General features: G+C 45.7%; 1 protein-coding gene across 1 annotated transcript; it reads left to right on the top strand.

Moving 5' to 3' along the window:
* The first annotated feature begins 247,717 nt into the window (after positions 1–247,717).
* LOC147673930 (uncharacterized) lies at positions 247,718–249,915 on the top strand. Its single transcript, XM_086945540.1, has 3 exons — positions 247,718–247,852; positions 248,360–248,575; positions 249,631–249,915. Exons 1-3 carry the CDS (start codon positions 247,718–247,720, stop codon positions 249,913–249,915), a joined length of 636 nt encoding a protein of 211 aa, XP_086801666.1.
* Positions 249,916–1,153,433: the final 903,518 nt, after the last annotated feature.

Here is a 1,153,433-nt window from a genome sequence, read left to right as displayed (position 1 = left end):
TGGGTGATCTCGCTAGCTAGCTTTTTCACCACTAAAATCAAGCGGATTCAGGACTCTTTTTCCTCCTTGGGCCCGAGTGTTGTCACCACTCCAGTGGACCAGTTGACTCTGACAGCTGGAACTGGACCCTCTCTCTCGGAGTTTCCATCTCTCTCTGACTCTGCCTCACAGGATCTCCTAATTAAGCTTAAGTCAGGCTCACCCTCTGACCCTTGCCCTGCTAAATATTTGGCTAGGGTTGCAGAGGTCTTACACCCGCTGATTAATCCCATCCTTAACCTATCACTGACTAGTGGTGTGGTTCCCGCGGTTTGGAAACAGGCGATGGTTGTTTCACTCCTTAAAAAATCGGGTCTTGACCCCGAGCACCACGCCAATTATAGGCCGATTTCTCTCCTGCCTGCTCTTGCAAAGATACTGGAAAAGCATGTGCACGCTGTGCTTTCTACTTTCCTTGAAACCCATAGCCTGCTGCATTCCACCCAGTCTGGCTTTCGGTCTAACCTAAGCACCGAGACGGCACTTTTGGAGGTTAATGAGGCCATTAAAGAAGTGCTGGATGCAGGAGGAAGGGCCATGTTGGTAATGTTAGACCTGTCGTCAGCTTTCGACATCGTCCCCCTTGAGGGTCCCCTCAGCAGGCTCCATGAGATCGGCCTGAGGGGGACGGTGTTGAGTTGGTTCCGATCTTATCTAGCCGGTCGTCGACAGGTGGTCTGGGCCCCCCCTTACTCAGCCGAAGTACCGCCTCTGGAGGTCGGAGTTCCACAGGGCTCGGTGCTGAGCCCGACTCTATTTAATATCTTTCTGACCCCTTTGGCGGTGCTGGTGGAGTCCTTTGGGGCCCAGATCGTGTCATATGCCGATGACACCCAGCTCCTTTTCACTTGTGGGAAGGGGGCTGAGTTTGACGGAGAGAGCATCCGTGGGTGTCTTCGGGCTGTTTTCGAATGGTTTCAGCGAAACAGCCTCAAGTGCAACCCAGATAAATCTGAGGTGCTTTTTTTCGGGTGTCAGGCTTACCCGAGCTGGCAGGATTGGTGGCCGGTGAACATGTTCCCTCCCGCATCTTCCTCTCTGGTCGCTAAAAACTTAGGGGTCAAAATTGATAACAACTTGTCACTTAAGTCCCAGATCCTTGGATTGACCGCCACTTGTTATGGCCTCCTTAAAATGCTGCGTAAATTTCTTCCCCTGCTCCCGCTTGAGCATAGGAAGACTACGGTCCAGGCTCTGGTGTCTTCAAGACTGGACTATTCATATGTCCTATATCTGGGGCTTCCTGAATATCTACTCCAAAGACACCAGGTGGTCCAAAACTCGGCGGCACGGGCGATTTTTGGCCTACCTCGCCGAGCGAGAGCCTCGGATCTTTTACACTCCCTACACTGGCTGCCGATTAAGAAGCGGATTGTTTTTAAGGCACTTACGCTGGCGCATAAGGCACTCCATGCTGTGGGAGCTGAATATCTTCAAAAACGTCTTGTCTTCTACAAGCCAACTAGATCCTTAAGATCGGAATCTCTCGGCCTTGCCGTTGTTCCTGCTGTCAAGAAATGAAGGGGTTGGGGGGCGTTCCTTCAAACGCCTGTCACCCCAAGCTATGGAATACTCTCCCTTTGTCACTCCGCTGTACTTTGAACCTGTTGACCTTTAGAAAGGGTCTGAAGACATGGCTCTATGCACAGTAATTTGCTTGATCTCTTTTCCCTTATTGCCTGCCTTTTGTAGTCTGTTGTGGGTTTGAAAGCGCTGGGACACTCCTTGGAGTAGCCGAGCGCTATATAAGACACCCATAACATAACATAACATAACATAACATTCAGATCTTTGTTGAAGATCGTCCTTCATTATTGAACTGAGGCCTAAGAAAGTTTACAGATGACTGTCTCTCAGTAGTCCCACCCGAGCAGTGTGCAAGGTGGCAGGGTTGTGTGCTTTCAGACCTCATTGCTTTCCTCTTGTTCCCCAAAGAGGTCCACTGTCCGAAGTGTGAAGGTAGACTGAATCCTTACCTCATTACATCACGAACAGAGATTCATGGTTTCAGGAATACCGCTGAGTACAGTGTAGCAATCACTATATTCACAGCTTGGTAGATGGTTGTTGCTTTGTATGCGAATGGTGACTTCCATGTGACATTTCCCGCTGCTTTACTCAATAACAACAGAAACATGCAGTAATATCCCTCATCCTGCTAATCGGATTGGAATGAGGCGAGGTCAGTTGATTCGCAGCGATCCCAAAGTCGGTGCAAGCAAGGCATAGATCTTCAACGGAGGGCGTCTCCACCTCTGCCCTGTTTGTGATTTTTCTGGACTTTAAGTGGTATTGTGATGTGAGATCCAGTCATAACCCTGTGAATCCTGTGACAGTGTGCGTTGATGGAGCTGCTAATTGCTTTGTGGGAGTCCCTGTGTCTTGCTCTTGATCTTCTAGTAGGCTTTCAAGAGATTGCAAGGTTTGAAGAGGAGGTCAGCAGTGCAGACAAGCCATCATTTAAAGGGAAATGGGATGGACCGGAGTGGCCACTTAGAGAGGTCACTTGCAAAGTGGGCTCAACTACCAAAATGATAAGCAATCCATAAGCGCCACTGCATTTCATTCAGATCCAAGATACTCTGGATGCAGGAGTAACAAAAAAAACCTAAGAGATTAGGGGCTAGATGTAGGTAATTGTAAATTACCGATTTGAAAATACTGAATTTTACCGATTCGGTATTTTCGAATCGGTAATTGCAATGTAGATAAAAAATCGGTAAAAATTACCGAATCGTTAAGATTCGGTAATTACCAAATCAGTATTTACTGATTCGGTAATTGCCATTCATTCCTATAGGCCTGGAGGCCCATTGGAATTAATGTCAATTACTGAATCAGTAAATACTGATTCGATAAAATAGGGAAAGAGCCAAGGGTGGCAGGGTGTCACTTTGACACCCTGTTGCGCCCCTGAATAGTGCTGGTGTACACATGTGGCATACATACTGTCACATGGCACAGGTGTAAATGCACAGATTTGCATTTACAGAGGAATTCCTTATTTACCACCAACCAATAGTTGTTGGTAAATAACGAATCCTTAAAGCACAAAAGCACTCTTTAAAGTGCTTCCGACATCTCATTTACCGATTCGGTAAATACCGAATCGGTAAATGATGATTCGGTAAATACCGAATCGGTAAATACAGATTCGTTATTTACTGAATTGGTAAATATACTACCTACATGGGAAAAGCCTATTACCGGTCGGTAACGGCCGATTTTGGCCGTTACCGACCGGTAATAGCCTACCTACATCTGGCCCTAGGTGTCATATTGATATCAAATGCACCCCCCCCCCATATCTTATGTTTACTTTGGACACCTCTGGATGCTGTTTCTTCAGTGCATCCCATCGCTTTTTAAGTCTCTCTGGTACACTTTATCCCCGTTTCATGCATGCTCAATATCTCCTTTGCCTCCTTTTCTTCACCTAACCTTTGTCTGCGACCCCTCCCCCACCTCACTTCTGGCCCCTTTAGCTTCAGAGGTAATTCGATGTATTACACAACATTGTTGGATATAATTCGACGCGTTTTTATGACACTATTATGATTGTAACCACAGGGCTTTCCATTTTCCTTTTCCTGTAATAGCTTGAACAATTCAAAAAAGATTGCCTCTAATCGGCAGTGCTTTAGAATCGCATTATTAAATGGCAAATGTGTCATTTTCCACTTTGCCCTCCAGGAAATTTGGCGCAGCTGTTTTACTGGGCAAGTTCCTTCACCGATCTGTAATGATCTTAGCATTTTTCATAGGTGTTTATAGTGAGTGCTAATGAATAGAACATGTGCTTGAGGAATGCATGCACGTTTTGCCCTGAGCTCATCAAAAATACGGGTTCCAAAACAGGCTACCTGTAGGGTATTGACTGGTTCACAGACATGCGCCCTTTTAGGCCAACTTATGTTCCCGGAATAACAGCGTCTGGGATTTGTCCCACTCTTAACCTACACAACCGAAAGCTGGCCTTCGGCAAGGATTAGCGTTAAAAATTATGGGGATTTTTAAATTTCACCAGATGTCTTCAGAATAGCATGTAAGTAATTGATCTCCACACTGCATAAACTGTATTATTTATTCTTGTAAAATAGTCTTTTGTTTCAGGAGAGACTTTCCAGAGTTTGCACCACTTTTCACTTCCTGACAAGTCCTGAATATCTAATCGAAAATTGCTATAGTTCTCTCTTAAGAGTTGGCAATGAGGGAAGAGGGCTGCTTGGTCAGTTACTAAGCAGTGTGAAAGAATATTTAAAGTGTGCGAATGAGCAGTTGCAGTTTGCCCCTTTTGTACTCATTTGCAAGTTAATAATTCCAGTGTAAATACTGTGGTACAAAGGGATCACAGCTCTTCGCACACTGTATGGCATTGTATTGTATTGTAGCATTTGCACAGCACCTCGTACTCCTAACCAGACCCCTGTACATTTCATTTGATTTTCATTTGGGAGGGATAGGGGATTGATTGGTGGGTGAGGCATCAACACTTCTGGGCATTCCTGAGAAGGCGAGGGAGGCAACTGGTGGCACACATGGGCAGGACATGAGACGGCCAAGAGACACAGGTTTCATGTGTCAGGGGGTTTTCTGAGTCTAATGAAGCAGGACCTAAACAGGTAGAGAAATCAAAAAAGCTAGAGCCAGCGCCTTGAGACCCTCGCAGGTATGTAGTGCACTTTACAAATGATTGATTGATTCTGAATTGCTGTCATTAGTTTTAATTATTTTGGGTTTGTTTAAGGGTTGAAATGAGCTGTTATGTGTGCACTATTTGATTCAATGCCTATTATACTTCCAATGTTAGACTTAAGTATTGATTTTTACCGTTCCTATAATTGTAAAGCGCTCTGATATCCTTCGGGATCAAGTTTGCGCTATATAAAACTTTATAAATAAATAAATCACCATTCAGAAGGTGAAGAAGATCCCTGAGCTGCATGCCCCAAGGCCGCACATAAATCAGATGATTCTGAGACCTCTGAGGGAGGGCTTCAATCACAGCCAAATATCAAGCAGGAGGGATTGCCAACCAGATTTGGAGGACACAGCCAGCGAGAAGACGGAAAGGGCCACAGAGACTAGAGATTCTATGGAAAATGCTACCCAGTTTGGGGGTAGAGGATTAAATACTGTTGTTATTTAATAGGTTCAGATTTTATTTTTGTTCAGGTATGACAGATGTTTTAAGGGAAGTTGGAGGAGGGCAAAGAAGAAGTTTGCAACGTTCCTGACACTCTCGGATACACATATACAGTACTTGGCAAAGACACTCACACTATCTCTTGGGATCGATGTCAGGCCCTGGAAGAGGTCTCCGGCACGTCTATTCTAAACATGCTGAAAATTGTATGTTTGAATGTGAAAGGTCTTGATGCTTGGAGCAATTGCTTGGCTGTACCAAATCTCCTGTGGGAAACCTGGAAAGACATGTTTCTCCTACAAGAAAGACATCTAAAATGGGATTGTCGCAGACTGCGTTTAAAGTGGTTCCCTCTACAATACTTCTTGTCAGAAAGCCACAAAAAAGCTAAAGTGTTAATCCTATATTCTTAAGTCTTTCCAGAAACTATTAAAAGGTATACTGTAGAAGGCACATGGATGGCTTAGGTTAGCGGTATCACTTGGGTCTTTTCATGTACAATAATATTCCTATATGTATGATGCACTCTATGATGATCGGGAACAGTTTGACAACATTTTGGAAATATTCCTATTTGCTGATAGGGAAGTGATATTCAGTTGGGAATGGATTTTTTGGGAGCTGGTTAATTTCTGAAGTCTCATGAGAATGGATCACAGTGATTGGCATTTTCAATGTTTGACGCAAACAACAAGGTAAGACATTGACTTTATGTACCATTCTGCAGCCCATGTTTCGTAGTCACAATTCAACAACTTCCAAGTATGCAATAGGCTTGTACATCAGGTCACTGATACTTTCATTGGTCATATAGCTCATGACAGACATAATCCTCATCAGATCAAGCACAAGTACCCTCACTTTCTTGACCATGTGTCCAAATAGGGTTAGAACCACCTGGCAATTTAAAGACAACTTACTATAACACACTCACTTTTGCTCAGTCGTACATATGGCCATAAAAAAACTTCTTGGTCAACACTGACAAAGAAGATAAAGCCATGTCTCTTCTGAGACAATACAGGACCAGTAGACAACAGAGCTGCTGAACCCTGTTAATGCACACCTTGGAGAGAAAATCTCAGCTCTTGACACCGGAACCCTAGAGAGTCCAATTACTAATAAGGCGATCATAGCGAGTATTACTGCACCTTTAACAGAACTTTCTAGCATCATACCCCTTGCCCTGTCAGCTCACTTGTTTGACTCCTTTGTGTACTCGAGCATAGTAACAGACTCTATGCTAGATGCCGCAGTTATGGTATTCCAAAAACTGGGCAAGGACTTAGCTTTAAGTGGGTCCTACAGAACCTTCTTACTGCTCAGTCTAGACATAAAGGTAATCACAGAAATCCTGGATGCTCACGTGGGGCTTCGACTGCTGGATCTGGTAGATATGAACCAGACCTGTTTTGTGTTTGGTTGTCAATGCAGTGATAACACTAAGAAAATATTGCATATTGCAGAGAATGTCTAGAGGACTCAATTCAATTAATGTATTTGCATCAGTTAATCAAAACCGTAGCAAAAGAATAAGTTACAAAAAATTGCTAATTCAAATTATATTTTAAAAGTTTTGGTACGCTTGGCAAACTACATCATGACAGGAGCCAAGAACGTAATCACTCCACTCTGCACATAGCGACCAGAACTTGTTGGAATTTGATGAGGAAATTAATGAATCATCAGTTCAATGCAGGGTCATCAGGATTTATTCAAGGAATAATCGCCCGGCTACAAGTTTGAATCCCTCTGAACTTGAATGCTTTTATCAGGAAGTCTATCCTGGCTTTCCTTAGGTCTGGGCAGATGCAGACCAGATGGATCAGATCTTCTCTGTGTGAACCACAGAAACAACATGCGGTGGCCTCGTTCGCTTGCAATGGTGGTTTCTCAGCCAAAGATGGGAAATCACTGTATCAAATAGTCAAACATTTCTGTGTCATAAAGACTGAGAATGTAAAACTAAGGTATGAAGCTTGTTTAAGCTGCTTGTAACTATTGGCCAGCATCCATTCATGTGATCTTTTTGTATGAGCTAGTTTGTATTCAATCAACAATCGTTCTTTCATTCATTGATTTGGAATCCTTTTAAAAGTAGTATTTGGTCACAACTGGTCCTATAAAGCTTTTACTTGCATTGTTGCCCTTACACTTTTGAGAAAGACTTGAAAGATCACACAGAAGAGCTGGTTATCGTTGACTAAAGTATTTTATTTAAAGTGTTTTTGCTGGAGTGCTTTACCCTGTAACAGCACCTTATAAAGGAATATATGATGTTACAACTCATAGCATTACAAAGCATGCTTTTACATCGCAGTTTTTACAACGCAAATACCATTACTTTGAATGATTTTACAACAAATACATTACAATGCATGTACATTGAGATACATTAAAACTACCATTACAACACATTCCATTACAACGCACACTATGTTTAAATTATTTTTCTATAAATTAATAGGTTTTTTTTGTTCTTTTCAAACCATCCTCTGGGACGGAATGTAAGGGAAAAAAGTGTTTTGGGCGGGGGGAGTATTAATACCCAGGTATCAATTTTAATACTGGTGCACTTTTTAAAGTACCTTTCCATTAAAATACCTGAGTATTAATAATAACATCTATAAAAATGTCCAAAAAGACAGGGAAAATAAAACATACTATTAAACATTTTACAAAAAAAGCACACTACTCTCAGAGTAAAATAGAGTTAAACATACATCCTTTTTCGAAGAACATAAAAATTATGTCCTTCAACTATTTTTATTACAGTGCCTGTGCCAGGAACTAAACAAAATGTCTGACACTTCAACAGGTGCTTACCTCAGGGAAAATGCTGGATGGTGGTGTGGGCAAATTTACTATTCCTACACCGACAGGTGCTTGCCTCAGGGAAAGTGTAGGATGGTAGTGCGGGCTAATTTACTATAACTACTCCGACCTGTGCTTGCCTCAGGGAAAATAATGGATGGTGGTGGGGGATAATTTACTATTCCTACTCTAACCTGTGCTTGCCTCAGGGAAAGTGCTGGATGGTGGTGGGGCAAATTTACTATTCCTACTCGACAGGTGCTTGACCCAGAGAAAGTGCTGGATGGTGGAGGGGGCTAATTTACTATTACTACTCTGACAGGTGCTTGCCTCAGGGAAAGTGTTGGGCGGTAGTGGGGAAAATGTAATTTACCATTCCTACTCCGACTTGTACTTGCCTCAGGGAAAGTGTTGGATGATGGGGGCAAATGTACTATTCCTACACCGACAGGTGCTTGCCTCAGGGAAAGTGTTGGATGGTGATGGGGAAAATGTACTATTCCAACTCTGACAGGTGCTTGCCTCAGGAAAGTGTTGGATGGTGGTGGGGGCTAATTTACAATTCCTACTACAACCTGTGCTTGCCTCAGGGAAAGTGCAGGATGGTGGTGGGGGCAAATTTACTATTCCTACTCCGACAGGTGCTTGCCTCAGGGAAAGTACTGGACAGTGGTGAGGGTAAATTTACTATTCCTACACCGACCTGTGCTTGCCTTAGGGAAAGTGCTAGATGGTGGTGAGGGCAAATTTACCATTCCTACTCCGACAGGTGCTTGCCTCAGGGAAAGTGTTATATGGTGATGGGGGACAAATTTACTATTCCTATTCCGACATGTGCTTGCCTCAGGGAAATTGTTGGAAGGTGGTGGTAAAAAATTGATTCTACTTAAAAAAAAATTACAAAATGTTAAGCAGTAGATTTTCTATTTTTATTTCTGTTATTTGTCAAGCATACAGTCAAACATTTTTATTTTATTTTATCTTCTCAACAGATTAAACCATATAAACCAGCAAGACTAGATGAACACATTCATCAATCAAAGCACATTAAAAAAAACATCAGCACTGGAGAAGCCAAACCATACAAGGTAAAAATATTCAAAAACAACATAATGTTTTTTCTTTGCAGGCTTCAAGTACAGAATCATTTATTTTATTTTTAAAAGTATCTTTGCAGTAAAAATGTCAGCAAAATGACTTGTATTCAAGGACAAAAGCACTAATCAATTTCTTTGCAGGCTATTTGCAAAACAAAAAAAAATCCAAGTAACAAACTATTAAAATGTTTTACTTTTAATAGAACTTTAGAATCAAAACCACCAAACACAACATAGTGAAGAAAATTCCCAAAGAAATCAACAAATACACCAGGCCTTTTTAACATGACAACAGAAAAAAATTAAAATGGTAACCTTTACCTTTCTATAAAATCTAACCAGAATAAAGCTTTTTTTGATCCAAGGAACAAAAGCAGGAAACAATTACCAAAAAATATTATCAAGCCAATGCAATTAAAACCTGCTACGATTATGCAAATAAAATAAAGCTGTAAAATAAACATTGTGCAGGCAAATTAGTTGTAAAAACAACCACACTTAAAATCACTAAAACAATCCTTTTCTCTTTTTCTTCTTTCTACAGAGAATGGCAGCAAGCAAAAAAGCCAAATATATACAATCAAGCCGTGGAAATAGACTGTTAAGTCACAGTGGATACGTTTATTGTAAGGAGAGACTAACTGAGCCCAGGTGTCATTGGAGGCTTGTGCATTATTACTCATCCCATTGTACAGGCAGAACGGTTATTCTTGGTGACACTGTTCAAAGAACCACTGAGCATAACCACTCTGCCTCCGCAATGGAGATAGAGGTAAGGGAAAATATAAATTAAATTAAAGTCCAGGGATCCGCCTCCAATGAACCCTGTGGCTCAGTTTTGAGGGAGGAGTCTCAAACCATTCAACACATGTAGCAAGTTGTATGCCCACAATCCCCATCTGACACAGAATTATTCAGCGTAAAGAACAGGTAAATAATCCCCTATGTGTAACATCCCTAACCTTTTCAGACATTAACATTCCACCTGAACTTTCTGTAACCGTTACTAATGAACCCTTTATTTTGCATGACAACAAAAACCCTCATAAAAGAATACTAATCTTTAGCACATCCCATAATCTTGTTAAATTGGAGAGTATTGATATTTGGATGATGGATGGGACGTTTAAATCCACACCCCATCCACTCACCCAAATATATGCTATTCATGCCTACATTAATCAAGCTGTAGTACCCTTAGTGTAATGTTTACTCCCTGATAAAACAATCCTCAAAATACACTGAAATTTTGTTAGTGATAAAAGCTAAAAACCATGAACAAAAGTCCTAGAAAAGTGTTACTTGGCTTGAATTACCTATGATTAACACAGTCACCAAAATGTACACAGATACCCAAATCCAATGATTATTTTTCACTTTTCACAGGCATATTGGCAAAAAATTAAAAAAAACATCCTTAGTTGAGGATTTTCTATTAGACAGTAAACTATAATTTGAATTAAAGAAACTAACTGCACTTTGCTTTGTTCCTCCTGAGTGTAGATGAATACAACACATATATTGCTGAATATGACTATTTTACTGTAAACAAGAACAAACTGGAACCCCTTCTAAATTACTTTGAAGACACATGGATTGGCCATCTAAGCAGGTCAGGCTGCAGGAGGAAACCATGTTTCCATGTGAAGTGGTGGAACTTACAGGGAGGAGCAAAAACAAATAATGCCATAGGTGGATGGCACAACTCCTTCAACAAATCTACTGGTAAACCACATCCTAACATCTATAATTTCTTGGAAATTTTGAAGAAGGAGGAAAATTTCCAAGAAATGAGAATAGCTCAATCGTTAACTGGTAGTCTGAACCTACGAATCTCTAAAAGAACAAAATAAATGTCCAAGACACTATTGGATACATTTCAACAATTTTCGTTGATGGTGGCTTCAGACTACCTAGATAATATTGCACACATCCTACATTTCTAATCTACACTAACTCCTAAACCACCTTACTTGCCTGTTTTGACAAAGAGTTCCCCTAATTCAATTGACAATTTTCACAAAATGTTTAAATTATAAATAAAAATGTGGTTTCTTACCATCAGATGTCTTCTTTTTTCAACTCTTGGACTTACGTACAATCCCTCATTTCACCAAGAGTCTTGACGACAAAGCCATATTTAACAGCAAAAATTGAGCTGTAAAATGTACTGTGCATACCTACAAATAACGCACCCCCAAAAAAAAGAATACTTGTTTGGCAAAAAACGCAACAAGATTCCATCAATTCAATCCTCCCTCGCTCAAATTTAAGTTAAAAAAACATGTACATGTCAAAACGTTTAAAAAAAATCACAACCAAAAAATCCATTGTTGAAATCCTCTCACGACCAAAGTCCAGCATAAGTCCCAAAAACCATATTGCAATGGTTTAAAAATGGCCAGAAAAGTATTTTTGCAACCCACAATGTCTTTGTCCATATTCCTTCGTCCTATCAGGAAAACCCCAACGACACAATAACAAAATTTCCAAAACCTGTTCCATCAAGAAAATTACCAAAAAGATTACTTTCATGACACTATTGTTTTATAGAAAATATCATTCAAAATGCAAGGAACTGGTCCAATTGAGGCACTATTCTTAATTCCTTTAATTGATGTACAATATTTCGAAGAACATTTTCTTCTTTTCAAATATCTCCCCTATCTTAGAGATACACGGGGTAAAGAGTACATCTCAACATCATGCCAAATTTAAAAATAAGCCACAGTTCCGTATCAGACAATCATAACCTCTAAAGACCATACTACACAGTGTATATAGTGAAATAAATATGTGCAAGCTAGATGAACCCTCACGGGCGAAAATATCAACAATCTTTTAAAAGTAATCATATTAAACAAAAAGTGTTATGAAAGCAATCAAAACGACGTGGGCCTACAACTGCTACCAGTTTTGGAAAACATGTTTAAGTTAAAACATACAATAACATCAAAATACAACTTTCCTAGTTCTTACTACCTCTCTCCTCTCTTCTTACAATAAAGTATACCACCCTTAATCTATTTTTAATAATTTAAATTTGCCTTACCTGGATGCAGCTCTCCCTTGCTTCTGATCTGGACCGCAATGACGAAACGTAACGGCAACGTCATCTCTTTCCGTAAAAAGGAAAAAAGGACAATTTCACCCATTGACTTCAATGGGAAAACGTGGAAAACCTACAAAGAAAATAAAAAATATATGTTACAATACATACAAAAATCTATGTTTATTTTAAAAAAAAGAATGCCACTAATAAAAATATTTTTACCAAATGTTTTGATTATTTATTGATTTTGTTTTATATTTCTAATAAATATAATAAAATATCTACAATACTATTAATGTGTCTATGTATTCTTTTGATAAATATAACATATTTGTAATTAAATGTTTGCTTTTAAAGATTTTATATGTTTATTTATGCATACTCACGTTGTACATTTATGCTCTCTTAAATGTTGTAAATAAAATAATTAATGTTCAACAGATGATACATATTATAAATAACATTTTAAAATATTACACATTTTTAAATGATAAATTATATTTATTCCTTTAAATCAAATAACGCCCTACCCAAAAACACTCTGAATGTATCTGCATATTACTTTTATAAATGTTATTAATTAAAGTTAATTAAAAAAAATTACAATAAAAAAGTATAAATTAAGTAATAAATAATACTCAAGTATTAAAATGAGTATTAATACACTCCCCCAACCAAAACCCCTGTTTCCCATGCATCCCGTCCCAGAGGATAGGAGCAAAAGCCTTTTTTAAATATTAATACTTAAACATATTTTTATAATTAACTTTCACTCAATCTAAATATCAATCAATTCTCTAGAAAATAAAAAATATACCTGAGTAAACCATCAAGGGTGGATAAGACTCAACCTAAGAGGACCTCACTACCATAAGTGAGTGTCAGGAGAAGTTTTGCTGCCATGACAGTTTACATCGGCTGAAAACTCTGGCCTTTTAGGTTGCTCGAAAGAGTGCAGAAGCCTGCAATATGCACATTACCCATTATTTGCTGATGCCTTTGGGGAAGAAAGATTCCTTAATTGTCTATCTGTATCTGGACATTGTCAAGTGGCTGCTTCTTTAGTGACCACGCTGTACGGCACTTGATAAACCTTGTACTGGTCATAACTTTTTTCTTATTTCTTTTTATTTCCAATGTGTTGTCAAAAGAATACTTAAATAGTGCATATATCAGACTCTGGAGGCCAACACTTGTAGAATTGCAGAGGAAGACCTCATCTGCGTATAGAAAGTGGTTTAAACAAAATGAGGCAAGCCGTGGAGAATGGCCGTCTGTCAAATTGAGTTCTTTTGCCAATCTGATAGAAAAAATAGAAGAGAGCCGGTGCAAGCATGCAGCCTTGTTGGAGACCCTGATTGGTCATTATTTTTCTGGAAAGGAGGTCACCTTTGCCTATTTTTTTCCCGATCCAGGTGTTTGTGCAGAGCTGTTGGATTCCTCTCAGCAGGGGTGATGATATACTCCATTTAGCAAGTTTAGCCCATAGTGTACTGCGATCCATGCAGTCAAACACCGATTTAAAGTTGACAAAATATTATTTGGACTTGTGTTTTTGGTGGTGGTACCACCGACAGACAACCTTTCGGGCTGACCTCCACATTATGATGCCTCCTCAGGCCCTGCCATCAGGATCACAATATCCATTTCCCACATCCTTTTCATGGCGGTTCTACCGCCATGAAAAGGCGGCGGAAAGGGACTTTGGGAGCCCCAAGCATGGCCCCCGTGGACCATTGCTAAGTGGCCAAGGGGGGCACATGTGGTGTCTCCCCAAACATCCATGCCGGGTGCGCCAGGCACCACATGGTTCCTGGCACACGGTGCATGGATGTTTGAAAAATGACTTTTTTTCCGGCGGCTTGTGCTTCACCCCTTTGCAGTTTCTGACAGCCTACACAGCAGTCTGATTTGGTGGGTGGGACAACTGACTCCTTGTTAGGCGGTCTCAATCCTGCTTCGATGTTCGAGTGCCATTGTAGTGAGCCCCAAAGTAATTACCCTGCAATTTTGAGGTTTGGCTGTACCACCCCCTTAAGTATTGGATTTATTATGGATCCACACCAACCATCTGGTATTGTTCCTGAAATAAATATGATTGAACAGAGAAGTGAGTTTACCAGCCCAAAAGAAGGGGTGGTCTTTATATATGGCAGATGGAATACTATTTGGACCTGAAGCTCCATCACGCCCCGCTAGTGAGATGATTTTTGTTATTTTAGATTGCTAAAATATAACGTGATTCCTCAGTTAAGTAGGTCACCCAGGTTACCTCGGGTATGTTTGAATTATTTAAAGCGATCGGACTTAAAAGTGAATTTGCAATTTTCAAGAATTGTTTTTAATTTCTTTGTTTGATGACGTAAAGTAACTTGGCCCAGAAGTCATCTGACTGAACTCTCCTATCCCCCCATTGCTGTTTCTTATACTGCATTTTTGTACCTCTCAGTTGATTGAGAAGGTGGGGAGAAGGTTTGCTGCTAGATAGTAGTGCTCTAGGTTGGGGAGTTCAATGCCCCCTCTCTCCCAAGGCTGTTGCAGCATACGGAGTCCGATTCTTTTCCATTTCGTGGACCATATTAGTTCCACAAAGAGGCTATCAAGCTCACGGAAGCACTGTTTGGGGATCTCATACAACGAGTTCTGCATAACATATAAGCAACGAGGCAATATTACCATATTGACTAAGGCAGACCTACCCATCAGTGTTAGCGGGAGGCCTTTCCAAAATTGGACAGATGCCTGGATTCCTGTCATGATCCCTCCCAGTTCAGATCCAGGAACCATTTCTTTTTTGTGGCTATTTAATACCCAGGTAGTGGATCCCATCCAGGCACCACAGCAGTGGAAGTTGCGGGAGCACTGACAGGTCCATATCCACCAGTGTCCCAAGTGGCATGAGTTGTGACTTCTGGGCATTCACCGCAAGGCCACAGACCGCTACAAACTCCAGCAGAGCTGTCTGCAATATTGGCAGTGCCTCAGCCAGCTTTCGCCGATACGCCAATGCATCATCAACCAGGTGGGACATTGATATTAAAAAGATTTAAAATGTCAGCATAGTGAGCATTTGCTTTAGGTACATTTACTTTCACGCACTGTAGTGCTCGACAATTGTATTATTTCAAAATCATATTGCATCTCTATGTCTTGTTTTTAGGGCCCTCCATGGCCATGGGCCGTCCTCGCTGCAGGCAATGTTCTCCTGGTATACTCCTACCAGATCCCTCCGATCTTCATCAGCCAGCTTGGTGGTAATCCCTAAAATTGCGAGGGCTCGGATGGGTGGACGCTCTTTTAGATTTGCCGCGGCTAAGCTGTGGAATACTCTACCCTTGTCCCTGAGAAGCAAGGAGGATCTCTCCTCCTTTAAAAAAGGACTAAAAACACATCTCTTCCCCAGGATAGCGTAAAGATTGAGGCAGCACAACATCGCGTATGGCTGGTAAAATCAAGCGCCAGGATACCCTTTGGGTGACAGTTTTGCGCTATACAAATATGCCATACAATACAATACAATCTCAATTGTAAGGAGATTAGAGAGGCCACCCTTCCTAATGATTGTTGCAAGAACATAAGATGGCAAAGTAGTTGTCACAGACAAATTTAGCAGTAGACCAAGTTTCTTTAAGACTGGTGTTTCATCAAGTTATGCAACTAATATGTTTCCAAACCAGTCACTTTCCAGGAGATAGTCACCAAGTTACCACTAAGAGGGTGTTTTGAGATTACTGTTTAATTCATTTCCATTCAAATTCCTCGAGAGCCAAGATCAAGAGTCATCGCTATTAGAATTATCCACTTTAGATTGTCTTTGGTTCTATAGCTGTCTGCCTCCTTTACCAATGTGTACTGAAAGTGTAACCATAGATCCACCATCGGACTTGTGACCATTATATTTAAGTGCCATAGTCAAATGCTTCATTCCCCTATAAGGTGTCAGCGCAGACTGAAATGAAAACTGTGAGGCCGAAGACCTGAGGTGTATTCCCATTATATCAAAGCCATTTTTGTGGAGTCTTTCACTTTCGTATAGCCCTACAGAGGGAATTACATTGGACCAAAATTCTACATGGGCTGTGGAAGGCTTTAGGTTGGGTAAAGAATGCCATTTTTTCTGAGAAAGAAAGGGCCTGAAGTTACATAGTTCCCTTAAAAGTCTTTGCCTATTTAGTGGATCTTTCCCTTTTGCAAAGAGGTCCGATATCTGAAGGACACAGTAAGGATTTCGGACTTAAAAGTGAATTTACAATTTTCAAGACATTTTTTGAATTTCTTTGTTTGATGACGTAAAGTAACTTGGCCCAGAAGTCATCTGACTGAACTCTCCTATCCCCCCATTGCTGTTTCTTATACTGCATTTTTGTACCTCTCAGTTGATTGAGAATGTGGGGAGAAGGTTTGCTGCTAGATAGTAGTGCTCAAGGTTGGGGAGTTCAATGCCCCCTCTCTCCCAAGGCTGTTGCAGCATACGGAGTCCGATTCTTTTCCATTTCGTGGACCATATTAGTTCCACAAAGAGGCTATCAAGCTCACGGAAGCACTGTTTGGGGATCTCATACAACGAGTTCTGCATAACATATAAGCAAAGAGGCAATATTACCATATTGACTAAGGCAGACCTACCCATCAGTGTTAGCGGGAGGTCTTTCCAAAATTGGACAGATGCCTGGATTCCTGTCATGATCCCTCCCAGTTCAGATCCAGGAACCATTGCTTTTTGTGTAGCTATTTAATACCCAGGTAGTGAATCCCATCCAGGCACCACAGCAGTGGAGGTTGCGGGAGCACTGACAGGTCCATATCTACCAGTGTCCCAAGAGGCATGAGTTGTGACTTCTGGGCATTCACTGCAAGGCCACAGACCTCTACAAACTCCTGCAGAGCTGTCTGCAATATTGGCAGCGCCTCAGCCAGCTTTCGCCAATACGCCAATGCATCATCAGCCAGGTGGGACATTGATATTAAAAAGATTTAAAATGTCAGCGTAGTGAGCATTTGCTTTAGGTACATTTACTTTCACGCACTGTAGTGCTCGACAATTGTATTATTTCAAAATCATATTGCATCTCTATGTCTTGTTTTTAGGGCCCTCCATGGCCAGGGGCCGTCCTCGCTGCAGGCGATGTTCTCCTGGTATACTCCTACCAGATCCCTTCGATCTTCATCAGCCAGCTTGGTGGTAATCCCTAAAATTGCGATGGGCTCGGATGGGCGGACGCTCTTTTAGATTTGCCGCGGCTAAGCTGTGGAATACTCTACCCTTGTCCCTGAGAAGCAAGGAGGATCTCTCCTCCTTTAAAAAAGGACTAAAAACACATCTCTTCCACAGGATAGCGTAAAGATTGAGGCAGCACAACATCGCGTATGGCTGGTCAAGTCAAGCGCCAGGATACCCTTTAGGTGACAGTTTTGCGCTATACAAATATGCCATACAATACAATACAATCTCAATTGTAAGGAGATTAGAGAGGCCACCCTTCCTAATGCTTGTTGCAAGAACATAAGATGGCAAAGTAGTTGTCACAGACAAATTTAGCAGTAGACCAAGTCTCTTTAAGACTGGTGTCTCATCAAGTTATGCAACTAATATGTTTGCAAACCAGTCACGTTCCAGGAGATAGTCACCAAGTTACCGCATTGATATTAAAAAGATTTAAAATGTCAGCGTAGTGAGCATTTGCTTTAGGTACATTTACTTTCACGCACTGTAGTGCTCGACAATTGTATTATTTCAAAATCATATTGCATCTCTATGTCTTGTTTTTAGGGCCCTCCATGGCCAGGGGCCGTCCTCACTGCAGGCGATGTTCTCCTGGTATACTCCTACCAGATCCCTTCGATCTTCATCAGCCAGCTTGGTGGTAATCCCTAAAATTGCGAGGGCTCGGATGGGCGGACGCTCTTTTAGATTTGCCGCGGCTAAGCTGTGGAATACTCTACCCTTGTCCCTGAGAAGCAAGGAGGATCTCTCCTCCTTTAAAAAAGGACTAAAAACACATCTCTTCCACAGGATAGCGTAAAGATTGAGGCAGCACAACATCGCGTATGGCTGGTCAAGTCAAGCGCCAGGATACCCTTTGGGTGACAGTTGAGCGTTATACAAATATGCCATACAATACAATACAATCTCAATTGTAAGGAGATTAGAGAGGCCACCCTTCCTAATGCTTGTTTCAAGAACATAAGATGGCAAAGTAGTTGTCACAGACAAATTTAGCAGTAGACCAAGTCTCTTTAAGACTGGTGTCTCATCAAGTTATGCAACTAATATGTTTGCAAACCAGTCACGTTCCAGGAGATAGTCACCAAGTTACCGCATTGATATTAAAAAGATTTAAAATGTCAGCGTAGTGAGCAATTGCTTTAGGTACATTTACTTTCACGCACTGTAGTGCTCGACAATTGTATTATTTCAAAATCATATTGCATCTCTATGTCTTATTTTTAGGGCCCTCCATGGCCAGGGGCCGTCCTCGCTGCAGGCGATGTTCTCCTGGTATACTCCTACTAGATCCCTTCGATCTTCATCAGCCAGCTTGGTGGTAATCCCTAAAATTGCGAGGGCTCGGATGGGCGGACGCTCTTTTAGATTTGCCGCGGCTATGCTGTGGAATACTCTACCCTTGTCCCTGAGAAGCAAGGAGGATCTCTCCTCTTTTAAAAAAGGACTAAAAACACATCTCTTCCACAGGATAGCGTAAAGATTGAGGCAGCACAACATCGCGTATGGCTGGTCAAGTCAAGCGCCAGGATACCCTTTGGGTGACAGTTGAGCGCTATACAAATATGCCATACAATACAATACAATCTCAATTGTAAGGAGATTAGAGAGGCCACCCTTCCTAATGCTTGTTGCAAGAACATAAGATGGCAAAGCAGTTGTCACAGACAAATTTAGCAGTAGACCAAGTCTCTTTAAGACTGGTGTCTCATCAAGTTATGCAACTAATATGTTTGCAAACCCGTCACGTTCCAGGAGATAGTCACCAAGTTACCGCATTGATATTAAAAAGATTTAAAATGTCAGCGTAGTGAGCATTTGCTTTAGGTACATTTACTTTCACGCACTGTAGTGCTCGACAATTGTATTATTTCAAAATCATATTGCATCTCTATGTCTTGTTTTTAGGGCCCTCCATGGCCAGAGGCCGTCCTCGCTGCAGGCGATGTTCTCCTGGTATACTCCTACCAGATCCCTTCTATCTTCATCAGCCAGCTTGGTGGTAATCCCTAAAATTGCGAGGGCTCGGATGGGCGGACGCTCTTTTAGATTTGCCGCGGCTAAGCTGTGGAATACTCTACCCTTGTCCCTGAGAAGCAAGGAGGATCTCTCCTCCTTTAAAAAAGGACTAAAAACACATCTCTTCCACAGGATAGCATAAAGATTGAGGCAGCACAACATCGCGTATGGCTGGTCAAGTCAAGCGCCAGGATACTCTTTGGGTGACAGTTTTGCGCTATACAAATATGCCATACAATACAATACAATCTCAATTGTAAGGAGATTAGAGAGGCCACCCTTCCTAATGCTTGTTGCAAGAACATAAGATGGCAAAGTAGTTGTCACAGACAAATTTAGCAGTAGACCAAGTCTCTTTAATACTGGTGTCTCATCAAGTTATGCAACTAATATGTTTCCAAACCAGTCACGTTCCGGGAGATAGTCACCAAGTTACTGCTAAGAGGGAGTTTTGAGATTACTGTTTAATTCATTTCCATTCAAATTCCTCGAGAGCCAAGATCAAGAGTCATCGCTATTAGAATTATCCACTTTAGATTGTCTTTGGTTCTATAGCTGTCTGTCTCCTTTACCAATATGTACTGAAAGTGTAACCATAGATCCACCATCAGACTTGTGACCATTATATTTAAGTGCCGTAGTCAAATGCTTCATTCCCTATAAGGTGTCAGCGCAGACTGAAATGAAAACTGTGAGGCCGAAGACCTGAGGTGTATTCCCATTACCTCAAAGCCATTTTTGTGGAGTCTTTCACTTTCGTATAGCCCTACAGAGGGAATTACATTGGACCAAAATTCTACATGGGCTATGGAAGGCTTTAGGTTGGGTAAAGAATGCCATTTTTTCTGAGAAAGAAAGGGCCTGAAGTTACATAGTTGCCTTAAAAGTCTTTGCCTATTTAGTGGATCTTTCCCTTTTGCAAAGAGGTCCGATATCTGAAGGACACAGTAAGGATTTAATGTTGACTCTGCTGGAGATAACCCAAGGTTATAATTTGTGGCCAACACCCATGTGGGGAGGACCTACTTTCCGATTGGAGCATAGTACTTAAAAAATTGGGGGCCAATGCATTTAATTGTCCATGTACATCCTTTGGAGATGGAATGAAAAACAAGTTTGACACCTGGGCATCCTGTAAGTTTGCCATAACAATTGTATTACTACTTACTCTGTTTTCCTCAGCACTAGATTGAGTATCGTCTAGAGCAAACTTTACACTACCTCTTGGTGATTCTATGAATTGCTCTTTTCTTGTTACTCACAGACTTAATTTTTGCCTTGCTCCTATCAGCTTTCTTAAAGTCAGGTTGTAATGTTGTAAGATGTGAAATAGTCACAAGAGGATCTTCCAGAGATCCTGTTTAGTGAGAGCAATTTAATAGCTGATAGTAGGGAAGGACGGCTTTCTCTTTACTTGTCTTCTGGTCTTCTGATCTGGCGTTTGTTCTACGAATAGCCTACATAAAGAGTAGAGTGTACTACTGCTACTTACTTTTTTTTTTTTTCCTTTTTGCATTATGTTGCCTGTTTGAGTTGCACTTGACTTACTAATGGTGTTCCATGGGGTGGCACTTTTTGGCCAGTGCCTTCTTCACAAATTTGAGCTCCCACTCCAATGTCTGCCTCTCCAACAGAGGGCAAGTCATTTTGATAGATCAGGGTTTTTAGAATTGCCGTTTGAATTTCTAGTGAGTGGTCTGAATTTGTTATAGTATTTCCTAATAATGACAAAATAGACTTGAGTATCCTCTGAAGAGACAGCAAGGCCTCGGAAATAAATGCATGCTCATTTGCAGACTGCGGTGATGTTAATGACGGAAAGTCAAGATAACGGGATAAATTCACTTCAATTTCGGATAGATTACTTGGCGTACTATTGAATAGTTCTAATGTCTCTTTCAGTGGTTTACTCCCTGCTGTATGAGGAAGTTGACTCTAATTAATATTAAGTAACGTAAAGTCTTTTGGTGAGACTTGAGCAGGTGCAGCTTCCATAGTTACCTGCTGATGACGTATTTCCATGATCAGGACAGAATTATTTATTTCTAAACATTTTGCAGCTTTAGGTGTTAGGTCTGCTGTGGTGAGTGTCGTAATATCACTTAGATCTGCACCTGACACTGCATTGCCTGCCTCCTTTAGATATATTCCTGTTTCCTACTGTTGTAGAGGCTAGCATAGAAAATAATTCTGATATTGATGTTAACTCTTCTGAATCGCCAATAAGTGATGACTTTTTCTTACTTCTCTTGATTGTTTTAACTATTCATTGCTATTTCATTCCAACTGTGCGATTTCTTAGTAGTCTAACTGACATATTGGAAAGAGCGATTTCTCACCTCAAAATATGGTTAATTGATCGCCGCCTTTGAACACTACAAATGGAGATATAAGAAATATCAATTGAGAAAAATAGTCTTTTGGTGCATGGGTTCCTGATCACAGCCTCTATCTTAACCTTGGGCTAGTGGGAAGGCCCAAGCTCTATAATAATTAACTGTTGAAAAGTGTTGAATGTGTTTACAATAAGCTATATTACATAAAAGTATAGGTGACCAGTGAGTCCGGCAAGGTTAGAGTCACTTCCAATGTCCCGATGTAGCGAGAGAAGAATGAAAGGAGGGGAGCTCACCAGGGTCGCAAGCCGCACCAGAACCTGGCTGAGCCACCTCTGCAGTCACAGGGCCCAACAACCAAGCAGTAGTGACTAAGCCACCGCTGCTCTACTTGTGTTCCCTCCAATCACTGTCTGATCACCCCAGTGCCTCTTGTCAGCTCCAAATGTTCCAAATATTCGGGAGATGTCAAAGAAGGAATGTCAAGAGCAGAAATATGCCTGCAAGGCTATATGCTGAGTTTTATAGGGCTCAGAAGCGAGGCTGATATTGTAGCTGAAGATGAGGAAACCTTGTGCTCCAATGCCTTGGTGCCCTGGTGCACCTAATATCACTGTAGGTGACAATGGGGTCAAAAATATTGCCACTAGGTAGAGTCAAGTAGGGTGTCTCAAGTTAGTGGCTGAATGCCGGGGTTAGCAAGTGGGTGCAAGTCGAAGAAGGCCGAGAGGCTGAAACAGGTGCTCCTGCACCTTGTTGTTACAGTCAAAATAAAGACATACTAAATCAATCTCCTGAATGAGATCCGCTGAAATGCAGATCAAACTCCCAGCCTGAGCGTCCGGGCTACCACGCCCAACCCCCACTGACACCTGCCTACCTATTGTTGACACATGGCATACTCGTCAGAGCAGGTCTGGGTGGGAGCGAGAGCCCTGGGGCTGGGGCCAGGGCCTTGATGATAATGCTATCACTGAAGTTGTTGAGGCGTGGCTCCAAATCCTCATCAGAGAAGCCGAAGCTCCGGGTCTGTGCTGCAGCTTGGTGCAGCTCAATGAAGTCAGACACCAAAGAGCAGGGCCCAATGCCAATGCAGGACGGCAAGGCGTAGAGGCACAGAGTCAGTAAAGGTTACGGCAAGCTACTTGCCTGCCTGCTCCACGCTGCTGACTGCTCACTGTTGGGACACACCAGTGAATTTCGCCCACACATTTCCACTTCCGAGTCCATAATGTTCAAGCTCGTATGTGGAGGCTCTAAGCAGTCAATGTTCCAGCTCCTCTTTGGAGGCTCTAAGCAGTCAATGTTGAAGCTTGTCTGTGGAGGCTCTAAGCAGTCCATGTTCCAGTTCGTCTGTGGAGGCTCTAAGCAGTCAATGTTCTAGCTCGTCTTTGGAGGCTCTAAGCAGTCAATGTTTCAGCTCGTCTGTGGAGGCTCTAAGCAGTCAATGTTCCAGCTCGTCTTTGGAGGCTCTAAGCAGTCAATGTCCCAGCTCGTTTTCGGAGGCTCTAAGCAGTCAATTTTCCAGCTCATGTTTGAAGGCTCTAAGTAGTCAATGTTCCAGCTCGTCTTTGGAGGCTCTAAGCAGTCAATGTTCCAGTGCGTCTGTGGAGGCTCTAAGCAGTCAATGTTCCAACTCATCTGTGGAGGCTCTAAGCCGTCAATGTTCCAGCTTGTCTGTGGAGGCTCTAAACAGTCAATGTTGAAGCTCGTCTGTGGAGGCTCTAAGCAGTCAATGTTCCAGTGTGTCTGTGGAGGCTCTAAGCAGTCAATGTTCCAGCTCGTCTGTGGAGGCTCTAAGCAGTCAATGTTCCAGCTCGTCTTTGGAGGCTCTAAGCAGTCAATGTCCCAGCTTGTTTTCGGAGGCTCTAAGCAGTCAATTTTCCAGCTCATGTTTGAAGGCTCTAAGTAGTCAATGTTCTAGCTCTAAGTAGTCAAAGTTCCAGCTCGTCTTTGGAGGCTCTAAGCAGTCAATGTTCCAGTGCGTCTGTGGAGGCTCTAAGCAGTCAATGTTCCAACTCATCTGTGGAGGCTCTAAGCCGTCAATGTTCCAGCTTGTCTGTGGAGGCTCTAAGCAGTCAATGTTGAAGCTCGTCTGTGGAGGCTCTAAGCAGTCAATGTTCCAGTGTGTCTGTGGAGGCTCTAAGCAGTCAATGTTCCAGCTCGTCTGTGGAGGCTCTAAGCAGTCAATGTTCCAGCTCGTCTTTGGAGGCTCTAAGCAGTCAGTGTCCATTATGGACAGCCTCAGCAAGCTATTGCACTTTTGGGAGGCGGGTGTTAATGGGGACATTGGTAGAAGTACCTCTCAAGAATTTTTGGGAATCAAGCACCAAGCCCTTGTAACACAGCCTCCCCAACAGTGTAATGTTTTTTAAGTTGGCAGTTCTGGGTGCTGGACCATGGGTTTGCTCACCTAGCTATTGTTGTTCTACCCAAAACTCTGTACATACTGGAAGAGATAATATTGGTCCTAAATATTATGTTTAAAGTCTAAATACCGACAGACCCTCCGGTAATACACCAGGGGTCTGCCACTTTCAGGGGGGCTGGATAGATATCCCTTAGGGTGAAGTACAGCACACTGACCATGAAAGCAGTGATTCTTTTTTTTTTTTTTTTTAAATATATTTTTATTGCAGGAATCAGTAAATCAGTACAGTAACGACCAGCATGGTATCATAAGCAATAGTAACAGAATAAAGCCCTCTGGCCCCCCTCCATAAAGTCTGTACACAGCCAACCAGCCCACAACCCTGGGGTCGGGCGGCAAATTGCAATGGGGGTCAGTAGGATGCTGGAGCTGGTCCGGATAATGCACTGTCCGTCATCTGCTTTTCCAAACAAGCCTAAAACCCCCAAAATAAACCCCCTCCCCATAAATGTCTACTAACTAAGAGAAACCCCCCCCTCACCACCAGCGCCGGGGAGCTATCAACATAGGATCTGCTATCGGACCCACGGGGAAGGCAATAGGACTGTCAGTACTAACGTTCACCGGGACTCGGGGTGAGTCGCTTCTTCACTTTCAGAGTCGCTAGGGGCACTATAATCCCTGAGGGCCTGCACCAACATTTCCCACTCCAACGCGGCCTCCTGCGCCTTCTCATTACCCTGCCTCCAAGCCAGTTGATATCTCAGTGCGCTCTCTCCCGCCGCCCACTTCAAAAGCTCACTGTGCCATCTGCTGCCCGCCGGACCAGCTCGTGCCTTCCAGTTCCTAGTCACCTCTCGTTTAGCAAGGAGGAGCCCCAGGTCGATAAACTTACTAGAAATTTTATTCCTGGGGGTATGGGGAAACCAGTGTAGGAGCCCCACCGCCACATCCAATGATAAGAGTCTCCCTGTCACCTCCTCCAGGGTCGTCGCTACCTCCTGCCAGTAGGATGTCAGTCCTGGACAGGCCCATAACATGTGTAGGAGGTCCGCCTCCTGAGCCGGGCATCTAGGGCATTCCGCCGAGGCCGTGGCAAAATAACGCCTAACTTTCACCGGGGTCAGGTACGCTCTATGGAGAACATAATAGTGGACCAGTTGGAAACGGGCGTTGCGTGTGCCCTTCCAGGCCCGTCTCACCAACTGGGACCAGGTCGTTTCCGGGATCTCCCTACCAATGTCCTCCTCCCAGCGGGTCCTCAAAGTGGTGAGAGGAGCCAATCCCTCGGTAATCAACCTGCCGTATAGGCAAGTGACCGCCTTCACCGTGCCCGCCGACATCATTACGTACTGGCACACCTGAGATAAGTGGGGTTCCTCCTGCCCGTTCTTCCAGTGTGCCTGGATCGCTCGTACAATGGCCGAGTGCAGCAGAAAGTCACCTCGGGAGATCCCGAAGCGGTCAATGAGATCCTGAAAGGACAAGAGCGCGCCGTCCTCGTACAGATCACCAACGAGCTGTAAACCGGAATCCTCCCAGGCCGCCAAACGTGACCAATCCCCTCCGTGGGGGAGGGCCGTCAGCATCCCCAACGGTATTTCAGGCGCATATGGTGTTCTCAGTTGGCCTCGGGCGTGGGCCCGATTCCAACACAGGCGGACAGTCCGCTCCTCCATCGACAAGTCCCGCAGGACTAAGCGTTGTCGCAGCGCTATAAAGGAGAGAACATGCCTGGCCATACCTGTCCCTCTTCCGTCTTCCGGGCCCCGGAATTCCCTGGCGATCTCCTGGGTGAAGGTCTGGAGCTGTGCCGCCAGATAATACTTTTCGAAGTCCGGCACAGCGAGCCCCCCCTCGTCTTTCGGCCTCATCAAGGTATTGAGGGCCACCCGCCGCCGGCCCGTTCCCCAGAGGAATCCGACCACCATAGAGCGTAATCGACGGAACGTGGCCGGTGGGACCCAGATCGGCAAAGTCCGGAAGTAATATAATAACCGGGGAAGCGCCACCATTTTGAGCAGGGCGATACGTCCCGCCACTGAGAGCGGCAGCGTGGCCCAAAAGTCCATGCAACCTCGGAGTGCTCGAATGCAGCGGGCAATGTTTCCATCTAGGAGGTCGGGTTGTTCGTGGTAAACGAATACCCCAAGGTACTTAAAGCAGTCGGGCTCCCATCTAATCTCCCTACTCAGCGCAGGGGCGGGGGTACCCCTGCGTACCGGAAAAAGACAGGTCTTAGACCAATTCACTCGGAGGCCCGAGACCTCTCCGAACTCCGTGAGCGCCAATTCCGCTCCCCGTAAAGCGTCGACCGGGTCCTCTAGGAAGAGCAACAGGTCGTCCGCATAAAGCGAGACATAATGCGGGCCCGCAGACGTCCATAAGCCCGTATAGTGGGCTCCCGAGCGAAGGTGCAGCGCCAGTGGCTCCACCGCCAGCGCAAAAAGAAGCGGGGACAAGGAGCACCCTTGCCGCGTGCCTCGTTCCACCGGATACCGCGATGAAATCAATGGGCCCGCTCGGACCCTGGCCGAAGCAGAAGCATAAAGAACCGTGGTCCATCGGACAAATCCCTCCCCTAGGCCGAGTCTCCGTAACACCGTGCAGAGGTAGTCCCACTCTAGGCTATCAAAAGCCTTCTCCAGGTCCACCGATAAGACTACCGGGGACGGGGCATCCACAAATGGTTCCCCTAGCAAACGGAACAACCTACGAATATTCATAGTCGTGTTCCGCCGTGGGATGAAACCGGCCTGGTCCTCATGCACCAGAGAACTCATGTGTCCCAGCAGCCTCGAGGCCAAGATGCTGCTCAGTATTTTGTAGTCCACCGTCAACATCGATAGGGGACGGTAGGATCCCGGGTCGGATGAGTCTCGGCCCGGTTTGAGGAGAGGAACCACCAGCGCCTCACACATCGAGCTCGGGAGTCGCCCCAGCCTCTTCGCCTCCCTGTAGACCACCAGTAATCGAGGGGCTAGTAGGTCAGCGTAAGCTGCATAAAACTCCACTGGTAGGCCATCTAGGCCCGGGGTCTTGTTTCTCGCCATCCGTTTAATGGCCCCGCGGATCTCCCCTAATTCAATGTCGGAACCCAGAGTTTTCGCCACTTCCTGCTCCACCGTGCGGAGCTCCAGTGGGCGAAGGTAATTATCAAGCCGGTCTGGGTCACGTGCGGAGCGACTGCGGTATAAACATTCATAATAATGCCGGAAGCAACTAAGAATCTCCGGTTGGGTGCATACCTCGGTTCCGTCCGCCCCACGCATATTTGTCGTCGTTTGGGACTGGCGCGTAGGGTTGGCCAACCACGCCAACAACGCACTCGCCCTGTCCCCCTCCGCGATAGACCGGACCGTATAGGCCTTATAATCAAAACAGCGGAGCCGTTCGACCTCCACTGCCACCTTCTCCCTCGCCTCCGCCGTTTGTGCTTGCAATTCCGGGTGTCCGGGGCGTCGAATCTCAAACTCGCGGAGTTCCCGGTCCGCTGTGTCTAGATCAGCCAGGATGACGCGCCTCATGCCCACCTTCTTGGAGATACAGTAGCCCCTCACCACTACCTTAAAAGCGTCCCATTCTAACGCCCTAGTACTCGCGGAGCCGCCGTTGGACGCAAAATAATCCGATATTCTCTCCCCCAAGTCCGCCTTGAAGACACTGTCCTCGAGGATCTCGGGTCGCAATTTCCAGGTGGGCACCGCCGGCGTCCCCGGAAACCAGCGAAGGTCCAGTAGGAGGGGGTTATGGTCCGAGATGGTCCTCGATAAGTACTCCGATCGGACCGCTGCCGAAACCAGTTCGGGCGATCCAAGAAATCCATCTAGTCTGACATGCAACTCATGGAGGCTCGAGAAATATGAATAATCCCTAGTTGCGGGGTGATGCGCCCTCCAAATGTCCGTCAAACCCCAGCGGGTCTGCCAATCCTGACGACCCTTAGCCGTGCGACGGACCGGGGAATCGGGAAGCGGGGGATGCGAGCGGTCTATGTCCACATCCACTACGGAGTTAAAGTCTCCCCCCAGCAGGAGGGGCCCGGCAAAAAAGTGGGCCAACGAGCCCGATAACCTGGAAAGGAAGGCAGTCTGGTCTACATTAGGAGCGTATACACAGCAAACGTTCAGGTCCCTCCCCCCTAGAGTGCCCGAGATGGCCACGAAACGCCCCTCTGGATCCAATACTGTCCTCGTGACTTGGAAGGGGACCCCTGCCCTGATCCATATTAGCGCCCCCCTGGCATAAGCAGAGTACGACGTGGAAAAGACCTGCCCCCGCCACCTACACTGAAGCGCCGCCCCTTCCGCCTTGTTCAGATGAGTTTCCTGTAGCAGCGCCATTTGCACTCCCCTACGCACTAAATAAGCGTGGACCTTGTGGCGCCTGGACATAGTGTGAAGCCCCCTTACGTTCCGAATAACACATTTCAAGTTAGCAACATCAGTCATTGTCCCAGATTGTTCTTGCACAGTCCCCCCATCCGGGTCCCCTCAAAGAAAAGACATCAATCCTCCCAGCGCTGATGGCGGCCATTTTCCCCAACCCAAACCAAGCAACCCAAAAACCAACCAAACTCCCCCCCACCCACCCCAGAACAGGACCCAAACTGCGCCATCTAGATCCCATCCAAACCTCGTCCTCCATCAACCCCAGAACCCCCTCTAATCCTACGGTCGCCACCGTAGGAAGGCCTTATGGGCCAGGTGCGGGCTGGGCGGAGGCAGTGGGCCCTCGTCGCCCAGGCCACCAGGACTATAACAAGCCACAAACAGTGCCAAGACCTCCCGGGGCAAAAGCAGAGGCCCCCCAACCCTCTCCCCCTCGTTGTCATCAGTAAGGAGCGGCAACCTCCTCCCCCCCGCCGGGCCCCCACCTAAAACAAAGCAGTATACCCTGTTACCCTTGTCCATCCAAAAGGTCCTCCACCGATTTCGGTGTGATCACCGGTGTATGGGCACTATCTGCTACTGAACCCTCCGAGTCCGATGGTGCTCCCTCATCACCCGGGTTTTCTTCCTCCTCGATGACTTCCTCCCTTGCTCCCGACAACTCCGACAATACTTCCAGCACTCCCCTCCGTTCCGATGATGTCTCCGCAGTCGAGGGCCCTCCCGTGCGGCCGCGGCGATTCCTGACCCTCTTGGATCGCCGCCTTTGTTCCTGCTCATCTGCTTGTTGGGACGAGGAGCCAAAGCCATCTTTCCCTGTCCTGTATAGGTCGAGCCAGACACAGACATCCTCCGGGGTGTCGAAGAACTGGGTTTTGTCATCGACAATGATGCGGAGCCTTGCAGGATAAAGGAGTGAATACTGAATGCCCTCGCTCCTGAGCTCGCGCTTAACCGCCAGGAAGGAGAACCGCTTGCGCTGCGTCTCGTAGGTGTAATCTGGGAAAATGTTCACCTGACTGTTCGCTACTGTGAACGGGCCATTGTGCCTGGCGGCATTGAGGATTAAGTCCCTGTCTCGGAAATGCAGCAACCGCGCCACCACCGGCCTCGGGGTGCGTCCCTGCTGTGGGGGCCGTGCTGGGACTCTGTGGGCCCGTTCCAGAGTGTAGAAGGAGGACAGTCCCTCCGGGACCACCGTGTCTCGGAGCCAGGTCTCCAAGTATTGCACCATGTCGCCATCCTCGATCTTCTCCGGCAGGCCCACCACTCGGATGTTGTTCCTCCTGTTGCGGCCTTCCGCATCCTCCGCCCTCCGTTCCAGGGTCTCAATTCGGGATAGGGCGTCCTTCATCGTCGCAGCCAAGGTTCGCTGCGCCGGCTCCAAGGTTTTCACCGTGCCCTCCACCTCCTTGACCCGGTCTGAAAGTTTGCCATGGTCCGCCCTGAGGAGGCCCAGGCTCGTCGCCACCTGAGCAATGTCCTGTTGGAGGGCTGATCTCGTAGTCTCTATCGCCTCCAGGACACGGTCGAACTGTTGCTGCATCGGCGCGCCACCAGAACTTTTTGGGTCCCCATGCTCCTCTTTGTCCTGGGCTTCAGAGTCCGAGGCGGTCTGGGTGGATCCCTTGGCTCCTCTGGGTTTCCCCATGCCTCCAGGGGCACTCCGTGAGGGTTCCGCAGTAGGCGTCTCCGTGTGCGGGTGTCGACCACGACCTTCCCGGGTGCTTGTCCTCAATTCGGGTCCGGGCGACCTCCTTCTCCAGAGCCTGTGGAGACTCCGCCGCTTCGGCTCACGCCATCGCCACGGCGTCCGAGGGCACCGATGAGGGGGCGGAGACAGCCGTCGTCGAGTCGGGCAGACCCGTTCACCCACTATAACCCCAGGGTGAGGGCCACCTACTCCCTCGGGTGATCTGTGGCGCCAGAGTGTCGCGTCTCCCATGTAGGTGGACTGGCCAGGAAGACGTAGCAAGTCGCGGAGTCGCGAGGCGGGCCACCGCTTGGATCACAGGGCGTCCGCTCCCGGTGCCCTCCACTGCGTGGGCACCCGCCCGGCCGTCCAACCGAGTGCAAATCCGTTGCAAGAGGTCCAATCCAGTAATGTCCAATGTCCAGAACAGCCGGGGATGGCGAAGCAGGGTGCCAGTCGCCACCCGCGGCACCTCTTCAACTCAGTAGTTCCGAATAGGGGGACAAAGGGGTCCGGGCGCCATGTTGGGTCGCACTCCGCAACTCCGCAAACTTCGGTTTTACTCCGGAACAACCCTCGTCCGAGCTTCACCAGGGGCCCCGGCAGGTTTCCGTCGGCACGCTCAGCAGAATGCGGGGTCTGGGGTGCCCCGCAGCCTCCGATTTTCAGGATAATTCCGGGCTTAGTCCCGGAGCCGAGCTCTCAGGCGACCATCGCCATCGGCGCCCAAGCCACGCCCCCATGAAAGCAGTGATCAAGTCTTTTTCTGAGACTCTGGGGATCAGTAATGATACACTCTCACTCCAAGCAGAGTCTGGGAAGAGGATGTTGCACTATGACCAGAGCAGCCGACTTTGCAACTGGAGAGCCAGGTTCGAGTCTTAGCATCAGGCTCAACATCCTGTGATTCTAGGCAAATCGATGAATCACCCCATGTATGCCTAAAAAAAAAAAGATGTCCTTGTGTAATGTAACTGGTGCTCATATAAAGCGGTTCAATACCTTCAGGTCGAGTTCACACTAGGTAAAACTGCAAATAAAAAGCATGAGTAACAGGGTACACTCAGTTACCAAATCCAAAATATGTCTGCGATGCAACAGTCCATCTTCAATTGTTAACTCATCTGCAACCTGCAAGAAAGTTTTGAATTCAAAAGATAAGTTCCTTTCTTTAGGCCAATCACTTTCTACAGACTTCATCACCTTAGCTAAAGAACAATCATCTGCAAGAGCCTTGCGCCACACCTCTTCTGACACTGCACACAAATGAGGAACATCTACAGCTGCAACAATAAAATCTTCTTTATCTTCTTCCTTAAGATCTGTGTCAAGTTCAATTATGTCAGAAGAATGGGATAAAAAATCTGCACACCCATTCTTTGAACCAGGGATGTATTCAGCTGAAAAATCAAATTGAAGTAATTTAGAAGAAAGTCTTGAAATTCTAGGTGTGGAAGCCCTCACATTCTTCCCACTAAGAATAAAAATTAGAGGTTTATGATCGGTTTGGAGACAGAACCTCCGTCCCCAAATGAAATTTCTACATTTCATAACGGCCCACCAGCACGCCAATAATTCTTTTTCAATGACTGAATATTTAATTTCTGAGGCAGACAATACCCTGGATGAATAGCTAATTGTTCTAACTTCTCCATTTTTTTTTGAGTCAACACTGCACCCAACCCTACATTGCTAGCATCAACCGTAAGAGTACATAAAAGAGAAGGATCATAATGTCTGAGAACCTTAGGAGATGTCAACTGTTGTTTAACCCACTCAAACACAACTTGTCACTCTTTATTTCATTCAAACACCACACCTCTCTTTAACATACATGAGAGAGGTCTTAATTTGCTCGCAAAATCTGGCCCAAAACGAGAGTAAAACTCACATATACCAAGAAAAGATTTGAGAGTAGTTTTATCTGAAGGGGCTTTAGATTTGACGATTGAGTCAACTAAACTCATGTTTGGGAAAATACCATTCTCATTCACCAAATGTCCCAGGTACTCAACCTCCTTAACCCTGAAAACACACTTATCCCTACGTAGCACCACACCATTCTCTGGAAATCTGGATAACACTGCATTCAAAATCTTGTCATGTGTTGCATTGTCATGAGCAAAGATGAGAACATCATCTTGAAACACAGAAAGACCTTCGATCCCCTTCAGCATCTCTGACAATAGGCGTTGGAATACTGATGCTGCCGAAGAGAGACCAAAGGGCATGCGTACGTACTGAAAAGTCCCAAATGGTGAAACAAATGCTGTGAGATTTATTGATTGAGGAGCAAGTTCAACTTGATGGTAGGCCGAAGCTAAATCTAATTTTGTAAAAACCTTAGCATCCTTAAGTGCGGCCAACATTTCATTAATGTTTGGGAGAGGATGAGCCCAGCACCCGTCGCCAAAATTATGTTGTATAAATGTAGATAAATAACGAGGAGTCAAAATCCAAGCCAGTTTGTTGATTTATTGTAGTTTAGCTGGACCATCGGAGCAGGGCAACCAGCTACAAAGTAAGACTGGCAACTGACACAAAGAGAACATTCGATAAAGAATGCAGTAACACACATTCTGAAAGGTAATATTCTTAAACAACCCCAAGCTACTACAGATAGACGCGTGGTTCTGACAGAAGATTGAAAACAAGGACAGTTAGCCTGTTTTATCAGGGCGGTATATAGGCTACCTGCCGACTTTGGAGCTGGGGAACCAGGTTCGAGTCTCGGCGTCGGCCAGTGCTTTAAATGGGCCGGTACTCACCGGTACTGAGTACCGGCACTTCTGAATTTTCAGGCCCTCAGTACCGGCACTTTTTTATTAGCCAGAGAGAGTACCGGTACCCTGTAAAACGGGACTGCAGGCTCTGGTTATGTCTCCCCGATTGCACAGGATAGATGACGCCATGCTTCTCAGGAGCTTGTAAGGGCGCCAAGCCTCTTACAGAGTCCCTGCTGGTGATTCCAGCAGCGCCCATGTGAATGGCCTGAGACAGCAGGGGTCTGATAGGGCTTGCCTTGCGTCACGCTGTGATTAACAGTGCAGGGTCTCTAGACAGACCCTTCCTTGTTGATCACATGCGCAACGACAGTTCAGCTGAAAGTGCTTTAGCCTCACCCCCGCCCCTCTCAATCAGGTGTGTAAATGGGTTCAGAAAGACAGCCAAACCCGGTTTTCTTTGCATTTTTTTGTTCAGGACAGGAGCTGCTTCTCTTTGTGAGCCCCTCGAACATTAATCACTGTGTTAATAAAGTCATTTGCATAATCCAAGTGCCTTCTTCCATGTCCGTGCCCCCCCATGATAATCATCTATAGTTTACATTTTTTATCCCGTTTGCATATATGCATATGATGTCTGGCACGTCCCATGGATACGTCTTGTTAATAAAGTAATTAGCATAATCCAAGTGCCTTCTTCCGTGTTCGTGCCCCCCCATGATAATTATCTACAGTTGAAATTTTTATCCTGTTTGGCCCCGTCCCGTGGATACATCTTGTTAATATGTAATTTGAATAATTCTGTGACGTCATCATGTCGTGCTGTCAGCTTCCGCGTTTGTGCATCCCATCTCCTATGGCTAACATTTTAAAATGTGCATCCCATCTCCCATGGATAATAGTTTTAAATGTGATCCCGGTTATAAAGTAATTGGCATGATTCCGTGACGTCCTCATGTCGTGCTGTCATCTTCGTGTTCGAGCATCCTATCTCCCATGGCTAATATTTTCAAATTTGCCTTCTATTTGCATAATCCAAGTGCCTTCTTCTGTGTTCGTGCCCTCCCATGATAATTATCTACAGTTGAAATGTTTATCCCGTTTAGCCGGTCCCGTGGATACGTCTTGTTAATAAAGTAATTTGAATAATTCTGTGACGTCATCATGTCGTGCTGTCATCTTCCATGTTTGCGCATCCCATCTCCCATGGCTAATAGTTTTAAATGTGATCCCGGTTATAAAGTAATTGGTATAATTAAGTGACGTCATCATGTCGTGCTGTCATCCACCCATACACACAGATAGATACAGACGGACATACACACACAGAAACACCCACACACACACAGATGCAGACACACACGCAGACACACACACACCCAGACATACGCACACCCAGACACACGCACACCCACACACACACACACCCAGACGCACACACACTGCAGAACAAAATACTGGCCAGATGGCAAATTTAGGGGAGGAGTACAGAATGGAGGGGAGAAAGGGAGACAAGTAGGGAAATAAACAGTGAGGAAATTGAAGACTTGTGAAGAGAGTAAGCAAAAGGTGGGAAGAAGAGAAGCAGAACTAGGGAGATAAGCTTAGAGGCTGGGTAAAGATGAGAGGCGAATGGAGAGGACATGCCTATGTAAAGGCATGGAACCAGGAAGAGCCTGGTCGTAGGGAAAAGGGCAGTGGCATTGTTTTAAATGTGTGTAGTAGCACGTCTCTACTGCTGAGAAGAGTACCAATACTCATGAAAGGTAGGCTCACTGGCTGCTAGTGCTGGTGAGCACGAGGCTGCCATGGTTGGAACCTATTTGACAGCCACAGCGCTTCTATAGTCCTGAGCAGAACCACTGTTGAACTATTCAGATTGGGATCATTTGCACGATGTCGCTGTGTTCACCATCACACAGTATTGACAGTGGAGGGCCCATTTAGGCCCTGTGCTGTTAATCACATTCCCACTATTGTGTGCATTTGGGCAACACAGGTATGGAGGCAGAACATGGACAGCAGCAATTTAGAAAGTCATGGAAGGTAAGGAGTTTAAAATGGCTTTAATCCCACCTGAGACTTTTTGTGAGTGTTTGCTTATGTCTGTGTGCTTGCCGACTTGTGTGTGCCTGTTTTTCTGTGAGAGAAAAGTGAGGGAAAGAGGGAGAGAATCAGGACACTTAGGAGATTTTAGAGGGAGTATGTGTGAGTGTGTGTGAGTGAGTGTGAGTGTGTATGTGAGTGTGTGCGTGAGTGTGTATATGAGTGTGTGTGTGTGTGTGTGTGTGTGTATGCCTGAGAGTAGATAGTATTGTGCCAAACAACAACAAAAAATCAGTATGGCATTAAAAAGCAGCGAATATTACAAAACGAGGAACTGTTCACATATCATCCTGTTTGGATTTCATTTTGTGTAACGAGTTAACCTGTTTCGTTTACATGCACATATTTTTCATGTGTTTTTATAGTGGCTGCAACCGGTACAGAATTCATTATGTAACATCATATGTTGCTCTTAGACCCGCCCCTAGCCCCGCCCACTTGCCACACCTCTAGCTCATATTAATGAGTACCTGCACTTATTTTTTCCCATTTAAAGCACTGGCGTCGGCTCAACATCCTGTGATTCTGGGCAAATCACTTAATCTCCCCGTGCCTACCAAAAATGAATTTGTCCCTGTGCAATGTAGCTGGTGCTCATGTAAAACACTCCAATACCTTCCGGTCGAGTCCGCGCTATATAATGCTGCAAAAATAACAAGCATTAGAAATGCAATAGGTCTCGCAGCATTAGAGTTAGTGCTTTTAGAATTGTTTATGGTTTTTTTTGTAAATCTTTAGCATGAGGTTGAGGGTGAGTGAGGGTGAGGGGTTGAGGGTGAGTGAGGGTGAGGCTGAGGGGTTGAGGGTGAGGGTGAGTGAGGGTGAGTGAGGGGTTGAGGGTGAGGGGTTGAGGGTGGGTGAGGGGTTGAGGGTGGGTGAGGGGTTGAGGGTGGGTGAGGGTGAGGGTGAGTGAGGGTGAGTGAGGGTGAGGGTGAGTGAGGGTGAGTGAGGGTGTGTGAGTGAGGGTGAGTGGGGGTGAGTGAGGGTGAGTGTGGGTGAGTGAGGGTGAGTGTGGGTGAGGGATTGTGGGTGAGGGATTGAGGGTGAGGGGTTGAGGGTGAGTGAGGGTGAGTGAGGGGTTGAGGGTGAGGGGTTGAGGGTGAGTGAGGGTGAGGGGTTGAGGGTGGGTGAGGGGTTGAGGGTGGGTGAGGGGTTGAGGGTGAGTGGGGGTGAGTGAGGGTGAGGGTGAGTGAGGGTGAGTGAGGGTGAGTGAGGGTGAGTGAGGGTGTGTGAGTGAGGGTGAGTGGGGGTGAGTGAGGGTGAGTGGGGGTGAGTGAGGGTGAGTGTGGGTGAGTGTGGGTGAGGGATTGAGGGTGAGGGGTTGAGGGTGAGTGAGGGTGAGGGGGTGAGGGAGGGTGAGGGGTTGAGGGTGAGGGTTTGAGGGTGAGTGGGGGTGAGGGTGAGTGAGAGTGAGGGTGAGTGAGGGTGAGCGAGGGTGAGTGAGGGTGAGTGAGAGTGAGGGTGAGTGAGGGTGAGTGAGAGTGAGTGAGAGTGAGTGAGAGTGAGTGAGAGTGAGGGTGAGGGTGAGGGTGAGTGAGAGTGAGAGTGAGTGAGGGTGAGTGAGGGTGAGTGAGGGTGAGTGAGGGTGAGTGAGGGTGAGTGAGGGTGAGTGAGGGTGAGTGAGGGTGAGGGTGAGTGAGGGTGAGGGTGAGTGAGGGAGGGTGAGGGTGAGTGAGGGTGAGTGAGAGTGAGGGTGAGTGAGAGTGAGGGTGAGTGAGAGTGAGGGTGAGTGAGAGTGAGGGTGAGTGAGAGTGAGAGTGAGGGTGAGTGAGAGTGAGGGTGAGTGAGAGTGAGGGTGAGTGAGAGTGAGGGTGAGTGAGAGTGAGGGTGAGTGAGAGTGAGGGTGAGTGAGAGTGAGAGTGAGGGTGAGTGAGAGTGAGTGAGGGTGAGTGAGGGTGAGTGAGAGTGAGTGAGGGTGAGTGAGAGTGAGTGAGGGTGAGTGAGGGAGGGTGAAGGTGGGTGAGGGTGAGTGAGGGTGAGTGAGGGGTTGATGTTGAGGGGTTGAGGGTGAGTGAGGGTGAGTGAGGGGTTGAGGGTGAGTGAGGGTGAGGGTGAGTTAGGGTGAGGGGCAGTGTTCCCAGCAGGCTGCGCGCATGCGCTCGCGCGCACGTCTGTGACCACCAGCGCGCATTGACCTGTGTGAAGCGCGCACTCAGGACAGCCCGCCAGACGTTTGTGCCGCCGCATTTAAACGCGAGCAGCGCTAATAACAATCATTTTCTGTTTGGGGAAATGGTGTTAACACGGGGCAAGAGGAGCGCACAAAACGTGATTTCACAGCATGAAAGTGTATTTTGAAAGCAGATCGGTAGCCTCTGTGGGCGTTCAGCAGCAAGATACCCCTGCCCTCGCTGCATTTGTTTTCTAATGGAGCACGGTAGCGGGATGTTTATGGGCCTTTGTGAAAGTATTTATGTTAATCACAGCGCTTGACTGCTGCGATTAACAGGAATACTTTCACAAATGCCCCACAATCAGCCCACCGCCGCGCTCCATTAAGAAAAGACATACATCAAATGTAAAAGCATGACATGTAAAACACACGCCCTGCTTTTGCACTCGCTGCGTTTCTTTTCTAATGGAGCGCGGCGGTGGGCTGATTGTGGGGCATTTGTGAAAGTATTCCTGTTAATCGCAGCAGTCATGCGCTGTGATTAACATAAATACTTTCACTAAGGCCCATAGTCAGTCCGCAGTTGAGAAAAGAAATGCATCAAGTCCAAAAGCACAGCGTGTGTTTTACACGTTGTGCTTTTGGACTTGATGCAGGTGGCATTTGGCTTCAGACGCGCATCCCCCAGTGGGCTCAAAGGGCTTCAAAGTTATCAAGGATTATTAAATTGATGTATCACCTCTGCCTGGCCACCGGGTAGTTCATTTCCAGTAGCTGGAAACCGAGCCCTCCACTTGCAGAGACAGACAGAGCTCAAGATCCCTGCAGCCAATAAAATGACATTTTAAGCCTACAATATTCATGAGCCTGAGCTGCTGTGCACCACAAGGTTGAATATTCGGGATTAGATCATGGCTAGTGACGTGATACATATTACAGGGCAGTCAGCCTAGTGTGAGGTCTGTGGCCCTCGTGAGAAATAACGATTCTAACTATCGGAGAAGTGCAGGTGCACGGAGGGAACCGGACACACATTCCGACCAAAGTAGGAAGATTTCTGAAATAGGGCCTGCATAACTTTAGGGTGACGCTGAACCCTCCACCATAAGGCAGGTGGAAAGCTGCGAGCGGCAAGCATGAGCTCCAGGTTTATTATTTGCCCATGCCTGTTCTGTCCACTTTTGTCTCTCTGGCTCATTGAATGGAGCCAAAGTACCTCTGCGACCATGAAGCTATTCATCAGCCTCGGATGCACACAGTGTGCGACAGGCTGCTAGCGCTGAAAAGTGACCTAAGGGAAAGCACAATTCTCTCCTGTTTCACCTCACTGCGCGGCTGATTTCCTGCACATCTAGCCTCCGGATCACAAACATGCAGTCACAGTATGAGTTGAGGGTACGGGTCAGACAAAGATAACATTAAAAAAAATAGTATAAGAAATGAGAAAGAGGTGACGGAGTTGGAAAGAAATTAGAGGACAGAAATAAGACAAGCCATTACGAAAGGAGATATACATTTACAGGACGGCATGCCAAGGGAGGAGACGAGGGGGAGAAAGCGTTAGAGATAGGGAGAGGGAGAAGAGAAGGGCAAATGGAAGAGGATGGAAAGAATGCAGGGAACGAGATAGAAGTTTACAAAGAGAGGCGAAAGAGGGAAGAAGAGGGAGGCTGAAGACACTGATAAACAAGCCTTTCACCGTAACACGGCGGGCAGGGGAGGGGGCGGAGAGGGGAGAGGAGAAATGCGACACGGAGGGAAGGGGAGGGGGCGGAGCGGGGAGGGGGCGGAGAGGGGAGAGGTGCGACACGGCGTTAGACGGAAGGAAGAGAGGGGAGGGGGAGGAGAAAGAGAAATGCGACACGGCGGGAGGGGGCGGAGAAGGAGATATACATTTACAGGACGGCATGCCAAGGGAGGAGACGAGGGGGAGAAAGCGTTAGAGATAGGGAGAGGGAGAAGAGAAGGGCAAATGGAAGAGGATGGAAAGAATGCAGGGAACGAGATAGAAGTTTACAAAGAGAGGCGAAAGAGGGAAGGACTCTTAGGTCACAGAAGACGGGATCACAGCGTAGTACCTCTGATTAGACGGCCAGCATAGGGGGGCAGCGAGGCAGCAGCCAGAACTGGGCGAGCGAGTTGTCTCCAGGTCAGCAGACTGCATGCGGGAAAGCAGGAACATCGGAGAAAACAGCACCGTGGCACTCACCTTCGCCCCACGGGAGCAGACGGGAGGAGAGTGGGAGGAGAGTAGGAGGAGTAGGGGAGGCGAAGCCTTCAACAACAGGAAAACAAAAGGGGAACAGCGATACGAGGCAGACATCAGCAGTACTCAAATTATCGGACGTCTGCTCAATCTATACCCCAGACCCCGGGTTTACATGGGTAAATCCACGCAAACTGTATAGTACCAACAAAAAAAAAGAAGCCGGAGGGAAGAGAGGGGAGGGGGGAGGAGAAATGCGACACGAAGGGGAGGGGGCGGAACGGGGGCGGAGAGGGGAGAGAGAGTAGGCAAGGCGACACGGCGGGAGGGGGCGGAACGGGGGAGGGGGCGGAGAGGGGAGAGGTGCGAGTAAAATAAACAAAAAAAAAGAAGCCGGAGGGAAGAGAGGGGAGGGGGGAGGAGAAATGCGACACGAAGGGGAGGGGGCGGAACGGGGGCGGAGAGGGGAGAGAGAGAGTAGGCAAGGCGACACGGCGGGAGGGGGCGGAGCGGGTAAACAAACACGGACGTGCACGCGCCCGTGACTTTTAAGGTCAATGCGCATGCGCATAAGCTTAATGCGCATGCGCATTGACCTTAAAAGTCACGGGCACTGCAAGGAATCGCCACGATTCCTTGCAGTTAGATAAAGAGTTGATGAGCCCCTATAGTCTCGCTTGCTCGATGCGCATGCGCATCGACAGGCGAGACCTAAAAATAAAAACAGGCCACCACTACCGTAAAAGTCTGCAACGATCCCGAAAGGTGCCGGTAAATATTATTTATTTACATTGCACCAGTATGAGATGAGTGTTTCGTCCCTGGTCACGAGTATGAGGCGCTATACAAATGTTTGAATATAATAAGAGTTAATTGTACTCTGGGACGCTGTCCGGGCAGGAACCGCATCTCCAAATAACCGTTGCCAGCACATCTACTACTGCTCTAGCAAGAGGCCGCAAACAAGCTCAGGCTTGTTTTACAACAGCCAGGCCACACCTGATTTTATTTACTCTAGAAATGCCATGCAATCCAATCCTTCGTTTACTGTTCTACAGCTTGGAGCTGGTTATTCCTCTAAACCCGTCGACACCAGACTTTAGTTCTGTTGTTTTTTCATGGAAGCATGCGGGGTGACGTCTCCAGCTAATACCTTTAGCATCTTTATCTAAAACAAAGCATGCCACTGAGAGATAAAACGCGCGTCCTCACACCAAACACCTCCGCTCCCCTCCCCCTCTCGTGTCAAGGACAGCAAGGAAAGGAATTCCGTCCTAGCGCCTAAGAATGGGCGAATCAACTCTTTGAAGGAAAGCACCTTCTTAACGTGGGAAAAGCAAACTCCCAGGGGAGAAGCAGGAATTCAGGGACTAATTACCGACTAGAAGGACATCCTGTGTTAACTGCTCTTTACACACCGCTCGCCTAAACCGAGTACAAACACATTTGGCCTCACAGCAATTCCTAATCCGGGCTATTGGGTCCCTTTATTCTGCTCTGCTGCCAATTAATTAGTAACCGCAATTTGAAGGACAGCTGACAAGTGCACCAAAGCCTGGTTAATAGTTCAGTACCCCGCTCAGGGCATGCTGGGATACGCCACAATAAAATGCAATAATGCTTTATGGGCCTGAGAAATGGATTTACAAGCGTCGATTTCTGTTCACAGACTCCTGGGGTGGAATCAATGAGTTTACCGAGGGACTGAGCTAGAGCAATGATGTTATTAGTTCGTGAAGATTCAATAATGTGCAATGACCTGATAGAAACCCAGAGATATTGCACCTAACGGAACCGTTTTACATCTGACCCAGTAACAGGCAGAAGAGCAGGCACATAATAAACAGCGGGGCAGATTTCCAAGCCCCTTGCGCCTCATTTGCACCGCCGTTGCGTCACTTCTGTGACGCAGCGGCGGCGTAAACCATGCGCCACGGTGCGCCCTGTTTACAACGTGACGCATCTAGGGAGATGCGTCACGTTGTAAAGCCCTGCGCCACATGAAACCTGCCTCAGGTTTCATCTGGGTTTTCCGGCTCGAGGGGGGGGCGTTCCGTCGCAGGAACGACCCGGAAAAGTGCCTGAGTGAAATCTACAAGATTTTCCAATGCCGCTGCGTCGAAACCTTGCGCCTACTTGAAGCAGGCGTAAGGCTTGACGCACCATGTTGTACATAAGCAGGGATGGAACATTGCTGGAGTTCTGTCGTGCCTGCGACAGAACTCCAGCCCTGCGCCAACCTTACGCCGACAGATGAGACACGCATCTGTTTTTCCTTGCATCATGATGTGCTGCATTGTAAATGCGGCGTATCTGTGGTGGCGCAAGGGTAAACTTGCGTCACGCATCTTTCCTGGTGCATCCCTGCTGATTTGCAGGGATGCGCCAGGAAAAGTAAATCTGCCCCAGCGTGAACACCACCCAGTGCCTGGAAGCCACATGCACATCAAGCATGGTCCAGGCATGCCTGTATTCATTTCCACTGGAACCATCCCCTCTGAGCTAAAGTGAGCAAGCATATATAGCTCGACTCTCGGAAAGCCCACTGCTTGCACAAGCAACCCACCCAAATATGGGCAGCCTCAAAGATTCTATTTATGGGAAAAGTAATAGCTACTATTTAACAGTCTAGAGCCATAGAAATCAACACCCATCTTCTAAATGACTGAAATCAGTTTTTTAATTATACTAGAGCATAGAATTAGAAATGTATTTCATAATAGCAAGGTTTTAATATGGACGTGCCAAAATGTTGTATCCATGATATAGCCTAACGCCATATCATCCAGGTAAGTACATAGAGGAGATATACGTTTACTATTCTAACTCTACATCTACTTACCTTGAAGATGTGTTGGTGTTGATGCTATGGAGATCATATGTTGGTAGGTCAATATTTAAACAACTGTATTGTTGAATGAAACTCAGAAAAAACATGCTCATTGTAGATACGAGAACCATATAACAATGAAAAGAGTCTCATCCTTCATAACCACTGGATATGCTAAACTTGTGAATGCAACTCCCCCAGCACCAGCATAACGGATAAAACCCCACAAAGCTCAGGACTCTCAATTTTACGTTTCAACGTCTACATGAGCCTCCGCCTGAGTTTTTGTCCAATCAAAACAAAGATTTTCTTGGATACCCAGATTTGTGGTTTCTCAAAACCTCAGGACTCTACTCTGACTTGCTCACCAAACACCTCTCGGGCATTATAAACTACCAAATGATGCTGCGCTGTGAGTCGGTGACAAACTGGAAAGACTACCATCACTAAGCACTCATTGTCATATTAATCGTTAGCAATATAGAGCAGCCAAATAACTTCTCAGTGTAAGGTCAAAACAGACTTCCAATTTAGCTTAAATGTGAATACTGCAAGGCAAGTAAATGAAGTAACCCAAAGCAGGCAAAAGCTCCCAAAATGTGTATGCCTGTTAAATGAATAAGAGAGAGCCACAGTGGAAAGCACAATCTTATGAGTGAAATTGGGCAGAAGCAACACTTGCCTATGCTACTTGTGCAAAAAACACACACCAGTACCTGCAAAAGACATAAAATACAACCATATGATCTGAAAAAGGTCGTGTTGAACTTTCCTACTCAAGATTGGCACAAGGGTGTGTTAAAAAGCATGTTGAAAACCAGTCAGGGTAAATACATTTCTGCACACTCAAATGCCCATCCATCTGACAAAACAAGAAACGTACAACCCATTAAGAAAACCACTGGTCTCTGCTTTGTTATGTTATGAGTGTTTGTATGGTGCACCTATCACCTAGGAGGAGTATCCTGGAACCTAATGAAGGAGAGAGCTTCTCTGACCGAGGGCTATTGGAAGAGCCAGGTTTTTAGTTTCTTGAAAAATTCTAAGATTGAGTTGCTAACTCTGATGCAGGGGGAGGTTGTTCCAGGCTTTAGGAGCCAAGTACAAGAATGCACGCCCACCAGTTCTTTTGATCCAGGGGATGTGAGTAAGCCAGAAGCCGGCTGAGTGGAGGTTTCTAGTTAGAGTGTGAAAGCTGATGAGGCTGTTCAGATATGCAGGACTTAGATTGTGCAGGACTTCGTAAGAGGGTGTGAGGAACTTGAAACGTGTGTGTTTGTGAACTGTAAGCCAGTGGAGGTCTTGGAGATGTGTGGAAATATGAGTGTGGCGTGACAGTTTGTGTATGAGTCTGGCTGATGCGTTTTGTATGACCTGGAGTCTCTTGGTGAGCTGTGTGGTGATGCAGATGTAGATTATATTTCTGTGGCCCAGCTTGCTGATGATCATGGACTGTGTAACAGTTCTTCTGGTGTTGAGCAAGAGCCATCTGAAGATTTTTATAAAGAACTTGAGGCTGTAGGAGCTGGAGATGGCACCAAGTTGACATGGTTAGACATTGAGTTGTCAGTTACTATCCCAAAGTTGTGGGTTTTGTTTGATGAGTTGGAATTCGGTCCTAGTTTGGGTGGCCACCAGTCCACAGTCCAGGGCGAGAAGTCTTTTCTGAAGAGTACCACTTCCATCTTGTCTGAGTCGAGCTTCAGACAGTTTATTTGATTTATTTATTTGAGAGGTTTTATATAGCGCTGGCTAGACCCGTGAGTATCAGAGCTCTTTACAGGAGAAGGAGCAGTACAATAAATATAAACAATTGTTCAGGGTAAAGCATAGACAGTCTAATACAAAACATCAACTTGATTTAGGGACAAAGGGAAGGGCACAAGCAATATACATAAGAGGAAGGCATAAGACTAAAACAAAATCAGTCAGTTACATCACCACAAAATGGTATGGAAATAAGATGGGAACAGAACAGGGTAGTTACCATGGGAGGAGAGAGGAAGGAGGCGCAATTTTACAAAGGTAAATAAAAGCACACCGGAAGGGCTCAGCAATAGACTGAGGGCCAACACTCTGGAGGATTAACGTGATATGAACAGCAAGGATGAAAATAAATGATTGGGAGTTGAATAATAGGGTGAGCGAAGGAGACGAGATAGGGGTAGTGAGCGGAGGGTAAAGATGGGAAATGGGGAGTGGGTAGTGTGGGGGACAGGTAACAGGAAAGATGGTGGCTGAATAAAGAGTGGGGGCAAGGAGAGGGAAGGGATCAATCAGACAGGATAATTTTTACAGGGAGAGATAGAGAATAGGGTCAGAGGGGAGATTAAGGATCAACGAATTTGTTGAGGAGGTGGAATTTAAGGTCTTTTTTTAAGCTGAAGTAGAAGGGCTTGCAGCGCAGGTCTTTAGACAGTGAGTTCCAGATGTTCGGAGAGTTCCCAGAGAAGGAGCAAGATTGAGTAGATTTTTTAGTAAACAAAGGGGGTATGAGGAGGAGAGAGTTGGTGCTTTTCGTCGGTCGGGAGCACCCTGCTTTGTTGAGTTTATTGGTAAGGTAAAGCGGGGTTTGTTGGTGAAGCGCTTTGTGTGTAATGCATTCAGTCTTGTAGAGGCATCTACCTTCAATGGGCAGCCAGTTGAGGGCTTTGAGGGTTGCTGTGATGTGCTCAAATCGTTTGCAGTCAGGGATGAGTCTGGCCGCCAAATGGAGCACAGATCTAAGAGGAGCTAGGTGTACTTCAGGAGTTCCAGTGAGGATAGCGTTGCCATAATCAAGTTTGGAGAAAACAAGAGATTGGACAACACATTTAAGGTCCTCAAAAGGATTGAAGGGTTTAATTTTCTTAATGTTTCAGAGAATGAAAAGAGCTCCTTTAGCAGAATTTTTTATATCGTCATTAAGGGAAAAGTTATTGTCTAGGGTGAAACCAAGTGATTTGGCTAAGTTGGATAGGGAGAGCAAGCAATTAAGGGCATTGAGGTTAGGGATCCAGGTTTGGATGGAGAGTCAGTTATTTTTAGGAGAGAAGAGAAGGATTTCTGTTTTTTTGGGTTCACTTTGAAATGGTTAGAGAAGAACCAGTCTTGGATCTTACTCAGGGTGTTGTTGAGATGAAGATGTCTGAGAGGGATCTAATCTTGTAGTTGAGTTGGGTAACGTCGGCATAGAGGTGATAATTGATTCCGGCTTGTTTCAAACAGTTCTCAGACAGTTCTCTTCATTCATTTGGTGACTTTGGACAATCAGGCGGTGAATTTCGTCTAGGTGTTGGAGGTGTCGTCAAAGAGGGAGAGGATAAGCTGGATGTCAATGGAATAGGAGATCATGCTGAGGCTGTGGACATGAACGATGTTGGCGAGCAGTGCTATCTAGACATTGAAGTGTGTGGGGCTGAGCGAGATCCTTCAGGGACTCCACAGATCAAATTGGAGGCAGAAGAGGTGCATGGATCCGACAGACTGAGTGTGACCGTTGATGAAGGAGCTAATCCATTGGAGAGTGGGTCTGCCTGAGTCTGTTTTGCTCACGCGTTGGTTGAGGATGGAGTGACAGATGGTGTAGAATGTGGCAGATAAGTTGAGAAGGATGAATTGTACAGTTTGTCCCTGTCAATGATAAAGTGGATTTCATTGGTGGTGATTATGATGGGTGGTTTTGATGCAGTGATTGGCTCTGAACATAGATTGTGAAGGGCCCAGGAGGTGGTTGTCATTAAGGTGATCTCTCAGTCACTTCTTGACAAGTTTTTCCAAGACGTTAGCCAGGTATGGTAGCAAGGAGGTAGGTCTGTGTTTGACCAGTGTCTTGGGATCGGCTGAAGGTTTCAAAATTCGAGGTAGTATGGTGACATGTCTAAGGGTGTCTGGAAAATGGCAGTAATGAGTGAGTCGTTGAGTATCAGAGTGAGGTTGGCACAGATGAGGTAGAGATGAAAGTGGACTGGGCCCAATGTGGTCCAGAGTAGATAGAGTGCATGATGACCGTGGTTTCCACAGCAATGATGATGAGCCAGCAGGTCATTGTGGATTACGAAGGGTTAGTCTCTTTGGGTTAGAGTGCGACAAGCATGGACAGGTCTGGTTGGGTAGCAAAGTTGTTGTAAAATGTGTTGATTATGTTGCTGAAGTGGTGGGAGAGCTGGGAGCAAAGCTCCTGAGTAGGAGTGAAGGTCATGGTGCTGGCGATGGGGGAGGTGTATAGCAACAAACAGTGGAAGCCCTGAGTCACAAGAAAGTAATGAGGACCTCCTCTCTTTTAGGGTATCCAAAAAGTAGCAAAGGTTTCCAAGGAATTCATTTAACACTTGTAATCATTTCGTCTTGGTTTTATCCTATCCAAGACAATTTTTCAGGGTCATTCTTTCTTTATTAAAGTAAAACCACCATTTAGTTTAAGAATATATTAGCAAAGGGAAATGCAAAATGGAGCCAGTTACTGTTTTCAGTGCACAAAATAGTTTGTAGGCATTGCCATATTGTACCTTACAAACAATTTAATGAGGGTGCATGTGAAACATAATTGTGGTACAGTGGGACATACAATGTAAAATAGAAAGTATGAAAAGGTGAGTTGACAGTACAGATAAAAACCTGACTGAGCATTATTCAAGGTGTGGCTGCTATACAAAGTCATCAGGAATCTGTAGAAATTAAATGTGACCTAGTGTTTTACAATGTGGCTCATGCGTTCTGTATTTTCTTCCAGGGGAGAAGGGAGTCCACAGTCTGTCGGTCCACGGCCTATGCTCTATATCAGTTTTATTGATTTGACAAATATTATGATTTAAAATCAGCAAAGATCATCATTTTTGCTGGGTGTGGGCCATGGGTGGGCGTGACTACATTTTGTGGAAGAGGACATAGGGGACAGGTCCCTGATTTTGTGTCAACAACCTTAGATGCTAACAGGAGTTCAGGGGAAGTTCTTTGTTGGTCGTTTTAGATTTTATCGAGAATTGTCATCCACAAATGAGTTGATTGAGAATGGTGGAGCACATAAGGAGATATATTTTTTGCTGATGTGAATTATAAATTGCGTCTGGTCTGTTCCATAGGCGGTATGTTAATTTACTGGTATGTGGTTGATGGCAATCCTATACTATGCCATCTTTAATTATTGCTTGCACCCGTGTGATTCGATTAATGTGTATATTTGAAAAACACAACCCAAATCCTTTTCTCATCAAATGTATCTTGTTCAGTTTTTTGGCCCTCCAAAGGGGAGGTGAACTACAATAATCGTCAGGTTTAGAATGACCATGTAAATTATAATCATTTTGCCCAGACGCCTAGTACACAGCCAAACTCCAGCAATTTAGAAACATTGAAGGGCATCGTTTTTGCAAGCAAGGATTAATCCAATGAAAGTGATTGCCTGCTTTCACCAGAATCAACAATCACTTTTAATACTTAAGGTGGTGCTGTAGTTCAAATGATACTCAAATGCAAGATGGAGTTTAATACATCAATTCTCTCTCAACTGTTTTTTTACTTTTGCCAAAAATACAAGCTAAAACATAATACAAGCTCTTATATTTTAATAATAATAATTTGAAAAACATTTTATTACTTTATTTTTGACATTTTATATTAGTTTTCAGGTGATATATGGTGTGACAAGTTCATACACTAAACTGTACATACAAAAGTGTTCAAAACTCTAAAAACAAAGTGCATATATATATCCAAAAACAAGAACCAGGAGTAATTATACCTCATATGTTTTAAAGTACAAAAAATTAATTGTGTTCCCCCACTGTCATAATCTTTCATATCTTTTGGATATTTTCATACTGTGTTTTTCTATGTGCTAATTTTTCTTTGTGTTTATAAAGTGCTAGTGCCTATAAAGTGCTCTCACTAATTCTCTAAAGTGAACAACTGTTTTCACTATTTCACTGTTGTATTTTCATTCATAATCAAACAAAGTCCCTCCCTACCACTCTTCTGGGACATGTGTGTATTCCCGTCCAGTTCCAATAAATAGTTAAAAACTGTCCCATTAGTGTACTTAAGTGCTATAAACCAAAGTGCTAGTGCTTGCACATTGTTTATGCCCTCTAACAAAGATTTTTTGGAGATATTCTGTTACTTGGCTTCTAATGATGTCTGTGCAAACTTAGATGCAGAGTTTAAAAGAGGCAGGTAAACAATTCCTCATCCATGTTAAAACCATTGGGTTATTTACTATCCAATTCCAGCATGAAGTATGTCTCTAGCTTCCTCAATTTCCATTCTCTGTCTCCACCCCTTCTCTTCTTCGGCATGTGTGCTATACAGCGGTATGTCATTAATGATGGCTCACTCTGTTGTTCTTTTTCAAAGTGCCTTGCCACCGGGTAACTGCATTCTCTATTGATTATGGCCCTCCTATGCGGCAGTATACTTTTATGTACTGGTAGTGTAGCACTTCCAACATATATTTTCAAACAAGGACATTTTAAAATGTACACTCCAAAACTCGTTTTGCACATTAGATATCCTCATCTTTTCACAGTTTTATTGAAAACTGTCTAGAGAGATGAAATATTCTCCCCGGGTTGGCATGCCTTACATTTAAAACATTTTGGGAATCCTTCTTTTTGCTTAAGCTAAGTTTGTGGAGATACCTCTATTAGACAATCACTTTCTAACCAGGTAATCTCTCAATGACTTAGCTTTCCTAAATGTTATTTCTGGGTTATTTTTAATTTCCTGTCCTACTATTGGATCTTCCTTTATAAAGTGCCAGTGCCATTTTAAAATCTGTCCCCTGATCTTCCTTTTCAATACTGTTTTTGAGGGTTCAAACAATACATTCTCTCCATTCAATTTTCTAGCTTTCTCTGATGCTGTTTACAAACTTGAGATAGGATAGCCCCTTTGAATAAAATGACATTTCATTTCTTCCTCAATTTTGTCATACTCCTGTAGGGTACTACATGCTCTCCTCGCTCTATACAATTCCCCAAAGGGCATACTTTTATGAGGGGAACTGGATGTGAGCTATTGGCATTTAAAATTGTGTTCCCTGAGTGGTTTTCTGAACATTGTACTCTCCAATCTCCTCCCTCCACCCAAACCTTAATGTCCAAGAATTCTATTGACAATTTCTTTTGTGTCCTAACATTTTTTGATTCAGATCATTGGTATTTAAGTCACAGATAAATGTATCTACTTCCGCCTCCGTGCCCTGCCACAGCACGAAGACGTCATCAATGAATCTTGTGTTGAACTGCATTTTTAAAATAACCTTTATGATTCTATTTTGTGTTGCCATGCTCTAGGCAACTTGTCTGAAAACTGTCCTCCACGTCCCCATTGGATCTTGCACAACCCCCTGCTCCTTGTGGTCGAGCCAACTCCAAGAAGCCTGCCTGTGTGCCTTCCCCCCAGTTGTGCCAGAGACTCAGCCACATCCTGTCCATTGTTGGTAACTCAGCCTGTCACACCAGCTGCCCTGTGACCACCCCCAACTGAAAGAGGAAGCACAAGGTTAGGCCCTGAAACCACACCAACTTATAGAGGAAGCACAAGGCTGTACACTGTGACCACCCCCAACTGAAAGAGGAAGCATGAGGTTAGGCCCTGAAACCACACCAACTGATAGAGGAAGCACAAGGCTGTACACTGTGACCACACCAACCGATAGAGGAAGCACAAGGCTGTGTCCCATGACCACACCACTTGAGCAAGGAAGCAGGGGGATACATACATTGTGCAATCAGAGACAGATGTCTCCCGACCACGATTGCACCACACAAGGCTGACGAAGAACTTGTCAGATGAGGAACTTGTCTGAATAGGGAAGTTGTACTGTGCAAATGGGTGTGGCTAGCGCTATAAATATGTATCATGCTGTGAAGTAAGCAGCAGTCTCCGTAAAATTGTCTCTGTACCATTCTGGGACCTCTGTCCTTAGCTCGAGCTAATAAATAACTTTCTTCCCTCCATGGCTGGTTGTCCTGGTCTCTTTGGTAATGTATGACTTGAACGAGGAGAACCCTGTAGATTTAAAGTGTGCCCTACACCACTGGCTTTGACTCTCCTAGTGGGGGGTCTTCAAAAAGCTGGTTCTACACTTGCCCATATCAGAATCCTCTCAGATCATTGTTCTAGTCCTGGACCCCCAAGGACCTGCTCCTCCCACCAGCCACAATGTAGATTAGCATAGATGGGGGCCAAGCAGGGTGCCCATCACTGCCCCTTGTTCCTGCTGGAAGACTTCATTACCAAACAGAAAAGTATTCTTGGTCAGGCACCACTCCATCATTTCTAATAGCATTTGATTATGGGCCACAAATCTCATGGGTTTCATTCTCAAAACATCAAATATTTTCCTAAGAAAATCTGTTGAATATTTCTAATAAGATGGAAGTGTTTTTACCATAGGGTTCAGAAAGAAATCAATGTATTTTGACAAATTCTCAAAAAGACTCTCTTGGGCTGATATTATCATTCTCCCTGGTGGATTATAACCTTAGGGATCATAGAGAAGACAGGGATAACTGGATGTTCTTTTTTTAAAAATTAATATTCATCCCAGGTCAATAGTTCCTGTTCCTTTTATGTGGATAGTCACTCAATACATTTTTCTTTTACTCCCTCATAATCCGTCATTGTAATCCGTTTATAACAGTCCTTGTTGTTTAGTTGGATTAAAGCTTCCTTCTTGTACAGATCATTCCCCCACAAGACTACATTTCCTCCCTTGTCGGAGGGTTTGACAATTATCCCAGGTTCCTTCTTAATTTTATTAACTGTGTGGAAAATGTTCTGTTCTTTAGAATCTTTACAATTTTTTTGCTTTGTTTCTTCTTGATAGAGTTGTCTCAAATCCTGCATGACAGTTTCCGAAAAACTATCTAGATTGTCTCTTGCCATTTGAGGTATAAACATAAACCTAGATCGAGTGTGAAACGGAGTATAATCACCTGATTGCAAGGCAAGATTTGTCAATTTTGGTAAATGGTCATTGTGTATGATGGTTTCATTCTCATTCTCATTTTGCAATGACCACATATCCTCCAATATAGTTAGATCAGATACTGTCAGATTTGTTGGAACCAGTGGGAGTGATATATCTTCTTCCACATTCTGATTGTGTGTTATTAACCTCATTTTATGTAATTTCATCAATTTCAGCTACTGTACAAATCTAAATAGATCCAGCCTACTGTTTGCATAGTTAAATTCAGTTTTATGACAATATGACAAACCTAATTCCAAGGTTTCCTCATCCTCACTGGATAGTTCTATCGAGCTCACATTGATCACTGTATTACCACTCGTTGCTACTTGGTCTACTTCTTTTAATTGGAGTGCGTTGAACACCCTGTTTTTTTCTCCTTGTATTTCTTCTGTGTCCCTGCCCTCCTCTCCTCTGTTTCCTTTTCCTCTGGGTCTTCCTCTTCCTCTCGTAGGACGGTAATCTGTTCTCTGGTCTAATTGTAAAAAATGCAGTTCATCTGTGACTGTAAGCCTTGTAATTCCTGACCTCTTTCCTGAATTCTCCTCCGCCTCAAATTCCGAGCCTGTATCTCAGCTTATTTCGCTATGCGACTTCTCTTGTCGGATTATGTTGCCACTCTGTACTTTTTGTCTTCTTGTTGTATCAAGCTGTTTTGCAAAGGTATACATTTGCCCATTCTCACAATCCAGTCTGTCTCGCAAGAATGTAGTGGCTTTCTTGTCCATGATTCTTTTTTCATATTTCTCCAACCGGTTTCTCAAGTCACTTTTGAATTTATTGACTCTAGTTTGATCACCTTCTTTATCCAAAATTTGTGTAATCTCTTTATTTTGTTGAGTACAACATTTTGTTCAATTCCCGCATACTTGATTAAAATTTGTATCATATTCATCGAGCTCTCTGCATTATTGTCATCCCATTCTTTTAGAAGTCCTTGGTTGGTATTCTCATAAGTTGGGGTTATCATTATTCGTGGGTCTCATTGTATCCACCCCACTAGAATGTACTGTTTAAGGGAGGCAATCTCCCACCAGAGTGTAATTTCCCATTTATTTTTCATATTAGTTTTATTTGATAGATATGTCATTAAAGCAAGATACAAGGAATAGTTCTTAGGACACATATATAAACACAATTAAAATCAGAATTAAAACCCCCCATTGCTGTTAAAAATCTGTCCTCTGAGATAATAAAATTCAGTAAAACAGTAAAAACATCTATTTATATTGCTGCTTTAAAACCCTAGATACTTTACAGTTCATCATACTATTTACCGCACGGTTGCAAGTAATTACATTGATATCATGTCAGACCCTGCCAGACAGTACCACTGAATCTAACACGCAGGAGGCCAGCTCCATAAATTCATATACAAAAGGCTAATACCTTTACCCCATAGCAAGAACCTGTGATCTAATAGTCCAGGCCCATCCTAAAAATGTTGTCAAAGCAATGACTATGGGTGATAGCGTTTCCAAGTGCAATAATCTTAGCGCAACGTCATTCCTTCTAGTGCCCAAAGATCTGCAAATTGGAGATAGCCACATTAGGCGCAGGTCCGAATGGGCTGGGCAAACAAACAGCAGGTGGGCCAGAGACTCCAATTGGGCATGACAAGTAGGACAGGGTTCGTCGCCTAGGATATCCTATCTTGCTCTGAATGACCTTACTGGCAGCAATGAGCCTACCCTGAATTGGAAGTATAACTTCTGATCATGTGGCTTGGTTAAAATATCCCAATACTGTTCAAACTTTGGTGATGGCTTTACATCAACGAAACGTCCCGTAAGTGAGGAAGAGTCACTATTCCTATGAATGTTATTGGTCACCCAATCCCAGTACCTTTCTTTTAAAGTCGCTTTGGAGGGGAACGGGGTCCTCGCTAGGTTCTCCCATAGTGTTGCCATACCAATACATATTAAGGTGATTCTAACCTCCTGCAGCCATTTTATGTTCTTATAACAGTCTGCTCTAATTAGATCCTTGAGGCCTGCAGCATAGGATGCCAGTTCAGGTGTTGACCAGATTCTCTGCCAATAAAGTAGTGGCCGCAGTCTAGCAATATCGGCCAGTACCTTCCTACCTAGGTCATGGAGTACTTGACGTACCGGGGTGCTTTGCGGCAGGTTGATGATCTTACGCAAGAACCTGTTTTCCGCTGTAGTTAATTTAGAGAGATTCTCAAACCCCCAAAGCTCCGCCCATATAAGGAAGAGTTGACGACTTTCATGTTATATATTTGCAGGACTGGACTAACTGGTTTAGTAAGGGATGTGTTGAACTCAAATTGCAGGGTTCAAGCCAGCTGCTGGTGCTTCAACAAGGCCATCTCAAGCTGCTGGTTCCACCTCACGTCCCTCTGCATGATGACCCCCAAATATGTATAGTCAGTTACCTGTTCTAAGGGCCGCCTGTTTAGTACTATGCCTCCTCTAAATGTTCTGTGGGGGTTAAAAGACAGAAATTTCGTTTTTGAAATGTTAATTTCCAGGCCCCATGGATGACAGAACTCTTCAAAAAGTAACAGAGCTCGTTGAAAGCTGCTCGGTGTTTTTGCGATAATTAACGTGGCATCCACGAACATTAAAATGGGAATTCTAACACCGGCTAAGACTGGGGCATCAGTGGGTGTAGGCTCCAGGAATTTTGCAATCCCGTTCATAAACAGAGAAAAGTGCCATTACGCAGCCTTGGCGCACACCTTACTCTATGGGAAAGAGATTCGTAACATTGCCCTGCAAGCTGGAAGAGAGAATATGGGAGGGGGGTTCTCTACAAGATGAAGAAGCGACATACAATCCTGAGTGGGTTTGGGATTTACTTAACAGTCAACCATTACCTTCCAATGAAGAGGATCCCGCTAAACAAGGGGGTGGTTGCGCGAGTGGATGCCCATGAGGGTTACTAAGTGGAGAACACCTGAACTGAATAGAAGAGCTATCTGGAGGGCACGTGCAGAATTCCAGGGCAAGGAGATTTTCTGCGAGGTCAGGCCCCTTTAGCGTAAGCTCAATACAATGTAGTGGATGGGCGCGGGAGCTGAGTCTTTGTGCTCTGGTGATATCTTCTCGAATGACTGAACGGCATGCCCTAACATAACGAATCCAATGGATAACTTTGTTAGTCAGGTAATCTGCACTTTCATAGATGTTTCTAGCATCATATTTAGGTACATTAGCCATATAGATTTTAGGAGCTTGGGACAAGTTGGGACTGGGCAAATCAGCCGGTCTCTGTTGTGAGCTATGTAAAGAATTTCCTTTCCTAGGTAAAGGAGAAGGTCTTATGCAGGTATGATGTGCCTGCACTGGTGCTGGGTTTAAACTAAACTCGTTTGGACGCTTTGTCCATGCAGGGGCTGTTTTTTCCTTGTGAAGTGTAACAGGTGGAAAAAAACGAATAGAAGCCTTGTTGGAGGAGCCCTTGTTTACGGTATCTATCTCGCGTACAGGGTGATTTATCTGATTATATTGGGGTGGCTGTCTTGACTTGGGATTTATATTCTCAGAGTGGAGAGAAATCTTTTGTAGTAAAAGCTTGACCATGGAGGTAAGGCCCTCAATCATTGTTCGCATAGTCTCCACTTCTAGTCTAAGAGTGTTAATAAGACGATATGTTTCCTGGCGTTCAGAGGTGGAACTTATTCCTATTTGTATGCTAGGAGTTTGAGGGAGCCGAGGGGGCGGAGAAGGAGGGGAGTGCAACAACATATCAACCCTATCACCCGCAAGCGGATCTGCTAGAAATGAAAACCTGTTAGAACAGGAGATGTCCGTACTCAACAGTTATTGCATAGGGAATTTTTGGCAACCTGACAGCGCCCCGTATCTGATTTTCCGTCCTTTTGGGGTGCAGAGCCTCCTGTTCTAGCAAGCTTGTGAAACATGGATGGAATAATTGGCTGGCAGCCCGGACTAGGGTTGGAAGATTGAGTGGGGCATTGGGGAGTTCAGTACTATCAGACTGCGTAGATGTATTGCCCTCTAGTATGCCCTCACATTCACTAATGAGTGTGTTTATCCGATCTAAAAAACAGTTGCTGCCTAGGTGTTTCTGTGCCTTCCTGGCCTTTTTCCCCTTATTGTCCCTCCCAGTGCTTCCCTCACCACCCCCTCTTCCACTTCCCTCCATGGTTTTTCTTTTTCCCATTCTAATGAGCTTCAAGTTGTTTACAGCTAAAGACATTCCAACCTTGCCAAGTATATACAGAAGTAAACAATTGGTTCTGTTGGGCTATGAAATTGCTGTGATTACTGTACTTAATACGCAGGTAAAAGTATCTAAAAATTCCTTATTTCCATAGCATAGAAAACGATTTTAAAAATAAGAACACACCCAAAAGACATAGATTGAGTTGATTTACTCTTATATTCTAAAGAAATATTGAATACTAAAAAGGCTGTCATCAACACAACTAAATTTGCAGGGATACAAAAGTGAATATTGTGAAAAAGTGACGTAGTGACTAGTGAAATGAAACTATACACTATATATACAACATAAATATGTGACATGAAATAAAGGAATATTTTCCATTTTTGGTCTGTCTCCTTATTTAGTACAAGTAATACAAGACACAATGATGATTAATGTGGTCAAGAAAACTGTATAGACATGTATGATACAAAAGTGTTGGCGTTTCGACCCTGGACATGGCGTGAAAATTGTAGAGCGTCACTTAGGGTCTTCCTCAGGACTATGACGGGAGGACAGCCACACACAAAGAAAATTCCAATCAATGGATTTAGCGCGATATGATGGTCTAGTTTGAAAATCAAGGGGTCAAGACGGAGTAGGAGATCCTATATTTCTGTATAATTCTCCAGTGTTTGAAAGTAGTAAATTAAAGCGTCCGGTGCACACAATCAATTGTGCAGTTCCTTTAAATGTGAAAAACACCCCAATCGAGTATGTTGAAAGTCTCCACCAGCTGGTTCCAGGCCTTCACTTTGCCTTCATTTAGAAATACCATAGAGTAACGCCAAAGTGTCTGTTCTCTGTCCCTGAATTTACTAGAGTGAAGCCAAAGTGAAGGCCTGGAACACAGGACTCCAACCTGCTGGTGGATGTCAGTTGTATCTGTGGTGCAAGTTTAAGACTCCTAACCGGCTGGTGGAGACTTTCAACATACTCGATTGGGGTGTTTTTCTTTCAAACTCTGGAGAATAATACAGGATTATAGGATCTCCTACTCCTTGACCGTGTGGCGCGTAAAAGCACTTCTGCAAGCCCCTCCCTCCTGGGAGAAGCAGGGCTCTGTGGGAGATGAAGTCCCCGGTGAGCAATGGTGGCGGCAACTAAATCTAGTTTTGTGACCCAGGCTACAGGCACCAAATGGTTAGGACAATAAAATGCCAACTTTCTAAAAGTTATCTCGGGGTAGGTTTGGACCAGGGACTGTAGCAAGGTAGGGTCCTTTATGTGAATACTCTGAAGAAAACTTAGCTACTTTTTCGTGGTCCTGCTATTTAATTACAACAGACACACTACAAGACCAACGTTAGAATCCTCTTGGATCTTGTTATTTATTTAACTTTTTTCTTTTTAAGTTTAAGAACTGTGTTGCATTATTTCATAACCGTCTGAATAGAAAGGAAACACTTTTTTATTTCAACATCAAAAAAGTGATGAATCAAAAATCAATACATAAATAATAAATACTGTGACCATAAATGTGTGACATTTACATCATACAATAACGCACTATTCTATTTACACACAATTTTTTCGTGTATAGCCGTTTAGGTTTGACAATTATGTACAAAAGGGCTGAAATGGAAATCTCATCAATTTTCAAAACAAGTTTCAAAACATGACAATTTTCAAAACAAGTTTCAGAACATGCCGACGCGTTTCAAGTCCCAGTGAAACTCATGGGACTCTCATCAAGGCTTCATAATTTTTATTCTGGCCTATTGTGCAGATGAGATCTGATAATTAAACACAAATAGATGAGTGTCAGTGTAGTTTGGCCTCACCCTCTCTCTATTTTTGTTCGCCGTTTATTTGAAAAATTACCTGCTGAGTGCAGCTGTTTATTCGCCGGTTTATTGAGTTAACCGTGAATCATATACTTTTCTGTGGGGAGCTGTAAGGGAAAATGGGGGATTTGATATTGTAATACTGAGTAATGACTTTACTGCAATAGTTGCACACTATTTGGGACGGTTGAGCTGGGCCGCATACCTGACTTGTGAGGGGCACCGTCTTTCCTTTTGTATTACGCAAGCTTCAAGTAATGTTTGCAGGAAATTTCTGTCAAATTGCTTCTTTCCTACAAGCAATATTTATAATAATGTTTTCAATTACATATGCTCGAAAACTGTTAGTGCACTAAAATATTATATACTAGCTACACCGCGTACCTGTTTAATAGAAACCGGTGTCTCCCTTATCAAATGCGCCGATCACAAGTGGCGTTTTTGAAACTTTAGGGTGATTTTTCTCCCTACAAGCAACATTAAAACACTTTTAAGTTCCATGTGCACTTAATACTCTAATGAGGCCACTCGAGCACTCAGACGGATTATTATTATCTTACTTCTTGGGTGTGTGTCCTTACATGCAGCCTTCTAAAAGTGGCATTTTCAGAATTGTGACTTAAAATCTGACTTTACAGTTAAAAGGGAATTTAAATTACAATCCCTTAGACAGCAAATATGACATTTCCACCAGTTCCCAAACAAAATATATCATGTATTAAATGTAGTAAGGTGACCCAATGTTATCCTCTTGGAGAGGTAGGCCCCACAGTAGTGAGAAACTTTTTTAGGAGTTTTTCACTATCAGGACGTATAAAACTTAAACCCACATGTCCTATTTTTTCAGTTCCATGCACCCTGCACTAGAAGTGGCTTATATGTATTGTAATCAGGCCTCACACATGTTTTAAAGGGCTACTTGAGTGGGTGGCACAATAAGTGCTGCAGGTCCACTAGTAAAAAAACACAGTTGATGGACAGAATGTAGAACAATGCCATACATTCACCCCAGTACAAGGATCTGGGCCTAAATCCATGGTTTTTTTGCACTCCACACCACCCTGTGTTAGACACTGGCTATATGTAAATCAGCTCTGACCCTGTGCCCCATGGGAACAGTCCAGTCCGAACTACCAAGCCATGTCTTTCCCAGACCGGAATCAAGCATCCAAGGACCGGTTTCTGGCTATCAGCCTTCATTCAGCCTGGATAGCTTGACTCCAGTGGTGTGGAGAGCCTGGGACTCACGTCTGAGTATACCCATCACACTCGGGGTGAAAATTGCAAAAAACACAGTTGATGGACAGAATGTAGAACAATGTCATACATTCACCCCAGTACAAGGATCTGGGCCTAAATCCATCGTTTTTTTGCACTCCACACCACCCTGTGTTAGACACTGGCTATATGTAAATCAGCTCTGACCCTGTGCCCCATGGGAACAGTCCAGTCCGAACTACCAAGCCATGTCTTTCCCAGACCGGAATCAAGCATCCAAGGACCGGTTTCTGGCTATCAGCCTTCATTCAGCCTGGATAGCTTGACTCCAGTGGTGTGGAGAGCCTGGGACTCACGTCTGAGTATACCCAGCACACTCGGGGTGAAAATTGCAAAAAACACAGTTGATGGACAGAATGTAGAACAATGTCATACATTCACCCCAGTACAAGGATCTGGGCCTAAATCCATCGTTTTTTTGCACTCCACACCACCCTGTGTTAGACACTGGCTATATGTAAATCAGCTCTGACCCTGTGCCCCATGGGAACAGTCCAGTCCGAACTACCAAGCCATGTCTTTCCCAGACCGGAATCAAGCATCCAAGGACCGGTTTCTGGCTATCAGCCTTCATTCAGCCTGGATAGCTTGACTCCAGTGGTGTGGAGAGCCTGGGACTCACGTCTGAGTATACCCAGCACACTCGGGGTGAAAATTGCAAAAAACACAGTTGATGGACAGAATGTAGAACAATGTCATACCTTCACCCCAGTACAAGGATCTGGGCCTAAATCCATCGTTTTTTTGCACTCCACACCACCCTGTGTTAGACACTGGCTATATGTAAATCAGCTCTGACCCTGTGCCCCATGGGAACAGTCCAGTCCGAACTACCAAGCCATGTCTTTCCCAGACCGGAATCAAGCATCAAGGACCGGTTTCTGGCTATCAGCCTTCATTCAGCCTGGATAGCTTGACTCCAGTGGTGTGGAGAGCCTGGGACACACGTCTGAGTATACCGAGCACACTCGGGGTGAAAATTGCAAAAAACACAGTTGATGGACAGAATGTAGAACAATGCCATACATTCACCCCAGTACAAGGATCTGGGCCTAAATCCATCGTTTTTTTGCACTCCACACCGCCCTGTGTTAGACACTGGCTATATGTAAATCAGCTCTGACCCTGTGCCCCATGGGAACAGTTCAGTCCGAACTACCAAGCCATGTCTTTCCCAGACCGGAATCAAGCATCCAAGGACCGGTTTCTGGCTATCAGCCTTCATTCGGCCTGAATAGCTTGACTCCAGTGGTGTGGAGAGCCTGGGACTCACGTCTGAGTATACCCATCACACTCGGGGTGAAAATTGCAAAAAACACAGTTGATGGACAGAATGTAGAACAATGTCATACATTCACCCCAGTACAATTTTCACCCCGAGTGTGCTGGGTATACTCAGACATGAGTCCCAGGCTCTCCACACCACTGGAGTCAAGCTATCCAGGCTGAATGAAGGCTGATAGCCAGAAACCGGTCCTTGGATGCTTGATTCCGGTCTGGGAAAGACATGGCTTGGTAGTTCGGACTGGACTGTTCCCATGGGGCACAGGGTCAGAGCTGATTTACATATAGCCAGTGTCTAACACAGGGTGGTGTGGAGTGCAAAAAAACGATGGATTTAGGCCCAGATCCTTGTACTGGGGTGAATGTATGACATTGTTCTACATTCTGTCCATCAACTGTGTTTTTTGCAATTTTCACCCCGAGTGTGGTGGGTATACTCAGACATGAGTCCCAGGCTCTCCACACCACTGGAGTCAAGCTATCCAGGCTGAATGAAGGCTGATAGCCAGAAACCGGTCCTTGGATGCTTGATTCCGGTCTGGGAAAGACATGACTTGGTAGTTCGGACTGGACTGTTCCCATGGGGCACAGGGTCAGAGCTGATTTACATATAGCCACTGTCTAACACAGGGTGGTGTGGAGTGCAAAAAAACGATGGATTTAGGCCCAGATCCTTGTACTGGGGTGAATGTATGACATTGTTCTACATTCTGTCCATCAACTGTGTTTTTTGCAATTTTCACCCCGAGTGTGCTGGGTATACTCAGACGTGAGTCCCAGGCTCTCCACACCACTGGTGTCAAGCTATCCAGGCTGAATGAAGGCTGATAGCCAGAAACCGGTCCTTGGATGCTTGATTCCGGTCTGGGAAAGACATGGCTTGGTAGTTCGGACTGGACTGTTCCCATGGGGCACAGGGTCAGAGCTGATTTACATATAGCCAGTGTCTAACACAGGGTGGTGTGGAGTGCAAAAAAACGATGGATTTAGGCCCAGATCCTTGTACTGGGGTGAATGTATGACATTGTTCTACATTCTGTCCATCAACTGTGTTTTTTGCAATTTTCACCCCGAGTGTGCTGGGTATATTCAGACGTGAGTCCCAGGCTCTCCACACCACTGGAGTCAAGCTATCCAGGCTGAATGAAGGCTGATAGCCAGAAACCGGTCCTTGGATGCTTGATTCCGGTCTGGGAAAGACATGGCTTGGTAGTTCGGACTGGACTGTTCCCATGGGGCACAGGGTCAGAGCTGATTTACATATAGCCAGTGTCTAACACAGGGTGGTGTGGAGTGCAAAAAAACGATGGATTTAGGCCCAGATCCTTGTACTGGGGTGAATGTATGACATTGTTCTACATTCTGTCCATCAACTGTGTTTTTTGCAATTTTCACCCCGAGTGTGCTGGGTATATTCAGACGTGAGTCCCAGGCTCTCCACACCACTGGAGTCAAGCTATCCAGGCTGAATGAAGGCTGATAGCCAGAAACCGGTCCTTGGATGCTTGATTCTGGTCTGGGAAAGACATGGCTTGGTAGTTCGGACTGGACTGTTCCCATGGGGCACAGGGTCGGAGCTGATTTACATATAGCCATTATCTAACCCAGGGTGGTGTGGAGTGCAAAAAACAATGGATTTAGGCCCAGATCCTTGTACTGGGGTGAATGTAAGACATTGATCTACATTCTGTCCATCAAATTGTTTTTTGTAATTTTCTCCCTGAGTGTACTGGGGTAGCTCAGACGTGGGTCCCAGAGCCTCCACACCACTGGAGTCAAGCTAGCCGGGCTGATGGGAGGTGTTACCTCAAAACCGGTCCGGTCCTCGGATGCTTGATTCCGGTCTGGGAAAGATATGGCTGTGTAGTTCGGACTGGACTGTTCCCATGGGGCACAGGGTCAGAGCTGATTTGCATAAAGCCATTATCTAACCCAGGGTGGTGTGGAGTGCAAAAAACGACGGATTTAGGCCCAGATCCTTGTACTGGGGTGAATGTAAGACATTGATCTACATTCTGTCCATCAAATTGTTTTTTGTAATTTTCTCCCTGCAGGTCCACTAGTAGCATTTATTTTATTGGCCCTGGTTATATGGTATTCCACTTTTCTAGAGACCTGTAAGTAAATTAAATACACCAATTAGGTGCAGTTTACCATGTTCTAGGGATTGATCACAAGCAGTTTAGCACTGGTTAGCAGTGGCAAAGTGAGCAGAGTCCTGATCGTGAACAAAAACGGGCTCCAAAAACAGGAGGCGTCCGGGGTTTCCTTACCGCTTTTCAAGCTACTATGACCAAGTATAGGTTGAGAAGGCACCTAGAGTAGCTTTTAATACATGTATTCAGTCTTCATTTGACGGAATGCTGGGACTTGTGGACATCGGACGCTACTATCAGGTCTCACCGCTACTGCCCATAAACAACCCACTCTACGCAGATAGGGAAGACTCTGCTGTCAGGCTGTAAATTAACTGTATTGTTATGTGGGTGCTTTTAGCACAATTTTGCTGCAATAAGGTGTCTAAGGATCTCCCTGTGGTCACCCATAACACGAACGCATGGTAGCACTGAGCATATTGGCATTTTAAATGACATGGGGGCTCACAAAATAAAAGCTTCTTTGGCATGGAACATGTTTGGCGGATGGGACTCCATCGGTCAATCCACAAGAGGTGATAAATGGGAGACATCTCATGTTAGGTCCTTCAGACAGTTTCAGAAGAAATTTACCCTTCGCAAGGTGCAATTCTTCCGCTACCTCCAAGTCTGACATGGTTTGGAGAAGTCAGCTGGACATCTTCGGAGGTCCCAGACATTAAAATGTTGAAGCACATATTGCTGATGAAACGACAAGGGAAGAAGGCTATTTCCTCTACATATAGGGTACTAATATTTAATATGCCAGATGTATTTTAGATGCTTAGGGAACATTGGGAGAAGGGACAGGTCCATTGGAGGAGGAGGGTTGGGTGGGGGTGAAAACGGCTGACAGGGATCTAGTGATACCGGCAAAGCTCTGCTTCATCTAGTTCAATTATTTCCACAGGGCTTCTTTCACACAGACACATTTATACAAAATGGGGAGCAGCCCCACACCAGCCTGCAATAGATGCGGGAAAGATGAGGGCACATTTATGCACATGATACGGGAGTGCTCTGTGATATCTAGATACTGGACAAGGATACATGCAGGGCTGACTGGTGTGGTGGGCATACACTTCGAAGCTACTCCCCAAATGGCTCTATTCAGGATAATGTTGGGCTGAAAAGAGAAATGGGTGGGTAAAAGACGCACTTGGCTTGATGATTGAAAAACGGGAGCTCGCTCGGAACTGGAGATCTCTGGCTGCACCAACTATGGTGGGACCTCGGCCAGGGACCTGCTCTCACACCCCATTGCTCCGGTCTGCCGTCTGCCTGTGCTGTGCCTCTGCCAGGCTGGTAGGGGTGCGACCCCAGCCTTGCTTGTTGCCCCCTTTTGCAGCGCCTCTTATCGCTGGTTGCACCTTCTTTTATTATATCCACTGTGCCTCACTGTTTCATTTTCGTTGTGATTGCTGTACCCCTCTGTTTGTGCTGTGATTTTTGTGCCCCACTGCTCTTTCGTGCCGTGTTTGCCTCTTTTCCTGCTCGTTTTTCCATGCTCCCCCCTCCCACCGCTGCTGCCCCCACAGGCCCCTCCCTTCTGCCCTCCTTGCTCCCACCTCCCAGCTGTGCCTCCCTCCCACCTCCCCATATATTGCCGGCCACTGCGTAGTGAGCGGCCACGTCGCTCCCCACGCCGCACAGCTCCACCAGTTGTGCCCTGCCTTCCCCTCTGCTGCTTCCTGCTATCGTGAGTTCACCTCTGCTGGGCTGCGCTTAGTGCCGCTTGGTTCATTGTCCACTGCCTGTATCTGTCTGCTGTCTGTAATTGGGTAATTGTGTCATTGTTCACGGTCCATTGCCTGGGTTTCTTTTATACTCCCCAGTATCCCAGTCTCCCCCACCTCTTTGCCTTCTGTACCCCTTGCCATTTGTTTCCCGTTCCCGCCGCTGCTCCCCTGTGGCCCCGCCCCCTTTTTGCCTTCTGCGTCATGCTCCCAATGCCCATTCACCGCCCGCTCCCGCCTCCCAGCTGCTCCTCACTCCCACCTCGCCTTAAATGGCGGCCGTGCCACTGGCGTGCCAGAGGCAAGCCCGTCTGCGCCTCTCGACGTCAGGACCGCGCCCAGCGCCAGAACCCCTGGACCCCGCAACCGCCACAACGCCAGACTCCGCTACGATGCCAGCACTCTTCACGCACTTAACACCGGCTGAAACCACAGCTGCTTCCAGGCCCCCCCGAAACACACCCATGGACCCTTCTCCTGCCGCACCTGCAGCTTCACATGCGTCAGAACCTGCAAACCTCCTAGATCCAATTCCAGCCACCTCCGCTGCTTACTCCTAACACCCGCTACGCACGCAAACAAACCGTCGAGCTCTGGGACCTGCTCGACACCTCAGCCCTAGACTTTGCCTTCCTGACCGAGACCTGGTGGAACGACCTCTCAGTGCATGACATCGCCATAGCCGTCCCGGACGGCTACATGATCACCCGCAGGGACCCCACCAACGGAATCGGAGGAGGAATAGCCATCGTCCACAAGTCCACCCTCAAGGTCTCCACCCACTCAGACAACACCCTCAACACCGCCGAACATCTGCACTTCCAGATCCACACCAACCCCAACACCACCCTCAGAGGAACACTCGTCTACAGACCCCCTGAACCCCGGGCACAGTTCAGCGACGTCATTGCCGCCCTCGCTAGCAGCCACGTACTCTCCTGCATGGACTACATCCTCCTCGGGGACCTGAACTTCCACCTCGAGAACAACAACGACACCAACTCCGCAACCCTGATCGACAACCTCGCCAACCTCGGCCTGAGACAACTCGTCACAGCACCCACCCACGCCGCTGGCCACACGCTTGACCCCATCTTCTCCACAAGAACCCACGTCTCCTTTGACCACACAGCAGACCTCCACTGGACCGACCACCACTGCGTCCACTTCACCTTCAAGAAACCCACCACGCACCACTGCATCCAACAGCTGCCCCACCGCTGCTGCTAGAGCAAAGTCACCAAAGACCAGCTGACCACCACCCTCGCCCAGAACCCACCCACCGACCCCACGAACCCAGATGCCCCCACCCAAAACCTCAAACAGTGGATCAGAGCCAACACCGTCTCCCCGCTCAAAAAACACTCCAACAGCCGCACCAGCAAGAAAGACCCCTGGTTCACCGAAGAGCTCCAGACCTCCAAACGAGCATGCCGGAAACTGGAGAAGACATAGCTCCACGAACAAACACCGGACAGCCATACAGCACACAAGAACGCCACCCACAGACATCACCACCGCATCAGACTAGCCAAGAGATCTTCCTTCAAAACCCACCAGGAGAACAACGCACACGATGTATGTATGTATAGGCATTTATATATCGCACTACTTACCCGGAGGGTCCCAAGGCGCTTCGACCGCTGCGAAACCCTTCCTGCCTTCCCTGAGAGATGGTCCCTAATGGGTATCTCCAGGGTGAGACTAGGCATCCCCGGCGGTCTGGTGGGGCCGTTAGTGAAGATGAGGCAAGCTAATGCCCAGAGTTGCCGAGTGTGATCGCTGATCAGAGTGGGCACCGATGCGAGAGAATTATCGAGTCCGCTGACCCTGGTCCAGAAACCTGCCGCACCGGGAATCGAACCCTGGTCCTGGGCCGTCCTCTGCTCTCGGGTCTGCCGCCTCTAACCAGTGAGCCACACTACTTAGCACGATAGCAAGGAGCTCTTCAGCATCGTGAAGGAACTATCCAACCCCAGCGCCAACACCAACGACATCACTCCCTCCCAAGAACTGTGCCACTCACTGGCCACCTTCTTCCACCGCAACATCATTGACATCCACGACAGCTTCAACACCTCGAACACCCCGACAATGCCAGTCCCCACCCGCCCGACGAACACCACCCGCATCAACGGCCTGACCTCCTGGACCGTCGTCAACGACGAAGAGACACGCAAGGTCATGAACTCCATCCACTCAGGATCACCGTCAGACCCCTGCCCACATCACATATTCAACAAAGCAGACGCAGCCATCGCACCCCAACTACGGAAGGTCATCAACATCTCCTTCGCGACAGCCACATTCCCGGAAAGCTGGAAGCACGCCGAAAACAACGCCCTTGTCAAGAAGCCCATGGTGGACCCCAAGGACCTCAAGAAATTCCGGCCCATCTCTCTGCTCCCATTCCCGGCGAAGGTCATCGAGAAAATCATCAACATGAAACTGGATTCAGAAGAAACCACAGCACAGAGACAGCCCTCATCACCATCACAGACGACATCAGGCGTCAACTAGGCAACAGCGATACATCAACCCTCATCCTTCTGGACTTATCAGCCGCCTTCGACACGGTCTGCCACGGCACACTAAAGACACGCCTCAAGAAGCCGGAATCCAAGAGAAGGCCCTCGACTGGATCACGTCCTTCCTCCAAGGCAGTACCCAGAGTGTCCGCCTCCCACCCTTCCGATCCGAAGCCACCGAAATCATATGCGGCGTACCCCAGGGCTCATCCCTCAGCCCGATGCTGTTCAACGCCTACATGGCCCCCCTCGCACAAGTGGCCCGCCAGCACGACCTCAACATCATCTCCTACGCCGACGACACCCAGCTCATCCTCTCCCTCACCAAGGACCCGCACACCGCTAAAACCAACCTCCACGGGGGAATGAAGGCCGTCGCCGAATGGATGAGGAGCAGCTGACTGAAACTGAATTCCGACAAGACAGAAGTCCTCATCCTTGGACCGACCCCCTCAGCCAGGGACGACTCCTGGTGGCCGACCATGCTGGGAACAGCACCAACACCCACTGACCACACACGCAACCTCGGAATCATCCTCGACTCCTCCCTCTCCATGTCGAAGCAGGTCAGGGCTGTCTCCTCATCCTGCTACAACACCCTCCGCATGCTCAGCAGGATCTAAAAATGGATCCCTACCGAAACGAGAAGAACGGTAACACAGGCCCTTGTCAGCAGTAGGCTGGACTATGGCAACGCACTCTATGCAGGAATCCCGGCCAAACACCTGCGACTACTACAACTCATCCAAAACACCTCCGCCCGACTGATCCTCAATGTCCCTTGCCGCAGCCACATCACCCCCCACCTGAGAGACCTACACTGGCTCCACGTAGTCAAGAGGATCACCTTCAAGCTCCTCACCCACGCACACAAGGCACTCCATAACACCGGACCAGCCTACCTGAACAGCAGACTCAACTTCTACACCCCTACCCGCCATCTCCGATCTGCCAGCCTGGCCCTCGCCGCTGTCCCCCGCATCCAACGAACGACCTCCGGCAGCAGATTCTTCTCCTTCCTCACCGCCAAGACCTGGAACACCCTCCCTACCCACCTCCGGCAGACACAAGACCTGCTCACCTTCAGAAGACTCCTCAAGACCTGGCTCTTCGAACAATAGCAGAATTCCCCCCACCCCCCTCAGCGCCTTGAGACCCTCACGGGTAAGTAGTGCGCTTTACAAGTTGCTTGATTGATTGATTGATTGGAATGGACAGAGCAAAAGACTCTTCCCAGCTGCAAAAGAAAGAGTGTATTTGGGATGGGGATACCTGATGAAACATTAAAAAACCTTGTCTCCATGGTGGAAAGGCTATAGGAGGTACCACTGGAGAGGGCAGAGGAAGGGAGGTTAGGTAGACCATGGGTGGCAGACATCATAAGCATACAATGTGAAGTGTAGGCTGTGGTGATGTGTCCGATAATGAGCTGTATCATTTGTCTGTTGCATGATGTTGTACATGCATTGGTATTTGGGGAAATTCAACAAAAAGACTTTAAAACAAAAAAGAAAACAGGAGGGTTTAAGTAAAAGATTTGGGGGATACCTTGCAGAGACGGCCACGTCCAGCAAGTGTCAACATGAACACTAATCCTTTTTTCAAGAAAACGTTTCCAAAACAGTGTCCACAACACCTTCTTTTTAGTGAATACCCAGAAGAAAATTCTTCAGTTCAACACTACAGAACAACGGAAAAAAATGGCATTCATGGCACAAGTCTTTCTAGATTAGACTACTGCAATGCAATCTTCCTTGAACCTAAAAATAAAACATACTACTCAAATGTGGCAGCTGCTTGGAATAAAAACGTTTTGTAATATCTTAAAAACCTCCATTGTCTTAATATTGATTATAGATGTCTCTTCAAATAGCTTTTTTCATCTGACTATAACTGCCTCAGGGCTCAGGAATATATCCAATCATTCTTCAAATGTTACTTCCCGCACATGCAAAATCGCTTAGCCTTGGCTTATGCTCTCTCTGTCCCCCATCCTCGTCATCAAAGGTTGGGAGTGCGCTCCATCAACTAACTCACACTCAAGCGTAGGAGTCATCTTCCAGCGAAACTTCGTCAAATTACTTCACATTAGGTTTTTGGAAAATTCAAATCATTTATCCTGACTCGGGCTGTGAGATTTCACATATTTACCATGATCCATAACACCTTACCATCCTCCAAGGCTTTTACTGATTCCTCTTGGGAAAAGCCTCCCTGCATCACCTATACATCCTTTACACCACCACTCTCATCGTAATAATCTATGTCCCATCGTTGCCCAATGGTAAATGAGAACAACAATCTGTTGCTCTCTCTTTCCCTCCTCCTGCCTCTCAGTGTCTCTCGTGCGCTCTATCTTTCAACATCTATTGATGCCTGTCTCTCTGTCTGTCTGGTCGTCTATTTACATGTTGCCTGTGTGTATAAGAGTGCGTGTGTGTTTTAGTTTCTTTTCGAAATGTACTATCTGTCTGTCTGCTTTTGCATACGCTTGTCTATTTGATTCTATCCCGTATACTGTCGATGCTTAACTGCATCTGTTTATCTGTGTCTATTTGTCAGACTGCCTACCTGCCTGGGTCTCACTCTTAATTTGCGTTTTTGTCTGCGGACTACCTGCCTGTTTTCTCTGTTTTTCTTGTTGATGTTTTGCCAGTATGACTTTCTGTCAGGGCCACTGGAATTATGCGACTGTGCGGCGATTTTCTCATAATAATAGATTTGCCGCATTTGCCACATAATCCATAATCTACAGATTTTAACCCCAAAAAAGTTTTTCTAACTCAAATGATTCAAAGGTTACCAATAAATTCATTGATGCGTGGTATTGCGCACTGAAAGATCCTTTGCAAAGCTGGACTCGTCACCTTTTTATTTCTTGCTGCTATAATTGTGTATTAAAATGGTACTAATGAGGTGCCACCATGCCCAGACAGTGTTGTGAAGATTAAAATGACGAAATAATGAAGCAATACTATTACAATATGTACTGCATTGTGCCGCATAATTTGTCTTTCTTGCAACATAATTTATTCAATCAATCAATCAATCAGGGAATTGTAAGCGCACGACTCACCCATGAGGGTCTCAAGGTGCTGGGGGATGGGGTAGTTAACAGATCCGTTAAGCCAAAGAGCCAGGTCTTGAGGTGGGAGAACTATCTACCACCTGCTCTGGCTCTGCATATGTGCAGGGTTTCAGCCAGTGTGATGTTTAAGAACGAAGGTTTCTTTTGGGTGCCTGGAAATTTATTCTGTTGTTGAGGTATTTGGGTCCGGTGTTGTGTAGGCATTTGAAGGCGTTGGTGAGGGTTTTTAAGGTGATTCTGTTCTCCACGGGGAGCCAGTGGAGTCTCCATAGGTGTTGGCTGATGTGCTCATGCTGGGGGATGCCTAGGACGAGTCTGGCTGCTGTGTTCTGTATTGTTTGTAGTTTGCGGAGTAGGGACTTGTTTATGCCGGCGTAGTGAGCGTTTCCGTAGTCCAGTCTGCTGGTGATGAGTGCGTGGGTGACTGTCTTCCTTGTTTCGGGGGGGATCCATTTGAAGGTCTAGCAGTGGGTGCAGAGAATGTTGAAGAAGCTGGAGGTGACGGAGTTGATCTGTCTGTTCATGGCGAGGGTGGAGTCAAGTACAATACCGAAGTTTTTGGTGTGGTCCGAGGGGGTCGGTGGGCTTCCGAGGGCAGTGGACCACCAGGTGTTGTCCCGTGCTGAGAGGTGGTTCCAAGGACGAGGACTTCTGTCTTCTCTGCGTTGAGTTTTTAGCAGCTGCTGGTCATCCAGACTGCCACGTCTTGCATCCCTTTCTGGAAGTTGAGTTTTGTGGTGGAGGGGCCTCTGGTGAGGGAGGGGATGAGCTGGGTGTCATCCGCATAGGATACGATGTTGAGGCCGCGTTGTCGGACGATGGCTGCGAGGGGGGCCCTGTACAGGGGCGTAGGAGACACTCAATTTCTGGGGGGGACAAGGACAACCTTTTGGAGTTTCCAGTGACCCGATACAAATCGACCATTGTCTGAGAACCGTACACTACGTTAAACAAATACAATCACATAGGGGCATATTAGCAAGGAACCTCGTTAAAATTATCGCAGTTTTAGCGACAGGAAACTGCCGCTAAAACGACGATAATGGGCTTGCTAATATGCGCTATAGAATTCCAATAGAAGCCCAGGTTAGATGTCCTGCACATCTAACCTGGGCTTCTATAGGAATTCTATAACGCATATTAGCAAGCCCATTATCGCCGTTTTAGCAGCAGTTTTCTTCCGCTAAAACGGCGATCATTTTTACGAGGTTCCTTGCTAATATGCCCCATAGTTTTGTAGTGAAACATTGATAAAGGCAGGCATGTAGTCACAGTTTGCAACTATGTTTTAATTGTTATTTATATTCACAAAGTAATTAGACCAAATGTGAAAGAACATATTTTTGAAACATACATCTTCATGCAACAAGCAAACAAAGGTGGGAAGAAAAAGGAAGAATAAACTGAATTCTCTTTGCAATATTCCTAAACCTCAAAATGCAACTGGAGTAATATTGGAGTGTATCTGAGAGAGAGTAGAAGCACACAGAGCTGTAAGAGCAGAGAAATGTCCACTTTGTAAAAGTGGTATATGTCAAATAGTAATATGAAATCCAATCTTACCAGTAAAGAGGATTTATCATTGCCATTCCAAAGAAGCAAAACATGACACAGCTTCTCTTTTCTAAATAGGAATTACAGCTCAAAAGAGTGTACAGATGAATTCCCAATGTTCATCTATGAGAGGAGTAGGCTTCACAGAAGTGAAAAACAAATGTAGGTGTTTTTCACTACAAGGACATGCAAAACTTAAATGTACATGCCCTACCTTTTAGTAACATAGCACCCAGACCTATGGGCTACCTAGGGCCTACCTTAAGGGTGACTTATGTGTAAAAAAAGAGAAGTTTAAGGCTTGGCAAGGGGTTTTGAATACCAAGTCGACATGGCAGTAAAATTGCACACACAGGCTGCTCTGCATTGGCAGGCATGAGACATGGTTAAAGGGCTACCTGTGTGGGTAGCACAGTCAGTGATGCAGACCCACATGTATCATTTAATTTACAGGCCCTGGGTATTTGGTATACCACTGTAATAAGATACTTGTAAGTAAATTAAATATGCTAGTTGTGTATACACCAATGTTACCATGTTTGGGGGAGAAGTACACACATTTTAGCAATGGTCAGCTGCGGTAAAGTGCTCAGAGTCCTAAGGCCAACGAAAAGAATCAGTATAAAGAGGAGGTAAGCAGGCAAAATGTTTGGGGGAAGACCACACAAGACTGACAGGTTTAATAACATGGTATAGGATTCTGTGTGTCTGAGTACTGAAGTCAGTCGGATCCCTTTTGGAAACCCCTTGTTTAGCAGTGCACAAATGAGTAGTGCATGGAATGCACTAAAGTACAAAAACTTTGTTATATGGGAGGCTCACAAAAACTATAAAATGCTCAAAACAAGCAAATATGCCTTGTGCTAGGATTATTCGAGCTAAAATATTGAGCATTTAATTGAAAGCGTGGAGACCATGCTCAAGACTATGTTTATTTACAAGTGACATTTGGAGAGTTGCATATTAACAGTGAAGTAATCTTTGGAGAATAGTTATTGCTACAAAGAAAAAAGGTCAGATGGGCAGGATAACTTGGATATGGGTGGTGATGCTTCAGAAGATGAGCCGGGGTGTCCAACACCAATGACTCTGCTTCTGAGCATGTCGAAGAGGAGTCTGAAGACCCCTTACTGGAGAACTCTAGTCCCCAGGGAATATCTCTAGTGACACAGAGGGATGCCCTTGAGGTAGGACCCCGTATGTTCCTCCTGGGGGGAACAAAGTGCTCAGGGGAGGTCCCTCCTCCGCCATTGCAATAGAGACCTCCATCTCTAGGAAGAGAGAGTATTCTTTAGAAATGGAATCCCACCTGTTCACTGTTGAGCGAGCAAAGCTCAGAATCAAGAAAGAACATTTGGCCCTAGATAAGGAAACCCTAGAAGTCCAGAGGGCTTAGAAGAATTTGGTATTAGAATCATCCCATGGTGGCAGCACTAGTGAACCTATAGTTAGGGAACACTCCTTAGACACTTGGGGCCTCATTTATGAAAAGTGACGCATCGCTGCGTGAAAACAGCGATGCGTCACTTTTCACTGCTCACTCCTTGCGACACCAATGATGCGTCATATTTAATGTATGACGCATCATGTCGCAAGGAGTTACAGATACGTCAGTATTTCTGACGCATCTGTAAGAGCAAAAGTGACGCATTGCTGGAGTGTGTCACAAAAGTGACGCAACTCCAGCAATGCGTCCTTTCACATGGGGAAAGCCCCATGTGAAAGGGCTTGCGTCAGTCTTATGCCTGCTGTGAGGCAGGCGCAAGATTTTGACGCAACCGCATCCTAAAAGTGACGCAGTGAAATCTCATAGATTTCACTGCGTCACTATTACAAGGCTTTTTGCGGGGGAACGCCCCCTCTGCATACATTATACCTGACGCAGGTATAATGTGGCGCAGGGGTTTAAAAAGTGACGCATCTACCTAGATGCGTCACTTTTTAAATATGGCGCAACAAGGCGCATGTTTTACGCTGCCGATGCATCACAAAAAGTGACGCATCCGCAGCGCAAAACTGACGCAAGGCCTCATAAATGAGGCCCCTAGGAACTTGAGCAGGATAGTCCCTCCTTACCAGCAGGTGATGACATTCATAAGTGGATTTCTGCTTTAGAGAGGGCCTGTGTAGTTCAGAAGGTTCCTCAGGGCCAGTGGGCAGCTATTCTGTGGCTCTCCTTTGCTAACAAAGATAGAGATAAACTCTTAACTGTGAAGGAAGAAGATGCAGACAATTACAAAGTCTTGAATAGTGCCATCATAGGTGGGTTTGGGTTAACCACTGAGCAATACAGGGTTAAGTTTAGGGACACACAAAAGGCAAACACTTAAGACTGGGTAGATTTTGTATATAGTGCTATTAAGGCTCTGGAAGGCTGGCTTCATAGAAGTAATGTGCATGATTGTGAGGGACTGTACAATTTACTTGTGAGCAAGCACATCCTTAATAATTGTCAAAATCAGCAACTGCACCAGTACATGGTGGACTCAGATCTGACATCTCCCAAGATTTGGAAAGAAGGCAGATGAGTGGGTCCGCACCAGGGTGAAACAAAAGTCTCATGGTAGTAGTGACCAGAAGAACCAAGATTCTTCTAAGGTTCAAGAGAAAAGTGGGAAGAAATCTAAAGAAAAAAAGAGTCTTCTGAAGGTCCTCAAAAAATCTTCCTCTGGGGGTAGGTCCAATTCATCTTCCTCCTCTAACAAGAAACCTTGGTGCTATTTGTGTAAGGAAAAAGGCCACACCAATACTGCTACTATTAATCCTAAACCTCCTAGTGCCCCTAGCAATAGCACTAGTGGTAGTAGTGCCCCCACCCCCAAAAGAATGCCTAAGAAATTCAGTGGACATTTAGCTCCAATTATGCAAAGTCCTAATTACTCCAAAGAATTCATTGTACAAACAGATGCTTCTGAGATAGGGATATGTGCAGTATTGTCACAGCTTCATTCAGAAGGTCAGTATCAACCAGTAGCTTTTATAAGCAGAAAGTTAATGCTCAGGGAGAAGCATTGGTCAGATAAGAGGGAGGCCTTTCCTGTGGCCTGGACCTTGAAGTTGAGGCCATTCCTGTTTGTCACTCACTTCATTGTTCAGATAGACCATAAGCCCCTCTTATGGCTTAAACAGATGAAGGGTGAAAACCTCAACTTTTGAGGTGGTCCATTTCTCTACAGGGGATGGACTTTTCAGTAGAACGTAGACCTGGGAGTAACCATGCCAACAAAGATGGACTTTCCAGATATTTCCACTTAGAAAATGAAGACTCAAATGGGCAAGGTTAGCCTCATGTCCTTACGTTGGGGGTGTAGGAAAGCAGAATCTGCTTTCATGGTTACCCCCACTTTGTATCTGGTGTCAGTGTGTTTTGTCTGTAGACTGCTTGGATCCTGCTAGTCTGGACCCCAGCAACTGTGCTCTCTCCCATAAATTGGCTCTGGTAAGTACTTTGGTACAGCCACAATTGGCTACTGGTGTACCCTTATAAGTCACTAGTATATGGTACTAAGGTACTCAGGGCATAGGTACACCAGAGGCTCCCATGGGCTGCAGCATGTATTTTGCCAACTGTGGAAGTCCACTTAAACTTGAGTACAGACCTGCCATTGCAGCCTGTGTGAGATGCTGCTTGCACCTCTCACAACAGATATGTTTCCTTATGTGTGAGGTCACTGCACTCAAAATCTATAAGTCACCCCTATGATAGAAAGGGTGCTTGGTTACAAATGTGAGGGTGCCCCTGCATGAGCTGGACACCCCTACAAACCCCGGATTTGATTCTCCAGGCTTTGTAAGAGCGGTCAGCCATTTTAAGGTATATAGTGGACATCAGTTATTACGTGATGTCTAACTATATAATGGCTGCACTGGACCTGGTCATGTTTTGTAGCAAACATGTTGGAATCATACCTCAACACCAATTCTAGCGCTACAAGGATGATCCCAAGTACTGGGGGGCTCTTCAGGGGACCCCCTGTACTCCAAGTAACAGCCTTTCAGGGTCTGCCAGTAACCTAGTGCTGCCGCCAACCACAGACTCGATTCTGCCCTACTGCTACTGAGCTCGACACAAGAAGGTAGAAAAATACGTTTCCTGTCACAGGGAGGTGTGGCTTGCCGGTGGCTTCAGACTGCTTTGAAGGGCACATTTGCCAGTTCAGGAACCCCAGGCTTCCACTTTGGCGCGAAACTGGACAAAGACCAGGGGAGTATCCTTCCCTTTGTCCAACCCCTCCCCTGGGAGGGACCCCCGAGTCGTTCCAACCCTTTCCTTAGGGTAATTAAGGGCTCCCCTGTGGGTAGGTCCTCAGATTCTTCGTGGAACAAGACTCTCAACCTCTGAAACCAAGACACTCTTTGACCATTTTGACACTTGGACTTCGGCGGACTTCGACTGGACCCAAGACTGCATCAAGGAAGACTCCTACTGCTCCTGGCCTCACTGCTCTTCAAGTCTTCTGAGTCATCTGTGTCTGTGCATCATCCAGGTTCTCCAGAAGGCCTGTGGGGATCAGGGACATCCAAAGTATACTGCCTTGGCGTGAAGGAGTCAACATGCGACTCCTACACCTTGTAACCCTCGCTATCTTATGTAACACATCCTGTAAATTGATTTACGTACATATGATTTATTGTCTTTGTATAACGTGGATGTGTGATTTAAGGAACTCCGAAACCCTGGACTGGATAATGGTATAAAATTTGAAATAAGACAAAATAGTGGTATTTAAATTGTTATTTATGTAAATATTAGGACAAACCAACACATCTAACACAATATAATGCAAGATGTGTGCTTAGACTATGTCTGGTGCTAATTGTTCTCATGTTCCAGGGCGAGGTTTAACTGCTCAAATATTTAAACAAAACATTAGGCTTTTGAGTGGCTGAATTGTGCAGTGTGAAACAGTCAAATAAAGTAGGGTCCCAGCTGAGGAGGGGCAGGATGCAGTCAGCATAGCTGCCAAGGTTTCAGAATGCTTTGTTGGACATTTTCATAATATCAGTATAATTATGAGTGACATATCAATGACTATGAGTGACACTTTCTCGTGAGCAATGAAGACGAGGGAAACATATAAATATCAGAAATTACACCCATACGAGCAATGTAAAACTCTAAGGATATCTTAAAATTGCTGCAAAGCACCAGAAATGGAAGGGCGCAAACAGGAGACTCCTCCTTGCAGTCCAGCTGCACAGACTATTAACACCAACTCAATTGACTAATCTGAAAGCAATTTAAGCTTTATGGGCAAAACAATATTTTATAAAGTAAACAGCTTCAGTTATGGTCCACTAACTCATTACAATACATTTTTTAACGTTTCTTCCACACTCATATGTTGTGAATACTCCACAGTGTTGCAGTGGACCAATTCAAAGGGGCTGGGGGTGACACAGACTCTGGGAAAGCACCTCAATACTAAATATATTTGTAGCTAAAGTGAACGTTTAAAGGTTCAGGAGTCCCACCGTTAAAAATAGATTTGCATGCAAAATACTAAAATACGATACTCACTGGGAGAAAATATTACAGGCCCAAACTGTAATCTTGACACCATGTGGAAGAAAATTATGGGCCTCATTTATGAGGCCGTGCGTCACTTTTACGCCACCGGTGCGTCACTTTTTGTGACGCACCAGCAGCTTAAACAATGTGCCTTGTTGCACCGTATTTACAAAGTGACGCATCTAGGTAGATGCGTCACTTTGTAAACCCCTGCGCCACATTATACCTGCGCCAGGTATAATGTATGCAAGGGGGGGCGTATTGACGCAAGGAAGGGTCGTTGAAGTGACGCAGTGAAATCTATGAGATTTTACTGCGTCACTTTTAGGACGCCGTTGCGTCAAAATCTTGCGCCTGCCTCACAGCAGGCGTAAGACTGACGCAGGCCCTTTCACATGGGGCTTGCCCCATGTGAAAGGGAACATTGCTGGAGTTGCGTCACTTTTGTGACACACTCCAGCAATGCGTCACTTTTGCGCTTACAGATACGTCAGAAATACTGACGTATCTGTAACTCCTTGCGACATGATGCGTCATACATTAAATATGACGCATCATTGGTGTCGCAAGGAGTGCACAGTGAAAAGTGACGCATCGCTGTTTTCACGCAGCGATGCGTCACTTTTCATAAATGAGGCCATGTGTTTTTTCAGTGCAGACAATATGTGGGCATATTAAAAGGAACTACACATAGTTTGCATATCTGGTACATTTGGCTTGAAAAACAATTTAAAGAGACTCCACAATCCATGTTATTACTGGAGAAGCGTTGTTTAAGTTTTTAGAAATAAACTGAAACGTACATGTTAGTGCTTCCAAAAGAGGTGCACATTCACATACAGTACTGCTTGTAGATACACCTCAGCAGATTGATTCGCACAAAAATTAACTCGTACGTGAACTCCTTTTATAAGCACAGGAATCTTTCATTTTTCTAATAGCAATAAACTTGTTTTACATTTTGCTGCGTACACTACCACAAACATGCTCGCACCGGACTCCATCTCGGGTAATATGAGCAGAACTCAACTGTACTCATCACAGCACATGAAACACTGCCTTGGATCAGGGATAGGAGGGCCTTGTTATTACACACACAGCATGAATCTTTTGGTGACCTGGAGCCCGCAGTGCTGGATCACGCCAGTGGGCTGTGGCTGTCAGTAGTGAGCAATCTACAAACTTAACTACCTCTCTTGATTCGTCCTGGAAATTCAGACTGCAATCAGCTGTGGGGGCGAGTGATGAGGTGTGAAAACCTTCTTGGAGTTTTTGACGCACAACAAAAGGGAAGGGCACAGGTCAAGTGCAGGGCCATTAGCACGTCAAAGCACTCGCGCTTTGACATACAAATGGCCCTGCCACAGACAGAAGAGAGAGGAGAAATTCTTTCATCACCTCGTCCCCCCCACCCTCGTCCCCCGCGTCCCCCCACTATAAAATCTGGGGGGGATATGTCCCCCGTATCCCCCACACTTCCTACGCCCATGGCCCTGTAGATGTTGAAGAGGGTCGGGCTCAAAGATGACCCCTGTGGGACTCAGCAGGTAATATCCGTGGGGGCTAGTAGGTCGGTCTCTGTGCTAGGGTTGCTTCGGAATCTGTTCCGGGATGAGTCGAGGATGTTGTTCTCTTCAATGAATCGCGTCAGTTCCCTGTTGACTGTTTTCTCTGCCACATTGGCCATGGAGGGGAGGAGCTAGATGGGCCGGTAGTTCTTGAGATCAGTGGGGTCTGCCGTGAACTTCTTGAGCAGAGGTCTGACTTCTGCGCGCTTCCAGTTGTCTGGAAAGGTGCCTGTAGTGAAGGTAGTGTTGATGGTGTGTTGCAGTTCAGGTGCGATGGTGTCCGCAGCTTTGTGGTAGATGTGCGGGGGCAGGGGTCATGGGGGCCCCTGAGTGGATGCTTTTCATGGTCGAGGTGATGTCTTCGGTCGTAATCGGTGTCTTGTTGGGGATGGTGGGCTGGCTCGAGTTTCGTGCAGGGGGGAGTTTGGCTGTGGCGTCTTGTGGGTGGTTGATGAATTTATCGTCGTGTGTTCTGATTTTGAGGTGAAAATAGGTTTCCAGCTTATCCTGGCACATCATTTGGCCCTCTCCTGCTGCATAATTCCAGGGGCCCTGCTCTCTGTGTGTCTGTATATGCATACCCGTCTACTTTTGCCTGCTTCTGTTTTGCTGTCCCTACCTGTCTGTATATATTTCTGTAGGTCTGGCAGTGTCTCTTTCTGTCTCTGTGTATGTTTCTTCTCTCTCTCGCTTCCTCCTCTGCATGCCTCTGATTTTCTTTCTATGACATATATGTATCTGAGTCTAGTTGCATGTGCATCTTTCTGCAGACCTCTCTGGCTCACTGCCAGGGGCCCCTTGTTTTTCTTGTTTCTATTTCTTTCTATTTTCTAGCTTTAAACTCTCTCCAGCTACCTCTCCTGAGCTACCATCCCAACTCTCTGGCACCTAACGGTACTGCCATCCATCTTTCATCTGTCTATTTTGGGAGGATTAACAGATTAGAGACTCTGTAAGGCTTTCTAGGAGTTCCAGTATCACAATTTAACCAAGAAGAATAGGCAAGCGCGGAGCTGAGAGAACTTGATCTTGCTGCCCGGGCTCATGGTTTCACCCAATGACAAAAGCTTTAATCAACCAAGCTTGATTCTGACAACAAATGAAGAGCAATTATTCAGATTCTATTTTTAGAGCAAAGTATTTCCTGTTTGATACAGTGAACGAACCTTCTGCTTCTCTGCTCTGAAGCCCTCCTGCTAAACAATATAGACTTCCGAAATGCTTGTGTGCGCAAATGCAAACACGCATTGGCAAAGCCAATTGGTCTGGCTAGAGCCAGCTTTTGGCGAGGGCGAGCTGGGCCCAGAGCGCCTCGATTTACAAGGGCGCACACAAAGCTGACCGCTCCATCTGCTGTGAATATATCAAGCATTCATGTGTTTGTTATAGCGCGACTAGTCACCCATGATGGTCTCAAGGCACTGGGGAGAGGGGGGTGCAGGTTCCAGTCCATATTTAGTGCCCGTGCAGCTCATCTTCTCCAGAGGGTCCATAAATTCTAATTGTTACTTTCTGAGCCCCCTCGTTTCGCTTTCTCCTACACCTTCCCCCTCCCGTGAACTCTTACCTCCAGTTAGCAATGGAATAGGTGATTCGGGCGTGGAGACGAGGGGGGTGTTCACAGGCCGGTCACTGCTCCAAGGTAACCAGGCAGGGCCTAACATGTGAGCGCGAGATCATGGATCGGACGTGTGAGGAGAGATGGAGGACAAGCATAAAGGGTGCACAATGTAGTTTCACCCAGGGCGTTGGCTATACGGTCCTGGGCATGGTTTACAGCTGAAAGTGCCTCTTCAGTTAATGGTGAGTTTAAGCACTTAGGGCCAGATGTAGGAAGCGTAATTCCGGTCAGTAACGGCCAAAATAATCGAATTTCGGCCGTTACCGACCGGAATTAGGCTACTGAGATGTAGGTGCCCAAATTGCTATTTCGGTTATTTACCGATTCGGTATTTTAAGGAATTGGTAAATTACAGATTCCTTAAAATACTGAATCAGCAAATTACTGAATTAGCAAAGTAGGGAGCACTCAAATGAATGCTTTCCCCTTTTTGGGATTTGTTATTTACCACCAACTACAAATTGCTTCAGTGCCATGTTGCAGACATACATGCCCTCAGGGCATGTATGTCTGCAACATGTGCACCCATACACAATTGAGGGGTGCAACAGGGTGTCAAAGTGACACCCTGCCACCCTTCAATGTTTCCCCAAATTACTGAATCGGTATTTACCGATTCGGAAATTGACATTCATTCCTATGGGTCTCCAGGCCCATAGGAATGAATGGCAATTACCGAATCGGTAAATACCGATTCGGTAATTACCGAAACTTACCGATTCGGTAATTTTTTCGGTAAAATTACCTATATCCCATTTGCCTGTTCTTTAATACCGAATCAGTATGATTCGGTATTTAAGAATCGGTAATCTGGGATTACCTACATCTGGCACCTAATGCCTAACCATACATGCTCTTTGCCACTCATCCCGGATCTCAGACATCCATTTATCCAACTTTAACAAGATTGGGGATGCATTCAATAAACCATCATTCGTGTATGTGTAAATTCCTATGTTGCTGTTCTTAGTCCCAAAGTATGTAGTTCACACAAAGCTTGTATCAAACGTCAGTCTTGTATTTTCACTTTTTCTAGAGAGTAATAGCCACAACTAATCCAACAGGTTTTGTTTCTGATATAAGAAATGCATTCAAGGTTATATAATCCTGTTTTTGTAATTATTCTATATCTCACAAGCAAGTCACTCACCAATTCACAAAAAAGTCCATACACAAACTAAAAAAGCTAACGCAAGATAAAATAAAAGTAGAAAAATAGAAAAAAGAAAACTGCTCCTGCTTAAGACTGACAGTCATGTGTTTGAAATACAAAATATATTAAAATTAAAAATTGCAATGGGCTGTCATCTTGGAATGAATAGTGTTGGGAATAACATGGCATTGTCTAACTGATCCAAAATGCACTACATTTTGCTTGTGCACATGACAGACACCCTATTGCATTAATATAAGGGGATGCAACAATGTACGCTAAGATCTTAGCTTCCTGATAGAGTAAAGTAATTGGCAAGCTGGTATCCCCATGGCAACATGGGTTTATCCCTGGAAGAGGGTCTACCGGTCACACTAGATGTGTAATTACAGTATTCGACAAGGCCGGAACTACAAGTGTTCCTTGATATTGCTCAACACCAAAAAGGCTTTTGATCAGGTTGCCTAGGATTACCTGTGGACCGAACTGAGAAGGAATCAATTTGGCCCTGGCTTTATAAGAGCTGTACAGGCACTGTACAGTAAACCAGTAGCCGGATTCCAAATAGAGGGGATAGAATCGGAGGCTTTTCTATAACAAGAGGAACAAGGCAGGGTTGCCCTTGTTCGCCCCTACTTTTCGCCTTATAGATCGACCCATCAATTAGGAGGCTTGATGATAATGAGCTAATTGTTTCATTGGTTGCACATGGTCTAAATACCAAGGCGTTAGCCTATGCAGATGATATCACATTGGTAACACCTGAGCCTGAAATAGGATTAAGGTAAGCGGAGCAGCTCAGTTTGGCAACGTTTCTGGGTATCTTTTAAACAAGAATACAAGTCAGATTGTGATTTATGAGTGGATACAATTTGTGGCCAACCATAGACCCAAGCAGGCTGTGTACTTGGGAATTAACATCATAAGCAAAGAGGGGCATATAGTAGAATCAAATCTGGCGCCAATGCTGCAGAATACTAAGAGGGACTTCAGATAGATAGATAATTTATGTCTCCCAATAGTGGGGTGTGCAAGGCAATCAAGATGCCTTTTCTGTCCAGGGCGCTCTATTGTTTCATGCCCATCCCCTTGGACTTTGAACGTTACTGATTCACGCAGATGGAGGAAATGGCAGCAGTTTTATATGGTCATATGCTAGAACCAAGAGGGCCCTCAAATACTTCATGATACCTACTGCAAGGGGTGGGTGGCCTGTACCTAATTTTAGGTTTTATTTGTGGGCAGCCTCCCTGCAATATACGAGGACTTTAACCCCTTGCGTGCTCGTGACGGAACCGTTCTGTCACGAGCCTCGGTTGGGTTGTGCTGGTGACGGAACGGTTCCGTCACAGCCCGCTCGCCGCGCCTGTGCGGCGCGAATTCCATGCCTGCCCTGAAGGTTCTATTAGGCGGGCGGGCCGTGACGGAACCGTTCCGTCATAAGCACAGCCCACCCGAGGCTCGTGATGGAGCGGTTCCGTCACAAGCACGGGAGCGCCGTGTGGCCCCCCTCCCCCTTAGCACTGCGGCGGAATAGCCGCCGCAGCTAAGGGGTTAAATATAGGAAAGTAGCTAGGTAATCAACTGGTGAAGAATCTTCCCCCTATTTATGACATTTTGATGGTAGAAGAAGAAAACAGGAGTGGAATATAGTTGCTTTAAAAAGGTTACATTTGAAACAGTACAATCTGAATTCAAGATCTGGCCTCTGGTCAAGCTTAAATTGGGGAATGGGTGAAATAATTAGTACACTTTCCTGTGGCATGCAAATGATTATGCGTGGCTGGCTATTGCCCTTATGGAAGTAGCTGAGCAACGACATCAACCTATGTCTTTGTCTCTTTGACGTCGAAAAGGTGTTGAATAGGGTAGACTGGAATTACTTCACTAAGCTTGTAAATAGAATCTACTTAAGACCCAAAATGAAAGCATTTATCTGTGCCAAATTTCGAAAACCTAGCTCTAAACTCAAAATCAATTGTTTCTTCTCCCAGTCAATTCAGCTTACTCGAGGCGCCCGTCAGGGATGCCCTTTATCCCCTTCAATATTTCTTTCATGATAAACCGTTTGTAGGTAATCTTCAGCCTAACACTGGAATTAGTGGCTTGGAAGACGACAGGGAATAACATAAGCTGGTCTTATTCACAAACGACTTCCTCTGCTTCCTACGGCACCCCGACACCACAGTACAGGCTTTGATGGAAGAACTGGACACCTTCTATCAGGTATCGGGCTTCAAAATCAATTTTAGTGAGTCACGGGGCGTGGGTGTTGCTGATCCCCAAAACAGCCTAGAATGCCCTATTAGAAGGGGAGGCTTCCAATGGGAGACTTTGGTCATTACTTATTAGGGGATAATTTGCCACCTCTGACGAATGACTTATACTCCTGTAACATTCCCACCCCTCCCTCTTCAAGGATTTGTATTGCTGGGGGAATCTTGAGATCTCGTTGAACAGACTTAATGGTCTGAAATTGAATTTTATGCCTGAACTGTTGTATGTCCTCCAGACTCTTCCACAGATCTGTCCTCCCTCGCTTCGCACACATATCCACGCAAAGTTGTTAGATTTTGTGTGGGGGCAAGCCTCCACATTGGCAAAAGCAACTTTGAGCAAACCGGTCTTCGAGAGTGGCCTGGGCTTCTCTGATGTTTCTACTTATATCTTAGCAGTACAACTCCACCCTTCCTTAGACTGGAACCACTACCCTGACAGGTAGTCCTGCGTTCAAGTGGAAAAGGCTTACTCTCCCTCCTCCCTGCCAGGGCTGCTCTGGCGCCTGACATCATTCGAAGCAAATTATCCCTCACTATTGCCTTTGATATTACTGCTCCTAGCTTACTGGAGAGTGGTATGACAGCGCAGCGCATTACCGACTTACTCTTTTAGACTCACTCGACGCATAATTCTGACTTTCCTCCAGGCGTGGCCTACCCTGCCCCCTTTTTCCTGGGTTCAGGGTCGTTCCCTCATCCTGGGCGACTTTTACAATGATGGCGACTTACGGCCACAAGGTGACTTAGTTACCAAATTTGTACTAGTTCGACGCAACAGCTTTAGATTGAGTCAGGCACTTAATTGGGCAGATAGGCCCTCCATGCATCTGGCTCTCCAGTGCGACAATATACCAATGGAGTCCCTCTATCTAAATAACGTGCACCGTAAAGGCATATGGGGCTCTACCAATACCTCTTACAGTTGACTCCTTCCAAAAACATGCTTATGTATTACAATAGTAAAGGGACCTGGCTTCAGAGATATTCACTGACACTTAATGAGCCATTGGGCAAAGAGCAGCTAAATATGCGATTTGTATCCGCCTCAAGGAGAATGCGTATAAAATATTGACTCACTGGTATTTTACACCCGTTAGACTAGCCAAGATGTTTGGGAGTTCGGATTTGTGCTAGAAGGGTTCTGGGGAGAGGTGCACCTTTAAACATACATGGTGGTCATGCCCAGTGATCCAGACATTCTGGGCTGAGATTCAGAGTACAGTGCAGACCATTGCCAACATTCAACTTCCACTTGAACAACTAGCAATACTTTTGGACGACCCAGGGGGGGATGGAATTTTTCCAATAACAACTCCTCAGTGTTGTCTAATCTCCCATCTACTCCTTGCGGTGTGACTATGTGTGACACAGATGTGGAAGAGCCACTTCCTCCTTCTTTAAATACATGAGGTGGGGGAAGGTTTGGTCCATCTATGCTAATTGGCTGCTATCATCCGAGACTGGGTGGCCAAATTCGATGCAGTATGTGCCATACTGCATCGAAATGCTACTTGTATTCAGTACCTACAATGGGCAGGAGGGCTTCATATGATGATGTCTAAAACACCACGCACATCTTGCATCCACATTATGTCCTCTTCTGACCCTGAGGAAGGATGTGTTGAAGTGACATTTTCATGTAAACTTTAGGGGTGCATTAGTATGTTGAATTGATTTCCTCGTTACATCTGGGTGCAAGTGATGTGATTTTCCTGTAATTTTTTAGCAGGAGTTATTATTCCTAGAGGAATTGTACAGTATGTCATGTTTACCTGTTTTCTCTTGAATATGTAAAATAAAATTGTTTTAAAAAAAGAAGCAGTGGCTCTGTGTGATGCAGGGCGTTGCAGATTAAATTAGTTTGCAGCTGGGCACCACTGTCCCGACAGTTGTCTGGTGCTTCATAACATAAATAACAAAACAGACAAAGGGAAGGAAACAAAAGGGGGACCTATAAAAAGGGAGTATGTTGTGTATGCCTTGCCATAGAAGCATAGTCATTCTGAGTTGCATTTGCACATGTGATCAGGAAAAATGCTGTAATTCATTTGTTAATGGACCCAGGGGCATAAGTTGTCTTATCCATTGTAGAATGTTACATGCAGTCATGGACTAAATTTGAATTTGAATGACACTTGAACAGACTGGTAAGCCCGAGACCAATGAATGACATGAAATCTTCTCAAGCTGAATGCTTCAAAAACTGAAATACTGACAAGCTCTGAATGGAAAAGCATGACCATTGATGCCATTTAGGGGTTGTCAGGCGTCACAGTTGCGACCCCTTGCTTGGCTCTTGCACCCCAGCACTGCCTTTAAGATACCTGCCTCAAAGGTGGCAAAATCAGTGCCAGGAATACAGTGGCAGCTTGCCCTTATTTTTTTAATCATAATGTTAGTGTATTATATTATTCACTTTTAGTGTAAGGAAACATGGAGTACAATTAGCTGGAATAGGACCCTTCCTGGCAGCTAAAGTAAGTAAAAAATGCTTTTAGATGTATGTTGTGTGCATGCCTGCAGGCGAGAGTGTGTTTATGTGAGAGAGAGTGTGTGTATGTGTATGAAAGTAAAGTCATATGGCGTGTGATGTCACTTCCGCTACCTCAGGCTTTTGGTGAATTGGCATGCATGAGCATTACCCTATATCTTTCTGGCTAGATAAACAGGGATCTCCTTCAAAAATAGGAAACATTCTTGAACTTTTCATGGACTACACATTTGCCATGAATTCCCAAGTGGACAAGCAGCCCCACTCAACTTTCTACACAATGAAAACACAGAAGGGGCAATTACAATGTCGGTCAGAAAGCCTCCGACCTGTGGTCGGAGACTTTCCGACCAGAATTGTCGGTTTCAATTCCGACTGGCTGATTACAATACAGCCTGTCAGAATTGAAACTGGCCGGTCTTTCCGGCTGGATTCCAAAGGGCTCAAGGAGCTTTTCCGCCAGTCATTAGCCGGCCCGTAATCCATATGAATGGCGTTTTACGCAGTCCGGATTACGATGCACGGTTTCTGACAGAGTTTCCATGCAGGGCTTTCTGACATGGAAAGCCTTTCGAAAAGCACGTTTAGGGGCCCCTAGCAAGGCCCCCTTCTGGTTGCAGGGGGCACCCCTTTTTGATCTGTGAACCTTGTGGCAGGCACCTTGAGGTGCCTGCCACGGGGTGCAGGGATTTACACAATCTCCCATTTCCCTATGGGAGCTTGTGTTACAGATAGTTTATGGTCATAACCCAAGCTTCCATAGTGAAATGTGAGTATGCGACCGCACATAATTAGGTAGTTGGGACCGGCGACCGGAGGTCAGTTGGTGCTGATTGCGCGATGGTGTCAGTCGGAGATAACCCCGACCGACACTGAAATGAGACCCTTAGTTGCAGCTTTCCCTTGCATTTCTTCAAAAGGTGCAAGCAACATCTTTCATCTTCTCAAAACTTGACTATTCTAATAGACTACTGAAGAACTGGGTTTTAGAACCCAGCGGCGCCAGGGGAAACGCCCGATGTCTTCGGGTTCACCTGTCTTAGAATACAGAGACACAGGATTCTTCTCGGTGACGTCAAAGACCAAATGTATTGGCTGCAACCAGGAACAGAGGTCTACGAAGCACAACACGGGTGGTTCGCTAGAGACTGCACAAATTCATAGAGCAAAGCATCGTCTTTTATGCTAAAAATCACATTCCTGGCTAGCATCAGTTACATACAAACTGACCAATCAGATGATGACATTTCAAACATATCGCATGACGACAAACCCACTTTCCGTTGTCCAGCCCACCAGAAATGACTAGGCAAAATCCAACATTCCTGCTCGGACAGGCCGGACGAACCCATAATAAAAGACCTCAACCCATATCAGAAATTAAGCCATAAAGGAAGGAACAGAAACAGAGGAGAAGCAAGATAGAAGGGTGTGTGCATGTACCATAAACTCAGCAATGTCCTGCTCTTTGATCTCTATCTGACCAGCTGCCTAACAAGGAACTGGCTCAACGAGGTCAGCCTCGGGAAAGGGAGTCAGCTCGTTCAGGTCACACAAAAGTCAGCTGAAAGTGTACGTGTCCCAAGGACTCGTTCGGCCGTAGTCATCGGCCTATGTGAGGGCAACCACAAAATGGATGCCGTCCACAAAATGGAACCCAAAGGTTCGAACAAAATCCCTGAATACGTAGTGTTCCCATTGATCGATTATGACGAAAACACTTGTACATACCGCACTCGTCATTTGCGGTCCGCTGATACCAAAATTGTCTAGATATGACGACTTTTATTGAACAGGTTCAGAATCACGGAACCTTAGACCCTCCTTTTGCCCTTACATAGGCAACAGACCAAAACCCATGTCAGTCTGAATCCAGGTCTATATTCATCAGATCATCAAGATGTTGCTGTAGCATCATCCTATTACTTAGTAACTCTCTCTGGACAGGTCTCCTCGCACACGAAGTAGCACAAAGACCACAAATAGCAGGAGCACACTGTACACAGAGACAGAACAGGAAAAGGATAGCTAAGATCATCCCAATGACCATCAGATTCTTCCATCCCCACGTGGATAACAATCCCCAAAACCATCCCATCAACGACCAATCTCCTTTTTCTATATGTACAGACTTGGAGATCTTATGTAGCTTGGAAATGGCTTGGAAAACTGTTGGAGCGTTGTCTTGAATGAAAACGCAGCAGCTCGATTGAATCAATTTACACACCCCACCTCTATCTGCAAGTATGATGTCTAAGGCAACTCTGTTCTGAAGAGTCATAAGGCGATCCGACTGGAGCTCAGCAGTCAAGTTACTAAGGGCACCGGCAGTTTCGACTATGGTGGACTCAACCACTCTCGTCAACTGTCGAATGTTCCTGCTATTAGCCATAGGTCCCCAGAACGGCAGAAAACCCTTCAAGAAATCTCACCAATTCTTGTCCTGCGGTATCTTCCTTACTGAAGACACCTCTAGCAACTCTCGTCTTATGGTAATCTGCCGCAGCTGTAAAAGTGGGAGGCAACAGGAACAAGACAAAACATGTGCCCGAAAAATCAGGAGGCAACCATGTATACGCTTTATCGTAACAGATGAAATAGGTACCCTTAGCTGCTAGGAACGCTGGGGAAGTCTGGGACGCAAAAACATACGTCTCAGGGCAAACACTCTTCCCTAACTGAGCTCTCGGATTCTTGCCATTACCTTGCAGACAATAATGACCCTGATGGGGCACTATCCAAATCGGAGGGGATCTTTTTGTTCGCTGTTTAACACTCAGACTAACTCCATATCCAGTAACGTTCCATCCAATGTATGCTTGTGTCTCATCTCCCGGGATAGTCTCATAGGAACTAATTCCTCTAATCATGTCGACTATACCCTTAACCAGAGCACTATTCTTCAGACTATCTTTCACAGAACGTTGGGGATAGACTCCATGAGCATAAGTGAACATTGTTCTGTATGCCAAAACATAACCATTGTAGCTAAAAGCCAAAACCAGGTAAGGAATACCTTTATCGGTAGTATGAGGCATAAGGCCACAGACCCAACAATTAGTTGTGTTCATCACTAGCTGGTGTTGGTGCAAAAGCTGAACAAAGGAATTATTAGTAAATTCCAGTCTTCTAACAGTTTCATGTTCGGGCAGAGGGTGAAAAGAATGTGAAGAAACAGTAGGAGGAGGCATAGGTTGCGTAGTGGGCAAGAACGTCACTTGAAAAGAGAAAGTCACATATCCAATTAAAAACATCATTAAACTAAACAGCATAAACAAACACAATATAAAAAACGTTTTATGCTCATTAATTTACAAATTTTGCTCTTAAAGCTCATTCTTTCAACAGGTCTCTCCATCTCGAAAAACTCCATCCTCTAATCGTGCTGCTCGCAGCGGTAGGGTGTTCCGTGCTAAGGAATGTGTCTGTCAGTCTAGAGAACGCCCTTAGACCAACCAGAACGTCAACCTAACGTCTTCGGCTTGCACTCCAAAGACTTGACAACGCGACCCTACAGCTGAACCCGGATGGTGGTTCGAAAAACAAAAATCAAAATAGTTCCTCGGAGGAGAGCTTAACCTTAAAAGTCAGAAAAGAAAGAATGTATTTCTTTATTAGTCCAGCGACTCTCGGTCGCAAATTATAACGCTCTTTGCCAGACAATGTCTGTTCTCTGAACAAGAGTTCAGGTTCAGAAGTGTCCAAACGATTCGACAGAGGCACAGCTTATTGAAGAAGATCGTCGCTTTCTCGCTCAGAGTTCGTTCCAATCAAACGGGCATCGCTAAAAGGCAGAAAATGAGGCACGGTTTCAATCTCAGAGTCAGGAAGTCCTTCCTGGACCCACCGGTCGTACGGCAGAGGAAAAGGGGCCCTCTTACAATGTACGCCGTGGATCCAGTCCTTTTTACCGTGCACTCGTACTGCGGAACGTGTGGACAGAAGTACCAAGTAGGGGCCGATCCAGCGGGGCTGCTCGTTCTTGGTCCGCTGGAAATTTTTAATTAGGACCCAGGATCCAGGTTCGATAGCGTGTCATGGATCTTCAGAAGCTTGTGGCAGTGTATCGTGAACCTGTTGGCGCAAAACACACAATTTAGCCGTCAATTCGTACAGGTAATCAAGCAATACAGGATGTTATATCTCACAAAATTTTGTCGGCCGCTGCACTCCCCAAATATTTGCCGGGCGACCAAACACAATTTCATAAGAACTAAGTCCCATTTGCGAATGTACAGTCGTTCTTGTGGCCAGAAGGGCTAATGGAAAGGCATCTGGCCATTGTAAACCAGAGCTCGCCTGAATCTTGGCTAGTTTTAGCTTAAGGGTGCCATTATAGCGCTCAACCAGACAAGCTGATTGGGGATGATTTGCAGCGTGGAATGTCTGCCTTATTCCTAACCCATCACACACTCTCTTCATTACTTGACCCACAAATTCACTCCCATTGTCACTCCAGATCATTCTCGGCAAACCATACTTAGGGAAATATTCCTTAATAAGGGCTTTCGCTGTGGACAAGGCAGTGTTATCTTTCAAAGGGTAGGCTTCCACCCATCTCGAAAAAGAGCAAACAACCACTAACACATATTTCAGGTCGTTGCACCACTCCATGTGGATGAAAACTAGCTGCAAAGCCTCGAACGGATACGTTGGAGGAGCAAAATGACCAGCTGGAGTCGGAGTTCCCTTACCAGGATTGTACATCAAACACACCATACAATTCTTAACCAGATTCTCTGCACACTTAGGAATTCCAGCATTCTGCCATACTGGAGCTAACAACTTGCGAATCCCTTTCACGCTAATATGAGCCATTCCATGAGCCATCGTAACCACTGGAAGTACATACGCATCGGGTAACAACCATCGCTGATGCTCTGACAACTCAATCCAACAACCATTCGAATCCAATTTACACTTGCTTTCTCTCCATTCATTCAACTCTTTCTCTGTAGCTTCAGCTTGGATGGATTTCACACTCTCAATCGTATCTTCACACATACTTCTATCCGTAACCCATCTCGCCGGACCCGCAACATACATTCGACTCATCACATCTCTCGCAGTTTCTTTCGCAACTTCATCTGCAAACGCATTACCACGACCAACATCATCAGTAACTTTCGTATGCGCACTGCATTTCACAATCGCAACTTGCAACGGCAGAGTAAGAGATTCAAGAAGTTCATTCACCAACTGACCATGCTGAATCTTAGTTCCATGCGAAGTCAGGAACCCACGTTCTTTCCACAAACGCCCAAAACTATGAGCCACACCAAACGCGTACTGGCTATCGGTATACACAGTCACTCGTTTTCCTTTCGACAACACACACGCTCTTGTTAATGCAATCAACTCTGCTGCTTGTGCTGAATTATGTGGGATACGTGCAGCTTCAACAATCGTATGCAAAGTCGTAACAGCATATGCCGCAGTCGTATCACCATTCGGAAGCTTGAAGCACGAACCATCAACCCATAAGGTACCATCACACTCTGGAAGACGAGTATCCCTAAGGTCTATCCTCCCTTTCGTTTCTTCCTCTGTCCTAAGGAAGCAATCATGCTGTTCAACAACATCTGTCTCAACTGAAATCGGCAACAACGTGGCTGGATTCAACGTGTTGCATCTCTTTATATGCACATGACTCGCTAAGAGTGTCAATTCGTAACCCGACAACCGAGCACTAGTTAAGTGCTGTGTCTTAGTGCGATTCAACAAGGTATCCACTGCATGTGGAACCATCACAATCAATGTATTGTCCATCACTAAGCCAGCAGACTGTCGAATCGAGACAGCCGCTGCTGCTGTAGCTCTCAAACAACTCGGCAACGCTCTAGCTACCGGATCCAAAGTCGACGAAAAATAAGCACATGGACGTTGCTTATCGCCAAACTGCTGTGTCAAAACTGACAATGCACATCCCTCTCTCTCGTGGACATACAATGTAAACGGCTTACTGTAGTCGGGAGTACCCAACACAGGAGCCGAACACAACGAATCACGCAATTCTGAAAAGCTCTTTTGACATTAGTCAGTCAAAGGAATAGGATTTGGAGTACCCTTAACAGTAAGAGCTATCAAAGACTTCGCAAGCAATGAAAAATTAGGGATCCACTGTCTACAGTATGATGTAATACCCAGAAAAGCACGCACTTCTCTCTGTGTCGTAGGCGCACTCATTTTCACAATTGCTTGAATTCTTTCTGGGGTCAATTTCCTTCCCTTCTTCGATAAGAGGTGACCTAAGTAGGTAACTTCTTGTCGACAATATTGCAACTTCGAAAGAGAAACCTTATGATGGAAATCAGACAAATGACGTAACAACGACAAGGTAGCCTCTTTACAGATCTCTTCACTGTCTACCGCAACCAACAAATCGTCAACATACTGAATGAGAGCAGCACCATCAGGTAAACAATCGAATCAAGTTGTGTTTTTAAAGCCTGACTATAGATCGATGGACTCCCACAATAGCCTTGAGGAGCGCGCTTAAACCGGAAACTTCGTCCTCCTAAAGAGAAGACAAAAATATCTCTACTTTCCACGGCAATCGGGATGCTGAAGAAAGCATTCTTCAAGTCAATCACCGAAAACCACGTGGCTGTAGCCGGAATCAAAGTCAGTAAAGCGGTGATATCAGGCACAACTGGAAATTGCGGAACTACGATCTTATTCACCTCGCGAAGATCGATCACAAACCTATATACAGAAGGCTGTGAAGAATCAGTTCTTTTCAGAACAGGCAAAACAGGACTATTGCACACATTACCTCTCGTTTCCTCAATCACACCTTTCTCATTCAGATCATAGATGATCGCCAAAAGTGCTCTTTCACCATCACTGGAAATTCGATATTGGGGAATACGTGGGAATCTAGCATTCACTTTCAACGTCACAACATATGGTGGAATCTCCAAAAGACCCACATCATTAGGACCAGTAGCCCAAAGAGAATCAGGGAGAGAAGACAATTCAGATGGAAGTCGATCTTTAGACAAATACATCGGAGAGATCACTCTCTTACCCAATGTAAGCTGTACTCCTGTAGGAGAACAATGTAGTGTCGAATACAATCTTTTCAACAAGTCTAATCCCAACAAGTTCTCACCACAACCTGTCATCAGAATGAGGGGTGCTTCGAATTCACAAGGTCCAACAGAAATAGACAACGGACTAGAAATCGGATTCGTAACTGGGGTGCCAGAAAAACCTACTGGAACATTCGTTAAGCCAGACAAAGGTGTGCCAGGGAATTTAGAGTGCATGATAGAACTCTTTGCAGCACCAGTATCCAACAGAAAAGGCTCTGACACACCTGATGCAATCACTTCAACATAAGGTCCATTCTGATCTACTGGAACTGAAACAACTCCCTCTCTTTGTCTATGGCTGTCCTAGCAATCATTACCATCCATATCCTCACCTTCGACATAGTAATCGTCCGTATTGTACTCTGCCGTCCTACCAGAGGCACCATTCTGCTGATCAAAGCTATTCATAGAATTCTGTGGAGGCACGGGACGCACATTCTGAAGAAACACACCACGTCCTCTACCTCTAGGAGCTTGCTGAACACCTCGACCTCTCACACCAGAAGCACTATTCGTACGCTGTAACAGAACCGGACAACTACTCTTGAAATGACCCTCTTCTTTACAATACGAACACTGATTAGGGCCTACAGGAAAATGCTGTTGAGAAGACTCGAACCTTTGCGAGTTTCTCTGATATTGCTGAAGTTGCTGATAATCGCGCTGATTATTACGAGGCGGATACGCTTGCTGTAAAAGAACCTTAGTCTTTAATTCTTTCGTCTTTTTGTCCGCTTTCTCTTTCTCATCCTTATCCCTATTCTCATAGTACTGGGCAGTAGCCAAAATCTGTGCTAAAGAAGAAACAGCCCAAGCACTCTCAGAATCCTTCAACTTATGCACAACTCGGGAAGCAAATTATGCACAAACTTGTCAACGAACAACCGTTGACCACCTTCCGTACTCATATCTTGACCACTATGGTCGACAGACGTCTCTTCGAACCTAGTGAAAAAGTCAGACATGCTTTCGTCTTTCTTCTGCTTACATGCAGACAACTTGTCCCAATTAACACTCACAGCGAGCATTAGAGTCTTAATGTAATCAACAATCCTTCCAGGGAGGTCTGCAACTAAATCCTCTGGTTTAGCACCACCTACTTGTCTAGCATCTGCGGCTCTAATATTATTCCATGTGTCACCTAACTCATGCGCATGATCCGTATGACGAATCATTCCCCATATAGGCTGTGGAACAACATTCCCAAACAACAAGTCTATGTCGGCCAGATTCATAATACACGAACCCGCAGTCTGTGCTAATTCCTTATAGTAACCTGCAGGATTTTTACGTGGATCAGGCAAAGACTGCTTAAGGGCCAAAACTTCAACTCGCTTCCATGGAACATGTACCCAAACACGCTGGAAATGTGGCTGAACAGGTGGAACAGCAGTTGCATCACCCGGTCTCCAAACCGGGGGAACCTCTCTCATCGGATATTGTCGCGCCTTTCTCCTAATTAAAGAATCAGGCTCGAACAACGACCTAGCAGGAGACTCACTCCTAAACTACAACAATGTCGCAACTGCTTTCTCAACATCAAAACCCACTATAGTTCCCTTCGCAAACTCAGACTGTATACGGAACAACTCAGGCGGAGCTCGTCCTAACTCACCATCTTCCCATTCTTCACGAAGGAAAGCACACATTGTCCCAAAAACATATTTCTGTGTCGGTGGACATCATTGAGGAAAACATCCATGACACACTCAAGACTATAGTGCAAAGGGTAAGTAACTCATTTACGCGCTAAATGATCCAACACTGAACGTTCATCAGGACCAGGCAATTGACTACACAATTGTTTACGCTCTGCAACAGGAGACATACTCAACGACCCAAGAAGAGGAGAAAAGAAACCAGCAACAGTATCAGTCATTCTCTGTCGAACAGAAGGAGAAGTTGACAACAGAACAGGAGGAAAAACAGGATGAGCAGAAGCATGCACAGAGGCAGTAACAGAAGGAGTAGACAATACAGGCGTAGGAGTAGCAGACGAAGGAAGTAGCAAAGTCAGCGGCCCTTGAGAAGGTTGCGCCAAAGGAATAGGAGCCAACTGAAGAGGAGCTGGCTGTTGAGGAACCACTGGAGGCAAAGCAACCGGAGGTTGTGCAACTAAAGGCGGCGGAGGTGCTGTAGCACTCTGCACATAAGGGGGTGGCGAACTCAACATATGTGCCATCAAAGGATCTTTCTCATGGTCTTTCTTTTCATCTTGCTGTTGAAGTGGCAAAGCTGGATAGCACTTATCTATCGCCATTTTACGTTGCCTAAGCAACTGTTCGCTCTCTTGTTCTTCTTCGTTATCCCTAAACTGTATAGCAGCTTGCACCATTGACATACCTCGTTCTCGTGTATTTCTCTTTGCTAACTTAATTTCTTTCTGTTTGGCTTCCTTTTGCCATAAGTGGAAAGAGTCAAACATTGCCGGCCGGACTTTCTTCTTGAACAATTTAACTTCGAGATTGTCTAAAATCTCTGTTTCAAAGATACCATATCGGGGCCACTGTAGGACACCGTCTTTCCTGGTATACCTAATCCATACTTCATTATACGCGAAAGGGCCCACACCATGTTTTACATAGAGCTCATAGGTCGGAGTTCCAATCGGAGGAACCGGACACGAGTCCTCCAATTGGGAATCCCTATTACAATCACAACAAAATATCTTTCCAAGTCTGCTAAGACCAGGCATCTTCGCTCACTAGTCTAGCTTCAAACTTCAAGGGAATATCAAAAACGATAGTCTCGCGAATACACGAGTCCCTCGGCTTTGGGGCCTGCAGGTACCAAATCAAAGAATCCCAAGGGGATACCCAAAACAAAACTAAGGACTGGGAGACGCTCCACTCATACTTAACTGAAATGTTGATGGCGTCGCCAGAAGACCCGTCTATTGTCTCGCTTTACAAATCGTCTAATGGCTCCAAGACAGGGCGACAGTCAGGGCAGCAGTCCTTCGTAGCTGTCGGAAAGCGGGGAACCTCGCAGCAAAGACTTTCGGATCACGACGACATACAGGGGTCGATGAAGTGGCAGGCCTTCCTCCAGAATTTTCACACAAAGCTCCTCACGATCTTCAGGCTTGGACCGTTACCGCTGAAGTCGCCCCACGTTGGGCGCCAACTGAAGAACCGGGTTTTAGAACCCAGCGGCGCCAGGGGAAACACCGGATGTCTTCGGGTTCACCTGTCTTAGAATACAGAGACACAGGATACTTCTCGGTGACGGCAAAGACCAAATTTATTGGCTGCAACCAGGAACAGAGGTCTACGAAGCACAGCACGGGTGGTTCGCTAGAGACTGCACAAATTCATAGAGCGAAGCATCGTCTTTTATGCTAAAAATCACATTCCTGGTTAGCATCAGTTACATATAATCTGACCAATCAGATGATGACATTTCAAACATATCGCATGACGACAAACCCACTTTCCGTTGTGCAGCCCACCAGAAATGACTAGGCAAAATCCAACATTCCTGCTTGGACAGGCCGGACAAACCCATAATAAAAGACCTCAACCCATATCAGAAATTAAGCCATAAAGGAAGGAACAGAAACAGATGAGAAGCAAGATAGAAGGGTGTGTGCATGTACCATAAACTCAGCAATGTCCTGCTCTTTGATCTCTATCTGACCAGCTGCCTAACAAGGAACTGGCTCAACGAGGTCAGCCTCGGGCAAGGGAGTCAGCTCGTTCAGGTCACACAAAAGTCAGCTAAAAGTGTACGTGTCCCAAGGACTCGTTCGGCCGTAGTCATCGGCCTATGTGAGGGCAACCATAAAATGGCTGCCGTACACAAAATGGAACCCGAAGGTTCAAACAAAATCCCTGAATACGTAGTGTTCCCATTGATCGATTATGACAAAAACACTTGTACATACCGCACTCGTCATTTGCGGTCCGCTGATACCAAAATCGTCTAGATACAACAACTTTTATTGAACAGGTTCAGAATCACGGAACCTCACTATACCACAGCATTCCACTCTCAACTATCAGAAGACTACCAAGAATCAATCAATCAATCAATCATACAAATTTGTATAGCGTGCTACTCACCCGCTAGGGTCTCAAGGCGCTGAGAGGGGCGGGGAGTCGCTACTGCTCGAACAGCCAGGTCTTGAGTTGTTTCCTGAAGGAGAGGTGGTCCTGGGTCACCCGTAGGTGATTGGGGAGGTATGTTAGCGGTAAGACTACTTCTAAATGTCAGTATACAAACTCACATCTCACAGGTCTGAATGCTTTACACTGGCTCCTATTAGCAAGAAGATCGTCTTTTAAATTCCTTGGCATCACACACAGAGCTATTAATGACAAAAGACCAAAAATCATTTAAGCAAAACTCACAGAAATACTCACAACCTATAAACTTATGTTCCAGACTTTGAGCGTGCTTAATAATTCCTGCTTATAGAAAAAAAGCAATTGGTGGCACTTCTTTCGCCTTTAAGGCTTCAAATCTATGGAATTCCTTACCTGAACAGATCAGAGCCACTGAAAATAGCCTAGAGTTCAAAAGGATGGTTACGACATGGTTATTCCCCATGTGATCCAACAAAGAATCCACCCATTCTTATTTTCTGCCTACAAACATATATCCACTAGTACCCTCTCGGGTCAACGTAGTGCTAATTCAACAGAATCCCTTTACAAACAGCCCCTAATTTCAGGGAGAACCACATCCCTCTAGGGCTTTACCTCCCCCACACACGTCTCATACAAACCCATACCGGAATGTTTTCATGCAAATTTCAGGGATTGTCCACCTCTAAGAATCTCACCAGACACACCTAAACTACCTGCTATCTGGAATTTCACATTCCACATAACGTTATATCACATATTACAAAACAAGTACAAAGTCAAACAATTTCAGTAATGTTCAATATATATGTAAAAAGACAGTATAAATAATATCAACAGCCAAAAGAAATAACCTAAAGCTTAACAACTTATATCATTTGCCCATGAGTAATCAACTTTCGACCTTTCCTTCTACGTTTTATACTTCCCCAGTTTGTATCCTATCTCAAAATAAAAAAAAACTGCATGAAAATTGGCCTAATTTACAGCTAGGTATGATTCTCTCTCCTGCTTTTCTATTTGAACGATATTCTTCCTACACTCCACCCTTTGCGTGCCTCTCAATTTTGCCTGCTCTGTGACATGAATGCCACCAAATTCTTTTTATGCTTCAGAAAACTAACCATACAAACTATAAACGCTCCCTTTGCGAAAATATTCCTGCAATACATAACATTTTCCTACCTATTTATTCATCCCACTCCCATAAATCACAATTTCTCCTTCTGTTTAACCTCTCTCTGCAATCTCACAATATCTAACCTCCTCCACCCAATTTACTTATCCCATTTTTTTGCAGTTGCATGAACTCACCTTATTCCTATGAACTAAATCCAGCACTAGAAACTGGAGGAAGTTACTACAGTTTCCTAAGAGCAGAAGACTAGTCTAATAGCCAACACATTTAATAGCCTTAATTAACAATCATTGGGTTAACCACTAAGTTCAGGTTAGGTAACAGTGTGCTACCTGACATAAAGCACTTTGTCATATACTAAGTGCTATATAAATGAAATTACAATACAATACAATATGATCCAATTGGTCAAGAGGGCTGAACTAAAGTCCCTCTCTGTATGTATCCTTATATAGGTATTTTGTTTTTAAATTTTTTATTACAAGAGCCTTGCAGAGAGCTAAGGCTGTCAGGCCAAATCTAAATAGTAATTTAATACACATACACAGCTACATGCATAAATATACAAATATGTATAAAGTTATAGTTGGCAAAACAATCTACTACCTTGGAGTGGGTGGAAAACTCTGCTGGCGGAATTCACAGAGTTTTGCAACTCCGAGCTCCGCTTGGAATGCGGAGTTCAGCAAAATCTCCACAACCACTGGCGAAGCAGAGTTTACAGGCGCTATATACTTTTTATTTACCCCTGCAAGATGCGTTGGGCAGGCTCTGGACTTAGGTGAATCAAAACTAAATTCCTGCTGTCATACTATGATTGGATGAAGGGGTCTAATTCTCCAATCATATGTCACCATAAACATTAGTGCACCCATATAATCCTATAACAGTCTGTTGTCACAGGTGAGCACCTGATCTGCTGTAGTTGTCGAGACACAGGCACTTTCAGGGACTGGTTGAAAGTGCTCCCGGAGCAGAAATGGACCTGGGAGATTGCACAAATACTTGTGTGCAGTGACCCCATTGAACAGCTCCCCTATTGGGCTGTAGTGCAAATTGGTGAAAGGGGGTGGACGCAGCACATCTCTCCGGACCTGCTAATGGATGGGATTGCCGTCCTGTTTGATGAAGTAGACAACGACCTCATGTTGGAAATATTAGCCTAAGAAGCTGCAATCGCTTTCATGGACGAGTAACTACGTACCTGCAGCCAAAACAGATTGGAACACTTTACCCATGTCCGACACCTTGTTGCATCTCGGAGATCTGTTCACATATCCCATGACAACAGTGGACATGGCTGCATTTGCCTGGACTCCGAATACATGAGCAGGCAGCAACTCAGCTTAACAACACCTGCGAAAGGTGAGGCACTCCCCCGGAGTGGACAGTGGTGCTTGGCAACGTTCCTTGTTCTGACATACTGCTGCATTGGTCTGCATGTTATGGCAATCTTGCCCTTACTGACACGCATATGCTCATAAAGTCTACGCACCTTCACTTGTACTCAACTGTGATGAGTGTTGATTTGAATGACAATGTGTGTCTCAATGCCTATCTGGGTCATGGCCATATATGTGCATTGATAGCATTACCCAGGGAGTACCTTTTTGTGGAATCCCTGTCCCTACATTCATCCATACTTTCATTCTTGATTGATCATGGCCATGACACATCTGTGTGAATTGGAAGGTTTTATTCACATTCAGTGGTGTGTTGAAGCTGGATCAGTACAGGGTCATGCAAACCCCACTTTACATTGTTGGCCCGTGGAGGGCCAGTCAGAGTCTTTTGGGATTGACAAGTTCATAGGGAGTGGAAGACTACAGTCCACAGTGTGATTGCTGTGTCATTGATAACCAAACCAAATATGGCAGTCTATGTCGAGGTTCAAGGTGAGTGTCTCTCAGTGTATAGGGGGACATTGGGAGGTGTTATTCCAGGGCATGATGCAGAGGGCAAAACCAAGCTGAAACCGCCATATGGTGGAGATGAATGCTACCACTTTATTCTTACCGCAAAGCCAGTTTCATCATCATCTTCGTCCTCTGATGTGTCAGGTGTCTCACATGTGGGTGGTGGTGTTTTGTCTGCATCACTGTGTGGCAGTGACACATCAGGGGCCGGAGGTGGCATGTAGTAGTAGCACTAGCATCCATCCGCACCAGGACTTGTGGTGGCAATGCCATGTCGAGGACCTGCAAGGCAAACAAAGTCAATCGTCATCTAAATTGTCGTCAAACATTTCTTCAGTATCAAAGCCGATAGAATATGAAGAAGATGGTGTACAATGTCGACGGTTACCTCAGAGAAACATGTGCATGCTGGACTGGCTGCCTGTGCAGAAAAATACAGGTCAAGGAAAGGTTGACATGACAAAGCACCAAAGTCATTCAAACATTGTTAGAAAATCATACTAAAAGTCAACAGTTGCTCAATACCTTTTATTATCGACAGTGGGGCTAAGATAAACATTATACCTGAGGAAAATTACAAAGAACTCTGTCCATTGCCCCTACTTACGCCATCAAAAACTAAAGTGCATACATGGGCTGCATCAATGCCATTAAAAAGTCAAGGTACATTTGTAGTAATGATGAAACACAAGAAAACAAAATTACAAGCATCCATTCATGTAATTCAAGGTCAGAGTCAAGTTTACTCAGCTTCAGCACAGATACTGATATGGGACTAATATCAGTGAGCAATAACATGAATGCTTATCACGAAATAGTAAGTCAATTTTCTTTGTTGTTTCATGGGTTGGGAAAACTCAAGACTATGAAAGTACAATTACATATTAATCAGGACGTCCGTCCTATTACTCAAAAACACAGACAAATTGCACTTCATATACAGGAAGCTGTTGAAAAAGATCTTGAATCCTTACTCAAACATGATATCATTGAGCTTTCCACTGGTCCAACCCCAAGGTTTTCTCCCATAGAGGTAGTAGCCAAAAAGGACAGTGGGGGAGCTGTACGCATCTGTGTGGATATGCATCAAGCGAACAAGGCAATTGAAAGAGATAGGCATTCAGGTCCGCACATTGCTGACATGGTAACACACTTGAATGGTGCAAAAGAATTTTCTCACCTTGATTTGAATAAAGGACATCACAAATTGGAGCTTGAGGAAAATTTCAGGTACATTACAATCTTTTCTACACATATTTGTCTGTTCTGTAATAAAAGACTATGGGCCACATGTATGAAAAGTACCATTTGCGATTCTAAAATAGCGATTTTGTGTGAATCGCTATTTGAGAATTGCAAAAGCCTATGTATGTAGGATTTGCAAATAATTTTGCAAATCTACATATTCCTTAATTGCAATTAAGGGATACCGCCCCATTCATTCCTATGGGCCTAGAGGCCCATAGGAATGAATGAAAACACATTCTTAATTTGCGATTCCCAATTAGAGAATCACAAATTGCGAATGCAATTTCAAGGGTGCCAGGGTGTCAAAAAGACACCCTGTTACACCACTGAAATGAGCATGGGCGCAGATGTGGTGCACATACATGCCCTAAGGGCATGTATGTGAGTCACATGGCACTTTGAAAAATGCATAAAAGTGAATTTTTCAAGGAAATCGCAAATTACCACCAACTTGAAGTTGGTGGTAATTTGTGATTCCTTAAGTCCAAATTGCACTTTTTCTGTGCTTCTTACATTGCATTTAAGGAATTGCAATTTGTGATTCCTTAAATGCAATCACAAAATAGGGAATCGCAAAATTTGCGATTCCTTATTTTGCGAGGGGTAGTCTTGTGTCATACATACGACACTGCTATTTTGCGATCCCAAACGCCGAAATTTTGCGAATTTTGGCATTTGCGATTGAAAAATTGCCTTCATACATATGGCCGGTTTCGGTCTGTCATCACCTGCAGAGCTTTTTCATGATGTAATTCGACGTATCATACAGCATGTCATGAATGCTTTCAATTATAGTGATGACATAAATTTGCGGAGCTACACAGAAAGAACACAACAAAGCTCTCATTCAAGTGTGTCATTTGCCTGCTGATACCAGTTTAACTTTGAATGCTGAGAAATGTGAGTGCCATAAGACAAAGCTAAAAAATGTATGGCCATATCTTTTCTGATGAAGTATGACAACGATCCAGCTAAAGTGCAAGAGTAGTCAACTGCCAGTCACCCAGAAGATGCTTTCATGCGACATTCCTTCCTTGGCATGGCCAGCTACTGTTCAAGATATATACAAGAGTTTGCCATGTTGAGTGCTTCGTTAAGAGACTTGATGAAAAATAATGTTTCATTTTGTAGGTCGCATAAATGCGGGCAAAGCTTTAAGAAAATCAAACATGCAATTGATAACGCTACTTTGACCCAAAGCTTCACACTGACATTGTTGTTGAGGTTAGTCCTATTGGGTTCGGTGCAATCCTTGCACAGCACAGCAGATACCAAATGCTCGAAGACATATTGTGGCCTATGCAAGCAGACAGTTGTCCTAAACTGAACATGCTTATTTACAAGCTGAGACAGAAAGCGTGGCAGGGGTGCAGGCTTGTGAACACTTCCACAAATGTTTGTACAGGAAGTCTTTCATGCTTTCGACAGATCAGCAAGCATTGTTGATTGTCTTTGACAATATAAAGGCAAAGATGCCTCCTCGCATAAAACATTGGGGTCTACGATTACGACTACACAATCGCGCATCAGCCAGAGAAAGATGAAAACCTTGCTAACTACTTCTCAAGAATGTTTCTGCAGTGCCCTGGCACCCCTTCCAAGACTGCTAAAGCATACATAAATTTCATTGGAAAGTCAGGCACAGCAGCGGCCCGTTTGTTAGAACAAATTGTCACTGCCACAAGTCAAGATAATGACATGTTCAAGCTAAAAGACATTGTTACACATCAGTCTTGGCACCAGCATCCTCAACCTCCTCCCAGTGACAGTGAATACGAGAAGCTTATAAAAGTCAAAGATTAACTATCCGTTATTCAGGAAGGCATTATCCTAAGATGTTCAAGAACAGTTATTCCGTAAAGTTGGCGACAACAGATAATTGAAGTGGCTCATGAAGGATGTCATGGAATCGTTGCTACAAAACGAGCTCTCTGAGCCCGATTCTGGTTTCCACATCTCAATGAGAGAGTTGAGAGGGAATTGAAGGCCTTTCATCTATGGAACTGCCATTCATCGAAAACCACTCAACACACCTTAAAAATGTGTGAGTTGCCATAACATGTATGGAAAAGAGTTGCTGTTGATTTCTTTGGCGCTCTTGACAATGGACATCACCTGAAGGTGATTGTCGATTGTTGATAATACCCCAGTTCAACTAATCAATAAGGGGGAGGAAGAAGTAGAGTTCCATTCAGCTCCCAAATGAATCTGGTTATCAATCAGTATTCCTACGTGCCTACCCTATCTAATGCATTCAGTTGGGAGGGGGCACAGAGAAATTCTGCAGAAGACTTTTTCAAGCAGAGCCTTACCTTTTGTCCTTAGATATCCCTCTACAACCATCAAGGGCCTGCTTGAGGTTCAGGCCAAAAGACAGAGCCTATTACCATGTTCCGTCTTGAGCAACGTGTGCTCATATAAGAAGACATGTGAATAAATCCACCCACTCTTTTTCTTTTTTGTAATATTGTTGGTCCTGATGAAGGCCATAGACCCATTAGGGCTGTTCTAGGCTGAAACATGTTGATCCGATCACCAGGTGATGTGGATCAGTGACTTGTACACTCAACACCACCCATGTTTTTAGATTTATCCCTATAATTCTTCCAAAAACAAAAATGTATCTGCAAGATAGGAGATGATTTTAACTCTCTCACTACTCATTGACTTCTGTCAACATGAAGACAGAGCCCTCCTGGTGGAGGCTACGCAGTCACTTAAAATAGGGGACACTCAAGTGAAAGACCCAATGATGACCCTATCCACTTAATCACATTAAGCAAAGGTTTTATACACTGCAGACTGTGATCCTGTGGTTGAGTGTCTCCATTTGGCAGTGAGACTGTTATATTTCATTCTTCCTCCTCCTTAATTGATAATGAATACTCCTGTTCTCCATTGATAGAAGATATCTGATCTTGCACTCAAGAAAGAGTCATTGAGAGATTAGATGGCATCTTCGCGACATGGGGTGTTCCTGTAATCTTAATATCTGACAATGGCCCACCTTTCAACAGTTGAGAATTCAGAGACTTTCTCAGTCATCTTAATGTGAAGAATCAGAAGAGCAATTTTTTTTGTGCCACAGGCCAATGGCCTTGTCAAATGTTTCTTGACACTGAGAGCTCACCGAGGCATGCTAAACAGACCTCAGTGCCAGTGTTCTAACCCATTGCAAAAAATATGTTGATTTAGCTAGCCCCAATTGCTATAGTCTGACTTACTTATAGGTCCCTAGGCCATGGTACCCAGGGTAACCAGAGTATGTAAGGCAGAATATCTACCCAGGGCTGCAGCACTGAATGTGTGACAATGTACAAAATGGCTTCCACCCTGCCATGGCACACTGGAAGGTTAGTTTTAAAACTACTAGCTCGACTTTGCCACTTGGTCCAATGACAAAAAAAACACTTCCCTCGACAATATATCTAAGTCTCCATAAGGAAGGCCTACCAAGCCCTAAGGCAGGGAGCTGTATATTATTAAGCAGGACATTCGTTTTATATGCCCTAACTACAAAACTTCTAAATTGTAATTTTTGCTGTGGAAGGGTTAGTAGCCCCTTTGGCTACTATAGAGTTACCAGATGACCCCTCATCCTAGCTAACCTCTGACTGGCAGGCATGAGAACAGTCTCCACTAGAATTTTCTATAGTAAAATTCTGGATGTACCTCTTCGTAATTCTCTAAGTAGGTATTTATTGTCTCTAATGCCTCACTGTCCTAAACAAACACATTATTTGTAAATATTAGTAAGAAAAAGAGGGGGGGGTTCACTATGTATTCAACTCGGCGCGACCAATGTAGTCAGCCCTGAATAGGACTATACCAACAACCACATATACACAATTCGTACCAGAAAGAAAAGTGTGGCGGAGAGGAAGGCACCTCACGGACGAACACCCTCGGGGCAGTTTGGTTAGATGTTTACCAAATGTTGTGCCCCTTTCTCATCATAGGTGGCCATTCCTATTTCCAGAGTTTGTGAATAAAGTGAAAAAAAGGTAAAGAAAGAGTGCAAAGAAAGGAGCTTAGAGCGTCGCTCCTAGCGTAGACAAAACACGCTCTAAGCTCCTTTCTTTGCACTCTTTCTTTACCTTTTTTTCACTTTATTCACAAACTCTGGAAATAGGAATGGCCACCTATGATGAGAAAGGGGCACAACATTTGGTAAACATCTAACCAAACTGCCCGAGGGTGTTCTGGTATGAATTGTGTATATGTGGTTGTTGGTATAGTCCTATTTAGGGCTGACTACATTGGTCGCGCCGAGTTGAATACATAGTGACCCCCCCCTCTTTTTCTTACTAATATTTACAAATAATGTATTTGTTTAGGACAGTGAGGCATTAGAGACAATAAATACCTACTTAGAGAATTACGAAGAGGTACATCCAGAATTTTACTATAGAAAATTCTAGTGGAGACTGTTCTCATGCCTGCAAGACAATTGCTAACTCGAGTCCTGGGTACAGGGAATTTTTGGATTGCATTTCATTGAGTGGAGAGCTTTCCCTAACAGTACCCTTTGTTTTCCCTCTAAGCTCCTCTTGTTATTATAACCTCTGACTGGGACAACTAAAATGGGTACTACAAGGTATCTAATTAATCATGGCATCAAACCTGACTTGATGCCCAAGTCAAATTATATGTCACTTTTATGGAAAAGCGATTTTAAGAAAGTTGCCACTCTGTAGCCCAGTTTGCCCAGGGGCCTCACCCGGTTACTGGCCAATAGGCAGCCTTGTGTGCTCCTGGGAAGTCATTTGAACGACTTCCAGCCTCAGCAACGATAGCAGCCTGCGAAGACAAGATGTGCTACCTCCCCGTTGTAGGAAACCCCTCGAGTGTTGTCCCAAATGAAAAGCTTCAAAGGAAGAGTAGCCTTTGGTGGGCAAAAGACGATCACATTCCTGAAGAGTTGCTCCTTTGTTCGGGTAGGAGGCTAGAGGCTGGAACACAGAAGGGAGACCAGTTTCCAAACCATTTTTCCCATGGGCATGTAGCCCACAGGTAGCCACACCTCTAAGGGTGGGCTGCCAACCTCCTAATATCCAAGGAAGTGTTTAAACATCTTAGAAGTGGGGAAAATAGTGCACTCTAGCATTGATGGATCCCACACATAGCCCAATGTCGTCATAGCGCTGGAGGGATATTGGTAGCCCATTGGCTAGCGACCGCATCATCCCCCCAGGGCACTTTCTGGGCATAGAGATGGCACCCTGAACCTCATATCACTATGGAACTTGAGAAAGGACTGAAAAAGAACTGTCCTGCTGGCCCCTCAACTTGCAAAATAAAGGCTGCACTATCTGCTGGACTGTACCTGTCACACCTTGTGGTAGTGAAGACCGGACTGTCCCTGTGGCTCCTGGCTTGGGAGAAAATTACTCTTGAGCCCCAACCCAAAGAAGTGACACCATGGGTCAGTTGACTGACCACCCAGGAACCAGCACCAGGGCCATCAAATTTGAAGAAGCCCAATTCGGCAAGTCAGTAGCCACATTTAGAGAATCACCACTGACTGCCTCTGGGTGCTCCAAGAGACCAACCCTCGATGGCCAAAAATTGCACCTGAGCCTGCGGATCCAGGAGTGTTGTCTGAGTCCAGCTTTTTCACCCAAGAGGGACACCAGCATCCACCAAAGGATATTGCTGGGACTGTGTTGACGTGGACCAGTCGTAAGGTAGCAGCTGACCTTCTACTGGCTCAAAGAGGACTTCGAGGTACCCCGACATCTGTGGTCAAAGTCGCCCTACCTGACTTAATGTATATTTGATGCTGATCTCTTGGGAGCTAGATATTTATTTTAAGACTGAAATCATCAAACAGAACAGCTCTAAGCTCATATTTGCCTGAGGTTTTTGTGATTTATATATTGGGCATCATTGTATTTTGCTAAATTGATTTAATAATAAAAACAAGGTTTAGTCAGTGGATTATTTAATCTTGCCTTCATTTTTGAGTTGTGTACCTCGGATTTGTATTTGAGCATCTTTATTTCGAATCTGGATGATGGGGGTATATGGTAAATAACATAAACCCCGAGACGAAAAATTGAGTAATGAAGTAATAAGCATCTGTAACAAATAGAGTGAAAGGGGCTCATGGTATTCTCCTGCTTTCCATGAACATGTTATCTCTTCTCTTGTCTCAGTCTCTCTTAATTTTCTTTTCTCCGTTTTCTTTCCTGTGTGTCTGTAATTCTCTTTCCTATTTCTTTTTAGGTTTCGCCTAGCGAAGGCTGCGCTTGCGCAGGCTCGCTGGGGAGAACTGATTTATTTTATTTATAAAGTTTTATATAGCGCGAACAAGATCCCGTAGGATATCAGAGCGCTTTACAAACGGATGGAAGGAAGGATAAAATGCAATATCGACATCAAGTAAGAATAACAACAATAATAATCGCATAGTTACAAGACAAGTGAATCAAGGAGAGTAATACAGTGAACAGGTATATAGTGGGCTACGAAGAGCGGTAGAGAAGAGCAGCATCAAAATGATGGTAACATGGTTGTAGGATCAATGACTGTGTGTATTATCAATGCAACACTGTTCTACAACTCCCCGCCACAGTATTATATGAAACGTTGGTCTCTGGCAGAATGTTTACTTGCTCACTATTCATGTGGACATGATTTCTTTTGTTGATGTTGTTCAAATAAAGCACAATGTACCTGGTGGCTGCTTTCAAATACAACTGTACTGCAAATAATAAAAAGAAAAGGATGAGCATTAACTGTACTGCTGACAACCCAGGTGCTATGGGCAAAACGAAGTAATCCTCAGGCACACCCAGGGTCAGGGACACTAGCCTTTTGGAACTTCCTTCCTTGAAAAGAAGTACAAAATGCGTGCCAGGCATAGGGAGATCCCATATCATGTTAATCAAACAGACCTTCACACAACATTTTCATTAACAATGAAACTAGTAATAGTAATAATAATATAATGATGATAATAACAACAACAATAAAAACAATAATAAACAACAAAACAACAACTATAATTACTATAATAATAATCATGAGAGTATTAATACTTTCGAGTGGCTCTTAGATTCTACATAATGTCCATTTTTATCTGGATTAATCTGCAAGCAATTTCACTCCATCCTAAACTGTAATTGGAACCAAGTAATTTACCCGGGGCTAAGGATTCAAAAAGAGGTAGATCTGTCTCCATGCCATCAGATGAAAAGCAGCAGTTCGGGTCATGTGTGGTTGCAGATACCAACTGAGCAATGCTGCTGACAGGACTGACCTCTGGCACACCCAAAATCTCATAAAATGTAAGTCCGGGGCAACCATTTAGATTCGGAGGTGCTTAACAAGAGGGGCTATTGTGAAGCAGGTCTTGTTTGCCATACCAATGGAAGTTAATGCATGTGATTAGGTTTGCAGTGTGTGCTTCACGAGAAAATACATATTTTATAAGCTGGGCAGGCTTTCATCTGAAACATGGGAGATTTCACTATACTAATTCATCACTAATCCTTAATGAGTTCCAAAGTAGCGTGCTACTCGCCGAAACTGCACTTCGTCGTCTCGTCGTTGGTAGTAAGCGCTATATAAATGCAGTTATACTACAATATACAATACATGTCAGTCTTCTCTGTTGTTTATAACAATCTGCGGTTCTCTTTGCCATAAAGGGTTATTCGTCCCGCTCCTTTCAGACGCATCTACAGACTTTTCCCTGCCTGAAACTACCGGCAATAAAACAAACGCTGGTATTTCTGAAATCTTTAACCCACTGAGTCCCCAACATCTGCGCACATTGTTTTCCAGACTGAGGCTTGAACCCGCCTCTCTTCTCCATTGGCTGGCTTCCTAAACGTAGACCAGCCATTGGAGGAGAGGGGCGTCACTCCATTCAAGACCAGTATTTTTGGGATTCAGGGTGTGTTTTTTAGGTTCTTTCTCTTTTCTTCCCATTGGCTGGCATTTTACCTTCCAGCCAATGGAAAGAGGGGAGAACAAAAACATGCCCCCGAATCCCAAAATGACCGTGAGTTTCTCCGAGGCATTTCTGCTGGGCCTCGGAGAAACGTGGTGGTGTTTCCGGAGCTGTTACATGAGGTAAAAGTGACAATTGTGAGCAAACAATACATAAGGAAGGGAACAGTGCATTACAGGAGGAAAGAGTGACAAGTGTGTAGGCTCTCCTCCGTCCCGCTCTCGACTCGCCTCCCCTCCTTCCCTCTGCTGCTCCCCGGGCCCCCACCCCTCCCTCCCTCCCTCTCCAGGGGCCATGCTGCCTCGGTTTGGGCATTTCTGAGAGGAGTGCACTCACAAGACCCATGCAACCGTCACCTGTGGCACAAACGCTGAAATGGCTTCCATTTGTATTTTAATCAAAATCTCCGTCAATCATAAAATCGGGACAAACAATACAGAAAACTCCGCGGCCATCAGGCGTGCTCTCGCCGCCTCAATAACGTGTGAAGTTGGGCAGGAATCCAAGCCTATGTATTATTGTTATTAGCAGGCCCAAGGAGCCAAATAAATGTCACGCGCAGCTACGCACAGACTGAGTAAGCTCACAGCATTTGAAAGCCTGAATTGGTTCATAAGCGGGGCACCCAATTATTGCAAAAGAGCAGTTGCTCTCAATTGTTGACACCACACGCAGTAAGTAAAAGCATTTATTCAGCCATATGTTTCAAAAACGTGACCGAATCCCACCGGGGGAGGCAAATTCGGCTCTCGTTGCTAAATACAAGTGTCCAAAGATGACACCGGAAATTGGTCTGCCTGGGTGAAAGGCACCCGTTGCCAGGGCACCACACCGTGCTTTTCTGCCCCCCACCCCACTGATCCTCGTTGTGCTTGCTTTTCTGCACCCTCACCCCCCTGTTCCTCGTTGTGCTCGCTTTTCTGCCCCCCCACCCCCCTGTTCCTCGTTGTGCTCGCTTTTCTGCCCCCCAACCCCCCTGTTCCTCCTTGTGCTTGCTTTTCTGCCCCCCACCCACTGCTTTGTGCCCCCCCCACCCCCCGCTTTTCTACCCCCCAAGCCCCGCTTTTCTGCCCCCCCAACCCCCGCTTTGGTGGTGCAGGGACTGTATTCGTATAAACTAATAATTTATTGCGGAAACTGCACGTATGATGCTCGAGTCTCGCACTTTGAAAGAAGCTCGTCATAGAATAGTCTTCAGCTCTGCCAGTTTCAGTGAGGCACCATTATAACGCTAATTTTGATCATGCATATCTGTGAGTCTTCGCTTTTCGCTTTAATCTTACATTTTTATTTCGCATCCCTAGTCATAGTCACTTGTTTAGAGCAATGGATCCTGAAATGCAAAGGTATTTGTAAAAAAAAAACTTGGGCTCTTGATAAATGATAGAGTATGTCTCCGCATGCGATTCCGCGTATGAAGTCTCTGTTTTGTCTGTGTGCCCCCCACCCCCCTGTTGCCTCATTGTGCTCGCTTTTCTGCCCCCCCCCCACCCCACTGTTGCCTCGTTGTGCTCGCTTTTCTGCCCCCCCCACCCCTCTGTTCCTCGTTGTGCTCGCTTTTCTGCCCCCCCACCCCCCTGTTGCCTCGTTGAGCTCGCTTTTCTGCCCCCCCGTCCCCTCGTTGTGCACGGTTTTCTGCCCCCCCTGTTCCTCGTTGTGGGTGTGGCTCTGTGTGTGTGTGTGTGTGTGTGTGTGTGGCGGGGGGCGTTGTGTGTGTGGGGGGGCGTTGTGTGTGTGTGTGGGCTCTGTATGTGTGTGGGGCTCTGTGTGTGTGGGGCTCTGTGTGTGTGGGGGGTTCTGTGTGTGTGTGTGTGTGGCTCGGTGTGTGTCTGTGTGTGTGGCTCTGTGTGTGTGTGTGGGGGGCTCTCTGTCTGTGTGTGTGTGGGGGGGGGCTATCTGTCTGTGTGTGTGGGGGGGGCTCCGTGTGTGGCGCAAGTTGGCCCCACCCTTTTGGGGCACCCAATTCAGCATAAGGATTATTAATATTTGTGACGTATGGGTTAATTAGGGGCTCAGCACAACATTCTGCCGGAGCCCCCGTCACTCTACATCACACCACTGCTTTTGCGCGCTATTTGGCATCCATCTTGCTACACACCAACATGGAATCCTCTGTCCCATCATTACAACTGCCTCAGTCCTCTAGTTTCCTTCCTGCTCCATTACCCATATTTCTTTGTAGAGAAACCACCCCAAATAAATCACCTACCCACTTCTGATGCCTGCCACACTGTCTCCCATGCCATTTTCCGAATCCTTACCAGTACCAAACTACCATTCCCCTTGACTCGCGGACTACACACCCATACTGACACCAAATCACAAACAGGTAAGACACCTACAAACCTCCTGCAACCCCTGCAATATAAATAACAAAGGGGTTCAACATGATGTTGCAAGAACCAATCTTTCAGGGCACTCTCCACTGGGGATGCCCACATACTGGTTCACAGTATCGTATGATCATGTTCATACACTGGGATTTGGAGAAGAGTTCATGACTCACCTTTCTTTGCAGTATAAATAGCCACAACAAACAGACAAACACATCTACCCACATACCTCACTCTTTGATATCAAGACATCCATGGACTTTAATGCCATCGTACACGGTGGGGTGGAAAGTTGTCACAATTTTTAGAGTTCTTTACCTGGGAATAGGTAAAGAAAGACCCTGTGTATATACAAGCATGGGCAAGATGGAAGTTTGTCAGAAGAATATCAATCTTTGGGGGAGTCTTATTAAGCTTTTGCACCGTGTTTGCATCACAAAACTGACACAAAATGACGCAAAATCTTTTTTTGTAATTTACTTTCCAGCGCTAAACTTGTTTAGCGCTGGAAATAGCATAAAAATAATGCGAAGCAGCGCATTGCTCTCCTTTGCGTTACTTTGCGCTATGGGGCATACAAAAGGTGGTGCATGGGCATTCCCATGCAACCACCCAAGGTTTCTCACGCTAAACCCAATTTACTAAAGACAGTAGATTTGGTTTAGCGTGAGAAAACTGCGCCTTTTTTAACTAGGCGCACGGAAGGAGAAATGCTTTAATTTCTCCTTCCTTTTCCGACTTCGAATGTGTGCTGCACTGTGCAGCACGCCTTCAAAGTGGGAAAGGCTTTCCCTTGTGTCGAACATAGTGTTTTATACAAGAAGGGTACCCTTCCTGTACAAAACCTATGCCGGACTCAAGCTCACATCCTTGCGCTGCAGCACTAAGGTGTGTGCATTGCGCATGCAGCTGTAATCAGCGCTGGCACAAGGGAAAGGGGAGGAGATAGCCATATCTTTGAAGATATGGCCCTCTCCTGCTCCCTCCCTGTCGTGCAACACAGCGCAGCCTCGCGGGGGCTGAGCACTGCGTTGCGCAACTTTTTTGTAAATCTCCCCCCTAGAGTCTATTCAAATGGTGAGATCTACTACTTACAGATGACAGCTGCAACCAACATTTCCAAGAGACCAAGCATTTGCCGACCCTGACAGTATAGGAAAGCTGCTTAACATGACATAACATGTCTAGATGTTTGCTCGAGACGTACACAGATTGCATTTTGATTTGGGCGAGAGCAACTTTGTCATTTATCATTGTCATTTATTGTACTTGATTCTTGCTGTTTGGAGATTGGCAAGAGCGTATAGAACAAGATTTATAAAGCCCTTGCATTGCAATTGCCTCACGCATGGCGGCGCAATGCAAGGGCTTCAGTGCGATTTACTTAGCCACGCAAAGCCACCGAGCTTGGATCTGCGAGGCTTAGTAAACCTGGAGTGTAACAAGGCACCTCAAGTCACTGCCTTGCATAACTCTTCCCCAGGGAAGGCGTTCTATGGATGGGGCGTAGGTGTTCCCACTCATCCACCCATGGATTTTGGAGCATTCCCAGATTTAATAAGACTAGTAAACTCGGGAATGCAGCAAAAACGCGAAGCCTTCCCGGGTGAGGCGTAATGAGGAAAAATATGTAATATGTTTATTTCTCCTTTTGTTTCTTTCTATGTATGCAGCATTCTATGCAGCACACATAGAAAGAGGAAAAAGACTCAGGGGATTGTTTTTGCTCAGGAAGGTGTCCCTTCCTGCACAAAAACAATACTGCCTGTAACGCAGGCACCCTTGCAGCATGGAGCAAGGGTGCCTGCGTTGGTGCTAGGCTGCACTCAGTGCGCCAATGTAGGGAGAGGGCAGAAATCCACCATATATTAGTAAATATGGTGCTTTCCGGTCCTCTCGCAGTCACACAACACAACACAACAAGTTGTCATTCTGTAGTGCGTTGAGTGACTTGTTAGTGATAGAGCGCAGAGGTATTCTGAAATTTGTTGGGGTACATCATATTCATGGATAGTCCGTACCCGTATTTATACTCATCTGTGTTAACTTTAGACAAGCAAATTGTGTTGTAATAACTGATGGTAAATGAAGTGTTAGAATAGTTTGTGCCATTCACGAAATGTACAATGGCATTTAGAGGGAATCATGTAATTTTCGATGTTCATTATAAATGCTTAACAAGTAGCTCATATGTAATGTAATGCATTAGATTTAAACGTGCACCATAAAGTCTGCACATATAGAAATGATTAATCGTGCCTTAAACGTGATGAAATGTAATGATTGCAGATGTAACGTTATGAATGTGTGTTTTAAATGATGTTAAAGGCCTGGATGGAGTAGTTGCTATTTTGTGCTACGAAAAGGCCTTTTCGTATTTCTTATGTTAGCTGATTTGTGTAGGCCTGAAATGCATTTTCCCTGGTAGAGCTCTCATTTGGACGCAGTCAGCGAAATTCATGTACATTCAAGGTTGTTCTGTTCTCAGGATTCTGTTGCAGGTGCAAGGACGCCGTCTTCGTTAGTTAGACTACCATCTTTGTTTTAGGAGTTAGGTATGGAGGGGACCTGTTACATAATATCCAGGAATGTCGATAATTGGGAGCCGATATTCTTCCTCGCTGAAGGAGCCTGGGACCCAAGGACACACCAACTGTTGCAGGATTGAGTACAAGTTTTGGTGGAAAGTTACCTACGAGAGGTGCCTGGCCAGAGGAGGTGTTTCTTGATCTTGCCTGGGAAGTGCTAAGTAGAGATGTCGTGTTAGTGATACTGTAGGGATAGATTAACGGATTTCTTTTGCAGCCGCTAATGAAGACTACCATAGATATTGGAGCAGTCATTGCTTGTTTAGTATTTTTTGAGTTGCTTATTCTCTTTATGCTGAACTGTATTAGATTGATCCGCAGGATGAACTTTGTATTACTGCCTATGTGTATTTACAACCTTGTCCTGAGGTGCTTGTATGTCCAGTTCTTTTTGGCTTAGTAATAAACCCCTAAAATTGAATTCGGAGTCAGTGATCCTTTCCGAGTTTAACTCAATTGGTTCATGGTAAATTGTTGTGAATGCATTGATTCTCCCCTTTACACTTTTCAGCAGTTAATAAAGGTCCAGTCGACCGAGGATTCTTAGTAAGTTTTATAGTGGAATCCAGCCTTATCAGTTGGTAGCGAGAGGATGGTTACCTCTGTAGTAAGGGGAGACGTAGAGAAGGGTAGTTATTGAATCTCCATAGAGCCCAAGTGATGGTTATCCATTGGATTATGAGCCGAGGATGACGGCGGTTAATGGAAACCGACGAGGAGTGACGGTGCGTCGGAAACAGTAGTTCGTGGTTGAGTAAGTATGAACAGGGATGTGTGATTGTTAGATTGCGGTGTTGTTTTTATTGTATTAGGCACACATCATTTAGCGAGAGTGTGCACACTATGCACACATTGGGTGTTAAGGAAAATTATCACTTTGTAAATTATAACATGCACACAACATTTTCCATGAAATTCTTTTTCTGTTTTCCCTCCAGTTATAGGCAGCAATCATGCATTTAACGATGACTCATCATGGACAATTAGGCCTATGACAAAGATCCATGAGTTAATATCTTTACTTGATATTTCCTTGGAACACTGACAACTACAGGGATCTGCTTCACACTGTCCTGAGGAAGGCCAGGGACCCATAGGGGCAAACAAGGCCAAAACATGTTGACTAGATCATCAGATGTTATAGACTAATAATACATACAAACAATATATCTTTATTTTTAGCCTTACCTCATCCTGCTTTTTTAATAAATCACATTCACAGATATAAAACATAATTTTACATGAATTATATAGATCCCATCACTGTCTTCACCCAGACAATCTCCCTCCTGGTGGAGGTAATACTCATCACTCCAATAGAGATAATATATGCTATTGGTTTCAAAAAGTGGTGGAGAGCCTCCAAGCCAATATTTTTGAGACTCTGGCACATAGATTGGTGTGGTTCACTCCCTTTTGATTTATACTGTATTACACTTGGAAGCTGAGTGTACCTTTCCTGCTTCTTCCTCCCTTCTTTTTGATTTACAGGATTTTAATAAGCTCCACTTTCTGCCTGAAAGTGATTCCACAAGCTGTGAAAGCCATATGTTTCCACTATGTAGTTGTCGGATTGCTCTACTAGTTAAAGACATTCGAGCCTGGCACAGCTGATGTTGTAAAAGCAAGATCTGGGATTAGTCTCTCTATGGATAACAAGTCAGCTTCTGCTTTAAGGTAGGATGATTCTGCATTCAAGTAGAGCCTTTCCAATTGAATCTTTTATTTCATTATTTCATTTTAGGCTAATGCAGTTGGGTTTGTGGATTGGTAAGCAGTGTTAAGCTCACTGTTAAGTATATGAACAACATGTGCTGTTCTTTAGGTTACACAGGTAGAGTGAAGATTGAAGGACAGCTCACTTATACAACATGGACAACTTAATGGTGCATTGCGTAAGTATTCTCAGTGTACTATCAAAGCCAGGGTTGGACTGGCCATTGTGCCACTCTAGCATTTACCAAGATGAATATAGGGAAGGTGGCTACTTGTAGAGCTCAGTGGTCTTCTATGATCCATCCATGAAAGCTTCTCTGGCCCTTTATGTTTACTGCCTTTTGTAAACTGGGCCTTGTTTCAACATTTCTGCCAGGGCCCATTTTGGTTTCTAGACAAGGCCCGTCTGCAAGTCTTTTTTTTTTTGTTAAATATTTTTATTAGAACATGAAAAATTGGTAAAGTAAATAGTTTACATGTCAGTTTACATATCAATAGCAAGACCAATACATTAATCAAGCATAGTCAACAGTTATAAAATACATTCCATATTGCAATTTCCAATTGCAACCTACAAGGAATCAGACTCCCACCGCCTCTAACTAGAACATCCTAACTACATTTTTAATTAATAAGTTACATTAAATAGGATTAATAAATAAAGTGCAAAGTGCCAAGTTCAAGTCATTTTGTTTAGTATCTGACGAATATAGGAAAACGATAACTTCTACAAAGTGCCGCGTGCATATACAACTTATTTTTAACTAGTTCATGATCATCAGGTTTTATCTATGAACCCATAAGGGAAAAAAGGCCGCCAAAAACCCCTAAATCTTACCACAGCTCCTAGACGTTTCGCATACGCCTCTACAAGTCTACAAGTCCTGGATCATCTTTTTAACCAATGTTTAATGCTTGGTTGTAGACTGGTTCTCCAGTTTTGCACAACAAGTGATCTGGCAACTGCAATAGCAATTAATATAAAATATTGCAGATTTTTTGTAAAATATTTCACTTCTCCTGAAGAATCAAATAGCCCCAGCATGGCTGACAGAGTAATTTGCATGGATAAAATCAAAGACATTTCCGAAAAAACCCTCTTCCAGAAATATTGTAAATCATGACATTCGAAAAATATATGTACCCAGCCCCCTTCACCCTCTCTGTTACAGCTAAAGAATTTATTCGGGCAGGTTAAAAACATTTTAGACAATTTCAGGGGTGTAAAATATAGTAACCATCTAGATAAAAAAATAATTCTTTTAAAATTGGCGCCTCTGAGAGCTTTCTTCGCTAGATCACTAAGCTGTTTCCAGTCTCTGGTATTGAACTTGCAGCCTATCTCTGAATTAATTTTTTGGAGCTCTTTTGTCAGGATCTCTTCCGAGTTGGCTTTTTGATGAAGAAGCTGATACCAACAACAAACCCATACCATTTTATTTACTATCTGCTTGACAGTCGGCCTCACCGTCTCATCTAGTATCACGTAGTTAATTTTAAGGAAGTTGGAAATTTGTACAAAGCTCAGGGCCAGCGCAGTATTCGGTGTAATGGCCTTTAGACAAACCGTTTCCTAGTTAATTAAAGAATCAAGGTTATAGAAATCCCTGAGCTGAAGATAACCCAGTTCTTGCCAGTCCTGAAAGGACCGACTGAAAATCTAAGACATCAGATTTTTCTCCCAAGTTTAGAATGTCTACTACTGAAAGATAGTCTTTTAGAGGTACTGTTCCATCAACATTGAGCTCTCTCCCTCAAGCCCTCAGTACTTTGACATCATACACCTCTAAAGGCCAACTTTCTTTTACACAATACCTACTAAAATGCTCCACAGTGATCTCCTGTTTTCCTTTGAAAGTTGCTCTCCTGGTATTCTTTACAAATGTTAATATTTGTAATGCTCCTCTTCACACCCAACACAATGTAACCCTGTTAAACATTTCATTGTGAAGCAATCTAATACCATTGAGGTCCAGGCATGTTATATAAATGTCAATATAAATAAATAAATGGTGGGCATCAAGAGTGAGGGTAAATTGATTCTCCATAGCTCTGCAAGTTAGGCATTCAAATCTAGGCATGTCCCTCTTAGATAAGAAGATAACTTTACAAGAAAAAAAGTGAGTGTTCATTTTATTGAACAAATTGCAAGCACTGGGAACTCCTCTGAGTGTCACTCATTTCTAGGCCTAGGTGATATTTTTATTATGCGGCACAATCTCACGTACTTTCTGTCAATGTGCATTATGACTTATATGCGAAATTCTTGAAAGATATCATTACACCATGTTGCATAATTTCAATACCTTTGAGGTAATAATCCTATCTATCGTTTAAATTTTGTTCAGTGCCAGGGGGCTACACGAGAGGATGTGAACTCTGCCTCGTGCCCTAATTAGTAGGAGTAGCAGTACAGGGTGGAAGGCATAGCTGTAGGGCAACAGGACAACCAGATTTAAGGCGAGGTGGCCTGCCTCCCGGAAAAACACCTGAACATATTCCCTCCCCCCATCCACCCCCTGCCTGTCCCTGAAAATATTTGGCTCTTGGGTAGTATTAATTCAGGGATAAAGCAAATGGTGTTTTTTCCTTTGTGTCTTGTTTTTTTGCAGGGTGGGCTAATGGATGGCCACATGGCAGGTAGACACCTTGGAATTGGCATCAGACATTCCAAAAGTCAGACCTATTCTGAATTTGGCTCATTTTTTTACCCCAAGCATAGGCAATTGACCTCTGGTGATCAATCGGGGGTTTGGGGTGGGCGCTTCTGCGACTGTTCCTAGCCCTTCATCAGTACTCCATAAATTGTCCTGGGAAGGTAGGTAGATCATGCCTGCTCCAGGTTGACCAGGCCCTCCTCCCAAAGGGTGCCACTGGGAGCTCCTTCATTAGGATTGGCTCTGGCACAGCAGTTCTGGGCTCACCTTTCTAGGTGGCCCTGCTCCCTAGTGTATTGTATTGTATTGTCATACTTCTATAGAGCTTACTAATCCATGTTTAGTGCTGAAGTGCTTGCTTACATGGGTAGCAGGCTACGCTGTGTAGGGTGTGTGACTGGAAGGGTGTTGTTTTTTGCTTTGATGCTGAATGGGAAGTGTTTCCATGTTGTGCAAGAGGACCACTGAGGAGTGGTTAATGTGAATGGGAGGCAACACTTAGTATTGCCATGGATGAAAAAGTGTGAGAGATAGGTGCTCAGTTTATCGTTTTCAGGACGCTGGCAGCTTTGACCAACTCTGCATGTCACTTTATGGTACTTGTTATGTTCACAGAGCACTCAACTGGTTCCTTAACTGGTTACTGCACTGGGTTGTCCGTTCTGAGATATTTAGTTTGAAGTTAATGGTCCTAAGCAGGCATAGGTAAAAGGGACAAATGGTGGAGAGATCTGATGGAATGGACTTTGCTAATATCATCCCTTTCTGATTCAGGTTCAGAGAGGATGTGAACTGGTAGTTCGGGCTAGAACATTACCATTGGACCAGGATGAACACTGATTTGCAATGACAAGTTCTAAACTGAGGTGCCATGGTGTGCAAAATAAGAATGGTCTGGGATGCTGTTGAATAATTACCAGAGGCTGAGATTAATTCAAGCATTCCATCCATTACTTTTTGTATGTTTCAGTGTGTCGCCCATGTCGGGATGACCATGCCTAGAAGAGGGGCCAGTGCACACTGTGTCACTGTAACCAAGGTTTATGTGACTGATGAGCCCTAATCAGATAGAAAGCAGTCCTACATTGCTTGTTTTCCAGTTCACGGAGGACCTGGTCTGGCAGTTCTGGCAGGAGTGTTCCCTTCGGAGCAGGGTCAAGACTGAATTGTATAAAGATGGGTCCAAGCTGAGGTGACACGGTATGCAAAATAATGACTAGGATGCGGACCTGAGTAATTACCAGTGGCTGAGATTAATTCAAGCATTCCATACATCACTTTTTGCTTACTTAAGTTTGTCCTGAAAGCTGGCTGCATGCGGGTGATGGGCTGGATGCCAACGACCTGCAATATTGGCACCATTTGAACAGTTGTTGCTAAATATATATTTATTTATTTATTTGTTTGTTTATTTATTGCGGTTTTACATACCGCGAACATTACCCAAAGGTGTCAGAGCGCTTTACAAAATAATCAGTTGTGATACATAAGGACTTAGGATTACATGAGTTACATAAAAGATACAAACAGGGAAAAAAATGCAAATCTACAAGTTGTAAAGTTGTAAAGTCATAGAGGGAAGAGATACAAACAGAAAAAAATGCAAATGTACAAATTGTAAAGTCACTCAATGAAGAGATACAAATGGATAAACTCTAAGAATCACATAGGAATGGTAGTGAGTAAAACGTCTACTACATATACTAGTGGTGAGAGTTATCTCTATATACATATAAATACAAATAGATTTTCTCAGGACTCCATTTTACCAGCGATTAGGCTTGGGCAAGTATATATTACATATTTACAGAGTGAAAAGAGAAGTAAAAAGAAATAAAAAAGACCTGGGTCGTGGGCATCGATGGAAACCATCTCACCATGGCAAGATGCACCCAGGTCAAGACTCAAAAAACCAGGAGAGCAGAGTTCCATTAAGTGGGGTCGGAGGGGGCACGCAGTCACAGCACCAAGGGAGGGCAGTAGAATGTCTGCTGTTTCGCAAGATGGTGTACCAAGGACAAGAGCGACAACAGGAGATGGTCCCAAAATGGCGAGGCGCACATGAGTTCCAGTCCAGAAGTTACGAGGGCCAAGTTCAAAGAAAACCAGGGAGCTGAACCAACGGAGGAAGAACCAGAAGGGGAAAGGAGCCAGACAGTCAAAAGGGGGTGCAGGCGGTCTCCGAAGCATAGCTGTGCTGTCCATGAGCACAGGACCTGGGCAGCAGTGGCAACAGTGTCCAATCCATTCTCCCAGGTCGAAGGGAGACCGACACAGGCTCCAAGGGCAACAGTCCAGAGGATGGGACGCCGCAGAATGAACCATGTCTTGCTGGCTGCCGCAGTTCCTTTCATTCGAATGTGGCTGCAGGGCTGCTACCTGCATCTGGTGTTTTCATGGCCCTGCTGCTTTGTTTTGGGGAGGGGTGTGTGTGCCCTGAGGGCCGCTCCGCACGGGCCTTCTCTGCTGGCCCAGAATTGCGGGGGCTGCTGCAGACCTGGGGCAGCCGGAGAGCGCGGCCAGGGCTCACCTTTCTCGGCGGGGGCTGCATGGTGATCCTGCAGGTCCAGGAGAACCATAAATCCCTGGTGTGGAGAGGAGTCTCCGGCGCTGCTCAGGCCCCCGGGGGCGAGAGGAGCCTGGCTTCCACTTCAGAGCGGCCCGTGCCCGGGGGCTGTTATGAGGTAACAATGCGGGGGCCGCGACATCTGGAGCGGGCCCCCTTGCTGCCCTTTCATCTTCCCCGGCGGGTGCCCGCAGCTGGTGCAGCCCGTGATCGCCGGATCTGCCATGCCACCCCTGCTCTGAAACTGTTTAAATAAACCTCTTCCTGCCACAGACACAAACTGCATCCTGCCCTCCAGCAGTAATAGAAACTCATTAAAAACCGAGCGCTCCGAATCCGCACAGCAGCCCGCACGCAGCCAGTGACTTGTGCTGCCTTCAATCAGGGGCATCACAGGGCAGGGATGATTTCAGAATGATGACATCCCCCCCAGAGCCGGGGCCGCTCTTATGGATGAATGGGTGGATGGCAGGATGGATAGATAGATAGATAGATAGATAGATAGATAGATAGATAGATAGATAGATAGATAGATAGATAGATAGATAGATAGATAGATAGATAGATAGATAGATAGATAGATAGATAGATAGATAGATAGATAGATAGATAGATAGATAGATAGTTCTGAACTGTTACACCTTTGGCCCGGGGGGCCGATCCAGGCTGTAAGAGATCTCACCCAGAGCATCCACTCTGCTATGGCGCCGTTGGTATGGGAGCATCTGACGTGGGTAAAGGATACTACTGAGTAAGTGATCAGTATTACTTTTTAACTTTATATAGATATGTGTTCACTATAGATTTGTTCTTTTTAGGTCTGGCCTACGCAGTGCGCATGCGCTGCATAGGAGGTCCTTTAGCCGTCGCTCTGCTCTTTTTGGAAGCACATACTCGTGCTTGTGGCGGCATCCAACTTTGTGAGCGAGCAGGGGCGCGCCACAAGCACGAGTATGTGCTTCCAAAAAGAGCAGACTATATGCGCACATACCACTCTTGGGCTCTCTCTCCTCTCTCTTTCTCTCTGTCTCTCCTGCTCTCTCTTTCTCTCTTTCGCTCTCTCTTCCCCCTCTCGCGCTCTCTCTCCCCCTCTTTTTTTCTTACTCTTTCCCTTTTCAAAATATAAAATGAGAAATCTACATTTCAATTGGTCTTCTTATTGACAGTTTGCTGCATGCGCTCAGAAGACTGACCTATCATTCCCGTAAGTGACCCTCTCCCTCCCAAATGTGTTCTTCTATACGGAAAGAGTTAAACGTACACCCACAGCCCTCCAAACAGTTTACAGCTACTAACGTTATTTTATTTGTAGTACATCTCGCAAATCGTTAAACTCTGCAAACATGTACTGGTTTTATTTTCGAACCATTGACACAATGAAACTTGAGCTTTAGAGTACTCACCCTAACCGCAAATGTCTTGCATTAATGGCTGACTCACTCTCACTGACTATCATACTCTCCCTGATACTCTCACAGACTCTCACTCTCTCACACTCTCACTGACACTCTCACAGACTCTCACTGACTCACTCTCACTGACTCACTCTCACTGACAGACTCTCTCTGACAGACTCTCACTCTATCACTGACTGACTCTCTCACTGACTGAATCACTCACTCACTCTGACTGACTGACTCTTTCTCACTGAAAGACTCTCACTGACTGACTCTCCCACTCTCTCACTGATAAGACTCTCACTGACTGACTCACTCTCACTGACAGGCTCTCATTGACTGACTCACTCTCACTGATAGACTCTCACTGACTGACAGACTCTCACTGACAGACTCCCCACTCTCTCTCACTGACTGACTGACTCGCTCACTCTCACTGAATGACAGACTCACTCTCACTTACTGGCAGAATCTCTCTCACTCACTGACTGACTCACTCACTCTCACTGAATGACAGACTCTCTCTCACTGGCTGACAGAATCTCTCTCACTGACTGACTCACTCACTCTCACTAACTCACTCTCAATGACTGACAGACTCTCACTGAAGGATTCTACCACTCTCTCTTACTGACTGACTGACTCACTCTCACTGAATGACAGACTCACTCTCACTCCCTGACTGACTCACTCTCACTCACTTTAAGTGACAGACTCTCACTGACTCTCCCACTCTCTCTCACTGGCTGACTGACCTACTCTCTAACACTGACTGACTGATTCACTCGCTCTCACTGATACACTCTCACTGTCAGACTATCACTGACAGACTATTCCAATCTCTCTCACTCACTGACTGACTCTCCCACTAAGTCTCACTCATTTATTGACTCACTCACTCTCACTGACTCACTCTCACTGACAGACTCTATCATTCTCTCACTGACTCTCCCACTCTCCCACTGACTGACTGACTCACTTTCACTGACAGACTCTCACTGAATGACTCACTCTCACTGACAGACTCTCTCACTGACAGACTCTCCCACTCTCTCCCTGACTCTCCCATTCTCCCACTGACTGAATGACTCACTCTCATTGACAGAGTCTTACTGACTGACCCACTCTCACTGACAGACTCTCACTGACAAACTCTCACACCCTCTCTCACTCACTGACCCACTCACTCACTCTCACTGACTGACAGACTCTCTTTCACTGACTGACTCACTCACACCCACAAACTGACAGACTCACTCTCACTGACTGACTCTCACTGACAGACTCTCCCACTCTCTCTCACTGACTGACAGACTCACTCTCACTGACAGACTCTCCCAATCACTTTACTGACTCACTTTCACTGACAGACTCTCACTGACAGACTCTCTCACTAACTGACTCACATTTACTGACAGACTATAACTGACAGACTCTCACTGACTCAGTCTTTCACTGACTCAGTCTCTATGACTCACTCTCTCTGACACTCTCACTGACTCACTCTCACTGACTCACTCTCCCACTCTCTCTCTCTGACAGACTCTCCCACTCTCTCTCACTGACTGGCTCACTCTCACTGATAGACTCACTGACTCACTCTCACTGACTCACTATCACTGACAGACTCTCACTGGCTCACTCTCACTGACTCACTCTCACTGACTAACTCACTCACTCTCACTGACTGACTGACTCACTCTCACTGACAGACTCTAACTGACAGACTCCCTCACTGACAGACTCTCTCACAGACTCACTCTCACTGACAGACTCTCAATGACAAACTCTCCCACTCTCTCTCACTGACTGACTCACTCTCACTGACAGACTCACTGATGGACTCTCACTGACAGACCCTCACTGACTGACAAGACAGGCTCTCAATGACTGACAGACTCTCACTGACAGACTCTCACTGGCAGACTCAATCACTGACAAACTCAATCACTGACAGACTCTCTCACTGACACTCTCCCACTCCCTCTCACTGACTGACTGACAGACTCTCACTGACAGACTCTCACTGACAGATTCTCACTGACAGACTCTCACAGACTCTAACTGACACACTCACCGGCAGACTCTCACTGACAGACTCTCTCTCACTGAGTGACTGATTCATTCTCACCGACAGACTCTCAGTGACTCATTCTCACTGAAAAGACTCTCACTGACTCACTCTCACTGACTCACTCCATCACTTACTGACTGGCAGACTCTCTCTCACTGACAGACTCTCATTGACTCTCACTGACAGACTCTCACTGACTCTCTCTAACTGACTCTCTCTCTCACTGACAGACTCTCACTGACTCCCTTTCACAGACAGACTCTCACTGACTCACTCACTCTCACTGACTCACTCTCACTGACTCTCTCACTACTGACTCTCTCTTACCACCAACTCTCTCTCTCTCACTGACAGGCTCTCACTGACTCGCTCTCACTGACAGACTCTCACTGACAGACTCTCTCACTGACTGACTCTCCCACTCACTCTCACTCTCACTGACTCACTCCTACTGACTCACTCTCCCACTCACTCTCACTGACTCTTCCTGACTCACTCTAACTGACTCACTCTCCCACTCTCACTGACTGACTGACTCACCCACTCACTCTCACTGACAGACTCACATTGACAGACTCTCTCACTCTCTCACTGACTGGCGCTCCCACTCTCTCTCACTGACTGACTCACTCTCAGTGACAGACTCTCACTGACAGACTCTCTCACTCTCACTGACTGACACTCCCACTCTGTCTCACTGAGTGACTCTCCCACTATCTCTCACTGACTGATGGACTCACTCTCACTGACAGACTCTCACTCACTGACTGATGACTCACCCACTCTCACTGACAGACTCTCACTAACAGATTCTCTCGCGCACTTCACTGTCTCACTCTCACTGATAGACTCTCACTGACAGACTCTCTCACTCTCTAACTGACTGACTCTCACTGACAGACTCTCTCACTGACTGAGTCACTCTCACTGACAGACTCTCACTGACACTGATTCACTCTCTCTGACTCGTTCTCTCTGACTCACTCTCACTGACAGACTGACTCACTCACTATCCCAGACAGATTCTCTCACTCTCTCCCTGACTGACGCTCCCACTCTCTCTCACTGACTGACTCACTCTCATTGATAGACTCTCACTGACAGACTCTCTCACTCTCACTGACTGACTGGCTGACTCTCCCACTCTGTCTCACTGACTGACTCTCCCACTCTGTCTTACTGACTGATTCACCCACTCTCTCTCACTGACTGATGGACTCACTTACTCTCACTGACAGACTCTCGCTGACTGATGAACTCACTCACTCACTCTCACTGACAGACTCTCACTGACAGACTCTCTCACTCACTTAACTGTCTCACTCTCACTGACAGACTCCCTCAGTGACTGACTCTCACTGGTAGACTCTCTCACTGACTGACTCACTCTCACTAACAGACTCTCACGGACATTGACTCACTCTCTCTGACTCACTCTCTCTGACTCATTCTCCCTGACTCACTCTCACTGACAGACTCTCACTGACTGACTCTCCCACTCTCTCTCTCACTGACTGACTCTCCCACTCTCTCCCACTGACTGACTCACTGACAGACTCACTGACTCACTCTCACTGACTCACTCTCGCTGACTGACTGACTCACTCTCTCTCACTGACTGACTGACTCACTCTCTCTCACTGACTGATTGACTCTTCCTCTCTCTCTCACTCACTGACTAACTAACTCTCCCACTCTCTCACTAACTGACTCTCCCACTCTCACTCACTGACTGATGACTCACTCACTCTCACTGACAGACTCACTGACAGACTCTCTTACTCTCCCACTGACTGACGCTCCCACTTTCTCTCACTGACTGACTCACTCTCATTGACAGACTCTCACTGACAGACTCTCTCACTGACTGACTGACTGACTCTCCCACTCTGTCTCACTGACTGACTCTCCCACTCTGTCTCACTGACTGACTCTCCCACTTTCTCTCACTGACTGACGGACTCACTCACTCTCACTGACAGACTCTCACTGACAGACTCTCACTGACTCACTCTCACTGACTGACTGACTCTCCCACTCAATCTCACTGACTGACTATCTCACTGACTCACTCTCTTTCATTCATTGACCAACTGACTCACTCTCTCACTCTCATTCACTCTCACTGACTGACTCTCACTCTCACTGACTTACTGACTCACTCACTCTCACTGACAGACTCTTACAGACAGACTCTTATGGACAGACTCTTACTGACGGACTCTCACTGACTGACACACTGTCTCTCACTGACTGACTGATTCCCCCAATTTCACTCACTGACTGACTAACTCTCCCACTCTCTCTCACTGACTGACTCACTCACTCTCACTGACTGACTCTCCCACTCTCTCTCACTGACTGGCTGACTGACTCTCTCTCACTGACCGACTCACTCTCTCTCACTGACTGACTGACTCACTCTCTCTCACTGACCGACTGACTGACTCACTCTCACTGACTGACTCACTCATTCACTCTGACTGACTGACTCACTCTGACTGACTGACTCACTCATTCTCACTGACTCACTCTCACGGACTCACTCTCACTGACTCACTCTCACTGACTCACTCTCACTGACAGACTCCCACTGACAGGCTCTCACTGACAGGCTCTCTCACTCTCTCACTGACTGACTCTCCCACTCTCTCTCACTGACTGACTGACTCACTCTCACTGACTCTCTCTCACTGACTGACTCTCTCTCACTGACTGGCTGACTCTCGCTAAAAGACTGACTGACTCTCGCTAAAAGACTGACTCACTCCCACTGACTGACTATCTAACTGACCCACTCTCACTCACCGACTGACTCACTCTCTCACTCTCATTTACTCTCACTGACTGACTCTCACTGTCACTGACTGACTCTCCCACTCTCACTGACTTACTGACTCTCTCACTGACTGACTGACTCTCACTTACTCACTCACTGACTGACTGACTCTCACTCTCTCACTGACTGACTGACTCTTTCACTCTCACTGACTGATTGACTTTCTCACTCACTCTCACTGGCTGACTCTCTCACTCACTCTCACTAACTGACTGACTGACCTTCACCCTCCTTTTATTTATCCGCCCCATAACAAATAAACACAACAAGCAACCATTGGGACAGGCAGATACAAGTTGCCAGCATTGAAAGGACAAAATAACCCAATACATTATTTTTAATACTTTTTTAATATGGTCGTTCAGTTGTACATAATGCTTTTTTGGTCAAAAGGCTGACTCACTCTCACTGGCTGACTATCTCACTGACTCACTCTCTTTCACTCACTGACTAACTGACTCACTCTCTCACTCTCATTCACTCTCACTGACTGACTCTTATTGTCACTGACTGACTCTCTCACTCACACTGACTTACTGACTCTCTCACTCTCACTGACTGACTGACTCTCTCACTGACTGACTGACTCTCCCTCTCTCACTGACTGACTGACTCCCACTCTCTCACTGACTGACTGACTCTCTCACTCACTCACTGACTGACTCTCTCTCACTGACTGACTCTCTCACTCACTCTCACTAACTGACTGACTGACTGACCTTCACCCTCCTGTGATTTATGCCCCACCATAATAAAAAAACACAACAAGCAACCATTGTGACAGGCAGATACAAGATGCCAGCATTGAAAGGACAAAAAAAACTCAAGACATTATTTTTAATACTTTTTTAATATGGTCGTTCAGGTGTACATAATGCTTTTTTGGTCATATCTGAGGTAACAAAAATGCTTCTCACACTTCTTTATTAAAACTTGTCAGCATGCTGCAGACTTCTGTACAGCACAGCTTAAAGACATAGGTAAAGTCAAAATCTCTGGCTAAACACTTAAAAGTTCCGAAAGGTGAGACCTATTGGCCATGCCAATCCTTGTTTCTCTTTGTCTTGATCATATGCACAGCAATGAGAAAGGGAATTGCTGTAATCACGGAACAATTTTTGGCTGGCTGTCATGTCTTTTACAGGCATTTCTTGGAAATAAAATGGATTATCACTTTACAAGAATCCTCCTTCGTTATAATTGATTATAAAACTCTGCAAATTACACATTAAAATGTTCCTGGAACTATTAGTTGCATACTAGATGTAACCAAGAGTGCCCGGTCTCTTACATCTACTGTTATCCTTTGCTTAAATTTTTAAATTCACAAACATGTTCTTCGTATCTAGTAAGTAAATCAACCCTTGGCCCAGTTATCAACGGTACAAGTAAGAGATTTTTTTATTTGTGTTTTAGCCTACATGAATGCCTGGCAGCAGCACTTCCCTAAAATGACAAATAACCTTAAGTTATTAGAGAAAGCAATTATTAAACCCTTATATTCATGATGATGCAGTTTGGGGTAAAAAAAACAAATATACTGATAATGGAAAGTCAAATGGTCTTCACCAGGTGACGCAATTTTCATAACAGTGTTTTTTCCACGAAAGAATTGTCATCCTTTTGATAAGAAGGAAGGCGACTAACTATAATGAGAATTCTCCTTGATTTTACGTTTGATAACTTTTTTGCGGTCATAGACCATAAAAGCACAGATAGAATATGTACATACACAAGATAAAATACATAAATAATTAAGAATACACGGTTAAAAAGTTATTAAACAGTAAGTTATCAAAAGAAAGGTAAAAAACATCACAATTAATCACAGCTTGATTTTAAGCGCATGTCTAAATCCAAGAGGGCAAAAGAAAGCATTGAGCGTTGAGACAAGGCATCTTTAATGTGTACCTGCAGAAATCCATGTATTCTACAATAGTTGCTTGGTGTCGGAGTAGAGCAATTTGGGCTCCACCTTTACACATCACAGAAATGCCCTTAAGTACCTACATGTGACACCCTACTTACTGTGTGCCATAACGTTATTATTGTGTGTAAAATTTAAGCACATTAATGAAGTGTTTTTTCTGTAGAAACTAGAGTTTTATAATTGCGTGCGCTAATGTTCAGTTTAACATGATTACTCTGCATTTATACTTTGTCACATTTGTATATATTCTGAAAGTCATATTTGAAAGTGTAATTATGTACGCGTTTACTCACGTTTGAACCTGTTCTTGAGTTACATGTGCACAAGCAGAACCATGTATTTGAAGTGCACATTTAAAAGTTTAGTTAAAGTTAGCGTGACTACAGACCTTAACTCAAATATGTTTTGCTTTGCCAGTTTATTCTTTCCCTTTGCAGGCGTGTTCTCGTGATTTTATTAGCTAGAAAAAGGAGTATTATGTCTGTACTAGTTTCTTGACAGTAAGTCCTGAAAAGAGACAGCTTGGCAAGAAACGCGAAGATCTATTAAGCAGAATAAGCTCCTATTCATCACATACCAGGAACTGAGAATGTTCAAGGTTGCAGTCAATTTCCAAGTTCTGTGGAATGAGAAATTCTGGTAATTTTGAAAATGCACAACATGAGAAGTGAAATGATTGGTTCCTGGTGGTGTGAGAAGAGATATGATTGTTGTTGAAGTTTTATATGGTCAGGTGTCGCCGAGACACAGCCCCTGCCATTTAATGACCCCCAGGTCACCCCCCGTACCCCCATCACACACCCATTGCAAAAGACAGCACACAACAACTTTCTTTTTATAAAACTTTTTTTGGGTTAAGTGTTGTAAATCCCCGGGCCATATTTATTATGACAACAAAACATCACACATTTAAAAAATGTCCTTCAATATCACTTTACAAAATTAATTCGCAGAAACACCATAACCCCTATACAGTATTACTTACAATTTTGATGGATGGGTACCATTAACAGAGAATCTAATACAAAGCCATTCCTAGCCATATCTTCCCTTGTCCCTTTGAATCAAGCATTGAGTCTACTGCTGAGATCATGACTGTTCAACCTGTGAGGGCCCCTCTCTGAGGGAGGGCCCCTCTCTCAGGGTAGGGGACCACCCCCTTGCATCCCACCCCAGAGTAAGCTAGCACAGTCTGCCCGCCAGGTTACCCAACTCGGCACCAACCTACACCTTCATTATACCCCCAAAAGCATGTGCTAGCTTGGCGCCCATGTGAGGATTGGCCGTAATGGCCTGTTAGCAGTGTGCACTCACACAACCCCACACCCTCTAGCAGACTTGCGGTAAGCACCCCCTGGAGGGCCCTATGGGACTGCTGTCCCCACCTATTCAAAGTAAAAGGATGCTTTCTATGAACCGGAAGTGATCAACCAATCAGTACCTCACCCACAGACCGAGAAAACAACAACAAATACGACAAAAACACAGACAGCACTGTAAGAAAAAGAGGTTAATTCAAATTTGCATAAATAGCCAATAACTAAACACGTCAAATTAAATCATGGAAGCTGAAAGAGAAGATTAATCAGCCTGGAACCGGATGAAATGAACACACAAATAATCTCTGTCTACAGGAAAGGTGGGAGGGACAGAAAGAAATTGTTCTGGTACCCAGGCGAGGGGACCAGCAGCATCTCAGCAGCAGGAGCGGTGAGTGGAAAGAGACCACCTCACTGCTCCACCGCCCTATTTATGGGCGGGCCTGGTGATGATCTGAGATGACCCAAAAGTGTTTACAACTGCTTCCGGGTCACTGCACACCTATGGGCCAATCGCTGCTGCCAATATCGGCTGGAGGAGGTGGCTTCACACGGCACTGCCCCTAGTCCATCGGGCAGGTCCAGCGTCCAGCAATAGGCGTAGCTTCCCCTATTCGGGGGCACCTTGGCATTGGAATAATAAGTGTTCACACTGTTAGAAATGAGAGCAGATTCTCTTAGACTTGGAGGGGTACAGACCTCTCTGCTTCCTTTATTCTTGCAAGTGTGAAGCTTCATGCTAAACACTTGTTCCAATTTTGGAAGACTTCTACTGGAGTCTTTAGTACGCTGACATCTTCTTGCACTTTCGATTTCCTTGAGAAAATATTCTTTGAACCATCCTTATTCAAAACTTAGAGCCTTGATTAGATGACTTTAGAACGTGTTCATGTTTAGGCGAGAGAATCAGAGTTTCTTTAAGTAGCACCTATTCCTATTTCTCAGGGTTTGTATTGCTGTGGCTGTGATTATTTCATATCTTACTTTTCTAAGACTGAACCTACTGACATATTTCTGTTTGCCAGCTATAATTCAGTATCTTTTTAATATTCTCTGGATGTGCATAGATACTAGACTGATTATTTCTACATTATTAAAATAATAAAACTACTTAAGTTCAATGACTGATTTCTGGTCCTTATTGTGGGGCTAATTGGGCTTCAAAAAGTTGAATTATTAATGCTAACTCCCTTTGTGTTTCAGACAACTTAATAAGATCCATCAGATGAGAGATTGTAAATCACACACCTTGCCGCTCTCTGTATCAATCTGAAATGCTGTGTTAAACCAAGAAGGAAACTTTTCATAAGCACAAAGACTCATGTCTGTCCTTTGCTATGCCATAAGATCAAAACTGAACCTCACTGATGAGGCCTAACTAGGTCTGGATTGCTTGTTCTCCTGTTAGGATGAAATGTAGTCTGGCAGTTTGGCTCAACTAATGGTATTGGAGCAGGCACACGACTTAATTGCATATGAATGGTTCCAGTCTGGAGAATCACTTTGGTCTAATAATTAATGGACTGGATTGTGTCCTGAGAGATTATCTGTAACTGAGACTTTTGCAAACATGAACAAGTGGACAAGTGCACAACCTTCAGTATTTTAGATAATTTTTAGTTGTTTGTGAGAATTTTTCAGATAGGTTTAAGGTTGCTCCCGTGGGTACGTTTTCCGTCCAGTGAAACGTAAAACTAAATCATAACTGTGTGTTTCCAAAAAACATTTGGTCACAAATCCCAAATGGGGCACTCCTTTTAAGTGATCACAATAAAGGCTTCTTGTTTAAACCTGTTGAATTTTATTCATTCAGAAGGTAAAAATTCATTTTCTTCACTCGATTATTTTTTCATTTCAGTTATTTCAAATATGACATGAAATTATATTCTTTTTAGCATATTCCAACCTCCAATGCATTTCGAGCAGATTGCCTGCTCTTCATCAGGGAGTACATTCTAGAAAGATACAATGCAACCAATAAATTTATAGTCCAATACCAAAGTATACATTTCATTAATACATAAATGCGATTACCAAAACACAGATAGAGTCAACACACATTCAATCTCAGTGTAAACCTTATAAACCAGATAAACCTTATAAACCAGGTGTAAGCGTGCTGCGATAAAGTCAAAGTCTGTGAATAGCCAGCTACTCACGTAATCAGGTTGACAGGAATAAAGTTAGTCTGAAAAAGTAATGGGGATCGCGTGTCAGACAATGGTTAGCGCTGACATTGTAAGAAATATTCGACTCGCGCTTCGAAAAAACCACGAAAGCGCTTCAAAAAACATCGTGACATTTTCAGGACCTCTTACCTGAAAAAAGATGAAAGCACGGGTTCAGATGAAAGACCGGTACAACGTGTTCAGTGGTGTTAGTCGCGATCGGATGGAGATTTTAAACGCGAGTGTTAAAGTGGATGGTAAACATAGTGAGATGGACTAGTGTAAACAAACGCGAGGCCGTGAACAGAAGTGTGGCGGCCATCTTAAGGTGGTTGAATATCGACGTGCAGTGTTACAAATCTACCAGTATGTACAATAAAATAAAATGAAAATCAAAGTAGGGCATCACATAGTCAGAAGATAAAGAGCAATATAATCAACATTCAGAAGATTTATAGATAACAAACGAACTGAATTTGTTTGTTATCTATAAATCTTCTGAATGTTGATTATATTGCTCTTTATCTTCTGACTATGTGATGCCCTACTTTGATTTTCATTTTATTTTATTGTACATACTGGTAGATTTGTAACACTGCACGTCGATATTCAACCACCTTAAGATGGCCGCCACACTTCTGTTGACGGCCTCGCGTTTGTTTACACTAGTCCATCTCACTATGTTTACCATCCACTTTAACACTCGCGTTTAAAATCTCCATCCGATCGCGACTAACACCACTGAACACGTTGTACCGGTCTTTCATCTGAACCCGTGCTTTCATCTTTTTTCAGGTAAGAGGTCCTGAAAATGTCACGATGTTTTTTGAAGCGCTTTCGTGGTTTTTTCGAAGCGCGAGTCGAATATTTCTTACAATGTCAGCGCTACCCATTGTCTGACACGCGATCCCCATTACTTTTTCAGACTAACTTTATTCCTGTCAACCTGATTACGTGAGTAGCTGGCTATTCACAGACTTTGACTTTATCGCAGCACGCTTACACCTGGTTTATAAGGTTTATCTGGTTTATAAGGTTTACACTGAGATTGAATGTGTGTAGACTCTATCTGTGTTTTGGTAATCGCATTTATGTATTAATGAAATGTATACTTTGGTATTGGACTATAAATTTATTGGTTGCATTGTATCTTTCTAGAATGTACTCCCTGATGAAGAGCAGGTAATCTGCTCGAAATGCATTGGAGGTTGGAATATGCTAAAAAGAATATAATTTCATGTCGTATTTGAAATAACTGAAATGAAAAAATAATCGAGTGAAGAAAATTAATTTTTACCTTCTGAATGAATAAAATTCAACAGGTTTAAACAAGAAGCCTTTATTGTGATCACTTAAAAGGAGTGCCCCATTTGGGACCAAATGACTTTTGCAAACATGACAGCTATCATCTTTTGTTGTGTTCATACCTCTCCTTCAGCAATTGTTTTTGATGGTTGGATATTAAGTATCAAGATTATAGTATTGTACTAGCAAAATACTATAGCAACAATATTGAAAAACAAAATATAACTTAGGCAAGTATATATTGGCAAGTACTAAGTATAGACATACTATGTTTAACTCCACATCTACATACCAAGATGATGTATATCATAATATTGCGAACGTAGATTTGTATAGAAACCTACATTTACTTATGGATACCTATTTTATCCATATTTCGGGCATCAATACTTTTGCTATGATATTTTAATAAGGCAAGATTTTAAATTTGATATTTTGGTACCACACCATTTGTGAAGCAATATCATTAATCTAGTAGTCAAAAGCACTGACCTGCTGTTAAATCTTGTCTCAGAAGGAATTAGAGATGCATTTTTAATAGCAACTAATACAGAAGCATTACATCTTCATCTTATAACGAAGAATGTGAGTTTCGAAAAGTAATTGCTTTATAGCATACGTAAGCCTGTAATAAGTGGGTTTTTTTACTACTGGAAATTTCCAGATTTATTGATACGATTGATATTTCAAGACGTCCATCAGAAACTTTAAGTCTCCTGTACTGTACAGATGGTGATGCTGTGACACTATATTTAAATCATTATGGCTAAGGGATGATTCTGTGTTTACCTGGAAATAGCTTTTCCAGCGCTGGACTTCGGTTTCACAAACCCTCATTGTCAGGTGTGCAAGTCCCTTTGGTTCGATTTAACCTAACCAGCACTACAACTCCCAGAGTGCAGTAATCTATTAGATGAAGTAGAGGACTTGAAACAATTGTCTAATGAGATAGAACTATATAATACCATCTCTAAATGTCCCTATAAGACTTGAAAAACAGAGTATGGAAGTCACTAAACGACAAAAAGTTAAATATGAAAATGGATTTTCCACCCATTGTGATGAACAAGTATCTCATGTTTCAACATAGGCAGTGCGATATGTCCCATTAACTACTGAATTTTGTTTTGTGTACGTCTGTAAGTTTCTTGACAATTTTCAGCATATTTAGTTTGGCCTTTTCTTAAAGGATTATTTATACTACATGAATACCAGAGCAAATGTCAGTCTTCTACAGAACATGATCCATGCAATATTTTTATTTACTGATTAATTGCATGAGAAATACGCATTGCGAAGATGATGCACTGCATTAAGACACTTTTGTAGAAGCTTTACACCGGAAGCATGTTGCCACTTCCTGCACCATGTATTACCTATGCAATAGTCTTTGAATGGTAGCACAGAAGGGTAACAATACAAAAACTAAAAAAAAAAACAGGACCGCGTGCGCTACTCGCGCCCATCATAGTGCAAGGGTCACTACATATTCTAGGTATCAGTGACAACCTCTTTTTGAGCGGTTCAGGGGTCTTGGTTAGCATTACAAAGTCAATTGAGTCCCTAATTTTTTCTAGGCCACCTCTGGCTGACCAGAGTGGGCCCAAACGTCAGTTAATACATAGGACAGATAATACTTGTGATCAGCCTGTTTCAAGATGCTCCCTCTTCTGGTAATTAGGAAATGTAGTGACAGGGAGAAGTTGGGGTTTCACCTTAACCCTAACAGTGGCGTAGCTAGGGGGGGTATGGGGGGGGGCGGACCGCCCCAGGCGGCACAATTATGGGGGCGGCGGCGGCCTTTATAATTTATTTGGGGACATTCACTGTCTGAGACTTTATAGTAGTGGCAGACAGTGTCCCCAGTCCCCAAATAAATTATAAAGACCGCCGCAAACCACCACCTAGCATAGTGGTGGTGGTGTGGTGTGTTTGCGACCGGGTCGTCGAGGTCAGAGCGGGGCAAGACTCCAACGAGCTCTCTCAGATCAGATATCCTCCAGCCGACGAGCCTCGGCCCCTCCCCTTTGTAGGCGTACATGTGCTGACTCAGTCTTCTGTTGTGCGCAGCGCCGCAAAAAACCCTGGTGTGCCGTGTTCACGTTGCCAATCCCACAGACCGGTGATGGGGGAGCAGAGAGTGACCCAGAGTGAATAATTTCACTCACGGCGGCGACATACTCACCGAGTGACTCACATGGCCGCCCGCCGTGCAAGTGGCATGGGTGATGGCGGGTCGCGCAAGTGTCATGCTCGTCGTTTGCCCAATAGGTACTGAGGAGGACAGCTGAGCTGGACACACACGCACCTATAGGCAGGCCCTGCCACGGCACAGTTTAAATTTGGCACCCAGCTCGACCAGGAGAGGGCCTCCTCTGGAGCTCGCAACACGTTGTGCTATGAGGCCCGGCTGGGGCCCAGTGCCACTTAATGATTAGGACCACGGCAGCAGCCGCCGTCTCGCCCTACTGCAGTCCAGTGCAACCTGGGTCTAAATTTTATGCCACTGCTGGTCGAGTCAGACTCATGTTGAGTTTAATTCTGGACCGAGGCCGTGCTGCCAGGTTGACGCTGCGGCTGTCTCGTACCATCTATCAGGCCGGGAGCTCGCTGACCGACAGTAAGTCTCACTCAACTAACTAAGTTCTTCTTACAAATTGAGTGCATCATCATTCAGCCTGCAAAGTGAGTTACAGCCGTTGAACTCTGTCTACACAATCTGCACAATTGCATAATAAACGTTCTTTAACAGAAGAAATCGTCTGCCTCTGGTGACGTTCCTCTCCTTGCATGTCATTGTGTCAACCTGACATGACTCATGTCACAGCTGTAGAGGTGTAGTATATGTGTGCTAGTGCACCACTGTTGTAATGGGGTATAGGTGGAGGCCCATGATTATGAGAAAAAGTGTTCTTCTGATCTGCATCATTTGTACAGGGACTCCATTGCTTTTTCATTGCCATCTCGTGTCAAACACTTCCACACGACCCACCTGGTCGTTTTTTGCTGATGTCTGAGGAAATTCTAACTGACACGACAAAAACCATCTTGCAGCCTGCATTTCTTCCCAGGAACTGTGTAATGGCCGGATTTTCCGTTTAGATGGGATCAGCCCCTGGGGGCCCCTATAACCCAGCCAGAACGTACTCACCTCCCTCCTTAGAACGTATTCACAATGGATATAGGTATATATATATGTATGTACAAGTCGTACCTAAGGATGGGGAAATAGCAATAAACATGCATAGGTTTTCTACCATATCTTATTCACATCAGTTAGTCTCGCGGCCACTCCGACCCAGACTGATCTACCCCAGGGCAGATATGACACACAATCCGGCGTGTCTACACATGGGCCTGCAGAACCCAATGCTCTCTTTTCCAAACGGTTTACAATCCGGCAAACCTAAACGTTGGTAATCCCCCCCAACGCTCTCACTTATACAAGCCACAATCCTGTGGGTATACGCGCTGGTAATCCACCCCAACGCTCTCACTAACGCCGTATATCAACGACGACCACATTCCTATGAGCACCTATCGGAACAATTTCTCCTTTGTCTACTTGGGATAAAACTATAATAATAGAATTTAGTACGGTTTCCGAATAGTATAATGTGCCTCTTATCCTTGGCATCAAAGGTCCACTCGCTCCCTATTTATGTGATCACCACTTACCTGATTGGGGTTACTCATCCATTCATATAAACAACAACCACCTAGAAACCACGTTTACCAAGATTGAACAAGAATACACGGCACATATTAGTTCACTAAGAACTAGGGTATTTATTGTCAATAAACATATAACACAGTACTATGCAACACGGATTATGCAAAGAAAAGGCAAAGATTAGAATGCGCGCTTACTATGGAAAAGGCGGATGTCACCTTATTAATGTGAAGTCGGGACTCGGCAGTCATCTGGGTTCCCTTCTCGTCTCTGTGTCTTGGCTCGTCTCGCAGTCACACCCCAGCCGTCACAAGTACACGTCTGCACCGCTAGGCTCAACCTCGTCTGCTTCCCTCCAAGCCACTGGAACCTTGCTGGTTATTAGCTACCGTATCTCTCTCTCTCTCTGTTTCAGTGCGCTCCGCGCTAATTCTCCTTCAGTCTTTCTCAGAGAGTCTCGGTCTTAAATCTTTCTCAGACTTCAAAGATGGCGACTGTCCGCCATGAAATAATTAATGGCAGAGATGCTAACGGCTAGATGCCGCCTACGAACTGACTGTCGACTAACTAACACCTTCGCTAATATCAAAGCCTGTTCCTTCATGGAAAGCTACGGCCAGTAACCTGCCGCCCACCACATTCTTGTACCTCCCCGTACCAAGGACACGTTCCCAGCCGGCCGGCCTGAAGTTGTGTCTTCGGAGTGGAGAAAAATACATTCCTTCGATAAGGGCCAGCCTGAGCCGGTTCTCTCCAAGCGAACAACAGCTTGAAACTAAAACATTACACTTGACCTAGAAGGCCTCTCGAGCTACCAGGCAGAGGGCAAGATGGAGTCTGTCTCGTTTAAGGCCTACAGGGCCCACAATACGCATAACTCCATGGAAAATATCCTAACACATTAGCAAAAGGGCAAATCATGATTAATACTTATATATCTATCCCCTAGCTTGAATTCATAAGCCTTACTCTAAAGAAAGGGACACGAAAATACTCTATTATATAAAAGACAGAGATCCTATCTATAGTCCTAATCCCTATGCTATAAGGGTGATAGACTGGAGTCACTCTCCATCATTCTCCCTCTTAAAGGAGCCAGATAAGGTCAGCCATTACATTACACCCCTTGACTCCAGTCTATTAACTACAATCTATATAGAACTCACATCAGTAGAAGAATAATAGGAAACAAAATTAACTGACCTATGTCTCTTGCTAAGTCTACAAAACTGGAGCAGGGAAGGAATGCACTGAATAAAGCAACAAACAGCTATTAAAACACAAATGGCAACAATAATACCCCCTAAAATCTGTCGTAAAGAATGCAAATCAGGTAACCAATTAAAGAGCCAGTCAAATAAGCCCTGATCAATGTGTTGTCTAATTTCTGCAGTCAAGTCGTGGAGTTTGTCAATATGGGCTTGGATTGATTTAGAATGGTCGGACAAATTAAAACAGCATAGGCCCTCAAAATCAGAACATTCATGTCCATGTTTTAACAAAAGGTAATCAATTGCTGCACGATTCTGTAAAATAGCTCTACGTTCACCCTGGGCATCTAATAACAGATCAGATAAAACAGTAGAGGTTTGATTGATGGATTTAACCATCCAGCAGGCCATCTTGCCAATTGTTTTGGCATTATAAACGGCCAATGCAGGGACTCCAATAATAGAAAAAGCTAAACCAAGATATTCCGATTTGGAATAAAGGTGAACGGAGGAATCACAGTCTTCATGTAATGACATCGAATCTCGTACAATACGGGAATGTGAACTAGGATGTGAAGAAAACATCAATAAACTCAATCTAGTGATAGCACATGGACCACCGGAAATATTTGCGGGAATATAGGGCCAAGACGAATTCCCGCAGGAGAAGAGCCAGCCAGAAGGCAATAACATGGAACGATAATAACTAGGAGCAACTAATAAACGTTTACATGTCATATTGTTTTTGACAGAAACACATGAATTTGGAAGTCTCTTTAAACACAGCAATCGTTGATGAGCTGAAAAAGAAGTAGCAGCCTGAATCTTTAACTTAAGGCATTCGGTGATAGCTTTGGGATCACATGTCATAATAAAACATAAGTCACCTGGTGTGATATTGAAAGTTGTGATTTGGGAATGAATAGGGGTATCGAGGTCAGGAAGAACAGTACATAAGGGACAAAATTCATGGGCTGCGAAATCGCCCAGAATAATATTTGGTCGGGCATTTGAAATATTAAAAATATGCCGTAAAGTCTCAGTGGATGCTGGGACGGCAACCAGGCAGGTCGCTAAAATGTCAGTCACAGACCTCATGGGGGTAAGACAGAAATGTGGAGAGTTCGTCACTCTCTTAGCCAGAGTTATCCAAAAATTGGCAGAGGAGTGCCATGCAGCAAAGGAACGCGGAACTCGGGTTTTCCAATCAACCGAAGTCGGTGGATCCTCTCCTCTCCCGGCGTAGCAGGCCAAAAGGAGTCCAACGCCGACACATCCTGCAGCAGCAGTCCAGAGAATGATCTGAAAAAACACAAACACAGGCCTTAATCATTCTCGTAGGTAACATTTATCAGCTGGGACAGCTTCCCAGCTATCTTTCCCTGGCTTCATCACCAAAACGGTGTTGTCATGACCGGTCGCAATAATATCAGCCTGTTCAGGGGGATTTTTAGGCGATTGCACCCATATTTTAGCTCCAGGAAGATCAGACGATCCGAAGCCTTTTTGTCCTCGCACAGTTAGCAACGTTGGGGCAGAGCCTTTCTTGATCTCACCACTGAAGACAGGCATAATCAGTAACTGAGCAACACGGTCAGACTTTTTGATCAATAAGTCAGTCTCACTGCTATTAAGCAAGAGAACCTTAATCTCTCCCTGATAGTCACTGTCAATTACTCCTCCGAGTACTTGAATACCTTTCAGGGCAAGGCCTGATCTGGGGGCAATTAATCCAAAACTACCGGCAGGTATACAGACACCAATGCCAGTTTCAACAATTATTCGGTCTTTTCCTTGTAAATTTGCATCATTTAAAGCATGCAGGTCTAGGCCTGCGGAACCTGGGGTCGCTCTACATGGAGCCAAAGCACCGGGGGTAATTTCCCAATACATGACAGTGTTGGACAAGGAATTAGGCTTTACATCAACATTTGGAGGAAACAAACGCATCAGAGGGGATTCAGCATGTAACAAAGGGCGATTATTTAAGATTAACAATGCCTGAAACAAAAAGTCTCTCCAATTTTTATAATGGTCATCCGTCAATTTACGCAATTGTTCTTTAAGCAAACCATTCAGTCTCTCAATCAGTCCCGAAGCCTGTGGATAATATGGAATGTGAAACACCCATTCTATGTTATTTTCCACACAGAATTCCTGTACCAATCTTCCACGAAAGTGGGATGCGTTATCAGATTGAATTTGGAATGGAACACCATAGTACAAAATAAGCAGCTCCAGGGTCTTAATAGTATTCACTTGGGTAGCGTTCTTGCAAGGGAAAGCGACCAAAAGGCCACTATAAGTGTCAACAACTGTACAGACATACTGACAATTTTTGCTCATAGGGAGCGGGCCAATATAGTCAATCTGCCAAATTTGAGCGGGCAATTTTCCTCGATGTAACTGGCCTCGAACAATTTGAGGCACCAGCTTCTTTCTAGAATGTTGGAAAATGGGACAATGCAGAATGACATCTTTAATCAAAGAAAAAGGAATATAAATCCCTCGATCGGCAGCCCACCTGCTAGTGGCTTTCTCTCCAAAATGTCCCGCTTTCTGGTGGGCCCATTTCGCCAATCCCGCCAAATCAGAATCTTGCATGTCCACCACTGCCTCAGCAATTTTAGATTTCTCATCTGCAATGTTATGAAAGAATTTATCAAGGGAGTCTATCGGAGTGTGAGCATCCACATGAAAGATTGTCACAGTACTCTGTGGGAGCAACTCCCAAATTTCTTGCCATAATTCTCTTCCCCACAGTTCCTTTGAATGCAATTCCCAATTATGAGAATGCCATGTTGGTAACCATACCGCCAGTCCATTAGCAGTGGACCAGGAATCAGTGAAAATATGACATGTGCCAGGCAATTCCTGTTTCAAAACTTGGTAAACTGCATAGAGTTCAGCATATTGACTACTCTTACCATCACCAGTTGTACTCAATAATTTCTGCGTGATCGGGTTATAGGAGACGGCTTTCCAATGTCTTTTCTCACCAATAAACTTCGCTGAACCATCCGTAAACCACACATGTTTTCTATCCTCCGCGGACAGATCATCAAATGATTTACCCCACTTGACGGGAGATTCCTGCACTACGGGTACGGAACAATCACTTCCAGTCTCATTGGAGGGCGCCTGTGCCACTCGCTCATGTAAAACTGCCACACCTTTCGGACCCACACGTGCCCTGTCCTGAATGTACCATTTCCATTTAATCACGCTCGCCTCTTGAGCATGTCCAATTCGATGAGATTTCGGCGAACTCAAAACCCACTGCATAATAGGAATTTCAGGTCTCAAGACCACAGCATGGCCTAGGGTCAATTGCTCGGTATCCACCAGAGCCCAGTAACATGCAAGTAATTGTTTTTCAAAAGGTGAATAACGCTCACCAGCCTCAGGTAACTTTTTAGTCCAAAAACCTAATGGCACTTTTTGTCTGCCCTGCTTTTGCCACAGACTTCAATTGGCATACAGACCTTCCACGGACACATTCAAGTCCACATCACCTTCACCCACCGGCCACAAATCCAAAGCATACTGAATTGCTTCTGTCGCTAAATTAAAAGCATTCTGTTGTGATTCACCCCATTCAAACGCATTCTTCTTACGAGTGACTCGATATAACGGAGCCAAAATCTGACTTAAATGGGGAATATGCTGACGCCAAAAGCCAAACAAACCAATGAAACACTGAGCCTCTTTCCTGTTCTTTGGAACTGCAAAATCTAGGATTTTTCGCTTCACCTGTGGGATCACTTCTCTGTGACCTTCATGCCAATTAATTCCTAAAAATTTTACATTTTGAGATGGACCTTGTAATTTATCAGGATTAATTTCCCAACCTTTTGCTCGCAAACAATCAAGGATCTGATCTAAATGGGACTGTACCTGATCTTGCGTCTCACCTTGAATCAAAATGTCATCAATATAATGACACACCTGTATTTGTGGATTAGCGGGCACTTCAGACAAATGCTCTGCCACCAGCCGGGGACAGATCGTGGGACTATGTACATAACCTTGAGGAAGACTCCGGAACGTCATTTGACGTCCATTCCATGTAAAACTGAATTGTTCCTGACACTCGGGGGCAATCGGAATTGAAAAGAAAGCATTAGCAATATCGATAGAAGCATACCATGTACCTGGATGCTTTTGAATTCTCTGAATCAAAGTGACAATGTCAGGTACTGCAACAGCCAATTTAGGTGTATGTTTGTTCAATTCTCGATAATCAACAGTCATGCGCCAAGAATTATCACTTTTGCGCACGGGCCAGACGGGGTTATTCCAAGCAGACGTGACCGGAGTTATAACTCCCGCGTCAACCAAATCCTGAATTGTAGCATTAATTTCTTCATGACCACCTGGGATACGATATTGCTTCTGAGAAACCACTTTCGTGGCTAGAGGAATTGTAATAGGGGGCATCCGTAAACGGCCAACCCGTACGGGTCTGGTCGAAATGTACTGTTTAGTACCAAATTGATAACAACCATCATCCAGATGCAAAGTCATTCCTTTTAAAATATCAATTCCAATTATATACTCCAAAAGTGGTACAACTAACACAGAGTATTCTCTACGAGGAATCCTACCAATTTTAATTTCAAGTGTAGTTTGCACTGCGGGGGTCTCTTTACCACCTAAACCAGTAATTGTGAAAAACTGTCCTTTAAATTTCTTTGATTTTCCGTGAATTAAAGTGGCCTCCGCTCCTGTATCAACTAGTGCTCGGGCCCTTTGGATATTACGATGTTTCCAAAAAATCTCAATATCTACATAGGGTCTGTTGTCTCTGTGAGCCCACTTGTGTACTGGAGCTTGACCTATTTCCTAGTCATTTTTCCTGCGTTCTGTCAACCAAGACAAATCAGGGTAAATGCTCTCTGTTATCAAAATGTCCTGTTCATATCCGTCTCCATTACGAAACAGATTTTTGTCATTTTCAAAATACTGTGAATTACGGTCAGAAAGTCTGTTACGATCCTCCCTTCTTTTCATTTCAGGGGAATAACTCCTCTCCTCTCTATGTCGGTTGGAAACACGATCATCTCTCCCCCTTTCATGTCCACCCTCTCTCCCTCTCTCATAGGTACGATGAGGGGATACATCACGTTCATAACGCCGATCATCACGGCGATCAGAATCCACACGTCGTCTCTCATCACCACTGTCATCAGAACCACGGTCATACTCATTCTTTCGCACATGACGGGCACCCTCCTTTCGATCTAAACCACGCTTACGAAACATATCCCATAAGCGATTATTAGGCTCACCGTCAATGTCCTCCCTTTTGACACCATCAGCAATAAGAGCAAGAAACATGTCACGTCTAGAAAACTTATAGTCCCCAGCAGTACGACCCTCAGGTCGAGATTGTCTTTCAGGTTTAAACCACTCACCCAGCTCACCCAGCTGACGAACAGATTCAAGCACAGCAGACAAAGGATTGCCAGTTTGATTAATCAACAAAGTCATCGGTGCTGCCAATATTGGCTGGTGGAGGTGGCTTCACACGGCACTGCCCCATGTCCATCGGGCAGGTCCAGCGTCCAGCAATAGGCGTAGCTTCCCCTATTCGGGGGCACCTTGGCATTGGAATAATAAGTGTTCACACTGTTAGAAATTAGAGCAGATTCTCTTAGACTTGGAGGGGTACAGACCTCTCTGCTTCCTTTATTCTTGCAAGTGTGAAGCTTCATGCTAAACACTTGTTCCAATTCTGGAAGACTTCTACTGGAGTCTTTAGTACGCTGACATCTTCTTGCTATTTCGATTTCCTTGGGAAAATATTCTTTGAACCATCCTTATTCTAAACTTAGAACCTTGATTAGATGACTTTAGAACGTGTTCATGTTTAGGCGACGGAATCAGAGTTTCTTTCAGTAGCACCTATTCCTATTTCTCAGTGTTTGTATTGCTGTGGCTGTGATTATTTCTTTTCTTACTTTTCTCAGACTGAACCTACTGACATATTTCTGTTTGCCAGCTATAATTCAGTATCTTTTTAATATTCTCTGGATGTGCATAGAGACTAGACTGATTATTTCTACATTATTAAAAGAATAAAACTACTTAAGCTCAATGACTGATTTCTGGTCCTTATTGTGGGGCTAATAGGGCTTCAAAAAGTTGAATTATTAATGCTAACTCCCTTTGTGTTTCAGACAACTTAATAAGATCCATCAGATGAGAGATTGTAAATCACACACATTGCCGCTCTCTGTATCAATCTGAAATGTTGTGTTAAACCAAGAAGGAACATTTTCATAAACACAAAGACTCATGTCTGTCCTTTGCTATGCCATAAGATCAAAACTGAACCTCACTGATGAGGCCTAACTAGGTCTGGATTGCTTGTTCTCCTGTTAGGATGAAATGTAGTCTGGCAGTTTGGCTCAACTAATGGTATTGGAGCAGGCACACGACTTAATTGCATATGAATGGTTCCAGTCTGGAGAATCACTTTGTTCTAATAATTAATGGACAGGATTGTGTCCTGTGCGATTATCTGTAACTGAGACTTTTGCAAACATTACAGCTATCATCTTTTGTTGTGTTCATGCCTCTCCTTCAGCAATTGTTTTTGATGGTTGGATATTAAGTATCGAGATTGAAGTATTGTACTAGCAAAATACTATAGCAACAATATTGAAAAACAAAATATAACTTAGGTAAGTATATATTGGCAAGTGATAAGTATAGACATACTATGTTTAACTATGTTTAACTCCACATCTACATACCAAGATGATGTATATCATAATATTGCGAACGTAGATTTGTAAAGAAACCTACATTTACTTCTAGATACCTATTTTATCCATATTTCGGGCATCAATACTTTTGCTATGATATTTTAATAAGGCAAGATTTTAAATTTGATATTTTGGTACCACACCATTTGTGAAGCAATATCATTAATCTAGCAGTCAAAAGCACTGACCTGCTGTTAAATCTTGTCTCAGAAGGAATTAGAGATGCCATTTTAATAGCAACTAACACAGAAGCATTACATCTTCATCTTGTAACGAAGAATGTGAGTTTCGAAAAGTAATTGCTTTATAGCATACGTAAGCCTGTAATAAGTGGGTTTTTTTTACTAGTGAAAATGTCCAGATTTATTGATACGGTTGATATTTCTGCCTCAAGACGTCCATCAGAAACTTTAAGTCTCCTGTACTGTATAGATGGTGATGCTGTGACACTATATTTAAATCATTATGGCTAAGGGATGATTCTGTGTTTACCTGGAAATAGCTTTTCCAGCGCTGGACTTCGGTTTCACAAACCCTCATTGTCAGGTGTGCAAGTCCCTTTGGTTCGATTTAACTTAACCAACACTACAACTCCAAGAGTGCAGTAATCTATTAGATGAAGTCGAGGACTTGAAACAATTGTCTAATGAAATAGAACCATATAATACCATCTCTAAATGTCCCTGTAAGACTTGAAAAACAAAGTATGGAAGTGACTATACGACAAAAAGTTAAATATGAAAATTGATTTTACACCCATTGTGATGAACAAGTATCTCATGTTTCAACATAGGCAGTGCGATATGTCCCATTAACTACTGAATTTTGTTTTGTGTACGTCTGTAAGTTTCTTGACAATTTTCAGCATATTTAGTTTGGCCTTTTCTTAAAGGATTATTTATACTACATGAATACCAGAGCAAATGTCAGTCTTCTACAGAACATGATCCATGCAATATTTTTATTTACTGATTAATTGCATGAGAAATACGCATTGCGAAGATGATGCACTGCATTAAGACACTTTTGTAGAAGCTTTACACCGGAAGAATGTTGCCACTTCCAGCACCATGTATTACCTATGCAATAGTCTTTGAATGGTAGCACAGAAGGGTAACAATACAAAAACTAAAAAAAAAAACAGGACCGCGTGCGCTACTCGCGCCCATCATAGTGCAAGGGTCACTACATATTCTAGGTATCAGTGACAACCTCTTTTTGAGCGGTTCAGGGGTCTTGGTTAGCATTACAAAGTCAATTGAGTCCCTAATTTTTTCTAGGCCACCTCTGGCTGACCAGAGTGGGCCCAAACGTCAGTTAATACATAGGACAGATAATACTTGTGATCAGCCTGTTTCAAGATGCTCCCTCTTCTGGTAATTAGGAAATGTAGTGACAGGGAGAAGTTGGGGTTTCACCTTAACCCTAACAGTGGCGTAGCTAGGGGGGGTATGGGGGGGCGGACCGCCCCAGGCGGCACAATTATGGGGGCGGCGGCGGCCTTTATAATTTATTTGGGGACATTCACTGTCTGAGACTTTATAGTAGTGGCAGACAGTGTCCCCAGTCCCCAAATAAATTATAAAGACCGCCGCAAACCACCACCTAGCATAGTGGTGGTGGTGTGGTGTGTTTGCGACCGGGTCGTCGAGGTCAGAGCGGGGCAAGACTCCAACGAGCTCTCTCAGATCAGATATCCTCCAGCCGACGAGCCTCGGCCCCTCCCCTTTGTAGGCGTACATGTGCTGACTCAGTCTTCTGTTGTGCGCAGCGCCGCAAAAAACCCTGGTGTGCCGTGTTCACGTTGCCAATCCCACAGACCGGTGATGGGGGAGCAGAGAGTGACCCAGAGTGAATAATTTCACTCACGGCGGCGACATACTCACCGAGTGACTCACATGGCCGCCCGCCGTGCAAGTGGCATGGGTGATGGCGGGTCGCGCAAGTGTCATGCTCGTCGTTTGCCCAATAGGTACTGAGGAGGACAGCTGAGCTGGACACACACGCACCTATAGGCAGGCCCTGCCACGGCACAGTTTAAATTTGGCACCCAGCTCGACCAGGAGAGGGCCTCCTCTGGAGCTCGCAACACGTTGTGCTATGAGGCCCGGCTGGGGCCCAGTGCCACTTAATGATTAGGACCACGGCAGCAGCCGCCGTCTCGCCCTACTGCAGTCCAGTTCAACCTGGGTCTAAATTTTATGCCACTGCTGGTCGAGTCAGACTCATGTTGAGTTTAATTCTGGACCGAGGCCGTGCTGCCAGGTTGACGCTGCGGCTGTCTCGTACCATCTATCAGGCCGGGAGCTCGCTGACCGACAGTAAGTCTCACTCAACTAACTAAGTTCTTCTTACAAATTGAGTGCATCATCATTCAGCCTGCAAAGTGAGTTACAGCCGTTGAACTCTGTCTACACAATCTGCACAATTGCATAATAAACGTTCTTTAACAGAAGAAATCGTCTGCCTCTGGTGACGTTCCTCTCCTTGCATGTCATTGTGTCAACCTGACATGACTCATGTCACAGCTGTAGAGGTGTAGTATATGTGTGCTAGTGCACCACTGTTGTAATGGGGTATAGGTGGAGGCCCATGATTATGAGAAAAAGTGTTCTTCTGATCTGCATCATTTGTACAGGGACTCCATTGCTTTTTCATTGCCATCTCGTGTCAAACACTTCCACACGACCCACCTGGTCGTTTCTGCTGATGTCTGAGGAAATTCTAACTGACACGACAAAAACCATCTTGCAGCCTGCATTTCTTCCCAGGAACTGTGTAATGGCCGGATTTTCCGTTTAGATGGGATCAGCCCCTGGGGGCCCCTATAACCCAGCCAGAACGTACTCACCTCCCTCCTTAGAACGTATTCACAATGGATATAGGTATATATATATGTATGTACAAGTCGTACCTAAGGATGGGGAAATAGCAATAAACATGCATAGGTTTTCTACCATATCTTATTCACATCAGTTAGTCTCGCGGCCACTCCGACCCAGACTGATCTACCCCAGGGCAGATATGACACACAATCCGGCGTGTCTACACATGGGCCTGCAGAACCCAATGCTCTCTTTTCCAAACGGTTTACAATCCGGCAAACCTAAACGTTGGTAATCCCCCCCAACGCTCTCACTTATACAAGCCACAATCCTGTGGGTATACGCGCTGGTAATCCACCCCAACGCTCTCACTAACGCCGTATATCAACGACGACCACATTCCTATGAGCACCTATCGGAACAATTTCTCCTTTGTCTACTTGGGATAAAACTATAATAATAGAATTTAGTACGGTTTCCGAATAGTATAATGTGCCTCTTATCCTTGGCATCAAAGGTCCACTCGCTCCCTATTTATGTGATCACCACTTACCTGATTGGGGTTACTCATCCATTCATATAAACAACAACCACCTAGAAACCACGTTTACCAAGATTGAACAAGAATACACGGCACATATTAGTTCACTAAGAACTAGGGTATTTATTGTCAATAAACATATAACACAGTACTATGCAACACGGATTATGCAAAGAAAAGGCAAAGATTAGAATGCGCGCTTATTATGGAAAGGGCGGATGTCACCTTATTAATGTGAAGTCGGGACTCGGCAGTCATCTAGGTTCCCTTCTCGTCTCTGTGTCTTGGCTCGTCTCGCAGTCACACCCCAGCCGTCACAAGTACACGTCTGCACCGCTAGGCTCAACCTCGTCTGCTTCCCTCCAAGCCACTGGAACCTTGCTGGTTATTAGCTACCGTATCTCTCTCTCTCTCTGTTTCAGTGCGCTCCGCGCTAATTCTCCTTCAGTCTTTCTCAGAGAGTCTCGGTCTTAAATCTTTCTCAGACTTCAAAGATGGCGACTGTCCGCCATGAAATAATTAATGGCAGAGATGCTAACGGCTAGATGCCGCCTACGAACTGACTGTCGACTAACTAACACCTTCGCTAATATCAAAGCCTGTTCCTTCATGGAAAGCTACGGCCAGTAACCTGCCGCCCACCAAATTCTTGTACCTCCCCGTACCAAGGACACGTTCCCAGCCGGCCGGCCTGAAGTGTGTCTTCGGAGTGGAGAAAAATACATTCCTTCGATAAGGGCCAGCCTGAGCCGGTTCTCTCCAAGCGAACAACAGCTTGAAACTAAAACATTACACTTGACCTAGAAGGCCTCTCGAGCTACCAGGCAGAGGGCAAGATGGAGTCTGTCTCGTTTAAGGCCTACAGGGCCCACAATACGCATAACTCCATGGAAAATATCCTAACACATTAGCAAAAGGGCAAATCATGATTAATACTTATATATCTATCCCCTAGCTTGAATTCATAAGCCTTACTCTAAAGAAAGGGACACAAAAATACTCTATTATATAAAAGACAGAGATCCTATCTATAGTCCTAATCCCTATGCTATAAGGGTGATAGACTGGAGTCACTCTCCATCATTCTCCCTCTTAAAGGAGCCAGATAAGGTCAGCCATTACATTACACCCCTTGACTCCAGTCTATTAACTACAATCTATATAGAACTCACATCAGTAGAAGAATAATAGGAAACAAAATTAACTGACCTATGTCTCTTGCTAAGTCTACAAAACTGGAGCAGGGAAGGAATGCACTGAATAAAGCAACAAACAGCTATTAAAACACAAATGGCAACAATAATACCCCCTAAAATCTGTCGTAAAGAATGCAAATCAGGTAACCAATTAAAGAGCCAGTCAAATAAGCCCTGATCAATGTGTTGTCTAATTTCTGCAGTCAAGTCGTGGAGTTTGTCAATATGGGCTTGGATTGATTTAGAATGGTCGGACAAATTAAAACAGCATAGGCCCTCAAAATCAGAACATTCATGTCCATGTTTTAACAAAAGGTAATCAATTGCTGCACGATTCTGTAAAATAGCTCTACGTTCACCCTGGGCATCTAATAACAGATCAGATAAAACAGTAGAGGTTTGATTGATGGATTTAACCATCCAGCAGGCCATCTTGCCAATTGTTTTGGCATTATAAACGGCCAATGCAGGGACTCCAATAATAGAAAAAGCTAAACCAAGATATTCCGATTTGGAATAAAGGTGAACGGAGGAATCACAGTCTTCATGTAATGACATCGAATCTCGTACAATACGGGAATGTGAACTAGGATGTGAAGAAAACATCAATAAACTCAATCTAGTGATAGCACATGGACCACCGGAAATATTTGCGGGAATATAGGGCCAAGACGAATTCCCGCAGGAGAAGAGCCAGCCAGAAGGCAATAACATGGAACGATAATAACTAGGAGCAACTAATAAACGTTTACATGTCATATTGTTTTTGACAGAAACACATGAATTTGGAAGTCTCTTTAAACACAGCAATCATTGATGAGCTGAAAAAGAAGTAGCAGCCTGAATCTTTAACTTAAGGCATTCGGTGATAGCTTTGGGATCACATGTCATAATAAAACATAAGTCACCTGGTGTGATATTGAAAGTTGTGATTTGGGAATGAATAGGGGTATCGAGGTCAGGAAGAACAGTACATAAGGGACAAAATTCATGGGCTGCGAAATCGCCCAGAATAATATTTGGTCGGGCATTTGAAATATTAAAAATATGCCGTAAAGTCTCAGTGGATGCTGGGACGGCAACCAGGCAGGTCGCTAAAATGTCAGTCACAGACCTCATGGGGGTAAGACAGAAATGTGGAGAGTTCGTCACTCTCTTAGCCAGAGTTATCCAAAAATTGGCAGAGGAGTGCCATGCAGCAAAGGAACGCGGAACTCGGGTTTTCCAATCAACCGAAGTCGGTGGATCCTCTCCTCTCCCGGCGTAGCAGGCCAAAAGGAGTCCAACGTCGACACATCCTGCAGCAGCAGTCCAGAGAATGATCTGAAAAAACACAAACACAGGCCTTAATCATTCTCGTAGGTAACATTTATCAGCTGGGACAGCTTCCCAGCTATCTTTCCCTGGCTTCATCACCAAAACGGTGTTGTCATGACCGGTCGCAATAATATCAGCCTGTTCAGGGGGATTTTTAGGCGATTGCACCCATATTTTAGCTCCAGGAAGATCAGACGATCCGAAGCCTTTTTGTCCTCGCACAGTTAGCAACGTTGGGGCAGAGCCTTTCTTGATCTCACCACTGAAGACAGGCATAATCAGTAACTGAGCAACACGGTCAGACTTTTTGATCAATAAGTCAGTCTCACTGCTATTAAGCAAGAGAACCTTAATCTCTCCCTGATAGTCACTGTCAATTACTCCTCCGAGTACTTGAATACCTTTCAGGGCAAGGCCTGATCTGGGGGCAATTAATCCAAAACTACCGGCAGGTATACAGACACCAATGCCAGTTTCAACAATTATTCGGTCTTTTCCTTGTAAATTTGCATCATTTAAAGCATGCAGGTCTAGGCCTGCGGAACCTGGGGTCGCTACATGGAGCCAAAGCACCGGGGGTAATTTCCCAATACATGACAGTGTTGGACAAGGAATTAGGCTTTACATCAACATTTGGAGGAAACAAACGCATCAGAGGGGATTCAGCATGTAACAAAGGGCGATTATTTAAGATTAACAATGCCTGAAACAAAAAGTCTCTCCAATTTTTATAATGGTCATCCGTCAATTTACGCAATTGTTCTTTAAGCAAACCATTCAGTCTCTCAATCAGTCCCGAAGCCTGTGGATAATATGGAATGTGAAACACCCATTCTATGTTATTTTCCACACAGAATTCCTGTACCAATCTTCCACGAAAGTGGGATGCGTTATCAGATTGAATTTGGAATGGAACACCATAGTACAAAATAAGCAGCTCCAGGGTCTTAATAGTATTCACTTGGGTAGCGTTCTTGCAAGGGAAAGCGACCAAAAGGCCACTATAAGTGTCAACAACTGTACAGACATACTGACAATTTTTGCTCATAGGGAGCGGGCCAATATAGTCAATCTGCCAAATTTGAGCGGGCAATTTTCCTCGATGTAACTGGCCTCGAACAATTTGAGGCACCAGCTTCTTTCTAGAATGTTGGCAAATGGGACAATGCAGAATGACATCTTTAATCAAAGAAAAAGGAATATAAATCCCTCGATCGGCAGCCCACCTGCTAGTGGCTTTCTCTCCAAAATGTCCCGCTTTCTGGTGGGCCCATTTCGCCAATCCCGCCAAATCAGAATCTTGCATGTCCACCACTGCCTCAGCAATTTTAGATTTCTCATCTGCAATGTTATGAAAGAATTTATCAAGGGAGTCTATCGGAGTGTGAGCATCCACATGAAAGATTGTCACAGTACTCTGTGGGAGCAACTCCCAAATTTCTTGCCATAATTCTCTTCCCCACAGTTCCTTTGAATGCAATTCCCAATTATGAGAATGCCATGTTGGTAACCATACCGCCAGTCCATTAGCAGTGGACCAGGAATCAGTGAAAATATGACATGTGCCAGGCAATTCCTGTTTCAAAACTTGGTAAACTGCATAGAGTTCAGCATATTGACTACTCTTACCATCACCAGTTGTACTCAATAATTTCTGCGTGATCGGGTTATAGGAGACGGCTTTCCAATGTCTTTTCTCACCAATAAACTTCGCTGAACCATCCGTAAACCACACATGTTTTCTATCCTCCGCGGACAGATCATCAAATGATTTACCCCACTTGACGGGAGATTCCTGCACTACGGGTACGGAACAATCACTTCCAGTCTCATTGGAGGGCGCCTGCGCCACTCGCTCATGTAAAACTGCCACACCTTTCGGACCCACACGTGCCCTGTCCTGAATGTACCATTTCCATTTAATCACGCTCGCCTCTTGAGCATGTCCAATTCGATGAGATTTCGGCGAACTCAAAACCCACTGCATAATAGGAATTTCAGGTCTCAAGACCACAGCATGGCCTAGGGTCAATTGCTCGGTATCCACCAGAGCCCAGTAACATGCAAGTAATTGTTTTTCAAAAGGTGAATAACGCTCACCAGCCTCAGGTAACTTTTTAGTCCAAAAACCTAATGGCACTTTTTGTCTGCCCTGCTTTTGCCACAGACTCCAATTGGCATACAGACCTTCCACGGACACATTCAAGTCCACATCACCTTCACCCACCGGCCACAAATCCAAAGCATACTGAATTGCTTCTGTCGCTAAATTAAAAGCATTCTGTTGTGATTCACCCCATTCAAACGCATTCTTCTTACGAGTGACTCGATATAACGGAGCCAAAATCTGACTTAAATGGGGAATATGCTGACGCCAAAAGCCAAACAAACCAATGAAACACTGAGCCTCTTTCCTGTTCTTTGGAACTGCAAAATCTAGGATTTTTCGCTTCACCTGTGGGATCACTTCTCTGTGACCTTCATGCCAATTAATGCCTAAAAATTTTACATTTTGAGATGGACCTTGTAATTTATCAGGATTAATTTCCCAACCTTTGGCTCGCAAACAATCAAGGATCTGATCTAAATGGGACTGTACCTGATCTTGCGTCTCACCTTGAATCAAAATGTCATCAATATAATGACACACCTGTATTTGTGGATTAGCGGGCACTTCAGACAAATGCTCTGCCACCAGCCGGGGACAGATCGTGGGACTATGTACATAACCTTGAGGAAGACTCCGGAACGTCATTTGACGTCCATTCCATGTAAAACTGAATTGTTCCTGACACTCGGGGGCAATCGGAATTGAAAAGAAAGCATTAGCAATATCGATAGAAGCATACCATGTACCTGGATGCTTTTGAATTCTCTGAATCAAAGTGACAATGTCAGGTACTGCAACAGCCAATTTAGGTGTATGTTTATTCAATTCTCGATAATCAACAGTCATGCGCCAAGAATTATCACTTTTGCGCACGGGCCAGACGGGGTTATTCCAAGCAGACGTGACCGGAGTTATAACTCCCGCGTCAACCAAATCCTGAATTGTAGCATTAATTTCTTCATGACCACCTGGGATACGATATTGCTTCTGAGAAACCACTTTCGTGGCTAGAGGAATTGTAATAGGGGGCATCCGTATTCGACGGGTCTGGTCGAAATGTACTGTTTAGTACCAAATTGATAACAACCATCATCCAGATGCAAAGTCATTCCTTTTAAAATATCAATTCCAATTATATACTCCAAAAGTGGTACAACTAACACAGAGTATTCTCTACGAGGAATCCTACCAATTTTAATTTCAAGTGTAGTTTGCACTGCGGGGGTCTCTTTACCACCTAAACCAGTAATTGTGAAAAACTGTCCTTTAAATTTCTTTGATTTTCCGTGAATTAAAGTGGCCTCCGCTCCTGTATCAACTAGTGCTCGGGCCCTTTGGATATTACGATGTTTCCAAAAAATCTCAATATCTACATAGGGTCTGTTGTCTCTGTGAGCCCACTTGTGTACTGGACCTTGACCTATTTCCTAGTCATTTTTCCTGCGTTCTGTCAACCAAGACAAATCAGGGTAAATGCTCTCTGTTATCAAAATGTCCTGTTCATATCCGTCTCCATTACGAAACAGATTTTTGTCATTTTCAAAATACTGTGAATTACGGTCAGAAAGTCTGTTACGATCCTCCCTTCTTTTCATTTCAGGGGAATAACTCCTCTCCTCTCTATGTCGGTTGGAAACACGATCATCTCTCCCCCTTTCATGTCCACCCTCTCTCCCTCTCTCATAGGTACGATGAGGGGATACATCACGTTCATAACGCCGATCATCACGGCGATCAGAATCCACACGTCGTCTCTCATCACCACTGTCATCAGAACCACGGTCATACTCATTCTTTCGCACATGACGGGCACCCTCCTTTCGATCTAAACCACGCTTACGAAACATATCCCATAAGCGATTATTAGGCTCACCGTCAATGTCCTCCCTTTTGACACCATCAGCAATAAGAGCAAGAAACATGTCACGTCTAGAAAACTTATAGTCCCCAGCAGTACGACCCTCAGGTCGAGATTGTCTTTCAGGTTTAAACCACTCACCCAGCTCACCCAGCTGACGAACAGATTCAAGCACAGCAGACAAAGGATTGCCAGTTTGATTAATCAACAAAGTCATCATGACCTGCTTGTAAGCAACAGGCGAAGAACGGATAATGCGATTACGCACAGAAGATGTTAAAAGACCATCCAGCAATCTGTCAGAAGTACTGAGAAAGATAGCAGTTTTCATGACTTCCTCCTTCAAACGTTGCGACGCATCGCGCAAAGTGTACCATGGCTTGTCATTAACAGGCCAATCAGATTCAGTAGGATATTTATGGTTACAGCCGTCAGACGCAAGCTGGAGCAAAGTAATTTGACCAGCACCATTATAGTTCCGAAAATGATCTTGAATAGTGGAATCAGAACTCAAAGAGCAAAAGCGTAAGCAATCAACAGCATCAAGCATAATACCGGCAGCGCCTAGTTCATAAAGGCGCACCATCCAAGTAAGCAAGGCCTCACCAGGCCGTTGACGAAATCGTTGTAAAATGTCACTAACCTCCTGTTGAGTAAAGTCCTCAATACAATCCAAAGCAATACCAGCTGGATTACCAGGGGCTTGTTGTAATTTGCGACGAAACACAGGGTGAGCAGAAACCTCAGGAAGAGCTTCCGAGGAAGCCCGCATCTTAGATTTAGCAGAACAATCGGGGCAAGATACGTCATCCGAATGGGAAGAGCGAGCACGGTCGCTGTGAGTAACAGTATCAGTATAAGAAGCAGATTTACAATCACGTCCGGAGCGAGAAGATTCGCGCTTATCACCCTCCTCAGCCGAGGAGTCTGAAGCATTTGAATCCCAGATATTACCATCCCACTCATCAGGGTTCCAATCCATTCCGGCTTTTGCTACGACCAGACGCACTTTCCGTGTAGTTACACGACCACGACGATGTTTGTACTTATATCGTGCAATACGGACCGCAGCTCTTTCGGCTATGGTCTGATATGTTTCAAGTTTGTCGGCAAGCAATTTATTTTGACAGCGCAAAAGAGTATGAGCATTTTGCAACTCAACACACTGTCCTTCCATGTCCTTAAACTGCCTCTGCAGCTGAACAAACCTCTCATGAATAATTCTATATGCATTAAGAACAATCCAACCTCTGCGTCCCAAAACAGGAAGCTCATCACCCTTCACTACTGGCGCTTTCTGTAAGCATGATACCACATCGGCAGGCTCCGCCTGCTCCAAACAAGAAGACCAATTTTCACCCAATCCAGTAGAATCTGCCCACTCACGGGCCAAAGCCTCGTAAGGCGTAGACTCCCAGCCGGGAATCTGAATAGGTAACTTAAAAACCGACGGTGATTTTTTCGCAAACATATTGACACACAAAAATGATATACACAATTATACACAAAATATTATACGTACGAGCCGAGCGCAAACCAACAAGATCAAAACAATACAGCGCACACAGGCTTCGTAAACAGTTCGTGACGCCAGATGTAATGGCCGGATTTTCCGTTTAGATGGGATCAGCCCCTGGGGGCCCCTATAACCCAGCCAGAACGTACTCACCTCCCTCCTTAGAACGTATTCACAATGGATATAGGTATATATATATGTATGTACAAGTCGTACCTAAGGATGGGGAAATAGCAATAAACATGCATAGGTTTTCTACCATATCTTATTCATATCAATTAGTCTCGCGGCCACTCCGACCCAGACTGATCTACCCCAGGGCAGATATGACACACAATCCGGCGTGTCTACACATGGGCCTGCAGAACCCAATGCTCTCTTTTCCAAACGGTTTACAATCCGGCAAACCTAAACGTTGGTAATCCCCCCCAACGCTCTCACTTACACAAGCCACAATCCTGTGGGTATGCGCGCTGGTAATCCACCCCAACGCTCTCACTAACGCCGTATATCAACGACGACCACATTCCTATGAGCACCTATCGGAACAATTTCTCCTTTGTCTACTTGGGATAAAACTATAATAATAGAATTTAGTACGGTTTCCGAATAGTATAATGTGCCTCTTATCCTTGGCATCAAAGGCCCACTCGCTCCCTATTTATGTGATCACCACTTACCTGATTGGGGTTACTCATCCATTCATATAAACAAAAACCACCTAGAAACCACGTTTACCAAGATTGAACAAGAATACACGGCACATATTAGTTCACTAAGAACTAGGGTATTTATTGTCAATAAACATATAACACAGTACTATGCAACACGGATTATGCACAGAAAAGGCAAAGATTAGAATGCGCGCTTATTATGGAAAGGGCGGATGTCACCTTATTAATGTGAAGTCGGGACTCGGCAGTCATCTAGGTTCCCTTCTCGTCTCTGTGTCTTGGCTCGTCTCGCAGTCACACCCCAGCCGTCACAAGTACACGTCTGCACCGCTAGGCTCAACCTCGTCTGCTTCCCTCCAAGCCACTGGAACCTTGCTGGTTATTAGCTACCGTATCTCTCTCTCTCTCTGTTTCAGTGCGCTCCGCGCTAATTCTCCTTCAGTCTTTCTCAGAGAGTCTCGGTCTTAAATCTTTCTCGGACTTCAAAGATGGCGACTGTCCGCCATGAAATAATTAATGGCAGAGATGCTAACGGCTAGATGCCGCCTACGAACTGACTGTCGACTAACTAACACCTTCGCTAATATCAAAGCCTGTTCCTTCATGGAAAGCTACGGCCAGTAACCTGCCGCCCACCAAATTCTTGTACCTCCCCGTACCAAGGACACGTTCCCAGCCGGCCGGCCTGAAGTTGTGTCTTCGGAGTGGAGAAAAATACATTCCTTCGATAAGGCCCAGCCTGAGCCGGTTCTCTCCAAGCGAACAACAGCTTGAAACTAAAACATTACACTTGACCTAGAAGGCCTCTCGAGCTACCAGGCAGAGGGCAAGATGGAGTCTGTCTCGTTTAAGGCCTACAGGGCCCACAATACGCATAACTCCATGGAAAATATCCTAACACATTAGCAAAAGGGCAAATCATGATTAATACTTATATATCTATCCCCTAGCTTGAATTCATAAGCCTTACTCTAAAGAAAGGGACACGAAAATACTCTATTATATAAAAGACAGAGATCCTATCTATAGTCCTAATCCCTATGCTATAAGGGTGATAGACTGGAGTCACTCTCCATCATTCTCCCTCTTAAAGGAGCCAGAAAAGGTCAGCCATTACAAACTGTCACACACCAGACCCCCCCTGTTCTTTGCATTTCACCAGAAAGCCACAAGACACTCACACCCTGTGTAAATGATTTGTTTTGCATCTCCTGCTCCCAGCCTGGTAAACATCCTTGACACCGTGATCAGGCTATCTGGACAATGGTCTGACTGCTGGGCCTTGATCAGGATGATTAAACAATGACCTGAAAGACCGGGCTTTGATTAAGGTGATTAAACAATGACCTGAAAGACTGAGCCTTGATCAAGCCGAGTGAACAATGATTTGTGTACTAAGCCTTGACCAGGTCACCATCTACAAACGTTATCTGGATCTGGTTATCAACTGCAAACACTGTCCTGATTGAACAATGAACTAACAGCCAAAAGACGGAGATGAAAAAGTATAAAAGGCTTGTAAGCTGCGGAGTAAAGCAGCAGCCTCCTCTGTCTTGCTTCTGATGAGCTAGGGACTCTGTTCCATAGCCCGGGCTATTTGAATAAGTCTGGGTTCCTCCTGCAGACGAAGGCTCCTGTGTCTACTTTTACTACGTATAAAAGGTATGGAAGGCTTGGGCGGTTCCCCCACCGCCGAGACGTAAGTGGGTTAATCCGGTTCTTCAAATGGCACCTGAACATGGACTCCACGAGCACGAAGGTCAGGCCCGGTGGATGTGAGGAGGTGCACGGAGAGACTCCGGCGGAGGTACCCTACCCGAGGGATTCTTGCAATCCGGTAAGCCGAACGACTCGCCCGCTGTTGCTCCCCACCCGGTCTGGGCCACATGACCGTGTTCTCGCTGAAGTCCCCTAGCAAATAATTTCTGGAGCAGGACACAGCCCTAAGTCTGCAGAAGAGAACTACCCCTGTAAGGTAATGGTGGACTGATCACCCACCAAGTCTGTATAATTCTGTTATTGACTTTCGCAAAAGCCAAGCTGTTATTGACTTTTGCCAAAGCCAAGCAAGCGAGGTGAGATTTTAATACCTGCTGGTGTCTGTTCTGTATGATTCTGCTGTTATTGACTTTTGCAAAAGCCAGGCAAGCGAGGTGAGTTTTAAAACCCGCTGGTGTCTGTTATCTGTTTTCAAGCATGCCAGTTAGTAGTAAGTTCAAGAGATTATGTTATTGTATGTGTACGCAGGACTCCGAGCTGGAGGCGGTTTGTCCGCTTCCTCCAGAAAGGAACCCTGGCCATACGATGTATGTTAAACATGGCCCTTCTGCCATAATGTTTTCCTCATTCTGAGTAAAATATACAAAACAAAGTATCGCAGAATTACAGTGGCCACTTTATGGCTCCTTTAATTCCCAAGTTCTCGCCAACTTAGAGGAACACTTAATGAAAAGAAAAACGCGCCTGTCTATGTATGAATCTGTCCGATTTTGGAGGAAAGAGATAGAGCAGAGAGCTAGAAAGCAGAAGGCTCGAGAAAGAAAACAAGAACGTATGTCAATGGCCGACCACGCCAGATAAAATTTACAAAATCAAATGACAAAATCTGTGGAAATAGCCAATAGGGAGCATGGGGCCCGGGTAGAAAAATGTTATCCAGCTCGGCAGTAGAAAGGAAAGGGCCATATGGATGGGGGAGAAGAAGGTGATTCCTTGCTTGATACCATGCTAGAAAGCCCTCCTGCATATGCCCCAATGTACCCTGCCCTGACGCCTCACATCCTCATGTCCCCCCGCCACAGCCCAGTCCTGCCCCCACTGCCCCACTTACTGTTCTCCCTGTCACACCATCCCTCCTGATTTTTCCTATGACACCGACCACGCCCGCTAACCCTGTCCTCGCTGTGGGAATGACAACAAGTCTCCATCCGCCCAACCCCGCAGCTTTACCCTACACACCCTTTTCCTGCTTTCCCGTGGTCTACAGTTAAGCAGGAATTATATAAATTATTGAATTCCCCCCGATTGGCCTCCTTGCACTCTGCAGTCAGGTTTTCTACCCTTCGAGAAAATGACCTACAGAGGCAACAGTGTGAATGTTGGATAAATGACGGGAATATTTATGCCTTTAAAGAAATATAGTCCACCTTTTCCCAGTGGACGATTATGGAACAGACCACCTGGGCTGAATTCATGTGTACCCTGGTCATGCAAAGATTTGAGAATGCGCTTATGCAGATACCCACCGGATTAATGGACCTTAGGTCGCAAATAAAAAGAGGCAATGTTCAGGGAGAGTGGATGTTTGGCACTATGTCTGCTTTAATGGCTTACCGTGATATGACTGCTTTTCCCAACACCCCTCTAGAAATAGCTATGCCAATGAGAGAGGCGGCCCCTGTCTTTTTTAACGCCCAAAATAATGTCCGAGGGGCTGTTGAGGCACACTGGCGCAGGCTTTGGGTGCATGTTCCTTGGAAAAGGTCAGAAGTAATGCAGTTAAAAGGACAATTACCAGATCCCCGGAAGAATCCGGCTGCCTTTTACAGAGAATTAGGTCAGATTGTATCTGCAGGTACTCTCGTTCTTGAGGATATAGATTTACTTTTTGGTACAGTTGTCCCCACTGAAATTTGGGACAAAATTTGACATACTGACCATGAAGTAGCATTGGGAGGTGAATGGGCTGACCTAGAGGCTATGGAAGAAGCAAGGGTAGGAGGGACTAAACCAGAAGCTGCCATCCTGACTTTACCAGGTAAAATAATAACGTTTATGAAAACACTTATGCAGGAAACTGTCATTAACTGGGATAAAATAAACGCCTCTAGTCAGCGAAAAGGTGAGAATGTGGCTGACTTCTTTAACCGTGTTGAGACAGAATACAAGGGGCATAGTGGTTTGGATCCCCGGACCCCAGGTTCTGCCCCAGTATTTGTCGATAAGTTTGTCAGCAACTTGCTTCCTGAGATCTCCGCCAGGCTTAAGAATGTTGAAAGTACGTGGTCTGCCCAAACTATGACTGGTACCTTGGCTATAGCACAATATCAAGAGAATAGGGAGAATGAAGATAGAGACAAGGAAAGTAAGAAGGTTAGGGATCTTAAGACTAAGTCACTTCTGTAGCAGGCTTACCCTCCCCAAGGTCCCCAGGTCCCGATGCCCGCGGGAATTTCAGACCTCAACCCCAACCCCCTCCGAGGGCACGCCAGTCTATCCCGAACGGGGAAGACTCGGCCTCGCGCTCCCAGGGAGGGGAGGCCGACTAGGGACCTTGGCCTGCCCCATCCACAGGATAAAGAACGCAGGCCCAGGGATGACGCTCCCATCTGGCAGCACCCGGCCAATAGGTTTGATGGGTACGAAGCAACACACACTTATTACAATGACGATTATGATGAAGTTGATGAGACAGGGTCCTACCAAGCATTAGACAGCCAAGAAAGGGGTATTACCAGAGTGCAAATTCCAGTGGATCAAAGGGGCCCGTATGTTCAAATGTCAGTTGTGGAGAATGATCAGAATTTTCTTTTGGATACTGGGGCCACCAGGTCTTCCATTACATGTCTGTCAGTCCCGAAGGCACCCCTTTCTGGCAATATGAATGTTTCTGTGGGTTTTGCAGGAAAACCTGTGACCAGCCCTGTCTCTGAACCCCTTCCTCTCGATATTGGCCCTGCACATGTTAACGCTCCCTTGGTCCTTATTACTGGTTGCAGTGAAAACTTGTTAGGCATAGATTTACTGAAAGCTCTGTATGCGACCATATCATGTAGTCCCCAAGGTGTACCCCTAACAATTTCCCCCACCGCAGCTTTCTATATGTATCTATCAGGTCCCCTCCCACCAGAGTTGCAGTCTTTACCTTCCTCCCTCTGGGCATCATCAGACACTGATGTAGGGTGTCTCAACATATCCCCTCATGTGGTATGCATCCAGGCAGGTGCACTTCTCCCCCGCCTCCGGGAGTATCGACTGCCTGTGGAAGGAGAAATGGCCCTTTTAACAATAATATCTGAATTAATAGACAAGGGCGTAGTGGAGGAGACATGTGGCAATGTCTGTAACAGTCCCATTATTCCCCTTCTTAAAAAAAAACAATGGAGATGCTCTCTCCCCTCAAATATACAGATTTGTGATTGACCTGAGAGCCCTTAACAAAATTAAAATCTCCCAATATCCTGTTGTCCCTGACATTACAGCCCTCTTAACAATGGTCCCTTCTGACGCAACACACTTCTCTGTCATAGACCTGAAGAATGCTTTTTTCAGCATTCCTATACATCCTGACAGCAGAAATTTTTTGGGTTTCTCTCTTGGTGGGCGGAGCTTTAGATTCTGCCGAGGCCCTCAAGGTTTCACAGAGAGCCCCAGTATCTATAGTCAAGCCCTAAAAAGTAAACTAGATTCCTTGGAACTCCCTGATAATTCCGCTCTATTACAATATGTAGATGACCTCCTCATTGCTGCAAATTCTGCCCCAGTATGTAAAGAAGCTACTCTCTGTTTGTTACGCCACCTTGCCCTCCATAATCACAAAGTCTCTTTGAAAAAGCTTCAGTTTTGTCAAGAGAAGGTGACCCATTTAGGTCATCTCCTCTCAGAGGAGGGAAGTCAGCTCACCACTGATCGTGTAGCCATTATCAATGCTATGACGGCCCCACGAACACAAAAGCAGGCGCGAGCCTTCATAGGCCTAACCTCATACTGTAGACAGTGGATTTCCAATTTTTCGGCCATGGTCAAACCTCTTCTTGCCCTCACCACTAAAGACATATGAGACAGTTCCTTTCCATGGACTAGAGAGCATGCACAGGCCTTCCAAGATTTAAAAAAGGCTCTGTGTACTGCTCCAGTCCTTGGTACTCCTGATTATAACAAACAATTTTTTCTTTTGTACATGACAGACGGCTGTGCATGCGCTGTCTTGACCCAGATGCTCGGAGGTCACCATCGGCCATGTGCCTATTTTTCAGCCACCTTAGATCCTGTAGTAAGGGCTCTCCCAGGATGCCTATGGGCGACCGCTGTGGCCGCCCTCATGGTCCGTCAGAGTGCGGGGATCGTCATGAACTCCCCCGTGACTCTGATGATCCTCCATTCGTTAGATACCCTCCTTAATAACACCAAGACACAGTACCTCACTAGCGCACGACTCACAGGATATGAACTGACACTCTTTGCCAGCCACATTAACATCAAAAGACGCACTGTACTAAACCCCGCCACATTACTCCCACTGGATACTCAGGATGCCCGCTTAGACCCACATGACTGCATATTAAGGACAGAGGAGGAGACGAAGGGACGGGTTGATTTACAGGACACCCCGATAACAGACCCGGAAGGTACACTGTATGTGGACGGATCATGTCTCAGAGGGCCAGATGGTAACACCTCAGCCACCTATGCCCTCACGACATTAGGGGGAGTAGTAGAAACAGCTCAGATTCAGCAGTGCTCTGCTCAAGCAGCAGAATTAGTGGCCCTCACTAGAGCTTGTGAGTTAAGCAAAGGGATGACGGTAAATATTTATACTGACAGACAATATTCCTTCAGGGTGGCCCACAACTTTGGGAGGTTATGGAAAGAAAAGAATTCCCTTACTTCCAATGGGACCAAGATTCAACATGGCCCCCTAATTCACCGGTTGTTAGACTCCCTGACACTCCCTAGAAAGGTGGCCATTATAAAATGTAAGGCCCATAAGAAAGTGACAGATGATGTTTGGAAAGGCAATGCCCTGGCTGACCAGACGGCCAGACAAACTGCTCTTAGGAAAAGGGAAGGAATGTATGTAGGAGGTCCCGCTAGGTGGGTGGCAGACGAGGGCATGGTTGAAAACACAGTACAGAGTGTGATTGATATTCAGTCCCATACTACTCCTGAGGAACTAAGTGTGTGGAAGGAGCAATTAGCAAAGGAGGGAATTGATGGTTGTTGGGTACGTACGACTATGGAAAGACAATGGATGTTACCTGACAGTCATGTGCTACCTTTAGTTACAATGGCCCATGGTCCTGCTCATATTACTGCAAAGGGGATATGTAAACTGTTGGAACCTACATGGTACAACTCTACGATACCAGCATATGCCGAAAAGCTGGTTAAAACATGCATGATTTGCCTAATGTATAACCCAGTAAAAGACACAGTTACTCCTAAGGGAGGATTCTCTCCTCCTACCTTCCCTTTTGAAGTCCTCCAAACGGATTACATCCAGATGGACCGATGTAACAATTTGAAATATGTCCTAGTGGTGGTCTGTACCTTCAGCTGATGGGTGGAGGCCTACCCCGTCAAAGACTGCACCTCTATCACTACCAAAAATGTGCTATTAAAAGAGTACCTCCCATGATTCGGTTTGCCCCACTTGGTCTGGAGTGACAACGGGAGCCACTTTACGACTCAAATTATGGAATATGTCTGTACAGCATTGGGTATAAAACAAAAATGTCATGCAGGTAACCACCCCCAGTTAGCAGGTCTAGTGGAGGTGTACAATATCATCCTAAAAACTAAAATGGCCAAAATAGTAGTCGAGACAGGTGTCACTTGGGTTGATGCTCTGCCCTTAGCCCTACTGTCCACAAGAACAACGGCCCACACCAGAATAGGGCTATCCCCCATGAAATTGTGTTCGGGAGGCCTGCCAATGTATGGGGTGACCCACGGCCTAAGAAACTGTCTGACGTTGAATACCCTGTATTAACTGATTATCTGTACAGTCTGACTAATACCTTTTGTACTCTTTATCACCAGGTGCATGAGGCCATACCTGACAAAAGCGAGGGTCCAGGACACATCATCCAACCTGGGGATTAGGTCTTGGTGAACAATTTTCAACGGACTAAAAGCCTCGAGCCCTGCTGGACACAGCCCCGTCAGGTGTTACTGGCCACCCGCACCGCAGTGAAAGTAGAAGGTCGGAAGAATTGGGTGCATGCATCGCACGGCAGGCGTGTGCCTCTGCCCCTCCTCTATGATCAGTGGGTGAGGGAAGGACAAGGAGGCTCAGAAACAGAAACAGTCCCGATGTTTGTCCTATTCAGCGATGCCAGACTGAATTCTACATCCACGAAAGCAGAGAGTGACAGCATACTGAAAGGAAGGGTGGAACCCTCCCTTAACGCTGCTCAACACCAAGAACAATTGTTTCCCGACCATACTGTCCCTACTTCCGACCGATACAACTTGCGCCCCCAAGGAAAGGCTTGCCCTTGACTTCGCCATGTGCCTATAGGCTGTAGGGCTGTGATCTTCCCCGGCTGAGAGTAGTGCTGGTGTGTCAGACTAAGGTACGCCATAGGGCTCCTTGCACCTGCGCCCAGTGAAGCAACCACCAATCTCAGACAGCCACTAGAGGTCCCTGGCTTAGAACAATGGCTGCCGTCCAAAAGACCCGAATCCAGAAACAATATGTTAGTCTACATTTCTTAAAGTATTTGCCACTCAATGGCAAAAGGAGAGTCTGAGGAAAAGTGTTCTTCTGATCGGCATCATTTGTACCGGGACTCCATTGCTTTTTCATTGCCATCTTGTGTCAAACACTTCCACACAACCCACCTGGTCGTTTCTGCTGATGCCTGAGGAAATTCTAACTGACACGACAAAAACCATCTTGCAGCCTGCATTTCTGCCCAGGAACTGTCACACACCCAACTCCCCCTGTTCTTTGCAGTTCACCAGAAAGCCACAAGATACTCATACCCTGTGTAAATGATTTGTTTTCCATCTCCTGCTCCCACCCTGGAAAAACATCCTTGACACCGTGATCAGGTTATCTGGACAATGGTCTGACTGCTGGGTCTTGATCAGGGCGATTAAACAATGACCTGAAAGGCCGGGCTTTGATCAAGGTGATTAAACAATGACCTGAAAGACTGATCCTTGATCAAGCCGAGTGAACAATGATTTGTATACTAAGCCTTGACCAGGTCACCATCTACAAACGTCGTCTGTATCTGGCTATCAACTGCAAACACTGCCCTGATTGAACAATGAACTAACAGCCAAAAGACTGAGATGAAAAAGTATAAAAGGCTTGGAAGCTGCAGAGTAAAGCAGCAGCCTCCTCTGTTTTGTTTCTGATGAGTTTGGGACTCTGTTCCATAGCCCGGGCTATTTGAATAAATCTGGGTTCCTCCTGCAGAAGAAGGCTCCTGTGTCTCTCTTTACTATGTATGAAGGGTATGGAAGGCTTAGGCAGTTCCCCCGCCACCGAGACACAGTAAGTGGGTTAATCCGGTTCTTCAATTAGATAATGTCAAGCGGCACCCTTTAGGCTGGTGAGGTGTAGGTCGCCAGTCACTGCCATTGCCAACCCAATTCCTCTGTTCATGTCCAAAGCAGAATTTGATTGGTTAGGCCCGTGAAGGACCTAGCGCGGTGTGTCCTAAATATTCCAATATGCATATGAAGTCACTCTCCAGCACCTCTCACTACATAACACCGCTGGACTATTGCACCATGCAGTTCAGGCCACGACCCACTGGGTCACCCAATTGAAAGTTACCTATGCCAGCCCACTTCCACCAGTACTTAATTGACTCCTGCAGAGGGCACAGCTCTAATTTGCGTGTCCCCTGCTTGGCCGCAGCTTACCTACCATATATTACCTTCCGTGGTGCTGAGAGCAGGTCCGGATCGAATCAGGCCATGTGGTCTCTTCTTGAAGAGCCGCCACTCCCCCCTCAGGTCCCATTCTTCACATTCCCCTCACAGCATCTGCACAGCTCCAGGCTCATCAGCTCGTGTCCAGCTCCAATCAGGCGGGCCTCCGAGCCTCCATAGGTGCACTATGGTTCAAAACTTGCCAGTTTGTGTTTTCTTCATCCTTCGCAGTTATATGCTGCATCTTTTCATTTCTTTGTGTGTCTCTACAGGGCAGATGTGGTCAAATATTAAGGGCGCAGAGGGAGAGCCTCTCGATTTGTGTATGCCATGTTTGTTTGATAGCCACTCCCTCCCTCCATAGCATCTGAATGATAAAATGCTGCAGTGTCATATTGTCGCTCATCTTTTACCTGTTAATTTACTTTTAGGGGATGTCATCATTCAGCCCTGCTGTAAGCAAAGGTACAGCTGAGCTCTGCATTACAGTCACTGTCTGCCGTCTGCGCAAAGTTGAGTTCAGCTTCAGTGAGGCAGGCTCAGGCTCCACGCTGGGGCCTCTCCCACATCCTAGTGCCCTTCCATTTCTGGCACTTTGCAGCAGTTGTAAGATCTTCTTAGAGTTTCTCGTTGCTCAGATCGGCGTAATTTCTGATATTTATAGGTTTCCCTCGTCTTCATTGCTTGATTTTGCTCATGAGAATGTGTCACTCATAGTTGTTGAAATGTCACTCATAATTACACTAAAATTATGAAAATGTCACACACAGCAATCTGAAACCTTGGCAGCTATGAGCCTACAGGCTTTGACTTTTATTTATGTGATATGTGTGTGTGTGTGTGTGTGTGTGTGTGTGTGTATATATATATATATATATATATATATATATATATATAACTTCAACTAAGATAAATGTTGTAATGTTTTCTTATTACTAGCAAGATTTATTGCTGAATTTATAATGTCTTTTACAAAGTATTTTTAAGACAGATATTTAAGAAAACAGACTGTGGTTAGAACACATCGTAAGTATGTTTTTAATGTCTATGATAATTGGTAGGTGGAGTCATCAATGATGTGAACAGTATTTAAATCACCTGTGTCTCTGGGTATGTCATGTGATTAAGTCCGGGTTCCCCGGACGAAACGCGTCATGCTGCTGCCCATTTTGGAATAAAAGCACTTCTTCACTCTTCGTTGTGGTCTGTACCTGTTTTGTGCTGGTGTTCGTTGGAATCCCTGTGCTGCAGGACTGTGGACTTCAATATATATATATATATATATATATATATATATATATATATATATATATATATACAACGAAAAACTTCATCTCCTAAACAAATACTTTCATGACCAACGTCAACTAACCTAGTCTTCTTTTTCCAAGTTGGCTCCCCTCTCCCTGGACTTTCAAGGATAGTGGGTGACTGGACGATGTCTTTCTCACCCTTTCTTTTTGCTCTCTCCCCCTCCGCTGCACTGCATATTTAGTCCCATGTTGTATTTGTGCCTGTGGCTGGCTTCCTTGCTGTCGGCCTACTATGTAATGTAATGTCCTCCTGCTGTGTACTGTGTGTATGTAAAACGCTCTGATACCCACGGGTCGAGCTAGCACTATGTAAAACTTTAAAAATAAATAAATAAAATAAAAATAAAATGCTGAAGCAGCTGAAATTGAAGGGCACTCACCTAGTAACCTTGCAAACTGATCGTACAGTAAAACAATTGCGTAACTGTGCAGCTGAACACTCATAATGCTCGTTTCTAGTCACTCTTTTACGTTTGTGGTGACACTCATCATGTTATCTTTGACTTTGCCATAGTTTCCCAAAATGACAGTTTAATGTAGTATATGGGTGAAATAATGTACGATAAAGCAGGTTTACAGAGAAAAAGAATACAGCGCACAAACGATGTGTGGAAATCGGGTGTCAATCAAACAAACAGGGGCCCTTATTTATGAGGCCTTGCGTCAGTTTTGCGCCGCCGGTGCATCACTTTTTGTGACGCACCAGCGGCGTAAAAAATGTGCCTTGTTGCGCCATATTTAAAAAGTGACGCATCTAGGTAGATGCGTCACTTTTTAAACCCCTGCGCCACATTATACCTGCGTCAGGTATAATGTATGCAGAGGGGGCGTTCCCCCGCAAAAAGCCTCGTAACAGTGACGCAGTGAAATCTATGAGATTTCACTGCGTCACTTTTAGGATGCTGTTGCGTCAAAATCTTGCGCCTGCCTCACAGCAGGCGTAAGACTGACACAAGCCCTTCCACATGGGGCTTTCCCCATGTGAAAGGACGCATTGCTGGATTTGCGTCACTTTTGTGACACACTCCAGCAATGCGTCACTTTTGCTCTTACAGATACGTCAGAAATACTGACGTATCTGTAAGTCCTTGCGACATGATGCGTCATACATTAAATATGACGCATCATTGGTGTCGCAAGCAGCGCGCAGTGAAAAGTGACGCATCGCTGTTTTCACGCAGCGATGCGTCACTTTTCATAAATGAGGCCCCTGATTTGCATAGCGCTACTTATCACCTGTGAGGGCATCTAAACGCTGGGGGGTGGGGCGGTGCTGCTGATGAGGGATGTTAAAGGAATTAACCAATTTCCTAAAATCCTGCAGGGTGGCAGTCTGTGTGTTCTCCTTAGTGCTGCCAGGCACTGGTGTATTCAACTGTGTAGCCTTGTACCGTGTCATGTATGTGCATGTAACTTGCATGATCAAGGTAACTATTAGCGGCGATACTACGTGTTTCTCGGTCCTTTTTCTCCAGCACCCTCACCCCCCACCCCCCAGGGGCGGCAATCTGAGGGATAGCCCCGGACGCCACAAGCTCTAGCTACGCCTCTGAACCCTGATACTAAGGGCGGCTTAGTCGTGTAGAGAAAGCGGGAAAGATGAACAGCTCTGCACTTCTTGGAAAGGTTTATTTTGAGGTTGTTGTTCCTGACCCACCATTGCAGCTCATGCTTGTCGGGGCGATTGAAAGATGCTGAGGTGGTACACTCGTTTTAGAGCGCATCAGCCGTCGCTCCTTCTCAATCGCTCCCCAGCAGGCGAGCAGGAAGGCACAGTTGTGACATGGGCAGCATTCATGCACTGTTTCAGATATTACAGTTGGATTTTTCCAGTTATGGCTGCAACCTTAGCACGTTTACCATTTATATCTGTCCGAAATCAATTTTAATGTGAAGAACAGTGCTGAAAAGCAGCTGTTGTGCTGCTGACAGTCCACGCTAATGTCAGTGAAGCGCTGCCTCTTGTGTTACAGTTCTTCATAAAAGTATAAACCAGCTGTTAATTTGGTGCAGAACTGACAGGCGGTCGGCTGACATGCGTTGCCGAGGCTGGGGCAGTACAGGGCTGCAAGTGGAAATACAGTGCATGTTGTCAACTGCATTTGTCTTACGCCAGATGTGGACATAGCCAGTGCGTCAAGCACACATTGGCAAATTTGTACGGATTTTCGTACAGTGCACTGCATGGCATTAACCCACCAACCTCCCTTCCATACTGTTTTTTTTTCTTTATGAAATGTGAATTTTTGTCTTTGTTTCATTCATTTGAACCAGGAGGACAAAGGCACCTGGTATCATTGATTTTCAAAATGGAAGCTGGCCAATAGATAAAATTAGGTCTTCGCGTCGAAGAAAACCCCCTGTTAAAATGATGTATGTTTCATTAGGGCGTCTGCGTGGCTGCGTCACAAATCACATCTTACAGCTTTACCAAGCCGTCCAATATTCTCTGCAACCGTCTCCTTGCCTTCCAGTCAGTGTTTTGGTCAGATAGGTTTCTGGAGTACAACGGGTCTGCCAAAAAATGGCGCATACAGGATGGCACAAATGCCGCTTTTGCTGCTTGCTGGCTGTGTAAGAAGTATATCGACGGGAAGTCGGGGCCATAGCTCAGAAGCCCGCAGCTGTGGAAGATTGTGGAGACGGCAGCATCCATATGTACAGATAAACAGAGCGACCAGGGAGGGGGTGGCATTCCAGGAATACTGCTCTTTATCCGCTTAATTACCCAAGCGGTGCTGCTGCCAGCGCCCTCTGTTATGCGGAATCAGGCCAAATCTATGCGCATATGCGGAATTGGGACGGCCCGCGGCAATGGCTGCCGCTGGACGTCCATTGGATTAGCCCTATAGAGAGGCAATAAAAGGTGGGTATTGTTTGCCCGTTAACACTGGGGCCTGTGCGCTGCAACAGCTGGAGGGGGTAAGGGTTATTGACACTCGTCAGTGAGAGTTGGAAGGGAGGTGTCAATTAGTGTCAGCTGTGATGTTTTGCTGAATGGTTCACACCTGCCGACTAGGAAATTGGCCCCAATCACTGCAACTTCCCCTCGGGGTCACCAAACTAGTGTCACTTGACCCACACTGACAGCAGATAACAGAAGAGCGCTGGGCAAACGAAACACAGCCGGGTGTTTTACAAGGTGGCGCTTCTCAAACCTGAGTAACTGCCCCAGTTCAAGCAGTCTTTCAGAGGTGTCAGCTGCTTGCATGCAGCTACGTCACTTCCGTCACTCTAGCTTAGGCGCTGGTCTGCTGAGGTGATCGGCCCTCTAACACCCCACCAACGCTTCAGATTTCCACCCCTTCTGGAAGCTTAGAGGCTAATGTGTTATCTTTTCTTTCTTTACCTAATTCGGAAGTGCAGATCCTAATGGGCCTCTCTACAGCCTGCCCATTACTCGAAGAAAGACTGCCCTGCAACGGTGCGGGGGCGTTGCAACCATACCTGCCAACATTTAGAAGAGGTAAGTGGGAGATTCTAAAAAAGATTCGGGAGAATGTATCATCCCCCCCCCCCCCCCCCGACTTCTATTGAAGTGTAGGCAATTTCAGGCGGGCGACAGCCAAAATAAAGCTATTTTTGGCTTCAAATATCATTCAAATATGAATATCATGGGTCTCCTCCGCCTAGATCAGGTCTGTTGCCGTTGTATGATCGCAACATATGAATATTTGAAGCTGCACACATGTAGAGAACTCGGAATATTGAGTTTAGTGGGTTAACCTGTTTGTGGGTCGTGTGACTGGCAAATCTCAGGTTTCATTCCTAATGCAGTTTCTAATCCTCATGTGTTTGCCAATCAGATGGCAATATTAACATCTGCTAATTACTCTGACTGGAAACTTCGCAATTCTAAATCAAAGTAAAATAGTTGAAATTAGCAGCTCTCTTACGACGGAGCTACATCCACAAAACCATTACAATAAGGCGTAACAGGTAGTTGTCTTAAAATAACTTTGAAATGAATGGTGTTCTAGGATGTAAAGAATACAAGCTTTCCTTCCAGCTTCAGAACACAAAGAATGTGTGGCTGATGGGCAAGGGCACTGCAACAGAAATCATGCATCTCAATAGCATATGTTATAATACCAACAACCAAGACTATAATTCAGTGCTGAAGCCTGCAGCACATGAAGTGTCAAAGCCACGAAAGTATCAATCCGTGGCGTAACAATAGCCCAGCAGCCTTCGCAGTGCGCCCCCCCTCGAACTCCAGCCCCCCCCCCCCCCACACACTGGGGTTCTTGAGTGGGTCCTGGGCATGGGGGGACCTCTCCAAGCACTTTGCAAGGGGATCCCCTCAAGTTTTGTTACGCCACTGGCATCAATGTTGCTTTTTAAAAATCTTGCAGGGGCAATGTGCATTATAAAATGCAACAATTGTTCTGAATTTTTCCCAAAATCCTTTGAGAAGAATGACTGTATTTTCCTAAATGTCGATACTAATTATAGCATTGGCCAGACCTGGGTGAAGAGCAGGACAACATTGAATGGGGCACAAGAGAGACACCAGTGAGGCAACGTGGTTACCAGTTTGTCCCTGTAACACTGGAATGAGTCGGACACACAGTAGTGTTTTCATTGTGCAATGCTTTAGCTTTGGTAAGCTATTGTACACAAAATCAATTTTCATAGAGGTGTTTGCTTTAGTCAGCAGACATATGCATCTGGTTAATTATTAATTATTTGTTCAGGCATCACATAGTTAAACTATCTCTCTCAGTCCACCAATAGGTCAGGTGCCAGACAACTAAGTTTTCCCTCAGGTGGCAATGCTCCATCACAGTAATTTCTTCTGAATTTCTTCTGCAATTTCTACTTGCCCTGCATTTTGTGCTTCAGGGCACCTGCTAAATAGATTGAAATCCTATACATCAAGATATGAGTGGAATTGTTACTTATAAGGGGCAGTGGACACATTGAGACTGAACTGACAACATCAGAAAAGATTTGATGATAATCAATAACATAGATTCATTTCAAGAACTTTCATAAACATAGAATGTTTCTCTATTTTGCACAAGTCAAGAAGAGTGCATTCCAAACAAAGGCAGCAAAAAAAGAGAAGTAACATTAGTCAATTAGTCAATTAATTTATATAGCGCGCTACATACCCAGAGGGTCTCAAGGCGCTTGAAGAAGGGTGGGGAATTGCTTGTCGAATATCCAGGTTTTAAGTTGCTTTCTGAATGCTAGGTGGTTCTGAGTGAGGCGAAGGTGAATGGGAAGTGAGTTCCAGGTTTTAGCCGCCAGGTAGGAGAAGGATCTTCCTCCCATGGTGGTTTTGTTGATGCGAGGAACAGCAGCAAGGGCTTGGTTGGAAGAGCGTAGCTGGCGGGAGGGGGTGTAGAAGGAAAGTCGAGTGTTGAGGCATTCGGGTCCAAGTTCGTAAAGTGCTTTGTGTGCGTGGGTGAGGAGGCGGAATGTTATCCTCTTATTGACGGGGAGCCAGTGGAGGTTTTTCAGGTGACCAGAGATGTGGTCTTTACGCGGGATGTCTAGTATGAGTCTGGCTGATGCGTTCTGGATGCGTTGGAGTTTTTTCTGAAGTTTTGCGGTGGTACCGGCGTATAGGGTGTTTCCGTAGTCCAGGCGGCTTGTAACCAGAGCGTGGGTGACCGTTTTTCTAGTTTCGGTTGGGATCCAGCGAAATGTTTTTTTGAGCATGCGAAGAATGTTGTAGCAAGATGATGAAACGGCGTTGACTTGTCTGGTCATCTAGAGTGAGGAGTCCAGGATGACGCCCAGGTTCCGTGCGTGGTCTGTCGGGATGGGTGCTTTTCCAAGGGCCTCTGGCCACCAAGAGTCGTCCCAGGCGGAGGGGGAGGTACCTAAGATAAGGACTTCTGTTTTGTCTGAATTCAGTTTCAGACGGCTGTGCTTCATCCACTCGGCTACTTCTTTCATTCCTTCATGTAGGTTGGTTTTGGCGGTGTTAGGGTCTTTGGTGAGTGAGAGGATCAGTTGAGTGTCATCAGCATAGGAGATGATGTTGAGGTTGTGTTGGCGTGCGATGGCCGCGAGGGGGCTCATGTATACGTTGAAGAGGGTGGGGCTGAGTGAAGATCCTTGTGGCACGCCGCAAATGACTTCAGTGGCCTCTGACTTGAATGGTGGGAGGCGGACTCTCTGAGTTCTTCCGGCAAGGAACGAGGTGATCCGTTCCAGTGCTTTTCCTTGGATTCCGATGTTTCTGAGGCGTTGTAACAGGGTGCTATGGCAGACTGTGTCGAAGGCTGCGGAGAGGTCGAGGAGGATGAGGTCGACTGTGTCTCCATTGTCCAGTAGAGTTCGAATGTCGTCTGTTGCTGCGATGAGTGCGGTCTCAGTGCTGTGTTTGGCTCGGAAGGCGGACTGTGAGGAGTCGAGGGATTTGTTGGTTTCGAGGAAGGCAGCGAGCTGGTTGTGGACAGCTTTCTCGATGACTTTGGCCGGGAATGGAAGAAGCGAGATGGGGCAGTAGTTTTTGAGTTTGGTGGGGTCAGCTGTGGGTTTTTTCAGAAGGGCGCTGAGTTCGGCGTGTTTCCAGCTTTCCGGGAAGGTGGCGGAGTTGAGGGAGCAGTTGATGACGTCTCGGAGGTGTGGTGCTATGATGGAGTCTGCTTTGTTGAAGATGTGGTGAGGGCATGGGTCTGTGGGGGATCCTGAGTGGATGGAGTTCATCAGGCGAATGGTGTCCTCAGTGGAGATTGGGTTCCAGTCATTAAGGATGTTCAAGGGGGGGTGAAGGTACGGCAGAAGGTTGGGTGGGTTGGTCTCCGGGTTGGTTGTCGAAGCTGTTGTGGATGTCTGCGATTTTGTCGTGGAAGAACAAAGCTAGGGAGTCGCAAAGGGTTTGAGAGGGAGTGATGTCGTTGGAGTTGGCAGTAGGGTTGGTAAACTTTTTGACGATGTTGAATAATTCCTTGCTGTTGTGGGCGTTGTTGTCTAGTCGGTCTTTGAATGCGGCTTTCTTGGCAGTCCGGATCAGTTGGTGGTGTATGCGGGTGGCGTTTTTGAAGGTGTCCCTGGTGCTGGTGTTTGGGTCTTTTTTCCAGGCCTTCTCAAGGGAGCGACAGAGTTTCTTGGATTTCTTAAGATCATCGTTGAACCAGGGGGCGTTTTTGCTGCCTAGTTTGATTTGACGTTTTTTCAAAGGTGCTAGGTTGTCGGCGCTGTTGGTTAGCCATTGAGTGAGGTTAATGGCTGCTTGGTTGGGGTTCGATGAGTGGGCAGGGGGGTTTTGAAGAAGCGATGAGGAGATCTGGTCGATGGTGATTTTGTTCCAGTTTCTTCGCAGAGTAGGTTGAGGATGGTTGTGAGTTGTGGTCTTTTTGTAGACAAAGTGAACGCAGCTGTGGTCCGTCCAATGGAGAACTGTGGTGTGACTGAAGGAGATATGTTTGCTGGAGGTGAAGATAGGGTCGAGTGTGTGACCTGCGTAGTGTGTGGGGGTATTAACAAGTTGTTTGAGTCTGAGGTTGGCGAGATTGTCCAGAAGGGTGGTGGTGTTGCTGTCGTTGCTTTTTTCCAGGAGAAAATTGAGGTCTCCCAATAGAATGTAGTCCTCGGAGGGGAGGGCGTGTGGGGTGATAAAGTCAGTGATGTCTTCACTGAATTGTGCACGGGGTCCTGGTGGCCTGTAGAGGAGGGTGCCTCTGAGTGTGGTCTTGGGGTCGGTGTGGATCTGGAAGTGAAGGTGTTCGGCGCTAGCGAGGTTGATGTCTGAGCTGGTTGAGATGCGGATGGAATTCTTATGGACGATAGCGATGCCTCCTCCTGTTTGGTAGGTGCGGTCTTTTCGGATGATCTTGTAGCCTTCCGGGATGGCAATGGTGATGTCTGGGGCTGAGGAGGCGTTCATCCATGTTTCTGTTAGGAAGGCGACGTCCGGAGAGATGGTGTCTAGTAGATTCCAAAGGTCGATGGCGTGTTTGTGGACCGAGCGGGTGTTGAGCAGGATGCATTTTAAGTGGTTGGTGTCAGATCTCTGTTTGGTGTTAGTGGATGAGGAGTTGGTCTTGGTGCCGTCATACTTGCAGGAGTTGCATGTGAAGGGTCCATGGGTGTGTCCAGGTGCGGCTTGGGCGCAGTTGGGGAGTCGGCCGGGGTTTAGGGCTAAGAGGGTGGAGGCGTCGTATGTAATGCGGGTTGGGTGGGTGGTACGGGGGCCAGGGGGTCTGGCGCTGGGCGCGGTCTTGGCGTGGACGGGCGTAGACAAGCTTACTTTGGCGCACCTTCGGCACAGCCGCAGCGCGTGGACGTTGCGCGTTGGTTCATCTGACTTAAGTGGAAAGTGGAGGGGGCGGAGCGTGGGAGGGGCAGCTGGGAGGCGGGAGCGAGGTGGGGGAAGGTGTGTGTGGACGGCCAAACAAACAAGATCAAAATGGCAGCAACAAAACAAATGCTGCAGGGTAGGACGGGGTAATGCCGCTTGTGGGGAGGGAATAATGCAGCAGAGGTTTGCGAAAATAAAGCGCAATGGAGGGCTGACGAGAGCTAGGCTGATTGGCACTATTTTCAAAGCAAAGTTCCCTTAAGCGATCGGATTGTGCAGCCACGCAGTCGGGTCAAGAAGCGCTACAAAGATGGGTCAAGAAGCGCTACAAATACAGTTAAATACAATACAGTAAAAGGAACACAAGCAGTGAGAACTCAGGAAGCGCTACAAAGTCGGGTCAAGAAGCGCTACAAATGCAGGAGATTCGCAGGTACGATACCAAGTCAGGGAGGAGGTGGTGGGAGCGACCGCTTCTGCCCAGGACAGGACGGTCACAGCTCTCACGAGGGCTCAGACACCCTGTAGTTTCTGTGGGTGGGAGGGGCAGCTGGGAGGCGGGAGCGAGGTGGGGGGAAGGTGTGTGTGGACGGCCAAACAAACAAGATCAAAATGGCAGCAACAAAACAAATGCTGCAGGGTAGGACGGGGTAATGCCGCTTGTGGGGTGGGAATAATGCAGCAGAGGTTTGCGAAAATAAAGCGCAATGGAGGGCTCACAAGCGCTAGGATGATTGGCACTATTTTCAAAGCAAAGTTCCCTTAAGCGATCGGATTGTGCAGCCACGCAGTCGGGTCAAGAAGTGCTACAAAGATGGGTCAAGAAGCGCTACAAATACATTTAAATACAATACAGTAAATGGCGCACAAGCAGTGAGAACTCAGGAAGCGCTACAAAGTCGGGTCAAGAAGCGCTACAAATGCAGAAGATTCGCAGGTACGATACCAAGTCAGGGAGGAGGTGGTGGGAGCGACCGCTTCTGCCCTCATTACCAAGCTGTTCTAAATCGGGAGACTGACAGCAGGAGTGAAGATCCGAAATGAAGGGATCCCTTAGATTTGGAAGCAAACACATAAGCAGCACAGGCTCTGTTCCATGAGAGAATCTACGTGTAAAGTGGAATACTTTAAAATAGACACTTTTAGAATCTGACAACCTGTGCAGCTTATGTGGAGGTTCACAGAACCTATGAGATTTCCTGAAATTCAAGACAGGTCACACTGCCATCTCCAGAGCACCATGACGCTTGTAAATAGCGGACTCTAAAGACAAAAAGTAGTATTGGTATAGTTCAGTCTGGAAATTATGTTAGCATTAACAACATAAGCTTTCAAGTGGAACAAAATGAAAGGTTTTGTAGTTGTGATGGGAAGTGCATTCCGTCCCTGCCTGCTATTTTTAGTTTCATGCCCAACCGCATCTCCTAGAGTGCACAATGTTTTTGTGAGGCGGCACCATAGAGAACAGGCAGACACAGTTGCCTGACCTTAAAATGGCGGCCCACGGGAGTCAGCTGTGAAGGGCCAGAGATGACCAGCTTCCTTTTCTGGCACAGCGACAGCGACTTAGAGGTGTAAGTTTAGATCCATGCCCAGCCTCCCCTCCTAATCGTGCACAGCGTGTTTGAGAGGCGGCACCGTAAAGAACAGGCCGACACGGTTGCCTGACCTTAAATGGCACTGTGGAGAACAGGCAGACACGGTTGCCTGACCTTAAAATGGCGGCCCACGGGAGTCAGCTGTGAAGGGCTAGAGACGACTAGCTTCCTTTTCTGCCACAGCAACAGCGACTTTGAGGTGCAAGTTTAGATCCATGCCAAAACAAATGCTGCAGGGTAGGACGGGGTAATGCCGCTTGTGGGGTGGGAATAATGCAGCAGAGGTTTGCGAAAATAAAGCGCAATGGAGGGCTCACAAGCGCTAGGATGATTGGCACTATTTTCAAAGCAAAGTTCCCTTAAGCGATCGGATTGTGCAGCCACGCAGTCGGGTCAAGAAGTGCTACAAAGATGGGTCAAGAAGCGCTACAAATACATTTAAATACAATACAGTAAATGGCGCACAAGCAGTGAGAACTCAGGAAGCGCTACAAAGTCGGGTCAAGAAGCGCTACAAATGCAGAAGATTCGCAGGTACGATACCAAGTCAGGGAGGAGGTGGTGGGAGCGACCGCTTCTGCCCTCATTACCAAGCTGTTCTAAATCGGGAGACTGACAGCAGGAGTGAAGATCCGAAATGAAGGGATCCCTTAGATTTGGAAGCAAACACATAAGCAGCACAGGCTCTGTTCCATGAGAGAATCTACGTGTAAAGTGGAATACTTTAAAATTGACACTTTTAGAATCTGACAACCTGTGCAGCTTATGTGGAGGTTCACAGAACCTATGAGATTTCCTGAAATTCAAGACAGGTCACACTGCCATCTCCAGAGCACCATGACGCTTGTAAATAGCGGACTCTAAAGACAAAAAGTAGTATTGGTATAGTTCAGTCTAGAAATTATGTTAGCATTAACAACATAAGCTTTCAAGTGGAACAAAATGAAAGGTTTTGTAGTTGTGATGGGAAGTGCATTCCGTCCCTGCTCCTAAAGTGCACAATGTGTTTGAGAGGCAGCACCGTAGAGTACAGGCAGACACGGTTGCCTGACCTTAAAATGGCGGGCCACGGGAGTCAGCTGTGAAGGGTCAGAGATGACCCGTTTCCATTTCTATTTCATATTAGCTTATCATGATTTTTGGGAAATATGCTTACTGGCCAAAGTTCACGTTTCTACGACCAGGCAGCAACTCTTGTGCTGCTCTCCATTTTTGCGTGAGTACCTAGCCCTCATGGTGGGGGCTGCTACCAGCTGTTAGTCTGCTCATTCATCAGCGGTGCAGACTAATGGAACCTCAAGCCTGTTGTTAATTTAATTGCTATGAGTTCGGGGCACAAGGACCCTCCTTGCACTAGGTGAGGAAACCTCAACTCTCCGCTTAGCCTGGAGACCCACCTGGTGGCCTCATTAAGATCTGTGGCCACCTTGTAGGATTACACATCTACACAAACTTAGAGCCACTGTGTAGCCTAATTAATATCTGACCATACCATGTAGGCTTACTCTTTTCTTCACCAACTAACTTCTCCAAAGATCCACATAGAACCAGAACCTCTTAGTCGTTAACTATGCACCCGCTAAAACCCACCCGTGGTAAAAGCAAAATGACAATCATGAACATTACCTGCGCCATCTTGTCTGATGGAAATTTCTATGTGCACATAAGCTGCAGTCATTTTAATCTATTGCAGCCATTTTGTACTCTGTTGGTCACCTTTGTTTCACCCTGCCCTTACTAACATCCCTCTGACCCTCTGATCGACCTGGTATGTATGCTGGGGGCTATAAACTCTATTGCCACGACAAACCTCAGCGCCATTTGCTGCCACAAACTCGTTTTTCTTCTCATCTCTGTTTACAGGCAAACCCTTGGAAACTCTACCTCTCACTGCCCCTTATTACACAAACAGGTTCCAAATACCAAAAAGACTCTTGCAAACATGATTTATTGCACTGCAAACAGCAAGACTTGTTTTTACCAACAATGGGACCTGTTTTTATCAACAGAACAGACTATTAGATCCGGCCGGTCTCACATGTTTTAGACCCTGAAGCAAGGTCCAGCTGCAAGATAAGATTGTCTGTTTGACCTGGGTGGGAAGAGAATTACTGTTGGGCTTGTGTGGCAACCTTCCCGGGGCGGGGACTCCAAGCTTGTGTAACCATGTTGATGAAACAAATGCATTGTGTGAAACGTGTATATAAGGAAGAGCCAAAGGAGTTATCAGCAGAACACCTCCCTCAGACAGCCAGGTGTCTGCAGTTGACGTGATCTCCTCATGAGCAGTAAACCTTTTTCTTGTCTTCCAGTTTCCAACGCTTGGCTCTTTATTTTGATAACGAACCCAAATTGAATTAGAGGTGGAACCCTGCACCGGGCAGCATTGAGGGTCTTAGAAGACTCGCTGCCTTTCACACCCGGACCTCTAAGCTCTAGCGCTATGGACCCAACTCATGGTCTATAAACTACCCAGAAAATCTCACCAGTAATTCTAAAAAGAAGTTCAAGGACAGAACTTTAAAACAGCACCCTGAATCACTTATTGTAGACAAATACCTCACCGCGACTAACAGAAAGACGAAATCTAACTTCATCTTCTACACTAATCGCCCGACAAAGTGGAAAAACACCTTCTTTCTTCATTTTCAAGTCACCAAGACAGTAATCATTATCAATAGCGAAAAAATAACCACAAAAGTCTCCTCTTCCTTTAAAGGGGAACTTACAATTTCCATCTTCAGAACAGGAAACATTGACCTGCACCTCACCACTTTTGATCGTCACTTGCCAACATTACTCGCCTCATTAACTCAACAGAACCATCAAATCCAATCTCCCCTTTCCCCTTCCACCCTGACAAGAAACCTAGAACCGATCCAATCGCCCCTCCCTGATGAGCCACTCTACAACACATGGTCATCCACCATCACCCATTATAATCTCACTACCCCCTTCATCACACTCTGCCGTCAAACACCCACTTTAATGGCATCAACTGAACCCTCCAGGACCAGCATACTCGCAGTTAATAAACACCATGAGGCTGCTCTTGAGCTAGGCAGATCCAACACAAACTACAATCTTTCCGTTACTGAACTCGCTACAGACACTTTCCTCTTAACCTCAAGAGACCCGACTCTACCCTTGCAAACTATCCCCAACTCCAATTCTGACCCTACTCCACCTGCCCAAACTATCTCCGTGTCCAACGTCACAAATAATCCATTGGACACTGACCTCCCACAAACGACTGCACATTCTCCCTCCTCAGACCCACAGCCATATGCCCAAACCATAACCATCTCCACCTCTAATGTCATGGCCAACCCCATGGTCACTGACCTCCTCTGAACCATTGCGCACTCTCCTCCCTTGAACCCAAGACCCACAACACTCCACACAACTGCACACTGTCCTTCCTCAGACCCACGGCCTCATGCACAAACCATCTCCACATCTAAACTCACGGCCAATCCCCTGGACACTGACTTCCTCCGAACCATTGCTCACTCTCCTCCCTTGGACCCAACCCACAAAACCTCCTCCTAACCTCAAAACGGAAAACATAAAGGACCCAACTCCTCGAGTTCGATCTATCCCCACTCCTATTCATAATAACACCGTTCTATCCCATAACCCAATACTCTCTCCTTCCATAGACCCTAGTCATGCACAGCTCCCGCCGAAGGCAAGTAGCTCTTTTAGCTCACTTACCGAGCAAATGACCCGAATGGAGCAAAAAATAGACTCCCTAGCTGCCGATATCCTACTCCTACAACAAAACCTTCCCAACCGGTTGAAGCCTCCATGCACATACTCCCCGGCATAGCTACGCACCTTCCCTCTGCACAGCCTCTTCCATGGCCCGACTTGGCACATCATGGCCCTCCATTCCTTTGGGGAGTCAGGCACATCATCCTAGTCGAGCTCTCCACCCCATTTCAGCACTGGAAGCAGATGAGATCAACAAATCTTACATCGCAATGAGCCGGAAAACGGCTCCACTTGCAATCCCAGTTTGAGTTGGCACTAATAGAATCCCTAGAACTGTCCACTCGCCCAGACCCCCTGCTCAATACATTTCGTTACATTTAAAACACTCCAACAGTGAGGCTCCCCGTCCTCTATCTTGCATGCTCCTCAACTGTAGATCCGCTGTACAACACGCCACGGACATTGCTGAAGTTATACTCGCTGAAGCAATAGACATCTCATTCCTCATAGAATCTTGGCTCAATGACCACTCTACCCCCATTCTATACCTACTCACCCCCCCCCCCCCTCCCCCGGATACAAAATCATCAGACATGACAGACTGATCAAAACAGGTGGCGGACTAGCCATCATTCATACGAAGAGAACAAAGAGAAAATGTAGTATAAATATTGAGGCCCTGACCCCAGGAATTTAGAACTCTTTTGGATCAAGGAACCTGCCAAGAAGAGCCGGAGAAGCTGTGAGGAGGATGTACCACTTTGCTTTGTGCTTTTCTGTGTTGGCGTGCAGAGCCTGCCCTCTGTTAGAGAAGTCTCAGGAACAGAAAAGGCTTCAAGTTCATCTGTTACCAGCACTGGGAACTGTGTGGTTTGTTCTGCAATAGAAGAAAAAGCAACACAACGCCGTCAACGACGCTGCTGCTGGCTCCCTGTCCTGAAGACACCGCCGAGGGTACTGCCGCACTTTGCACCGCAGCGCTGGTCTCACCAACAATGACGCCCACTGCTGCTACTGTGCACTGCTTGCACCGCAACCTATGGGCCCTGCACTTCGCACCACCTCACTTCACGCTGCCACCCAAATTTACACGATTATGCAGCTCCACGCCGACACTGACACCACTGCTGGTACCACTCGTAAATTATACGAGGCACAGCCTTGTTCCACACCGCAGCCTTGGCCTACGGGGGCTGACACCATTGACTCCATTTTATCAGCTGATTAAGATGCCGCTGCTTGCACCGTGACCTGCCAGCACCGTCTTGACCTGCCACCACCGGGACAAGCACCGCATCATTTCGCACCGCATCACTGGTCTCACCTACGCTGCTGGACAACCATTACCGAGCCGCTGCCTGCACCACAACCTGATGGCGCCGCCAGGCCACACCGCTGCACTCTGCACCACATCCTGATGCTCGCCGACACCAGGGCCCCCAACTTCAACTGCACGGCGTTTGATCTGCAACGTGTAGGACTTCAAGGGCCCAACTACTCCTGCACCGACCTCCAGAACTGACACCTGCTGACAACGGCCCTTCGAAGCTCACTCGAGGTCCCCGATGCCCTACATTTCTAAAGGCATTGTTTTGGGGTCTTCCCGACAATGTAGCTGGCCCGCAACACCGGGTTAGTCAGAACTTTTTGGATTTGTTGTTCACGATTCCGTGATAGCCCAGGACGGAGCTATAAACTTCAAGGAACTGTATTTTAAGTCTATTTTTGCTTATTGATATTTCTAAGAACTTTATGGTGGATTTTTAAAAATAATTTTGGTCTCGTTTTGCATAGATAATATATTGGATATTTTTCTAAAACTAATGTTTTGTCCTTTTGTATTGATTTCACTGTATTACTGTTGGTTATGTGCAAATGCTTTACATACTGCCTCTGACTGCGTGTGCCAAGCTACCAAGGAGGTGAGCAGGAGTTATTTTAGAAGGGTATCCCCCTTATCATGACTAGGAAGAAGGGTCCCTACTTAGACAGATTAACACCTGCCAACTGGTGACCAACATTTCTAACAGGGAGTAATAGTCCATTACCTCCTCATCCAGCTTCCACATTGCAGTTATTATCTTGTGAGCTGGTACCAAGCATGTATTCAGCTTGTAATAAAAATCATTGAACCAAGCTGATCCATCAAGTTTGATCTAATCAAAATAATAGAACACAATCATGATTAGTCACATCAATGATTTTCCAGTGAACTTAATACCAACATGCCATAAGCAAAAGATGCAATTCCCTTTTGTTAGAACCGGCTGTCTCTAGTTGGCAGAGGTATACACTTCTGACAAATAGGGACACACCTTTTCTAGTCAGGGCAAGGGGATCACACCCTTTGATAACCCCTGCTCACCCCCTCGGTAGCTTGGCAGAGCAGATAGGCTTATCTCGGAGGCTGTGCGTTAAGCATTTATGACCACATACAGTAATAAAGTGAGGGCACTACAAATGGACACGACACAGTAGTATTATAAAAATAAGTATTTTTATATAAGGCTTAGCACAAGACCAAATAACGACAAAGATGGACACAATCTTAATAAATACTCTGGGAAGGAAAAAATTGTTCAAAGGTAGTTCTTCTTTAGCACAAAGTCTTTAGTATCAAAGCAAATCTTCTTCTTGGAAATACAGTTCTTGGCAACAAGGTAACCCACACGGGAGTTACACGACGTCGAGGCAAAGTTAATCCAACGGTTCGGCGTCGACCGCGAGGAGCGCTACGTCGAGCCCGGAGTCACACGGACCCCCAACAACACAGTACCTTGGAAAATTAAGCATACGATGATCAGCGGCGTCGAGCAATCCGGCGTCGCGTCTTCGGTGTCAAACAGGCCTCAGCAGGTGTTGTTGTCGATGATGCGGTTGCAAAGTGTGAGAAGCGCTCACGGCGTCGAGAGGGCACGAGGGCGATGCGATCAGCAGTGGTGCAGACATGAGGTCCCTTGGAGCTGGAGCCGTACTCCCACTCACTGGCATTGCTGCTGGCGTCGATCGGGCCCGGCGGCCGGTCGTCGAGGAAGCGGGACACTGGGGCCGTTACCCACTATGTCGAGCTGGATTCGGCGACGTCCGTCGGCGTCGAATTGCTGGTTCTTTCAGAGGTGCTGGATTCACAGGTTCCAGCAAATAGCACTTTAAGCAGATAAAGTCCTTTAGCCCCGTGACTTCAACAGGAGAATGGCACTCTTCCAGTCCTTGGAGATTTTCTTAGCAAGCGTGACAGTACACACACAGTTCCTCTCTCCTGGTTCCTTGGCAAAAATAAAGAAGCACTGCAGGATTCCCCCCAGCAAACAGCACACTGGCAGAAGGGGTAGGCAAGTCCTCAGATCAGCAGGCCTCTTGTCCTTGGTTACAGGGTTCCTTGTCAGAAGTGATCTAAATTCTTGGTTCTGGGGTCCTTCTCTTATACCCCTTCTCGGCTTTGATCCCTTTGTCCATGCAGGGGAATTTCCCAACATCCTGGGTCTGTTGTGGGTGGGGCCAGGCAGAAGCACCTGGCCTATTCATTGCGCAGGGCTGGGTCCTCAGACGCCCAGCAGGAGGTGGAGCCAGCATTGACACTGGCAGGAGCAGAGCTATCGGCCTCCTGGCAGGAGGTGGGGCTAGGATCGTCCATGGCAGGCACAGAGCCATCAGCCGCTTGGCAGGAGGTGGAGCCAGCATTGTATCAGGCAGGGCAGGCTATCAGCAACTACTCTCCCCCTACTCTCAACGCAAATGTCCCACTCATCCCACACTGACTCATCCAGACCTGTGGAGCCACCCAGCTCCTGTCACACTGAGATCGGCCCTGGACCAGGGTTCAATTCCCCGCCTCGGCGGGTCTTGGGCTCAAAAATTCCACGGACTCGATAATTCTCGCTCCGGTGCCTTCTCAACTCACGGGTTCACACTCTGCGACTCTGGGCAATAGCTTGCTTAATCTCCACAATGGCCCCTCGCGGCGGGATGCCTGGCTTTCACCTTGTGGATACCCTGCTGGGGTTATCTCACAGGGGAATACCAGGACGGGTTCCCTAAGCAAGCGCCGGGAAACCCTTTGTGGGTAGCTGTGCGCTATATAAGCTCAAATACATTTACATTTACATTTACACACGCAAGACCAGCAGAAACCAGATATGGTTAGACAAGAAAATAGACACTTTCTAAAAGTGCTATTTTCAAACCCAGAGTCCAAAAACCATCCACACCAACGGATGCGTAATTAAACTCCGAGTTCAGGGATACCAAACTTGACATTGCACCATGCTCCCCGAGTCAGCTAGGATCATAGCATTAATAATCCCGGCGGCCCATTCTAACTAATGGAGAGCAGGCTACCTCGCAATAGTGAAGAACGAAGATGGCTGTAATTCACTATTAGGACAGGCCAACTTGGTCAGGCGTGTCCTACCTTATACTTACAATGCACCCTGCCAGTGGGCCTACCATAGGGGTGACTAACATGAAGTCAAGGGAAGGTTTGAGGGGCTGGCAAGTAGGTATACTTGCGCAGCCTGCGTGACAGCACTAGGCTGCACGTGGGTCTCACAATGACCGACCCGTAGACATTCTTTTACGAGGCCGCTCTTGTGGGTGGCACAACACGTGCTGCAGCCCACGAGCGGCATTTGTATTTACAAGCCCCGGCACCCCTGGTGCACTAGACTAGGGACTGACAGTAAACCAAATAAGCCAAACATGGATACAATCGATACATCAATTTAACATAGGGAGCACTTGCGCTGTGGCACTGATCAGCAGTGGCCCGGCGCCCAAAGCATATACCAGCAAAACATCGTAAAACAGTGGAGGCAAACAGAAAAAATGGAGGAGAGACTCAAGCCAATGATGTCAGGTCTAACACGTGTCCCCTCCAGCTGAAATGTGGGGAGAACTACCCTTGACCTAAGGAGTCCTCTTCACTAAGGCGGAAAAATCTGGACAGACCATCAGCATTGGCGTGATCCGTACCAGGGCGGTGTTCCACCGTAAAGTCCATCCCCTATAGAGAAATGGACCACCTCAACAGTTTCGGATTCTCACCCCTCATCCGCATCAACCATCTGAGGGGCCTGTGGTCTGTCTGAACCCGGAAGTGAGTCCCAAACAGGTAGGGTCTTAGCTTCTTCAGCGCCCAGACCACAGCAAATGCTTCTCTCTCTATCGCACTCCACCTCGTTTCCCTGGGAAGTAACCTCCTACTGATGAAGGCTACAGGGAAGTCTCAGCCCTCTTCATTCACCTGAGCTAGAACAGCCCCCACGCCATGCTCTGAAGCGTCCGTCTGGACAATAAATTCTTTCGAGAAGTCGGGTGCCTGCAGTATAGGTGCTGTGCACATTGCAGTTTTCAGGGTGTCGAAGGCCGTTTGACAGGCATCAGTCCAGATCACGTTTCGTGGCTGCTTCCTGGAAGTCAGCGAAGTCAAGGGGTGCACAATGTTACCGTAGTCCTTGACAAACCTTCTGTAATAACCCGTGAGTCCTAAGAAGGCTCTCACCTGAGTTTGGGTTTTGGGCGGCGCCCAAGCTAGGATGGTATCAATCTTGGGTTGCAGGGGGGCCACCTTGCCGCTCCCTACTTGGTGCCCCAAGTACACCACCGAACCCTGCCCAATCTGGTACTTACTGGCTTTGATAGTGAGGCCTGCTCCGCGCAGGGCCAACAACACTTCCTGGAGGTGGCGCAAGTGTTCCTCCCAGCTGGCGCTGAACACTGCGATGCCGCCCAGGTAGGCGGCACTGAAATCTTCCAGTCCAGCCAAGACCTGGTTGACCAACCTCTGGAAGGTGGCAGGGGCATTCTTCATCCCAAAGGGCATCACCCGGAACTGGTATAACCCATCTGGTGTGGAGAATGCGGTCCTCTCCTTTTCCCCATCAGTCAAGGCGATCTGCCAGTACCCAGACGTTAGAGCAAACGTACTAAGGTACCGGGCAGCCCCCAACTGATCTATGAGCTCATCAGCTCTGGGGATGGGGTGCGCGTCAGTCTTCGTGACCGAATTGAGTCCTCGGTAATCCACACAGAACCGAAGTTCCGGTGAAGCACCAGGCGCTGCAGCCTTCTGGACCAAGACCACTGGGCTGGCCCAAGGACTGCTAGAGGACTCAACCACCCCTAACGCAAACATTTTGGAGACCTCCTCCTTAATGTAAGCTCGGACCTTGTCAGTCACCCTGTAAGCCTTGTGCTTCACAGGAGGGCTGTCTCCGGTGTCAACGTCATGGACGCACCAATGAGTGACACCCGGAACCAAGGAAAACAGATCCGGGAATTGTCCCAACAGGTGGCGACAATCCTGTTTCTGCTCAAGGGTCAGTGTGTCAGAGAGGACCACACCATCCACTGACCCGTCTTGCTCTTTAGCACACAGGAGGTCAGGAAGAGGCTCACTCTCCTCCTCCATTCCGGCATCTGTAGCTAGGAGCATGCCCACTTCGTACCTTTCTAAGTGGGGCTTCAAACGGTTGACATGAAGGACCCGTAAGGGGTTCCTGGGAGATTTCAAGTCTACCAGGTAGGTGACATCGCTCTTCTTCTCCACAACCTTAAACGGTCCAGTCCACCTGCCCTTGAGCGCACAAGGTTCCACAGGGGACATGACCCACACTTCTTGACCAGGCTGAAGCTCTACCAGAGTGGCGTTCCGGTCGTACCATCGCTTCATCTCCTCCTGGCTGGCCTCCAGATTTGCCTGAGCAAGTTCTCTGAAGCGCCGAGTCTGGTTCCGAAAGGCCAGCATGTAGCTGTATACATTCTGGGGAGGTTTCCTGGGAGATTGCTCCCAGCCTTCCTTGACCAGACTCAAAGGCCCTCTTATCGGGTGACCGTACAAAAGCTCAAAGGGGCTGAACCCTAGAGACTTCTGCGGCACCTCTCGGTAAGCAAACAACAGGCATGGCAAGAGGACGTCCCATTTCCGCCTCATTGGTTCTTCAAGACCCATGATCATGCCTTTCAGGGTCCGGTTGAATCTTTCAACCAGCCCATTTCCTTGAGGGTGGTAAGGAGTGGTGAACTTGTAGGTTACCCCACACTCCTTCCACAGGGACTTCATATAGTTCGAGATGAAGTTGGTGCCCCGGTCTGACACCACCTCTCTGGGGAACCCCATCCGGGAGAAAACACCCATCAGTGCCCGTCCCACCACGGGGGCCGTCACTGTTCGGAGAGGGATGGCTTCCGGGTACCGGGTGGCATGGTCCACCAAGACCAGGATAAACCTGTTGCCCAGGGCTGTTTTGGGGTCCAGGGGCCCAACAATGTCAATACCCACCCGGTCAAAGGGGGTACTGACCACTGGAAAAGGTTGGAGGGGAGCCTTCTGCTTCCTCCCGCTTTTCCCACTTGCCTGGCAAGTGTGACAAGTCTTGCAATGGATGTCTACATCCCTTCGCATCTGAGGCCAATAAAAATGGGTGACAAGCCTGTCATAGGTCTTGTCCTGCCCCAGATGTCCAGCTAACGGAACGTCATGAGCCAAACCCAGTAGGAAGGCTCTAAAGCGCTGGGGTACCACCAGCACACGGGCTGACCCAGGCTCAGCAGCCTTAGGCTCGCTATACAGGAGGTCGTTCTCCCAGTACACAAAATGTGACCCTGACTGATCACCTGAGGATTGGGCTGAGGCCTGCTGCCTCATGCCCACAAGAGAAGGGCACACCTTCTGTTCCGCACAGAATTCCTCCCTGGAGGGACCACCATCCTGCTGCCAATGGGTCAGCTGGGCAGATCTCCCAGTTCGGCAATTTTTTCCCCTGTGGGCTCCAGGGCATCCCCCTCAGGGTCTACCTCCTCCTGGACCACGGGAACTATGGGGGCCGGTTTCCCGCGCCCCCTGCCTCTTCTCTTCACAGCTGGGTCCTGGGCCATACTTTCAGGCTCCGGGACCCCATCAACACCTTTACTCGCGGTCATCGATCGAGTGGTTGCACACACCCACTCTGGCACACCCAACATTTTCAAGTGCGCCTCTCTCTCCACCTTAGCCCAAGGGGAGTCTTCTAAATCATTGCCCAGGAGACAATCGACAGGCATGGCGGGCCTTACAGCCACCTGAAGAGTACCTGAAACTCCCCCCCATTCAAAGGAAACCTGAGCTACCTCACACTCTTTCTGGGAGTTGTCGGCAGCTATCACAGGGTAGAATGCGTGGGGAACCACCTGCTCTCTGGACACTAAGTGACACTTGACAGCTGTCACACTCGCTCCGGTGTCTCTGAGAGCTTCCACTCTATGGCCATTAATGGTCACCCACTGCCTATATTTACTAGTGTTACTAGGCAGAGGGGGTGGAGGGACCATTTGCATGTCTCCTAGCGAGACCAGGGAAATTTCTGCGGGACCCCTCCCACCATGGACAACCATCTCCTCCCCTTCCAGGGCTACACTCGCCAACTGACGGGGGGGTGCACGCGGCGGTGCATTCGAATCCTTTTTGGTTCACTGGGGGTCATAAAACCGGTGTCCCACCTGCCCACAACCGTAGCAGGTTAGGCGGCCCCTATGAACAGGTTTACCCGTCGGGGTGAGGTAATTTGAATTTTTATGGTCAAGAAATGTCCCCTAACGTGTACCCCACCGTCTCCATGTACGTGCTTAAAGTGCATGTAACTTCCCTCCTCGACCAGCTATGAAGACGCAAATACATTTGCGTCCAACGTTAACATGTCCTCTTTCAGATCCACCATGAATGGATTGATAATTCAGTTCCTAAGTATGCCTTGCCAACGTCTTTTCATGGTGCACTTTCACGTTTTCCTAGCCCTGCAGAGCTAGGCCCTGATTTCTGCCATCGAGCCCTTTCTGCTCTCTGCCTCCTGAAAGCTGCAATGTGGGATACATCCCTGACCTCTGTCCTACTCCCTGCGTGGCGAGCGGTGCCCGGCTCGGTCTGCTTGCCTGCCAAAGACAGTATTTTGCCTTCGAGTTATCAGTATAGCCGAGCTCAGCTCCTCGAAAACACATTCCAGTCTAGCAGAGTAGATAAACAATCCCCGGCTGCAGAGCAAAGGGCCCGGCCTCTCTGTCTCCATGCAAGTAATTCATTGCTCCCGTTACCATGGTAGGCCCATGGCCCCTCGCATTACACGCAGACACGTAGTCACATATGCACGCATTAATAGTCAGTATAGAGTAGCCTCTGCCCAAGAGACCTTTCCTTCTAGATAATATAGTTCCCCAAACACAAGATATCAGATATGATTTAGGAACGAGTCGATCTGACATGCCAGACTTCTGTCTCTTCCTCTAGTGCTAAATGTCACGTCCCTTGCACCCTCCAGCCTCACGCCAGTCACACGTCATGCCGCTGCGCGCGCATCTTTGCTACAGATTTCTGCTGACATTGCAAGATTCCACTATGTATCCACCCACTTGTGACACTTTCATGTGACGTTTCTAGCACACACCTCTGTGTACGCCCTCGTGCACGCCTTCTGTTACGCACATGTGTTCTTATCTCGTTTCTCTCAGCTGTTACGCCTTCTGTATCCATCACCACTATATGCATTGACTATATATATTGTACTCTGTTAATAAAGTATTGTCTATCCCTTCCTGAACCGCAGTGGTGAAAGGAACATGATACCATGGTTCGAACCATTCCATTTTATGGAATAAAACCCTTATAACTCAGATACCACGGACTCTGCCTCTCATTTCCGAGTGAGTTATTTTTATTGAACTTTACCGCATAGAAATTCCGACGGTGAATATTTATTTACCACATTAATTTGGCGCCCGAATAGGGACCCCTCCCCCACCCCACGCGCCGGTAGGTGCGTCGCAGGCTTCGCCCCCTGCCACAGCCGTGACGGACAATTACGCGTACCCGCAGGATTTCCTGTATCTCCCTCAGGCCTACGGAGGTGACGGAGACTGCGATCAGCAGCCAGACGAGGCGGTGAGGAGTGCGGAGGATCCCGACCAGAGCCCAGCCGAGAGAGCAAGGTCCGAGGTGTCTAGAGGCCCACCAGTTCCGACGTGCCTGTGACGTCACGAGTCGAGTCGAGTCCAGTCCGGTCCAGTCCAGACGAGTTTTCCGAGGCCTTCCGTTCCGTGCTTCCCGGTGAGTACCGTTGCTGGGGACGCATCTAGACGGGTGCATTACTATGTATCCGGTCAAGACGGGTTTGGGTACACAGACCCGGTCTGCACTGTTTTAGCAGTGTATCTGTACTGTTTAGCAGTATATCAAGTAATTCGTGTCTTCAACGGTTCGATTTTGTTTTCGTTATAGAATACATGTATAGTCAATGTGTGTTTGCAATGTTTCTATGTGATTAATATTGTGGTATGAGTGACTGTTTGATCTACATTACTGTCTTTCTGTGTAAAAATTGTGTTCAAATCCGAGTAAGTGTCAAGTGCCAAATATCAAGATGCCATTGTTCTCAAAGTTAAGACAGTTAGGAACTAGGAAAGGGATACTAGAGGAAGCGATTCCTATCCCACCTAGGGACACTCCAGGAAATTTTATGTACCATAAACACGGCTTAGATGCCATATTATATCTAGATTTATGGGTCGATTATACTAAGAACCTAGACGAGAAATATAGATGGCCCGTTACAGGGACATGGGATGCAGATTGCATCATGAGAGTAGAAGAGGCGCTATGGAAAAAGAAAGCCAGACAATCTCAGAAAGACGCCATAGAATTGTGGCGTAAAGAATCGCATAGACGTACAGAAAAAGAATTCAGAAAAGCTGAAAAACGTAGAGAAGATTCAGATAAAGCTCGAGAAAACAAACTAGTTGTAGAAGGAATACGAGTTAAAGCAGAACAAGTAGACCGACAACGAAACACTCTTGTGAATGGTATGTATCCTCTTTTGGCCGAGGGTTTACCTAAGGCCACTCCGGAAATACCAAAAGATCTGCTCCCTCCATTGGTTCCGACTAAATTACGTCACAAGACCGCAGCAGACATTTTTATTTCTTCCTATTTAGACGATGTAGCTCCTACATATACTACTGCACCTGCCCATGTACCCGCACCACCTGCACTTGCTGACGTCCACCTACCCCATGATCATCAGCCCCCAGGTCCGCAACAGCAGATCCCTCCAGGTCCGCTACCCGCACCCGCTCCCGTTGTTCCCCCGGGTATTCAACAACTGCATCCATCTAATCCTTTTGGGACTGGCGTGGTCCAGGATCCAACCCAGCTACAGCAGGTACCGACCCTACAGCCAGGTTATGCTCAAATCTCCGCCTCAGGAGGTGCTACAGGAGGTTATCAAACACCCCCACCGTTACACCGAGTGACAATGAGAGATTTAGCAAAGGCTCGGACACCTAAAGGTGCACCGGCCGAACAACTTAGAAGAGAACTTACAGACTGCAGATATGACCCAGTGCCTGGTACGACAGGACCCATGTTGTTAGCGTCCATACGTTTGAGACGCGTTACAGATTATTTGATATTACTACCAGGAATGCCAGAACATCTAGACAAATTGTATTATTTTATTAGAACAGGAGAGGGACCGGAGTCTGTTGCTGAAGCCATGTCACGTCAGAAAGTTGAGACTAAAGGTTTAATAATGCGATTTTTGGTTAATTGTTTAATAAGAGAACAAGATCAGGCAGGTTTTCCGCAAAGTGAGATGAATAGACTGATTAGATGGAGCCAGAATATGTCGGAGGGTAAACATGATAAGGAGAACAGTGTACATCATATGGTTAGAAAGATCCGTAAAGAAATAATAGAAGAGGAGGATGATATAGAGGATCTAGCAGAAACTTCGCAACAGTCAGACAAAGAGATGATAGCATATGTAGGTAAAGGAAGATACCTTAAGAAAACAATACGTCCAGAAAGCAAAAGACTTTTTCTCTCTGCTATAACAAAACCGAGTACTCCTGAACATATGTTTCAGGCTACCGATAAAGTACTTCAAGATCGAATGGGGTACCATGTACTCAATTCCATGGATGAACAAGAACTAGCCCGATCTGCAGTACAATGGGCTGACAATTCTAGTACATATAATGATGATGCAGTAGCACAGACGTTTTTGAACCTTTCCCCTGATGAACAGAAATTAGCTGGTATATACATGATTCAGCATCTCATTACGTTGTTCAAAAGCCAACATTCTGATCCAGGTCCCTTACCGGATATATTAATAGAACTGCTCTCGAATAGATGGAGAGGTCTAGGTACTGATTTAATTAAAGAAATTCTAGAACATCGACACAAATATAGTGCCTTCCTGAAACAACAGTTTATTTCAGCTCCACCACCCCCAGAAAGAAAAATGTTTTACTTCGACAGACAGAATCCCTTACGGGAAGTACATCCGGTCAGAAAAGACGATAACACACTAGAACGTGTATTCGTATACACACCCATAACTAAAATGGAATTATTGGAAATGAAGAAAATAGTGCCCAGTCATGATAAAGAGCCTGCAGGTTTTCACCGAGAAATTAAAGATATGTTACTCATGGGCGATTACACGTATTCGGATATTATGAAAATGTTAAAGGTACTATTGCCTGCAGGCATTTACGAGAAACTAAAGGAGAAAGAATGGGAGGTGGGAGACAAAAAGATTGATTAGGCTGCATTAGAAGTCGAAGAAAAGGGTCGTACCCCAGGGTTAGGCCTTGGGGATAAAGCTAAAGCATTACCAGGTTTATTAGTACAGGTTTTGCCTAGACTGTTAGCGACTAAAAAGGAAGACTGGGACGCAATCTCAGCCTGTAAGCAGAAACACGATGAAGACACTAGCGATTTTTATTCTAGATTCGAGAAATGTTTTATTATTAACAGTGGCCTGAAAACAAGTAGCGAGTCATACCCACACCTCTTTGTATCAAAATTAGTCGAGAATTCCCTGCCTCAAGTTAAGAACCGTGTTTTGAAAGTCGAAAGCACATGGCAAGCAAATACGCCTTCCCAAATGTTACAAATGTTACAGTATCACCAGAATAGAATTAGGGAAGAACAAGATCACGAACAGAGACGTATGAAAGATACGAAAATGAAAATGTTAGTTGCCCAGTCAGTTCCAGCTGACGGTCAGAAAAGGGGTATGACACAGTCTAATAATACGGCGGCTCCCGTTAAAGGGACATGCAACTATTGTAAACAGCCAGGTCACTATGTGAATGAATGTACAGTTCTGAAACACAACATAGCCACAGGTAAAACTAAAGAGAGACCACGTCAGCCTAGACAGGACCAGGTCCAACATCAGGTCCAGCAACATATTCCACAGAACGTACAGCCCATGCCTGCTCCACAACAGACAGTACAGACAGTAGCGGTACCACATCCACAGCCCATTGCCACGACACAGCAGGTATCACAGCAGATGTACCAGTATGCACAGTCTGATTACCCCGATTATCAGCGATACTCATGAAACAGCCTAGAGAGGGAGGTTGGTTTGCCTCTCATTGAAGTTCCTGTAGATCAAGAGGGTCCTTATGTACATAGTCAAGTATTAGGAAAAGATAGAAAGTTTTTGATTAACACAGGGCAAGCCGAACAACAATAAGTCACGACGAGGTTCCAGGAGCACCCCTCTCAGGCTCACAGAATGTTTCCCTTGGATTTTCAGGACAGCCTATTGTTAATGAAGTATCGAAACCTGTTCCCCTAGCAGTTGGTCCATTGTCACGTACTACAGACTTATTGCTCACGAAATCATGCCCAGAAAACTTGTTAGGTATCAAGACGCTAAAAGCTCTAGGAGCGGTGATATGTTGTTCTCCGGAAGGAGTTAGACTGTTTTTGCGTGACTTTAAGGGTCACTATGTATTACGAGATTTTGATGCCAGATTGAAAAATGTACCAGAACATTTGTGGGCGCAAGGCCCAACTGATGTAGGTTGTATGCACATTACACCATATCGAGTTACACTCAAGCCAGGAGTTGTATTACCCCGAATCCGACAATACAAGTTACCACCTGATGCTGTAGTGGCTTTACTGGAAATCATTGAAGAGCTCATTGCACAGGGAGTGGTTGTAGAAACCGACTCCAATCTATGTAATTCCCCTATCATTCCGATTCTTAAACGTACTGACCCGAATGCACCTCCAGTTTATCGGTTGGTGATTGATTTACGAGAATTAAATAAATGCATCGTACCACAGTATCCTGTGGTCCCAGACATCTCATCATTATTGACTGCTATTGATTCAGAGGCGACGTTCTTTACTGTAATCGATCTCAAGAACGCCTTCTTTAGTGTCCCCATTGATCCGGAAAGTCAATATCTTTTCGGATTCTGTTTAAATGGCCGTAGCTTCAAATTTGCACGCGCACCTCAAGGATTCACAGAAAGCCCCAGCATCTACAGCCAAGCATTGAAAAGACAACTTGACAGTATTCACATGCCAGTTAACACTGCCCTACTCCAGTACGTCGATGATCTGTTGATCACCGCCCGGAGTGAACCAGAATGTGAGCAAGCATCACTGACAGTTTTGTATTTTCTGGCTGACAAGGGACACAAGGTGTCCCCTTCAAAGCTACAATTCTGTGTTCAGCAAGTGGTGTACCTTGGGCACTTGCTGTCCAAGAGGGGGAGACCGCTAACACCTGACCGCATTCAGTTAATTGCACACTTACCGCAACCCAAGACACAAAAGGAAGTGCGGGCCTTCATTGGCCTCACCTCTTACTGCAGACAATGGATTCCCCAGTACGCATTTCTAGCCAAGCCACTTATATAGTTGACAACACAGGAGGCAGCGACTTCGACTGTCCTCCCTTGGACTCAGGAACACACACAGGCTTTTGATGAATTAAAGAAAGCATTATGTCAAGCACCAGTTTTGGCAACACCATGTTACAGCAAACCTTTTACACTTTTCGTTACAGAACGTGATGGCACAGCATTATCTGTCCTTACACAAGACCAAGCAGGTTCACATAAGCCGTGTGCTTATTTTTCGAGTACATTAGACCCAGTAGCCCAGGCCCTGCCTGCGTGCCTAAAATCAGTTGCAGCGACAGCCCTAGCCATCCGACAAAGTGATTCCATAGTGTTAGGACACCCATTGACAGTACAAGTTCCACACTCTGTGGAAGTTCTTTTAAACAGAACACAGACTCAACACTTGACTATAGCACGACTGACAGGTTATGAACTGACATTGTTCCAGCCACACATAGAAATCAGACGCTGCAATATACTCAATCCTGCCACATTGTTACCCTCGAATACAACAGATCCAGCTCAACATGACTGTATAGAGATCATTCATGCAGTAACAAAGCCCCGACGAGACTTGACAGATGTTGCACTGACTAACCCAGACCTGACACTTTACGTGGATGGTTCATGTATGAGAACAAGCACAGGAGAATTAGTGGCCGCATATGCAGTGACCACTGAAACTGAAGTCAAAGAAACACACCGTATTGATACACTGTCTGCTCAAGCTGCAGAGCTCATTGCTCTGACTCGAGCCTGTATAGTAGCCAAGAACAGGAACGTTAACATATACACAGATTCACGGTATGCATTTGGAGTCGTACACGACTTCGGTGTACTCTGGCAAGAAAGAGGTTTCTTGACCTCTCACGGAGCCAAGATCCAGCATGGTCCCCTCATTCAAGCATTATTAGAAGCAATACATTTGCCATCAGCCATAGCTATCATGAAGTGCAAAGCACATACTAAAGTTACAGATACTATTTCCCAGGGTAACGACCTGGCCGATCGAACCGCGAAACACACAGCTCTGACCCACACACATGCAGCTGATATGACAAAGACAATAGTTCCGACACCGACACATTGCATGACAGTTAAGGATCCCGCACTAGATGTAATTGACATACAGACACATGCTACTCCAGACGAAATAAAGAAATGGACTGAACTAGGAGGGATCCAGACAGACCAGGGATGGATGACGAAGGGAAAAGCCACATGGTTTCTCCCCGACTCTATGGTTCAAGTTATGATTAACACCGCACACAGTCCAGCACACTTAGGAGAAAAAGCCATGTTAGACAGTTTACAGAATCTCTGGTACAATAAACATTTACGAACAGCAGCAAAACAGAAAGTGCGTACTTGCATGATCTGTTGTCAGTTCAATCCAGGTAAAAGCATTCCCGTAGAGCAAGGTGGATTCAATCCTCCCGATCACCCTTTTGAAGTCCTCCAGATGGATTATATCCAGATGGAACGATGTCGAGGATTCAAATATGTCCTCGTAGTTGTATGTGCACTTTCCCGTTGGACAGAAGCATATCCAGTCCCAGATTACACTGCTCCGACCACTGCCAAACAGTTGGTTCGTGAATTCTTCCCACGGTACGGTTTGCCTCGTGTCGTGTACTCAGATAACGGTCAGCCATTCTCGTCCGAGCTAATGAAGCAGGTATCACTCCTGCTAGGATATCAGTGGAAGTTCCACTGCGTCCGACATCCCGAGGCAGCAGGCCTCGTGGAACGCCACAATCAGACACTGAAAACACGTCTTGCTAAGATTTGTGCCGAGAAAGGGGTAGACTGGATAGTCGCCTTGCCAGTTGCATTGTTTTACATGAGAATGGTAGCGCATTCCAGAACAGGGCTATCCCCGTACGAGGTGGTCTTTGGTAGGCCACCGAATATGTGGGGGACGCCTTTGCCGAGGAAAATAACCGATGTTGACTGTAATATGCTGACAGATTACCTTGCTTCCTTGATGTCTGCACTACAATCATGTCGTTCACAGGTGGCTGCAGCCTTTCCCGACAACACCGAGGTGAAGCCACACGAGATCGTCCCTGGTGACCACGTGTTTATTCGGAATTTCGACAGGAGGAGTCCGCTGGAGCCCCGCTGGCAGGAGCCGAAGCTTGTTCTACTGACCACAAGGACGGCAGTGAAGGTGGAGGGCCGCAAAGGCTGGCTCCACTCCAGCCACATCAAGAAATACTATGGACTGCCGCCAAAGACTGACTCTCAGCCCTGCCCCATTCCAGAGACTGATACTAAACTCCCCCTGGTAGAGAAAACTCCTCAGCAGGAATATAAACTGAAATTAAGGTCTAGCAAGTCAGACAGTTTAATTGTTTAAGTTCTCCCCTAGGTGAAGCGGTTAGACAGGTTCCTGACATGTACAAGTTAGACCCCAATAGAGAGAGAGATAGACAGAAACAGATAAAGAAACAGAAACATTGTAAATCTCTCCGGAGTTACTTCATCATCACGTTATTGATTATGTTTTTTCTGAGTCTTATGGTCATTGGCATAAGTGTATTATTGCATATGTTCTTTCCTATTGCACACTCTACTCTTAATAACACCGCAGAGCACACGTTCAGTGAACTGCCTCCACATGAAGTGTCTTACAGACTTGCGCTGCGCAACAATACATTCATCAGTATGTTACACCATTCCCATCAGACCAGCAATGCTACAAATTGTTGGATATGTGGCCGACTCCCTCCCTATCAGAAATACAAGGGAGCTCTGCCCCTCTTCCCGTATCCGTTCACCCATAATGGTTCCTGTGGTGCCTGGTTTAGTTTAATAAATTCTTTAGATACTGATTCCATAGTTTACCAAGGCAATTGGGTATGGGGAAATCTGAACACAGTCATGCATCAAGCATGTTTCCCAGACAAGGATGGTCTCCCACAAAGGACAGGGACCGATCTAGAAAACGAAGTATATGGATTAGGTAATTATACACTTAACCTCATGATTCTGAATGTCCAGTCTGAAACCGAACCTGACTTGCCCTCTATGTCAGTACTACCCGTTAAAGGCGAATTATGTGTCAGAAAGAATGGTTCAATACACCTAGGTCATAGTGAATGTACTACTGTGATCGAATTCAGTGATAAGGGCAAGTCCACATTCAAAGCTTCCCGTCATTCCTATTTCGTTTGTGGTCATACCGCATACATACGTTTACCCCTAGATTGGGATGGTACTTGTTACATTGCATTCCTACTGCCCCCTGTTTTTCTAGCTCCTCCTGATTACCATAGAAATACTCAGCTTATACAATCTAGACACAAGAGAGAACTCCCGATTGTAGATCAGACTGAAACAGCATGGGAACAATATACAGATTTCAATAGAGGATTCTTTTTCTTTTTAGGACCTGTCTCGAATAGTAAATTGATACGAAAATTGACTAGAACCCTTGAAGCAGTAGTGAATGAAACTACTTCCGCCCTAAGTAACTTAACGGAGGAGCAGTCTGCTATAAGACTTGTTCTTCAGAATCGTCTCGTCCTTGACGTCATCCTGGCCGATAGGGGCGGGGCTTGTAGAGTCATAGGATCGAGTTGCTGTGTTTTCATTCCAGAAAATGCACCGTCAGTATATAGAGCCATATCCCGTCTTCATAAGATCGCTAATCAGATTCATCAGGATCCAGGCACCTGGACTTGGTCCGGTTGGTTCTGGAGTACGATAACAGCCTGGGGATGGAAGCTACTTGCTTTCCTAGGGATTATATTGGCCATAGTATTCAGTTGTTGTCTCTGCATTCAATGTGGGCCAGCGATATGTGGCTTGTGTGCCACAGCCTGCATTCCCCGTTCAAGTTCACGCTCTACATCCCTGAGAAAGGATGAGCAAATGATGTTATATGAACAGATAGATGGATTAATGAAGATCGATATATCATGAAGGGTCCGTAGGGGACAAGGAGGGAATGAGGTAATTTGAATTTTTATGGTCAAGAAATGTCCCCTAGCGTGTACCCCACCGTCTCCATGTACGTGCTTAAAGTGCATGTAACTTCCCTCCTCGACCAGCTATGAAGACGCAAATACATTTGCGTCCAACGTTAACATGTCCTCTTTCAGATCCACCATGAATGGATTGATAATTCAGTTCCTAAGTATGCCTTGCCAACGTCTTTTCATGGTGCACTTTCACGTTTTCCTAGCCCTGCAGAGCTAGGCCCTGATTTCTGCCATCGAGCCCTTTCTGCTCTCTGCCTCCTGAAAGCTGCAACGTGGGATACATCCCTGACCTCTGTCCTACTCCCTGTGTGGCGAGCGGTGCCCGGCTCGGTCTGCTTGCCTGCCAAAGACAGTATTTTGCCTTCGAGTTATCAGTATAGCCGAGCTCAGCTCCTCGAAAACACATTCCAGTCTAGCAGAGTAGATAAACAATCCCCGGCTGCAGAGCAAAGGGCCCGGCCTCTCTGTCTCCATGCAAGTAATTCATTGCTCCCGTTACCATGGTAGGCCCATGGCCCCTCACATTACACGCAGACACATAGTCACATATGCACGCATTAATAGTCAGTATAGAGTAGCCTCTGCCCAAGAGACCTTTCCTTCTAGATAATATAGTTCCCCAAACACAAGATATCAGATATGATTTAGGAACGAGTCGATCTGACATGCCAGACTTCTGTCTCTTCCTCTAGTGCTAAATGTCACGTCCCTTGCACCCTCCAGCCTCACGTCAGTCACACGTCATGCCGCTGCGCGCGCATCTTTGCTACAGATTTCTGCTGACATTGCAAGATTCCACTATGTATCCACCCACTTGTGACACTTTCATGTGACGTTTCTAGCACACACCTCTGTGTACGCCCTCGTGCACGCCTTCTGTTACGCACATGTGTTCTTATCTCGTTTCTCTCAGCTGTTACGCCTTCTGTATCCATCACCACTATATGCATTGACTATATATATTGTACTCTGTTAATAAAGTATTGTCTATCCCTTCCTGAACCGCAGTGGTGAAAGGAACATGATACCATGGTTCGAACCATTCCATTTTATGGAATAAAACCCTTATAACTCAGATACCACGGACTCTGCCTCTCATTTCCGAGTGAGTTATTTTTATTGAACTTTACCGCATAGAAATTCCGACGGTGAATATTTATTTACCACAGGGGCCCCTGGCTTCTTCTCAGGGGGAGGCTGGGAACCTTTCCCTTGGTTCCCTTGGGGATTACTTTGGGGCCCTTTCTGAGACTCCTTCTGTTTACCCTTGTCCCCCCCACTCTTCTGCTGGGGACCCTGCCCACCCTTGGCTGAGTCTCCCACTGGACCCTTGTGGACCCTGGTAGTGACCCAGCGGTCCGCCTCCTCAGCAAGTTTTCTAGGGTTAGATATCTTGCTATCAATAAGGTGCTGGCGCAGCTCTGGAAAACAGTTATTAGGCAAATGCTCCCAAGCAAACAAATCATAAAGAGCTTCGTAACTTTCCACTTTGCTGCCCTTCACCCAACATTCCATGGCTCTGCAAAAATAAGACACATACTCAACCCACGTCGTACCAGGCAACTTCTTACATTCGCTAAAAGTTTGTCTGTACTTCTCGGGGGTTAGGCCATACCGCAACATTAAAGCATCTTTCATATGAGCATACAACATCCTATCCTCAACAGGCATGTCTAACAGGGTATCTCTTCCCTCATTCACAAAGCGACCCCACAACCCCGCTCCCCAATTCTTCTCAGGGACCTGGTGGGCCAACAATGCTAACTCATATGCTTTAAACCACTGACCAATATCTTTGTTCCTATGATAATCTTTTATCACATCTTTGGGAAAGTAAAACTTACTTTCTGCAGGCCCAGATGGGATGCTGCCACCAGAGGGATTCAATTCTAGTTTCTTAGCTTGGATGTCCAACTCCCTCAATTTGGTATCATGCTCCAAAGCTAACTTCTCTCTTTCAAAATCTAACCTTTTCGTCTCCAAATCAGCTTCTCTTCTACCTCTTGCATTTTCTAACTCCAACTGCCCATTTATCTTTAGCCTTGCCATTTCCATGTTGTATGCACGCTCCTTCGCCCTTTCTTCTCGTTCTTCAGGGGAAAGACCTTTGGAGGAAACACTGCTTCCGGGAGAGGACTCAGGCCCATTCGCTGGTGCCTCCTCTTCCCCTTCCACTGGCGGTACCACCACCGGATCAGTGGGATCTCTGGCCTCCAACCAGGCCTGCAATGCTTTGAGATATGTTTCCTTAGCCTTGAGACCTTTGGTAGGAACTTTAAACTTCTTGCAAAAGGATTTCAACTCCTCCAATCTGTAGTCGTTTAACTTCGCTCTGTCGAATTCCTCCTCAACAACAACAGGGGTAGTGACTCCGGTGTCACTCATGGTCAAAACTGGCAGTGTTCAAAAAAAAATCAAGCTTCAGAAAAGCGGAGAACCAAAAATAGGATCCTTCCCAATTAGATTGTGACTGCGCTATGGTCTGCTTTCACTATGTAGCGCACACTAATCACTGCACATGGGTCATAAATGCAAAGTTCAAATCCTCACCGCTGACCCACCAATGTTAGAACCGGCTGTCTCTAGTTGGCAGAGGTATACACTTCTGACAAATAGGGACACACTTTTTCTAGTCAGGGCAAGGGGATCACACCCTTTGATAACCCCTGCTCACCCCCTCGGTAGCTTGGCAGAGCAGATAGGCTTATCTCGGAGGCTGTGCGTTAAGCATTTATGACCACATACAGTAATAAAGTGAGGGCACTACAAATGGACACGACACAGTAGTATTATAAAAATAAGTATTTTTATATAAGGCTTAGCACAAGACCAAATATCGACAAAGATGGACACAATCTTAATAAATACTCTGGGAAGGAAAAAATAGTTCAAAGGTAGTTCTTCTTTAGCACAAAGTCTTTAGTATCAAAGCAAATCTTCTTCTTGGAAATACAGTTCTTGGCAACAAGGTAACCCACACGGGAGTTACACGACGTCGAGGCAAAGTTAATCCAACGGTTCGGGGTCGACCGCGAGGAGCGCTACGTCGAGCCCGGAGTCACGCGGACCCCCAACAACACAGTAGCTTGGAAAATGAAGCACACGATGATCAGCGGCGTCGAGCAATCCGGCGTCGCGTCTTCGGTGTCAAACAGGCCTCAGCAGGCGTCGTTGTCGATGATGCGGTTGCAAAGTGTGAGCAGCGCTCACGGCGTCGAGAGGGCACGAGGGCGATGCGATCAGCAGCGGTGCAGACACGAGGTCCCTTGGAGCTGGAGCCGTACTCCCACTCACTGGCGTTGCTGCTGGCGTCGATCGGGCCCGGCGGCCGGTCGTCGAGGAAGCGGGACACTGGGGCCGTTACCCACTATGTCGAGCTGGATTCGGCGACGTCCATCGGCGTCGAGATTGCTGGTTCTTTCAGAGGTGCTGGATTCACAGGTTCCAGCAAATAGCACTTTAAGCAGATGAAGTCCTTTAGCCCTGTGACTTCAACAGGAGACTGGCACTCTTCCAGTCCTTGGAGATTTTCTTAGCAAGCGTGAGAGTACACACACAGTTCCTCTCTCCTGGTTCCTTGGCAAAAATAAAGAAGCACTGCAGGATTCCCCCCAGCAAACAGCACACTGGCAGAAGGGGTAGGCAAGTCCTCAGATCAGCAGGCCTCTTGTCCTTGGTTACAGGGTTCCTTGTCAGAAGTGATCTAAATTCTTGGTTCGGGGGTCCTTCTCTTATACCCCTTCTCGGCTTTGATCCTTTTGTCCATGCAGGGGAATTTCCCAACATCCTGGGTCTGTTGTGGGTGGGGCCAGGCAGAAGCACCTGGCCTATTCATTGCGCAGGGCTGGGTCCTCAGACGCCCAGCAGGAGGTGGAGCCAGCATTGACACTGGCAGGAGCAGAGCTATCGGCCTCCTGGCAGGAGGTGGGGCTAGGATCGTCCATGGCAGGCACAGAGCCATCAGCCGCTTGGCAGGAGGTGGAGCCAGCATTGTATCAGGCAGGGCAGGCTATCAGCAACTACTCTCCCCCTACTCTCAACGCAAATGTCCCACTCATCCCACACTGACTCATCCAGACCTGTGGAGCCACCCAGCTCCTGTCACACACACGCAAGACCAGCAGAAACCAGATATGGTTAGACAAGAAAATAGACACTTTCTAAAAGTGCTATTTTCAAACCCAGAGTCCAAAAACCATCCACACCAACGGATGCGTAATTAAACCCCGAGTTCAGGGATACCAAACTCGACATTGCACCATGCTCCCCGAGTCAGCTAGGATCATAGCATTAATAATCCCGGCGGCCCATTCTAACTAACGGAGAGCAGGCTACCTCGCAATAGTGAAGAACGAAGATGGCTGTAATTCACTATTAGGACAGGCCAACTTGGTCAGGCGTGTCCTACCTTATACTTACAATGCACCCTGCCCGTGGGCCTACCATAGGGGTGACTAACATGAAGTCAAGGGAAGGTTTGATGGGCTGGCAAGTAGGTATACTTGCGCAGCCTGCGTGACAGCACTAGGCTGCACGTGGGTCTCGCAATGACCAACCCGTAGGCATTCTTTTACGAGGCCGCTCTTGTGGGTGGCACAACACATGCTGCAGCCCACGAGCGGCATTTGTATTTACAAGCCCCGGCACCCCTGGTGCACTAGACTAGGGACTGACAGTAAACCAAATAAGCCAAACATGGATACAATCGATACATCAATTTAACATAGGGAGCACTTGCGCTGTGGCACTGATCAGCAGTGGCCCGGCGCCCAAAGCATATACCAGCAAAACATCGTAAAACAGTGGAGGCAAACAGAAAAAATGGAGGAGAGACTCAAGCCAATGATGTCAGGTCTAACACCTTTACTAGCAACCTATGATGGCTCATAAAGGTGTAGGGAGATGCCCAAGTTGTGGCATAACAAATTTGTGGCAATGAAGCAGTTTAAATGCCACCCAGGAGACTGCCCCACCTGTTGTTGACTTTCCCTGAAATACAATTAGTAACACTTCCTCATTTACTTCATAAGCTGAAATGATGGCCAACTTTAACCACCTACTCAAAGTTGTGTTCAAAGGTGAAAACTCTAACCCGCTGTGCCAAATGAAACAAATAAAGCATCCGTTTTTCTATATGACATTGTAAGAGCCACAGGGCTTGCTCCTCATTCGATACTAGAGATGGGCATAGAACTGGCAGAACCAAATCCTTGGAACAATGAAAAGGTGAACGGATTTTGGGCAAAAAATCATGGCACTGGGCAAAGAAGCTCCTTATGGGGAAAAAATGTCTAAAAAAAAAGCTCTGTGCATTAGAGAGGTTGCAGTTTCCTCACTTTGGGACTGGCTGAGATGATGACAACTGATTGTAAGGAATTTTTACCCCACCTGCTCTAAAGGTTCAAAGGGTGGAAATTACACTTCCTGTAACATCAAAGAAGGAAGAGGAGAATAAAAAACTGGCTACTTCAGAAAAAAACTGCTCAGTCAGTCAAAGTACTTTTATTCGATTAAAAAAGACATGAAGGGCAAGCATGTATATAAAACCTGTTTTTTTGAAAATACAGAAAAAAGTATGCAAAAAATTCTCTGGGTACCTATTCCAAGACCCACATAAGTTAATACATATATAAAACTGTTTTTAAAATGTAGAGTACATGGATGACATTTATATACAAAGCAAAACATACATGGGATTCCACTAAATCAAAGTAAGCACTCTACTCTACAGTGTAATCAAACACAGTACCAGGAAATCTTCTACAGTAAGACAGAGGAGCTTACAAAGCCAAAACATTTGGGTTGCTCCTAATCCTTGGTGCAAGCCGGACATAACTGATAACTACATGACATAAAGCTATGAGGTCAAACACTGTAAGAAATGAAGGCTTAACCTAGGAGATTGAAGATTATTCGCACGCAGAAACGGGAGAAAAAGAAATGAAGAAGAGATTGCTGAGTAGTAATCTCACAGGGATAGTTGGGCAGGATGGAAAACCAAGTGCCCTGCTGATGAAAACCTGCCAGGAAGTGAACTGTACACAAGCTAAACATGTTAAATAAAATCTATGTTCAGGGTTAGGGATCCAAAATAAGTAGGGTTCTTTTCCTTTTCGGTAGTCATGATCTCTGTATAGCGTCTGACTGTGTCCATTGCCTGAGTATTGGTGGCTCTGATGTGCCTACTATGATTATAAAAAAAGAGATTTTACCGTGAATCTTGAGTTATTGTCAATTTCATTTAGGAAATTAAATACATTGGAAACACCAAGTGAATGTTCTTTATAGGCTAACCATGGTATGAAATCCCTAAGATCTAGTTTGGGGCAATCTGCAAGAACTTGGTGTGAAAATTTTGTATGGGGAGAATGCCAGATCTTAAGCCAGAGGTGAAGTGGTGAAATCTTTACATGATAATTGATATAAGAAAAACTAGCTTCTGTGTGGTAATAAAAGTTGTGGTGCTCTTCAGAAAAGCTAACAGCTTACCAGGGAATTTGTTTTGAATAGTTTGCAGACACCCTGAGTCTGCATAGCCCCGTTGTCAGCCCTGCATATGCCCAAAGAAAGACATTTAGCTTTGTATAAATGCATTAATTCCTTAATGGGATTTTAACCTAACGTCTTGGCAAATTTTAAGATAGAGTCTACCGCCAATGCTGTTTTAAAAGCCCTCTGGGTCAGAAGAAAATCCAATTTTAAATTGGCGCCCATCATGATTCCCAGATAGTTAAAGTTGGAACCCTTAATAATAGGGATCTCCCCAATGCAAGCTTGGATTCTTTGGCCTCTAGGTCACGATAAAAGATTTCTGGTGGTTGACCTTTAATTTTGAATCCCACATAACGTCATTAAATGAATTGAGTAATATCTGTAGCCAGTTGGCGGTGTGAGAAATAAGAACCACGTCGTCTGTGTAGAGGAAGATAGGCACAGGTCAGGCACCCATCATTGGAAAGTCCTTTCCTCTGGCCATCAGCACTCGATTAAGGGAATTAATATAAAAGAGAGGTAATATGCAGCCCTGTCTATCCCCCCGTTTTGTCTTAAAGGGTGGTGTGCGTTCGCTATCTTGGCCATATCGAACTTAAGTAACCATATCGCAGTGAAGGTGTTTAAGAAGTTCTACCAAGAGGACTTCAACCCCTGCTTTTCTCATCATCTCCCACAACTTGACCCTGTCCACCAGATCGAAAGCACTGGGGAAGTCCATAAAAGCCAAATGGAGTGAGCCTCCCCGGGCTTTAACATACTTTCTGATGAGCAGGTTCAAGGGCTGTTCAACTGTGTCTACGCCTGCACTGAAGCCGTATTGAACTTCTGAAAAAAATCCTCACTCCTCCACCCAGTCTTCCAATTTTTGTAGGATTACCCTCCCTAAGATCTTGGCAGAAGAGTCCAAAAGGGAAATTGGGCGGTATCATGTTGTTGACTTCTGACACCCTTTTTAGGTCTTGCACCTGGCGATACAGCGCGAAAGCTCTGTAGCCTGCGAGACCTATAGTTGTCGAGTCTGCTTCAAGGGCCCTAAAAGGGCGACAGGAGATGGGCACGCGCAGCCTCAGGAATCGGATCAGGTCGCGCGCGCGAACACGCGCTCCATTGGGACTGTGGACAGCATGCCGGAAACACACACGCCACAAAGACAGACACACGCGCACACACATGCACACAGACACATACGCGCACCCCCCCCCCCTCCCTCGGCACTTTCCGCTGCTACAGGCTCCATCACTTGCCGCATCACCAGGCAGACGCTGCTCTTCCTGGTAAAGGTACAGCGTACCACGCTGGTTGTCCCTCTCTCCCTCGTCAGCGGGTCATTCTCGGCAGCCGGCGGGGCTCTCCAAGAGCACAGGTGCCCCGCTAGCTCACACGCTAACTTACGGGTGGCTTCACAGGCACAGGAGCGCGGGGTTGGCTCCCATCTGCTTCCTGTCTTTTTGCGGCCCCGCCCCAACACAGGTTGCCTGGCTTCCTGTCCAAGCCGGGCTGCGGCGGTGAGTTTGTCAATTTGTGACTTGTTTAACAGAGGGTGCATCTTCACTGCAACTTCCACAATTTTTATCTTTAGTGGCGAGTGTATCAATCCTGTATATCAGAGAGGCTGATTAGGGTATTTCTCTCTTTGAGAAATCTTCAGATTTCCCAATGTTGCTGGTCGTTTCTTCACTCCCTCTTCTGTTAGCGGGTCAGCTCTCTTCTCTTGAGATGACTCAGCTTTTATTATCCTCAGGGTTGAAGTACATAGGTCCAGTGGTACCTGCTGTATGAAAACAGTGCTAATCATCTTCATGCGTGCTTCAATAAACTCCGCCTTGTTTGAGCTCGGTGGCTTTGGAAATGTAAATGTATTGCAATTTATATAGCGCACGTATCACCCGAAGGCATCAAGGCGCTTGCCTTGGGAACCCGTCCTGGTATTCCCCTGTGAGATAACCCCAGCAGGGTATCCACAAGGTGAAAGCCAGGCATCCCGCCGCGAGGGGCCGTCGTGGAGATTAAGCAAGCTATTGCCCAGAGTCGCAGAGTGTGAACCCGTGAGTCGAGTAGGCACCGGAACGAGAATTATCGAGTCCGTGGAATTTTTTGAGCCCAAGACCCGCCGAGGCAGGGAATTGAACCCTGGTCCAGGACCGATCTCAGCTTCCGGGTCTGCCGCCTCTAACCCCTGAGCCACACTTCTCCACATGGGTTCAAACATTATAATTAGTGTACTTTGTTCACTTAACCTGCTACTCGTAGTTTCTTTCTTAAATATTTTCTTTAGCCACACCCTTGGCTTTCCGGAATCATGTGACAAAGTTTGCTAAACTTGTTTTGCTTCTAATGCTGGTGTCAACGCCTCCACCATGTTCTGCTTGGAGTGTGTGTGACGGGACGGTGTTCGTTCCAAACCCAACCTATTCGAGGTGGCGAATGCTTAAGTGACAAGTGTGTACCAGTGACCTATTGCTGTGAGGATGAGGCGCGGTAAGAGAGGCAGAGGAAGCTATGCCCGCACGCACCTAACATATGCAAATTACCTTCCAGTTCCTACACAGAAATAGATGCACCCAATACTCTTGTGAGCTTTGCCTACTTATTTCATACTGCAAGCTAGAAAAATCTCCATTTAGGCAACTGCAGAGCACTACTACAGGAGCGCGGGTGCTGCCCCCCCTAACCCCTAGAACTGTGTCAGAGGAGTGGGAGGAGGGTTTCTCACTCTCTCTAGGTACACTGTGGTATGTCATTATTAAATGTGATAATTATATTATGGGTAGCTCATCAAATTAGTCAATTTTGTTTACTAAATAGCTTTGATAGAATTCTCAAGAGGGGGTATAAGACAAATCCTAGCCGTGTCTTGATAAATATTTTTCCTATAGCATATTGAGACACATTGTTTTTCATGACTGTGTTTCTGAAGATAGACATGTCCTCTGCCACTTTGTTTTAAAATTATTTATACCTATACATTTCACTGAAGTATACATATAGCATTGATGTTTGGTTCATCGCAGATGAGTAATGTTGTACTTTTAGAGTGGTAATTTGAGAAACATCTACAGGCAAAGTCTGTGCGTACATGTTCTTTGCCTTGCTTGCTGTATAATTTTCTCACCTCTCAACTCAGCCTGCCCAAGGTTTGTACTTAGAGCTAGGAACGATAATGCCATTGTTATTTTAATCAGACTTGTAATGTGCATTACTGCCTCAAGGGCCTTCCCAGAGCTAGTAGAACAGCTGGGGCAGGCATATTGACAGATATTAAAATAATCAAGTTTTCAATTGTTTACCGAACCCTTCAAAGAAGATGTTAAGTTTCATTAAAGGAGGAAGAGAGTTCCAAAGTTTGGGTTCCTGAAATGCAACAGGACGCCCTGCTTGTGTGGCCAAGTTGACTCAAGGAATCTCTGCTAGGTTCTGACTGCCTGAGATTAGAAAATGGTTGGGAAATTAAGGATGAACAGGCATCCCTAAAAACATAGTCTTGATTGAGTCATGGCTTTATGCATATAGCATAGCACTTTGAAGTTAATAAACCTGTCTATAGTAAGCCTGTGAAGATTACAAAGCTGAGTGGAAACAGAGACACCCTCTCACCTTCACACACCCTCACACACCCCCTGCCCTCACACCCCTCACACCTCCTCACCCTCACACCCCTCACTCTCATTCTCAACCTCACACACCCTCACCCTCACACACCCTTACCCTCACTCACCTTCTCACCCTCAAACCCATTCACCCTCACACACCCTCACCCCCTCATCCTCACACCCTGCACCCTCACACCCCCTCACCCTCACACACCCTCACACATCCTCACCCTCACTAAGCCTCTCACCCTCACTCACCCTCTCACCCTCACACACCCTCTCACCCTCACACCCCCTCACCCTCAAACCCTCACCCTCACACCACTTCACACCCTCACACACCCCCTCGCACACCCTCACACCCAGCACCACCACAGCATCAATCTGTGCAACCATTCAACAACACCTGGTTCAAATATGTTCTCTCAATGTTTCAAGCTTTATTACAAATGTAACAAAAATATGTTAATATTTCACTTCTGTTCTTGGATTTTCGTCACAATATAATACACTGAACATAATCTTCACAAAAGTTATTTACAAAACTTTAAGCTATTGCCATTATAAATTACAAAACCCTTTATTTAAGTATTAATTATTTAAAAAAATTAAAAACCATTGTGATTTGTAATATCAATATATGTAAGTCACGTAAATACAACACATATTGCATTACAAATGCCATAGGTGTCACATTTGTGAAAGTTATAACTATTGGCATTGTAAATGATAAAGATATTAATTTCGCTATTTTCAAAAACAAAAAATAAATAAATAATTTGTCATTTACAATAACAATAGCTCAAACTTTCCTAATGCGAGACCTATTGCATTGCAAATGCTTGTTCATAATAGAGACAGTAGTGAATTTTTACCAGGAACTTGGAACTTCGGGCCATATTATCAAGAAAGGGCGATACATTATCGCTGCTTTTATCGGCAGGAAACTGCCGCTAAAGCGGCGATATTGGGCTTGATAATATGCCCTTGAATATTCCCAAAGCCGCCCAGGTTAACACCAGAACCTGGGCTGCTATGGGAATTCACAAGGGCATATTATCAAGCCCATTATCGCCGCATTAGCTGCAGTTTCCTGCCGATAAAAGCAGCGATAATGTATCGGCCTCGCTTGATAATATGGCCCCTCGTCTCTAATTATGGCAGGAAACACATTTGTAAGGGTAAACTACCATTACAACGGGTCTATTACTACAACTTACTTTTATCACACATCTTTTACTTCGCAGGTCTCTTTATTACACATGCTTGTACATCGCATGCTTCTACAACGCAAATATCGTTACAACGCAAATTCTGTTTTAACGGCAACGCAGGTAAGAAATGCATCGTAAAAATATATATTTTTTAAAGAGAACTGGAAGTCTATTAATAGAGTACTATGAGAGAAAAAAAGAGAACGTAGACAGAAGAACGAAAAAACATTATAATGAAGATCGGGGAGAAAGGAAGAAGAAGTAGGGAAGACCAGTGCACATGTAAGTGGAGAATAAATCGTATAAAGGATATAGCAAGAAGGAGCAGAGGCCGCGAGGCAGTCAAAGCAAAGCAGTTGTAGAGTTGCGCTCTAGTTCTCGCGTCCTATGTCACGACGTAGCGCGCGAGAACGCGAGTTAATGAGCGTCTGCGCATGCGTGGGGAAAGTGAAAGCGAGTGAGAACGCGGAACGCTCGGTGCTCTCCCGCTCTGTATATTGAAATAAAGATACCTTTCAGTCTCCTCCCAGTGACTCCCAATTCTTTGTGCTTAGTGCAAGGAACCTCTTTACAGCAGTCAGCGCAAGAGCTCAAATTTAACTCCCACCAGAGGCAGAGATTACAAAGAACTCTAAGCACTCTTCCCATGCTGCCGGATAAGGGTGTTTCAGGCAAACGTTCTACTCACCTTATGGAAATGACTCTTGAAAAGCGTTCGGTAAACCTAACCAGCATTCAAGTTTGGAAAGGAATTAGAGAGTATGATTTAAAGTGCAGAGAGAAAGAGGAAGGGAAAAAAATTGAACGTAGATAGAAGCATGTAAAAACGTCATACGGAAGATCTGGGAGAAAGGGAGAAGAAACATGGAAGAACCGTGCACAGGTAAGACGAGAATAAATCGCAAAAAGAATATAGTAGGGTGGTATATAGAAGAAGTGTTGAGGAAAAAAGAGCACTAAGAAAAAAAAGAAAAATGCTTCAAGAGTAATAAAAGAGAAATTTTATGAGTAACAGAGTAGTTATTGAGTTAGAGAGACACACTGTTAGGATTAATGTTAAAACAGTGATGGGACATTTGCACAGTGATAGACTGACAATTTAAAAGCAATCTTTGAAAGCTTGTGTTATTATGTGTGATAAACTCATGGTCATCTGAAAATTCAGCCATGTGCACAGTTTCCGCTACCGTGCTTCAATCCTGTGGCCTACAATTATTTTAAAATGAATAATAAAGTATATGTAATAAAGATTAAAAAAAAGTATTCACACGGTTTGACAAAGGATACTAGGGAGAACATTTTCCCTTTTCAGTTTTTATGACTAATCAGATCGGAGACGCAAGAACGTGAAAACGTCATACGGATGATCGAAGCGAATAAGGAGAAGAAGCATGGAAGAAAGGAGGATGAACAGGCAGTGGAAAAACAAAATATATTGTAAATGTTGTACGATGTAAAGCAAAATGAAAGGTGATTGGATGGAGGAAAGTTGAGTTAATACCCGAGTATTAATTTAAATTACAGTAAGCTAAATTACTCCCCCACACAAAACCCCTATTTCCCATACATACCGTCACATGGTGTTAGGTTACATTTTAAAATATTTCATAGATTTAGGTAAATAAAATTGCATTGTAATGGTATGCGTTGTTTGTGTGCACGTTGTAAAAGCATATTGAATGCATTTCTATTCAAATGCGAAATAACGGTATGCGAAATAAATTTAAAAAAGGTAATGGTATTTGCTAACTAAAACCTTAGTTGTAAAAGCATGCAAAGTTTTGGTTAGCGTTGTAACATCATATATTCATTTGTAAGTGGAAGGGCTCAGAATGTTGGGTTTTGCTGATGAGAACTATTGGAACCCCAGCTGGGTCAGGTGCCTTACCAGCAGGGCTCTTTGAAATTGCCAAGGCTGCATCACTTACATCAATGGAATTTGCGACAGAATGCACACCTTCTGAAATAGTGTGAGGGTCAACCACAGAGGGTTAATAAAAAACCTCCTGGTAAAAAGTACTTGAAAAGTGAGCTACCCAGTCTTTTTTTTTGTCCTCATTTGCCTTGCCCTCCTTAGTTAGCCGCCAACTGCCATGCGTGTCTTGTTTCGAGGTGCGTGGTATTTGATGTTACCCACCTGACGACACAATTTCTGAGAGTCGGTAGTAGATGACCTTAAGAGGTACAGGGGGTGAACAGGATCATACCTGTCCTAACTCCATCTTGGTATTAATAACCTGTAGAACCAGCCATAAACAGAGAGGGGGGGCCTAGTTCTTGGAGTGTTTTGGCATAATCATTGGACCGGGGGAAAAAAAAAAACCCCCGGCGACTATTTCCACTGAACCAAAAGATCCCAAAAAGCCACGTTACGTGTACTACAAGATCTCATCATATCCATCTTAGATGTTTCATACATAGAAGACAACCAGTTTGCGTTTGTTGGTGCCGTATTTTCTGTCCAGACTTTGCATATCTGTCTTCTAGCCAGCAAGACTGCATAGAACAGGAATGACCTTGCATGACCGGTTATACTGTTATCCCATCCAAAGATAATAAGAGGTAGTGTGATGGACACAGAGATGTTGAGTATAGAGTTAAGGGTTGCTATCACTTCATTCCAAAACTGGGCTATATAAGGACAATCCTTAAACATATGGACTTCCGAGGCCCCGATATAATTGCACTTGTTGCATTTCTTGCCTGGGATAAATGTAGACAGTTTTAAGGGGGAGAGGTAGGCTTGATGTATCGTAAAAAAGTGGTTGTGTTTCAGCCATGCAGGTTTAACAATTTTATATAGCAGGGTGCAAGATCTCTGCCAGATGTCTATACTTTGAGCTCCTAGTTATGCTCCCCACAATTCCTCCGGGAGAGTAAACTCTCCATCTATCTCCTCTAACAAATTCCAGTACCACTGCGTGACCTCTTTATCCCCCCTTGTCGTTCTACCAACATTTGTTCTATGGTACTATACTTCCCAAATGTTACCCCTGACCTACTCAGAGCTTTGACCCAACTATCTAATTGGATAAACTTAAATCTCGAAAACTTGGGGCCCAGCTGTTCCCGTAGCTCCTCCCAGGACCTCAGGGTCTCTCCTGCGAGTAATACTTCCCATTTTGTTATTCCTCCATCTCTCACCGGTATTGCCAGTCTGTCTTTCAGACATAACGGTAAGCCCGGGGAGTCCCAGATAGGTGCATAATTTGAGAAATACGGCAAACCTAGTCTTTTCCTTATCTGTAGCCAGGCTTTTGCCTGGGACATAAGGATTTTTAACTTGACTTTTTTGAAATATTTTTGGTCCCCAAATTTAAACAAAAATCCATCGGTTGGTAGTGCAGCACCAACCAACATGGCTTTAAACATTGCCCCAGCAGATGTATTAGATGGTGATTTTAAAAGCATTCTGGAATGGGACAACTGAAAGGCCCATGCATAGTACTGCAAATCGGGCAAGGACAGCCCCCCCCTTTTCCCTCCTCCTCCTCAACTTCTTCCATGCCACTCTCGCCGATTTATAATTCCAGGTAAAGGAATTTAACTCTCTCTGACCCTTATCCAAGGTTTTACTGTCGAATGCCAGGGGGATGGTGTTAAAAATAAATGTAAATTTAGGGAGGATAGACATCTTTATCAGACTCACTCTACCTAGTAGGGTTAATGGAAGATTGGACCACGATTTTAACATTTTCCTACACTCACTATGCACTCTTTCTAAGTTGACTTGAGCGATGTTACAGACATCTTGAACCACCCGGATACCCAGGTATCGCATTGAGTTGGTCACATCCAGCTGTAAGTTGAGAATGTTCCATGCCATAATGTCAGTTTTACTAGCATTTATCTCATACCCCGAGATGCAACCAAACTTTTTGGCTCTCTTAATAACCGCTGGGAATGATGTCTCCAGATCGGATGTTTGAATAAGAATGTCGTCTGCATAGAGTGCAACCCACCTCTCCCACTCCCCAAATCTGAATGATGGAATATTTTCATCTCCCCTTAAAATTTCTGCAAATGGTTCGATGTACAGATTGAAGAGGAGGGGGGAGAGCGGGCAGCCCTGTCTCGTACCCCTCAAAATTTTAAAAGAGTCTGACAATGTACCATTGATTAGTAACCATGCTGTTGGAGCATTGTACATGAGTGATATAGTACGACAGAATTTCTCACCAAAGTTAAACTTCATCAGAACATCACCTAGATAGGGCCAATTGACCCTATCAAAGGCTTTAGTCGCATCTAGAGTGAGTGTAGCCAATGGAAGTGAAAAGGTCGAAGCAATATCTATTGCCCCCACCAAATCGTACGTCAGGTCAGATAGCTGGCGTCCTTTGATAAATCCCTTCTGGTCCTGGTGTATGATTTCCCCCACTACTGAACCCAATCTAGATGACATAATGAAGGCAAAGACCTTATAATCGCTGTTCAGTAATGATATCGGGTGATAAGACCCACATAAGGTTGGGTCTTTGCCTGGTTTAGGGATCAATACTATGGTTGCCTCTCCCCAAGATCTTGGGGGATCTTGCCCCTTCCTTAAGATTCCATTGAAGAGGGCCGTTAGAATAGGGGCGATAGCATCTCCCAGGGCGCAATATAATTCACCTGGTAGACCGTCAGGACCTGCCGCCTTTCCATGCTTAAGTAGCCTAATCTGAGAACAACTGGGGTTGGCTCTTAATCAGTAAGGCTTAGCCGTAATTATTGATCAACAGAAAACAAGTGCCAGTACTGATCATATATTCATGGTATTATTCTAACAACCAGAACAAAGACAGTTTATCAAAGCTGGGATATACTAATTAATAGCTTTTTATTACAACCAAGTTATAAAGAGAGTACATTTGTTTTAGTCATATACTGTCAATAGAAACAGAACATTTTATCGATAACAAAAACAATTTAGGACACAAACAGTGAAGCATTAAAATCAAACATGCATTCCATACTCAATCATATCTCAATCATACCATTCATTCATACAAAGACAAAATACGAATACTCAGCCCTATTGAATATGAATAGACAAGCGGGTTGAGTATTAGGTCTCCTACAATATATACAATTATTTACATAGAATTATACTGTGAACTCATATTTGTGGATCTGAATCAAATTAGTCATGAAAATCAAATCGAACAATCAAACAATATGAATGAAAAAATTCTAAACCAATAGTGTAACAGTATATTAACACTAAGGGAGAAACAAGAGGAGCAGACACTGAGCATGAAAGGGCCTACGCGTTTCGAATCCCTAAGGTTTGGAAGGGATTCTCATCAGGGCCGGGTAGCTCTGAAAAAAGAAAAGGAAAAACTTTGTGTACATCTGTTTAAAAAAAGAATCTAACGAGCACTGTAGCACCCAAAGTTGCCTATGCTTACCACTATGAAGAATATCCAGAGATAAATGTCACCTGTGTTGACAACAGAAAAGAGAAACAATATAAACAAATAAGAAAAAATAAAAAGGTGTGTATCTAGCCTGCTGTTCTCAATTATATGTAATGCCTGCAACAAGGTCTTGTACACAAAATTACCTTAGGTATGCACGGAAAGCGGAAGCCAAACCTGTCTTTGTTAGGGCAAGGAAATCTGGATGGCCTGCAAAAGATGTACGCTATTTAGTATCTAGGGGGTTACATGGAAAGACCCTAACGATAATATACAGGGTCGTTCTTCTTACCGGAGGATCGTGAACATCCACGTCAAGAGAAGGGGATCGGTGATTAATCGGATCGAATAATGGTTTCAACCAGCCTCTTTGAAAGAAAGGGGGAGAAAAGGAGTGTCAAACCAGGGTTTTGCACGCAAACGTTATCGGTCTGAACAGAGCGGGATCCAGTGAGGGCTTACCGGCTGGGGAATCCTATAGTTGGAAGATAGTTTCCGGCGTCTCCAGTCACACTGGTCTCTCGCGCATGCGCAGAGTGAACCGGCTTGGGAGGCTTCTCTATTTGTGGAGATACTATCCTAACGCGCTGATTTTTCGAGCATGCGTGGAGCGAAACGGCTTGAGTGGCTTCTCTTTTTGGTGGCGATGCTATCCTAACGCAAAAGCGTGTTAATCCATAGAATGTAACACCAGTCGAGGGATCCCGAACGAGAGTTAAAGATGGATGGAGTTGCGGAGGCTAACAGTGTATTAAAGATCTGTACAGGGACAATATTTTTCTAGAGTTTATATATCTCTGATAGTTCATTAAGTCCCCTAACTGCTGTGTCGAACTTTACAATTAAATAAGCTTCTCTCTTTGAAAGTTTTTGATCCAGATCCCCGCTAGCGTGGGTCTTTTTCAACGTGTGAAATGACAGTCCATTTAATGTCACTTATGAGATGTTTGCAACGTTTCCAATGGTTAACCAACGGGGCAGTTTCTACTCCATTTTTTATCCTGGATTTGTGTTGGGTGATTCGGTAGCGGATTTCTTGATTAGTCTTTCCTATATATAGGAGTCCACAAGGGCAAACAATACCATAGACTACATACTTCGATTTACAATTGCTGAAAGTTTCATGTTTCCATGAGATGCCACGATGTTGAAACAATGATCCTTCTATTGTCAGGTCACAACATAAGCACGTACCACATTTGTGGTGACCGACAATGGGGGCCAATCCCATCATTCGTCTCAGGGACAGTTGTTCTTCTTTTTTTATTCCTGCTCTTATTATGTGGTTGGCCACACTGTTCTCTTTTTTAAAAGCAAATAACGGGGGAGCTTGCAGGCTTTCGTCCAAGTTTTTTATAAGGTGCCAATATTGACAGTATATGACTAAAACAAATGTACTCTCTTTATAACTTGGTTGTAATAAAAAGCTATTAATTAGTATATCCCAGCTTTGATAAACTGTCTTTGTTCTGGTTGTTAGAATAATACCATGAATATATGATCAGTACTGGCACTTGTTTTCTGTTGATCAATAAGTAGCCTAATGGCATTTCTAACTTCAGTCTCAGAAATTTTCCATCTCAATCTCTACCCAGTCTTCATGATGAACATAATGTTCTATTTTAGAGGCCCTATCTTCTGAAAAGAAAGGCGATTGATAACTTCCCAGAAAGCCTTCAGCTTCCCAAGTACTATGGCTGCTTGTAGATCCTCCCAGACCATCTCTCTTATTAATCTTTTCTGCTCCTCCAAGGTATCCCTATAAATTTGCCTGGCTCATCTAATAGCCTTAGCAGTATGAGGTAAAGACTTAGGGGCCCATTATGATGGCGGGCGGACCGCAACGGTAAACGGGACCGACTGCCAGAGGTGCGGCGGTTCCGCTGTGCCAATTAGGATGCGACCACCACCCTGGTGGTCGCATCCCACATATTTAACATTGTGGCGGGATGTGTTGTAAGCAGCACCCGCCACAATGTAAAAAATGCATGTTGTGCATTGGCATGCACAACGTGACAGGTACTGCGCGGTGCCTACCACAGTATGAATGCCAATGTAGGGGGGTACCATGGGTACCCCTCAAGTGCAGCCCCACCACCCCCCGGGGGCCTGCAACCGGCCCCCAAAGTAAACTCTGCATGCCTTTCCATGGCACAGTCTCCGCCATGGAAATGCATGCACACTGCACGAATATGTGATGTTACAATGCAATCAAAATGATCACGGTATGTAACATCGCAGTTTTTACAACTCAAGTTGTTACAAGGACTTGCGCTGGAGGGCGCTAGACTTCGGAGTAGTAAGATTCAGTATTCCAACACCAGTCTACATACAGTAGGGAAGGTGTTGGAAAATGTTACTATTCCTTAGGTCAGTATTCTTCAATCTGTGGGGCGCGCCCCCCTGGGGGGGCCAACACCTTCACAGGGGGGGGCGCGCACTCCACTACAATCTGACATTTGTTCTGTCCTCCGTGCAAATCTCCCAGGAGGGGGTTAATTCACGGAGGTGACAGCTTCAACAGCAGTGTGAGGCAAGGAGTCTCCTCTGCTAAAAACGAAAGCAAACAAACAGACACGCTTTCGGTTTTATCAGAGGAGACCCCTTGCCTCCCGCTGCAGCTGAAGCATTTCAGCGCTGTGAATTAACCCCCTCCTGGGAGAGTTAGCTCAGAAGGGAGACAAAGTTTCCAGAGTTCGAGTCTCGGCATTGAAGCTGAACATCCTGTGATTCTGGGCAAATCACTTAATCTCCCCGTGCCTAACAAAGAAAATGATTATGTCCTCATGTAATGCAACTTGTGCTATGTAAGCGCTCTGATACCTGATTCAGGTCAAGTTCGCGCTATATAAAACTCAGTAAAAAAAAAAAAGAGTGGGCTCTGGCCCAGGGCCGCAGCCTTTCAAAGGGGGTGGGAGTGTGTGTGGGGGGGGTGTGGGGGGGGGTGAAAGAGCCAGCACTATTCTACAGTCTTGCCCTCATGACCTTGAATCATTTTAAAACATAATGTTGTAAATAGCATTTTTCAATTATTCATTTTCAATGTATTTAAGTCTATTACAGACATTTTGCAGAGAAAATGTGTTTATGCGCCATGCTACATCCATATAAAAAGTGTATTTTAGATCAAGACATGACCTCACATATGAGAAATAGAAGGGTGTGACAGATTATTTGCAGTAATATTAGTGAACTGCTGTTGTGTTACATACTGAAAACACACATCACTATCCCTGAATATCCGATGAACACACATTTAGTATTTGACTAAAGAAGGCATGAAAGAGCTGAGACTAGATCATAAAATCAAAGCTGGTCTGAACAGGGACCCCAAAAATAAATTTGGCCCACAGGCCACAAAATCCTTAAAACGTCCCTGAAAGTTTCTTTTAAAATTACACAGGCAGGCGCGCAAAATGCCAGCCAGCCATGTGTTGTTTAAACAGCTTGCAAATTGCTAAATATAGTTATAAATAAGTATGTATTCATTTGTAAAGTTAACGGGCTCCAGGTCACCCCTTCTTTTTGTCGATTCATTTGTAATTCATCAATAGTTTAACACTTTTGAAACCCTACGCTGCCGTATATAACATGCTGAGTTACTTCAAGTGCCTGGGAATGCACCCTGCATTCAGACCACTCACTCCTCATTCTCGCCCTTCACTTTCACTCTCACCCAGCACTCACACTGACCCGATGCACTCACGCCATTCACCCACTTACAGTGATCATTCTGCACTCACTGCAATCACAATGCACTCACACTGATCACCATGCACTCACACCATTCACCCGCTCACCCTGCATTCACACTGATCACCATGTTCTCACACCATTCACCCACTTACCCCCCCACTCACAGTGATCACTCTGCACTCACAATGCACTTGCGCTTTTCACCCTGTACCTCAACCTGCAGTCACACAAGCACACTAGTCAACCTGCACTTGTAACACTTCACTCACTTGTCCCCCTCACTGTTCAATCTGCAATCTCACTCCAATAAACCCACCACTAACCATACATTCATTCGTCCCACTCTGCACTAACATGTGCACCCAAATTCATATGGTCGCCTCACTCACCCCTGTACACAAGTATGGGCATGTCGTGCCCCATTAAGGTTTTCGTCCTAAATTACAAAAGGAGACATCTAAATGCATTACAATCCAGCCTTCCAAGGGTCCCTTGATAGAGACACTTCTGTATTTGCCCTGATGGACTGGAATAATTCCTAAAACCGATTCTTGCAAATACCGTTTTGTTTAATTTCTTTTTAATGTAATTGATGTGAGGGAGTCTATTACTATTTGTAGAGAAATGTGTTTGTTTTATGCAACAACCATAAAAAAGTTAACCATAAAAAAGTTAGATCCAAGCGGTACCTCACATATGAGAAATTGGAGGATATCACAGATATTATTCACTGTAAAATTAGTGGGTGGCTGCTTTGTTACAACAGTGAAAACTCATCACTATCTCCGATTATTAGCTGTAAACTATTTTAGAATTTTGACTACAGTGCCTGTGCACCGTTAGTAGCCTGGCTAAATAGGGTATGGCAGAGCTGAAAATACATCATTTAAACTCCAACCTGTACTGAACAGGGGCCCCCAAAATAGTTTTGGCCCAGGGCACCCAAAATCCCTAACATGACCCTGCCATCATAAAGTCTGTCAGACAACATTACTCTGAAGTAAACTAGACAACATCATTAATTTATTATTAGTTCAATTTTTTTAAACATAAGCCTGACGTGTCCAAACCCCCACTGCTTCAGGCAAGCAACTTATCGTACCACTAAGGAATTCTCAATGAGGGGTTCGTTCAGTGCCTTCTCTGTGGACTTTCAACTGTCTTCGGATCCATAACTGGTTGGTGGGCAATTATCCCATTATAATGCTGCTTAAAACGTTTATTAATGATATTTAGAGAAGATTTGTTTCTCGTGTACCAGCTCTGAGCTAGGTAGTTCTCGAAACATATGACAACACTGTCTCCCCTTACAGTCCCTGTCTTGGCTGAAAATGTCTGCAGAATATTCAGCTTTGGGAGAAGCTGATATCAAAACTCTCTTGCCTTTCAGCTTGTCCTATGTATGTGAGATTAGGTTCTCAGCACTTGCGGTATTAAAGACTAAGTGTGTTCAAGCCTGGATGTGGAGCACAACCTGAGGATGGCAGTAGCAAAAATCCATCCACAGATTGACCGTCTCTGAAAAACAGGCAAACCTGTCACATTTATGTTGGTGGTGTTATTATCAATCCATGTCATATGTAAAACAAAGCATCCTCGTAAAAACAATTTGCACACATTTTATCTTGGAAAGTGGTGTTTTGAGCTGTGTAATAAGCCTCTGTCATTTCACCACACCCACCCACTCACAAACCTGCAGTTTACTAAACAATCTTATTGTATTGAATGTTATTCCCTGAATATGCCTGGAACGTGCGAGTGGCGGTTGAGTCCAGAAATTTCTGTCAGGTGGTGGGGGGGCCCAACATCTAAAAAAATTCAGCTGGGGGGGCTTAACCTACAAAAGTTTGAAGACCTCTGCCTTAGGTTATAGCGCCCTCCATTGCAAGTCGATGTAAAGCTTGCGTTGTAATGGCAGCATTCTAAATGCATTGCGGTGTAATCACCGCGATGTAAAGGATGTTTCCCACACTGCACACATCATAATATGCAAGGCACCACCACCATGTTATGGGCCTTTTCGGCCCGGCAGGCAATCGTGACGATTGCCTGCCGGTGGAAAAGCGTTACAGATATGGTGGTCCTAGACACAAATTTCACACACAATCTTTGATATTATTCCAAATGAATTTTCTCAATTCTTATTCCATGCACGAAATCAATCCTGTGTTGAAAAATTTTTGGGAAACAAAAAGGAAGAAACATACAATAGCCCAAAAACAGGTGTTCAGTAAGCACACAAAAGAGATATTCAATTGTTTTAAAAGTAGAGGAGAGAAGACTCTACTGTTTATTTTCAATAAAATTCCTCCTCAACATAACCTTACACAAAATAAAAATATATGCCAACATTTCAATTCAAAGAAAGGGGTTACCAGGAAAAAGTACAGTGCATAGTGTGAGAGGTTTTGTGCTCGTGTGAAAGACAGAAAAGACCAAGAGGTCAAGGGGATATCAAGTTCCACAATTGTATTTGAGTCCAAGGCTGAGATAGTCCTTGGTTTTGTTCAACAGGAGCCTGCCCTCAATGGTTTATGCAAAGAAAAAGTCAATCTTTTTGTCTTTGCGGCTGTCAAAATCGCTCGGAGCTTCGTGTCTTCAGAGGGGGTGAGTGGGCAGGGGCATAGGAGATGCAGGCTCAATGCAGGGGAGATTGTCGACGTTTCGACCCAAGGATACGAAGGGCAGTTTATATCCTCATGGACGGGTCTTCATCAGGACGGGAGGTGATGGGAAGGGCAAAGTTACATTATAATCATGTAACCCCAGTAGTGTGGGCTGACACCTGTAACAAAAACATTTTCAAGGGCTAAGTATTGCAAACCTACAACATGAAGGTTTTTGACTGAGAGACAGTACTCCAAAGGCACTCACCCTTTAAAGGTGTAAAATTTGCCGCAGAGGGAGGGAATGATTTACGGGACTTCAGCTGTTGTGTTAATCATGTTGCGCCAAATTTTACACCTAGGCACGGTAACCAGTAGGAAAAGATTGTTAAGCAGAAAATAGTAAGAATGAACAAACAACACCAACTGTGTGTATCTGGGATATGAAATGAAAACGGCAGGATGCACGGGTTTTGTTAAACACGGGGGTTTCAGTTGTGTGGTGATTTCCCCTAATAACAGAGCAGCAAGAATGTTTGAAGATTAGCAAAGTAATTAAGGGGAAGAGATGGAAAGTTATATTATGAGAACACTTCAGCTCACAGGCGACCACGTTATTGCATGTAATGACTATTAGAATACACTAGGAAATTGATATAATGATAAACTTATATTTTTAGTAAGGTTATATAACGCCCATGATTTATATGTTTGTTGCTTTTTACAAAGTTAACCGTGATAATGTGATAATTGTTCAGTCTATGAAGTAGTGCATAGTATGTTAATAAGTGTTTAATTAATTTCACAGTTACCCCTGACGAAAGGCCCATGGAGGCCTGAAATGCATTGGGTTTTTAATAAACTGCTTATGATGAAACATGCCTCCAGTACGTATTTTTGAATGAAGAGGCTCGGATGGCCCATCAAAGATATGAGAAATCTAAGTAAATTGGCATTTCCTTGCCCGTGGATGAATCTTGATAACTGTTGGTTTAAGCAATGAAACAATGAAATACTAAGGATGTAAGTGGAAGATAAAAAGTTAAATGGAAGCATTCAGCACTAGCAACAGTGCCATGGTTTGGGGCACCGACTCAGTGCCCCTTCATAGTGATTTAATGTGTCCCCATAAGGGTTATGAAAGAAATGTGTTATATTTTTGCCCCTCTCAATCTGTTAGACCACAAATACGGTCTCCCTGTCAGAGACATTTACAAATGTTAAAATACCCCAACCGACCTGTCTGCACATTTGCAATTAAATCTGAAATAAAAATGTCTATAACCTGAATTGTTTCTACTGGTTGATTAACAAAAAATTGTAACAAAAATTTAGCAACAAAAACACAGGAAAACCAGGAAGAATCAGATGTAGAATTTGGCCACAGAGAGTACACAGCACCATGTAAAATCGTACATTACTACGTTTTATGGAAACAAATATTCTCAAGCCATCCTCTGGGCGTCCAGATATCAAGTTCGTAGCTGCAACACCGAATGATTGAAACTCATTAATATGAGAATCTTCCAGAGCCCATGCCTCGTGGCAGCATACAATGTCACAAGAATTTACATTTTACATCCAGTCCACATTGCCCAGTTTCTTGTGAATACCCGCAATATTCCAGGTAAGGCGGCGTAGACCACCTTACCTATGCATGTCAGATTGTTTGTTGCTGTTGATTGGCTCTCCACCAGCTGGAATAATGGACTCGTCTGTTGGGGCAACTGTAGGTAGTACCAGGATAGAAGTTGGAAAATTGGCAAGTCAATCTTTGTCCTTAAGACCAGAAAGGAGAGCAAAGCAATTTGCATGTATATGTTGGTCAGGGGGAAGATTAACCAGTTGGAGACCTTGCCTAGGCTTCATGCTGTTAAAAGATGCTAAAAACAGAAATGGTAAAACAAGCGTAAAGGAGGTGCAGTTGTCTTATCCTGTATGCTGGCTAAATAGTCTAGACGATATAATAGGGTACTCACCAACCAAGGACTTCTCAAATTTACCACGACATAGTTTTAGGAGCATGGCCTAGCCAACCTACCCACTGTACCATAGGAATATTGTCCACAAGGTTGGTAGGCCAGCCTGAATTGCTCTCACACCAATGGGCGACTTTGTATTTCAGGCTCCTCCAATTCTCATGAGTATCCTTATCCAAGACAGGAACTCCTGTAAGAACTTTCTTATACAGTGAACAATTAGGGAGTAGTTGGAGACGAGCCGGTCGCTCACTATTGATGGATTCAGTCCTTATATGTTGAAAAGGCTGATGATATTGTTATGCCTTCACCTGGTCATGGCTAACGATGTTCTTCTGGGTATTGGTACACCTAAGATTTTTACAGCAAAGGCGGATTAGAGTCACACAGAGTCGAAACTGGGTTCAGGGCTAAATGTACTGGCAAGGAATGGGTTTTTCTTGCGATACCGATGAGGGATAAGATTCCAGAAGAAGGACTCTGACTGTCTGACAAGGTTTGCACTTTTTCGCAATGGAGTTTTAATTCCGTAGTTACAACTTGGCGAAATTCCTTTGGTAGGGACTGCAGGTTATCACAACAAGGTTTACATATACTTGATAAGACGGAGCTAACATCAGGAATGCAGAGACGGTTGTGTTCTTAGATGGAGGAGATGGTTTTGACTTAGGCTTGTTATTCTTAGCTTCAACTCTTTTACTTTCCCATCACTCTGCTTGCGTTTAAGGGGTCGGGATTTGAGTACACTTGAATGTGTACTACTTGGACCAACAAAGGAAATATTCTCTTGGGGGTCATGCACTATGCAGGGATTATTAGACAGCGCGGGGATAGTATCTAATAATTGCTGGTCATATAAGAAAACTATTTGGGAGGTATCAATCTCTCTAATAGAAGGTATGCCATGTATATCTGCCTGGAGATTTCCTAAGAAAGTTTTGGGTCTTTAAACATCTTTTGTGCAGCATGTATTCAATTCTCCTCTATCTCAAACTCCGTGGAAATTGCACCCATAGCGGAAGTTAAATAGGATGTTACTAGAGGTGTTGAAGAAGTTTCTGTAGCACCTGATTTGAGCTGTTGAGTAGGCTTTTTCTTCCCCATTTTGGTAGATACAGTTTAAAGGACGAGCACAATAAGTCTAATGAGGAAAAACCTAACTTAAGCTGGGATCCCTACCTTGAACCATGAGGGGTGGCCCATCCCAGCCTCAATTGGCCACGGACGGGAGTGTCCTGCTCTCTTCCCACACTACGGGACACAGCGCTCCTCTTACGTGCCGGATTGCCACGCTGAGATGCGGCTAGTATGCCGGCATGGCGGTTACTACCACTGTGGATTATGGCATCCATAGTCCCTGGCCGAAATGCTGCTCTCCCTGCACTGTGGGACATGGCACTCATCTGATGCGCTAGCTTGGCACGCTGAGATGTGGACTAGAATGTGGGCATAACAGCACCTGCTGCTGTGGATTATGGTGCCCATGGTCCATAGGAGAAATGCTGCTCTCCCTCAAAACAATAGTCTTGTAACCAGAGGAACCAAGGATTCAAAATCAGGAATTCTAAAATCCCTGATTATAGCACATTGAGCTAGTAAGGTAGAAATAGTTAATCCTAAATTAAAAGCCTCAAGCCTCATTTACAAGGTTTTGAAGCAGGACAGCTCCACAAGGAATCATGCTGCGCTGCTCTTCGTCAAAAGAAAAGGGCAGGAATGCATTGTATCTATGAAATACGGCACATTCCTGTCCTTTTCCGCTACACTGGCACAAAATGGGCTGCCATGCACTAACGCAGGCACCCATGTGCCATGGTGTAAGGGTGTCTGTATTTTAGGGGTGATTGTTTTTGTGCAGGGACACCTTCCTGCACAAAAACAATTACAAGAGGTGTTTTCCTCTTTCTATGTGTGCTGCAGAATGCTGCACACATTGAAGAGGAAAAAACAAGGAGAAATAGGGATATTTCTCCTCATTGCACCTCCCTAATGCCACCCCTGGGGTAGTGGTAGGATCTGGCACATTCCCAGATTTATGATTCCTCATAGTTCTGAGAATGATTCAGATTCCATTGATGTTACATGGGAAAACCACAGCAACATCCATGGAACGCCACTTTCACGCAGTGTTCTGCGTGAAAGGGGCAATTATTTACACTCCATGAAAAGCCACTCAAAGTGGCTTTGTGAGAACTTGTAAATATGCTGTGGAAAATTGCACCACTGGAGCATCAAAAAGTTATGCTCCGGGGGCACAAAAGTGTTGCAAGGGGCCACGAAAATGAGGCCCTTCTATTTAAAAGTCAAGAATCTTGACTTGTCAGGGACAATTTCACAATGCATGGAGAATATTGTTCAAGTGGCAAAAAAAGCTCACTTATGCTCTTCCAGTGATTTCCATAATACAGAGAGTTCTTCACAAAATAAGAGAGGACCGGGCAATGGATCTCTTAGTAGTACCATTTTTGGAAGCTTCACCCGTGGTTTTCATTACTTCTTCAGTCATGTGTGGGTCCTCATTGGAATGTTTCTCTGGAGCCTTAGCCTCTTGTATCTCTGCAGTTGTCAAAGAAAAGGGTTGAGTCATCTACAGATGGGGACCAGGCTATTAAAAGGCTAGATCTTGAGGCTTCCCAGAATTTTCTTTTTTTAGCAATCCAGGTGTCCTGCTCCTTTAAGATCTTACTCTTGTTATTGGCAATCATTTGATAAGTGGTGTTCCAAGAGGGGTTCGTCTGATTGCTCATTGCCACCTGAATCAATTCTTGTAGATCTCCTGTCATGGTACGAGACTTAGAACCTTATCCTTAAGACTCCACTACCTCAAAACTGAGGCTGGCTCTAATCCATGCTATGGAGCTTCGGCATGCGCTTATGCGTCTCCATATATGTATAACAAGTAAAACATATTGGTTGGGTAATGTAAACTCCCTGAAATAAGGTTGCTCAGCCATCTTTAACCAATCGCAGCACAGGAAAAGCGGCCTGAGACAAATTTCTCACCACTTCCTGCAACAGTCTGTTGCCCTGCAGTAATCCACCAAACACAGTGTTGCAACCGGTTCACTGATAGAATATCGATGATAAAAACATTGATGGAAAAAAATCGGAAAAAATATAGATATTGACTCCCTATACTTAAACAGGTAAGAACAAAAATATCCAAGCAAAAATATTGAAGTTAAAGATATACATTTAAAAATATTTATAAAATAAAATAATATATATTAAAAATATAAAATATTAATATTATATTTAACAAAATGAATAATGTTTAATATAATTTTTTCTAAATATTAAACATAATTTAAAAAGATATTAACACAAACGTAATGTATGCATATACATATATTTACTTTAAAATAATGTATTAACTAGTATCTTTATTTAAGTTTTTAAACTTTTAAATTATATAACAATAAAATATATACACATATCGATAATTTAAAATTTCAAAAAACATTCTAGAATTAATTAAAATATTAAACTATTAAAACAAAATTAAAAAGTACATTACGCAACACAATAAATACAACCGTAAGGAAAATGTTGGATGGCGAAACAATTCAATTTACTATTCCAACTGCAATAAGTGCAACAGTATGGAAAGTGTTGGATAGCGGATGGGTAAAAATGACTATCCCCACTCCAGTGAGTGCAACAGTAGGTAAAGCATTGGCTAGTGGAGGGGTAAAAATGACTATTCCCACTCCAGTGAGTGCAACAGTAGGGAAAGTGCTGGATAGTGGAGGGGTAAAAATTACTATTCCCACTCCAGTAAGTGCAACAGTAGGTAAAGTACTGGATAGCAAAGGGGTAAAAAATACTATTCCCACTCTAGTGAGTGCAACAGTCGTAAAAGTACTGGATAGCGGAGGGGTAAAAATTACTATTCCCACTCTAGTGAGTGCAACTGTAGGAAAAGTATTGGATAGCGGAGGGGTTAAAATTACTATTTCCACTCCAGTGAGTGTAACCGTAGGCAAAGTATTGGATAGCGGAGGGGTAAAAATTACTATTCTCACTCCAGTGAGTTCAACAGTAGGGAAAGTACTGGATAGCAAAGGGGTAAAAAATACTATTCCCACTCCAGTTAGTGCAACACTAGGAAAAGTACTGGCTAGTGGAGGGGTACAAATTACTATTCCCACTCCAGCGAGTGCAACACTAAGGAAAGAGCTGGCTAGCGAAAGGGTAAAAATTACTATTCCCACTCCAGTGAGTGCAACAGTAGAGAAAGTATTGGATAGCAGAGGGGTAAAAACTTACTATTCCCACTCCAGTGAGAGCAACAGTAGGGAATTGGGTAGTAAAGGGGTAAAAATTACTATTCCCACTTCAGTTAGTGCAACAGTAGGGAAAGTGCAGGATAGAGGAGGGGTACAAAATACTATTCCCACTCCGGCGTGTGCAACACGAGGGAAAGTATTGGGTAGCAGAAAAACAAGAATTACTAAAAACATTTAAACAAGTAAAAAACATTAAATAATCTTGAAAATAAATAAACAGTATTTTAAAAATAAACAATTAAATATATTAAACATATCAAAAGAACACATATTATAATGTTAATTACATATTACAACAACCTACAAAGATGATATAAAAAACAAAAATACATTTATAAACATTTTTTATTTAAAAAGAACAAATATTCAGAAACAAATGATTTAAAACATGAATGTATTTATTTTATTTCCTACCCTATAACACCACACCAATAAAAAGGACATCAACATTTATATTGACATTTATTTCCATAATTAATTAATTTAAAATATATTAATAAAAAAAGATAATAAACATTCATTACCTACCCATTCTTTAACACTATAGTATCCACAACACACGCCTCAAATTAATTAGACAATTATGATTATTAATTACTAATTAATTAATTTAAATTAATTTACTTCCCATCCTTCCCACCATTTTCACCTATAAACACCACAACACACACATAAAATGAATTACTCAATTACCATAATTAGATACTAATTACATATATTAAATTAACAACTAATTAATAATTCATCAATAAAAAATAAAATACTTCCCAACCTTCACACCATTTAAACATACAAACACCACAAAACACACCTAAAATATTTACACAATTGGCGTAATTAATTGCCAATTAAATAATTTAAATTAACAACTATTAAACAATTATTGATAAATTAATGTACACATGTAACACTATAACATCACAATTAAAGAAATATGAATAAATAAAAATGATTCAATACATTTTATATAATTGAATTACTTCCCACCCTATTCCCCTATAAACCCACAACCCGCTACGGAACAAAAAATTTACATTTCAAGTAAAAAAATGTAATAACTGCTATAAAAAAATCAATAAAATGCATATAATTAAATTACTTCCTACCCTACTTCCCTATAACCCTACAACTCGCTACGGAACTAAAAACGCAAAATTCAATTTAAAAAAATGACTAACTACTATAAATAATCAATAAAAAGTATATAATTAAATTACTTCCCACCCTATCACCCTATAAAGCCACAACCCACTACGGAACTAAAAACGCAAAATTAAATATATTTTTTTTTATTAACTACTAAAATGTTAACACGTAATAAAAATACAAACAATTCTTATACAAAAAAAAGCATCACACACATGTAAAATATATCCTAAAATACATACCATTAATAAGAAATCAATATTTTTAACAACTATATTTTTACAGACGATATTTTTGACATCGATATTACTTACCTAAAATCGATATTCTTGACCAGGAGGATTTTACTGTCGATATTCCTGACCCACGATATTTTTACCACAATATTTGTGCAATTCGATATTTTTACCTCAATATTCTTTCTCTGCATCGTGGCACCCCAAGGACAAGTCCCTGCTGCTTGCACTCCAGATTTCTTAACAAAAGTGACTGGTTCCACGGTATCCTTAGTACAGACATATAACTATCAAGACACTAGTCCTTGGGGCCTTCAGAGTGTGCCTCTAAAACACTAACAATTAGGCCACAAGTGACTCTCTTTTAAATTAAAAGCAGAACCGAGTTTAGACACTCCTGTATTGCTAGCTAAAAACACATGAACGTCTTTGCTAAGCAGAATCTTTTGCTTCATGTTACGTCGCCATAAATCGAATCCACTAAGGCAGGATCTCTGATGAATGGCTAATATGAAGTCACTAAGGCAGACCCTCTACATAATCCTGAAACCAATCATACAGTATATACACATGCCTATTGTCCGAGGACAATACCTGGAGCAGAAAGAACGAAACAGGATGTGAAGTGAGTGTGATTACGGTTAAGACTACGTGGCAGGAAGCAATAAGCTGGCATATTGGAGTGGTGGGAAGCATTTTTAGGTCTCGCCTTTACCATTCCGCAGGAATGGGAAATGGGGAGAATTCAAGTCGGCTATTTTCTCTTCAAACCAAAGGACTTTCAGCCGCGGTTTTCTTGCAGTTCACGTGAATCACGTGATCAAACATGCATGAGCATTCACGTCCAGGGCTTCTCCTCCCCTAGCAGCACTCCTCCCACACCAGCAACTCCCCCCTCCCACACCAGCACCTCCCCTCTCTCTCCCCGCAAACACAGCCTTGCCCTAGCAGCACTCCTCCCACACCGGCAACTCCCCCCTCCCACACCAGCACCTCCCCTCTCTCTCCGCGCCAACACAGCCTTGCCCTAGCAGCACTCCTCCCACACCAGCAACTCCCCCCTCCCACACCAGCACCTCCCCTCTCTCTCCCCGCCAACACAGCCTTGCCGTATCAGCACTCCTCCCACACCAGCAACTTCCTCCTCCCACACCAGCACCTCCCCTCTTTCTCCCCGCCAACACAGCCTTGCCGTATCAGCACTCCTGCCACACCAGCACCTCCCAGTAAAAAATAATGGCGGCCGCGCATCTTGTTTGTTTACATCTCTGCCATACCCCACTCCTTGCCTTTCCACGTCCCAGCGCTCTTTTCTCCCCCTTCCTTGACCCAGCTTGCTTTCTTTGCCTTCCCTTCCTCCTGCTCGGTGTACCCTCTCCCCTGGCTAAAGAGACCGAAAGGCGCCTTTTTTTCCGGCAAACCATAAAGCAAGGGAAGCTACTTTAGAAACAATGTGTCAAGCGGCACGTTCTTTTACACATTCGATTACATGCACATTTTACGTGTGCGGACAAAGTAAAACATTCTGTATGAGCCAACAAACATTTACTAGGATTACAAAAAACATTTATTTTTTTTTGTGGTGACTTGTGCTGTCACCTACAACGCACTAAGCACAGCTCACCATGCGTCTCCAATCTCCCTTGCACACACTCTTTCAGAGACACGCTTTCCGTTCGTGCAGCACGTGCAGTGGAACCGGCCGCAGAAATCCATAAAATCAAATAATTTCCCTGTCTTTCAATTGCTGGGACACATACACGAAAAAACGTCTCTGTTCGTGTCTCTTGGTTATCCTATCCCAATCACGCCCGCAAACATGCACAACAACCAGCTCACACACTTTCTCTCTTTTCCATTGACGCACGGAAATACGCACACGTTGACCACATTTAGACGTGCATCTTGCAAGCAAAACCCCCCTGCCTTCTGTCTCATTCATTCATCTACACGTTTCTGCCTTTCCTATTCAGACGTGCACTTTTATTTGCCTTTTAAGCATAACACCCTGTCTTTCAACTGCTGAAACAATTACACCAAATCATCTCGCAGTTCCATTCAGCACGCAAGGCAACATGCACAAACAGTCCACCAAAATTAGCTTTCTGTTCGTGGCTCTTGCTTATTCTATCCCAATCAGGCCCGTCCACACGCATGACAGTCACAAACAGCACTCAGACTCCATCTCTTTTCCATTCATCCACAGAAAAACACTCACACGTTCACAACTTTTAGACGTGCATCTTGCAAGCATACCCAGCCTGTCTTACCTTATCCCCCCCTGTCTTAACTTCAGTCTCATTCACAACACACATTCGTCACATAAATGCACACACTCGAAAACCAACACTGCTGCTCACTCACTTTCTACAGGCAGATCACACCACTTCGACACATCTTGAAAATTGTTTATAGTGGGAATTAACAGAAAATATTACAGGGGATTGTAGACACATTTGTCCAAAGACTCCATAGCCTATCACAGCTCACCATGTGTCTCCCCTCTCCCTTGCACACACTCTTTCAGAGACACGCTTTCCGTTCGTGCAGCAGGTGCAGTGACACCGGCCTCAGGAATCCATACTCTCAAATAATTTCACAGTATTTCACTTGCTGGGACACATACACGAAAAAAAAAACATCTCTGTTCGTGTCTCTTTGTTATCCTATCCCAATCACGCCCGCCAACACGCACAAACAGACCACAGACTTTCTCTTTTCCATTCACACACGCAAACACGTTGACCACATTTAGACGTTCATCTTGCAAGCAAACCCCCCCTGCCTTGTGTCTCATTCATTCATCTACACGTTTCTGCCTTTTCTATTCAGACGTGCACTTTTTTTTGTCCTTTTAAGCATAACACCCTGTCTTTCAATTGCTGAAACAATTACACCAAATCATCTCTCAGTTCCATTCAGCACGCAAGGCAACATGCACAAACAGTCCACCAAAATCAGCTTTCTGGTCGTGGCTCTTGCTTATTCTATCCCAATCAGGCCCGTCCACACGCACGACAGTAACACACAGCCCTCAGACTCTATCTCTTAGCCATTCATCCACGGAAACACGCACACGTTCACAACATTTACACGTGCATCTTGCAAGCATACCCACCCTTCCTTACCTTATCCCACCCTGTCTTAAATTCAGTCTCATTCACAACACACATTCCCCCTGCTACTGTCTCTTCCTAACCCCACCTCTACCTCCAGCACGTTTCTGACACATCTTTGTCTTTCTTTTAACAGTAAATAATGGCGGACGCGCATTTCTTTTGAATATATATCTTGTGGTGACTTGGGCTGTCACCTACAACGCCCTACAGGGTCCTTCTGAGTAAACACCAAGCACAGCTCACCATGCCTCTCCCCTCTCCCTTGCACACACTCTTTCAGAGACACGCTTTCCGTTCGTGCAGCAGGTGCAGTGACACCGGCCTCAGCAATCCATACTATCAAATAATTTCCCACTATTTCAATGGCTGGGACACATACACGAAAAAAACATCTCTGTTCGTGTCTCTTTGTTATCCTATCCCAATCACGCCCGCCAACACGCACAAACAGACCACAGACTTTCTCTTTTCCATTCACGCACAGAAACACGTACACGTTGACCACATTTACACGTGCATCTTGCAAACAAACACCCCCTTCCTTGTGTCTCATTCATTCATCTACACGTTTCTGCCTTTCCTATTCAGACGTGCACTTTTTTTTTCCTTTTAAGCATAACACCCTGTCTTTCAATTGCTGAAACAATTACACCAAAACATCTCTCTGTTCCATTCACCACGCAAGGCAACATGCACAAACAGTCCACCAAAATCAGCTTTCTGGTCGTGGCTCTTGCTTATTCTATCCCAATCAGGCCCGTCCACACGCACGACAGTAACACACAGCCCTCACACTCTATCTCTTTTCCATTCATCCACGGAAACATGCACACGTTGACAACATTTACACGTGCATCTTGCAAGCATACCCACCCTGCCTTAGCTTAACCCCCCCTGTCTTAACTTCAGTCTTATTCATTCATCTGCACCTTTCGGCCTTTTACTCGCGCAAATACGCACTAAAAGAACAAACACTCTAGACTCTTTCACTTTCATGCACGACAACTTTTTTTTTTCTTCTTTCTTTTCCCCTCTGTAAGGTGGGGAGGGGGCCAGAGTCAAACGTCTGGGGCCTAACCACCCCAGGAGACTGAATTGCTTTCATCACAGTCGTAAAGATTGTAATCTGTTGTCGGCCATCCGCGGGGAAATGCAAATGTTAAGTAAAGAGACCGAAAGGCGCCTTTTTTTTCCGGCAAACCATAAAGCAAGGGAAGCAACTTTAGAAACAATGTGTTAAGCGGCACGTTCTTTTACACATTCGATTACATGCACGTACAATGGTCTTATTGTTGTTCATTTATAGTTACGTTTCACAGTGCGAAGTTACACACAAAACATGCATAGCAACATCCCTAAGGGCCTGCCTAGGCCATTCACCCACAACAAAACGACGATCATGAGACGACATTTTACGTGTGCGGACAAAGTAAAACATTCAGTATGAGCCTACAAAAATTTTGTAGGATTACAAAAAACACTTCTGTTTTTTGTGGTGACTTGTGCTGTCACCGACAACGCACTAAGCACAGCTCACCATGTGTCTCCACTCTCCCTTGCACACACTCTTTCAGAGACACGCTTTCCGTTTGTGCAGCAGGTGCAGTGGAACCGGCCTCAGAAATCCATAAAATCAAATAATTTGCCTGTCTTTCAATTGCTGGAACACATACACGAAAAACGTCTCTGTTCGTCTCTCTTTGTTATCCTATCCCAATCACGCCCGCAAACATGCACAACAACCAGCTCACAGACTTTCTCTCTTTTCCATTGACGCACGGAAATACGCACACGTTGACCACATTTAAACGTGCATCTTGCAAGCAAACCCCCCCTGCCTTCTGTCTCATTCCTTCATCTACACGTTTCTGCCTTTCCTATTCAGGCGTGCAGTTATTTTGGTCCTTTTAAGCATAACACCCTGTCTTTCAATTGCTGAAACAATTACACCAAATCATCTCTCAGTTCCATTCAGCACGCAAGGCAACATGCACAAACAGTCCACCAAAATCAGCTTTCTGGTCGTGGCTCTTGCTTATTCTATCCCAATCAGGCCCGTCCACACACACGACAGTAACACACAGCCCTCAGACTCTATCTCTTAGCCATTCATCCACGGAAACACACACACGTTCACAACATTTACACGTGCATCTTGCAAGCATACCCACCCTTCCTTACCTTATCCCACCCTGTCTTAACTTCAGTCTCATTCACAACACACATTCGTCACATAAATGCACACACTCGAAAACCAACACTGCTGCTCACTCAGTTTGTACAGGCAGATCACACCACTTCGCCACATCTTGAAAATTATTTAGAGTGAAAATTAACAGAAAATATTACACAGGATTTTAGACACATTTGTCCCATGACTCCATAGGCCATCCTTCCTACTACGCTCTTCCATCCTTTCTTTTTACATAGAACTCACAACACTTTCAAACATTTAAGTGGCGCATTTGACGACAAAGAAATTATTTATAACATGCATCTTCAATACTATATACTAACTACAGCTGTACGTGTTCTTAAATAGCACACCCTTCGTCACTAACTTTTATCCACACAGTATATTGAGCCAATTCTGCTGCTCCCTCCTAATGCACGCACAGATCACAACACTGCGACACATATATAAAAGTCTGTGTCATCGGAATTGACAATGTTTGACAAACAATACACAACTTGGCCACACATCACACTAAATGTACACTACTTATCAACACACATTAGTGACATGCATGTACACAATCGTGATCCTATTCGGCTACTCACTCATTAGGCACAGGGAGCTCATACCACTTTGCCACATCTCTTGAAGGATTTGACCTGCAAATACGAAACGAAAGTGCCTATGCTTTGTACATACAATAAGGCCATGCCTGCACACACTAGCTTTCGGACTCCGCAGCTCACTCCTTTTGCAAACACACAGGGCACACTAATTCTAAACATATCAGTAACGCATTTCCATCAAAAGAAAACTGTAAGCAAGTGCGTTACTCAGTGCAAGCACCTCTCAGTCACTGCTCACAGCACTTACTCACACTGCACACAGGCCTCACTCAAACTGCACACAGCCCTCACTAACACTTTACACAGAATTCAAACACACACAATACACACATCCTTCAAACACACTGCATACAGTACGCTATCAGTGCGTACTGCAAACACTATCTGCACACAGACATAACGTACAGTGCACACAACCATCACTCAGTCCACACAGACCTCACTGTCAGTGCACACAGGCCTCAGTCTGCTACTTTTTTCAACTCTAAATCCACCTGCACACAGGCGTCACTCACACTGCACACAGGCCTCACTAACAATGCACACATCCTTCAAACACACTGCATACAGTACGCTATCCGTTCGTACTGCAGACACTATCTGCACACAGACATAACTCACAGTGCACACAACCATCATTCAGTCCACACAGCCCTCACTGTCAGTGCACACAGGCCTCAGTCTGCAACTTTTTGTGCAGTTACTAACAATCTACACAGAACACCAGCCCTCAGTATATGCTTAGCACATGCAGACACACAAACACTATACATCCTTTTGTATCACACACAACTGATGGATAGATTAGACAGTTACAATATCTTTGACATCTTAGTGTTGCAAGGGCTCTTTTACTTCACTAGCATTTATTGTGAAATAATGAGCTCGAATTTTTAACGTCACATTTAGGACTCTAACGGCGCAATATTTTTACATTAGCTTTATCCCCACGTACCTTTTACACCCTTCATTGCTTTATACATTGTTTTTTTGAAAAAAGATATGGATAAATATAAGCTTTAGTCGGATTTACGTTATTTCTGAAGGCTTCTTCCTTGCTGCGTGCGGGAAGACACGTACATTAACAAGTGTTGCGTCAAGGAGACACGAAAGTCGCTAGTGGCGCCACAATCGAACCTACATCTACATACACATTCAAATTTTCACACTTGGGAGTTACACACATTATCTCTGGAGACATCTCCTGGGGCCAAGGGAAGGGGATGTACCTTTCATCCTTTGTCCACTTCCAAACACCTTACCGGCAAACTTCTCCACTTCTGCCTATTTAAGATCACGAAAGGCTCATTGTGAGCCATAGCCATTTCGTGTCCAGAAAGACAACAGTGACCGACGGAACGACGCTGTATTTGCTACGAAGACTACAGATTCAAAGACACTACGCGACAACTTTGGAATGTAAGTGCATTTGTAGTTTTTTTCGTACTACACTTGACTTTTCTTTACATCTTTCACTTACTTGTTCGTCTCTACATTTCGTTATCTCTTTCTCCTCTCATCTTCAAGCTTGCTACCTCTACACATTCTCCCCTGTATCTCTCCACTTTCTAAACATATATTTTTTCATCGTTCACTCTTTTCGGTCCCTTTAACAGCACACTCTTAACATTAATTTTCTGCTTTACTTCGGTCACTTCAGCTCATGAATACTCTATTATTCGATCTTACCCTCCTTTTTATGGTTCCTATAACTACATTGCCAGATCCACAATAATGTTAACCAACAAATTTATTTCATTGACCTCACTTAAAATCGATCAATCGTACTCTACTGAGCATCAAAGACGGAGGTAATACATGTGACTAAATTATACTTTTTCTTTTACAGATACAACACAGACTGTTTTCAAATCATTCTGTACCACTTGTGATCTTGAACAAACATTAATTTAGGTGAGTACATGTGCATGTTAATTAGTGCCTCTTCCTTATCTTATTCCACGCACGCCCGGTAACATGCACAAACAGCTTACAGACTCTCTCTCTTTTCCATACACGCACGGAAACACGCACACGTTGACAACATTTAGACGTGCATCTTGCAAGCATAGCCACCCACCCTGCCTTACCTTCTGTCTCATTCACTTATCTGCTTTTTTATGCTTTTCACTAGCGTAAATAAACACAAAAACACAAGCAACACACAAATTCTCTCTCCCAAACCCACCCCCACCCCCCACACTCACAGTCTCTCGCACGGAAACACGCACACCATAGCTTTTCTCTCATTCATCGGCACGTTCTTCAAACACACCTTCGACTTTTAGTTACGCACGTCAACACGCACAAGCAGCCCACAGACTCTCTTGGAAAAAAAACCACTTTTTTTAGGCAATCTATTACATGCATGTCAATTGGTATTTGGACATTCTGACGTTGGGTCGTGCTAATTTACACAACAAACATGGCAAACTGGGATTTAAAGCACATTTGTACATTACATGCCCAGCCCATCTTTCATACTACGCTATTCCCTCCTTTTTTTATGTTAAAAATACAGTTTGCACCAATTCACAACATTTAAATAACGACTTTTTACAGCTAAAAGAATTCTTTAGAACACACGGCTTTTCATACTATAATTCCTACAGCTATACGTATTATTATCTAGCACACCCTTCGTTCCAACAATTTTTTCACAACATCTTGAGCCTATTCCGCTGGTCCCTCCTAAGGCACACACAGATCGAACTACTTCGCCACATCTATAAAGCACAGTTGCATGAACATTACTAACAAAAACACTACATACACAAATTTGCCACACATCACTACAAATTTACACTACATATCAACACACAGTCACATGCATGCACACTCGTGATCCGACTCTGCTGCTCACACATTTGGTTCGGGCATCTCACACCACTTTGCCACATCTCTTGAACTATTTGACCTGCTAATTCAATACTAAAGTGCCAATGCTTTGTACAAAGAATAAGGCCATACCTGCACAGCCTACCGTTCCGACTCTGATGAGCCCTCCTTATGGTAACACACAGGGGACACTAATTCGAACCATATGTTACTCAAACACAGCACAGGTCCCATAAATGCACAGAATCTCAATCAAAGTCAGCTCCTCCCTCTGCATACGTAGCTCACACTAATTATACATATCGCAAATGCAATTTACACACAATTGTCCCCTCCCTGCACAACATTTCGTTGCTACTCCACTGCTCCATCCTTTGGCACACAAAGCTTACAACACTTTGCTACTTATCAGGAACGTTTATGAAATTAACATAACTGTTTTTTCTCGTGCTATTTTCCAACTATAACAAGCCTCATGCTAATTGTTATTTAAAATACCAGATGCTTTGCTCGACTTTCTTACAACAGTTGACTCCCACTTTTACCATGCATAATGCTACTCAGGGATTCTGACTACCAACGTTAAATACTGTCACTCTTTACTTTTGGGGGGTGGAGGATGCTCATAGTGACAATTTTATAGGGAAACTGAGTTAGCAATTTTACTTTCACATTGATCATTTCTCTCGCATGCAAAAGCGCACACACTTTGCCGCTTACTATCCTACCTCACAACTTTCCTTTGTCAGAATGATGTGTTTATAATAATACATTACAAAAAATAATACCAATTACTTTAACTGGCTCACTCACTTTCATGCTTCAAATCTTTTGCTTCCTACTTCTCAGGATTTTCTCTCAACACTCATTTCATACAAAAAATAAAAATGTTGATCTCACTTCATTCATTCTTTCTCTACTTCACAAACTGTACTCAGTATGCAGGGCAACAAGCATACACTCTACACATCACACACTTTCACACTACAAAGTTGCTCATAAAACGAAAAGCAGGCACACACACACACAATCTATTATCATGCCCTCTGTCACACTCTGAGACAAAAGTATACAAAATTTCCAAACTACTATTGCATTTCCTGTTTTGTTTTGGGATTTGACGTGTCATTTCATGTAAATAATATTCTGACAATTCACATTACTCTCATTTCAGATTCATCCATTGAGGTACAATCACCCACAAATCAAGGTAAATAACATTCTTGGTTGGAAACAACTATAAATAGTTATTACATAAGTAATTTGACTTACTTAAGTGAATAGACTTTAGAGGAATAAAGTAAAGGGAGTAAAAAAAACATGCATAGATGCTTAAAAGCCAGTTACCATCAAGGTAATACAAGATTTAATAGTACATCTAAAGGAAAGCAATGCTTACCAAATAGTACTTTTGCTATTTTGCTCAATGTATGCAAACCAGTTAATACATGGAACTCCAACGATCTACATTATATCATGGACCTTGGAGATGCTTTATATATACAAATGCATTCTTTTAACAAAGAAACACTTATGCATCCTGATGATTTGCCAAAATATATAGAGCACAATAATAGGTTTTATTCACTTAGCCTACGCAACCCTTTCTATGGTAATGTCCTTAAACGTTTTGATGAAAACTATCCAGATATTACCAGTGCATTGCATTTAGGGATTTCTAAGTACTGTGGGGTACTACTTTGTATGAGTGTATATGTCATTTCTATTTTTAGAAATAGGCAAACATACTATGTATTTGATTCACATAGCAGGGACAATGAAGGCATGCCTCATTCAAATGGAACCTGTGTAACTCTAGAAATTAAAAATTTTGAAGCACTTTTGGAATATGTAGTGAATCTAGCCAAAAAATTTAGAAATCCTTTGCAGGATTGCATACCATTTGAATTAACACCAATAGATGTAAAAGAAATTTTGAAGCAAACGTTCCAAAGAGCACTTCGAGTGCACAAGAAAAATAGTCATTTAACTCCAGTTACTAAAATCTTTGTACATACTACTCAAGTGATTGACAATTCTATTTTTGAAGGGAGTTTGCTTTATTTGGATGCTTTAGGTACTCTAAGTAATGGCACTATTAGAAATACGAGTAAGAAAATTCATTTGTCAGGAAAAAGTATTTCTATTATGGGGACAAACAAACAGTCTCTAATAAACAAAGCTAACTTGAGACTTTCTGAACATAGTGCGAAAAAAAGTAAAAATACTACTGTTGCACTAGGAACCCTTGACAATGTTGGAAATAAAGTACTTGAAGAAAACAGACCAACTGTAAGTTTACCTCTGGGACGAAAAAGAAAAGCAAATAAAGCGAGTTTAGTTTCTATGGACGCTTTAGCAACTCAAAGTAAGGTGACTAATAGCAATACTAGTAAGGAAACTCATTTGCCAGGAACAAGTACTTCTATTCTGGAGACAAATAAACACTCTCAAATCAACTTAGATTACTTTAGCCTTTCAGAACATAGTCTGAAAAAAAGGAAAATTAAAAATGTTGCACAAGGAGCCATTGACAATCTTGGAAATAAAGGTGTTGAAGAAAACACACCAAATGTAATGTTAACGGTGGTAGAAAAACGCAAAGCAAATAAACAAATCCATTTAATTATTAATAAATTCCATCGTGAAATATTGCATGGACCAGAGTATGTTTGTACTATTTGCAACCAGTTGTGGCATAAACAAACAATTAAAAATACTCGCACTGTTTGTGAAACAGAAATGTTTCAAAGGTGTAACATTAGTAGCAAGAAAACAAATTTAATTTGTATGACTTGCTATGCTTACATCAGAAAAGATAAAATACCACCATGTTCAGTTCTAAATGGCATGGCATTTCCAAATGTACCAATTGAATTAGAATTATACGATTTAGAAGAAAGATTAGTTTCTCCTAGGATACCTTTTTTACAAATTCGTAGTTTACCACATGGATTTCAAAAATCATTATCAGGTGCTGTCGTTAATGTACCTGCAGATGTAATGACAACAGTTACAATTTTACCAAGGCAAATGAATGATGCCATGACCATCCCAGTAAAATTAAAAAGGAAACTAATGTATAAATCGCACACGCATTATGAAAATATTTGCCCAAACACAGTTAAAAAGGCAGCTACATGGCTAGCAACCAATAGTGTCATGTTTAATGAATATGGTGTGACAATTAACCCCGAATGGCAGTATATACCTCCAGAAATCAACAATGTAAATGATAATTCGGACACAAGCTATTCTTCAGATACATCTGACAACATGGAAGCTGGGAATTTAGATACTATGTTAACAAATGAAACAATTACCTCTAATAGGGTAAATGTTTTAAGTTTAGCTCCAGCTGAATATAATACACCAAGAGGTTTATATGAGGATAAAGATTCAGAATTTTTGGCTTTCCCTACAATTTATTGTGGGGAACGAAGGCCAAACAATAAGGAAAGACATATACCGGTACATTATAGTACTATTTGCCAATGGAAATTAAGAAGTCATGATAGAAGAGTAGCTAAAAGTATGACTAATGTTTTCTTTAAACTTAAAAAATTACATATTAAGCAAATTCAAGGGAAAATTAATATTTCTATACGGAAAAAATATACAGATGGTAAGAATATTACTGCTAAAGACATAAAATATAATATTGAAAATTTGTTCCAGTTTAATGAAGGTTATAAAGTTTTGAAAACTATACGCAGTTCACCTCCTTATTGGGAAAGTTGTAAAAGAGATCTTTTTGCTATGATAAGACAACTTGGAATACCAACTTTTTTCTTGACTTTATCTGCTGCTGAAACAAAATGGCACCATTTAATAAATATATTATTGAGAGTTAAAAACTTAAATGAATGCACAGAAGAGGAATTCAATAACATGTCTTGGGAAACAAAATGTCGATTAATACAAGAAGATCCTATTACATGTGCTAGACAGTTTGACTATCAAGTGAGGAAATTGTTTAATTGTGTTTTGATGAACGGGACAAATCCAATTGGGGAAATAGTTGACTACTTTTACAGAGTCGAATTCCAACAGAGAGGTTCTCCACATATACATGCATTACTATGGGTAAAAAATGTACCCCCCTCTATGGTGTGTCACCATTAGAAGATGTCAATGTTTTTATTGAGCAATATATTCAATGTAATAAGTCACATGACACTGTTTTACAGCCTTTAATAAATTTACAAAGGCATGGGCACACTAAAAATTGCCGCCGGAAAGAAAAAAGAACATGTAAATATCAATACCCAAAATATCCTATGTCAAAAACTCTCATATTAGAGCCATTGACACTTGAAGGCACAGATAGGCAATGGAAAGATAATCTAAAACGTATCCATGAAGCAATGAATAATGCAACTTTTAGCACACTTTCTTTTGATGATTTTTTAGGTGTTATTAAGATGGATAATAAAGAATATATCACTTCGATACAAACTAGTTTAGAAAAGCCGACAATTTTTTAAAAAAGAACACCAGATGAATGCTTCATTAATAACTACAATAGTACGATTTTAAAAGCTTGGCGATACCATTACGGAAAAGTTCACGGGCATTTGTATTTATTAATACTAGCCCTCCAGAAAAAAGAACATATTTAATGCGCGATATGGAAACTATTAATTCGTTGCCAGAAAATTCTACTGACATTCAATGTGAAAATATTATTGCTAAGTACTGCAAGAGACCCAAAACATTAGAAATGTGTACTTTAGCTGATTATGCTTCAAATTTTAATTCATCAAGCAAAAAAAAATATACCAGAGAAATAAATGACTCGGAAGATTTACTTGCTGAAAGAAACTTTTACAGCTCAGATGAGGAAGAAATTGAAATAGAATGTACTGAGGAGGATGTAGGTATGCAGAATATAAATAGCAAGTATGCTTTAAGTAAGCGCAAACGGAGAAAAATTATACGCTTTTGCAGATTTAACAAAGACAAGGAGCCAGAAGAATATTATAGAGAACTATTAATGTTGCACTATCCATGGAGAGAAGAACATAAAATTATCGTTAACAAGGACACTTACTTTGAAAGGTATCTACAAGTTAAAAAGGTTGTTGATTCACAAGTTAAAATATATAACCATAATCACGGTGAAGTTAGAAACATTACGAATAAAGAGTGGAATGAAAATATTATATCCCCTCCTCTATCACCTCAATTAATACCAACAGAAAATGTATGTGATGAAGGGAAGAATAAAGAAAATCAACATCTATATGATTTGTCATTAGATTTAGGAATTAGAACAATAACTGAAGAACCAAGCTTAACTAACTCCATTCTACCTGATGATAAATACCAACAGATAATGCACAACTTAACTGCTCAACAACTCAATTTTGTTTACCATCACTTGAATTTGTTAAAAACGAAAAGTACTCCATGCTATACTTTCTGCACTGGAGGGGCTGGTGTTGGTAAAAGCTTTCTAATAACTGCACTACATCAAACATTACTACGCTACTATAATACAAAGGCAGGTGAAAATCCTGATAATATACATGTCTTACTTACTGCTCCAACAGGCAAAGCAGCACATAATATTCAAGGGCAAACATTGCATAGTACTTTCAAAATTCCAGTCTCACAAAGTTTTGATTATAAACCACTAAGTCATGAAAATAGAACTTCACTTCAAATGCAAATGATGCATGTTAAAGTTCTGATTATAGATGAAATTTCGATGGTGGGTCAAAAAATGTTTAATTTTATACATAACAGACTACAAGAAATAAAGTCGTCAAATGAACCATTTGGAGGAATTTCAATTATAGCTATTGGTGACTTCTACCAATTGAAACCTGTTTGTGACAGATACATTTTTCAGGATTCTAATAATTTGTATGGCCCTTTAAGTATTAACTTATGGAAAGAACATTTTAAACTATTTGAATTAACGAAGATTATGCGTCAAAAAGAAGATCTACAATTTGCAGAACTACTAAACAGATTAAGAGAAGGGAAGCATACTAAAGAAGATATTCTAATAATTAAGCAAAGACAAATGCCACCTGATGAGAGTCTCTTAGAAACAATCCCATACATTATGTCTACAAATGTTGAAGTTAATGAAATTAACAGAATTGTTTTGGATAAACATAGCAAGGATTATCCAGTGTATATAACAGTAGCTAACGATACTGTGAGTTCAGATGTTTCAGAAAATTTCAAAAAAACTATACTAAAGCAATTGCCTAAGGATCCAACGAAAACTATGGGACTTGCACATACATTACACATTGCTTTACAGCTCCGTTATGATTTAACTTGCAATGTGGATGTAAATGATGGTTTAACAAATGGCGCAACTGGTATAGTCCAATTTGTTGACATTATTAACAATACTCCATTTCTAGTCTGGGTATCATTTGACAATATTAGTGTTGGGCAAAAAGCAAGGCAAGAATATAAGCATTTATATCATTCACAAATAGAAAAGTCATGGACACCAATACATGCTATAGCTAGACATTTTCAATACACTAAGAAATTTATTACTGTTATACGCAAACAATTTCCTTTACGACAAGCATCAGCACGTACTATACATCGCACACAAGGGGACACTATAGAACCACTTTATATACACTTTAATAACAGCAAAATTCATCATTTACATTATGTTGCTATAAGCAGAGCTAAATGTATACAGAACATATACGTGCAGAATTTTGATGAAACTAAAATTCTAATACACCCAAAAGTTAATGAGGAAATGGAAAGATTAAGGACCGAAATGCAACTTGAAATCACTATCCCACAATTAGATACATACAAAACACATTTCAATATTATAACACACAATATACGATCACTTCAGAAGCATTTCACATCAATGATAGCTGATAGTAACATGATGCAAGCAGACATTATTTGCTTAACTGAGATCAACACAACAAGGAACTCAACTGTAAATGATTTTAATGTAGAACAATATGATCACATGATATTTGATAAATTTCATACATACAACACTAACCATGGGATGATACTCTACTACAAGAAAGATCTTAGGATATTACCTATTTATAAAACACACCAAGGGATAGACATTTTACATTTTACATTACAGATTAATTCCACAGATTACCTTATTATTATAGTCTACAAACCACCACATAAACTTATTACAGATCTTTTAGAAATTATTACCAGTATCACTAATTTTTACCCAGAACACAAATTCATCATTATGGGAGATTTCAATGTGGATGTCTCTCAAAGCAATTCACAAACTAACAAACTCATTGGGTTCTTTGAGAGTAAGTTGCAATGTACACAACTTATAGACACTTACACAACAGACTACCAATCAGTCTTAGATCATATATATACCAATTACATACTTCAAAGTTATGGTATATTAGAATGCTATTACAGTGATCATAAAGCACTATGGATTTGTATTTAACATTTGTTGTAACCTATATTTCTATTTCAGATGTTGACTATTGAAGAAATCGCTAACATTACCACCAATGACAACAAACCGTATGAAAAACCCATAAGAGTTAATGTGATCAAGTGCTCAAGTAAAACAAATTACAAGAACGCCAAACAAGAAAATAAAGTTCTATTTCATTTGGCTCTGGCAGACAAAATTGGAACAATTAAAGCTACGTGCTACCAGGAAAGTTTATATCAGCAGACACAAAACACCTGTGGACTACTTATACGCAATTTTATAATTAAGAACAACACAATTCTGATTACTAAGCAAAGTAAAGTTACCAAATTTCCTGCAATGACTATAACTCAAGCGCTAATTCAAGAAGCTGAAAACATTTTGCAGCCTCCTGCACCATCTGCTTCTCCAATAAAAGAAATAAAGCGTGCATCTTTGAGAAGTCTTATGACAGTGTGTGGGACCATTTCAGAAGTAAGTTGTGGTGATTTATACTGTTGGTCTCGCTGCTTGAGTTGTCCGTTTGTGTGTGTGGTGTTGTCTATGCCATTGACAATATTTATTTTGCCTTTATCAGTGTGTGTGTGTTTGTGTGTGTGTACTATTTGATGATTAGATGTTCTTTAATTTAGAGTGGGTGCAGTTCTGTGTGTGGTCTCTGTAACACATTAGATATGGTGTTATGTTTATGAGGGGTTCTATCCATCATAAATGATCTGTACAGCAGCCAAATAAGAACAATTAACAATGTGTAAATAGGTGGGCTAAAGCTACACTGCATTTATAAAGGTAAAGTTGATAGGTGTTTAAAGAAGAGCGCCAAACTGAGACATCAAAGTTCAACTTTTTTTAACATAGTTGGGAACAACACCGTACATTGGAAAAGAGCAATAGCCCTTAATAATTATGTCTTCAATGCTTGGACAATTATTACGTATGACTTCAGTGCTTTTACATTTTTAACACAAATATTTTTTTTAGGAAGAGGAAAGTAAACTTGTACTCATCAATGGACAAAATACGGCAATAAAATCTATTACGTTAAAAGATGCCACTGATGACATAAAAGTCACATTATGGAGAGAGGCTACTCTATTCTCAATAAACATTGGGGAATATGTGATGTTAACTCATGTCACAGTACATGAATTTAATGGACAGAAAATATTGAACACGACAAGGCACAGCAAATTAAAAGTAAGGAACACACGCTCTCTCACGCACCCCTTACTCTATCACTTCAACACACACACACACACTCTCTTTAAAAACACACTCTTTAACGATCCAACACACTATCTCTATACCACACACTATCTCTATATAAGACTCTCTCAACACGCTCTCTCTACAGCCTCTCTCTACTACAGCCTCTCTCTACAACACGCTCTCTCTACAGCCTCTCTACAACACGCTCTCTCTACAGCCTCTCTACAACACGCTCTCTCTACAACACTCTCTCCACTCTCTCTCTAAAACAGCCTCTCCCGCCTCTCTCTAAAACATCCTCTCTCTAAAAACAGCCTCTCTCTACAACACCCTCTCTCTACAACACCCTCCCTCTACAACACCCTCTCTCTACAACACGCTCTCTCTACAACACGCTCTCTCTACAACACGCTCTCTCTACAACACGCTCTCTCTACAACACCCTCTCTCTACAACACGCTCTCTCTACAACACGCTCTCTCTACAACACGCTCTCTCTACAACACGCTCTCTCTACAACACGCTCTTTCTACAACACTCTCTCTCTACAACTGCCTCTCTCTACAACTGCCTCTCTCTACAACTGCCTCTCTCTACAACTGCCTCTCTCTACAACTGCCTCTCTCTACAACTGCCTCTCTCTACAGCAGCCTCTCTCTACAGCAGCCTCTCTCTACAGCAGCCTCTCTCTACAGCAGCCTCTCTCTACAACAGCCTCTCTCAGCCTCTCTCTACAGCAGCCTCTCTCTACAGCAGCCTCTCTCTACAACAGCCTCTCTCTACAACAGCCTCTCTCTCCAACTGCCTCTCTCTACAACTGCCTCTCTCTACAACTGCCTCTCTCTACAACAGCCTCTCTCTACAACTGCCTCTCTCTACAACTGACTCTCTCTACAACTGCCTCTCTACAGCAGCCTCTCTCTACAGCAGCCTCTCTCTACAACAGCCTCTCTCTACAACTGCCTCTGTACAACACTCTCTCTGAGACACACTGTAACATTTTTGTGGAAAAAAAATAACTATGTTTTTATTTACTACAACAGGTAACAACACCACCACAAGATAATATTGACGTCGAAATATATGGCGTGGAAAGCACAAACGGAGATTGGAGCACCATAACAACAAAAATAACCAACACAGATATTTACCAATCGATGGATGTACAAAATCAAACACTTATACAATGGTTTATGTTGGACGAAGAGGTGGATGACATTGGTGAAGCACTAATTCATTATTTGCCTCAAACATGTGAGGTTATATTTTGCAATGGCAAAATTACTAAAATTGTTAAAGAAAAGTCGGAGGAAGATTTAAGTGATTAAGTCACAATACTCACAATAAAAATTTGTACAAAGTCCAATAAATAATTATTGTTTTGTGTTTACTGAAAATAAATATACTAATTTGAACATATCCAGTAGCATGGTCATTTTCGTTCTGGGTGGGTATATTTTTTTCAAACAATGTTAAATGTGCCAATACAACATACAGAACAATAGCTGTTGCAGCTACATTTCAAAAACGACACTAACTATACAAGAGTGATGCTGTGTGGTTGCTCAATAGTACTGTGGGGGTGCAGAGTGATAATGTGGTGTTGCTGCGTGTTGCATTGGTGGTGCTCAGTGATGCAGTTGTTGTCAGAAGTGCTACTGTTGTGGTGCTGAGTTATGCTGTGGTGGTAATAAGTTAACACCAACACAGCACCACTCATCAACAGCGCAGCACCACTCATCATCACAAATGCATTACTCAGCACCACACTAACATCACTCAGCAACACACCAGCATCACTCTACACCACCACAACAGCATCATTCAGCAACAACAAACTATCACACTACAACGACACAGCAGCACTATCACCACCACAGCACCACTCATCACCACTACAGCATTACTCAGCAGACAAACGTCACACAAACAGAACATGCACGCTTTCACCAGGCACACACACCAACAGCTATCAATGCACGCTTTCAATAGGCATACACCCACACTAACAGCCATCAGTCCACGCTTTCAACAGTCACACACACCACCGCCCGTAAGTGCACGCTTTCTACACATTTTTTAACAGACCACACACAATTACAGCTATAACAAAATGCTTTGGTGCTGTAGAGTACTGCAGTACTATGTATGAATGACACTGTTGGTGTGGAAAATACGGCTGTGGTGGTGCATAGTGATGCTGTGTTGTTGCTCAATGGTACTGTGGGGGGGCAGAATGATAATGTGGTATTGCTGCGTGTTGCATTGCTGGAGCTGAGTGATGCCGTTGTTGGGAGAAGTGCTACTGTTGTGGTGCAGACTTATGCTGTGGTGGTAATCATTGAACACCAACACAGCACCACTCATCACCAGCACAGCAACACTCATCACAACAACAGCATTACTAAGCACCACAATAACAACACTCAGCAACACACCAGCATCACTCTACACCACCACAACAGCATCATTCACCAACAACACACTATCACACTACAACGACACAGCAGCACTATCACCACCACAGCACCACTCATCACCACTACAGCATTACTCAGCAGACAAACGTCACACAAACAGAACATGCACACTTTCAACAGGCACCCACACCAACAGCTATCAATGGACGCTTTCACCAGGCGTACACACACACCAACAGTCATCAGTGCATGCTTTCAACAGGCATACACACACACACACAGACAGCAGTCCACGCTTTCAACAGGCATACACACCACCGGCCGTAAGTGCACGCTTTCAACACAGATTCTAACATAGCAGACACAATTACAGGTATAAAAGCCTGCTATTTTGCTGTTCACTACTGCTGTATGTATGAATGAAACTGTTGGTGTGCTAAATACAACTGTGGTGGTGCAGAGTGATGCTGTGTTGTTGCTCAATGCTACCATGGGGGTGCAGAGTGATAATGTGGTGTTGCTGCGTGTTGCATTGGTGGTGCTCAGTGATGCAGTTGTTGTCAGAAGTGCTACTGTTGTGGTGCTGAGTTATGCTGTGGTGGTAATCATTGAACACCAACACAGCACCACTCATCACCAGCACAGCAACACTCATCACAACAACAGCATTACTAAGCACCACAATAACAACACTCACCAACACACCAGCATCACTCTACACCACCACAACAGCATCATTCACCAACAACACACTATCACACTACAACGACACAGCAGCACTCATCACCACAACACCATTATTCAGCAGACAAACGTCACACAAACAGAACATGTACGCTTTCACCAGGCACACACACCAACAGCTATCAATGCACGCTTTCAATAGGCATACACCCACACTAACAGCCATCAGTCCACGCTTTCAACAGTCACACACACCACCGCCCGTAAGTGCACGCTTTCTACACATTTTTTAACGGACCACACACAATTACAGCTATAAAATGATGCTTTGGTGCTGTAGAGTACTGCAGTACTATGTATGAATGACACTGTTGGTGTGGAAAATACGGCTGTGGTGGTGCATAGTGATGCTGTGTTGTTGCTCAATGGTACTGTGGGGGGGCAGAATGATAATGTGGTATTGCTGCGTCTTGCATTGCTGGAGCTGAGTGATGCCGTTGTTGGGAGAAGTGCTACTGTTGTGGTGCAGAGTTATGCTGTGGTGGTAATCATTGAACACCAACACAGCACCACTCATCACCAGCACAGCAACACTCATCACAACAACAGCATTACTAAGAACCACACTAACAACACTCAGCAACACACCAGCATCACTCTACACCACCACAACAGCATCATTCACCAACAACACACTATCACACTACAACGACACAGCAGCACTATCACCACCACAGCACCACTCATCACCACTACAGCATTACTCAGCAGACAAACGTCACACAAAAAGAACATGCACGCTTTCACCAGGCACACACACCAACAGCTATCAATGCACGGTGTCACAAGGCATACACACACAACAACAGCCATCAGTGCATGCTTTCACCAGGCATACACACACACAGACAGCATTAGTGCACACTTTCACCACAGATTTTAACATAGCTTACACAATTCCAGCTATAAAAGCATGCTATTTTCCAGTTAAATACTGCTGTAGTGTGGATTAATAATACATACTACGTATAAAAATAAATTAATGTGAGAAAACAAAGGAGAATGCAGAGCGGCGAGACAAAACACGTACGGCGAAACACAAGAGAAAACGAGCCAACAGCGACATAAAAAAAAAAAACAGGATGCGACCTCAGACGGAAGTAGACTACAGGACCCGCATACCAGAACGCCATGCGCAAACATAAGTCAATGCATGGCGAAGAGACGAACAAAATAACAACCTTTGATAGCATCAAAAAACACACTCACAATAAAGGAGCCGGACAATAGCCAAGTGCGAGCAAACAAAGACACATTACAAGAATTACATTCACATCACTAAAATAAAATTCATAGACAAAAGTGTAAAAACTCACAAAGGCACTCTCATGATATTAAAAAAAAAATAGTAATTACCGGTCGATCGTAGCAGGTCATTCAGTGACATGTACAGATAAAAAATACAACACACACAGAGAACATAACCAGTGCATACATAAGACGTTTAACTAAAACTATAAAAATAGCAACAAAAAAAAGCCAAAAGCATAACGGCAAGACAAGCCACATACGGGTAAAACACCACCCAAAGGCAAGACAAGTGCAGATATAATAAAAAAGAGTGCGAGCTCAGCGAAACGAAACTACAGGAACAGCATACCAGGACGACACTAGCAAACATGAGGCAATGCATGACGAACAGACAAGTTCAATACGAGCCAGTGATAGCATATATAAGAAACAAGGCAAGTGCGACCGATAAATATGCAAACTCCATAATTACATTACATTCACAGCAATGAAAACGTATACAATTTTGAGTAACAAATAACAAAGGCACTCTTTAAATATATTTATTCAAAAAGGCAATTACCTGTCGAACGTAGCAGCTCAGTCACTGAAGTATAAAGATAAGAAGACTACACACAAACAGACAGTGCATACATAATACGTTGAACAAAAAAAGTACTACAGCATCCCAAAATAGCACAATGCAAAGCGCCACAAATAGACAGATACGAGACAGACACGAGCCGAACAAAAGGCAGTTGCGAATAAAAAAAAACAGGGTGCAAGCTCAGGCCAAACTACACTACAGGACCCGCATACCAGAACGACACGCGCAAACATAAGTCAATGCATGGCGAAGAGACGACCTAAACACGAGCCAGTGATAGCATTAACAAGCCACATACGGGGCAAACACAAGCCAAAGACTACAAAGGTGCGAGATAAAATAAAAAGAAAAGGGTGCGACCTCAGGCGAAACTGTACTACAGGACCCGCATACAAGGACGACACTAGCAAACATTAGCCAATGCCAGTGATAGCATAAAAAAGGACACTAATAAGAGACAACACGGACACAAGCCAAGTGGGAGGCCAAGAAAAACACTAGTACATCATTACATTACATTCACAAAAAGGAAATGCATACAATTTAGTGTTAAACTTCACAAAGGCACTCTTTAAATATATTATCCAAAAAAGCAATTACCTGTCGATCGTAGCTGCACAGTCATTGAAGTGGAGGGACGATACGGAAAAGAACATAATAACATTTAGAATCAAAATAGGATAACATACAGAAACACAAACATCGCAATTAATTAAGGACACATTGGTGAAAAGGCTAAGAGTAGGCATGTACATTATTAAAACAACATTCAGAAAAATTAAAAAGATACAATAAAGTAGAAGAAAATTAATACACAATACATGCAAAATCAAGATCAACATTTATTTAAATAAAACATTTACCGCTATGTTGCAGCAAGTCGCCCATTGAAGTCGAGAAATATCACAATAAGTACACAAACATAAAAAATATAACACATTTACAAAATATTACAACTACTTCGCAAACACAAACATTATTACATTTATTTAAAAATACATAATGTTACCTTACCGGTAGAATTTCACGGACTGAAACAGGAACGGTACACCCAAAAGCTTAAAATAAACAAAAAAAAATGATATTAAGGTATCGGAAAAATAAAAGAAACATTATACCAACAGACAACATTTGGCATTACCGCAAGAACTTCTACTAAGATATCGGTAACTGACATTTACGTAAAACACCTGCCCCACCCGTGACGTATTACAATAAAATACTCCTCCTTTTCCAATTATGAAATGCACTTTCGGTACATATATAAAGCATACAAATCACAAATAAAATTATATCTAATGCAATAACAGCTATAAGGCAACGCAATACATAATACAGAATATAACTAAATGGTGACAACATAAAAAACATTTTTAGTACCTGTATCTCGCTGCAACTCCGACATAAAAGTGTACAAAACACACAAGCAAAACAAATACATTACATACTTACAAATTTTACAAAGATTACAAAATACCGCTTAAATAAAACATTCTTCCATTACACATAAACGCATTATCAGACAACAACAAGACTTTAACACTTACCTACATGTCATAATCAGGAGCAAAAAAGCACTCGAAAAATGAACAGCTAAAAAAAAACCATACAAAACAGGTATCTGATTGACAAAGATCCGAAAAACACATTACATTACCTGACAAAAGTTACTCTTACCGGGAAAATTGCCGAAACATAACGGGAATTAACGTCGCAACACCAGAGACGGACAAGTGTCGTAAAATACCAAAATGTCAAAAGAGAACACAAAGAAGCTAACTTCATCGAATGAATACCACTACAAAATTACATCCTAAACAAAATACATTATATTACATACACATAAAAAGTGTTCTTACATGCATCAATTGGCAACATAACTCGACATCTGACCTTTACGTAACAAAAAAATCCACCCGCACGCTCCTATTCAGATTAAGGATTCAAAATAGTAAATGCGAAACAACACTTTCGTATATTAAATTAAATATATGCAGAAAACAATACATTGTAGATTACATCAACAGACAAAACTTGGTCTTACCTGCAAAAAAGCACGGAAGATATACGTAACTGACGTTTACGTCCAAAACGTCACACAAGAATAACGTATTACATTCAAATATTCAACAATAACAATTAGGATTAGCACTTTCGACAAATATAAAAATTAAGAAATTCAAAATACATTTTAAATAATTAAACATACTGATTAAAAGTGAAAAACACAGTAAAACACAATACATTCAACATCTAAATTTAAATGGATTTTAAAAAGAATTACCAGTATGTTGCACCATCTCGCACATACGCTAAGGGAAAGAATACCAATACATAACACTAATACATAATAAAAGGAATTTACATAACCATATACTACATAAATCGAGAATACTAATTTAGCAATTCACTAACTTCTAGTATTTCAAGAGATAACAAGTACATACTACTAATATAACAACGATCGAAATTTAAAAAACAGAACACATACAAAAGTATACATTGCTATATATTACATTTCTAACGATTACAAGTATTACAACATCTATAGTTTAGAACAGTAGAAAAAAAGATTCAAAGTACATACGCTCGGAAAAAAACAAAATCGCAATACAAAAACATCAATAATACATCCTAATAATTTATACATTTAATAACAATAGAAACACAAGCAATAATACATTCAGCTTCATGGACTAAATGTTACAAAAATGTTATCTTACCTGTCAAACTACGCAACAACAAAAACGGAATAGCAAACGCCTTTCCCGCACGAACATTCACACCGATCTGGAAATTTCATTTAACGCACGGAAAACACAACGCTACGTCACCAAACTTAGCGCTGCTATTGGCTACATAGTAAACGTGGGACAACACTTTCGATACAATAAATAAATACATATATATATATATATAGAACAATAAAAATTAACACATTACGTCCAAAAAACATCATTGGTCTTACCTGCACAACAAACACGGAAGATATACGTAACTGACGTTAACGTCAAAAACGTCCCACAAAAACAACGTTTTACATTCAAATATTCGAATAAAATTATTAGGATAAGCACTTTCGAGTAATAAAAAAATTCTAAATTCATGAAACATTTATAATAATTAAAATAACTAATATAAAGGAAAATACCAAGTAAAACACAATACATTGAACATCTTTAAAAAAATGCTTTTTTGAAAATCATAACAGTATATTGCACCAACTCGCACATACGCTAAGGGAGGAATAACAATACATCACAAAAATTCAGAATAAAAGGAAATAACATACCCATATTCTACATAAATACATAATCAAAACTTTGGCATTCAAGAAATTCTAGTATTTCAAAACATTATAAGCAAGTACATACAAAAAATATAACAACGTTCTAAATTTAAAAAACAGAACACATACAAAAATATACATTGCTATATATAACATTTAGAAACATTACAATTAAAAGAACATCTATCGTTTAGAACACTACAACACTCTATTCTAAGTACAGACGGTAGAAAATACACAAGTCGCAATACAAAAACATCAATAATACATCATATTAATTAATTACTTTAGTAAATATATAAACACAAGTAATAATACATTCAGCTTCATGTACTAAAAGTTATTAAAATTTAATCTTACCTGTCAAACGACGCAGCAACACGAACGGAAGAAGAACACGCCTTTCCCGCACGAACATTCACACCAATCTGGAACATTCCACGTTGACGCAAACGCAACGCTACGTCAAAAAACGTAGCGCTGCGATTGGCTAGAAATTACGTCACACTAAACATGACAGCAAAATAAAAAAAAGACTAGAACGCTAAAATCCCTTACGTAACAAACGTAAAGGGAAAACATAGCGTACGACATTTTTTCATACTAAAAATAAAACACAGTTTTAAAAAAATCACTCAACACTTATAATCACAATATAAATACACAAATACACACACACATTACATTAAAAATATAAATTAACACATGCAAGACACTCACAGATGCCAATAACACATGCAACTCCACTCACACATGCAACGCCAATCACACATGCAACGCCAATCACACATGCAATGCCAGACACACATGCAATGCCACACACACATGCAACGCCACTCACACATGCAACGCCACTCACACATGCAACGCCACTCACACATGCAACGCCACTCACACATCCAACGCCACTAACACATCCAACGCCACTCACACATGGAACGCCACTCACACATGCAACGCCACTCACACATGCAACGCCACTCACACATGCAATGCCACTCACACATGCAACGCCACTCACACATGCAACGCCACTCACACATGCAACGCCACTCAACAATGCAATGCCACTCAACCATGCAACGCCACTCAACCATGCTACGCCACTCAACCATGCAACGCCACTCAACAATGCAACGCCACTCAAACACACAACGCCACTCAACAACACAACGCCACTCAACGACGCAACACCACTCAACCACGCAACGCCACTCAACAATGCAATGCCACTCAAACACACAACGCCACTCAACAACACAACGCCACTCAACCATGCAACGCTACTCAACCACGCAACGCCACTCAACAACGCAACGCCACTCAACAACGCAACGCCACACACACATGCAATGCCACTCGTACATGTAACGCCACTCACACATGCAATGCCACTCACACATGCAACGCCACTCACACATGCAACGCCACTCCACCATGCAACGCCACTCAAACATGCAACAACACTCACACATGCAACGCCACTCACACATGCAACGCCACTCACACATACAAAGCCACTCACACATGCAACCCCACTCACACATGCAACGCCACTCACACATGCAACGCCACTCACACATCTAACGCCACTCACACATGCAACGCCACTCACACATGCAAAGCCACTCACACATGCAACACCACTCAACCATGCAACGCCAATCAACAATGCAACGCCACTCAACTATGCAACTCCACTCAACAACGCAACGCCACACACACATGCAACGCCACTCGCACATGTAACGCCAGTCACACATGCAATGCCACTCACACATGCAACGCCACTCACACATGCAACGCCACTCAACCATGCAACGACACTCAACAATGCAACGCCACTCAACAAGCCAACGCAACTCTACAACCCAACGCCACTCAACCACACAACGCCACTCAACCACGCAACACCACTCAACAACGCAACGCCACTCAACTACGCAACGCCACTCTAAAACGCAACACCACTCTAACACGCAACGCCACTCTAACACGCAACAACACTCTAACACGCAACGCCACTCAAACACGCAACGCAAATCACACATGCAACGCCACTCAACCACGCAACGCCACTCACACATGCAACGCCACTCAACAATGCAACGCCACTCAACCATGCAACGCCACTCAACCATGCTACGCCACTCAACCATGCAACGCCACTCAACAATGCAACGCCACTCAAACACACAACGCCACTCAACAACACAACGCCACTCTACGACGCAACACCACTCAACCACGCAACGCCACTCAACAATGCAATGCCACTCAAACACACAACGACACTTAACAACACAACGCCACTCAACCACGCAACGCCACTCAACCACGCAACGCCACTCAACAACGCAACGCCACTCAACAACGCAACGCCACACACACATGCAACTCCACTCGTACATGTAATGCCACTCACACATGCAATGCCACTCACACATGCAACGCCACTCACACATGCAACGCCACTCCACCATGCAACGCCACTCAAACATGCAACAACACTCACACATGCAACGCCACTCACACATGCAACGCCACTCACACATACAAAGCCACTCACATATGCAACCCCACTCACACATGCAACGCCACTCACACATGCAACGCCACTCACACATCCAACGCCACTCACACATGCAACGCCACTCACACATGCAACGCCACTCACACATGCAACACCACTCAACCATGCAACGCCAATCAACAATGCAATGCCACTCAACTATGCAACTCCACTGAACAACGCAACGCCACACACACATGCAACGCCACTCGCACATGTAACGCCAGTTACACATGCAATGCCACTCACACATGCAACGCCACTCACACATGCAACGCCACTCAACCATGCAACGACACTCAACAATGCAACGCCACTCAACAAGCCAACGCAACTCTACAACCCAACGCCACTCAACCACACAACGCCACTCAACCACGCAACACCACTCAACAACGCAACGCCACTCAACTACGCAACGCCACTCTAAAACGCAACACCACTCTAACACGCAACGCCACTCTAACACGCAACAACACTCTAACACGCAACGCCACTCAAACACGCAACGCAAATCACACATGCAACGCAACTCAACCACGCAACGCCACTCACACATGCAACGCCACTCAACCATGCTACGCCACTCAACCATGCAACGCCACTCAACAATGCAACGCCACTCAAACACACAACGCCACTCAACAACACAACGCCACTCAATGACGCAACACCACTCAACCACGCAACGCCACTCAACAATGCAACGCCACTCAAACACACAACGCCACTCAACAACACAACGCCACTCAACCACACAACGCCACTCAACAACGCAACGCCACTCAACAACGTAACGCCACTCAACAACGCAACGCCACACACACATGCAACGCCACTCGTACATGTAACGCCACTCACACATGCAATGCCACTCACACATGCAACGCCACTCACACATGCAACGCCACTCCACCATGCAACGCCACTCAAACATGCAACAACACTCACACATGCAACGCCACTCACACATGCAACGCCACTCACACATGCAAAGCCACTCACACATGCAACACCACTCACACATGCAACGCCACTCACACATGCAACGCCACTCACACATCCAACGCCACTCACACATGCAACGCCACTCACACATGCAACGCCACTCACACATGCAACACCACTCAACCATGCAACGCCAATCAACAATGCAACGCCACTCAACTATGCAACGCCACTCAACCATGCAACGCCACTCAACCATGCAACTCCACTCAACAACGCAATGCCACACACACATGCAACGCCACTCGCACATGTAACGCCAGTCACACATGCAATGCCACTCACACATGCAACGCCACTCACACATGCAACGCCACTCAACCATGCAACGACACTCAACAATGCAACGCCACTCAACAAGCCAACGCAACTCTACAACCCAACGCCACTCAACCACACAACGCCACTCAACCACGCAACACCACTCAACAACGCAACGCCACTCAACTACGCAACGCCACTCTAAAACGCAACACCACTCTAACACGCAACGCCACTCTAACACGCAACAACACTCTAACACGCAACGCCACTCAAACACGCAACGCGAATCACACATGCAACGCCACTCAACCACGCAACGCCACTCACACATGCAACAACACTCAAACATGCAACGCCACTCACACATGCAACGCCACTCACACATGCAAAGCCACTCACACATGCAACGCCATTCAATAACGCAACGCCACTCCCACATGCAACGCCAGTCACACATGCAACGCCAATCACAAATGCAACGCCACTCAACCACGCAACGCCACTCAAACATCCAACGCCACTCACACATGCAACGCCACTCACACATGCAACACCACTCAACCATGCAACGCCAATCAACAATGCAACGCCACTCAACTATGCAACTCCACTCAACAACGCAACGCCACACACACATGCAACGCCACTCGCACATGTAACGCCAGTCACACATGCAATGCCACTCACACATGCAACGCCACTCACACATGCAACGCCACTCAACCATGCAACGACACTCAACAATGCAACGCCACTCAACAAGCCAACACAACTCTACAACCCAACGCCACTCAACCACACAACGCCACTCAACCACGCAACACCACTCAACAACGCAACGCCACTCAACTACGCAACGCCACTCTAAAACGCAACACCACTCTAACACGCAACGCCACTCTAACATGCAACAACACTCTAACACGCAACGCCACTCAAACACTCAACGCAAATCACACATGCAACCCCACTCAACCACGCAACGCCACTCACACATGCAACAACACTCAAACATGCAACGCCACTCACACATGCAACGCCACTCACACATGCAAAGCCACTCACACATGCAACGCCACTCAATAACGCAACACCACTCCCACATGCAACGCCAGTCACACATGCAACGCCAGTCACAAATGCAACGCCACTCAACCACGCAACGCCACTCACACATGCAACTCCAATCACACATGCAACGACACTCAGGAACGCAACGACAGTCAACTACGCATCTCCACTCAACTACGCAATGCCACTCAACCACGCAACGCCACTCACCCACGCAACGCCACTCACCCACGCAACGCCACTCACACATGCAACGCCACTCACACATGCAACGCCACTCACACATGCAACGCCACTCGCACACGCACGCAACACACACATGCAACGCCACTCACACATGACACGGAACTCACACATGCAACAACAATAAAAAATGCTACGCCACTCACACACGCAACGCCACTCACACAGGCAACGCCACACACACAGGCAACGCCACTCACACACGCAACGCCAATCACACATGCAACGTCAATTACACACGCAACGCCACTCACACACGCTACACCACTCACGTTCCCAATAGGTATCGCAGTAGGAAAATTGGAGCTATTACAATTGCAAATAACAATGCTTTTTATTTTGGTTTTCATTTTAAAAACATAAAGGGCTTTGTCATTTACAAAACCAATAACTCCAACTTTCCTAATGCGAGACCTATTGGCAACGCCAGTGCTTGTTTGAATTAGCTTGCTCTTCTCTGGTGAGAGGAGCCTTTGCCATGAGGTAATGACTGTGATGAGGAAGTCAGATGAGGAGGTAATATGACTGCGTCAGATCCGGGTAGTATACTGCAGCGGCTGACAAAAGTGAAGTCTATGATAAGCATCTGGCATTGGTATGGGGGTGAAAATTATTTCATTAAGTGGAGTGAAACCCTCAAAACGAGCGTAAGCTGAGAAACATGGTTTCATCTTGCGTAGAAAGCCACATCTCGTGTTCTTCACAGCTATAAGAGTGGGTGGACTTTTTTGTATCTGACAGCGGTGGGTATTGTGAATTAATTTGCAGCAGCAACAGGGGCAACTATAAGAGAAACGTCTGCCATGGTGGACAGCTCTGTTGTCCAAACCTTAGTAGCAGACACAAGGAGATGATGGACGGAGCGCTGAAACTTTTCAGACACTCACCCCCAGTCACAGATCTTGGTTGAATCCATCATCGTTCTTTAGCTCACTTCGCCACCCCAGTTCAAACACAGCTATATGCAAATCAGTCTTGACCCTGTGCCTCATGGGAACAGTCCAGCCGAACTGGCAAGCCATGTCATCCCTGGACCGGAAACAAGTATCCTATTCTGAATCCAAATAACAAACATATCCACCACTCAAGTTACTTTAATATTTTCACTATACTAATTCACCACTAATCCTTTATGGGCTCCAGAGTAGCATGCTACTCCCCGAAAAAGTGTTTTGACGCCTTGTCAGGGGTAGTAAGCACTATATAAAAGCAATTACAATACAATAAAGCAGGTCTTAACAGCCAACACAATTTCCGCGTCTATGGCTATTGAGCCTGAGGCTTTATCACGGCTCAAAAGCAACAAATCCAATCATGTCTTAGGGCCATATGTATCAAGGCAAAATGGGTTCGCAAATGCCGAAATTCGCAGAATTCCGGTGTTTGCTAACCCATTTTCGCTAAATGGTATGTATGAAACATTTTTGGGTGCAAAATAAGGAATCACTAAATTTGCCATTCCTTATTTTGCGATTGCATTCAAGGAATTGCAAATTTGGCGATTCCTTAAATGCAATTAATCAAGGACAAAAACATTCCAAAATGCCATTAAGGAATCGCAAATTACCACCAACTTCTAGTTGGTGGTAAGTTGCGAATTCTTTTAAAAAAGCATTTTAAAAAAAATCAAAAGGTGCCATGTGACGCTCATACATGCCCTTAGGGCATGTATGTGCGCCATATGCGCACACCTGTCATTTTCAGGGGTGCAGCAGGGTGTTCTTGAGACACCCCTGCACCCTGGAAAATATTCACAATTTGCGATTAGCAAATTCCGATTCGCAATTTCCCCTTCATTCCTATGGGCCTCCTGGCCCATAGAAATGAATGGGAAATTATTCCTTAATTGCGATTAGCAATTTGCTAATCGCAATTATGGAATTTTAAGGAATCGCTAAAAAGAAGCGATTTTCTACATACATACCATTTTTTGATTTCTAAATAGCGATTCCTTAAAAATCGCTATTTAGGAATCGCAAAACCGAATGTTGATACATATGGCCCTTAGTCTTTGCCTGGTCTAAGTATATCTAGCCCTTGCCCAGCCAGTTTGTGAAGGTGCGCCTCTTATGTTATTTCTAAGTTGTGTGTTCCAATGATATGATGTTATCTGCTATCCTTATTACCAAGTGCCAATGAATTAACAAATTCACTAGGAGACAGCCGTGGCACGTTGGTGCTTATTAAATTGTCTCTATAAGCTTCTTGGTTACAGAATGAAATTGACAGGTTACCCCATGCTACTGGGACAATGTTAGTCTGTCCTGTTTTTTTTTGCCAATTTCAATTAAGTTACCGGTTGTTTTGATTTCAATTTAGCAAAGCACTTGCTCAGAAATCTAACTAGGACTGGCTAAATTTGCGAAAATATACATCTGTGTCATTATCTGAAGATATTTACCATAGATTAAAAAAAGCAGCTATTCGTACAGGACCAAGGCGGTGTAAAGCATCGGCCAGACATGGAAGGCCTCGGTAGATTCACTCTATAGTAGGCCATAGCAGTGTCAGAAGTGAGCTGTTAGAAGAAAAGTATCATAATGACTGGGCTGTGGGTGATTATCAGGTCTCTGTCTCTGAATAGGTTACCACAGTGAACTGCACAAAGACATACCTTTTCTAGTTAGGCGCTAGTTGTATATTTCCATTTGTACTTAATCTAGGCGACAGGTCCCAGAATGCGCTGGTATGCTACCCCGTAGGCGAGGGGCTTTATTTTAAATGTCTTGTATCCAACCTCCAAGCTTTGTCCTTGCACAAAGGTCTCATTTCCAGCACCTGTCCAGCCCCGAGAGGCGGCGCGAGCACGCAGCATGGCCGCCGCCGCTCAGGTGGCAGCATTTAATCCAGTGTGCACACTGCACCTAGATAAGTGCTGTTTACCCTTCAGAACACTCCTTCCCCAAGGGAGGAATATGTGTTTAGCCACTCCAGGAATGTTTGCAAATGTTTCTAATTGTGATGAAGGATTAGCCTCGGCCGTGGGTCCCGGGGGAGTGGGGGTCGCATTTAAGTGTTGAGCGGATGTCATTAGCTTAATAGAATTCAGTGAGTCAGGCCAGAACCACCCGGCTCAGCAGGGCGGGGGAGAGCCGCAGAGGGCTTCATTTCCTTAAATCATCAGCATGACGGGTTTGTTGGCTTCGCGCCACTTTTTACACTTCAGCTGTAACCTGCCTGGGCTCGAATTTTATTTTTGGCCCTCTAATTTTATCCGCCCATGGATTACCGAGGAACATCTTTGTGTCTCCCTCCCTTCCTACAGCTGTGAAAGTAGCTCAGTCGGTTAATGCTGAGGCACAGAGGCCTGTGTCCAGGGATGTCGAGTGGCGCTTTAAGTCACTTTTATAATGTTACGCTTGTACATACATGCTTGGCATAAGCAAAGGGACTAGCAGAAGGTCACTTTCATGAGCGGAGGCCATTGACACATATGTGTAACATGAAGATCACGGATTTGAATCCAAGCATGACTAAATCAGCACGCCATCGCTTTTATTTTAATGGGTTGGATAATATAAACTTTTCTTATTACAGACACTCGGATGCACTGATGTGTCCGGTGTAACATGAACAGTGATTACGCAGGTTCATCATTATAGCCAGAAGCTAAGGACTCAGAATGACCCCAATTTAATTAGTGATTGGAGGAACTCTACTGTAGGGTGACCAACTGGCATAGGTGCAAATTCAGGACACTGAGTGTAAAAATTCAGGACAAAGGGACAAAATTCAGGACAAAAATTCAGGACAAAGGGTCAAAATTCAGGACAAAACTTCGAGACAAAAGTTAAGTCTTCCAGACACGTCAGAGGTGGTCGCGCAATAGTGTATAAGTAAGGAAATAGACAACCACCTAAGTAAAAGTCAAAATAAGTTTACATTAGGTTGAGACAAACGTGCACGTCACGTTTTTTTCAGTATGGCCGCAGCTTGCTACCTTAGACGATTCAAAATAAATTTGCATCTCGCTCCAGCAGGTACATTAGTCACCAGACAATGGTGAACTACACCGGAATATAAGTGAGGCCGCTCTTATTATTGATTGAAAACTACTGGATATATAAGGAGGTCTGCAGTGCCAGCCCCCAGTAACAAAACCGCTCTCCCCCCCTTTCCAGCCTCCCAGGGAAACACCCAATGCCCGTTCTGGCCAATCTGGCCTTGCTACCACCCTTCAATGGTGCCCCTCATCTTCACTTAGACCGTCTCTCGTGTATTTAATTTCTTTTATAGTGTTACTCCTCCCAAGTATGTAGGGCAGGGTGTCGGAGTACGTTACATCACTCACACATTATTTAGAGACAATGACTCATATTAACGTGAAAGTCATTGTATAGGAAATGCTACTTGAGATAATGGGTGCTCCAAGGTGTAATCATTCTTTCATCTATCATTCAGTCTTTCACCATTCATTCTGTCCTTCCATCTGTGTGCCCATCTATATCCAAACATATTCAACCATTTGCAAACCTATCCACCATATATCATTCCATCCATCATTTCACTCATCCATCCCTTCATCCACCCTTTCACTCATCCATCCATTATTTATCTACCCACCCTTTCACCCCATCCATCCGTACACTCATCCATCCACTCTTCCACCCATCCATCTATTCACTCACCCATCCAGCCATTTACCCTTTCATCCATCCAGCCATCCATTCACTTACTCATCCATACATCCATTCACTTGCCCATCATCTACCCTTCCACCCATACATCCATCTTTTTACCTTTTCTCTCATCCATACTTCCACTCATTCACTCATCCATCCATCCTTTCTTTCATTATCTATCCATTCACCCTTTCATTCATCCATTCATCCTTTCAGTAAACCATCCAGCCATTCACACATTCCTTTACTTTTTTACTTTCCCACTTTTTCACATTATGAGCTGAGCCTTTGTCTGCCGAGTCGCAGACAGAAGAGGCCCATCAAGAACTTCACCTCACTCTAGTTCCTAAAACAAGGGGTGGGGGAGAGTTCACTATGCCCCTGCACATGGCAATCTGAAAACGTAGAAATCATGAGTCATGCATGATGCACAGTGCCAGGATGTGAGGTGACTGTGACATGGTGTTGTTTCCACGCCTTTAAGTGGTGTAAAAAACACTTTGGGGTCTCTTCAAAGTGTGTGTTCGATGTAATTAAGGGTGTGGTTTAAAACACCTAGGTAAAAAATCTGCGCTTAGCATAGTCTTCCGCCCGACGGGTATTATGTTGTTTCTGTCATTGCATCCAGATGTATAATACAGCAAGTATCATTACATCAACAAGAAGCCAGGACTATTGACTTTGTCAATGGGTGCTAGTTGCTTAAAATAAAAAAAGCAGTAACAAGGGCTTTTTTTTATATAGTATTAAAAATACTTCACTCTAAAATGATGGGACAGTAAAAGAACGATAACCCCTTCTTTTTAACTTGTTCTTCAGACTTCTTTAAATAAACAGTTTTTTCACGGTTCAGCATGGGCGTTTTAGCTTTTTTCTAACAGATTGCCCTGCTGTACACTACGGTAGGAGGAGGCTTCCACATGCTTTAGCACCCCCAGACTGCCCCATTGTCATTCTGTATGTGGCAATCAGCCGGCATACAGAATGACAATGGGCGGGAAGGGGCTGCTCTAGTGCTCCAGGAGGAGCGCGAGGCGCCCCATCAGGGGGGTGAGGCCTCTCACAGGGAGCAGGGCTGCTCCCTGCAAGGCCAAAATTACGGACAAAAGGCGTCCGTAAAGGGATCCTCACGGACAACAGACGTGAGGTCCCAATTACGGACGGTCCGTGAAATTTACGGACGGTTGGTCACCCTACTCTACTGTTGTGTTGGTGCCGCGATGCCTCAGCACTTGCGGGAGGGCACCCTGGAGACAGCAATCAAACCTGCGCTTAATGAATATACCGAGCCAATGTGTTGGGTGTAATGGCTACCGCGCACACACGTCTACTGACGTCATGTGCGCGGTAGGCGTTTTTAATCGGCCATCACGTGACCGGGACCATATCATATGGTACGGTCGCAAAAGGGTGCACCAGGAGGTTCTCTGTGGGGAACCTTTTTTTTAGGTGCGCCCTCATAGTCGCTGCTGATCCGTCACATCTGCGACATAACACTCTTCCTACGATCCCCAAATCATAAAACCCCACCCTGCAACATACAATAAATCACTTTTAATAACAATAATATTACACAAACTTACAATACAGCATTTATAACTCCTAACCTCCCATGACCTAAAATCCTACCTGCCTTCCTGCAACTGTAACTATCGAACCTCTAATGTAAACTTCCATCCTGCTTAACCTTTCCCCGCTCCTGTTCACAAACTCCCTAAACTTAACCAGAAACTACAAAACTCCAGCCAAAGTTGGCCAACTTTCAAACAACCCCGCCAGTACCTGTTCCAAGCGACAACTCCACAATAATTCAAAACTCTATGCACCTGTTCCAACAAGGACCCTGTTAGAAAAAAACATGCCCTGACAGCCTCTCCCAAAAAAACCCTAAGCTCAGGGAGGGTGGGCGGGGACAAAAAACCTACACTACCGCGCTCCTAGTCAGCAGGTCACCAGAACCTAAAATGGTGGCTGGGCAAGAGCGCAAACCCCCTAAGTAGCTTGGGCTACTACTTCAAATTTGGGCTAGTCACAAAGTAGCCCAAGGCCACAAAATGGCTGCGCACGTCTGGCCCCACTCCCTCCCAATATGCGCGGGGGGCAGACCTCGCAATGCTCGGCTGTCCCCCAAGCCCCTCTTGGGAGGGAAGGGGGGCAAGCCACACTGACAACCATTTGTGTGTGTCAAAGGCGGCTTTATTGAAACAGGTGCATATCACAACTTCATTAACACTGCCACTTTGCCTTACAAAACTAAAACCTCTCTATACATCAAATTACCCGACCCCTTGTTTTCCCACCCCTACGATCTCCACATCATAAAGCCCCCACCCTGCAACATACCATAAATCACTTTTAATAACAATATTACACAAACTTACAATATAGCATTTATAACTCCTAACCTCCCATGACCTAAAATCCTATCTGCCTTCCTGCAACTGTAACTAACAAACCTCTAATGTAAACTTCCATCCTACTTAACCTTTCCCTGCTCCTGTTCCCAAACTCCCCAAACTTAACCAGAAACTACAAATCTCCAGCCAAACTTGTCCAACTTTCAAACAATCACGCCACTCAGGAAAAAGCGGGAGAGTAGGCGTATACACCTCCTCCACCTTTTTCTGCCCCCTGACCCCTAGCCATAACTCCCTGCCCCCTAAACCCCTCGTAAAACCTTGTTGTGTTCTTATCTAGGACCCTAATTCGATATTCCCGATTTATGCCCTTGTGAGGTTATAATCAATAATGTCCTGACAAAGGCATAAGAATCAGATTCATATTCAGTAATAGCCCATGCAATCCAAAGTACAGCATGGCTACTCCCATCGACTCCTAGAAAGCACAACGTGTTCTTTAAACAAACCAAGCCTCCAGCAGCACGGGAAAACCCCCTGCTTTTGTTTTGATTTGGACAAGAACTCCTGAAGTCCTGCAAGAACTGTTAGTTCTTGGTGACGTCTTATGTCCAACTTACGTCAAACCCGGCACCTTTCAGGTATAAAATACCAACAGTTGCCTTAAGAAAACACACAGTGGTTTGGAGCAGAGCGGCCATCTACTTGCCCGAGAGCCCAGCTGATACGAGTGCCCGCGGAAGCCGCCCCTCCTGTTTGACGCACTCAGAGAGTCGCTGTCTTTTTCTCCAGCCGAGAAAATCCAGCTCCGGTGTTTCCAGCCTACCCTTGCAGGTTGCTGGGATATCGAGTCCTGAGGAAAGAGATAAAAGACCTCCCACATTCTATTACCAAGGTACGGAGCTGATTGAACAATTAGGAGAATTCTTGATGCAGATTCTTCGCAAAATTATCTTAACTAACTTAACTTAACACTGCTACTTACTTGTCCCTTCCCACGTATTAGGCTTAGGTCAGGTACACCGGGGCAGGCTTAGTTAGAAGCACCAGTTGAGCCTTTTAGCCAATGTATATATGTATGTATATATTTTAACCATTTTAAAGTATCATATGGCTAAGAAACCGTATCAATGCTTTTACAGTATTATTTCATAATACTACTTTTACTGTACGCACTTTACTTTACTCTAAGTATTGCAATTGTGGCAATTCATTTCTCTTGCATGAGAAGGAAGACTGTTCAATAAATAAGACCTTTTTATTGAAAACGCCCGTCTCTCTATTTCTCTGCATTCTGGTGAAACTAAGTATGCACTGCTGACTGAGTGAAATATTTGTCTATTGTTTTCACACGACTCTAGAGATATACTCTTATTCTGAGGGAGCAAAGTTGTCATGTTTATGTGGTTGTCGGAAACTGAATCCCTTCTTGTCTGAGCCAGGAAAGGTTCTCCCTCCCTCTTCATTCAGGAAAGTTTCCAGTGACCTCTGAGCTAGCTGACGCAAACCTAAATTAAGTTTAACATAATCAGTAGAGACCTAGATGACCTCAGTCCTACGTCTATACTGCTGTTTATGTTATTCCAATGCGCAGAGCCTTTTGGGAAAATAGGAACTACACTACATGGCGCCCAACGTTTGGTAAGGCGATAATCTAACGCAAGACAATAGAGTAACTCAATCGTGCTTTTTCACACAGAACCCTTTTTCCCGTAAAAACTCCAATAGACGTCTGGAGTGGGTGAAAGGTTAATATCCGCCGGAACTTAGTAGGATGAGAATCCTATGTATTAGCTTCTGGTTTTGATCAACGTTGAAGGATACAGTGTTCCAAAATATTGTGCACCTAATCTTTGTTTCCCTGAAACTCGATCTGCAACAGAAAACTTTCAGTCAGTTAAAAAGTCAGAAAGTGACGACGAAAGGGAATGATTAAGGCTAGCAGCTCAACTCTTAGAGGAAGACACAAGTCTTCATGAAACCGAACCAAATGCTATACTCATTCCGGTTAATCTAAGAAGAACTATAACTCTAAAACGTATAGAAAATGGGCTGACACCGCGAGGTGGTACAGTCATATTCGTGACAGAGGCACACGAATATCGGCAGACAGAGGTATTCCATTCATGGATACACTTTCCAGCAGCACACGCTACGACAAAAGACTTCCACTATTACAAAATAGAGGAACCTCCGGATGAATACACTCCTTTCAAGGAGATTGAGTTTCAACTAAAATACCAAGAGCACCTGCTCTGGTTTAAAGGCGCCCTAAAACATAATAATCACATCACCAGGCTCGGTCCACTAGGTAGACCAGGAGCAACATGGCCGGTTCTAGCCAGCTACACACCACATCCAGACATTGATAAAATGTCAGTTCCTGAACTTTTAGCTCAGCTAAAACTCTTAATTAAAATACATAGACAATTAGTCCAATATGTTATGCGGATTTCAATAGTCCAACCGACATATAACATTCCACAGCAGACCCCTCACCAGGGGAACATAAACAAAATCACACCACAGAACATACAATCATGTCTTGGTAAAGTACCCATAAAACGGGAACAAATCCCATTCTGGTTAGCACAGAAAATTACTCAAATAGAGGCAGTATTCCCGGATACTACTCCTCCTGAGAAACACAGAATTCTGACTATCTGCCTCCCGATGGGGATCGCACCACATGTGGAGGACTGTGACACTTGGGGCACCGTCTTTGCTTCCATCTACACTAAAACACACGGTGTCCCGTCTACGGCGGTCATACCAGATGTTTTAAGACAGATTCAAATTGAATACGGTCCAGAACCAGCTTTAACTCTGGGTATGAAATTACTAAAGGACTTCACGCTGGTTTCGGCTATATTATTAGCTAACATAAAAGGTGAAGCAGCATCGGTGGCGATCCGCCAGAAACTGAAGGAAACAGATATAGCAGCCCAACCATTGGAACTTGCCAGAATCATAGAAAAATCCTATGAAGAGCTAGGAAGAGATAGTTTGGGTGGGAAACCGATAAAACCCCAACTAACTGAAAATCCTGAAAAAACATTTATCAAAAATAATTTAAAAACTCCAAAAAAGAGTTGGGAAGGTAATAAACAAACCATTCCCAGGGAAAAACGTTTCCAGTCCAGAGGAAGGTCTCCTCTGCGTAGAGAGAGATCTCCATGCCGAGAAGACAAGTCTCCCCAAAGGGAACGCTCTGAAAAAAAGATACAACCTTAGAGATAGGGATACAAAACGAAAACCAGACAGATATCAAGATGTTGATACACATCCCTCTAGATCATTCTCACTGAATCCTTCTCGATCTTCCTCACAGAAATCGGAAAGAAGAGGACGATCAGAACACAGAGAAGAGCATGTCCAAAGACAAGGAACCTGCTCATCAAAGTAAAAAATTACAATTTCCCAGAAAGAAGGTAGCAAGTATTAAGATTAAACAGTACTCATACATAACTGATGCGAACAATGTTCCATTTGCTCGAATCCCTGGAGTGGGGGATAGAGCGATTCCAAACATGGAACACAGATTAGGACTAATTTCAGCGGCACACGAAGGGTTAGCATCGGCACATACTGGTATTTCCGCCACAACATCATTATTAAAACAGAGATATTGGTGGCCGGGTATTAGGAAGCAAACTAAGAACTATGTTCTAGAATGCAAAATATGCCAAAAAATGAAAGTATCAACAGTAAAAAGATGAGCACAGACGCCCCTTCTAATCTCAGATAAACCATTAGCATGTGTTTACCTGGACCACTGTGGCCCCTTAAAAAGGGATGGCACCTATAAATATATCATGGTCGCAGTGGATTCCTGTACAAGATTCATTTGGATGTGGCCCCAGCGCTCGGCTGACGCCAGAACTGTTATAAAAGATTTGCGAGTCTATATCGGCACATACGCAATTGGCATGCTGCATTCTGATCAGGGTCCCGCGTTTAGCTCTCGAGCTTGCAAAGAGGCCATGAACAGTATGGGCATCGCATTGCGGTATTCTAGTCCCTTCCATCCTGAGGGAAATGCGGTTGTGGAAAGAAAAAACGGGACATAAAGCAATCTATAACGGCGAGGGTATTAGGTTCAGGTGATGGGTGGGTCAAACACTTAACAAGTGTCCAACGTAGTCATAATAATCTGCCAAGAAACTCTCTAAAAGGTCTCACTCCATACAAACTATTGTTCGGAACTAGAATGCTTATTCAGGACTTCGATAGTCACACCTCAGTGGTAGAAGAAAAAAGCTTTGATATCAAAGATCGTTTGGCTGTTTTACAGGATCTAAATGAAAAAAGAAAAAACCTGAGTAACATAAAGTTGAAACAACAGTCAACAACCACTGAAGAAAAACCACCTGTCCCAGCAAGACCTGTCTGGATTCCAAAGATTGGGGATCTGGTCAGAGAAAAGATCGCGGTAAAGAAGGAATTTGGGCCTTCATACAGAAAAGCAGTACCTGTCTTAGCTATCAACGGAACGAGATCAGTAGTACTACCGCCCCTTGCTGGTAAAAAGGAGAAACGAGTTGTATCCATCGACCTGGTAAAACCACAATCATGTGTCCAATAATAAGTAGTAGGCCCAGTGGACTCCCAAGAAATAGCAGAATACCAAAGTTTGCTACAATCCAAGAGGCTCATGCTGAATGATTAATCAAATTGGAGAAATCAGTAATGAATAAAAAGGGACTGTGCAATAATGCCATGGAACTAGTGCCTCTTGAAACCCGAATAATACCAATTTGTCAAGAAACACCAATCTACAATGATGTGGCCTCAGACTATTCTAATGAAACAAAGAAAAATGCAAAAGCAAATGAAAATCCGGAAGCAATTCCTACAATTGATAGAACTGCATCAGGCTATTTCATCAACTTCGACAATTTCTCTGAAGACCCAAGCATCATGAAGATTCGCCTCCAACACAACATTTTAAAAACAAAGTAATTGAACTTTTCCACCAACTGAAAAAGACTTACCTAATTTCTCCATGGATTGAATTTTGGATTGTGTTAGGTGTACTTTTCCTCCTGCTTTGGCTCATCATGGTTATATATTTGGGGAGATTCATTGAAGGAAAATATAGTACAATGGACACAGCAAGTCAGAACATCAACTTGGTCCTAAAGCCACATACATCTTCTCACATCGACAAAAGAGAACTGTCATCAGTGAACATCACAGCCATTCCAATACCCGGTGGGGTAGCATGGGACAGAACTGATTATGACATTTTGGGCCCGGTCGAGCTTTTAAAGTATCCCCACCAGCTCAAGATTTAATTAAGCGATTTTGTGACACCTAGTACCTTCTCTGATGATCGGGAATGTGAAAACATTAATAATATGATGTCAGATTTAGTAATGTCAGCCAAATTTACAGAACAAGATTACTTGCAGGGGTCATCCAATTATGAAGAGCTTTACTGCTACAACCATTATGGTGATCACTATTTGCATAAAAGTGCTCAGCCTAGAAATGTTTTATCTTTTAACCCGTGGGAACACTGTCCTACTCCACCAAAAGGCAGCTCAAAAAAGTTTTCCGATAAATTCCAATACTTCTCAGGACTTAATAACAGTGACCCAAGAACGTTTTATTTTAACCCCTTCACTGCTGGCCCGTTTCCGCCCCTGTGCTGTAAACAAATGAACAGGGGCGGGCCATGACGAACCCCAGCCGTCATCAGCACCCGAGCACTGTAGTGCATGACGGCTGGGGTTCGTCATCAGCATGCAAGGGGTTAAAAGGTCAAATAGAACAGGAATGAAAACAATGTTGACAAATACTAAATTGATTTATTCCGAAACATTCTGTGACAAAATGTCTACATTAGGTTTCGAAATTTGGAAAAACACCATTGAAACAAAAACAATCTGGGGTTCCAAAGATTGGAAAGTACAAGGCCTAGAAGCACTGTTTAGGGCCTGCATGATCCCTGAACAAATTATTTTCTTGAATGAGACAATTCAACAAACTACTTGTCTTGGTCTTGCTAAGATAAAAGACATGAACACACCGTCCATTCCAAAACCCATGCCTGATAGTGGCAGCACTACTGATGTGGAGATAGACGTTTCTAATATTTTATAGCAAAACAGAACACATACTGATTGGAAAAAGTGGTTGATCTGGCCAACAGACACGAATAACTGTCAAGATAGATTCCTGAACAAAACACAGGGGTTCAAAATGACCAGTCCAGACCCTAGATATTCCCAGAGACAACATCCAGGGATAGTTACAACATACAGTGTAGGGAAACTATGCCTTGAGTGGCTACAGAGATCCACACTGGCTGAAATTAAGCAACACTTGACTTTACTTAAAGACGGTGCTGACTTGTGTGATTTCATAATGGGACCACGCAAACAGCGCCAAAAACGTTTCATAGCGGCCGGTATATACGCTGCATACAACGAAGCATGGAAAATACTGCAAGTTGAGACAGCAGAAAAAATACGAGAAATTGGTCGTATTAATTTGGAAAAATCATTTTCTGTTGTGGACAATGGGTTAACGACTCTGTCTTCCAGAATATATTAGCTCGACAATATTGCATTGTCTGCCTTTGACATAATAGAGCAGGACTTACTAATGCTACAGCATGGTCAGTCTCAATTACGTTCTATTGTACAGCTTGGATGGACGTTGCAAAATCTGCGTTCAGGCTACGTACCATGGCGTTTAATCAACACAACGTCATTATTCGGTATCTTTAACCTTACTGATAAACAAATCAGTTTTGCACAAAAAGGAGCAGATTATACAATCCTGAGCATTGAAAAACTCGAGAGATTACCATTGACAATGTCAGAAAGACCTGTCATTGAATGGATAATACATGGAACGATTACAATTCCGATAACAACTTTCCAGTTTAATTACTGTCAAGAGTATATACCAGCAGGCCAGTATGAAAGGTTGGGTAAAGAATACATCAAATCAACCTGGGATTTACCTTATACACACAGATGTTATAGTGAAGGAAACAAGGAGGTATTTCTTAGTGGTAAAAATTGTAAAAAATCACTAAGCGGTACACTTCTGTGTCAGGGTATTAATTTGCATGGAGCCTGCGAAGGGTCTTCAAACAACCTTTCATGTCACCTGCATGGCACACCTGCAAAACAGATAGAGCCATTTTTTAGACCACTTTCTAATGGTAGTTACATTTTAATAAGTGACCACAGCTGTTGTGGCATGCTGCCAGGAAAAGCCTATCTGACAACTGTAACTTCCAGGGCCATTTGCTGTATGCAAGTATTGTATCCACACAGCAATCCAGATATGGGGGCTGCGTTATGGCCTCGGTTGAATATCTCTTCTATTCGAATTGATACTTTAAGCAGAATGAAGTCCATTCTTTCACAAACAACTATGCCTCTAACGTCATCAAAAGAAACGTATGAACTGCAAGTTGCAAGGACAACAGCAGAGATACATACCCTTTTATCAACAAATTGCCCCGTACATTTCATAGAAGTGTTAAGCCAAATCTTAAACATGTCTGATACCAGTGGCATCGCACATGTATTTAAGACAATTTTTTCGGGACTGTTAACACCATTTGAAACAGTTCTCGGCATCTTTCCGAATTTTGTCCATTCTGTCTTTGGCGGCCTACCCTTAATCTTGCGACTCGTGGCAGGAATTTTATTTTTGCTTCTTCTGCACCGATATGGCAAGCCAATCCACAGGCAAGACTCTAGCAACGATGGAAGAAACGATCCTAGCAATACAATACCGAGACCCTATCACTAAGGTCCTCGGATTGGCCCGGCTAAGAGATCTGAGTACAACTTGGTTTCTTTCATTCAGACCGATCTGGCAAAATTGCATCATACCTGTGCTTCGATGTCTGCTATGATGAGAAGAATGCGTGTTGGACATCTGTCTTACACTACAATCAGCAGTACCAATGGATATCGATACCTTGCTAGGTCCTGTAACGAATCAATGATAATAACTCTTAAATAAAAACAATGAGCACACAGCGTTCCCTGAACTCTGAATTCGGCCTTCAGTTTTTTTTAAACAAAGCTACAGAAAATATTTGGAACTTTTCCCCTGACAGCGAAATTATTTTGCCCATACTTTCAAAATATTTACCTTTTTTTTGGCACATGGTACTCTGCTTAAAGTAGAACTATTCTTAGAGAACAGAGCTTCTATTTTAGGACACTAGAGACAATATTTTACCTCAGCCTCTAGCAGATATACAGCAATTTGTATAAATATGTGATGAAATGGTCTCGACCTTCTTTTCTGTATTTAGAGCCATTTCATGTGTAATTTTCGCAGTTCGTTCAGCTGATATATATATGCATTTTTCTGAATGATAACACTGCTTGAAAAGCGTACAGTACAAATACTCATTTCCGTGTATTTACCGTATACCATTTCAAATGCGAAATATGTATTTTGGGGTGGGTCGGAAAAAAACACATGCACCTTTGAATGTTTGTTATTGCTTCGTTTTTAGTAATGATGGACATCAATTCGTGGAATGGGTGTCGTGTTCTTATCTAGGACCCTAATTCGATATTCCCGATTTATGCCCTTTTGAGGTTATAATCAATAATGTCCTGACAAAGGCATAAGAATCAGATTCATATTCAGTAATAGACCATGCAATCCAAAGCACAGCATGGCTACTCCCATCGACTCCTAGAAAGCACAACGCGTTCTTTAAACAAACCAAGCCTCCAGCAGCCCGGGAAAACACCCCTGCTTTTGTTTTGATTTGAACAAGAACTCCTGAAGTCCTGCAAGAACTGTTAGTTCTTGGTGACATCTTATGTCCAACCTTACGTCAAACCCATCACCTTTCAGGTATAAAATATCAACAGTTGCCTTAAGCAAACACACGGTGGTTTGGAGCAGAGCGGCCATCTACTTGCCCGAGAGCCCAGCTGATACGAGTGCCCGCGGAAGCCGCCCCTCCTGTTTGACGCACTGAGAGAGATGCTGTCTTTTTCTCCAGCCGAGAAAATCCAGCTCCGGTGTTTCCAGCCTACCCTTGCAGGTTGCTGGGATATCGAGTCCTGAGGAAAGAGATACCAGACCTCCCACATTCTATTACCAAGGTACGGAGCTGATTAAACCCTTAGGAGAATTCTTGATGCAGATTCTTGCCAAAATGATCTTAACCAACTTAACTTAACACTGCTACTTACTTGTCCCTTCCAACGTATTAGGCTTAGGTCAGGTACACCGGGGTAGGCTTAGTTAGAAGCACCAGTTGAGCCTTTTAGCCAATGTATATATGTATGTATATATTTTAACCATTTTAAAGTATCATATGGCTAAGAAACCGTATCAATGCTTTTACAGTATTATTTCATAATACTACTTTTAATGTACGCACTTTACTTTACTCTAAGTATTGCAATTGTGGCAATTCATTTCTCTTGCATGAGAAGGAAGACTGCTCAATAAATAAGACCTTTTTATTGAAAACGCCTGTCTCTCTATTTCTCTGCATTCTGGTGAAACTAAGTATGCACTGCTGACTGAGTGAAATATTTGTCAATTGTTTTCACACGACTCTAGAGATATACTCTTATTCTGAGGGAGCAATGTTGTCATGTTTATGGGGTTGACGGAAACTGAATCCCTTCTTGTCTGAGCCAGGGAAGGTTCTCCCTCCCTCTTCATTCAGGAAAGTTTCCAGTGACCTCTGAGCTAGCTGGCGCAAACCTAAATTAAGTTTAACATAGTCAGTAGAGACCTAGATGACCTCAGTCCTACGTCTACACTGCTGTTTATGTTATTCCAATGCGCAGAGCCTATTGGGAAAATAGGAACTACACTACAACCTAGCCCCCTAAAACCCCTCCAAAAGATGCCCTATTCAGCCTCTGCACACGCCTAACATTCTGAACAAAACTTCCCTCAACTCCAACAAATACAAGTCCATGCCGAGCCGTGAAAGATGGACCCCGTCACACCTGAAAAATTCAGGTGTGTCTTATCGAATATCTTTGTACCTGATCCTGGTAAGACCCAAATGGCGGCAAAAATGCACCATCTCCACATTCACCTTTCTCCTGGCCTTGTCCACCGCACCGGGGTTCACAGCACCCGTCCAAACCCTATGCAGTACAAACTCTGTCCACACTACCGCGTAAACTGCCCATTGCTGCTTAATCACCTCCAAATCCCGCTTCATGCACCTCATCAGTGCCAAACCCGTCTCTTTAACCATGTTGTTTTCTCCCAGGTGAATAACCAGGACATCGGGGCACCTACCAGCCACCAGCATCCTATTCAGAACTTCCAAAAACTCTCTCCAGAGCATCCCCCCTTTACCTTTCAACCCAACACTAAACAGTTCTTTATTGAATCCAAGGTTCTCCCCAAAATAACTGGAGCAGGCCTGGACCTGAGCCCATTTCACAAACGAATGGCCCATGATCCAAATGGACATTTCCCGGGCAAGGGAACCCATCACCGAACCTGAAATGAGGAACATTAATGAATACAGAGAAAATACACGACCGCGCTACAAATGGCTAGGAGTGCTGCGCACATAATGGTGGTAACAGTCAGACGACCACCTTCCTAATCTCATAATGTCCCCTCGCCCCCAACCCCCATTGTACACCTCAGACGCAGCGCCAATCCTGAATGAATGGGTGCCACATTATTTTCCATCCAAACCCAGTAGGGACAAGGCCTTCCTCAATATGGCCAAGAGCTGAGACCCTTTTGCCGCCCGCCCATCCGCATGTCTGAACACCGCACCCACCACGTCTGGGGCCAAGGTGCCTCCATCATAGCCCCCACCGAGAGGGGAAGGCAAGCTTGAATCAGCTGCCTGTAAGGACACCCATCGCCCCCCACTCCTCTGGTCCGTTTTAGATTTCCTCAGCCACAGGCATACCCTATTCTCCCAGAGGGAAACCTCGGACCACATCAAACCATCACCCCATTTGGACCCTGTTAGAAATGGGAATTCTGGTTGGCTAAGGCTTGCACCAAAGCCAGGCAGAAACCACCATTCTAAGTCAGGGCAAGGAAGTCACCCGCCAAGATAACCCCTGCTCACCTTCTTGGTAGCTTGGCACGAGCAGTCAGGCTTATCTCAGAGGCGATGTGTAAAGCATTTGCGCACGCATCCCCAGCAACAACATCCAAGGCCCCCCACAAAAGGAACTCCAAACAAGGTATATGTAAAAATAGCCTTTGTATTAGAAAACACATTAGATAGTAACACACTCTTTACAATGTGCCAACAGGCACGGGCAGAATTTACAGGGGATATATGTACAGGACAGGGCCACATGGACCACTGTCAGGAATATGCACTTTTAGAACTAGGATTCTTGTTAGACTTAGCACTTAGAACATAGAATATAAAATCACTGTAGCATCAAATAGCAAATAGAGCACACAACCAGTATTCACTGGTAATAGGTAAGTACCACCTACGCAACCCTAACCACATTAGGAGAATGCCACGCAGGGAACCAGGACCTCACTAGCAACACCTGCACTAGGGAGAACAACCACCTAAGTATCACTATACATTTAGGGGTATAGGCATGAGAACATTACACATGATGCATCACAACATTCAGAGGTTTAGGGAAGAAAACACATGATGCATAAACATACATTCAGCGGTGTAGGGAAAAGCACATGACGCAAAAAAACACATTCAGAGGTGCAGCAAAGAACAATTGTGCAGAAATCACATTAGGCAGGAACACATTCGCGCACCAATCACATAAGCCACCACCTGTGACTGGGCCTAGGCCACCCTGGCCTTTCAGGGGCTAGGACGCCCTGTGTCCCAAAATGTCAAGGGGCCTAAATGGAGCAGCTGCCCACTAAGTGCTGGGCAGCTGTAGGATCTCTTCTGGGCTCTTAGCAACAACCGATGGGGCCCAAAACAACGTGGGAGCCTGGAGCCTCTTGTGTGCTCTGCAACAAATATGGCCCCTTAGAGCCTCGTGGGCTCTGCAACAAATGCTGCCCTCTGGGGGAGCGGCCCGCTGCCAACTGGGGCCGCTCTACCCTCGAAAATGCCCAGGAGCCTCTCGGGCTCTAAATTCCTAGAAAGTGGTTGCGGGACAACGTGGGAGCCTTGGGGGCTCTGGACAACACGGGGCCCCAGGAGCCTTGTAGGCGGGAAAGAACAATGGCCCCTTTGGTGGAGCCTCTCTGGCTCTTGAGCGAAAGGTGGGGCAAGGTGGGAGCGGCCCGCTGCCTTCGGGGCCGCTCTACAAATGCGAAAAAATGCCCCCTCGAGCCTCGTGGGGGAATGGGTGGAAGTTATTTAATTATATAAAATTTATAGAATATTTGTAGTTGTTATTAATAATTTTTATTTGAATTTTGTGTTTTTAGTTCCGAAGCGGGTTGTGAGTTTATGGGGGAATAGGGTGGGAAGTAATTTAATTATATTACGTTTATTGAATATTTTTTATTTATTAATATTTGTTTAATGGAGATGTTATAATGTTAAATGTGTAAAATAATTTATTATGAATTAATTAATAAGTTGTTGTAAATTAATTGTAATGAATTAATTGGCAATAAATTATGGTAATTGTGTAATTAGTTTTAGGTGTGTGTTGTGGTGTTTACAGGTGTAAATGGTGGGAAGGGTAGGAAGTAATTTATTTTTAATTGATGAATTAATAATTAGTTGTTAATTTAAATTAATTCATTAAAAATTACGTGTGGTAATTGTGAAATTAATTTTAGGTGTGTGTTGTGGATATTATATTGTTAAAGCATGTGTATTTTAATAAATGTGTGTTCGTTTTGTATTAATAAATTATTTTAATTTATTATTAATTATGGTAATTATGGAAATAAATGTAAATAACACTGTTGAAGTGTTTATTTTCTTGGTGTGGTGTTACAGGGTAGGAAATAAAATAAATACATTTATGTTTTAAATTATTTTTTGTGTTTGTTACTATTTGCTCCTTATAAATAATGATTGTTTATAAATGAATGTATTACTTTATTGTATATAATATTTGTAGCTTTCTGTTATATGTAATTTATATTATAATATGTGTTATTTTTATATGTTTAATCATATATTTTTTTAATATTGTTATTTATTTTTATGATTTTTTAAATGTTTTCTATTGTTTAAATGTTATTAGTAATTTTTGTTTGTCTGCTATCCAACACTTGCCCTAATCTTGCTGTCCGATACTTTCCCTACTGTTGCACTCACTGGAGTGGGAATAGTACTTTTACCCCTCTGCTATCCAGCACTTTCCCTACTGTTGCACTCACTGGAGTGGGAATAGTAATTTTTACCCCTGTACTTACCAATACTTTCCCTACGGTTGCACTCAGTGGAGTGGGAATTGTAATGTTTACCCCTCCGCTATCCAACATTTTCCCTACTGTTGCACTCACTTGAGTTGGAATAGCAAATTTAATTCCTCCACTATCCAACACTTACCCTACTTTTGCACTCACTGGAGTGGGAATAGTCATTTTTAGGTCGAGCAGACCTACGCTCAATGCGTGAGCATTGAGGTGTCTGCTTCAGACCTATTGTGGCCCGTTAGTGAGAATGCCTAAAAACGGGACACCAATCTGTTACGAGCAGTTTTCCCCGCGGGAGCGCGCGTCTGACCCGCGCTTGCGCAGATCAAGTCACAGCCCCTGCTCGCACACAGCCAGCCCCCACCCCTCTGCATGCACGCATACACAGGCGCGCGTGCGCACACACACACACACACACACAGGCGCGCGCATGCACACGCAGGCATACGACACACATACAGGCTCAATCACACACAGTCACGCACGCGCGCACACACACACTCCCCCCCTCCCCTCCCAGGCATACACACAGGCACGCACGCACTTCACTTCAGCCCTGGGCCCCACTCACCGACTGCGCTCTTCCGGCGGGCTCCTCACGGCGCGGCGCGGCTCGTCTCCTCTTCTTAATCGGGCTCGCGGACCTCGGGAGGCGGGACTTCCGGTCGGCCGCGACCTGATTCGCCGGCCGGCCAAGAGCTTCCGGGTCGCAGCGGGCAGCGCGGCGGCTTCTCTCATGCTGGAAACCGATTGATAGCAGCTCCTGGATTAGTTCGTTTTGTTCACTTTTTGCTCTTTTAAGTAAATCAGGCACGACTCGCCTCTGTGGCTTCCGGGAACATCGATTGTTCCTGATAAATGCCAAGGTGGTTCTGGAGAATCTTCTGAACTGAAAATTCTCATCACGGACTGCCGTTCCCTCTCCTCGCACCCAAAATGCTCTGGTGCTATGGAAACCAGCAACAATAACCTAGTTTAGCTAAATGCTACATCTGGGGGCTCCGAGATGTTAAGTGTCGGAAACAGGTATGTTCTCACGAATAGCAAGCAGCGGTCAGGTATCATCCGAAACATAGAGACACGGATACAAAGATGCTAATTTGGCAATTGGAGCCTTTGGGTAAGAGTGAAGACTTACTGTAGGGCTAACCGCATTGATGCAGGGGTGGGAAGGTTTCTTACTTTAATTACTTATTTGATGTTTAATTTAAGGGTCTGTAACACACTGTCCATAATACAGGTATACACAGCTCACTAACCAAAGTAATCAATTGGACTTCAAGAGTGTGCGCTGCACTCCGAGGCAGATAAGCGCTAGAAACTCTGAATCAAGGCCTGGAAGGAGCCAGCTGCATAGAGTCCTCACACGTGATTCCTGGGATAAGGGAGTACTGCAGCTCGGCCTTTTATGAAGACACCAATCGGACGGTGTCCTGCGTCTCTGGGGTCTTTCCCTGCACATTTTAAACCTTGATAAGTCGTTTTTGTTATCACGTGTATGTGTGTGTTTGTTTTTGTTGTTTTTTTTTAATTTAAACAAAGTACTTTTTTCAAAAAGGTAGTAAAACTAAATTTGACAGAGGTACAGGTTTATAAAGTTGGTGCCCCGAGACCTGCTGTGTGTCTTTGAATTCGCTTCATGTAGTTTTCTTGATACTGGAAAAATTCACAAAAGATGTTGTTGAGTTACTAATTTGGCGTCTACTATGTACACATTGTATGATCCTTGGTTAATTACTTTAGATGGGAGTCCACTTTGTTTCGTCCTTTTATAGAACTGGGAAGCCATAGAATATATCGATTTTGCAGGGTGTGAAAAAATAAAAACTCTGACTATAGAAGTCTTGTCACTTTGCGAGCACAGTGCTTGGCGCGTCAGTGGAAAGGATACAAGAGTCATTTGTACTTGGGTAGATAGAACAAGACGTGTTATGTACATATCCTAGAGCTGAGCTGCACACCAATAGGCTAAAATCAAGCCAGGTGCAGATGTTGTGTGTTGAGGCGCAACAGCAGGGGAAGCTAAGGTGGCTCACAGTACCATCACTATTTCCCTTTGGGGGTGCATTCGGATAGTCTTCCACCTTCCCTCCCTCTGGAACTTGCTGCTCTGTTAGACTTGGAACACACAGGATCATTAGAACCAGCTGTTAGACTGGGGCTACGTATGAAGTGAGACATCCCGTAAGAGAGAAACACTGTCCAGGTAGCAAGGGCTGCAGGTGAGTGGTACACTATACTGAGTCTCGCACAGTGCTTCAGTCAAAAACGTGTTTTAAATACATGGCCATCCAATTCTTGGCCTCTTTACAGAGAGGGCACAGGGCAGTGGTCCGGTATTCAAGTTGTAATTGTGATTATGTGAAAATGAGCATGATGGGTCACCCATCATTGGGGTACACAGTCTTTAAAATGACGACGAGGTGAAAGTTAAAGAAAATGCGGTGCTCGCTACATAACAGTAATTCCTAACTTTTACGCCCTACCACTTTCAAACGTCACTAGTTCTCACAGCTAGCTTCAGTCAAAGACATCACCTTAGACTTTTTTTGTAAATGACACAAAGTGACAACCTTCCACCCATATCTGCTGGTCAGATTTTGAAATTCTCACAATGCAGATGTGAAGTTAAAATGTGGATGGGAAACGTCGGACCATGTTATTCAAGCCAAGTAAAGTTGGATTAAAGGAAAACAGTGAATTTTATTTCTGTATATGACCTTTCCGAAAAGTCATAGACTTTTAATTGATCCATTTTGCACAGCCATAATGGAGGAACAATTTGCAACATAAAATAAAGATATCATCATTAGTGTAGTTTCCAATATAGTTAAGATGAAAATTTACATTCATCAAGAAGTCTGCTTTCTGTATTTAGTATTCTGCAGAGCGATCCATATGTGTTACTGGCTGGGAATAGGAAGCCTGTGCAAGGGAAATAAAGAAGGAGGGTGATTATTGATAATAGCGAATGTGCAGAGCATAATATATTTGTTAACAACATTGAGTGTAGGCCAGGACCATGACTCCTGGGAAGGAAAACATTCTGTGAGTCCTTATGCACCGCCTCACAATAAAAAATGATAATAAATAGCATATTAATCTCTGTGTATCTACATATATGGTTTGTGCCATGGTATATTTGTCATGTGCGTTTGTTTTAACTCCTGTATTTAACCAAATGCAGGACGCAAAGGGTTGCATTTGTGCAGCAAGAAACACGTACCACTGGGTCTTAATTGTTGTCTTAAATATTTTTTAGAGAAAAAATGCATGTTAGCAAGCAGCATAGTCCAAATAGAGGTTGATGAAAACGCAGTAAATGGAGTAAGTTTACACTCCAGTGTCCTCTGTAAAGTGTACTGATTAAGGGCGTAGGATCAGGTGGGGGCTCAAAGGGGAGATTGAACTCCTCCAGATGTTTAAGAGGAGAGGTGCAAGGGACAATACCGCCACCTACTGACTTTGGAGTGGAAACGGCAGAGTAAACCGTGTATGAACATGATTCTGAGGAAATGCTGGACACCACAAAAGCCTCTTCTGAGTGCTATATCCTGCTGAGTACCCACTGTCCATTAATTATAAAAAAAATAAGCCATTGTTATTTGTAATATCAATACATCTAAGTCACGTAAATACAACATATATTGCATTACAAATGCTATAGGTGTCACATTTGTGAAAGTTAAAACTATTGGCATTGTAAATGACAAAGCTATTAATTTTGCTATTTTCAAAACCAACACATTAATAAAAAAATTGTCATTTACAATACCAATAGCTCAAACTTTCCTAATGCGAGACCTATTGCATTGCAAATGCTTGTTACCCTTTGCTATCCAACACTTTTCCTACTGTTGCACTCTTTGGAGTGGGAATAGTAATTTTTATCCGTCCGCTATCCAAATAATTTAATGTTTAAATGTATTATAGAATGTTTCTTAATTTTAAATTATTGATATATATATGATATATATATATGACATCATCAAGAATCGCAAAACATACAAATTCTTTAGAGACAAGACTGATTATGAGACAGGCCAAATTTTTACTTTCTCTAGAAAATATGAGGCCCTAAGAAAAAACAAACAAGCAAACAAACAAGGGGCCACTGCTACTAAGAAAACGAGTACTATCACTGAAAAAAATGCTACTGGATCATCCATGTCAGAGGACAGTTCCAATCCTGACAGTGACCAGGAGAAGGATGAACAGGCAAGGGCAGCGGGACCCAAAAACACATTGGATGATGAGCTGGCCCTTTTTTGCGAGGACAGAAGACAAACCTTGCGACCTCGGACAAGACAACAACATTACGCCGCGCAAAAAACATCAAACGACGAGAGCGGAGAAAAGCAAACAAACACAGGCGCAAACTGGAAAAACAAAAACAAAAAGAGAGGAGGGTGGAACAAAAAGTAATCGCTCCCATGGATGTTGATAAAACCATTGTCAACCTCGCGGGTATAGAACTCAGTGAAAAAGAGAAAGAAATCTTGAGCCTGGGCCTAACCTATTGTCCAAAAAGGGACTTTAATTATGTCAATACAAGATTGGATGTCTATAAAAGCACTAGAAAACTCAAACTCAAAAAATATTTCACTATGAATAAATCTGGAAATGCACAAACAACTTTGCCAACAAATGAAGATAATGGCGCCAGCCAGGCAACAGTGGCACTAATGGGAGAATTGGCCGAAATGTGGGGGTCAAGTACACCCCACGACAGTGAACAAGATGTATCTTTGACTGGCAGTGATAGTCTTAATGTACCCATGGACCAACGGATAAAGAAACCTCTAACCAGCTTTAGGGCCAAATCTACATATACTCCCATCATGCTCAAAGATTCAATAGATCTATTTCATGAACAAGTCACCAACCAATTGAAAGATCTGAATACCAAAATACACAGAGGCAGACATAAATACAACAAAGAAATAGCGGACTACAGGGCCCTGATCTCCAAACTACAGAGCAATCGGAACGTAATCATCAGAGCGTCAGATAAGGGTGGGAACATCGTGTTGCTCCAGAGAGAAATGTATGTGAATGAAGCACTTCTACAACTTAATGACAGAATGTGTTATACCAGATTTTCCAGTGCAGAACTCAAAAATATGTATTCAAACTGCTATAAAAACCTTTCTACATGGAAATCAAAGGGCCTTATCACCAACCAGGAGCACAAATTCCTACTAAATGATTACCCTGTGGTACCGACTATATACTTTCTGCCCAAGCTTCATAAAAACCCCACAAATCCCCCGGGACGTCCAATCATTTCAGCTAGGAACAGCTGTTTGGAACATATGTCCCAGTATGTAGATTTTTTCCTGCAGGGGGAGGTCAAAAAACTCCCATCATACGTCAGCGACACGAGTGATTTTTTGAACAAGATAAAGAATATTCAGTGGCAGGAAAACTACATACTCATCGCTCTGGACGTCTGCTCGCTGTATACCAGCATCGTACATACGGATGGACTAAATGCTCTAGACTACTATTTGCAGAGATCCTTACCCAACATGCCTGAGCATAGGATGATGTTGTTAGAAATGGTTAGAATGTGTTTGAATAACAACGTCTTTATGTTTAATAATCTGATGTACAGGCAGTTGCGGGGTGTGGCCATGGGGGCCAGCTTCTCCCCCAGCTATGCATGTCTCCACATGGGCTGGTGGGAGGAGATGGTCCTCATGGTCTCACACTCAACAACTATGCGGACTCAGGTAGTTACCTGGCTACGCTTTATTGATGATCTCTTTGTGATCTGGAAGGGGGATATGTCATCAGCAGAAAATTTTATCTCTGACCTTAACGACAACAACCTAAACCTCCAGTTCACAGCCACACTGAGCAAATCTTCCATTACATTCCTTGATACTGAGGTGTTTATAGAACAGGGCAAGATAGAGACAAGATTACACCGCAAGACAACAGCCGGTAACTCTACTCTTCACGCTACCAGCTCTCACATTAAGCACCTCATAAATAGCATTCCATACGGCGAAATGCTACGCCTTAAAAGGATACACAGCAGGCAAACAGATCTAGATCTGGCACAAAGGAATAGCAAAATAAGATTCTTAGCCAGGGGGTATTCGTCCAAAATCATAGATGCCGCAATCTTGAAAGCTAATCAGAAAGATAGATCTCTACTATTGGCTGGTAGCTCATCTTTAACAACAGCTCTTGAGGATACTACCATTACAAATTGTGAATTCAGATTCATTGTGCAGTACAACACCCAACACAAGGAGATAGCTAAAATCATCAGCAAGAACTGGCCATTGGTCCTGAGTGACCCAGTGATAGGGAGGGATCTCCCTAAGAGGCCCAGCATAACTTACAGCAGAGGGCAGTCGATGAGGGATGAACTGGTCAAAACCAGCCCTGAGGTACTGGAAGCATCAACCTGGTACTTAACCCATGCAGGCTTTTACAATTGCAAAGTCTGCAAAGCATGCCAACAAGCTATCAACAAAAAGAGCTACCATTCCCCTTTTGATAGCAGGGAACACAAAATCACCAAATTATTGACATGTAAGACGGAATTTGCCGTCTACGTGTTGATATGTCCCTGCAATCTGCTGTACGTTGGGAGCACTAAGCTCCCAGTACACAAAAGAATTCTGCAGCACCTTCGGGCAATTGGGAACCAGGATAATACTTACCCTGTAGCGAGGCATTTTAAGTCAAAACACAACTCCAGAAGTAGTGACCTCAGATACTATGTGATTGATTGTGTACAGGCCAGTAGGAGAGGAGGCAACAGAGAAGACAAACTACGCCGCCTCGAGACACAATATATCATTGAGCTTAACACCAAGCATCCCTCAGGCTTAAATATCACAGAGGATTTATACACCTGCCTATAACAAAATTTACTCTAGTGCTGTATGGGCCTCCTCAACATAGAGAAATATTTTAGACTATTTATGTCCTTTTGTACTTTTTTACCATACCTATCAATTAGTATTTATATGAAGATTTTTAGACATGTGACTCATATTCATTTATTCTAGACTTTTATATATAAAAAAAAAACCACTCTGAGGTTTTTTATAGGTTCTTTTATGAATTATGTATGGTTTTATGTCGTCTAAATCCCTGGGCTATTTTTGGTATAATGTATAAATGGTCTTACATGAATGGTTTTTATATTTTCTCTAGTACTGTACATAATGATAATGTTATTACTGGTAGGACGATATGCACTTGGATAACAACATGTATTTTACAGAGATTACTTTTCTATACCTATTGTGCAATATCGTTTCAATTAATTGAGAATATTTCCTCAGACACCTGGAAGCTTTTCCAGTTATCTTGCATTTGCACCTTACAAACACTCTCCATGACTTTTCAGTTTGCATTTATCAGTTGACAATGTATGATCATGTGGGGCTCCACATGGGTATTTGTCATAACAGCATGGTTCCTATGATAACAGTATTTTACTGATATTATCACTAGAACTTAAACATCAAGGAAAGCCGCACTTCAACCGACAATGAATTTTAATTGCTTTTTTTGTCTTAAATCACAAACACTTTTGGTTCAACTCACTTTTAATTTACTATCACCAAGCACTTATTTCGCACGTTTTTATCATGTCTGCAGTTGGTCATTTAAACGTTAATGTTGAAATACAGTCCATTATGCTACAATTTTTGAATGCATTAGCAGATATTAGAGCAAAAAGAGAGTAGTCCTTAGGGAACTAACTCTTCTATTTCCATTGTACCTGTAGTCTGACCTGCATTGGTAGAATGTATTTAAACGTGTTTCAGGTGATTACCTGTGTCATGTGATCAAGCGCTCTGTGAAGCGCGAAACGCGTCGTGATGACTAGGGGAATACCTCTGGCTGAATAAATCATCTTTGCACAGAATTTTGGGTTCGAGTCCGTTTTTGGCAGCTGGCTGAGAGCTCTGCGCTACACCGGATTATTCCTGGAATATATATATATATATATATATATATATATATATATATATATATATATATATATATATATATATATATATATATATATATATATATATATATATATATATATATATATATATATATATATATATATATATATATGTATATATATATACTCGACAACGAGGGGGGAGAGGCAGACCCCAGGCCCAAAAGAGCCGACAAAGCCGAGTAATAGGAAGACAAGAAGGGGTGGCAGATACAGGACGACAACTAGGAATGGCTACCCAAACACGCAGCCAGAGAAGCCTGCAAAAATAGAATGATCTGCAGATCTCTCCATCATCAATTTGACTCAACACAAGTTAACTAAAGATCAAGAAAGTGTGTTGAAAAAAGGCATGACCATCTGCCGCTCTAAGAAATTGGAATATACCCAAATTCGTTTTGACTTGTATCTTTTCTCCCGCTACTTGAAACTGCAAAAACTCTTTAAATTAAGAGGTGAAAATCGACCACCCTCTGCAGCAATATCTAGTGCTCACACTGAACTCTCCACCTTGACTGGCATTGATCTCAGAGCAATGCAACTGATTTCTAGTCAAGTACCAACTGACTCCCAGGACCCTCAATCGAATGTGATGGAAGCTATGAGATTTGGCATCAAACAAAGATCATCCCCAACAAATTTCAAACCTAAGTCTACCTTTATACCAACATCAGCTTACGACGCTATCGATGCATTTGAAGAAGCAGTAAATCAAGATCTGTTGAGAATGAGAACAACTACAACGCCCAGCTTACAATATAATCTAACCAGAGGACAACAAAAGGCTCTAAAAGAATTACAGAACAATCATCAGTTAATATTTAAACCCTCTGACAAGGGCGGCAACGTAGTATTGATGACAAGAGAATATTACACGCAGGAGGTGATGCGTTAACTGTCGGATGGTAACTGCTATCAAAAAATTAGCAGAGATGATTATATCAGAAGTATTGATCAATATCACAAATTACTTGCGAAATGGGCAGAAAAAGGCATGATTAATGATAAGGAACATACATTTCTGACTTGCCCCTATCCTGTAACATCTACATTTTACCATTTGCCAAAAATACATAAGGACATCAAACGACCACCTGGTAGACCTATCGTCTCCTCAATTGACTGCTTAACTGACTCTATGTCCCAGTACATTGATCATTTCCTTGCAGCCTTTGTCATAACTTTGCCTTTATATATTCAAGATTCTACTCACTTCATCAAGAACATTATGGACATACCATGGGAACCTGACATGTGGATGATCACATTAGATATACCCAGTCTGTATACTGTGATAGATCATCAAAAGGGTATGCAGGCAGTCCAGTATTTTCTTGCCATTCATTCCTATGGGCCTGTAGGCTGTACCGATTCAGTAGTAGGGGGAAACATTCAAGGGTGGCAGGGTGTCACTTTGACACCATGTTGCACCCTTCAATTGTGCATGGGTGCACATGTTGCAGACATACATGCCCTTAGGGCATGTATGTCTGCAACATGGCACTCTTTAAAAAGCAAAAAAAATGCTTTTTAAAGGGTTTTCATTATTTACCACCAACTTCTAGTTGGTGGTAAATAACGAATTCTTAAACCCCTGTAGCACTGATTGCAGTGCTACCAACATGTCAAAATCCAGAATCGGTAATTTTACTGATTCAGTATTTTACAGAATCAGTAAAATTACTGATTCGGTAAAATTACTGAATCTGTATTTTAACAATGCCCTACATCTCCATCTTCAAATACCGGTCGGTAACGGCCGAAATCGGCCGTTACCGACCGGTATTTGCCTTCCTACATCTGGCCCTTAATGTATTATATTTTATTTTATATATTTTTTTTACATCTATGCTTTTTACTTCGATATTGTTGATTCAATATTTTTGTACTTACCTGTTTCAGTATAGGGAGTCAATATCTTTGCATTCTATATTTTTTCATCGATATTTTTGTCATTGATATTATGTCAGTGAACCACCCCATGTTTTGCACAAACTCTTTTTGCTCACTAAAAGACTGTTAATTGTCAGATTTGACAATTGTTGGATTGTCAAAAATCGACAAAATGTTGTGCAGAACAAAACAACCACATTGACTGATATACAGTCATGACCTCAGGAAATCAACAACAGTAGCTTCTTCCCAGTTCCCCCCAGGAGGTCTGATACTGAAAAAATGTCTTTTCCCGGGGCTTGGTAAGGAAGATAGATGCCAATAATCTCTTACTTTTCATAAAAGAAATGTAGGAAAGTGGAGTATTATGTAGCGAGTCTGGTTAGGCTTCACAATGCAATAATCTCACAATACCCCAAATAGGTCCTTTGGATTCACTTTAATAAACCTTAGCTCTGTCCTGGTAGTACAGCACAGATCTTTCAGACTTTCCCAGAGGAACATGTGTTAAGCTTTTCAGAGTACCAACATGGATGATAAATAATTGACACAAGTTCATAGAATCCAAGACCAGTTCATAAAAATAAATCATATTTTTATGTACATTTAGACACCAAAACAAATACAAGAGGATAGGCATAATGGAGTTATGGATTTTAGAAGGAGAAATAAATCAGTGTAATTCACAACTGTAAAACTTTAATGTTGTGGTCAAGGGAAAACAACACCAGAGGCACTCGGTCACCTGCAGGTCGAGACCAGTGGAAACCACTGGTGAGTAAGGTTATACAGGTCCTAGGGCCACGCCATGACAGTCAGTTGAATTTTACCTGGCTCGTAAGGAACTGTGTGCAGAGCTGTCCTGGCTGTCCCTGGTGCTGAAGTGGAAGTGGTAGGGGTGCTGGCTTTACCACTTAAATGGTGCTGGGGAGGAAATGGATGCAAAAAATCCACCACTGAAGTGACAGGTTGAAAACACTGTGTGGTTCCCTCATGGCACATCATTGAACAAAGGTAGTGGTAGAAGAACTGACCACCAGCAAGCCTTGGCAGCTGTAACCTCAGCCTGGAGTCATTTCGACATCATGGAGTCTGGGAGAAAACGGTAGCCACCTGAAACTTGCTGGAGGTCAGGACTACCTTTCACAACAACAAACTAGACCATTTACATTTGGGTGATGCCTCAGTGGGCCCGATGTCCAGTGATTCTTTGGTCTGCGAGTGTGGTGTACCTGAGAGCCTCTAGTCCAAGGCAGTTCTGGAGTTGCCTTTAGTTCTCAGAGGGGTTCCTAGATTCTGTGGAACCAGTCTCTGGTCCAGGATGAGTGGCAGTCGTACAGTTGCAGGGTGGTTGCCACAGGTGCTGGGTATTGTACCTTTTCTTTGTGCAGGTTCTGAAGTCGCAGACTCAAATGTTTTCTCTGTTCTTTGGTCGCAATTCAATTCAGTTCTGAGGCTTTGGTGCCGGGGGTGCCTCTTAAATCCTAAATTTAGGGTCATTACAAGTGTGGGTGCAAGTAATCAATGGGCCACAAGCCCCAGTTGTTAATCAGACCCTGAGGTGACCACATCAGGAGGTGTGTGCCACCTTTTCTACCAAAAACCCACTATTCTGCCACTTTTAAAAATGGCAGACGCCTTCCTTAGCTGTACAGACCTTGTTGTCCACCCTAGGGATGTGGCTAGCTTTCTTGCGGGTGTAGACCGGCTGACTACCTAATTTTCCCACCGGCCCTCGAGCAAATGTGCCTGGGGGAGGCTGTCTGTTTCCTCCTTTGGGAGGCAGCCTTGTTGCATATCAGAGGTGGTGTAAGCTTTGAAGTTCACAACCTTGATGTGCCACTTCACTAGATAGCCTGTCAAGGTGGAAGTATCACGTCTTTCCCAGGCAGGCCTTTGTTTCTGACTCCTGGGAGTGTTCACACCTCGTGACAGGGGGTCAATTTCCGGTCTTGGCAGCAGCAGCTGTAGGTTATCAGCCAGGGCAATAGAAAGGCTGGGGCAAATCTCTGAGCAAATTATGAGGTTGCCACCTGGGTGAATGTCACATTAATTCTGACTTAGGGAAAACGTCAGATTTGATGAGACAAGCTATTTGATGTATTTTTTACATCACTCAAAATTTTTCCAAAACACTGTTTCACATCCTTGTTTAAACAAAGCCTGAAGATATTTCACTTCTGAGGGTTTTCAACGATACAAATATAATAATACACTAAAACAGAAAAACTCCAATTCTAGCTTTATCCATGTGTTACAATAATCACATCAACATTTAATGTATTTCAACTTTTAAATAGAAAATAAACAATATTAGCAATCATCAATCTTTGTTGATTCCAGAAAATGTCCAATGCATTTGAGCCCAATGGGCCCTTCTTCAGGGGAATGAAAACTAAACAAATATGAAATATTTATTTACTATGACATTTATGTTATAGGTATTTGTAATGACGGACGTTTTCCGGCCCTTTTTGGAGGGAGAATGATGGAGAATGACTCCAGTCTATCAGGCTTATAGTGTAGGGGTTAGGACTATAAGTAGGACCTCTCCCGGAGACATGGTAGGGTATATTCGTACCCCTTTTTCTTAGAGTATGGCTTACGAATTTAAGCTAGGGAGTAGATATATAAGTATTAGTCATGATCCACCCTTTTTCCAGTGTGTTAGGATATTTTCCATGGAGTTATACGTATTCTGGGCCCTGTAGGCCTTAAACGGGACAGACTCCATCTTGCTCTCTGCCTGGTAGCTTGAGAGGCTTTCTAGGTCAAGTGTAATATTTTAGTTTCAAGGTGTTGTTCGCTTGGAGAGAACCGGCTCAGGCTGGCCCTTATCGAAGGAATGTATTTTTCTCCACTCCGAAGACACAACTTCAGGCCGGCCGGCTGGGAACGTGTCCTTGGCACGGGGAGGTACAAGAATTTGGTGGGCGGCAGGTTACTGGCCGTAACTTTCCATGAAGGAACAGGCTTTGATATTAGCGAAGGTGTTAGAGAGAGAGAGAGTTAGTTCATAGGCGGCAGCTAGCCGTTAGCGTCTCTGCCATTAATTATTTTCTTCGGCGGACAGTCGCCATCTTTGAAGTCCGAGAAAGATTTACCACCGAGACTCTCTGAGAAAGTTCGAAGGAGAAATAGCGCGGAACGCATAGAAACAGAGAGAGAGAGACCCGGTAGCCAATAACCAGCAAGGTTCCAGTGACTTGGAGGGAAGCAGACGAGTTTGAGCCTAGCGGTGCAGACGTGTACTTGTGACGGCTGGGGTGTGACTCTGAGACGAGCCAAGACACAGAGACGAGAAGGGAACCTAGATGACTGCCGAGCCCCGACTTCATATTAACCAGGTGATCTCCGCCCTTTCTTTAATTCATTCTAACCTTTACCTTTCCTTTGCAGAATATATATATTGCATAGTATTGTGTTTGTAATTATTGTCAATAAATACCCTGGTTTATTGTGAACCAACGTGTGCCTGGTGTTCCTGTTCAATCGCGGTAACTGATCTTTGTTGTCTGGCATTGTTTGCATGAACGTATGAGAAATCCCGATCAGGTAAGGAGTGATCAAGCCAATAGGAAGTGAGGGGACCTTTGATGTCGGGAACAGAGGGTACATATTCCAATTAGAAGAAACATACTAAATTCACATTGTCCTAGTTTTATCCCAAGTAGATAAATGAGAAGTTTCTCCCATAGGTGTTCATAGGAAAGTGGTCGTCGTTGATATGCGGCGTTAATGAGAGCGTTGGGGGGGAGACCAACGTGGAGGTTCGCGGGACTGTGAACCGAGTGTAAGTGAGAGCGTTGGGGGGAGACCAACGTGGAGGTTCGCCGGATTGTGAACCGAGTGTAAGTGAGAGCATTGGGACTGCAGGCCCATGTGTAGACACGCCAGATTGTGTGTCATATCTGCCCTAGGGTAGATTAGTCTGGGTCGGAGTGGCCGCGAGACTAGCTGATATGTATAAGATATGATAGAAAACCCATGCATGTTTATTGCTATTCCCCTATCCTTAGGTGTGAGATGTACATATATGTATCTATATTCATTATAAATACGTTCTAAGGAGAGAGGTGGTTACGTTCTGACTGGGTTGGAGGGGCCCCTAGGGGCGGATTCCATCTAAGCGGAAAATCCGGTCATTACATCTGGCGTCACGAACTGTTTACGAAGCCTGTGTGCGCAGTATTGTTTTATTCTTGTTGGTTTGCGCTCGGCTCGTACGTATCTCTTTTTGTTTATATTGTGTATATATTTTTCTTTTTGTATATCGATATGTTTTCGAAAAAGTCAGGCTCTGTTTTCAAACTGCCTATTCAGATTCCCGGCTGGGAGTCTACGCCTTACGAGGCTTTGGCCCGCGAGTGGGCCGATTCTACTGGTTTGAGTGAGAATTGGATTTCTTGTTTGGAGCAGGCGGAGCCTGCTGATGTGGTTTCTTGTTTGCAGAAAGCTCCAGTAGTGAAGGGTGATGAGCTTCCTATTTTGGGACGCAGAGGCTGGATTGTACTCCATGCGTATCGGATCCTTCATGAGAGGTTTGTTCAGTTGCGAAAGCAAAGTAAGGATATGGAAGGACAGGTTGTTGAGTTGCAGAATGCGCATACTTTATTGCGGTGTCAAAATAAGTTGCTTGCCGACAAACTTGAAACTTATCAAACTATAGCCGAACGGGCTGCAGTTCGCATTGCGTGGTATAAATACAAACATCGTCGTGGTCGGGTGTCTACACGGAAGGTGCGCATGGTCGTGGCGAAAGCCGGACTTGATTGGAACCCTGATGAGTGGGATGGTAATATCTGGGATTCTAATGCTTCTGACTCCTCGGCTGAGGAGATTGACACGCGCGAGTCTTCTCGCTCCGGACGTGACTGTAAATCTGCTTCTTGTGACAAAGATGTCAAGTCTAGCGACCGTGGTCGTTCTTCCCGTTCCGATGACATGTCTTACCCTGATTGTCCTTCTAAATCTAAGGACGGGGCTTCTTCGGGAGCTCTGCCGGAGGTTTCTGCTCATCCTGTGTTTCGTCGCAAACTACAACAAGCTCCTGGTAATCCGGGTGGTGTTGCCCTGGATAGTATTGAAGACTTTACCCAACAGGAGGTGAGTGACATCTTACAACGATTTCGTCAACGGCCTGGTGAGGCTTTGATACGTGGATGGTGCGCTTTTATGAACTGGGCGCTGCCGGTATTATGCTCGATGCTGTTGATTGTTTACGGTTTTGCTCTTTGAGTTCCGACTCTACCATTCAAGATCATTTTCGGAACTATAATGGTGCTGGTCAGATTTCTTTGCTCCAGCTTGCGTCTGATGGTTGTAACCATAAGTATCCTACTGAATCTGATTGGCCTGTCAATGACAAGCCGTGGTACACTTTGCGTGATGCGTCACAACGCTTGAAGGAGGAGGTGATGAAAACTGCTATTTTTCTCAGTACTTCTGACAGACTGTTGGACGGTCTTTTGACATCATCTGTGCGCAATCGCATTGTCCGTTCGTCCCCTGTTGCTTACAAGCAGGTTATGATGACTTTGTTGATTAATCAGACTGGCAATCCTTTGTCTGCGGTGCTTGAATCGGTTCGTCAGCTTGGTGAGTTGGGTGATTGGTTTAAACCTGAGAGACCTTCTCGTCCTGAAGGTCGTACTGCTGGTGATTATAAGTTCTCTAGACGTGATATGTTTCTGGCTCTTTTGGCTGATGGTGTGAAGAGGGAAGATATCGATGGGGAGCCTAATAATCGCTTGTGGGATATTTTCCGTAAGCGTGGTTTGGACCGGAAGGAGGGTGCCCGTCGTGTTCGAAAGAATGATTGTGGTCGTGATTCTGATGACAGTGGTGATGAGAGGCGTCGTGTGGATTCTGATCGCCGTGGTGACCGGCGTTTTGATCGTGATGGGTCCCCTCATCGTGAGAGAGAGAGAGAGAGAGGGGGGGGGAAAAAGAAAGGGGGAGAGATGATCGTGTTTCCACTCGATATAGAAATGAGAGAGATTATTCCCCTGAGCTGAGGAAAAGGGAGGATCGTCACAGGCTTGCTGACCGTAATTCACAGTACGATGTGAATGACAAAAATCCATTTCGTAATGGAGATGGATATGAACAGGAAATTCTGATACCCAAGAAACATGAGAGCATTTATCCTGATTTGTCCTGGCTAGCGGAACGCAGTCAAAATGACTAGGAAGTAGGACAAGCTCCAGTACGTAGGTGGGCTCACAGAGACAACAGACCCTATGTCGATATTGAGATTTTTTGGAAACATCGTAATATCCAAAGGGCCCGAGCATTGGTAGATACAGGAGCGGAGGCCACTTTAATTCATGGTAAAGCAAGGAAATTCAAAGGACAATTCTTTACGATTACTGGTTTAGGTGGGAAAGAGACCCCCGCAGTGCAGACTACACTTGAGATGAAAATTGGTAGGATTCCCCGTAGAGAATATTCTGTGTTAGTCGTACCACTTTTGGAGTATATAATTGGAATTGACATTTTGAAAGGAATGACTTTGCATTTAGATGATGGCTGTTACCAATTTGGAACTAAGCACTACATTTCGTCCAGACCCGTACGTGTTGGTCGTTTACGGATGCCCCCCATTAAAATTCCCCAAGCTACAAAAGTGGTTTCTCAGAAACAATATCGTATCCCAGGTGGTCATGAAGAGATCAGTGCCACAATTCAGGATTTGGTTGATGCAGGAGTTATAACTCCGGTTACTTCTGCTTGGAATAATCCCGTTTGGCCCGTGCGCAAGAGTGATAATTCTTGGCGCATGACGGTTGATTATCGAGAGTTGAACAAACATACACCTCGTTTAGCTGTGGCAGTACCAGACATTGTTACTTTGATCCAGAGAATTCAGAAGCATCCAGGTACATGGTATGCGTCCATTGACATTGCTAATGCTTTCTTTTCAATTCCCATTGCCCCCGAGTGTCAGGAACAATTCAGTTTTACCTGGAATGGACGTCAAATGACGTTCCGGAGTCTTCCTCAAGGTTATGTACATAGTCCCACGATTTGTCACCGGCTAGTGGCCGAGCATTTGTCTGAGGTGCCCGCGAATCCACAAATACAGGTGTGCCATTATATAGATGACATTTTGATTCAAGGTGAGACGCAAGATCAGGTACAGTCTCATTTAGACCAGATCCTTGATTGTTTACGAACAAAAGGTTGGGAAATCAATCCTGATAAATTACAAGGTCCATCCCAAAATGTAAAATTTTTAGGTATTAATTGGCATGAAGGTCACAGAGAAGTGATTCCACAAGTGAAGCGAAAGATTTTAGATTTTGCAGTTCTAAGGAATAGAAAAGAGGCTCAGAGCTTCATTGGCTTGTTTGGCTTTTGGCGTCAACATATTCCTCATTTAGGTCAGATTTTGGCTCCATTATATCGAGTCACTCGGAAAAAGAATGCATTTGAATGGGGAGAACCACAACAGAGTGCATTTAATTTGGCGAAAGAAGCGATTCAGTACGCCTTGGATCTGTGGCCGGTGAGCGACGGTGATGTTGATTTGAATGTGTCCGTGGAAGGTCCATATGCCAATTGGAGCTTATGGCAAAAGCAGGGCAGACAAAAAGTACCATTTGGTTTTTTGACCAAAAACTTACCTGAAGCTGGTGAGCGTTATACACCCTTTGAAAAACAGTTGCTTGCATGTTACTGGGCTCTGGTGGATACCGAGCAATTGACTTTAGGTCATGCTGTGATTTTGAGACCTGAAATTCCTATAATGCAGTGGGTTTTGAGTTCGCCAAAATCCCATCGGATTGGATATGCTCAAGAGGCGAGTGTGATTAAATGGAAATGGTACATTCAGGACAGAGCACGTGTGGGTCCGAAAGGCGTGGCAGTGTTGCATGAGCGAGTGGCGCAGGCGCCATCGAACGAGACTGAAAGTGATTGTTCTGTACCTGTAGTGCAGGAATCTCCTGTCAAGTGGGGTAAATCATTTGATGATCTGTCCGTGGAGGATAGAAGACATGTGTGGTTTACGGATGGTTCAGCGAGGTTCATTGGTGAGAAACGACATTGGAAAGCAGTGTCGTATAATCCGGTTACTAAGAAATTATTGAGTACCACTGGTGATGGAAAGAGTAGCCAATATGCTGAATTGTATGCAGTTTACCAAGTTTTGAAACAGGAATTACCCAGCACATGTCATATTTTCACTGATTCCTGGTCCACTGCTAATGGACTGGCGGTATGGTTACCAACTTGGCATTCTCATAATTGGGAATTGCATTCAAAGGAGCTGTGGGGAAAAGAATTATGGCAAGAAATTTGGGATTTGCTCCCACAGAGTACTGTGACAATCTTTCACGTAGATGCTCATACCCCGATAGACTCCCTTGACAAGTTTTTTCATAATATTGCAGATGAAGAGTCTAAAATTTCTGAGGCAGTGGTGGACATGCAAGATTCTGATTTGGCGGGATTGGCGAAATGGGCCCACCAGAAAGCGGGACATTTTGGAGAGAGAGCCACTAGCAGGTGGGCTATTGCCCGAGGAATTCATATTCCTTTACATTTGATCAAGGATGTCATTCTGCATTGTCCCACTTGCCAGCATTCTAGAAAGAAAGAAGTGCCTCACATTGTTCAGGGCCATTTACATCGAGGAAAGTTGCCTGCTCAAATTTGGCAAATTGATTATATTGGCCCGCTCCCTATGAGCAGGAATTGTCAATACATTTGTACCGCTGTTGATACCTATAGTGGCCTTTTGATCGCTTTCCTGTGTAAACATGCTACCCAAATTAATACTATCAAAACCTTGGAACTACTCATTTTATATTATGGTGTTCCATTTCAAATTCGATCTGATAATGCATCCCATTTCCGTGTAAGATTGGTGCAGGAATTCTGTGTGGAAAATAACATTGAATGGGTATTTCACATTCCATACTATCCACAGGCTGCGGGATTGATTGAGAGAATGAATGGTTTGTTAAAAGATCAGTTGCGAAAGTTAACAGACGAACATTACAAACAATGGAGGGATATTTTAATGCAGGCACTGTTGATTCTAAACAATCGTCCTTTGTTGCATGCTGAATCTCCTTTAATGCGTTTGTTTCCTCCAGCTGTTGATGCGAAACCGAATACCCTTGTTCAATCCGTGATGTATTGGGAAATTACCCCCGGAGCTTTGGCTCCATGCAGAGCGACCCCAGGTTCTGCAGGTTTGGACCTGCATGCTATGGATGACATTGTCCTAAAAGGCAGAGACCGAGTCATTGTTGAGACTGGCGTTGGTATTTGTATACCTGCCGGTAGTTTTGGATTGATTGCCCCTAGATCGGGCCTTGCCCTAAAAGGTGTCCAAGTTCTTGGAGGAGTGATTGACAGCGATCATCAGGGAGAGATTAAGGTCCTTCTGCTTAATAGCAGTGAGGTTGATTTATCATTCAAAAAGTCTGACCGCGTTGCTCAATTGTTGATTATGCCTGTCTTCAGTGGTGAGATTAAGAAAGGCACTGCCCCAACGTTGCTAACGACACGTGGCCAAAAGGGCTTCGGCTCCTCTGATAACCCCGGAGCTAAGATATGGGTGCAATCGCCGAAACATCCCCCTGAGCAGGCTGAAGTTATTGCGACCGGTCATGACAACACCATTTTGGTAATGAAGCCAGGGAAAGATAGCTGGGAAGCTGTCCCAGCTGACAAATGTTACTTACGAGAATGATTAAGGCCTGTGTTTGTATTCTTTCAGATCATTCTCTGGACTGCTGCTGCAGGATGTGCCGGCGTTGGACTCCTTTTGGTCTGCTACGCCAGGAGAGGAGAGGACCCACTGACTTCGGTTGATTGGAGAACCCGAGTCCCGCGTTCCTTCGCTGCGTGGGATGCCTCCGCGAATTTCTGGATCACCCTTGCAAAAAGGGTTACGAACTCTCCACATTTCTGTCTTACCCCTATGAGATCTGTGACTGATATTTTAGCGACCTGCCTGGTTGCTGTCCCTGCTTCCACTGAGACTCTACGGCATATTTTCAATATGTCAAGTGCCCGTCCTAATGTTATTTTGGGCGATTTTCCCACCCATGAATTTTGTCCTCTATGTTCTACCCTTTCTGATTCTGCCCTTCCGATTCCTTCCCGAATTACCACCTATAATATTACACAGGGCGACTTGTGTTTTATTTTTACTTGTGATCCTAAAGCGATTTCGGAATGCCTACGTTTAAAATTACAGGCTGCCACGACTTTTTCTGCTCATCAACGATTGCTTTGTTTACGAAGACTTCCGAGTTCATGTATTTCTGTTAAAAATAATATGACATGTAAACGTTTATTAGTTGTTCCTAGCTATTTTCGTCCTATGTTGTTGCCTAATGGCTGGTTGTTTTCCTGTGGCAATACTTCTTGGCCCTACATTCCTGCTAATGTTACAGGAGGTCCATGTGCTATCACTAGACTGAGCTTATTAATGTTTTCCTCACACCCTGGTTCCCATTCCCGTATGGTACGAGACTCTATGATATTGCAAGAAGACTGTGATTCCTCCGTTCATCTTTACTCTAAGTCGGAGTATCTTAGTTTAGCATTCTCTATTATTGGTGTCCCGGCGTTGGCTGTTTACAATGCTAAAACCATTAGCAAGATGGCTTGCTGGATGGTTAAATCAATTAACCACACCTCGACTGTATTAACTGATTTATTATTAGATGCCCAGGGTGAAAGACGAGCCATTTTACAGAATCGCGCTGCGATTGACTATTTGTTGCTGAAACATGGACATGATTGTTCTGACTTTGAAGGCCTCTGCTGTTTTAATTTGTCTGACCATTCTAAATCAATCCAAGCCCATATTGACAGACTCCACGACTTGACTGCAGAAATTAGACAGCATATTGATCAGGGCTGGTTCGACTGGCTCTTTAATTGGTTACCTGACTTGCATTCTTTACGACAGATTTTAGGGGGGATTATTGTTTCCATTTGTATTTTAATAGCTATTTGCTGCTTTATTCAGTGTATTCCTTCCCTACTACAATTTTGTAGAATTGGCAAGAGATATAAATCAGTTAGTTTTGTTTCTTATTATTCCTCCACTGATGTTAGCTCTTTATAGAATATAGCTAATAGACTGGAGTCAAGGGGTGTAATGTAATGACGGACGTTTTCCGGCCCTTTTTGGAGGGAGAATGATGGAGAATGACTCCAGTCTATCAGGCTTATAGTGTAGGGGTTAGGACTATAAGTAGGACCTCTCCCGGAGACATGGTAGGGTATATTCGTACCCCTTTTTCTTAGAGTAGGGTTTACGAATTTAAGCTAGGGAGTAGATTTATAAGTATTAGTCATGATCCACCCTTTTTCCAGTGTGTTAGGATATTTTCCATGGAGTTATACGTATTCTGGGCCCTGTAGGCCTTAAACGGGACAGACTCCATCTTGCTCTCTGCCTGGTAGCTTGAGAGGCTTTCTAGGTCAAGTGTAATATTTTAGTTTCAAGGTGTTGTTCGCTTGGAGAGAACCGGCTCAGGCTGGCCCTTATCGAAGGAATGTATTTTTCTCCACTCCGAAGACACAACTTCAGGCCGGCCGGCTGGGAACGTGTCCTTGGCACGGGGAGGTACAAGAATTTGGTGGGCGGCAGGTTACTGGCCGTAACTTTCCATGAAGGAACAGGCTTTGATATTAGCGAAGGTGTTAGAGAGAGAGAGAGTTAGTTCATAGGCGGCAGCTAGCCGTTAGCGTCTCTGCCATTAATTATTTTCTTCGGCGGACAGTCGCCATCTTTGAAGTCCGAGAAAGATTTACCACCGAGACTCTCTGAGAAAGTTCGAAGGAGAAATAGCGCGGAACGCATAGAAACAGAGAGAGAGAGACCCGGTAGCCAATAACCAGCAAGGTTCCAGTGACTTGGAGGGAAGCAGACGAGTTTGAGCCTAGCGGTGCAGACGTGTACTTGTGACGGCTGGGGTGTGACTCTGAGACGAGCCAAGACACAGAGACGAGAAGGGAACCTAGATGACTGCCGAGCCCCGACTTCATATTAACCAGGTGATCTCCGCCCTTTCTTTAATTCATTCTAACCTTTACCTTTCCTTTGCAGAATATATATATTGCATAGTATTGTGTTTGTAATTATTGTCAATAAATACCCTGGTTTATTGTGAACCAACGTGTGCCTGGTGTTCCTGTTCAATCGCGGTAACTGATCTTTGTTGTCTGGCATTGTTTGCATGAACGGATGTGAAATCCCGATCAGGTAAGGAGTGATCAAGCCAATAGGAAGTGAGGGGACCTTTGATGTCGGGAACAGAGGGTACATATTCCAATTAGAAGAAACATACTAAATTCACATTGTCCTAGTTTTATCCCAAGTAGATAAATGAGAAGTTTCTCCCATAGGTGTTCATAGGAAAGTGGTCGTCGTTGATATGCGGCGTTAATGAGAGCGTTGGGGGGGAGACCAACGTGGAGGTTCGCGGGACTGTGAACCGAGTGTAAGTGAGAGCGTTGGGGGGGAGACCAACGTGGAGGTTCGCCGGATTGTGAACCGAGTGTAAGTGAGAGCATTGGGACTGCAGGCCCATGTGTAGACACGCCAGATTGTGTGTCATATCTGCCCTAGGGTAGATTAGTCTGGGTCGGAGTGGCCGCGAGACTAGCTGATATGTATAAGATATGATAGAAAACCCATGCATGTTTATTGCTATTCCCCTATCCTTAGGTGTGAGATGTACATATATGTATCTATATTCATTATAAATACGTTCTAAGGAGAGAGGTGGTTACGTTCTGACTGGGTTGGAGGGGCCCCCAGGGGCGGATTCCATCTAAGCGGAAAATCCGGTCATTACAGTATTACATTCTATAGTTTGTAAAGCATCAACACTACCATGGGTCACAATATTCACTTAATTTGATTCAAAGTTCACCCCAGTGTATCACTCAGAATGAGCGAAGAAATAATAAAAATGAAAAAACTAAAATAATTGTGATTGTGAGTGAGCTTCATCTCTCCTAACCCTTCACCCCACAGTGAACAACACCTTGCTCTACAACATGGTTTACTCACTCAAGCGTCGTTTCCGTGAATTTCCTTACGTCTGAAAAAACTACAAAGAATGAAAGTCTTAAAAACACCAACTCATAATCAGACATCCAAGTTCCCTCCTTCATCATGTGAGCTTACCTCGATGTTCACTTCCTAATCTCTTAGCACTAATCACGGAATATCTGTCCAAACTCGCCGCTCGTAAACCTAAAAAACAGTGAATATATGTACTGAGATCCGGCGTCTCTTTCACCCATCTACTTCCTTGGTTACCTCCACTGAAACCAGCATGTACCTGCAGGACCGTCTCTCTGCTGTGAATTCAACTGCTAACAAGTACCAGGACTCCCGCACCATTCTAACGCCTCGCAACCGCGTAATCACCTTAAACGCTGTCAAACCGGATCTGCCTTGTAATCAAAGCATTAATATAGATGATGGACTACTCGACTTACAACACGGACGCCATCTTTCAACGATCAACAACTCCAAAGCCTCACCTGCATAGATCGACTAAATCTGCCTTGCACTAAGAAACCTCTTAAAACCTTCCTAAATCCTTCAATAATCAGTGAAGAGTGCACAAAATTAAAGAAATAAAATAAATAAAATCCAAAATTAGAAAATCAGAATTTACAAATCAGAATTTCATTGCCAGTTCTACAATGATAAAGCATATGATAAAGCGTTACAAAACTTCACTTATCCATACCAATCCTAGTACCACATTGCCCATTACAAAATACTTTACAGAAAGCATAGGTAATCAATTTTCTCATTAAGCCCCCTGGGTTCCTGCATTTTTAAACGTTTTGATCCAGTAGATCTCCCTTTGAAGCAGGGGTCTGGTTATATCCATGCCTTTATGTAATTTTACTTTTTCTAGTACTGAAAACTGAATCTGGGCGATGTTGTGTTTCACCTCAATCCAATGTTTAGCCAAATTGCTTCTAATGTTTCGATTTCCAATTGTAATCTTATGCTCTGAAATGCGAATTTTCAGTTTTCGCTCAGTCTTTCCTACATATAATTTCCGGCATGGGCATTTTATGTAATAAATAAGAATACTTGAATTGCAATTAGAATCATGGTGTAGTGAAATGGATTTTCCAGTCTGCGGATGGTGTAATGTTGCACCAACTATTACGTTGTGACAATGAACACAATTAGAACATCTTCTCATTCCTTTATTCTCTTTTTCTTGTTGTTGCGCTGGTGGACTCATTAATATTTCTTTCAGATTTTTTGAACGTGTAAAAGCAAAAATCGACTTTTGACTGAAAATCCCTTGAAAGTCGGGTTCATTTTGTAGTAGTTCCCAGTGGCGAATCACAATGTTTTTTATTCTTTGTGAACTTGTTGAACATTTTGAGACAAAAACATGCCTCTCTACCAATTTCTTAGGTTTTTATTTCAGTATATTTTCTCTATCAAAGGCTGATATACGATTATTCGCTCTGTCTAGAACCTCTTTTGGATAACCTCTTTCAACATATTTTTGGTGTTGTAATTCCAGATGTTTGTCCAAATCCTGTGGCTCAGAGCAAATCCTTTTCATTCTCATATACTGTGAAAATGGAAGATTATTTTTGCTTTTTGGAAACTTTCAGTCTGAATCTTAGATGCTTTCAGTTTAATAGCAACGTCTAAAAAAGACATTTCAGTCTCACTGATTGTGTGAGTGAATTGTATTTGTTCATCAAACTCATTAAGTGCAGCAATTTTCTTTTCCAAACATTCTCTACTGTTAATCCATAGGACAAAGATGTCATCAATAAACCTGCAGTAAAGAACTGCGTGCTCTTGCCATTCATGATCACTGAAAATAAAGTCAGGCTCACATTTGGCCATGAAAGTATTGGGGTACGCAGGAGCCCCCGCGAACCCCATGGATGTACCATTCTGTTGTCAAAAGTATTTGTTGTCCCATTGAAAAAAACTGTGGTATAAACAAAAATGAAGAAGTTCCAAAATGAAAACTTTATCAGCCCTTATCGAAGGTTGACTCAACAAAGCCCATTCGACAGCTTCTAGACCAGATTTGTGTGGGATCGAAGTGTACACAGATTTGACGTCTATTGTACACAACAACATTTACTTTTTGGGTGTAATACCCTGTATTTTCAATAGAAAATCGTTGGTATCCTTTACATATGAAGGCCACTGTTGAACAAAGGGTTGTAGAAATGTATCAATATACTGCTCTAATGGCCCGAAAATAGAACCACATCCTGTCACTATTGGTCTCATTGGTGGATTATGAAGATCCTTGTGAACCTTTGGGAGCATGTAGGGTCATGGTCTCCTTGGATGTTCAACTGTTAGAAATTGTTTGGTTGTTCAAGAAATATGACCCAAGTCATAAGCCTGATTGAGGATGGTTTGAAGCGTCATTTTTTTGGAACTCTTTTTATTGTACACAAAGAAAAAAACAATACAAAAAGAAAAAGGAAACAAACTCTCAGGTGAATGCCTACAATTTCCTGCATGGGTCAAAGTAGCAAGATGCAGAATCAAAGTAACAACATTTAGTGCTAGGAATTAAGGGATTCCTTTGCTCCCAGATCTAATCCTGACACAGGTGGATCGCAAATCTCCCCTTGGTGGCTATTCCATGCTCCTCATATCTTCCCCCACTTCTTCGGCAACCCTTGGCCACATACACCGCTCTTTCCCGAAACATACACCAGTCAAGGTCTTCCGTACATTTGTTAATTCGAGTGGCTGGCTAGCACCCCAGAGCTGAGCAATATTCCGTTTAGCCACCATGTATGCCAGCCATGGTACACGTTTCAATTGGTAGGCTTCCACACATTCAACCAACATCTCCGGGCTTCTGGTCGTATCTCCGCACCTAAGACTTCCCCCAGATCATCGTGAACCTTCATCCAGTATGCCTGTATTGCTACACAATGCCCGAGGACATGCATCAAAGTGCCAATTTCCCCACACTCCCTCCTACAATCCCCGCTCTTGACTCGTACCAAACGGGGCCCAGTTATGTTGGATCTATGTAATATCTTCGGTTCGACTAATCGGAGCCGCATCTGGATAGCGATTACCTTTGGGGATGAAACCGCCTCCGTCCAATCCTCATAAAAGAACAACACAATTGCCAATACTGGACTTAACTTTCTATTTTTTAGTATACCTTTATGAATCAAACATAACGGTCCATTTTATAAATTACGTCACTAGTTTATTTGTTCATTTATTTCACTAGTAGAACTTCTCTTTAATTTTTTTAAGATATCACAAATTATTTGTGCATGTACAAACAAATATATAACAGTACAATTTCATAACAGAAAAATTTCAAATATACAATATCATTAACAGATTACAACACATCCTACCCACATTTTGGGGGCGTAGGCCCCTCACAAGATTAAATAGGTGAGTGTGAGCTAGTTCAGTAGAGTGAGAATTTTAAAACATGATCCACACAACTGTTGTCACATGAGCTTTTTGTTATATCCCTCGTCTAGTGTTTATCCGTGATCTGTTTCCGTCCAACCCGACCTTTTCACAAAAGGATTCCAGACATATAGGAATAAGGTACGGTTTCTCCACAGGCCGGTTGTGTAAGTTAGATCAACCGAGTTTGTTTCAACAGCTGTTTAAAATTAGCATGTATGTTTTTGTCTTGTAGAGAGTGTTGGTCCTGAGTATAACCCCGCAATCGGGGGTTCGAAACGTGTCGACCTGACTGGCACTTTGGCAATTTTTGAATAATTAGAGGATTCTGTTTTTTTTTGGATATAAGGATTTGTTTCCAAATGATAGTAATAACTGAGTAGGATTCTTAATTAAGAATCGTAATTCCATCTACATGGTCAAAGGATCAGGGTTTAGACAAAGGGTCATTTTGTATTGTTTGTATATATGTGGGTTTGTATGAATGAGGAATGAATGGGTTGGCCAAAATGTGGGTAGGATGTGCTGTAATCTGTTAATGATATTGTATGTTTGAAATTTTTATGTTATGAAATTGTACTGTTATACATTTGTTTGTACATGCACAAAAAAGTTGTGATATCTTCAAAAAATTAAAGAGAAGTTCTACTAGTGAAATAAATGAACAATTAAACTAGTGACATTATTTATAAAATGGACCGTTATGTTTCATTCATAAAGGTATACTAAAAAATGGAAAGTTAAGTCCAGTATTGGCAATTGTGTTGTTCTTTTATTACATTGGGCTAAGCCTTACTGGTTATTAGCCACGACCCTGTGTCGTTTTTTCTCTATCCAATCCTCATCATCAAGTTCCAATCCATCTGCATGAAGAGTCATTTTTAGTTCCTCTGTGGGATCTTTTTCCAGATGTAGATATGTTAATTCATCTGACACGTGTTCATCAACTTTGTTCAGGTAGAAACTTCGATCCATAACATTAATAGCTCCACCCTTATCTGCTTTCTGAATAGTCACTTTTTCATTTTCCTGAAGAGCTTTTAAGATGTTTTTGTCGTGGAGAGAAAGATTTTTCCGAATAGCTTTTCGCATATTAATTTTCTGCACATCATTCCGCACTGATTTTTCAAAAGCATCAATAATCTTGTGTGACACTGGAGCTTGATATTTAGATTTGGGTCGAAATTCCAACAATTCTGATTCCTCTTTTTCTGGTTGGCATGGCAACACGTTAGATAAAATATTTCTTAATCTGAGTACTCTCATGATTTCACTCTCTAAAAGGTTAGTGTCATATGTAGGGACAAACCCCAAACTCTTGTTTAGTACCCTTAATTCCTGTAGTGTTAATTCTGTATTTGAAATGTTGATAACTATATTTGTTTGTGACTTCTTGTGCGGGCTCCTTCTGTGGCCTCGCCGGGTTTTCCTCCTGGTTTGGTTTTCACTAGTGGTTGACTTGAATCCGCTCTTTTGGATAAAAAATGAGTTGATCCTGATGGTTGTTGAACTGCTTTCTCACTTGCTTCTAGTGTCACCTGTTCACCTATGATCTGTGTGTGTACTGGCGGTCTGCTGGTACTTAAATCAGTGTCAGATACTTCACTCTCTTCGGATGATGTAGTTACTTTTTTCTTGGGATAAACTCTTTGTTGGGCATAAACTTCCGCCCAGTGTAAATCTCATTTAATTTATAACCAAGCGTATCCCTCCTGAATTTCCTCAATTTGCCTTCTTGTAGTTCTTTTGAATATTTATCCAGTTTAACGTTGATTTTTTTTAGTGCTTTTTCCCAATCATCCTTATCCATCCGAGTCTCTAAATTGTATTTGATTTCCTCAATTTCATTTGATAGTTCATGAATGGCTTTTGCTAATTCTACAACCAATAATAAGATCAAATCTAAAGAGCATTTGTTCAAAATGGAGCACCACTTCTCCATAAACTCCTTGTTTAAATGAAACCTGTACAACATTGGTTTTATAGGAAGTCTTAATCCTCTTTGGATGCGTTTAACCCTGTGGTACTGTATCAGCGTCGATGCATGAAGTTTTTGATTTACTTCCATCTTTGCAAGAAATTCCAGTTGTTTTAATTGTTGAATTATTGTGTTCCCTTGAATGTTAGATGCTTTAACTGCTTGAATTAGCGAGTAAATATCCGAAGCTTGTTCTACTGTATATGCTAGTATGTTCGCCCTGTGGTCTGTTATCCTTGAAATTTGATCAAAAGACATGGTTGGGTGCTTTACTCTCTTTGGACAATCTATCAAAATGTTTAATTAAATGGAGAAGCACTCCCTTCTTTTCTGACTTTGAAAGAAATCTTCCTATTTAAAGCAAGCATGCTACAGAGGTAGCACGTTTGTCCTAAACCGTGCCTACTCTGAAAACTTCCTACCTCAAGTTCCTGGCACTCGACCTTTGTGTACTGTTACTAATGTATTTTATACATCAGTCAAAATTTTTTACATCACATTAAAATTTTTCCAAAACACTGTTTCACATCCTTGTTTAAACAAAGCCTGAAGATATTTCACTTTTGAGGGGTTTCAACTATTCAAATATAATAATACGCTAAAACAGAAAAGCTTAAATTCTACCTTTATCCAAGTGTTACAATATTCACATCAACATTTACTGTATTTCAACTGTTGAATAGAAAATAAACAATATTAGCAATCATCAATCTTTGTTGATTCCAGAAAATGCCCAATGCATTGTGAGCCCAATGGGCCCTTCTTCAGGGGTCTGAAAACTAAACAAATAAGACATTTTTATTTACTATGACCTTTATGTTATAGGTATTACATTCTATAGTTTGTAAAGCATCAACACTACCATGGGTCACAATATTCGCTTAATTTAATGAAAAGTTCACCCCAGTGTATCACTCAGAATGAACGAAGAAATAATACAATAGAAAAAACAAAAAATTTCATGATGGTGAGAGTGAGCTTCATCTCTCCTAACCCTTCACCCCACAGTGAACAACACCTGGCTCTACACATGGTTTACTCACTCAAGCGTTGTTTCTGTGAATTTCCTTACGTCTGAAAAAACTACAAAAAATGAAAGTGTCAAAAACACCAACTCATAATCAGACCTCCAAGTTCCCTCCTTCATCACGTGAGCTTACCTCGATGTTCACTTCCCAATCTCTTAGCACTAATCACGGAATATCTGCCAAAACTCGCCGCTCGTAAACCTAAAAAACAGTGAATATATGTTCTAAGAACCGGCGTCTCTTTCACCCATCTACTTCCTCGGTTACCTCCGCTGAAACCCGCATGTACCTGCACGAATGTCTCTCTGCCATGAATTCAACTGCTAACAAGTACCGGGACTCCCGCACCATTCTAATGCCTTGCAACCGCGTAATCACCTTAAATGCTGTCAAACCGGATCTGCCTTGTAATCGAAGCATTAACATAGATGATGGACTACTCGACTTACAACACGGAAGCCATCTTTCAACGATCAACAACTCCAAAGCCTCACCTGCATAGATCGACCAAATCTGCCTTGCACTTAGAAACCTCTTAAAACCTTCCTAAATCCTTCAATAATCAGTGAAGAGTGCACAAAATGAAAGAAATGAAATAAAATAAAATCCAAAATTAGAAAATCATAATGAACAAATTAGAATTTCGTTGCCAGTACAACAATGATAAAGCATATGGTAAAGCATTACAAAACTTATCCATACCAATCCTAGTACCACATTGCTCCTTACAAAATACTTTACAGAAAGCATATGTAATCAATTTTCTCATTAAGCCCCCTGGGTTCCTGCGTTTCTAAATGTTTGATCCAGTAGATCTCCCTTTGAAGCAGGGATCTGGTTAGATCCATGCCTTCATGTAATTTTACTTTTTCTAGTACTGAAAACTGAATCTTTGCGATGTTGTGTTTCACCTCAATCCAATGTTTAGCCAAATTGCTTTTAATGTTTCGATTTCCAATTGTAATCTTATGCTCTGAAATGCGAATTTTCAGTTTTCGCTCAGTCTTTCCTACATATAATTTCCGGCATGGGCATTTTATGTAATAAATAGGATTACTTGAATTGCAATTAGAATCATGGTGTAGTGAAATGGATTTTCCAGTCTGCGGATGGTGTAATGTTGCACCAACTATTACGTTGTGACAATGAACACAATTAGCAAATCTTCTCATTCCTTTATTCTCTTTTTCTTATTGTTGAGCTGGTGGACTCATTAATATTTCTTTCAGATTTTTTGAACGTGTAAAAGCAAAAATCGGCTTTTGATTGAAAATCCCTTGAAAGTCGGGTTCCTTTTGTAATAGTTCCCAGTAGCAAATCACAATGTTTTTTATTCTTTGTGAACTTGTTGAAAATTTTGAGACAAAAACAAGCCTCTACACCAATTTCTTAGGCTTTTGTTTCAGTAAATTTTCTCTATCAAAGGCAGATATACGATTTTTCGCTCTGTCTAGAACCTCTTTTGGATAACCTCTTTCAACCTATTTTTGGTGTTGTAATTCCAGATGTTTTTCCAAATCCTGTGGCTCAGAGCAAATCCTTTTCATTCTCATATATTGTGAAAATTATTATTTTTGAGATTTTGAGGATGTAAGCTTTGAAACAATAAAGCATTATTGAAATCAGTTTCTTTTCAGAAAATCTCAGTCTGAATCTTAGATGCTTTCAGTTTAATAGCAACGTCTACAAAATTAATTTCAGTCTCACTGATTGTGTGAGTGAATTGTATTTATTCATCAAACTCATTAAGTGCATCAATTTTCTTTTCCAAACATTCTCTACTGTTAATCCATAAGACAAAGATGTCATCAATAAACCTGCAGTAAAGAACTGCATGCTCTTGCCATTCATGAACACTGAAAATAAAGTCAGACTCAAATTCGGCCATGAAAGTATTGGCGTACGCAGGAGCCCCCTCGAACCCCATGGATGTACCTTTCTTTTGTAAAAAGAAATTGTTGTCCCATTGAAAATAACTGTGGTAGAAACAAAAATGAAGAAGTTCCAAAATGAAAACTTTATCAGCCCTTATCGAAGGTTGACTCAACAAAGTCCATTCAACAGCTTCTAGACCAGATTTGTGTGGGATCGAAGTGTACAAAGATTTGAAGTCTATTGTACATAACAACATTTGCTTTTTGGGTGTAATAGCCTGTAGTTTCAATAGAAAATCGTTGGTATCCTTTACATATGAAGGCCACTGTTGAACAAAGGGTTGTAGAAATGTATCAATATACTGCCCTAATGGCTCGAAAAGAGAACCACATCCTGTCACTATTGGTCTCATTGATAGATTATGAAAATCCTTGTGAACCTTTGGGAGCATGTAGAGTTGTAGTCTCCTTGGATGTTCAACTGTTAGAAATTGTTTGGTTGTTGAAGAAATATGACCCAAGTCATAAGCCTGATTGAGGATGGTTTGAAGTGTCATTTTTCCTTACACAGTGGGATCTTTTTCCAGATGTAGCTATGTGAATTCACATGACACGTGTTCATCAACTTTGTTCAGGTAGAAACTTCGATCCATAACAATGATAGCTCCACCCTTATCTGCTTCCTGAATAGTCACTTTTTCATTTTCCGGAAGAGCTTTTAAGATGTTTTTGTCGTGGACAGAAAGATTTTTCCGAGTAGCTTTTCGCATATTAATTTTCTGCACATCATTCCGCACTGATTTTTCAAAAGCATCAAGAATCTTGTGTGACACTGGAGCTTGATATTTAGATTTGGGTCGAAATTCCAACAATTCTGATTCCTCTTTTTCTGGTTGGCTTGGCAACACGTTACAGAAAAAATGTCTTAATCTGAGTACTCCCATGAATTTAAATAGTGCAATTTCATTCTCTAAAAGGTTAGTGTCATATGTAGGTACAAACCCCAAACCTTTGTTTAGTACCCTTAATTCCCTTAATGTTAATTCTGTGTTTGAAATGTTAATAACTATGTTTGCTTGTGACTCCTTGTGCGGGCTCCTTCTGCGGCCTTGCTGGTTTTTCCTCCTGGTTTGGTTTTCCCCGGTGGTTGACTTGAATCCCAAAGAGGAACAAAAAATGATTCTTCAAATAATCCTCAATCAAGCTTATGACTTGGGTCATATTTCTTCAACAACCAAACAATTTCTAAAAGTTGAACATCCAAGGAGACCACGACTCTACAGGCTCCCAAAGGTTCACAAGGATCTTCATAATCCACAAATGAGACCAATAGTGACAGGATGTGGTTCTATTTTCGAGCCATTAGGGCAGTATATTGATACATTTCTACAACCCTTTGTTCAACAGTTTCCTTCATATGTAAAGGATACCAACGATTTTCTATTGAAACTACAAGCTATTACACCCAAAAAGCAAATGTTGTTGTGTACAATAGACGTCAAATCTTTGTACACTTCGATCCCACACAAATCTGGTCTAGAAGCTGTTGAATGGGCTTTGTTGAGTCAACCTTTGATAAGGGCTGATAAAGTTTTCATTTTGGAACTTCTTCATTTTTGTTTATACCACAGTTATTTTCATTTTTTTTTAAAAAAAATCTTTTTATTCACAATTTTTTACATAATTTGCACATCCCGCTCCACCCCACCCCCACCTACAAGACCAAGATCAAACCATAAAAAAAAATAAAAAAAGACATTACTTTCATAGATCTGAAATGAATCCATTATAGTTCGTCAAACACATACGGAGGCAAAGACACAATTATTTTAACTACATGGCAACCTATGTATGACTCTGAATCCAATGCAGGAGCGGTGCCCAGATCTGCATACCCCTTCTTCTTTTGTTGGAACCTTTGTTTTTATAAATTGCAACCTTGAGACTGCAGGTCGCAAGTAGCCTAGCCCTACATTGTAGAAAATTGCAAAAAACACAGTTGATGGACAGAATGCAGAACAATGTCTTACATTCACCCCAGTACAAAGATCTGGGCTATAATCCGTCGTTTTTTTGCACTCCACACCACCATAGGTCAGACACTGGCTATATGCAAATCAGCCTTGACCCTGTGCCTCATGGGAACAGTCCAGCCTGAACTACCAAGCCACGTCTTTCCTAGACCGGAATCAAGCATCCAAGGACCGGTTTCTGGCTATCAGCCTTCTTCAGCCTGGATAGCTTGACTCCAGTGATGTTCAGAGCCTGGGACTCACGTCTGAGCATACCCAGCCCACTCGGGGTGAAAATTGCAAAAAACACAGTTGATGGACAGAATGCAGAACAATCTCTTACATTCACCCCAATACAAAGACCTGGGCCTAAATCCATTGTTTTGTTGCACTCCACACCACCCTTAATCAGACACTTGCTATATGCGAATCAGCTTTGACCTGAAGGACTGGGTTCTTTGGACCCAGCGGTGCCAGGGCACAACACCTGAAACCTTCGTGGGTAACCTGCTCCGGCGTACAAATCACAGAGACACGGGACACTTCCTTCGGCGTCAAAGAGTCAAGGTTTATTTACTGCAGGGAACACAGAAGTCACAGGAAGTACATCGAGTGTAGTTCGGGGAGACTGCTTCAAATTGTATTTGTGGATCGCTCCTTTTATACAGTTTCTACCCATAGGATAACATGATACACAATAGTTTACAACCTGGTTCCCACAAGTCGCTCTCAGAGGGGTCGCTTAGATCACTTTGAAACACACAAGATCCGGAACATAAGTGCGGAAACATTTGGCGGTTCCCAACTGTAAAAACCCATCTTCCCACCATTAGCAAATTCCAATCAGCAGTAAAGTAGATCGAAACAGGAACGAAGACAGGTGCAGAGGAAGACGGAAACAGTGGGGAGATCGGAAAGGGTGTAAAAGGGGAGTGTCGAGAAGCACGAGATACAGACATCAAAGGGACGTGCCTAATGAGATGCACGGCTGAGACAATAAGCCCGTGCGGCAAGATGAGCCTCGAGCGGCGCCATCTGCCTTACAGTAGCATCCCCCTCGTCATAAAGACACTTTCAAAGAACATGTGTCTTCCGCAAATATCTTGGGAGTCCCAGGGTCGCGAAGCGGACAGCGTCCGTTCGCTGGCTACTTGAGGGCAAGAGACAAAATGGATGCCGTATCTAAGATGGAACCCGTGGGTACAGATGACAAACCCACATAACAAACGAACGGTTTAAGTTAGCACAGCGAAACTGCGCACACTTGCTAAACTCGTCATTTGCGGTTCATAGATACTAGACTCGACCATATTCGTGTGAGTCGAAAACACCACTTACAATTGTCACGGAACCTCAGACGCTCCTTTTGCCCTCATGTAGGCAAGCACTAGTCGGAATCATACTCGATATTCATCAGACCATCAAGATGTCGTTGTAGCATAGCTCTGTCCAACCGAGTCCCCTTGGTAACAGATGGTTGTCTCATACACGTTGTAGCACAGAGGCCACATAAGGCAGGACCACACTGCACACAAAGGCAACACGTGAACAGGAACACTACCACAACCCCGATGATCGTCAGAATCTTCCAACCCCAAGTCGACACCAGGCCCCAAAACCAACCAAGTAGCGTCCAATCCCCTACATCCACGTGTATGGATTCGGAGATCTTGTGCAACTTCGAGATGGCTTGATAGACAGTAGGAGCATTATCTGGAATGAAAATGCAACAGCTCGAATGGATCACTTTACATACCCCACCGCGATCTGCTAAGACAACATCTAAAACCATACGGTTTTGTAATGTCATAAGTCTCTCCGCCTGAAGTTCTGTGGTGATATTACCAAGGGCACTGGCAGTAATGTTAGCTGTCGATTCTACCACTCGAGTCAAATGTCTCAGGTTCCTACTATTAACCATAGGTCCCCAAAACGGGAGGAAACCCTTGAAAAAGTCTCCTGCCTCTTGACCGGCAGTATCCTCTTCACTAATTACGCCTCGTACAACTCTAGTCTTATGATAATCGGCATCTACAGTAAACGTCGGAGGCAACAGATTTGCAACAAAACATGAGCCCATGAAGTCTGCGGGCAACCATGTGTATGCACGATCATAACAGATGAAGTACGTACCCTTGGCAGCCAGAAGCACAGGGATCGGGGACATTGACAGAACGTAACTTTCAGTGCAAGCACTTACTCCAAGTGAGGCTTGCGAGCCACGACCCACAAGACAAAGATTACCAGTGTGGGGTACGACCCATATTGGAGACGAGCTTTTAAGCTGCTTTTCATTAGTGAACGTACTATATTCCCCTCTATTCGGTGCCCTATAGGCTTGTACCTCTGCCTTAGGGATGAGATAAGCATCATGGATCTCATCTTCCAAATCCTGTATTATCATCGATACCACCCACTGCCATGAGGTAGGACCCGGTTTGGGGGAACGTTCTGGAGAGGGGTGGAAACCTAGTGCGCTTCGAAGCATTGTTTGGTATGCTCGAGCTGACCCTTGGGAACTATACGGTAACACCAGATATGGAATTCCCTTACCCGTAGTATGTGGCATCAACCCACACACCCAACAATTAGTAGTGTTAACCACTAACTGATGCTGATGGAGGAGCTGGATAAAGGAATTGTTGCGGAATTCTACACGTCTAGCCTGTTCGTGTTCTGGTAACATATGAAAGGAATGAGGAGAAGCAGTAGAAGTAATGTTAGGGTAAGGAGTAGGAGTAGGGGTAGGAAGTAAGAAGTAAGATATAGTGTAATACACCCCACCCGCCAAAAATGCAGAAGCAGTTAAAAACAATACAAACAATTGGGATACAAAACATTTCGTACGACTAAGTTTCTGCAGTTTGACTCTATACGCCTGCGTTCCTTCCAAATCATTCAGCTTCAAAAATGCCATTTCCCTACGACCGTCCGCGACGTTTCTTGACGCACTTCGTTCTGTGCAGCAATAGTCAATTCCCAGGAGTTCCTAGGAACCGACGGCCTTTAACCTAGCGTCAAGACCTACTGTCCAGAAGGAAGTACGCGCGCGGCCCTACGGCCCTCAATACACAATATGTATTTTATTTAGCACAAATAATTCAGCTGTGGAAGGAAAAAGATACAAGAAAAAATCTTGATATATGTACAAAACAATTTTCAGTGATACGAATTGTTCACAGTTGATCAGGGGAAACGAAGATATTGCAGTTATCAGTTTCAGCAAAGCAAGAAAAAAATTTATTTGTCCTTAGTATGAGAACGCAAAGAATATCGATGTTTCCCGGGACGTGTCTGCTCGTCAAACAAAGGATCTGTCGAAGAGACAGCGTCCTGTTGATCAGTTCGTTGGTCTGGTCTTGAGTCTTTTGCTGACAATGTTCCAACAATGGCTTTCTGCTGCACTGAGTGTTCACCAACAAGTTGTGCGTCACTGAAAGGTACAAACGCCGGCAATGTCGCTGCTTCTGTTGACGCAATGCCTTTCCTCACCCACGGGTCTGCCGGCAAAGGAATAGGGACTCGCTTACAATGGGTAGCATGTACCCAGTTCTTCCGTCCCTCAAGACGAACGGCAGTCCTCGTGGCCAAAAGCACCTGGTGAGGTCCAACAAAGCGGGGGTCCAGATTCTTCTTGCGCGAAAAATTTCGGGTGACAACCCAATCACCAGGCTGGAGCTGGTGACCTGGACCCTCCGTCTGCGTCGGCAAGGCGTCGTAAACCTGTTGATGAATTAACCTCAGTTTAGCAGTCAAGTCATGTAAGTAGTCAATCAACATCGGGTACTCAAGATCAACAAACATACCTGGCCTAGGAACCCCCCACACATTCGCAGGACGGCCGAACACTATTTCATAGGGACTAAGCCCTATTCGGGAGTGTACAGTCGCCCTAGTTGACAGTAATGCTAGAGGCAAAGCGTCAGGCCACGAAAGTCCAGTCGTAGCCTGGATCTTCGCTAATTTTAGTTTAAGGGTGCCATTGTACCCTTCAACCAATCCAGCTGACTGGGGATGATTGGCGCTGTGGAATTTCTGATTAATTCCAAGGCCCTTACACACACTCCTCATCACGCTTCCAACAAACTCACTTCCGTTATCTGACCACACGACTCTAGGCATTCCATACCGAGGAAAGTATTCCTTCAGTAGGATTTTCGCAGTAGACAAAGCAGTATTATCTTTGAGGGGATAGGCCTCGATCCATCGGGAGAATGCGCAAACCACAACCAAAACGTATTTCAGGTTATTGCATCGCTCCATATGGATGAAGTCCAATTGGATCACCTCAAAGGGATACGAAGGAGGAGCAAAACTGCCAGGGGGAGTTGGGGTTCCTTTGCCAGGATTATACATTATACACACCATACAATTCTTCACCAAACGTTCAGCACACTTAGTAATTCCATCATTCTTCCACACATCAACCAACAACTTGCAAATACCTTTCGCGCTAATATGTGCTAACCCATGTGCCATTTGCACAACGGCCAGTACATACGCATCAGGCAACATCCATCTTTTCTGATCTGACAAATCAATCCAGCAACCATTCACATCCAACCTTCCCGTACTTTCTTTCCACTTCATCTTTTCAGTGTCGGTGGCCTCATTCTGAATTGCTTTCACACTCTCTATAGTATTCTCACACATACTTGATTCTGTAGGCCACCTAACCGAATTCGTCACATACATTCGAGTGCTAAGGTTCCGGGCAGTCTCCTTAGCAATCTCATCTGCAAACGCATTACCACGACCAACATCATCCGTCACCTTACGATGCGCACTACATTTAACAATTGCAACTTGAGCAGGCAAAGTCAATGCATCCAAAAGATCGTTCACAAGCTGGCCATGCTGTATTTTCGTGCCATGTGACGTCAAGAAACCACGTTCTCGCCACAATCGTCCGAAACTATGCGCTACACCGAAAGCATACTGACTATCGGTGTACACATTCACACGTTTACCTTTTGCTAATACACATGCTCTAGTAAGAGCGATCAGCTCTGCAGCTTGGGCAGAATTCTGACTCAATCTCGCAGTCTCAACAACAGTATTCAATGTCACCACAGCATAAGCAGTAGTCACATCACCATTCGGCAATTTAAAACATGACCCATCCACATACAGGATGCCATCCGGGTCTTCCAATGGGGTGTTTTTAAGGTCCACACGACCTTTTGTTTCCTCCTCTGTCCGCAAGTAACAGTCATGTTCTGTTACTGCATCTGACTCTGCACTAATTGGTAACAAAGTTGCCGGATTTAGGACATTACAACGTTTTATCTGAATGTGGCTTGCCAAGAGCGTCAATTCGTACCCAGATAACCTCGCACTCGTCAAGTGCTGAGTTTTCGTACGGTTCAAAAGAGTATCGACTGCATGCGGAACCATCACCGTAAGCATATTATCCATGACCAATCCTGCTGATTGTCGGATGGAGACCGCAGCTGCCGCAGTTGCTCTCAAACAACTCGGCAATGCTCTAGCTACTGGGTCTAAGGTCGAGGAAAAATATGCACATGGACGTTGCTTACCACCAAAAGGTTGCGTTAAGACGCTTAAAGCACAACCTTCCCTCTCGTGAACATATAACGTGAACGGCTTGCTGTAATCAGGGGTACCTAACACAGGGGCCGAACACAATGAATCACGTAATTCAGAAAAACTTTTCTGACATTCTTCCGTCCATGGTAAAGGAGTCGAAACATCCTTGCACGTAAGAGCCACCAATGGTTTCGCTAGCAATGAAAAATTAGGAATCCACTGCCTGCAGTACGATGTGATACCTAGAAAGGCACGCACATCTCTTTGGGTTTGTGGCACAGCCATGCGCGCAATCGCTGCAATTCTCTCTGGGGTCAATCTCCTTCCCTCCTTTGACAATAAGTGACCTAGATAGGTTACTTCTTGACAACAATATTGGAGTTTAGAAGGTGACACCTTGTGATTTAACTCACAGAGATGTTGCAGCAACGACACTGTAGCAATTTTGCAAATGTCCTGAGTATCAGCAGCCACCAATAAGTCGTCGACGTATTGGATTAAAGCCGCACCAACCGGCAACCTAAACGCATCTAGTTGACCCTTCAAAGCTTGACTGTAAATCGATGGACTTTCACAGTAGCCCTGAGGAGCGCGTTTGAACCGGAAGCTACGTCCACCAAGAGAGAAACCGAAAAGGTCCCTGCTCTCTTCGGCAATCGGGATGCTGAAAAACGCATTTTTCAAATCAATCACCGAAAACCATGAAGCTGTAGCTGGAATCAGAGTCAGCAGCGCCGTAATGTCAGGCACAACAGGGAATTGAGGAACCACAATTTTATTCACCTCCCGTAAATCAATAACAAAACGATAAACAGGCGGTTTGGTAGGATCAGTACGTTTAAGAATGGGCAGTACAGGACTATTGCACACGTTTCCCCGAGTTTCTTCAATGACATCTTTCTCGATCAAATCATAGATGATCGCTAACAAAGCTCGTTCACCATCCAGGGAGATACGATATTGGGGAATACGTGGCAATCGCACATTCGATTTCAACTGAACAACATAAGGGGAGATATCAAGTAGGCCCACGTCGTTTGGACCCGTCGCCCACAAAGATGCAGGAAGAGAACTCAATTCCGGTGGAAGCTTATCGAGGGACAAGTACATGGGAGAGACTACCCTCTCTCCTAACGTAAGCTTTACACCCGCAGGAGAACAATACAAAGTCGCATACAAGCGTTTAAGCAAATCCAGACCCAAAAGATTTTCACCACAACCAGTGGTTAAAATCAACGGAGCTTCGAGCTCACGAGGCCCAATTTTAAGGGGCAAAGGGCGCGAAACTGGATTGCTAACGGGGGCGCCAGAGAATCCAACAGATACATTTGTTAAGCCAGACAAAGGTGCGCCAGGGAGTTTCGAATGCATGATAGAACTTTTCGCTGCACCAGTGTCCAACAGAAAAGGCTCAACGACGCCCGATGTAGCAACTGCGACGTAAGGCCCTCTCTGATCAACCGGAACTGATACCACTCCCTCTCCTTGTCTTTGGCTGTCCTAGTAATTACTATCGTCAGTTCCCTGATCGACGTAATAATCGTCTACATTGTACTGCGCAGATCGTCCTTGCGATGATCCACGTTGGTCGAAACAATTATTAGAATTTGACGAATTATCAGAACAGTCGTTCTGAGCACCACGACCTCTACCACGTGATGCGTGCTGTGCACCACCACGACCTCCTCTAGACGAATTACCACCACTACGGTCATTTAAAGCAGGACAATTGAATTTAATGTGTCCCTCCTGTCTACAATAAGCACATTGGTTGTACCCCAATGAAGATCTCTGAAAAGATGAATCATTACGCGGCTGCGATCGATTCGATTGCAACTGCGATCTATTCTGCTGAGGCGCATTCTGATTAGAACGCGGCGGATATGCTTGTTGTAACAACACTTTAGTTTTCAGCTCTTTCGTCTTTTTATCGGCACGGTCATTTTCCTCTTTTTCTCTATTTTCGTAATATTGTGCCGTAGCCAATATCTGAGCTGAGGTAGAAACGGCCCACGCACTTTCTGAGTTTTTTAATTTATTGCACAAGTCGGGCAATAAGTTCGATACAAATTTATCCACAAACAACCTCTGTCCACCCTCAGTACCCATATCCTGCCCACTATGATCGACGAATGTTTCCTCGAACCTCGTAAAGAAGTCTGAAACACTCTCATCTTTCTTCTGCTTACAGGCTGACAACTTGTCCCAATTTACCCTCATAGCTGGCATAAGCGTTTTCATTAACGTAATGATTCGCTGGGGAAGAAGTTCAATCAACTGATCGGGTTTAGTAGCAGCCACTTGTCCAGCGTCTGCCGCTGTAATGGCAGCCCAATCACCACCTAATTCATTCGCGTGATCTTGGTGACGAATCTTGGCCCATACCGGTTGCGGTACGACATTGCCAAACAACATATCGATATCGGCCAGATTCATTATCGTAGCGTCTACGAGCTGCGATAATTCCTTGTAATACCCCGCAGGATTTTTGCGAGGATCAGGCAAAGTTTGTTTCACCTGAAGCACTTCCGATCGTTTCCAAGGGAGGTGTATCCACACTCTCTGGAAATGTGCTGGTATTGGAGCATTAGCATTAGTATTATCAGCGGGTACCCAAACTGGCGGAACTTCTCGCATAGGATATTGGCCAGACCCATCTCGTTGTTCAATGTCCTCAACGAACAATGCATGAGGAATAGGAGCAGGACGAAGAGATAGCAACCGTTCAATAGCACGTCGGACATTAGTGTCGACTATCAGTCCAGTTGCGAACTGAAGCCGAAGATTAGACAGGGCGGTCAGCACCTCGTCAGGCGCAACAGCCGCTATCTGATCATGTAAGAACTTGCACATTTCATCAAACACATATCTCTGAGTAGGTATGTTGAATTGATCAAACGTTTCGAGGACAACACGAGGTGGATTTCTAACAGGGTTTATCATCCAACCCATCGCCATATTGTATAGCGTAACACGTTCTCTATTACCAGGAAGCTGGCTACGTCTCTGTGGACCATCAGAACCTGCAGACCCAAAAACAGGTCCGAGCGACTGAAAGAAGCTAGCCGCAATGGGAGAATCACGATTACGAGTAGAGGGAGAAGAGTAAGACACAGGACTAACAAGAGAAGGAGTAGAGACATTAGCAACAACAGGGGTTAACAACACAGGAGCAGTAGCGTGAGCAGTAGCGGGAACAGGAGTATGTGGAAGCGGAGGAGCAGTAGGAATAGAAAGAGGCAAAGGAGCAGGAACAGTCGGAAGAGCAAGTGCAGGTTGAGGAACTGGTGGAACAGGTACGGCAGGGACCACAGGAGCTGCGGTACCCTGTACGTACGGAGGTGGCGACTTCATAAGATAGGACATTAAAGAATCCTCAACTGCCTCTTCCTTTTTATCCGACTCCGTAGACAAAACAGGATAGCATTTGTCTATGGACATACGCTGTAATCTCTCAAACACTTCCTTATCCTTATCCTCCTTATCACGCTGAAACTGCTCAGCTTTCTTCACTATAGTAGCAACAGTATCTCGCTGACTACGTTTATTTTGTCTGATCTCTTTCTGTCGGGCTTCTTTGCGCCAGAACCGAAAGGCATCAAACATGGCCGGCCTTGATTTACGTTCGAACAACTTTATTTCCAAATTATCTAAGATCGACGCTTCGAAGCTACCGTGAGGTGGCCAACGAAGATCGCCGTCTTTCTTTGTATATTTGATCCAATAATCGTTAAAAGCAATCGGGCCTAGCCCATGTTTGCTATATAAGTCATATGTAGGAGTTCCAACCGGAGGTATCGGACATGAGTCCTCCAGCAGGGAATCCGCACCACAAGGTCTAAAGCAACTGAACAAAGTACTGCGACCAGGCATCTTGCACACTAGCCGAGTTTCACAAACTTCAAGGGTTACGGGATTTCGGGATTTACCAAGTCCCAGCAAGAACTAAACCCTCGGTCTTTGGCGGCTGCAGTCGTCAAACAAATACAACAACAACAAAGTACGCTAGCAAAGTGTCACCGACAAAAACACTCACACAGCGTGTACAACAAAGACACCCGCTAAAGTGTCTACAACAAAAACACTCGCTAAAGTGTTTACAACAAAGAACTCTGGGAGCGACCCACAAATACTTAACTCAAAGATCAATGGCGTCCTCAGGAAGGCCCGTCTATCGTCTCGCTATACCAAGGTCTACGCCAGGCGCCAAAACAGGTCTACAGTCAGGGTAGCAGTCCGTCGCAGCCGTTAGGAGGCGGGAATCTTCGCGGGAAAAGTCTTCGGGCCACTTATTTCGACAACAGGATCGATGAAGCGGGGTGCACCTTCCCTCGGAGATTTCACACGAAGTTCCTCACGATCGTCAGGCTTGGACCGGTACCACTGATGCAGCCCCACGTTGGGCGCCAACTGAAGGACTGGGTTCTTTGGACCCAGCGGTGCCAGGGCACAACACCTGAAACCTTCGTGGGTAACCTGCTCCGGCGTACAAATCACAGAGACACGGGACACTTCCTTCGGCGTCAAAGAGTCAAGGTTTATTTACTGCAGGGAACACAGAAGTCACAGGAAGTACATCGAGTGTAGTTCGGGGAGACTGCTTCAAATTGTATTTGTGGATCGCTCCTTTTATACAGTTTCTACCCATAGGATAACATGATACACAATAGTTTACAACCTGGTTCCCACAAGTCGCTCTCAGAGGGGTCGCTTAGATCACTTTGAAACACACAAGATCCGGAACATAAGTGCGGAAACATTTGGCGGTTCCCAACTGTAAAAACCCATCTTCCCACCATTAGCAAATTCCAATCAGCAGTAAAGTAGATCGAAACAGGAACGAAGACAGGTGCAGAGGAAGACGGAAACAGTGGGGAGATCGGAAAGGGTGTAAAAGGGGAGTGTCGAGAAGCACGAGATACAGACATCAAAGGGACGTGCCTAATGAGATGCACGGCTGAGACAATAAGCCCGTGCGGCAAGATGAGCCTCGAGCGGCGCCATCTGCCTTACAGTAGCATCCCCCTCGTCATAAAGACACTTTCAAAGAACATGTGTCTTCCGCAAATATCTTGGGAGTCCCAGGGTCGCGAAGCGGACAGCGTCCGTTCGCTGGCTACTTGAGGGCAAGAGACAAAATGGATGCCGTATCTAAGATGGAACCCGTGGGTACAGATGACAAACCCACATAACAAACGAACGGTTTAAGTTAGCACAGCGAAACTGCGCACACTTGCTAAACTCGTCATTTGCGGTTCATAGATACTAGACTCGACCATATTCGTGTGAGTCGAAAACACCACTTACAATTGTCACGGAACCTCAGACCCTGTGCCTCATGGGAACAGTCCAGCCCGAACTACCAAGCCATGTCTTTCCTAGACCGGAATCAAGCATCCAAGGACCGGTTTCTGGCTATCAGCCTTCTTCAGCCTGGATAGCATGACTCCAGTGATGTGGAGAGTTTGGGACTCATGTCTGAGCATACCTTGCCCACTCGGGGTGAAAATTGCAAAAAACACAGTTGATGGACAGAATGCAGAACAATGTCTTACATTCACCCCAGTACAAAGATCTGGGCCTAAATCCATCGTTTGTTTGCACTCCACACCACCCTAGGTCAGACATTGGCTATATGCAAATCAGCCTTGACCCTGTGCCTCATGGGAACAGTCCAGCCCGAACTACCAAGCCATGTCTTTCCTAGACCGAAATCAAGCATCCAAGGACTGGTTTCTGGCTATCAGCCTTCTTTAGCCTGGATAGCTTGACTCCAGTGATGTGGAGAGCCTGGGACTCACGTCTGAGCAATCTCCATTGTAGAAAGGCAGGCGGATTATGATTTAGCCAAGCAGACACAATACAGAGTCGAAGTATGGCCATAGCCACAAAAATCAGTCCCTGTATATTTGTCTGCCGCCCACAGTTCGTTACACCCAGCATAATTTCCTCGGTTGAGACTTCTACTCTTATTTGGCATACTTCTGATAAAAATTCAGATATATCTTTGCTCAAGATATTGAGCATCTTACAAGTGGCAAACATATGTATCATATCAGCCCCGAACAATGCATAACGCGGGCATGTAGTTCCCACCCCTGTCCCCCATTTAGCGATTTTTTTCGGTGTATAATACAGGGAAAAGAATGTTTTATAGAATTGTGCGTGCAGCTTTATGGACATTAGTGATGTTAGGGCTAACTCATATGACCGGCGGGGGATCGTTGAATGGACTCCCAGCTTGACCTGCCAATCAGAAGAGTGTTTGTCCATATCATCTGGAAAAGCTGAAATCAAGGTTTGATATATTTCCCCAATCCTAGGTGTATTTTTTTTACAAAGATTATCAATCAGTAGATTATTCTGGAAATTCCGCCGCCCGCCAGTTTTCTTTGCTAAAAAATCTCTGACCTGCAAGAACTTAAAAAAAGTTCTATGGCTGATATTATATTCAACATGTAGATCTTCGAACATCTTAAGGCCACCTGGTGCATAAAAACAACCCAGCTGCACCACTCCGGCCGAGGCCCATCTGTTTATACAGCTATCCTGAAAAATTTGGGGTAGATCATCATTAAAGCTCGATGGAGTATAATATGAATATCGCCCAAACTCCAAGATCCTACGCACATTACTCCACATTTTGTACACCCCTGCAATAGTTTTAAATTTAACTTTCTTAAAATAGCTATCGTTGGTGTGCCGCCAAAAACAGCCAGCACATTCTTCTCCAAGTATAATTTCTTGAGGCGTCGGGATCGCTGGACTGATGGAATCATAAGAGATCAGTTGAGCACAATATTTCAAAATGGTGGCCCAATAGTAAAGTTTAAAGTTAGGTAGAGATAATCCTCCTCTTTCTTTTGGTAGTACAATCCATTTAAGGGCCCGTCGGGTTTCTTATATCCCCAGATAAAACTTGAAAACATGGAATCTATAGTTCTAAAAATTTCGGGCAAAAACTCGAGGCATATCGTCCGAAAAATATATAAAAAACGGGGCAAAAAAAGCATCTTAATCACGATACATCGACCACCAATAGTCAGATGTAAATTGTTTAGTCGGGCCAGCTCTTTCTTAGTGCGCGAAATCAGTGGGTTCAAGTTATTATCAACGATGGTTTGTATTTTGGCACTTATGCTAACGCCAAGGTATACGGCCTCCTCAGTCACTCTTGAGTCTCTCATAACTATTTTGTTGTTGAGAACGATCTGTGTTTTGCTGGAGTTCAATTTGTAACCAGACACTAACCCAAACTGCTGTGCCTCTTCTTCTATCACGGGCATGGCTATACTGGGGTCTCTAGTAACAAGCGCAATGTCATCGGCGTATGCTAACATTTTGGTATTGTGATTACGTATTTGAATCAATGGTATTGATACAAGCTTATCCAACCACTGAATGAATGGGTCAATTTATATCGCGAAAAGCAGAGGGGAGCAATTGTATCCCTGCCTAGTCCCTCTCGAGATCGCGAAATTCTCTGACAAGAGCCCATTAACCAATACTCTAGCACTTGGCTTGTCATTCAGTTTTCGGGTGGCCGTTATAAATCTATTAGTGATGACACAATGAGACATTGCAGCCCAAACAAATCTCCAGGAGACCCTATCAAACGCTTTCTCCGCGTCAAGGAGGATAAGCGCCATAGGGTCTCCTGTTGACTCCGTATAATCGAATAGCGAGATTACCCGTTGTACATGGTCAGTTGTTGACCTTCCCAGTATAAACCCATGTTGATAATTAGATACTACTTTATTTATTTTTGTTGCAAGTCTAGCTGCTAAGAGTTTCAAATACATTTTAGAGTCCCCGTTAATCAGGGTTATAGGACGATATGATCCTAAATCGAGAGGGTTTTTATTCTTTTTCAGGAAAACCACAATCTTAGCTTCTGACCATGAGGCGGGTGAGGTCCCCCCATAGTTCTATCATTATCGTTTTTAGTTGGTCAACAAATTTCATATAAAACTCTGACGGGATCCCGTCCAGCCCTGCCGCCTTTCCACTCGATAGTGAGGTTAAAGAAAGGAGGATCTCTTCCCAGTTGGGTAACTCATCCAGCAAATCCAGATCTTCCTTCTCGAATCTAAGCTCTGGGATTAAATCTAAATATGAATCAGGGTCCCCCAGCCCAACTGCAGGTTCTGTGTATAGGTCTTGATAGAATCTCTGAAAAGATGCCCTTACTTCAGATGGTTCCGATCTTAAGCCTAATCTGGGGTCCTGAATAAACCACAGTTATTTTCAATGGGACAACAAGTTCTTTTTACAACAGAATGGTACATCCATGGGGTCCGCAGGGGCTCATGCGTACGCCAATACTTTCATGGCCAAATTTGAGTCTGACTTTATTTTCAGTGATCATCCTTGGCAAGATCATGCAGTTCTTTACTGCAGGTTTATTGATGTCATCGTTGTCCTATGGATTAACAGTAGAGAATGTTTGGAAAAGAAATTGCTGCACTTAATGAGTTTGATGAACAAATACAATTCACTCACACAATCAGTGAGACTGAAATTTCTTTTTTAGGCGTTGCTATTAAACTGAAAGCATCTAAGATTCAGACTGAAATTTTCCAAAAAGAAACCGATGTCAATAATGCTTTATTGTTTCAAAGCTTTCATCCTCAAAATCTTACAAATAATCTTCCATTTTCACAGTATATGAGAATGAAAAGGATTTGCTCTGAGCCACAGGATTTAGAAAAACATCTGGAATTACAACACCAAAAATATGTTGAAAGAGGATATCCAAAAGAGGTTCTAGACAGAGCAAAAAATCGTATATCAGCCTTTGAGAGAGAAAATTTACTGAAACAAAAAACCTAAGAAATTGGTGGAGAGGCATGTTTCTGTCTCACACTTTTTAACATGTTCACAAAGAATAAAAAACATTGTGATTCGCCACTGGGAACTATTACAAAATGAACCCGACTTTCAAGAAATTTTCTGTCAAAAGCCGATTTTTGCTTTTACACATTCAAAAAATCTGAAAGAAATATTAATGAGTCCACCAGCACAACAACAAGAAAAAGAGAATAAAGGAATGAGAAGATGTGCTAATTGTGTTCATTGTCACAACGTAATAGTTGGTGCAACATTACACCATCCGCAGACTGGATAATTCATTTCACTACACCATGATTCTGATGGCAATTCTAGTAATCTTATTTATTACATAAAATGCCCATGCGGGAAATTATTTGTAGGAAAGACTGAGCGAAATTGAAAATTCGCATTTCAGAGCATAAGAATATAATTAGAAATCTAAACATTAAAAGCAATTAGGCTAAACATTGGATTGAGGTGAAACACAACATCGCCCAGATTCAGTTTTCAGTACTAGAAAAAGTAAAATTACATGACGGCATGGATCTAACCAGATCCCTGCTTCAAAGGGAGATCTACTGGATCAAACGTTTAGAAACGCAGGAACCCAGGGGGCTTTATGAGAAAATTGATTACATATGCTTTCTGTAAAGTATTTTGTAATGAGCAATGTGGTACTAGGATTGGTATGGATACGTGAAGTTTGGTAATGCTTTATCATATGCTTTATCATTGTAGAACTGGCAATGAAATTCTGAATTGTTCATTATGATTTTCTAATTTTGGAATTTATTTTATTTTATTTCTTTCATTTTGTGCACTCTTCACTGATTATTGAAGGATTTAGGAAGGTTTTAAGAGGTTTCTTAGTGCAAGGCAGATTTGGTCGATCTATGCAGGTGAGGCTTTGGAGTTGTTGATCATTGAAAGATGGCGTCCGTGTTGTAAGTCGAGTAGTCCATCATCTATGTTAATGCTTTGATTACAAGGCAGATCCGGTTTGACACCGTTTAAGGTGATTACGCGGTTGCGAGGCGTTAGAATGGTGCGGGAGTCCAGGTACTTGTTAGCAGTTGAATTCACGGTAGAGAGACGGTCCTGCAGGTACGTGCGGGTTTCAGCAGGGGTAACCAAGGAAGTAGATGGGTGGAAGAGACGCCGATTCTTAGTACATATATTCACTGTTTTTAGGTTTACGAGCGGCGAGTTTGGACACATATTCTGTGATTAGTGCTAAGAGATTGGGAAGTGAACATCGAGGTAAGCTTACATGCTGAGGGAGGGAACTTGGAGATCTGATTATGAGTTTGTGTTTTTAAGACTTTCATTCTTTGTAGTTTTTTCAGACGTAAGGAAATTCACGGAAACGACGCTTGAGTGAGTAAACCATGTTGTGGAGCAAGGTGTTATTCACTGTGGGGCGAAGGGTTAGGAGAGAAGAAGCTCACTCTCACCATTACGATTAATTTTGATTTTTCATTTTTATTATTTCTTCTTTTATTCTGAGTGATACACTGGGGTGAACTTTGAATTAAATTAAGCGAATATTGTGACCCATGGTAGTGTTGATGCTTTACGAACTATAGAATGTAATACCTATAACATTAATGTCATAGTAAATAAAAATGTCATATTTGTTTAGTTTTCAGACTCCTGAAGAAGGGCCCATTGGGCTCGAAATGCATTGGGCATTTTCTGGAATCAACAAAGATTGATGATTGCTAATATTGTTTATTTTCTATTCAAAAGTTGAAATACAGTAAATGTTGATGTGATTATTGTAACACATAGATAAAGCTAGAATTGAAGCTTTTCTGTTTTAGTGTATTATTATATTTGTATCGTTGAAAACCCTCAGAAGTGAAATATCTTCAGGCTTTGTTTAAACAAGGATGTGAAACAGTGTTTTGGAAAAATTTTGAGTGATGTTAAAAATTTTGAGTGATGTAAAAAATACATTAGTAAAAGTGCACAGAGGTTGAGTACGAGGAACTCGAGGTAGGAAGTTTTCAGAGTAGGCACGGTTTAGGACAAACGTGCTACCTCTGCAGCACGCTTGATTTAAATAGGAAGATTTCTTTCAAAGTAAGAAAAGAAGGGAGTGCTTCTCCATTTAATTAAACATTTTGATAGATTGTCCAAAGAGAGTAAAGCACCCAACCATGTCTTTTGATCAAATTTCAAGCATAACGAACAACAGGGCGAACATACTAGCATATACAGCAGAACAAGCTTCCGATATTTACTCGCTAATTCAAGAAGTTAAAGCATCTAACATTCAAGGGAACACAATAATTCAACAATTAAAACAACTGGAATTTCTTGCAAGGAGGGAAGTAAATCAAAAACTTCATGCATCGACGCTGATACTGTACCGCAGGGTTAAACGCATCCCAAGAGGATTAAGACTTCCTATAAAACCAATGTTGCACAGGTTTAATTTAAACAAGGAGTTTATGGAGAAGTGGTGCTCCATTTTGAACAAATGCTCTTTAAATTTGATCTTATTTTTGGTTGAAGAATTGGCAAAAGCCATTCATGAACTATCAAATGGAATTGAGGAAATTAAACCCAATTTAGAGACTCGGATGGATAAGGATGATTGGGAAAAAGCACTAAACAAAATCAACGTTAAACTGGGTAAATAGTCAAAAGAACAACAAGAAGGCAAATTGAGGAAACTCAGAAGGGATACGCTTGATTATAAATTAAACGAGGTTTACACTTGGAAGGAAGTTTATGCCCAACGAAGAGTTTATTCCAAGAAAAAAGTAACCAAATCATCCAAAGAGAGCAAAGTATCTGACACTGATTTAAGTACCAGCAGACCACCAGTACACACACAGATCATAGATGAACAGGTGACACTAGAAGCAACGTGAGAAAGCAGTTCAACAACCATCAGGATCAACTCATTTTTTATCCAAAGGAGCAGATTCAAGTCAACCACCGGGAAAAACCAAACCAGGAGGAAAACCCAATGAGGCCGCAGAAGGAGCCCGCACAAGGAGTCACAAGCAAACATAGTTATTAACATTTCAAACAAAGAATTAACACTACAGGAATTAAGGGTACTAAACAAAGGTTTGGGGTTTGTCCCTGCATATGACACTAACCTTTTAGAGAGTGAAATCGCACTATTTATATTCATGAGAGTACTCAGATTAAGACATTTTTTCTGTAACGTGTTGCCAAGCCAACCAGAAAAAGAGGAAACAGAATTTTTGGAATTTCGACCCAAATCTAAATATCAAGCTCCAGTGTCACACAAGATTCTTGATGTTTTTGAAAAATCAGTGCGGAATGATGTGTAGAAAATTAATATGCGAAAAGCTACTTGGAAAAATCTTTCTGTCCACGACAAAAACATATTAAAGCTCTTAAGGAAAATGAAAAAGTGACTGTTCAGAAAGCAGATAAGAGTGGAGCTATTATTGTTATGGATCGAAGTTTCTACCTGAACAAAGTTGATGAACACGTGTCAGATGAATTAACATAGCTACATCTGGAAAAAGATCCCAAAGAGGAACTAAAAATGACGCTTCAAACCATCCTCAATCAGGCTTATGACTTGGGTCATATTTCTTCAACTACCAAACAATTTCTAACAGTTGAACATCCAAGGAAACCACAACTCTACATGCTCCCGAAGGTTCACAAGGATCTTCATAATCCACCAATGAGACCAATAGTGACAGGATGTGGTTCTATTTTCGAGCCATTAGGGCAGTATATTGATACATTTCTACAACCCTTTGTTCAACAGTGGCCTTCATATGTAAAGGATACCAACGATTTTCTATTGAAACTACAGGCTATTACACCCCAAAAGCAAATTTTGTTGTGTACAATAGATGTCAAATCTTTGTACACTTCAATCCGACACAAATCTGGTCTAGAAGCTGTCGAATTAGCTTTGTTGAGTCAACCTTCGATAAGGGCTGATAACATTTTAATTTTGGAACTTCTTCATTTTTGTTTATACCACAGTTATTTTCAATGGGACAACAAGTTCTTTTTACAACAGAATGGTACATCCATGGGGTTCGCGGGGGCTCCTGCTTACGCCATTACTTTCAAGGCCAAATTTGAGTCTGACTTTATTTTCAGTGATCATGAATGGCAAGAGCACGCAGTTCTTTACTGCAGGTTCATTGATGACATCTTTGTCCTATGAATTAACAGTGGAGAATGTTTGGAAAAGAAAATTGCTGCACTTAATGAGTTTTATGAACAAATACAATTCACTCACACAATCAGTGAGACTGAAATTTATTTTTTAGACGTTGCTATTAAACTGAAAGCATCTAAGATTCAGACTGAAATTTTCCAAAAAGAAACTGATGTCAATAATACTTTATTGTTTCAAAGCTTTCATCCTCAAAATCTTAAAAACAATCTTCCATTTTCACAGTATATGAGAATGAAAAGGATTTGCTCTGAGCCACAGGATTTGGAAAAACATCTGGAATTACAACACCAAAAATATGTTGAAAGAGGTTATCCAAAAGAGGTTCTAGACAGTACGAAAAATCGTATATCAGCCTTTTATAGAGAAAATTTACTGAAACAAAAACCTAAGAAATTGGTGCAGAGGCATGTTTTTTTTCTCAAAATTTTCAACATGTTCACAAAGAATAAAAAACATTGTTATTCGCCACGGAAACTAATACAAAAGGAACCCGACTTTCAAGGGATTTTCAGTCAAAAGCTGATTTTTGCTTTTACACGTTCAAAAAATCTGAAAGAAATATTAGTGAGTCCACCAGCGCAACAACAAGAAAAAGAGAATAAAGGAATGAGAAGATGTGCTAATTGTGTTCATTGTCACAACATAATAAATGGTGCAACATTACGGGAGTCCTGGTACTTGTTAGCAGTTGAATTCACGGCAGAGAGATGGTCCTGCAGGTACGTGCGGATTTCTGCGGGGGTAACCGAGGAAGTAGATGGGTGAAAGAGACGCCGGTTCTTAGTACATATATTCACTGTTTTTTAGGTTTACAAGCGGCGAGTTTGGACAGATATTCCGTGATTAGTGCTAAGAGATTAGGAAGTGAACATCGAGGTAAGCTCACATGATGAAGGAGGGAACTTGGAGGTCTGAATATGAGAATATGAGTTGGTGTTTTTAAGACTTTCATTCTTTGTAGTTTTTTCAGACGTAAGGAAATTCACGGAAACAAGCTTGAGTGAGTAAACCATGTTGTAGAGCAAGGTGTTGTTCACTGTGGGGTGAAGGGTTAGGAGAGATGAAGCTCACTCTCACCATCACAATTATTTTAGTTTTTTCATTTTTATTATTTCTTCGCTCATTCTGAGTGATACACTGGAGTGAACTTTGAATTAAATTAAGTGAATATTGTGACCCATGGTAGTGTTGATGCTTTACAAACTATAGAATGTAATACCTATAACATAAATGTCATAGTAAATTAAAATGTCATATTTGTTTAGTTTTCAGACCCCTGAAGAAGGGCCCATTGGGCTCGAAATGCATTGGGTATTTTCTGGAATCAACAAAGATTGATGATTGCTAATATTGTTTATTTTCTATTCAAAAGTTGAAAAACAGTAAATGTTCATGTGATTATTGTAACACATGGATAAAACTAGAATTAAAGCTTTTCTGTTTTAGTGTATTATTATATTTGTATCGTTGAAAACCCTCAGAAGTGAAATATCTTCAGGCTTTGTTCAAACAAGGATGTGAAACAGTGTTTTGGAAAAATTTTTAGTGATGTAAAAAAGTTTGAGTGATGTAAAAAATACATTAGTAACAGTGCACAGAGGTCGAGTGCGAGGAACTCGAGGTAGGAAGTTTTCAGAGTAGGCACGGTTTAGGACAAACGTGCTACCTCTACAGCACGCTTGGTTTTAATAGGAAGATTTCTTTCAAAGTAAGAAAAGAAGGGAGTGCTTCTCCATTTAATTAAACAAGCTATTTGATACCAAACATGACACTTTTCAGTGAAACCATAATAGAGCAGCCAACCTCATGGAGCCTTTGTGCAAGTCCATGTTTTTATATGGCCCCCTGAACACTTATTGTAGCCCTTCATGTAAAGAGGCTACTATTGAGACATATATGCTTGCACATATATACCCACACCTTGAATATAATGCAGTCTGCATATGGGACTCAGGAGGCCTATATTAAACATAATGCTGTGACCTTGCCACTCATGGTGAGGGCAAAGTTGGGTTTCAGCAGTTTGCACTGCTAATACAGTCTGCAATTGCATGAGTGCTGCCATCTGTTTATGTGGGTCACTCAGGGTGGCACAAAACAGTGCTTCAGGCCCTGGTGATCCCTTTAACTCCCAAGCCCTTGGTATCACTGGTGCCACTTACCAGGAACTTGTAAGGGAGTTAAAATCCTTGCCAAGTGGGGTAACCTATTCCCATACCTCATATTTAAGAAGAAGCACTGGCACTGGGGTCTAGTTAGCAGGCTCCAGTGCACTTTCAGAGTTATAGCCATCAGCACTGGCGAAAAAAGTATGTGGTTGAACATAGAATTAGGGTACTTTCTTATAAGATAACCATTCCTTTTTGGCTCAATGGTGACGTCCGGCTGGAGCTGTTGTGGTTGGGACTCTGTGTCAGAGAATCCTGTGTGTGAAGGAAGAGTGGCAGTGGCCGGTTCCCCCACACCACGCGTTGCAAAAGTGCTCTTCACCTACCATGGTGCAGACCGTCCGGCTGGTGCTGTTGCGCTGAGGACTTCTTGTCCCAGAATCCTGAGTGGGAAGGTGGAGTAGGGTCAGTGACTGGTTACCCCCGGGCCATGTGTTGTAAATGCACTCTTCATCTACTCTGGTGGCGCATGATGCGCCTGGGCGAGGTCAAGGGCGGGCCTCTCCGCGCCCATCAGACAACGGAGGAGGCTAGACTTTGGCTCTGATTTCAACCCTCAGTTACTCCATTAGGACCCAGTGGCATGAATTGAAGGCCAGAGAAGCCTGGAGCAGTGTGGAGGAACCGGATGAACTGGTAGGGATTCTTAACTTCACCTTTGCTTATTATTAGCCTATTTTTAGAGGTACCACTCGAACTGCATCTCACTAGCTCGATATGTGCTTAGACAACTCAGCTCAGTGTGGAGTGTCCAGTTGTTTGTCCCCTGGTGTATTCCTGGCTGATTTCTGAGTACTGGTCCATTGGGGGCGCTTGCTCTTAAAGTATCCTATAGTCAGTAGGAGAGATTTGGGTGTGGAAGTTCTATTGCTGCATGGTGGTCCATTGACCATACGGAGAATCTTGCCTGCTATATGCTTGACTGTCATCTCGCTTTGGGTCAATTTCAGGGGCCACTAAGACTTCTGACAAAATGATAACTACTATGGATGCCTTTTTGCATTAAGCTGCAGGGGTTCTTGACAAGGAAATCAAGTTGGTTACTCCCACCTGTTCCATTCTCTGGTCCATCCCTTGGTCGGGGACTAGGCCAAATACTCCCTCCATCGGTGCAGGTTTGTGGGAGATTAGTGAATCTGAAGTTGAAGCTTCATTGTGTACCTCATGTTCCCAATTGCAGTTATCAGACATTCAACTTTCATCTATTACACAGGAAGTATTAGAGAAAGTTTTGCGAGCAGGAGTGGGAGGTAAAATAAATTGGCCCTTAATTGCCAGTAAATCTAAATGTGCAAGGGTCACTGATGACATACCACCCAGGCGTGATTGGCCCTTGGGTTGGGATAAATCCAACTTGGTGATTTTGCTGGATTCATTCTGACTTTCCCTTATAGCTGCCTTGGAAGCTAAATTGGAACCTATTAACCAACGTTTAGCAGCAATCAAAAAGGAGATAACTGAACAGAATCAGTCCACTCCCCTTTAGTGTACCCAGTGGAAGTAGCTGCCCCTAATCTTGCTGCTTTGGGTTCTTCTACTGAGAAGCATCTTTATCCACATCATGCGGCAAGGGGTAATGAACAGTCGGGATCTCGAAGCTACAGTGCTGTAGTCAGTACCCCCACGGTTCCGCAGGGGCAGTCCAAAAGCCCCATTCTACTGTCTAGAGGGGGAGAACCAACTAGAGGTGGAGGACAGTCGAGAGCAGTAAGGGGTACTTCCAAGTCTGTGTTGGACGGTATGTTGGTCGAAAAGGATAATAGGACATGTACTGGTGCACATAGCACCTTTAGCTGTAGCCCAGTAGTCCTTCATCTGCCACCGGAAGCAACCCCCTATGTTGTGGTGATGGGGAATATACCCCTCTTTTGCCAGGTACAACCGAGAACTTTTCCCAACTTAAGAACAAGGTTTTGCAATGGCTGAACTCAAACATTTCTTCCGGGGTTCGGGCGGAGAGGCACATCATTATGGTCCGAAGAGTAAACTGGTTTGGCAGGATCAACAAAAACTTTTGGGGGAGATTGCATCAACATCAACTTTGATAAATCTCATGTCGTAGAGAGAATATTAGGAGCCACGCACTGTTCTAGCCCTAGTGCTCTTTTCTCCTCCATTGTAGCTCTGCCATTGGGATACTTCTATAGACCTCCAGTACTATTAACCCAATCTAGACATTTTGGGATCATAGGATTTTGCCAAGGACACAAGGCAAGGGCCTGCCCCTGATATTGTTGTTAGTAACAGTTTTTCCCCATTAAGTAACTATACGGTTGCTTTATCAATTCAATTTTCCCCATTATCATCCGTGGATGGTTGCTATTGACTGTCAGAGGCTGACCCGCTGGAACAGAAGGCGAAAACTGCGCATGCGCATTTATCGCAAGAAATGTGCATGCGTGGGCGATTGCACATGGACAGTTTTCGCAAAGATCACACAGAGACGGTGAGGAACAGAAGGAGGGCAGCCCGGGGACACCACAGTACAGGTAAGTATTTTTTGTTTTAGTTTTAATGTCTTATTAATTGTTAATAGGGGGTGGAGGCGGATGGCAGAGCAGATTAGAGTTCCACAGAGTTTGTTCCCAACTCTGTGGACCTCTGCGTAGTCCCGCTCCGACAGCTCCGCTCAGGGTTACTAGAGACCCTCTTCCTGTCAAAAACAACTGTGGCTGTATAAAGGGCTCTATAAAGTTGAACTGGCAAGATGTAAGAATTTATTAAAGGATGAAGCATGGTCTGATTTGATTGAGGCTTGTACCCTGAAGAACAGCTCCAAATTTTGGGGTATTAATAATAGTCCTTTTCTGACTGAAAAAACTGCCGCTCCTTTTGGACCCATATTACTGAAGGCATTTGGGATAGCCATTTTGAAGACATTTATAGTTCCCTCTCTTCTCTCCCTAGCGGTTTGTCCGGTAGCATCGGAGGGGACGGCTGTTTTAAACTTCTCTGCTGAGGAGGTAAGGACGGGAATATTGGGGCTGTCCAAGAATAAGGCCCCGGGCCCTGATGGGATCCCACCCAACCTCTACTCTTCTGATGTAGATCCATATGTCCATTATTAATGCAACAATCATCGCAGGCCCTCCAAGGTCTTGGGCTAAGTCAATCATTGTACTAGTTTTCATGAAGGGTGAGAGAGATAGTTCTCATTGTTACAGGCCAATTTCTTTGCTTGAGTCTGTTGTAAAGGTGGTAGGGTGTGTCCTTTTGGACAGACTTTCTCCATGGGCAGCTGAGAATAATGCTCTATCCAATGTACAGTACAGATTTCGTCGGGCACTCAACGCTTGGTACATCTTTTAATTTGTATCTAGTATTAAGCAACTATACGGTTGCTTTATCCATAAGGCATTCATGGATTGTCGTCTGACTTTGATTGTGTCAACAGATCCAAACTCTGGCAGATTATGTTGTCCACGGGGGTAGACAAAGATACTGGTCTATTTTAAAGAGATCTACACAGTGATACCATAGCTGTGGTTTGTTACTCTAACAAATTAAAAGTTTATAGGCCCTGCGCATTGGAATAACATAAACAGTAGTATCGACGTAGAAGTGCGGATCTTCCAGGTCTCCACTGACTATGCTAAACTTAATTGGGTTTGTTACCAACTAGCTCAGAGGGCACTGGAAACATTCTTGACTGAATAGGAAGTGATCAGCTTCCCTGGTACAGACAAGAAGGGATTCAGTTTTCCAAGAACTGTGCAACATGACAACTTTGCTCCTCAGATAAGAGTCAATCTCTAGAGTTGTGAGAAACAATAGACTGTTATTTTACTCAGTCAGTTTGTTGTGCAGATTACTTTCACAATATGTAGAGAATAGAGAGACGGGCGTTTTCAATAAAAAGGTATTATTTATTGAACAGTCTTTCTTCTCGTACAAGAGAAATGAATTGCCACAATTGCAAGACTTGTTATTATAAAAAGTACGTACAGTAAAATGAGTATTGCGAAATAATACTGTAAAAGCATTGATATGGTTTCTTAGCCATACAATGGTTTAAAATGAATAAAACATATATACATTCATATATACATTAGCTAACGTACTCAACTGGTGCTTCTAACTACGCCTACCCCAGTGTACCTGACCTAAGCCTAATACTTGGGAGGGGAGTAAGTAAGTAGCTTTAAGTTAAGTTGGTTTTGCCAAGGTTTGCTTCAAGAATTCTCTCTAAGGGTTTAGTCAACACCATACCTCTGAAATAGAATGTTGGAGGTCTGGTATCTCCTTCCAGGGACTCGATATCCCAGTCACTCGCAAGAGTAGGCTGGAAACGCCGGAGCTGGATTTCTCGGCAGGAGAAAAGACAGCGTCTCTCTCAGCGCGTCAAAGAGGAGGAGGAGGGGCAGCGTCCGTGGGCAGCTTGCATCTGCTGGGCTCTTGCAGGGGACGGCTGTTCAGCTCCTGTGTTTCACCACACCATTGTTCGCTCATTAGCAGCGATAGCAGTAGCGATAGTATCATCAGCTTCAGCTTCAGCATCAGCGAGACAGCGTTTGCTTAAGGCAACGTTGGTAATATTTATACCTGAAAGGTGCCTTGTTTGACGTAGGTTTTTGGACATAAGACGTCAATAAAGATGTCACTAGGAAGTGATCGTCTCTCAGTGCTCATTAGAGTTCTATTACTAATCAAAACATAGCAAGCGGGGCTTTCCCAGGTTGCTGAGTTTTTATCTTGTTGAAGAACTCGGAGTGTTAATCTAGTAATCTTAGATAGTGACTTCTGCTGTGTCATTTGCACTAATGAGCTGCAAAGGAAGTTGCAGAGGAAGCGATTCTGAAACGTGGCTCTGTTCGTGTGAGGCCAGAGACGAGTTTCTGAATATTGCATTTGATAGGTTATGCCAATATAGGGAATAAATGGATTTATAGCCGTATAGGGGCATAAATTCACAGTATCGATAAGGGTCCTAGATTAGAACGCGACAATTTCTTTTTAATCTTTACGTAAATAACTTGTGCTATGTTTTATCGGACCTAAAAGTAGATTGCCCACAGGTGGGGCAGTGTTGCCTGTGAGTGGTATTATCCCAGTCCTTACACAAGTATGTAATTCCATCTTGAGCTCTGGGACATACCCTAATTCCTTAAAAATTACCATGCTGAAGCCTCTTCTCAAAAAGCCTTGCCTTGATAAGACCGAGCTAAAAAACTACCGGACAATTGCCAGCCTTCCTTTCATAGCCAAGGTGGTTGAAAAGGCCATGAATATACAACTATCGGAGCATATCGAGAAACATCGATTGCTTGACGATACACAATTCGGATTTCGGAAACATCATGGAACCGAAACTGCCTTAATTAAAGCCTCAGATTATGTGAGATTAATTCGAGACCAGGGTGGGACAGCAGTTTTGGTACTGCTGGACCTATCAGCCGCTTTCGACACGTCGGCCACAAGATCTTGGTCGACCGTGTCGAAAAGATCGGCATCTGCCATACAGCAAGAGATCTGCTCGCCTCGTTTCTCACAGACAGAACCCAGGCCGTCACCCTTGGGCCTTACCAATCTGCTAAGCTTTCGTTGCCATGTGGGGTACCTCAAGGCTCATCTCTGAGTCCGACACTATTTAATATCTATGTGTCGGACCTTGCTAATGTCATCAAAGCACATGGGATGAGCCTAACCTCTTATGCGGACGACACGCAATTGGTACTGGCCATTAAAGGTGACGGAGGGGAGGTCGCCCAACGTTTCCAAAATGGAATGTTGGAGATAGGAGAGTGGATGGCAACAAATTGCCTGAAACTCAACTCAGAAAAAACTGAGGTAGTTATCTTCGGACCTCTTTCACCAGATTGGTCATCATATTGGTGGCCTCCCACATTTGGAGCACTCCCAACGCCAGTAACCAAGGTCAGAAATTTGGAAGCCACCTTTGATGACGGCCTAAATTTCATGGATCATGCGAATAAAGTGGCCTCCACAGCCCACTATAAATTACGCATGATCTGAAAAATCAGTCCGTTTTTGCCAGCAGCCGCCATTAAAACCTCGGTTAGCTTCTTGGTTTTGTCGTCACTGGATTATTGTAACGGCCTATTTCTAAACACTCAGGCCAGGGTCACGAGGAAGTTGCAGTTGATACAAAATGCTGCAGCACGCCTGCTTTCTGGAATCCCTAAATTTGCGTCCATTTCAGAAACTATCAAACAACTCCACTGGCTGACGATCCAGAACAGGATCAAGTTTAAGTCACTATGTATAGTCTACAAAGCGCTAAATAATCAAGGCCCGCATTTCTTAACAGACCAACTGGTTCCATATCAACCCTCCCGTCAGCTTCGGTCCTCTAATCTTAACCATCTAGTGATTCCTCTCTCCAAAACAGTGTCCTGGGGTGATCGTCGCTTCTTGGTCGCTGCTCCTAAAGTTTGGAACACCCTGCCCCAAGATATCAGATCAAGCTCTACACTCATCCAGTTTCGTAAGAGATTAAAGACTTGGTTGTTCTCCCAATAGTCTCCATGAAATGTAAGTAACTTGTCTGAGCAAATAACATCGATCTGAATCTATGCAAATTGACTAGCGCCGAGACGCCTGCTGGTATTTGTCGCGCTTTATAAATGGCAATAAATAAATAAACATGCCTACGACACTGTCCTCATGGCCCAGACTGCCAGGGGCTTGCAGGCCCTGTTGAATTCATTTGTCCATCTTATTGAGGATTTGGATTTATCAACATTAATTCCTATGTGATGGTCGTGGGATCTAAATCCACCCAATCTCTGTTTTATAATGTCGGGCCCACCCTAGTACCAAAGACGTGCATTTTCTTATCTGGGAATATTTTTTGATTCAGCTAGAAACTGGCGTCCCTTGGTATGTAGAAAAAAGAGGATATTATCAGAATGACTGCGCTGTTTTTAATTTTGCCTCACAGCTGCAACTGGGGCCCTTCTATAGATCTACAGGGCCAAGTGTATCTCCAAAGTAACATATGGGAGTGAGATCTGGGGATACATTACTCAGGACTAGTTACTAATTGTAGAGAATACGTTTTTAAGATGATTTTTGAGTGCTCCACAAGGTACCCTGTCATTTGTAGTGCATGAAGAATTTGGGGTGCCTTATTTATCCAACATCATGGCTTTTCTCCCTCTGGCTGAAATACTGGTCTAGCCATGAGAATCATCTGAGTAAAGACAGCCTAAAGGATTGTCTGGCCCTTGATCATATTTAATATATCCCTGTTTTAAATATATTAGGGATTGCTTACAGAATTTAGGCTGGGGTGACTTATTTACAATGCAGCCGGTATAGGTAAGAGTGTGGGGGAGTGGGACAGTGGGGTGGGACGGGATAGGGACAGTAAATAAATAAAACCACTTTGCTTGTGCTCGCCGAATTGCTGAGTCGGCTATACTTGGAGCGAAAGGTAAGTGGTTTTATTTATTTATTTATTCTATTTTCCCTATCTTGTTGTATACCAAAATCCCCCTCGCCCCCGCTCTGGCCCAACAATCCTACCTGTACTGGCCACACCTGCTTACTTAGTAATCCCGACAAGATCTGTAAATAGATCTCATTTGGGTGAAAGATCACTTTTTTAGAAGGCTGACAGGGAAGAAGGCGTTCTCATGAAGACTAGTGTACATCGATATGCCCTTCTGAAAACCATGCCTACTACAGAGCCCTATCTCTTATGGGTCAAAAGCAGATATGAATGTTTTTTATTAACTAGGTTCCGGCTGGATTTTTTTGCTTTACTTTTAGCCTACCCTAGTGGGATGAAATGGGGGCCCTGCTGTCTTGCCCTGTGGTTGCAACAATATGTCTCCACTGGATATGCTACATTTGATCATGTTTTGCAATATATATATATGCCGTGCCCAGGAAGACTTATATTCTTTCTATTTTTTTTTTAATTCCCTGGTCCGCCCAGACATAGTTTACTTACAAATGCTTTCGGGATATATTGCTCTCAATGTTGTCAGTTTTTTTTTAAGTTACTGTTAGCCTGGGGTAAAGTTGTGTCGAATAACACTGTCATTGGTGCATGATTTATAGTTGTTTTATATAAAATGTCTCCTTGGATTCATTCTATTTAAGTAATGTATAGGTTGTTTTTGAATGCAATTTAACTTAATAGTGTTTATTTTATGTGATTTTTAATAGATGTATATACTGTGACTTGTTGTACTTTTATGTTTTTTTTCAAAAGCCGAATAAAGTTATATTGATTGATTGGCTCAGGGCTTCTTCATTTACGCTATTTAAAAAAAAATGTATTGATAGATCCAACGTTGATTGGTAAATATAAAGGAAAAAAAACACTAGCATCATTTTCTAGGCACACGAAAGGGGGGTTTGCATGCGCCTGAAAAATTATGCATCATAGTGCCTTTGTTGTTTATTCTTTAGCCGTGCTGCAAAGGGGGTTCACACCGGTGGACAGCATCCACCCACTATTTATACAGGTGCCTACCCTGCCAAGAAGTTGGGAACCACGGTAACATGGTCATCGATTCACCAAAATCCCAGGGGTTGCGGAATGTCATCATATACCATTTGACCTTAATGATGTTACAGGAAGTGACATTATATGACCTTTGATCCTGCATCGTCCCAGGAAGTGATGTCACATAACCTTAATCCTCACGACATTACAATAATTAACATTACTGAAGTTACATATTTGCATAATTAAAATGATATATTCTTCTAGCAAAGACCAAAGGGGTTTCTCTTCCCTTAGAAAATGTTGAAATAATTGGCTTTACTAGTGCATTTTAATGCACAATTTTCACATTATTTTTGCTACAAATCCATAGGTTCTAAAAAAACACTCACTAAATATTCAACTACTTTCATTACGTCCTAAGCTACTGAAATCTGACAGTCCCCATAAGTTCCTATGGGTGATCCCTTATGTCAAAAAATGACCTCCATTGCCTGGACCAGGATTTTGCCATGGTGGCCCCTTTTGCCCGAACATTACATATATTATGCTAGTGCCAGAATTTTCCTAATACTCCTTCTCTTGCAGAAGGCATTCTATATGCAAGAATTGCCTCCAGCATTCCATGGCCAACATTTTGTCAAGGGTGAAATTGATAGATGCCATAATTCTTCTGTATACGGACACCTGGGTTCAGGTGGGGGTGGGTGATGGTAGCCCTTTATCGAAGAAAATTAGAACATATAATGGCTTACGGTGCAATTTAGTTATCGTCAATATATAGATGATACTATCCTTTTGAGCCAAACCCCTATTGGCCTACAAAGACTGATAAATGCTTTTGATAACTATATACTAATGAATGGCCTTGAACTGAATGTGAAAAAAACGAAAATGATTAAAATTGGTCCAGAAAATCAGAAGTTTAAGTCAAGAAGGACAGAGGAGGGCCAATTAAAGTTGTTATAACATATTGATATTTAGGGGTTGTGTTTGATAATAGAGTTTCTTTTAAGTACCTTTTTAAAGATGTAAGGGCAAAAACCGTGACTTTATTTATTGCTTTTAAATGTTTGCAAAAACCACTGAGTTGCCAATCCTATGAACATATTCTCAAAGTCATGAGAGCAAAGTTACAGCCAACCATTTCATATGGCTCCCCCATCACCAGGGGGAAAGATGCAAAGCTATTAGATTTATTAATAGTCAAGGCTTATAAAGTAACTTTTGGGATTCCCAGGTCAGTGGGTCAAGCTGAAATAAGATTTGAGTTTGGTCTCCAAAGACAGTGTTTGGTGTCACACAAGGCTTTTTAGAAATGTATGTATTTTATGTTCTCTTTCGCCCCTGCTAGCCTAGTGACCAACTACTGGCTTGAAATAACAAAGTTTACTTATGCTGCTACCTGGAGAGCCTATATTTTAACTTGCCTGCATGATATTGGTCTGCAAATTGGGCTTCATGAATTGAAAATGCCCAATTATAAAATATTCCTAAAAAAACCAAACCAAAGTTAAATCTCTTAATAAGGATAAAACTGTTTTAGCTGCAAAAACTCATACATGGTATGTGATTAGCTCACAACAGTCTTTACGCATCCAGCCATACCTTAATGCCTAATTCTCACACAAAAAAAACCATTTGTAAGAATAAGATTGGGAATAAACCCAACTAAGGGTCCGTCTTGGATTCAGCAGTGGCCTGATACCAATTGTAGACTCTGTGGATGGCCACTTGATTCTTTATTGCAAATAGTATGCATGTGTCCCAAATTGTTTAAAATACGGCACATATTTTTAAAACCCCTATTTCTGAAGATCGGAGTCAGATCGGCTTGCCAGGCCCTTATTTCTTGTTTATCGGGTGGATCAATTCTACTGCTATGCCAATTAATAAACTTTTTAGTTGCTGCCGAAAAATGTTGGTGTTGACTGTTCAAGATGTATTATAATTAAATCCCATGGCTTCAAGAGAAATCTTGAATGCTTTTTTTCTGCTTATTTGCATTGTGCAGCCTCTTGTAGAATTTGGTGTTTTTGTTGCTAGGGTAATAATTAGAAATTTAAATAATGAAATTCTCTTGTTTGTAATAGAAAATATTGATGTACTTTTAAAGCCTGTTTGCACAATGGAACTACTGTTTACCGCACATTTGCACTTTAATTCATAATGATCCAGCCCATGTCTGATAGATTTTATAGGCCATTTGTATAATGTACGATAAAGTTAGCTGTTTTTTTGCACTGATATGAATGTATTTATGAACTACCAAGATTATTTTTGTCATAGTTTAAAAAAATAGTTTTAACATTGTCATGTAACTACACATGATAATGTTTTTATATATTGTCCGATAATTAAGATCTTTTAAATGCAATGCCTTTTGTTAATCAAGCAATAAAGACTTTATTCATTCATTCATTCAGTGGCAACATTTTGCCAATGGTGTTTCTATGAGCCAATAAGCATGTCAGGTCCAACAGTAGATCTGCAAGCATAACAACACATGCTCACTTACATTCACTTATTCACACTCATTCTATCATTAGCACTGACCTACCTTTGTGTGCTCGCTCTCACCCTGAATTACTCATTTGCACTCTCTCACTCATTCTTACTCTGACTCACTTATAATTACTCACTAATTTTGAGAAACACACACACAACCACAATCCCATTCACAAACATGCATGCTAACACATATATATGCTCTCTCACTCAAACTCACTCTCACCCACATGCATGCAGACAACATAAATTAAAACAATTTTATTTTTCTTATCTAAGATGCCAATGAAGGTCCAGATCTTGCTGCTCCACTTTTTATTACACTTATAGTGAATAATCAACTATTTTTCCCTATTAGCGTAACAAAAAATTAGCAGAAAACAAGAGTAGAGCCTGACTCTGATAATGTGAGACACCCCTGTGTTCTTGGCACTGATTTTGCCACTGCTGGGGCCAGGAGTTGCAAAGGCAGTAACAGGGGTAGCATAGAGCTAGCCTAGGATGGTGACCCCTAAATGATGTCCTTGCACAGTAAAATATGCTGAGCTCGTCCCGGTGTGATTTTCAAACACTAGGACACATTCAGCAGCACCTGCACATTGTCTTCTTTAGATCTGCAGAAAAGTAAAGGCAGCTTTCTTATTTTGGACTCCAGATCCATTAGTTCAAATCTCTTGGCTGGGAGTAGTCTGGAGCCCCACTCCAATGCAAATGCAAAGGAGGGAAAACAAAGATACACACCTTGTTAACAATTCACACATACTTAAGAAAGGCATGCTTTGATTTTGTTCAGTCCCTGTATACGAGATATGCACTAGGTAAGAATGTCAGTTGTGTTGATCTTCCCCAGTATTTACACAAAATAAATTAAATTTATATAGCATTTACCACCCCTGACGAGGCGTTAAAATAACAATTTAAATACCACAATTTTTTCTTTTCTAGCACTACTCATCCCAATGCAGGGTGTAAGAGCGCTTTACATCAAACTTGCACATTGCATATATAATTTGTTTTTATGCTTTTAGTCTTGTAGTCTTTTATGTATTTGTTGCAACTGTTTTTAGGATGATTGTACTTATATGATGTACTTTTATGTTTTGCTTTAAAAAAAGCCGAATACAGAATATTAGTACTCCACTCGACTCTGCACCACTTCATGTTACTGCACTCCACTCTTCACCACTCTACTTTACACCATGCCATTGCACTCTGCGCCACTGCACTCTACTCAACCCTGCACCATTCCACTGCACTCTAGGTCACTTCACTCTATGTCTCTCTAATCTGTTCTGCACCACTCTACACTGTACCAATGCTCTCTTTGCCACTGCAATCTACACCACTCCAGTGTAGGCCTCTCTACTCTCCACAACTCCACTCTACACCACTCTGAAACACTGCACTCTACGCCACTGCACTCTAGAGCAATACTCTCTACGCCTGTGCACTCTACACCAATACACTGTACGCCACCATAATCTACTTTGCACCACTATACTCTATGCCGCTGCGATCTACACCACTTTATGCTATTACTCTAATCCACTCAACACCTCTGCATTCTACTCCACTCTGTGTCACTCCCCTCTAGGCCACTGCACTCTACATCATTCTACTCTAAACCACTGCACTCTGTGCGACTGCACTCTACACAACTAAACTCACCACCACGGAACTCTTCTCAGCACCACTGTAGTCTATGCCTCTGCTCTCTACGCCCCTTTACTCTATACCTCTCTTCTCTGCAACACTGCACTCTCCACCACTGAACTCTATGTTACTCTACTCTACATCTGGGTTTCTCTACATATGGAACTCACCTGGACCCTTAATCTCCAACTCCCTAGTCCAAAAAGCCAAATCTGATCATATTAGGTGGCAATTCCTTTCCTTACATTTTTATGGGGCATTATCTCTATACAAAATGATAATTCCCCCACGGTTCTCATAACATTTTGGAGATTCTGTCGGTCTACCTGCCGTGGGCATGGTTTTGAGCTCTGGAGGGGATGGACATGACATTTCTATGACATGGGTCTTGACCCCTTCTTGCCTTTACACATTGTCAACTTCGCCCCTATGAAGGTGGCCTGGGAATGACTAACTTTCACCTTTATTACTTGGCTTCTGACCTTCTCGTAATTCATGATTGGTTTAATGGGCGATGGTCTGACCCTGCTTATTCTTAAAATTGTCCCTGTTGCGTTTTCCTCATCTCCAAGCCCTGGTCTATGGCTCTCCAGTCCCTACCTCCATGTCCAAGGAACTAGAATGGTGTTCTTAGCTTGGAAAACCGCACTTAGACATATGCAATAGGACACTAAACTCACACAGCAGACACCTCTCTGGCATGGCACCTGGTTGAAGGAAGTGGCACCTCTTCAAGGTTTTCAGGCCTGGGACCTTATAGGCATCACCCGATTAGGGGACATCTGGTCCGCGATGCACATACGATCTTTCCAAGATCTGCAGGCTGCCTACACCCTTGAAAATACCCAATTCTAAAAATATTGTTAACTCTGACATACCCTCCATATTCATGTCATGGTACCTGAAACCGTGCCAGAGTTCAGTCTTGTTGAATTGAAACTTCTAATTGGAAACCTTGGGCACAGCGGAATCTCTCAGATCTATCGTACCTTGATAATCAACTCACCTGGTACGATTCACATTCTCAAAACCCAGTGAGAGGGTTGGCTGGGTCCATTGAGGATGATGATTGTCGTGACTCCCTGATGGCCCACCAAGAGCTTACTATTTCCAATCTATTGCGGTTGGTTCAAACTTATTATCTTTATTATGCCTACCTGTCCTCGCTCTCAATGCACCAAGCGGGTCTTCGCCCTAGCCCCTCCTGCCCCCAATGTGGAATTGATCCAACGGACTTCTATCAAATGGTATGGTCATGCTCTGTGGTTTCGAATTATTGGACCATGCTGATCCGAGCTCTATCGGATGGCCTGAGGTGGTAGGTTCCCTTTTCCTCCTTGATGATGTTGCTCAGGGTATTTGAGGGCCCTGGAGGCATGAGAGGTGAGCGTCATTCCTGGGCACGACCCTCCTAATTGCCAAATGGGATATTGCTGCCCAATAGATGTCCTCAGCTCCCCCAGCCGTGTCAGGATGGAGACGAAGAGTAGACTGCTGCACAGAGCAGGAGCATGTGGTCTATGAGTCCAGAGGCTGCCCTCACAGACAAGGGCGGGTTTGGGGGAAGTTGCTGGATTTACTTGTTTAACACTGTAAATGGTACGTAATTTTTGAATGTGCTCGCTAGAACTCTATTGTACTGCTTGGGAGTCACTGATATACTTCAATCGCTGCCTCTTCTTATACATTCTGGTGCTTGTGTGTCAATTGTAAAACTTTTCCCACTTCTGTGGTTTAAAACCAATAAAACCTATTTATAAAAAAAAATCTGTTTAACCACAACAAAAAATTATTTCCAGCCATTTGAAATGATGTGCTTTATTTACCAGTTCAATCACTAAATGTTGAAGACCTGTTTTGATTGAAAGGAAGACAAGTTGATTTCTCGTAGCTCTGGAAATTCAAGAGCGCTAGGTATGTCTGTATTCAATTTTTTTAAGTTGTTACCCTGCCAAACTACAGACGTCTTGTCTCTTGCCCTTCACACACCTACCTACTGCAGCAATGCTGCAAAGTTTGCAGTGTACTGTATTATAGCACAATAACACAAATTAGCTTTGTTGTTGTGATGCTCTTAGGTTTGTGAGACAGATATAATTCAGTGTTATGCTATGTATGAAATAAAAGATCATGTTTGCTTACTTAGGGCTGGCTCCTTCAGGATGAGGTTACAGTGAATAGGCAAGCCCACAAGTACAGTGTTACTGTAAACAAGTAGGCCGTCCTCATTGTTGGCAGTGTAACATGTCTAGGATATGCACATTTCTTATAAGCAAGCATAGTCAAGTGTAGATTCTGATTACTAGCCATAGTTTGTGGTATCTCTCACTGTTCCTACATCTCCCCATTTGGGTAGTTTTTCTATGCAAACTAGTAATGTTTCCTTCTGAAGGACGATATTTTCTTGAAAGTGCTAGTTGGGACTGTAATCGCATGTACCTTTTTCTTGTGAGTTACCTTTGTCACCATTTCCTTCTCATCCTTGGTTAATGTGCAGCTCACACTTATTTTGATGTGGAGCTAATACCGCTTTTCTTGAAATGTATGGTGCATTCTTGGTGTGGGCTTTCTGGTGGTACTGATTCCTCAGTTATCTGCCAGGTTGTGCTGTTGAATGTGAGGGTGGTTTAGAAATGTTTAGGCCAACAATAAGCACATGAGAAATATCTGCTGCTAAATGTGAAGATGACGTTGGGGCCAGTGTGTAATTTTTGGAAACAAAATGCAGAGCGCACATTGTTTCTTATGATCCTATTGCTGATACCAAGGTTGCCATAACCTTGTTTCTTTTTAGCTCACAATTGTTTATTCTTGCGAGTTCTTTTTTTCTTCCTCTTTTCCGCCTTCATCATTGTTTTTATCTCAACGCAGAGGAGATTACACAACAAGCAACCGTGTGCTGGAAAACTGACAGCACTGTATTTTAAGCACTGACAAGCGCACTTGACGGAAAGCCCATTTCAATTCCTATAAATACAGTGGGCCCTGAGGCTGAAGGCTGCGGAGGTCAAGCGAGTTCTGTCTGTGGTTATATGCAGCCAGTGCCACCCTGGTGCCTAACCATACTGCACCCTCCAAGCCGCCCGCGACAGCAGCCTGATTTAGAACAGGCCAGCACCACTGGGGCTGTTATGAAAGGGCTGTGTCTTTCCTGTGACACAATTCTAATTTACTGGCAAATCTATCGGCTAAATTAAAGATATGACGCAGCATAGGATACATACTCACAATATACAATAGACCTTTTGATGCTAAATAAAGAACCAATCATTTACTTACAGCCTCGACTTTAAGTGATGCGGGTCGCTCCGGGCCTCAGACCTGGTAGAAATTAAAAACGGACATTGAAACGTGTCCCTGTGGAAACATATATTCACGTCCTTAACTTTACTACTTAGAAACGTTGAGTGGGTTCGAAACAAAGAATGTAAAAAAGGTTAAGGTCATTCATGTTAGCCATTTTAGTCTCTGGTTCTGTTTCACATGTTTATCACTCTTGGGAATCCAAGATTAAGTAAGTTATTTCCAGGAATGATGTATTCTTTTATAATATCCTTGTAGTTTATCATTGAAAGTGTGAAAATAAAAGAAAATGCAGTGTTTACATACGAGTGAGTGGTTGTGTGTTTGTTTGTGGTGAAGTGCAGGAGATGCGAGACATTGCATTCAAAAGAGAGTGAAAAGACGGTGCTGAAGAGAAAACAGATGAAGTGTAAGAAATGCAGACGGACGGGGTGTGGAGAGAAAAGGGACATAACAGACCACTACTCCTTCCACATGCCTCAGCAATGTTTAATTCACAATCTCATAATTTCAGAGTTAAAACGTTTTCAATATTATTTACAGCAAAAACATTGTTGGTACTCATTCCCCTTCAACAGGTAACGATCATTGACAAAGCCAATAGTCTTGGCTTGTTTTAGTGTATGTCAGTTGTTGTGCCATATATTTGAATGCAATAACAGAAAGCTTAGAGATGAACCATAATACTCGTTGGGGTGGGGGCACATTGAGGGAATCACGTAAATGTAGTTGATGAGTTTAAGCCACACCTTTAATTACATAGGCGACTCCCTTGACAGTCGCTCACAGGCTCACACTTTTTCCATCCCACTTAAAGCCGTGCTTACACCAATGAAGAGGCTTAGGTGTTAAGGTGTTGAATTGGTTTAAGTCATTTCAGACCGGCCGCCGGCAAGTGGTCTGGGCACTTCCGTTTTCTGCTGAAATGCCGCCACTGGAGGTGGGGGTGCCGCAGGGCTCTATTCTAAGCCCTGCGCTTTTTAACATCTATATGGCCCCGTTGGCGGCGGTTGCGGAATCTTTTGGTGCCCAGATCATAACCTATGCTGATGACACCCAGTTGCTCTTTACATCTGAAAAGGGTAAGGACTTTGACGGCCCGCGGATTAGAGACTGTTTGGGAGCCGTCTTTACCTAGTTCCAGCGACATGGCCTAAAATGCAACTCCGATAAATCGGAACTGCTTTTTTTCGGATGCCCACCTGATCCTGGCTGGAAGGCCTGGTGGCCTTCAGACATGTCTCCACCGGATGCTGCCTCTTCCAAAGCTAAAAATCTGGGCTTTGTGATTGAAGATGGCCTTGCTTTTGGCCCCCAGATTATTGGGCTGACCGGCAAATGCTTCGGCCTCCTGAAAATGTTACGGAAATTCCTTCCGTTGTTGTCGCTGAAGCATAGAAAGATCATCGTGCATGCCTTAACAGGCTCGCGTTTGGATTACACGAATGTTCTCTATCTTGGCCTGCCGAAATATCTTTTGACGCGACTGCAGATTGTGCAAAACTCTGCGGCCGGAGCCATCTTTGGTCTCCAGCGCAGAGCCGGAGCTACAGATTTGTTAAAAAAACTGCACTGGCTCCCAGTCGCTAAAAGGATTGTTTTTAAGGCGCTTACTTTTGCCTTCAAGGCCCTTCATCTGATTGGCCCCAAATATCTTCAGAAGCGCTTGGCTTTTTATGTGCCTCATAGGGCGTTACGTTCCGCGACTTTATCCAAAGCCATGATTCCCCCCATTTTTCGGGCTAGAATCGGAGGACGCTCTTTTCGCTTTCTAGCGTCTCAAAGCTGGAATGACCTGCCTATCTCGCTTAGGAAAGCTGAGGATTTGCTCTCTTTTCGGAAAGGACTAAAAACATGGCTTTTCACACAGTAACTGTTCTTCTCTTTTTCTATTTCCGCAGTGTTATGTTTTTTACATTGAGGGCTCTTTGTCAAAGCGCCGGGACACTCCTAGGAGTAGCCGTGCGCTATAAAAGAGCATTTTTAACATAACATAACATAACATAATGCCAGGGGCACTGGAATTATACTATAATGGAGGGTCAGAATATGCGGCAGGGTTTATTAGATCATGCGTGTAGAAAGGCAAATATACAGCCTAATGCGGCACATTCTAGGCCAGTATTATTTTGCTCTTTTGTCCTTTCACCGCACATTAATACTGTCTCATTAACAGTTTCACTTGTTTAGTACCTGTTTAACACCTGCAAACAGCAACTCACAAGTGACTGTTTGGTCCTGTTTTACAAAGGTAAATTTACACTTTAGAGCAAACAAAATTTACAGTGGCATCTTTACGACTGCAAAGCATTTGCATTCATGGTGAAGACTCTGTACATAAAAAGAAAGGCATGTCCCATGCCTTTAGACAGGATAGTTTTAGTAAATAATTGGTAGGTGCACAAATCAATTCTTATTTCTATACATTTAAATATGTCTCCCTATGCCTGTGTTGACTGTGGCAGTTTATGAGTACTGTGAAAACCAGTGCTCTGGTAGACTGAAAGGCCAAGCCAGATTGTACACAAGATGTAATTACATTTTTGACATGTTATACTGGGTACAAGGGGACAGATTTACAAGAAAGTGATGCATCTGTAGAGATGTGTCACTTTCCATGCGCCACCCTGAGAAACACTTGCGCCACCATGGATGCGCTGTATTTACAACATGGCGCACCATGGTGCAAGGATTGACATATGCGTCAGAAATTCTGACGCATCCGTTGGGGCAAAAGTCACGCATTGCTGGAGTCGTGTCTCAATCACGACGCTACTCCAGCAATGCATTTAGAGGCTTATTCCCACTACACTGAGTAACTCCTTAACCCTGCTTCAAGTAGGTGTAAGGTTTAGATGCAGTGGCGTCCTAGAAGAGAAGCAGTGAAATCTTGTAGATTTCACTGCATCACTTTTACGAGGCTTTCCTGCATGGAAACGCCCAATCTGCATACGTTATACCTGATGCAGGTATAATGTGACGCAGGACTTTACAACGTGATGCTTCTCCCTAGATGCGTCACATTGTAAATTGGCCACATTCTTTACGCCATCTCAAAAATGGTGTAACAGCGGCGTAAAAGTGTCGCAATGAGCTTGTAAATCTGCCCCAAGGTGATTAGGCCAATAACATTTGTCTAAGGTGGTATCAGCTAATGACTTTTGGGCTGTCCTCCCCAACAGAGGAGTTCCAAAGTGTTTATGGACAGGTGTCGCTGAGACTCCGCCCCTCCCATGAAACGACCCCCGGGTCCTTACCCCCTGGGCCCTTATCATCCCCATCACAAAAAACACCACACTAAAATCTTTTTTCTTTTTTGAAAAACTATTTTTGGGTTAGGGGTCGTAAACACCAGCCATATTTATTATGATAACAAAACATTACACCTTAAAATTTTACACTCAATATCACTTTACTAAATTAAAATGTAGAAACCTCATACAGTATTATTTTCAATTTTGATGGATGGCTAACCTTAATATAGACTCAAATACATAGCCATTCCTTTGTTTCCAAATTTTTTTTTCAAATTCAAATTTTTATTATGATTTGGAACTCGAAGTGGTCCACATAAGATACAGTAAAAAACATTTTTGAAAGAGCAATACATACATATACAGTACATCGACAACTATACTCTAAGGCGCCATGCACAGAAAAAGTGCAGATACGCAGATAAATCATACTCAATATAACACAATACTAAACTGACCCAATACAGCAAACATATGATGTATAATGTTTTATTTTTTCAGTAAAATTACACCAATAATAATAATTTCGGTCATGCAGATGCAATGTTCATTAAAACAATTGAATAACAGCTTGAGTAGCGTAAACTCCTTAAACTCAGTACTGTCAGAAGATATGTACTAAAAGGACTAGGATAAGAGAGAAGAATAAGATAAAAGGGGGTTGCAAAGCTTCCCTGATCCCTTAGGGTGCCCATGAATGACTGGAGAGAGGAAGATGCCGGCTACATTCTCACCCCCGCCCCAGTTTCCAAGAAACTAGAATATGCTCTGAATGCCCCCTCATAGTCCCACCTCATCCTGGGTACTAAACTGGCTGCTAAGAGGTCCCGTATGCTTGGGTATCAAGCTGCCACTGATGATCTAGAAAAGGCATCAGTACTTCTGCTGCTTCTGGGTGGTAGGACCTGAAAACCTGCATCTTGAAATGAGATATAGCATCAGCAGCATTATTCAACACCCCCGGGACATGCTTGGCCCTAAACAAAACATTAAGTTTCAAGCATTGCATGGGGGTGTGGCCTGGTAACATGGCCGGCAGGACGTGAGCCTTCGAGCTCCTGGTCAGCCCGCCACTATGATCCCTCATTGGTGCTGGAATCTGGAAGCGTTCGACTTCCCTGACTACCGCTCTATGCCCAGCATCCATTGGCGCACCCAGGACACGACGGCTGCCCAGTAATACGGCTGTGGGCAGGCGCTGCTGGTGGGCTCTTTCTGGGTCTAGACAGAGACAGCGTACTGCAACACAGCAGCCTGGTGGGGCGAGGGCGTGTTCAGAGGCTGGCTGGAGTTTGCGGCGGCCGGGGTTCACTGCGGAGTGTGGCTGGCCTTCTGCCCTTGTGAATTCCCCCCCTTCCAGGTGGGCACCGCAGGCACGGAGAGAGAGCCCTGGTGGAGGGGATGCCTCCCACACGAGATCCAGCCGCCAGCGCATCGAGAACAATGGAGAGTTCCAGGGCACCGGCAAGTGAACAGCTGACCCCCCCACCCGAGGCCAAGTCTACTGCAACAGAGTGGACATTGTAGCATGCTAGGCACACTGAGTCCCCTGTGTGTGAGAGAATGTGACCGGGGCTGGATCAGGCCCGCTTGGAGACTTGAGATTGGGCGCCCGCTTGGCGGCCATAATGGCAGCGTGATTTGGTGAACTGCGCAAGCCACTTGGCGGCTTGGTTAGCTGTCTGCGGAGGTTTTCTGGAGAGGGCTCGTCTGGAGCTCTGGCAGGGGTGTTGGAGAGATCCTGGTGAAACCTGGTGCACTGGGAGTTGAGACAGGATATGCTATGGGTCTAGGTTGGGCCCGGTGGGGAAAAAGAACTGAAGGAGAACCGAAGGTGGGCCCAAATTGAGAGTTCAGACTAGGCACTGCAGGACCTAGTGATTGGGGTGCAAACTCTTGCCAGCACGGCTGTGGCGGTGAGGAAAGGACCCTGCCTGCACCACAATGGAGCATTGCGAGCATTGATCGTGGCACAGAAGGGGCCACTGTGTTATCGGATGGGGTGGTGGAACAACCGGAGCCCTGCATTAGTTGAGCTGGAGTGCTACACGTACCTTGTTGGGTGAGGGAGTCATCCAGTACAGGCGCAGTGGTGCCCAAGCTGCTGTACTGTGAGTCTGATGTCAGCTGAATGTGAAGTACAAGGTAGTGGCGCACAGTTACAGTGGGCCTACCCTTGGGAGAGGTACCAACACTTAGTTAAATCTGAACCGAGGCTGATCCCCGTGGGGAAGGTCTTGGATCTTTGGCCCAGTTGGATTGGAGGGGGTCCGTACAGAAGAGGCGCAAGCTGGGTGCCTGAAAGAAAAGAAGGACCTGATTGTCACACCAGTGAGGCAGAGAGAGTGGGGCTTATAGTCTATACGCGGGGTGGCCCTGGTTGCACGCTACTATGGGCAAGGATATAGTGGCCCGAGCAGGGGTATCCAACACCATCACGCAGGACACTACGCTGCAGCATCCTCCGCAGTGCTTAATGCCTCAAACTGCCTGTAGCGATGAAGAGGATGGAGGGGGCAAGGCAGAGCCAATGTGGGCGGAGCTGTTGGTTGACACACAGAGTTCCAGAAAGGCCTTGGAGGCCCGGATAGATACCATCTCTCTTGATGTTAATCTCCCACGGGCAGACCTCCGCAAGGTGGCAGACAAGGTCACAGTAGTGGAAGAAGATGTATCCGGCCTCAAGGGAGAAGTGGTTGCCCTGAAGAAACAAGTGTCTCAATTATCCTGGACAACTAAAGTCCTGGAGCGCTGGGCGGAAGATGCAGAGGGCGGGGCCCGATGCAGTAATATTCGCATTCTGGACTTCCCTGAAAGGGCCAGAGGGGAGGTTAGTAGAGCTATTTTTGGAGCAATGAATCAAGACCCAGCTATGCCCAGAGAACCTATCAAAAGTGTTCGTTATTGAAAGGGACCATAGGGCGCTGGTGCCTCCTCCACCCCCTGGGACCCCTCCACATGCATTTATTGCAAACATTTTGAACTTCAGGGATAGAGACTGCATTCGACGGGCCGAAAGAGAACGGCAAGACCGCTGCTTCAAAAACAACAAGATATCTATCTACCCTGACTACACCAGTCATATACAGGAGCAGCGTAAATCATTCCTAGGTGTAAAGAGGAAATTGAGAGATCTCCACCTTCAATACATGCTCTTATATTCTGCAAAGCTTAAGGGCCTAATGCAGGGGAAGGCGTACTTCTTTGAGACTCCTGAGGAAGAGCGGGAATGGTTAGAGATACTGGGGTATGCACCCCCACCATGAGACATGTAACAAGAAATGGGGGGCCAGACCCTTATCGGGAACACATGTCGGGGAGCGCAGGCAGGGCACGAGTCGGGGTACCACGCGGGTGGACGGCATCCCCCCACTTATTTCCGAGGGTTGTTCAGGGTGGACGCCGTCCACCCTGCTAAATAAAAACCACGTCCACCATTAAAAAACGGGAGCGCGGCGCGCACAAAGTAAATAAAGCATTCCCGCATTTGTCCGTAATTTTAAACGGGCACAGCTTGCCCCCACCTCCCTTCTTGACTCCGATGCTGTATAGAAGCTCAGACCCCCAGCAGCACTGTAGAGGCACAGCGGGATGGCTACCCTCACACCTCCAGCTCTTGATGAGCTGTTAAAAGGTGCTCGAAGGTGACAGAGGGAGGGCGGCAGCTTCGGAGCAGCAACATCTATTCACATGCAAACAGCCCTGAACGCGTCTTGTATCTGCTATTTAGAGGGATGCTCACACATTCCATTTCCACCCAGGGCCCCAAACATCCTAGACTCGGCCAGAGTACACCCCGGATTACACCCAGGCACCACGTGGTTCTCTTCACATAGCTTAATTACTGTCACTAAATTGTAAGCAAACCTCGGTTCTTCAAACATGCAGGCTATAATGTAAGAAAATAAAGAAATGGCACAATCGCACCCACACTGAATAACAAAGTATGGAGGACAATCAGTTCAATCAGTTCTCTCGGAGTATCTCCTGTAAGTACAGTACATCACAGTGGGGGATGGCATTTTGAACAGAGAGGCTGTCTTCTCGTTGTCTTGTGCAGGAGAGGAGCCCAATATGATACTAGAATACTGCATGCCCACCCCTGTGCTCCCTCTCCTGTGATGGTTCCTGCCCTCCCCTCAGTGATGGCACCTGTCCCACCATGTTGTGGCTCCAGTCCACCCCCACCTGTGATGGCTCCTGTCCCCCCCGTGGTGGATCCTGTCTCCGCCCTGGGTGGCTTCTATCCCAGTCCTGGAACGGCCCCTGCAGCGAGGGTGAAGTTCTTGATGGGCCTCTTCTCAAAAGGGCTCAGCTCAAAATTAATATGGAAAGGTGGGCGTGTAAGTAAGTGAAGGGATGTGTGAATGGCTGGATGAATTAGTGAAAGGGTGAATGGATGAATGAAAGATTGAATAAATGGATAATGAGAGAGGATAGATGGATTGATGAGTGAGGGGAAGGATGGAGAGAAAATGTAAATAGCTGGATGTATGGGTGGAAGGGTAGCTGGATGATTGATGAGGGGAAAGATGGATGAGGGGAAGGATGAGGGACGGAGGGAAAGGATGGATGGATGAGGGGAAGGATAAATGGATGAGGGGAAGGATGGATGGATGGAGGGGAAGGATGGATGGATGAAGGGCAGGATAAATGGATGGGATGGATGGGTGAGGGGAAGGATGGATGAAAGGAAGGATGGATGAGGGGAAGGATGAAGGATGGATGTATGAGGGGCAGGATGGATGGATGGGTGAGGGGAAGGATGATAGATGAGGAGAATGATGGATGGATGGAGGGGAAGGATGGATGGATGAAGGGCAGGATAAATGGATGGGATGGATGGATGGGTGAGGGGAAGGATGGATGAAAGGAAGGATGGATGGATGACGGGAAAGGATGGATGATGAGGGGAAGGGTGGATGGATGGATGACGAGGGGATGGATGGATGGATGATGAGGGAATGGATGGATGATGAGGGGGTGGGTGAAAGGATGGATGGATGGATGATGAGGGGAAGGATGGATGGATGATGAGGGGAAGGATGGATGGATGATGAGGGGAAGGATGGATGGTTGGATGATGAGGGGAAAGGATGGATGGGTGATGAGGGAAAAGGATGGATGGATGATGAGGGGAAGGATGGATGGATGATGAGGGGAAGGACAGATGGATGGATGGACAGATGATGAGGGAAAAGGATGGATGGATGATGAGGGGAAGGATGGATGGATGATGAGGGAAAAGGATGGATGGATGATGAGGGAAAAGGATGGACGGATGATGAGGGGAAGGATGGATGGATGATGAGGGGATGGATGGATGGATGGATGATGAAGGGAAGGACAGATGGATGGATGGATGGATGGATGAATGAAAGATTGAATAAATGGATAATGAGAGAGGATAGATGGATTGATGAGTGAGGGGAAGGATGGAGAGAAAATGTAAATAGCTGGATGTATGGGTGGAAGGGTAGCTGGATGATTGATGAGGGGAAAGATGGATGAGGGGAAGGATGAGGGACGGAGGGAAAGGATGGATGGATGAGGGGAAGGATAAATGGATGAGGGGAAGGATGGATGATGAGGGAAAAGGATGGACGGATGATGAGGGGAAGGATGGATGGATGATGAGGGGATGGATGGATGGATGGATGATGAAGGGAAGGACAGATGGATGGATGGATGGATGATGCGTGGGTGAAAGGATGGATGGATGGAGAGTGGGTGAAGGGATGGATGGGCGGGTGAAAGGATGGATGGATGGAGAGTGGGTGAAGGGATGGATGGATGGATAAGTGGGTGAAAGGATGGATGGATGGATGATGAGTGGTGGGTGAAAGGATGGATGGATGGATGATGAGTGGGTGGGTGAAAGGATGGATGGATGAGTGGGTGGGTGAAAGGATGGATGAGTGGGTGCGTGGATGGTGGGTGGATGATGGGGGGTAGGTGGATGAGTGAAATGATGGATGGATTGATGGATTGATAAGTGCAAGGGTGAATGAATTGACATATGAGTGAAAGGGTGGGTGTAAGGATGGATGAGTGAGTGAAAGGGAGGGTAGATGGAAAAAAGGATGAATAGATGTGTGAAGGAGTGAAATGATAGATGGATGAGTGATAGGGGCAATGGATGGATTCATGAGTGGATGAGTAGATGGATGGATGGGTGGGTGGATGGATGGATGGAAGGAAGGCTAAGTGAAAGGGTCGATGGAGAGAGAAAGGGAGGATGGATGGATGACTAAAAGAGTGGATGGGTGGAAGGATTAGTAAGTGAAAGGATGGCTGGATTGGTGAAAGGGTAAATGGCTGAATGGATGAGTGAATGGATGGATGGGATGAAGAGTGGATGGATAAGCGTACAGATGGATAGGGTGAAAGGGTGGATAGATGGATGGATAATGGAGATGAGTGAAAGGATGGATGAGGGGATGGATGAAGGGATGGATGAGTGAAATGATACATGGGAGGATACATGATGGATAGGTTCGCAAATGGTTGAATACTTTTGGAAATGGCTGGGCTTACTTATATACTATTGCGCGACCTCTGATGTGTCTGTAAAACGTACCTATTGTCCTGAAGTTTTGTCCTAAATTTTGACCTCCTGTCCTGAATTTGTGTCCTGAATTTTGACCCTTTGTCCTGAATTTTTACACTCACCGTCCTGAATTTGCACCAATGCCAGTTGGTCACCCTAATTCTTTGTGCGGTAGAACCGAGGCTCTTTAACACAGCAGCATGAGAGTGACGAGAGAGAAACCTGGCAGAGTGCTGCCAAAGAGCTCTCCCACTCAGAATATTTCATTATTCAAGTGATCGTGAACAATTAAGGGTAAACTGAGATGTGAAAAACTAAACACAATGCGATGCGGCTGCACGAGACTTGAGGAGTTAATTAAGTATTAGTACTAGCAAGTGTGCTGTAAGTTAAATTAAAACATTTTACATGCACTGTGCGCCTCGTGCGTGTAGAATCAGAGTACCACTAGACCCGGCCCTGCCAATTAAGTGCCGGCGCTAAGCATTGGCACAAATTAAGCCCTGCATTGAACAATTGACACCAGGCTACAAAATGTAAGTAGTATGATGGTGTACCCTTGTGTGTTCTTCCGTGTGTCGCTGTTTCCACATGGAATGTTTAATGATGACAGCAACGCCCCCTTCTAGTTTGTGTTGTCGGTCTGAATTGTATAATTTTGTGGAATGGGGAGGTGTAGGATGGCGCTGGATTGTTCATTTAAACATGACTCCATGATGACGTCTGACTTGGCATTACGTATGTCAGTATATTTTTAATTTAGGCTCAATCCTGTCAGTGTTTGGATAATTGCACTACTGGATAGGGGGGCACAAAGTTTTGCAAAGGTTCTGCCCGCTTTCTTCAAGGGGTCCCCACAAAATGACATCATGAGCTAGGCCCACCCGAATTTTTTAGTAAGTAGTCTCTGTAAAGGGGGAAACAACCATTACAATGCATGAGTCATAATCGGCCCTTTTTTTAGGAACTATCACAAAAATAAACAGTATTAATACAAAGTAAAGCAATGTTTATATTTTGTTGCACAGAAGTAAATGAAGGCAAATAAGTCAAACTAAAATATACCAAAACTAAATACATTTCCTAAAATAAATAGAAATAAATAAATCTGCTAAAATAAATACAATGGCCAGTTAATATATCTAAAATTTAGGCATTGACCCAAGTAAATGCCCCGGCAGCTCCATTGTCTTCAACCAAGATTCCCAATGTTAGACTAATGTTCTGATTTGTTACCTTTGCTGCAAATTGTAAAGCGTTCTGATATCCTTCAGGATCAAGTTCGCGCTATATAAAACTTTATAAATAAAATAAATAAATCTAGCCACAGCTAGAGAGAGGCAGCTGGGACAAAACTATGTAATACAGAGTCGCTAGTTTACAATAGGTGGGGAGATAACATATAACACTCATCGATAGAATAACGTGAATATGGAGCCCTAGTGTGTGTAATAGTCATTGTCGAGTGTGGGAAGCAGCCTCTCTGGGAACCTGTAATGTGTACAAAATCTTGCAGTCAAACTTTCCTGTAGTGTTTTGAAAATGTGTTGATGTCACCTTCGCCAAACTTCATCCACATTTGGGCTGCTAATTCCTCCATACAGGGACCTTAAGTCACAGGCTTAAGTACCAACAGCTTCAATTGTTAAATCTTGCATTATATGCAAATGATAGATCTGCCTTACATGTGATGTCACTCCCTGTTGTGATGTCACTTCCTGTCGTGATATCACTTCCTGTCACTTCCTGTCGTGATGTCACTTCCTGTCGTGATGTCACTTCCTGTGACCACGTCTACCTTGGAGAGTCCCCCCACTTCTTTTTTTAGGACTTGTGCCCTGAGCGGAGGAGAGATCATTTGTCAAGGATTCTGGCTCAAGCAACAGGATCAGAGTTGGGAGTGAAGGAACTCTGCACATGAGTGAGGTCTCATTCTCAATGCCGGAAGCCAAGGGGGAAAATGTGGGTCAAGAAAATGGCACATCGTAACAGTGACCTAATGCATCGGTGGATCTGGTACCAGAGACGCTAATAAAGCAGGAGGAGAATGCGGGGGGCAGGGGGAGGAGACTGTGTAGAGGCTGCGGGTGCATGGCTGAATCCAGGAACAGGGCTTGGCAGTTCGGGCTGGACTGTTCCCATGAGGCACAGGGTCAAGGCTGATTTGCATATGGCCATGTCTGAACTGGGGTGGTGTGGAGTGCAAGAAAACGATGGATTTAGGCCCAGATCTCTGTACTGGGGTGAATGTATGACATTCTTCTGAATTCTGTCCATCAACTGTTGTTTTTGCATGAATCCAGGAACATAGCATCAATAATTAAATGCCTGAAGGCTGAAAAGAGTAAGGGCATTTGAAGGCTGAGAGCTCGCAGTGAGTATGGGGGAAGGATCTAATAACAAGGATGTATTCTCTTACCTGGCAGTGAACACAGCTAGGACACAGCATAATTAAGCTGGTCGAAGACAGGTTTTTGGAAATGGAGGACGATGCTTCAAGATTTCTATATATAGGGTGCCTTCTGAGGGTTTGCCCCTGTTTGGCAAAATAGGGGATGCGTGTGGCCTGGCACGACATTAGGGGTGACATTTTTGTTCGTAAAATGTCTGTGGTTTGGGAGGATGGGACTGGGGGTTATTTGATTTTTGGGTTGGTTTGTTTTGAAGGTGTGCACTGTAGGGGCCGATGCATGGGTGGGCAGGATTAGGCACCAGTGCCTGAAGTGAGTACACTCCATAATGGGTACGGAGTATACATTTCTGACCTGGAATGTACGGGACTGGGCACTTGTACTAAGAGACACAGGGTATTACCATTTCTTAAACATCACCATGTATCTATTGCTTGCCTCCTGGAAAAGCACCTGGTCCACTGTGGAGCGACTACAGTAGCCAGGAAGTGGCATGGTCAGATGTATCATTCTTCCTATTCTACCTTCGCAAGGGGTACCATGATCTGGGCGGCCCCAGGTACTCAATTCACGGTGACATATAGTGAGTCTGATGTGAATGGTAGATATGTACTGTTGCTTGGTTCCCTGGATGGCAGGGAAATTGTCATACTGAACTCGTATGCCCCAAATATAGATGAGCCCTTAGTTTTTCAGGTCACTCAGGAATTATTGACCAATGAAGTGGATGCTCCATTTATTTGGATGGGCGATTTTAATTGTGTGCTGAATCCAGCCCTTGACAGATCCCCCTAAGGCTGGCACGAAACCTAGATTCACTCAAATGCTTAGTAAGGTTATGTAGGACTTGGGGACCCATGATATATGGAGGGAGACTCATCCCGCACTTCCATTGTTTACCTGCCAAACCCTGACACACGGAACACAGAGTAGACTGGATAGAGTGCTGGTGTCTGGTGCGCCAGCATTCTCTGAGGCAGAGGTGACTCATTTCACGCATTTCTTGTCTGATCACTGGCCGGTGCGATGCACCATGAGTTGGGCGACTCCTATCCTGGGTCCCAGGCCCTGGAGGTTCCCGCCTGACTTCTTGGAAGATCAAGTGGGGAAGACTACTTTAGCACAATCAATTACAGACTATCTATAGACGAAATGGGAGGGGAGAATGGGAAGGCCACTGAGTGGGAGGCCCTAAAAGCAGTAACTTACGGTGTGGGCATGGGGCCTGTGTGCAGGGTGAGGAGACAATTGCTTGGGGATCTCAATAGGGAGAAGGCTTTGGCTGCAATACAAGCAGAAAACCTAGCAGGCCCGGAAACGGGAAAAATGAACAAGAGCAGCATGAGTGCATAGCTGATATTTGGGACAGGCACTATAGGGATACCCTGACATGTTACCAGCAGCAGTTTCATGCAGAGGGCCTACAAATGGGGTCGCTTGTTGGCCTGGATCTTACGAAGGGAGCGGGCTCCCACAATGACCCCCGCTCCTGACTGCTTAGAGAGGGAGATTTGTTCACACCAAAGCTGGCATTTTAGAGGTGTTCGAGCAGCACTGCCTGGAGAAGTGTGGCTCACTGGTTAGAGCAGGCAGACCCTGAAGCAGAGGTCAGACCCGGGACCAGGGTTCAATTCCCGACGCGGCAGGGTCTTGAGCTCAAATGTCCACGGACTCGATAATTCTCGCTTCGGTGCCTGACCTAATCATGGGTTCACACTCTGCAACTCTGGGCATTAAGCTTGCTTAATCTCCACAACGGCCCCCCGCGGCGGGATGCCTGGCTTTCACCTTGGGGATGCCCGTTAGGGGCTATCTCACAGGGAAAAGCCAGGACGGGTTCCCAAGGCAAGCGCCGAGATACCTCCGGGTAGTCGAGCGCTATATAAGAACATACAAAAAAAAAAAAAAAAACTTACAGCGGGTCTACACTGCAGACCCTGGAGCAACAGCAGATTGGTATGTCCCAATTTTCAGAGACTTGGTGCTTCCGCAGCTCCCACCAGAGGGCGTGGAGGAGTTAGATGCCCAGATCACTGTCGAGGAAATGCAGGAGGACCCTTCGAGCCATGCCGGGATCCAACGACCTAGGTGCGGATGGGTTCCCTACGGCTTTTTTGCAGGCATACTCTAATCAACTGGCACAGCCCCTTTTGCAGGTGTACAAGGAGGCTTTGGGGTTGGGTGTGTTGCTCCCTCAATGTGCAAGGGAGAAATTGTCATGCTTCTTGACCCTGGGGGGAATACACGGGACCCCTCAGCATATCTACCCCTCACGATGATTAACTCGGATGTTAAAAAACTACGGAAAGTCCTGATCACTAGACTGGCCCCCCATATGACTCACTTGGTTCACGAAGATCAATGTCGGTTCATACCATCTCGTAATACATGCAAGAATATCATGAGGTTGTCCCATATACTACACGAAACACGACAAAGAGACGGGTAATTAGCCCTAATATGAATAGACCTGGAAAAGACCTTTGACTCTGTGGATTGGGGGTATCTATTGGAGGTGCTTAGGGTAGCTGGATTCGGGCTAAATTTTAGAAGATGGGTGCAGATCCTGTGCACGGCACCTAGTTCTAGAGTCCGGGTGGGATGCGGCAGGTCAAGCAAGTGGAGGCTGGAAAGGGGGACGCATCAGGGCTTGCCGCTCTCTCCACTGCTGTTCGTTCTGGCAATAAAGCCTCTGGCGATTTGGCTACGGTGGGATCTGGCCACTTGGGGTATCAATGTTGGCGGAACATCTCAGGTAATATCTTTGTATGCAGATGATGCATTGTTCTATTTCTCCTCGCCCCGAGAGGCAGTACCGAAACTGTTATGGGTCATGGAGGAGTTTGGCAGTGGCTCTGGGCTGAGACTTATTAGGAGCAAAGCTTTACTTTTTCCCCTGGCTCAGTTGACTGCTAAGTACACAGAGTTGCTCCCTTGACTGGGTCTGAGATGGGAGACTGGGATTTTTAGGTACCTGGGCATACGGGTGGCATGTGAGGACTCACAAATATTGCAACTAAATATTTACAAAATGTTAGAGGCTTTAAGGGGTTCAGTTGGCTTCTGGAACACTCCACCACTATCCCTAATGGGCAGGTTGGCCATAGCCAACATGGTGGTACTGCCTCTTTGTCTTTATATGCTACAGAATACGTTGTGGCCCATACCTAGATGAATATTTAGGGCTCTGGACTCCCTTTTTTTAGACTTCTACTGAGTATGAAAGAGGCTTTATTTCGATAAAAACATATCTTTTAAGCATGGACTTCTACTGGGTGGGACGGCGCAGCAGAGTTGCGCTTGCAATGTTAAATCGTACGTACGATGGGGGTGGGATCAAGCTCCCAGAATGGAGCTATATCACTATGCTGCTCAATTGCAACACGCTGCCAGGTGGTTTGCCGAGGGGGACACCTGGGAGAAATGGCTTCTCTGTGATAGAGTCCCAGACTCTGAACTGATGACTTTATTTGTGGCGGGCGCGGGAGCCTCTGAAACAGCACCGTATGTGGCTAGGCAAACGGCATGTGTGTTGCGGTTATTTGTGGAGCGAATCCTCAGGCATGGCCCATTCCAATCAGGAACTGACTGTGGGAGTTGGCACTGGTCCGGAAAGTATTGGCCAATATATCATTGAGGGCATGGCAGGAGGGGGGATGTGACTCACTCGCAGACTTGTATCCCGGTGAATGCTTCATCATGTTTGAACAGGCTTGCAGGGATTTTACACTGGAGCAGGGACAATATCTGCAACACGCTGCTCTAGCCAATATATTTAAAGAAATATGGCCCACATATCCCCAGAAAGCACAACTCATGCAACACTAGATACCATACTCATGTGTGGGACAGGCAAGACTCTTATATCTCTGTTGCACAGGTCAATGTGAGTTGATGCCAGTGCTCCCCACCTGTCACATCTGCAGGTTGGAATGCAGAACTGGTGGAGCCTTTGGAGGAAAAGGACTGGAAGGCAGTAGGTGCGCTCACCCACATGATATCCTGGAACACTTGTTTCCGCTTAATACATTACAACTAAGTACACTGCACGTACATGACCCCGGCAAGGATACATCGCATGGCCCCTAGTAGGCCCAACTCATGTCCCAGATGTCACAAAGCGGGGCGAATTTCTTACATTTGGCCTAGGAATGTCCAGTGGCTTCTGGTCGGAGGTATAGGAGCTAATAAGAGGCAAGGTGAAAAGGAAAGTTCAATTAATGCCTAAACACTGCCTTTTAGGTTTGACTCGGAAAAGCAAAAAACAAAGCAAAATGGGGTATAGGTAGGCTGTCCGGTTTTAGGTTTAAACCTATAATAACTGATAAAACCCCACTGAAAGAGAAATAGCCCTCACCAGTGAAAACATATAAACACTGAAAAAACACCGGCACAACCAAAAACTAAATGCCATTCAAAGAAAGGAAAAAGAGGGTGACAGAGTCCTTGTTATTCTTCCTGAAGGGGCCAATACAATGTAACTTTGTTATACAAGCTAGCAGTAAGAAAGACTGGGCTAACATTATTCTGCTAGAGTTTTGTTGTTAGGGATGCCAGTAAAATGTTGTTTCTTTCTTTCTTCCTTTTGCTTTTTTCAGATTTGTGGTCTTTGGTCTAAAGATGTAGGGTTTATAAGCATGTTTTAGATTGTGTTTAAATATTTTATAAACTGATAGGTAAAATGGCTGGTTTCATAAGAATCTTCCCTAATATGTGTCATCACATTTACCCACAGAGAATGGGTAAAAACCCTTACTACATCAGCCCATAGTTTCTAGTGAGTCAGTATTGATAGTAGGTTAATTGCCAACACCTCAGGCTTTAAACATTCAATGCAAGGTATAGTGACAAGTATATGCGAAAAGAGCGCTATCACCAATCATCTGGGATAGTAGTGAAAATATAACACCAGACTTTTGGAAAACATGGAACGCAGTGTCACTTGGAATAATCTGCAAAAAAGGTTCATTCCAATTTCAATAAAGAATGGAGTGATATTGTTTGTATTTGCAGTGATTCAGGTACATATTTGTAAAAGTTGTGTGATGACCTGTCAAAGTTGATACCTGAGCTGAAGAGCTTCCTTGTAGGAGATCCTTGACACTGGCTAGATGGAATGCTGAAAGCATCTTTACAATCTTCAGAGTTAATAAGGAATGCTATTGATGTTTTAGTCTATTTTGGTGCACTGTTTTCTTATGCACTGGAACTAAAACGCAAATATTTCTCATTTCATTCTTTGTGTGGCATCAAAGAAGAGTCATCCCAACTGTGTCCCTTAGCTGATGGTTCTCAGTCCCAAGGGGCTATGAATGCTATATTATCCATGTGGCAACCGTTTACAGAATTTTTGCTGAGTGATGATGCCAAAGGCAAGAAATGTGAGGATCTTTTGTCGCATATTGATAGAGATGTGAAAAAAAGTACACTCTATTGCATTCTTAGATTTTTAAGGGAAAACATAACTGCTGTAGTGGATATAATTAAAAAAACGAGAGTCTGAAAACACCCTGGTCTGCCAAGTGTTCAGCATAATTGGTGTAGGTGTGAAACATCTCCTTGGCAGTAGGCTGGGCGACACCTTTAGTGATTTTGGCTCTGCAACATGTTAAATGTTAGAGCGCTTGCCACTTGGTAAGCAAAGCAATTTTGAAGAGAAATTCAGGAACTTTTATTTTACAAGTATGAGGAATGGCTTTCAATGAAGCATATAAATGTCTCTTCACCAACCGTGGCATTTGAAGTCAATGAAACCTCACTGTGGTACTCTACAATTTCTAGATCGCTTCCATAAAGGGGAATTTTCTCCATAGTTTCGAAAGTGCTGCATCATTTTTGACCACTTCTAATACTCTGGGGGCATAAGCACCTAGCTTAATGCAAATGTTGCGGAACCTGCCCTGAGAATCGCAATCTTCAAGTACACCAGTATTGGCATGGAAAGATATGTCAGTGGCCAGAGTTAACAAATTGTGTACTGTCTGTTTTGGTGTTGCCTATCTCAAGTGCCAATGTTGAGAGGGCCTTTTCTCAGAAGTTTACATGGAAGGAAAGAGCAAGCACACACGACCAAAGACTCACTGAAGAAGTATTTTTTGGTGCACTACAATATGTTTAATTTGCAAAAATCTCTTTGGACCTCATATACACTATACGTAGACTGTCTACATACTAGGCGATATCAGTTAGATTTAGATTTTAGATTTTTATAGAGCGCATAGTCACCCTTGAGTATCCCAGCGCTGAACCTCGTACTCCTAAAGGGGGGGGCAAGGAGAACTTTGAGTAGATCAAGGAAAGAGGAGGGTTTTGAGGGATTTCCTAAATCTTAAAAGGCTTGGTTCCGCTCTAAGGTTCGGGGGAAGTGCGTTCCATTTTCTGGCAGTATTTACCGAGAATCTGCGGCCGCCAACGCGGGTTTTCTTCACCCTAGGGACCACAATAAGGTTTCCCTGTTCAGACCGGAGCGCTCTCGGTGGTTTGTATGGGGTGATCCATGTGCTCAGAATGGGAGGGCCAACGTTGTGCAGGGTCTTGTGGGCCAGGCAGAGGGCCTTGAATGCGACTCTTTCCCTCACGGGGAGCCAATGAAGTTTCCTCAACGCTGGTTTGGCCGATGTTCTTGATGGGGTGTTTGTGAGCAGGCGGGCTGCGGCGTTTTGGGTCTTTTGTAAGATCTGGTAGGTTGCTTCCGGTGCGCCGAGGTAAATGGCGTTGCTATAATCTAGCCTTGCTAGCACTAGGCCTTGGATTAGCAGGAGGCGAGATTTGAATGGCAATAGGGGCAGTACCTTTCTGCATGATCTTAAAAGCCCATAGCAGATTCCGGCAGTTTTCCTAGCCTGAGTCCTAAAGGTGAGGTCTGTCTCGAGCCACACTCCTAGACTCTTGACCTCTGTTTTGGGGGGAGGGGGGTCACCCATACAGGCGGGCCAGATGTCAGGTGGAAGACTCGGGGATTTGTGGCCGAGGAGCAAGATCTCTGTTTTTGACCCGTTGAGCTTTAGGTCAGAGTCGCTCATCCATTGGTGGACGGTGGAGAGACAGTCACGCAGGTTGGAGGGTTTTAGCTTGGGGTGTGAGAGAGTCACCACCAGCTGGGTGTCGTCAGCGTAGCTGACGATCGTGACTCCGAATGGGGCGACCAATTCCTCCAGTGGGGCCATATACACGTTGAAAAGCGTGGGGCTCAGTGAAGAGCCCTGGGGCACTCCACACCGGAGGGGAATTGGGGGGGAGCGGCTTTCTCCTTCCCAGACTTGGAAGGAGCGTTGGGAGAGGAAAGATGTGAGCCATCTCAGCGCACTGTCTTGTATACCTATGTTGTCTATGTTGCAGAAAGCAAGCAATAATACAAGCAAAACATTCCATAAACACAGGAAAAACACTGTTTCTGTTGTTTTTAATGGCGCGAAAATGTATAACCACTGATAACCACTGTTTTTTTAAGAAATTAAAATCACTTGAAAACACTGAAAAAACCCCACCAGAATTTACCAAAAATAGAAACTGAAAACAGGAAAGCCTAGGTATAGGCTACAGTAGCTGCTGCTGGTGCTGGCGAGGTGTAGAATTGTAATAGTGTGGATGGCAACGCGCGCACCCGAGTATCCGGCATGGTTGTGGGATGTGCGCGAGTGGACAGTAGCTGAAGAGGTACACATGAAGTGATGTCATAGAGATAAGAAGCTAGAGAATGATTTAAGGCTCTGGAGGGAGTTACGCTGCACATTACTGGCCAAAGGGTCCCAAAAAGGTAAGCAAAGTACCAATGAAGGGGCAAATTCTGGGTGCTCTGAAGGGGGGGGGAGGAGCAGGGGGGAGTAAATGTCTCCAATGTCCAATCCTTGCTTTAGAAAAGGGGGCTGTAGTAGCGGAGGGTCCAATTTCTTGAATCATTATCACTGTATTTTATGTATATGTATTGCCTTTGCTTGCTGCTGAGTGCACACTCAGGGTTATGTTTTTGAGAACATTTGTTTTTTTTTTTGCAGAGTTTTATATAGCACAAACTTGACCCGAATCGGGTATCAGAGCGCTTTACATAGCACCAGTCACGTTACATGAGGACACACATTCATTTTTGTTAGGCACAGGGAGATTAAGTGATTTGCCCAGAATCACAGGATGTTTAGCGTCATTACCGAGACTCAAACCAAGTTCGCCAGGTCCGAGGTCGAGCGCCCTAGCCATTAGGCCAACTCCTCTCCCTTTTAAAGTTTATTAAAAAAAGGTTCAAGCATTGCAGGATGATCTCCTTCAATAACCTGAGTACTATCTTACATTTGGGAGCTTGTTGATTAATACAGTCGATCCCCGTCATGTTGTCTGGCCGAAATATAACCAACTGGTTGCAGAACTGGTCCAGACAAATGGACAACACCACCAGGATGGGAACGACCTCAAGGAAACCAATGTTGGTAACCAGCCCAGGCAGCAGCCCAGCGCTACACACACCAGGCCAAGCCCAGGATGGCACCAAAATTTTTGCTGCCCCCAGCGTATGTGAAAAGGCCTAATTCTCCACTGGACCTGGCAGGGCTCAGACTTACCACCATGCCATTAAGGTCCCACAGGAATGCCAGCTAAATATGCATGTCCTGTCGCACCTCACTTGAGAACTTGGGTTGAGGTGCTTCTCCCTCAGGCCCGACATCGCCTGCTCAATGGATTGTAAGAATGAGCGGCCCATGGGATTGATCCTTATAAAAAAAATAAAATTATTGATTTTCCGCAACAAAATATTGTTCGCTTCTGCATTACAACAATTTACTTTTTGTTATATATTTTTAATACAAGAACAGTCGCTTGAATGGCTCGGGTGGGATGCCCGTAGAATTCCCGCCACCATTAAGGATGGACCATCGTGTAGTCTGTAATTTTACACATGTACATATTAGAGTGCATTCACATACAAACTCATATACAAAGTTGCTGTTCAGCAAATGGTCTCTCATGTAAACTCAACACAAGTCCTTCACAGATTCACAGGTAGGCATCAATATAAAACAATTTATAACAAAGAAAACTATGAGTCTCACTCTACATATGGGCACAGGAAATAGTGTATCAGTCAGTATAACGTGTCAGTGGGTGTCGCAGATGTGGACAGTCACGGGCAATGGATCACCCAGCTTGGGTGCATCAATGGGGAAGCAACGAGGGGGGAGCGGGACACGGTAAGAGGGGGGCTGCAGAAGAGGAAGTGGAAGGATGAGAAAAAGAGAATGATTTGACATGAAGGGAGAGAGGGGTGGAGAAGGCGGGGGCAGTAAGGGGAGGGAGTCCCGCCTATGGAGGAGGGCCCATTTCAGCTAACTTGGTTTCAACCAGTGACAGGTATTCCCTCCATTGGGTAACAGGCCTTCGCGGTGGAGCCAGCGCCTGCGAGGCCTGTGCTAGCTGGTTCGTGTGTTCCCATACCAGTGCCCTCTGAAGATCCAACAGCCATGAGTGTATGCTGGGGCCCGCTTGGGCTTTCCACGTCATGGCTATTTTACGTTTGGCGAGGACCAGAGCTAGGTCCAGAAATTTGTTCAGAGCTTTACGCGATGCGGAGCGCTTTGTAGCACTGAGCAGGAAGTGAGTGGCTTGTAGTGTTACCTGAGTCCCTGCTGCTTCTGTGAGTACTGCTGCTATTGTTCTCCAGTATCTTTGTATACATATGCAAGTCCATACCATATGTGTAAATGTGGTCTCCGGGGTATGGCATCTTGGGCATCTGTCAATAGATGTTGGGTATGTGCGCGCTAGTCTGTGAGGCATGAGGTACTTATTGTGTAGATAATTAAATTGGGTGTATTTCAACCTAGCATTGGTTGAGACCATTTTTGGGTGTCCAAGGCATTGCACCCAGTGTTTGTCCGATATGGCGGTCATTAATTCTGTTTCCCAGTACTAACGCAGTGCCGTCAACGCGGACGTATCATCCAGCCTAAAGGAAGTATATATGGCCTTTACTGCATGTCTACCCTTGCCATGTGTCAATAGTTTCTGCAAGAGATGCAATGTGGGAGGCTCTGTCCGGTCGTTACCCCACGTTTGTAGGAAGTGGCGGGTAAGGAGGGCATGTAGGAGAAAGGAACCCAGTGGTATCCTGTATGTGTCCACTAGCTCTTCAAACGTTTGCAATTGAGAGTCGGCGTACATGTCTCTCACAATTCAAACCCCCTCCCCCTCCAAGAGCCAAGCTCCGAGAGTTCGTGGCGAAGGAATTTGCCAGGAAGTTTCTCCAGTTGCGAGCTGGACGCTATGGGGTAGTCCGGCTCCTAGGAAGCACGTATCTGGACCAACTTCGTCTAGCCGCCATTATTAGTATGTTACCTTGATGTTTCTGGGTTGGTGTTGTGGCACCCGACAACCATTCCAATAGTGTTGGACAATCCCATGGAAGGGCTTCGGTTATCAGTTTGGTAAGATTACTCTTGTCGAGCCATCTCGTTGGCCATAGCAGTTGAGCTGCAGCGTAATAAAACTCATAGTTCGGGGCGCCCAGTCCGCCCTCCGATAACCGGAGATACAATTTATGCTCTAGAGCACCCTTGCTCTAGAGTGTCCCCAAATGAGGGAGATCAGAAGATATTCCAGATCTCTGAAAAGTTTTGGTGGAAGGATATAGGGGAGTACAGAGGAAAAATATAAGAGCAGCGGAAGGATCAGCATCTTGGAGATCGACACCCGACCCATAGGGGACAAGGGGAGGCTTAACCAGAATGGAAGAGTCAACCGGGCTCTAGAAATTGCATGCCCTAAGTTACTGTCTATAATAGCCATCCCCGAGTGGTATATCTGTATCCCTAAATGCTTAAATGTGTCGAACCCCCATTCCAGTACCGTTTGTGGCACGTCTGTCTCTGGGCCATTGACAGTGGTGACATCGGGAACACCACGATTTCGACCAATTAACCTGCAGTCCTTATACCAATGAGTGAGCATTTAACAGGTCCATTATCTGCTGGAGTACCTCAGTCCGGCCATGAAGATAAATCAGGACTTCGTCCTCATAAAGCGAGACTATATGCCATCTGCGGTCTACGAACAGGCCCCACTATGCTACCCGTTGTCGTAGTTTACATGCAAGTGGTTCCATAGCGAGTGCAAAAAGTATCGGTGACAAGGGGCAACCCTGTTGCGTACCTCGCGCTATCGCAAAAAGTGAGGAATAAACACAACCAGTTTTTACCCTGGCCCGTGGCCTACAATACAGTAACCGTATGCATTTAAAAAAATTAGGGCCGATACCAAACCCTGGCAACACCCTCAGCAGACATTCCCAACTTAGTGTATCGAACGCCTTTTCGATATCAAGGGATGCTATCCAAGGCATTTCTGCCTCTCCTCCTCTCGCCCATTCTAGCAATGTAAGTAAACGTTGCAGATTCAATCCTGTGGTCCTCCCCAGTAAAACCGTTTTGGTCTTTGTGGACCAGCAAGGGGACTGACGCAATCAACTTATTCACCAGTAACTTGCCGAGAATCTTGTAGTCTACATTCAATATTGATAGGGGGCGGAATGAGGCCACTAAAAAAGGGTCTCGACTCGGTTTCAATAGTACCACCAATGTGGCCTATCTCAAAGTGGGCGGGAGCTCACCCGCCTCAAAGGCTTTGGTATACATGTCAGCCAATCGCAGCACCAGCTAGTTAGTGTACGTGGTGTAGAATTCGTATGGCCAGCTATCTGTCCCCGGCGACTTTCCAGTCGCCCATTGTCCGATTGCCTCCCCTATCTAAGACACAGTGATGGGTTCTTCCAGGGCATCGTAATGCGCTGGTATAATTTGCGGGAGTTGTAGCCCAGTAAAGAAGTTGTGTATGGATGGGGCAGAGGCCGGGAGTCGCATACAACGTCGTATAATAGTCTAGGAACGACTGGTTAATCTCCTCTTGTGTATTCACAAGAGTTCCGTTGGACGTGCATATGGCAGTAAAGGGGGGTAGAGAGGCTTCAGAGTTCAGTAACCAAGCTAGCAGCTTACCTGCTTTGTCTCCCTCTGTATGTCGCCGTGCGAGGTATGTCTTGTATTCCAACGCACAAATATCATCCATTGCACTCTTATAAGCCAGTCAGGCTCGGGCCAGGGCTGGGCCCACCTGAGGGTCAGTAAGAATGAGTTGTTTGCATCTCTGTATTTCCGTCCCAAGAGTCTGAAGCACATCTGTCAGTGATTTACAGGCCCCATACTAGATTTTAATTGCGTGGCCTTGAAGGACCGCATTAAAAGCCTCCTATTCAGTACCTATGAATAAGGCAGTAGCATAATTCGATGAAAAATATGAGTCAATGGAGTTTGAGAGAGTGGCCTGGTATGATGAGTCAGAAAGTGCAGCAAATAGCAGTCGCCAAGTCACTATATCAGGTATCTTCTTCTCCAAGTGCCCTTCTAAATGGAAAAGACTATTTCTACAATACCTCCCTATCACCACCTCCCGCAATATCCCATATGGTCTGAAACTCTCCACCACCCCATCTGCCGCCTTCACGGGTGAAGTAGACATTGCCATCTTCAAGTCTGGAAACATTCTCATCCAAGCCTCCGATCTACATCTATACACCTTTGAACTCCACTTTCATGCACTTTCTCAACTCCTTTTACAACACACGAACGCTCCCCTATCACCCCATCAACCCTGCGACCCTTCACCTCTCTCCTCTTCCCCTGCCCCCATGTCTCCTCTCTCTAACTCACCCCAACCCCGGGGTCCATCTCTATCCATGGTCTCTCCCACCCCCCTCCCCTTCCTCCGGTCTCACCGTCTGCACCCCCATCTGTATTCTTGATTCCCAACCTCTTCCGTCCACTAGGGCCACTAACTCCCCTGCTACTCCTAACGCCCAGTCCTCCCAGCCCCACTTTCCCCGCTCACAAACTTACCCAATCTTGAGCCCAACCTCCTCTCCTACCCCCACCTCTCCCCTCCGCATACGAATAATGCAGTTTCTTCTTCACCCCATCTCCCTCTGAATTCCTCCTCACCCCACCCTATGTTTCATTTCTCCCTCACCCTCCCCACTTAACATTCCCCTCAGCCCCTTTCTACTTTCCACTTCCCCCCCTCTGATTCCTCCCTCCCACACTCCCCTGTACTCCCATGCAACACAAAAGACACCAGAAACGCCACCCCCACCGATCTCCCTGTCCTGTGCTCCAATCCCACCACCCAACATGAACGCCTCATCCCCGTCTATCTCCTGTGCCCCCGCTCTACCCAACCTGAATGCCTCATCCCTGTCTATCTCCTGTGCCCCCGCTCTTCCCAACAATGACCATCACCCTCATCACAACCCTCCCCCAGACTATCCCCCCGTCCTCCCTTCTATCTCAGACCCTTAGACCACTCCTACCCCTCTATTCTCATTAACCCTATAGAACCACTTCATTCCTCACTTCTTACCCAATAACTCCTTAATGTTGAACTTCTCCTATCATCCCCTTGCCATTGAACTCACCTCCCTTAGAACTGATGTCTCTCTCCTCACCAAAGCACACTCCTTGGTTCATGCCCACACACTGATACCCTCACAATACACCATCCCCTCTTCTATACACTCTTCTATACACTCCAACACCCCTCCCCTCAGCCCCCCTATTAACTGCCCACATGGCATTGTTACCTACACCAACACTGTTGCCAACACTCCTCCTGACGCTGCTACCAATACTGACATTCCCCCTTGCCCACCCCTCCCCTTGAACGGCTCTACCCTGTCTGAACCCGCTGAAATTACCAAAATCATCCCTCCCTTCTATGCCATCACGCCCCCACCTTCACAACTTGTCACTTGCACGACAACCCTAGAAGCTAACTCTCTTACAAGCTCCCTCATCTGCCTATCTTCATCCTTTCCCTCCACTCCCCTTAACCATCAGTCCACTATCCCAGTTCTCATTGGGACAAGCAGACTTCCTCTACTTCCAGCGTCTCCTAGACCCTCCGACTACTCAGACCTGTCCCCCTTTGTCCCCCTTCCCAAATGGCCAGCACCTGCCCCCTCTCGTGCTTGCTGAATAACTGCCGATCCGCCTCCTGCCATGCGACTGAGATTGCGGAAACCATTCTCCACAATAACATTGACATAGCATTCATTACCGAAACCTGGCTCAACCCTCACTCCACTCCTATCCTCGACCTGCTGATCCCACCTGGATATTCCATCATTAAGAAAGATAGAAGTGAACAAATAGGAGGTGGCCTTGCCCTAATCTTTTAAGAAGATCTTAATCTTTCAACAGTCCATGTGCAAGACCCTTCCATATTCGAATACCTATGCGCTGAGATCAACTTTCCTGGCTCCACCGCCATTAGGTTTCCCACTATCTACCACCCTCCTGGAAATTGTATCGCCTTTACTGAAGAGATGTCTGATTTGATTACCCAAGCATCGCTCTCCCACTCTAAAAATCTCTTTCTTGGGGACTACAACGTCCACTGGAATAAAAATGACGACCCCGCAGTCTCCTTATTCAACGGCATCATGGACATCACTGACCTGACTCAACTCTGTAAATCCCCAACACACACCAAAGGTGCCACCCTTGATACGATTCTGACCTGCAAGGATCTGGCCTCCCTCACAAACATCCTTCCTGTTGACTGGTCCAACCACCACCTCATCCTCTTCACCCTGAATTGCTCCATTACGCGCCCCACTCCGATCGGCAATCTACCTTTGAAACCTACTCGTAAACTTCACCTTATTCCGCCGGGCGAATTAGAATCCACTATTAAAACTCACTTACTCCTTGACCCTCTCTCCCTTAGCACTAATGACCTAACCGACCATTATAATAATTCTAATACTGAAGCCCTGAACCAAATTGCCCCAATCAAAATCAAACAACAAAAAAACCTTCCACCCAAATCATGGTTGAATTCTGACCTCAATAATGAAAGACAGGCCCTCAGACAATCAGAACGGACCTGAAGGAACCATCCCTCCTCTGACAATCTGGCCCTCCTCAGAAAGGCCAGAACCCTATACAAAAAACGCATCTTCAATGAAAAAGCCTCCTATCTCCAGTCCCAACTGGACCAGGCCAGAAACCGCCCCAGAGAAATATTTTACACTGTTAAATAACAAACATCATTTGGCCCCACCAAAATGCTAGCGTCGGTTGAACGATGCAACGAAATCGCCAGCTTCTTCTCTAATAAAGTCAACTCAATTGAACTCTCCTTCACCTCCATCCCTCTTCCTCCCCAACCTCCCCTCAATCAATTCCCCCCCCACAACATCACCAACACGCCACAAAGTCACCCAAATTCCCTAAATGATCGCCCCCAACTTGTCTCCACTGTCACGCACCACCAGGCTAAAAACCATGCCTCCTGGAGCGAATTCGCCCCTGTTTCCGAATCTGCGGTCACCAATATCATCTCTAAGCTCAAACCCTCCTCTCACACTAAAGATCCTCTTCCCACACACCTGGTCCAAGAACTTAAAGATGTCATTGCACCAGTCTGGACCAACATCATCAATTCCTCTCTCTCCACGGGCTGTGTTCCCGCTTCCCTTCAGCTTGGCCAAATTTCACCCATCGTCAAAAACACCTCCGCTGACCCTAACGACCTTAACAACGTACGTCCCATCTCTAACCTACCTTTCCTCTCAAAAACCCTGGAAAAATGTGTCCTGACCCAATTAGATAACCATATCACCTCACTCAATTTCCTATATATATTCCAATCTGGTTTCAGAAAAGGATTCAGTACTGAAACGGCCATGCTCAATATTACAGATGACATCCATCGCTCCTTAGACAAAGGTGAATCCTCTCTACTAATTCTCCTTGACCTCTCGGCTGCCTTTGATGCTGTCCATCATCCCACCCTTCTTAACACCCTCGAAGTTCGGTTCGGTCTCGAGGGCACCGTACTCAAATGGTTCTCCTCATTCCTTCAAAATAGATCCCAACAAATTAAGCTCAACCACTGCCTCTCCAAGCCCCAACCTGTCTCACTTGGTGTTCCGCAAGGCTCCATCCTCTCCCCTACCTTATTTAACCTATTAATGGAACCTCTCACCCTCATCCTTAAACAAGCTAAAATATGCTACCACCTCTATGCGGATGACACCCAGTTATACTACAGGATTAAATCTCAAAATGACATCCTTCACCTCAACGAGACCCTGATTAAAATCCAAGCCTGGTTCCATCTTAATCATCTCAAAATAAACCCCCCAAAAACTGAAATCATCCCTTTCACTCCTAAAAACTACTCCCTCCCCATTCACCTCTGGATCAAGGATATTACAGTTCTCAACTGCCCCCTCTCCCCCTCGAATACTGTCAAATCCCTAGGCATCAGCATTGACTATAACATGAATCTCATACCACACATCAAAAATGCCACCAAGGGTGCCATCTTCACCCTCCACCACCTCAAAAAACTCAAACCTTTCATACTAGCAGACAACTTTAAAACCGTTGTCCAATAGCTTGTCCTTTCCCGCATTTACTATGGTAACGCCACACTCGCTGGAACCCCTAAAGCCCACCTAGCACCGCTCAAATCTGTCCTCAACCTTGCCGCCAGACTTATCTCCGATTGTAAAAAATTCCACCACATCTCTCCGTTCCTAAAAATCCTCAATTGGCTCCCAATAGAAGGTAGATCCACCAACAAGATTGCATGTATCACGCACAAAACTCTTCACCTAAGTACCCCCTCCTACCTGGCTGAGAAACTGCAAAAAGCTGGATGCTCCAGGACCCTGAGAAGCACCAACTCCCTTGTCCTAATCCCTCCCAGACTCAAGCACAAAAAAAAACAATCTCGTGCTTTTTCTGGGAACGCCCCCACGATCTGGAACTCTCTCCCCAAAGATCTCCGATGCAACCCCTCCTACCCTCTCTTCAAAAAAAGACTGAAAATACTCCTTCACAACAAATATTGAGGAACCTAACCGCACTGATGTATGACTCTCTACACTCCTTGCTCCCTGATTCTCGCCTCCTCCTCAACCCCTTCCCCGCCTCTCATTCTGCCTCTCCCCCTTTCTTCTCTCCCTTCTCCCTCTGAACTTCGACACCCCCACCCCCTATTGATCTCCATCGCCCCTAAACACCCAGCACATTCTATTACCCCATTTTATGTAACCCATGTGTTAATGCACATTGTTTTACTTTATTGTAATTGTTTACCGATCCTGTAAAGCGCTCTGATACCCCCGGGGTCCAGTAGCGCTATATAAAACCTTGGAAATAAATAAATCATCACTAACAAGTTGTGGTCAGAGAATGTTTGCGGTAGATAGTCCGCCTGGAGGACGTTGTGCAGGGTATTGCCCGAACAATATATAATATCTATCCTAGTATACAATGCGTGCAACGCTGAGAAGTGCAAGTATGTACGTGTCAAAGGGTGTTTACTACGCCATGCATCATGGACTTGCATATTTGAGATCCAGTCTCGCATGCATTGGAGAATATTCCTTAAAGTGAAAATTGAGCTGCCCTACCACCTGCAAATGATGCAGCGTGACCTTCTTTGCACCCAAGCAGTCCTGTAAGGCCTGGAAAAACATGGCAGCCTTTCCCTTGGAGAGCCGTGACACACCAGCTCTGAGTCCAATTCGATCCCTAGGAACTCGATGACCATCGATTGCCCCACAGATTTGCTTCTTGCCAGGGGAAAGCCAAACTCTCACATTAATGCGCAGAAAGGCTGCAACATGTTGGTGCATTCCTGCATGCTAGGCCAACCCCAGAAGAGAAAATCATCCAGATAATGCAAGACCCACTGATTACTCGTGCTCTCCCTGAACAACTACTAGGAAAGAACTGAACTTCTCAAAGTAGGAGCAGGAGACCATGCAACCTATAGCATGCACTTGTCAAAATATTATGCCCCCACAAACTGAAAACCTATGATGTCGTAAGGCTGATTCTATGTCTTACTTTGCAAGAAGGGTGTCTGGCCCCAGCTCCTGGAGCATCACCATCCCCTGGTCCAAAGAAGCATATTTGACAGAGCATTGGGGCCCATCAATAGCTTCATTTATAGACTGGCCTCTATGAGCAGAGAGGTTATGTTTTAAGCTAAACTCCCCGAATGTTCATAGGGACCACACCTAAAGGAGAGCAGACAAAACCTTTTAGTGGTACTAACTCAAACAGGACAACCACTCTACCTAGGCCCATTTCCTTGGCAATCTTTGTTGCATCCACCTCCCAGTTGGACCTCAGGGACTACTGCTTCTTGCAATAGGGAACGCACATACATCTCAGGGCTGGTATCCTGAAATCATGCCTGAAATCCTCTAACAGGACCTGGGCTGACACCAGCCTACCGTACATATTAAACAATGGGATTATTGCCATCCAATTCACCGGGGAGGGAGCCTTCACTAAGAGTGGGTCATTAATCTTGCTTCTTGCCCCCTCTATCCTGACACTTCCTGAAGCACTTTGATTTGGGATGGGAGGACATGCTGCAGAATAAGCATCCATGCTTGAATTTACACATCCTGCAAGGCCAGGTACAGAAACTCTTGTTGAAATCCCAGCATGTCCCCACTCCTAGGCTGCTGGAGGAACCTGAACGAAACGGCTGACTGGGGGCAGCGTCTGGGCATTGGTGCTTCAGATGACACAACCATAAAACAACGTCAGCCTGATCCCACTCTAAAGTGGGGCTAGTTGCATTTACTCTCCTGAACTTTGTGGTACTCCTTCCAACCCACGCCACCATACTCATAATGCACGTATGCAATCCTGTCTGGTTGCATGCCAGCTGGGTGCCCAGACCATTAAAACGCTCACAAATCTCACTAAAAGAGAAGGAACTATGCTCAGTGCTGTACGCCACAGCCACTTGACAGCTGGAAATTATCCCCTAGTAACTATTAGTTTCCACACAAGGGAAAAAAAGGACAGATGAAGGTGAAACAATTACAAACCAGAGTCTAAAAGCAAGCCCACCGGCTTGTTAAAAACTGCCCTCACCCACTAAATATTGGCGTGCTTCATCATTGGGCCGCTGCAGACACCCTGGTGCAAACCAGCACTCAGGGTGGAACGCTGATTTTTCAGAGAAAAGGAGATAGTACTCCAAATGAGGGATCCCAAAAATGCATAGAAACGAGAATAATAAAACTGCCTAAGTGGTAACCTTTATACTTATTTTATTCATGGTCCCACTTGACAGGGTTAAAAATAAAGGTTGGGTATGTAGGAAACGTTATCTCTCCAACACCCCTTCTGCTCCTACCAACGTGTTTCAGCCAATCATTCTAACCCTAATGGGTCTCTGGCCTTCCTCAGGGTTCTGATCCCTGTCGGTGTTCTTAGAAATGTTCAATACTTTGGATTTAGTCAGCAATTTAAACTATTAATTTTTGCCTTACTTGGTTCTTTTAATATAACCCGCTGGTCTTTCTTACCCGAGTTTCATTAGTATTTCTCTCAACTCGGGCCGGAGTGGGGACGCCACCCTGTAGTCCAACATTCATCAAGGGTTCGGCGTCTTCCATGGAGCCACTCTCAGCCCTCCGCCAGGATTGTCTGATAAACAGAAAACTTTTTAATCCAATTGACTAATGTTTCCCCACCCTCTTCTTTTATGGCCAGTGGCCACAGTCCCTAGAAGAAGCACATTCTTTGCACTGTTTTGCTTCCTCCCTATCAGGTTTGTCCAGGAGTAGTTAAAAAATATCAACAGACACCCCCTTCCAAATCTTTTCTTTCCCTTCTGCCGTAATATGCCTGACCAGTTGATCATGCCCTGACAGTACCTCCCCCAAACCTCGACATGGAAACAGGGTTGTCATACCTGCATTTGAGGAATCCTAAGCTTTTGGAGTCATAAGCGCCACTCCGGCGTCGCGTTGTGCTCCTTTAAGAAGGGTCTTGCATGTCACTGATTGCCCCTGGGCCACCGCCTGACCTGGTTCCCCACTAAGACCCATGGTGCAGCACCTGGCACTCCTGCCGGAGCTGCAGACACTATTTGGAGCCCCACATGGTGTGCAACCAGTCTCCTGGACCTCTCCAAATCACCCCCTTGGTGGCCATAGCCCCCCAACTAGGGGAAATATGAAAGACACGGCAGGACACTGGCCAGATTGGCCACTAAGTCCGGCTGGTTGAGGGCACCAGCTGAAGTCACCCCATCATCAAACATCCATTGCAACTGTACACAATCACACCGGACACACTACCCTGCACCAACACTGAGCCTGGGGCCCGGATAAGAGGGCCCCCCTCCGGCGGGATCCCCTCACTCTGCCCAGAGGGACATGCTACCTTCTCCCCAGGCCTCACCTCAGGGAGCCTCTCTCCCCATTCTTACCGGACTGCCCCCTAGCTCCCTTTGGTACAGGAAGGGAATGCTGCCTTGGGGGCCACTCCTCCCCACCTAGGCCTTTCCTTCGTATGAAAGTGGTCCTTTAACTCAGCCAGGGACTGATCCATGCCATCCATCCAGCGCATCATAGCTTCTAAAAGCTCCTCCATGTGCATGTGCTTCGCACCCTTCTGTGCCCTACCTGGCATCCCTGCGCACACCTAATATCCTGAGTAAGAAAACTGGATGAATTCACCCCATGCCCACCACCCAGCTCCTGGCTAGGAATTGCAGACAAATCCTGACACAACAGAAAGAGATCAACTTGAAAACAAATGTCCCTTTAAAACAATGCCCAATCTCAAATGCCTAAAAACACACAGAACCAAAACAGAAAATGACTCAACTGTGAATAAAATCTGCAAACAAACACTGTGCCACCAAACAAGCAGCACTGTGCACAGGCACACCTCCCTGTGGAAAACCAGGTAGCCACCAACTTCTCTGCCCCCTCTTCTGGGCCTCCATGCCAGAGCCGCCACCACGTGCTATGCACCACGGGTCAGGAGAGTAATAACTCAGGCCTGTGAAGCTCCCGGCGGTAATGGCCTAATGCCTGATCAGCTGCCAAGCTTGGCAGTTCGGATCTGGACTGTTCCCAAGAGGCACAGGGTCAAGACTGATTTGCCTATAGCTGGGCCTGAACTGAGGTGGCAAAGTGAACTAAAGAATGATGATGGATTCTACCCAGATCTTTAACTGTATTGTGAGTGTCTGAAAAGTTTCAGCGCTCCATCCATCATCTCCTTGAGTTTGCTTTGTTTGCCCTAAGTTGGCAGGGTATGCCCAGACGTGGGTCCCTTGCTCACTTTGCCACTGGATTCAAGCTAGCCTGGCTGATGAAGTGTGTTGCCCCGAAACAGGTCCCAAGATGCTTGTTTCCGGTTCAGGGAAGACCGGGCTTGGCAGTTTGGGCTGGACTGTTCCCATGAGGCACAGGGTCAAGACTGATTTGCATATAGCTGGGTCTGAACTGAGGTGGCGAAGTGAGCTAAAGAATGATTTTTTTTTTTTTTTTTTAAATATATTTTTATTGCAGGAATCAGTAAATCAATACAGTATCGACCAGCATTGTGTTATGAACGATATGTACAACAGAAAGCCCACTGATCCCCCTCCATAACGTTTGTACACAGCCAATTAGCCCATATCCCTGGGGTCGGGCGGCAAATAAGCTGGGGTCAGTAGAATGCTGGAGCTGGTCCGGATGACACACTGTCCGTCTTCTGCTTTTCTAAACAAACCCAATACCCCCACAGTAACCCCCCCCCTTGAACTGCCCATTAACTACGGAACTCTCCCCCCCCCCCCCCCCCACCATCAGCGCCAGGGAGCTCATCAACGTAGGATCCATTGCTTGACCCACGGTGAAGGTAATAGTGCTATCAATGCTAATGGTTATCGGGACTCGGGGCGAGTTGCCTCATCACAATCGGAGTCGCTGGGGGTACAATAATCTCTGAGGGCCTGCACCAGCGTTTCCCACTCTAACGCGGCCTCCTGCGCCTTCTCGTTACCCTGCCTCCAAGCCAGCTGGTATCTCAGCGCGCTCTCACCCGCCGCCCACTTCAAAAGCTCACCGTGCCATCTGCTGCCTGCCGGACCAGCCCGTGCCTTCCAGTTCCTGGTCACCTCTCGCTTAGCAAGTAGGAGCCCCAGGTCAATGAATTTACTGGAGATTTTATTCCGGGGGGTGTGGGGGAACCAGTGCAAGAGCCCCACCGCCACATCGAATGATAGATGCCTCCCCGTCACCTCCTCTAAGGTCGCCTCTACCTCCTGCCAGTAGGACGTCAGCCCTGGACAGGCCCATAGCATGTGTAAAAGGTCCGCCTCCTGAGCCGGGCACCTAGGGCATTCTGCTGAAGCCGTGGCAAAATAACGCCTGATCTTTACCGGGGTCAGGTACGCTCTGTGGAGAACATAATAGTGGACCAGTTGGAAACGGGCGCTGCGTGTACCCTTCCAGGCACGCCTCACCAGCTGGGCCCAGGTCGTCTCCGGTATCTCCCTACCAATGTCCTCCTCCCAGCGGGATTTCAATGTGGTGAGAGGAACCAACCCCTCGGTGATCAACCTGCCGTAGAGGCAAGTGACCGCCTTCACCGTGCCCGCCGACATCATCACGTACTGGCATACCTGAGATAATTGGGGTTCCTCTAGCCCGTTCTGCCAGTGCGCCTGGATCGCTCGCACAATGGCCGAATGCAGCAGAAAGTCGCCCCTGGAGATCCCAAAGCGGTCAATGAGATCCTGAAAGGACAAGAGCGCTCCGTCCCCATACAGGTCCCCGACGAGCTGTAAACCTGAGTCCTCCCAGTCCGCCAATCGTGACCAATTCCCTCCGTGGGGGAGGGCCGTCAGCATCCCCAACGGTATTTCAGGTGCATATGGATTCCGTGAGTGGCCTCTAGCGTGAGCCCGGTTCCAGCACAGTCGGATAGTCCGCTCCTCCATCGATAGGTCCCGTAGGATCAAGCGTTGTCGCAGCGCGATAAAGGAGAGGATGTGCCTGGCCATACCCGTCCCCCTTCCGTCTTCCGGGCCTCTGAATTCCCTGGCTATCTCCTGGGTGTAGGTCTGGAGCTGTGCCGCCAGGTAGTACTTCTCGAAATCCGGCACAGCAAGCCCCCCCTCGTCCTTTGGCCTCATCAGGGTGTTGAGGGCCACCCGCCGCCGGCCCGTTCCCCAGAGGAACCCGGTCACCATAGAACGCAGGCGACGAAACGTGGCCGGTGGGACCCAAATCGGCAAGGTTCGGAAGTAGTACAATAGCCGGGGGAGCGCCACCATTTTGAGCAGGGCAATACGTCCCGCCACTGAGAGCGGCAGCGTGGCCCAGAAGTCCATGCAGCCTCGGAGCGCTCGCATGCAACGGGCAATGTTCCCATCTAGGAGGTCGGGTTGGTCATGATACACAAATACCCCGAGGTATTTAAAGCAGTCGGGCTCCCACCTGATCTCCTTACTTAGCGTAGGAGCGGGGGTGCCCCTGCGCATTGGGAAGAGGCAGGTCTTAGACCAGTTCACTTGGAGACCCGAGACTGCTCCGAACTCCGTTAGCGCTACTTCCGCTCCCCGCAAAGCGTCGACCGGATCCTCCAGGAAGAGCAACAGATCGTCCGCATAGAGCGAGACATAATGCGGGCCCGCCGCCGTCCATAAGCCCGTGTAGTGGGCTCCCGAGCGGAGGTGCATCGCCAGCGGCTCTACCGCTAGTGCAAAAAGAAGCGGGGATAAAGAGCATCCCTACCGCGTGCCCCGTTCCACCGGATATCGCGACGAAATCAAAGGGCCCGATCGAACCCTGGCCGAAGCGGAAGCGTAGAGGACTGCGGTCCATTTGACAAATCCCTCCCCGAGGCCGAATCTCCGTAATACCGTGCATAGGTAGTCCCATTCCAGGCTATCAAAAGCCTTTTCCAGGTCCACCGACAAGACCACCGGGGACGGGGCTTCCACAAATGGTTCCCCAAGCAAGCGGAACAACCGTCGGATGTTCATAGTTGTATTCCGCCGTGGGATGAAACCGGCTTGGTCCTCATGTACTAGGGAACTCATATGTCCCAGCAGCCTCGAGGCTAAGATGCTGCTCAATATTTTGTAGTCCACCGTCAGCATGGATAGGGGACGGTAAGACCCCGGGTCGGACGAGTCCCGGCCCGGTTTGAGGAGAGGAACCACCAACGCCTCACACATCGAGCCAGGGAGACGACCCAACCTCTTCGCCTCCCTGTAGACCACTAATAACCGAGGGGCCAAGAGGTCAGCGTAAGCTGCATAGAACTCCACTGGGAGGCCATCTAGGCCCGGGGTCTTGTTTCTCGCCATCCGTTTGATGGCCCCGCGGATCTCCCCTAAGTCGATATCGGATCCCAGGGTTTCAGCCACTTCCTGTCCTACTGTGCGGAGTTCCAGTGGGCTAAGATAGTTGTCAAGCCGATCCGGGTCACGCGCGGAGCGACTACGGTACAAACTTTCGTAGTAATGCCGGAAGCAACTAAGAATCTCCGGTTGGGTGCAAACCTCGGTCCCATCTGCCCTACGCATGTTTGTCGTTGTCTGGGACTGGCGCGTGGGGTTGGCCAACCACGCCAGCAACGCACTTGACCTATCTCCCTCCGCAATAGACCGGACCGTATAGGCCTTATAATCAAAACAGCGGAGCCGCTCGACCTCTACCGCTACCTTCTCCCTCGCCTCTACCGTTTGCGTTTGTAATTCCGGGTGCCCGGGACGGCTAACCTCAAGTTCGCGGAGTGCCCGGTCCGCTGTATCTAAATCTGCCAGGATAACACGCCTCATGCCCACCTTCTTAGAGATACAGTAGCCCCTCACCACCACCTTAAAAGCGTCCCATTCGAACGCCCTAGTACTCGCGGAACCGCCGTTGGACGCAAAATAATCCGCGATTTTCTCCCCTAGGTCCGCCTTGAAGACACTGTCCTCGAGGATCTCGGGGCGCATCTTCCAGGTGGGTACTGCCGGCGTCCCGGGGAACCAGCGAACGTCCAGCAGGAGGGGGTTATGGTCCGAGATGGTCCGCGATAGGTACTCCGAACGGACCGCTGCCGAAACTAGTTCAGGCGAACCAAGAAAGCCATCTAGCCTGACATGTAGCTCATGGAGGCTCGAAAAGTATGAATAATCTCTAGTCGCGGGGTGATGCGCCCTCCAAATGTCCGTCAAACCCCAGCGGGTCTGCCAATCCTGACGACCCTTGGCCGTACGCCGGACCGGGGAATCGGGGAGCGGGGGGTGCGAGCGGTCCATGTCCACATCTACTACGGAGTTAAAGTCTCCCCCCAGCAGGAGGGGCCCGGCAAAAAAGTGGGCCAGCGAGCCCGATAACCCGGAAAGGAAGGCAGTCTGGTCAACATTAGGAGCATACACACAGCAAACGTTCAGATCCCTCCCTCCTAGGGTGCCTGAGATGGCCACGAAACGCCCCTCTGGGTCCAACACTGTCCTCGTGACCTGAAAGGGGACTCCTGCCCTAATCCATATTAGCGCCCCCCTGGCATAAGCAGAGTACGCCGTGGAGAAGACCTGCCCTCGCCACCTACGCTGAAGCGCCGCCCCTTCCGCCTTGTTCAGATGCGTTTCCTGCAGCAGCGCCATTTGCACTCCCCTACGCACTAAATAAGCATGGACCTTGTGACGCCTGGACATAGTGTGAAGCCCCCTCACGTTCCAAGTAACACATTTCAAGTTAGCAACATCAGCCATTGTCCCATAGTGTTCTTGCACAGTCTTCCCGTTTGGGTCCCCCCAAAGAAAAAGCATCAATCCACTCAGCGCTGATGGCGGCCATTTTCCCCAACCAAAACCAAACCACCCAAAAACCAACAAGGCCCCCCCCCAACCCCCCCAGAACAGGACCCAAACTGCACCATCTAGATCCCATCCAAACCTCGGCGTGTATCAACCCCAAAACCTCCCCTAGTCCCACGGTCGCCACCGTAGGAAGGCCTTATGGGCCAGGTGCGGGCTGGGCGGAGGCAGTGGGCCCTCGTCGCCCAGGCTACCAGGACTATAGCAAGCCCCCCCCGGTATCAAACCCTCCTGGGGCAAGAGCAGAGGCCCCCCAACCCTCCCTCCTCCGTTGTCAGCAATAAAGAACGGCAGCCGCCTCCCCCCTGCCGGGCCCCCACCCAAAACAAGGCAGCGTACCCCGTCACCCTTGTCCGTCTAAGAGGTCCTCCACCGACTTCGGTGTGATCACCGGTGTATGGGTACTGTCTGCCACTGAATCCTCCGAGTCCGATGGTGCCCCCTGGGCACCCGGGTTTTCTTCCTCCTCCTCGAGAGTTTCATCTCTTGCTCCCGATAGTTCCGACAGAACCTCCAACACTCCCCTCCGCTCCGATGATGTCTCCGCAGTCGATGGCCCTCCCGTGCGGCCGCGGCGATTTCTGACTCTCTTGGATCGCCTCCTTTGTTCCGGCTCATCCTCCCGTTGGGTCGAGGCGCCGAAACCATCTTTCCCTGTCCGATACAGTTCGAGCCAGTTACAGACCTCCTCCGGGGTGTCGAAGAACTGGGCTTTGTCGTCGACAATGACGCGGAGCTTCGCGGGGAATAGGAGGGAATATTGGATGCCCTCACTTCTGAGTTCACGCTTAACCGCCAGGAAGGAGAACCGCTTGCGTTGCGTCTCGTAGGTATAGTCAGGGAAGATGTTCACCTGACTGTTCGCGACCTGGAACGGACCATTGTGCCTGGCGGCGTTTAGGATCAAGTCTCTGTCCCGAAAATGTAGCAACCGCGCCACCACCGGCCTTGGAGTGCGTCCCTGCTGTAGGGGTCGTGCTGGAACTCTGTGGGCCCGTTCCAGAGTGTAGAAGGAGGACAGCCCCTCCGGGACCACCGTGTCTCGGAGCCAGGTCTCCAAGTATCGCACCATATCACCATCCTCGATTTTTTCCGGTAGGCCCACCACTCGGATGTTGTTCCTTCTGTTGCGGCCTTCCGCATCCTCCGCCCTCCGTTCGAGGGTCTCGATTCGGGACATGGCATCCTTTATCGTCGCAGCTAAGGTTCTCTGCGCCGGTTCCAAAGTTTTCACCGTGCCCTCCACCTCCTTGACCCGGTCCGAGAGTTTACCATGGTCCGCCCTAAGGAGGCCCAGGCCTGTCGCCACCTGAGCAATGTCCTGTTGGAGGGCCGACCGAGTAGCCTCTATCGCCTCCAGTATTCGGTCGAACTGTTGCTGCAGCGGAGCGCCATCAGGTCTTTTGGGGTCTCCTTGCTCTTCCTTGTCCTGGGCTTCAGAGTCCGAGGTGGTCTGGGTGGATCCCTTGGCTCCTCTGGGTTTCCCCATGCTGCCGGGGGCTCTCCGTAGGTGTCCCGGAGTAAGTGTCTCCGCGTACAGGAGTCGATCGCGACCTTCCCGGGAATTCCGTCTCACATCGGGTCTGGGCGATCTCCTTCTCCAGTGCCTGTAGGGGCTCCGCCGCCTCGGCTCACACCACCGCCACGTCGTCCGAGGGCACCGATGAGGGGGCGGAGACAACCGTCGCCTGGACGGGCAGGCCCGTTCACCCACTATAGCTCCCGGGTGAGGGCCACCAACTCCCTCGGTTGTTCCGTGGCGCCAGAGTGTCGCGCCTCCCATGTAGTTGAATTGGCCGGGAGGACGTATCTGGCTGCGGAGTCGCGATGCGGGCCACCACCTGTAGCCGAAGGCTCCCACACCCGGTGCCCTCCAGTGCGTGGGCACCCGCCCAGTCGTCTAATCGAGTGTGAACCCGTTGCATAAAGTCTGAGCCCGTCAATGTCCACTGTCCAAAACAACCGAGGATGATGAAGCCGGGTGCCAGCCGACATCCGCGAGTCCTCCTCAGCTCAGTAGCTCCGATCGAGGGGACAAAGGGATCCGGGCGCCATGTTGGGTCGCACTCCGCCACTCCGCAAACTTCGGCATTTCTTCAGAGCAGTCCCCGTCCAAATTCCACTAAGGCCCCCGGCAGGGTGTCGTCGCCTCGCACAACCGAATGCGGGGTTTGGGGTGCCCCTCAGCCACCGATTTTCAGGATAAACTCGGGCTTAGTCCCGGAGCCGAGCTCTCAGGCGACCATCGCCATCGGCGCCCAAGCCACGCCTCCCGTGAGCTAAAGAATGATGATGGATTCAACCCAGATCTGAGACTGGGGGTGAGTGTCTGAAAAGTTTCAGCGCTCCATCCATCATCTCCTCGTGTTAGCTTTGTTCGCCCTAAGTTGGCAGAGCATGCTCAGACGTGGGTCCCTTGCTCACTTTGCCACTGGATTCAAGCTAGCCTGGCTGATGAAGGGGGTTACCCAGAAACCAATCCCAGAATGCTTGTTTCTGGTTCAGGGAAGACCTGGCTTGGCATTTAGGGCTGGACTGTTCCCATGAGACACAGGGTCCAGACTGATTTGCATATAGCTGGGTCTGAACTCAGGTGGCGAAGTGAGCTAAAGAATGATGATGGATTCAACCCAGATCTGTGACTAGGGGTGTCTGAAAAGTTTCAGCGCTCCGTCCTTCATCTCCTTGTGTTTGCTTTGAAAACAAGGTAGCCATCAACGCCCCTGCCCCCTCTTCTGGGCTACCATGCCGGAGTCGCCACTATGTGCTATGTACCACAGGTCAGGGGAGTAAGCTCCTGGAAAAAGGACTGGGCTTTATCCCTACTCCCAAATGATATCGGTTCAAACTACATTGTGAACTGAATGAATTCTTTAGAAAATTGTGACTAAAGAGCTTTTTTGAAAGCAGGGAAAATTAGCCAAGTCAATTGACTAAGAGTGACACAGATTTTAGACTGAAGTCTACTTTCACTCCCCCTCCAAACACGATTCCACCAGAGATCCTGGCGTTTGAACAGGCAGTCTTCCAGGAGGTTGAACAGTTACACGAACCAACACCCTACAAGAATTTGACTACAGCAGAATTCCAGGCCATACAGTCCCTAAAGCAGAACGAGGGTATCATTATAAAAAGTGCAGATAAGGGGGTTGGCGTTGTCATCCAGGACAAGGCGGACTACGATAATGAGTGCAAACGCCTGCTAAGTAATGTTACCAACTATGTTCCACTCGCGGAGGATCCAACAACAGATCTATATGAAGAAATCTGCGAACTAGTCTCCACTGCCGAGAGAGATGGCCTGATTTCTAAAAAGGAGGCTGACTTCCTCATGACATCTGACAGAAGGGTGCCATATTTTTACATATTGCCAAAGACTCACAAAAATGTGTTGCCTCCACTAGGGCGCCCAATCGTATCGGGGATTGGTTCCCTTCTGGAACCTCTTTCCAAATATTGTGACTTCTTCCTGAGACCCATCATAGAATCCACCAGTAGATACCTTAAGGACACAAAGAGCCTACTTTCCATTCTTAGAACCATCACTCTGCCAGAAGAGCCTTGCTTTCTTGTCACAATGGACATAGAAAGTCTCTACACCTGTATTCCACAGGATGAAACCATCAGAGTTGTAAAAGAGGCACTGGATAATGCACCTTGGGATTTCACAACATCACGTCCCTTTGTTGTGGACTGTGCCACTTTGGCTCTTAAGAAGAACTATTTTGAACATGAGGGCAAGATCTACCTCCAGGCCGCAGGCACTTCAATGGGCAGCACCTTTGCCCCTTCGGTGGCAGGCCTGTACGTGTACAATTTTGAGGTTAACAACATTCTGGGCCCTACGAAACCTTTCGGTTCCAACATCATCTTTTGGCAATGCTATATTGATGATGTGCTGATGATATGAAAGGGGGAAGAGCACATATTACTTAATTTCTTCACTTGGATCAACACCTGTGATCAGCATCTCAAGTTTACACATGATTACTCCACTGACACCATCATATTCCTGGATGTTACTATCAGTAGACAGAATACTCAACTGGAGACAAAAACGTATTCCAAGCCCACCGCAAAGAATAACTTGTTACATTTTACGAGTTACCACCCCAGGGCCTTGCGGAAGAATCTCCCTTACGGCCAGTTTCTACGGTTACGCCGTAATTGTAGTAAACTGCCTGACTACAAACAGCAAGCGGAGGACCTATCAACTAAGCTGCAAAACAGAGGATACCCACAAGGCATAATTAACAGAAGTCAAAAACGAGCAAGAAACCAACAGAGAGACACACTTCTGGATGTTGCTCCCAGGACCCAAAATGTTGAAATCCCACTAACATGTGTTACAACGTATAACCCGTTGTCCAATGCGGTTAGTAGGAGTATTTCCAAACACTAGAAGATAATAACCAGCAATAGACACAAGTGGGAGAAACCACTCTTCTCATATAAAAGAGCTACAAGCCTGAAAGACTCTCTAGTCCACACGCGCCTTCGAGATCTGACAACAAGTAAGCCGGTCTCTACCGTGTTGAATGCTTGGGGCCTACCAGCTGTCACGGGCCATTTCCCCTGTGGGAATTATAACATATGTCATCTCACCACCCATACAAAATCACTGAGTCTGACCAATGGGCAACGTTGGGATCAACGTTGCCACACAAATTGTAATACAGCCAACGTTATTTACCTAATAACATGCCCTTGTGGCCTACCGTACATTGGCATGACGTCCAGGCACACCAAACTGAGAATAGGAGAACATCGCAGCAATATCCGCTGCCGTAAATCAACAACCAAGATGACTGCCCACTTTGTGGAAAAACAACATATCCCGAACGACATGCGTTGGACAATTTTAGAACATCTGACAACTGGATCTGAAGCAAAGTTGTTTGAAAAAGAGCAACGCTGGATTTATCGTCTGTCCACCAATAAAACTGGGCTCAATGACGATATCCCGTGGGGTTCAGTGTTAAGGCGCTGATGATACCAACTGGCACCCCTACTACTAGTTGATTCGTCCCTGCGGGTCCTGTTGTCCTAAACTAATCTTGGCAGCCACCACTAAGTTATCCTTGCCATGGTGGTCTCTTCTGTATTCCTGAGCATATACATACATTGTTTGAAGGTGGCTTGATTATATCATTTGACGACCCCCCTATTAATGGGTCTTGCGGTACACTTCTACTGTAGGTTGTCACGCTTATAATATTCTAGCGAAGGCGGCCACCCCTGTATTCAGGCTTATATTATTCTAGAGCTGGCTCTGTGAACTGCAATTTGTTCCATTTGCCCGAATATATTACTCCTGAACTTATTTGTTGCTCTGACAAACTGGCTGCCTACCAAATTGTATCAGCAATAAAACGTAGCCTCTCATGGTTAGACCAGCTCGTTTTAATTAATGCACATTTCTATCTTAATGACCATCGTTCTGAGTATTAATCATATTTAACATAGTTAACATCTTGGTTCCCTTTACTCATTTGTTCACCAACGAGGCGGAACGGGGTCTCGAACCGCGTTACCTTCAGTGTGACTAAAGGAGCTTTGTCCCTTTAAGGCTTCACCGCCTCACCCTTTGTCACGCCCCGTGTCACGCCCCTTTACGTCCGGGTACGCCAGTCACGTGGCCGGAACAACTCTGGAAATGAAAAGAGCTCGCCTGGTGTTCTCCACTACCTCCGGGCAGACGGCAGTCCTGTAGCGTAGGTCTTGGGCGGGGAGTCGCGAGTGGAAAAGTACGTTTTTGAACCGCTTTTCTACCGTGCGGTTTTCTTCTGCCTCGAAGACCGTTTAACTACGAAGGGTATGGTAACATCTTGTTTTCCTCCTTGCACGCTAGATTTCACACAGCGTGAACAATTCCCGCGCTGTTTTGACCCAGGAAGAGAATTTCCCTCCTTCTAGCTGTAAGTGCGTTTAACCCCTTGCTGACGCGCTATCTAACCTTGTTGATTAATGCACGTTGTCACTCTGGGTTCCACATTGTGAGGCCCCCATTGCTGTTCATTAGTCTCTGCATTTTTTCTCTCATATAATCATTCATTACATACCCGGCTTAAGTATAAACTATGGAGGGGTAAGGAATTCTTAGCCTTTCTAAAACTTAAGCCTAGGATACGCAGATTTAAGTAAATCTACTGCGTTTTAGGAACTTTTCTCTTCGGTTCCACTACTCTAATATGAATAATCTTGTTTAGTATTCTGAAACAAGACACCACTCTAGATCCAATTCATGATCATGAGGGTACTATATCCCACCACTTTACCAGGGTGTTAAGGATACAGAGGCGATGTGACATCCCTCACGTTGCCTTGCTACATGTTGCAAAAATGGATTACATATTGGTTTGTGTGTCTATGTGTTAGTGTTTCCCTTTCCTTTCTCTACAGGTAACTTGGGCTGCTGTGATCTACAGTGTGCCGGCACCGGCAATATCCGTGAGTAATTTCACTACATTTTTTCATTTTTCACATTAAGTGCCTCACGGGAGGGTGTACCTTAGCGCGTACATACCACCGGAGCGCAATTTGTCTGTGGTCCTGACGAATGCTGTGCGATCTCGCATTTTTACAGCAGAAACATGTTGACCTTATATCTCATTTAAGGACACAGGTCTCCTAATTCAGAACCTAGATTGTCCGCCCATCCACGTTTTTAATCTCAATACAGGTTGGCCCGCATTAAATATTTTGTTTGGGTTTCAACCTTGCATTTTTTAATCCTGCACTCACTTATCTTGCACATTTTTTTGAGTTAAATCACTGTTACACTCAACACCAACCAGCTCTGCTGTAAATCAGGCGTTGTAGCACGCTGGGGGGGCATTTGGCCACCCCAGCGAAGACCCAATGATGAAGCATGTCACCAACTAGTGGTGAGTGAGGGTCCTTTTAACAAAGAGGTTTACTTGTCCTTTCCAGTTGTGTGTAGTCACACTAATTCACTGGGTTGCGACCTCCTGGTTGCTAGGATTGGAATTTTCCAATCTTGTAGTTACCTCAACCGGGTAGGGGCCTCTGTTTAGCCTAACACACTTTTTATTTCAGTTACACGTATTCTACTTCTCACTGAGTCACTCCTTAGTTGTTTAAGAGGTAATGGCCTAATGCCTGATCAGCTGCCGAGATGCAGATCACAGCAGGCGTGTCAACGCTATGAGTGCCTGCAGAGGAGACAAAAAGGACCAAACACACAAGACACAAAAAAGAAAAAGAAAATGAATGTTCTGCTAGCCCAGACAGTGGTGACCAGCAGTGTCTTATCAGCAGGAGTAGTGAGTGGAAAGAGACCGACTTACCGCACCTCTGATCCATTTATTGCCTGGGCCTGGCGCAGACTAGATCGGAGGTGACCCGAATGCGCTTAAGACTGCTTCAGGGTCGCCCGTGCCTGAGGACCAATCACTGTTGCCAATATTGGCTGGTGGTGGCGGCGTCACGTGCCGCCCCCTATCCCTCGAGCTGCTACAGCGTCCCGCCATAGGCATGGCTGCCCCTATTGGGGGTCGCCCCAGCAAATAAAAGAGATCATAACTGATTGTTTGAGGTGCTAAATGCTAATGACCTCTTTCTCACTCAGACAGTAAATATGCAAGAATGCTACCAGCACCTTAGTCAGGCTCCAGAGCCAGAATGACTGCATTCTCACACTTCAAAGGGACAAGTGTGAATTCATAAAAACAAAATTGAATTATTTAAGTATGTTTTCTCCGGTGTATACATCATTTCTGATACTCAAGAGGTGGAAGCCAACAAAGAAGTCACACCCCACAAATGGCCTTGGAGGGAAGTTGTCTCATTGATTTGGCCAGTTATGGGGGAAATTCAGCTCCATCCTCACCTCCATCAGGGACTCATAGAGACCTGATCCCGATGGATATTGTGTGAGTGGCCAACTAGAGCACCGTGCTTGTGAGGGCTGTGTTTCTGAAAAATGATCTGGAGACAAGAAGAATTTTTCCAGCATCATATCTGAAATGGGATCTCACCATAATACAGCAAATGCTAGTGACAAATTGAGAAGGAGATCATAGCGTTCTCACGGGTGCTGACAATATGCATAGGTGCCAACCGGGAACTCAGGCACCCCACAACTATGGCGGTTGTGCCAGTCCCCTGATGCATTGTGGGGTCGGGGCTAGTGACAGCCGATGACGCCGCTGGCGGCCACCCCAGAGGACGATTACATGATTGGTTGGTAGGGGGGATGCCCCGGAAACACTTGTGTGCGTCTAAAGCCTGGAAGGCAGGGCAGGTCTGGCTCCTTCCGGCATCGGTTAGAGCTGATTGAGGAGGACGACCTCCCTTTAAAAGGAGCCACGGAACAGCGAGACGGTCTCATTCCTTGCATCTCCCCCCTGGAAGCAACTCCGTCCACGGGACAGAGCTTCAACTAATTTCTCCGTTATTTGTTCCTTTGTTTATTCTACAGGTCAGCATCTCCACAACTTGGGTGATCGTTGGTGGATCGAGAGGTGGCAAGACTTCTTTGCCTTGCACAGCAGCTGGGAGCCACGCGGGTTGGAGTGTATACTCACCTGCCCCGCATATTGGATTTGTGGGAGTGGCTCCGGCTATTGTTGCTGTCTGTCTGCCGGCATTTTGCCTGGGTTAGAGTGAGGTAAAGGGCAATGGTAACGGCCTGGTAGGCCAGCAGTTCTCATTTTTAGGGCCCCATTTTTTGCTCAGTTTTGGCTCTGTGGCTTGCATTTTACCTGTATTCAGAGCGAGGAACAGTAATATGTCAGGATTGGAGAGCAGTTATTGCTTTAGAGAGCCCTGTTTGCTACTGGAGAAGTTTTTGTTTGTTTGCATTTGCGGGATGTGCATACATTTAGGAGTATTAAAGGCTTTATTTCGATAAAAGATATCTTTAAAAGCAAAACATAGTACATCAACATACAAACCACAACAAGCACAATATACATTCAAAACAATTATATATAAATAAAAATGTCCATATTAAATTAGATTAAAAAGCTCTGAAAGAGGTCTACCTATATTGACCATAATGAAACAATTTCATTACGCCTTTTCAATCTAATAGACCAAGCCCATCTTAAAAATTTAGACAGACCACACACAAACAAGGGCCGAGTGTCGGACATCAGAATTTGCATTGCAACAACGTAGTGTCTTGTGACTAATTATCTGCATATTGGTTTAAGCCAACTCTTTCTCGTTACTTTGTATGCCGGGCATTCAAATAAAAGGTGAGCAACAGACTCGACTCTAGACGTGCAAAATAAGCAAAAGGGTGAGGTTTGGAAAGGGATCTTCCACTGTGCGGTCAATTCACCAGCTGGGAGGGTTCCTACTCTAAATTTGAAGTACAAGGCCCGATAAAAAGGTTTTAGGATAATATTGAGATAAAGTTCCCGTAAGGCCAAGTCTTTGATCCTAAGGAACTCAACTGTAGCTCTACATTGTTTTGAGTCTGAACAATATTTACTGGAAACCCATCTCCAGTAGAGATTCTTGAGTACAGGTTTGGGGGGAGCAGATCTAGAAGCCCAGGCATCCCCAGCCCCAATTCTACAAGCAAAGATTTTACATCCTTAAGCCACTTGATTTTTGACCAACCTGGCATTAACATTACTTCCGACAACCCATCCGCATAATTGGCTAATTCTGGGACTCGCCAAGATGGGCCCATAATAATAGCGGACGGATTTGTGCCTGGACTTTAATCGAGCGACACCCCATATCGAGTAGAACAGGAAGCGTCGGGGTACTCTGAGGAAGGGCCAGTAGATCCTTCAAAAATGAATTTTCAGACCTGGATAACTGGTCTAGATTATAAGTACCCCAGAGCTCTGCCTCATAGAGGGCCGCGCTAACTCCTCTCGCCTTGCATATATCTATAACCGGGGCAATAGGTTTATTTGAGGAAGAGCGCTGTTCCTTTAGGAGTGCCCCCACTACCCTTTTGTGACTCAACAGCATCTTCTGGAGATGTGGGTTCCACTGCATTTTATCCGATATGCAGATACCTAAATAATCAAATTCCGCCACCCTTTCCAGGGGCACAAGATTCAAGGCCGGGGGACGCCCAAGATTCATGGGGGGATTCAGCACCAAGTATTTTGTCTTGTCAGTATTGATTATGAGCCCTCTACAGGTACAAAAAGATTGAAAACCATCCAAAAGACTCTGAAGGCCCACAGGGGTCTTAGAGATGAGGAGGGTGTCATCAGCGAATAGGAGAGTTGGTATCCGCTTGCCCGCCAGGGAAGGAGCGTCAGATGGATTTTTCAACAATTGCTCCACCACTCCGTTCACATAAAGAGAAAACAGAGTAGGGGCAAGGACGCAATCCTGGCGGACACCCCTATTCACAGGAATTTGTTTGGTCTTCTGACCCTGGGCACCCCACCTCACCTGAGCAAAATTTCCAGTATGGAACCTTACCAATAGGGACAGGATGTATGCAGGTATCCCCATTTCAGATAATACCCCCCACAGACGGTCCCGGGGCACTAGGTCAAAGGTAGTCTTTAGGTCGATAAAGGTGAGATAAAGACTGCCTTTGCCCAGTACGACCACCTTCCAATACAAGAGCTGTAATCTAAAGGCCTGCTCTATAGTCCTTGTACCGATCCTAAAACCTGCTTGAAAATCCAAAAGGATTTTGTTATCATCAACCCACTGCAGCACTCTCCCAAGGACCACCTTTCCCGCAACCTTCTTGGTTGAATCAAGTACACTTATCGGGCGGTAATTGGCAGGGTCGTCCCAACACCCCTTTTTGAAGATCGGGACGACCTCTGCCCCTTCCATGAGTCCGGGATTGCCGCACCGTTACTGATGGCATTAAGAAGAGTTGCAATAAGTCTCCCCCATTCAGTGAGGTTGAGACGGAGCAGGTCCCCCGGTATCCCTTCTGGGCTTGCTGCTTTATGAGGTACTAAGGATTTTATCACATTTTCGACTTCCTTGGGTGTAAAGGAGTGGGCTACGCTCTCTTCAAGGGGGGCCGTTAAAGCTGGTAGAGACGGCCCCTGCCCAGCATCCAAGTCGGTGGTATATAGAAGCGAAAAATGATCAAACCATGCTTGACCGACAATGTTACATGTGATGAGGGAACTATCGGGCCTATTCCTAGCCCTTACTAGCTTCCAGAAACCACTAGAATACCGTCCCTCACTGGCTTTTCTTAAATCTTGCCAGTACTGGTCCTCCCAGTCTTTCCTAGCTTCACTGATGGACAACTTATATTCTTTCCTGGCCAGCCTGATCAGCTCTGGGGACTTAAGTTTAACTGCTTTCACCAGAGCAGTTTTCATCTGCCTGCATTTCTTGGAATACCAACCCGAATTCCCCTTAGGTCTCATGCACTCCCTTCTAGAGGGATCCTTACTATGTGTTATAAATAGATTGCCCAAAGCAATAATAGTATCGCAAAAGAGTACAGAAAGTTCAGATGGATCCAAGGTAGTGGTGTCCAGCTTAGTCACGGCCGCTGCCATTAATGCCCCTATATTCTGGACCTTTCCCTCATCCATGACAACTTTGCACCATTTAAGGCGCCTCCCACAGTTTGACAAGCAGACTTTTGAGGTTGAGTGTATTTTGGGGGGTTCCGACTGACCATTAGTATGTAACCACAAAGGTTGCAAAATCAAAGAAAGCGGATTATGGTCACTAACCACAGTGGGCAGGACTTACATTGCATGCGAAAAGCTCCAGAGCTTGAAATCCAAGAGAATGTGATCTATTCTTGAGGAATGACCTACCCTGTTGAACGTATGGGCTCCAGAAGGATCCGAGATTGTTCTGCCATTTGCAGCCCTTAGTCCAAATTCCAAAGTTAGGGTATTAAGCTGAATGGCTCGCTGGGACCACCTCTTTATGGGCGAAATTGTTAAAAATGGTATATCCATCCTAGCATCCTGGTTGAGGAAGTCTAGAATATCCTCTGCCGCTAGGGGCTCAAATGTGCAATTTAAGTCCCCAGCGATCAAGACGAGCATGCTATCTTTACACTGTCTAAGTTCACCTTCCAGGATAGCGATTATTGGAGAAGGCGAACCACCCTTAATACCCCTAGCATAGATATTGAATATTTCTAATGTGCACCCTCTCCTAACTGAGATCCCTAACAGGTCTAGAGAATTGATTTATTTTTGCCTAATGCGACAGCCAAGTGAAATTGAGACCCATAGGAGGGGGCCTTCTGAAGGGCGAACTCTCCCTGTAGGGGATGGAATTGCTGGTACAAAGAAGGTAGTGTAACCAACCTTATGACAGGGCTCCATACTCCATGTCTCTTGAAATACACATATCGCAAAGGATTCGACAAGCGTTTTCCAATCAGGGAGATCTAGCTTTCTGGAGATGCCCGCTATATTGCAACTAAGGATCCTGACATCAGAATCCGCCACTGCTGGCCCGACAGGGGGTTGGATATCAGGCATACTAGTCCTGATTAGGGTCTCTAGTGGCGTGCCATCAGACTTAGAAGGCCGCCGGCTGCTCACTGGTGGTGCATACATTTAGGGCAGTGAGGTATGGGGCAGCATTCTGGGTTGCTAGGGCAACAACTGTAGTTTCGTGGGCCCCAACTTTTTACTATTTTGTAGGCTAGTTTAGGTGCTTGGTGCCATTGGTTGCCTTTAGGTTAAGAGTACTTTACATTGGTAGTGGTCACGGCACTCAAGGTGAAGAGGGGTCAGGCGCCTTTAAGGATGGAGGAATGGATGGAGGCAATGATGCGTAGAATGGAGGACATGAGGCAGTCTTTGACAGATTTTCGAAGGAAAGTAGATGGGCAGGAGGGAGTAGAGGAACGGCCTAGGTGAGCAGGGGTAGACCGTAGAGCGGCATTTCCTCTGGTTCCCAGGAGGTCTAAATCCAAGCAGGGCGGAGGTGGGTGGCACGTACCCCCAAGATTGCCGGATTTAGAGATCCCTGGACCTTCAACCCCGGCAGGGGATCCCAGCCCGAAGAAGAGGATGAGGCTGCTTCAGCAGGGGTTCCACCACCAGGAGGTGCGGGGTGTCGCAGTCAACCGGGCCCTGCAGTGCCACCAGGGGGTCCCGGTTCAGGGGGGCCCTAATCAGCCAGTTTTACTTCCCTGCGAGGCTTCGGCGGGTAGTGTGCCTGGGCAACCAGACTTGGTGACCTGTTTAACAGCAGTGCTGCCGTGGTTAGCAAAGGCAGGAACAGAACATGGACCCCTTCTGCATGCAGTGGTGTGTTGTTGGAGGATGGGGATGCACTGGAAAAGGCCAGGAAAATGGTAGTACAGATGGAAGGGGCAAAGCAGGTGGGGCTGCAGACAGTGGTGGTGGGACCAAAGGCGAATATCAGCGAGGCAGGTCAAAGCAGTGCAGTGAAAGACAAGGGTGACCCTGCCCTTCCAAAAGCAAGCGCATCAACGGAGGCTGAGCACGCCAAGAACCAGGACAGTACGGCAGCAGGTATGGTGCAAGTGTTACTGAGTTTAGGTTTGGGAGAGCTGCGGTACTCCAGAGAGCATCTGGGTAGACACATCTCACAGTAGGTAAAAGAAAACATCTGGAAAGGGGAATATGTGATCATGTTTTCTTTATTAGTTGAGAAGGAAGAGGCGAAAAAGCTTAGCGAGTTGGCTCTTCCCAGGGATTGGGAGGATTTGGCTTCACAAGAAGAAGAATTATGAAACTCGGGTGATTTGGATAAAAGCGTTCTCAATTATCATGCAATACTGGTAGAGCGTTTGCCTGGTTTAGGCGCGCAGATGACGTGCTATCAAAATAGGATTGCCTGTGCACATGATGAATACGGGGGAGTGGGATGGAAGGAATATGATAAGGAGTTCAGGACGTCGAAAGCAACTGATCCGGGCTTAACCTGGGATCAGATTGACATCATCATGTGGTTGTGTCACATGAAAACTGACAGCCAGGATAATTCATGTGCGCAGTCCTTTCAATCAGGCACACTGCTTAGCTTGGGAAGTGGGGGAAGAAAGGGGCATGTTGGGATTTCAACAGGTGGACTTGCACCAGGCCCATGTGCTCATGCAGGGTTAGGCACATATGTCCCTTCTGTGGCCTCTCTTCCTATCCAGAGTCCAAATGTTTTAAAAGGTTGCCTATATGGCCATTCCTTTAATGTCACAATGGACTGCAAACAGCTGGTACCTCTTTTCCATGGATCAGGGCCCCACCCACTTCTGCGGATTGACAGATAAATACTGCAGGTACAAGAATGCAAATTCTCTGTAGATTGCAGGATTGGGGGCCAATAGTCCATATTGCAATGCATAAGGAATAGTAAGCAAGGATTAGAATTTAAGACTACTTATGAATATTTCAGACAAGCCCTATCCAAAAACTCTGACCGCTGCACCTGCGGAATAGTTGGGTGAGATGCTTGAGCCCTGACACCTGCTTTGGTCTTGTCTCCCTGTATTTTCTTCTGCTAGTATGCATGCAACATTTATAGAGGCATGAAAGCAGGGACATCTTAAAGATTTGGGGGACCCTGGACCAAACGTAATTTGGTGCCTTCTGCTCGGAACAACAACAATTTATTGTCCATTTTCAGCTCTTTCAGGCTCTCATCATCTATGGCCTAATCATTGATAACCCTCTTCGATGGCCCCCAAACTTTAAGGGGACTCCAGTCTGTCAGGGGGCCTCCATTCAGTGCAAAGCCTTTGAACATTCATGAGATATTGGAGACCTGGGTAGCGTTTTTTTAGTAATTGTGCTCATTTTAGTGTTATGGAACTGTCTTGAAAGCTTAATGATGGGGCCCCTAGAAAGGTGGGGGCCCTGGGTCAGACCCCACTTTGCCTATGCCTTAAAATGCCTCTGCATGGGAGAGGCAATAGAGCACGCCAAGGCAGAATTTCCTCTATGTACATGATCAAAGAGCAGTAGCATGGTTAGCGTTCTACCCTCTTTAATTAGGGAGGTTCTTGTGATCCAGAGGCAGTAGTGTAATATGATTGAGTGATGTTTTAGCTTGTTGTCTGTAGTTGTAGTTGTTTGTAAAGAGGTGAAGCATGCATCTTGACAACATTGATGGTGTTCATATCCATTCTCTTTCTATTGTAACCTTTGGCCAGTGTTTTTGTATTGTAGCATTTGCATGCCACTTACTACACCTCTGTGGGTGCTGAAGAGCTTACCCACATGGATAATTTGAGTCATTACAAATAGTTTATCGTTGTGTAGTCCTTTGAGTGCATTCAAAAGTAACATGATAACATTGCTATTGTGCCTATGTTGGTTCCCAGCAGAGTAAGAAGTAAAAACAGCCCAGCACTGGTTTCATACTTTACGGATCCGTCACTCCTTGGCTCATATTTGCCTCACGCTGGCATTTGGGTGGTGTTCTTTCTTGGCTGCTGCCAAGGTTTTTTCAGGTATTTCCTGATGCTCACAACAAGGCGGCCCAATTGTAAAGAGAAGGAGAAAGTTCAGAGTAGTCTCTGTCGTCCAACTGCCTTTGATCAACTCCCGCCCCTCGTAATTATAGGCTGTCGCACATTTCAACTGCAGGTTGACAAGGCTGAAGGCCTGTGAGCTCTGCAAGAATGACTCAAGATCATAATGATAGAAGCGAAGAATGAAGCACTGTGCAGGCGGCAGAGCTGAGGAGGGGGAAGATGGCGGCCATCTTTCTGGATCAGATATGCCATCGCTCCTCCCTGAACATGGCAGTGTTCCACCGCTGCCAGGGCCCAGGGGCCCACGTGGTAACAAGGTGCCGGTCTCTTGGTGCACGCCTGCTTCTGCATTGTAAGCCAGTTGTATGTGGATTTATCTTTGTGAAAAGTAAGCTGATCCTTTTACAGCCCAGGAACACCGGAGTGATATTAGTTACCTTTACACCGTGAGCTCAGGGGTCAAATTCAGGTGAGTCATGAATCATAACACATCGTACAATAAAGAAAACCTGTAATTAATTTTGTAAACAAGGTTAGGCCCTTGTAGGTAATCAGTCCAGTAGCCAATAGTGTAGATTATGCAGGTTTATTCAGTTACAGGTCAGATGGCACAGCCCCACCAGGAATAGCCTCTTGCTGCTCAGCCCCACTCATTCCAACTGACCACTCATCCAAACCACACACTCATAAACATTCTATTTCATCACATTCACACAGGATGAGCAGCAAGGAACTAGAAGAACACAGGATACAACATTTCTCCTTCCTTCAGGAAACAAAAGAAATGACAGGAAGCTAAGTGAAGCTCCTGTAAATATAAGTGACCAATCCTCAATCAAAAAAAAAGCTCACATTACATTAATTATTCCATTCCTTAGGTTGTATAATGAAATCAAAATAAAACCACGCCTCATAAAGCTCACATTACATGAATCATTGTAATCCTTGAAATTGTCGATGTCATGAAAATTAGTGATATATACAGCGAAATGTAGATGTCCAAAGTGAAGAAAGGTGAAGGCAATTGTGTATTTACGCATGTATAGTAAACAGAACCGATGACTATACAAGCTGCGAAACCTCTTTACGGGAAAAACTTATTTTTTTTAGAATAACTTAATTCCAGCACTGGAGCACTTTACAATATTATCAGGGGGTGATAAAGCACAGGCACTTTGTATCAATTTTAGCACTTACACTTTAAGCTGTCTTAATATTTACATTGGAAATAACCATGTTGTAGACACAGTTCAAGTCAATCACATGGAATCTATGCTGTGATTGATACCACTGACAACAAAGAAGGAATAAAAAACACTTTTGTGTACGGCTATATAAAGTTTTATTGAATTGATTTTATTCTCAATATAGCCCTATCCCCAACTCATACTTTATCTTTACAGTTAAGGTATTAGCAGTTTGAAGTTGTTTACATGTGTTTCAAATAGTGGAAATTCTGAACAGTGCATTCAAACAACAATCTGTTGTTTAACTACACCATTGAGGCAATAAATTGAGAAAATATGGTTAGTAAATGACACATTTAAAAAAAAAGAACATTCAAAAGAAGAGAAAAGATAAACACTGTCAACTTTTTTTATGTCTATGACTGCGTTTTTTGCACTTTGCACATGTCACTTTAAAATGGCCGAAATGTTGCTGCGGCGTTTGTCATGTGATCAAGACCTGCGAGGGCCAAAAAGCATAATGGCTGTACACAAATAAACAAATTACCTGCACCAATTTTGTGGTCTGTGCCCGTTTGTGAGTGGAACTAGAAAAAGCAATGGAGTATTTTGATATAGAAGCCAGGACGGCTTCTCCTGGCTGCACACCGGCCCCCTCTCAGACCTAGGGTAAAGCGGTGAAAGAAGAAGCTCAAAACTCCATGGCGTGCTCTGGAATTGAATTGGATCCGAAAGGCTGCGCCTGCCCCACCTGGCACCGGCAACTGTTCCTGAGCCTAACTGAAGTCGGCCATATTTGTGTCGAAGGACGCGGACAACGCCGGCAACGAGTCAGGTAGGATTTCCACATTGCTGGGGTTAAGAGGTGTGCTCTGATGGGAAAAGAGAAACCGCATTGATCGGCAGCACTTGTTCCCATCAAACTGATTAAAAGTATAGCCAAGACGCCCACGGGTATAAGCAGCGCTTTAGAAATGTTAAAAATAAATAAATAAATAAATAAATAAATATATTGATCAAAATGTCAGCCGACACGATGAGGGACTGGGAGGTAGCAGCAACGGAAATGTTTAGCAATGCGCCTTCATCGGCCATACCTAGGCAAAGGAGTAATGCAACTCAAAGCGGCAGCACAAACAATGTTAAAGACACAATGAGAAAATTAGAATAACTTACGAGGCAAGAACAAGGAAAATGGTCGGAGTTCAGTTCCCTGCAGCGGTATTTAGATGTGGAGAGGATCCCAAGTAAGGGTGGGCGGTAAATTCAGTTTCGCTCGCGGAATTTGCAAAACTTCAGCAATTCCGCGTTCCCCACAGAACGCGGAATTGGCGAAAATTCCTCGATCCGCGGAGAAACGGAATTCGTAGGCATGGTGGAACATTTATTGCATAAAGCGGTGGCATCTTCAAGGATAAATGCTGGGATGGATTCATTCTGGCACGATGCTCCTGTCACAAAAATTAAACCTCAACAGGAACACACTTACAGATATATAGCAGGTGCCTGAGTTAAAGCTCAAATTCGGTAACACATTAATCAGCCCAAATGAAAAGGTGCGCTCGGTCGAGGCTGGGTAGGTGTGCTTTCTTCCCATATCTACCATCAAAAATTAGCTGTGATGCTTTATGGCGGTCTTTTCATCCATGACTTTCTCAAGCGCAATCCCCGTGTAGTTCCTGTGACCAGGAGGTTTATTCTCCTCATCTGCTGCTCTGATCAGTCTCTGAACTTCTATAAACAAGAGGTATGTGAACTTGTATAGAAGCCCCGCCCCACACACACTAGCGGTATGCAACGTCTTCCCACCCTTTACCCACTATGATGGACAGCTCACTCAAGGGACCCCGGCGCCTTTCGGCGCGGTGGCAAAGTTACAGACACACTTGGTCACTAGAGACAACACTTCTGACCCTGCACAAAACGGTGGCATCTTCTTAAATGAATGCTGGGCAGAATTCATTCTGGCCTGATGTTCCTCTCACAAACATTAAACCTCATTGGGAAGCACTTACAGATATAAAGCAGGTGCCCGAGTTAAAGCTCACCTTCGCTAACGCATTAATCAGCCCAATTAAAAAGGTGCACTCGGTCGAGGCTGGGCAGGTGTGCTTTCTCCCCATATCTACCATCAAAAATTAGCTGTGATGCTTTATGGCGGTCTTTTCATCCATGACTTTCTCAAGCGCAATCCCCGTGTAGTTCCTGTGACCAGGAGGTTCTCTCTTCTCATATGCTGCTCTGATAGGTCTCTGACCTTTTATAAACAAGAGGCATGTGAACTCACATAGAAGCCCCACCCCACACACACTGGCGGTATGCAACCTCTTCCCGCCCTTTACCCACTATGATGGACAGCTCACTCAAGGGACTCTGGCGCCTTTCGGTGTGGTGGCAAAGTTACAGACACACATGGTCACTGTAGACAACAATTCTTCTGGCGGCACAAACAATTCCGCGATCTCGCGGAATTCTGCGCGCTCGTGGAGATTTTTGGTCGTTTCCCTGAACTTTGCGTAGCGCGACTACGCAAATTCCATCCACCCCTAGGTGGCTTAGAATATGAATTGCACCAAGCTACGAGAACCCAAATACGAACATGATGAAGGTATGGGCTGAGTGTAACCTGGAATCATCAAAACAACTAGTACAGATCCTAGTCAAATATGCAGAAATGGACCGAGCAGATTTAAAGAACCAAATTGATAAAATCAATGATGAATTAGGAGGTATGGGGCAAAGTAATGAAAGAACAAAAATGAGTGAAGAAATGACAATCAGGTTGAGCAAGGATGAGGAGAAAATAAAAGAGAGGAAAACCTATACATTTCAAAGAGATAAGATTGACTATGAAACTGGACAAATATTTACGTTGTCTAAAAAATACGATTTGTTAAAAAATTCAAACCTAGTAATGAACAGACAGCAACCACGTCAACCAACAGAGAGAGAGTCACAAATTCTTCTAATACTGACTCAAGCTCAGTCGTGGAGAGCGAATCTGAATCTGATCTACGAAAGCCTAGATATGGACAGATGCCACAGAAGCTGTCGCTGGCTGAGGAATTGGATTTTTTAATGCCAAGATCGGAGGCAAACCCTCCGCCATCGACTACAGAGGAACAGAGCAGAAAAAACAGAAACATCAAACGAAGGCAGAGGAGGAAAGCGAATAGGAAACAAATCCAATGCCAAAATGCAAGCAACAGGCAGATGGAAACGCAAATAACTGAAAATTCTGAAACTAACTGTACTATTATCAATTTGGCCAACATAGATTTAACGAAAGCGGAAGAACAACTTTTAAGTTTAGGATTCTTAATTATCCTGATTTTAATTATGCCCGTACACGTATGGATGTTTTCAAATGTGTTCGGAAACTAAAATTGAAAAAATATCACTTACTGAGAAACAAAGACAACATATCCGACAAGGTAGACAAAAAAATGCTCAGTCACTAGCCTTTAATTTGACAATGGCAGACATGCCGCTTCTGAAGGATTTACAAGATATAGTGGAAGAAAATGAAACAACTAGCTCCGCAAGCGAGGGGATGGGCAGTACAAGTGGCAGTAGCAAGGTCAAGAACTCTGAACATCCCACATCAAACCCTTGAGCAACATGCGCTCCATTCAAACCGAAGTCAACATTCAACCCCATTGTTGTATAATATTTTAGGACCCTATTGTAATTTTCCCGATTCATGCACTTATATAGCTATAAATCACTATATCCTTATATGGGCATAAGAATCATAACCATATTTGCGGGGCGGAGCTAGCCGGCGTCAATGGCGGACGCGTAAGTGCGAAGCTCCGAGCCAGCGCCACCATCTATCCGGCATTTATCCTCTTCTAGCGGTGCCTCACACTTGCAATCAGCGGACGTCGTCCCCGCGGACACTAGTGAACCTCCGACTGCAATCCTGGCCGAAATCGGCCTAGGGAAACCCTACTTTGCCCGACTGCCCTGCTGACGCCGGACCAGGCCAGGATCCCCGGTCTTTCCTACTCGGCGAGGCCGAGCGACGTCACCCGACGTGCGGCGGCGGCGAGCGGCCGGCTGGGCGCCTGAAAACACCTGACGGCGACTGGCCCCCTGACTGCCCCGCGCTGAGAAACTGCGCACCGGAGGTGCTGGCACACATTTGGGAGCCGGCGGGAGCAGCGGTGGACACGCCGGTGAGACTGCGGAGCCGGTTGCAGCCCACGTGGTGATCGCGGAGCGTCCTGGAGGTAGGCCCGGCCCGGGCCCCATGTATCGACAGCCGGCCACACAGATAAGGAGAACTGGGCACTGGTCGGGGCAGACTCCTGCGGGCATAGCTCCCCTCCTACGAGAGCGGACTCCCCCTTCCGCCCTGGGACATATAGTGGACGCTGGAGGCCATCGGGCCCCGGCAGGCTGCACCCTAGACGCAGCCCAACTAGTTACTCCACGGACGCCACTCTCTACCGCAGCGGGCCCCCCCAACGGAGAAACCCGCTCCCCCCTCGAACTTTCACCATGGTCAAGGGGGACCGGACCCAAACGAAGCTGGCGTTCGAGCAGCGGCGGCAGAAGGAACCGGAAAGGCCGGCCGCCCAATCTCCGAACACGGCTAGCGATCAGAGCCCCTCACTATGCGCTGAGATAAAAGAGATGCTCAACACTATGGAGAAGGGGCTGCAGGAAGGTATGTCAGCCATTGGAAGTAAGATTGACGCGCTGGCCTACCGAATGGACCGGATGACAGAAAGGGTGGACAAGCATGCGGAGAGGCTGGACATGGCTGAACGCAGACTCACCGAGGCGGAGGAGGCCCAAACCGAGTGGGGTTCGGATCGTAAACAATTCGGTAGGCTGCTTCAGGTCATCCAGGAGAAGTCGGAGGACTTAGAGGCGCGTTCCCGGCGCTCCAACATCCGCGTCACAGGTGTGGCCGAATCGACCCAAACGGGCAAAATGGAGCTGTTTATTGAAAAACTTTTGAAGACGATGCTGGGGGACGACACCTTCTCGCCAATGTTTATAGTGGAACGCGCCCACCGCACCCTCGGCCCGAGGCCTCCCCCGGGCGCCAGCCCTAGGCCGATAATAGCGAAATTATTGAATTACAGGGACAGAGACGCTGCCCTCAGAGCAGCCCGGGAAAAGGGCAAGCTACAGTATGAGGGAATGGACATATCACTATACCCCGACTTCACCTCAAAGGTCCAGGAAGAAAGAAGAAAATTTGTTCCATACAAACAGCAACTTAGAGAACTGGGCCTGGACTACGCTATGTTATACCCAGCGAGACTGCGCATCAACAGGCAGGGACACTCGCACTTCTTCACGGATCCCAAAGAACTGCAGAAATCCTTGAAAGTCTGGATGAAGGAGGCCCGGGGGAGTCCGAATCCACACACGGCGGACCGAAACGGCACTGGGGACCTCGAGGAACAAGACTGAGTTACAGGGGGCGGTAAGCAGTGCAACCCGTATATCTGAGCGCCTTAGTGCCCCCACGTCCCCTCGCTGAACTAAGGGGAGATGGCTGCCCGGAGCGCACGGCCATAGGCCCTGGACTGCTACGCGCTGAACTGTGGGTGAGATTTGTGTGTTATGTACTGGGGTCGCCGGGGTGCGGCATTTGTGCTACTGAAAATGCCCTTGGCGCGATTTGAATCCCAAAAGCGAGACACTGCAATGTGCTGAAGATTCTGGGCGTGGGGGGAGGAGGGGGACGGGATTGCCAACACGTTGTTGAACTACGGAGTAGTGCGGATACTGCTAGACCTAGTAACCGAGGCGCTGGCAAAGGGGCAAGCTGAAGGACACTGTTTGATAGTCCCGGTGGGGAGGAGGACGACAAGAGGACTACACAGGCTACCTCTGCCCCAGCGCGCACTGCGGTTACGGCTCGGCTTGAGCCGGGATGGGGAATTGTTGCATGAGTAGGGAAGTGGGGGGGGGGAGGGACACGGGAATTTCGGTCACACCAGGTTGGGGGTTGAGTGACTGTGGGAGGCGGGGGGATGCGAGAGTTGGGGGATTCGTTCACGCCAGGTTGGGGTTGGCGGACTGTGGTTGGGGGGGGAATTGGGGTCTGTGGGTTCAGAACTGTTTGGGGAAGGGGTCCGAACTGTGCTTTGAACTGTTGTGCTACTTGGAGGGCGTAGGCGAATGCTGTAGATGGAGAGGGCCGGTGGATGGTTGGGCCTTGCTGTCAATTTGCTTCTATGGGGACTATGGCTGATGCATCACATGCCAACCTGCTGAGTGACACGGAGACCCTCAAGGCTATTACGTGGAACGTTAGGGGGTTAAATGATTACCGAAAACTGCGCAAGGTGCTCCAGTACCTTCTCCGACACCACATAGATCTGGCGCTGCTGCAGGAAACACACTTGCCCGACACCAGCAAGATGCTCACGCACAGGGGGATTCAGGGAAACGCCACCTACGCGGGCTTCACCACACATGCAAGGGGGGTCCTTACGTGGGTTAACCCCAAATCCAAGTTGTCGCTCACACTGCTGAAAGCTGACCCGGAGGGTAGATTTGTTTTGAGCAGGTGCGTAGGCAAGGGCCACGACATACTAGTCATGAACATCTATGGCCCAAACTACGATTCCCCGGACTTCTTTGCGGCAGTGGCGAGCCACTGCGCTGAAAGCCCCACCGATAGAATGCTCTGGGGGGGGGACTTCAACTTCACATTCAACTCAGAGCTAGATAGGTCGGCAGGCCCCCCCCGGCGCCCGGCGGCGGCCGCGCTGCAGATGCAGGCTGAAATGTTGCGCCTAGGGCTGGTAGACGTCTGGAGAGATAGGCATCACGGCCAGGGGGGATACACACACTACTCTGCGTACCATAACATCCATACCAGGATTGATCACTGGCTGTCCACGCACACGCTGCTTCCCATGGTTAAAGGCTGCAGTGTGCTCCCCCGCACCCTGTCGGACCACTCCCCAGTAGTGCTAGAGCTGAACACTCCCAAGAAGAGAATCCCTCCGTTCACGTGGCGCTTCCCGCCATACTCACTTCTAGATGAGGCATTTAGGGCAGACCTGGGGGAGGACATTGATACCTACTTTGCCACTAACGTAGGCTCAGTCGACAGATTTGGGACAGTCTGGGAGGCATTCAAAGTCTATGTCAGGGGAGTGGCCATGGCGAAACACTCCAGTGTTCTCAAAGCTATTAGGAACAGGCTTAAGCTCCTTGAGGGGCAGATTGCGGACTGCGAGCGCCGCCAGCTTCTGAACCCGACACCACTCGGGGATGGGACCTTACAGGACCTAATGAAAGAGTTCCAGGAGGAAGCGGATAGAGAGGTTAGGCACCTGGGAAAGTATGCGTCAGCGCGCTCTTATGGAGAGGGTGACCGGCCTGGAGCACTGCTAGCTAGGATAATGAAGGGCACTAGGCGTAGGCAAACAATCCCGGAAATGCAAACTCCGGGGGGAGAGAGAGTCACCACGGAGGACGGCGTTCTAGCGGAATTTAGGAGATTCTATGGGGATCTCTACACTACCAAGATCACTGGGGTGGAGGACCAAATAGACCACTATTTAGATTACATTAAGATGCCGTTCCTCGAGAACTGGCAGAGGGAGTTCCTGATGTCCCCTATACTCCGGGAGGAAATATCGGACGCGCTCGATACCATGAGGTCCGAAAGCGCCCCCGGGATAGACGGGCTGTCGGTAGCATTCTATAAGGCATACAAGGACAAGCTGTTGCCTTACCTCTCCACACTCTTTGACGAGATTTGCGAGTACGGCGCTATGCCGCCCTCGATGAGAGAGGCGCTCATCGTCACAATCTTGAAGCCGGGCAAGCCTCCTGATCTCCCAGGTTCCTACCGCCCCCTTTCCCTGCTGAATGTGGACGCTAAGCTTTATGCGAAAGTCCTGGCGACCAGACTGGCACTAGTGGCCCCGGAGTTGGTAGCCCCGGAGCAGGCAGGGTTTATCCCAGCTAGGAACCTCACTTACAACCTTCGCACTGTTTTGGGGGCCATGCAGCACACTAGGCATGATACAAAAGCCATGGCGGTGTTCCTCGACATGGAGAAGGCCTTTGACTCGGTGGAGTGGCCCTTCATGCGCAGGGTACTGAAAAAGCTGGGACTGGGGGAGCTCTTCCTCCAACTCCTGGGCGCGCTTTATCATTTGCCCACGGCGAGGATCAGGCTGGGGGACGCAGTCTCGGAGCCGATCGCCATCAGCAGGGGCACAAGGCAGGGATGCCCACTCTCCCCGTTGCTATACGCCCTGGTGGCGGAGCCACTGGCGTGCGCGATGCGGGAATACCACTCCTATGAGGCCATAAGCTACCCTACATACAAGCTTGGCATATCCACGTACGCAGATGACACTCTGCTGTACATTAGAGACCCAGCCAATAACCTGTCGTCGGTCTTACGAGAAGTGGTGAGATTTGGCGCGCTCTCGGGACTAAAGGTCAACTGGCCAAAGTCGGTGGCCTTCCCACTGACCCCTATCACAGAACCATTCGAGATGGACTACCCGCTCCACTGGTCCACGGAACCGGTGAGGTATTTAGGCATCATGCTCCACACAGATCCTGATGTGCTGATGAGGGAGAACTACGGGGTAGCATACAGCAAACTTGTAGATGACGTAGAAGTTTGGATCAAGCTTCCGCTGTCACTGATGGGCAGAATAGCTATGATGAAAATGGTAATTCTCCCTCGATTTCTGTTCCTTTTTAATAACCTCCCGATGGTCCTCTCGAAGGCTTTCTTTGCTACCATGAACAAACTACTGGTGAGATTGGCGTGGGCTGGTAAGCAGCCTAGAGTGCGGTGGAAGGTGCTGCAGCTGCCGTACGAGCAGGGTGGCCTAGCTGCCCCGAACCTGGAGCGTTACTACCGGGTTGCGCAAGCCTCCCATCTACACACCTGGATTCACGGTAACCGGGATATACCGCATGTTATCCTGGAGCGGCTGTTTGCGGACCCCACCCCACTCCCAGCGACCATATGCGGGCCCAAAGACCGCAGAGTGGGAGTGCTGGACTCCCTCCTGTCCACTAATCATGCCTGGCACTCTATACTGCAGCGCCAAGACAAAGTCCTGATGTACGCATCCAACATGCCGATACAATGGGCGCTATGGCTCCCAACATTGGCGGAACCCGGTGTCTACAAGGCCCTTAACGAATTGGGCGTACGCACCATGGGCGACCTCTTTGTGCAAGGGAAGGTGAAGACGTGGGATCAACTCGCGCGCGGGGGGGGGCGTGCCTCGGTGCTCCACCGCTTCCAGTATCATAGAGTGAGGAGCGCGCTGCTGGAGCTGTTGGGCCCTGACCTGGAGGAACCCCCTGACGTCCCGGAACTAGTATACATCATAGATACCGAGAACCCGAAGAAATTGATTTCTAGGCTTTACACGATAGGTCATGAGCACACGGCACTACACTACACTAGGGCGAGGTTAGCTTGGCAGACTGACCTAGGGACTCCAGTTGACGACAACATGTGGGGGTACTGCTGCGCGGCAACCAGGCGCATTTCCCTAAACGGGCGACACCGTTTGATCCACTTTAAATTCCTGCAGCGGGTGTATCACACGCCGGAACGCTTGCATAGGTACGGCCTGCGTGACTCGCCCCGCTGTGAGAGATGTCACGCGCCGGTGGCGGACTTCCTGCATTTAGCCTGGTGGTGCCCAGGAGTTCAGAAGTTCTGGGCAAGCGTATTCGCAGAACTTAGTACTATAGTGGAGCTGGACTTGACCCTTAACCCGGCCCTCGCACTGATGGGTTACACGAAGGAGATACCTGTTGCGGTGAGGAGGCTGGTGAGCATGGGCATGCTCCTTGCGAAAAGAGTGGTGGCACTGTGCTGGTTGCGTGGGCCCCTCCCCACACTGAAGAGGTGGACTTGTGACATGAAATACTGCAACACGCAAGCAGACACATACAGCGAGCTCCTCCCGCCCCGTAGCCGCCCTAAAAACTTTTGGGGGCTGTACCAGAGTTACCTAACCTCCAGAATAGAAGGGGATGCCTCCACGGAGGGAGAGGGGGAAGACATAGACAGTGAACTGCACACGGAGCCCGGATAGACTCTTACACTGCACTGTGATACGTCTCGGGGGGGAAAGGACACCACTCCCCTGTCTGTAGGGGATGTTAGAGAGCCCCAGCTGAGATGCTGGGAAGCTATGACTGATATGAGCCGCACACGCCACTGGGATGCACACTACCACACACGAGAAGCACACACTTGGGACCGGTTGTGGGAGGGGGGGGTTCATGAGTTGGGGAGTTAGCTGGGAGAAAATGATAAAAATGTACAGTTTTTGTTTAAGGTACGCGCAATGCACACCGCAACGCAGTAAGGAATAGCGAGCGGGGGTCGCCCTGCTTGATTTGTATTGCCACTGAGACCTAAGCCTTGATCTACAGGTCCTACTGCTGGTTAAATGTAAGTGTCATGACTGTGGCGAGGCAGTCCACCGCCGGCCTGTGAAGGGTTGTAGGCGAAGGGCTCCTTGCACATTGTACTGTGCTGTTATCTTTGCATAATAAATAAAATAAAAAAAAAAAAAAAAAAAAAAAAAAAAAAGAATCATAACCATATTTAGACATAGCTCATGCAGTCCAAATACGGCTTGGCTACTTCCACTGGTTCCGAAAATCTACGACGATTTCTTGGAAAACTCGGCTTCAGCAGCTAGGGACTTCCCCTTGCTCGAATACTGACTTGTCCAAGAACTCATGGAGTTTTCAAAGAACTGAGACTCTTTGAAGACGTTAATATGTCCACCTTTACTTCAATCTCGGCACCTTCAAGGTATAAATATGCCCACACTTGCCATAGGAAACACACGGTGGTTTGGAGCTGTTCGACTATCTACTTGCCCGACGTGCCCTGCTACTGAAAGTGCCGAAGAAAGCCGACCCGGAAGCAGGCGCACTGAGAGAGACGCTGTATTTCTCTAGCCGAGAAATCCAGCTCCGATGTATCCAAGCTACCCTTGTGGGTTGTTGGGAAATCGAGTCCTGAGCCTGACCTTCTTCATTCCAAATCAAGGCACGGAGCTAATTAGACCCTAAGAGAAATCTTGGACAGATTCTTGGCAAAGAACAGTACCTTTATGCTACACCTCACTAACTTCTTCCCTCGTACTAAGCTTAGGTTAGGTACATTGGTAGGCGTATTTTAGAAGCACCAGTTGAGTACTTTTAGCCTCTGGTATTTATGTATGTATTTATCTATGTTCTAGGCACCATACAATGCTCTTACAGTATTATTTTATTCCACTCTTTTTACTGTATGCATTATATTTTGCAACCAGTTTTACAATTGTAGCAGTTCATTTCTTATGCTTGAGAAAGTAGAATGCTCAATAAATCCTTTTATTGAAAACACCCGTCTATCTATTTCTCTGCACCTCTGGTGAAACGAAGCATGCACGATTAACTGAGTGAAATATCTATCTATTGTTTCCACGACTCTGAAGATCAGTTTTATCTTGAGGAAACAAAGTTGTCATGTTTATGCGGTTGTCAGAAACTAAATCCCTTCTTGTGAACTCGAGAAAGTTTCTAGTGACCTCTGAGCTAGCTGGCACTCACAATTAAGTCTAATATATTTCGATAGAGACCTAGTCGACATAAGTCCTACGTCACATCTAAAGGATATATTATTCCAATGCGCAGAGTCTATTGGGAATATAGGAACTACACTACACCATCACACCAAGGGACTCCATCAACATCTTTAGTGAGCAAGTAATATTACAGATCAAACAACTAAATCATAGAGTGCATAACACCAAACCCAAATACAATAGGCAAAATGACCAATACCATCAATTGATGATGAAGCTACGGAACAACAGCCAGATCGTTATTCGGAATTCTGATAAGTGAGGTAATATTGTAATTTGGTCGAATGAGGATTCCGCTAAAGAAGCATTATCACAACTTAATGACAGGACATGCTACAAAAAGAGCAGTGCACTTACCCTGGGAGGCATGTACAATGACTTATATGCCAAACTACTAGCTTGGAGGAGCATGGGCTTGATAAGCATGCAAGAATACACATTTCTTAAAAAGGAAAATCTTACATGCCCATAATATACTTTATACCAAAAGTGCGCAAGAATCCCTCCAAGTCACCAAGAAGATCCAATATTTCTGCATGGGATAGTGTTCTTGAAAGCACCTCCCAGCATGTAGACTACTTCCTACAGGAACAAATGCTGAAAATGCCATCGTATATCAAGGACACCAGTGACCTCCTGAGAAAATTGAAAGACTTTGAGTGGGAAAATGACTATCTTCTTATGGCTCTGATGTAACAGCGCTTTATACAAGCATAAATCATAAAGACAAGCTGAGAGCATTGGAACATTATTTGGGCAACAGACCGACACAAATGTTCCAACATAGCAGAATGCTGGTCAGCATGGTGAAGTTCTGTCTTAACAATAATGTTTTTATGTTCCAGAATATGCCGTACCAGAAATGCGTAGTGTTGCTATGGGAGCCAGCTTCCCCTCCAGCTATGCATGTTTACACATGGGCTGGTGGGAGGAACTGGTTCTCAGCAACACACACAGCACATATATGAAGGACAATGTTATGCTCTGGATGCGTTTCATAGACGATCTGTTTATTATTTGGAGAGGCAATCAAATCAGGGCGCTGGAATTTTTAACAGCAATTAATTACAAAGAGACTAATTTGCACTTTACTGCCACTATTAGAAAGGAAACTGTAAATTGTCTGGATGTCCAAGTGTACATCATAAATGACAAAATCAAAAGTCGACTACACCACAAAGAAACTGCGGGCAATTCAGTGTTACATGCAAGCAGCTCTCACCCGAGGCACTTAGTCAAAAGCATCCCCTATGGGGAGATGCTAAGATTAAGTAGAATCTGCAGCAACAGTCATGATCTTGAAGTTGCTCTACTAGCCAGCAAATCCAAAGTTCAGGAACATGGCTATTCACTCAAGACAATAAGCGCAGCAGTCGCCAAATCCACGTCATTAGAGAGATCTGAACTACTCAGTGAAAAACTAGGGCACCACACTTACAGTCTTAATCTGCCCTTGGGCAAAAACAACACAGGGAAAAGTAAAAAAGCAGATAATGAATTTAGAATAATCTTAGGTTTTAGCGAACAAGAACAAAGCATTAGAAATATCATAAGACACAATTGTCCCTTAGTCGTCAATGACCCAGTGATTGGTAAACTTTTACTGAAAAATGTAGCAATCACTAACAGTAGGCTGTTGCTGGCTTCACGACATGCCCTCTCGCTCAGGCGCAGCATGATAAAACAGTATCTTTGGACTTTGCATCGTACTGCAAAACACGCTGCTACCCCAGCAAATTGATGGACTACAAAGGTTTGATTTCTGCAATGGGAGAGAGGAGGCAAATTGGTGTGCCTGAGAAGGGGTTCTCAAACGGCTTTTGTATCCCTCTGGGTACTCAAGCTGGTGTGGAGCCCAACATCCAATATTCATTGGGATATCACTAGGTGTTGGGTTTGTCCTAAATTCTTAATAGGCAACCCTAGAGGACTCCAACTACCAGCATGCTGTATGCCTGGCAGAATAAACGCGAGATGTTGACACACCCTTGAGATGGAGGAGGGGGCAAGTAATCACCTGACTTGGAGTGGTCATTATAACATATTTGATTTGGATTGAGCACCAAGGATAATAAGGAGCCCATAGAACCTGCACTGAAAAAAGCCAATCAAGGCTGAAACGTGTCTGCCACAAGCATTTCATGGACTGGTGTCACCGCGTGCAAGAAAAACAATGAAGCCTTTTTCTGCACTCTGGAGCTGTGCCCTGCTTTCTATCTTTGTGGGAGAGAGCATTTGGTTCATGTTTTACCAGCAATATATATATATCCAATCACTGAAAAAAACACAGGTTTGTGGGACGTTATAGTTAGTTGGACATTTCACTCGCACAAAGCCAGAGAAAATCAGTCATTATAGTTAGTTCAGCTAACTATAACTTACGACCCCGCAATGCACTGCTGATGACATCACATATTACATCATTCATGACATGGTCAGTGACATCACTGATGAGATCTCAAATGACATCACTGATGACATCATCCAGTGACTGTGTGTTTCTGTAAAGTTTAAATGTTTTATATATATATATATATATATGCCATGGTGTATTGAAGAATGAGTAGGTGTATGAGTGTCTGAATGGATGATTTAGTAGGTACATGACTGACTGTATAAGTGAGTGATTAAACATGTCTTACTGAATGCATGGGTTAGTGTCTAAACTGTGTGAATATCTCCATCAGACTGTCTGTTGGTGTGTAAGCGACTGCATGGGTTGGTGAGTAGCTACATGAGTGTCTATATGGGTTATTGATTGTCTAGGTATTTGTATGGGTGCCTGAGTATCTGTGTGGGTGGGGGTGTGTGACTCTGTGCATAGATGTGTGAGTGGGTGATTCACTGGGTGTATAGGTTCAAGAGTGCATCTGTGAAGGTTTGTATGGGTAGATGAGTGTGTGTATGGGTGTGTTGGTGAGTGAATAGATGTCTCAGTGGTACATGTTTGAGTAACTACATATGGGAAAGGCAGTATATGTGAGAGTTGGAGTGGGGCGTGGCTAAGCAAGCCATGATGGCAGACATGCTGAGCTGAGGCTCCGTACCCGAGCATGAATCTCGCCCATCTCGCTGCGCGGTAGAAGCTGTGCAATAGAGCTTTCAGGTGTCTCATGTCAAGATAACTTTACCCCGGACACCTTCTCCGATATTCTGCCCAGTGATCCTTAAGGAATCAGGGATTATGGCGGCAGCAATCCTGCACACAAAATGGCGTCCGCAGCTGCCTAGACCTCGCCACCAAAAACTGAGCTGCAGGACTGGGCACTGGGCCTTGCATTGACCTCCGGTACGTGGAGAAAGTGCCCTGATGCCTAGTGACTTACCCAGTAGCAGCGTGCGGGTGGATGCAGGGGCCACGTCGAGTGGAGCGTGCCATCCGGACCCTTCCCAATGGCCCAAAGTCTGAGAGTGAGGGATCGTGCCTGACCTGATCATGGTGGTGCCGATCGGGCGACAGAGGACCCATGCCGCTGTGAAGAGGTCAGTGTTCTAACATTAAGGCCCCTCCGCAACTGAGTGACCACACCGGAACAACGAATATTGTGGGTCACGCCTGACTCTAAGATGGCGGCTATTGGAACCTGCCGGAGAGCGAGCAGGACCCAGGAGTCCTGTTCCACGAACGGAGTCTCACCCAGGCGAAGCGGTATACTCACTGAGAGCTGCCGACAGCAGGTTGATGATTGATTGTGGCAGAGTGCTGCAGGGGGCCCATCGCCCGCCTCGTGCCAGGATTTTGGGGCCACACAGAGCAGAGACACCATGAGAGGGCCACCGGCTCTGGTACCTGTGCTCGAATGCCATGAGATGTTTTCCAGTAAGTAAAGGCTTGGGGTAGCATTAATCAGCACCATACATGTGTGGAGGAAGATCGCGCTGAGCCAAGTTGCCTGACCATATTCTCTCCTCTTGGCCGCGGCGTGGTGAAAGCGGGTCAAGACCGAGACCTGCACGGGCAGACACGAACTGAGGAATGGAGGCCTGGCTGACCGAAGGACAACCCATCACCGACTAAATCACTGGATGGCGCAGGACTATAAAATGGCAGCGGACCCTACAATGTCAGCCTCTGGAGCCCCGGGGCAGGTTGCTGTCTGAGCGCGCGGAGGCCCTTGGACCCGGCCTCACAGAAGGTGATCAACTGAGGGAAAAAATCCTGCATTAGCTGGGGGATAAACACCCACAGAGTGTTACAGTTGGACCATTACCTGATGTACTATTCCCCCTCTCCCTCCCAGGCTCCTGGAGACACACAGAGGCAAGCGTGCGCTCAGGTCTGTGTTTGACCGGTCAGAGACAGGCTCATCCCCCAGTGCAGTTTCTGGCCACGGTACGTACCTGGGCACTGATTTTCCAGACCTGTGTGGCTCTTAGCCGCAAACTCTGCTCATACAGCACAGGCCAGGAAAACTCCCCTGGAGCCCCTCAGCGGGAGCCTATAGAAGCTGTAGTTGACGCATGGTGAACACCATAGTGGGAGATGAGCACGAGCGCAGTGAGTGTGGCCGCCATTAGCAGCGGCCACCGAGAGTGTGCCCAGTGATTCCGTGGAAGCGGCCCAACTAGGTTGGGTTCAGCATGTGGGTCACCAGTGTGCCCAGCTCTTGGCTGCTTGCTCTCCCCTCTCCACACGCACTGCCTCACTCTAGAAGGAAGGTTGGGCTGTGGACTGACAGATCGTCACTGAGGTGGTTTGAGTAGGCCTTTGCTGCACCCAGTTGGCGGCACCTCTTTGCCTCCCCCTCCAATGCATCTCCCTGCCACAGACAGCTGCAACCCTCAGGAGACCACCTGGGCAACCGGCAGCAAGCCACACCAGTCAGCGGTTCAGCTACACCTGCTAATAGCACAAACGATGCCCCGAGTACTACACATTCCTACACCCAGCATAATGGGGGAACAGAGGGCCACGACGAGTACGGCGGTGCTGGGGAACACACTAGATAACCCCATGAGTACGGGATCATATTCATCTAAGAAAGCTACAGCTTGAACGGATCAATCCCTATCAGACAGCTGGACAAAGTACTGGCGGCCATCGAACACTCCAGGGTGTCCATGGAAGAACGGCTGGGTACCCTGACAACCGACATTAGCCTACCCGGGATGACCACCGCACACTGGCTGACAAAGTGTCAGACGGGGTGAAATTGCTTCCCACTGTGCAGCCCTCAGTCGGTGCCCATCAAGAGACAATACAAACTCTCCTAGGCCGTATGAACAACATGGAGGAGCACATAGATGACCTGGAGGGCCGCTCAAGGTGTTGCAACATCTGCTTGCTGGGGCTCCCGGAGGGCATTGAAGGCGCTAACCCTGTGGAGTATATGGAAACGTGGACTAAGTCCTTCATTCTGAGTATGGACCATACTGCATTCTTCTTCATTGAAAGAGCCCATCGGGTCCCAGCACGTAGGTCCCCGTTCGGCGCCCCGCCCTGACTAATGTTAGCCAAATTCCTGCACTTTCGTGATCATGATGTGGTACTCAGAGCAGTCTGGCCCCATCCGCATCGAGAACAAACAGATCTTGTTATTCCCAGACTACTCCCAGGCCGTACAACAACAGAGATCGTCGTTCCTGGAGGTGAAGCCTCACCTGCGGGCAATGAATATCCAACATTCCTTGCTGTTCCCAGCTCGTCTCAAAATTATGTACGAAGGTTGGACCTTCTTCTTCATGGTTGCGGAGAAGGCCCATGAAATGGCAGATAAACATTGTCCACAGTGCCCTAGCGCAAAGGCCACACACGTCCGGTGCCCAAAAACCCAGTACTCCAAAAAACATTGTTCACGGCAGCGAAACAGAACAGGAGACACAGTGGCGCTGTCCCGCTCCTTGGGATCACCCGACTTGGAACAAATCATACCAGAACGACGCAAAGCCCTGCAGGCTGCGGCTGAGCTCCAACCCTCCTACCCTGCAACAGACATAGACCGTGGTCCACGCCTCTTCTCATCTGATGGCGAAGTCAACAGCGAGGAAACATAATCTAGTGTGGACTCGGTGACTCCGCCCCTGGTCACAAAACAGACTACTGACACTTTGATTGGAACTGGACTTCAGCAGACCATGTAAGTGGGGTTTCCAGGCCAGCCGAACTATGGTAAGAATTCACGGTATGAGTATTCATGCACCACCAGCACAGCATTCACAGATCTTTACTATAGGCCAGCTGGCAAGCAATGGTCATACAAATGCCCTTACAGAGAACCACCTCACAGGCAAGTGACGCCACCCCCACATTATGTTCATGCTCTCTTCCTATATGAGAATCAGTTTGGATTTATCGCCTGTAGCAATATGTCCCCAGCATTGGGGCTGTTCCCCTACCCCAGTTATTCCTCCCCGTGTTTCCAAACCACATTACACTGTGTCATCATGTCTGTACCATCAGGGGGCTACAGATACACTGGGCCATCATAGGCCCTTGGGAGGGGTAAGGCAGGTCACTGCTCGGGGTTGGGCTCAATTGTGCCCCTCTCCTCAACATCCCCCGATTTCCAATGCCACACGCAGGTACCCTCATTATCCTCATGCTTAATGTGCGGGGCATGCACACAGTGCATAAGTGATACTCAATATACGCCTACATAAATCGCCAGAACCCCCAGATCACGCTGTTACAAGAGACCCACCTCACCACAGAGGAATTGGCAAAACTGCAAATTTTTTGCACTACCACATATTAGGCCGATGCTCGGGTGACCCTTATCTGGGTACGTCCAGGGATCCTCTTCCAAGAATTGGCTCAGAAAATTGATCTTGAGGAATGTTATGTCCTTATGCGAAGCCTACTAAATGGCCAACCGGTGGCTCTAGGGAGCATTTACGCACCTAATGCAGATCAGTGCAAATTCCGGAACACTCTCTCCCTCCTGCTTGGCTCGCATACCCAAGCACCATGGATCCTGGGAGGAGATTACAATTGTGTTCAGAACACGTCTTTAGACAGATCATATCCCCCCCACCCGGCCTCTCCAATTGTAGTGCAAGCTAAATGCTTCACAGCATGGGCAGCTCACTAGTCCCTGACGGATGATGGGTGCTCTAAACACCAGCATACAAGGCTATACTCATTCCACTCAATCCCACATGACCTCAAGGACCGATTGGACTGCATTCTTTACTCCCACCATTCTGCCCACCATTCAGGAGTCTGACTACCTGGGCAAGGTCATCTCAGATCATGACTTGTGTGGCACCCACCCAGGCCACCGGCCCCCACATGGCGTCTGCCCAAAGAGTGTTTGGAAGACCCGGTCTTTCAACAAACACAAGCAGAGCACATACAAAACTATTTCCTGGAGAGCACTTGAATGTCCACCACCCGCACTGCAGAATGGAACGTATTCAAGGTTGTTATCAGGGGCGCATGTATCCAACACATCACAGGTATCTGCAAAACCCTTGAGCGCAGCATCCAAGAAACAGAGCATGCACTGGCTACTCTTTCATACGCAGCTGAATCGAATGAGGCCATACCAGCCCAAGTAGCGGATGCCAAAACAGCGTACGCGGAGGCACTAGCGGACCTCCGCTGGTATAATTTTAGGCCATACGTGGCTCGGTGCACAAGGAGAGGGAAAGATCAGTATATGTATATGTATATATATATATATATATATATATATATATATATATATATATATATATATATATATATATATATATATATATATATATATATATGTGTGTGTGTGTTGGAGTATATAAATCAGTGAGTGATTGTGAGTATGGTTGTATGGATGAGTGTGTGCTTGTATCAGTGATTGTAAGAGAGTAAGTATGTGTTAGGATTTGTATGAATAAGTGAGGTGGTGTGTGTATAACTGTATAAGTGAGTAAATGGGAGTGTGATTGATTCTTTCCATGACTGACTAGGTATGTGAGTAACTCTATGTATGAGTGGCAGTGTATGAGTGTCTGTATAGGTGTATGAGAGCATATGATAGTGCTGTATTGATGAGTGACTACGTGTATGAGTGACTGTATGGGTGAATGAGTGGATGTGTGTGTAGACCTAGGAATCAGTGAGTGGATATGTAGTAACTGGTATTGGTGTGTCTATGATTTCGAAAATGGTAGTCTGTATTTTAGAGTGGGTGTATCAAAGGTTATATTAGGGTGTGAGGAGGTGCATCAGATTATCAAGTGGATGATGTCATCAGTGATTTCATTTGAGATGTCATCAGTGACCATGTCATGAATGATGAATGTCTGACAAAATATCGAAATCCACAATATCGATGTACAAAAATATCGGAACAAATATATCGACATCAAAAATATCGGGTTCCTATACTTAACTAGATATCTACACAAATATCGATTTTTTAATATCGATATACAAAAACATCGTTTACTGTGATATCGACTACATTAATATCGGAATACAAAAATATCGCATTCTGCCAAAAATAATGACATTAACAAAAATATCCAATAGATGAGGGGATGCACACCCATTCTTTTTCATTTTGTGTTTTCAATTGATTCAGCCTTTGTAAAGTTTGCGTGCAGAACGGTTGTTCTGGCCTGCCCCTTTGCCATTTAGAAAGATCAACAAGTGAAGTGGAGCTACATTCAGCTCCATGAGCCATTTGCACAGCGTCATGCCGCCCCTGGCGTGCATGTCAGTTTCGAAGGTTTTTTAACCATTTTTCAGTAGTAATCCTGATTTTTGTTCTAGTTTTGTCACTTATTTTTAAATCAGTTTCATTATCATGTTATTTTATCCAAATCCACGAAACAGATTCTTATGCCAATTTTCAGTTTTCTTATATTCAAACAGTGCCGATCCTGGCCTCTTGAAAGAATATGAATGATGCAGTGTTCATCACAGGCAGTTTTTATTCAAAATAAAACCCAATGCATTTCGGGCCCTTATAGGGCCCTTCTTCGGGGGTCACTACAATTGATAAAAACTTGCCATTAGCACCAATATTTTGCAAGTACATGTATACAGAATTTCATAAATGTTACGCTTTTACTAAGTCATTTGTTATTCACATATTTCATCTTACTTTACATATCCTCCCTTATTTAATCTACCCAAAAGGCTCCCTTTGTTGGATTGTAACCGTCTCCCACAGTGGCTCTCCATTCCTATATCTCTTGTTTCACTTCCCAGGTGGTCCCAATCACTACGTCTCACTTTCCTGTGCCCTTCCCCCAGTCCTCTTGTTAGCTGTAAAACATCCCTCTCTCAACCCGTACTAACTGCCATATTACCGCTAATGTGCAGGTTTAAAAATTGTAAAACAGGCATATTTTTATCATTTTCAAATGCTCTCATGGTGTTAAAGCAGCAAAGTTACTCGTTCCCTATTATTTGCTTGTAAAGTCAAACAGCGTGTCTCCCACGCAGCGCTATTCCGTACCTGCTGTGATAAAGCTTAAAAGCTGCAGTCCGCTCCTTTCTTCCCCAAGCTGTGATCCCTTGTCTGTTACCACCTGCCTCTTAAATCACACTGCCAAAGGAATTTCCCTCCCAGTCACGTGTACGTTACCAATCCCCACCCCATTGTGCCTTTCCATCATTACCAACTACAGGTCCCAAGATGCATGTCCTTAGTTAGGCGCTATATCGTTTCTTGTTGCATTGGTAAATAATCATTTATTAAAAACACTGTCTCAATTCTGTGTTCTGTATTCACATTACTTCGTGCTTTTTCCATACTGCTTGAGATGAACCTTGTTCTTCCGATGTGTTACGTGGATTTTTTTGAGTTCTTTTTTCATCTTACTTTTCTTTATCCAATCTTTAAGTGCGGGTGCATTCCTTAAGGGTGGGGCCTTAGTATGAATGTCCAATAGATGAGGGGATGCACACCCATTCTTTTTCATTTTGTGTTTTCAATTGATTCAGCCTTTGTAAAGTTCGCGTGCAGAACGGTTGTTCTGGCCTGCCCCTTTGCCATTTAGAAAGATCAACAAGTGAAGTGGAGCTACATTCAGCTCCATGAGCCATTTGCACAGCGTCATGCCGCCCCTGGCGTGCATGTCAGTTTCGAAGGTTTTTTAACCATTTTTCAGTAGTAATCCTGATTTTTGTTCTAGTTTTGTCACTTATTTTTAAATCAGTTTCATTATCATGTTATTTTATCCAAATCCACGAAACAGATTCTTATGCCAATTTTCAGTTTTCTTATATTCAAACAGTGCCGATCCTGGCCTCTTGAAAGAATATGAATGATGCAGTGTTCATCACAGGCAGTTTTTATTCAAAATAAAACCCAATGCATTTCGGGCCCTTATAGGGCCCTTCTTCGGGGGTCACTACAATTGATAAAAAATTGCCATTAGCACCAATATTTTGCAAGTACATGTATACAGAATTTCATAAATGTTACGCTTTTACTAAGTCATTTGTTATTCACATATTTCATCTTACTTTACATATCCTCCCTTATTTAATCTACCCAAAAGGCTCCCTTCGTTGGATTGTAACCGTCTCCCACAGTGGCTCTCCATTCCTATATCTCTTGTTTCACTTCCCAGGTGGTCCCAATCACTACGTCTCACTTTCCTGTGCCCTTCCCCCAGTCCTCTTGTTAGCTGTAAAACATCCCTCTCTCAACCCGTACTGACTGCCATATTACCGCTAATGTGCAGGTTTAAAAATTGTAAAACAGGCATATTTTTATCATTTTCAAATGCTCTCATGGTGTTAAAGCAGCAAAGTTACTCGTTCCCTATTATTTGCTTGTAAAGTCAAACAGCGTGTCTCCCACGCAGCGCTATTCCGTACCTGCTGTGATAAAGCTTAAAAGCTGCAGTCCGCTCCTTTCTTCCCCAAGCTGTGATCCCTTGTCTGTTACCACCTGCCTCTTAAATCACACTGCCAAAGGAATTTCCCTCCCAGTCACGTGTACGTTACCAATCCCCACCCCATTGTGCCTTTCCATCATTACCAACTACAGGTCCCAAGATGCATGTCCTTAGTTAGGCGCTATATCGTTTCTTGTTGCATTGGTAAATAATCATTTATTAAAAACACTGTCTCAATTCTGTGTTCTGTATTCACATTACTTCGTGCTTTTTCCATACTGCTTGAGATGAACCTTGTTCTTCCGATGTGTTACGTGGATTTTTTTGAGTTCTTTTTTCATCTTACTTTTCTTTATCCAATCTTTAAGTGCGGGTGCATTCCTTAAGGGTGGGGCCTTAGTGTGAATGTCCAATAGATGAGGGGATGCACACCCATTCTTTTTCATTTTGTGTTTTCAATTGATTCAGCCTTTGTAAAGTTCGCGTGCAGAACGGTTGTTCTGGCCTGCCCCTTTGCCATTTAGAAAGATCAACAAGTGAAGTGGAGCTACATTCAGCTCCATGAGCCATTTGCACAGCGTCATGCCGCCCCTGGCGTGCATGTCAGTTTCGAAGGTTTTTTAACCATTTTTCAGTAGTAATCCTGATTTTTGTTCTAGTTTTGTCACTTATTTTTAAATCAGTTTCATTATCATGTTATTTTATCCAAATCCACGAAACAGATTCTTATGCCAATTTTCAGTTTTCTTATATTCAAACAGTGCCGATCCTGGCCTCTTGAAAGAATATGAATGATGCAGTGTTCATCACAGGCAGTTTTTATTCAAAATAAAACCCAATGCATTTCGGGCCCTTATAGGGCCCTTCTTCGGGGGTCACTACAATTGATAAAAAATTGCCATTAGCACCAATATTTTGCAAGTACATGTATACAGAATTTCATAAATGTTACGCTTTTACTAAGTCATTTGTTATTCACATATTTCATCTTACTTTACATATCCTCCCTTATTTAATCTACCCAAAAGGCTCCCTTCGTTGGATTGTAACCGTCTCCCACAGTGGCTCTCCATTCCTATATCTCTTGTTTCACTTCCCAGGTGGTCCCAATCACTACGTCTCACTTTCCTGTGCCCTTCCCCCAGTCCTCTTGTTAGCTGTAAAACATCCCTCTCTCAACCCGTACTGACTGCCATATTACCGCTAATGTGCAGGTTTAAAAATTGTAAAACAGGCATATTTTTATCATTTTCAAATGCTCTCATGGTGTTAAAGCAGCAAAGTTACTCGTTCCCTATTATTTGCTTGTAAAGTCAAACAGCGTGTCTCCCACGCAGCGCTATTCCGTACCTGCTGTGATAAAGCTTAAAAGCTGCAGTCCGCTCCTTTCTTCCCCAAACTGTGATCCCTTGTCTGTTACCACCTGCCTCTTAAATCACACTGCCAAAGGAATTTCCCTCCCAGTCACGTGTCACTTATTAACAAACATATCGACATCAAATATATTGTGCACAAAAATATCGGATTATAAACTATATCGACTTTTTATAAGCATTTCTTTACATAATTAATTAACGCTTTATATGTTTTCACATCAAAATAAACATACAATACTTTCATTTCTACTATAGACACACTATAAATTCATCTAATATTTACTATTTGTATAATTATATCACCTACACATATAAAAATATGCTATGCTACTTTGTATACTTTTATAATTATTGTTGGTTTTTCAATTCGAATACTGAGTAATCACAACTGAAATTCAAATATACTAACTAACCAATCACAACCCTAATTTTTTTAATGAACCAATAGCAAAGTAATTACTACTGACACTCCCCTATATAAGCAATGAAAAAGTAAGCACAAACTACTTGCCAAAAGTCACTGAAGGAGATTCATCTCTATCCGAATTGCTGCACAACAACTAGAAGAACCAGACTATCAACCTACTATTACATCTTCTAAGTAAGTAAATAAAATAGATACTGCATTATTTGCTAATAGTATTTACTTACCTGCTAAATACCCAGTGCCCCTTTGGTATTCATACTACTTAACATGCTAAATAATGATATAAAAATATTTTTTTTAGATACTACCACTACTGATTATTCTACTCAAAATAATTGTGAACAAAACATAGGAATACAGATTCAAAAAACTATGTAAGTAATTTCACATTGTTTCATTATGTGCACATTAATCTAAACACACAGAAATAATGACTTTTGCACACCATCTTTTTATTTTTCTGTAGATTCTACTACTGAAAACTGCACTACTACTGAACTAAGGCCATCAGTACTATATCTACAATACTTTTTACTAAGTAAGTAAATAAAATAGAAACTGCCTTATTTGCTTGTACTACTTAATTACCTGCTAAATACCCAGTACCCCTTTGCTATTCATTGTAGTTAACATGCTAAATAATTATCTACAACTATTTTTTTAAGATACTACGAGTACTGAATATTCTACTCAAAATAACTGTGAAGAAAGCATAGGAATACAGAATCAAAAAACTATGTAAGTACTTTCACATTGTTTCATTATGTGCACATAAATCTAAACACACAGAAATAATCATTTGTGCCCCACATATTTCTTTTTTTCTATAGATTCTACTACTAAAATCTGCACTACTACTGAACTAAGAACATCAGTACTATTTCTACACTACTTTTTGCTAAGTAAGTACATAAAATAGAAACTGCTTAATTTGCTACTACTAATTATTTACCTGCTAAATACCCAGTGCCCCTTTGCTATTCGTACAACTTAACATGCCAAATAATTAAATAATATTATTTTTTTAGATACTACGACTACTGAATATTCTACTCAAACTAACTGTGAACAAAGCATAGGAATACAGAATCGAATAACTATGTAAGTTATGTCACATTGTTTCATTATGTGCTCAAAAATCTAAACACACTGAAATAATCAGTTGTGCTCAACATATTTTTCTTTTTCTGTAGATTCGACTACTGAAAACTGCACTACTAATTAACTAAGGACCTCAGTACTATTTCTAAAATACATTTTAGTAAGTAAGTATTATGCAACTGAAATAAATGTTGAAAAACCATACAAACATTTATAACTGTTCTAATTAATTTCAATTATATATTGTTTATTTACAGAGCAAACACGGCGAATAGATATACAGACAACATACAGAACTTCACATTCTAAATAATACTAATACAAATCACAAAGTAAGTATATTAAAGAACATATTTACCACATAATGTTTTAAAAAACTTACCAACATGGTGATTAAACTAACTCATATGTTCCTTATTCTTTTAAGATAACACTACAAACTACTCTCCAGAAGCTGAAGAAACAATTATACTGCCAAATACCAACCCAAAAAATATGTAAGTATCTTCACAATGTGAATCATGAAGATACACTTTTGTAGTAGAAATGAGCTCTAACATTGCAAATGTACCTAAACATTAAATAATAATATACTACTTTCATGTTTCTCATAACAGCTATAACAACATCACAACCATTTATCCTCAACTAAAAAGCAAGAAACTCCTAAGTTTTGCTGTACATTCTAAAACACGTAAGTATAAACATTCCTACTTATCACTAACATAGATTATTTATCACATTTAATTTGACATTAACTATTATATATATATTTTATAGATATACAAAGTACAAAATGACCGAAGGAGCCGAATTTGTGACCAGCCAAAAAGGAAAATTATTACTATGCTACATGGGTTACACGTACACACAGGAAAAGCAATATGGCATGAAAGTTAATTGGAAATGTTGTAATTATTATTCGAACAAGTGCTATGGAAGAGCAACAACTAGAGAAGCTACAGTACTATATACTAGGGAACACAATCATCCACCCAATATTACAGAAATAGAAGTTAGAACAGCTATGGAAAGTATAAAAGAAGCTAGTACCAGTTCCCAAAAGCAAACAAATGTCATTTTAAAAGAAGCCATTCCTAAAATCCCAAAAACTGCCACAACCCAAATGCCAAATATCCTATCATTAAAAAGAACTATAGCACGAACCAAAAAAGCTACAACTGCTTCAACACCATCTCCCAGAACATATCAGGATATAAATTTAACTGCAAACGAAATAATAACTTTAAATAAACAACCATTTATAGTTTATGACAACGAAAGCAATGACAAAAGGCTTATAATTTTTGGTACCAATATGAATTTAGTGAAACTGCAGCAAAGCCAATATTGGATGATGGATGGAACATTTAACATCTGTCCCAAACCATTCTTCCAATTATACACAATACATGGCCTCTGCCACAACTGCAACATCCCTTTGCTATATGCACTATTGCCTAACAAAAACAATTCTACATATATGGAATTATTAAATGTCATAAAACAAAAAACAAATGATTTCTCTCCAGAAAAAATCATTCTTGATTTTGAGCATGCAATGCTCTCAACTATTCTAAAAATCCACCCCCATACCTGCATTCAAGGCTGCTATTATCATTTCAACCAGTGTTTATGGAGACACCTTCAAAAAACTACCCTAAGTGTTGAATATGCTACAAATTCATCATTTGCTTTCCAAATCAAAAAACTAATTGCACTTGCCTATGTCCCTTCAAGAGATGTAGCTGAACATTACAACATTATTATAGACAGTCCATTCTACAAACAAAACGAAGCTAGATTAAGTCCTTTTCTCGATTACTTTGAAGACACCTGGGTAGGCAGACTCCACAGATCTGGCCACAGACGAAATCCAAAATTCCTCATACCCTGGTGGAACGTGTACAATAGTACCCTTAACGGGGAATCAAAAACTAACAATGCCGTGGAAGGTTGGCACAATGCATTTGTACAATCAACTGGCAGAACCAAACCTACTCTAGAAAAATTCATTAAATGCCTACAGAAAGAACAGAGCTATCAAGAATTTAGAATGGACCAATCTGTAACAGAACTTGTCCCAAAAACATCCTAGCAAAATAAACAAATGCACAAGTACCTGGAAGAACAAGTTAAACTTTACCCTAATACAAAAGGCATAGAATACCTAAACATCATAGCCAAAACACTACTGTAAATAATTCTCAAACTGTTATAAAACACCAAAAGTAGCACCTAAGTATGCAAAAATATGTAACGTGAGCTTCTAAAGTATTTAATGTATGCAATATATAAAGATATTATTTTAATATATGCACACATTAAAACAAAATAACAAGTTAAAAACAATTCCATAATAAATATGACATTACCCACCCACACAAAAATAGAAAGCAATGACTTACCAATTATGTTGTCAATCCAATAACGTCCTTCTCCACCAAAGTAATCCAGGTAGTGCAAAATTAACCCAAAAAAAAATGTAAAAATACAACTGTTCCAAAATTAAGAAATCCACGCGGTCCTTAGCCATCGAACTACCATAAAAAACCCGAAAAAGTAGAAAAAAAGAAAGAATCGCTCCTGGAAACCCGAAAAATGTAAAGAAGTGTTTGTAAATCAGTGTTGAATGAAAAAAACAAACACTTCCTTTAAAAAAAACGGAACTTCCGATGTAGCGTACACCTATGACAAAAACATAGAAAACAGACATTCCCACCCACATTAATTAGCTAATAATTACATACCAACATATTACCATTGATGATTTAATGTTAGATATACCCTAAAAGACTTAAATTCACTCTATAAATAATTAGTTAACTAACTAACACGACGTGTATATACCATACGTAAATATCTGTTTTCAAAATCTAAAACCTAACTCCCTCACATTCAACAACACTAAATATAAGATCACTAGTCTAAAAACATCATAATAATACACATACAACATATAAAATCAACCTTACCTGCAGCGACATGAAGTGTCTCCCAACCGCGATCAGCCCTTCTTCCAAATAACCCAAAACGACCTAACCCGGTTACAAAAGAAAGCACCAAAATGCAATAAAATAGTCCCAAGTGTAAAATATAATATCTATACTGAACCAAATATGTAAAAAAAATGTATTAATTTATGTTATTGTGAAAAAATATTTTATTTAATCCTACAAAGATTTGATAAACAAAAATGTACATGAATGTAATAATTAAAGATTATGAAAACAATAATGTTTATGTTAACAATGTTTAAAAATATAAGTACATTGTCACAAAATGAAATAATGTAAAAAAGAGTAAAAAATGTGTTTTTTATATTATAAAAATTTGATATTCACAAATGAAGCAGAAAAATGCTTAATAGAAAAATATTTGTGATATTTATATTTATTTTCTGACATAACAATATGTAAAAGAGATAATAAAGAATGTTAATTTCTGTTAAAAAAGATTAAAAAATAATAATGCTTCTGTATAGTTGTTGTTGAGTGTGTTTATAAAAAATGTTTTCAAAGGAAATGTAAATAAAAAATATGTCATTATGAAAATATTTTTTTTGTTAAAACATTAATAAAATATACGTTTCTACAATCATGTTGAACAATTTGTATCATTATCTTACAAGAAAGTATCAATCTTATTAATAATTTTTTACTTTATATTAAATGTGAGTATATGTTGGACTCTAATAATGTAATGATTCATATACCAAATCCAGTGTACATTAAATTAGAGTAGGTGTTGCACACTAATAACATAAGAATTAATATTCCTACTGCATTCTACATTAAATTTTAATATGTGGTGGACACTAATTAATTATAAAATAATATTCCAACTGTAGTCTACAGTAAATTTGAGTTGGTGTAATGTTATATATGTATAATTTCCTTTAATTGATTGAATGTAAAATAATTATATTTTTACCCTGTAGAACTGGACACCAAAAACACAAAACTGACCCTGAACCCTACAAATACCCCTTGACCCAAAAACAGAAAACTGACCCTGAACCCAAGAAATACTCCTTTACCCAAAATCTGAAAACTGACCCAGAACCCAAAAAAAACCCTTTACCTAAAAACTGAAAACTGACCCTGAACCCAACAATTACCCCTTTACCCAAAAACTGAAAACTGACCCTGAACCCAACAAATACCCCTTTACCCAAAAACTAAAAACTATTAAATCTATAAAAGCTATATAAGAAATGCAATAATAATAATAATAATGTAAAATAATTATATTTTTACCCTGTAGAACTGGACACCAAAAACACAAAACTGACCCTGAACCCTACAAATACCCCTTGACCCAAAAACAGAAAACTGACCCTGAACCCAAGAAATACTCCTTTACCCAAAATCTGAAAACTGACCCAGAACCCAAAAAAAAACCCTTTACCTAAAAACTGAAAACTGACCCTGAACCCAACAATTACCCCTTTACCCAAAAACTGAAAACTGACCCTGAACCCAACAAATACCCCTTTACCCAAAAACTAAAAACTGACCCTGAACCCAACAAATACCACTTTACCCAAAAACTAAAAACTGACCCTTAACTCAACAAATACCCCTTTACCCAAAAACTGAAAACTGACCCAGAACCCAACAAATACCCCTTTACCCAAAAACTGAAAACTGACCCTGAACCCTAAAAAATACCCCTTTACCCAAAAACTGAAAACTGACCCAGAACCCTAAAAATACCCCTTTACCCAAAAACTAAAAACTGACCCTGAACCCTAAAAATACCCCTTTACCCAAAAACAGAAAACTGACCCTGAACCCAACAAATACCCCTTTATCCAAAAACTGAAAACTGACCCAGAACCCAATAAATACCCCTCAACCCAAAAACTAAAAACTGACCCTGAAACCAACAAATACCCCTGTACCCAAAAACTAAAAACTGACCCTGAAGCCAAGAAATACCCCTTTATCCAAAAACTGAAAACTGACCCAGAACCCAACAAATACCCCTTAACCCAAAAACTAAAAACTGACCCTGAACCCAACAAATACCCCTGTACCCAAAAACTAAAAACTGACCCTGAAGCCAACAAATACCCCTTTACCCAAAAACTAAAAACTGACCCTGAACCCAACAAATACCCCTTTACCCAAAAACTAAAAACTGACCCTGAACCCAACAAATACCCCTTCACCCAAAAACTGAAAACTGACCCTGAACCCAACAAATACCCCTTCACCCAAAAACTGAAAACTGACCCTGAACCCAACAAATACCCCTTTACCCAAAAACTGAAAACTGACCCTGAACTCAACAAATACCCCTTCACCCAAAAACTGAAAACTGACCCTGAACCCAACAAATACCCCTTTACCCAAAAACTGAAAACTGACCCTGAACCCAACAAATACCCCTTTACCCAAAAACTGAAAACTGACCCTGAACCCAACAAATACCCCTTTACCCAAAAACAGAAAACTGACCCTAAACCCAACAAATACCCCTTTACCCAAAAACAATTAATGAGTAAATAATTATATGTAGTATATGATCTTAATTAATTAATGAATTAATTAATTAACATTAATTACCAATTAGCTAAAAATTAGAAATATAGATTAACATATATTAATTAATTAATTATTATTATATTACTTCCCACCCTTATCCCCTATAAACCCAATAAACCACTCCTAAATCTAGAAATGTTTTTTTTACAATTTTTTTTATAAAATGTAAAATAACCCAAAAAACAATATATGTAGAAATAATGAACCTCATTAATATAATTAACTAATTATTATTATTTAATTGCCAATTAATTAGTAATAAATAATATGGACTATATGATCTTAATTATTTAACTAATTAAGTTAAAATAATTACCAATTAGGTGTAATTGAGGAATTTTTAATAACATATATTAATAAATTAATTATTATTAAATTACTTCCCACCCTTATCCCCTATAAACTCAATAACCCGCTCCTAAACCTAGAAATGTTTTTATAAAAAATTATTGTTATAATGTTTTTTAATAAAAATAAAAATGTATATATGTAAAATTATTTAAAGACATTAATATAATTTCTTAATTAATATTAATTAATTACCAATTAATTAGTAATTAATAATATGGACTATATGATCTTAATTAATTAACTAATTAATTATAAATAATTACCAATTAGGTACAATTGAGGAATATTTAATAACATATATTAATTAATTAATTATTATTAAATTACTTCCCACCCTTATCCACTATAAACCCAATAACCCGCTCCTAAACCTAGATATGTTTTTTTAATTAATTTATTTATAATTTTTTTTTTAAGGATACACCTTTTTTACTACATTTTATATACAATTATTTTACTTTTTCCTATACTATTGATTATTTCCATTACTACACAATATTTTTTTTTGTCGATATTTTGTCACACGATATTATTGTTTTCGATATTTTTTAAAACTTACCTATTCCGATATTTTTGTATCCGATATTTTTGCTTCCCTATATTTGTGACCTTCGATATTTTAACTTCGATATTTTGTCTTTCCGATATTTTTTTTTCGATATTTTGTCTGATTACCATGAATGATGTATTATGTGACGTTATAAGCAGTGCATTGCGGGGGCGCAAGTTATAGTTAGCTCAACTAACTATGACGGACAAATTTCTCTGGTTTTGTACGACTGAACTGTCCAACTAACTATAACATCCCTGAAACCTGTGTTTTTTTCAGTGAATTTCTAAGGTTTTTTAAATAGAATTTCTAACTATAACGTCCCTAAAACGTATGTGTTTTTCAGTAAATTTCAAAGGTTTTTTAAATGCTAATTTCTAACTATAACATCCCTGAAACCTGTGTTTTTTTCAGTGATTTTCTAAGGTTTTTTAAATGCTAATTTCTAACTATAACGTCCCTGAAACCTATGTTTTTTTCAGTGAATTTCAAAGGTTTTTTTAAATGCTAATTTCTAACTATGCCTACATAGGTAGGACATGTGCAGAAAGAGGAATAAAGGCGCAGAAAGAAACAGGAGAAATGCAGAAAGAGGCAATAGGAGTCCAGAAAGACAAAGAAAGGTGCAAAAAGAAGTAAGAGGTATACAGAAAGTACCAACAGAGGTACAACAAGAGGCCTTGTTGGAATGTCATCCTGTGCACCCAACATTTTGCTGACTGGTACTGGTGGTAACTGACTAACCAGGCCCGGAGCCAGTGCTATACTGAAAGACACTTAGAATACAGTGAAAACACCTACATACTGTAGGGTACACTATGGGTTGAGTTACCCCTGTGATTGCGATGACCGCCCCTGTAAGGCCCTAGTACATAATAGGGCAGGGGGATTAAAACTATTTCTAAGTCAGAGGTTCAGAAAGAGGCAAGAAAAGTACAGAAAAAAGCAACAGAGGTGTCGAAAGAGGCAGGATATTGCAGAAAGAAGCAATTGAAGTGCAATAAGAGGCAACAGAGGTACAGAAAGACATAAGAGAGGTACAGAAACAAGCAAGAGAAGTGCAGAAAAAGGCAAGAGAATTGCTGAAAGAAGCAACAGAGGTGTAGAAAGAAGCAAGAGTAGTGTAGAAAGAACCAACAGAGGTGCAGAAAGAGGCAAGAGTGGTACAGAAAGAGATAAGAGAGGTGCAAAAAGAGGCAAGAGAGTTACAGAAAGAGTCAGGAGGTGTGCAGAAACAAGGCAGAGAAGTGTAGAAAGAGGCAAGAGAATTGCTGAAAGAAGCAACACAGGTGTGGAAAGAAACAAGAGAAGTGCAGAAAGAGGCAAGCGGTTTGCAGAAACAAGCAGGATCAGTGCAGAAAGAACGAACAGAGGTGCAAAAAGAGGCAAGAGGGGTACAGAAAGAGATAGGAGAGGTGCACAAAATGGCAAGAGAGGTACAGAAAGAGGCAGGAGGGGTGCAGAAAGAAGGAAGAGAAGTGCTGAAAGAGGCAAGAGAAATCCTGAAAGAAGCAACAGAGATGTTGAAAGAAGCAAGAGAAGTGCAGAAAGAGGCAAGTAAGGTCCAGAAAGAAGCCAGAGCAGTGCAGAAAGAACCAACGGGGGTACAAAAATAGGGAAGACGGATGCAGAAAACGGTAGGAGAGGTACACAAAGAGGCAAGAGAGGTACAGAAAGAGACAGGAGGAGTGTAGAAAGAAGGAGGAGAAGTGCAGAAAAAAGCAACAGAGATGTGGAAAAAAGCAAGAGAAGTACAGAAATGGGCAAGAAAGAGCCATTAGAGGTGCAAAAAATGGCAAGGGAACAGCAGAAAGAGGCAAGAGTGATGCAAACTCGGGATGAATGGTTCAGAAAGAACCAAGAAAGGTGCAGAAAGAGGCAGGAGAAGTGCAGAAAGAAGCAAGAGAGGTGCAGGAAGAGGGTAGACGAGTGCAGAAAGAGACTGGTGTATGACGTTTCAGATTCCAAATGGATTTTCCCGGTTCATGCCCTTATATAGGTACAATTTACGTTGCCCTTATATAGGCATAGAAATCAAGCCCTTATTTAGGCATATCCCAAGCAACCCAAATACATGCATGGCTACTTCCATACGTTCATCAAATGGCACAACGATTTCTTGGAAAACCAGCTTAAGCTGTTAGTTTTATAATGAACAACTATTCCCTAGAGGTACATTCAAGACGTTCATATGCCCGACTTTACATCAAACATGGCATTCCTAAACACCTTCAATGTATAAATACACCTTCACTTGCTATGGCAAAGCACAGTGGTTTGGAGCAGTTCGATGACCTACTTGCCCGACGCAGCTCGCTACAGCAAGTGCCTAAGGAAGCCGACTCTCCAGCTGATGCACTGATCAGGAAGCTACCCTCCTCTGCTGAGAATCCAGCTCCAGTGTTTTTGACTCCCCTTGCGGGGTTTTGGGAAATCGAGTCCCGACTCCGAGACAGAGATACCAGACCTCCTTCATTCCAAGGTATGGAGCTGATTAGAACCTAGAGAAACCTTTGGTAGATTCTTAGCAAAATTAAAACTAAGCTATACTTGCTTCTTCCCTCGTACTAGACTTAGGTTAGGTACATTGGGGTAGGCATATTTTAGAAGCACCAGTTGAGTATTTTAGCCTGTGTTATTTATGTATGTATTTTTATATGGCTTATAAACCATACATTGCTCTTACAGTAATATTTTATAATACTATTCTCGCTGTACGCATTATACTTTGCATTCTGCCTAACGATTGTAGCAGTTCACCTCTCTTGCATGAGAAAGAAGACTGTTCAATAAACCTTTTATTGAAAACCCCTGTCTCACTATTTCTCTGCAACTCTGTAGAAACGAAGCATGCATGATTGACTGAGTGAAATACTTATCTATTGTTTCCACGACTCTGAATATAGTTATTTCCAGTCCTAGGGAAACAAAGTTATCATGTTTATGCGGTTGTTAAAAACTAATCCCTTCTAGTGAATTTGAGAAAGTTTCTAGTGACCTCTGAGCAAGCTGGCACTCACAATTAAGTTTAGAATATTCGATAGAGACCTACTGACCTAAGTACTACGTCAAATCTATAGGACATATTATTCCAATGTGCAGAGCTTATTGGGAATATAGGAACTACACTGCAAGACAACAGGTGTGTAGAAAGAAGCAAGAGAGGTGCAGAAAGAGGCAATAGTAATACAGAAAGAAGCAACAGAGTTGCAGAAAGAGGCAAGAGGGGTGCAGAAAGAGGAAAGGGAAGTGCAGAAAGAAGCATAAGAGGTGCACAAAGATGCAAGTGGGGTACAGAAATAGGCAAGAGAAGTACAGAAAGAACCAAAAGAAGTGCAGAAAGAGGCTCGACACATGCAGAAACAGGCAAGAGATGTGCAGAAACAGGAAGAAGGATACAGAAAGAAGCAAGAGAAGTGCAGAAAGAGACAGGAAGGGTGCAGAAAGAAGAGAATTGCTTAAAGAAGCAAAAGAGGTGTAGAAAGAAGCAAGAGAAGTACACAAAGAGGCAAGTACGGTGCAGAACGAAGCTAGAGCAGTGCAGAAAGAACCAACAGAGGTGCACTAAGAGGCAAGAGAGCTACAGAAAGAGACGGGAGGGGTACAGAAAGAAAAGTGCAGAAAAAAGCAACAGAGGTTTCAAAAAAAGTAAGAGAAGTACAGAAAGGGGCATGTGAGGGAAAGAAAGACGCAATAGATCTGCAGAAAATGGTAAGAGAACAGCAGAAAGAGGTAAGAGGGATGCAACAAGCAAGAGCAGTGCAGACAGAACCAACAGAGGTGCAAAAAGAGGCAAGAGGGGTACAGAAAGAGGTAGGAGAGAAGCACAACATGGCAAGAGTGGTGTAGGAAGGTGGATATCTGACTATATGGTTTTCGACTTAGTTGGCCTGGGATCCTGCTAATCAGGGCCCCAGGCAATCTGCTCTCACTGTAAAATGGACTCCATGTACTTTAGGTACATATCCAATTGGGAATTGGGTCACCTTTGTGAGCCCCTATATAGTGTACCTTAGGTACCCAGGGCATAGGTGCATCCAAGGCCTACCAGGGGCTGCAGCATGTATTCTGCCACCCCTGGTTGGCCATCCACATTGACACAACTGGCTGATCACTCAGCTGGGGCAAGGTCGTGTAATCACCCCTTGCTTAGGTATAGTATCCCTACACCTGCCATTTCATATAGACGCATATATACCTATAAGTCGCTCCTATGGCAGACCTTAACAATCCTGGAGTCAGAGTGCTTGGTTTTATGTGAAATGAGGTTCTAGCATGAGCTGAGCCTGTCTGCAGCTTTCGGAACCATGTCCTTATAGCTGTTCTATGATATAGCCATACCATATACTCTTAAGTACATTATAATCCTCGCTGTTAATGCTAACTTTGTTTGGCTTTATCGAAACATGTTGTGTAAGGTGTCATACGCTTTGGAATACTACCCCCTCACCTGTAGCAATCCACCCTTCTAGAGGGAGAAGACATGTTGATCCTGTTAATCCCGGTTAAAGTTAACCAGAGCCTCATCATTACAAAATGGATGCTGCTGCCACAGACACAAGTCCGACCTTCTGCTGCTGGGAGTCCTTCCAGCGAGGGAGGCTTGGACAATAGGTTTCCTGTCTTGGGAGGTGCTAGCACCACCCCAGACAGGCCATAGTCTATTGGGGCAGGGTGGGCTGAATGAAATGAGAGACTGCCTGGGGCACACAAGGTGCTCCATGCATAGTCCGGTTGAAACCAGTTGCTGGGGCACTCCAGCCCCAACTCTGGCACGAAACTGGACAAAGGGAAAGGGGTGTAACCACCCCCTTCCCTGGTCCCACCCATAGGAGGGACCTAGCAGGTAATCCAGCCCCTTTTATTCGTATAAAGCTAGGAGCTGAGTCAAGAGACTTTAGATTTATCCTGTACTGAAACTTGAAATGAAACTCTGGACCTTCGACATTCTACTGCAACTAGAAGACTGAAGAATCTCCCTTGTGGTCAAGGAGTGACCACCCTGTGCAAACAGGCACCATCCGGCGATCTGCGGTTTGCTTTGTTGATGTTCCCGCCGGAGCCCGAGCACAGAGCTCGACAAGAACCAGACTTCCAGACTTCTTTGACCCCGATCCACAGCCACAGCAATGCTGAGACCAGTGGAGGCGACGAGAGACGTGGCACCGGCCATCTTGGAAAACTTGCTTATTGCTACTTGTCAGACCCTCCAGGATTTCGCGATTTCGCGCTTTGCCGCGAAATTGGCACTTTTGTAAAAATGCCACGATTTTTACAAAAGTGCCCGCAAAATCGGCACTTTTGTAAAAATTGCGGCATATTTACAAAAATGCCCGCAAATCGGAAGGTGATGTGTGCCTGTCTGGTTCCTCGGCAGCACTCTGATCGCTGCATAAATGTAGGGCATACTGGGTAGGCAAATACCCCTGGGTCAAGATACAACAAAACTCCCAAATTTCTGTTCTCTCCTCTAGCAAAACCTTCCCAGATCCCTAGAATTTGCTGCAGCTTGGAAGCAGGCAGGCGCTCTGCAGCCCTGGTCCCTTGATACTTAACAATATCACAGTGTGAGGAGGGGGTGAGCGGAATATACCTCGTTTGAACCCCGGCTCTCAAACCCCCCACCAAAAAAAAAGCTTGTTGAGGCTGGTGCCGACGTCCTGGGGCGATTTCACACCCCTTAATGGACGTCAGCAGTTAGAAACGTGGGCAACACAGCTGGAAACCACTAGTTAGAGTGGTTTTTAACTCGTTTTCCTCACCGTGTAAGTTGGCAGGGATTTGAATGCCCATTCTGCCTGGGACGTCTCCAGTAAAGCCGAGCATCGTTCCTGCAGGACACAAGCCGAAACTCGAGTCGTTCATGTTCACACAGTCTCTTCATTACACACAGGCACAAACTTACCACCCACCCAAAGACCCGAATGAAGCTAAATGTGGGGCAGACAGCATGATCTGAATTGTGACAGTCTGCCTGCAGCTAGAACTGCGGGCAACCTCTAAGCTCCTTCCATCACCGAGCAGGGTGTCAAGGCAACTGGGCGCCTTCGGGTTAAAAGTGATGAAATGCCCTGATGTCAGTCCTGCACATTGGCACAAAATGAATCACACAATACACCCACCAAGTCACAGAAAAACATGGCAACGACTCCTCACAGACACACTGGCCACAAAGAAAAGTATACCAACTCCACATCTACAAACATCTACCCCTGGACAAACTGAACACCGCCTGACCACCTCTTGAAATACACATTAACAATATACACAAACTGACTCCCAGGCAGAAACTCACAGGCGAATTACAAACACGCAGACAAAGCACAAACACATTCTTATTACCACGAACAACACACACTAGCCCTTACATTCCCTGTCACCTCCACACACAGAAACACAAAGTGTTCTTACACTAGCACACAATGAAATACAGACTGCCAGACTCCCTCTCTTATACATACAAAGAAACACACAATGATCATAAACATACATAAACCATCATAATGCAGTAACAGGTACTGACCACCCACAGTGACCACAGTTTCCATTGATTTAAGGCTGAGAACGAATAATTATGAGTAAAATGCTGCAAAAAGGCCGCTAAATTTCCATATTTGTGCCTCTAAATTTCCATATTTGTGCCGCTAAATTTGCTAATCCATGCCGCTACATCCTGGGGGGTCTGACTTGTGCAGCTTCTGCGGCATCCTCGAAGTTGTGCATTGAGGATTAAGAAGCCCCGAGCACCTTCTACACCGACACACAGCCCTCCACGCTCCACGAGTGCCGCGTGGGGCCTGCTAGTGTTTTTGTGCTCAATGAGTCTGTCAGGTCACTTGCCCGTTAGCTAGTGGCCTCTGTGATGACAAACCTTTGAACTTACACTGCTGGCCTGGTTGTTCCAGGCTGGCCCCTGCTTTCCTGAAAAGGAGAAGCACCCCAGACCTTGCTGGTCTGCAACAGAAGCCGTCTTTGATTCCTGCGTGGGTTTCCTTTGCCAAGGCTTGTTGACTCCAATCCAGAAGCCGACACCGCCAAGAGCTTGTGGGACAGTCTGTATCCAGCTCCTGGTTGTCATTGATGCCTCCTGGTCCTCGTGGCTGCAGAGACAAGCTTCACGACATCACCTGATTGTTTCACGACATCACCTGCTTCCTTCCTGGTTCCTTTCTGGTCACTGGCTAGTGACCCAGACTCTGTCCCCTCTGCCTTCAGGTACTCTTCATCCTCGATCCGCCCTTGGATCCAACCGGACACTTCTCTCCTGGTCGCCTGCAGCATCTTTTCACAGGTCTCCATAGGATTCAGCTACGAAACCCGACACAACTTGACACCTATGCACCCGGCTCCTGTGGGTGAGGTAACGCGAGTACTCTGGTGCTCCTGTGGGTATTGACTATACAAGTGTCCTAGTTTTCAGTAGCTTTCTCCTAGTCCATCCGGAAGTGTCCTAAATCAACTAGTTTCCAACTCTTACGTTCCCATTGTATTCCTATGAGAACCCGCGTGTTTGTTAAGACACTGCACACGCTTCCTGTGAGCCTCCTGCTTCCTAACCTTTGGTAGTTCAGTGTAGCCCCAGGTTCCCTAGGCCCTAGGCCTATTCCTTGTTCGAGACGTGGTTCTTATACCACTATTTTAGTATATGGTTTGCAACGCCCCTAGGGCTCAACTGTATTTTGTGCAACTTATTGTATGATAATTAAGTATCTTGGTATGTGCTTGTGCCTCTGACCTCATAAAGAGTTCAGAGGGGTTGTGTTAGTATTAATACATATATATTTTATATATAACCTGTGTGGTGTCCTTTCATTTGGAATTCAAGGGGTTACATATGGTAAAACAGCTGGCTTCACATGCTCTCTGAAGTTTCAGCCTAAGACTGCTTTGTCCATGCTACCACTAGGATAGCTGGTCTATAAGGTTGACTTTACAACCATCAACATAAAGGTTGTTTGGACTGATACAGGGTGCCCACTATAATAGTGAACATTACATATCAGGCCAACTTCTATCAAGGGGTACAGAAAGAGGCAGGAGAGGTGCAGAAAGAAGGAAGAGAAGTGCTGAAAGATGCAAGAGAATTGCAGAAAGAAGCAACAGAGGTGTAGAAAGAAACGAGAAGTGCAGAAAGAGGAAAGTAAGGTGGAGAAAGAAGCCAAAGCAGTGCAGAAAGAACCAACAGAGGTACAAAAAGAGGCAAGATAGGTGAAGAAAAAGGTATAGAAAGAGACAGGGGGTACAGAAAGAAGGAGAAGAAGTACGGAAAAAAGCAACAGAGGTGTGGAAAAAAGCAAGAGAAGTGCAGAAAGGGCAAGTGATGTTCAGAAAGAAACAATAGAGGTGCAGAAAGTGGCAAGAGAACAGCAGAAAGAGGCAAGAGGGATGCAAGCTAGGGAAGAATGGTGCAGAAAGAACTAAGAGAGGTGCAGAAAGAGGCAAGAGAAGTGCAGGAAGAAACAAGAGAGGTACAGAAAGAAACAAGAGAGGTGCAGAAAGAGGGAAGACGATTGCAGAAAGAGACAACAGGTGTGTAGAAAGAAGCAAGAGAGGTGCAGAAAGAGGCAAGAGGGATGGACAAAGGGGAAAGATAAGTGCTGAAAGAAGCAAAAGAGGTGCACAAAGAGGCAAGTGGGGTATAGATTGAGGCAAGAGAAGTGCAGAAAGAACCAAGAGGCATGCAAAAACAGGCAAGAGATTTGCAGAAAAAGGAAAAAGGTTGTAGAAAGAAGTAAGAGAAGTGCAGAAAGAGGCACGTGAGGTATATATGGAGGCAACAGAGGTGCAGAAAGACGCAAGACTGCTGCAGAAACAAGCAAGAGAAGTACAGAAAGAGGCAAGAGAACTGCTGAAAAAAGCAACAGAGGTGCAGCATGAGGCAAGAGAGTTGCAGAAATAGGCAGGAAAGGTACAGAAAGAGGGAACAAGGGTGCAGAAAGAGAGAATAGGGATACAGAAATTTGAAAAAGAGGTGCAGAAAGAAGCAATAGCAGTGTACAAAGAACCAACAGAGGTGAAGAAAGAGGCAAGAGGGGTACAGAAAGAGGCAAGCAAAGTGCAGAAAGAAGCAAAGGAGGTACAGAAAGAGGCAAGAGAACTGAAGTAAAAGGCAAGAGAGGTGCAGGAAGAAGAAGGAGAGGTGTACAAAGAGGCAATAGGGGTACAGAAAGAATCAAGAGGGGTGCAGGAGGAAGCAAGAGAAGTACAGATAGAAGCATCAGAGTTGCTGAAAGAGGCAAGAAAGGTGCAGAAAGAGTCAAGAAAAGTGCAGAAAGAAGCAACAGGGGTAGAGAAGGGCAAGACAGGTGCAGAAACAGGCAGGAAAGGTGCAGAAAGAGGGAACAGGGGTGCAGAAAGAGGCAAGAGGGATACATACATTTGCAAAAGAGGTGCAGAAAAAAGCAAGAGCATTGCAGAAAGAACCAACAGAGGTGCACAAAGAGGCAAGACGGTACAGAAAGAGGCAAGAGGGGTGCAGAAAGAAGGAAGAGAAGTGCAGAAAGAGGCAACAGACATGCTGAAAGAGACAAGAGGGGTTAAGAAAGAGGCAAGAGGAGTGTAGAAAGAAGCAAAAGGGTTGCGGAAAGAGGCAATAGAGGTGCAGCGAGAGCCAAGAGAGATGCAGAAAGGAGCCAGTGAGGTGCAGAAAGAAGAGAGTGAGGTTCAGAAAGAGACAAGAGAAGAGTAGAAAGTGGCAAGTGGGGTGCAGAAAGAGGTAAGAGAGGTACAGAAAGGTGCAAGATAATTGCAGAAAGATGCAAGAGAGGTGCAGAAACAAGCAAGAAAGGTGCAGAAAGAAGCAAGAGAAGTTCAGAAACAGACAGAAAAGGTACAGAAAGAAGGAACATGGCTGCAGAAAGAGGCAAGCGGGATAAATACATTTGCAAAAGAGGTGCAGAAAGTAGCAAGAGAACTGCAGAAAAAGGCAAGAGAGATGCAGAAAGAGGAAGGAGAGGTGTACAAAGAGGCAATATGTGTACAGAAAAAGGCAAGAGGGGTGCAGTAGGAAGCAAGAGAAGTGCAGAAAGAAGCAACAGAGGTAGGTGCTGAAAGAGGCCAGAGCAGTGCAGAAAGAGAAGAGAAGTGCAGAAAAAAGCAACAGAGGTACAGAAAGAGGCAAGAGAGGTGCAGAAACAGGCAGGAAAGGTGCAGAAAGAAGGAACAGGGGTGCAGAATAAGGCAAGAAGGATATTGCAAAAGAGGTGCAGAAAGAACCGTCAGAGGTGCAGAAAGAGGTAAGAGGTACAGAAAAAGGTAGGAGAGGTGCACAAAGAGGCAAAAGGGGTACAGAAAGAGGCAAGAAGGGTACAGAAAGAAGGAAGAGAAGTGCAGAAAGAGGCAACAGTGGTGCTGGAAGAAACAAGAAAGGTGCAGAAAGAGGGAAGAAGGTTGCAGAAAGAGGCAAGAGAGGTGCAGAAAGTAGAAGAGATTTGTTGAAAGAGGCAATAGAAGTGCAGAAAAAGAAAGAAATGTGCAGAAAGAAGCAACAGAAATGCAGAAAGAGGCAAGAGAGATGCAGAAGGAAGAAAGAGTGGCTTGCACACCATTAGTACCAATTTAACACCCACATTTAGCAATAAGTTCTATGTTTGCAAAGGGCCTACCACTACACTGTAACACGTGTCACTACATTTTTGGTAACATTTGAGCGAATCAAGGCTTTTTTTGTTCAAATCTGCAGATTAGGGAGCAGATATTGGATTGTGTGGCTAATGCGGAAAATGTATAATTGTGCTAAAGTTGGTGCAGCCAAACAGTCACATAATTCCAGTGGATCTGCTCATACCTCTGACTAGGTCCAGTGCTCCTCGGTGCTTCCTTCTATTTTTGTCTCACTGAGTTCATAGTTGAGCTTCTATGGAGACAAGGAGGACTAAACCTGAGGTTACCACTCCACAGCACAGACTACCATACCACATAATTACTCTCCCTAACACACAATCCCACTCTACATAATTCCTACACACTAAATATCCACATAATTTCACTGCACAACTTTCCCCATAATTCCACTACACACAACGTACATCCACTTCACTCCACTCCAAAAACATTAGTAAAAAATGTTTACTATGCCAATAGCTGTAACTCTCGCAAATGCGACACCTATTGCATTGCAAACACTTCTTGAACTAGTAGACGCGTTTGCAGAGTAGCGGAGAAAGGGTGCTGGGCCTCCGATCAGCGCTCAGGAATTCCGCTGCATAGGACTTAAAGGAGGTAGCAGGAGGGCTTCTTGGCCCCCAAAGTCGCTGAGGAGTAAGGTGGACTTGATCCCCATCCCGCAGTCTGCTAGAAGACGCATTTGCAGAGTGGTAGAGAAAGGGGGGGTGGCCACCAAAGACGTTTTAGCAATCCCACTGTGTGGGGCATACTGGAGGTAACAGAAGCGGTAGTTGGCATCCAAAGACAACATTGGGGCCAACTACCCTTCTTATTACCTCGAGTAAGTCCCACACAGCAGGATTGGTAAATTCTCTGCAAACGCGCTCCCTGACGCGATCTTAGATGGGGATTAAAGTCCCCATTGCTGCCGGAGGTCCCTAGGGCCAAATATCCTACCTCGTACCTCCAGTACGCCCCACACATTAGGATTGCTAAGAGGTGGACACAAGCCACACCCCTTTTCTCTACCACTTTGCAAACGCTCCTTCTGGTGTGTTCTAAGGGGCAGATTAAGGTATCAAACCCACTTCATTCCTGAGGGTCCCTGTTTGCCAATTAGCCCACCAGGTACCTCTAGTAAGCCCCATACAGCTGCATTGCTGAGAGTGGTCCGAGGCCACACCCACTTTTTACACCACTCTGCAAACGCAGCTCCTGGTGCACTGCTGCTTGGGGATGAAGTCCACTTGTTTCTGAGGTCCTCGGGACACAAGAGGGCCTCATCTACCCACCAGCAGCGCGCCAAGAGGTCCGTTTGTCGGGTGGTGTAAAAAGGGGCGTGGCCTCGGACCACCTCTCTGCAATCCAGCTATGTGACGCTTACTGAAGGTACCTGGTGGGCTACTTGGCCCCCAGGGACACTCAGTATTCAAGGGGACTTAATTCCCCAACTTAGAACGTGCCAGGGGGCATGTTTGCAGTCTAGTGCAAGGAGGGGGCTGTGCCTCCGGCGAGATGCCGGCTTTTTATTTTTATATATTTTTAGAAGAGGGGCTGTGTGACCCCCTTTATTCAGTCTTTTTGGGGCCCTGGGGACCCCATCCCCCAGGGCCTGCCACATTTAAAAATGTAAATAAAAAGAATAGAAAGGGGACCGCGCGGCCCCCCTCCCGAGGCCAATTACAGCCTATCCCTATCCCCGGGGCCTGGCCACAAATACATTTATTTTATTTTTTAATGGAGGGGGGCCATTTATCTGTCCCGGGGCTCCCCATCCCACGGGACATTGCCACTTTTTTTATTTAAAAGAAATGTATTCCGGAGGGAACCGCATGGCCCACCTCCCGTGGCCCAGTTCTGGCCCCGGGAAATTAATCCCCAGGGCATGCCCAATACTTTATTTTATTTTTTAGAGGGAGTGGGGCACGTGGTCCCCCTCCTGGGCAATATTTTGCCCCGGGGACCCCATCCACCGGGGCATGACCTCTCGTTGGGGACCGTGGGGGGAGTCCCAATGCCCCCACAGTCCCTGCTGGCTCCTCATCTCCTGCGGGAGCTGGCATTGCCTTTGAGTAAGGAGAGCTGCTAACATGCAGATCCCCTTGCTCAAAAGCCATCCTGCTTTGCTTCATTGAAGCGAGAGCAGGTTTCCTGCACTCGCTTCAACAAAGCAAAGCAGTGTTTGGTATGGCAGGGCGGGAGCCGTGCTCCAGCCCTGCCATAACAAACAGCAATGTCCCGGCGTGGGCACCGCAGGGCATTCCCGGAGCCGGCCTTGGGGGTGGCAGTCCCCAGGGCCATCGAGGGCTCTAGGAGATAGCCGCGCAGCCCCCCTCCCAGCATTTCAAAGCCCCAGGGAGGTGATGGGGCCCGGGGGTCCTCAACGGACCCCCATATTTAAACAATTAGTACCCCGTGAGATGGAGGTCCGTGGGGCAGTGTGGGGGGGCAGGAGCCCCCTGATCCAGCGGTAATTTCACAGTAATTTCTCAATGCAAAGCCTTATTTACCTCTAATTTACAGCTTTAAAGGTGATGGACCTTTGCCACCGTGTATCACTTCCAGGAGACTTTACATAAACATGGAATATCAAAATGTAATTAATATTTAAGCCAACAAAGAGAGTTGTGAGTATTTTAAAGGGTTTTATTTTCTAGTTAAAAGTTAAGGTTTTCTGACCCTTTATTCATTAGTCAAATATCAATCAGGTTACAGAATTGAAATAGGAAAAATAGAATTAATACAGAACATATTATAGGTTGCATGCAAAGCATTCCATAAAGGAAGGGAATGAGGCATCAAATGTCAGTAAGAATTCTTTAAATAGTTTTAGGAAAAAAATAATTCAAAAGTGAGTTTTGCAAGGCTAATCAATAATTAATAATTTGCAAAAATCACCCATAAAGAGAAATAAATGCGTAAGACAAATACATCTTTTCGAAACTAGTTAATTAGTCAAAGCATAAACTTAGAGTTTTAGCATCTAAATCTAAACCTGTTCCATGAGCTGTCCTCTCTCTGCCCTGGTCTGTTCAATCTGTCTCTCTGTGTCTCACACAGAGATCCTACCCGCCCTTCACAAGACCACTGAGGAATGTGATCTGCCTTGCCAAAAATATGATGTGCAAGGCTGGCCTATGCCTCTCTGCCCCCTCCTCCCTCTGTCTCTCCTCGGACGCAATCTTCTCCCAGGCTGCAACCGCAATGTTTACCTTCCTAATCCATATGATGTCTGATCAGAATTTCTCCCTTCTTTCATCCCTCCTCTCTTCTAAGACTAAGGCTCGAAGGCTGACACACCCCCTATGGGGTCATTTTTTATACTCTAATTGTTGACTGACTATACTAATATTGCTGCAGTTTTAGTAAAAACTTGCACTGTGATTGGTTAGCATAGATGACATGAGGGTCTCACTATCCTGTTCTTATTGCAAATCCAACCCATACCAGTTCTTACAAAGGAATCGTTAAGGCTTAATACTGTCATATGTTTCACCATCAATAATTATACAAATGTTTCAACATTTTAGATTGAAAAATGTATCAGTCCATTTCCTTCTCGCTTTTACTTTGCATGCAGGAATGACACTCTCCCACAAACACTGGTACATTGGCACAATGACAGGAGTGTACAGTTCACTGTGGCCTTCACCCATGTGTCCTCACTTGAAGCATTTGGCAGTTCAAGCAGCTGGTACAGTCTTCTGTCTGCGCATGCGTCTCTCATTCAGCACACTGCTAACAATTCTCAGACATGCTGGATTCTTAGGCATCCATTTTATAGTGGGCCCAAAAACAAAACAAACACAAAAGAATATTAATTTATTAAATGAAACCCATTATGTTTGCCTCCCCCATACTAGTACCCTGTATTAGTTATTACCTAGCAAAAGCTATTAGTTTAAAGCAGCTTTTCTATCATTTGTGCACAACATTCAAAAATATGCAATGTATAGCGTAACATAAACATGCACCAGTGCAAATTTTCAAATCGCAGACATTTAATACATATCATAGCAACATGCTCTAATGTTTTAGATAGCTTTTCATGCAAAATGCGTTTGCCCCACCTGTAGTGTTGGTGCATGGTTGATTAATTAATACACATTATAAGGAAGATGTGTTACGAACTGAATATGCATTGTCTAAATATGCAACAAAGCCAAAGTCTCTTGAAACGGGAACAGGGAGTGTAGATTACAATGAAAAGGAGCTGGGAGGTGAGAACACACATTCCATTTTATCTTCAAAGCTGAAGAGGAAACTGAAATTGCGATTTTTTCCAAACTGCAAAAGCGCATGTTAATTCAGCACAATTATCTAAACTCAACACATTAACATCCATGTTCAAATAATCAAGCATGGTTTTAAATGAAAGCATTTTGGACTGAAAGCATTTTGACCAGGCCTCATTTCATGTCTTTCACTTAGCTTGCACCAAAAGTGCCACTTTCAAAAAGCATTTGACTAGGCCTCATTTCAAGTTTCATGTGCCATGTGTTTCACTTGCACCAAAATCTGTGTGCCAATTTAAATGCAGTCTGTCTGAAACACTATACAGAGCAATGCCTAATCTTGATGAAATCTAGCTTTATCACCCTCCAAGCATTTGTTTAGAAGCCCCGGGGAGGTGGTGGTCCCCGGGGCTGTGGGTGGTTGTGTGCCCCCACACATAATGAATAAAGCCCCAGGGAGGCGGCGGTCCCCGGGGCCTGGGGAGGGGCATGGGAGGCCCCGTCCTTATTTAATTAAAGCCCCAGGAAGGTGGTGGTCCACGGGGCTGCGGAGGCAGCGTCCCCCGTGCATACATTTTAAAGCACCGGGGTGGTGGCAGTCCCTAGGGAAGTTGGGGCCCCCACGGGCACCCACACCATAATTTAGAATTGCCCCGGGACCTGGCCCACCTGGGGCTTTTTAACAAACAAAGCGCGGGAGACCGGATTTGCGCACCCAGCACGAATTTGGCCAAAATTATTTTTTTAATGCTTTTTCTGGGCCTGGGGGTCCTTGTATGACCCCTGAGAAGGCCTAGGGGTCAGGGTATTTCAACTCTGACCCCTTTTCTTGTTTTTTACCTTTTTGTTAACCTTTTTCTTGTGACTAGGTACCGAGTCACAAGATGGCTGCCAACACTTCCTGGTTTGGAGTGTTGGCAGCCAATTAGAATGAAGCTCGTGCTTGGGAGGAGTCGTGACTCCTTCTCGGTGCTCAGATATATACATTTTTATTTTTTTAATTTTCCAGCAACTACTGAACAGATTTACACCATTTAAAAAAGCACGCTCTCTAGACCAAGGCTTACCTTTTCGCCAAATTTGGTGTAATTCTGTTCAGCAGTTCGAGCTGTAGCCTGTTTCAAAATTCCTATGGAAATTAACATGGAGAAAAAGTGTTTGGGGACCCCCTTTTTTCTCCGCCCCCGCTTGACGAATCGCCCCTGAACCTTCAATTCAGGAGCTGACCTGAGTGAACCATAAGTTTTGAAATATTTGCGAAGATTTGTCAAAAGGTGCCAAAGATATTGGCAAATCAAAAAATGCTTTTCCTATGGAAAATAGGTCCTAACTATGGCTATCTACTGAAGACCGCCAGTATGTAATATATATATGCAACAGGATTCAACATCCAAACAGCATATGCAGCAGGACCCACAACTCCACACACTGCAGATCCACAACTGCACACACTGCAGGATCCCACAACAACACATCCTGCTGGACAAAGGAACACACAGGTTCCCACTACACTACAGCACGCTCACTTGCAGGACAAAGGAACCCTTATGTTCCCACTACTGCCCAACTATGGGAAAAAGGAACAATCAAAGGTATCTTACATCCTTCCACCCACAGGCACTCCACTGACAAGAAATCATCACTAAGCGTATAATCCAACCCAAAACATAAGGAATCATACCTCCACTCACAAGAAAGCATCACTCATGGTATCATACAACCCAACCCATCCCCGCACGCAGGAAATATGAAATGGGTACCTTCCATCCCACAAGCACACACGGTCTCAACGTAAGACTTAACATACTACTACTCACAGTCCCAAAGGAGACCCAACTCAAAAACACCCCTACACAAAAAGACACTTCACTGTGCACCTCGAATGTAAAGCACACTCTGAAAACAAAACACCTGCCCTCATCCAAAAGTGCAACCAACTCACATGAGCACAACCACCACAACTGACAACAGCCCATTAAGCATGAAAGGCTGTCAATGCAACAAAACCTTAATAACAATATGAATTGAAAAATGCATGGCATTGGGAATATGCATATTGTGTTGCATGACAGTAGCCATTAATAGCCGATAAGTATATGGTGAGTGAGTGACCTCTCACCCCAGCAAACTACAAAAAAAATGAAAGATCCAGGAAGAAAGTTTGCAGGCAGCCAGTACACCAATTATAGAGATATGTAGATGCAGAGACAAACCAATATATTCGACTCATTACAGTACTGTGCGTATAAGTGCATGTGATGACAACGGTCATCGTTCGTGATTTCCCACACTGTTGCTCCTACACTTCCAGTTTCAACCCGGTACAGTCACATTGGATATCGCAGCTCACCGCTAAACATCTTCTGCTTGGTTGTTGGTTTCTCCCTTCCTGCAATGCCTAGATAATAAAACACTTGAGGATATCAGCTACCACTTCACAAGCTGCGCTTCCTCTGACTCGCAGTAGTCAGGTTACTGGGCCAATGACTTGAATCAAAGCCCATTTACCATAGACAAGGCTCAATCCAACCGCCACCTTGAAAGTGTGGTCATACAGTGCAGATGAATGTGCGCTGCTCACCATCCTGCTTGAGAACGTAGTGCAAACCCTGTATGCATTAGCTTCTGCCAATCGATCACTTAATGACACCTGGACTGTCTCGGTGCACCACAATCGTCCAATTACGCCAGGTGTACATTAGCACACGTATCATGGTGCAACACACTTATTTATTCAATGTTGGTGGCACACCACTGCCAGTCACTGTCAAAATAACGCTGCCAGTTCTCTCCAAATGACCTCTAGAACTGCAGTCAACAACGCGATGCGTACATGCCTTCAACTGACTTTTCCTAGCCCAGATGACTGTGGGCTATTCTGACTTCAAGCTCATAACATTAAATGCCCAATATTCCAACTCTGTAAGTTGTCTGTGATCTGGTAGGTTTCAAACATCAGGCCACACATCAAACCTTCAGTTATGTAGGCTGACTGTAGTCTGGCAGATTTCAAGCCACACATGGTCCAAAGCCCAAAACGTCCAATGTGTAGGCTGTCTGCTGTAGAATTCCCTGGTGGGGCATCCAGGGCGATGCTCAGACTTCTCCTCAGACTCCAACCATCTTCTTTTAGTTTGTTATTGTGGGGTGTGGGATTCGGCGGGCCGGAATAACAGGCGGGGAGGCCAGATATAGTGCGCTATGTTTAGCGAGTTTTATTGTAGACACAGGTAGGTGTGGATTATAAGTCTCTGAACAAAAGGGGATCGATGGTGTTCTCTTTGGGAAGTCCGAGGTAGAGAAGACGTCCGGTCGGTGAGGGAAGGGAAGAGCTCCTGCGGCTGGGCTGATGTCGTCCGGATGGTGTAAGCCTTCCCTCTCTGTAATGCCGTCGGGTCTTTGACTTCGGTTGGTGAGCCTCGGAGGTTTGGGGCGAGAGAAAAAATAGAGGACCGTTAGTCTTTCGCTCCTCTCGGGATGTACAACTATCACTGACACCAGGAGGTGGGGATACAGAAAGTGGATAGTGAGGGACGGGTAACACGGGGAGGTGGAAGAGGCCGACAAATAGGAGGGGAGACCAAGGGTCGACAGGGTGCTCGAGGTGTAGGAAGGTGGGGGTCTATCTATAGATATATATATACAGTGCTCTCGTGCTCAAGTATGTGCAGCGCTATACTATTTACACTTAATTACAACTATCTACAAACGGCACACGGAGATGGATGACGGTTACTCACGTGGCCCGCCGCAACTCCCTGGTGAGTTGCGGCCGCTCTCCAGCCACCTCCTGAGGACTCCACCAGTCCTCAGACCAAACGTCGCCGTCGGCGTCCTCCTCCACTTCTTCCGCTTGGATCTCCGACTCCTCGTCTCTCTCTCTCAGCTCCGGTTCCTTCCTTGCTGCCTCCTGCCACAAGTCCGCGGGTTGGAACCTCCTTCGTTGTGGTTCGCTGGTTTTTATATCTTCCGGGATGATGTCGGGGGCGGGACTTCCGGGTTCATGTAGGACTGCATCCGGTTGTCCGTCTTCCGGGTTCGGACCTCGGCGACCCTGCAGGGGGAGAGATAGAGAAGAAGTCCTATGGAGAGGGAACAAGCCATCATCTATGTTAGACGGACCCCTCCCCGCGCGAGGATGCCTCTTCGCTATGGCAGGTACGGTGGCCTTTCCACATCCCCTTTCCCTAGCTGTCTTTCTTGTGGGGGTGGGAGAACAGGGAAAGCGAGAGAGGTAATCCGCATTTCCCTGTTCTGCCCCTTTCCTATGTTCAGTTGTGAACCTATAGGGCTGAAGGGAAAGGAACCACCTAAGGACACGGTCGTTGTGGCCTCTGTTGCGGGCCATCCACGCCAGAGGGGCATGGTCCGTGTATAGCACGAATTCCCTCCCCTCTAGGTAATAGCGGAGACTGTCCACTGCCCACTTTATAGCTAGAGCCTCCTTCTCTACACAGGCATAGTTCATTTCTCTGGGGTAGAGCTTCCTGCTTATGTACAGAATGGGTCTTTCATTCCCACTTGGGTCTCTCTGGGACAGGACGGCCCCCAACCCCTGATCGGAGGCATCCGTTTGGAGGATGAATGGTTGGCTATAGTCAGGGCTTACAAGGACTGGTCTGGATAGGAGGGCCTGTTTTAAAGCCTCGAAGGCCTGCAGTAAAGGAACCGAGGGACGCCTTAGGGCCTCTTCTGTTTTGGTGCTTTTCTTTAGCAAATCTGTCAGGGGAACAGCTGTTTGGGAAAAGTTCGGTATGAACCGTCTGTAATACCCCAGAAGCCCCAGAAAGGCCCTAAGTTCTGTTTTGGTCTGAGGGAAGGGTATGGAGCGGATGGCCTCTATCTTGTTGTCTTGGGGTCGGATAAGGCCTTCCCCTAAAAGATAGCCCAGGTACTTGACACTTTGTGCGGCCAAGGTTGTCTTGGCCGGGTTTATAGTAAACCCACTGTTGCCCAGAGCGGCCACCACCGCCCTGAGGTGCTCCAAATGTTGGTCCCAGGTATTGCTGTGGATCACTATATCATCCAAATAAGCCCCAGCATAGTGGGAGTGGGGCTGTAGGACCCTGTTCATGGCACTCTGAAAAGTGGCAGGGGCGCCGTGTAAGCCGAAAGGCATTACTCGGAACTGAAACAAGCCCTCAGGGGTAGAGAAGGCAGTCTTCCGTTTATCGTCATCCTTCAGGGGTATCTGCTAGTACCCCTTGCATAAGTCGAGCGTGCTAATGTATTTTGCGGCTCCTATCCTTTCCACCATCTCATCAACCCGTTGAAGGGGGTATGAATCAAACCGTGAGACTTTGTTTACTGCTCGGAAGTCAATACAGAACCGCACCGAGCCGTCGGGTTTGGGGACCAGTACTATTGGAGAGTTCCAGCTGCTAACCGACGGCTCGATAATGCCCATCTGTAACATCTGTTCTGTTTCCTTCTTTATTATGTTTCTGCGTGCCTCCGGGACCTGATAGGGCCGTTGTCTCACAGTTACTCCCGGATCAGTCTGGATGGCGTGTTCCACTAGTGTTGTACGTCCGGGCAGGGAGGAGAAGACGTTCTGTACCGGGGACAACATGGTTTTTAGTTCTTCTGTCATTGATGGGGTTAGATCCGGATCTATGCAACCCTCAAAGGACATGGGGTTACCCACCGGTTCACCAGATAGGACAGGTCGGGGCCCCTCCCATTTCTTTAAGAGATTGATGTGGTAGATCTGCCGGACTCCTCGGGTAGGCTCGGTCTCTACTTCGTAGGTGACGGGGGTTACCTGACGAATGACTGTGAATGGACCCTGCCATTGCCCTAGGAGCTTGTGGTCAGAGGAGGGTAGAAGTAACAACACCAGATCGCCAACAGCCAAGATCCTCTTCTTGGCTCCCTTATCGTACTGTTGTTTTTGGGAGGTTTGGGCCTTTTCCATGTGTTGTCGTACAATGTCCCGGATTTGGGAGAGATGGGTCTTTAGATTGTCCACATACTCGGGAAGGGGCCGGGTACGATCAGGTTCTGCCTCCCAAGCCTCGCGGGCCATATCTAAGAGGGTTCTGGGAGGTCTTCCATACAACAGTTCATATGGGGAATATCCGGTGCTACTTTGGGTTTTGCACCGGATAGCGAACAGAGCCAGGGGCAACATCTCTTCCCACCTCTTGCTTTCCAAATCCAATAGCTTTTTCAGAGTGGCTTTTAGGGTGGCGTTGTAGCGTTCCACTAACCCATCCGTCTGGGGGTGGTACGCTGAGGTTCTCAGCTGCTTGATACCTAACTGGGAGCATACCTGGCGCATCAAGGCGGACACGAATGGGGTTCCTTGGTCCGTTAAAATTTCTCGTGGGAATCCTACCCGTGAAAAGATAGACACCAGGGCTTTCGCTATGTTCTGGGTGGTGGGATGTTTCAGGGCGACGGCTTCCGGGAAGCGCGTAGCATAGTCCACCACCACCAAGGCATATCTACAACCACTCCTGGAGGGCAACATGGGCCCGATAAGGTCCATTCCTACCCGGCTGAAGGGTATGTCTATGAGAGGGAGGGGCCGGAGGGGTGCCTTCGGGGGTCTGTAGCGGCTATTCCTTTGACAGATGGCACACTCCTTGCAGTATTGTTTGATTTGGCTATACACTCCCGGCCAGTAGAATTTTTCGAGTATTGCCTGTCCTGTCTTCTCTTCCCCGAAGTGGCCGCCCAGGAGATGACTATGCGCAAGGAACAACACCTTGTCCCGGAATGGAACCGGAATAACTAACTGGGGAGGTTTCTGGGGGTCCGCTTTTCGATACAACAGGCCTCTAGACCGGAAGAAGTAGGGACCTACATGTAGCGGGTCCTCGTTGTCAAGTGCCTGCCCCCATGCATTTTCCAGGATGGGATCTTCTTGCTGTGCAGCTCTAAATTCACGGTCCGTTTCCCAGGGATGCTGTGCCTCTTGTACTGGATATGCTTCTGTGTACCTCCTTCTTTCCTTTTTCTTTTGGTTTTTCGTTTTGGTCTGCTTCTCGGGAGAGGGAGTCAAGGTGTGGTTTTGGGAAAAGGGGGCTTCCTTCCACCACTTTTCCAGGGAATTGGTAGTGTCCCTTAGGAGACGGGGGAGACCACTATAATCACTACCCAGAATGGCTTGTTCTGGCAAGTTAGGGATCAGTCCTACATTCAGGGTTCTTCCGTGGTCAGTACTGGTTTGTACCGTGACTCGTGCTGTGGGGTAGCTTTTGGTGTCTCCATGTACGCACTTGATGGCTACTGACCCTGTGACAGGGCCGACGGGTTTCGGCATGTCCTGAGGTCGTACCACGCTGTGTCTACATCCAGTGTTGGCCAGCGCCATAAGGGGTTGGTTGTTGATTTTCACAGGACACCTAAACGGTGGGGGTGAGGCTCCTGCGGTAAGACACACATAATTCCGAGTCACCCCGATTTCCATAGGCTCCTCCTTCTGGGGGCAGTGACGGGCAATGTGTCCAAAACCACCGCAGTGGTAACATTGTGGTCCGGGTGGGTTTGGTCGAGGCATCATCGGATAGGGCACGAAAGGAACAGGTTCTGCTTTTCGGGGAACAGGTGGCCGAGGGGGCCGGATGTGGCTTCCATGCGGGCCCCGAGGGAGGTGATCTTCTTTGTTCTTCTGAACTTCTTGGGCTTTGCTGTAGGCACTGGCTATCTCGACTGCCCGTTCGAGCGTCAGGTGAGCATGCTGCCGCACCCATTTTTGGGTGCTCGGGTGAAGGGAGGCGAGGAATTGTTCCAGGTTTATCTTAGCGACTATCTCCTCTTTAGTGGACGTAGTAGTCTTCAACCACCGGGATGTTAGGTCCTGAATGCGATAAGAGAGGGCCCGAGGAGTTTCTTGGGGCCCCTCTCGGACTTGTCTTAGGCGGATCCTATAGGATTCCTCGTCTATCCCCAGACGCTCGAGGATGCACTTTTTAATGTCGGCATACGGCGTCTGCCCCTGTATGTTGGCCTGTTGATAGGCTGATTGTAACTCCCCGGTCAGCAACGGACCCAAGTAATGACCCCAGCGATTTTCAGGCCAGTTGGCCGCTTGAGCCAGTCTTTCAAAATTCGTGAAAAAGAAGTCGGGGTCTTCCCCCGCGACATACTTTTGTAAGACGACCGACGGTAAGGGAGCCAGAGGCCTCTGCTGTCCCATTGCCTCTGTGAGCTTCCCTAGGGCCTGGTCCTGGGCAGTTCCTTGCCCTTTCAGGACGTCGTGGAGTTGGCCCCGGTCGTCCTCCGCGGTCTTCAGGAATCTTTCCATCATTTGTCCGAGCTGCTCCTGGCTTTCGGCCAGCTTCTTGACTGCGGCCTCCATGCCTCCGGGAGATCCCACTTCTGACACCACTTGTGGGGTGTGGGATTCGGCGGGCCGGAATAACAGGCGGGGAGGCCAGATATAGTGCGCTATGTTTAGCGAGTTTTATTGTAGACACAGGTAGGTGTGGATTATAAGTCTCTGAACAAAAGGGGATCAATGGTGTTCTCTTGGGGAAGTCCGAGGTAGAGAAGACGTCCGGTCGGTGAGGGAAGGGAAGAGCTCCTGCGGCTGGGCTGATGTCGTCCGGATGGTGTAAGCCTTCCCTCTCTGTAATGCCGTCGGGTCTTTGACTTCGGTTGGTGAGCCTCGGAGGTTTGGGGCGAGAGAAAAAATAGAGGACCGTTAGTCTTTCGCTCCTCTCGGGATGTACAACTATCACCGACACCAGGAGGTGGGGATACAGAAAGTGGATAGTGAGGGACGGGTAACATGGGGAGGTGGAAGAGGCCGACAAATAGGAGGGGAGACCAAGGGTCGACAGGGTGCTTGAGGTGTAGGAAGGTGGGGGTCTATCTATAGATATATATATACAGTGCTCTCGTGCTCAAGTATGTGCAGCGCTATACTATTTACACTTAATTACAACTATCTACAAACGGCACACGGAGATGGATGACGGTTACTCACGTGGCCCGCCGCAACTCCCTGGTGAGTTGCGGCCGCTCTCCAGCCACCTCCTGAGGACTCCACCAGTCCTCAGACCACACGTCGCCGTCGGCGTCCTCCTCCACTTCTTCCGCTTGGATCTCCGACTCCTCGTCTCTCTCTCTCAGCTCCGGTTCCTTCCTTGCTGCCTCCTGCCACAAGTCCGCGGGTTGGAACCTCCTTCGTTGTGGTTAGCTGGTTTTTATATCTTCCGGGATGATGTCGGGGCGGGACTTCCGGGTTCATGTAGGACTGCATCCGGTTGTCCGTCTTCCGGGTTCGGACCTCGGCGACCCTGCAGGGGGAGAGATAGAGAAGAAGTCCTATGGAGAGGGAACAAGCCATCATCTATGTTAGACGGACCCCTCCCCGCGCGAGGATGCCTCTTCGCTATGGCAGGTACGGTGGCCTTTCCACAGTTATGCAATTTCTTGGCTGTTCACGCGTGGTTCTTCTTTTCCAATCCTCACCACTTCTGTAAACGGAGTTAGGCCTGTGTAGGTATTCAGTCCAGTAGCCAGTAGTGTAGATAATGCAGGTTTATTCAGTTACAGGTAAGATGGCACAGCCCCACCAGGAATAGCCTCTTGCTGCTCAGCCCCACTCATTCCAACTGACCACTCATCCAAACCATACACTCACGAACATTCTATTACATCACACTCACACAGGCTAAGCAGCAAGGAAGTAGAAGACCACAGGATATAACAATTAAAACACTTTTCATTGAAAGAACTACAATACTTCAGAGGATCTCAATGGTTCAGTCTTTTGTGCCCCCTTGTTGACCCCCCATTCTCCCCCAAATGGTAATGATGAGATGCCTGATAATCCCGAAATGATCTATAAAGATCTTTTTCAACCTCTGAAGACCTTATGATGAATGATAATGGCAGACGTCGTTATGAGAAGAGCCTGTAAGTGCAATTTCCCTTCAATCATGCAAGTGCAGAAGTTCAGACGAGTCAATCAGGTTTGGGATCAGCCATTAGACACATGGTAAAAATCAAGGACAAAATGGAGTTCAGATCCCTGATAGGTTAACATACACCATCATCTATTTTATTTATTTTAGTCGAACCACATGGGACTTTGATGTAAGCACAAAAGTATGTTATGCCCCATTTTTAGGGGAAGACTCGCAATTGCAATTATTTTTTGTTTCCGATAAGTTACATCTCTCAGGGCATTGTCATTTATCATAAGTGAAATTAGGGCCTAATTTGTAAAAGAATGAGTAGCAGGGCCAACATTTCTGCTCACAAGCCTGCAGTCAGCGCTATCAAACATCAGGGTGTTGGATACCGAGGTGCATATTTATGAGAGCTTTGTGTCATGCTTGCACTATGCAACAAGGTACATACGTGACGCAAACGTCTAAGTCCAGTTTTTGAAGCCACACAAAGCCACTCTGCATGGCTTTGAACGGCTTAAAAAATATGGAGTAATGCAACGCAGCGTAAGTCTGCCGCGTTGTATCACTCTGCGCAAGGGAGGCATTCCATGGGCATTGCGGTGTGTGTTCACATGTAACTCCCTTAGTTGTTGACGCATGCCCAGATTTACTTAACCTGGTAAACCTACGAATGCGCCAAAAAAATACGCCACCCCAGGTAAGGCATAATGAGGAGGAATGTCTTTATTTCTCCTCGTTTTTGTCTCTTTCTCTGTGTACTGTATTGTGCAGTACACAGAAAAAAAGGGAAAAAGTCTCTCAGGATTGTTTTTTGCAGGATGGTAACCGTTCCTGCACAAAAACAATCCTGCCTACAATACAGGCACTCTTGCACAATGGTGCAAGGGTGCCTGCATTGGGCAAGGACAGGATTGCGCCATATTGGATAAATGTGGCACATTTCTGCCCTTTCCCTATTCAAGTGCAGGACTGTGACTGTGGCGCAGAGCAACGCTGCAAGGTAACTTGCTATGCTGCTCTGACACACAAAATCGTAAATATGGCTGCAATCTTGGTTCAAACTCATGTGTCTTTAATCCGCCACTAGACACTCTATGCCTCTTTATCTCACACTTGAAGTTTCTTTTTCATCACCTCTATCATCATTTGTCATTATTTTATCATCTTTCTCCTACTGTCTATCCTGAATATGTATTTTATTTCTCTTGATTTGAATCAAAGTTTATTGATGAACAGGAAGTGCTGATCCCCAAGAATCATTGCCAGTAGACCATACAGGCAACCAACTGCTCAAATTTAGCACTGGAAGCCAGTCGCTGCCGGCATGACTTGTAGGTGGGGGGTAGGGGGGGCACACAGGGAGGAGGGCGGTTCCTCGCGGAAGGTCATTTAAAGTAAAAAATATACATTATTAAATTTACCTTCCTGCCGGCTGGGTCCGCGTCTTCTCTGCTCTCCTGCTCTCCAGGAACAGGAAGCAGAAGCCGGCAGCCAGGCTCCCTCCCTCCCCTAAGCCAATCACCAAGCAGCATGGTGATTGGTAGAGACACCACCCAGCCAGCTCCTTATGGCGAGGCCATTTTCTCCCTGTAGGCTGCATTGCAGCCTGCATTGAGAAGAGCAGAGTGTGCATGACTGGTTTGGACAGCTCCAGGAGGCCGACCAAACAGTCTTTGCGCACTCAGGAGTGAACAGGAACACCACTGCTCCCTTGCCCTGCTCGCAAACCACCTCCACTCACCCGCCCGCCAGCAACCAAACATAAAATGGAAAAAAAGGAAAGTGATTACCAAAAGGGCGCTCCTCTGCCCTATTGGAGGAGCCGCCCCTGCTGCAAGAAATAAATACTGATACAATTACAGGAGTGACTCATCCATTAGAGCAGTGGAGAATGCCCCACAACTAACATGCCCCCAGAAAGGCTACAGAGAGAAAAAATAAAATGGTAATAAAGTTAATTTTTTACTATTTTATTTTTCATCAACACTTCTCAAACCGAGTGTCAGAGCCTGGTGGGGCCTGCCGAGTGGCAGCAGCAGGGAGTGGCGGGCTGCCTGTACACTTAAGTTTAAAGTGCGCAGGTCATTTTGCCTGGCTGTCTTGAGCCAAATAGCCAGACATGCACACTTTAAACCACTCTAACCTAGGGTTGAGAGCAAGCACAGACCTCCAGTGCCCTTGAGAAGGCTGTCAGAGGCTGCTCCCCCCCAATCCTGATGCTTATCCCACACCGGTTAACAGCATGAAAGCAGCATTAGGATTGGTGAATGAAATTGGCTGGGGCCCGAACTGGAACCTGGAGAGGACAGAAGAAGAACACCGGAGCGAGGAGGACTTGTCGTGCAGCAAGCAAGGTAAGTGAATTTTTATTTTATTTCATTTCATTTTAACACAGGTACCTTAGATTTAGCGTGCATGCATGCACCTATTTGCCTGCCTCGCCACTCTCCAAAATTGCCAGCCGCTACTATACAATTACAAAAGTGTTGCATTAGATGCAATGGAGAAGAGACAACCAGGTCGTTAGGTAGAGCCACTGAAGAGCAAATGCTTGTAGGAAGAGGTGTGTCTTCAGCTGCTTTTGGAAACATATAATGTTGGAACATCACACTGATGCGGCTTGAGTGACTTCCAAAGGTGAAGTGTTCATGGTCCAGAGACATTCTCCCAACCCGTTTACTCTTGATTGGAGCCATTTGAGATGGTTCTGGGTGGTGGAGGATGGTGAGGCAGCCAGGCAAAAGGGAACACTTGAGGTAGGCAGGGCTGAAGAACTATGGTGTAAAGTTTCATTACCTTACACCCAGGGTGTCAAAACCTAGTGAAGTATCTAAGGAAGATTGGGGGCAAGAGGAGAGACAGACCTTGTGTAGTTTTTTAATCATGTGTATACCCTTCTACGTTTCTCTTTTTCAGTGCCCAAAATAGGTATGTGGAATTGGTCCTGCGAAGAAAATGACATTCATTTTCTTACAGAGCTGAAAACCAGGATTATTAAAAGCTTTTTTTGAGTTTAGGTAACAAACCTGATGGTGAGACCCTTCTCTTTATTTTCTGTCGACACCTAGTGGGAGCTAAAGTTACCTGCTTAGTGAGAGTATATCATAAAAGCAGTCTAGTCGTGGTTGCGTGATGTATACAATTTCACAATTTTTATTAAACAGATGTTTATATATACATGCAGTACAGTGTCAGTGTATATTCGGATGTATGACGTTACAACGCATACCATTACAACTACCTACCATTACAACGCGACCATTACAACGCATACCATTACAACGCATAGCGCTTAGAGGTGCTGGATAGTGGTAAGTATAATTTACTATTCCAACTCCAGTCCCCGTGGACACTAGGGAAGGTGTTGGATAGTAAATTAAACTTATTCCCTATCCTAGAGCGCCCCCCAGCGCAATGCGTTGTAATGTTATGCGTTGTAAAAGTTGCGTTGTAATGGTAGGTAGTTGTAAAAGTTGCGTTGTAACAGGTGTATACCGTATATTCAGTACAGCGAGGGTAATGCCAAGTACTTTCAAACTTTCTTGTCGCCACCAGCGCGGTGTGGGTCTACGGGGGTTTGAGGGTGATCAGGTGTTCGTCCAGAGTGTTCCACATTTCCCCCCCGGAGTGATGGCATGGTGAGTGGAGCGAGGCTATGTTGTCTGCTCCTCACACTAACCTCAAGCAAGACGGGGGCGCCTGCCTCCTAGACAAACTAGTGATGCCAAGCCTCACAGCAGTACAGAGGGAGGCACTAGAAAGCGAAATAACTGGGGCAGAAGTAGATAAGGCAGTAGCCTCACTACAGGATAATAAGGCGCCAGGACCAGACGGCTACACTGCCACCTTCTATAAGCGCTTTCTGCACCTCCTAAAACCAACACTGGTTGAGGTTTTCACACACTGTAGCCAAACAGGCGGCTTGACTCCGTCAATGACCGAAGCAAACATAATAGTAATTCCCAAGGAAGGCAAGGATCCCCAATACCCAGGCAACTACCAGCCTGGTTGCGTGATGTATGAACAAATTTATCAGAGGGAGCGTGGGGTCCTGAAAAGAGAGGGGCCTGAGGCAACTAGCTCCTGCTGCTCTCCCTATATGATAGCCCTGCTGGGACCCCTCCTTGTCACCTTTGTGATGTCTGTGGGACTATTAATGGCAAATTGCACTATGCTAGTACACGAAAACATGCCGAGAATTCAAAAACACTGTACGACAAGGCACCTGGATTTTTACAATAGTATCACCTTGCAAATGGTTATAAAGAGCAAGGCAATTGCGTGCCACTCCACAAGCCGAGCAAATATGCTTGCTGAGAAGCGTGGATTTAAGAGGAAGTCAATTGAACTACTGTTGTGTGGTCCTTAGATTATGAAAAGATAAAATGACTATTTGCAACCTGAGTGCATCACAGTGACGACAAACATTAATAGTGCCAGATAAGGATCATGGAAACTCGTCTTGATTATAGTTATTATACTTATTTCTCCAGTGTGGCACAGTGCGCCCACAGACATAATGAAGGTGTGTACACTTGACTCAGATGTTGTTCTTACCTCTCATTACAGCTTTTGCCCAGTTCATGAAATCCCAACTTTCAAAAAGCAGGATGTTACCTCACAGCTGTGAGTTTCAATACAGCGACCCACTCATTTTGGGTCACAGTCCATAATGACTGAGGAAGGCGGTACAAATGGTTATGAACTTGACAACTTTCTTAAATGACTAAAAATCAGTGCTGTGTGTCTGCCACATTATGGTGGCCAAGATTAGCGATCTACACATATACCGACTCCAGAATTTCATGACCAGCATTTAATCGAAGTAAGCCTCCATAGAGAAGTGATATACAAAATGTCGATATGCAGAAATATTGTGGCCAAAAAACAGCCTCATATTTATCATTTTTTCTCGCAACTCAGCAAGACAACTTGCTGCGCTGCCTGAAAGGAACAGGGCAGGAATGCATTATATTTACCATGATATGGAGTATTCCTGTCCTCTTCTTGTGCTGGCTTGCTCAGTGCAGCCTAGTGCCAATGCAGCCAGTCTTGCTTCATGGTGCAAGGTTGCCTGCGTTGTATTCAGGATTATTTTTGTGCAGGAAGGGACACCTTCCTGCACAAAAATAATCCTTAGAGGCAATTTTCTCTTTCTACGTGTGCAGCAGAAGGCAGCACACTTAAAAGAGGAAACAATGCGGAGATTTAAAGATATTTCTCTTCATTGTGCCTCTGGTGGGAAGGCGTACAATTCTGACGGGGAACAACCTTTATAACGCAACTTTTAGCACGCAGTGCTATTACAACGCAGACTTTAAAACGAAAACCATTACAACGCATTACACTGGGGGCGCTCTAGGATAGGGAATAGTTTTCATTTACTATCCAACACCTTCCCTAGTGTCCACGGGGACTGGTGTTGGAATAGTAAATTAAACTATTCACTATCCAGCACCCCCCAGTGTAATGCGTTGTAATGGAATGCGTTTTAAAACTTGCGTTGTTACAGCATGCGTGGTTAAAGCATGCGTTGTAACAACGTACATCCAATTCTGACGCATTCCCAGGTATACAAGTGTTGGCATATCTGGGAATGCGTCAGAATGCATACGTGGATGAATGGGAACACCCTCTCCCCATCCACATAATGTGTCCACCACGCAGTGTAACGCAAGGAAGCACCTTGTGCTGCCTTGTGTTAACACAATACTTACCATGCCGCGCAGGAAAATGCAGGGCCTTATGCAGGGCAGCCTTGCATGGCTTGCTAAATCTGATTTTAGGCTTTGTGTCACACTACTTCATCTTGGGGGGCACAAGGGTGACGCAAACCCATGATATATCTACCCTGAGTACCAAAATAATGTGAAGGTAAGCATATATAGCTAAGTATAGCTATACTGTACCTAGGTCTACGCATGTGTACCTTGAAAATATATATTCACTGAAAAAACAGCAGTTCAAGGCTAGCTATGGTTCAGCAAACACAACCACATAAAAGCCTAGAAATACACCAGTTATGATAGTAAAGCTCACTACACACCATAATTAATGTGGACCACCGTGTTTTGTTCTTTGGGTACAAACATTTACCCTGTGCCTTGCAAAGTGCTGTATTAAGAGTGCTGCAAAACACTACAGTTATTCACTGAAGCCAAGTCATCCTGGGGCACAGGAAGTTTTTAAAGAACACGGTTTTTGCTGACTTTAAATTGTGCAATAGTACCTGCTCTCTTCTCAGTGATCCACGGAGAGCAGTTTTGCAATGGTGGTCTGTATGTTGACCGCTACACTTCTCTCTCTTAGTTTTTAGAAGCCCAATTTGGCAGGGCCTTCAAATTTTTCTGGTTTCTGTAGCGCTCTAAGTTTGTGCTGCAAATTGTGTGGAAAGCTTGAGGGCTAGATTCTTTAAACAATGTACATCTTCAACCATACACTCACCCCTGAATTTGAGTTCGATTCAGATATTTTTGAGATTAAAAAAAGTTTTATAAAGTACTCCTTGAAAGGTGTAATAGTTGTATGTTTCCAAGAGTAACCCAACATTCTTTTGTGTCACCTACAGAATTGTGCATTGTGTATTTATTTATTTATTTTTTACATTTCTAGAGCGCTCTGTTACCCGGAGGTGTACTTTCGGCAAAATGTTCTGCATGAGTGCAAATTCACTTGCACATTTTATTGCTCCTCTGTGCAGAAGATGTATTTAAATATTGCTGAAAAATACCCCTCCCCCATCAATTTCGGTGATGTTCCCTGTCCAATTGCACCGTGGGATCTGATTGCCCTTTATGTAACTTTCCAGTCATTTTGAAGTAGAGAACAGGCAGAGGAATATTCGCTTTTGGGGTACCTGGACTCATATTACCATAAGGTTGGACTTTCCCTGTTTGCGCTTTGGTACACCCTAAAACATATGTCCCAGAGCAAACAGGGAAAGGGCATCCTATTATTTTGAATGCACTGCCCTAGGATCAGCCACAAACTTACACTGCCCTGGGAGCAGTGCATTCAAGTGAAATATAGAGCGGTTGCTTTAAAGCTGCTCCGTGTTTCACAGTGCAGGCGGCAACCCACCTGTACTTTCAAGAGGGGAGAGAGGTCCCCTTGCAGGTGGGTACAGTTAGAAACTGCACCTGCCTGCAGGAGGATGGCTGGAAGGTCCAGGGGACCACCGTTCTCCCCACCATAGGGCTGTCTAAAGGCATGCTTGGCTCTATGCCGGCGTCCATATTATGGACACATAATTCCCTCATGTGCATGGATCCACACCCCCATACAAATGAGGGAACGTCCTGATATGATATCGCTAGCGCTACATGTGCACTAGTGCTATAAGTATTATGAAGGAACTGCACAAGCATCTGCAGCTCCTTCTGTAACACAAAAGTGCTCCAGGGGCACAGAAGGTTGGCGCATATGCCTGTTGCACGCCCGGAGCACTTTCTGTAATACAGTCCCTGGTGGCTATTACACTGGAATGCCTTCTTCCTTGCTAACAGATAGCATTGGCTCCCTTTTTGCTACCATACCTCTCATCAACCAGTATACTTCAGTGATCCACCTTCACTTTAATAGGCATCTTGGCATTCTATATGACAAAACTGCTTTATGCTTGATCTGCTACAATTATGCTGATGACATGAAAATCATAATAAAGCTTGAAAATCCATCAGATCTAAATTCCTGTGCCATAGACCAGAGGTTCTTAACCTGTAGTCCAGTGACCCCCCCTAGGATCCGCAACGCCTACTCAGTGGTTCCACGACTCCTTCGATAATTAAATAGTATTCGCTGAATAATCGTGCCAATAAACAAAGAAGCATTTTAAACGCTCTTTAAATGTGAAGGAACTTGAAATTGGAGGTGAAAAATTGAGTTGGTGTCCTCAAATCGATTCGCAGGAGCAGTGCAACAACCAGGATATAGTATGGACGATGGGTGGCCTAAATGAAATTACATAAAGCTCCAACCTTTACCCCTGTTAGTGAATTAAATAAAATATTTCATCATTTGTATATGTTTTTGATGAATGCTTGTTTCTGTATTTTTTTGTTTGTTTTAATGTTAACATAATTGAAATTGCATATGCAAGTGTCCCCACTTTCCAGGTTGGCTCAGAGGGGGGGCCCAGATTCCAATAAAGATTTAGTGGGGTTCTTGGGATTCCGCTAATGTTAGAGTTGGGGGTCCATAAACTTTAAAAGGTTAAGAGCCATTACATATTGATATATATTATATTTAATATTTATAGAGCACAATGTTCACCTAACGGGCACCTTGGCACTGTAGCAATGTCTGTTTACGCAGAAGGTCTTACTTGCAGCAAAGGTTATAGGTAAAAAGACGGTATTATGCCTAGCAAATTTGGGGAAGATACACTTTTGTGGAACTCAGCAGATTGAAGTTTAGTTTCAGAGAGTTTGGGAGTTTATTCCAAATGTGTGCTGCTTTCACTGGAAGGGACTTCCCTCCATTTCTAAACTTTTTAGAATCTAGGTACGCAGACCAGGTTTGCCGAGGATGATTTTAAGAATCTTGGAGGTTTATATAAAGCAAAGATTTTCTTAGAAGAGCGTAGGTTCCGTTCCATTGAGGATTTTATGGATTAGACACATGGCCTTAAAGAAACATTTCTCCTTAACCAGTCACCAGTGAAGTTCTATCAAGGTTTCGGTTGCTGAACGAAATCTAGTTTTGTTTAGTGCTACTTTAGCGCCTAACACTTTTATCCTGTAGAGTCTTTTGAACATGTAGTCTGATGCTCCAATCAAAAGAGAGTTACAATAATCGAGTCTGCTCAAGACAGTACATTGTACTACCAGCTTCCTGGCAAGCTGTGGTACTTAGGGGACAATTTTTCTCAGATTCCTCAAAAGTCCCCGGCAAGTAGCTACTGTTTTGTTGACATGTGCCTCTTGGAGAGTTTGCCGTCATTCAGTACTCCTAGTATTTTTTACTACTGTTAAATTTGAGAGTGTTCTTATTAAGTCAATTAGCCATTTCAGCTAAGCATGAATAAAATATTTCGAGCTGGGTCGGATCATTGTTATCTGTTGAGATTATTAGTTGGGTGTCATCAGCGTAGTTTATAAATGACACACGAAAAGATTTAGCCAGAGTCAGTAATGGCTGGAGGTAGATATTAAGCAAGATCGGACTTAGAGCTAACCCCTGAGGAACACCATGTTGAATTGCTTTGAATTCTGAAACATACGGGGAGAAATACTGCTTAGAATCTACGATAAGAATCGATAAGAATCAATCCTGTCGAAAAGGACATTACATACCGCTATCTCCTCTAGTCTATTAAGTAAGATTTGATGGTTGTCGGTGTCAAAGGCAGCGACAGTTCCAGAACCAGGACTGCTACCCGATCACCGTCAACCATCATTCTTAACACCTTCAATGCTACAGCAATTCCCCCTCTGTGCTGAAGAGTCTTAAACACCTTGGATCATGACGAGCTCAGCTCGTCACAAGCACACAAGCAGTGTACTGCATGACGAGCTCAGCTCGTCATGAGCATGGAAGGGGTTAACTCATCTGTTGCTACCAACAGTGCTGCCTCCTTGCCATGGTTAGTCTGAAACCCAAAAATCAATTAGGGGTGGATCACTTGTCCTGAGTAACTAGGGTATCATTTTTGTGCTTTGTAGCAATAAAAAACCCTCATTCACGTACGGAGGCCGGTGGTGGCGGTATATCTTGGTTCTCCGCCTTACCCCTTAGGGGCGTGACAGCATCATCATCGGGTTAGTGGTCATGCTTCCTCCACCCGGAGGTAACCCCTGGTCAAAGCAGTAGTGATCAGCGATTTCGTTTTTTTTTGTAGATCTCACAAAGAGGGATTTCTATAAAAACTCGTATATCCAGATCACAAATAACTTTAATATAGCTGGCCTCAGAGTTAGTGTTAAAATCTGTTCCGTGTGTAGGGAGATATATTAGGAATCACCCGCACTTGTAAATGTCCATAAAAAGGTCGACATGTTTCAGCCCTAGTGGTTGCCCATATGGGTCAGGTGGGCTTTCTTCAGGACCTAATGTGTAAAGAAAAAAGGGGGGGAATGTTTGAGATCAGTGTGTCTCTGTGGTTCAAGACCAATAGGGTCTTAGGTTCTTACTAGGATCATGGTATTCTAACCTGATTCCTTAGTTGTACCTGTAAGATAAAAGACAAAAGGGAAAGGGAGGGTGGTGGAAAAAAACACAATTGTTTGATCTCACTTAGATCAAACATGATCGACATATAAGAAACTAGAAAATGGCAATTCTTTTGATTCAAGACAATGTCCCATTACAGATTTACTGGCACATTTCTCTCTTTGTTCTTTTCTGTCTGAAACCCATTTTCTCTGGTTCCAATAAATCATTATGTTCCAGAAAACCATCCAGTGTATTACTAATATACTTTTCAAGGATCTTAACTGGGGAGGGAAGAAAAGTGATTGGATGATATTTAGTGGGGGTCCTTAATATCGGCCATAGGTTTCTTTAGCAGCGGTGTTACTAAAGCTTTCTTCCAAGCAGATGGCACTATTCCAGTGGTTACGGATTGATTGCAGATTTTTTGTAAAGCTGGATAGAGTCTGGTTGTTCTATCTGTCCAGATTCTCGGGGGGATGGGGTCCAGCCGGGAACCTGAGGAGACTGATGAGGCTAAAATTCTAAATTCATTATCATTAAGTAGTTCCATCTTCTCCAAAGCTCCAGGTGCCTCCTTCCATTGGAAATTGTCACTATTAAATGTTAAAGTACCGCTCAATGGTCGATCTCCATTCAGGGGGTTCTTCCTTAGTTTGAAATCATCCACTTTTTTATGTCATCTATAATCTGATCAATTTTTTATAGAAGAAATGAGAGAGTTTATCACAAAGCTCAACTTTTTGTTTTAAACAGTGTGGGGAAGCTAGTTGTGACAAGGAGGGCCGGACCGAAGACAATACCAACTTACCCGTCAACCGGGAGTGTATGAACAAGCCCCTTTCCCCTCTGTCTCTCCAGCAACCGGATGTCTGGCAAGGTGGTGAGCCGCAATCATATTCGGAGGAAGACAGAACGGACCCGTGTACAGTGCAACAGTAGGGAAAGCGTTGGATAGCGTAGGGGTAAAAATTACTATTCCCACTCCAGTGAATGCAACAGTAGGGAAAGCGTTGGATAGCGTAGGGGTAAAAATTACTATTCCCACTCCAGTGAGTGCAAAAGTAGGGAAAGCGTTGGATAGCGTAGGGGTGAAAATTACTATTCTCACTCCAGTGACTGCAACGGGAAGGAAAGTGTTGGGTAGCGGGAGGGGTAAAAATTACTACTCCCACTCCAGAGAGTGCAATAGAGTAGGGGTAAAAATTACTATTCCCACTTCAGTGAGTCCAACAGTAGGGAAAATAATGATTTAACAATTAAATGAAAATAAATTAATTATCAATACCAATAACAAAAATAATTAAAATTAATTACCAATTACAAAATATTTAATAACTAGTTATTTATGAATACCAATACGTATCATTTATTAAAAATGAATTACCTAATAATAATTAATTTGCAAATAAATTTTCAATACCAAAAATGAATCAGTAACAAAAAAAACAATTAATAATTAGCAGTAAATTAATTATCATTACACATAAATAATTTCAATAATTACTTAATTACAATTAAATTAATTCCCACCCTATTCCCCCATAAACCCACAACCCACTGCGAATAATAACTTAATACAATTAATATAATTATCAGTTACTCAATTAAAAAAAATTAATTACCAATTAATAATTATTAACAAGAAATGAATTATCAATACACAAAAATAATTTTAATAATTACTTAATTACAATTAAATTACTTCCCACCCTTTTCCCCATTAAACCCACAACCTGCTCCAAATAATAAATTAATACAATTAATATAATTCTCAATTAATTAATAAAAATGAATTACCAATTAACACAAATTAATTACCAATTCATAATTAATTAAAAATAAATTAATTTTCAATACCAATAAATAAAAACAAATAATTACTTAATTACAATTAAATTACTTCACACCCAATTCCCCTACAAACGCACAACCCGCTACAGAACTAAAACACAAAATTAATTTAAAAATAATTAATAATTCCTAAAAATTAATATTTAATTTACTATAATTAAATTACTTCCCACCCTATTCCCCTATAAACCCACACCCCGCTACCGAATTAAATTACGCAAAAATTAAATAACATAAAATTCATTACTTTAAAAAAATTCAAACATACATTACAAAAATAATACATACTTTTAACACGTATACTAACACTTAAAACACTATAAAAAAATCGATATTTTTAACAACTATATTATGACTGTCGATATTACTAACTTCGATATTATGGAAATCGATAATTCTTACCTGATTTTCGATATTCTGCACCACTATATTTTTGCAATTCGATATTCTGTCCATTCTACATTAAAAGCTTGATATTCTGTCCAGTCGATATTTTTTTTCTCGATATTATGACTGTTCACCGTCTGGAGATGAAGGTTCTCCAGCATTAGCCATTGCAGAGAACTGCAGACATGCGGTTACTCTGAAACTAATACATCATGGTCGCCCATCCAGGAGTTGAGATGTTACCTTTGTTGTTTAGGCACACGAAACATTTAGGACAGAGGTGTTTTATTCTTGTGTTACTTTCCTGACTGCAGATAACGTTACACAATTATTTCACACCTACACTGAATATGAAATACTGGATAGCATTTCTTTGTTACAGTTTTCATTCTGTTACCTTCTTTGTTGAATAAATAAATGAATACTACTTGGGCGCACCGTGTTTAGAGCACATCCCTAAGCCTCACACACATCACATAGTACCTCCCATATAGTACTAACTGAACCAACATCCTATCAAGCGTACATTCCAAAAAGCACGCTCGCAATGTGAATCAAAACGTTTTGTGGCCATGTCAGTGCTATGAAGAACCATATGACTTCTACAATACAGGACATACAATTCATCAGGCTCAGCAACACGTGGTGGCTTGGTGCCAAAGTCCAGTGGAAGTTAGTGCTCCTCTGCAAGATGAGTTAAAGGGGTTCCTGATTCTGTTTTAGTAAAATTAATCAAAACTCTGCAGGCAATAGTTATTATTCATGGAAAATATGTGTTTCAACAAAGAAAAGTTAGTTATTTTTCAGGGCGTCTGAGAGAGCTCAACCTGAGTAAGTGTTGCCCCCAGTGCTTAGACCCCATGGAATCCTCTTTGATACATAAAGTTTATTCTTATATACATATGTGCTTTACAGGTGTAAAGGCTTTTAAGGAAATTAATACTATTGCAAGCTGCTGTTTTTTAGGATAAATTTACATTCTTTGGCCCAACATCATCTACATTCTTTACATTTATGGGGAAATAGCAACCTGATGTGGTATTTTTTAAGGGAACCTGTTTGCATGAGGGTTCTACACCCAGTGTGGTTCAGCTGGTTCCGCAAGGTTATTATAACTTATTCAGAATTGATTGAGAAGTCAGCAAAAGGAGCCTGACTTCTGACAGTGCGCCCTCGTGCCACTGCCATAAAAGTTATCGTAACCTGGTCCTGATTATGGCCATTCACCGTCGCTGTACATACTACCTCACGTGTCACTAACGCCGTCACAATTCTTCATGAGCACTTGTGCACAGTATTCAACAGGTTACATGTCATTCAATGTAATGCAGTGCAACCCTTCAATATGTTTTGATCATATGAAACTGAATATGTCAAATTTGTAAATGCACTAATACAATATTGCAAAGAATCTTGTCTCCATGGTTTTTGCCCCTTCTTGATTTATTTCTCAGCAATTAATTGTGCTATTTGTAATTGACCTCCAATATCGGCAAATAGCATTATGAAAGTGAATAGATATAAAATATGAGACCTATTGGTTCCCAATGCTTGTTTTACAGTGAATTTAGTAGGCAGTTGCCCATTTGAATACAGTGGTACATGTTGGCTTTTGGTGTGTGCTTCAGTGCCTGGCTGACAAGAGTAAGTGAATCGTTGGTGTGGAAAGTATTTGAAACTTGTTCAGAATAGATGCTTGGGTTGGTCCCGTAGAAGGTTTTGTGAGTCACGGTGAGTCTTGAAAGAAAATCCCTTACTGATAAGGATTCCTGTGGACTAATTGTCCCCACTGCCTGATTGTTAGGCTGTCTTTCCAGGCAAAAATCTAGCCACACATATTTCTGTGAATTTATTTTGCTACTTTCATATTTTTCAGGTAGACGTTGCAGGATGATGGCATAATTCAGAATTGTACCAAAAAGAGCTGAAAATTGGCTTGCTTCGTCTTGGTACGGCATGACTGGAAAGGTTTTGCTTAGTAATCGGGCATCCAATATCCGCTCTCCCTGGGGGCTGTATGGATAGGTTGCTTCTTTGCAGCGTGGCCTTGATCTTTTTTGTATTAGATTCTAGAGTTTCATGAACTCGTAATGTACTGGGAAAGAGTAGGGTTGTCAGATATTTTGCAGAGGAAAGTTGTGGCCTGGCTTTTTGCAACAATGTAATTAAAATTATGGATTTGTCATGTTCTTTAGGTCTCGCCTAGCTATTGCGTAAGCAATCGCTATGGCGAGAGATATAGAGGTGCTCCAGGAAAGCTTACCAAGAGGGCTTTGGAATGCGGATTCTGGACAGTGCATGTGCGATGTGCACGCGCTTGCCATTTGCTCCCCGAGCCCTGGCATCAGACTTCAAAGGAATGCCTCCCACTCCCCCGCTCCCCGCCACACCAGCCACGTCACAAACCACCATTTGCCTAGCATCAGACTTCAAAGGCTCGCGCTTACATCCTTCTCTTTCCCCTCATTAACAGGCTTTTTTTTCACCAGCGGGCAGTCTCTTGCCCTCGGCTGCTTCTACAACAGTTTCCGAGCTTAAATTAGGACGCTGTCTGCCGGGACGCTTAGCCCTCTCTTTAAGTTTATGTCTTAAAAACATTGTAGAACATTTTCTCCAACTGTCACCTCCAACAGTGTAAACATTTTCAACGTGGATTATTCTTTTTTTTTATATGTAAAAAACGCGATGTAACACTCGCGCTTACAACCTTCTCTTTCCCCTCATTAACAGGCTTTTAACACCTCACTTTTCCACTTTTTTCTTTGACAAACTCCATTGCTTCCCTTTCTTTCCCTTGGTCTCTATCTCTTTTCTCTCATACGCTTTTCTCCCCCACCCTCTTTTCCTCAATTTTCGCCCCTCCCTCTTATCATCTTCTTTTCCAGCCATTTCCTCCAGATTTGTTTCCTTTTCGATGCCCTCCTTTCTTCTTCTTTCCTCTTGTCTCTATGTCTCACTCTTTTCTGCTCTCGCTTGACACCCCCTCTTTCCTATCCTTTTCTTGACCCAGTCTCTTTTTGCACACTCTCCCTTTGCTCTTTCTTTTCCTCTCCACGTTTTTGCCTCTTTCACTCTCTCGACCAACTCTATCCCTCCCTTTCCATTTACTTACACAAATCTCGCCGATACCCCGCCTTTTTTGTAGCTTGCTTTTCAGAAAGCTTGTATACATAAGACACTTTAAAGTAAAACCTCCAACTCCACCCTCCAACTTCCAACTCCAGCCTCCAACTCCACCCTCCAACTTCCTACTCCACCCTCCAACTCCCAACTCCACCCTCCAACTCCCAACCCCACCCTCCAACTCCAACTCCACCCTCCAACTCCATCCTCCAACTCCACCCTCCAACTCCACCCTCCAACTCCACCCTCCAAATCCACCCTCCAACTCTACCCTCCACCCTCCAACTACACCCTCCACCCTCCAACTCCACCCTCCACCCTCCACCCTCCAACTACACCCTCCAACTCCAACTCCACCCTTCAACTCCAACTCCACCCTCCAACTCCACCCTCCAACTCCATCCTCCAACTCCAACTCCACCCTCCAACTCCAACTCCACCCTCCAATCCACCCTCCAACTCCACCCTCCAACTCCACCCTACAACTCCACCCTACAACTCCACCCTCCACCCTCCAACTCCACCCTCCAACTCCACACTCCACCCTCCAACTCAACACTCCACCCTCCAACTCCACCCTCCAACTCCAACTCCACCCTCCAACTACACCCTCCACCCTCCAACTCCACCCTCCACCCTCCAACTCCACCCTCCACCCTTCAACTCCAACTCCATCCTCCAACTCCAACTCCACCCTCCAACTCCAACTCCAACCTCCAAACCCACCCTCCAACTCCACCCTCCAACTCCAACTTGAACTCCACCCTCAAACTCCAACTTCACCCTCCAACTCCAACTCCACCCTCCAACTCCACCCTCCAACTCCATCCTCCAACTCCATCCTCCAACTCCAACGCCACCCTCCAACTCCACCCTCCAACTCCAACTTCACCCTCCACCTCCACCCTCCAACTCTACCCTCCAACTCCAACTCCACCCAACAACTCCAACTCCACCCTCCAACTTCAACTCCACTGTCCAACTCCAACTCCACCCTCCAACTCCAACTCCACTCTCCAACTCCACCCTCCAACTCCAACTCCACCCTACAACTCCAACTCCACCCTCCAACTCCAACTCCACCCTCCAACTCCAACTCCACCATCCAACTCCAACTCCACCCTCCAACTCCACCCTACAACTCCAACTCCACCCTCCAACTCCAACTCCACCCTCCAACTCCACCCTCCAACTCCACCCTACAACTCCACCCTACAACTCCAGCCTCCAACACTCAGGAACACCACCACAGCACTCAGGGACACCACCACATCACTCAGGGGCACCACCACATCACTAGGGGACACCACCACATCACTCGGGGACACCACCAAACCACTCGGGCACACAACCACATCACTCGGGGACACCACCACATCACTCTGGGGACACCACCACATCACTCTGGGAACACCACCACATCACTCAGGGACACCACCACATCGCTCGGGGACACCACCAAATTACTCGGGCACACCACCACATCACTCGGGGACACCACCACATCACTCTGGGGACACCACCACATCATTCTGGGAACACCACCACATCACTCGGGGACACCACCACATCGCTCGGGGACACCACCAAATTACTCAGGCACACCACCACATCACTCGGGGACACCACCACATCACTCGGGGACACCACCACATCACTCGGAGACACCACCACGTCACTCGGGGACACCACCAAATTACTCTGGCACACCACCACATCTCTCGGGGATACCACCATATCACTCGGGGACACCACCACATCACTCGGGGACACCACCACATCACTTTGGGACACCACCACATCACTCTGGGAACACCACCAGATCACCCTGGGACACCACCACATCACTCTTATAAACCACCACATCACTCTAATACACCACCACATCACTCAGCCAAACCACATCATCAGTCAGCACCACAACAGCACTGTCCTTGCTTGCTACCAACAAGCATTGCCATAACCAATAGGACTCTCATTAGGAAAGTGTAAGCTATTGGCTTTGTGAATAACGATGCTATTAATTTATATATTTTAAAAGCCAACACATATTTAAAAAATGCGTCATTTACAATACCAATAGCTCACACTTTTCTAATGCGAGACCTATTGCATTGCAAATGCTTGTTTTAAAGTGTAGCCGCTCCTTTCCCTAATAGTAAACTGTATGCCTGTCTTGGGTGGTACTCACACCAGTGAAGGTCTTGTTGATGCTAAGCTCACAGGAGTGGACACACATCCCGGTTTGCTTGAGTGTAATTGTCCATTGTGACTCTCCATAATATGACAAGATCCGCAGTATCTGCACATTGGTCAGAACACACCCTTCGCACCTTGTTTGTCTCACACTGATTATTATATAGCTGGCTTCGATATTCTGGAAAATGTATTTGTAAGCACCTGTTGCAGCAGGGTAAAACAAAAATGAAAAAACAGGGTTTACTTATAAGCCGGTCACATCTTCACTCATGCTCGGGAATAAATAATGTGCACCTCTACCTAAAGCCCTAGTGTCTGTTGGTCTGTCTGTCTATCTCTCTTTCTCTCAAACAAACACATGTTGCGTCTTTCCTCCATCACTGGCAGTGCCACTCTTCTTCCTTTCTGATGTCCACCCAGAAGCATTGACCACTGACTATGGGTTAGTGGTACAGTAAACATTGAGGGGGTGACTAAATTATCTGAGATGGTGTTGGGTTCCTTCTCTGTCAGGCTATGCCTCAAGATCCTGTCAAGAAAGTGAGGGTTTGCTATAATGGTATGGACATGAATCTCTCGCTTTTCTCACTACTGTGGTGAGCTAGGATCCCACTGAGAATTGTAAACTTACCCACAAAGTTGGTAGAATTTCCAGGTGACTCATAGTGCATCAGCAACTTACAGCCAATTTAAGGAGTTGTGGGTCTGACAATTCCTGGCACCTATCTATTCAGTTTACTGATGCTAAAGCTGCAGTACCAGTGTCATGAAACACAAGGCATATTCTGTTCTGCTGGATAGTACACCTGCTGCTGTCACACAGCTGCCTTCATGCACAAAAATGCACCAATATGAAGAGTTGGCATAGGAAAGCTATTCCAGTCTGGCTTCAATCACTCTAATGGCGTTTTATTATTTTTTTGTCCATTCCCTTATCCAGCTATTATAGCCAGGTGGCAGGTTGTGGGTATTTCTGTGCTGGGTTGCTGTTTTGTGTTTTTTTTGGTCATCCAGGCCATGCTCCAGAACGTTTTGTGTATTATGAATAAAACCCTGAATAACATTGTTTGTTGGTTTGCCTTAGTATCTACTGAATTGTGTTCAAGCCTGTGGTTATTCATTCACGGTTCTTATAGTTTGCACATGCTGTGGCTACATGCAGCCCATCGCACACTGCCAAACTCTCCCCACATATATGGCAATGATGTGGACTCCATGCCCAGTGAAGGGCATCCTGATGTTCTTGCAGGTACATTAAATATCCTGAAATCCCGATCCCACCCTGTGCTAGTAGTGTCAAGATTTGCCACTATCATCCTGCACTCGGTAGGTCTTGGAAGAATCTGCAACAGATGGTAGAGAGAATGCAACAAGGGCCCTGCCCCAGGAGAGTTAAGCGTTAAACCAGGAGAGCCAGCAGAGTAGGTTTCTGTTGTGTGGATGGTAGCATGTGTGGCCTGTCATTAAAGACATGGATTTGACTGAGCGGGTTTACAGGTTAGGCAGCAGGAGCCTGTTTTAGGCATGCAGAACAAAATTTGACTGTAACTCCTGTTTAAAAAAGTTTTTTATTTGTAAATTGAGGGTCAATCTTTGATTGTGGAGGATTTTGAATGAGAATATGTGTCTTTTTTAAGGCTCTTTCCCATAAACGCATTGCAATTTTACAGGCGCCCCTGCTGCAGATTATTATTGGATTGCAAAACATTTTCCCAGAGACCTAGTTTCTCTTTCATTTCTTTTTATGATTTTTTAGAAGACTGAACAGAATGACAATGTGCATGTGTGTGTGAACTCCAGCGGGTATGGTTTGAAGAGGGGGGTGGATTTCCTGTGGGCGATGTAACTTTTTTTGATCTATCTCTTTGAGCCATACTGAGATTACCACATTAAAATCTGTGGAGTACCTGACTCTGGAGTACCTTGGTGTCGAACTTGCAGATAAGGCACCATGCCCATCAAATTTGACACCATCTACCATCCCCCTGGGGAGCGTGCCCTCTTCACCAAAGAACTATCCGACCTAATAACACATTTCTCCCTAATAGACAAGAAAGACATATTCCTGGGTGACTTCAATATCCACTGGAACAGCACAGAAGACACTACTGCCCAGAACCTCTCCAACCTGCTTGAAATAACCAACCTCAAGCAACTCTGCAATGGACCAACACACATCAAAGGAGCAACTCTGGATGCGATCATCACCAAAAATGAGCTGTTCTCTCTGAGATTGATCTCTCCCATTGACTGGTCTGACCACCACCTCATATTGTTTAATATCGACTCACCTGTCATATACCAACCAATACGATCTGTCAAACCTAAGCACTGGATCAGGAACATCAATGTAGTTCCTATCTCCGAACTTGAATCCAAGATTCATGCCCATCTACAGCTTAGCCTACCACTATGTCAGTCAATGACCTTGCAGCTCACTTTAACTCAACAATGACAGAGGTGTTAGATCAAGTAGCGCCATTCAAACTTAAACAATTGAGATCTATCAAATCTAAATCAGGGTTCAATGTGGATCTCAATACCAAAAGACGACAACTCAGACTTACAGAAAGGGCTTGGAGACAAAACCCATCGACAAGGCACCTAGTGCTACTTAGGTCTGCACAGTCGGAATATAAAAAGCACATCTTTAGAGAAAAGGCCACATTCTTCTGTAGTCAACTAGACCAGGCCACGAATCGACCTAGAGAAATTTTTTAACATTGTCAAAAGGCAAATGAACGGCACATCCCCTCATGAAATAAAAGCGACCCAGGATCAATGCGAAGAAATTGCCAGCTACTTCACAGACAAAGTCACAAAAATTGAGCAATCCTTCACCTAAACCTCCAATACACCTTCAATCTTAACCTGCCTCCCTATACTCACCCTCAAACAAGTATATCTTTTTCATACCAAGGACAACCAGGTCCACTGCCAACTGCAATATTATGCGAATTGGTCGGACTTTGAACTTGTGTCGGAAAATGAGGTCTTCAATACAGTTGCAAGCTTAAAGCCTATCTCCCACACTAAGGACCCTCTCCCAACCACAATAGTACAAAAACTCAACCACATCATTACCCCTTTGTGGACTAAAATCGTCAACTCCTCTCTCACATCAGGCTCTGTCTCAGACTCCCTTAAATTAGAACAAATCACAACCATACTCAAAAACCCAGGGGCCGACCCTATAGATCTCAACAACCTCAGACCTATCTCCAACCTCCCGTTCCTAGCCAAAACCTTGGAGAAGTGTGTTCTTCAAAACTTAACAAACATATTGATGATTTCAACCTCCTCAATACCTTTCAATAGGGATTCAGGAAAGGGTGCAGCACCGAAACAGCCATTCTCAATATCTCAGGTGATATCCACAGAACCTTAGATGATGGTGAATCCTGTCTTCTCATCCTTATAGACCTATCTGCGGCTTTCAACACAATAAATCATCCAGCTTTACTTAATACATTGAAGGGGCGTTCTGGCATTAATGGCATAGTACTAAAATGGTTCACTTTCTACCTTCAGCACCGTTAGCAAAAAATGAAAATCAACTCCTGTTTCTCTATGCCAACACGAGTCACACTTGGGGTCCCTCAAGGCTTGATCCTCTCTCCAGCCCTCTTCAATCTCTTCATGGAACCCCTTACAATCATTCTGAAACAAGCAGGAATTCAATGTCACCAATATGCAGACGATAATCAACTCTACTACAAAATCAAATGCAGTGACACCCAACACTTCAATGTCACACTAACCAAGATCCAATCCTGGTTTAATGCAAATCACTTAAAGCTGAACCCGGACAAAACAAAATGTATACTGTTGGATACAAAAAGTAACCACCTTCCAGTCCAAGACTGGCTCAAGAACCTGGATGCCCTAAACTGCTATCTCGCCCCATCCGACTTGGTTAAGTCAGTAGGCATTACCCTGGACAAGAACTTATCGATCAAGGACCACATCAAAAAATCTACAAAAAGCTTTACTTACTAAAACACCTGAAGAAAATTAAACCTTTAATTCTCTAGGACAATTTCAAGACTATTATTCAATCCCTAGTCCTCTCCTAACTAGACTACGGGAACACCATCCTAACAGGGACGCCAAAAGCTCACCTAGCCCCACTAAGGTCAGTCCTTAACATGGCAGCTCAACTCATAACTGGGGTAAAAAGGTTGAAACACATCACACCAACCCTCCACTCCCTCAACTGGCTGCCCATCGAAGGTAGATGTATCTACAAATTGACCTGCATCACACACAAAACCATTCACTCTCATTCCCCCAAACTAAACAGCAAACTGGTTAAAGCTGTAAGATCCAGATCCCTGAAAAGTTCCAACTCACTCCTTCTCAACCCTCCGTAATTGAAAAGGAAAACTACTCAGTCCCGATCCTTTTCTGGTAGCGTGCCCAGGATATGGAACTCACTCCTGATTGACCTCAGATGCAATCCCTCCTTCCCCTGCTTCAAAAGGGACCTGAAACTCCTTCTCCTCAAGAAATTCTTTAACGTCCAAGTCAAAGATCCTACGTTTCAATAACCTAGCTGACTCCCTGCTCACTTGTCCATCAAGTATTTGTGGTTATTGGACTGCTTCAACCTATTGAGCTTCCTCCCTACCCTTCACTGTATGCCTAATTGTAATATGTTGCTTATATCCTCATGCACCCTTATGTCCTGCTATGTAATGTATTCCTAATTATAATGTTTGGCTTATATATTTATGCATCCCTATGTCCTGCTATGTAATGTAACTTGTGTTCCCCTGTGTGTGTAAAGCGCTCTGATACCCCAGGATCTAGCTAGTGCTATATAAAACGTATAACTAAACAAATAAATACTGTTTGCACGCACTATTATGACATTTTAAGTGAATTGTTAATGACACTGCAGCATGGCACAATACATGTTATGGAGTACCCCTTTTCTCCACTGTTAAAAAAATAAAAACAGGGGGAGCAGAAACAAGATGAATTTAAGGAACACTATGAAGTGACCAACTCTGACCACTTCGTAGCACTTTTTAGGGTGAGACTGAAGAGAGGGGCAGGAAGGAGGGGGAGAAGAGTGAGGGATGGGATGAAAAGAATCCGGGACGGGTTAGGTATAAGATAAATAATAAAAAACAAGAGGTGGATGGGAGAACACATCACAAACAATACAGTGAGATGCGAAAAGACACAACCAGCATTTACCATGGTCAATGTGCTTCGGAATTTTGTGTGTACAATGAAGCACCTGTCTACAAAATAAGGCAGCTACGAGGATTTGCAAGCTCGATGCATTGCTCTCTCGTCTGCTTGACCTCAGAAGGTCCAGCATGAGGGAACTACACAGACCATTTATATGCAATACATAAAAAATGTGAGGGCATGCCCAATGGAGATGCAGTTCTTCCACTGTTACAAAGCAGAGCAGGCGCAGTCTGTGTGGAGAACCTGCACGACCTCTCAGCCCCTGTCTGAGTGCTGAACCACAGCACTCAGACCAATCACAACACCACTGTTAGGCAGTGTTGTGATCGGCTAGGGGATTCTGGAAGCTGTGTGCTTCCTGCTGCAAGAGAAGAGAAGAGGATGGAGGAGAGGCAGCGGCCGGCTGGCAATACCAAGGTAAGTGATTGTATGTTGTTTTATTCTCCCCATCCCCCACCCCCGTGGGGTAGCAGCTGCTCCTTCCAATTGGAAGGAGGAATGCGCCTGATGCTGAAAGTGTCAAGGAAAATTTAGAAGATCTGAGACACTCAGACATGACATTATTGCCATTAGCAGCGGGGGGGAAAACTGCCTTAAGTTGGAGCAGCAATTTGAACATATATTTATATAATAATTTTAAACATTAGTTACACATCAGTGCGTAGCAATTTGGTCAGAGGCAAGATACATCCATGCCAATGGGCATATGTTCATGTCCTACAGGTTCAGTGTGAGAAGTTAGCCTGGTATATGCTGTCCACTATTCTAGTGGGCACCTTGCACCAGTCTAATGGACCTTATTGATGGTAAGTTATAAAGTCAACCTTATAGAAGGCTATCCTAGTGGTAGCTGTGGAGAGCAGCCTTTAGGCTAAGACTTGGAGACGAGTTAAGCAGGTTGTTTTACCATTTATAATCTCTTGAGTACCAAATGAAAGCACACCACACAAGGTATATATCAAATATATATGTATTTATTCAAAACACAACCCCTTTGTACTATTTATGAGGTCAGAGGTAAACGTACAATACAAGGAACTTTATTAGCATATGATAAGTTGCACAGTATACGTTTTTTCCCTAGGGGCCTCACAAACCATATACTAAAATAGTGGTATAAGAACCACGTGAGAGTTAGAAAGCAGGCCTTCGGCCTGTAGAATCGCTGGGGCTACTCAGAACAACCAAAGGTTGGGATGTAGGAGGCCCACTGGAGACGCGTACAGTGTCTAAAAACAGCAGCGGGTTACCATTGACTTTCTACGGGAAACGAACAAGTTACAATTTTAAAGATTAAGGGTACAAGGAGGTGAACTACGATGGAACCCTTTTAGACTAAGACACTTGGAGAGTCAATACCCAGGGGATCACCGGAGTACTTGTGTTACCTCACTCAGGGAAGCCGGGAGCATAGGTGTCTTTTCGTGTCAGGTTTCATAGTCGATTCCAATGGAAAGCTGCGAAGAAGTGCTGCAGGCGACCAGAGGAAAAGTGTCCGGGTGGATCCAAGGGTGGGTTGGAGATGTGAAGAACCTGAAAGCAAAGGAGACAGAGTCTGGGCCACTAGCTAGTGACCAGGATGGTGATAGGAAGATGCCACCGGATATTGGGTGTTTTCTGGTGAGAAGATAAAGTTTGTCTCTTCAGCCACGAGGTCCAGGAGGCGTCAATGACAACCAGAAGCTGGATTCGAGCTGTCCCACAAATGATCTAGTTGACTGCAGTGTCGGTATCAGGATTGGACCCAACAAGCCTTGGCAAACACAACCCACGCAGGATGTCGAGATTGGCTTTGGTGCAAACCAGCAAGGTCTGAGGAACTTCTCCTTTGCAGGAAAGTTGGAGCAAGCTTGGAGCAACCAGGAAAGCAAGTTAAATCAAGGATTGGTCTTCTTGGGGGCTAACTAGCCAATGGACTAGGAACCATGAAGATGCATCAAGCTGAAATGCACAAAGCAGGCCCACTGGACACTAGTGGAGTGTGGGCCTCTGAGCTTCTGTGCAAAAGGTGCTCGGGGCTGGGGCTTCAAGCACCCTAATGCACAACTTCGGGATACCTCGGGAAATAGGTGCAGGTAGCAAAATGCAAGATGTCCAGGAGTTCCGGTCCCAAATCTCTTGTGTCCGCCACAGGTCTCAGCTTTGCTGGGAGTGCAGGTCAGAGATGTCTGGAAGTCCATGTCCTGTGTCGTACATTCTTCGGGATCTGGCGGGAGCCTCAAAAATGCAGACCAGCAAAGATGCTGTTGGTGCCTGTTTGGACAGGGTGGTCACTCCTTGACCACAAGGGAGATTTCTTCCATCTTCCAGTCGAAATGGAATGTCGAAGGTCCAGGATATATGTTGCAGAGTTTTGTCCAGGGTAATCTAAAGACCTAGGGACTGGGGTTCTATACTTATTGTAAGTTTAGGGGTTGGACTAACTCTAAGGTCCCTCCTATGGGTAGACCTGGGGGGGTTGGCTACACCCCTTCCCCTTTGTCCAGTTTCATGCCAGAGCTGGGGCTGAGCGCCCCAGCAATTGGTTTGAACTGGGAAATGCATGGAGCACCTTGTGTGCCCCAGGCAGTGTCTGGAAAGCATTCACTGAATGCAGCCCTCCCTGCCCCAATACACTAAGAGCCTGTCTGGGGAGGTGCCAGCACCTCCCTGGACAGGAAACTTATTGTCCAGCCCTCCCCTGCCGGAGTTTCGTCCAGCAGCAGGAGGGCAGACTCGTGTCTGTGGCAGCAGCATCCATTTTGTGATGCTAGGGCTCTGTTTAACTTTAACCGGGTAAACCAGTAACTACATGTCTTCCCCCTCTAGAAGGATAGAATGCTACCCCCGCCATCAGGACTGGTGGGGGGTAGTATTCCAAAGTGTTTGACACCTTACACGACATGTTTTGATAAAGCCAAACCAAAGTTAGCATTAACCACAAGGATTATAATGCACTTAGGAGTATATGGTATGGCTATATCATAAAACAGCTATAAGGAGATGGTTCCAAAAGGAAAAACAAGCACTCTACCTCCAGGATTGTTGAGGTTTGCCATAAGAGTGGCTTATAGATTAATATGTGTCTATATAGATATAGGTATTAGATATCTAAGTAAGGGGTGATTAAACCACTTTACCCAGGCTGTAAGAAGAGAATTAGGGTGTCCCCACTCTAACCAGGGGTGGCACAATACATGCTGCAGCCCCTGGTAGGCCTAGGGTGCACCTATGCCCTGGGTACCTAAGGTACACTATGCAGGGGCTCACAAGAGAGACCCAATAACCAATCTGGTATGTACCTAAAGTACAGGGAGTACATTTTATAGAGAAAGCAGATAGACTGGGGCCCTGAATAGCAGGGTCCCTGTCCAACTAAGTCGAAAACCAGCATAACACCAGGCAAAATGTGGGGGTAACCATATAGTCAGATATCCACCTTCCTACATTCAGTACGTATGGAACCAGGTGGAGTGATTGCCGTAGAGCCCAACATGTTCTGTATCTGGAGATTTTGAGAATTATATATATATATCAGTACATTAAAGTAATTAATTTTCGCAATTCTTCCACGGAGTTTAAACCATTTCATATAGAGTCACATTTATCAATCCATTTGCATTCAAGTCTCTGAAGGGAATATGTTATTTCCCCTCCTATTGGGTATGGTGGGGCTGTGTCAATGATCTGCCATCCTGTGTCATCCGAGGTATACTGTTTGTCCAGATAGTGTTGAACTAAAGGAGCCTTCAGGGTGGCACTTCAGATTCAACCCCTATAAGGGGTTATTCTGATCTTGATTATAATGCAATGTTTGACCCTTCTCAATTCTTTATTTATTATGTTTTCGTAAATTTTTTACTTTTTATCATTTCGTTCCACATCCTTGTTCTTCCTCGAAGCAACCACCCCAGTATGTCATTCTGGGACATCCTCTGTCATTAGTTTTACTGCACACCCATTGCCACGCCCATTGCCATGCCCCCCACATACTGACTGCAAGGATGCTACCCGGCTCATTCCCATATCCTTATCTTCCTGTCACATCCTCATGTCTCTGGCTATTACCACGAAGTGGTCTCTAAGTGGTAGTCGCCACCTTCATTCTAATGGTCAACTAATTATCAGTAAGATCTCACTCCTTATCCAGGGAATTACAAAGCACCACATCACAGTCTTCAAGATGTGCATAATTATTCATATTATTTCAGAATACAATGCACAGAATCACTCTCCAGTGCACCATTTACCCCAGATGCTTTCCAATCCATTCTTTAGATACGGGTAAGGGTTATTTCTAATACTTCCCTCACCTTTTAGCTCTATTGATACCCTTATATTGAATGCTCAAACCTTGTTTTTTAACAGGGTTTACCACAAGTTACTGGCCACCTCCTCCTTGCTCCAACTTGAGCAGTGGCTTTATACAAACAGTAAGACATTCCTACCTTCCTCCTTTTCATGAATTCTTCCTGCTTCTTTCTGTTCCTTTAACACCTCTATCTTTTCTTACAGCCTCAGATACTATTTAGATGTATGTACTGACTTACAAGGGTACATCAGAATTGAGCCTTCTTGCTATTAACTTACACCAGCTTGAGGTCCTCCCCTAGTGTTGGAGCCGGACCTGATGGGTGGGCCGCCTCCTTTGACTCCTTTATTTTCCTTTCGCACCACCAGTAGGTTTAAATTACACTTACCACCAGATGCATCAAGGCCGGGTCCTGCGTATATTAAATTGCCAAAAATACTGATTCCCAATTTAGAATTCGCAGAATGGGATGCATCAAGAAAAGCGACTAAAAAAAGCGAATCGCAGTCGGCCGCAATCGCTAAAATCGCAGAATCGCCCGTTTTCCATGTTCAAATTGCGAACTCGCAATTACCAAAATCGCAAATTGCGATCTCGCTAATTGCGAGATCGCAAAAATGGGAAGTTGCATTTCGAGCACAATGATGACATCACAACCAGGAAGTAGGCAGCTCCCTCACTCATTCAGAACACAGAGCCTGAGAGTGGAAGAAGCACAGCCCAGAGCTCCACAAGACACATCCTGCAGCACCACAACAGGACACAAACACCAAAATAGAATGTCCCAGGAAGTAGCAGGAAGCAGTGCACCTGGCAGAAAGCGAAAAATTAAATTTTCGGAACAGGAGTTGGAGTACCTCATCGAGGGAGTATCCAAGGACCAGCTGTTCCGCGCCACCGATTGGGGCGCCTCGCGTTGGGGGTAGGTTACACAACCGGGCTGCTCTTGTGGAAGGTAAGCGGTGCGATCGCCTATCTGTGTGCAGTTGAGACTGCTTTAGCGTGATTGGTTCTACCTCGCCGAGCCCTTTGATAAAACCCTTTCCTCTAGCCTGGAGGGCACTCCTACAGTTGTACGATGCCCTGACGAGTTATCCTCGCCCTCGTTTGAGTTGTGTTGTCACTTGGCCACGCTTGATTACCGGTGATCGGGCTGGTTGGGTTTGATCGAGAGCCCAGATTCCGGGTTGTTATGGTCCTACTGCCCTTTTGAGACAGTGATGATACGTTCTTCCCTCTTGGGAACATGGTGCTCTCTGGCCTCACCGGCTCGCCCGCTCTCTGGTCTGATGGTGGGGGGCTTTTTGCACGCCACCTTAATGTGGGCGAGTTTTCACTTTGCAAGGCAAATCAACAGCTGTGGTTGCCCACGAGGCAGAGGAGGGAACTAAAATGAGCCGCCCTGGTCCTACCATTCAGAGATTCCTTCCCTCTGTCTCGCCATGTGTCCACAAAAAACCATGGCCTTTTCTTCCCTATCATAATTTGTTCCGCTTAATTGCTACCCAGTATACTCAGTACACCATCCGGGTGCCTGTATCTGTTCCTCTCTTGCAGGTACCTTACCTTTACGAACAGCCCCACGGGAACAGACTGCCGGGCCCTGTAGGGTTACTCTTAGGTAAGCATGGGCGAATTTTGCGAATCTCACGTTCGCGAATTTTGCGGATTTGCGAATTGGCAATCCGCAAAATCCGCGAATTCTCGCGAATTTGCGGATTTTTTTTTTTTGTGTTCGCAAGTGTTTCTACCAGTTCGCGAGGATTTGGTACTAGTTCGCAATTGCGAACTTACTTGTCGGCTCGCAGCGGTCGCGACTATGTTGTTTCTACGTCTGGTTCATCATCACAGCCTCCCAGCACCCTCTGTTTCACCACTGGCACCCTCTCTTTGACCCATGCCACCCTCTGTTACATCAATGCCACCCTCTGGTTCATCATCACTGTAGAAGATGGGGGGGAAAGCAAGCCCACCTGCCCTGCTTGAACTGACATGAATTAATTTGGGGTTAGTTTATTAACAACACCTGCCCTGCCCCAACTGACAATAATGAATTAGGGGCTAATTAATGTGTCACTGAAAGAATTTCAAGTTCCAGCCTGGCACCTGCTTGTCTGCTCCTTTAGTTGTAAATCAAGACCTTTGTGGCATACAGTTAAGGTCAGAGCAGGGTCACACAATAGTTGCAAGCAGGCAACCGAATTCTGGAGGGCCCCCTCAGGAAGCACTACAAAGAATCGTTACAAATCATGAGGTTGACCTTTTGCACCTGCTCATTGCTTTTGCTTTTGCTGAAATCGTTTTTCGTTTTTTTCGCGCTATTCGCGGGGCACGGCGTCGTGCGAAACCGACCGCGGAAGCCGCCAATTCGTGCGAATGAGCATTTTATTTTTTTGCGGCTTATTGTTTCGCGAGTTTTTTTGCAGTATTCGCGAGCCGCTTGCAGCGCAACACGCGAATTTACCCCAAGGTCGAGTACGGGCGCGGCCATTTTGTTTGCGTGACGTATTTCCGTTTCCGCCCGCTATGTATAATCTCGCGCAGTAAGCGCATTGCGAGTAGAGGTTCGCACGAGATCGCGCGGGAAATCTAGAGGTTCGCACGAGATCGCGAGGAAAATCTTGCGCGAACTTACTTTCGCGCTCGTGAACGGGCGCCGCCCATCTTGTTTTTCATTCATTTCCTGTGTCTGGGCATGGTGTTTAATCCTCTTGGTATCTTTGCCATCCTTTGCTTGTTTTCAGTTTTTTTTTTACGATTTTGCTTCTTATCTATCCCTCTCTTTTCCTAGCTGTATATTTTTGTCTTTTCTGCTATTTTTCTTTACTTTTAAACTACTTTTTTAAACTCTTTTCTTTTCTTCTTCCCTATCCTATTCTTTCTTAATTTTCTACTTCTTCCTACCTTACCTGCCCAGACCATGGTCAAGCCAGGCGCCTTGAAGCTGCCCAGGCACTTGAGGGCCGCAGCGGCGGCGGGGAGTAGTGCTGGACCCAGTGCCAGGACAGCATGCGGGAGATTGAGGGGGGAGCAGGTGACGCGACGGGAGATATTCAGCCCGGAGGAAGTGGGCGCGCTGGTCTACTTCGTCCAGCGCCGCCTGCCCAGGACCATCGCGGGAGGCGGCAGGATCGCGGCCGGCGGCTACAACATGCGGGAGCGCCGGAAGCGGTGGGAGAAGGTGTGCTGGGCCATATCCCACCTTTACGGGGTCCAGCGCACCTACAGCCAGGTCACCCATCGCTGGACGGACCTCCTGGACCGCGAGCGCGACCTGCTGGACCAGCTCGGCTTGGAGATCCCCGGGCTTGGTGAGTAGTAGTAGCCATTTAATCACTCACTACTATGATGTTTTCTCCTGCTCTGTGTTGTTGTATTGCAAATATTTGTTTTTTACATGGAGCAAGCCAATAATGCCGCTGATGACGATTACATTGTAGTTAAATTATATTTCAAAATCTTCTGTGCATTTCAGGTGCACTGCTCTCCTTCTCAGTGGCGTTGCTACTATGCTTATTTGTTTTCTATTTCGTGGTCTCATTGGCCTGAGTAACTATTATGTATGAGTGTACTTTACAGAACTGCGTAATGCTAGACACTAGGGGGCAGATTACATTTACAAGCCCCTTGCGCCACGTTTACGTTGCCTTGCGTGACGCAACAGCGGCGTAAACGTGCCGCATCCCTGCGAGTCATTTACAGCATGACGCATCTAGGGAGATGCGTCACGTTATAAAGCCATGGGCCTGCACCACAATGGGTGCGTTCCTAGTACGCAGGGTGGGCGGTCCGGCGGCTGTGCGCCTCGCAAAATTGCCTGCGTGAAATCTACAAGATTTAACGCAGGCACTTCTGCGACGCTGCTACGTCAATTCAATTCCTTATGTCTGCTCGAAGCAGGCTAAAGGACTGACACAGCATGTTAAGTATTGGGTGGCACTGAGCATTACTGGAGTTGCATTGCGTTGGCGACGTGACTCCAGCGATGCGCCGCTATTACGTGACGAGATGCGTCACGCAAGTGCCTACCCTTGCGCCAGGGAGCGCCGCATTGTAAATGAGGCGCATCTGCCGTGTCGCAAGGGTAGTTTTGCGTGACGCATTTGATCTGGCGCATCTCTGGAGATGCGCCAGAACGCGTAAGTAAGTATGCCCCTAAGGGGCAGAATTGCAATTACCGTCGCATCCCTGCAAAGTAGCAGGGATGCGCCATTAATTGTGCGGCCCGCTACCACCACCAAACATGGTGCGCCGTATTTGCAATGCGGCGCACCATGGGCCCAAAACGTCACCGAAGCTTTACTGCTGGAGTTGCGTCACAACGATGGCGCAGCTCCAGCAATGCTCTGGGGTACCCTATCTCCCCAATGCTGGGTCAAGCCGTACGTCTGCTTCAAGCAGGTGCAGGGTTTGTGTGACGCATCATTGTCCTAAAGGTGACTGATTGAAATTTTGTAGATTTCCCTCAGCCACTATTAGGATGTGTTCCAGCGCAGGAATGCCCTCCCTTGCGCCGGAACGCCCCCTGATGGCGCAGGGCTTTATAACGGGATGCATCTCCCAAATGCGTCACGTTGTTAAAATATTATACGCCGCACCATGGCGCCCTTTTTTTTTTAGCTGCTGCGTCACAAAAGTCACGCACGAACGGCGCAAAAGAGCCGCAAGGGGCTTAAATCTGCCCCTTCCTTTGTACCCCTGACAATAAGAAAAACAATAAGAAAAATAGTGGCGGTGGATTGATAGTTTGACTATTTAAATGACTGGTAATGTAGCAGGCAACTGTTAGTGTTGTCACTGATCTGACTGAAATCACAATGGAGTTTGTCTGTCACTTTGCGTCTTGCCTGCGGACTGCTGCCTGCCAGTCCTAGGTGAACGTTTCAGTACTTTGTTTAGTGAGTTACGTGACTTTCGAAGTCACAGGTCCGCAAATAAATGAAAACTAACCCTAATCAATATAATTTCGCGGAAATATTTTGTTATTGTTCTTTTGAAATGTTTGATTTGGTTGACATTGACAAGCAACAATCATCCATGTTTTCTGTTCTTTCTTTCATGTTGTACGTCAGCTCCCCCCAGGGGCGAGAGGAGGACACAGGAGCAGCAGGCGGCGGCCAGGATCGGGCAGGCGAGGGCTCCTCTGCTGGCCCCAGTAAGTTTTCATTTTAGACTAGTACCTATTTTTCCTAGCGTTCCTCATTTGACTTTTTTCAAAATTGTCTTTGCTCTTCTTGTAGACTGTATCTAAATTCTTATCCTGCCTCTACTATGACTCCCTGTGGTATTACTAGATTATTCTTATTAGTCTGTCTGTGTAGCTAACTAAGATTGCACGGTTGGCGAAACTCCCATGATTCTAGTCAGCAATAGCTCTATCAACTTAGTGCAGTCCTCTGGGATTGTCCATAATGTCTTTTGAAGTGTTCTATCTGGACTCATGCTTGCAAAAATTGCAAAACCTTTCGCTCAGTCACTCTAGTCTGGACCAAAAAACACAGATTGTATTTAAGTTTAAAAGCTTTATTAAAAGTAAACACATTTATTAAAATGAAGTCATAATAAAACTAAACGTTTAACTGATCATGGAAAAGTGGTTAGTGCTGACGATTAATTGAAGACATTTCATGTGGTCGAGCCGAGCTCTCACCTCGTTTCAACTTGCTCTTGTTGTTAGAAGTCCATCTTCTGTCTGTGTGGAGAAAAATGGTGCGTGTTAAAAAAACAGCCTTCATCAGTTGTGCCAAAAAGTGCAGCAAGACAACCTTCCCTGGAAAAAGGGACATTTTTTTTAACTTTAACGTAGACAGTCACAAATTACATTGTTTTCACATGTCTTCATTCCCAGACCAAAGACTAGTGAGTGCTTTATTCTAACATTCTTAAATGTACTTTGTAGGTGGAACATCTGGTGGCGGGGCCAGTGTGGAGGTGGTGGTGCTCGACACGGAGGCGGAGGGCGATTCTTCAGGGGAGGAGGCGGCGGCTGTGAGAGTTGAGACGGTGGTGGTGGCGGCCAGAGGTAAGCTCTTATATATTCCTTACTTATTGAGATTGAAGACTTGCTGGGAAGGCAAGAATATGAGATGCATGGCTGGGTGAATGATGAAGCAATGATGGGTGGAAGGACAACAGCCTGGGTGGGTGACACAGAAACTGTATGTGTCCATATACCTGGATCATGCTACTATCTGACTCTTAGATAGCATATGTGTATCTAGAGCAGGGGTACTCATAGTACGGCCCGCGGGCCGGTGGTGGCCCGGCAAGCCTTCCTTGGCGGTGCGCAGACCTTGCAGACAATCACTGCTCCCCCGGCCCCCACAGAGCAGAGGCTTTTTTGTATTTCACCTGTTAGCGCCCCTGCATCTCCACTCTGACAATCACTGCTCCCCCGGCCCCCACAGAGCAGAGTGGAGATGCAAGGCCATAAAGAGGTGAAATAGAACAAAGCCTCTGCTCTGTGGGGCCGGGCAAGCAGTGATTGTCAGGGTGGAGAAGCAGGGGCGCTACAACAAACAAAGCCTCAATAATATGTTAATGGTCTTTTAAAGACCTGTTAAGTACTTTGGTGTTGTTGTCTGTGTGTGCGCGTTGAGGAAGCGGTCTCAACCCGGGCTGAAGGCTGACACAGATAGACACACACACAGTGACATGACAGAGGGGGAGGGAGAGGGAGGGCAGGAGGGAGAGAGAGATGGAGAGGGAGGGCAGGAGGGAGAGCAGGAGGGAGAGAGATGTATGTAAATGCTGGGTCTGGTGGCTCAGTGGATGAGGGCATCTGCTGCAGGGACCTGTGTGCAACCTCATGGTCACAAGTTATCGTTTTGCTTTAGCCCCGCCCCCTATGACTCCGCCCCCACCAGTGCGGCCCTCGGCCCCAAACTACACTGTAAATGTAGCCCCTGAGAGAAAGTTTGTGAGTACCCATGATCTAGAGAGAGTAGACGGTCAGTGGATGAACTAAGTGTAACTTTGAAGAGCATGTAACACTGCACCCGCACGTCCGTTCCAGTGTAGGAAAGGCAAGGAAAAGAACTTTTAATTTTGTCCAAATACTACCATCAATAGTAGCAGTAGTTTGTATTGCAAGCACTGCATAGATCCGGTTATTACGGTGGCCACTTCCTACCTCTCTTAATAAGTTTAGTAGTACTCAGTCATTCATGTGTGGATGTATCACTGGTCACTCAATAAAAAGCAAAGCACCTAAAGTCATCCCATATATAAGCAAAAACATCCCATGTGAAGTGATAGATAATCAGATTATTTATCTTCTTCAATTTTCCATTTCTAGTACTCATTTCCACTGTAGGGTGAAAGTTAAATTAATTAAGCAGTAGCCCTTGAGTTGTAACAGAGTATTCTCAGTGCCACCCGTAATAGAAAAGTAAGAGCTTCACCACCTGCATGTACTGGACGGGTACAGTAACGCAACGCAAGTCTAGGTCACTCCTCATGGCGTGCGTCTCTTTTTCTCGGGTGCAAGTTTACTGCGCTGCCATTATGCCGGCTTGCAGAAGATAACGTACCAATTTTCCAAAACAAGAGACAAGAAGAAGAATAAGACTGGTGTACTTTCATAGTCGACTCCAATGGAAGTCCATAGTGCTCGTAGAATTTGTTCCTTAAACTCCCACTAATGTTAGAGCAAGGATGAAGAAGTGTGAGGTTAGATAGATACTGGCCTCAATAGTTATGTAATGCGTTTGCAAGTTGCTAGTTGTAGTGCAACACAAATTTCTGCTGAATGATTGAGTTAATCTTAAAGAGCATTGGTTACAGACTATGTCTTTCTTTCTTCATATAGGTTCTCCTTCCAAACGAACAAGGAGGAAGGAGCTGGCTAGAGCGGCCCGGCAACGGCGGATCGATGCCACTGTGGCCGAATATCGGCGGCTGGTGGCCCTGGAGGACGAAGAAAGTGTGCAGTCGACCACAACAACTACGTCGTCTGCATCGGCCTCCGTTCCCCCACGGGCTGCCAGTGCCACCCAGCACAGTGGTCCACCCAGACTGAGCCGGGCTGCCAAAGCCAAACGCCACCGCCGAGTAGCAAGGACAACAGCTACAGCTTCCTCTCACAGCCGTTGCACCTACAAGGCATTGAAGGCACGCCTGCGCCGCAGTACCCTGATGGTGTCCCGCCTCCAGCAGGAGCTCCACCACTTTTCCAACCAGTTGGAGGGGCTCCGCGTAGAGCACGCCTTGCTCCGCCAGGAGCATGATGCCCTGGCCAAAAAAGTTGACAGCATCCACCCATAGTGTCCCTTGCCCCTTTTTTAGAGACTTTTGGGGGGTGGGAATTGGGAGTTGGGTTTTTGGGGACTTTTGAAGGACAATCGTTGGGGTTAGGGAGGGTCTTGCGGGAGATTATTTTGTTAGGGATATAAATATACTTTTTCAAACTTTATCTGAGCATACCCGTTTCTTACTGCTTGCCTGGCGGGTGGGGGTTTAACAGTGACTTTGTTTTCCTGAAAGTTTAGTTCCATTTTCTTCCTTTAAGTGTAAATGCCCAAATGTTTTCAACACTAAGTGCCTCTCACAGACTAAGTGAAGTGAATCCAAGAGTCCTAGGACTTTAGTAGTACTACCTTCAGTCTCTCGTCTCTCGTACTAATACTCCATTATACCCCCAAACCACCAAACGCTTATCTTACCTGTAATTTGTGTTTGAAAGTAGGGCTAGACCCAGGGCTGGCTCCATGGGAAACAGCGAATAAGGTTGGCAATCTTGGTCGGATAAAATTTCCTCATAGCGGTGGTACTAGTGGTGTGACACAGTGGCAGTTGCATGCCTATGAAAAAAAAGAAAATGAAATCTGGTTTGTCCTCCTGAGCAATTCAACGGTACAACTGAGAATATAGCAGGTGACAGAAGTACAGTAGAACAGTGCCACATTGTAGCCTAACAAATGGTAATGTATAACTACTAATTCGGTTGAAGTTCTTTCACATTAGCAATGGTTCTTTGTCAAGCAGAGTAAGAATATATCCTCGGATTTCTTCACCAGCCTGTTGCTATCACCTTATCCTCCCCAGCAAGTGTGTGGATTTATTGCTGTAATTTAGTCACACATCAATCAAAACCACACAGCCCGGGGGAAGAGGGTTAGGGTTTGAAAAATGGATGGGTACGGGGGTTTTTGGGAAAGGTTTTGGGAGACAAGAAAAAATAGCACAGCATAGACAAAGAATTGTGAACATAAACAAATTTTTGGGTACAAACCTATCCATCAATCTTTGAAAGTGCATGCACTACTGCATGCATGTCAGTGAAAAGTAAGTAGTACATTCGACAACTGTGGAAGAAAGAATGCGACAGTACAGGGCCTGTGTGGAATTATTGATAACGATATTCAACATAAGGTCTTTGTACTTAGCCAGATACCCGAGAGCCTTGCTGGTCACTATAAATCCATTCACAACAACACTCAGTGGGGTTGGTCTGGAAGGTATAGTAGATAGAAAAGGAGAAATTGCTTTTTTTCTAGGTGTCCCCTCACTCACCAGGGTTGCCCCTTGGTGACATGCTTCATCATTGGGGCCATCCCAGTCCTCTACGGCCTGGGGCGTGCTGCGACTTGCGAATTACGTAGGAGCACTTACAAATGACTATGTGTGGTGCAGATGTGATAGTGGAGTGGACTAAGTGATGTGTTAAGGGATCAATTTAGAAGCAGAGAGAGAGATCCAAGAAATGCAGTCACAGTCAGAGAAAAAGGCAAGGGTTACTGTATCTATGTGGTTGTAGTGGTCCTGTTGGAAGTGGTAAGTCAGTTGCCTGCAGAAAAAAAAAACTCCTATTAGCGGCACTCCTCCATTGCAGCCGACGCTTCGTCCATCGATGTTGGTCACCAGAAGACACCCTGTAAAAAAAAGCACAGCATAGACAAACAATGGAACATAAACAATTCTTTGGGTACAAACCTATCCATCAATCTTTGAAAGTGCATGCACTACTGCATGCATGTCAGTGAAAAGTAAGTAGTACATTCGACAACTGTGGAAGAAAGAATGCGACAGTACAGGGCCTGTGTGGAATTATTGATAACGATATTCAACATAAGGTCTCTGTACTTAGCCAGATACCCGAGAGCCTTGCTGGTCACTATAAATCCATTCACAACAACACTCAGTGGGGTTGGTCTGGAAGGTATAGTAGATAGAAAAGGAGAAATTGCTTTTTTTCTAGGTGTCCCCTCACTCACCAGGGTTGCCCCTTGGTGACATGCTTCATCATTGGGGCCATTCCAGTCCTCTACGGCCTGGGGCGTGCTGCGACTTGCGAATTACGTAGGAGCACTTACAAATGACTATGTGTGGTGCAGATGTGATAGTGGAGTGGACTAAGTGATGTGTTAAGGGATCAATTTAGAAGCAGAGAGAGAGATCCAAGAAATGCAGTCACAGTCAGAGAAAAAGGCAAGGGATACTGTATCTATGTGGTTGTAGTGGTCCTGTTGGAAGTGGTAAGTCAGTTGCCTGCAGAAAAAAAAAACTCCTATTAGCGGCACTCCTCCATTGCAGCCGACGCTTCGTCCATCGATGTTGGTCACCAGAAGACACCCTGTAAAAAAAAGCACAGCATATTCAAACAATGGAACATAAACAATTCTTTGGGTACAAACCTATCCATCAATCTTTGAAAGTGCATGCACTACTGCATGCATGTCAGTGAAAAGTAAGTAGTACATTCGACAACTGTGGAAGAAAGAATGCGACAGTACAGGGCCTGTGTGGAATTATTGATAACGATATTCAACATAAGGTCTCTGTACTTAGCCAGATACCCGAGAGCCTTGCTGGTCACTATAAATCCATTCACAACAACACTCAGTGGGGTTGGTCTGGAAGGTATAGTAGATAGAAAAGGTGAAATTGCTTTTTTTCTAGGTGTCCCCTCACTCACCAGGGTTGCCCCTTGGTGACATGCTTCATCATTGGGGCCATCCCAGTCCTCTACGGCCTGGGGCGTGCTGCGACTTGCGAATTACGTAGGAGCACTTACAAATGACTATGTGTGGTGCAGATGTGATAGTGGAGTGGACTAAGTGATGTGTTAAGGGATCAATTTAGAAGCAGAGAGAGAGATCCAAGAAATGCAGTCACAGTCAGAGAAAAAGGCAAGGGATACTGTATCTATGTGGTTTTAGTGGTCCTGTTGGAAGTGGTAAGTAAGTTGCCTGCAGAAAAAAAATCCTCCTATTAGCGGCACTCCTCCATTGCAGCCGACGCTTCGTTCATCGATGTTGGTCACCAGAAGACACCCTGTCCACTGCCTGCCTGATGCTGAATTGTGGCTCGCTACTGTGAAGCCTGACTCCATCCTTTTTTCCCCATTGCAGAGACTGAAACCCGGCCTGTAATTATTCAATGAAAAACAGGAAGTGATATAATATTACAACACCACTGATAAATAAATATAAGGTATGTAGGCTGTGGAGTGCAAAAAGTCACAATTTGATTTTCCTAGTAGACAGTACAATACTTTTGAAAGTGCGTACTCTGAGTCACCTTTTGAAGGATAAATAAGTATGGGCAAATTAATGTAGCGGATCTTGCCCCTCAAGCTAGGTGTACTGTAAACTGTGTTTTAGAACAAAATTAGATCTTCCTAGCAGTGCTCCCACCCAGACCCTTACTAAAGCCAGTCGCAAAAATGTAGAAGACCCCCAATCAAATCTCAAAAAACGAGGCCTAGCAGAAAACTGGTGACAAAACTTACTTTGAAATTAAAAGTAGGCCGAAGTACCCCCTTTCTAATTACCCCTTACCCACCGTGGATTGCATTCAAACCACTTGCAAGCAACCAAGCAAAAGTAGCCATAGCCAGCATCGCTCCAAGACTCGAAATCCCCCCCACTCAAACACATGCAATAGAAATACTGCTAACCCTAACGAACCCTAAGTTAAGAATAGTGGCAAAGGCTTTCTTTAACTATGCCAAATCCCCCCTTTCCCACCATGGATTTTCTTCAAATGACTTGCAACCAAAATTACACATTCTCACGAGTGCTCTAAGACCCCAGAACTCAGTTGCAAAAATCTAGAACACCCCGAAACACATGCAATCCTGCTGCTAGGGCTAACCCTAACGAACCCTAAGTTACAAAAAGTGCCAAAAGGCTTTTCCGCGAGGATTTTGTCCCAACCACTTCTACCCGGTATTAGACCTTCCCAGGAATGCCCCAAGACACGCCAACCCACCCGCCAAGAAGCATAACACCCCCAAACAGGCCAAAAGCATAATCTCATACTTGCAATATTTCTCGGCCTTCGGTCCAAACGCGCTGCGTAGCTAGGCCATAAGTCGGGGTTGCCACCACGGATTTCCTGAAAAGCAAATGCAATCAAGATTAGAGTGTCCCAGCAGTGCTCCCAGACCACGAAACTCACCCACAAACACCAGGAAGCCCCCCAAACAGGCCCCCGAAAACGCTACATTGAGCAAAATGTCAGAAATAGCCAAAAAAAAATCGGCCTGGATTTTGTCCCAACCACTTCTACCCGGTATTAGACCTTCCCAGGAATGCCCCAAGACCCGCCAACCCACCGCCAAGAAGCATAACACCCCCAAACAGGCCAAAAGCAAAATCTCATACTTGCAATATTTCTCGGCCTTCGGTCCAAACGCGCTGCGTAGCTAGGCCATAAGTCGGGGTTGCCACGACGGATTTCCTGAAAAGCAAATGCAATCAAGATTAGAGTGTCCCAGCAGTGCTCCCAGACCACGAAACTCACCCACAAACAGACGGAACCCCCCCTAAGAGCACCTCAAAGGCAAGCAAGTCATCAAAAACACAAAAAAATTTCCGCCTGGGATTTGGTCCAAAACACTTTTATCCGGTATTAGAGCTTCCCAGCAATGGCCCCAGAGCCGTCAACCCAGGAGAAAACGAGTAGAAGACCCCCAAACAGCCAAAGAGCAAAAGTACAAAAATGGGGACTTAGTCAATTTTTCACAAATTTCCCAAATCACTCCGCGCGCGCTCTGCAGCTAGGCCCTAACTCCCCTCTGCCACCATGGATTTGCTTCAAACCTCTTGCAAAGTAAAGTATATATAGCCAGCAGTGCACCCAGACCCCGAAACCCACCCACAAACACCAGGAAGCCCCCCAAACAGGCCCCCGAAAACGCTACATTGAGCAAAATGTCAGAAATAGCCCCAAAAAAAATCGGCCTGGATTTTGTCCCAACCACTTCTACCCGGTATTAGACCTTCCCAGAAATGCCCCAAGACCCGCCAACCCACCCGTCAAGAAGCATAACACCCCCAAACAGGCCAAAAGCAAAATCTCATACTTGCAATATTTCTCGGCCTTCGGTCCAAGCGCGCTGCGTAGCTAGGCCATAAGTCGGGGTTGCCACGACGGATTTCCTGAAAAGCAAATGCAATCAAGATTAGAGTGTCCCAGCAGTGCTTCCAGAGCACGAAACTCACCCACAAACACCAGGAAGCCCCCCAAACAGGCCCCCGAAAAGGCTACATTGAGCAAAATTTCAGAAATAGCCAAAAAAAAAATCGGCCTGGATTTTGTCCCAACCACTTCTACCCGGTATTAGACCTTCCCAGGAATGCCCCAAGACCCGCCAACCCACCCGCCAAGAAGCATAACACCCCCAAACAGGCCAAAAGCAAAATCTCATACTTGCAATATTTCTCGGCCTTCGGTCCAAGCGCGCTGCGTAGCTAGGCCATAAGTCGGGGTTGCCACGACGGATTTCCTGAAAAGCAAATGCAATCAAGATTAGAGTGTCCCAGCAGTGCTCCCAGACGTAAATGTGTAAATGTAAATGTAAATGTATGAAACTTATATAGCGCAGGACTTACCCTGGGGCATCTCCGCGCTTGCTTAGGGAACCCGTCCTGGTATTCCCCTGTGAGATAACCCTGGAAGGGTATCCACAAGGTGAAAGCCAGGCATCCCGCCGCGAGGGGCCGTTGTGGAGATTAAGCAAGGTATTGCCCAGAGTCGCAGAGTGTGAACCCGTGAGTCGAGAAGGCACCGGAGCGAGAATTATCGAGTCCGTGGGATTATTGAGCCGAAGACCCGCCGAGGCGGGAAATTGAACCCTGGTCCAGGGCCGAAACTCAAGCTCCAGGTCTGCCGCCTCTAACCCCTGAGCCACACTTCTCCACAGACCACGAAACTCACCCGCAAACACCAGGAAGCCCCCCTAAGAGCACCTCAAAGGCAAGCAAGTCATCAAAAACACAAATAATTTTCCGCCTGGGATTTGGTCCAAAACACTTTTATCCGGTATTAGAGCTTCCCAGCAATGGCCCCAGAGCCGTCAACTCACCTGCAAAGAGGTACAACAACACCCCCACAAGTGCTGAGTCTTTCTTCATTGGGCGTAAACCAGCCCTCTGGTTTGATGGAAATAGGAGTCTGGAGGAGGAGGATAGAGGAGCATGTTCTTCTGAAATTGTGAACCTGAGGAATGCAGACTGCGGCAACTTCAAATCAATTAGCAAACCAGTGAAGACAGTTCTGCTGATGGGCTTGATTTTGTGATTATCTGATTAAAGTTTGTAATATATTAACTGTGCACAACAAAGAAAGACAGACAGACAGGAATAAAAGTGAATAGGGACGAAAAAGAAAGTTATTGATTCGTTGTCTCATTTTCAGGGCTCGGTATCACGGTCCAGGAATAAGAATAAGGCTTCGTCATCATACTCTGCGAATTCAGGCAGGGTGAGCTCAGTGTCACCTGACAGAGTAGAAATTCCCTCATCTATGTTGCTGGCCACCTCCTCTTCATCCGGCACGCTTTCTCGTACTCTGAAATCTGGTGGTATGAGGTGCTGATTCATCTTGATCATTGTTAACCTCTCCACATTTTTGGGCGAGAGGCGGCTCCGTTTGGGAGTTACAATGCCACCAGCAGCACTGAAAACCCGTTCAGAAGACACGCTTGCGAGTGGGCAAGACAAGTAGTTTAAAGCCAGGTTGGTGAGCTGTGGCCACAATTCTTTTTTCCCATGCCAATACGCCAATGGGTCAGAATTAACATAGACCTCTGTTGAGTCATTCAGATAGTCCTTCACCATCGACTCAAGGTCCTCTTCCAAGGTTCCTCCACTTTGCTTAGCTCTTGCTGTGCCTCTGACCTTTTGAGAACCAAACCCACACAGAGCTAGCCAATCCTCTTCAGCCTCCAATGTTTCTGTTGTGTCTCGTGCAGATGATCCGGTTGCCGGTGTCTTTAACGGCTGAGAGGTCACTTGTGCCACAGCCACAGGTGCAGAAGTGGATTGTTTTGACTGGGGATGGCCTGCTGATGTACTGCCATTTCCTTCAATTTTCAGCCGTTCTGTTTCAAACTTCTTGGCTGACAAGGCTAGCCAACGTTTGTACTTTGGAACATGTTCATCATCAAAAGGAAAGAATGCTTGGCCTGCCAGCGCCTTTTTGTAGCGTGGATCCAGAATAGTAGCACAAATGTAATGCTGTTCTGAGTGGATCTTTTTAAGACGTTCATCACCTTGTAGGAGCTCTAATAATTGCTCAGCCAGAAGCAAAGAGTCTTGGTTTTTGTCATCTTTTTCAAACACAGAACACACCTCCTTCAGTTGGTCCTCCAGCATGTACAACAATGGGATAGCTTTTCCCAAATTAGAGTCCTCCTTGCTGACTGCACGCGTGAAGAACTCAAAAGGACGAAGCATGCGTGTCAGGCCTTGAACTATGTTCCATTGCGGCCCACCCATCCTCAGCTCCTCTGTACCCTCTGTAAGGAAATATTGATCGAGTTCCATATACTGCTCATACAGACGCTCAAGCATGTAGAAGGTTGAGTTCCAACGTGTTACCACCTCCTGGATGAGTGCTTTCACTGGCATTTTACGTTGATATAGCAGGCTCCTCAGCTGCTTCCGGGCCTTAAAAGAATGGCTGAAATGCTTGCACATTTTTCGGCAGGTGTCCAATACACTGTACGCTGCACTGGCTTTATTAGCCAAGAATTTTTGGACAACCAGGTTTATACAGTGCGCCAAACACGGCACTCTGAAATAGTAACCGTCCCTCATGGCCTTAACTATATTGGCGCCATTGTCCGTGGAAACATAACCAACCTGGCGTTTTAGTGGGGACAGCCAGTTAAGGACCTTTGTGTTAAAGACATCCAAAATGTTTTCTGCTGTGTGACGTTTCTCCAAACCAAACATGGCTAGTGTTGCATGTTTCCGAGCAGCTTTAAAAACAATGTCCGTGTCAACACCTGCGTTTAGCTTTGCTTTAGCCCCTGAAAAAGAGACCCAGTGTGCAGTGATGCACATGTAATCAGCGCCTGCGCCACTGGTCCACATGTCTGTTGTCAGATGTATAGTGTGAACAGCACTCTTCTGCAAAGCTGCCCCAATCACCTTCAGAACATCTTCATGTAGTGCTGGAACCGCAACTCGGGCAAAATAGAACCGGCTAGGAACCTTCCATTTAGGGCAGAGCGCTGCCACTAATTCTAGAAAACCAACCCCTTCTACAAAAGAAAAAGGGAGAAGGTCCAGAGCTAGCATTTTAGCCAGCTTAGTGTTCTACAGACGCGTCATTGGGTGGTTGCGTTCATATTGCGCTTCTGTAAACAACATCTTTTTAATGTTGCCCTGGACCAAGGATTTACGGGATGATGATGATCTCTTCGACCCAGTTACGCTCGCTGATGTACTTTTCCGCATTGATGTCTCACTCTCTCCCACACTCTTAGTGTGGCTCACATGGGGTGTGCTGCTGACAGGGGTACTGGGTGTAAGTGAAGTGTTTGAATCGTCTTCTTCTTCCTCATCATCAGATGAAAAATCAACGTTTTCATTACGTGCAATTCTGCCTTGCATAAACGCCTCTAGGTTTATTTTATTTATTTTTTATTTATTTATTTTTAGAGTTTTCTATAGCGCGAACTTGAACCGATAAGGTTATCAGAGCGCGGAACCGATAAGGTTATAGGTGCGGAAGCCATTGGACAGGGTGCGCTCTCTTAAGATGACCTCTCTGGCCTCCGGTACCATAGTTAGAACCAAGCTTACCACGACCAACTCGAACCTTACAAAGGCTACAAATGGCTACGTTTTCCATTTTTGGGCAAACACTAAAGAAGTCCCAAACTGGAGACTTGAAATGTCTTTGGGGGCCGGAGGAGGCGGCGATACTGGTGGTGGTGGTCCTGCTGCTAATGCCAGATGAAGTGGAGGATGTGGATTGCCGAACTTCAGTACGTTTTGCACTTTCAACACCACGAATTGAGGTCGAGGACGAGGTGGGTACCTTCTTGCGAGGAAGAAATATGGAAGCGGTAGGTTTTGGTGTACTACTTAACTCCAAATCTAATGATTCCATTTCCATTGCCTCCTCGCCGACATCATCATCACGCTCAGTAGCTTCTCGGGATAGGGTCAAAATGTCTCTTTGCTGCATGCCCGGTGGGGCTGCAGTGACCTTTGTGATGACTGGCTCGTCGTCATCGTGAGAGGCTTCATCACCAGCAGTATCTGTCACTTCTTGTTGAGCCTCATCACACTCCATAGGTTTGAGTTTTTGGACGACCTTCCTTTTACGCTTAGGTACCTGTGTCAGATCATGGTGTGCCTCACTGTCAGACCGCAGTTGTGGTTCCCAAGACAGATCACTTGCATCAGAACGAGGTGGGCTTGAAGAAGATGTAGACACCCCCCTTGATCTTTTCCTTGCTAGGGATGTGGAAGACAATGAATGATCATCAGGAGGAGTGGCTTCCAATGATACCTCGGCTTCATTGTCGATTTCCTGATGTGCCCCTACTTCGGGAGGAACAACTATTGTGGGCACTTGTGAACCTCCATGCACCTTTGCTTGCGCATCTCCTTTTGCTGCCTCTCCTTCCACATGTACTTGGGCGTGTACTTGCACATGGTGTTGTTGTTGCGGCTGTGGTTGATCAACACTTGTCAGCTGAGTTACAACAACCTGTGTTGATTCAGGGACATTGCTGCTACTTTCTTGCGATGAGCCAACATCACTGGTCGATGGTGATTGGAGAAGTACACTGACTGCCTCTGAAGCACTCAAGGGCTTTGACTTAAGTTGGCGTGGTGGTGGAGGCACTGAACCCAATGGAGCAGGGGTGCTCCCAAAAAAATCGAAAAACACTGCAAAATCAGCACAATCCCAATCCATCCATGCCCTCCATAATGTTTAAATTCAAGACAACCCACAGAAAGACTAGGCCCATGCTAGACTCACTACCCCTGGGCATAAATAAAGGTTGAAAAGTAGGCAAAATGGTTGGAGGCCTAACAACAAAGCCTGCATTCAAAATGGCCACTTGCCTGCCAGCACATGACCAGTGCCTGTAGCTGCACTCAAAATGGCCACCAGCCACATGGCCTGTCCCTCCCCATGAACACCCCCAAAAATCGAAAAACACTGCAAAATCAGCACAATCCCATTCCATCCATGCCCTCCATGATGTTTAAGTTCAAGGCAGCCCACAGAAAGACTAGGCCCATGCTAGACTCACTACCCCTGGGCATAAATAAAGGTTGAAAAGTAGGCAAAATGGTTGGAGGCCTAACAACAAAGCCTGCATTCAAAATGGCCACTTGCCTGCCAGCACATGGCCAGTGCCTGTAGCTGCACACAAAATGGCCACCAGCCACATGGCCTGTCCCTCCCCATGAACACCCCCAAAAATCGAAAAACACTGCAAAATCAGCACAATCCCATTCCATCCATGCCCTCCATGATGTTTAAGTTCAAGACAGCCCACAGAAAGACTAGGCCCATGCTAGACTCAAATACCCCTGGTGAAAAGGCCACAAGTACAGGCCCAAAAAACGAAGATCACTGAAAAATCAGCACAATCCCATTCCATCCATGGCCTCCATGATGTTTAAATTCAAGACAACCCACAGAAAGACTAGGCCCATGCAAGACTCACTACCCCTGGGCATAAATAAAGGTTGAAAAGTAGGCAAAATGGTTGGAGGCCTAACAACAAAGCCTGCATTCAAAATGGCCACTTGCCTGCCAGCACATGGCCAGTGCCTGTAGCTGCACTCAAAATGGCCACCAGCCACATGGCCTGTCCCTCCCCATGAACACCCCCAAAAATCGAAAAACACTGCAAAATCAGCACAATCCCATTCCATCCATGCCCTCCATGATGTTTAAGTTCAAGACAGCCCACAGAAAGACTAGGCCCATGCTAGACTCACTACCCCTGGGCATAAATAAAGGTTGAAAAGTAGGCAAAATGGTTGGAGGCCTAACAACAAAGCCTGCATTCAAAATGGCCACTTGCCTGCCAGCACATGGCCAGTGTCAGTAGCTGCACTCAAAATGGCCACCAGCCACATGGCCTGTCCCTCCCCATGAACACCCCCAAAAATCGAAAAACACTGCAAAATCAGCACAATCCCATTCCATCCATGCCCTCCATGATGTTTAAGTTCAAGGCAGCCCACAGAAACACTAGGCCCATGCTAGTCTCACTACCCCTGGGCATAAATAAAGGTTGAAAAGTAGGCAAAATGGTTGGAGGCCTAACAACAAAGCCTGCATTCAAAATGGCCACTTGCCTGCCAGCACATGGCCAGTGCCTGTAGCTGCACTCAAAATGGCCACCAGCCACATGGCCTGTCCCTCCCCATGAACACCCCCAAAAATCGAAAAACACTGCAAAATCAGCACAATCCCATTCCATCCATGCCCTCCATGATGTTTAAGTTCAAGACAGCCCACAGAAAGACTAGGCCCATGCTAGACTCAAATACCCCTGGTGAAAAGGCCACAAGTACAGGCCCAAAAAACGAAAATCACTGAAAAATCTGCACAATCCCATTCCATCCATGGCCTCCATGATGTTTAAATTCAAGACAACCCACAGAAAGACTAGGCCCATGCAAGACTCACTACCCCTGGGCATAAATAAAGGTTGAAAAGTAGGCAAAATGGTTGGAGGCCTAACAACAAAGCCTGCATTCAAAATGGCCACTTGCCTGCCAGCACATGGCCAGTGCCTGTAGCTGCACTCAAAATGGCCACCAGCCACATGGCCTGTCCCTCCCCATGAACACCCCCAAAAATCGAAAAACACTGCAAAATCAGCACAATCCCATTCCATCCATGCCCTCCATGATGTATAAGTTCAAGACAGCCCACAGAAAGACTAGGCCCATGCTAGACTCAAATATCCCTGGTGAAAAGGCCACAAGTACAGGCCCAAAAAACGAAAATCACTGAAAAATCAGCACAATCCCATTCCATCCATGGCCTCCATGATGTTTAAATTCAAGACAACCCACAGAAAGACTAGGCCCATGCAAGACTCACTACCCCTGGGCATAAATAAAGGTTGAAAAGTAGGCAAAATGGTTGGAGGCCTAACAACAAAGCCTGCATTCAAAATGGCCACTTGCCTGCCAGCACATGGCCAGTGCCTGTAGCTGCACTCAAAATGGCCACCAGCCACATGGCCTGTCCCTCCCCATGAACACCCCCAAAAATCGAAAAACACTGCAAAATCAGCACAATCCCATTCCATCCATGCCCTCCATGATGTTTAAGTTCAAGACAGCCCACAGAAAGACTAGGCCCATGCTAGACTCAAATACCCCTGGTGAAAAGGCCACAAGTACAGGCCCAAAAAACGAAAATCACTGAAAAATCAGCACAATCCCATTCCATCCATGCCCTCCATGATGTTTAAATTCAAGACAACCCACAGAAAGACTAGGCCCATGCTAGACTCAAATACCCCTGGTGAAAAGGCCACAAGTACAGCCCCAAAAAACGAAAATCACTGAAAAATCAGCACAATCCCAATCCATCCATGGCCTCCATGATGTTTAAGTTCAAGACAACCCACAGAAAGACTCAGTCCACCCACCACTGAGTACCCCTGGGCAAAAGGCCCCAAAACAGCCCAAAAATCGAAAATTCCAAAATTTTAATTGCAGCAACTGTAATGCCCCAAACAAACTTACTTGTAAAATTTCTAATCCAACAGTGATCCAAAGAAAGTCAAAAAGGCCTCAAATCCAAATATCCAGCAGCACCCACAAAAAGTAATCCTTCCAGCTCCAGACCCAAATGAAAAGTGACCAGGAGATGGACAAAGCACTGGGAGGAGCCTGCTGAACAGGAACAGGAAGTTGAAGACTGTGGGGCACTTCCTTCCTCCCACCCCCCTGCCCCCCTCCCCAAAATGGACTCCTCGCTAAAAAAGTGCAGGCAAATGTCAAACTAAGGAGTTATTCAGATAAAAATCATCATTCCTAGAAGGTTTATGCTGCTTGCTGGTGGATTTCTTGTGCAGAATTGCAAATTTTATATTTTCGCTCGCCGCATCTCAAATCTCGCAATTGCGAAGTACCGCGAGACGTGATCTCGCCGTACTCGCGTTGACAAACTATCGCTGGCAAGCCGCGATGACGTAATCGCGCTCGCCAATTCCCGCGGGATCACACAGCAAGATCCAAAATGGCGCAGCACTCGCAAACTATCGAGAAAAACAACTCGGCAAACGACGATAAACGCCCCGCGCCGCAAAAATTTTATCACCAACGCCGCGCGCCGCAAAAAAAATCCGCTGCGTGCGAATTTGCGGATTTTGCGGGAAATTCGCAAATCTCGCGGATTGCGAATTTCCCAAAAATCCGCAAAATCCGCGAGCGTAACGGATTTTCCGCCCATGCTTACTCTTAGGGTAAGCACTAGTCCATTCATCTACTGTTTTGTGATAACCTCTTCGTCCAATCAAATGAAATGATAAATATGTTTTGATCCAAGATTACACTACCTAATTTTCAGGAATGGACGTACTACTTTTAATCGCCCACCAATGTGTAATCCTGGTATATCCTTTTCCTAATGTTTAGTGTATGTGTGTTTTATGGAGTACTGAGGGGACCTAGTATTGTGAGATAATGCCACTATCAATGCACTTGGCTTACTTCTATACATTTTTTCTAGGTCTCCCCTCTAGAGCAGGACCAATTGGCCTGCTCCTTGATTGACCCAGTGAGGTTGTATCTTTCTCCTTTATTTTAATGTTTATATAATTTCTCACTGTGTAGTACCTAACACCCGAGGTCCTGAAGAATTGCCAGTCAGGCAAGAAACATGTCGACCTATTTAGAGGGTTGAGTTAGCCCACTGTAGACCAAACAGTTCCTTTCTCCCCTCCCACCATTTTAACTAAGGGAATCAGCCATGTGAATAAAGTCCCTTGTGGACTGGCTCACCTTCTTTTAACCTCACTATTCCCTCACGACTACACCTTCACCAGACCCCTTACACGGACTCAAACCATTGGCTGGAACAAAAGATCTGCAACAAAGAGCGCCTACGGCGCCCGTCAGACATTGCAGCGCCAGTCTGACGAGGAGCAGGAGACCAATGATGAAGCATGACACCTAAGTTTCTGGGTGTGTGAGGTCTTCTAGTTCCAACAAGGGAACACCCTGTTCCCTGCTTTCATTCTACCTCCATATCTGTACACATACTTCTTTAACTGTCCCTGGGGAACTTTGTATTCTTTTGCTTAATAGTATCCAAGGACCATGACAGGCTGTTTGGCAAGGAATCCCAGAGGGTGCCTGAAGTCGACAAGAAGCGCATTTTGCTGCACATCCGGGCCAAGGTGAACTCGGTTGGAGTGACCCAGCGCTCCATTGATGAGCTTAAAAAGAGGTGGTACGACCTCAGAGGTCGTGCCAAAGAACGCAATGCTGAGAGGCTGGGGGAGCAACATGCCACTGGAGGAGGAGACCCCACAGTTGCACCCAACACACCACTTGAAGACCTGGTGGAGGACACACTCAACCCTGCAGCCTGCATGGGGGTCACCCGGCTGGACACCTCCCGACCCACCCAACAATCCCAAGGTTGCAACTGCGACCCCTTTCCCTAACCATGCCCATGACTCCAGAGCTAACCATTTAATAACCCCAGTAATGCAGGCCATGCACACCTGAAAGGCCCTATTGTATTGTGGGACCTGTAGTGTGACAATATTTCCCGGATAGCCACACACAGCCAGACCTGTCAAGTGAAACATATCCCTAAAGCAAGTCAGGGAATGCAAGCCTGTATGCATGTTGCAACATCCCATGTGCAAGATACATATCATTAATCATGCACCCATTTACATCACAGGTGCGTCAGAACAACCCAGCACAGACAGCGAGGCACTCCACATTGAGGAGAACCCTGAGGACACCGAGGGAGAGGGCCATCCTGCCCCCATGACCTGGACCATCTCAACCACCAGGACTAGTACTACCAACTCCCCATGTGGACAGGGCCACCCCTGCAGCCACAGGAGAACAGCAACCACCCCATGTGACACCCATGGCAGTGGTACAGGCCACACCACCACCCAGGAGGCAGACACAGCGCACAGCCACTGTGCGATCGCATTCCAGCGGACTGAAAAGGCAGCAGCGCAACGTGTCAACACGCGCTGGCAGGGGGGAAGATTTCCGAGATCCTGGGCTGGGCATAGAACGCCGGATGCTTGATGTCCACCAAAAGCAGGCACAGCACTTGGCAGCCATCCACCTGCAGCTTAATAAGACTGCGCGAAACGTGAGCCAGCTCACGGAAAGCATGCAGGTGATGACGGCTGCTGTCAGAGAGAACAGCCAGATCCTGGTGTCACAGTAGGACATCACCCGCCGCCGCCACCACCAGCTGCTGACCCGCCTGTCAGCATACACAAGATCCAACCATCTGATTGGTAATGCGACATCCAAACTCTTGCGCCGCTCCCTTGCGATGCAAATTCAGATGGTACAATTCTGCCAGGACGTCGCCAGGGCCTTGGAACAAGTCACCACAGCTGTCCAGATTCTGCAGGCGTGTGGCCATGTCCAAGCAAGTGGGGGGATGATGCCAGTGAGGGCACATCAAGTCACAGCAGCCTGTCCTTGCCGGTGGTAACCGCACTCCACCGCAGCACCAGGTTCACTGCAGCATCACGGGCCAATACTGGCGTGGAGGACGTGGAGAGGTGACTGGGTGAGTCCGGCCGGAGGTGCCAGTGACTCTATGTACGCTAGCAGCAGGGCCATGCTGATAAGACAAGCATGCCTGCTTCGCTATCATGGGGCTGTATGAGGAAATACAGTTGTCATGTATTTAGAAAAAAATAATGTAAAGACACATTATTGTGAAAATAACAATAAGAATTTATGTCACACGTAAATCCGACTCATGTCATTATTACATTTGTCATGCATGAGTGCAGTGTTTTGTGAGGGGTATGGGTGCACTAGAAACAGTTCATTGTGATTTGGTTGCGGCGCGTGTGTCCTTCTGCAGGATTCTCCCCACGTGCATGATGCACATGTGCAGGTGGGCGGTTGTCCCCTTCCGACTCACTGCCAGAGATCTCCACAGGTATCCTCCGCTTGGTAGCAATATTGTGGAATATTGCACACACGGCCACGATGCAGCAGCAGACCTCAGGCTGGTATTTGAGGGCACCACCAGTCTTATGTAGGATGCAGATTCGGCTCTTTAACAGCCCAAATGTCCGTTCAATGCAATTTCTAGTGCGAATGTGTGCAGCATTGTAATGCTGTTGCTGTGATGTGGCAGGGTTGAGGTATGGGGTGAGGAGGTACTCACGGAGGTCGTAGGCGCTGTCACCTAAATGAAAGGAGCAGAGGGTCAGTGCCTGTTATACGCAGCTACATGGTCTCGACGTACTGTTTGTGGGCATGTGTGCTTACCTAGGAGGTGTCCTTCGCCAAAGTCACCCCTGGCCAGGCGTGTGTGCATGCCGCTGTGCCGGAATATGAAGGACTCATGCGTGCTCCCCGGTATTGTGTCACTATATAGGTGATGATTGTTTTTGCGTTGTAGACCATCTGGATGTTCAGTGAGTGGTAGGACTTGTGGTTCCGGTACATGTATTCTGTCTCAGCGGGTGGGCAGATGCAGATGTGGGTACAGTCAATGCATCCAATTACATGGGGGGAATGCGCAATGTTGTAAAATTGTAGCTTGTTTGATTCAAGTCCTGTTGGGTGGTTGGGAATGTAATGTAATGGTGTATCCGGGTCAGCAAGGCGTCCAGGAAACTCCTTAGGCAGCGGGACAGTGTGCTCTGGGAGGTCCCCCCTGCAACTGCAACTATCCCCTGGAAGCTACCGGAGGCCAGGAGATGCAGGCAGCACAAGACCTGGACATGGGTGGGCACGGCATTGGTCCTCCTTGTTGGGTGCTGCATCAGGGGGTCAAGGTCCCGGATGAGGTTGGTAATCATTGCCCCATTCAGCCTGTACTTCGAGTAGATTTCCTCCTCAGTCTGGCCCAGGGGTGTGATCCGCTGCCGGAAAATGCGCTCCTGGATCCTGCGTCTGTTCCTGGCTGCAGCCTGGAGCCTTCGCCGCCTTACCACAATGTAGAGTCCTGGCATTGTGAATGTCCTCATGCTCCTACTTTGTCTCCTTAAGTGTGTTTGTTCAGCCCCGCACCTGTATCTAGTTTAAGTTATTATTATTATTTTTTTTTGTAACTTTATGGTTACCACCAGGTTTGAGTTCTCCTTAAATTGCGCCTCGCAATTTGCGATTTTGAGCTTTTTCGCTAATTGCGATTTTTTATGCATTTGGTTTGCGATTTCACAAATGAGTCGCAGAATCAGTGGAAAATCGCTATTTCAGAATCGCAAAGGGGGTTCCACCTTGATTCTGCGATTTTATCTGCGAAGTCGCAAAATTTATTTTGCGATTTCGCAATTTGGTTGTTTTTCATTTCATGACTTGCGGTGCATGGAATTGCGATCGCAATAGCTGTTTCGCAACTATTGCGATCGCAATTTGTGTTGATGAATCTATATGTTATTCTCTTAGCTCTCCAGGTTAATCCTTGTCCTGATGAGACCCTGACATCCGCAAAGGGTCCCAATCTTACCAGACCTCGATGTTTATCCGGGCCACCATTACCCAAAGTGTTCTGATGTCATGTGTGTAATCTTCCATTTCATACTCTGTTTCCGTACATTCCGGTCCACTGCCCCCCCCTCCAAGGCGAGGGGTCTCCACCTTCTTTTGATGAGAACTTCAGAGCATTATTGTTACTTCTTGACTGTCTTTTCCTGTGTTGTTTTTGTTTGTTCCTTGGTGGGGGAGGATATGTTGGTTTTCACCTTATTATTCCTTTCCCCTCATGTTGCCTGTTTCCATCCTCCATCACTTCCCCCTCCTGACGGTGGGACTTACCAAAGGCCCTGCTGTTCGAGCCACAACCAGGCATCCAGTGCGGACAAGAGGACTGAGTATTCCCTTTGTGTTCCACTCTCAGCTTTGCAGAGTAAATAAGTGAGTATTTGAGTTCCACTGTCTCAGCACCTTTTAGACAGGTATAAATGCCCCTTGCTGCCTGGAGAACGATATCTCTATCCCTAAAGTTAATCATTCTCACTATAATCGTAGGTTGAGTCTCCCCTGGTTGGGGCAGGTAGGATGGAATTCTTTGCGCCCATTCCAAAGAGAAGAATCGGGAAGGTTTACCGGGTAGGACAGTCTTTCCCAACCATTTCTCAGAGGAGAGTTTGATATTCTGACCTCCTAACTTCTCCGGCACTCCTATAATTCTAGCCCTGTGGCTGCGGGAGCGGCCCTCCGCGTCTTCCAGTCTGCTCGCCAATAGTTTCATCTCCTTCTCCATGGTTGCGTATTTCCTAGTGAGATCTTTCACCTGCAGCAGGGTGGTACTCAGTTGGTCCTCCAACTCTTTCACCCAGTCTGTTAGTTTCCTATGGTCATTCCCCAACAGGCCCACTTTAGTCACCACCACTGCTATTTGGGTTCCCGGTGAAATTTTGGTATCTTTTATCGCTTGTAGTATGCTTGCCATCTGCGCGGCCAGGGATGCATTGCTGCTGCTCATCTCAGGTCCCTCCAACCCTGAGTCACTGACTCCCCTGTATGAGGGGTTCCTTTCATATTATGCTGGCGTACCATTGTCCGAGCAGGCGCTCAACCCTAGCTCCTGTGTTTCAAACGTTAACCTGAGTGTTGGACGTGTGACGTTGCCAGACATCACCCACCCCAGGTGTGCCTGTGTCACTTTGTGGTCTTTCCACCTTTTAGCTTCTGGTGTAACAGCACGTCCCCCGCTACGCACAGGCTAAAGAAACAATTCTGAGTGAGAATGAGGCATGTCCCCAAAGACCCTTTTCCTCCAACCTGGGCCTGGCTATGCATGTACTCTGACCCTCAGGGGGTTAGACAGGCACACAGGAATGGCTCACCTGAAGGCAGTATATACCAGGCTGGCACAAAGCCTCTTAATAGTCCAGGGGGGAGAGCAGAGGGTGTATGACTCCCTGCCCTCAGGGAACGCTGTTGGCTGTATGGAATTCTACCTCCTCCAACTGTCAGCATGACTGGTATCTCCAACTCAGTTCCCTCAAGCCTGGCGTAGCTGGATTAAGGATTTTAGACTATGGTCTAGAGAGTCGGCTCAAATGCTCCCACCACCCACCCTATTCACTGTAGGCTCCACAGCAGCACCGGTTCAGTATCCTGTCCCTGGGCACCCCATAGTCAGTCAGGCTCTGAGGGCATTATGTACCAATCTGGGAGGAGAGAGACAGTGTGAAAAAGTGGCCTGGTGAACCCACTGCTGCTGCTTACTGGCAGCATAATCCCACAGCACCACTGCTCCGGGCAGGCGGTATTTTCTCTGTTTCCCCCAAACGGGCCCAGCTCTCACAGAAGGCACACCCAACTCGACCTTGGGAGGGAGAGGGACAAGCCAGCACTTGACCAATTTTTGTGTGTGTAAATGGCCGCTTTATTGAAACAGGTGCATATAACAATTTATAAACCCTGGCAACTGCCTTCCAGAACTAAAACCTCACTATACATAAATTACCTGACCCCTTGTCCCCCCCGCCTTTACAATCACCACATCAGATCCCCCAACCGGCAAAATACAACATAAAATTTCATAACAATAATATTCCACAATCCTATACAATATAGCATTTATCAATTCTATCCTCCCATTACCCAAATCCCTACCTGCCTTTGTGCAACTGTAACTAACCAACTTCTAATCTAAGCTTAGCCTACCTGCTTACTCTTTCTATGCTCTTGCTCACAAACTACCAACATTTAACTAAAAACTACAGCCAATCTTGGCCAACTTTCAACAACCCCGCAAACACCTTTTCCAAGTGACAAATATACAACATATCATAACCCATATGAGCCTGGTCCAATAAGCGCCTCCAGGGAAACCCCAAAAAGGGTTAAACGAAAAAAAAAAAAAACGAAAAAGCTAGGGAAGGGAGGAAGGGGACAAAAACCTACACTGCTCAGCGCTCTCAGCCACCAGGTCACCAAACCTAAAATGGTGGCTGAGAGAGCGCAAAAAAGCTCTAATACCCGTTGGGCTATTGCTCCAACATTGGGCTACAATTGGGCTAGTCCCAATGTAGCCCAAAGTAACCAAAATGGCAGTTCGCCGGCCAGCCCCTCCCCCTCCCAATCTGCCATGGGGCAGACCTCGCTGTGCTCGGCTGCCCCCCAAAACCCCCTTGGGAGGGAGAGGGGCAAGTCAGCATGAGACCAATTTTTGTGTGTGTAAAAGGCCGCTTTATTGAAACAGGTGCATATCACAATATATAAATCTTGGCAACTGCCTTCCAAAACTAAAACCTCACTATACATAAATTACCTGACTCTTTGTTCCCCCCACCCCTACGATCCCCACATCAGATCCCCCACCCCGCAAAATACAATATAACATTCCATAACAATAATATTCCACAGTCCTACACAATATAGCAATCCTAACCTCCCATGACCCAAATCCCTAACTGCCTTTGTGCAACTGTAACTAACCAACCTCTAATCTAAACATAGCCTACCTGCTTACCCTTTCCCTGCTCACAAACTACCAACATTTAACTAAAAACTACAGTCAATTCTGGCCAACTTTCAACAACCCCACCACCCAGGTAAATGCGGGAGGGTAGGCGGAAACGCTGCCTCCCCATTTCCTACCCAAGTTCATGATGTCCCCTCGTCCTCAACCACGATTGCTCTCTTCAGAAGCTGCCCCAATCCGAAAGGAATGCATACCAAATTTCTTCCGTCAATCCCCATCCCGGCCAGCCCCTTCCTCAATACAGCCAAGAGCTGTGCAGCGGTCACGCCCCGTCCGTCAGCATGCCTATAAACTAACCCCTGCCTCTCCGTGGAGAAAGCCCGCCATCGCCTGCCCCACCTGCACGGGCAAGTCAACAATGGCACAGCAGCCTGCAGAGAAACCCATCTTCCCCAGCCCCTCTGATCTGTCTTAGATTTCTTAAACCATAAACTGACCCTCTCCCCACTAAGGGAGACTTCACTCCATACCAGCCTTTCTCCCCATTTGTAACCCAACAGATCTGAAACCTGAAAAGCCCCAAAGAACATCCAAGACATCAACATAGAGAAAAGGCAGACTTCAAACTCGTCCTTGCATATCCCGGGCAAGATCTGCAAAACCCTTTCCAGTAGTTCCCATGACAATGGATTCCTCACCCGGGAAACCCGGCCGCAACCTTCCAACATGCGAGTCCCTATTTCCCCTGCGGATGGCGCATAACCCCACAACAACTTCCCCATGAAGGCGATCACTGTCAATTTACCAGCTGTTGTCACCCTCTTAAGCCCCTCTCAATCAGATCGAGAATAAACTGAATCACATCTTCTTGGCGCCGCACCGTCGATTCCTGCCGCTTAGCCCCAGAGAGCAAGAATTCATCCCATGCTGTACCATATGCCACCTTCGTGATTGCGCCAGCGAACCTAAAACCAGCTGCAACATCCTGTGTTGCCTACGTACCCTAAATGCTGCGGCATACTGGTCGGGGTCCTGTCCGCGTCCTTGGCTAGCTGACGGAATCTCCTGCACTGTGAACAAGACAAAGCATCAGCCATGTCATTGTACACCCCGGGCACATGCACTGCGCAAAATGCAACATCAGGCTGCAAGCAGCCCAACACTAACAACCTCAGCAATTTCAAGACCTGTTCGTCCCTAGCAGACTTCTGGTTCACAATTTCCACGATTGACATGTTGTCAATCCTGAATGTCACTTTTTTGTGCGCCAGCTGGTCCCCCATACCGTGACCGCTACCACCAGAGGGAAGAATTCCAGAAAGGCTATACTCTGTCCCCCTCCTGCCCACTCAGGGGGCCACCCCTCTGCGTACCATTTCCCTTGCCAGTACAAACCAAAACTCTGTGCTAGGACACCCCCGCGCCGCACGGCCACCAGCTGCTGCGTGCGCCTCCCTGCCCGTGTGCCCCACTGCCTCGCTGCCGTCTCGTGACCACGCCCCCTGCCTCAGAGCGGCGTGGTCCGTGCTCGCTCGTCCTGCCTGTTGTTTTTGCCGTCCTGTTTGTAATTGTTGTATTTTTTGCCCATCTGTATTGCCTGTATTTTCTGTCCGGTTTGTAATTTGTCATCTCCTTCCTGTGTAGCCTTTTGTTGTGACCCCCGTCCTCCCTCCCCGCTTCCCGCCACCGCCGATTACCCCGCCCCTTTTTCTACTGTACCCTCCCCGCTCCCGCCTCCCAGCTGCTCCGCCCCCCCGCGCACTTTGCCATATATGGCGACCGTGCGAACGCGCAGCGGTCACGCGCAGCGGGCGCGCCGATTGTGCGCCGGAGGCGCGCCAAAGGTAAGCCCGTCTACGCCCGTCCGCGCCTGGACCGCGCCCAGTGCCAGGACCCCTGGCCCACGAGGACCCCGACCGACCCGCCTGACGTACATCGCCGCCACCCTCATCGCACTCAACACCGGCCGAATCCCTGGATGCTACCGAGCCACCCCACGACGCACCCACGGACCCTTCAGCTGCCACGCCTGCAAGTTCACCTGCATCCGGACCTGCCTCGCACCAGCACCCACCAAGACGAACACCAGCAGCACCCACCTCAAGTGCATCCTGCTCAACACCCGCTCCGCCCACAGACACGCCATCGAACTCTGGAACCTCCTCGACACCACAGCTCCAGACGTTGCCTTCCTCACGGAGACCTGGATGAACGCCTCTTCAGCTCCCGACATCGCCATCGCCATCCCAGAGGGCTACAAGATCACCCGGAGGGATCGCACCGCCAACCAGATGGGAGGAGGCATCGCCATCATCCACAGGAACACCATCCGTCTCACGACCAGCACCGACAACACCCTGACCACCGCCGAACACCTGCATTTCCAGATCCACACCGACCCGAAGACCACCCTCAGAGGCACCCTGATCTACCGACCTCTGGGACCACGCACCCAATTCAGCGAGGACATCGCCGACTTCGTCAGCCCGCATGCCCTCCCCTCCGCCGACTACATCCTCCTGGGGGACCTCAACTTCCACCTGGAGAACAACAACGACCGCAACACCAGCACCCTGCTCGACAACCTCGCCAATCTTGGACTCAAGCAGCTGGTGTCCACCCCCACCCACCTCGCCGGACACACACTCGACGCAGTCTTCTCATCCAGCACAGACATCGACTTCAGCCACGCCACAGAGCTTCAATGGACGGACCACAGCTGCGTCCACTTCACCTTCAAAAGAACGACGACCCACCACCACCAACAACAGACCGCCCGCAGAAGCTGGAACAAGATCACAGCCGACCAACTCGCCACCTCCCTGAGCCAGCACCCTCCGGCCAGCTCAACGAACCCCAGCCAAGTGGCCGAAAACCTCACGAAGTGGATCAGCAACTGCGCGGACGAGCTCGCTCCGCTGAGGACCCCGCCCAGCAGACCCGGCAGCAAGAAAGCCCCATGGTTCACCGACGAACTCAAGAGCTCCAAGAAGAACTGCCGAGCCCTCGAGAAAGTCTGGAGAAGGGAACCAACACCAGACAACATGACCACCTTCAAGCTTGCCACCCGGAAGCACCACCAGCTGATCCGCGCTGCCAAGAAAACTGCTTTCAAGGACCGGCTGGACAACAACGCACACAACTGCAAGGAACTCTTCAACATCGTGAAAGAGCTATCCAACCCCAGCGCAGGTAACAACGACATCACCCCATCGCAAGACCTCTGCAACTCCCTCGCCTCATACTTCCACAACAAGATCGCGGACATACACAACAGCTTCAACAACCAACCAACGCACACCACGACCGAACAACCACCCCCCACCACCACCCTCCACGCCTGGACTCCGATCAGCACCGAAGACACCATCCGCACGATGAACTCCATCCACTCCGGATCTCCGACCGACCCCTGCCCTCACCACGCCTTCAACAAGGCCGACGCTGTCATCGCACCCCACCTGCGAGACATCATCAACACATCCTTCGACACCGCCACCTTCCCTGAGAGCTGGAAGCACGCCGAACTCAGCGCTCTACTCAAGAAACCCACAGCGGACCCCACCGAACTCAAGAATTACCGCCCCATCTCGCTCCTCCCGTTCCCAGCCAAAGTCATCGAGAAGACCGTCAACAAGCAGCTGGCCGCCTTCCTGGAGACGAATGGATCCCTCGACCCCTCACAGTCTGGCTTCCGTGCCAACCACAGCACCGAGACCGCCCTCATCGCCGCCACCGATGACATCCGAGCCCTGATGGACAACGGAGAAACAGCGGCCCTCATCCTCCTAGACCTCTCCGCGGCATTCGACACCGTCTGCCACCGCACCCTAGTACAGCGCCTCAGCAACGTCGGTATCCAGGAGAAGGCTCTGGAATGGATCATCTCCTTCCTCGACGGAAGAACACAGAGAGTCCGCCTACCACCGTACAAATCAGAGGCCACCGAAGTCATCTGCGGCGTCCCTCAAGGATCCTCGCTGAGCCCCACCCTCTTCAACGTCTACATGAGCCCCCTCGCGGCCATCGCACGCTAACACAACCTCAGCATAATCTCCTACGCCGACGACACCCAGCTGATCCTCTCCCTGACCAACGACCCGCCGCCGCCAGAGCCAACCTGCACGAAGAGATGAAAGAGGTAGCCGAGTGGATGACGACCAGCCGCCTGAAACTGAACTCAGACAAGACGGAGGTCCTCATCCTGGGCTCTTCACCCTCCGCCTGGGATGACTCCTGGTGGCCTCCCGCCCTGGGCACCGCACCCAAACCGACAGACCACGCACGAAACCTGGGCTTCATCCAGGACTCCTCCCTCTCCATGACCAGGCAAGTCAACAACGTCTCCTCGGCGTGCTTCAACATCCTACGCATGCTACGGAAGATCTTCTGGTGGATCCCCACCGAGACCAGGAAGACCGTCACCCAGGCCCTCTTCACTAGTCGACTGGACTACGGCAACGCCCTCTACGCCGGCACCACCGCCAAGCTTCAGAAGAGACTCCAGCGGATCCAGAATGCCTCAGCCAGACTCATCCTCGACATCCCACGAACCAGCCACATCTCCGGACATCTGAGAGACCTGCACTGGCTCCCCGTCAACAAAAGAATCACCTTCCGCCTCCTCACCCACGCACACAAAGCCCTACACGACCAAGGCCCGAGCTACCTCAACAACCGAATCAACTTCTACGCCCCCAAACGCCACCTCCAATCGGCCAACCACGCCCTCGCCGCCGTCCCCCGCATCCGAAGAGCGACTTCAGGAGGAAGATCCTTCTCCTACCTGGCCGCCAAGACCTGGAACGCCCTCCCGACCGACCTGCGCCTGACCCAAGACCACCTCTCCTTCAGGAAGAAGCTGAAGACCTGGCTGTTCGAGCAGTAGCGGCACCCCCCTCCCCCCAGCGCCTTGAGACCCTATGGGTAAGTAGTGCGCTCTATAAATGCCATTGATTGATTGATTGCTCCCTGCCGCATCAGGAAAGATTTACACATCCCACACCATGTCCCCCTCCCGCATCATGGGGATCCCATTGAAATTCTGAGGGAAAAACTGCCACATCCTAAGGTCTTCCCTCACCCCTGCCGACAGCCACACATGATGATATGGAGGTCTCTGTGCTGCTAGTGCCCTGCCCAGTCGCCTACAAAACGCCCACCCTACTCTCACCACTTGACAAGCAAAGTTAAGGTGGTCCAATAGCACCTGAATCTCTGTCACCATGACCTTATGTTTCGCAAACATCTGCGCCAGCAGCCCCAGCATTTACTGCTTTTTGTCCACCGGAAAGCATGCCTCCATCACCTCCGAGTCCAACTTAACGCCCAAAGGCGCATAAAGTGTCCCCTAGTTTTCTCCGGTGCCAACGGCACACCCAGTTCCCCCATGATCTCATTAAACCTGTCCAGCGCCTCCTGGCAGTCCGTGGAGCCTGGGGTGCCCACAAAGAAGAAGTCATCCAGGTAGTGTGTTACTCCTTGGTGACCCGTCCGTTCCGTAAACAACCATTGTAGCAATGTGCTAAAACATTCAAAAAGTGCGCAAGACATAGAACAGCCCATCGGTAATGCCTTGTCCAAATACCTGTAACCTTTAAATTGGATCCCCAAAAGGTCCCAATCCTCTGGATGGAATGGAAGCAGCTGGAAAGCTGACTTTATATCGCACTTTGCCATCATCGCTGTTGTGCCCGCTGTCACTACCAGTGACATGGCTACGTCAACTGATGAATAAGACACGGTGGCCTCCCGCTCATCAATGAAATCATTAATTGAGCTACCTTTGGGCCATGGCAACTGCTGTATGAGGCGTAACTGTCCCTGCTCTTTCTTTGGCACCAATCCAATGGGTGACACAATCAAATGTTTCAGAGGCCATTCCTCAAAGGGTCCTGCCATGCGGCCCTCACGCACTTCCTTATGTAATTTGTCCTGCACCACCTCCGGGTTCTCCTTTGTGGATCTCAAATTGTCAGCCCACCGTCTTATCTTAGGTCCATCGTACCCCAGTCGGAAACCCTACAGAAATCCCAACCGTAAACATTCTGTAGCCTCCGTATCCGTATATCCTTGTAGGGCTGCCACCAACTTGTCCTCTATAACTGGTGTACGAGCTTTTTGGCCCAGGCACCTTGGCCCCTCGCCCCCGTGAACTGTTGCTGCATAACCAACCTAACCCCCGCTGTCTGCCACTGCTGGTTCCCCTGTTGCTGACTTTTTCCCCCACCCCAACATTTAACCAATTCATGCCCGCCTTTTCCACAACCTGAGCATTCATGCCGAAACCGGCAGTATTCCTGGGTGCAAACGCCTTTGTTATAATCCCAACAGGCCCTATTGGATCAATCAATCAATCAAGAGTATTTGTAAAGCGCGCTACTCACCCGCTAGGGTCTCAAGGCGCTGTGGGTGGGGGAGCTGCTACTGCTCAAAAAGCGAGGTCTTGAGTTGCTTTCTGAAGGAGAGATGGTCCTGGGTGAGTCGTAGGTGGGTGGGGAGGGTGTTCCAGGTCTTGGCCGCCAGGTAGGTGAAGGATTTTCCTCCGGTGGTGGTTCTGCGGATTCGTGGGACGGTGGCGAGGGCGAGGCTGGTGGAGTGGACCTGGCGGGTTGGCGTGTGGAACGTGAGGCGGTTGTTGAGGTATTCGGGGCCCAAGTCGTGGAGAGCCTTGTGTGTGTGGGTGAGGAGTCTGAACGTGATCCTTTTGCTAACGGAGTGCCAGTGCAAGTCCCTCAGGTGAGCGGAGATGTGGCTGTGTCGGGGGATGTCCAAGACGAGTCATGCTGAGGCGTTCTGGATGCGCTGGAGTCTTTTCTGTAGTTTGGCGGTGGTCCCAGCGTAGAGGGCGTTCCCGTGGTCCAGACGGCTGTTGACGAGGGCCTGGGTGACCGTTTTCCTGGTTCCAGTGGGGATCCAGCGGAAGATCTTACGGAGCATGCGGAGAGTGTTGAAGCAGGAGGAGGTAACGGCGTTAACTTGCTTGGCCATCGTGAGGGAGGAGTCAAGGATGAAGCCCAGGTTGCGTGCGTGGTCCGTGGGCTTGGGTGGGGGGCCCAGAGCGGGGGGCCACAAGGAGTCATCCCAGGCGGAGATGGATGGGCCGAGCGTGAGGACTTCCGTCTTGTCTGAGTTCAGTTTCAGGAGGCTGAGCTTCATCCAGTCTGCGATGTCTTTCATTCCGTCCTGGAAGCTGGCTCTGGCGGAGGTGGGGTCATTGGTGAGGGAGAGGATCAGTTGGGTATTGTCGGCGTAGGAGATGATGTTGAGGTTGTGCTTGAGTGCGATGGCTGCGAGGGGGCTCATGTAGACGTTGAAGAGGGTGGGGCTGAGCGAGGAGCCTTGAGGTACGTCGCAGATGACCTTGGTGGCTTCTGCGAGGAAGGGCGGGAGACAGACTCTTTGGGTTCTGTTGGAGAGGAAGGAGGTGATCCATTCCAGGGCCTTTCCTTGGATCCCAGCGTGGCGGAGAAGGGTTGTCAGGGTGCGGTGGCAGACCGTGTCGAACGCAGCCGAAAGGTCGAGCAGGATGAGGGCGGCGGTTTCTCCGTTGTCCAGCAGGGTCCGGATGTCGTCGGTGGCCGCGATGAGGGCGGTCTCGGTGCTGTGGTTCGCTCGGAATCCGAACTGCAATGGGTTGAGGGAGCCGTTCGTCTCCAGAAAGGCTGTCAGCTGTTTGTTGAGGGTTTTCACAATGACTTTTGCAGGGAAAGGGAGGAGCGAGATGGGCCGGAAGTTCTTGAGGTCTGAGGGGTCTGCGGTGGGTTTCTTCAGAGTTGTTGATGATGTCCCGAAGTTTGGGTGCGATTGTGGAGTCGGCTTTGTTGAAGATGTGGTGTGGGCAGGGATCGGCTGGGGAGCCCGAGTGGATGTTGTTCATCGTGTCGGTGGTATCTACCGTGCTGACCTGAGTCCAGGCGCACATGGTGGTGGTGGGGGGTGTATGTTCGGTGGTGGGGTACGTGTTCTGAGCGCAGAAGCTGCCGTGTATGTCGACGATCTTATGGTGAAAAAAGGTGGCCAGAGAGTTGCAGAGGTCTTGAGAAGGCGTGATGTTGTTGTTGCTGGCGTTGAGGTTGGAGAGCTCTTTCACGACGTTGAAGAGTTCCTTGCTGTTGTGGATGTTGTTGTCCATTCGTCCTCTGAAGGATGACCTTTTGGTGGTGTGGATCAGCTGGTGGTGTTTGCGGGTGGCGTTCTTGAGGGCTGTCATGTTGTCCCATGTGTCCTCTTCCAGCTCCCCCCACCCCTCCTCAGGTGGAGTGGCCCTGAAAGGGTTGATATACTAGTGGCAGCCCGCTGGCCGTAAAAATGGTCTTCCCTGACCCGGCTAGCCCCATCGGTTGCTGCCACAGGTCCATGTCCAGCTCGCCCCACTTCGCCTCCGAATCCCACGCCATGTGTGCCAGAAACTCTTCATCGTATTCCGCCCATGCATAACCACCCCCGGTAATCTGGGCCTTCTTAATTACATCCATGTATTTAAATATGGCCACCGACCTCTCAGGGAAATTCTCACAGTACACGCTGGCATAAATACGAAATGACTCCATCCAATTCTCTATCGTAAGAGGCACTTTCGGCTGTTTCGCTAACTCATATTCCTCCTCCTTTGACCCCTCCTTCGCCCTGACTTCCCTATGAAGGAGCTTCAAAATCTCCACATATTCACCCTTCCACAAATGCTCCTTAGTGGACAACATTAAATGTGCACCCAATGGTTTTGTAACCCCCATATACTTTAAACGTTTTATCTTCAACTACTTGCTCTCCAGTTTGGTCTCTGTCTCCTTTGTCGTTACCTCTCCTGTCACTTTCGTGTCCACCCCAAACCCTTTACCCGTGCTGTCCGCTGCCCCCTTACCTGGGCCATCCCCTCCAGCTGTCCCTTTCTTGTCTGACCCGCTACCTTCACCAACCCTGGACGCCTTACCTGCGCCCTCCGCTGACCCCTTACCTGGGTCCTCTGTCCCTACCCCCAGATCCATCACATATGTGCCTTTTCTCAACCTACCCCCTTCCCAGCGTCCCCCACACCCCCCATGCCCACAGACACCATAAAAGGGGCCACTCCGGCCACCCATTTACCTGGAGCTAAAGATTCCGCTCGCCGTTCCCTGCTCCGTCCTGCCGAGGGGCGACCTGTCCTCTCATCGCGATGTCCGACCTGTGGGCTCCGCCTGGTGTTGTGATACCTGAAACATACTATGCACACGGTTACTCAGCCCCCCTCTCCTTCTACTCTTCCTCTCTCAGCTCTCCCTCCTCCATGCTCTCCTCCTCATAATCCAATTCAACATCCCTAGAACAACCGACCTTCATAGCCGGCGGCGCAGACTGCACCCTCCTAAAATCATTTAAATTAATTTTCTCGTCGCACCCCTTCTGATGGTGTTCCCTGGTCCGTTGTGACCCCGGGGGTGTTGGGGCCGGCGAGCCCGCTGTGGGCCTACTTCTGCTAGGCTCGACGGGATCCCCCTCTGGTACCGGGCATGCCACCCCAGGCTCCCTTCTCCTTGTCCCCACCGGGCCGCTCCCAGCCCTAGTAAGTCTGGCGCCCGCGTCGGTCTGCCGCCTGCACGAGAAAAGCATTGTCTGGTGTTCTGGGCCCCACTCTCCTCTCTCTCCCATCCCAACTCCGCTTCCTGCCTGCACCTAAAGTGCTGGCCGCCCATGCCCGCCCCACAGCATGAAGATCCACCACTTCCTCCCTGACCCCTAACTCCCCCTCCCCATTGCTTCACTCCCAAACCGCTTCACCTTGCCCCCACCCTACCCCCTGCTACCTCATCCGAATGGCCCACTCCCAAGTCCCCTTGTGCCCCTCCCCTGGTGCCCCCTCCATACTCCCTGCATCCCCCGTCTGAGCCCACTGACCTTGCCCTCTGGGGACCCCCTTCCCATCTACTATCCCCCATGCCCCAGAAACCCCCTCCGCCCAAGACTCAAATATATCCAGGCCATCCCAGTCCCTCTTGTTCCCATCCGACTCAATCAGCAAGGGGAACTCCCCTCCCTCTGCCCCATACTCCAGCCCAGCTGGAGCAGCAGACACCACACACCCCCAGTCGCCCGCCTGATCAACCGCCCCCCACCCGTACCACCGAGGGGCTTCCCCTGTGACATCTGACCAGACCCCTCATCTCCTTTCCCAGCAAATTGCCCAGCCCGACTACTCCCCCTCCCCACCCCAAGATGTCCCCCCCTCCCACCGGCGAACCATGGTCCCTCCCACTGGCTGTCTTGCGGTCTCCAAAGCCCTGGAGAGCTTTTCCCCCTGTATGCGGCAGTACAACCCGGGCCCCCACCTCCCCGCATGAGTCTCGTCATGCCCCGGGGCAGCGCTTTCCCTACTAGCGCTGCCTCGTTGATCAACATCGCTTCCTGTTCCCAGGGCCTCTCCTCTCACATATGATCAACAAAAAGTGGGCAACCCAAAATACCCTTGAGGGCTTGGGTAATTAAATAGAAAGGTAAAGGTGCCTTCAAGGGAGTTTGTTTAGAAAATAATTGATAATTCAAAATGATTTACAAGGATAAATTAATACTCCTTATCATCAATCAATTGAGCAAAATAATTTTTTGATTAAATATAAAACCTCTATTAGGTCAAAACATATAAACAACATATAAACAACAGACACAAAGGTGTATTAGAATAATAGAATTTTATCAAAAAGTCGTTTGAATAAGTAGTTTCATATACAGATAAGTGAAAATTGGGGGACCTGAAAGCCAGGAGGGGCTAGAAAAACAGCAAGCGCTCGGTGGAGCGGGGGGACCTGAAAGCCATTCCTGCCATATCTGCTGAAAGTAAAGAGGATCGAGGCACAAGAGGAGCGCATAGCCACAAGTCCAACATCAGGCGAATAAAGACACCGCTTCCATCAGTCGCGCCCGCCGCTCCGGGACTTCATATCCCGGCAGCCTTTGCGGCGGCGCGTTCCCTGACACGGAACACGCGCCAGGAGGGGCTAGAAAAACAGCATGCCCTCGGTGGAGCGGGGGGACCTGAAAGCCATTCCTGCCATATCTGCTGGAAGTAAAGAGGATCGAGGCACAGGAGGAGCGCATAGCCACAAGTCCAACATCAGGCGAATAAAGACACCGCTTCCATCAGTCGTGCCCGCCGCTCCGGGACTTCATATCCCGGCAGCCTTTGCGGCGGCGCGTTCCCTGACGCGGAACACGCGCCAGGAGGGGCCAGAAAAACAGCAAGCACTCAGCGTCGCGGGACGCGAGCGGGACGCCCGGGGCTAAGCCCGGGCAAAGGGCGGGCCCTCTGTGGCCCTCAGAGGCCTGAGGAGCCTGGCCTGGGCCATAACCCCTGTCCGATCTTCATCAGCTCATTCAACCATTTCCCCCAGGAACTGTAAGTCTTTTAATACTCCATCACATGATACAGGGCTGTTAGATGCCAATCATTGCTAAGCCTTAAGTATACGCCCCTCATTTCATTGCTAATATCTTCTAGATCATTTGTAATTAGCATAGGCTTGCCATGAATTGTCGGGAGACTAGAAGTATGGCTGTAGCAGGAGCAAAAAAATTAACCGGGACACTGGACGAGTTTATCGTCCGTACTCATGCATTAATCGATGAGGGAATAATATTAATGGACAGGAGAGTATGCCAAGATTTAGCTATGGCCAAGAGATCTTCCCTGGGCCTCATCGCACAGGCACATACGTCCAACACCGACTCCCGCCCTAACACTCATGCCATAGTACATAACATTGGGGTTAACGGGGATCTTGATGTTTCAAACTCACAACAGGACTTGGAAGCTACCCCTAATCTCAATCTCCTGACAGAGAGTGGATTACACAGAAATGAGCCAGACAATTCTTCCCTGGCAACTGCCATAAATGAAAGGGGTTTGAAAGAAGGGGCAATCCCTAAACAAAAGGTCAACAAACCCACTACCCTCAAAGGGAAGAAAGCTCAAACTGCCCATAACCAACACAATACCATTCCCGACCCAATAATTGTGAATAATAATCTGGCAGTCTCTACTAATGACACAGGGGGGGTGCATTCGACAAAAATTGGCTTACCTTTAAGTCTTCCAGATGATACTATTATTGACAACAGTCTGGAGGAAATCTTGGAGCTGAGTGGGGAAGTCACTAATCTAGCCAAACAAACCCAAGATGGGAGCGGATTAAGTACGGCTAACATTAATATTCTTAATATGTTAAAAGCCCTACTCGAACCCATAGAGGTTAGATTACATTGCCTGGAAACCATCTTGAAGAACATCCATAAGGATATAAGTGCCCCAAGTTTTACTTTGAATGCTAAGACACCCCATGTCGCCAATACAGCTAATAAGTCATCCTTGGCTGGTAAAAGTGTTACTGTGGCTAAAAATAATGCCCCCAAGAAGCCTAGCAACACTCCAAACCGGGGAGGCACTAAAGCAAAGACCCCTGATTTAAAACAATCTGAGAACACAATTAAAGCTAAACCAACTCCCCAAGTCACACCTAATGATCCCACTCCACCGATCTCAAACCTCGACCCAGCCCCAAGAGCCAAGGTAGCAGCTCGCAGAAACATCCATCTCCCTCCAGACGCCTGCCCCTATGTAGTGATTCTTACCGGAGTCACTGAAATTCCACCATCTGAAGTAGAATCTCACCAGGCCCTGAAAAACAAAGTGTGCCACTGGCTCTCTAAAAATCATCCCCTACCACCGAACATTCCAAGTAATATCTTAATGGTGGAGAGAACCCCATGGGTGGGAGTAAACAGAAAAAATCTACAAGGGGACTGCGTTGTGGTCACTTTTGAGAACACTCAGGTTATAGAATATATATGTAGTGGAGCACCTAGATACCAAGCAAGTACTGTTACTGCTAGGCCCCTCTCTTATTTCTACCTACCTGGGAATCAAGTAGACAACAGATGGAGTTGGTTAAGGGGCCCACAAGACCAAAAACCCAGACAGAGGTTTAACCCCCCATGGGAGACGCAACCTTATGGCTGGGAGGAGGGGGGAGATGTGGAATGGAACCTGGTTAGGAGAAGAAGAGGTAGACCGCTCCAAGGAGGTTTTGTCGTAGGGCCACAAAACACTCACCCCCATTATTATCACCAGATCGCAAATGGGCAAGATAACTATTACAACTTCCCAAATGCTAATCGTTATGATTGCCTGTCAACCAAGGACTGGGTTGACTGACAAATACAGGGCTCACTAAATGGACAGAGGCATCTTATCCCCCCTATCCAACTGTTAAAGGAAAATAGTACTCTGGACTTGCATAAGTTAAATCTATCTTCAACTTCTGATAAGGGTCCTGTAGTCGCTGAGAGTAGGCGGGTGCATAACTTGTATAATTCCAATAAGCCAACTTGTAAAATCCTCACCTGGAATGTGGCGGGAATAACTGCCAAGGCTTCAGATCCTATCTGGCAGGGGTTTGTTAAACAACACAACATATTGGCCTTCCAAGAAACATGGGACACATCAACATGTTTCTCATTAGATGGCTTTCATAGTTTTTCCACCCCAGCAGTCTTGGGTGTAAGAGGGAGAGCCAAGGGTGGCCTACTCACACTGTTTTCACTGAATTTGGCTGGGGCTTTTAAAAAAATAGAACCTGCTCCTATGAATACATTAATAATTGAGTGGGCTATTTCGGACCTTCAAACCTTTTTATTTATTAACTTTTATAATTCTAGGGAGGGCTCTTCTGTGAATGAGCACCTGACTGCCCTGTCAGATTTTTTGTCAGTCTATAAACACGATTGCACTTCCGTCCCAGAGATGGTTATCCTGGGCGATTTTAATATTCACCCCTGCGAGGGGGATTGTTATAATGATAGATACGGAGGATCACCGGTCGAGGGGATTCCTCACTTTGAACACACTAAGGAGGGGGAGGGGCTCGAGAGCCTTCTTGCCAACTTAAATTTATTTGAATTAGGCCATGGCAATAATGAGATTAGAGCGCCCACATTTATTGGGAGAGACACAAACACCATCATTGACTACATCTTCGTATCATCTGGGGTATTAGTAAAGGCACGGGAATACAGGGCTGTGACCGCTACCTTTAGCGACCACAACCCTGTCCTATTGACGATGGACCTAGATTGTTTCCTGAATGGAAGAGAGACAGGTGTGGTAGCTCCAAGAGATCTGTCAACTAAGGAGCAGGGTAGGAGGATAAAATGGGAGAAGATTGTCCCTGAACACTTCTTCCAAACATTAGCGCAGGAAACTGAGGCAAAGATGGCAGTCTGCTTAGATCCCACTTCCTTAGAGCCCGATGTTGTGGCCGCCTATGTTGAGATATGCTCAAGGATTTCTAAGAACCTGGAGTCTAGGAATGGCTCGCAAGGCAATAAGAACATTCACAAATGGTTTGATAAGGAATGCTCGCTAACGCATAGCGCCCTACTGAAAGCACTCAAACATAGACCTAGAGATAGGACACTAGTGGCAACCCTCCGAAAGGAATACAAATCTGCACTCGCCAAGAGCAAGACACAAATCAAGGAGGAAGCTTGGGACAGTTTATTATCCACAGATGTATTGAGAGATAGTAAAAAATTTTGGGCCATTGTTAATCAGTCATTTTTCACCGAGGATGGGAAAACAGATATGGACTGTGTGATCGAAGACGAAAGATGGCTTAACCATTTTAAACAAATCTATGAAACCGAGGCTCCTATCTCCCCAGTTAGTGCCCCTGCTCGTAACACCATGATTATGGAATTTAATATCCCTGAGGTGGAAAGGGCGATTAAAGATACAAGTAAACATAAGGCCCCTGGACCTGATGGGGTCCCTGCCGATCTTTACATTCAGTATCCGCAATTTTGGTCCAAAATACTAACTAATGTCTTTAATGCGATACCTTCGGCAGGCTTCCCATCCTCCTGGTCCACCTCTATTATTGTTCCTCTTTTTAAGAAGGGGAACAGGGGGGATCCTGCTTGCTACAGGCCAATCTCCTTGTTGGACTCTGCTGTTAAAATCTTGGGCAGAGTCATCTTACAAAGACTTGGGGACTGGCTTGAGGGGAGTATACTGACCTTCAGTATGGTTTTAGAGCACATAGGGGGACCATGGACAAATGCTTAAACCTTCACCTTATTATTAGTAAAGGCGCAGGGTCTAGACAGGCTTCCAGGCGATCTTTACAAGCACGAACCTAAAGTCTGGGCTCCTTATCTTGGGGTATTATTCAATTCCATCTTGAAAGGTCTGCCAATCCCTTCCACCTGGCCAGGGGCAGAAATAGTGCCAATTTTCAAAAAGGGGTCCCCCCTCCTTCCTGCAAACTATAGGCCTATAAGCCTAATTGATGTTTCCCAGAAACTCATTTCTAAGCTCTTGTTAAATCGCTTACATGAGTGGATCAGGGACTTCAACATCCTTAGCCCTTTTCAAGCAGGCTTCAGGGAGAAGGTCTCCAGAGTGGACCAGGTCTTTCGTCTCGCCCTCATACACTGGAAAACAGTACAGCTGGAGGGTGGCAGCCTCTATACTGTTTTTGTGGACCTGAGGGCAGCGTTCGACCTGGTCCCGAGGAACAAGCTGTGGGAGGTCCTTGATAAACTGGGGGTCCCCGAAGGTCTCTTGAATATGATAATCCGCCTTCACACTAGTAATTTTGCCCAGGTTAGATGCGGTAGGATGGGGGAATTGTCTGAGAAGTTCCCTGTTGGCAGGGGGGTAAGGAAGGGTTGTGTGCTTGCACCAACCCTGTTCTGCCTCTATGTCAACGGGGTAATCTCCCACTTAGCGGGCGTATCCAACTCTGACGCCCCTAAATTGGCTGGTGAGAGGGTCTCAGCCATCAAGTTTGCCGACGACACACTGCTTTTATCCAAGTCGGCAAAAGGCATCCAGCGCATCCTTGATGGCTTTGTGGACTTCTGTGAGGCCCATGGATTAGAAATCAACGCCACCAAGACGAAATTCATGGTCCTCAACCCCCCACAGAAATTTCACTTCAGTCCAAGCATCGCACATATCAAGCTGGAAAGGGTAAAAACATTCGAATACCTGGGAATCGTATTAAATGATAAATTTACCTGGAGCTCTCACCTGGAGAAAGCTGCACTGAAATTGACCCAGCATTCGGGAGGCATAATGAAGCTCTTGGCAAACAATAAATCCTCAATCAGGCCGATCGGCCCCCCATTACAGATTTACAAATCCCAGGCCAAGGGGGCTGTCATCTATGGATCTGAACTCTGGGGCCATGAAAATACATCAAAGCTGCGGAAGGTGGAAAACAAATTCATTCGTAACCTTGTTGGGCTACCACCGAGCACCCCCCTTGTCCCCCTCAGGATGGACCTAGGCCTATGCCCGCTTGATGAGGAACTGGCTCTACGCCCACTGGCCTTCTGGCGTAGAATATGGACAACTCCAGAATTGGCCAGTTACAGGGAAGGTCTCCGGGAGGTTCTCGCCACTCCAGGTGCCGGAAAAATTAAATGGCTCAATTCTGTTAAATTAGAACTGGAGGCCTTAGGTCTCTCAACTATGTGGTCTGACCCCCAGAACATGTGCCATATCCTCTCTAAAAAGGATCTAGCCAGGTCATACCGAGAAAGCAAACTTTCCCTGATACTTAACCACCAACACCTCGGGTCCTTGACAGCTTCCTTTTTGTCCCACAAGGTGAATTACAATATGGAACCTACTCTAGATAAAATTTATCCCTCCCTACTGAGAAAATTATATCTCCAGTGGAGACATGGATCTCTCCCCATCAGAACTCTCACAACCAAATGGAGTCATGATCCAAGTAGCACCTGTCCAGCATGTAGAAATTCGGAAGAAAGTGAGCTCCACATCCTTTTTTTCTGTCCAGTTTATCATGGGATCCGTAGGCACTGGATTCTCCCCCTATGCAGGAATCTGGGATTCAAGAAGTGTCTGTCCGCATTTAGAGTCTTAAAAACTGATTTGTCAGACCATATTGTGTTCGCTATGGCCAAGTACTTGGGTGCCCTCTGGTCCATCAGAAGGAAATGCCTCAAAACATAGACTTGAGTACGGATCTGTTTTTAGTATATAAGGATTTTTTTCTAGCAATGTTTTTATGAATTTTACAATTCACTGTATAAATCATTTAAATGAATTGTTTTATATAATTGTCTTTTATGGTAAACTTTTACCGAAATAAAGATTTTCTGAACTGAACTATTAGTAAATACACCGTGGTGAAGGAGGGGCTTTTATATTTAGGTTTCATGGACTTATCCTCCGCTTTTGATTTAGTTAATCGCTCTAAACTATGGCTTATTTTGCGGGACTTGGGCTTGGACAATACCTTGGTTAATTTTTTACACGATCTCCATCGGAACTTGTTCGCCTCTGTTAGGGTAACAAGGGAAGGCAGGTGTACTGAGAAATTTAGATCAGGGAGAGGGGTCAGACAAGGCTACATTCTGGCCCCTCTCCTATTTACACTCTACATCAATTCCCTGGGTAAATCCTTGAATCTAGCCACCCTGGACGTCCCGCGTATGGGAGGGTCACCCATTCCGGTCCTCCTGTACACGGACGATGCCGTCCTACTAGCTCGCACAGGCACGGGCTTACAAAGACTGTTAGACCATTTTGGATCTTTCATGGAAGTCTTGGATTTAAAGATCAACACATCAAAATCCCATGTCATGGTAACTGGCTCACGCAGGAAAAGCATGAAGATTAAAACTTTTAGATGCAACGAAACATCCATCTCTAGGGTACCTTTCTTTTGTTAGTTAGGCGTCACTTTTGACGAAAGAGGAACCTGGGGTCCCCAGTTGAAACTGAAGGGCAACGGAGTTGCTAGATCTACTACAGGCCTTATGAACTTTTCTAAAAGACTTGGTTCGAGACCCATGGAGGCCATGATTCACATCTATAAATCCAAATGCCTAGCAATTGCATCCTATGGGGCAGATATTTGGGGTTATGTTTCATCTCCAGGCATCCAAATTATAGAAAATAACTTTATACGAGCTCTGTTGTCACTCCCAAAGTCATCTCCTACATATTCAATCCATAGTGAAGTGGGCTTGGGTTACATCACTGATCTCCTAAAAAGGTCCCCCCTGCTATGCTGGGTTAAAACCTGGACAAATGAGGAGATTACGTTGAATCACCTAATACTTAAAGACTGTATGGCCCTGGATAAAGCGGACAGTATACCCTGGCTGGCGTATGTTAGAGCGGCATGCGCGAGGCTAGGGCGTCCGGACATGTATTCATCACCACAGGGCCTCAAGAAAGAGGATGTAGGGTGGGTCAAGTTGCATTTCCGAAACGTGTTGGAGACAGAAAGGGAGGAGGTTGAACTTAGTAAACCAATGGTGAGAACAATATATCAACTATCCATCTCCCCAGTCATGGAACCTTATTTAAAATATGTAACTAAACCATACCATCGTTTTCTTCTACTTAGGTTTAGGTTCAATCTTATTCACCTTGTGCTTGGAGCCTATACAAAGTGGGGGACCCCAGAAAATACCCCACCCTGTACCTGTGATAGCTTTTCTACACAGGACACGCTTCATTTAGTGATGTTTTGCGAACACTATCTGGTGGCCCGAAAAAAAATGTTGTTTCCAATCTTGAAGGATCTCAACTTTGTCCAGGTGAGGCCTGCACTTTTACACTTGCAAATGCTTAGTTCTGTGCAGGTCACATATGGTGTAGCTAGTTTTTTGGTAGCAGCTGCTCGATTAAATAAAACAAGACTTACCCAGACGAATAATCATCTAGGTTGATATTTTGTCAACTACGTTCTGGGGAAATGTACCAAGAATAGTGGGAAATAGGGGCGCCTTTTGTGAATCTATACTGTTTAGTATCTATCCTCTGCATTTCAGCTTTTTTTTAATTTGTTTTTAAGAACGAACATAGGAACTGCAATCAGGTGTATATTTGTTTAATTGTAAATTTTTTACTTGTATTATGTATGGATATTTAATAATGAATTGTGTATCGCTTTTATGGTTTTAACTAACCGAAATAAAGATATTTGACTGACTGACTGACTGACTGATAAGTGAAAATACAGAGATACTTAGGCCTGTTGGGCAAGGATGAATTCTCTAATGTCACGAAGTGGATCGAGGTGCAACGCAGCGTGCAACAAACTGGAGGCTATGAACTCCCACAGCTTCCTATTTTTTATGCATGCTGACAAACCTGGTCCCCCAGCTCTGAAGTTGGCAGCTCTTGCCATTACCCCACATCCTCTCTCTACTTGAAGGGCTTCATGGTTAGTACTCAGCTGTTTTAGGCTGCGCATTTTTTACATCTTAACCACTGATTGTATAACATTAAACTCATTCTGGAAAATACAAGCAGTGTACCTTTATGTTTAATGCACCCTGACTTCAAATAGAAAAGCTTCAACATGGCCGGCACAAAATGCCTTCTTGTTTTGGAAAACAACAATTTTGTTCTATGCGGGCCTAGCGCCAGAATTATGCAAGCAATATGCAAAGCTGAATACTTGTTTTCCTCTTAAAACTTCTCAAAAATTACTCAAAATTACGATTTTGATTGGCCGATATCTTGTGTGGCTGTTTTTTCACATACTTTGTATGTCAAAATCATAAAATACCAGTAGAAAACTGGTTTGAGTTTACAATATCTCTTAGCAAGACATTTTCTGAGCAACCAATCCCCTGTCAGCAAAACGCATGCCGAATCGCATAATGCAAGATTTTAAGTAATTTCCTGAATTTTGTGTCATGAAAATGCCGGTATTTTCACAAATTTGACCTGCATAATTTATATTTCTACTAGGCCTCAATACAAGGCTATAAACATCAATGTGGCTCCATTGCTACGGGGAAGCACGTGCTGATAGAGTCCTCGTGCCAGCCCTGGTTCCCTCGTCGATTCACAGGACAAGCAGGGTCTTCCTAAGAGTAAATTCCTAAGATTCCGCTAGAACTTTCCCCCTCTTCAATCATTTTAGGATGGAAGGTCCCATTACATTCCTAAGTGAGAAACCTGATGCTCCCTACAATAACAAGGTCCGCTCTCCATCACCAAATGACGACAGGTCCAGTCCGCCATTTGACTGATTGCAGTCGAGGGAAGAAGCCCCTGCAGTAGCAGTAATGGAGATTTAACTTGGACGAATGGATATCTAACGGGAACTCGCCTATTCTTGCAGTGTATTGTAATAACGTTTAGATAGCGACATAGCGCCTTCTCTCCATGACGTGAGAGGCGCTGAAACTGTTCTCGGAGACTTACTTTTACTAGCATCTCCAGGAGGAACATTTTGGAGGCCAAGTCTTTACTCATACAATGAAGCAAAGCTACAGATATTCAGATGTTTAGTAAAACAAGAGGAACAGTTTGAAGGCCAAGTCTTTACTCATACAATGAAGCAAAGATATTTAGTAAAAAAAAATGAAGGCGACAGTGCGCTCAGCACTTTTGTAACTTTGCACAACAATCATGCAAAATCTCCAGAAATTGAAATAGTGAGTAAGTAAAAATGTTTAAAGCGCTCGATTTCCGAGGCGTCTTGGCGCTGGAATAGCAGAGATATGAAAATACTAGGAAAAAAGAATGTTACTGTGTGGGAAAAATCCAGGTTTCAACAAGGCCCGATCAAGGGCCAGATGTATCAAGATACACTTTTGCGATTCTCAAATAGCGATTTTTAAGGAATTGCTATTTGAGAATTGCAAAATGGTATGTATGTATAAATTCGCTATTTTTTGGCATTTTCTTAAAATTCCTTAATTGCGATTAGCAAATTGCTAATCGCAATTAAGGAATAATTTCCCATTCATTTCTATGGGCCAGGAGGCCCATAGGAAGGAGTGTGAAATTATTCTCAATTTGCGATTCGCAATTTGCGAATCGCAAATTGAGAATAATTTCAAGGGTGCAAGGGTGTCCAAAGAACACCCTGTTGCACCCCTGAAATAAGCAGGGGAGCACATGTGGTGCACATACATGCCCTAAGGGCATGTATGTGCATCACATGGCACTTTGAATAATGCATAAATGGGCATTTTTCAAGAAATTCGCAAATTACCACCAACTTGAAGTTGGTGGTAATTTGCGATTCCTTAGGGACAATTAGCAATTTTTTTTTGCATCAAACATTGCATTTAAGGAATCGCAAATTTTACGATTCCTTAAATGCAATCTCAAAATAAGGAATCGCAAATTTGCGATTCCTTATTTTGCACTGAAATTTGCTACATACATACCATTTAGAATTTCGGCGTTTGCGAACCCATTTGAGCTTCATACATCTGGCCCCTAATCTTAAATAGCAGCTTATTCCATAGTTTATAAGCTAGATGAGAGAGGCTTCTTCCACAACCATTTTGCTTTCTTGATTCTTGGAATCCTAACGAGTGCTTGCTTTGCTGATCGCAGGGTGCGTCCAGGAGTCTACCATTGGAATAATTTACAATATTCTGTGGGTCCTCCTCCATGTAATGTTTTATGAGTTAAGCATAAAGCCTTACATTCAATTCGCTCAATGGAGCCAATGAAGTTTTCGGCTGTTGTGGTGCCTATGAAATGCTGAAAGAAGTAAGGAGGGGCCTGAGTCGGGGAGAACATGTGACTTACTCTGCCCCAGCCCTATTGGCCTTTAGACTTGTACTTGAAGCTCCGAACTACAAATAGATTAATTCCTAACTAAAAAAATGTAGATTAATAAAATACTGCCACTCATCTAAGTCAATTTCCTTAGGGTTGAATTTGAATCATTAACGTGGTTCATTTGCTCTAGGTTTGGGTGGAGAATGCAAAGGTTGGGGTGTTGGTGGTTACACACATCTAGCTTTGGGGGCATTCACTTCTAGGCAGCTGGTTCAGGACTGGCCCACGAGTAATGATTAAGTGTTGTTCCTATCTGGTGCAGGACTTTGAATAATGGAGGGTTTCAAGCTTATGTGACACGCGTCTCCTTATTACTCTCAATGAATGAAAAACAATGCGTGACAATGTCTGTAGAATAAAGGATCTCTCAAATGTTTTAAACTTAAATAAAGAGACTCTGCTAGTGTCAAAAAGTGTGTGTCTGTTCATGAACAGTCGAGTTTCTTAACCCAACCCAATCAACAAACTGCAGTGAGGTCCTACTGAGCTCAATGGCCCATTCCCGCAGCACCCCAACCAAGTTGTCAAAGTCCTATGGGGTCTCCTCTCACTTCTGCGTGGTCTCAGAGACAAAGTCAGAGAAGAACTGTTCTGGACATGGTCACTGTTCTGGTGGTTTTTACAGAAGTCGTTGCACTTTAGATGCTCGGTGCTTCAAGCTGAAAGACTGCCTCTAGAAACAAACATTGGCATAGCCATTTGGGATCTTATAAGTGTTTAGCCATGGAACAGTTGATGTTGTTGCACCAAGGATATTGTGCTGCATAACTAAATACTTATAAGGTACCAACAGCGAGATCTATTGGCTATGCCAATGCTTGTTGTAGTTGTTGCAAATCTTAAATATCAGTAAACAGATTGAAAGTAAAGTGTTCCTGTTAATGGGTTCCCAGAGATTACATGCCACGGACGATGTGTGGATGGACTGTGAGTTTATGTAAATTCATAATTTCTACACCAGTGCTTTAAATGGAAATATGAAAGTGCAGGTACTCACTCTTTAGAGTACAAGTTTGCCCCTGGAAGTTCCAGTTCTCTTCCATTAAATGTATTTCAGCTGTGCTGAGAAGTGCAGATACTCAGATTTTCACATTAAATAAGTGCAAGTTGTCAGTACCAGATGGTACCTCCCCAGTTAAAGCACTGTACACACGAATTAAGTCACAATGGGGCATATTACCAAGGGCATTATCGCCGCTTTAGCGGGAATTTTTCCTGCTAAAGCGGCGATAATTGTATCGCCCTATTACCTAGCTGTCGCTAACACCAGTTAGCGACAGCTAGTAGGAGATAGCGGGCATTTAGGTGCCCACTTTGCATGTCAGCGATAATTATCGCTAATGACATGCAAAGTGGGCGTGCCAAGATGTTAGCGACTGGAAACACTCGCTAACATCTTTATCTCCTATTACCAACTTTTGGAAATAATTGCGCTAAGCGCGATTATCTCCAAAAGCTAACGCCTGGCCTGAGCTGATCTTAGCCATGTTATTCAATGGTAGGTGGATAACATGGCTAAGAGCATTTGCTCGGTAATGCATGAATATCGCTGACTTTACAGCGATATTCATGCATTTCGGCCCATTTTTATCGCTTAGGAGATAAACCTTGATAATATCAAGGCTCCTAAGCGATAAAAATAGGCAAAGCTCGGCGAAATTATTTTGCCCGCTAACCAAGCTTAGCGATAATTATCGCTATAGCTTGGTAATATGCCCCAATGTGTGTTACTGGCTCCTATAGAGTCCTGAAGATACACATCTTTTACCTTTCAAATGATTCATCCACCCTTATTTCCATACATTCAGTGAAGATAGGGCGTGTTCTGTCACGTGCACAAACTTTGCTTAGTATGTAGGTGTCGGGCACCTTGGGATGGTCACACACACACCCTTAGCAGTGTACATGATGTCTACTTTACAGCCATAGAATGCATGCTGTAAATTACTAGCACTGCTGTCAAAGTAGAGCGCGCGCAAACACAAAACTACTAGTACCACAGCTAGAGCACATTAGTGCAAGTCCAGTATTTTCACGAACATTCAGTTACACTACAGCTAGGGGCAACGCAGCACAGCACCCATGGTTATTGGTAGCAGTAATGCATCTGTGATCCCTCCGGAGCATGCAGGGCGCACACTCACTACGCTGCTAGCACCGCAGCCAGCTGATGAATACAAGCGGCTCCTTTCACCAGAGTAAATGCACACATACACACTACTAGACTGCAGCTAGGGTGTGTGGGCACACAAAAAGGGATGCTGGCGCTAGTAACGCAGCTGGCGTGCGCACAACACTGCAGAAAGCCACCGCACACAGTACGGCACCCAGAGTATGCACACATGCACTCATAATGTAGCGGCCACAGTAAACTCACATTCCAGCCACAGCTAACCTCCCCCCCACCAGCGCCACTGCTATTAGCACAGCAACCTTCTACTGACGTGACAGCCAAAGAGGTCACTACCACTAAAGGTAGAGGGAACGCAACACAACAAGCAGCGCTAAGCTGTGACAAATACAATACACTCGGGTTGCATGTGTAGTGCTGCCAGTCATTACTCAAGCAGTCGCATTCGCCTGCAGTGCCGCATTGTCCATCCCCAAGCACAGGACCTTGCACGCCCGCTTCTCACTGGCAATACGGGCGCTGGGGAATAATAAACCCTACTCATCACTGTAGGCTCCTGAACATAACCCACTGGTATCTGAAAGACTGCACCTGCAGCTTGCTCTAACACCCTACTCACCTCCCAGGTAAGAAGCGTTGGCAGCGAGAAGCGTGACGTTGTAGCAGCCCCGGCACATATAAATAAATAAGAAGCGGATAAGACTGCTCGCAGTAAGAAACTCCGGAATGGAACTCCCCGAAATATGGGTTTTACTGATGCATAAAGTTTTTGTAGGATCCTCTTTAAAGAAATTCAGTTTCGTACGTGAAAATTGGACCTGTTTGTGTTTCAGACTTAAAATGTATGTATATTTAACGTTAGGAAAACTAACTAGGAAGCATTCTTGGTGACTACATCGCTAAGCCCGAATGTTCTTGTCAGAAACAATGATATGGTGTCAGAACAACTATTGCCCTCATCATATAAAACCGGTGAGGAGTGCAGTCCTAGGGAGCTTGGGAGCTAGCAGCAGGCACGGCAGAAGTGTCATGTGACACACAGCTGGCATCCCAGCTGGCAGCCTGTGCGCCCCTGCTCGCTCCCGAGACCCATAGGCCATGCAAGGGAACATTTAGAGATGAGGCGGGACATACCCGAGCCTTTGTCCATTTGCGTGCTTTCTTTTGTGTAAGCCTTACGCAAATTGCCAATCAAATGCAGGCCAAAAAAAAATGAGGGAAAGATGTGTTCGCTGGAAGTCCCTACTAGAAACCTCGCTGTGCAGCACATGCACTGGCTCAGGCGAGACCTAAAAAGAGTTTCCAGCCACTAAACTCTCACGACCAATGAAGTACATTCCTTCTAAAGCTACAAAATGCACCTCACCTAATGCACTGAAGTCTTATCTTAGGTTACACGGCCGCAGGACATGGAGTTCTGTTACCATGTGATGATGAGCTGCTCTGTAACCCGCACATTCTCACTGGAATGTAAGGCGGGGGTCTGAGCGGGCAGAAGGTGAGTCTAACTTGGAGCTGCTTGAATCTCTGGCAGTAGATGGGGTCTCTGTTCTTGGAAACTTGAATAAACAAGTTTATACAGTGCCCAGAAGTTTTTGAGGCTGCTTTATGAAACGTAATTCCTACCTCTAGAAAAAAACTTTTCAGCCTCTAAAATCTTGAGACCAATGCCACACATTCCATCTAACAGCATGCACCTCACATGAGGTATACCTCACCATTTGAAGCTACTACGTAGACTCAAAGTACTTGAGACTCCTTAGCACACGTTTTGTATCTCTTAGTTTAAGCAGAATACATGTGTTTCCCCCATACACCAATCTTTCACTCATAAATAAATCTGATCCTTTGGGTCAGGATTGTTGTTGATGTTGTTTAGTTTCTGGAGACGTCACAGCCAACACGTGTTTCGTTGTTGCGGGAATGTAACCCAAGACTTTCTCAAGGCTATTCTCCAACTTGGTGCTCTTTTTTTGTTGAGGTGATACATACGACCCTCAATGGGGTTTTGTTAGGGGACTCTATTCTTTGCGTGTATCTCCTTTGTGGTAACCAGTGTGTTGGTTTCCTCAATTGGTCAGCTTTCGCCGTTACAATCGTGCTCGGACCTCTGTCCCCTCTGCCGTTTGTTTGATGGAGAATAGCCTTGAGAAAGTCGTGGGTTACATTCCCGCAACGACGAAACACGTGTTGGCTGTGACGTCTCCAGAAATGAAACAACATCAACAACAATCCAGACTAAAAGGATCATATTTATTTATGAGTGAAAGATTGGTGTATGGTGGAAACACATGTATACTGCTTAAAGTAAGAGATACAAAACGTGTGCTAAGGAGTCTCAAGTACTTTGTGGCCCAGGCCAAACCTAGAAGAGGGATTGTGGTTCTCTTCTCCTTGTAGCACCGTCCCAAAAATATCTTTCTAGAATTACTTAAGGTGGATATTTCCTTGCGGCGCCAAAAACCCATAAAAATACCACTAGCCGAGTACAATGAATACTACATAGACTCATCATGAGATAAACTAGCCTCGATCTGAGGTTTCAATAAGCATAACTCATGCTGTACCCTGCTCTCCATATGAGGCCACAGCATGCACCCCTCATGGCGTATGCCATTCTCCACCTGAGGACACAGCATGCAACCCTCATGCCGTATGCCATTCTCCACATGAACCCCTCATAAAGTATGCATTCTCCATCTGAGGCCACAGCGTGCACCCCTCATGACATATGCCATTCTCCGTCTGAGGCCACAGCATGCACTCCTCATAATGTATGCCATCCTCCATTTGAGAATTGCAAAAAACACAGTTGATGGACAGAATGCAGAACAATGTCTTACATTCACCCCAGTACAAAGATCTGGGCCTAAAACCATCGTTTTTTTCCACTCCACACCACCCGAGGTCAGACAATGGCTATATGCAAATCAGCCTTGACCCTGTGCCTCATGGGAACAGTCCAGCCCGAACTACCAAGCCATGTCTTTCCTAGACCGGAATCAAGCATCCAAGGACCGGTTTCTGGCTATCAGCCTTCTTCAGCCTGGATAGCTTGACCCCACTGATATGGAGAGCCTGGGACTCACGTCTGAGCATACCCAGCCCACTCGGGGTGAAAATTGCAAAAAACACAGTTGATGGACAGAATGCAGAACAATGTCTTACATTCACCCCAGTACAAAGATCTGGGCCTAAATCCATCGTGTTTTTGCACTCCGCGCCACCCTAGGTCAGACAATGGCTATATGCAAATCAGCCTTGACCCTGTGCCTCATGGGAACAGTCCAGCCCGAACTACCAAGCCATGTCTTTCCTAGACCGGAATCAAGCATCCAAGGACGAGTTTCTGGCTATCAGCCTTCTTCAGCCTGGATAGCTTGACTTCCCATGAGGCACAGGGTCAAGGCTGATTTGCATATAGCCATTGTCTGACCTAGGGTGGTGTGGAGTGCAAAAAAACGATGGATTTAGGCCCAGATCTTTGTACTGGGGTGAATGTAAGACATTGTTCTGCATTCTGTCCACCAACTGTGTTTTTTTGCAATCCTCCATTTGAGGACACAGCATGCACCCTCATGGCGTATGCCATTCTCCGTCTGATGCCACAGAATGCACCCCTCATGGCATATGCCATTATCGACCTGAGGCCACAGCATGCTTCCTTCATGGCGTATGCCATTCTCCACCTGAGGTCACAGCATGCACCCCTCATGGCTTATGCCATTCTGCACCTGAGGCCACAGCATGCACCCCTCATGGCGTATGCCATTCTCCATCTGAGGCCACAGCATGCACCCCTCATGGCGCATGCCATTCTCCATCTGATGCCACAGCATGCACAACTCATGGCGCATGCCATTCTCCTTTTGATGCCACAGAATGCACCCCTCATGGCATATGCCATTATCGACTTGAGGCCACAGCATGCTCCCTTCATGGCGTATGCCATTCTCCACCTGAGGTCACAGCATGCACCCCTCATGGCGCATGCCATTCTGCACCTGAGGCCACAGCATGCACCCCTCATGGCGTATGCCATTCTCCACCTGAGGTCACAGCATGCACCCCTCATGGCGCATGCCATTCTGCACCTGAGGCCACAGCATGCACCCCTCATGGCGTATGCCATTCTCCACCTGAGGTCACAGCATGCACCCCTCATGGCGCATGCCATTCTCCATCTGAGGCCACAGCATGCACCCCTCATGGCGCCTGCCATTCTCCATCTGAGGCCACAGCATGCACCTCTCATGGTGAATGCTATTCTCCATCTGAGATGTATCAAGGAACAGTGGTTCATGTGGACAAATTGTATGATATATAGTAATCTATAGCACAATGGCAATAAACATAGGCAAAGAGATGGTGCATGGTGTCCCAAGTAAACATAGAGTTTTTCGAGCAAAAACAGACCTTGGCGGTTCTCGCTCCGACTATTTTCCACATTCACTACCGGTTGCGGATCCCACTGAGGAAATTATTAATCTCATGGGTCGGAGGTGCCTCAATTAAACATGTATTGTTGTGTTTTACTTCTTGGACACAGCAAATTAACAACAAGTACGCCTATACATGGTCAGTTCTTCCCCTCACAGGGTGCCCGGCTGGGCCCCATGTGAGTACCTCTCTTTTTATTTTCACTTCCCTGTGGTACACACCTCACATTCTGACAGTGGATTCTAAACTCCAGGTGTCCCTTTGTGGAGACCCCCTATTGATGGTGGGGTCGAAACGCCGTCGTCACAATCCAAAAGAGAATCACTATCACTTCTCAGCCCCTACCATTGTACTAGAAGACTGTTATTAATCATTGAATATCCTTGTCATGGTCGTTTTTTGGTAAATATTTGAAACTTATTTGTATTTAATAATTTGTTACCATTGTTTTTGTAGGTTTTATGTTCACTTGGGACACCATGCACTTGCTTTAATCAATTTGAAAGTGTTTTTGTATAAATTGTTTACTTTCAGCAGTGTCTTGTTGTATATGGTCTTTGTGTCCCTCTCTGACATCTCTTTGCCCATGTTTATTGCCATTGTGCTATAGATTATTATATATTATATACATTGTCCACAGGAACCACTGTTCCTTGTTACATAATAGACACCCTAGTTCCATGTGAGTAGAGTGGCCCTTGTTTCTTAAATTGTGATTCTCCATCTGAGGCCAAAGCATGAACCCTTCATGATGCACATTATGCTTCATCCTAGGTATTTACACAGACCCTTCATGATGTAGAGCTTTCCACTAGACGCTATAACATGGACCTCCTCAAGAGGTGCACTTCACTCCATGCAAGGCTTAAACACAGACTCCTCACCCCTACTCTGCATCTGAAGGTACTAGACACACCCTTATGACATACATCTCTCCTTCTGAATCTACAACATTCAACAATCATGGTATACACTACTCTGCATCGGAGGCCAGCACGTGTTATGATATACACCTCTCCATCTGCCGCTAAAACATGTGTCCTGTCTGATGTACACTACTCTCCATCTGAGGCTACCCATACTCTTGATGATGTACACCGCTCTCCCTCTGGGTCTATAATACACTCCTCTCATGATGTACATGAGACTTTATCTGAAAGTACATCACCTAACCCCCATGATGTACCAGTGACTCAATCACAGCCTGCAACATAACTTTCAATATGTGCACAAAAGTCCATTTGAGGCTTCAACATACAAATATCGGCGAAGAGGCAATCATTGTTCTAAGGCTTTAACACCCAACCCTTGTGATTTAAATGAAACTTCACCTGAGATTGCAACACCCAACCCATATGAAGAAATTCCATTAGTGCATTCATTTTCAAACATTGAAGAAGTACAAAAAATATGGGGCATATGTGGAAGGATTTGTCGGAGTGCGGAGCTGTGCCAAATTTGGCAGCACACTTTCCAACATTTCCAAAACTTTGGGATGCGCCCAATTTAAAGCAATACATTTTCCCTAGCGCTGGTGCTAAAATGAATTGCCTAGCACCAATGCAGGCACCCTTGCGCCATCAATCAATCAGGGATTTATAGAGCGCACTACTCACCGGTAAGGGTCTCAAGGCACTGGTTGGGGGGGATTCAGGCAGCTCCGAGTTCATCTGAAGAGCGAGGTCTTGAGGTCTATTCTGAAGGGCATTGTGGGGGGGCATTGAAGGAGAGTCTGTCATTGAGGAATTGGGGTCCAGTGTTGTGGAGGTCTTTGTATGTGAATGTGATCAGCTTGAAGGTAACTGTCTTTTCAACGGGGAACCAGTAGAGGTCGCGGAGGTGCTGGGTGATGTGGTTGTGTTGTGGGTGCTGAGGATGAGTCTGGCTACGGCGTTCTGGACGGTCTGGTGTTTGCGAAGGAGTAATTTGTTGATTCGGGCATAGAGAGCATTTCCGTAGTCCAGCCTACTGGTGATGAGTGCATGGGTAACGGTCTTCCTGAAGTCGGGAGGGGGTCCCTTTGAAGGTCTTGCGGAGTATGCGGAGGTTATTTAAGCATGTGGAGGATATGGCGTTGATCTGTCGGTTCATGGTGAGAGAGGAGTCGAGTATGATGCCGAGGTTGCGGTCATGGTCCATGGGGGTGGGAGGGTTTTCGAGGACAGGGGGCCACCAGGTGTCGTCCGACACAGCGGGGGTGGATGGGGGGATGAGGACTTCCGTTTTCTCCGAGTGAGCTTCAGGCAGCTGCTGCTCATCCTGGATGCAACGTCCTGCATTCCTTGAAAACTGTGCCTGGTGATGTTGGGTTCCTTGGTGAGGGAGAGGTTGAGCTGGGTGTCGGCGGCGTAGGATACTATGCTAAGTCCATGTTTTCTGATGATGGTTGCAAAGGGGCAATGTAGATGTTGAAGAGCGTGGGGCTGAGGAAGGATCTTTGGGGTACTCTGCATCTGATCTCTTTGGGTTCGAGGAGGAAGAGCGGGAGTCTTATTCTTTGTGTTCTGCCAGAGAGGAAAGAGCGGATCCAGTCTAAGACAGTCCCCTGTACGCTGGCGTTGTGGAGTCTGGCGGCTAGTGTGCGTTGGGAGATGTTGTTGAAGGCAGCTGAGAGGTCTAGTAGAATGAGGGCTGCAGTGTGGCCTTGATCAAGGAGGGAGTGGTTGTCATCTGGGGTGGCTAGGAGGGTGGTCTTGGTACTGTGGTTGCTGTGGAATTCGGATTGAGATCAGTCAAGGGTTTTTGGTGGTTTCTATGAAGTGCATTAGCTGGGTGTTGATGATTTTCTTGATGACTTTAGCGGCGAAGGGGAGGAGAGAGATAGGCCTGTAGTTCTTGAGGTCCGTCAGGTTTGCAGAGGGCTTCTTGAGGAGAGGTTTGACTTTGGTGCATTTCCAGTCATCGGGAACGTGCCTGTTTCGAGGGCGCAGTTACTTGCCCGCCATAGTTTTGGTGCGATGGCGGAGGCCACCCTGTGGAAGATGTGCGGCGGGTAGTGATCAGTTGGTGATCCGGAGTGGATGCTCTTCATGCTCTTTGCAGCGTCTTCTGTGACAGGGGTCCAGGTGAGGAGGGTCAGCGGGGTGGCGTGTCTCTTGGATGGTGTTGGATCGGTGCCTTGATCTCGGTCGTTGAAGTTGTCAAAGAGAGTCCGGATCTTGTGGTAAAAGAAGGAGCTGAGTTTGTTGTAGAGTTCCTGGAAGGGAGGGACATCAGTGGTTTTGCTGTCGGGTCTGGTGAATTGTTGAATGTTGGCGAAGAGTTCCTTGGAGTTGTGGGATTTGGAGAGGATTCTGTCCTGAATGAAGTTTCTCTTCGTAAATCTGATGAGGTAGTGGTGTGCCGTGGTGGCGGACCTGTAGGCGGTGCATGCTTCCGGGGTTTTGCTGTTTCTCCAAGCTTTCTCCAGTGCTTGGATTCTCGGAGGTCCGTGGTGAACCAGGTGGTTTTCAAGTTGTGTCATATGTCAGAGTTCTGGAAGGGGGGGAAGGTGCTGGCGCAGTTGGCGATCCTTTGGTAGAGGTCATTGGCTGCAGTGCTGGCATCTGTTGTGGTAGGGGAGGAGTGCAGGTGAGGGCGGAGGTGAGGTGTTCTTCAGTGACCTTGTTCCAGTTTCTGTGTGGGAGGCATAGCATCAGCTTGTGTGCAGTGGGTTTCGAGAAGAAGAAATGGACGCAGTGGTGGTCCGTCCAGAGAGGATCCATGGTGTGACTGAAGCGAATGTTAGTTCCTCTGGTGAAGATGGGGTAGAGAGTGTGTTCCGCCGTGTGGGTGTGGGTGGAGATGAGTTGCTTCAGTCCAATGTTGGCGAGGTTCTCTAAGAGGGCGGTGGAGTAGGAGTTGCTGAGGTTGTCACGGTGGAAATTCAGGTCTCCGCGCAACACGTAGTCTGTGGAGGTGAGGGTGTGGGACCAGATGTAGTCTGCAATGGTGTTGGGGAACGGGGAGCGGGGTCCAGGTGGTCTGTTGGCAAGAGTTCCTTAGAGTGCAGTTCTGGGGCTGGGCTGGATCTGGAAATGGATGTGTTCCATGGGGGGGGGGGCGAGGCATTGTTCGAGATGGGGGTTTTCAGTCAGAGGGAGCTTTTGCGGATGATGGCGAGGCCTCCTCTGGGGCGGTTGGGGCGGTTTTCCTTCAGGGTCTTGTACCTTCGGGGATGGCGGTTGCGATATCGGAGTTGGCGTTGGTCCAATCTCTGTGAGGAAGGCAACGTCGGGCGAGAGGGTGTTGAGGAGGTCCCAAACTTCTACTGCGTGTCTGTGCAGGAAGCATACGTTGAGGAGGATGTAGCTCAGGGGTTTGGGTGTGTTGGCATCCGGTGGGTTGGTGGTAGCTGTCTGGGTCCGGAGGTGGGTGAAGGTGCAGTGGCAGTGTCAGCATGAGAACGGGCCTTGGGAGTTGAACAGCGTCGAGAGCAGGCAGTTGTTGTTGCATCCAGGGGATGAGTGTGTGAAGGGTGTCGGAGTCGGAGTGGCGGGGGGTCGGTGGACCATGGTCCCTGCTGCTGGTCTCGGTCAGGTCGCGAACGCGAGCAGATAGGCTTGCCTTTGGCACACCAGTGGTGCTGCTGCACAGCGGCTGCCATTTAGTAGGGGGAGGGGGAGGGAGAGCAGCTGGGAGGCGGGAGTGGGTACACACAGGGGTGGAGGGGTCGCAGCGGCAGTAGCTGCGGGAAAAGGCAAACCGAAAAACTGAGAAATCAGTAAAAAAAGGGCAAAGACAGAAAAATGCAATTAGGCAAAAGGCAAATACAGAAAAAGGAGATAGACAAGATAGCAGACTGAAAAAGACAGGAAAAGGCTACCAGAACGGATCAGCAGAAAAGCAGACTCCTCCATTGGACCAACAGGGATGAGGCGCAGGTAGGAGCCTGCGGGTGGAGGAGGGCCTCGAACACCTACCTGGTACCAGAAAGGCGCTGGGGTTTGAGCCTCAACGACAGAGCTGCGCGAGAGGAGAGCAGTTTCTGTGACCAGGAGGTTTCTCTGACCATAGTGCAAGGATGCCTACATTGAAGGGAATGATTATGTGCAGGAAGGCGTCCGTTCTTGCACATAAACAATCAATAATGGAGATTTGTTACATTGAAGTAGCAAATCGTCATTATTAAATGATTGTTTATGTGCAGGAAGGAACATCTTACTACACATAAACAATCATTCATGGCGTTTTGCTCTTTCTATGTGTGCTGCAGAATGAAGCACACTTAGAAAAAGCAAAAATGAGGAGAAATAAAAGTATTTTTCCTTATATTTCATTCTAACACCTTCTCTTTTTTGTTTTTGCAGTTTTATGTAGCGCAAACTTAACCCGAAGGTACCAGAGTGCTTTACATGAGCACCAGTTGCATTACAGATGGACACATTAATTTTTAGGCACAGGGAGATTAAGTGATTCGCCCAGAATCAAAGGATGTTTGAAACTCCCACCAGATTCGAACCTAGTTCCCCAGCTTCAAACTTGGCTGCTCTAGCTGTTTATCCACATCCTTGCATGGCATTCGGATTTAGCTCTGCCTCAGATTCACACATCCTTGTAAATCTGGGGCAGCATCAAAAAGCAATGAGTGTTGAGGTGGAACGCCCATAGCATCATCCATTGACCGTCACTTTCAGGCAGATATCTGCTTGAAAGGGAACCATATTTATAAATCGCCGTTAAGCCACTTTGTAAATATGGAGCTAGGCATTGCGCCACAGAAACATCATTAAAAGTGACCTTCCTGTGACACAATGTCCTTGTATATATGCTCCTATATCTGAGGTTACAACATTGAACTTTCATTTTGTATACAATACACCATTGTATACGGCAATAGCAAAAGCTCATAATGAACACTTGCCTGCATTAAAAGCGACAACATCCACCTACAGTAATGGGAGCCAATTAAAAAGATGGGTGGGAAATGGGAGGAGCTTGTATGCCATACCTCAATACAGTATGCCTCGCAGGGCAGGCATGTGCTGCCCAGGCTTAACCTAAACATCTTTAAAAGGCCTTAGAGCCTGCCCATTACTTATCTCTACTTACCATTGGCTGGCTCTCACATGGCTCCCATGTCACTTTACTTTCCATTGGCTAGCTCCCACGTGGGTCTTATTTCCTTGCTTGCTATTTGTCAGAAACTCTTTGCTCTTTACTTACCACTCTTTTATTATTTTCTTTTACACATGCACTAAGCGTGCATGTGTCTGCAGTGTCTCCTAAAAAAATCAGTTAAAAAAACTTCCAAGTTCGCTCTCCCTTTCCCTTTTGTCTACTACATAAAGGTTCACCAAAATCTTAGATGTCGTTCTCACATGTGTTTACTTGGAAAAACATTTGAAAATAGAAGTATCTATATGCGCCCCTTGTTTAATTACTCATCACGTAGATTTATGTTTTACTGTCGCTGAAGCAATATGACAAAGATCTGTTTAGTTCCTTACTTTCCCATGCACAAAGGCCCCATACAGCTCTATTAAAAATCATTGATGCATACCATGAGAAACTTGCAATGAATGTTAGATTGCTTTTTTGTTCCGTTTTTACGAGTTCAAAAATCATAAAATAAACAAAAAACTGTACTACCATTTTAGGATAGTCGGTCGATACGTTTCATCTGGAAACAATACTTATCTTGTTAAACTTTTTCTCAAATGTAGATCAATTGCTCTTCCTGCAGTAAAGAACACATCACTGCTCTGTATAACAAGCATTTGAAATGCAATAGGTCTCGCATTAATTAAGTTTGAGCTATTAGCATTGCTAAATATTGCAACACCAACTGCAACAAAAGTCTATAAATTGTTGGCGAAAAAAATGTGTATTTATTTTTGTAGCAATGGTGGAATGCTGCGCTTTAGATGGATATGTTTAAAAGTAAAGTGCATTAAATCAATGGGGTATCACCCACAGAATCAAAGGACCTGGGTATTAATTAATATAAAGAAAACAGTGGTCCTTGACTTTCAATCAAATAATGCTTATATAAATATCATTTCTAATTTGATAATGCGATTAAATCTGCATACTTTGACTCAATCAAGGTGTGGGAGATATATTCAATTAGACACTGATTGTGTACACATTAAATGTAAGGAAAAAACAGTACCCAAAAACGATGAATATAGCCTAAAGGCAGAACCAAAGAGATTGTGACTACACTCTAGGTACTTGTATTATCAAAATATACATATTTATTTACAATTTCATAAAATAATTATGGTCATGAACGGCGCAACGACTATCAAAGTATAGTCAGCGAAAAGGAAAAGGGTGCTCAAGTGATTAGAAAAAGGAAGGAAAGCAATTGTAATGTACAATTATGGTATTTACAAAAACAAAAGCGGGAAACCTTCCGCTGTTATATAGGCCTGTCCACAAAAATTAAGGGGGGAAAGGAATTGGGGCAAGATTGGTACAGGCACATAAATTGAAAAGCGTCGACGTTTCGACCCTAGTGCTCCTGGGGTATTTGGGACCTCGGCTGCGGGTCTTCTTCAGGACAAGGGACAAGGGTTGGGATGGAAGGGGAACTTCGCTGTGATCCAACAAGTGGTCTGGATCGAACACCTGAAGTACAAGGATGAGGTAGGTGTTAGAAGTAGTATAGAGATTAGCATTTCACAAGAGTGTAGTTCAAAGTCGGCTATTGGGTACATTACCTAGGGAGCTGGTCAGGTATGGACTCCGTCCAAGCTTCAAGGGGATAGGTCACCTATTGGGCAAAGAAAGGAAATGGGTCAGTGCCCATCTCCCAGGGGCAACTAACTCCAATTGATCAGTCTACTCGTAATCAAACATGGATCTAGACTCACCTAGTAGCTTGATGGTGATCTGGTGTAAAAATAGTTGAATATTCAGCCTGGTCTTGTAGATATGGCCTGTAAAGTAAAGTGCGCCATACTGCGATTACTACAATAGTTAATTGTGGATGCGTTAACAATTTATGTGTGCACTGATGGCTGGTGGTGTGTGTGCCTGCAGAAATTGTGCACTGATGGCTGGTGGTGTGTGTGGCTGGTGGAAGTGTGCACTACCAGCTGGTGGTGTGTGGGCCTGGTGGAAGCGTGCACTGACGGCTGGTGGTGTGTGTGCCTTGTGAAAGCGTGCACTGGCGGCTGGTGGTGTGTGCCTGGTGAAAGCATGCACTGACGGCTGGTGGTTTGAGTGTGCCTGATAAAAGCGTGCCCTGACGGCTGGTGGTGTGTGTGTGCCTGGGGAAAGCGTGCACTGACATCTGGTGGTGTGTGCCTGGTGGAAGCGTGCACTGATGGCTGGTGGTATTTGTGCCCGGTGAAAGCGTGCACTGACGGCTGGTGGTGTTTGTCCCCGGTGAAAGCGTGCACTGACGACTGATGGTGTCTGTGCCTGGTGAAAGTGTGCACTGATGGTGTGGTTGTGTGTGTGTGTGGTTGTGTGTGTGGTTGTATGTGTGGTTGTGTGTGTGGTTGTGGTTGTGTGTGTGTGGTTGTGTGTGTGTGGTTGTGTGTGTGGCTGTGTGTGGTTGTGTGTGTGGTTGTGTGTGGTTGTGTGTGTGGTTGTGTGTGTGGTTGTGTGAGTGCTTGTGGTTGGGTGTGTGGTTGTGTGTGGTTGTGTGGTTGTGTGTATGTGTGTGGTTGTGTGTGGTTGTTTGTGTGTGTGTGGTTGTGTGTGTGGTTGTGTGTGTGTGTGGTTGTGTGTTTATGTGTGTGTGGTTGTGTGTGTGTGTGTGTGGTTGTGTGTGTGTGTGTGTGGTTGTGTGTGGTTGTGTGTGTGTGTGTGTGTGTGTGGTTATGTGTGTGGTTGTGGTTGTGTGTGTGGTTTTGGTTGTGTGGTTGTGTGTAGTTGTGTGTGTGTGTGGTTGTGTGTGTGGTTGTGTGTGTGGGTGTGGTTGTGTAAACCGCCCTATCGCATGGTATATGGCATGTGTAAATGCATTTTGCTGCACAGCGTTCAGGTAAACTCCAGTTTAAATTAAGTCCTGTATGGGTCTAGTGGCGCAGCCAGGAGTGCTGGGACTGTGCTGGGACTTTTGTTTGCTTTAGTAAGGTGAATATTTTTGCAAAAAGTAGCATAAGCCAATAATAAACAACGGAAGTGTTTTTAACCCCTCCTGTGCTCATGACGAGCTCAGCTCGTCATGAGCCATGGCGCTCCGGTGCTCATGACGAGCTGAGCTTGTCATGACTGCGCCCGTTAAATGGAACGCTCGCATGCTGGGCTGATTCCTCTGCTGTGCTGAGCGTTCCATTGGAACGGGCGTGGTCATGACAAGCTCAGCTCGTCATGATCACCGGAGCGCCGTGGCTCATGACGAGCTGAGCTCGTCATGAGCACCGGGGCGCTGTGCGTGCCCCCCGCCCCCTAGCACAGTGGGGAATCCTGCCAGCAGCGAAGGGGTTAAAGTCAAGTATTTTCTCAGAGAACCTTTATAAATTTTAAGGAAATATTTAAAATCCCATGTGGTTTACAGTTTTTTGGCACTTTGAAACAGACGGATTACAAGAAACGTGTGTTTAGTTTTGGTGAAGGGGCCTGTATTTTAGCCCACCATAACCGTAATATAACGGTGCGCTATAAAAGCCAGTGGAGGCTAGGGCTAGGGAAGAGTCAATGACTGCAGCACTACCCAACGTGAACCCAAACAACACATATGCATTTTAAACACACCATAGGAAACTAGGCCTTGGTTACAAACACGTTGTCTGACTGCCTAGAAATAGCCTAATGGGGGTGTGGGGGGAGTAGGGCGGTCTGTGGTAAAACTAAGCAGAGTCCGCCCTGGAGCCATTCCACTGCCTTATCTGTTGTTGTAACAAGTCTGCAGACTAGGGACATGTGTCCAGGAGCAAAAAGGTGGCTGTAAATACATCCCAAGGGAGGACAGCGATAAACTAGCAGTGGAAGCTGTAAATACATTAGTAACAGGATACTAGTTTAAGCAAAGGCTGCAGCTTTTGTAAAGGCACTTCTTTAATTAGAAAATGTTTATGATTTCGGAAGAAATATTTTTAATTCTATGCAGTTTACAGAATGTTACTGCTTTATTGCTTTTTGAAACACTATTGCATGATATATGTTTTAGATGTAAAATTGCTTTGTTACATACTTTTTAATAAGAAGCGTTCTGTTAGACACCTGTTAAAATTAAGCCCCTGGAAAGGGGGGAGGTTAAAAGTGGGAGAGAAGAGGCGGCTAGGGGAAAGAGCAGGAGAGACAGAACTGGCTACAGTACAAAGTTATGCGAATTTTAAGATTGAGGCTATCTGGCCGAGGGAGTCAGACACATCAATGACACTGGATTTCTAGCTTTTAATTATGTTTCGGCAGAAATTTTACTGAAGCACTATATGAAAAACAGAACCAAAGACAAACCACCTCATTAATGTTTGAAGTAAAAGGAGGTTCCTGGTTTAGGGTGGGTGGTACACTGCAGGAAGAGAAGTAATACATGAAGATGTACTTTGGGGTAAGCTGATATAGCGTTACTGCACTGCCACCATTACTGGCTACGCCTCAGATTCATTGCACATGCGCCGATATCAGTAAATAAGCAGACACTCAAAGTCGTCGCTGCGAAACACACGGATAGCAAAGACATTTTTGAAAAATACACTCAGACATAATGGCCATATACTGTTGGGCCAATTCTAGAAAGATGACTCACTATTACATTCTATCTCTGGCCGGTCTTTACGTGCCTCTGGGCTTATTTACTCCCACAAGTGTCTCATTTGTGAATGAGCACCACAAGAAACAATCCTGTATAGTTAGCTGGTGTTCGCCATCACCTAGCTTGCCTCTGGTGTAGCCTCACGGCTTTCCTGTTGAAAAAAAGTCCCAATCTAGTCAAATGTCAATTATTCAACACATTATTAATAATTAAACCACAGGTTGTTGCCGTCCATAAAAAAATACAATATGTGGAGGAAACAGCACATGTCAACAACACGCATCAAGTAAATAAACTGGTCTCCTGCAGCCAAACCGAACGCTGTAAGACATTTCATGATCCTGTCATGCCTTTGCACAAACAAGTAAAACCCCACAGTGACAGAGCTACAATTTGGAAACCACTACATCAATAAAAAACCCTTACTGTCACCAAACATTGCGCTGGTGCGGGCACTTTTATTTGAAAAGGCTCCCTTGAGCTAACGAGCTGACGAGCTCTGGTTGATGCACCTGCGCCCAGCGAGTGGTACCGAGACCTGAGAAGACTTTGGGCAGCATCTCCAGCACCCCCAAAAAAGTGTTGCTCTCTACTGAAGAAGGACAATTATCCTGAAACGCATGTCTAGAGCTACACAGCACTGGCTGCACCAACAAGGGTGGAAAACTAAAGCCTGACACCGAAAAAAGTGTTATCATGCACTGCATTTATTATGATTCATATGGGGCAAACTGAGTGCTGGAGTGTGAGGCACTGTGCGCCCACCTCCCTCCTATTTGAAAAGGCTCCCTTGAGCTAACGAGCTGACGAGCTCTGGTTGATGCACCTGCGCGCAGCGAGTGGTACCAAGACCTGAGAAGACTTTGGGCAGCATCTCCAGCACCCCCAAAAAAGTGTTGCTCTCTACTGAAGAAGGACAATTATCCTGAAACGCGTGTCTAGAGATACACAGCACTGGCTGCACCAACAAGGGTGGAAAGCTAAAGCCTGACACCGAAGAAAGTGTTATCATGCACTGCATTTATTATGATGCATCGGGGCAAACTAAGTGCTGGAGTGTGAGGCAGTGTGCGCCCACCCCCCTCCTATTTACAACAGAGAAAGGTTAGAATTAGAACTACGATTTTCTCTGACAAAAACATAAGCAGACATTTTCAAAACCACCAGCAAGCAATGCTCGACAGGGACGTTTTTTTTTCTCAAAACACATAGATGTATTCAGTGGTGTTGACTGAACCCAGCTACACGGAGACTACAAAGGGGGCCTCCCATGGCTCATGAATAAGTCGAGGAAAATATCAGAGTAAAGTGTGTGGAGCGTAGCCTAGAAGTGTTTTGAATGTGTTTGCCGAAGACTGCTGGTGCGGTGAAGGAGCGCCTGAAATTTAGGTATATAGAGGTTGAAGTTTGTATATGAATGGGATAACTGGAATTGGTGATGTGGCTGCAGGGTATGCCTTGCTTGTTATGGTAAATGTGAAATAGAGAGTGTGCGAATGGATATAGCGGGAACTGGCCATGAAGACATTTGTGCATTTTAGATACGCATTTGATTAGAATGCTGTTTTGGGAAAGTAAAGAAGGGAGACAGTGTTGTGATGAGGAGGTGATGCGGCAGAGAAGGTAAAAGTTATTTAAAAACTGTATAGTAGAGTAGATTGCAGTTGTAGTGTTGGTCGGAGAGTAGTCAAAGTTAATTATTGTAGGATGCGCGGAGTGTGTGATAGAAGTGTTTAGGAGGTGTTTGCTGGAGATTGCTTCTGCGTAAAAGGAGCAGCTGAGCAGCTGGGGTAAAGCGAAGTTAAAGTTGAATCCTTCGGATGGCAAATGGTGAGCACTTTCGGGGCCGTTTTGATGTTCTCAGAGGCCGCGCGGCTCACTGAGAACATCAAAGTGGCCACTAAAGTGATCATGCAGGCTGACAAATGGTGCGCGCGCACATGCACTGTACCCGATCCGCCTGCAGCCTTTGGGAGCATTTTTAAAAGCCCCTTACTAAATATCTAGCAGAGTATCGCTTACGGGATAGCTAGGCAAGACCTAAAAAAGCAGAGAGATTGACATCTTTATAAGCAGAACAGACTACAAGCATTGGCAAAGCCAATGGGTTTCGCCGATGGGAAATGTATTGACTTTGTCAATTTTTTTTACATGTTGCACAGCAGTTGAGCTGCTGTGCAACATGGCTTAAAGTAAAAAAACTAAAAGCGCTATGATGTAGTCCATGCTGGCCGCTGCACAGCGCTTTTTTTTAAACTTTCAGTCATGTTGCACAGAAGAGTAACTGCTGTTCAACATGTAAAATAAATGGACAAAGTCAATAGATTTTGCATAGGCGAAAGGTATTGGCTTTGCAAATACTTGCTTAAATTTACGGTTGCAAAATGGGTATCTGCCTGTCTGGAACTGTAAATTAAAATAAAAATAAAAAATGTAACGGCCGCTGCATCAGTACACATGTATAGGCATGTGGGTGGTGCATCTGCAGGCATGCTCACTGATGCTGGAGCTGCTGTACCAGCCTTGTATGTTCATAAATCATAATGCTGCTTTTCTTAGTAATTATTTTTGCAGTTGCTTTTCACATCAGCAAAACAACAATAGCTTTTTTTTATTGGTCTTGTAAATGACAATTTTTTGATTTATGTGTTGGTTTTGAAAATAGCTCAATTAATAGCTTTGTCATTTACAATGCCAATAGTTAAAACTTTCGCAAATGTGACACCTATAACCTGGGTTGCGCTGAGTGATGCTGTGATGGTGCTGAGTGGTGCTGTATTGGTGCTGAGTGGTGCTGTGGTGGTGCAGAGTGGTGCTGAGTGATAATGTGGTGATGCTGAGTGATAATGTGGTGGTGCTGAGTGATGCTGGGGTAGCGATGAGTGATGATGTGGTGATGCTGAGTGTTTCTGTGTTGGTGCTGAGTGGTGCTGTGTTGGTGATGAGTGGTGCTGTGGTGGTGCTGAGTTGTGCTGTGGTGGCTCTGAGTGGTGCTGAGTGATAATGTGGTGGTGCTGAGTGGTGCTGTGGTGGTGCTGTGGTGGTGCTGAGTGGTGCTGCGGTGGTGCTGAGTGGTGCTGTGGTGCTGCTGAGTGGTGCTGTGGTGGTGCTGAGTGGTGCTGTGGTCGTGCTGAGTGGTGCTGAGTGATAATGTGGTGGTGCTGAGTGATAATGTGGTGGTGCTGATTGATGCTGGGGTAGCGCTGAGGGATGATGTGGTGATGCTGAGTGGTGCTTGAGTGGTGCTGTGTTGGTGCTGAGTGGTGCTGTGGTGGTGCTGAGTGGTGCTGCAGTGGTGCTGAGTGGTGCTGTGTTGGTGCTGAGTGGGGCTGTGGTGGTGCTGAGTGGTACTGTGGTGGTGCTGAGTGATAATGTGGTGGTGCTGACAGATGCTGTGGTGGTGCTGAGTGATGCTGTGGTGGTGCTGAGTGATGCTGTGGTGGCGCTGAGTGATGCTGGGGTGGCGCGGAGTGATGCTGGGGTGGTGGGGATGTATGTCATTACAACGCATACGTTCACAACGCATACCTTTACAATGCATTTTTTACACCGCAACATCCATTACAACGCATTCCATTACAATGCATGCCATTACAACAAAATCTTTAAAACTACCTTTACAACGCATTCCACTACAACGCATACTACATTTACAACACATACCATTACAGCGCATACCATTACATTGCATATATGGTAAGTATTGGATAGTGTAGGGGTAAAAATTACTATTCTAACTCCAGGGGTGCAACAGTAGGGTAAGTGTTGGATAGTGTAGGGGTTAAAATTACTTATCTAACTCCAGGGGGTGCAACAAAAGGGTAGGTATTGGATAGTGTAGGGGTACAATTTACTATTCTAACTCCAGGGGGTGCAACAGTAGGGTAAGTGTTGGATAGTGTAGGTATGCGTTGTAATGGTATGCGCTGTAATGACTGCGTTGTAAAGGTATGCGTTGTAGTGGTATGCGTTGTAGTGACATGCGTTGTAATGGTTGCGTTGTAATGGCATGCGTTGTAATGGATGTTGCAGTGTAAAAGTTTCGCTGTAAAGGTAGTGCATTGAAAAAGTTGCGTTGTAAGTGTTGTTTCCCGGGTGGTGCAGAGTGCTGCTGAGTGGTGCTGTGGTGGTGCTGAGTGATGCTGTGGTGGTGCTGAGTGATGCTGAGTGATAATGTGGTGGTGCTGCATGATGCTGTGGTGGTGCTGAGTGGTGCTGAGTGGTGCTGTGGTGGTGCAGAGTGGTGCTGAGTGATAATGTGGTGGTGCTGAGTGATAATGTGGTGGTGCTGAGTGATGCTGGGGTAGCGCTGAGTGATGATGTGGTGATGCTGAGTGGTGCTGTAGTGGTGCTGAGTGGTGCTGTGTTGGTAGTGTGGTGGTGCTGAATGGTGCTGTGGTGGTGCTGAATGGTGCTGTGGTGGTGCTGAGTGATGCTGTGGTGGTGCTGTGTGATGCTGTGGTGGTGCTGAGTGGTGCTGTTGTGGTTCTTCTACAAATCAAAGGCCATACGCAGTGCATTGACCTAGGGGCATGCATAAGTTAATGTACGTTCATAGTTCGTCATTCCTACAACATCCTCGGATCTAAAAAAACGAACTGGCTGCTTAACATGGATATAAACAGACGAGGAAAAAGGAGTAACATCTGAACATGGTGTTTTAGTGAAGAGATTTTAACCAACCATCCGTCTGTAAATTCTTCAGCCCTCTAGGAATCCCAATAGCTACAGTGCGGCAGGGGCTAAGGGGAAAGGAAAGGAACAGGGGACAGGGGTGGGGGCGTGCCACGGAGAGAAAGGGAGTGGGAAAGGGTGGGAGAGAGGAAGGGAGAGAAATTAAGTAAAGAGGTGGGGCAAAAATGAATATGGCGATGTGAGAAGGAGCAGGGGTGGCGAAGAAAGAGGAGAGAATGAAAAGCGAGAGAGCTGGGGAAAATAGTGAGTGTAGTGAACTGGGGGCCGCGGGGGGGGGGGTGTACAATGAGAGACAGAGTGGGGCTGGGCGAGTGTTGACAGGGAGGAGAGTGGGGCAGGGGACCATAGCCAATGCTAATGGAAAGTTGGAATGCAGATGGGATTCTAACTGTATACCTATTGAGGAAAAAACAAAATGGCATTCTGTGAAAAGGCCGAAAGCGCTGTGTTGACATCTGACAAACGTAATGAGAGCTGCATGGCGCGCAGGCAGTGGCAGAGGTGACGGGCGGCTGGGGTGCTGAAGCAAATGGGCGCGTGAATGGGACGAGCGGCCGTGGGAGGTGGGAGGGGAAGTAGGAGAGTGCGATGTGTAGGTGGGGGGCGGGGAGCGGAGCCTTTGAAGTGTGATGTGAGGCACTGACAGACAAATGGTGGTTTGTGACGTAGCTGGCTTGTGCAGGTCCATCTTTAAAAGCTATGCACTGCAAGTACACTCGCACAAGTAAATAGTACCCCTTAAATTACAGGTGGGAAACAGTTAGTGGAATGTACTTGTCAAAAGTATAGCATGCCATTTCTAAACGGTCATTCAATTAGGTCTATAGTTTGACCGAATATGTATGCCATGTAATTTTTTTATTTTACGGAGTTTTATATAGCGCGAACTTGACCCGACAATTGTAAATTGTTCCTAAACTATAGATCTACAAAAGTAGACATTATGCAGACTAAACAAGAAAAGAATATCCAATGAATTGCAGTATGCAGCCAAGATTCCATAATGGACGTTTGACCAAGTCACTTTGTTTGATTTACACAGAAAATGTGGGGAGAAAAAATGTGCGAACGGCGATATCTCGTGGTACCTAATAGTTTAAGTGTAGTTTGATCGTGACCAACGCCTGACAAGATGGTTTAAGTACTGTGTTCATAATTTAAGATGTTTGTTTTTTAGCTTTAATAATATATTTTAAAAAAGGCCCGTTTGGTAGGACACAAAAGAAGCACGTAAATTGATACGGGACAGCAGTCGAGCGTTGTAGTCCACTGGATGCGTTCAAATTCATAAATAAATTGCACCCTAATCCAAAAGGAGATTAACAAGGCTATGAAGTTTGGGACTGCAGGGCATGTCAAAAGTGAATGTATTCGATAGCTTGAAGAGGGTACAAGGAGGCACTAGATGAACCGAAAACGGACTGGGATTGCGACGGGCAGAAATAAAAGTACACTGGGAGGGGGGAGGAGAAATGCGAGACACGGCCTGGCGGCCGTGAAAGTGAAAGTACGGCCGGCCGTGGGCAGCAACAGCAGGGGTGAATAATTAGGGGGGAGGAGAAATGCCTGAGGCCGAGTGCACGCTGGGGGAAGCTTCAGATGCCTGTGGGAGGGAGGCTGATGGCTTTGATGTGGACGCGCTTTCCGCTCCAGTGCTCCCACGAACTATAAGAAATCTGCATGGTTTCAAACCTTGGTTTAGTCTCTATATCTCTTGCCAGAAATGCGCAAACGCATTGGCAGGCGAGACCTATAAAAAAGACAAGACCTCTGTGTTTTTAGGTCTCGCCTATTCTAACCCGCAGGCATAAATAGGCGAGATTATAGTAAGCGGAAAAGAAAAGTCTACCTAGCTGCTGATCGCGTACAGTTCATGTGAGCTATGCACGTGCACATCATCGCCAGCCACATCATACACCACCATTTGCTCCCCCGCCTCCGCATCAGACTTGAAAGGAATGCACGCCTTTGCTTTTCCTGCCTTTCGTCATGGCGCCTCTCACAGCTGCCCCTCCCCGTTCCCCACCACAGAGAGCGTCTCACGGCCGTGTCATCGCTTTCACTTGCTTTCACTTGCTTTCACTTTAACGGCCTCTTTCACTGTGTCTCTTTCACCGTGTCTCTTTCACTGTGTCTCTTTCACCATGTCTCTGTCACGGCTTTCACTTGCTTTCACTTTCATGGCCTCTTTCACCGTGACTCTTTCACAGCCACGCGGCATGATTGTTTACATTTATTATTCCTCACCCGCCTCAGGCTCCTCGGTCCGTCACCCGCCCAGGACGACCTGAAACCTTTCCACCAGCAGCTGTTCCGATTTTGTCTGAGCATTTGTTCTGTACTTGTAAAATTGGATATGTACAACCCTGTTTAGAAATATGTTACTCTGAAAATGTGACTACATCAGTTATCTTTACGTACAAAGATCATTTTTAATTTCATAGTGCTTTGTGTTTCACCAAAGGTTCCATTACATCAGAGATTGAAAACAGCAGTGTTATAATGAATAAAGCTTGCTGAAAAGTGAAGTCGAGCGTTCACGCATTACTTTTGTGTCGGTCTCTCTCCAGCCCACACTTTGCTTTTGTTTTGCTCTGGCTCAAGCTTTACTTTTGTGTCTCTCTCTCTCTCTGGCGGTTACTTTTTCCCCCTCTCTTTTTGGCTTCCGTGTTACTTTTTTTTCTCTCTGGCTCCAGCATTACTTTTTTCTCTCTTTCACTGGCTCACGCTTTACTTCATTCTCTCTCTGGCTGGCTCACGCTTTACTTTATTCTCTCTCTGGCTGGTTCACGCTTTACTTTATTCTCTCTCAGTCTGTTACTTCATTATATCTCTCCACTCTTTCGTCAGATCGTGCATTTTTTTCCCACTCTTTCGTCTGCTAGTGCTTCCCCCCCCACTCTTTCGTCGGCTTGAATATCCCCTCCCCCATTCTTTCGTCAGCTCGTGCTCCCCCCAGTCTTCCTCAGCGCATTTTTCCCCCCCACTCTTTCTTAGTGCTTTTTTCCCCTCACCCACCCCACACCCTCACCCTCACCCTCACACCCCATCACCCTCACACCCCCTCACCCTCACACACATCCTCACACACACCCTCACTGTCACTCATCCTCTCACTCACCCTCTCACCCACCCTCACCCACCCTCTCACCATCACACACCCTCTCACCCTCACACACCCTCTCACCCACCCTCACCCTCACACCCCTCACCCTCACAACCCTCACCCTCACACACCCTCACACCCTCACCCTCACATCCCCACACCCTCACCCTCACACACCCCCTCACCCTCACATCCCCTCACTCTCACACCCTCAACCTCACACCCCCTCCCCCTCACACACCCTCCCCCTCACACACCCTCACCCTCATACATCCTCGCCCTCACACACCATAACCCTCACATCCCCTCACCCTCACACCCTCACCCTCACACACCCCTTCACACACCCTCTTACCCTCACACACCCTCACCCTCACACCCCCTCACCCAACCTCCCCCTCACTCCCCTCACACCCTCACCCTCACACACCCTCACACCCCTCACCCTCACACCCTCACACCCCCTCACCCTCACACCCTCACACACCCTCACCCACCCTCACTCTCACATACCCTCAACCTCACACCCCCTAACCCTCACACCCCCTCATCCTCACACACCCTCACCCTCACACACTCTCAACCTCACACACCCTCAACCTCTCACACACCATCTCACCCTCACACACCCTCACCCTCCCTCACACCCCCTCACCCTCACAACCCCACACATTCACGCTCACACCCCCACACCCTCACACACCCTCACCCACCTGCACCCTCACACACCCTCACCCTCACACCCCCTCACCCAACCTCCCCCTCACTCCCCTCACCCTCACACCCTCACCCTCACACACCCTCACAACCCTCACACTCACACCCCCTCACACCCTCACCCTCACACCCTCACACCCCCTCACCCTCACACCCTCACACACCCTCACACACCCTCACCCACCCTCACTCTCACACCCCCTCAACCTCACACCCCCTCACCCTCACACCCCCTCATCCTCACACACCCTCACCCTCACACACTCTCAACCTCACACACCCTCAACCTCTCACACACCATCTCACCCTCACACACCCTCACCCTCTCTCACACCCCCTCACCCTCACAACCCCACACCTTCACGCTCACACCCCCACACCCTCACACACCCTCACCCACCTGCACCCTCACCCTCAAACCCCCACTCCCCCACACCCCCTCACCCTCACAGACCCCGTCACCCTCACACACCCCCACCCGCACACCCCTCACCCTCACTCCCCCTCACACACCTTCACCCTCACACCCCTCACCCTCACACACACCCTCTCCCTCACACCCCCTCACCCTCACACACCCTCTCCCTCACACACCCTCACCCTCACACCCCCTCACCCTTACACCCCCTCACCCTCACACCCCCTCACCCTCACACCCCCTCACCCTCACACACCCTCACCCTCACACACCCTCACACACTCACACACCCTCACTCACCCTCACACCCTCACACCCTCTCCCCCTCACAACCCTCTCACACACCCTCACTCACCCTCACACACCCTCACCTCCCTCAGCCACCCTCACACCCTCACACACCCCTTCACACACCCTCTCACCCTCACACACCCTCACCCTCACACCCCCTCACCCAACCTCCCCCTCACTCCCCTCACCCTCACACCCTCACACACCCTCACACCCCTCACCCTCACACCCTTACACCCCCTCACCCTCACACCCTCACACACCCTCACACCCTCACACACCCTCACCCACCCTCACTCTCACCCCCCCTCAACCTCACACCCCCTCACCCTCACAACCCCCCATCCTCACACACCCTCACCCTCACACACTCTCAACCTCACACACCCTCAACCTCTCACACACCATCTCACCCTCACACACCCTCACCCTCCCTCACACCCCCTCACCCTCACAACCCCACACCTTCACGCTCACACCCCCACACCCTCACACACCCTCACCTACCTGCACCCTCACACACCCTCACCCTCAAACCCCCACTCCCTCACACCCCCTCACCCTCACAGACCCCGTCACCCTCACACACCCCCACCCGCACACACCCTCCCCCTCACTCCCCCTCACACACCTTCACCCTCACACCCCCTCACCCTCACACACCCCCTCTCCCTCACACCCCCTCACCCTCACACCCCCTCACCCTCACACCCCCTCAACCTCACACCCCCTCACCCTTACACCCCCTCACCCTCACACCCCCTAATCCTCACACACCCTCACCCTCACACACCCTCACCCTCACACAGACTCACACACCCTCACTCACCCTCACACCCTCACACCCTCTCCCCCTCACAACCCTCTCACTCTCACACACCCTCACGCACCCTCACACAACCTCACTCCCCTCAGCCACCCTCACACCCCCTCACACACCCTCACCCTCACACTCCCTCACCCTCACCCCCCTCATCCTCACACCTTCACACACCCTCACTCACCATCACACCCTCACCCTCACACCCCTCTCACCCTCACACACCCTCACACACCCTCACACACCCTCACACACCCTCACTCACCCTCACTCACCCTCACACACCCTCACTCATCCTCACTCACGCTCACACACCCTCAACAGCATAGCATAACAAAACATAGCATAGCATAACAAAACACAGCATAGCATAACAAAAAAAGGATAGAATAGCAAAACATAGCATAACAAAACAAAGCATAGGATAGCAAAACAAAACATAGCATAGCATAACAAAACAAAACATAGCATAGCATACAAAACACAAGAAAACATATCATAGCATAACAAAACATAGCATAACAAAACAAAGCATAGCATAACATGACAAAGCATAGCAAAACAAAACGTAGCATAGTATAACAAAACATAGCATAGCATAACAAAACACAACAAAACAAAGCAGAACAAAACATAGCATAACATAACAAAACATAGCATAACATAAAAAACAAAGCATAGAATAACAATAAATATCATAACAAAACATAGCAAAACACAACAAAGCATAGCATAACAAAACACGCCAAAACATAGCATACATAACAAAACATAGCCTAGCAAAGTATAGCAAAACATAGCATAGCATAACAAAACACAACAAAACATAGCATAGCATAACAGCATAGCATAGCAAAATACAACAAAACATAGCATAGCAAAACACAACAAAGCATAGCATAGCATAACAAAACAAAGCATAGGATAGCAAAACTATACATAGCATAGCATAACAAAACAAAGCATAGGGTAGCAAAACAAAACATAACATAGCATAACAAAACATAGCATAACATAACAAAACTCTAACCTGTACATCCCAAAAGTTTAGTGCTTGTTTTTTGCTGTAATCTACATTAGGCACTAGACTAGCACCTGTCTCTTTGACCAATTACAGTGGCTGTGAAGCTATAAAGATGGCTCTTGGTGGAGGGAGAAAGGGGAAGAACCCACAAATGAGTGGCTCTGTCGCAGGCACCTTAGACCAGTTCATAATAAAGGCAACTTCTGTATTGGCTCACGAAATCGCATTGACTGAGCGGAGGCTTTCCTTGGAGACAGTTCAATCTAAACGTTCATGCCTGGGAGGGCTGATGCATGCAAGGTCCCCGGAGAGTCTCGTGGATGGGATTACTGATATTTCAGGACGGGGGAGAATCACCGATCAGTCCCCACACGCAACAATAACCACACCCGGGATTATCCTCAATGAGAAACAGCCGGCCAATTCCAAACTTGTGGTCCCAGAACAAACAGTCTCCGACTCCACCACTCGTTCGGGAGTATCGACAAGGTCGCTATGCAGTGCTAATACGAAATCCACGGCCTGTGTGCCTAAACTTGCAGCAAAAAGAAAACGGGTTAGGGGTTCACAAAGAAAGAAGAATGCGAAAACCCACAAACCCAACCCGATTGCTCCCCCCAGACCCCTACCTTGTCGGCCTCCCCCGAGAGAAGGTCCTTTCACATGTCCGTAGGCTTACCACCGACAAATTTAGATAGGGTCCCAGTACCCCAAGGCGATGAGGACTTTTGGAATAAACTGGGCACGCTAATTGTTTCCTCATTGACTCCTATACCAAGAGATTACACCTCATCAAAGATAAATTGGCGCACCTTGACTCACTTTTCCTAACAGACCATCGAATAGGGGACAAACCACTGGGGTCACAAAGGGGACCCCTAGATTTAACTGAAAGTGCTTCTTGAAATCCTCGGATCATCACTCAGCAGCCAAGTGTGGGTCCGAGTTTGCCTTCTACTTCTGTCACTGGGTCTGCTGTGAGCGGTATTACTGTGAATACCGAAAACATACAAAATGGGGGGGTCCACTGACTATGCCTGTAGGTTTAGAGCCTCTCTCCCTAGAGGGAGCGTGCACACTTAATCCACGCATAATGTTAAGGGTCCTGATGACCGTTTGTCCCATCTCACCCCTTGTGTAGCGACCCCTTCTTTACCATGTATTAATCTACCCCCCGCATCGAACCCTTACATGGTTGGCCTGGTCAAAGTACCGGTGCTGGAACAGGGAGTTGTGGAGTCATATACTGAGTTAAAAAATAAATGTACGCATTGGTTGAATATGAACAAGCCTTTACCACCGCAGGTGTACAGTGAAATACTATTTGCCCGAAGAGTTAGCTGGGTGGGTCAAGGCAGGAAATGTTTTGAGGGTGACTGTATTGTAAATAATTTCAGGGACAGGAGGGTGGTTGACCATATATGTAATTGGCACTCTGGGAGGAGGGCCATTGGTATTCAGTCACTACCTCTAGCCTTCTTTTACCCTTACCAACAAACCCATCAGCAACAAGTGAGAAGAGCCAGATCATGGAAAAGATGGTCCACCCCAACCCAGATGGTTAGCTTAAACTCTAGGCTTAACACCTTCAACACCTTCAATAGCTCAATACCAGCCCCTCTCCCTGTTAGTAACAGGCTCAGTGTTTTAGACCAGTTGGATTGACTCACCCAGGGATATAACTCCAACCGGAGGGCCTGTTTATTAGGCCCATGGACTGACCATGAGACTTCCCACCTTTGTGGTGGTATTGTGGATTTTTATAAAGAGGAGGGGGGGTGGAGAATCCCTCGGGTGATTGATGGGGAAGTGCAGGATGATAATGTTATCATGTCTGGACAGGAGGGGGCTAGTACCCTTATTCTCAACCAGGGATCTAGTGCTAGTCCTGAACATGTTAACGAGTTGCAGAGCCCACAGGGTGGCGAAGTTGGTGATTCACCACCAATGATGTGTATCGCCCTCCAAGACACATTAAGGGCTGTAGGGAATGTAGAGGAAACAGGCGTGTTTGGCGTAGCTGGGCCTACTATGATGAATTGTAACATCTTACATTGGAATTTAGCAGGATTACGAGTGAAAAAGGCAGATCCTAGATGGTTAGATCTGATTAAAACCTACGACATACTGGGTTATCAAGAAACATGGGACACGGATGGGGACTTCTGGGTTGATGGGTTTAAATCTTATTTTATGCCCGCCCAGCATTCTCCCTCTGGCAGAGCCAAAGGTGGTCTCTTATTGTTGTTTTCTCTTGCCCTTATGGGAACGCATAAAGAGGTCATGGTGGGGACCCCGAATTGTTTAGCAATTGAATATGTGGCCCATAATTCATTTAAATTGCTGGTGGTCAATTTTTATAATTCATCAGATTGTCGTATGGAAAATGAACATTTGTTTAATTTGAGACAGTTTTTAGAACATTATCGTGAGAGTCAACCCACTTTTCACCCGATTATTATCATGGGAGATTTTAATATTCACCTCTGTATTCAGAGCTGCCAGGGGGGTAATGATCTCACTGGTTTAGCAAGGTATGCCCCGGTACACTTCGAGCATACACGTTCTGGGGGCTGTCTAGAAGAGCTCCTGGCAGAAATGGGCCTCCATGAACCAAGCGATACTGTATTATCAGAAAGAACCCCCACTTTTATAGCCAGAGGGTGTAACACTGTTATTGATTTTATGTTTATGTCTTTTTCCCTTTTATCAAAGGTTTTTTTTATAACACTAGATGGTCTTATCACAGCGATCACAATCCGGTTATTCTTGAACTAGATAGAAGCTGTGGGTTAAAAAGGATACTAGGTACTCACAGAGAGGAACTTAGTGTGAAACCCACAGATCAAGGTAGATAGTTAAAATGGGGAAAAGTCTTACCTGATCATTTTTTTCAAGAACTAGCCGCAAAGGTAGAAGACAAGATGGCAATATGCCTGAATGGGTCGAATGAGGGTTCTGCAGTTTTGGGGCCCTTTGAAAGTATTTGCGCTCAGGTAGCTACGGACCTGACCTATTCTTTCAGACCAGGCCACTTTATGGGAGAGAGGTGGTTCCATAGTAATTGCTCCAGCGCACATCGTAATTTGATGACCGCATTAAAAAGGTCTCCCCAAGACAAAAGCCGAATAGCTACACATTGAAAGGTGTACAAGTCAGCACTTTATACCAGGAAAACTGAAATTAAAAAAGAGGCTTGGTAAGCCTTAACCTCAGTTTAAGTTCTTAAAGACAGCAGTAGATTCTGGGCCATTGTGAACAAGCCATTCTTCTCGGGTGTAGACAACACTCCAATTAAATACAATATTACAGAGGGAGAATGGCTTGCCCACTTTGAGGCCATTTATGAGACACCTGAATGTGTGAAACAGGAGATTGTACATGTTACTAGAGGGGCTGCTACTGTCTTGACATTTTGTGCGGAGATTGTAGAACTGGCTATCAGGAACATGACGAGTAATAAGGCTCCAGGCCCTGATGGAGTTCCGGTTGTATAAGTTGTATCCCTCATTCTGGGCCAAAATTCTGACCAATGTTTTTAATGTTTGTGCCAGACAAGGTTTTCCTTCCTCGTGGGCTTCGTCTATTATTGTGCCCATTTTTAGGTTTTGACTGGCGATGCGCACGTAGTGCGCATGCGCCAAAAAACCTTATGAGTTGTGTGTGGAGTCGGGTATACGCCCCCTCCTCCCATTGGCTAGCTCCATAAATGGAGGCTAGCCATTGGGAGAGGGCTCTGTCCGTCAATCTCGGACCAGATTCGGGGGCGTTCCCGAGAATTTTTGGCTTTTGACGACGTCACGCTACGTCAGCCAAAAGCCGAGAACGCCCCTGAATCTGGTCCGGCATTGCCGGCACCTGCCTTCCTGCTCGGGACGATTGTACAAAAGTCGCTCGATAGCCCCTCCCTCCCGCTCCGTGGCAACCCGTCTCCCTCCTTCTCCTCAGGCCGGCCAGCCGAAGGAAGCAGCCGTCCGCCTCCAGCCAGGGCCGCACTGGGATTGACCCAGCCGGCCGAGCCTCTGCCGCGTCATCGGGAGGAGGAGTGGAGAGCAGGAAGCAAGAGATCTGCCGGAAGATGTCCTTGTGAGTGCTTTGCTTTTTTGTTTGTTGTTTGTTGCTTTGTCCGTGTGTGTCTGTTCCCGCCCCCCCTCCCCCTCCCGCTGTCAGTGTGTGGCCGTTCCCGACCCCCCTCCCGCTCTCCGTGCCTTTCCTGGTATAACTTACACTTCCCACAAAGTAGGCACAAATACGTGGTGATGCCTTTAGTCGTGACGTGTACCAACTACCAACCAGTCTGTGAGTGAGAAAACAAACCCTTGCGATCGGGAGTGGGGGCCAACAGGACCGGTGTGAGGTCCTCCAGGGGGGCAACCATGGCTTGCTGCACGCTCACCCCCCAGGGACTCGCACAGCGCCTGGAACAGGACACCTCGCTTCTCAGCTCGGCACGGAAAAATAGCGTGGGATGGGACTTCCAGACAGACGCACAGACAGGAAACAACAGGCGCCCATCACCTCACACCGGCTCTGGAAATAGGTCACTGCTGGAGGGAGGGAGGGGGGCCAGGGGGGCCGGGAGGGTGCAGCCCGGGGCTGCCAGGGAGGGAGGGGGGGGCAGGGGGGCCGGGAGGGGGCGGCACGGGGCTGCCATGGAGGGAGGTGGGGCCGGCCGGTAGAGTGTGACCCGGGGGGGGCTCGGGACAGGCCCTCGGAGGGGGGCAGCGTTCAGTCTGCAGAGACAGGAAGGGAGAAGGAGAAACGCACTCACAGCTCTGCAACAAAGTCGCCGAACGTTTTTGTGCCATTCATGGGCACTAAGGAGATGTTTGGGAAGAGCCCCTCCCCCCTCCTTCAGTGCACCCCCTCTGAAGGATGAAGGCAAGAGACTGCGCAGCGCGCAGGATGGTACAGACACGGGGTGTCCGGATCAGGTGTTCCCAACATGGGGGGGTCTGCGAGATGGGATTTCAGGGGGTGCAACAAAGAGGGGAAGAAAGTATGTACAGCATGCATGACAGGAAGCAGGAAAGACTTCTGTAGAGGCGCGAACATTGATCATGCATTTCCAAGGGTGCAGGACATAGAAGAGGTTGGGACCCCCGGTCTAGGTTCTATCCAGGGTCTGAGTCGGGCCTTTCTCTGGGGCAACCACATAGAATCCCACCCACTGGGCCTTGCCAGGCTTAGAAAAGGCACTGGCCCCTTCTTTCTTCCACTCACGGCCAATCCCCTGCTTTACCTGTGGAGCCCTTACCCCTTGTATCTAGTCATACCTTGACTTGTACATCAACCAGTGCGATTGATTTTTGTAATGACTTCTTCTCCATGCACCCGGTTCCATCCTCCAACCACGCCACAGACATCTTAACGTCAGCTTCCCTTCCCGAAAGGGGAACAGAGGGCAATATTCTGGTCCTACTGTTGGAGTAGTGTAAATCGATGTAGATTATTTCTTGCAACGCTCTCTCCACAGACTCACCAGCCACACACTGCTCTATACGCATACCTGACCCATGTGGGTCTCGCTCTAAAAGTCCGTTGGCTTTGCATCCAGTTGCCCATGGGGAAATCCTCACTGCAGAAGACCTCCCGCAGGAGGTCAAGGGCAGTGCTTTAAATGGAAAAAAATAAGTACCGGTACTCAAATTGGTTTAGAGGTGTGGCTAGTAGGCGGGGTTATGGGCGGGGCTAGAGGTGGGACATGATACAATGACACTACTACCATCTGTTGTATTATTGCTATGTTTGGGTGTTAAACTTAAATGTAACCTATGCCCTGACAGTATTAACAAGTATAAAATGGCAAAATAATTAATACAATCAGCAAATGTTCTGCATTACACTGCATACTTTGCCTCATGTTGCTGCATAATTTTATCAAACCTGTCGCATAATTATAGTGGCCCTGATTATGATCATTCATTTGCCTTGGGCTCGTCAATACTCATATTCTCATGTGCGCGCACACACACAAGCCCGAGCATACATGCACATACAAAGCAGTCCGCACACTTTCTTTTAACCGAAAACCGGATGGCACCACCTCGCGGCAATCGGCTATGATGCCTGTGGTCCATTCCGGTTTCGGCGGGATAACGCTCTACTTAGAGGTCTGACAAACAGCACTCTGTGTCATTTGATTCTAAACCAAGCTGACTCATGTGGCTTTGCGGATTTTCACTGGCTAATGGGCAAGGTTGCATTGTACGGAGGCAAGCTGGAGTCGGAGGACAAGACGAGCGTTCAGTCTGTTTAGGAAGTCGTATTCAACCTGTTTTACTATAATTTGCTTTGTTACTAAGGGGCGCTTTGCAGCTTTGTTATACAACACAGTTCAGCTTGCAATCTGATAAACGGGCTGGTTTGTGGCTAGGATTTGAGACACGAGGGCAGCCTGTTACAGAGGCATTATTTAAAGACTAATCTTGGATGCGGGGTCGTTTTGAAATCTGTTGTTGGGAGGGGAGCAGTTTGCACCAAGGCCTTGGGAGCAATTGGAATCCCTGTTGTTGGATAATAGAAATGTTTACAGCCTGTGTGCGGTGGATAGTTTATCTGGGTATGTGTTGTGCTGGAGTTGGCAGCCTTCGTATGGTAAGGATGCATTTTGCAATCTATACCATGTTTGCATCATTATTGGAGATGGGGGCAGTTCTAGTATCTATGTGAAAATCCCACACAAGATCAGCACAGTAACCAGTCGCAAACAGGAAAGAGAGAAACTTCTGCAAAGGCCCAGGAATGTGTTATGTTTTGTAACACAGATTTGTATAGCGTTTTACTATCATTAGAATGCCTTTCAGCACTGCGGGGGTGGAGGCAGTGGCGCCCATTTCTTGACAATTCTAACACAGACCGCAGCCTCGTCTCTTTTTTGAGTGGGATTATCCATAGTGGGGTGGTGGTTAATACTTTGTGCATTTGGTTGTAGTGTGGTTTCGGGTGTGTCTGTCTGGATCCGGAGATCTTTCCCAGTTTGGGTATATGTCCACTGAAGAGATGGTGTGTCAATGTCCGGTTTGGTGCATGTGTATTAATTAACTCAGACTATGGTGTCGCGCTAGAGGGAGCCCGAAGCATCCCTTTAAATCTGCCTATGGGGTGTTGGTGAATAACGGTTTGTGTTCCGGGGGAGGTGTGTGTTAGGAAGCGAGTAGTGATGTTCAGTTAGTGGGACCTTCTTTCATGACTGAAGCCAGTCTGCTCAGCACGCCTATTCCTACAGAGGCAATCCCTGACACCCTTGGAATGTGCCCAGGATGTTTCTGAGACTCAAAAATACTCAAACAATATATTTGTCCTGAAGGCAGGTTTCTTTACTGCCCTCTCCGCAAACAGGTTTTGGAAGTCCCATATAAACCCGAGCGATTAATAGCAAACGATTTCTGTGTCTGTTGTGTGTGCATTATTACCCCATTTTGCATGCCTATTCTTGTAGTTCCCACCAGAAAAAATGAAAAATATGAACACACTTTGGCTTCGGCTCCTAAACATCAATATCAGTTTTTCTTCGCTATATTGCCAGAGTTTGAACGACCCATTTGACGTCTAAATAATCTCTTCATGTCACATAATTGCACATTTCATTTTCCTTGCTGTCTGTGATTCCAATATTGCAGCTATAATGTCTTAACTAACATCTGTTAACATAACTTTAGAGAAAGAGCGGAGAAGTGGAACTCTAAACAGGGCAGGCTTGTTTTGTTGAACAAATTCTATTGATCTAAGATTTTTTTTAACATTCTGGGTTACTTCCCGGGAATTCTCTTCCTCTAGACCCCAGTCAGACTTGAAAAATACTTTCATAAATCAAAAATGTCCTGAAAAACAGTAAGGAGTGCTCTGTGTCCAGCCGGCTACTCCACTGCCCCTCTTCACCCAACCAAGCTGTCCTACCTGTCAGACAAGTAAGACCAGCTGTTGTCTCGATAGTCCAGTTCTGAGGACATTGATTTAATTAACGTAGGCTTTTACACACCTTGATGTTTTGAATGACACAATCCCTTTGCTGGCTGTTGAGTTCCTTTACCCTCAGAACATGAACCTCCAGCACTCCTACTTGAAGCATGCAGAGAATACAGCATACTGACAAGCTTCCTGTAACAAAAGTCCCAGCTAAAAGAAACCCACTCATCCTGCCCAGGCTTTGAAACATCTTAAAAATCACATCAGACCTACAGGTAAATATCTACTGCAGAAGGGAACTGATCTCAACAATACGTTTTAACATGTGATATTTCCATTTATTGAGCTGTATGTTCCAAATTGGGTCAATAAATAGTTGAACACTAAGCATTTTTCATTTCATGCTAAAGTACCAGAGAAGGACATATTAATCCACTGGAGAAATAGAGCTATATATAACCAGAAAAACTAGCTTCAAAGCAAAACTCCCCAACTTGACCAAATCTTTTATTCTTATCCAAATCTCCCAGCCTGCCCACTCCCAGCCTGTCCCCTCCCTGCCCTTTCCCAGCCTGTCCTCTTCCAGCCTGCTCTCTCCCAGCCTGTCCCCTCCATGACCTTTCCCAGCCTGTCCTCTCCCAGCTTGTCCACTTCCAGCCTGCCCTCTCCCAACCTGCCCTCTCCCAGCCTGTCACCTCCCTGCCCTCTCCCAGCCTGTCCCCTCCCTGCCCTCTCCCAGCCTGTCCTCTCCCTGCCTGTTGTCGTGTCCCGGTGGCAGCAGGCAGCAGGCAAGAGCGTGCACTGCGTCCCCGAAGTAACAGCCCTAAAGCAAGCAAGAAGTACGCCCCCCTCCCACCAATCCCTGTTAGGTAGTGGAAACTGTCCAAACTGGGGTGCAGACAGCCCCTCTCACCTTTCGGCCTGGTACCACTGCACCAGCCGCACTACTTCCCTACGGACCGTTCTCCACTTCAGCCCCGTCTAAATTACAATTCCTGCTTGTGACTCTTTTGCCTGCTTGTGCTTGTTTTCGTGACCCTGTTGCCTGCTTGTGCCTCTGTGTGCCCCTGTTGCCTGCTTGTGCCTCCGTGTGCCCCTGTTGCCTGCTTGTGCCTCCGTGTGCCCCTGTTGCCTGCTTGTGCCTCCGTTTTCGTGCCCCTGTCGCCTGCTTGTGCCTCAGTTTTCGTGCCCCTGTCGCCTGCTTGTGCCTCCGTGTGCCCCTGTTGCCTGCTTGTGCCTCCGTGTGCCCCTGTTGCCTGCTTGTGCCTCCGTGTGCCCCTGTTGCCTGCTTGTGCCTCCGTTTTCGTGCCCCTGTTGCCTGCTTGTGCTTCCGTGTGCCCCTGTTGCCTGCTTGTGCCTCCGTGTGCCCCTGTTGCCTGCTTGTGCCTCCGTGTGCCCCTGTTGCCTGCTTGTGCTGTGTGGGTGTCTGTGGAAGGCTCTGTGTGGGTGTGTGTGTGGAGAGCTTTGTGTGGCTGTGTGTGTGGGGGGCTTTGTGTGGCTGTGTGTGTGGGGGGCTCTGTGTGGCTGTGTGTGTGGGGGGTTGTGTGTGGGTGTGTGTGTGGGGGGCTCTGTGTGTGTTTGTGTGTGTCATTTGCGAGAGATAAAGCTAGCGGCATTGTAAATGACAATGCCATTTATTTATGTTAAAAAGAAACATAAATAAAAATAATGTCAAGAGCAATGCCAATAGCTCTAACTTTAACAAAGGCAAAACCATTGCATTGTAAATGCTTGTTTAAAAAGGCCAGAGAGGGGACCCTAAATGTTATAGACCCTTCTCCCTAATCGATTCGGTTGTTAACGTTTTAGGGAGAGTGATTTGGCTAGACGAAAACCAGGTTGTGTCTAACATCCAATATGGTTTTAGAAGTGGTAAGGGGACCCAAGATCAGTGCCTCAATTTATCCTTACTAGCAGGGAAATATACCTTAGCCAAAGAAGGGCTATTACAGCTGGCATTTATGGATCTATCGTCCGTTTTTGACCTGGTCAATAGGTCAAAATTATGGCAAATCTTAATAGAGATGGGGATAGAAACCAGCTTGGTCTCCTTTCTTCCAGATTTGCTACAGGATCTTACTGCCAGGATAAGGATTGACCAAGAAGGCAATTGTACTAGGCACTTTAAGTCAGGCCGGGGAGTAAGGCAAGGCTGTATTTTAGCCCCATTGCTTTTTACTCTTTATATTATTAATTTAGGTAAAGTTTTAGATTTGGCTAGTTTGGATGTTCCGCTAATAGGTAATGATCGGTGCCCAGTACTCCTGTACGCCGATGATGCTGTTTTATTAGCAAGTACATCGGTCGGCTTATGCATTTGGGCTTTTTATGAATTCATTGGACCTTAGGGTAAATACTGCTAAATCCCATGTAATGACTTTAGGTAGGAAAAAAATAGCAATCTTAGAACCTTTTTTTGCGAAGGCACGGAATTAATCAGGGTGCCCGCGTTTTTATATTTAGGGGTTTTGTTCAATGAAAGAGAGACTTGGGCCGCACAACATAAGGTCAAGATCAATGCGATGACTAGAGCAATTGGGGCAGTAAATGGCTTCGCACAGCGGCTAGGGGCAAAACCGGTAGAGGCTATTTTAAATATATACAAATCCAAGTGTATAGCTATGGCTATGTATGGTTCACCCATTTGGGGCTATAGGCCGATGGAGGGGTTACAGAGAGTGGAGAACAAGTTTCTCCGTAATCTTTTATCGGTCCCCCAATCTACTTCAACTTTTGCTGTACATCAAGAATTAGGGATGAGTTATATAATGGATACATTGAAGCTAGTCCCAGTGATTTGCTAGTTAACAACGTGGCTTAATCCACAACGTGCCCTAAATCACAGAATCATAAGGGATTGTATCTCTTTGGATGGAGCTAATAAAATTACTTGGCTGTATTACATCAAGAATCGATTAGCCTATGTGGCCTGCCAAGATCTTTTAGACCACCCGGATAAGATTATGCATGCTGATCTGGTGCGGGTCAGAACACAGCTCCTGAATGTGTGGTCAAGTGAGCGTGAAGAGTTGGAGTTAAGGAAACCGTCCGTTAGAGTACATTACCTTTTAAAGACTGTACCTACGATGGAACCATATTTGGAAATTGTAAATAGGTCATTCCATCGTTTGCTTTTAACTAGGTTTCGGTTTAATCTTATACACTTCTTTCTAGGTAATCCACAAGGGTGATGTAAACAAAATGAATGAGCTAGGGCCTTGCACTTGTGACAATTTTTCAGCTCAAGATACCATGCATTTCACCATGTTCTGTGAACATTGTAATGATATCAGAAAGAAGTGTTTACTTCCTGTTCTAAAGAGAAAGGGATTTACCCAAGGTTAAACTGGCTCTAATGTACCTCCAACTCTTGAATGAGCCTTGCGAAATGTTTTATATAGCAAGTTTTTTTGTAGCAGCTGTGAGACTCAAGAACCTATGTAATTGATTGTCTTTTATCAGATTGTTTTTACATATTTATTTATGTTTTAAATCCTGTAGTGTATATTTTTGTATTATAATATGAATTTTATGAAATGTTCTGGCCAAATGTATTTTGTAAGGGTCTATATTTGTATGTTCTGTACTTTTATGGTTTTATTTAACCCAATAAAGTGATTTGATTGACTGACTGGCATAACAAAACATAGCATAACAAAACACAACAACACATAGCATAACAAAACATAGCAAAACACAACAAAACATAGCATAGCTTAACAAAACACAACAAAACATAGCATAGCAAAACATAGCATAGCATACCAAACACAACAACGCATAGCATAGCATAACAAAACATAGCATAGCAAAACAAAGCATAGCATAATAAAACACAACAAAACATAGCATAGCATAACAAAACATAGCATAACAAATCAAAACATAGGATAGCAAAGCATAGCATAGCATAACAAAACAAAACATAGGATAGCAAAACAAAACATAGCATAGCACACTGCATCACTCAGCACCACCACAGCATCACTCAGGGGCACCACAACATTACTATGCGCTAACCAAGCATTACTGAACGCTACAGCATCACTCGTTCGCCACCACAACATCACTCAGCGCCACCACAGCATCAATCTGTGCAACCATTCAACAACTGGTTCAAATATGTTCTCTCAATGTTTCAAGCTTTATTACAAATGTTACAAAAAGATGTTAATATTTCACTTCTGTTCTTGGATTTCCTTCACAATAAAATGCACTGGACATAATCTTCACAAAAGTTATTTACAAAAGTATAAGCTAGTGCCATTATAAATTACAATAACTTTTAAGTATTAATTATTTAAAAAAATTAAAAGCCATTGTTATTTGTAATATCAATACATGTAAGTCACGTAAATACAACACATATTGCATTACAAATGCTATAGGTGTCACATTTGCAAAAGTTATAACTATTAGCATTGTAAATGACAAAGCTATTAATTTCGCTATTTTAAAAACAAAACATAAATAAAAAAATTGTCATTTACAATACCAATAGCTTAAACTTTCCTAATGTGAGACCTATTACATTGCAAATGCTTGTTTAATGCTTATTGATCATCTTCCCAGGCAAATTCCAGTACGTTTAGGACAAGTCTTAGTTTTCATATCTGGTCGGCTATACAAGAGAGGGGGGATGGGGGCACGTTTACGCGTGTTTAAGTGCAAAATGAGTTATCACCCCCAATCCGCAAGTAATTTAAATATCACAGCTGATGTGTGTAAAAGTTGCATTTAATGTTTCGGTCTTTTAATTGTGTTGAATATGGTCAACCTAGTAACAGGGCTATATAGCAGTGAATACAAATCACCCATTTGTTTACAAGCTTGCTCAGGAGACCAGGCCCTGTCCTGTCTCAGAGTGCCTCTCTGTCTCTGATAAAGGTCTCTCGGATGTTCAAAGGTGCTTGCGTGTTCTGCGTGGCTCACTTTCCCTTTCCGTGTTTCCATGCTCTCAGTCAAGAGCCCGCTGGTTTTGACAAATACCAGATTTGCTTGTGATCCCTCAAGCTTTTCTGATCATGAGGCAGATAAACTTCCTAGTCTGTGCAGGTCAACCGGATCTAATTTGTTGGGAGACCGATACTGTTTGTTTTAGTGAGCACTGGTGTTTTTTTTAAAATGTATCCATCAAAACGGCCTCTGTTCCAGTGCAAGCCACTGACAAGGGGGGGGGGGGGGTCTCTGGCCTTTGATGTGTCCAGCCTACCCTTCCTCTCTTCTTATGTGTGCTATTACCAGATAAGGACCACCGGTCCATCCAGTCTGCCACTCTTCCAGCACATGTCCCCAGGAAATGGTGCGGCCATCGCCGACCCCCGAGATTTTCCAGCACCCCCGATAACTACTCATCCATAAGTATGCAACCCGAAACCCTCCTTTTGAATAAGCGTGGAGGTGAGGCTCACCCGGTATCTGAGGCCGGCGCTTTTAGTAACGGGTGGCATTCTGACCTGCTGGCAAACACTGAAGGTCTGGGTCCTCATTACACTCTACTACCCATGTTCATGTTAACCACATCTCCCTGAACTTAGATCAGTCCCGGAACAGCAATGGGTGCAGCTATCAATGATGCAGCAGGTGCAGTTGCACCAGGGCACAGGAGTGGGAGAGGTCTTCCTGACCCCAAATATGTCTGTCGGCTACTAGCCCACTACTTGGGGTGGGACCCATTCACCTAGCCTGCGTTAGGACCGATAACACCCTTGCTACGCCACTAGGGACAGCAAAAGCTGTTGCTTACTCCTATATTCTCGATTATTTTTTCAGTACCAACAGCCATGGAGAAAAAACGTGGGACAAATATCAAACAACGTGCACTTTCCTTTTCAACCTGTCTGATTGTCATCGTTACACAAGCCCCTATACCCGTGGCAACCTTAATCTGGGCATTTTACTTTACAGAAGAATCACGGCACAGGCAGGCGCTTTGGGCACACCTGATGGACGGGCCGTGACGCAGACCCCTGCAGTCCTTGTGGCGCAGGTGCCTCCGTTTAAACTAAAGCCTGTGAATACACAAGAGTTACAGCAGTGTCGGCACATTCTGGGTAGGCCCCCCTCGCCGCAGTGGTCAACACACAACCTAGGGAGCTGGCATACAGGCTGCCAGGGGTTACATGCTTCTTGTTCGGATCTGTGCTCTCCAAAGGGAACCCAGCTTAGTGAGCAAAAAAAGAAGACATGGATGGATAGATGGATGATGCGGCCCCTTCTCCCCACTTCAGCTTTGTTCACAAGAACACAGCAAGCCAGGACTCTTGCTGTTTCTTTCTCCCCCGTCTGCTTTTGCAACTGTTTGAGTGGTGTCATCTGCTTTGTGTTGAGGGCAGCAGGGTGGTAGGAAGGAGGCGCAGGGGAGACCTGGAGGGAGGGGCAGTGACGCAGATGTTTCCTCCCTGAGAGCTTAACATGGCGGTGACCCAGGAAACAAGCTGGGCCTCTGTGCCCTGCGGAAGGAATTCGAGGGGCACTCGAGGAGTGATGATTGAGCCACCCCCTGGGGTCTGACAGGCACATAGCTGACCCTCCACTACGACCCTCCGCACAGACACACACTTTGCTCGTGTCAACCACACATGAACCCAGGACATCGATCAGCCGCGCTCCTGACAGCTTAAGACGCTGTTCTGTTCATGAAACAAGCTGGCAAATGAGAGCCATTTAATCGGAAATAGTAACGCCTATTATTTACAGCGCTAGAAATGACTTGCGAGAGGTATTAAGCGCTACATACTTCTCATTATTATCTCGACTTCTCGTTTTGGCTTCAAAGAGCACAGTAATATGGAGAGACAGTAGGAAGGTGAATTTACATGTAAAGACGTTTGGTTTCCGTGACAGGCCATTCCCCAGAAAGGTCGGTAGGTCTGAAGCAGACTAAATCGCTTATGTCAGGTTTGGCGCCAGTGATGGAGACTTCCAAGTCTGCCAATCAAATGCTGAAGGTTAGCCACCTATAATGCACTTCTGCTTCACCGGGTGGTGTTGTTGGATCGTTTGTGCGTGAGGCAATTTGGATCTTGGTTATAAACTAAAGCAAATATATATACAGGGCCAAATTTATCAAACTTTGACACACTGCATCCAATGGAAAGGGCAGGAATCTGGCACATCTATCAGGGTATGGCACAAACACTCCCAGGAGGCGAGTTGTCCTCCCCTGCATTAAACTGTGTCCATTTTGGTCATTATGTGGTCCCAGCCAACTCAATTTCTAGAGGGGGGCCACCTGTCTGGCCCTCCGCTTCACAGGTTTAGGCTTCAACTTACTACCGACTTGGAAGTTGTCTGTCTGGACCTGCCCGAGCTGCAAGTGATGTCCAGCTTGTCCTGGCCCCCTTTATGGGCCCTCCTTGCTCCCAGGGGTCCCTGCCATGTGGCATCCCAAGGACCTTTTATGAGCATCTACTCTATCCTGCCTGAGGCTGAGTACTTACATCTTGCTCCCTCAGTACCTCTGCTGTGAGGCATCACAAGGGCCCTGCAGGAGCATCACATCTACTCTTTCTAGGTGGTATGCCGCCCTTCGCTCCCTCAGTGCCCCTGCCATGAGGCATCCCAAGGACACTGTGTGAGCCTTCCCTCTACCTTTAGTATTTTTTTTTTCTACCTTTCTTGTGTTCCTTACTTTTCACCTATACCCTTGCGACTGCGACGCCTGCTTCTTTCCGGTGTGGGTGGATGGGATTCAATTCGTTTTCTGGAAGGGGGGTTTGTGCCCTTCTCGGGCCTGGTGCCCCTACTTATCACCCCTCGTTGCTCATCCGCTCGTCACTGGATTGGAGGGGGCCCAAGATGGGAAACATCCTTTACAACGAAACTTTTTCCACGCAGTACCTTTACAACACAGGATTTACAACGCAAGTCGTTACAACGACTTGCGCTGGAGGGCGCTGTAGGATAGAGAATAGTTTAATTTACTATCCAAAACCTTCCCTACTATCCACGGGGACTGGAGTTGGTATAGAAAATTAAACTATTCACTATCCAGCGCCCCCCATCGCAAGTCGTTGTAACGACTTGCGTTGTAAAACCTGCGTTGTAAAGGCATGCATGGAAAAAGCATGCGTTGTAACGACATACATCCCCCAAGCTTGCCCTGGGGTGACCAATCCTGGTCGCCCCCTATTGCGGGCTGTGCAAATCCCGCCTCCGGACAGCGTTTGTGTCGGATCCCCATTAGGTCCGGCTTTGCCTTCCCTGGCCCGTGCTCCAACCCCTCCCAGGAGGCTTGTTGTCTTCCCTCTCCCCTGCTTTAAACTGTGTCCATCTTACCCTTCAAATCACACCACTGACAACATGCTTTGGTGCCTTAAAAGGTCGCAGTTTAGTCAACATAACATGGTTACACATTTTGCAAAACTCATTCTCATTCCAATTGTCATCTTAATATTCATGTTAATACATTTCATTGTCTTTGCAATTACCTTTGTATGTTTTGGGCATTATGTGGTCCCAGCCAACTCAATTTCTAGGGAGGGGGGCCCACCTGTCTGGCCCTCTGCTTCACAGGTTTAGGCTTCAACTTGCTACCAACTTTGAGGGTGTCCGTCAGGACCTGCCCAGTGTTGGACTTGGCCCTTCTGGCAGGTTCACCCCTGAACTTTTTGCCTTTTAATGTTACATCATTATAGTGATTTCTGGTCTTTGCTCACTTTAGCACTGTGGCGCAGTGTAAAATGTGTGCGCTCTCTGAGTGCCTGTGTGAGAGTGGCCTGCCCTCCCATAGGAATGCATGGGGAATATGTGTGTCCATGGTAATTCCTGATGCGTGGGGAGTGAAAGGTTGAGTTTGGTATGTGCGAACTCGTGTGATTAAATGCTGCGCGATGATGTGCGTGGAGTTATTGTGTCTAGTGCGGAAGTGCCACTTCTAGAGGTTGGCCTGTCTGTGTCATAAATGTGAATTGACTGTCTGGCTTGTGATTGGCTGGAGCTGGCTGGTGTGCCTGGCTCCAGGATTCAGGATGGGTCTGCCCCGGTGGTAAATGGAGAGATCTGCATGTTGATGTGAGGGAGGGGTGCACCTGGGACCTGAATAGGGCTTGGCCTTCCCTCCACAATGCTGGCTCCACCCCCTGTGGTGTGTCTGATGTCCCTGACCCACCCTGTGAATAGGCAGAGGGGCTGAGCAAAACAAAATGCTCAGGAACCAGTTGCGTCTGGTTCGCCCCTTGCCTGCACCTTTGACAACAAAAGATTTTTGTGTATAAAAAGAGGCTGTGACCTCATGTTAAATGTTCTTGTTTCTGACTGGAATCTACCAGGGACGTGCTGCTGCTGGGGCCCAGGGGAAGGCTTGCCTCCCTGGGCCCTGCCCAGCCCCTGGATGCCATGGAGGACTTCTTTTGGACCCTCCTGCCCTCTCTCGCTGTATCTTATTTTTAAAATGTAGCCTGGCAGTGCTGAGCTGCCCTTCGCCTTGAGGGAATCCCCGGTGTAGGGATTACCCCAAATTTGCAGCAATTGCGGGTGCCCACCCCACTTATTTTTTATTATTTCTGGAGCGGGTGCCCACCCTGCTATTTATGCGCCTTAACGGGTGGCCACCTCTTTTCTACTTTTATTTGGTGTTTCAAGGATGCCTACCCCTCGTTATTGCCCCTGAAACTGTGATGGCGCCGCCGCCGCGGCAAAACAGGAATTCAGGCAGCCAGGCGCCTGGAGCGGGGCGGGCCTTCCGCTTGCTTCCAGGAAGTCCCGCAAGCCGCCGCCAAGAAGGGAGAAGTGCCACCGGGAGTCAGTGCGGGGCTCCCGTGAGCCTGGGAGAGCCCCGCACCGAAGGAAGAGATGCCGACTGACTTATGGCCTCCCGCGGCCGGGGCTCACATGAGGTAGGGAGAGACCTGGGGCCGCCAGCAACGCAGCACCAGTGTTGCGGGGCTCCCATGCGATGGAGGGAGCCCCGGAGACACAGAGACCTGCCGGCCGCCCTTGAGGTGGAGCAGAGATGCCGCCTCCCTGAGCAGCCGGTGAGTGCAAGCGTCTCAGTGGGTCCTCAGTCAGTAATAGAGCGGCCCCGGATGGCAGCGGGCCACTCCCCTGTTGTTCTACCAGATTGTTGTTTGGGAGGCACAGTTGTTTATTACGAGGCCCCAGAGCTGAAGGGGCATTTCGGGTGGTAGAGCGGCCCCGGCTGGCAGCGGGCCGCTCCCCCCAGGATGGAAGCATTTTTCCTCCAGAGCCCACGAGGCTCTACTGTGATTTGGGGGGCATTTTGCATCTTGAGCCCACAAGGCTCCCACGTTGTTTTTGGGCACTATTAGGTTATTAAAGCCCATGAGGGGCCAGAGAAGCCCGTGCTGAGCCCCGTGGCTTCAACCTTTTGTGCAGTCTTTTTATTTGAGGAGCCAGAGTGCTCCAGATGGCACATGTGTGTTCAGACGATACAGAAAAGGGGGTGGTGATGAACAGAGTGTCTGAATTAAGCAGACCACTCTTACCCAGTCAAGAGATCAGGGCTGAATCCATCACCGTTATTTAGCTCACTGCATCACCCCAGTTCAGAACCTGGCTATATGCAAATTAGTCTGACCCAGTGCCTCATGGGAACAGGGCAGACCAAACTACCAAGCCAATTCTTCACCGGAAAGGAGAAAAGCTTCCGGGGACCGGTTTCTGGCATTTCAGCCGTCGTCGGCCCGGCTTGCTTGAATCCTGGTGGTGCTGTGAGCAAGGGACTCATGTCTGAGTATACCCTGCCACACCTGTAGTGGCCAAAAACGATACAGAAAAGGGGGTGATAATGAACAGAGTGTCTGAATTAAGCAGACCACTCTTACCCAGTCAAGAGATCAGGGCTGAATCCATCACCGTTATTTAGCTCACTGCATCACCCCAGTTCAGAACCTGGCTATATGCAAATTAGTCTGACCCAGTGCCTCATGGGAACAGGGCAGACCAAACTACCAAGCCAATTCTTCACCGGAAAGGAGACAAGCTTCCGGGGACCGGTTTCTGGCATTTCAGCCGTCGTCGGCCCGGCTTGCTTGAATCCTGGTGGTGCAGTGAGCAAGGGACATGTGTGTTCAGAGCCTAGAGGGCTCCCCCGTTTGCGCAATCTGTATTTCTAGAGCCTGGAAGGCTCCCATGTGGCGCAGTTTGGCTCCTGAGGGCCAGTGAGGGCCCATGCCACAGTTTACAGATCCCAGCTGCCCAGCAAGTAGTGGGCAGCTGCACCGTTTAGGTTTTCCTTTCTAGGGACATGTACTTTGCATCTAAGAGTGAAACGCACTCCTTCATCCCTACTTTGACCTTCCACAGCTTGCAGCACTTAGTGCCAGCTGCAGCGTTTAGGCCCAGTTCTTGTCCCTCAGCTGCCCAGCAAGTAGTGGGTAGCTGCTACGTTTAGGTTTTGTCGCAGTGGCGCAAACTGGACCATAATGTGCTGTTATGATTCATGTGCTATTGCTGTTTGGGTATTTGGAAATGTACTGTGTGTAGTATGTTTTGCGTACCCTGTGTTTTGATACCTCTAGACATGACTTATGCATAGGAGGTTGTTTTACCTGTTTAGGTATGTTAGGGAGATTATACTTCCCTGTGTGATTTACGCCCCTAGTGTAAGGTTTTACTTAGGTGGTGAGGGTCTAATGTACTTAGACTGATGGGGTACTGTGTATGATGGATTTCATGGCGCAGACTGTTGCAAGTGCAGTGATTATCAATGTTTACTGACTGTACGTTCTATGACCTATTTTTACTTGTATGTTTTAGTTCACTTTTACCAAGGTCACTTTGTGATGGTCCTGACAGTGGTCCATGTGGCCCTGTCAGGTGTACATAATCCCTTGTAAATATTGCACAGTGCTAGTTGGCACAGTGTATATAATGTGATCATTATTCTAATGTGTTTGGTATAATACAAAGGCTATTTTTATATATAACCTTGTGTTGAGTTCCTTTTGTGGGGGGGTCTTGGATGTTGTTGCTGGTGGGTGCGTGCGCAAATGCTTTACACATCGCCTCCGGGATAAGCCTGACTGCTCTTGCCAAGCTACCAAGGGGGTGAGCAGGGGCTATCTTTGGCGGGTGACTTCCTTGCCCTGACTAGAGTGGTAGTTTCTGCCTGGCTTTGGTGCAAGCCTTAGCCAACCAGAAATTCCCATCTCTAACATTGGTGGCAGCGGTGGGATATGGACTTGTGTTTGCGTAGTACCACAGCTACAACTGGCTTCACTACAAAACTCTGCATTTTAGATAGTCACATGGAAAGGGATTATTCTTTCTAAGTTTGTTCTAAATGTATTTCTTGTGCACTGTGACTTAGGTGTCCCTAGCTCGAGAGGGTAGATCATCCCCTAAGTGCAGTGTGAGTTTTCTGGGTTCACCAGTAAGGGTGGTAATCCGTTGGTGGCAGCGAAAATGTGTCCAGTGCATGTGTTACTCGTGCCGTTCCCGGAGTAATGGTACCCGTGTCACGTGGTGGTCAGGTTGAGAAATCAGGGGCGGTAGAAACTGTCTTACCAGTCTTGAGAGGGGTTTGGGGATGAATGTATGATGAGCTGGATGAATGTGAACATCCCATTTCCCATTCCCAGAGTAATAGTACCTGTGTCGCGTGTGGTCAGGTTGAGAATTCAGGGGCGGTAGAAACTGCCTTACCAGTCCCAGTGGGGGTGGGGGTGGATAAATGGTTTGTTGTGCTGAATACATTGGTGTAAGTTCTCTGGGATAGGGAGCTTGCTGAATGATTGGGAGTGATTCCAAAAGGAGTGGCTGAGGTGTCTTCCAGCCCAGCGTGGTGGAAGAGGTTCAGAGTAGCCCAGCTAGGTCCCGGTGTAGGGGCTCACGTCCTGTCTCAGAGGAGAAGTAGTGGGTGGGACTGCATGTCTCCAGGTGCCCGAAACCCAGTCTCAGGGCCTGGATTGTTTCTTAAGGGAACATCAGGTCGGGGGCCTAGGCTGTACTAATAGGCCATTTGAGGAGGATCTCCCAGAGTGTCTGGAGAACGTGGAACCGAAAGAGTCATCACTCAATGTTGCACTCAACCAACATCTAAACACTGAAACTTGTTATTTTAATGTATATTTTTTTCTTTTTTTCAACCTTCGGGGTCCTTTACAGACCCCATGACAAAACCTAGGGGGCTCAGGAATCTCTACCCTGCCTCCTTGTCAACTATTACACTTCTGTTTACAACCACTATCATCTGCCACAAAAACAAGATGGCGGACAACACACTTCCTCATTTCGACTGACTGGAATGTTGACAGACGTCCAACAGCCAATCAGAATTCCGCGCGCGCACGCTAAGGTCCGCGCACGTGCAAGGACAGTGCAAGGACGGAGCAAGCCTGTGCACGCACCGTGTCCCGCCCATAGATATATAATTTGAAAAAAGTCGATTTTCTCAAAAATTACTGAAGGGATTTTCACCAAATATACAAAAGGCACTTCTGAATACCAGGCTCTACCATTTTGCCAAGTTTGCAGTAATTCCATTCAGCCGTTCGGGCTGCAGCTGTGTCTAAAGGTCCTATGGAAAATTGCATTGGACTCAATTTCACATTCAATTTTCACAAAAACTACTGGAGGGATTTACACCAAACATACAAAAGGCACTGCTGCATAACAGTCCCTACCATTTTGCCAAATCTGGTGTAATTCCGTTCAGCCGTTCGAGCTGTAGCCTTGTCAGAATGTCCTTATGGAAATTAACATAGGGAAAACACATTTTGGGACCCCCCTTTTTTCTCAGCCCCCGCTTGAGGAATCTCCCCGAAACTTTCAGGGAAGGAGCGAAGCGCAGCGAGGCAAATTTAAGGAACATTACAGGCAGATCCCTCAATCGGCGCCAAAGTTATTCTCAATAGAATGCTCGGAATTTCCTATGGTAACTAGGTCCTAACTATATATACCTAATGGCGACCGCCAGTAGGTTATATATATAAATATATCCACCTTCCTCCGTACACTCAAGTACGGGATGCACTCCCAACATGAAAACGCAAAATTCCTGACGCTTGAAAGGTTATTTTATTTTTGCATCAAGCCAAAACAAAACTAAGCATGGGCGGAGAATCCATTCCGCTCGCGGATTTTCGGTAAATTTGCGATCCGCGAACGCGCGCGAATTTACCAAAAATCCGCAAATTCGCACGCAGCGGATTTTTTTTTCTTGGTGATACAATTTTGCGGCGTGCGGCGTAAGTTCGCAATTGCGAACATGTTGGTGCGGCGGGCAGCAACAATCTCGCACTCGCGAAATTACAAAATTTGCAATTCTGCACAATAGCAAGCAGCATAGACCTTCTAAAAATGATGATTTTTATCAGAATAACTCCTCAGGTTGACATTTGCCTTCCCTTTTTTGGATTTGAGGCCTTTTGACTTTCTTTGGATCACTTTTGGATTAGAAATCAACTTTCACAAGTAAGTTTGTTTGGGGCATTACATTTGCTGTTCTGCAGAAAAACGAGTTTTGCTAAACTGAAAGCACTCAGCAGGTGCAAAAGTTCAAATTCATCATTAGTAACCATTCCCTGTAGTGCTTCCTGACTGAGGCCCCTCCAGAGTTCAGTTGCTAGTTGCAACAATTGTATGACCCTGCTCTGACCCTCACAGCTGGATCATAGAATAGCTACATGTAGGCCACAAAGGTCCTGGAAAAAAAAATTGCACTGCAACAGAAAGCAAATTACAGATAAGGAAGCAGGTGCCAGACTGGAATTTTAAAACAGTGACACATTAATAAATCAACCCCAAATTAATTCATGTCAGTTGAAGCAGGGCAGGTGTGCTTGCTTTTCCCCCCATAATCTACAGTGATGATGATGAACCAGAGGGTGGCATTGATGTACCAGAGGGTGGCATGGGTGAAACAGAGGGTGGCAGTGTTGAAACAGAGGGTGCTGTGAACCTGTGATGATGAACCAGACGTAGAAACAACATAGTCGCGACTGCGAACTGGTACAAAATCCTTGCGAACTGGCAGAAACCCTTGCGAACACTATAAAAACAAAAAAATCCGCAAATTCGCGAGAATTAGCGGATTTTGCGGATTGCGAGTTCGCAAATACGCAAATTCGCGAACGCCAGATTTGCAAAATTCGCCCATGCTTAAACAAAACCCAACGCGTTTCGGCGGGGGAACTGTCCTGGTCACGGGTAAGTGAGTTGAATGGCAATCCGACATTCATCGTTACGTGAGCAACAGGTTTGAAGTTTATAAGGGCTAACGTGAACACGAGTGTGATTCCCAGGTGGGTTTCACACTGAAAGCAATTGAAAGTGAAAATTTTTATTGTTTTGGCAATTTTGCATAAAAATTTAAACAAGCCAAGTATGGAAGACGATATGGAAGCACGGAGGAGGCTGAGAGCCACAACTATATTTGTCAAATCAGTAGACCAAGTACACGCTCGTGAGAGAACGTTGGCACCCACTTCCTTACATCAAAAATATCTTAAATTGGAGAAATTAATGAGAAAATAAATTTCTAAATAGTGGGAAGTGATTACTTTGGAACAATATCAAGAGGAGAAGCGAGTCCCAAGGGGGCTCAGAATCCTTATCGCCCCCTCTCATGAGGATCCAGACCCGGAGTTAGCAGATGAATGGGCACATAATCTGTTGGACTGTTCTAACCGGATGCTTTCTATACTCATTAGGTATGCCTGGAAGGAACAGGTCTCTGTGTTGAAAGAAAATTCTGAACTTAAGGATGAAATTCAGAAGGAGGAGAAGGTGAAAACCTTTACAAGTAAAATGTAGGAAATCCGCAAAATGAAGAAGAAATTATCGCCAAAAAGGAAAGAAAGTTTCTAAGGGATACAATAGACTACCAGTTGGGTAGAATATTTACCTTTAGTAGGAAATTAGGAAATATGACAATGCAAATTGCAAGGGAGCCTCTGAAATCTTGGTAGAGGCACAAGCAAGTGGTGGTGCTGAAAGTGATGTCAGTGAGAGTGACATCTCAGAAGTTGGAGCCCCTGTAATTGAAAAAACCCCAGGATCATCGGTAAATTTTTGGAAGGAATTTCAATTAATAAACCAAACACAGAACCAGCAAAATTGGCAAATAGATCGGGCCGAGGACGAGAAAGGGGATATACCGGCCGAGGCAGAGGAAGAGGAAAAATCATTGGAGAAACACCACCAATTGCAAAACAGGTCAGGAGGGGTGGATGGTGGAAGAGCAACAGCAAGCCCAGTGGGAGTGGAAACGAGGGGCCAGAAAAAACTAGGGAAATGAAGAACGACACGAGTGTGGTATACCTTTCTGATCGTTCATTGACTATTGTTGAACTTGATATATTACATTTTGGGCTTTCCTATTGTCCCACAACTGCATTCTCCTATCCCCAAGAGAGAATTGACTTGTTTCATTTTACTGGAAAGCTGAGACTTCGTAAATGGCACAAATTAAAGGTTAAGGGAGCTTCCCTTCCAAGAGTTGATGCAACAGCCTTACCTATGGTTGAGTCTATCAATGAAGTTGACACACTCATTGCTCTTAAGGAACTAGAACGAGATGACACAGATTCGACACCAATTAATACTTGTTCATTGGGCTACACTGTCAATCGATGCTGTCCAAACAATTTTAAATCTAAATCGAGTTTCAACCCCACCCTACCCCACTGTGATATTGATGTTTTTGAAACCTTGATGATTAATGATTTGAAAAACTTAGCAAAAAAAAGGAAATGGCACCATGAAATTTAACTAAACAGCAAAGGTTGGCGTTTAAAATACTACAATTAGATCGTGGTATTGTTATCCGCCAATCTGACAAAGGGGGGAATGTTGTAGTTTTAAAAGTGGAGGATTACATTCAGGAAGGGATACGGCAACTTGATTGTTCAGAGTGTTATGAGACAAAGTAAAAAAACAAGATAGAATAGTCTATTCTTATATACCATAAGATGCTTAAGGAGTGGCACTCAGCAGGTCTGTTAGAGTGGGATGAATACTCTTTTCTTTACAATCGAACTCCGAAAATTGCAATTTTATATCTTTTACCAAAATTGCATAAGAATCCTCAGAAACCCCCAGGGAGACCCATTGTCTCGTCAATGGGTTCTCTTTTAGAGAAAACTTCACAGTATATTGACTTTTGTTCTGCGCCCCTATGTAGAGAATCTGCCCTCCTATTTGAAGGATAGTAGGGACTTCTTAAGTAAGATCAGAAACATCGTGTGGGAGGATGGTTATCTACTGTTCTGCGAAGGAGGCACAACAGGTCCCACGCTGGTGCTGGCCAGAAATCCTGGCTTCACCCTGCCACTTCAATAACCTTGGAGCTATCAACAAGCATTGAAAGCGTGATCTTGAGAAGGGAATCCCCCCTCTCACAGCTAGATACACTTTAGGGCGTGTAGACACATAGACTACACTACACAACCCCTAATTTTAACCCACACATATTTATTGTCCTGATGAAAGCCAGATTAATATAAGGCACTGGCTGAAACATGTTGACTACTCAAGGACGTAGGAGGTCGTAACCCGCCTCTAACGTCCCACAGCCTTATTTTTAACCGCTGGCAGAGGCCCTTTTAATAAAGTATCCTCACCCCAGGGACCATCTGCCAAGCCGTTTTAATTTCACTTACCTTAGCACCTCACACCGCACACACAGTGACATACCTGCTCCGCTGTAATCAGGCGTCGAAGCACACCCGGGACACGCTAGGTGTCACTGGGTGGGCCCGATGATGAAGCATGCCACCAACTAGGTTGGTGGGTGAGGGCTTTCAAAAGACACCCAAGAGGTGCCATTGCCACCCGGCAAAATACTGAGTCGCTACATAACTAATATTAATCTACCATAACCGTGTCAGATTAATCCATTCTAGAGCTAGTCTCCTATTGATACCGATACATATAAACCGGGGATCTGGACTAGCTTTCTGGTCCTCTCTCTCCCTCTTGATTCTCGCGGTTATCTACTGTTGACATTAGATGTGTGCAGCCTGTATACGTATAAAATATGAGGACGGCATACAAGCATGTCAGCATTTTTTTAAATCTCGATCTAACTCATTTTTGGATCATAATAAGATGCTTGTACAGATGATCCGTTTTTGCCTTGAAAATCATTTTTTTATTTTCAATGAAACTTTTTTGGGCAGAAACAGGGGACAGTGATGAGCACCTGTTTTGCTCCAAGTTACGCCAACCTCTTCATGGGGTGGTGGGAGCGACAGGTGCCCCAGCTGTATGGACAATACCGCAGCCATGTAATATCCTGGCTGCGACATATTTAAATGATCTTTTTATCATCTGGAAAGGCAGTCAGGAGGAGGCAACTAATTTTATTGCGGCTTTAAACAACAATAAAGTTAATTTACAGTTTGAAGGAAAAATGAGTGAGTCCAAAATTGAATTTTTGGACCTGTAAATTCACATAGTTGACAACAAAATAACATCAAGTTTGTTTCAAAAGAAAACAGCCGGCAATACTTTGCTGCACGCTGAAAGCAGTCACCCCAGAGCATTAATTTGCAGTATCCCGTATGGGGAATTTCCCCGTACTCATAGAAACTGCAGCAGTGAAATGAGTTTTGAGAAAGAGTGTCAATGTATGTCAAAGAGATTTCAGAAAAGAGGGTATAGCCCGAATTCTATTCAAGATGCATATACCAAAGCTGCAAAGTTTACCCACCTTGAGCTGCTAACACCTAAGGAGAAGAATAGTGGGGAGGATAATAATACCATTAGGTACATCACCACGTTTAATTCCAATTCTGTAAATGTTCGCAAATGATTGAACAACCATTGGAAAATTCTGGGTACGGAACCGGCATTATCTGATACAATCAAAGATGCTCCAAATATCACATATAGGAAAGCTAATTCCTTAAAAGATAGACTATGCAGGAACGAGTTTGTTTAACCTAAATCCAACTTGCATGATATTCGGGGTTTCTATGTACGCATGTCGTGCAAAGCGTGCAAATATAGCTCGAATGTAAAAAAAAAGTGTACTACCCTATTGTTGACTGTGAAAAGAGTATTGAGAAACATTTAATAAGCTTATCCAACCATTGCGTGTATGTTTTAATGTGTCCATGCACCAAGAAATATTTGGGTAGCACCATGTTCGTGGCTAAGAAGCCCATCCTTGAGCATATGAGGGCAATTCAGAAAAGGGGTACGCTGTCCCCAATAGCGTGACATTTTGAAGAATTGCACAACAGTAATCGTAATTTATTACGTTTCTTTGTGATTGACAGAATACCTCCATCTGGTAGGGGAGGAGATAGGATCCGTAGGCTGCGCCAGTTGGAGTCTAAGTATATCTTAGAACTTGATACAAAAATTCCAGGTGGCCTTAATTCTGAAGAGGAACTTTCTTCGTTCCTGGGAGACTAAATCCATTGCTTTAGGCTTAAAGCAGGGTCTCTCCTAGTTAATTCGATTTATGATTCTGTGTCTGTCTTAAACCTCAGATTACGGTGCGTACATTGTTTTTAATTGTTTTAAATTCACCTTCACTTTTTGTTTAAGTAATCTCTCATCAACATTTTTAAAACCGCATACTATATTTGTTCTTTTTGCAGGTGGGCGTCGTATCAGGATATAAACTACGACCTACAATATTAATGATCTAAACAGAATGAGCATCATATGTGGAAGGTGTTATTTGTCTATCTAGAATATCAAATTTAGAAAGAATCATACGCAAGACATTTATGAATCTGATTGAAATAGAATTTATTAATTAAATATACCTTAATGTACTTTGTGAATACTTGGTATTCGCAATAGAGAAACTTGATTTGGAATGTGATTATTACCGATTTCACTGAAGGATTATGAATCATGTTAGGCCCTCTTGGGATACATGATGTATTTTTGAATGATATTTATCTAGTAGACTTTAGATTTAAACCCACTTGGGTAACATACTACATTGAGAAACACTATAATCCCTTAAAAACTCATTCTGTTTTAGGAGCAGGCTGGGACCAATGGTAGTGAATGCCATACGGCCCCAAGATAAGTAGCGCTTTTAATGAATTATTTTGAGTAGTGCTTGCAAAATGATTTCAGTGTTTAAATAAGATATTATATGACATAATGAACGTTAATGCCATATTGATGATTCTTTATAATATTTTGGTAAGCGTTTGTAAATTATATAATTGATTTTGTTACTAAGAAATTTGTTTATTTAAGTCAAAACGTGACAGTTTGTATGAAATTTAATAGCAGCACGTTACTGTGAGTTAAGACAGCTCTGATGTTTGTCATTTTTCGTTTTTACTAGTCCAAGATGGCCAACACAGTTGATGCGAATAGTCCATTTTTTATGTTTATTTTTGACGATGCTCACGTAACGATGAATGTAAAGTTCAAATGTCGGATTGCCATTCAACTCACTTACCCTTTACCAAGGCGGTTCCCCCGCCGAAACACGTTGGGTTTTGTTTTGGCTTGATGCAAAAATAAAATAACCTTTCAAGCTTCAGTAACTTTGTGTTTTCATGTTGGGAGTGCATCGCGTACTTGAGTGTACGGAGGAAGGTGGATATTTACAGGGTGACCTCAGCCCCTGGGATGCACCGCCGCTGAAGGGTCCCGGCATATCGAGGTGGAAAGGCTGAATAATTTGTGGCCAGTCGACCGCGTCGTGGGAAAAGGCTGATATCCAGCAACTTGGACGTACGAGGTAATGAGACTCGGGTTGCCCTGAACAATTTACTTGCGTGTGGCTTGGGATAGCATTGCTTTGAAAGTTGGTAACAAGATGGCAGTTTGGTTGGGCACCCGTCTTACTTTTGCTACGATATCCAAGTGAGCAGATTGAGTGCTACGAGGCAAAGTCTGCCTAGGGAAAGCGGCATTCTCGGCAGTGAACGTATGTTAAAGAGAACACTTCCCATTTCACTGATTCCCAGGTGGGTTTCACACTGAAAGCAATTGAAAGTGCAAAATATAAATTGTTTTGGACAATTTTTCATAAAAATTAAACATGCTAAGAATGGAAGACGATATGGAAGCACGAGGAGGCTGAAAGTAAGCATGGGTGGAAAATCCGTTCCGCTCGCGGATTTTGCGGATTTTCGGTAAATTCGGAATCCGCGAACTCTCACGAATTTGCCGAAAATCCGCAAATTCGCACGCAGCGGGTTTTTTGCTTGGTGATACAATATTGCGGCGCGCGGCGTTTACTTACCGTCATTCAGCGTTTGGCGAGTTGTTTTTCTCGATATTTTGCGTGTGCTGCGCCATTTTGGATCTTGCTGCGGGATCCCGCGGGAGTTTGGCGACCACGATTACGTCATCGCGGCTTGCCACCTTGCACAGCGAGAGTTTGTCAACGCGAGTACGCCGTGATCACGTATCGCGGGAGTTTGCAATTGTGAATACGTAGATGCGGCAGGCAGCAACAATCTCGCACTCGCAAAATTGCAAAATTTGCAATTCTGCACAAGAAATCCACCAGCAAGCAGCATAAACCTTCTGAAAATGATGATTTTTATCAGAATAACTCCTCAGGTTGACATTTGCCTGCACTTTTTTTGCAAGGAGTCCATTTGGGGGGGGGGGGGGGGAGGAAGTGCCCCACAGTCTCCAACTTCCTGTTCCTGTCCAGCAGGCTCCTCCCAGTGCTTTCTTCATGTGCTGGTCACTTTCCTCCAGATCTTGACCTGGAAGGATTACGTTTTGTGGATGCTGCTGGATATTTGGATTTCAGGCCTTTTTGACTTTCTTTGGATAACTTTTGGATTAGAAATGTCACAAGTAAGTTTGTTTGGGGCATTACAGTTGCTGCAACTACAATTTTGGAATTTTCGATTTTTGGGCTGTTGTTGGGGCCTTTTGCCCAGGGGTAGTGAGTGGTGCATGGGCTGAGTCTTTCTGTGGGGTGTCTTGTATATAAACATCATTGAGGGCATGCATCGCATGTAATAGGGCTGATTTTTCTGTGTTTTTCATTTTGTTTGGCTGCTGTTGGGGCCTTTTGCCCAGGGGTAGTGAGTGGTGCATGGGCCTAGTCTTTCTGTGGGGTGTCTTGAATTTAAACATCATTGAGGGCAAGGATGGCATGGGATTGTGCTGATTGTTCTGTGTTTTTTGATTTTTTTGGCTGCTGTTGGGTCCTTTTGCCCAGAGCTAGTGAGTGGTGCATGGACTGAGTCTTTCTGTGGGGTCTCTTTAATGTAAACATCATGGAGGGCATGGATGGCATTGGATTGTGGTGATTTCTGTGTGTTTTTAGATTTTTTGGGGCATTGATGGGGACTGGCCATGTGGGTGAAGGACTGGGTTCTTTTGGACCCAGCGGTGCCAGGGCACAACACCTGAAACCTTCGTGGGTAACCTGTTCCGGCGTACAAGTCACAGAGACACGGGACACTTCCTTCGGCGTCAAAGAGTCAAGATTTATTTACTGCAGGGAACACAGAAGTCACAGGAAGTACATCGAGTGTAGTTCGGGGAGACTGCTTCGAATTGGTTATGTGGATCGCTCCTTTTATACAGTTTTTACCCATAGGCTAACATTGAACACAAAGGTTTACAACTCAGTTCCCACATCTAGCTCCCAGAGGGGTCGTTTTGGTCGCTTTCAAACATGCAAGGTCCGGAACATAAGTGCGGAAACATTTGGCGGTTCCCAACTGTAAAAACCCATCTTCCCACCATTAGCAAATTCCAATCAGCAATCAAGTAGATCGAAACAGGAACGAAGACAGGTGCAGAGGAAGACGGAGACAGTGGGGAGATCGGAAAGGGTGTAAAAGGGGAGGTGTCGGGAAGCACGAGATACAGGCATCAAAGGGACGTGCCTAATGAGATGCACGGCTGAGACAATAAGCCCGTGCGGCAAGATGAGCCTCGAGCGGCGCCACCTGCCTTACAGTAGCAACCCCCTCGTCATAAAGACACTTTCAAAGGACATGTGTCTTCCGCAAATATCTTGGGAGTCCCAGGGTCACGAAGCGGACAACGTCCGTTCGCTGGCTACTTGAGGGCAAGAGACAAAATGGATGCCGTATCTAAGATGGAACCCGTGGGTACAGATGAAAAGCCCACGTAACAAACGAACGGTTTAAGTTAGCACAGCGAAACTGCGCACACTTACCAAACTCGTCATTTGCGGTTCATAGATACCAGACTCGACCATATTCGTGCGAGTCAGAAAACACCACTTACAATTGTCACGGAACCTCAGACGCTCCTTTTGCCCTCATGTAGGCAAGCACTAGTCGGAATCATATTCGATATTCATCAGACCATCAAGATGTCGTTGTAGCATAACCTTGTCCGACCGAGTCCCTTTGGTAACAGGTGGTTGTCTCATACACGTTGTAGCACAGAGGCCACATAAGGCAGGACCACACTGCACACAAAGGCAACACGTGAACAGGAACACTACCACAACTCCGATGATCATCAGAATCTTCCAACCCCATGTCGACATCAGGCCCCAAAACCAACCGAGTAGCGTCCAATCCCCTACATCCACGTGTATGGATTCGGAGATCTTATGCAACTTCGAGATGGCTTCATAGACAGTAGGAGCATTATCAGGTATGAAAATGCAACAGCTCGAATGGATCACTTTACATACCCCACCGCGATCTGCCAGGACGACATCTAAAACCATACGGTTTTGTAACGTCATAAGTCTCTCCGCCTGAAGTTCTGTGGTGATATTACCAAGGGCACTGGCAGTAACATTAGCTGTCGATTCTACCACTCGAGTCAAATGTCTCAGGTTCCTACTATTAACCATAGGTCCCCAAAACGGGAGGAAACCCTTGAAAAAGTCTCCTGCCTCTTGACCGGCAGTATCCTCTTCGCTAATTACGCCTCGTACAACTCTAGTCTTATGATAATCGGCATCTACAGTGAACGTCGGAGGCAACAGATTTGCAACAAAACATGAGCCCATGAAGTCTGAGGGCAACCATGTGTATGCACGATCATGACAGATGAAGTACGTACCCTTGGCAGCCAGAAACACAGGGGTCGGGGACATTGGCAGAACGTAACTTTCAATGCAAGCACTTACTCCAAGTGAGGCTTGCGAACCACGACCCACAAGACAAAGATTACCAGTGTGGGGTACGACCCATATTGGAGGCGAGCTTTTAAGCTGCTTTTCATTAGCGAACATACTATATTCCCCTCTACTCAGGACCCTATAGGCTTGTACCTCTTCCTTAGGGATGAGAAAAGCATCATGGATCTCATCTTCCAAATCCTGAATTGCCATCGATAACACCCACTGGTACGAGGTAGGACCAGGTTTGGGGGAACGTTGTTCTGGAGTGGGGTGGAAACCTAGTGCGCTTCGAAGCATTGTTTGGAATGCTCGAGCTGACCCTTGGGAACTATACGGTAACACCAGATATGGAATTCCCTTACCCGTAGTATGTGGCATCAACCCACACACCCAACAATTAGTAGTGTTAACCACTAACTGATGCTGATGGAGGAGCTGGATAAAGGAATTGTTGCGGAATTCTACACGTCTAGCCTGTTCGTGTTCCGGTAAAATGTGAAAGGAATGGGGAGAAGCAGTAGTAGCAGTAAAGGTAAGATTAGGGTAAGGAGTAGGAGTAGGGGTAGGAAGTAAAAAGTAAGACATAGCGTAATACACCCCACCCGCCAAGAATGCAGAAGCAGTTAAAAACAATACAAACAATTGGAATACAAAACATTTAGTACGACTGAGTTTCTGCAGTTTGACTCTATATGCCTGAGTTCCTTCCAAATCGTTCAGCTTCGAAAATGCCATTTCCCTACGACCGTCCGCAACGTTTCTTGACGCACTTCGTTCTGTGCAGCAATGGTCAATCCCCAGGAGTTCCTAGGAACCGACGGCCTTTAACCTAGCGTCAAGACCTACTGTCCAGAAGGAAGTACGCGCGCGGCCCTACGGCCCTCAATACACAATATGTATTTATTTAGCACAATAATTCAGCTGTGGAAGGAAAAAGATTCAAGGAAGAAGCTTAATATATATACAAACAAGTTTCAATGATACGAAATGTTCAAGGTTGATCAGGGGAAACGAAGATATTGCAGTTATCAATTTCAGCAAAACAAGAAAACAATTTTATTTGTCCTTAGTATGAGAACGCAAAGAATATCGATGTTTCCCGGGACGTGTCTGCTCGTCGAACAAAGGATCCGTTGAAGAGACAGCGTCCTGCTGATCAGTTTGTTGATTTGGTCTTGAGTCTTTTGCTGACAATGTTTCAACAATGGCTTTCTGCTGCGCTGAGTGTTCACCAACAAGCTGTGCGTCGCTAAAAGGTACAAACGCCGGCAATGTTTCTGTTTCTGTTGACGCAATGCCTTTCCTCATCCACGGGTCTGCCGGTAAAGGAATAGGAACTCGTTTGCAATGGGTAGCATGTACCCAATTCTTCCGCCCCTCAAGACGAACGGCAGTCCTCGTGGCCAGGAGCACCTGGAAAGGTCCAACAAAGCGGGGGTCCAGATTCTTCTTGCGCGAGAAGTTACGGGTAACTACCCAATCACCGGGCTGGAGCTGGTGGCCTGGACCCTCCGTCTGCGTCGGCAAGGCGTCGTAAACCTGTTGATGAATTAACCTCAGTTTAGCAGTCAAGTCATGTAAGTAGTCAATCAACATCGGATACTCAAGATCAACGAATATACCTGGCCTAGGAACCCCCCACACATTCGCAGGACGGCCGAACACTATTTCATAGGGACTAAGCCCTATTCGGGAGTGTACAGTCGCCCTAGTTGACAGTAATGCTAGAGGCAAAGCGTCGGGCCAAGACAATCCAGTCGTAGCCTGAATCTTCGCTAATTTTAGTTTAAGGGTACCATTGTACCCTTCAACCAATCCAGCTGACTGGGGATGATTGGCGCTATGGAATTTCTGATTAATTCCAAGGCCCTTACACACACTCTTCATCACACTTCCAACAAACTCACTTCCATTATCTGACCACACGACTCTAGGCATTCCATACCGAGGGAAGTATTCCTTCAGTAGGATTTTCGCAGTAGACAAAGCAGTATTATCTTTGAGGGGATAGGCCTCGATCCATCGGGAGAATGCGCAAACCACAACCAAAACATATTTCAAGTTATTGCATCGCTCCATATGGATGAAGTCCAATTGAATCACCTCAAAGGGATACGAAGGAGGAGCAAAACTGCCAGGGGGAGTTGGGGTTCCTTTGCCAGGATTGTACATTATACACACCATACAATTCTTCACCAGACGTTCAGCACACTTTGTAATGCCATCATTCTTCCACACAGGCGACAACAACTTGCAAATGCCTTTCGCGCTGATATGTGCTAACCCATGTGCCATTGTCACAACGGCCAGCACATACGCATCAGGCAACATCCATCTTTTCTGATCCGACAAATCAATCCAACAACCATTCACATCCAACTTTCCCGTACTTTCTTTCCACTTCATCTTTTCCGTCTCGGTGGCCTCATTCTGAATTGCTTTCACGCTCTCTATGGTATTCTCACACATACTTGATTCTGTAGGCCACCTAACCGAACTCGTCACATACATTCGAGTGCTAAGGTTCCGGGCAGTCTCCTTAGCAATCTCATCTGCAAACGCGTTACCACGACCAACATCATCCGTCACTTTACGATGCGCACTACACTTAACAATCGCAACTTGAGCAGGCAAAGTCAATGCATCCAAAAGATCATTCACAAGCTGGCCATGCTGTATTTTCGTGCCGTGTGACGTCAAGAAACCACGCTCTCGCCACAATCGTCCAAAGCTATGCGCTACACCGAAAGCGTACTGGCTATCGGTGTACACATTCACACGTTTCCCTTTCGCTAATACACATGCTCTAGTAAGAGCAATCAGCTCTGCAGCTTGGGCAGAATTCTGATTCAATCTCGCAGTCTCAACAATAGTATTCAATGTCACAACAGCATAAGCAGTAGTCACATCACCATTCGGCAATTTAAAACATGACCCATCCACATACAAAGTGCCGTCAGGGTCTTCCAATGGGGTGTTTTTAAGGTCCACTCGACCTTTTGTTTCCTCTTCTGTACGCAAGTAGCAGTCATGTTCTGTTACTTGATCTGACTCTGCACTAATCGGTAACAAAGTTGCCGGGTTTAGGACATTACAACGTTTTATTTGAATGTGGCTTGCCAAGAGCGTCAATTCGTACCCAGACAACCTCGCACTCGTCAAGTGCTGAGTTTTCGTTCGATTCAAAAGAGTGTCGACTGCATGCGGAACCATCACCGTAAGCATATTATCCATGACCAATCCTGCTGATTGTCGGATGGAGACCGCAGCTGCCGCAGTTGCTCTCAAACAACTCGGCAATGCTCTAGCTACCGGGTCTAAGGTCGAGGAAAAATATGCGCATGGACGTTGCTTACCACCAAAAGGTTGCGTTAAGACACTCAACGCACAGCCTTCTCTCTCGTGAACATATAACGTGAACGGTTTACTGTAGTCAGGGGTGCCTAACACAGGAGCCGAACACAATGAATCACGTAATTCAGAAAAACTTTTCTGACATTCTTCCGTCCATGGTAAAGGAGTTGAAACATCCTTGCACGTAAGAGCCACCAATGGTTTCGCTAGCAATGAAAAATTAGGAATCCACTGCCTACAGTACGACGTGATACCTAGAAAGGCACGCACATCTCTTTGGGTTTGTGGCACAGCCATTCGCGCAATCGCCGCAATTCTCTCTGGGGTCAATCTCCTTCCCTCCTTTGACAATAAGTGACCTAGATAGGTTACTTCTTGACAACAATATTGGAGTTTAGAAGGTGACACCTTGTGATTCAACTCACAGAGATGTTGCAGCAACGACACCGTAGCAATGTTGCAAATGTCCTGAGTATCAGCAGCCACCAATAAGTCGTCGACATATTGAATTAAGGCCGCACCAACCGGCAACCGAAACGCATCCAATTGTCCCTTCAAGGCTTGACTGTAAATCGACGGACTTTCACAGTAGCCTTGAGGAGCGCGTTTGAACCGGAAGCTACGTCCACCAAGAGAGAAACCGAAAAGGTCCCTGCTCTCTTCGGCGATCGGGATGCTGAAAAAGGCATTTTTCAAATCAATCACCGAAAACCATGATGCAGTAGCTGGAATCAGAGTCAGTAGCGCCGTGATGTCAGGCACAACAGGAAATTGAGGAACCACAATTTTATTCACCTCCCGTAAATCGATAACAAAACGATAAACAGGCGGTTTGGTAGGATCAGTACGTTTAAGAATGGGCAGCACAGGGCTATTGCACACGTTTCCCCGAGTCTCCTCAATAACATCTTTCTCGATCAAATCATAGATGATCGCTAACAAAGCCCGCTCACCATCAAGGGAGATACGATATTGGGGAATACGCGGCAATCGCACATTCGATTTCAACTGAACAACATAAGGGGAGATATCAAGTAGGCCCACATCGTTTGGACCCGTCGCCCACAAAGACGCAGGAAGAGAATCCAATTCCGGCGGAAGCTTATCGAGGGACAAATACATGGGAGAGACTACTTTCTCCCCAAACGTAAGCTTTACACCCACAGGAGAACAATACAAAGTTGCATACAAACGTTTAAGCAAATCCAGACCCAAAAGATTTTCACCACAACCAGTGGTCAAAATCAGCGGAGCTTCGAGCTCACGCGGCCCAATTTTAAGGGGCAGAGGGCGCGAAACTGGATTGCTAACGGGGGCGCCAGAGAATCCAACGGATACATTTGTTAAGCCGGACAAAGGTGCGCCAGGGAGTTTCGAATGCATAATGGAACTTTTCGCTGCACCAGTGTCCAACAGAAAAGGCTCAACGACGCCCGATGTAGCAACTGCGACGTAAGGCCCTCTCTGATCAACCGGAACTGATACCACTCCCTCTCCTTGTCTTTGGCTGTCCTAGTAATTGCTGTCGTCAGTTCCCTGATCAACGTAATAATCGTCTACATTGTACTGCGCAGATCGTCCTTGCGATGATCCACGTTGGTCGAAACAGTTATTAGAATTTGATGAGTTGTCAGAGCGGTCGTTCTGAGCACCACGACCTCTACCACGTGATGCATTCTGTGAACCACCACGGCCTCCTCTAGACGAATTACCACTATTACGATCATTTAAAGCAGGACAATCAAATTTAATGTGTCCCTCCTGTCTACAATAAGCACATTGATTGTACCCCAACGAAGATCTGTTAAAAGAGGAATCATTACGCGACTGCGATCGATTCGATTGCGACTGTGCTCTATTCTGCTGAGACGCATTCGGATTAGAACGCGGCGGATATGCTTGTTGTAACAACACTTTAGTTTTCAGCTCTTTTGTCTTTTTATCAGCTCGGTCATTTTCTTCTTTCTCTCTATTTTCATAGTATTGTGCCGTGGCCAGAATCTGAGCTGAGGTAGAAACGGCCCACGCACTCTCTGAATTCTTCAATTTATTGCACAAATCGGGCAATAAGTTCGATACAAATTTATCCACAAACAGCCGTTGTCCACCCTCAGTACCCATATCCTGTCCACTATGATCAACAAATGTTTCCTCAAACCTCGTAAAGAAGTCTGAAACACTCTCATCTTTCTTTTGCTTACAGGCTGACAACTTGTCCCAATTTACCTTCATAGCTGGCATAAGCGTTTTCATTAATGTAATGATTCGCTGGGGAAGAAGTGCAATCAACTGATCGGGTTTAGTAGCAGCCGCTTGTCCAGCGTCTGCCGCTGTAATGGCAGCCCAATCACCACCTAATTCATTTGTGTGATCTTGATGACGAATCTTGGCCCATACCGGTTGCGGTACGACATTGCCAAACAACATGTCAATATCGGCAAGATTCATTACCGTAGCATCCACAAGCTGCGATAATTCTTTGTAATACCCCGCAGGATTTTTGCGAGGATCAGGCAAAGTTTGTTTCACCTGAAGCACTTCCGATCGTTTCCATGGGAGATGTATCCATACTCTCTGGAAATGTGCCGCTATTATGTTATTAACATCAGTATTATCAGCAGGTACCCAAACCGGCGGAACTTCACGCATAGGGTATTGGCCAGACTCAGCTTGTTGGCGTTCAAGATCCTCAACAAACAGTGCGTGAGGAATAGGAGCAAGGCGATAAGACAGCAACTGCTCAATAGCTCGTCGGACATTAGTATCGACTATCAGTCCAGTTGCGAACTGAAGCCGAAGATTAGACAGGGCGGTTAGCACCTCGTCAGGCGCAACAGCCGCTATCTGATCATGTAGGAGTTTACACATTTCGTCAAACACATATCTCTGAGTCGGTATGTTGAATTGGCTAAATGTTTCAAGAACAACTCGGGGTGGATTTCTTTGCGGATTGTCCATCCAACCCATCGCCATATTGTATAGCGCAGCGCGTTCCCTATTACCGGGAAGCTGACTACGTCTCTGTGGTGGACCATCAGAACCAGCGGACCCAAAAACAGGTCCGAGCGACTGGAAAAAATTTGTCGCAATGGGAGAACTACGGTTACGAGTAGAGGGACAAGAGTAAGACACAGGACTAACAAGAGGAGGAGTAGAAACGTTAGCAACAACAGGGGTTAACAACACAGGAGCAGTAGCGTGAGTAGGAGTATGTGGAAGCGGAGGAGCAGTAGGAATAGAAACAGGCACAGGAGCAGGAACAGTCGGAAGAGCGGGTGCAGGTTGAGGAACGGGTGGAGGAATAACTGGTGGAAGAACAGGTACGGCAGGGACCACAGGAGTTGCGGTACCCTGTACGTACGGAGGTGGCGACTTCATAAGATAGGACATTAAAGGATCCTCAACTGCCTCTTCCTTCTTATCCAACTCCGTAGGCAAAGCAGGATAACATTTATCTATGGTCATACGTTGCAACCTCTCAAACACTTCCTTATCCTTATCCTCCTTATCACGCTGAAACTGCTCAGCTTTCTTCACAATGGTAGCAACATTATCTCGCTCACTACGTTTATTCTGTCTGATCTCTTTCTGTCGGGCTTCTTTGCGCCACAACCGAAAGGCATCAAACATGGCCGGCCTAGATTTACGTTCGAACAACTTTATTTCCAAATTATCTAAGATCGACGCTTCGAAGCTACCGTGAGGTGGCCAACGAAGATCGCCGTCTTTCTTTGTATATTTTATCCAATAATCGTTAAAAGCAATCGGGCCTAGCCCATGTTTGCTATATAAGTCATAAGTAGGAGTTCCAACTGGAGGTATCGGACACGAGTCCTCCAGCAGGGAATCCGCACCACAAGGTCTACAACAACTGAACAAAGTACTGCGACCAGGCATCTTGCACACTAGCCGAGTTTCACAAACTTCAAGGGTTACGGGATTTACCAAGTCCCAGCAAGAACAAAACCCTCGGTCTTTGGCGGCTGCAGTCGTCAAACAAATACAACAACAAAGTACGCTAGCAAAGTGTCACCGACAAAAACACTCACACAGCGTGTACAACAAAAACTACTAGTGTTTACAACAAAGACACTCGCTAAAGTGTCTACAACAAAAACACTCGCTAAAGTGTTTACAACCAAGGATTCTGGGAGCGACCCACAAATACTTAACTCAAAGATCAATGGCGTCCTCAGGAAGGCCCGTCTATCGTCTCGCTATACCAAGGTCTACGCCAGGCGCCAAAACAGGTCTACAGTCAGGGCAGCAGTCCGTCGCAGCCGTCAGGAGGCGGGAATCTTCGCGGGAAAAGTCTTCGGGCCACTTATGTCGACAACAGGATCGATGAAGCGGGGTGCACCTTCCCTCGGAGATTTCACACGAAGTTCCTCACGATCGTCGGGCTTGGACCGGTACCACTGATGCAGCCCCACGTTGGGCGCCAACTGAAGGACTGGGTTCTTTTGGACCCAGCGGTGCCAGGGCACAACACCTGAAACCTTCGTGGGTAACCTGTTCCGGCGTACAAGTCACAGAGACACGGGACACTTCCTTCGGCGTCAAAGAGTCAAGATTTATTTACTGCAGGGAACACAGAAGTCACAGGAAGTACATCGAGTGTAGTTCGGGGAGACTGCTTCGAATTGGTTATGTGGATCGCTCCTTTTATACAGTTTTTACCCATAGGCTAACATTGAACACAAAGGTTTACAACTCAGTTCCCACATCTAGCTCCCAGAGGGGTCGTTTTGGTCGCTTTCAAACATGCAAGGTCCGGAACATAAGTGCGGAAACATTTGGCGGTTCCCAACTGTAAAAACCCATCTTCCCACCATTAGCAAATTCCAATCAGCAATCAAGTAGATCGAAACAGGAACGAAGACAGGTGCAGAGGAAGACGGAGACAGTGGGGAGATCGGAAAGGGTGTAAAAGGGGAGGTGTCGGGAAGCACGAGATACAGGCATCAAAGGGACGTGCCTAATGAGATGCACGGCTGAGACAATAAGCCCGTGCGGCAAGATGAGCCTCGAGCGGCGCCACCTGCCTTACAGTAGCAACCCCCTCGTCATAAAGACACTTTCAAAGGACATGTGTCTTCCGCAAATATCTTGGGAGTCCCAGGGTCACGAAGCGGACAACGTCCGTTCGCTGGCTACTTGAGGGCAAGAGACAAAATGGATGCCGTATCTAAGATGGAACCCGTGGGTACAGATGAAAAGCCCACGTAACAAACGAACGGTTTAAGTTAGCACAGCGAAACTGCGCACACTTACCAAACTCGTCATTTGCGGTTCATAGATACCAGACTCGACCATATTCGTGCGAGTCAGAAAACACCACTTACAATTGTCACGGAACCTCATGGGTGGGGGCCATTTTGAGTGCTGGTACAGGCAGGCCCTGGCCATGTGCTGGGCGGCAAGGGGCCATTTTGAATGCAGGCAGTGTTCTCAGGCCTGCACCCATTTTGCCTAGCTTTCATCCATTATGCCAGAGGGTAGTGAGTGGTGCATGGGCCTAGTCTTTCTGAGGGGTGTCTTGAATTTAAACATCATTGAGGGCATGGATGGCATGGGATTGTGCTGATTTTTCTGTGTTTTTCGATTTTTTTGGCTGCTGTTGGGGCCTTTTGCCCAGGGGTAGTGAGTGGTGCATGGGCCTAGTCTTTCTGTGGGGTGTCTTGAATGTAGACATCATTGAGGGCATGGATGGCATGGGATTGTGCTGATTTTTCTGTGTTTTTCCATTTTTTTGGCTGCTGTTGGGGCCTTTTGCCCAGGGCTAGTGAGTGGTGCATGGACTGAGTCTTTCTGTGGGGTCTCTTTAATGTAAACATCATGGAGGGCATGGATGGCATTGGATTGTGGTGATTTTCGTGTGTTTTTCGAATTTTTGGGGTGTTGATGGGGACTGGCCATGTGGGTGGGGGCCATTTTGAGTGCTGGTACAGGCAGGCATTGGCCATGTGCTGAGGGGCAAGGGGCCATTTTGAATGCAGGCAGTGTTCTCAGGCCTGCACCCATTTTGCCTAGCTTTCATCCATTATGCCAGGGGTAGTGAGTGGTGCATGGGCCTAGTCTTTCTGTGGGGTGTCTTGAATGTAAACATCATTAAGGGCATGGATGGCATGGGATTGTGCAGATTTTTCTGTGTTTTTCGATTTTTTGCGGTGTTGATGGGGACTGGCCATGTGGGTGGGGGTCATTTTGAGTGCTGGTACAGGCAGGCCCTGGCCATGTGCTGGGGGGCAAGGGGCCATTTTGAATGCAGGCAGTGTTCTCAGGCCTGCACCCATTTTGCCTAGCATTCATCCATTATGCCCAGGGGTAGTGAGTGGTGCATGGGCCTAGTCTTTCTGTGGGGTGTCTTGAATTTAAACATCATTGAGGGCATGGATGGCATGGGATTGTGCTGATTATTCTGTGTTTTTCGATTTTTTTGGCTGCTGTTGGGGCCTTTTGCCCAGGGGTAGTGAGCGGTGCATTGGCCTAGTCTTTCTGTGGGGTGTCTTGAATTTAAACATCATTGAGGGCATGGATGGCATGGGATTGTGCTGAGTTTTCTGTGTTTTTCAATTTTTTTGGCTGCTGTTGGGGCCTTTTGCCCAGGGGTAGTGAGTGGTGCATGGGCCTAGTCTTTCTGTGGGGTGTCTTGAATTTAAACATCATTGAGGGCATGGATGGCATGGGATTGTGCTGATTTTCTGTGTTTTTTGATTTTTTTGGCTGCTGTTGGGGCCTTTTGCCCAGGGGTAGTGAGTGGTGCATGGGCCTAGTCTTTCTGTGGGGTGTCTTGAATTTAAACATCATTGAGGGCATGGATGGCATGGAATAGTGCTGATTTTTCTGTGTTTTTCGATTTTTTTGGCTGCTGTTGGGGCCTTTTGCCCAGGGGTAGTGAGTGGTGCATGGGCCTAGTCTTTCTGTGGGGTGTCTTGAATGTAAACATCATTGAGGGCATGGATGGCATGGGATTGTGCTGATTTTTCTGTGTTTTTCGATTTATTTGACTGCTGTTGAGGCCTTTTGCCCAGGGGTAGTGAGTGGTGCATGGGTCTAGTCTTTCTGTGGGGTGTCTTGAATTTAAACATCATTGAGGGCATGAATGGCATGGGATTGTGCTGATTTTTCTGTGTTTTTCGATTTTTTTGGCTGCTGTTGGGGCCTTTTGCCCAGGGTTAGTGATTGGTGCATGGACTGAGTCTTTCTGTGGGGTCTCTTTATTGTAAACATCATGGAGGGCATGGATGGCATTAGATTGTGGTGATTTTTGTGTGTTTTTCGATTTTTTGGGGTGTTGATGGGGACTGGCCATATGGGTGGGGGCCATTTTGAGTGTTGGTACAGGCAGGCCCTGGCCATGTGCTGGGGGGCAAGGGGCCATTTTGAATGCAGGCAGTGTTCTCAGGCCTGCACCCATTTTGCCTAGCTTTCATCCATTATGCCCAGGGGTAGTGAGTGGTGCATGGGCCTTGTCTTTCTGTGGGGTGTCTTGAATTTAACTCCATCAACAATTGGGGCAATTCTTTTGCCCCAAACCAGTGGCGACAGCTTTTTCTCAAAAAGTGCATTTGCATCTATTCACTTAACGCTCATGTATTTTTAACCACTATTAATTAAACACGTTCATCCAAAGAATTCTTTTCTCCATTCATTGTACATCCTCCTGCAGCTTGATGCAATTTCCAAAGTTTCTCATGCTATGGTCGGCCTTTCGAACCTTTCACCCCAAGCACGCACTGAAACATGGTTCTTCCAAAAGCAGTTTATTAAAACCCAATGCATTTCGAACCCCACCGGGTTCTTCGTCAGGGGTGTACTGTAAACAACAATAAGACAAACTTTGTTTTAAAAAACTGATATATGTACATATTCTCTTTGTTTTCTACCGTGATTAAAAATATGCTCACATTAAAATTACTTTTGCGAAACTATTTACTTGCTTTCATTTTTAGGTGTAGCCCTTCTTTACCTTCAGCTTGTTATCAATAACTGCTCACTCCTTATACCTTATCTCTCCCCCTTTCAACACTCCCCTCGTTCCTACGACTCAACACAAGTGCGTGTATGCACCAAAACTCCTCTACAAGAATAGTTCACCCATCTCCCCCAAAACCGCTATAAACCTTCCAATTTCCCTACTAACGGTATTCTATCTTCCGGCTGCTTAGTGCATCTGCCGTACGATTACTCTCCTCTCTCGTGGTAATCATGCCGCACGTACCTGCTCAAGGCTCTTTCTTCCTCCCACTTCCTTAGTGTGACAAAGATTCCTTCATTTACAGAACTTTTGTTTTTAAACTCATCTTACACCCTCTTTTCTGGTCCCGCCCACTCCTTTCACTATAATGATTTTCACCTGGGCCACCTACTCGAAACCATGGGCACTTTAATTCCCATGGTGCAACGTAATTTATCAGAAACGCTAATTAGCATACTCAACCAAATGAACAGAATGGATGGCATGGGATTCTGCTGATTTTTCTGTGTTTTTCGATTTGTTTGGCTGCTGTTGGGGCCTTTTGCCCAGGGGTAGTGAGTGGTGCATGGACTGAGTCTTTCTGTGGGGTCTCTTTAATGTAAACATCATGGAGGGCATGGATGGCATGGAATTGTGCTGTTTTTTATGTGTTTTTCGACTTTTTGGGGGTGTTGTTGGGACTGGCCATTTGGATGGGGGCCATTTTGAGTCCTGGTACAGGCAGGCCCTGGCCATGTGCTAGGGGGCAAGGGGCCATTTTGAAGGCAGGCAGTGTTCTCAGGCCTGCACCCATTTTGCCTAGCTTTCATCCATTATGCCCAGGAGTACTCAGTGGTGCATGGACCTAGACTTTCTGTGGGGTGTCTTGAATTTAAACATCATTGAGGGCATGGATGGCATGGGATTGTGCTGATTTTTATGTGTTTTTCGACTTTCTGGGGTGTATAACTGATGTTCCTCTGTCTTCCATTGCTTTTAGGTGCACAAGAGAACCACCAGTGCCAGGAAGAAGTCCTGCAGCGGTGTGTGTGCAGCATAACGTCACGTGACGTCACGCGTGGCCACAGACAAGACAACTCTGCAACTCGTGCAACTGTTGCCTACTGTTTTAACATCTGAAGAAGATGGCCCCAAAAAAAGTTCCCCGTAGCTCCTCTAGCAAGAAAGTTGCCAGTAAGGAGCAGAAGAAGCAAGTTACCAAGGAGACTGGTGTGCCGCCCGCCACATTTTTTGGGAATAAAAAAAAAGTACGCCTGCAGCAGCAGCGGGATCTGCTGGGGACCAAGCTTGGGAGCAGCACCCCCGCTCCATTGGGCTCAGTGCCACCACCACCACGCCAACTTAAGTCCAAGCCCTTGAGTGCTGCAGAGGCACTTAGTCTAGTTGTTCAATCACCATCGGCCAGTGATGTTGGCTCATCGCAAGAAAATAGCAGCAATGTCCCTCAATCAACACAGGTTGTTGTAACTCATCTGACGAGTGTTCAACAACCACAGCCGCAACAACAACCACATGTGCAAGTACAAGCCCAAGTACATGTGGAAGGAGAGGCAGCGCAGGGAGATGCGCAAGCAGAGGTGCATTCAGGGGCACAAGTGCCCACAATAGTGGGTTCCTCCCGAAGTAGGGGCACATCAGGAAATCAACATTCAAGCCGAGCTATCATTTGAGGAAGCCACTCCTCCTGATCATTCATTGTCTTCCACATCCCAAGCAAGGAAAAGATCAAGGATGGTGTCTACATCTTCTTCAAGCCCCATTCCTTCTGATGATATGGATCTAACTTGGGAACCACCACTGCCGTCTGAGAGTGAGGCACACCATGATCTGACAAAGGTAGCTAAGCATAAAAGGAAGTTCCCCGAAACTCTAGTACTTATGGAGTGTGGTGCTGAAGAAGAAGTGTCGTATACTACTCCTGCTGATGAAGACTCTCACGACGAGGACGCAGTCATCATACATGCCACTCCAGCCTCAGCGGGCATGCAGCAAACAGACATTTTGACCCTAGCCCGAAAAGCTGCTGACCGTGATGTTGTCGACGAGGAGGCAATGGTAACACCATCATTGGAGTTAACTAGTACACCACCACCTACCGCTTCCATACTTTTTTTCTCGCCAGAAGGGACCTCCATCCACCTCAACCTCAATTAGTGATGGTGCAAGTGCACAAGGTAGTAAAGTTCGGCACACACATCCTCCACTTCATCTGGCATTAGCAGCATGACCACCAGTATCACCTCCTCCGCCCCCCCACAGACATTTCAAGTCCGCAGTTTGGGACTTGTTTAGTGTTTGCACAACAAGGGAAAACAAAGCCATTTGTAGCATTTGTAAGCTTGCAGTTAGTCGTGGTAAGCTTGGTACCAACTATGGTACCGGAGGCCAGAGAGGTCATCTTGAGAGACAGCACACTGTCCAATGGCATGCGCACCTAAAGGAGATCAAGGAAGCCCGAATTGGAAGTCAACAAACTGTATACGTTGATGTTTCATCTGACGATGACGAGGAGGAAGAAGCGTCAAACATTTCTTCACTTACACCCTGTACCCCTGTCAGCAGCACACCCCCTGTGAGCCACACTAAGAGTGTGGGAGAGAGTGAGACACAAATGCGAAAAAGTTCATCATCACTGAGCGTAACTGGGTCGAAGAAGTCATCATCATCATCCCGTAAAATCATGGTCCAGCCCACCATTAGAAGCATGTTGTTTTCAGAAGTGCCATTTGAACGCAACCACCCACTGAAGCGTCTGTATAACACTAAGCCGGCTAAAAAGCTAGCTCTGGACCTTCTCCCTTTTTCTTTTGTGGAAGGGGTTGGTTTTCTTGAATTAGTGGCAACGCTCAGCCCTAAATGGAAGGTTCCTAGCCGGTTCTATTTTGCCAGAGTTGCGGTTCCAGCACTACATGCAGATGTGCTGGAGGTGATTGGGGCAGCTTTGCAGAAGAGTGCTGTTCACACTATACATCTGACAACAGACATGTGGACCAGTGGCGCAGGCACTGATTACATGTGCATCACTGCACACTGGGTCTCTTTTTCAGGAGTTACAGCAAAGCTAAGGGCAGGTGTTGACCCGGACGTTTTTAAAGCTGCTCGGAAACATGCAACACTAGCCATGTTTGGCATGGAGACAAGTCATACAGGAGAAAACATTTTGAAGGAGTTTAACACAAAGCTCTTTCAATGGCTGTCCCCAAAAAAACGCAAGATTGGTTATGTTTCCACGGATAATGGCGCCATTGTAGTTAAGGCCATGGATCTGGGTAAATATTTCAGAGTGCCGTGTTTGGCGCACTGTATAAACCTGGTTGTTAAAAAATTCTTGAGTGAAGAAAGTCCAGTGTGCGAGTTACTGACCACCTGCCGAAGAATGTGCAGACATTTCAGTCATTCTTTTAAGGCCCAGAAGCATCTGAGGGGCCTGCTACATGAACATCGACTGCCAGTGAAAGCACTCATCCAGGAGGTGGCAACACGTTGGAACTCAACCTTTTACATGCTTGAGCATCTGTATGAGCAGTTTACGGTAGTCGATCAGTATTTCTTAACACTGGGTACAGCTATGAAGGACATGAGGCCACATGCGGAGCAATGGGAGCTAGTTAAAAGCCTGACAGACATGATTCGTCCTTTTGAGGTCTTCACGCGTGCAGTCAGCAGGGAGGACTGTAATTTGGGAAAAGCTATCCCATTGTTGCGCATGCTAGAGCACCAACTGAAGGCGGTGTCTTATATGTTTCAAAAAGATGAAGAAAAGCAAGATTTGGAGAAATTATTACAGCGCCTACTTGGCGATGAACGTCTTCAAATGATCCACTCAGAACAGCATTACATTTGTGCTACTATTCTGGATCCACGCTACAAAAAGGGACTGGCAGGCAGAGCATTCTTTGCTTTTGGTGACGCAGAACTTTTAATGTACAAACGTTGGCTAGCTGTGTCAGCCATGAGGTTTGAAAGAGAACAGCAGGAAATTGAAGGAAAAGGCAGTACATCAGCATCAGCAGGCCATCCCGAGCCAAAAGAATCCACTTCTGCACCTGTGGCTGTGGCAGAAGTGACCTCTCAGCCGTTAAAGACACCAGCAACCGGATCATCTGCACCAGACACAACAGGAACATTGTGTGAAGAAGAGCATTGGCTAACTCAGCATGGGTTTGCTTCTCAAAAGGTCCCAGCAAAAAGTAAGCAAAGTGGAGGAACCGTGGAGAACCTTGAGTCGATGGTGCAGGACTATCTGAATGACTCAACAGAGGTCTATGTTCATGATGACCCATTGACGAATTGGCATGGAAAAAAAGAATTGTGGCCAGAGATCTCCAACCTGGCTATAAACTACTTGTCTTGCCCACTCGCAAGCGTGTCTTCTGAACGTGTTTTCAGTGCTGCTGGTGGCATTGTAACTTGCAAAAGGACCCGCCTCTTGCCCAAAAATGTGGAGAGGTTAACAATGATCAAGATGAATCAGCACCTCATACCACCAGATTACAAAGTACGAGAATACACGCCGGAAGAAGACGAGGAGGACACCAACTTAGATGAGGGAATTTTTTCTCTGTTAGGTGACCTACTCCCGCCTGAATTCGCAGAGTATGAGGACAAACTCTTCTTCCCTGACACCGAGCCCTGAAAATGAGCCAATGAATCAATAACTTTCTTTTTCGTCCTTATTCACTTTTATTCCTGTGTGTATGTCTTTCTTTGTTTTGCAAAGTCAATATAAATAAAAACTTTAATCACCTTATCACAAAAACAAGCCCATCAGCAGAACTGTCTTCACTTATTTGCTTATTGATTTGAAGGTGCCGCAGTCTGCATTCCTCAGGTTCACAAGTTCACAAGAACATGCTCCTCTATCCTCCTCCTCCAGACTCCTATTTCCCTCAAAGCGGAGGGCTGGATTACGCCCAATGAAGAAAGACTCTGCACTTGTGGGGGTGTTCTACATCTTTGCGGGTGAGTTGACGGCTCTGGGGCCATTGCTGGGAAGGTCTAATACCGGATAAAAGTGGTTTGGACAAAATCAGACTTGAAAACGTTTTTGCCTTTTTGCTCACTATCATGTTTTCGGGGGCCTGTTCGGGGGGCTTCCTGGTGTTTTGGGTGGGTTTCGGGGTCTGGGAACACTGCTGGCACAGTCTAATGTTGATTGCATTTGTTTTCTAGGACATCCATGGTGGAAAAGTGGAGTCATGACCTAGCTGCACAGCGCGCTTGGACAGAAGGCCGAAAAATATTGTAAGTATGAGATTTTCCATGTTTGCTTTTTGCCTGTTTGGGGGTGTTGTGCTTTTTTGCGGGTGGGTTGGCGGGTCTTGGGGCATTGCTGGGAAGGTTTAATACTGGATAAAAGTTGTTTGGACAAAATCAGACTTGAAAACGTTTTTGCCTTTTTGCTCAGTATCATGTTTTCGGGGGCCTGTTTGGGGGGCTTCCTGGTGTTTGTGGGTGGGTTTCGGGGTCTGGGAGCACTGCTGGCACAGTCTAATGTTGATTGCATTTCTTTTCTAGGACATCCATGGTGGAAAAGTGGAGTCATGACCTAGCTGCACAGCGCATTTGGACAGAAGGCCGAAAAATATTGTAAGTATGAGATTTTCCATTTTTGCTTTTTGCCTGTTTGGGGATGTTGTGCTTTTTGTCGGGTGGGTTGGCGGGTCTTGGGGCATTACTGGGAAGGTCTAATACCGGATAAAAGTGGTTTGGACAAAATCAGACATGAAAACGTTTTTGCCTTTTTGCTCACTATCATGTTCTCGGGGGCCTGTTTGGGGCGCTTTCTGGTGTTTGTGGGTGGGTTTGGGGGTCTGGGAGCACTGCTGGCACAGTCTAATGTTGATTGCATTTGTTTTCTAGGACATCCATGGTGGAAAAGTGGAGTCATGACCTAGCTGCACAGCGCGCTTGGACAGAAGGACGAAAAATATTGTAAGTATGAGATTTTCCATTTTTGCTTTTTGCCTTTTTGGGGGTGTTGTGCTTTTTTGCGGGTGGGTTGGCGGGTCTTGGGGCATTGCTGGGAAGGTCTAATACCGGAAAAAAGTGGTTTGGACAAAATCAGACTTGAAAACGTTTTTGCCTTTTTGCTCACTATCATGTTTTCGGGGGCCTGTTTGGGGGCTACCTGGTGTTTGTGGGTGGGTTTCGGGGTCTGGGAGCACTGCTGGGTATGGATACTTTTGATTGCAAGAGGTTTGAAGAAAATCCATGGTGGCAAAGGGGAGTTAGGGCCTAGCTGCAGAGCGCGCGCGGAGTGATTTTAGAAATTGGCCTGAAAATGACTAAGTCCCCATTTTTGTACTTTTGCTTTTTGGCTGTTTGGGGGTCTTCTACTTGTTTTCGCCTGGGTTGACGGCTCTGGGGCCATTGCTGGGAAGGTCTAATACCGGATAAAAGTGGTTTGGACAAAATCGGAGGCAATTTTTTTTTGCGTTTTTGCTCACTTGCTTGTCTTTGAGGTGCTCTTGGGGGGGTTCCGGGTGTTTGTGGGTGGGTTTTGGGGTATGGGAGCACTGCTGGCACAGTCTAATTTTGATTGCATTTGGTTTTCAGGAAATCCATGGTGGAAAACAGGAGTTATGGCCTAGCTGCACAGCGCGTTTGGACAGAATTGAAAGAAGGCCGAAAAATATTGTAAGTATGAGATTTTCCATTTTTGCTTTTTGGCTGTTTGGGGGTGTTGTGCTTTTTTGCGGGTGGGCTGGCGGGTCTTAGGGCATTGCTGGGAAGGTCTAATACCGGATAAAAGTGGTTTGGACAAAATCCATGCTGAAAAGCCTTTTGGCATTTTTTGTAACTTAGGGTTCATTAGGGTTAGCACTAGCAGCAGTATTGCATGTGTTTGGGGGTGTTCTAGATTTTTGCAACTGGGTTCTGGGGTCTTACAGCACTCGTGGGAATGTGTAATCTTAGTTGCAAGTGGTTTAAAGAAAATCCATGGTGGGAAAGGGGGGATTTTGCCTAGTTAAAGAAAGCGTTTGCCACTATTCTTAACTTAGGGCTCGTTAGGGTTAGCAGTATTGTATTAAATGTGTTTGGGCGGGGGGCTGTTTGTGGGGGGGTTTGCGAGTCTTGGAGCGATGCTGGGTATGGATACTTTTGCTTGCTTGCAAGTGGTTTGAATATAATCCACGGTGGGTAAGGGGGGATTTGGCCCTACTTTACTTCAAAGTACGTTTTGTCACCATTTTTCTACTAGGCCTCGTTTTTTGAGATCTGATTGGGGGTCTTCTACATTTTTGCGACTGGGTTTAGTAAGGGTCTGGGAGCACTGCTGGGAAGGTCTAATTTTGTTCTAAAACACAGTTTACAGTACACCTAGCTTGAGGGGAAAGATCCGCTAAATTAATTCGCCCATACTTATTTATCCTTCAAAAGGAGACTCAGACAGAGTACGCACTTTCAAAAATATTGTACTGTCTATTAGGAAACTCAAAGTGTGACTTTTTGCACTACACAGCGTACATACCTTATATTTATTTGTCAGTGGTGTTCTAATATCACTTCCTGTTTTTCCATCAATAGGCCGGGTTTCAGTCTGTGCAATGGGAAAAAAAGGATGAAGTCAGGCTTCACATTAGCGAGCCGCAATTCAGCATCCGCCAGGCAGGCAGTGGACAGGGTGTCTTCTGGTCACCAACATTGATGGACGGAGCGTCAGCTGGAATGGAGGAGTCCCGCTAATAAGAGGAATGGTTTGATGCATGCAACTTACCAAATTCAACAGGACAACTACAACAACATACAGATACAGTATCCGTTCTTTTCTAATTATCTTTTAAGTAACGTTATTGCTGTGAACTTCTATGAGCGTGACTCTGCATTTCTTTGATCTCTGCTTCTAAATTCATCCCTACAGCCATTCTACAGGTTTTACTTGTGCTATTTTTTAAACCTAATTTAATGTAAGAAGTGTTTCTCTGAGTGCAGAGATAGGCAAGTGAAAACGCATAATTAGTACTGCAGCCCTGTAGTGTCTCATTCTTCCATTCACAGATGTCGAAAGTACTACTTACTTTTCAGTAACCATGCATGCAGTAGTGCATGCACTTCCTTTATGTCACTTAAAAGAGTTATGGTTAGCTTTGTACCCAAAGATTTCTTTATCTTCAATTATTGCTTGTCCATGCTGTGCTTTTTTTTTCTCTCAACAAAACTTTCCCAAAATCCCCCATTTCCATCCATTTTCCAAACCCTAACCCTCTTCCCCTGCACCATTTTTCTCATAACAGACAGAAGCTTCACTTCTAAGAACAAATCATCATAACTGTCTAGGACGAAGGGACCAATGATTCAGCACCAAAAAGAAAAATGAAAGTTCAAACCAGGTGAGGGCTCGGCTCGCCCACAATAAATGTGTGAAATAAATCACTATAAGCACTTTTCCATTTTTAATCAACCGTTTATGTTTTATGACAAGCTTGATTTTAATAAATATTTTTACTTTTAATAAAGCTTTAAAACTTAAATAGACTCTGTGGTTTTTGGTCATGAGTGAATGAGCAAAAGGTTTTGCAATTTGCAAGCATGAGTCCGTGCCTCTGACACTTCTGGACTCTGACTCCGTACTCTTGTCCTGCGTTGGATAATCATCATTAGGGATCAATCATCGATGAATTCGGGAGCTAAATGACTCTGCCACACTATCTAGTAAGTAAGGAGATTGGGGGTTCTTCAAAGTCTGATATCACTGAGGTATGTGGAAAGTCTACCTGCGCCTATTATAATTGATAAACAATGAACTATTTAGTGTCCATAGTTCTGTTTGTGCAGTTTTGTCCCTGCAACAATAGTAGTATGGATTGTCCTCCTATCCAAACTAAAAGTTAAGTAGTATCTTATTCTTTCTTGGTGGTCATTCACCTTTTTATTGTTGGTAATTGTCAAAGCATAAACATTTAGAAGACTTGAAAAGACATTATGGACAATCCCAGAGGACTGCACTCAGTGCATAGAGCTAATGCTGACTAGAATTGGAGTTTCGTTTTACACCTTTTGCCAAATGTGCAATCTTAGTTAGCTACACAGACAGACTAATAAGAATAATCTAGTAATACCACAGGGAGTCATAGTCGAGGCAGGATAAGAATTTAGATACAGTCTACAAGAAGATCAAAGACGATTTAGAAAAAATCGAATGAGGAACGCTAGGAAAAAATAGGTACTTTATATTAAAATTAAAACTTACCGGGGCCAGCAAAGGAGCCCTCGCCTGACCGATCCTGGCCTTGTTCAGCAGCAGCAGCAGCCTCCATTGTGATTGCAGATCAGCGACAACACTAAAAAGTTTCCTACTACATTAACCAGTCATTAAAATACTCAAACTATCAATCCACCACCACTATTTCTTCTTATTGCCAGGTGCACAAAGGAAGGACTGGACTTGAGTCTGTAGGGGCAGATTTAGAAGCCCCTTGCGGCTCTTATGCTCCATTGTTGCGTGACTTTTGTGACGCAGCGGCAGAACAAAAGAGGCGCCATGATGCGGCGTATATTAACAACTTGACGCATATGGGAGATGCATCACGTTGTAAAGCCCTGCGCCATCAGGGGGCGTTCCGGCGCAAGGGAGGGCGTTCCTGCGCAGGAACACATCCTAAAAGTGGCTGAGGGAAATCTACAAGATTTCAATCAGTCACTTTTAGGACAATGATGCGTGACTTAAACCCTGCGCCTGCTTGAAGCAGACGTACGGCTTGACGCAGCATTGGGGAGATAGGGCACCCCAGAGCATTGCTGGAGCTGCGCCATCGTTGCGACGCAACTCCAGCAGTGCGCCGTCTTTACGGCACAGATGCGTAACGCTTCAATGATGTTTTGGGCCCATGGTGCGCCGCATTGTAAATACGGCGCACCATGGGTGGTGGTGGCGTGGCGCACAATTATTGGCGCATCCCTGCTACTTTGCAGGGATGCGCTGGTAATTAAAAATCTGACCCTTAGTGTCTAGCATTACGCAGTTCTTTAAACTACACTCATGCATAATTTCTCAGGCCAATGAAATGAACACAAAATCGAAAATAAGCATAGTAGCAACGCTACTGAGAAGGAGAGCAGTGCACCTGAAATGCACAGAAGATTTTGAAATATAATTTACCTACAATGTAATCAGCAGCATTATTGCTCTTGGTAAAAAACAAAAATGTGCAATATAATAACACACAGAGCAGGAGAAAACAGAGTAGTGAAGAAATAGCTACTACTACTCACCAAGCCCGGGGATCTCAAGGCCGAGCAGGTCGATCAAGTCGCGTTCCCGGTCCAGGAGATCCGTCCAACGGTGGGTGGCCTGGTTGTAGGTGCGCCGGACCCGAGAGTGTTGGTACATGGCCCGGCACACCTTCTCCCACCGCTTCCGGCGCTCCCGGATCCCGTACCCGCTAGCGATCTTGCCGCCTGCCATGATGGTCCTGGGGAGGCGGCGCTGAACATAAAAAACTAGTGCGGCCACCTCCTCTGCGCTGAAGATCTCCCGGGCTGTGACTGTCTCCCCCCTCAAATGCCCGCACGGGAGCCGGGCACGGGGTGCAGGACCCTTCCCCTTCTCAGGATGCTTCCTGGCTCCCTTTACCATGGTCTGGGCAGAAAGGAAGCTAAATAATAAAGAAGAAATAGAATAGGGAAGAAGAAAAGAAAAGAGTTTAAAAAAGTAGTTTAAAATTAACCAAAAGTAGCAGAAAACACAAAAATATAGAGCTAGAAAAATAGAGGGATAGATAATAAGTAAAATAGATTAAAAAAAACTTCAAACAAGCAAAGAATGGCAGAGATTCAGAGAGGATACAGAAAGCATGCCCAGAACCATAGCAATGAATGAGAAACAAGATGGCAGCGCCCGTTCACGACCGCGTGGGTAAGTTCGCACGAGATTTCCCTCGCGATCACAAGCAAACTTGTACTAGCGAGCCGCACACTTTGCGAGATTACACATCGCACCAGGAAACGGAAATACGTCATGCAAACAAGATGGCCGCGCCCGTGAATGACCGTGAGGGTAACTTTGCGCCGTTGCGCTACAAGCAGCTCGCTAAAACGCACAAAACCTTGCGAACTAACACGCCGCAAAAAACAATTCGCATATTTGCACGAATTCGCGGCTTCCGAATTCGATCTCGCGCAAATTCGCGCCCCAGAATCCCGCGAAATTGCAGAAAAACGAGTTTTGCAAAACTGAAAGCACTCAGCAGGTGCAAAAGTTCAAACTCATCATTAGTAACCATTCCCTGTAGTGCTTCCTGAGGGGCCCCTTCAGAGTTCAGTAGCCTACTTGCAACTATTCTATGACCCTGCTCTGACCCTCACAGCAGGCTCATAGAATAGCTACAAGTAGGCCACAAAGGTCCTGTGAAAAAAAATTGCACTGCAACAGAAAGCAAATTACAGATAAGGAAGCAGGTGCCAGACTGGAAGTTTAAATTCAGTGACACATTAATCAACCCCAAATTAATTCATGTCAGTTGAAGCAGGGCAGGTGTGCTTGCTTTTCCCCCCCATAATCTACAGTGATGAACCAGAGGGTGGCAGTGATGTACCAGAGGGTGGCATGGGAGAACCAGAGGGTGGCAGTGGCGAAACAGAGGGTGCTGTGAACCTGTGATGATGAACCAGACGTAGAAACAACATAGTCGTGACCGTTGCGAGCCGAGAAGTAAGTTCGCAATTGTGAACTGGTACAAAACCCTTGCGAACTGGCAGAAACCCTTGCGAACACAAAAAAAAGAAAAAATCTGCAAATTCGCGGGAGTTCGCGGATTTTGCGGATTGCGAATTCGTGAATACGCGAATTCACGAACCGCGAATTCGCAAAATTCACCCATGCTTAGCTGAAAGCTAAAACTATGTTAGTCAAATCAGTAGACCAAGTACACGCTCGTGAGAAAGCGTTGGCACCCACTTCCTTACATCACAAATATCTTACATTGGAGAAATTGATGAGGAAAGAAATTTCCAAATGGTGGGAAGCGATTACTTTGGAAGAATATCAAGAGGAGAAGCGAGTCCCAAGGGGGCTCAGAATCCTTATCGCCCCCTCTTATGAGGATCCAGACCCGGAGTTAGCAGATGAATGGGCACATTATCTGTTGGACTGTTCTAACCGGATGCTTTCTATACTCATTAAGTATGCCTGGAAGGAACGGGCCTCTGTTTTTGAAAGCAATTGTTGAACTTAAGGATGAAATTCAGAAGGAGGAGAAGGCGGAAACCTTTACAAGTAAAATGTAGGAAATCCGCAACAGAATTGACAAACATGAAGAAGAAATTATCACCAAAAGGAAAGAAAGTTTCTAAGGGATACAATAGACTACCAGTTGAGTAGAATATTTACCTTTAGTAGGAAATATGACAATGCAAATCGCAAGGGAGCCTCTAAAAACTTGGTCCAGGCACAAGCAAGTGGTGGTGCTGAAAGTGATGTCAGTGAGAGTGACATCTCAGAAGTTGGAGCCCCTGTAATTGAAAAAACCCCAGGATCATTGATACATTTTTGGAAGGAATTTCAATTAATGAACCACACACAGAACCAGCAAAATTGGCAAATAGATCGGGACCGAGGACGAGGAAGGAGATATACCGGCCGAGGCAGAGGAAGAGGAAAAATCATTGGAGAAACACCACCAATTGCAAACAAGTCAGGAGGGGTGGATGGTGGAAGAGCAACAGCAAGCCCAGTTGGAGTGGAAACAAGGGGCCAGAACAAACAATGGAAATGAAGAATGACATGAGTGTGGTAAACCTTTCTGATCATTCATTGACTATTTTTGAACTTGATGTATTACGTTTTGGGCTTTCCTATTGTCCCACACCTGCATTCTCTTATCCCCAAGAGAGAATTGACTTGTTTCATTTAACTAGAAAGCTGAAACTTCGTAAATGGCACAAATTAAAGGTTAAGGTAAGGTTAAGGTAGGTAGTAGTAATTTTTATTGATTAATTATTTAAAATCTTTACAGAGTGTAAATACATAATTATGGACATTTCAATTAAAATACCTCCTTAAAATTGCTTTTTAAATAACGATAGACCTTTAAAATTGTACACATGCATTATAAGAACTGTTTAAAATAAAACAAGTTCATATGCTTAAAAGATTGGTGGAGGATGCAGTCAGTATGATGATTAATGTTATATCATTCTAATTTTTTCCATGCAATTGTTAAAAGTTTTGTGAAGGCAGAATTAATGGATACATCATCTGGGCAAAGACACCGAAGCAATGCTTGTCTACAAGTCCTTATCGCTCTTTCATTAAAAAGCCTTTTTAATAAAGTTAGTCTTTAATTTTTTAGCTCTGGACAGAGGCACAGAAGATGTATAATGTTTTCCTCCCCGTCTTTGCACAACCGACACAATATGGTATTTTCCAGTTTTTTCCAAGGTAGTGCATGGGATTCTGCTGGCAAAATTCCGAATCGTGCATTCATGAATATATTTTTACTTCTCCACGACCATGCTGTGACCAGATACTGCTGAGGCCTCTTTTTTTTTTAGCCATTTATTATGGACCAAGCGTGTTTCCTTTTAACAAAGGTCTCTTTATCGCTTATCAATGATAGATGATCTGTTGTCTTATTCACAACTTTTTTTAAAGATTCCTGGGTTACGGTAGTAGTCCAAATACCCCTGACCCCGAATTCATCCAGAGCCTTGTCCAGATATTTTCAGGCAGATGATTTATTATTGCCCTCAATTTCTTTCCATAAAAGCTGCGAAATTAAGTTCTCCTTATCATTTTTCACTCTGTTCCATACTTTGATTGTGTGACCCTTTCATGCATACAGTTGGTTATTCAAGCCGAATTCCAGTCTGACTTGGGCTTTTTAGGTAAAAGAAAGAGCGACCGAAAAGTTTTTGAGACAGCTTTGTTTATGATTATTGCATCCTTTCCGTTTAACGCCTCACTTCCATAGGTTAACGAGGGTAACAATTTCGCCGATATCACCTGAAGTAGCGGTTGGTAAGTTAAATTGCTAGTCGATTTTTTAATTACCCCAAGAGCACCTGTTAGTGCATTTTCTTTCCTGGTGATATCCAGTTTCTGAGGGTTAAAGTTACCATTATCGTTAAATATAACTCCTAGGTATGTATAGTTTTTGACTTGCTCCAAATTTTCCTTTCCCAAGAATCATTTTGAATTGTGCTTTCTTCTTAAATTTTTTGTGACAACCATAACGTTGGATTTGGATTCATTTATTACCATTTTGTTTTCTAGCGCATATTCCTGTAGACGTGTTATTAATCATTTCAGGCCCACCTTTGTGTTACTTAGAAGGATGACGTCATCTGCATATATTCGATTCAATATATGTTTGTCAGCAAGCTTAGGTGGGTCTGCATTTATGTTGTTCAAAGCCTCAGTCAGGTCAGCTAAAAACAAGTTAAATAATAAAGGAGCCAATACACACCCTTGCTTCACTCCACCTAGCTTCTTTAGTTAATGAATGACCATTACCGATACGTACTCTAGCCCAAGTATTTGTATGCAGAAGACGGATCAGGTGTATTAATAAGGGGGGAGCCCCTTGTGCATGTAGGTTTCCCCATAGACATTCTCTGTCTACACAGTCAAAGGCTGCTTTAAAATCAACAAAGCATAAGTATAAATATTGGCCATTTGCAATTGCTTTGTCGATTTAAACAGATAGGGCTAGGATGTTGGTAGTTGTTCCTAGTCCTCTAATGAAGCCGGTCTGGTTAGTCTTTGCCCAGTCAGATAAAGTTGTTAATAGGTGTCCTGCAAATATTTTTGCATCGGTGTCCTGTAGGGTTATTAAACGATAATTTTCCGGCAGCGCCCAGTCTCCTTTTTTGCAAATGGGGGATATTAAGGAACCTCTCCAGCTTTTCGGTATCTCCCCTTTACTAACAACTTCTTTGAAGACCCTTACAAGATGTTCTGCCCATGGATCCAGATCTTCTTTGTATAGCGCAAAGGGTATACCGTTTGGCTCTGGTGCTCCATCTTTCTGTTTTTTTATTAGCTTAGCAACTTATTCTTGCGTTATTTCGAGATCAAGTACTTGCTTTATAAATGGAATTTCCTTCTTTGAACAATGCTCTTTGGTTCCAAGATTTGTAGATTGTGGATTTAAATGGTGCCCCAAAAAATTCACCCATTCCATCTCAGTTAGTACTGATGTGATTACAGTTTTATTCGGCCTAGTTAGGCTATTTATCATCTTCCAGAACTCCCTTGAGTTTCCTTGGTTGCTAGCATAAAAAATTCTAGTCCAAAGAACATTATTAGCTGCCATTTTTTTATTCCAGATTAATTTCCTTAAGTTTTGATTTAACTCTTTTAGGGCCTTTTTAATTTCTTCTTTATTTGGGAAGTTCGTCAACTCTTTCCTTAGTTGATTTCTAGTTCGTTTCATTTTCTGTACTGCATATGGAAGGTTCATATGGGTTACCCTTTCTAATGCTCGAGTCACACAGCTATCTCTAGGATTATTATGATTCCCATTATACACAGGTAGTTTAGAAATGAAATTAGCCCATTGATCAATTATAGATATAGCTGCTGTGTCATTTAGACATTCCCTACCCTGTTTTAGGGCTAGATCACTAGTCAATCGTTTGTCTTGTGACTGTGTTTGCCAGTTTAGTTTCCGATAGTTTGTGGTTCCGATTTGGCCTTGGGTTGTTAAATAAGTTTGATGTTTACTATTTATAAATGATGTGGTGATAATTTGCTGACTGTGATCACTTTCCAGCACCTTGTTAACCTCATAGATGCTAGTAAACATCCCTCCCCAGTGCTGCGCTGTCCATTGGAACTAGTGCTGAATGGACGTCCAATGGTCGTGCGCAGCACTGGGGAGGTAGTTCTGCCGTCGGCCAACGCACCGACGCAGCACTTAATGGGTTAAAATAGTATGAAGTACAGTTGCTAAAAATATTCAGTGATATCATAGTATAGTCAATACGAGATTTACTACTATGGGTATAAAAGGACCATGATGGAGGCGAATCTGTTGGAAATCTGCCATTTAGTATTCGTAGCCCCAAAGCTTCCATATCCTTCAGAAAATTTATACCTATTTGATTTTCTCCTGGTTTAGTTGAGGTCTCTAATACTTGAGCCGGAATTAACCATTGGTGGTTTTGTGACTGTGTCACCTCATCTCTTGTGAATGGTACTAAGAAATTCAGATTAAAATCTCCTGTAATATTAACATCCATAAGGGGGTCCTCTATCCTTTGCTCTACTAAGTAGGCAGAAAGAGTAGCAGACATATTCTTCCTAGCAGTAGATGTATGTGTAATGTAGATATTAACCAACTTTAATGATCTTTCTTGGTTCCGAATCCTGTATTTTAGCAATACTGACTGAACATTACAGTTGTTTGTGACTAGGTCCACATGTTCTGCATTTAAGTCGATTGCTATGAAAATTGCTAGGCCGCCTGAGGGGCGTCCATAATTGCTTTGCTTAATAGCAGGTTCATAATATCCTTTATAGCCATGGATTATAAACGGAGCTGTGGCCCATGTCTCCTTTAAAAGAATTATCTGATAAGTCTTGAGCGATTCAGTTATATTATCTATTTTATTGCCTATACCATTTATGTTCCAAGAACAAATTGTTATGGCCGTGTTGTTCTTACTTGAATTTTCATCTGAAAATTCCTGATTTACTTGTCATTGTATGTTGCTTCCATGTAGGGCACTTTTAATCCATGAATCATTTATCCAGTTTTCATTATTTTCCCTAATGTCTGCCGATTGATTTACAACTCCTCTATCTATTTGTTGTATTGGGTTTTTAGGCACAGAGAAGGATGGTTGCCCCCTTTTTCCTTTCTCAGAAATTGGCAAATTTTCTGCTTTTAAAAGTGGTATGGGGTATTCTTTTGGCTTAGTTTTACTGATCATTATTCCCCAAGTACAAAAAGTATCTTCTTCCTTCATAATTTGTTCTGCTACAGCAGGGGATATGACTGTTAGCACTGTCAGTGGCAGCAAGCCATCCGGATTTTGTAGGAAGCCAACACAGTCTATTACTTTAGCTGTCAGGTTTGCCAGGGATGGAATAGATTTAAATAGGCACTGGAGGTTGCCTCTGTTTAACGTATCTTGAAGTCCTCTGGACTCGTATACTGGCTTAAAGATTAGTTGTTCTTTCGTCTGGTTTTCCATATCACTTTCGTTGTTTATATTCAATTCTTTTTTAACTATATTTATAAGTCGTTTGTTATTACCACTTCTAACTATTACTATTTGGTCTCCCTTTGTTAGATCTACCACATCCTCTGTCAAGTTAATTGGTTCCAATGGTTTCGCAAGTTCGGTGAATGGAAGTTGTTTTATCTCTGTCTCTTTATTGAGAGTTTTTTCAATATTTGTTTTACCGGTTTAATAGATGAAAGTTGTATGGTACTAGCTTCTTCATTTACAGTTTGTGTAGATATTTGTTGTTCCATGACCTCAGCATTCGGTGGGACTGGATTCATTTTTTCTAGCGCTGTCTTGCCTATCTCCTGTTTTATTGAACTGATTATGTGGCAACATTTAAATTGGGTGTCAACCAGAGTTTCCTTTTTGAATGTTTTTTCTTCAGAGTCAATTCTATTCTTATGGGCAGGAGATTTATTTGATGTAAAGTTTTTCCAGATTTTAGAGACTTTATCAGGAACAAGATCACTTGTATCACTTACAGGATAGGCTGCGCCACTTTTAAGTTTCTTATCTGTGGCGATCTTATTTTCCTGTTCATTAGTCGTGTTCCTATATTTTCTATGCTGTGCAAAGATATCATAATACTTAGTGTTTGTTGCAATCGATTTTTGTTAGCGAGTCATTACTTATATGCAGTGTTGTATCCCTTAAAGGCTGTTTCCCCTTGGTACCCTGATTGGGTTTATTTTGCGATGATCTCTCAAACGACCTTTGATCTACTTGGTCCTGCAACTTTGCTTTATTTCGTGCTTTACGCAACTATTTTGTGCCTTTTTGACATTATAAATCGATTCGGGTCCAGATCAGTTTGGTCATCATCATCATTGTCCCCTTTATCATTTTCCACTTCTTGACTACTAGGTTCCCCACTTACGTTTAAAAAAAAAATTTGATGTTCTCTTGAGTATTAAGTATTGTTGTGACGGATGATTGATATTTGGATCCCAGTTCATTTTGGACTGGCAGATAATCCTTTTTGGTCTGTTTATTTTCCGTTAAACAACTTATACCTTTATTATCATCCTCTATTTTCCAACTTTGATCCCTTTTGAGAGTTGCCTTAACGTCCTCTAGTACGGTACTAATAACTAATAATGGTTGTTAGTTTGTTGATTATTGACCCACAAGGACATCCTACGTAAGAGGTGGATTGATCTGATTGAACTCTGGTTATCAAAGAGTTAAGGTCAGCTAGGTTGAGATCTATTTCAGCAACCACTTTTGCCATTGTCCCTAATATGTCAATAAGAATATCCATTTTGTTGGACTGAAGTGACAATGTTTCCAGAGTAAGTGTTGAAGTTTGATAAAAAATATCCCAAATATAACCCAAATCCTGATTGTCAGTGGTTTTAATGTTTTTACTCAGCCGTGGATTTTGATCGTTAATAGGGATATATTTTATATGGTTCCTATTATAGCCGTTGCAGTGTACTGTATGCACTGGTTCAGAATTACATCTTATTCTGACTCCCACAGGATGTGTCATTTCTATACCCGAATCTGCTTTATCCGATTGTTTCAGCGCTGTAATAGATGGTTATTTTATTTGAGTACCCTGTTCATTATTTAGTATTTTGAGACCATTGCTTTCTTCCTTGTATGGCAGCATAGGTATTTCCAGTGTAGGTGAAACAATTTGTTTCTTCCTAAAAAACTTTTCCGCAGAGAATCATCCGATATGTTATGGTTATTTGTTATCGGTACCACACTTTGGGCAATGTTTTTCCTTATTTCGACGTTCACCTCCATCGGTATCCTAGATGAAATGATTACTATACCTGGATCCGTAGTATGATCAACATACGAGATCTCTGTTTTTGTTTTCTCCATAGTGTTCACTAAAGTGTCCCCTTCCTGTAAGTCCCTTATATAGAGTGGGTCATGGTTATTAGTTTTCATAGGTGTTTGGTTTACTAATTTAGCCAGTTTATTGGGTTCAATTACAGCATTAGTTATTTTCTCAAAGCCTTGTTTTAGTTCAAATTGTTGAGTCATGATTTTCTGATTGCTGATAGGTGTAATAGGTGACTGTAAGTTTCCTATTGCTGGATCATTTTGTATTGACATCAAAACTCCTGTTGGATCCTTTAGAAAATCAAATTTTTGAGGACTTTTTGTACTTTTTTCAAACATTCTTGCAATTGGTGATATAAGTGTTTGACTCAGCTCCTTAGGTTGTCCTCTAACCTTTTTTATTATGCTTGTAGCTTTGGATTTACGTGATCTATGTGCTGGGGGAGCAGACGGCCTCTCCTTCCGAGAACGCATTATTTTTTACAGGCGATTATATGATAAAGTATGAGATAACAATCAAACATCCACCAAGAGATACTGAAAACAGAGCAACCATTCAACGATACCTTATGCATCCATATGTAATTGTACAACAGATATTAGGCCTGGGTAAATACTCAACAAGTATTAAACTAAGAAAATGTTCCTGTCACAGCTATTACAGTTTGGAAGACAGTTTTAAGTAGTAATTTTGCAAACGCGATGCTGGACGATGCTGGAAATATAGTTGGTTGGATGCCTTTATTTTGTATAAGGCTTCTGAAAGAACATATGCAGGTTAAAAGGCTTTGAAGAATGGTTCTGGCTCGGAGCCACTTAAAATTGCAAGTCCTTTCAAGTAAGTTTTTTTTCATGTGTTTTGTTTACTTGTATTTGGATTGTGTTGATTTTGCTTATTGTTTATTGTATGGTGCTTTAGCAGCCGCAAGTCTGATGGTAAACGAAAAATTCCTCACCACTTCCATCAGAGATTGTGGCTCTTTTCCCCCTGATTGTATGGTGGGAACTTCAACCTGCCTCTGCCGCCACTACCTGGCTACGTCTGGGACCGATGAGTCGCACACAAGCTTAGCGTCCCTCCGTGTCTCGCACCCCCGTAAGCCCACTGCAACTCGTTCAACCACCACAGCCTGTCTGCTCTCTTCCCGCGTGCCCAGCGCTCAAACTGCCAGAAACCGCCAAGCCGCAGGGCCACTAACAACCTCAGAACACAATGTGGCACGGCTTGGCAGTGGGACGCAATGGCAGTAGGCAGGCAATAATAGGCACGAGAACAGCAGCGGTCGGGGATGGTAATGGTACTAGCAGCAGGTAACCGGTAACCCGGTAATGCGGAAATGTGATAGCACCGTGTTCAAGCGGCTTAAAGTGGTCTCGTCGTAGCTCGGCAACTCATTAGCAAGGTTGGTCCTCTTATGGGGGTAAGTTCTTTAGTTATTTAGTTGTGTTATATATTTAGATGTTTAGTTAGCTGCATTGGCAACTAATTAGTTTTTTCACTGTTATGGCTTCTCTGACTCAAGGGTTCAGCAGGACCTCGGGACTCTGGGGCAAGAGATTTCAAGCGATACAGGTGATAGACTCCTGCAAAATCATCCTGCAGCAAACCGAGTCTCTCACGGCACTCACAGGAGCCGCATACAGTTTTGTCCCCACAGTGCTCGGAGCTGCCGAGATCACTGCAGGATCATGCTTTCTTCCTCAGCACTCAGAGGAGTGCTCAGAGCCGCCGGGGTCAATTAAATTGAATTAAATTAAAAGCTTCTCACCGAGATAACTGCTTCCCCCTCGGTGCTCAGGGCTCGAAGCTCAAAGCCAGAATCAAACCTCCCTCTGGGATCAATGCAGTGTCGCCGCTTCCCCCCTCGGAGTTTGGAATTTGGGAGCGGTGCACAGAGCACAGAGCACCACTTCTTGTTTCCGTATCTATGGCTCAAAACGGCTCTCAGGCCCGGCGTAGATCCGCTGTAGACCACTGGTGCTTCTCGCTTCCCTCGCTTCCCTAGCTTCCCTCGCTTCCTCGCTTCCTCGTAGCTTGTAACCCGTAGCTTGGGTTAAGGGAGCTTCCCTTCCAAGAGTTGATGCAACAGCCTTACCTATGGTTGACTCTATCAATGAAGTTAACACACTCATTGCTCTTAAGGAACTAGAACGAGATGACATAGATTTGACACCAATGAATGCCTGTTCATTGGGCTACGTTGTCAATCTAAGCTGTCCAAACTATTTTAAATTTAAATCGAGTTTCAACCCCACCCTACCCCCCTGTGGTATTGATGTTTTTGAAACCCTGATGATTAATGATTTGAAAAACTTAGCAAAAAAAAAAATATGGCACTATGACAATTTAACTAAACAACAAAGATTGGCGGTTAAAACACTACAATTAGATTGTGGTATTGTTATCCGTCAATCTGACAAAGGGGGGAATGTTGTGGTTTTAAAAGTGGAGGATTACATTCAGGAAGGGATACGGCAACTTGATTGTTCAGAGTGTTATGAGACAATGTCAAAAGACAAGAAAGAAGAGTCTAATCTTGTATACCATAAGATGCTTAAGGATTGGCACTCAGCAAGTCTGTTAGAGTGGGATGAATACTCTTTTCTTTACAATCGAACTCCAAAAATTGCAATTTTATATCTTTTACCAAAATTGCATAAGAATCCTCAGAAACCCCCAGGGAGACCCATTGTCTCGTCAATGGGTTCCCTTTTAGAGAAAACTTCACAGTATATTGACTTTTTTTTGCGCCCCTGTGTAGAGAATCTGCCCTCCTATTTGAAGGATAGTAGGGACTTCCTAAGTAAGATCAGAAACATTGTGTGGGAGGATGGTTATCTACTATTGACATTAGATGTGTGCAGCCTGTATACGTCCATAAAACATGAGGACGCACACAAGCAATTCAGCATTTTTTGAAATCTCGATCTATCTCATTTTTGGATCATAATAAGATGTTTGTACAGGTCCGTTTTTGCCTTGAAAATAATTTTTATTTTCAAAGAAACTTTTTTTAGGCAGAAACAGGGGACAGCGATTGGCACCTGTTTCGCGCCAAGCTCTTTATGGCACGGTGGGAGCAACAGGTGCCCCAGCTGTACGGACAATACCGCAGCAATGTAATATCGTGGCTGCGATATATAGATGATCTTTTTATCACCCGGAAAGGCAGTCAGGAGGAGGCAACTAATTTTATTGCGGCTTTAAGCAGCAATAAAGTTAATTTACAGTTTGAAGGGAAAATGAGTGAGTCCAAAATTGAAATATTGAATTTTTGGACCTGGAAATTCACATAGTTGAGAACAAAATAACATCACGTTTTTTTCGAAAGAAAACAGCTGGCAATCCTTTGCTGCACGCTGAAAGCAGTCACCCCAGAGCATTAATTCACAGTATCCCGTATGGGGAATTTCTCCGTGCTCGCAGGAACTGCAGCAGTGAAATGAGTTTTGAGAAAGAGTGTCAATGTATGTCAAAGAGATTTCAAGAAAGAGGGTGTAGCCCGAATTCTATTCAAGATGCATATACCAAAGCTGCTAAGTTTACCCACCTTGAGCTGCTAACACCTAAAGAGAAGAGTAGTGGTTAGGATGATAATGCCATTAGGTACATCACCACGTTTAATTCCAATTCTGTAAATGTTCGCAAATGTTTGAACAAGCATTGGAAAATTCTGGACCCGGAACCTGCATTGGCTGATGCAATCAAAGATTCTCCAAATATCACATATAGGAAAGCTAATTCCTTAAAAGATAGACTATGCAGGAACGAGATTGTGCAGCCTAAATCCAACTTGCATGATATTCGGGGTTTCTATGTATGCATGTCGTACAAAGCGTGCAAATATAGCTTGAATGTGAAAAACGTGTACTACCCTATTGTTGACTGTGAAAAGAGTATTGAGAAACATTCAACAAGCTTATCCGACCATTGTGTGTATGTTTTAATGTGTCCATGCACCAAGAAATATGTGGGTAGCACCATGTTTGTGGCTAAGAAGGGCATCCTTGAGCATATGAGGGCAATTCAGAATAGGGATAAGCTGTCCTCAATAGCGCGACATTTTGAAGAATTGCACAACAGTAATCGTAATTTATTACGGTTCTTTGTGATTGACAGAATACATCCATCTGGTTGGGGAGGAGATAGGATCCGTAGGCTGCGCCAGTTGAAGTCTAAGTATATCTTAGAACTTGATACAAAAATTCCAGGTGGCCTTAATTCTGAAGAGGAACTTTCTTGGTTCCTGGGAGACTAAATCCATTGCTTTAGGCTTAAAGCAGGGTCTCTCCTAGTTAATTCGATTTATGATTCTGTGTCTGTCTTAAACCTCCGATTACGGTGCGTACATTGTTTTTAATTGTTTTGAATTCACCTTCACTTTTTGTTTAAGTAATATCTCATCAATATTTTTTAAGCCACATATTATATTTGTTCTTTTTGCAGGTGGGCATCGTATCAGGGTATAAACTACAATCTACAATAATAATGATCTAAACAGAATGAGCATCATATGTGGAAGGTGTTATTTGTCTATCTAGAATATCAAATTTAGAAAGAATCATACGCAAGACATTTATGAATCTGATTGAAATATGATTTATTGATTAAATATACCTTAATGTACTTTGTGAATACTTGGTATTATAATGGAGAAACTTGATTTGGAATGTGATTATTACCTATTTCACTGAAGGATTATTATGAATTATGTTAGGCCCACTTGGGATACATGATGTATTTTTGAATGGTATTTGTCTAGTAGACTTTAGATCTGAAACCCACTTGGGTGACATACTACATTGGGAAATGTAAATGTAAATGTATTTGAGCTTATATAGCGCACAGCTACCCACAAAGGGTTTCCCGGCGCTTGCTTACGGAACCCGTCCTGGTATTCCCCTGAGAGATAACCCCGGCAGGGTATCCACAAGGTGAAAGCCAGGCATCCCGCCGCGAGGGGCCGTTGTGGAGATTAAGCAAGCTATTGCCCAGAGTCGCAGAGTGTGAACCCGTGAGTCGAGAAGGCACCGGAGCGAGAATTATCGAGTCCATGGAATTTTTGAGCCCAAGACCCGCCGAGGCGGGGAATTGAACCCTGGTCCAGGGCCGATCTCAGCTTCCGGGTCTGCCGCCTCTAACCCCTGAGCCACCTGAGAACACTATAATCCCTTAAAAACTCCTTCTATTTTAGGAGAAGGCTGGGACCAAGGGTAGTGAATGCCATAAGGACCCCAAGATAAGTAGCGCTATTAATGAATTAATTTGAGTAGTGCTTGCAAAATGATTTCACTGTTTAAATAAGATATTATATGACAGCCCCTGGGATGCACCGCCACTGAAGGGTCCCGGCATATCGAGGAGGTGGAAAGGCTATATATATATATATATATATATATATATATATATATATATATATTACCACGATGTCTCCTCCATAGAAAGAAACTGAGGCAGCACACGAGGCTTCTGGAGCATCCACCTTTATTTTTCATAAGACCATGGGCATGACGCGTTTCGGGGGTTTTTCCTTTTTCAAATGCCCCCCTGGTCTAAGTCGTGTCTTTCGCTTGCAGTCCCAAAGTAAAGTTCAGTTTTTCGTCCCACCCTCTAAAGTAGTGTGGGCTGCCTGACAAACACGGCATGGAATCGCCTCTGCCTTGAAAGTAACTGCATTTCCCAGCATTCAGTGTTCCTTGTATGCCGGCAGCGATACCAATTACCGGCTCAGTTTTTTGTAGAGTCAAACAGCCGGTGTGCCATGTTGTCCGGCGGGGAACTGTGGCTGTTGTGGGTTCAGGTGATGGCTTCCATACTCCTCTCCCCCTTCCTCGCACTTCAGACTGTCCTTGACAAAGGAAACGCCAATAAAGTAGGGGCGTGGCTCCATGCAGGTATGGACTGTTTTCACAGCATTTATCCGGTGCAGGCTTGATGCGGGGTAGTCCGAGGGTCTACCTTTTAACGACCCCCTTTGGACACTTGCGGGAGGTGCACGCCTTGCGTGTGGTTCAGCACAAGAGCCAAACGCTTGCGACACGCTAAATGTTACCACGATGTCTCCTCCATAGAAAGAAACTGAGGCAGCACACGAGGCTTCTGGAGCATCCACCTTTATTTTTCATAAGACCATGGGCATGACGCGTTTCGGGGGTTTTTCCTTTTTCAAATGCCCCCCTGGTCTAAGTCGTGTCTTTCGCTTGCAGTCCCAAAGTAAAGTTCAGTTTTTCGTCCCACCCTCTAAAGTAGTGTGGGCTGCCTGACAAACACGGCATGGAATCGCCTCTGCCTATATATATATACCTCCAGTGCATGCAGGCCTCCTGGATGGGTCCTCCTTAGAGGAGGATGCTAGATGGCTAGTTCCCCCAACGGTAGCTCCTCCCCCTAGAACATGGACCCCACTTGCTTTACAGATTACCGCCCTGACCCTTAAACATGGACTCAGGGCGTGTAATGGTCGCACTAAATCTGATAATCCCAGCAAATATACTTTCAACAGAGTGGGCAGGGACTCAATAATATACTATGTCCTAGTCCAACTGTCCTCGTGGCAGCATATTATTGATTTTAGGGTGTTAGATAGAGTAGATAGTGACCATAACGCCCTAGAATTGGATTACGCTGTCCCTGGCAAGGAGGGTAGGGACCATGCTACGGTGGTGGCAAATTCAGGCCTCCTCCTTGAAAACAATAGAAAGAGAGTACGGTGGGAAAAATTGGCTACCAGTAGAGAAAAATTATCCAGCCTTTATACGAGACTCATTCCAATATTAGAAAAAGTCGGTTCCTTTAGTGTGGAACCCAGCTCATGGGAAACCCACAAAGTATTGTGGCTGGCACATGAGGAACTCTTTAGGACCTTGGCGACAGATCTCTTCTCCAAGGCTCATAGTAAAGGTGCCGGTTCCCACCGTTGCACATGGTACAACGCTACATGTCGCAAGGCAAAGGGGGATCTCCTCTCTTCTATTAAGGAGGGCAAAAGCAGACTAGAGATACAGACCAGAAGACGGGAATACAAGAAATTGGTCAATAATGCTAAGATGGAATGGGATCAGAATAAATGGGAGGATATTTCTAGCTCTCTAGCCGTTAGGGACTCCCGCAAGTTCTGGCGTATTTTCAACACGGGGTCTGAGGACTTAGCACCAGCGAATAGAACCTAATATCGCACCAAGTGTATGGCAAGAACACTTTCAGTCCTTCTATACAGAGGAAAATGGGGCCAAATGCTATTTATCCCCATTTGTTCCTAACTATCTAGAGGGGGACCTCTTTACAGAAAAGGAGGTCAGAGTTGCGATTGCGGGCCTGCCATTGGGCAAAGCGCCGGGGTTGGACGGTCTTCCAGGCGACCTGTTTAAACAGGAGCCTGATGTATGGGCCCCCTACCTATTGGTATTGTTCAATGCGGTTTTGAAGGGCATGGATGTGCCTTGCACTTGGCTGGGAGCAGAGGTTCTCCCTATATTCAAGAAGGGTTCGCCTCTGCTCCCAGCCAATTACAGGCCATTCAGCCTTATAGACGTGTCTCAGAAGCTTTTTGGGAGGCTTATACTAGATCGGCTTCAGAACTGGCTTTAGGAAAGTGCTACTCTGAGCCCATATCAGGCTTGTTTTAGAAGAGGGGTATCTACAACTGGCCAGATATTCCGTCTAAACCTCATTTATTGGAGGACCGCACTAATCGAGGGGGGCAGCTTGTACACTGTGTTTGTGGACTTGCGAGCCGCCTTCGATTTGGTGCCTAGAGCAAAATTATGGAGCGTCCTGGCAGATATGGGTGTCCCGGTAGATATTCTATCCATCCTAATGAAATTACACCAGAATAACTCTGCACGTGTCAGGTGTGGCAGGAATGGGGATCTTACAGACAGATTCCCCGTTGACAGAGGGGTGAGACAGGGCTGTGTGCTTCCACCGACCCTGTTCTGCCTCTTTGTAAACGGGGTAATCGCCCACCTGACCAGGATCGGTGACATTGACGCCCCCAAATTGGATGGCAGCAGGGTGCCCGCTATTATGTTTGCGGACGACACCCTGCTGCTGTCGAAATCCCCTATGGGAATCCAAAGGGTACTGGATGGTTTTTTGGAATTCTGTACGGAGAGGGGACTTGAGATCAACGCCTCAAAAACAAAATATATGATCCTAAACCCCACTCCCTCAACACGCCCTAATCCCTTGCTTGGTTCAGTCCGATTAGAGAGGGTCTCCACGTTCGAGTACCTGGGGGTAACTCTAAATGAAAAAATGACCTGGGTAACACATAAGACCAAAGTCAACATGAAACTGGTGCGGTTAGTGGGTGGTATTTCACGGATGGTGAAGAACTCTACATACCGTCCACTCGGTCCTGTTATCCAAATCTATAAATCACAGGCCCGGGGGGTAGTTACATACGGGGGCGAACTGTGGGGTCACACCTCTGCCCAAAAGCTGACGCTTACGGAAAACAAATTCATCAGGCAGTTGGTAGCTCTCCCCTCATGCACGTTGTTGTTTCCTCTGAGACTGGATTTGGGTATCAGGCCAATCGCAGATGAATTGGGACTCAAGCCATTAACTTTTTGGCGACGACTGTGGAGCAGTAAAGAACTCATTAACTACAGGACTGAACTCCAGGAGTTTTTAAATGTACCATATGTTACCCATATCCCATGGTTAAGCTATATAAAAAGTTCACTTGAGACCCTAGGCCTATCAGAACTCTGGACTGACCCGGCAAATGCAAGCATCAGGATTTCCCGTAAAGTACTGTCAAAAGCTTACTACGACCTGAAGCTCACTGTTGCCTTGGATGCGATGCGGGCGGGTTCTTTAACAAACCTATTCATCCAAAGTAAAGACTATTATTCCTTCGAATGTGTTTTGGATGGTATGACTCCCGTGTTAACCAGGAAGCTTTTTCTGCAGTGGCGGTATGGTACACTACCTTTAAGGTCATTCATAAGCTCCTGGTCTTCGCCCCCGACTACTGAGCGCTGCCCGGCATGCGCGCATTTCCAAGAAAATGACTTACACGTGGTATTTTCCTGTAAACCCTACCGAAAAATCAGGAAATACTGGCTCATTCCCCTTCTTAAAAACATGGGCTTCAGACATTTTCTACCTGCGTATAGAATCCTAAAGACTGATATGTCCCCCCAGATAGTGTTTGCAATGGCAAAGTATCTAACAGCAATGTGGCACGCACGTTCACGCTTTTTGAAGGCGGACCCGGACTTTTAAGTTTTTTTAACAACTTTAGCTCGTCAATTGGTTTATGTACCATTGAGGATAATCTGATTTACATCTTAGAGATTAAGTTTTATAATCATTGTTTTATTGCACTGTGTAAATTTCATATGATTGTGATGTCTGTATCTTTTTTATGATCTTATTGGTCGAAATAAAGATTTCAAACAAGAATAATTCACGACCTCCGGCCGGCAGGAACATCGTGTAGAGACTATTCTGGCTTCTGTTATATAACGTAACTCAAACCCCCATCAAAGAACAGACTCTTGCCGAACTCTCAGGCAGGTGCCAATTAACAGTGAGGATGGGATTCACTTTAAAATGCCAGCTCCAGCGCATGCATAAATTAGCACACAAAGGCACTCACAGGGATTATTTCAAACACCTTTATTGGCAGATGTGTTTCAGCATTCAGCTTTCTTCAGTGCTTTCCGGTGTCAATATCTTATGCACAGCGATCCGTTTTTAAATAGGAAAATGTCTCTCCTGATTGGCGCTCTTAAGATGAGGCAATTAAAACAGGACTTGTGATATACGCTCCATATGACCGCCATACTTGCAAGGTGATGTTTTGGTTTTTAAAGATATTCTCCATTACCATATCAGCTTACAAGATAATGTCTCTGAAATGTTCAAATTACATTCTTGGTTGGGCTTACTTTTAGCGTGCCCTTTGGTGGGACAGTCTGTAGCCACACGAACGCTGTGCCTCACATTCCCCTCGCCAAGCCTCTATTCCAATCAGGAAAGAACCGCAGGCAGCAGTAAATTACGGAAAACCTTGAATTTGAGTAATTCACGACCTCCGGTCGGCAGGAACATCCAGTAGAGACGGTTCTGGATTCTGTTATATAAGGTAACTCACAACCCCATCAAAGAACAGACTCTTGCCGAACTCTCAGGCAGGTGCCAATTAACAGTGAGGATGGGACTCACTTTAAAATGCCAGCTCCAGCGCATGCATTAATTAGCACATGAAGGCACTCACGGGGATTATTTCAAACACCGTTATTGGCAGATGCGTTTCAGCATTCAGCTTTCTTCAGTGCTTTCCGGTGTCCATATCTTATGCACAGCGTTCCATTTTTAAATAGGAATATGTCTCTCCTGATTAGCGCTTTTAAGATGTGGCCATTAAAACAGGACTTGCGATATATGCCATGCAAGTATGGCGGTCATATGGAGCGTATATCGCATCCTCACTGTTAATTGACACCCGCCTGAGAGTTCGGCAAGAGTCTGTTCTTTGATGGGGTTTGGAGCTACTATGTATATATATATATACACACACACACACACACACACACACACACAGAAGGATTACAAAGCCCAAATCTGCAGACACTGGCATTACTTTTCAAACAAACTGGCAGCACTCCTTTCCTGATGCGTTTCGGCTGTCCCATGCAGCCTTGTTCACAGTTGAGTCACATCAAAAATGCATTGAGTTGGAAAGCCTTAAATCCATATTGTGATGTGACCTTGCATACTGATATGCAAGCATACAACTCCCACCATGCACTTGTGAAACAAATACAATATCCGAGCTGCAAACGGTCAATTAAATCATGCTTAATAGCATTATAAACCTTCACAGTCTCAGTGTAAAAAGTTATGTACAAGTGCAACAAATTGGAAATAAAAGCAGTCATGTATTTTCCTCGGAGGCTTCTTTCATTTATATAATCCTTGCTCATTAGTTTGCTGTCAGAGACTTGATTTGTAAATGCCAAAATGTCACAGAAATGGTAAGAGGAGCGGGGTATGGAGAAATAAACTAACCATTTTGCCCTGACAACTGGGTCTGTTTCGTCTGTTCCTAGCAAGAGGAAGTTTGCAACGAAGGCTGTATATATATATATATATATATATATATATATATATATATATATATATATATATATATATATATATATATATATATATATATATATATATATATATATATATATATACATATACATATACATATATATATATATATGTATATATATATACATACATATACATATATATATATATATATATATACATATATATATATATATACATACATACATACATATATATATATATATATATATATTCTGCTCAGCTTCAGAACTCGTTTTTCCAAAGAACCGCACTCGTGGAACCAAAGTTCTGCAACAACTTTGGTTCCACGAGTGCGGTTCTTTGGAAAAACGAGTTCTGAAGCTGAGCAGAGTGATATTGCGGGCACCCATTACCGCATACCGCACCCGCCCGCGAGTGCCCTGATTTTCCAGTGGGACAGGGAGCGTGGATATATATATATATATATATATATATATATATATATATATATATATATATATATATATATATATATATATATATATATATATATATATATATATATATATCTCCTCCACAGCGGTTCCTTCTCGGGAGTTTGTGCAGCGCTCACACATGTGCGGTATCCTGCGGCAGAACCAAGCCGTTTAATTATCCAGCAACTATTCCCCCAAGGGGGAAAAACGGGTCGCACAACCAGCTGGGATTTCAACAGCAATCCTTTTATTTATCCAAATTAACAAAGGGCAACTAGTGCATTGATCTACGCGTTTCGGTGTATCACCACCTTGCTCACGATCGTGAGCAAGGTGGTGATACACCGAAACGCGTAGATCAATGCGCTAGTTGCCCTTTGTTAATTTGGATAAATAAAAGGATTGCTGTTGAAATCCCAGCTGGTTGTGCGACCCGTTTTTCCCCCTTGGGGGAATAGTTGCTGGATATATATATATATATATATATATATATATATATATATATATATATATATATATATATATATATATATATATATATATATATATTAGCAGTTTGCTGCCTTCAACTTCCTCACTGCGATGAAGCACCAGCACGAACTCCTCCGCTTTCAGGTTGGCAAAAGATGTTTTTATTATTCACCACGAACTGTCTCATATATATATTTTTTTTGCACGTGGTGTTAGAGAAAAAATTAAAATAATTTAATTTAAAGAGACTTGCCGTGCTATGGAATCCCTTTGCGCCGTGGATACTCTGGTGGGGGACCTTGCCGAGCTGTTCTGCTGTTCTGCTCCATGGATGATCCTTGAATAAATGCTATATTATTAACGCTCCATGGGGTGACCAACAGTAATCAGCACTCTGCATACAGCCGCTTTTCCCCATAAAAGCATCTTTATTGATCTTTATACGATCGTGAGCAAGGTGGTGATACACCGAAACGCGTAGATCAATGCGCTAGTTGCCCTTTGTTAATTTGGATAAATAAAAGGATTGCTGTTGAAATCCCAGCTGGTTGTGCGACCCGTTTTTCCCCCTTGGGGGAATAGTTGCTGGATAGATATATATATATATATATATATATATATATATATATATATATATATATATATATATATTAGCAGTTTGCTGCCTTCAACTTCCTCACTGCGATGAAGCACCAGCACGAACTCCTCCGCTTTCAGGTTGGCAAAAGATGTTTTTATTATTCACCACGAACTGTCTCATATATATATTTTTTTTGCACGTGGTGTTAGAGAAAAAATTAAAATAATTTAAAGAGACTTGCCGTGCTATGGAATCCCTTTGCGCCGTGGATACTCTGGTGGGGGACCTTGCCGAGCTGTTCTGCTCCATGGATGATCCTTGAATAAATGCTCAATCAAAGGCTCTGAATGAGCACCACCTCAGATTCACAGAGGGTCACGTAGTTCTGATATGCGGGGCTCGCTTATGTGGAGCGCACATCCATGGATTGAAAACAACCAGCTTTCCAGGGGGCTCATTTAGGGCCTTTGATTGAGCATTTATTCAAGGAACATCCATCTGTGGGTTGAAATCGGACTACATCACCCACAAATCCTAATGTAATTCTCATACAGAGCAGCTGATACACAGCGTACGATGTGGATAAATAGGGAGATGTGGCACGCCCGTGTTCCTTTGAACCGCAATAGCCTCTGAGGAAGTGAAACACGAAACGCGTCAGGCTGCAGTTTCATACTTTTATGGACTGTAAAGGAAGGTTGTTCATACCAATAAAGATGCTTTTACGGGGAAAAGCGGCTGTGTGCAGAGTGCTGCTTACTGTTGGTCACCCCATGGAGCGTTAATATTGAAGGCGGCAGTCCAGTCACCGAGCAAGCACCACCTCAGATTCACAGAGGGCCACGGAGTTCTGATATGCCGGGCTCCCTAATGTGGAGCGCACATCCATGGATTGAGAACAACCAGCTTTCCAGGGGGCTCATTCAGAGGCTTTGATTGAGCATTTATTCAAGGAGCATCCATCTGTGGGTTGAAATCGGACTACATCTCCCACAAATCCTAACGTTATTCCCATACAGAGCAGCTGATACACAGCGTACGATGTGGATAATTAGGGAGACGTGGCATGCCCATGTTTCTTTGAACCGCAACAGCCTCTGAGGGAGTGAAACACGAAACGCCTCAGGCTGTGGTTTAAAACTTTTATGGACTGTAAAGGAAGATTGTTCATACCAATAAAGATGCTTTTATGGGGAAAAGCGGCTGTATGCAGAGTGCTGATTACTGTTGGTCACCCCATGGAGCGTTAATAATATATATATATATATTACCTAGGTAATTATAGTTAGGACCTTGTTTCTTTTCAAAAAGCTTTTTTTTCTTTTGCCAATATCTTTGGCGCCGTTTGACGAATCTTTGCAAAATTTTCATAGGAACTTTAGACACGGCTACAGGCCGAACTGCTGAACGGAATTACACCAAATTTGGAAAAAAAGGTTGCTCTTGGTCCAGAAAGTGACCTTTTTAGGTCTTGTAGAGAGACCTATTGCAGTCAAACCAGAAAGCTGAGGATTTGTAGAAGTGCACGTGCTCGTGAACGTGCTTCTATCCCCCTGCCTTGCTTTTCAAAGGCTCCCCTTACCATTTGCTCCTGCTTCCCCGCCCACTGCTTCACACTTCACGGCCGCCAGGCCGTGACTCGCATTTATTTTCTCTGTGCCCTCACCTCTCCAGCCCCTCCCTGCTCGCCGTGCTCCTTGCTTCCAGCCCAGGCCAAACTCATGCCTTCAAACCGTGACAGCATTGTACAGCCCGGCCGCCTTTTGGTCTCCTGGTTAACCTTCTCACTCCCTGTTTCTCCCACGCCACCTCCCTCTCTGTGTCTGCCTCCCACTCTCCGCTGCCGTTGTCTGTCCTCGTCCCTTCTTCTCCCTCCATCTTTATCTTTTCTTTCTCTGTCCCTCCGCTCTCCTTTTGAAGTCTGCTTTCTTCGTTTCACATTCTGAATCGTTTCTCATTCTGAATCGTTTCACATTCTGAATCTCTCCCTTTCATCTTCGCTTCGCCCCTCGTTTATTTACATTTAAACATCAGCTGTTGTGTGTTTGAACTTGCTGGTGTGGCCCCTTTATCTCCCTTTTTCGGCTCTTGACGATCCTCTGCAGCATATCTTTTAGTGGCCTCTTTCAGTGCTTTATTCCCTCCGTCTCTGTTCCATCCCTCGCCCTTTCCAGCTTTCTACTACCCACTCTCCATTCACCCCTCATGCCCCCGTCTTCTTCTAACTCCTCTGTCCCAAATGTCTTCGTCTTTTTACATTTTCCACCTATTAGGTCGCTTTCTTCCCCTTTTCTTTGTCCTTCATTTGTCTCTTCTTTCCTACCTTTCTCCCACGGTCTCTAAGTGAGTCTGTTTTTACTGAACCAATAACATTTATTTTTAGTCCATAAAACATTGTGGAGTTTTTTTATTTATTTAAATATATACCTGTTTCTTATGTCTGCCCGCTTTGTTCTCTCCTAGTTTATCCCTTTAACTCTCACTCTGCCCCCCTCTCCCCCCGCACGCCCCCCCCCCGGAGCAGATGTGGTACTTCCATCTGCACGCATGTGCCAGTATTCACAAATTACCCTGTGATTGTGTCTGGAAATAGAGGAGCAGAGTAGGGTGATTTCCTCCTCCTCCCTGGGCTCCCCCAGCCCCACAGAGCCCACACCACAGGCTCCTCACCTGGGCATGTCCTCCCAGCCTGCAGCGCGGCCACTCTCTCCTCTGGCACTTTCTGTCCTCTGCCTTCTGCCGGTCAGCCTCCCTACCTCACTCGTTTTCGCCACCCCTCCGTCTCTCACTCTTCCCTTTACCCTTTCGTCTATCACCTTCTCTCCTCTTTTCTTTCACTTTTATCTCCTCTCCTCCTGTCTGTCGCTTCTCACTATCTCTCCCCTACATCCTCTTGTCTGTCACCCTCTCTCCTCCTGTCTGTCGCCCCTCCCTCTCTCTCTTCCCTTCACCCTCTCGTCTGTCTCTTTCTCTGCTCCTGTTTGTCATCCCTCACACTCTCTCCCCTACATCCTCTCGTCCGGCAAGGATGCAAATACACTGACATTCAATAAATGTGCGGTGGTGCAACTTAAAATAATCCATACAACATGAAAACTTTAAAAGAATCTAAAATGTCCTGTACAAAGCACCTAGGAATAGGAGCCTAGGCAATAACAATGACTGTAGTGAAGAAGATTAGCAAAACAGAGGATTTGGACACCCAATAAATGTCGACAGAGATTACAGGTCTTCAATGAGATGCAGATTTGTATATTGGTTGCAAAGAAAAAACACTTTTTTAGATTTCATGGACAAAGCTGTTCTGTGTTTAACAGGTTTTGTCATTTAAAAGGGAAGGAAAGGGCAGGACCTGTGATGCTGAGCCTGGCGCTAGTTTGGTACGCTATTCCCAAGAGACCAGGGACGGGTCAGAGCCAGCCATCTGGCCAGAGGCAGGCGTGAAGCTTTCTTGGCTCACAAAGAATAAGCTGCTGTGGTCGTCTATCTGCTGCTACTAGAGCGAAGGGGACACCGGGTGACATATGGGAATAAAGAGGGGACAAGAAAAAGAAACAAGCATTGGCATAGCCAAAAGGTCTCTACTTAGGGACCTTATAAGTATTTAGTTAGGTAGCACAATAACCTTACTGCAACAACATTATCTGCTGCATGGCTAAACACTTATAAGGTCCCAAAGGACACACTCTATCTCTCTCTCTCTCTCTCTCTCTCTCTCTCTCTCTCTCTCTCACACACTCTCTCTCACACACACACACACACTCTCTCTCACACACACACACTCTCTCACACTCTCGCTCACTCTCTCACACACTCACTCTCTCACACACACACTCACTCTCTCTCACACACACACTCACTCTCTCACACACACACACTCTCTCTCACACACACACTCTCTCTCACACACAGTACAGCCTTCTACCGCCACCACTCTATGCGCCACCACCCTATCCGCCACCACCCTAACCACCACCTTATCCACCACTCTATGCATCACCACTCTAGCACCCACACTCTAGCGCCTACACTCTAGCGCCCACACTCTAGCGCCACCACTCTAGCGCCACCACTCTAGCGCCACCACTCTAGCGCCACCACTCTACCCGCCAACAACTGTACCCTCCAACTCCACCCTCAAAATCCACCATCCAAATCCACCATCCAAGTACTACTACAGCCTCTGAATCCACCCTCCGACTACACCCTCCAACTACAAATCCACCCTCCAATGCCACCCTCCAAAAACACCATCCAACTCCACCCTCTAACTCCAACATCCAAATACACCCTACAAATCCACCCGCCAACTACAACTCCAGCCTCCAAATCCACCCTCCAAATCCACCCTCCAACTCCACCCTCCAACTCCACCCTCCAACTCCACCTTCCAGCTCTAAACCATTGTTGTTTGTAATTTCAATACATGTAAGTCAAATAAATACAACCCATATTGCATTACAAATGCTATAGGTGTCACATTTGCAAAATTTATAACTATTAGCGTTGTAATTGACAAAGCAATTAATTTCACTATTTTTCCCAACAAAACATTAAAATAAAATTGGTCATTTACAATAGCAATAGCTCAAACTTTCTGAATGAGAAACATATTGCATTGCATTTTAACTCCCTGTTAACTTCTGCTGATCTGATGCTCACTTTCACCACACTTCCTTCTCTAACTCCCTATTCTATTCTCTTCTCCTGTGCTGTTTTGCTGCTCTCTTCCACCCCACCTCCTTCTTTAACTCCCTGTTCTCTTCTGCTGTGCTGATCTGTTCCTCTCTTCCAACAAACTCCTTCTCTAACTCCCTGTTCTCTTCTCTTCTCCTGTGCAGAACTGCTGATCTCTTCCGCCCTGCCTCCTTCTCTAACTCCATGTTCTCTTCTCTTCTCATGTGCGGATCTGCTGCTCTCTTCCAACCCGCCTCCTTCTTTAACTCCCTGTTTTCTTTTCCCATGCTAATCTGCTGTTCTCTTCCACTCGCCTCTTTCTCGAACTCCTTGTTCTATTCTCCTGTGCTGATCTGCTGCTCTCTTTCACCCACCTACTTCTCTAACACCATGTTCACTTCTCTTCTCCAGAGCTGATCTGCAGCTCTCTTCAAATCGCCTCCTTCTCTACCTCCCTGGTCTCTTCTCCCGTCCTGTTCTGCTGCTTTCTTCAACAACACCTCCTTCTTTAACTCCATGTTCTCTTCGCCTGTGCTAATCTGCAGCTCTCTTCCACCCACCTCCTTCTGTAACTCCCTGTTCTCTTCTGCTGTGCTGATCTGCTGCTCTCTTCCACCCACCTCCTTCTCCAACTCCCTGTTCTCTTCTGCTGTGCTGATCTGCTGCTCTCTTCCACACACCTCCTTCTCTAACTCCCTGTTCTTTTCTTTTAGCCCTCTCCTGACCTGCTGCTCTCTTCCACCCGCCTCCTTCTTTAACTCCCTGTTCTCTTATGCTGATCTGCTGCTCTCTTACACATCGCATCCTTCTCTAACTCACTGTTCTCTTCTGCTGTGCTGATCTGCTCCTCTCTTCCACCCACCTCCTTCTCTAACTCCCTGTTCTCTTCTCTTCTCCTGTGCTGATCTGCTGCTCTCTTCCACTCTGCCTCCTTCTCTAACTCACTGTTCTCTTCTCCTGTGCTAATCTGCTGCTCTCTTCCACCCGCCTCCTTCTTTAACTCACTGTTTTCTTCTCCTTTGCTGATCTGCTGTTCTCTTCCACCCCACATCCTTTTTAACTCCCTGTTCTTATCCTGTGCTGATCTGCTACTCACTTCCACCCCAACTCCTTCTTTAACTCCCTGTTCTCTTCTGCTGTGCTGATCTGCCCCTCTCTTCCACCCACCTCCTTCTCTAACTCCCTGTTCTCTTCTCTTCTCCTGTGCTGATCTGCTGCTCTCTTCCACCCCACCTCCTTCTTTAACTCCATGTTCTCTTTTGCTGTGCTGATCTGATGCTCTCTTCCACCCACCTCCTTCTCAAATTCCCTGTTCTCTTCTATTCTCCCATACTAATCTACTGCTCTATTACACCGCCTCATTCTGTAACTCGCTGTTCTCTTCTCTTCTCCTGTGCCTATCTGCTGTTCTCTTCCACCCGCCTCCTTCTTTAACTCCCTGTTCTCTTCTCCTGTGCTGACCTGCTGCTCTCTTTCAAACCCCACCTCCTTCTTTAACTCCCTGTTCTCTTCTCCTGTGCTGATCTGCTGTTCTCTTCCACCCACCTCCTTCTTTAAATCCCTGTTCTCTTCACCTGTGCTGATCTGCTGCTCTCTAAAACCCGCCTCCTTCTTTAACTCCCTGTTCATTTCTCCTGTGCTGATCTGCTGCTCTCTTCCACCCGCCTCCTTCTTTAACTCCCTGTTCTCTTCTCCTGTGCTAATCTGCTGTTCTCTTCCACCCGCCACCTTCTTTAACTCCCCGTTCTCTTCTCCTGTGCTGATCTGCTGCTCTCTTCCACTCTGCCTCCTTCTCTAACTCACTGTTCTCTTCTCCTGTGCTAATCTGCTGCTCTCTTCCACCGCCTCCTTCTTTAACTCACTGTTTTCTTCTCCTTTGCTGATCTGCTGTTCTCTTCCACCCCACATCCTTTTTAACTCCCTGTTCTTATCCTGTGCTGATCTGCTACTCACTTCCAACCCAACTCCTTCTTTAACTCCCTGTTCTCTTCTGCTGTGCTGATCTGCCCCTCTCTTCCACCCACCTCCTTCTCTAACTCCCTGTTCTCTTCTCTTCTCCTGTGCTGATCTGCTGCTCTCTTCCACCCCACCTCCTTCTTTAACTCCATGTTCTCTTTTGCTGTGCTGATCTGATGCTCTCTTCCACCCACCTCCTTCTCAAATTCCCTGTTTTCTTCTATTCTCCCATACTAATCTACTGCTCTATTACACCGCCTCATTCTGTAACTCGCTGTTCTCTTCTCTTCTCCTGCGCCAATCTGCTGTTCTCTTCCACCCGCCTCCTTCTTTAACTCCCTGTCCTCTTCTCCTGTGCTGACCTGCTGCTCTCTTTCAAACCCCACCTCCTTCTTTAACTCCCTGTTCTCTTCTCCTGTGCTGATCTGCTGTTCTCTTCCACCCACCTCCTTCTTTAACTCCCTGTTCTCTTCACGTGTGCTGATCTGCTGCTCTCTAAAACCCGCCTCCTTCTTTAACTCCCTGTTCATTTCTCCTGTGCTGATCTGCTGCTCTCTTCCACCCGCCTCCTTCTTTAACTCCCTGTTCTCTTCTCCTGTGCTAATCTGCTGTTCTCTTCCACCCGCCACCTTCTTTAACTCCCCGTTCTCTTCTCCTGTGCTGATATGCTGTTCTCTTCCACCCGCATCCTTCTTTAACTCCATGTTCTCTTCTCCTGTGATAATCTTTAAGCTATCTTCCATCCGCCTACTTCTCTAACTCCCTGTTCTCTTCTCCTGTGCTGATCTGCTGTTCTCTTTCACCCGCCTCCTTCTCTAACTCCCTTTTCTCTTCTCCTGTGCTGATCTGCTGTTCTCTTTCACCCGCCTCCTTATCTAACTCCCTTTTCTCTTCTCCTGTGCTAAACTGCTGTTCTCTTTCACCCCGCCCCCTTCTCTAACTCACTGTTCTCTTCTCCTGTGCTAATATGTTGTTCTCTTCCACCCGCTTCTTTACTTAACTTCCTGTTCTCTTCTCATGTGCTGATCTGCTCCTCTCTTCCACCCACCTCCTTCTTTAACTCCCTGTTCTCTTCTCCTGTGTTGATCTGCTGGTCTCTTCCACCCGCTTCCTTATTTAACTCCATGTTCTCTTAACCTGAGCTGATCTGCTGCTCTCAAACACCCCGCCTCCTTCTTTAACTCTGCTCTTTTCTCCTGCGCTAATCTGCTGTTCTCTTACAACCGCCTCCTTCTTGAACTCCCTGTTCTCTTCTCTTCTCCTGTGCTGATCTGCTGCTCTCTTCCACCGCCTCCTTCTTTAACTCCCTGTTCTGTTCTACCATCCTGATCTGCTGTTCTCTTCTACCCGCCCCCTTCTCCAAAACCCTGTTCTCCTCTCCCGTGCTGATCTGCTGTCCCCTTCCACCGCCTACTTCTCTAACTCCCTGTTCTCTTCTCCTGTGCTGACCTGCTGATCAATTCAACACGCATCCTTCTTTAACTCCCTGTTCTCTTAAAATGTGCTGATCTGCTGCTCTCTTCCACATACATCCTTCTGTAACCGCACACACACATACATACAACCACACACACACACATACAACAACACACATTCAACCAAACACACACAACCACACACATCTATCGCCCTCACTCTATATATCTATCTAACACCCTCACTCTATCTATCGCCCTCACTCTATCTATCGCCCTCACTCTATCTATCACCCTCACTCTATCTATCACCCTCACTCTATCTCCCTCACTCTATCTATCGCCCTCACTCTATCTATCGCCCTCACTCTACCTATCTTTCCCCCTCCCTCTAGCAATCTATCGCCCTCACTCCATCTATCTATCGCACAACAACAGCATCACTCAACACCACCACAGCATCACTCAGGGGCACCACAACATCACTATGCGCTACCACAGCATCACTTGTCGCCACCACATCACTCAGCGCCACCACAGTATCAATCTGTGCAAACATTCAACAACAACTGGTTCAAATATGTTCTCTCAATGTTTCAAGTTAAATTACAAATGTCACAAAAAAATGTTGATGTTTCCCTTCTGTTCTTATATTTTAGTCACAATAAAATACACTGAACATAATCTTCACGAAAGTTAATTACAAAAGTTTAAGTTATTGCCATTATAAATTACAATAACTTTTATTTAAGTATTAATTATTTTTTTTAAAACCATTGTTATTTGTAAAATCAATACTTCTAAGTCACGTAAATACAAAGCATATTGCATTAAAAATGCTATAGGTGTCACATTGTCAAAAAATAAAAGTATAAGCATTGTAAATGACAAAGCTATTAATTTCACAATTTTCAAAAATAACACATAAATAACAACTTTGTCATGTACAAGCCAAATAACTCAAACTTTCCTAATGCGAAACCTATTGCATTGCAAATGCTTGTTTTAAATGGTGTAAATCCGTTCAGTAGTTGCTGAGAAATTCCAAAAATTAAAATGTATATATATCTGAGCATCGAGGAGGAGTTGCGACTCCTCCCGAGCTCAAGCTGACTTCTGATTGGCTGCCAACATGCCAAAGCAGAATGTGTTGGCAGCCATCTTGTGACTCAGTAACCGAGTCAGAGGAAAAAGGGGAAAAAAGTGAAAAATGAAGAAAAGGGGGCGGGTAGAAACACTGGGTGCGGAATCCGGCCGAAATTATTTTTAAAAATTAAGCGCTGTCTCCCTCTTGGCGCACTGCTGGTGGGGTGATGAAGTCCTCTTGTGTCCTGAGGACCTCAGGACACAAGTGGACTTCATCCCCCGAGCAGCAGTGCACCAGGAACCACATTTTCAGAGTGGTGTAAAAAGGGGGCGTGGCCTCAGACCACTCTCAGCAAATCCAGTGTGTGGTGCTTACTGGAGGTACCTGGTAGGCTAGTTGGCCCCCAGGGACCCTCAGGAATGAAGGAGACTTAATACCCCAACTTTGAATGTGCCAGGAGGCGCGTTGGCAGAGGGGTGTGGAAAGTTATGTTATGTTATGTTATGTTATGTTATGGTGCTTTTGTATAGCGCACGGCTACTCGGATGGAGTGTCCCGGCGCTTTCCACCTGCAACTCAGAGTAAAAATAACACAACACAGCAAGAATAGAATCAGAAACAGAAAAGAAAACAGTAAAAACAGCCTAAAGATTAAAAAGCCAGGTCTTCAGGCTCTTCCTGAACTGGAGCAGATTGGCAGTGCTGCGGAGCGAGAGAGGAAGCGAGTTCCACAGCTGGGGAGCTTTTCAGCTGAAAGAGCGCCCTCCCGCACGGGCCTTCCTCACCCGCGGAACCACCACTGTAAAAAGGGATTCCGAGCGCAAGGAGCGGACTGGACAATAGAAGGCCAGTCTCCGCCGTAGATATCCGGCCCCTGATCCAAACAAAGCTTTGTGCATCAACGTCAGGGATTTGAACTGAATCCGCTTCCGGGTGGGCAGCCAATGTAGCGTCTGTAGCAGCCCGGAAGCTCGAGCTCGTCTTCGCAGGCCGAAAATAGCCCGGGCGGCGGAGTTCTGCACCACCTGTAGGCGCTGAACCAGATAGTCAGGGAGGCCGAGAAAGAGGGCATTGGCGTAATCTAGCCTTGATCCAATAAGAGCCTGCACAGTAATCCGCCTATGCTCCTCAGACAATAGGGGCAGGAATTTGCGGAGCATTTTCAAAATTCCATAACAGGTGCCAGCCAGACCAAGAATATGAGTTCTCAGCGACAGCTGGTTGTCCAGCTTGACACCCAGATTTTTAGCCACCAAGGAAGACTGTGCAGGAGGACTCATGTCGGACGACCACCATTGCTGCCACTCCGGATCGGCGACGCAACCAAAGAATAGCACCTCAGACTTACTTGAATTGGCCTTCAGACTGTTCCGCTGGAACCAGTCGAAGACCACTACAAGACAGTCCCGAATTCTCTCTCCATCAAACTCCTGGTCTTTACCGCATGTGCTGAGGGGTGGCCTTTGTCCACCTCTCAGCAATCCAACTGTGTGGGGCTTACTGGAGGTAAGAGGTAGGCTAGTTGGCCCCTAAAGGACCCCCAGCAGTGAAGGGGACTTCAATCCCCATCCAAGAGCACGCCACGGTGCGCGTTTGCAGAGTGGTAGGCAAAGGGGGTGTAGCCTGCTATGAGAACTTAGCAAACCTGCTGTGTGGGACTTACTGGAGGTAATAGGAAGGGTAGTTGGCTCCCAAGGATGTCCTTGGGGCTACTACCACTCTTGTTACCTCCAGTACGTCCCACACAGTAGGATTGCTAAGACGTTTTCGGAGACCATGCCCCGCTTTCTCCACCACTCTGCAAACGCACCTCCTGGCAGACTACGGGGCGCGGGATGAAGTCCAGTTTACTCCTGAGGGACTTTGGGGGCCAAGAAACCCTCCTGGTACCTCCTGTAAGTCCTGCGCAGCGGAATCTCTGAGCGCTGGTCGGAGGCCCAGCACCCTTTCTCCACCACTCTGCAAATTCAACTACTAGTTAAAGAAGTGTTTGCAATGTAATAGGTTTCGCATTTGCAAGAATTAGAGCTCTTGGTGTTGTAAATGTAAAAGTGTTTTACTAATATTTTTTGGAGTTTAGTGGATGTACGTTTTGTGTAGTGGAATTATGTGGTATGTTGTGCAGTGAAAATAAATGGATAGAAAGGATGTGGTATTTAGTGTACAGGCATTATGTAGAGTGGGATTATGTATTATGGAGAGTAATTATGGGGTATGGTAGTCTGTGTTGTGGAATGGTAATGTCAGGTTTAGTCTCCCTTGATTCCATAGAAGCTCAACTATGAACTCAGTGTGACAAAAAAAGAAGGAATCACTGAGGAGCACTTGTGGACCTAGTCAGAGCTATGATCAGGGCCACTGGAATTATGTGACTGTTTGGCTGCACCGACTTTCGCACAGTTATACATTTTCTGCATTAGCCACATATTTCATCACCTGCTCCAAAATCTGCAGATTTGAACAAAAAAAGCCTTGTTTCTAGCTCAAACAGCTCAAACGTTGCCAAAGATGCAGCGACTTCGGTTACAGCGTGGTGGAAGACCCTTTGCAAACCTAGAATGGTCACCTGTTATTTATTGCTAAATGTGGGTTTTAAATTGCTACTAATGGTGTGCAAGCCACTCTTGCTCCCTTTTGCGCCTCTCTTGCCTCTTTCTGCATTTCAGTTGGTTCTTTCTGCACATTTCTTTCTTTTTCTGCACTTCTCTTGCCTCTTTCTGCAAATCTCTTCAACTTTCTGCACCCCTCTTCCCTCTTTCAGCATGTCTGTTGTCTCTTTCTGCACCTCATTTGCTTCTTTCTGTATCCCTCTTGCTTCTTTCTGTACCTTTCTTCCTCCTTTCTGCATCTCTCTTGCCTTTTTCTGTACCCCTCTTATATCTTTCTGCACCCTTTTTGCCTCTTTCTGCACATATGTGCCTTCTTTCTGCACTTCTTTTGTTTCTTTCTGCACCCCTCTTACCTCTCTCTCCACCCCTTTTCACTAATTCTGCACTTCTGTTGCTTCTTTCTGCACTTATCTTGCTTCTTTCTGCACTTATCTTGCTTCTTTCTGCACCTCACTTGTGTCTTTCTGCACCTTTTTGCCTCTTTCTGCCGTTCTCTTGCCTCCTTCTGCACTTCACTTGCCTCTTTCTGTAACTCTCTTGCTTCTTTCTGCACCTCTCTTGCCTCTTTCTGCACCCCTTTTGCCTTCTTCTGCATCCATCTTCCCTCTTTGTGCAACTCTCTTGCCTCTTTCTACACCTCTCTTTCCTCTTGATGTACCACTCTTGCCTCTTTCTGTACCCCTCTTGCCTCTTTGGGCACCTCTCCTACCCCTGTCAGCACCCCTCTTACCTCTTTTTCCACCTCTGTTGATTCTTTCTACACGTCTTTTGCTTCATTCTACACTTCACTTCCCTCTTTCTGTATCCCTCTTGCCTCTTTCTGTACCTCTGTTGGTTCCTCGTACACTGCTCCAGCTTCTTCCTGCACCTCTGTTCCAAATGTCTGTATCCCTCTTGCCTTTTTCTGCACCCCTCTTCCCTCTTTCTGCACCTCTCTTGCCTTAGTCTGCCCACCTGTTCCCTCATTCTGTACCCCTTTTGCCTGTTTCTGCAACTCTCTTGCCTTTTTCTGCAGTTCTCTTGCCTCCATCTGCACCTCACTGGCCTCTTTCTGCACCTCTGTTGGTTCTTTTGCACTGCTCTTGCTTCCTTCTTCATCTCTCTTGCAAATTTCTGTACCCTCCTGCCTCTTTCTGCACCTCTCTTGCCTCTGTCTGCACCTCTGTTCCCGCTTTCTGTACCTCTTTTGCCTGTTTCTGCACCTCACTTGCCTCTTTCTGCACCTCTGTTGGTTCTTTTGAATTGCTCTTGCTTCTTTCTTCCCTTCTCTTGCAAATTTCTGCACCCCTCTTGTCTTTTTATGCACCCCTTTTACCTGTTTCTGCACCTCACTTGCCTCTGTCTCTACCTTTCTGTACCTGTTTTGCCTGTTTCTGCAACGCTCTTGCGTCTTTCTGCAGTTCTCTTGCCTCCTTCTGCGCCTCTGTTGCTTCTTTCTGCACTTCAGTTGCCTCTTTCTGTACCCCTATTGCTTCAATCTGTACTTCCCATGCTTCTTTCTGCACCTGTCTTGCTTCATTCTGCACACCTGTTGTCTCTTTCTGCACTCATCTTCCCTCTTTCTGTACCTTTCTTGCCTGTTTCTGCATCTCACGTGCCTGTTTCTGCACTTTTCTTGCTTCTTTCTACACCTCTGTTGCTTCTTTCAACACTTGTCTTACCTCTTTCTGTACTTCTCTTGCCTGTTTCTGCACCTCTCTTGCCTCTTTCTGCACCTCAGTTGCTTCTTTCTGTACTTCTCTTGCTTCTTTATGCACCCTTGTTGCTTCATCCTGCACTTTCCATGCTTCTTTCTGCACCTGTCTTGCTTCTTTCTGCACCCCTGTTGTCTCTGTATGTACTTCTTTTGCCTGTTTGTGCAAATCTCTTGCCTCTTTCTGCAGTTCTCTTGCCTCCTTCTACACCTCTGTTGCTTCTTTCTGCAGTTCTCTTGCCTCTTTCTACACCCCTGTTGCTTCATTCTGCCCTTTCAATGCTTTTTTATGTCTCTGTCTTGCTTCTTTCTGCACCTCTGTTGTATCTTTCTGCATTTGTCTTCCCTCTTTTTGTACCTTTCTTGCCTGTTTATGCATCGCACTTGCCTCGTGTAGCACTTTTTTTGCTTCTTTCTATACCTCTGTTGCTTCTTTCAGGAATTCTCTTGCCTCTTCCTGCACTTCTCGTGCCTGTTTCTGCACCCCTCTTGCCTCTTTCTGTACCCGTCTCTCTCTTTGTGCACTCTCTTGCCTCTTTCAACACCTCTCTTCCCTCTTTCTGCACCACTCTTGCCTCTTTTTGTACCTATGGTGCTTCATTTTGCACTTCTCTTGCCTCTTTCGACACCCTTCATGCCTCTTTTAGCCCATCTGTTGCTTCTTTCTGCACTTCTCTTGGTTCATTCTGCACTGCTCTTCCACCTTGAGGCATTCCTCTTGCCTCTTTGAGCACCTCTTTTGCTTTTTTTGCACTTCTTTTGCCTGTTTTTGCACCTCACTTGCCTCTTTCTGCACCTCTGTTGGTTCTTTTGCACTGTTCTTGCTTCATTCTTCCCTTCTCTTGCAAATTTTTGCACCCCTCTTGCCGTTTTCTGCACCCCTTTTACCTGTTTCTGCACCTCACTTGCCTCGGTCTCTACCTTTCTGTACCTGTTTTGCCTGTTTCTGCAACGCTCTTGCATCTTTCTGCAGTTCTCTTGCCTCCTTCTGCGCCTCTGTTGCTTCTTTCTGCACTTCTGTTGCCTCTTTCTGCACCCCTATTGCTTCAATCTGTACTTCCCATGCTTCTTTCTGCACCTGTATTGCTTCTTTCTGCACACCTGTTGTCTCTTTCTGCACTCATCTTCCCTCTTTCTGTACCTTTCTTGCCTGTTTCTGCATCTCACGTGCCTGTTTCTGCACTTTTCTTGCTTCTTTCTACACCTCTGTTGCTTCTTTCAACACTTGTCTTACTGAGGTTCCGTGACAATTGTAAGTGGTGTTTTCGACTCGCACGAATATGGTCGAGTCTGGTATCTATGAACCGCAAATGACGAGTTCAGTAAGTATGCGCAGTTTCACTGTGCTAACTTAAACCGTTCGTTTGTTATGTGGGTTTTTCATCTGTACCCACGGGTTCCATCTTAGATACGGCATCCATTTTGTCTCTTGCCCTCAAGTAGTCAGCGAACGGACGCTGTCCGCTTCGCGACCCTGGGACTCCCAAGATATTTGCGGAAGACACATGTTCTTTGTAAGTGTCTTTATGATGAGGGGGATGCTACTGTAAGGCAGGTGGCGCCGCTCGAGGCTCATCTTGCCTCACAGGCTTATTGTCTCAGCCGTGCATCTCATTAGGCACGTCCCTTTGATGCCTGTATCTCGTGCTTTCCGATACCTCCCCTTTTACACCCTTTCCGATCTCCCTACTGTCTCCGTCTTCCTTTGCACCTGTCTTCATTCCTATTTCCGATCTACTTTACTGCTGATTGGAATTTGCTAATGGTGGGAAGATGGGTTTTTACAGTTGGGAACCGCCAAATGTTTCCGCACTTATGATCCGGACCTCATGTGTTTGAAAGTGACCAAAGCGACCCCTCTGGGGGATGATGGTGGGAACCGGGTTGTAAACTTTTGTGTACCATGTTGTCTTATGGGTAAAAACTGTATAAAAGGAGCGATCCACAGAACCAATTTGAAGCAGTCTCCCCGAACTACACTCGATGTACTTCCTGTGACTTCTGTGTTCCCTGCAGCAAATAAACCTTGAATCTTTGACGTCGAAGGAAGTGTCCCGTGTCTCTGTGATTTGTACGCCGGAGCAGGTTACCCACGAAGGTTTCAGGTGTTGTGCCCTGGCACCGCTGGGTCCAAAAGAACCCAGTCCTTCAGTTGGCGCCCAACGTGGGGCTGCATCAGTGGTACCGGTCCAAGCCCGACGATCGTGAGGAACTTCGTGTGAAATCTCCGAGGGAAGGTGCACCCCGCTTCATCGATCCTGTTGTCGAAATAAGTGGCCCGAAGACTTTTCCCGCGAAGATTCCCGCCTCCTGACGGCTGCGACGGACTGCTGCCCTGACTGTAGACCTGTTTTGGCGCCTGGCGTAGACCTTGGTAGAGCGAGACGATAGACGGGCCTTCCTGGTGACGCCATCGATCTTTGAGTTAAGTATTTGTGGGTCGCTCCCATAGTCCTTGGTTGTTGACACTTTAGCGAGTGTCTTTGTTGTGCACGCTGTGTGAGTGTTTTTGTCGGTGACACTTTGCTAGCGTACTTTGTTGTTGTATTTGTTTGACGACTGCAGCCGCCAAAAACCGAGGGTTTTGTTCTTTGCTGGGACTTGGTAAATCCCGTAACCCTTGAAGTTTGTGAAACTCGGCTAGTGTGCAAGATGCCTGGTCGCAGTACTTTATTTAGTTGTTTCAGACCTTGTGGTGCGGATTCCCTGCTGGAGGACTCGTGTCCGATACCTCCAGTTGGAACTCCTACTTATGACTTATATAGCAAACATGGGCTAGGCCCGATTGCTTTTAACGATTATTGGATTAAATATACAAAGAAGGACGGCGATCTTCGTTGGCCACCTCACGGTAGCTTCGAGGCGTCGATCTTAGATAACCTAGAGATGAAGTTGTTCGAACGTAAATCAAGGCCGGCCATGTTTGATGCCTTTCGGTTGTGGCGTAAAGAAGCCCGACAGAAAGAAATCAGACAAAATAAACGTAGTCAGCGAGATAATGTTGCTACCATTGTAAAGAAAGCTGAGCAGTTTCAGCGTGATAAGGAGGATAAGGATAAGGAAGTGTTTGAGAGATTACAGCGTATGACCATAGATAAATGTTATCCTGCTTTACCTACGGAGTCGGATAAGAAGGAAGAGGCAGTTGAGGATCCTTTAATGTCCTATCTTATGAAGTCGCCACCTCCGTACGTACAGGGTACCGCAGCTCCTGTGGTCCCTGCCGTACCTGTTCTTCCACCTATTGTTCCTCCACCAGTTCCTCAACCTGCACCCGTTCCTCCGACTGTTCCTGCTCCTTCGTCTGTTTCTATTCCTACTGCTCCTCCGTTTCCACATACTCCTGCTCCCGCTACTGCTCCTGTGTTGTTAACCCCCGTTGTTGCTACTGTTTCTACTCCTTCTCTTGTTAGTCCTGTGTCTTATCTCTCTCCCTCTACTCGTAGTCGTAATTCTCCTATTGCACCAAGTTTTTTTCAGTCGCTTGGACCTGTTTTTGGGTCTGCTGGTTCTGATGGTCCTCAGAGACGTAGCCAGCTTCCTGGTAACAGGGAACGCGCTGCGCTATATAATATGGCGATGGGTTGGATGGACAATCCGCAGAGAAATCCACCCCGAGTTGTTCTTGAAACGTTTAGTCAATTCAACATACCAACTCAGAGATATGTGTTTGACGAAATGTGTAAGTTACTACATGATCAGATAGCGGCTAATGCGCCTGACGAGGTGCTGACCGCCCTGTCTAACCTCCGGCTTCAGTTCGCAACCGGACTGATAGTAGATACTAATGTCCGACGAGCTATTGAGCAGTTGCTATCCCTTCGTCCCGCTCCCATTCCTCATGCACTGTTTGTTGAGGATATTGAAAAACAAGACGAGTCTGGCCAATATCCCATGCGCGAAGTTCCACCGGTTTGGGTACCAGCTGATAATACTAATGCTGGCCATCCAGTACCGGCGCATTTTGAGAGAGTATGGATACACCTTCCATGGAAACGATCGGAAGTGCTTCAGGTGAAGCAATCTTTGCCCGATCCTCGTAAAAATCCTACAGGGTATTATAAGGAATTATCGCAGCTCGTAGATGCTACGGTGATGAATCTTGCCGATATCGATATGTTGTTTGGCAACGTCGTACCGCAGCCGGTATGGGCTAAGATCCGTCACCAAGATCACGCAAATGTATTAGGTGGTGATTGGGCTGCCATTACAGCAGCAGATGCTGGACATGTGGCTGCTACTAAGCCCGATCAATTGATTACTGCTCTCCCTCAAAGAATTATTACGTTAATGAAAACGCTTATGCCAGCTACGAGGGTAAATTGGGACAAGTTGTCAGCTTGTAAACAAAAGAAAGATGAGAGTGTTTCCGACTTCTTTACGAGGTTTGAAGAAGCATTCATTGATCATAGTGGACAGGATGTGGGTACTGAGGGTGGACAGAGGTTGTTCGTGGATAAATTTGTGTCGAACTTGTTGCCTGATTTGAGCTATAAATTAAAGAATTCGGAAAGTGCATGGGCTGTTTCTACTTCAGCTCAGATATTGGCTACGGCACAATATTATGAAAATAGGGAGAAGGAAGAGAATGACCGTGCTGACAAAAAGACAAAGGAGCTGAAGACTAAAGTGTTGTTGCAACAAGCATATCCGCCGCGTTCCAATCAGAATGCGCCTCAACAGAATAGATCGCAGTCTCAATCGAATAGATCGCAGTCGCGTAACGATTCCTCTTTCCAAAGATCCTCGTTAGGGTATAATCAATGTGCTTATTGTAGACAAGAGGGACACATCAAATTCAATTGTCCTGCTCTGAATGAACGTAATAGTGGTAATTCGTCCAAAGGAGGCCGTGGTGGTGCACAGCAGGCATCACGTGGTAGAGGTCGTGGTGCTCAAAATGATCGCTCAGACAATTCATCTAGTTCTAACAATTGTTTCGATCAACGCGGATCATCGCAAGGACGATCTGCGCAGTACAATGTAGATGATTATTACGTCGATCAGGGAACTGACGACAGTAATTACTAGGACAGCCAAAGACAAAAGGAGGGAGTGGTATCAGTTCCGGTTGATCAGAGAGGGCCTTACGTCGCAGTTGCTACATCGGGCGTCGTTGAGCCTTTTCTGTTGGACACTGGTGCAGCGAAAAGTTCTATTATGCATTCGAAACTCCCTGGCGCACCTTTGTCTGGCTTAACAAATGTTTCCGTTGGATTCTCTGGCGCCCCCGTTAGCAATCCAGTTTCACGCCCTTTGCCCCTTCAAATTGGGCCACGTGAGCTCGAAGCTCCGTTGATTTTGACCACTGGTTGTGGCGAAAATCTTTTGGGTCTGGATTTGCTTAAACATTTGTATGCAACATTGTATTGTTCTCCTGCGGGTGTAAAGCTTACGTTAGGAGAGAGGGTTGTCTCTCCTATGTATTTGTCTCTCGATAGGCTTCCACCGGAATTGAATTCTCTTCCTGTGTCTTTGTGGGCGACGGGTCCAAATGATGTGGGCCTACTTGATATCTCCCCTTATGTTGTTCAGTTGAAAGCTAATGTGCGGCTGCCACGTATTCCCCAATATCGTATCTCCCTTGATGGTGAACGAGCACTGTTAGCGATCATTTATGATTTGATCGAGAAAGATGTTATTGAGGAGACTCGGGGAAACGTGTGCAACAGCCCTGTACTACCCATTCTTAAACGTACTGATCCTACAAAACCGCCTGTTTATCGTTTTGTTATCGATTTACGGGAGGTAAATAAAATTGTGGTTCCTCAATTTCCTGTTGTGCCTGACATCACGGCGCTACTGACTCTGATTCCAGCTACTGCATCATGGTTTTCGGTGATTGATTTGAAAAATGCGTTTTTCAGCATCCCGATTGCCGAAGAGAGCAGGGACCTTTTCGGTTTCTCTCTCGGTGGACGTAGCTTCCGGTTCAAACGCGCTCCTCAGGGCTACTGTGAAAGTCCGTCTATTTACAGTCAAGCCTTGAAGGGACAACTGGATGCGTTTCGGTTGCCGGTTGGTGCGGCCTTAATCCAATACGTCGACGACTTATTGGTGGCTGCTGATACTCAGGACATTTGCAAAATTGCTACGGTGTCGTTGCTGCAACATCTCTGTGAGTTAAATCACAAGGTGTCACCTTCTAAACTCCAATATTGTTGTCAAGAAGTAACCTATCTAGGTCACTTATTGTCAAAGGAGGGAAGGAGATTGACCCCAGAGAGAATTGCAGCGATTGCGCGAATGGCTGTGCCACAAACCCAAAGAGATGTGCGTGCCTTTCTAGGTATCACGTCGTACTGCAGGCAGTGGATTCCTAATTTTTCATTGCTAGCGAAGCCATTGGTGGCTCTTACGTGCAAGGATGTTCCAACTCCTTTACCATGGACGGAAGAATGTCAGAAAAGTTTTTCTGAATTACGTGATTCATTGTGTTCGGCTCCTGTGTTAGGTACCCCTGATTACAGTAAACCGTTCACGTTATATGTTCACGAGAGGGAAGGTTGTGCTTTGAGTGTCTTAACGCAACCTTTTGGTGGTAAGCAACGTCCATGTGCATATTTTTCCTCGACCTTAGACCCAGTAGCTAGAGCATTGCCGAGTTGTTTGAGAGCAACTGCGGCAGCTGCGGTCTCCATCCGACAATCAGCAGGATTGGTCATGGATAATATGCTTACGGTAATGGTTCCGCATGCAGTCGATACTCTGTTGAATCGTACGAAAACTCAGCATTTGACGAGTGCGAGGTTATCTGGGTACGAATTGACGCTTCTGGCAAGCCACATTCAGATAAAACGTTGTAATGTCCTAAATCCGGCAACTTTGTTACCAATTAGTGCAGAGTCAGATGAAGTAACTGAACATGACTGTTACTTGCGGACGGAAGAGGAAACAAAGGGTCGAGTGGACCTTAAAAACACCCCATTGGAAAATCCGGACGGCACTTTGTATGTGGATGGGTCATGTTTTAAGTTGCCGAATGGCGATGTGACTACTGCTTATGCTGTTGTAACGTTGAATACTGTTGTTGAAACTGCGAGATTGAGTCAGAATTCTGCCCAAGCTGCAGAGCTGATTGCTCTCACTAGAGCATGTGTGTTAGCAAAAGGGAAACGTGTGAATGTGTACACCGATAGCCAGTATGCTTTCGGTGTAGCGCATAGTTTTGGACGATTGTGGCGAGAGCGTGGTTTCTTGACGTCGCATGGCACGAAAATACAGCATGGCCAGCTTGTGAACGATCTTTTGGATGCATTGACGTTGCCTGCACAAGTTGCGATTGTTAAATGTAGTGCGCATCGTAAAGTGACGGATGATGTTGGTCGTGGTAATGCGTTTGCAGATGAGATTGCTAAGGAGACTGCCCGGAACCTTAGTACTCGAATGTATGTGACGAGTTCGGTTAGGTGGCCTACAGAATCAAGTATGTGTGTAGATACTTTTGAGAGTGTGAAAGCAATTCAGAATGAGGCCACTGAGACTGAAAAGATGAAGTGGAAAGAAAGTACGGGAAAGTTGGATGCGAATGGTTGTTGGATTGATTTGTCGGATCAGAAAAGATGGTTGTTACCTGATGCGTATGTGCTGGCCGTTGTGACAATGGCACATGGGTTAGCACATATTAGCGCGAAAGGCATTTGCAAGTTGTTGGCCGATGTGTGGAAGAATGATGGTATTACAAAGTGTGCTGAACGTCTGGTGAAGAATTGTATGGTGTGTCTAATGTACAATCCTGGCAAAGGAACCCCAACTCCCCCTGGCAGTTTTGCTCCTCCTTCGTATCCCTTTGAGGTGATCCAATTGGACTTCATCCATATGGAGCGATGCAATAACCTGAAATACGTTTTGGTTGTGGTTTGCGCATTCTCCCGATGGATTGAGGCCTATCCCCTCAAAGATAATACTGCTTTGTCTACTGCGAAAATCCTACTGAAGGAATACTTTCCTCGGTATGGAATGCCTAGAGTCGTGTGGTCAGATAACGGAAGTGAGTTTGTTGGAAGTGTGATGAAGAGTGTGTGTAAGGGCCTTGGAATTAATCAAAAATTCCATAGCGCCAATCATCCCCAGTCAGCTGGATTGGTTGAGGGGTACAATGGCACCCTTAAACTAAAGTTAGCGAAGATTCAGGCTACGACTGGTCTTTCGTGGCCTGACGCTTTGCCTCTAGCATTACTGTCAACTAGGGCGACTGTACACTCCCGAATAGGGCTTAGTCCCTATGAGATAGTGTTCGGCCGTCCTGCAAATGTGTGGGGGGTTCCTAGGCCAGGAATATTCTCTGATCTTGAGTATCCGATGTTGATTGATTATTTGCATGACTTGACTGCTAAACTGAGGTTAATTCACCAACAGGTTTACGACGCCTTGCCAACGCAGACGGAGGGTCCAGGCCACCAGCTCCAGCCCGGGAATTGGGTGGTTACCCGCAACTTCTCACGCAAGAATAATCTGGACCCCCGATTCACCGGACCGTACCAGGTACTCCTGGCCACGAGGACTGCCGTTCGTCTCGAGGGGCGGAAAAATTGGGTACATGCTACCCATTGTAAGCGAGTCCCTATTCCTCTGCCGGCAGACCCGTGGGTAAGGAAAGGCATTGCGTCAACAGAAACAGAAACATTGCCGGCGTTTGTACCTTTTAGCGACGCACAGCTTGTTGGAGAACACTCAGCGCAGCAGAAAGCCACTGTTGAACATTTGTCAGCAAAAGACTCAAGACCAGAACAACGAACTGATCAGCAGGACGCTGTCTCTTCAACAGATCCTTTGTTCGACGAGCAGACACGTCCCGGGAAACATCGATATTCTTTGCGATCTCACACTAAGGACAAATAAAATTTTCTTGTGTTGCTGTAATTGACAACTGCAATATCCTCGTTTCCCATGATCAATTTTGAACATTCATATCATTGAAATTTTTTGTACATATGTCGAGCTTTTTCCTTGTATCTTTTTCCTTCCACAGCTGAGAAATATTGTGCTAATATATATACATATTGTGTATTGAAGGCCGTAGGGCCGCGCGCGTACTTCCTTCTGGACAGTAGGTCTTGACGTTAGGTTAAAGGCCGTCGGTTCCTAGGAACTCCTGGGGATTGACTATTGCTGCACGGAACGAAGTGCGTCAAGAAACGTTGCGGACGGTCGTAGGGAATGGCATTTTCGAAGCTAAATGATTTGGAAGGAGCTCAGGCATACAGATTCAAGCTGCAGCAACTCAGTCGTACCAAATGTTTTATATTCCAACTGTTTGTATTGTTTTTGACTGCTTCTGCATTTTTGGCGGGTGGGGTGTATTACACTATGTCTTACTTCTTATCTGCTACCCCTACTCCTACTCCTCACCCTAATCTTACCACTACTGCTTCTCCTCATTCCTTTCACATGTTACCGGAACACGAACAGGCTAGACGTGTAGAATTCCGCAACAATTCCTTTATTCAGCTCCTCCATCAGCATCAGTTAGTGGTTAACACTACTAATTGTTGGGTGTGTGGGTTGATGCCACATACTACGGGTAAGGGAATTCCGTATCTGGTGTTACCGTATAGTTCCCAAGGGTCAGCTCGAGCATTCCAAACAATGTTTCGAAGCGCACTGGGTTTCCACCCCAATCGAGAACCACGTTCCCCCAACTCTGGTCCTACCTCGTATCAGAAGCTGCTATCAATGGCAATAGAGGATATGGAAGATGAGATCCATGATCCTTTTCTTATTCCTGAAGAAGAGGTACGAGCTTATAGGGTCCTAAGTAGAGGGGAATACAGTATGTTCACTAGTGAAAAGCAGCTTAAAAGCTCGCCTCCAATATGGGTCGTACCCCACACTGGTAATTTGTGTCTCATGGGTCGTGGCCAAAGTCCGCAAGCCCGATTTGGAGACAGTGCTTGCACTGAAACCTATGTTGTGCCAATGACCCCGTCCCCTGTGTTTCTGGCTGCCAAGGGTACTTACTTTATCTGTCATGATCGTGCATACACATGGTTGCCCACAGACTTTATGGGTATATGTTTCATTGCAAATCTGTTGCCTCCGACGTTCACTGTAGATGCCGATTATCATAAGACTAGAGTTGTACGAGGCATAATTAGCGAAGAAGATACTGCCGGTCAAGAGGCAGGAGACTTTTTCAAGGGTTTCCTCCCGTTTTGGGGACCTATGATTAATAGTAGGAACCTGAGACAGTTGACTCGAGTGGTGGAATCGACAGCTAATGTTACTGCCAGTGCCCTTGGTAATATCACCACAGAACTTCAGGCGGAGAGACTTATGATGTTACAAAACCGTATGGTTTTAGATGTCGTCTTAGCGGATCGCGGTGGGGTATGTAAGGTGATCCATTCGAGCTGCTGCATTTTCATCCCAGATAATGCTCCTACTGTCTATCAAGCCATCTCGAAGTTGCATAAGATCTCCGAATCCATACACGTGGATGTAGGGGATTGGACGCTACTTGGATGGTTTTGGGGCCTGATGTCGACGTGGGGTTGGAAGATTCTGATGATCATCGGAGTTGTGGTAGTGTTCCTGTTCACGTGTTGCCTTTGTGTGCAGTGTGGTCCTGCCTTATGTGGTCTCTGTGCTACAACGTGTATGAGACAACCATCTGTTACCAAGGGGACTCGATTGGACAGAGCTATGCTACAACAACATCTCGATGGTCTGATGAATATCGAATATGATTCCGACTAGTGCTTGCCTACATGAGGGCAAAAGGAGCGTCTGAGGTTCCGTGACAATTGTAAGTGGTGTTTTCGACTCGCACGAATATGGTCGAGTCTGGTATCTATGAACCGCAAATGACGAGTTCAGTAAGTATGCGCAGTTTCACTGTGCTAACTTAAACCGTTCGTTTGTTATGTGGGTTTTTCATCTGTACCCACGGGTTCCATCTTAGATACGGCATCCATTTTGTCTCTTGCCCTCAAGTAGTCAGCGAACGGACGCTGTCCGCTTCGCGACCCTGGGACTCCCAAGATATTTGCGGAAGACACATGTTCTTTGTAAGTGTCTTTATGATGAGGGGGATGCTACTGTAAGGCAGGTGGCGCCGCTCGAGGCTCATCTTGCCTCACAGGCTTATTGTCTCAGCCGTGCATCTCATTAGGCACGTCCCTTTGATGCCTGTATCTCGTGCTTTCCGATACCTCCCCTTTTACACCCTTTCCGATCTCCCTACTGTCTCCGTCTTCCTTTGCACCTGTCTTCATTCCTATTTCCGATCTACTTTACTGCTGATTGGAATTTGCTAATGGTGGGAAGATGGGTTTTTACAGTTGGGAACCGCCAAATGTTTCCGCACTTATGATCCGGACCTCATGTGTTTGAAAGTGACCAAAGCGACCCCTCTGGGGGATGATGGTGGGAACCGGGTTGTAAACTTTTGTGTACCATGTTGTCTTATGGGTAAAAACTGTATAAAAGGAGCGATCCACAGAACCAATTTGAAGCAGTCTCCCCGAACTACACTCGATGTACTTCCTGTGACTTCTGTGTTCCCTGCAGCAAATAAACCTTGAATCTTTGACGTCGAAGGAAGTGTCCCGTGTCTCTGTGATTTGTACGCCGGAGCAGGTTACCCACGAAGGTTTCAGGTGTTGTGCCCTGGCACCGCTGGGTCCAAAAGAACCCAGTCCTTCATTACCTCTTTCTGTACTTCTCTTGCCTGTTTCTGCACCTCTCTTGCCTCTTTCTGCACCTCAGTTGCTTCTTTCTGTACTTCTCTTGCTTCTTTATGCACCCTTGTTGCTTCATCCTGCACTTTCCATGCTTCTTTCTGCACCTGTCTTGCTTCTTTCTGCACCCCTGTTGTCTCTGTATGTACTTCTTTTGCCTGTTTGTGCAAATCTCTTGCCTCTTTCTGTCAGTTCTCTTGCCTCCTTCTACACCTCTGTTGCTTCTTTCTGCACTTCTCTTGCCTCTTTCTACACCCCTGTTGCTTCATTCTTCCCTTTCCATGCTTTTTTATGTCTCTGTCTTGCTTCTTTCTGCACCTCTGTTGTATCTTTCTGCATTTGTCTTCCCTCTTTCTGTACCTTTCTTGCCTGTTTATGCATCGCACTTGCCTCGTTTAGCACTTTTTTTGCTTCTTTCTATACCTCTGTTGCTTCTTTCAGCAATTCTCTTGCCTCTTCCTGCACTTCTCATGCCTGTTTCTGTACCCCTCTTGCCTCTTTCTGTACCCGTCTCTCTCTTGGTGCACTCTCTTGCCTCTTTCAACACCTCTCTTCCCTCTTTCTGCACCACTTTTGCCTCTTTTTGTACCTATGGTGCTTCTTTTTGCACTTCTCTTGCCTCTTTCGGCACCCTTCATGCCTTTATTTGGCCCATCTGTTGCTTCTTTCTGCACTTCTCTTGGTTCATTCTGCACTGCTCTTCCACCTTGATGCATTCCTCTTGCCTCTATGAAAACCTTTTTTGCTTCTTTCTGCACTTCTCTCTTCTCTTTCTGTACCCCTCTTGCCTCCTTCTGCACCTCTGTTGGTTCTATCTACATATCTCTTGCTTCTTTCAGCACTTTTCATCGTCTTTCTGAACTTCTGTTGCATCTTTCTGCATTTCTCTTGTTTCTTTCTGTGTCTGTCTTCCTCTTTCTGCACATGTCCAACCTCTCTACGCATAGTTAGAAATTAGCATTTAAAAATCCTTTAAAATTCATTGGCAAAACCGTAGGTTTCAGGGACATTATAGTTAGAAATGAGCATTTAAAAAACCTTAGCAATTCACTGAAAAAACCATAGGTTTCAGGGATGTGGTAGTTAGAAATGATCATTTAAAAAACCTTGGAAACTCCCTGAAAAAAAACAGGTTTTAGGGACGTTATAGTTAGTTGGATATTTCACTCGTACAAAACAAGAGAAATTCGGCCTTTATAGTTAGTTGAGCTAAGTATAACTTGCGTCACTGCAATGCAGTGCTAATGACATCACATATTACATCACTCATGACATGGTGAGTGACATCACTGATGACATCTCAAATGACATTACTGATGACATCATCCATGTGATCCTCTGATGCATCTCCTCACTCTTAAATACAGACTGCCATTCTCGAAACCATAGACACACCAATACCAGTTACTACATACCCACTCACTGATTCCTAAGTCTACACACACATCCACTCACTCACCCATACAATCACTCATACATGCAGTCACTCGTCAATACAACCACTATCATATGCACTCATACACCTATACAGACACTCACACACGCCACTCACCCATAGAGTTACTTACACAGCTAGTTAGTCATGCAAAGAATCAATCACACTCCCATTTACTTACCTATACAGTTATACACACACCACCTCACTTATTCACACAGATACTAACACATACTTACAATCACTGGCACAAGCACAAACTCATCCACACAGCCACTCTCACAATCACTCACTCTCACATATAGTCATTTATATACTTGAACACTCACATATACTGCCTTTCACATATGTAGTTACTCATACATGTACCACTGAGACAACCATTCACTCGCCAACACAGCAATACAAACACTCACCCACCCATACAGCCCCTCACAGATGCACTCTTGAACCGGTACACCTAGTCAATCACCCGCTCACACATCCATTCAGTAAGTCACACACACCCCCACCCACCCACACAGACACTCAGGCACCCATACAGATACTCAGACAAGCAATCAATAACCCATATAGACACTCATATAGCTACTCACCAACCCATGCAACTTCTTACACACCAACAGGCAGACTGATACAGACATTCACACAGTTTAGTCACTAACCCATGCATTCAGTAAGACAAGTTTAATCATTAACTTATACAGTCAGTCACGCATCTACTACATCATCCATTCAGATATTCAGATAGTCATGCACCCACTCATTCTTCAATACACTTTGGCATATATATATATATATATATATATATATATATATATATATATATATATATATATATATATATATATATATATATATATATATATATATATATATATATATATATATATCATATTTAAACATTACAGAAACACACATATACTCACTTATATACATCAATACTCGCATATACTAGTTTAAAACATATGTAGTTCTCATAAAGATACTATTGAGACAGTCATTCACTCACTAACACACCCATATACACACTTATCCACCCATACAGTCCTGTCCACATGCTGTGTTCAAAACACATACAAACAGTGAGTCAGTCATTCATGCATCTGTGCGCTAAGTAAGGGAAGCTCTAACTGTAAAAAAGTTAAAGTACCGAATAGTTCCAGATTATTCACCATCATGGATCCCTTTGACTGCAATACCGAATATTGTGTGTACTGTCTTATCTGTCCCTGTGGGAAGTTCTACATTGGAAGCACCAAACACAGGGCCAAGATTAGGATATTGGAACACAAACGAGCAATTAGGAATAACAACGAACAATACCCTGTTGCTCGGCATTTCAAGACACACCACAATCAAAATGACAACTTACTGAAATATGTGGTACTTGATGCAGTCAAAGAGAATGTAAGAGGGGGTGATAGACTGCACCAGCTGGGAATCTTGGAATCCAAATTCATTATCGATTTTGAGACACTACATCCTATTGGGATGAATTGCAGTGAAGAACTTGCAGTCCATCTATGATATATGTAAATGTAATTGGTCTGATATCTCAATCTTTTGTTTTAACATGTAAATATTTTGTCATATTTGGTTTTAAAACACACATTTTCTTTTTACATAGGATAACAGGACTACAAACAACTGGAAGAATCAAATTGATTTAATCTGTTGAATCAATACTGTCACAATTGTTTAGCCCACTGGGGCGATACCCACATAATCACTCGAATGTGATTATTTTCATGAATTCATGGACATAATATCAGCCCACTGGGGCTAGACTTAATTTGTTTGATATTATTTAATCATGTATAAAAGATATTTATGCACGCTTAGCAATAAACACCATTCCAAAATGGCGGCCAAAGTTGGTCGGGAGTGCATACACGTATGAGCAAGTTTACCCTTATGAATTCATGGACATTTCACGCAGTTTCAGCCCACTGGGCAAGATATACTTTGATTGAAATTGTTTAAATATGTAAATTGTGACAAACGCATGTTTATTAATTTGTACCACTCCAAGATGGCGACCAAAAGCAGGTCGGGGTGGATCAACTATAGTCCTTTTTCCATGCATCTTGTTTGAATATGTAAATAGCACTTTGCATTTATCACTTTCACCGTGACCAAGCCTTAGTGGCGAAACACGTCGGTAGGGAGCTGCTGATTTCGTGCCTCTAATAAAAACACTTTGAAGCATCCAGAAAGTAGCCTGTGCTGTTCTTCGGATTGGGAGAAACTTTGTTTGTGCAAATTAAGGGTGTCCGGCACCCACACAGGCTCGCCGTGATATGAGACGAGGAACAGCCGGGAAAGGTTGTTTGTATATATATATATATATATATATGAAACCAAGGTTCCCCCTCTGAGAAGAACGACACAGGCTGCCTTTGGATGCTTCAAGTGGATTTATTTAGGGCACAGAATCGGCAGCTCCCTACCGACGCGTTTCGCCACTAAGGCTTGGTCACGGTTAGCGTGTACAACTTCAAAGTGCTATTTACATGGTGAAAAATCAAGTGCATAGAGGTAGGACTACAGTTCATCTGTTCAGCCGATTTGGCCGCCATCTTTGAATGGTGTATTTCAACATCAATTGTCCAATTGTTGTCTAATACATTTTTACAAACCGAGGCAAAATAAATAATATACATCTGGCCATCCAATGCTCATAGTCAGTTAATTGTAAAATAAAAAATCAACTTCCAGGGATTTTCACCGGTTGGCGAAATATTTATCCATTTGGGTGCCGTTTTTGAAGCACTCACATCGCTGTTTACAAAACAATAATTGCCTCCATCTAACAAAGTAAATCTCGCCCCAGTGGGCTATTCAATTGTTCCATGATTTCACTGTAGTTGTGCAAGTGATGCCCCAGTGGGCTAAACAATTGTGACAATTCCATTTTAGCTATGAAACCAGTTCTTGCTTGTAGTCAAATTCCCCTGAATAAAAAGAAAATTGGTGATTTTAAAAACCATTGTATCAGAGTATTTACAAATAAAAACAAGCGCAAAGAAATGTCAGATCAAGAAATATGTTCAATGATTTAGAGGTGGACTGCTAGTTCCTCACTACTGTTCATCCCTACAGGGTGTAGTGTCTCGAAATCGATGATAAATTTTGATTCCAAGATTCTTAATTGTTGCAGCCTGTCACCCCCTCTTACATTCTCCTTAACTGCATCCAGTACTATGTATTTCAGCAGGTTGTCATTCCGATTGTGGTGTGTGTTGAAATGGCGAGCAACAGGGTACTGCTCATTGGTGTTCCTTATTGCTCGCTTGTGTTCTAATATCCTAATCTTCGCTTTATGTTTTGTACTCCCAATGTAGAATTTTCCACATGGGCAGATTAGGCAGTATACACAGTATTCGGTATTGCAGTCAAAAGGACCCTTGATGTTAAAAAATCTGGAACTGTTAGGCACTTTGATTTTGTTGCAGTTATTGCTACCTTTACAAGCTTTACACTTCATACAGCATTCAAAGCCAACAGGATTCTTATTATATACCATTTTCTTGTGTGTGACCATGTTTTTGCTTAACTCATCTTTTAAAGACTTTCCTTTTCTATAAGTGATCTGTGGATGTTCTTTCACATAATTACTTAGAAATTTGTCTGATGTCAAGATTGGCCAATTTTTTGACAGTATATTTCTTACCTTGTAGGCTTGCCCTGAATATGTCGTAATGAACCTGACTTGTTCCTCATCCTCATTCAAAGATCTTTGTTTGGGGACTAGCAAATCTGTTCTGGCTACTCCATCTACCCTTGTAACCGCTTGGCGGATAGTTTTTTCGGAATAACCCCTTTCTTTGAAACGGTCAATCATGACCCTTTTCTCTGTTTCAAAGTCACTGTTGTTGCTATTGTTCCTTTTAGCTCTTAACAACTCCCCATAGCGGATACTCTGAATGAGAGTATATGGATGTGCACTTGAGGCAAACAGTAGGCTGTTCCCTGCAGTCTCTTTCCTGTGAAGGCTCGTAACAAGTGTGTTGTTTCTGACCTCAACCTGTGTGTCCAGGAAGATGACTTTCTCCTTGCTGATCTGTGATGTTAATTTAATATTAACATCGTTGTTATTTAAGTTAGCAATGTATTCTTTAGCACTTGCTTCATCTCCTTTCCAAATGCAAAAGATGTCATCTATGAAACGGGTCCATAGTACCACCCTTTCACCCTGGTCACTATGGCTGCTGGACACTTGCTCCTCCCACCAGCCTATGAATAAATTCGCGTAGCTGGGGGCAAAGCAAGTGCCCATCGCCGTCCCCTGTCTCTGCCTGTACAGCTGGTCATCAAAATAGAAAAAGTTATTCGTTAAGCAGTAGAGTGTCATTTCCGCTAACATCTCTGTGTGTGCTGCATTGTTAATTGATCTTGCTCTTAAGAAGTGCCTAATTGCTTGGATGCCTGTTTCATGCTTGATAGAAGTATACAAGCTTGTCACATCCATCGTAATTAACAGATAGTCTGGCTCCCAGGACAAATCATGAATTAGATTTAAGAAGTGCATGGTGTCCCTGAGGTAGGCTGGCAAGGACATAACAAAGGGTCTCAGATAATGATCTATATATCTGGATGTCACTTCCAATTGTGAACCTATAGAGGACACAATTGGTCTGCCTGGTGGAACTAGTGGGTCTTTATGTAATTTTGGTAGGAGGTATAGAACCGGTGTTTTTGGGTGCTTGCATTTCAAACTCAAAAACTCCCCTTTTTCCAATGTACCTTCATCATACCATTTTGTCAACAATTCATTAAAAGTTTCATACGAATTATTAAGTTCTTCCACAGTTGCTTTACAATAACATTGTGTGTCATTCAGTTGTTTGTGCCCCTCTGATAGATATTCAGCTTTCCCCCATACCACCACATTTCCTCCCTTATCTGATTGACGAATTACAATAGAGTCGTCATTCTTAAGGGAGTCAAGTGCATTGCATTGTTCTTTGGTCAGGTTATGTTTAGCCAAACCTTTGGTATTGTATCTTAGATTTTTTAAGTCTCTAGTGACACTGCGTTCAAAGACATCAATGGCATCGCTTTGAACCACCGGCATGAATCTAGATTTGGGTTTAAAACCACTTTTGCTAGAAATATCAAATATTTGTTCATCATTGTCATCATCGTCATCGTCAGTTTTATCTGGTGCATTTGTTGTCACATCTAGCGTGGGCAAAGTCTGAATATCTATAGGTTCTCCTTCCTCATTTTCTGTAGAGTTAGGTGCATGGAATTTGAACCATTTTTTAAGCTTCAGTTTACGTATAAAACAAAATGTGTCTATGCGTGTTTGAACATAGTCTAACTTACGCATGGGGCAAAATGACAAACCCAAAGCCAATAACTCAATTTCTGCGTCACTTAACTCACGTTTGGAGAGGTTGACTACCGTCATCTTGTCCCTTTTCTGGCTCTTGTCTGCATGGGCGCGGGTGCGTTGGAATCTTCTTTTCTTTCTCCTCCTTGCTTTTTGGTTCCTCTGAATTCAACAACTCTTTGACAAACTTGACAAGCTCTATCGTAAGGAAGTGGCAAAGTGGTGGGAGGCGGAGTCGCTTCAAAAATATTTGGATGTTCAACGCGTTCCAAGGGGATTAAGAATATATACTATCCCTACGTTTGAGAATCCGGATCCCGAGATGCTGGAGGAGTGGGCATGCAACTCCAAAGACTGTTCAGCTACCATGATGCGAATCCTGATAAAATACGCTGTCAAGGACAGAGCAAAATTATTAGAACAGATTGATGAAATTTTATTGGAACTAGGAAAAGTAACCACTCAGGAAAAGATCCAAGAGTTCATGACAAAATTGGAAGCACGTTTAAAGAAACTAGAGGAGGAAATGACTGCTAAAAAACAACGAAAATTTATAAGAGACTTTAAAGATTACCAGTCTGGCAGAACCCTCACGTTTCACAAAAAGTATGACCACTTATTCCAGAAAGAAAGCGGGGAACTAACTGAAAAAGCCAACACCACCGTGGAGGAAGACAGCACAATTCCTGAAGAAAGTGACGCTTCAGACGGAAATCTTTCCGATGCTACCGGAAGCGCCCCAGGAACACCGATGCGAGGAGCAGGCAGAGGAAGAATCAATTTCCTGAAATAATTCAAATGCTAAACAAAGTCAAGCAGAACCAGCAAGGAGGGCAGGCGGACCAGGATTTTCACAGGGGCCGAGGACGAAACTTTCGGGGAAAAGCCGGAGGTTTCAGAGGAACCAAAAAGCAAGGAGGAGAAAGAAAAGAAGATTCCAACGCACCCGCGCCCATGCAGACAAGAGCCAGAAAAGGGACAAGATGACGGTAGTCAACCTCTCCAAATGTGAGTTAAGTGACGCAGAAATTGAGTTATTGGCTTTGGGTTTGTCATTTTGCCCCATGCGTAAATTAGACTATGTTCAAACACGCATAGACACATTTTGTTTTATACGTAAACTGAAGCTTAAAAAATGGTTCAAATTCCATGCACCTAACTCTACAGAAAATGAGGAAGGAGAACCTATAGATATTCAGACTTTGCCCACGCTAGATGTGACAACAAATGCACCAGATAAAACTGACGATGACGATGATGACAATGATGAACAAATATTTGATATTTCTAGCAAAAGTGGTTTTAAACCCAAATCTAGATTCATGCCGGTGGTTCAAAGCGATGCCATTGATGTCTTTGAACGCAGTGTCACTAGAGACTTAAAAAATCTAAGATACAATACCAAAGGTTTGGCTAAACATAACCTGACCAAAGAACAATGCAATGCACTTGACTCCCTTAAGAATGACGACTCTATTGTAATTCGTCAATCAGATAAGGGAGGAAATGTGGTGGTATGGGGGAAAGCTGAATATCTATCAGAGGGGCACAAACACCTGAATGACACACAATGTTATTGTAAAGCAACTGTGGAAGAACTTAATAATTTGTATGAAACTTTTAATGAATTGTTGACAAAATGGTATGATGAAGGTACTTTGGAAAAAGGGGAGTTTTTGAGTTTGAAATGCAAGCACCCAAAACACCGGTTCTATACCTCCTACCAAAATTACATAAAGACCCACTAGTTCCACCAGGCAGACCAATTGTGTCCTCTATAGGTTCACAATTGGAAGTGACATCCAGATATATAGATCATTATCTGAGACCCTTTGTTATGTCCTTGCCAGCCTACCTCAGGGACACCATGCACTTCTTAAATCTAATTCATGATTTGTCCTGGGAGCCAGACTATCTGTTAATTACAATGGATGTGACAAGCTTGTATACTTCTATCAAGCATGAAACAGGCATCCAAGCAATTAGGCACTTCTTAAGAGCAAGATCAATTAACAATGCAGCACACACAGAGATGTTAGCGGAAATGACACTCTACTGCTTAACTAATAACTTTTTCTATTTTGATGACCAGCTGTACAGGCAGAGACAGGGGACGGCGATGGGCACTTGCTTTGCCCCCAGCTACGCGAATTTATTCATGGGCTGGTGGGAGGAGCAAGTGTCCAGCAGCCATAGTGACCAGGGTGAAAGGGTGGTACTATGGACCCGTTTCATAGATGACATCTTTTGCATTTGGAAAGGAGATGAAGCAAGTGCTAAAGAATACATTGCTAACTTAAATAACAACGATGTTAATATTAAATTAACATCACAGATCAGCAAGGAGAAAGTCATCTTCCTGGACACACAGGTTGAGGTCAGAAACAACACACTTGTTACGAGCCTTCACAGGAAAGAGACTGCAGGGAACAGCCTACTGTTTGCCTCAAGTGCACATCCATATACTCTCATTCAGAGTATCCCCTATGGGGAGTTGTTAAGAGCTAAAAGGAACAATAGCAACAACAGTGACTTTGAAACAGAGAAAAGGGTCATGATTGACCGTTTCAAAGAAAGGGGTTATTCCGAAAAAACTATCCGCTAAGCGGTTACAAGGGTAGATGGAGTAGCCAGAACAGATTTGCTAGTCCCCAAACAAAGATCTTTGAATGAGGATGAGGAACAAGTCAGGTTCATTACGACATATTCAGGGCAAGCCTACAAGGTAAGAAATATACTGTCAAAAAATTGGCCAATCTTGACATCAGACAAATTTCTAAGTAATTATGTGAAAGAACATCCACAGATCACTTATAGAAAAGGAAAGTCTTTAAAAGATGAGTTAAGCAAAAACATGGTCACACACAAGAAAATGGTATATAATAAGAATCCTGTTGGCTTTGAATGCTGTATGAAGTGTAAAGCTTGTAAAGGTAGCAATAACTGCAACAAAATCAAAGTGCCTAACAGTTCCAGATTTTTTAACATCAAGGGTCCTTTTGACTGCAATACCGAATACTGTGTATACTGCCTAATCTGCCCATGTGGAAAATTCTACATTGGGAGTACAAAACATAAAGCGAAGATTAGGATATTAGAACACAAGCGAGCAATAAGGAACACCAATGAGCAGTACCCTGTTGCTCGCCATTTCAACACACACCACAATCGGAATGACAACCTGCTGAAATACATAGTACTGGATGCAGTTAAGGAGAATGTAAGAGGGGGTGACAGGCTGCAACAATTAAGAATCTTGGAATCAAAATTTATCATCGATTTCGAGACACTACACCCTGTAGGGATGAACAGTAGTGAGGAACTAGCAGTCCACCTCTAAATCATTGAACATATTTCTTGATCTGACATTTCTTTGCGCTTGTTTTTATTTGTAAATACTCTGATACAATGGTTTTTAAAATCACCAATTTTCTTTTTATTCAGGGGAATTTGACTACAAGCAAGAACTGGTTTCATAGCTAAAATGGAATTGTCACAATTGTTTAGCCCACTGGGGCATCACTTGCAGAACTACAGTGAAATCATGGAACAATTGAATAGCCCACTGGGGCGAGATTTACTTTGTTAGATGGAGGCAATTATTGTTTTGTAAACAGCGATGTGAGTGCTTCAAAAACGGCACCCAAATGGATAAATATTTCGCCAACCGGTGAAAATCCCTGGAAGTTGATTTTTTATTTTACAATTAACTGACTATGAGCATTGGATGGCCAGATGTATATTATTTATTTTGCCTCAGTTTGTAAAAATGTATTAGACAACAATTGGACAATTGATGTTGAAATACACCATTCAAAGATGGCGGCCAAATCGGCTGAACAGATGAACTGTAGTCCTACCTCTATGCACTTGATTTTTCACCATGTAAATAGCACTTTGAAGTTGTACACGCTAACCGTGACCAAGCCTTAGTGGCGAAACGCGTCGGTAGGGAGCTGCCGATTCTGTGCCCTAAATAAATCCACTTGAAGCATCCAAAGGCAGCCTGTGTCGTTCTTCTCAGAGGGGGAACCTTGGTTTCGTACAATAGGGTGTCCGGCACCCACGCAGGCTCGCCGTAACCAGAGACGAGGAATAGCCGGGAGCGGTGTTGGAATATATATATATATATATATATATATATATATATATATATATATATATATATATATATATATATATATTACCTACTGGCTATCGCCAGTAGGTATATATAGTTAGGATTAATTCCCTATGGGATTTTTGAAAATTCTATGTCTAATAACTTTGGCGTTTGTGGACGGAATGGGCTGAAATTTTCAGGAAAATGGCACATTTTGTTTCTGAGTAGCCCCTGAAAATTTGGTGGGGTTTCGTCAAGGGGGGGCTGAGAAAAAAGGGGGGTCCCAAAACGCGTTTTTCCCATGTTAATTTCCATAGGGCGGTTGGACTCACTTTTAGCTCGAACGGCTGAATGGATTTGCACGAAACTTGGCAAAATTGTAGGGACTGTTAGCCCGATGTGCCTTTGCTAGGTCTCAATATATGTGCTCCAGTAGTTTTTGAGAAATTAACGTTCAAAACAAGATATATATCTGTAACAGCGCTCCGGGCTGCGCTCCGGTCCGCTTACTTTTTGCGAAACGGAACTTTGCGCGCAGAAAGCTGATTGGCTCTCCGGTGTCTGTCAACATTCTAAACAGTCCGAGCGGCCGCCATATTATCTCTCGGTAGGATCGAGAGAGAAGAAGAGGTGAAAAACGAAGGGGTGAATTTAATGAAAGGGGGCAAGGTATACCCCTCTTGACCCCCTAGGAATGTTGTTGGGGTTATTAAAGGGTCCCGTGGGGAAAATAAAAAAAAATGATTTTTCACGGTAGAAGCGCTTCACGGGCCGCGAACTGGGCCGCAAACTGGTAGCGAAACGGGAATTCGCCATTTTGTGTTTCGTTTTAATTAAATTACTAGGTATAAGGGGGTGTGGGAGACGTATCCTGACCCCTTATGTTTTCTGAGGGTGGCTGAGGAGGCTCATATATGTTGATACATCTCTTCCAGCGGCTGTGCGTGAGCTTTTTTTTTTTTTTGCTGCGTGACGTCTGTTGACGTCTGTTAACGTTCGATTCGATGGAAATCAGGAAGTGTTGACCGCCAATTTGTCACTGCGATAAAATATTTTGTTATAAATGAATCCTTATTGGTAAACATTGTCTGCGCCATCTTGCCTTTTTGTCCAATGCCACAATTTTGTCGTGCACGGCAGCCATTTTAGATGCCTTGACCAGGCCCACTCTCTGCACGCCGTCGATTCTCAGCACGGCTCCCCACCCTCGCAAGCATCTCCCCCACGCACTGGTCACCCCCGCTCTCTCTCTCATGCATCGGCCATATACTTCCCCCAATCTCCGCTGCTGTTCCCTGAGAATCACACCCTGTGCCCGCCCGACACCTCCCTTTCACCCTATTCACTACCGCACCCTCTGACACTCCTCTTCCTCTGTGTCCGATTGTCCAGGCCGGACCCAGGCTATCACCTAGCCCTGCGGATGTAGTTTATGGCCCCAGCTGTAGAGAATCCAGATATACCAATCCTCCTGATTCAGGCGTGAGACTACTGATTTCAGTGCTAGTCTTCCGCCTCTCGATTCCTGCAAGGAAAAACCCGGGGGGATATTACCAACAACTAGCGATAATTTTTGTCTCTAACTTGTTTAGAGACAAAAATTATCGCCGCACATTGGCGAATTTTATCGCACATAAACCTTGCTATTAGCAAGGTTTATCGCAAATGCGATAAAAAACGGCCGCAATGCATGAATATCGCTGAAAAGTCAGCGATATTCATGCATTATCCAGCAAATGCTCTTAGCCATGTTATCCACCTCCCATTGGATAACATGGCTAAAAACTGCTCAGGGCAGGTGTTAGGTTTTGGAGATATTCGCGCTTAGCGCGAATATCTCCAAAAGTTGGTAATAGGAGATAGCGATGGTTAGGGACTGTTTCCAGTCGCTAAAATCTTGGCACGCCCACTTTGCATGTCATTAGTGATAAATATCACTGACATGCAAAGCGGGGCCCAAGATGGTCGCTATCTCCTTTTAGCTGTCACTAACTGGTGTTAGCGACAGCTTGGTAATAGGGAGATAATTTTATCTCTTTTTTTTGGATTTTAAAGCCAAAAAAGCGGAAATAAACCCCCTTGATAATATGCCCCATGATTTCTCGGGGGTTTCAGCTGACAGGGCTTGGTATTGTGTTACGTGCTAATTCTTCCAGGAAACGTCAGAGGGTCGATGCAGGGGTTCTAGAAGGGGTGATAAACCATTTAAGCCTCATGAACAAGCGCATGCTCTTTTAAAGATTTGTGAAGTACTCGGGGCGGCGGTGTGTGTGTGCCCTCTTTCAGGAGCGGGCGGGGGGGCACTGCCAGCAACTTGCCAGGCCAGGCAGTGTTCAACACGTGCATCACCCTTTTTCTGCCTGCTATTGCGCTCCATGCTTCGGAAAGGTAAGAAAAAGAACGTGCATTTGAGTTTGAAATGTCCGGTCCTGTAGCAGTACACTTGCAAAGCCCACACATGACAATAACCCGATTCAAGGCCCCATTCACCCGATTTTTTAAAAATATATAGCACTCCAACAAAGTTGGATTTTAAAACTTTATTAACTTTTAAATATAAGGAACGCAACAAAAACTGTAAATATATTTAAACATTTTTTGAAATTAACCAGAACTATAACGATAACAACAACAACAACAATAATATAACTTTTATGCCTAAATTACGCAAATATTTAGCTAATCTGCTAAAGGGGGGAGTCGCCATTTCTTTACAATAATCAATAATGAAAAATCAACATCAATAGGGTTGTCCGTTTTCTCGATGCAGCACTATAGTGCAACATACACAGCACCTGGGGTGTCAAGAGTGAACAGGTCCTACCTGCTTAACCAATGACTGACAAATGCTATATTAAACACTTACTATGTATAATACTTGCGTTAACAATAGTTTTACTTTATAAAACAGAACAAAAGATGTCCCCTGTAAGTAAACCCATATTAGCTGTTTCAGTTATTGAACATCCTAAGGTTTTATGACATGGGGAACAGTGGTGATATCCTGGGCGGGTGATGGAAAAACATCTACAAAGAAAACTATTACTATAACGATAACAACAACAATAATATAACTTTATTAACTTTTAAATATAACGAACGCAACAAAAACTGTAAATATATTTAAAAAAAAATTGAAATTAACCAGAACTATAACGAGAACAACAACAACAACAACAACAATATAACGGTATACACCCGTTACAACGCAACTTTTACTCCGCACTACCATTACAACGCAGGCATTACACCGCATGACATTACAACGCATTGCGCTGGGGGGCGCTCTAGGATAAGAGGTAAGTTTAATTTACTATCCAACACCTTCCCTAGGGTCCACGGGGACTGGAGTTAGAATAGTAAATTATACTTACCACTATCCAGCACCTCAAAGCGCTATGCGTTGTAATGGTATGCGTTGTAAAAACCGCGTTGTAATGGTATGCGGAGTAAAAGTATGTGTTGTAACGACATACATCCCAATATAACTTTTATGCCTAAATTACGCAAACATTTAGCTAATCTGCTAAAGGGGGGAGTAGCCATTTCTTTTGATATTTTTGATAATTCATCCGTAGCCTCTCTAATCTCCATTACAATATGTTTCTTGCTGTCGCTAGCTGATGAAAAAACTAAAGTGATAACTTCCTCATCCTTATTTTGTCTTTCTTTGTTCCTTAAGATGTTATCTGTGTCAACCTCTTCCGAGAATGCTGATGCGTTAGGGATTTCCTTGTGTTTCTTAATAGCATTGGTGTCTGCACACTTCTTTGTCAATTCTGTGAACATGATAACTGCTTCATAAACAGACGATATCTTTGTTTAGTCATTAGTGTTAAGTGTGTCTGAAACTACAGTGCCCTTCTGTTTTTCTTTCTTCAGGCTCTACAGAGTTTTGTGTGTTGTTCTTTTCAGCGACAATTATTCCAGAGGTTTCAGGTTCACTTGTTTTGTCCTGCAGTGAGTTAACAGCTTTAGGGACTTCATGTTTATTTGCTATGTCCTGCTGTTCGTCAACTGCTTCAGAGACGTCAGCCTCATTTGTTATGTTTGACTAGATACTGGACCTGCCCGGCCACGCCCAAAATGGAGCCGGTGTAAATGGGACTCGTAACTGCTTGTTGTGTACTGGTTGCCCAATCTTGATATCACGAGATACATATGCAGTTTTGAAGCACATGGCGGAGGCTCGTCTGCTGTAGTGGGGCGCCCCTTTATCGTTTCAGTCGCCATTCCGCCCGCTTTTGCTACACTGTGCATTTTCCGCCATTCAGCTGTTTACCGCCCGCTCTTACGGCTACAGCGTCTCGCTCACCATGTAGTTGAGTTGCTCCCACTCTTGCGGTGCAGCGATAGGCGGCTGCCACAGGACTCTTAAAATGGCGGCCGGCTCTTCGGATTTGGGCCTGGTCCAGTAAAATGGCTCTGGGACACCTTGGAACTCGGACGCTTGTCTGCCAGGGCTTGGGTTCCATTCTCGAAAGCGTCCCCTCAGCCTTGAAGATTGTACAAAAGTCTTGGGGGCCGTCGACTCCCGCAGGCTTCCGGTGGGGAGCGGCTGCCATGATTGCTTGCGGAATGGCCACGACGGAGCTACGAGATGGTGGTGCTCTCATGGTGACGCCAGCTTCAGTCTGAAACATCCAGAAACAAGGTGGGGCTTTCATCGTTTGGGAAAAAAAAATGTTTTAATCCAATGAAAAGTGTTATTTTTAGGTCACATGACCTAGTCTTACATCATTAGGAAAACAAAAGTAAAATGAACCAATGAAAAGTTTTATTAACAAGTCACATGACCTGTTATGCTTACGTTACGCGCTGCGCGGCGCGCTCTGGATCGTTTCCGGGAAGCTGCGCCTTGCGCACCGGAGCACTTCCGGGTGCGCTAACGCGTCGCATCATATGACGCATTACGCGACAATGCAGGTCCAGAATATAGTCAAAATGTCTCCACCAACCAGCGGTCGGAATACAACCGCTTTCAGCAGTCAAAAAAGTTCGGTTAAATCTTAAGAGCGGGAGCAACTCAACTACATGGTGAGCGAGACGCTGTAGTCGCAAGAGCGGGCGGTAAACAGCTGAATGGCGGAAGAGGCACAGAGTACAAAAAGCGGGCGGAATGGCAACTAAAACGGTAAAGGGGCGCCCCACGACAGCGTGTCTTCAAGTCAAACGGATTGTGGGACAAGGTCCAGAATGGAAGAGTCATCAAAAGGGAAAAATTTCGCCGGACCCCGGGAGCCGGCCGCCTATGCCGGGGGCGATCTCAGGCCACACCAGGGCAACACGACTTGGGGAGGGGGCAGGAGCCAAGCGCCCCCTCTTAGTCCGCGCCATCTCACCGCCCCTCGGGGGCCTCCGTCAAGCGGTTTAGGGAGGCACCGTATCACATTGTTTTCCAATGCAGTCAGGTCCACAAACGGACCCCACTTACTTTGAATAGTGAAGCTGCAGCAGGTGGAAATAAGGTTTAAACAGTGTTACAAGCGCTGCTTAGAACTCTGAAGTATGGCACTCAACATCCAGGACTTATGCCATTTGTGTAAGGCAGTGACATCGAAGCAACTCAGGGACAGAAAGCATGAACGAACATTCACGTATGAAAATCTTATTTGGGGAAGGGGTAGAATCCAAACGCCCCCTCCCAGTTCGCGCCACTACACCGTATGTGGAAAATCTGAAGCCATCGTTCTACAAACTCTCAACGCTTGCTATCAGTGCACGAGTTTCATGCTCGATCGATTGAGCTAGCCGGATCGGGCAATAAAAAGTATAAAATAGTTATGTAAATAGTTATTTAATAAAATGTTTTACCCTGTTTCTTTGCTGGTGTGTTGTCTATATTTATAATATTTGCATCGGGTTTGTCGTTATTTTGGGCGGGGTGGGTGGCGGAGTCGAGCTGTCTTGCAGCCCTCATGGTGTGGAGCTCAGTTCATTTCACTATTTTCGTATTTCTCATGAAGGGTTGTTCCTAATGTTTGTATTTTACTGAGGTCAAAAAGAGATCGAATTAGTGGTCTACTGATTTTGCTCGATTACTTTTATTTTTTTACACGATTTTTCACTATCTGCAAAGACTAAACAGAGTATTGCGACTTTGTGCTTGTTTGTAAATAGAGAATGATCCAAAGAGAACCAATTCTAAAACAGTAAATGCTTGGATAACAATCAATCAAATGGAGAGACAAGCAGGTACGACGGATTACAACGGGGGTAAAGGTCTGCGTTAACTACCCTTCACTATCTGCAAAGAAAGAGTACTACTAAGAGAAAAGAGGGGAGTGGGGGGGGGGCAGCGTTCAAAGCACATCAGCGTGCATAAACACGAAAACGTTTTTACCTATCACGTACTTGACATTTGACAGCTTTTGATATTTGCTATTAAAAAACCATTGAAATTCACAGAAAAAACCATAGGTTATAGTCGATATATAGTTAGGAATTTGCATTTACAAAACCTTGAAAATTCAATGAAAAAAACATTGGTTTTAGGCCATATATAGTTAGGGATTTGCATTTACAAAACCTTATTTTACTCGCATAAAACCATTGAAATTCCATATATAGTTAGATGCGCTAACTATATATCGCGCACCCGCAATCCACTGCTGATGATGTCACATATTACATCATTCATGACATGGTTAGTGACATCACTGATGACATCACTGATGACATTTCAAATGACATCACTGATAAAATCACTGATAACATCTCATTTGACATGACTGATCACATCACTGATGATATAATTCATGTGATAATACCATGAACCTCTTCAGACTCTAATATAACCTTAGATACAATCAGTGTAAACAGACAGTCACAGACTGTCACTCATCCATGGAGTTACTCACACACCTAGTCAGTTATGCCAAAAATCAATCACACCTCCATTTTCTCAACTATACAGTTATACACACCTTACTTATTCAAACATATACTAACACATATTTACTTTACTCTCTTATACAATCTCTGATACATGTTCACAATGATCCATACAGCCACTCACACATTCACTGGCTCTTATGCAAAGTTATTTATAGATGTCAACTCTCACATGTACTGTGTTTTATATATGTACTTACTTTGACATGTAGCACTGAGATATCCATTCACTCACTAATACACTCATGCACAGTCAACCGCCCATACAGCTGTTTCCACATGCACTTTTGAATCCATACATATAGTGAATCAACTACTCACATATCTATGTACAGAGTCACACACCTTCCAGCCACCCATACACACACACTCAGTTTCCCATACAAATACTTGGACAACCAATGAATAACCCATACAGTTACTCATATAGCTACTGATCAACATATGCAGCAGTTTGTAGAACAACAGATATAATGATGCACAAATTAAAACAGTTTAGTCACTAACCCATGCACTCAGTGAGACACATTTAATCACTCATTCATACAGTCAGTCATGCACCTACTAAATCCTTCATCCAGACAGTTATATATCCACTCATTCTTCAATATGTAAGACATATTTTAACTTTACAGAAACACACAGTCACTGGATGTTGTCATCAGTGATGTCATCAGTGATGTCACTAACCATGTCATGAATGATGTAATATGTGACATCATCAGCAGTGGATTGCGGGTGCGCGATATATAGTTAGCGCATCTAACTATATATGGAATTTCAATGGTTTTATGCGAGTAAAATAAGGTTTTGTAAATGCAAATCCCTAACTATATATGGCCTAAAACCAATGGTTTTTTCATTGAATTTTCAAGGTTTTGTAAATGCAAATTCCTAACTATATATCGACTATAACCTATGGTTTTTTCTGTGAATATATATATATATATAACATATTTAAACATTACAGAAACACACATAAACTCACTTATATACATCAATACTCGCATATACTAGTTTAAAACATATGTAGTTCTCATAAAGATACTATTGAGACAGTCATTCACTCACTAACACACCCATATACACACTTATCCACCCATACAGTCCTGCACACATGCTGTGTTAAAAACACATACAAACAGTGAGTCAGTCATTCATGCATCTGTGCGCTAAGTATCACCCCCACCAAACCATACAGACACTTATTCTTATACTCAAAAAGTCCAACTAATAACCCATATAGACACTCATGTAGCTACTCACCAACCCATGCAGCCACTTATACACAAAGTGAGACACTGATACAGCTATTTACGTATTTAAACATTACTCGCTAATACATGTATTCACTAAGATACACTTAATAAGTCAGTTATACAATCAATTTTACAAAAAAAACATCCATTTAGACACTTATTTACCCATTTATTCTTCCATCGACCTTTAGATATACATATATAAAAAATATTTATTTTTCAGAAAGACACACATTCACTGGATGATGTCATCAGTGATGTCATCAGTGATGTAATTTGAGATGTCATCAGTGATGTCACTGACCATGTCATGAGTGATATAATATGTGATGTCATCAGCAGTGCATTACAGTTGCATGTTATTTACATGAAGGTTTAAAAAACACTAATAAAAGCAAAGCTAAAAAGCCACCTCATTACAAACAGAATGGCTTTAACTTAAACGAGGGCGAGATCTATTGCATTTTCAATGCTTGTTTACTTTAGTTCCATCAAGAAGGCATTCAGATGTGTCACACATTTGCCATAAATTCTGAATATTAGCACTCTAGTTGCTTATTAGATCACTGTAGTAAAGCTACTGCTCACCAGGGAAGTCTGCTGCTGGTATTAAAGTGCATGTTTTAGTCTGCATGTCAGAATTTAGAAGAGGATTTGAGAAGTCACTTAAATGAGCCCTAATTTTTCTTTCTGAAGCACTAATCATACTTTCTATGGCAAAATGAACCCCCTCATTTTGTTCCTTTTTAAATTAAATGTTTTCAGACTTACCACTTCATTCCAATCAAGATGGCTTCTGGTGTGCCATACTTTTGTCATAAGTAAGACTGTTAGCGCTCTAGTTGTTCTTTAGAACACTCTGGGACATTCTGTCATTGGGCTATACTTGGGCTACATCTGGGTGATATTTGGGCTACATTTGGGCTCTTTTGTCTCTGGTGGCCATCTTGGGAGACTGCATGTCAGAATTTTCTTAATGAAATAGAAGAGGATTTGAGAAGTCACTCAAAATGTGCCCTAATTTTTCTTTCTGCAGCACTAATAATACTTTCTATGGCATAATATACCCCCTCATTTTGTTCCTTTTTAAATTAAATGTTTTAAGAGTTACCACTTTATTCCCATCACGATGGCTTCAGGTGTGCTATACCTTTGTAATAAGTAGGACTGTTAGCGCTCTAGTTGTTCTTTAGAACACTCTAGGAGGCTGCAGTAGAACACAAAGGAATCAACTGACAGTCTCTGTCCTTGTTGGATGTACATGTTTTACTGAGCATGTCAGACTTCATTCTCACATGACTGAGAAAGATAATGTGAATTTACAGAAAATATGCTTTCAGTTCAGCTTATAGACCCCCTTCCAAACCACTGTGGGAAAATCATGAGATATTAGCTTTCTTTCAAACATGATTCATGATATCACAGCAGAAGGCTTTTTCACATGGTAAAAAATCACCTTAGAACACACCACAATTCCTAAAATGAGTATGGTACCATCAACAAATGATTTATAATGTAACTAAAGTCCTAAAACCCTCTATCAACTACAATGCTTTTTAATGAGGTGCTATCATGTATATTGGTCCCAAGATGGCTGCCAACACTTCTTGGTGGAAGTGCTGACAGCCAATCAGATCAGATGTGTGGTTAGGCTTCGCCCAGATATACATATTTTTTTAACCTAAATTACTCAAAATCCACTGGAGCACATATCTTGAGACATAGCAAAGGCACATCGGGCTACCAGTCCCTACAATTTTGCCAAGTTTTGTGGAAATCCAGTCAGCCGTTCGGGCTAAAAGTGAGTCCAACCGCCCTATGGAAATTAACATGGGGAAAACACGTTTTGGGACCCCCCTTTTATTTCGGCCCCCGCTTGACGAATCCCCCCCAAACTTTCAGGGAAGGAGCTAGGCAAATTTAAGGAAAATTACAGGCAGATTCCTCAACCGGCGCCAAAGTTATTCCCAATAGAATGTTGCGGATTTCCTATAGAAAACAATCCTAACTATAACTACCTACTGGCGACCGCCAGTAGGTAATATATATATATATATATATATATATATATATATATATATATATATATATATATATATATATATATATATATATATATATGTGTGTGTCTCGCAAATATGCACTTAAGCTTTTGAAAGGGCACACCGCGATGCCTGCCATCCGGCTTGCTGGCCCCTGCGCAGCTCCTTAGCCCCTCTCCATGCTTATACCAGGTCCAATGCGTTTCGGGGCCACTCCGCCCCTTAATCAGTGACAATTAGCCATTAAGTAGGTTTCTGCCTCAACGTAATCCATTAAAAAGCTTTGATATACGAAGGTGAGTGTTTGATGCCTCTCTGTGAAGAAATGTCCATGAACAAAGGTCGGAGTGGCCCCAAAATTCATATGTCTACATGGTGGGCCTTTCCCGTGGGAAGGAGCACCACTACTGCATGTTAGAAGAGACAGCATGCGAGGAGGCTGTGGCGGAGTTACTTTTCTCTGCCATGCAGCGCGATGCACACTGTGAAATGAACAGTTCTTCAGACCTGACTCTCCCTCCCTACTAAAGGTGTTATAATAAATATTTTAAACGCGCATCGAGGCAGAAACCTACCTGAGGGCTAATTGTCACTCATCTTACAGGACTACATCGTCCTACAGTCTGCTCGACGAACAACCTCAGTCACACCCATTGAAAGTGAAGTAATCCAATAAAGAGCTTTGAATTACGAAGGTGAGTGTTTAATGCCTCTCTGTGAAGAAATGTCCATGATTAAGGGGCGGAGTGGCCCCGAAACGAGTCGGATCTGGTATAAGCATGGAGAGGGGCTAAGGACTTGCCAGGGGCCAGCAAGCCGGATGGCAGGCATCGCGGTGTGCCCTTTCAAAAGCTTAAGTGCATCTTTGAGAGACATATATATATATACATATATATATATATATATATATATATATATATATATATATATATATATATATATATATATATCCAAAAACAATTCCACACGGTGAAGAAAGGAATGTCCAGGCCAGCTTTGCAGTTTAAAGAGCTTTAATGTTCAGCTCCTACCCAACACGTTTCGAGGTAAAACCTCTTGATCACGCTCGTGATCAAGAGGTTTTACCTCGAAACGCGTTGGGTAGGAGCTGAACATTAAAGCTCTTTAAACTGCAAAGCTGGCCTGGACATTCCTTTCTTCACCGTGTGGAATTGTTTTTGGATTTCTGGGGAGTGGCTACCCCGTCCAGGCCCTCCGCTGCAAGGGGCAGGGGTCCAGAGCGCAAAACTTACTTTGGATAGATATATATATATATATATATATATATATATATATATATATATATATATATATATATATATATATATATATATATATATTTAGAACAAAGGAGGCGGCACAGTCAGATATCGATTTTAAGCCTTATTTATTGCAAGACTTCACCCCACCAACGCGTTTCGGCCTCACTCGGCCTTGCTCACGGTTGGCTCAACCGTGAGCAAGGCCGAGTGAGGCCGAAACGCGTTGGTGGGGTGAAGTCTTGCAATAAATAAGGCTTAAAATCGATATCTGACTGTGCCGCCTCCTTTGTTCTAAATAATTACCTGGGTCAGGATCCGACCCCTGGGCAGAGCACACACTGTGGAGCGCGCTCCCATGGCTATGGGATCTCTTTGGTTGCTGATATATATATATATATATATATATATATATATATATATATCTTGGTCGCGGGCTGCACCGCCGCTGAGGGGCAGTTCCGTGCAGCATGACTTTAACAGCAGGATACGGACATGGAAGGCGGTTGCTAGCACTGGGGGAAGTTCTTGTGCGTGCTCCTGATTTTATAACATCATCGCGGGACATCAGCAGCCCACTGGGGGTAATGACTACGTTTTACAAGGACTTCCAGTCCCAAGATGGTTTGTGTTATACTCACCTGAACTTGGTTGCTGCCCAATAAATATAAGGGGGGGTAACTGGAATTCCTAGTGCTGGTGTTTACTTGCTGCATCCCCATGAAGAAGAGGGCTGGCTCGAAACGCGTCGGGAGACGCAGGCACATCTCTAGTTTCCCTGACCTTCACTAACCTTTCTGGTGCCCTTGCCGGCTTGTAGATTCTGGCGATCTCAGGATTAATCGATACCTCGATCTTCAAAGAATGCATGCAGCCGGGCGCCAGTTAAAATCCGTGATGCTTGTTGCAGCAGGACCTGCTGTGCTGCGCCTCTGGCCGGCGCAGAAAATATGGAAAAACATTTCTTATTTGAGGAAATCAGAGGTCAGAGGGGGTGACAGGGCTCACAGCATGCTTTATTTAATCGATTTCAACTGCAGCGAATGCATTTTGGCCATGACAGCCTTCCTCAGCACCTTGCCCTCGAACGAGTCCTGCACCAATTAACTCCATCCTGCTTAACATACTGGCTCACACCGTTGACTCCACCCCTAGATGCAGAAGGCACACCTGTGGAAGTTCGTGGTGAGTTGAGGAACTCCAAATCCCAGACTGCACTGTGGCGGCAAGATTGGGTAGGTGGCATAGGGGGTGAGTGAAGACAGTAGGTCCGTGTTAGCCTCCAGTTGGGTGGTGTAGGGGAGCCTCAGAATCACGCAAAGTCCACAGCCGCTGCCCTGAGTCCCCTTGTGCCGCTGCTACCAGATCACACAAGTCCCTATATATATATATATATATATAGTTGCTGCCTCTTTTATTTTTTTATGGGTGGGTGTCCGTGTGTGGCACTTGACTTATTGAAGGGGTGCCTGCATTTGGCCCCAAAAGCCAATTCATTTCGGAACCACTGATTCGGAAAGACTTTCCAAATGTGACATCCTAATCACGCGGCTGAAAATGCGCTCCGTAGGGGTCGTTTACTATGTCGTCCAGAAAGGCTCCGAATGACATAAGATTCATGCTAATCTGATTTGGAACCTGCCTTTCGGACCAACTCAGACACGTTTCCCAAAGAGCAATTATGATGGCAGGGAAGCGTTTGACCTGTCCAACTCGGTTCCAAAAGGCATTGGGAGTAACCAAGTTTGTCAGACCCGAATCGTAGCAGTCTACAGAGCGCGTTTCCAGACGAGCGATTAGGATGTCAGTTTCGGACAGCCTTTCCGAATTGGTTGTTCCGAAATAAATCAGCTGTTGTAATCTGACTTTGGGGGCAGTAGCAGGCCCCCCTTCACCCGGGACCCTCAAAATCAGGCCGTGGGGGTACCCATGCTTCCCCCTAGCCATGCATGCATAGTCTTGCAGGCACCATGGGGTGCCCGCCATAGGGTGCAAGGATTTCCCCAGCCACCCATTTTGCCTGTGTTCTCGTTCGGAATACAGGCTACCATTGAAGTCAAAGGAAGTCTGACCGAACCGTTTCCAGATGTATCAAAATCACTCTGTCGGACTCCCCTGATCCGAGTCATTCTGAAAGCATTCCGGAACTGAATCATCTGAACGCTTTCCGGACGAGATCGTATTTGGCCCCATAGACTGCTATGATTATGCTCTGACCGACTCGGTTACTCCCAATGCCTTTCGGAACCGAGTCGAACAGTTTGAACACTTCCCAGCCATTGTAATCGCTCATTAGGAAACGTGTATGAGACGGTCCGAAAGGCAGGTTACGAATCGGATTTGGATTAATAGAATGTCGTTTGGAGCTTTTACGGGCAACATCGTAATCGACCCCTAAGTAGTAAACTTACATGTGTGAGAATCTCTCAAAAGAAAATACAGGAGAGGTGGAGATTTACACTCATAGTTGTATTCATTGCATTTGGTACTAAGTAAGTAGTATGACTGTAGTACTGCTTTACACACTACAAGATGAAGTTTGTGAATTAGGCCCAGTGGTTTGTGAATTGTATTTTGTTGTAAGTACTACTACTGTAGGTCTACTTCACGTACTACAAAATGCAATTTGTGAATCAGACATCACAATCTTGGCATGCATAGGCTGCAAGAGCGAGGATTCTGCTAGGGAGCTAGAAATGGCAATAAGCAGTGCTGTGGAGTGGAGTGTTAGAAGCCCTTTCTTAGAGATAATTGAAAAAATTGCAGTGATATAGTGAATTGGTAATAGCATTACCAAACTCAGAGGGCTATTCACAAAGGTAAACTTACATGTGAGTGAACCTACAAGTGTAAGTTTACTCTTACCCTTTGTAGTAAATATACTACTTTAGGCTATTCACCATTTATGAGTGTTAATTCACTACAAACTGTAAATTTACGAATGCCAGGGTTGTCAAACACGAGGCTGTCCAGTCTTGATTCTACCCCAAGCCTCTTTTTCCACCACCTTACACTCTTTCCTCTACATCTCTCTATTGTGGATTTGTTCTCCCCTTATGTTTGTGTTTTTCTCTTGCTCGTCCTTCCCTTTTCTTTCTTCATCTGTCATGTCTCATGAATGCCGCTGTACTGTATCTGCAACCACCTGCAGAAATTAAGTATTTGTAATTATAAAACATCCTGGACCATATAATCTATTTTAACGTTTTTGGATAACTGGTTCCCCTAAATGTACATAGTGTGAAGTCAATACCAGCATCGACAACTCACTGCCCGTGGGACAGCATATACGAAAATGGGTTGCAATAACTACTCACAGAGTTCTGACTTCTTGTGTTTCAGTAACTTTCACAATGTCCACTCGCCTACCTCACTCCTGGGAATGCCCACATGCCAGCTCCTACCCCTATCTAGGACTGCAGCAAATTGTCCAACCTGGCAGATTTTCTGCTGTTGTAAGCCATCTTCCTGTACTTTCAGTGACATTTTATACGCTCCGGAATGGAAACGTGTAGCAAAAAAGTTCTTTGATTAGGTCCTAGGAGACTCCAATCATTATAAAGCATATGTATGGCATAAGGGGACCGCGTGAAAGCTGAAAATCATGTCCCTCCTGTGACCTCGTGGTTGTTCATGTGTGCATCGGCCACATATGTTTTTTAGAGATTTACTCTAACACCTCCTTTCCTTGTTGTCACTTCCACCCCAGAAAGTCTCCTGGACCCTTCTGGAGAGGCAAGAGTAGGAGCTTCCTGTACCGCAAGGCTTTTCTGGCACCACAGAAGATAGTGGTTGTTTGGTAGGTGGCAGGGGTGGGCCAGGATAAGGTTAGCGGCATGCTGGCTCTCAACGGCCTCTCTTCGGGTAAGTTTACCAGCAGGTTCGTCACCAGTAGATGAAGGCTTGTAGTAGGTTACTTGAAGCCACCTACTTGGTTCTCTGGTTGAAACTAAGATAAAAACATACAGCCTTTGATACGACAGGTTTTAGGCAGATATTTGTGGTCTGGATGTTGAGTCGTTCATTTAAGGTAACATGGCCAGTTTGAGTGAGACAGAACATAGAGAAGTGATGGTGTTGGACGCAAGTGATCAGCTATGGTTATGAGGCGGGCGCCAACTTGTTGCGTGATTTAGAAGATTGCAGGAATGGTCGGACACGTTTCACGGCAATGAATCAGAGGGACTTAGGGATTGGGGAGTACGGTGGCCTTCTGGCAGAAATAAACTGCATTTTTAAATTGTGCACATAGGAGCTGTTGATTTGGCACGATGGGTATAGTTTTGGTCAGTTGGGTCTGGGGTTTAATTTAAGAAAAGTTTGGGGATGTTTAGGGTGAGGTATGTTAGGTATTAATGCATAGTGAGGCGGAAATAGCCTGTAATGCTTTAGGCAGGGAATGTGATTAATGCGAGTATGCACCTGTCTCATTAAAGTGGCTGTTTTTACGCTTAACTGCGTGGTGGTTGCACCGTGACCAGTTGGTCTGATGACGTCCAACTTTAGACATCTTTCTAGTCCCGTTTGCTGTATTGAAAGCAAACGGAAACACCCTTCTTCAACGCCTATTTCTAAACTTTCGTTTTCGCCTGGCCCTAAAACAGGGGCATATTACCAAGCAATAGCGATAATCATCGCTATTGCTTGGTTAGTGACAAAAATTTACAGCTGAGCTGCGGCGATTTTTACCGCAAATAAACCTTGGTATTACCAAGGTTTATCGCAAATGCGATAAAAATCGCCGCAATGCATGAATATCGCTGAAAAGTCCGCGATATTCATGCATTACCGAGCTAATGCTCTTAGCCATGTTATCCACCTCCCATTGGATAACATGGCTAAGAACTGCTCAGGGCAGGTGTTATCTTTTGGAGATATTCGCGCTTAGCGTGAATATCTCCAAAAGTTGGTAATAGGAGATAGCGATGTTAGCGACTGTTTCCAGTCGCTAACCTCTTGGCACGCCCACTTTGCATGTCATTAGTGATAAATATCACTGACATGCAAAGTGGGGCCCAAGATGGTCGCTATCTCCTACTAGCTGTCGCTAACTGGTGTTAGCGACAGCTAGGTAATAGGGAGCTAATTTTATCTCCGCTTTCTTGGCTTTTAAAGCCAAAAAAGCAGAGATAAACCCCCTTGATAATATGCCCAACAGTTGTCTTGGGTCCGCTCGGTATGTCGTTGCTGGTTGGGTTCCTCCTTTTCCTCACAGAAATATATGTCACCACATGCAACCTCGGAACCCCCTACCCTACTCCTCCCGCAGCCCCCAAAGCATTCTTTAGCAATCCGGCCCTCCTTTTGTTCACAGCACACTTGCCCCTCCGCCCGGCCCTTGTCTCAGAGGCGGTGCTGGTCTCCCGCCTGCACTCTCACCCAGACTTGAACTTGTCCCTGCAGGCAGGGCGTCTCTCGACAGCTTCCACCCCTCGCACCCCCATCCCGCTGGGCTCATCCTTGCGATTTTAATCGGAATATTTCAAGGCCATCATTAACGCTGTTGCCGCCTACCACGTTTAAACTCTTCTAGACTGCCGAGCTCACGGCTAATACAGCTAAAAGGTACTTATGTTACCGAGTTCAAGATTAGTGACATTAGCCCTGAGCACGTGACTGGGGAATGAATGTGTTGTGGTGATCGTTTCGAATGAAAATTGCCACATTTATGTATCCCCCCACCTCCCTTTTAATACATTCTCTTTATTGGGGACATTTAACAACACTAAACAATTAGCTTACGCTTCACAAACCGGACGTCATACTTTCAGGAATCAAGTTACTGTCTGGCTCATGTTAATCCTTCCTTTCCTTCGTTTTCGGACTAAAACTCCCCTTTCCTTCCTCGCTCCTGGTCACCCCTGTCCTGAGGATTCGCGCCCTCTGCCGCGCGCTCCGACACAGCTGCTGACCCGAGGTTAAATTAAACGAGGTTAAATTAAACTCCTGGGGAGGAACAATTTCCTCATGAGTGAAAACATAAAGCACGCCTATATTACAACCTAAGAATGTGTCCAAAGACAACATAAACTCATTACCAGATTGAACGGACTATACCGTAACTCTCCTATACAGACCCGCACATGGCTTCCTACGCAGTTCGGTTTTACCCCTTGCAACGCGGGGCACGCTGCCATGCTATGACATCTGCACCACCTGCTCTGCACAGAGGATCTATATTTTTCAGTTATTGTTTACTTTAAAAAGCAATGGGTGCAGGGCTTCCATACATGATCATCTCATAATGTATTACACCTCTGCAAGCCATGTGCTAGCTGGGGTGTCCAACGCAGGACCAGAACAGAGGGATTCATGTCAGATATTCAGGATAATGTATGCCTACGTGCATTAGTTTACTTTGGATTCACTGTATGTAAAACTACCATACATGGACTTTCCAAAAATCTGGCATGGATCTGAACTACTTAGCTATCGAGCACAGATACAAGCTGAGGAGGGTGCAAAGTGAGGTTAAAAAAGTTTGTGCGGTGGTTGTAATAGACGCGTGCTTCAGAAACATAACTAGGAATCCTTTCCTAGAGGTGTGGCCTATGTAATTAAGGGTGTGGTTTCAAACCTGTGTACTAGAATCCTTTTTCTTCCCATAGTGTCCAGGATCGACTTTCGGGTGGTGCCACCAGTGCAGCCTCACTGGGGGCCTCATTTATGAGGCAGTGCGTCACTTTTACGGCGCCGGTGCGTCACTTTTTGTAACCCACCAGTGGTGTAAAAATTGCGCCTTGTTGCACCATATTTACAAAGTGACGCATCTAGGTAGATGCGTCACTTTGTAAACCCCTGCGCCACATTATACCTGCGCCAGGTATAATGTATGCAAGGGGGGCGTATTGACACAAGGAAGGGTCGTAGAAGTGACGCAGTGAAATCTATGAGATTTCACTGCGTCACTTTTAGGACGCCGTTGCATCAAAATCTTGCGCCTGCCTCACAGCAGGCGTTAGACTGACGCAGGCCCTTTCACATGGGGCTTGCCCCATGTGAAAGGACGCATTGCTGGAGTTGCGTCACTTTTGTGACACACTCCAGCAATGCGTCACTTTTGCGCTTACAGATACGTCAGAAATACTGACGTATCTGTAACTCCTTGCGACATGATGCGTCATACATTAAATATGACGCATCAGGAATGTCGCAAGGAGTGTGCACTGAGAAGTGACGCATCGCTGCTTTCACGCAGCAATGCGTCATTTCTCATAAATGAGGCCCCTGGTACTGACTTTGGTGGGTGGGGCCAGCTTGTGTAAAAAAGAGGATGTGACCTAATGGTTAGAGGGTCCATTTTGGAGATGGTTCCAGTCTCAGCAGGGACGCTCAACATCCTGTGATTCTGGGCAAATCACTGATTCTCCCCGTACCTAACAAAAACAAGCATTGGCATAGCCAATAGGTCTCGCTTTTGAGACCTTAATCGTGTTTAGCCAGAGATATTTGCGGTTAGCAATGACAAAGGGCCACACTACCTCCAAGGACAGTTCCAAAGGTATTTACATACCAGTACACCTCAGCAGCTCATCCTTCACCAAAAAAAGAAACACACTAGTACGGAATTCCCCATCAGGCAAAGACAATCCCTTTGAATTAATGAAGGCGGTAAGGACCCGGCTCTTCCTCAACAGTGATCCAGGATCATCTAGAATAATAGTCCAAAAGAACCACACACAAAGAGACATGGCTTGGGGTGGATCTCACCCTAGATCACAAGACTGGTCCTCCATTAGGATGGTGGGCACTGCCCAATGGGTCCCCTCTCTCACACCAGGCATAAATGCAGCTACACTATCACAGTGATACAAGATGAACAATCCACTTCTCATCATGCAGAACGTCCAGGCTTCTCGCATAAGAAATCCTCACAAGCCACACTCTTACAACAGCAATCATGTAAAGCTCAAGCGTCCTATCCCTCACTTCTTTTCTCCACCATACACTTAAGCACAGTGGGAGAAGACAGGATAAAAGCACCACTCTGGTCATCACATGAGACTATAACACTTCCTACATTACTCACACTATAACACATCCTCTTTCAAACTAAACACAACTTACAGTACAAAATGCTACCCATCTTACAAAGCATGTCAGCCTCCTGTCAGGGCTATAAAGCATTATATCTACACTTACTGCTAAGCGCTTGGTCACTTGACGTTGAAAACGCCCCGAGCCCCCACTGCTGGACGCATGGTTTAGGTCGCTCACAAATTGGGTGCAGGCACAAAACACAGCTTTGTGCCGTGAGCATGCTCTAGGACTTCCCAAATTCCCGATAGCAAGCGCGTGGAATGCAATACTCCAGGACCCTCGAGTTCTGAGCGAAAGAGCCCACAGCCCACACGTCTGCATGGGAGCTCTAGGAAAGGGCCCTAGCTTCACTCATGAGCCAGGGGCTGCAGGGCCTCGCTCTGATCTGTGCAGTGACGGAGGTGAAGGGCTGGCTGCTAGCTCTGGGTTGTAATTTGAAGTCAGGTGTTCTGGTTACCCAATACAATTATTCCAGAACAAAGCTATCACTCCACCTTGGAGTTGGGTGGTCTTCTGAACTCCTTGTAAATCTATGCTCAAATGACCTCTGTATTTTAAAGGTTGCCCTTACCATGCCCGCCAGAAGGGGCAATGGGGTGGTGAGGAGGCGGTGCGATTAGTCTGCAGGGCCCCACCCTTGTGCAGCAACATTTATTTAAAGATTTTAAAGCAAGCATGCTGCTTCTATCAATATTGAGGCATCCAGCAATGCTAATACCCGTAGAGGGCACCAGGTGGTGTTAGCGTGCTGCCTTGGGCCTCACAAAAATGTCCGACATGCTGCCTTTCCCCGAGACTGACTGTTCCTACTGACATTCACTCCTGGGCAGAGGAAAATACAGGCTGCCTCTTCCGCTGGCGCACATGAACGAAGACTGGAAGCGCACTGCTGCCGCTCCTAGAACACCTGGCTAGAGCCCTCTGCCCTATGTGCGACCGCAGGGACCCCTTGAGGTGCACTGCCCGGGCGATGAAACTCTAGTGGCACAATACTGAAGCTGCGCACGCAAATTCAAATGTAATAAATACGCCATAAGTACAATCACGTAGGAGGGGCATGTTTAAAAGAACAAATATTGTCATATTTAATGAATGGATAACAAGCATGAAGCAAAAGATTGCACTCAATAGTCCTTCCCCAAACATGCAAATTCAGTGAAACAATATGCGTGAACACAGTACAGGATTGTAGAAATCCCAGCACTCATGGCACATACCATTTCCAAGTGAGGGACTCCAGGCAGCAAGCCTCCAACATGCGCCCCAGTCCTTGGGTGGCCTTTGGCATGATTAAAGTTTGCTTCATCGCGTTTGTAGGGCGCGTTCAGCACGAGGGAAGGACAGCTTTAGACTCTCATGTCTGCATTCGTTTTCCTACCCCCCTCCCGAATACCATATAATCCAGCAGACATGTTCACAGCTATGTTGCTGAACTTTGCTCTTTACATAATGTGTCCCGTTTGGTCTACGTGGGCTATTACAGAAAGTACAGTTTGTGTCAACCGAAGATGTCAAGTGCCTCTGAACAGATCTAGCGGCCAATAGTTGGAGGGGGGGGGGAGTGTGGCCGAGAGCAGGGATGAACAACGTTTACCTTGCGGGAGCAAGCGCGATAATTGCTAACAGATGGCGCCACTCGCTCCTGCAAGGGAATCACCAAACGTGCACGCGTTGCCATTGAAAGCAATACAAAGCGCGCACGTTTTTGGGCAAAAAAGCAAATCGATTACAGGAGGTCCCCTCCTAAGCAACACATGCGTGCTGCGTAAGCGAGACCTAATGAATGTGTTTATCTGTAACGCAACCGGTGCTCATGTAAAGCACTCTGACACCTTCGGGTCTAGTTCCTGCTCTCTAAAACTTCCAGAAAAAGCAAATAAACTATTGGTTTAAAAGCACCTGAACGTTCTTATGTGTACAGCAGTGTTCAGGCATCAATAAAAATGTCAGAGAAACTCTTGTGATTAATATTCTTACTGGAGAGAAATCGAAATTTTGTCTAGTGGCAACTTTGACACATCGTAATAATAATTAGAGCAGAGGGTTAACGTGCCTGCTGCAAAGAACATGTACCAAGCAGATAAAAAGACCTGAGTGGGAGTGAACTATCAGTAGCGCTATGAAAAAATAAAATGTATATCAGAGAAGGGCAATGGATAGATGAGGTGGGCTGTTAGAGAGTTGTAGTGAGGGAATTCACGAGGAGGTTATGGGGATGCCAAAAAAGACCTTTGCATTGGGCTCCACCAGCGCTAAAGCTGGCCCTGGTGTCTACTTAACCAGCTTTTTAGAGCCTCTGTATAAGCTTCCTGTTAAATGTATCCAGGCACAACATAGAATATACAGCACAACAGACATAGGTCTAAAACAAGCCAGAACTATTGGGTTTGACAATGCTTGAAGCTGAAGAAGATAAACGAGTAACAATGATTGTTTTGTGACTTATTCCAATGGCAAACGTTTCCATTCTGAAGATATGAGTCTGCGCATTACACAAGGGGTAATTATCTTCGAAGTCTCAATCACTTCCATTCCAACATTCACACCACTCTCCTCAGCAGTCTCTATATGTTAGACACTTACTCTAATTTTCTCCTGACATTTTTCAAAAATTCTCCATCTGCATATGTCAAACCTCCTCTCTTTTCTCTTCAGTGCCCTCTGTTCACTCTCTCCTGCGTGTATGTCCTTCCATTTCCTTCACTGTACATACACATGCTCTCACACACCTGTAAACACTACATTTTCCTTTACTTTCATCCTAATGTTCTATGCCTTTCTCACTGTACTTTCGCCAAGAATCACAATTAACAAGCATTGGCATAGCCAATAGGTCTCGCCTTTGGGACTTTATAAGTGTTTAGCCAGAGATATTGACTTTGCCTATGTTTTTAAGCTGTGTTGTACATTAGTTTGTAGAATGCTGCAAAGTTATAATAAAGAAGTGTTTAAAGTAGTTTTGTTACTTTATAGAAGACCAAGAAAGTATTACGTACAAGAGAAAGACTATATTAAAAAAAGTATTACCTATAAATATTGTCTTGATCTAATTTTGTTCTTTAAATGCTGGCAACTTGTTTCTGCGTGGGTCAATGCTTGCTAGTTATATATTTTCTTGCTATGGGGAGGCATAAATAACAGGAGGCTGAAGCTTGGGAAATAGTACCTGTGTAACAGTTAGTGAGATAGTTAGTGAGTTAGTTAGTTAGTTAATGTTACAGTTGGTTAGTTAGTGAGAGAGTTAGTAAGTTAGTGAGTGTGAGAGAGAGAGTGAGTTAGTGAGAGAGAATGTTAATCAGTAAGAGAGAGTTAGAGAGTTAGTGAGAGAGTGAGAGTAATTTAGTGAGAGAGAGAGATAGAGATTTAGTTATTGAGAGAGAGAGAGTCCATGAGAGAGAGAGAGTTAGTTTGGAGAGAGAGAGTCCATGAGAGAGAGATAGTTAGAATTAGTGTTTTTAAAGTGCTTTAGATAGTGAGAGTGCTACTGAGAGGGAGTGAGTGAGTTAGTTAGTTAGAGAGTAAGTTAGTTAGTGAGAGAGTGAGTTAGTGTGAGAGTTAATGAGTTAGAGGAAGGAACATACACCAGACCTCTTTTCACGAACATAACTGTGCAGTACACTACACAAAAAACATTGCAGTATGCACAGATGTCATGGGCACACAATTACAAGTGAAGATCACAGCAAAAACGTAAACTTCTAACTGTTATACTACGTGGACGTTGCAACATGCCATTAGCTAAGGGCAGTCAAACATGCACGGCAGCTCTTCGGCAGTTAACTCGATGGATGACATACTCACAATGCACCAAAAGTCATGCTCGATACATGAAGAATGCCCACATTATGGAAAGGTGGCATTTCAGGTGCCTGGTATATCTGCATTGACTGTATGTCTTTCATGGTTCGTGCTGCCACATGACTGCCGGCCCATGCCTAATATCAATGGCAGCCCACTTTGGGTCATTTAAATGGGGAGTTCACCTATGACCTTGTAGGATATGAGTCATACGAGGAAGGTATTACTGCTTTCACTGGTGCTATGCTCTTGCATGATCCAGCAGACTGGATGACAAGTGCAACAACTGCATAATGCCACACTCTGAGTCCAGCTGTTTATTTTCCTACATGTTTCAGCATTCAAGTTATTCAAACAAGTGTCAGCCAAGTCTGAATTTGCATAAGAACTTTTGACAATATTCCAACAGTGCCTTATCTCCACTTCGGTCTTTCTTTCATTTCTACTAAAAGGCCTCTACAAGAAGAGGTGGGGGTTATAGGCATAGTGCTTTGGGGGCACGCGCGACATTCTTCTCTGCCTAGCGACTTTCCTTGTTTATGTAGGCCCTCCAATCAGAGAATCGGGAGCCCCACTGTTATCGTCCAATCAGACACGCGCCTCAGAGGTGGTGCAGTTTTGAAGGTTGCACTACTTGTTACCATCGCGTCGCAGGTTACCTACGTAGAGAGCTTGAGTTTCTAGTTGCCCCCATTGTAGCCATGCCTTCCCGACTTGAGGATTACCAGGAGCTCCACACAGTGGGCAGTGGGTCGTATGGGAAGTGTAAGAAGATGATGAGGAAATCGGATGGCAAGGTGAGGTGGGCGCAGTGAGACCAGGGGGGCTTGAGGGTACTCCAGCTGGTTGGGCAGAGGGGCATCAGCGAGGATGAATACGTGTCTACATGGGATTTGGTGTCATTATTAGCAGTTTGTTAGCTTGGAACTGAGTATTTATGAAGCGGGGTTATTGAGTGGTATAGGGTTTGTGGGCGAAGGTGCGCATCCAGTGTTTACCACAGAGTCAGGAATCTTCTTTGATATGTTTTTCCCCATTGTACAACAACTGTTTGTTTCCATTGTTCCATTGTGTTTAGCTTCTTGTATCACCGTGGTATGTTGCAGCTTGGCCAACTAAGCAGCTTCGTGGTGTTTCTGACTTAGAAAAATGTGTGCAATAAAATTATAGAAAGCAAGGTTTATTACTACAAAGGCAAGGCAGAGCGGAGCGCGGCGAACGCGCAAATTAACATCTGTTTCGAATTAGCGTGGTGTGAGCTGGGGAGAGCAGTTTGCTCTTTTTGGATGCACATACTCATGCTTGTGGCGCGCTCCTGCCCGCTCCCGCAAGCTGGATGCCGCCACAAGCACGAGTATGTGCTTCCAAAAAGAGCAGAGCGACGGCTAAAGGTCTCCTAAGCAGAGCATGCGCGCTGCGTAGGCAAGACCTAACAAGCATTTACAATGCAATGGTTTTGCCTTTGTTAAAGTTAGAGCTATTGGCATTGCTCTTGACACTCTGAAGCTCCACTCTGCACTCTGAAGCTCCACTCTGCACTCTGAAGCTCCACTCTGCACTCTGAAGCTGCACTCTGAAGCTGCACTCTGAAGCTCCACTCTGAAGCTCCACTCTGCACTCTGAAGCTCCACTCTGCACTCTGAAGCTCCACTCTGCACTCTGAAGCTCCACTCTGAATCTCCACTCTGAATCTGCACTCTGAAGCTCCACTCTGCACTCTGAAGCTCCACTCTGAATCTGCACTCTGAAGCTCCACTCTGAATCTCCACTCTGAATCTGCACTCTGAAGCTCCACTCTGCACTCTGAATCTGCACTCTGAAGCTCCACTCTGCACTCTGAAGCTCCACTCTGAATCTGCACTCTGAAGCTCCACTCTGCACTCTGAAGCTCCACTCTGAATCTGCACTCTGAAGCTCCACTCTGCACTCTGAAGCTCCACTCTGCACTCTGAAGCTCCACTCTGCACTCTGAAGCTCCACTCTGCACTCTGAATCTCCACTCTGAAGCTCCACTCTGAATCTCCACTCTGAAGCTCCACTCTGAAGCTCCACTCTGAAGCTCCACTCTCCACTCTGAATCTCCACTCTGAAGCTCCACTCTCCACTCTGAATCTCCACTCTGAATCGCCACTCTCGACTCTGAATCTCCACTCTCCACTCTGAAGCTCCACTCTGAAGCTCCACTCTGAAGCTCCACTCTGCACTCTGAATCTGCACTCTGAAGCTCCACTCTCCACTCTGAATCTGCACTCTGAAGCTCCACTCTGAATCTGCAGCTCCACTCTGCACTCTGAAGCTCCACTCTGCACTCTGAAGCTCCACTCTGCACTCTGAAGCTCCACTCTGAAGCTCCACTCTGAAGCTCCACTCTGAAGCTCCACTCTGAAGCTGCACTCTGAAGCTGCACTCTGAAGCTGCACTCTGAAGCTGCACTCTAAAGCTCCACTCTAAAGCTCCACTCTAAAGCTCCACTCTGAAGCTCCACTCTGCACTCTGAAGCTCCACTCTGCACTCTGAAGCTCCACTCTGCACTCTGAAGCTCCACTCTGCACTCTGAAGCTCCACTCTTCACTCTGAAGCTCCACTCTGCACTCTGAAGCTCCACTCTGAATCTCCACTCTGAATCTCCACTCTGAATCTGTACTCTGAAGCTCCACTCTGCACTCTGAAGCTCCACTCTGAATCTGCACTCTGAAGCTCCACTCTGCACTCTGAAGCTCCACTCTGCACTCTGAAGCTCCACTCTGCACTCTGAAGCTCCACTCTGACTCTCCACTCTGAATCTGCACTCTGAAGCTCCACTCTGCACTCTGAAGCTCCACTCTGAATCTGCACTCTGAAGCTCCACTCTGCACTCTGAAGCTCCACTCTGAATCTGCACTCTGAAGCTCCACTCTGCACTCTGAAGCTCCACTCTGCACTCTGAAGCTCCACTCTGAATCTGCACTCTGAAGCTCCACTCTGCACTCTGAATCTCCACTCTGCACTCTGAAGCTCCACTCTGCACTCTGAAGCTTCACTCTGAATCTCCACTCTGAAGCTCCACTCTGCACTCTGAAGCTCCACTCTGCACTCTGAAGCCCCACTCTGAATCTCCACTCTGAAGCTCCACTCTCCACTCTGAAGCTCCACTCTGAAGATCCACTCTGAAGCTCCACTCTCCACTCTGAATCTCCACTCTGAAGCTCCACTCTCCACTCTGAATCTCCACTCTGAAGCTCCACTCTCCACTCTGAAGCTCCACTCTGAAGCTCCACTCTGAAGCTCCACTCTGAAGCTCCACTCTCCACTCTGAAGCTCCACTCTGCACTCTGAAGCTCCACTCTGCACTCTGAAGCTCCACTCTGAAGCTCCACTCTCCACTCTGAATCTCCACTCTGAAGCTCCACTCTGAAGCTCCACTCTCCACTCTGAAGCTCCACTCTCCACTCTGAATCTCCACTCTGAATCTGCACTCTCCACTCTGAAGCTCCACTCTGAAGCTCCACTCTGAAGCTCCACTCTGAAGCTCCACTCTGAAGCTACACCCTCCACTCTGAATCTGCACTCTGAAGCTCCACTCTGCACTCTGAAAATCCACTCTGAATCTGCACTCTGAAGCTGCACTCTGCACTCTGCACTCTGAATCTGCACTCTGAAGCTCCACTCTGCACTCTGCACTCTGAAGCTGCACTCTGAAGCTCCACTCTGAATCTGCAGCTCCACTCTGCACTCTGAAGCTCCACTCTGCACTCTGAAGCTCCACTCTGCACTCTGAAGCTCCACTCTGAATCTGCACTCTGAAGCTCCACTCTGAAGCTCCACTCTGAAGCTCCACTCTGAAGCTCCACTCTGAAGCTCCACTCTGAAGCTGCACTCTGAAGCTTCACTCTGAAGCTCCACTCTGCACTCTGAAGCTCCACTCTGAAGCTCCACTCTGCACTCTGAAGCTCCACTCTGAAGCTCCACTCTGAAGCTCCACTCTGAAGCTCCACTCTGCACTCTGAAGCTCCACTCTGAAGCTCCACTCTGCAGCTCCACTCTGCAGCTCCACTCTGCAGCTCCACTCTGCACTCTGAAGCTCCACTCTGAAGCTCCACTCTGCACTCTGAAGCTCCACTCTGAAGCTCCACTCTGAAGCTCCACTCTGAAGCTCCACTCTGAAGCTGCACTCTGAAGCTCCACTCTGAAGCTCCACTCTGAAGCTCCACTCTGAAGCTCCACTCTGAAGCTCCACTCTGAAGCTCCACTCTGAAGCTCCACTCTGAATCTGCACTCTGAAGCTCCACTCTGCACTCTGAAGCTCCACTCTGAAGCTCCACTCTGCACTCTGAAGCTCCACTCTGAATCTGCACTCTGAAGCTCCACTCTGAAGCTCCACTCTGAAGCTCCAATCTGAAGCTCCACTCTGAAGCTCCACTCTGAAGCTCCACTCTGAATCTGCACTCTGAAGCTCCACTCTGAAGCTCCACTCTGAAGCTCCACTCTGAAGCTCCACTCTGCACTCTGAAGCTCCACTCTGAAGCTCCACTCTGAGGCTGCACTCTGAAGCTGCACTCTGAAGCTCCACCCTGAAGCTCCACCCTGAAGCTCCACCCTGAAGCTCCACTCTGCACTCTGAAGCTCCACTCTGAAGCTCCACGCTCCACTCTGAAGCTCCACTCTGAAGCTCCAATCTCCACTCTGAAGCTCCACTCTGAAGCTCCACGCTCCACTCTGAAGCTCCACTCTCAATCTGCATTCTGAAGCTCCACTCTGAAGCTCCACTCTAAAGCTCCACTCTGAAGCTCCACTCTGCACTCTGAAGCTCCACTCTGCACTCTGAAGCTCCACTCTGAAGCTCCACTCTGCACTCTGAAGCTCCACTCTGAAGCTCCACTCTGCACTCTGAAGCTCCACTCTGAAGCTCCACTCTGAAGCTCCACTCTGAAGCTCCACTCTGAAGCTCCACTCTGAAGCTGCACTCTGAAGCTCCACTCTGAAGCTCCACTCTGCACTCTGAAGCTCCACTCTGCACTCTGAAGCTCCACTCTGAAGCTCCACTCTGAAGCTCCACTCTGAAGCTCCACTCTGAAGCTCCACTCTGAAGCTCCACTCTGAAGCTGCACTCTGAAGCTCCACTCTGAAGCTGCACTCTGAAGCTGCACTCTCAAGCTCCACTCTGCACTCTCAAGCTCCACTCTGAAGCTCCACTCTGAAGCTGCACTCTCAAGCTCCACTCTGCACTCTCAAGCTCCACTCTCAAGCTCCACTCTGAAGCTCCACTCTGAAGCTCCACGCTCCACTCTGAAGCTCCACTCTGAAGCTCCACTCTGAAGCTCCACTCTGAAGCTCCACTCTGAATCTGCATTCTGAAGCTCCACTCTGAAGCTCCACTCTGCACTCTGAAGCTCCACTCTGAAGCTCCACTCTGAAGCTCCACTCTGAAGCTCCACTCTGCAGCTCCACTCTGCAGCTCCACTCTCCACTCTGCAGCTCCACTCTCCACTCTGAAGCTCCACTCTGAAGCTCCACTCTGAAGCTCCACTCTGAAGCTCCACTCTGAAGCTCCACTCTGCAGCTCCACTCTCCACTCTGAAGCTCCACTCTGAAGCTCCACTCTGAAGCTCCACTCTGAAGCTCCACTCTGAAGCTCCACGCTCCACTCTGAAGCTCCACTCTGCAGCTCCACTCTGCAGCTCCACTCTGCAGCTGCACTCTGAAGCTCCACTCTGAAGCTCCAATCTGCACTCTGAAGCTCCACTCTGAAGCTTCACGCTCCACTCTGAAGCTCCACTCTGAAGCTCCACTCTGAAGCTCCACTCTGAAGCTCCACTCTGCAGCTGCACTCTGAAGCTCCACTCTGAAGCTCCACTCTGCACGCTGAAGCTCCACTCTGAAGCTCCACTCTGAAGCTCCACTCTGAAGCTCCACTCTGCACTCTGCACTCTGAAGCTCCACTCTGAATCTGCACTCTGAATCTGCACTCTGAATCTGCACTCTGAATCTGCACTCTGAAGCTGCACTCTGAATCTGCACTCTGAAGCTCCACTCTGAAGCTCCACTCTGAATCTGCACTCTGAATCTGCACTCTGAAGCTGCACTCTGAATCTGCACTCTGAATCTGCACTCTGAAGCTCCACTCTGAAGCTCCACTCTGAAGCTCCACTCTGAAGCTCCACTCTGCACTCTGAAGCTCCACTCTGAAGCTCCAACTTGAAGCTCCACTCTGAAGCTCCACTCTGAAGCTCCACTCTGAAGCTCCACTCTGAAGCTCCATTCTGAAGCTCCACTCTGAAGCTCCACTCTGCACTCTGAAGCTCCACTCTGCACTCTGAAGCTCCACTCTGAAGCTCCAACTTGAAGCTCCACTCTGAAGCTCCACTCTGAAGCTCCACTCTGAATCTGCACTCTGAAGCTCCACTCTGAAGCTCCACTCTGAAGCTCCACTCTGAAGCTCCACTCTGAAGCTCCACTCTGAATCTGCACTCTGAAGCTCCACTCTGAAGCTCCACTCTGAAGCTCCACTCTGAATCTGCACTCTGAAGCTCCACTCTGAAGCTCCACTCTGAAGCTCCACTCTGAAGCTCCACTCTGCACTATGAAGCTCCACTATGAAGCTCCACTCTGAAGCTCCACTCTGAAGCTCCACTCTCCACTCTGAAACTCCACTCTGAATCTGCACTCTGAAGCTCCACTCTGAAGCTCCACTCTGAAGCTCCACTCTGAATCTGCACTCTGAAGCTCCACTCTGAAGCTCCACTCTGAAGCTCCACTCTGAAGCTCCACTCTGAAGCTCCACTCTGCACTATGGAGCTCCACTCTGAAGCTCCACTCTGAAGCTCCACTCTGAAGCTCCACTCTCCACTCTGAAGCTCCACTCTGAAGCTCCACTCTGCACTCTGAAGCTCCACTCTGAAGCTCCACTCTGCACTCTGAAGCTCCACTCTGAATCTGCACTCTGAAGCTCCACTCTGAAGCTCCACTCTGCACTCTGAAGCTCCACTCTGAATCTGCACTCTGAAGCTCCACTCTGAAGCTCCACTCTCCACTCTGAAGCTCCACTCTGAAGCTCCACTCTGAAGCTCCACTCTGCACTTTGAAGCTCCACTCTGAAGCTCCACTCTGCACTCTGAAGCTCCACTCTGCACTCTGAAGCTCCACTCTGAAGCTCCACTCTGCACTCTGAATCTGCACTCTGAAGCTCCACTCTGCACTCTGAAGCTCCACTCTGATGCGAAAAAAAGTATTTCACAGTGCAGAGTAACAGTCCTAAAATCCTGGCTGAACATAACAGTCTGCAGTTTCACACGTTACATTTGTGTTAGCTGCATTACGTCATAATTTATTGTCAAAGGCGAAATTCTGATTTAAATGGTGTATTCTGCAAACCGGACCCCGTTGTCTCCACTGCCCAGTGATATGATCAAATGCTTTCAGATGTTAAATCTACAGAAAGTTAAGCACTCCATTGATAGGATTCTCGTAGAATGGCCTGTCATTAATGTGGCCTCCAGGTTCGGAAGCATTCTTGAACTGCAGCAGGTATTAATGAGCGGGAGGGGGCGGGAAAGGGGGAGGAGAGACGCAGAAGACGGCCGGAGCAGGAAGGCGGGTGCCGGCAATGCCGGAACAGATTCGGGGGCGTTCCCGGCTTTCGGCTGACGTCGCGTGACGTCGGCAAAAGCCAAAGAATCTCGGGAACGCCCCCGTGTCTGGTCCGGCATTGACGGACAGGCCCGTCTTCCAATGGCTAGTCTCCATTTATGGAGCTAGCCAATGAAAGACGGAGGCCGTTCCTGTCTCCCATATAGATCTCAAGAGGTTTTTGCCTGCGCAAAAAAGATGCGCAGAGCGCATCTTTTTCGCGAGGCAAAACCTAAAAATGGCCCATTTGACCATTGCCCTGTGAGCTCTTCATAGAGCCGAATGATTGGATGTATTCCAAATACTCTTATGACTGACTGACAGCTCCTGAGGAAACTCCCTCTCTCTTCAGCCTGAGCTCGAGGTATTCCACATATGAGTAACAAAGGGTGCAATAGGACAGCGCGTTGGGTGCCTACTTCATGTGGCAGCATCAGCTTATCAAGGTTCATAGAAAATGACAGCAGAGAAAGATCACCAGGCCCACATTAATCCCAGGCCCCCCTTGCTGCACTGCCGAGAGACTCAACTTGGTCCCCAGTTTTAACCTGGCAGTGCACAGGCAGTCTCCAACACCTTTGAGAGTGGTGGGCACGTTCAAAATTAAATCTATTTTCCTCCTGCCATAGTTACAAATACTGCATCTTCTCTCACACCCCCTAAGACGTTAATTTTCAACTCATTGGCAAGGAGCGACCTTTTCCATGCAGGATTTACTGAACCCCCTTCATGAAACCAAATCACCCGAAAGGTGAACAAAGTCACTGCTCATATTTCATCTGAGCTTAGTGCCTGTCTTTGTGACCCACCCGGGTATGCATAGAGGCTTTCTGGAAAGAGTTGGGGTAGGGGTACTAAACGTCAGATTTATAACATTAGTTCTTAGTAAGTGTCACTAGAGTATTGAGATGGCATTATTAGACCTGTAATAAACAATTTGGTCATTTTTATATAAAATACGTATCTGTCTGCCTGCTCCGGGCGTTCCATTCATTGAATGCTGTAAATGGCACACGTTATCTAATTTCTACAAACTGTTGAAAATAGTTTAGCAGTTTCACAATGTTCCAGCAACTATGAGTTTTAAGCCGCCCATTTTTGAGCACCAAAAGACAAATAGCGATAGTCTCTGGTGATTTTCCAATACAGATACGAAGAACCAAGAGGGATTTCTCGCATGTCTCGTTAGCATTTAACCCTTAAACGTCTATGAATCCAAGAATGGAATTGCTCTCAGCAGTCTGGCTTGCAAACACTGCCAATCATCTAGAAGAGTCTGGACAGCGCTCTCTGCACGCAGTGATGTTGACGCACGCGCATGCTGAGCAGCACGAGGCACCCCGCCACTCTCCTGCCAACATGGCGGCTCCAATTCCTGCTCTTGACCCGAGGCAGCCAGTGAAGCGATCAAACTAGGTCCCAGCTGCTCGCCAAGGGTCTGGACTCAGTGGGAGTCATTGCTTCGCCGTCCGTGGCTGCACTATTTCAGGAACACCGCTGTTCAGTCACAGCATGGCTTTCTATCGCTAATGACAGCAGCAGCTCTATGGAGGCACAATTTTCAAATTTGGATGAAAAACAACAAAGAATGCTTGGAAAAGCCTTGCTTAATAATTAAAGAGAAGTGACTGGCACTCAGAACCCTCTCATGCTACATTACCTTTTTATGTTTTTCGTTAGCCAAGAACTATTGATTTTAATACTGTTACATATATAATATACTAACTTACAGGAGCTTTCAACCAGTCCTCTTCATCCATTGGTCTGTTGTGTGTCATTCACTTTTTTCTTCCACCCACTACAGCATACAACATAGGGGAGTGAGTCAGCCCTCATTAGCTTTTGAGTAACTTCACTGTGAGTGACAGCATTCTGTTTTTTATTTCACAAAACGCACATTAAAACACAATGTAGATCCCTTCAGTGCCAGTGGTTACTGTAACATTTTGTATTTTTTCAGTCCAAATCAGTGCTTAATTTTAGCTGGTGGGTTCCTGTGCTAGAAACCAGCATCTTTAAATGTCAACACCAGGACTTATGACAGTCTGCCATATAGTTGCACTGTATATCTAATTTAGAGATGATGATACCATCAGTTGTATATTCGTTCAATATACAATAAAATGAATAACATGCTTATTTTGAACAGGTAGTTGCAAGTGCAGTTCACTGACATCTGTTTTTAGGAACCAGCATTTTTTTTCCAGATCAGATTTTGACCCAGGATAAGAGAAAAAAACACTAAAAGGGGAAAGACGGAGGAAGGGAAAGATGGACAAAGAATTGCGGAAAGAGACATCAGGGAAGAAAAAGAACATGCGATTGTGAGTTCGAGGGGCAGGGAGTGTTTGATCATAGATTAAAGTTGCATGGCGATTCTCTAATTAACATGCAAACTGAATCTTGATTTCAACGGAGGCTAACATAATGAACAAAAAATCTTTGCTGCCCACACATGCACCCCTTTAAAGAACATCAAAATACATCACAAAACACTGGAATATATATATATATTTATTTGTTGATGTAAATATATATAAATATATATATATATATATATATATAGTTCAGTGTAAACAGAAAAACTGCACTCACGGGGGTCAATCCAGCCGGATTTTATTGCACACAAATTAAAGATAAAGACGCGTTTCGGCGGTACGCCTTCGTCAGTTACAGGCGGCCGCCATTACGCTGCATACATATACACATAGAGCCTCACTGGTTCTCGCGGGAATTGTCTCACAAAAACGCAATTTTTACATCAATTTCACTGGCGTAAGATAGTAAACAAAAGTTCGATCAATTCTGTATGGCATATAAACATATAGTGGGGTAAATTATATCTATCTGTATACAGTTGTCATCCTCTTTAAGCTGCAATGAAACACGATAAATCCTTCTGCTTCTGCTAAATGGTCTTATTGTAAAAGACAACGGAGGCTAACATAATGAAGAAAAAATGTTTGCTGCCCAAACATGCACCCCTTTAAAGAACATCCAAATACATCACAAAACACTGGAATATATATATATTTATTTTTTGATGTAAATATATATATATATATATATATATATATTTTTTTTTTTTCTTTTTTTTGACACAAAGGCGTTGGTCTGAGTTTGGAGCAATAAATTACCTTGAAACTGAACTGGAACTGTGTTGTGCCGCATCCTTCGTGTAAAAAAAAAATAAAAAAAAAAAATATATATATATATATATATATATATATATTACCTACTGCAGTAGGTAGGTATAGTTAGGATTATTTTCAATAGGGAAATCGCAACATTCTATTGGGAATAACTTTGGCGCGAGTAATGTCACTGACGATGTCATGAGTGATGTAATATGTGACGTCATCAGCAGTGCATTGCAGGCGCGCTTGTTATAGTGATTCCAACTAACTATACCTATAACGTTGGAATTTCAATGGTTTTAGTCAGTAAAATTTCCAGCTAACTATAACTGGTGTGAAACCTATGGTTTTTTCAGTGAATATATATATATATGTATATATATCTCCAAGGCATATAGTCGTCATCCTCTTTAAGCTGCAATGAAACACGATAAATCCTTCTGCTTCTGCTAAATGGTCTTATTGTAAATTGTCTGCAAATAAAAACATAAAATTAATCCACAAGAACTTTGTTGACATATCATTTTCCATATTATCCCTTAATCCACAATAACTTTGGTGACATATCATTATCCATGCTATCCATTCTATTACATTTGACCTTTCGATTCCCTTTTTAAAAAAATGATTAATCTCCTCATATGGTGAGGCGGGTGGGATAATGTTAGCCTCCATTTTCTTTAATGAAATCATGATTCTTTTTGCCTGTCAATTGGAGAATCGCCATTTTATAACAAGACCGGAGGCTACCATATGCATGTTTAAAGCCCTCCAGCGCCATACTTCTCATATGCTCCACAAGCCTTAAATACAGTTTTGCAAAAGAATTTGCATTAGTCCAGTCTGCCGCTTTTAAAATCTCTGCTAGAGAACAACCTGCTTGAATACCTTGCTTTTATGGTAACAGCATCAGTCTGGAAGGCTGCGAGCCATGCTTGGGGTACAGGTTCACCAATGGATGGAGCGGCAGCCAGCTCAGACACCGGGCACACACTATTCAAGCAGGTTGCAGATCTGTGCATCAGGTTCCGGGTTCTGGCAGTGTGGTAGTGCGGTAGTCTAGTGCCAAGGAGCTGCGTTGCATAGCAGTGCGGATGAGGCGGCAAGGTGGCATCGGGTAGCAGTGCAGCCGCAAGGAGGATAGGCTGCAACGGAATAGCAGAGTATGGGGTATGGTGACTTGGACGCCAAACCGTGAGGGGAAGAGCAGGTCCGCCAGCACCTTGGCAGAGCTGCCGAGCTCCTGCATACCTCTCCCCATGCATCCCTCCCGTATTTCTCCAGTGGTGTTCTCTGCTCACTGCTCCTGCCCTTGCTGCTCCTGAGCAAACAATATTACCCGCAACCTGTAAAAGGCCCATGGGCCTCTGTGGGCTCCCAGCCGCCTAGCCTGCAATCAGCAATTGAGAGCCAGTGCAGCAGCCGTAGTCAGCTGCCGCAAAGTGTGTGCCCCGCCCCCTGCACAAGCGGGCCAGCTAGAGCTAGGTTTGGCTTGTAGGTTGGGCCCGATGTACCCCGCTCGAACCCTGAAATCTTAAAGCCCCAAAGCCTGAAGCCTGAATAAAATTTACAGAGCAATCAGCCCAATAGTTGCCAACATTCATTTGCCACCATTCCCCCAGTCACTAAAGGCGATTAAAAGTGACTAAAGGAAAGTATTGGCATAATTGGTACAGCAAGTCTCCCCCCAAAGGCCCTTTCTACAAAACCAATAAACAGTAAAGGATCTATGGTCTAATACAGCCTACACCTCCCAATTATTCTGACCTTACTGAACCTCTCTCGAATGTCATCAACACCACTTTACCCCACTGCAGATAAAGTTTTATTAGACTACAAACTCCAATTCAATTCATGAAGCTTTATTTGGCACATGTAAATGACCATAAAAGCACATGGATAAAATACAGTAAATATTACATATAATAAATTTCAGAATAAAAAACAACCAGAGAGTTAACAGACATAACTCTTAAAAACACATGCTTTTCCTGGCATTGATAGACTGGTTTAGAAACGTGGCAGTATAAAAACAGCTATCGGGGAATTGGAGATTAAAAATTAAACTCATAGCCTGATTAACTGTACGTACACCATATTTAACAAACATGGGCTTCAAATAGGCATTTCGAAAATTTGTGTACAGTTTACAAAAAAGTAAAAAGTGCAAAGTGCCCTGCTTGGATATACCATCACATAAACAAGGCCCAGTTGGGTGCTTCTTAAGAATCGGGTGGAAAGTGTCCTATAGATTATTCCACCAGCACCGCGCAAGCAATTATCAAAAGGAAGGAGATTCGCCCCGCGCCAATACTCGATGAGGCACTGCTGCAAGACAAATTTCAAGGCCACCACAGCCCACACAATTTAACCCTATAGGATTAATGCCACTCTAGTTCCTAATGACCTCCAATCAACAAGTACCCCAAGTGCAGTCAGCCAGAATTGAAGCACAGCCCATAGGCAGCCCATAGAAACATCACCAGCAGGCCCCTTGGTGGTTCAAAGGCGCTATCCACACTTGGACCATGTGATAAACCCAGCAGCAGTAAGGTTCCAACCGGCAAGAAAGTATTGCTACTGCTTCTTGCATCAAAACAAAAGACAATAACTTATTGCTTAGATATTCCTAAGACGGTGACACATAAAGATACTCCCCAAGGCACCACACCCCTCAAAAAGCATACAGTGGAAAAAACGTCTCCCAACATCAAGTATAATACTACACGTAAGGATAACCAATGGCCAAGGGTACTTTCAAAAAGATCCAAAAATGAAGAAAAAAGGCAAAAAATAAGCAGCCAAAGAGCAAATGAATAACCAACACCTAAACGAACAAGGGGCCAATGACTGTGAGGCAAACAGTGTGTATCCCCTTTTAAAGGCAAGGGGACTAGGTAAAAATGTTGTAGAACCCAAAGAAATACTCCTGCTACCTGCTATCTCGGCTCCTGGATTCCCTTCAACCGAACTAAGTTAATCAATGATACCCTCTTCGCTGCATGCTCAATCATCATCTACACAACAAGCCGCCACCAAACTAAGCGAACGTTCAGGATTGCAGCCAGATAACACAAGTGTACAAAAAAATGAAGAATGCGCACACATTACACATCTCTAGAAGGTAGCCTTTGGACTTTCAATAAAGCAAGACAGAGACACTCAAATAAGCAATGCTATTTATCCTGACAACCCCTCAAGTGAATAAGCGAGGGCTACCCAAATAAGCAGCAATAATAAACTCAGTGGAACTTGTAGTGAACCTAGTCCTACTAAACTGGTGCTCACACAACAATACGCGTCAGAGGATAACCACAACAATCTCAATTGCTCCAATCTACTGCGCCTATTGAAGGTTATTCTCGTGTGGCGTCAATTGCCGTTCACTTGAGGACCGCTACATACATACAGGAGACCGGGATACTCACTTCCGGCGGAAGTTGAGCCCCGGTCTAGTCTTTTGATGCACTGGCAATGACGAAGCACTTCCGGGGGAAAACGCATATCACCGCGTTTTCCCGCCGGGTCTGCGCTTCGGATTCGAGTGGAATCCCCCGACGCCAGACTCGGCTTGCTGTGCCTGGAGTTTGCAGTAAAGCACAGGAGCGATTGTCTTGTTGTTTTCCATGTTTCCCTCAGCCGCGCAGGAGCGCTGTTCGTCTTCGTTTCAAGTCTTCCGCGCTGAGAGCGCTGTTTTGCTTTGGTTCCTCGCCGCGCTGGAGCACTAGTATTTACCCTCACAGCAGTCGCTGGAGCGTTGTAGGATTCCTTTCTGTTTTCAGAGCTGGAGCACACTCAAGTACTTTCACCATTTTTTGCTCTCTGACCTTTAATCGCGCAGGAGCGCTGTTTTGTTTTCCTTTATGCCTGATAGGAACGCCACTCCTTGTGTTCCCCGATTGACTTTGTTATAACGCGTAGGAGCGCTATATTTTGAGTCTTTGTACCTAACGCGCAGGAGCGCTATATTTTGAGACTTTGTACCTAACGCGCAGGAGCGCTATGTTTTGAGACTTTGTACCTAACGCGCAGGAGCGCTATACTTTTGTTACCTGACCTTGGAGCATCCATGTTTTCCTGGGTACGACGGTCTGCACTACGCTGGTGAGTCCATGGGTGAACATGCTTTCTGTATGTGTTTAGATGTCAGCAATGGAAGTGGGAGGGGTGGTCTTTCCCTGATAAGTCTTCTTTATCTTCCAGTTGGCGCCAAGACCCTGCCCAAGCTCTACACAGGCTGGGCCGTTTTGTTCCTTTCTGTCTTCCTTCCCTGATCCCATCTCATCCATACAGGTTGGTACTGTCCGTGCGGGTCAGGTGGGTACAGGGACTGTGGCTCCTGTGGTCTCTGCGGAATTGCTTCACAAGCAGAGGTAAGACTTGTTGGGCTCCGACAGAATCCGAAGCCCACGTATACTATTCCGCCCTGACGACATGGGCGACCCGGAAACCACCTTGCAAGATATCGCTGTTATACTAGCTGCCATGCAGGCAGAGAATCTCAGCCTGCGTAACGATATGACAGCTATGCCGGGCCAATGGGCAGCTGGTTTCGCCAGTCCTTGGGGAACCACCCCGAGCCCCAGAGTTAGACAAGAAGGGTTGTTACGCCAACCTACGTTCACCTTTGGGGGGTCCTCCACTGCCACCAATCAGGACACTGCCATAGAAGTAGTCACACCCCACCCTGTACAGTTGGCTCCACCGGAACGCTTTTACGGAGACAGCACCAAGTACGGCGTTTTCATCCACAGTGCCACCTGCATTTCAAGGCCAGGACATCGGCCTTTCCCGATGACGCATCTAAGGTCGCGTTCATTCCGTCTTACATGGGCGGGGATGCCGCCCAGTGGTCTATAGCATTGGTGGACAAGGATGATCCCATGCTTAATGACCTACCGACGTTCAAGGAGGCCATGAGGCAAATGTTTGCTCGTCACACCTTTGTGCAAGCTGCAGACAACGAGCTGCTCATCCTCAAGTAAGGCAACAATGACCTGCTTCACTACATCACCATGTTCAGTACGCTCGTCATCGAGGCCCATTGGCCAGAGTCCAAGAAGGTGTCGATATTCTATCGGGGATTGCGTTACGACCTGAAGGACCTCATATCACAGTTGCCCAATCCGCCTGATGAAATAGGCCCTTTGATAGACTTAGTGGTCAAGATGAACTTCCGCTTACAGGAAAGAAGGACCGAAAAAGGGAAAAGCAGTGACAACCTCTTCCTGTCCTTCGGAGACAAGGGCGCGGAAAAAGGCAAAAAAGAAGCCTCTCCTCAGGGTGACACCCCTGAGCCTATGCAGATAGGAGGCGTCAGGGGTCCCTTAATGAGCCAAGAAAGGGAAAAAAGGAGAAAGCAGAACCAATGCCAATATTGCGGCAAAAGCAGACACTTCGTCTGGGAATGCCCGGTAAAGCCCACACGGCCACGGGGCAGAAGGCCCTTTGCAGCGCCCATCACCAAGGGAGACAAGTCGTGAAACGAGACAACCCAGTAGACAAAGGGGTCTGTCCTCTGGGTTTTTCTTCCTGCACCTCAGCGATCCCTGCGGTTTTCGACGGCAGTCACCACGTAGGAGTGGAAGTGACCCTGCAGAACCAGGCAGGCAGTTCCTGGCTGGTGACCGCTATGTTGGACTCAGGGGCAACCGGCAACTTCATCGACACAGCCTATTCGTAAGTCTTGGGCATGAGCACAGTGCCCAAAGCACAACCGGAAACGGTCAAAGCAGTCGATGGAACAGACCTAACTTCGGCCTTATCAGGCATAGTACCGAAGACCTGACCATGACCTTCGAGAATCACCATGCCGAAACCATCTGCTTCGAGGTCCTCAACGTTCCTCAGTTCCGGGTCATATTGGGTCTGCCCTGGTTGGTGAATCACAATCCCCGCATCGATTGGGTGTCCAGAATCATACACCTGGTTTAGGAACACTACTGCAGTTCCTGTTACGCTATGGACAACCCCCTTGGTGATCGCACCATACAAGCACGCTCGTTACCCTTACAGGGCATGGGGATGGTCACCCAAACAGAAGTCCCCGAGGACTACCTGGACCTGGCGGAAGTGTTCGACAAGAAAGGAGCCAACACCTTTCCACCACATCGCTCCTTTGATTGCCGAATAGACCTGATACCCGGCTCAATGTTACCATGCAGCAAGATTTATTCTCTTACGGAAAAGGAGAACATCCATCTACGCTCCTATCTGGACGAGTATTTGGACAACGGGTTTATCCGCTATTCCAGGTCTCCGTTGTCCTCCCCTCTCTTCTTCTTATCAAAGAAGGAAGGCGATCTGAGGACCTGTATAGACTTCAGATCAATGAATGCCATCACAGTGAAGAACCGGTACCCACTACCCTTGATTTCCAGTCTCTTGGATCAGGTAAAGAACGCCTCTATTTACATAAAACAGGACCTACGGGGTGCTTATCACCTAGTCAGAGTCCAGAAGGGTGACAAGTGGAAGACCGCCTTCCGGACAAAATTCGGTCTGTTCGAATACCAGGTCATGCCTTTCGGGCTCTGCAACGCCCCCGCAGCGTTCCAGTATTTCATCGATGAGGTGCTAAGGGAATACATCGATGTCTTCTATATTGTCTACATTGACGATATCCTGATATATTCACAGACCATCACAGAACATATCCAACACGTGCACTCCGTCCTCCAACAATTGGGAAGGCATCATTTGTACGTGAAGCGGGAAAAGAGTGTTTTTCATGTCGACTCTGTTGAGTTCCTGGGACACATCATCACTCCCGCTGGCATCCATATGGACAACAAGAAGGTAGAGGCCATTCTACAGTGGCCCACTTCGGAAACAGTCAAAGGAGTCCAACGGTTCCTGGGGTTTTCTAACTACTACCGGCGGTTCATCCCAGGCTTCTCCGACATGGTGGCTCCTATCACGCGCTTGCTGTGCAAAGGGGTGAGTTTTTGTTGGGATCAGAAAGCAGACAACGCATTTCAGGAGCTAAAAAGGCGGTTCACCACAGCCCCTGTTATAGTGCTCCCGGATACAGAGCAGCCCTTCATCGTGGAGGCAGACGCCTCAAAGGGTTGCCAGCACTGGACAACTACACCCAGTGGCTTTCTACTCCAGGAAACTCCAACCTGCGGAACGCAACTACACCGTGTCTGGCCGAGAGCTCCTGGCGATCAAGAAGGCATTCGAGGAATGGCGCCACTACCTGAAAGACGCCAAGCACACCGTCACCATCTATACGGACCACCGGAACCTCCAGTTCCTACGCTCAGCACGTGCACTCACAGCCCGACAGCTTAGATGGACATTGTTTTTCAATGAGTACGATTTCGTGATCACGTTCCGACCGGGAAAAGAAAACGCCAAGGCTGAAGCGCTGTCACGGCTGGACGAAACCAATGAAGACACCGCTGCAGTCGAACCTGTTCCTATCATACCGGAACTACACTTCCAGGGTGTGGTAGCGTCCTCTGAGTTCATGACTCAGGTGCACAAGGACACAAACCTAACCGATCCAGCTGTCTTAGCTGAAGAACTCGAAGGGGTGACCCGTGTTGACTGGTTGCTGTACAAAGGAGACAAGTTGTACCTACCCGGGGAAGCTAGTCAGAAAAGAGCCGTCCACATGTGTCACGATCACGTCCTCTCCGGCCACCCTGGCTACCACAAGACGCTCGATCCTATACAGAGACAGTTCTGGTGGCCAAATTTAGTGCCTGACACAAGAAGCCATGTGTCGAGTTGTGCCGTTTGTCTGCAGGGCAAGAACAGGTCTGAACCTTCTATTGGTCTGCTACGTCGCATCCCCGTGCCGCCCTATCCATGGCACACCATCTCCATGGATTTTGTGGTTGACCTCCCTCTAACCAAGACAGGGCACAACACGATACTCTCCATAGTGGACCACCTCTCGAAGATGGCTCATTTTGTTCCTTTGACGAAGATACTCACAGCCACTGAACCTGCTTTGATCTTCGTGCACAACGTGTTTCGCCTCCACGGCATTCCGTCAGTGGCGATAACGGACCGCGGGTCACAGTTCGTCTCCCGTTACTGGAAAGAGGTGTGCAGGATCCTGGACATGGACGTGCGCCTTTCCTCCGCATACCATCCCCAGCCGGACGGTCAAGCTGAACTAACGAACCATACCATGGAGCAGTACCTCCACTGTTTGCTGCTTGTTGTTGAGAAGGAATGGTCTGAGGTACTATGGATGGCGGAATACGCGTACAACAACAGCAAGCATTTGGCCATTGGCATGTCCCCTTTCTTCTGCCTCCAGGGACATCACCCCCGCACCACTGCCTGGGAGGAACCCCTGGACAGCCAGTTGCCAACAGTACGGGATTATCATGGTGCCTTTGTAGACTCTGGCAACAGGCCCGGTTTGAGTTGGCCAAGGCGAAGGACTCCTATAAGTTGCAGGCCGACGCGCACAGGCAGAAGGAACCCGAATACCATGTGGGTGACAGGGTGTGGCTTTACATTCGGCACCTCAATGTGCATGGACCGAAGAAACTGTTGCCCCGATATGTGGGTCCTTTTGTCATCAAGAAGGTGGTCAATCCAGTGGCCATGAAGCTCCTACTTCCTTCGCATATGAAAATCCACCTGGTCTTCCATGTCTCCCTTTTGCGTGAGGTCCATCCTGATGGCGCAGTCCCATCTCCTCCTTCCCCGGTGGTGGTGGAGGACCATGTTGAGTATGAGGTCAGGGCTATCTTGGGTTCCCGTCGTACCAGGGGGAAGCTATACTACCTGGTGGACTGGAAGGGGTACGGTCCCGATGAGCGGTCCTGGGAACCTCTGTCCCATGTGCGCCATGCTCCCATTTTGGTCCGTGCCTTCCATCTGAGTCATCCACTTAGCCCTCGCCCTGCCTCTCCTTTCTGAGTCCAGGTGGTTGGTGGGGTCTGTTTTGGGAGAGGGTACTGTTATGTGGCAGCAATTGCCGTTCCCTTGAGGACCGCTACACACATACAAGAGACCGGGATATTCACTTCCGGCGGAAGTTGAGTCCCGATCTAGTCTTTTGCTGCACTGGCAATGACGGAGCACTTATGGGGGAAAACGCATATCACCGCATTTTTCCGCCGGGTCTGCGCTTCGGATTCGAGTGGAATCCCCGGACGCCAGACTCGGCTTGCTGTGCCTGGAGTTTGCAGCAAAGCGCAGGAACGCTAGTCTTGTTGTTTTCCCTGTTTCCCTCAGCCGCCCAGGAGCGCTGTTGGTCTTCGTGTCAAGTCTTCCGCGCTGAGAGCGCTGTTTTGCTTTGGACCCTTGCTACGCTGGAGCGCTAGTATTTACCCTCACAGCAGTCGCTGGAGCGTTGTAGGATTCCTTTCTGTTTTCAGCGCTGGAGCGCACTCAAGTACTTACACCATTTTTTGCTCTCTGACCTTTAATCGCGCAGGAGCGCTGTTTTGTTTTCCTTTATGCCTGATAGGAACACCACTCCTTGTGTTCCCCGATTAACTTTGTTATAACGCGCAGGAGCGCTATATTTTGAGACTTTGTACCTAACGTGCAGGAGCGCTATGTTTTGAGACTTTGTACCTAACGCGCAGGAGCGCTATACTTTTGTTACCTGACCTTGGAGCATCCATGATTTCCTGGGTACGTCGGCCTGCACTACGCTGGTGAGTCCATGGGTGAACAGACTTTCTGTATGTGTTTAGATGTCAGCAATGGAAGTGGGAGGGGTGGTCTTTCCCTGATGTAGTCTTCTTTATCTTCCAGTTGGCGCCAAGACCCTACCCAAGCTCTACACAGGCCGGGCCGTTTTGTTCCTTTCTGGCTTCCTTCCCTGATCCCATCTCATCCATACAGGGTGGTACTGTCCGTGCGGGCTAGGTGGGTACAGGGACGGTGGCTCCTGTCGTCTCTGCGGAATCGCTTCACAAGCAGAGGTAAGACTTGTGGGGCTTCGACAGTTATGCCAAATCTGTCCAAAATAGCCTCAGAAGAAACTTTGAGTATAGATTCTAAATGTTGCAGGAGTTCACTAAGAGAAGAGATTCCACAACAGTAACATTTATATAACTCTCATTGGCACAAATTATCATGAGCAATAAATCCATCTTTGAAGACTGGGGCATAGAGGTTTCAAGACTCACAATATCTAAATATCCTTTTCCCTTGAAGTATCAAAAAGAGCCACACAATTCACAAACACCTCTATCACAGTGTCTTAAGGGGCGCAGGGCACTCACAAAGCACCTCAACTCAGTGCACATTGAGCATATCATGACAGTATACAAACACAAGGGGCCCAATTAGAAAGGCCGCCCTGGGACATTTTGAGGGAAATAGTAAAACGGGCTGAAGTTGGCTAGCTCTCACTCTATCTAGCAACCGCCAAAACTGCTCCTCGCATACTCAAACAACCTGCAGAAAGTAAAGATACTATCATGGAATGTAGTCGGACTGCCCAGAATACCTAAATCGCCCCTTACAAGATCATTGATTACAACCTACGACTTACTCTGTCTACAGGAAACCTGGTCATTAAGTCCAACAATCATACCAGGCTTTCATGAAATTCATCATGCCACAAATAAAAATAACATATTTGAAAGGCCCTATGTTGCCCTATCTATATATCTCAATATTGGCCTGGAGCTAAAAGTAAAAAATGTCCCAGTCGAGAATAACATCATACAATCAATCACACTGGAAGGCACAAACATTAAGGACCACAAGACAAGCTCCTATTGAATAACCTATATTTTAACAGTTTTTGGCCCAAATGGGAAAAAAGTATGACACAGCTATGCAACTCATTAGATGGTGCCTGCTGTGACCATGCTAACTATGAGACAATAATTTGTGGTGACTTCAATCTCCATCAATTGGGGGCCCCAATGCCCGAAAAAACTCCAGTGAGTACCCCGCGAACCCTGTTATGTAGCTTGCTCAACAAACACACTCTTAAATCTATCCAACATACACTGGAACATAGTGCAGCAGATCTACAATTTCCTAAAACTTTTAAAGGAATAAGTACACTTGCCTATGTGCTTATTACGGATAATATCATGAAGCAGTTGGAGGGTTTCAAAGTTCTCTCACTCCAAGAGAGCGACCATCTTACTCTCTGCATGCTGTTGCAATTAAACTCAGTGAAGCGTGAGCAGCAAAAGACAATTGGCACCTCAAAAGGCAATGAAAATACACAATTAATCCGGGGAGTCAAATGGGGTCCTGTCCCCCTGAAGAAATTCAAAATTTGGAGATCCACTAGTGGCTCACTAAAGTTGATGAGGTTCCATAGTAATCCAATATTTAAGAAGGGTGATAGACTGGATCCAGGCAACTACCATCTTATCACGTTTCTTGATATTGAAGCCAAGGGATACGCCTCTGTCCTTCTAAAAAAACTCCTTGGTGCCAGATAATTATTTGTTTCTGTTTTGTCAAACCGGCTATAGAGCAAACTCATCAGCCATTGACAATATCGTGACAATATTCTTTTTAATCCAACAAACCCTAAACCAGACTACGCGTCCCCTGTATGCATGTTTTAATGATTATTCTTCCGCCTTCGATTCAGTGGACAGGAACAAACTGTGGTGGAAACTGCAGAACTGGGGTATGACAAATAATGTGTTGCAGGCAATAATGTCATGGTATACTTTGACCTGGGTGAAGGTTAAGTTATCTCAACCAGTCACAACAAGGAATATTCTGACAACAGTGGATTAAAGCAAGGTTGCGCCTTAGCTCCCTTTCTATTTAACCTGTATACAGCAGACATGTTTTCAGCCTTAAAACAAGCAAATTTGATTCCACCAAAAATCTGTGCACTTAAGATTACATAACTACAATATACAGATGATATAGTTTTATTAGACTGCTCGAGAATGGGGATTCAAAAATCCCTGAATGCCCATCGTTAATATAATGAAATAAATAAAATGACAGTCACGAGACAAAGACAAAAGTTTTAGTTTTTTGGACGAACAACCAAACAAACAAATACTGTCTGGAGTCTGGGCCCCTTAAAGTTCAAAGGACAACTTCTAATAATTATCTGGGTGTGTGTCTGTCAGCAAATGGAGGAATCAAAACCCACTTGGGCCTTCTGAAAACCAAGGCTGCATTGATCATCATGAGAGTCAGCCAATTTAACACAATTTTAGAAAGCGCTTCTACAATTTCAATCTGTTGGGTTCTTTAGGACTCCCTTTTACCAGCACTCAAGTACGGCCAAGAAGCCTTTCCTGGCAACCTTACTAAAACACTTGATAAATTACAACTTCAAGCATATGAGGATTTTTAGACTACCTCATTACACAAGAGGCTGTATGATCAGATTAGAACTGGGTTTGGAGGCTCAAACGTGGTCTAATATGGGTGCTTTCTGAAATTATTATTATAGGATTATTAAGGCCCCACTTAAAACCTTAAAATCAGCCCTTAAACCGATCTTCATCCAAAAGAAGAATCCTTGGTCGAATTATTCAAATAAATCAGTGGATACTTTCCAAGTAGACATGTGCAAATAAAAAATGCTTTCGCATTCAGCACTTAAAACGATCCTTAAAAGAAAGATAAAATTGCAGTCAATGTTAACTGATTTGGCAAAATTCAATATAAAGTGTGCTCAGCTATTTGAAGCAGCGGCCACATCATATGCCACTCATCTTCTGCCTTGTCTGAGCTCACAGCCATACATCCAGCGCTAGGTCGGAAAGATATGTTTACGACAACTCATGACTGCAAGGTTGATGTGCCTACAGACCAAAGATATGAATCCAAAATGACACTCCCTTTCCATAATAGTCTGTTTTGCTGTCCGGCACTATTAAATGCCCGCTGCACCTTGCTAAAATCATTGTTCCTCACACACAGGATACAAACCTGGACAGAAGCAACACTTTTTGAATTTAACATAGTGGAGCTGTGTGATTTAGCGAAATTCGGCAAATACATCAGCCTTCTACAAGTATTACTTAAAGACACCAACAAGACTGATCACCGCTCCTACTACAATTAATAAATCAGCGAATTTTTACATTTTAGATGGTTGTTTTTAATATATGCTTGGATAGATTTTTTTAATGCTTCTACTAGCCTCGCTTTGAGCACATCATTAGACAAATATCTGTCTTATTGTATTTAGTTTGCATGCACTGTATGCACCGTTTGCACACCTAAACTATTTTTCACAGTAATGATCTGGTATCTAGCCATATGTTCTATTTATTATTCCCAAAATGTTATGACATTTATTTGAACTTGACCCCTATCTGTGCTATACTATTGAGACTGCCTATGCTTGTATTTAAGATCATTCATATGCACTACATGTACTGTCTGTACTGCTAAACTATTTGCACACTAATTATCTGGTTTTAGCCATAGGCTCTCTTTATGATTCTGACATTTTAATGATATTTATTTAAATCTTGCCTTCACGTGTTATAACCTTGAGATTGTTTTTGCCCTTGATAACTTTTATAGCATACCTTTTCTCTTTGATAATTTTTAAATGTTTAGGTTTTCACACCTATATTGTAATGATTTTAATAAATTATACAATAAAGGAATATCGACTGACTAGCTTGTTTGTCATTGCACCTCTAGAGGAGTGAGCTCCAAACCTATAGAGATCTACTCCTGCTTCACTCATTACTGTTCTTACCCATCTAGACAAAGTAGCTGTTAAAACTGCTTAATAAGGCTTTTCATAAGACAGTAATAACTGTTCCTCTCCATCTGCCCAAAATTCCAGCAACTTGTTCTCATACAACTTCATACATTTCACTAGGCATAACTTAGCACACTTCTGAAAATAGGGCTAAAAAACTGTCTCAGACATAGTTTTAGTCCTCTTCCATACGCCAAAATGTACTCCTTCAGAGAATAAAGTCTATTTGAAATCTCAAATTTCTTAACATCAGAAACTCTTCTAAAGGAAATTGAGTAAAGTATAGTTTTTAACGTCAAAGAAATCTGTCCAAGCGAAAGGAAGTTATTACCAGGCCATAGTGAATAGCCTGAAAACTAAACTAACAGGCCATAACAATTCGTAACAAGCCCATGGGGGTCTTTACAATCTAACTCCCTTCATTACTCTTCTAATCAGAGGGTCACTTCCTATTGCAAAATTATTAACTAAAGCATGTCCGGCAGAGACAGCAGATCTATAACAGTTGATAGTCTTATATGAGAGACCAGAGTTGAACAAATCCGCTAAATAGTTTGCTACCTTAGCTACAGAAGCTTCCACGAGATATAAACCCCTTTCCTCGCACCGACAACAGCACTTCTTTCATTCCCCCTTGTACTAAGCATGGGCGGAAAATCCGTTACGCTCGCGGATTTTGCGGATTTTCGGGAAATCCGCAATCCGCGAGATTTGCGGATTTCCCGCAAAATCCGCAAATTCGCACGCAGCGGATTTTTTTGGCGGCGCGCGGCGTTGGTGATACAATTTTTGCGGCGCGCGGCGTTTATTATCGTTTGCCGAGTTGTTTTTTTCGATAGTTTGCGAGTGCTGCGCCATTTTGGATCTTGCTGTGTGATCCCGCGGGAATTGGCGAGCGCGATTACGTCATCGCGGCTTGCCAGCGATAGTTTGTCAACGCGAGTACGGCGAGATCACGTCTCGCGGTACTTCGCAATTGCGAGATTTGAGATGCGGCGAGCGAAAATATAAATTTGCAATTCTGCACAAGAAATCCACCAGCAAGCAGCATAAACCTTCTAGAAATGATGATTTTTATGTGAATAACTCCTTAGTTTGACATTTGCCTGCACTTTTTTAGCGAGGAGTCCATTTTGGGGAGGGGGGCAGGGGGGTGGGAGTAAGGAAGTGCCCCATAGTCTTCAACTTCCTGTTCCTGTTCAGCAGGCTCCTCCCAGTGCTTTGTCCATCTCCTGGTCACTTTTCATTTGGATGTGGAGCTGGAAGGATTACTTTTTGTGGATGCTGCTGGATCTTTGGATTTGAGGCCTTTTTGACTTTCTTTGGATCACTGTTGGATTAGAAATTTTACAAGTAAGTTTGTTTGGGGCATTACAGTTGCTGCAACTAAAATTTTGGAATTTTCGATTTTTGGGCTGTTTTGGGGCCTTTTGCCCAGGGGTACTACTCAGTGGTGGGTGGACTGATTCTTTCTGTGGGTTGTCTTGAACTTAAACATCATGGAGGCCATAGATGAATTGGGATTGTGCTGATTTTTCTGTGTTTTTTGATTTTTGACCTGTTGTTGGGGCCTTGACCAGGGGTAGTGAGTGGTGCATGGGCCTAGTCTTTCTGTGGGCTGTCTTGAATTTAAACATCATGGAGGGCATGGATGGAATGGGATTGTGCAGATTTTTCAGTGATTTTCGTTTTTTGGGCCTGTACTTGTGGCCTTTTCACCAGGGGTATTTGAGTCTAGCATGGGCCTAGTCTTTCTGTGGGCTGTCTTGAATTTAAACATCATGGAGGGCATGGATGGAATGGGATTGTGCTGATTTTGCAGTGTTTTTCGATTTTTGGGGGTGTTCATGGGGAGGGACATGCCATGTGGCTGGTGGCCATTTTGAGTGCAGCTACAGGCACTGGCCATGTGCTGGCAGGCAAGTGGCCATTTTGAATGCAGGCTTTGTTGTTAGGCCTCCAACCATTTTGCCTACTTTTCAACCTTTATTTATGCCCAGGGGTAGTGAGTCTTGCATGGGCCTAGTCTTTCTGTGGGTTGTCTTGAATTTAAACATCATGGAGGCCATGGATGGAATGGGATTGTGCAGATTTTTCAGTGATTTTCGTTTTTTGGGCCTGTACTTGTGGCCTTTTCACCAGGGGTATTTGAGTCTAGCATGGGCCTAGTCTTTCTGTGGGCTGTCTTGAATTTAAACATCATGGAGGCCATGGATGGAATGGGATTGTGCTGATTTTGCAGTGTTTTTCGATTTTTGGGGGTGTTCATGGGGAGGGACATGCCATGTGGCTGGTGGCCATTTTGAGTGCAGCTACAGGCACTGGCCATGTGCTGGCAGGCAAGTGGCCATTTTGAATGCAGGCTTTGTTGTTAGGCCTCCAACCATTTTGCCTACTTTTCAACCTTTATTTATGCCCAGGGGTAGTGAGTCTTGCATGGGCCTAGTCTTTCTGTGGGTTGTCTTGAATTTAAACATCATGGAGGCCATGGATGGAATGGGATTGTGCAGATTTTTCAGTGATTTTCGTTTTTTGGGCCTGTACTTGTGGCCTTTTCACCAGGGGTATTTGAGTCTAGCATGGGCCTAGTCTTTCTGTGGGCTGTCTTGAATTTAAACATCATGGAGGCCATGGATGGAATGGGATTGTGCTGATTTTGCAGTGTTTTTCGATTTTTGGGGGTGTTCATGGGGAGGGACATGCCATGTGGCTGGTGGCCATTTTGAGTGCAGCTACAGGCACTGGCCATGTGCTGGCAGGCAAGTGGCCATTTTGAATGCAGGCTTTGTTGTTAGGCCTCCAACCATTTTGCCTACTTTTCAACCTTTATTTATGCCCAGGGGTAGTGAGTCTTGCATGGGCCTAGTATTTCTGTGGGTTGTCTTGAATTTAAACATCATGGAGGCCATGGATTGAATGGGATTGTGCTGATTTTGCAGTGTTTTTCGATTTTTGGGGGTGTTCATGGGGAGGGACATGCCATGTGGCTGGTGGCCATTTTGAGTGCAGCTACAGGCACTGGCCATGTGCTGGCAGGCAAGTGGCCATTTTGAATGCAGGCTTTGTTGTTAGGCCTCCAACCATTTTGCCTACTTTTCAACCTTTATTTATGCCCAGGGGTAGTGAGTCTTGCATGGGCCTAGTCTTTCTGTGGGTTGTCTTGAATTTAAACATCATGGAGGCCATGGATGGAATGGGATTGTGCAGATTTTTCAGTGATTTTCGTTTTTTGGGCCTGTACGTGTGGCCTTTTCACCAGGGGTATTTGAGTCTAGCATGGGCCTAGTCTTTCTGTGGGCTGTCTTGAATTTAAACATCATGGAGGCCATGGATGGAATGGGATTGTGCTGATTTTGCAGTGTTTTTCGATTTTTGGGGGTGTTCATGGGGAGGGACATGCCATGTGGCTGGTGGCCATTTTGAGTGCAGCTACAGGCACTGGCCATGTGCTGGCAGGCAAGTGGCCATTTTGAATGCAGGCTTTGTTGTTAGGCCTCCAACCATTTTGCCTACTTTTCAACCTTTATTTATGCCCAGGGGTAGTGAGTCTTGCATGGGCCTAGTCTTTCTGTGGGTTGTCTTGAATTTAAACATCATGGAGGCCATGGATGGAATGGGATTGTGCAGATTTTTCAGTGATTTTCGTTTTTTGGGCCTGTACTTGTGGCCTTTTCACCAGGGGTATTTGAGTCTAGCATGGGCCTAGTCTTTCTGTGGGCTGTCTTGAATTTAAACATCATGGAGGCCATGGATGGAATGGGATTGTGCTGATTTTGCAGTGTTTTTCGATTTTTGGGGGTGTTCATGGGGAGGGACATGCCATGTGGCTGGTGGCCATTTTGAGTGCAGCTACAGGCACTGGCCATGTGCTGGCAGGCAAGTGGCCATTTTGAATGCAGGCTTTGTTGTTAGGCCTCCAACCATTTTGCCTACTTTTCAACCTTTATTTATGCCCAGGGGTAGTGAGTCTTGCAAGGGCCTAGTATTTCTGTGGGTTGTCTTGAATTTAAACATCATGGAGGCCATGGATTGAATGGGATTGTGCTGATTTTGCAGTGTTTTTCGATTTTTGGGGGTGTTCATGGGGAGGGACATGCCATGTGGCTGGTGGCCATTTTGAGTGCAGCTACAGGCACTGGCCATGTGCTGGCAGGCAAGTGGCCATTTTGAATGCAGGCTTTGTTGTTAGGCCTCCAACCATTTTGCCTACTTTTCAACCTTTATTTATGCCCAGGGGTAGTGAGTCTTGCATGGGCCTAGTATTTCTGTGGGTTGTCTTGAATTTAAACATCATGGAGGCCATGGATTGAATGGGATTGTGCTGATTTTGCAGTGTTTTCGATTTTTGGGGGTGTTCATGGGGAGGGACATGCCATGTGGCTGGTGGCCATTTTGAGTGCAGCTACAGGCACTGGCCATGTGCTGGCAGGCAAGTGGCCATTTTAAATGCAGGCTTTGTTGTTAGGCCTCCAACCATTTTGCCTACTTTTCAACCTTTATTTATGCCCAGGGGTAGTGAGTCTTGCATGGGCCTAGTATTTCTGTGGGTTGTCTTGAATTTAAACATTATGGAGGGCATGGATGGATTGGGATTGTGCTGATTTTGCAGTGTTTTTCGATTTTTTTGTGCTCTATAACTGAACTGATGTTCCTCTGTCTTCCATTTTTTTTAGGTGCACAAGACTCAAGAGAACCACCAGTGCCAGGAAGAAGTCCTGCAGCGGTGTGTGTGTGCAGCATAACGTCACGCGACGTCACGTCTGGCCTCAGACAACTCTACAATTCGTGCAACTGCGGCCTGCTGTCTGACCTGCTCTGAAGAAGATGGCCCCGCCCCCAAAGAAAGTTCTCCGTAGCTCCTCTAGCAAGAAAGTTGCTAGTAAGGAGCAGAAGAAGCAAGTTACCAAGGAGGCTGGTGTGCCACCCGCCACTTTTTTTGGGAGCAAAAAAAAAAGTACGCCTGCAGCAGCAGGATCTGCTGGGGACCAAGCTGGGAGCAGCACCCCTGCTCCATTGGGTTCAGTGCCTCCACCACCACGCCAACTTAAGTCAAAGCCCTTGAGTGCTTCAGAGGCAGTCAGTGTACTTCTCCAATCACCATCGACCAGTGATGTTGGCTCATCGCAAGAAAGTAGCAGCAATGTCCCTGAATCAACACAGGTTGTTGTAACTCATCTGACAAGTGTTGAACAACCACAGCCGCAACAACAACACCATGTGCAAGTACACGCCCAAGTACATGTGGAAGGAGAGGCAGCAAAAGGAGATGCGCAAGCAAAGGTGCATGGAGGTTCACAAGTGCCCACAATAGTTGTTCCTCCCGAAGTAGGGGCACATTTGGAAATCGACAATGAAGCCGAGGTATCATTGGAAGCCACTCCTCCTGATGATCATTCATTGTCTTCCACATCCCTAGCAAGGAAAAGATCAAGGGGGGTGTCTACATCTTCTTCAAGCCCACCTCGTTCTGATGCAAGTGATCTGTCTTGGGAACCACAACTGCGGTCTGACAGTGAGGCACACCATGATCTGACACCGGTACCTAAGCGTAAAAGGAAGGTCGTCCAAAAACTCAAACCTATGGAGTGTGATGAGGCTCAACAAGAAGTGACAGATACTGCTGGTGATGAAGCCTCTCACGATGACGACGAGCCAGTCATCACAAAGGTCACTGCAGCCCCACCGGGCATGCAGCAAAGAGACATTTTGACCCTATCCCGAGAAGCTGCTGAGCGTGATGATGATGTCGGCGAGGAGGCAATGGAAATGGAATCATTAGATTTGGAGTTAAGTAGTACACCAAAACCTACCGCTTCCATATTTCTTCGCAAGAAGGTACCCACCTCGTCCTCGACCTCAATTCGTGGTGGTGAAAGTGCAAAACGTACTGAAGTTCGGCAATCCACATCCTCCACTTCATCTGTCATTAGCAGCAGGACCACCACCACCAGTATCGCCGCCTCCTCCAGCCCCCGAAGACATTTCAAGTCTCCAGTTTGGGACTTCTTTAGTGTTTGCCCAAAAAAGGAAAACGTAGCCATTTGTAGCCTTTGTAAGCTTCGATTTAGTCGTGGTAAGCTTGGTTCTAACTATGGTACCGGAGGCCAGAGAGGTCATCTTGAGAGAAGGCACGCTGTCCAATGGTTTCCGCACCTAGAGGCGGTCAAGAAAGCCGGAATTGCACGTAATGAAAACGTTGATTTGTCATCTGCTGATGACGAGGAGGTAGAAGAAGACGATTCAAACACTTCACTTACACCCAGTTCCCATGTCAGCAGCACACCCCATGGGAGCCACACTAAGAGTGTGGGAGAGAGTGAGACATCAATGCGGAAAAGTTCATCAGCGAGCGTAACTGGGTCGAAGAGATCATCATCATCCCGTAAATCATTGGTCCAGGGCAACATTAAAAAGATGTTGTTTACAGAAGCGCAATATGAACGCAACCACCCAATGACCCGTCTGTATAACACTAAGCTGGCTAAAATGCTAGCTCTGGACCTTCTCCCTTTTTCTTTTGTAGAAGGGGTTGGTTTTCTAGAATTAGTGACAGCGCTCTGCCCTAAATGGAAGGTTCCTAGCCGGTTCTATTTTGCCCGAGTTGCGGTTCCAGCACTACATGAAGATGTTCTGAAGGTGATTGGGGCAGCTTTGCAGAAGAGTGCTGTTCACACTATACATCTGACAACAGACATGTGGACCAGTGGCGCAGGCGCTGATTACATGTGCATCACTGCACACTGGGTCTCTTTTTCAGGGGCTAAAGCAAAGCTAAACTCAGGTGTTGACACTAACATTGTTTTTAAAGGTGCTCGGAAACATGCAACACTAGCCATGTTTGGTTTGGAGAAACGTCACACAGCAGAAAACATTTTGGATGTCTTTAACACAAAGGTCCTTAACTGTCTGTCCCCACTAAAACGCAAGGTTGGTTATGTTTCCACGGACAATGGCGCCAATATAGTTAAGGCCATGAGGTACGGTTACTATTTCAGAGTGCCGTGTTTGGCGCACTGTATAAACCTGGTTGTCCAAAAATTCTTGGGTAATAAACGCAGTGCAGCGTACAGTGTATTGGAGAACTGCCGAAAAATTTGCAAGCATTTCAGGCATTCTTTTAAGGCCCGGAAGCAGCTGAGGAGCATGCTATATCAATGTCAAATGCCAGTGAAAGCACTCATCCAGGAGGTGGTAACACGTTGGAACTCAACCTTCTACATGCTTGAGCGTCTGTATGAGCAGTATACGGAACTCGATCAATATTTCTTGAAAGAGGGTATAGAGGAGCTGAGGATGGGTGGGCCGCAATGGAACATAGTTGAAAGCCTAACACGCATGCTTCGTCCTTTTGAGGTCTTCACGCGTGCAGTCAGCAAGGAGGACTCTAATTTGGGAAAAGCTATCCCATTGTTGTACATGCTGGAGGACCAACTGAAGGAGGTGTGTTCTGTGTTTGGAAAAGATGACAAAAAGCAAGACTCTTTGCTTCTGGCTGAGCAATTATTAGAGCTCCTACAAGGTGATGAACGTCTTAAAAAGATCCACTCAGAACAGCATTACATTTGTGCTACTATTCTGGATCCACGCTACAAAAAGGCGCTGGCAGGCAGAGCATTCTTTCCTTTTGGTGATGAAGATGTTACAAAGTACAAACGTTGGCTAGCCTTGTCAGCCAAGAAGTTTGAAACAGAACGGCTGGAAATTGAAGGAAATGGCAGTACATCAGCAGGCCATCCCCAGTCAAAACAATCCACTTCTGCACCTGTGGCTGTGGCACAAGTGACCTCTCAGCCGTTAAAGACACCGGCAACCGGATCATCTGCACGAAAGACAACAGAAACATTGGAGGCTGAAGAGGATTTGCTAGCTCTGCGTGGGTTTGGTTCTCAAAAGGTCAGAGGCACAGCAAGAGCTAAGCAAAGTGGAGGAACCTTGGAGGAGGACCTTGAGTCGATGGTGAAGGACTATCTGAATGACTCCACAGAGGTCTATGTTAATTCTGACCCATTGGCGTATTGGCATGGGAAAAAAGAATTGTGGCCACAGCTCACCAACCTGGCTTTAAACTACTTGTCTTGCCCACTCGCAAGTGTGTCTTCTGAACGGGTTTTCAGTGCGGCTGGTGGGATTGTAACTCCCAAACGGAGCCGCCTCTCGCCCAAAAATGTGGAGAGGTTAACAATGATCAAGATGAATCAGCACCTCATACCACCAGATTTCAGAGTACGAGAGAGCGTGCCGGAGGAAGAGGAGGTGGCCAGCAACATAGATGAGGGAATTTCTACTCTGTCAGGTGACACTGACCTCACCCTGGCTGAATTCGCAGAGTATGATGACGAAGCCTTATTCTTATTCCTGGACCGTGATACCGACTTCGAGCCCTGAAAATGAGACAACGAATCAATAACTTTCTTTTTCATCCTTATTCACTTTTATTCCTGTGTGTCTGTCTTTCTTTGTTGTGCACAGTTAATATAATTCAAACTTTAATCAGATAATCACAAAAACAAGCCCATCAGCAGAACTGTCTTCACTTGTTTGCTAATTTATTTGAAGGTGCCGCAGTCTGCATTCCTCAGGTTCACAAGTTCAGAAGAACATGCTCCTCTATCCTCCTCCTCCAGACTCCTATTTCCATCAAAGCAGAGGGCTGGTTTACGCCCAATGAAGAAAGACTCAGCACTTGTGGGGGTGTTGTTCTACCTCTTTGCAGGTGAGTTGACGGGTCTGGGGCCATTGCTGGGAAGCACTAAAAGTGGTTTGGACCAAATCCGAGGCGGAATTTTTTTTGTGTTTTTGATGACTTGCTTGCCTTTGAGGTGCTCTTAGGGGGGGTTCCGTCTGTTTGTGGGTGAGTTTCGTGGTCTGGGAGCATTGCTGGGACACTCTAATCTTGATTGCATTTGCTTTTCAGGAAATCCGTCGTGCCAACCCCGACTTATGGCCTAGCTACGCAGCGCGTTTGGACTGAAGGCCCAGAAATATTGCAAGTATGAGATTTTGCTTTTGGCCTGTTTGGGGGTGTTATGCTTCTTGGCGGGTGGGTTGCCGGGTCTTGGGGCATTCCTGGCAAGGTCTAATACCGGGTAGAAGTGGTTGGGACAAAATCCAGGCCGATTTTTTTTTTTGGCTATTTCTGACATTTTGCTCTATGTAGCGTTTTCGGGGGCCTGTTTGGGGGGCTTCCTGGTGTTTGTGGGTGAGTTTCGTGGTCTGGGAGCACTGCTGGGACACTCTAATCTTGATTGCATTTGCTTTTCAGGAAATCCGTCGTGCCAACCCCGACTTATGGCCTAGCTACGCAGCGCGTTTGGACCGAAGGCCCAGAAATATTGCAAGTATGAGATTTTGCTTTTGGCCTGTTTGGGGGTGTTATGCTTCTTGGCGGGTGGGTTGCCGGGTCTTGGGGCATTCCTGGGAAGGTCTAATACCGGGTAGAAGTGGTTGGGACAAAATCCAGGGCGATTTTTTTTTTTGGCTATTTCTGACATTTTGCTCTATGTAGCGTTTTCGGGGGCCTGTTTGGGGGGCTTCCTGGTGTTTGTGGGTGAGTTTCGTGGTCTGGGAGCACTGCTGGCTATATATACTTTACTTTGCAAGAGGTTTGAAGCAAATCCATGGTGGCAGAGGGGACTTAGGGCCTAGCTGCAGAGCGCGCGCTGAATGATTTGGGAAATTTGTGAAAAATTGACTAAGTCCCCATTTTTGTACTTTTGCTCTTTGGCTGTTTGGGGGTCTTCTACTCGTTTTCTCCTGGGTTGACGGCTCTGGGGCCATTGCTGGGAAGCTCTAATACCGGATAAAAGTGTTTTGGACCAAATCCCAGGCGGAAATTTTTTTGTGTTTTTGATGACTTGCTTGCCTTTGAGGTGCTCTTAGGGGGGGTTCCGTCTGTTTGTGGGTGAGTTTCGTGGTCTGGGAGCATTGCTGGGACACTCTAATCTTGATTGCATTTGCTTTTCAGGAAATCCGTCGTGCCAACCCCGACTTATGGCCTAGCTACGCAGCGCGTTTGGACCGAAGGCCCAGAAATATTGCAAGTATGAGATTTTGCTTTTGGCCTGTTTGGGGGTGTTATGCTTCTTGGCGGGTGGGTTGCCGGGTCTTGGGGCATTCCTGGGAAGGTCTAATACCGGGTAGAAGTGGTTGGGACAAAATCCAGGCCGATTTTTTTTGTGGCTATTTCTGACATTTTGCTCTATGTAGCGTTTTCGGGGGCCTGTTTGGGGGGCTTCCTGGTGTTTGTGGGTGAGTTTCGTGGTCTGGGAGCACTGCTGGGACACTCTAATCTTGATTGCATTTGCTTTTCAGGAAATCCGTCGTGCCAACCCCGACTTATAGCCTAGCTACGCAGCGCGTTTGGACCGAAGGCCCAGAAATATTGCAAGTATGAGATTTTGCTTTTGGCCTGTTTGGGGGTGTTATGCTTCTTGGCGGGTGGGTTGTGACGGGTCTTGGGGCATTCCTGGGAAGGTCTAATACCGGGTAAAAGTGGTTGGGACAAAATCCGCGCGGAAAAGCCTTTAGTTTTGGCACTTTTTGTAACTTAGGGTTCGTTAGGGTTAGCCCTAGCAGCAGGATTGCATGTGTTTCGGGGTGTTCTAGATTTTTCCAACTGAGTTCTGGGGTCTTAGAGCACTCGTGAGAATGTGTAATTTTGGTTGCAAGTCATTTGAAGAAAATCCATGGTGGGAAAGGGGGGATTTGGCATAGTTAAAGAAAGCCTTTGCCACTATTCTTAACTTAGGGTTCGTTAGGGTTAGCAGTATTTCTATTGCATGTGTTTGAGTGGGGGGGATTTCGAGTCTTGGAGCGATGCTGGCTATGGCTACTTTTGCTTGGTTGCTTGCAAGTGGTTTGAATGCAATCCACGGTGGGTAATGGGTAATTAGGAAGGGGGTACTTCGGCCTACTTTTACTTTCAAAGTAAGTTTTGTCACCAGTTTTCTGCTAGGCCTCGTTTTTTGAGATTTGATTGGGGGTCTTCTACATTTTTGCGACTGGCTTTAGTAAGGGTCTGGGTGGGAGCACTGCTAGGAAGATCTAATTTTGTTCTAAAACACAGTTTACAGTACACCTAGCTTGAGGGGCAAGATCCGCTACATTAATTTGCCCATACTTATTTATCCTTCAAAAGGTGACTCAGAGTACGCACTTTCAAAAATATTGTACTGTCTACTAGGAAAATCAAATTGTGACTTTTTGCACTCCACAGCCTACATACCTTATATTTATTTATCAGTGGTGTTGTAATATTATATCACTTCCTGTTTTTCGTTGAATAATTACAGGCCGGGTTTCAGTCTCTGCAATGGGGAAAAAAGGATGGAGTCAGGCTTCACAGTAGCGAGCCACAATTCAGCATCAGGCAGGCAGTGGACAGGGTGTCTTCTGGTGACCAACATCGATGGACGAGGCGTCGGCTGCAATGGAGGAGTGCCGCTAATAGGAGGATTTTTTTTCTGCAGGCAACTTACTTACCACTTCCAACAGGACCACTACAACCACATAGATACAGTATCCCTTGCCTTTTTCTCTGACTGTGACTGCATTTCTTGGCTCTCTCTCGGCTTCTACATTGATCCCTTAACACATCACTTAGTCCACTCCACTATCACATCTGCACCACACATAGTCATTTGTAAGTGCTCCTACGTAATTCGCAAGTCGCAGCACGCCCCAGGCCGTAGAGGACTGGGATGGCCCCAATGATGAAGCATGTCACCAAGGGGCAACCCTGGTGAGTGAGGGGACACCTAGAAAAAAAGCAATTTCTCCTTTTCTATCTACTATACCTTCCAGACCAACCCCACTGAGTGTTGTTGTGAATGGATTTATAGTTACCAGCAAGGCTCTCGGGTATCTGGCTACAGAGAATTTATGTTGAATATCGTTATCAATAATTTACACATAGGCCCTTTACTGTTGCATTCTTTCTTCCACAGTTGTCGAATGTACTACTTACTTTTCACTGACATGCATGCAGTAGTGCATGCACTTTCAAAGATTGATGGATAGGTTTGTACCCAAAGAATTGTTTATGTTCAATTGTTTGTCTATGCTGTGCTTTTTTTTACAGGGTGTCTTCTGGTGACCAACATCGATGGACGAAGCGTCGGCTGCAATGGAGGAGTGCCGCTAATAGGAGGATTTTTTTTCTGCAGGCAACTTACTTACCACTTCCAACAGGACCACTACAACCACATAGATACAGTATCCCTTGCCTTTTTCTCTGACTGTGACTGCATTTCTTGGCTCTCTCTAGGCTTCTAAATTGATCCCTTAACACATCACTTAGTCCACTCCACTATCACATCTGCACCACACATAGTCATTTGTAAGTGCTCCTACGTAATTCGCAAGTCGCAGCACGCCCCAGGCCGTAGAGGACTGGGATGGCCCCAATGATGAAGCATGTCACCAAGGGGCAACCCTGGTGAGTGAGGGGACACCTAGAAAAAAAGCAATTTCTCCTTTTCTATCTACTATACCTTCTGTCAGGTTACGCAGCCCCTAAGCGCCTACCGTACTATGAAACTACATTTCCCATGAGTAGGCGGGAGACTTGCAGGAAGTTTATCTGGGGAACAGACGCGCTTCCTGTTGCGCGTTATTCTGGTTTCTGTTCTGCACCGGCATGAGAGCGGACGCTCTGCATGCTTTTCTATCGTGTCTCCTGTGGACTATCACCTTCCCACCCCCCCTGAGGCTCAGTGGGGAGCGCTTCCGTGTTCTGTCCTTGGCGGTAGACGGACTTCACGCGTCTTCAGGTAAAGCCGCTCTAAACTCTTCGGCCGCCCGTGCGGTCAGCTGATTACTGCCTGAACGGATTGTTAAGGGAGGTTCTGTGACTGTTTTCTAACAGAATTCTACCTTTGATGAATTCCTGTTTGGTTGAATTGTGTGTGGCGGAGCACAGTGGCGGTCTATACCACGTGTTAGCGTTCACATCGGGGATCGTTTTTGTACTATTAAAACGGAGCGCGGTAGTAAGGACAACTACGCGTCTCCGTTGTATAACTGTGTATTTCAAAGGACCTCCATAACTGGGCATGTAGTGAGGTAACTACAGGCTACCCCAGTTCTCTTTGTGTAGTGCACCGTGGGGTGTGTTGTTGACAGAATTCAGTGGTGGTCGCAACAGCAACTACGTTTTTCTGTTTGACCTTCACCAAAGATTCTCTACTGGGTCATTACTTAGAGAGCGCAGTGTTGTAGTTCTTGCTTCCTACACACTACCGTTTCCCTCTTCCTTTTTGTTGGACCATACATCTTTGCTTTGACTATTTGGAACCCCCTTTGTACATTGAGTCCTCTACCATGTTTGTGGTATGTTGTGAGTAGTGGGTTTGATGTCTTAGTATAACGCGAGTGTGTTTGGTGCAACAGGAGTGTGTTCGTTAACTATATGTTTATGTGTTTCTTAGGCCTTCCTCACAGATTGTGGCAGAAGGGCTATAGTATTTCCTATCCAAGGTAATGTTTTCTTGGTGCTCAGGTACTTGTCTACTTCCTTGGTTATTTAGTGAGACTATATGAGAGTACCCTTGTATGTTAGGACAGCACTTCACTGATGCCTGTCTTGTCTTCTGTTACAGGTATCCTTTCCCTGCTGACCCTACCTTTACCCATCCCACATTTTTTATTTTAGTTTGTTATTTTTCTCCCCCGCCTAATGGCTCGAACACCCTGTGTTTACACTTCTGGGTGTTGGTGACATTTGGAGGTGGAACCATATTTGCATCGACTGGATCACGGGGAGTAAACCTGACACCTTCCAGACCAACCCTATTGAGTGTTGTTGTGAATGGATTTATAGTGACCAGCAAGGCTCTCGGGTATCTGGCTACAGAGACCTTATGTTGAATATCGTTATCAATAATTCCACACAGGCCCTGTACTGTCGCATTCTTTCTTTCCACAGTTGTCGAATGTACTACTTACTTTTCACTGACATGCATGCAGTAGTGCATGCACTTTCAAAGATTGATGGATAGGTTTGTACCCAAAGATTTGTTTATGTTCACAATAGTTTGTCTATGCTGTGCTATTTTTTCTTGTCTCCCAAAACCTTTCCCAAAAACCCCCGTACCCATCCATTTTTCAAACCCTAACCCTCTTCCCCCGGGCTGTGTGGTTTTGATTGATGTGTGACTAAATTATTATTACAGCAATAAATCCACACACTTGCTGGGTGGGGAGGATAAGGTGATAGCAACAGGCTGGTGAAGAAATCCGAGGATATATTCTTACTCTGCTCCAAGCGAAAGGAAGTTATTACCAGGCCATAGTGAATAGCCTGAAAACTAAACTAACAGGCCATAACAATTCGTAACAAGCCCATGGGGGTCTTTACAATCTAACTCCCTTCATTACTCTTCTAATCAGAGGGTCACTTCCTATTGCAAAATTATTAACTAAAGCATGTCCGGCAGAGACAGCAGATCTATAACAGTTGATAGTCTTATATGAGAGACCAGAGTTGAACAAATCCGCTAAATAGTTTGCTACCTTAGCTACAGAAGCTTCCACGAGATATAAACCCCTTTCCTCGCACCGACAACAGCACTTCTTTCATTCCCCCTTGTACTAAGCATGGGCGGAAAATCCGTTACGCTCGCGGATTTTGCGGATTTTCGGGAAATCCGCAATCCGCGAGATTTGCGGATTTCCCGCAAAATCCGCAAATTCGCACGCAGCGGATTTTTTTGGCGGCGCGCGGCGTTGGTGATACAATTTTTGCGGCGCGCGGCGTTTATTATCGTTTGCCGAGTTGTTTTTTTCGATAGTTTGCGAGTGCTGCGCCATTTTGGATCTTGCTGTGTGATCCCGCGGGAATTGGCGAGCGCGATTACGTCATCGCGGCTTGCCAGCGATAGTTTGTCAACGCGAGTACGGCGAGATCACGTCTCGCGGTACTTCGCAATTGCGAGATTTGAGATGCGGCGAGCGAAAATATAAATTTGCAATTCTGCACAAGAAATCCACCAGCAAGCAGCATAAACCTTCTAGAAATGATGATTTTTATGTGAATAACTCCTTAGTTTGACATTTGCCTGCACTTTTTTAGCGAGGAGTCCATTTTGGGGAGGGGGGCAGGGGGGTGGGAGTAAGGAAGTGCCCCATAGTCTTCAACTTCCTGTTCCTGTTCAGCAGGCTCCTCCCAGTGCTTTGTCCATCTCCTGGTCACTTTTCATTTGGATGTGGAGCTGGAAGGATTACTTTTTGTGGATGCTGCTGGATCTTTGGATTTGAGGCCTTTTTGACTTTCTTTGGATCACTGTTGGATTAGAAATTTTACAAGTAAGTTTGTTTGGGGCATTACAGTTGCTGCAACTAAAATTTTGGAATTTTCGATTTTTGGGCTGTTTTGGGGCCTTTTGCCCAGGGGTACTACTCAGTGGTGGGTGGACTGATTCTTTCTGTGGGTTGTCTTGAACTTAAACATCATGGAGGCCATAGATGAATTGGGATTGTGCTGATTTTTCTGTGTTTTTTGATTTTTGACCTGTTGTTGGGGCCTTGACCAGGGGTAGTGAGTGGTGCATGGGCCTAGTCTTTCTGTGGGCTGTCTTGAATTTAAACATCATGGAGGGCATGGATGGAATGGGATTGTGCAGATTTTTCAGTGATTTTCGTTTTTTGGGCCTGTACTTGTGGCCTTTTCACCAGGGGTATTTGAGTCTAGCATGGGCCTAGTCTTTCTGTGGGCTGTCTTGAATTTAAACATCATGGAGGGCATGGATGGAATGGGATTGTGCTGATTTTGCAGTGTTTTTCGATTTTTGGGGGTGTTCATGGGGAGGGACATGCCATGTGGCTGGTGGCCATTTTGAGTGCAGCTACAGGCACTGGCCATGTGCTGGCAGGCAAGTGGCCATTTTGAATGCAGGCTTTGTTGTTAGGCCTCCAACCATTTTGCCTACTTTTCAACCTTTATTTATGCCCAGGGGTAGTGAGTCTTGCATGGGCCTAGTCTTTCTGTGGGTTGTCTTGAATTTAAACATCATGGAGGCCATGGATGGAATGGGATTGTGCAGATTTTTCAGTGATTTTCGTTTTTTGGGCCTGTACTTGTGGCCTTTTCACCAGGGGTATTTGAGTCTAGCATGGGCCTAGTCTTTCTGTGGGCTGTCTTGAATTTAAACATCATGGAGGCCATGGATGGAATGGGATTGTGCTGATTTTGCAGTGTTTTTCGATTTTTGGGGGTGTTCATGGGGAGGGACATGCCATGTGGCTGGTGGCCATTTTGAGTGCAGCTACAGGCACTGGCCATGTGCTGGCAGGCAAGTGGCCATTTTGAATGCAGGCTTTGTTGTTAGGCCTCCAACCATTTTGCCTACTTTTCAACCTTTATTTATGCCCAGGGGTAGTGAGTCTTGCATGGGCCTAGTCTTTCTGTGGGTTGTCTTGAATTTAAACATCATGGAGGCCATGGATGGAATGGGATTGTGCAGATTTTTCAGTGATTTTCGTTTTTTGGGCCTGTACTTGTGGCCTTTTCACCAGGGGTATTTGAGTCTAGCATGGGCCTAGTCTTTCTGTGGGCTGTCTTGAATTTAAACATCATGGAGGCCATGGATGGAATGGGATTGTGCTGATTTTGCAGTGTTTTTCGATTTTTGGGGGTGTTCATGGGGAGGGACATGCCATGTGGCTGGTGGCCATTTTGAGTGCAGCTACAGGCACTGGCCATGTGCTGGCAGGCAAGTGGCCATTTTGAATGCAGGCTTTGTTGTTAGGCCTCCAACCATTTTGCCTACTTTTCAACCTTTATTTATGCCCAGGGGTAGTGAGTCTTGCATGGGCCTAGTATTTCTGTGGGTTGTCTTGAATTTAAACATCATGGAGGCCATGGATTGAATGGGATTGTGCTGATTTTGCAGTGTTTTTCGATTTTTGGGGGTGTTCATGGGGAGGGACATGCCATGTGGCTGGTGGCCATTTTGAGTGCAGCTACAGGCACTGGCCATGTGCTGGCAGGCAAGTGGCCATTTTGAATGCAGGCTTTGTTGTTAGGCCTCCAACCATTTTGCCTACTTTTCAACCTTTATTTATGCCCAGGGGTAGTGAGTCTTGCATGGGCCTAGTCTTTCTGTGGGTTGTCTTGAATTTAAACATCATGGAGGCCATGGATGGAATGGGATTGTGCAGATTTTTCAGTGATTTTCGTTTTTTGGGCCTGTACGTGTGGCCTTTTCACCAGGGGTATTTGAGTCTAGCATGGGCCTAGTCTTTCTGTGGGCTGTCTTGAATTTAAACATCATGGAGGCCATGGATGGAATGGGATTGTGCTGATTTTGCAGTGTTTTTCGATTTTTGGGGGTGTTCATGGGGAGGGACATGCCATGTGGCTGGTGGCCATTTTGAGTGCAGCTACAGGCACTGGCCATGTGCTGGCAGGCAAGTGGCCATTTTGAATGCAGGCTTTGTTGTTAGGCCTCCAACCATTTTGCCTACTTTTCAACCTTTATTTATGCCCAGGGGTAGTGAGTCTTGCATGGGCCTAGTCTTTCTGTGGGTTGTCTTGAATTTAAACATCATGGAGGCCATGGATGGAATGGGATTGTGCAGATTTTTCAGTGATTTTCGTTTTTTGGGCCTGTACTTGTGGCCTTTTCACCAGGGGTATTTGAGTCTAGCATGGGCCTAGTCTTTCTGTGGGCTGTCTTGAATTTAAACATCATGGAGGCCATGGATGGAATGGGATTGTGCTGATTTTGCAGTGTTTTTCGATTTTTGGGGGTGTTCATGGGGAGGGACATGCCATGTGGCTGGTGGCCATTTTGAGTGCAGCTACAGGCACTGGCCATGTGCTGGCAGGCAAGTGGCCATTTTGAATGCAGGCTTTGTTGTTAGGCCTCCAACCATTTTGCCTACTTTTCAACCTTTATTTATGCCCAGGGGTAGTGAGTCTTGCAAGGGCCTAGTATTTCTGTGGGTTGTCTTGAATTTAAACATCATGGAGGCCATGGATTGAATGGGATTGTGCTGATTTTGCAGTGTTTTTCGATTTTTGGGGGTGTTCATGGGGAGGGACATGCCATGTGGCTGGTGGCCATTTTGAGTGCAGCTACAGGCACTGGCCATGTGCTGGCAGGCAAGTGGCCATTTTGAATGCAGGCTTTGTTGTTAGGCCTCCAACCATTTTGCCTACTTTTCAACCTTTATTTATGCCCAGGGGTAGTGAGTCTTGCATGGGCCTAGTATTTCTGTGGGTTGTCTTGAATTTAAACATCATGGAGGCCATGGATTGAATGGGATTGTGCTGATTTTGCAGTGTTTTCGATTTTTGGGGGTGTTCATGGGGAGGGACATGCCATGTGGCTGGTGGCCATTTTGAGTGCAGCTACAGGCACTGGCCATGTGCTGGCAGGCAAGTGGCCATTTTAAATGCAGGCTTTGTTGTTAGGCCTCCAACCATTTTGCCTACTTTTCAACCTTTATTTATGCCCAGGGGTAGTGAGTCTTGCATGGGCCTAGTATTTCTGTGGGTTGTCTTGAATTTAAACATTATGGAGGGCATGGATGGATTGGGATTGTGCTGATTTTGCAGTGTTTTTCGATTTTTTTGTGCTCTATAACTGAACTGATGTTCCTCTGTCTTCCATTTTTTTTAGGTGCACAAGACTCAAGAGAACCACCAGTGCCAGGAAGAAGTCCTGCAGCGGTGTGTGTGTGCAGCATAACGTCACGCGACGTCACGTCTGGCCTCAGACAACTCTACAATTCGTGCAACTGCGGCCTGCTGTCTGACCTGCTCTGAAGAAGATGGCCCCGCCCCCAAAGAAAGTTCTCCGTAGCTCCTCTAGCAAGAAAGTTGCTAGTAAGGAGCAGAAGAAGCAAGTTACCAAGGAGGCTGGTGTGCCACCCGCCACTTTTTTTGGGAGCAAAAAAAAAAGTACGCCTGCAGCAGCAGGATCTGCTGGGGACCAAGCTGGGAGCAGCACCCCTGCTCCATTGGGTTCAGTGCCTCCACCACCACGCCAACTTAAGTCAAAGCCCTTGAGTGCTTCAGAGGCAGTCAGTGTACTTCTCCAATCACCATCGACCAGTGATGTTGGCTCATCGCAAGAAAGTAGCAGCAATGTCCCTGAATCAACACAGGTTGTTGTAACTCATCTGACAAGTGTTGAACAACCACAGCCGCAACAACAACACCATGTGCAAGTACACGCCCAAGTACATGTGGAAGGAGAGGCAGCAAAAGGAGATGCGCAAGCAAAGGTGCATGGAGGTTCACAAGTGCCCACAATAGTTGTTCCTCCCGAAGTAGGGGCACATTTGGAAATCGACAATGAAGCCGAGGTATCATTGGAAGCCACTCCTCCTGATGATCATTCATTGTCTTCCACATCCCTAGCAAGGAAAAGATCAAGGGGGGTGTCTACATCTTCTTCAAGCCCACCTCGTTCTGATGCAAGTGATCTGTCTTGGGAACCACAACTGCGGTCTGACAGTGAGGCACACCATGATCTGACACCGGTACCTAAGCGTAAAAGGAAGGTCGTCCAAAAACTCAAACCTATGGAGTGTGATGAGGCTCAACAAGAAGTGACAGATACTGCTGGTGATGAAGCCTCTCACGATGACGACGAGCCAGTCATCACAAAGGTCACTGCAGCCCCACCGGGCATGCAGCAAAGAGACATTTTGACCCTATCCCGAGAAGCTGCTGAGCGTGATGATGATGTCGGCGAGGAGGCAATGGAAATGGAATCATTAGATTTGGAGTTAAGTAGTACACCAAAACCTACCGCTTCCATATTTCTTCGCAAGAAGGTACCCACCTCGTCCTCGACCTCAATTCGTGGTGGTGAAAGTGCAAAACGTACTGAAGTTCGGCAATCCACATCCTCCACTTCATCTGTCATTAGCAGCAGGACCACCACCACCAGTATCGCCGCCTCCTCCAGCCCCCGAAGACATTTCAAGTCTCCAGTTTGGGACTTCTTTAGTGTTTGCCCAAAAAAGGAAAACGTAGCCATTTGTAGCCTTTGTAAGCTTCGATTTAGTCGTGGTAAGCTTGGTTCTAACTATGGTACCGGAGGCCAGAGAGGTCATCTTGAGAGAAGGCACGCTGTCCAATGGTTTCCGCACCTAGAGGCGGTCAAGAAAGCCGGAATTGCACGTAATGAAAACGTTGATTTGTCATCTGCTGATGACGAGGAGGTAGAAGAAGACGATTCAAACACTTCACTTACACCCAGTTCCCATGTCAGCAGCACACCCCATGGGAGCCACACTAAGAGTGTGGGAGAGAGTGAGACATCAATGCGGAAAAGTTCATCAGCGAGCGTAACTGGGTCGAAGAGATCATCATCATCCCGTAAATCATTGGTCCAGGGCAACATTAAAAAGATGTTGTTTACAGAAGCGCAATATGAACGCAACCACCCAATGACCCGTCTGTATAACACTAAGCTGGCTAAAATGCTAGCTCTGGACCTTCTCCCTTTTTCTTTTGTAGAAGGGGTTGGTTTTCTAGAATTAGTGACAGCGCTCTGCCCTAAATGGAAGGTTCCTAGCCGGTTCTATTTTGCCCGAGTTGCGGTTCCAGCACTACATGAAGATGTTCTGAAGGTGATTGGGGCAGCTTTGCAGAAGAGTGCTGTTCACACTATACATCTGACAACAGACATGTGGACCAGTGGCGCAGGCGCTGATTACATGTGCATCACTGCACACTGGGTCTCTTTTTCAGGGGCTAAAGCAAAGCTAAACTCAGGTGTTGACACTAACATTGTTTTTAAAGGTGCTCGGAAACATGCAACACTAGCCATGTTTGGTTTGGAGAAACGTCACACAGCAGAAAACATTTTGGATGTCTTTAACACAAAGGTCCTTAACTGTCTGTCCCCACTAAAACGCAAGGTTGGTTATGTTTCCACGGACAATGGCGCCAATATAGTTAAGGCCATGAGGTACGGTTACTATTTCAGAGTGCCGTGTTTGGCGCACTGTATAAACCTGGTTGTCCAAAAATTCTTGGGTAATAAACGCAGTGCAGCGTACAGTGTATTGGAGAACTGCCGAAAAATTTGCAAGCATTTCAGGCATTCTTTTAAGGCCCGGAAGCAGCTGAGGAGCATGCTATATCAATGTCAAATGCCAGTGAAAGCACTCATCCAGGAGGTGGTAACACGTTGGAACTCAACCTTCTACATGCTTGAGCGTCTGTATGAGCAGTATACGGAACTCGATCAATATTTCTTGAAAGAGGGTATAGAGGAGCTGAGGATGGGTGGGCCGCAATGGAACATAGTTGAAAGCCTAACACGCATGCTTCGTCCTTTTGAGGTCTTCACGCGTGCAGTCAGCAAGGAGGACTCTAATTTGGGAAAAGCTATCCCATTGTTGTACATGCTGGAGGACCAACTGAAGGAGGTGTGTTCTGTGTTTGGAAAAGATGACAAAAAGCAAGACTCTTTGCTTCTGGCTGAGCAATTATTAGAGCTCCTACAAGGTGATGAACGTCTTAAAAAGATCCACTCAGAACAGCATTACATTTGTGCTACTATTCTGGATCCACGCTACAAAAAGGCGCTGGCAGGCAGAGCATTCTTTCCTTTTGGTGATGAAGATGTTACAAAGTACAAACGTTGGCTAGCCTTGTCAGCCAAGAAGTTTGAAACAGAACGGCTGGAAATTGAAGGAAATGGCAGTACATCAGCAGGCCATCCCCAGTCAAAACAATCCACTTCTGCACCTGTGGCTGTGGCACAAGTGACCTCTCAGCCGTTAAAGACACCGGCAACCGGATCATCTGCACGAAAGACAACAGAAACATTGGAGGCTGAAGAGGATTTGCTAGCTCTGCGTGGGTTTGGTTCTCAAAAGGTCAGAGGCACAGCAAGAGCTAAGCAAAGTGGAGGAACCTTGGAGGAGGACCTTGAGTCGATGGTGAAGGACTATCTGAATGACTCCACAGAGGTCTATGTTAATTCTGACCCATTGGCGTATTGGCATGGGAAAAAAGAATTGTGGCCACAGCTCACCAACCTGGCTTTAAACTACTTGTCTTGCCCACTCGCAAGTGTGTCTTCTGAACGGGTTTTCAGTGCGGCTGGTGGGATTGTAACTCCCAAACGGAGCCGCCTCTCGCCCAAAAATGTGGAGAGGTTAACAATGATCAAGATGAATCAGCACCTCATACCACCAGATTTCAGAGTACGAGAGAGCGTGCCGGAGGAAGAGGAGGTGGCCAGCAACATAGATGAGGGAATTTCTACTCTGTCAGGTGACACTGACCTCACCCTGGCTGAATTCGCAGAGTATGATGACGAAGCCTTATTCTTATTCCTGGACCGTGATACCGACTTCGAGCCCTGAAAATGAGACAACGAATCAATAACTTTCTTTTTCATCCTTATTCACTTTTATTCCTGTGTGTCTGTCTTTCTTTGTTGTGCACAGTTAATATAATTCAAACTTTAATCAGATAATCACAAAAACAAGCCCATCAGCAGAACTGTCTTCACTTGTTTGCTAATTTATTTGAAGGTGCCGCAGTCTGCATTCCTCAGGTTCACAAGTTCAGAAGAACATGCTCCTCTATCCTCCTCCTCCAGACTCCTATTTCCATCAAAGCAGAGGGCTGGTTTACGCCCAATGAAGAAAGACTCAGCACTTGTGGGGGTGTTGTTCTACCTCTTTGCAGGTGAGTTGACGGGTCTGGGGCCATTGCTGGGAAGCACTAAAAGTGGTTTGGACCAAATCCGAGGCGGAATTTTTTTTGTGTTTTTGATGACTTGCTTGCCTTTGAGGTGCTCTTAGGGGGGGTTCCGTCTGTTTGTGGGTGAGTTTCGTGGTCTGGGAGCATTGCTGGGACACTCTAATCTTGATTGCATTTGCTTTTCAGGAAATCCGTCGTGCCAACCCCGACTTATGGCCTAGCTACGCAGCGCGTTTGGACTGAAGGCCCAGAAATATTGCAAGTATGAGATTTTGCTTTTGGCCTGTTTGGGGGTGTTATGCTTCTTGGCGGGTGGGTTGCCGGGTCTTGGGGCATTCCTGGCAAGGTCTAATACCGGGTAGAAGTGGTTGGGACAAAATCCAGGCCGATTTTTTTTTTTGGCTATTTCTGACATTTTGCTCTATGTAGCGTTTTCGGGGGCCTGTTTGGGGGGCTTCCTGGTGTTTGTGGGTGAGTTTCGTGGTCTGGGAGCACTGCTGGGACACTCTAATCTTGATTGCATTTGCTTTTCAGGAAATCCGTCGTGCCAACCCCGACTTATGGCCTAGCTACGCAGCGCGTTTGGACCGAAGGCCCAGAAATATTGCAAGTATGAGATTTTGCTTTTGGCCTGTTTGGGGGTGTTATGCTTCTTGGCGGGTGGGTTGCCGGGTCTTGGGGCATTCCTGGGAAGGTCTAATACCGGGTAGAAGTGGTTGGGACAAAATCCAGGGCGATTTTTTTTTTTGGCTATTTCTGACATTTTGCTCTATGTAGCGTTTTCGGGGGCCTGTTTGGGGGGCTTCCTGGTGTTTGTGGGTGAGTTTCGTGGTCTGGGAGCACTGCTGGCTATATATACTTTACTTTGCAAGAGGTTTGAAGCAAATCCATGGTGGCAGAGGGGACTTAGGGCCTAGCTGCAGAGCGCGCGCTGAATGATTTGGGAAATTTGTGAAAAATTGACTAAGTCCCCATTTTTGTACTTTTGCTCTTTGGCTGTTTGGGGGTCTTCTACTCGTTTTCTCCTGGGTTGACGGCTCTGGGGCCATTGCTGGGAAGCTCTAATACCGGATAAAAGTGTTTTGGACCAAATCCCAGGCGGAAATTTTTTTGTGTTTTTGATGACTTGCTTGCCTTTGAGGTGCTCTTAGGGGGGGTTCCGTCTGTTTGTGGGTGAGTTTCGTGGTCTGGGAGCATTGCTGGGACACTCTAATCTTGATTGCATTTGCTTTTCAGGAAATCCGTCGTGCCAACCCCGACTTATGGCCTAGCTACGCAGCGCGTTTGGACCGAAGGCCCAGAAATATTGCAAGTATGAGATTTTGCTTTTGGCCTGTTTGGGGGTGTTATGCTTCTTGGCGGGTGGGTTGCCGGGTCTTGGGGCATTCCTGGGAAGGTCTAATACCGGGTAGAAGTGGTTGGGACAAAATCCAGGCCGATTTTTTTTGTGGCTATTTCTGACATTTTGCTCTATGTAGCGTTTTCGGGGGCCTGTTTGGGGGGCTTCCTGGTGTTTGTGGGTGAGTTTCGTGGTCTGGGAGCACTGCTGGGACACTCTAATCTTGATTGCATTTGCTTTTCAGGAAATCCGTCGTGCCAACCCCGACTTATAGCCTAGCTACGCAGCGCGTTTGGACCGAAGGCCCAGAAATATTGCAAGTATGAGATTTTGCTTTTGGCCTGTTTGGGGGTGTTATGCTTCTTGGCGGGTGGGTTGTGACGGGTCTTGGGGCATTCCTGGGAAGGTCTAATACCGGGTAAAAGTGGTTGGGACAAAATCCGCGCGGAAAAGCCTTTAGTTTTGGCACTTTTTGTAACTTAGGGTTCGTTAGGGTTAGCCCTAGCAGCAGGATTGCATGTGTTTCGGGGTGTTCTAGATTTTTCCAACTGAGTTCTGGGGTCTTAGAGCACTCGTGAGAATGTGTAATTTTGGTTGCAAGTCATTTGAAGAAAATCCATGGTGGGAAAGGGGGGATTTGGCATAGTTAAAGAAAGCCTTTGCCACTATTCTTAACTTAGGGTTCGTTAGGGTTAGCAGTATTTCTATTGCATGTGTTTGAGTGGGGGGGATTTCGAGTCTTGGAGCGATGCTGGCTATGGCTACTTTTGCTTGGTTGCTTGCAAGTGGTTTGAATGCAATCCACGGTGGGTAATGGGTAATTAGGAAGGGGGTACTTCGGCCTACTTTTACTTTCAAAGTAAGTTTTGTCACCAGTTTTCTGCTAGGCCTCGTTTTTTGAGATTTGATTGGGGGTCTTCTACATTTTTGCGACTGGCTTTAGTAAGGGTCTGGGTGGGAGCACTGCTAGGAAGATCTAATTTTGTTCTAAAACACAGTTTACAGTACACCTAGCTTGAGGGGCAAGATCCGCTACATTAATTTGCCCATACTTATTTATCCTTCAAAAGGTGACTCAGAGTACGCACTTTCAAAAATATTGTACTGTCTACTAGGAAAATCAAATTGTGACTTTTTGCACTCCACAGCCTACATACCTTATATTTATTTATCAGTGGTGTTGTAATATTATATCACTTCCTGTTTTTCGTTGAATAATTACAGGCCGGGTTTCAGTCTCTGCAATGGGGAAAAAAGGATGGAGTCAGGCTTCACAGTAGCGAGCCACAATTCAGCATCAGGCAGGCAGTGGACAGGGTGTCTTCTGGTGACCAACATCGATGGACGAGGCGTCGGCTGCAATGGAGGAGTGCCGCTAATAGGAGGATTTTTTTTCTGCAGGCAACTTACTTACCACTTCCAACAGGACCACTACAACCACATAGATACAGTATCCCTTGCCTTTTTCTCTGACTGTGACTGCATTTCTTGGCTCTCTCTCGGCTTCTACATTGATCCCTTAACACATCACTTAGTCCACTCCACTATCACATCTGCACCACACATAGTCATTTGTAAGTGCTCCTACGTAATTCGCAAGTCGCAGCACGCCCCAGGCCGTAGAGGACTGGGATGGCCCCAATGATGAAGCATGTCACCAAGGGGCAACCCTGGTGAGTGAGGGGACACCTAGAAAAAAAGCAATTTCTCCTTTTCTATCTACTATACCTTCCAGACCAACCCCACTGAGTGTTGTTGTGAATGGATTTATAGTTACCAGCAAGGCTCTCGGGTATCTGGCTACAGAGAATTTATGTTGAATATCGTTATCAATAATTTACACATAGGCCCTTTACTGTTGCATTCTTTCTTCCACAGTTGTCGAATGTACTACTTACTTTTCACTGACATGCATGCAGTAGTGCATGCACTTTCAAAGATTGATGGATAGGTTTGTACCCAAAGAATTGTTTATGTTCAATTGTTTGTCTATGCTGTGCTTTTTTTTACAGGGTGTCTTCTGGTGACCAACATCGATGGACGAAGCGTCGGCTGCAATGGAGGAGTGCCGCTAATAGGAGGATTTTTTTTCTGCAGGCAACTTACTTACCACTTCCAACAGGACCACTACAACCACATAGATACAGTATCCCTTGCCTTTTTCTCTGACTGTGACTGCATTTCTTGGCTCTCTCTAGGCTTCTAAATTGATCCCTTAACACATCACTTAGTCCACTCCACTATCACATCTGCACCACACATAGTCATTTGTAAGTGCTCCTACGTAATTCGCAAGTCGCAGCACGCCCCAGGCCGTAGAGGACTGGGATGGCCCCAATGATGAAGCATGTCACCAAGGGGCAACCCTGGTGAGTGAGGGGACACCTAGAAAAAAAGCAATTTCTCCTTTTCTATCTACTATACCTTCTGTCAGGTTACGCAGCCCCTAAGCGCCTACCGTACTATGAAACTACATTTCCCATGAGTAGGCGGGAGACTTGCAGGAAGTTTATCTGGGGAACAGACGCGCTTCCTGTTGCGCGTTATTCTGGTTTCTGTTCTGCACCGGCATGAGAGCGGACGCTCTGCATGCTTTTCTATCGTGTCTCCTGTGGACTATCACCTTCCCACCCCCCCTGAGGCTCAGTGGGGAGCGCTTCCGTGTTCTGTCCTTGGCGGTAGACGGACTTCACGCGTCTTCAGGTAAAGCCGCTCTAAACTCTTCGGCCGCCCGTGCGGTCAGCTGATTACTGCCTGAACGGATTGTTAAGGGAGGTTCTGTGACTGTTTTCTAACAGAATTCTACCTTTGATGAATTCCTGTTTGGTTGAATTGTGTGTGGCGGAGCACAGTGGCGGTCTATACCACGTGTTAGCGTTCACATCGGGGATCGTTTTTGTACTATTAAAACGGAGCGCGGTAGTAAGGACAACTACGCGTCTCCGTTGTATAACTGTGTATTTCAAAGGACCTCCATAACTGGGCATGTAGTGAGGTAACTACAGGCTACCCCAGTTCTCTTTGTGTAGTGCACCGTGGGGTGTGTTGTTGACAGAATTCAGTGGTGGTCGCAACAGCAACTACGTTTTTCTGTTTGACCTTCACCAAAGATTCTCTACTGGGTCATTACTTAGAGAGCGCAGTGTTGTAGTTCTTGCTTCCTACACACTACCGTTTCCCTCTTCCTTTTTGTTGGACCATACATCTTTGCTTTGACTATTTGGAACCCCCTTTGTACATTGAGTCCTCTACCATGTTTGTGGTATGTTGTGAGTAGTGGGTTTGATGTCTTAGTATAACGCGAGTGTGTTTGGTGCAACAGGAGTGTGTTCGTTAACTATATGTTTATGTGTTTCTTAGGCCTTCCTCACAGATTGTGGCAGAAGGGCTATAGTATTTCCTATCCAAGGTAATGTTTTCTTGGTGCTCAGGTACTTGTCTACTTCCTTGGTTATTTAGTGAGACTATATGAGAGTACCCTTGTATGTTAGGACAGCACTTCACTGATGCCTGTCTTGTCTTCTGTTACAGGTATCCTTTCCCTGCTGACCCTACCTTTACCCATCCCACATTTTTTATTTTAGTTTGTTATTTTTCTCCCCCGCCTAATGGCTCGAACACCCTGTGTTTACACTTCTGGGTGTTGGTGACATTTGGAGGTGGAACCATATTTGCATCGACTGGATCACGGGGAGTAAACCTGACACCTTCCAGACCAACCCTATTGAGTGTTGTTGTGAATGGATTTATAGTGACCAGCAAGGCTCTCGGGTATCTGGCTACAGAGACCTTATGTTGAATATCGTTATCAATAATTCCACACAGGCCCTGTACTGTCGCATTCTTTCTTTCCACAGTTGTCGAATGTACTACTTACTTTTCACTGACATGCATGCAGTAGTGCATGCACTTTCAAAGATTGATGGATAGGTTTGTACCCAAAGATTTGTTTATGTTCACAATAGTTTGTCTATGCTGTGCTATTTTTTCTTGTCTCCCAAAACCTTTCCCAAAAACCCCCGTACCCATCCATTTTTCAAACCCTAACCCTCTTCCCCCGGGCTGTGTGGTTTTGATTGATGTGTGACTAAATTATTATTACAGCAATAAATCCACACACTTGCTGGGTGGGGAGGATAAGGTGATAGCAACAGGCTGGTGAAGAAATCCGAGGATATATTCTTACTCTGCTTGACAAAGAACCATTGCTAATGTGAAAGAACTTCAACCGAATTAGTAGTTATACTTTACCATTTGTTAGGCTACAATGTGGCACTGCTCTACTGTACTTCTGTCACCTGCTATATTCTCAGTTGTACCGTTGAATTGCTCAGGAGGACAAACCAGATTTCATTTTCTTTTTTTTCATAGGCATGCAACTGCCACTGTGTCACACCACTAGTACCACCGCTATGAGGAAATTTTATCCGACCAAGAATGCCAACCTTATTCGGTGTTTCCCGTGGAGCCAGCCCTGGGTCTAGCCCTACTTTCAAACACAAATTACAGGTAAGATAAGCGTTTGGTGGTTTGGGGGTATAATGGAGTATTAGTACGAGAGACGAGAGACTGAAGGTAGTACTACTAAAGTCCTAGGACTCTTGGATTCACTTCACTTAGTCTGTGAGAGGCACTTAGTGTTGAAAACATTTGGGCATTTACACTTAAAGGAAGAAAATGGAACTAAACTTTCAGGAAAACAGTCAACGTTAAACCCCCACCCACCAGGCAAGCAGTAAAAAACAGGTATGCTCAGATAAAGTTTGAAAAAGTATATTTATATCCCTAACAAAATAATCTCCCGCAAGACCCTCCCTAACCCCAATGATTGTCCTTCAAAAGTCCCCAAAAACCCAACTCCCAATTCCCACCCCCCAAAAGTCTCTAAAAAAGGGGCAAGGGACACTATGGGTGGATGCTGTTAACTTTTTGGGCCAGGGCATCATGCTCCTCGCGGAGCAAGGCGAGCTCCTGCTGAAGGCGGGACACCATCAGGGTGGTGCGGCGCAGGCGTGCCTTCACTGCCTTGCAGGTGCAATGCCTGTGAGAGGCAGCTGTTGGCCTTGCTGCTTGGTGGTGGCGTTTGCCTTCGGCAGCCCGGCTCAGTCTGGGTGGACCACTGTGCTGGGTGGCAGCCCGTGGGGCCACGGAGGCCGATGCAGACGACGTTGTTGTAGTTGTCGACTGCACACTTTCCACGTCCTCCAGGGCCACCAGCCGCCGATATTCCGCAACAGTGGCCTCGATCCTCCGTTGCCGGGCCGCTCTAGCCAGCTCCTTCCTCCTTGTCCGTTTGGAAGGAGAACCTATATGAAGAAAGAAAGACATAGTCTGTAACCAATGCTCTTTTAGATTAACTCAATCATTCAGCAGAAATTTGTGTTGCAGTACAACTAGCAACTTGCAAGCGCATTACATAACTATTGAGGCCAGTATCTATCTAACCTCACACTTCTTCATCCTTGCTCTAACATTAGTGGGAGTTTAAGGAACAAATTCTACGAGCACTGTGGACTTCCATTGGAGTCGACTATGAAAGTACACCAGTCTTATTCTTCTTCTTATCTCTTGTTTTGGAAAATTGGTACGTTATTTTCTGCAAGCCGGCATAATGCCAGCGCAGTAAACTTGCACCCGAGAAAAAGAGACGCACGCCATGAGGAGTGACCTAGACTTGCGTTGCCGTTGCGTTACTGTACCCGTCCAGTACATGCAGGTGGTGAAGCTCTTACTTTTCTATTACGGGTGGCACTGAGAATACTCTGTTACAACTCAAGGGCTACTGCTTAATTAATTTAACTTTCACCCTACAGTGGAAATGAGTACTAGAAATGGAAAATTGAAGAAGATAAATAATCTGATTATCTATCACTTCACATGGGATGTTTTTGCTTATATATGGGATGACTTTAGGTGCTTTGCTTTTTATTGAGTGACCAGTGATACATCCACACATGAATGACTGAGTACTACTAAACTTATTAAGAGAGGTAGGGAGTGGCCACCATAATAACCGGATCTATGCAGTGCTTGCAATACAAACTACTGCTACTATTTATGGTAGTATTTGGACAAAATTAAAAGTTCTTTTCTTTGCCTTTCCTACACTGGAACGGACGTGCGGGTGCAGTGTTACATGCTCTTCAAAGTTACACTTAGTTCATCCACTGACCGTCTACTCTCTCTAGATCATGGGTACTCACAAACTTTCTCTCAGGGGCTACATTTAAAGTGTAGTTTGGGGCCGAGGGCCGCACTGGTGGGGGCGGAGTCAGAGGGGGCGGGGCTAAAGCAAAACGATAACTTGTGACCATGAGGTTGCACACAGGTCCCTGCAGCAGATGCCCTCATCCACTGAGCCACCAGACCCAGCATTTACATACATCTCTCTCCCTCCTGCTCTCCCTCCTGCCCTCCCTCCATCTCTCTCTCCCTCCTGCCCTCCCTCTCCCTCCCCCTCTGTCATCTCACTGTGTGTGTGTCTATCTGTGTCAGCCTTCAGCCCGGGTTGAGACCGCTTCCACAACGCGCACACACAGACAACAACACCAAAGTACTTAACAGGTCTTTAAAAGACCATTAACATATTATTGAGGCTTTGTTTGTTTTAGCGCCCCTGCTTCTCCACCCTGACAATCACTGCTTGCCCGGCCCCACAGAGCAGAGGCTTTGTTCTATTTCACCTCTTTGTGGCCTTGCATCTCCACTCTGCTCTGTGGGGGCCGGGGGAGCAGTGATTGTCAGAGTGGAGATGCAGGGGCGCTAACAGGTGAAATACAAAAAAGCCTCTGCTCTGTGGGGGCCGGGGGAGCAGTGATTGTCTGCAAGGTCTGCGCACCGCCAAGGAAGGCTTGCCGGGCCACCACCGGCCCGCGGGCCGTACTAGGAGTACCCCTGCTCTAGATACACATATGCTATCTAAGAGTCAGATAGTAGCATGATCCAGGTATATGGACACATACAGTTTCTGTGTCACCCACCCAGGCTGTTGTCCTTCCACCCATCATTGCTTCATCATTCACCCAGCCATGCATCTCATATTCTTGCCTTCCCAGCTAGTCTTCAATCTCAATAAGTAAGGAATATATAAGAGCTTACCTCTGGCCGCCACCACCACCGTCTCAACTCTCACAGCCGCCGCCTCCTCCCCTGAAGAATCGCCCTCCGCCTCCGTGTCGAGCACCACCACCTCCACACTGGCCCCGCCACCAGATGTTCCACCTACAAAGTACATTTAAGAATGTTAGAATAAAGCACTCACTAGTCACTAGTATTTGGTCTAGGAATGAAGACATGTGAAAACAATGTAATTTGTGACTGTCTACGTTAAAGTTAAAAAAAATGTCCCTTTTTCCAGGGAAGGTTGTCTTACGCACCATTTTTCTCCACACAGACAGAAGATGGACTTCTAACAACAAGATCAAGTTGAAACCAGGTGAGAGCTCGGCTCGACCACAAGAAATGTCTTCAATTAATCGTCAGCACTAACCACTTTTCCATTATCAGTTAAACGTTTAGTTTTATTATGACTTCATTTTAATAAATGTGTTTACTTTTAATAAAGCTTTTAAACTTAAATACAATCTGTGTTTTTTGGTCCAGACTAGAGTGACTGAGCGAAAGGTTTTGCAATTTTTGCAAGCATGAGTCCAGATAGAACACTTCAAAAGACATTATGGACAATCCCAGAGGACTGCACTAAGTTGATAGAGCTATTGCTGACTAGAATCATGGGAGTTTCGCCAACCGTGCAATCTTAGTTAGCTACACAGACAGACTAATAAGAATAATCTAGTAATACCACAGGGAGTCATAGTAGAGGCAGGATAAGAATTTAGATACAGTCTACAAGAAGAGCAAAGACAATTTTGAAAAAAGTCAAATGAGGAACGCTAGGAAAAATAGGTACTAGTCTAAAATGAAAACTTACTGGGGCCAGCAGAGGAGCCCTCGCCTGCCCGATCCTGGCCCTGTTGATGAACAGCATCCGCCGCCTGCTGCTCCTGTGTCCTCCTCTCGCCCCTGGGGGGAGCTGACGTACAACATGAAAGAAAGAACAGAAAACATGGATGATTGTTGCTTGTCAATGTCAACCAAATCAAACATTTCAAAAGAACAATAACAAAATATTTCCGCGAAATTATATTGATTATGGTTACTTTTCATTTATTTGCGGACCTGTGACTTCGAAAGTCACGTAACTCACTAAACAAAGTACTGAAACGTTCACCTAGGACTGGCAGGCAGCAGTCCGCAGGCAAGACGCAAAGTGACAGACAAACTCCATTGTGATTTCAGTCAGATCAGTGACAACACTAACAGTTGCCTGCTACATTACCAGTCATTTAAATAGTCAAACTATCAATCCACCGCCACTATTTTTCTTATTGTCAGGGGTACAAAGGAAGGGGCAGATTTAAGCCCTTGCGGCTCTTTTGCGCCGTTCTTGCGTGACTTTTGTGACGCAGCAGCTAAACAAAAAAGGGCGCCATGGTGTGGCGTATAATATTATAACAACGTGACGCATTTGGGAGATGCATCCCGTTATAAAGCCCTGCGCCATCAGGGGGCGTTCCGGCGCAAGGGAGGGCATTCCTGCGCTGGAACACATCCTAATAGTGGCTGAGGGAAATCTACAAAATATCAATCAGTCACCTTTAGGACAATGATGCGTCACACAAACCCTGCACCTGCTTGAAGCAGACGTACGGCTTGACCCAGCATTGGGGAGATAGGGTACCCCAGAGCATTGATGGAGCTGCGCCATCGTTGCGACGCAACTCCAGCAGTAAAGCTTCGGTGACGTTTTGGGCCCATGGTGCGCCGCATTGCAAATACGGCGCACCATGTTTGGTGGTGGTAGCGGGCCGCACAATTACTGGCGCATCCCTGCTACTTTGCAGGGATGCGACGGTAATTGCAATTCTGCCCCTTAGGGGCATACTTACTTACGTGTTCTGGCGCATCTCCAGAGATGCGCCAGATCAAATGCGTCACGCAAAACTACCCTTGCGACACGGCAGATGCGCCTCATTTACAATGCGGCGCGCCCTGGCGCAAGGGTAGGCACTTGCGTTACGCATCTCGTCACGTAAGAGCGGCGCATCGCTGGAGTCACGTCGCCAACGCAATGCAACTCCAGTAATGCTCAGGGCCACCCAATACTTAACATGCTGTGTCAGTCCTTACGCCTGCTTCAAGCAGGCATAAGGAATTGAATTGACGTAGCAGCGTCGCAGAAGTGCCTGCGTTAAATCTTGTAGATTTCACGCAGGCACTTTTGCGAGGCGCACAGCTGCAGGACCGCCCACCCTGTATACTAGGAACGCACCCATTGTGGCGCAGGCCCATGGCTTTATAACGTGACGCATCTCCCTAGATGCGTCACGCTGTAAATGACTCTCAGGGATGCGCCACGTTTACGCCGCTGTTGCGTCACGCAAGGCAACGTAAACGTGGCGCAAGGGGCTTGTAAATGTAATCTGCCGCATAGTGTCTAGCATTACGCAGTTCTGTAAAGTACACTCATACATAATTGTTACTCAGGCCAATGAGACCACAAAATAGAAAACAAATAAGCATAGTAGCAACGCCACTGAGAAGGAGAGCAGTGCACCTGAAATGCACAGAAGATTTTGAAATATAATTTAACTACAATGTAATCGTCATCAGCGGCATTATTGGCTTGCTCCATGTAAAAAACAAATATTTGCAATACAACAACACAGAGCAGGAGAAAACATCATAGTAGTGAGTGATTAAATGGCTACTACTACTCACCAAGCCCGGGGATCTCCAAGCCGAGCTGGTCCAGCAGGTCGCGCTCGCGGTCCAGGAGGTCCGTCCAGCGATGGGTGACCTGGCTGTAGGTGCGCTGGACCCCGTAGAGGTGGGATATGGCCCAGCACACCTTCTCCCACCGCTTCCGGCGCTCCCGCATGTTGTAGCCGCCGGCCGCGATCCTGGGCAGGCGGCGCTGGACGAAGTAGACCAGCGCGCCCACTTCCTCCGGGCTGAAGATCTCCCGTCGCGTCACCTGCTCCCCCCTCAATCTCCCGCATGCTGTCCTGCCACTGGGTCCAGCACTACTCCCCGCCGCCGCTGCGGCCCTCAAGTGCCTGGGCAGCTTCACGGCGCCTGGCTTGACCATGGTCTGGGCAGGTAAGGTAGGAAGAAGTAGAAAATTAAGAAAGAATAGGATAGGGAAGAAGAAAAGAAAAGAGTTTTAAAAAGTAGTTTAAAAGTAAAGAAAAATAGCAGAAAAGACAAAAATATACAGCTAGGAAAAGAGAGGGATAGATAAGAAGCAAAATCGTAAAAAAAAAAACTGAAAACAAGCAAAGGATGGCAAAGATACCAAGAGGATTAAACACCATGCCCAGACACAGGAAATGAATGAAAAACAAGATGGCCGGCGCCCGTTCACAGGCGCGAAAGTATGTTCGCGCGAGATTTTCCTCGCGATCTCGTGCGAACCTCTAGATTTTCCGCGCGATCTCGTGCGAACCCCTACTCGCAATGCGCTTACTGCGCGAGATTATACATAGCGGGCGGAAACGGAAATACGTCACGCAAACAAAATGGCCGCGCCCGTACTCGACCTTGGGGTAAATTCGCGTGTTGCGCTGCAAGCGGCTCGCGAATACTGCAAAAAAACTCGCGAAACAACAAGCCGCAAAAAAAATAAAATGCTCATTCGCACGAATTGGCGGCTTCCGCGGTCGGTTTCGCACGATGCCGCGCCCCGCGAATAGCGCGAAAAAAACCGAAAAACGATTTCAGCAAAAGCAAAAGCAATGAGCAGGTGCAAAAGGTCAACCTCATGATTTGTAACGATTCTTTGTAGTGCTTCCTGAGGGGGCCCTCCAGAATTCGGTTGCCTGCTTGCAACTATTTTGTGTGACCCTGCTCTGACCTTAACTGTATGCCACAAAGGTCCTGATTTACAGCTAAAGGAGCAGACAAGCAGGTGCCAGGCTGGAACTTTAAATTCTTTCAGTGACACATTAATTAGCCCCTAATTCATTATTGTCAGTTGGGGCAGGGCAGGTGTTGTTAATAAACTAACCCCAAATTAATTCATGTCAGTTCAAGCAGGGCAGGTGGGCTTGCTTTTCCCCCCCATCTTCTACAGTGATGATGAACCAGAGGGTGGCATTGATGTAACAGAGGGTGGCATGGGTCAAAGAGAGGGTGCCAGTGGTAAAACAGAGGGTGCTGGGAGGCTGTGATGATGAACCAGACGTAGAAACAACATAGTCGCGACCGTTGCGAGCCGACAAGTAAGTTCGCAATTGCGAACTAGTACCAAATCCTCGCGAACTTGCAGAAACAATTGCGAACACACAAAAAAAAAAAATCCGCAAATTCGCGGGAATTCGCGGATTTTGCGGATTGCGAATCCGCAAATCCGCAAAATTCGCGAACGCGAGATCCGCAAAATTCGCTCATGCTTACCTTGTACCTCTTTCTAATGCCCAGGGCTCAGGACTCATCAAATAGGTCTTTAGCCTTTCTAGAAAGACCTGAATATCTACTGGTACCCCTGAAGGCTTCTAAAATCAAAGGTCGTTCCGCTCCCTCTGAATCCACCTGAAGACCTGAAGAAACTGAAACCAGACGGGGTATTGCTACTGCAAGTTCCTTCATGCCTAGGAACCAAACCTGAGACTTCCAATAGGATGTTACTAGAATGATACTGCATCTTTCTGATCTAACCTGCATCAGCACTCTTTGGATCATTAAGAAGGGGGGGAAAGGTGTAACCTTCTTCTCTTCACCAAACCTGAAGAAAAGCGTCTACAGCTATTGCCCCAGGGTCTGGTCTACAACTGAAGAATCTGGGTATCTGGAATGTCAATATGCTCACAAACAAGTTCACCTGAACTGGAGCCCATAACCTCAGAATCAAATCGAAAACCTCTGGACTCAATTTTCAGTTGCTGAAGTCCCTGAGGAACCTGAAATTCCAATTCGCCCTTACATTATTCTGACCAGGAGTAAATTCCGTTCTCAAAACAATCTTGTAATTCTATTAGAAATACCATATCTGTCCTACGAAATCTGCCGAATCTTTTGATCTTGAGCCACCCAGTTGGTTCAAATATGAAATGCCTGTAAAGTTGTCTAAATGAATCAGAGTCGCACTGTTCTCCAATAAGTCTTTGAAGCTCATCAATGCATTTAAACCCGCTAACAGCTCTAAACAATTTATGTGCAACAAATGGGGGTGGGGTCGCACACTACTCACACACCGGCGGTGTCGCCCCTAAGGACTCTGGTCAATGTAGGAAAGTGTTCGCGATGCATCATCTTTCGATCTTCTGCTATCTTCGCTGTCTTCGCCATCCCTGTTTCGGGGTATTACCCCTCATCAGCAGGGATAGGCAGTGTTCTGGGGTTGCCGATGGCTGCCAATATCTGCCAGGTATAGTACCACTCCGGCGCGTAGGTGCGGGATCCCAGGCTCGTCAGCCCACTGCTCAAGGGAGCTTTAAAGTTACAAATGGGGGTGGGGTCGCACACTACTCACACACCGGCGGTGTCGCCCCTAAGGACTCTGGTCAATGTAGGAAAGTGTTCGCGATGCATCATCTTTCGATCTTCTGCTATCTTCGCTGTCTTCGACATCCCTGCTGACGAGGGTTGATAACCCGAAACACGTGTTCAGGGATGGCGAAGACAGCGAAGATAGCAAGATCGAAAGATGATGCATCGCGAACACTCTACTACAATGACCAGAGTCCTTAGGGGCAACTTCCGCCGGTGTGTGAGTAGTGTGCGACCCCACCCCTCTTTGTAACTTAAAGCTCCCTTGAGCAGCGGGCTGACGAGCCTGGGATCCCGCACCTACGCGCCGGAGTGGTTCCATACCTGGCAGATATTGGCAGCCATCGGTGACCCCAGAACACTGCCTATCCCTGCTGACGAGGGTTGATAACCCGAAACACGTGTTCAGGGATGGCGAAGACAGCGAAGATAGCAAGATCGAAAGATGATGCATCGCGAACACTCTACTACAATGACCAGAGTCCTTAGGGGCAACTTCCGCCGGTGTGTGAGTAGTGTGCGACCCCACCCCTCTTTGTAACTTAAAGCTCCCTTGAGCAGCGGGCTGACGAGCCTGGGATCCCGCACCTACGCGCCGGAGTGGTACTATACCTGGCAGATATTGGCAGCCATCGGCGACCCCAGAACATTGCCTATCCCTGCTGACGAGGGTTGATAACCCGAAACACGTGTTCAGGAATGGCGAAGACAGCGAAGATAGCAAGATCGAAAGATGATGCATCGCGAACACTCTACTACAATGACCAGAGTCCTTATGGGCAACTTCCGCCGGTGTGTGAATAGTGTGCGACCCCACCCCTCTTTGTAACCTAAAGCTCCCTTGAGCAGCGGGCTGACGAGCCTGGGATCCCGCACCTACGCGCCGGAGTGGTACTATACCTGGCAGATATTGGCAGCCATCTGCGACCCCAGAACACTGCCTATCCCTGCTGACGAGGGTTGATAACCCGAAACACGTGTTCAGGGATGGCGAAGACAGCGAAGATAGCAAGATCGAAAGATGATGCATCGCGAACACTCTACTACAATGACCAGAGTCCTTAGGGGCAACTTCCGCCAGTGTGTGAGTAGTGTGCGACCACACCCCTCTTTGTAACTTAAAGCTCCCTTGAGCAGCGGGCTGACGAGCCTGGGATCCCGCACCTACGCGCCGGAGTGGTACTATACCTGGCAGATATTGGCAGCCATCGGCGACCCCAGAACACTGCCTATCCCTGCTGACGAGGGTTGATAACCCGAAACACGTGTTCAGGGATGGCGAAGACAGCGAAGATAGCAAGATCGAAAGATGATGCATCGCGAACACTCTACTACAATGACCAGAGTCCTTAGGGGCAACTTCCGCCGGTGTGTGAGTAGTGTGCGACCCCACCCCTCTTTGTAACTTAAAGCTCCCTTGAGCAGCGGGCTGACGAGCCTGGGATCCCGCACCTACGCGCCGGAGTGGTACTATACCTGGCAGATATTGGCAGCCATCGGCGACCCCAGAACACTGCCTATCCCTGCTGACGAGGGTTGATAACCCGAAACACGTGTTCAGGGATGGCGAAGACAGCGAAGATAGCAAGATCGAAAGATGATGCATCGCGAACACTCTACTACAATGACCAGAGTCCTTAGGGTCAACTTCCGCCGGTGTGTGAGTAGTGTGCGACCCCACCCCTCTTTGTAATTTATGTGCAACGATTGTCCTCTCTGGACCATTTCTTTCCTGTCTCCAAATTGTTCAAACGTGCTCCCCAGCCAATATTGCTGTATTCTGACTCTAGAACCAATTTGGGAACATTCCCAAAGGTGGCCTTGCCATTCCAAACCTCTAAACTTTTCAACCACAATTTCCAGATCCTTTCGAACATCCACTGAGAAGGAAATTGGGTCTCTATACCATAAGCCTTTCCTCAGACCCAAAATCTTCAGCCTCTAAAGAGCTCTGTAATGTAAGGGCCCCGGGAAACTGGCCTGAATGAAAGAGGACAGTAGTCCCTAGATTCTTGTTAGGTTCCTCAAGGTGATCACATCCCTTGCAGAACTACCCTTATCTCCTTCCATATCTTTGTTACCTTCTTCTGTGGAAGAATCAGTTGGGATAAGAGAGTATCCACCTAAAAATCTAGGAATTCTATGTCCTGTGTAGGAACCATTAACAGACCTTTCCACGTTTATTATAAACCCCAAACTCTCTAGGAGATTGCATATCCAAGTAACATGTTTCAACAAAACAAACCTGAACTGGGACATTAGCAAAATGTCGTTCAAATAGATTATTCATTGGACGCCTATCTCTCTCTCTCTCTAAGACAGAAAGGCTACTACTGGGCACATCACCTTGGTGAAACACCACGTAGCTGAGCACAGCCCAAAGGGTAGGCAAAGAAACTGGCAAGAACACCTCTCCACCTAAATTGTAAATACCTCTGCCTGTCCTTTACCATAGATATTGTGAAATAGGCATTCTTTTAATCCAATTTCACCAACCAATCTTTTCCTGCAAGGTGTCCCTCAACAGATAGATCCCTTCCATCTTGAAATGTCTGTAAATCAGGAACTTGTTTAACTCCCTTTAAGTTATTACAGGACGCCACCATTGCTCCTTCTTTTTTACGAGAAAAACCGTACTCACAAAACCTTCCACTTGTTCCAACTCTGCTACTTGTACCAATTCCCCTTTCTCGCACATCTGGGTAACCCATGCATCTATCAATCCCATATTTTCCACATCCATGGCCAACTCCCTTGGCTGTTTGTCCCGTATAGGTGTTCCCCAGAATTCTATCCTGAAACCAGCTACGGTCTCTAACACCCAACTGTCTCCTGTTATATTGTCCCAATTGAGAGTAAAGAATCTCAATTTTCCCCCAACTTTTAAATGGGATGAACCAACAGAGGAGATCAAGCTCACCTTGAGCTCCTGCACCTTGAGGTTTTGATCTTCCTCCACAAAACCTTGAATTTCTGCCTCTCGAAGGGTAGAAATTTGAGTTGGAGAGGTAGTTTCTACCATAATTTCCATCGTTTCTGGGCTCCTGAGAGTAGTATTGGGACCTAGGGTATCCAGGGCTGAAAGCCAGTCCCCTACTGTCAGCCCTTCCAAAATATAAATGATAATTAAATTCCATTTATAAAGCACCTGGTTACACCCAACGGTGTGTCCCTGTGCTAGGATAAAGACCCCCAAAGGAAGGTAATAAAACAGAGCACAGCCTAAGCAATGAGGAAAGAGGAATACTAAGGGGACATGCAGAAAACCCCACATTAGAGTTGAATTAACCAGGTTTTTAATTGCTTACAAAAATTGCTTTCTGTAGGTTTGGCTCTCAAAGTCAGTGGCAGAGCATTTCACTTTTTGTCAGCCAGATAGCCAAAACAACGTGCTCCCATCCTGGCCCATTGGATTTTAGGCACCCTGACTAGGTGGGCTCCTGTAGATCTAAGATTGCGGGCAGGTGTGTAAGGGGTTATCATCGAGGGGAGGTAGCTTAGGCCTTTTTTCCACACAATTCTGTGGCAATAGCACATAGCTTTATAGGTAATCCTCTTCTCCACTGGCAGCCAGTGGAGAGTAGACAGAGCTTTAGCAGTGGAGGCTCTTCTGGGCAGGTTTAAACCAAGCGACCAGCAGCATTATGGATGCTTTGAAGTTTGCTATGGGGTTTTTGGAGACACCTAGGTAGAGAATGTTACCATAATCTATCTGTGATGTGACTACAGCGTGCACAATGGTTTTTCTAGCTGCAGTCGGTAGTAGATCTGGGAGTTTCCTTAGGACTTTGAGGGTCCCAAAGCATTTTCCAGCTACCTTCCTTATTTGGTCCTCAAACAAATGTTTAGGCTCAAACCAAACCCACAGCCCCTGTGTCAAACATGCGCCTCATGTTGGTCTCCGCCTTGCTAAAGGCTGTGAAAGTGGAGACATTCTTCCCCAAGGATTTAACAAAGCTCTCCCCAAACAGAAGTCCCTTAGAGTGCCCCATGTCCTCTCTGTTGGTCAAGTCAGCCTATTTGGGGTTTATTTTCATTAGCACTGATTTTCTCCTTTCCATGATCAGGCCCACATTTGCATTTCCTAGCATGCTAACAGCACATTGGGCCCAGCCCCTCAAGAGGTCCATGTTGGCCCTTGTATTCTTGCTTCTGGCCTTCTTGGCCATATCTAGTATGCGAGTCAAGGGTCTCAGCACACCAAGGACCTTGTCTTGACAATTCTTCATGAATTTCTCTATCCCTTTCCTTGGGTCCATCCCAAAGTTGAATAAAAAGGCAATGTGTTCTGGGTGTAGACTAGGTGTAGCTCGCTCTTATCCCTAGTTGATGGCCTGGGGCACCCAGGCTTCAATAAATTGCGGGTATCCTTATCAAAGCATTTACTGGCCCATAATTTAAAAAATGTAGCCACATGATCCATGGGCCACCACTGCACACTTCGCGGGTGTTTAGGTCCAAATCGTAATTCAGGTTTTAAAAAAGGTCTGAGCTCGCCTGAGGATTAAAAACATGCTCATCCCAGTCTAAATATGCATACTCAAAAGCTTCCACCTCCACAGAGGAACTCTACCCATCAAGTAGCTCTCTAGTGCCATCTAGGTCAATCTTTCTCATCACGCTACTACGGTACTACCTTTCTCAGTGCCCCGTCAAGGTGGCACTTTCCTCTAATGCTGCTACGAGCACCATCATCTACTGTAGCGCTTAAGGTGCCACTATTATAAGCATTAGTCTCCATTTTCTCAAGATGTCTCCTCTTCTAGGAAACCTTGTCCCTTGTGTGAGTATTAGAGGTGGAAAGGGAGTACTCTTCGGACAAGGAAAAATAATTTTCCTTTGAAGGAGTGTCTCTATTCCTCTTAGCAAGTATTGCGTTCACAGCCTTTTTAACAGAGGATCTCAGCTCCTCTTCCAAGAATGTCTTAATAGAGTCCCCAACAAGTTCAACAACTGGGTGAACTTGGGGGCTGGTAACATCAATTGTACTCTCCTATTTGGCAGGGTATTATAATAGTTGTAGAAAAAAACAATGTCACTCTCTTCTCTCCAAAGGTGACAAATCTACATTTAATATGGCCAGCACCGGGACCCCAAGAGCTGCCTATGCTCGTCAGTTGGGGAAAGGGTCATTAAACCCTTGGAATCCCAGACGAGGTACAAAAATGCGAAGCCGTTGGCTGCTATGGTAACGCACTACCATAACACATGCGTTACAAAGCAACCTGCCAAATCAAACATGGAGTACAGCTATGAGTCCTCTCTCTCTTTTTATACTGAACATAATAGCCAAGCTAGTGCTCCTGTGATCATACGTTCCCCAAAATAGAAGTGAAAACTACTCCAGTGCATAGTCCACTCTTGCGATCGTGCCCAGGAATGCAGCAATCTGGGAGCCGATCCCTCATCAGCCACACCAACACCGCGCTCCTCGAAAAAGGGAGCGGCTCGAAAATATGATGACCAAAATTACTTACCGATTCAGAAAAGGGGGTGGTGATGAACAGAGTGTCTGAATTAAGCAGACCACTCTTACCCAGTCCAAAGATCAGGGCTTGATCCATCACCGTTTTTTAGCTCACTGCACCATCCCAGCTCAGAACTTGGCTATATGCAAATTAGTCTGACCCTGGCCCAGTGCATCATGGGATCAGGGCAGACCAAACTACCAAGCCAATTCTTATACTGGGAAGGAAACAAGCTACCGGGGACCGGTTTCTGGCATTTCAGCCGTCTTCGGCCCGGCTTGCTTGAATCCTGATGGTGCAATGAGCTAGGGACTCACATCTGAGTATACCCTTCCATGCTTGTGGTGGACAAAAATGATTCAGAAAAGGGGGTGGTGATGAACAGAGTGTCTGAATTAAGCAGACCACTCTTACCCAGTCCAAAGATCAGGGCTTGATCCATCACCGTTTTTTAGCTCACTGCACCATCCCAGCTCAGAACTTGGCTATATGCAAATTAGTCTGACCCTGGCCCAGTGCATCATGGGATCAGGGCAGACCAAACTACCAAGCCAATTCTTATACTGGGAAGGAAACAAGCTACCGGGGACCGGTTTCTGGCATTTCGGCCGTCTTCAGCCCGGCTTGCTTGAATCCTGATGGTGCAATGAGCTAGGGACTCACATCTGAGTATACCCTTCCACGCTCTGTTCATCACCACCCCCTTTTCTGAATCGTTTTTGGCCACTATAGGAGTGGCAGGGTATACTCAGACATGAGTCCCTTGCTCACTGCACCATCAGGATTCAAGCAAGCCGGGCCGACGACGGCTGAAATGCCAGAAACCGGTCCCCGGAAGCTTGTCTCCTTTCTGGTGAAGAATTGGCTTGGTAGTTTAGTCTGCCCTGTTCCCATGATGCACTGGGCCAGGGACAGACTGATTTGCATATAGCCAGGTTCTGAGCTGGGATGGTGCAGTGAGCTAAATAACGGTGATGGATCAAGCCCTGATCTTTGGACTGGGTAAGAGTGGTCTGCTTAATTCAGACACTCTGTTCATCACCACCCCCTTTTCTGAATCATTTTTGGCCACTATAGGAGTGGCAGGGTATACTCAGACATGAGTCCCTTGCTCACTGCACCATCAGGATTCAAGCAAGCAGGGCCGACGACGGCTGAAATGCCAGAAACCGGTCCCCGGAAGCTTGTCTCCTTTCTGGTGAAGAATTGGCTTGATAGTTTAGTCTGCCCTGTTCCCATGATGCACTGGGCCAGGGACAGACTGATTTGCATATAGCCAGGTTCTGAGCTGGGATGGTGCAGTGAGCTAAATAATGGTGATGGATCAAGCCCTGATCTTTGGACTAGGTAAGAGTGATCTGCTTAATTCAGACACTCTGTTCATCACCACCCCCTTTTCTGAATCATTTTTGTCCACCATAAGCGTGGAAGGGTATACTCACATGTGAGTCCCTAGCTCATTGCACCATCAGGATTCAAGCAAGCCGGGCCGACGACGGCTGAAATGCCAGAAGCCGGTCCCCGGAAGCTTGTCTCCTTTCTGGTGAAGAATTGGCTTGGTAGTTTAGTCTGCCCTGTTCCCATGATGCACTGGGCCAGGGACAGACTGATTTGCATATAGCCAGGTTCTGAGCTGGGGTGGTGCAGTGAGCTAAATAATGGTGATGGATCAAGCCCTGATCTTTGGACTGGGTAAGAGTGGTCTGCTTAATTCAGACACTCTGTTCATCCCCACCCCCTTTTCTGAATCGTTTTTGGCCACTATAGGAGTGGCAGGGTATACTCAGACATGATTCCCTTGCTCACTGCACCATCAGGATTCAAGCAAGCCGGGCCGACGACGGCTGAAATGCCAGAAACCGGTCCCCGGAAGCTTGTCTCCTTTCTGGTGAAGAATTGGCTTGGTAGTTTAGTCTGCCCTGTTCCCATGATGCACTGGGCCAGGGACAGACTGATTTGCATATAGCCAGGTTCTGAGCTGGGATGGTGCAGTGAGCTAAACAACGGTGATGGATCAAGCCCTGATCTTTGGACTGGGTAAGAGTGGTCTGCTTAATTCAGACACTCTGTTCATCACCACCCCCTTTTCTGAATCGTTTTTGGCCACTATAGGAGTGGCAGGGTATACTCAGACATGAGTCCCTTGCTCACTGCACCATCAGGATTCAAGCAAGCCGGGCCGACGACGGCTGAAATGCCAGAAACCGGTCCCCGGAAGCTTGTCTCCTTTCTGGTGAAGAATTGGCTTGGTAGTTTAGTTTGCTCTGTTCCCATGATGCACTGGGCCAGGGACAGACTGATTTGCATATAGCCAGGTTCTGAGCTGGGATGGTGCAGTGAGCTAAATAACGGTGATGGATCAAGCCCTGATCTTTGGACTGGGTAAGAGTGGTCTGCTTAATTCAGACACTCTGTTCATCACCACCCCCTTTTCTGAATCGTTTTTGGCCACTATAGGAGTGGTAGGGTATACTCAGACATGAGTCCCTTGCTCACTGCACCATCAGGATTCAAGAAAGCCGGGCCGACGATGGCTGAAATGCCAGAAACCGGTCCCCGGAAGCTTGTCTCCTTTCTGGTGAAGAATTGGCTTGGTAGTTTAGTCTGCCCTGTTCCCATGATGCACTGGGCCAGGGACAGACTGATTTGCATATAGCCAGGTTCTGAGCTGGGATGGTGCAGTGAGCTAAATAACGGTGATGGATCAAGCCCTGATCTTTGGACTGGGTAAGAGTGGTCTGCTTAATTCAGAAACTCTGTTCATCACCACCCCCTTTTCTGAATCGTTTTTGGCCACTATAGGAGTGGCAGGGTATACTCAGACATGAGTCCCTTGCTCACTGCACCATCAGGATTCAAGCAAGCCGGGCCGACGACGGCTGAAATGCCAGAAACCGGTCCCCGGAAGCTTGTCTCCTTTCTGGTGAAGAATTGGCTTGGTAGTTTAGTCTGCCCTGTTCCCATGATGCACTGGGCCAGGGACAGACTGATTTGCATATAGCCAGGTTCTGAGCTGGGATGGTGCAGTGAGCTAAATAACGGTGATGGATCAAGCCCTGATCTTTGGACTGGGTAAGAGTGGTCTGCTTAATTCAGACACTCTGTTCATCACCACCCCCTTTTCTGAATCGTTTTTGGCCACTATAGGAGTGGCAGGGTATACTCAGACATGAGTCCCTTGCTCACTGCACCATCAGGATTCAAGCAAGCCGGGCCGACGACGGCTGAAATGCCAGAAACCGGTCCCCGGAAGCTTGTCTCCTTTCTGGTGAAGAATTGGCTTGGTAGTTTAGTCTGCCCTGTTCCCATGATGCACTGGGCCAGGGACAGACTGATTTGCATATAGCCAGGTTCTGAGCTGGGATGGTGCAGTGAGCTAAATAACGGTGATGGATCAAGCCCTGATCTTTGGACTGGGTAAGAGTGGTCTGCTTAATTCAGACACTCTGTTCCTCACCACCCCCTTTTCTGAATCGTTTTTGGCCACTATAGGAGTGGCAGGGTATACTCAGACATGAGTCCCTTGCTCACTGCACCATCAGGATTCAAGCAAGCCGGGCCGACGATGGCTGAAATGCCAGAAACCGGTCCCCGGAAGCTTGTCTCCTTTCTGGTGAAGAATTGGCTTGGTATTTTAGTCTGCCCTGTTCCCATGATGCACTGGGCCAGGGACAGACTGATTTGCATATAGCCAGGTTCTGAGCTGGGATGGTGCAGTGAGCTAAATAAAGGTGATGGATCAAGCCCTGATCTTTGGACTGGGTAAGAGTGGTCTGCTTAATTCAGAAACTCTGTTCATCACCACCCCCTTTTCTGAATCGTTTTTGGCCACTATAGGAGTGGCAGGGTATACTCAGACATGAGTCCCTTGCTCACTGCACCATCAGGATTCAAGCAAGCCGGGCCGACGACGGCTGAAATTCCAGAAACCGGTCCCCGGAAGCTTGTCTCCTTTCTGGTGAAGAATTGGCTTGGTAGTTTAGTCTGCCCTGTTCCCATGATGCACTGGGCCAGGGACAGACTGATTTGCATATAGCCAGGTTCTGAGCTGGGATGGTGCAGTGAGCTAAATAACGGTGATGGATCAAGTCCTGATCTATGGACTGGGTAAGAGTGGTGTGCTTAATTCAGACACTCTGTTCATCACCACCCCCTTTTCTGAATCGTTTTTGGCCACTATAGGAGTGGCAGGGTATACTCAGACATGAGTCCCTTGCTCACTGCACCATCAGGATTCAAGCAAGCCGGGCCGACGACGGCTGAAATGCCAGAAACCGGTCCCCGGAAGCTTGTCTCCTTTCTGGTGAAGAATTGGCTTGGTAGTTTAGTCTGCCCTGTTCCCATGATGCACTGGGCCAGGGACAGACTGATTTGCATATAGCCAGGTTCTGAGCTGGGATGGTGCAGTGAGCTAAATAACGGTGATGGATCAAGCCCTGATCTTTGGACTGGGTAAGAGTGGTCTGCTTAATTCAGACACTCTGTTCATCACCACCCCCTTTTCTGAATCGTTTTTGGCCACTATAGGAGTGGCAGGGTATACTCAGACATGAGTCCCTTGCTCACTGCACCATCAGGATTCAAGCAAGCAGGGCCGACGACGGCTGAAATGCCAGAAACCGGTCCCCGGAAGCTTGTCTCCTTTCTGGTGAAGAATTGGCTTGATAGTTTAGTCTGCCCTGTTCCCATGATGCACTGGGCCAGGGACAGACTGATTTGCATATAGCCAGGTTCTGAGCTGGGATGGTGCAGTGAGCTAAATAACGGTGATGGATCAAGCCCTGATCTTTGGACTGGGTAAGAGTGGTCTGCTTAATTCAGACACTCTGTTCATCACCACCCCCTTTTCTGAATCGTTTTTGGCCACTATAGGAGTGGCAGGGTATACTCAGACATGAGTCCCTTGCTCACTGCACCATCAGGATTCAAGCAAGCTGGGCCGACGACGGCTGAAATGCCAGAAACCGGTCCCCGGAAGCTTGTCTCCTTTCTGGTGAAGAATTGGCTTGGTAGTTTAGTCTGCCCTGTTCCCATGATGCACTGGGCCAGGGACAGACTGATTTGCATATAGCCAGGTTCTGAGCTGGGATGGTGCAGTGAGCTAAATAACGGTGATGGATCAAGCCCTGATCTTTGGACTGGGTAAGAGTGGTCTGCTTAATTCAGACACTCTGTTCATCACCACCCCCTTTTCTGAATCATTTTTGGCCACTATAGGAGTGGCAGGGTATACTCAGACATGAGTCCCTTGCTCACTGCACCATCAGGATTCAAGCAAGCAGGGCCGACGACGGCTGAAATGCCAGAAACCGGTCCCCGGAAGCTTGTCTCCTTTCTGGTGAAGAATTGGCTTGATAGTTTAGTCTGCCCTGTTCCCATGATGCACTGGGCCAGGGACAGACTGATTTGCATATAGCCAGGTTCTGAGCTGGGATGGTGCAGTGAGCTAAATAACGGTGATGGATCAAGCCCTGATCTTTGGACTGGGTAAGAGTGGTCTGCTTAATTCAGACACTCTGTTCATCACCACCCCCTTTTCTGAATCGTTTTTGGCCACTATAGGAGTGGCAGGGTATACTCAGACATGAGTCCCTTGCTCACTGCACCATCAGGATTCAAGCAAGCCGGGCCGACGACGGCTGAAATGCCAGAAACCGCTCCCCGGAAGCTTGTCTCCTTTCTGGTGAAGAATTGGCTTGGTAGTTTAGTCTGCCCTGTTTCCATGATGCACTGGGCCAGGGACAGACTGATTTGCATATAGCCAGGCTCTGAGCTGGGATGGTGCAGTGAGCTAAATAACGGTGATGGATCAAGCCCTGATCTTTGGACTGGGTAAGAGTGGTCTGCTTAATTCAGACACTCTGTTCATCACCACCCCCTTTTCTGAATCAAAATTACTTACCGGGCCCATTCATAAATTGGAAGGGGTAAACCCACACCCATTATAACAAGGCACCAAACAATACAGTAACAAAATTACCCACAGTAATGATAATCTTAGATGAAATAAAAGTAAGCATTGTGGTACCCCCGATTCTGGCTAGGGGTAGGTAGATATCAAGATGTATACTTCTAGACTTAGGCCGCCATACAAAGCAGTAGCAACACATAAGCTTCAGCGGAGCACACCAGAGAACAGCCACACAGATACTCGGTCAGTGCCGTCAGCCAGGTGCGCTGACGTCACCCTTTATTAAATGATCCCTGGTCCGAGCCTGGCCCAGGGAGGTGCATGCAAACATTGTAGAGTAGCGGCCGGGTGGCTCACCACATCCCACCTAACGTATGGTTTTCAACATGAACAGATATAATTTAGTGGTCAATAAGCACCCCCCCAGTCCAAACAGTCTATGACAGGCGGTGGCACCCGTACCTCAAACATAGCACTTTCACTGCAGAACTTTATCGCACAAATTCCTTCGGCCTGGTGTTCGGCACCGGCTTATCGTGGAATACAAACCGATGGTGCTGACTCTGACCTCCTCCATCTTCAGCCCCCTCCTGAGAACTGCCGCTATACTGTTCTGTCGCCCGGCGTTAATCCCTCACCTCCGGGCTACTCGGGGTGGCACCCCTGATCTGGCTACCATCGCCTGACTCTGGGGCTTCCTCTTCGCGCCACAGGTCTCCTTCCGGTTCAGGGGCAGTCATTCTCCGCCTGGGTACCATGGGCGCCCCCATGCCGAAATTCCGGCACTCGTGCCTCCCGCGCCTTTCATCTGGCTTGGTCCCTCCTGCAGCCCCTCGGCCCTGTTTTTTTTTTTAATGCCTCGACCCGTTCTTCCTTGATGGGGGGAACACCGCCTGACCTCCGGCAGATTTCTTTGCAAGGGCCATTTCCATTTCACCTACTCCTGCGTCCACCAGTTAATGTGACCTTCCCAGGATGAGTATTTACTCCAGCGTGATCCCTGGTTGGCAGAGAATGAGTTTGCATGATTCTGGTGACTTACACCCGGCTATCAGTTGTGCTCTTGTCTCGAACGCTCGATCGACCCCACTGCAAGGACTGCCCACCTTCCTTAATCAGGCATAATACATGTCAATTGACTCTTCCCCTCACTGTTTGGCCTGGCGCAATTTGAAATGTTCAAAATCAGGGTTCACTTGGGGGTCAAAGTACCGATTTAGGGCCTGCACCGCCTTATCATAGTCTCCGCTTCCTTCGGTGTCCGGCAGGTCCTGAAACAGCTCGTACAGTTCATCTCCACCCATTAGTAGCATTAGCGACCTCTTCACCGTCGCATCTGTCTCCCTGGTGGCGACAAAGTAATTCTTCAGCTGCCCCAGCCAATTCTTCCAGCGCCGGGCCGCCATCCCGGGGTCTGCCAGCTGGTTAAACTCTGGGAGGTTCTTCCCGGCTGCGCGGCTCGGCCGTCCTCCGGCCGCTCCTGCCGCCGCTGTTCTTTCATGTGAATCCGGCTTGGCCACCTCATTTCACACCTAGTAGCACCATCCACGCTCCAACCACGTGGTTACTCGCAGAGTTGGATCCCACCTCGTCGCCAATGTGGTATTCCCGATTCTGGCTTGGAGTAGGTAGATATTAAGATGTATACTTCTAGACTTAGGCCACAATACAAAGCAGTAGTAACACATAAGCTTCAGCGGAGCACACAAGAGAACAGCCACACAGATACTCGGAACGTGCCGTCCGCCACGTGCGATGACGTCACCCTTTATTAAATGCTCCCTGGTGTGAGCCTGGCCCAGGGAGGTGCATACAAACATTGTAGAGTAGCGGCCGGGTGGCTCACCACATCCCACCTAACGTATGATTTTGAACATGAACAGATATAATTTAGTGGTCAATAAGCACCCCCCCCGTCCAGACGGTCTATGACAGGCGGTGGCACCCGTACCTCAAACACAGCACTTTCAATGCAGAACTTTATCACACAAATTCCTTCAGCCTGGTGTTCGGCACCGGCTTATCATGGAAGACAAACCGATGGTGCTGACTCTGACCTCCTCCATCTTCAGCCTCCTCCTGAGAACTGCCGCTATACGGTTCTGTCACCCGGCGTTAATCCCTCACCTCCGGGCTACTCTGGGTGGCACCCCTGGTCTGGCTACCATCTCCTGACTCTGGGGCTTCCTCTTCGCACCACAGGTCTCCTTCCGGTTCTGGGGCAGTCATGCTCCACCTGGGTACCTTCTTAAACCAGGAGATGTTATGCGCTATTCGTTGGTGTCCTTTCTCCGCTACTATTAGAGTTCATTGGACCCGCACCACGTTCCAGGGCTCGGGTTCAAAAGGCGTGCGGAATTTCGACCCCGGATAGCGATCCTTCCCAACTACATAGTCCCCCACCTGTATGTCGGGTAGTCGAGCGCCTCTTCTTTTGCTAGCCCGGTCATTGTTGTTCTTGCGGTGGGCTTGAGATCTTTCCATATCGATTACGGCAGGAGTCCATTCATCATTGCTCGGTATTCCATCCCCCACTGCTCTCTTTAGTAGGAGGTCATGGGGAACACACTTCGTGGTACAGTGAGGTGTTTGTACGCCCTCAGAAATTGATGTAGACACGTCTCCATGTGGACTCCTTGGGCCACTCCAATCCGGAGGGCCTTGTTCAAGGTCCGCATGAACCTTTCCACATCTCCATTAGCTTGCAGCCACTGGGGCGTTATTTTCCGGTGCCGGATGCCCAGCTGATGAGAAACTCCTCAAATTCTTGGCCTTGGAAAGGTGGTCCATTGTCTATCCACACTTCCTCCGGCAGACCCAGCATTGCGAATGTTTTTTCAAGCACCGGTTGCAAGCATTCAAAAGCCGTAGAGGCCACCAACTCTACAACAGGGAATTTCGAATGGCTGTCCACCATTACAGCCATTTGTCTGCCATCTGGAAAACTACCGAAGCCCAGACTCACCCGTTCCCATGGTGACAGGCTGGGCCTTTCGGTGATAACGGGCATGTCTGGCGGATCTGCCCACGTAATGATGCAGGCGTGACATCGTCTGACCTTGTCTTCCACCATCCGATCTAGGGCCGAGAATCACACCTTGGTCTGCAGCCTCGCCTTGGTTTTCTCGATTCCCTGGTGCCCTAGGTGTGCAAGCTCGATCGTGCGTTCTCGGAGAGCTGCTGGCACTACAATCCGGGCGCCTCTCAGAATTACTCAGTTTCCTGCCGCACTCAGCTCCCCTCTGCACCTCCAGATACTCTCCCAGTATTCCTTCTCCTCAGCTGTCCTTCGCTCATTTCCGCTCAGAAACCACTTCCATTGGTTGTCTTGCAGGGTTCGGCTCACCTCCTGTAGGCACTCTTCCACAGACGCTTTCCAGATGTCTTCCAACAGCAACGCCTGAGGGCGAGCATCGTCCAGCAGTTGCTTCACGTATATCTTGGCACCGTTATCTACTTCTGGCCCTTGTGACCCCTTGGGAGCCAGTGGATGTCTTGACAATTAGATATAGTAGACAACAAGATATAGTAGATTATGTACTTGGCCTTCCCTCCAGGATGACTGAGTACATGGACAAAAGCAAGGCAAACCCTTCAGAAGCAATGGTATGACCAAAAGGCTGCCATGGTTGGGTTTCTACCAGGGCAAAGGTATGGGTATTGGAACCCATGGCACCTAGTGCCATGGGTTGGGTAAGTGGAATGGACCCTACCCTTGAAAGTAAAGGGGAGGTCACCTATTTGGTGGACCTTGGAAGTTGCAAATATCCAAGAAGGGTTATACATGTCAACTGCCTGAAGCACTACTATAACAGTGCTGATGTGACCATGCTCATGGTTATTGATGTGGGACAGGAAGCTTAGAGTAAACCTCTCCCTGATCTCCTCTCAAGCAATCCAAAAGATGGGTCTGTCCATGGCGTGGTCTTGTCAGACACCCTCACTGGCCAATAGCTGGCTGATTGCAGGCAAATCCTATATCAGTATGCTGAGCTCTTCTCTCTGACCCCTGGTCAGGTTACAGGCAGTCTGACCATGTCAGAGAGAGCATCCAAGCTGAAGTAAGAAAGATGCTGCAATTGGGTATCATTGAACCCTCAGAGAGCCTATGGGCCAGCCCAGTTGTGTTAGTCCCCAAACCTCACTCCAAGAGTGAAAAGAAAGAAATTAGGTTTTGTGTTAACTATACGTGTCTCATTGCTGTTAAAAAATCTTATGCACATCCAATTCCTAGGGCAGATTAGTTGATTGACAGTTTGGGGTAGCTAAGTGTCTGAGTACCTCTACTCTCACATCTGGGTACTGGCAGATAGGTCTGATGCCAGGAACAAAAGAAAAATTTGCATTCTCCGCTCCAAGCGGGCCCGTTGGATTAAGGAATGCCCCGCCACCTTTCAGAGGTTTGTAAATACAGTCCTTGCTGGATTGGAATTCTTTAGTGCAGCTTATCTGGATGATATTGCTGTTGATAGCTCCACCTGGCAGGATCACCAAATCCACCTTGGGAAGGTCCTCACAATCACGGCAAGCGAGTGCCAAATAGGGCAGTGAAAGGTTGTGTACTTGGGCCACCTGGTAGGTGGAGGCAAAAATCAGCCACTCCAACCCAAGATCCAGACAATTCTGGACTGGGTAGCTCCGACAACCCGGACCCAAGTCAGGGCATTCCTTGACTTGACTGGGTATCACAGTAGGTTTGTGTAGGATTATGGGTACATGATGCCCCCCTCACAGAACTCACCTCCAAGAAGATGCCCAAGAAAGTGAACTGAGCGCTGATCTGACAAAAGGCTTTTGACACCCTGAAGGATGCAATGTGCTCTGCCCCTGTCCTGAAAGCTCTAGATTACTCCAAACAATTCCTTGTGCAGATGCCTCTGAGCATGGGATAGCTGCAGGCCTAACCCAAACAAATGATGAAAGGCATGACCAACCTGTTGCTTTTATAAGCAGGAGACTACTCTGTAGAGAGCAGCGTCAAAGTGCCATAAAGAGGGAAGCCTTAGCTGTGGCCTGGGCCCTGACAAAGTTGAGGCCATACAGTCAACACAAAGGGGGGCACTGTTCCTAAAAAAGGGGGTAAAGTAGGGAAAGGAGTGCTAGGTCATGGACTCAGTGAAGAGAGTGAGGGGACGTGCTAAGGAAAGACAAATCTTGTCTCTTGCTGCCCTCACACACCCCGAAGGATGTCATGCTTCATCATTGGGCGGTTGCTCCTCGTCGGGCCGGCGGTGCAATGCCCTACGGGTCCCCCGAAGGGTCACTTTAGCGGAGGTATACTTACCTGCAAAACAACATTCTTGTTTTTCTCTCTTAGGTTAACATTGCTGAACTGCAAATTGCACTGTGTCCACTTTCTAAAGTGAAAAGAATTTCTTATGAAAAACATACTTACCTATTTACGAACTTCATGGTCTTAAAATAAATCTTGAAAGAAGCTTATTTTTATAAAATTGGGGTGGATTTCCTTTTTGATTCGTGTGTCATGACCCACTCGCTGCCTGGCCTGACCTGACAATCTGGGAACACCACCAAAAGTATCTAAAGAAATAAGAAACTTCAGAATTACTATGGACTCCAAGCATCCAATGAATGCCCAGCCCAAGTGGACAAACTAGCAAGATCCAACATCGTTACTATAAAAACTCTGGAATACATCTCCCCCCCCCACCCCCCCCCCCTGGGATTTCCAAAAGAGGTCAAGGCCACTATCTCTTGTTCTGTCTAAACTCAATTACAGCAATAGCCTCTATCACAGATCATCTTCAAGAACTATATAAAGTCTACAACAGATTCAGAACTCTGCTGCCAGAGTACTCATACATAGAAAGCCACAAGCCCACATTTCACCTGCCTGAAGGCCCCACATTGTTTACCGGTTGCCAGAAGATCCACATTCAAGCTGCTTTGTATGACCCACAAAACGATACATGGAACTGGGCCACCCTTCATCAGAAAAAAAATCGCCAAATACATTCGACAAAGGAACCTCCACTTTAGATTGGCACCTCGCCCAAAATCCCACCATACAAGAAGAAAAAATAGGTGGCACATCCTTTTCTGTTTAAACAGCTAAACTAGGGAACTCTTTAACCCCTAAACATAAGATCTATGGATAGCTACCTTATCTTCAAAAGACGACTCAAGAGTTGGCTCTTCCCCACATAACCACCATACTCAAACATAAATATACAGCATATCTCTGTGTGTATAAGCATTTATTTGGATTATATCTGTGTACCTATTTATTTATTTGAGTTTTATATAGCGCTGGCTAGACCCAGAGGTATCAAAGTGCTTTACATAAGGTTCTACAAAAACATTTACAAGTTACATCTGTTACTAGAAAACATTTCAGGAGAGTCAGAAGATGAAATAAATGGAGCTTAGAAGTAAGGGGGTGAGGTAAGGTGTAGGAGAGAGAAAGGATAGAGATAGGATGGATGGAGAGACGAAGGAGAGTCTGCCCAAAGTCCGGCTGGGTAGGTGATGGCCGAGGGGGAAGCCCACAACCCATCTCCTCTATAGCTATCAGGTACCTCCACCAGGCATCAGTCAAGCGGCTAGGTCTCAAAGAGGAAACAATTAGCGAGCAAAGAGGAGGGATAAGTGGAGCATAAAGGAGAAAGTGGGTCGAATAAAGAGGTATGAGGGTGAGTACGACAGAGAGACGAAGTAAGGTCTGCCCAATGTCCGGTTGGGTAGGTGATGGCCGAAGGGAGTAGTCCACACCCCATCTCCTCTATAGCTATCAAGTAGCTCCACCGGGCATCGGCCAGAAAGCTTGGTCTCCACGGTCAGAGGCAGGTTCACAGATTCAGTATCCTGAAGGGTAGGCCAGATGGGGTCTGTGTATTCCTTTGTATGAATGTGTATATTTGCCATGTTTATAAATATATAGATATTTGTTAGTTCTACTCAACAAATGTATATATTACTTATGGCTATAATATTCTATGTTTAACATGTATATGGGTCACTGCATAAATAAGTACATGTTTATCATAACTATTCATCTACAAATGTTTCACTATTGTAACAAAAAAATGTTAATAACAAATACCTAAAAGTACAGCAACAGTTAAAAGTCTGAGTTCATTGAATACAACTTAAATCTAGATATATTAACTTCCTTGTACAAGTTTATACCTTCCATGTACTTACTTATTTTTATATCTATTACTTTACTCCCAATTCGGCATCTCCTATGCACTACCCCATTTCTCGCACCTATACCTCTCCCAATATATCCTCCACCTCTGTGACTCATCCCAAACCCCATTCTACTACTATGATCTCCAAAATAACCCTTTCTAGACTCTTCCCTTCTCTACCCTTCCTTGCATAATCTCAAACTTCTTTTAATATTCAGATCTCCCAAACAAGCCTTTCTAATCCCTTCCCTCTGACTCTTCCCCGCTCCCCTTTACTCATCTCAAACCTCATCCTGCTGCTATGATCACCAAATAAACACTTTCTAGACCCTTCCCTCTCTGATACCTCGACTACCCTTTTCAATCCAACTACCAGACTCACATGTCCACCACCCAAATTAATTTCATATTTCCCTATACTAATTCACCGCTAATCCTGTTTGGGTTCCGGAGTAGCGTGCTACTTGACGAAAAGCTCTCCAATGCCTGATCAGGAGTAGCAAGCGTTATTTAAATGCAAGCCCTTCCCTCTTCTGTCCCGCTACTATCCTTTTTCAATCCTATTAACAGACTCACATGTCCACCGCTCAAATTAATTTCATATTTCTCTAAACTAATTCGCTAATAATACTTTTGGGTTCCGGAGTAGTGCGCTACTCGCTGAAAAGCTTTTCGACGCCTCATCAGGGCTAGTAAGCGCTAAATAAATGCAATTACAATTACCATTTATAAATCACTGTGTACATAACAAATGTCTTACACTACTCTGTGTTAGGAAGGCTGCTCGGCCATGCTACCACAAATAGAGCACTTTGGATTTACTACAGTGTCTTCATTCAGATATTTACCTGGAATAATTCGACCTCCCCTCTTATATTTTTTAAGTCTTGTGCCATGATTATTCTCCCTGAAAGACAACTGAAAGGTTGCATTTATTCTATGGTTGAAGTGACAGCAATCTGAACTTAAAAGGTTGAGCAAGCTTTCAAAATGAAGTTGCATTGAAACAAGTCTCACAGAACAGTTTCTTGTCTTTCACTGCCATCTGCTGGCAATAATTGAAAGTAAACTGATTTCACGTTGGATAGATTTAACAGCTGTCAAGGCAATTTCAGGGAACACTCCTAGACTCACCTCAGTTCCAGCTCTATTTTTGGTTTTACTATTTATTTTTAATTTCTGTTTTGTATTTCTTTCTGTATTGTACACGCGGATTGCAATAGTGAGTATCGCACCCAGCAAGAAGTACCACCCATCACCAACTGAACAAGCATGGAATAATCGAAGAAACATGCCACATGCACTGGCCAAGAGGTCCTAGCAAATCACATACTATGACAGCTGCTTGACATTTCACAATGACAAATCTCCAAAATCTCAAGCACACCTAGCTGCTGAGGGGTAATACCACGATACCATCCCCATGATGCTTTCCTTTTTTCCAGTCGAAGGAAGACCTGGACTGGCAGTTGTGGCTGGGCTGTTTCCATGGGTAGCAGGGTCAAGACTGATTTGCATATGGCTGGGTCCTGGGGTAGCAGGGTGAGCAAAAAAATAATGGATTTAACCCAGATCTGCGACTGAGGGAAAATGTTTGACAATGTTCAGCATTCTGTTCATCATCTTTTTAAGTAGCTATAATCACCCTACGTGTGACGGGTTATACCAGGTGTGCGTCCCGTTCTTGCTGTGCCACTGGATTATAGCTAGCCTGGCTGGTAAGAAGTGACACCCCCAAACCGATCCCTGGCCTGGCAGTTCAGAGTGGACTGTTCCCATGGGGAGCTGGGTCAAGACTGATTTGCAAATGCATGGCAAGCAAAAAACAATGGATGTAACCCAGATCTGAGAATGGGGGTGAATGTTTGCCAATGCTCAGCATTCGGTCCATCACATTTTTGTGTTGCTATCATTCTATTCTATTCTTTCATAAGGATTTCTTAAGCGCCTTCCTACCCTTGAGATCTTCCCCTTACAGAACAACACCCAGATAATCTGCAACTGAGAAAATAGTTAAAACAGGAACGTTTTTAGCATTTTCCTAAAGGCTAATTCAGAGTTAGTCTGCCTTAGGGTCAGGGGTAGTCCATTCCAAAGTCTAGGCACTAGGAAGGCAAAAGATGTGCTGCCCCTCCTGTTTCTCCTTATATTAGGTACTGCAAGCAAGTGCTGATTATTAGATCGCAACATTCTTGCAGGAGTGTATGGAGTGAGCAGATTTTGGATAATTTTACGACCTCTATTATGCATCGCTTTGTGAGTCATGCTCAATACTTTAACCCCTTCCATGCTGATGACGGCCCCCAGCCGCCATGCATCACGGTGGGCGTGTGCTGATGACGGCTGGGGGCCGTCATAAACCCGCCCACTCATTAAAATGCCGCACAGGCGTAGAATCGTGGCCGCGCCCAGGGGTTAAAATGCATCCCCTTGAGTACAGGCAGTCAATGCAGGCTTGCCAGGGCAGTGGTAACAGAGTGGTGGGTGGACATTTTCTGAAGAATTTGTGCTGTGACATTTTGAATAACTTGAAGTCTTTTTATAATGGACTTTGGGTTACCCAAATACAAAGAGTTCCAGTAGTCAAGTCTCAATTTTTCAATTCAATAATTTATTTGATTTAGTTCTCTTACGAGAACAACATATTATACACGATACAAATTCAATTTTTGCTAAAAGAGATTATCACATCAATATAATTTTAAAAAAGACTTTAAAAAGTTGTACAGGTTAATACACACAAATTCATTGGGTGGAGCATTGGGGAGGGAAATCAACATCTGGACCGAGTTTATATTACATTTTGTTTTGATCGGGGTAATGTATCTGTTCCTAGCTGCTACCACGATCTCGCTAGGACATACAAACAGAACATGTTCTAGATCTTGACCCCACCTTTGCATAAGTCACAGAGATTCGTCACTCCTTGATTTGATGACCACTTAAAGGTGTATGATTTCAGCGGTAATATTCCTAGCCGTATTTGAAGTATAGCTCGCCTTACTCCATGATTTAGGTTAAAAAAGATATATGGTTGCGTTTTTTTTTAAAACTATTGTGTCCGCTAACTGTTTGTACATTGAGAGCCTGGAGCAGTGTTGAATATCCAATTCCATGCTTAGCCTCGGTGTTAAGTGCTTCAAGCAGAGTTTCAGCTGGGCTGGTGTCCAAGATATTAACATTTCTAGAGAGACTGATGCTAATTTAAAAGCATTACTTAGGTTTTTTCCAAATATATACTTTCGATAGTCTTGCTCCAGTGTCTCTATTTTTAACAGTGCTCTAAGTGTTCCTGGGTCTGCATGAGCCAGGTTATATGCCCATCTAATTATGCTTATGATCCCTCTGGCATAGGAACTTACTAACGATAGTTCTAGCCTGAGAGCTTGAACCGGACCAGCTTGCGGCATCCTGGTTAACTTCCGCAGGATTTTCCCTTCTTTGACATCTATTTGAGACCATTCTTTTGTTGGGATATGTTCTATTGCAAATGATAAAACTGCAGGAATTTTCGCATTATAAACCTGGAGCAAGGAGGAGAATTGTCTTCGACCAGTGGATGAGTAAAGTCTTTGGAGAGCCCCTGTATGGGCATCTGCTTTATGTCCCATTTTTTGCAAATGAGGCTGGTTGCGCAAAGTCTGAGTAAATGTTCTCCCAAGATATATATATTCTTTTACATAATGTGAGAAGTTGGCCTGATATGTGGTGTTTCCAATTCTGGAACCACCTTGTATCAGTCCAAACAATCCCTTATGGTGTCTGGTTGTAAGTCAACCTTTTAGACAAGCTATCCTAGGGGTAGCATGGACTAAGCAGCCTTAAAGGCTTAACTTAAGAGGTCGTGTTAAGCGAGCTGTTTTACCACATACAATCCTGCAATACCAAATGAAAGGACACCACACAAGTATATATTATAAAAATATATGTGTTTATTTCTAAATTAATCCCCAGTACTCTTTATGAGCAAAGGGGCACAAGCGTTAAATCAAAAGCACAGTATAACATACAAAGTTGCACAATTATGGATGAGGGCGGGTGGCCACTCAAACCATATACTAAAAAAATGGTATAAGAGATACCAATCGAACAGTGGTTAGGCCTAGGGCCTAGAGAATCGCTGGGAGCAGTCAGGACTAGCAATGCTGAAGTCGGGAGAAGCCCGCAGGACTCGGGTGCAGCACGTAAAGTGCGGCTCGCACCAATGCAATGTCAATGGTGCGTAGAAGTTACACAAAGTTAGTTTAAAGATACTTCTGCTGAACCTAGAGGAACAAAACTTAAGACACAGACCCTAGAGGTGTGTACCAGTGTAGGAACACCGGCGTTGCAATGTTACCTCACCCACAGGAAGTGGGTGCACAGGGTCGAAGTGGCGTCGGGTTTTGACACGCAGGTTCTTGGTGCTTGGAGCTGGAGAAGCTGCAGGCGATGGGAAGCAGAAGTGTCCGGTGTGATCCAAGGGTGGATCAAAGTCGAGATGAATCTGAAAGCAGAGGGGACAGAGTCTGGGTCACTCAGCAGTGACCAGGGTGGAACCAGGACGGAACCAGGCAATGTCGGGCGCAATCAGATGGTTGTCGAGAGGCTTCTCTCCGCTGTCACGTGGGCTCTGGGGCATCTGCGACGTCCAGGAGCAGGTCACGATCTGTCCCACGCAGGCTCTCGCCGTCAGCACCGTCGGCTTCAAGATTGCAGCAAACAGCACTTGGCAAAAGCAATCCACGCGGAACCAGGAGATTGCTTCTCACTCAGACCAGGAGGGTCAGAGTGGAGGCTCCTTTTCACAGGAGCTGGTGCAGATCTGGAGCAAACAGAAAAGCAAGTCGTTTTCAAGTTTTCGTCGGCACAGGGGCCACAAGCCAGCTGACAAGTGACCGGGCCAACGCATCGAGCCAACACAAGCAGGGCCCCACGCAGCACTCGTCGACTGTGGAGGGGGTAGCTTTGGTGCAAGTGTAGCTCAGGGTTGGGGCTTCTCAAACCCCGGTGTACAGCTTTGATGGTCACTCGTGGGCTGCACGGTCAGCGTCTCGTGGCCTTTTCAAGATGACGTGCCCCACGCTTCCGGTCGCTTCCACGGGTCTCAGCTCTGCAGGGACTGTGGATCGGGCTGGGAGAAGGCAGGCAAGCTTGATCTCATCGATCTCTGTCGCTCGAGTTCCGGCGGGAACTGCAACAAAGCAAGGGTCGAGGGCTGGATGGTGCCTGTTTGCACAGGGTGATTTAGAAAAGGGGGTGGTGAAAAGGGGGTGGTGATGAACAGAGTGTCAGAATTAAGCAGACCACTCTTACCCAGTCCAAAGATCAGGGCTTGATCCATCGCCGTTATTTATCTCACTGCCCCATCCCAGCTCAGAACCTGGCTATATGCAAATCAGTCTGTCCCTGGCCCAGTGCATCATGGGAACAGGGCAGACTAAACTACCAAGCCAATTCTTCACCAGAAAGGAGACAAGCTACCGGGGACCGGTTTCTGGCATTTCAGCCGTCTTCGGCCCGGCTTGCTTGAATCCTGATGGAGCAGTGAGAAAGGAACTCATGTCTGAATATACCCTGCCACACCTATAGTGGCCAAAAACGATTTAGAAAAGGGGGTGGTGATGAACAGAGTGTCAGAATTAAGCAGACCACTCTTACCCAGTCCAAAGATCAGGGCTTGATCCATCACCGTTATTTATCTCACTGCCCCATCCCAGCTCAGAACCTGGCTATATGCAAATCAGTCTGTCCCTGGCCCAGTGCATCATGGGAACAGGGCAGACTAAACTACCAAGCCAATTCTTCACCAGAAAGGAGACAAGCTACCGGGGACCGGTTTCTGGCATTTCAGCCAGGAACAGACTAATTTGCATACAGCCAGGTTCTGAAACTGGGATGGTGCAGTGAGCTAAAAAACGGTGTTGGATCTAGCCCTGATCTCTTGACTGGGTGAGAGCTTTCTGCTTAATTCAGAGACTCTGTCCCTCACCACCCCTTGTTGTAAATATTTTTGTCCACCCTAAGCGTGGAAGGGTATTCTCAGATGTGAGACCCTTGCTCATTGCACCATCAGGATTCAAGCAAACCGGGCCGAAGACGGCTGTAATGCCAGAAACCGGTCCCCGGGAGCTTGTTTCCTTCCCAGTGTAAGAATTGGCTTTTGTAGTTTGGTTTGCCCTGTTCCCATCATGCACTGGGACAGGAACAGACTAATTTGCATACAGCCAGGTTCTGAAACTGGGATGGTGCAGTGAGCTAAAAAACGGTGTTGGATCTAGCCCTGATCTCTTGACTGGGTGAGAGCTTTCTGCTTAATTCAGAGACTCTGTCCCTCACCACCCCTTGTTGTAAATATTTTGTCCACCCTAAGCGTGGAAGGGTATTCTCAGATGTGAGACCCTTGCTCATTGCACCATCAGGATTCAAGCAAACCGGGCCGAAGACGGCTGTAATGCCAGAAACCGGTCCCCGGGAGCTTGTTTCCTTCCCAGTGTAAGAATTGGCTTTTGTAGTTTGGTTTGCCCTGTTCCCATCATGCACTGGGACAGGAACAGACTAATTTGCATACAGCCAGGTTCTGAAACTGGGATGGTGCAGTGAGCTAAAAAACGGTGTTGGACCTAGCCCTGATCTCTTGACTGGGTGAGAGCTTTCTGCTTAATTCAGAGACTCTGTCCCTCACCACCCCTTGTTGTAAATATTTTTGTCCACCCTAAGCGTGGAAGGGTATTCTCAGATGTGAGACCCTTGCTCATTGCACCATCAGGATTCAAGCAAACCGGGACGAAGACGGCTGTAATGCCAGAAACCGGTCCCCGGGAGCTTGTTTCCTTCCCAGTGTAAGAATTGGCTTTTGTAGTTTGGTTTGCCCTGTTCCCATCATGCACTGGGACAGGAACAGACTAATTTGCATACAGCCAGGTTCTGACACTGGGATGGTGCAGTGAGCTAAAAAACGGTGTTGGATCTAGCCCTGATCTCTTGACTGGGTGAGAGCTTTCTGCTTAATTCAGAGACTCTGTCCCTCACCACCCCTTGTTGTAAATATTTTTGTCCACCCTAAGCGTGGAAGGGTATTCTCAGATGTGAGACCCTTGCTCATTGCACCATCAGGATTCAAGCAAACCGGGCCGAAGACGGCTGTAATGCCAGAAACCGGTCCCCGGGAGCTTGTTTCCTTCCCAGTGTAAGAATTGGCTTTTGTAGTTTGGTTTGCCCTGTTCCCATCATGCACTGGGACAGGAACAGTCTAATTTGCATACAGCCAGGTTCTGAAACTGGGATGGTGCAGTGAGCTAAAAAACGGTGTTGGATCTAGCCCTGATCTCTTGACTGGGTGAGAGCTTTCTGCTTAATTCAGAGACTCTGTCCCTCACCACCCCTCGTTGTAAATATTTTTGTCCACCCTAAGCGTGGAAGGGTATTCTCAGATGTGAGACCCTTGCTCATTGCACCATCAGGATTCAAGCAAACCGGGCCGAAGACGGCTGTAATGCCAGAAACCGGTCCCCGGGAGCTTGTTTCCTTCCCAGTGTAAGAATTGGCTTTTGTAGTTTGGTTTGCCCTGTTCCCATCATGCACTGGGACAGGAACAGACTAATTTGCATACAGCCAGGTTCTGAAACTGGGATGGTGCAGTGAGCTAAAAAACGGTGTTGGATCTAGCCCTGATCTCTTGACTGGGTGAGAGCTTTCTGCTTAATTCAGAGACTCTGTCCCTCACCACCCCTTGTTGTAAATATGTTTGCACAGGGTGGTCACTCCTTGACCACAAGGGAGATTCTTCAGTCTTCTACATTGAGTAGGATGTCGAAGGGTCCAGAATTCGTTTCTTATGTTTCTTCAGAATGATCTGAGTTGCATTGGCACTGCTCCAACTCTTATTCGAATCTGGTGGGCTGGGGTTACACCCCTTTCCTTTGATCCAGGCCGCGCTGGGACTGGGGCTGGTGTGCCCCAGAACCGGTTTGGCCGGATTATGCAAGGGGCAGCCTTGTGCTCCCCAGGCAGTGTCTGGTTTCTTTGAAACCTCCCTGCTAAAATCCACTATCTCCTGTCTGAGGTGGTTTGACACCGCCCTGCGACAGGAAACCCTTTGTCCAGGCCACCATTTGCTGAGTTTCAGTCAGCAGCAGGAGGCCAGACCCGTGTCTGTGGCAGAGGCATCCATTTTGTGGATCTGAGGCTCATTTTAAATCAACCGCGTTTCAGCAAAGTAACATGTCTTCTCCCTCTAGAAGGGTGGAATGCTACCCCCGTCGCCAGAACTGGCGAGGGGGTAGTATTCCAATTCGTATGACACCTTACACGACATGTTTTGATAAAGCCAAACCAAAGTTGACATATAACCGCGAGGATTATAATGCACTTAATAGTATATGGTTTGGCATTATCCCGGAACAGCTAAGGGAATTGGTCCCGACAGCTGCAGACAGGCTCAGCTCATGCTAGAGCACCATCTCACATTAAACCACGCACTCTGCCTTCAGGATTGTTAAGGCCTGCCATAGGAGTGGCTCACAGGTTTATATGTGTCCAGATAGGTTTAGATATAGGCATACTATATCTAAGCAAGGGGTGATTACACCACCTTGCCCCAGCTGAGTGATCAGCCAGTTGTGTCAATTTTAGATAGCCAGCCAGGGGTGGCAAAAGATATGCTGCAGCCCCTGGTAGGCCTTGGATGCACCTATGCCCTGGGGACCTAAAGTGCTCTGTACAGGGGCTGATAAGGTGACCCAAGCCAATCTAGTTATGTACCTAGGGTACATGGAATCCATTTTACAGAGAGAGCAGATAGACCCTGATTAGCAGGGAACCAGACCAACTAAGTTGAAAACCAGCTAAACACAAGGCAAAAAATCTGGGGTAACCATAGTCAGGTAGCCACCTTCCTACACATAACAAGACCTTTTATTACCTGTCTACGAGTGGTCTCTGGCAGCCATCTAAGCCGTTTTCTTAAAACTTTTAATATGCCAAAGCAGGTAATAGCCATTTTTTTTAGCTTGAGCTGCCAGTGTCATTTTTCCGTCAATTCATACACCAAGGCTTTTTACTTCAGATTTTGGAATGAGGTGATTAACAAGAGAATCAGGTTAGTTCATTTCCATCCTTCTCAAAGGGTTGTTCCCTACCAACAACACCTCCGTTTTTCCTCATTAAGCATAAAGCTACTTCCTGCCATCCACTTCAAGACATGTTTAAGGCAAGCATTAAGAGGGGTTGAGATGATAATAGTTTGGTGGGAGGGTCATTTGCATAAAATATACTGGTAAAACCATAATTATTTATGATTTCTGCCAATGTGGTGACATACAGATTGAAGAGCGTAGGAATGAATGAGGACCACTGAGGGTCCCTACACTTAAGCAAGAAGGTGTTGGACAAGGTGGTCCCTTCACAAACATGGAAGGTTCTGTTAGACAGGAACAGACTTAGCCACTTAAGAGCTGATCCACATATTCCATTTTTTAGCCTAGGGATTAATACCTGATGTGAAACTGTATTAACAAATTCAATCCCAGTAGATCTTTTCACCATGTCTCTCTCCAACCAATGCTTGCTCAGGACCATAACCTTAAAGCAAAATATCTCAGAATGGACAACCCACTGCAGCAACTGGACTGTGATCATAAAAAAGCTATAAGGAAACCTGCCGAGCTGTTCAAAGCTGCCAGCATACTAAAAACCAAGCTGTGTGCCTCTCTCTGACACTTCTTCATTCATCACACTGATAATCGTTGTGTCCCATAACATGATACCCCTCTTCGGTAGTCATCATGCATGATATGAAATCACTTACCATATAGGATCAGAAACAAAGACAGCTCAATTCCAACCACAAACCCTAGATGGGGTAGCATACTACCTATGTAGACAAGTGTTTCAGTGCCCCAAATAGATGTAGTAAGCTCTTAATGTTGTAATATAATACAATAATCAGACAAAGAGAGCAAGAAGATGCAAACTGGCTTGTACCTCTTCTTTTTTAATACATTAAAAACAATCAAGAACACGCTAGCTACCATAAGGCCCTATTGTCACTAATGTCATTCACTCATGTGGCAGGGGTACTATTAGGTTATTTAAAAGAACGCTCATCCACCAACCTAGTTGGTGGCGTGCTTCATCATTGGGTTCCCACCCAAGTTTCTCAGCCCATCTTGGGTGTGCTGTGACACCTGATTACAGTGGAGATGAATGTCGTTGTGAATTTGTGAGTGGTTTTAAAACTACCTCTAGGTAGTCTGTCCCAATTGAGATTTTTATTAATGGGTACCTTGGTGTCGGATCCTCGACGATCAATAATCACTCTGGACACGATGGGGTATGTGAACAGATTCTTCTTTATTACAATTGCTTCTCAGTATGCCATCACACATCTGCTGGCTCTGGGCTTCTTTAAACTTCGCGCGCTCTTCGCGCTAGCGCTTAGCGCTTACCAGCTTTCTTGCTCGTTTCTTTTGCAGCGGTTGGGGTGGGCTCCCACGTCGCCGCTGAATGCTGGACGGCGCTTCACTCTTCCCTCTTCTTCTTGGCTGCAACGCGATCCAGGGTGGGCTCCTGGCTTTAAAATCGCGACTTCTGTGTTTCTGCACGCAGGGACCGGATCCGCCTTCGTCGCCAGTTGTCGGATCCTCGACGATCAATAATCACTCTGGACACGATGGGGTATGTGAACAGATTGTTCTTTATTACAATTGCTTCTCAGTATGCCATCACACATCTGCCCTCGTCCTCGTCCTACAGCATAATGCCCCTTTCCTGTCCACCCACAGGAAGTGGTGTCCGGTGACCTGGTCACCGCCCTGTGACCCACAGGGTCCTAGTGTCCGGCATCTCTGCCCTGGTCATCACATCTCCCCCTTTGTTACAACAAATGCTTTTCCCCATGTACAAATCCTTGCCCACACTGCAACTGCCTGTGCTGCGGTTCGGGAGAGAGATATAGATATATATATATATATATATAGAGAGAGAGAGAGAGAGAGAGAGAGAGAGAGAGAGAGAGAGAGAGAGAGAGAGAGAGAGAGAGAGAGAGAGAGAGATAGATAGAGATAGAGAGAGAGAGAGAGAGAGAGAGATAGAGAGACTCTCTACATTTCTTCTAATAGTCTCTTTGTCTTTTTGCATTCTCTTCTTGGTCTTTGTTCTCCGCTCTGCTCTGGTCCTCCACCTTCTTCTTTGTGTGTTGTCACTTCTCCGTTTGTTCCTTGTTCTCTTTCCTCCACTTCCGCCGTTGTTATTGCTCTTCCTTCTTTTTCCATTTTTAGCTCCTTGAAATGCGAGCTGTTTCTTGTTACAATCCGATTCTCTGAGGCCGCGGTCACCATTGACCCTTTTACTCCAGTTATTACCAGCGGCTCTTTTGAAAAAGGGCTGTCTGATTTTCTGTGCTGGGTTTGTTTCACTATTACTATGGCCCCTTCTTTTAGTTGGTGTTCCGCTGCATGTCTCTTTTTGTCAGCGTATTTTTTCATTTTTTTTTTTCTCTTTGCTGTCTCTTTTTGCGATTTCTTGTCTGTTGGTGTCTGCTGTTGCTTCTCTCTGTGGTAGCCTCGTCTTGCTTGTTCTTCCTAACACCAGTTCTGCTGGGCATTTGCCCGTGGTGCTGTGGGGGGTGTTCCTATAGTCTCGTAGCACCTGACACAGCGCTTGTCCAATGGAGATCTGTGTCACTTTTGCTCTTTGGATGGCCCTTTTGATGGTCCCCATGAATCTTTCTGCCATTCCGTTGGCTTGGGGCCACAGTGGTGTTATTTTCCTGTGTTTGATCCCCAGGTATTCCATGAACCTGCGGAATTCTTCTCCTGAAAATGGAGGGCCATTGTCTGTTTTCAGTGTTTGTGGTGAGCCCCAGGCAGCAAATATGTCGTCCAGCACTGGTAAGGTGGCATTTGCTGATGTCGATGCCACTTCCCTTACTACTGGGAATCTTGAAAACTCGTCAATGACTACCAGCAGGTATCTTCCAGTCTCTAGTGGCCCATTGAAGTCTGCCGCTAATTCAGTCCATACTGCCAATGGTAATTCCGACATCCTCAGCGGTGTAGGCTTGCTGGATGGTCCCGTTATTTGACAGGTGTAGCACTGTGCCACTTCTTCCTCTACCATGCTGTCTAGTCCTGGGAACCACACTCTTTCTCTCAGCATCTTCTTTGTCGCTACTATTCCTCTGTGTGACTCGTGTGCTATTTTGACTGTTCTTTTTCTTAGGCGAAGTGGTATTACAACCCTTGAACCTCTCATCAGAACTCCGTTTTCTGTCTCCGACAATTCTTCGCCTATCTTTTTGAACGCCAATAGTTCTTCTTTATCAACTCCTTCTTCTGTGATGGTGTTGTTATTGATGTGTCTCCATCTTTGTAGCCTCACTATTGTTCCTATTGTCTTCATTGTCGGATCTCTTTTTGTCTCCAGTTCCAGTTCTTCACTTGTTATTGACGCTGGGGTGCTTTGTTTCACTATGAAGTTGAGGTATTCTTCTGGCATTGTGGTGCTATTACTCCGGTGCGGGAGCGGGTGTCGCGACATATAGTCTGCTGGATTTTGATCTTTGCCTGGCTTGTGTATTATCTTAAAGTTGTAGTCCATCAACCTTATTCCCCACCTTTCTATTCTCGGCGGTATTTTCGCTTTTGGGTTGCCATAGATGGTCACTAGCGCTTGGTGGTCTGTCACTATTGTGAACGGTTTTCCATATATGAACATGTGGTAGTGCTCACATGCCCATACCACCGCCAGGCTCTCTTTCTCTGGTTGAGAGTAGGCTCTCTCAACATCTGACAAGCTTTTGCTTCCGTATGCTACCACTTGTCGAGGTGAGTCTTTTCCTGGTTTGTGTTGTGCTAGTATTGCACCCAAACCTACTGGGCTGGCGTCTACTGTTAGTTCTGTGCATAAGTTCGGGTCAAAATATGCTAAGTGCTCGACTGCTGTCACTGATGCTCTTATCTCTTCAAACGCTTTTGTGCACTCTGTGGTCCATTCAAATGGCTGCCCTTGTTTTGTCAGTTCTCTCAAGGGTGCGCTCACCGTTGCAAAGTCCTTTATGTACCTCGCGCAGTAGCTGGCAAGGCCAAGGAACGAGCGCACGTCAGCAACATCTTTAGGTTCACTCGCTTTTTCGAGCGTGTCAATTTTACTCTTGTCAGGTCTCATTCCTTTTTGTGAGAATATGTGTCCAAAGAACACCAGTTCTTCTCTCCCCAGCTCGCATTTCTTCTCGTTTACTGTCAGGCCCACCTCTACCAGCCGTGAACATACTGCCCTCAGTGCCGTGTCATGTTCCCCGTCCGACTTCCCAAAGACCAGGATGTCGTCGCTGTAATTTAGACTGTTTGTTATTGGTCTTATTATCTGCCTGATCGTTTCTTGGAATATTTCTGCTGCTGAGGATATTCCAAAACTCGGTCTTTTGTAACGAAACAGTCCAAGGTGCGTTGAGAAGGTCGTTATGTATCTTGATTGCTCATCTAGTTCCAGTTGGTGATATCCCTTGCACAGGTCTAGTTTTGAAAATTTTCTCATCCCTGTCAGGCAGCTTATCATGTCATCCAGATGTGGCCCTGGGTGCCTTTCTCTCTCGATGGCTGTATTCGGTATTCTCATGTCCACACAGATCCTTATCTGTGTAGTGTCTTTCTTTGGTACAGCCACTATTGGGGACACCCATGGCGTTGGTCCTTCTGCCGGCTCGATGATGTCTTGGGCCAGTAGCGCCTTTATTTCTTCCTCTACATGGGGTTGTAAATGTATTGGCACCCTTCGGTGGTGCTGTGCAACTGGCCTGACAGCCTCGTTAATGTGTAGTGTTATTTGCTTTCCTTCAAGTTTTCCTAGGCCGTCTGTTAGCTTCGGGAACTCCTGTAGTATGCTCTCTTTTTCCGACATGTGATACATCATTTTCAGTAGTCCCATTACTTTTGCTGTTACGTTGCTTATTAGGCATGGTGCTGGAATGTCTCCTCGTAACACGTGTATTTCTTCTACAACAGTTTTGCCGTTGTGTGTCATGGTGTCCGTGAACTTTCCCATGTTGGTTACAGGATGTTGTGCGCCCCATGTGAATACTCTTACACTTGATGGTTGTAGTGGCGGCTTCTTCTTCATCTTGTCATATTCAGAGGCACACATGATGTTGCACGTAGCTCCGCTGTCTAGTACAAACTTTGTTTGGTGTGGCCCTACATCAATTGTCACCCAATCTGTCTTCTTTATTGACTTCCTGTCTATTAGCCTGATATGTTCTTCTCCATGCCCTTCATCCGTGGTCATGAGATATAGGCGTTCTACTTTGCTTGTTATCTCTTCCTCCTCTTCTTCTGATCCCCCTGACGAGCTCCTCTCCGTCGCGTCCATGTGTCTTACATGTTTTGTTGTTGATTGTCTTGGTTTTCCTGGCCTGCCACGTTCACTTTTGAATTGGCCACCTTGGCACATGGTGGCAAAGTGGTTGCTTCTGTTACATTTTCTGCATGTTTGGCCAAATGCTGGGCATGGTCCTCTGTGGGGAAATTCCAGGCCGCATCTATAGCATTGGGAACTTTGTTTCTTCGGCGCCTGTTCCTTGTGTCCTCCTTTCAAGTTCCCTTTTCTGCCTGTGTCTGTCATTCGATGTATGTGTTCGCCCTTTCGATCCATCTGTTTCGCTTGTACCATCGCTCTTGCTTCTGCCCTCGCTAGGTCAAGTATTTTCTCCAAGGTGATCGGTTCTTTCAGTAATCTTGTGCGAAATTCCGTGTCTCTGCAGCCTTCTATCATTTTGAGACGAAGTGCCTGTTCATTGTCATACTTTTCAAATTCGCAATATGCTACCAGCTTTCTTAGCCTCGTTGCGAAATCATCCATTGACTCCTCTGGCTGCTGGTATGCCATGTGGAACGAATATCTCTCGAAATCAACATTTCTTTGCGGGTCAAACTTAGCCGTTAGACACTTTTTCAACTTGTCATAAGTTTCTAATTCACTTTGTGGGAGTGTTATGAGGAGGTCTTCCACCTCATCCCCCACTAAGTTTAGCAGTAGATCCAGCTTCTTCTCAGGTATAACATCAGTCGCCTTCAGGTATCGTTCAAATTTTATGATCCACTTTTCCCACCGGATGCCCACCTGTGGCTCCGATACAACGAAAGGCACTGGTCTGCGGAATTGTGCACTCTGACTCTGCGATTTCGTGTCTGGCATTTTGACTCTTTTGTCACTTATTGATTTGTTTGATATCTCGTATGTTCCTTCTTTATTATTCTTCTTTGTGGGGTGATACTTTGTCCCCCTTGTTATTGTTTCCTTTTCTTTATTACTTTCGATTTCAGACAGTCTTTCTTTCTTTTTTCCACTTTATTTGTGTTTGTTCCCTTTGTTATTGCCTTTGTCTGCGTTTATTCCTTCTTATCTTTGTATTCGGCGCTTCTCCTTCGGTTTTTCGATTTCTCCTGCCTTTAAAATGGCCGCCCAAACTTTCCTGCTTTCTTATTGGCTCTCGCGCCTGACTTTAAGATGGCCGCCGAGACTCTCGCGAGACTTCTAGGCCAATCCGGGCGCCGCCTGACTTCAAGATGGCCGCCGCTCTGAGTCTTCGTTTGATTGGCTCCTGCGCCTGGCCCCAAAATGGCCGCCGAGACTCTCGCGAGAGCTCGCGCTGGCTCTGGGCTTCTTTAAACTTCGCGCGCTCTTCGCGCTAGCGCTTAGCGCTTACCAGCTTTCTTGCTCGTTTCTTTTGCAGCGGTTGGGGTGGGCTCCCACGTCGCCGCTGAATGCTGGACGGCGCTTCACTCTTCCCTCTTCTTCTTGGCTGCAACGCGATCCAGGGTGGGCTCCTGGCTTTAAAATCGCGACTTCTGTGTTTCTGCACGCAGGGACCGGATCCGCCTTCGTCGCCAGTTGTCGGATCCTCGACGATCAATAATCACTCTGGACATGATGGGGTATGTGAACAGATTGTTCTTTATTACAATTGCTTCTCAGTATGCCATCACACATCTGCCCTCGTCCTCGTCCTACAGCATAATGCCCCTTTCCTGTCCACCCACAGGAAGTGGTGTCCGGTGACCTGGTCACCGCCCTGTGACCCACAGGGTCCTAGTGTCCGGCATCTCTGCCCTGGTCATCACACTTGGGTAGGTACAGTGGCGTCACTAGGGGGGTGCAGGGGGTGCGGACCGCACTGGGTGACACCCTCATATGGGGTGACACCTGAGGTGAGAGCCGAGTGAGCAGCAGAGCGTTATCTGATCGTTCCGTAAGGAACATGAATGAACTGGCAGAAAATAACATCGATTTGTACAGTTCGGTTGAAGAAACAATACATCAGGAACAATAACGTGCATCCAGATGGAATCAAAGTAATGTATATTGATCACCAGGGACTTAAGAAAAACGAAAACCTGTCATTTCCAAAATGCAGAGCTGAACGTTTATTCATAAATAAAGGGACCTTAATACTCATATTAAACAAATAAACGAAAGGACAATTGCAAATTCATATCTTCCTCTTCAAAGCAGTTTGAAATTTCATCAAATAAAAAATGCAATATTTTTTACGGAAATCTTTCTTTCCTGCAAAGGAATCGCAAGTATGGGCAAAGCCAATAAGTCTGACCTTGGCAAGGCTGAAGCATTTTTTAATTTTTTGCAAGCATATGCAATAGGCACAAAGCAACTGCAACACATACAAAATATTTTTAAAAAAGACGTGGCCCAACAGCCCCCCGCACACCAGAGCTCGCACTGAAGTGCACCTTCTGTTTCAGACTGCTCTAGTCTGCACATGCAAAAGGGAACATGTGATCACTCACAGTGCATGAGAGCCAACGTCGGACATGGACTGACCACACAACCTGCCGTGCCCTGCCGGGCAGCAGCAATTTCAGGAGTTATTTCAGACAGTCACTTTGTGAAGAGCGAGAACTGTGAGGGGGACCCATGGGGAGGCAGAGGGCGGAGAAGGCGACGAGGAAAGGGTTAAAAGAGCAGCACACTGGGGAGGGGGGGTGCAGGCAGAGAGGGAGATGGTGCAGGCAGAGGGTGAGATGATGCAGGCAGATGGGTGAGGTGGTGAAGGCGGAGAGGAGAGATGGTGCAGGCACAGGGTGAGATGGTGCAGGCAGAGGGAGAGATGGTGCAGGCAGAGGGTGAGATGGTGCAGGCACAGGGTGAGATGATGCAGGCAGAGGGTGAGATGGTGCAGGCAGAGGGTGAGATGGTGCAGACAGACGGGGAGATGGTGCAGGCAGAGGGTGAGATGGTGCAGGCAGAAGGTGAGATGGTGCAGGCAGAGGGTGAGATGATGCAGGCAGAGGGTGAGATGGTGCAGGCAGAGGGAGAGATTGTGCATGCAGAGGGTGAGATGGTGCAGGCAGAGAGGGAGATGGTGCAGGCAGAGGGTGAGATGGTGCAGGCAGAGGGTGAGATGGTGTAGGCAGAGGGGAGATGGTGCAGGCAGAGGGGAGATGGTGCAGGCGGAGGGGAGAGATGGTGCAGACCGATGGTGAGATGGTGCAGGCAGAGGGAGAGATGGTGCAGGCAGAGAGGGAGATGGTGCAGGCAGAGGGTGAGATGGCGCAGGCAGAGAGGGAGACGGTGCAGGCAGAGGGTGAGACGGTGCAGGCAGAGGGGAGATGGTGCAGGCAGAGGGGAGAGATTTTGCAGGCGGAGTGGAGATGGTGCAGGCGGCGGGGAGATGGTGCAGGCAGGGGGAGATGGCGCAGGCAGAGGGAGAGATGGCGCAGGCAGAGGGAGAGATGGCACAGGCAGAGGGAGCGATGTCGCAGGCAGAGGGAGAGATGGGGCAGGCACAGGGAGAGATGGTGGATGCAGAGGGAGAGATGGTGCAGGTGGAGGGGAGATGGTGCAGGCAGAAGGGGAGATGGTGCAGGCAGAATGGAGATGCTGCAGGCAGAGGGGAGATGGTGCAGGCTGAGGGGGAGATGATGCAAGCAGAGGGGAGATGGTGCAGGTGGAGGGGAGAGATGGTGCAGGCAGATGGTGAGATGGTGCAGGCAGAGGGAGAGATAGTGCAGGCAGAGAGGGAGATAGTGCAGGCAGAGAGGGAGATGGTGCAGGCAGAGGGTGAGATGGTGCAGCCAGAGGGTAAGATGGAGCAGACAGGGAGGGAGATGGTGCAGGCAGAGAGTGAGATGGTGCAGGCAGAGGGTGAGATGGTGAAGGCAGAGGGAGAGATGGTGCAGGCAGAGGGAGAGATGGTGCAGGGAGAGATGGTGCAGGAAGAGGGAGAGATGGTGCAGGGAGAGGGGGAGATGGTGCAGGCAGAGGGTGAGATGATGCAGGCAGAGGGTGAGATGGTGCAGCGGGTGAGATGGTGCAGGCAGAGGGTGAGATGGTGCAGGCAGAGTGGAGATGGTGCAGGCAGAGTGGAGATGGTGCAGGCAGAGTGGAGATGATGCAGGCTGAGGGGGAGATGATGCATGCAGAGGGGAGATGGTGCAGGCAGGGGGGAGATGGCGCAGGCGGAGGGAGAGATGATGCATGCAGAGGGAGAGATGGTGAAGGCAGAGGGAGAGATGGTGCAGGCAGAGGGAGAGATGGTACAGGCAGAGGGAGAGATGGTGCTAGTGGAGGGGAGATGGTGCAGGCAGAGGGAGAGATGGTGCAGGCAGAGGTAGAGATGGTGCAGGCAGAGGTAGAGATGGTGCAGGCAGAGGGTGAGATGGTGCAGGCTAAGGGAGAGATGCTGCAGGCAGGGGGTGAGATTGTGCAGGCAGAGGGGAGATGGTGCAGGCAGAGGGGACATGGTGCAGGCAGAGGGTGAGATGGTCCATTCGGTAAGTTGTGAGGGGGTGACACCATGAGTTACCCGCACCGGGTGACACCAGCCCTAGTGATGCCGCTGGGTAGGTAAATAAAAAGCAGTGGATGTAGAGTATGAGAATAATGGTCTCACAGATCACAATGTGTGGTTGGCATGTTTCAGCCAATTATGAGTGCTATTAAGTCACATTGCCTTTCTTCAGGACCAGGTGTACTAGGAAGCAGCTTAGTGGGCATGCACACCAAGGCATGCAGCAAAAGTTTTTTAATGGATCGTAGCTTACGGTTTTCTTCACCATCTTATTTCATAGTATCTGGAGTGGATATAATGAGAGAACATTGCACAGATAAATAATGGTAGTAAACAGTGCTACAGTTAATTCCGTAGCCAGCAATCGTGCCCATGTCATGCAGGGGTGCTCAGGGGGTCAGCACACAGTTCGCTCCACTGTGTTATCAAACGTTATCACAAGCACAGATCAGTGGTCGGCACTGACTGAGTGATCTGTCTCCTCACACACAGTGTTAATATTATAATTACATGCATCTGAAAAGGATGGCCACAAGCTCTAAACCATGGTGTTATGACATCTTATGTCTTTCTATGCCAGAGGCATGGTTCATTGACAAAGAACTTACTAGTCAGATGGCAAGGCACATGTGGTGCAAGCACAAGTGCAACATAAAATCGTAAATCAGGGGCTGTGTAATCGTATCATGCACATTTTGTTTTAAAAGTGATTGACAGGGGGGCGTGGCCAGGCACCAGCGAATATGGCCGCTTGACTCAGGGAGCTCCGCCGGAGCCGAGCCCTAACCCCTAACAATCCGGCCATCATCCCTCATGTAAAGCACTCCTCTCCCTATTATAGCTTGGTGTCAGGGGCGGCTGGTGACATTTGAAAGTGGTGGGGCGTAAACTAATTTGCATATTGCACCGCAGCGATTGAGCGCAGCGAGCGAGCCCGGACCACCTTGCATCCATCCATACATCATTCATGCATCCACCCATCTATCCACCCACCCACCATCCATACATCATTCATGCATCCACCCATCCATCCATCATGCATCCACCCATCATGCATGCATGCATCCATACATCATTCATACATCCACCCATACATCCACCCACCCATCCTGCATCCATACATCATTCATGCACCCACCCATCCACCCATCCATCCATCATGCATCATGCATCCACCCATCATGCATGCATCCACCCATCCACCCACACACCCTGCATACATCATTCATTCATGCATCCACCCATCCATCCATCATGCATCCGCCCATCATGTATGCATGCATCCATACATCATTCATGCATCCACCCATCCATCCACCCAACCATCCTGCATCATTCATTCATGCACCCACCCATCCATCCACCCATCCATCCGTCCATCATGCATCCATCCATACATCATTCATGCATCCACCTATCCATCCACCCATCCATCCACCCATCCATCCACCCACCCATCCTGCATCCATACATCATTCATTCATGCATCCATCCATCCATCCATCATGCATCCACCCATCATGCAAGCATCCATCCATACATCATTCAGGCATCCATCCATCCATCCACCCATCCATCCAACAAGTCTTCCAAAACAACTGATTTAGGGGGACTTGATTTAGTTTTCAGGCACGTAAATAACATTCCTGTAAACATTGTAAAAACATCTAGACGTTTGTTCAACTGAACACACTCTAGGACGCTGAATCCATCACACTGAGATTCTGTCACGATAAGGAAGACCCTCCGGCGATTCCAATACAAGAACTTCACGAAGTGTAAACACAGCACACATTACTTCTGCAGTAGTTATTTTTGAAAACATTATGGCAGGATTAAAATAATGGATCTGGTGGCAGAGTAGATAACTTCAAAATGTTTCTGACGTGTTCCTTTCAGTCACCACAAATGTGTAGAGAGTCACGGCTGGCATGAATCCGGGTGGTACGCGCGAGGGGGGGGGGGGTGTATTTAATTACATTTTTACAAACAAATAAACTTACCAGGGTGAGGAATCTCCTCTGCCGGTCCCGCCGCGCATCCCGTCTCCGAGTCCTCTCATGGCAAGTGGCAAATCATGAGACTGGATGTGACTCAAGGGCAGCTACTCAACTGTATCCTGCCTGTTGACAGGGCATGGGGCGGCCATACGTCACCGCCCGTGCAGGATGCTATCTTCAGGCTCCTGTACTACATGCCTAATGTAATGTCAATGGAGCGGGGGGGGGGGGGCTGAAATTAAGAGCGCCCCTTGCAGTTGCGCAGTCGGAGTCTGCTGGACTCCTGCTGCTCTCGCCTGGTGCACGTTTGTAGTGGAATGACGACTGACTGTGCTCATGCGCAGTTGAATCTGTGAAGCAGCTGCCAGCACAGGCAGGAAATGCAAACAGACGAATTTCGTCTGCCGTCTGTTTACATTTCCTGCTGTCCGTGGGCAGTTTTGCTTGTTGAATCTGCCTAGTGGGGCGCTGCCCCGACGCCCCTATGGACCAGCCGCCCCTGCTTGGTGTGCAAGAGCGGTTCCTGTGGCTACTTTCCCGGGGTGACCGCGGCGCTGTGCGGAGGCAGCGGAGCTCTGGGACTCGACGGCTGTTGGGTGAAGGCAAGCCACACACCCCGGGCCGCGACCCACGCGGCGGCGGTGGCTTAACACCGGAGTACACGCTGGGGCTCTCACTGGCGAAGTGGAGTTGAGCGGTGAGACTTGCAGAGTTGCACGGGCCCCGAGGAGCTGCATCGGGGACGGAGGCTGGGTGGCAACGCCAGAGACCGACGAGGGAACCTACGGGGATCCAGCCTGCTTTCTTTCTGGTGACCGCGGCGGCCGTGAGCAGCGCCACCCTGGCCCGGCTGCCGGGGCGCGCCGGAACAGGCCGGTGACACCATATACCGGCTTTGGGAGGACCCAGGTGAGGCACCGGGGCAGACGGAGGCGGCTGTGAATACCCGAGGGGGGCCAGGGGAACTGCACCTGACTTTTCATGCCTAGTCTCTTGAACGGATTGTTCCATATAAGCGGGCCGGTGTCGGGGGTCCACGCTGTTACCAGAGGCAATAGTGGGGACGACGCGTGACCCGCCGAGGGACTAAGGCCCGGAAGCCAAGTGGGAACCAGAGGGCCACCATGTGTTCACGCGGTGCACCGCGAAGGGGAGTCACGAACTACCCTGCAACAATGCCCGCCGAGAGGTGATACGACAAGGGAACGCAGTGCTGCGGACACCAGCGGAGGTGAGAGACCCTGAGTGCGGGACCTAGACCCAGCAGCCAAAGTTTGGCCGGCACATCAGTGGGCAGAATGTAGTTCCTTGATGGTGTAGGATTGGGAGTACGAGCCGCCATCATGAGACCGAAGAGCAACGCGACCGCACAAACCAACAAACTTGACAGGTATGCAGTCCCGCTGGGGACCCCACAGGTTGGTGAGGCATCGGGAGATCAGGCGGCCCCTGCAGAGCCCTCCATAGCTTCGATCATGACTGCCATTCAGACTCTGGGAGCCAACCTGGAGACGAAAATTGACAGAATCACTATTGAGGTCAACCTTATCCGCACGGACCTCAATAAAACATCGGACAAAGCCAAGGCCAATGAGTCCGACATAAAGGAACTCCAGGCTTCCTCAAAGAAACTGGAACAAATGGTAAACTAATTGGTGCACCAGCACTGCCAGGTGGCCCTTAAGCTGGAGGACCAAGAAGGGAGGGCCCGCAGGAATACCATTCGCATAGTGGGAGTCCTGGAGAGTTTGGAGGGGCCTAGTGTGGAACTTTTTTGGATGATCTGATCCTCAACCACCTGAAACCCAAATGCCTCTCCAAAATCTTCACTATTGAACGGGCGCACCGCGCGCCAATCCCCATGTCCAAGCCCGGAGTGCCACTCAGGAAAATAATAGTGAAAATCCTGAAATACAGGGATAGAGACGCTATCCTTCAGGCTGCCCGGCAGACGGGTGACCTGCAATATGAAAATGCCACAATCCGATTCTTTCCGGACTTTATGCTCCAGGTGCAACGCGAGAGGCGCTCATTTACTGGAGTGAAGGCGGCGTTGGGAGAGAGAGGGATCAAGTACATGATGTTTTTTCCTGCCAAACTCAAGGTTATTGCAGGGGGAAAAGCTCTGTTTTTTACTGCGCCGTCAGGTGTTCAAGACTGGCTAGACAGAGAGTCATCGCAGGCTTCTGCCCAAAAGGATGCTGGAGTTTGGAGAGACAATCAGGCTGCCTCGCCGCGATCAGTTGATGAGAGATCAGAGGTCGACAGGTAGAGCCAGCGCTCTTGGAGGTCGAGGTCGGCTAGTCCCAGATGGGGGACTCTTTGAAATGCTTCTGGTCACGAGTGGATCAGAACCAGTGGCATGGACCCCCAAGAACAGTAACGTAATGTGCTTTTCTTGTTGTGTGAGACTCGGGGGCTCCACTCTTATCGAGGGTCCCTGGGGTGGGGGGGGGTTACTTAATCCTGTAATGCTGAACACCTGGGATAGGGCCAGGCTGAGACCATGACGCATTTACCCCCCATCTCATTATCTGGTGGCTAGCGATGGACTAAGAAAGGTCGAACCAATAAGCAGTTAACAGGGAGAACGAACACTATGGGACTTTGATTTGAACTTGAAGGAGTGTATACATGTTTAACAGTTTACCAGTTATGTGGGGGGGGGGAGGCACGCTCAGCGGCTGGAGCTGGGGCTAGCGCACTTTTCCTCCTTCAGCAGGTTCTTCGGGAGGGGGGAGGTTCCCTCACTCCCGGGTGGGATTGGGCGAAAGGCACTCTAATAATTGGGGATGTGGGTAGTTCAGCACCTACGGAGCAGAGGAGCAGGGAGAGGGGGTAGGGGGGACATCAGTTTCTGAGTTGGGGATGGGGGGACGCAGTTGGGGGGTGGGGGGAAGTTTGGTAGGTCATACCAAGGTTATGCAAATGTTCTAGGACACGGTAACAGGACACACAGGAGCAGCATGGTGGTTGTAGGTAGGGATAACTAGGATGTGGAATAAAAGTCTGAAGGTGCTCAGCTGGAACGTCAATGGGCTGGGGGACAAGCTCAAGAGGAGCATTGTACTACAGTTTGTTAAACGACACCTCCCCGACATAGCTTTGTTGCAGGAAACTCATCTGCTGGGGAACACCCGCCATGCGTTAAACAGATGGGGTACACTATGGTGGCGCACGCCGGCTTTACATCTAGGGCCCAGGGGGTTGGGATCCTTCTGCGCCGCAATTTCCTGATTGTCATTGATCAGACAGACATTGATCCTTTGGGGCGCTTTGCTGCTATATCCGGGAGGTGGGAGGGGTGCAAGCTCAACTTGGTAGCAATATATATTCCCCCAGGCCTCCAGACACAATTGTATCATGATTTGGGGAAGTTACTGCTCTCCCTCCGAGAGGGGCAACTCCTAATAGGTGGGGACTTCAATGCTGTAGTATCAGGCAACATGGACAGACACCCAGCCAGGGACATAGAGACGGGGCACATGTGGCTCCTCAACCTAATGGAGGCGTTTGGACTCCTTGACCTCTGGCGCCTCAAGCATCCGACACAAAAACAGTATACATTCTTCTCTGGCCCTCATCATACCCTTTTCACACATAGACTATCTCCTAGCACCAAAGCACCAAGATGCCACGGTTTCGGGCGTCACCCATTTGGCGTGAGGTATCTCAGACCATTCCCCGCTTTGGGCCCACATTACAATCGGAGGTCGGAGGGAGGGCTGTGTAGCGCCGATAAATGCCTGGTATTTCCGTGGGGAGGACATTAAATGGAAACTGTCTCTCTCAACTGATCGATATTTTGAGGAGAACGCGGGGACAGTAGAATCATCAGTGGTCTTATGGGAGGCTTTTAAGACGGTGCTGAGGGGGAGGCCCTGTCAGCGATAGCCGGACGACGTAAAGAACGTGAAGCACAGATAGTTGCCTTACAAAATGATCTTCTTGCACCAGAAAGCATAGCACAGACCGGTGGTGATCCAGATACTATCCACCAGATGCATCTAAAAGCGGCGTAATATAATGCCCTCGCTGCCAATGCTGCTAAAACCGTGGCAAGAGACAGGGAGGGCAGGTTATACGACCAGGGAGATAAGGCAGGCAAATTGATAGCATGGCTGGACAGGAAACAGCAGGCACAAAAAGTGGTGACTGAGCTTAAGGTTGAATCAGGGGCCGTCATTACGGAACCCGGAGAGATTGTAAGGGAATTCGCGCAGCACTTCCGAAAGGTTTATACTAGGGGATCGGAGCAATCAGAGGAGGACTCATCGGCCCTACTGGTCGATATTCTGTTGCCCACCCTATCTGAGGACGAACAGGAGGCTCTGGAGGCGCCACTGACCACTGCCGAACTGATCAGAGCCATCAATGAACTTCGACCTGGGAAGGCTCTGGGGCCCAATGGTCTGCCAATTGAGCTCTACATGCTCAAGCCTGACAGCCTCGGCATACACCTGAAACGTATGTTTGAGGAGAGTAGAGAGGGTGGCATGCTGCCACGGGACCAACGTATAGCCACGATTGTAGCTATCCCAAAGGAGGGGAAACCTAGAGAGTTATGTGCCTCCTATAGGCCAATATCTTTATTAAATGCAGAGCCGAAGATCCTGGCCAAAGTACTGGCTAATAGGCTTAAGCCGGTCCTAAACACTTTGGTGCACCCGGACCAGTCGGGCTTTATGCCTCACCGGAACACGGCACTTAACTTGCGCCATCTTCACAGCGTTTTGGGGTGCTGCCACTTGATGCACGAGGACGTGGTTGTTGTGTCATTGGATGCAGCGATGTCGTTCAACACTTTAGAATGGCCTTACACAATGGCGGTTCTCCGTAAGCTGGGTTTCGGTCCGAGTTTTGTTGCCTGGATACGCCTCCTCTACACCGACCCTCTGGCCCAGGTGGTGGTCAACAACAAAATCTCAAAGATCTTTACACTAGGAAGAGGAACTCGGCAGGGGTGCCCCCTCTCATCTCTCCTCTTTGCCCTCTCCCTTGAGCCGCTTGCTGCCTGGATTAGGCAGGCTTCCTCCCTGAAAGGGCTCATTTGGACTGACAGATGGGAGGACATGATTTCGCTGTATGCGGATGACAACCTCCTATACCTTGAAAACCCCAGTGAGTCCATCGCAGTGGCATTGGATATCTTCACTGCCTTTGGGGAATGCTCGGGCTATAGCATCAACTGGGGAAAATCGCTCCTCTATACCCTGCATGGGGCCCCTCCGATGATACAGCGTGGCTGCCCGATTCAGATAGCTGTGGACGGCTTCACGTATCTGGGAGTCTTCATCACTAAGCAGCGGGCCATTCGATATGAGAAAAATCTCTTGCCACCTTTGCAGAGGCGCAGGCGAGATACTGCCACCTGGAGGAAGCTCCTACTGTCTCTTTTGGGTCAGGCAGCGCTATTCAAAATGATGGCGCTGCCACGGTTTCTTAACGCCCTACAGAACTACCTGGACCTAGTGCCGCAAAGTTACTTTACCTCCATCGAGGCCACCCAGAGAGAACTTCTCTGGACTGGAATGCCCCGTATATCCCTGCAAAAACTTACACTTGGGTGGTTCGATAGCTTTCCCTGATATCTGGAAATAATATTGGGCGGCGCATCTATCGGCCACTAATCAGGGTACCTACTGTGCTGGGAATGACCCGGGGTACGGGATGGACAGAGGGCTCCTTCCGGGCGGGAAATTTGAGGCTGCACTCTACTCCAGGCCGGGCAGGTACCGCCTCACGGGGCCTACATAACACTCAATGCAATTGTGGCACATTGTTAATAAGAAGTTGGGTTGGAACGACAAACTCACATTGGCAACACCACTATGGGCCTCAGAGAGATTGGGCACACTTAGTCGCACCAAAGGGTTCCATGAATGGGACCTTATTGGTATTTCTCGGATCAAGGATTTTTGGGGTCCGCACGGGTAGTGTCATTTGATTCCCTACAACACACCTACGAACTGGCTCAGACAGAACACTTCCGCTACATGCAGGTCAGGCACTCACTCCAGACTCAGTTGAAAGTCCTTCTCCGAGTTTATATCTCGGGCACGCAGTTGGTCCTAATGGGGCACAGCGATGATGGATTCTGTCGCAGGGGGTGTGGGGAGGTAGGTACCTTCCTGCACATATTGGGGAGTGCCGGCCGCTGCAAATCTTCTGGACATGGGTGCTCGACTGTATGCACGAGGTGTGGGGCGTGGAGCTGCGTCCGGAGGCAAAGCGGTACATTCTCAATATCTGGGAACCCACCGACCTGTCATCAAAGGGTAAGCTATGGGTAACACTAGGACTTGCGATCGCCAAAAGGAACATAGCGAGATTGTGGGAGGCAGTCCCACCACCAACGCTTAGCTCCTGGAAGAAGGACATGGATTGGTGCATGATCCAAGAAAAGACAGTGTATGTGGCCCGGGGTTGTCCCAAGAAGTGAGTGGCAATCTGGTCAAAATGGAATGCCTACCATGATGATATTTGTGAACCCCCCTGCCCCAACCGAATTACCTCTATTGATGAGCTCATCACATTGTGAAATCCACCAAATTGAATGTAATCCACAGAATCAATGTATTAAGATAAGACGCATGAAGCCTGTATTTCTCTAATGACTCTAATGTAACAGCTGCATTACTTGTATGTGATGACCACATTTTCTGTTCTCTTCACAATAAAAAGATTTAAAAAAAAAATGTGATTGACAGTGATTAGTCCTGTCTAATACATGCTTTTTAATCGCTGTCCTTCAAATTGAATTATCATGGTATGAAGCAGTCTAAATATGATACAATACAATACAGAAGTGGATTTTTTTGTATTCTTATTAATAGCAGTACCTTATTCTAGACTACAGGAAGGTTTCATGGAAAAAATGTAACTTCTACGGAAGAGGGTTAAAATTAAACTTTATTAAAAAGCAGGAAATGGTTAATAGCAATGAATTCTACTAAGAAGGCCATTGATGGAATGGGAATAAAGTGATTAATGATATTTGTGCAGAAAGAAATTCATGTTCGGAATGCGTTTGCAAAGAATTGTTAACATCAAGTATGAATGATGTAGAAAATAATTGAATATCAACAATGTTTTCGGCAAAAAGTGGTTTAACACTAATAATCCACCACATAAGGGACAAGAAGAGTTAACAAAAATAATGAGCTCTATGTCAGGACTGGAGGGTCGGATTTTATGTCAAGACAGGAGGCTAGCATTATGCATATTGCTTTTATTCACCACTACTGAGCAGGAACCATTTAAAGCTCATATCATACGTGGTGGGCATGGGTTTCGTTTCTCCGAAGTGCACACATTTAAGTTGATGTCGCTTGTCTTACTCCTACTATCTCTAGTAATGTCTGGAGAGCACTTGACACTTACATGGACTTAGCCTCGAAGGGCTTGGTTGCCCAGTATCCTTTTGGATCATCGAATTGACTGCTGTTTGTTATTTGTGTGGTGTGTTGTCTTTTTTTGTAGTACGATAGTGGATCCTTCTCTCCCCTTTTTTCTCTCCTGCCTTTTTCTTTTCTTTCCCCCTCTGTATCCTCTCTCTTTTTTCTTTCTCTTTTCTTCTTTTTGCTATCCTCTTTTCTACTCTTTCATTCTTAATAGTGATACCGTATACGAAGATTGTGTTTCACTGACATTCCCCTCATGGTTTTCTTCTCTCTCTTTTTTTTTTTCACAATAATATTGCTTGCGGGATTTATTTGTTCTTCATTCGAATATGCCTAATGCACCAATGGATTTTGTTTGTATCACTCTATATTCTATTTAATTATTTATTTTCTTTCTTAAAATTTAATAAATTTATTGAACACAAAAAAAGCTCAATAGAACACAATAACATCACAATAACCAAAAGAATGTTCTGTCCAATAAGTAGTCTGTGTCCTCCATCTTCTTCCTCGATTGTTTTCTCCTTCTTTGCAGATAAGTATATAGAGATATTATTATTAAGATTTTAACCCCTTCGCTGCTAGGCCTCCTCCCCCCCCCCACCGTGCTAAGCCTTTTTTGGCTACTTGGGGTAGTTTGCGGTTAGGCCCCTGTACCTTTTTGACCACATAAGGTATCCACACCAAATTTGCATCCTTTTCATCCAACATCAGGGGAATTCTGAAGGTACCCAGGGTTTCTTGATTCCCCTGGAAGAGACCCAGAAATTAGCCAAAAATCAGCAATTTCTTTTTTTTGGGGGGGGGGGTGGGGGGGGGGGGAATGTGAATAAATCGTCCAGAGACTGCCCAGTCTCTCTGCCGCGTAAAGCGGGGTAGCTCTAGTCAGCCTGTCTGACCACCCCGTGGCAGCGGTTGCACTACCCCACACCCGTACCGCAACCCCGGTGGGGCCAGTCAGATTCTTCCAAGCCGATCTAGAGTAGAGCGCCCTATTGTAGTCACCTCCCGGTAGCTGCCATCTATCCATTTCGAACGCGGGATTAGGGACAGGACCGTACATTGCGTGATTGACTGCACTTAATTGGGATGCCCAATAGTATCGTTTGATATCAGGAAGCGCTATGCCTCCATCGTACCAGGGCAAAGTCAATTTCGCCAATGCAATGCGAGGTCGCCCGCCCCACACAAGCTTCCTCTGGAGGCCCTCAATCTCGCTAAAATAACTGGCAGGCACCAAATCAAGCGTGTTTTGGATGGCGTACAGGAATCGGGGAAGAGACATCATCTTAAAAAGAGCCGCTCTCCCCACCGGGGACAGCGGCAAGCCACACCACGCCGTAACGTCCGATCTGAGCCGGAGAAGCGGAGGAAGCAAATTCCTCTCATAACGTGCAGCGGAGTCCAACGATATATAAATCCCCAAATACTTAAAACCGACGTGCGAAATCGGTACCGGACAGACACGGGGCAAGGGAGGCAATTCTCCGGTAAGCGAGTAAATACAGGACTTGGCCCAATTAATTACCAAGCCAGAATTCTTCCCGGAGGAACTCAATACGTCGAACAATACGACTTTCGAGGGGAAGTTAAGAACAACAAAATATCGTCCGCATACAACGATATACGATCCTCAAAGTCAGGGGACCACCTAATACCATTGAGCGATGGTTCCCACCGAAGCCACGCGGCAAGGGGTTCAAGGGCGAGTGCGGAGAGCAATGGTGACAAAGGGCAGCCCTGCCGCGTGCCTCTTCCGAGAACAAAAGGTTCCGAGGCCCTACCGTTGACCACCACCTGGGCCAGCGGTTGCTCATACAGGAGTCTAACCCACCCGATGAAACTGGGGCCAAAACCAAATTTTGCAAGGGCCGCCCACAAATACGGCCATTCCACTGTGTCGAAGGCCATCGAGGCATCCAAAGAAACCAAGATGGCCAGCTCACGAAGCGACCCCGCCCTTGCCAATACGCCATGAAGACAGCGAAGGTTGAGCGCGGTATTTCGATGGGGAATGAACCCAGACTGATCTGGGTGTATCAAGTCGCTGATCACCTTTATCAGCCGATTTGCCAAAAGTTTTGCCAAGATCTTTGGCTCGGTGTTCAGAAGCGATATCGGCCTATACGATGAACATTGGTCACGGGGCTTCCCGTCTTTGTGGATGACAACAATGGACGCCAGTCTCAGATCCCGGGGAAGGGATCCGATATCTCGCGATTCCAGAAACATTTGACGAAGATGTGGCGCCATTTTGTCCGGACACAACTTATGCAGCTCGATCGGGATGCCATTCGGGCCTGAGGCCTTCCCCGAGCCTCCATAAGCTCCTTGTCTGACTCCGACAGGCTAGGCAGCGCGACATCTCTAAGTAGCAAATGTGAGTCTTCCTCCAGCCTGTCCAAAACCGGCGAGTAAATCTTCTGGAAGTGCTGAGACTCCAACTATCTCAACAGGGTCCACAACCCGCACCCCATCCGCTCTGTCAACAACAGGCACCACAAGATTCAATCTATCTCTTTTATCCAACCAAGCAATCAATTTTCCCGCTTTATCACCAACATCATACAGACGCCCCTGTTGCTCACGACTCATTGCCTTGGCCGCATGAGTCACCAGAGCCCTGTAGTCAGACTGTTTAAGGGCTAGAACATGCAACCCCTCAGGTGTAACCCCAGATTCTAATTCTTCTTCCAAAGCAGTAATTTCATTCTCCAGACGTACCACCTCCTCATTCTTGCTTTTCTTCGCACTGGCGATCAAGGACAAGGTTTGACCACGGATCACAGTCTTATAGGCCTCCCATAATGAGATGGAGGAGGACACCGACCCCGCGTTCTCAGCAAAGTAATAGTCCATGCATTTAACCACCTTGGTTCTAGTTTTAGGATTACGAAGGTGCCAGGGGTTAATCGGAGCCACCTGGCCCTCAGCTCCCAACTGCACATCAATAGTAAGCCAGAGCGGGGAGTGGTCCGAGATTCCCCTGGCCAGGTGTCGAATTTCCCTCACAGAGACCACCTGCACCGCCGGTATTAGGATATAATCAAGCCTCGAGAGACTCCCATGTGCTCCCGAATAGAAGGTATATTGTGCCTGTCCGGGGTGCAGTTGCCTCCAACAATCCACTAGACCCAGTGCGTCCAGGAAGTTGCCCAGCCATGTTTGCGATTTCGGGAGAACCCTGGGGGGGCTACGATCCTCACTAACACAGACAACCGAGTTAAAGTCACCACCCACAACCAGCATGCCTTCGGGGAGACCCAAAACCACCCTTCCCAAGTCCGAGAATGTCGTGGACTGCAAGCCTGGCGGGACATATACAGAAAGTATGGAGATCGTCTTCCCCTCCCAGCGGCCCGTAATTGCCGCATATCGGCCCCTATCGTCCAGCACAGTGTCGTCTATCTCCAGGGGGATGGAGCTCTTGACAAGGACGCCCGCCCCCCTCAACCAAGTAGTGAATCCGGAGTGTGCCACTAGACGATAGCCCCGTCTATTTAGTGCATGGCATGTGTTCCCTATCAGATGCATTTCCTGCAATAACACTATATCCGGGGAAAGACGTTTCAAGTACTGCAACTATCCCCCGCTTCATCCTATCACCCAGACCATTGACATTCCAGCTCAGTACCCTCAGCCCTCTACCCCCATCTCAGAAATGAGGACAATGCCCCCCCCACAAAGAAACAACACAGAAAACGAAATATGCAGCAAAGCGTGGCCTCGAAATAAACAAAGAAACAAATACCCCCCCACCACCCCCAGAGAAATCCCCAAAACACATCCCCCCGCCCTGCACCCCTGCGTTAGACCAAAAAGCCACCCCAATTTGCAGTGTGCCTGTCGCCCCATTAAACTAATCTACAAAAAGAGAAGAAACCCCTAGAGGAGGAAGAGACCCGATTCCCCCCGCCCCGGGTAATTACCAATATATGCACACAAGAATCATCGAACCACTGCTATAAGTCTATAAAGCTTGCACGCCGGTGAGGCCTCACACCTCCTCCAGGCCACCTTCAGCGCCCCTCGATTGTTCCGGGCGATCTCGATGTGTCGGCAAAGTATCGAGCCAGTCACTGACAACCTCAGGGCGGTCAAAGAAGAGCGCACGTTCCTCATATTCAATCCTCAATCGGGCCGGGAAAAGCATGGCATACTTCAGTCCCATGTCTCTAAGTCGCCGTTTCACCCCCATGAATCCCATGCGTTGTTTTGCACCGCCTGTGTAAAATACGGGTAAAAACTGATCGAGGTATTTTCGAATTTTGTGGGACCATTGGTTCGTGATACTTGAAGAATAGCGTCTCTGTCCCGAAAATTGAAAATCCTGGCTATGAGGTGCCGTGGGGCGGCACCCAGTTTAGGCTTCCCGCCGGGGATTCTGTGTGCACGCTCCACTGTGAAAAAGTTACTGAGGCCCTTGGGTGTTAAGTGATTCAATACGAGGTTCTCCACAAGGAGATCTGTAGATAATTCAGAGGGCTTCTCCGGAACACCGATGATGCAGACGTTGTTGCGCCTAGCCCGGCTCTCGAAATCATCCAGCCGACGGGCAAGCAAGTCGTTAAATGATCGGAGATTGCGAACTTCGGTCTGAAGATCCGAGACATCAGTAGTGAGACTTGCAGTCTTGATGTCCAGGGACTTGACCCGCTCATTGGTCTTCGCGAGATCAGTCCTGATTAGATTAACTTTGATCGCCACCGTGTCAATCTTCGATGCCAGTGTCTCATACTGCTGGCCCATAGATGTCTTCACACTTGCAATGGCGCCCATACGTCCCTCAATGTCAGTTCTTCAGTCGCGGGAGAGCCATCTCCAGATGCGTCCAGAACTTTACCCACACCCCCAGGGGATCCTTTCGGGCGAGTGAAGCGATCCATAGTATTGGATTGGGTGATACCCCCTCGGTACGTGCCCTTGGTGACCCGCTTCTCGCTCTCCGGCTTGCCCGCCATATTAAGCAGCGAGCCCTGACGGGCCTTTTGGGACCTGGTTAGAATGGCCCTCCGGAAAGCTGACTTGTAGAGTCCGGGGACGAGGGTGAAAGACAAGCTTATAGCCGAGATCAAGGCACAGGCCAGCAGTGTCAACAGGCAGCAAGTCGCAGTAGACAAAGGCCAAAAACGAAACCGAAAGTATCACAGGGGCCGTGGCCGATTCCCACTGGCCGTTGTTGTTCAATTGCCACCTGGGTACCTCGGGAACGCAAGTCCCTGGATAGTCATCGAGGCTGCGAAGTTTCAAGGTGTAGTAAGTCCGGTTCCCGGCGGCCAAATCGATTTTTGGAAAGAGATCCAGTGTCAGCAGGGTGTCAGCTAGAAGAACCCGCCGTCTATATCAGGATTCGTGACAGGATAGATGCGGGAGGCGGAAAGGGTCTCGGGAGCCCTGTGCTCACGCGTCCATCTTGGATGCGCGCGAAGCTCCTCCCCCTGTGCCAACATTTTTAACTGTAACTTCTTCCAATGATGACAGCTGTTTGAAAGCAATATACCGGTACATATGCTGGACCTTTCTGGTTGTGGGGATATATAGGAATTGTAGGTTCACCGAGAACCAGACGAACCCAGAGCAAATAACTGAGCAGCGTCTTGCAATGTGTTTTTTAATTATGTACCGGGTATATAGCAATTTATTTGGAAAAATATATACATGGAAAAATCGGTATGAAAGACACCTATGTATTTCTCAAATCGGAACAAAATATGGTGTTTAGAAACAGTAGATATTTACACATTTCCAAAATTACATGAGAATTATAGGACATTTTTCAAAGTGACTTCTTTTTTACACATTGTCTTTCATTTGGAAGGCAGAAATGCATCGAAAGTCAATAGGTAATAACAGTTGCTCTACAATTCTGTGTTACCCTAACTCCCTTGATAAAAATGGTACCACACTTGTGTGGGTAGGCCTAGTGCCCGCAACAGAAAAAGGCTCAAACGCAACGTGGACACACTTTATTTTTACAGTGAAAACTGACCCTTTTTTTGTAAAGTGCCTAGCTGTAGATTTTGAACCCTAGCTCGGCCTGCACCCAGGGAAACCTAGCACACCTATACATTTTTGAAAACTAGACACCCAGGGAAATCCAGGATAGGGTGACTTGTCTAGCTCTCACCAGGTTCTGTTACCCAGAATCCCTTGCAAACCTCAATATTTGTCAGAAAAAACACATTTTCCTCACATTTCCGTGGTGGAAAGTTCTGGAATCTGCATGAATCCACAAATTTCCTCCCACCCCGCATTCCGCATTCCCCAAAGCCTTCTAAGAAAAATGGTTCCTCACTTTTGTGGGTAGGCCTAGTACCTGCGAAAGGAAACGACCCAAAACGCAACGTGGACACACCACATTTTCACAGTGAAAACTGCCCCTTTTTTGCAAAGTGCCTAGCTGTAGATTTTTAACCTTACCTCTGCCGGCACCTAGGGAAACCTACCAAACCTATACATTTTTGAAAACTAGACACCCAGGGGAATCCAAGATGGGGTGACTTGTCTGGCTCCCACCAGGTTCTGTTACCCAGAATCCCTTGCAAACCTCAATATTTTTCCAAAAAACACATTTTCCTCACATTTCTGTGGTGGAAAGTTCTGGAATCTGCTGGATCCACAAAATTCCACCAACCCTGCACTCCCCAAAGTCTTCCAAGAAAAAAGGTACCTCACTTGTGTGGGTAGACCTAGTGCCCACGACAGAAAGCGGCCCAAAACACAACGTGGACACACCACGTTTTCACAGTGAAAACTGACTCTTTTTTTGCAAAGTGCCTAGCTGTAGATTTTGAACCCTAGCTCTACCGGCACTGAGGCAAACCTATACATTATTGAAAACTAGACACCCAGGGAAATGCAGGATGGGGTGACTTGTCTGGCTCTCACCAGGTTCTGTTACCCAGAATCCCTTGCAAACCCCAAAATGTGTCCAAAAAACACATTTTCCTCATATTTCTGTGGTGGAAAGTTCTGGAATCTGTGTGGATCCACAAAACTCCACCCACCCCATATTCCCCAAAGTCTTCCGAGAAAAATGGTACCTCACTTGTGTGGGTAGGCCTAGTGCTCTCTACAGGAAACAGCCCAAAACGCAACGTGGAGACCCCACATTTTCACAGTGAAAACTGACCCTTTTTTAGCAAAGAGCCTAGCTGTAGAATTTGAACCATAGCTCTGCCGGCACCTAGGGAAACCTAGCACACCTATTCATTTTTTAAACCTAGACATACAATCCAGTATGGGGTGACTTGTCTGGCTTTCACCAGGTTCTGTTACCCAGAATCCCTTGCAAACCTCACAATATGTCTAAAAAACAAATTTTCCTCACATTTCTGTGGTGGAAAGTTCTGGAATCTGTGTGGATCCATCAAATCCCACCCACCCCTGTAATGAATGTGCCATTTATATGGTTGAATGGCCTGATTATGACCGTTGCCAATCACCATCTCAGTATATTTTGACCTAATATAGTGATGTGTAGGCCTGCCTAGTTAGAATAAGTTACAAAGTAGGGCTTGATTATGTCCCTTTCTGTTTCCAACTTCATCTTGCTTAACAGCAGTGCTTGCTATTGGCTTTGGCATAATCTTATGCCGTCTTGCATACTATTTCTGCTCTTTTACGGGAATAGTGGCCTATGCTTAAGCGACTCCATTTTTTAAGCTGTCGCCATCTTCTGAGCCTTTCTAGGTGAAAAGCCATGTTTTGCTTTTTATTTGTTTTTTGCACTTTGTAGACTGGTAGGAACTGGTTCTTATCAGAGGAATGTGCTCGCTCTGCTCTGAAGCCATAACAGACACCTGGCCAGCTGAAGCTGTGGCCTTGGAGTGGAGTGGTATGGACTCTGATGGGAAGAAGGGGGCGAGGCTCACAGGAGCTTCGTCTTACGTTTCCACTGGTACTAAAGGAGGTGTCTGGTTTCTGATCGGTGGAAGTCCACCACAAGGCAAACGTGCAGCTGTTACGGTGGAGCGAATGGTATCACCCTGTCTCCTGATTCGGCTGGAGAAACGGGCTCCCCTCTGGCGAAGTGGAAGCAGTATGAATAGACAGTTGGTGAGGTGTTCCACTAATTCTTATATTCCTACTGATCTGGCCTAACTATCTTCTTCTGTTTTCAGGTTCTGTACATTTATATACATATACATTCTATATATGTTCTACTGATTGCGTTTAGCAATTACCTAGGTGTTGGTTCGTGGATGGATATATATATATATATAGTACAGTTTGGCCTACCGTGTATCATGTACTAATAAAATACCCCAGAGAATATAATTATTTGTATGTTTTCCTTGGGACGGCAGGTTTGAACTCTTCTTAGCCAAATGCTTATGTTCAGAAGGATGGTAAGTTCCCATCTAGCAGGTAATTGTGTATTGGGAAGTTGTCATATTCCTAACCAGGGAGTGTAAATTCTAATTCTACCACCCCCAGCCTTGTTCTGAGAAGTATTGTGTTTGTTGTATGTGGTTCTTCCTAGGCGAGTATTCTGAAGCAGAGAGGATCGGTTATTTGCTTCACGCGCAGTGCCTATTGCTAGGGAGATTGTTATGGTGTGTGAGTCCTCTCAGCAAGGGCTATAAGATAGAAAGTGTTATTGTTCCTATCTTGGGTAAGTATTGTAGAGTGTTGTAACTTTTGGGTCCCAAGAGGAAGGAGCTTGCATGTCCTGGTTATTGGCAAAAATCAGGCCATTACATTTTGGCGTTTGAGGTTCCGTGACAATTGTAAGTGGTGTTTTCGACTCGCACGAATATGGTCGAGTCTGGTATCTATGAACCGCAAATGACGAGTTTAGTGGGTGTACGCAGTTTCGCTGTGCTAACCTAAACCGTTCGTCTGTTACGTGGGTATTTCTACCTGTACCCACGGGTTCCATCTTAGATACAGCATCCATTTTGTCTCTTGCCCTCAAGTAGCCAGCGAACGGACGTTGTCCGCTTCGCGACCCTGGGACTCCCAAGATATTTGCGGAAGACACATGTCCTTTGTAAGTGCCTTTATGATGAGGGGGATGCTACTGTAAAGCAGATGGCGCCGCTCGAGGCTCATCTTGCCGCACGGACTTATTGTCTCAGCCGTGCATCTCATTAGGCACGTCCCTTTGATGCCTGTATCTCGTGTTTCTCGATACCCCCCCTTTTTACACCCTTTCCGATTCCCCCACTGTCTCCGTCTTCCTCTACACCTGTTCTTGTTCCTATTTCGATCTGTTTATTACCGATTGGAATGCACTAATGTTGGGAAGATGGGTTTTTACAGTTGGGAACCGCCAAATGTTTCCGCACTTATGTTCCGGACCTTGTGTGTTTCAAAGTGACCAAAACGACCCCTTTGGGGGATGATTGTGGGAACCGGATCATAAACTTTTGTGTGCAATGTAACTCTATGGGGAAATTGTGTATAAAAGGAGCGACTCACAGAACCAATTTGAAGCAGTCTCCCCAAGTTGCACGTGTGTTACTTGTCGTGACTTCTGTGTTCCCTGCAGTAAATAAACCTTGAATCTTTGACGCCGAAGGAAGTGTCCCGTGTCTCTGTGATTCGTACGCCGGAGCAGGTTACCCACGAAGGTTTCAGGTGTTGTGCCCTGGCACCGCTGGGTTTTAAATAACCCAGTCCTTCAGTTGGCGCCCAACGTGGGGCTGCATCAGTGGTACCGGTCCAAGCCCGACGATCGTGAGGAACTTCGTGTGAAATCTCCGAGGGAAGGTGCACCCCGCTTCATCGATCCTGTTGTCGAAATAAGTGGCCCGAAGACTTTTCCCGTGAAGATTCCCGCCTCCTGACGGCTGCGACGGACTGCTGCCCTGACTGTAGACCTGTTTTGGCGCCTGGCGTAGACCGTGGTAGAGCGAGACGATTGACGGGCCTTCCTGGTGACGCCATTGATCTTTGAGTTAAGTATTTGTGGGTCGCTCCCAGAGTCCTTGGTTGTTGACACTTTAGCGAGTGTTTTTGTTGTTGACGCTGTGAAAGTGTTTTTGTCGATGACACTTTGCTAGCGTATTTTGTTGTGTTGTTTGACGACTGCAGCCGCCAAAAACCGAGGGTTTTGTTCTTTGCTGGGACTTGGTAAATCCCGTAACCCTTGAAGTTTGTGAAACTCGGCTAGTGTGCAAGATGCCTGGTCGCAGTACTTTGTTTAGTTGTTTCAGACCTTGTGGTACGGATTCCCGACTGGAGGACTCGTGTCCGATACCTCCGGTTGGAACTCCGACTTATGAACTGTACAGTAAACATGGGCTAGGCCCAATTACTTTTAATGATTACTGGATTAAATACACGAAGAAGGACGGTGACCTTCGTTGGCCACCTCATGGTAGCTTTGAAACCCCGATTTTAGATAATTTAGAGATTAAACTATTCGAAAGAAAGTCAAGGCCGGCCATGTTTGATGCCTTTCGGTTGTGGCGCAAAGAAGCCCGACAGAAAGAAATCAGACAGACTAAACGAAATCAGCGAGATAATGTTGCTACCATAGTGAAGAAAGCAGAGCAATTTCAGCGTGATAAGGAGGTTAAGGATAAGGAAGTGTTTGATAGATTACAGCGTATGACCGTGGATAAATGTTATCCTGCTTTGCCTACGGAGTCGGAAAGGAAGGAAGAGTCAGTTGAGGATCCTTTAATGTCTTATCTTATGAAGTCGCCACCTCCGTATGTACAGGGTACCGCAGCTCCTGTGGTTCCTGCCGTACCTATTCCTCCGCCTATTCTCCCTGTGCCTGTTCCTCAACCTGCACCCGCTCTTCCAACTGTTCCTGCTCCTTTGCCTACTGCTATCCCTACTGCTCCTCCGCTTCCACATACTCCTGCTCCCGCTACTGCTCCTGTTTTGTTAACTCCTGCTGTCGCTACTGTTTCTACTCCTCCACTTATTAGCCCTGTGTCCTATACTTCTCCCTCTACTCGTTCCCGTAATTCTCCTCTTGCGGCTAGTTTCTTTCATTCACTCGGACCTGTTCTTGGGTCCACTGGTTCCGATGGTCCTCAGAGACGTAGTCAGCTTCCTGGTAACAGAGAACGCGCTTCGCTATATAATATGGCAATGGGTTGGATGATGCATCCTCTTCGAAATCCGCCACGTGTTGTACTCGACACGTTTTGTCAATTCAATATACCAACTCAGAGATTTGTGTTCGAGGAAATGTGTAAGGTCCTACGCGATCAGATACCGGCCGATGCACCTGACGAGGTGCTGACCGCCCTGTCTGATCTTCAGCTTCAGTTCTCTAACGGACTGATAGTGGATACCAACGTTTGACATGCTGTTGAGCGGTTGCTATCTTTCCGTCCCACTCCTATACCTCAAGCCTTGTTTGTTGAGGATGTTGAAAGACTGCCAGACGAGTCTGGTCAGTTTCCCATGCGAGAAGTTCCACCGGTTTGGATACCAGCTAATCCTGCTGCTCAACCTCCAACATTGGCGCATTTCCAGAGAGTATGGATACATCTCCCATGGAAACGCTCAGAAGTGTTACAGGTGAAGCAGTCTCTGCCCGACCCTCGCAAAAATCCTACAGGGTATTACAAAGAATTATCGCAGCTCGTAGATGCTACGGTAATGAATCTTGCCGACATCGATATGTTGTTCGGTAATGTCGTACCGCAACCGGTATGGGCTAAGATTCGTCACGAAAACCACCCGAATGAATTAGGTGGTGCTTGGGCAGCCATTGTAGCGGCAGATGCCGGACAAACGGCTGCTGCTAAACCCGACCAGCTGATTGTTGATCTTCCTCAAAGAATAATAACGTTAATGAAAACTCTTCTGCCGGCTATGAGAGTGAATTGGGATAAATTATCAGCTTGTAAACAAAAGAAAGATGAGAGTGTCTCCGACTTCTTTACGAGGTTTGAGGAGGCTTTCATCGATCATAGTGGTCAGGATATGAGCACTGAGGGTGGTCAAAGGTTATTTGTGGACAAATTTGTCTCTAACTTATTGCCCGATTTGAGCAATAAATTAAAGAATTCAGAGAGTGCGTGGGCCGTTTCTACTTCAGCTCAGATATTGGCCACAGCACAATATTATGAGAACAGAGAGAAAGAAGAGAGTGACCGCGCTGATAAAAGGACGAAAGAGCTTAAGACTAAAGTGTTGCTTCAACAAGCGTATCCTCCGCGTTCAAATCAGAATGCATCCCAACAGAATAGATCGCAGTCGCAATCGAATCGATCGCAGCCGCGTAATGATTCCTCCTCCCAAAGATCATCGTTAGTGTACAATCAATGTGCTTATTGTAGACAGGAGGGACACATTAAATTCAATTGCCCTGTTCTGAATGATCGCAATAGTGGTAATTCATCTAAAGGAGGTCGTGGTGGTTCGCATCAGGCATCACGCGGTAGGGGTCGTGGTGCCCAAAATGATCATTCTGAAAACTCGTCTACTTCTAATAACTGTTTCGATCAACGTGGATCATCGCAAGGACGATCTGCGCAGTACAATGTAGATGATTATTACGTCGATCAGGGAACTGACGACAGTAATTACTAGGACAGCCAAAGACAAGGAGAGGGAGTGGTATCAGTTCCGGTTGATCAGAGAGGGCCTTACGTCGCAGTTGCTACATCGGGCGTCGTTGAGCCTTTTCTGTTGGACACTGGTGCAGCGAAAAGTTCTATCATGCATTCGAAACTCCCTGGCGCACCTTTGTCTGGCTTAACAAATGTTTCCGTTGGATTCTCTGGCGCCCCCGTTAGCAATCCAGTTTCGCGCCCTTTGCCCCTTACAATTGGGCCACGTGAGCTTCAAGCTCCGTTAATTTTGACTACAGGTTGTGGTGAAAATCTTTTGGGTCTGGATTTGCTTAAACGTTTGTATGCAACTTTGTATTGTTCTCCTGCGGGTGTACAGCTTACGTTAGGAGAGAGGGTTGTCTCTCCTATGTATTTGTCTCTCGATAAGCTTCCACCGGAATTGAATTCTCTTCCTGCGTCTTTGTGGGCAACAGGTCCCAATGATGTGGGCCTGCTTGATATCTCCCCTTATGTTGTTCAGTTGAAATCTAATGTGCGATTGCCACGTATTCCCCAGTATCGTATCTCTCTTGATGGTGAACGAGCATTGTTAGCGATCATTTATGATTTGATCGAAAAAGACGTTATTGAAGAGACTCGGGGAAACGTGTGCAACAGCCCTGTACTGCCTATTCTTAAACGTACTGATCCTTCAAAACCGCCCGTTTATCGTTTTGTTATTGATTTACGGGAGGTGAATAAAATTGTGGTTCCTCAATTTCCTGTTGTGCCTGACATCACGGCGTTACTGACTCTGATTCCAGCTTCTGCATCGTGGTTTTCGGTGATTGATTTGAAAAATGCGTTTTTCAGCATCCCGATTGCCGAGGAGAGCAGAGACCTTTTCGGTTTCTCTCTCGGTGGACGCAGCTTCCGGTTTAAGCGCGCTCCTCAGGGCTACTGTGAAAGTCCGTCGATTTACAGTCAAGCCTTGAAGGGTCAACTGGATGCGTTTAGGTTGCCGGTTGGTGCGGCCTTAATCCAATACGTCGATGACTTATTGGTGGCTGCTGATACTCAGGACATTTGCAAAATTGCTACGGTGTCGTTGCTGCAACATCTCTGTGAGTTGAATCACAAGGTGTCCCCTTCTAAACTCCAATATTGTTGTCAAGAAGTAACCTATCTAGGTCACTTATTGTCAAAGGAGGGAAGGAGGTTGACCCCAGAGAGGATTGCAGCGATTGCGCGAATGGCTGTGCCAAAAACCCAAAGAGATGTGCGTGCCTTTCTAGGTATCACGTCGTACTGCAGGCAATGGATTCCCAATTTTTCATTGCTAGCGAAACCATTGGTGGCTCTTACGTGCAAAGATGTTTCAACTCCTTTACCATGGACGGAAGAATGTCAGAAAAGTTTTTCTGAATTGCGTGATTCATTGTGTTCGGCTCCTGTGTTGGGTACTCCCGACTATAGCAAGCCGTTTACATTATATGTTCACGAGAGGGAAGGTTGTGCTTTGAGTGTTTTAACGCAACCTTTTGGTGGCAAACAGCGTCCATGTGCATATTTTTCTTCGACCTTGGACCCAGTAGCTAGAGCATTGCCGAGTTGTTTGAGAGCAACTGCGGCAGCTGCGGTCTCCATCCGACAATCAGCAGGACTGGTCATGGATAATATGCTTACGGTGATGGTTCCGCATGCAGTCGATACTCTTTTGAATCGTACGAAAACCCAGCACTTGACGAGTGCGAGATTGTCTGGGTACGAGTTGACGTTGCTGGCAAGCCATATTCAGATAAAACGTTGCAATGTTTTGAACCCGGCAACTTTGTTACCAATTAGCGCAGAGTCAGATGAAGTAGTAGAACATGATTGTTACTTGAGGACAGAAGAAGAAACAAAAGGTCGAGTGGACCTTAAAAACACCCCATTGGAAGATCCAGATGGTACACTGTATGTGGATGGGTCATGTTTTAAGTTGCCGAATGGCGATGTGACTACTGCCTATGCTGTTGTAACGTTGAATACTGTTGTTGAGACTGCAAGGTTGAATCAGAATTCTGCCCAGGCTGCAGAGTTGATCGCTCTCACTAGAGCGTGTGTGTTAGCAAAAGGGAAACGTGTGAATGTGTTTACCGACAGCCAATATGCATTTGGCGTCGCACATAGCTTTGGACGACTGTGGAGAGAGAGAGGTTTCTTGACGTCGCACGGTACGAAGATTCAGCATGGCCAGCTTGTGAATGATCTTTTGGATGCACTTACGTTGCCTAAACAAGTAGCGATTGTTAAATGTAGTGCGCATCGTAAGGTGACGGATGATGTTGGTCGTGGTAATGCGTTTGCGGATGAGATTGCTAAGGAGACTGCCCGGAACCTTAGCACTCGAATGTATGTGACGAGTTCGGTTAGGTGGCCTACAGAATCAAGCATGTGTGAAGACACTATTGAAAGTGTGAAAGAAATTCAGAATGAGGCCACCGAGACTGAAAAGGTGAAGTGGAAAGAAAGCACGGGAAAGTTGGATGTGAATGGTTGTTGGATTGATTTGTCGGATCAGAAAAGATGGTTGTTGCCCGATGCGTATGTGCTGGCCGTTGTGACAATGGCGCATGGGTTTGCACATATTAGCGCGAAAGGTATTTGTAAATTGTTGTCCCCTGTGTGGAAGAATGATGGTATTACGAAATGTGCTGAACGTTTGGTGAAGAATTGTATGGTGTGCATGATGTACAATCCTGGCAAAGGAACCCCAACTCCTCCTGGCAGTTTTGCTCCCCCTTCATGTCCCTTTGAGGTGATTCAATTGGACTTCATCCATATGGAGCGATGCAATAACCTGAAATACGTTTTAGTGGTGGTTTGCGCATTCTCCCGATGGATCGAGGCCTATCCTCTCAAAGACAATACTGCTTTATCTACTGCGAAAATCCTACTGAAGGAATATTTTCCTCGGTATGGAATGCCTAGAGTCGTGTGGTCAGATAACGGAAGTGAGTTTGTGGGAAGTGTGATGAAGAGTGTGTGTAAGGGCCTTGGAATTAATCAGAAATTCCACAGCGCCAATCATCCCCAGTCAGCTGGATTGGTCGAGGGGTATAACGGTACCCTTAAACTGAAACTAGCAAAGATTCAGGCTACGACTGGTCTTTCGTGGCCTGCCGCTTTACCTTTAGCATTGCTGTCAACTAGGGCGACTGTACACTCCCGAGTAGGGCTTAGTCCCTATGAAATAGTGTTCGGCCGTCCTGCGAATGTCTGGGGGGTTCCTAGGCCAGTAATGTTCTGTGATCTTGAGTGCCCAATGTTGATCGATTATCTTCATGACTTGACTGCTAAACTGAGGTTAATTCATCAACAGGTTCACGACGCGCTGCCGACGCAGACGGAGGGTCCAGGCCACCAGCTCCAACCCGGAGATTGGGTGGTGACGCGGAACTTTTCGCGCAAGAACAACTTGGACCCGAGGTTTACTGGACCCTACCAGGTTCTCCTTGCCACGAGGACTGCTGTTTGTCTCGAGGGACGTAAGAATTGGGTGCATGCCACCCATACCAAAAAGGTCCCTATCCCTTTTCCGGCAGACCCGTGGGTAAGGAGAGGCATTGCATCAACTGAAACCGAAGGATTGCCGGCGTTTGTACCTTTCAGCGACGCACAGCCTGTTGGAGAATCCTCAGCGCAGCAGAAAGACTCTGTTGAACAATTGTCATCAAAAGACTCAAGACCAGAACATTTAACTGATCAGCAGGACGCTGTCTCTTCAACGGATCCTTTGTTTGACGAGCAGACACGTCCTGGGAAAACTCGATACTTTTTGCGATCTAGCACTAAGGACTAATAAAAGATCCTGCTTTGCTGTATTGACAACTGCATTATCCCGTTTTCCATGATCAGTTTTTAAACGTTTATATTATTGTAATTATCTCTGTATATATACATTGAGCTTCATTCCTTATACTTTTTGCTTCCACAGCCCAGAGACATTGTTTTGCATATACATATATATTGTGTATTAAAGGCCGTAGGGCCGCGCGCGTACCTCCTTCTGGATAGTAGGTCTTGACGCTAGGTTAAAGACCGTCGGTTCCTGGGAACTCCTAGGGATTGACTATTGCTACACAGAACGAAGTGCGTCAAGAAACGTTGCGGACGGTCGTAGGGAATGGCATTTTCGAAGTTGATGGACTTGGAAGAAGCTCAAGCTCGAAGATTCAAGCTGCAACAACTTAGCCGTACGAAATGTTTTATATTCCAAGTATTTGTATTATTTTTGATTGTTTCTGCATTATTGGCGGGTGGGGTGTATTACATGATATCTTACTTCTTACCTCCTGTCGTACCTACTCCTACCCCTGACCCTAAATTCACCTCCACTGCTTCTCCCCATTCTTTTCATGTCTTACCCGAACACGAGCAGGCTAGACGTGCAGAATTCCGCAACAATTCCTTTATTCAGCTCCTTCACCAGCATCAGTTAGTGGTTAATACTACTAATTGTTGGGTGTGTGGGTTGATGCCACATACTACGGATAAGGGAATTCCATATCTGGTGTTACCGTACAGTTCCCAAGGGTCCGCTCGAGCATTTCAAACAATGTTTCGAAGCGCACTGGGTTTCCACCCCATTCGAGAACCACGCTCCCCCTACTCTGGTCCTACCTCGTATCAAAAACCTTTGTCGATAGCAATAGAGGACTTAGACAGTGATATCTATGATCCCTCGCTTATTCCCGAAGAAGAGGTACAAGCTTATAGGGTCCTGAGTAGAGGCGAGTATAGTGTGTTCACGAGTGAAAAGCAGCTTAAAAGCTCACCTCCGATATGGGTCGTACCCCACATTGGTAATTTTTGTCTGATGGGTCGTGGCCGAAGATCGAAAGCCCGACTTGGAGAGAGTGCTTGCACTGAAAATGATATGCTGCCGATGGTCTCGTCCCCTGTGTTTCTGGCTGCCAAGGGTACATACTTTATTTGCCATGATCGTGCATATGCATGGCTGCCCGCTGACTTTATGGGCTCCTGCTTCATTGCAAATTTGTTGCCTCCGACGTTCACTGTAGATGCTGATTATCATAAGACTAGAGTTGTGCGAGGCGTAATTAGCAAAGAGGATACTGCCGGTCAAGAGGCAGGAGACTTTTTCAAGGGTTTCCTCCCGTTTTGGGGACCTATGGTTAATAGTAGGAACCTGAGACAGTTGACTCGAGTGGTAGAATCAACAGCTAATATTACTGCCAGTGCCCTTGGTAATATCACCACAGAACTTCACGCGGATAGACTGATGACATTACAAAACCGTATGGTTTTAGATGTCATCTTAGCAGATCGAGGTGGGGTATGTAAGGTGATCCATTCGAGCTGCTGCATTTTCATTCCAGATAATGCTCCGACCGTCTATCAAGCCATCTCTAAGTTGCACAAAATCTCTGAATCCATACACGTGGATGTAGGGGATTGGACGCTACTTGGGTGGTTTTGGGGCCTGATGTCGACTTGGGGTTGGAAGATTCTGATGATTATCGGAGTTGTTGTGGCGTTCCTGTTCACGTGTTGCCTTTGTGTGCAGTGCGGTCCTGCCTTATGTGGCCTCTGTGCTACAACGTGTATGAGACAGCCGCCTGTCACCAATGGGACTCGGTTGGACAGAGCTATGCTACAACAACATCTAGATGGTCTGATGAATATTGAGTATGATTCCGACTAGTGCTTGCCTACATGAGGGCAAAAGGAGCGTCTGAGGTTCCGTGACAATTGTAAGTGGTGTTTTCGACTCGCACGAATATGGTCGAGTCTGGTATCTATGAACCGCAAATGACGAGTTTAGTGGGTGTACGCAGTTTCGCTGTGCTAACCTAAACCGTTCGTCTGTTACGTGGGTATTTCTACCTGTACCCACGGGTTCCATCTTAGATACGGCATCCATTTTGTCTCTTGCCCTCAAGTAGCCAGCGAACGGACGTTGTCCGCTTCGCGACCCTGGGACTCCCAAGATATTTGCGGAAGACACATGTCCTTTGTAAGTGCCTTTATGATGAGGGGGATGCTACTGTAAAGCAGATGGCACCGCTCGAGGCTCATCTTGCCGCACGGACTTATTGTCTCAGCCGTGCATCTCATTAGGCACGTCCCTTTGATGCCTGTATCTCGTGTTTCTCGATACCCCCCCTTTTTACACCCTTTCCGATTCCCCCACTGTCTCCGTCTTCCTCTACACCTGTTCTTGTTCCTATTTCGATCTGTTTATTACCGATTGGAACGCACTAATGTTGGGAAGATGGGTTTTTACAGTTGGGAACCGCCAAATGTTTCCGCACTTATGTTCCGGACCTTGTGTGTTTCAAAGTGACCAAAACGACCCCTTTGGGGGATGATTGTGGGAACCGGATCATAAACTTTTGTGTGCAATGTAACTCTATGGGGAAATCGTGTATAAAAGGAGCGACTCACAGAACCAATTTGAAGCAGTCTCCCCAAGTTGCACGTGTGTTACTTGTCGTGACTTCTGTGTTCCCTGCAGTAAATAAACCTTGAATCTTTGACGCCGAAGGAAGTGTCCCGTGTCTCTGTGATTCGTACGCCGGAGCAGGTTACCCACGAAGGTTTCAGGTGTTGTGCCCTGGCACCGCTGGGTTTTAAATAACCCAGTCCTTCACGTTGTGACTCACAGGATCGAGGGGTTGGATTCTAAGGGGAGAAAAGATATTATTTTTTCTAGGAAAGCGAAGGTTGACTCCCAATTTTCATTGGAGATTCCCGGATGGGAATTGACGCCGTATGGAGTATTGGCCCATGAGTGGGCTAATAGTGCTGGTTTGAGTGAAAACTGTAACGCGTACTTATTAGAAGCCGAACCGGCTCAGGTGGTTGCTTGTCTACAAAAAGTGCCTACAGGAAAAGGAGAAGAGCTTCCTACGTTAGGAAGGAGGGGTTGGATTCTCCTGAATGCTTACAAAATAATACATGAGAAATATGTACAGTTACAGCATAGAACGTTTGAAGAACAGTATGTTGAAGCAAAGAATGCCTCTCCATTGTTAACATGTCAAAATAAATTATTGTTAGATAAGCTAGAGACTTACCAGACCGTAGACAAGAGGGCTGCGTTGCACATCGCAAAGTATAGATATAGGAACAGGAGAGGGAGAATTAATAGAAGGAAAGTGCATTCGGGTATTGCAAAGACAGGACTTGACTGGGATCCCGAGGAGTGGGATGGAAATGTTTGGGATTCTTCAGAGTTTTCAGGCTCGGTTGAGGAAGATAACAAGAAAGAGGAGCCTATTAAAACTGAGAAAGAGGATAAGTCAGAAAGACGCAGAGAGGTCCATAAGCAGCCGATACAACAAAGAAAGCTGCAGGGTGGTCCGCAATACCCACAGGGGGTAGCTTTAGACAGTTTGGAGGACTTTACGCAACAAGAGATTAATAACATCTTGGACAGGTTTTGGCAGAAACCTGGTGATATTTACTTACATGGATGGTTCGCATCTATGATTTGGGTGCCGCAGGAGTGATGTTAGACCAAGGAGATGCAGTGAAATTTGGTCGTTGAGCACAGATCGAACAGTTCAAGAACAATTTAGAAATTACGCGCTCAATGACCAGGTTAGTTTGTTACAACTAGCTGTGACTGGATGCAGTCATAAATACCCGACTGAATCAGACTGGCCAATAAATGAGAAACCTTGGTATACTTTGAGAGATGCGATACAGAGATTGAAGGAAGAGGTGATGAAAACCTCTATTTTCTTAGACCAAGCAAATAGACTGATGGAAGGATTGCTTAATACTTCTGTGCGAAATAAAATTATTCGTACTGCTCCTCCTGCTTATAAGCAGGTGATGATGACTTTGGTGATAAACCAGACTGGAAATACTTTAGCGCAGGTGGTTGAGGCTGTTCGTGAGTTGGGCGAACTAGGAGAATGGATGATATTTGAAAGACCTTCTAGACCTGAAACTCATACAGATAATAACAGACTGACTAGACGGGGCTTGTTTACAGCTTTGTTAAATGATAGGGTGAAGAGAGAGGCAATAGATGGAATACCTACTACAAACTTATGGAATGTGTTTCGAAAAAGGGGTTTAGATAGGAAGGCAGGGAGCAGAAAAGTTAACAAACAGAATCATGAACAAATAGACATTCAGACGAAAGTGGTTATGATTAATATAGGGGGAGAGGGGGGAGGAGCTTCGCGGGCAACCAAGATGGCCGCGTAAGCTCAGAGCTCCGCGGACCCTCCGATCCTCCTCATATATCCTGCCCGAAATCCTGATCCATGCGGGTGGATTCCTATTGCTGGTGGTCTGCTGAGGCGGGAGCTGCCTTCCGCCTTCGAATCGGTGGTTCCTACACTGAGCTACGTCGAGTTGAACTCCGTGCCAGGGCTGTGCCATTGTCTCTCCGGTCTCCGTCACTTCGCACGACTGGAATGCGTAGTGGCTGCCTGCTGTCCCTACTGGCGGAGTGCTGAGGCCTACAGCGCACTACTCATCGGCCTGATCTGCCTGTCTAGCTCGGATTCTCTTCCTGGGTCGCTGGGCTCGGACCTGGATGGTGTAGCCCTTTGTCCTCATCGGTACCAACATGGCGGGCAGAGGGGACCCGGACAAGACGTCGAACAAAGGCGTCCGAGGAAAATCGCAATCGCAACAAAGCAAAATTGAGCGATATGTCCAGCCGAGGTCGCCGCCTGCCACGGGACTGTCCGCCAAGAGCCATCCATCTACGGGCTCGCCTGATGGTTCTGAGCCTACCCTGAGCGACATCATGGGAGCCATTACCAGTTTTCGGGCTGACATGCAGCATGAGGTTTTAACCCACAAGGTGGATACCATGGCTGTGGACCTTACTCTTATTAGAGCCGACCTGGGCAACACTAATGATCGAGTGAAAACACTGGACATTAAGACCTCCAGGATAACGACCGACGTCTCGGACCTGCAGACCGAGGTCCGGAACCTGCGGATGTCTGCGGACCAATTCTCGAGGAGGCTGGAGGACTTTGAGGGACGTGCCAGGCGGCAGAACGTCCGCATTGTCGGTGTACCGGAGGGATCGGAAGAAGCGGCGACGGACCTCTTTGTGGAGGACCTGATAAAGACCCATTTGTCACCATCTGGCCTCAGTAACTTTTTCTCTGTTGAGCGTGCCCACCGGGTGCCGGGCGGCCAGCCAAAGTCGGGCATGGCACCTAGACCCATCGTAGCACGGCTTCTCAACTTTCGAGACCGGGATGCGGTCCTGCAGGCTTCCAGACGATATGGTCCGCTTCAGTACCAGAATGCTGAAATACACTTCTACCCCGACTTTACCAGGACTGTTCAGCGACAACGCCAGAGCTATGCGGGCGTGAAACGGCGATTGCGAGATATGGGATATAAATACTCCATGATGTTCCCTGCCAAACTTCGGGTTGAGCACGAGGGCCGTGCCCTGTTTTTTGACTTCGCCGAGAATGTTAGTGAATGGTTGGACACTTTGTCGCCGCGTCGGGACGGTCGAGATGAACAAGAAAGGGGTGCAGCTGGTGGCTCGGATCTATGAGACTTGGCTCTACTGTGTAATGATGGCGTATGGTGACCCGCTTCATGGGACTATCGGTATTGTTTTTAAGTGACTTTGTTGACTTTCCTGATGTTACACGGAGGGTGGCGGGAGGTGTTCGCGGAGATTCCTTACTCCTCTGGGACTTTTTGTAGAGTAGTTTGTGGGGCGACAGGCTGCTGGTTGGGGGGGCTTTTTAGTCTGATGCAGGGGTGCAGGGTGGGGGGTGAAGTTGTATCAGTTTATTTGTGTGTTCGTTCTCTTTCTCTTCTTCCTTTCTTTAGGCAATGGAATGTATGTACTGATGTTTTTCTATTGATGGCTGGGTTGGCTGGGGTTGGATGGGACGGGTTGCGGGACGATGGGGGGTAGGAAATTAAAAGTGATCAGTTGGAATGTTAATGGGTTGGGTGACCGTGTAAAGAGAGGGGTGGTGATCCAACTGCTTAAGAGACATATGCCCGATGTTGTGCTTCTACAGGAGACGCATTTGATTGGAAACTCTTGCAAGGCACTTAACCGCAGAGGCTACAAGATGGTGGCCCACTCTGGTTTCTCCTCAGGTTCCCGGGGGGCGGGGATTCTGGTGCGTGCATCCCTTCCCCTTGAGATAGACGTCACTGTGATTGATGAAAGGGGACGCTACGCTGCAGTGGCGGGAAGATGGGAAGGGCGTTCCCTTACGCTGCTTTCGGTTTATGTTCCCCCGGGCCTACAATCCAGTACTTTCCAGGATCTTGGTGGCGCCATTTTATCCTTGCCTAGCGGTCTGTTAATAGTGGGGGGTGACTTCAATTCAGTCTGCTCTGGTTCCCTAGACCGCCACCCGCCGAGAGACCTCCGCAGCTCTCAACTGTGGCTGCCCTCCTTTCTTGCCTCCTTGGGGTTGGTGGACAGTTGGCGGCTGCTACATCCCGCGCTCCACCATTTCTCCTTCCTTTCGAGTGCCCACGGTAGTCTTTCCCGCATAGACTACGTCCTTACCTTGGCTGCACATGCGTCGGCCGTGTCTGAGGCCCGTTTTTTGGCACGGGGTATCTCTGATCACTCCCCGTTGTGGGTCTCGTTTGATTTTAACATCGTCCTCTCTGACCGTCCGGTGGCGGTCAACCCCTGGTATTTTTGTAACTTTAAATCTCGTTCGCTCCTTGCTAAGGCCATTGATCTCTACTTCTCGGAGAATGTGGGCTCGGTTGGCTCGGCTATTACCTTGTGGGAGGCGTTCAAGACTGTGTTGAGGGGTGAGGCTCTCGCTATTATTGCTGAGGCCAGGCGAGTCCGAGATGCTGACCTTGCATATATTGAGGACGAGATTTTGCGCCTCGAGTCCCGATTGGGGCCCGAGCCCGATCCCTCCCTTTTGCATGACCTTTCCCTCAAACAGACGGAATACCATGATCTCGCCACAAATGCTGCTCTTACCCTGGCCAAGGAACAGCAAGGTCGTATCTACGACGTTGGGGATAAAGCTGGTAAATTGTTGGCCTGGCTGGACAGGCGTGAGATGGCCAGTCGCGTGGTGCCTGAAATATTGGGTGACGACGGAGTTGCCGTCACGGACCCAAGTGCTATTGCCGAGTCCTTTGCTGATTATTTCCGGGGTGTCTACACTTCCAACTCAGACCGCTCCGAGGCTGACTCGGCTGAGTTCCTCTCAACGATTGACCTTCCTTGTCTTTCTGAGGAGGACCGTGCCGACTTAGATCGAGACATATCCGCGGACGAGATCGCCTTGGCGATCCGTGCACTAAGGTCGGGTAAAGCGACTGGCCCCAATGGTATTCCGGTCGAGTTATACAAAATTCGGCCGGATTTGGTATCCACGCACCTCCGGACTATGTTTCTGAAGGCATTGAGCGAGGGCATCCTCCCCTCGGATCAGAGACTGGCCACCATTGTGGTTATCCACAAAGAGGGTAAACCGAGAGACGTGTGCCGATCCTATCGCCCTATCTCTCTCCTTAATGTGGAGCCCAAAATCCTAGCTAAACTGCTTGCTACCCGATTGGTAGGAGTCATCAGTGACTTGGTGCACCCTGACCAGTCGGGGTTTATCCCCCGTCGTAACACTGCCCTTAACTTGCGACGACTCCATGGTGTGATGGCAAGAGCCCATACCCTCGAGGAACCGGCGGTGCTTGCCTCTCTTGACGCCACGATGGCTTTCGACTCTCTTGAGTGGAGCTATCTTTGGACGGTGCTGGCGAAGCTAGGTTTTGGGCCGATATTTGTGAGCTGGGTGAAACTCCTCTACGCTTGCCCGCTGGCTAATGTCGCGGTTAACGCCCGCGTGTCGGCGTCCTTTGCCCTCCACCGTGGTACTAGGCAGGGTTGCCCCCTGTCGCCTCTCCTATTTGCCCTGGCTCTGGAGCCGCTTGCGGCCATGCTACGCACACACCCGGATCTACATGGCATAACCTGGGCTCCGGGCTTTGAAGATAGAGTTTCTCTGTACGCAGACGATATTCTCCTCTACCTTACCTCCCCCTGCAAATCGCTCATCGTGGCATGCGACGTGCTTAGGCTTTTTGGACGCTACTCTGGCCTGGTTATCAACTGGGCCAAGTCATCTCTTTATATCCTTAAGGGAGACACACCGCGCCTTCCAAGAGGCTGCAATATCCAACTGACTACGCAGGGCTTTAAGTACCTGGGGATATACATTTCTGGCAGTCCCAAGGCGCGTTATGACCACAATCTGCTCCCCCCTCTCCAGCGGCTGCGGAGCGACGTGGACAGCTGGCGCAGGCTCCCGCTCTCTCTCCTGGGCCGGGCTGCCCTGTTCAAAATGATGTCCTTGCCTAGGTTCCTTTATGCCTTGCAGAACACTCAGGACCCGGTTCCGGCCCGCTATTTTCGGGAGATTGAGAGTTTACAACGAGCCTTGATATGGGATGGTTGACCTCGTGGCGCTATCCAGAAGCTCACATTACCATGGTATGACGGAGGCATAGCCTTGCCAGATGTACGTCGGTACTACTGGTCTTCTCAGCTCACTGCCATCAACCATGGCTTCTATGGCCCTATTGATAGCCCAGGCTACGCAATGGACAGATGGCTCTTGCGCGGTGGGAACTATTATCGTGCCCTGTATTCTAGATCCTTTGACCGGCGCCTGTCTGGCCCGACCAAGGCGGCGGTTCATGTCTGGCGGACGATCACTGAAGCGCAGGGTTGGCAGGGCAGACTGACTAGGTTTACCCCACTATACGACTCTGATATCTTGGGCAGGCTGTGGCACACCAAGGGCTTCGACAAATGGGATCTCATAGGCATCTCCAGGGTAGACAATATGATTGCCAAAGGCGAAGTCAAGTCCTTTCCTCAACTACAGGCCGAATTCCGTTTGGGTAATACGGAGTTTTTCCGCTATGCTCAACTGCGACATGCGTTGCTCTCTGCCAAGCCGATAGAGGGAGAGATTCCCGAAAGCTCCCCTTTGGAGGACAGGATACTGGACGGCCATGTGCCTGATAGTGCTATTTCCCTGTCCTATAAGAAATTGACTAATGTTCGAACTGATCTCCTCCTGGGCTTGCGAGACCAGTGGACGGCGGACGGCCTGGAACTTGACGATGAGGACTGGCAGGGTGCGGTGTCCTCCCCTATGGAGGTCGCCATCTCCTCACGCCTCCGACTTGTGCAATTCAAAATCCTTCACCGGGTATATGTCACCGGCCCTCGGCTTTTGCATATGGGGTTCTCGCCCGATGGCCTCTGTCGTCGAGGTTGTGGTGCCCTTGCCACCTTTCTACATATTCTGAGGGAATGCCCCGTCATTGCCCCATACTAGGCGAGAGTGCACCGTATTATGGGTGAGGTGACTGGTGTGGTGTGGGCTGCGGAGGCGAGGAGGTGTCTCCCTAATGTTTGGGAACCGACTGACCATAACACTGCGCAGACCCGTTGGGTAACATTGGGCAATATGATTGCTAAACGTGATATTGCTCAGAAGTGGGGTGCTGCTACAGCCCCGCTAGTAGTACAATGGAAAGCCAACATGGATTGGTGTATGTTCCGAGAAAAGACGGTCTATGCCGCCAGGGGTAGGCCTCAGACATGGAATAAGGTGTGGGGGGCATGGAATGCGTACAGAGGCGATGTGTGCCTACCACCGGAACCTGTTCAATTGGATGAACACTTATCACCGTAACCTGTGACACCAACTGCTCCATGTTGTTGTACTTCTCCTGTCCCCCCCCCCCGTTTTCATCCTACTACTCATCCTATCTCTTGATACTTTACCTGTCCTCTTCCGCCTTTTGCCGACTCCTTACCGTCTCTGCTGCTCCATTGCCACTCTTATGAGCCCTTTGGCTTTCCTACTTGGTTAGTTCTCTTTCTTTTGTAAAAACATAAAAACAACCTGCAAAGTACTGCTGTGAATTATCTTGCACTTTTCTCCTTCTGATTATATGCTGCCCTGCCTCCGGGATGTTGGGCTGAATAGTTGTGTGCTCTTTTATAAATAAAGGTTTTAAAAACGATAAAAAAAATAAAAAAAATATAGGGGGAGAAGGGAAGAATTCCCGGAACATAAAACGAGATACAAGAGGGAAAAATCTTTAGATCGCAAAGTCAGAAAGCAAAGAGGGAGATCCCCAGAACAGAGAATGAGAAATGAAAGAGGGAGATCCTTAGTTCGGAGAATGCAAAATGACAGACATGACAAATTCATACCATGAAGAGAGAGGGTATGAGAAAGATGTGCTTCCCAAACGATATGAAAGTCTCTACCCTGATTTGTCTTGGGCGCAAAATAAATGTAAAGATGACTAGGAAATAGGTCAAGCTCCGGTGCAGAATTGGGCTCGCAAAGATAATAGACCCTATCAGGCACATGCATCAAGCCATTTAGGAATCGCAAACGGTGCGAATCGCAAAATTCGGCCGTTTGCGATTCCCAAATCACAATTTGGAATGCATTAACCAAAAAGTGAAGAAATCGCTATTTTTGCGATTTTTTAAAGTGCGATTGCTTTTAAGGAATTGCAATTTTGCGATTCCTTAAAAGCAATGAATGAAACTGAAAAAAATTGCGATTTCGCAATTAGAGAGAAAAAATTACCATGAGGTTGGACCTCATGGTAATTTTGCGAAATGTTAGAAAAATGCATTTTTTTGCATTTTTTTAACTTTCATGTTGTGCACACACATGCCCTTAGGGCATGTGTGTACACAACATATGTGCATTGTTTGATTTCAGGGGTGCAACAGGGTGTCCTTTGGACACCCCTGCACCCTTGAAATCGCAATCTCAATTTGCGATTAGCTGATTGCGAATTGCAAATTAAGATTGTCTTCCCATTCATTCCTATGGGCCTCTAGGCCCATTGGAATGAATGGGAAGGGATTCCTTAATTGCGATTCGCAAAATGCTAATCGCAATTAAGGAATTCTAAGAAATCGCAATTTATTTAGCGATTTCTTAATGCATAGGCATTTGCAATTCCTTAATTGCGATTCCTTAAAAATCGCAATTAAGGAATCGCAAATGCCGAGTTTGATGCATGTACCTGTATGTGGATACAGATATTTATTGGAAACATCGCAATGTACAAAGGGCCAGAGCCCTAGTAGATACGGGAGCAAAGGCCACTTTAATATATGGAAATCCTAAGAAATTTAGAGGACAGTATTTTACAATTACAGGTTTAGGTGGTAAAGAGACCCTGGCAGTGCAAACTAATATTAAATAAAAAATTGGAAAGATTCCAAAAAGAGAAAATAGTGTATTAGTTGTGCCCCTTTCTGAAAATAATAAACGGAATTGACATTTTGAAAGGAATACCTTTATGTTTAGATGACTGATACTATCAGTTTGGAACAAAACGTTACATTTCAGCTAACGCAGTGAGAGTAGGTCCTTTGAAAATTCCTCCTGTGAAGGTGCCTCGGGCGACTTAGGTGATTTCTATGAAACAGTACAGAATTCCTGGTGGGCATGATGAAATCAGTGCCACAATTCAAGATTTAATGGACACAGGAGTAGTGGTTCCAATTACTACTGCTTGGAACAATCCCGTATGGCTGGTGAGCAAAAGGGAAAATTCATGGCGCATGACAGTGGATTATCGAGAACTGAGTAAACATACACCATTTTTGACTGTTGCCGTCCCTGATACTGTTACTTTGATAGATAGAATTCAGAGACATACAGGGACTTGGTATGCGACTATCAATATTGCAAATGCTTTCTTTTCAATCCCTGTAGCTCCCAAATGTCAGGAACAATTCAGTTTTTCATGGCGTGGCAGACAAATGACATTTCGAAGTTTGGCCCAGGGCTATTTACATAGTTTGATGATATGTCACCAGCTGGTGGCAGAGCATTTAGATGAGGTACCGGTAATTTCTGCAGTACAGCTTTGTCATTACATTGACGACATAATAATACAAGGTGAGACACAATGTTATTTGTTATGTTATGTTATTTGTTCATTTTTTATAGCGCACGGCTACTCAAAAAGAGTGTCCCGGCGCTTTTATTGGAGAAGGCAAAGAAGCTGCAACATAATAACATAACACCAACTGAAAGACTAAAAAGAGCAGTGAGCCAGGAATTCAAGAGAGAACGGCTACTGAGTAAAAAGCCACGTTTTAAGGCCTTTCCTAAAAGCCAGCAAGCTAGTGGCTCCCCGCAGGGCCAGCGGCAAAGAGTTCCATAGCTGAGATGCCAGCAATCCAAAAGAGCGTCCGCCAAGGCGCGCTTTCTTTACCCGAGGGACAACAGCAAGGTGCAGGGATTCCGACCTCAGAGACCTGGTCGGATGATAAAAGACCAGTCTCTTTTGGAGGTACTTAGCTCCCCCCTTGTGAAGAGCTTTGTAAACCAAGGTTAGAGCCTTAAAGGCGATCCTCTTGCGAATGGGCAACCAATGTAACGTTACCAGCAAGCCCGAGGCACTAGAGCGCCTACTAAGGCCGAAGATTGCCCTGGCCGCGGCGTTCTGCACCACTTGAAGGCGCTGCAGCAAGTACTCTGGAAGGCCCAGGTAGAGAATGTTGGAATAATCCAACCTGGACCCAATCAGAGCCTGAACTGTCAGCGTCCTATGTTCCACGGATAACAAAGGAAGGAACCTCCGCAGCATCCTAAGGATGCCAAAGCACATGCCCGACACCCCCAGGATCTGAGATTTCAGGGTTAACCTGTTATCCAACTTCACCCCTAGATTCTTTGCAACCTGAGAGGAGCAGGATGGAGGGAACATATCCCGTGGCCACCAAGTCTGCCAGTCAGGCTCGGTGTCACACCCAAAGAAAAGTACTTCGGACTTGTCGGAATTGCACTTAAGGCTGTTTAGATGGAACCAATGAAAAACAGCCCCAAGGCAATCCCGAATACTCTCCCCATCAAAGTCGCCTCCTCTCGTACAAGAGAAGAGGAGCTGGGTGTCATCCGCATAGGATACGATCTGGGCACCATGCGACTCCACCAGTGCCGCCAACGGGGTCATAATGATGTTAAAAAGGGTCGGGCTCAAAATAGAGCCCTGAGGGACCCCGACTCCCAGAGGCGGCATCACGGCGGAATCAGGCGGGGCCCAGATCGTTTGCCGGCGGCCGGCAAGAAAGGAAGAAAACCAGTCGAACACCGTCCCCCGTATGCCTATCTCGCGAAGTCTTGCGAGAAGACCATCATGGGGAACGGTGTCGAAAGCCGCCGACAGATCTAACATCACCAGCATGACTTTGCCCCCAGAGTCCAGAACCCCTTTAATGGTTTCCGAAACCTCCAGGAGCGCAGTCTCCGTGCTAAGATGGGGACGAAAGCCCGATTGGGTGGCGTGCAAGATCTCGTTAGATTCAAGGAAATTGGAAAGCACGCCTTGAACGTGCTTTTCCAGAATCTTCGTGAGGGCCGGCAGCAAAGAGATGGGCCTATAATTAACTGGGGCCTTTGGGTCTAGGCCAGATTTTTTTAGCAAGGGAATCACCATCGCCTGCTTCCAGGTTTGCGGGACCACACCTAGCCTCAACGAAAGATTCAATAGCGGATTAGCCAACGGGTTGATCACCTCCGCGACTTTCGCTAGAAATTTAGCCGGGCATGGGTCAAGGGGAGAACCCGATTTTAAATTGCCCATTAGAGCCAGGGAGTCCGGAGCAGAGATTGGAGGAAACACACTCAACGTCGCCCTTGGCTCGGCCTGTGGCAGTGTAATGATGTCACGTTCAGTTTGGCTCACAGACATTGGTACCAGGAATGACTCCTGGATGCGTTGGATCTTGCTCGTAAAAAAGTCAGCAAGATCCGCAGCCCAGGTACCCGATGGTTTTTGGTCCGAGGTGTTCGACCAAGGTGAGGTGAATTCTCTCACGATGGAGAATATCTCCTTGCAGGAGTTGGAAGCAGCATCAATTCTCCTGGCTAGATAAGCTTTTTTTTCCAGGCGGATGTCCCGGTGATAAGCCTTGACCACCGTTTTATAGGGCAGTTTGGCAACAGTGTCGTATTGTGCCCGCCAAGCTCTTTCGGCTACCTTGCACTGCTGCCGCGTAGCCGACAGTGCAGCGGTAAACCAAGGCGCGGAGACCCGTTTCGGTGTCGGGCGAGATGTTACTTCCGGGGCAAGATCGTTTAGCCTGTCCAAAAACCAATCCTGCATGGTCTGCACATCCCTGTCTAGATCGCCTGCAAGGAGGCAGGGATGGGCCACAGCCGCTTGAGCCAGCATCTCTGGGGTTACTCGATGGAATGCCCTATGGACACGACCCTGTTGATGTGCCGGGGTAGGCACTGACTTACCTATGCCCTTGATCACAAATTTGGCAAGGAAGTGGTCTGACCAAAGGACAGGAGTGACCTCTATACCCTGAAGAGGGACAGACGAGAAAACTTGGTCAAGGGTGTGCCCCTTCTCATGCGTAGGCTCCCGAAGGTAAGGGATAAGTCCCAGAGGGGTTAGCGCCTCAGAGAGTTTGGTGGCAGCCGGATCGGATGGATCATCCATCCGAAAGTTGAGATCGCCAGCCACAATAAAATGTTCAGCTTTCAGGGCCAACTCAACCAACACCAAGTCCAGATCTTCAAAGAAGGTGCCGGGTGCACCAGGTGGCCTGTATAAAAGCAGTCCCTTAAAGGATTGGTGGGGCGATAGAGTGATAGAGAAGGCTAGGGTCTCAGAGCCTCGGATGTCAATAGCTGGCAGGATCGCACAGGGGGTTCCTTTCCGGACCACTAACGCCACTCCACCTCCCCTTCCCTTGGCTCTATCCTTTCTGAAGATGTTATACTCAGGCGGGATTGCCATAGCGACGTCAGGGTTAGAAGAGTCGGTCCACCATGTCTCAGTAAGCATGAGGCATAGTGGCTTCTCTATATCGAGAAGCTCATAAATGTCCTGCGCATGTTTGCATGCAGACCTGGTGTTTAATAGCATGCATCCGAAGCCCATCCTGAAGGTGTCATTGCTCGGCCGTGAGGTGAGCGAGCGGGTCGGGTACCAGCCACAGGCCGGGCAACGGACAAGAGCAAGTTCAGACTCAGTTAGATCAAATTGTAACACATATGCAAAGTAAAGGATGGGAAATTAATCCTGACAAATTGCAATGTCCAGCACAAAGTGTAAAATTAGGTATTCAGTGGCATCAGGGAAATCGAGAAGTGGTCCCTCAGGTGAGACAGAAAATTCAAGAATTTGCAGTACCCCGAAACAGAAAAGAAACTCAGAGGTTCATTGGGTTGTTTGGATTTTGGAGACAACATATTCCGCATTTAAGTCAGATTTTGGCCCCTTTGTACAGAGTTACCCGAAAGAAGAATGCGTTTGAGTGGGGTGAGACCCATCAGACAGCGTTTGAATTAGAAAAAGAGGCTATTCAGCATGCTTTCGATTTATGGCCAGTGCGAGGTGGCGATGTTGATTTGAATGTGACTGTGCAGGGTCCATATGCAAACTGGAGTTTATGGCAAAAGCAAGGTAGAACAAAAGTACCTTTAGGGTTTTGGATGAAAAAGTTGACACACGCTGGTGAGCGCTACACAATACACACCTTTTGAATAACAATTGCTTGCATGTTATTGGGCTTTAGTAGATACTGAACAATTGCCTTTGGGACATGATATTATTTTGAGACCTGAGATTCCAATAATGAAATGGGTTATGAGCTCTCCTAAAACTCACAGAATCGGACATGCACAGGAAGCCAGTGTGATTAAATGGAAGTGGTACATACAGGATAGGGCTCGGGTGGGTCCTAAAGGCACAGCGATGTTACATGAACAAGTGTCACAGGTGCCAATATTAGAGACAGATATGGAATACAACGTACCTATAGTACAGGAATCTCCTGTTAAGTGAGGTAGACCATTTAGCGATAGTTCCGTGGAGGACAGAAAGCATGTGTTGTTTACGGATGGTTCAGCCAGGTATGTTGGAGCAAAGAGGCAATGAAAAGCAGTGTCATATAATCCTGTTACCCAGAAACTGTTGAGCACGACTGGTGAAGGAAAAATTAGTCAGCTTGCAGAACTTTATGCTGTTTACTAAGCTTTGAAACAAGAGTTACCTGGTGTTTGTCATGTGTATACAGACTCTTGGTCCACTGCCAATGGGTTAGCTACAAGGCTTCTCACGTGGCATGCTCACAATTGGTTAATTCATTCTAAAGAAGCATGGGGAAAAGAATTGTGGTAAGCAGTGTGGGATATGCTTCCCCAAAGTACTGTGACTGTATATCATGTTGATGCTCATTGTTCAATTGATTCACTTGATAGGTGGTTTAACCTCATTGCAGACGAAAATGCTAAAATCTCTGAGGCAGTGGTAGAAACGCCGAATTCTGACCTGGTTGGATTGGCGAGGTAGGCCCATCAGAAGTGTGGACATTTTTTAGAACAAATCACTAGCAGGTGGGCAACAGATAGAGGGATACACCTTCCCCATGATATGGTTAAAACGGTAGTATTGCAGTGTCCCATTTGCCAACATTCCCGACATCGAGTGATACCACAGATAGTGAGAGGTCAGTTGCACAGAGGTAAGTTACCAGCACAGATTTGGCAGATAGATTACATAGGTCCCTTACCAGTGTGTAGAGGTTGTCAATATATATGTACCATTGTAGACACCTATTCCGGATATTTGATTGCATCCCGATACAAACGTGCTACCCAGATGAATACACTTAAAACTTTGGATTTGTTGATTTTATACTATGGAATTCCTTTACAGATTCAATCAGATAATGGTTCACATTTTAAAGGGAGGATGGTACAGGAATATTGTGCACGACATAATATTGAATGGATTTTTCATATACCTTATTACCCATAAGCCGCAGGCTTAATTGAGCGCATGAATCGTCTTCTGAAAGATTAACTGAAAAAACCTTCTGATGGTTCCTTTAAAAATTGGAGAAATAATTTATTTGGTGCTCTGCAGATTTTCAATAATAGACCTTTGACTAATGCTGAGACTCCTTTAATGAGAATGATGACTCCATCTGTGAATGTTCAGCCTCACACGGCTGTTAGTACAATTGTTTACTGGGAAATGACTCCTGGAGCCTTGGCTCCACATAGAGCGATTCCTGAAGCTGCTGGTCTGGATGTACACACTTTAAAGCAGCATACTTTGAAACAAAGGAAAATTGTCCTTATCGAAACTGAAATTGGTGTCCAAATACCAGTAGGACGCTTTGGTTTGATTGCCCCTCACCCTGGACTAGCTCTTAAAGGCATCCAGGTGCTGGGTGGTATCATTGATTCTGATTATCAAGGTGAAATTAAAATTATCTTGTTGAACAGTGGTGATCTGGATTTAACAGTCCAGCCTAGAGACCGAGTTGCCCAGTTGGTTATTATGCCCGTTTGGTGAAAAAGGGGACTGCCCCAACTCTGCTAACTGTACGTGGAGAAGGAGGTTTTGGCTCAACTGAAAAAATCCAGGAGCCAGAGTGTGGGTTCAGTCACACAATAAACCCCCCGAACAGGCTGAAGTAATCACCACGGGCAGTGATAATATGAGTTTGATCATGAAACCTGGGCAGGAAATATGGGATTGTGTCCCAGCGGATAAATGTTACCTTCGAGAATGAGTAATACCTGTTCTGACTTTTTCCTTTTAGGTCATTGCATGGCTTGCTGCTGCTGCACTTGTTGTCGCTGGACTACTTTAGGCATGGTGCGAATGGGGCCGAGAAGGGCTGGAGAGGTCCCAGGACGAGGCGGTCGACCTTCAGCGCAGAGTGAATTCGCTTTTGACCAACAAACTGAATGTCTGGGAATACCTTGTGCAGACAGTATAAAATCGCTCCTATTTCTGCATGACGAACATGAGGAGTGTTCTTGACATAATATCTACTTGTTTTGTGACTGTGCCGACTCCTGCTGCTGTTTTATTGCAGCTCTTCAAAGTTACTCATACTGACCTGAACGTCGACATTAATGATGTCCGATCGCATTTGTCCATTTATGAGTTTTGCAAATCTTGTCCAGAGACGATTGACTCTAATGAGTTGCGCATGTTCAAGATAAATACAATGTCACTGAAGTTGACGTCTGCTACAATTTGACTTGCGATCCACAGTTGATTGGTAAATGTGTACAGACTAAACTGTAAAATGCTTCCTCTACGCTTTCTCAACATGATTAGACTTTATGCTTCAATCGTAGAATGTGTTTTTCGGTTCATAACTCTATGTTTTGTAACCGCACTATTCTTGCTGTTACTCACTATAGAAAAGTCTCATTGCCAACCGGATGGCTCTTTTCATGTGTAAATGTATCTTGGTCCTTTATTCCAGCAAACATTTCAGATGGGCCGCGTGCCCTAACGAGACTTAGTTTAATGATGTTTTCTTTGAATCCTTCTATTCATAGTTGGACTGTACGTGAGATTACTCACTTGGACAAACACTGCGAATCTAATTTGCATTTGCTTTCTAAGTCTGAATATTTTAGTTTAGCTACCTCAATAGTAGGGATTCCTGGATTGTCAATTTATAATTCAAGAGCTATTAGTAGACTGGCTTGTCTTATGGTTAAGTTCATTAACCCCACCTCGGTTGCCTTATCAGAATTTTTGCTAGATGCACGCGGTGAACGACAAGCCATTTTGCAGAATAGAGCTGCTATTGATTATCTTTTACTGAAACATGATCATGGTTGTTCTGATTTTGATAGTTTGTGTTGTTTTAATCTTTCTGATCACTCTAAATCTATTCAGTCTCATATTATTGCTTTGCATGACTTATCTTCTGAAGTTCGACATAATTTGGATCGAGGATGGTGGGATTGGCTCTTTGGGAGGTTACCTGATTTTGGTATGCTTCGTTCTATCCTGGGTGGTGCACTCTTAGTTATTTGTTTTTTAGTTGCATTATCTTGTTGCATTCACTGTGTACCTAATCTTTTGAATACGTTTTGACCTGGAATTTCTTTTACTGGATCTGTCAGTTATGTTTCCTATTATTCTAGTAATGATCTGCGTACTGTTTGATGTTTTTGTATGTTCGATGGTGTTGGACAATGGTCATGGGTGGAATGTAATGAATGTGCCATTTATATGGTTGAATGGCCTGATTATGACCATTGCCCATCACCATCTCAGTATATTTTGACCTAATATAGTGATGTGTAGGCCTGCCTAGTAAGACTAAGCTACAAAGTAGGGCTTGATTATGTCCCTTTATGTTTCTGACTGCATTTTGCTTAACGGCAGTGCTTGCTATTGGCTTTGGCATAATCTTATGCCGTCTTGCATACTAATTCTACTCTTTTACGGGAATAGTGGCTTATGCTTGAGCGACTCCATTTTCTAAGCTGTCACCATCTTCTGAGCCTTTCTAGGTGAGAAGCCATGTTTTGCTTTTCGCTTGTTTTTCGCACTTTGTAGACTGGTAGGAACTCGTCAGAGGAATGTGCTTGCTCTGCTCTGAAGCCATAACACACGCCTGGCCAACTGAAGCTGTGGCCTTGGAGTGGAGTGGTACAGACTCTGATAGGAAGAAGGGGGCGAGGCTCACAGAAGCTTTGTCTTACGTTTCCACTGGTACTAAAGGAGGTGTCTGGGTTCTGATCGGTGGAAGTCCACCACAGGGCAGACGTGCAGCTGTGACGGTAGAGCGAATGGTATCACCCTGTCTCCTGATTCGGCCGAAGAAACAGGCTCCCCTCTGGCGAAGCGGAATGAATAGACAGTTGGGGCCAGATGTAGGTAAATCCATTTTACCGATTCTAAAATACCGAATTTTACCGATTCGGTATTTCAGAATCGGTAAATGGCATGTAGGAAAAAAAATCGGTAATTTTTACTGATTCAGTAAAATTCGGTATCGGAGACTCGGTATTTACCGAATCGGTATTTACCGAATCGGTATTTACCTAATTGGTATTCTCCATTCATTCCTATGGGCCATTTTGGCCATAGGATTGAATGGGAAATACTGATTCGGTAAATGAGGAGTGTCAACCCGGAATGGGAGGTAGTGATGGAGGAGTGTCAACCCGGAATTTGACATACTTTTACCCGGAAAATATGATGCTCTCCTCGAATAAGCCCCGGATGAGATATGGTTTGGATTTCCCTTACCATCGGAAACAATTTATGAATCAGCCTATCTCCACCCACTTTAATAGAAATGTTAATTCTTTCCCTCCGCCAAACCACCCTAATATGTATTCTAATTCAAATAATTACCTCCCTATAAATCCAAAGGATTTTTGGAATATTCCTTTATCAAATATGTTCCATCTGTTAACTCCTATGGATTTAAATGACTGACTGAATCTAACTTCCCAACAAAAAATATCAGTCCGGGACAAAAGGTTTACATTTTCTTCTTTAGCTGAGGATGTTATGCCTACATTGGTGTCCCACTACAACTTTATCCTGTGGGATAATATGAAGAAAATAACTAATAATAACACAAATGATGTAGAGAACCTTTGGGCTAGTGATAGATTTCAAAGTCACTGAGAAGAAAACAATGATTTTGTAACCTATGGTAGTGATGGAGATGATGTTGTTCAAGGGAATATGGGATCTATGTGTATACCAAATCTTAATCCTGACTTAGATCAGTGGTGTGAAGACAATCCGTGTACATTTAGAGATATAAATACTCCTGATGCTGATGTGGCAGCAAAGGGTATAGGAAATAGGGTAGATGGGTGTGATTTAGCTCATCCTATAGTGAAAACACCACAGAGAAAAGAAGGTAAACGAGAGGAGGCTAGCTGTTTCCGTTTAATCTCTTGGAATATAGCAGGCCTTGCGCGAAGAGTAAAGGATCCGGTCTGACTAGACTATGTTGATTCTTTTGACATTGCCTGCTTCCAGGAGACATGGAGTACTGTGGATCAAAGCTTGGATGGTTTTCAAATGTTTAATGTTTGTGCAATACCATCGCAGTCAGGGAGAGCCAAGGGTGGGCTTATGACAGCTATCTCTGTAAAGCACAACCTAAAACATGTGAGCCGAGTGGTGGAATCACCTTGGTACCAATTACTTGTGATTAAGGATCTATTTCCGGAAACCCTTCTTCTTATAAATTGGTATTATAATATATTTGATCCCCATGTAACCGTAATTATTGAGAATTTACAGGAAGAGATTGTTAAGGTGACAAATAGGGTCTTCCCTCTTTCCATTATATGGTTAGGTGATTTTAATTGTGAGCTATGTAAATTCAGCGGGTCTAGGGTGTGTGGGCTGATGGATTTAACTGACCAACCTATGGCTCATTTTATCCATTCTAAACAAGGGGAGGCACTAAATAGTATTGTCATGAACAATGATCTATGTATCTTGGATATGTCTAGCTTTTCTGGTGCATCGAATATACCCACTTTTCAAGGTACAGGGGGCAGAATGAGTTCAATTGATTTTGCTATGGTGTCTAAGGGTTTTTCTCATTTTTTGAAAGATTTTAAAATTGAGGCGAACCCAGCCAGTGACCATAATCCCTTAATTTTGAGCTTTAACCTGGCTCCCGAAAAAAATCTGTTTTCGGAACAACCTATAGTATATAGCCAAAACCAGGGTGTCACTTTAAGGTGGGATAAAGTGCATGTGAGACAACTGGAAGTGGATATCTTTAAGGAAAATAAGGATAAGATAGAAACTTGTCTGACAATTACATTTGATCCAGATCATATAATCAAGAATTTTGAATTATTACTGGGAAATGTTGCTTCACACCTTGTAAGGATAGGGGGGAGGAAACAAGATCGAGGGCCTAAATGGTTTGATGCTGAATGCTCTTCTGCCCAAACATATTTAACAAAGGCATTACGCCGAGACCCACGTGATAGGGAATTGGTTAGAGCAGCCAGGAAAAGGTATAGTGAGGCAGTCAGTAAGAGGAAAAATGATTTGCGGATCAAAGCATGGGAAGATTTGGAAAAAGCGGTTGATCTAAAGGATAATAGGCTTTTCTGGGAGATAATAAATAGGCCTTTTTTAAAATCAGGGGAAGATAATACTATCCGAGTGCATATACCTGAAGACTCCTGGGTAGCCCACTATAGTAAAATCTTTAACCCAAATGAGATATTGCTGACTGCTACCACGGAAGAGGGTGATTATAATTTCAGCATGGAGTCAGCAAAGTCACTCAGTGACTCATTAACGCTTTCGGAGGTAGAGTTAGCCTTGACCAAGGGGGCTGCTTTAAAGGCCCCCGGCCCTGATGCAGTACCCTTGGATCTCTTTAAACATAATTTGGAGGTCTGGTCACCATTACTTTTGAATGTTTTTAAGGCAATAGTCCTGTGGCCCATTCCGACCTCTTGGAAAGGGCAGTTGTGGGGCCTATTTTTAAAAAGGGTGACAAGTCTGACCCACGTTGCTATAGGCCAATATCATTAATAGACGCGTCGTGTAAACTAATGGGTAAGGTGATATTGGCTCGCCTTGAAACGTGGGCAGAGTCAGCGGGGGTTATTGTAGAATCCCAATACGGTTTTAGAAGAGGGAAAGGAACTACCGAGCAGTGTTTGAATCTAGCACTGATCATGGGCAAGTACATGGGTGCCAAGAATAGTTCTATTCATTTGGCATTCATGGACTTGTCCAGTGCTTTCGACACGGTATGTAGGGGTAAATTGTGGCGGATGATGGAGTCAATGGGGTTTGAGGAGCCTTTGGTTACCCTGCTCCGCAGGCTTCATGCTGCCACAATGGTTAGAATTAGATATGGCCCTGGGGGAGAGAAAACTAGACCTATATTATCCACCGAAGGTGTCAGCCAGGGATGTATTTTAACCCCTTTTTTATTTCTGGTTTATACGAACGGACTAGAAAGTTTTCTGTTAGAAACTGGTGCTGATTTTCCTCAGATTAATGGTAAAAGAATTCCAATGTTGTCATATGCAGATGACACTGTCCTAATGGCCCTTACTCCCAATAGCATGCAGATTTGTCTGAATGCCTTTGACATGTTTATGGGAAAATTATATCTTGGGGTCAATTTCACTAAATCCTTTGCCATGACTTGCGGTCCGAAAAGTGTTAAAATCCGCAAATACAGGGTGAGGGATTCAAATATAGAGAAAGTTGATAACTTCAATTATTTGGGAAACCTTTTTAATAAAAAACTGAACTGGGAACCTCTGATATCAGCCCGGGTTCAAAAGGTTACACAGTCAATTGAAGCTCTCTTTCGCTTTGCTAGTAAATTAGGACAACGACGTATAGCAGAAATAATATCTTTATATAAAGCTAAATGTGTCTCTGCTATGACCTGTGGTGCTGGTGTCTGGGGGTCACAAAATTGTGAGAAGTTACAGATTATGGAGAATAAATTTATAAAACGTCTCCTATCTGTCCCATCGGGCACATCAAACTTTTTTTTGCCACGGGGAGGTTGGTATTGAGTTTGCAAGTGACATTATTCATGTAGCACTATTAGTATTATGGTCTAAAGTCTGGCAATCTGAGGAATTGAAACTGACAAAAGATATCCTACAAGATTCCCTTAAACTTCAGCACTATAGGGAAATCCCATGGCTTCGATATGTCAGAGATACCCTTTATAAGATTGGGTTAGGCAACATGTTTACAAACCCTGGCATGATGCATAAAGAAACTAAATTAATTATCAAGAATGCCTACAGCTCTAAACTGGGTTCCTTAAAGAACAGTGACATGTATTACGTGTCCGGCGAAGGTTAGTGCGACCCTTTTATTTATCATATATTATGAATACCCAATGGCGTTTCTATCTGACAAGGTTTTGCCTTGGTACTCTACACTTCCTTTTTGCATTTCCAAAGCAGGGGGGTTGGAGTGAGAAGCTACCTTGTTGCCCTTGTAATAATAAGGTCTCGCAAAATACTCTGCACCTTATCCTTTTTTGCACTTTGTATAAGGTCCCAAGAAATACTTTTATTAGACCATTACTATTATCCCTCAGATCGTGCTATTATAAAGAAGGATACAAATTTATATTATCTTTGTCAACTGCAAACATCTGTAATGCTGTACTGAGTTTTATTAGATCAGCTCTTGTGATTAGAAACCGATATTGAATGTTTATGAAAATCAGATTTATGCAATTATGTACCGTGGTTTTTGTAGAATTATGTAAATATGTACCGTAATTTTATTGTAGATGGTGTTTTTTATATTGATGTATACTTTTATGATTTCTTTGTGGAATCGAAATAAAGTTATTTGAACGAACGATTCGGTAAATACTGAATCGGGAAAAAAAACAAAAGTGAAACCTATGAAGGCAGACAATCAGGTCCAAACGCACTCCCCCTCCCTACCAGGAAGTGGCTACCCAGGCAGCTGCAACTAATTAGAAGGTTCTGGAGAGGCAGTCAGAGCTGAGCAGAGTCACATAGCAGCAGGGAGAGTTTTTTGTAACTTTACAAACTGAAAAATGGAAAGCAGCAGTGAAAGCCAAAAGTCAGACAGGAAGAGGAAAATCAAGTTCAGCAGCATGGAGCTGCAGGTACTTGTGGAGGAGGTAGTGACGGTGCACAACAAACTTTTTAGCAGGCAATCCCTCACTGTTGCCGAGTCTGCCAAAAGAAAAATCTGGCTGGCAATTGTTGAGAAAGTGAATGCTGTGGGAGTCACAACCAGGAATACTGAGGACCTTAAAAAAGATTCTATGACCTCAGGAGCCTCACCAAGAGGAAAATGGCTGAAATCCACAAGCAGGCAGGCCTAACCGGTGGAGGCAGGAACACAGCCCCCCCCTGACTGACCTGGAGGAGTTGGTGGCCTCTACCACTGAGGCAGACAGCGTCTGCGGACTGGGAGATGTGGACAGATCAGCCAGAGCTGCAACAAAAAAAGGTAAGACGCATGAGCAGCATGACACCCCATACCAACCTGCTTCCCTTTACCCTTTGAAGACAAGCAAACCCCAGTCCAGTACTGCTAGCACTATACAGGAGCAATGCATTATGGGAAATGTAGTTAGCAAATGTAAGACCATGTGTAACAGTGCAGACAGCCGCAAGTTAATGAAATGATTGCAGATAAATGAAAGTGAAATGTGTAAATCATTTATTGTAGTGACCGTGACACAGTAGCACTCAGTTAATATACGCTCATTTATACCTCACCAGAGAGGGAAGAGAGTAAGGAAGCAGGTCCAAGCCGAGTCCAAGTCTCGCAGGACAAAGGTGACACAACTGGCATGACCCTGGAAGATGACGCTGTACTGACCTCAGAGTTGCTGCACTCCCCACAGCTTTCCCAATCCCCTCACTTGCAATTCTCACCAGAAAGTTCACCATCTCTGTGCCAGTCCACTCCTGTAACCCCACCAGCCAGGAGGCGTGTCGTGGCCCCACTACCATCAATGGAGGCAGCAGAGGGTGAGGGGGAGGCTGAAGACACCGTGGATGAGAGTCCAGCAGCACTGCAGTCCACAAATGAGATGGGCCCTTCTCGCAGAAAACAACGCAGACTCAGCAGTGCAGGTGGACGTGGTGAGGGCACTGTGTTCCGTGGGCTGGAGGGGAGCATGGTGCGCATTCAAAGGATGCAGGGCAAATCAATCCAAGCCTGCCAACGCCAAGTCAGAGCCCTGAATGTGCACATAGGAGACATAGGGAAGGGCATGAGAGACATAGTGGAGGCGAATAAAGAAGTTGCCAAAACAAATAGGGAAATTGCAGCAGGGATGCAGCAGAGGAGCCAATCAGTTACGCAGCTATGCTCTAAACTTGACAGTGTGTCACACACATGGCGCAGGGATGCCCGTGCCCAGAATTCGGCCATCAATCGCCTGGCCACTGCCACATCCCTGCTATGCAGGAGAGGCATAAATATACAGGAGGCATTGACGCAGAATACAACTGAGGTCACCAGGGGCATGGCCAGAATGACCAGTGCTCTAGAGGCAATGTTGATATCCCACACAGCACAGAATCCTGCCCTGGACGTAGCAGAGGGTGAAGACACGAGTAGCCGGTGCAGCATAGCAAGCTCTAATGTGGAGACACGTAGGAGTACCAGGCGCCAAGCTGAGGCTGCTGGGCACGCTGAGCAAAGCGAACAACATCCAAGTGGCTCAGGGAAGCGTGGGCACAAGTGACATTACCGTTCATGGGTGAAGTAACCCGGGACATACAGTCCCCACGTGTATATTTTTTTGTTGCACTTACGTGCTTAAACGTTGTGGCACCATTAAAATACGTTGGTCCCATACACAACCTGTCTCTGTCTCATTACTTACTCAGAAATAGTTGAGTGTAATCTCCTCACGTCTGTATCTGCCATCACTTGGTGTTGACACTCCAGCAGGTTGTGGTTCAGGCACAGCAACCTCATCGTCATGATCCTCAAATTCTGACAACTCCACCTCTTCACGGCAAGGTTGTGCAACATGGCACAGGCAGCAATGATTTTACAGCAGGTATACTGCCGGGCACCTCCACTCTTATGCAGGCACCTGAACCTGCTCTTCCATATACCAAAGGTACGCTCCACAATGTTTCTTGTGCTCTTGTGGGCCCTGTTATATCTCCTTTGGCTGGGTGTTGAGGGGTTGAGGTAGGGGGTGAGGATGAAGGAGCGGAGGGCATATGCACTGTCCCCTGAAAGGAAATGGGAGTACATTACTCACATGCATACATGTACTTCTTTCTGCAATAGGTGTTAATGGGGTCGCATACTGTGTCTTACCTACCAGGTATCCTTCACCAAATTCCCCTGCTGTCAGCCGTGCATAGATACCGCTGTTTTGAAATATGAAGGAGTCGTGGGTATTCCCAGGAAATTTTGCCACAAGGTCAGTGATGGCGCACTTGGCATTGCAGATCACCTGCACATTGATGGTGTGGGTGGACTTTCTATTCCTATATATGTATTCGGTGGCAGCAGCGGGACAAATGGGAATCTGGGTGCCATCAAGGCAGCCAATGATATTGGAGAAATCAGCCATCAGATAAAAGTCAGTTTTTGTTTGGAGCAGTTCAGCATGGGTTTCAGGGAAAGTTATATACCGGTCCATCCTCTGTACCATGGCGTCAAGGAATTTGTGGAAAAAGCTCGACAGGCTGCTTGGGTCACCCCACCTACCGCAGCAACCACACTCTGGAAACTCCCTGACGCAAGCAGGTGTAGGCTGCACAGCACCTGCACGTGGGGTGGAATGGCGTGCGCCCTTGGGGTGGTGTGCTCCAACAGTGGGTGGGGGTTCCTGATGAGGACCAAGATGGTGTCTGGGTCCAACCTGTACCTCTGGAGAATCTCTGGCTCTGTGAGCATGAACAAGGTGATCCTCTGTCTGTAGACCTGCTCCTGTCTCAGCCATTCCCTCTCTCCTTCCTCCTGTAGCCATAGCCGCCTCGCAATGACATAGAATGCCGCCATTGTGAAAAAAGTATTGCATTTTGGGTCCTTTTTTATAGGCTGCACCTGGTTACCACCTGATTTCAATCCATGGTAAATACAGACTCTTAAATACCGAATTTCAAGCAAATTCGGTATTTAAGAGCTTACCTACATCTCAATATTCAATTTTACCACTTCTTATTTACCGAATCGATATATTTACCAATTCTGTAAATTCACCGAATCAGTAAAATTACTGATTCGGTAAATTTACCGATTCGCAAACTGTTGCGATTCGGTAAAATTACCGATTCGGTAAATTTACTGATTCGGAATATTTACCAATTCGGTAACTTTACCGATTCTGTAAATTTACTGATTCGGACGATTTTCAGTCCCCTACATCCCAAAAGCACAATACCGGTCGGAAACGGTTGAAAATCGGTATTTTCGTCCGTTTCCAACGGGTATTGGGCTACCTACATCTGGCCCTTGGTGAGGTGTTCCACTAATTCTTATATTCCTACTGATCTTGCCAAACTATCTTCTTCTGTTTTCAGGTTCTATACATTTATATACATATAAGTTCTATATATGTTCTACTGATTGCGTTTAGCAATTGCCTAGGAGTTGATTCGTGGATGGATATATATATATATGTATATATATATCCTGAACTCCGTTCGACCACAAGCTCGCGCAGCTCGCACAGCCAACAAGCAGACTCCGGACACGGACCTTAAGGTACTTCACAAGGTTTTATTTAGCAGAAAGAGTCACCGACGTTTCGGCTCAACGGAGCCTTGATCACATATATATATATGTCCAGATATCTCCGAACCTCTCTGCAGTGCCCAGCCGGAACAAAACCAATGGACGAAATACAGACTCCAAGTATTGTGGAAAATGCAGGTCTTTAATTCACCAGTTTGTCAGACGCGTTTCGAATACCTTTGTATTCTTTCTCAATTAACAAACATGTAGTCCACTTTTAGTTTTTATACAGTTTTTTTGTGTGATGCTTTCACCTCCCCCATGTGATGTATAGATATAGAGGAAATACTAAAAAAATATGCATGCTGGGACTTGTAGTTTTTAAAGGCCTCATTCAGTTACTTGCATATTAGGTTTGCACAACATTACAGCATGAATGCAGTTTCTTATAAGATAGAGGATAGCGTAATGCACATTTATACCAATTATCATAACATTGTTTAAAATGCATGTTTTGATTGAATAGGCTACCGATTTCATTATATATTTTTCAATGGGTATAAATAAATAAATAAATATATACATTGATAAAATATGCCGTACAAAAATATATTTTTAAATATATATGTCTATCATTCTTCATGTAGTAAAAAATGACAAATAAATAAACATTTCATATGCACAGAATACAATATAAAAATAGAAATAAGCTATTTTAAATATTGTCACTCTAAAATTTTGTATGGATATCACGGAATAAATTCCTGATTTCATTATTGGCTAACCTCATTGACCTAAGTCGGTCAGATAACAAATGTGCAAAATTACGCAATGTGCAAAAGTACAAACCAAGTGCAAACTTTGCATTGTTTTATAGCAGCATGAAAGTATTTCCTTAAATAAAGTGCAAAAAAGTGATATAGTAGTTACAAAATTTCACCCAATCTGTGCTACTTGCTAATGAAGATATTGATGCCTTCAAGATATTGTGTTTTAAAACTTATAAGCAAAAAAAAGATTGTACTTATAATGTGAAAGACTAAAAACAGTATTGAGACAAAAGGAAAAGGGAACAGGGGCCAGAGTAATGTTATAAAGATTGTTTTCAAGATACAGGAGTTTGGAAACATGTAGGGAACATTCATAGCTGGTGGATAGGACATCAGAGGAAATGGTGCAGATCCTCAGTATTGTTCAATCCATTTGGCTGTCTACTATCCAGTTCACAATACAATCAATTTAGATTCCAGCTGCCGCAGACACTTTTCTCTATTTCCACCTCGCGGGTTATCCTTCACAGCTGCGATAACAAAATATTTTAAATCCGCTAGTTTGTTTTGGTGGATAGCTTTGAAGTGTCTTGCGACCGGATACGTGCTATTGTTATTCACGATAGCCTGCAAATGTTGCAGAATCCTGACGTGCACTTGCTGCTAGGTGCTACCCACATACCTAAGCTCACAAGTGCACGTCAGGATATAAACTGCATATTCAGTTTTGCAGTCATAGCATCCCTGAATTTTAAGTTCCTTCGGGCTGAAAGGTGTAGTATATTTCCTGGTTGTTACACCAAATTTACAGGCCCGACATAAAGAGCACTTATAAAAGCCCTGTTTTTCAGGTAGCCAAGGGGTACATTTCTTTTTATTACTAAGATCTGGGATGCTTTTAGCTATTTGACTTCTCATGGAGATACCTCTTCGATATGTTATTGTGGGTTTTTCAGGCAACTCCGGTGTCATGACTGCATCTGTCTGTACTATCGACCAATTTCGATTAATTATGGACCGAATTTGGCGATGCTGGTTATTGTAGGTTAGGATTAACCTAGGTGTATTAGAGGTTTCCTCACTTTCCTGCAGTTCATTTTCCTCCATATTGGACAACAGTGATTCCCTGGATCTACTGTTGGCTTTCTCCAAAGCCCTTTGTAGACTGTATGCCGTATAGCCTCTTCTACGGAATCTTTCAATAGCTTCTCACATGCATATGTTCTGTTGTTCCTCACTACTACATATGCGTTTAATTCGGAGAAGCTCTCCGTAGGGAATGCTATCAATTAAGTGTCTCGGGTGAGCACTCGAGGCATGTAACGTAGAGTTACCGGCAGTAGATTTTCTATGTAAAGTTGTTCTTAGTCCGCCATTTTCTACATATACTCCAAAAAGTCTACTTCAATACAACTTATATTTGAAGTAAAATTGAGATTCATCTGATTTACATTGATGTCACGTATAAAATCATTGGCACTATCATTGCTCCCCTTCCACAAAACAAAGACATTGTCTATGAAACATAACCACAATTTTATGTGGTCTCCATATTTTGGGGACAATTCTTGTCTTAGTGTCTGCTCCTCCCACCAGCCAACCACTAAACAGGCATAGCTGGGGGAGAAGCAAGACCCCATCGCCACACCTCTGCATTGCCTATATATCTTTTTAGCAAATACAAAGTAATTATTGTTTAGGCACCAATCAATACTTTTCATGATCATTTTGTTGTGTTCATAATTCTCAATGGGTCTTGTTGATAGAAAATGTTTGACCGCATTTAATCCTACTTGGTGATCTATGCAAGTGTATAGGGATTCGATGTCCATTGTTATCATTTTCATACCATCTTCCCATTCTACATTGCTGATTTTAGTTAGAAAATCACCTGTATCTTTTACATATGATGGTAATTCTTTGACCAGATCTTGCAAGTAATAATCAATGTATTGTGATAGGTGCTCACTGGCACTTTCAATTGCCGATATTATTGGGCGTCCTGGGACTGGTGTCCTCTCCTTATGGGTTTTGGGGAGAAAGTATATGGATGGTAGTACAGGTGATTCATTCCATAGAAAGGCATATTCATCTTTTGAAATCATGTTGTCCCTTTTACATTGGAGTAGATGTTTCCTCAATGTTTCCAAAGCTCTCATGTATTCTTTGTTATTGGTTTCCACATAGCACTTGGTATCAGATAACTGTTGATTTGCTTCCGTCAGATAGTCCTGTTTAGGCCATAAGACTATGTTGCCGCCTTTATCTGAGGCCTTCACAATTATTTCAGTGTTGTTTCCTAGTTTAGTCATTAGTCGATTGTATTGAAACTGATTGGAACTCAATTTTTTAGGATTGTGATTGACACGATGATATAGATCTTTTATATCTTCCGTTACCCTGTCGTGGAAGATGTTGATCGCGTCCTTCGGCATTATTGGCACAAACACTGATTTCGGTTTGAAAGGGCTTCTGCCAGCCCCCAGCTGATTTATTGATGCCAATTGTAACTGTTGTTGAGTAGACATATCACTCTCAACTTCATCATTGGTGTTTCCTTCTAGTGCTTGTGCTGCCAACACTCCTTCCACATCAGTTGCTGCTAATCTTATGTCACTTATTGAGGATGATTGTCCTGCGGATTGTTTTTTAGCTAATCCGTTCTTTATCTTGAACTTGAGCAGTTTTAATTTTCTGATGTAACTGAAAATATCTATTCGAGTCTGTGCATAATTGAAATTCCTAGGGGGCAGTATGATAACCCCAGTTTTAGAATTTGTTCTTCATTTTCATTTAATTTTAAGGTTGTCATGTTGATGATTGTTTTGTCCATTGCATTATTTACTGTTGATTGCACAAAAAGTTTCTTTTTCCCCTTTCTCTTGTTTTTGTTACGCCTTTCCCTCCTTTTTGCGTTTCGGGTTTTTGCATTGCTTGGGGTTGTGGCTGTTGTTGTTTCTGCGGTCTTAGCGTTTTTAGCCTGTCCTCGACTAAAAAATCAATTTCTTCACCGAGGTTCAAGGTTCTTGGTACAGTGTCTTCATCATCCATACTATTTATACTGCTGACGCTGTACACTGAGCTATCGTCGCTCTGTTCGCTAGCTGGAGTGTTTCCACCGGTAGCTTGCTGATTAGAACATGTCGCTTGTTCCCCCATTTGCTGTCCTTTTGCCTTTTTTGAACTTGCTTTAAGCTTTTTAGCCATGTCGAATTTTCGGGCGAACGTGTAAATTCTGCCTTGTTCGTAGTCTGCCAGGTCACGAGCGAACTTATATACCTTGCGCTGTTTCATTTTTTCCTCTTGCTTCTGCAGCCTGTCTTTGATTTCTTTTCGCGTTTTTGCAATGTAATCATTTGGTTCCAGTTTTGCCAATTCCTCATTTATAACCTTAATTTCATCCAGCAATTTCATCCTGTCGGATTCTGCATATTTAATTAGCAGGCAGACTAAATTCATCGATGCCTCTAGATTCATTGTGCCCCACTCTTTTAACATCTGAGGATCTGGACTTTCGTAACTTGGAGCGAGTAAAATTCTCAGTCCCCGCGGGACTCTGCCAGCTTCAGCATATTTACTTAGCGACTTCTTCTCCCACCACTTCGTTACTTCTGACCTCATACATTTTTCTAGCTTCCTTAGGAGAGTCTTGGCAGTATCATCTACTTGTACTGTGCTTTCTGTGTTTGTAGTGGCTCCCCGCTTTTCCATAATCGGCAGCTTGCTGTAGATATAATCTGCAGCTGCCTCCCTTGCGCGGACTTCGTCTTCTGACATATCGTTGTTGTTTTATGCGTTATTTTTACGTGTATCAGATTCCACATTTAGGCTCAAATGACAGAGCCGGTTCTGCCTGCCCACACCTGCCCACCGAGTTTTACTTGCGCTTGGACACTCACCGCCGTTCATGCGCCGCTCTTGCCGGTCCTCCGACCTCGCTAGGGTTGTAGCATTCACGATGGCCTGGCCTCAGCACTTCACTCGGGGGCCGCCGCAGTAGTTTCCGTTCCGGAAAGTCGAGCGAAGAGGGTTGTTTGCAGCAGCCGCTTCCGGGACAGGGGATCTGTTTGCGAAGTCAACCCGATGTTTCGCAATTAATATCCAGATATCTCCGAACCTCTCTGCAGTGCCTAGCCGGAACACAACCAAAGGACGAAATACAGACTCCAAGTATTGTGGAAAATGCAGGTCTTTAATTCACCAGTTTGTCAGACGCGTTTCGAATACCTTTGTATTCTTTCTCAATTAACAAACATGTAGTCCACTTTTAGTTTCTATACAGTTTTTTTGTGTGATGCTTTCACCTCCCCCATGTGATGTATAGATATAGAGGAAATACTAAACAAATATGCATGCTGGGACTTGTAGTTTTTAAAGGCCTCATTCAGTTACTTGCATATTAGGTTTGCATATATATATATATATATATAGTACAGTTTGACCTACCGTGTATCATGCACTAATAAAATACCCCACAGAATATAATTAATTGTCTGTTTTATTTGGGACGGGGGGTTTGGACTCTTCTTAGCCAAATGCTTATGTTCAGAAGGGTGGTAAGTTCCCTTCTAGCAGGTAATTGTGTATTGGAAAGTTGACCTATTCCTAACCAGGGAGTGTACATTATTATTCTTCCACCCCCAGCCTTGTTGTGAGAGGTATTGTGTTTGTTGTATGTGGTTCTTCCTAGGCGAGTATTCTGTAGCGGAGAGGATCGGTTATTTGCTTCATGCGCAGTGCCTGTCGCTAGGAGGATTGTTATGGTGTGTGAGTTCTCTCAGCAAGGGCTATAAGATAGAAAGTGTTATTGTTCCCGTCTTGGGTAAGTATTGTAGAGTGTTGTATCTTTTGGGTCCCAAAAGGAAGGAGCTTGCATGTCCTGACTATTGGCAAAAATCAGGACATTACAACCCCGCATTCCCCAAAGCCTTCTGAGAAAAATGATACCTCACTTGTGTGGGTGGGTCAAGTGCCCGCGACAGGCAAGGGCCCAAAACCTATTGAGGTGACATCAACATTTCCTATTATAAAACAACCTGGTCTTGCAAGGGCGGTCCCATGAGTTTTTGGCCCCGGGCTCGGCGGCCATCTAGGGAAACCTACCAAACCCACACATTTCTGAAAACTAGACTACCGGGGGAGTCCACCAAGGTATGGCTTGCGTGGGACCCCCAACACTTCCCTACTCAGAATCCCCTGCAAACCTCCAATTTAGCTTAAAAAATTCACTTTTTTCTCAAATTTCTGTGTGGAAATTTCTGAAATCTACGTGGATACACAAATCTCTTTCTATACATTATTTCCCCAGGTCTCCCGGTAAAAATGGTACCGCACTCATGTGGGTGGGTCAAGTACCCCTGAAAGCAGAGGGCCCAAAACGTATTGAGGAGACATGTAAATTACCTGTCACAAAACAACCTGGTTTTGCAATAGGGGTCACCTGGGTTTTTGGCCCCAGGCTCAGCGGCCAACTTGAGAAACCTACCAAACCCACACATTTATGAAAACTATACACCCGGGGGAGTCTAGCGAGGTATGGCTTGGGTGGGTCTTCCAACATTTTCCTACCCAGAATCCCCTGTAAACCTCACATTTGGCTGAAAATATCACTTTTTTATCAAATTTCTGTGTGGGAAAGTTCTGGAATCTGCCTGGATCCACACATTTCCTACCACCCAGCATTCCCCCGAGAAAAATGGTACCTCACTTGCGTGGGTGGGTCAAGTGCCTGCAACAGACAAGGGTCCAGAACCCATTGAGGCGACATAAAAATTACCTATCACAAAACAACCTGGTTTTACAAGGGGGGTCACCTGGATTTGTCCGGGCTCGGCGGGCATCTAGGGAAACCTACCAACCTCACACATTTCTGAAAACTAACACCCGGGGAGTCTAGCAAGGTATGGCTTGCATGGGTCCCCCAACATTTCCCTACCCAGAATACCCTGCAAACCTCAAATTTTGTTGAAAAAAATCAATTGTTTCTCACATTTCTGTGTGGGAAAGTTCTGGAATCTAAGTGGATCCACAAATTTCCTTCTACACAGCATTCCCCCGTGTCTTCCGATAAAAATGGTACTTCCCTTGTATGGGTGGGTCAAGTACCTGTCACAGGCAAGGGCCCAACCTTGTTTTGCAAGGGGGTCACCTGGGTGTTTGGCCCTGACCTCGGCGGTCATCTTGGGAAACCTACCAAAACCACACATTTCTGAAAACTAGACACGCAGGGGAGTCCAGTGAGGTATGGCTTCAATGGGTCTCCCAAAATGTTCCTACCCAAAATCCCCTGCAAACCTCAAATTTAGCTGAAAAAAATCACTTTCTGCTCAAATTTCTGTGTGAGAAAGGTCTGGAATCCACATGGATCCATACATTTCCTAACACCCAGCGTTCCCCTAGGTCTCCTGATAAAAATGGTACCTCACTCGCGTGGGTGGGTCAAGTACCCGCGACAGGCAAGGGCCCACAACCTATTGAAGCAACATCAAAATGACCTATCACAAAACAACCTGATTTTGCAAAGAGGTACCATGAGTTTTGGCCCGGGCTCAGCGGCCACCTAGGGAAACCTACCAAACTCACACATTTCTGAAAACTAGACATCCTGGGGAGTCTAGCAAGGTATGGCTTGCGTGGGTCTCCCAACATTTCCCTACCCAGGATCCCCTGCAAACCTCAAATTTTCTTGAAAAAATAATTATTTTCTCACATTTCTGTGTGGGAAAGTTGTAGGATTACCGGGCTGACACAAATTTCCTACCACCCAGCATTCCCTCAGGTCTTCCGATAAAAAAAGGTTCCTCACTTGTGTGGAAAGGCATAGTAGCTACAACAGGAAATGGCCCAAATCATTCTGTGGAGACTTCAAAATTTCCTATAACAAAATTACCTGGTTTTTTGGCCCCGGGCTCGCCACCATCTAAGAAAACCTACCAAACCCATACAGTTCTGAAAACTAGACACCCTGGGAAGTCCAATAAAGTATGGCTTGTGTGGATCCCCCAACGTTTCCCTAACCAGAATCCCCTGCAAACCTCAAATTTAGCTGAAAAAACACATTTTCAACATATTTTTGTGTGGAATCAACGTGCCGGCACAAATGTCCTACCCTACAGCGTTCTCTTTAGTGTCCCGAGTAAAATGGTACCTCACTTGTATGGGTGTCCAATGTAGAATTGGCCAAAAACATATTTTCAAAAAAATGTAGCGCTTAGAATTCATGGTGCTATACCCTTAATCCCTAAGTTTTGGGCTCTTCCCAGTCACAGGCCCTTGCCGCACCCACACAAGTGATGTATCATTTTACTCAGGAGACCGAGAGGAACACTGTGGGGTAAGACATTTGAGCCGGCACTGTGATTCCACACAAACATATATGGAAAATATATATTTTCTCTACATTTGAGATTTGCAGGGGATTCTGGGTATGAAAACGTTGGGGGATCCACGCAAACCATATCTCGCAGTACACCCCCGGGTGTCTAGTTTTCAGAAATATGTGGGTTTGGTACCTACCCAAGATGGCTGCCAAGCCCAGGGCCAAAAACCCAGGTTACTCCCCTTGCAAAACCAGGTTGTTTTGTGATAGGTAATTTTGATGTCAACTCAAAAGGTTTTGGGCCCTTGCCTGTCGCGGGTATTGACCCATCCACACAAGTGAGCTACCATTTGTATCAGAAGACTTGGGGAAATGCTGGGTGGTAGGAAATGTGTGGATCCACATAGATTCCAGAATTTTCCCACACAGAAATTTATGAAAAAAGTGATTTTTTTTCCAGCTAAATTTAAGGTTTGCAGGAGATTATGAGTCGGAAAACGTTAGGTGACCCACGCAAGCTATACCTCAGTGGACTCCCCTAGGTGTCTAGCTTTCAGAAATGTGTGTGTTTGATAGGTTTCCCAAGATGACTTCCAAGCCCGAGGCCAAAAACCCAGGTCACTCCGCTTGCAAAACCAGGTTGTTTTGTGATAGGTAATTTTGATGTCTCCTTAATACGTTTTGGACCCTTGCCTGTCCCGGGAACTTGGCCCACCCAGGTGAGTGAGGTACAATTTTTATCGGGAACACTGGGTGGTAGGAAATTTGTGGATCCATGCTGATTGCAGAACTTTCCCACATAGAAATTTGAGAGAAATTAGATTTTTTCAGCTAAAGTTGAGGTATGCTGGAAATTCTGAGTAGGAAAACGTTGTGGGGGTTACGCAAGTCCTACCTCACTGGATTCCTGCGGGTGTCTACTTTTCAGAAATGAGTGGGTTTGGTAGGTTTCCCAAGATGGCCACCAAGCCCGGTGCCAAAAACCCAGGTGACCTCCCTTGCATAACCAGGATGTTGTGTGATAGGTAATTTTGATGTCTCCTTAATACGTTTTGGACCCTTGCCTGTCCCGGGAACTTGGCCCACCCAGGTGAGTGAGGTACAATTTTTATCGGGAACACTGGGTGGTAGGAAATTTGTGGATCCATGCTGATTGCAGAACTTTCCCACATAGAAATTTGAGAGAAATTAGATTTTTTCAGCTAAAGTTGAGGTATGCTGGAAATTCTGAGTAGGAAAACGTTGTGGGGGTTACGCAAGTCCTACCTCACTGGATTCCTGCGGGTGTCTACTTTTCAGAAATGAGTGGGTTTGGTAGGTTTCCCAAGATGGCCACCAAGCCCGGTGCCAAAAACCCAGGTGACCTCCCTTGCATAACCAGGATGTTGTGTGATAGGTAATTTTGATGTCTCCTAAATACATTTTGGGCCTTTGCCTGTCACGAGTACTTGACCCACCAACAAGAGCGAGGTACCATTTTTATCGGGAGACCTGGAGGGAGGCTGGGTGGTATTAAATTTGTGTCAGCCTGGTGATCCTACAACTTTCCCACACAGAAATTTTAGTTTTTTTTTATTTTTTCATCAAAATTTGAGGTTTGCAGGGGATTCTGGGTGGGGAAACGTTGGGGGATCCGTGCAAGCCATTCTCCCTGAACTCCCCCAGGTCACTAGTTTTCATAAATGTGTGGACTTGGTAGGTTTTCCTAGGTGGTCGCCAAGCCCGGGACCAAAAACTCATGTGACCCTCCTTGCAAAACTTGGTCATTTCGGATACATAGGGGGCATCTGCGTTTTTAGTCCCAGGGTCGGCAGCCATCTAGGAAAACCTACCAAACCCACACATTTCTAAAAACTAGAGACCTAGAGCAGTCCAGGGAGGTATGGCTTGCATGGATCCCCCAACGCTCCCCTCCCAGAATCCCCTGCAAACCTCATATTTTGTTGGAAAAATAAATTTTTTCTCAAATTTCTGTGTGTGAAAGTTCTGGAATCTGCGTGGATCCACAATTTTACTACCACCCAGTGTTCCCCCAGGTCTCCTGATAAAAATGGCAACTCACTAACGTGGGTGGGTCAAGTGCATGCGACAGGCAAGGGCCCAAAACACATTGAGGAGACATCAAAATGACCTATCACAAAATAACCTGGTTTTGAAAGACGGTCACATGGGTTTTTGGCCCTGAGCTTCCCGGCCATCTAGAGAAACCTAATAAACTCACGCATTTCTGAAAACTAGACACCCGGGGGAGTGCAGCGAGGTATGGATTGCGTGGACCCCCCAATGTTTTCCTACCTAGAATCCCCTGCAAACCTCAAATTTAGCTGACATTTTTTTTTCTCAAACTTCTGTATGGGAAAGTTCTGGAATCTGCGTGGATCCACAAATTTCTTACCACCCAACGTTCTCCCAGGACGTCCGATAAAAATGGTACTTCACTCACGTGAGTGTGTCAAGTACCCGTGACAGGCAAGGGCCAAAAACCTATTGAAGCGATATCAAAAGGACATATCACAAAACAACCTGGTTTTGCTGGGGCGGGGGGTCCCATGAGTTTTTGGCCCCGTGCTCGGCAGCCATCTAGGAAAACCTACCAAAACCACACATTTCTGAAAACTAGAAATCCTGTGGAGTCCAGGAAGGTATGTCTTGCATGGGTTTCCCAACGTTTCCCTACCCAGAATCCCCTACAAACCTGAAATTCAAACCAGGTAGTTTTGTTATAGATAATTTTGAAGTATCCACAGTATGATTTGTGCCGGCGGACCAATGCGGAGGGGTAGGTGACACTGCTCCATGTGCTCCATGAAAGGCGGACACTTTTTTCCTGCCTTCATCAGTTCGGATGCCGAGGTAGCACCGACTCCACTTAAGAGGGGTCGGGGATGAATACCTAGAGTATGGGTAGCCATCAGCGCTAATATGCCCTACACCTTGAAGAATAAGGTACCGCAGGTTCATGGCTCTAGGCCTGGTACCTGGTAGTTTCTTAATTCGTTTAATTAATTTTGTTTTGGTCCTGACAAAGCGCACCCGGATCCATTAGGGACCACAGTAAGAGCGCGAAACATGTTGACATGTTTCTTATACACTTCCTATCACTAGAGTACACGTCCTGTGAGTAGCGGCTAGTTATACAACCGCCCCTTCTATTTGTTTTCAAGGGACTCTCCAGGACCCACACCTTTTTAATTGATCACTCGAACCCCCAAATAAAGTTAGGTACGGGGTATCGTGTGATTATTTTAGCTCACTTTCACCTTGAGGCCCTCACACCCGCAAGCACAACTGCGGCACCTCCGACAAAAGATCTATGTTAAAGAGTCCCCTTGTGGGGTCCGTGAGGGACAGCAGCGCCACCCACATGAGGAGCAACGCCAATTGAGATACATCACACTCGCAAGGGTGTCTGAGGGCACCATAGACCTAAGGAGAAACTTCCCCTGTGATTCTCCATACCAACCTTTCAAGACTACATCTTACAATCATTTTTCTACATCCCTCTGTGACAATGGTTACCCCATGAAACCACAATTAGGTTTCTCTTTTCCTTTTTACCTTTGAGGATCCTACAGCTTTCCCACACAGAAATCTGTGAATACGTTGATTTTTTTATCAAGTTTAGGTTTCCAGGGGATTCTGGGTAGGGAAACGTTGGGGGATCCATGCAAGCTATACCTTCCTGGACTCCTCGGGTGTCAATCAATCAATCAATACATTTGTAGAGTGCGCTACTCACCCATGAGGGTCTCAAGGCGCTATGGGGGCGTGGGAAGCAGCTACTGGTCGAACAGCCAGGTCTTGAGAAGTCTCCTGAAGGTCAGCAGGTCCTGTGTCTGGCACAGGTAGGCGGGGAGGGTGTTCCATGTCTTGGTGGTGAGGTGGGAGAATGATCTGCTGCTGGTGGTCGTTCGGCGGATGCCTGGGACGGTGGAGAGGGCGAGGTCGGCGCAACGGAGCTGACGGTTCGGGGTGTAGAAGGACAGTCGTTCGTTGAGGTATCGTGGTCCGGCATTGTGGAGTGCTTTGTGAGCGTGGGTGAGGAGCTTGAAGGTGATCCTCTTGTTGACCAGGAGCCAATGCAGATCTCTCAGGTGGGTGGTTATGTAGCTGTGGCCGGGTGTATGGTTTTCAGAAATGTGTTGATTTGGTAGGTATTCCAAGATGGCCACCGAGCCCGGGGCCTGTTGGACCTGGCCCTGCTCAGGTGCGGGTGGCATGACCTCGTAATAGTTGGCAGCCATCTTGTTTAGTAGCTTTTTGATCCATTCCCCTTATTATTTATCTGACCCGGGAAACATAGGAGAAATATGAGACGGACACCCCTAAATTCAGAATTACGTGATACACTCTTTAGGAAGAGTACTCTCCACCTCCTAGGTCTAGAAATAGGACTTCTGGACTGGGACTATCTTCCAGGCAATCTAGCTGGACGATACTGCTAGGATGTGTATTCCCCGTCTGGAGATAATGACAGGGCCTGGGGAAACTCCGCCATCTGGTATCTGCTGTCTGCCCTTTAGATTAGAGGGGAGGAATAGTTTCGGGCTGCATCCTGGCCCCCACAATGCCGGCACCGGTCCTGCTGGGCGGCTGACGACCTTGCCTTCCTGCTTGAAAGGATGAGGTGGCCCATGACGGGAGCCACCCCAAACCGGGCCTAAGGGAGGGAAACCCCCGGCCTACATGAAAGGAGATCAAAGACATTTTGAGGGATGAAAAAAGGACACTGGAACTAGAGAATCAGATCTGCTAGGGGAACCTCCGAAGAGGTACCCCCGGGAGCCCTCCTAAGGCACGACGAGTGTGCCCATCGCCAAGAGACCTGCTGACGCTGTCGCGGCTCCAAGTTTTCGCTATCCACAAGGGCCCTGCTGACGCTGACGCGGCCCCAAGCCTTCGCCATCACCTGAGCCCTGCTGACGCTGTCGCGGCTCCAAGTCTTCGCTATCACCAAGAGCCCTGCTGACGCTGTCGTGGCTCCAAGACCTCGCTATCCACAAGGGCCCTGCTGGCGCTGTCGCGGCTCCAAGTCTTCGCTATCCACAAGGGCTCTGCTGATGCTGTCGCGGCCCCAAGCCTTCACCATCACCTGAGCCCTGCTAATGCTGTCGCGGCTCCAAGTCTTCGCTATCACTAAGAGCCCTGCTGATGCTGTCGTGGCTCCAAGACCTCGCTATCCACAAGAGCCCTGCTGATGCTGTCGCGGCTCCAAGTCTTCGCTATCCACAAGGGCCCTGCTGACGCTGTCGCGGCCCCAAGCCTTCGCCCTCACCTGAGCCCTGCTGACGGTGTCGCGGCCCCAAGCCTTCGCTATCTACAAGAGCCCTGTTGACGCTGTCGCGGCTCCAAGTCTTCGCTATCACCAAGAGCCCTGCTGACCCTGTCGGAGCTCCAAGACCTCGCTATCCACAAGAGCCCTGCTGACGCTGTCGCGGCTCCAAGTCTCCGCTATCCACAAGGGCCCTGCTGACGCTGACGCTGGCCAAGCCTTCGCCATCACCTGAGCCCTGCTGACGCTGTCGCGGCTCCAAGTCTTCGCTATCACCAAGAGCCCTGCTGATGCTGTCGCGATTCCAATACCTTGCTATCCACAAGAGCCCTGCTGACGCTGTCGCGGCTCTCAGCTTGCACCATCACCCGAGCCCTGCGGACGCTGTCACGGCTCCAAGCTTTCACCATCACCCGAGCCCTGCTGACGCTGTCGGGGCTCCCAGTTTCCACCATCCCCCGAGCCCGGCGGACACTGTCACGGGGCACGCCCGCCTTCCACCTGTACTGACCAGCAGCAACGTAGGGTGCGTCCCGCACTCCTGGCCGCACTGCTGAGGGCGTCACAAACGGTGAGAACTCCACCCCGAGTACCCAGTGTACTCCTGCCCGCACTGCTAGTGCACCCGAACTTTAAGGACAGAACCCGGAATACGAAGCATACTTCAGGCCGCACCGCTGGTGCCCCACGAACCCTGAGACTAGAATCACGGCCTCATCGGAGGTACTGTGCGGATTGTATGGTTATTCACCTACTGAGAGAGTTATATAAAGAAACCTATATTTTTACTAGAACTCTGTGTCGTGTCTATGTTGTCATGTGTCTCCTCGACTACCACGTGCAATCCAAAATACTTGGCCCGCTAACTAGAGAATAAGCCTGCCTGCCCTAGCTACCATCCTCCCAAGGGGAGCAGGCGTCATTTGGGGAAGGGCCCCTCCCTTCCTGTACGTGGGAGTGGGGTTCCTACTGGACTGGGGTGCGACCCTCAGCCAGGTGGGGATTCCATTTCTAACAGCACCAAAAATTCATGGGACCCTCTTGAAAAACCAGGTTGTTTTGTGATGTCTCAAAGGTTTTGGGCCCTTGCCTGTCGCGGGTTTTTCAGCAAAATTTGATGTTTGCAGGGGATTCTGGGTAGTAAAACATTGGGGGGATCCACGCAAGCCATATTTAGCATTACTTCCCTGGGTGTCTAGTTTTAAGAAATGTGTGGGTTTGGTAGGTTTCCCAAGTTGATTGTCGAGCCCGTGGCCAAAAATCTGGGTGACCCCCCCTTGCAAAACCTGGTTGTTTTCTGATAGGTAATTTTGATGTTGCCTCAATAGGTTTTGGGCCCTTGCCTGTCGCGGGTACTTGACCCACCCACGCGAGTGAGGTACCATTGTTATTGGGAGACCTGGGGGAATGCTGGGTGGTAGGAAATTTGTGGATCAATGCAGATTCCAGAATTTTCCCACACAGAATTTTGAGAACAATGTGATTTTTCAGCTAAATTTGAGGGGGTTCTTGGTGGGAAAACATTGGGGGATCCACACAAGCCATACCTCGCTGGACTCCCACGGTTGTCTAGTTTTCAGAAATGTGTGGGTTTGGTAGGTTTCCCAATATGGACGCCGAGGCGGGGGCCAAAAATACAGGTGACTCCCCTTGCAAAGCCAGGTTGTTTTGTGATAGGTAATTTTGACGTCTCCTCAATACGTTTTGGGCCCTTGCCTGTCGTGGGTACTTGACTCACCCACGGAAGTGAGGTACCATTTTCATCGAGAGATCTGGGGTAACGTTGTGTGGTAGGAAATGTGTTGATCTACACAGATTCCAGAACTTTCCACTACAGAAATGTGAGGAAAATGTGTTTTTGTTTTACAAAGTTTGAGGTTTGTAAGGGATTCTGGGTGACAGAACCTGGTGAAAGTCAGTCAAGTCACCCTATCTTGGATTCCCCTGGGTGTCTAGTTTTCAAAAATGTATAGGTTTGCTAGGTTTCCCCAGGTACCGGTAGAGCTAGGGTTCAAAATCTACAGCAAGGCACTTTGCAAAAAAAGTGTCAGTTTTCACTATGAATATGTGGTGTGTCCACGTAGCGTTTTGGGTCGTTTTCTGTTGCGGGTACTAGGCCTACCTACACAAGTGAGGTACCATTTTTCTCAGAAGACTTTGAGGAATGCGGGATGGGTGAAATTTTGTGGATCCATGAAGATTCCAGAACTTTCCACCACTGAAATGTGAGGACAATGTGTCTATTTTTACAAAGTTTGAGGTTTGCAATGGGTTTCTGGGTAACAGAACATGGTGAGAGCCAGACAAATCACCCCATCCTATATTCCCCTGCTTGTTTAGCTTTCACAAATGTATAGGCTTGCTGGGTTTCCCTAGGTGCCGGCAGAGCTAGGGTTCAAAATCTACAGACAGGCACTTTGCAAAAAAAGGGTCAGTTTTCACTGAAAAAATGTGGTGAGTCCATGTTGCTTTTTGGGCCATTTCCTGTCATGGGCAAAAGGCCTACCCACACAAGTGAGGTACCATGTTTCTTGCTTGGAAGACTTTGGAGCATGCTGGGTGGGTGGAATTTTGTGGATCCATGCAGATCCCAGAACTTTCCATCACAGAAATGTGAGGAAACTGTGTTTTTTTGCAAGGGATTCTGGATAACACAACCTGGTGAGAGGCACACAAGTCACCCCATCCTGGATTGCCCTTGGTGTCTAGTTTTCAAAAATGTATAGGTTTGCTAGGTTTCTCTTTGTGCCGGCTGCGCTAGGTCCCAAAATCCACAGGTAGGCACATTGCTAAAAACAAGTCTGTGCCTTGTGGGCTTTCTGCCACCCTGGGGGAAAGTCAGGGGTGGGGGGGTTACCCCGATATGCCCCAAAAGGAGGCAGAAAGACTGTTACTATTTTTTGGGGGGTGGGGGCATTGATATGCCCATTCTAGGCAGCACCCATCCCTACGCATAATAAAGCCAGCGTAATCGCTGACTCAGAGGGCTTTCTGCCATCCCCTGGGTCAGATCAGGGGCCACTGCCGCCATCCGCCCCCTGGGGGGGGGCATAAAGATTGTGACATTTTTTGGGGGAGGTGTGGGCATTGGCATGCCCATTCTGGGCTGACCTCGCACCTGAATTAAAAAAATATATATTCCCTGAGGCTTAGTGGGCTTTCTGTCCCCCCTGGGGGGGCAGATAAGGGGTTATTGCCCCAATATGCCTCCAGGGTAGGGCAGAAAGACTGTGGCAATTGTTTTTGGGGTGGGGGCATTATCATGCCCATTCTGGGCAGCCCCCACCACTACATCATAAAAAAAATCCTGGTGCCTAGTGGGCTTCTGCCCCCGGGGGTAAATCAGGGGCTATTGCCCCCATCTGCCCCTGTGGGGAGCACTGTTGCATTTTTTTGGGGGGTGGTGGGGCATTGGCCTTCCCATCTTGGGCAGCCCCACCCCTACATCAATAAAAAATATCTCTTGTTTCTAGTGGGCTTTCTGCCCCGGGGGGGGGGGGGGGGGCAGAAACACTGGAATTTCACTGGGGATGGGGACATTGTCATGCCCATTTAGGGCAGCCCCCACCCCAACATCAATAAAAAAAATCCATGTTTTCTGGTGGCATTCTGCCCCCGGGGTCAGATTGGGGGCTACTGCCCCCGTCTGCCCCTGGGGGTCATAAAGACTGACATTTCTCTGGGGGGGGGTAGGGGCATTGCCAAGCCCTTTGTGGGCAGCTCCCACCCCAATATCAATAAAAAAATCCCTGGTTGCTAGTGGGCTTTCTGCCCCCCAGGGGGGGCAGAAAAACTGAATGTCCCCAATTCCTTTTGGGGGGAGCAAAGACTGACATTTCTCAGGGGGGAGCATTGCCATGCCGTTTTGGAGCAGCTCCTAACCCAACATCAATAAAAAAAAATCCCTGGTTTCTAGTGGGCGTTCTGCCTCCCTAGCGGGCAGATTGGGGGCTATTGCCCCATCTACTCCCTGGCGGCAGAAAGACTGGAATTTCACTGGGGATGGGGCATTGTCATGCCCATTTCGAGCAACGCTCACCCCAACATCAATAAAAAAAATCCATGTTTTCTGGTGGCATTCTGCCCCCGGGGTCAGATTGGGGGCTACTGCCCCCATCTGCCCCTGGGGGTCATAAAGACTGACATTTCTCTGGGGGGGGGCATTGCCAAGCCCTTTTTGGGCAGCTCCCACCCCAATATCAATAAAAAAATCCCTGGTTGCTAGTGGGCTTTCTGCCCCCCGGGGGGGGGGGGCAGAAAAACTGAATGTCCCCAATTCCTTTTGGGGGGAGCAAAGACTGACATTTCTCAGGGGGGAGCATTGCCATGCCGTTTTGGAGCAGCTCCTAACCCAACATCAATAAAAAAAAATCCCTGGTTTCTAGTGGGCGTTCTGCCTCCCTAGCGGGCAGATTGGGGGCTATTGCCCCATCTACTCCCTGGGGGCAGATAGACTGGAATTTCACTGGGGATGGGGGCATTGTCATGCCCATTTCGAGCAACGCTCACCCCAACATCAATAAAAAAAATCCATGTTTTCTGGTGGCATTCTGCCCCCGGGGTCCGATTGGGGGCTACTGCCCCCGTCTGCCCCTGGGGGTCATAAAGACTGACATTTCTCTGGGGGGGGGGGGCATTGCCAAGTCCTTTTTGGGCAGCTCCCACCCAAATATCAATAAAAAAATCCCTGGTTGCTAGTGGGCTTTCTGCCCCCCAGGGGGGGCAGAAAAACTGAATGTCCCCAATTCCTTTTGGGAGGAGGAAAGACTGACATTTCTCAGGGGGGAGCATTGCCATGCCGTTTTGGAGCAGCTCCTAACCCAACATCAATAAAAAAAATCCCTGGTTTCTAGTGGGCGTTCTGCCTCCCTAGCGGGCAGATTGGGGGCTATTGCCCCATCTACTCCCTGGGGGCAGAAAGACTGGAATTTCACTGGGGATGGGGGCATTGTCATGCCCATTTCGAGCAACGCTCACCCCAACATCAATAAAAAAAATCCCTGCATTATAGTGGGCTTTCGCCCCCCCCCCCCCGGTGCAGATTACCCTGTCTGCCCCCTGGGGGGGCAGAAAGACTGAAATTTCTCTGGGGGGGCATTGCCATGCCCTTTTTGGGCATCGCCCACCCCAATATCAATAAACAAAATCCCTGGTTGCTATTGGGCTTTCTGACTCCGGGAGGGGGGGGGCAGAAAGACTGAATGTCCCCAATTCCTTTTGGGGGAACAAAGGCCCTTGCCCAAGGGGCCGCTTCCTTGGGGATCGCCCTCCTGGGGTGATTTCCAAGCAGGGATCAACTAGGGGTACTATTCGAAAGGGGAGATTCTACCCTTTCCAATGATACCTTCCCGTCTTTCTACGTGCTCGAGGGGCTGAGATAGCCCTCTGAGCATGTGGAAAGTGAAACTGAAATGAGCCTCTTGGCTCATTTTAGTTTCAGTTTCATTGAAATGTCGCGCTGACGTCATTTCAGTGAAACTGAAATAACAATCAGCGCGCATGTCGCGCTGATCGTCATTTAAAGGATTCCCGGGGAGCAGCCTCGGGAGCTGGGGAAGCTCTTCCCCAGCTCCCGAGACTGTTGGGGGGTAAAGGTAATCCCTCTGGTGCCTGCACCAGAGGGATTCCCTGTGCCATGTGTGAGGACGGCCGTGGGTCGTCCTACGCACATGAGCAATGGCGCACTGGCCCCTGGCCGTCCTAAGCACGGAAGGCATTAATAAGTAAAGTGTTTATAGTAAGTATGATTGATGATGTATGGTGGATACCAAATTTATGGGTGTATGTTGTTATTTAAATTTATTCATGAAATTTAAGATTTGGGAGAATGTGGCCTAAGGGCTAGGGCCGTCGACCCCGGAGCTGGGGAACCGCATTCAAATCTCTGCAGGGAAGCTCAACATTCTGTGTTTCTGGGAAAATTCCTTAATCTCCCTGTGCCTAACAAAAATTAATGTGTCCTTCTGTAATATAACTAGTCCTCATGTAAAGTGCTCTGATATCTTCGGGTCTAGTTCGCGCTATATAAAACTCATTTTCGTTTTTTTAACTTAAACGAAAATATTGCTTTTTAAAGTTTGAAAAATGTTGATATAAAAATAGTTTTTTATAATAGGTGATGTTAGTCTAATTAATTACAATGAAAATATAGAAATAACGGTGCCAGGGGAGCGAAAGCTCGTCAGCACGCACAACTATTTTGTTATAATCAGCTGCGCGGCATACCTGTTACTCGTATTCGGGTATGAAGAAGGGTGAGGGTAGCGATACGCGTCTCTCGTGAAGCCTTTGTTGAAATGCGAGCTGTGTGGCATAGGCATGCAACCTGTGTTCATATAGGCTGACATTTAGATGGTTTTTGAAGGGAATTACAGCACGGTTTAAACAACATTGACATTTTTTAACCCCTTCCATGCTGATGACGAACCCCAGCCGTCATGCACTACGGTGCTCGTGTGCTGATGACGGCTGGGGTTCGTCACGGCCCGCCCCTGTTCGTGTTGTTTACAGCACACCAGGGGAATCGCGGCCGCATGGAAGGGGTTAAAGGAGATTAATGTGTGAGGGTGTTGGCATGGTAACGGAGTATTCGTGGTAGCGCTCATGTGAGGAGACATGATTTGAATCAGGAAAAAGATAATTTGAAGAGTATTTGAATATATAATTCAATACGTTTTTGAGAGGAAGAGAAAAATAGAGAAAGAAGAGAATGGAGAGTAACATAGAGGAGCAGGAATGTTTGATATGAGAAATTATCTCAAAAGAATTGAAAGAGGTAATTCAGAGTACTGTTAAACAGGCATTGGGCAAAAGAAAAATTGCTAACGACGAAGAATATTTCTCAGTTTCTGAGGAAGAAAATAATGAGAGAGGACTAGGAGGGAAATGTCTTACAAAAAGAAAGCGCTTGGAGGTAAAAGCTTCACAGAGTGGAGTCCAAAGGGGCTGGTTGGGAGAGGGTGCCCGTCGCGGTACCAATGAGAGGTCAGTCTAGCACTGAGAATGAAGGGATCATATCTGAAGATGTGAGTTATAATGGCTTGGACGAGTGTATTCTAGATTTAGAATATAAGTTTGCATTTGAGGATAAAAATGAAGATAGTGGTAGATCTAGATTGTGAATATAAGGATGGATTGGAGGATGAAAATGAAGATAGTGGTAGATCTAAAAATAATGATTAGGTTTGAATCCTTTTGGAGAGATGCTTTTTAATCCAAAAGAGATTAGGTATCCAAGAGGGAAAGATTGTCGGCCTTTACAGCATGTTTCTGAGTATATAAGAGCGAGGTTAAGGAAACCATTAGAGAAGGAAGAGAGGAATATTATGCGGGCAGAGTGCTCAAGACCAATTATTGATGAAAAGGTAACAATGACACGAACTTGGATCCAGAGCTAATCACTTATCTTTTCAAGATGGGAAAGGTTCCTAGAAAGGGGTTGGAAAACCCCCCCTAAATAGATTGCTAGACATTTTGGGACCACTAGCAAAAATGTTTGACGCAGTGGAAGAAGCTTACGTAAAGAAATTAGTTTTGGATCTAGGTTTGATGTGTGGATGGTGTCAAAGAGCCATTTGAATTTTAGGAAACACTAATGCAGGACTATTAAGCGAGAGAACGAAGACTGTGCTTATGCGCATAACCCCAAACTAGGTGATTTGGAAAACAGGGAATAAAAGCGATGAGGCAAGTGGTTTACTGTTTGGAAAAGGGATGGTGAAATCATTAACAAATTATGTCTGTACATTCACGAGTTTGGAAAAGGCACAAACTACAATGAGAAAGGTGGTTGCAAACACCAGTTTTTATGGTCATGCTGGAAGGAGAGGGCAAACTCTCAGCCATACCAACTATAGAGCCCAGTATAACAACCAGGGAAGTGGATATTATAGAGGACTAGGCGGTACTCCATTTTTTGTGCAAAGAGGAAGGTCACGAGGTCGTGCAAACAGAGGAAGAGGCCATTTTACAGGACAAGGGCAAAACCAGGGTGAGTATGAAGATTTTTACAATTTCCATCCCTAATAGTATAGGAAGATTAAAATATTTCAAAGAAAATGGAAAACAATTACACAAGGGGGCCGATTCCGATCCTGGAAAAAAAACGTCCGTACAATTTTAATCTAGAGCCATCGCCGTACGATTCGTACCCGTCCGTCCGAGTCACGTAGTACGATCCATATTCCGTCAATCCGTCCGAATCATCGCGATCTGTACGTATTGCAAGGCTGAAACAGTGAACCGTACGACTCGTACACATGCCGTACGACCCGAAGAGTACGATCCGGACTGGGGTATGAGGACGCGATTCGTACGGTCCACGTCAGGTAAAGGTGATTCGTACGGAAAAGCACACAATCACATACACACCGTACGGAGCGTACATCCCGCGATCGCAGGGTGTACACATCGTACACCCAGCGAACATGGGGTATGGTGCGTACACCCCAAGATTGCGGGGTACGGTGCATACAACCCGTGATCGCACGGGTACACACCGTACCCCTGCGATCATGGGGTGTACGCACTGTACCCGGGGGGGCGTTCTGTACCTGTTTCGGGACGAACTCTGCTTTTATGGCTGTTTTCAGCTCCCGTAGAAAAAGGGTCGTACGGTGCGTACCCGACACGAATCGTACTTGCCGGGTCGGAAAAAGCAGCCGTCAACCGTACAGATGTCGCGTACAGTGGGTTCCGAGGGAGATTTGTACGGGGATTTGATTCGTACGGTCTCTGTATGATTCGTACGGAGTCCAGCTCCTGGTACGAATCGTACTTCGTCGTATGTACGGGGAACGTTGCAGGGTACGATTCGTACGGGTAAAGCGCTGCAAACGGCTATTCGGAGTGGTTTTTCCAGATTCGGAATCGACCCCATTATGTTTGGGTACTAAGAACAATAAAGGGGTAGTCAATAGATTCGAAACAGAGCTGGTGCAGTTATACGAACCGCATCAATTGGTTTATCAGGAGGAACTATTAAAGATAGTACAAGAGGAAGTTTCATTGATGTTGGAAAAAAAATGCTATAGTAAAGGAGGACGAGGAAGAAAAAGGGTTTATAATTACTTTGTTCATAGTGGGGAAAAAAGGACAAAGGGTAGACCCTGGTAATAAATCTGAGAAATTGAAATCAGTATGTGACCTATCAACATTTCAAGATGGAGGGTATTCATCTTTTAAGAGATATTCTCCAAGAGAAGGATTGTATGGTGAAGATGGATCTAAAAGATGTGTATTTCATATTCCAATGGCAAAAAAAGTCAGAGGTTTCTGCAGTTTCATTGGAGAAGACAATTGTATCAATTTCAGTGTTTACCGTTTGGGCTCTCATCAGCCCCATGGTGTTTTCCAAGGTGATGAGACCGGTTGTTGGTTTTCAAAGGGAGAGAGGTATAAGGATGATAGTTTATCTAGACGACATATTATTGATGAGTCAAGAATTATATATATAGTCCTGGAGGAGCAGTTGTTAATGGTGAAAGAGTTCTTGGAAAGTCTAGGATTTGTTGTGAATTTGGAAAAATCTATTTTAACACCTGTGCAGAGTTTGGGGCATTTGGGTTTTGTGGTAGACGCCGTTGCTAGCCAGTTATATCTTCCAGAGAAGAAGGTGAAGAAGATAAAACAAGAAGTGAATTCAGTATTGAAGAAGGAGAAGGTGAAGTTGAGAGACTTGGCAAGAGTGATTGCTTTGTTGCCTTCATCTATTCAGGCAATTTTCCAGGGCCGTTACATTACAGGGCCTTATAGAGTTTGAAGATTGCAGGCCTGGTAAAGGGCTTGTGGTATGGAGATTCTAGTTTCAAAGGAGGAACTTCTTTGGTGGAAGAAGAATTTGGAAGCATGGAATGGCTGTGCAATTTTTGGAAAAGCTATGGATTATGTATTAGAAAGAGATGCAAGCAATTCTGGTTGGGGGGTAAGTCGATTAGGAGATACACATAAATCGTTTGGAAAAGAAAGCTGGATTGTTTGGCTTGAAGAGTTTCAAGACAGGTTTGCAGGGGAAATCTGTACTGTTAAAGAGAGACAATATAAGTGCTGTGACATACATAAACAGACTTGGAGGGACAAGATCCAAAGGATTAGCGTATTTGGCAAATATGGGGGTTTTGTTTAGAGAAAAAGATAGATTTGAGGGCAGAATGATTTAGCAGATTAAAGTTCTCAATATTTGACAGATTACAGCGATTGGAAATTGAAGGGAGAAGTGTTCCAAGTTATTTTGGAGGAGATGGGTCCTTTGGAAGTGGATCTGTTTTTGTCTCAGTTAGCCAACCAATTAGAAAGATATGTAAGTTGGAGACCGGATCCTGGAGCAATAGCAGTGAATGCGTTTTTTACAAAATTGGAAAGGGTTAAAAGAGTATGTGTTTCCCCCATTCTCTATGATACAAAGAGTTCTAGTGCAGGTGAAGAGACAGCAGTGTCAAATTGTTTTAATCACTCCATTTTGGGAAACTCAACCTTGGTTTCCAACTGTGATGGAGTTGGCAGTGGAGGTACCTTTTTTAATAATGAATTTCAAAGACGTGGAAGGGAGAGAGCACCTGTTAGTGAAATTGGGTTCACTCAACCTTCTAGTATGGAGGATATCAGGTGCTCAGATGAATTCAAGGAGCTTTCAGGCACAGCTGAGGAAGTGCTCAATAAATCATGGGCCCCAGGAACAAGGAAGAAATACAGGGGGCATGGAAGTTGTAGATTTGTGGGTGCATGGAAAGGCGGGTGGATCCCTTGGAAGCTAATGACGTTCAGGTAGCAAATGTTTTGGCTGAATTATTCAGTAAGGGTTTGTCATATAAGATAGTGAATTGCTATAGATCAGCAATTTCTGTAGGTCATTCCCTGAGGCATGGTGTATCAATGCGAAGGAGTCCTTTAGTGTGGGGAGTTATAAAAGGTATCTGTTTGAAGAGACCACCAAATCCAAAGTACAAAATTTTATGGAATGTGGATTTGGTTCTAAAATTATTTTAGAGTTGGCAAAGCAATAAGTATTTAGGTGTGAGAGAATTGTAATGGAAGTTAGCATCCTTATTTTACCTCATTTCTGTTCGGACGGTTTCAGATGTGAAAGCTATGGAATTGTATCATAGGTTTTATCAGCCTAATGAACACCATTTGAGATTTGTAAAAGAACTAAAACAATGTCTGGTTCTATCTTTTACCCTATGTTTGATGATTATCCAAAGTTGTGTGAGGTGCGCTATCTTAAAGAGTATGAGTATAGATTATTGGAGAAAAGAGCAGAAGGAGTTGAGCAAGTGTTGATTTCATATGTGAAACCTTATAAGGCAGTTGGTAGTGCAACAATTGCAAGGTGGGTTAAAAGTGCAATGAAGGAAGCAGGTGTGGATGTTTCAAAATTCACAGCTCATTCGGCAAGAGGCGCAATGACAAGTAGAGCATGTGTGCTTGGTGGAAGATTGGAGGATATTATGAAGACTGCAGATTGGTCTCCAGCTGACACTATCAGAAGGTTTTATTTTAAGTCTATAGATCATGTTTCAAAATGTATATTACAAAAGCTTTGAACATGCATAATGCTAGCCTCCTGTCTTGCCATAAAATTGAAATTCTAAAAGGTTTACTGCGTAAAGAATCGAGATATTATGAAAGACAAGGAGGCTAGCATTATCCTACCCACCCTACCCTTTTTTAGAGGTGGCGATCTTTGGCTCCGCATTAGAGGAGCGTGGGGGAGGGGTGTATTTTCTGTCCCCTACACCCTGTCATGAGGTGCTGCGGTTGTTTCCATCTCTGACACTCCCTGCAGCTGCAGTGCCCCGTTCACCCCTCTGGAGGCCTTGTGTGCAGTTAGGACACTTTTGTTTCCCAGCCTATGCTTTCACTCTCCCAGTGAGGTGTGATGACCCTTGGGCCAACTTTTGGCATGGGCCATCTGAGCCCAGGCCCAGGATGCCAATCTTCAGGGGAATGCAAGGAGCTGTCTGTATTAATGTCCTGCAGACAGCAGCATCCATCTTGACATCAATGATACAGGCTAACCCAGGGCTTAAAGTGGGAAGAAAAAAATGGAGGGGGGGGTGTCTCTCAAAGGGGCGCGGCCAATGTAATTAGGGGCGTCGCTTAAACATGTTAGCTAAAAATCTGTGATTTAGCATAGTGTGCTGCCCGTCCGACATGTATTTTTCGGTTTCCGTCATTGCATCCAGATATATGATACAACAAATAACATCATACCTACAAGTCAGGATTATTGGCTTTATTAATGGTTGTTAGTTGCATAAGATAAATAAACAGCAACTATGGCTTGTATATAATATTGTAAAAGCTTCCACTTAAAGCTCTGGTGACACCACGATAATGTTGCTGCTCCTGAGTTTCAATACGAGAAGGGAAATTCATAGAGAAAATTACTCTCTTTAAAGGATTTCCCTTCCACTACAACGCTCACCTGGCATGACGTCATGCCGTAACTTCTCCACTAGTGAGAAGTGAGCAGTGTGAGCATGCGCACATCGATGTGCCTGCTGTCACTGCAGTCCGGAAAAAAACAGAACGCCTGTGCCAGGGCACAAAACAGAGCCCGATAGAGACCCGATTCGAGGTCTAATTTAAACAAGCATTTACAATGCAACGGTTTTGCCTTTGTAAAAGTTAGAGCTATTGGCATTGTAAATGACACATTTTTTATTTATGTGTTGGTTTTGAAAACAGATAAATAAATGTCATTGTCATTTACAATGCCAATAGCTTAATCTCTCGCAAATGCGAGACCTATTGCATTTGCACCCACTCGCACACACATAGAGAGCCACCCACACACACACAGAGCCACCCACACATAGAGCCACCTACAAAAAAAAGCTAGCCACACAGACAGAGCCCCAACACACACAGAGCTCTGTAATGAGTACACATTTGCAGGCAGCTGCACACTGTAAAGAATGCATGCGTATTTTGTACATATATATTCAACCTAGCTCGTTCACATATTGTTAGACCTGACATCCTTGGTGTGGTTTTCCCCCCATCTTTTTGCCTCTGACTCATGTATTTTTGATGCTGTGCTGGATTTCGTTTTTGCTGGTTTAGATGCTTTGGACCCTCTGCCACTGCTGATCAGTGTCAGAGGGTAAGTGCTCCCTCTGTAAATTGTCATATTGATTGGATATACCTGATTGGCATATTTGTATCACCATGAAGTCCCCAGTAAAGTGCACTGTGTGTGCCAGGGCTGGTGATGACAGATGCTACTAGTGGGCCTGCAGCGCAGATTGCGTCACCCACATGAGTAGCTCTAAAATGGTGTCTCAGGCCTGCCAGCGCAGGGCCTGTGTGCAGTCAGCGGACTGCCATGTCCGCCTGGCCAGTGTCCCCACTGGCTGGGCCTAACCCTCCCCTGTCTGTGCACCTCAGTCACCCCTATGGAAGGCTCAAGGTACCCCCCTAGGCAGGGTGCAGTGTATGGATAGGGCAGAGCATGTGCTAGTGCAGGTAACATGCTCTGGTAGAGAGCAGCAGCCCTTTTGTGTGCTCACTGCTGTAGGGCTGTCTTGCTCCATAGAGTAACATGGGGGAGGCTAGTCCCATTGGATCCCAGCCTATCTTCCCATAGGAACAAGATGGAGCATAAGTGAAAGATATCCCTGAACTCAGAATTTAATAACACATCTTTTAGGAAAGGTTATTTTTGAATTCTGTGTTTGAGAATAGTACTTTTAGAAAGTGGCTGTTCTCTTGTCTAAACCTTTCTGTGTGCCTGGGCCTGTGTGTGGATTGCCTGTGTGACAGGGGCTGCAGGGCCCCGGAGGGGGGTCGGAGTCAGCCCAGGGGTGAAAGGCAACATCTGTTGCCAGGGAAGGGGGAGGTAGAAGCGCCTGATAGTGCCGGGCTGTGTCTGCCTGACCACCTTGCTGGCTAACTCCCCTGCCGGCACACTGTCACCTCTGGCCCTGAAGCTGACAGGAAGAAGAACACCAGAAACATTCCAGTGCTCAGGGCCCCCTTGCACCAAGACTTCAAAGGACTTCAAAGACTTTTTGAGGTATAAGGGAAGGACCCCTGACTACAGAAGATTAGATTCTAGGATTCTACAATCAAGAGGAACCTCTGCCAGAAGAAGGACTGCTGAAGGAGCTGATGGAAGATTGCCTTGCTGTGTGCTTTAAGGGCTGACCTATCCTGCTATCCAACTGAAGGAGAGGAGAATAAAGGGACTTTGCTGTGTGCTGTGACCCTGCCTGCTTGAAACTATATAGACTTTGCTGTGTGCTGTGTCTCCACTGAATCTCCAAGGGCCTGAGAAGAGCTGGCCTCCTGATGGGAACCCAGGGTTAAAGGTTCCTAAAGCTTTGCCCAGAATTACTGCAAGATCGTGCTGTTGTGGACCTGGAGCGTGTGGTGCTCGATTGCTGAGTGTAAGAAGGGATCGTGGTGCTCATCGGCACATTCTCGGCGAGGGTCGGAGGTCTGTGGTGCCTCCCCTCGCAGAATCCACTCAAGTGCGGTTGTGAGGCTATGAGGGCGGTCTGTCCGTGACCCGCGCCCTCTAAAATCATCTGCTGCCTGATCACCGCCGCTGCCCGGGGCCAGAAAACCTCTCTCTGAAGTGCCGTCCTGATCGGAGCTGCGGGGCCGAAGAACGAAGCCGCCGCGCTCCCATTGGGTGAAGGAGCCGAGCCCCCTCACCAACGCCGCGACGGGATAGGCCCGTGCGGCGCAGCGTCATCAGCGTGGTGGGTGGCCGTGATTGGCCAAAGGAGCGGAGCGTCATTGTTTGCCTGCCCGGGAGCCGCACTGCCATTGGCTGACTCCCGGGTGCTGCTGGAGGCTCGCCCCATTTGCCGCAACAGGATTGGTACCTGCCAACGGGACCCCTTCGAGTGCCGCCTGATCACCGCCGGGACCGGGGAAGACTGACCCGACCTCGCCGAAGGAATCCCACGAGTGCTTCCAGCCCCGGCCTGCCGTCTCTGCTCCCCGCTGCTCACTGAAGGACGGAGAGCGGGCGGTGAGCTGCCTGGGACCGGCCGGGCCAGAGCGCGAGTGAGCGCTGGAGGGCGGGGAGCTTCTGAGGCCTGACAAAGTACCGGACGAGGGGAAGGGAGTCCCCCCAGCATTCCGGTGAGGCGTGCGTGTAGCGCATAGGGCCCCTGACGCTAGGGGCTGATTCTTGTGGCAGTTGAGAAGAGCTGACATTGTTTTACAGCGCCAGAGGCCCAATGCTTTGCGGGCTGAGAATTAATCTGGCATTGCGCAATTTGCTCGTTTTGAGAGCCGAGTGAAGATAAATCAGTGGCATTATTTTTAGCTACTGGTTAAAGAGACTAGAGACTATTTTCTTTTCATAAGAACTTCCTAATAAGTGCGACCATTAAGAATTAAGTGCAACATTTTTATAATGAAGTGATTATCGTGCAACTGCTTGATTTACCTTGCTGAAACTAGATAAAGTTATATATTTTTATAAAATATACTTACCTGTGTGGTCTCAGTTTGTGGTGGATTGGGGATTATTGTTGTGTTAAGTGCAAATGTTATCCACATTGCCTCTGTTTAGCCTAGACTGCTCGCGCCATGCTACCTAGAGGGTGAGCAGGGGTTATCTCAGAGGATTATTCCTTCACCCTGACTAGAAGCAAGGGTCTCTACTTGGTCTAAGGTACTTACCTTTGCCAACTAGAGACCCCCAGTTCTAACACATATTATAAGCACTCTGCTATATGACCTATACTGAGCAGACCTATGTCACCAAAATACACTGCAAGCACCCACCTATGTAGCCTATGATGTGCAGTTTAACGACTATACCCTACACATGAAGCTTTATACCAAAACACACTGCATGCCCAGGCCCGTCACCCACGATACACTGTGCAAAATCAGCTCCACCAGCTGGAAAACAAAAACCTAGCTGCCAACCACAATACTTTTCTGAGCACGCTGACATCTGTGTCATACTAAGCACTCAGCTTACAGCCACGGAGCATTACGCACATCAACCTAGAGTACAAAACAGGATGCAATCACATACAGTAAACTGCTTGCTATCTGTCGCAAACTGACCAAATCCAATTGTCATACATGATACACGGAATGGGCGCAGTACAAAGACCTGGACCTGTTGTTTAAGTTTACTCCTTATGAAGGAAATTACATACCGAAACACGTAAAAGGCAATTTTGGAACGTCATTCTGATTTGTTAATTAATGTTTAAATGGGTTGAAAGAAACCATATGAAATAGAATATGTAATCTGAATGAATAGGGAATTTTGTAACCTTGTTGAGTGCTTCACTTATTCAATTTAGCAAACCAACAGATATTAAGTTGCATGTTATAAGAGTATGGTGGAACATAGTCTGTGACGGATGCATCATAACATATCAAAGTGAAACCTACACTGAACTTGACAACAATAATAAAACTATTAGAGTGACACCGCATCTGAAACACAACACCCATTGATCACACGTGGGTTTGAATCTTAGTTTTAGGATACACTCCCTGTCTCATTAAATTTCCACCAGTGAAAACCTTACCTCACACAGTCCTTTTGGACACCCAAGACTTTCAACTACATCAGGAAACCAGGAGTTTGTGAACATTACACTACACAGAAACCACATAACCCCATCTAGCTTGCGGACCTGCCAAATTCAGTGACCAAAATAGGCAGGTTTTTAAAGTATTAAAATCACTAGAAGTGACATGGCCTTCGGCCCATTTACGTCAGTGGAAGTTTTATTACAGACTCTGTGATCTGGTTCAGAGGAAAGGACCATTTGACTGCTGACTCTAAGCATCATGAGGAATAGATGTAATGACAGAAGTGAGTTAAATGTAATGATATGTGTGTGAGTGAATCTTTTTGCCCTGTGTCTCTTTACACTGTTGCTAACACATCGCTTGGCCAGCAAATGTACCAGTGCAGTGCTACCATTTTAAGTGCAGGAAGCATATATTTTAGAACACTACCCTGATTTATGAAACCTGTTGGTGTAATTCACTTCGTGCTCAGGGAGCAAGCAGTGTTTCTTCTCTAAAACAGAGTCACCTCCACCAATAACAGTAGAATGGTTCATTCTAATAGTCTGGGAGCCTTAATTTCGCTGAGAAAGGAGAAACTTATCACTTAAATGGGTAGCTTTGACTTTGACATTAACTTGTCATGGAATGGATGCCACTCTTTGCAGTGCATCTGATCTGGTTTATTTTTCTTAATTCTTCCACTCCAGCTAAATATCAGCCAACTAAGAACATCAATTTAATTTTATTATGTTTTGGCACTCCAAGGAGGTCCACATAAAACAAAATACACAAAATACAAATACATATTCTCAAAAATAAAGTGACAACTGCAACATTTTCCACTAGACAGGATAATCAACGAAACAAACCTCCATATTTCATCAATAAATAGCTAAAAATCCTTTAAAAAAGTTAAAAATATTGAAGCAAAACATTTCATTTGGGGGGGTATATAGAGCTAGTAAAAAAGAATTCATATTAAGTATACCCAATTGCAAACAGATAGATCTCAACCACTTCAACCGAAGTGGGCGCAATGCAGGACATATAAACAGAACATGAGAACGATCCTGTACAGACATATTGCAGAAATTACATGTGGGGGAGGACCCATACCATTTTGCCAAAAGAATATTTAGGGGTAACAGATCCTGCCTTAGGAGGAACCAAAATCTCCGCACACCATGTGGTAAATTCCAAGCGACATAGGGTTGGGCAAGCTTCATTGAGTACGAATTAACAAGAAAATCACCTCCCCTCTTTACTTGCATGGACTTCTTGTCCGACATGAAGCAAAAATCCCATGATTTACAAAAAGGGGGTGGTGATGAACAGAGTGTCTGAGTTAAACAGACCACTCTTACCCAGTCCAAAGATCAGGGCTTGATCCATCACCGTTATTTATCTCACTGCCCCATCCCAGTTCAGAACCTGGCTATATGCAAATCAGTCTGTCCCTGGCCCAGTGTATCATGGGAACAGGGCAGACTAAACTACCAAGCCAATTCTTCACCAGAAAGGAGACAAGCTACCAGGGACCGGTTTCTGGCATTTCAGCCTTCTTCGGCCCGGCTTGCTTGAATCCTGATGGAGCAGTGAGAAAGGGACTCATGTCTGAGTATACCCTGCCACACCTATAGTGGCCAAAAACGATTTACAAAAAGGGGGTGGTGATGAACAGAGTGTCTGAGTTAAACAGACCACTCTTACCCAGTCCAAAGATCAGGGCTTGATCCATCACCGTTATTTATCTCACTGCCCCATCCCAGTTCAGAACCTGGCTATATGCAAATCAGTCTGTCCCTGGCCCAGTGTATCATGGGAACAGGGCAGACTAAACTACCAAGCCAATTCTTCACCAGAAAGGAGACAAGCTACCAGGGACCGGTTTCTGGCATTTCAGCCTTCTTCGGCCCGGCTTGCTTGAATCCTGATGGAGCAGTGAGAAAGGGACTCATGTCTGAGTATACCCTGCCACACCTATAGTGGCCAAAAACGATTTACAAAAAGGGGGTGGTGATGAACAGAGTGTCTGAGTTAAACAGACCACTCTTACCCAGTCCAAAGATCAGGGCTTGATCCATCACCGTTATTTATCTCACTGCCCCATCCCAGTTCAGAACCTGGCTATATGCAAATCAGTCTGTCCCTGGCCCAGTGTATCATGGGAACAGGGCAGACTAAACTACCAAGCCAATTCTTCACCAGAAAGGAGACAAGCTACCAGGGACCGGTTTCTGGCATTTCAGCCTTCTTCGGCCCGGCTTGCTTGAATCCTGATGGAGCAGTGAGAAAGGGACTCATGTCTGAGTATACCCTGCCACACCTATAGTGGCCAAAAACGATTTACAAAAAGGGGGTGGTGATGAACAGAGTGTCTGAGTTAAACAGACCACTCTTACCCAGTCCAAAGATCAGGGCTTGATCCATCACCGTTATTTATCTCACTGCCCCATCCCAGTTCAGAACCTGGCTATATGCAAATCAGTCTGTCCCTGGCCCAGTGTATCATGGGAACAGGGCAGACTAAACTACCAAGCCAATTCTTCACCAGAAAGGAGACAAGCTACCAGGGACCGGTTTCTGGCATTTCAGCCTTCTTCGGCCCGGCTTGCTTGAATCCTGATGGATGTCCCTCACCACCCCTTGTTGTAAATATTTTTGTCCACCCTAAGCGTGGAAGGGTATGCTCAGATGTGAGTCCCTTGCTCACTGCACCATCAGGATTCAAGCAAGCCGGGCCGAAGAGGCTGAAATGCCAGAAACCGGTCCCCGGTAGCTTGTTTCCTTCCCAGTGTAAGAATTGGCTTTTGTAGTTTGGTTTGCCCTGTTCCCATCATGCACTGGGACAGGAACAGACTAATTTGCATACAGCCAGGTTCTGAAACTGGGATGGTGCAGTGAGCTAAAAAACGGTGTTGGATCTAGCCCTGATCTCTTGACTGGGTGAGAGTTTTCTGTTTAATTCAGAGACTCTGTCCCTCACCACCCCTTGTTGCAAAAATCCCATGAGGCCTGTTTCAAACGAGATTTTAGCTGGGAGGGAGAGATAGTAAAAAGGGTACTCTCTTCCAAATCAAGAAGTGCCACAGCTTTTCTAAAGTTCTTAACGATTTGGGAGAATTCCTTTAAGCTGCCCAACAATTCCCCCTTAAGAAGGGATCTCAAGGACCCCATTTCTCCTCTAGCCAGGCTAGCGACCCATCGAACTAAAGCTGACAGGCCCTGCGCCCAACTGCTGCGAAGACCGAATTCAAGTCTACAAGTGGCCGAGGAGCAAGCTGGGTTGAGGGAAGTTATAGACCTTAATAATCTTCCTTCTACCGACTGTAAAAAGCCCCAGTACTTTAGGTCAACCACTTCCATTCCATACAAAAGGGTAGATGGAATTTTTGCCCTAAAAACCTCCAGTAAACCAGCAAAGTGTCTTCTCCCTGTCGCGGAATAAAGGGCGCTCAGACTTTTACCTTGGGATAAAGCTTTACGGGAGTTATTCTCAATATGAGGCTTCTCGCTCAGGTTGGCAGAGATTATTTTACCTAAAAAGGTGTATGTCTTAACTACCTCCAATTTCTGACCACCTACCGACCAGCCATAATTCTCAGATTTTGATTTTTTCTTCCCTGAAATGCACATAATCTTGCTTTTTGTGGCATTTATCCTCATAAAATGGGTCTCTGCAAAAAGATGTAAGGCCTGAAGACGATTAGCCAGTCCCTTAGGTGTTAAATCTAGGATAAGGACATCGTCTGCATATAGCAGGCAGGAAATAGAAGAACCCCCTATTACCGGGGCTATGCCATCACAAGAAGAAAGCGAAGCTGGAAGGTCGGCGATATACAGGGAGAAAAGTAATGGGGCCAGGAGGCAACCCTGTTTTAGTCCATTAATAGAGGGGATAACCCGCGATAGACCCCTTTCTCCACCTTGAAGCACTTGACACCAAGTGTCCGTGTGTAAAGATTGCACCAAGTCTAATAGGTGAGGAGGCATACCCAAGTCTGATAGCTTTCTCCACAGCAAGGGACGGTCGACTTTGTCGAATGCTGTGGAGAAATCAACAAAAGCCGCATACAGTCTTCCCCCGCAGACTCTTATATATTTATCTGAGATAACCTGAAGGGCAGTAAGATTATCCAACGTGCCATGCCCTTTACGGAAGCCAGTTTATTCAAGGGGTAATATCTGGTTCTCATCAACCCAATCAGTAATTAATGATAGAAGACATTGGACAGTGGAAGTTTCATTACCAACTCTGTGATCTGGTTCAGAGGAAAGGACCATTTGACTGCTGACTAAGCATCATGAGGAATAGATGTAAATGACAGAAGTGAGTTAAATGTAATGATAGGTGTGAGTGAATCTTTTTGCCCTATGTCTCTTTACACTGTTGCTAACACATCGCTTGGCCAGCTAATGTACCAGTGCAGTGCTACCATTTTAAGTGCAGGAAGCATATATTTTAGAACACTACACTGATTTCTGAAACCTGTTGGTGTAATTCACTTCGTGCTCAGGGAGCAAGCAGTGTTTCTTCTCTAAAACAGAGTCACCTCCACCAATAACAGTAGAATGGTTCATTCTAATAGTCTGGGAGCCTTAATTTCGCTGAGAAAGGAGAAACGTATCACTTAAATGGGTAGCTTTGACTTTGACATTAACTTGTCATGGAATGGATGCCACTCTTTGCAGTGCATCTGATCTGGTTTATTTTTCTTAATTCTTCCACTCCAGCTAAATATCAGCCAACTAAGAACATGTACAATGGAGCCCATCATATGTGACACCTGCAGTTCACTGCTGGATATCGTCACCTCTCAGTCTTAAAAGTGGTGGTTAGCGGGGGCAGTCTCTCACAGCAGGTATCTGAAACATTCAAGGAGCCTAGATATACATGCAAATGCGAAATGGTGTTTCAAAGCCCAGGCAAGTCGTTGCACGTTTTGTGGGTGCTTGCGAAATGTGTTTTCGTGTGTGAAGGGTCCCTTGTGAAAGAAATGTCAACGAACCTGAAAAGCACATCAACCGGATTATTTGGCAAAAAGCCAGATATCTAATCGAAAAGGATTTCAACATCATTTTCTACGCTGTGTTTTTGTAAATAGCCACAAGATGGCAGTGTGTGTTAAAGCAAGCACTTAATATTCTGCATCGACAAAGGCAAGTTCCAGGTCTGCAGCCGGTAGCATTTAATGAGACGTTAGGGAAGGGAATTTACAGCCTGATTCATAGCGAATCGCTATTAAGGACTCGCAAAACGGGATTCATGTAGAAATTGCATAAAGAAATGCGATTCCTACATATTCCTTATTTGCGATTAGCAAATTGCTAATCGCAAATAAGGAATAACTCGCCATTCATTCCTATGGGCCAAAAGGATACCTAATCCAACATAGAGATCGAGAAATTAAAGTTGGGGAAGGGATCGCCATTTTATATAGGGAACATCTAACCTGTCGCCTGACTAACACGACTATCCTAGATTGTGAGAGCACACTATTCTCCATCTCCTATTCTCCAGAACTTTCAATCTCCGGTCTCTTAATCTATCGTCCCCCCGGCCAGGTTGGCCAATTTATTGAAGGACTAATCGAAACTATTCTGGACTCAGCCACTATGGTATCTAATTTTATAGTGTTAGGAGACTTGAATCTCCATTTTAACAACCCTTTGGACACTATTGCTATGGAATTATTCAAAGACCTAGCCGCATGCCAACTCAACTTGATTGTTCAACACCCTACTCACTCTAAAGGCAACCTTTTAGACCCAATATTCTCCAATGTCGCGAACTTGTCTACATCCGCACCTTATTCTATCCCTTGGTCAGACCACATGGTAGTACCATTCTTATGGAAAATTAACAGACCTTGTACCAATCAACCCCTTCATAAAACTCTAGGCAGGCGATGGACAAAGTTAGAGCCCAGTGATTGGATAGACTCGCTGAAGCAGAACGAACCTATAAACAATCAAAATATCGACAAGGCCAACACAAATTTTAATCAATGGATAGAACAATCATTAGACAGTGTGCTTCCTAAAACACGCATCTCTATAAAAAAGGTCCGAACAAACAGCCCTGGTTCAACTCAGAGCTGAGACTCCTTAAACAGGAGTGCAAACGAGAAGAAAGACAATGGCGGAAACTTTTTGACGAGGAGAAAAAAATTAAATACAAACTCACAATCAAGAAATATAAGATGGCACTCAACGCAGCCAAATCCACTTTCTATGCTGAAAAAGATGAGAACTCTACCAACGCTCCGAGAGAAATGTTTAGAATAGTAAAAACGTTGATTAAGGCCCCTGATCCCCCTACATCTAAACTTTCACCGGAAGAATCTGGTGCTTGTTGCAACGAACTAGCAAACTTCTTTGCCACGAAGATTGAAAAAATTCTACTCTCCCTTCCCCCACCCCCAGTAGTAGAGCTCAATCCTCCATTGAGGGATGATATCAATTCTACCTCACCTCATCTAGCATTTTTTCACCCTCTCAGTGATGACCTTTTCCCCCCCTTTTCAATTCCATAAAGAGTGGTTCCCCTCTTGACCCTGCCCCTATGTCTATTCTGAAATTGGCCCTCCCCCATGTTAGTAGAAACATCATTGATCTTGTCAACACCTCCTTGGACTCCGGGATAGTACCTCAAGATTGGAAATTAGCCATGGTAAAGGCCCTGTTAAAAAAAACAAATCTTAACCCTGACAACTTCTCTAATTACCGCCCCATTTCCCTCCTCCCCGGTATCAGCAAGCTTGCTGAAAAGTGGGTCAATAAACAACTGGCATCCTATTTGGAGTCTCAAAACCTGCTACATCCCACACAAACAGGTTTCCGAAAAGGACAGGGAACTGAAACAGCCTTGTTGAGGGTGGTTGAGGTATCCAGGAGGATTCTGGACGCAGGTGGCAGCGCGGCCATTATCCTCCTGGACCTCAGCGCCGCCTTTGACACGGTTAATCACCGTGTCCTTCTTGCCCGTCTAGAAAGAATTGGAGTCACAGGTAAAGCTCTTGAATGGCTTGAATCTTTTCTTAGCAATAGATTCTTCAAGGTCTTCTCAGATACCAACTGCTCCCTCCCAATACCATTACAGTGTGGGGTACCACAGGGCTCCTCCCTTAGCCCCACACTGTTTAATGTGTACATGGCCCCCTTGGCAGAGGTAGTAGCCCCCTTCGGAATCCAACTGGTGAGCTACGCTGATGACACCCAGCTAGTAGTCTCCCTCACCCAGACAGACTCCCCTCAGAACAACCTTTGTAGCTGCCTGGGTGAAGTAGCAGAATGGATGGATGCCTCCCATCTAAAACTGAATGGAGGAAAAACCGAGCTGATGTTGCTCGGAAGAAAGGCCACCTTTAACACCCCCTCTATGTGGCCCTCCTGCATGGGACCCGGACCTACCCCCAAAACGGAGATAAAAAGCCTAGGGTTTTGGCTCGATACGGAGCTTTCTTTTAAAACTCAGGCAAAAAAGACAGTGGCCACGTGCTTCGATCTAATAAAAACCATTCGTAAAATTCTTCCCCAGCTACCTGAAACTGTGAAGAAAACCATAGTCCAGTCCCTCATCTTGTCGAGGCTGGACTATGGGAATGCTCTCTACTTAGGAGCCCCCACCTCAGTCATCCGTCAACTGCAGATGGCTCAAAATTCCGCCGCAAGGCTACTCACCGGAACCAGTCGCCGTACCACCGCAGCCCCCGCATTAAGGGCCTTACATTGGCTCCCAATAAAAGAGTGAATCCATTTTAAAACTCTCTGTCTGGTCCATAAAACTCTCTATGGGAACGGCCCCCCCATTCTGAAGGATATGATCAGACCATACATTCCATCCAGGCACCTTCGCTCTAACCAACAAAATCTCCTTATAACACCCAGGACCAACAAAGCCCGATCTGGGACCGCCTTTTCTCCTGAAATGCAGCAAAGCTGTGGAATGCCCTACCGCTATCACTTCGCTTAGAACCCAGCCTGCTGGTGTTCCGAAAACAGCTAAAAACAGCATTGTTTCCTAGGCTATAAAATAGCCTTCTCCATTTTTCAACTTCTGCATCACCCTTATATTTAACATCAAGCGCTGGGATGCTTCCGAGTAGCCATGCGCTATATAAGAGCCTTTCAATTTCAATTTCAATTTCAATTTCAAAGGTCCATAGGAATGAATGGGGAGTATTCCTTATTTGCGATTAGCAATTTGCTAATCGCAAATAAGATAGCGATTTGAAGGGTGACAGGGGTGTCCAAAGGACACCCTGTAGCACCCCTCAAATGAAATTTTACACAGGTTTTGCACACACACATGTCCAAAGGACATGTGTGTGTGTAACATGCAACTCAGAAAAATGCATTTAAATGCATTTTTCTGAGTTTTCGCAATTTACCACGAGGTCTGACCTCGCGGTAAATTGCGGCCAGAAATTGTGAATTCGCAAAAAAAAATTGGATGATGAATTGCATTTAAGGAATCTCAAATAGTGATTCCTTAAATGTAATTCCTCGCAAAATTGCGAGATCGCAATTAGCGATTTTTGCATTTGGGATGCTGAATCCCAAATGCAAAAATCGCACTCGCAAAGGGCCAGATTCTCAGAATCTGGCCCTTTGCGAGCGCAATTTTGTTTGATGAATCGGGCGGTTAGATGTGTAGCACAAGCTTCCCCCCGCAGCAGCCTGGTCAAAGGCACTGGCCCATGATTGGTCACTCTGTTACGCTTGATTTTTGAGCTGACAATCTCACTTGGCGTAGACCTACCCAAACCTCGGGAAACAACGTGGTGGGATGTTGACTTTCCTAATTTGATAATTCCATGCCGTCTGTCTTTCTTTTCACTTTTATAGGGAACCCTGTCCTATACGTTATCTGTTTATTGCTCGTTTATGGTGTCCACAACCCATGGTTGCCTGGCATACATGTCAAATAGTCTTAACTTTTAGTACTGGATAACACTTTTTGTGCACCTATATTACAGTAAGTGCCCTCCCATAACACTGCTGTTCCTCCTGTACTTTGAGGTTCTTGTGTTCTGCTTTCCCCGCCCCCATGCCCATATGCCCTTATGATTTTTCCCTTCCCCTGTGTCAGTACTCACAGTTCAGAGGATAGAGTGTGATTTTAAGCAAGGCCGAGGTTTCCCCCGGGACGCTGGTTTCCACGTGGTGGGACACTTTGTTCCTACTTTCGTTAGTCGTAGCCCTCGATTTGTCCACAAAAACAGATTATTTCGCAAGAACATAGAGGGGATATCCGAGGGCAGATGTTTACCAACTTTAATGACAAGATTGTTTTCGTGCCTCAAACTGACACTTGAAGTTGCGTAACATATTCTGTATGCCTAGGGTGGAAAGCAGGCTTATAGTTATGCAATACTGCTGCCTTCGATCCATCATCTATACGGGTACAAATAAACAGGTTAAAAATACTGTTTTTTGGCAGCAACCTCTTTTAAAACATGAAAAGAGATAGAAGTGAGCAGACTTAGAAATGGCGACTTTCTTTTCAACATTGACTTGCTATAAATTTCAATTTAGAGGCTGCTTCAACGAGGCATACATACCACTGTGCTCCAGGGCCCTGCAAGCTGGATCACAGTTAAAGGTTAATTACTGCTTCATTTCCCCCTACTGAATGTTACTTGTGAAGAAAACCACAAGTAAAACTTCATCAGATTTCATGAGAACTTAAAACAAGTCAGGTCCCGGGCCGGCAGCCAATCACAGCGCGGCCCAGGGAATGACGTCACGGAGGTGTCCCGGGACAGCAGCCAATCACAGCGCGGCCCGGGGAATGACGCCACGGGGGTGTCCCTGGCCAGCAGCCAATCACAGCGCGGCCGGGGACACACGGCAACAAGGGGCGGGACTTAAAAAAGAGTCAGAAACGCCCCCGATTTGCGTTCTGACCGGGAAAAAGTGACTGACAGCCAATCTCATCCAATGGCTAGCCTCAATTTATGGAGCTAGCCAATGGAAGACAGAGGCGGGACGAAGCCCTATACTGCAGGACATAAGATTTCGCCCTGGGCGGAGCACCTGCTTCCCAGGTGCTACGGTCAGGGCGAAACCTAAAAACTGACGGTGCTCCTCACCAGTGAGACCCAGCCCACTTAAAGCCCTGGGCAAACCTGCTTTAAATCTTTTTACTTGTCTCGGGCACCGCACCATTCTATGTCCCATCAACCCCTTCCTAGCCCTCCTACCTGCTTCTAACCCACGCTGACACACACCAACACCACCATTCGCACCACCAACAAACAACATGGCACTAGCTTGATCAAGCTACCGCTGTGAGTGAATCTGAACATTTGCAGGAGGTGCCTAGAAGTCAATGCTTTGTTGCTAAACTGAACTGTAGAGACAAAATGGGCCCCTTTTTACCTCATTCACGAGCTGCAGCCAGGGCGCCATATTTCTTTTCACTCAGGGCACGTTCGAGCAAGAGCTCACTCTGGGTGACCCAGTGGCAAGTCTAGGGGCACTGCTTGCAGAGGAGACACTCGCACCGCGTTTCTTGCTTGCCTTTGAAAGGAAATTTCCCAGCCTCTGATCTCTGTACAGGTTTTATTACACACGTTTCTCTCCATTTGTTGACTGGCTGGGACTATCACCAATGCGCCTGGGTCTTCGGCATTATCTTAGGGAAATTAGACTCTCCCTTTACCTCATCTCAACACCACTGACCCTGTTATCATTGCAGCAGTGAGCAGCAGAAAAAGGTCAAGCCATGCCAGATTTGCACCTGCATCATTATTATTAATGTTATTATTATTAATACCATTATTATTGGTGCAAATTTGCCTTCTATTCACTTCTCAGTATTTCTGGTTTCTGAGTCTACAATGGCAGTAGCTTGGGGAGTGGGGGGGAGATGTGTTTCGTGGATTGGCAGAGCGATCTGTCCCATGCCCCTGGAAGAGTTTGCAGATGCGGTGATGCTGCATTCCGGACAGCGGTTACTCACACTGTGGTGCCATTGAGCAGACAGATTGTGATAGTTGAGACATGCTGCAATGTGAACCTGAGGCCCTATCAGCCCTTCTAACCCCTTAAGGTCCCAAGAACCACTGGGAAGACTAAGCCTGCTTCTAACTGTACACCATGCCCCCACCCGATCTGAGTCTACCCCCAATAACCCCATTGAACCAAATAGGTCTCCATGTCATGACAATGAGAATGATGGGGTAGAGTTTGGGGAGGCTGATCCCGATGACTCAGACACCAAACCAGGGCCTAGCAGTCATCCGGGGCCGGAGGCCAGCACTAGGCAACTCAGGTTAGATGATTCTTCAGGAAGGGCACCGGGTGGCTTGGCTGAGCTGGACGGTATGTTGAAAAAACCGACCCACTGGGGGTCGCGAAAGGAGGTGACCGAAGCAAGGGTCAACAAACCACAACACAGCAAGTATCCCACAAGAGGACAGAAGATAGCCTGCCACCATCGGCAGAGTGGACCGGCCAGAGGTCCCAGAAGTTCGAACATCAAGACACAGTTCACGATCAGCGACTAACGAACTTCAACAACCACAATGCAACATGCCAAGTCTAAGAGAAAATCGCAACGACCGGTCCAGTCACAGATTGAAAGAAGACAGTGTCCGTGAACCAGGACAAGACCAGAGGGAAGCAGGCGGAGTGCACGCTGCCTGGAGAAATCTGGTCAGGAAGATGAAGGTAGCAAGATGACCAGACTGTGTTGCGGAAAAGGAAGGAAAAGAAAGGAGAAGAGGTCTGAGTGGCTCGTCTGCCACCACCAAAGAGAAGAAAGGAGAAGAAGTCTAAGCAGCACGACGACAGGAAGACAAGAGGATAGAAGAGAACCAAGAGGAGTGTGAACCAAGACACTACGACACTCAAAAGGGGAAACACCGAGGAGAACGTGAGAGGTGCAAGACAGTCCACACGCACGACCGGGATACAAGTAACACCACTGGAAGCAAGCATCCACGTGCGAACCCGACAGTCATCCAGGAAGGACAGAAGCGAGCAGGCCAGTTTGTTGGTAACAACCACCTTTGGGATGGAATGGACACAAGGGCCGTGGAAATTCAGGGGCAGAGGCCTCAGGGACACCGGTGGCAGCGGACCCCCAACGAGAGACGGACTGTGGAAGCTCGCGCTGAAGATCCTGGAAGACCGAAGGTCGCACAAGACGGAACCAGTGACAACACCCTTTCAGGTGGAACTCGGACACGGAGAAGAGGACCCGTAGCGACGTCCTTCAACATTTTGAAGAGGCAAGGCGGCATGTCCACCAGTCCAGTGGAAGCCTGGCAGAAGGGCCTCTGGGTCGTCCAGTGGGAGGGGACACCCACAAGAGAGGGCTATCTGTGAGAGGGATAACCTGCAGCTGAAGGTCCCATCAGGAACAGACACCAGTTTGAACCAAGCACTTTGACCAGGACGGTCCAGCGAAAAGTAACACACTTGGGACTCAATATATATTTATACTTTTGCACGCTCACAGGATGTTGAACAGAGCGAGAGAGACTGTAAAGCCCACTTACAAGCTACAAGTCTGCCAAGCCAAGAAGAGACAACATTGCCAGCAATCAACGTGACCAGCAGTGGAGAAGACCACGTGGGAGTCGTCGTGATTTAAGTTATGAGTTTGGTGTGAACTGTATTCTTTCCCACAGGTTGGACTTTAGTTAGGGCAAGTTTCTAACTAAGGTTGGGAGGGATGTACTGACGGAGGACACGGTCTACTGTCTCAGTCATGTTGTAATCTTACAGTTAACACCCACCCACCACCAGACGTCACAGGTCAGATGACCCTGGCTAATAAAAGGGGCTGAGCGCACATGCTCATGGCCCATTACCTGTCACCATTCACTGTGTCTGAGTGTTATTGCTCCTCTGCATAATGAGGGCCTAGCGCCCCCACCCCAATCACCACACCCATGACCATCTCTTGAGGGAAAACTTGTGTTGATACCTGAAAATGATGGCAGAATGGCCACCTCTATTGCCAAATTATTAAAGACATTAGGGCACATGCATCAATCTAGGATTTTGCATTTCCTAAATAGCGAAAATTAAGGAATCGCTATTTAGGAATTGCAAAATCCTATGCATCAAGAAATCCTAAAAATGTTTAGGATTTCTTAAATTTCGGAATTTGCGATTCCTTCATTGCGAATCGCAATTAAGGAATGGCATTACATTGATTCCTATGGGGCCTAGAGTCCCATAGGAATCAATGCCGTTTTGCATTTCTTTTTTTAGGAAATCGCAACTTGTTGATGCATTGCAAGGGTGCAGAGGGGGGTCCAAAGGACCCCCCCTGCACCCCTGAAATGTATTTTAAAGTGCATGTTTCACACACACATGTCCTAAGGACATGTGTGTTTGTAACATGACACTTTTCAAAATGCATTTTTGTGCTTTTTGAAACAATTTCGCAAATTAACACGAGGGTCAACCTCGTGTTAATTTGCACTTCCTATTTCAAAATTCGATTTTTTTTTCAAATGATGCATTGCATTTAAGGAATTACACAAATGTGATTCCTTAAATGCATTCACATTTTTAGGAAATGCAAAAAAAAACGAATTTTGAAAAAATGTTTCATGCATCCCAAAAACGTATTTAGGAAGCGCAAACCGACGAATTTACCGATTCGCACTGTTTGCACTTCCTAAATAGGTTGATGCATGTGCCCCATAATCCCGCTAACTCGCTAACTAACTAAGACAAAGATGGATACGAATTTGTACTCCACTCTATTAAAACGTGTCCCCATGGGTTATGGTCTTTTTCTTTCAGCGTGAAATGGGACATTTGGTGCTTACTTTTCTCACACGTATCTGCCGTAGGTGCCATAAACTAAAGGGCTGACACTATTTAGTTGTTATCTGGCAATGTAAAGAAAGTTGAAAGTGCTTATTGTGATCTTATATGTACGTTCATTATCATTTTAATTTATGACTTACAGCTACACCCCTAAAGAAGGAACTAGTTAGTGTCCCGAAATGCATTGGGTTTTTGATGAATTTCTGTGTATTAGATTGTAATGTGAGGAATAAAAAACATTTTCCAAATAGAACGGGTGATGACTGTTCTCTTCAGTGAAACATTGTATTATGAAGCAGGATGCTGAATTTTCATTTGGGATGATATTTGAATGCAATGAATTGCACAAATAAGGAGAAGTGAATATACATGTTTGAATATTGTTTGATAAAAAAGTGAAAGCAAATCATTTTGAGTGTTGCGCAACTGAGTCCGGTAGTCAGTGTGACTACTGGCCATCTTTTATTTTGCATTCTGGTGTGTTTAGGTAGACACTGTCAGTTGTAGCACACGAACATTTGACAAGTATTGAACATTGGTAGATAATACAAAAAGAGGTGTGCATAGTCCACATACACAAATTATTAAAGACCCCATCAAGGAAGGCATGCAAGGACAAACTCATGGACGACCAAGATTTTGATCATGGCTAAGGAAGCCAGGGAATCAGGTAGTGCCATATCCCCCGAAGTTTTGTCAGGATGGGTGCAACAGGAGATACGTTTCCATGGCAACATCAATTTCACTCTTTCCATGGAAAGGAGGTGCTCACTTTTAATCAAAATAGACTAGGTGAACTTGCCACTTCCGAAGCAGGCCCACTTTGTGGACTGTGTTCTTTTTGGAGACCCGTTTATAAAGGAACTGGGAAAATGTGTGTCTACATTCTCCTCGCTGGATAAGGCAACCAATGAAAAAAGTGTTCAGAAAATTTGTTTTTGGCAGGCTGGCAGAGGCAGGTGGCATTTTTCTAGCCTTCCATCTAATACAACCTCCCAGAGATACCAATAATCCTACCAGTTCAAATACCGGGACGAGAAATATTTTAGGGCTTCTTCACAACCACAGGCCAGGTCTGGGGTGGCAGAGGCAACTACTGTGGAGCTACCAATGCACCAGGGGGCCCATCAGATAAGGAGTACCACTCCTTTCCAGCCAAAGGTGGGAGGTCGCCTAAGGTTATTTCTACACAAGTGGAGGGATATTGCGCCAGACGCTTGGGTCCTACAAATAGTTGCCATTTTTCAAATAGAGTTCTATGGCAATTAGATTCAGGGCAGGCACCTGCTGTCCCATCTCTTTTCAGAGGTACATCCTCTTGGTTTCTCAAGAGGTCAGTACCCTCCTCAGCAAAAGGGCAGTTGTACTTCTTAAGCACATCCACTGTTTTTTAGGTCTCGGCCTGCGTAGGCTGCGCTTGTGCAGTCTCGCTGGGCGAGAAATTATGTCTTACAGTAGGGAGGTAAACAAGCCAGCTCTTCTCCATTGGCTGGCTTCCTAAACGGCGGCCAGCCATTGGAGAAGAGCTCTGCCTGTCACTCTAATCCCCGTCCGTTTCGTATTGAGGGGCATGTTTTTTGCTGTCCTTTCTATCCGTGACGTCATCCGTCACTCAACAAAAAACACGCCCCCCAATCCGAAATGGACAGGGCTTAGAGACAAAAGGCTGTCTCCTGGCAAGCTCTTGTTCTTCCTGCACTTTACGACCGCTGCTTGGAAGAAGCACTTCTTCTGCGCACTGGTCTCAGCTATATTATAACATTGGTGTGAATTTCATAAACTAAATAAAATAAAGGATTTGAGTTCTGCGACAATATGGTTAAGGAATGCATCAAAATTAAATGTTTGCCTAGTTCAGACAGCGTACATTAGTTGCAGACCGTTCTCCGTCATTCATGTTGCTGACCCGGAAGTACTTGATCATGCTCTCAACGTTGAAGTGCGTTGGTGTGTCTCGAAGACGTTGCTTAGCCAGACAGAGAAATGTCAGTAGCCGGCCGCACTTGCGTTATTTCAGCGACTATGTCTAGTGAATCCATGGAAGCACTTAATAATCAGAGCCAACGGTGTCAGAGAGAAGGTATTTTTGAGTTCATGTGGGCCCACAGCCGCGTTTATGCAGCAAGATGTCGATGAGTTCAGCCACATTTTTAGCTGTGTTCATACTTAAGAGGTGTTAGCTTCTGATGCGATTGAGGACCTTGCAAATAAGGAAGAACTTGGTGATATTTATTTTAAGTTGGTTTTCCATAAAGCTTTTGTCAGAAGCCCGTTCTTTAATGGTGCCCCCAAAACCACCTCCTCAACGAATTTCCTCATCACCACACCCCACCACTGCCAACGAGTTACAGTGGGCGCCAGTCTGCGCCCCCCGTGGAGTGACACCCGATGTTGGCAACAACTAGGAGCATGGCAGTCAGCTTACGACCATCGCAGACCTCACTTCCCTCTCTCCTCCCCCTGCTCTCAGCCCTCCCTTCCTGCCTCTCTCGGGCTCTCCCTCCGGTCGGTGCCTCCTACCTCCAGACACTGCTCCCCGGGACCCTCAGGTGAGCCTGGCCTCCAAACCCCTGCCAACATCCCCCTGGGGGGGGCTAACTTCTGGTCACCGTGGGAGAGTGCCTGGGTGGGATTGGAACTCGGGGTGGGTGTGTCATGGGGGCCGCCGGCCTCCGTCACTGCTCTTCCATGTCTGGTGCTTTTGAGGTGGTGGAAGTGATTGGTGGGGGAGGGGAGAGCCTTGGCCCACTCTGTCCTATGGGTTCAGGCAGACAGGAAAGATGACAAACCGGCAGCCACTGTGGGCGATGCAACAGAAAGGACCACGGAGTAGGATAAGATTCGGGGAGGGGGTAGAATGCAGTCACTCGTTGGACTGTAAAGTCGCTGCGTGGCAGGGGAGATTGCCTAGTTGTAAGCAGCCAGGAGGGAGTCGATACATCTCCAGCGGGGGATGAAATGCTCAGCCAGTGACCGCTGTTGATGCAGTGCTGGCAGCCAAGGGCTTATGTAACGGGTTACGCGATGTACGGGTATGGAGATGCTGCCGGGCGGCAACCACAAAGCTGGAGATGAGCGGGCTACAGAAAGCACCAGGGTTGCTCGGGGGCATGACACACATTGGGGGGTTGCGGATTGAAAGTATAGTAATCACTCCGGATTCAGGCACCCAATGAACTGGAGAAGAATTGCCACAGATGGGCACCTATGTGCAGTGAAAGAGGATAGGGGACATGCATCTTTGTTTTTTTTGTTGGGGGAGGGATTATTTGGAAAATTCATGGCTCCAAGAGAGTGTGAGCCTAGTGTTTCTTTAACAAAACTGTTTGTCTCCGCTGGTTTTAATGAACTTATAAAGCTTGCATGTTGATTAGGCCCAAGCAGTAACCCGGCATCCCCATGTAGCTTGACCTTCCAGTCATAAATCAAAGAGATGGAGAAAGGTTACTAGTCTGTCTGTGTAGGGGTTACCTGTGATTGGTAAATTATACTCCTTTAGGATTAATCAAATGAAGAGACGCCCTCAGTATGAAGAAGCAAAGCCACCAGGCAGGTACAAAGCTGCCTCCTGAAGCTAGATGCATTGTCTGGAGGAGCGCACTTCTTCATGCCAGGAATGTTGACTGTTGATTATGTGAATTTATTCCTCTCTCATGAATGGGGTGAAGCCTGTCTGGGCAGAACTGCTTTGCGGCCTTGAGACATCAGGCGACATCGCCACCCGGCCTTTGAAAAATGAGGCAAAGTCATGTCGCAAGGGCTGAAAAAGCTAAACTGTATTACTGCCTTGGAGATGGGGCAAAACCACTTGTCCTTTGCAAGGGGGGCTGCAAAGCTAGTGTAATGTCTGGATGGAGCACTTCAAATCTGGCTTGCCCTGCAAATAGCGAGGTCCACACATTGTGCTAGCAGTGAAAACATGCCTGGTGCTTGTCAATAGTAAATAAAACAGCTGGCTTCTCGTTGAGGGGAGCTGGGAAAGCCCACTGGTGTGTGATGAGCAGTGGAAGGAACTTGGAAGGAAGCCCTAGGCCACTTCTTTGTGGGACAGAAAGCCTTGGGCCCTATTCTGGGAGGGTGGGGAGATGATCCAGTCGCTAGCCGTGGGTTCAGAATCCAAACCAGACCCCCAGGATATAGCGGCATGGATTGGCAAATTTAGCGGCACAAAAATGAAAATTTTGCGGCACAAAAATGGAAATTTAGCGGCATTTAGCGCCATTTTATTTTGGGTTTTTTGCAACACCAAACACAGATATCTTACTGTTTGAGTTATTTGACAACATGGAGCTATGTACATTTTGTTTATTTACAATTCAGCCCATTTGTTTTAGGTAAAAGGCATGTTAATCTTGGCCATGTACGTTCAGTTCTTCAGAGCACTCCAAGTCTAGACCAGTATTGTGTTGCTGGTTATAATGTAAAAACAACACTCCAGAACTGCTTCTTGAACCACCATCCCCTTATGCCAACCTCCCCCCGTTCCCCTAACCTAGCAAATCTTTACACTTTCTATAACCACCAACTGGGGCTACCATCCTTTTTGAGCATGTTTCCAGCCCCCATACACTCACCACACCCAGTCTGCACACCTTCTCCACCTCTCCCTCTGCTCAGCACAGTGCATGTTGTAATATTTATTTTTTCAATACAGCAGCTTACACTCAATAGGCAGAAGTCTTCAAAGAAAATTCTTCCACACTGCAAATACACTGCTTAGAAGACGCATATCTCTTTTTCGTTTGTTCATGAAACGCTAATCCCAGTTTAAGCACTTGAGAGAAAACCATCCAACTCTGAACACACCACTTCAATTTACTGTGCCTAAAATGTAATTAATAAATATAAGGACCTCTCATTCGCTCCCATTGATGCCCTCCCTGGCTAGGTTTATGCTATATAAAAAACTGCACATACAAACGTGTTCATAATTGTGCTGCTTTGATGGTTAAGTATTTAAAAAAAAATGTTTTCAAATACAGCTAATTACTGTTCATACAGAATACTATATGCATTTAATGCAGCATATATTTAACATGAGCGTCAGATGACCCAGTTATCATTTTGGAACTATTTGATGGCCAAGCAAATTAAAATTGTGTAATGTACTCAGGGCAAATAATTTCTCGTTCGGCCTTTTCTTTTCCTATTTGCAATTTTGGAAGGGCTCCAAACCCGTTTTGGAAAGTGTAAATGACTTAAAACATGGTTTTTGCACATTTCAAAACCACAGGGAAGAGGATCAGCCTCTGCTAGGAAAGTTGCCTGCTGATTCGCTCATATTTAATTTACAGCTACCTTTAGATACGTTTTTGCATAAAAACAGCATTTCGTATAGCAAGAGACCTGTACAGACCTTTTTTAAACTCCATCTCTTCACAGGTAGCAACATTCAAAGAAAAGAAACTGTCTCATCATTAGTTTGCTACCCATCATTGTGGATTTATGAATTACACTGTGAAGCAATATCCGTAAGAACCACATGATTATGGCAGCAGCCATGTGGTTACATCTCTTTTAAACCACAAGCAAAAGAACTGTGCCCTACCACTGAAAAACTTCAGTTTTGTCATAAACTCAAATAGTAACGTTTCAGGACACATTTAACCAACTACAATGCTAACACACTTTCAAATATCTGCTCTCATATTTTATTCACAATCCCTTAATTCTTTTGTCTTTCAGTTCCTTATGCTGATAAAATGTTGTCAAGTCTGAAATGTAATTCTTTTTCTTCTAAATTTCCTGACAATGAAAGACTAGTCCTATTTATGAAAGCACAGCTCAGCTCACTGCTGTCTGATATCATCCGAATCTGCCAACCCTACAGAGACAGATCTAGCTTTTGAGAAATTTGTCACACACAACCATGTTGGGGCAGGAGGTTTAGAGCATAGCGCATTTTTCCTTCATGCAAAACTATAAAAAATTGTAAAAGGAGAGACAAGTGGTGGGACACGTCAGGACCGCACAGTTACCGGGTTTTAAAATATACAGAAACCAAGGAAATGGATGTGTGGTATGAATAGTGCAACAGCCCTTGCAGAACTCTCTTCAGCACACAGAGTAGATCACTTTACCCAAGGCCGGGCGAGGCCTGCAATAAAAGCTTCTCTCTCTCCTCTTCCACATCTCCACTGCCCCCCTCCCACCCGGGCAGCGCTTCTTATTAACGAAGCTGGTTTTAAAGTTGCATACCTAGCCTCCCTATGTGTGTGGCGGGCCCCCACCAGCGTGAAGGACGGACGGTACCTGTCTGTGTTCTGTTCGCCGGCTGGCTTTCCTCCTGCTCCGAGTCCGAGTCTCTGAGGAAGAGTCTTCGTGTGTGTCACTGCCGCTTCGTGCTCTCTCTTGCTGGTGTGGTGCTGGTCTTCTCCCTCTCTTGGCCGCCGTGGTTTTCTCCCTCTCTCGGCCGCCGTCCTCGACCTCCTGGCTCCTTTTCTTCTTGCCGCGAATCAATCCTGGGGGAAATGGAAAATGGGTGCCTCGCGCCTTCCCTTTTAAGGCGGAAACGGGCGGAAAGGACGGCGAACGACGGAAACGGCAAATTTCGCGGGCTTTTTGGCAAATATCGCGGCATTTTCAGAGATCGCCCGATTTCGCGATTTTTTTGCAAATCGCGAAATCGCGATAAGCTGGAGGGTCTGCCAAACACCCTCTTTATCAAGGTGGGAAGACCTGGTGCAAGCACTTCAAGACCGGATGATGGGCTAAGCTGGGAGGGGGGTGGATGGCGGGCAGGTTCCTGTTCCCTCGTTGTGCTGCCCCCCCTGTTCCCTCGTTGTGCTTGCTTTTCTGCCCCCCCTGTTCTCTCGTTGTGCTTGCTTTTCTGCACCCCCTGTTCCCTTGTTGTGTTTGCTTTTCTGCCCCCCCGTTCCCTCGTTGTGCTTGCTTTTCTCCCCCCTGTTCCCTCGTTGTGCTTGCTTTTCTGCCCCCCTGTTCCCTCGTTGTGCTTGCTTTTCTGCCCCCGTTCCCTTGTTGTAATTGCTTTTCTGCCCCCGTTCCCTTGTTGTGCTTGCTTTTCTGCCCCGTTCCCTCGTTGTGCTTGCTTTTCTGCCCCTGTTCCCTCATTGTGCTTGCTTTTCTGCTCCACCCTGTTCCCTCGTCGTACTTGCTTTTCTGCCCCCTGTTCCCTCATTGTGCTTGCTTTTCTGCCCCTCTGTTCCCTCGTTGTGCTTGCTTTTCTGCCCCCCCCTGTTCCCTCGTTGTGCTTGCTTTGAGGCCCCCCGTTCCCTCGTTGCGTTTGCTTTTCCGTTCCCCCCCCTGTTCCCTCGTTGTGATCGTTTTTTCTGGCCTCTGTTACCTGTGTGTGTGTGTGTGGGGCTCTCTCTGTGTATATGTGTGTGGCTCTGTGTGTGTGTGCGGGGCTCTGTGTGTGTGTGTGTGGCTCTGTGTGTGTGTGTGTGGGGGGGGGGCTCTGTGTGTGTGGGGGGGCTGTGTGTGTGGGGGGTGGGCTCTGTGTGTGGGGGGGCTCTGTGTGTGTGTGGGGGGCTCTGTGTGTGTGGGGGGGGCTCTGTGTGTGTGTGGGGCTCTGTGTGTGTGGGGGGGGCTCTGTGTGTGTGTGCGTGTGGCTCTGTGTGTGTGTGGCTCTGTGTGTGTGGCTCTGTGTGTTTGTGGTTCTCTGTGTGTGTGGCTCTGTGTGTGTGTGGACTGTGTGAGTGTGTGTTTGTGTGTGACTGTGTGTGACTCTGTGTGTGTGTGTGGCTCTCTGTGTGTGTGGCTCTCTGTGTGTGTTTGGCTCTGTGTGGGTGTGTGGCTCTGTGTGTGTGTGTGTGTGTGTGTGTGTGGCTCTGTGTGTGTGTGTGGCTCTGTGTGTGTGTGTGTGGCTCTGTGTGTGTGTGTGTGGCTCTCTGTGTGTGTGTGGCTCTGTGTGTGTGTGTGTGTGTGTGGGTGTGTGTGTGTGTGTGTGTTGCTCTCTGTGTGTGTGGTTCTGTGTGCGCGGCTTTCTGTGTGTGTGGCTCTTTGTCCGCTAATACTCTCTACTACTCTCTAATGCTCTAATTGTAAATGACAATACCATTTATTTGTTTTTTGTTTAACAAAAAATGAAAAAATGCCATTTGCAATGCCAATAGCTCTAACTTTAACAAAGCCGAGGCCATTGCATTGTAAATGCTTGTTTTAGCTATCTTTCCCAGGTAGAGGAAAGGGGCAAAGGTGTGCACCCAGTGATAAACCTCTGGGAATTCAATCAGTGAATTTATCACCACTTCAGGATGGAGGGTCTCCATCTTCCCAACAGGACATCCTTCAACCAGATGATAGAATGGAGAGGTTAGACCTAAAGGGTATTTACTTCACAGGTTTCTGCAGTTCAGGTGGGATGGTCAGGTGTACGAGTTCATAGCGCTTCCTTTTGGACTTTCCTCCACTACTTGGTGCTTCACAAAGGTCATGCCGCCGGTAGTGGAGTAGCTATATTCCAGGGGTATTTGGATGATAAGTTACTTGGGCAATATTCTGCTGAAGAACCAGGGGTGGGAGGGGCTCCACCAGCAGTTGGCTATAATCCTATAATGAGATTTTACTTACAATAGCTGGGTTTTGTAATCAACAACAGCAAATCTGAGTTCACTGGCTCCCAATCCATATGCTTCTGGGCTTCATCATTGACTCAGTACAAAAGGTCCTCCATCTCCCCCCCAAAAAATGGAGCCTAATAAGAAAGGAACTGAGGTGCGCTTTGGTGAAGGTGTTTGTGTCCTTTCGATATCCAGCCAGGATCATCGGTCTACTGTGTTCATCCATTCAGACCATTTTCCCAGGCCCTTCATATTATCGAGACCTGCTGAGGTCAAAGGTGGCCCACTTAAGAAGGGGTCTTTCATATTGAGACCAGGCCTGGTATTGGAGGAAGATGCAGTGATGGTTGGACCACATCATGACCTGGAATGGTAGGACCATTTTCGTCATGGCTAAAAATGGGATTATAGAATCCAATACCAGGTTTTCAGGTTGGGAGGCTCATTGTGGGTCCATTACTATTGGCAATGCGTGGTCCCACCGGGAGCGAAAGTTGCACATAAGCTGCTTATAACTGCTTTCAGGGTCCTTTGCGCTGTGTTCTTTTACGAGACAAAGTGTTGTGCTCCATTCTTTTAAATATGGATAATGTATTGGTAAGTCCAGTTCCGCAATCATCTTGGAGGAACAAGGTAGAAGGTGGTGACAGAACTAGCCAAGGACATTTGGTACTTCTGTCTCGACAAAAGGATCTTGGTCATGGCAGAGTAGCTGGGCGGAAAGCTCAACTGTATTGCAGACTTGAACTCCAGACATCTGACAGATTCCAGTGCATGGAAAGTGAATCTTGACTTCTTTCAGATGATGATGGACAAGTAGGGCCCGTGCCAGATTAACTTGTTTGATTTTCACCCTGACCACCAGCTTCCTCACTTCTTTATCTGGAGACTGGATCCACTGGCATTGGCAACAAACACTTTTTCACATGACTGGAGTCAGTTTCTGGGGTATTCCTTTCCCCCATTCTCAATAATTACCAGACTGGCTGCCCAAGTCAGATGCCAGCTGCCAACTCCGCTGTGGAGATCTCAAACTTTGTTTCCAGTTGACGTACTATAAAAATAACACAAGGAGCTATACCTACCAATAGCCCCAATATCGTTCTACCAAAATAATCAGTCAGTTGGCAGTGAAGAAAAATCAATTGTTTATTAACACAAAATACTCTATAGAGGAGCCTCTCCGTTGTCACCCAGCCGGTGCGCAGAGAAGACTGCCGTTTCATAGGCAATATGTGACATATATACCTTTATCATGATGCATGAGATCTCCGTACATGGAAAGATACTAATTGGCACTGAAGCTAGAAGGAAAGACCATATATGGCACACAAGGCTAGCTTGAAAGTCTGCTTCTACTATTATTGGAGAGGGTCAGGAGGGGTGACTCCCTTTCGTCTCTGTGCCTAGGAGTACAGGCACGGCGCCTTCAGGAATGCGCTTATCACCTCTGAAGCCAGATGTGACCTTGGGTCTCAAGACGAGAAAGAATAGTGTGCATTAAGCTGCTTCTTATAACTCAACTAGCAGAGGCCTACTGACTACTTGGAGGACAGCACGAGACCGCTGCCGAATCTAATGTGTGTACAAACAAAATGGCGTCTGTCTGGTTTTCGGTTCGTGTTTAAGGAATACAGAGAAACAACGGGTAAAGGAATTCCCTATCAACTTAACTAGGTAGATAAAAGCTATAGCGAATAATGAAGATTACACATACAGATAGATACATCATGCTAACAAAAGATTACTATCGATTCTATCCCTCACAGTTCTTCTGGAATTTTCTATGAATTTTTCAATCCTCTTTCCCCGGAGTCCGAATATGCTGATGGATGCCTGGGGAAACTCACTCTTGTTGGTTCTGGTGGGGATGCTCATGGACTGCAAGATTACAGAAGACGTTGGGGAGTCACAGGCCATTTGCAACAGGCAACTGATCCTGCGTGGGTGGGCTCCACACCTAAGCAGTATAGATTGAGCTTAGAGCCCCATTTGCTGTTTTTTGTAAGTGCTGAGGAAATGGAGAAAGGAAAGCATAATCCTCGCTGCTGTCCTTAATAGAATTGAAACTTTCGTTCACGATAGCTAGAGGATTTTACATTTTACCTGCACAGAAGAGAGCAACTATAATAAATTATGAACTGAAAATGCTTAATATCAAAATAGATGTGTAGATTGCTGTGAGCTGGGTGGGGACACGCAGAGGAAGGGAGGGCCAGGCTCTTAAGTACACTTCAAAGGGGTGCTCTGATTCAGAGAGATTTCAAAAGGGCCCGGGGACAGATCAGGAAGGGAATGGGGCAGATATGCGAATCATAAAGAGTGGGGTTAGGGCCCTAAGGTAACCTTTTGATACACATCACTGACTGATACTCAGGGGTGAGCCTCTAGTCACTTTCATGGCCTGTGTTGTGGAGCTATCAGATTTGGAGTTGCTCTGGGTGTGACAAGACTGCTTTCCGTAGGAAGGGCAGGACAGAGGAGTGGGCACTCTAAAAGGAAGCAGACTCAACACATTTAAAAGATTCAGACCCTAAATTACATTTGGTGTCTGGAAATGGACCACGGGGGGAGCTTGAGGCCCCCAAACTGGTCAACTTCCAAGCAGCTAGTTGCTCTGTGCAAGGAGCTCGGCAAGACTTCTGCCTGTGACCATGGCGAGGGATGAAGGTCTGCCAGTCTCCCAGCTGGGTGAGTAGAGTCAAGAGCAGAAGGGGTACTTGGCCCAGTTGCCCAAGATCCATAGTAAGTCAGGCCCAGGGACATCAGCAGTAAAAGGCCTAAATGCTCATGGTTGGGACCCAGTAGGTCCTGCTTGCCTTGTGGCCCACTGAAAGGGGTTCCGACAGTGATGGTCCCATATTCATGAACCGTAAATGTCTCTTTAAATACCATGATCCTCCTTCAATTGGAAGAAAAGCACGCCTCTTAGAAAACCACCACCTGCTAAGCATGTTTTATACGACCTAGAGCCGGGTTATTTTCGTTAAAACCGGCCATGATTTCGGGACAAAAGGGAACACCAAGAACATATGGCAGAACTGCCACTGAATGTTACATCCACCCAAAGGCACCAATTTCCATGCAAAACAATAGAAAATACAATGATTAAGAGCTTCTGACTCTCACTTATTAGACCTTCCACAAGCCTATTTTAGAACAAGCAAAGCAGTTGCCATTCATCCCAGAACCACAAAACGTAAATCTTTAGGTACTTTGTCATTATTACCCCCATTCTCTGGCTCACAAATAGGACAAATTGAGTTTTTAAGCTGCATTTTATGACACTTAATTTTGAAAAAGACATAAATCCATTCAAAAACATGACTTCACACTTTTTAATGGTAACAACTCAAGATGACGCGAAACTTTCCAATCCAGATACACGGAAGAATCTTGAACCGTGCGTAATCCTCCTCTTCTTTCTCTAGCGAAGTCTCACTGGAAGAAAAAAGAAAGTGTTTTTACGACCTCGTTTATACAGACATCAGGTGGCATGCATTCAAGTGCTCCTGGGCACACAGGAGCAGGGTGTTCACTATAAAATATACTAAACCGGAGGCTTTGACATTAGCAATCAACTTTACTCTGTGGTTACTTGAGAGCTCAGACAGGCATTTGACATCCATTCCTATGCCAACTACACCCATTGTTAATGGACACCCTATTACAACGGATCTCAGCTTTGGCTTTCATACTTGTGCCATCTACACCTACATATACTCTAGTATCGGTGGTGTAGCATATACTCTAGGATCGGTGTTGAGGTATAGCATACACTCTAGGATCAGTGGTGTAGCATATACTCTAGGGTCAGTGGTGTGGTGTAGCATACACTCTAGGATCAGTGGTTTAGCATATACTCTAGGATCAGTGGTGCGGTGTAGCATACACTCTAGGATCAGTGGTGTAGCATATACTCTAGGATCAGTGGTGTGGTGTAGCATACACTCTAGGATCAGTGGTTTAGCATATACTCTAGGATCAGTGGTGTAGCATATACTCTAGGATTAGTGGTGTGGCATATACTCTAGGATCGGTGTTGAGGTACAGCATACACTCTAGGATCAGTGGTGTAGCACATACTCTAGGATCTGTGGTGTAGCATATACTCTAGGATCGGTGTTGAGGTATAGCACACACTCTAGGATCAGTGGTGTAGCACATACTCTAGGATCTGTGGTGTAGCATATACTCTAGGATCGGTGTTGAGGTATAGCACACACTCTAGGATCAGTGGTGTAGCATATACTCTAGGATCAGTGGTGTGGCATATACTCTAGGATCGGTGTTGAGGTATAGCATACACTCTCGGATCAGTTGTGTAGCATATACTCTAGGATCCGTGGTGTAGCATATACTCTAGGATCTGTGGTGAAGCATATACTCTAGGATCAGTGGTGTAGCATATACTCTAGGATCGGTGTTGAGGTATAGCATATACTCTAGGATCGGTGGTGTGGTGTAGCATACACTCTAGGATCAGTGGTGTGGCATATACTCGAGGATCGTTGGTGTAGCATATACTCTAGGATCGGTGGTGTGGTGTAGCATACACTCTAGGATCAGTGGTGTGGCATATACTCTAGGATCGGTAGTGTAGCATACACTCTAGGATCAGTGGTGTAGCATATACCCTAGGATCGGTGGTGTAGCATATACTCTAGGATCTGTAGAGTAGCATATACTCTAGGATCGGTAGTGTAGCATTTACTCTAGGGTCGGTGGTGTGGCATATACAGATCTGTGGTGAGGTATAGCATATACTCTAAGATCAGTGGTGTGGTGTAGCTGATACTCTAGGATCAGTGGTGTGGCATATACTCTAGGATCTGCAGTGTAGCATATACTCTAGGATCGGTGGTGTAGCATATACTCTAGGATCGGTGGTGTAGTATATACTCTTGGATCAGTAGTGTAGCATACACTCTAGGATCAGTGGTGTAGCATATACCCTAGGATCGGTGATGTAGTATATACTCTTGGATCAGGAGTGTAGCATACACTCTTGGATCAGTGGTGTAGCATATACTCTAGGATCCGTGTGCAGCATATACTCTAGGATCAGTGGTGTAGCATTTACTCTAGGATCAGTGGTGTAGCATTTACTCTAGGATCAGTGGTGTAGCATACACTCTTGGATCCGTGTGCAGCATATACCCTAGGATCGGTGGTGTAGCATATACTCTAGGATCCGTGTGTAGCATATACTCTAGGATCAGTGGTGTAGCATACACTCTAGGATCAGTGGTGTAGCATATACCCTAGGATCGGTGGTGTAGCATATACTCTAGGATCCGTGTGTAGCATACACTCTTGGATCAGTGGTGTAGCATACACTCTTGAATCGGTGGTGTAGCATATACCCTGGGATCGGTGGTGTAGCATATACTCTAGGATCCGTGTGTAGCATATACTCTAGGATCCGTGTGTAGCATATACCCTGGGACCGATGGTGTACACCCTATCTCATAAAAGATGTCCTCAGTACACTCCAATCCATCTTTGGGTCCTATTAACAAAACTGAAGGCCACGCTACACTGGACACTTTTGTTGAAGGTAGCCTGTGCTCAGAGTCAGTTCTGACCTGCTGCTGGCAGAGCGAATGATCGATATAAAGTGCATACCGTTTGCTAAAAAATCTAAATTGTACAAACATACTAAAAGGTAGAGTAAGTCACTCACATCATCCCTATTCTAAAAAATTCTATTCTGTGAAATATTTTGCCTGGCTCTCGTCCGTATCTAGGACTGCATCCTTATATATATGACATCAGAGGGTATTGACAGACAAGGGCCCCCACAGTCATTCATGTGAAAACACAATCCGGCTGTACTACTGACCAACTGGACTCAATGCTCATTCACACATTACTACATCAGTTCAGAAGGCAATAGTCGCAGGTAGGTGCGTGGCCCATTAGAAATGCATGCAAAGTTCGAGGATTTACTTTCCTAATCCAACCCACACCAAAGTCAGTAAAAGAAGTGAGGCAGCAAACATGGCTCCTTTCGGTACGCTGCTACTTCATGCACGAGTTTGCATTTTAGGGTTTGGGGTCAAAAGCTTGAAATAATGATTTGGGCACTTTGTGACAAATTCATCGCACTGGAGTGGGTTTACTCTAAATGCTACATGTTTCAGTCAAAAGACCATCCAGTCTGGTCCCATAGATCTAAGTCCCAAAAGTTCCTACGAGGACCTGCTCTTCGGGACACTGACAGATACCAAAGTCAGCATGAAGTGCACTCTCTGGAGTCCTCCTCTGTTTGAGTCTGTTTAATGGCCAGCTGGAAATCTAGACTCTGGGATGTTTTCACGGAAGTCATTTTAGTTCCTGGAATTTACATGCTGATGTATCGGTAAAGGTCACAGCATTGGGTCAACATATCCGCCATACAAGAGGACTGGGCCTCATGGGGAAGTGCGAATCCCTTGAAGGCCACGAGCCATGGATAAGTACTAGACTTTCCTAAAGCAAAGGGAAATCCACAACTTGCTCTGTGAGGTCTATGGTTCAACGTCATTTTCTTTCTCATGTGTCATCATGAGGCAACATTAATTGATAATATTTTCATACACAAAGAAATGTTTTGGCATACGCATAGCATATATTGAACCGTAAAATGCTCCCATTCGATGTTCATACATATAGTTTGGGTTGTAATATCGTAGACAATGTACATAGGCCCAGAGATTAAAAATGTTTACCAGGACTAGGCCGGAGGTCATCCACTGAATTCGGGAAAGCATATCATTTTATAATGGTTTTCAGGGAATTTCTCAGGTCATAAGTATGAAACAAATTTAAAAAAATTAATCCAAGAATGCTGGATGACGTCATTTGAATGCAGGGGCACTGGGCGAGGATGGCAGGGGTATGATTAGAACTTGATCGAGGGGGCACAGATACCTTTGGAGAAGGAAATAGTCCATTCCATCAATGAGGGGGTTAAACTGGGAGGCATTTGCATTTTCCTGGCTAGACTTGCTTTTTTTATTTTCATGAAGTCATAATGTGCATAGAAAACGTCACAAATCCTCTAATGGAGGGGAGTTGTGTGCTGAACTGAACCTACACAGTGATGTGGAGTTGAAATGTATTTGGAATTGCCTTTATATCGCATGCACTTCCCCTGATAAGGCCATGAAGCCCGCTCCATCGTGATAGACACGTGAGTTTTAGAAATGCATGGACATGAACCAACGATAATTAACTTTAGAAAAAACCCTACCTGTTCTGGTAGTGCGTCCGACTCCTTTGTAGCTCCTTCTCCTACAGTATTGCGGCCTCCTGGCGCGGTATCTTTTCCTAGCGATGCTCTTGCTCCGGGCTAGGCTCTTGCCCCGGAATGGACTCTTGCCCCGGACTGGACTCTTGCCCCGGACTGGACTCCTAACCCGGACGGGGCTCTTTCCCCGCACAGTGCTCTTGGCCCGGGACGGGCTCTTGTTTCGGACCGGACTCTTGGCCCGAACGGCACTTTTGGCCCGGACAGCAAAACCGGACCGAATATTGCTCCGGCTCCGAACATTGCTTGGGCTTCGGGGTCTTTTTCTGCTCTCGTTCTTGGGCTGGTTCTTGGGCTGGTTCTTGGTCTGGTTCTTGGGCTGGTTCTTGGGCTGGTTCCTGATCTGGTTCTTTGTCTGATTCTTGGTCTGGTTCTTGATTTGGCTCCTGGTTTGGTTCTTGGGCTGGTTCTTGGGCTGGTTCTTGATGGCTGTAGGCGGAGGGCTAAGTTCCCTCTCCGTGAACCATCCTGTCTCTTGGTCTAGGCTGCTGTTGCTCCTGCTGCGAGACTCGGTTATCTGTCTGTGGCTGCTCTTAATCTTGACGGGCGTTTTAGTTCTTTGGTTCAAGCTCCTGACGGGCGTTTTACTTTTATGGTTCAAGCTCCTGACGGGCGTTTTACTTTTTTGGGTCAAGCTCCTGCTCCGGTTTCTGAAGCCCGTGCTTGGCATTTTGCAGTCCTATGAGACACCACCGCTGACTTCAACCATTCTGGCCCAAAATGTCCCTTGCTCAGGGTATATATATTGACTTGTGTCAATTGTTAGGTGTCTATGACATGCGACTTGGTCACTATGTCTATATATGGCTATGGAGGTGTTTTGCTGCCTACATACAGTATATTTAATCAGTTTTCTGTGTTAAGCCAGGCACTAAGACCTCTAACAGAATCACAGGCCAATAGTACATGAAAAAGAGTAACAGGGCATCCACATGTTTGTGTTTCTTCCGTTTGGAGCAAATTGAAAGTTTAAGCTTTGCAATTTTCCTTCCAGCACCAGAAGGTCTCAAGTGAGTCTGTAAAGGTACTGTGAGCCAGTTCATCCGAGAACTGTTGAGGCCCAGTGTTAGTCTACTTGTGGTCTCGTGGAGCGGAGAGAGACTTATGTCATGAGACTGTAGTGGCCTGAAGCAGCAACAAGGCCGGGGCAACCACTAGATGAACTGGAGACCTCATCGTCCAGTCAGAAAACTGAGCACCTAGTCTAACGCCAGATTGCATTGTGACCAGTTACACGTGTAAATGGTGACTTCACAAAAACTATTAAAAAAATCTTACCATAAAAAATATCTAAAGTGAAGCAAAACGATCACCTATAACTTGGCAAAAATGAGCAAATCCTCGACACACAAATGTAGCCTGTATGAACATTTTGAAGACAAAGCCAAGGCTATTCATGAGCTACTGAATATTTGGGAGGGGTCACAGGTCTTCACTAACTTCTCTTGCAGCCTGATGCTTCAAGAGTCCCCACGCTGATCTGTAAAACTTCAGCTAAATATGGGAACTTCCAGAGTTTCTGGCAGGTTGAGACACAATGCCATAGATTTTGTGGGTTAAGGCACCCGGTGCAGAGATGTGTGAAACCTGATCACATGGTTCAAACAAGGGCAGAGGAGACTCAGTACTCCAATATATGAAAGTTGAGAAAATAGCAGAGTTAAAACAGGAAATGTAGCAATGTCATGACAATGATATATTCTCTAGCCCAGTGGCAGAGTCAGTCACAAGTCAACCACACCTGGCACATTCGGCCAGCCCTTGCCTGGCACATTTGGCCAGCCCATGCTTGGCACATATCACCAGCCCATGCCTGGCACATTCCACCAGCCCATGCCTGGTACATTCCGCCGGCTCTTGCCGGCACATTCCACCAGCCTTTGCCTGGCACATTCGGCCAGCCCATTTATTTACTTTATTTTATTTATAAAGTTTAGTATAGCACAAACGTGACCCTCGAGGGTATCAGAGCGCTTTACATGACGAGAAGACGAGTAACAATTGGTCTGGTAAACAGGAAAACATATGCGTGAGAGCCGAACATATCATATAGTAAAATAAGATTAAATGGGATTGGATTAGATCAAAGTCAGTACTAGGAAGGATTGCCAACATAAGAGTTTGGTATCTATACCTTTTCAATGTCACTGATATATTGACTTAGGGTCAGTAGATAAGATTTGGCTTTTTTTTTTAACCCCTTCGCTGAGGCCGCGATTTTACCGCTGTGCAATAAACAAAAGAACAGGGCGGGCCGTGACGAACCCCAGCTATCATCAGCACACGCCCACCGCTGGGCGTGACGGCTGGGGTTCGTCACCAGCATGGGAGGGGTTAAGGAGGTGGTAGAGGAAATTAGGCGAAGGTCCGGTGGTAAAGAGTTCCATATCTTGGGTGCCTTAGCCGAAAATGCTCTGGCACCTGTTTTCTTTTTGTGGGTTTGTTGGGGTTTCAGAAGCAAGGTGAGCACCCTTCAGGAGGATCTGCTTCCCCCTGATTTTTCTAGTTTTTGGGCCAGGTAACTGGGGGTATTTAAGTGTACCACTTTATGCGTCATGCAAGCAATTTTCAGTTGGATTCTTGGTTTGTACGGTAGCCAGTTTAAGGATTTTAGAGCTGAAGAGATGTGCGCATTTCTTTTAGTTCCAAAGACGAGTCTTGTTGCTGCGTTGACTCTCCATGATCTACGCGTGGGAGTCGGATGGCATCTACTGCGATTAAAGCAAGATTTTGCCGATAAACCATTGATCAAATCGAGGAAACGTACTTAATTTCTTCACACTGCACAGACCCTCAGGTTGTAGCACCCTCTCTGTTAGTTGGAGCCCATGGGCCCAACCCTCTCCTATCAACTCTGCCCCACAATCAAGGTGGCATTCTGATGCCCCACCCACTAACCCCACATCACGTATTAGTCCTGAAGAAGACCCCACGGTAAGGTGCAACTCAACCTACACCCACCAGGGGTCAAAACATCGACTTTCTTTTCCAAGACCTACCCATGAACAACAGATCATTGCTACTGTGTTTTACCCTATGGCATAGGATTATATAAATGTTATATATGTATGTGGCTATAACAACATGCCCATGTGATGTGAACTGGTAATTTATTTGTTTGATCACATTTGACTTCTGAAACTACTTCACCTAACCCTGATCCTCACAAACCACTGGCCACCCTTCTTCCCTCCCCCCCCTCCTTTCCTTACGCCTCACTGTGGGCACAACGTTTGTACATAAAATGTATGTGAAGGAGGATGTGAATAAATAACATCACTCATTACAATTGTGTTACTAATTATGGGACCGATTATGATTGCGGATAATCCGCATCCTCCGGGCCGGCGGAAGATACTGTCGGCCCGGAGGATGCGGATTATCCACTGCGGACTGGAAAATGACGCCCCACCAGATTAGGATGGCTGGGGGATCTATTTTCCGTCCGCGCTTTTCCGCCGCAGTCGCCTTCCGACCGCGGCGGAAAAGCTCTAACATGGCTGGCGGTGTCTATCAGACACCGCCAGCCATATTAGGATAGCGGAGGTCCTATGCCTTTCCATGGCGGCATTTCCGCCATGGAAAGGCATACGGTGTTGTCTTCGAGGGCCCGTTGCGGGCCCCCAGGGGTGAAGGGGGGTGGGGGGTGCAAATGGGGGGTATCCATGGTACCCTCCTGCCTTTGCGTGCATGAAGCGGCAGGCACCAAGTGGTGCCTGCAGCTTCATGCATGCAAACGTAAACATGCATTTTTTTAACATTGCGGCGTGTGCTGCTTCAAGCAGCACCCGCTGCAATATAAAAATATAGGATGTGACCGCCAGGGTGGCGGTCACATCCTAATTAGCACGGAGGGACCGCCGCTGCCCCTGCGGACGGTCCCTCCTCCTCTGTGGTGGCGGACGGACGCAGGTCCGTCTGCCATCCTAATAGGCCCCTATATTTGGATTAGTTTCTAGTATTTCTGTGTGCACTAAGAAGCACGTAAACTGGGACCCCTACCCATGCAACATAGAATACCCAGGCCCCAGTAACATTGGGTCAACCCTTATTTTGTAATGCTGCGTTGAGGGAGGCTCTTGGAGGGCCAGTTTGTATCTAGGTAGGTCACATAGTGTGACACTATCATAATCCAGTCTGGGCAATACTAAAGCTTGGACCGCTTGTTTTAGGTCTTTGTGTGGTAGGTAGGGTTTAAGTTTGAGCAGAATTATCAGTTGGTAGTTCACTACTTTGGTGGCTGCACTAATGTGATCCTGTATATTTAGGTGTTTGTCTAATTTAATACCTAAAGATCTGACAGAGTCTATGATGTGAGGCGAGCATTTGAGGGCTGTAAGATGTTCAATCACAGATCAATCTTAGCGTTGTTATTTGGCAGAGAGATGAGAAGAAATTCAGTTTTGACAGCGTTGAGTGTGAGATGGGTCATAGTGAGCCAGGGGTGCGTGTTTTGTAGGATGGAATTGAGGGATATGATATCCTCTGGGGAGGCGATTTTGAGATACAGCTGAGTGACATCCTCGTACATATGGTAGTGGATGTTGGAAGTTTTTAGGAGGTTTGCCAGGGGTTCCAGGAATAGGTTAAAGAGAATTGATGAGAGGGAAGATCCTTGAGGAACGCCAAGAGTGATCGAGTGGGACTTGGAGAGAGATTGATTCATTTTGACTCTTAAGGATCTGTTTTGGAGGAATGAAGAGAACCATTGTAATACAACCCCTGATAAGCCCATCCTTTGTTCCGGTAGTTTCAGTAGGTTATCGAATTTGAAGTTGTCAAAGGCAGCCGATAAATCTAGCAATATTAGATGGCATGATTTTTAGTATGTCATCTACTATTTGAGGAAGGGCAGATTCCGTGCTGTGATCTTGATGGAAGCCTGATTGGTGTTGATCGAGGAGTTGAAAGTTTCTATGTGATTGCAGAGTTGGTTTTATATGCATTTTTGAAGAGCTTTGCAAGCGTGGAGATGTTGGAGATGGGCCGAAAGTTGTTAGGATCAGAGCAGTCTGCCATAGGTTTTTAAGATGGGTAATACTTGTCCTACTTTTCGGCGGTCAGGGATTGTGCCTTGACGTATTGAGGAGTTTACAATCTTGGACCATGGTGGGAGAATACAGGTTTTGATCTCTTTGAATGTGCTGGGAGGTATAGAGTCAATGAAGGGGTTAGGTTGGTTTAAAGAAGAAAGGATGTTGTACATTTCATGTTCGCTGATTGGAGCGAAGGTGTTCCAAGTGGCATTGTTTTTGAAGGGGGGCCAGGGTGGTTCCTTCAGACCATAAATTGGGAGGGGTATGAGCAACTGACTGGGGTACCAGTAGTAGTTCCTTCACTAGTCGTAGTTTATTTTCTATTATTGTAGTTTTTTCCTTGAAGAAGGTGGCCCGTTTTTCACAATTTGGAAGGGCGCTGGATCCAGAGTCTAATGGGTCTGATGTGTTGTGTGATTGTTGCTTGACTATTTCAAATAATTGTTTGGGCATATTTCTGGCTTGGTCGAGCTGTGTTCTAATAAAATTAGGTTTCCCATCTCTTATTCTTCTATTGTAAGCGTTCCTCATTGATCTTAAGCGTTTTAGTGTTTCCACAGAAGGGGAGTATCTCAAAGCTCTTTCTGCTGTTTTTAGATTGTGTCTTTCTATGTTCAAGCTATCATTGAACCATGCTTTTGAGTTTTTATTGGAAATATTTTTCTGTTGAGGGGGCGCGATAGAGTCCATGACTTCCTGTATAGAGGTATTGTAGTAGCCTGTGAGGTCATTGACATCCTCCATTTTTGTCTGTAGGATCAAGGTGTTATTGCATATGGTGGCTAGTTCATTGTGGTTTATATTACGAAGATTCCTTTTCCAATGTTTTATTTTCTTCGGTAGGCTATTCTTTGGGATCGCCTTTAAGTTGATGAGGAAGGTGATGCGATAGTGGTCTGTCCAGTTACATGGGGTAATAGATTCTAAGGAGATAGTGTCCGACTTAGAGATGATATGGTCCAGAGTCTCACCCTTGTTGTGTGTTGATCTGTCGCAAATTTGGGATAACTCATGGTTTAATAGGAAAGAATTTAGGCTATGCACTGAGGGGTCGTTCTGGTCATTCCAGTGTAGATTAAAATCACCAAGGAAGATATGGGGTCTTTGAAGAATATCATTTATTGTGAAGATTTCCATGATTTGTTTGATGAACAAAGAGTTATCGCCCAGAGGGTGATAAAAGGCATATATATTACAAATGGATTTGTTGTTGCAAGAGGTATTGATGCTAAGATATTCACATGTTCTTACTGCTATTGTTTACAATTGGTGTAATGAAAGCGTATTGTGATGGATACAAGCTATTCCACCTCCCGTTCTCTTGGGTCTATCTAGTCGAATGATCTTGTGATAGGTGGGACTAGTAGATCTATGATGGGATGAGATGAGTTGTTTAACCACATTTCCGTGAGGATAACTATATCGAACTCATGAGAGAGAATGAGGTCGTAGATATCTGCCACGTGTTTATTTGCTGATCTGCAGTTGAGGAGCATGCAATTTAGCTGCTTATTATTATGATGTGAGGGCATTTGTGATAGAGTGACTGGCTTGAGGTTGTTCTTGTTTATCCCTCTGTAATTGTGATTGGTTTTTCTGAATGGGTCCACTTGGATAGTTTGGATTTGATTTTGATCAGCATTGTTCGTATTCTTTTTGGATTGAGAAGAAAGGAGGAGTTCATGGATCTTATTTTTCGATAGATCTTGATTTGATCTCTTTGGGCAAGAGGCATCATTAGGGGAAGGTGGAGTATCCAATCCCTGGTTGGCTGTGTGAGGATGGGGTGAGGGGATGTCAGTATGGGCGTAATTTCTGTTTATCATGGAGCTATTTGAGCTGCGCGAAGGCCAAAGATTGGCTGTGATGGATGTAAGTCTCTGCAGATCCACTTTAAGGTGTTTTTTGGCAATGATCAATCTCATTGAATCGCATTACCCAGTACTCAGGTTTAAGGGTAGGGGTGGGTTGCCTTGAGAGGTCTGATAGTGGTGTGATGTAATAAGGGGTCCCCATTTGAGAGAGGGAGTCATTACTAGCTGGGCATTTTTGTAGTGGATAAGTGTGAGGAATATTGGACAAAATTGGAGGGAATGTAATACTGGAGGTAGTGAAAATGTTAGAGGATCTAGTTGATCTATAGTTGATTTGGTGAGGGGCTATTGGTTTGTGGACATTATTGTTCCCTGTAAGCGGGACAGTGAGGGCATGATTGGAGAGCTGTCATTGGTGCGAGTTGATCTCAAGGTTTTTTTGGTGGGGGGCTATTGGTTTGTGGACAGTATTGTTTACTGTATGGGGGATCAGTGAGGGCGTGATTGAAGAGCCCTCATTGGAGGGAGGAAGTTCCATGACGTTGGGGTCTAATCTTGCCTTGATATTGGGGGGGCGGGAGAGTTCGTTCAACAATTCTTAGTAGGGTTCTCAATCTTTGATTGGGAGGGTGGTTCTGGAGAGGGAGTGCTTGCAACAAGGTTGAGACGGTAGTCCCCTGTGACCGAAAGTGAGTTGATTGAGATAGGTTTAGCCATGTGCGTTAAGCAGGGATGAGGGTGATCCATCAGGACCGTTGGGGCGATTTTGGGTGGGAACATTGGGCTTGTTGTAGGCCCCCTTTTTCAGAATGGGGAAGATTTTGTTGATTACAGTTACATTTTCATTCGAAGACTGTATAAGTATAATCCCATTATTATAAATAGATGTGGTAGCTTTTGCATTGCAGAAGGGTGAGGGAGATACTGATAATCTAAGTCTGTGTGGTGTTTTTCTGGTGTCTGTGATGCTTAACATGGAGAGTAAAATATTTCTCCATTGGGCTCTTTTTTTGTATGGAATATAAGGTCATTTTTTCGAGTTCCAGTGGTGATACTAAATAAGGGTCTGAGATAAGCGTTTCTAAATGAGCTTAGAGTATTTGGTCTTTAAGTTTTTTTGTTGCTCTTTTGGAGAGGTTGGGGAGGTATCTGATAGAAAACGGATTGTGGCCCAATTGCTACAGTTTCATGTCCATTATTTGATGCTGGGAGGTACCTCCTGGGATTGTGAAAGTTCTAGGGTGGCGCCTCTGACACCCCTTCTGCTGTTGTAGGTTAATGGAATAAATACATTAGCAGTATAGAACATATTAATTGTGCTAATAACTCTGTTAGTGGTAATTTAGAGTCTTAGGAGATAGAGTATTCTTCTTGTCGGGAGCCTGTTCCCAGGTGTCTAGTTCAAGCATAGAGGGTTAAGTATGAAGGTCTGCCAATGACTAATTTGCCTTTTAAAGACGTCTCCCCGTTTTGCATGGTTTTTTGTATTGATGTACGAAGCAGTCCTTTTTTGTTTCTAGGTCTGAAGGTATTTTTTTTCAAATCCGACAGCTGGGGGCGGGGCACCTTCTTTAGTAGAATTGAATGATTGAGACTTAGTGATCCAAACTAAAATGGTGGAATGATTAATTTGCTAGTCGTAACACTCAGGTAACTGGCAATCTGTATTTTCCCTTCCTTATTATCCACGTCTTTCAACTTTTAATCCCTTTTTTTGGCCTTATTCGCACTTTTATGTGCAATCAGTAGCTCATTAATTTTTTTTTTCCCGGATGGAGCTCGTTTTACGATTCAAACCAGCCAAGGCGGAGAAACCTCCCTGTCATTGATTGCTCTAGTGCGGCGAGTAAGCGTGGGGCCATGAGGCTTATTGGAAGAGATATAGATGCCGTGGAGCGGTGAAGAAGATAGAGGAAGTGAGTCCCTCCTTTTGCCTCGACCCACCAGCCACAGGCTCTAGTGCGGCGAGGATGCGTGGGGTGGTGAGGCTTCGGGGAAGCAAGAGAGATGCCGTGGAGCGGTGGCACATTCGCTCAACCCATGCATGGCACATTCAGCCAGCCCATGCATGGCACATTCGGCCAGCCCATGCCTGGCATATTCTACCAGCCCTTGCCTGGCACATTCCACCAGCCCATGCAGGCACATTCCACCAGCCCTCACTTGGCACCTGGTGGTGAGTTAGTATAGTGGAATATAGAATTTGAGAAGTGAACATGTTAGTCTGTTATTTTGATTGAAAAGGATAGTGGAGGGATAGAAGAGAGAAGGACTTTTTTATTTATTTATTTATTCCTTTTTTAGGTCAGGTTTGGATGAGTAAAAAGGGGAAGAGTCAGAGGGAAGAGTTTAGAGAGGTTTGTTTTGGGGGATCGGTATAGTAAAAGAGGTGTCAGATGATGCAAGTAGGGGTAGAGTAGTAGAGAGTCTAGAAAGGGTAATTTTGGGGATCATGGTAGTGGTATGGGGTTTGGGATAAATGAGAGAGTGGATGTAGAGGATATATTGATAGATGTATAGGGTGAGAGATAGGTTAATGCATTGGAAAGAGTAGTAGAAAGTAGTTTGAGATGAGTCAGAAAGTTAGGCTAGAAGATATATTAACCCCTTCGATGCTGATGACGAGCTCAGCTCGTCATCAGCCACGGTGGTCGCGTGCTGATGACGAGCTGAGCTCGTCATGAATATATGGAAACAAGAGTTTTCCAGCACAGGGGAAAAATGATCAGAGCAGCCAAGGTGTTAAGTGAAGTACAGGCTGAGAAATAGGGTAGTGCATTGGAAATGCCAAATTAGAAGAAAGTGATAAATATATAAATCCATAAATACATTGAAAGTATATAGATGCGTAAAGGAGGTAAGTATATGTAGATTAAAGCTATTGATAGAGGTACATAATGAGAAATAGGGTAGTGCATTGGATATGCTTTTTCAGGAGAATAGTGACAGACACACAGATCCAGGTACATGGAAGTACATAGATGCACAATGGAAGCAAGTACATGTAGACCAAAGACGATTTTTTTAAACAACATAATTATTCTACATGTTTATACAAAGCAATATACAAAGATAGATACATACCTATAGTGAAAATAAATAGTGGGTAGGTATTACTGTATGGAAACATGGGCAGCATTTCTGGCCCTGGTCCTGACCAGTCTCGAACAGGCAACTGTCCTTGTCTGCTCTGCCCTTAGCTTCAACGCCCGGGCTGAGACAACCTAACTCTTGCCTTTTATAGCCCTAGTAATCAAGCGACCCCTCCAGCCAATAGGAACCCTGGCCCTAATACTATCCAATCACAACACTACCCCTAAAATCTGGAACCGGTAGGAGACCAGGACCTTACAGCCAATCAGTTTAAAAAACCCTGATATCTCTGTCCAATAGAGGCCCTAGCCCTACCAGTAGTCCCAACCCAAGTCCAAGCATCCAGTGGCACAGGAAGCCCTAGTCCCTAGTTCCAATAGAAAGCCTAACCCTACTCTTAGTCCCACACCTAGTCCAGCGACCAATCACACCAAAAGCCCTAATTGCTACTTCCAATTAACGGCCTTTCTCTAGCCCTAGTCTCGCCCTAGTGCCAGCAACCAATGACACAGGAAGCCCTAGTCCCCACTTCCAATAGAAATCCTAACCCTAGCCCTAGTCCCAACCCTACATTGATTGAATCACACACCCAGAATCCAATCACAACCCTTAAATACCCAACCAATGAGGACACTAACCCTAATCCAATAGAAACACCAGATATAACCACCAATCAGACAAGGTTTGCTGGCCAGAGAGTTGGACGCTGCTGCTCTATTCAGAAATCTCCTAGGAGACAGACAGGCTCAATCCACACTTTGGACTTCTGCAGGTAAGGGCCTAACAAACTTGTCCTTTAACAATACTGTTTGAATAAAACTTTACTCCCTCTCCTGGCCAAAAAACGAAGTGCACAGTCCCTATTAAATACAGTTTAATCAGCACACAGAAGATTACTGCTGTCTCGGAGCAGCCTCTGATGTAGAATATCCCTGTTGCTGGGGGGGGGGGCTGGTTTCACTGACTTGTTAACACAAAATGGTGGCTGGGGGTCCACTGCTTAACATACAGGTTGTTGAGGGTTGTGTGTTCAATTAACACGCAGGAAACAGGATTATTGAAGGTTAGAGAATTTATTCTCAGAGAAACGAGCCACCGCACCATAGACTGGCACAGGGAACCACCAACTGACAATAGGTAGAATTAGAACATTATCAGAAGCACCATGACAACTTAATATGTTCCAAGAGGGAACCATAAAAGCACTAGCAAATACAACATTATCTTTTTTTTCCAAAGGAAAGTAGAAAAGTACAAGGCAAAAAGAAAAGAAGAGAAAAAGAAAGAAAAATAAACCAAGAAGCAATAAATAACAATATTATAAGGAGAACAGCTAACAGGTGTGAGCTCCAACAAACTAACGAAGTTTCCAAGGAAGATGGGTTACACGTGTGGACTTCCTTACAGCACAATCTCCCAAATGAGACACATCAGCATTAGAGCTCAAAGAGGACAGAGCAGGTCTCACCTCGGAACGGGTAGCATCAGGTTGAGACACATGAACACTATCACTGACATTCAGCTTAATAACTTTACGCAGATTCCACCAATGACCTCCCTCCACCATGACAGCATTTCCACACACCTTCTCAACACGAACAGGTTCACCGAAAGAGTCCGAACCTTTTTTAACAGACCTATAATTTTTCACACGCACCATGTCTCCAGGGAAAATATTGATACACTAAGTGGATTTTTTGTCATTGAACCTGGAGGCCATTTTGTCTTGAGCATTTTTAACACGCAACTGCAACTCATCATCACCAGCAAGATGTGTATAAACCTTATGAGCAACAGTTCTCAAAAGCCAGGCAGGATAAAGAGTTGACGTAGGCATTCTGCCTCTGAGAGAAACAAAGGGAGCGACCTTAGTTACAGAATGTGAGGTAGTACGGTTGAACCAAATCATGGACCTTACTGAACTCTCCACATCAAAATTGTTGCCCTTTCCCCATTTAATGCACTCCACAAGCACCCGATTCATTCTCTCAACTTGACCATTAGTTTGGGGATATCCCACCGAACTCCTCAGATGTTTAATTCCAGATTCAGACAGAAAGACACGCATTTCAGCATTAACAAATTGGACACCATTGTCTGAAACAAGTGACTCAGGAAAACCTTCTCTCATAAAAATTTCTCTAAGAATGAGAATAGCAGAGCTGGCAGAGGGATTAGAACAGAACCTAACCTCAGGCCATTTACGGTGGAAGTCCATAAGCACAAAAGCAAATCTTAAGTGAGAAGGAAGAAAGTTGAAAGGACCAACCAAATCAATACCTATTTTTAACCAAGGTTTGGATGGAAAAGGAATTGGTTGCAAAGGTGGAACAGAAACCTTCAAACCTTTCTCAGCAGTAACACACACACTACAATGCTTAACTCTTTCATCCACATCACCATCCATTGAAGGCCACCAATAGTGTAGCCTCAAACGTCTCTTGGTCATAGTGAGCCCAAGGTGTCCCTCATGAGCCCTGTCAATCAACTTGATGCGAATAGAAAGCTCATCAGAAACCTTTCAAAAGGGTTGGATATTGTAATATCCTGCTATCCTCAATGTGATGACTTTCCACCTACAATGGAATGTTCATTGGAGCAGCTGTCAGAATGTTGGTGTTCTGCCTAGATAGTGACAGTTGGATGGGCTGAGCACCTAGATGGATGCTCCTGGTGGGGTCTCCCTATGGTCTCCAACTGAGCTTATTATTGACTTAACCTAACTGCTCAATAAACCTACTTGGGAACTACCTACAAGCGTGGACCTATTTACTACATTATTTTGGCGACGAGATTTAAAGAACCCTCTTCTGTCACCTCTTCAAGCGCTACAAGCAATGTACAAGCAAGTTACTTGAACAAGATTTTTCTGAAATTTAATCAAAGCACCTCAACTGGCATCGTGACCCCACCAGTGACCTGCCAACGGTCGCCCACAGCAGTCTGCCAGTTGTACAAGCGTCTGGTGAGTCAATTCTTGACTGTAGCTTTATCTCTACAAGCTGAAGCCACTTTATTGCTTTGTAATTACAAGCCTACAAGCCTTGTCTCATCCTGTGCTGTGTCAAGCCTCTACACTCTGCCTGGATAATAGTGTGTTTCTCTTATGAAGTTCTGTCAGCTGTCAAGAAGCAACACACCTTTCTGTAGCGACACTGGCCGCACTTTGTCTGACTATTTTAAAGATGAGGCTACAAGGATTTAAACATAGCTTGTCATTATACTTCAGCCTATTTTTGCTTAAGTCGATTATTTGTGAAGTAAGCAGTCGAGTGACTCACTAATGAATAGTTAAGTTTTTTTGAACTGCCAACATTTTGTCCGTTCCTGCAACACTTCTTCAATCTCTGTGTGCTGATTCTCTGCCTTCAAATTCTTGCTACGATCTACACAAGCATGTCACTGCCATCTACTGGCAAGTTATTTTATGGCAGCAGGAATTATAGAAGCTAGCACGCCAATGTTTTGTTTTCTCTTCAGCTCTAACACGGAAGGTACGGATTTTAATTTACATTGACAGTGAGTTTTTTAAAAAAAAATATTTTATTTTAACGTTTTACACTGTCTACGGAAGTTAACTTTAACGTTACGTGGCTCGCGCTCACCTGCCTGCTGTGTCTTGGTCTCTGGCGCATGCTCATCCTGGAGAGAAGTCCGTTGCTCTGGAGCTCTTCATCGAGCCGGCTCCTAAAGATTATGATGACGCAATGGAACAGTCAAGGGGAGTCGGTGATTGTTCTGCATGCGTCATTGTGGTGTCAGTTGGTGTTTCTTCCTGGTCCCCTTAGCACGTCATTTTCGTGCGTCAAGAAAACGTCTGGATAAGGGGTCAAGGTTCAATTCGTCACACTTGAGCACTGCTTGTCTGGAGCTGACTGGTGAACAGTTAATTTTACGCTTTGTCTCCCACTTTGCTTGATGCACGGAATTCTTGTCTGTGACCTTGGAAGCATGGGCTTATTGTTAATAACAATTCTTTGTCCCTGCCCAGTCCGGAGATTTTTATCTCTCAAGTGTGACATTTTAAACAGTACTGAACAATGGGAAAACGACGAGTCCAGTCTTCTCATCTTGTGGGAACATTCAGTGATGACCGCGCACAGCTGATTACGAAGACCCCGGGTGAGAGATCGCTCACCGGAGCTAATGTTGTTTATTTATTTATTTATTTGTGTTGCAGATTTGTTACAGGCTTGTCTTAGTTTGGGTGTGCACTATTTATAGGTTGCTCACTGTCTTCTAGGTTCCTGTTCTCTTTTCTTAGAGATAGGTTAATGTTTCTTGCCATTTATTGTGAGTACCTATCCAAAGTAATGTGCCATTTGATAAAAAAAATTTTTTATTTTTCATTCTGGTGGGTGATGTGTCTATTTTTCTTAGGTGAGATGTCATATTTTGCTGTCATTTGGGCATGTTTAGTGGTGTGTGGGAGCTGGTCTCCTCATCCTAGTTTATCTTCAGTGTTGGGTGTTGCGCACACTCTTTCACTGGTCTCTCTCTTTATGTGCCTGGTTTTTGTTGTCTATGCTTTTCACCTAACTCACATGCTTGCCTTGCATTATTTTGCCCACTCTCATGTACTCACAGTTTATTTTACATGTCATTTTGAGAAGGCAAGTTGTTTTTTTTGCTATGGGTCCCTGTATGTCCCTTTAAGTTCCATTCAGACCTCGCTAGAAATTTGCATTAGTGCACGTCTGTTTTTCGTACGCAGAGATCTCACTAGTTTAGTTGTCTTTATTTCGCATAGGGTAATACTCCCTTTAGATTATAATTGTGCACATTTAGTGTCGATACACAGATCTCATTAATTTTGTTTTTCTGTGTTTTGCTAAGGATATTAGTCCTTTTTGGTTTCTAACAGTCCACAATAGTTGTCCTCACATGGACCCCATTAATTTTGTAGGTGCATTTTGTTATGCTTGGGATACTTTCCCTTTACAATATTGTAATGGGTTCCTACTCATACTTAATTTTGTATTTCTCTTCCTGTTTAGGAGTTGTTTTAGGGTGCAATTCCCATTGTGTGACATGGGTTCCCACCCATACTCTGTCTTTTCGATCCAATTTCAAGGGATTTTTGAAAAGTTTAAAGTCTCTTATATCTCTTATCACGTGTTTTACTCATATTTGCTAGTTATTTAGCATTTTATTTTGTGCACAACGTTGTTTTCCCACACAGTTTTGTCTTTATTCTTACAACACCAGTAAGTTCTGTTTCTAATATGGTGCACAATGTTTTTTTTCTTAAGAGATTTGGTCTTATTATCATATTTAGCTTTAGTTTTATGTTTATTCATGTGCTTTCATGAATATATAGCTAAATATGTTCTGTTTTATTGTATCTTGATTAATTTTTCCCCACTATTTCCATTGCATTACTGATTTGTATTTTGTTTATGGCTAATAGTGTTTTGATGAGGTTCTTCCAATTTGTTCCTCATCTTCTTTTCTGTTTTATTCTTTTTCTCTGCTTTTCTGTGTTCTGTTTTTTTCCATTCTCTTTCATTCTCCATTCATTCCTGTTCTGGCCAGTAGGTGTGCGTTGGAGTTGTTTTTTGTATTTTCTTCTTTTCTTTTCTTTTCTCCCGTTGTGTGAGAAGGAAGGATGGTTTGTATGTTTGGTTCTATTCTTCTATTTCTATTTCTGGATTTCTTTTTCTTTAATTCTCTTGTTGCTTTTCTTGTGACAGGATGTTTCCCTTTCGCTGTTTCTTTCTTGCTTGTCTTACTTTGCTTGTTTTATTTCTCTAGTTCTTATTTATGGCTTCTTGCTTTTGTTTTCTGTATAAGAAAAGGGGATATGTAATATCCTGCTATCCTCAATGTGATGACTTTCCACCTACAATGGAATGTTCATTGGAGCAGCTGTCAGAATGTTGGTGTTCTGCCTAGATAGTGACAGTTGGATGGGCTGAGCACCTAGATGGATGCTCCTGGTGGGGTCTCCCTATGGTCTCCAACTGAGCTTATTATTGACTTAACCTAACTGCTCAATAAACCTACTTGGGAACTACCTACAAGCGTGGACCTATTTACTACAGATATGAAAGGGAAGACTTCTTTCTCTAGGCCATCCTGCAATAATGTAATCCTTGAAACTCAACAAAGTTGCATCAGAGGTCATGGCATCCACCCATTCCCTTTCAGAACAACCTACACAATCAACAACATCCAAAGTGGCGATAAAACAATCCTCTTTATCTTCATCCAAATCAGCACAATCAATTTCCTCCAAAGGTAACCTAGAAAGCATGTCAGCGGTGCAATTTTCTTTACCAGGTATGTGTTTAACAGTGAACTGATATTGCAACAATTTAGTAGTGAGGCGGGCTATGCGTGGCGTAGCATACTTCACACGATCACAGGACAAAATGTACACCAGAGGCTCATGGTCAGTCTGAATCATAAACTTTCTTCCCCAAATGTAGGTGCGAAACTTTTCGCAAGCCCAATAACATGCAAGCAACTCTTTTTCGATCACTGAATAATTAATTTCAGGTTCCCGTAACACCCTCAAGGCATAGCTAATAGTGACTTCTTTCTCATCAATGATTTGAATGAGAACAGCTCCTAATCCGTAACTGCTTGCGTCAACAGTGATAATACATCCCACACTGGGATCATAGGCTTTCAAAATCTTGGCATTCAGTAATTCAGACTTAACCAAATCAAAAGTTGACTGATAAACCTCATCCCAGGCAAAAGAAACACTGGACCTGAGCATACTAGACAAAGACTTCAGCTTACTGGCATAATCTGGAATGAAACGTGAATAAAATTCACACAAACCCAAAAAGGAGCGCAACTCATCTTTATTTTTGGGTACAGAACAGTCCACAACGGCTTTAACTAACCCCGGTCTAGGGGAAACACCTAAACCAGACACCAAATGACCCAGAAACTCAACTTCTCTTTTCCAGAATTCACATTTGTTCTTTTTAACCACTATACCTTTAGTGTCAAACGTCTTGAGCACAGACCTGAGGATGAAATCATGTTGATCTAAAAATTTGTCAAAAATTAAAACATCGTCTTGGAAAATCACTACACCCTTGACATCCCTCAAAACACTCTGCATGATTCTCTGAAAAACAGAAGCCGCAGAGGCTAACCCAAAGGGCATTCGGCAAAACTGAAAAGTCCCAAATGGAGAATTGAAAGCTGTGTAATGTCTTGAGTCTTCCTCCAGGACAATTTGGTGGTATGCAGAGGCTAAATCGATTTTAGAACACCACTTCGCATCTCTCAACTCTTCCAACAAATCACCAATCTTAGGAAGTGGGTGGGCGTCCACCCAAATTTCCTTATTAAGATTCCTAAGGTCACAACAAAGACGAATCTCTCCATTTTTTTTGCGTGCGACTACCAAGGGACTAAGCCACAAACTAGATTCAATAGGTTCTATGATACCATTCTTCTCTGACCTCTCAAGCTCAGCTTTGAGATCAGCCCTCAAACTGAAAGGTACAGATCTGACCTTATGTTTCACAGGAATAGCATCACACTTAACTTTGATCCGATGTTTAAATCCCACAATTTCACCAAGTGAGTCTGAAAATACTCTGGGAAACTCTTTCTCAAGAGATGAAGAATCTGGCATATCCAGCACAACCAGTACCTGCTCTTTTGCACCGGGTCGCAACAACATACCAAAAAGACCTTGATGGTACCATCCCAAAATGTTCAATCCACGCACAGCCACGTATATCTTGCCTTGTATCTTCCTATCTTTGAATTGCAAGATGTCTTCAATGAAACCCTCCAAAACTATCTTGCGACCGTCGTAGGAAACAGGTGCTCTATCAGGAGGAAACAATTCCCTGTCAGACCATGACTGTTTGAACTCCAGAGAAATCATAGTTATCCTGGCACCAGAATCTGCAAGAAGCTGTAAGCAGACGTCACCTACAAAAATATCTACATAAGGATCCACACACTCCTCAGGATTCCCAGTGGCAACACCATCGTCTGTGACTGTAACAATCATATCCTTAAATTCATTCACCATTTCACTTTCGGAAACATGCTCATTCTCCGACACACAACTGACTTTTTCAGGTTTACTCAAGCTGGCTTGGCAAACTTTAGCCAAACGCCCATATTTCCCACATTTATAACACTTAGCGTTTTTCCCTGGGCAGAGTGTGGGGCATAACCACATCTATAGCACATGTTCTTCTTTAAATAATTTTTCTCATTGAACTTTTCTTTTTTTTTAAAGTTAGACCTAGAAGTGGGAGACACTACAGCATTTACATTCTCTTTATGCACATCAGTCTTACAAAGCTCCTTAATTGACGTTTGAGCTAGTTCAAGACTCTTAGCCACTTTTATAATTTCTTCTAAAGAAGGATTGCTCATGGTAAGTAGTTTCTGTTGGATATGTTTGTCACTACAATGAGCAATGAATTGATCCCTCACTAACTGATCCTTAAAATCACCGAACTGGCATTCGGCACAGAGTTTGCGTAAAGCACTCAAATATGAATCAACGTCTTCACTCTGAAGTTGTGCTCTTTTAAAAAACTTGTGCCTTAATACAACCAGACTTGGTTGAACATCAAATTTGATAACAAGTTTTTTAATGGTTTCTTGATATTCATCAATAACCTCTCATTCAGCAAGAACCAAATCAGGCAAATGTTTGCAGACCTCCCTACCTACAAACCCCAAACAATTCAGGAGTAAAAATTTCTTCCTTTCAGCTCTATACCTGGAAGCGCCAATGGCACCAATATAGGTTTCAAACCCATCAAACCACTGCCTCCACTGAATTTGAGGCGTACCTGGATTTTCTAAAAATGGGGGAGGTTGATTTACAGCTTGCATTTTTGCGATGCCAAATAAAAATGTAGAAGAAAGAAAGAAACCAAAACTCTGTTATTCACAACAAAGCAAAAATCAATAATAAAGTGCTATAACATGGAGATAAATGTCAAAGTCTTACTGCTGATTGTGCAAGTTCTTGCGATTTTAACCTGAAAATGAATGGTGCTATTAAAACAAGAAAAATGACACACTCGAAGAGAACACAAAACGCAGTAAACCTTTCCTTCCACTGCAGGCGAAGACACAGAAGAGGTCTCTCCGATGGCGCTTATGTCAAGAAAAACGGAATAACGCTTCACGATAAACAAATGAGGAACTTCTTGAAGCGTCACACAGAGCGCACGTGAAAGCATCCAATGTGTACACAAGTGTCACACTGAGCGCAGTCGAAGCGTCCAATGCGTACACGCTGACAGCCTCTGTGACGAGCTGACGAATCACCAATCCTGACGAACGTTCTAATGCGTCATCATTTGACAGGAGAAGTCAAGAGAAGACGATCTTGCTGGGGAAACACTGAATAACGGTCACTGCTTGTGAGGTAAGGTGCTGAATTGTAACAATAAAATGCAGACACTTTAAAAATGAAAGTCGCGATGAACAGAAGCGTCTCAGCAGAAGCGTCTCAGTAGAGCACACACTCGGCAAACAGAAGCGTCTCAGAAAGGCTCTCTCAGCGTCACAAATCACGGTGGCAGAAACAATGACCCACACTGCGACCTCCTCACCTTAATAAAATATGAGAAGATACTGCCGCTGGGGAAAGTAGGGTCATAAGGTTTAGGCACGATGTTGGTTGAAGAAAGTCATTTTTCATTTCTTCGAACAAAAACTCGAAGCAGTGGCTCGTTTTTTTCTTTGAAGATCACAGGTCCTCGTCGCCAAAATAATGTTGAGGGTTGTGGGTTCAATTAACACGCAGGAAACAGGATTATTGAAGGTTAGAGAATTTATTCTCAGAGAAATGAGCCACCGCTCCATAGACTGGCACAGGGAACCACCAACTGACAATAAGTAGAATTAGAACATTATCAGAAGCACCATGACAACTTAATATGTTCCAAGAGGGAACCATAAAAGCACTAGCAAATACAACACAGGTCTTAACACAGAGCAAAGGAGAAATTAAATTTGGAGGTAAAAACTAGTAGTCACAGGAAAGAAGAGGGAAAAGCTACAGAGTTATTTAAAATGAGACAAATACTAGATGGTCCCAGATGCTGGAGCCACCTGGTAAAGGAAAACTCAGATTTTCCCCCAAAAACACATTTTCTACTTAGAAGTAAAAGTGGGCCCTGCATGAAGTTTTTTACCCAGGCTCCTCAAAAGCTTCTGACACACCTGGTGAAACTACATTTTTCATAATGTGAAATGCTTTTTGATAGAGAGATGGGATAGGATCAGTTCGCATAACGAAACTCGAGGGGGCCCCCTGCAAAGTACATGGAAGACCCCCTGTAAAATCCCAGTGGCAGCTGAAAGGATCGCGCTGAGGCAGGTATGCTGAAGAAAACTCAGGTTTATTCTTCAGCAAGAAGTAACCCATCCAGGTCCCAGCCAGCTCAGCAGAAGCTGCAGTACATTTTAAAGACAAACCATTCTATCACCAGGGAGTTCTCTGAGCTTCTCTGGTAACCAAGACAGCATGACATCAGAAGCAAGCACGCCTCAGATGCCACACCCCCCTTCTGGCTCACTCAGGAGTTCTCGAGCCAGCATACTTTGCTGAGGGGGACGCCTGGAGCTCGGGGCCCTCCACACTGCGGGGTCTGAGGGGGCCTTTGTTACGCCCCTGGATCGGATGAAGTTGTTATTACCGAGATAGTACCACAGCTCTGAAAAGATCTATATCTGCCCCTGTCTGCATTATGTGCTCTATTACACAGATGCATATTTTTGCTAATTGTGAATATGAAGGTGTTGCAGCCAAGAGTCAAGATGCGGTAAGAAAACTCCTGTATATGAGTAGCCCTACCTCACAACCACCGCAGCTAAGGAGCTTATCAAACTGTCACCAGGCGCACAACACCCATTGAACTCACCGGGCTTCAGCCCCCCCCCCACCATCGTGTGTGGCAGACCGGGATGAGAGAGATCCCGGGCACACACAGAGCTGCACCCGAACGTTTAACAGGTCTTTAAAAGACCATTTGCATGGTAATTAGGCCTTCCAGTTGTTTCACCCCTTCTAAGAGCGCCTGCAGCACCACTCTGCATACTGATTAAAGGTTCAGCCCCCCCCCCCCGAAATGTTTTCTTAGCCCCCCCCCCCCCCGAAATTTGGCTCTAGTTGCGCCTCTGACTGTCACCAATGGACATATAATGTTGTTGGCTGTAGGAGTAGCTTTGCGGCACAAGAGGGGAAGGAACCATAATAAGTAAAGGGGGGAGGAAAATGAGAACAGCAAGATGCTGGGAAAGACAGGGTGAATACAAATTACAGCATATACTCCCCCTTATGAATGAAAGAGAACCAGGAATTAATAAGGTACAAAAGACATCAATGGAAAAGCAAAATAGAGAATCAAAATAGAAAATTACATTAAATATTTCAGCAGTGCTGGAAGAGAAACAACATACAATATCCCACCCCCAATACAATGTTCCCACAGCAACAAAAGAACTGAGATCAATATGGAATATAATCTCTCTGCCACTCCGGAACCCTATGTGGCCTCATGCTCTTACAACTGAATTTTGTACCGGTATCATCCCTTGAACACACCTTAGGAGTGTTTTTGACTAAGAAAGGATGACAATCAGATAACCTCCAAGTGCGTCCATCATTCAGTGTAACTGTATTTTTGCCAACCATGACCACTTTCATAGGCTCTGAATACTTGCTTCCCCCTCCATTGTGGCGTTCTAATCGAGGATCCTGATCGATACTGTGACCTTATGCCCCTATTCGGCTATAAATCCATTTATTCCCTATATTGGCATAACCGTTCAAGTGCAATATTCAGAAACTCATCTCTGGCCTCACACGAACAGAGCCACATTTCAGAATAGCTTTCTCTGCCACTTCCTTTGCAACCAATTAGTGCAATGACAGAGCAGAAGTTACTATCTGAGATTCCTAGATTAACACTCTGAGTTCTTCAACAAGATAAAAACTCTGCAAACCTGGAAATCCCCGCTTGCTGTGTTTTGATTAGTAATAGAACTCTAATGAGCACTGATAGACGATCACTTCCTAGTGACATCTTTATTGGGGTCTTATGTCCAGCAAACTTACGTCAACCAAGGCACCTTTCAGGTATAAATACTACCAACGTTGCCTTAAGCAATGTCCTGTTGCCCGTCGCCTGAAGCTGCTGGTATGCTGAAGATATCACAGCTGCTATCGCTACTGCTATCGCTGCTAACTAGCGAACGATGGTGTGGTGAACTTAGGAGCTGAACAGCCGTCCTCTGCAAGAGCCCAGCAGATGCAAGCTGCCCGCGGACGCTGCCCCTCCTCCTCGACACGCTGAAGAAAAGACGCTGTCTTTCTCCTGCAGAGAAATCCAGCTCCAGCGTTTCTAGTCTACCCTTGCGGGTGACTGGGATATCGAGCCCTGAGGGAGATACCAGACCTCCATCATTCTATTCCAGAGGTATGGTGTTGACTAAACCCTTGAGAGAGAATTCTTGAAGCAAACCTTGGCAAAACCAACTTAAACTAAAGCTACTTACTTACTCCCCTCCCAAGTATTAGGCTTAGGTCAGGCACACTGGGGTAGGCGTAGTTAGAAGCACCAGTTGAGTAATTTAGCCTAATGTATATATGAATGTATATATGTTTTATTCCTTTTAAACCATTGTATGGCTAAGAAACCATATCAATGCTTTTACAGTATTATTTCGCAATACTTATCTTACTGTACGTACTTTTTATCATAACAAGTCTTACAATTGTGGCAATTCATTTCTCTTGTACGAGAAGAAAGTCTGTTCAATAAATGTTACCCTTTATTGACAAATGCCCATCTCTCTATTCTCTACATTTTGTGAAAGTAAACTGCACCAACCTGACTGAGTAAAATAACTGTCTATTGTTTCACACGACCCTAGAGATTGACTCTTGATCTGAGGAGCAAAGTTGTCATGTTGCACGGTTGTTGGAAAACTGAATCCCTTCTTGTCTGTGCCAGGGAAGCTGATCACTTCCTATTTCAGTCAAGAAAGTTTCCAGTGACCTCTGAGCTAGTTGGTAGCAAACCCAATTAAGTTTAGCATAGTCAGTATAGGCCTGGAAGATCCGCACTTCTACGTCGATACTACTGTTTATGTTATTCCAATGCGCAGGGCCTATTGGGAAAATAGGAACTACGCTACATGGCGCCCAACGTTTGGTAAGGCGATAAACTAACGCAAGACGTTAGAGTAACTCAGTCATGCATATTTCACACAGACCCCTTTCTCCCGTAAATACTCCAATAGACGTCTGGAGTGGGTGAAAGGTTAAAATCCGCCCGAACTCAGTAGGAAGAGATGCCTATGTAAAGCTCTGGTTTATTCAACGTTGAAGGATACAGTGTTCCAAATATTGTGCACCTAATCTTTGTCTCCTTGGAGACCTACTCTGCAAACCTTGCATTTATACAATGCCAGGAGAAAACTGAACCACTGGGGGCGCAGCAGACGCGACTCAGCAGGGTCCCGACGATACTGACCGGATGCAATTATCATCCCGGCACATTTAAGAAAATCTATAACTTTAAAACTTATAGAAAACGGACTGACACCTCAAGGTTGTACAGTAAATTTCGTGATAGAGGCTCACGAATATCGGCAGACAGAGGTATTCTATTCATGGATAAACTTTCCAGCGGCAAACGCTAGAACAAAAGAGTTTCACTATTACAAAATAGAGAAACCTCCGGATGAGTACGCTCCTTTCAAGGAGACTGAAATCCCACTAAAATTCCAAGAGCACCTGCTCTGGTTTAATGGCGCCCTAAAACATAATGATCATATTACCAGGCTCGGTCCACTAGGTAGACCAGGAGCAACGTGGCCGGTTCTAGCCAGCTACACACCACATCCGGACATTGCAAAAATGTCTAAAGAAGAGCTGTTAGTACAGCTAAAAACACTTATAAAGATACATAGGCAATTAGTCCAATATGTAATGCGGACTGCAACAGTCCAACCAGCTGTTAATATACCACAGCTGCCCCCTCATCAGGGGAACACTAATAAAATTACACCACAGAACATACAGTCATGTCTTGGTAAAACACCCATAAAACGGGAACAAATCCCTTTCTGGTTAGCACAGAAAATCACTCAAATAGAGGCAGTATTTCCAGCTACTACCCCTATTGAGAAATACAGAATCTTGACCATCTGCCTTCCCATGGGAATTGCACCACACGTGGAGGACTGTGACACTTGGGGTACAGTCTTTGCTTCCATTTACACAAAAACACACGGTGTTCCGTCTTTGGCGGTAATACCAGAAGTGCTAAAACAGATTCAAAATGAATACGGTCCAGAGCCCGCTTTAAATCTTGGTATGAAATTACTGAAAGACTTCAAGCAGGTCTCTGCTATATTATTAGCCAACATAAAGGGAGAAGCAGCATCTGTGGCGATCCGCCAGAAGTTGAAGGAAACAGATATAACAGATCAGCCAGTTGAGCTTGCCAGAATCATAGAAAAATGCTATGAAGAATTAGGTAGAGACAGCTTGGGTGGGAAACCAGTAAAGCCCCAACTGCTCGAAAATCCTGAAAAATTATTTATTAAAAATAATTCAAACACTCCTAAAAAGAGCTGGGATGGAAATAAACAATCCACTCCCAAGGAAAAAGTTTTCCAGTCCAGAGGAAGGTCTCCTCGACGGAGGGAAAGAACTCCGACTCGAGAACACCAGTCTCCCCAAAGGGAGCCCTCTGAGAAAAGATATAACCTTAGAAATAGGGATAATCTGAAAAAACCTGATAGATATCAAAGTATTGATACACGTCCCTCTCGATCTTTTTCGCAGAAATCGGAAAGAAGAGGACGGTCAGACCCAGGAGAGCACACCAAGTCCAAAGACAAGGAACCTGCTCAGAGTAATAAATCTCAATTTCCAAAAAAGAAGGTAGCCAGTATTAGAGTAATCAACCATGCTGAGAATACTGAGGACACAGTTGAAAAACGGGGAGTGGGCATTGACAATGTTGGACAGTGCAGCAGAAATCAGTATAGCCCGCAAGATCCTGATGAGTCATCTGGAGACAGTGGACACTAATGAATACATTCAGGTTGAAACTGCGGGCACCAGACTTAGCGAGCCCCATAAAATATACGAAATAACATTGCGTATAGAGAGTGATAAGACTAGGAAAATAAAGGGTCTATTTTGAGATAAGCTCTCAAAAGGCTATGATATTCTGTTAGCTGAAAAAGATTGGCCCCCAGAGTTTGTCAGGGAGTGCCCTCGTGGCGAAGAAGTGATTATGCCTGCCTTCTTGAATCACATTCCGATTCACAAAAAATATACATATGCAAGGAAATGGGCGGTAGCCCAGGCACCGGCATTATATAAAAATCATGTAGGATGGGATGAGGACTCACCTCCTCACAAAATCCAGTTAAAAAGTGAACCAACTGCCCAACGGCAGTATCCCATTAAGCAAGAAGCTAAAAAACAAGTCAGGGAGATCTTAGATCAACTTGAATACCAGGGGGTGATTGAAATGTGCACCTCTCAAATGAACAATCCTTTGTTTCCTGTCTCCAAGCCAGACAATTCATATCGTCTAGTTTTGGACTACAGACACCTTAATGCATGTTGCAAAATATTTGCAGTACAAAACTCGCATAGTGCAGCCCTAATGAATAACATAGTTAGGAAAAAATATAAAACGACATTAGACATATCTAATGGTTTCTTTTGTCAAAACATTGCACCAGAAAGCAGATATTTGACCGCTTTCTCAGCATTTGGGTCGCAGAAAAAATTCTGTCGACTCCCACAGGGGTTCAAGAACAGCCCAGGACTATTCTCAGCTAGAGTAACAGAGTTACTACAAATATATGATGATGAGGCATTATCTTACGTAGATGATATCTATCTCACAGACGACGACTTGGATACTCACTTGAAAAGAGTGAACACCATTATACTTGGGTTCGCAGCAGAGGGTTACAAATTCAACTTTAAAAAGTCTCGAATTGCCCATCTGACAGTACTATTCTTAGGGTACGAATTATCAAGTGAAGGAAAAAGCCTAGCGGACAACTTCTTAGAGAAGTGCGCTGTACTCCAAGCTCCAAAAACGCTGAAGAATTTACAATCCATACTAGGTTTTCTGAATTTCGGAAGAACTTACATTCTAAATTACGCAGAGAGGGTTAAACCTCTCTACGAACTAATTAAACCTGATTTTAAACAAATCAATTGGACTCAAAAACACACAGAAATTTTGAGATCACTGCAAACAGACATGTTAGCTAAAACAAAATTAGATACACGTGATAACACACGCGATCTTGTAATCCGAGTCATCCCAGGAGGATGCGGATTCACGTACCTGACCTCTAATGAGGGAGAAAAGGTACTAATTTCAATTAAATCTCACTTGTACACACAAGCAGAAAAAACATTCAGTCACACAGAAAGAACTGTGAAAGCAGTGCAAATTGCATTAGCAAATGAACGAGAACTAGCACACGGCAAAAGGATTAATATCCTCACAGCGGAATCCGCCTTCGAGGCGCTATTCAGCCCAGTAAACCTGCCTACAGTGTCACTGGATCCGAAATGGATACAGTGTGTAGATTCTCTAGGAGCGGAAGATGTGAAATACTATTTCGCCCCGCAATTCGAAGAACTGAATGATTTAGAATATGAAGAAGAATATCCTCTGCCAATCGAACTTCTGCCTCTCCCACAATACGCCTGTATAATCTATACAGATAGGTTTGTACAGCATTTTAACGTAGAGAGCAAATCCCACGATGCAACCTGTGCGATTGTTAAAGGTTGTTGGCTGTGCGGTAGATTCAGACCGAAAGTAACAAAAACTGAATCAGTAAGAAACTGTTCGGCTCAGAGAGCTGAAATCAGATGTTTAAAGATGGCGCTTGAAAATGCAGAACGTGAATTCCCAACACTAATCGTGTGCGATTCTCATTTATGCGTCAACTCTTACAATAATAAACTGCAGAGTTGGATTGAAAACGATTACAAAGATGACACAGGTGCCACAATAAAGCATAAATTGCTCTGGAAACAGGTAGTTCTTTTACAGAAAGAACTACAAAAGACTCACGTGATACACGCACAGAGTCTTCAACGTGATGGCGTTCACGTTGCAGGGAATTCATTGGCTAAAACAGCCACAGCGGAAGCAACTAAACCGGCTTCCGTAGCCACAAAAAAGCGTACAGAAAAATACATAGACGGGGAAACCATACTGGCAGTAAAAACGACCGTAAAAGGCGACTGTGCAGCACTGCCCGTGAACTATCCACTCAATTATGCATACGTAATCGATGCAAACTCCGTTCCTTTTGCTCGAATCCCTGGAGTGGGGGATAGGGTAATTCCAAACAGAGCTTGGAGTACAGCGCACTTCCTATTACAGGAAGCACACATGGGGTTGGGTCTGAGACACCAAACAATCAAGGACTCTCTGAGAGAATTAGAATCAGAGTACTGGTGGCCGGAAATGAGTGAAGGCATTCATGAGTTTGCAAAAAACTGTGAAGACTGCAACAGAGATCGCAGTGAAGAACCGGCCAGTGTAGTGTCAGAAGCCCTAATAGAAAGCATTAGACAATCTATTCGCGCAATCAAAAAAGAGAAACGCGTCCCATTGTACATCATTAAGGCTAAACACACTTAAAAAATGTGGCCCCCAGCGCTCGGCTGACGCTAGAACGGTTATAAAAGATCTGCGAGTCTTTATCGGCACATACGCAATTACCACGTTCCATTCTGACCAGGGTCCTGCTTTCAGCTCTCGAGCTTATAAGGAGGCCATGGCCAGCATGGGAATTGGGTTGCGGTATTCTTGTCTGTCGCACCCCGAAGGGAATAGTGTGGTAGAAAGAAAAAAACGAGACATAAAGCGATCTATAACAGCGAAGGTATTAGGTTCAGGCGCTGGGTGGGTCAAACATTTAATAAGTGTCCAGACCAGTCTTAACAATTTGCCAAGAAAATCTCTAAAAGGTTTCAGCCCATACGAACTATTGTTCGGAATTAGAATGAGAATTCAGGACTTAGATAGTCAGGTGTCAGTGGTACAAGATAAGAAAACAGACTTTGACATCAAAGAACGTTTGGCTGTTTTACAGGAACTGAATGAAACAAGAAAATCCTTAAGCAACATAAAGTTAAAGCAACAGCCAGATACCACTGACGAGGCACCACAAGCAACAGCCCCAGCAAGGCCTGTCTGGATTCCAAAGATTGGGGATCTAGTCAGAGAAAAAATCGCGGTGAAGAAGGAATTTGGGCCTTCTTACAGAAAAGCAGTACCTGTCTTGGCAGTCACCGGAACAAGATCAGTAGTACTACCGCCCCTTGCTGGTAAAAAGGAGAACAGAGTTGTGTCTATCGACCTGGTAAAACCACAAACATGTGGCCTATAATCAACAGTAGGCCCAGTGGACTTCCAAGAAACAACAGAATACCCAAACTTGCAACAATCCAAGAGGTTCAAACTGAAAGACTAATCACATTCGATCAGCCTGCAGTGCACAGAGAAGGACTATGCAATAATGCCATGGAACTCGTGCCTCTTGAGACACAGATTGAAACAGTTCGTTAAGAAACACCAGTCTACACTAATGTGGCATCAGAAAATGCTACCGAGAGACAGATTGAAAGAACAATCCCAACAATTGACAGAACTGCCTCTGGTTATTTCATCGACTTCGACAACTTTTCCGAGGATCAAAGTAACCCCGAAGTGATGCCAGACACAAAAAAGACTTTTAACCACATGCGTGCTAGTGGAATTCTGCACCCATGCTGATATTTTTAAAAACCCATTGTTCATGACGAGCTGGGCTCGTCATCAGTGTTTGAGGAGGCTACACCATGACGAGCCCAGCTCGTCATGAGCCTGGAAGGGGTTAAAGAAAAAGCAACGGAACTCATTCATCAACTGAAGGAAATCTACCTTATTTCACCTTGGTTAGAGTTCTGGTTCGGTCTAGGTGTATTTTTCCTCCTGCTTTGGCTCATCATAGTACTTTGTTTGGGAAAATTCATTGAGGGAAAATATAGTACAATGGACACAGCAAGTCAGAACATCAACTTAGTCCTCAAACCACACAGATCATCCCACGTGAAGAAAAGAGAACTGTCAACAGTAAATGTCACAGCAATTCCAATACCTGGTGGGGTAGTATGGGAGAAAACTGACTATGAGATCTATGGTCCGGTCGAAATCCTGAAGTATCCTCATCAACTGAAGGTTTCCTTAAGTGACTTTGTAAAACCTAGTACATTCTCTGATGATTGGGACTTTAACAGTATTAATGACATGATGTCTGATTTAGTAATGTCAGCTAGATTCACAGAACATGATTATTTAAGGTTCGTCTAGTTATGAACAGTTATTCTGTTATACACATTATGGCGATCATTATTTGCATAAATCTGCACAGCCTAGAAATGTTTTTAAGTATAATCAGTGGGAACATTGTGCTACACCACCTAAAAGCAGTTCTAAGACATTCTTTGAGAAATTCAAGTACTTCTCAGGGTTTAACACCAGTGACGCAGAAACGTTTTATTACAAACTGTTAGATAAAACAGGAATGAAAACAATGCTGACAAACACTAAATTAATATATTCAGAAGCCTTTTATGAAAAAATTATGACATTTGGTTTTGATTATTGGAAAAATAACATTGAAACAAAAACAATTTGGGGTACAAAAGATTGGCAGGTACAAGGCCTTGAAGCACTATTCAGAACCTGCATGATACCAGAACAAATGATGTTTTTAAATGACACAATTCACCAAACATCCTGTCTTGGCCTAGCCAAGATCAAAGACCTTAACAAACCGTCTATTCCGAAGCCAATACCTGAAAATACAACAACAGATATTGATATAGACGTATCTAAAATTTTACATTTTAACAGAACACATCCTGATTGGAAAAAGTGGTTAATCTGGCCTACTGACACAAACAACTGTCAAGATAGATTCCTGAATAAAACACAGGGGTTAAAAATGACCAGACAAGACCCTAGATACTCCCAGAGACAACATCCAGGGATAGTAACAACATACAGTGTAGGGAAAATCTGCCTTGAATGGCTAGGAACATCCACACTGGCTGAAATTAAGCAACACTTATCTTTACTAAAAGATGGTGCTGATTTGCGCGATTTCATTCTTGGACCACGCAAACAGCGTCAAAAGCGTTTCATAGCGGCCAGCATCTATGCTGCGTACAACGAGGCTTGGAAAGTCACACAAATTGAAACAACTGAAAAAATACGAGAAATTGATCGTATTAATTTGGAAAAATCACTTTCTGTAGTGGACAATGGGTTAATGACTCTGTCCTCCAGAATATATTCGTTGGACAATATTGTATCTTCTGCCTTTGACATAATAGACAGAGACTTGCTAATGTTAAAGCATGGCCAATCTCAGTTACGTTCTATTGTACAATTAGGCTGGACGCTGCAAAATCTTCGTTCAGGCTATGTGCCTTGGCGTTTAATCAACACAACGTCAGTATTTTCCATTTTTAAACTTACTGAGAAACAAATCAGTTTGGCACAGAAAGGAGCAGACTATACAATCCTGAGCATCGAAAAACTTGAGAGATTACCATTGACAATGACAGAGAGTCCTGTCATTGAATGGATAATACACGGAATTATCACTATTCCAATAACAACTTTCCGATTTAAAAAGTGCCTTGAATGCATACCTACTGGCCAGTATGAACGATTGGGTGAAGGTTATGTAAAATCAGAATGGAAATTACCATACACACATTCATGCTATAGTGACAGCGAACAAAAATGTATTTCTTAGTGGTGAAAACTGTAAACATTCACTAAGCGGTATAATTTTGTGCCAGGGTATTAATTTACACAGAGCCTGTGAAGGTAATTCTAACAACCTTTCATGCCACCAGCTTGTCACACCTGCAACTCAGATAGAGCCCTTCTTTATGCAACTTGCGAATGGGAGTTACATTCTTAGAACGGATCACAGATGTTGTGGCCTTGTTCCAGGGAGAAGTTATCTCGTAAGCGTAACATCCACGGTCAAATGCTGTATGCAAGCATTGTTCCCGAGCGGGCCTGGAGACACAGAGACTCCCATCTGGCCTCATCTGCATTTCTCTTCTATACGAATTGATACATTAAGCAAAATGAAGTCTGTGCTTTTACAGACAACAGTGCCCATAACGTCATCAAAAGAGACGTATGATCTTCTAGTTGCAAGGACAGCTACGGAGGTTCATGACCTTTTATCAACAAATTGCCCCGTGCATTTCGTAGAAATGTTTAGCCAACTCCTTAACATGTCTAGTGCCACAGGCATCCCAGGCATATTTAAGACGATTTTTACGGGACTGCTAACACCATTTCAAGCAATTCTGGGAATCGTTCCAAATTTTGTCCACTCTGTTTTTGGCGGCATACCCCTATTTTTGGGACTTGTAGCAGGGATTTTATTTTTGACCCTTCTGCTTCGTTATGGCAAGCCAAAGCTCAGACATGACTCCTATGGGAATGGAAGAGACAATCCTAGCAATGCGCTACCGGGACAGAATAACTAGAGTCCTTGGATTGGCCAGGCTGAGAGATCTAAACATGACCTGGTTCCTTTCATTCAGACCGATATGGCAATCCTGTATCTTACTGGTACCTCGATGTATGCTATGCAGAGATGAGTGCGTGTTGGACATCTGTCTTTCACTTCCATCAGCAGTACCAATGGACGTCGATACTTTGCTAAGTCCGATAACGGCTCACGCATTGTGTTGTCCCCAGCGGCTACCAATCCTGATTACGGCATTCGTTGAGACTCCTGTGCTACGACTAGGTGGTAACAGTGGAGCGAGTGACAAAAGCAACATCACCCAGGTACGACCTTCTGTGAGCATTGCTGATCCCGACTATGATGACAGCAATCATTCTCACACCTGCCAAGTTACAGCACTATCGAATTTGGTCGAACTGTCACCTGATTTTGTAGACCGATTCTTTGAGAGCCTGTCTGATATGATGTTCTCACCCGAACAGAAATAATAACTTTGGAGAAGCATTCCGACACACAGCGTTCCCATGAACTCTGAATTCGGCCTTCAGTTTTGAACAACAAAAATTGCTAAAAGCGTTGGAACTCTATTTTCCCCGTTCAAGCAATAATTCTTTTGAATTGAACACTTTTTAATATTCACCCTTTTTGGCACGAAAAATTCTTTGCTTAAAGTAAAAACTATTCTTAGAGAACAGAAGCTTCAACTTCTATTTCTACATACATCTAGAGACATAATAACTTTACACCAGCCTCTAACACATTTATTGCAATGCATTTATATGTGATGAAATTATCTCGCCCTTCTTCTGTTTCAGAGATATTTCATGTGTAATTCTTTTTGCATAATCGTTCATTGATTTCATATGCTATATTTTTTGAATGATTTCTATGCTTCAAAAACGTACAGTACCTAAAATTTCACGTATTACAATATACGCCTATTTCGAATGCATTTATGTATTTTGGGGTGGGCAATGTTACACATGCATCTTATTGCTCTAGTTTAGTAATTTAATGGACATGAATTCGTGGAGTGGGTGTGGCGTTCTAATCAAGGATCCTGATCGATAATGTGACCTTATGCCCCTATTCGGCTATAAATCCATTTATTCCCTATATTGGCATAACCGTTCAAGTGCAATATTCAGAAACTCATCTCTGGCCTCACACGAACAGAGCCACATTTCAGAATAGCTTTCTCTGCCACTTCCTTTGCAACCAATTAATGCAATGACAGAGCAGAAGTTACTATCTGAGATTCCTAGATTAACACTCTGAGTTCTTCAACAAGATAAAAACTCAGCAAACCTGGAAATCCCTGCTTGCTGTGTTTTGATTAGTAATAGAACTCTAATGAGCACTGATAGACGATCACTTCCTAGTGACATCTTTATTGACGTCTTATGTCCAGCAAACTTACGTCAACCAAGGCACCTTTCAGGTATAAATACTACCAACGTTGCCTTAAGCAATGTCCTGTTGGCCGTCGCCTGAAGCTGCTGTTATGCTGAAGATATCATAGCTGCTATCGCTGCTAACTAGTGAACGATGGTGTGGTGAACTTAGGAGCTGAACAGCCGTCCTCTGCAAGAGCTCAGCAGATGCAAGCTGCCCGCGGACGCTGCCCCTCCTCCTCCTCGACGCGCTGAAGAAAAGACGCTGTCTTTCTCCTGCAGAGAAATCCAGCTCCAGCGTTTCTAGTCTACCCTTGCGGGTGACTGGGATATCGAGCCCTGAGGGAGATACCAGACCTCCATCATTCTATTCCAGAGGTATGGTGTTGAATAAACCCTTGAGAGAGAATTCTTGAAGCAAACCTTGGCAAAACCAACTTAAACTAAAGCTACTTATTTACTCCCCTCCCAAGTATTAGGCTTAGGTCAGGTACACTGGGGTAGGCGTAGTTAGAAGCACCAGTTGAGTAATTTAGCCTAATGTATATATGAATGTATATATGTTTTATTCCTTTTAAACCATTGTATGGCTAAGAAACCATATCAATGCTTTTACAGTATAATTTCGCAATACTTATCTTACTGTACGTACTTTTTATCATAACAAGTCTTACAATTGTGGCAATTCATTTCTCTTGTACGAGAAGAAAGACTGTTCAATAAATTTTACCCTTTATTGACAAACGCCCGTCTCTCTATTCTCTACATATTGTGAAAGTAAACTGCACCAACCTGACTGAGTAAAATAACTGTCTATTGTTTCACACGACCCTAGAGATTGACTCTTCATCTGAGGAGCAAAGTTGTCATGTTGCACGGTTGTTGGAAAACTGAATCCCTTCTTGTCTGTGCCAGGGAAGCTGATCACTTCCTATTTCAGTCAAGAAAGTTTCCAGTGACCTCTGAGCTAGTTGGTAACAAACCCAATTAAGTTTAGCATAGTCAGTAGAGGCCTGGAAGATCCGCACTTCTACATCGATACTACTGTTTATGTTATTCCAATGCGCAGGGCCTATTGGGAAAATAGGAACTACGCTACACCATGACTAGACACTGGTAATTTGACTAGGCGGTTTCTCCTACTTTCCACCTGCCCTCAACAACATCCCGCTTTGAATCATACTTCTCTTTGTAACTACACTGGTAGAGTTCCCTAAGCCTGTTTGTTATACCTGCTGCTCAGTCAGTGTGAATGTGCTGTGGAATGTTGGTGTGCATGGTGCTGTAATGTAATGTGAGGATGCCTGGATGTGGAGAGTGTCATTTGAAGGATGGGCTGACCAGCAGGAAGGCTGCTCCTGGTGGGGCTTCTCTTATTACCATCTTACCTAATAAATCAACTTAAGCAATCAGCATGGAACTGAACCTGCTTTCATTCTACTACATATTTTGGCAACGATTTGAAAAGATATATGTGTGTAAATGGACTGAAAAAGGAACAGACTAAGAGAAAAAAATAAATGTAAGGATTCTTTGAAACTTTAAAACAAGCATTTGCAATGCAATAGGTCTCGCATTAGGAAAGTTAGAGCTATTGGTCTTGTAAATGACACATTTTTTATTTATGTGTTGGTATTGAAAATAGCGAAATTAATAGCTTTGTCATTTACAATGCCAATACTTTTATCTTTTGCAAATGTGACACCTATAGCATTTGTAATGCAACATGTTTTGTATTTACGTGACTTAGATGTATTGATATTACAAATAACAATGGCTAAATATTTAAAAATAATTAATAATTAAATAAAAGTTATTGTAATTTATAATGCAAAATAGCTTAAACTTTTGTAAATAACTTTTGTGAAGATTATGTTCAGTGTATTTTATTGCGACGAAAATCCAAGAACAGAAGTGAAAAATTAACATCTTTTTCTGACATTTGTAATAAAGCTTGAAACATTCTGAGAACATATTTGAACCAGTTGTTGTTGAATGGTTGCACAGATTGATACTGTGGTGGCGCTGAGTGATGTTGTGGCGACGAGTGATGCTGTGGCGATCAGTGATGCTGTGGTAGCGCATAGTGATGTCGTGGTGCCCCTGAGTGATGCTGTTGTGCCCCTGAGTGATGCTGTTGTGTCCCTGAGTGATGCTGTGGTGCCCCTGAGTGATGCTGTGGTGGTGCCATAGATAGAGTGAGGGCGATAGATAGCTAGAGGGAGGGCGATAGATAGCTAGAGTGAGGGCGATAGACAGATAGAGAGGGCGATAGATAAATAGAATGAGGGCGATAGATAGAGTGAGGGCAAGAGATAGAGTGAGGGCAAGAGATAGAGTGAGGGCGAGAGATAGAGTGAGTGCGAGAGATAGAGTGAGGGCGAGAGATAGAGTGAGGGCGAGAGATAGGGTGAGGGCGAGAGATAGAGTGAGGGCGATAGATAGATAGAGTGAGGGCGATCGATAGATAATGTGAGGGCGATAGATAGATAGAGTGAGGGTGATAGATAGATAGATAGAGTGAGGGCGATAGATAGATGTGTGTGGTTGTGTGTGTGTGGCTGTGTGTGTGGTTGGGTGTGGTTGTGTGTGTGGTTGTGTGTGTGGTTGTGTGTGTGGTTGTGTGTGTGGTTGGGTGTGGTTGTGTGTGTGGTTGGGTGTGGTTGTGTGAGGTTGTATGTGTGGCTGTCTGTGTGTGGTTGTGGTTGTGTGTGTTGTTGGGTGTGGTTGTGGGTATGTGTGGTTAGGTGTATTGCTGTGGTTCGGTGTGTGGTTGTGCGTGTGGTTGTGTGTGTGTGGTTGTGTGTGTGGTTGTGTGTGTGGTTGTGTGTGTGATTGTGTGTGAGATTGCGTGTGTGTGTGGTTGTGTGTGTTTGTGGGGTTGTGTGTGTGGGGTTGTGTGTGGGGTTGTGTGTGTGGTTGTATGTGTGTGGTTGTGTGTGTGTGTGCGTAGTTGTGTGATGTATGTGTGTGGTTGAGTGTGTGTGTGCGTGGTTGTATGTATGTGTGTGTGCGGTTACAGAAGGATGTACGTGGAAGAGAGCAGCAGATCAGCACAGCAGAAGAGAACAGGGAGTTAAAGAAGGAGGCGGTGGAAGAGAGCAGCAGATCAGCACAGGAGAAGAGAACAGGGAGTTAGAGGAGGAGGCGGTGGAAGGGAACAGCAGATCAGCACGGGAGAAGAGAACAGGGAGTTGGAGAAGGGAGCGGGTGGAAGAGAGCAGCAGATCAGCATAGGAGAACAGAACAGGGAGTTAAAGAAGGAGGCGGGTGGAAGAGAGCAGCAGATCAGCACAGGAGAAGAGCAGAGAACAGAGAGTTAAAGAAGGTGGTGGGGTGGAAGAGAGCAGCAGATCAGCACAAGAGAAGAGAACAGGGAGTTAAAGAAGGAAGCGGGTGGAAGAGAGCAGCAGATCAGCACAGGAGAAGAGAATAGAACAGGGAGTTAGAGAAGGATACTCTGTGCACTGGCTGAGCTGCAATGACTGAAATGGTCTGAGCCATGATCAGGAGGCGCTGTACACTGGTTGAGATCCTCAGTGCAACGGTTGAGAAGTCTTGTGCAAATGTGAGATTTGTGCAGTTGTGAAGATGCTCTGTGCACTGGCTGAGAAACTAAGCGCAGTGATTTAAATATGATATATGATGATCAGGAAGATCTGTGCAATGGTTAAACCCCTCTGTGCAATGATTAAGAAGCTCTGTGCACATGTTGAGGTGATCAGTACAACGTGCAACTGCATATGTGCAGTGGTCAAATGTCCTGTGTAATAGTTCAGATGCTACGTAAAGTTTGGAGTGCTCCATGAATGGTGGTTATGCTATGTGTACTGCTTGTAATGTTACGTGCAACGGCTGACGCGCTATGTGCAATGATTTAAATACTCTGTGCCATTATCAGAAGACACTGTACAAGGGTTAAGATTCTCAGTGCAATGGTTGAGAAGTCTTGTGCAAATGTCAGATCTGTGCAGTTGTCAAGATGTTCTGTGCACTGGCTGAGAAACTATGCACTGTGCTTTCACTACTCTGTGTGATGATCAGGAAGATCTATGCAACGGTGAGAAGCCTTGTGCGCATGTGATCAGTGCAACGTGCATTTACAATTGTGCAATGGAGAAATGTCCTGTGTAATAGTTCAGATGCTATTTTTCAAGGTTACAGTACTCAATGGAATTGTGGTGATGCCATGTGCACTGCTTGAGGTTCTATGTGCACTGCTTGTGGTGTTATGTGCACTGCACTTGGAGAGGTCCGAAGTGGGCATGCTGTTGACAACCGATGATGGGATGGAGGAGGAGACCGAGCCTCTTCTGGACCTCTTGGTGGCCTCTGAGCGAGATGGGTCAGTGGATGGAGTTAACCTCTCACCCTCCCTGACCCCTGAGCAGCAGAGTGATTGCCGCCAGCTGCTGGGGCAATTCTCTGACTTGTTCTCCCTGGTTCCCGGTGTCACAGACTGGTGCGTCCATGATGTGGACACGGGAGACAGCTTACCGGTGAAGCATAAGGCTTACCGCGTGACTGACAGGGTACGAGCTTGCATCAAGGAGGAAGTCTCAAAGATGTTTGCTCTTGGGGTGATTGAGTCCTCCAGCAGTCCTTGGGCCAGCCCAGTGGTCTTGGTCCCGAAGTCAAGTCAAGTCAAGTCAAAGAATTTATATAGCGCACTACATACCCAGAGGGTCTCAAGGCGCTTAGGGGGAGGAGGATTATTTGTCAAATATCCACGTTTTAAGTTGCTTTCTGAATGCTAGGTGGTTTTGGGTAAGGCGAAGGTAAGTAGGGAGTGAGTTCCATGTTTTAGCAGCCAGGTATGAGAAGGATCTGCCTCCCATGGTGGTCTTGCTGATGCGAGGTACAGTGGCGAGGGCTTGGCTGGAAGAACGTAGTTGGCGGGAGGGGGTGTAGAAGGACAGTCGTGAGTTGAGGCATTCTGGTCCGATGTCGTAGAGTGATTTGTGTGCATGGGTTAGCAGTCGGAAAGTGATTCTCTTATTGACGGGTAGCCAGTGGAGGTCTTTCAGGTGACCAGAGATGTGTTCGTTGCGCGGGATGTCTAATATGATTCTGGCTGAGGTGTTTTGGATTCGTTGGAGTTTCTTCTGGAGTTTAGCGGTAGTGCCAGCGTAGAGGGTGTTTCCGTAGTCCAGTCGGCTCGTTACCAGAGCATGGGTGACTGTTTTCCTGGTTTCGGTGGGGATCCAGCGAAATGTTTTTTTGAGCATGCGAAGAATGTTGAAGCAGGATGAGGATACGGCGCTGACTTGTCTGTTCATTGAGAGTGAAGAATCCAGGATGACGCCTAGGTTCCGTGCGTGGTCTGTCGGGATGGGTGCTTTTCCAAGGGCTTCCGGCCACCAAGAGTCGTCCCATGCAGAGGAGGATGTACCTAATATGAGGACTTCTGTTTTATCTGAGTTCAGTTTCAGACGGCTGTGTTTCATCCATTCGGCAACTTCTTTCATTCCTTCGTGTAAGTTAGTTTTGGCGGTGCTGGGGTCATTGGTGAGAGAAAGGATTAGTTGAGTGTCATCCGCGTAAGAGATGATGTTGAGGTTGTGTTGGCGGGCGATGGTCGCGAGGGGGCTCATGTATACGTTGAAGAGGGTGGGGCTGAGTGAGGATCCTTGTGGTACGCCACAGATGACTTTAGTGGCCTCGGACTTGAATGGTGGAAGGCGGACTCTCTGGGTTCTTCCGGTGAGGAACGAGGTGATCCATTCAAGTGCTTTTCCTTGTATTCCGATGTTACTGAGGCGTTGTAAAAGGGTGCTGTGGCAGACTGTGTCGAAGGCAGCAGAGAGGTCGAGGAGGATGAGGGCGACTGTGTCTCCATTGTCCAGTAGAGTTCGAATGTCGTCTGTTGCGGCGATGAGGGCGGTCTCAGTGCTGTGTTTAGCTCGGAAGCCAGATTGTGAGGAGTCGAGGGATTTGTTGGCTTCGAGGAAAGCGGCGAGCTGGTTGTTGACAGCTTTCTCGATGACTTTGGCCGGGAATGGAAGGAGCGAGATGGGGCGGTAATTTTTGAGTTCGGTGGGGTCCGCTGTGGGTTTTTTCAGAAGGGCGGTGAGTTCAGCGTGTTTCCAGCTCTCCGGGAAGGTTGCGGAGTTGAAGGAGCAGTTGATGACGTCTCGGAGGTGCGGTGCTATGACGGAGTCTGCTTTGTTGAAGATGTGGTGAGGACATGGGTCTGTGGGGGATCCTGAGTGAATGGAGTTCATCAGGCGGATGGTGTCCTCAGTGGAGATTGGGTTCCAGTCATTAAGGGTGTTCACGGGGGGAGAATGTTCAGCATATGGTTGGGCGGGTTGGTCTCCGGGTTGGTTGTCGAAGCTGTTGTGGATGTCTGCAATTTTGTTGTGGAAGAATGAGGCTAGGGAGTCGCAGAGGGCTTGAGAGGGGGTGATGTCGTTGGAGTTTGTTGGGTGATTGTCGTTGATGCCGAAGGCTGTGACGCCGGGAGCCACACCCGAGCCCCGGTTCTGTGTGGACTATCGAGGACTAAATTCGGTCACGAAGACTGACGCGCACCCCATCCCCAGAGCTGATGAGCTCATTGATCGGTTGGGAGCTGCTCGGTACCTCAGTATGTTTGACTTAACGTCTGGGTACTGGCAGATTGCCTTAACCAAAGGGGCCAAAGAGAGGTCAGCGTTTTCAACCCCAGATGGGCACTACCAATTCCGGGTCATGCCCTTCGGGAAGAAAAACACCCCTGCCACCTTCCAGAGGTTGGTAAACCAGGTGTTGGTCGGACTGGACGCGTTCAGTGCCGCCTACCTGGACGACATCGTAGTGTTCAGCGGAACGTGGAAGGAACACTTGCGGCACCCTTGGGAAGTGTTGGCGGCTCTGTGCAAGGCAGACCTCATGATCAAGGCAAGCAAGTGCCAGATCGGGCAGGGTTCAGTGGTGTATTTGGGAAACCAATTTGGGAGCGGACAGGTGGCGCCCCTTCAGCCCAAAGTTCAGACCATCCTGGCTTGGGAAGCCCCCAAGACCCAAACGGAGGTGAGGGCCTTCCTCGGACTCACCGGGTATTACAGGAGGTTCGTCAAGAGATAGGCACCATCGTTGCCCCCTTGACGGAGCTGACTTCGAAGAAGCAGCCTCGGAAAGTGATCTGGACCGACGTCTGTCAGGAAGCATTCGACACCCTGAAGAAGCCCATGTGCACGGCGCCCGTGCTCCTGGCTCCTGATTTCTCCAAAGAGTTCTTAGTGCAGACAGACGCTTCAGAGCATGGGATAGGGGCTGTCCTTTCACAGATGACTGAGGAGGGCTGGGATCACCCTGTGGCCTTCATCATTCGAAGGTTACTTCCACGGGAACAGAAGTGGAGTGCGATTGAGCGGGAAGCTTTCGTTGTGGTCTGGGCCCTGAAGAAGCTAAGACCCTACTTGTTTGGGTCTCACTTCCGAGTTCAGACGGACCACAGGCCCCTCAGATGGTTGATGCAAATGAGGGGTGAGAACCCGAAACTGTTGAGGTGGTCCATTTCTCTACAGAGTATGGACTTTACGGTGGAACACTGCCCTGGCATAGACCACGCCAACGCTGACGGTCTGTCAAGGTTTTTACGCCTTAGTGATGAGGAACTCCCTGGGGTAGGGTAGTTCTCCTCACCTTTCAGCTGGAGGGGACACGTGTTAGACCTGGCACCTTGGCGTGAGTCTCCCTTCCACTTTTTGCTGATGTGCCTCAGATGTTTTTGCTGGTGTTCGATGCTCAGGGCACTGTGCCACGGCCAATCCGTGCCGCAGTGCAAGTGCTCCCAATGTAAAGTGTATGTATGATTGATTTCCACGATTGGAATATTTGGTTTACTATCAGTCCCCAGTAAAGTGCACGAGGCGTGCCGGGGCTTGTAGATACAAATGCCGCTAGTGGGCCTGTAGCGCTGGTTGCGCCACCCACAGAAGCGGCCTCGCAAGAAATGTCTCGGGTCCACCATTGCTGACCCCGCGTACAGTCCTGCACTGTCACGCTGACTGTGCAAGTGCCCACACTTGCCCGTCCCTGAACCTTCCCTCACCTTCATATCAGCCACCCCTATGGTAGGCCTACGGGCAGGGTGCATTGTAAGCGTAAGGTAGGACAAGCCTAGAGTGTGGCATGTCCTAGTAGTGAATTACCGCCCTTTCTCGTTCTTCACTATTGAAGGGCTACCGGTTCTCTTAGGCCAGATGAGCTGTCGGAGCTATTACACGCTATAGTCCCGGCAGGCTCAGGGAACACGGTAGCAGATCGAGTTTAGTATGCCTGAACTCAGAATAATAAAATACTTCCTTTAGTAAGGTTTATTTTAATATCCTGTGTTTGCAAATGTTACTTTTAGAAAGTTAGCCTTTTCTCGCCTAACTGTTCAGCCTGCCTCTGCCATGTTTTGTATCCGCTGTCTGGGTTTGTGTGAGTGACAGGGCTGGGAGATTCCCGGGGGATAGTCGGGTGCTCAGGAGGGTGAATGATATGCTTACACCAGGATGGGTGGGCGGAGTGGTCCTTGACTCTGAATAGGGTTGTGCTCCACCACCACAATGCTGGCTCCACCTCCTGCGGAGCGTCTGATGTCTCTGCCCTGCACCCTGAAAGAAGACGGCAGCGTCCTGTCCACAAAGGACTTTATAACCGGGTTGAACCAGGCTCAGGCCCCCTGGCCTGCAAAGACAAAAGAAATGCAGTATAAATATAGGAGCTCCGCTCCTTACAAATCAGATCCAGTTTTGACCACGACGAACCTCTGCCTGACTAGAAGGACCAAGAGAAGCTGAAGGACGGAAACCAGTCTGTATCCTGTAAGACTGGCCTGCAGTGGTGCCTTGCTGAGAGCGGAGAGGAAAGGACTAGATAGGACTTGGTAGACTTGTGCCTGAAACGATCTCCAAGGACTTGATCGAGAGCTTGCCCCCTGAACGGAACCCCAGGACCATTGGGTTCTATCTGCTTGTGCCCGTTTGCTGTTGGGCCTCAGTTCTTATTCCCTCACGAGAGTTGTGACTCGGGTGCCTTCGCCCTCTCCCAGGTCGTGACAGCTCGGAGCCTGGTCGCCCCGCCGTAGAGTGACCCGCTCATCCCTGAGCCGCTCTCCGCTTCAGTGCCGGGCCGCCTGCTCTCCTGTCACCTCACCGCTTATGGAGCGAGCTTCGCACCTCTCATCTTCTCCAGCCGGAATCTGCACGGAGAGCATCTCATAGCCTCAGACGGTCCATACGTCGTAACGTACCCGACTGTCTCGCTTTGCGCTCCTGCATACCAAGGCTCGTGCCGCACCTCAAGAAAGGCCTCCCCGTACCGTGGTACCGGAAGCCTGGTGCTGCACCCGTCTGCCCGAGAACTTGACGCCCGTCACAGATCCACGAGTCAGACCCAGCGTGCTAAAAAGTAGTACGCCCCGCAGGCCTGAACGGAGTCTCGCCCCGTGAGCTGTACCGATCCCGGATCGCCGCAACCCTCCACAGTCTAGCTCCTCCACCTCGATCCTCGAGGGGGATTGAGCCGGAGAGATCCTCTGGAGAACCGTCGGCCTCGTTCGGGGTCCGCCCTCACAAGTAGCCACGCCTGAAACGCCTCGGACTTCCACCAGCAAGGTACACTTGAACTCCGTCTCGAGTTCATATCGGATCCAGGGTCCGCAACGTTCTTATTTCCCTGTCATCGTACCTTGCTAACAAACGAACATTGAAAGACTAAGTTTGCCTATTGTAATCTGGTGACCTCGATTTACTAAACGTTATTCTGGTCTTGTGATAATCCTGCTTGAATCTATCTTTTATATAAAGTATACGTATTTTTGATACCACCATACGCCTGGTGTCCATTTGTGGTGGGCCAGTGGGTTTACTGTGTGTGGTTATGAATGCTTAACTTACTATCGCCCTGAGGATTAGCCTTGTCTGCTCGCGCCACACTACCTAGAGGGTGAGCAGGGGTTATTCAAAGGAGTAGTTCCCTTGCCCTGACGTAGAGCTGAGGGTCCCTGCTTGTCACAAGTACATACCTGTGCCAACCAGAGACTTCCGGTTCTAACAATTCCCATTAGAATTCTTCATTTCTTTAATACACTCCGCTGTATGTTCAATGCCTTTAGCTATTTCCACCACAGTTTTCAAGGACGGATTCCCAATTAGCAACTTTTCTTGGATTTTAAGGTTATTAGTGAAGTGAACAAGTTGATCCCTGATAAGCAAATCACCTAAGATGCCAAAATCACTTACGTTCACCAGACCTCTCAACACAGCTCTGTATGATGAGACCTTTTCTAGTTTTTCCTTGTGCCCTGCAAAAAAGTTTAAGTCTCTCTAAGACCACATTTACTCTTTGCCCAAAGTGTCTTTCAGCTTCCGTAGTGTCACAGAGTAGACATCATGACAGTCTTCCCCTCTGAACAGCTATCAGAATCTTGCAGATTCTCGTAGACTTTTCTGCCTTGTATACCAATATTGTGTTACAGAATATACAGTTTCCTTAGCGGGGAAAATTTCTGTCTTTTTATACTGTACTTTATGTATTAAGATTATAATGTAATGTGTTATTGTTGGACCTGGCCCATTAGGCAGGTTCACCCCTAGACTTTTTGCTTTTTCCTAGCCTGTTTCTGGAACCTGGTGTTGGTGATTTTAGGCCTCTGCGCACTTTTTCACCGTGGTACAGTGTAAAGTGCTTGAGCTTTCTGTGAATGAATGGTGAGTGACCTGCCCTCCCATAGGAATGAATGGGGAATATGTATGCCCATGGTAGTTCCTGTTGTGTGGGGAGTGCAGGGTCGAGTTTGGTATGTATAAACTCGTGAGAATGAATGCTGCAAAATGATATGTGCGGCATGACTGTGTCTAGTCTAGAAGTACTACTTTTGGAAGTTGGCATATTTGTGTAAGTTGGTTCTAGCGTGTGATTGGCTGGTGAGTCTGCCCAGGAGTGCCTGGGCCTGCTGGTGGATGGACTGTCCGGTTTGAGTAGGACAGGGTCTGCAGGGTCTGCAAGGCCCCGGAGGAGGGGGTCTGAGTCAGCCATAGATGAACGGCCCCATCTGCTGTCAGGGATGGGAGGAAAGAGCGTCTGGTGGTGCCAGGCCGTGCCTGCCGCCCGCCCTGCTGGCTCTCCATCCTGACGGCCCACTGTCACCTCTGGCCCTGAAGCTGTCAGGAAGACGAAAACCAGAAACATTCCAGTACTCAGGGCCCCTTGCACAAAGTACTTCAAAGGCATTTCTGTGTATAAGAAGGGGCTATGTCTCCTTCCAAGTTGTTCTTGTTCTTGCTCTTGCGGCTGACTTGAATCTACCAGGGGTGGGCGCTGCCCGGCCCCTGGATGCCTAGATTCCTGGACTCCTGGGGGACCCTTCTGCCCTGCCTGGGCTGAAGGGGGGACTTGGCTTTGCCCCTGGGGAAGCTCTGGGACCTTGGCAGCATGGAGAAGCTGCCTTTTCCTGTGGAGAGCGCTGGAGTTGATTCCTAGCGCCTGGAGGCGCTGCGCTTCCCCCTGAGCGCCGGGGAGCGCTCTGCCTGCTTTCTCGCGCTTTGGAGTGCTTCATCTACCCCAAGCGCTTGAGAGCGCTTTCTCTGGACTTCCTAGCGCTTAGGAGCGCTTTTATGCTCACTTATAGCGCTGGACGAGCTGAGGCTTCTTGCCCGTATTTATTTAAGTATTTACGAGTGCCCACTTCGATCTGCTGCGGAGAAAACAACCACGAAGGGGCCGCGACCATATTGGCCGAGACCCGAGGAGAGCCGTGCTCTGATTGGTCCTTGGACGGGGGCCTGGTCCAGGAGCCGCGCTGTGGTTGGCTGACTCCTGGAAGCTGCATGACGTTGTGGGGAGCCGAAGAGGAGGAAGGACGCATGGTGGCCGGGAGAGGGCTGTTCCCGCTTCCCCCTGCCTGGGGGAAGCTCTGGGTTGTCGTTGCCGGTCTCCCGTGTGCAGAGGGAGACCGGAGATTCCCCCGCCACCAGTGGAAGCCGCCACATCGAAGCCGGCGGGAGGAGCTGCCGTCTGGAGGAGCATTTACAACAAGGGGTGGTGAGGGACAGAGTCTCTGAATTAAGCAGAAAGCTCTCACCCAGTCAAGAGATCAGGGCTAGATCCAACACCGTTTTTTAGCTCACTGCACCATCCCAGTTTCAGAACCTGGCTGTATGCAAATTAGTCTGTTCCTGTCCCAGTGCATGATGGGAACAGGGCAAACCAAACTACAAAAGCCAATTCTTACACTGGGAAGGAAACAAGCTCCCGGGGACCGGTTTCTGGCATTACAGCCGTCTTCGGCCCGGTTTGCTTGAATCCTGATGGTGCAATGAGCAAGGGTCTCACATCTGAGAATACCCTTCCACGCTTAGGGTGGACAAAAATATTTACAACAAGGGGTGGTGAGGGACAGAGTCTCTGAATTAAGCAGAAAGCTCTCACCCAGTCAAGAGATCAGGGCTAGATCCAACACCGTTTTTTAGCTCACTGCACCATCCCAGTTTCAGAACCTGGCTGTATGCAAATTAGTCTGTTCCTGTCCCAGTGCATGATGGGAACAGGGCAAACCAAACTACAAAAGCCAATTCTTACACTGGGAAGGAAACAAGCTCCCGGGGACCGGTTTCTGGCATTACAGCCGTCTTCGGCCCGGTTTGCTTGAATCCTGATGGTGCAATGAGCAAGGGTCTCACATCTGAGAATACCCTTCCACGCTTAGGGTGGACAAAAATATTTACAAGGGGTGGTGAGGGACAGAGTCTCTGAATTAAGCAGAAAGCTCTCACCCAGTCAAGGGGACAGACTGATTTGCATATAGCCAGGTTCTGAGCTGGGATGGGGCAGTGAGATAAATAACGGTGATGGATCAAGCCCTGATCTTTGGACTGGGTAAGAGTGGTCTGTTTAACTCAGACACTCTGTTCATCACCACCCCCTTTTTGTAAATCGTTTTTGGCCACTATAGGTGTGCCAGGGTATACTCAGACATGAGTCCCTTTCTCACTGCTCCATCAGGATTCAAGCAAGCCGGGCCGAAGAAGGCTGAAATGCCAGAAACCGGTCCCCGGTAGCTTGTCTCCTTTCTGGTGAAGAATTGGCTTGCTAGTTTAGTCTGCCCTGTTCCCATGATGCACTGGGCCAGGGACAGACTGATTTGCATATAGCCAGGTTCTGAGCTGGGATGGGGCAGTGAGATAAATAACGGTGATGGATCAAGCCCTGATCTTTGGACTGGGTAAGAGTGGTCTGTTTAACTCAGACACTCTGTTCATCACCACCCCCTTTTTGTAAATCGTTTTTGGCCACTATAGGTGTGGCAGGGTATACTCAGACATGAGCCCCTTTCTCACTGCTCCATCAGGATTCAAGCAAGCCGGGCCGAAGAAGGCTGAAATGCCAGAAACCGGTCCCCGGTAGCTTGTCTCCTTTCTGGTGAAGAATTGGCTTGGTAGTTTAGTCTGCCCTGTTTCCATGATGCACTGGGCCAGGGACAGACTGATTTGCATATAGCCAGGTTCTGAGCTGGGATGGGGCAGTGAGATAAATAACGGTGATGGATCAAGCCCTGATCTTTGGACTGGGTAAGAGTGGTCTGTTTAACTCAGACACTCTGTTCATCACCACCCCCTTTTTGTAAATCGTTTTTGGCCACTATAGGTGTGGCAGGGTATACTCAGACATGAGTCCCTTTCTCACTGCTCCATCAGGATTCAAGCAAGCCGGGCCGAAGAAGGCTGAAATGCCAGAAACCGGTCCCCGGTAGCTTGTCTCCTTTCTGGTGAAGAATTGGCTTGGCAGTTTAGTCTGCCCTGTTCCCATGATGCACTGGGCCAGGGACAGACTGATTTGCATATAGCCAGGTTCTGAGCTGGGATGGGGCAGTGAGATAAATAACGGTGATGGATCAAGCCCTGATCTTTGGACTGGGTAAGAGTGGTCTGTTTAACTCAGACACTCTGTTCATCACCACCCCCTTTTTGTAAATCGTCTGGAGGAGCAGGCGGGCTCCGGCGGCAGGAGCAGAGAGCCCCCGCGTGCAGCCGCCGCCTCAGGAGACCGGTGAGTGGGGTGCGGGCGTTTGACCGGCCTTAAGACGCTGGTGCATGCAGGGCGGTCCCAGATGGCAGTGGGCCGCCCCAACGTCGCGCAGAGCCTGTAGAGGCTCCCACAACCCGGGGGCAGTATTTGTGCCAGAGTCCCCCGTGAGGGACTCCAACGGAGCGAGGATGCTTTGGGCGGCCCCGCTGGGCAGAGGGCCGCCCCGACGATTGCGGGGCATATTACTTGGAGCCCTGTGAGAGGCTCGTGGCCGCATGTTGTTTGTTGAGCCTGTTGAGGCTCAGAAGGGCGTTTTCGTGACTCGAGTCCCCCGTGAGGGACTCCAACTGCCCTAAGTCGTGTTCAGAGCCTGTTGAGGCTCTTGAGGGCCATGTTAGATAAGCGGGGGCGTCGGGGCATATTGTCGGTGCCCGTCCCCTCCTGCCTGGGAGAAGCTCGTGTCCAGAGAGGCTCCAGGGGGCATGTTGCTTTAGAGCCAGTGTGGCTCCAACGTTTGACCAGTGTTGGCCAGAGCCTGTGTGGCTCCAACGTGCGCAGTGTTTGTTTGAGAGCCTGTGTGGCTCAGGTGGCGCAGATTTGTTCTAGGGGCTACTGAGAGCCCTGCCACAGCTTTTTGTACACAGTTGCCCAGCACTTTGTGGGCGGCTGCCACGTTTAGGCTTTTTGTACTTTGAGACTGGCACCCTGACACTGAGACTCAGGGCGTCTGAGCCCCAACAAGGCCGTTGGCCTAGGGACTGCCACCGGTGGTGGCTGATGTGAGTTGCTGCGCAAGTATATGGTTATTGCACCTCTGAATGTGATCTCTTACATCATGTGTTATTCCTGCACCTCTGAAGGTTTTTAGGCCTCATGTGATTGTTGCGCTATTGCTTTACTCTTGACACCTCTGGATGTTTCATGCATTATGTGTCTTTCTTTTCATGCGCTGCACCTCTGAATGTTTTAGTCATCATGTGTCCTCTTGCGCTGCACCCCTGAATGTATTTCATTGCATCATGTGCTCTGTTCTTAAACACCGCTGAATGCGTAGGTTTATGCGTCATGTGTTTCCCGTTATTACTCCTCTGAATGTATATTTATGCATCATGGGTAATGTGTTCTTTCCTAGACCCCTAAATGCTGTGTGATACTTAGGTGGTTGTCCTTTTTAGTACAGGTGGTCCTAGTGAGGTCCTGGTTCCCTGCGTGACATGCTCCTAAGGGGTTTGGGGTTGCGTAGTGTGTACTTACCTGTTCCCAGTAGTTACTGGATGTGATTCATAACTGTTACTTTGTGCTACAGTGAGTTTATACTCTTTTAGTCTAAGTTCTGATAGTATTTCATTTCTACTAAAGTGCTGATTGTGACAGTGGCCCTTGTGGCCCTGTCTTGTGAATAATCCCATGTGAATATTGCCCGTGCCAATTGGCACTATGTATATGTGTGATTTTATCTGATGTGCTTTTACAATACAAAAGGTATTTTATAATAACCTTGTGTGGAGTCTCTTTTGTGGTGTGCCTAGTATGTTGTTGCTGTTGTGCGCTGACGCAAATGCTTTACACATTGCCTCCGAGGTTAGCCTTACTGCTTGTGCCAAGCTACCAAGGGGGTGAGCAGGGGTTATCTTGGCGTGTGACTTCCTTGCCCTGACTAGAATGGTGGTTTCTGCCTGGCTTTGGCGTCAGCCTTAGCCTACCTGAAATAGCCTGTTCTAACATTGGTGGGTCAGCGGTGCGGATTTGGACTGGTGTTTGCGCAGTGCCATAGCGACAACTGGCTACATTACAAAACTCTGCAATTGTTTTTTTTCAGATAGTCACGTGTTTGGGATTATTGTTTTTTGATTTTTTTTTTTTCCTCAAGAGTGTCATTTTCAAATGTGTTTCTGCGCTTTATGTTTAGTGGCAGATGAGAGAAAGTGACAGGGCGGGACGCCAGTAGAGGGGGAGGTTCCCATAGATTAGGAATCCCTTGCTGGGTCCAGCGTCCAATCCCAAAATCCTGTCCCTGTGTGGGTAGATGGAAGAGAGGGAGTGTGAGGAGAGATGACTAGCTCAGGAGGGTGGTTGTTCCCTGAGTGTAGTGTGTGTGTCTGGATTCCCCAGTGTGGTAGGATCCAGTGGTGGCAGCTTAAATGTGTCCAGTGTGTTAATTCCCATTCCCCGCTCCCAGAGTTTGGTACCTGCGTCACGTGTGGTCAGGTTGAGTGATCAGGGGTGGTAGAAACTGCCTTACCAGTCCGAGGGGTGGGAGTGTGCGAATGAATGATGTGCTGAACTGGAGGAGTTGGTGTGAGTTTTCTTTTTGTTAAAGAGCTTGCATGAGAAGTGTACCTCTGGTGGTGTGCAGGAGGTCCTGCAGAGGAACTGGACAAGAAGGTGGACGTCTGACGGTGTGCTAGATGTCTTGCAGTGGCATTAGGGAGTGATTCTAAAAGCAGTGGTTTGTGTATCTGATGATCCTGTGTAGGTGAAGAGGTTCATGTGTAGCCCAGCTAGATCCCAGTAGGATGGTAGGGGTGTAGGGGCTCACGCCCTGTCTCAGTGGAGGCGGAGTGAGTGTGGGACAGTGTGTCCCACGTTGGCCTGAAACCCTATCTCAGGGCCCGGAGGGTTCCCTAAGGGAGCGCCAGGTCAGGGGCCTAAGCTGTACATAGGTCATTTGAGGAGGATCTTCCTGTGTCTAGAGGACGGGGAGTGTCTGTAACCAGAACTCCGGCGGTCCTAGTGTTGGGCAGTACCGCTCCTAAGTGGAGGGTGCAGAAGTCCTGGCTCGCTGAGCATTTGACCGTCTAGAGTGCTTGACCATTTGTGGGGCCTCTGGAGGTCGTTCCCGAGGAGGGGGGGAAGCCGGGTTGGGGTTGTGGCCTGACCTGGGAGGAGTACTGGAGGAAAGTGTGTCACTGATACGCCGCTGGCGTGTGCTCTGTCTAGCCTGGGACATACTGGGAATCACCCTGTGATAGGGAGTACTGGAGGAGTGTGTGTCGCTGATACGCCGCTGGCGTGTGCTCTGTCTAGCCTGAGACATACTGGGCCTGTAGTCATGGAACTGGAAGGGGGTGCAGAGGGACGCGGTGTCCTTACTTCTGACCCCAGTGCAACCTGAGGGTTTAGATCTTAGGTTGGGAGATTAGTTAACTTCTAGGTCAAGAGGAATCTCTGCGATCAGCTGAAGAGACTGAGGGGGGGCTGCCCTTGCTGTGTGTTCTGGGGCTCACCTGCAGTTTGTTGTTTTCACTAAGGTAGAGGAAAGGGGACTTTGCTGTGTGCTGTGTCCCCCCACCTGCTTGAAGAGGGACTGTGCTGTGTGCTTTGTACCTCAGAAGTAGAATAGTTTCCAGGTGGTAGACCAGTGATGGAGTGAGGTCCTGATCTGGTAGGAGAATTGTGTTCTGGTGAGTGCTTCTCTGTGAGGGTGCGGAAACCCAGAAGTAGAGGTAGGTTGGGGCTTTCTGGCCCGAGACCTCTGGTCAGCTTGGGGTTGTGGACCCTAGGTTGTTGGATCCGTGGAAGTTGTAGCTACACTGAGAGAGAGAGTGGAGAATGGCTATTGTGTGCCAGGGGTTACTATCCCCCGCTCTGTGGATTGGTTAAGACCTGTGATATTTGGATGGTCTTGGCTGTGGATGACTAGTGTGTACCAGTGGGGTACCCTAGTTGTGTCAGAGAGTTATTGTTTGGAGGTAACCAGGTAGGTTCAGAGTGGCGAAAAACTGGACGCTGTCCCTGCTGTGCGGGGCCGTGTCCCTGTTTTTTGTCGCCCAAAGCAGTGAAGCCCATCAGTGGTGTGATTGGTCTACCCTGCGTTTTGGCTGGAAGGGGGTCATGTTGGACCCGGCCCATTAGGCAGGTTCACCCCTAGACTTTTTGCTTTTTCCTAGCCTGTTTCTGGAACCTGGTGTTGGTGATTTTAGGCCTCTGCGCACTTTTTCACTGTGGTACAGTGTAAAGTGCTTGAGCTTTCTGTGAATGAATGGTGAGTGACCTGCCCTCCCATAGGAATGAATGGGGAATATGTATGCCCATGGTAGTTCCTGTTGTGTGGGGAGTGCAGGGTCGAGTTTGGTATGTATAAACTCGTGAGAATGAATGCTGCAAAATGATATGTGCGGCATGACTGTGTCTAGTCTAGAAGTACTACTTTTGGAAGTTGGCATATTTGTGTAAGTTGGTGCTAGCGTGTGATTGGCTGGTGAGTCTGCCCAGGAGTGCCTGGGCCTGCTGGTGGATGGACTGTCTGGTTTGAGTAGGACAGGGTCTGCAGGGTCTGCAAGGCCCCGGAGGAGGGGGTCTGAGTCAGCCGTAGATGAACGGCCCCATCTGCTGTCAGGGATGGGAGGAAAGAGCGTCTGGTGGTGCCGGGCCGTGCCTGCCGCCCACCCTGCTGGCTCTCCATCCTGACGGCCCACTGTCACCTCTGGCCCTGAAGCTGTCAGGAAGACGAAAACCAGAAACATTCCAGTACTCAGGGCCCCTTGCACAAAGTACTTCAAAGGCATTTCTGTGTATAAGAAGGGGCTGTGTCTCCTTCCAAGTTGTTCTTGTTCTTGCTCTTGTGGCTGACTTGAATCTACCAGGGGTGTGCGCTGCCCAGCCCCTGGATGCCTAGATTCCTGGACTCCTGGGGGACCCTTCTGCCCTGCCTGGGCTGAAGGGGGGACTTGGCTTTGCCCCTGGGGAAGCTCTGGGACCTTGGCAGCATGGAGAAGCTGCCTTTTCCTGTGGAGAGCGCTGGAGTTGATTCCTAGCGCCTGGAGGCGCTGCGCTTCCCCCTGAGCGCCGGGGAGCGCTCTGCCTGCTTTCTCGCGCTTTGGAGCGCTTCATCTCCCCCAAGCGCTTGAGAGCGCTTTCTCTGGACTTCCTAGCGCTTAGGAGCGCTTTTATGCTCACTTATAGCGCTGGACGCGCTGAGGCTTCTTGCCCGTATTTATTTAAGTATTTACGAGTGCCCACCTCGATCTGCCGCGGAGAAAACAACCACGAAGGGGCCGCGACCGGATTGGCCGAGACCCGAGGAGAGCCGTGCTCTGATTGGTCCTTGGACGGGGGCCTGGTCCAGGAGCCGCGCTGTGGTTGGCTGACTCCTGGAAGCTGCATGACGTTGTGGGGAGCCGAAGAGGAGGAAGGACGCATGGTGGCCGGGAGAGGGCTGTTCCCGCTTCCCCCTGCCTGGGGGAAGCTCTGGGTTGTCGTTGCCGGTCTCCCGTGTGCAGAGGGAGACCGGAGATTCCCCCGCCGCCAGTGGAAGCCGCCACATCGAAGCCGGCGGGAGGAGCTGCCATCTGGAGGAGCAGGCGGGCTCCGGCGGCAGGAGCAGAGAGCCCCCGCGTGCAGCCGCCGCCTCAGGAGACCGGTGAGTGGGGTGCGGGCGTTTGACTAGCCTTAAGACGCTGGTGCATGCAGGGCGGTCCCAGATGGCAGTGGGCCGCCCCAACGTCGCGCAGAGCCTGTAGAGGCTCCCACAACCCGGGGGCAGTATTTGTGCCAGAGTCCCCCGTGAGGGACTCCAACGGAGCGAGGATGCTTTGGGCGGCCCCGCTGGGCAGAGGGCCGCCCCGACGATCGTGGGGCATATTACTTGGAGCCCTGTGAGAGGCTCGTGGCCGCATGTTGTTTGGTGAGCCTGTTGAGGCTCAGAAGGGCGTTTTCGTGACTCGAGTCCCCCGTGAGGGCCTCCAACTGCCCTAAGTCGTGTTCAGAGCCTGTTGAGGCTCTTGGGGGCCATGTTAGATAAGCGGGGGTGTCGGGGCATATTGTCGGTGCCCGTCCCCTCCTGCCTGGGAGAAGCTCGTGTCCAGGGAGGCTCCAGGGGGCATGTTGCTTTAGAGCCAGTGTGGCTCCAACGTTTGACCAGTGTTGGCCAGAGCCTGTGTGGCTCCAACGTGCGCAGGGTTTGTTTGAGAGCCTGTGTGGCTCAGGTGGCGCAGATTTGTTCTAGGGGCTACTGAGAGCCCTGCCACAGCTTTTTGTACACAGTTGCCCAGCACTTTGTGGGCGGCTGCCACGTTTAGGCTTTTTGTACTTTGAGACTGGCACCCTGACACTGAGACTCAGGGCGTCTGAGCCCCAACAAGGCCGTTGGCCTAGGGACTGCCACCGGTGGTGGCTGATGTGAGTTGCTGCGCAAGTATATGGTTATTGCACCTCTGAATGTGATCTCTTACATCATGTGTTATTCCTGCACCTCTGAAGGTTTTTAGGCCTCATGTGATTGCTGCGCTATTGCTTTACTCTTGACACCTCTGGATGTTTCATGCATTATGTGTCTTTCTTTTCATGCGCTGCACCTCTGAATGTTTTAGTCATCATGTGTCCTCTTGCGCTGCACCCCTTAATGTATTTCATTGCATCATGTGCTCTGTTCTTAAACACCGCTGAATGCGTAGGTTTATGCGTCATGTGTTTCCCGTTATTACTCCTCTGAATGTATATTTATGCATCATGGGTAATGTGTTCTTTCCTAGACCCCTAAATGCTGTGTGATACTTAGGTGGTTGTCCTTTTTAGTACAGGTGGTCCTAGTGAGGTCCTGGTTCCCTGCGTGACATGCTCCTAAGGGGTTTGGGGTTGCGTAGTGTGTACTTACCTGTTCCCAGTAGTTACTGGATGTGATTCATAACTGTTACTTTGTGCTACAGTGAGTTTATACTCTTTTAGTCTAAGTTCTGATAGTATTTCATTTCTACTAAAGTGCTGATTGTGACAGTGGCCCTTGTGGCATTGTCTTGTGAATAATCCCATGTGAATATTGCCCGTGCCAATTGGCACCATGTATATGTGTGATTTTATCTGATGTGCTTTTACAATACAAAAGGTATTTTTATAATAACCTTGTGTGGAGTCTCTTTTGTGGTGTGCCTAGTATGTTGTTGCTGTTGTGCGCTGACGCAAATGCTTTACACATTGCCTCCGAGGTTAGCCTTACTGCTTGTGCCAAGCTACCAAGGGGGTGAGCAGGGGTTATCTTGGCGTGTGACTTCCTTGCCCTGACTAGAATGGTGGTTTCTGCCTGGCTTTGGCGTCAGCCTTAGCCTACCAGAAATATCCAGTTCTAACAGTTATCAATATATATGTATATGTTTTTATATATTTTTTATCAATGGGCATATGAAAATTATTAAAACATTTTGATTGTTTTTATACAAAAATTCTTTTTAGTTCAGTGTTATTCTTCGTTTGCTGGTCCTCATTGTATTGTTGAACTTTGTTTTTTTGCCTGGGTGTGTTATTTGTCATTATACCTTTTGCCCTGACCCAGGAAATTGATCTGTCTCTCAGGGGGTCCTTGTTGTTTACAATTGTCTCTAAGTTATATCGCACCACCCAAACAGACAGCCCGCCGAAACCCCTACAGCGCGAACGAGATGGGAGGAAGAACTGGGCTTTGCCTTAAGTGATGATCAATGGTCATTTTCTTGTCAACAGACTGGGAAACTATCTGCCAGCAGCAGGCTGCGTATCATCCTCTATAAATATTTACACTGTCTGTATTATACGCCCACAAAACTCATGCACTTTCATTTAAGAGACTCGGATAACTGCGAAAAATGTGGAAGGGGGGGGATGACTTTCCCCACTTGGTCTGGGATTGCGCACCTGTCCGGGAATATTGGTCAGAGGAGCTGAAGGCCCTGGAACAAATGACGGAATTACATATACCCGATACGCCACTTGTCACACTACTGGGATGCACGAAGGACCTAGATGTTTCATTTAGAAGATATGTTTCCTTGGCGCTGCTGTTGGCCAAGCACAGAGTCGCCTGCAGATGGGATAGGGGGAGAGCACCTAAATGCAAAGAATGGCTAAATGACATCATATACTGGCAAGAACAATTGAATATGTATGCTGAGTTGATACCACCCACATCTCGCCGTTTATGTTACAACTGGGAGTTCTGTTAAACAGGTCGAACTCCAGAAACAGTGTGCAATAATGGCTCTATGTTTCTCTGATATAAGAATGGGGTCCACGTCAGTGAAATGTGTATGTTTTGACATTCTAAGTGTCCGTGAGCTTGTTACAAAAATGAAGCTGGTATCGATGTAGCTTGTTTTATTATGTATGTTAGCCACACTCTTATCTAACTGTATCATGCTGTTTTGTAAATCCTCTGCAAAACAGAAAAGTGACATTGAATGCGTACTACCAGGCACTGCAGGACATATATTATGTTGATTTGTATAGTGGTGTGATGCCTCGCAGTGTTAACCTTTTGCATGCTCATGACGAGCTGAGCTCGTCATGAGGCACGGTGCTCTGGTGCTCATGACGAGCTCAGCTCGTCATGGCCGTGGAACGCTCAGGTGCGGGGAGAATTCCCCTGCTGTGCTGAGCGTTCCATGGGAGCCAATGCACCTGTGACGAGCTGAGCTCATCATGACCACAGGAGCACTGTAGCTCATGACGAGCTCAGCTCGTCATAAGCATGCGGGCGCTGTTCGCGCCCCCCTCCCCCTCCCCCCCACAGCACAGAGGGGGAATTACCCCCGCAGCGAAGGGGTTAAACAGTGTGCATGCGGTCTGTCTAGAAGGTGCGAGAAATTCACACTATGCCACATCAATCTTCGGGTTTATGATGAGACTGAAAGAATGGGTCGGGCAGTGCTATTAAAAATACAGCAGACACTTATGATCAGGGCCGGTCCTAGGCATGGGCGGTATGGGCAGCTGCCCAGGGCCTCGCGCTCAGGGGGCCCGCTGCCGGCCCTCGCGCAGGCAGTAAGGCACTTAGAGGGGCCTCACATCTTCCCTTTCGCCCGGGGCCTCAGAAGGCCTAGGACCGGCTCTGCTTATGATGTCCAGTTGTACTGTCCATTAAGAAAGGGCAGGCCAGCTGAAAAATGCTCCGAGTTCACATTCAGAACCATGGTAGCAGAGTTCTGCTCAGGTACTGGTGAAATGCTATTACAAATATCAACTTGGGGAGAGGGCCGTCGACATTGAATATGGGGAACATGGGTTCGAGTCTCGGCATTGACGCTGAAAATCCTGTGATTCTGGGCAAATTACATCTCCCTGTGCCTAACAAAAATGAATGTGTCCTCATGTAACGCAACTGGCAATAGCTTTGTGTCAAGTTTGCTATATAAAACTCGTAAAATAAAAACATGGCTTGTGGTACAATTAGTGAACTAAACAAGGGCTTTGAAAATAACATTGCAGTTTCCTAATGCGTGCACTAGGCTTAGTAATATTGTACTTACCTTTAAGAATGACGAATGCATTGTGAACAAATCACAGCAACAGAAACACTTCTGATGAACAACAAATCACCGCAGGGGCCGAAGGCACATTTTCCTATTTGTTTTACAGGGAATCAAAAGAATAGTATCTTCGACATTTCAATGTTTAAAACAAATAACTGCAAAACAGAAGATAGCAGAGTACCATATGAGAGAAGAAAGCATTGTGCCTCTTATTTGATTTCCAGAAATGCATCCCATCCACTTTTAAAAGCTTTGAGGTGCACAGCACAATATCCTTGGTGCAACAACATCAACTGTTGCATGGCTAAACACTTATAAGGTCCCAAAGGTGAGACCTATTTAATTTAATGTGAATGGCTGGAGAGAGTGGCAGTCAGAGCACCACCAATTAATACTGACAGATCTTGTGGGCAGACATACATGGTTAAAGGATACAAATTTTTGCACTTGGTGCTTTGATAACTGTGCAACTTGCAGGTCACTGGTTCAAAGCCCAGAGCAGTTAACTCTGCCTTTCAATCATTAAATATCGTAAAAATTAGCTGGTCAACAGTAGCACCAGTTACCTATGGCGCTACCCAACACCAAATATGTAGCTGTGAATGCTACACAAAAACTCTGGAGTACAAACTGAATAAATGGCCATTTTCAGTACAAGAGAGAGAAGACTTTTAGATTTTATTAAAATAATATGTATAATATAATTACTTATTATAGGGGCTTTCGGGCAGTCCTCTTCATCCATTAGTCTGTTAGTGCTTTGGTCACGTTATTTCCTCCCACTACAGAATACAGCAGAGGGCAATGGCTCAGCCCACTTCAGAGAAGAGAGGAGGCCGTAGGGGGTTGAGGGGGAGCAGAGGAGAGGCCGCAGCGGGGGCAGAGGAAGTCGAAGAAGAGCGGGGCAGAGGAGAGGAAGCCCAGCGGGACGGTGGCAGCATGAACACGTTAAAGGGGGCTGAGGATAAGGAGGATGAAAGTGAGAACAGGCCCTGTTGGACTTGGCCCTTTTGGCAGGTTCACCCCTAAACGTTTTGATTTTGATATGTGACTTGGTGCTAGTGATTTTTGGCTTCTGCGCACTTTACCACTGTGTCCCAGGGTAAAGTGCGTGCGTGTAGTAAGGTTGGCCTGCCCTCCCATAGGAATGCATGGGGAATGTATGTGTCCCTGGTAGTTCCTGATGCGTGAGGAGTGCAGGTGCGAGTTTGGTATGTGCGGACTCGTGTGATTAAATGCTGTGCGATGATGTGTGCGGTGTTCATGTGTCTAGTTTGGAAGTGCCACTTCTAGAAGTTGCCATGTATGTATAATTTATGTGAATTGGCTGTCTGGCTTGTGATTGGCTGGAGCTGGCAGGTGAGCCTGCTCCATAAGTCAGGATGGGTCTGCCCCGGTGGTGAATGAGAGATCTGCATGTTAATGTGAGAGAGGGGTGCACCTGGGACCTGAATAGGGCTGGGCTTTCCCCATACAATGCTGGCTACACCCCCTGTGGTGCGACTGATCACCCTAGCCTGGCCAGTGAATAGTGAGAGGGGCTGAGCACATCAGAGTGCTCCAAAACCAGCTGCGACTGGTTTCCCCCCACCCTGCAGACACAGACAAAAGGAATCCTGTGCATAAAATAGGGCTGTGACCCCTTACAAAATGTTCTCTTGATCCTGACCTGAAGATGGGGGCCTGCTGCTGCTGGGCACCAGGAGGATACCGCCACTAGGGACTGCCTCTCTACCTGGAGGGCCCTGTGAGCTGGATTCTGGGCCCAGCCTTTGCCCCCCTGCCTACCTTCCTACAGGACCTTGCTGGTCTTGTGGCTGTGTTTCTCTCCAGCGCCGGGGAGCTCTTGATTTGCCTTTTTCATTTAGGGGAAGCAGATGCCCACCCTGCACTTCGCCCGCATTTGGAGCCATCTTCTGTCCCTTTATTTTGACCCCTGATGGGTGCCCACCCCGCCAGGGACACTGCCGTAATTAATTATTAATTTAATTACAACAGGAGCCTACCCCGTGTTTTCTTTGCCCGAGAAAGATCCCCGGCCGACCCCCAGGAAGTCAGGCAGCCCCGCCGAGGACGTGGGTGGGGCCGCCAGGAGACCAGAAGAGGAGGGGACCCTACCCCATGCTCTGGTAGAGAGAAGCTGTGCCCGAGTTTGCAGGAAGCAGGAAGCGGTCAGGTGTCTTACAAGCAGGGCTCCCGCAGCCGCGGTGCGAGCCCTGCATGCGCTGAAGGACGTCTTGGCCCACCGGGTCCCAAGGAGAAAGACCCGTCCAGGAGAGCACCAGAGAAGCCCGCAGTCACCGGTGAGTGGGGGATCCTCGGGCCAGTGCTGGGGAAAGGAGGGCGTCGGGGCACATTGCCGATGCCCGCCCCTCCCCTCCTGCGCGAGGACATCTGTGTAGAGCCTGTCGAGGCTTTTCCGACGTCGGGGGCAGTTTCTTTTTGCTTAGAGTGGCCCCGGTTGGCAGCGGGCCGCTCCCACGGACTTTGGGGGACATTTTTGAATCATAGCCCACGAGGCTTGAGGGGGCATTTTCGATGAGGGCCCCGTGGCTCCCCCATCTGTGGGCACTTCCTTTATTTTCGAGTCCCCAGAGGAGGGACTCCAACGTTGTCGAGGGCATTCCTGATAGAGCCCACGAGAATCCTGGGGCACTGCTGCATTCAGAGCCTGAAAGGCTCCAACGACGGGCCCAATTGTATTCAGAGCCCACAAGAGGATCTTGGGCATTTCCTTTGTCTGCGAGTCCCCAGTGGGGGGACTCCACTGACAGGGGCATGTAGGGTGGTAGAGCGGCCCCGGCTGGCAGTGGGCCGCTCCCCCACAGTGGGCAGCATTTGTTTCTTGAGCCCCAGGCTCCCACGTGGTTTTGAGCCCTATTGTTTACTCACCTGAAACTTAACCCAGATAAGACCGAGCTGGTGCTAACAGGTGGTTGCTCCAGTCCTTGGTCCTAACTCTTCTGGCCCCCTTCCCTAGGTTCCCCCCCGGTCCCCTCCACCTCAGTCAAAACTCTAGGTATCAAACTCAACTCCCAGCTCACTCTTCACTCCCAGGTCAGTTTCGTGGTGTCCTCCTCCTTTCTGTCACTACGCACCATCCACAGGGTATCTCGCTTCTTCACCTTCGATGCCCTGAAACTGATCATTCTGGCAATGGTCATATCCCGCCTGGATTATGGCAACGCCCTATATGCGGGGATCCCTGCATATAGTCTACGGCGGTTGCAATTAATCCAGAACCAGGCAGCACGATTGGTGTTCAATCTTCCGAAATCTCATCATATAACTCCCCTCCTCAGATCTCTACACTGGCTTCCGGTCCGTGAACGTGTCCAGTTTAAACTTGCCTCTATCACCTTTCAAGCACGACTGGGCGCAACTCCGGCCTTTATAACATCTGAAATTGTTCCCTATGTTCCAACCAGAGAACTGCGCTCCTCCTCGCAATTCCTGCTTTCAGCCCCCCGCTTTCGGAGAAAGAAATGGGGAGGATCCAAGTTTGCAACCCTTGCCCCACTCCTGTGGAACTCCCTTCCTCTTGAGCTCAGATCTATAACTCTGTACCCTCAATTTCGGAAGCAACTTAAAGCCCACCTATTTGCCAAATGTTTTAACTAAACCACTTGCGGTTCCCTTCTCCCTATTCTGCTCCCCCCATTCCTACTCCGGAGAGCTGTCTTTTGTAGCGCCATGAAACCGCTGGTGAAAGTGCGCTTTACAAATATTTTAAACTCAAACTAAAACTCAGAGCCCACAAGGCTCACACGTTGTTTTGAGGCACCCTTGTGAAGCCTAGAGGAGATCTCCAGCTGCCCAGCACTTAGTGGGCAGCTGCTTCGTTTAGGCTTGTCCCGTTGCGTAATCTTCTGTTGGCTGCCTGTGCAGCATGCCCTGACTTTCTGGACACAGGGCGTTTCAGCCCCTGAGAGGCCAGTTGGCCTGGGGGACAGTTCTGGTGTTGTGCCCTTGGGTAGGGTACATGTTTTTGGCCCTATGTGATCTTTGCGCTGAATGTGTTTATGCATCATGTGTCTTATATACCCCTAAATGTATTTTTATGCTTAGGTAGTTGATTTTCCCTAGTATAGGTATACTAGTAAGTTCCTGGTTCCCTGCGTGATATTTTCCTAAGGTGGTTAGGGTTGCGTAGGTGGTACTTACCTTTTACCAGTGGTTACTGGTTGTGTGCTACATTTTCTATTTAGTGCTACAGTTATGATATGTGCTATGTTCTAAGTGTTATTCCTACAAAGTGCTAATTCTACCAAGTGCTAGTTCTAAAAGTGCTTACTCCTGACAGTGGTCCATGTGGCCCTGTCCCATGTACATAATCCCCTGTAAATTCTGCCCGTGCCTACGGCACATTGTAAAGTGTGTGTTTATTATCTAATGTGTTTGGTATAATACAAAGGCTATTTTTATATATAAATAACCTTGTGTGGAGTTTCCTTTGTGGTGGGCCTTGGGTGTTGTTGCTGGGTGCGTGCGCAAATACTTAACCTACATTGCCTCCGAGATTAGCCTTGCTGCTCATGTCACGTTACCCAGAGGGTGAGCAGGGGTTATCTTTGGCGCGTAACTCCCTTGCCCTGACTAGAGTGGTGGTTTGTGTCTGGCTTGGGCGCAAGCCAACCGGAAATCCCATTTCTAACAGGCCCTGTCAGGGATGGAGGGGGAGGGGTTGAGGCCAGGTCAGTAAGGCGATTATTGTAGACTTCGCATTGGAGCGGTTAAAACAAGCAGAGAGAGAGAGAGAAAGCAGCGCCGCAGGTCCCGGGCGCCCTCCTGATGCTTTCCAGTTTGATGAGAAATTAGGTAAACTGGGCTAAGGGAGTAGAAATACACAGGTCGCAAGGAGTCCCACTGAAGTATTGTTTAAGACAGGAGACCCTACTGCTATAAGTGGAGAAATGGGGAAATATAACTTTGCGAGTTAAGCACTCATAAAAGAAGTACATTCCCCCAATGTGTTCTTCTGTTCGTTACTAAATTACAGACTAATAAATTCGAACAAAGCACTCTTGTGCCAGACTGCCAGTAAAGTAAACTAGAGGGGAGAGGAGGAAAAAAAGCGAGAGCGCGAGAAAGCGCACCAGTGGGGGGAGGGGAGCGAGGGTGGAGGAGAGCATGGAGCCGTGATGTGACATACGTATGAAATGAGCAGCAGAACAATGCTGACAGGACAGCCAGGCAACTGCACTCTGGGGCAGCAGCAGTTTTCCTAACCGGGCTTCGGCGAGGGGGAGAAAGAGAGGGCGAGCAGGCATGAGAGGGGAATGGCAGTCTAATTCAAATAAGTAGTCAGGTTGAGGAAGGGGCTGCCAAGCGGCGAGCACATTCCAGTGCCAGATCAATTGGGCGCCTTGATTCCTCTTCTTACACTCACTCACATAGCGTGCCTCCGCGTGCACATTTAGTGCTCAGAAACCAAGCCGTGTCCCAGGAGGGGCGGTGGGAGGCCGAGAGAGGATTCCTGTGGACCCAAATAATGCTTTTGTTTTGCTGGCTTCTTGGTGTGATCAATACGGAGCAAGTAGTGTGAGAAGTTAGCCTGGCATATGATGTCCACTATTCTAGTGGGCCCCTTGCACCAGTCTAAACGACCCTTATTGGTGGTGGTTGTAAAGTCAACCTTATAGACAAGCTATCCTAGTGGTCGTATGGACCAGCAGTCTTAGGCTAAGACTTCAGAGAGTATGTGAAGCAAGCTGTTTTACCAATTATAATCCCTTGAATACCAAATGAAAGGACACCACACCAGGTATATATCAAATATATATATATTTATTTCTAACACAACCCTCTGCTCTCTTTATGAGGTCATAGATTGAAGTACATCACAAGTTACTCAATTAGCATACGATAAGTTGCACAAATACAGTTATGCCCTAGGGGCCTCACAAACCATATACTAAGTAAGTGGTATAAGAACCACTTCGGAAATAGTGAATAGGCCTAGGGAATCGCTGGGGCTACACTGAACAACCAAAGGTTAGGAAGTAGGAGACCCACGGGAGACATGTGCAGTGTCTGAACACAGTCGCAAGTTACCATTGACTTATAATGGAGAACAAAGAAGTTACAAAAGTTACTGTTTAAAGACACTTCCTGATGGACTTCGGTAAAACCCCTTTAGACTAGGACACTTCGAGAGTCAAGACCCATGGGAGAACCGGAGTACTTGTGTTACCTCACTCAGTGAAGCCAGCTGCATAGGTGTCTTTTCGTGTCAGGTTTCGTCGTCGTTTTCTATGGAGATCTGCAAAGAAGTGCTGCAGGTGACCAGAGGAAAAGTGTCCGGGTGGATTCAAGGGTGGATCGGTGAAGTGAAGAACCTGAAAGCAGAGGGGACAGAGTCTGGGTCACTAGCCAGTGACCAGGAAGGAACCAGGAATGAACCAGGCAATGTCGCGATGATCTCAGGTGAAGAGGTGAAGGTTGTCTCGGAAGCACGAAGACTAAGAGGCGTCGACGACTACCAGGAGCTGGATTCTAGCTGTCCCACAAAGGATCTAGTTGACTGCGGTGTTGGTATCCAGACTGGACCCAACAAGCCTTGGCAAACGCAAATCATGCAGGAAGTGGAGATTGGCTTCGGGTCAGACCAGCAAGGTCTGAGGACCTTCTCCTTTGCAGGGAAGCTGGAGCAAGCCTGGCGTAACCAGGAAAGCAGTTTAGTTGTAAAGGTTTGTCTTCAGGGGGCTCACTAGCCAGCAGGCTAGCAACCGGGAAAACGCGTTGAGCTGAAATGCAAGAGCGGGCTCCACATTCAGAGTGTGCTAAGCCCTTTCCTCTACAACTGCTAAGTTCAGTAGAACTTAAAGTATTATAATAACTTGATTTGTATGTACCTACAGGTACCTTAATGTGATCTTTCACATGATATCTTAAGATTATATGGTAAAACAGCAAGCTCTTATCCCATCCGCTGCACACCAATGTGAGAAGTTAGCCTGGCCTATGATGTCCACTATTCTAGTGGGCACCTTGGACCAGTCTAAACGACCCTTATTGATGGTAGTTGTAAAGTCAACCTTATAGACAAGCTATCCTAGTGGTAGCATGGATCAGCAGTCTTAGGCTAAGACTTCAGAGAGCATATGAAGCAAGCTGTTTTACCAATTATAATTCCTTGAATACCAAATGAAAGGACACCACACCAGGTATATATCAAATATATATGTATTTATTTCTAACACAACCCCTCTGCACTCTTTATGAGGTCAGAGATCGAAGTACAACACAAGTTACTCAATTAGCATACGATAAGTTGCACAAATACAGTTATGCCCTAGGGGCCTCATAAACCATATACTAAGTAAGTGGTATAAGAAACACTTCGGAAATAGTGAATAGGTCTAGGGCCTAGGGAATCGCTGGGGCTACTCTAAACAACCAAAGGTTAGGAAGCAGGAGACCCATGGGAGACGCGTGCAGTGTCTAAACACAGTTGCAAGTTACCATTGACTTATAATGGAGAACGAAGAAGTTACAAAGTTACTGTTTAAAGACACTTCCGGGTGTACCTCGGTAAAACCCCTTTAGACTAGGACCCTTCGAGAGTCAAGGCCCATGGGAGGACTGGAGTACTCGTGTTACCTCACTCAGGGAAGCCGGGTGCATAGGTGCCTTTTCGTGTCGGGTTTCGTCGTTGTTTTCTACGGAGATCTGCAAAGAAGTGCTGCAGGCGACCAGAGGAAAAGTGTCCGGGTGGATTCAAGGGTGGATCGGTCAAGTGAAGAACCTGAAAGCAGAGGGGACAGAGTCTGGGTCACTAGCCAGTGACCAGGAAGGAACCAGGAACGAACTAGGCGATGTCGCGATGATCTCAGGTGAAGAGGTGAAGGTTGTCTCTGCAGCCAAGAAAACTAAGAGGCGTCGACGACAACCAGGAGCTGGATTCGAGCTGTCCCACAAAGGATCTAGTTGACTGCGGTGTTGGTATCCGGACTGGACCCAACAAGCCTTGGCAAACGCAATCCATGCAGGAAGTGAAGATTGGCTTCGGGTCAGACCAGCAAGGTCTGAGGAGCTTCTCCTTGGCAGGGAAGCTGGAGCAAACCTGGCGTAACCAGGAAAGCAGTTTAGTTTTAAAGGTTTGTCTTCAGCGGGCTCACTAGCCAGCAGGCTAGCAACCGGGAAAACGCGTTGAGCTGAAATGCAAGAGCGGGCCCCACGCGGCACTCGTGGAGTGTGGAGGGCTGAGCTTTGGTGCAAATGGCGCTCAGGTTTGGCACTTCTTTTACTCTAATGCACAACTGTGAGGGTCTCTCTGTAGTTGCGGTGTTAGCAAAATGCAGGATGTCCAGGGTGTCCAGTCCCACGTCTCTTGTGTCCACCACGGGTCTCAGCTTTGCTGTGGATGTGGGTTGAAGTCAGAGAAGTGTGAGAATCCAGTTCCTGTGTCGCTGAGAATTCGGGTTCCGGCGGGAGCATTGACAAAGCAGACCGGCAAGTTACTGGTGGTGCCTGTTTGCACAGGGTGGTCACTCCTTGACCACAAGGGAGATGTTTACAGTCTTCTAGTCAAAATAGAATGTCGAAGGTCCAAGACTTTTGTATCAGAGTTTCGTGCCAGGGTAATCCAAAAGTTCTGGGGACACAGCACCTATCTTTATACTAAGACAATGGGCTGGATCACCTGCTATGTGGGAAGGGGGTGGTTACAACCCTTTCCCTTTGTCCAGTTTCATGCCAGAGTGGGACTGAAGTGCCCCAGCAACTGGTTTGAACCGGGCTATGCATGGAGCACCTTGTGTGCTCCAGGCAGTGTCTGGAAAAGCATCTTTCCATTCAACCCACCGTGCCCCAATACACTACAGGCTGTCTGGGGAGGTGCTGGCACCTCCCTCGACAGTAAACCTATTGTCCAGGCCTCCCTTGCTGGAGTTTCCCCCAGCAGCAGGAGGTCAGACTCGTGTCTGTGGCAGCAGCATCCATTTTGTGATGCTGGGGCTCTGTTTAACTTTAACCGGGTAAAGCAGGAACATACATGTCTTTTCCCTCTAGAAGGGTGGAATGCTACCCCCGCTGCCAAAATTGGTGTGGGGGGGTAGTATTCCAAAGTGTTTGACACCTTACACAACATGTTTTGATAAAGCCAAACCAATGTTAGCACTAACCAAGAGGATTATAAAGCACTTAAGAGTATATGGTATGGCTATATCATAGAACAGCTATAAGGAGATGGTTTCGAAAGCTGCAGAGGGGCTCAGCTCATGCTAGGGCACCTTCTCACATAAAACCAAGCACTCTGCCTCCAGGATTGTCGAGGCCTACCATAGGGGTGACTTATAGGTGCATATGTGTCTATCTATAAGGTAGATGTAGATGTACTATGTCTACGTAAGGGGTGATTACACCACCTTACCCAAGCTGAGTGATCAGCCTGTGGTGTCAGTTTGGATGGCCAGCCAGGGGTGGCATAATACATGCTGCAGCCCCTGGTATAGTAGTATAGTAAATAGAGTGAGCAACCCAGTAAACCTTTGGGGGCTTGGGTAAAAACGTAATAAAGAGGGGTAAAGTAGCCTCCAAAGGAGTTGATTTAGTTATGTTAGTTATTTTGAAGTAATATGCAGGTGACTTAATCGTCCTGAATGAAGTTAATCCTAGGTGGTTCAGTAAACATAAATACACTTAACATTAACCAAATATGACAATACTTCACATAAACACAATATAATCAACGTAATAAACAATGGACATGTGTATAGGCAAAAAAATGATTTTATCAAATTTCAGTTGTGAAGGGAAAATACAATACAAGAAAATATGTACAACAGGAAAACAGGATAAAAATTAGACACTTAATCAAAGATCACTGTAAAGCCTGTGCAATGCCTATCCAAAAAATATGGATGTAGATAATTCTCTTTTGGATAAGGCCGGGAGTCGACGTTTCGGTCTTTATGGATAGCTCGTTAAGACCATCATCAGGACGGAGAAAAGTTAATATTGTAACTCCCTTAGGACGAAAAGTGCTCTTTCCCTTTGTTGAGAAGAGTTGTAATTGATAGATAAACCAAGCGAGGAGATTCAATGTCCTTGATAGCAGGGAACTGGCCACCTATATTAGCACTTGTTTATTGGCTCAAGTTTGCCGATTTGCTTAGGAATTGTAGAACTTCGTCACGTAGTAGTAATCTCTAAGGATTCAGAAGTAGAACCGGCTAGTGCTCTCAGGATATTTTGAACTCGTTACTTCAAGGTAAACAATCTGTGTAATTCGCGAAGGTTCACCGATAGCGGGAGGGTTCAGTCGTCACTCTGAGTGACGACTGAACCCTCCCGCTATCGGTGAACCTTCGCGAATTACACAGATTGTTTACCTTGAAGTAACGAGTTCAAAATATCCTGAGAGCACTAGCCGGTTCTACTTCTGAATCCTTAGAGATTACTACTACGTGACAAAGTTCTACAATTCCTAAGCAAATCGGCAAACTTGAGCCAATAAACAAGTGCTAATATAGGTGGCCAGTTCCCTGCTATCAAGGAGATTGAATCTCCTCGCTTGGTTTATCTATCAATTACAACTCTTCTCAACAAAGGGAAAGAGCACTTTTCGTCCTAAGGGAGTTACAATATTAACTTTTCTCCGTCCTGATGATGGTCTTAACGAGCTATCCATAAAGACCGAAACGTCGACTCCCGGCCTTATCCAAAAGAGAATTATCTACATCCATATTTTTTGGATAGGCATTGCACAGGCTTTACAGTGATCTTTGATTAAGTGTCTAATTTTTATCCTGTTTTCCTGTTGTACATATTTTCTTGTATTGTATTTTCCCTTCACAACTGAAATTTGATAAAATCATTTTTTTGCCTATACACATGTCCATTGTTTATTACGTTGATTATATTGTGTTTATGTGAAGTATTGTCATATTTGGTTAATGTTAAGTGTATTTATGTTTACTGAACCACCTAGGATTAACTTCATTCAGGACGATTAAGTCACCTGCATATTACTTCAAAATAACTAACATAACTAAATCAACTCCTTTGGCAGCCCCTGGTAGGCCTTGGATGCACCTATGCCTTGGGTACCTATGGTACACTATACAGGGGCTCACAAAGGTGACCCAATACCCAATCAGGTATGTACCTAAAGTACATGTTATCAATTTAGAGAGAGAACAGCTGGGCTGTGGGTCTGATAAGCAGGCCCACAGCCACACTAAAGTAAAAAACCCAGAAAATCACAGCAAAAAGTGGGGGTGACCATAGGAAGCAGACCCTACTCTCCTACAAGTAGCGCTTAGCAGCCTTCGGAAACAACCAGCAAACAAATAACAAGTTCCAAACCTAGTTGGGGACGCGCCTTCTAATGAAAGCGCCAAGGAAACGTGGCACAAAACACATGGCCTCTGCGCGCCGCTGCTGGCTCCCGAGAGAAAAATGCTCTGGGAATAAACCTTTCAAAATAAGCTGGGACCTCCACACGCCTTTGGCCAATTGCGTACTAAAGACAGACGCAAAGGCCAATCGCATGTGAGGACCACAGGCATGAGCTTCTACTGAAGCTGAAGTGATTCCAAGAGGTCGATTTCCTATGCAGCGCATGCATGCTGCCATAGGCTCGACCTAAAAAATGGCTCTGCTCTGTGTGTGTGTGGGGGGGGGGTGTAGTGGGAGGTTCTGAGAACTTGGAAGTTCTCCGTATTAAATAAAGAAGCAACTGGGGGACATGGTTTGAGTTGCAGCATCAGATCTCCTGTTTATACTAAACAAATAAATAAACAATAGTGATGCCTACATGCTGATTCGGCAATGGTTGAGGTCCCTTACAATGAAGAGTTCAGGATCGGTTGGACACACAATGGAAGAGAAATTCTGCTGTTGTGTTTGGAGGGTGTGGAATGGCAGCAGCAGACTTGGCAATGAGCTCCTGGTATCGTAGCAGCATTGTTTGTGCTCCAGCCGGGAGTCTGACTTCTTGGTGGCCATGGTTGAGCAGGGAGCCCCTGGGAGAGGAGGGAGGTGGTTGGACAAAGAAGTAAATGCTGCTGGAGGAAGTAGGAAGCACTGAGCAGCAAGCGTGGCGTGAGCTGAAGAAATGAAACGCAGCCATGATCTGAGCGCAAGCTGATTCAAACAAAAAAGAGTGCTTCACAAAGTGTAATAACACATGAAGAGTAAGAACGCATTTAACAGGGGCAGTCTTCATGGGAGTTTACAACAGTAAAGAAGCATTTGCAATGCAATAGGTCTCCTATTACTGGAAGTTTGAGCTGTTGGCGTTGCAAATAATAACGTTTATTCGATTTTTTTGTTTTCAAACCAATGCTAGAGAGTAGTAAGTGAATGAGGGTTTACAAATTATGAAGAAGTAATAGGGCTCTGCTAGGGGAAGGAAGAAGTGGAGAATAACAACAGATTAAATTAATAAACTAGCAATGGACAATAATTGTACAGCACTAATGTGTGTATATTCAAGGGCAATTTTGTTAGATATGACTCACCTACTACATCCAGTTCTAATAATCAGTAGCGGCTGGCATGGCTCAAGGATGGGGGACAGGCGCGGGGGGTCATGCGGGTGGGGGTCATAATATAATTTTTTTTGCTCTTATATTACCTTTGCGCCGTGTTCCGCGTCTTCACTGCTCCTGCTCTCCTGCCTCTGACAGGAACAGGAAGCAGGCAGCCAGGCTCCCTCCCCCAAGCCAATCACAACGTTGCTTGCATCGTTGGTATTGGTCTGGAGTGCAGTGATACGGCGCTCAGCCAGGACCTAGAGAATGGCAAAATGCGCATGACTGGTTTGGGCATCCCGAGAGGGCCAACCAAACAGTCTTTGCGCACTCAGGAGTGGCCAAGCCACTCCTCCTCTGCCCTGCTCGGAGCAGGGCAGAGCACCACCACCCGCCCGCCCACCTGCCTGCCCACAAGACAGCAGAAACATAAAATGGTAATAACAAAAAATGATTACCAGTTTATGTTTCTGCTTCTCGCACTGCTAGAAAGCAGTGGGGCGACGCTCCTCCGTCATAGTGAAGGAACCACCCCTGCTAATGATGAGTAAGTAAACGAGGATGTACAAGTTGGGTTATTGAAAGGTGAAATGGGACTATGCTGGGAAGAGGAAGAGAAAGAGGATAAAGCCAGTTTAAACATATTAATCCTTCAAAGGGCATTAATAGCAGCAAAAAGAGTCAATCCAATGATAATTTTAAGGAAGGCTCACCTACTACTTCCGCTTGGAGGCATACTTTATGACAGCGGCCTGCGCTGCTGGATGAGGTCACTAGTAGCACAAGAGCATTAAGGGGGGCATGGCAAACAATCGCACATGTATTTCTCAGGTGACAATTGTGGCTTGATCCATGTCTGTGGTGCGGAAACTATTATCTCTCTGCACTCCAGGCTTCAAGATAATGCCCCACTGTTGTTTCATGTACTCCTGTTATCACAAAAGCTTGTTCACAGCACTCTTGGGGGCTTTTCATCAAGGCCATGCGATAATTATTGCTCAGCGCTCTTAGCGCGAGTATTATTATCGCCGGCCAACTCTGAATTTTATCACGGAGATAGCGTGCTATCAGCAACGCTTATCTCCAAAGCGATAAAGTTCAAAGCGCAAGCTGCCAATTGTGCGATTATCGCTGGAAATTAAGCAATAATCACACAAGGTTTGGTAAAAGCTTGCTGATAGGGCAAGGCATACTTAGCCATGATATCCACCTTATATAGGATATCTTGGCTAAGCCAGTTTTGAAGCAGGCGTAAGGAAAGTAGCTATAACAGAGGTTATCGCTACTTTGCTTGTCGCTCTGCAGGTTAGCGTGCCCATTGATATTTGGAGAAATGTCGCTTAGCGACATTTCTCCAGTTATGTCAGGGCAGGAATGCCCACTTTGCATCTCATTAGAGATGCAAAGATGGGTGTGAGGTAAAGAGCAATAATAATGCAAGGATTCACGCGATAGCGTGACCTTGCTGATTAGGCAATAAAATTATCGCCACTTTCCGTCCAAAAACGTACGCTAAAGCGGCGATAATTTTATCTCAGGGGCTTGATGATATGCCCCTAAAATTGTCCAACGCGGTGCTTCTTGTTCTAAAATATGCAGACGCTTTGCACAGCACCCTGAAACTACTTAATAACGTGTGAGCTACTCTTGCTATTACACCTTTGCTGTGTCCTACTCAAACTACTATCATTCCTGATATGCTAATCCTCTATATTTAATAAAAACACACACATACAGAAAAAAAGAGTTTTTTTTTTTTTACTTAAGTGCAGGCACAGTGACACAAACGGCATGAGTTATGGCCCTGTGGTTTCTGGCAGAAATCTAAGAGCCCACTGTAGGGAAGGAGATTGAAACTGGCAAGATTAGTCATTTTGGAAAGGGCTGCGACATGGACATGCTGCATTTTGGAAAGTACTGGGACATGCTATAGCAAAGAACGGAGACTCCCTCCCTGAAAGTGGCTGAGAATCAATACTGAGAAAGGTGCGAGAGCAGATAAAGAATGAGGGCAGTTTCGAGGGACCCATTAAAGTGGCAATGTCAATTATGTTGTTGTGGGACTCAGACCTTTTTCACAAAGTCCTTCTGGCAAAACAAAACTGTTCCCCCTCCAAGGATACTCAATTAAACAAAACAGATGTATGAATGTCACCAAAAGACACACTACAAAAAGGCAGTATTTTATTAATACAAATTTCCAGCTTCCTTGTCATGTCATTAACAGGGGAAGGCATAGGGAGTAGTAGGCAGATGCAGCTCATCAGAGGGAGGGAAGAGCAGATTTTTAGGATTCAAACAAGTTGTCGGGCGGTTGGTGGTGTTCTCAGAAGGCAGGGTGATTACATGAACAGAGAGAAAGACAAAGTAGTGCACTGATGGAAAACATATGGGCCACAGTGAAAGGATTCATGTACCAGGGTCAGTCTCTAGGGTGGAAGAAAAGGAGGGACAACTAAGTGTACTTACCAATAATAAGCCAGCATTTCTAAAGGGCAGGAAGAGGAACCAATGAAAAGGTGGTCATTTTTGGAAGCCCATTTTCTAGATACTACATGTCTCCAAGACAGCGCATGCACTGTCTTAGGCGAGATCTAAAAAGGAGGGAATGCTAAGCAAATTAACCAACGAAAAACAGGCATTTACGAAAAACAGTCAAAGGAGCCAAATATTCAAGATACAGCATGTCTTGAAGAGACAGCACACGCGCTGCCTAGGCGATACCTTAAAAGAGTGCCTAAAGCATCTTGTCTACAAACTGTGAAAGGAGCCACGCGAACTGAGGACACAAAAAATGTGGTGAAAGAGAAAAGCTGTGCTTAATTTATGAAGCTGGCTGCACGTGGTTGGCACCAGCTTTCATTTTTGGAGACCGGCACTTTTTAAATCATAAGACTTTTACATAAACAAGAAAATTGAAAAGCAATGGGAGGGGAAAGATGACAAAGGGAGAAAAGAGCATGCAAAAGAACCTACAAGAATGAGATAAAATGTAGTAGTCAAGTTCCAAAAGATGGTGCAAACTATCACTCAAAATAGACAAACGTTTAAATGATTCTAAATTCTTCTATATTTTTACCCTTTTATAGCATACGGGTATTCATGGTGCGTTAAATTGTCATAGAGGCCAGGAAATGATGTTGCGGGGGAGCCAATTATTGTGTGTGATATTACTTCACACCCTGAATTAATATTTACCTTGTCCCACTCATCCTTCAGAAATTAAAAACCGGTGACGTGAGGGTGAGGTGTGGAATGCATCCGATGCATAGAAATAAACATTTCCCAGAGCCAGCTGGCATTTAGAAAAGCAGGCTCGGTTCCATCCATCCCACATGCTGGCACTGAAAATATGAGTGGGCAAGGGCTATGGTGGAACTTTTAACAGTACTAGTGTGCCCCTCATGCATGCTCTGCCAACTGTTAGCACTTACTACACCTTCACGTAGGGCACTGAGCACTTGCCCACATGGGTAGCATGCTACACCATGTAGGGTGTGTGACTGGAATCGTGTTCCCCATTGTTTTGATTCACTGTAGGAAATGGTTCCCTGTCGTGCGTGATGGCCATTGAGATTATCGTGTTTTCGCACACCACGCTTCTCAGGGTGATGGATGAAGAAGTTTGAGAGCGAGGTGCCCACTCTTCCGCTCCATTGCTCCCTCGCTCAGACTTCCCTCGTGGTCACATATCCAGTACACGCAGCACAGACTCTGTAGACCAGGGGCCTCTCAGTAGACGGACATTTAGCCAGCCAGTGGACGCCAGGCTAAGGGCCGACCTTCCGAGCACTCACACATTGGGGCTTCCTTCTTCTCATCCCTACAGGCCCCTCCAGTCAGCCTCAATGCAGAGGCTTGCAGTTGTAGAGCACGTGCCAAGAGGTATTTACGTTCGAGCAGTCGAAGACCTCTGACCTGCAGAAATAGGAGAGGTCTAGCTTTATTTCTGCCTTTGAAAGTCACACATGGAATCCATTGAGGACCGCCTCACCAATTGCACAACACTCTGTTGGTCGCCAACTAGCCCACCTGCTCATCACCAGCCCAGCTAGCGAGCACTCTGCGGCAGCCGGAAGGTGACACTGAGACACTCTACCAACGCCCCAAACTACATTCATTAATGAGTGAATGTCAGAGCTGCATTCCTATAAACACAGCATTTACCGGTAACCCACGTGCACATGTGATCTTAGCTAAACATTTGTCAAGGGTTCTTTCAGGGGCTGTGGGATCATTTAATAAATGTTGCTATAAGTAAAAAAATGTTTAAGTTACTTTCTAAAAAACGCATGGCTGTAGTCAAAAGCTGTTAAGAGATTTTCCCATGAGTAGAATCTGTTCAGTTAAAGGACGATTTCAGAACACTGCCACAGTCTAGCCTTGAAGCACAGGGAGATATTTAGACAATGATTAGCACACTTTCCATCAATGTAAGCAATACAATGCATGTCAGGGGTCTACCCACTCTCAAAAAATGTGTAATTAAAATTTTCCGTTTCCTCACACCTATAGCCGACCTGAGGCTGTGTAGGACAAGCATTCTGCTGTTTTTTTCCTGCTGACTACTGCCCATATCTGGGAAAACAAGCCAATTGCTTGACGTTTCTGCAGCGTGCTATTGGCTATGCCAAGACTTGAATGTGTACTGCGGGTCAACCACAGACAAATACATATGAAAGTGCGTGCTCCACAATGCTGTGAGGCTGCTCGCTAACTTTAAAATAGTCCCTCGTGCACCTCATAGGAAAAGCAGGCACCCAAAGAGTCAAAGTAAAACTATGGTACGGAAATGCTGCTGTGTGATGAGCCAAGGTATGATTGACAAAGCCTCAAGCCAATGGAGGAAGGTTCTGTGGCAAAAGAAGCCAATGGCCGAAGGAAGCTGACCCAAAGCTCAGGTAGAATGGAATGTTTGTCATGAATGGAGCAAGCACCAAATACACTGGAACACTAATGAATGCAGGAGCCAGAAAGAATCGTTGTTCAAGCAAATTAGGGAGGGCTATAGCTATCTATCCTAAGTTCTGGACAAGGGCATTTTTGTTTTTACTACAATGGGACACATAGTTCATAGGAGGCAATCCATGTCCTAACTGGTGTTTGGAATCACAAATCAACATTCTAGATAACACTATCACCAAAGGGAGATACCCATTGATGGTTGTATCAGCTTCAGTGTAGTAGTATAGCAGGGGCGGCTCTAGGCTCATGGCGGCCCTGGGCAGGGAGCATAAGTAGGGGGCCCCGGAGGAGGGGTCCGGCGGGGCGGAGCGCGGAGGCCAGTGAAAGGTGGGGGGGTCAGGGTGTTTGGAAGTGGAACCGAGCCGGAGGCCACCAAATCCCTGCCAGGGGTCGCTACACAAATATGTATCCATCCTCAGAGGATTATTATATTAAGGATATATATTGGTGTTGCGGCCCCTGGGGTTTGGTGGCCCTGTGCAGGTGCACAGCTTGCACATGCCTAAGGCCGTCCCTGAGTATAGAGACAATGATCAAAGGTAACCAAGGAAACAGCAACCTCTTGCTCACGTGACTCAAAGTTCGGTTTTTGGCTGTGTGGAGATTTCCTAAAGACGTTCTATCAGTTCTGGAAGCAGGTTTCCTTTTGTTCTCCAATGCCCTCACATGCGAAAATTGTTGACAATTAATCCTTTGAGGAGTTTCCCCTACACATCAGTGTATTCCATATTGCTTCATTATTCAACCACTTGTTTCATCTATCAATATATTTCTTTGAATAAGACTGAAACAGAGGACCACCTATAACATTTCTAACCCAGTGACCACAGCACTTTGCCATTTGCCTCCTACGTTTTAGTGAAACATTTCATTGGTATGCCCACACTCGTATGTTCTATCTTTTGAGATTCTTAGTGACATATCTGACCTCACCACGAAATCCACCTGTCTACAAAGCCCCATGATCCCAATTTCACAGGCTTGTGCAAACATTCAGGTGTGCAATGGTCTCCGAGTCAGGTTCTTGTCTCACTTTAGACTATATAAATATAGTTAATTTGGATATAAGTTGAGTGCATTTATATTTCTGAAATATGCTGAACATCTCTGGCCCTCTGCGTCTTGGTTGCACACTCCTGCATGGTGCCAATGTTATTGTTTTTTGGAACATTAAAACCTATTTGGATGAACCACAATCTAGCACTGTGCAGGTATTTTCCTGCCCCATTAGAATTAGTGACCACATTTGTAAGACAAAAATAGGCAGAGTCATACATTTTGCAATTTAGTTTATTTTGCTACTACTTTTCCTGCTGTAGGTGTTGATCAATGCTGTAGATGTGTTCTGGATCTGCCTGTGTTTTATCAAAATCTCTATGGAAGATCAAAGACTGAAGGTTCGAGGACCCAGGCAGCACGGCAACAGGAAGGTGTCAACACGGGGGTCTTAACGTCTCCTGCGGCGACGACGACGAGGACCCTCTGAAAGTATAGAAAGAAAGTTACATCTCTACCAAGACATGGTGACCAGGATATTTATTCCACATTCAAGATGATCACACAGCGACCCGCTAGCAGATAGCTAGGTTGCAATAAATACGTCAAAGTATCTGTACATCTTAAAAATGAAATACTCTGCTTCCCAGCGCCCACGGGAATCTCAATTTTTGAAACACAGATGTATGTATAACTATGGCACATAAAAGCGTGGGTTTAACACTAAGACATTTTAAGCTGAATAGTCTTTTTTGGGAAATTATAACCTGTCAAACTATAGTTTCAGAAACATCACGGTTGGAAAGACATGGAGAACCTAGGTTAACACATGGAGAATTCTAGGTTAAACTGAACCACAAACATTTACATTTCAGCAACTTCATTGTCGGAAAAATATGGGGTGAAAATAAGCTCAAAGAGAAACTCACCGTTGCTCCCTCTGGCATTTCTTCTGCGTCTGCGGGGGGATGCTCCCCTTCGCCTTCTGCGTACACTTCTGCCCCTGCTCCTCGATCTTCGAGATGCCATGTCTTGTTCTTATGCTTTCAGGTCCAGGAGCAGGTGCCTTATGCTGTGGGGCAGTTTCAACCTCACATATATAGCAGTGCTGATTGTGACATCACTTGACTGTGTTGCCACCCTGTCATTTGACTCAAGTGTCTGCTGTGTCACCTGAAGCCTCTGGCCTCCCTGCCTCCCCGTGCATCGCCTTTTCGACCATCAGTCCACCAGTCCACCTGCAGGCTGTGTAGAGGTACAGCTTCCTCAGGGCCGGCTTTAACACTGGTGGCACCCTGTGCGACAATGTTTGTTGGCGCCCCCCCCCAATGACCACCTCTGCCATGGATTCCATCACTGCCACCTTTTAACAGTGCCCCTCAAGCCTCCAGAACCACTGTCTCTCGGATTCATTTAGTTTTATAGCACCACTTATACCAGTGTAAGGTGTCAGAGCACTTTATATCACAGGGTGAAAATCAGTGTATAGGAATGTTACATCAGACAGGACTACAAGGTGTAGTGTAGGAGTAACATGTTGTCGATACTGGTAGGCAATATAGTTTAAGAGTCCTTAATCTGGAAAAGCACACATTCTGAATTTAAAATGTAACACCATTGCCATGGGTTCTCTTTGATAAAAAGAATAGTTTTCTACTCAAACGCTTTCTGCAAGATTAGGATAATGAAAGACTGGGCAAAAACATACAGCTCTAACATAATACTTGAAGTTTACATGCAGCTCTTTGATGATAGTTAATAGCTCAATGTTCTATATTAGGATTTTGACTTACAAACGCCAAGTAATAAAAGGAGCTCTCTTACAGAAGCAGTTACCCACTGACCTATTTACATTGCATGCACTTTGTTATCTGCAGAGTACACGTTCTTAGCAGAAGGCATTTTAACCCACTGCGCTACCTTTGGATGAGTCAAAGCTTCCACTCTACAAACCTCTGTCTCTTTCCAGGAAGACGATTAATCACCGGAGTTATCTGGAAATTTTAAATGATGCCTGAAAATTGCTTGAAGCCAGGAACATGGCAGCAGGTGGTTTAAAAATGTTAATATACTTGACACCCCCACCCCAAGTCAGCGCCCAGTGCGGTGGCACTAATCACACCGCCCTAGAGCCGGCCCGGAGTTTCCTTTTACTGCAGTCATCATCCACTATCCTGTACAGCTCCCATTGTCTGAAACTGAAGCACTAGCAACATGCTAGAGTTCTCGTAAACCTATTTGCCCGTTCTGTATCTCTAAAGACCATGGACACCTCCTTCAACAGACCTGGAAGACTCGTCCACTCAGATACAAGCTCTCTATGAGAAGTTAGCATGGTATATGATGTCCACTATTCTAGTGGGCACCTTGCACCAGTATAATCGACCCTTATTGATGGTAGGCTATAAAGTCAACCTTGTAGAAAGTTATCCTAGGGGTAGCAGTGGAGAGCAGCCTTCAGGCTAAGACTTGGAGACGAGTTAGGCAAGTTGTTTTACCATTTATAATCTCTTGAGTACCAAATGAAAGCACACCACACAAGGTATATATCAAATATATATGTATTTATTTTAAATACCACCCCTCTGGACTCTTTATGAGGTCAGAGGTAAAAGTACAATACAAGGAACTTAATTAGCATACGATAAGTTGCACAGTATACGTTTTGCCCTAGGGGCCTCACAAACCATATAGTAAAATAGTGGGATAAGAACCACGTGAGGAATAGAAAGCAGGCCTAGGGCCTGTGGAATCGCTGGGGCTACTCAGGAGAGCCAATGGTTAGGATGTAGGAGGCCCACCGGAGACGCGTGCAGTGTCTAAACATGGCCGCGGGTTACCATTGACTTCCTATGGGAAACAAACAAGTTACCATTTTAAAGATTAAGGGTACAAAGAGGTGAACTGCGATGGAACACTTTCAGACTAGGACACTTGGAGAGTCAATACCCACGGGAGCACCGGAGTACTCGTGTTACCTCACCCAGGGAAGCCAGGTGCATAGATGTCTTTTCGTGTCGGGTTTCGTCGTCGATTCCAATGGAGAGCCGCGAAGAAGTGCTACAGGCGACCAGAGGAAAAGTATCCGGGTGAATCCAATGGTGGATCGGAGATGTGAAGAACCTGAAAGCGGAGGAGACAGTCTGGGCCACTAGCCAATGACCAGGGCGGCGATAGAACGATGCCACCAGATGTTGGGTGATTTCAGGTAAATAGGTGGTTTGTCTCTTCAGCCACGAGGTCCAGGAGGCGTCAACGACAACCAAGAGCTGGATTCGAGCTGTCACATAAAGGATCTAGTAGACTGCGTTGTCAGTATCTAGATTGGATCCAACAAGCCTTGGCAAACGCAATCCAAGCAAGATTTTGAGATTGACATCGATGCAGACCAGCAAGGTCTGGGGCACTTTTGCCTTGCAGAGAAGCTGGAGCAAACCTGAAGCAACCCGGAAAGCAAAGTAGTTTTGAGGTTGGTCTTCCTGGGGGCTCACTAGCCTACGGACTAGGAACCGCGAAGTCGCATAGAGCTGAAATACACCAAGCAGGCCCACGGGACACTCGTGGAGTGTGGGCCTCTGAGCTTCGGTACAAAAAGAGCTCTTGGCTGGGGCTTTCAGCACCCCAATGCACTACTTCAGTATACCTCGGGAAGTTGATGTAGGTAGCAAAATGCAGGATGTCCAGGAGTTCCGGTTTCATGTCTCTCGTGTCCGCCACGGGTCTCAGCTTTGCTGGGAGCGAAGGTCGGAGTCAGAGATGTCTAGAAGTCTGTGTCCTGAATTGCACATTCTTCAGGGTCCAGCGGGAGCCTCAAAAATGCAGACCGGCAAAGATGCTGTTAGTGCCTGTTTGAACAGGGTGGTCACTCCTTGACCACAAGGGAGATTTCTTCCGTCTTCCAGTCGAAATGGATGTCGGAGGTCCACGATGTATGTTGCAGAGTTTCGTCCAGGGTTATCTAAAGTCCGAGGGACTGGGGTTCTATACGTAAGCTTAGGGGTTGGACTAACTCTGAGGTCCCTCCTATGGGTGAACCTGGGGTGGGGGTGGTTACACCCCTTCCCCTTTGTCCAGTTTCGCGCCAGAGATGGGGCTCAGTACCCCAGCAACCGGTTTGAACTGGGAAATGCATGGAGCACCTTGTGTGCCCCAGGCAGTGTCTGGAAAGCATTCACTGAATGCAGCCCTCCCTGCCCCAATACAGCAAGAGCCTGTCTGGGGAGGTGCCAGCACCTCCCTGGACAGGAAACCAATTTTCCAGGCCTCCCCTGCCAGGGTTTCGTCCAGCAGCAGGAGGGCAGACTCGTGTCTGTGGCAGAGCATCCATTTTGTGATGCTGAGGCTCTGTTTAACTTTAACCGGGTAAACCAGTAACTACATGTCTTCTCCCTCTAGAAGGGTGGAATGCTACCCCCACCACCAGAACTGGTGGGGGGGGGTAGTATTCCAAAGTGTTTGACACCTTACACGACATGTTTTGATAAAGCCAAACCAAAGTTAGCATTAACCGTGAGTATTATAATGGACTTAAGAGTATATGGTATGGCTAAATCATAGAACAGCTATAAGGAGATGGTTCCAAAAGCTGCAAAGGGGCTCAGCTCATGCTAGGGCATCCTCTCACATAAAACCAAGCACTCTACCTCCAGGATTGTCGAGGTCTGCCTTAGGAGTGTCTTATAGGTGTATATGTGTCTATATATGTATATAGATATAGGTATACTATATCTAAGTAAGGGGTATTTACACCACCTTACACAGGCTGCAAGAACAGACCTGTGGTGTCAGTTTGGAAGGCAAATCAGGGGTGGCACAATACATGCTGCAGCCCCTGGTAAGCCTAGGGTGAACCTATGCCCTGGGTACCTATGGTACACTATACAGGGGCTCACAAGGGTGACCCAGTAACCAATCTGGTATGTACCTAAAGTACATGGTATCAATTTAGAGAGAGAACAGCTGGTCTGTGGGCCTGATTAGCAGGTGCACAGCCCCACTAAAGTCGAAAAACCAGAAAATCACAGCAAAAAGTGGGGGTAACCGTAGGAAGCAGACCCTACTCTCCTACACACACACACACCCACCAAACGCAGGGACATTAAACTTACCTTGACCAGTTGAGTCTTCAAGGTGGCCCAGGTACACAACCTGACTCTACCCTACCTGGCACTTGGTAGCCTTGATAGTTAGGCCTGCCTTTTGCAGGGCCTAAAAAACATTTTTTCAGGTGGATCAGGCGATCTTCCCAGGTGGAACTAAATACAGTAATATCATCAAGATAAGCTGCACAGTAGTCATCCAGGCCTGAGAGGACTTTGTTCACCAACCTTTGAAATGTGTCAGGTGCATTTTTCAGACCAAAGGGCATCACCACAAATTGATAGTGCCCATTGATAGTGCCCACTAGGGGTTGAAAATGCTGTCTTTGGCTTGGCCTCCTCAGCTAACCTGATTTGCCAGTAGCCAGCTGTCAGATCAAATGTGCTCAGATATTTGGCAGAGGCCAACTTATCTATGAGCTCATCTGCTCTGGGTATTGGATGGTCATCTGTCTTAGTGACAGCATTGAGACATCTGTAATCTACACAAAACCTCATCTCTCTCTTAACATCTTGGGTGTGAGGTTTTGGCACCAGGACTACTGGACTAGACAAAGGACTATCTGAAGGTTCAATTACTCCCAATTCCAACATTTTCTGGAATTCTATCCTGATCCCCGACATGATCAGGTTGCCCTTAAATCTTACTTTTAACAGGCAGACTGTCCCCAGTGTCCACTTCATGAGTGCACCAGGTAGGCTGACTTGGAGTCAGTGAACACATATGTCTGTATGTCTGCAGTACTTGTCTGCAGTCACTCTGCTGCTGGTCAGTGAGGCTGCCTGCCAAGGCAACACCATCAACTGAACCATCATCAGGGTTCTGAGAGAGCCGGTCTGGGAGAGGGTCACTCTCTTCCTCATGTCCTTCATCAGTAGCCATGAGCAAGCCCATGTCTGCCCTGTGAACATATGGTTTCAGTCTGTTGACACGAAGCACCCTGTGGGGGCTCCTGGGAGTTCCAAGGTCAACCAAATAGGTGACTTCTCCCTTCTGCTCAACAATAGTGTGGGGTCCACTCCACTTGTCTTGGAGAGCTGCTGGCACCACTGGCTCCAACACCCACACTTTCTGTCCTGGCTGGTAAACAGTCAGTACAGCCTTTTGGGCATGCCAGGCCTTTTGCAATTCCTGACTTGCCTCAAGGTTTTTGGATGCCTTTTTCATGTACTCAGCCAGGGCCAGACTGGATACAGAAACCATCCCTGGCAAACTGCTCAGCTGCCTCCCCCTGGGGTGAGGGGGAGAGCAGCCGAGCAGTGTGCGAGGGCTGTTTTCAGCCGATTTTGTTACCGGGGCCGATATTACCGGCCCCAGTAAAAAAAGAACGGCCCCCCAGGGGCCCAAACCGGCCCCCACCCTAGCGGCCTACTGGAGAAACACCTGGTGCCCTCTATGGCAAGTCCGGCCCTGTACTCAGCCATCCAGGAGTGGAGAATTGGGCTCCACAATGTCTTGCTTGGGAAGTTTGAGAGGTAACTCCCATCCTTTCTTTACCATACAAAGGGCTCCTCTTACCGGATGCCCAAACAAAAGTTCAAAAGGGCTGTAGCCAACCCCCTTCTGAGGAACCTCTCTGTAAGCAAACAAAAGGCAGGGTAGCAGGATATCCCATCTCCGCCTGAGCTTTTCTGGGAGACCCTTAATCATACCCTTTAAGGTCTTGTTAAACCTTTCAACTAGACCATTGCACTGTGGGTGTTAGGGTGTAGTGAACTTATAGTTCACTCCACACTCCTTTCACATTGCAGTCCAGAAACTAGACAAGAAGTTTGCACCTCTATCTGATGCAGCCTCCTTAGGGAAACCCACTCTTGAGAAAACTCCCAAAAGGGCTCTTGCCACAACAGGTGCTGTAGTGGTCCTAAGTGGAATAGCTTCCGGGTATCTGGTGGCATGATCCGCTACCACCAGAATAAACCTGTGCCCAGAGGCTGTTTCGGGATCCATTGGTCCAACAATGTCAATCCCAACTCTCAAAGGGAGCCCCCACCACAGGTAGTGGTATAAGGGGGGCCTTTGTAGTGCCACCTGCTTTGCCACTGGCTTGGCAGGTTACACAGGAGCAACAAAACTCCTTTGTGTCGTCTGACATGTTGGGCCAGTGAAAATGAGGGACAAACCTGTCCCAAGTCTTGTTCTGGCCAAGATGTCCTGCTAAGGGAATATCATGGGCTAATGTCTAAAGGTAGCCCCTGAATGCCAAAGGTATCACCAACCTCCTGGAAGCACCAGGCTTGGGGTCTCTACCCTCTGAATACAGGAGCCTTTCATCCCAGTAAACCTTATGGATTCCATTAGCATTCCCTGCAGCCTCAGCAGCAGCTTGCTGTCTGAGGGGTTCAAGAGAAGGGCAGTCCAACTGCTCCTACCTCAGATCTGCCCTGGAAGGTCCCCCTGTCCCAAGAAACTCAACTTGATCAGGTTCAAGTTCTTCTAGGACAGTTCCTTCTTCTAGCCCACAATCAGCTTCCTCAGAAGGCTGTGACTAAAATTCTTTGTACTGCTGCTGTACTGTTTTAAGACCTTTGTAGGACGCTTCTCATTTGCCCTCTCACTCGCACCTTAAAATTAAAACGGGGGATTCTCTCTTTTCCCCCCTTTTACATTTTTGCCACTCGCTTCTAAATTGTTTTTAACCTGTGTTTTTGCTTTTATTGGTTTGTACTGTGTGCTCCGAGCTCGGTTGTCCCTCCTCACTTTCTTAGGTGACACCGGGGCTGTACCTTCCTGAGGTCAGCACTCTAGTCGTGCTTCAGCATTCCCTATTTAACTAGGCAAATGCAAGCATGGAGCACGCGCATGCAGCGCGCGCGCGCGCCAGAGGCAAACCCGTCTGTGCCCGTCCGCGTCCTGACGCGCCCAGCGGCCAGACACCCTACACAAAATTTTGTGAGTAATGACTATACTTTAAGCTATACTGCTGCCCACTTAAAGCAACTTAGACATACTCACTCCTTTAAATGCTCTACTTGTATTCTTCCAATGAATGGCTTTGAATGCCCCACTGTGCTTTTTCACTGGGTACTATGAGCGGCAGTAGGACTGTTTGTAAAGATGGTCTTTTGGATTGGCCTAGCTCCATAACTACATCGACGCCAACCTTCCACAATGCTACGAACTGCCTTCGTTTTTGGAACATTAATTGTCGGTCTCTCCCTTGACATAAGGACAACATCTTGGATTTCCTAAGATCTAAGCTACCCGACGCCCTATTTCTCACAGAAACCTGGTTACATGCCAGTTCTGGTCCCGATGTTGCAGCTGCTCTTCCACCTGGCTATGTTATTGTCAGGAGGGATAGAGACGCAGGGAATGGCGGTAGCATTGCGGTGACATTTAAAGCCTCCTACTCATGTAAATTTGAAGCCATGCCTTTTTTGGGCTGTGAAGCTGCATTATTTAAACTGGCGGTTACGTCGCAATTGACTTTGTCAGGCCTCTTGATATACCGTCCTCCTGGGAACCCTGGTACGTGGGTGTCTTCTTTTTCTGATACAATTGCCGCTCTTTTACTAAAACACCTTAACTTACGTTTAGAAGACCCACAATGTAAGGCTAGTAGTGCTTTTATGTCTGACCTTGAGGCTCTGAATCTGTCCCTATGTAATGCTGGTCCTACCCATGTGGCAGGCCACTTACTCCACCCTGTTTTATCTGACTTCCCCTTTGACTGTTGTATTTCCGCTCTTCCTTTAGAATGGTCTGACCATTTTGCAGTTCAATTTAATCTAGAGATCTCCGATAAGAAGGCTATGGTTCCCCCTGAGGACCTTGGAAGTTTTAGACGTTGGGGCAAGCAGAACATTGGATCCTTTAATACCTTACTGTTAACAAATCTGCCGGACTCTACTCTGCCTCTTCCGCAGTTTGACTCTGCTGTGTCATCTTAGTCTGCCTCTTAACACTAAATACAGACTCCCTCATCGCCCACCGGCTCCGTGGTTCACGGAGGATCTTAAAACCGTAAAATCCAAATGAAAAGCCCTTGAGAGGAGATGGCGAAAATCCTATTCGCCAACCTGTAAATTTGACTACAAGAAAGCCCTCAATGACTATAATGCTCTATGTAAGACAGCAAGAGCCATCTATGTTACCAATACCATTGCGCATGCCCAAAACTGTCCTCGCACCATATTTTCTGTAGTTACGAAACTAGCAGGCTCTGACACTGTTCCCGTCCCTCCTATACTTGATGTGACTCAATGTAACAGCATCGCTGCCTTCTTTATTGAGTAAGTTGAACGTATCTACAATGCATTAGAAACTACTCCCTCCGCTGGTCGACTCCATCTAAGTTCTGACTTCACTTGTAGAAGAGAGTCCAATTCTTTGGCAAAGCTTTGTCTCTGGCTTCCTTTTGATGCGGACTCCTTTCTGGAATGCTTAGCCAGTATCAAGTCTGGCTCCCAGCGGGACCCGTTACCCACAAATACCACAAATATTTTACACCAACTTCTCCCTAAATGATTAGAAATTCTTAGGGAACTTCTTAATTTATCATCAAGAGAGGCCAGGGTCCCTCCAGAGTGGAAACGAGCCATGATTATTCCTCTACTGAAGAAGGCCTGAGCTGACCCCTCTAATTTGTCAAACTTCAGGCCTATTTCTCTGCTCCCAGTATTCTCGATTATCCTAGAGAAGCATGTAAACAACCAACTGACACACTTTGTGGAGAGTTTTGGTATCTTGAACCCCTCCCAGTCAGGGTTCAGGGCCAACTTCTCCACTGAGACTACTCTCCTTGGAGTTACGGAAAGGTTGTGTCACAGTCTGGACCGTGGGGAGACAACGGCACTCATTTTGCTTGATTTGAGTGCCGCTTCCGATACTGTTTCCCATTCCATCTTGCTTGCCTCCCTCCGGTCCCTAGGTATTGAAGGCCCTGCTTTATCTTGGCTTACATCCTTCCTTAGTGATTGCACCTTCCAGGTTTTTTGCTCCAAGGCTGTCTCCAAAATCTGTTCATCTGCATATGGAGTTGCCTCAAGGGTCCATATTAAGTCCTTTACTCTTTAACATCTATGTTAGACCCTTAGCTTACATCGTGGAAGACGCTGGTCTTTCACTATTCTCATATGCAGATGACACCCAAATCATCTCTCTTTCTTCTGCTCAAGATGGAAAAAAGTCAGCTCTCCAGCATGGACTTAGTAAGGTTTCACAATGGATGTATTCTAATTTCTTGAAGTTAAATGGGGACAAGACAGAGGTTTTAATATTGGAAAAACATAGGGACCTGTGGGACCCAAAACACTGGCGTCAGGAAATGGGCCCCTTTCCTTTGCCTGTAATGCAGGTTCGCAACCTGGGCTTCATAATTGATGAAAACCTCTCCATGAGGCCGCAGGTGGTGAGAGTGGCCGCGACATGTTTTGCCATCTTGAAATGGCTTTGTAAGATCATGTGGATGCTCCCGGCCACCTCCCAAAGAACTGTGGTCCAGGCTTTGATCACATCCCCCTGGACTATGGCAATGTTCTCTATCTGGGGGCAAGTCAGGAGGTTTTAAGAAAGCTTCAGGTTGTACAGAATTCTGCGGCCCGCATCCTTTGCCACGTATCTAGAAGTGCTTCCATCTCCCAGTCTCTCCTCCACCTTCACTGGCTCAGGATCACCAGTAGAACTAAGTTTAAAGCTCTTTGCTACATTTTAAAAATAAAACAAGGTACTGCGCCACTATATCTCCAAGAACTTGTTTATCCTTATGCTCCAGCTCGCACTCTCCGTTCTTCCACTCACGGTGACTTTGTGATCCCACGATTCAAACTAGTAAGAATGGGTGGTCGCTCCTTTTCCCATCTAGGTCCTAAGATGTGGAATTTGCTACCTATTACTTTGAAAAACGCTTCTACATACACCAGCTTTCGGAAGAACCTTAAGACATGGCTTTTCATGCAGTAAACTAAGTTTGTCTCTCGGTTCCCTCTTTTAGGCTGTCCCTTGGCGCCGGGAAACCCTGTTTGGGTAGCTGTGCGCATTATAAATTAAATTAAATAAAAATAAAAACCCTGAGGCGGGGGAAGGCACAGCCTTAACCCTACTGCTCCTTTTCCTAGTAGGCAACTGGTCCATTATTCCAGAATCCAGTGCCTGTTCAGTGTTGCAATTTTTGACCTATGACCTAGTCACAGCAAGAACATGTGCTGATATGCCCAATATTTCTGCATGTGTCCTAAACTCCACTTCAGACCAGGCTGAAGTCTCTAGGTCATTGCCAAGCAAACATTCTACAGAGAGGTCTGAACTAACAACAACCTTCTTAAGGCCAGTTACCCCTCCCCAGGAAAAATTAACAACTGCCATACTGTGTGGTAGTGACATTGCTAGCATTGGTCACTAGGTAAGTTTCACCTAGTATGATCTGTCCAGGGTCCACAAAGTCAGGAATCACCATTGTGACACTAGCCCCTGTGTCTCTGTACGCCTGGGCCTCTTTTTTATTGACTAAAGGAGTTTGTCTGTACTTGCCCAAGTTATTGGGACTCACAGGGAAGGACATATCCATGGCTCCATCACAGATCAAAACAGCTTGAGTTGGTACTCTGACTAGGCCAGAGTCCATCTCAGTTCCCAGGATTAACCCTACTACAAATTTCTGTTGAGAACCACCAGTTGGAGCTGAACTTAGGGGGAACAGTTGCCTTAGGGGCAATGGTGGTTGGAGCTATCTCCTTCTTGCTGCAATCACTGGTCCAGTGAGAATTAACTTTACAAATCTTGCACCAGGGTTTCTTTGGACCTTCTTTCTTTTTGGATTGTTGGGAACCCCCACCATTAGAAGCTGTTTGCGGACCTTGAGAAGACTTCTGGTCTTTTGTTTTCTCCCCACCCTTTTCGTCTTGCTTCTTCTGGTCACCACCTTGGTTCTGTACCTTCTGCTTCACCCTGGTTCTGACCCATTTGTCTGCCCTCTTACCCAATTCTTGTGAGGTCAAATCAGTCAACCAGGTGTTGATGCAATAACTGGTTCTGACAATTATTAAGAATCTGTTCTCTCATTATAAGGTTATACAATTCTGTGTAGTCACTTACGTTACTTCCCAGTAACCAGCCTTCCAGAGCCTTAGTAGCACAATCTACAAAGTCTGTCCAGTCCAGAGTCTGTGTCTTCTGGGTATCTCTGAACAGCAACCTATACTGTTCAGTGGTTAGGCCAAACCCATCTATTAGAGCACTCTTCAGGACATTCTAATTGTCAGCATCCTCTTCTCTAACAGTGAGGAGCTTATCTCTACCTTTGTCTGCAAAGGAGAGCCATGAGATTGCAGCCCACAAACTCTAGGGTACCTGCTGTACTTTACAGGCCCTCCCCAAAGCAGTTGTCCATTTGTGGGTGTCATATCCACTCTGATAGGAAGGGACAATCTTGCTTAGGGTTTTATGGTCATCAGACCTATCCCTACCACTAGGGATTTTTCTGCCACCAGTGGGCTCTAGCCCACACACTTTTCTTTCTCTTTCAAGAGCTAGGGTCTCTTTTTCAAGGGCAACTTCTGGCCTCTTGATCCTAAGCTTGACTTCTCTCATTCTAGCTTCATGCTCTCTTCTCTCAGGGGATGTTCTCCTCCTGTTAGATGAGGCAGAGGACCCTATTGATGAATCTGAATGTCCAGATTCTCCTGAGAGTGATCTGGGTCTTTTGGGTAAACCTGCAGGCCTACGTGGATGGATAGAGGGAGCCCTTCCTATGCCAATTCCACCCTCAGGTAGTCCTGTCTCTTCCACCTCCTGGTCTGCATCCTCATCATCTTCAGAATCCTGGTGGGGAACTCCACTAGGATCTTCTTCTGATGATGGATGGCCCCCATCCTAATCAGCCAGATTACCTGGATCTGATGCTTTTGCTAAGTCATCTGTCACTAAGATATCTATCCAGTGTTGGGTGGTGGGACTCTGTCCTTGCTTTAATTTTCTTGTGACACACAATCCTCTTAAGTCTTGAGAAGTGAATGTGTCATATTTAGATGTCTGCTCTTTGCTGACATCTGGCACAGAGGCACTAGCTCCTGCCCTTAAAGCCATGGCTGGTGAGGTGTGGTGTGTGCACCTACCTACACTACTTATTTCCTACTAGAACCTCTCTAGAAGTTGTAGTCAGGGTGTGCTAAGCCCTTACCATCTACAACTGCTAAGTTCAGTAGAACCTATGTATTATAAGTCTTGCTTCATATGTACCTACAGCAGAGGTCTTCAAACTTTTTTGCTCAGAGCCCCCCTAAGTAAAATATTTTGAGGTCGGGGCCCCCTCACAATTTATGGCAAGGATTGGGGTACCAGGAAGGACATGGCTGCGTGCAGGGGTCGGGGCTTATGACATACTTTCAGGAGTACTTTTTCTATAGCTTATAAACCGCACTAACTATGAGATTTATAAAAAGCAAATGCATCAAACAAAAACATGTTTTATCCCAAACATACTTATCCCCATAATTGGGGTGTTATAAGCCCCTCACTCTCTTGGAACCCCAATGCAACCACACCTGCTGCACTAATCATAAATGCAGTCCTGAGTAGCAGGCAATAGCCTCTGAATCTTTTACCTCTTCCCCACCATGATGGACCATCACCTCGGTCCTAATGCTAGAAAGAAAAATAAGCTACCATGCCCTTTTTTTTTTAAAGGTACACAGTCTTAATTATGATGCAGTGGGCCCCTGAAACTTCTGGACCCCAGTCCGGCCTCAATTGCTTCTTTAGTGATAACCAGCAGTGGCCACTTACACACCTGGCAGCAGTTCCAGCTTCACTAATGAATGGCCCTTTAAAACAAAAAAAGAGACCACTTATATTGTCCCCTTCTTTGGAGTATCTCTCTGAAGAAGCTGTCTCTGCCCATTTGGAAACATAAAAATGAGCCCCCATACAGTGCGCCCTATTCTGGGCATTCTCTTTGACAATATCTAGTATCTCAATCCTTTCCTCTGTCTCTTAGACCAATACTGTGAGGCCCCACGTATTGAGAAGAGTATGGCTCTGCATCTGAATGCAACCCTGCTGGCCTTCTACCTGCCACCCATGGACTCCGCTTTCACAAAAAACTGCCCCTGAATGGTTGATGCTGACTTTGAGGAGACTCTGCCTGAAAGTGAAAGGTGTGGTGGTAGTGCAGAAAGTTAATGAAGAAACCAACCTTCTTACCAGCCATTAATTGATGAAGTCCCTTAAAGTCAGGGCAACAGGAACTATGGGTATCTGCAGCAGTAGCGTTTTCCACATAATTATTAAGCTATTATTACATTATTTTATGCTCACTTAAATGACTGTGAAAACATAAAAACCTTTGTATTGTAATTGCATTTACATAGCGTTTGCTACCCCTGGTGGGGTGTTGAAGTGTTTTTTTCATCGACTAGTACGCTACTCTGGAACCCATACAGCATTAGTGGTGAATTAGTATAATGAAATATGAAAGTAATTTGAGTGGTGGGCTGTTAGTCAGTGATTTGGATTGAGAAGGATAGCGAAGGGGTAGAAGAGGGAAAAAGGTTTGCAATTATATAGCGCTTGCTACACCTCATGAGGTGTTGTAGTGCTTTTTCGGCAGTAGCACATTACCCTGCAAGCTATAAAGGATTACTGGTGAATTAGTATAGTGAAATATGAAATTAATTTGAGTGGTAGACATGTTACTCTGTTATTTGGATTGAAAAGGATAGTGGAGGGATAGAAGATGGAAGGATTGAATTTTTTGTTTTTGTTTTTTTGTTTTGGAGCTCATAGCAGTAGGAGGCTAGGTATGAGTAAAAGGGAGGTGGAGGGGGATGAGGGCAAACACATGCCTAGTCCACCAAGCCACCAGACCCAGCATTGCTTTCCGGAGGGAGCAATTTGCATTTTACATATTTCTAAATCCACCGGTTCTCCCCACACAATCCACCACTCCCCCGTCACCCCCAACCCTTGCTAGCTTCCTCGTGGCAGGAAACAAGCAGAAGTTACCCCGGTGTGCACCCAATGTGCGCCAACTCTGCCACTTCCAATGAAATACCCAGTTGAGTGTGGTAAAACCATGGAAAATTCACACTTGCTTAGTTCAGATGTGGAGCACTGAAAAAGGCCTAGAGTTGATTACAGTTGTAGAAGAGCACCTAGAGAAGGTGGTATTTAATTTTACAGAACATTCAATATAATATTACTGTTTCGGTCAAACAAAAAAAAATAAAACATTTGACATGGTACAGACACTGGTGATACAATCAGCAAGCGCTATATGAAACTTTATAAATAAATAAATAAGGTGGAAGCTTTGGCGTATGAAGAAAGCCGGTAAATATGTAATATTCGTTTTCTACCAGCAAATTCGTATGGTGATTGCAGCTCAGTTTACTCAAGTCAGTAATTTTATGGTTAGTTTAATCACACTCCAATTATTCCATGGGTCAAATGTTTTCTGTCACGAATGGAAAACCTCTGGCACACAATTAATTATTTTTGCCAATAATCAAAAATGAAAATATTTCTTTCATTTTGAAGAGCCCAAAATAATGCTCACAAATTAGGGCAATGAGGTCCCAAACAAAACGCAGTGTCTAGAATATTCTTCTTATGGAATAACAATGTTCCAGACTCATTTGCTGAAAGAAACACACTGTTTTACAGAAGTTCAAAATGTGTTTTTCACATGCAACCACTGACTGTGGGCCTGCTCACGCCCTCCAGTGATGGCCCTCTGGAGTGAGACAGAACATGCAGAGGAGGCCTTGGACTCCCTGGTGAGTGCTCCTCTCACGACATGCAGGGCATGAATCTGCTCTAAACAGCTGCACCACATTAAGGGGCACCTATGAAGATTATTAGGCGCTAAATAGCTTGTTTGGATTGCACCCACTAAACAGACTTCACCTCTGACACCTTGGAATCTCAGACCCCTTTTAACAACCACATTACACTACAATCGAAAAAAAATAAAGCACACGCAGCTAACATTCTACCTTTTTCAGAGCGTATCAATACAAAAATAGCCTACACTGCTACAGCTTGGAGGCTAGATAGGGCTTTTTTTATAGCAACCTCTTGACCCTGCCAGCACCCTCACTGACCCCCGCCCCACGCCACTCTGATCGCCATTCACACTTCTTGGCTCTAAGTAAATGAAGATAGCCTGGAAATGCACCAAATAAACATCGCTGCACTTCCAGGCCATCTTCATTTACATATACTTGCAGAGGCGTCTGCGCCCCCCTGGGAACCCATCGGCGCCCCCCCCCCCAGGGGGGCGCGCCCCACAGTTTGAAGACCTCTGACCTACAGGTACCTTGATGTGATTTTTCAAATGATATTCTCAAGATTATTTAGTAAAACAAGTGCAAGCTCTTATCCCATCCGCTGCACACCAATAGGAGAAGTTAGCCTGGTATATGATGTCCACTATTCTAGTGGGCACCTTGCACCTGTCTAATCGACCCTTATTGATGGTAGGTTATAAAGTCAACCTTATAGGAAGCTATCCTAGGGGTAGCTGTGGAGAGCAGCCTTCAGGCTAAGACTTGGAAACGAGTTAAGCAAGTTGTTTTACCATTTATAATCTCTTGAGTACCAAATGGAAGCACACCACACAAGGTATATATCAAATATATATGTATTTATTCTGAACACAACCCCTCTGGACTCTTCATGAGGTCAGAGGTAAAAGTACAATACAAGGAACTTAATTAACATACGATAAGTTGCACAGTATATGTTTTGCCCTAGGGGCCTCACAAACCATATACTACAATAGTGGTATAAGAACCACGTGAGGAATAGAAAGCCGGCCTAGTGCCTGTTGAATCGCTGGGGCTACTCAGGACAACCAAAGGTTAGGATGTAGGAGGCCCACGGGAGACGCGTGCAGTGTCTAAACACAGCTGCGGGTTACCATTGACTTTCTATGGGAAACGAACAAGTTGCCATTTTAAAGATTAAGGGTACAAGGAGGTGAACTGTGATGGAACCCTTTCAGACTAGGACACTTGGAGAGTCAATACCCACGGGAGCACCGGAGTACTCGTGTTACCTCACCCAGGGAAGCCGGGTGCATAGGTGTCTTTTCATGTCAGGTTTCGTCGTCGATTCCAATGGAGAGCTGCGAAGAAGTGCTGAAGGCGACCAGAGGAAAAGTGTCCGGGTGGATCCAAGGGTGGATCGGAGATGTGAAGAACCTGAAAGCAGAGGAGATAGAGTCTGGGCCACTAGCCAGTGACCAGGGTGGCGATAGAAAGATGCCACCAGATGTCAGGTAATTTCAGGTAAATAGGTGAAGTTTGTCTCTTCAGCCACGAGGTCCAAGAGGCGATGATGATGACCAGGAGCTGGATCCGAGCTGTCCCACGAAGGATCTAGTTGGCTGCGGTGTCGGTATCCGGATTGGACCCAACAAGCCATGGCAAACGCAATCCACGCAGGATGTCGAGATCGGCTTCGGTGCTGACCAGCAAGGTCTGGGGTGCTTCTCCCTTTCAGGGAAGCTGGAGCAAGCCTGGATCAACCATGAAAGCAAAGTAGTTTCGAGATTGGTCTTACTGGGGGCTCACTAGCCAACGGCCAAGGAACCGCGAAGACACGTCGAGCTGAAATACACCAAGCGGGCCCACGGGACACTCGTGGAGTGTGGGCCTCTGAGCTTCGGTGCGAAAGGTGCTTGGGGCTGGGGCTTCAAGCACCCCAATGCACAACTTCGGGATACCTCGGGAAGTTGATGTAAGTAGCAAAATGCAGGATGTCCAGGAGTTCCGGTAAAATGTAAATGTAAATTGATACTTGTATAGCGCACTACTCGCCCGCAAGGGTCTCAAGGCGCTGGTACGAATACTGCTGTGGAACCCATCCTGGCTTTCCCTGTGAGGCGTCCACTCCTGGGCACCCCCAAGGTGGAGGCCAGGCATCCTTAGCGTTGTGGGGGCTGTTGTGGAGATTAATCAAGTTATTGCCCAGAGTTGCAGAGTGGGACTCCATGATTGGACCAGGCACAGAGGCGAGAATTATCAGGTCCATGGAATTTTGAGCCCAAGACCCGCTGAGGCGGAGAATTGAACCCTGGGCCCGGGACAGACCTCTGCATCAGGGTCTGCCGCTCTAACCATTGAGCCACACTTCTCCACGTCCCTTCTGTCCGCCACAGGTCTCAGCTTTGCTGGGAGCGAAGGTTGGGATCAGAGATGTCTGGAAGTCCATGTCCTGAGTCACAGATTCTTCACGGTCCGGCGGGAGCCTCAAAAATGCAGACCGGCAAAGATGCTGTTGGTGAACAGGGTGGTCATTCCTTGACCACAAGGGATATTTCTTCCGTCTTTCAGTCGAAATGGAATGTTGAAGGTCCAGGATATATGTTGCAGAGTTTTGTCCAGGGTAATCTAAAGTCCTATGGACTGGGGTTCTATACTTATAGCTAGTTTAGGGGTTGGACTAACTCTAAGGTCCCTCCTATGGGTAGACCTGGGGTGGGGGTGGTCACACCCCTTCCCCTTTGTCCAGTTTTGCGCCAGAGATGGGGCTGAGTGCCCCAGCAACCGGTTTGAACTGGGAAATGCATGGAGCACCTTGTGTGCCCCAGGCAGTGTCTGGAAAGCATTCACTGAATGCAGCCCTCCCTGCCCCAATACACTAAGAGCCTGTCTGGGGAGGTGCCAACACCTCCCTGGACAGGAAACCTATTGTACAGGCCTCCCCTGCCGGAGTTTCGTCCAGCAGCATCCATTTTGTGATGCTGAGGCTCTGTTTAACTTTAACCGGATAAACCAGTAACTACATGTCTTCTCCCTCTAGAAGGGTGGAATGCTACCCCCACCATCAGAACTGGTGGGGGGTAGTATTCCAAAGTGTTTGACACCTTACACGACATGTTTTGATAAAGCCAAACCAAAGTTAGCATTAAACATGAGGATTATAATGCACTTAAGAGTATATGATATGACTATATCATAGAACAGCTATAAAGAGATGGTTCCGAAAGCTGCAGAGGGGCTCAGCTCATGCTAGGGCATCCTCTCACATAAAACCAAGCACTCTACCTCCAGGATTGTCGAGGTCTGCCTTAGGAGTCACTTATAGGTGTATATGTGTCTACATATGTATATAGATATAGGTATACTATATCTAAGGGGTGATTACACCACCTTACCCCAGGCTGCAAGAACAGACCTGTGGTGTCAGTTTGGAAGGCAAACCAGGGGTGGCACAATACATGCTGCAGCCCCTGGTAGGCCTAGGGTGCACCTATGCCCTGGGTACCTATGGTGCACTATACAGGGGCTCACAAGGGTGGCCCAGTAACCAATCTGGTATGTGCCTAAAATACATGGTATCAATTTAGAGAGAGAACAGCTGGTCTGTGGGCATGATTAGCAGGTCCACAGCCACACTAAAGTCGAAAAAACAGAATCACAGCAAAAAGTGGGTGTAACCATAGGAAGCAGACCCAACTCTCCTACACACTCTCGTGCCTGATCTGCTTTATATAGAGAACCTCCCTTTATGTTCAGGCAAAATTCCCAATTCCTCGCAACCACAGACTCGTACTTTCACGATGCTTCTACCTCTACACGCAGCATCACAGGCCTATCCACTGTGAGCAGAGGGGTGGCCAATGTCTTCCCTCAGAAGTCAAGTCTTTCTCCTCCCATTGTTAACCCTCCCTCCAGTCTCTAACATCCCCCCCCCCATGTTTCAGAAGTAACATTTCTCACATATTGATATTAAATTAACTGTAAGATTAAGCTGTTTATTTTCGTCACCTATGATGAATATTCTTTGCAGGCATTCTGCCTCCGGCCATTGCTTGGAAGAACATTGTAGTGCTATGACCCACACCGTCAAGTACCTTGCCATTACCATTATGCTTAGGATATTTGACAAACCTGCTTGGTTGCAGTCAATTCATCAACAAGCCTCGTTGGGAAATTATTTTCTTTGGGGGGGGGGGGGGGGGGGGAGAGATATTAGACGCGTATTGAAGAAACGTTTTAAAACTTAATGTAACCTCCCTCCCCCGCATTGGACTCTCCCAACATAACCCATCAATAAAATAGGGCGACAACGGGAATAAAATTTTGCCAGGACGTTTATTTAGTCATTTTTTTTTTCCTGCCGTAGCTGGTGATTTAATGCTGTTGCTGTTTATACTGGATCTCATTAAAAAGTTTGTGCTCGTAATATCCGCGTTGGAGAGTTCAGACTGGCCGGTGGCCGCATGGAGCGATGGGACCCAGACAGCACGCGACAGGAAGTGTTGACCCGGAACCTACTGGTCTCCCCGTCTGCTGCGGCGACGGCGATAACCTGCATGGGAACAGAAATGTCAGTAGTAGTTTGGTGCATGGCACAGCTAGAGAGAGACTTTAATAAAAGAAACACAGCTAGGATAAGTGAAAGCGAGCTTACCTCCTCCTCTTCGGCTCCTCCTGCCGAGTCTCCTGCGCCTGCGCGGAGATCCTCCTCGTCTCCGTCTCCGTACACTTCTGCTTCGGCTCCTTCCTCTTGCCATATCTTGGTATTGTGCTTTCGGTGTCAGGTGCAGGTAACTTGCCTTAGGCGGCCTGGTGGTCCATATATATAGAGGTGTTGATTGTGACATCATTTGCCAACGTTGTAAACCTGTCATTTGACCCAGCACCGGCTCTGTCCCCGTAAACCTGTCATTTGACACAGCACCGGCTCTGTTCCCGGCCTCTGCCCTCTGGCCCTGTTACGTATCGATTGAGCAAAACGCTGTAGTCTTTCTGGGCCATAACATTATCCACCACCTCCAGCCATTCCCCTTGCACGCCAGCTCTAGAATGGTCTATCCAGGCTTCTCATATCTTGATGTACACTGCACATATTTTCATGATAGCCAACTTTACCCCCATATTCTCATCCAAAACCCTGGCAAGTAATTGGAGCGGGTGTTTAAGCTCTAGTGAAATATTACCAGACTCAATGAAGCAATTAGGAGATGTCAGAATGGAACTTGTCATAGAGAGCAGTTTAGTGAAGATGGGCACTGGACAATTCTCGACTTACCAAAGGTGGAACCGGTCAATGGTTCACCGGTCGAGGATTTGGCCTAACGACTTAGGCTGTCGACTTCAAATCTGGGGAACGGGGATCGAGTCTCGACATCGACGCTCAGTATCCTGTGATTCTGGGCAAATCTTACCTAACATAAATAAATGCGTCCCGATGTAACGCTGCAACAGCTGCTCATGTAAATCGCTGATATCTTCGGGTCAAAATCGCGCTATATAAAACTCCCGAGCAAATAAAAGTGGAATTTTGGTGCAGTGTAGGAAGCACTTTGGTGTTAGAGTCTACCAGAAAAGAAAGTTGTTTAAAAATATGGAACATTTATTTTCGGGCTCTTGAATGCTGATGGAGTAATATGAGTCGCAAGCCATTCTTGTGTATTTTGTAAAGGCTGTGTGTTGGAGATGTTTGGTTAGGTTAAAGGACACGTTCCAATCGGTGTGACAGCCAGAGCAAGAAGTGGTCCCTTCATAGCAATAAACCGCACCCGGAAGCTGACAAACATGCTGCATGCCAGAGAATATATATATATATATATATATATATATGGGGCAAAATGTTCCCATTTGTGTAGAAATGCTCTGCAGCTGGTGCATATCTTTTTATCAAATGAGTCCAAATATTTTCGGTACAGCACCAATCGCTCTACAATGGAGCAACGAACAATGCCAGCTTTTAAATGTTTTGAACTAAACACCAATGCAAATTTTGGGTAACCCGCTTCTTGTAACATCGAGACAACTATTGACTCTTTGAGGCTGGGTGCCTTCTTCTTCCTTTCTGTTTACATCTTTTTTTTATTATTTGTTACCTCTAAGCATTGGTCAAACCTATATTTATTTGAGTTTTATATTATGTTATTTTTTCAGGCATTCCTGTCTTTTCCCCTCTGCACTGGTGCGTTTAGGCAGCCTAGCGCCAACGCCGGCACCCCTGCACTATGGTGCAAGGATCGTTTTTGTGCACTAAAGGGCACCTTGCTAGACAAAACAATGCTGAAAGGGGGCACATATAGAAAGACAATATTTCTTCTCATTTCGCCTCATCTCCGGAGGTGTAAGATTTTGATGCATTTCCAGGTTTGCAACTCCTTGTAAATCTGGGAAAGCGTGGGAGTTGCGTGGGAACACCCACTGCTATTGAATGCCTCTCATGCGCAGAGTAAGGTCACACAGATTTGCGCTGCGTTGCCTAACTCAACATTTATGAGGCCACTCAAAGAAACGCAAGGTCGCTTTGCATAGCTTCATAAATCTGATTTAGAGCCTTGTGTAACATACAAGTGCCACTTTGCGTGGTGCAAACGTGAGGACACAGGACACAGTTCTGGGTTAAATATTTATTGTAGATTGGTACAACGACCCCCAGAGACCAACCTCTCAGCTCCACAGCTAAGCTTCTCTGCGACTCCACAAACCAGATCCCAGCAGTAGAACCTTGTGGCTAGGAGATGAAAGCAAGCCACTAAGGTAGATTAGATTAAATGAAAACATAACACATCTCGTCTTAAATAACATAAATACATTTGACAAATAGGAGAGAGTATGAAAAGTATACAAAAAATGCAATTAACCAATACAACAAAAAACAAGTAATTGCATATATAACTCTCCAGTTTCTTTGGTCTAAATTTCAAACGTTCACTTGGAACTCTTCTACAAACATCATTTAACATATTATCACTCGAAAAATTGTATTCATCCAAAATCTCACTTCCGCGCCATTGCACTTAACAGCTCTGCGCGTATTCCACCACTTGCCATCTTATAATTTAAGTAAATTACCTTCAACCTTTACAACTTCATTTGGTTCGGATAACTTGGGACATCCCTTCTTCACAATGTTACCAGAACATACTGTCACTAAATTACCCACTTCAAAAACCCTGCTACATTTTCTTAACTTGTGATTAGGTGATTGTTAGGTGTCTTGATATTTCACTACCTTGGTGAGTAAGACTTCTTAATTGATTTATTTTCCCTACACTCCTAGCCATCCACACTGGTACAGCCACAGTGTAAGGAACTCTACATTTAAGAAGGCTAAAAGGAGTTTCCCCAGTCACTGAGTGTGGAGTGGTCCTGTAGCTCCACAACATTTTCTTCACTTGTGTTCTCCAATTGGATGTTTTCTCCCAAAACACGGTTAAAGCGCCCAACGAAACAATTTCCCCTTCTAATGGGGTTCTCATGTACTTGATGCCCCACTTCTTAAGAAAATCACAGAATTCTTCTGACACAAATTTTTTGGGGAGAGGTTTGTCCTGTCAAAAGAATTTTGACAGGACAAACCTCTCCCCAAAAAATTCCTCATAAAATGCAATCACATTGCTAGATTTGACTTCACTGTCAAACGCCACCTCTGGCCACTTCGAATAATAATCCATCATAACCATTGCATATTTCTCACTCACTCCTAACCCCTCAAATGGTCCATATATGTCAATGGCAAGTTTTTCCCACGGTTTCTCTGGCAACCTAGTTGGAGTTATGGTGCATCTGTTAATACATGTGATTTATCACTACACGTAGAAGATACACACTCCCTCATGAACCTTTCAATATCCCTATCCATGCCTGGCCACCAAAAATCCATTCTGGCTTTTCTTTTCACAGCTGACATGCCACCATGGCCCTCATGTAACAATTCCATCAACCTAATCCTCAAAGGTTCAGGCACTACCAACGTGTCACACCACCTTACCATATCATTCACAACTGATAGTTCTTCCCATACATCCTTATAAATCGAGACATCATCATCTAATTTCCATCCAAAAGCCACAGGCATTTTTTTTATCACCTTCACCCAAACAGCATTGGCTGAAATAGCTTCCTTCCATTCATTCTCAAAAATGGCCTGGCATACATCAACAATGTTCGCCACCATCCATTCCTCTTCATCATTACAATCTACACCATTCTCCTTTATAGGTAAACTTGTCAAACAGTCCGCATTCACATTCTTCACTCCAGGAACATATTTTTAGTCGAATGAGAATTCTTGCAAACAATATAACCATTTTGCAACGTGGAGTAGCCTTACTAGCTGTGGTAAATATATCTAACAATGGTCTGTGATCAGTGCATAGTTCAAATCTAGTGCCCCACGCATAAACACGAAAATGTTGAACAACCTACCAACAAGCTAAAGCTTCTTTCTCTAATGGTAGAGAATGAAATATTCACACCCTTAAGTGTATGTGATGCAAACACCACCACTCTTTCTTTGCCTTCACTCTCTTGCATAAGAATAGCTCCCAGGCCATAACCACTGGCATCAGTACAATCATGGTCTTGTCTTGGAGATTATATGGCCTTAAAGCAGTAGCACAAGCTACCACTTTCTTCACCACCTCAAATGCTAATTGGCATTCATCTGTTCATTGAAATACCACCCCTTTTTCGTGAGCTCATGCAAAGGATGTACCAATTCAGAAAAGTGGTGCACAAATTTTGCATAATACTCGGCTAAACCGAGAAATGATCTTAATTGATCCTTGTCAAGTAGAGAAGGAGCTTTTTCTAAATCTTCCACAAAGTTTAATTTATGTTTGATCCCATTGAATGACAACGTATGTCCCAAATAATCTACTTCTTGTACACAAAATGTACATTTCTGCAGACTAATGGTGAGTCCAACCGCTTCTAACCTTGTAAGTACCTCCATCAGAACATCATTATGTTGCTTTTCATCTTTTCAAAATACATCCTTCAAAATTCTTTGCATCACCCTTTTAAATACAGCTGATGCAAAAGCAAGACCAAAAAGGCATTCTGATGAACTGAAATGCAACTTCAGGTGTGTTGAAGTATGTTAAATGCTTCGATTCGGGTTGCAGACGGACCTGGTGGTAAGTACTGGATCAATCCAATATAGTAAAATACCTACCATCGGCAACACTGGACAACATTTCGTTTATGTGTGGTAGGGGATGCCTGTCAACCCAGATGCATTAATTTAAGTCTCTCAAAGCCACACACATGCGGATATTCCCGTGAGGTTTGTGTGCGATAACAATCTTACTTAACCAGTCTGAGGATTCTATTGGCTCTATGATGTTTTCCCTGCACAATCTCTGTAGCTCATTTCTCAATTTTTCTCTTAATGCCATTGGAACTCTACGGACCTTGTGAACTTTAGGTATAGCATCCTTCTTCAATACAATCCGGTGCTCAAACTTTCTGAGGCATTCCAATTCATCCTTAAACAAGTTTGGAAACTTCTCAACCCATTTACTACTATTATGAGAGTCCGTTAATAAAACTTGTAAAGGATGGTTCGGGTTGAGAATGATACCCACATTTTTCTCTTCTTTCCCTCCTAAACATTTTCCAGCTTCTACTACATACACTTTTGCAACAGTCTTTCTCACTTTAAAGTGCAGAATAGCATTAAAGTATCCCAAAACAGGGAATTTCATTCCACAATATCCCTGTGGTTCAACATCAGTAGAGATCAATGCTGTGGCCCCTAACTCCTGCCACTTCTGCTTCACTATCAAAGTAAAAAGGGGACAAGAATCTGCCACATATGTACATCAAAATTGTTAATAAATACGACACACTTTGGAGAGATATACACTTCAGTTGTTTATGTGTCCAAAATGTTAACATTGCTAACTACTAATACCTCTATGTATGAATCATTTCCCTCTTGTACATCACCTGCATGTCATGGTGTTGTTTATTACATTTACAGATTTCTTTTATGGAAATCTTCTGCCTTAAAAACTCTCGAAAAATGGCTTTCTTTCTACATTTGTAACAACGACTCTTAGTAGCAGGACAATGGCTGGCTTCAGCAGTGTGTCTGATGTTCCCATACATAAAGCATGCCTTTTTGAAACCCCCTTCTTGCTTTCTTGTAAAATTGTTGTTGTTGTTGTCTACACTTTCAATCTTCACAGTTTTCCTAGTAGAATTCAACATGCATACCTTGTTTTGCTCCATATCACTTTTTGTTGTAGATTCAGCTAATTCCTTGACATATTGAGAAGTATTTTCAATATGTCTAGCTATTTCTATTGTCAAAAAACAAAGGGATCCACCCTTATGGGAAAGTATAGAAGTGTTCCTCCAGACTACGTGTGTCTCCTACAATGCTGGAAAGCACACAGCTTTGTTTAAATACCCCTCACCCACCAAAAGGACCCTTGGTGGCATGCTTAATCGTCGGGGTCTTCCCGCCCGCTGAGGGACGGGGCGGGCTATGACCTACGACTACGTGGGAGCACTGGTTATGAAAATCAATCCTATGTGTGGTGTAGGAGTGTGAGTGGAAGGGTCAGAAGTGTGTGAATGGTGAATGGATAAAAATTAAAAAATAGCTGGCTCAGTGGAAAAAATAAATATTAATGTTCCTTTAAGCTGGTATCGTTAAAAGTGGGGAATGAGATGCAGATACTTTGCTTTAATGAGCAGTGTCTCCTGGGTCGACATGTTTCGAAGAGATCCCTTCTACACTCAAATCAAAGCAACTGCGTATTTACATATAATCCTTACTAAGTGGTGCACATAAATTTAACATGCACAGTTTACTATACCCCAGTAGGTATATTGCTGAATGGGTTTCGTATATTGCCCAGATAATGAGCCTTCAAAACTGGAGGGAAGGGGTACCTATAGTCCGACAAATATCAAGGTTACCTCCTCACCAGGACACTGCCTCGCCGCATTCGTTGATAGTCGATATTCTGGATTCAACATTTTTAATGATATAGCAAAAGTGGGTATTCTGTACTGGTTGATGTGAAAAATTTAGTAATTTGATTTAGAACCACTTCAATACCACACTCGTTTCCTACATTATAATCAATCTCTCTTTGGTAAAGGTGGAAGTTTCACCCAAACCTTGTCAAAATGGAAAGTCCCATCAGTAGATAAAAAGAATTCTCAAGTCCTGTTCATCACAACATAGCTTGGATTTAAAGCAGTCTCTTAGGTGCAATCAGGTTACGCTCTTTGGACATATATTAACTCTCAATTATCCCAGTATTTAGTTAGGTACATCAACTTGAATAATTCGTATTTTTAAGTTTTTCCACTGTGCTCAACAGTCACTTTAAGCTAGTCAATACTGTATAGATATTGAGTACAAGCAGTTTGAAGTCACTTCAGCTCAGTTGCATGGTCTTGAGTTGTTTGAGGAGTATTTGGTTTTAGGCTCATATGAAAGAGACAAAGGAAGAGTTCCAGAGGGAGAAGCCTCAATGGTTCGCTGACTCCATAAAATGAGTACGTGCGTAATCGAGGCAGTAGCCACATGAGAAAGAGCTTGAACTACAACTGCCTTTACAACAATGGCAGTCATTATCAATAGGGCATGATCCCTATTTACAATATGCCAGTAGCAGCTAATGAATCTTATACACAGGAATTTGTATTTCATGAGCGTGTACATTGACCTACTACCCACCAAGTACTGTGTCATCTTCCAGTAAAATGCTGTTTGCCAATAGTATGCAGCCCAATGAACACTACTGTTAGCAGATCAGATATTACATTTCAGGTCCAATAGTGTTTATTTAGCTGGTCTGTCAACCTTTTTCGTCTCCTGAATAGATTTCAGAATGAACCCTTGTTGCTATTAGATCAGCGTGCTGTATTATAAAATTGAAAATTTATTATTTTGAGTTTTAGGATGTTGGCATAAGGAACTGCTGAGCAGAACAACTTTGCTGGTCATTTGCACCTAGCCTGAAAGAGCCTTAATACCTGCCTTTTTGTAACATATTGTAATAATCTGGGGTTTATCAAATTTGGATTTTAGCAACCAATCTGTTACACCTGCAGTTCTAATAGCTTCCCAGGAAGCACTCCCTATAGATACCTCCACACTCCCTACACCTTTCCCTTGTTGTGGCACATTACACATTGCCATAAGTACAATTCATAAAATGAAAACCGAAACATTTGAATTTTGCTAATTTAGTTTATTTCGCTGTTTCCTGCTGTATCTGTATGTTAACTCTGGATCTATTACTGTTTCTCCCATTTGTTAGTTTCTCAGCTTGGCGTAGCTGTTCAGAAGAGGACAGGACTGTTGACATTGAGGACCCAGACAGCATGTAACAGGAATGTGCCCGATTTCCTCTATCCTCTGTTGCGTCGTCTTCTCCGTCTGTATCCTACAAACAACAAAGACCAACCATTAAAACATAGTACTATCAGCCAATTTCTCGATAGCTATCAATCCATTGCCTTCTGGTTTTTGTTCACTGACCTCCTTGACTCCCGGAGCTGCGTGATCTTCCACCACCACGCCTTCTCCTGCGGCGGGGGGACCTCCTCCTTCTGCGTCTAACTTGACTTCTGCTCCTGCTTCGACGCCTTCGGTACGCCATTTTCTTGTTGTTATCCTTTTAGTGCCAAGATCAGCTGACGTATGGTTTGAGCATGCCCCTCCCTCCAAATATATAGCCACTGCAAATTATGACATCAGCCAGTGATGCACTTGCCAGTGCCCATTTTTGGTACTGAAGGTATATTAGGACTTGCAGTGGTGGTGTAACATTTACCAGTGTACAATGGTCTTATATGGGCTGAGCAAAGGTCAAGCACATCACTGTCCGCTATACATTCCTATGGTCTCCAATTGAAAATATATATTCATCTTTTTTATACTCCTCCTATATTATCACTGAAAATTTGTGTTATGTAGTAAAGCATTACTTAACTGTTTTTAGTTTTAAAAACGAAAATTATTCACTCACTTTCAACTTTGGCAATCACCACTAACTCCTAATTGTAAGCACAGCATGCTCGCTCTCAATATTTTAGACCCATGATCTAAACGTTCTTTAGAATCAATGAATTTATTCTTTGTGTCGTGTTTTCCATCGTACATTTCCCAGTGCTGATGAAATTATGAGATGCAAATGACCATTCTCTGAGGTTAAAGCTCTACATGCTAATCAAAAGTGTTGCAAACACAACAAGATGATGGATGGAGTGCTGAAACTTTTCAAACACTCATTACCAATCAAGTGATCTGGGTTATATCCATCATTCTTTTGCTCACCACGCCACCCCAGTTTAGTGCCGGCCATATGCAAATCAGTCTTGACCCTGCTCCCCATGGGAATATTCCAGCCCGAACTGCCAGGCCAGGTCCTAAAGAGAATTGCCTGATCACAATTTAAAATGAGAAACAATCTAAATATCTCTGTGAGGCTATGGGCCCACACATGGGCTAAACCTTATAAATGTACCCAAAGATAAATGTAGGGGATGGTATGATTACTACATTTCTTACTAATCTAATGTGTTTCTAAACTTGGTAGACTGAGCCTAATTTGGTTCACCAGGATTGATGCTTTGGTAAGAAGAAAGATGATTTCATGATGATATCGCTCCTCAATTCTTCTCTTGTGGGTCCTTACTTGAGCATTCTATGACACCTGCTCCATTGGTAACATTGTTATATCCATGAGACACTCCCTTTCCTGACTAGAAGAAATGGCCTATGGACAATGAAGTGTGGAAAGTTCAGCTTTTCAAAAAGTAGGTTGGTAACCATGTGCTGAAATGCCTACTCTATATACTTGTTTTTGCACATGGGTTTCAGTGCAAGACCCTGGAGCATCCAGTCGACAGCCCTAACACTATATGTGTGGGATAATTTTCTGTCTCATCTAAGTTCCTTATTGTTTATATATGGTTTAGCCTTCTATGTACATCCTTTCCCACTTCTGCGGTTAGAGCAGCTGCTGTTCCCAGCTTTTTTTTCTGGGCTGCAGATCACCCGTCCTACCATTGTCTGCAGTTATTGTGTTCTTTAATCACTTTGTTTCGATTGTTATCAACATAGGATTTTTACATTTATCCTAATAATATGCCAGAAAGAAGATACGGGAGTTTGTCAGAGAAATGTATGTGGCCTTTCAAAGTATTCTTTAATTGTTAAAATATGTGGGTTTCTCAAATGATAAAATGAAAACCTTTCTCAGTGACTGCCTATGAAATAGATTAGGATATTTGTGTCCGTGTAGATATCTTTATTTTGGACTTCAACATTTCCACTGTGGGCCCCAATCTGTATGGAATTCATTTTCAAATACCAAGCTTATCATGAAATTTTGACATGGCTCCAGCCATCCTGGAAAGCTCAGGGCAACATCTAGAGGCCATTATTTTCAACTTCTATAGAAATTCAATAGCTGCAACGTTCACTAAAGAGTTGCTTGCATCTCTCCCAACATACAGCACATAAGTAAGACAGTCAGCAAGCCATTTGCCACTAGCATGGTTTGTGTATTCATTTTAGAATTAAATGCATACTTAAGCGTATCACGGTCCCAAACATAAATATACATAAATAACGGCTCTCAAATTTATATTATAAACATCCTAAAATGAGTATGGGCTAAAAACAAACAAAAGGCATACTACTGCATCGAGAACTCTAATGTCTTCTCTATCATGGTCAATACCTTATATGGTCAAAATGAAATATTCAACCATCATTTTAAATACCTAACAATGAAGGTCAGTTACCTGTAATGAGTGTCAGCAGGAAGTGTCATCTGCCCACTCCCATTGCAAGGCTCAACCATTAGGCCTATCCAAGCAATCTCTAAAGCTGTCACAGCAGTCCAACCTAACCACAAAAATGGCCCGATACAACAGATTGCGAAGCAGTAGTAGGACACAATCTCCACAGAGGAGAAAGAAGCCATCTACAAAGCACAAAAGAAGGATTCATAAGCGAAGGCGCTCACATGGCAGAAAAGGTAAGTCTACCTAACAACACCTTAGTACAGAATCTTGTCTAGCTTTCCTTTAATCAATTTCGTATGGTGATGTTTTGTAGCAGAGAGCATAGTCGAAAGTTTTATTCTACAGTCTTTTTATTATTCATCAAATCTTTATTTCAGTCTTTTGACAACAAAAGTGCCGATAAGCCATATATATTAACTTTTCAGTTCTTTGGAAAAGACAGGATCACAGAGTAAAAAAAAAAAAACACAGTTTGTAAAAAATTGCGTTGATATTTCAGTTCATAGCAATGACATGGTCGCTAAGTTAAAAATGATCTGAAAAATACAATTGATAAGATAAAAATAAATACAGTACAATCGTAGATATAGTTCTAGACATCACAAACACTAGTAGAGTGCAAAAATAAATCAATACAGATCCCTTCAAGAGTAAGGGTGCGATAATCCATTGCACACAATTCGAGGGCCCAATGGCAATCCGACACGTATGCCCCAGCTACAGTTTCTGAATCATTAAATGTGTCTAAAAACAGAATAAAACTTGCAGCGATGTCAAGAATAAGAATACTTAAAGATGAGATAACGTGGAAAACCATTTCACAATGCAGCCACAATGTAGAGCCCTTATGAAACAATACATACTTTAGGTTAAAACGAGGGAAAATACTAGGGACAGGTATGGCCAATTAAAAGCTTGCCACTTGCCTCAGCCTCCACATTGAGAGTAAGTAGCATGAAACAGCAAAGACTATGTTGACTTACATCAAACCTTAAAATGCGAAGGGCATTATATTTTCTAACACCCAGGAGCCTACAGAGAGGAATAAGCCACTTTTTCCTGCTAGAAAGATATGTTGGGAAAAAAAACAACACACAATTTATCGTTTCCCTTTCTGAGCCACAGGTAGGTAAAGAGCACCCAGTTGATTCCAACTTATAGGCCCATTCACCAGTAAAGGAAGCAACAGGCAAGGATCTGTACCTAAACTGCAAATATACTAATACTTTAAGACCAGCTCAGTAGGAAGACAACTCGGGTTTAGCCCAAATCCATCACCAATAAATAATTGGCCTGATCCCTGCACCCTCAGTAATGGACCGCAAATCCAGATCAAGTCTGAGTGGAGAAGCGGGTACTACTAGGAAGCCCTAATAGTTGGCAAAGGAAGTTATTCTCTGTAACTTGTAGTTTGGACATGTTTTAGGAACCCCAAAGAAAGCAGCTCCCAAAGCCTGCATTTTATATATTTGAATCACAGAAGATACTGGGCAAAAACACAAACTTTGTCATGCTTTTACTAAGGCCCCACTATGCTGCAAGAGGTTGAGTCTGTTTCTCAATAGGACAGCTCCAGTCCAAATCCTCAGTGAGTGGCAGCCTTAAATATTCAAAGACCTTAACCCACTCTAAAGGCACACCATTGCGCTTAGGGTTAGCTTGGGTGTTGCAGCTAGTACTTAAAATTATTAACTTGGTTTTATCAACATTCATTTTAAAATCCCTCTGTTCACAGAACCTCTCAAAATGACATACATTTTTTGTAAGCCCATAGGGTATTTGGAATTTAAAAGTGTCTTCTGTGAACATTAAGGCCAAAGTCTTAATTTGTGCCAATCTGGGTCTGTCTCCGTTACAATCATCCAAAAAGGAAATCAAATAATCTGCATATATATAAAAAAGAGTGGGGGCGAGGACGCACACTTGCCCTATCCCACGGTTCAGATGTAAGGGGCCTGTCTGTTCACAGACAATCCACACTGCACTTGTACAACATTAGCTAGGTGTAGTCTGGCCAAAATAACCAAAAGATCAGGAGGGCCACCCATGGCAGCCATAACCACCTAAAGTTTTACACGGATTGCAGATCGACAAATGCAATGCAAAGACTGCTACCCCCAAGACCACTGTCCCAATAAATTAATTGGAAACGAAAAGCTTGATCGATTGTGCGAATTCTTTTCCTGAATACAGCCTGCAAGGGAGTTAGAATTGTATGTTCTTCCATCCCAGCATAAAGTCGAGATAGGAGTATGGTGCAAAATAATTTTTGTGAACAACCAATAAGGCTGATTGGTCTGTAGTTGCAGGGGTCAGAAAGGTATCCCTTTTTCATGAATGGGGGTTATTTAGGCCCCTGCCCATGTGAGAAATATGGGAGCTCAGTTGAGAATGTTTTTAAAAATTACCGAAACGTAAGGTCCCCATGCATCCAATTTACCCCTATTGAGATCCCCAGGGATCTTATCTAATCCGGGGGCTTTATTAGCCACTATCTTAATGATAGCTTGTAATTCCAACTTCTCAGGCAGATACATTTTGGCGTTTTGAGAGGTAATTTCACGTGTACGCCTTGTATATTTTAAATATGGTCCTATAAAAGTCAGCTCAACTTCTACGGAATACACATTCATCAAGATAAGGAAACCACATATCAAATATAAGAACTCTCTCCCAGCTGACCATCATATGCTCTTGCAGAAGTATATTTTACTTAACTTCACTAGACCCTATTCGTGTCTATGACCTCTCACTGCCCAGTATCAGCACCTTCTACAAGGCTTCTGTACAGTATTAGAATCAAAAAGTATCCAACACAAACAGGACAGGCGGGCAGGCAGAAACCTGAATATTTCATATTTCTATAACCGTAAAGCAAAAGACCTTTTGCTGTTATTGAGTCTTAAGGAAAGAAACAATAAGGCAGATCAAATATCTAAGAATATCAACAAATTTGTGTAGCAGACCACATATCCTTGTGCCAACTTGTAATGTTTTATTTGCATGTATCCTCAAGCCATCTAACCCCTATGTTGGAGATCTCGCCACCTGCCATGAAGATGTATTCCAAGATTCAAGAATGCATGAACATACTTAGGCAGAAATACACCACAATGGGTTTCCGTGTCAATTTAAAAACCCTACAAGGTGTATTCTAGATTCAATGTAGTAAGTTAATATTTGGGCCCCGGGACAGAGGTCTTGATTGTACTAATTATTGAATGCAAAGTGTTCAACGTAGATTCGCAAAGTGTGCCGTCCTCTATAGACTGCATTAGACGCTGCAAACATTTCTCTGCGGCATCAGTCTCTAAAATATCAATAATGCATATGTGGGTGATGGCTTCATTTGTGGGTCTAGTAGGACATTCAGAAGATTCATTTTCCTGCTAAGCATAGTTTACCAGATGAGGGAAAGCCGGATACTGGTAGGTTAGAGGAGAAATCTCCAACAGCACCATGGAGTAGCAATGCTAGGTTTACAGTAGCATGACAGCCAATGTGAATAACTCCAGCTGAGTCACAGTATATATTTATTTCATATTGAAATCCTGAGAATGTGGCATGGATCAGCCACTCATAGATCAGTGATGGACAATCCTGGGTTACATGATGGCATCAAATCATACTGTGAAAATTTGTCATGTCGGCCACCATCAAGCACATTATCAATGGCCGTTATCAGAATGCTCGGATGGACATTGATCGGGTTGGAAAATTACACTGTTTCTGTTGGAAGTTGAGCAAATATATAGGTGTATTTGAGAAACTACATTCCAACGTGTGTGATACTGGCATGGGTTGACCACAGAAGGCCCCAACACACAGTTCTCAGGCACCATTAACTGGGCTCCCACTGTGTATTGTTCCTTACAGGGATAGACGCTCTGTAGTGACTGAACTTCAAAAAATACAAGCTGCAATAACGGGAAGTACTCACGTTCAGTGAAGCCACCTTGTGTTTATGTCTTTATACATGAAGGGCACTGTGCATCTCGCAGAGAGCAGGCATATCTCTCTCCTAACAGGGGCTCTTGCCTAGAGGTTTCTCATTATTCCATCACTGCCTGCATATCCTGGCATTGTGACATCATCTGGTTCCCGTGGAAACTCTGCTGCTCTTTAACATTAACATAATAAACCTATTTAGAGCACAGGTTGCTATAAAAACACAAAACATGTACATTTAGAGGTTAGTATGACATTATAGAGACTTCTTTACACATTGACCAAAACATGGAGTTAAGTGTTTGGCAAAATATGATTTGGGAGTACCACAAACTAATTGAAGTGGAGATAAATAAATTCCTACATGGATTGCATTGATCATGGAAAGATATGTGTATATTGATAACGTTGGATGTGTGAAAGGTGTGGCGCAGCGGCCAGAGCAGCTGACTATGAAGCATGGGGATCATAGTTCGATTCCCAGCGCCAGTGGCAGCTCAGCATCTTGTGACTCTGGGTGATACCTCCCTTAATCTCTTGATGGCCCACAGCATCTTGAAAACCTAAGGGGTGATATGTTTGCACTTTACAAATATGGGTTATTATTATAATCACAAGTATGAATTATTATGTGGAGACAGTCATGTAAGGTAGGGTGTGCAAACAAAAATGACAGTCCAGGTAGAAGTCAATTTAATTATTACTTAGGATTGCCAATTGTTTTCTGCAGAAATAAAATTTAGTGTAACTAAAATAAGCAGCCTTTACAAGAAACCTTTACATGATTTCCTCACTCAACCTGGTTTTTAGGATAAAGGAACCAAATGAGAACAGTTTGTTCCATTACTACTGAAGGTGACTTCAAAAGACTGTCATTGAGAAAGTGATGAAAAGTGGGAAATGCCGGGCACGTTTTCCTTAACAGAAATTTAGATTTTCGTCCATCTCCCTCCACTCTCAAGATGACCTTGAATATTCTCTTACATCATCAAATGTCCGTTAACCTTGGGAGTTGGTTAGAGGAGATGGGGAAAGCCATGACCTGTTCAGAAAACAGCACAATCTCAACATCTCCCTGCCTATCGCTGAATTGACTGTTTATTTGGTTCCTACATAAATTGCCTTAGGTTCTCACTATGTGAAGTAGGACCTTAACCCTTAATAAAAAAAAAGCCTCATGTTTGGATACTAACTTGTACTAAACACACTCCAGACTGTAGGGTCTTACGATTCCTATCCTAATGGGATGAGGCCGGCACAAATTTCCATCACATCAATTCTGCTCTTTGGTGATTCGCTGTGTAGGAGAGTAGAGTCTGCTTCCTATGGTCACCCCCACTTTTTGCTGTGATTGTCGGGTTTTTCGACTTTAGTGTGGCTGTGGACCTGCTAATTAGGCCCACAGCCCAGCTGTTCTCTCTCTAAATTGATACCATGTACTTTAGGTACATACCAGATTGGTTATTGGGTCACCCTTGTGAGCCCATGTATAGTGTACCATAGGTACTCAGGGCATAGGTGCACCCCAGGCCTACCAGGGGCTGCAGCATGAATTGTGACACCCCTGGTTAGCCTTCCAAACTGACACCAGAGGTCTGTTCTTACAGCCTGGGTAAGGTGGTGTAATCACCCCTTACTTAGATATAGTATACCTATATACATATATAGACACATATACACCTATAAGCCACTCCTAAGGCAGACCTCGACAATCCTGGAGGTAGAGTGCTTGGTTTTATGTGAGAGGATGCCCTAGCATGAGCTGAGCCCCTATGCAGCTTTCGTAACCATCTCCTTATAGCTGTTCTATGATATTGCCATACCATATACTCTTAAGTGCATTATAATCCTCGCTGTTAATGCTAACCTTTTTTGGCTTTATCAAAAAATGTCGTGTAAAGTGTCAAACACTTTGGAATACTACCCCCCCCCCGCGCCAGTTCTGGCTTCTGGCGGCGGGGGTAGCATTCCACTCTTCTAGAGGGAGAAGACATGTAGTTACTGGTTTACCCGGTTAAAGGTAAACAGAGCCCCAGCATCATGGATGCTGCTGCTACAGACACAAGACTGCCCTCCTGCTGCTGGACGAAACTCCAGCAGGGGAGGCTTGGACAATAGGTTTCCTGTCCAGGGAGGTGGACAGGCTCTTGGTGTATTGGGGCAGGGTGGGTTGCATTCAGTGGATGCTTTTCAGACACTGCCTGGGGCACACAAGGTGCTCCATGCATTTCCCAGTTCAAACCGGTTGCTGGGGCACTCCCCAGGTCCACCCATAGGAGGGAACTTAGAATTAGTCCAACCCCTAAATTAAGTGTAGAAGCCCAGTCCCTAGAACTTTAGATTACCCTGGACGAAGCTCTGAAACATATATCCTGGACCTGGGGAGGCATAGCATTCAGACGCATTTCCAGATTTAACATTTCTTGTAAATCTGGAAATGTGTCTGGTTCTATGGGTGTTGTGTGGGAACACCCACAGCAACACCCATGGAACACCCCTTTCATGCAAAGTGCTGCGTGTAAAGAGGCCATATTTACAAGGACAGGAAAAGCCACGCACAGTGGCTTTTCCTGTCCTTGCAAATATGGGGCAGAAAAATGTGCTGCCGGTGTTTCACAAAAAGTGACGCACTGGCAGCGCAAGGACCTTATAAATCTCAGAGTTTTGCAGCAAATATCACACAACCATTACTTTCTCCTGACAGAACAAATTGATGGTGAAAAAAGAGGAAAATCATGCAGAATTTGGTCTGTTATAATACAAATTTTGCATGTCACATTTTAGGTCTAATTTGAAAACTTGGATTCTTTTGAATACCCAATAAAAATTACCATACTCTGGGCCAGATAAATGTACGACCATTCCGTTTTGCAAGTCACATATTGTGGGTTTTTTTACAACCCGCAATTTGTGACTCACAATTTGCGACTCAAAACGGAATGGTCTAATGTGTCTCAGACACATTTAGTGATTCCCAATGGGGTCACAAATGACCTGCCTCATCAATATTCATCATGAGGCAGGTCGCAATTTGCAACCCATTGGGAATGGGCTACAATCGCAGGTATGGTGGCCTGCTGGGGACATGTTTGCTTTTTAAATAAGGCAACTTTGTTTTTTTCAAATGCAGCCCGTTTTCCTTAAAGGAAAATGGGATGCATTTAAAAGAAAATACTAAAATGTTTCTTTTCATTTTTTAAGGGCAGGCAGTGGTCCATGGGATCACTGTCTGCTCTTAAAAAATATTTTCACACACATTCATAAAGCCGTTTGCGACTGGCTTACCACCTACTTGAAGGAGGGGGTAACTGATTGTTTTGCACCCGCATTTGCGGTCGCAAAACAATAGTATATACCAGTTCAACTCTTTATTAGTAAGGGACGCCCTTGGCATGCTCCTTCCTAATAGCGACTCGCAAATCTTATTTTGCAAGTCGGTAATAGGTTTCCGACTCTCAAAATAGTGTTTGTACATACCACAACCCTTTTAAAGTGGTCGCAAACGGCCCGATTTTCCGCTTACAACTGCTAAAAAAGGCCGTATTTCTAGCCCTCTAAGATGATAGTAAACAACAACCACCTCACACAGGGATAATGGTATTTAACAAGTACTTAATTACACCAACTGTTCTGACCAACTATTTATTAGAGCTGCATGGGGAGAGACACTGCACCCAAAGGAGTTTTTGGGCACAAAAGGAAAGGAACCAGAAGACATTTTACCATCCCACAATGGCATGATCACCAACTCGCCTCAGTGCCTAAACAAACCCAATCGGCTTTGGCCTTATTCTATTATCCAAGGAGCAAAAGTGCGATTTATGGGAGCAATGCAAATTGGAGACACACCCCATCTGTACCTATCCTAGTTCGTCTTATAACTTTTCACACCCCTTACCTGGTTGTGATAAGGGTGGCACAATTTCACATTCAAAAGCAAAAAAAAAACTTTGACATCTTTGTTGCACAATAGATTAAAGTTGAATTTCTCACAAAACATTTGCTTTTTTCTGGTGGAATTTTTAGGGCCAGATTCGCAAAAGGCATTTTGGTGCACGTGAAATAGGACTCCAATAGTACTTCTTCAAGTACTACAAAATGCCATCGTAAGCCTAGGGCTAGAGAGCTCCACATCTGCCTCGACTATATTTTTTCTACTGAAAGCACTGCAAATGTATGAGAGGTAAATGTGTAAGGACGTCAGGGGGTGTCTGCTAAAATGGGGATTCATTACTACAAGATGTGTTGCGTTAAGGGCAACTTAAGGAAGGGTTCGTGGAAGGACATTCTAATACAATAACTCCTTGCATAAGACTAAGACCACTGCTTTCTCCAAAATATGGTGTGGTGGCCTGTAATGTTTTTTTGAGTGGTAAGTACGACTTACTTCGCAAGAACTGATTTGGATTCCTTGATCTAATGAGTATCGGGAGGTTGGTGAACATGCTTCATTGTTTTGCCCAAGCACTGAAGAGGCAATTCCATGCAGGGCTTTAGGTAGGATGAAAAAACTGGGGGGCTCTCAAAGTGCGTGTTAATGTAATTAAGGGCGTGGCTTAAAAATACATAATCTAAAAATCTGTGCAAACATAGTGTGCCACTCAACTTGTATTTTGCTGTTCCTGTCATTGCATCCAGATATATGATACAACAAGTCACATCATACCTACAAGTCAGGACTATTGCCTTTGTCAATGGTTGCTAGTTGCATAAGATAAATAAGCAGCAACTATGGCATGTATATAATATTGAAAAAACTTCTACTTAAAGCCCTGATGACACCACAACAATGTTGCTGCTCCTGAGTTTCAAAAAGAGAAGGGAAATCTAGAGAGAAAATGACTCTCTTTAAAGGATTTCCCTTCCTCTACAACGCTCACCACGGGCACATCCATGCGCCTGCTGTCACTGCAGTCCGGACCGCCCTTACCAGGGCACAAAACAGCCTGATAGAGACCTGTTTCGAGGCCCCCTTAAAAAAACTTCCGATGCTCAGACCTGGTGAGACCCGGCCCACTTAAAGCCCTGATTCCATGTAGAGAACAAGTGTGTACAACTGTGAACAACCCTTTTGCCAGCCCTACTTCAGTGTCTCTGACATCAGCAGTCTGCAATCTAAGGATGCTTATTGTTAGTTGAGCAATTATTCCAAAAGCAGGAAACCTCACAAATACTAAGAGTAGTATCCCCTCCTGATTACCCCATCCCACCTTCACCCGAAGTGAGGGAGGGCTTGAGACCTATGTTGCCAACCTCAAAACATCGGATGGTTCTAATTTGATATATTTCTTTGATGACTTGATGCCTTTCTGCTGTTTGCAGTTTTCACTTTAAGTCATTTACTCACTTGTAAATAGTCCTTCATATTCTTAACATCTCTTCCACGCCGCCTTCTCCAAGCCTTGGTGTCAGCTCATAATCTGTGCACCTAGTACCATCATGGCAACACTCCCCACCCTCAAACACATAGCATGCATGCAAATAAGTACACACCACACAGATTATGTATTGGGAAAAATGCTGCAGGTTTATTACATACAACTTTATGTAATATGGTGGGTTATTTTACGGGCGATCCAAGGGCAGGCAGCATTCTCGCCAACTGCCCGCCTGATGGGCCGAGCAGCATTGGGGCAAACCCCATCTGTGCTGCCCCTTCTAGTGATCCTCCTCCCGTATCACGTGACACCTGGTCCCTTATTACTCACGCCCCTTTCAGGGCGGAGAGTAGCAAGACAAGCCCCCAGTTGTTCAGGCCAACTGCCCGAAGGACTAACGGGGCGCCAACACGGTTTCCAGAAACCTCCCATGAGAATCCTGGGCTCTGGCACCCCTATGTGTCATTCAGAGGTACCCTTCTGTACCCATTTGCTTCCAGATTGTCCTGCAACTCCGCCTGCAACAAAAAAAGTACAAGATTACAACATTCTCACCATACTTCCTACCACCAGCCACGCCGGGTAAGCGGTAGGGTGGGAGACGGCATGTCCAGCGAGGCAGCGACCGCGGCGTGTCCGGTGCGACAAAGAGGTCGTCAGCGTGGTGAGGAGGACCTATATACCCCTCACCCTGCCTCGCGCACCGGACATGATGCGGCACCGTCTGCGCCAGGAAGGGGATTCCCCCAGAGTCCCTGCCCCCTCAGGAGGAGGGGGTGTGTGGGGTGTCCGATGCCACTAGAGGGCTGCTCTCTTGAGTGGCCTCCTGCGATGGGCTCTGCATCCGCATAGTACCATCATGGCAACACTTCCTACCCCCAAACACATAGTATGCATGCAAATAAGTACACACCACACAGATTATGTATTGGGGAAAATGCTGCAGGTTTATTACATACTAAGTTAAGTAATATGGTGGGTTATCTTACGGGCGATCTAAGGGCAGGCAGCATTCTCGCCACCTGCCCGCCTGATGAGCCGAGCAGGCACTGGGGCGAACCCCTTCTCTGCTGCCCCTTCTGGTGATCCTCCTCCCGGATCACGTGACACCTGGTCCCTTAATACTCACGCTACTTTCAGGGCGGAGCGTAGCAAGGCAAGCCCCCAGTTGTTCAGGCCCACAACCGCCCGAAGGACTGACGGAGCGCCAACACGGTTTCCAGGAACCTCCCATGAGGCTCCTGGGCTCTGGCTCTGGCACCCCTATGTACCACGCAGAGGTACCCTTCTGTACCCATTTGCTTCCAGATCGCCCTGTAACTCCGCCACAGCTCTGGCAGCGGCCACCATCGCCGACAGCCCCCACCAAAACAGCTTTCTCACCTGCAACGTTCCATTTACAGGCCCCCTGCCAATCCAAGGGAAGGGATCCCTCCCTACTGGTGATAGATGAACCATCTACATCTCAATAGCCCTTGACATTAGACCGCTAGTGCCTAATGAAACCAAAAGCCCTTCTGGCCTGTGAACTTGTGCCAAGAACTGATCTTCATATGAGAAAGTGCCACTGCTCCACATGACTCTGCCCGGTGCCAGCTCTGGGCAGGGCGGATTCAGACACTATGGCTCACAAAGCCCTCTGAATTTGCTGCTCTCACCTAGCTGTCGTCCAACTAGCACTGTGTGTCCTGCACAACTGTGCCCCACATCTAAGGGACGCAGCCCACTTGTTAGCTGACCGCTCCCACACCCGCCTGCCTACTTAAGGCTAAAGGGCGAGGAAGATTATACTAGCCTTTGCACAGTCCTTTTGCTTTCTAAATCCAGACGCAACCGAGGGTCCATAACTAGAAGTATGTGACAGTGACCAAGGAAGGCCCACCTGCCCTTTCCCGGCAACCCATGATCCTTATGGGGAGCGCCAGCTCAGCTCCCTCTGTGGTGAAACCCCCATAGGCATACCTGCTCAGAGGTTGTCCGATTTCATACAGTGCCCACTGACGGTCATATGGATCCTAACATTAAGGATTGACTAAGTCCTACTTACCCCCACCCTAGCATATTCACGAATAGGGGGGCAGGGACATCACACTACCCACACTAGCAGCCCCAGGAGTGGAAAATAACCTGCCACGTTGAATTTTAATTTTTGTTGCACACTGGACGTGCCAAGTGCTCTATTACATAGTATTTTGTCCTTGACACCTTGTTCCCCCATTTCCTGGGACGGCAGCACAGGATGACCTTAAACAATCAGCTTGGTGTGCTACCACAAACCATATCAGTCATGAGAACCTAAGAAGCACACAATTATCACCTGGGCGTACCCTTCAATGAGATCGGCTCCACACAGCTGTAAGGCCAGAAAGAATTGTATTCAAGCTATCTACTGGTTTATGCCACTTTGTACCCTACTGGCTGCAGCTTTGTATTTTTGTGGAGCGCGCATGCCCCCAGGACATGCTGACGCTGATAATTGGTTTAGGTTACCCACTCGCTGATGTATCACTAACTACCCTTATTTGGATTGAAGGAATGCTGAGTGATTCCTAAGGACTGTGGACTTAATACTCAAACCCTGTGTGCCCCCAAAATGTGGGACAGGCCAAGGAGTAATTATGCCCTTCAAGGTACCTCTACCCCAGCATTGACTATCAATGAATTTGGGACACCGGTGGCAGAAGATGCCCCTTCCCGTCTCGGGTTCTAGCCCCTCGAAGGATAACCAGGGAGCAGAAAAGTCTGTGGGAATCAGGGGGAATATTATATGCAAAAACATGCCCTTTTCCTGAATATCGGGACACCAAAAGGGCTATAATATCCTGACGCCATTTGGCTCTAACGCAGTGTTTACAAAACTTCTCTGCCCCACAGCACACTTGTCAGATGACAACTACCACAGCCCGCTGGCTGCCCTGGTTAAAGCGCAGTGATTGTGTCTTAACTAAAGTGACCTGATACTTGCCCTTGGCTGCAGAGGAATGCCCACCCAGTGTACATGGTACCCGATTCTATATGGTACCCACAGGTGTTCTCCACAAAGGCCCGGGAGCCAATTGCACAATGCAGTCTCAGTATTTTGCAGTGCCCCTCTTTGTGTAGAAATTTCCTGAGTAAGTGTAAGATTATACTTTCCCACCATTGGGCTGGTAACCAGTGTCACTGGCAGATTGTTAATTTGTGGCTTCTAACATTACCTCTGGGTATACACTGCAATACCGTAGTGTCCGTACAGCACGCCAGTACCATTGACTTTAACAATGCTTGTTAGTTGCATAAGATAACTTAAGCCACAATTCAGGCTTCGCTGCGGAGCATCTTGAAAATGCATCCGTTCTGCACTGGTGGGACTATAGCCATAACGTGTTGAACATTGCATTAAGTGTCTCCCTTCAATGAGTAGCAAGCTCAACCGCAATTGGGGCCATTACACTAATCAACTTCCGCAACAGCCAGACAGGTCACCTGCATGTAAGACAGGTGCCGAAAGCAGAAAGCGAGAGCCCTTTGGAAATGGAATAGCGGAGCAAAATCCCTGCTATTCCATTCCATGGAGACCAAATTGACCTTGTTGTACTGCGAAAGAGGCACCTGCGGAGCAAAATAACTATTCTTTGCAAAACAGAGCCTGTCCGTAACTTTTGTCTATCTTGGGAAAAAAGATGAACCATGATATTATCACTGATCAAGTCTGTGATGTCATAATAGCTACCTCTAGCATATTTCTCATGAATCGATCCATATGACTGACACCGCACTCTCATCCTGTGCTCTGTGTGATCCTAGCCCACTTTGGTGTGAGCAAAGCCTTGTGAAGTATACTTTGCTTCATGGCCGATAATGCATAAGTATTAGGTGAGAAAAAATGAAACCATATTCGCCGAGCCCCGGCCAGAACCAACAACAATTTTACCATTTGTCCTCAGTAGCACATTCATCAATACGACATTGAGAAGGGCCACATGCATAACTCCTGGCAGCACAAGGACCTTGTTGGCCAAGCCGCAAAATCTACGCTCAATGCAGTAATACGAAACAGACTTCTCACAGCGCACACCACCCACAGCGCCACCCATGTGTTTGCGAAGAACACAGTCCCTATTAAATTGGCGCCAACCAAGTACAAGTTTCTTTTTATTCTTCTCAAACTGTGAGAGCAAAAATAACGCACCAATGGTCGCACTACCGACCCACAGCGCTCCGCTTACCGACCCTGGTATGCCTCCCTGCAAAGCTTCACCATGCGCTGCTTGCCCATGTGTTCCATAATTACATCATCACTCAAAGGTTTCTTTTTTTTTCCGCTTTTTTAAAAATCTTTATTAACATGAAGGCAGAAGATGAATTCACAATTTCACAATCAAAGGTCATTTTCGCATTTCTTACAGGTGTTATCAATTGTAACGTAGAAGGGCAATTCCCACTCTGGCGTGCTATAGTCATCAAGTTAACAAGGCATGAAGGAATGCTGTTAGTGGCCGTTCGACACGGAATGCACAGTACAATACAATTAAGCCGCTGTGAACCCTAAGACTCGTCTACCTTCAGTACAGTTATCTGTTCCCACTAAAGTTAACTAAATTACAATAAACCCAAAAAATGTCATCGCTTAACGATAGGTATCACTTGCACAAATCTAGTCTATCGCCACTACATCTGTCTAGAATGTCAACATTGATATCGCTGCGTTCATGCACCATTTCACCACCCTCATGTTCCCATCACCTATGCTCGCTCCCCCTAGTCTTCCTCCCCCTCAGAGTCCAATTCCTCGTCTTCCGGTAGAGGGTCACATGGTTCTCCATTGTAGATGTTCCATGGTGTCCAAATCTTATTCCATTTACGGGGACAGGCCCTTAATACATAGACCGCCCTTTCCTTCACCATTAGCATATCCATATTCCCAGTCCACCTAGCCACCGTAGGCAGTTCTGGGACACCCCATTTTTGTGCAATGTCTCGCTTGGCCACTGTCACAGCCAACGTGACCCAAAGCAATCCGTATCTGTCCAGGTCATTAGGGTCCCAAATGTTCAACAAGCATTTACGGGGTTCAGGCAGCACTGAAAGTTTAAGGGCCTGAGATATCCTCAAAGGTTTCTTTTAGATAAAGACAGAACCTCCTATATGCTAAGTGGTAGAGTCACCTATTATTTTCAGTATTAGTGAGCTGTTGCTGTGTTACCATATTGAAAACACGTTTAGAAATTGCTTGTGTTAGAAAACACATTTAGAAATTGGAAGAGGGTGTCCCTGCACTGACAGTAACTTTCCCTAAAGTGGGCATGAAAGAGCTGGACTGTATCAAATTCAAAGCTGCTCTAAACAGGGGCTCCCCAATAAGTTTCTACCAAGGGCAGCTGATAATACTACTGCATGTGCTGTTGTGCATGAGTATGCACTCCTGAACTCAAACCTTCAAAATGCTGTGTTTAAGGCGGCAGAGCCCCCCCATGCATCCTGAAGAAGGCTGTGCTTTGCCAACAGAGAGAAGGTATTAATCAATCAAGGTGTGCCCAGGCATCATCACGCACATCTTGCTTCTCCAGTCGACCATCAATATTTGCTGTGATACGATAACTAAACATCAAAAGCCCCTCAGTGGCAGTAACCGCAAAGCCATCTGTCCCCCGTAACGCAGGATAAGGGTATGGCTTAAACTGTGCAAGCAAGAGTAAATAAGCAAGGATACCCGCAGGCCCCTCCGCCTAAATACAACAGGTTGTGGGCCCCGCGGAATACATAGAACTGGCCTACACATACCAAATCCCCGTCCAATGCCCAGGGCCCTACTGCTAAAGCAGACTCACAGTCAGCGCATGCCAAGCCCTGTTCCCACTGGACGTCTCTCCTGAGAACATGGCCGGGTATTGCACACGAAATGCATATTTTATTATGCCAGGTTCCAGTCCCACACAGTTTAGAGGGTGCATGCTGGTAGTTGGGGGGAATGTACGTTTATTCCCGATGGAGGATACAGGAGTAAATGTAAAGCTGACTTACACCGCATTACCACTTAGCCAACTAAAGCGAAAACCTGGCCCAGGTCTTAATTACCTGTAGGGGCAGAAGGCAACAAAGTGCTCCGGGACCCAACCAAATGCATGACCCCAACAATTTGAGTGGCTTTTGGACATTGACCCTGCTTCAGCTTGAAATGCTAAGGCTGTGCAAGCTCATGCTCAGACACTATTGAAGTCACTATTGAAGATACATCGCCGGCAAAACGGTCTACAAAACTACCTTATTCGCCGCGTTACTCCAGATCACACACCCAAAAAGCGAGCCACGGTGGACACCCATAACTACAGCCACCACGCCTTCTGCTGCTACACTCCCCCTCCTCCTTGGAGTAGCTGCACTGGAATGCTGTCCAGCGAGCATTATACCCCCAACATTTGGGCATGGAAACCGGGTAACATTTCGACCGGTTGAGAAAACAGTAGAGCCGTGCCACTTAGTAGCCTGACACTTTAAGCCATAGAGGGGGGGATACAACAACTCCTTTTACCTAAAATGCAGGATAAAACCAACCGGACCGACCACATACACCTGGATTCTCTGGAGCACTAATACCTGCTGACCGGCCATGTCATTGTACCTCAGAAGAAGTCACCCTGAGTAATCTATTCAGCCTGTAACAATGCTGGGTGCAAGGGATGCCACAGAAGAAACCCCTGTGGCACTCCTTACACCCGAGTCCCAGAGTGGCACGCGAGATCGGGATGGACCCGAAACGTAGGAGCGGTCCCAAAACCACGGAGTCAACTTTTGACATCCGGAAAAATATATCTACGAAAGATAAGCATCGAAGGAATCGCTCGACAAAGCGAAGATCAATCTGACATATACCCCTCACCCCACCTCACGCAGCGGACATGACGCAGCACCGCCTGTGCCAGGAAGGGGACTCCCCCAGAGTCCCTGCCCCCTCAGGAAGAGGGGGTTGGGGTGCCCGATGCCACTAAAGGGCTTTCTTGAGTGACCTCCTGCGGTAGCCTCGGGCAGCCGCATTCTCATCTTTCCTGCCCATTTGCTATTGCCCGTAGTCAAGTGATTCTCATGTGGCCCCTCCCCCAGTGCCCCAGGTCTCCCTACACTTCGCCCTCTTCCTGAACACCCTTTCCTTCCTCCTAACCCAGCTCTACCCTCTTCAGGCTCATGCTCCTCTTATCCCCCTGCTTCATTCCAGGTACTCTGAACTTTATGCCTTTCATGCTAGGTCAGGTAATGGGTGAGCCCCCCCCCCACAAAATCTAGCATTATATTCACTTCCAACTCACTCTTCTTGTACCCCATTGCTCCCCTTACCCTCACCATCCCCATGGTACTTTCCCCCCTATTTTTCCCTGTCTCTTTCTCTGCCCCTCACCCACGGCTTCTGGTCTCCAACCCTCTACCCCCTTTTGTTGCCGATTCTCCTCCTAGCACTCCACAACCTTCCTGGTTGCATGGCACTCCACCACCTTCCTGCATACGCCACATCCGTTCCCTTTGCCCTACAGGGCTCTGGACTTTATTCTTCAGCCACTCTCCTTGCCTGCCCCTCATTCTACCTTAACACCTTCCTAATCACTCTCTGGTGCTCATGTTCCTCCCATCTTCCCTCCTGCATCCCACCCGTGCCACTCCTCCTCTTCTCTACTCTTGTGCAGGTGCACCCTTTATGTGCTTGATAATATTAACACGTATTACCGGCCCTTATGCAATGCTGGCCTAGTCTCTGTACATTAAATGGGGACTAGACTAATTGTTTAAGGTGTGGGATAAACAACGTTTGGGGTGTGTGTTTCATTCACTCTGAAAATATTATTTTTTGCAGAACTATTAGTTAACAAATATTGCTAATATCATTTATAGAATAACAATGTATAGTAAATACTAATGATACATTCAAAGATATGTATTTGCACTCATTTTGGGCGATCAGGTCAGGGCCCTATACAGTTCCCATATATGAGCATGGGATTCTAAACACTATGACTGTTGTGAGTAAAACTCAAAGGTCAGAGTGAGGTCACCTGCCTGTTTTCCTTTGTCTGCTTTGGAGGCGATGAAACAGTGAGACACCCAAGGAAGCCGGGGTTGGCACGACACTACTCTTCCTGCCTGTTTCTCTTCTGGGCCCCTCATCCCTTTGTCATCCATGTTACTCCTCAACAATCTCACTATTCCTCTTCTGTGCCCCTCTTACTCTCCTCCTGTGCCCTGGAATTGTGCCCCCACCCCCCAATGTCTTTCTGTAACTCTCACCTTCCCCCTTGGCTTTCTCTCTAGCTAGCCTTTCTGTTCATGAGTATCCTAGCCCATTCATGCTGGCTCCACTTCCATGCCCCTCATCTGTTTGCTGGTCCCCTGAAATCTGCCTCCATCCAAATCTCTCCTTCCAGGCCACCCTTCCTATGGGTCCCTCCCTGGTATGCCAAACCATTCCTTTCCACTCTTCTTCACGCCTCATCTTGCTTTTCTGGTGTCTCGTCCCCTTTCGCCATTGGTTTTAAGTCACTCCTTCTTTGGGGCTGTAGTGGATTATAAACTACCGACATCCTGGGTCTTCCTCTTCTCCTTTATCCCTCATCGACTCTTGGTCAGTTCCCTCGAGCATTCTCTGTATAAACGGGAGCTGGAGTCTACTGCTTAAGAGGATTGACAACACTTGGTCCTACAGGGCTCATCCGGCCTGGTTCTTCCTAGTTAGCGGTTTCTCCTGCTTTTCCTTAGACTTCCTGCTTTTCCTTAGACTTCTCTCCACAAGTCCTGCTGGATGTCTGTGAGTCCATCTGGATGACAGTACATGCACCACCTGAGCATTCATCTGCAGGCCCATCTCTTGGGAGTGTGTTGTTTCTGGAGAGAATCCAATGCATGTCAAATAGCACAACAATTTCATTGGGAAAACACCCACATGCCATTAACTTCTTTGAATATTTGTAATGCAATCACAATCAGATTGATTTCACTTGATCAATATTCAGTGGCTGTTATGACTCTAAGTAATATCCTCATTCCAATACTTTGCATGGGGAGTACAAGATGGTCCAACTCTACTCCTCATACTTAACCTTTGAACTAGGCATGGGTTTAGCATCCAGTTAAACACCTTGAATAGAGAGCAGATGAAGCACTTCTCTAGCAGACTAGGCCCAATTTTGGGAAATCCATTAAAGGTTGATGTCTTATTCGTCTTCGGTTTTCGAATGGTCATTTACTAGCCAGGCACAGACACAAGGAGGTGCAAATCCATGTAAACAGATAAAGTCGCACTACATATATTTGCAGGTTCAATACACGGATATTGGGCCACAACTCCTATTATAAACTAGTAGCTTTACTTTTTTTTTATTAAACATGTTTATATTTGTATACTGCACTTGAAAGAGTTTTACAGTAGTTTACAAACAACCACAACACTGATAGTATTAGAAATATCAACTAGCAAGCATAAGTGTAGGAAGGTGGATATCTGAATATATGGTTACCCCCACTTTTTCCCTGGTGTTTTGCTGGTTTTCGACTTAGTTGGCCTGGGACCCTGCTATTCAGGGCCCCAGTCTATCTGCTTTCCCTATCTATAGAATTGATACCATGTACTTTAGGTACATACCAGATTGGTTACTGGGTCACCCTTGTGTATAGTGTAACCTAGGTACCCAGGGCATAGGTGCACCCTAGGCCTACTAGGGGCTGCAGCATGTATTGTGCCACCCCTGGTTTGCCTTCCAAACTGACACCACAGGTCTGTTCACACAGCCTGCGTAAGGTGGTGTAATCACCCCTTACTTAGATATAGTATACCTATATCTATATACCTATATAGACACATACACACCTATAAGCCACTCCTAAGGCAGACCTCGACAATCCTGGAGGTGGAGTGCTTGATTTTATGTGAGAGGGTGCCCTAGTATGAGCTCAGCCCCTCTGCAGCTTTCGGAACCATCTCCTTATAGCTGTTCTATGATACAGCCATACCATATACTCTTAAAATGCATTATAATCCTAGAGCTTAATGCTAACTTCGGTTTGGCTTTATCAAAACATGTCGTGTAAGGTGTCAAACACTTTGCAATACTACCACCCGCCAGTTCTGGCGGCGGGGGTAGCATTCCACCCTTCTAGAGTGGCTTATAGGTACTGGTACTGCTAAACCCGGTTAAAGTTAAACAGAGCCACAGCATCACAAAATGGATGCTGCTGCCACAGACACAAGTCTGCCCTCCTGCTGCTGGACGACACTCCGGAAGGGAAGGCCTAGACAATAGGTTTCCTGTCCAGGGAGGTGCTAGCACCTCCCCAGACAGGCTTTTGTGTATTGGGGCAGGGAGGGCTGCATTCAGTGAATGCTTTCCAACCACTGCCTGGGGCCCACAAGGTGCTCCATGCATTTCCCAGTTCAAACCGGTTGCTGGGGCACTCTGCCCCAGCTCTGGCGCGAAACTGGACAAAGGGAAAGGGGTGTAACCTTCCCCTTCCCAGGTCCACCCATAGAAGGGACCTTAAAGGTAGTCCAGCCCCTAAACTTAGTATAGGAACCCAGTCCCTAAGACTTTAGACTACCCTGGACGAATCTCTGAAACATAAATCCTGGACCTTCGACATTCCATTTCGACTGGAAGACGGAAGACATCTCCCTTGTGATGAAGGAGTGACCACCCTGTTCAAACAGCCACCAACAGCATCTTTGCCAATCTGCATTTTTGAGGCTCCCGCTGGATCACAAAGAATCTGCGACACAGGACACGGACTTCTAAACATCTCTGACCCCGACCTTCGCTCACAGCTAAGCTGAGACCTGTGGCGGACACGAGAGATGTGGGACCGGAACTCCTGGACATCCTGCATTTTGCTACCTGCACTGACTTCCCGAGGTATCCCGAAGTTGTGCTTTGGGGTATTTGAAGCCCCAGCCCGAGCACTATTTGCACCGAAGCTCAGAGGCCCCCACTCCACGAGTGCCCCGTGGGCCCCGCTCTTGCATTTCAGCTTGAGGTGTCTTCCTGGTTCCTAGTCCGTTGGCTAGTGAGCCCCCCGAAGACTTTCCTTTGAATCTAACTTACCTGGTCGCTCCAGGCTTGCTTCTCCCCGAAGGAGAAGTTTCACAGACCTTGCTGGTCTGCACCGAAGCCGATCTTGACATCTTGCATGGATTGCGTTTACCAAGGATTGTTGGGTCCAATCCGGATACCGATACTGCAGTCAACTAGATCCTTTGTGAGACAGCTCAAATCCAGCTCCTGGTCATCATCGACGCCTCCTGGACTTCGTGGCTGAAGAGACAACCTTCACCTTTTCGCCTGAAATCACCCGGCATTGGCTGGCAGCTTTCCATCGCCATCCTGGTCACTGGCAAGTGACCCAGACTCTGTCCCTTCTGCTTTCAGGTTCTTCAGATCTTCGATCCACCCTTGGATCCACCCGGACACTTTTCCTCTGGACGCATGCAGCACTTCTTTGCAGCTCTCCATTGAAATCAACGACGAAACCCGACACCAAAGACACCTATGCACCCGGCTTCCGTGGGTGAGGTAACACAATTACTCTGGTAGTCTCGAGGGTATTGGCCCTCCAAGTGTCTAAGTCTAAAAGGGTTCCATCGTATTACATTTAGAAGTGTCCTTAAATTGTAAATTTGTAACTTGTTTGTTTCCCATAGAAAGTCAATGGTAACCCGCGGCTGGTTTTAGGCACTGCACGTGTCCCCTGTGGGCCTCCTACTTCCTAACCCTTGGTTGTTCCTAGAAGCCAGAGCGATTCCCTAGGCCCTAGGCCTGCTTTCTATCTCAGACGTGGTTCTTATACCACTATTTTAGTATATGTTTTGTGAGGCCCCTAGGGCAAAACGTATATTGTGCAACTTATCCTACACTAATTAAGTTCCTTGTATTTTACTTTTACCTCTGACCTCATAAAGATGTGCTGAGGGGTTGTGTTTAGAATAAATACATATATATTTGATATATACCTTGTGTGGTGAGCTTTCATTTGGTACTCAAGGGATTATAATTGGTAAAACAACTAGCTTAATTCGCTCTCTGAAGTCTTAACCTGAAGACTGCTCGTCACTGCTACCCCTAGGATAGCTTTCTATAAGGTTGACTTTACAACCACCATCAATAAGGGGTGATTAGATTGGTGCAAGGTGCCCACTAGAACTAGTGGACATCATATGGCAGGCTAACTTCCCACAATTAGATTATAGCCGAACCAACCGAAAAGTACTGTTTAGTAATGGTTAGGTAACAGATAAGCCGTTATCTCAAAAATAGATGGTAATCGTTAGTTTTTTGCTGCTTTCCCAAGTTATGTAGAGGGGCGTGCGTTTGAAAGTTTGGTAGTTTCCTACTCCACATATGAAGGACTGGTTTTGAGATAAGCAAAGAACCTAGGTACTTCAAAGTAGAGATTTTGCCTCAAAATCTTCTCGAACCACCTGATATGGTGAGTAGATTGGCTAGTTAATGGAGCATATTTAGGGGAATCGCTTTGTAATCTAACCATCAAACCTTGAACTTGATTCTGACTTCAAGGGAGTTTTCTCAACTTGACTAGATATGATCATATTTTCTTGTGGCTACGAGTGTAGCATCACTTCAGAGGTTGGGTGACATAGAAGAATCCCTGCCAATACATCATTTCCAAAGTGCATGAGAGCAATAATGATCATAAATTGCTAATCTTAGAGGGGATACCGGAGGCTTTGAATTCTTGAAAGATGCTGTTGAAAACAGATTTGGCCATGAAGTCAATGTGAGGAATAAATGAGACCTGGAGCTGGCACAGCCTAGGTATATTATTGTGGGTAAAGATGATGGCGAGAAAACATCTGGTTTAAGAATGTTGATCAACAATGGATTGGCTTGCAGAAGGAGCTTAGCTTATGAAGACTGAGTATCAGAAAATTGTCATACTGATAAATGACAACTCCTGTAACTCCATAAGTGACTTCACTGGCTCTAGAATGAAGAGAAAAGAGGCTAACCAGCGTAGGATTTGACTGCGATTGCCCATGCAGTGATTGCAGCTTTTGGTAATCAACTGTATCAAAGACAGCCAAAATAACAAGGAGTGTAAGGAGAAGGGAGCCCCACTCATGGAATTGTTTTCATACATCATCCAATAGGTTTAGGATGGTGATTTTAATGCTGTGCCTATAATGCAATATAGAATTATGATTGGTTCATAGGTGTTCTTTGATAATGTAATGTGTCACTTGCCCTGATCACTTCTCCAGTCAGGCAAGATTAGACACAAACTGGAAATTAGAAAGAGGTTTGAAATAAAAATGTGCTTTATGTTTAGTTTTCAATTCAATTCAAAAATTCTTTATTTCGGCCATTTTGGCCATAAAAGAGTGCAGAGAAAAACATGATAAGAGCATTATATATAAAATCCATTTACATTAACATGATAAAATCCATGGAAACATATCTACATCTTTGCATGTGAAATTTGATTGAAAGTAAATGATCCTTAGAGTTCGATATCAATTAATTGGCGACGCTTGGACCACATGGCTTGCAAATACAATACAACTGGATGCAGGTAAACAATGTTTAAAACCTACATTTCTGCAGAGTGGAACCAGCCAAAACTTCCTAGATTTGATGTAAGCTGGGCAGAAGAAGAGAACATGAAGTTCATCCTCTGTGTCACAGCTGCATCCTGGGCATGATTTATCGGTAGAGGCTGTCCATTTACTAGTAAATGCTTTTAGAGTTAAGGTGCCATATCTCCATTGTAAAAAAAGTTTCCTTGCTAAAATCGGAAAAACAACATCCATAAAATTGTCGAATGAGTAAGAATTTGTGAAATCTAAAAAAGATTTAGTCAGAGTACCAACATTAGAGGCACAGATAACAGAATTTAGGTTTTTTTTCATAAAAATCCGAGTTAGTGACTTTCGCGAAACTTCACGACAGCCACTTTCCGGATTATCCCACAGGGCGAGTAGGCCTAGTCTTGAAAATTCATGTTTTATTAATGCCAACCAGGGAATTTTTGCAGAGCTATTATAACTTAATATATGCTTAAGCTCTTGCCTGTAGTGTAACAAATCTGTCGTTGTTCATAGCCTGTACAGAACCTAAGGGGCTTTAGTGCTAGCTCATCTTCTATTGGGCCAAGTCTTAAATCTAACCTTAGTGGGAGGAGCGGGGTACTCTGAGGAAGTGTCAGCAACTGCCTTAAAAATGTAGTTTCTGTTTTGGCAATAGCAGACCCACATAAATGCCCCCACAACTCCTCACCGTAGAAAGCTGCAGCTCTTGCTTGGGTCTTGTAAATCTCCGAGGCTGGGCTCACTGGCTTATATGTGGATGTGTTTGAGACCTTGAGAATACCACCAGCCAGCTGTGACAATTTCAATTCGGATTTGACCTGTTGGGGTCCCCAAGAAAGTTTTTCATGTAGAGTGACCCCAAGATATTGAAAGGTCACAAGTCTTTCCAACCTCACACTACCCAGGGTTGGACTCGGACGGGTGGATGTCGGGGGGTTAAATATCATAAATTTTGTTTTATTGGCATTTATCTCAAGGCCCGACTATGACAAAAGTCCACAAAGCCATTCAGTTAGCGTTGAATTCCCATGGGGGACTTGGAAAGGAGGAGCGTGTCATCAGCGAACATGATCGCCGGAACCCTCCTTCCTGCCAACCTTGGGGCGTTATTATTGGGGATGTTGTCCAGGTGCAAAATAACACAGTTAACGTAGAGGCAGAACAGGGTCGGTGCCAAGACACAGCCCTGTCTCACACCTCTACCAACAGGGAACCTTGGTGACAGCGCACCATTCCTACCACATCTAACCTGTGCGAAATTCCCCTCATGTAACCTCATCAGCACATGCAAGATTTGTGACGGAACCCCAAGTTCATTAAGAACCCCCCAAAGTTTGCCCCGAGGGACTAGATCAAACGCGGACCGGAGGTCCACGAACACCATGTAGAGGCTGCCATCCTCGATCTTATGTTTAGTTGATTTGGACTGTTGTTAGGAAGCTGGAAAGTACTCTTTGCAATAGTGACCTGCTAATCTGGAAATTCCATATTGTAGTATGTAAAAGTAGTAGCTGGTCACTTTAGATTATTCATGTTATTGGAAAAAATGGCATTGCTGAAGAGAGTGAAATTTAACTAGAGAGAAATATTACTTTGTACTAGTCCTAAGTGTATTGAAACTCAACTAACTCACCAAGAGGCGATATTTTATTAGGAAGCACCGTGTTGAGAGCAATACCCTCAGGGTAGTCTGCCTTTTTTAAGCCATTTGAGGATGGCAGAACCCACAAGACAAGTAAGTGTAGTTCAGTGCTTCACTTACTTGCCAGCCGGTGGGGCTTCTGCGTATCTTCCTTGGGCATGCTTGTGGGTAGTCTGTTTACTATGTCAATAGTAAATGGTCTACTGTTTGCTGCTGCGCGTATATGTATACACACACACACTAGGAAACTAGTTTGCAGTGAATAGTTTTCTTAGTAAGGGCATAATAAATAGACTATCATAGCCGGTTAGTGCTTGATAACCCTCCTCCAGGCAACGTAAGTAAACTAGGGCTTGGAAAAATGGGGAGACCCAAAAGGCCTGTGGAAACCCTCGAACCTTGAGGACAGTTTTGTGGGGTCACACTTGTCAAAAAGGGTTGGCTTCGGCCTACAATGTTAAATTGCTCCCATGCATGCATCTCAGACATATCTAATTTAATACTGAAGTGTTATAAAACATACCCAACGAAGAGACCACATGTCACTTTTCTATCGCTTTCATTTTCCCCATTGAGATTCACCTATATCACTTCTGTTATTCCGCAGCGTACAGACGTCACCACTCCAAGAGAAGATAATGCTTAGGTCTCTGCTCACTCCGTCGATTGGTTTAGAGGAGCAGCATCATCATCTAACCTACGCGTCATCATCTAACCTACGCGTCAGTCAGAGGAGCCCACAAGATCACGGACTACAAAGCAATAAAACTGAAAAGTGCATTTAACACCTTGTTTCTGCTTCTGTTTTTATTCTTATAGACAATGCAATGTTCTTGTGTTTAATTCCTAGGAACTAGTTCATAGCTCACCTGAGTATTTAACAACAAAGGGCCTGAATCATAAGGATTTTCCTATTAGAAGGGGTGTCCTACCCCTCACCTCACTCCTTCACTTCACAAAGGAAGTCAGACCTACTCCTAGAAATAGACATGGCCAAGATACGAGAATTCTCTCATCCTAGGTAGACAAAAAAACTGTTTTTTCACACAATTACTATTCAGGATTTCTTTTCCACTGACCGTACTAGGACTCTTCTTCCTCTTATAAGTAGAAGGTCTGAAGCTTCCCTATAAAATCACGAGCTAGCAGATTACCTGATAAACACGGTTGAGGTTCCCCAAATGTCCTTCCTTCTGGATCCCAGAGATTTAAATCCTACTCTTGCAATTACAGGTCCTCTCCTCCCTTGGCTTCAGGATTCCATCGACTTCCCATTACAGAGGATCAGGAGGAGCCAATCATGTACGTGCATGCGTAAGTGGCTCCAAAGATGGAGGCAGGGAGGTAGAAGGTGGTGGTGAGTAGGAACAGCAGGAGGAACCTGGGCATCGCAGAGAGTTAGAGCTGTTTGTACATGGTTCGAGAGATGACGAGGAGGACAGAGTCTCTGGGAAGCAGTTTCTTCTCCTTTGTCCCCATGATTCAGATTCTTAATAGTAGATATATGTTGGAGATGAAGCAGAGCTGGCAGTAGTGAGAGCAGAGACTAATTTTTCCTAGCAGGTAGGTGCACTTACAACTGGTTAGAAGCCCTTTTAGCACATCACAGCGACATGAAAGTGTCAGTGGCATTAAGGAACTTTACTAGTGGATCTGAATTACTGTGACATGAAGACCTTTGAAACAAATTGGAACAACTAAACAAAAAGTATAAAGAATGGAAAGAAAAAAGAACCAGGTCTCTCTTGCTAACCTATCCAAGGCATTTAGGTTACAGGGTTTGAATCTAGGTGTTAAATGTTGAGACAAAAGGTGGAGAGCCCTTGAGTTTGAGCAGACATGGAGCAGCTCCATGCTTTACTGTGCTTCAGTTCATGATGTCACAAATTCGCACAGCCTGCTAGCAGTGCTTAATTTGAGCCAGTGGTTTCTGATGCTGAGCATGAGCACCAGTTAAAGGCACATTCATTTACAGAGAGATTAAGTGATTTGCCCAGCATCACAGGATGTTGAGCTGAAGTCAAGACTCGCACCTGGTTCCCCAATTCGAAAGTCAGCAGCTCTGGCCACTACACCATACCCCCCCCCCCCCCCCCCCCACACACACACACACACACTTTTACGGTTAGTAGTTGGTTCTCATTTAGGCTGCACTAACAGGAATAATGGGCCGGTGCACTTATTTTTTTGTTTGTTTACAAATTAACCACTGCCTGCTGGTCAAACCCAGGCAGAGTCCCGAACACAGACAGCGCCTGCCCCCAAAGATTAACTCCATAGCCCGTCACAGACCCAGTCATGGTGCCTTTCTCCCAACTACTCAACAAGATTTAGAAACAGGAGTGAAGAGAGAGGGAGCTTTCACCCTGAAGCCGACCCCCCCTTCACTGCCCTGCTTTTCCTCTAATGTAAAGCCACTTCTAGCTTCCATTCGTGGCATGCTTCTGTGTTGAATCCCTGGCTCCCTTCCCTGGACGTTGTTTGCGTTTGTTTCCCTGCAGGAGATGCAGGTAATAGCAGAGGACTCCTCAGACCTCCTGAAAAGCAGTAGTATCAGAGGCTGACATCGTTAGGAGGTACACCAGCCCACACAGTGACAGCTTACTACCCTAATCAGTAGGTTTTGTTAAATATGACTTTGAAGCATGTTCGTTCATAGTTTTAATACATCTGACTTCATAGTTTAAATAAATGTCGTTTAAGAGTGTGTTGGCCAGGAGTCCATGTTTGATTTTCCTGGGTTTTGCAGTTTTCTTGATAGAAATCGTTAGTATTAACTGCGGGGGTAGGCAGTATTTTTTTTAGTTCTGCTTTAACTGTGTCAGTCAAGTTAAAGGACTTCTGAGGCATTGCCCACTTTGTGGGTCCCGTTGTGGAGATTAAGGACTGTGTTAGTGCCAGCTGCTGCCTGAAGGCAGAAGGGAGAGCAGGGACACATTCACTTTTCTACACGCTTGGCTTCTGGGAGCAGAGGCATCGGGGCTTGAGGACTCACACAGTGTTGGAGGCCTGACCCTGGCACCAACAGCAGCGGATGACCTTTAAGGTGGTGACGTGCAATGCCTTTCTGAATCTCAGTGAAAAAAGCAAGCATTGCTGCTTTTCTGAAGGGGGGTTTGGGGCAGGTCTCTCTCCAAGACAAATTAAGAACAATGGAGTGCATTTTATAGTGCAAATGTCACTTCAATGTGCTAAAGTGTTAGGCTCTTAAAGGGCACTCATTAAAATTTAAATATTCTAGTACTTACAGTGTGTGCTGGGCAAGTTTAGGAGTGTTGCGTCTTCGCCAGCTCTATAGTGACGTTTTTCAAAAAATGGTTGCAAAGCTTAATTTTAAGCACGCTTTACTGTAAAAAAAAATTAAAAGCCATAGGTGATACAGTTTAGAAAATGCTATTTCAAATAGTCTTATCATTTACTGAACCATCTATCAACTTCCACATGTCACTTTCAATGAGGTGGTAATTCATATGGTATGACTGAGAATTCCTTGGAATGCAGTAGGATGGAAAAATAAACATTTGCACACATCTCACAATCTAACGCAGTACAGAAAGTTTTGGTAGGCTCACACAACAGTGTTTTTACTCAGAATTGGAGACCTTACATGGTTGGGAAGAGGATAGGTAACACATCTTAAACAAAGCACATGTAATTATCACTCAGATGTCTTTTTTGTTAGCAATAGCTTCTCATAACGGCTCAAATTACAATCAGTAGTGAGGATAGTAGACCAGCAGAATCCTCTTCTTACCATAACCGATAACACAGCGGTGAAACCTGAAAGCTCAGGACATGCACCATGCGGGGTTGGATGAAGAATTAAAAATTACTGAAGCGGATCGCAATGGTTATAGGGCCACTTTACTGGGACCCTTGGACATGGAGGTGGGTAATTCCTACCCGACCCCAGCAGAAGGTGGGTAATTTCTACCCGACCCGAGCAGACAATACCCATCTGATATGGAGTGCCCCAGGTTCCAGATGTTGATGAGAAGGACCTTTCAGGCACAGCAAAGAAATATCCAGGTCGCTAAACAATGAATCCCTTTCCAACAGAGAATATAGGATAATGAAGTGCACTGGAAGTTAATCAGCCTCTATGAAACCAAAGTTCAAAGCAGGACCATCAAATAAATGTTTTGGTCCTGTGAACAGAGGCTCGGGTGGCTGAGAACTTCAGTCCTGTGTCCCTGAGGCCAGGCAATTGTCATACACATGTGCCTATTGACTAGAAGAACAGCAGTGTCCTGCTGTGTTGAGAAATACAGCCTTTCCAACCCTAGCTAGTACCACGCATCAGGGGTTAGACTAATGGATTATGCATGCATTCAAAACTGGGCAGGTCACCTCTCTGCTTAAAAAACCCACTGCTGATGCAAATGACCCCAACAACTTCCGCCCCATCACTAACCTACCCTTTCTTGCGAAGATCACAGAAAGATGTGCAGCGAAACAACTCTCTTGTCATATCAAGGTCAATGATCTTCTTGACAATTGTCAGTCCGGCTTCATCCAAAACTGCAGCACTGAAACAGCCCCATTGCAAGTGGTTGATAACGCGCTGAGGATTCTCGACTCAGGGGGGTCCTGTCTTCTAATTCTCCTTGACCTTTCTGCAGCCTTTGACACTGTCAATCACAACACTCTCCTCAACACTCTGCAACAGAGAATGGGCATGGAGGGCACTGTGCTTAAATGGTTTGCTTCCTTCCTCTCTGATAGATCCCAAATGATCAAAATAGGGAACAGTCTTTAATCTCCTTTGCCGGTAGGTCAAGGTGTTCCTCAAGGCTCTATACTTGGACCCACATTGTTCAATCTCTACCTAGAACCACTGGGAAATCTCCTAAGTAAATCCGGGATCCACTATCATCTCTACGCAGATGACACTCAAATCTACCTCAAGGTTGCCTCCACTCACGATCTCGCCATCCTAAGCTCGACTCTCGACTCCATTCAAAACTGGATGTCAACTCATCAACTGATTCTGAATCCCTCCAAAACTGAATTCCTCCTCCTCTCTTCCTCACTTTCTCCTCCCCCGGTTCAATCTTAGATGGATCAGATGAATCTACTTAACAATAAACCCATCATTGTCGACAGCGCAAAATCCCTTGGTGTCATACTCAACAACAAACTCAATCTAATCCCCTACATCAACTCCATTGCAAAGTCTGCACAATACCAACTGCGCCTTCTTTGAGGAATTTGTCGCTTTTTCCCTGAACAAGACCTTAAAACACTGGTGCAATCGTTGGTCCTCTCCAGACTGGACTACTGCAATTCTCTTCTCACTGGCCTCCCCAAATCCCACCTGTCCCCCCTTAAATCTGTCCTCCACTCAGCAGCCTGTTTCATTTGTGGGGCCAAAAGAAGCGACCACATCACACCGTTGTTATCCACCCTTCGCTGGCTTCTAATCGAGACTAGAGCTATCTACAAGACTGCCTGTATCACCCACAAAGCCTTGCACTCCTCCTCTCCTCGCTACCTGTTGAATAAACTGAAACTGTCTGGAGGCTCTAGACCCTCTCGTAATGCGGAAAATCTACTGCTTGAACCCCCCACTTTCAAGAAGGAAAGATCGATGGCCCAATCCTTTTCAGGCAACGCAGTGAAAATCTGGAACTCCCTTCCGCTCAGCTCCGGACCACCTCCTCCTCCCTGGCCTTCAAAATGGACCTCAAAGTTCTTCTCCACCAAACACACCTCCAAATCTAATTCACGCCCTCTCTATCATCTGAAGGAAGACCTCCCATTATTAAAAATTCTATTGTCCATGACTATGGAAGTGCCTTCCCAGTGTGTTCTGGCAGTTTGAGTGTTTACCATTTATTGCAGTATTATCCTTATATCTGTGTATGGTACCCTTTTGTAACTTGCACACGTCACTTTTTTTCTTGTAACACACTGTATGCTACCTCTCACATTTTGTTTATTTATTTATTTTCTTATATAGAGCAGGATTCGACCCCCGGAGGGGTATCTCTGCGATTGCGCTTTTTCCAGGAAAACCTTGTAATGACCATGAGTTGTGAGAGAGTTAGTGTTGCAGTATCTTAGGAAGCTGAAAAAAGATATGTTTTCAAAGTCTTCCTGAAGGACAGAAGGTTGGTAATTTGTTTCAGAGTGAGGGGAAGTGAATTCCATAAAATAGGGCCTTTATAGGAGAGAGCTCGGCCTCCCTGCCTAGCTTTTCTAATCCTTGGAACCGGATCAGTTGCTGACTACTAGAGCGCAGAGTGCGCCCGGGACTGTAGGGATTGCATTTTTGTTTCAAGTACTTAGGTCCTGTGCCAAACAGGCATTTATGTATTGTGCAGCAGATTTTATATTTTACACGTTGCCTAACCGGCAACCAATGAAGTTTGTCCAGGAGGGGACGTGATGCAGTCCTTGGCTGAGCATTGAGAACAAGTCTCGCTGCAGTATTCTGGACAACTTGCATCTTTGTAGTTGTTCCTCATTGGCCGAGATGAACAGGCCGTTACAGTAGTCCAGTCTACTGATTACCAATGCCTGGGCAAGTGTTTTCCTATAGTTATCAGGTAGGAATGGAAAGACACGTCGTAGCAGTCTGATGATATGGAAACAGGATCCTGCTACTAGGTTTGTATGTTTTTTGAACAGAAGTGCCTTATCAAGCCGCACACCAAGATTTTTAACGGTCTGTTTGGGAGTTGGTACTGGTCCCAAATCCGGGGGCCACCATTCTGGGGACCACAGAAGCGTGGCCTCCCCGAACAACATGACCTCTGTCTTGCCTACATTGCACTGGAGGCAGTTTAAAGCCATCCAGTCCGCTATTACCCTCATTCCTTCCGCAAAAGATTTTTGTATTGCGGGCGTGAGGGTCTGAAAGGGGAATAAAAGCGGAGTGTCGTCACATATGAAACCATATGCTCTTGCAATGTCTGCCAAGGGGGCCACATACACATTAAAAAATGGGGGGATTAAGCATGAGCCCTGTGGCACTCCCTTGGTGAGCTCCCTTAAGATGGAATGATGGGAGCCCAATTTGACTACTTGGGAGCGGCCCGAAAGAAAGCTCTCCAGCCAGGACAGTGCCAAACCTCCTATACCCACCTCCCTCAAGCGACCGAGAAGTATTTCATGTGCTTTAGATACTTGCACAAGTGCCACCATTGCCTACGTAACGTTTGTTCTTGTGCTGGAGTGTTTGCCATTTATTGCAGTATTATACCTCTACTTGTACTTTGTACGCTTTTGTAACCTGCACACATATCACTTTTTCCTCCTGTAATGTACCGATTGCTACCTCATGTATTTTGGTTGCTCACTATTGTCACTTTTGATTCATGTAACTTAACGTCTTCTTTTATAATTTGTTCACTTGTAATTTTCTCCTCATGTATCATTAGTGTTCCTATTGTGAAGCGCTCTGACACCTTCAGGTAAAGTCCGCGTTATATAAAATCGCATAAATAATAATAAAAAATAAATAAAGCCCCGGACCACGCTCGCCAATGAGAGATGCCATTTTGGGGCAGTGCGCTCTCTAGTTGTTAGCAGAACGTCACTGTAAATATGCATGCTGCGCGGACGCAGGCACCTTAAGAGGTTACTCCGCCCACTCTTCACCGTTCACTACCTTCTTTGCGCTTTTTGCACACTTTGCTGGCTGCTATTCCTGCTATCTTTTAACCAACTTTTAGGCTTTTTAAACTTGAGTTTTCTATTGTACTGTAGAATTTGAAGTATTGCTTGCCTCGAGGGGTTACCACTTTCTGGTTCCCCCGCTCGCCAACGAGAGACGCCATTTTGGGGCAGTGCGCTCTCTAGTTGATGGCAGAACTTCACTATAAATATGCACGCTGCACAGATGCAGGTGCCTTGAGGGATTACGACGCCCACTCTACACGGAGCACTACCTCCATTGTGCTTTTTGCACACTTTGCTGGCTGCTATTCCTGCTATGTTTTAACCAACGTTTAGGCTTTTTAAACTTGAGTTTTCTATTGTACTGTACTGTTGAATTTGAAGTATTGCTTGCCTCGAGGAGTTACCACTTCCTGGTTCCTCCACTCGCCAATGAGAGACGGCATTCTGGGGCAGTGCGCTCTCTAGTTGTTGGCAAAACGTCACTATAAATATGCGCGTTGTGCGGACGAGCCGCTGGCGTGCCGAAGGAACGCCTAAGGCAAGCCCGTCAGTGCCCGTCCGCGACCCGGAAGCGGCTAGCACTAGCCAGGCTAAATGTCGCGATCCCCAACATGAGGGTAAGTGGCGTTACAGCAGTGAACAGTTGCAGACATTACGCCCTCACCTATGCCTTAGAAGGTGGAATATGCTAATGTGCCACGATTCCGTTTGCGCATCCGGTGACTTCAGGCCGGGTTCTGGCACAGTCGACTTAGTACGACCCAGTTCTTCCATCAGTATGGGTAGGAAGGGGCCACTAATTCATGCTGCCATGATTAACACTCGTTCACTTAGGAACCACCACCAGGATGTCTTTGACCTCCTAGCGGATAAACGAGTTGATCTCCTGTTTATCACGGAGACATGGCTGGATGAATTCTCCAATCCAACTGTTACGCTGGTCATTCCCGATGGTTACAGGATCTCTAGGGTCGACCGTTCAGGGGGAGGAGGGGGGGGTGGCTATTATATATAGGGACAAGTGGGTCCTCCATCGGGGTGAGGTCTCTCCGTGGGAGGAATGTGAAACCCTGGATTTCAGTATTAGAATTTCGGCACACTTTAGTTTGGGAGGTTCTCTGATCTATAGGCCTCCAGGACCAGCAGGGGCTTTTCTCAAAGCATTGGGGGATGCTATTGTTTCCTGGGCTCTTCGCTTCTCCCACTACATTGTTCTTGGGGATCTAAATATCCACCTTGACCACGCAGCTGTTGGTGATACCCATGATTTCCTAGGCACCCAGCACCTTGCCCAGCTTACTCAATGCACCTCGGGGGCCATATCCTCAATCTAATTTGCTCTAACTTTCCCATCTTGGTCAAAGACCCCCTCCCGTTACCTTGGTCTGACCACTTCTTGACGTATTTTTCTTGGGGGTGGCAGCTGACATTATCCCACCAGCGCGGATCAACCGCGAACCTGCTTTTGGCAAAATTGACCCACCTGTGTTTAGCCAGGCCCTGGCGGCCTCCAGGCCCATTCCTGCTAATGACCTTGAAGGGGGGCTTGCCGGCTTTACAAGATGGATCTCAAAAACAATGGATCTTTTATCCCCTGCCACCCTCCATAGGCATTCCAGGGAGTTGCCCTCAAAACCATGGTTCACGTCTGATCTGAATGAATCAAAGCAGGAGTGTAAGAAATTAGAGCACGACTGGCGTAAGGAATTTTGCCCTCTGGCTAAGCTCATGCTTAGGAAAAAACAAAACATGTACTACACTGCTATAGCTCTTGCTAAAAGCAGCTACTATTCGGCCTGCATTGATCATGCCAGCAATAATACTAAGGACATTTTTTCCATCGTCCAGAGCTTCCTGGCACCCAAAGCCCAATTGAGCACTGATAGAATTCAATTTATGATGCTCCACCCATCTCTAATTCTCTTATGTGAGTTAGCATCATGTGACTAACTGCTGAAGTACGTATATACACCTGTTTGTATTACTCTTGCTTGCTACATTATTATTCGAATATACGTGTGATGATATTAGTTTCCTTAGCTTAGCTCGTGTGCCTCCATTTTGTATATCTCCCTCAGCCTGCGAGTCGCACTCGCTCATTTGCCCCTCCCGCAGGAATAGAGAATTCTACTAAGGCAGCAGTTTTCGTTTCTCAGCTAACTGTGGCCGAAACTAACAAGTCTCTTATCAGTAGTGTTCTCATACACCAGAGACACTGAGGCTCAGCTCCGCGGCCTTGAGCAAAGATAGTGATGTATCCTGTGCAGGTGCAGATGCCTACTGTATGAGAACATTGTTCTTCTCTCTGGGTTTCAGTAATTTTCCAGAAGGGGCGTACCCTAATGTACTGTATTGCATTATAATGTACTGCTGTGATGAAGAGAGTCAGTCCTCTCGACGCACTCTTAGGGGTGAGGTCGGACAGGGCCCTCTCATATGGGAGTTTGTGGCCTAATAAAATACTCTGTTTATTCTTCTCCACTGTCCGGCTGACTTCTTACAGAGTTACTATAGGTGAGTGCGGTAAGTCACTCCGGTGGATTTGAGCCACGCTTATCAGATGGCGCCCGAATAGGGACCCCGCGATAAAGATCTTTCTCACCCGTAGGTGGGTAGCAGAAGACCGGGGACCCGTTGGTCGGCACGGTGGGTCCGGGTACCCGTCTGATGCCGAGCTTGGTTCTCGCAGCGCTGCCCCACCCTGCTGATCGGGAGAGGTCCCGGTTCGGATCTTACGCCGGGGTCCAGAAGGCGGAACTCGGAGCTGACCGTGTTGGTCCTGGCAGCCGGAGGTGGAGAACGGTAGAGGTCGGTACCGCATACAGAAGGTGAGTGGTCCGCCTGTGATTGTTTACGGAGCTGGAGTGTTCCGGGAGACTAGGGTGTCTCCAGTGGTTTGAGGAGCCGGTGTGCTCCTGGGGCTAGTGTGCTCCGGGGAACCCAGGGTGCGAGCAGGCGCTCTGACAGACTTGATGAGGTTGAGGGAATATTTGGATATATTGTTTGTTGTAATCCGACCGGGTGGTACTGTGGTGAAGGCGTGGCTCATTACGGGTGGACTCCGGAACTTGCCCTGAACTCCTAGAGTGGTGGTTCAGTGGAGGTGAGTCCTGGGTCTTCTGTGATAAAGTGCGCAGTGACCCGCAGTGCCGCCCGGGAAGCGGATGCGTTCTCCATCCTCAGAACAGTTAGTGTACTGTTCGGTCTGCGGTAGGGTCCAGGTTCCCCAGGACTTGGTCGACGGGCCTTGTCCCATTTGGTAACACGTGTTTGGAAGGATTTATATGTGTATGAGTGTGTATAGTCCCTTAATGTATATTATATGTGTGTGAACGAGCTCGAGCTAGCGATTCATTTTGAGTATTTTACACCAAAGTAGAGATGCCGTGTTTCAGTAAGTTACGATGTTTTGGGTGTTGTTGTCGTGTATCAGACTCCAGGTTGGCTGAGAGCCAACCGGCACCCCTTGAGGGCACTCCAAACTTTGATATGTATATCAAGCATGGATTGCCCCCGATCCTGTTTGGCACTTTATGGCACCGATACACCGCTGACAATGTGGATTTACAATGGCCCTTGACAGGTTCATTCGAGGCAGCTAAATTGGATTATTTGCAAGATAAGTTGTTTGCTAAGCGTAGTCGTCAAAGCATGTTCGATTCTTTAAGAGTATGGCAGAAGGAAGTCAGGGAACGTAAGTTGAGAGAAAAGAAGGCGGCTCTTAAGAGGTCAGCACAGACAATGGAGCAGAAAGTCAGGGAACACACAAAGAATGAGAATGAGCAACGATTGGAGCGCGCAGATAGGCTTTGTAGGTTAAAAGAAAATAAAAGTTATGTGGTACGAGAGGATGAGCAGGATGACATGGAAGACATTTTGAGTACTCGACCCCCTCCTCCCTTTGCTCCGCAGACATTGTATCCCACTCTACCAGCTCCTGACGGTTCACAAGCAAGTGCCCCGCACCAGCCTGGCGCAGCGATTTCTGTCCCCCCCTCCTCTTCGACGCCCCTTGTTTCTTTACTCCCGGCCACTTCACCCGCTCCCTCCCAATTTTCTCTAGCACTCCCTACTGTTTCCGCTAGCACCACCCCTAGTCAGGAGATGTTAACGCCGAGTAGAGGCGCAGGTAGTGGACTGATTTCACAAGTACGGAAGTTGCTTACACGTTCTACGGTTGGTTTGGATGAGAGAAGTATAGTGGCCAACCAGGCGTGTCAGTGGGCTAGGAATAATATTTATTCATTTGAAGACATTTGGTCCACAATGAAAGATTTTGAGCCGTTGATGCAGCAACACGCTTTGTGGCACATGTCAAATGTATTAATATCGCTATGGGAGCAGGGGTATGGAGGTGTGGCTCCGGCGACTCTACGAGATATACAAAGTGGAGCCTACAGAACGAACACTGGGGTGAAGGAGGTGATGCGCAGTCTACGTGCCCTATTGCAGTATAGAAATGAATTGCCATCTGCAAGTGTGCCCCATTTTCCAGGTATACATCCAATGCGTGAAGTGCACCCTATCTTTCATCCCGAGATACCCGAGATGGTAGATCCGGTCACAAATACTGTCACTAGAAATAGGGTAGACGCACATTTCCAGGAGCAATGGGTATATACGCCATGGAAGAGAAGTGAGGTACTGGCCTTAAAGGCCCAGCTGCCAGATTCTAGAAAGAACCCAACTGCATATTATAAAGAGCTGACAGAAGCCGCGTCTTCCACAGTAATGACCTTAGCCGATATTGAGCTGTTTTTTGGGCTTTTGGTCCCAGTCGATGTGTGGCGGCAGGTGAAGGGTACAGATCATTCAGAAGAATTGGGTGGTACGTGGCAAGAGTTACAGGATTGGGACAAGGAACATAAGCCAGGGGAAAAGCCGAAAGCCGAGATTTTGGCGTTACCGGGGCGAATAATGAAGTATATGCACACTCTCATTCCCCCGAAGAAGGTAGACTGGGACAAGTTGACTGCTTGCAAGCAGAAGAAGGATGAGGCAGTCTCGGACTTCTTTACGAGGTTTGAAGAGACGTTTATGGACTTTAGTGGACAGGATGTGTCACAGGACGGAGGGTTGCGACTCTTTGTTAATAGGTTTGTAATGAACTTATTGCCTGAGATTTCAGCAAGGTTGCAAGCATCGGAGAGTACATGGACGACATCCTCTCCCTCCGGTATTCTCAGTATGGCTCAGTATTACGAACACAGAGAAAATGAAAGTAAGGACAAGCAGGGAAAGAAGGCTAAGGATTTGAAGACGAGGGTTTTGTTACAGCAAGTGTCTAGGGGAAGAGGAAGAGGTGCTGCTCAGGGACGGGGAGGTGGTGGTTTTGGAAGAGGCGACAGTAGAGAGAGACTGGGTCCGAATCAGTGCGCAAAATGTAAGCAAGAGGGGCATTGGTGGAGGGATTGCCCTCTGTTTCAGTCGAATGCAGGCTCAGGGAGGGGACGAGGAAGAGGTAGTGGTGATTCTGGGAGGCAAAATGTACGGTCAGGTGGAGGTGGTAGGCCAGGAGGAAATTATTTTGACAATGGCGCTGACCAGCAACACCTACAAAGGGGTGGTGGTCAGTATTACAATGACGATTATTCTATTGATGACTTGACAGGGTTCTCCCATAACTAGGACAGCGTAGGACAGAGCGAGGGACCAGTGTCCGTGGAAGTTGATCAGAGGGGACCCTATGTCGAGGCGGACTTATTGGGGTCTCAGCTGAAATTTCTAGTGGATACGGGTGCAATGAAAAGTTCAGTGGCTCATTCTCGGGTCCCCGGGGCGGCTCTGTCTGGCAAGAACAATATCTCTGTGGGTTTTTCAGGTACCCCGGTGATTAGCCCCATTTCCAAACCTCTTACCCTTACGATTGGCCCTTTCACTGTTGATTCACCATTTTTTATTGACCTCGAATTGTGGAGAGAATTTACTGGGTTTAGATTTGTTGAAAAGGTTACATGCCACCATTTATTGTTCTCCGGACGGTGTGTACCTCACGCTGGGCCCGACTGTTGCTCGCCCACTGCAATGTTTCTCTAAAGATGAACAACTACCACCTGAATTTAGCGGAATACCCGACAGTTTGTGGGCCAGCAATGATACAGATGTAGGGAAAATGGACATTGCCCCAGTAACGATTAAGGTTAAGGTGGGAGCGAAATTACCCAGGGTGCCACAGTATAGAATACCAAGGGAGGGAGAGAAAGCTTTGTTACAAATAACACAGGATTTGATTCAGTCAGGAGTAGTGGAGGAGACAGACTCGAACATATGTAATAGCCCTATACTGCCGATCCTTAAAAGACGGTCACCTGATGCTGCAGATAACACCCCTGATGTCTATAGGTTTGTGATTGATTTGCGCCATGTGAATAAAGTAGTGGAGCCTCAATATCCGGTGGTGTCGGACATCACTACGATATTGACTATGATTCCCCCTTCTGCCAAATATTTTTCTGCCCTGGATTTGAAGAATGCTTTCTTCAGTATTCCGGTACATGAGGACAGCCGTTATCTCTTCGGATTCTCATTGGCTGGCCGAAGCTTCAGGTTTAGGAGAATTCCCCAAGGGTATACGGAGAGTCCGAGTATATATAGTCAAGCATTGAAGGCACAATTGGATGAATTGGAACTTCCACCTGGCAACGTGATGTTGCAGAATGTGGACGATATTCTGATAGCATCGGACGATGAGAAAGGTTGTCGGGATGCTACGATTAAATTGCTGCATCATTTGGCCGGAAGGGGACATAAGGTGTCCCTTCCAAAATTCCAATATTGTCGAACGGAGGTCACCTACCTAGGTCACCTCCTTTCGAAAGAGGGGAGAAGACTGACGCCAGAACGCATAAAAGCGATAACTAATATGAAGGTACCTAACACGCAGCGAGAGGTGCGCGCAATTCTGGGCATAACATCGTATTGTCGCCAGTGGATACCTAACTATGCATTACTAATGAAACCCCTATTGTATCTGACTACTAAAGAAGTGCGCGAACCCCTACCCTGGACCCCTGCATGCCAGGAAGCGTTTGAGTCACTAAAAACTGCTTTATGTTCTGCACCCGTTCTGGGAACACCTGATTACCAGAAGCCTTTTGTGCTTTATGTACACGAGGCGGAAGGTTGCGCGTTGTCTGTCCTAACACAGTGTTTTGGAGGGAAGCAGAGACCCTGTGCTTACTTCTCTGCGATGCTCGACAATGTGGCAAGAGGGCTGCCGAGCTGCCTGAGTGCCGCGGCGGCTGCCGCGGTCTCCATAAGACAATCGGCAGGGCTCGTACTGGGTTCAGACCTCACAGTAATGGTACCGCATGCTGTGGACATTTTGCTAAACAGAACACAGACGCAGCATTTAACTAGTGCTCGTCTTACCGACTATGAGATGACTCTCTTTGCACCTCATGTGACGATAAAAAGGTGTGCCACTCTGAACCCTGCCACGTTACCTATCCCAACAGATGTAAAAGATGATGACATACATGACTGTTTGTTTCGGACAGAGGAGGAGACGAAAGGGAGGGTGGATCTTACGGATAAGCCCTTAGATGATCCGGATGGGGAATTGTATGTAGATGGGTCTTGTTTCAAGCTTGCAGATGGTACATCAACGGCAGCATATGCAATTACGACATTACAGACAGTAGTGGAGACCTCTAGAATACCTTACAATTCGGCTCAGGCTGCAGAAATTATAGCTTTACTGAGAGCATGTGAACTGAGTGAGGGACTGGATGTGAACATTTATACTGACAGCCAATACGCCTTTAGCGTGGCTCATAATTATGGGCGACTGTGGGCAGAACGGGGATTTTTGACTTCACATGGACAACGCATACAGCATGGTTCGCTGATATTACGATTGTTAACAGCATTGACATTACCCAAAAGACTGGTTGTGATAAAGTGTAGCGCGCACAAGACAACAGTGGACGATGTGGGACGAGGCAATGCCTTTGCAGATCAAACGGCAAAAGAGACTGCTCGGACAAAACTACCACGGATGTTTGTGGCAGGCCCAGCTAGATGGGTACCAGATGTTAATATGTTTGCAGACACAGTACAGAGTGTAAAAATATACAGGAAATGGTAACTGAGCAATAGTTGAAGGCTTGGAAAGATGGCGAGGGGAGACTGGACTCTGATGGGTGCTGGACAGATGTGACTGACAAAAGACGATGGTTACTCCCGAACGCATACGTTCCCCCTGTAGTAACAATGGCACATGGTCCGGCACATATCAGTGCCAAGGGTATATGCAAACTGCTGGACCCGGTCTGGAGCAATAAAAATATCTCTAAGATGGCGACACAACTGGTCCAGCAGTGCATGGTCTGTTTGAGACACAATCCAGGAAAGGGAACGCCAGTACCAGCAGGGAACTTTGCACCTCCTTCTTTCCCTTTTGAGGTGATACAGATGGACTACATAGAAATGGAGCGTGTGAACAATTTAAAGTATGTTCTCGTGGTTGTATGTGCTTTTAGTAGATGGGTAGAAGCGTATGCTACTAAGGACTGCACAGCCATTTCTACAGCCAAGATGTTGATAAAGGAGTATTTTTCGCGCTTCGGATTGCCTAGGGTGATCTGGAGTGACAACGGAACATCCTTTAATGCTACACTTATCAAGAATATATGTAAGGGGTTAAAAATCTCACAGAAGTTCCACGCAGCTTTACATCCCCAAGCTGCGGGTCTAGTGGAGCGCTTTAATGGTACTCTCAAGCTTAAGATGGCCAAAATACAAGAGAGTACTGGACTCCGCTGGCCAGATGCCCTTCCTTTGGCTTTGCTTTCCACCAGAGTTACTGTTAATTCTAAAACTAAGATTTCGCCGTATGAGGTTGTTTTTGATCAACCGGCCAACGTCTGGGGGGTACCACGACCGAAATGTTTTTCAGAAGTTGAACATCCATTGTTGATAGACTACTTGTATGCTTTGACTAAAGACCTTCGTTCTATTCATCAACAGGTAGCAGACACCCTGAAGCCGTTGCCGGAGGGGCCGGGCCACAGCATTCAACCGGGTGATTACGTCGTGATCAAGAAATATCAGCGGAAGAATTGCCTGGAGCCCCGTTGGTCGGAACCTCGCCTTGTACTATTGACCACACGCACCGCACTTCGAGTGGAGGGCAGGAAGGCGTGGACGCATGCATCACATGTCAAGAAGGTCCCGCTGCCGTTACCCTACGAAAAATGGGTAGGAGAAGGAATTGCTGACGAGGAAAATGAGCAATTACCCAGATACGTCCCCTTCTCGGATGCTTCACTGAGGGGAGAGGAGCAAAGTGAAAAGACGAACGCAAAGTCACGTGCAGAACAAAGTGCTCCGTTACTCCCGTTGCTACTAGTGAAAAGGCATTAAAGGGTCCGGTTCATGCTACAGATACACCTGTTTTGTTCGCTGACCCTGAAGTGCGAGGGAGCACTCGCTATAATCTGCGGCCCCGAAAAAGGTGAAAGTGTACTGGACTGAACACTGGAAGAAGGGCTTAGTGGAGATTCTGTTATAAAAGAAGATTTAGTGGTAGGGATGGACTTGTAAGAGCCCTGGTGTTTAGCCGAAGATTCTGTTCTATGAGACTATAGAGTGGTGTGGGGCCCAGATTAGGTGCTCTTCTGTTACAATTGCTGTGTGTCAAGCGACGTGGGATTAAGGTATGGACGGTAAAAGCCTGCCTGTGAGGCTTTGAAGGACACAGGGAGAAGATCCCTTTTAAGGGTTGAAGAACCCCTCTGGCCGGTTTTAGGACTGTCTGGGACTATTTTTTTTTTAGAGTATCTTTCCCATTTTTTTTATTACATATTTTTGCAATTTTTAATATGTACCCTTTTGGCCGCCCCATCCCTGATGAGGAGCAGCTCTTTGCGGCTCCTCAAAGACCTTTGCCTGTTTCCCCTTGGTTGGCCCTTTCCTGGAAGGGAAAAATAGTACTCCTTATTATAGTACTCATTGCTTTTCTAGTGGCTCTTGGTATATTGTTTTTCTTGGATAAAGTTTATCCCGTACATGTGTTTGCACCCACACCTACTGCTGTTCCTGAACATAACATTATTACTGTGGATTATGGTGAACAAATGCTTAGACGAGGTTACAAAGAAAATGTTTTTATAAAGACTTTGCACCATGCTCATGCAACTACTAATATGACTGACTGTTGGGTCTGTGGGCTTCTGCCTTCTGCTGCTTACAAAAAGGATAGATTTTTAGCGCTTCCCTTGACACCTGTGAATAGTTGTGTGGGATGGTATACTCTCATAGGCCTTGTCAAATATTTTCAACAGCCAGATTTTCTGACTCCTCGACTGCAAGACAGAGGTTCGACAATGACAATGCGAGTTCGCCCTATGCCCCCTTCTTCCCTTGGACGGCTATATACTGACGGACGTTTTGACCAGACGTTTATAGAGACGTGTGAGAAAAAGGTGGGACATTTTTTGACTCCAAATGATACCGACAAGGTTAGAGAAAGTTTTTTACGGTTGAATTCCTCTCTGTCCTACAGACACCCACCGAAAGGAAACGGTAGTGTTAAGTCTTTAATACCCTTGGCTGTAGTGGGCCCGTCACCATTTTTTTGTATAGAGGGTAGAGGCCCCATTAAGGTTGGAAATAGTTCTTGTAATGTAACAGCCTCGATACGTTTACCCCTTAGTCCATCTTTGGTTACTCCCCCCAGCATTTATTTTGTGTGCGGGGATAATGGGTACTTATGGTTGCCTGAAGGTTGGGGCGGGATATGCTACCTAGCTTATATGATTCCTCCTGTGTATGTGGCACCTTCGGACTATCACAAGACTCATCGTAGGTTTCCCAGTTCACCTGAGCAGCGTAAAAGGAGGGAGCTCCAGGTCGATGACGTAGACCAGACAGACACTTCCCTACAACAATGGACTGATTTCTCTAAGGGTCTTTTGCCTTTTTGGGGTCCGATATTTAATAGTAGGGCCATTCGACGACTGTCCAGGGTGATGGAGAAGGTGGTACTTACTGAAGCGGACATTGCGACTAACATGTCCGTTGAGATTCAGGCTATGAGATTATTTACGATTCAGAATAGGATGGTGCTTGACGTCATCCTGGCAGATAGGGGCGGGGCATGCCGCGTCATCGGAACGTCTTGTTGTGTATATATTCCTGACTCAGCTCCGACAGTTAATTTAGCAGTACAGAAACTCCATAGATTAGCGACTGAACTTCATCAGGATAACGGGACATGGTCATTAACAGGATGGCTATGGGGTGCTTTCTCCTCCTGGGGTTGGAAAATATTGATGGGTTTAGTTGGTGTGGTGAGCGTACTACTGACGTGCTGCCTTTGTGTATACTGCCTTCCCCCATGTTGCTCGATGTGTGCTACGAATTTGCAACAACAAAAGAAGGTGTCTAGTCAATATACTGCCTCCACTATTACTGAATTTCCTGATGCTCATTGGATGATGCTCATTGAAGATGATATTTTTGAATAAGTGCAATGATCTGCTCTGCCCCTAGATTGGTTGTGCAAGGCTCTACCTTTTGGCAAATAAATGCTCCGTTGCAGTTAGCAAATGATGCTAAAAGGAGGGTCTGATAGAATTCAATTTATGATGCTCCACCCATCTCTAATTCTCTTATGTGAGTTAGCATCATGTGACTAACTGCTGAAGTACGTATATACACCTGTTTGTATTACTCTTGCTTGCTACATTATTATTCGAATATATGTGTGATGATATTAGTTTCCTTAGCTTAGCTCGTGTGCCTCCATTTTGTATATCTCCCTCAGCCTGCGAGTCGCACTCGCTCATTTGCCCCTCCCGCAGGAATAGAGAATTCTACTAAGGCAGCAGTTTTCGTTTCTCAGCTAACTGTGGCCGAAACTAACAAGTCTCTTATCAGTAATGTTCTCATACACCAGAGACGCTGAGGCTCAGCTCCGCGGCCTTGAGCAAAGATAGTGATGTATCCTGTGCAGGTGCAGATGCCTACTGTATGAGAACATTGTTCTTCTCTCTGGGTTTCAGTAATTTTCCAGAAGGGGCGTACCCTAATGTACTGTATTGCATTATAATGTACTGCTGTGATGAAGAGAGTCAGTCCTTTCGACGCACTCTTAGGGGTGAGGTCGGACAGGGCCCTCTCATATGGGAGTTTGTGGCCTAATAAAATACTCTGTTTATTCTTCTCCACTGTCCGGCTGACTTCTTACAGAGTTACTATAGGTGAGTGCGGTAAGTCACTCCGGTGGATTTGAGCCACGCTTATCAGCACTCTCCCATCCTCAGACTCCTGGTGCGAAAATCTCTCTAGCTTCTTTATGGACAAAATTCACACTATTCAGGCCTCATTTTCCTCCTTCGGTAGGGATACAGCTGGGCCCTTGCCTCCAGGGACTCTGCCTATTATTTCCCCTCACTCCCTGTCTGCCTTCGATCCCATCGACTTTCCAGCTCTCTTAGAATCCTTAAGGGCTTGAAATCAGGCTCTCCATCGGACCCCTGTGTGGCCAGACTCCTGGCAGGCGTTGCGGAGACTGTTAAGCCAGAAATGAACAGACTCATTAATATGTCCCTTTAGGAGGCCCTTGTGCCGGCCATCTGGAAGCAGGCCAAGATTTTACCTTTACTGAAAAAGCCATCACTTGACTCTCTGAGCCCAGTGAATTATCGTCCCATCTCCCTTTTGTCCAGTGTTTCAAAGGTGTGTGAAAAGGTGGTTACTAAACAGCTTACAGAGTTCATCGAAAGCACAGGCCATTTACATCCGGTCCAGTCGGGGCTCAGAGCTTCTTACGGCACTGAGGCAACCCTTGTGGAGGTCTCTGAGTCCATCCGGGAATGTTTGGACGCCGGCGGTAGGGCAGCCCTGATTTTGCTTGACCTGGCAGCGGCGTGCGACACCGTTCTACACTCACTGCTGCTCACTCGACTTTCTGAGATTGGTGTATCTGGTACTGCTTGGGGCTGGCTTAAGTCCTTCCTGGAGGGACGGATGCAACAGGTATGGCTTCCTCCGTCTTCTTCATCTCCACAGAAGGTGTCTATGGGGGTTCCACAGGAGTCCTCCCTGAGCCCCCTTCTTTTTAAAATGTATGTCGCCCCCTTGGTTTAATTGGCGAAGGATCTGGGGGCTAAAATTATTGCCTATGCTGACGACACCAAGCTCCTGTTTACATGGGGGAAAAATGAGTGCTCCACCTCCTCCGCAAAAAATTGTCTGACCACAGTTTTTCACTGGCTGGCCCCCGCACAACTTAAATGTAATGAGGAGAAGTCAGAAATCCTCCTTTATGGAAAGCAGTTCAGAGAAAAACTCTGGCCAACGGATTTTGCCATGCCAGCCTCAACGGGGCAACCCGCTAAGAATCTTGGGGTTTGGTTTGAGGAGAACCTTAGGTTCTCGGCTCAGATCAAGAAGCTAGCCGGGAACTGTTTTGGGCTACTTAAAACTTAGGAAATGTTTCCCAGTTCTCCCGAGGGCTGCTAAAGAAACGGTCACCTGAGCCCTTATTTTATCCTGATTGGATTATGCCAATGCCCTGTATGCAGGCATCCCTGGTTATCTGCTTAACAAACTACAAGTAGTTCAAAATGCGGTGGCCAGGCTTCCCCATTAGAAGCAGCGTGAGACATCTGCGCGCACTACATTGGCTGCCCATTGCAGAACTGGTTAAATTCAAATCTTTAGTCATCGCACATCGCGCCCTTCATGTTTCAGGTCCAATATATTTACAAAAGCCTTTTTCCTTCTATACCCCTTCGAGGCTATTGCGCTCTACTTCTCAACTCCTGGCTCTGGTGCCCCGTTTCAGACTTCAAAGGATGGGTGGCAGCTCCCTTGCCTTGAAATGCCCTAGCCTGGAACACGCTGCCTTTTGGTCTCCGTAGCATTCAGGAGCCCATTCTTTTCAAGAAAAACCTGAAAACATTTCTCTTTGTCTAAACTGGTTCTCTCTACTTCTCAATGGTCGTGCCGGGACACTCTTCGGAGTATCTGTGCGCGTTATAAATATAAATAACATAACATAACCGTGGAGAGTGTATCCAGACTGTCTCTCAAATACACTGCCATTTTGTATATTTCTAGCAATAGCTCTCTTTAGACATCATGACCAATGAACTCTGGGCACTGCATGGGTGAATCTTTAATCACCCACATCAAGCCAAGCCGGTCTCTGTGAATGAACGTATACCCGATGTCTTCTGACAGCACATGGCCAGAAACAATAATAATTGCAGACCCATCAGACTTCCCCACGTGGATCCAGGGAGTGGCGCCTTGTCTGTGTTGCTTTCCAGCAAGGTGCCTGCCCCACAGTGCCCAGGCAGGTCGAGTTGCAGCAGCACTGAGCCCCTCAAGAGAGAGCCTCTGCCTACTACAGCAGGGAGACGCCGGCACCCGCACTATTGACTTGAGGCGCTATTTGGTGACCAGTCCAGGCCTGTTTGGAGCTTCTTGTTATTGTGGTGGGGAGGAGCTCTCTTTATGAGGGCAGAGCACTTGGCTCGCCTAGTTGGTAGTGTGGCCGGTCTAGCCCTGGAGCTGATTATCACTGAGGTGGGCAGGATGCCTTAAGTTGTTATTATGGAGGTGGGCAGCAGGAGGCCTTAATTCACTTATGAGGTGACATTTGTGTCAAAGGCTGGCTCTGGGTGTCACATGGAACCAAAGACTGTAATGTCGGCAATCCCCAGCTGCTGGCTGTTGTGCTCTACATGTGATTTGTGACACTGTGAGTCCTAAACACTTGTCATGCAGGAAGTTGTCGTTTTCTTACAAATACCAGCATGCAAAGTACACCCGCATAAAAATACACGGGTTGTGATTGTATCCTGGTCCATTCTTTCCTAAAGGAGCTAGTGGGCATTTTCTCACTCCTCTGCTGGAGCTCCAAAGCAGGGGCGGATTCTCCATTAGGGGTCTGAATCTGCACCACTGCCCCCCCTCGAAATTATTTCCTTCACATTCTTTCATTTTTTTTTTTTTTTTTTTTTCCCCCTTCGTTTGCCATAATTGTTCCAATTGAAACCTCCAGGCTTTTCTTTTACCTTAATAGTCTGCCTAACAAGAAAGCCTTCGAGACAACAGCATTGCAGAAAGGGGGTCTTGACTACAACCCCCTGTCCCCAGAGGGCTAAAATCATTGGACCCAGCCGATAGTATGTCAACTCGTAACCTTCCTAGTTAAGCTTAAAAGTTACATTTCATTCCACTTTTTCAACCAGGTGGTCACGGGGACCCGTAAATTAGCCACCTTTTCTTGTAAGACGTACGATTCATATCCATCCTATGAACATAAACTACTGAGTCCAGCCATTCTGACTTTGAAGGTGGCAACAGTTGGATCTAGGTTTTACAAATGTGTCTTCTTCCCAACAAAATTAAATAAAAACATAATTTATTATGATATTCCAAATGATCTCTAGCACCTGATGGTAACCCAAAATAATTAAAAATAGCTAACTGTGGAGGAGGATTGTACTGAGAAGTGGCAAAAAGAAATCCAAGACCGGAAATTTAAGCTTAGCATTGCTTTGGAAGAAAGGACTCGCGCATGTTAGGAAGCTAGCAAAGTAGTGCCCTTTGAGTATAGCTAGAATGTGGGGAACTCCTGGCATGGATGACTAAGTGATAAGATATTAGATAATTGAGTAAAGTGTACTAGAACGGGGAATAGATTAAGAGAAGCTCAGTAAGTGGAATATGGCTTTGTTGACTTTTTTGAAGCCCTGTATAAGAGGATTTAAATGTCTATGAAGAGCAGGTTAATAAATGGTTGGTTGGTCAGCCCATGGGGGAGCTTTCACCGGAAGATGAAGAGCCTCTCAATGAAGAGATCACCCTGGATGAGGTCCAGCCGCCTTGTAAAAAATGCCAGGCAGCTGGGCCAGATGGACTCCCTAATCAATTTTTCCAAAAGCTGAGTGATGTATTATGTCCAGTAATGACTCCGCTTTTTGCAGAGATTTGGGAGGTAGGAGCCCCGATTCCGAAATCTTGGGCGAAGGCAGTAATTATCTTCATTTTTAAGCCAGAGAAAGATCCAACGTCTTGCGAGTCTTATATGCCAACTTCCCTTTTGAATTGTGACTATACATTTTATACCAGATTCTTGGCCAAAAGACTAGGAGCCAGATGTAGGAAGGCTATTACCGGTCGGTAACGACCGAAATTAACGAATTTCGGCCGTTACCGACTAGTAATAGGCTTTTCTGATGTAAGGGCCGAAATTAAGGATTCAGTAATTTACCGATTTCTTAAATACCGATTCGGTAAATTACCGAATTCCTAATGTAGGGAGCACTTAAATGAGTGCTTATCCCATGTTAGGATTCGTTATTTACCACCAACTACAAGTTGGTAGTAAACAACGAAAAAAAAAAAAAAGCAATTTTATGCAAATTGCTTCAGTGCCATGTTGCAGACATCCATGCCCTTAGGGCATGAATGTCTGCAACATGTGCACCCATACACAATTGAGGGGTGCAACAGGGTGTCAAAGTGACACCCTGCCACCCTTCAATGTTTTCCCCCTTTTACCGAATCGGTATTTACTGATTCGGTAATTGCCATTCATTCCTATGGGCCTCCAGGCCCATAGGAATAAATTGCAATTACCGAATCGGTAAATACTGATTCGGTAGATACCGATTTTTACATATTCGGTCAAATTTACCAAAAAATTACCTACATACTATTCACCTATTCTTAAATACAGAATCGGTAAAATTCGGTATTTAAGAATAGGTAAATAGTATTTACCTACATCTAGCCCCTTGTAACATAATAGAACCGGTCATAGCAGAAGATCAAAAATGTTTTATGAAAAGTAGATATATGCACCACCTAAATCACGAGCTAATAGGGATGATTGATTTGGCAACAGAAGGTAAAGTGCCACTTGCGATCATTACACTTGATGCTACCAAGGCCTTCAATAGGGTAAATTGGCAGTATCTGTACACTCTAAGCTGGGTAAAAAGTTCTGTAAGGCAATACGATTCATGTACAGTGCCTCCTGGGCAAAGATTTTACTGAATGGCAATCTTAATCAAGTTTCAAGATAACTAGTCAGGGCTACCTTCTTTCCCCACTGCTCTTCAATGTATATATTGAACCTTTTCCGGGAAAATAAGTTTTGAACAGGGGATTACCCCCTTTTCGCATGGCACACGGTCAAAAAAAGTATTCCTGTATGCCGATGAGGTTATAGTATACACACAAAATTTGATTCCGGCTCGGGAAGTTTAGACTTCTTGGTTGCAGAATTTGAGAAGGTGGCAGGGTATGAGGCCAATTCCTCAAAGACTGGTTATGTGATGGAATATACATGAGAATCATAGGTTGATAAAAAGGGAAATAAAATGTTTGGCTATAAAGGTCTTTCCCTCCATAGAGAAACTGGTAGAATTCAACTTCCGCAAAACATTGGTAGAAAAAATAGGCTTTTATTTAACTTCCACAATACTGGGAAGGACCAACTTAATTAAGATGTCAATACTCCCGAAATTCACCTTTCTTTTTAAGAAGAGCTATTTTTCAAAAGCTACATGCTAGAATTTCCTTCACATTCTTGTATAAATATTAAATAGATAGATTTTTTTATAGATTCAATGTGTTTAAGTCTGGGCTGTCTGTCCCAGGCTGCCTACCCCGCCTCACTCAAGCAGGAGACAGAAGTCAGGTAGTAAATCAACATTCTGAACTGTGACGCACGATGCAGGGTTTACTGTTCTAAAGCTCTTTGTAATTAATGAATGCCATTGTAGTCTATGACAGAGTCGACTATAGGCCGGTGTCGCTTTCAGAGTCATGGTTTCGGGCGCTGGAGTCTACGTCCCTGCATTAGAGCAGCTGTCCGTCATTCACAAGCATAAATCCCAACCTTTCGTCACAGTAGGAGTGGATGCAAGCACCATGCACGTGTGTTTTGGTGCTTTTTCCTCGGTCATGGTAAGTGTTAGAATGCTAATATTCTGTTTTGTATATTGTTCTGAGACCCCCCGCCACCCTAACCTCCGCCACTGTGGCACCCCAGGCCCTGGCCGCACATCGCTCACGCCGTTAGAAGTAGAGCTGCTGCATTTGTTCCCCCGCCAAAATGGATTCAAAAGACAAGCAGGCTAGGCATCTTATTCTCTTGTGAAGTTGATCCATATATTTGAGTCAAGCACAAAGCGAGAGATGTGTACTTAGTGTAGACAGTTTTCTGCTGTATGACATTAAAACTGGCCCTATCTTCATGCCTTTAACATTACGGACAATGATGCAAGTCAGCGATTTAGTTCACTCTTATTTCAAGTTTTGCTTAATCTCGACTTCCTCAAGAGTGAGCGATTTAATCATGTTGTGTTTCTTTCTGTATTTTTTTTCTGTGTATACTTTGAGCTGTGCAGGTGTTTATAAGGGGCTTTGATTGGGAGCTCTGGTGCTGAAGCCAAAGCAAAGTGCCTGTCGGTGGGTTGGCCTCTCTGCAGAGCACACAGAACAATGGTTATGCATTCCAGTTGTAATTGCAATTTTGGGAAAATGTGTGTGAAGGTGGTGCGCAGATGTCAAAATATTTACAGGGAAAAAGAAAATAAATTGCTTACAATACTGCATGAGAACCTTCAACCTGGGGAACTCTTTCATTAATATGGTAATGGCCCTCTACTATTCTCCGTCCGCTAGAATTGCCATTATTGGCACCCTATCGGACCCATTTCGCCTACAGCAAGGAACTAGGCAGGGGTGTCTTCTCTCGCCAGCTCTATTTTTCTTGGCTCTTGAACCGCTCCTAACAGATATAAAGCGTAATGAAGAGATCAATTTTCTGTTCTTTTCATCAGTTTTTAAAAATGTATAGTGGGTAGCCAGTATGCCCAGAGCGACTCATGCTGGGTACATGAAGCAACTGTGCCTGTGGTGTCTCTTGAACTTAAACATCATTTGGGCCATGGATGGCATTGGATTGAATTGCAAAATGTGTTTTATTGGGGGATATTTAACTTTTTAGTTGTGGGTTAAATAAATGCATTTGTTGGATGTGTGTGTGTGGGGGGGGGGAGTGTGGTTTTTGTTGTGTAACTGGCAAATCTTGTTTAGCCCGGTTGATTTTCATTTTTGCATCAAAGCTGTGTTCTTTAGCATGCCTCCTTTGCCTGGCCATTATAGGCCTGCTTGAGTTCATTGTTTTCCTGGCCTCCTGCTTGTTGTGACTGTGAGTGAACCTGAGACTGGTGGCCATTTTGCGGTGGTAGTTTAGTAGTGTGCTGCTTTTGCCAAATATAGGCCTGCATGTCTTTCCTTTGTTTCTCATGGCCTATGCTTCTTCTTGTTGTGGCCTGGCCATGTGGCAGGCTGCCATTCTGTGAAGCCAGGCAGTGTGCTATTGCCATAGGTCTGTATTGTCTGTCTTCCCTTTCTTGTTGTTGTGGGTGGCCTGACCTTGCCCACCTATTCAGACGGGCCAATTGTTCACTAACTCTGCATTTCTATTTATTTTAGTCCTTAAAAAGGCATAGATGGAGGACACATGCATACATTTTTGCATACACCAAATTGTTGGTTGGTTGCTGTTGAAGTTCTGCTAAGCCTATTACTCACTCACTAAACAAACTACAAAAGGTTCTACTAAGGACTGGAGTAAGCAGCACTCAGCAGCATGTGATGTGACATGAATCACGTGACAGAGGATGCGTCACTGACACACAGACCGCTTAAAAATTACCAACTAATACTAAGTAACTAAACTGCTTATCTACCACTATCTTACTTACAGGAGGACAAAGGAAGGACTAGAGTCTCTCTAGCATTACCTAACTTAAGTTCTTTAAAGTAAACTCTAACATAATCAGCCCAAGCAAGCGCAAAGTTGCAAACAAGTAAGATTAGTAGTGCCAAGCACCTGTGTCTAGAAGAATAAAAATCACTTAAGATTTTTAAACTTAATTTACCTGCAATGTAATCAGCATTCTTGCTATTCAGAAAAACATTATATTCACAATAACAGTAAAACAGTCTAGAGAACACACAATAGTATTAGCTACTCACCAAGTTCCACAACCTCGACACCTAACAGGTCCAGCAGGTCCTGCTCCTGGTCCAAGATGTCTGGGTAGCGTACCCGGAGCCAGATGGCCAGAAGGCGGCAGACCTGGCTCTGCCGCCGGCTGGCTGCCAATGTCAAGGGGAGGTGGAGCTGCACAAAAAAAACAAGGGCTGCCACCTCCGCCTCACTGAATACGGACTACACTCCACCACAGTCGACACGCAACATTGGCAGAGTCAGAGCGAAAACGCTAGATGGCCACCAAGGGTCAGGCGCCCCCTCCACCACGCCGGAGCTTTCCAGTCGGCCTTCTTCGCCGGGGGCTGCGTCTTCTGAGCTTACCGGGGGTACATCGAACAAGTTGGATTTAATACTTAAAGAAATCCGCGATTCCAGGGTGGCACTTGAACTGCAGATCAGCACGCTCACCACAGGCCTTACATTACTCAGGGCGAACCACGGGAAACTGGCGGAATCACAAACAAGCCCTCAAAGACATGGATCCCCGAATCACAGCGAATATCACAACCCTACAACAGCTACAGCAACAGGTGACAGGCCTGCTAGATTGATTGGAAGATGCAGAGGGCAGGAATAGACGCAACAACATCCACGTCATTGGCCAGCCGGAACGCAGCGAGGGCACTAAGGCAGCAGAATTTATGAAAGCCTGGTTCAGGGACACTATAGCACAGGAGGGACTCTCTCCTTACTTCTCTGTTGAACGGACCCACTGAATCCCAACCGGGGCACCCAAGCCAGGTGCACTACCTTGCCCCCTAATAGTAAAAAATCTTGAATTATAGGGACCGTGATGTACTGCTATAAAAAGCAAGAGAAAAAGCACTGATCCAGTACAAAAACTGTCGCATTTCTCTGTACCCCGACTACACCGTCATGGTCCAAAGACAGAGATCGTCCTACCAAGCTGTGAAGAAGAAACTCCAGAAAGTACAACTCAAATACGTCCTTTTGTACACAGCTTAACTGAAAGTCATCTATGTCAGAAAAACTCACTTATTCGAAAGCCCGGCGGATGCCAAGGAATGGCTTGAGGTTATGTGCCTGGGTTCAAGAGAGTTCAGCCACTCAAAGATCTCCTCGCAGGGCTCCGGAAAACTACAGAGACTGGGTTCCCAACCGGCACAGAAGTCCACTCAGAACAAAGGCGGCGCTGGACCATTTCACGAACAAAAGCGACTCGACCAGGAGGGGGCCCTTGCTGTTGCCGGGACATTTCGAGAGGACTCCACCAAGATCCCCACAGACTCAGAGGACAGCACACTAAATTCAGACTCAGAGCATAGTATTACTCTGTTCCCCATGATTACACCCCGAACAGTGGATGACATAATCGACAATTGAAGCACGATATAGACACACAACGAGCATGGAACAGCACAGGAACCGCTGCACTTTTAACTCTTGTGCAGAAGATGCAGACTCCGACTTCCAGCGTCCATTATATCCTTTTTCCCGTATTGAATATAAATGCTAGCGCTATGTTTTAATCGGTATGATTATGTAGTGAGTTTGGGTTGGATGAGGAGAACGTAATGACAGACTGCTCCTGTGCTTCTGCAAATTTACCACTGTCTTCCTGGGATACCAGCTGTAGCCTATATAAGATTACTTAAGCAGAAATAATGTCTCTGACACTATTAGTTATACCCCCCACCTTAGTTCCATAGAGCCACCAGGACTCTGGCCTCAGTATAGACATGACCATGGTTGGTGGCAGCAACCCCCCTATGAGCGTACGCACCGTTATCTGTTGTATGATTGTTGCAAATTGTTGTTGGGCCCAGCGTAGTTTGGGCGCTGAGCCATGTTTTGTTAGTGTTAGAGGGAAAAGGGACTCCTCGTTGATATCGGTCTATCTGCTCCATATAATGTGGAGCTCAAGTCAGTCTATTATTACATGCCTAGTACCGCTGCCTCTTTAGGGTCTGACAACCTAATAACGTAGAATGTACGAGGGATGGGGGCGATTCAGAAGAGGCACCGTATACACGCCTATCTCCTTAGGCGCAAAACCCATATAGTCTTTCTTCAGGAATCCCACCTAACTGAGCCAGAAACACAAAAAACACCCAAAAAAATGGCGAGGGCAGATCTACTCTACTAACCACTCAGCATTTGCTAGAGGAATGACCATATGGTTACCCCACGGGGTCCCATTTATCGAACTGGAGCACTGAATCGATGACCAAGGGAGATACATCCTATTGAAGGGCACGCTTGATGGCTCCCTGGTGATCCTGGGCAGTATTTACACCCCTAACTTTGATCTGGACCAATTCCTTCACTGATTGGGTGCAGCACTGGCTGACTGGGATGGTATCCCCTGGGTGTTGGAGGGTGATTGGAAAGCTGTTTTAGACACAAACATTGATAGGTTCCACCCTCCCCTTCATGGTACGAATGCCCGTAAGCTAGCCAACATATTTAATAACTGGGCAGATGGTTGGGTGCTTTCAGATGCATGGAGATGTATACACCCTACTCATAAAGAGTACTCATTTTATTCCCCCGTGCAAAGTCTCCATACCAGGATCGCTAGATTCCTCTGCTGCAATGCCATGATCACTCAGGTCTGCCAGTACACATATCAAACAAAAACCTTCTCGGACCACAACCCTAGAGCTCACACTTACCTGGGGTAATGTACCAACCCGAGTACCCACCCGGAAATTACACCAACAATTACTAGAGGATGCTCCATTTCGAACAGCACTCTCCACCACCATTACTAATTATCTAGCTGAAAATTGGAACACAGCCTCATCTAACTTAATAGAATGGGACGTACTAAAGGTAGTGGTAGGGGGGCGTTGATAGGACAGATTAGTAGGAGCCCGGCAGGAGCCACACCAACACTTGCTCCGAATTGAACAACAAATGACCACACTAGAACAGGAGGCAGTGTCGGACCCGTCCAAAAGAGAGGCACTACATAATGCCCGTATTAGCCACGCTGAGATACTAGAGACACTAAAGATAATCAATCATAGGGCATTCATGCAGCGAAAACACTCGGAAGGGGATAGAACTGGTACACTGCTAGCTCGCATGGTGCGAGATAGGCCTGACCCACCGATCATAACCCAAATCTGCACACCGGATGGAAGTGTTAAAACCTAGACTGCAGTGTCAACATTATCGGCGCCATCTTGCCCCCTTTTCAAGCAATTTCGTGCGCGTAAGCGGCAGCCATTTTAAATACCATGGCCTCTCTGCCCATCGCCGACAGCCAGCACGTCTCTCTCTCTCTCTCCTGACCTTGCAAGCATCCCCCGCGCGCCGACAGCCCCGCTCCCACATGCCTTGGGCCATAAACCCCTCTTCAGCACAACTCTGCCTCGGAACCCCATCCTGTTCCCAGCTCAACACCTCCCTTCATTCCTTTCATGATCCCGGGTCCTTTGATAAAAACCCCCTTTCCTCTGTGCCCGTTTGTCTTATTCGTTCCCAGGCCACCACCTGGCCCTGCGGATGCTGTTTATTGCCCCCCCGTAAACTAGGAAGCTTCTCCCATCAAAGGATCCACGAGTTGATCAAAGCCCCCACCCCATGAGATCCGATCAACCACATACATTCCGTGAATCGGCGGAATGTCCAGCTGCGCGACAATCATCACCTGTTGGACCGGGGTGGGGACTTCAACTGTAAATGTGTATGGGAACGGGCCTGAAGCGGGGATTCCGAGGATGTCCTTTCATACTTCAAAGCATTTGCAAGAATGTGCCACATGCAATAAACTGTAATAAAGATCATAAACCTGTGTATAAGAGGCCAGGCCTCGGAGATGCGGTTAGAGCACCTCGAGAAGATACCCTGTTGTCTGATTTGATGTGTTCTGCTCCGTCGGAATAAAACTTCTGTTTCCTGCCTTCCAGTCTCCAGCGCCTGCCTCTTTGTTTGGTAACTTGAATGGTAATAGAGGCGATTAACGCCGGGCAACTCTGAAAAAGGTCATATGCCCCTACCTTTTTCCACAATTGGCGTTTCAAACGTGGGGCCCATCAGCGACTCGTGGATCCAGTGGGAGAGGTCCTGACGACAGAGTGAACGACTGCAACGATCGGGAGAGCTCCTGTCCGATAGACCCTCGTCTGACAGCCGATCATCCGAACTTCACTGGTTCCGAACAGACCTCTCTCGAGTGATCTACGGTCCTGACTGGGAACCATCAGGAGTGCCGCGAAGATCACGAAGAATAGAGGACGATCGGGCGCTGGATTCTGAAGACAAGAAACTGTCCATGCGGTCCGGGTAAGGTCGTGTAATCGCGACAAATTGCGAAATGATTGTTTGATTTGGATAATACTAGTATTACTCTTTTGTTGGTTCGTTTGGAGATTCACTGTCTGCAAACGGAGAAACAACAGGCTCTCTCTTTACAAGCAGTGAAGGATAGGTAACGCAGACTTTTGTCCCCGTTGTAATCCGTCGTGCCTATCTTCCTCCCCCACTGATGGATTGTTTGGCCCGAACTGTTGTTCGAGGATTGTTTTCTGGAGATTCTCTGTCTGCAAACAGGGAAGAACAGGTTCTCTCTTTGCAGGTAGTGAAAGGGTAGGTAACGCAGACTTTTGTCCCCGTTGTAACCCGTCGTGCCTACTTATTCTCCCCATTGATTGTTTGATTGACCGAACATTGACTGTTCGATATTGGTTCTTTTGAGGTATTCACCGCCTGCAAACAACGAAGAATAGAAATATTCTGTCTAGTCTTTGCACGCAGTGATAAGATAGGTATTGCAGACCTTTGTCCCCGTTGTAATCCGTCATGCCTATCTTCTCCCCACTGATTGGTAGCCTGTTTAGCCCGGACCGCTTATTAGAGATGAACCATCCGGCTCCACTGGAAGGCACCCCTAATAAGGACATGTTCATGAAGCATGGATTGATCGCTATAGCTTATAGCAAGCTGTGGCATAAATATACGAAGAAGGACCAGAAATGTCAGTGGCCACTGATAGGATCCTTCGACGAGGATAAAATAAGCGCGCTAGAAACAGCCCTTGGGAAACACAAGACAACGCCCACTATGCTTGATAGTCTCGGCATGTGGCGCAAAGAAACCCGAACAGCGTAAAAAGAGAAATGAAAGTAGGTTGGGAAAAGAGCTGCGAAAGGCAGCCCACCTAGCTGCCAAGAAATTAGAAGAAGAGATTAAGGAAAGAGAAGAAGCCAAACAGAAACTAGAGGTAGAGACATCAAGCCAGTGTCCGGTTAGAACGCCCTCTACGCTCTACCCTGAATTACCCTCAAAACAGCGAGCCAATGATGGTCTCTTGTTAGGTCCTCCGATCATCTACATGCCCCCTCCATATGCCCCTTCCCAAACCTTAGCACAGCGCCCGCTATCACCAAGCACAGACGAGAGTGATACCAGAGCTTCGGTCCCTATGGCCTCCGCGCCGGCCGAACCCCTTGTACTAGATACCGCACAAGCGACAGTGTTAGATGACCCAGAGACCCGAAAGGCTGATTCCGCAAGAACGAACAGATTAAGCAAGGATGAGCGAGCAGGGATTGACAAGATAGTGAGGACACTGGTAGAAAGAAAGGAAAGTGAAGAGCACATCACGGATATGTTCAACTCATATGCAGGGAGCCACAGACCACATTTTGCCGTACGACTGTGTTATCATGCCCTGAATGCGTATGAGGACCGATATCGAGACAAAGGTCCCGAGAGCCTAACGACTCTGTATAGGAAGGTCGATATCGGGAATGAGGGCGAGTGTGATGTGACGGACCTCCTTACGCGTACGCTGGAGGTTTTCCGCCACCTCACTGAACAGGAATCGGAAGCTAAACCCACGACACCCGTAGCAACCGAACCACGAACTGAGCGAGCTAGCACCATGATGCCAATAAGAGAGGCTGCCCCCTACTGGGTTCCTCCACGAGGTCTAGGAACACACGATGACGTCAACCACCAAGATGCAAAAGGGAGGGTAGTATACAACTGGGTCTACCAGCCATGGGATCGGCAAGATATTCTGACGTTCTGGAAATCTCTGCCCGATTTACGTAAAAACCCCACTGCCTTCTACACTGAACTAGGTACAGCCCTAGGTTCAACGATTATGACCCTGGCTGACATCGACTTGTTTTTCGGGTTATGTCTGCCAGCTGATGTGTGGAAGCAAATACGGAAAGTCGACCACCTTGAGCTGTTCGGACATACCTGGTCACAACTCGATGGCATAGATAGGCAACGAGAACCTGGACAGAAGCCTTTGAAATCCATTTTAGACCTCCCAGACAAGATTGTGCAGAAATTGAAAACCCTGATCCCAGAAAAGAAAGTGGACTGGTCGATAGTAACGGCCTGTCGTCAGAAACCCCAGGAAGACGTATCGGACTACTTCTCCCGGTTTGAAACGGTGTTCTCCGATTACAGCGGCCAGGACATGACCACTGCAACCGGACACCATCTGTTTGTCCAGAATTATGTTAAGGGTTTGTCGCTGGAGGTCTCTCAGAAACTGCAGGCCAGTGAGAGTAGTTGGGCGGCCTCCAAACCTGCGGCTATCCTTCAGATGGCCCAATATTACGAGCACCAGAAAAATGAAAACGATAGAGCATCAGAGAAAAAGAAGAAAGACTTAAAAGAGAGGGTGATGATTGCGCAGTTGCAAGGGGTGACTATAGGACGAGAGCAATACAAAGGACACTACCAGACAAATGTCCCTAGGAACGCACCTACAAAAGACCGCACCTCAACACCCCACATTGGACGTACAGACATTAGCGAGGACCAGTGTGCCTTCTGCAAAGGATTCGGCCATTGGAAATCCCAGTGCCCGGTTCTGTTAGAGATGAACAGATATAGGGACCCCAAGGACGTAGCGGGTGGACCGAAAAATAGAGGACAGCAACGGGGGCCCGCGAATGACGCGACTAACGATAAATCAAACAGACCGAATACATTTGACCGACCCAGACAGAATCAGTACCAGCAATCTGACTGCGACGATGCCCACGACTTCGCATAGGACTGCCAAGGGCAAGGGAGGGATCCATTCGAGCTCTATGTTGACCAGCAAGGTCCTTAAGTCACTGCTAAGGTCCTGGGTACAAAGTCTCCATTTCTGGTAGACACTGGCGCGACACGTAGTGCGTTATCTAAACGACTGATTCCAAGGGCACCCTTGTCTGGCTCACTTGTGACATCGATAGGTTTCGATGGAACGCCCTCCACTAACCCTTTGTCCACTCCGATCCCCTTTGACTTAGAGAACAATACAACTGATACGACGTTTTTGCTTTCCGCAAATACTCCTGACGCCATTATGGGACTTGACTTACTGAAGCATTTCCGAGCGACTATTAGATGTTCCCAAGACGGAGTTCGAGTTTTCCTGTACGACAACCCCATTCTGCTTAGACATTGCCCTTCCCGACGCATGTTTTCTATCACTGACACTGACTCGTCCCTACTTGACACTCTGCCTCCGTATCTGTGGGCCAAGACAGATTCAGACGTAGGACGCACGATGATTGACCCAGTGCACATCACTGTTCGACCGGACGCAATACTCCCAAAACTTCCACAATATCGGATATCGCCCGAGGGCGAGAAGGCATTGGTAAGGATTATTCAGCCACTGATAGACGCAGGAGTGGTAGAGGAAGTGGTTAGCAACGTTTGCAACAGCCCTATCTTGCCCATCATCAAGAAACAAGGAGAGGGAGATGAGAAAGCATACCGCTTCATCATCGACCTTCGAGAGATCAACAAAGTAGTTGTACCCCAGTACCCCGTGGTCTCAGACATCACCACTATCCTGACTTTGATTCCTTCTACTGCCACCACCTTCACTGTCATTGACCTCAAAAACGCATTTTTCTCTATCCCCATCCACCCAGACAGCCGATATCTCTTCAGCTTCACCCTAAAAGCCCGCTCATATAGATTCTGTCGAGCACCCCAAGGCTACACAGAAAGCCCCAGCATCTACAGTCAGGCCCTCAAGAGACAACTGGATGAGGTCCAGTTACCCGATGGGGTGGTTGTTATCCTCTCCGTCCTCAGGATCAGCTTGTGGTACAAGTAGGCCACCTCCAGATCTATCCAAGCCCAGAATGCTGTAATAGCCGTGGGCTAGAGACGGATCAGGTGAGGGCAAAAATAATAAACAGGGAGGGTAGGATGGGGACAGCAGGGAGGGAGAGCTGTGAAGACAGTAACAAACACAGGATTGGTGTCTCTTCTATAGTTGTACAATATAAGCACAATATCACTCAGACTCCACCCCGCTATACCTGTATATAGAACGCTGACTGCCTGAACTCAGAAGATGCCTCTCTATACTGAGATTACGTACATCAGCCTGTTCTTGCCTTCCCCTGTAAAATAGAAAGCACGATAGTAAAACACCCCTCCTATGACCCTGCACTAAAGAGTATTGATATGAAGGAAAGAAAACCCACACTACGTACCCTACTCTTGCTCTTCAGAGCCCTGAAGAAACGGTTATCCAAATCTACGGATTTGTAGAAGGTCAGCAGCTAAACAGTTACTCTCCCAAAGAAAAGTTAAGGGTTACGTCACCCACAAACACTGGAGACAAAGGTTACCTGTATGCTCTTGAAGCACGGGGCGGTACTCTCTGGTTTCCGTCAAAGGAATATGATAATGAAGACCCTCTGCAATAGCCGGTGCAAGAAGGCTTTCCAACAGAGGGTCTTTGTAAAATAAAGGTAAACAACAGTTTCCTCCGCAATAGCCGAGGAAAGAAGGCTCGCCAACGGAGGAAACAGGAATGAACCAAAACAACGCGTTTACTCCGCAAGAGCCCGTGACACGGCTCGCCAACGGAGGAAACAGCAAGAATCAAAACACAGCGTGTACTCCGCAAGAGCCCGCGACAAGGCTCGCCAACGGAGAACAGATCGGAAGAAACAATGCCCGAAAATCAGCAGCTGTCCTCCGCAATTGCCGAAGGCAAGGCACTCCAACGGAGGACAGGACAGACTAGCAGCGTCGGTTAAGACTCACCAACCTGCTTCATGCACCACACCAGCACCGAACCAGCTACTCAGCAACGTCGCCAGGAACACCATGGAACACGAACCGGAATATCCGACACCGGTTCCCGGACGCAGCCTCTATTTATGCTCCGCCCTTCGTCCGCTAAGCCTTCTGGGAACTGTAGTTTTTTCCCCTCGTATTCACTGGTTCCTTGAGGCGCGACGACACCTGACAGTACATCCCCCCTCACCTAGAGCACCGAAGGGGACCAGGACGCTCAGGGAAACGGCGATGATACGCAGCCACCAGACGTGGTGCATGAATGCCCGATGCAGGCTCCCACGAGTTTTCTTCGGGACCGTAGCCTTTCCATGCCACCAAATATCGAAGGCCACGACCCCGCCACCTGGAGTCCAGAATCCCCTCCACCTCATATTCCAGACCATCAGAAACCAGCAAGGGAGGTGGGAGGCGCCGCACCACAGCAGCGGCCGGCTTGAGTAGGGATACATGAAATACCGGATGAATGCGGATATGTCTTGGCAATCGCAACTTCACAGCCACGGGATTGACGCACTGCACCACACGAAAGGGACCAATGTACCGAGGGTTAAACACACTGTAGTGCCGGAATCGGATGTTCCTAGTAGACAGCCATACCCAATCCCCCACGCCATACACCGGACCGGGACGACGTCTATTGTCAGCCGTGATCTTATAGGCCACCTTGGAGGACTTCAGAGAGGTTTGCGCCTGTACCAGTATTCTCTTGAGTTGAGACACCCTTCTGGCCGCCTCGGGCACGTTCTCCTCTCTATACAGCTGCACAAAAGGGAGGAAACGGGGATGATGCCCGTACGTGCAATAAAACGGCGACACTCTCGTAGCAGAATGGGTTGCATTGTTGTATGCCACCTCGGCGAGCCAAAGATGCTCCACCCAATCCTTCTTCTCCTGGGAAACATAGCAGCGCAGGAATTGCTTCAAAGTTTGATTGAGTCTTTCCGTCTGTCCATCGGTCTGGGGATGGAAGCTCGTGGACAACGCTGTCTTGATGTGGAGAGAGGAGCACCATGCCTTCCAAAACTGGGCCGTGAACTGAGAACCTCTATCCGACACAATGACTGAAGGTAAACCGTGCAGACGAACAATATGTTTCATAAGAAGCTGTGCCACTTGACCTGCTGTCGGTATCTGTGGACAAGCGATAAAATGCCCCATCTTTGTTAGGTAATCAATGACCACTAACACAGTGGTGCAACCCTGATCTCTTGGAAGACCGACCACAAAATCCAAAGAAATACGCTCCCATGGAGTAGAAGGGGTAGGCATGGGCTGCAATAGACCTGCAGGCCTCCGATGATCAGACTTAGCGCGAGCACAAACGTCGCATTCCGTCACCCATTTCCGTACATCCCCCTTGATCGTAGGCCACCAACATCTACGCTGAATCAGATCCAGTGTCTTCTCCACTCCAACATGTCCAGCACTGGGTGACGCATGACACCACTCATACATTTGTTTACGCAAGGCTTCAGTGGGTACCAGCATCTGCCCTTGTTTGATAGGAAAGCCATGTTGTAGTTGCCATTCAGGATGTGACTGCAACCATCTTTTCCACTGATGCGTTCTGATTCCATATCGTATACCTTGCAGAAAGGCATCAGGTTGAATGCCACAAACCACCTTGACAGGGTCCACTATCGATGTGTCTGCTCTGGCCTCCGAGTCCTTAGTAGATGATTGGCGCGACAAGGCATCCGCCTTACGATTGTCTGCCCCGGGTCTGAAGGTTATAATGAAATTATATCCCGAAAAGAAAAGCATCCACCTCAATTGTCTGGGGGTCAAATGTCTGGCTGCCGACATGAACTGTAGGTTGCGGTGATCGGTATAAACCGTCACCACGTGTTTTGCCCCCATAAGGAAATGTCTCCACTCAGTGAATGCCTGCTTGATAGCTAAGAGCTCTTTCTCGGCTATGCAATAGTTACGTTCTGCCCCCGTAAGTTTATGTGACATGAACGCCACTGGATGCAATTGTCCGGTGGTTTTGTTTCTCTGGGAAAGGATGGCTCCTGTTGCTACCTCCGATGCGTCTGCCTCTACTATGAATGGGGCATCAGTATTGGGATGTGTCAGGATCGGTGCGGTGACAAAGGCTTCCTTTAAAGCAGCAAACGCTTCCTGAGCCCTCATATCCCACAAGAATCCTTGGTCTTTTTTCAACAGCCTAGTTATGGGGGCTACCACTTTCGAGAATTGATGAATAAAACGTCTATAGAAATTGGCAAATCCGAGGAAGCATTGGACGTCCTTGATGTTTCGAGGACTTGGCCAATCTCTTACTGCTTGAACCTTCCTCGCCGCCATTTCCTGTCCCTGAGGGGTAAGCATAACCCCCAGAAACTCAACTGTAGTAACATGAAAGTCACACTTGGACAGTTTACAAAAAAGGAGATTATCCTGTAGTATCCTCAAGACCGACTTGACATGCTGGATATGCATGTCCTCGGATTCTGAATAGATGAGGATATCATCTATGTACACGATGACGTGCCGGTCCAAGATCTCTCGCAACACGTCGTTTAGAAAAAACTGGAATGCGGCAGGGGCATTGCAGAGCCCGAAGGGCATGACCAGGTATTCGAACAACCCATACCTGGTCTGGAATGCTGTCTTCCATTCATCCCCTGCCCGCATTCTCACCAGGTGATAAGCACCCTTTAGATCTAACTTGGTGAACACCCTGGCTTTCTTTACTTGTTCCAGTAAGACGTGTATCAACGGCAACGGGTACCTGTTCTTGATTGTAACCGCGTTGAGTGCTCGAAAGTCTGCACAGGCTCTCAAATCCCCATTAGCCTTAGGGATGAAAAACAAAGGGGATGCCGCTGGGGATCTCGAGGGACGTATGAAACCTAATTCTAACAACTTGTCGAGATAGGTTCTCAAGTAGACGTTCTCTGGCTCTGTTAGTGCATACAGCCGTCCCTTAGGAATCACCGCCCCTGGAACTAACTCTATTTGGCAATCATAAGGCCTATGTGGGGGCAATTCCTCAGCTCTTACTTCATCAAACACCCCTGCAAAGTCCTGATATGCCCTTGGGAGAATTACTGCCTTTTCAGCGGCCGTGGCTATGAAACCCCCACCTGCCAAAGCAAATGAAGGGCATTGTGCGTATTTACCACAATGCTCTTCACAATATGCAGAATTCATGGTTATATCACCGGTTTCCCAGTTGATGTCAGGGTTGTGCCGTTTCAGCCAGGGAATACCCAAAATCACCCCATACTGTGGTGCCTTGATAATGCTGAAAGACACTTGTTCTCGATGACCATTGAATCTCATTTCGGTTAAAGACGTTTGATAACTAATGGGTCCTGTGTTTAATTTTCTCCCATCTACTGCAAACACATCCGTACCGTCTTCCTTGGGGAGTAGTGGGATTCCTAACCTTTCGGCTTCTTTTGCATCCATGAAAAACCCCGTAGCTCCGGAATCTACCATGGCTTGTGTATGTACTTCCATCATACCTATCATTAAGACTATCTTGATAAACAAATGTTGTGCTCCTACCACCATACTCAACATGGAAGGGACAATACTCTGACTCCAAGGAACCCCTTCATCACCCCCGGAGCTCTTCAGTTTTCCGCCGGCTTCTCAGAGGCCGCTGACACCCCCTTATTTAAGCGAAACTTGGAGAATTTAGGTTTGACAGGACATTCCCTAACATAATGTCCTTTTTTGCCACAATAAAGACAAAGGCCCATCTTGCGCCTTTGTTCTTTTTCGGTGGAGGTCAAAGCAGCGCGAACTGCTCCAATATCCATAGGCTCAGCTACATGTGAGACCGAACTATCCGAGGTCTTTACTGTCACGGAAGATGGAACGGGACGGTTTTTTGCTCCACCACCCCCTTTACGATTCTTCATTCTATGGTCTAGCCTTAATACTAGATTAATCAGGTCTTCGCATGTCACTGGTTGAGGGTCAATTTGAGCAATAATGTCCTGCATCTCATCGGTTAGTCCCTGATGAAAGATAGACGCTTGTTTGGCCTCAGGCCACTTAGTTTCAGCCACTAAGCGTCTAAATGTATTCAAGTAGGTTACCAGGTCCTGATTCCCTTGACGCAGGCCTAATAGTTCCTTATCTGCCGTGTAGGTATCAGCTCTCCTATCGAACACCTTTGTAAATTCTGTTTGGAAGGCGTCCCAATCATGTAACATAGGGTCGTTTTTTCGCACCAGAGGAACCGCCCACTGAGCCGCCTCTCCCACTAAATACGATATGACAAATGCCACCTTGGACTGATTAGTAGGGAAGGACCGAGGTTTGCATGAAAAATGCATTAAGACTTGCGTCATAAAGACTTGTACTGATCCAGCATCACCATTGAACCTTTCTGGAGTGGCTAACGGAATGCTGGGGGGTATCTCCACCACGACTGACCCTGCAGCACCAGAACCTGAAGCCCCAGCGCTAAAGGGGTTTTTCTGAATGGTATCCAAACGGTTCCTTAAATCCGTACTCTCTTGTCTGGATGCTATCAATTCAGATTGCACCACGACCAAGGCTGCCATCACCTCGTCCAAAGTAGCCATTACCCTAAACTGATCGGGAGGACTAAATTGCTTGGGTCGGATATTCTGTTATCCTCTCCGTCCTCAGGATCAGCTTGTGGTACAAGTAGGCCACCTCCAGATCTATCCAAGCCCAGAATGCTGTAATAGCCGTGGGCTAGAGACGGATCAGGTGAGGGCAAAAATAATAAACAGGGAGGGTAGGATGGGGACAGCAGGGAGGGAGAGCTGTGAAGACAGTAACAAACACAGGATTGGTGTCTCTTCTATAGTTGTACAATATAAGCACAATATCACTCAGACTCCACCCCGCTATACCTGTATATAGAACGCTGACTGCCTGAACTCAGAAGATGCCTCTCTATACTGAGATTACGTACATCAGCCTGTTCTTGCCTTCCCCTGTAAAATAGAAAGCACGATAGTAAAACACCCCTCCTATGACCCTGCACTAAAGAGTATTGATATGAAGGAAAGAAAACCCACACTACGTACCCTACTCTTGCTCTTCAGAGCCCTGAAGAAACGGTTATCCAAATCTACGGATTTGTAGAAGGTCAGCAGCTAAACAGTTACTCTCCCAAAGAAAAGTTAAGGGTTACGTCACCCACAAACACTGGAGACAAAGGTTACCTGTATGCTCTTGAAGCACGGGGCGGTACTCTCTGGTTTCCGTCAAAGGAATATGATAATGAAGACCCTCTGCAATAGCCGGTGCAAGAAGGCTTTCCAACAGAGGGTCTTTGTAAAATAAAGGTAAACAACAGTTTCCTCCGCAATAGCCGAGGAAAGAAGGCTCGCCAACGGAGGAAACAGGAATGAACCAAAACAACGCGTTTACTCCGCAAGAGCCCGTGACACGGCTCGCCAACGGAGGAAACAGCAAGAATCAAAACACAGCGTGTACTCCGCAAGAGCCCGCGACAAGGCTCGCCAACGGAGAACAGATCGGAAGAAACAATGCCCGAAAATCAGCAGCTGTCCTCCGCAATTGCCGAAGGCAAGGCACTCCAACGGAGGACAGGACAGACTAGCAGCGTCGGTTAAGACTCACCAACCTGCTTCATGCACCACACCAGCACCGAACCAGCTACTCAGCAACGTCGCCAGGAACACCATGGAACACGAACCGGAATATCCGACACCGGTTCCCGGACGCAGCCTCTATTTATGCTCCGCCCTTCGTCCGCTAAGCCTTCTGGGAACTGTAGTTTTTTCCCCTCGTATTCACTGGTTCCTTGAGGCGCGACGACACCTGACAGTGGTGTTGATACAATACGTCGATTACATCCTTTTGGCGGCCGACACCACTCCACTAGCAGTCACAGCCACCATTCAACTCCTGCACTTCCTGTGGAAAATGGCCACAAGGTCTCCAAAAAGAAGTTGCAATTCTGCCAACCCCAGGTCACTTACTTAGGCCACCTTCTGTCCAAAGACGGAAGGAAACTTACCCCCGACCGGATCCAAACCATTCTTGAAACCCCTGTCCCTAAGACTCAAAAACAGGTCCGCTCCCTACTAGGGCTCACCTCCTTCTGTCGGCAGTGGTTACCAAACTTCAGCCTCATTGTGAAACCGCTGCTTTCTCTGCTAGCTAAAGATGTCCCCTTCCCCCTCCCTTGGACCCCTAAATGCCAATCCTCCTTCATAGAACTACGAGATGCCCTTTGTTCAGCCCCTGTCCTAGGTACCCCTAATTACACAAAGCCCTTCTCCCTCTACACTCACGAAAGGGAGGGGTGTGCTTTATCTGTCTTGACCCAGTTCATTGGCCCAAAGCAACGACCATGCGCTTACTTCTCTGCCACTCTTGACCCCGTAGCCAGAGCCTTGCCTGCCTGCCTTCGAGCTGTAGCTGCCGCTGCTAGCTCTATCCGACAGAGTGAGGGGATCGTGCTCTCGAATTCCCTCACGGTATTAGTACCCCATGCAGTTGACACCCTCCTGAACCAAACTAAGACGCAACACCTGACGAGTGCACGACTGACTGGATACGAACTGACTCTGCTCGCACCCCACATCACCCTGAAAAGATGCACCACGCTGAACCCGGCAACTTTGTTGCCCCTACCGGAGAACGATCCCAATGTGCCCCCTGTACATGACTGTGTGACCCTCACGGACGAACAGACTAGAAGTAGGGTTCACCTCAGAGACACAGCTTTTCCTGACCCTGACGGAGAGCTGTGGGTGGACGGCTCTTGCATCAAACTCCCCGATGGCACCACTTCAGCTGCCTATGCAGTCACCACTGCCCGAACTGTAGTAGAGACAGCCCGCATCACACAACGATCTGCACAGGCAGCGGAACTGATTGCCCTGACACAAGCATGCATCCTAGCAGCGAGAACCACAGCGAACATTTACACCGACAGCCAGTATGCCTTTGGGGTGGTTCACCATTTTGGGCTCCTTTGGAAGGAAAGGGGATTCTTGACCTCCCACGGCACCCCCATCTTACATGGAGATCTGGTCTCCGCCCTGATCGAAGCTGTCCTTCTCCCCAAAAGACTTGCGGTCATCAAATGCCAGGCACACAAGAAAGTGACAGACGTTATTGGACAGGGAAATGCACTAGCCGATATCACTGCTCGAACCACAGCTGAAAATAGGACGACAACACGCATGTACGTAACCAGGTCCCAAGCAGAGAAATGGACCGACACTAGGGACACTATTAGGGACATTCAAATGGCTAGCACACAACACGAATTGACTGAATGGGCACGGGTGGGACTGAAAGACGATGAAGGCTGCTGGCGGACAAAAGACACGAACAAATGGTTGCTACCTGACTCATACCTGATTCCCATACTGACTATGGCACAATCCCCTGCTCACATAGGATCGGGCCCCATGATTGAACTTGTCTCCAGAGTTTGGCACAACGACAAAATCACAGACTCCGCCAAACGTCTGGTCCAACAATGCTTGATATGCTTGCAACATAACCCTGGGAAAGGAACTGTGGTACCCCGGGGAGGGTTTGGGATTCCCAATCACCCGTTTGAAGTCCTGCAGATGGACTACATCCAACTAGACAGATGCAAAGGCCTGAAATACGTACTTGTTGTGGTTTGCGCGTTCAGCAAATGGGTGGAAGCATACCCAACCCGTGATAACACTGCTATGGCCACTGCAAAAGTACTATTAAAATAATTTTTCCCTCGCTACGGCCTTTGTCGAATTTTATGGAGAGACAATGGCCCCCACTTCGTAGCCGAAGTTATCCAGCTCATCTTAAAAGGGCTGGATGTAAAACAGAAGTTCCACGCAGTCTTCCACCCCCAGTCTGCTGGACTGTTGAGCGACACAATGCCACACTAAAACTAAAACTAGCCAAGATAGTGGCTACCACAGGACTAAAATGGCCAGACGCTCTCCCACTGGCATTGCTATCGATGCGCTCCACCCCCACCAAACACCACTTGACGCATTACGAGGTCGTTTTCGGCCGACCCATGAGCATCTGGTCTGCACTGAAACCGACTTCCATTCATGACGTCCCGGGCGTCCTAATGTCTGATTACTTGTATAAATTGACTGAAACCCTGTCTGTCATTCACCAACAGGTGCTGCATGCCATCCCTGACGCTTCCAGGGGTCCCGGACACAACCTGCAACCCGGGGATTTCATTCTGATCAAGAACTTCCAGCATGCCAAGAGTCTGGAACCCCGGTGGACGGGCCCCTGGCAAGTCCTACTCACCACCCGAACAGCTCTTCGAGTGGAAGGAAAGCGGACCTGGGTGCATGCGCACCATTGCAAGCGGATTCCCCCGACTCTGACGACAACCGAAGACGTGACCACCCAGGAAGAGCTCCTAAACAAAGACCGACCATCGTTGAATTGCTACCCAGACACAGAGACACTTGAACTTGCAAAGATTCCTGACCCCACTGTGCCATCCAAAGAAGGGTATAACCTGCGACGAAAGGAGAGAGTTTCGGCTAAGCAGACCATTGACTAAGTCATAAATTCTCAGATCGGTGGCCTAACACTACAAAGGCTGTCAGGAGAGAAAGCCAGACGAGGTTTTTGGTTCTGCCCACTACCGAGCTCCCTTGAAGATGATGGAAGCGCCCGATAAGAAGATGATGGAAGCGCCCGATAAGAAGGTGATGGAAGCAACCGGACATCCGAAAATTCGCTACAGGAACCCAAAGACAGACAGAATCCACAGTTCAAAGACAATTGCACTTTTTATCACGATCCTCTTCTGCCTTCTCCTCATGACCACACTCTGGATTGTGGAAGAAAACGCACCCGCTCATGAGACATTCCTGACCACTGCACAGCCTACCACCATGAAGGAGCATTATTTGATTTCTCTCTCTCCCCAACTCAGAGAAAGGCGAAAGGAGTTTTGGAACAACTCCTTTGTGCTGCTGCTGCACCAGCACAATCTTGCCACCAATGCCACCAACTGCTGGATCTGTGGGTTGCTACCCCACGACACTGGACATTCGATACCCTTCATCCCTTCACCCTTCTCAATTCACGGCTCCTGCCTTGCTTGGCTGATCCTCCTGCAAGAGAACTATAGAGACAATGCCACCTCCAGCAAAACCATGACGCATTTCTTTCATGAGGTCTGGCGAAACAAAACGAAGACACATTTCTGCCCGCAGACCTCCAACGACTCTATCCACATGGACATCCCTGCCAGAGAACGAATTGAAATGCAGGTGTTCAACAATCCGACCAGACCCACCTTCTCCTACCTTCGGAAGCGAACAGCCGCCACCCTGACTGTGGCCCTATCTGTCATCAACGTCACAGGCCTTATGTGCATAGAAGGGCTTGGGACACAGCTGGTGGGCCGCAGTGCTTGCCGCTTCACCAGAACTTTGGACTCTGCCGATCCACCTTCCTTGTATCCTCTCCAAACATGTACTTCGTTTGCGGCACGAAAGCTTACACCTGGCTCCCCAAAGGCTGGGGGGGCACTTCTTTTATCTCCTTCATCCTTCCTCCGACCTATGTGGCTCCAGCGAATCACCATAGACAAAAACGAGCCAAGGACATTGAACAAGCCGACTCTACAGGAGCACAGTTCCTTGATGCAATGAAGGGACTTGTTCCACTCTGGGGCCCGATGGCAAACAGCCGTGCCATCCGACATCTGACTCAGGCAGTCGAGACAACAATGAACATCACAGCTGGTATCCTTGCAAACAACACAGCCGAGCTCCAAGCGGTTCGCCTGGTGGCTCTACAGAACCGCCTTGTTCTAGATGTGGTTCTAGCGGACCGTGGTGGAGCATGCCGCATTATTGGGTCCAGCTGCTGTACATATATACCGGACAATTCACCCTCAGTGTACAAGGCCATCGAACATCTCCACAGACTGTCCTCAGAAGTTCACCAGGAGCAGGAAGAATGGTCGCTTGGTGGATGGTTTTGGAATACTATTAAGAACTGGGGCTGGAGACTGTTTACCATTATCCTGATTCCTGTGGTTGTAATATGTGGGTTCTGCTTAGGAATTCAATGCCTGCCGCCTCTGTGTTCATTATGTGCAAATTGTATCTGCCCTAAGACTGTGGACTTTGGAAAGGAACGCATGGGAGCACTGTATGATGTTGAGGTTAGGAATTTAATGCAGATAGACCTGGAGTAGACAAGCTGGCTAGATATGTTGAAAAGGGAGGACTGTTAAAACCTAGACTGCAGTGTCAACATTATCGGCGCCATCTTGCCCCCTTTTCAAGCCATTTCGTGCGCGTAAGCGGCAGCCATTTTAAATACCATGGCCTCTCTGCCCATCGCCGACAGCCAGCGCGTCTCTCTCTCTCTCTCCTGACCTCGCAAGCATCCCCCGCGCGCTGACAGCCCCCGCTCCTACATGCCTTGGGCCATAAACCCCTCTTCAGCACAACTCTGCCTCGGAACCCCATCCTGTTCCCAGCTCAACACCTCCCTTCATTCCTTTCATGATCCCGGGTCCTTTGATAAAAACCCCCTTTCCTCTGTGCCCGTTTGTCTTACTCGTTCCCAGGCCGCCACCTGGCCCTGCGGATGCTGTTTATTGCCCCCCCCGTACAGTAGGAAGCTTCTCCCATCAAAGGATCCACAAGTTGATCAAAGCCCCCACCCCATGAGATCCGATCAACCACATATATTCTGTGAATCGGCGGAATGTCCAGCTGCGCGACAATCATCACCTGTTGTGACCGGGGTGGGGACTTCAACTGTAAATGTGTGTGGGAACGGGCCTGAAGCGGGGATTCCGAGGATGTCCTTTCATACTTCAAAGCATTTGCAAGAATGTGCCACATGCAATAAACTGTAATAAAGATCATAAACCTGTGTATAAGAGGCCAGGCCTCAGAGATGCGGTTAGAGCACCTCGAGAAGATACCCTATTGTCTGATTTGATGTGTTCTGCTCCGTTGGAATAAAACTTCTGTTTCCTGCCTTCCAGTCTCCAGCGCCTGCCTCTTTGTTTGGTAACTTGAATGGTAATAGAGGCGATTAACGCCGGGCAACTCTGAAAAAGGTCATATGCCCCTACCTTTTTCCACAGAAGTATGGCCCATACTCAACGGGAGACAAACGTAGCCTTTAACACACATCTTAGCACTCTCTATGCTGCACCCACACTAGATGAGAACTCGTCTATTGAGAAGTTTTTGCAGGATCTTACCTTTGCCGTACTCTCAGATGAAGTACAAAAGGAAATAGATGGCCCCATCACCCAACAGGAAATTCAAGCTGCAATTAAAGGTGTGAATTGTAATAAAGCGCCTGGGCTTGATGGGCTTCCTATTGAATAGACAGTGTATAGGGTTGCCCTGGAAGCTGGCCATCTATCACAATTCACCATGCAAGCGTTGGTCACCTCGCTGCCCAAACCGGGATGAGACAGCCTTGATATGTCCAATTATAGGCCCCTCTCCCTGCTGGCGACTGAATATAACATTTTGGGCAAGGCCCTTGCTAATCGCATACAAACCTACATAAATACGCTCATACATAGTGATCAATGCTGGTTCCTGCTGAACCGTAGCACATCCCTTAACACGAGACGGCTACATTATGTCATGAGCGCTACCCCACACGCTTACCAGTCCGTGGGATGCTTGGCGTTAGACCTTCGGCAGGCCTTTAACTCCCTCTCCTGGGATTTCATGTTTGCAACCCATCAACGATTCGGGTTCCCGGACACATATCTTAAGTGGCTACACCTACTGTATGCTTCCCCCACTGTCCGAGCCCGTACGGGTCGATATATTTTGAGCCAGTATATAATCCACAGGGGTACAAGACAAGGATGTCCGCTGTCTCCCCTATTGTTCGTTCTTGCACTGGAGCCCCTGGCGATAGCCCTCAGACGGTCAGAAGACCGTCTTGGGATACCCATAGATGGCGTGACCCACCTAATTTCCATTTATGCAGACAACATCCTCTTATATTTACATGATCTGACTGCCAATAATGCTCCCCTTCCCGGTATTTTTGCCACGTTTGAACGTGTCTTGGGCTTGGCTATAAATCCGAGAAAATCTCTGGCCTACTTCTTCCAGGAAATATCCTACCGAGCCGAATTACGGTTTGGCACGTACGCCTTGCCAGTAGCCCCCACTACCTTTAAAAACGTAGGCATTCAAGTCTATAGAACGCAGAACGATCAACTTGATGGCAACCTAGTGAAGGCCATAACGGCCCTTCGAGCCAGTGTGGCTTTTTGGACCTCTCTGCCTCTATAGGTGCTGGGGCGTATCGCCATCTCGAAGATGGTGATGCTCCCTCGCCTATTGTATTATTTTGTGAACTTACCTGTTGTAGTCCCACAGTTAATTCAATTCAATAATACTTTATTCGGTTACACAAATATATAACCATAAAAGCACATATAGTATCCTCATTCATTATTATTAAAATATATTCATATAAAAAACATCATAAAATTTTGTCACATTATAATCGTTTTTCTCAGTCTAAAAACATTTTTTTAAAAGACAGTAATGGAAAAAACAACATAAATTGACTCTAATTGCTGGAGTACCAAAACCTCAGGGCGGCAATACCTCATTCCTAGTTCTTTTAAGAAAGGGACAATCCATTTTTTCTCTGAATGGAATAAAATTTACAAAAGAATAACACATGTATTGTAGACTGCTCAGAGGTGTCATCACATGGGCATTTGCAGAGCTGTTTTGTCCAATCATTAGCTACTGGGAAACTGATTAATCTATGTAGGGAACCCAAGCGAAAAGGCATAAGTAGGAATCGGTCATAATCATTCATCGACAGGCGTAGGTATGGCTGAAGACAGAAGGTAATTAATGTGAGATTGTGTGCCTGAACCGAGGTTTTATTTAGTTCAGTACACAGTCTCCGTTCTGCTAGAAAATTCAGACAAATAATCTTAAGATTTTTTCTACTCATTTCAGCCATAGAGGATGGATTATCATACAATTCATAAAGTCCTAAATTGTTTAAAAATGTTTTGACATAAGACAACCATCCAATCCTTATCGCCCCATCCAGGCCCCAACTATCAACTAAAACACCCCTTTTAAAATGTGTCTCCTCTGTTATCCATATCCTGTGCCATAACAGACCCGGTTGAATCTTAATATATTCTAGATAGGTCAAACCTAATTCAGTATGGCACACAAAGGAGGAGGTACTATTGGGGACCATCAATAGGAATTTTAAAAACATGTTTTCAGCTACCTGGAGTGAACCCACGTCCGCATATCCCCATATGCCTGCTCCATATGTAGCTACACTAACACATTTTGCTTTATAAATTTACAGTAGTTCCACAACAGGACGTCTACCCAGTTTCCTGCTAAAATTGGAAAGAGCAGATAAGGTTTTGATGTAAAGTAGCCTCCTTGCTTTTACAGCCTGCACCCATGACTCTGTACGAACAAACAATATTCCGAGGTAAGATAAAATATTTGTAGATTCTATCCTCTTATTATCAATGAAAATAGATTTTTTCTTAAAACATCCTGGCCCACAATTCATTACATATGTTTTAGAAGAATTTATTGTAAGACCTCTATCTGACATAAAATTTGCAAAGTTGGAAACCACTTTTTGTAATCCCAGCGGAGTGCATGCCATTAAGACTGCATCATCCACGTATAATAATGCGGGGATTGGCTGTTTACCAGCCTCAGGTATGTCTCTAGATTCTTGAATTAGAACCTTTTCAACACTGTCTATGTACAGAGTAAAAAGGAAGGGTGCAAGAACGCACCCTTGCCTAACACCTCGTTTTACTTTAAAGTGTCTCGTGCATTCATCACCCGTCCCAAACCAAAACCGTGCCCTAGCCCTTAAATAAAACTCTCTTATAAAAGATATTAAGAAAGAATCGACGCCCATTTCCTCTAAAGTAAGCCACCGTTTATTGTGGTTTACTCAATCAAAAGCCGATGATAAATCGACAAAGGCCAAGTATAAGGGCTCCTTTTTTGCCTTAGTATATTTATTCAATAAAATATTTAGGTTTAAACCCTGCTCTATGGTGCCTAACTTTTTGCGAAAACCAAACTGTAGGTCAGTTATCACTGACCGTTCTTCTGCCCAGTCTTGTAACCTGTTCAATAAAACTCGGCCTATAATTTTCACAGTTAAATCTAACAACGATAAAAGTCGGTAACAGGCTGGGTCGTTCCTATCCCCTTTTTAAAATATTGGGACAAGGATATACTCATACCATATTAGGCCAAAACCAGTTGAAATAGATGCATTAATTACTTGCGTGAGTAAGGGGCCCCATAAGGTGATATTTGCTTTTAAAATATCAACAGCGACACCGTCCGGCCTTGCGGCCTTCCCTCCGTTACGTGAGGCAATGGCCAGATTTACCTCACTAAGCTCGAATAATGTTGCATTCCCATGATCCCTGAACAGAAAACCTCGATCCTCCATGTCATCCCAGTTTAATATATCATGCTCACCCTCAATCCCCCGAGCTCATCTGCTTGTAGAGATGTAACATCGTATAAAAGCGAATAATCCTCTATCCATCTGTTCTCGGGGATAGCAACCTCAATTGTTGATACAACCTTATCTTTGAGGAATAGAGCATTAACTGCCCTCCAAAATGCACAGGGATCTTTAGCAATTGATGCTTCGTGAAGTGTAATTCAGGCCTCTGCTTTTAATTTTTCTCTTCTATTCTTTAGGGCCAATTTATATTCTTTCCATGCCCCTCTAATTTTATCACTATCCTTGACATCATTATGCAAAGCATGTTTTAAATTTCTGTAGGTCTTGGTACAATTAGGATCAAAGCAACCCTTTCTCTCTTAATAATTATGCCTATGCTTTATATTGATGGTAAGCACCTTTTTAATGTAATCTGTAATTACAATAAAGCCATCGATAACATCCTTAGATGGAACATTTTCCTCCAAGCATGTCATAAACGCCTCATTACAATTAGTTACCACTTCAGCCAAAAAGTCTGAGGGTATCACCTTCTCCCAGCTCAAGCTATAGCCATTTTGTCTAGTTAGAGCAATATTTTCTAGAATGATATTTTGGCTGTTAGCTTTGCCTTCATTATGTCTAAATAACAATAATCCTACGCTCTGTGGGAAGTGATCGCTCAGAGCAATTGGATGTTGGGAGAAATCTTCGACAATTGACCCATAACAATTCGAGCCAAAAATAAAATCTATTATGGAAGAAGATCCATGTCCAATAAACGTAGGGCCCAGAGGCGCTGGGTGGCTACTTAGGGTTTTTGCAAGACCCACGTCAAGCTTAAATATCAATTCATTTAAACATTCACCGTATAGAGTATGTGGGAAATGGGGTAGAAAAGTCTCCATATCGTACGTAACACCACAGTTCCCATCCTCCGAATGTTGACAGAGAGCAGTATTAAAATCTCCACCCCATAATATAATCACATCTTTATTTCTTAAATACTGCAACTTATGCAGATGTCCACGTATAACCTTCGGAACCCCTTCTCGCGAATCATGGGGAATATTATTTTAGTAATTCATAAGTATTACTAAACAGTTAGTATCCTCCTTCATACTAATGATTTGATAAAAACTATCCTCACACACCAAATCTATTTCTTCAAATTTAACAAAATTTGAGATATATACGTACATAACCCCCCTTTTTGCTCTACCATGTTTGGAGGCTATCGCATTGGTGTGAAAAGTTCTGTAACCATTAATATGAATTGGTTCTGTCACCCATGTTTCCTGCAAGCTAAAAACATCAAACTGTTGAATAAAGTGGGACCATAGCACATTCTCTACCTTTGATTTTAAACCGGCTATGTTCCAAAACATATAATTACATCTACCCTTCCCTAAAGGGGCTCTTTCAGATATCAGGCGTTTTGCTATGCTGGACCCGGGAATAGGATTCCTCAGAATCTTATGAGGAATATCAATAATAACAGGATTCCCAGATTTAGCACTGAGTGATAGGTCACTTTCCATAGTATTCCCATGTGCTTCATTCTCACACATTCCAATTATTCCACTAGCCCCTATACCAGCATTGACCATATAATTCATTTGTGTTTGATCCCTACTAAATACACTAGATATCAAAGGAGCTCCCCTCAGACTAGCAATAACAGACCCATTTTGTCAATCTACTTCTTCCAGATTCAATAACGTGTTAAAACGGTTAGAAGTGGGTATTCCATAGCTTGTACTGGGAAATATCGGCAGAGCAAATTTTCTCTGGGTAACAAAACCAAACTGGCTAGGTTTATAAGAATAACCCAAAGGAACAATATTAATCTGGTCTTCACTAATTGGGTTATTAAACACCCTGCCCAGGATTGTCTCAATTAAATGAAGGGTTCTAAAATTCAGAATTACACAGTCTCCCTCATGATCTTTTTGTCCCCTTCCTATCCAGCCCACCATTCTAGCCATTTTAAACTCGTTAAATAAACTGTCTGTCAAGTCTGTTCTGGACCCCAACCAGGATAGCGATTTGTTTCTTAGGCTTTCCCATGTCTCCTCGGTCCCTTTGCGGAGCCTCGGTACATTAGTTAGTACTACAACATACGGAGTTACAGCCGGAGGAAGATCTATATATGGCACTAGTTTCTCAAACTCTAAACCTCTCGATACAGCTGAGGTTGTAGTCTCACTATGCCCCTCACGCTGGTTAATATTACATCCATTGTGTATAATTGATCTGGAACTGATCGCCGTATTTCCAGTCCCACCTCCCATTATTCGTTGTGGACTTTGATTATGAGATTGTAAATGTGTACCAAAATTTGAAATTGTATCGTCTTTTCTTACATATTGTGTGACCTTGGGAAGAGGTTCACATTTACTGTGAGATTTAATCAACACATCTTCTATTGCTCCCAGTCTTCCACTAAGTTTTCCTAAAATATCCCTTAGATAAATATCTACGGCTTCCATTTTATTTTTCACTTCTAGAACTTCATTCTGCAAATTATTATTATTATTATTAGGTTTTTGTAAAGCGCGTAGTCACACGTAAGTATCCCAGTGCTAAGATCCGGACAAACCAAAGGATAACAAGGGGGAGAGAGGAAGAAAAGGAGATCAGGGAAACAGGTGAGTTTTCAGCCGCTTTCTGAATCGGAGATAGTCTGGTTCCGTCCTAAGGTCACGGGGGAGGGAATTCCAAAGGCGGGCTGTGTTGACAGAGAAGCGCCGTCCACCAGTGCGCACCCTCTTCACTCTGGGGATAGTGATGAGGTATTCATGATCAGATCGGAGGGATCTTGAGGCTTTGTAGGGCCTGATGATTTTTTTTATTATGGGGGGGCCTTTGTCCTGTAGGAGTTTGTGTGACAAGCAGAGAGCTTTAAACTTAACTCGCTCTCTCACTGGAAGCCAATGGAGATGTTTCAGGGCTGGTTTGGCCGAGGATCTGGCCGGGGTATTGTTGAGAATCCGGGCCGCGGCGTTCTGGATCCTTTGCAGTTTATTAAGGGTTGCCTCGGGAGCGCCCAGATAGATGGTATTGCTGTAATCCAGCCTTGATAGTATGAGGCCTTGGAGGAGCAATTTCTGGGAGACAGGAGGAAGTAAGGGCAGAATCTTCCTGATAGATTTAAGGAGCCCGAAGCAGGTCCCAGCGATTTTTTTGGCTTGAGTCTTAAAAGACAAATCTTTTTCCAGCCAAATTCCCAGGCTCTTGATCTCAGACTTGGGGACTGGGGGTTCACCCAAGCAGGGGGCCAGATGTTCTGTGAGAGGGATAGCCCCTTCTGGCCAAGGAGGAGAATGTCTGTCTTTGAACCGTTAAGTTTCAGTGACGAACTGTTCATCCATCCTTGAATTTCAGCAAGACAGTTGTAAAGGTCCGATGGTTCTTGGTTTGGGTGAGATAGAGACACCACTAATTGAGTGTCATCAGCATAGCTGATGATTTTCACTCCGAACGGGGTGACAACCTCCTCTAATGGGGACATGTAGACATTGAATAATGTCGGGCTTAAAGATGAGCCCTGGGGTACACCGCATTGGAGGGGGTTTTCGGGAGAGCGGGTGTCATTCTCCCAGCCCTGAAAGGAGCGGTGGCCAAGGAATGATTTGAACCAGGTCAGAGCAGTGCCCTCAACACCGATGTTCTTGCGTCGCTGGATTAAGACCCGGTGGTTGACGGTGTCGAAGGCCGCACTGAGGTCCAGGAGGATCACTTCCACTGATCCTCCTGCGTCCAAAAGGGCTCTGGCCTCCTCCACTGCTGCAAGTAGGGCGATGTCAGTGCCCTGCCCTGGGCGGAATCCAGTTTGTGAGCTTCTGAGCAGGTTGTTGGTCTCCAGAAACTGCGAAAGCTTTTTGTTAACTAGCTTTTCAGCGATTTTACTGGTTCCGGGGACGAGAGAGATTGGCCTGTAGTTAGCCATATCCAATGGGTCCAGAGAAGGTTTTTTAAGGAGCGCTTTGACGACAGCCGACGCAGCTAGGGGGAACTTTTCCCTGGAGCAGTAAGGCGTTGATGAGGTGAGTGAGTGGAGGGGCGATGGTGGGGCCCACTTTCTTGAGGATGCGTAGGGGGACCGGGTCCCTGGGGGATCCGCTTTTGATAGTTTCTAGCGTGGTTGAGACCTCTTCAATAGTGACTGGTCCGAGAGAGTTTAGGTGGGGAGTGGTAGGGTTTGAGTTAATGCACTCTTCCTCAGTGATACTGAAGTCGACAGGAGGAAGAGAAGCAAGAATTTTCTGAATCTTCTCATCGAAGAATTTGGCCAGTTTAAGGCATTTCTCTTTGGCTGCCTTGGGGTCTGGAAGATTCTTTGGTACCGGGTCTGGGACTTTAAGTAATTCTTTTAAAATGATGAAAGTTTCCTTGGCGGAGCTGGAGGAGTTTACTATCCTTTCCTGAAAGAATGTACTTTTGGTGTTGCGAAGAGCGATCTTATAGTTTTTTAGGGAGGTCCGGAAGGCGTCTTTATTGACTATCGACTTATCCTTCCTCCAGGAGCGCTCCGTTCTTTTGCACTCCTTCCATAGGAGGTTAAGCTCAGGGGTGTACCAAGGAGCAGGGCTCACTCTTTTGATTCGCCTGAGGGTGATAGTTTTGGGGAGGAGTTTGTCCAGTGATATGGTGAGCCAGGAATTGAACTGGTTGTCAGCAATGCCTGGGTCAGAGACCGGGGGGGAGGAGAGGCCCTGAGAATGGAGGCCCATTCGTCTGGCGAGAGTTTGTTCTAGCGTCGGTCAGTGACCCGAGATTTGGCCTGTGGGGTGGGTGGGATGAAGAGATACCAATATATAGATATTAAAAAATGGTCTGTCCAGGGAAGGGGGAGAGGGGTGCGGGTTGTGAGGTCCATGATGTTGGTAAAAATGGGGTCGAAAAGGTGTCCTTTGTCATGGGTGGGCTCTGAGTTAACTAATCGGATGTCAAAAGACATAAGGTCAAGAAGAAGTTCAGACGCAGTAAGGTCCTTGGAGTCAGATAGATGGAGGTTGAGGTCTCCCAAGATAAGAAAGTTGGGAGAGGTGGTCGCCATCTGGGTGACAGTATCGACAAGAGCACTTGGAAATTTCCCTGGGGTTCCCGGCGGGCGGTATATCAGCAGCCCCGAGAGGGAGATTGCAGGGGGGATAGTTGTAAAGCAAAGTGGCAGCTTTCACAGTCGTCGATATTGGCATTGCTAGATCTACATGAGAATTGTTCTCTGTAGATTATCACGAGGCCACCTCCTTTGCCGAGGGGTCTGTTTTGGGATTGGATTTGATAGCCCGGGGGTAAAGCATTGATGATGTCAGAATCCAACCAGGAAGGAAGCCAAGTTTCCGTGAGGAACAGGACGTCAAAATCGTGATCCCGTAACAGAAGGTTGATTTCATGGGAGTGTTTGGGGAGGGATCGACAGTTAAGGAGGCTCAGCTGTAGGCCGTGATTTCCTGAGGTGGTGGTGGCCGGATTACATAGGACACAGTTGGTGAAGGGTTTTCCTCCCGAATGGATGTAGTTGCACTCAGAATTTTTCGAGGGATTGAGTGCTTGGAGCCTATCTCTAGTATAGACAAGTCGGCCAGCGGGAGAAATGGGCAGAGTAACTGGGCCTGGGTCCGGCTGGGCCCGGACGGGCCCAGACGGGCTTGCCTTAGGCGCGCAGACTGCGCGCCCACTGCGCCCGTCCGCTGCGCGTACGTGGAGGACACATGATTTTATAGGGATGTTATGGGCGTGGCCTCGTGCAGGTGGGCGTGTCCTGCGCTGAGGTGGGATGATGGCGGCGAGTGGGGAAAGCCTGTCCCGCGGCAGCGTTTACCTCGGCTGCGCGGGTGTCAGGGAAGCAGAATCAAGGTCCCAGAGCAAAGTGGGGAAGTGCACAATTAAAAACCACACGTAATTACAATTTTTTAAAAAGCTCAAATTTAGCGTGATGTCAGGCTATGCTCCCGGCTGTGCCTCAGGAGTGTCAGAATCAGAGGGCGAGCTCGTAGTCAGCTCTTAAGTAGGGAAATGGGCGTGGCCTCGTGCAGGTGGGCGTGTCCTGCGCTGAGGTGGGCTGATGGCGGCGAGTGGGGAAAGCCTGTCCCGCGGCAGCGTTTACCTCGGCTGTGCGGGTGTCAGGGAAGCAGAATCAAGGTCCCAGAGCAAGGTGGGGAAGTGCACAATTAAAAACCACACGTAATTACAATTTTTTAAAAAGCTCAAATTTAGCGCGATGTCAGGCTATGCTCCCGGCTGTGCCTCAGGAGTGTCAGAACTAGCTAGGGCTTTCTCCCACCCACCAATTTTATTTTGTGCCTGTGTCCTACCCTTTTCTATTACTTTTGTTTGTTTTAAGTTTACTGTAGCCATATCCTTTGAACTATGTTCCATATTCTGCTTGTGGGAATTATCAGGAATTGGGGATCGTTTAGAGGGCGGCTAGTGGTCACTCTCTGAATCAGTACCATCAATGTGGTTCGGAGATGTTTACCACACATCCGTTTCTGACTTCAGATACATCTGTGCTACTTGGCTTTTCCATTTGCAAATCAATTAATATGTTGTTATTATTGCTAACACTGGTAGATACAATCAGGGCCTCTATGCTATTAGATTTATCAAAGGTCATGGCCTCTTCAACATTTGATATTTGCTTCTCAATGGCACCCATTGCACCAATGAGATAGTTCATTAGCGATAGACAAGGCCCTCACAACGTTTTTACCTGTTTCTTTTTCGACAGAGTCATTGCAGTTTTTTGCTTCCCCATATTAAATTAGTTATACAGAAACAAGATCTCATACACTTAATGCAAACAGTATTTATTTATTTTAGAGGTTTTATATAGCACTGGCTGGACCCGGGGGTATCAGAGCGCTTTACATTTTAGAGACAAGAAAGGTCAATAAGACAGGGGACATACATAGCATCAATGTATATAAACAACATATAAGTCTCCGCCTGACAGATTTCAAAATGATAAATATGGGAAATAAGCACAACAAAATGTGAAAGATGTGATAAATCAAAAATATCAAAAGGCACAAATTGAAAAAAAAGAGCCGGAAAATTGCAGAGTCAGGATAGGGAGGTTAATGGTCCGTTAGGTTGGTAAGGAAGAGAAGCAGGAGGGGCAGAAGTGGGGGGTGGGTTGGGGGGGGATGCGGGCTGAGGGTGGACAAGGGAAGGGGGAGCAAGGAGGAGTGGAGGTGGTAAACAGGGAGGGGGAAGTGACGAGGAGGAAGGGCGAGTAGGGCTAAAAAAGGGAGGGCGAATGCATCTAGGGTCGGACAGATGTAGCCAGTGGAAGAGAACAGATATGGATTAGGGTCCCCAGTATTTATTGAGGAGATGTAGTTTGAGTTCTTTTTTTAAACTAGAGTAGGAAGGGTTGCAGCGAAGGTCAGTTGGAAGGGCATTCCAAATGCAAGGAGCGTTGCCGGAAAAGGATCGAGACTGGGTGGTTTTCTTTTTAGAAGGGGGGGGATAAGAAGGAGGGTGTTAGTACTTCTCAAGGAACGGGAGCAACCGGCTTTAGTGAGTTTGCTAGCGAGGTAGGTCGGTGTATTCTGATGGAGAATTTTGTGTGTAATGCAGGCTGTTTTGTAAGTGGATCTACCTTCAATGGGGAGCCATTTAAGGGTTTTAAGGGAAGGGGATATGTGGTCGAATTGCTTGCAGTCTGAGGTAAGCCAAGCTGCAAGGTTAAGCACAGATTTAAGAGGTGCTAGGTGGATCTTGGGAATTCTGGTGAGAATGGCATTGCCATAGTCGATGCGAGAAAGAACAAGGGATTGGACTGCTAGTTTGAAATCCTCGATAGGGATGAAGGGCTTGATTTTCTTAAGGTGGCGGAGAGTGAAGAGGGCTCCTTTGGCAGAATTATTGATGTGTACCTTGAGGGTTAGGAGGTGGTCAAGGGAGATCCCTAGTGATTTGACTGAGGAGGACAAAGATAAGGAGCAGTTGAGGGCGTTAAGGTCGAGATCCAATTCTGAATGGGGAGCTGGTTATTTTTAGGGGAAAAAAGAATAATTTCACTTTTTTTAGGGTTGAGTTTGAGGTGGTTACTGGGGAACCAGGTTTGAATCTTGATGAGAGTGTTGTTGAGGTGAAGGATGTCAGTTAAACCCACTTAAAGTTAAAAACACTTAAACCCACACAAGTTCAAGTTCCCTTGCAGACTAAGAAGACCTTCAGTAAGATTCCCTTACAAGTGTAGTACACAGTACCTTCAGATGATTATCAGAAAAAATTAACCAAGAGCCGTGGCCCAGCCCAGCCTCTTCCGGCCGATGACAGCCAACGACGGGCCCGCCCTTGGCCCGGGCGAACCCGCGTGTGTCCCGCGTCACGGGAGCCCCCAGTGAAATTAATAGGCCGGCTAGCTCCTCTCCACTCGCGAGACCGCGCTGCCTTCTGGGGGTTGTGGTTCCAGGCAGACTGCGGTCCGCGGATAGGAGCGGGAGAGATGGCTATGGTGGCACAGTTCCCCCAACACAGTCCCCGGGCAGCAAAGGGCAGCGAGGCCAGCAGATCAGGCAATCAAGTCAGCCAGTAAGGGCGTCCCGCGGTGCGGGAGCCCCCAGTGAAATTAATATGCCAGCTATCTCCTCTCCTCTCGTGAGACCGCGCTGCCTTCTGGGGGTTGTGGTTCCAGGCAGACTGCGGTCCGTGATCAGGAGCTGGAGAGATGACTATTGCGGCACAGTTCCCCCAACACAGGCCCCGGGCACCAAGGCGGTGGGCAACAAAGGGCAGAGAGGCTAGCAGATCAGGCAATCCAAGTCAGCCCTGTTAGGGCGTACCGCGGCGCGGGAGCCCCCAGTGAAATTAATAGGCCGGCTATCTCCTCTCCACTTGCGAGACCGCGCTGCCTTCTGGGGGTTGTGGTTCCAGGCAGACTGCGGTCCGTGATCAAGAGCTGGAGAGAGGGCTATTGCGGCACAGTTCTCCCAACACAGTCCCTGGGCAGCAAGGCGGTGGGCAGCAAAGTGAGGAAATATACATTTTATGGTCAAGAAATGTTCCCTAACGTGTACCCCACCGTCTCCATGTACGAGTTTAAAGTGCATGTAACTTCCCTCCTGTGCCAGCTATAAAGACGCAAATACATTTGCGTTCAACGTTAACATGTCCTCTTTCAGACCCGCCATGAACGGGTTCCATATTCAGTTCCTAAGTATGCTATGCCAACGTCTTTTTGTGGTGTACTTTACACGTTTTTCAGCTCTGGCGAAGCAGGCCCCGAATTCTGCCATCGAGCCTTTTTTCTGTCTTCTGACTCTGAATGCCTCAGCCTGGGCTGCCTCTGTACCCGTGACCTCTGCCTTACTCCCTGCGCGGCCCACGGCGCTTAGCTCAGCCTGCTGCCTGCCAAGACTGTATTCAACCTTCTAATTATCTGTTCCGCTCCTCGAAAATGCATTCCTGCCTACTAGTTTAAGTAAACATCCCCCCAGCTGCAGAGCAAAGGGCTCGGCCTCACTGTCTCCGTGCAAGTAATTCATAGCCTCTGTTACCATGGAAGGCCCATGCCCCCCCTCGCATCTCATGCAGACACTTAGACGCTTATACACGCACTCACAGTCAGTATAGAATAGCTTCTGCCCCAGAGACCTTTTCCGTCCAGATAATATGGTTCCTAAACATCAGATATCAGATATGATAGTGGTACAAGCTGATCTGACATGCCAGACTTCTGTCTCTTTCCGCTGGTGTAAATGTCAAGTCCCCTGCACCCTCCAGTCATACGTCATGCACACGTCATGCAGCTGCGCGCGCATCCAGGCCTCAGATTTCTGCTGACATTGCAAGATTCAGCTTTTGTTGCCACCCACTTATGACACTTACATGTGACGTTTCTAGCACACACCTCTATGTTCACGCCTAGTTCACGCCTTCTAATTACGTATCACTACCACGTGTGTGTCTTATCTTGTCTCTCTCAGCTGTTACGCCTACTGTATTGGTTCCTATAATACGATTCAAGTATAAAAGCTATGTATTGTCAATAAAATATTGCTCTATCCCTTCCTGCACCCCTGTGGTGGCAGGAATATGATATCCGGTCTGGTACCATTCCTTTTTAAGGAATAAAACCCCTAAGAACTCTAACACCACAGACTCTGTTTCTTTCTTTCCGATTGAGTTATTTTTGTTTAAGTACTTACCTGCATAGAAATTAAGACGGTAAATCAAATATTTACCACATTATTTTGGCGCCCGAACAGGGACCCCTCCCCCACCTCACGCGCCGGTTGGTGCGTTGCAAGCTCTGTCCCCTGCCATCAGTTAGACGGAACTACGCGTACTGACAGGATTTCCTGTATCTCCCTCTGGCCCACGGAGGTGACGAAGACTGCGATCAGCACCCAGACGAGGCGGTGAGGAGTGCGGAGGATCCCGACCAGAGCCTAGCCGAAAGAAGCAAGGTCCGAGGTGTGAAGAGGCCCACCAGTTTTCCGAAGTATCCACGTGTCGAATCGAGTCCGGTCCAGTCCAGTCGAGTTTTCCGAGGCCTTCTGTTTCCGTGCTTCCCGGTGAGTACCATTGCTGGGACGTATCTAGACGGGTGCATTATTATGTATCCGGTAAAGACGGGTTTGGGTGCACAAACGCGGTCTGCACTGTTTTAGACAGTGTATCTGTACTGTTTAGCAGTATATCCGTTACTCAAGTTTCTTGCACTGTCTTCGACAGTGTATCTGTGCTGTTTAGCAGTACATCTGGTTCCGAAGGTAGAGATATATGTTCAAAATGTTCTCCCATGTGATTAATGTCGTGGTATGAGTGATTGTTTAATGTGCATTATTGTGTTTTTGTGTAACTAATTGTGTTCAGAGTTCAGTAGCAAGGATTGAGGTATCCAGTATTAAGTAGACAAGATGCCGTTTTTCAATAAGTTAAAGCAGATAGGAACTAGGAAAGGGATGCTAGAGGAAGAAATTCCTATCCCCCCTAGGGACACGCCTGGAAATTACATGTACCACAAGCATGGCATAGACGCCATACTGTATCTAGATTTATGGGCCGATTATACTAAGCACCTAGAAGAAAAATACAGATGGCCCGCTACAGGAACATGGGATGCCGAGTGCATCCTGAAAATAGAAGAAGCACTATGGAGAAAGAAAGCCAGACAATCACAGAAAGATGCTATAGAGTTATGGCGTAAAGAATCGCATAAACGAGCCGAAAAAGAACTCCGAAGAGAAGATAGACTTAGAGAAGCACCGGATAGAGTCCGAGAAAACGAATTAGTTAATGAAGGGATCCGAGTAAAAGCCGAACAGGTAGACCGTGCACGAAACAATCTTGTAAATGGTATGTACTTAGTGGCCGAGGGTTCGCCTGAAGCCAATTCAGAAATACCGAAAAATCTGCCGCCACCATTGGTTCCAACTAAAGTAAATCACAGGACTACTAAAGACATATTCCTGGCTTCATATCTAGATGACGTAGCGCCCGCTTACACCAACCCACCTGCCCATGTACCGCCTACTGACGGTGATGGAGGTGGCAACCCGCCTCCAGACCATATTCCGCCATTACCACAACAGAGTTCCCCCGTTCGACAGTCTGTTCCTCCACCCCCACCACTTCCCCCACCTCAGGTTAAGATACCAAATTCATTGTTACTTGATCCTACTAAGAGACCAGTTCAAGTACATATACAGACTCCACAGAGGGATAATGCCCAAGCCTCCGCCCCAGGAGGCACAACAGGGGGTTACCAGACCCCGCCAGCAACCCACAGATTACACCTTAGGGATATGCAGAAACACCCTATGCTCCAATCACCCCGTCTTGACATACTCAAAGAACCGCTCTCAGTTTGCAGATATGATCCAGTACCCGGTAAAGACGACAGAATGATGATAGCATCACTACGTTTACGGCAAGCTACAGATTATCTAGTATTATTCCCAGATATGTCTGATCACCTAGACAGAATATATCATTTTGTCCAGACTGGGGAAAACCCTGAAAGTATTAAGGAGGCCCTGGCACATCAGAAAGTTGACACTTAAGCATATATACTACGTTTTTTCATAAATTGCTTAATAAGAGACCGAGACAGGCCAGAGACAGACCAGCGTGAAATGGAAGTCCTAAGCAAGTGGGGTCAAAATATAGCCGAAGGAAAGCATGATAAACAGAATTGCATAGCTAGCATGTACAAGAAAATAAGAAAAACAGTAATAGAAATACACGAAAAGGAAAAAGAAAATGGCTCCTCCCAGGAGGAGGAAGGACCTGAAGAACCAGAAAAAACTACAGACACAATAGCGTATGTAGGTAAGGGAACTTACCTTAGGAAAGGCATTCGCCCAGAAAGCAAGAGAGTTTTTCTCTCTGGCATATCAAAACCGAATTCTCCTGAACACCAGTTTCAAGACACTGATAAAATGCTTCGAGAACGAATGGGGTACCATGTACTGAATTCTATGGATGAACAAGAACTAGCCCGGTCAGCAGTACTATGGGCTGACAATCCTAATATATACAATGATGACACGGTCGCACATACATTTCTGAACCTTTCCCCAGACGAGCAGAAATTAGCAGGTATATACATGATTCAGCACCTCCTCACGTTATACAGAAATCAACATTCTGATCCAGGTCCCTTACCTGATACATTAGAAGCACTACTTATGGATAGATGGAGAGGCCTAAGTACTAAGTTAATTCAAATAATTCTAGAACAACGGCACAGATATAACACTTTCTTAGGCCCACAATATGTTCCCGCTCCGCCCCCAGAAAGAAAAATGTATCATATGGAACGTCTTCATGGCATTGAAAGGCAGAACCCATTACGAGAGGTACACCCAGTCATGGGTGCCGACCATACCCTGAAACGTGTGTATGTATACACACCTCTGACCAAGTTAGAATTATTGGAGATGAAGAAACTAGTACCCTGTCATGATAAAGACCCTGCAGGTTTTCACAGAGAACTTAAGGATATGTTACTAATGGGAGATTACACCTACACTGATATTATGAAATTGTTAAAGGTTCTGTTGCCTACAGGCATCTACGAGAAGCTTAAGGAAAGAGAATGGGAGGTGGGAGAGAAAAAGATTATATGGACTGAAATAGAAGACAAGGAAAGGATTCGTACTCCAGGGCTAGGCCTTGGGGAAAAAGCTAAAGCATTACCAGGTTTGATAGTACAGGTCTTGCCAAGATTATTGACAACTAAAAAGGAAGACTGGGATGCAATCTCAGCCTGTAAACAGAAACACGATGAAGATACTAGCGACTTCTATTCAAGATTCGAGAAATGTTTCATTATAAATAGTGGCCTGAAACCAAGTAGCGAGTCATACCCACACCTTTTTGTAAGTAGAAAATTCCCTAACGCAAGTTAAGAATCGAGTATATAAAGTCGAAAGCACATGGCAAGCAAATACGCCATCCCAGATGTTACAAATGTTACAGTATCACCAGAACAGAATCAGAGAAGAACAAGAACATGAACAAAGACGTATGAAAGACACGAAAATGAAAATACTAGTTGCGCAGACAGCTCCGGCTGACGGTCAGAAAAAGGGTGGGACACAGACAAATAATTCAGCAGCTCCCATTAAAGGGACATGCAACTATTGCAAGCAGCCAGGTCACTACGTACATGAATGTCCAGTCCTGAAACACAATATAGCAACAGGTAAAACTAAAGAAAGACCGCATCCGCCTAGACAAGACCAGGGCCAACAACAAACTTCGCAGAATTCACAACCGATGCATGCTTCATCACATACAGGACAGGCCGCAGCGGCATCACAGCCACAGCCCATTGCCGCGACACAGCAAGTTTCACGACAGATGTGCCAGTATGCCCAATCAGATTACCCCGATTATCAGCGATACACATGAAACAGCCTAGAGAGGGAGGTTGGCTTGCCTCTTATTGAGATTCCTGTAGATCAAGAGGGTCCTTATGTACACAGTCAAGTATTGGGAAAAGACAGAAAGTTTTTAATTGACACAGGGGCAAGCCGCACAACAATCAGCCATGATGAAGTTCCAGGGGCACCCCTCTCAGGCTCACAGAATGTTTCCCTTGGTTTTTCAGGACAGCCTATTATAAATGAAGTATCGAAACCTGTCCCCTTAGCAGTAGGTCCATTATCACGCGTTACAGACTTGTTACTCACGAAATCATGTCCAGAAAACTTGTTAGGTATCAAAACACTGAAGGCTCTAGGAGCCGTGATATGCTGCTCTCCGGAAGGAGTTAGACTTTTCCTTCGTGACTTCAAGGGTCACTATGTATTACGAGAGTTTGATGTCAGATTGAAAAATGTACCAGAACACCTGTGGGCACAAGGCCCAACCGATGTAGGCTGCATGCATATTACACCATATCGTGTTACACTCAAGCCAGGTGTTGTTTTACCTCGAATCAGACAATACAAGTTACCACCCGATGCTGTAGTGGCTTTACTGGAAATCATTGAAGAGCTCATTGCCCAAGGAGTGGTTGTAGAGACCGACTCCAATATCTGTAATTCCCCTATCATTCCGATTCTTAAACGTACTGATCCCAATGCACCGCCAGTATATCGGCTGGTGATTGATTTACGAGAACTGAATAAATGCATTGTTCCACAGTACCCTGTGGTCCCCGATATCTCATCCTTATTGACTGCCATTGATTCAGAAGCAGCGTTCTTTACTGTAATTGACCTCAAGAACGCCTTCTTCAGTGTGCCCATTGATCCAGAGAGCCAATATCTCTTCGGATTCAGTTTAAATGGACGAAGTTTCAAATTTTCACGCGCACCTCAAGGATTCACAGAAAGCCCCAGCATCTATAGCCAAGCACTGAAAAGACAACTTGATTGTATCCAAATGCCAGTTAACACCGCTTTACTGCAATACGTCGATGATCTGCTGATCACCGCACGAAGTGAGCCCGAATGTGAGCAAGCATCATTGACGGTTCTACATTTTCTGGCCGACAAGGGACACAAGGTGTCTCCTTCGAAGCTACAATTCTGTGTTCAGCAAGTTGTGTACTTGGGTCACTTGCTGTCCAAAGTGGGGAGACAGCTCACTCCTGATCGCATTCAGTTAATTGTAAATATGCCACAACCCCAGACACAAAAGGAAGTGCGGGCCTTTATAGGCCTCACCTCGTACTGCAGACAATGGATTCCCCAGTATGCATTTCTAGCTAAACCACTCATTCAGTTGACAACACAGGAGGCAGCGACTTCGACTGTCCTCCCTTGGACTCAGGAACATACACAGGCTTTTGAGGAATTAAAGAAAGCTTTATGTCAAGCACCAGTTCTAGCGACACCATGTTACAGCAAACAGTTTACACTTTTTGTTACAGAACGTGATGGTACAGCATTGTCTGTCCTCACTCAAGACCAGGCAGGTTCACATAAGCTTTGCGCTTATTTTTCAAGTACATTGGATTCAGTAGCCCAGGCACTCCCTGCGTGCTTAAAGTCAGTTGCCGCAACAGCTCTAGCTATCAGACAGAGCGATTCAATTGTATTAGGACACCCATTAACAGTACAAGTTCCACATTCTGTAGAGGTTCTTTTAAACAGAACCCAGACTCAACACTTGACTATAGCACGACTGACAGGTTATGAATTGACGCTATTCCAGCCACACATAGAAATCCGACGCTGTAGCATTCTAAACCCCGCAACATTGTTACCCTCCATTATGACAGATCCAGCCCCGCATGATTGTATAGAGATCATTAATGCAGTAACAAAGCCCCGACGAGACTTAACAGATGTTCCATTGACAAATCCAGACCTGACACTCTATGTGGACGGTTCATGCATGAGAACAAGTACAGGAGAGTTAGTGGCCGCGTATGCAGTGACCACTGAAACTGAAGTCAAAGAAACACATCGTATTGACACACTGTCTGCTCAAGCGGCGGAGCTCATCGCTCTGACCCGAGCCTGCATACTAGCCAAAAACAGAAATGTTAACATATACACAGATTCCCGGTATGCTTTCGGAGTCGTACACGACTTCGGAGTATTATGGCAAGAACGAGGTTTTTTGACCTCTCATGGTGCCAAGATCCAACACGGTTCCCTCATTCAAGCCCTGTTAGATGCAATACATCTGCCTTCAGGCATATCCATCATGAAGTGTAAAGCACATACTAAAGTTACAGATTCTGTTTCCCAGGGTAATGACCTGGCAGACCAGACAGCAAAACATACAGCATTAACTCACACCCAGACAACTGATGTGACAAAGACAATAGTACCGACACAGTGTATGTCAGTTAGGGATCCCACACTAGATGTAATCGATATTCAGACACATGCCACTCCAGATGAAATCAAGAAATGGACTGAACTAGGAGGGATTCAGACAGATCAAGGATGGATGACGAAGGGAAAATCTACATGGTTTCTCCCTGACTCTATGGTTCAAGTCATAATAAATACAGCACATAGTCCTGCACATCTAGGAGAAAAAGCTATGTTAGACAGCTTACAGAATCTCTGGTACAACAAACACTTACGAGCAGCAGCAAAACAGAAAGTGCGTACTTGCATGATCTGTTGTCAGTTCAATCCAGGTAAAAGCGTCCCTGTAGAGCAAGGTGGATTTCATCCTCCCGATCACCCTTTTGAAGTCCTCCAGATGGATTATATCCAGATGGACCGTTGTCGAGGATTTAAGTATGTCCTCGTAGTTGTTTGTGCACTTTCCCGTTGGACGGAAGCATATCCAGTCCCAGATTACACTGCCCCGACCACTGCCAGGCAGTTGGTTCGAGAATTCTTCCCACGGTACGGCTTGCCTCGTATCGTGTACTCAGATAACGGACAGCCATTCTCATCCGAGCTCATGAAACAGGTTTCCCTTCTGCTGGGATATCAGTGGAAATTCCATTGTGTCCGACATCCCGAGGCCGCTGGCCTTGTGGAAAGGCATAACCAGACATTGAAAACACGCCTTGCAAAGATCTGTAAAGAGAAAGGGGTCGACTGGATAGTCGCCCTGCCCGTTGCACTGTTTTACATGAGAATGGTCCCCCATTCGAGATCAGGGCTAGCCCCGTATGAAGTGGTTTTTGGCAGACCACCGAATATGTGGGGGACGCCCATGCCTAAGAAAATTACCGATGTTGACTGTAATATGCTGACAGATTACCTTGCCTCCTTGATGTCTGCACTCCAATCATGTCGTTCACAGGTTGCCGCAGCTTTTCCCGACAACACTGATGTAAAGCCACATGATGTCCGTCCCGGAGATGCGGTGTTGATTCGCAACTTCGACAGGAAAAGTCCGTTGGAGCCCCGCTGGAAAGAGCCGAAGATCGTCCTTCTTACCACGAGGACCGCGATCAAGGTGGAAGGCCGAAAGGGGTGGATCCACACGAGTCATATTAAAAAATGCAACGAACTGCTGCCAGAAACTGACTCGTACACCCCCTCAAAAGACTGCCTCGAATCTAGTGACTGTAAAATTCCTAAGCGAGAAAAAACTCCCCAAGAGGAGTACCGAAAGAAACTTCGATCTAGCAAGTCAGACAGTTTAATTGTTTAAGTCCTCCCCTAGGTGAATCGGTTAAATAGTTTCTGACATGTATCCCCTAGATCGAGATAGAGAGAGAGAGAGACAACTCAAGAAACGTACATACTGTAAATCACTCCGCAGTCACTGTATAGTGACATTATTGATTATGTTTTTCCTAAGTCTTTTGATTATTGTTGCTAGTATACTATTGCCGATATACTACCCTATCTTCAAGCGTGAACAATCTGCTTACAATGTAACTGCTGAACACTCTTTTAGCGAATTACCGCCCCACGAGCTATCATACAGGCTTGCGCTGCGCAACAACACATTCATTAGTATGTTACATCACTCCCATCAGACTAACAATGCTACAAACTGTTGGATATGTGGCCGACTCCCTCCCTACCAGAAATACAAGGGAGTTCTGCCCCTCTTCCCGTACCCGTTCACTCACAATGGCTCCTGTGGTGCATGGTTTAGATTAATTAATTCTTTAGATTCTGATATTGCTGTTTTCGAGGGGAATTGGATTTGGGGAAACCTGAACCTAGTTCTGCTCAACGTCTGCTACCCTGACAAGAAGGGACTTCCCATTAGGACAGGAACTGATTTAGAAAATGAAGTATATGGGTTAGGTAATTATACAATTAACCTCATGATTCTTACTGTTGAATCCGAAGCTGCACCAGTTCTCCCTGCTATGTCAGTATTACCAGTCACAGGTGACTTATGTGTCAGAAAGAAGGGTTCAGTACACTTAGGTCATAGTAAATGTACTACCGTGGTCGAATTCAGTGATCATGGCAAGTCTTCCTTTAGAGCTACTCGTCATTCCTATTTTGTTTGTGGCCATACCGCATACATACGCTTACCTCCAGATTGGGATGGTACCTGTTACATTGCCTTCCTTCTGCCACCTGTTTTTCTAGCCCCTCCTGATTATCACAGAAATACAAATCTAGTAAAGAATAGACTCAGAAGAGATCTCCCGATTGTCGACTATACTGAAACGGCATGGGAGCAATACACAGATTTCAATAAGGGATTCTTTTTCTTCACAGGCCCCGTCCAAAACAGTAAACTAATACGAAGATTAACTAGAACACTCGAAGCAGTAGTGAATGAAACTGCCTCCGCTCTAGGCAACCTAACAGAGGAGCAGTCCGCCATGCGGGTTGTTGTTCTTCAAAACCGTCTCGTTATTGACGTCATCTTGGCAGACAGAGGCGGAGCTTGTAAGGTCATCGTGTCAAGTTGCTGTGTTTTCATTCCAGAAAACACGCCAACGGTATACCAAGCTATTACACGTCTTCATAAAATTGCAAGTTTGATACATCAGAATCCAGGCACCTGGACTTGGTCCGGTTGGTTCTGGACAACATTGACTGCTTGGGGATGGAAGATCCTATCCTTCCTAGGCGTTGCCCTTGTCATAGTATTCAGTTGCTGCCTGTGCCTACAATGTGGGCCAGCGATTTGTGGACTGTGCGCCACATCGTGCATTGCACATTCCAGTTTTCACTCAAAACGCAAAAAGAAGAAAGAAGAGCAAATGATGTTACAAGAACAGACTGATCGATTCATGAGGATCGATATATCATGAAGGGTCCGTAGGGAACAAGGAGGGAATGAGGAAATATAAATTTTATGGTCAAGAAATGTTCCCTAACGTGTACCCCACCGTCTCCATGTACGAGTTTAAAGTGCATGTAACTTCCCTCCTGTGCCAGCTATAAAGACGCAAATACATTTGCGTTCAACGTTAACATGTCCTCTTTCAGACCCGCCATGAACGGGTTCCATATTCAGTTCCTAAGTATGCTATGCCAACGTCTTTTTGTGGTGTACTTTACACGTTTTTCAGCTCTGGCGAAGCAGGCCCCGAATTCTGCCATCGAGCCTTTTTTCTGTCTTCTGACTCTGAATGCCTCAGCCTGGGCTGCCTCTGTACCCGTGACCTCTGCCTTACTCCCTGCGCGGCCCACGGCGCTTAGCTCAGCCTGCTGCCTGCCAAGACTGTATTCAACCTTCGAATTATCTGTTCCGCTCCTCGAAAATGCATTCCTGCCTACTAGTTTAAGTAAACATCCCCCCAGCTGCAGAGCAAAGGGCTCGGCCTCACTGTCTCCGTGCAAGTAATTCATAGCCTCTGTTACCATGGAAGGCCCATGCCCCCCCTCGCATCTCATGCAGACACTTAGACGCTTATACACGCACTCACAGTCAGTATAGAATAGCTTCTGCCCCAGAGACCTTTTCCGTCCAGATAATATGGTTCCTAAACATCAGATATCAGATATGATAGTGTTACAAGCTGATCTGACATGCCAGACTTCTGTCTCTTTCCGCTGGTGTAAATGTCAAGTCCCCTGCACCCTCCAGTCATACGTCATGCACACGTCATGCAGCTGCGCGCGCATCCAGGCCTCAGATTTCTGCTGACATTGCAAGATTCAGCTTTTGTTGCCACCCACTTATGACACTTACATGTGACGTTTCTAGCACACACCTCTATGTTCACGCCTAGTTCACGCCTTCTAATTACGTATCACTACCACGTGTGTGTCTTATCTTGTCTCTCTCAGCTGTTACGCCTACTGTATTGGTTCCTATAATACGATTCAAGTATAAAAGCTATGTATTGTCAATAAAATATTGCTCTATCCCTTCCTGCACCCCTGTGGTGGCAGGAATATGATATCCGGTCTGGTACCATTCCTTTTTAAGGAATAAAACCCCTAAGAACTCTAACACCACAGACTCTGTTTCTTTCTTTCCGATTGAGTTATTTTTGTTTAAGTACTTACCTGCATAGAAATTAAGACGGTAAATCAAATATTTACCACAAAAGGGCAGAGAGGCTTGCAGATCAGGCAATCCAAGTCAGCCGGTAAGGGCGTACCGCGGCACGGGAGCCCCCAGTGAAATTAATAGGCCGGCTAGCTCCTCTCCTCTCGCGAGACCGTGCTGCCTTCTGGGGGTTGTGGTTCCAGGCAGACTGCGGGCCGCGATCAGGAGCGGGAGAGATGGCTATGGCGACACAGTTCCCCCAACAGAGTCCCCGGGCAGCAAGGCGGTGGGCAGCGAGGCCAGCAGATCAGGCAAACCAAGTCAGCCGGTAAGGTGATTAGAGATGTCACCACTTTATTGCGAGGAGCTCATCGGGGATGAATGGAAGCAGACAGCGAGCGGGTGGGGCTGCTGGGAGCTCCCGAGGTCCCTCGCCTATTGTATTATTTTGTGAACTTACCTGTTGCAGTCCCACATTCTATTTTCAATACCCTGAATGCTATATTAGTGGAGCTCATCTGGGGACAAGCCGTAGGGGAGTGAGCCTACAGAAACTCCAGTTGGAACCTCGTGGTGGAGGCCTGGGAGTTCCCGATTTAGAGCCTACTACTACGCTAGTCAGCTCCAATGGCTATCTTATTGGACTGCCAGGAGAAATCTACAGGAAACTGGCTATTCACCTGGGGACCTAGACCGAGGCACACTGCACTCCCTGCTCCTGCCTAAAGCTAAAATCCTTGTGGATAGCCCTTCCCTACTACGAACAGCACTACTGTGCTGGAAGAAGGCATTGTCATATACCTCTACAGCGACCCCATATTCGATGAACATTCCCTTACTGGGTATTACCACACCGCAGGGCAGGCTTTCGAGGGCCAGGATCCGTGATTGGGTAGAGACGGGAGTGGAGGATGTCAGGGCATTCTTCGGGGATGGTAATCTGCTTGATCACAAATCTTTTCTACAGGCTACAGGTGCACCAACACGTTTATACCTATTACACGCTGCAGTCTCCCATTATATTAAGAACACATGGGCCCACAGCTTCGTGAACCTCCGCAGCATAGCTTGGTCCATCTTTTATATTATATGGGGAATGGGGGACACCTAGTCAGATGGCTGTATACGGGTATATGAACACATGCTGCAACCACGCTTACATCCCTTAGAAAAAAATGGTCAGAGGATTCTGCTATAGAAATCAAGGATAAAGCCTGGAAGTGCATGCTTAAACACCCTAAAAGAGTGTCCCGTAATGCCAAACTAAAATTCATACAGACAATGGTCCTTCATAGGTCGTATCTCACCCCACAGAGGATCCACCGTATGTTCCCTGAAGCACAACATTGCTGGTCCCGGTGTAAAGGGGACGAGGCAGACTTCCTTCATATGCTGTGGTCCTCCCCCACCTCCAGGACTACTGGAGAGCCGTTCGTCAGTCCTTAAGCGAGGTCACACACATTCCTGTCTCTGACGACGCCCTGGACTGCCTCATGGGCCTTTGTAGACGTACGCCTGCACAGAAGGTACAACTGATATTCTTAGATTTGGCCCTCATATTGGCAATAAGAGCCCTTACCATGAGGTGGAAATCCCCCAGGTGCCCGACGTTATCCAGCTGGCAAGACAACGTGATTCAGTGGGGGAAAGCTAAGGCGTAGCCCTTAGGAGGGAAGAAAAGAAGGGGCTTTGAAAACCACCATCTCAATGGAATGGGATATCATGCTACACGAATTAGAACTACTTGATTTGCTACCCCCACAGTTTACCCCGACACCATAATTTGCGATACCGCTCTGCGATCAACTGACTCGAGGTTCCCAAACTCGGGCCCACATACTGCAATTCATGGGTAATATAGACCCTTTAGAAAAACCTTGCTAGACCCCTTTAGGCTACTATTGGCATTGGCATAGACATACCAGGAGTACGGGGTGTGGGGGTTCGGGAGGGAAGGGCATGTAGTTGGGTTTGCTTATTTCAGTTAATTGGAAAATATGTGCTTTATGCCTTTGATATTTATGTGACTCAACTGCAATGTTCTTGAAACTTATCGCTATTATTTCGAAGTATTTGAAGTACATTTTCTGTTGTACTGTACTGTGTACTGTACCGTACTGTAGATTCATGTAACGTATTTGCAGTAACTGTCCCAAGAATAAAAGACCTTTTGTTTTCATCTTTGCACTGGATGTGATGTCAAGGTCCTCAATAAAGTATGTTAAAAAAAAAGTGCCACTTCCTTCAAAGAGGGAAGGGCTAGTGTGCCATTTCCTTCTAACATGATTAACACCAACATTATTTTATGTTGATAAAGTGAGAGAAATGTTCGCAAGATCACACAAGCGCCTCAAAGCCCAGATAGTGTGTAGGGCTGGGTGCTTGTGATTTTTTTTGTGGTATTTGAAATTTGCATACTTCAAATTACATTTTCAATATGCCAGGTCTGATACCTAGGGAGAGAGTATGACAAATATATGATGTGACATTGTGAAGAGGAGCCGTTTTGTGCCTTTCTGTTGGGGGGCCTGGTCTGTAGGTGGAGATAGCACTAGAATGTGGCACTTGAACAGCAACTCATCTGTTGGCACATCTCATGAATCTGATAGTGGGAAGGGTTGAGACTTGCTGGTGGAGTAAAGGGCATGCAGTGGTGGAATGTGTCATATAGGTACGGGTAAGAGGCTCCAATTATGCGTTTGAAACTTAGGCAGGAGATCCAGGGTTGTATTCTTGGTCTATTGGAGCCAGTGTAGGCATTCTACACAGTCTTTCTAGAACATTTTGCCCCCTTTAGATATAAAGCTGGTGAGTAAAAAGTCCTACACGTGTAGGAGTGTAGGCTGCATACTTTCACCTACTCAGTTAAATCTTTGTCTAGCCTACTTTGGTTCTCAACATCAGTGCATACCTTTCCCTCTAAACTGGGGAGTAGGGCACTCCCACAAATCCTGGATTTGTCTCAGCCGCAGCTCTCCACTTTTTCCTCGGCCGCGAGGTACCCAGTCCACAAGCTGTATTTCCAGTCATACCATGCCGCCGATGATCAGTGGGGCCAAAGCAGCCAGAGGTCACTCCAGCAGCAGACAGGTGTTGTTGTCTCTGTCTCTGATCATATTTATGGCAGATGTTGGGGGATTACTCACTGGCGGCTGTGGAGCCTACTCAGAGTGCGGCCATCTTTCACGTTGAGTGCAACCATCTTTCACTTCAGGATCTGAAGCTGGGGGACCTTCCCTCCGGCTATAAAACTGCTGCCTGCACCGAGAGTGGCAGAGAGAGAAATCAGGAGGCATCAGACATGAGGGATCATGGCTGAGGCGTGCCTCTAGTGCCGAGCTGGGCCAGGACTGGCTGTGGGCCGGTCACTCTGCCGGCCTGCTGTGAAGTCGGAGGTGCGATGCGGCTTGGGAGAGTCCCCTGGCATTAGGGCCTTTTGCCCTTTGAAGTAAGTGAGCTTCTGGGAGGTCAAGGGTGCCCAGAGGTGCAAACACCCCCCCCCCCCACCCCCCCCAGCCACGATTCGACTAAACCCATTGGCCGAGGTGTGATTGATCAGGGGGCCCCAGAGGAGTGGGAAGAAGGGCAGTGAGTGAACTACCTGGGGCAGGGGCGGCCCCTTTCATGCGGCCCGGTGGGATTGTCAACGACCTAGGTCACCCACTGGCACCTGGACTTCCGAACCATTGTAGTGGGTGCACCGAAGGGGAAGACACCTGTGCACATCAGAGCAGCTGTTTCGGCCCTCCTTTCCCCGCCGGTCATGATACGTCAGGGCTAGCTAAGAGGGGCATGACTGGCGGATTCGCAGATTTTTCTGAGATTTCGCGAGATTCGCGGATCACGAAATCGCAGAAAATCCGCAAATTCTGTGAGCGGAACGAATTTTTGGCCCACACTTAAAATGGATGATAGTAGCCTCCACAGAATCCAAGTTCCTTTCCATGCACCAACGAAACAATTTTCTCCAAATGGTATTGTACCTATAGTGTGTTCCTGGTGCCCAGGATTCTACGAGGAGAGTGACAGCTGATGACAAAAGGCCAGACAATTCGTTAGATTGCCTGACACAGAATTAGATGGGGATCTTCTCCGTCTGCGTTTGTAACCAGACCCTTGGCCACTGGAATTAGGAAGGGAATATCGCAAGTCAATTCCAGGGTGGTCGGGAACCATGCCTGAGAAGGCCAAAAGGGAGTCATCAGGATCAAGGAGCATGGCCTTGTCTCACCTTCTGCAGAACTCTTTGAATCATGGCAAAAGGAGGGAACGCATAACCCTGAAGGTCTGACCAGCACTGGAGAAAGGCATTCACTGCAAAAGCGCCCAGGTCCAGCATCCAGCTGAAGTATCTCGGTAACTGGAAAGTCAATCTGCTCGCAAATAAGTCCACATCCAGAGGACCCCTAAAGCGATTCAGAGCGTTGAAAACGTTCACATCGAGTTTCCAATGGCTGAAGTCTGAGAGGAATCTCAAGGTCCAATCTGCGGAAATATTCACCTTTCCCGGGAGATATTCTGCCTTCAGGGAGATCTTGTGTTCCAAGCAAATCTTCCAGAGCCTCATGGCTAACTCGGAGAGGTCTGCTAATCTGGTCCTGCCAAGGCGGTTGATATAGGAGACTTCGGAGATGTTGTCCATCTTGAGGATAACGGATCTGCCCTGAAGAGAGTGTTTGAAGCTCATTAGGGCGTATAAGCCTGCCGTAAGTTCTAAGAAGTTTATATGGTGGGAGGACTCCACAAGAGACCATACACCACCAGTGTTTTGGTTGAGGAAGCGAGCACCACAACTGTGAAGGCTTGCGTCTGGTTCCAGGAAAAATTCCGGAGTCGAGCCGAAGACTGCTTTGCCATCCCAGATATCCAAATTCTCCAGCCACCAAGGAAGCTCTGACCTGGCTTCCTGATCTAAAGTTACGAGACCTCCATACCACAGACCAGACCTGAGAGCTTTCCCTTTTATTCTCTGAAGAGCTCGGTAGTTCGGAGGCCCCGGAAAGATAGCTTGAATGGAAGATGTAAGGAGGCCCAGAAGTCTGGCTAACTCCCGCAAGGTTAGAGAGTCTTGTTTTAGAACAGACCTGATCTCTTTCCGAATTTTGGCAATTTTCTTGGTAGGAAGAAGGAGAAGGCATCTCGAGGTGTCTACGGTGAAGCCGAGGAACTCCAAGTATTTGGAGGGGGTAAGGATAGATTTTTCCTGGTTTATAATGAAACCGGGACTTTCCATAAGTTCCATGGCAGTATTGAGGTCTTTTAGGACTTGTGAATGGAGTTGGGACATGATGAGAATGTTGTCCAGATAAATAATTAAGCGAATACCCCTTTCCCTCAAAAGAGAGACAATAGTTCTCATAATCTTGGTGAAGCACCAAGGGGCAGAGGAAAGACCAAAGGGGAGAGCCTGAAATTGGAAGAGACAATTGTTCCAAATGAACTGAGGGAAGGGTTGATGTTCTTTGGCCATAGGGATGGTAAAGTAAGCGTCTTTTAAAACCCAGCTTAACCAACTAGTCTCCTTCTAGGAGGCGGTCCCTCAGGAGGTGAATACCCTCCATTTTGAAGTGTCTGTAAACTAGGTACTTGTTTATTTCTCGATGGTTTATGACTGGTCTCCAACCCTTTTCCTTTTTTTCAACAAGAAAAAGAGTGCTGACAAACCTCTTTAGAGACCACGGGACTTCCATAATTTCACCCTTTTGAAGCATGGAAGCGATCTCCTCTTCTACAATTTTTTGATGGTCCTCTGAAAGAATCAGAGGTTTGGGAGCATGCATTTGAGAAGGGAAATCGAGAAAATCTATTCTGAAACCTCGAATGGTCTCCAGAACCCAGGGGTCTTGAGTTAAGGATTCCCATGTATGGTAAAAGTATTGAAGTCCGCCCCCCTACCATTGGGGGGAAGAAGAGGACTTACTTTGAAAGTTGGTGTTGTTGGGTGTTCCACAGGATCTGTAACCTCTGTTCCGTGAGCCTCTCCCTCTTTGAGGATAGAACTGAGGGTTGGATGGGTAGAAGCCTCTTCCTGTGCCTCTGAACGTTGAGAAGGGCCTTTGGCTGCCACGGCCGAAAGAACGGCCCCTTCGTCCAGCTGTCCAAAAAGGTTGGGATTAAAAACACGTCTCATATTGGCTTGGGCCTTGTCAAGGGCGGTAAAGGTAGAGACATATTTCTCAATTGATTTAATCATGTCTTCACCAAAGAGGAAGTCCCTGGGGTTTTCAGAGGACTCTTTCTCAGCCATGTCACCCAACTTGGGGTTGATCTTGGTGAGGATGGTTCTCCTCCTCTCGATGTTAAGACTGGCATTGGCATTGCAGAGGAGGACAAAGGCCCTTTGGCTCCAACCTCTAATGAGGTTGATGTCAAGAGGGGTGTGAGAGATATGACACTCTTCAGCCAAATCTAAAATCCTGGTTAGGAGACCCATAATGTCGAAGAGGCGATCCTGGCATCCCCTAGGGGATCTCTTTAGACCTTTTCCTTGGGTCTGCCCAGTTTAAATAGAAATTTAATTAAGTCAGGGTCAAGGTTGGGGGTTTGACAGACTTCATCTTGTATGTAAGTATAGAGTACTCAAAACCAAGGGTGCTCCGAGTCTCTCTTTCGAGTGAATTCCTGAGATATCTTTTAATAAATTGAGCATCATGGTCTTGAGGAAACCATTTAGAGCTATTGGGGTGGGAGATGTTTAGTGGGGAGAACATTTCCTCGCCCAAGGGTTTGAAGATAGCATTCTTAGAGGAGGAGGGGGAGTCAACGTCAAGTTGGATGTCAAATCAAGTTCCTTCTCATCCAAATCGAGGACAAATTCATCGTAGGGGTTCTGGAAGGTTTCCTCCTCCTCAGAGTCAGTGTCTGCGTCATTCTGAGCACTATTGTAGTTTGTGCCGCTAGGGACACCCATCAATTTTGTGCCGCGAGGGACACCCATCAAAGTTGTGCCACGAGGGACACCAGTAATATTTGAGGTGCGAGGACCTCCCACAATGTCCGAGGTGCTAAGACGTCCCAAGTCAGTTGAGGTGCTAGGACCTCCCATAGTGCTTCTAGAAAGAGGCTCAGAATGTTTAGATTTTTTTGTCCTCTTGCCTTGGGTAACATATTGAGGATCACGAGTAAGGGGGTCATCAGGGAGCTCTTTGAGGCAAGGGGTCTCTTTGAGGACATCACTTCTTTAAGAGTGTCTAGCATGCAAGACCTCATTTCTTTTTTAAAGAAGTTCTTAAAAGACTCATTGGTATAATTAGGGGAGCTAGCAGTGGCATCATCAGAGTCAATATCAGACATATTGTTAATTTAGCGGATAATGTAGAGATCTTTTGGAATGAAACAGTTAAAAAATTAGGCAAAACGGTTTATAAGGAATATTCTCCCTTTTCCTTTTTACATTTTTTTTTATGCAAGGTGTACAATAGATTTGGGCAAGACGCGTTAGTTTTGAGGGAAAAAACAGTCTCTGGCAATCTCCGACACCAGTTGACCAGAGCTATGTAACTGACAGAGACGCTTGAGCCCAGCCGCTGCCGGAGAAGTTAATTAGAGGAAGGGCCATAGGCAACAGGGGCAAGCAGCGCCACCGTTGCCAAAGAGCACTCCTCGGGGGACGCGCTAGCGAAGCCGGAGTGAGTGTGCATAAGAAAACTAAAGAAAGTGGCTGAATGACGTTTATTTGAGTCGGGAACAACACTAGAAGGAAATTAGGGCCCGAGAGTGAAGCGGTGTTCGGCAAACACGCGGCGCGCTCGAAATATGAGTGAGGGCCCGCCCGAGGCAGGAGAACGCTTTGGTGAGGAAGGGAAGGGGGAGGGCAGGTAGGAGCTTGAAAACCATAAAATGAAAATCAATGGGGAGGAGGGTTGGGAAGAAACTCGAGACCCAAGAGGGAAATGTAAGCTGCAAGAGAGTTATAAGTTGATTAGCAGTACAGTACAAATATGTTAGATAAGCTGAAAGTACTAGGTTTTAGATAAGCTGAAAGTTCTGATACTACCGTCTACTATCTTATACAGTAAGATTAAAATACTTTCTGGCAGATGCATCAAGCAAAATACCTCCCGGTAAAATAGCGATTCGGTAAAACAGGCCGATACCAAACGCAAAACCTGGAAATGCAATGCATCAACCCAAAACCCTTAAAAAATAAAGAATCGGTAAATACCTCCCTCGGTAAAATACCGAATCGCACAATAGTGAATGGGTAATACCGAGAAAGAAACCAGCCTCCGGAAATACCGAATCGCTAATAAAGAATCGCAACGAAATGCATCAAAACTCGCAAATACCGAAAATGCTCAAAATCGCTATTTTGCATGAGCAAAATAAGGGGAATCACAAACTGGAGGTAAAGTTATTGGAAGATAGGAAAAAAAAATCCAACACAGGTGCAGCCAATCAGAAACCCTTCAAATATGTCTCTGGAGACACTGTAGGTCTCCCAAAATGGCTGCCCCCTACGTGCTTGTTAGGAGGAGGAAAATCAACGCCCTTGCACAGCGCAGGAGGATGATCCAGGACAGAGTCTTCAGGGTGCGCATCACATTACTGGGCCAGACAGAGGAACAGATCTATGACAAGTACAGGCTCAACAGGGCCATGATCATGAGCCTCATTACTGACCTTGAACCACTACTGCAGCACCAGACCCGTAGGACCAATACCATCCCAGCCCATGTCCAGGTCCTATGCTGCTTGCACATGCTGGCGTCCGGAAGCTTCCAGGGGGTCATAGCAGAAGCTGGAGGCGTGTCGCAAAGCGCACTATCACGCTTCTTCCACAATTTCCTAGATGCCATGCTGACATTGATACATCACCACATCACCTTCCCCACAACCCCACAGCAGTTGAACCGCACCAAACAGGTGTTCTACCAGGTGGCACAATTCCCCCATGTGATAGGGTGCGTGGACTGCACCCATGTCCCCATCTGTCCCCCGTCAGCCAACGAATACATCTACCGCAACCGGAAGTCATACCATTCCATCAACGTCCAGGTTGTGTGCAATGTAAAGCACATCATAACGGACATCGTATCACAATTCCCAGGAAGCACCCACAACGCATACATATTCAGACGCAGTGGCATCCACAGGCGCCTGATCAACGGGGAATTTGGAGAGGGTCACCTACTCGGTACATACAAATGCCTCCAAATGAACACCATCCTCACATATGTAAATGTATCCCTTTGCTCCCCTCCCTGCAGGTGACAGCGCCTACGCCTTGCGTGATTATCTACTCACTCCCTACCTCAACCCTGCAACACCTCAGGAGCAGCGCTACAACGTAGCACATATCAGTACCAGGAATGTGGTAGAGCGAACCTTTAGCATCCTCAAGAGTCGCTTCCGGATACTACACAAGACAGGAGGTGCCTTGCAGTATGACCCAGTTACCTGCTGCCGGATAATAGCAGTCTGCGCCATGCTGCCCAACATTGCCACACAAAGGGGGATACCAATAGAGGTGGACGGAGAGGACGACTTACGGGCACAGCAACCCCCCCCCCCCCCAACACCAACAGGCACACGTGCCAAATACAGCTGAGGAACAAAGGAGGCGGACATACATCACAAGACATCACTTCTGAGACAGGTATGAGCCGACACAACATGTTTATGTTTGCAATTGTTTAATGCACATGAGTACCTGTCAGGTGCATATGTATGAGACGCCAACATGATGCAGAATCAAATAAACTAATCAAAGCATGTCCGTTGTCATCACGTGTGTAACATGTTGCTGTACAGTTGGCCCATGGTTACGTCACCATGGCCAGGGAGCCAATGGATCATGGCTATTTGCGCCTGCCCCGTACCCCTAGCCTCCTGTCCCGTGACTCGGCCACATCTCCGCAATGTGATTCTGTGGCTGTGGTGCTGCGTGCACTGCGCCTCCTTTCGCTGGCCCCTGGAACAGAGACGCTGCTCACGTTTGAGGCAGCCTCACTCCCCTCCTCCCCTCCCAAACTGCTGGCACTGAAAGTCCCAGACTGCAGATGCTCCACTGCAGTGGTCACTCTCTCCAGGGACTTAGCGACATCCCCGCAATAATGGCCCAAATCAACCTGCAGGGACACGGATCTGCGTGACAGCACAGCTGTGCTGTTGCACAGCTTAGTGATGGCTCTATTGGTGGCAATAGTATGGACCATGTTCTGGCGATGCCTACGGCGCTCGCTCTGTTGGCCTGCAATTACAGCACGTGTGAGTTCCTGCAGGCACAGTTTGATGTCTCTGTTGCCCTCAGCAATGGCTGTGGTCATCTCGCGCATTGCGTCTGTCATGGTGCCGATTTTGTTTGTCAGTTTCACAATGTTGGTGTTCATAGCACCCATGTGTCTCCCCTGCAGGCACTAGACACGCAGCATCCGTGTCTCCACCACTCCGTATCCGTGTGCTGGATCATCTGCTCTCTCAACAGCTCTACCTAGGGGCCTGCCCCGCTGCCTGACTCGGACATGTGCTGCTGGTTGGGTGGTTGGAGCAACAACTGTCTGTCGTGGGACAATTGTGTCAGCTGGCCTCTGCTCTGACTCCATCACCTGCAGGGAGGGGACATTTGCCCTGCGGCTCTGTGTAGTTGGCCGTGGTGGTGGTGATGTCCGCCATGGTGGTGGTGCTGTCCGCCGTGGTGGTGGTGGTGGTGGTGATGTCTGCTGTGGTGGTGGTGGTGATATCCGCCGTGGTGGTGGTGGTGATGGTGGTGTTGTGGGTTCAGGTTCCTGCAGGGTCTCAACATCTGTCACCACTGGTGTCTCTGAGATGACGAGGCGTCCGCTGTCATCTCAGTCGAGGGGTGATGCATCTGTATGTGAAACAGTGCATAGTTATTATTTTGCCATGATGTATCTGTGTTGCATGATTTAACCTACATAAAGGAGATTTTGCACTGACATATGGCCATGTGCAGCTGGTTTAATTTCTATTACATCTGGGGTCAGACATGCACTCATTCATGATATGACTACAACTCCCATGATGCACTACTCTGGTGAGGGGTTATGCATTAGGCGCAGCTACATATGCACTGTGATTGGCCTGGGGGATGGGCATGGGTGGACAACACGCTGCATATCTGCGCTGGCATGCATCTTACCTTCTCCTCCTGCTGCTGCGCCGGATGTGTCCAATTGAGTGACCCCCACAACAGCTTCTGGCTCAATTGTTGCCTCAACGAGGTCCTCAAGGGCAGTGTTTGCAGTCACGTTGGATGTTCCCCCTCCTGTGCCAGCTGCATCCCTCACCCCTTTGGCAATCCTCTCCTTTGCCCTCTTCCTGAGGTCATACCACCTCTTCTTTAAATCATCTATGCTGCAGTGGGTGGCTCCTACATCATTGACTCTGTCTTTAATGCGCAGCCACAATTTGCGCTTCTCTGCCTCTGGAGCTTTTTGGGACAGCCTCCTAAAAAGCCTGTGGTGTTTGCTGCTCACCCCCTCGATGAGCAGTTCGAGTTCCTTATCTGAAAACTTTCGTTTTCTCTTCCTGGGTGCCTCCTTGTTCTAGGGTGCATCCTTCTCCATCCTGGTAGTCTGCTCTGAGTTTGTTTTGTGTTCTCACTGTGGCAATCCTCAGCTCCTGTGCTCTGCCTCCTCTTTTGAGCTCCTCAGGGCACTGAATGAGGCATGGGCTGTGTTGCTTCCTGGTTGTGATGTCATCAGTCTGCTGCCGATGCGACTTTTTTTTCCCGGAATCGCTATTACCGAAATCGCAAATACCGATTCGGTATTTGCTAATTCGGTATTTGCTCATCTTTGAATTGGTGTCTCGCAAACATGTTTACCGGATATTTAACGAATTTTTGCGATTCGGTATTAAATACCGAATCTGTTGATGCATCGCGGTATGCGACTCCTTATTAGGGATTCCTTATTTTTCGCTAATAAGGACTCGTTTTACCGATTTTTGATGCATATACACATTTGGGCCTTATTTATGAAGGCCTTGTGCCACCGGTGCGTCACTTTTAAAATGGGAAAAAGTGACGCACCGGTGGCACAAGGCCTTCATAAATAGGGACCTTAAAATCAAAGAGAAAAGGCAGTAGATACAATACAATTAATGAAATCGAAGGAACTTATCTGCTTGAGAGCCGCATTTAAAAGAAGCCGTCTGTTTAGCCCTCATGCCTTTTATACCATCTGGGGGAGAAGAAAGAGACCAAAATTTTATGTCAGACCATAGAAAAAGACATTGCAGCCATTGAGGCCAGAGCACAAACAGAGGGTAGGACCCAACTGTGTCACCAATTACACCTCCGTCAACAGGTCCTGTGTGCCTTGGCAGAAAATGAGACATGCAAACATGCACTGACGTCACAACACTGGTTATGCGATGTGCGAGATAAGGCTAACAAACTCTTGACCTGGCTTGAAAAGAGGGACAGAGACCACTCTTGGGTGTTGGGGGTTCTGGACGAAGATAGGACCATACAGACCACTAATTCAGCCATAGCAGACATCATTGCAACCTATTACGAGAGACTATACACTCCCACAGGAGGCAGGACAGGCACAGACTCTGAAGAGTTTCTAGAAGACCTTACTCTGCAGACACTCACAGGTGATGCCAGAGAAGCCCTCGAGGCAGAACTGACAGCAGAGGAACTGGCAGTAGCTATTCGTGAAAGGCTGTGGGCCATAATGGCCTGCCTATAGAGTTATTTAGGTGTCTGGCTGATGAGGTAGCCAACCCCATGCTGGAGATGTTTGGACCAGTGATTAGCCACCATTGTGGTTATACACAGAAAAGGAAAACCCGATGGACTGTTGTTCTTACCAGCCTATGTCCTTACTCAACGTAGAAACTAAAGTGTTGGCAAAAACCCTGGCCGCATGGCTCTGTAAAGTCATCACTACCATCGTACATCCAGTCCAAACTGGCTTTATGCCACAAAGCAGAACCCACCTTAACCTAAGACGTCTCTATGGCGTGCTCCACATGACTGGATGGCCTCAGGCTGATCAAGTGGTGCTAAAGGCCCCGGATGCGAAAATGGCATCAATAGGATAGAATGACCCTACCTCTTTACCATGTGGACCACACTGGGTTTAGGGCTGAAATTCTGCGGGTTACTTAAACTTTTATATTAGGCTCCCCTGGCCAGGGTACGAGGTAATGGAACTGCGTCCCGGGTTTTTACTCTGCAGAAAGGAACTCGGCAGGGATGTCCCTGGGTAAGCTGCAAATGGGAGTGTATGATGGAGGGCTAGCAATCCCAGATATCAGGAAATGCTATTGGGTATAACAGCTGTTGGTGATCAATGAATGGGTCTTCTTGGATAGGCAGGAACTGTTATACCATGTTGACAGAGATGTGATGGGTCGTGGTGGCCATGAGGCGATTCTCTGCTGTAAGACAAGGGAAAAAACACTGCCACCACACATGGGAGCGGTTGTCCAGGTATCGAAGGAAGCCAGAGGATACTTGGGTTGGAAAGATAAGCTCACGGCTTGATAAACTCACAGCTTTAACCCTATCGTGGCACAGTGACTTGTTCCGAGAAGTTAGTACCCAGGCAGGTTTTTCCAAGTTGGCAACAATAGGTATAGAACATCTGGGGGATGTGTGGGAGGGATCAATCCATCATAAATTTTGAGGTTCTTCAACAGGAATTTGAGACGGCGGAGACCAAGAATTACTATTATCTCCAACTGCGGTGTGAGAAGTTAGCCTGGCATATGATGTCCACGAGTTCCAGTGGGTACCTTGCACCAGTCTAATCAACCCTTATTGATGCTGGTTGTAAAATCAACCTTATAGAAAGCTATCCTAGTGGTAGCATGAACCAGCAGTCTTCAAGCTAAGACTTCAATCGGCGAGTTAAGCAAGTTGTTCTACCATATATAATCCCTTGAGTACCAAATGAAAGGACACCACACAAGGTATATATCAAATATATATGTATTTAATCTAAACACAACCCCTCTGCACTCTTTATGAGGTCAGAGGTCAAAATACAATAGAAGTCACACAGTTAATATACGATAAGTTGCACAGTATACGTTATGCCCTAGGGGCCTCACAAACCATATACTAAGAAAGTGGTATAAGTACCACATGAGAGTTAGAAAGCAGGCCTGGGGCCTGTGGAATCGCTGGGGCTACACTAAACAACCAAAGGTTAGGAAGTAGGAGGCCCACGGGAGACATGTGCAGTGTCTAAACACAGACGCGGGTTACCATTGACTTTCTACGGGAAACTAAGAAGTTACAAATATACAATTTAAGGACACTTCCGGATGGACTAGGATTGAACCCTTTTAAACTAAGACACTTCGAGAGTCAAGACCCACGGGAGCACAGAGGTACTCGTGTTACCTCACCCAGGGAAGCCAGGTGCATAGGTGTCTTTTCGTGCCGGGTTTCGTCGTCGTTTTCTGTGGAGAGCTGCAAAGAAGTGCTGCAGGCGACCAGAGGAAAAGTGTCAGGGTGGATCCAAGGGTGGATCAGAGATGTGAAGAACCTGAAAGCAGAGGGGACAGAGTCTGGGTCACTAGCCAGTGACCGGGAAGGTACCAGGAAGGAACCAGGCGATGTCGGATGCTTGAAGGTGAAGAAGGTGAGTTTGTCTCTTCAGCCACGAGGTCCAGGAGGCATCGACAATGACTAGGCGCTGGATTCAATCTGTCCCACAATGGATGTAGATGACTGCGGTGTCGGTATCTGAATTAGACCCAACAAGCCTTGGCAACCGCAACCCACGCAGGATGTTAAGATTGGCTCTGTTGCAGACCAGCAATGTCTGTGGCACTTCTCCTTTTCAGGGTAGCTGGAGCAAGCCTGGAGCAACCAGTGAACCAAGTTAGATTTAAGATGGCATCTTAAGGGGGCTCACTAGCCAACAGGCAACGAACCGGGAAGACACGTCGAGCTCAAATGCAAAGGCGGGCCCATGGGACACTCGTGGAGTGTGGGCGCCTGAGCTTTGGTGCAAATGGTGCTCGGGGCTGGGGCTTCTCGTACCCCAATGCACAACTTACTGAGGCTTCAGGAAAGGAGTGCAGGTAGAAAAATGCAGGATGTCAACGATGTCCGGTCCCACGTTTCTCGTGTCCGCCACGGGTCCCAGCTTTGCTGTGTATGTGAGTCTGGGTCAGAGACATCTGGAAGTCAAGTTTTTGTATCGCAGAGTCTTCGGGTTCTGACGGGAGCCTTGAAATTGCAGACTGGCAAAGTTGCTGTTGGTGCCTGTTTGTACAGGGTGGTCACTCCTTGACCATAAGGGAGATGTCTTCCGTCTTCCAGTCAAAATAGAATGTCGAAGGTCCAAGATATGTCTTTCAAAGATTCGTCCAGGATAATCTAAAGTCCTGGGGACACAGCTCCTATACTTATACTAAGAATAGGGGCTGGATTACCTGACTAGGTCCCTCCTATGGGTGGACCTGAGAAGGGGGTGGTTACACCCCTTTCCCTTTCCCTAGTTTCGCACCAGAGCGGGGGCTGAGTGCCCCAGCAACTGGTTTGAACCGGGCTATGCATGGAGCACCTTATGTGCCCCAGGCAGTGTCTAGAAGCATTCACTAAATGCAGCCCTCCCTGCCCCAATACACAAACCCCCTGTCTGGGGACGTGCCAGCACCCCCCTGGACAGTAAACCTATTGTCAAGGCCTCCCCAGCCGGAGTTTCCCCCAGCAACAGGAGGTCAGACTCGTGTCTGTGGCAGCAGCATCCATTTTGTGATGCTGAGGCTCAGTTTAACTTTAACCGGGTAAAGCAGTAACTACATGTCTTCTCCCTCTACAAGGGTGGAATGCTACCCCCGTCACCAGAATTGGCGGGGGGTAGTATTCCAAAGTGTTTGACACCTTACACATGTTTTGATAAAGCCAAACCAAAGTTAGCATTAACCGCAAGGATTATAATGTACTTAAGAGTATATGGTATGGCTATATCATAGAACAGCTATAAGGAGATGGTTCCAAAAGCTGCAGAGGGGCTCAGCTCATGCTAGGGCACCATCTCACATACAACCAATCACTCTGCCTCCAGGATTGTTGAGGCCTACCATAGGAGTGGCTTATAGGTGCATATGTGTCTATATGTAAAGATAGATATAGGTATACTATATCTAAGTAAGGGATGATTACACCACCTTACCCAGGCTGTGTGAACAGACCTGTGGTGTCAGTTTGGAAGGCAAACCAGGGGTGGCACAATACATGCTGCAGCCCCTGGTAGGCCTAAGGTGCACCTCTGCCCTGGGTATCTATGGTACAGTATACAGGGGCTCACAAGGGTGACCCAGTAACCAATCTGGTATGTACCTAAAGTACATGGTATCAATTTAGAGAGAGAACGGCCACACTAAAGTCGAAAAACCAGAGAATCACAGCAAAAAGAGGGGGTGACCATAGGAAGCAGACCCTACTCTCCTACATGTGGCATGTGTTGCGAAGGCACATAACTGAGGTAGAGCAACTGCCGATGCATCCCATCTGGAAGATCGTTTTTCTCATAGAGCCAGTACCCGACAAAGGGATCTCCACAATTTATAGGAAACTGGGTAATAATTCCCCTGACCTACAGGGACCCCTGAGAAGTGCCTGGACTGAGCACATGGGGGACACAGACAATGAGGACTGTGCTGAGTCTCTCCTGAGCCAATGGGAAATAGCCATTTGATCCAGATCTAAATTAGTCCAACTTAGGATTTTACACAGGGTATATTACCCAAAGACTCTCCTACATAAAATGAGTATGGTCAAAACATTGTTGCGCCTCAGGGGCTGTAACCAAGAGGGCACTTTCTTTCACATCCTTTGGGCTTGCCCAGCGGTTCAAGAATGTTATCTCAAAGTGACAGAGCTAATGTCCCAAGATGTTTTCATAAGGATATTTCCATCAGTAGTAGCTGAAAAATGGCTACTACTGACAGCGCAAGGGGAGGAACACTGGCCTACACACCACAAAAGTTGGTTAATGGTGGCGGCTGGTGTTGCCAAGCCCAATAAAGCAAGACGATGGTGCTCAGATTCTCCTCCGAGCATTATAGAGTGGGAGACAGACCTTGACAAATGCCAGAGGGCGGAGGAGGTGATCTACCAGGGCCGTGGCTGTCCCAAGAAATGGACAAAATTGAAGGGGGCCTGGAGAGATTTCAGGGGTACTGATGAGGGAATCTACTGAAGGGGAAAGGGGCAGGTGTTGCACTTCTGTTGTGTTAAATGCACTGATGATTCCATGTACAATACTAGGCTGTAAAAGCACTGACTGTGATCTGCACTTAGGGGCTAATATTTGAACTTCACAGCCTTTCAATGACAACCTTTACTTTGATAAGCGCTGTGTCTTTAACCAATATGCAATCTATGATGAGCAACGTTTAAATAGAAAGAGTAAGAATAATATATATCAGCCTCTATGGGAAATCATAAATGGTTTAAAAGTGCCCACAGCCGCTAATAGTGGTATGCTTCATCATTGGGCATGGTACAACACCCCTGTGCATACAACGCCTGGGATGTAGCAATGGGTTTGTTTTTAGTTACAAACAAGCACTCAAAGGGATCCACTGTGCAGTATATCAGTAAAACTACCGTATGAGTGTCCCTCTTTATTTTATTCTTGGCCCTCTAGGTAGGGTTAAGAAATGTATGTGATGAAGTTGGGTAGTTATTCCCCTGTCATCTCTTCTGCAGTTAACATGTTTCAGTCTGTCTGTCACCACTCAGGGTAATTGGTCTTTATCAGGACTGAGATCCCCAAAGTCACAATCACAAAACCTTGTTGTCCATGGTATGTCAGATACGTGGTGATAAAGTATCATGCAGTGACCTTACTTGCCACTCCTGTTCAAACAATCAGGGATTTCTTGTAAAACAAATAACAACATTAATCAAATTCCACAAGAAGGTGAATATATACTTTCTGTGCCTAAATACTACTACAATGTGAAACACCAATCACCACACATGCATTTACAAAGGTGAGGTTAAAATGCATGTATATGCCAATGGAATTAAGACTATTGTTTCTCTTCCTAGACATCAATTCATCTCTCTAAAACCGAGGTATCATTTATCTTCAAAAGTGCATAGCTGCTGGTATCTTATATAAAGTATTATTATTTTGAGCCAGAGGGTGTACTTAAACGGGGAATCTACCCATTATCATATGGTTGTTGTGATCGAGGTGGTTGATGTAGGCAACGCTAGCTCTTGGAGTGTACGTTTTTAGGTCTCGTGACCTATCAATGCGCATGCGCATTGAGAGAAGCGAGACTATAGGGCTTTAAACAGACTTTAACTGACTGGCGATTTGGTGCTGTGCCAGTGCGCGTGCCCAGCATCAAATCGCCAGCCATCTGTTGCCCAGCTTGGTGCCTCTCCACCCCCTGCCGGATCAAAGGCTTTCACGGCCGGCCGGCCAGGCTTTCAGTTTCACGGCCGCTCGGCCAGCCGTGTCTCCTTATTTGACTTGTTTTTATTGGCCCCTCTCTTAAATGTCTGCTTTTCTTCGGTTATTATTCTTAGTAGTCCCTCCTTTTCTACTTTTGTTACCTCCCATGAGGACTGCCCTGTAAAATGCGCTCTTAATCTTCTTGTTATTTTAGGATACTTGGAGAGAACTTTTCTTTTTGTTGGCCTGCCTCTGCTATGTTTATTTCGTGCATGAAACTTCGATCACCTTGCTGTCACAACCTCACTCGGCTATCCCACCACCCCCTCGCCCCTTCCGCAACATTGCTTGTCTGTGCCCACCACCACTCCACGGCCACTGCTAATTTTTTCTGTAATTTAATTTTAATTTGCAGCTCCATTTGCAGTGCCGTCACTTAATCTCCCTGTGCCATCTCCACCCACTCACAACACTGCTTGCCCGCCCCCACCACCCCTCCAAGATCGCTGCTGTTTTCGGTTTTTTTCTTTAATTTAAATTAGTGAATTACATTTGAAGATTTATATAGTGCTCTCCTTGGGAACAGAGGAAATTAAGTGCTTTGCCCAGAGTTACAGGATGCCGAGCCGCGCCAAGACTCGAACACAGATTTCCCAGCTCCCAAGTAGGAAACTCTGACCGCAGCGCAACATTCTCTCCCTCTGAGAGCAAGAACGGTTGAGATAGAAAAGGGAGAGGCGAAATCCCAGCATGCTGCTCCTGGTCTCTCACCACCCTCCACTTTCCAGGAAGCCATAGATTTGTTTGTTAGCAGCTCTCTGGATCTCTTCACTTCCCTCTCCTCCTGCCCACCTCTCCATCACCTCTGCGTGCTGGCAGGTACAACCTGCACATGGCCTGCCTGCCACAAGCGAAACACAGCTATCACCCCACACTCCTCATCACACAATGTACCACCCCGTCAGTGTGCTGGCAGGTACAACCCGCACATGGCATACCGGCCCAAAGGGGGAAACAGATCTCACCCCACAACCCCTTCCATCACACAGCGTACCACAAACTCAGTGTGTTGTTAGGTACACAACCCACACATGGCCTGCCTGCCAAAAGGGAAACACGGAGATGACCACATCTTTAAATGACACAGTGCTGGGAGGTACAGCCCACACATGGCCTGCCACAAGCAATGTAACCAAACATAGTACCCCTCCCCCCTTAGAATGAGACTGTGAATCGGGGGGGAGATGGGGTGCAGCCCTCGTGGCCAACCACACGCAATGTAAACACAACCACTGCTCTCCCTGCTATTAGACACTGTGGCACCACCGCACTGGCATCCATCCACCACCACATCCATCCACCACCACATCCATCCACACCCACATCCATCCGCACCCACATCCATCCACACCCACCAACACCACATCCACCACCGCATCCACCACCACCACCGCATCCACCACCTCCACATCCTAAACATCCACCACCTCCACATCCACCACCTCCACCACATCCACCACCACATCCACATCCACCACCACATCCACATCCACCACCACATCCACATCCACCACCACATCCACCACCACCACCACATCCACCACCACCACATCCACCACCACCACCACCACCACATCCACCACCACCACATCCACCACCTCCACATCCACCACCACCTCCACATCCACCACCACCTCCACATCCACCACCTCCACATTCACCACCTCCACATCCACAATCACCACCACATCCACCACCTCCACATCCACAATCACCATCACATCCATAATCACCACCACCACCACATCCACAATCACCACCACCGCCACATCCACCACCACCACCACATCCACCACCTCCACATCCACATTCACCACCACCACCACCAACACCACATCCACAATCACCACCACCACCACATCCACCATCACCACCACCAAATCCACCATCACCACCACATCCACCACCACCACCATCACCACATCCACCACCATCACCACATCCCCCAGATCCACCATCACCACATCTATATGTGTGTGTGTGGCTCTGTGTGTGTGTAGGTGCAAATGCAATGTTCTTGGATTTTCGTCACAATAAAATACACTGAACATAATCTTCACAAAAGTTATTTACAAACGTTTAAGCTATTGCCATTATAAATTACAATAACTTTTATTTAAGTATTAATTATTTACAAAATTAAAAGCCATTGTTATTTGTAATATCAATACATCTAAGTCACGTAAATACAACACACATTGCATTACAAATGCTATAGGTGTCACATTTGCGAAAGTTAAAACTATTGACAATGTAACTGACAAAGCTATTAATTTTGCTATTTTTAAAACCAACACAAATAAAATAAAAGTGTCATTTACAATACCAATCGCTCAAACTTTCCTAATGCGAGACCTATTGCATTTCCAATGCTTGTTCTTGTTTGTGGGGTATACTCCTTCTTGTCCAGTGCACATCCCTGTTCTTTTTTGGGGCGCTACTGTGTGTCATAATTTTAGCCCACTTTCCCTCAAGATGAGCAATAATGTCAGGTTACCCATCATACTGCAGACAACCAAAAATAAATGGGTCTGTAACGTAGCAGTGCTGTGATTGTTCCAACCCAGTACACAGACTGTACACCATATCAAAATGGTAATGGGTCCAACATGTTACAGAGCAAAGCATCTTAAAGGGAATGCTCGATACCCCTCTGGTCGAACTGAGCCCTCCCTGTTTTAAATCTGAACAGTCCAGCATTTACATATTACAAAGCATACAACACTTAGGGAATGCTTGTTACCCACTTTGCAAAACTAACCCCACCTTTGTTAATGTATTTGTGGTGATTGGTGTTTCACATTGAAGAAGTGGTATTTGGGCACATAAGGTATATGTGTACAAGTCACTCCATGGAGAAATCCTTATCATATATGCCAGGGGGTACTTTATCTCATTGAATACTTGGTCACACCATCGCCTTTCCCACAAAACACTTAAAACCATAAAGAGCCAGCATGTTTGTAAATATGAATAAAATTAAAGCCTCTAGTACAAAAATGAAGCACATCAAAACCCTGTAAGGTATTTGTTGCTAACAGATATTAGAAACAGTTCAATTAAAGTCCTTTTTAAAAAAAAGCTCAAGTAGCTCAAAATGTGTAGAAGCATGCAGAACGAATCTAGCTTTTCTCTAACTACCTAAGGAGTGCAAATAATAGATATTTTCTCTCTGCTTGTCATTATAAGCTAGAAAGAAGCAGAAGAAAGCAATGTTCCCTCTTCATTGCTTTAAAAAGGTGCTTCAAATGCTCCCTGACCTGCCTTTCATCTCTCTGCTGGCTCTGGTAGAAGGCATTGAGACTCAGAACTCTACTGTAATACCATAGTAGTCAATTTCTGACTTCTTCGTTTTTTAATCAGCGACTGATTGATTGCACCATACTCCTGAGGCGGAAGCCGGGGGTTTAACTCGCCAAATAACAGATTACTTGTCATTTTTATTCTTTTAATGCACTGCACTTTACACTAGCTCAGCGCTTTTTAAAAAATTGAATCGCTACCACTGCTTATTGTGTATTTGTGTTCTTTGTAAATCCCCTTGAAAACTTCCCCAGGAAACCAAATTGAGCCGCTTTCACTGTACCTTTTATCTCTAAGGCACGAAGCCATCCTCTAGGCTCACGGTCACACTAACAAGCCCCTCGAGGCAAGGAATCCACGGCCGCCATCTTCAATCGGGGCCTGGACAGCGCTCTAGTGGCTGGGCGATTTGGGCCCTACCCACTATAAAGAGCCGATCACTGAAATCCCTGCAGATTGATTGCACCATACTCCTGAGGCGGAAGCCGGGGGTTTAACTCGCCAAATAACAGATTACTTGTCATTTTTATTCTTTTAATGCACTGCACTTTACACTAGCTCAGCGCTTTTTAAAAAATTGAATCGCTACCACTGCTTATTGTGTATTTGTGTTCTTTGTAAATCCCCTTGAAAACTTCCCCAGGAAACCAAATTGAGCCGCTTTCACTGTACCTTTTATCTCTAAGGCACGAAGCCATCCTCTAGGCTCACGGTCACACTAACAAGCCCCTCGAGGCAAGGAATCCACGGCCGCCATCTTCAATCGGGGCCTGGACAGCGCTCTAGTGGCTGGGCGATTTGGGCCCAACCCACTATAAATGGAGCCTCCTTCCCGTCCGCGCAGCGGGCGGGCGCAGCGGGCGCGCCGATGGCGCGCCGGAGGCGCGCCAGAGGCAAGCCCGTCTGGGCCCGTCCGGGCCAGGCCGGGCACAGGGCCATCCACTATGCCCGTTTCTCATAGTCACCGGATCAAACACTCACGCGACTATCTGTTACAATTCAGCACGCCAGCCTCATCCCCGATACCCAACCACTCATCTACGCCCCAAGATGAGTCTTTCGGGTTATCCAACCACCAGTCACCTACTGGTATTAACTTCTCTCTGTTGAATTGTAGATCAGCCCCTAAGCATGCACTTGAAATTAAAATTCTGATTCAAGACCGAAATATTGATATTCTTTTCCTAACGGAAACGTGGCTAACGTCTCATTCCGAAGCCGACATTGTCAACATGCTTCCCCAAGACCACCTCATTCAATATCAGAATAGAATGAAGGGAAAAGGAGGTGGACTTGCGATTATCTATAGAAACCTCTTCACTTGCAGGATACAAGCAGGAGGAATTGAGGATTGCGAAAGCATCCACTTCTCAATTCAATTAAATCCCAACAATTCCCTTACAGGTATCCTTATATACCGACCTCCTAGTAGCCTAGGAAATTTTGTGAGCTCATTATTAGAGACCTCTATTTCAGCCTGCACCTCGGCCCCAAATTTTATCTTGCTCGGAGATTTAAACTTGCACTTTGAGGACAGCAAAGATAAAATTGCCGCAAACTTAATTTCCGAACTAAAAGTACTGGATCTTCATTTAATCAACTCAGATGCAACCCATAGCAAGGGACATCTTTTAGACCCCCTTTTCACTAATCTGCCAAAAATTGAAGTTCAATCCTCACTTCCCCTTCCCTGGTCAGATCATTTTCTCATCCCATTCACCTGGCAAACTCCCTTAAAAACCTCTCACATACCTATCCCCAAAGAACACGACAGAATATGGTCCAGACTCTCATTTGAGCACTGGACCCAGGAGCTAACACGATCCGCTCCTCTGGCAGACCCAGACCCTGCAACTGCAGACAACAACTTTACTAGCTGGCTTACCTCTTCCCTGGATATAATCGCCCCTAAGAGAGACGTAAAGAAAAAAAGCAAGAAATTCAAATCTCCATGGTATTCACAAGAACTTAGGAACCTAAGGAAAATTTGCAAAATCCACGAGAGGAAATGGAGGAAAAACTGGGATCCTCTCATCAAGGCAGAATACAAAACAGCAATGAGGTCCTATAAAGTAGCGCGTAAAGCAGCCCAATCCTCTTTTTTTGAAAAGAAAATTAACGAAGCATCTAATTCAACCCGTGAGACTTATACAATAGTCAAAGAGCTCCTTAAAATACCTAACCCCCCTCCTAACTATCAACCCACGGTCGCTAGATGCAACCAAATAGCAGGTTTTTTTCAAAACAAAATCACCAATATCCTGCAATCACTCCCACCCAAAACGGATTACAGTCCCCTGGTGGCCTCTACATCCCCCACCACCAGTCCAACACTGGATAGCTTTAATCTGATGTCCAATGAGGACTTTTTAAAAGCCCTCTCAGACCTAAAAAGTGGTTCCCCCAACGATCCCGCCCCCATCCGTATCCTTAAACAAATCGGACCCACTATCGCTTACCTGGCCACTAACCTTATTAACGCCTCCCTTAGCCAAGGTGTAGTCCCCCCCAATTGGAAACATGCAATTGTTAAGGCACTACAGAAGAAACCAGGCCACGACCCCTCAGATCTGTCCAACCTTCGCCCAATTTCTCTTTTACCAGGCCTGAGCAAGATTGCAGAGAGGGCAGTCAATCAGCAAGTGTCAACCTTCCTCGAATCTAACAATCTTCTTCGCCCCTCGCAGACAGGCTTCCGTCCAGGGCAGGGGACCGAGACTGCTCTTCTGAAAGTGGTCGAGGAGACCAGATGCATCTTGGATTCAGGGGGATCGGTTCTACTGATCCTCCTGGATCTAAGCGCTGCATTTGACACGGTTGACCACGAGATTTTAATCCAGCGATTATCCGGGCTGGGAGTGAGGGGCACGGCACTCCGTTGGCTCTCATCTTTCTTAGAAAACCGCACCTTTCAGGTTTGCGAAGGGAACATACGATCTGACATCCTTCCCCTCCAGTGTGGGGTTCCCCAGGGCTCGTCATTGAGCCCTACACTTTTTAACACCTACATGACCCCCCTGGAGGATGTGGTCACCCCTTTTGGGATAAAAGCTGTCACATATGCTGACGACACCCAAATGGTTGTTTCATTCTCGCTTGAAGAAGACAAACTGAAAAACCTCCATGACTGCCTAGAAGGCATTCATGGCTGGATGTCCAACTCAAGGCTGAAGCTAAATGGCTCAAAGACTGAGCTTATGCTGCTGGGACATCAAGTACCATCCCTTCCCCCTACCATGTGGCCACCATGCCTAGGACCCATCCCAGAACTCAAAACTGAGATTAAAAGTCTGGGCTTTTGGATGGAACAGAACCTCTCCATGATAACACAGGCAAAAAAAACAGCCGGTACATGTGTGGGGCTACTTCGGTCAACTAGAAAAATTCTCACTCTACTCCCAGCACCATCCCAAAAAACGCTCATTCAAGGTCTAATACTGTCAAGATTAGACTACTGCAACGCCCTTTTCCTGGCTGCCCCGGAAGCTACGGTTAATGTTCTGCAGAGAACACAAAATGCCGCAGCAAGGATTCTCACGGGGACCTCTCGCAGAGAATCAGCCAAACCTGCCCTTAAAGCACTACATTGGCTGCCGATCCGTGAAAGGGTCAAATTTAAAGCTCTATGCTCCACTCACAAGGCCCTGCAAAATCTAGGACCCCCAATGCTTAAAACCATGCTCTCCCTATACAAACCCAATAGATCCCTACGATCAGCCCAAGGCAACTTGGCCACGGTACATCGAACTAAAAAAGCCCGGACTGGAGGACGTCGATTTTCGGTCATGGCCGCTACCATCTGGAATACTCTGCCAATCCAACTTCGTTCCGAGCCGAATCACATGAAATTCCGGAAACTTCTCAAGACTTACCTTTTTCCTCAATAGCCTACCTCCTTATTCCCCCACTTCACCCTCAGTTGTTTCTTGCAATCTCAGCGCTGGGACGCTTCCGGGCAGCCATGCGCTATATAAAACCCAAATTCATTCATTCATTCATTCACTGGGAGTGTCTAGTCACTGATTATACAGAAATTAGAGAATGGTGAATATGAAGGGATTACAGAATCCCATGTTTTATCTCTCTCTCTCTCTCCCCTTCTCTCTCTCTCTCTCTCTCTCTCTCTCTCTCTCTCTCTCTCTCTCTATATATATATATATATATATATATATATATATATATATACATACAACATGGGGAGAATACTTGACAAAACTAGCCCTGAGACAATCATTAAATCAATATGGCTTAAACCAGTGCCAGGCTTTCGAAAATGCAATAGCTGCCGTGCCTGCAAATTTGGGGTCAATATGACTCATTATAGGACCCCATTCAATAGTCAGGAGGTAGCAATTTCCGGTAGCTATAATTGCAAGACAGAATACGCCATATATGTCCTTGCATGCACCTGAGGCTTGAAATACATTGGTAGTACCAAGCTGCAGGTGCACGTAAGGATCTTGCAACACTTACGGGCTATTCTGCACAATGACCCAGCTTACCCCGTTGCTCGTCATTTTAAGTTATGTCACAAAAGTGATCTGGCATGTCTACAATATTATGTTATATATGCAATCCCCAAACTGCAAAGAGGAGGTAACCGTGAGGGTCAGTTGCGTCGAATGGAAACAAAGATGATATTAGAGTTCAACAGCAAATGGCCAAACGGGCTCAACAACACAGAAGAAATGCACAATTTTCTGTAGTCCTCTTCTGGCCATTTTTTCCTTATACTGTATTTGGTCAGTTTTACACAATCTGAGTCTCTTTTATCTCTGTGTCCCATTTCAATTTAGGATGATTCATAGATGGCCTTGGTGCAACTATTCTGATACACAGGTTCCCTGATATCATGATCTAACTTTGGTACATTTAGTTGGCACTTTTGTAAACAGTATGTTCTTACGCTTTTTGTATATACTAATGTATATAAACTTGTACAGTCTTTTTAGCACCTCCTTTGCACATAGAAGTTTACCGATAGATCTATTTATTATAGTTTTACAAAAAACTGCTATTTATATGCTTTTAACAATGGATTGCTAATTGATGAATTCAATAACAATATTAATAGATAAATGTTCCTCCTATTCGGTTTTTGCACTTTCCAAGCTCATTTGCACATTATCTGCACAGTTTTTGCACAGCAGAGATTTTTACCTTTATACCCCTTCTTTTGCACAGTGTTTTTAGTATACTGTTTTATATTATCTTAAAGCAGGATATTATATTAATATGCCATTTGTGAGCCATCTTATGTATTTTACAGCAATAGCTATCCCTAATCTACAATTAAGGAAAGTTTCGGTTGGTGTTGTATCAGTATTTACACAGCTATAGTTGCTACCTGTTGAGAAAAATGTTCCAGTATTTATACAGATATATATTTTGCTAATGAATGGCTCTCCTAATGTTATATGCACTATAAATGGCATTGTATATCCTGCATGTGTATGTATTTAAACAGTGATAAAATATGATTGACTAAGTTATGTATACTATTCAGACACAAGCACATATTTCTTCAATGTTTATGGTCAGGTGACCAAATCACATGATGTCAGTGGGTATGCACGAAATTTTTAAAAATGCACTTTAAAAAGGTAGCGGTACCGTGTATCCGATGTGTGATCAAGGGATGCCCAGCCCGAAACGCGTCACTGCTGGAAACTGATTAAAAATAAATACAACTTGCCTCAACTGAGTGGTCCGTCCTCCTTCTTCGCCGGCGCTGCTGGAGGTGGTTTGGAGTTGTTCATGGATATATAAATAAATATATATATATATATATATATATATATATATATATATATATGGAGAAGCATCAGGCATGGAGTGACTCCAATCAGAAATGGACTGAAAAAATACTCATGTGGACTAGGTATATTGACGACCTATTTATAATCTGGCAGGGTGACCGTCAATCAGCAGAAGAGTACATTACCATACTAAATGATAACACGCTGAATCTAAAATTTACCAGCACCATCAGCACCAGTAGCATCAATTACCTAGACCTAGAAATATTTGTGTATAATAACATCTTGCACACCCGCCTGTACAGAAAACCTACAGCGGGCAATGCGGTCTTGCATGCTAAATCTTATCATCCTAAAAGTCTTGTAAAAAATGTACCCTATGGCGAATTTTTACGCCTAAAGAGAAATTGTTCTCTTGAACAAGACTATAAGCATGCAACAATTGAAGCAAATGGAAGATTTGAACGTAGAGGATATAACATCAACATCCTCAAACAGGCCAGTGACAAAGCCTCTAAAACAAACAGGAAGGATCTCCTTGTTCCCAAACTAAAAACAGAGGCACCTGATGAGGTCCGTATGATAACGGAATTCAATACCAAATCAGGTGAAATAGTAAATATCTTTCAAAAACACTGGCACATACTCACTGCTGACAAATTCCTTAAGAAGAATCTGTCAAAAAAGCCTCTAATCACCTACAAAAGATGTCCATCTTTGGCAGATCATTTGGTCCATAGCCATTTTAGATCATTGGCACAACCCATCAAAATATCGAAATCGGTTGGTTTCTTCCCTTGTCTTAAATGTAAGGCATGCAGATTCAGTGACAAAATATCTGAATACCCAAATCGCACAGGCGATAATAAACCCAATATAAAAATAAAGCAGTTGCTCAATTGCAACTCGGAGTACACTGTGTGCTGTCTCACCTGTCCTTGCAAGCTGCGATACATTGGCAGCACTATTAAACCAGTGAAACTTAGGATCCTTGAACACATGCGGGCTATCACTAACAACGACAAATCATATCCAGTTGCCCGCCATTTTGCACAACACCATCAGAGCAAGTAGGAGAAACTAAGTTTCTATTGCATTGATCAGGCCCCCAAATTAGAACCGGGAGGGGACAGGGACAAGTCTCTACGTATCCTGGAGTCTAAACACATCATTAGTCTTAAGACTATAACTCCTTGGGGTTTAAATAACAATGAAGAATTGTGGGTTCATTTGTAACCAGTAGAATGTCACAATAATTCGGGAATTACAGTAGACAATGAAACAGAACTGGAGAACATCTCTACTTTCCCAACAATCTGTCATGCCTTAAAAGTCTCTTTTTTGCACTGTTGTAAAAATCGCCCATTCAGGGCTGAATAACCTGAAACGGACACATTGAGAAATGAATTGTTGTAAATATCTCAATTGCTGACCCATTTTTTCTTACTGTGAAAAATGATATTATGAAAAGAAAAAATTGTCTGTTTTATAACGTTACCTGTTTTTAATTAGCACAATGCTCTTTCACTTTAATCACCATTGCTTAGCCTGTGAAGTAATGCAATTTGCACATTATAAGATGGCGACCAAAATGCTGTAGAAGATATGTCCTTCTTTTATGTCTATGAAGTGTGTAGCTGACCAATGGCTTTAAAATGGTGATTTTAATCGCACACTAACGTTACACTGACGAAGCCTGTGAAGGCGAAACGCGTCTGTAAGGGGTGAGGGGGGTTTGGTGAATAAAATTCATGAAACGGATACCAGCGTGCCGGCCATTCTTTTTCTGACACCGTAATTGGATACAGAAAGCGTGCAGCGATATATATATATATATATATATATATATATATATATATATATATATATATATATTCACTTAAAAAACCATAGGTTTCAGGCATGTTATAGTTAGAAATTAGCATTTAAAAAACCTTTGAAATTCACTGAGAAAACCCATAGGTTTTAGGGAAAGTTATAGTTTGTCATCAGTAATGTCACTGACCATGTCATGAGTGATGTAATATGTGACGTCATCAGCAGTGCATTGCGGGGCGTGAGTTATAGTTAGCTGAACTAACTATAACGGGGGAATTTCTCTGGTTTTGTACAAGTGAAATGTCCAACTAACCATAACTTTCCCTAAAACCTATGGTTGTTTCAGTGAATTCCTAAGGTTTTTTAAACGCTAATTTCTAACTATAACGTGCCTGAAACATGTTTTTTTTCTGTGAATTTCAAAGGTTTTTTTAATGCTAATTTCTAACTATAATGCCCCTGAAACCTATTATTTTTTAAGTGAATTTCAAAGGTTTTTTAAATGCTAGTTTCTATCTATGCCTACAGAGGTAGGACATGTGAAGAAAGAAGAACAAGCATTTACAATGCAACGGTTTCGCCTTTGGAGAAGTTAGAGCTATTGGCATTGTAAATGACAAAATGTGTACTTATGTGTTGGTTTTGAAAACAGATAAATAAATGGCATTGTCATTTACATTGCCAATAGCTTAATATCTCGCAAATGTGAGAACTATTGTAACCTACGGACGAGCTCAGCAGACAGCAATTACTACCACACACACACACACACACCCAGAGCCACACACACACACCCATAGCCAGCCCCACACACCCAGAGCCAGCCACACACACCCAGTGCCAGCCACACCCAGAGCCACACACACACACCCAGAGCCCCACACACACACACAACCAGAGCAGTCACATACACACACCCACTGGAGTAGTCACACACACACACACACTGGAGCAGTCACACACACACTGGAGCAGTCACATACACACACACACACTCTGGAGCAGTCACATACACACACACACACACCCTGGAACAGTCACACACACACACTCACCCAGGAGCTCCGGCAATGACGGGCAGATCTGTCTTCCAATGGCTAGCCTCCATTTATGGAGCTATCCAATGGAAGACAGAGGCGGGAGAAAGCTCCATACTTGTTTACAAAAGTTTTCGCCTGCGCGATACTGCTTGCGCAGTAAACGCCAGGCGAAACCTAAAAATGACTAAAGCATGGGAAGTCTCCATATGTCCTGCTAGTAATACTTATTTACACACTAGGACTATTGTTAACCAGACATATTTGAAATAAGAAACAGGATAAGAAGACCACCAAAAGGTCAAATATGATTTACATTCACTCGAATTCTGTACAATGTGAACAACAATTAAATCAAAAAAGAAAACGCACTTATGAATTATGCCTCTCTGTGGACCAAACTAAAACAAAAATAAAATACACTATTTTAGTGGTATTCCGAAACATCAACTTGGACAATTCTTCCTTGATGCTTTGTACATCCACACAGTGCTATTTAGGGCACCCAAAATGCATTTGTGAGAACCCATATTTCTGAAAAGAAAACATGATTCTGCTTTACCTTTATCCATGGCCTGAAAGTAACTGAATCAGTAAGTTGTTCCCTACACGCAAAGTCGATTTCTGTGATCATCATACAGATGCTGATTCAATTGCCCAAAGTTTCAATGCAAAGGAAGAGAAAACAAAGAATTTCAGTATGTCCCAATACTTTGGAAAACCTTTTGAAATAACACAATCTGCCTACCTTAATAGAAATTCAGTAACCCTAATAATCTCCCATTTAGCTGATCATAACAACGCACAGTGTTTTAAACACACACACACGCTCGCATGTCACACAATTCTCGAATAAACGGAAGCACGCACACATTGTTATATACCTAAACGGGTACACACACACTAGCATGTACATACACTTCTTCCAGCATACATGCAATGCTCTCTTCAGACATGGCTTTTCTCTAACGCTCATGCACAATCCCCTATGTATGGATAAACACACCCCCGTGGAGCTGCAGTACCCTGGCTCCCCCTACTCGGCGTGCCCATCCGCGGCTGGCAGAGTGTGACTGACACCTCTTACCAGTGACAGCCTCTGAGCTGTGGAGGGGCCGCCGTCCCTCTCAGCGAGTGTGGCTGACACTAACCGGCCTGCCTGCACTTCACCCACATCCTGCAAGTGCCTTACCCTATCCCACGATAAGCATGATCGGGGGGTGTGGTGCGCAGCCCACTCACCCCAAGAAATATCACCAAACTTCTTAAACTGCCAGGCAAGCTTCCATGAAGTGCCAAGCTCGGCGTATCTGCGCCTGCACACACATCGCCAGCTGACCGCAGGTTCGAATCCCACCCGGCAATATAGTGCGAGGGAACATTGACACACATAGCACATGCTGACCTGCAACAGTCCACACACAGCAAGACAGTGTTGTAAAAGCGCGGCGAACCACGTCAGACTGCCTCTGTTGCGCAGTAGGGTTGGCACAGGGTCAGTCTCGCGCCAGAAGGGGCCAGAGGAGCTGTCAGGGGCAGGGCTGGAGTAAAGTCATGTCACTGCCTGAAAAGCGAAGCCGGTAGGGATGGAACAGTCGATTGCATGTTAGACTTCTTCCAGGAAGAGGCAGTCCATTCTGCCAAGTGTTTAATTTGAGCAGGTGCTCAGCACCGGCGATTATGTCGCATGATTTCCCCTGGACATTGAGGCACGCCGAGACTCGAGCCCGGTTCTCCAGCTCCGAAATAGGCAGCTTCTAGCCATTTGGCCAAGTCCTCTCCAGAATAACGAGTGCTGGGGCTCTAGTCGGGAGGCAGATTACACCTGCACATTTCTACGGTTAGCGCTGTCTCCTGATGAGAGCCCCGGCACTTTTTATTTTACAAATTAACCACTGAGTTTCTAGACAGCTGAGGTAGTCAGGCACTGGCAGCGTTTTCTCAGAGACAGCCCTACAGCCCGGAGTGATTGACTTGGCGCGGGCCTGCCCCGTGACTGACAGCCTGCCCCGTCCCCGGCACACGTGCAGAAGCGAGGTGTGGGGTCGCTAACCTAGTAGCAGCAGCAGTAGGGCCCCCCTGCCGGCCGGTCCAGGGTCCGAGGTGCTGCCCCCTGCAGGCGACGCCATCTTCATGCAGTCCAGCGCCCAGAAGAGGTGAGTCAAGAGCCTGGGCGCCGAGTCAGATGGCAGGAGACGGTCAAAGGCGAAGGATAAAAATAGTGCAAGAGTAGGTAGAGGCCGGAGCCCGAGCGAGTCTGTCTAAAGTTTTAACAGGGAAATCAAGTCCACGGGCCATCTCCCTTCCCCCAACTCCTCATTCCTGTCTGGTGCTCGCTGCTAAGCCACCTCTCCCTTCTGTCCCTCCTCCTCTCTCACTTTCTCTCTTTCCTTCTCTTTACCCCTCCCCCTCCCCCCCATCCACTGCTACTTTGCTGCCCCTCTTTCTGTCTCTTCCCTATCTCTTTAGGACTCTGTTTTTTCTCTTATCCTTCCTTTTTCTCTTCCTTATACTTGCTTCTCCCCTCGCCCGTCTCTTCTCTTTTATCTATACTGTCGCTATCTCTCTATGTTCCCACATCAACATTCTCTTTTAACTCTGTATTGCCATGCCCCTCTTTCTCCTCTACCGACCTCTCCTCCCTCTTTTTCTACTTTTTATTCTCTCTCCACTTGTCACCCCCCTCTTGCTACCCTCTAGCTGCCTTTTTAACCTGACTGTTCTCCCTCTCTTTCGTTTTTTTCTCTGCCTTTTCCCCCTCCCTCCCACTGTCTCCTTCGTCCCTGTCTCTCTCACCCTCTCTTGCGCTCACTCTCTCGCCAGCGCTCTGACTCTCTCACTCTCCTCTAACCCCAGGAGTCCTAATCCTCCCTCTCCCCCATACCTCACTGTTCGATGAGGCGTTGATGGGCTTTTCTGCATTTAGAAGACAGTAGTAAACATCCATCCACGGAGGAGGGGAGAATGCTTACAATTCGACCAGGGGAACAAAAGGCCGTAGAAGAGCCAGGGAGGGGGCAGAGTGGCTCGAATGAAACAAGCACCTACGAGGACAGGGGGGGGGCGGGAGAGGACACGAACGGCGGGAGGGAGGCGGGAAGCGCGGCTCGTACCGCAGCTGTATTCACACGCTGCGGGGCTCATGGGGGGGGGGGGGGGGGCTGCAGCTGGGCAAGGGCGATGCGAGCCTCGCTGGCAGGGCGGCTCGGGTCGCGGCGGGGCTTACAGGGCAGGCCGCGCAACTCCATTGTCTGCCGTGAGCCGGGTGACTGTGCCTGCAGCAGCCCGGGTTAGGAGAGCCAGTGTGAGGAGAGGGTGGCGGGGTGGAGGGAGCAGGGCAGGCCGAGCAACTCCATTGTCTCCCGTGAGCCGGTTGACTAATCTTCCGTCGTGGGACCCAAAAAAAATGGCGGCCGGCAACTCCTGAATTTTTTCAGATTCGGGGGGCGTGTTTACAGCGGGAGGGGGGCGGGAACGTTGCACGGACAGCGGGAGGATTTATACATGTATTTTTAAAAATTATGCTGCAAAGACAATGGGACACAAGGGTTGTTTTGCTTCTGTGGGAGGGGAAGGGGACATGGACGGCCGGCGGGAGGGAGGCGGGAATCGTGCACAGGACAGCGAGGAGGGGGGACGGCGGGAGGAGGGACACAGAGTAAGGCAGGACAGCAGCAAGCACGGCCCGGCCGGACCAGATTCGGGGGCGTTCCCGGCTTTTGGCTGACGTATCATGACGTAGCCAAAAGCCAAAGATTCTCGGGAACGCCCCCGAATCTGGTCCAGCCATGACGGACGCCTCTCTGTTCCAATGGCTAGCCTCCATTTATGGAGCTAGCCAATGAAGCAGAGGGGCGTGTTCAAGTCACCCATACTAGAAACTACAGATTTCTCTGGAGGCGGAGCTTACAGCTCCGTTCCCCAGCGATACCTAAAAAACGCACAGAAAGAAGCAAAAGAAATGCAGAAAGAAGCAACAGAAGTCCACAAAGAAAAGTGCAGGAAGAAGCAAGACATGTGCAGAAAGAACCAACAGAGGAGCAGAAAGAGGCCTTGTTGCAAAATAATCCTGTGCCCACAACTTTTTCAGATGGGTACTGGTGGTAATTGACTCTGACTAACCAGGCCTAGAGCCAGTGATATGCTAAAAGACACATAGAATACAGTGAAAACACCTACATACACTAGGGAACACTATGTGGGTTGGGGGACCCCTGTATTAGCAAGACTTCCTCTGTAAGGCCCTAGTACATAATTAAAACTATCTCCAATTTAGAGGTGCAGAAATATGCTACTTTAACTAGTAGTCGCGTTTGCAGAGTGGTCGAGAAAGGGTGCTGGGCGTCCAACCAACTTTCAGGAATTCCGCTGGTAGGACTTACAGGAGGTATCAGGAGGGATTCTTGGCCCCCAAATTCCCTCAGGACTAAATGGGCTTCATCCCCCATCCCGTAGTCTGCCACGAGGCACGTTTGCAGAGTGGTAGAAAAAGGGTGCCATGGCCTCCGAAGACATCTTAGCAATCCCACTGTCTGGGACTTACTGTAGGTAACAAGAGGGGTAGTTGGCCCCGAAGGACATCCTTGGGGGCCAACTTCCCAAACTAATACCTCTAGTCAGACTCACACAGCAGCACTGGTAAGTACTCTTACCAGGCCAGTGCTACCTGGCACGCTCTTGGATGGGGATTGAAGTCCCCTTCACTGCTGGGGGTCCAATAGGGGCCAACTAGCCTACTTTTTACATCCAGTAAGCCCCACGCAGTGGGATTGGTGAGAGGTAGACAAAGGCTTCATTACTCTGCAAACGCGCCCTCTGGCGTGTTGTAAGTTGGGGGATTAATTCCCTTTGAATCCTGAGAGTCCCTGGGGTCCAACTAGCCCACCAGGTACGTCCAGTAAGCTGCCACAGAGCTGTGTTGCAGAGGTGTAAAAAGGGGCGTGGCCTGGTCCACCTCTCTGCAACGCAGCACAGTGGCGCTTACTGGAGGTACCTGGTGGGGCTGTTGGCCCCCAGGGACCCTCAGGATTGAAGAGGAGTTAATTCCCCAACTTAAAACGTGCCACAGGGCATGTTTACACACGTCACCTCAGGCCCTACCCCCTCCCTTCACCACTGTGCAAATGCGCCCCGTGGTGCGTTTTAAGTTGGGGGATTAAGTCCCCTTGAATCCTGAAGGTCCCTGGGGTCCAACTAGCCCACCAGGTACCTCCAGTAAGTGCCACTGAGCGCCATTGCAGAGAGGTGTCAAAAAGGGGCATGACCTGGACCACCTCTCTGCAACGCAGCACAGTGGCACTTACTGTAAGCACCTGGTGGGCTAGTTGACCCCCAGGGGCCCTCAGGATTGAAAGGGAATTAATTCCCCAACTTTAAACGCATCACAGGGCATGTTTACACACGTCACCTCAGGTCCTGCCCCCTCCCTTCACCACTGTGCAAATGCGCCCCGTGGTGCGTTTTAAGTTGGGGGGTTAAGTCCCCTTGAATCCTGAGGGTCCCTGGGGTCCAACTATCCCACTAGGTACCTCCAGTAAGCGCCACAGAGATGCGTTGCAGAGAGGTGTAAAAAAGGGCTTGGCCTGGACTATCTCTCTGCAACGCAGTCCTGTGGCGCTTACTGGAGGTACCTGGTGGCCTAGTTGGCCCCCAAGGGACTTCAGGTCCCACCCCCTCCCTCCACCACTGTGAAAACGTGCCCCGTGATGCATTTTAAGTTGTGGATAAACTCCCCTTGAATCCTGAGGATCCTTGGGGTCCAACTAGCCCACGTGGTACCTCCAGTAAGCGTCACAGAGCTGCGTTGCAGAGAGGTGTAAAAAGGGGGGTGGCCTGGACCTCCTCTCTGCAACGCAGGCATTTGTGGCGCTTACTGGAGATACCTGGTGGGCTAGTTGGCCCCTAGGTGCCCTCAGGATTGAAGGAGAATTAATTCCCCAACTTAAAACGCGCAACAGGGCGCGTTTGCAGAGTGTTGCTGGGAGGGGGCAGAGCCTCCGGCACGATTGCATCTTTTTTATTTTAAAGAAGGGGGGCTGTGTGGCCCCCCTGCCTTTCCTATTATTGGGCCCTGGGGACCCCATCTCCCAGGGCCCGACCCATATTTTATTTTTTAAATGGAAGGGTGCTGCGTGGCCCCCCTCCCGAGGCCATATTCGGCCCCGGGTACCCCATCCCCAGGGACATGGCCAGTGCTTTTTAAACAAAATATATATAGCGGGGGGCTGCATGGCCCCCCTCATCAGGCAAATTTATTGCCCTGGGGACCCCATCCCCCGGGGCCTGGCCACTTCGTTGGGGACCGTGGGGAGAGCCCCAATGCCCCATGGACCCTACTGGCTACCCGCCTCCTGCGGGAGCCGGAATTGCTTTTCCACACGGGGAGCTGCTGACATACAGCTCCCCGTGTGGAAAAGCAATCTGGTTTGATTTTTGAAAGCGAGAGCAGATTTCCCTGCTCTCGCTTTCAAATCCCAAACCAGTGTTTGCTATGACACCCTGCCATAGCAAACAGCAGTGTCGCTGGGGTGGGCACCCCGGGACACTGCAGGAGCCGGCCCTGGGGGGTGGTGGTCCCCAGGGCCATGGAGAGCTCCAGGAGGGGGCCGCACGGCCCTCCTCCCATTCAAAGCACAAACCCAAGGAGGTGGTGGTCCCCAGGGCTCGGGGGTCCGTAACGCACCATCAAATTTGCATTTAGTGCCCCGGGGAGGTGGTGGTTCCCGGGCGTGTGGGGGGGCTCCCAGTATCCTGACAAAGTATAGAGCGTTACAGACACTTATCATGACATTTCCCTATTACAGGTTGTGTTTAGTGTTCCGTTAACGTTACTTAAGGTGCATCTTTGTCTTGTTATGATCTCCTACAGCCTGCAGCCTGCTTTGAACCTAGAAGTGGCAAGGCTGCGTGAGTAGCCCTGTGCTTGTTTTTTCTTAGACATCCTTCTTTCACTGCTTCTACCACCGTCTCTTATGTTCTAAAATAAGTGGTACCTGGCGGGAGCTGAGAGACAGAAAAGAGCATCGCTTCCATTGGAGGATGCGGTCAGTGAAGACCCTGACCGCTTACTGAGATAGCCAAACCCAAGCTGTGAGTGGAAAACTACTGCCTCTTAAAGCAGGCGCAAGCAATGGCAAATGTGGATGGGGACCAGATTCACTACAACGGGACACATCCTGAGCCTCCAGAAGCCTTTCTGAGCAGGGAAAATAAA

Source organism: Lissotriton vulgaris, chromosome 12 (genome assembly GCF_964263255.1).
Source record: "Lissotriton vulgaris chromosome 12, aLisVul1.2, whole genome shotgun sequence".
NCBI lineage: Eukaryota > Metazoa > Chordata > Amphibia > Caudata > Salamandridae > Lissotriton > Lissotriton vulgaris.
Note: the sequence above shows the minus strand (reverse complement) of the source record. Positions and strands in the feature narration are given on the sequence as shown.

Excerpts from the sequence above, each read along its gene's own strand:
- LOC147673930 (XM_086945540.1), top strand. The coding sequence starts at position 247,718 with ATGACTATAACTCAAGCGCTAATTCAAGAAGCTGAAAACATTTTGCAG. Across the intron at positions 247,853-248,359 it reads TGTGTGGGACCATTTCAGAA|GAAGAGGAAAGTAAACTTGT; the intron begins GTAAGTTGTGGT and ends TATTTTTTTTAG. Across the intron at positions 248,576-249,630 it reads CAAGGCACAGCAAATTAAAA|GTAACAACACCACCACAAGA; the intron begins GTAAGGAACACA and ends TTACTACAACAG.